Source organism: Saccopteryx leptura, chromosome 3, assembly GCF_036850995.1.
Source record: "Saccopteryx leptura isolate mSacLep1 chromosome 3, mSacLep1_pri_phased_curated, whole genome shotgun sequence".
Taxonomy (NCBI): Eukaryota; Metazoa; Chordata; class Mammalia; order Chiroptera; family Emballonuridae; genus Saccopteryx; species Saccopteryx leptura.
In genome coordinates, this window is record NC_089505.1 from 176,104,368 (window position 1) to 177,257,800 (window position 1,153,433).

At 40.0% G+C, this 1,153,433-nt stretch overlaps 2 protein-coding genes and 7 pseudogenes across 2 annotated transcripts; 4 read left to right on the top strand and 5 right to left on the bottom strand.

Moving 5' to 3' along the window:
• Window positions 1–165,512: 165,512 nt before the first annotated feature.
• FOXC1 (forkhead box C1) lies at window positions 165,513–167,981 on the top strand. Its single transcript, XM_066376913.1, has one exon. It carries the CDS (start codon window positions 165,637–165,639, stop codon window positions 167,272–167,274), a length of 1,638 nt encoding a protein of 545 aa, XP_066233010.1. The 5' UTR covers window positions 165,513–165,636; the 3' UTR covers window positions 167,275–167,981.
• A 10,988-nt stretch (window positions 167,982–178,969) lies between these two features.
• On the bottom strand, window positions 178,970–949,361 carry GMDS (GDP-mannose 4,6-dehydratase). Its single transcript, XM_066376915.1, has 11 exons — window positions 949,070–949,361; window positions 795,946–795,990; window positions 781,625–781,712; window positions 780,018–780,127; window positions 626,681–626,873; window positions 625,744–625,848; window positions 570,105–570,232; window positions 355,953–356,071; window positions 319,887–319,983; window positions 179,645–179,713; window positions 178,970–179,427 (listed from the first exon to the last, which is right to left on the bottom strand). The coding sequence occupies exons 1-11, from the start codon at window positions 949,169–949,171 to the stop codon at window positions 179,365–179,367; spliced, it is 1,119 nt and encodes a 372-aa protein (XP_066233012.1). The 5' UTR covers window positions 949,172–949,361; the 3' UTR covers window positions 178,970–179,364.
• LOC136400368 (ubiquitin carboxyl-terminal hydrolase 39 pseudogene) lies at window positions 468,453–470,583 on the bottom strand (annotated as a pseudogene).
• Window positions 542,935–560,705, top strand: LOC136397310 (large ribosomal subunit protein uL3-like; annotated as a pseudogene).
• LOC136397751 (signal peptidase complex subunit 2 pseudogene) lies at window positions 938,426–939,352 on the top strand (annotated as a pseudogene).
• On the bottom strand, window positions 947,845–947,953 carry LOC136401550 (5S ribosomal RNA; annotated as a pseudogene).
• Window positions 949,362–954,683: 5,322 nt separating the features above from the next.
• LOC136398370 (fascin-like) lies at window positions 954,684–1,008,798 on the bottom strand (annotated as a pseudogene).
• Window positions 1,008,799–1,060,633: 51,835 nt separating this feature from the next.
• On the bottom strand, window positions 1,060,634–1,080,399 carry LOC136398371 (NADH dehydrogenase [ubiquinone] 1 alpha subcomplex subunit 12 pseudogene; annotated as a pseudogene).
• A 39,147-nt stretch (window positions 1,080,400–1,119,546) lies between these two features.
• Window positions 1,119,547–1,121,628, top strand: LOC136398372 (tigger transposable element-derived protein 1-like; annotated as a pseudogene).
• The last annotated feature ends 31,805 nt before the right edge of the window (window positions 1,121,629–1,153,433 follow it).

The following is a 1,153,433-nucleotide window of genomic DNA, read 5'->3' on the forward strand; positions in this document are numbered from 1 at the left end:
TTGATCAAAATGATCAGCTCCATTTACAGAGTTCTCTTCCTTGACATTAACAAGCCTAGCTTTTGCTTCATTTTCAAGAGACTGGTTTCTATAATCTACAATTTTGACAGAAGAAAATGTCCCTTGTATATTTGACATAAAATCTGTTAAACTTTTGGGCCTGGCCAGTTGGCCCAGTGGTAGAGCATTGGCCCAGCATGAGGATGTCCTGAGTTCAATTCCCAGTGAGGGCACACAGGAGAAGCGTCTATCTCCTTCTCCAACCCTCTCCATCTCTCTTCTCTCCCCCCCCCCTTGCCCCTCCTGCAGCTATGACTGGATTGGAGCAAGTTGGCCCCAGGTGCTGAGGATGGCTTCATGAGCTCTGCCTCAGGCACTAGGAAGATCTTGGTCACTGAACAAGGGGGCAGAGCATGCCCCCCTAGTGGGTTGCCAAGTGGATCCTAGTCAGGATGCATGCAGGAGTCTGTCTCTGCCTCCCCTCCTCTCACTGAATAAAAAAAAAAGTTAAACTTTTAATAATATGGCTGTTCCCACCTTCTTTGAAGAAGCTTGGTCTCCTTTATTTTGTTTCCTGGAGCTTTTCCATCCTTCAGAATTCAAGTAAACATTTTGGTCACAATATAGGCTCAGTTTCCTTACAAGAGACTCCAAATTACAATGGCTTAAATTAGAAAGAAGCTTATTTCTCTCTTACTACAAGTATGGTCTGGCATGAACATTCAGCTCTGTGAAATTGTCAGGCATCCCGGCTCCTGCCTGCCTTACTGCTCTATCATGCTTCGGGTGTGCCTCTTACTTGCATGTCCTGGTGTTATTTCACAGCAACATTCAGTCATGAGGCAGATGGTGAGGAAGGGAGGCTGTGCCCTTTCCCTTTAAAGGCATGAATCAGAGATGAAACATGTCACTTCTGTGCATATTCCTACAGATAATGTATTAATGGCTGCCAAATTGCCCCCAAACTTAGCCATTGAAAAATACAAATACGTACTATTACACAATTCCTAGGGTCAGGAATCTGCATCTGGCTTAACTGGGTTCTTGTAGTTCAAGTCCTCTCATGAAGCTGCCTCTGAGCTGTCAGCTGGGGCTGCAGTCTCATCTGAAGCTTTGACTGGCAGAAGACCCTCTTCCCAGCTCACTCACAGAGCAGTGGGCACCACTGAATACCCTGTGGGATGTTGGACCAAGGGCCCCAGTTCCTTGTTGGCTGTTGGCCAGAGGTTGCCTTCAGTTCTTTGCCACACAGGTCTCTCCAGAAGGCAGCTAACATTATGGCAGCTGGCTTCTCTCAGAGCAAATGAGTGAGAGAGCAAGAAAAAAAATTCAAGATGGAAGACACAGTTTATTTTTTATAACTTAATTTTGGAATTGAAAATTCCTTTTTATTCTAGCACAAGGCAGGGCACAGATGGGGACAACCCATTTCCCCCTGATGAGTTGCTTTTTGCTTGGAGAAGAAAGACAGAAATCATGATTATCTAAGACACAGAAAAACAACACAGCCAGGACTCAGTTATTGAATCATATCTTAGCTAAGAGAGAGAGAGGTTGGGAAATGTCACCTTTATTTTATGTCTCTATAGGCCCAACTAAAAAGTCTCTATTAGTGTGAGAAAGGAGAATGGATCTTGAGGAACAAGTAAAGTAGCAGCCTCTCCCCAGTAAGCAGTAAGAGATGTTCTACATGGCTATTCTAGGCTTTGGTCAGGATGAACAAGGTTATGCAGTAACAAAAGAACCCCCAAATCTCTGTAACTAACTGAACAAAAGTTAAGCTCTTGCAAATTCATTTCAGGCCTAGGACCCTCCTCAGACAACGGCTTTCCTGAGGGCAGTTCAGATCCTAGGTTGCTTCACATGCACTATCATCATATTGCCAGGGGAAGGGACAGGGATACTCAGTCTGAGCCTGGTGGCTCAGATTTCAGTGACCAGCGTAAGTCACATGGCCACACCTAACTTCAAGAGAGCAGGAAAGCACAATACCCCTGTGAATCTGGAAGGAGAAGAGACAAAAGAAAGGCCAGGTAACACTGTGTCTTTGATTTCTTGAGGGGCTTCAAATTGGCCATGGTGCCACAGAACAGTCCTGGAGAGGCAGAGGGGCAGTTTTGTGCCTGCTGATGGCTCCCAACCTGGGCTCCCATCCCAACCTGCCACACTGTACCTGTGGGTTCCCAGATTTCCATCAGTTCATTAACTCATAGATAGCCAAGAATAATTTTTGGTTTTAGCTCTGAGTGAACTTTCTGACAACAGGAACTCAAAGAACCACAGATAAATTACATTGTTTACGTGTCAACATAGACCACCCACTTCTTAACTACTCGGGTGCTTTCGTGACTTATTAAAAAATTTAATCAGAAAAAGTTGCACACACTGCACTCAACATAAAAAGCCCTAACAGTGGAAGCCGATGTAAACATGAAATGCCTGTCTTTTCTACCACAGCTGCTGTTTGTCAGCCTGCAACCCATAGTTTTTTCTAACTGAGAATTGTTGACTCAAGGTCTCTGGTCCCAGATTGTGCTTTCTTTCTTGTGGCATCATGAGCTTCATTCAGCATTAGCTTCCGCTCGCTCCCAAGACCAGATAGTAACTAATGAGATATTTTGGTTACTTTAATCCATTTTTTCCAGGCTATCCCAGAAAGCTACACCTTCACATTCATATTTCTACTGCTCTTTTTCCAGGCTTGACCATCTGTTCCCCTTCATCTATTTTGATGGCTTCTCCATGTGGGGAGGGTAATTCTAATTGTTGTAATTGATAAGTCTTAAAATCTCCATAGCTTGGGCCCTGGCCGGTTGGCTCAGCGGTAGAGCGTCGGCCTAGCGTGCAGAGGACCTGGGTTCAATTCCCGGCCAGGGCACACAGGAGAAGCGCCCATTTGCTTCTCCACCCCTCCGCCGCGCTTTCCTCTCTGTCTCTCTCTTCCCCTCCAGCAGCCAAGGCTCCATTGGAGCAAAGATGGCCCGGGCGCTGGGGATGGCTCTGTGGCCTCTGCCTCAGGCACTAGAGTGGCTCTGGTTGCAACATGGCGATGCCCAGGATGGGCAGAGCATCGCCCCCTGGTGGGCAGAGCGTCGCCCCATGGTGGGCGTGCCGGTGGATCCCGGTCGGGCGCATGCGGGTGTCTGTCTGACTGTCTCTCCCTGTTTCCAGCTTCAGAAAAATGAAAAAAAAAAATCTCCATAGCTTTACATAATGCCAATTTATTTCTTTTTTTTTTTTTTTAAATCTCAAATAGATATTCCTGATTGATGCCAATAGCAGACTGCCATCCACAGAGGTGTTTGGAGACCAGGCTAATAAATGATTCACAACAATGTTTCCAAGCTTGCCTTAGGCTCCCACATCCCACCAAGCAAAGATAAGAAGAAAGAAAGCCGAGTAAGCACTCTGATTCATTTGCTAGGGCTGCCACAACTAAGTGGGGGGGGGGGGGGGGGGAGGCGGCTGCAGGAAAGGTTGGTTCTTTGTGAACCTTCTCTGCTTGGCTTGTAGATAGTTATCTTCTCCTTGCATCTTCACACAATCTTAGGAAAGATTGTGTGTGTCCTGATTTCCCTTTCTTATAAGGACACCAGTTAGTACATTGGTTAGGGGCTACTCTCATTACCTTATTAACCTTAATTACATATCTAAAGATTCTATCTCCAAATACAGTCACATTCTGAGATGCTGGGCATCAGAACTTCAACATTTGAATTTTGTGGGGTACACAGTCCAACCTATAATACATTCTCAATAGCATTAGACTAAGAAGTGGTCTTGGTTAAAGTCACTGCCCAAAGCCAATTACACAGCACCACCTAGATTCCAGGGCAGCTGGGAAGTGTGCCCTGTGCCTGGCGGCAGTTTCCCAGCAACCTCCACTATGGCATGGAAAGTGTGAGTCGTGGGTGGAGAGCTAGCCACATCTGCCACAGCAGGAATGCTTTCTTTAAGTCTCTTTATCTTAATAGCCCCTACTATCATATTCAGGTTGTCCAGTATAGGGAATTAAAACCCTCAGAACATACTCATCACATGTTAAAGTAAGACAGACCACTGCATACATTTCTTTTGTCATGTGATGAAGACCAGACACAGGTTTCCAGTTGTTTGCATTTCATGCTTAATGCAGAATAGACTTAAAAATTTCATTACACAGACCATTAGTCACTTAGTGGACATGTTGGTTATTGAGATTAACTGTCAGAAATCACAGTACTTGGGTTCAGTAACCCTTGTTTTACTTAATAATGTCCCCAAAGCACAAGAGTGATGCTGGCAATTAGGATATGCCAAAAAGAAGCCATAAAGTACTTCCTTTAAGTGAAAAGATGTGTATGTATAGGAAAAAACATAGTAGATATAAGGTTTGGTACTGTCCACAGTTTCAGGCATCCATAGAGATCTTGGAACGCATACCCAGCAAACAAGGGGTAAGTATTGTATAAAATTCATTTGTAATATGCTTTTCTGACTAAATATAATATATTTGACTTAATATATAACTACCCATTTGAAAGATCAAGTTTCTTTATTTAATGTCTTTTTGTATATCGGTAGATTAGATAGATAGATACATAGATACATAGATGCATAGATAGATACATAGATAGACGATAGATAATTTTGTATGAACGAAATCTTAACATGTATATCAAGTTTTGTTGTTGGTAAAGCCTTCTTTCTCCTTTCTGCTTGTCCCTTCACCTGTCTTTTCTTTGTGGCTCCCACTGCAGGTGACAACCTGGCATATGTTCTTTAGTAATTCATCCATGCTTATGTACCCACCTATATCTACAAACTGTCCTACATAAATATATATAAAGGCTTTTCATTGTTTCTCTTATAGGTAGGATTGTAGTATTCACACTTCTCCAAGTCTTACTTTTTTCACCTAAACACTTCCCGTGGAAATCCCTCCAGTTGAATTGGCAGAGTAATCATTGGTTCTTTTTAGTGGATGCATAATAATCTATAGTGTGGATGTGTCAAAATTTTTTGAAGCGTTCCTCTCCTGATGGGTATATTTTTGCCAAAGAGAACAATGTTACTATATTGTCTTTTGGAAGTTAATTATTGGGAGTTATACAACATATACTAGAGATTGCACCTTGCTATCTGAACATTTCCTTTACTCCAGGGTTTTCGCATTCTACCTAAGATTCCCTCAGATGCTGCAATGTTGTGCTCTCTTGGACTCTTAACACTCCAACCATCTGTGTTATATCCCAAACTGTCACTGCTTTCCTTACTCTATCCTTTATTTTAATTTTTTGAACATACTATTTTTTTAGCTTTACTGAGGTATAATTAACAAATAAAATTGTAGATGTTTAAAGTGTGCATTGTGATGATTAGAAATACATGCACAGTATAAAATGGAAAGCTTTCGGCTATGATTTCTTCAATCAGGTTCTCTATCCTTTGTTCTTTCTCTTCTCCTTCAGGAACCCCTATGATGCAGATGTTGTTTCTCTTCATGTTGTCACAGAGCTCTCTTAGAGTTTCCTCAGCCCTTTTACGACTTTTATTTTTATTGCTCTGCTTCTGTCCTTACATTTATTTATCTTATCCTTAAAATTGCTCATTTGATCCTCTGCTTCATCCATACTGCTGTTGATTCCTTCTACTGCAGTCTTCATTTCTGATATTGTATTTGCCATTTCTGACTGGTTCTTTCATTAAAAAAAAATGAACAACTACGGTGTCGCAACAAAAAACTGATGATTGATGCTTCTCATCTCTCCGTTCCTGTCTGTCTGCTATCTGTCTGTCCCCGTCTCTCTCTGACTCTCTCTCTGTCCCTGTAAAAACAAACAAACAAAAAAACAGGCAGCCAGTGAGGGGGAGAGATAAGAAGCATCAACTCGTAGTTGTATCACCTTAGTTGTTCATTGATTGCTTTCTCATATGTGCCTTGATGGGGGGGGGGGGGGGCTGAAGCTGAGTCAGTGACCCCTTGCTCAAGCCAGCTACCTTTGGACTCAAGCCAGCAACCATGTGGTCATGTCTATGATCCAATTCTGAAGCTGGTGACCCCGCACTCAAGCAGGTGAGCCTGCGCTCAAGCCAATGAGCCAGTGCTCAGGTCAGCAACCTCAGGGTTTTGAACCTGTGACCTCAGCATCCCAGGCCAATGGTCTATCCACTGTGTCACCACCTGGTCAGGCTTAATGTCCTTTTTAATGCTTACTAAGTTCTCATTCTTATCATCCATTCTTACTCTAAGGTCCTTGAGCATCCTAATAACCATTATTTTAAACTCTGAGTCTGGTAATTTGGTTACTTTCACTTCATTTTATACATTTTATGGGGATTCCTCTTGTTGATTCATTTGGGTCATAATTCTTTGTCTGCCCATTTGTTCTGTGTAGGTAGCTCTGCTCTGATTCCCAAATTTATTATGGCATCTTTATGAGGAAGATGGGCTCAGTGGTACTAACCTACAGGCCACCTGAGCTCTTTGATCTAGGAATGTTTCTTGAGTTATTTTTACCCTCCTGTTGTATGTGAGTCTTGACTATTGTTTGCCCTTTCATGGGTGGAGTTATCCTTTCAGGCTGGCTGGCTCTAAGGGTCAACCTTGATCATGTGTGTTAGACACTGTGCAGTGTCTGTCCTATGGGGCATAGTTATTCTCAGCAGGGTCTGGTGCCTGCAGACTTCTCATTTGGGTGTGCTGCTTGTGTGACTAGCTGAGTCTAGTATTGGTGTGGTCTGCCATCCACTACTGGTTGTGTTGGTTCTGGGTCTACTTGGGCAGGGTTCAGGTATGAGTTGATGGCATACATTGTTTATAACCCTGGTGAGCCCCTGGTCTCAGGGAGAAAGACTGAGAAAGTCTTCCTCTGGGGCTGATACTGCACCTCCCCCCAGAAGGTGGCAAATCTCAACTGGTCCCAAGAATAGGATCCAAGGAATTCACACTTTGAATGTACTCTAAGCTGTTCTCCCTTCCCCCTGTGGAACTCAACCCAGTGGGGCAGGATATCCAGAACTTGTGCTGGCTGACTTGAAGCTCTACTTCATCCAATATGTGTGAGCTGCTGTGCAGGTGCTGACTACAGAAAGTAAAATTCACTGCATCTGGGTTTGGTGCCTGATGAGCTCTCCCTTTGGATATGCTGCTCTGATGTAATCTGTAGCTGGCCACTGGATGTGTTGGGTCTGGGCCTGTTAGGAGGGAACCTGATGCAGATCAGTGTAAGACACTGCCCATGACTGGTCTTCAGCAGCCTTTTTGGAGCTATAAGTGATCCAGAATTTATGGTTGCCTCTCCTGGATAGAGTGCATGTGGAAGGATCATGATGCACAACTAGGCTGGCTTTTACCATCCCAGGGCCTGGGGTGAGTCAGAAAAAGCCCAAGGTTACCTGAGATTCACCTCCAGCTGCCTCTGTAAGCTAACTGCTTGTTGGGCTCAGCCACTGAAAAAAAGCTCTGGTAGAATCTAGAGCCTAAAGCAATTCAGGGTTTAGGAAGGGTGTCAGTTTCTCCTGAATTTTTTCATTGTCCTTTGTAGAGTGAGGCCAGTAGAAATCGATGACTGTGGCCTCTGAAACCCAGAGATTTGGTCTGCTCACAGTCCAGACAGTTTCTACTGAATCTCCTGTGAGGTGGAAGCACCAGTCATATTCTCAGGAGAGTGTAGGGAAAAGCTCCAGCTTCAATGCCAGAAAACTGAGTCACTGTCATGCTCCCTTATTCCTGTGGCCAAAGCTGCTTACTTCTCAGCAGGGCCTAATCTCCATAGGGTAGGGCAAGAGATATTCCCATGGGTGGGGCAGTTGCTTCTCCCCAGGCTGATGCTGCTTGAAGGGGACTGCTCTACCCAAGAAAGATGGCGACTGCAGTATTGGAGAGTGATTCAGCACAGGGTTTCTGGTGGCCATCCCCTACCACATCTGTTTCAGTGCTGGCAATTTCACACTCTCTTCACATGACTCTAGTCCTATCAGCCCTCCCACCACTGGAGCCCAGCATAAGTTACTGAGAATGAGATTTTCTGCATTGGCACTTTAAGAGGGTGACTGCACCTCTGAGAAATCTTGTCTCTGTTTCACAGACAGAAACTTCACCTCTTTTCACTACGAAATGCTATGTGGGCATCTCTTATAGGTTCAGATGCTCTACATTGGGGCTCCAATCCTAGGGCTTAGGACTCACTTCTCTCAGTAAAAACCTCTCAGGTCAAACCTCCTGTAAGGCCAGTAGCCACGGCCAGCATCATAGCCGCCTAGCCCATGCAGGTTCGTATTTGATTCGGACAGACGGTAATGAAACAATGGAGCCAAGAACTGGTGGGCCATCAGCTTTAATCCTAGCTCGCACCTGGTGAGTGAGAAATACACACAGTGGGAAAACACTTCCCTTTCCATTCAGGGCTCCCAAAGCCACTGATATACCCGAGTTTCCTAGAATCAAAGGTTTCTACCTCACCAGCCTTATTCACCTCTGTTCCCCATCTCCTCTCTGATCAAACTCTGCACAAACTGGCTTCTCCTTTAGCACTCCGCCATCTTGGCTGCCTCTCTGCTGCAATGCTGATTTCAGGAACCAAGAGAGAGTGAACCCCTGGTCTGTCCCATTTTATAGTGTAGAAATCAAAACCTTTAAGCCAGTATACAAATAAGGAAATCTCTGATAAAAAGTCACTTATCTGAGGCATAAATGGGATTCCTCATAAGAGTGCATCACCCCACATCATGCAACAGCCAAAGGTGTGGAGAAAAGCTTAGTGTTGAGAAGATATAAGTGTTAAAAGGGTGTAAAGCCAGTAGCCAGGGCCACCATCACAGTCGCCTGGCCCATGCAGGTTCGCATTAGATTTGGACAGACGGTAAAGAAACAATGGAGCCAAAAACTGGTGGGCCATCAGCTTTAATCCTAGCTTGCACGTGGCAGGCAAACAATACACACAGTGGGAAGACACTTCCCTTTCCATTCAGGGTTCCCAAAGCCACAGACTTATCCAAGTTTCCTAGCATCAAAGGTTTCTAGCTTACCAAGGGTTTGGCTCCTCTTCCAAGATCAGTGATTGTTGTTAGAATTTCATTGCTTTTTGTTGTAGATGTGAAACTTACAGCTCCTAGAGGGCACTCACTCCTAACTGCCATGTTGATGTCTCTACAACATTGCAATTAGCTTCTTCTAGACCAGCAAGAGAAATCACTGACTTTGGATCTCTGACTTCAGGAAGAGCCCATATTCTTTTATGAACTCCTCTGATTAGGCCAGACCCATTTGTAATAAGGTCAACCTTGGATTAACTCAAAGTCAATGGATTAAGGACCTAACCACAGGAATGAAATCTTACCACATACACAGTCCCACCTACTCTCAAAGAAGGGAGTTATCAGAGAGTGTGACCAGCAGGCAGAATTTTGCAGGGTCATATTAGAACTGCCTAGTCAAAGACGGATTGTCAGGCTTAAAAAAATCTGATTTAATACACGGATGATGCCTAACGACACGACTGCTATTTGTCATGCATATACTTTGTGCTGAGTACCTTACCAATCACCTAACACTGATCACTTCATGGGGCAGGCCCTGTTATTAGTTCATTTTACAAATGAAGAAATTGATATTCATAGAATTTGATGACCTCCCAAGATCATGTTACACTGGGGTGCCAGGGTTCAAATTCAGATCCACCCTCCCCCAAAGTGCCCGTGGGTGGTATGCCTTATTTAAGAGAGTTCTTACAAGGGTTAAATGAAGTAATTATATGACCAGAACTCTCTAGAGATTACAGTCATTCTCTACAGGTAACAGGTAAAATTCTCCAAGTTCATACCTCAGCCTTGACTTTGCTTCTCGCCGTTTGGCCCCCTCTTCAACCTTCATGGCCACATCTCTCAGTTCCCCATCTCCTGCCACATCTCTGAGATTCATCTTCTCATTGTTGCCTCTCCTCCAACATACACCCTCCTCTCTCAAACACTGATTACTGTGACAAACATAAAAGGGTCTTCCTGGCTTCCAGGTCCTTTCAAAACCCATCTGGGCAAAAGAATCTTCTCTAAATACCATTTGTATCCCCCTATCTCCTGCTAGACACACTTACTCTGCTGACCTCCTGCCCAGCTGCTCTGGACCATGTTTTATGCCTGAAGAGCAACCTCCACTCTGCCCCACAGCCTTTGAGCAACAACTCCTTCAAAATCTGAACAGAACAATTTTTAGTTGAGCAGACACACTGAGAAGATCTGAGTTACTGGGAGCACTGGAGGAGGAATTTGTGAATGCCTGCTTAAGTCTCCAGGGCCAGTGTGAATCCAGACCTTAACCCCCACACCATGATGCATTCATTCTGGGATCGCACTGAGGGTGCCCATTGTTCTTTGTGCCACCTCATCACAAAGGCCCTTTATTTGAACCAGATAAAAGTTTCCTCCTTGCAATCTAAACACCTTAAGACACCTATGCCAGACCTCCTAGCACCTAGAAAGAGAACTCATTGTCAATTGTTAGTTCAAAACTAAACCCCTCTTCACAAGGACTGAGGGGAGGAGGAAGTGGGGGAGCATGTGGGTGGGGAGGGCTATTGGTTAATGGGTGCAGAGTTTCAGTTTGTTAAGACAAAAAAGTTCAAGAGATGGATGGTGATAATGATTGCACAACAGTGTGAATGTACTTAATGCCACTGAACTGTACATGTAGATATATATGTGATCAATATGGTAAATTTTATGTTAGTATTTTACCACTATTTTAAATCAAACAAGCTCTCAATCTTGCCTTCTAGGACAGCCAGACCTTTCTTATCTTGTGCCATCTCTCACCACTTACCCACAATCCCCTCCTTTCCCACTCCATATTGGCCCATCTGGCCTGATCCTCCCTTCCCCAAACTCATGGGCTTCCAGGCCTTTCCTTCTGCTCTTCCATTCACCTTGAAGGTTGACACTTTTACCCTAACCAGTAAACTACCTGTTTCTTTTAAGGCTCAGTTTAAGACATTTATTCCATAAAGCCGTCTTATACTTTTCTACCTTGAAAAGTGCTTTCCCTTGCTTAGATTGACTTAGACTTAATGCAAAACCTCTTTCACATTATCACACTTGCTATGTCTAGCCTTGAATGGACTTGTTTCATATACAGCTTTGTATACTGGAGGAAACTACAGTGAAAGAGTAAGCTCACTAATGGCAAGGATTGTTCCTGAATAACCCACCACACATATGCATCGAGTGCCTGCGGTGGGCACTCTGGTGGCCTCAGAGAAGCATGGCCATGGTCTCAGCCCTCAAGGAGCTTTTCTTTTAAAATTATTATGCTGAAACATACATCATATAAAATTGACCAGTTCAACCATTTTTAAGTATTTAGTTCTAGTGCATTAAGTAATTTACATCGTTGTACCACCATCACCACCATTCATCTCCAGGATATTTTCATAATCCCAAACTGAAACTTTATACTCATCAAACAATGATTTCTCAGTCTTTCCCACCCACCCCTAACCCCTGGCAAGAACCACTTTCTGTCTCTGTGAGTTTTACTACTCTAGGTACCCCATTTAAGTAGAATCATATAATATTTGTCTTTTTGTTACTGGTCTATTTCATATAGCATAATGACCTCAAGATTCATCCATGTTGCAGCATGTATCAGAATTTCCTTTTTTTTTTAAAAATCATTCTTTATTTTTCAGTTACTAGTTGACATGCAATATTATATTAGTTTTAGGCATACAAGCCAGTGATTAGACATTATATAACTTACTAAGTGATCATCCTGATAAATCTTGTACCCATCTGACACCATACATAGTTATTACAGTATTATTGACTGTGTTCCCTATGCTGTACTTTACATCCCCATGACTATTCTGTGGCTACCAATTTGTACATCTTAATCCCTTCACTTTTCTCACCAATCCCCCCAAACCTCCTCCTATCTGGAAACTATCAAATTGTTCTCTGTATCTCTGAGTCTCTTTCTGTTCTGCCTGTTCCTTTATTTTGTTTATAGATTCAATTAGGTATGTATTTATTGCCATTGAATTGTTCATATTTTTGGTTTGGTGGTGATGAACTCTTTTAGCTTTTTCTTGTCTGGAAGGCTGTTTATATGTCCTCCAATTCTAAATAATAGCTTTGCTAGGAAAAGTAATCTTGGTTGTCAGAGGCGGCACACCAGGCGCAACCCCCAACTTCTGAAGGGCCCTGCAAAATCCCAACTTTACACTTTTTTCTAATGACACCAAGTTTGGTTTCATATGTGCAATTTTAATATTAATAGTATATAATATTTTTTATTCATTTAAAAATATGGTTAACATGTATTTTTATTTTCCCTGTATCTCTCTTTTTTTAAGGAACCCAATATTTTCTTCTGCGCCCAGGGCCTCAACTGATCCTAATCTGCCTCTGTTGGTTGTAGGTCTTTGCTTTTTATTACTTTGAACTTTTCTTGCCACTCTCTTTTGGCCTGCAAAGTTTCCAAGAAACTTTCTGAGAAATCATCTGACTTTTTTATGGGAGCTCTTTTGTAGGTAACTAATTTCTTTCTATTGCTGCTTTTAAGATTCTCTCTTTGTCTTTAATAGTTTACATTTTAATTATGCTGTGTCTTGGTGTGGGCCTCTTTAGCTTCCTCTTCTTGGGGATTCTCTGAACTTCCTGGACTTGTATGTCTGTTTCCTTTACCAGGGTAGGAAAGTTTTCTGTTATTACTTTTTCAAATAAGTTTACAATTTCTTGCTTTCTCTCTTCTCCTTCTAGCACCTCCATGATGCAAATGTTAATACACAGGAAGTTGTCCCAGAGGCTCCTTACACTATCTTCATTATTTTGAATTCTTTTTTCTCTTTGTTGTTCTGATTGGGTGCTTTTTGCTTCCTTATATTCTTTTTTTTTTCTTTTTTTTAATAATTTTATTTTTTTAATGGGGTGACATCAATAAATCAGGATACATATATTCAAAGATAACAAGTCCAGGTTATCTTGTCGTTCAATTATGTTGCATACCCACCACCCAAAGTCAGATTGTCCTCTGTCACCTTCTATCTTTTCTTTGTGACCCTCCCCACCCCCTTTCCCTCTCCCATTCCCCCCTCCCCCCCCGTAACCACCACACTCTTATCAATGTCTCTTAGTTTCACTATTATGTCCCACCTACATATGGAATAATACAGTTCCTGGTTTTTTCTGATTTACTTATTTCGCTTCGTATCATGTTATCAAGATCCCACCATTTTGCTGTAAATGTTCCGATGTCATCATTTCTTATGGCTGAGTAGTATTCCGTAGTGTATATGTGCCACATCTTCTTTATCCAGTCATCTATTGACGGGCTTTTTGGTTGTTTCCATGTCCTGGCCACTGTGAACAATGCTGCAATAAACATGGGGCTGCATGTGTCTTTATGTATCAATGTTTCTGAGTTTTGGGGGTATATACCCAGTAGAGGGATTGCTGGGTCATAAGGTAGTTCTATTTTCAGTTTTTTGAGGAACCACCATACTTTCTTCCATAATGGTTGTACTACTTTACATTCCCACCAACAGTGTATGAGGGTTCCTTTTTCTCCACAGCCTCTCCAACATTTGCTATTACCTGTCTTGCTAATAATAGCTAATCTAACAGGTATGAGGTGGTATCTCATTGCCGTTTTGATTTGCATTTCTCTAATAGCTAAAAAAGATGAGCATCTTTTCATATATCTGTTGGCCATTTGTATTTCTTCCTGGGAGAAGTGTCTATTCATATCCTCTTCCCATTTTTTTATTGGATTGTTTGTTTGTTTGTTGTTGAGTTTTATGAGTTCTTTGTATATTTTGGATATTAGGCCCTTACCTGAGCTGTTGTTTGAAAATATCATTTCCCATTTAGTTGGCTTTCTGTTTATTTTGTTATCAGTTTCTCTTGCTGAGCAAAAACTTCTTAGTCTGATGTAGTCCCATTCATTAATTTTTGCCTTCACTTCTCTTGCCTGTGGAGTCAAATTCATAAAATGCTCTTTAAAACCCAGGGCCATGAGTTGAGTACCTATGTCTTCTTCTATGGACTTAATTGTTTCAGGTTTTATGTTTAGATCTTTGATCCATTTTGAGTTAATTTTTGTACAGGGGGAGAGACTGTAGTCCAGTTTCATTCTTTTGCATGTGGCTTTCCAGTTTTCCCAGCACCATTTAATGAAGAGGCTTTCTTTTCTCCATTGTGTGTTGTTGGCCCCTTTATCAAAAATTATTTGACTATATATATGTGGTTTTATTTCTGGGTTTTCTATTCTGTTCCATTGGTCTGATTGTCTATTTTTCTGCCAATACCATGCTGTTTTGATTGTCGTGGCCCTATAATATAGTTTGAAGTCAGGTATTGTAATGCCCCCAGCTTCATTCTTTTTCTTTAGGATTGCTTTGGCTATTCGGGGTTTTTTACAGTTCCATATAAATCTGATGATTTTTTGCTCTATTTCTTTAAAAAACGTCATTGGAAGTTTGATGGGAATTGCATTAAATTTGTATATTGCTTTGGGTAATATAGCCATCTTGATTATATTTATTCTTCCTAGCCAAGAACAAGGTATATTCTTTCATCTCATTATATCTTTTTCGATTTCCCTTAACAATGGTTTATAGTTTTCATTATATAAGTCCTTTACATTCTTTGTTATGTTTATTCCTAAGTATTTTATTTTTTTTGTTGCAATCGTGAAGGGGATTATACTTTTGAGTTCCTTCTCAGTTGTTTCATTGTTGGCATATAGAAAGGCTATTGACTTCTGTATGTTAATTTTGTATCCTGCGACCTTACTGTATTGGCTTATTGTTTCTAGTAGTCTTTTTGTGGATTCTTTGGGGTTTTCAATGTATAGGATCATATCATCTGCAAAAAGTGATACCTTTACTTCTTCTTTTCCGATATGGATGCCTTTTATTTCTTTGTCTTGTCTGATTGCTCTGGCTAGAACCTCTAGTACCACATTAAATAAGAGTGGAGAAAGTGGACAACCCTGTCTTGTTCCTGATTTAAGGGGGAAGGCTTCAGTTTAGTGCCATTTAATATGATGTTAGCTGATGGTTTATCATATATGGCCTTTATCATGTTGAGATATTTTCCTTCTATACCCATTTTGTTGAGAGTCTTAAACATAAAATTGTGTTGTATTTTATCGAAAGCCTTTTCTGCATCTATTGATAAGATCATGTGGTTTTTGTTCTTTGTTTTGTTGATATGGTGTATTACGTTAACCGTTTTACGTATGTTGAACCATCCTTGAGATTCTGGGATGAATCCCACTTGATCATGATGTACTATTTTTTTAATATGTTGTTGTATTTGATTTGCTAGTATTTTGTTTAGTATTTTAGCATCTGTATTCATTAGAGATATTGGTCTGTAGTTTTCTTTTTTTGTGCCCTCCTTGCCTGGTTTTGGTATGAGGGTTATGTTGGCCTCATAAAATGTGTTTGGAAGTATTGCTTCTTCTTCAATTTTTTGGAAGACCTTGAGTAGAATAGGAACCAAGTCTTCTTTGAATGTTTGATAAAATTCGCTGGTATAGCCGTCAGGGCCTGGACTTTTATTTTTGGGGAGGTTTTTAATGTTTTTTTCTATTTCTTCTCTACTGATAGGTCTGTTTAGGCTTTCTGCTTCTTCTTGACTCAGTCTAGGAAGGTTGTATTGTTCTAGGAATTTATCCATTTCTTCTAGGTTGTTGAATTTAGTGGCATAAAGTTTTTCATAGTATTCTACAATTATTCTTTGTATATCTACGGTGTCCGTGGTGATTTCTCCTCTTTCATTTTGGATTTTGTTTATATGAGTTCTTTCTCTTTTTTACTTGGTAAGTCTTGCCAAGGGTTTGTCAATTTTGTTGATCTTTTCAAAGAACCAGCTCCTTGTTCTATTAATTTTTTCTATAGTTTTTCTGTTCTCTAATTCATTTATTTCTGCTCTGATTTTTATTATCTCCTTTCTTTGGCTGGTTTTGGGTTGTCTTTGTTCTTCTTTTTCTAGTTCCTTAAGGTGGGAAGTTAAGTGGTTCACTTGGGCTCTCTCTTGTTTGTTCATATATGCCTGAAGTGATATGAACTTCCCTCTTATCACTGCTTTTGCTGCATCCCATAGATTATGATATGTCGTATTGTCATTTTCATTAGTCTGTATATATCTTTTGATCTCTGCACTTATTTCTTCTTTGACCCATTCATTTTTTAAAAGTATGTTGTTTAGTTTCCACATTTTTGTGGGATATTTTTCCTCTTTTTTGCAGTTGAATTCTAGTTTCAAGGCTTTATGATCAGAAAATATGCTTGGTACAACTTCAATTTTTCTGGATTTGCTGATGTTGTGTTTGTGGCCCAACATATGGTCAATTCTTGAGAATGATCCATGTACACTGGAGAAAAATGTATACTCAGTCACTTTGGGATGAAATGTCCTGTAGATGTCTATCATATCCGGGTGCTCTAGTGTTTTGTTTAAGGCCACTATGTCTTTGTTGATTCTCTGTTTGGATGACCGATCTAGAGCCGTCAGCAGTGTATTGAGGTCTCCAAGTATGATTGTGTTTTTGTCAGTTTTTGTTTTAAGATCAATAAGTAGCTGTCTTATATATTTTGGTGCTCCTTGGTTTGGTGCATATATATTAAGAATTGTTATGTCTTCTTGATTCAGTGTCCCCTTAGCCATTATGAAATGGCCATTTTTGTCTCTGAGTACTTTTCCTGTCTTGTAGTCAGCATTATCCGATATGAGTATTGCTACACCTGCTTTTTTTTGGATGTTATTTGCTTGGAGTATTGTTTTCCAGCCTTTCACTTTGAATTTGTTTTTATCCTTGTTACTTAGATGAGTTTCCTGTAGGCAGCATATAGTTGGATTTTCTTTTTTAATCCATTCTGCTACTCTGTGCCTTTTTATTGGTGAGTTTAATCCGTTTACATTTAGTGTAATTATTGATACTTGTGAGTTCCCTATTGCCATTTTATATCTTGCTTTCTGTTAGTTTTGTGTCTTGTTTGATCCTTCTCTTTCGTTTTTCTCTCTTTTGTTTTTATATGGTTGTATTCCATACATCTTTCCTCTTTTGCTATCTTTTTTATCTCATGTGCTTCTGTGGTGGTTTTTTCAATGGTGGTTACCTTTGAGTAATGAAAAGGGTCCCTACCCTATTCATTGTAGCGAACTATTTTGTGAGTACTTTTGCACTCCATCGTCCTTTGCTACTGTTAATCTCCATCTTCTCCCCCTCTCTTTTTTTGTTGTTATCACAGTTTAAATTTGGTTTTATTGTGTCCTTCTTGGAGCTTTTACTTGTGGCTCTGTTTTTTTTGTTGTTCTTTGTATCTGATTGGAGAACCCCCTTTAGTATTTCCTGGAGTGGGGGTTTTCTGATGATAAATTCCCTCATCTTTTCTGTATCTGTGAATGTTTTTATTTCTCCTTCATATTTGAAGGATAGCTTTGATGGGTATAGTATTCATGGCTGAAAGTTCCTCTCTTTCAGGACTTTAAATATTGGGGTCCACTCTCTTCTAGCTTGTAGAGTTTCTGCTGAGAAATCTGATGATAATCTAATGGGCCTTCCTTTATATGTTGTTTTCTTCTTTTCCCTGGCTGCCTTGAGAATTTTTTCTTTGCTGTTGGTTTGTGTCCATTTCATTATGATATGCCTTGGAGTAGGTTTGTTGGGGTTAAGAAAACTCGGAGTTCTGTTTGCTTCTTGAACTTGAGGCTTTAGTTCTTTCCACAGGCTTGGGAAGTTCTCATCTATTATTTGTTTGAGTATGTTCTCCATTCCATTTTCTCTCTCTTCTCCCTCTGATATACCAATTATTCTTATGTTATTCTTTTTGATGGAGTCAGATAATTCTTGTAGGGCTATCTCATTTTTTTCTAATTTTTGAGTCTCTTTCTTTTTCTCTCTGTTGTGCCTCAAGTTGCTTGTCTTCTATTTCACTAATCCTCTCTTCTATCTGACCTGTTCTATTAGCTAAGCTTGTTACTTCGTTTTTCAGCTCGTGAATTGAGTTTTTCATCTCTGTTGGATTTGTTTTTATAGTTTCAATTTCCTTGGACATATATTCTTTGTGTTCATTGAGTTGTTTTCTGAGCTCCCTAAATTGCCTTTCTGTGTTTTCTTGTACATCTCGGAGGACTTTTAGGATTTCTATCTTGAATTCTCTGTCATTTAGCTCCAAGGATTCCAATATATTAATTTTTTTCTCCATAGATTTTTCCTCATCTATCTGTTACCTCTCTTTCTTTTGTATCCATGATATTCGATTTTCTCTTCCTTAATGGCATCTGAGGGTGGTTTTGTTGATAGTATTAATGAGATTTAATAAAGAATAAAAAGTTAGCACACAGGAGAAGCGCCCATTTGCTTCTCCACCCCTCCGCCACGCTTTCCTCTCTGTCTCTCTCTTCCTCTCCCGCAGCCAAGGCTCCATTGGAGCAAAGATGGCCCGGGCGCTGGGGATGGCTCTGTGGCCTATGCCTCAGGCGCTAGAGTGGCTCTGGTCCCAACATGGCGACGCCCAGGATGGGCAGAGCATCGCCCCCTGGTGGGCAGAGCGTCGCCCCTGGTGGGCGTGCCGGGTGGATCTATCTGACTGTCTATCCCTGTTTCCAAAACTTCAGAAAAAATGAAAAAAGAAAAGAAAAAAATAAAAAGAATAAAAAGTTAAAAAATAATAATAAAAAAATAAAAAATCGAAACGAGTTGTTTTTTTTAAAAAAAAAATTAATAATGAAATAAAGAAAAATAAAATAAAAGGAAATTATTCCCCCCCTCCTTTTTTGCTCTCCTCTCCTCTCCCCTCTTTCTTGAGAAAATCTTGTGGTGAACTGTGAATTATAACGAACAATGCCTGTGATAGAGGGCCTGAATTGGGGAAAAGTAATAAAGGGGAAAAAAAAAAAAAGAAAAAAGAAAAAAAAAGAGCGTAAGGACCCACAAAAAGCAAATAAGGAAAAAATTTGGGTCAAGTATAAATTGATTTGCTTTTAGGTGTTGGTTGTCTAAGAGTTATGATGAGAGGAATAAGAGGAAAACAGAAAAATGGGGGGACAAATTAAAAAATTACTATTGTATTTAGTGGAACAAGAACTAGATAAAATGGAGAGCCAGGGATGGGAGCACTGCTAGTGAGTTAAAAAGGTGAAGTAAAAAACCCCCAAAATGCCACAAACATAAGTTTGAGTTCCAGATAGGATAATTTATTTGTTATTGAGGTTTGAATGAGAGTAGATGTAAAGGAGAAAGGAAGAAACTAATATAGAGGGAGAAAAGAAAGAGAGAGAGAGAAAAAAAGAGGGAACCACTAAAAGAAGAAAAAAGAAAGGAGAGAGAGAGAGAGAGAGGAGTTAAGGGTTTTGGAGTGCAACCCTCATAGAGAGAAAGGTAGAGAAGACAAAAGATAATGGGAGATGTAACACTTATGGGTAGTGTAGTTCAAGGAGAGGAGAGAGTAAGACCGGCAGAGAGTTAATCGGCCAAATTGGAGGAGGAAAAAAAGTATCAAGAATGAAGATAAGAGAAACAAACGAACAAATATAATAAAATGGGATAGGTTATAAAGTCTGCAGATTATTCTTGATTTTGAGAGGTTATCTTCTTGCTTTTTCTTTTCTCTCCCTCTCCCTGGTCAGTGACTCTGTACCCCGGGTTCTGCCCCTTTGGCACGCTCAGGTAGAGGTTTGCAGTTGATAAGTCTCTATGGCAATGTCATGTATTGTGCTTTAGTCTCGTTGGCAGTTGAGGCTCATTAGCATTTATAGGCTCCGACAGTGAGAGAGTCCGTGTTCCTGGCGCCTTTCTCCTAGTCTTTCCTTCCTCAATTAGTAGCCTGATAATTCAGCTATGGGGTTGCTGCTGCCTCTGCCTGGATAGTAAGAGGCTCAAAGAGCTGGCAACTCCCCACTCTATTTCCACTCAGCACAGGGCTCTGGGTAAGGCTCAGTCAGTCAGAGCTGCTAGCATAATCAGGCGGGCTTTCCGCCCACTCAAAGACCTCTGGCTCTGTCTGCCACTCTGTCCGGTAACACAGGCGGGCGCCCACTTCCGGGGCGCTTGGAGGAAACTCTCACTCACTGGCTGCACGCGCAGACCAGGATATCCGGCCAGCAGTCTCACGCTCTGAGTGAAACCCCCGACCGCAGGGAAAAGTTGCAGCGTTGGAATTGAGTCTCGCTCCGTCCCCGTGCATGGCTTTTGCAAGGCGCTGGGGCGGCCCGAGATTCCGCTTTGGCCCACACAAAGGCCCCTGACTCTGCTCCTCTGTGCAATAACATGGGCGTGCACTGCCGAGGCACTCGGAGGAATCTCTCATTCACTATCTGCGCGCGCAAACCAGGATATGAGGCCGGCCGCGTTTTCCTCTGAGTGAAACCCCCTCCAGCACGGAAAATCTCCACCATTGGAATTAGTTCTCACTCCCTCCTGTGCGTGGCTTTCCCAGGGCACTGGGGCTGCTCAGAGACTCTGCCCTTGGCCCACAGAAAGGCCTCTGACCCTGCCTCTCCGTGGGGCAACACGGGCACCCACTCTCAGGGCCTAGGAAGAAATCTCTCACCCACTAACTGCGCACCGGCCAGGAGACGGGGTAAAATGGCCGCCCCGCTTGTCTTTCTTTGTTTGGGTTTGGCGCGAGTGTTAGCTTGTATTGCCCGGGTTGCCACAGGATCAGTTTTTCCTCGGCTTGGATCTCCGTGCCCCAGCCTGGTTCGGCCGTTTGTGCCGCAGCCTGGATCTATTCACCCCCTTTGCCCGCCTCAGTTTCTATATTCACAGTTACCAGAGAAAGCTGCCCTGTTTAGGTTAGTGAGGAAGGCGGAGCATTTCTTACTCCCTATTTCCTTCGGGGTTTGGTTATATATTTAGCCAATTTTTCACTCGACCATACCTTTGGGTGTATTGCGAAGCATCTGGAGGCTCCAAGTATAGGTTTTTCTGTTTCTGGTTGAAGATCTTGTTGAGTTTTGAGGGAGATTTATCAGAATCGCTTCCTACCCCGCCATTACTCTGACGTCATCGCTTCCTTATATTCTAAAATGCTGTTTTGATTCCCTGTAAATTATTCTTCATTTCAATTAGTGTATCCTTTATTTCTGACTTGTTCTTTTTTATGGTTTCTATGTCCTTTTTCAGGCTGTTGAAGTTTTCACTAAGCTCTTTGAAGTTCTCATTAAGTTCCTTGAGCATCCTTATAAACCATGTTTTGAATTCTGTATCTGGTAGTTTGCTTGCCTCCATTTCATTTAGTTCTTTTTCTGGAGATTTCTCCTAGTCTTTTATTTGAGACATGTTTCTTTGTGTCTGCATTTTGGCTGCTCCCCTATGTCTTTTTCTATGTATTAAGTAGAGCTTCTATGGCTTCCAGGCTTGGTAGAGTGGCCTTGTATAGTAGGTATCCTGTATGGCCCATTAACACAGTCTTCCCAGTCACCTGAGCCGGGCCCTTCAGGTGCACCCCTATGTGGGCTGTGGGCTCTGTCTTGTAATTGAGCCTTGACTGGACCCCAAGCTGATCAACTGTGAGGACCAGCTGTGTCTACAGTGGAAGAACAGGACTTGCTTTAGTTGGGTTTTCATGCTTCTTGACTGTGTCCCTCATGGAGGTTGTAGGGTGTAATCTAGCATGGTCTGAAGCTGTCCACCAGGTGCACTGGCTCTGGGGCCTCCCGGGAGGTGCAAGGTCAGCCACTGTCTAAGACTTGACACCAAGCACAAGCTACAGAATTATCAGTGGATAGCTTCTACTTATTCTGGAGTTGGAGGTGCCCAAGAGAGGCCAAGCTGTGAACTAATTCTGGCTGCTGCTAGTGCCAGGTTGGGGTCACTTAGAAAGAGGTACAGGGTTCGGCCTAGCGTGCGGAGGACCCGGGTTCGATTCCCGGCCAGGGCACACAGGAGAAGCGCCCATTTGCTTCTCCACCCCTCTGCCGCGCTTTCCTCTCTGTCTCTCTCGTCCCCTCCCGCAGCCAAGGCTCCATTGGAGCAAAGATGGCCCGGGCGCTGGGGATGGCTCTGTGGCCTCTGCCCCAGGCGCTAGAGTGGCTCTGGTCGCAACATGGCGACGCCCAGGATGGGCAGAGCATCGCCCCCTGGTGGGCAGAGCGTCGCCCCTGGTGGGCGTGCCGGGTGGATCCCGGTCGGGCGCATGCGGGAGTCTGTCTGACTGTCTCTCCCTGTTTCCAGCTTCAGAAAAATGAAAAAAAAAAAAAAAAAAAAAAAAAAAAAAAAAAAAAAGAAAGAGGTACAGGGTAATGCAGAGACCAGATCCGGCTTATTTGAGAGATTTTATGAAAGTCAAAGCATGAGGTAAAGGAGCCCATTTGTATAGAAAATCCACTAGAAACAGCTTGGAGGGGCTAACAAGTTGGGTGAAACAGGGTCTCAGGGAATCACTTGGGCAGAAAAAACATTGTGAAATGTTAAGGAATTCCTTAGAAGAAAAAAAGGATGAGGAGAATGAAAAAGAGAAGGAGAAGAAATGTGAATAATAAAATGACAAATTACATACCTACCAATAATTACTTTACATGTAAATAGATTAAATGCTCCAACCAAAAGACATAAAATGGGTGAATGAATAAGAAAACAAACCCATACATATGCGGCCTACAAGAGATCCACTTCAGATTGACAATGTAGACTAACATAAATATAATTAGCACTATTGAGGGATATAAAAGGTGAGATTGACAGTATTAGTCATTGTAAAGAACTTGAACACATCATTACTGACATCAATAGATAGATTATCCAGAAAAAAAAATCAACAAGGAAATAGCAGCCTAAATGACACATAGATATAATACACATTTTTAGAACATTTCCTCACAAAACAGCCAAATATACAATCTTTTCTAGTGCACATAGAACATGTTCCAAAATAGGCCATATGTTAGCAACAAAATAAATCTCAATAAGTTGAAGAATACTGAAATCATGCCATGTATCTTCTATGATCACAATGGCATGAAACCAGAAATTAATTACATGAAGAAAACTGAATAACATATAAACACATGAAGGCTAAATAACATGCTACTAAACAATAAATGAGTTAATAATGAGATCAAGGAAGAAATTAAAATATACCTTAAAACAAATAGTAATAAAAACACAATACAAAATCTATAAGACCCAACCAAATAAGTTCTAAGAAGGAAGTTCATAGCAATACAAGCCTACCTCAAGAAAGAAGAATAATGTCAAATAAACAACTTAACCTTCCAACTAGAAGAACTAGAAAAAGGAGAACAAAAGACAAGCTGATAAGAAAAAGAAAATAATAAAGAGCAGAGTGGAAATAAAAGAAACAGAGTTTTGTAAACAGTACAAAAATGAATAAAACCAAGAGCTGGTTCTTTGAAAACATAATCAAAATTGATAAAACCTTGGCCATGCTCATCAAGAAAGTAGAGAAGAGCCAAATAAATAAAATGAAAGAAAAAATAATAACTGAACCACAGAAACAGAGGATAATAAGGAAATACTAAAAATAATAATATACCAACAAATTGAACAACTTGGAAAAAATAAATTTTTACAAACATGCAATCTTCCAAAACTGAATAAAAACAAAACAGAAAAACTGAACAGTGCAATAACTACTGATAATATTAAATAAGGAATCAGAAAACTCACAACAAACTCTTGAATCAAATGGCTTTACCAGTAAATTTTATAAAACATTCGAAAAGAATTAACACCTATCCTTTTCAAACTATTCCAAAAAATTGAAGAGGAGGGAGACTCCCAAGTTTATTTTACAAAGTCAACATTATCCTGATTCCAAAACCAGATAAACATATTACTAAAAATTTATGTCAGTATTTCTGATGAACATAGATGCACAAACCTTCAACAAAATGTTATCAAACCAAATTCAGCAATACATTTATAGATCATATTTTATGATTAAGTGGGGTTTATTCCTGAATTGCAAGATTGGTTCAATGTTCATGAGTCAGTCAATGTAATAAACCATATGAACAAAAATTAAAGACAAAAATCAGATGATTATATCAATGAATGCAGAAAAAGCATTTGACAAAATCCAGAATCCATTTGTGACAAAAACTCAGCAAAATGAGAATAGAGGAAACATAGCTTAACATAATAAAGACCATACATGACAAATTTATAGATAACATTATGCTCAACAGTAAAAGCTAAATGTGTTTTTTTATGATCAGGAACAAGATAAGGATGTCTATTACTATTCAGCAAAGTAACAGAAGTCCAATCCATAGCAATGAGACAAGAAAAAAGAATAAAAGCCATCCAAATTGGAAAATAAGAAGTAAAACTGTCCCAAGAAGACATACAAATGGCCAATAGATATATGAAAGAATGCTCATCTTTGCTAGCTATTAAAGAAATGCAAATCAAAACTATAATGAGATACCACCTCACACCAGTTAGATTTGATATTATGAACAAGACAGGTAATAACAAGTGTTGGAGAGGCTGTGGGAAAAAACGAACTTGTATTCACTGCTGGTGGGAATGTAAACTGATACAGTATTATGGAAGATAGTATGATGGTTCCTCAAAAAATTAAAAATAGAACTACCTTATGACCTAGCAATTCTTCTACTAGGTATCTACCCAGAAAACTAAAAAACATTGGTATGTAAAGATACATGCACCCCCATGTTTATTACAGTATTATTCAGTGTCCAAGAAATGGAAACAACCAAAGTGTCCCTCAACAGAGGATTGGATAAAGAAGATGTGGTACATATATGCAATGAAATGCTACTCAGTCATAAGAAAGGATGACATATTGCCATTTATGATAATGTGGATAGACCTTGAGAACATTATATTGAGTGAAATAAATAAATCAGAAAAAGCTAAGAATTATATCATTTCACACAAAGGTGGGATATAAAACCAAGACTAATGGAGATAGATAAAATTAAAGTGGTTCACAGGAAGAGAGTGTTGTGGGGTAGGTGAGTGAGGAAAGGGGAGTAAAGAGGGATAATACATTGTGATGGAAAATGATTTCATTTGGGGTGATGGGTACACAATATAATCAACATTTCAAATGCTTTAGAAATGCTTCCCTAAAACCTATGTACTCTTATTGATCAATGTCACCCTATTAAATTTAATTTTCAAAATAAAAAACTTAGCTAACAAAAAAAGTCAGTAGTTGCAGATGACACAATAATAGATAGAAAGAACCCTAAAGACTTCAATAATACCTATTAGTACTGATAATAAATTCAGTGAAGTAGCAGGATACAAAATTCTTATACAGAAATTAGTTGTACCTTTATTCACCAATTACAAACTATCAGACAGAGGAATTAAAGAAGCAATCACATTTATAATTGCATAAAAATGATAAAATACCCAGGAATAAATTTAACCAAGGAAATAAAAGACCTGTATTTCAAAAAGTATAACTCATTGAAGAAGATACAAATAAATGGAAGCATATACCATGTTCATGGATAGGAAGAAAGAACACCATAGAAATGTCTGTACTATTCAAAGCAATCTATGGATTCAATGCAATTGCTATCAAAATACTAATGGCATTTTTCACAGAACTAGAACAAATAATCCTCAAATTTATATTAAACCACAAAAGATCCTGAATAGCCAAAGCAACCATGAGAAAGAAAAACAAAGTTGGAGGTATCATGCTACCTCATATCAAACTATGCTGCAAGTTCACAGTAATCAAAATGGCATGGTACTGGCCTAAAAAAATACAAATACATAGATCAATGGAACAGAATAGAGAGCCCAGAAATAAACCCATGCTTATTTGGTTAATTAATCTATGCAAAGAAGTTAAGAATATACAATGGTATAAAGACCATTATGGTGTAGGAAGAACTGGAGAGATAGGTGCAAAGAATGAAACTTGACTACTTTCATAAACCATATACAAAAGCAAACTCAAAATGAATTAAAGATTTAATATAAGACTCAAAACCATAAAACACTTAGAAGAAAACATGGGAGTAAATGTTTGACACTCCTTTTAGTAATATATTTTTTAGATAAATCTCTTTGGGCAAGGTAAACAAAAAAGAAATAAACAAGCATGACTATATCAAGCTAAACACTTTTTTGCACAGAAAAAGAAATTACTAACTAAAACAAAAAGTCTCTTGAATAAACATTTCTACAAAGAGAACATACAGATGGCCAATAGACATGAAAAGATGCTCAACCTCACTAATTATCAGACAAATGTAAATTAAAACTACAATGAGATATTACCTTCTACCTGTCAGAAAAGCTATCATCAATAAATCAATAAACAATAAATGTTGAGGAGACTGTGGAAAAATGGAGCCCTCCTGCACTGTTGGTAGTATTGCAAATTGGTCCAGCCACTATGGAAAAAACTATGAAGGTTACTCTAAATATTAGAAATAAAATTACCAAAGGACTCAACAATATCACTTCTGATATTCAAAGAAACTCAAAAGACTAATTCAAAAAGACACATAAAACCCTATGATTAATGCAGCATTCTTTATAATAGCCAAGATATAGAAGCAACCTAAATGTCCAAAAATAGACAATTGGATATAGAAGTAGTTGTAAATATATACAATGAAATATTACTTGGCCTTAAAAAAATGAATGCTTACTATTTGTGAGAATATGGATGGACCTAGAATGTATTATATTAAGTAAAGTCAGACAGAGAAAGACAAATACCATATAATTTTACTTATATATGAAATCTAAAAACCAAAATAAACAAAACAGGAACATCTCCTAAATACAGAGAACAATCTGATGGCTGTCAAGTAGGTGGAGTTTGGGAGCAAGATGAAAAGAAGAGGATATTAAGAAGTACAATTTTGCCCTGGCTGAATAGCACAGTTTTTTAGAGCATCATCCCACTCTCTAACAAAACCCCATCTCTGCTAGTACAATCCCTGGTCAAGAAAATACAGAAACAGATTGATGTTCTCTCTCTCCCTTTCTCTTTCAAAAAACAATAAAATAAACATTAAGAAAACTCCTTTAAAAAGAGTACAGTTTTTGCATTTACAAAATAGTCATAGGGGTGTAAAGTACAGCATGGGGAATAGAGTCAATAATATTGTAATAACTATGTATGATGGGAGCACATGCTTTGTTGCCTCTTTTGGGGTCACGCAGCTCCACCGGTTAAATAAATCCTACTTCCTTAAAACAAACAAAAATATTCTGTATGATGTCAGGTAAGTAATAGATTTATTGGGTAATCCCTTCATAAATTATATAATGTCTAGCCACTATGCTGTACACTTAAAACCAACATAATCCTGAATGTCAATTGTAATTGAAAAATAAATTTTAAGATAAACACATACACAATGAATAAAACCCCCAAAACACAACTATGTGTTGCCTTAGGAGACACATCTCAACTACAAGGACAATAAAGTGAAGGAGTTGAAAATAATACTCCAAGCAAATTAGATCCAGAGAAAAACAGATGTCACCATATTTTTATAGATAAAATAGATTTCAATATAAAAAAGATAACAAGAGACAAATATTAAAATTTTATAATGATAAAAGAGACAATCCATCAATAAGACATAACACATAATATACTACTCACAAAAATTAGGGGATATTTCAAAATGAATATGAAGCTATAAAATATCCCCTAATTTGGTGAGCAGTATGTATATGTACTCAACCTGAGGACAAAAGTATACAAAACAGCTACTAAAGAGATCATGAAATGTTTGATCAACAAGGAAAAGTTCCTTGAAAGAGAAAAGATTTCAATTGGACAATTAAGAATGGGTAAAATCAGGATAAACTAAAAAGAAAAAGAAAGAAATTTTATAGAGGAGTATCTAGTAGATCAAAGGCAAAGAGACAGGAATAATTAAATCCTAATTAAGAGTAGATACAAAGAAGCAGTATTTCTATGTGTTATGGTTTAATCAAATTTCTGAAGTAAAGTAAGTGAAATAAGTCGGACAAACAATGATAAATACCATATTAACAAAAGAAAATCAAGCTCATAGGTAAAGAGAAAACATCGGTGGTTGCCAGAGACGAGTGAGTGAAATGGGTGAAGGGGTCAAGTGGTAAAAACTTCTGGGTATAAAATTATTAAGTCCTGGGAGAGTTATATATAGCATGGTGATGAATATTGGATTGTGTTTCTGGTCAATCTTCACCCCATCAAAATTACAACTAAACTAAAGTCACCATTGAAAACTACCTGTGGTCTAGCTTAATATGAGTTCTATAACTCAGGATATAAAGAAAAAGTGACATCAAAACTGGTGGGTGGCCCTGGCCAGTTTGCTCAGTGGTAGAGCATTGGCCCCGTGTGTGGAAGTCCTGGGTTTGATTCCCAGTCAGGGCACACAAGAGAAGCGCCCATCTGCTTCTCCACCCTTCCCCCTCTCCTTTCTCTCTATCTCTCTCTTACCCTCCCTCAGCCAAGGCTCCATTGGAGCAAAGTTGGCCTGGGCACTGATGATGGCCCCATGGCCTCCACCTCAGGCACTAGAATGGCTCCAGTTGCAGCAGAGCAATGCCCCAGATCGGCAGAGCATCGCCCCCTGGTGGGCATGTCGGGTGGATCCCAGTCAAGCACATGCAGGAGTCTGTCTGACTGCCTGCCCGCTTCTAACTTCGGAAATACACACACATACACACACACACACACACACACACACACACACACACAACTTGTGGGCAAGGTATAGAGGTAATGAGCTAGTCCCACACCCATGTGTGGCAGTTAAAATGAGAAAGAGATAGCTGTGGGGGTAACCCTGAAGAACAAGTGGTCCCAAGCCAGGCATCCCAGCTCAGGGTTCCAGTGCTGAGAAGTACCCATAATTTCTGGCTGTGAAAAGCATCAGGGATTGTGCCTGAGTGTGATGAGGTCTGCTGGAGTCCCAGGAATTCATATTAAAAGGCCCACACACAGACATACTCACCAAAGGACTCACTGACTCTGAGCTCCAGCCCTAGGGAAGCAGCTTGAAAGGCACTGGGGACAAACAGGGAAGGATTAATTTGTCTGGCTTCAGAATAAGGGCTAGTGGGGCAGTTTTCTCCCAGACAGAAGTGCTGATAGAACCCTTCTCCTACCTAGCCTGCATACACAGGTGGGAGCCATATCTGAGTCTCCATCAATTTAGCTAACAGCATTCACCTTGTCTTGGTCATTCCTTTAGACTCTGTCCCACCCAATTTGCTGGCCAACCCTGGCTGCCTCCAATGGCTTTTCCATACAAACATCCTATCTTGGTTCATGCTGTTGACTTTCCTAAAATCTGTCAAAAGTCCCTGGCCAGTTGGCTTAGTGGTAGAGTCTCAGCCAAGCATGTGAATGTCCTGGGTTTGATTCCTGGTCAGGGCACATAGGAGAAGCAACCATCTGCTTCTCCACCCCCTCCCTCTCCTTCTTCTCTCTCTCTCTCTTTCTTCTCCTCCCACAGCCATAGCTCCATTGATTCAAGTGCATTGGCTCCAGGCACTGAGGATAGCTCTGTGGAGTCTCAGCCTCAGGTGCTAAAAATAGCTCAGTTGCGAGCATTTCCCCAAATAGGCAGAGCATCAGCCCCTGATAGGATTGCTGGGAGGATCCTAGTCGGGGTGTATGCAGGAGTCTGTCTCTCTATCTCCCCTCCTCTCATTTGGAAAAAGAACAAAAAATATCTCCCCAAGGTTTACAAACTCCCCCGAAAGCAGCATTTGGCCTTGGAATGCCTTGTAAATCTTGCTAAACAGTCCAAAGCCTGGCATAATTGACAGCCAGCCTCATTTGCACCTTAACCTCTCAAAGTCATCTCCAAGCCTGGCACAAGTGGCTGCCTTCTACAGATCACTTTGAACTCATATCAAGTGGCCACAGAAAGGGCACAGGCAGTGGCTAACATTAGCCTGTATCAGAGGCCCTCTTAAGAGGACCCAAAAACAATATACCTTGTGACCAGCTCCAGACCACACCAAAGTACCACCCAAACCCTCCAAAAATGACACACTCAAAGAGCAGACTCAGCAGGCACCAGAGTCCCTCTAAAGTAACCCTGCTCTGTAGGGTCAACCCCTGCACAACAGCTCCTCCACGTGGCTAGTCCTCACAACCAATCAGCCTGAGGATTAATTCCTCATGTCAACAGAAATTAAGGCTCAACTACAAGAGAAGGGCACACAATTCATACAAGGGACAAACCTGAGCACTTGACTTAAGTGTCCAGAGAGACTGTCTACTGTGCCCCCCAAGACACCTACTACATAGGGCTACTCCATCAAGGCTGGGAGACTAAAAGATCTACCTAATACATAGAAACAATACAAGAAGGCAGACAAAATGAGGAGACAAAGAAACATGTCCCAAATGTAAGAACAGAACAGAAAACTGAACAAAATGGAGACAGATATACCAGATAGAGAAGTAAAAACACTGATTATAAGGATGATCAATGAACTTAAGGAAAGAGTAAATTAGTGAGAACTTCAACAGAGATAAAAAAAAAAAACATAAAATAGATACAGAAACATAAAAAATAACCAGTCAGAAATGAGGAATATATTAAAGAGAATCAATGGTAGATTAAATGAAACAGAGGATCAAATCAGCAATTTGAAGATAAGATAGCAGGGGGAAAAATTATAATAGCAGAAAGGAAAGAACAATCCAAAATTATGAGGATAGTTTAAGGGGCTCCTGGGACAGCATAAAGCATACCAATACTCGCATCATAGGGGTACCAGAAGGAGAAGATAGAGCAAAAATTTAAAAACCCATTTGAAGAAATAATAAAACTTCTCTAATCTGGCAAATGAAATGGACATTCAAACCCAGTAAGCACTAAGAGTCCCAAATAAGATGAACCTGACTTAGAGCAGAGTCACTTAGAATGAGGAAGCTTTCAGGACTACAGTAGTGAGTCTTAGAGTCTGAGCTGTAGTGCCCCCACCTACACGGCTGAGGGCTCACCCAAGAATGGGCAGCAGTGGGACGTGGAAACACAGTTCTGTTGGCAAAGGCAGAAGACAGCTGGACACAACTGAGGCCCAGGTGTGAGCTCAGTCTTGCCCAGCGGGGGAGGAGGGCATATGCTAAAGTGGTCAAGCCCTGCTGTGGGCTGCCTGCAATCCAGCCTGCAGGGGAGGGGCAGGAGCCTTGAAAGGAGCAGAGACCCACCCTTGAGCAAGGGCGCAGGAGCACAGCCTTGCCCAGCCCAAGGAACAAAGGCTGTGGCCTGATGTGGGAGCTGGCCCCTCCCTGTGGGGTTGGAGCGAAAAGCCCAGAACAGACAGAATCCCGCTACTGAGCATGAGCATGCAGTCCCCCCAGGCCAGTAAAGCCAAGACTTGCAGCCATCCCACGATTGGGCTCCTCCTGCAGGGGCGGGGCAAAAGACTGGAATCAGGGGGAGACCCACAGCTGAGCAAAGGTGCACAGCCCTGCCTCCAGGGCTGAGGCTTGTGGTCTGGGCGAGGCGCATAACACCACACGGGGGTGGGGTGGGACAAAGGCTGAGGCTACCGAGGCTTGTACACCCAAGCACATGATCACAGCCACTCCCGTGAAGGAGGGGCAGAAACCACAGCAACAGCCCCAGTGGGCAGGCACCGGCAATGCCCATACCCGAATGCCTTAGGCAGCAGCAGCAGAAGGGGTGGCAGGCCTGCAGAAAGACCACACCTAGAAAACACAGAGGCCAAATCCAGTGGATTCCAGTGGCCAAAAATTTCTTTTACACAGACAAAATGAGAAGGCAGAGAAATGCAACACAAATGAATCAAGAGAAATCCTTCAGAAAAGGACCTGAATGAGTCAAAAATAACCAAATTACCAGATGCAGAGTTTAAAATAATGACTGTTAGGATGCTCAAAGATCTTAGAACAACAACAGACAGTCATTACAAACACCTAAAGAGATAGCAAATATAAAAAAGGATATTGAAATAAAAAAAAAAAATCAGTCAGAAATGACGAATACATATCAGAAGAATAAAGAATGCAATAGAAGGAATTAAAAGCAGGATGGATGAAGCTGAGAATAGAATTAGTGAGTTAGAGAACATGATAAATGAAGGCACAGAAACAAAACAGAAAAAAGAAAAGAGAATCAAAAAGTCTGAGCAAACTCTAAGAGAGCTCTGTGACAACATGAAGAGAAATTACATCCACAAAATAGGGGTTCCTGAAGAAGAAGAGAAAGAACAAGGGATAGAGACTTTCTTCAAACATATCATAGCGAAAAATTTCCCTAAATTAAGGCAGGAAAACAATTCACATGTTCAAGAAGCACAGAGAACTCCATTAAAGAGAAACCCAAAGAAATCTAGACCAAGACACATCATAATTAAAATAACAAACCTAAGTGATAAAGAGAAAATATTAAAAGCTGCTAGAATAAAAAAGGCTATCACCTACAAAGGAGCCCCCATAAAGGTGACTTCTGACTTCTCAATAAAAACATTTGAGGCCAGAAAGGAATGGCAAGAAATATTCAAAGTAATGCAGAACAAGACGCTACAACCAAGACTACTTTATCGAGCAAGGCTATCATTTAAAATTAAAGGAGAAATAAAAAGCTTTCCAAACAAACAAAAAATAATAACTCAAGGAATTCACTACAAACAAACCAATGCTGCAAGAAATGCTAAGGGGCCCGTTGTAAACAGATCAAAAGAGAAAAAGAATAAAGCAAAAGAGAAATAAAGTTTTAAAGAATAAAATGGCAATAAACAACTACATATCAATAAGCTTAAATGTAAAGGGATTAAATGATCCAATCAAAAGACATAGGGTAGCTGTGTGGATAAGAAAACAGGACCCATACATATGCTGTCTATAAGAGACACACCTTAAAACAAAATGTACATAGACTGAAGATAAACGGATGGAAAAAAATATTTCATGCAAAGGCAAATGTAAAAAAAGCTGGGGAAGCAATACTTATACACAAAATGGACTTTAAAACAAAGGCTATAGTAAAAGATAAAGAAGGTTACTACATAATGATAAAGGGAGCAATCCAACAGGAAGATATATCCATTATAAATATCTATGCACCTAATATAGGAGCACCTAAATATATAAAGAAGACTTTGATGGATTTAAAGGGCCAGATCAACAGCAATACTATAATAGTAGGGGATTTCAATACCCCATTAACATCACTAGATAGATCCTCAAGAAAGAAAATTAAAAAAGAAACAGCAGACTTAAAGGACATAATAGATCAACTCAATTTAATAGATATCTACAGAACTTTTCACCCTAAAGCAGCAGAATATACATTCTTTTCAAGTGCTCATGGTACATTCTCTAGGATAGACCACATGTTAGGGCACAAAAGCAGTGTCAACAAATTTAAAAAGATTGAAATCATATCGAGCACTTTCTATAATCACAATGGCATGAAACTAGAAATCAACTACAACAGAAAAACTAAAAAATACTCAAACACTTGGAAACTAAATAGCATGTTATTAAATAATGAATGGGTTAACAATGAGGTTAAAAAAGAAATAAAAAAATTTCTAGAAATGAATGATAATGAGCATACATCAACTCAAAATTTATGGAACACAGCAAAAGCAGTCCTGAGAGAGAAGTTTATAGCATACCTAAAGAAGCTAGAAAAAGCTCAAATAAACAACTTGACCCTGCATCTAAAAGAACTAGAAAAAAAACAGCAAGTAAAGCCCAGAGGTAGTAGAAAGAAGGAAATAATAATGATCAGAGTGGAAATAAATGACATAGAGGCTAAAGAAACAATACAGAAGATCAATGAAACCAGGAGATGGTTCTTTGAAAAGGTAAACAAGATCAGTGAACCTTTAACCAGACTCACCAAAAAAAGAGAGAGAAGACTCAAATAAATAAAATTAGAAATGAAAGTGGAGTAATAAGAACTGACACAACAGAAATACAAAATATTGTAAGAAAATACTATGAAGAATTGTATGCCAAAAAACTAAACAACCTAGATGAAATGGACAAATTCCTTGAAACATATAATCTTCCAAAAATTAATCTGGAAGAATCAGAAAACCTAAACAGACCGATTACATGAATGAGATTGAAACAGTTATCAAAAAACTCCCAACAAAGAAAAGTCCTGGGCCTGATGGCATCACAAGTCAATTCTACCAAATATTCAAAGAAGAACTAACTCCTATCCTTCTCAAGCTATTTCAAAAAATTCAAGAGGAAGGGAGTAGGCAGATGCACAGACTCCCAGCTCACCACACCAAACTGGATTATAAACTAATTTATGAAGAGTCAGCATGAAAAACCAAATGTGGACTACAAGAACAGCTTTCAAAAATCAAGGAGCAAAGAAGAATCCACAACAAACCTGGTAGGGAGCGCTTGAATCTCCCCTGCTTACAGGAACAGCAGGGGGGGGGAGGCTGGGCTCTCACTCCAAGGAAAAGAGCAGTAAATACTGCTCACAGCCACTTGCCTGGTGACCAGGGAACAAGGTGTGTTGAAAGGGCGCGCTTGTCTTCCAAAAAGAAAGGAGAAAGACAGAGACAGATGGCGAGGGGGAGAGGAATATAGGTGATGACATAAAAAGCTGACTCTTTCAGTGCTGGAAGCAGCCATAACTGGGGGATGGGCTGATACTTCCACAAAGCAAAATACAAAAGTACTTCCAGGTCACAGAGATACAGACATCTCTCCAGCTCCAATCAGTGCAACAAGACACAGCTGAAAACAAGAAGTGGGAAGGAGGGGCAGTAACTCAGGTCTCCATGGAAATCTGAGATACACCTCTCCCTACTGAAGCTGAGAAAGCAACCCACCCCCAGAGAGATTAACTGGCAGAAAAGGACTTCAGAGCCTCAGGTAACACCCACCGCATTCCTGGATACCGTTTCAAATAAGCCCCCTACTGAGGTCAGCAAACAAGACAATCACCTGTTAAGAAAACAAACAAATCAAGACTTCAAAGCAGCCTGAATCCTAAAGTGGATTAAAAATAATAGCTGATGCCAACCCAAGAAGACTTAGAAACAACACAAGTAAAAACTAGAGGCAGACAACACCAAGCCTAGACTCAACCAGCTCTACAAAGAAAATACCCAGACACCCAGGCAAAATGAGAAGACAAAGAAGTACAATCCAAATGAAACCACAAGAAAAACCTTCAAGAAATAAACTGAGTGATATTGGAAATAACCAAACTTCAGGATGTGAACTTTAAAATAATGATTGTAAGGATGCTTAGAGAACTTAGAACAACAATGGATGGTCATCACAAACACCTAAATAAAGAAATAGCAAGTATTGTATAAAAAAGGATATTGAAATATTAAAAAAGAATCACTCGGAGATGACAAATACAATATCAGAAAAGAACACAATGGAAGAAATTAAAAACAGGATGGATGGAGCTGAGGATTGAATCAGCAAGTTGGAAGACAACTGGAATGAAGGCATGAAAGCAGAGAAGAAAAAAGGAAAGAGACTCAAAAAGTCTGAGGAAACTCTTAGAGAGCTCTGAGACAACATAAAGAGAAATAACATCCGCATCATAGGGGTTCCTGAAGAAGAAGAGAACGAACAAAGGATAGAGGCTTTATTCAATCATATCATAGCTGAAAACTTCCCCTAAATTAATGCAAGAGAAACTCTCAAAAATTCAAGAAGCACAGAGAACTCCACTAAAAAGAAACCCAAAAAACCTACACCAAGACACATCATAATTAAAATACCACAGCTAAGTGATAAAGAGAAAATATTAAAAGCTGTAAGAGAAAAAAAGGCTATCACCTACAAAGGAGCCCCCATACAGATGACAACAGACTTCTCAACAGAAACACTTGAAGCCAGAAGGGAATGGCAAGAAATATTCAAAGTAATGTAGAACAAGACCCTACAACCAAGACTATTTTATCCAGCAAGGCTATCATTTAAAATTGAAGAAGAAATAAAAAGTTTCCCAGACAAAAAAAAACTCAAGGAATTCATTACAATCAAACCAATGCTGCAGGAAATGGTAAGGGGCATGATGTAAACAGATCAAACTGGGAAAAGAATATAGCAAAAGAGGAATACAGCTTTAAAGAATAAAATGGCAATAAACAACTACATGTCAATAATAACCTTAAATGTAAATGGATTAAATGATCCAATCAAAAGATATAGGGTAGCTGCATGGATAAGAAAACAGGACCCATACATATGCTGTCTATAAGAGACACACCTTAAAACAAAAGATGCACATAAGTTGAAGGTAAAAGGATGGAAAAAAACATTTCATGCAAATGCAAATGAAAAAAAAGCTGAGGTAGCAATACGGATATCAGACAAAATGGACTTTAAAACAAAGAATATAGTAAGAGATAAAGAAGGCCACTACATAATGATAAAGGGAGCAATCTAACAGGAAAATATAACTATTATAAATATCTATGCACCTAATATAGAAGCACCTAAATATATAAAACAGACTTTGATGGATATAAAGAGCGAGAGCAACAGCAACACTATAATAGTAGGGGATTTCAATACCCCACTAACATCACTAGATAGATCCTCAAGAAAGAAAATTAACAAAGAAACAGCAGACTTAAAGGACACACTAGATCAACTCGATTTAATAGATATCTACAGAACCTTTCAACCTAAACCAGCAGAATATACATTCTTTTCAAGTGCTCATGGTACATTCTCTAGGATAGACCACATGTTAGGGCGCAAAACTGGTCTCAACAAATTTAAGAAGATTGAAATCATATCAAATACTTTCTTTGATAACAATGGCATGAAACTAGAAATCAACCACAACAGAAAAGCTCAAAAATTCTCAAACACATGGAAACTAAATAGCAGGTTGTTAAATAACGAACGGATCAAGAATGAGATCAAAGAAGAAATACAAAAATTCCTAGAAACGAATGATAACGAGCATACATCAACTCAAATTTATGGGACACAGCAAAAGCAGTACTGAGAGGGAAGTTCATAGTACTACAGGCACACTTTAAGAAGCTAGAAAAAGCTCAAATAAACAACTTAACCCTGCATCTAAAAGAACTAGAAAAAGAACAGCAAGTAAAGCCTAAATGTAGTAGAAGGAAGAAAATAATAAAGATCAGTGCAGAAGTAAATGACATAGAGACTAAAGAAACAATACAGAGGATCAATGAAACTAGGAGCTGGTTTTTTGAAAAGGTAAACAAGATTGATGAACCTTTACCTAGACTCACCAAGAAAAAGAGAGAGAGGACTCAAATAAATAAAATTAGAAATGAGAGGGGAGAAATAACAACTGACACAACAGAAATACAAGGATTGTAAGAAAATACTATGAAGAACTGTATGCCAAAAAACTAGACAACCTAGATGAAATGGACAAATTCCTTGAAACATACCATCTTCCAAAAATCAGTCTGGAAGAGTCAGAAAATTTAAACAGACTGATTACACCAAATGAGATCAAAACAGTCATCAAAAAACTCCCAACAAAGAAAAGTCCTGGGCCAGATGGCTTCACAAGTGAATTCTACCAACTATTCAAAGAAGAATTAACTCCTATCCTTCTCCAGCTATTTCAAAAAATTCAAAAGGAAGAAAGACTTCCAAGCTCCTTTTATGAGGCAAGCATAATTCTGATTCCAAAACCAGGCAAAGACAACACAAAGAAAGAAAATTATAGGCCAATATCTCTGATGAATATAGATGCTAAAATCCTCAACAAAATATTAGCAAACCGGATCCAACAATATATGAAAAAAATCATACACCATGATCAAGTGGGATTTATTCTGGTAAGGCAAGGCTGGTACAATATTCGCAAATCTATCAATGTTATTCATCACATAAATGAAAGGAAGGAGAAAAACCACATGATAATTTCAATAGATGCAGAAAAAGCATTTGATAAAATCCAGCACCCATTCACGTTCAAAACTCTCAGCAAAGTGGGAATACAGGGAACATACCTCAACATGCTAAAAGCCATCTATGACAAACCCACAGCCAACATCATACACAATGGGCAAAAATTAAAAGTAATCCCCTTAAGATCAGGAACAAGGCAGGGGTGCCCCCTTTCACTACTCTTATTCAACATAGTCCTGGAAGTCCTAGCCACAGCAATCAGACAAAAAGAAGTTAGAAAAGAAGAAGTAAAGCTATCATTATTTGCAGATGATATGATATTGTATATAAAAAATCCTAAAGTCTCAGTCAAAAAACTGGACCTGATAAATGAATTCAGCAAGGTGGCAGGATATAAAATTAATACTCAGAAATCAGAGGCATTTTTATATACCAACAATGAACAGTCAGAAAGAGAAATTAAGAAAACAATCCCCTTCACTATTACAACCAAAAAAGTAAAGTACCTAGGAGTACATATAACCAAGGAGACTAAAGACTTCTACTCGGAAAATTATAAAACATTGATAAAAGTAATCGAGGAAGATACAAACAAGTGGAAACATATACCATGCTCATGGTTAGGAAGAATAAACATCATTAAAATGTCTGCATTACCCAAAGTAATTTATCAATTCAATGCAATACCAATTAAAATACCAATGATATACTTTAAAGATATAGATCACATATTCCAAAAATTTATATGGAATCAAAAGAGAACACGAATAGCCTCAGCAATCTTAAAAAAGAAGAATAAAGGGAGAGTTAGCACACTTCCTGATCTCAAGCTATACTACAAAGCCATTGTACTCAAAACATCCTGGTACGGGCATAAGAACAGGCACATAGATCAATGAAACAGAACGGAGGACCCAGAAATAAACCCACAGCTCTATGGACAACTGATATTTGACAAAGGAGTTAAGGAAATACAACGGAGTAAAGACAGCCTCTTCAACAAATGGTGTTGGGAAAATTGGACAGCAACCTGCAAAAAAATAAAACTAGACCACCAACTTATACCATTCACAAAAATAAACTCAAAATGGATAAAAGACTTAAATGTAAGGCATGAAACCATAAGCATCTTAGAAGAAAACATAGGCAGTAAGCTCTCCAACATCTCTCACAGCAATATATTTGCTGATTTATCTCCATGGGCAAGTGAAATAAAAGACAGGATAAACAAATGGGACTATATCAAACTAAAAAGCTTTTGCACAGCCAAAGACAATAAGAACAGAATAAAAAGACAAACTACACAACGGGAGAACATATTTGACAGTATGTCTGATAAGGGGTTAATAACCAAAATTTATACAGAACTTGTAAATCTCAACACCAGAAAGAAAAACAATCCAATCAAAAAATAGGCAAAAGGAATGAATAGACACTTCTCCAAAGAGGATATACAGATGGCCAATAGGCATATGAAAAAATGCTCAACATCATTAATCATTAGAGAAATGCAAATTAAAACCACAATGAGATATCACCTCACACCAGTTAGAATGGCGCTCATTAACAAAACAACACAGAATAAGTGCTGTCAAGGATGTGGAGAAAAGGGACCCCTCCTGCATTGCTGGTGGGAATGCAGACTGGTGCAGCCTCTGTGAAAAACAGTATGGAGATTCCTCAAAAATTGAAAATGGAACTGCCTTTTGATCTAGCCATCCCACTTTTAGGAATATACCTGAAGGACACCATAGAACAGTTCAGAAGGAGACATGCACCCTCATGTTTATAGCAGCATTGTTCACAATAGCAAAGATCTGGAAACAGCCCAAGTGTCCGTCAGTGGATGAGTGGATTAAAAAGCTTTGGTATATATATACTATGGAATACTACTCAGCCATAAGAAATGATGACATCGGATCATTTACAATAACATGGATGGACCTTGATAACATTATATAAAGTGAAATAAGTAAATCAGAAAAAAACTAAGAACTATATGAACCCATGCATAGATGGGACATAAAAATGAGACTCAGAGACATGGACAAGAATGTGATGGTAACAGGGAGTGGGGTGGAGGGGTGGGAGGGGGCGAGGAAGGAGAAGGAGGGAGTGGGGGGAGGGTAGGGGCACAAAGAAAACCAGATAGAAGGTGACAGGGGACAATTTGACTTTGAGTGAGGGGTATGCAGCATAATCAAAGGTCAAAATAATCTGGAGATGTTTTCTCGGAACATATGTACCCTGATTTATCAATGTCACTGCATTAAAATTAATAAAAATAAGATTAAAAAAATTCAAGAGGAAGTAGGACTTCTAAGCTCCTTTTATGAGGTGAGCATAATTCTGATTCCAAAACCAGGCAAAGACAACACAAAGAAAAAAAATTATAGGCCAATCTCCCTGATGAATTTAGATGCTAAAATCCTCAACAAAACATTAGCAAACCGGATCCAGAAATATATGAAAAAAATTATACACCATGATCAAGTGGAATTTATTCTTGGGAGACAAGGCTGATACAATATTCACAAATCAATCATTGTGATTCATCACATAAACAAAAGGAAGGAGAAAAACCACATGATAATTTCAATAGATGCAGAAAAGCATTTGATAAAATCCAGCACCAATTCATGATCAAAACTCTCAGCAAAGTGGGAATACAGGGAACATACCTCAACATGAGGCCATCTATGACAAACCCACAGCCAACAACATACTCAATGGACAAAAATTAAAAGCAATCCCCTTAAGATCAGAAACAAGGAAGGAGTGCCCCTTTTCACCACTCTTATTCAACATAGTTCTGGAAGTCCTAGTCACAGCAATCAGACAAGAAAAAAAAAAGACATCCAAATTGGAGGAGAAAAAGTAAAACTATCATTATTTGCAGATGATATGATATTGTATATAGAAAACCCTAAAGTCTCAGTCAAAAAACTACTGGACCTGATAAATGAATTCAGCAAGGTGGCAGGATATAAAATTAATACTCAGAAATCAGAGGCATTTTTATACACTAACAATGAAATGTCAGAAAAAGAAATTAAGGAAGCAATCCCCTTCACTATTGCAACCAAAAAAATAAAGTTCGTAGGAGTAAATTTAACCAAGGAGATTAAAAACTTGTACTCGGAAAATTATAAAACATTGATAAAAGAAATCAAGGAAGATACAATCGAGTGGAAGCATATACCGTGCTCATGGTTAGGAAGAATAAACATCATTAAAATGTCTATATTACCCAAAGCAATTTATAAATTCAATGCAATACAGATTAAATTACCAATGACTTACTTCAAATATATAGAACACATGTTCCAAAAATTTATATGGAACCAAAAGAGAACACGAATAGCCTCAGCAATCTTGAAAAGGAAGAATAAAGTTGGAGGTATCAATGGACTACAAGGCCATTGTACTCAAAACAGCCTGGTATGGGCATAAGAACAGACATATAGATCAATGGAACAGAACAGAGAACCCAGAAATAAACCTACACCTTTATGGACAACTGATATTTGACAAAGGAGGTAAAATCACACAATGGAGTAAAGACAGCCTCTTCAACAAATGGTGCTGGGAAAATTGGACAGCTACCTGCATAAAAATCAAAGTAGACCACCAACTTACACCATTCACAAAAGTAAACTCAAAATGGATAAAAGACTTAAATGTAATCCATGAAACCATATGCATCTTAGAACAAAACATAGGCAGTAAGCTCTCTGACATCTCTCACAGCAATATATTTGCCAATTTATCTCCACGGGCAAGTGAAATAAAAGACAGGATAAACAAATAGGACTATAGCAAACTAAAAAGCTTTTGCACAGCTAAAGAGAATAAGAACAGAATAAAAAGACAAACTACACAATGAGAGAACATATTTGACTGTACATCTGATAAGAGGTTAATAACCAAAATTTATAAAGAACTTGTAATACTTAGTACCAGGAAGACAAACAATCCAATCAAAAAATCGGTGAAAGAAATGAATAGACACTTCTCCAAAGAGGACATGCAGATGGCCAATAGGCATATGAAAAAATGCTCAACATCATTAATCATTAGAGAAATGCAAATTAAAACCACAATGAGATATCACCTCACACCAGTCAGAATGGCGCTCACCAACAAAACAACACAGAATAAGTGCTGGCGAGGATGTGGAAAAAAGGGAACCCTCCTGCACTGCTGGTGGGAATGCAGACTGGTGCAGCATCTGTGGAAAACAGTATGGAGATTACTTAAAAAATTGAAAATCAAACTGCCTTTTGACCCAGCTATCCCACTTTTAGGAATATACCCCAAGAACACCATAGCATTGTTTCAAAAGAAGAAATGCACCCTCATGTTTATGGCAGCATTTTTCACAGTAGCGAAGATCTGGAAAGAGCCCAAGTGTCCGTCAGAGGACGAATGGATTAAAAAGCTTTGGTACATATATACTATGGAATACTACTCAGCCATAAGAAATGATGACATTGGATCATTTATAATAACATGGATGGACCTTGATAACATTATACTGAGTGAATTAAGTAAATCAGAAAAAACTAAGAACTGTATGATTCTTAGGTGGGACATAGAAATGAGACTCAGAGACATGGACAAGAGTGCGGGGGTTACAGGGTGGGGGGTTGGAGAGGGAGGGAGTTGGGGGAGGGGAGGGGCACAAAGAAAATCAGTTAGAAGGTGACAGAAGACAATTGGACTTTGGGTAATGGGAATGCAGCATAATCAAATGTCAAAATAACCTAAAGATGTTTTCTCTGAACATATGTACCCTGATTTATCAATGTCACCCCATTTTATACTTGTCTTAAAAAAACAATATTGAAATAGGAATAAAAAGAGCCTTAAATTGTTAAAAAAAAAAAAATAAGGTGTGAAAATGTTGGTCTCTAGTCCACTGATTCTCAGAGAGCTGGTGAAGCATGTGCTTGTCACAAGAAATAAAAAATAAATAAATAAAAGATAACCCCCCAAAAGGCTGACACCAAGATACATCATGATTAAAATGACAAAAGTTAAAGCAGACAGCAGACATACTGTCTTGTTCCCAATCTTAAGGAAAACGTTTTTAGTTTTTGCCCACTTGAGTATGATGTTCGCTGTAGGTTTGTCATAGATGGCCTTTATTACACTGATGTATGTTTTCTCTATTCCCACTTTGCTGAGAGTTTTTATCATAATGGGTGCTTGATTTTATCAAATAATTTTTCCGCATCTATTGCTATGATCATGTGCTTTTTAGCCTTCATTTTGTTTATGTAGTGTATTACATTTATTGATTTGCAAATATTGTACCAAATTTGTATTCCCAGAATAAATCCCACTTGATCATGATGAATGATCTTTATAATTATTTCTTACATCTGGTTTGCAAATATTTTCCTGAAGATTTTAGCATCTATGTTCATCAGAAATATTGGCCTATAATTTTCATCAAAAATATTGGCCTATAATTTTTTTTCTATGTAGTGTCTTCATGTATATTTGGAATTAGGATAATACTGTCTCATAAAAAGAGTTTGAGAATTCTCCTTCCTGTTGAATTTTTTGGAATAGTTGAGAAAAATAGATGTTAGTTCTTTGAGTGTTTGGTAAATTTATCCATGAAATTATCTGCTCCAGGACATTTGTTTGTTGGGAGTTTTATTATTATTATTATTACTGCTTCAATTTTACTAGTTGTCATTTGTCTACTCAAATTTTCTGATTCTTCCTGATCCAGTTTTGTACGATAGTATGTTTCTAAGAATTTATCGATATCTTCCATATTGTCCAATTTGGTGGCATATATAGTTGTTAATAATATTTTATTACAGCTCTTTGTATTTCTTCAGTGTCAGTTGTTACACCTCTTCTTTCATTTCTGATTTTATTTGGTCCTCTCCCTTTTAGATGAGCCTGGTTAAAGGTTTGTCAATCTTGTTTATCTTTTTGAAAAACTAGCTCTAGGTTTTGTTGATCTTTTGCATCTATTTTGTTTCTGTTCTAGCTTTATTACTTTCTTTCTTCCACTCATATGGGGCTTTGTTTGCTGTTCTCTTTCCAGTTTCTTTAGGTGTAAAGTTAGATTTTTTTTTTTTGAGATTTTTCTTGCTCCTTGAGTTAGGCCTGTAATGCTAAGAATTTCCCTCTTAGGACTGCTTTTGCTGTGTCCCATAGATTTGGGGTTCTTAACAGCAAGATAAGGCCCCAAGGTCATATTTGATTTGATTTAAAAAGAATAAACAAAAGTGGCAATTTTTTTATATTCTTAGATTCATACTTGTTATAGAAATAAAGTTCAGTAGACATTCTTGAGCTTGTACCCCTTTCTACACAAGACCTTTACCTCCTCCTGTTTCAAAGCATTCTCATCCTTACTCCCCAGAGGTAGGGCAAGGAGTAAGAGAAGATATCTTTCTTATTCATTACACCACAGTTTCTTTTTTAAGCTGGAAGTTGAATGATTTGTTTTCTAGGTCACCTCAAGTGTCCCAAGTCCTCACTGGAACTGGTTAATAAAGGGTGACCTTTATTAACCAGTTTATTAGTCTGCTAGGACCTCCATAACAAATACCACAGACAGTGGCTTAAACAACAGAAATTCGTTTTCTCACAGTTCTGGAAGCTATAAGTTTGAGATCTATTTTTAAAATTAAAAAAATATTCCATTGATCTGAGAAAAAGAGAAGCAGAAAGTAAGGGAGAGAGAGAAAGAAAAGCATCATCTCACTATTCCACTTAGTTGTTCCATTTAGTTGTACACTCATTGATTGCTTCTCACATGTGCACTGCCTTGGGATCAAAACCACAACCTTGACACACTAGGATGATGCTCTATCCACTGAGCAACCCAGCCAGGGCTAAGATCAATTTTCAATAATTAAACTAATTGCATATAGTTTTGTTGGCAAAGTTGGTTTCTTCCAACATTTCTTCCTTTGGCTTATAGATGGGTGTCTTCTCCCTGTGTTCCCATAAGATCTCTCTGTGTCTGTGTCTTAATGTCCTCCTCTTACAAGGACACCAGTCATACTGGATTAGGGCCCACCCTAAAGACCTTGTTTAACTTGTTTAATTACCTTGTTTAATTACCTCTGTAAAGACCCTATCTCCAAATACAATCACATCTGAGATACTAGGGTTTAGGACTTCAACATATGGGGAGGAGGGTGAGGAACACAATTCAGCCCATTACACAAAAAGAGGGGTAGCTTTATCCAAGACCTTGAAAGTCTTTCTTTTCCCTTCATGCAAATATAGATCCAATTGTATCAAAGCCCGTACCAGCTAAGTTCTCCAAAGTTTTAGGCTTCTGAACTTGTTCCCCAGACTTCTATATAATGGATAGGCCTCTTCAAAATTTATGGCATTTTTATAACAAAACTCTTTCTAGTGTTCCCAGTAAAATGTTCATAGTTCTAAGGCTGATCTTATCAAAAAGCTTTTCAGCACAAAGCCTTCTTGATTTACATATTCTGGAGAAAGCCACATGGTATCAAAGAGAAGTTGGATTGTAGCCTCCTCTTTTGGTAACCAGATTGAAATATAATACCCTTTATAGTCTTGTTTTTCAACTTAAATTGTATATTCATCAAGTTCTTGGCTGAATAAATAAATTAAATTAGGGCGAGGGTGTTCAGCTCTGAATAGTGCTGGTTCACACCTGTGAGATTCCATGTGACTTTGTCTAGGACTTAGACCAGTTGTTCTTGCCCAGTAATGATGGTCTGATTCTCACATTAAATTTAATAACAAAGGGCCAAAAATGCAAACGCAAGATTCTGAAATGACCCATTTTCCTAAACAAATTTAGGAAATTGCCCATCTTAACCACTGCCCCATTGTTCAGCAACTGAGCTATTTTAGTGCCTGAGGCGAGGCTATGGAGCCATCCTCAGCACCCAGGGCCAACTTGCTCCAGTGGAGCCATAGCTGTGGGAGGAAAAAAGAGAGCTAGAGAGAGAAAAGGGAGAGGGAGAAGGGTGGAGAAGCAGATAGTTGCTTCTCCTGTGTGCCCTTACCAGGAATCAAACCTGGGATGTACATACACTTAGCTGACACTCTAACACTGAGCAAATCAGCCAGGGCCACCTATTTCTTTTTTAATACTCAATTATTGGTTTATTACAAAAGATATTAAATAATACAAATGAACAGACAGATGATAAAATACATAAGGCAAGATCAAAGGAACTTCTGTCCTCATGGATATGGGTCTCGGTATGGTGGCATGTAGAAGAAGTGTTCTGATCCCCAAGCTGGAAGTTCTCCGAATTCCACACACAACTCAAGGTCAGAAACACAGATGGAAATGATGCATAGGGTAAGGCATGGGAAAAGGGTGTGGAGCTTATATGCCCTCTCTGAGCAGGCCACTGACTTTCCTGGAATCTCCACATGTTCACCCACCTAGGAGCTCTCTGAGCCCTTCCTTTTGAGTTTTTATGGAAGCTTTGTTACTTGGGCATGTCTGAATAAATCATAAGCTTTTGGTGATTGATTTGATATTTAGTCCCTCTCTGCTCCCTAAAAATTAGGGTGTGGGACTGACAGTTCCAACCCTCTATTCAGGTTGCTCCCCCTATCAATGCCCCCATCCTTAGGTGTTTTCCAAAAGTCATCTAATTGCCTGACCAGGCAGTGGCACAGTGGATAAAGCATCAGCCTGGGACGCAGAGGACCCAGGTTTGAAACCCCAAGGTCGCCAGCTTGAGCTCGAGCTCACCAGCTTGAGCTCAGAGTCGCTGGCTTGAGCCTAAAGGTCATTAGCTTGAGTAAAAGGTCACTAGCTTGGCTGGAGCCTCCTAGTCAAGGCACGTATGAGAAAGTAATCAATGAACAACTATGGTGCTGAAACAAAGAACTGATGTTTCTCAACTCTCCCCCTTTCCCCCTTCTTCTCTCTCTCTTTTTTGGAAAAAAAAAAAAAAAAGTCATCTGCTTAACATAAACCTAGTTGTGATGGAAAGAAGCTTGTTATAAATAAAAAGACACCCATTTTACTTTGATGACTTTAATTTTAGGAACTGAGGACAAGAGACCAAATATTATAACAAAAGATGTCCCCATTGCTCTTATCCTCAGGAAATTCAAAAGGTTTTGGGAGCTATAAGCCAGAAACCCTAGACAAAGACCAATATATATTTCTTATTATAAATCACAATATCACAACTTCATTAAAAGAATGGTCTCTATATCATTCACACCCTCAAATATTCAGTTTTCACTGTTCTAATAGGAATAACTCACTACATACACTTGCCTAAATCACTCAACAATAACACATCTTACACTGAAGTTGAAATGAAATAAATACACGGACAATGAAAATCTGTTATGGTTATGTGAACTCTTTCCTTGTGCACAACGGGAAACTAGGGCTCACCTTTTGTGATAGTGAGAATAAGAAGAGCTTCAGGAAAGCGGTGGAATTCAAATAATTTAACAACCAATACTCTTCCCTAAAGACCTTTTTCAGTATAAAAAAAGATATACCAAAAGGCAGTTTATTATTTCATGCATTTAATACTTAAATAAGAACAATAAATGAAGTATACTAAACTAGATTATGTTATAAGAAAGAGTTTTAAAATATTAATGAAAATATATTAAATAATACCTGACAAAAAATAAAACTGCTATTTAAGATATTTCCATATTGCTTCTTGATTGGCGTCCTCACTTGCAATTTTTTTCACCTATGGACAGAATGAACATTACTATAGGCTCTTAGAATATGCTGTTGCATAGATAAACATTAAAAAAGAGTAAGGAATGTAAATTTGTGATTTCCACATTGGGTGGCTGCCCAGGAGCCCACCTTAGAGAGAACCCTGACTACAAGTGCCATTTTAAAAGCTGGCTTGCGAACTCAACAAAAAACTAGGTATTGGTTCTGCCCAACCGATGTGAACCGGCTGAATCCCACCACTCCTTCAGGGCCATGACAACTGGTCCAGCAGGCTGCAGTCCTTAGTCACTTCTGTACTATGTCATGCCAGGGCCACTGGGAACAAAAGCCCGACTGCTTGAGCAGGACGGTATGGGGAAGGCCAAGTCTGCCAGGGCTGTCCAGCACAGCTGGCTCCCCTGTGATCAGGCTGTTGGGTTAGGCTCAATCCCACCTGTTGCCAATGCGGACAAACAGGACAGTCAATGTTCCATTACGGGACTTGTATTTTATGTACATCTGAAAGCTCCTGTCACTAATGATGGGTGTGATGCCATGCTGTGGGTGGGGGGCGGGCAATGGATTGGTATGCTAACTTTTCACTTCTCCAGAGCCTGGATTCAAGCGCCAGCCCCAAACCCCACATGCAAACATGGTCTTGGCAAGCAGACCCTGGATCTGGTTTATGTAGAGCAAGAAAACCCCTGGCAAGCAGCTCTCTTGCCCGAGGCTGCAGAACATGAGCCAAGCCCAGACTGCAGGGGTGTCCGGGAGTAGAGGAGAGGGACCCTGCAGCAGCCTGCAGGGAGAGAGCTTGTCCTTGGAGGAGGAATGCAAAGCAGTGTTTATGTCTTTCCATCTTCTGGCCTCAGGCTCCTCCCGCCTGTGGCCAGTCCCGCGGGGTGCCTGCCGATAGCCCAGTCAGAACTGCGGTTGGGACTGTACTGCGCTCACTGTTGAGGTGCCCAAGACCTTCTTGAGGTGCCAAGGTCAGCAAGGTCCTATCTGTCAGTCTCTGCTCTGCTTGAGTCCCTACCAGGAGTTTGTCAGGGACATGTGTGCTCTATGAAAGGAAAGGGGCTGAAGCACTGGAAACTGGAAAAAGAGGTCTAATTCTCTCAAAATCACTTCATTTAATACATGAGGATTTTTCTTCACCATAGCCTCTTTCTTGGAAGCAGAAAGCCACCCATCAATACCAACCACACTTAAGGGTATTTAGCATTATAAATAATTTAACATGATAAATAATCGTGCTCACCTGCATGCTCTTGCTACCTCACCTGGCCCTTACATCTGGGACTCAGGCAGAACAGAAGCTCTCTTCATTTAGCAGAGGTCAAACATTTGGGTGCTCCAAGGTCATTAAGCGAAGTATGAGGTAGCAACGGTGAAGTAAGGTATGTAATCTAGTACTCTTTCCCTTACATATGGCAACCTGGGGAAGATGAGCCATGTGACCCTCACAGCCCAGCACACCCGGGCAGCTAGGCCAGAGGTCAGGCGTAGCCAACAGTTTTTGCCCCTGGGCCAGATTAGAAAGAACTTTTTTCACTGGCCAGACGAAATATTAAAATTAAAATATGTTAAATACAAAAACAATTAGTTTAAGTAAACAAAATTTTATTATGTAATTTGTTTATGAATAGATATGAGTGAAAAAAATTTTAATATACAATATTATTTTAATAAAAATATAATTACATACTGTATAAATATTCCAAACTGTATCGCAATCAATTGAAACAATATTTAATTAATAGAATGAGCTTGAAGGGGTTATATTGCAAATAAAACAATTATTTTGTTTTACAAACAGCCTGGACACGTTTTCAGTTCTCAACTGCAGCTACTGTCTATGCTACAGTGCCACTTGATTCAGCACACTTGACCACAAAAATAACAAATTGTTTGACCTTGGGTGCACACTGGCAAACTCCACCTAAAAGAATGTGGGTTTCATATCGCCGCTAAACATCAGAGTTCAATATCAAGTACAGACGAGTACAAAAGTTGTAAATCTTTATAATGGAATTTTTTAAAAAATAAAGAAGTATTGCAAATCCATTTGACCAATTATTGGAAGTTAACCCTAGATTAGTTACATGCAGATTTCTTTTCTGCATATCTCTATCTTCTTAACTATCTTGATTTCCAATAATCTAAGACGCTTTCGCTTCTGAATAGCTGAGATTTTAAAGTAGCAGAGAATATTAAAAATTTAATCGCGGGCCGCATAAACTCGTTTTGTGGGCCGGATCTGGCCTGCCCTAGGTCCTTTCACTGTGGGAGCCTATCTGCCCCATAGGTTTCCCCCCTTCCCAGGTGGTTCACAACAGCATCATGCCTCAGCCTCAGCAGAAAGAAGAGATACAAGGGAAACAGCAGGAACATCATCATGGCACACATCAAGCCACCTGTGAATCAATCACCTGTTCCCATTGTCAATTTATCAATAGCGCCCTTGCTCCACCCTTCCTGAACGGCCCTTTAAAAAGTGGAGCCGGGCCTATTAAATATGTATTCCTTGCCAGGGGACACAAAGTTAAGTTTGGTTGGTAGAAGGCATTGGGGAAATTTTACGGAAGGAAAGGGTTCTCCTGTCTGATTCCACGGTGTGCTCTTGTCAGGCTCCTGCCACATATGCAGTTTCTCCAATAGAGGGTTCATCAGTCCCCATGGATAGGAGCTGCCCCTGGGGTTTCCAAGCAGAGTGATCTTAATGAGATGGCATCTTGTGAACAGCTTTCTCTGGTTGCTAGACGACAGATTTTCAGCACATTCTGAAGGATGGGTTTCCAGAAAGTTCCGCTGGCACAGCACTACATGGGTGGTTCTGCCATTCAAAGATCCATGTCCATGGCCTATCTAGCAAGGTATGGGCCTCAGGTCAGAGACATTATCACTGCCCTCTTTGAATTTAGAGCAGTTTCCATTTAAATGAAAATCTAAGTCACGGGAGTGGATATGCTTGCTGAGGGGTGAGAGTTTTAAATAAGACAAAATGGATTTAGAATTTCAAAATCTAAGGTTGAAATAAAAGAAGCATAACTGACACAAAGGACCAAGACAGAGAAAAACTAGCACTGTGTTCTACTCAAAGACCCAAGAACATGAAGAGTTGCAAAGAGGAGGTTGGAGATGTCAGGATTGATTCAGATCAAATTAAAATGGCATGGGGATGTCCCCTGCTCAGGACCACTGCTGGACTCTTTCTCCTACTTCCCAGCTGTGCTCTTAGAATGAATAAGAGACAAAAGTGAAAATTCTGTAAGTTCCAGGGGACAAAATGGCTTATTAAATGTCGGTTTTTAGCATTACCGTAGTTATCATTGTAACACTAATGTTAAAGAAACCACAACTGCAAAAAGTTAAAATGTCACCACCCAGAATTACCTTTGTTTCAGAGATTAGAAACATAGGGCAAAGGCTATGCAAAAAATATAAAAGATAGCAAAATTTAAAAAGAAAAAGAAAAAACTGAAAAATGAAACAGATGCTTGTTTCCTGTCATTCCTAGTAAACTGTGGATATTTATGTGTTAATATGATGATTTATTAGCTAGTCTCTGTATGAAAGTATACAGAATGCATCTCGGGTATTAGAGCCTCACGAATTGAAGAGATCCCAGTCTCTCCTGATTGTTGGTAAGTCTTGGACAAGTCATCAAACAGCTTTGTGCCAGAGAGGTCGCCTCTCAGAGCTTTAACTTCTGAAATGACCCACTGTGAGGTAGAATCCTACACCCCAGAAATGACGGATTGTGAGGCATCACGGAAATGTAAAGTATTTTTTACTCTCATTGTTATTATTAAAGTTTGATGTGATGAAGGAAACTAAGGAGAAATGACAACTGACTGCAGTATGGGACCCTGGATCTCATCCTAGAACAAAAGAGGAAGAGGACATTAATTAGAAAACAAGTAAGGTCTGCACTTTTAGTTAATAGTATTGGACTAATGTTAATTTCCTGGTTTTGGTCATTATAATATATATACATCAAATGTTAACAGTAGAAATAGCTGGGTGGAGGATATCCAGGAATTCTCTCTGCTTTTTATTTTTATTTTTGCAACTTTTTCCTAAGTCTAAAATTATTTCAAAACAAACACTTTCTACTCAACTTCAAAGAAATAAAACTCAATAAAACTCTAATTAACTGAGACCCTCTAAATCCTCAAAGCAGGTCTCAGAGTATGAATTTCTTATAACTATTTTCTAATTTTTTATTGTTTTGGTTCTAGTGATCAGCTTAAGTGAGGAAAGCTTTACATTTATATACTCGTGTAAGTCTTTGAAATATTTTGTCACTTTCATTGGGCAACAAACCATCTCATTTACACTCACCACTCCAGAAAAAGGCTGGACTCCTGAAAAATGGCCCCAGCAGCTTTTGAAAAAACATGTGACTATCTTTATTTATTGTTTTAAATTTACTGCTTATCATTCCAATAAAATAGCTTTGTGTACTTAATTTCTATTATTTTTATCAAACTATTCTCTGCACTTAGCCACTTTCTTTCTATCAATTTTCATATGATCCAGTTTAGGGGAACACTTATAAACGCATAGTCTCACACACCGTGACACTCACCCCCATCTGTTACTAATTCACTGGGCAAAAACATGTGATTGAACCAATGAATGGTGTGAAAAACATTTGATTGTCTCCTGTGGTGATAATGTCTTAAACAATGAAATCTGACTATATCATCAGGAAACACTTGCTCTCCTGTCCCAATTCACTCTATTTGTGTTATAAGTGAAAGAATTTGCCAAAATCAGCAAAGTCAGTTTTAAAAAAAAAACCTAGATATTTAACTCTGAGAATCTTTTTTGGCTAGATCCTTATGTCTCTTTCCGAACTCAGGACTTGAGCGATAACCACAGAGGATTTGGGGACCCTCAGCTTCAGGGAGCCCTTTTATCTAATCTCTTCATGTATATATGGGACATCAATGCACGATTCACTGCAACACCTCTTGTGACACAGAACAATGAATTCCCCGTGTGTGTGTGGGGGGGGGACGTTATTGACAGTGGTTTTTATTTAACAAGAATGGTTTCATTGAATTAGTGCTGAGCCATTTATCTAAAGGGCAATTTACACCAATAAAGGATTACTCCACTCAAAATACTATTAATAGAGAGAGGGGACTGTCATTTGGAGCTATGAATGTGCTAAAGCAATGTTCCCTGGAGACCACACCTTCCATATGAATCTCTAAGTAGTGCTGATAGATGCAGTATTGACACGTCAGCGAGTCCAAGCCAAAAAGGAAGACAGCCTCCATGGAGGTATCAGTAACCTATAAACTGTAACGGTTGTAACATGCCGCTTTCTTTACAAAGCTTTTCACGGCTGAATTCCTAGTTTTCTACTTAGCAGAGAGTGTCCATGCTGTATATTTTGCATGATTCACAGGGTAAGATAATCTTGTCCACTCAAAAACATGTAGTTTATTATTTTTTTAATGAGACTTACAAGAGAGAATCATTTTCAGCAAGATTATCTTCAACAGCATGGCTCCCTCCATGGACAGACAAAGTGCTTGAGGACAGTGAGGAAAAGCACCAATGAAGAAAGCGTTACAAACTGAAAGATGAAAATGTGTTTAAGCATGCTTTGGAGAAACTATGAAAGCCAACAGTTCATATTTGAGTCCCTTAAAGGATTCATCTAATTCTGTTAGCTGTATGAAGACGGTCCTCTCAGAATATAAGTGCATAACATTTGTTGAAAATAGCATCAACTAAACTAGACTGTCAAAAATGGAAAAATAAGACCTTAACTTCATCCAATCTCCTCCCAGACATCCTGTCTTGCAGAATGAGAAAGAACTAAAGTTACCTGGCTTCTTTGAATTAGACGTGGGGCACAGAGAGCCCAAAAGCTCCCAGGCAGTCCTGGAACAGCAGGGGGCGATGTTAGCCAGCATTGGTGGACAACCTCCAGCCACCTGCCTGCTGCTAAGAGAGCTCTTTAATCCTCAGCTGCCTCCTGGCTGGGAAATGAACACACAGGACAAGAATAGAAAGTGGGCACAGGTAGTGTCCTAAAAGTGCAAGGGACATTTTTCTTCTGTTGAGACATGAGTCATGGAAGAGATGGAGACATACCCAATTTCCTCTGATCAGTTTGCTTTTGCTCAGATTAAACAAAGAAAACAGAAACCATGGTTATTAAGAACATGTTTAGGTCACACGTAGATGCCATCATAGTGGTGTTAACATGGGATTTAGGGACAAGAAGGGAATCAGGACAAGGGCTTCACCCAAATACATCTGATCCAACTGCCTTTCTTTTCTTATTCTTATTCTTATTCTTATTCTTATTCTTATTCTTATTCTTATTCTTATTCTTATTCTTCCTCCTCCTCCTCCTCCTCCTCCTCCTCTTCCTCTTCCTCTTCCTCTTCCTCCTCCTCCACCTCCTCCTCCTCCTCCTTCTTCTTTCTTCCTTCTTTCTTCTTCTTCTTCTTCTTCTTCTTCTTCTTCTTCTTCTTCTTCTTCTTCTTCTTCTTCTTCTTCTTCTTCTTCTTCTTTTTAATGGATCTGGAATCCTGCTCAGCCACAACCAGCTGAAATTATATTTAATGGGATGGGATACAAAATATGCTTTTTAGTGTTTGAGGAATGTCCTATGGACCGGAAAAAAGGTTCTATGGAATGTAACCTCACAGGTTGATCTGATCATAAGTTCCTAACTGGGCAGGTCACAGTGGGTAATCATGCCCATTGCATATAAATTCTTCATAAAAAGCTTATCTTTGCCTCAAGTAAGCCCTGTCTACGTTTCTGTGCATCTAGGTTAACACACACCCGAAATGTCCCCTTTACTACCCTTCCTTTTCATATATGACTACTCTTTCAGCCCCTCCTCCTAAAGTGAGAACATGCGATCTTCACTATCCTGCAATCCAATCCCTGCTTTGCTTTCTCCCACTGCCATGTCATCTTCCATAGATCTTCTCATTTATTTCAAATGCTTAAAAGAAGATGCAAAACTGTTATTCTGTGGAGCACTTGAGATTTTGCACCCTGGCAGACATCGTCACTTTGGCTCAAATAATCTCAGCTCAGTTGGTTAAAGATCTGTCCCAGTACACCAAGGTTGTGGGTTTGATCCCTGGTCAGGGCTCATACAAGAATCAGCCGTGAGTTCATGAATAAGTGGAACAACAAATCTCTCTCTCTTTCTCTCTTTATACTTGTCCTCTCTCCCTCAAAAAAATCAATTAATACTTTTTTTAAAATTTTCTACAGGTTTGGACATTTTTTACAGCAACATTCCCATCCATGACTTCTGTTTCTTCCACCATTCAAACAACCCATCAGCAAATCCTGTCAGTTCTACCTTCAGAACAGATCCAGGTACAGCCACTGCTCACCAGTTCCACTGCTCCTGCCCTAGTCTGGCTGCCACTATCTTCTCTCACCTGAACTGGGATAGGTTAGTAAGCCAAGACAAGTGGAACAGGAAAACGGAGACTGATAGTTAAACAGCCAAGCAGTTTATAGCCATCTAGTAAATCAGTGGTCCCCAACCTTTTTTGGGCCACGGACTGGTTTAACATCAGAAAATATTTTCATAGACCGACCTTTAGGGTGGGACGGATAAATGTATCACGTGACCAAGACAAGCATCAAGAGTGAGTCTTAAACGGATGTAACAGAGGGAATCTGGTCATTTTTTAAAAATAAAACATTGTTCAGTCTTAAATATAAATAAAACAAAAATAATGTAAGTTATTTATTCTTTCTCTGTGGACCAGTACCAAATGGCCCACGAACTAGTACCAGTCCGTGGCCCGGGGGTTGGGGACCACTGTAGTAAATCACTTAATCTTAGTTTCCTAACCAAGGACACTTAAGAGTAAATGGTTTACACTTGTCCTTCCCCAATCAGAGGGCAAATAGCTTAAATAACCCCACTCAGGGAGAGAGAAACAGAAAACCAATCAGTGCCATTTGTACCAACCACACTCAAGGACAGATGAAGTCAAGGGGATCACTCTTATTTTAGCCAATTATCATAAAACTGATGAATATTCTATTGAGATCCTCCCCTAAGTCCTCCCCTAAAACTGCCACCTTTAGAAAACAGATAGAATCCTCAAGACAAAGAACCAGCTCTCTCTGTCGTGCACTCATGCCTTTCTTTCCTCTCAGATGGGCATTTTTACTTTTCTCTCCGAAACTCTAAGGAGCAACTGCAACCAGGGGAACAATGGGCAACAGCAGCTTGTCCCAGACGTCCCCTCCGAACCTGTCTCCAAGGTCTCCTATTTTCTGACTTTTCAGTGAGCTGACAGCAGCCCTGCCTGGCTCACTTCTTCCTTTAACACTTCTAGGGCACCAAAGCAGAGCACCCTAGTCTCTCTCCTGTTGCTTCTTCTGCCCTAACCTCTTCTTTTGTCTCACTGTCCTCAGCTTTAATAAACATACTCTCAAATTCACTAGACTCGTGTTGTGAAATCTTTCCTGCAGGGAGTCAAGAATCCACATGCTACCGGCTGGCCTGAGGCAGACCCATTCCAGGGTTGATCCCTTTCCGGTGACAAAACTACTATAAAAGTTTCCTAATTGGTCTCCTTGGATCCTTCCTTGCCTCCTCAGTCTAATCTCCACTTAGCAGCCAGAATGATAATATTCAAGTGTGTGTCACATCATGTCATCTGCTCACAACTCTTCAATGGCTTCTCGTATGACTCAAAAAAAAAAAAAAAAAAAGCCAAAGTCTTACAGACACCTACATAATCTGATCTTGTGATCTCTCTGATCTCCTCTCTTGTTTTTGTTCCTCTTCCTCAATCCATCACAGCCACTCTATCCTTTTTCCTATTTCTTGAGCTTTCCAGGCCTCCACTTCAGGACCTTTGCACTTGCTGTTCCCTCTGCCTATAAGGCTCTTCCCCAATATATTTTCATGGCTCATTCCTCATCTCTTTCAGACCTTTACTCAAGTGCCCCCACAAACCCTCCTTACACTTATTTCCTGGCTTTATTTTACTTCATTGCATTTACTATCTAACATGCTACATATTTCAGCTATCTTATTCAACATCTGTTTTTCTCAGTCAGAATGTGAGGACTAAGAAGGCAGGAATGTGTTTATTTTACTCAGTGGTGGATTCCCAGAGCCTAGAGCATGTCTGGTACACCATTGGTGCTCAGTAAATCACTAACTTATTCATTCACTGGGGGAAGAATGAATATCAAATGAACCATACAGATCAGGCAGGACAGAAGCACACCAAAAGCGGAGGAGAGAGACTCTGAGAACCCAGGGGCTAAACCAGACACGCTCTTTCTTAATCTATTGGTTAAGAGTGGCCAGAGGAGTCCTCCAGCACAGTGCTTTTCATCCAGCAGGGTGCCTATTAGAGTGTCATGAGATGACTTCAGTGGGCCGTGATCATCAATATAAAAAGTTTTAAAAAAATAAAATACTTTTTAAAATTAGAGTAAACTATATAACTATAAGGTATTATTTCATGAAATTTCTGTTTCCAGTGGGCATACATACACACATACTGGTCAACTATTTGCAATGTAAAAAACACTGCTTATTATAATTCCCAGTCAACAAAGTTTGAAAAAGCTGGTATAGATAATCCCCAGAGTGGCTAAAATAACCCCGTTTGAATGGTTCTACAGAGAAAGACCTTCCACAGCTTTTTTAGAACTCCCATTTCATGCATGTTGGTGTACTTATGTGCTCAACATTTCTCTGAGGCTCTCCTCATTTTTCCTTCTTCTTTCATTCTGTTTTTCAGGTGCATAATTTTTATCTATCTTCAGAGTTCGCTGACTCCTTCTACCAACTCAGATCTACTGTTGAGCCCCTCTATTGAACTTTTCATTTTTGTTTTTGTGTTTTTCAACTCCACAATTCCCGTTTGGTTCTTGTTTATAATTTCTAACTCTTCAGTAATAGTGTTCATTTATCATAGTCTCCTTTGATTCTTTAAAAATGGTTTTGTTAGATCTCTGAACACATTTATAATACTTGCTTTGAAGTGTTCATCTACCTAGTGCAACATCTGTGCCCTTCCAAGGCGGTTTTTATTGCCTCTTTTTTTGCCTGTATTGGCCACACTTTCGTGTTTCTTTGTACGGCTCATAATTTTGTCAGAATTGTATATTTAGATAGCATATTGTGTACTTAGGATAATTATTTTCTTGATAATTTAGTTGTTTAATTGGTTAGTGATTTGACTGGCTTAAATCGGTGTGCAGACTCTGCTGTTTCTCCTCAGATATTTTTCCTTGCTTACATCTTTTAAGCTGGCTTCCTAGGGGTCACCCTGAGTTAACATTAACCTTAGCCACTTCAATTTTTACACTTTACTGTGGGATGGGTCTGTGTGAGACTCAAAGCACTCACAGTTTGCGGGATGTATGATGTTGCCCTCTCTTCAGCTTGAGACTAGTAGCTCAGAGTATCTTTTTCCGGAGTAGGTGCAGCCCTGGGCATGTGCAGTTTTCCAGACAACCAGGATAATGTGTGATTTTATTTTACACCTGGCTTCCTAGGAGTCACCCCTTTAGTGCAGCCAGTGTTTGGTCAGAAGTTGTGCTTAAGGCCTTTGTTGATGGGTCTGTGTGTTGCACAGGGAATACTTTCAAGTTGGCACAAAAGGGAATGCTTTCCAGGGCGCGGAGAGACACCCCTGCTCTAATGGCAGGCACCGAAAGTGATGGTGGTTCTTGGTTTTCTACGTGTGCCCCTTCCTGTGTGGAACCTCCACCTCATGAACAAGCTGGAGTGGGGCAATCAGGTCCCAATATCCTTGGCCTGTTACACCTGGGTACACCCCTACCCTACAAACAGGGGCTGTGTGGGGAAGAGAGCCTGAGTTCTCAACGCCACACTCAGCTGGAATGCTACTTCTACAAGATAAGGCTGTGAAGAACAGGAGAGGCAGACAGCCTGCCCCTACTAGGCACACTGCAGGTAGACTCTGAGCTGGATAGGTGAGCCTGTCCTCTGTGTTCCACTTGCCCAGCATAGAGCTATCAGCACCCAGAGCTTGAATTCGGGGGGGGTGGGGGGTGGAGGGAGCCAGCCATGGCTCAAATGCCAGGTTCTTGTTAAGTCAGTTTTCTCGAATGAATCTTCTTCTGCTGTGCACCTTAGAACAATAACCAGAGGCTTCAAATAATTGTTGGATCATGATTTATTTTTAAAAATAATTTTCACAGGTGAAATGGTTGTTTCATTGAGGACAGGGTTTCCCTAGTTCCTCACACTATCATTCTGAACATTCTGCCCCTGGGCCTTCTTTGTAATCCATACCAAGGCCTTACTCTGTGAAAGTATCTTTCTATGTGGAATTCAAAGGCTTGTGTACATAGGGATATCCTGTTACTTTTCAGTAGGTACCCAGGGGAAAGGGTCCCCCAACCTAAAATCTCAAAGACCCAACTCAAAGAGGAGCCAGAGGAGAATGAGGAATAATGCAAATACAGAGCTTTTGGTCAGGACCAGTGGTGCCCACTAGTGGAAAATTCTGTTTAAGACAACAAATATTTACTGATGGAGTCCCACCAGTTCCCACAGGCTGTAAATTTTCACCAAAAGTAAGGACCAAGAAGACAGAAAGTGTTGTTTATTTTATGCAATGTTGTATTCCCAGAGCCTGGAACAGTGCCTGGTACACAGAAGGATAACCCATCAACAGAATGTAGCTCATGGCCACCAACTTTAGCTGTGATTAGGGACAAGATGGTGATGAGGCCAGGACTCTACAGAGGACCTTGACCTACCCAAGACTGGCTAATCAGCCCACTCTCTGATCGTATCATTTAACATAGCTCCCCTCTTCCACCCAGGGTGATTCCCACCCAACCCCACAACAAGTTGGACAGGGCTCCAGAGCTGTAGCCAAAAGCTGATAAAGCAGCTCCTTGAGAAAGATGACTCCTCTTCACAGTGTCACTCTATGTCATGCCCCATCTGTAAGAGGGGAAGTGATAGGTAGAGAAGACTATTCCACCTCCATCCCAGGATACAGAGAGACATAACCACCATATATTTTTAAATAATTATTTTTTAGAAATAATCACCATCATCATTTTGTGTCACATGTATTGGGTGAATTGAAAAAAGGCTCTTTATATGTTGGGTCTTAAGCCTCACCACCACCCCATAAGTTAAGGGCTATCAGATCATTTTTGAGACGAGAAAATGAGGCTTAGAGCAGAAGTACAGTCAGCCCTCTTTACCTATGGGGTCTGAATCCTTGAGTTTAACCAATCGTGAATTGAACATTTTGAAGGGGAGAGTACATGTTGTTGCTGACTGTGCTGTGTAATTAGGCCTATGATAGTTGCGTCCATACAGAACATGTACAGAATATTTTTGTCATTCCCTAAAGAATATTGTATAACAACTATTTACATAGCATGTACATTATATTAGGCATTATAAGTAATCTAGAGAGGATTTAATGTACATGGGAGGGTGTGCGTAAGTTACATGCAAATACTACCCTTTTTTGTAAGAGACTTGAGCATCCTCAGATTTTGATATCTATGGGGGTCCCAGAATCAATGCCTTGAAGATACCAAGGGACTGTAATTTTAATGTCATATGATCAGTAAGTTTGAGTGCAATGCTCACATTCTTTGTACTATCTAAACTCTACGACCCAAAAAGAAAACCATTATTTTAAGTGTCCTAAAAGGTCTTTATGGTGGAAAGAGCCTCTGGGTAAGCCAGGAGAAGCCTCTCATGTTTTGCAGTAGACTATATGAAGTCTTTAAACTGAATTAAGGCTTTATTGTGTTGACTGGAAAAAAAAAAGGCGATCCATTGTATTATCCAATAAGATCATGGTGATCCTTGTCCTGCTTAACTCAATAGTAGCTCTTTGCCAGCCTCACTCTTAGCCCCAAACACACCTCTAGTTATCTCATGAGGTTTTTTTAATGAACTTTAACTATATAGTATCGCCTTTTGACTGATGTTCAAAAGTACTCAATTGGAAACAGATGACATTATTATTAATTAGTGCTGTCACTGGAAAAGTTGGAAGCTGCTCATTTTAACTCACATGACCAGAATCTAAATGTTAGATTCCCCTCTGCTTAAAGCTCTGCTAAAGCAAAGGATGTATTCAACAGTACTTCTAAATGACCATTGACTTGAAAGTTCTCTCAATTAAAGGTGGCTTTCTGTTATTTATTTTTACTTATTTCAAAATTACTTATTTGCCAAAAACAAGCCTCTCAGAGGCAACTGAATGCTAAATTCTGACTGAGCAGGAGGGGCTCTCACAGTTGAGCCCATCTTCCATGATTCTAGGGGCAGGCTTTCAGCTGGGCAAACAAGCCACTCCTCTTCTCTTCTCTTCTCTTCTCTTCTCTTCTCTTCTCTTCTCTTCTCTTCTCTTCTCTTCTCTTCTCTTCTCTTCTCTCCTCTCCTCTCCTCTCCTCTCCTCTCCTCTCCTCTCCTCTCCTCTCCTCTCCTCTCTTCTCTTCTCTTCTCTTCTCTCTCTCTCTCTCTCCTGCCATGTGAGGGGTCCACCAGACTCATGACACTGACATGGCAAGAGCATATTTACATAATCAGGTCTGGTGTTTTGACCAGAAGCAGAGGCTTCCAATTGTATGTACCATATTTAATTAAGTAGAGTTTTATGAGGTGAACAGTAATATGCCTGGGGCCAACTCAAGGGCATGGGACTTATTGAGTGCCAAGTGCAAACGGACAGCCCTCTGCATGCACAGAACAGAGCCTATATTATAAGAAAGTCAATGTTGCAAGAGACTTCTTTCTGGACAAAGCAAATAACCCATTCTCTAGTTGAGGTCTCTTTTCTTTTTACTGAATTTATTGCGGTGACATTGATTTGCATAACTATACAGTTTTGAGTGTACAACTCAACAAAACATCAGTTGTACACTGCATCGTATGCCCATTGCCCCAAGCAAAGTCTCTTTCCTTCTCCATTTCCCCCCTTTTGCTCACCTCCACCCCCACAGCCACCCCATGCTTCCTTTGGTGAGCACCACATTGTTGTCTGTATATATATATTTTTTTTTCTTAATCACTTCACCTTCTTTCATCCAGCCCCCAAGCTGCCACCCACCCCCTGACAGCTGTTAGTCTGTTCATGCAGCTATGACTCTATTTCTATTTTGTTCAGCGGATCTGATATACAAGTGAGATTATAGGGTATTTGTCTTCCTCTGACTAGATAAATTTCACTTATCATATTAATCTCCAGATCTATCTATGCCATTGTAAAAAAGTAAAATTTCCTTCTTTTTTATGGCTGCCTAGATTTCTATTATGTAAATGTACCACAACTTTTTTATCCACTCATCCACTGATGGGAACTTGGGCTGTTTCCAGAACATAGTGGTACATATATATTGTTTTGAATTAGCACTTCAGTGTTATTCAGATGTAGTCCCAGAAGAGGGATTGCTGGCTCATAAGACAATTCCATTTTAAATTTTTGAAGAAACACCATACCGTTTTCCACCAAAATGAAATTCCAATCTGCATTCCCACCAATAGTACATGAGGGTTTCCTTTTTCCACATCCTTACCAGCATTTGTTAGTTGATTTACTAATGAAAGCCATTCTGGCAGGAGAGAGGTGTATCTCATTGTATTTTTAACTTGCATTTTTCAGATTATTAGTGATGTTGAGGATTTTTTCATATGTCTATTGGCCATTTGTAAGTCCTCTTTGGAGATGTGTCTATTCAGGTCCTTTACCCATTTCTTAATTGGATTGTTTGTTATTTTGATGTTAAGTTTTTTAAGTTCCTTATAAATTTTTGAATATTAACTCCTTATCAAATGTATCATTGGCAAATATATTCTTCCATTCAATGGGTTTTCATTTCATTTAGTTGATGGTTTCTTTTGCCATGCAAATGCTTTTTAGTTTAAGGTAGTCCCATTTGTTTATTTTTTTCTTTTGTTTTCTTTGCCCAAGAAAATATTTTTTATTCTCATTTGTTTTTTTATTAATTTTAATGGGGTGACATTGATATATCAGGGTACATATGTTCAAAGAAAACATCTCCAGATTATTTTGACATTTGATTATGTTGCATACCCCTCACCCAAAGTCAGATTGTCTTTCATCACCTTTTATCTGGTTTTCTTTGTTCCCCTCCCCTCACCCAACACTCTCCACAACCCCCACCCAACCCCCCATTACCATCACACTCTTGTCCATGTCTCTGAGTCTCATTTTTATGTCCCATCTATATATGGAATCATATAGTTCTTAGTTTTTTCTGATTTACTTATTTCACTCAGTATAATGTTATCAAGGTCCATCCATGTTATTGGAAATGATCCAATGTCATCATTTCTTATGGCTGAGTAGTATTCCATAGTATATATGTACCAAAGCTTTTTAATCCACTCGTCCACTGGCGAACACTGGGGCTGTTTCCAGATCTTCGCTATTGTGAACAACGCTGAAATAAACATGGGGGTGCATTTCTCCTTTTGGAACAGTGCTATGGTGTTCTTAGGGTATATTCCTAAAAGTAGGATAGCTGGGTCACAAGGAAGTTCCATTATTAATTTTTTGAGGAATCTCTATACTGTTTTCCAAAATGGCTGCACCAGTCTGCATTCCCACCAGCAGTGCAGGAGGGTTCCCTTTTCTCCACATCCTCGCCAGCACTTATTCTGTGTTGTTTTGTTGATGAGCGCCATTCTGGCTGGTGTGAGGTGATATCTCATTGTGGTTTTAATTTGCATTTCTCTAATCATTAGTGATGTTGAGCATTTTTTCATATGCCTATTGGCCATCTGTATGTCCTCTTTGGAGAAGAGTCTATTCATTTCTTTCGCCCATTTTTTGATTGGATTGTTTGTCTTCCTGGTGTTGAGATTTACAAGTTCTTTATAAATTTTGGTTATTAACCCCTTATCAGATGTATTGTCAAATATGATCTCCCATTGTGTAGTTTGTCTTTTTATTCTGTTATTATTTTTAGCTGTGCAAAAGCTTTTTAGTTTGATATAGTCCCATTTGTTTATCTTGTGTTTTATTTCACTTGCTGTGAAGATAAATCGGCAAATATATTGCTGCGAGAGATGTTGGAGAGCTTACTGCCTATGTTTTCTTCTAAGATGCTTATGGTTTCACAGCTTACATTTAAATCATTTATCCATTTATTAAAGAGGCTCTATACTCCATTGTATACTCTTACCTCCTTTGTCAAATACTAGTTGTCCATAAAGGTGTGGGTTTATTTCTGGGTTCTCTGTTCTGTTCCATTGATCTATATGCCCGTTCTTATGCCAGTACCAGGCTGTTTTGAGTACAATGGCCTTGTAGTATAACTTGATATCCGGAAGTGTGATACCTCCCACTTTATTATTCCTTTTCAAGATTGCTGAGGCTATTCGTGTTCTCTTTTGGTTCCATATAAATTTTTCGAACATGTATTCTATATCTTTGAAGTAAGTCATTGGTATTTTAATCAGTATTGCATTGAATTTATAAATTGCTTTGGGTAATATAGACATTTTAATGATGTTTATTCTTCCTAACCATGAGCACGGTATAGGCTGCCACTCAATTGTATCTTCCTTGATTTCTTTTATCAATGTTTTATAATTTTCCGAGTACAAGTTTTTAATCTCCTTGGTTAAATTTACTTCTACGAATTTTATTTTTTTGGTTGCAATAGTGAAGGGGATTTTTTTCTTAATTTCTCTTTCTGACATTTCATTGTTGGTGTATAAAAATGCCTCTGATTTTTTTTTAATTTATTAAATTTAATGCAGTGACATTGATAAATCAGGGTACATATGTTGAAAGAAAACATCTCTAGGTTTTTTTGAGATTTGATTGTGCTGTGTACCCCTCCCCCAAAGTTAAATTGTCTTCTGTCACCTTCTATCTGGTTTTCTTGTGTCCCTCCCCTCCCCCAACCCCTCTCTCCTTCTTCGCCCCATCCTCCCTCCCCCCACCCCCCACCCCTGTTGCCATCACATTCTTGTTCATGTCTCTGAGTCTCATTTTTATGTCCCTTCTATGTATGGATTCATATAGTTCTTAGTTTTTTTCTGATTTACTATTTTCACTCCGTATAATGTTATCAAGGTCCATCCATGTTATTGTAAATGATCCGATGTCATCATTTCTTATGGCTGAGTAGTATTCCATAGTAATATATGTACCAAAGCTTTTTAATCCACTCGTCCTCTGATGGACACTTGGGCTGTTTCCAGATCTTTGCTATTGTGAACAATGCTGCCACAAACATGGGGGTGCATTTCTCTTTTGGAGCCGTTCTATGGTGTCCTTAGGGTATATTCCTAAAAGTGGGATAGCTGGGTCAAAAGGCAGTTTGATTTTCAGTTTTTTGAGGATTCTCCATACTGTTTTTCACAGTGGCTGCACCAGTCTGCTTTCCCACCAGCAGTGCAGGAGGGATCCCTTTTCTCCACATCCTCGCCAGCACTTATTCTGTGTTGTTTTGTTAATGAGCACCATTCTGGCTGGTGTGAGGTGATATCTCATTGTGGTTTTAATTTGCATTTCTCTAATCATTAGTGATGTTGAGCATTTTTTCATATGCCTATTAGCCATCTGTATGTCCTCTTTGGAGAAGTGTCTATTCATCTCTTTTGCCCATTTTTGGATTGGATTGTTTGTCTTCCTGGTTTTGAGATTTCAAGTCCTTTATAAATTTTGTTTATTAACCCCTTATCAGGTGTATTGTCAAATATGTTCTCCCATTGTGTAGTTTGTCCTTTTATTCTGTTCTTGTTGTCTTTAGCTGTACAAAAGCTTTTTAGTTTGATATAGTCCCATTTGTTTATCCTGTCTTTTATTTCACTTGCTGTGAAGATAAATCGGCAAATATATTGCTGCGAGAGATGTCGGAGAGCTTACTGCCTATGTTTTCTTCTAAGATGCTTATGGTTTCACGGCCTACATTTAAGTCTTTTATCCATTTTGAGTTTATTTTTGTGAGTGGTTTAAGCTGGTGATCTAGTTTCATTTTTTTGCAGGTAGCTGTCCAATTTTCCCAACACCATTTGTTAAAGAGGCTGTCTTTACTCTATTGTATTTCCTTACCTCCTTTGTCAAATATCAGTTGTCCATAGCACTGTGGGTTTATTTCTGGGTTCTCTGTTCTGTTCCATTGATCTATATGCCCGTTCTTATGCCAGTACCAGGCTGTTTTGAGTACAATGGCCTTGTAGTATAACTTGATATCAGGAAGTGTGATACCTCCCATTTTATTCTTCTTTTTTAAGATTGCTGAGGCTATTCATGTACTCTTTTGGTTCCATATAAATTTTTGGAATATGTGCTCTATATCTTTGAAGTATTTCATTGGTATTTTAATTGGAATTGCATTGAATTTATAGATTGCTTTCGGTAAAATGGACATTTTAATGATGTTTATTCTTCCTAACCATGAGCACGGTATATGCTTCCACTCGATTGTATCTTCCTTGATTTCTTTTATCAATGCTTTGTAATTTTCAGAGTACAAATCTTTAGTCTCCTTGGTTAAGTTTACTCCTAGGTACTTTATTTTTTTGGTTGTAATTGTGAAAGGGATTGTTTCCTTAATTTCTCTTTCTGACTGTTCATTGTTGGTGTATAAAAATGCCTCTGATTTCTGAGTATTAATTTTATATCCTGCCACTTTGCTGAATTTATTTATCAGTCCAGCAGTTTTTTGACTGAGACTTTAGGGTTTTCTATATACAATATTATATCATCTGCAAATAATGATAGTTTTACTTCTTCTTTTCCAACTTGAATGCCTTTTATTTCTTCTTCTTGTCCGATTGCTGTGGCTAGGACTTCCAGGACTATGTTAAATAAGAAAGGTGGTGTAAGGGGGCACCCCTGCCTTGTTCCTGATCTTAAGGGGATTCCTTTTAATTTTTGCCCATTGAGTATGATGTTGGCTGTGGGTTTCTCATAGATGGCTTTTATCATGTTGAGGTATGTTCCCTGTATTCCCACTTTGCTGAGTGTTTTGATCATGAATGGGTGCTGGATTTTATCAAATGCTTTTTCTGCATCTATTGAAATTATCATATGGTTTTTCTCCTTCTTTTTGTTTATGTGATGAATCACATTGATTGATTTACAAATATTGTACCAGCCTTGCCTCCCCAGAATAAATCCCATTTGATCATGGTATATGATTTTTTCCATATCTTGTTGGATCCAGTTTGCTAATATTTTGTTGAGGATTTTAGCATCTATATTCATCAGAGATATTGGCCTATAATTTTCTTTCTTTGTGTTGTCTTTGCCTGGTTTTAGAATCAGAATTATGCTCGCCTCAAAAAAGGAGCTTGGAAGTCTTCCTTCCTTTTGAATTTTTTGAAATAGCTTGAGAAGGATAGGAGTTACTTCTTCTTTGAATATTTGGTAGAATTCCGTTGTGAAGCCATTGGGGCCCTGGAATTTTCTTCATTGGGAGTTTTTTGATAACTGTTTTGATCTCATTTGTTGTAATCGGTCTGTTTAGGTTTTCTGATTCTTCCAGATTGATTTTTGGAAGATTGTATGTTTCAAGGAATTTGTCCATTTCATCTAGGTTGTCTAGTTTTTTGGCATACAGTTCTTCATAGTATTTTCGTACAATATTTTGCATTTCTGTTGTTTCCGTTGTTATTTCTCCTCTCTCATTTCTAATTTTATTTATTTGAGTCCTCTCTCTCTTTTTCTTGGTGAGTCTAGTTAAAGGTTCATCAATCTTGTTTACCTTTTCAAAGAACCAGCTCCTAGTTTCATTGATCCTCTGTATTGTTTCTTTAGCCTCTATGTCATTTATTTCTGCTCTAACCTTTATTATTTCCTTCCTTCTACTACATTTGGGCTTTACTTGCTGTTCTTTTTCTAATTCTTTTAGATGCAAGGTTAAGTTGTTTATTTGAGCTTTTTCTAGCTTCTGAAAGTGTGCCTGTAGTGTTATGAACTTCCCTCTCAGTACTGCTTTTGCTGTGTCCCATAAATTTTGAGTTGTTGTAGGGTCATTGTCCTTCGTTTCTAGGAATTATTTTTTATTTCTTCTTTGATCTCATTCTTAATTCGTTTATTATTTAACAACCTGCTATTTAGTTTCCATGTGTTTGAGAATTTTTGAGCTTTTCTGTTGTGGTTCATTTATAGTTTCATGCCATTGTGATAGAAGAAAGTGCTTGATATGATTTCAACCTTCTTAAATTTGTTGAGAGCACTTTTGTGCCCTAACATGTGGTCTATCCTAGAGAATGTACCATGAGCACTTGAAAAGAATGTATATTCTGTTGCTTTAGGGTGAAAGGTTCTGAAGATATCTATTAAATCAAGTTGATCTAGTATTTCCAATAAGTCTGCTGTTTCTTTGTTAATTTTCTTTCTTGAGGATCTATCTAGTGATGTTAGTGGAGTATTGAAATCCCCTACTATTATAGTATTGCTGTTGATCTCACCCTTTAAGTCCATCAAAGTCTGCTTTATATATTTGGGTGCTCCTATATTAGGTGCATAGATATTTATAATAGTTATATCTTCCTGTTGGATTACTCCCTTTATCATTATGTAGTGGCCTTCTTTATCTCTTACTATATTCTTTGTTTTAAAGTCCAATTTGTCTGATATAAGTATTGCTACCCCAGCTTTTTTTTCATTTGCATTTGCATGAAATGTTTTTTTCCATCCTTTTACCTTCAACTTATGTGTATCTTTTGTTCTAATGTGTGTCTCTTGTAGACAGCATATGTATGGGTCCTGTTTTCTTATCCACGCAGCTACCCTATGTCTTTTGATTGGATCATTTAATCCATTTACGTTTAAGGTTATTATTGATATGTAGTTGTTTATTGCCATTTTCTTCTTTAAAGGTGTATTCCCTTTTTGGTATATTTTTTTCCCACTTTGATCTGTTTACAACAGGCCCCTTAACATTTCCTGCAGCATTTGTTTTGTTGTAATGAATTCCTTGAGTTGTTTTTTCTCTGGGAAGCTTTTTATTTCTCCTTCAATTTTAAATGATAGCCTTGCTGGATAAAATAGTCTTGGTTGTAGGTTCTTGTTCTGCATTACTTTGAATATTTCTTGCCATTCCCTTCTGGCCTCAAGTGTTTCTGTTGAGAAGTCAGATGTTATCATTATGGGGGCTCCTTTGTAGGTGATAACTTTTTTTTCTCTTGCAGCTTTTAATATTTTCTCTTTATGGCTTAGCTTTGGTATTTTAATTATGATGTGTCTTGGTGTAGGTTTCTTTGGGTTTCTCTTTAATGGAGTCCTCTGTGCTTCTTGGACTTGTTAGAGTTTCTCTTGCATTAATTTAGGGAAGTTTTCAGCTATGATATGATTGAACAAAGTCTCTATCCCTTGTTCTTTCTCTTCTTCTTCAGGAACCCCTATGATGCGGATGTTATTTCTCTTCATGTTGTCACAGAGCTCTCTAAGGGTTTCCTCTGACTTTTTGAGTCTCTTTTCTCTTTTCTTCTCTGCTTCCATGCCTTCATTACAGTTGTCCTCCAACTCACTGATTCAATCCACAGCTCTATCTATCCTGTTTTTAATTCCTTCCATTGTGGTCTTTATTTCTGATATTGTATTTGTCATCTCCGACTGATTCTATTTTATACTTGCTATTTCTTTATTTAGGTGTTCATAATGACCATCCATTGTTGTTCTAAGATCCCTAAGCATCCTTACAATCATTATTTTGAACTCCACATCTGGAAGTTTGATTATTTCCATATCACTCATTTCATCTCCTGAAGGTGTCTCTTATGGTTTTATTTGGATTGCACTTCTTTGTCTTTTCATTGTGTGTTTTGGGTTTTTTACTTGTAGAGTTGGTTGAGTCTAGGCTTGGTGTTGTCTGCCTCCAGTTTTCAGTTATTTCTAGGTCCTCTTGGGTTGGTATCAGCTGTTATCTGTAATCCACTTTCGGATTTGGGCAGCTTTGAAGTCTTGATTTGTTTGTTTTCTTAACAGGTGATAGTCTTTTTACTTATCTCAGCAGGGGGCTTCCTTAAAACTGTATCCAGGAATGCAGTGGTTGTAACCTGAGACTCTGAAGGCCTCTTTAGCCAATTAATCTCTCTGGGGGCAGGGTGTTTTCTCAGCTTCAGTAGGGGGAGGTGTATCTCAGATCTCCATGGAGACCTGAGTTACTGCCCCTCCTCCCCACTTCTTGTTTTCAGCTGTGTCTTGTTCCGCTGATTGGAGCTGGATAGATGTCCGGAGATCTCTGATCCAAAAGCAAGTCAGCTCTGTTTTGTGAAAGATTCAGTCCCTCCCCCAGCTATAGCCACCTCCAGCACAGATGAGTCAGCTTTTTTAGGTCGTCTCCTTCATTCCTTAGCCCCTCACAGTCTGTCCCTCTCTCTTTCCTTTCTGCCTGGGAGATAAGCTGGTCTTTTCAATATACCTCGCTCTCTGGTCACCAGGCAAGTGGCTGTGAGCAGTAGTTTCTTCCCTTTTCCCTTGTGTGAGATCCCCTCTGGGCTCTCAGCCTCACCCCCGCCCCCTCTGTTCCTGTAAGCAGGGGAGATTCAGGCGCTCCCTACCAGGTTTGTTGTGGCTTCTTCTTTGCTCCTTGGTTTTTGAGAGTTGTTCTTGTAGTTCAGAGTTGGTTTTTCATGCTGATTTTTCCTAAATTGATTTGTATTCCCGTTTGGTGGTGAGAGCTGGGCGTCTGTGCATCTGCCTACTCTGCTGCCATCTTTTCCTCTCCAAAATGCCTCTGATTTCTGAGTATTAATTTTATATCCTGCCACCTAGCTGAATTCATTTATCAGGTCAGTAGGTTTTTGACTGAGACTCTAGGGTTTTCTATATACAATATCATATCATCTGCAAATAATGATAGTTTTACTTCTTCTTTTCCAATTTGGATGCCTTTTATTTTTTCTTCTTCTTGTCTGATTGCTGTGGCTAGGACTTCCAGGAGTATGTTGAATAAGAGTGGTGAAAGGGGGCACCCCTGCCTTATTCCTAATCTTAAGGAGATTGCTTTTAATTTTTGCCCATTGAGTATAATGTTGGCTGTGGGTTTGTCATAGATGGCCTTTATCATGTTGAAGTATATTCCCTGTATTCCCACTTTGCTGAGAGTTCTGATCATGAATGGGTGCTGGAATATATCAAATACTTTTTCTGCATCTACTGAAATTATCATGTGGTTTTTCTCCTTCCTTTTTTTTATGTGATGAATTATATTAATTGATTTGCCAATATTGTACCAGCCCTGCCTCTCCAGAATAAATCCCACTTGATCATGTTGTATGATTTTTATCATATATTGCTGGATCCGGTTTGCTAATATTTTCTTGAGGATTTCAGAATCTATATTCATCAGGAATATTGGCCTATAATTTTCTTTATTTGTGTTGTCTTTACCTGGTTTTGGAATCAGAATTATGTTCGCCTCATAAAAGGAGCTTGTAAGTCTTTCTTCCTCTTTAATTTTATGAAATAGCTTGAGAAGGATAGAAGTTAGTTCTTCTTTGACTATTTGCTAGAATTCACTTGAGAAGCCATCAGGCCCAGGACTTTTCTTTGTTGGGAGTTTTTTTATAACTGTTTCTATCTCATTTGTTGTAATCGGTCTGTTTAGGTTTCCTGATTCTTCCAGATTGATTTTTGGAAGATTGTATGTTTCAAGGAATTTGTCCATTTCATCTAGGTTGTCTAGTTTTTTGACATACTGTTCTTCATAGTATTTTCTTACAATCCTTTGTATTTCTGTTGTGTAAGTTGTTATTTCTCCATACTCATTTCTAATTTTATTTATTTGAGTCCTCTCTCTTTTCTTCTTGGTAAGTCTAGTTAAACATTCATCAATCTTGTTTAACTTTTCAAAGAATCTGTTTCTGGTTTCATTGATCCTCTGTATTGTTTCCTTAGCCTCTATGTCATTTATTTCTGCCCTGATCTTTATTATTTCCTTCCCCTCTACTACATTTAGGCTTTACTTGCTGTTCTTTTTCTAGTTCTTTTAAATGCAGGGTCAAGTTGTTTATTTGAGCTTTTTCTAGCTTCTTAAAGTATGCCTGTAGTGCTATGAACTTCCCTCTCAGTACTGATTTTGCTGTGTCCCACAAATTTTGAGTTGTTGTATGCTCGTTATTATTCATTTCTAGGAATTTTTTTATTATTCTTTTATCTTATTGTTAATCCATGCATTATTTAACAACATGCTAGTTAGTTTCCATGTGTTTGAGAAGTTTTGAGTTTTTCTAGTTGCATGCCATTGTGATCAAAGGAAGTGCTTGATATGATTTCTATCTTCTTAAATTTGTTGAGACCACTTTTGTGCCTTAACATGTGGTCTATCCTAGAGAATGTACCATGAGCACTTGAAAAAAATTTATATTCTACTGGTTTAGGGTGAAAGGTTCTGAAGATATCTATTAAATCGAGTTGATCTAGTGTGTTCTTTAAGTCTACTGTTTCTTTGTTAATTTTCTTTCTTGAGGCTGTATTTAGTGATGTTAGTGTGATATCAAAATTCCCTACTATGATATTATTGCTGTTGATCTCACCCTTTATATCCATCAAAGTCTGCTGTATATATTTAGATGCATAGATATTTATAATGGTTATATCTTCCTGTTGGATTGCTTCCTTTATTATTATGTAGCGACCTTCTTTATCTCTTACTATAGCCTTTGTTTTGAAGTCCATTTTGTTTGATATAAGTATTGCTACCCAGATTTGTTTTTATTTTCATTTGCATGAAATATTTTTAGCATCCTTTTATCTTCAGTGTATGTGCATCTTTTGTTTTAAGGTGTGTCTTGTAGACAGCATATGTACGGATCCTGATTTCTTATCCATGCAACTATCTTATGTCTTTTAATTGGATCATTTAATTCATTTACATTTAAGTTTATTATTGATATGTAGTTGTTTATTGCCATTTTATTCTTTAAAGCTGTATTCCTCTTTTGCTATATTCTTTTCCCACTTTAATCTGCTTACACCAGGCCCCTTAACATTTTCTGCAGCATTGATTTGGTAGTAATAAATGCCTTGAGTTTGGGCTTTTTTTTTTTTTTTTTTTTTTTTTTTGGTCTGGGAAGCTTTTTATTTCTCCTTCAATTTTAAATAATAGCCTTGCTGGATAAAGTAGTCTTGGTTGTAGGGTCTTGTTCTGCATTACTTTGAATATTTCTTGCCATTCCCTTCTGGTATCAAGTGTTTCTGTTGAGAAGTCGGATGTCATCCTTATAGTGGCTCCTTTGTAGGTGATAGTGATTTGTTCTCTAGCAGCTTTTAATATTTTCTCTTTATCACTTAGCTTTGGTATTTTAATTATAATGTGTCCTGATGTAGATTTCTTTGGGTTTCTTTTTAATGGAGTTCTCTGTGCTTCCTGAAATGGTGATTGTTTTTCCTGCCTTAATTTAGGAAAGTTTTCAGCTATGATATGATTGAACAAAGTCTCTATCCCTTGTTCTTTCTCTTCTTCTTCAGGAACCCCTATGATGTTGATGTTATTTCTCTTCATGTTGTCACAGAGCTCTCTCAGAGTTTCCTCAGACTTTTTGAGTCTCTTTTACTTTTTCTGCTCTGCTTCCATGCTTTCTTTCAAATTGTCCTCCAACTCACCAATTCAATCCTCAGCTTCATCCATCCTGTTTTTAAATCCTTTCATTGTGGTCTTCATTTCTGATACTGTATTTGTCATCTCCAATTGATTCTTTCTTAATATTTCAATGTCCTTTTTAATATTTGATATTTGTTTATTTAGGTGTTTGTAATGACTATCCATTGTTGTTCTAAGATCCCTAAGCATCCTAACAATCATTATTTTGAACTCTGCATCCTGAAGTTTGGTTATTTCCAATATCATTCAGTTTATTTCTTGAAGGTTTCTCTTGTGGTTTCATTTGGATTGCACTTCTCTGTCTTCTCATTATGTCTGTGTGTTTGGGTGTATTGTTTGTAAAGCTGGTTGAGTCTAAGCTTGGTGTTGTATGCCTCCAATTTTCAGTTGTGTTATTTCTAGGTCTTCTTGGGTTGGTATCAGCTGTTATTTGTAATCCACTGTTGGATTTGGCTTTTCTAGTAGAGCCGCTTTGAAGTCTTGATTTGCTTGTTTCCTTCTCAGTTTTCTTAACACGTGGTAGTGTTATTTACTATTCTCAGCAGGGGGCTTATTTGAAATTGTATTCAGGAATGTGGTGGTTGTAACCTGAGACTCTGAAGGCCTGATCTGCCAGTTACTCTATCCGGGGGTGGGGTGTTTTCTCAGCTTCAGTAGGGGAGGTGCATATCAGATTGCCCTGGAGACCTGAGTTATTGCCCCTCCTCCCCACTTCTTGTTTTCAGCTATGTCTTGTTGTGCTCATTGGACCTGGAGAGATGTCGCTCCTCAGCGCTCCCTACCAGGCTCGGTGTGGCTTCTTCTTTGCTCCTTGGTTTTTGAGAGCTGTCCTTGTAGTCCAAAGTTGGTATTTCATGCTGATTGTTCATAAATTAATTTTTAATCCAGTTTTGTGGTGTGAGCTGGGAGTCTGTGCATCTGCCACTGCCATCTTCAGGTCCTGTTCTAATCTTTCTTACACAGTGGGAGATGACATCTTTCAGGCAAGATCATGGATTCTGCTTCTTCTGTATTCTGCCTTAGAACTTCTTTGGGAGTTCTTCCTGATCACAGCCCTGTTCTTTGAAGTAGGGAGCAATTTAGGCTTTATTTATTGTTGCAATGGACTTGAACACAAGTGCTGCAATACTGCTGCTGTCAATCTCATAACCGAAATGGCTCCAAAAAAATATATTGGCAAAAATATTGCTATGAGCAATGTCTGAAATGTTACTGCTTATGTTTTCTTCTAGGATTTTTATAGTTTCATAAGTTACATTTAAGTCTTTAATCTATTGAATATTTTGAGTTTACTCTTCTATATGATATAAGTTGCTGGTCTAGTTTTATTTTTTTACATATAACTGTCCAATTTTTCCACCAATATTCATTGAAAAGAAAGTCTTTACTCCATTGTATTATTCTTGCCTCTCTTGTCAAATATTAATTGACCATAAAGAAATTGTGTTTAGCCCTGGCCAGTTGGCTCAGTGGTAGAGCATTGGCTTGGCGTGCAGAAGTCCTGGGTTCAATTCCCGGCCATGGCACAAAGGAGAAGCATCCATCTGCTTCTCCACCCCTCCCCCGCTCCTTCCTCTCTGTCTTTCTCTTCCCCTCCCACAGCCGAGGCTCCATTGGAGCAAAATGGCCCGGGCACTGGGGATGGCTCCTTGGCCTCTGCCCCAGGTGCTGAAGTGGCTCTGGTCACAGCAGAGCGACGCCCCAGAGGGGCAGAGCATCGACCCCTGGTGGGCAGAGCGTCGCCTCCTGGTGGACGTGCCGGGTGGATCCTGGTTGGGCACATGCGGGAGTCTGTCTGACTGTCTCTCCCTGTTTGTAGCTTCAGAAAAATACAAAAAAAAAAAAAGAAATTGTGTTTATTTCTATACTCTCTGTTCTGTTCCATTGATCTATATGCTCATTCTTGTGCCAAATACAAAGCTCTTTGGATTACTATGGTTTTGTAGTGTAATCTGATATCAGATAGGGTGATACTTGTTTTTCTTTATCAAGATACCTGAGGTGAGACCTGAAGATGGCAGCGGAGTAGGCAGATGCACAGACTCCCAGCTCTTACCACCAAACTGGAATACAAATCAACTTAGGAACAATCAGCATAAAAAACCAACTCTGGACTACAAGAACAGCTCTCAAAAAACAATGAGCAAAGAAGAAGCCACAACAAACCTGGTAGGGAGCGCCTGAATCTCCCCTGCTTACAGAAATGAAGGGGAGGGTGAGGCTGAGAGCCCAGAGGGGCTCTCACTCCAGAGAAAAGAGCAGAAAATACTACTCACAGCCACTTACCTGGCGACCAGAGAGCGAGGTGTGTTGAAAGGACTGGCTTATCTTCCAAGTGGAAAGAGGAGGGAGAGGGACAAATTGTAAGGAGCAGAGGAATGCAGGGGATGACCTAAAAAAGCTGACTCATTCAGAACTGGAGGTGACCATAGCTGGTGGAGGGACTGATCCTTTCACAAAAAAGAACTGAATTGCTTCCTGATCACAGATCTCCAGACATCTCTCCAGCTCCAATCAGTGCAACAAGACACAGCTGAAAACAAGAAGTGGGGAGGAGGGGCAGTAACTCAGGTCTCCATGGAGATCTGAGATACACCTCCACCTACTGAAGCTGAGAAAACACCGTGCCCCAGAGAGATTAGTTGATGGAAGAGCCCTTCAGAGTCTCAGGGTACACCCATCGCATTCCTGGATAAAGTTTCAAGAAAGCTCCCTGCTAAGATCAGTAAACAAGACTATCACCTGTTAAGAAAACAAACAAATCAAGACTTCAAAGCGGCCCAAAACCAAAAGTGGATTACAAATAATAGCTGATGCCAACCCAAGAAGACATAGATATAACACATTTGAAAATTAGAGACAGATAACACCAAGCTTAGACTCAACCAACTCTACAAACAAAAAACACAAACAGAGAAATGAGAAGACAAAGAACTGAAATCCAAATGAAACCACAAGAGAAACCTCAGCAGTTGAACTGAATGATATGGAAATAACCAAACTTCCGGATGCAGAGTTCAAAATAAAGATTGTAAAAATGCTTAGGTACCTTAGAACAACAATTAATGGTCATTACAAACACCTAAATAAAGAAATAGCAGGTATAAAATAGGATATTGAAATATTAAAAAAGAATCACTCAGAGATGACAAACACAATATCAGAAATAAAGACCACAAAGGAAGGAATTAAAAACAGGATGGATCAATGAGTTGGAAAATAACTTGAATGAAGGCAAGAAAGCAGAGAAGAAAAAAGAAAAGAGATTCAAAAAGTCTGAGGAAACTCTTAGAGAGCTCTGTGACAACATAAAGAGAAATAACATCTGCATCATAGGAGTTCCTGAAGAAGAAGAGAAAGAACAAGGGATAGAGACTTTGTTCAATCATATCATAGCTGAAAACTTTCCTAAATTAATGTAGGAGAAATTCTCACAAGTTCAAGAAGCACAGAGAAGTCCATTAAAGAGAAACCTACACCAAGACACATGACAATTAAAATACCAAAGCTAAGTGATAAAGAGAAAATATTAAAAGTTGCTAGAGAAAAAAAAGGCTATCACTTACAAAGAAGCCACCATAAGGATGACATGAGACTTCTCAACAGAAACACATGAGGCCAAAGGGAATAGCAAGAAATATTCAAAGTAATGTAGAACAAGACCCTACAACCAAGACTACTTTATCCAGCAAGGCTATCATTTAAAATTGAAGGAGAAATAAAAAGCTTCCCAGACAAAAAAAAAAACAAAACTCAAGGAATTTATTACAATAAAACCAATCTGCAAGAAATGTTAAGGGGCCTGGTGTAAGCAGATCAAAGTGGAAAAAGAACATAGCAAAAGAGGAATACAGCTTTAAAGAATAAAATGGAAATAAACAACCACATACACATATCAATAATAACGTTAAATGTAAATGGATTAAATGATCTGATCAAAAGACATAGGGTAGCTGCATGTATAAGAAAACAGGACGGATATATGCTGTCTACAAGAGACACACCTTAAAACAAAAGATGCACATACACTGAAGGTAAAGGATGGGAAAAAAAAACATTTCATGCAAATGGAAAAGGAAAAAAAGCTGGGGTAGCAATACTTATATCACACAAAATGGACTTTTAAACAAAAAATATAGTAAGAGATAAAGAAGGCCACTACATAATGATAAAGGGAGCAATCCAACAGGAAGATATAACTATTATAAATATCTACACACCTAATATAGGAGCACCTAAATATATAAAGCACACTTTATGGATATAAACAGCGAGATGAACAGCAATACTATAATAGTAGGGGAATTTAATACTCTACTAACATCACTAGATAGATCCTCAAGAAAGAAAATTAACAAAGAAACAGCAGAGTTAAAGCACACACTAGATCAACTCGATTTAATAGATATCTTCAGAACCTTTCACCTTAAAGCAGCAGAATATACATTCTTTTCAAGTGCTCATGGTACATTCTCTAGGATAGACCCCATATTAGGGCACAAAAGTGGTCTCAACAAATTTAAGAAGATTGAAATCATATCGAGCACTTTCTCTGATCATAATGGCATGAAACTAGAAATCAATCACAACAGAAAAACTGAAAAATACTCAAACACATGGAAACTAAATAGCAGGTTGTTAAATAATGAATGAATTAACAATGAGATAAAAGAAGAAATAAAGTAATTCCTAGAAATGAATGATAGTGAGCATACAACAACTCAAAATTTATGGGACACAGCAAAAGCAGTACTGAGAGGGAAGTTTGTAGCATTACAGGTATACTTTAAGAAGCTAGAAAAAGCTCAAATAAACAACTTAATCCTGCATCTAAAAGGACTAGAAAAGAACAGCAAGTAAAGCCTAAATGTAGTAGAAGGAAGGAAATAATAAAGATCAGAGCAGAAATAAGTGACATAGAGGCTAAAGAAACAATACAAAGGATTAGTGAAACTAGAAGCTGGTTCTTTAAAAAGGTAAACACGATTGATGAACCTTTAACTAGACTCACCAAAGAAAAGAGAGAGATGACTCAAATAAATAAAATTAGAGGGGGGGGGGGCGTGAGGCTGAGAGCCCAGAGAGGCTCTCACTCCAGGGAAAAGAGCAGAAAAGACTGCTCACAGACACTTGCCTGGCGACCAAGGAGTGAGGTGTTTTCAAAGGACTTCCTTATCTTCCAAGTAGAAATGGGAGAAAGAGGGACAGACGGTGAGGGACAAAGGAATGCAGGAGACTATCTAAAAAGCTGACTCATCCAGTGCTGGAGGTGGCCATAGCTGGGGCAGGGACTGATCCTTCCACAAAACAAGTCTAAACTGCTTCCGGATCACAGATCTCCAGACATCTCTCCAGTTCCAATCAGCACAACAAGACACAGCTGAAAAAAAGAAGTAGGGAGGAGGCGCAGTAACTCAGGTCTCCATGGAGATCTGAGATACACCTCCCCTACTGAAGATTAGAAAACACCCTGCCCCCAGAGAGATTAATTGGTAGAAGATACCTTCAGAGTCAGAGGTTACACCCACCGCATTCCTGGATACAGTTTCAAATAAACCCCCTGCTGAGATCAGTAAACAAGACTATCACCTGTTAAGAAAACAAACAAATCAAGACTTCAAAGCAGCCCAAATCCGAAAGTGGATTACAAAAAATAGCTGATGCCAACCCAAGAAGAAATAGAAATAACAAAATTGAAAACAGGAGGCAGACAACACCAAGCCTAGACTCAACCAACTCTACAAACGAAACACCCAAACACAGATAATGAGAAGACAAAAAAGTGCAATCCAAATGAAACCACAAGAGAAACCTTCAGAACATGAACTGAGTGATATGGAAATAATCAAACTTCCAGATAAAGCAGGGGTCTCAAACTCGCGGCCCGCAGGCCGCATGTGGCCCGCCCACCAATTTTGTGTGGCCTGCAGACTAATCAAACTTCATGGATTAGTCTGCGGGCCAGTCTGCGGGCTGCACAAAATTGGTGGGCAGGCCTCATGCGGCCCGCTGGCCTGAGTTTGAGATCCCTGAGATAGAGTTCAAAATAATGATTGTAAGGATACTTAGAGATCTTAGACAAAAATGGATGGTCATTATGAACACCTAAATAAAGAAATAGCAAGAATAAAAAATTAGAAATGAGATTGGAGGAATAAGAACTGACACAACAGAAATACAAAACATTGTAAGAAAATACTATGAAGAACAGTATGCCAGAAAACTAGACAACCTAGATGAAATGGACAAATTCCTTGAAACATACAATCTTCCAAAAATCAATCTAGAAGAATCAGAAAACCTAAACAGACCAATTACACCAAATGAGATTGAAACAGTTATCACAAAACTCCCAACAAAGAAAAGTCCGGGGCCTGATGGCTTCACAAGTGAATTCTACCAAATATTCAAAGAAGAACTAACTCCTATCCTTCTCAAGCTATTTCAAAAAATTCAAGAGAAAGGAAGACTTCCAAGGTCCTTTTATGAGTCGAGCATAATTCTGATTCTAAAACCAGGCAAAGACAACACAAAGAAAGAAAATTATAGGCCAATATCCCTGATGAATATAGATGCTAAAATCCTCAACAAAATATTAGCAAACCAGATCCAACAATATATGGAAAAAAATTATACACCATGATCAAGTGGGATTTATTCTGGGGAGGCAAGGCTGGTACAATATTCACAAATCAATCAATGTGATTCATCACATAAACAAAAGGAAGGAGAAAAACCACATGATAATTTCAATAGATGCAGAAAAAGCATTAGATAAAATCCAGCACCCATTCATGATCAGAACTCTCAGCAAAGTGAGTATACAGGGAACATACCTCAACATGATAAAAAACATCTATGACAAACCCACAGCCAACATCATACTTCAATAGGCAAAAATTAAAAGCAATCCCCTTAAGATCAGGAACAAGGCAGGGGTGCTCCCTTTTACCACTCTTATTCAACATAGTCCTGGAAGTCCTAGCCACAGCAATCAGACAAGAAGAAGAAATAAAAGGCATTCAAGTTGGAAAAGAAGAGTAAAACTACCATTATTTGCAGATGATATAATATTGTATATAGAAAACCCTAAAGTCTCAGTCAAAAAACTACTGGACCTGATAAATGAATTCAACAAGGTGGCAGGATATAAAATTAATACTCAGAAATCAGAGGCATTTTTATATACCAACAATGAACAGTCAGAAAGAGAAATTAAGGTAATAATTCCCTTCACTATTACAACCAAAAAAATAAAGTACCTAGGAGTACATTTAACCAAGGAGACTAAAGAGTTGTACTCAGATATTTATAAAACATTGATAAAAGAAATCAAGGAAGATACAAACAAGTGGAAGCATATACCGTGCTCATGGTTAGGAAGAATAAGCATCATTAAAATGTCTATATTACCCAAAGCAATCTATAAATTCAATGCAATACCAATTAAAATACCAATGACATACTTCAAAGATATAGATCACATATTCCAAAAATTTATATGGAACCAAAAAAGAACACGAATAGCCTCAGAAATCTTAAAAAAAAAAGAATAAAGTGGGAGGTATCACACTTCCTGATATCAAGCTATACTACAAGGCCATTGTACTCAAAACAGCCTGGTACTGGCATAAGAACAGGCATATAGATTAATGGAACAGAACAGAGAACCCAGAAATAAACCCTCACCTTTATGGACAACTGATATTTGACAAAAGAGGTAAGGGCATACAATAAAGTAAAAACAGCCTCTTTAATAAATGGTGTTGGGAAAATTGGATAGCTACCTGCAAACAAATGAAACTAGACCACCAACTTACACCATTCACAAAAATAAACTCAAAATAGATAAAAAGACTTAAATGTAGGTCGTGAAACCATAAGCATCTTAGAAGAAAACATAGGCAGTAAGCTCTCTGACATCTCTTGCAGTGATATATTTGCTGATTTATCTCCACGAGGAAGTGAAATAAAAGACAGGATAAATAAATGGACTATATCAAACTAAAAAGCTTTTGCACAGCCGAAGACAATAAGAACAGAATAAAAAGACAAACTACACAATGGGAGAACATATTTGACAGTACGTCTGATAAGGGGTTAATAACCAAAATTTATAAAGAACTTGTAAATCTCAACACCAGGAAGACAAACAATCCAATCAAAAAATGGGCGAAAGAAATGAATAGACACTTCTCCAAAGAGAACATGCAGATGGCCAATAGGCAGATGAAAAAATGCTCAACATCACTAATCATTAGAGAAATGAAAATTAAAACCACAATGAGATATCACCTCACACCAGCCAGAATGGCGCTCATCAACAAAACTACACAGAATAAGTGCTGGCGAGGATGTGGAGAAAAGAGAATCCTCCTGCACTGCTGGTGGGAATGCAAACTGGTGCAGTCTCTGTGGAAAACAGTATGGAGATTTCTCAAAAAATTGAAAATCGCCCTGGCTGGTTGGCTCAGTGGTAGAGCGTTGGCCTAGTGTGCGGAGGACCCGGGTTCGATTCCTGGCCAGGGCACACAGGAGAAGCGCCCATTTGCTTCTCCACCCCTCCGCCGCGCTTTCCTCTCTGTCTCTCTCTTCCCCTCCCGCAGCCAAGGCTCCATTGGAGCAAAGATGGCCCGGGCGCTGGGGATGGCTCTGTGGCCTCTGCCTCAGGCGCTAGAGTGGCTCTGGTCGCAACATGGCGACGCCCAGGATGGGCAGAGCATTGCCCCCTGGTAGGCAGAGCGTCGCCCCATGGTGGGCATGCCGGGTGGATCCCGGTCGGGCGCATGCGGGAGTCTGTCTGACTGTCTCTCCCTGTTTCTAGCTTCAGAAAAATGCAAAAAAAAAAAAAAATTGAAAATCAAACTGCCTTTTGACCCAGCTATCCTACTTTTTGGAATATACCCCAAGAACACTATAGAACTGTTCCAGAAGGAGAAATGCACCCCCATGTTTGTGGCAGCATTGTTCACAATAGCGAAGATCTGGAAACAGCCCAAGTGTCCGTCAGTGGATGAGTGGATTAAAAAGCTTTGGTACATAATACACTATGGAATACTACTCAGCTATAAGAAATGATGACATCGGATCATTTACAATAACATGGATGGACCTTGAAAACATTATACGGAGTGAAATAAGTAAATCAGAAAAACTAAGAACTATATGAATCCATACATAGATGGGACATAAAATTGAGACTCAGAGACATAGACAAGAATTTGATGGTAATGGGGTGGGGTGGGGGGGGTGGGGAGGGGCACAAAGAAAATTGGATAGAAGGTGACGGAAGACAATTTGACTTTGGGTATGCAGCATAATCAAATGTCAAAATAATCTGGAGATGTTTTCTCGGAACATATGTACCCTGATTTATCAATGTCACTGCAATAAAATTAATAAAAATAAGATTTTAAAAAAAGCACACCAAGTTTTCAGATGCCTTGCGTTCAGAGAAAGCATCTCTCTAGCCTCTACAAACCCAGTGCATGCTAACCACAGGAGGGGGCTGTAGACGTCCTGCAGCTGCTTTTGTGCATGTTCTGTACCCTACTCCCCAAAGATACTTCAAATTGATTGTGTCTGCAATTATGTCAGAAGCTGTAGTATTGAGATCAAGTTCCAGAACCAAGTTATGACCTAAAGAGAGCTCATATATTCCAGGTAGGAAATCTGCCTTGATAGCCACTTACACACCACTCAAAATTAAATAAACCAGGATATAACCAAATAACCCTCTTTTAAAGAAATATTTTTTGGTAGTCTGAAGGTAATGAAGATTTGCTTTAAAAAAAAGAAATAAAATAATTCACCTCTCCTCTCAATACCAACTGTGCCACCTGTGTGAAAAAGAGAGAGACCTTAAAATTGTTCAGAGTCCATGCGTCTGGGCCACAGAGGCAGCATTCAAGGCGTTTTGGTGGTCAGCTACCGCGCAGAGGAGGGAAGCAAACCAAAGGAAATCCTGAGAGGAAATGTGTTGTCCAGACCAGGGCAGTATTATTTGGGAACATTATTAGGAGTTATGTGATGATAATAGGTTGCATTTAAATCAGCCCATATTTCTGGGGGAGTTCAAGTATTCTCTAAACAATCTTGTGAGCTTTCAATATGAAGTGTGGAAGTATTTGGGATCTGATTTTCAGTAGAAGTAATAAATTTTCCCACTCTCTGCAAAAACACAGAACAGATTTGGTAATTAGCTATTTTATTTGGTAGTCTACATTCACAAGACTGTTCATTTGGACAAAATTTATCTGGTCTATGAGTCAAAATAACTGATCTCTGCCAAGTTTTCTCTCTCTCTCTCTCTCTCTCTCTCGCTCTCGTACTCGCTCTCTTTTTTACTTTATGCTCAGTGGTCATGGTTTTGGAAAACTAGTTTCTTTGTGTCTATTCAATAATAATAGCAAATGTAATTTTTAGACAACAAAAGACCCCAGACCTTAACAATGCCTTACTTTGCAAAAGCATCGAGTAGACAAAGACCAAAGGGAAAGCCAGGATAGTGATGGCGAATACACCTTGCATCCCACCTTACTTCTGTTGCTCTGCCTGTCCCGTCTGCTCACCTGCTGATCTAACCACACTTACAGTCTCAGTCCCCTGAAGGCAGAAACCGCTATCTTATTCATGTTGGTATATCTATTAGCAGATAAAGTTTGTAGTGGGAGCTGAGGAGGTATTGATGACTCATTGTCTGAGATGAGCTTATTTTTGTTTAGTGTAATGGTTTGAAGTCAATTCCTGGGATGGTCTCCTCGAAGTCTCCATGGGCCACGTTCACACTTGGCCATCAGCCATCCCCCTCGGATGGTGTCTCCTAAAGGAACATGGGCTTGAAGTGTCCTACACCAAACTTTCCGCATTCCTGGGATCTTTCATGTTTCTAATAAGAATGACCCATTTCTGTGGAATCAGTGCTGTCAGGACCTGTTGTGGGAAGTGCTGTGATCAGCTATGCTCCAGCCTTGAGGCCCTACAGGTGCAGGTTCTGAGCCTTACACAAATGGTCTTCTAAATGAGCGGACCAGGTGAGAGATACTGGGGAAAGCATGGACAAGGATCTGCACAAGGACAAGCATGTTCCTGGGCAACTAGGCTGATCCACTATCTCCATCCTCATTATGTTAGGACCTCTAGATAAGATCCTTGTTAGAGCCATGGGCTCAGAATCAGAGAGCTGGAAGGTTCCATTTCCAAAGCAGTAGGCTGGGCTCTAACAAGAACAGGCAATGGACCCAGAATGTTTTTCCTTGAGTGAGACTGAGGGTGTTCCAGGCAGCTGGCTGTGTCTCAGCTTCCTGGCTCATGTCCTCTGAACCAGAAAGATGGCCAAGCAAGATCTCTGATTGGTCGAGGAGAAAGCAAGATTTGTTTGATTTCTTTCATCCCCCCAGTGTTGAAACCATCTATACCCCAAGATTTAAAGAGCTTCCAGACACTTCAGGAAAAGACACACCCTCATCACCAAATGCCATCTGTCAAAAGCTGTGCATACACAGGAGGGATCCAAGGTGCAAATTAATCCACTCCACAACCACGGTCATTGCAGAAGAAAGTGTGGGTGTTTGCACACTTGTCAGACTGGAGGAGGAAGGCTGTACCAAGTCCTTGAGGCCACATGTTACTCGGCACTCCCTCTACTGGTCCAGGACCCCAAATCACTCACTTAACCTCTCTGAATTTCAGCCTTTACAATGTCACACTTGCCAGATACTCCCAAAATAAAGTTTTAAACTACATACCCTATAGTGTACTCTCACTAGCCAGATGTTTTGATGGACCTGGAGAGATTTCTGTTAAGTTACATAACCTGGTCAGAGAAAGCAAAGTACCATATGATCTCACTTCTCTGTGTAATCTAATGAACACAATAATTTAACAGACAAAACAGAAACAGACTCATAGGTACAGAGAACAGACTGACAGCTCTCAGAAGGGAAGAGGGAGGCTGGGTAAAAAAGCTGAAGGGATTAAGCAAAAAAAAAAGAATAACTCAACGACACAGACAACAGTATGATGATTATCAGAGGGAAAGAGGGGTGGGGAAGGGTACAATAAGATAAAGGAGGAATAAATGGTGATGGAAGGAGACTTGACTTGGGGTGGTGAATACAGAACACACTATACAAATGACATATTGTAGAACTGTACACTTGAAAACTAAATAATTTTATTAACCAATGTTATCCCAATGGATTCAATTTAAAAAAATAAGAATATAGTATTGAAAATACAACTAACAAGTTGCTTTAGTAGTTCCAGGTATTATTTGCTGAGGACCTACTGAGGTCTAAAAACTACACTAAGTGCTTTGCTTATTATTTCTAACTATTAGAACAACCTTGTGAGGCAGACCCGATTCCCTCCATTTGTCCTTTTTCCTTATATCAGTCCCATAGATAAGGAGGTCCCAATTCATTGTACAGAGACAAAAGTGAAGTCACCTTGGGTCACATTAACACGAGAGGGGACTGGAAGACAGATGTGCCCAACTCCAAAATCCACTCTGCCTTCACCTCTCTGACCCTGCGTCCTCATCAGTATCACAGAAATAATGCTGTCTTTGGAGAGTTAAGAAAATAAAATCATAGACATCAGTGAGGTGCCTCTTTGGCCAGTTTAGCAGGGACGGATTTGATCTGAGGAACACAGGAGCTTTAAAATGTTTACTCTGAATCCAACAGGCAGGGGATGTTCTCTTCAGTTAAGCACAAACCCCTCTGTGACCTGTTGTCCCCACCCAGCTAAGTCACTAACTGGCCTTTTCCAACTGGCCTCTAAAATGACCTGTGCATGTGTTCCCTTCCAGTGGAGGGGGCAGGGAAGATGGGGAGGGGTCACACTCTGTTCAACAGTGATCCCAGAGCAGCAAAAAACAGGTAAGTGATGGTGACAAGAAAGGAATTGTTTCCAGATCCTCAGCTCACCTGAGGTCATTCCTAAGAACGTGCCATCGTGGACAGTTCACATCACCCTTTCCCACTTTACAAAAGAGGATCATCCCTCATCCTTCCTAGGACTCAGGAGCCAACCCAGCAAGCCCTCATTAATAATGAAACAGGTGAAGGACTTCCCATCTCTCCGCGACCTTTCTCCAGGTCTTTCATCTCCTACTCTGTGAAGGGTGAGGCTGCTTGGAAAAACTGAGTACTTTACCCTGTGTTAGAATGTTCTATATTCAGATATGTGATGGAGAGGGGGAGTGATAATTTCTGTTTAATAACTTTACTTCTTACAGTCTTCAACTACTGTCAGAGAATATATCACTGGAGGGAGGAAGAATCCTGGGAGCCAAATCCCCAGGGCAGATTTGTTCTGTGAACTGAATGTTGCTGAGGAAATAGCCAGAAATGGGAAAGGAGGAGGGGACAGGTGGCAGGGATCTCTATTCCTTCACATGGTATATTAACTCTATTTTCTTTTCTTTTCTTTTTTTTTTCTTGTATTTTTCTGAAGTGAGAAGCAAGGAGGCAGAGAGACAGACTCCACATGCTCCCAACCAGGATCCACCTGGCATGCCCACTAGAGGGTGATGCTCTGCCCATCTGGGACATTGCAACCTAAGCTATTCTAGCACCTGAGGCGGAGGCCATGGAGCCATCCTCAGCGCCCGAGCCAACTTTGCTCCAATGGAGCCTTGGCTGCCAGAGGGGAAGAGAGAGATAGAAAGAAAGGAGAGGGGGAAGGGTGGAGAAGCAGATGGGCACTTCTTCTGTGGGTCCTGATCAGAAATCGAACCCAGGACTTCCACATGCAGGGCCAATGCTCTACCACTGAGCCAACCGGCCAGGGTTCTATTTTCTTTCTTTCTTTTCTTTTTCTTTGTATTCCCTATACTATACTCAGGTATTCGAGCCCTTACTGACGTGGGTGGAGATAACCCCTTCCAGGGCTAGCCAGTTCTGAAAGATGGCAAAGGACTCACCTGTGTGTGTACCTTTCCTATGCCGGCCAACCAATGCAGAGCCCGCACCCTCACCATCTCCTATATGAGTTCTCACACTCTGGGACACAATTTCGCTGCCCCCGTCAACTCAAGTCCAGGTACTAGGCAAGCAGGGACACACAAAAATTATTCAAAGTAGCCAATCCTAAACCCACTCACCCTCACTTGCCCTTTCCTTCCTGTTGAAGCCACATTGGCAGAAGCAGTTAATTGGCAATACCTAACTATAAGAGACGCAGATGGCCCTGGCCGGTTGGCTCAGCGGTAGAGCATCGGCCTGGCGTGCAGGGGACCCGGATTCAATTCCCGGCCAGGGCACATAGGAGAAGCGCCCATTTGCTTCTCCACCCCCCCCCCCCTCCTCTCTGTCTCTCTCTTCCCCTCCCGCAGCCAAGGCTCCATTGGAGCAAAGATGGCCTGGGCACTGGGGATGGCTCCTTGGCCTCTGTCCCAGGCGCTAGAGTGGCTCTGGTTGCAGCAGAGTGATGCTCTGGAGGGGCAGAGCATCGCCCCCTGGTGGGCAGAGCGTAGCCCCTGGTGGTCGTGCCGGGTGGATCCCGGTCTGGCGCATGCGGGAGTCTGTCTGACTGTCTCTCCCCGTTTCCAGCTTCAGAAAAATACCAAAAAAAAAAAAAGAGAGAGAGAGAGAGATGCAGAGAATCTTCTGAGAAGATTTCTTAAAGAGAGCTAAGTCAGATAGTAAGCCCATTTTCCCCATTCACGGCTCTTTATTTCTGCTGTATGGAATATAGATGTGACAGCAGGAGCTCCATCAATCCTTTTGGACCATAAGGTTACCTTGAAAATGAGAACCATGTACTGAGGATGTCTGAGCAGAAAGGCAGAAGAGGCCTGGGTTCCTGCGAACATTGCGAAGCTGCCACATCAGCCCAGGACTGCCTATTCCTCGATGAGCTTTACAGAACAAAATAAGCATGTATGTTTAAATCATATTTGTATAAGGTTTTCTTTTATAAACCATGGAGCCAAATTTTAACCAAAGAGAAGAGAGTTGCTCCTTGAGAGAGTTTATAGATACTTCTAGTACAGGAGTTTATTGACCACCTTTCCAATAAACTTCCACCTCCCCAGCTGCTGCTCCAAGCAAAACATGATGTATTACCCGATAACCAACAGCAAAATTCCCTTTCCATCTAGGGATTCCCCGTCACCTTAGAATCTTAGCTTGTGGCCCTTTGTCCTTTCCTGCTGGATAGCAATTACGTTTTTCTTGCCATATTCCTTACAGTTACACCACGTGAGTTTTCACTGAAAATTGTTTCTCACAATGTAAATTTAGCCTGTATATCTTATTCCCATTATCTTGTATGTGTATCCATCTTGGATGGCCCCTCTCGCCACAAGGTTGCCAAGTCACTCTGCTGTGACATTTTCTCCAGGTTCCTATCTCTTTTCTTCAATCTGTCAGGAATTGAGTTTCCAAGTAAGAGGAAGTTCCCTTCTGATTCAGTAAAATGATGTAAGGAAAGAAGCAAAAACTATTTTGATTAGAATGTGTTTGCTTTTCCAGCTGTCTAAATAGAAATCCAAAAACTCCTTATTTATCTCTCTGTGAACAAAACAAAAAGTGCATCAAGGCGCCCACCAAAAGAAACAAAGGGCTTTTTACAGAGTTAAAAGTACTGATTCTTCTTCATCTTGGAAATAATGTCATCTCAGGAAAAATCGTAACAAGGTTTGCTTTCTTTTTTTAAGCTAATTACATACAGTAAGTGGAACGTCAGAGTTGAATTTTGTGAAAATTGACTTAGTCCTTTGGAACCGCTATAGCAAAATACCATAGACTAGGCAACTTTTAAGCCATAGGAACTTATTTCTCATAGTTCTGGAGGCTGGAAATCTAAGATCGGGGTGCCAGCAGGGTTGGGTGAGGGCCCTCCTCCAGGTTGCAGATTGTTGACTTCTCTGTCTTCACATGGTGGACAGGACTAGGGAGCAGTCTGGGGTCTCTCTTATTATAAGGGCACTAATATCATTCAAGACCTAATCACCTTCCAAAGGCCCACCTTCTAGTACATCACATATGAATTTTGGAGGGATACAAACATTTGACTATAGTAAAAATACCATGGTTTACTAAGTCATTGACTTTAATCTCTAGAAGAAGGATATATAGATGTGTGTGTGTTTGTGTGTGTGTGTATGTGTGAGTGTGAAAGAGAGAGAGAGAGAGAGAGAAGCATTACAAGTATGAGATGACTGAGAGAAAACCTAATTTAACTTCTTTCATCTACGGATAAGGAAACTAAAGCCCAGAGAAACAGAGCCATTAGTTTCCTCAGTGACACTTAAACTCCAGGACTCCTGAATCCCAATCAATAAGTTTACTACTATCACTTTGCCTCATTTTCACTGAAATTAGTCAGGTTAAACTAAGTCATGCACAATAAGGAGCAACCCCCAAAGCTCAGTGGCTCAAAACAACCAAGGCTGATTTCTAACTCATACAATTTGTCCACAGCTGATCAGCAGGAGGGCTCTGCTCATCGTAACTAGTCAAGGTCTCAGGCTGACAGAGTTCCACCACTTAGGTTACAGCCATCTCAGCATAGTCTTCACGTTCACTGTCTTCAAGGAAAGACAGCATGGAGAGTCTCACACCAGGTCTCCCCACCTTCATCTGGAAGCAACTGGTGTCATTGCCTCTTTCATTCCATTAGCCAGAACATATCTAATAGAAGTAGGGGAATTGTCCACACCTCCCTCACAGTGTACTACAAAGCTGGGGCTGGTGGGAGAGAGACAAAAGAAAGAGTCACCTGCAAAATCTTTCTTAGCATAAAATAAAATTTACCTCTGATGAAGGCTTAAAAATGAAAAGCCAAAGACACAAGGCAGGTTTAGCATTTCAGTTTTGGCTCTCTATCTTCATATATTCCGAGAATAGTGAAACAAAGACTTTAAGACCTTCAGCACCCAATGCTATGGCCATGAAGAAAACTTATTTTTAGAGCATGCTGTATTGCTAAACTGGGTATTCTCCGAAGAATGTGAGGTCTGGAAGGAACCATTGTCTTTTTTAATTGTCCCTGCACGGCTGTCTAGTGGATATTATTATCACCATTGTACAGATGATAAAATGGAGACTCAGAGGATTAAAGAGAGATGACCAAGTACACACTTTTGAATGAGCTGGGTTATCTTATCCTATGGTAACAAACAATCTTAAATTCCTTGTGCCTGCTCACAGGGCATGTCCAAACTTGGTTGCCAAGGAGCTCTGCTCTGTACAACCTGTGGGATCAAGGGCATGGACGCTCTGCCACTTGGACCTGCAGTGCTGAAAGCACACCATTTTTTCAGACACAACAGCAGAAGGAGAGACTAATAGTCAAAATGTTTCCACTTGCACATAACACAAGTCATTTCCACTCAACTCCTATTAGCAGAGCTGTCCTTGTGGCCAGATCCCACCAGCAGTGTCTGGGAAGGACAGCACTCTGAGTGTGCAGGACAGGAGTGAGGCAGTGATGTCCACCACGCCCAGTTGCTCAGCAGCAGAAGTGGCTCTAGAACCAAGTCACATGAGTTTCCTTTTGGTGCTCCTATTCGGAAGACGGAGTCAGGGGCTTAAAGTAAAAACTGAAGTCTAATCCAAGGGCTCTGGTCAGTCACCTTACCTATCACATACTCAGTTTGCTCATTTGTAAATAGAAATAATAAAATCTCTGCCTCAAGGGTGTTTGTGGGAATTGCATGAGATAATGAATACTAACTACTTAGTAATAGCATCTTAGCACATAGTAAGCACTCATTAAATTGTTGCTGGGGAGGTTGTAGTTTTAAAGTTATACAATATCATATGCCTTTTACTTTGATGTCAGGAATAGACAGTGTTGGCCAGGTAATTAAAATGCCTTAGCCTTTACTCTAGATTTCACACTTGGTGAAAACGACCCTCCAATAACCACCTTCGTTGGAGCTGGTGATTCCTCACTCAGTCACCGAGAAAAACCTTATCAGAGACCCACTAATGAGTCTGGGTTGTTTGTTTGTTTGTTTTTACAAACTCATTATTTATCCATAACTTCAATGAATATTTATCAAGCACCTCCTCTTCACTGTTCTGTGTGCCTAGAATCCAGGGGTAGAGAAGGCAACCAGAGTGCTGCCCGCCTGGTGCTCAGGCTTCAAAGAAGCATGAAGTTACTTACAGGGTCTTTGGAAACAGTGTGAACAGAAGACACTCTTGCATATGAAGGCAATTGGAGGTTCTCAGACACATACTGTCACCATATTCTGTATGCACATGCAGAGCATAGCTTTAGGCATGTTGGATTTGAGTCTACTCTATAGTTAAAAATGGGGTACCGTGAGTCCACCTGCGGTGAGTGCATTGCCCAACCCCTCAGGGAGTCATTCTCCCTCCTTCCTCTGACTGTGTTTCTTCCAAAACCACAGCAAGCCTCAAGGCATCACCCTCTTCTCTTAGTCCTTGCTACTTACCAATTCACTTAATGTGATAAATCCAATAAATTTTATAAAAGTAATAAGATATGACACCTTTTCAGAGGCCTTAGTACATCGTGGCAGTCTGTCCACAGTTGGATTCACTTGGTCTGGCTCCAAGGCCCTTTCTGTTCCTTCACCATCATATAGCTCCCCCATTGTCCCCTTTGTTACCCTGCAAAGTACAGTCTGAGAAGCAGTTAATGCCTCAGCTTTCCAAAGCGTCCTATAGTGTTCAATATAGTGTTCAGTATAGTGGCCTATATTGAAATGTTTCAAGTTCTGAATTCAGATGTATGATGAAATGGGGTGGTGAGCGTAATGACAAGCTTTGTTTAATAACTTCACCTCTCATACCTTTCATCTACTGTCAAAGAACGCATCATTTTGAAGAGATCTTCCTGTGAGAGATAAGGAAAGAGAATTTGGTAATAACCTTAGGTGACTTAAAACTACCCAATATTTCTATCACAAAAGAATTGCCCAATATTTCTATCACAAAACCTTTCTCATTTCTATGAGCTTAATTTTGTGATCAGGATGTTCCAGCAGCTACAGCTACAAAGCACCAGAAGTAAGGAAAGAATTGATTCAGAGGGTAGATCTTAGGCATTCTTACCACACACACACAAATAACTATCTGAAGTGACAAGTGTGTTCATTATCTTGATCTTGTGCATAGTCACTGGTGATTATAATGTATATGCATATCAAATATCACATTGTACATACTAAATCTGTACAATTACATTTGCAATTATTCCTCAATAAAGTTAGAAAAAGAACTGGTGAAGAACTACATTGCATTCTCCCGTGTTTAGCAATGATTTATCAATATTATAACAGACTTATGTTGTTTTTAGTAGTGGAATAGGATAAAAGTAATTATACTGTTACTCAACCTAGAAACTGTGAACTACCAGTCTTTTAGAGAACATTTTAACATTTAATTTCACATATTTTTTTATGAAATTTATGGGGATGACATTGGCATAATCAGTGTGTTCTCATTTTCTGGGTTGTTGGGTTTTTTTTATCCAGTCTTGGAAGATTAGATGTTTTTAGAAATGTATCCATTTCTTTCGGATTATCCAATTTGTTAGGATATAATTGTTCATAGTATTTTCTTATAATTTTTTGTATTCCTGGTGGTGTTATTTGCCACTTCTCTTTTATTTATGTTTTTATTTATTTGGGTCATTTTTTGTCTTGATAAGTCTGGTTAAATCTTTATCAATTTTGTTAATCTTTTTAAAGACCTAGCACTTGTTTTGTTGATCTTTTTTTAGACTCTATTTTGTTTCTTCCCTTTCTTCTACTCACTTTGGGCTTTGCTTTTGTTTTTCTTTTGGTTTTGGGGGGGGAGTTAGTTCCTTTAGGTATAAAGTTAAATGTTTTATTTGATATTTTTCTTGTTTCATAGGTAGGTTTATATTCCAATAAATATCCCTCTTAAAACTACCTTGGGCTCTGCCTGACCACTGCGTGTCCAGTGGATAGAGCATCAAACTGGGATGCAGAAGACCCAAGTTTGAAACCCTGAGGTCTCCAGCTTGAGCATGGGCTCACCAGCTTGAGCAGGGGTAACTTTCTTGAGCATGGGATCATTGACATGACCCCAAGGTTGCTGGCTTGAACCCAAGGTTGCTAGCTTGACCAAGGGGTCACTTGCTCTGCTGTAGCCCCTGGGTCAAGGCACATATGAGAAAGCAATCAATGAACAATTGAGGAGATTAAGAAGCCACATGAAGGCCCTGGCCGGTTGGCTCAGTGGTAGAGCATCGGCCTAGCGTGGGGGAGTCCCGGATTCGATTCCCAGCCAGGGTACACAGGAGAAGCGCCCATCTGCTTCTCCACCCCTCCCCCTCTCCTTCCTCTCTATCTCTCTCTTCCCCTCCTGCAGCCAAGGCTCCATTGGAGCAAAGTTTGCCCGGGCGCTGAGGATGGCTCTCTGACCTCTGCCTCAGGCACTAGAATGGCTCTGATTACGGCAGAGTGATGCCCCGGATGGGCAGGGCATCGCCACCTGGTGGGCGTGCCGGGTGGATCCCGGTCGGGCGCATGCGGGAGTCTGTCTGACTGCATCCCTATTTCCAACTTCAGAAAAGTACAAAAAAAAAAAAAGAAGCCACATGAAGAATTGATGCTTCTCATCTTTCTCCTTTCCTGCTTGTCTGCCCCTATCTGTCCCTCTTCCTATCTCTCTCTCTCTCTCTCTGTTTCTGTTCAAAAAAAAAAAAAAAAACTACCTTGGGCTTTAGCCAGTTGGCTCAGTGATAGAACGTTGGCCAGAATGTGGAAGTCCCAGGTTCAATTCCCAGTCAGGGCACACAGGAGAAAACACCATCTGCTTCTCCATTCCTCCCCTCTTTCTTCTCTCTCTCTCTCTTCTCCTCCCACAGCCATGGCTCAATTGAAGCAAGTTGGCCTTGGGCACTGAGGATGGCTCCATAGCCTAGCCTCAGGTGCTAAAATAGCTCAGTTGCCAAGCAACAGAGCAATGACCCCAGATAGGCAGAGTATCTCCCTGTTGGGGGCTTGCCTGGCAGATGCTGATCAAGGTACATGTGGGAGTCTGTCACTCCACCTCCCCACTTCTCACTTAAGAAAAAATATTTTGTCTGTGTCCCATAGATTTTTAGGGCATTGTATTTCTATTTCCATTTGTTTCATGTTTTCATTTGTTCTTTTGATTTCTTTCTTTATCTCAGTGTTAACCCATTCATTGTTTAATAGCATGTTATTTAGCCTCAATGTGTTTGTGTACTTTTAAATTTTTTTCTTGTAATTGAGTTTTAGTTTCTTACCATTGTGATTGGAGAAGATGCTTGATACAATTTCAATATTTTAAAATTTATTGAAACTTGTTTTATGGCCTAAATTGTGGTCTATTCTGAAAAATGTTCTATGTGTACTTGAAAAGATTGCATATTTTGCTGCTTTGGGATGAAATACCCTAAAAATATCAATTAAAACCATCTGGTCTAATGTGTCATTTAAAGCTGCTCTTTCCTTGAAGATTTTCTGTCTGGATGATTTATTCATTGATGTCAATGAGGTGTTAAAATCCCTATTATGACTGCATTACTATTGTTCTTTCCCTTCATATCCGTCAATATTTGCTTTGTATACTTAGATGCTCTTATATTGAGTGCATAAGTGTTTACAAGTGTTCTGTCCTTTTGTTGAATTGACTCCTTTATCATTATGTGATGCTCTTCTTTGTCTCTTACTATAACTTCTATTGTAAACTCTATTTTGTCTGATATTAGTTTTGCTACATTAGCTTTTTTTTTACTTCTTTTAAATTCTGTTTTAAATTTTTAAACATTTCATATATAAAAGTACAGAGAAATGGCACCTACAAAAATTAAGCAAGCATAATTTTATCTAATTGGCTTTATCCTCTGTGGGTTTTTTAATGATTTTTTATAGATTTTTATTTATTCATTTTTAGAGAAACAAGAGAGAGAGTGAGAAAGAGAGAGAGAAAGGGGAAGGAGCAGAAAGCATCAACTCCCATATGTGTCTTGATTGGGCAAGCCCAGGGTTTTGAACTGGCCACCTCAGTGTTCCAGGTCAACACTTTATTCACTGCACCACCACAGGCCAAGCTATCCTCTGTGTTTTAAAAAATAATATTACTGATATAGATACAGCTTCACCTATATACTTCCTTCATTCTTTCCTTTCCAGAGGAAATGTCCATCTTAAAGTATATTTTGTACTTATTTCATACATATAGATTCATAATCAAGATATACAGTTGCATATATTGTGTTTTTAAGGTTTACATAAGTAGTATCAGGCTGTATATTTCTTTTTGATACTTGTTTTTTTGTTAGTGTTGTTTTTACTGAATGTTAGGTTTTTAAATTTTATTCATGCTTTAATATATATATACCATTTTAAATTACTTTTATTGTTGTACAGTATTCCATTATATAAACAAATTAAAAGTTATTTAGCCAACTTCCTATTGATAGACAGTTGGATTTTGTCCATTCTTGTATTACTAAAAACAGTGCTCCAATGGACAACTGGTAATATTTGTACTTATGTTCAGATGTTAGTGTTTCTGAGGGAAGGGGCTACCACAATGCCTGAAATATTAAATATTCAATCAGTGTTTATTGAGGAAAGAAATTAAATTGTAATATTTTTTGTTCATTCTAGAATAAAATACTGAGGACATAAAACTAAAACATCACTAGGGTCTATTTATTAAATATATGAAGGTCTCCTGGGGCATGTGTAAATAAATGTAAATGGGTTGCTATTTATTGGCTTAAACCAAAGAAATTCCTATTCAAGTGAATTTCAGAGAATAAAAAGACATAATGCCAGAGAAAAGCAATCATTCCCCAGGTTGATCCATGTCAGTTCTGAGGACAGACTTCCAACTATTACCATGAATGAAACTGAAGGGCCAAGTCCACCATAGGACTCAGATTTATGACACCAGAGTTACAAAAAGATCTAATATCCCACATCACAATGAAGCCTTATTCACTTTCATGAGAGTTATCAAAAATTGAGTCAGAGTATAAACAGATACACTTTGCCTCTAAGAGGCTACTTGGGACACATTGTGCCACATGTTAGAAGCCAACATTAACATCACTGAACTGCTTAAATAACTGGATAGTTGATGCTGTCGGAGAGAGAAAAAAAAACACTATTCGTCAGCTGTTACTGCTTTATAAATAAAATTGTAAAACTTCATAATTTTGCATTTTCCAAAGTTCCCAGCTATGAACCTCCCATGGGCAAAGACAATGTCAAGAATCCATCTGCTCCAAACCATGTAACTACCTAGTTCTTCCTTAACCAAATCATTAGCAATCAAGATGAGATTATCTGTAGACCAATTAGCTACAATCCCTGAAGCTAAGGGTAGAATTAGCCATTCTTGATGCCTAGGTCACACATGAGAAAGGGGATGCCTGGATGAATTTAAAGTTCTATAAAGAAGAAACAAGCAGAATATTGACCCTGAGTAGACAACCAACAGTGTCAGCAACAGTCTACTACTTTAACTTTTCAATATCCATACACATTCCTCTTGGCATACATTGAGATGCTCATGCCTACAAGAAAATACTCACTGCAATTCCAATTCTAGGATTTCTGAGTAATGTACAATCTTCATTTCAAGTAGGTTTCCTTGTTCATGCTATGCATAAGGAAGTAAAAGAAATTTTCAGTTAAAAATTCTCACAGTGTTTTGAAAATAAAGTCCAACTATTTAAAAAAGAGCTTAAAACAGACAATAGGTCTCCACCTCAACACATCTGTCAGATTTTGAAGCTTCATGTAGCAGCAGGAGGAAGAAGTTAAACTAAAATCTCTGAATGGAAAAATGTCCAAGACTGAAGAGACAAACAATTCAAAGTCAAGAAGGGCCACACCCAACAGACAGGGATAAACCAGAGCTAAACTGAGTTTCACAGAAATTGCAACCTAGCCCCAACCCAGCTCACTCTCTGCTTTCATTAAAGTAATCATGCCTCCATTCTATTTGTAACCTAGGAGAAAATATAAACCTTGGCTGATGAGAGATATTATACAGAACCATTATGTTTTTGTATATACAGTGATAAGTGTACTAATACAAAGAGGTAAGAAAAAGTGACCAATAAACAGAAGTAAAACAAAAAATAAAAGCAGATTGACAAAATCCAGATTTTGGAATTAACAGATAAGAATATTAAAGTAACTAACTTATTAAAGAAACAAGAGGCAAAGATGGACTAAAATCAAAGTAAAATGGTTAATTCAGTAGAAAATGAGAATATACACAAAACAATCCAATGGACATTCTAAAAAAGAAGACAATATTTAAAATTAAGAACCCAATGGGTAAGTAAAATGGCAGAATGAAAACAAGAAAAGTAAAATTGAAGACAAGTCAACAGATAATACATGCCTGACTGGTGGTGGTGCAGTGGATAGAGCATCAACCTGGGACACTGAGGATCTGGGTTTGAAACTCTGAGGTCACCAGCATGGGTTCATCCAGTTTGAGCATAGGCTCACCAGCTTGAGTGCGGGCTCATCTGGCTTGAAAACAATCTAGCCAGCTTGAGGGCAAGGTCACTGGCTTGAGCCCAATGTCACTGGTTTGAGCAAAGGGTCACTGGCTCAGCTGGAGTTTCCTCCCCCAGTCAAGGTACATCTGAGAAGCAATCAATCAACTAAAGTGATGCAATCATGAGTTGATGCTTCTCATGTCTCACCCTTCTTGTCTGTCTCTCTCTCAAAAAAAAAAAAATAGATAATATATAAAAGGAAGCACACAGGGAAAAATGAATAGTATAAGAGACATGAGGGCACATAGTTAAGAAACATTATATATCTGTGACCAATGTCCAAGGAGATGAGAAAGCCTGGAGGAAAAACAATGTATGAGAAAAAAGAAATAATTATCAAGTATGTTTCAAAACCGGTGAAAAGACATCAAACAACAGATTTGAAAATCTTAGGAATCCAAATCAGGATAAATGGAAGAAAACCATACCTGGGCATCTCATAGTCAAACTACTGAAAAACCTAAGAAAAGTGAAAATCAGAGAAATAGTCACAGGAAAAGACATTTGATCAACATATTGGTGAATATGTTCACCCATTGAGTGGTTTGTCTTTTTATTTGGCCAATGGTGTCTTTTGCTGTGCAAAAAATTTTTAGTTTGATACAGTCTCATTTGTTAATTTTGTTCTTTATTTCCCTTGGCCGAGGAGATATATTGGCAAAAAAATATTGCTTCAAGAGATGTTTGAGATTCTACTACCTATGTTTTCTTCTAGCATTTTTATGGCTTTGCAACTTACATTTAAGTCTTATATCCATTTTGAATTTATTTTTGTAAATGATGTAAGTTGGTGGTCTAGTTTTATTTTTTTGTATGTACCTGTCCAATTTTCAAACACTATTTATTAAAGGGACTGTCTTTACTCCATTGTATATTCTTGCCTCCTTGTCAAATATTAATTGACCATAAAGGCATGGGTTTATTTCTGGATTCTCTGTTCTGTTCCATTGATTTGTATGCCTGTTCTTATGCCAGTACCAAGCTGTTTTCATTAAATAGCCTTGTAATATAACTTGATATCAGAAAGTATGATGCCTCCCACTTTGTTCTTCATTTTCAAGATTGCTGAGGCTATTTGGTTCTTTTTTGGTTCCATATAAATTTTTGGAATATTTGTTCTAGAACCATGAAGTATGTATGCTATTGGTGTTTTCATAGGAATTGCATTGAATTTATAGATTGCTTTGGGTAGTATGGACATTTTAATAATGTTAATTCTTTCATCCATGAATATGGTATATGGTTCATCTTGTTTGTATCTTCCTCGATTTCTTTTTTACTGTCCTTTAATTTTCCAAATATAAGTCTTTAAACTCCTTGGTTAAATTTATTCCTCAGTACTTTATTTTGTCATTTTGTTGTTGCTGCCATAGTTAATGGGATTATTTTCTTAATTTCATTTTCTGACAGATCATTACTGATGTATAAAAATGCTACTGATTTCTGGATATTAATTTTTTATCTTCCCACATTGTCAAATTCATTTATCATGTCTAGTAATTTTTTGGCTGAGACTTAAGGGTATTCATTGTACAGTATCATGTTGTCAGTGAATGACAGTTTTACTTCTTTTTTAATGTGAATGCTTTTTATTTTTTCTTCTTGTCTAATTGCTATGGCTAGGATTTCTAGTACTATGTTGAATAAGAGTAATAAAGGGGTCACCCCACCTTGTTCTTGATTTTAAGTGGATTGCTTTTCATTTTTGTCCATTGGGTATGATGTTGGCTGTCGGTTTGTCATAGATGGCCTTTATTATGTTGAGGTATGTTCCCTGTATTCCCATTTTTCTGAGAGTTTGTGTTATAAATGAGTGCTGGATTATATCAAATGCTTTTCTTGCATCTATTGGTATGATCATGTGATTTTTATCCTTCATTTATTTTATGTGATGAATCACGTCTGTTCATTTGCAAATATTGTGCCAGCCTTGCCTCCCCAGAATAAATCCTACTTGATAATGATGTATGATTTTTTTTAATGTATTGCTGGATCTAGTTCGCTAATATTTTGTTGAGAATTTTAACATCGATGTTCTGACAATATCAATTAAATCCAGTTGATCTAGTGTGTCATTTAAGGTCACTGTTTCTTTGTTGATTTTCTGTCTGGAGGACCTCTCTGTTGAGTTTAGTGGGGTGTTAAAATCCCCTACTATTATTGTATTGCTGTTAATCTCATGCTTTATATACATCAAAATCTGCTTTATGTATTTAGATGCCTCTATATTGGGTGCATAAATATTTACAATGGTTATATCCTCTTATTGGATTGCTCCCTTTATAACTATTATTTCTTTAATTGTGGTAAAATATACATAACACAAAATTTACCATACTAACCATATTTAAGTACACAGTTTAGTAGTATATTGTTGTGCAATCAACCTTCAGAACTTGTCATTTGCAAAACTAAAATCTTGTAGACATTAAACAACTTCCACTTCCCCGCACCCCTAGCCCTTGGCAACTGCCATTTTACTATTTCAATGAATTTTACTATTCTAGATACCTCAAATAAGTGCAACTACACATTGTCTCTTTGTGACTGGCTCATTTCACTTGGCATAATGTCCTCAAGGTTCATCCATGTTGTGGTGTGTGTCAGAACATTGAATAGAAAGGGCAACAGTAAACAATTTTGTTTTGTTTCTGATCTTCGGAGAAAAGCACTCAGTCTCTCATCATTAAGTATTGATGTTAACTTTTGATTTCTCATAGAAATTCTTTACCAAATTGAGGAAATTACCTTTGATTTCTAATATTCAGTATTTTTATTATGAAGGAGTATTGGATTTTTTCAAACACTTTTTATGAATTTTTTGAGGTGATGATGCAGTTTTCATCCTTTATTCCATAAGGGGTTATATCACAGTAATTTCTTGTAAGGGCTCAGTAACAGAGTTTCCTATAAGGAGTTAAGGCAGTACAGATATCTAAAAGCTTAGGTCACAAATCTTAATTTTTACTGTGTGTCCTAAAGAATACAGGGAGTCCCTCTTGCATAAGCAGGGAGTCTCTCTTGCGGATGGTTCTAAGAGGCACTGCCAGACCCTGGACATTCCAGAGCAACATCAAGAATACTAGATAGACCTGACCGGTGTCAGAAGGACATTCCAGGGATGTATTTCTGCAAACCAGACCCACCTTTTGCACACTGCTACATGACTAACTGCATGTCTATAATGAGTTATTAACCTCCCAAAAGATATATAAACCTGCTAGTCAACTGAAGCTGTGAAGGCAGATCTTTTAAACATGAATCCCATGCCTTCTCAGGTTGCTAGAAATCTAAATAAAAGAGACTCTTATACCACTCAGATCTCATCTCTGTGACTGATTGGCAGCTATGGGCAACTCAAACCCTGGCTTATTCCTATAACAATTCCATTGATATGGTGTCCTACATTTAAAATATTTTTATGTTAAACCAACATTTCTGGGATAAACCCAGTTAGCTGTGGTGCTCAATCCTTTTTTTATATATGTTTATGAATTCAATTTACAAGTATTCTATTAAGAACTTTTACATCTATATCCATAAGAAATATTATATTGTAGTTTTCTTTTCTGTGAAATCTTTTTCTGGTTTTGTTGTCAGGGTAATACTGACCTCATATAATAAGTTGCTAACTGCTTACTTTTATTGTTTTTTAATGACTTGTATTAATTCTATTATAAATATTTAGGCAGTTCATAATTAAAGGTTTCTTGGCCTAGGCTTTTATGTGTGGGAAATTTTTAAATTACTGATTTAATCTCTTTACTTTGTATAGGTCTATTCAGATTGAGTCTGTTTTAATAGTTTGAACTGCCTAGAAATATGTTCATTTAATCAAAGTTATCAAATTTTTGTCAATCTATGTACTCTTGCTGATCAATGTCACCCTGTTAAGTTTAATTTTCTAAATAAATTTTATAAGTTGTCATACATAATATTCCCTTCTAGTTCATTTTATTTCTGTAAGGTTAATAGTATTTTCCTCTCTTTCATTCTTGATATTAGTAATTGAGTCTTCTTTATCTTGGAAACCCTAGTTAAAGGTTTGTCAGTTTTATTAATCTTTTAAAACAAACTTTTGGTGTTGTTCATTTATTGTTTTTCTATTCTTCACTTTTCATTATTTTCAACCCTAATTTTTCTCCTTTCTTTTGTTTGTTTTACATTTAATTTTCTCTTCTTTTTCTAGTTTCTTAATATGGAAGTTTGGACTACTTATTTGAGATCATTTTTTTTAAAAGCATTAACAGCCATTAAATTTCCTCTAAATACTATGTTAGCAGTGTTCCATATGTTTTGATATGCTGTTTTCATTTTCATTCACCTCAGAGTAGTTCTAATTTCCCTTATGATTTATTTTTTCATTGACTTGCTGGTTATATAGGGGTGTGTTGTTAAATTTCAACATATTTGAGAATTTTTCCAAAATTTTTGTCATTAATTTTTAATTTCGGTTCACTATAGTTGAGAACATACTTTGCATGATTTTAATCCCTTTAAATTTAATGAAGTTTGTTTTGTAGACTAGCATATGATATATTCTGAAGAATGTTCCGTGTATGTTTGAAAAGAATGTGTATCCTGGTATTGTTGGGTGTTCTTTTTTTTAAGATTCTTTTAAATTTCTTTTTTTTAGATATTTATTTACTCATTTTAGAGAAGAGAGGAGAGAGAGAAATGAGAGAGAGAGAGAGAGAGAGAGAGAAGGGGGAGAAGCAGGAAGCTTTAACTCCCATATGTGCCTTGACCAGGCCAGCCCAGGGTTTCAAACTGGAGACCTCAGCATTCCAGGTTGACACTTTATCCACTGCACCACCACAGGCCAGGCTGGGAAGAATGTTTTATAGATATCTGTTATAGGGTTGTTCAATTCTTCTATATTTTTGCTGATTTTCTGCCTAATTGTTCTAGCCATTATTAAAATAGGGCTATTAAAGTCTCAAACTGTTATTTTTGAATTGTCTATTTCTCCTTTCACTTCTCAGTTTTTGCTTCATGTATTTGTTTATAATGATTTTATCTTCTTGATGAATTTTCCTCTTTATATTTCTTTATATCTCTAGTGACATATTTATTTTAGTCTATTCTGTCTGATATTACTGCAGTCATTCTGCTTCCCTAGGATTACTGCTTGCATGATATATGTTTTTCCATTTACTTTGAACCTCTTTTTATAAATAAATTTTTATTAATTTTAATGGGGTGACATCAATAAATCAGGGTACATATATTCAAAGAAAACATGTCCAGGTTATCTAGTCATTCAATTATGTTGCATACCCATCACCCAAAGTCAGATTGTCCTCCGTCACCTTCTATCTAGTTTTCTTTGTGCCCCTCCCCCTTCCCCTCTCCCTCTTTCCCTCCCCCCGCCCCCTGTAACCATCACACTCTTATCCATGTCTCTTAGTCTCGTTTTTATGTCCCACCAATGTTCTTGGTTTTTTCTGATTTACTTATTTCACTCCTTATAATGTTATCAAGATCCCACCCTTTTGTTGTAAATGATCCGATGTCATCATTTCTTAATGGCTGAGTAGTATACCATAGTGTATATGTGTCACATCTTCTTTATCCAGTCTTCTATTTTTTTTACAGTGATTAAAGCCTTTAAGCAAACTCTTGGCCAATACAGCAAGAATCCATAAAAGAGTAGTGTCCTTAACTTGTTCACCAAGTCCAAGTTGGCACCAGCACCCTTTCAAATCCCTGCAAATGCAACCCAACCCCAGTTCAGTCCGTTAGGAGCTGTCACAAGGAGCAGGAGTCAGGAAAAGTCCACATCCAGGAAAAGTCTGCATGGCACTGGAATTGTTGTCACAATTCTATACTTTGAAGCTCATGTCCAAGTCCCAATGACCGCTGCTTCTAGCTGGTAATGATTCAGGTAGACTGGAAAAGCCATCTGCAGCATGTGTGGAGATGGAGCTTCTGTTCTCCTCTGCCTGGAGAGATGAGACCAGGTTGCTTTTCCCTGGAACTTTGCGACTGTGGCGTGGTAAAGAGAACCTTGGGATACACTAAGCTGGGTGGCAAAGGTAAATTCATAATAGAAGTTGGCAAAAGCAGGAAAGAGAGCTCTAAATTAGGAGTAGGTCCCAGCCTGAAATATGAGTGGGACATTGAGGTAGGAGGAATAAAGGAAACACTATATATTAAACAAAGCAGCAGAAAATAGGACTATCAACACCCACAACAGAGACCTTCGAGGGAAGAATAAAAAACCTGACTATTCAGGCAAGACATAGTTAAGTGGCCCTTGTCAGCAAATTATTGTCAGAGAATATGCTTGGTATAATTTCAATCTTCTTGAATTTGTTGAGGCTAGTTTTCTGTTCTATTCTTAGGAATGTTCCATGTGCATTGGAAAAGAATGTATAATCTGATATTCTGGGATGAAAGGTTCCGTCTATATCAATTATGTCCATTTGGTCTAGTGTGTCATTTTAGCTGATATTTCTTTATTGATTTTCTGATTGGATGATTTATCTAAAGCTGTCAATGGAGTATTGATATCTCCAACTATGATTGTGTTTTGTTTGTTTCTTCTGTTAGTTCTTTTAGTAGTTGATATATATTTTGTTGCTTTCTGATTCACTGCATATATATTAAGAAGTGTTATGTCTTCTTGATATAGTGTCTCATTTATCATATGAAATGTTCATCTTTGTCTCTTGCTAACTTTGTTGTTGAAATCAGTATTGTCAGATACATGTATGGCTACACCTGCTTTTCTTTGGGTATTAATTACTTGAAAGATCATTTTCTAACCTTTCACTTTGAGTCTACATTTGTCCTTGCAGCTTAGATGTGACACCTGAAGGCAGTATATGGTTGGGTTTTCTTTTTTGATACAATCTATTACTCTGTGCCTTATTATTGCTGAGTTTAGTCCATTTACATTTAGGGTAATTGTAGATGCCCGAAGTTTTTCTATAGCTATTTTATGTTTTGTTTTCTGGTACTTCTGTGTCTCCTTTGGTTCTTTCCCTTTGTATTTCTGTCAGTTGTTTTTCTTTGGTGGTATTCCATACTTCTTTCCTCTCTTTTAAGCTATGCATTTCAGTTCTGGGTTTTTTTATGAGTAGTTACCATTAGGTTATTGAGAATAAAAGTTTCACATATAAAAGAATTCTTTGTTTTATGAATACTTTTACTCTTCATCATCCTTTGCCACTTCAGACCTTTATCCTCTCCCCTTTTATGTTTTTGTTGTCACAGATTACTTGTTTTTATTTTAACCTTGTTGCAGCTTTTACTTTTAGTTTTATGTTGTTTTGTTCTTTGTATCCAGTAGAATACCCTTGAGTATTTCCAGCAGTGGGTGTTTTCGGGTGATAAATTCCCTCTACTTCTGTATGTCTGAACAAGTTTTTATTTCCCCTTCATTTTTGAAGGATAATTTTGATGAATGTATTATTTTTAGCTGATAATTCCTCGATTTCAGTACTTTAATGTTTGGATCCACTTTCTTCTGGCTTGAAGAATTTCTACTGATAAATTTAATGACAACCTCATAGGCTTTCCTTTATATGTTATTTTCTTCTTTTCCCTGGTGTTTTGAGGATTCTTTCTTTGTCATTGATTTTTGACAGCTTCATTACAATGTGCCTTGGAGAAGGTCTGTTTGGGCTGAGGTAACTAGGTGTTGTGTTTGCTTCTTGGATTCAAGTTGTAACTCTTTCCATGGGCTTAGGAAGTTCTCATCAATTATTTGTTTGAATAGGCTCTCCATTCTCTTCTCCCTCTCTTCCTCTTCTGGTATTCCTATTGTTTTTATATTGCTTTTTCTGATGGAATCAGACAATTCTCATAGAGCTCTATCTTTTTTTATAGATCTCTATCTTTTTATTTTAATTCTTGAATCTCTGTCTTCTTCCTTCTGTATTATCTCTAGTTGCCTGGGTTTTTTTGTTTGTTTGTCTGTTTGTTTGTTTTTCTGAAGTTAGAAGTGGGGAGGCAGTCAGACAGACTCCTGCATGTGCTTGATTGTGATCCACCCAGCATGCCCACCAAGGGGTGATGTTCTCCCTATCTGGGGCATTGCTCTGTTGCAGCCAGAGTCATTCTAGTGCCTACAGCAGAGGCCATGAAGCCGTCTTCAGCACCCAGGCTCACTTTGCTCCAGTGGAGCCTTGGCTGCTGGAGGGGAAGAGAGAGAGAGAAAGAAAGGAGAGGGGGAAGAGTGGAGAAGCAGATGGGTGCTTCTCCTGTGTGCCATGACTGGGAATCAAACCCGGGACTTCCACACACCAGACTGACACTCTACTGCTGAGCCAACTGGCCAGGGCTCTAGTTGACTGTTTTCAATGTCACTGGTTCTCTCTTCTATCTGGCCTAGCTAAATCTCTAGCTTATTTTTCAATTTATGTATTTAGATTTTCCTCTCTGTATGGTTCTTTTTAAAGTTTCAATCTCTGTGGTGAAGTACTCTTTTGTTCAATAATTTGTTTTCTGAGTGCATTAAATTGCCTATCTGTGTTTTCTCTCATTTCATTCACTATTCTCAGAACTGCAATTCTAAATTCTGTCATTTAACTCCAAAGAACCCATGTGATTGAGATTGCTTTCTAAAGGTTTTTCATTTTCTTTCTGAACTGTCTCTTGTTATTTATGGTATTAGCTTTTCTCTGCCTAGATGGCATTAAGAGTAGTATTGCACTTGCAAGATTTTTTTATTACTTTCCCGTAGGTGGCACTAAATTACAAGTTTTAGCTCTGTAAAATCATCAGGCTGACTCCTGCTGAGATGCTGCAGCAAGATGATGCTGGTGGAGCTGTAGCCATGATGATGGGGCAGGCTGCTGTGAGGGCTTTATGGCTTTCTTTGTTCTTTCTCCCAACTATGGTGATCTTGGGCCTCTGTGTGTTTTTCACTGTGTCCTAACAGACAACAGACCTGTTCTTCAGGGGAAACAGTAGTTCTGCGTAGTTCTGGAGTATGCTTCTGTTACTCTCTGAACCCCATGAGGGGATGGAGGCAGGATCTAGGAGGTTGGAGGTTGGGGGAGCACACTTTGTATTTCTCTGTCTCTGTCATGAGTAGGGGCTGCCAGAAGATTGCAGGAACACTGACAGTGTCCCAGAGTTTTGTCTCCTTCCCCATTTCTGCACTCAACTGCTAGGTTGCTTAGCACTTCTCTAAGTGCCCTCCCCAAACTCTCCACTTCTCTCATCAAAAGAAATCCGAAACACTCTGGGTTTCTCCCCTCTCTAGAGCCTCAGCAGACAAAAAGCCATACATATGTTTTCTTCCCTGTCTGGACCCCTACTGTAAGTGCTTCTTATCTTTCACCATGCCCACCCTGGTCTCTACCCTTCCCACCTTTAGTTGATTCTATGGGTGATATTTCAAGCAAAGCTGTGAGCCCAGCTGGAGTTCCTTCACTGAGTTATAGCTGTTAAATTTGTTGAAATTTCAAGGGGAGAGATCAGGGTATCTCTCACACTGCCATCACTCTGATGTCATCTGACTTTTATTCTTTTAGCCCTTTGAATGTCATCTCATTGCTTTCTGGCCCCTATTGTTACTAAAGAGAAGTGAATTGTTAATTCTTTTGTGGTTCAACATTTTTTTAAAAAATCTATTAACTCCAGAATAATAGAATCACATGAAGTTGGGTTAGAGCTTGTCATCCTTGCCTTTCTTGGGAATTTGGGCAAATTACTGACATCCTTGAATCCTTGTCAATATTTTAAATATGATATGCCTAAGGAGTGAATCTGTTGAAATTTATCCTACCTGACAAACAAACAATCCAATAAAAAAATGGGAAGAGGATATGAACAGACACTTCTCCCAGGAAGAAATACAAATGGCCAACAGATATATGAAAAGATGCTCATCTTCTTTAGCTATTAGAGAAATGCAAATCAAAACTGCAATGAGATACCACCTCACACCTGTTCGATTAGCTATTATTAGCAAGACAGGTAATAGCAAATGTTGGAGAGGCTGTGGAGAAAAAGGAACCCTCATACACTGTTGGTGGGAATGTAAAGTAGTACAACCATTATGGAAGAAAGTATGGTGGTTCCTCAAAAAACTGAAAATAGAACTACCTTATGACCCAGTAATCCCTCCACTGGGTATATACCCCAAAAACTCAGAAACATTGATACATAAAGACACATGCAGTCCCATGTTTATTGCAGCATTGTTCACAGTGGCCAGGACATGGAAACAACCAAAAAGCCCGTCAATAGATGACTGGATAAAGAAGATGTGGCACATATACACTATGTTATACTACTCAGCCATAAGAAATGATGACATCGGAACATTTACAGCAAAATGGTGGGATCTTGATAACATGATATGAAGTGAAATAAGTAAATCAGAAAAAACCAGGAACTGCATTATTCCATACGTAGGTGGGACATAAAAGTGAAACTAAGAGACATTGATAAGAGTGTGGTGGTTATGGGGGGAGGGGGGAATGGGAAAGGGAAAGGGGGAGGGGGAGGGGCACAAAGAAAACAAGATAGAAGGTGACAGAAGAAAATCTGACTTTGGGTGATGGGTATGCAACATAATTGAATGACAAGATAACCTGGACTTGTTATCTTTGAATATATGTATCCTGATTTATTGATGTCACCCCATTAAAAAAATAAAATTATTTTTTTTAAAAAAAAAGAAATTTATCCTACCTGAAATGTACTGAAGTTTTTGAAAATGTAGATTAATATTTTTCATCACAATTTGAGAGTTTCAGTTATTTTTTAAAAATATTTTTCTGCTCCTTTCTTTCTCTTCTTTCCTTGCACATTCATTTCATATATGTTGGTTTACTTCATCGTGTTTTGCATTTCTCTGAGGCTCCATTCATTTTTATCTTTCTACCTCTTTGTTATTCAGATCGCATATATTTTATCTTCAATGCTTTTTCTGGTCATTCAAATTTGAACTATTAAGCTCTTCTAGTGTATTTTTCATTTTAGTTATTATACTTTTCAATTCCAGAATTTTTATTTGGATCTCTTTTACAATTTGTATTTCTTTATTGATATTCTCTAGCTGGTAAGACATTATAATGACATCTCCATTCACTTTCCTTAGCATGGGTTCCTTTAGTTCTATGACTATATTTGTAATGATTGCTCTGAAGGCTTTATTAAACCTGATGTCTGAACTCTTTCACAGGCAGTTTTTGTTGCCTGTGTCTGTTACCTCATGCCCCATATGGGTCACACTTGTCCTATTTATTTGAATGTCTGATTTTTTGTTATGTTGAAAAACTGGACATTTTAGAAAATATGTATAGCAACTCAGGATGCCAATTTCTCCCCTCCCTCTAGAGATTGTCATTTTCATTGTTGTCCTTTGCTCATTACTTAATTAGGGTTTGGTTGGCCCAATTTAGTCAAGTCCATTTCCTCTGAAGTGTGAAGCTCTTCATTTTACTCCTCAGAAAGCCCAGCCTTGGACACATGCACAGCACCCTGGGATGACAGCAGTTTAACAGGGCTCTCATTCACTCCCCCCCCCCTAATCTATTGGTTAAGCTATCTGCCTTTGCTGATATCACATTCAGTTGTTAGGTTCTACTACTTCCCTGCTGATTTCTCTATCTTTTCTTTTTTATAATGTCCTGGTGCATAAATTCTCCATAGTCTCCATCAATTAAATTTGTATCTTTACAGGGATTGTTTTCTAGGCTAGTCTTCAAGGTTTGCTTTCACCCCACTCCCACCCTCTGCCAAGGGCTCTTCTTAGCTGTCTCTTTGCCTGGTTCTCTCTAATAAACTAGCTGGACTACAGGTTAAGTTGTTGCCCTCATTAAGCTACCAGCCCCTCTTAATCGCTTACTTGCAGAATCCTCATTGTTTTTTAAAACTCCCTGAGGCTTGAATTTTCTGTACTCTGTTTTAAACTAAGTAAGTTCATTAGGGGAGAACTTTGATCTCTGGTCTTAAGGTTTGATCTACCTACCCCTCCTGAAAGCCATGATCTCTATGTCACTGCTCAAAAGCTGGGTTAAGGGCAATGTGCCCTTCTCTTTGAGAAACAGCCTCTCTTTATGAGCAGCATGCTGGACAGAGTCTTCTCACTTTGATTCCACCAGCTGGAACTTTCACCTTCTGAGTAAACTAGGGTGAGGTCAATCTGGACCTCAGTGCTCTTGGCTTGCAATCTGAGATAGAGCTTTCTTTCTATAAATAGAGGAAAGGAGCTCTTGACTTCAGGTGCAGGCGCCTGTAATTCAGCCTATTCAGAACTGGAGATGAAAAGTACTGGAGGTTTGGCCCTCCCAGAGAGATATTATCGGCCTTGACTGAGATGATGGGGAAGGAAGCCCTATGTTCTTGGGCACATCCATCTGGAGTGTAGCTTCCATTAGGATGCTGAGCTGATGAGGGAATAGGTTGTGGCTCCAATCCAACAGGCTCTTCCTCTTCATACCATGTTTAGTAGAACTTCTTGAATAAAATTTTTTTGTTTACTCTATCTCTTAGAAAAATTTCCAGAGATTTATGTGGCTGAAGCTGTTTAAAAATAGTTTTTACCAGTTACAGTTGTTATATTGAGGATCAGATCCATACAGTTTCTCAAATCACCATTCCAGTAGTGAATCAATCATATGTGCTCCTAAGTATAACAATTTTTTAGGGAGACTCTTTAAGAAATTATGTATAAAAGGGTAATGGGAAAGATAAAATTACTGTAATTTAATTCTAATCTGTATTGGAATGTTATTTTTCTTTTAAAATAACAGTAAAAATAAGCCATTTCAAAGCTAGATCATAAAACTAGAGATTCTGCCTTTATTCACTAATGACTTGCTCTATGAGTCCTAGGCCATCTTGTAAGGAATTTGACTATCCCAAGGCTACCATGTTGTGAGGAAGCCCAAGCTATAAGGAAAGACACAGCTGAGATCAGCCATCAAGTCATCTCAACCCAAGTGCCAGCCCTAAACATTCAAGTCTTCCCAGCTGAGACACTAGACATTGTGCAACAAACACAAGCTGTCCCTGCTATTCCCTGTCCAAAACTGAACCCAGAGAATTTGTTAACATAATAAGACAACAGTTTTACACCACTAATTTTGGGATGGTTTATTACACAGCAATAGGCAACTGACAGAAGGGAAAGATATTCAAGGTGTGTTCCAGTAATAGTTCTGTACTCAGATTTGTTTCTCGTTCTTATACATTGTGGTCAGCAGGTTAAAGTCAGCAAGACTACTGTGAGATGTAAGGAAGATCCAGGACCATTTGCCATTATGCTGCAGAATCTCCCAGCCCAGTAGGCCCACACATGTTAGAAAAGTTATTTCAGGTGGCCTCAGGCTGGGCCCCTCAGAGCCCTGAACATTCCCCAGATCCTACAGTTTGTAGACCTACAAAAGAAGGGATACCCTGAGATAAGAGGGCCGAAAAGTCTCACCGAGTAACATTGACCTGAATGACTTCAGCATAGATCAGCTATCTGGTGCTCAGCTCTGTGAATTCACAAAGCTGACAGCCAGTACTCACCAAGCCCACAAAAGATAAGTGACCAGCCCTGGCCGGTTGGCTCAGCGGTAGAGCGTCGGCCTGGTGTGCGGGGGAACAGGGTTCGATCCCCGGCCAGAGCATATAGGAGAAGCGGCCATTTGCTTCTCCACCCCCCCCTCCTTCCTCTCTGTCTCTCTCTTCCCCTCCCGCAGCCGAGGCTCCATTGGAGCAAAGATGGCCTGGGCGCTGGGGATGGCTCCTTGGCCTCTGCCCCAGGGGCTGGAGTGGCTCTGGTCGCGGCAGAGCGACGCCCCGGAGGTGCAGAGCATCGCCCCCTGGTGGGAAGAGCGTAGCCACTGGTGGGCGTGCCGGGTGGATCCCGGTCGGGCGCATGCGGGAGTCTGTCTGACTGTCTCTCCCCGTTTCCAGCTTCAGAAAAATACAAAAAAATACAAAAATATATATATATATATATATATATAAGTGACCAAAGGGCAATTCACTGATTTACTCTAAGAAATATCAGCATATGTCTTCACTCAATCTAGGTGGTGTGGTATTAATATTGACTAGTAATCAGAAGTTTGTTTGGTGACCAAAGGATCAAAGCAAGCGGTATTATAAATAATAAAAATATTTAACAGGAATTACATTCAAATAAGCAGGGAGCTCCAGCTGCACACAGAGGTTAAGGTGAGCACAGCCAGGACAGGTATTTCCATGTGTGCCCGCTTTCTGATGGACATGCAATCTTTACGTGTGTGAGCACCTCTACTTAGGTGGCAGGGCCTCTCACCACCACCAGCCATGAGGGATGCAGGTGCAGTCTTACCACATCTTCTGCCTTTTTGTAAGAGATGCTAGAAGTCCAGGTTTTCATTTTGAAATTCCTGATTTTTCAAAATAATAACTCAGAGCTTGGTAACATGTGGATCCAACAAACCACGTCATCAGAATGAATCTGACCTGCTGGTTGCCAGGTTGCAACCTCTGGCTGAAAAAATTAGGTCTCCTTATGGTGTGTGGTCAAAGCCAGGCCTGCTCACAGAGCCCCTAGCAGACTGAAGGGCAAACTTCTGGGTTCAGAAAAAAGGAGGCAGCCAGTGCTGACACACTGGGACCACACTGTCCCTCATACCAGGCTTAGAGGATATGCTCACTGAGGAGCTCAAATTGGACCTTTTATAGTCATAGCTGCTGTTTCTGGTTCTAATGATGTAAATCTATGAGGAGTCAGCACACAGTTCAGCATTCCCCCAAATTGGCAGGTGTCCCATGCCAAGGACCCCACCCAGGCCAGAGAACTCTGGGCTCAGAGGCAGGGAGAGTCTTTATTTATATTCTTTTCATTGCTTATTTCCTCCTTCAAGACTAAACTAGAGCCTGACTAGGCCGTGGCGCAGTGGATAGAGCATCGGACTGGGATGTGGAGGACCCAGATTTGAGACCCCGAGGTCGCCATTTTGAGCGTAGACTCATCTGGTTTGAGCAAAGCTCACCAGCTTGGACCCAAGGTCACTGGCTCGAGCAAGGGGTTGCTCCATCTGCTGTAGCCCCACGGTCAAGGCACATATGAGAAAGCAATCAATGAACAACTAAGGTGTTGCAACAAAAAAACTGATGATTGATGCTTCTCATTTCTCTCCATTCCTGTCTGTCTATCCCTATCTATCCCTCTCTCTGACTCTCTGTCTCTGTAAAAAAAAAAAAAAAAAAGACTAAACCAGAGAGTAAAGCAATCTTACATTATAATGGGGAACAAAATTTTTGTTGCATCCACAAAAACACTTGTTCTTACCTAATTCGAGTGCTCTGATCTCAAATCTGACATTAGTTTTTCTCTGTAAGCTCCAGTTTTCTTGCAATTCAAGATTTTAGGTTTTCATCTTATTGTAAAATTTTCAACATTTAGTTTAGCATAATGAAGTAGAATGTCTTCTTGAGCATCATCTTTGTGAAAATATAATAATTTATATAATGCAGTAAATACACTAATATACTAAAAGACATGATTGTCTCAGGATTTGTCTACAATTTCAAAATAGAACATATTAAAACACTTATTTTAATCATAAAATTTGCGCAAAACTTATTTAAATTCTATTCAGGCAAAATTTTGCATTTGTAGCTCTTGCATTTGTGTACTTGTTGAGGACAATCTTGTTTGATGCTCCAGCTGTAGTCTGCTCATCTCTAACAGCTCTAAGATTTTTGGGAAACTTATCAAGGTGATTGTTCAGGTAGTGAATCTTAACGCTCATGTTCCATTCAATGTCATGGAAAGCCAACAGCATCCTTTGAACCAGAAGTTCATAGTTTTCTGCTTTATTGTTGCCAAGGAAGTTCTTTGTAACTGCCACAAAAGACTGCCATGATGCTTTCTCCTCTTTATTCATCTTCCTGGCAAATTTTTCGTCACATATGAGGGTTCAAATTTGAAGTCCATTGAATACACCTGCTTTTATCTTCTCGAAAGACAAGGCAGGAAAAGCAGAAATAATATGTTGAAAGCATTCACTTTCTCTATTCAAAGCCTGAACAAACTGCTTCATTAAGCCAAGTTTGATGTGAAGTGGGGGAAAAATGATTCTGTCTCAATTAACTACAGATTCATTCACAATATTTTGCATCCCTACTTCCAGAGCTTCATGTTTCAGCCACTCCTTCTGTGTCCAGTGTTTCTCCCGAACTCGGCTGTCCCACAAACACAGAAAGCAAGGATACTTCGTGAAACCTCTCTGTTGTCCTAGCAGGAAATTTACCATTTTAAGATCCTCACGAATGATCCAGTTATGCTCCTCATACTTCAGAAAGTCAAGGACAATTTTTATGTCATTCTTCCTAAGTCATTCAATTCAGGTTGGCTAAACTGCTGAGGGATTAATGACTGCTTGGCATCAGAAGAAGACCCTTCAGATTCTACAACCATTTCCTCATTCATCTTATCAAAATACACTTGATCACTTTCTTCGTCCTTAGAAGAAATAAAACCATTAAAATCTGGAACTGGGAGTGTCTCAGAGTGTGGGACAGGTCATATTGCTGAAGGAATATTAGGATATGCGATCATATGCCGTTTTTTCTTGCCGATGCCCTTTGTATGGATCAGACAGAAATAACAGTCACTGCTGTGGTCCTTAGGTTCATGCCAAACCATGGGAATATCAAAAGGCATTCCTTGGTGTTTTCCTTTTGTCCAGTCATGAAGCATTTCCTCACAATTATGACACACAATTTGAGGGGCCCAATTCTTGTCTTGATCGCCAAGGGGGACTTGAAAATAGCAATATATGCACACGTCACAAATGATAAAATATTGCACCTTTGACATTGAAGTGTGTAATAGCCACATATATAACAGAAGGTGTCAGGACTATTCTTACATTTACACCTACTCAAAGAAGCCATGATTCAATCTTAAAACAAAATAAGAGGGTGTTTTTATCAGATAATAATTTTTTATATTTATAAACAACTACAGGCCCTGGCCGGTTGGCTCAGTGGTAGGGCGTCGGCCTGGCGTGCAGGGGACCCGGGTTTGATTCCCGGCCAGGGCACATAGGAGAAGCGCCCATTTGCTTCTCCACCCCCCCCTTCCTCTCTGTCTCTCTCTTCCCCTCCCGCAGCCGAGGCTCCATTGGAGCAAAGATGGCCCCGGGCGCTGGGGATGGCTCCTTGGCCTCTGCCCCAGGCGCTAGAGTGGCTCTGGTCACGGCAGAGCGACGCCCCAGAGGGGCAGAGCATTGCCCCCTGGTGGGCAGAGCCTTGCCCCTGGTGGGCGTGCCGGGTGGATCCTGGTTGGGCACATGCGGGAGTCTGTCTGACTGTCTCTCCCCATTTCCAGCTTCGGAAAAATACAAAAAAAAAAAAAAAAAAGGAAAAAAAAACTACAATTATGTAAAAGTGATGTTTGTAAAACATTAATTGCCTTGTGGTTATGTTCAATCCAAGAGTTGTTGTCTTTTAACTCCAATTTAAAAACAAATGCATGCCATTAACTGTAACAAAAAGAAATAAAAATTGCATAAAAACTACAGCATGCACCAAAAAACAGGCTTCAGATTTGGGATCAGCAATGCAGAAATATATAGAAACAGTTCTAAAACTTCATGCAACAGAAAATGAAAAAAAAATTGTTCCCCAGTGATCTTTCTTGCCCATCCCCCAGCCTGAGCCAAATTCCACAAGCTGGGGCAAGAGAGGGGACTTTGAGTAAACCTCACTCAGACTGCTTCCCTTCCACTGAAGGTGTCTGGGCGCTGCCTATGGCCCCCAGGCACCTTCTCACAGCTGTATGCTGGCAGGTCTTGTAAATGAATGGCCCAGCAGCACAGCAAGCAGCCTAGACAATGACCAGGGCCTTGTCCTTTCCCCCATAAGTAGCTGATGGCTAGAGTCTCAACCTCCTGGAGCTGTCTTGATTATGAATGATGGGTTCCTTCCTTAGATTGTGATGAATGTTTTTGTTCACTACATTTCCTCAGTGGCTACAAAAATTTTATTTCCCATGACAGAAAACATAGAATCTTAAGATTTAACAAACCTGGAGCAAAGTCCCAGTCTCTACCAGCAACGTGTCCCCGAGCACTGCATTTCTCCTACTGGAGTCTCAGGTTTCTTATCTGTGGACAAAATATAGCAATCCCTTCCCAGGGTCTTTAAGTATGTGTACAATATAGGAAAGGTGACTTTGCATTTGAGCTTACTAGGTCCCTCCTTCCTACACCCTGAAGTATTACCCATGGTCCCTGGCTAGAAACTCAATAAATATGAGTTCCCTTCCTCCTAATCTCTGTCACTAGATTTTATATCAACACATATTCCCCACTGGTCACTCAAGGCAGTGCTCTTATGAAGGCCCTGAGTTTGCCTTGTAATGTTAGGATGATGACCACCCAGCAGCACAGAAGGAGCCTGGCGCCCTCCCCGAGCAGCTGGGTCTGCAAGCTCCCCCACTCCAAGCCTCCTTGTCCACTGAAGTTCTTAACAGACCTGGAGGGTTTTGCTGAGGAAGCAAAGCTAGGACTATAAAACTCACAACCTCTGAGTTCCCAGGCTCTTTGTCCACCCCCTACGCTGTGTCACCTCACAGTTAATGCAGACTGTGGCCCAGCATTCCCCTGGGAAATGTTAAAAGCCCAAGTCTGGGCTTTCAGAAAACCTGAGAGGCTGACAGTTCTCTCACAACTTGACTCTGAGCAGCCGAATGAAAAGGAAGGGAGAAAACTTCTTCAGTGACGTTCTCACAAGACACACCATTTCTACCTGGGAACCAGAAGATTTGGGGCAATAATTTTGTTCTGTCAGGAAGAAAGCTCTAATCCCCAACGCATCTCGAAGTTCAGAGCCAGCTCCCCACCAGCTCCAGCCCAGTCATAACACCGACGACCCCCCACCTGCAGAGGCCCGGTCTCAGGGTGTTGGTCTCCATTTCCTTGCTTTCACAACAAAAAAAGAAATTTCAGGAACACCAAAAGGATTCCTTCCAAAAATGGCAAACCCGGATGCTCTATTTTGAAAGCTTTCTTCACACCCACAGTCAGACACACTGTCCCCTTCCAGCTCACAGGGAAATGAAAGGCTGGCCTTGTTCTGATGGGAAAACAGGGTTGTGGCTCCCCACAATCAAAAAATGCAGTTTTGATGATTAAAGTGTGCATTTCAACAGGCCCTGTGAAAGACATTTCTGGGCGAGGTCTGAGAAGAGAGGGCTGCCAGTGAGCTGCCTGCCAGCCCTGTTTCCTCTGAACTTCTGGCCCCAGTGGTAAAGGAAATTAAAACTTCTTTTTTAATTTTTAGTCATGATCCACAATGCTAACAGGTCACGGCCTGGGGTTGAGAAAAACGTAGCCGTGGAAAAGATCTAAAATGTTCTATTCAAGGAGTCCTCCTGTAGCAGAAGCACACCAAAAGCACAGTCAAGGATGGCAACATTATTCTACATGACAGCGATGTTGTACAGTTAGGGAATTCCTGTTAAACTCCCCAAAAGTCATGACTTCATATCAATCCTTCAATCTGTAAATCACCTAACTGTGGGAGTTCTGTGGGACTTTCGCATGTGCATGTATACTGCAACTTGATATAGACCTTCATCTCTCAAATTTTACTATGCTATCATTTTACTAGTAAGCCTGGTGCTTTTACTGTGTGTCTCTTCGAGGTCAGTTGATAAAATGATATGCAAAATAATCAATCCTGGCAATAAACGGAAGAGGCGAGTTTGGGAAAAGAAACTGCCAAGCTCAAAGTCAATCATTGGTTAATGGATAACTTAATTGCCAGTAACCTGGGAAAACAAAGCTATTCAAGAATGAACAGCTACTGTCTTTCATTGGCACCAGGGACAGACTGTAGAGAACATTGGTGACTTATAGGAAAACTGATCCCAAATGGTCTTGTTTGGCCCTCGGAGCCTTCTTTCTTTCTTTCTTTCTTTCTTTCTTTCTTTCTTTCTTTCTTTCTTTCTTTCTTTCTCTCTCTCTCTCTCTCTCTCTCTCTCTCTCTCTCTCTTTCCCTCTTTCTTTCTTTCTTTCTTTCTTTCTTTCTTTCTTTCTTTCTTTCTCTCTTTCTCTCTCTCTCTCTCTCTCTCTCTCTCTCTCTCTCTCTTTCTCTCTTTCTCTCTTTCTCTCTTTCTCTCTTTCTTTCTCTCTCTCTCTCTCTCTCTCCTTCCCTCCCTCCCTCCCTCCCTCCCTCCCTTCCTTCCTTTCTTTCTTTTTTTCTCTCTCTCTTTTTAACTCAATTACTACTTATCTGAGGTACAGTTTCAAATTCATAGAGACAGCAACAGAATGGTGGTTGCCAGGGGCTGAGGATGGGCCTGCGGAGTTGTTTCATGGATATGGAGCTGCAGTTTCGCAAGATGAAGAGTTCCGGAGAGCTGTGGTACAACAGTGTGAATGTACTGAGCACTTAATTGGTTACGATGGTAAATTTTATGTTATGTGTATTTCACCATAATAAAGAAAAAAAGAGTTGAGTTAGCTGACAACATTCAAAAGTCAAGACATCACATATCACACGTATAGACTTTGCTTTCCCTCTCATCTATTGTAACTGGAAAATCAGTTTGCACTGGGCCCACCATCCCAAAGGACCGTAGCCTGCTGGGACTGTGAGCAGCTGTCCGGTAGGTGAGCTCCACCTATCCCAGCTGCCGCACCAGGTCACCGGAAGCTTCTGGGTCTCAGAGCCCAGGGCTGGAGCAAATGGAACCTATGCTACACACTTGACCCAGAGCAATTAAGTTACAAACATTTTAAATAGACTTCAGAGTCCTATGAGAAATTTACTTAAAACACATTCTTAGTCACACTTTAGAATAAATTAGGCAAACAGCAAACGGAAAAGCTCAAGAGTTCTGTGGGAAGGCTGCACCCAGCGGCCAGCGCCCACACTCAGCCCATCCTTGCTTTGGCAGAGCTTCCCTCTGAGGCTGCACTGGGCCAGCCGCCCTTGCAGCGTCTGCAAAAGACTCAGTGCTAGTCATCACCTCCTGCAGGGATGGAGGGCCGCTCATCCTCCTCCCAGGACACTCACCACCTGGGCCTCCCAGGCTTGTGGCCAAGGCTCTGAATGGAGACAGTGTACAGTGTCAGAATACCCATTTGTCTGCTCCCGGACTGCAGGAGCCTTGGGCCACCAGAGGCCAACTTTGGGAAAGATTTGTGATGTGGAAATCTCTGCCCTGGAAACAAAGCTGAGATCTTTGGCTCATGCTCCATCAGTCCTGGGCTTCAGAGCGGCCTCTTGAAGTCACCACAGTCTGAGGCAGCCCGTCCCCACCCACCTCACCTCCACCGGAGCAGCTGCACAAGCTCATCTCCCGCCACTGGATCCAGAGCAGTCTACCATGCAAGGTGTCTGAAAGGATACAGGGACAGATCAGAAGTTTCAAATAAGGAAAAAAATATCTGAAAATAAACAGTAGAGGGGAAGGAGTAAATGGTTATAAAGTTCAGTTTAGCCCTCCAAGTATTTGGAAATGCCTCAAAGCCTGGTGTTGGTTTTTAAATGGTGGTCTTTACAGTGTGAGAAACAACTACACTAGTAATGACAAAGAGAACCTTGAATACGCTTTGTGTCAAGATGTCCCTGGAAAGAAGGAACAGTGAGTCCTGACGGCAAGTGCAGGAATGAACACCACGAGACTTCAGCCCAAAGGAGTCTAGAAGCCCAGTACTCAGCAATGACCCCCTCGTCCAGAAGGGAGGCCAGCTCTGAGGCACAGAGCAACCTGACTTTTAAAAGCATCTGTGGGTTCTTTTTACAGTTGTTTCATTATTCAATGCTGAAAAAAAAAATCCTGGTTTTGAACAACTTAAGGAAGAAAATCACAGAGAGAAATGGGTAAGACATGAGGCGGGTGGGCGGCATTGAGGCACTACCTAATGTTTTTAAGAAAAAACCCTGCCATTCTGTTTTCTGCATTTCTTTACTGGAATTTATGACTCATCCAAGCACAACAGATATTGAGTGGGGTATTCCACTGTCTCTCCAAAAACAATAATGCCACATGTCCAAAATTCCAGCGTTTCAAAAACCTCATATCCAACGAATGGTAAAGCATCCCTCTATGGTAACCATTTCTTACCAAATAAATCCTGCTCCTGTCACAGGGTGGCCATAGTTCTTTTCATGTCTTATGTGGGCTTTAAACAGACCATAAATCCACTGATGCTTACGTCATATTTTGACCACAATTCTTTCCACAAAGGTTAAGGTATGATGAATTTAAACCCGGTAGCCATGCACAGGAAAAAGTTATACAAATTCTCTCTTTCTAAATTGAGAATGAGTTATTTGGGTTAAATCTACAGCAATTTATCACTTACATTCCAATTCATTGATCATTTATTAGCTGTTTGGGTGAACAGCCTGGAAGTTCATCCTTTTTGAGTTTTGGTCCAGTCCACCAGTAACTAACTAACTGGTTGAGTCACAATTCTCCTGAGATTCAGATGTCTAGTTGCTAAGATTAGTTCCTATAGTCTTCCTGCTATAAGACTCCATGTGATCTGCAAGAAGCAGGGAAAGAAGATCAGACAATATTTTGGAAGAAATGGGCAGAAAATATTGAAGAGAAATTGATGGAGATGATAGCAAATAGCTCAATCTCTCATAATCTGAGGAAAGAGTAACCCCTCTTTGTGTTGGAATCAGAATTCAGTTTTTGTCATTCCTAAAGAGATATTACTCCATGAGTGTAACATTCCCCTTAGACAAAGAGAGCTTGGCCTACAGTGCATCCTCCCCTAAGATGGAAAGAGACCCCGTGTTAGACACGTTTTCAACAACAGGGGAGAGCATACATTATCACCACATTAAAGGCCTTTGGGAAGAGGAGGTCATGTTTTTTTTAGCCAATTCCTGCTCTTATGATAGACATAGAGAAACAATTGGAGGATGATGTGGGGAAAGCAAAGATTCCAGGAAAGGTCTAAGTACATCAATGAATAGTGAAGTACTTATGAATATATGATGTAATATGGTTACAAAAAAATTTTTTAACCTTATGATACACTGGGTGTATACAAAGAGGACAAACAGTGTGTGCCTAAGAGGTAACAAGGCTTTCTTTATTCTGTAGATTCCAACCCTTAGTTCAGCCTCTAAGAAGACCGCAGACAGTTTGGAGCACCCCAAGTTCAGAGGAACATTGAGACATTGGAAGCCTTCCAAAAAAGAGCCACAAAGTTGAGTTATAGGCTGTGAAGGGTTGAGCAATGAAGGGAGGGTCAATAGCATGAAACACTGGTAAGTGCAGCAGCTATAAGTCAACCAGGGCAAGAACAGCCTAAAAATAATCACAAGGCCTCTCCCAGAAAGAAGGTTTCTATTCTCCTGAGGACCAGGACCTGGGCAGCTGCAGACCACACCCAGGCTCTTGGCCAAAGAACCAACAATATATTTATAACCTTAAGTTTTGAGGGACCATGGTTGCTGTCCTGCCTATACTGAGATTAGCAACAGAGGTGGATTTAATGGCATGCGCCCTGGGCTCCGACTTCTGAAGGGTCTGCAAAACCCCAACTTTACACTTTTTTCTAATGACACCAAGTTTAGTTTCAGATGTGCAATTTTAACATTAATAGTACATAATATTTTTATTTAAAAATATGGTTAACATGTATTTTTATTTTCTCTCTCTTTTTTTTAAGGGGCCCAATATTTTCTTCTGCACCTGGGGCCTCAACCAACCTTAATCTGATTAGCAAAGTCAGCTGTCAGAGACATGGTCCCATGGAAGGGTGACAAGCTCAAGCAGAAGTGGTCCCCAGGAAGAGTGTGAGGGGCCTCTGTCAGTGTCAGTGTGCTCTCACCTCTCTTCATCACTCCTCTCATCAAGCTCTTTTTCTCGCTGTCCTCCTTTCCTCTCTTCTTTGTACCTTCCTCCCCTCCTCCCTATGCAGTGATCCTTGGTGACCTTCTGTTACATCAGCTTCCCCAGCCCAAGAAGAAAGAGATGATAGAACAAAAAGATATAAGTGACTGCAGATTAACCTCCAAGACTAGAGGGAGCATCTATAAAGATGGGGAATCTGGCAGATACTGTGGAGGTCATTGCAGTCCTCCTCTACCTCAGTCCTACCCGCTGTGAGCTTTTCACTCAGCCTGGAGCACCAATAGCAGCACAGGTCAGTTTCTGGTGTTGTGAGTGTGTCCTTATCTTCCACTCAACCAGCCTGAACCTATCCTTCCCTAAAACTCACAATTTCTTCCTCTAAACAAAACAAAACAAAAAATCCAGAGGTAAGAAGATATGGGAGAGTTATTTACCATTTTCTGTCTTTGAAATCAATGATCTGAGAAAAAGGTTTTTAGGTACACTGATATGGCCATTGCTTGGAGTGATTAATTGATGTTACTAATGCTTCAGCTGGCAAAAGCTCTCCTGAGGAGACTTCTTCTTCTTCTTCTTCTTCTTCTTCTTCTTCTTCTTCTTCTTCTTCTTCTTCTTCCTCTTCCTCTTCCTCTTCTTCTTCTTCTTCTTCTTCTTCTTCTTCTTCTCCTCCTCCTCCTCCTCCTCCTCTTCTTCTTCTTCTTCTTCTTCTCTTCTTCTTCTTCTTCTTCTTCTTCTCTTCTTCTTCTTCTTCTTCTTCTTCTTCTTCTTCTCTTCTTTGTCTTCTCTTCTTCTTCTTCTTCTTCTCTTCTTCTTCTTCTTCTTCTTCTTCTTCTTCTTCTTCTTCTTCTTCTTCCTATTCCTCCTCCCCCCTCCTCCTCCTCCTCCTCCTTCTTCTTCTTCTTCTTCTTCTTCTTCTTATTCTTATTCTTCTTCCTATTCCTCCTCCCCCTCCTCCTCCTCCTCCTTCTTCTTCTTCTTCTTCTTCTTCTTCTTCCTCCTCCTCCTCCTCCTCCTCTTGTTCTTCTTTTCTTTAACAATACTATGTTGACTAAGAATAAGATACAATTTTGTATGAAGTGATAAAGCCAATGTAGAGAAAATTTTCTTAGCCAGCACATCTGGAGAAAGAAGTATGCAGTAATGTGGGGTCCAATTTGGCTTGGAGAGCAGCCCTGTTAAATGACATCATGCTGCTGTTCAAACTACGGACCACCCTAGGACACTCACACCTTAAGAAGCTAATATTCTACCAGAATCTTCCTAACCTGTATTCACTTTTCTGCCTTAGAAAGAAATCTTTATAAACATGGTTAGTCATTCAATAATTCAGATTTGGTCAAGGTCACAGGCCTATCTGTTGTGATTTGTGGTCATCTTTGATGTAAGAACACAAGGCAGAATATCTGCTGACCTATAAGGATGGAATGTGGACAAGTGGAAGAGCAAGAAATGCAGCCAAATTTCACATTTAGTTGGGGTGCATGTGAGTGCACCTTAGCAAATCTTTGAGCTGTCTCTACTTCTTTGTTTCCTTCCACCTGTCCTGAAGCCATCCACACCCCAAAGAAACCCAGGGTCCTTTCTCTCCTTCTGTCACCTGAGCTCCAGCCTTGTGGAGATTGGTGTTGTAATGTGAATGCACACCACGCCTCCCACTCTCCAAGCCGCCCTTGAGCAGACAAGTTGAAGAGGTTGTCAGAGAAATTCAGGCTCATGGTGGATAAGGACTAATGTCCTTTGAGACAATGGAGATGAGATAAATGACCTCAATTACTTAGAAAGGAGACACTCTGCCTCAAGGTGACCAGGAAATACAAGGAGGAAAGCATGAAGAGCTCATGAGGCTGAGTCTCAAAGCCCCCAGTTGGAACATCATGGGCTGAAAACTCCAGTGATCCTTCAACTCACCCTCTGTTACAGCCAAATGGAGGCAGGGCGAGGTATCCCAGCCTGGCATATAAAAATACATTAAATGCCCCCCAAAAAATGAAAGAAAGAAAAAAACTGCCTGGCCCCTGAGCAGTCTGTCAGCTCAGTACCCAATGCCACCACAGCTCTCCACAGGTGTACTTTCCATCTTGTTCTGCTCAGGAACATTCCAACTCACAACTCCTGCTCTCGAAATGCCACTGTATACCTGGGTCAATGGCCTTCCTGAAAACACAGCTTTTAGGCTGATGGAAAGCATGAGGGTGCTCAGCACATCAAACCAAAAGAGGGACCATCCAGAGAGGAGAAAAAGCTCAGCAGACAAGAGCTGGGACACCCTTTAGGTCGAGGTAAACAGAATCATCAGTTGAGCAGAATGTAGGCTGTCAGGAGCTCTCCTGCACTGCTAGGAGCCAGAAGTGACCTAAGACCCCTTAACTCCACACTGAGAAGAATACCTAAACACAAATACAATACACAAACATATGTGTCATGAGTCAGGTGTAAGAGCTTTATGGAAAACTGATCCTAACATCCCCAAACTGGAAACAACTCCCTTGGCAAGATTAAAATTAATAAGTAATAAGTGTAAAGGAATATTATTAGCAGGGAAAACAATGGACTGCAGCTACATACAGTAAGAATCATTAATCCCATAAGCATACTTCTGAAGAAAAGCAAGTTCAAAAGAAATACACAGTATAACTTCATTTACATAAAAAATTTAACTATAGGCCAAAACCCACACAAAATGTATATTCTTTAGGGATTATATTTAGGCAGTAAAACTATGAAAAGAAAAACAAGAATCTCCAGAGAAGGAAAATAAAAATTCACTGGGAGAGCCCATGGCCAGCTGCTGTCCTAGGGGTGGAATGAGGTCATGGGATATTGGAATGTTCCATTTCTTAATTTAGGGGTGGCTTCATTATGCTTTTCATACACAGGAAAGCACTTTGGGCTCATATGTTCTATTTAACTGTAAAATAGAAAGATCATTGAATTTGGAGACAAATTGATGGGTCTTATTCCCATCTCTGTCAGTTATTAAAGCCTTAAGCTGGCTATATAACTTTCCTAAACCTCAGTTTTCCTACCTATACATTATTTAAATGGTAAAATGGGGAATAACAACTGTTACTTACCTCAAAAGGTTGTTGAGTATGTAATATAAATATATATTTTTAAATGCTTAAAATCCCAACAAAGCAGCACATGGAAGATGTAACTTTATAAATTCCCATAATTTTGCCTGTAGCTGGATGTTGATTTCTTACCTGTGCACTTAGTAAACATCTATTCTGTGCTTGCTATGTGCCTGGCACCATGCTATGCTGTGCCAACAACAGTGAGCAAGAGCAGACATTTCATTAGGGATATTCACATCAATATGCAGAAGTAAAGCTGGGATCCCTCAACAGCTGAATCAATCAAAACATGATACATCATACAATGGAATATTATTCAACCTTTAAAGGGAGGGAAATTCTGACACATGCTACAGCATTGAGGAACCTAGAGGACATTATGCTAGATGAAATAAGCCAATCAGAAAAGGACCAATACTGTATGGTTACACTCATATGGGGAATCTGGAGCAGGCAAACTCACAGAGACAGAAAATGGAATGGTGGCTGCCAGGGGCTGGGGGAGGGGATGGAGAGTTAGTGTTTAATGGGGACAATGTAAGTTTTTTTTAAAAAGTTCTGAAATGGATAGTGTAATGATTGCACAACTGTATAAATGTACTTCTTACCAAACTGTGCACATAAAAATGGTTAAAATGGTAAATTTTATGTTTTGTTTAATTTATCACACTTTTAGAATGGTTAAGGTAGTTTTTAAAAAGTGGACATGGGCAAACACCGCAGGTATTCTTGCTGATGGCAGTAACAAAGCAAGGGCGTCCACCATTATCACCACCACCACACTGTACTAGGGCGCCTGCCACAGCAATTAGATGTGAGAAAAAATATGCAAAAATTGAGAAGGAGGTGAGACTCTCACTGATAATGGATGCAACCAGGAAACCTTAATAAAATCAACCAAAATTGCTACAAACAGTACTCCAGGAAGATAAAAGCAGAATCCATATTAGGCCCTAGCATACCTTTGCACTTTCGGTGGCCACAGCCCCATGGTCTCGCTGCCTGCCCAGGGCAAGGCATGCCTCCTCAGCTGAGTGCCTTGTGCCATGACACAGGTACACAAATGCATGCATTCAGTACTAAGACAGCAAATTAACACATAGATTTCAACAGCTTCATGTATACCAACAACTCTCCTTTAAAAGATGGTGAGAAGGCAATACCATTTACATGGCAATCACAAGGACAAAACATCTAGGGAAACTTAACAAGAAATGTGAAAACCTTTAGAATAAAACTTCAAAATGCTCCTGAAAAATACAAAGGTTGAATCTTTTCAATGAGAAAACATACCATGTTCTTTTTTATATAAATAAATTTTTATTAATGTTAATGGGGTGACATCAATAAATCAGGGTACATATATTCAAAGAAAACATGTCCAGGTTATCTTGTCATTCAATTCTGTTGCATACCCATCACCCAAAGTCAGATTGTCTTCCTTCACCCTCTATCTAGTTTTCTTTGTGCCCCTTCTTGATATAAAGATTCAATCTAAAAAATCTCCACTCTCTGTAAATGCATTTACTTAAATATGAATACCATCTCAATCTTAGAAGGGGAAGTTTCTGGAATCAGACAAGTAATATTAAAGTCTGTGTAGGGGTGCCTGACCGGTGGTGGACAGAGTGCCACCCTGGGACTGTGAGGTCCCAGATTCAAAACCCCGAGGTCATTGGCTTGAGCTCAGGCTCATCCATCCAGCTTGAGTGCAGGCTCACCAGCTTGAACACAGAGTTGCAGGTTTGAGCATAGGATCACAGACATGGTCCTGTGGTTGCTGGCTTGAGGCCAAAATCACTGGCTCTAGCAAGGGGTCACTGGCTCGGCTGGAGCTCCCCGCCCCTGCCGATATGAGAAGGCACATATGAGAAGCAATCAATGAACAACTAAAGTGACACAACTACGAGTTGATGCTCCTCATCTCTCTCCCTTCTGTTTCTCTTTCTCTCTCTCTCTCTCTCTCTCTCCTTTAAAAAAAAAAAAAAGGCCCTGGACAGTTGGCTCAGTGGATAGGGCATCAGCCAGTTGTGTGGATGTCTTGGTCTCAATCCCTGGTCAGGGCAAGTGTGAGAGGTGACCTTCAGCTTCACTCCCCTTCATCTCCCCTTTCTCTCCCTCTTCCCCTCTCATAGCCAGTGGCTTAGCCCAGCGTGCTGAGGAAAGCTCAGTTGATTCAAGCATGGACCCCAGACAGAGGTTGCCAGTGGATCTCAGTTGGGGTACCTGCAAGAGTTTGTTTCTCTATCTACCCTCTTTTCATTTAACTAATAATAGTAATAATAATAATAAGTCTGTATGGGAAATAAAAGGAAGGATAACCAAAAAAAAATATGAATATAAGGAAAAATGAGAGGGAGACAGCTCTAAAAGGTATCAAACATGCTCAAAAGATCCAATCATTAAAACTGAGAGAAAGACTAATAGAAAAGAGTTAGAAAACTCAGAAGAAGAATCAAGATTATATGTGAAATAAGTATATGTCAAAGGCTAATCTTAAATCAGTGGCAATAAAGATGAACTTTTTAGTAACATGCCACCAGGTAGCCAGTTATAAAAAGATTAACTAGATCCATCCCTCAGAATACACTAAAATAAACTACAAATGGATCATAGACATAAATGTAAGAAAATGATACCATAAAAAGCACTAGAAAATTCCAGGACAGAAAAAAAAATGCAAGACCTTTATAACCTTGAATGGGAAGGTTTAAACATAAAACCTAAGATAAAAAAATCAATAGTCATTAAATAAAGAAGATTAAGAGACTGGTTAATCTAAACATATAATAATAAAAATTTTCTGGCCCTGCCCCATTGGCTTAGCAGTAGGGCATTGGCCTGGCGTCTGGAAGTCCCAGGTTTGATTCCCAGTCAGGGCACACAGAAGAAGTGGACATCTTTTTCTCCACCCGTCCCCTTTCTCTCTCTCTCTCTCGCTCTTCTCCTCCTGCAGCCATGGCTTAAATGGTTTGAACAAGTTGGCCCCAAAAGCTGAGGATGGCTCTATGACCTCACCTCAAATGCTGAAATAGCTGGGTTGCTAAGCAACGAAGAAGTGGACCCAGATGGGTAGAGCATCGCGCCCTACTGGGCTTGCCAGGTAGATCCTGGTTGGGGTGCATGCGGGAGTCTGTCTCAGCCTCCCGGCCTCTCACTTTAAAAAAAAAAAAACACAACATTTCTATATGGCAAAGACTTCATGGTAGTATAAATAGTAGATAATATTAGGAACTTAGTTGTTTCGGGTGTGAGAATGATATAATTGTGTAAGACAATCCCCTACTTTTTAAGAGGTGCATGCTAAAGTGCTTGGTTTTCAAAAGATATGCTGCATCCTCTTATGTGTTTAATGCACAAACACGGGTTTGCACAAACACAGCTAAAGCAAGAATGGTAACAGTTATCAATTGTTAAATTTAGGGAGTGGATATACAGTGCACAGTTATTTTGGTGATTTATTGATTTATAATAGAAAGTTGAAAATATACCATGAATTTTCACTGTGGATATTCCTGCATACACTATAACAACAGACTTCCAAGTTGATTTATCGAATCATTGTTTATTATAGTAAAAGACTGATAACAACATAGCATCCATCTCTGTTGGCTGGTTAAATGAACCTTGGCATATCTACTCCACAGAACATAGGGTAGCCCTAAAAGGGAGAAGCTCCCCATCAACCAAGGAGACATCAACAGGACACAATTTTTAATAAAAAATTTAAGGCACTTTTGTTTACAAAAAGAAGAAAAAAAAGAATAATTCATACTTTTTATTTTTTCTACAATGAAACACTAGAAAGATACATACACATACACATCTTCTGTGCCCCTACCCCTGGCAATGCACCCACACACAAACTAATACAAGTAGTTACCTCCGAGGCTGGCTTTGGGGAACAGGAGGACCACTATTCGGATGGAGGAAGACTTGTCAGCATCTATCATTCCATATCTTTTTTTCTGTTTAAGCCATGTTCAGGTATTATTGCTTATTCAAACAATAAAATTTAATTTTAAAAAATGTCCTCAAGAGCTTCTGATTTTCAACTATAAAATTTCTTAAATGTTGGTGATAGATGCTTGGAAGGTCATTCTGTGACTTGTTTGGTCAACCCCTTGATTCCAAACCTCTCTATGACCTCAGTCATCTCTTTTAAATGGTGCAAATTAACAAACCAAGTACTAAGAACCTGGTGAATTTGGTCTCTGTGCTGAGCTAATAACCTCAATAATTCAGGACAATAACAACAACAAATTCTTTCTTCAGAAACTAGCAACAAGGGACTTGTTCTAAACGATCCCATTAGCTCTCCCACATGGCTCTGCTTGTATAGACACAGCCTGGCTTCTCCCAGGTGCCTCTGGGTGCTATCCATCTCCATAAGCTCATAAATTCCCCTCTCCAGATAATTTGTAAACAAACATAAAGGCGAGAAAATCCACAGTGCAAGTGCACTGGCTGCTGTTCAAGATGGATGGAAATCAGCATTGCTCCAAAGGCATCTCATCCAAAACCCAACACAAAACACATCCCACACCGTGCTGAGCCACTCAGATGCCAGGAAGCTACACGTACTGACTACTCATTCTAGTTTAAGTCATAAGAGAGAAAGAATAGTCAGAGTGTTTGAAATGGCTATCCTATGTGCAGGGAACTCTAGGGACCATTTGAAACCCACCACCCTCTTCCGGAAGCTAGTTTCACTCAGCATGAAAACAGCCTTTTGCAGAATGTAGCTGCTGGCTGAGAGGGCGTTCTTGGATTGCTATACTGCCTAGGGCGGGGCTGTTGTGGGGAAAGGGGCTCAGGCAATCTTGCTGCATTTCTTGGTGCTGGGTGTCTTCCAGTCTCCCCACATGTGCTTTGTTGTGGGTGAAGTCAGTGCTCTGGAAGAGAAAACTCTTTCACTAAAAGCACATGCAGCCTGAAGAATGTGTAGAAAGGAGAAGGTGCACTTCCTGGGTGCAGAGGGCCTGTGGGCTGTTTGTAGGACAACGGGCTCTCATAGCAACCATCGACCTGGGGCCTACTGCTCAGTGCCCGAACACAGAGCTCCAAACATGTGGTTCTAGTCCACTACTCCAATTTGCCAGCTCAGGATGAACTATTCCCTGCATTCAGTTTGCTCTCAGGGACCAGGACAGGCACAGGCTACTTGCAAGTGAGTCCTTGCTGGTGCAACACCTGCCCCTGCAAAAACTTGACCTCGACAATGCTGCTTCTTCACTGTATCTTCCTAAGTCCTTTGACCTTTTCCTCTATGACTTGGCTTTTTCTTTCTTCCTTTTACAAAATAAAATTACACAGGATAAGAAAATATTTAAATACAGAAAGTGAGACTTCAGTTTTTCCTATATCAGATCATTTTAGTGTAGTTACTATTTAGGGCCTTTCAGAAGGAAATGCTGGGTTGTAAAAAAGCCTATAAAAAAGCTGTTAGTTCTGGTTCTGGCTCCTGCAGAACCAGAGCTCTCACTGACTGGTGGTCACAAATCCATAGACTTGAAGGCATGGAAGGCGCTGAGAAGGGCGCCCAGGCAGAGCAGGTACCTCTGTGCCTGTCCTGGCCCCAAATGTCACCTCCGTCCTCCCATTTCCAAGAGCAGTCACCCTCTCCAGTGTGTTCAGTGCAGGTTCCCTGTGACTAGAGGTCAGGATGGGGAGAGACTAAATTATATCATCCACGAGAAAAAGATCAAACCCTGGAGACCGAGAGCATGCCCTTCTCCCCAGTAGTGACAACAATGTTGAATTAACATGAGTGAGCGCTCAGCCTCCCCTCTTGCCAGTCACCTTAGCGATGCCTACAGAGAGGTCCCTTTCTGATCTCTTTTCTACTCCTCATTTTGAAGTAGCAGGCAAATGAGTGCATCTGTTTATGCTTAAAAATTACCAAGGCCGGTCTCTCCTCAGTTTCCCTTCATTTCCTGTTAGGTACACATAACCAAGCACAGGGCTTGTTTCTGGGAAAAGTGATGTCTGGATTCCAGGTTTGTATGTGCCAGACTGAGAGTGTGGGTCCTGTGTGTGAGTGTATGTGTAAGTGTGTCAGGGTGGGGCTATGTGTTGGAAGTGCTTGTGGGTGTGCAAGTGTGTGTGGTGGGTGTTGTGTCGAGGGAGTGGGTATGAAAGCATGTGAGTGCACATGTTGGGTGGGTGCGTGCTTGTGTCTGCATCAGTGTGTGCAAGTGTGTGGTGTCTGAGTGGTATTGGGTGTGAGTGTCTATATGTGTTGGGTGTGTGTGAGTGTGTGCAAATGTGTGTGAGAGAGAGGACATCTCTTGTGTGACTGGGTTGAATTTTGAATTAGTGGTAAAGTCAATTCAAATGAAGAATTTCTTTTTTCGTTGACTAGAGAAAGGTTTAATAGCTCTGGCAGAAAGTCTCCAAAAACAAAAAAAATTACCTTTGGGCATACATGTTCCAGCACCAAACAAAAGGTTTCAGCCCCAAAGAATCTGGCAGAAAGCTGTGAGTGAGTGACTAAAGCATCTGTGAGGCGCAATTCCGCTGCTGCCTGTAACAAGCCTGCGTGCTCGGCTGAGGGCGCAGAAGGCCACTTCTGCAGTCCTTGTCCAGCACCAACAGCAGCACTTGGCTCACCTGGCTTGGTGGCTGCAGAATCAAGTCCCACAAAGGTGTTGGTGAGCTTATGTTAAGCAACATTTATGGAAATATAGTAGACTGTATACTTGATAGAAAAGTATATGTGTGTGTGTGTATCCTAAAGCTATCTCCTTTCTATAGAACCTTACATGCTTAAAATACCATGATAATCCTTCCAAAAAAGTACACATATATAATAGCATTTTGTCATTAAGTTCACGGGAAAAATCTGTAATATTCCACAATATCCACCAATACACAACATAAAATCAATGGAAAGTGAGGCCATTCTCTGAGATAAGATGTGACCCCCAAAATACCAGTAGTTGAATGATCAAGATAAAGCAAAGAAATACATGCCACTGGCTCAATTAATCTGACCAGTTCTTCCAATTTGCATGTGTCATTAGTTCCTCAAATAATCAAAAAGAAAAATTATTCTAAAAACTAAGAGTACAACTCCTAACAAAGGTCCTGAACTAAATGGCTTCAGCAGTGAATTTTTCCAAACATTCAAAGAAGGACTAGCACTATTCCTTCTCAAACTATTCCAAAATATTCAAGAGGAGGAAAGACACAAGTTTATTTTACAAGGCCAGCATTATCCTAATTCCACAACCAGAAAGTAGACACTATAAAGAAAGAAAATTATTGGCCAATATCCATGATGAACAAAAATGTTAAAATCCTCAGCAAAATATTATCAAATTAGATCCAGTCATACTTTAAAAAGGTCATACACCATGACCAAGTGGGATTTATTCCAGGGACACAAGGCTGATACAATATCTGCAAATCAATAATCATACCATAGAAACAAAATGAAGAATAAAAATCCTATGATATTATCAATAGATGCAGGAAAAGCACTTGCAAAAGTCTAGCACCCAATACATATATACAGTACAGAGGGTAGCAGTAGCCAGAGGGAGGGGGGAAGAAGTAGGGAGAGGGGAACAAAGAGGGGGAGATGGGAGTGGAAAGAGATTTTGCATGGGCACAGGGGCATGGCGTGGTATGTAGATGGTGTTATATTGAGTAGGACACTTGAAACCATGTCAACACAAAGAATATTTAAATCTTAAAAAAAAAAAAACATAAAAAAAAAAACAATCCAGTATCTATTTATGATACAAACTCTCAGCAAAGTGGGAATACAGGGAACATACCCGAGAATGATAAAGGCCATCTATGACAAACCCACAGCCAACATCATACTCAATGGGCAAAACCTACAAGTGTTTTTCCTTAAGACTGGGAACAAGACAGGGATGTCACTATCACCTCTCTTATTCAACATAGTACTGGAAGTGTTAGCCACAGCAATAGGATAGGGAGAAGAAATAAAAGGAATTGAATTAGAAAGGAAGAAGTAAAACTGTTATTATTTGCAGATGAAAAGATACTATATAAACAGAACCCTAAGTTTCCACCAAAAAAACACTACTAAATGGTAAGTAAACTTGGTAAAGTAGCAGGATACAAAATACATATACAAAAATCAGATGTATTTTTATACACCAATTCTAAACTATCAGAAAGAGAAATTAAGAAAACAATCCCATTTACAATTGCTTCAGAAGAATAAAAAACTTAGAAATAAATTTAACCAAGAATACAAATAACCTTTACTTAGAAAAGTTTAGACAGTGAATAAAGAAATTGAATAAAATACAAATAAGTGGAAACATATATTGTGTTCACAGATAGAAAGAATTAATATCACTGAAATGTTCATATTACCCAAAGCAATCTACAGATACAATGCAATTTCTATGAAGATACCAATGGTATATTTCACAGAACAAATACTCCAAAAATATATATGGAACCACAAAAGACCCCGAAGAGTTACAGCAATCTTGAGAAAAAAGACCAAAGTCGAAGTCATGCTACCTGATATCAAACTATATATAAAAAGCCACAGTAACCAAAACAGCAAGGCACTGTGTGCTGGAACAGGAACAGATACACAGATCAATAGAACAGAACAGATAGCTCAGAAATAAACCCATATCTTTATAGCTCATTAATAGTTGACAAAGGAGGCAAAGACATACAATAGGGTAAAGGCAGTCTCTTTAATAAGTGCTGTTGAGAAAAATAATCAGATACATGCAAAAAAATGAAACTAGACCATCTTCTTTCATCATACACAAGAATAAACACAAAATGGATTAAAAACTTAAATGTTAGACTCAAAACCATAAAATCTTAGAAAATTACATAAGGAATAAAATTTCAAACATTTCTTACCAAAAAAAATTTTTTTTGATATATCACCTCAGGCAAGGGAAACAAAGAATAAATAAACAAATGGGACTACATCAAACCAAAAAGTTTTTGCACAGCGAAGGAAACCATCAACAAAATGAAAAGACAACCCACTGAATGGGAGAACGTATTTTCAATGATACATCAGATAAAGGATTAATATCCAAAATTTATAAAGAACTTTTAAAACTCAACACCAAAAATACCCCAATCCAATTAAGAAATGGGCAAAGGACCTGAATAGACGCTTTTCCAAAGAGGGCATACAGACAACCAATAGACATATGATAAGATGTCCAACATCACTAATCATCAGAGATATTCAAATTAAAACCATCATGAGATACCACCAACTCACCCCTGTCAGAATGTCATCAATAAATCAACAAACAACAAGCATTAGTGAGAGTGCAGAGAAAAAGGAATCCTTATGTACTGTTGGTAGGAATGCAGATTGGTGCAGCCACTATGGAAAGCAGTATGGAGTTATCTCAAAACACTAAAAATGAACTGCATTATGACCCAGCAATTCCTCTTTGGGAATATATCCAAAGAAACCCAAAACACTAACTTGAAAGAATATATGCACCCCTGTGCTTATTACAGCGTTATTTACAATAGCCAAGATATGGAAACAGACCAAGTGTCCATCAGTAGATAAGTGGGTAAAAAAGTTGTGGTTCACTTACACTATAAAACTCTACTCAACCCTCAAAAATAAGGAAATCTTATCTTTCACAGTGGCATGAATGGACACAGAGATCATTATGCTAAGGGCAATAAGCAGTCAGAAAAAGATAAGTATCATATGATTTCACTTCCATGTGGCATCTAGTTAACAAAATAAACTAACAAACAACAGAAACCAACTCATAGACACAGAGAACAGACTGACAGCTGTCAGAAGGAAAGGAGATTCGGGGCTGGGTAGAAAAGGTGAAGGGACTAAGCAAGGAAAATAAAAAACTCATAGACACTACAACAGTGTGGTGATTACGGGAGGAAAAAGGGGACAGGGGGAGGTGGACAGGGTAAAGGGGATGAATTGTGATGGAAGGAGACTTGACTTGGGGAGGTGAGCACACAGTACAGTGTATGGTGGATGTGTTATGGAATTGTACACCTGGAACCTATGTGATGTTATTAACCAGTCACCCTAATAAATTCCATTTAAAAAGTAACAATAATAATAAAATATAAACTAGAGAGTATAAAAGTGACCTCATATTTATTCTGTTTGGCTGAATAGTCAACTTTCATTTTTTCTTTAAATTGTCATCACTATTTAACAAACATGTATCAAACATCTGTTCAGAAAAGGCAAAAGTGAGTAAGAAACAGATGCTGCCCTGTGCGACAATTATAATGAGCAATAAAGACTTATTTTCCCTACCCTCCTACCACAAGCCAGACACTGTCCTGGGTGCTTTACTATCACTTCCATTTAAACCCCAACAATTAGAGACAGTTCCATTCAAAACACTTCTATCCCGAACATTGCCAGCAGCATCAGAGTTATTGTTCAGAGCAAACCCGAGAAGTTCTAGTATCGAGCATAGAGTGTGTGTTTGAGAACTGGTGGCTGTAACTGTTGCCTTTTAATTCTAAGAGCAAAACTTTCTTTCAGTTGAGACAGAAACCAAATCTCTTTTCTGCTATTGCCTAGTACCTAGCACACTCCTGGCACATAACAGATGTTTAATAATAAAGTTTCCAGCTTTTCTCCAGAAAATACCAAGCTTCAGTGACCAATACCAAGCTTTAAGTTGCACAACATAAAAGAGGAGTGTTGAGAATATTTCAAAGTTATCATTATCCTGTTGTGCACATGATGCTGTCTACGTGAGAAGTGCAAAAAATAAAGGAAAAGCCACAGTATTTCAACAGCAATGGTTACAAAATGGGCATCAGTTCCACTTGTGGTTCGTCAGGTTCAGAGAGCCATGTGCATCTGCGAGGCTCTGCCTGAAACATTTGTACTTGGTAACTTAGGTTGAGATGATTTTTGAGGCAGCATGAAACAAGATCCAAGGGAAGTCACTATAGTTTCTCTTCTCCTTTGGCAACTCTACATCCCATTCATCTTGGCATTACTCACCCTTCATGCATCCCCTATTCACAGTCAGGGCTCAATGAACTTTTTTTGCTTCTCTGGAAACCACATACAGGGAGCAGCAGGTCTGTGTCAGTACCTAAAAGCCAGGAAACAAATCTCCAGTAGTACTGAAAGAAAAATGAAAGGAGAGCATCATTTCATTTACCCATGACGAGAGAAACTGCTTTAGCATCCACTGTGGTCTGTCCGCTAACTGCTGCCATTGCCCACTGTGAGAGCAGCCATGAGCCCACACACCAACACCCCCATATCTCGTGAACCTCCAGCCTCTACAGTAGTGTTTCCCAAGAGGACAGCCAGAGGACAATGGTCTGGGAGATAATGCCATGGTCCACAATGTGTGGAACATGCTACTTATCTCATAGAATTTTAAAATGTACATTAGCAGCCAATGGCTCTTAGAAAGCCTGCAGTAGAGGAACAAGTTTGACTTTGCTCAGAATTTCCAAAATGTATCCAATTGCATAACCCACATTACTAGTATTTTATAGCACTTATTTTAGGAACTTTTGTCCTGGAGTAACAGTTTTATAATCCCACTTTGGAGAAAACTGATAAGCCTTCTTTGTCATGAAAATGTAAAAGGGACACTTAAAAGTGATAATTTACTTGAAATATTTCTCCCCAATGTAGTTCCAAAGGTCAAAAACACCATCTCCAAATGAAATAATGTATACCTTCTAGTATATTCAATACACTCATATTCAATAGTTCAACAATGATGAAATTCTGGTCTTTAGAACATCCCAAACCCTACTACTGCTGACTAGCAAAGGAGCTCGTACCAGGCCCAGTCGTATACAGAAAGGCAGAGGGATGTTGAATGAGTGATTTTCTTTAGATGGGTATAGAAAGAAGAGACAGAAAGGGGTCATTAACTTCCAGGAGAGAGAAGGGTAAAGAGCTATTTTCAAAATCATGAGTCTTTATTAACAAAGCTCTGTATAAATGCAGTTAATTTTTTAAATTAATTTTTAAATAATTTTTATAATTTGTAACATATATTTTAAAATAATTTTTGAATTATTCCTTGCATTGATTTTAGATAAGACCAAAACTTAAATTCCCAACAACTTAATAATTATTACCCAGAATCAACAGATCTTAAAAATATACTTTGAATTTATCAATATATAGTTGATCTTCCTTATTCACAGATTCTATATTTGTGAATTCCCCTACTTGCTAAAAGTTATTTGTAACTCCCCAAATCAATATACTCTCATTGTTATATGGTCATTAGAGCAGTAAAAATATTTAAGTTGCCCCATGTGTTCCAAGCTGAGGAGCAACACTGTTCTGCCTCCTGGGTTCCGCTCTCACACTGTTAACAAGTGTCCTTTTCATGGTCTATGTAGTACATCCGTCTTTGGAATTTTGTGCTTTTTGGTGGTAATTTTGCTGTTTAAAATGGCCCAAGCAGGCCCTGGACTGTTGGCTCAGCAGTAGAGCGTTGGCCCGGCGTGTGGATGTCCAAGGTTTGATTCTCAGTCGAATACACAGGAGAAGCGCCCATCTGCTTCTCCACTCCTCCACTTCTCACTTCTCTCTCTCTCTCTCTCTCTCTCTCTCTCTCTTCCCCTCCCACAGCCATGGCTTGATTAGAGTGAGTTGGCCCTGGGATGCTGAGGATGGCTCCATGGCCTCCACCTCAGGTGCTAAGAAGAGCTCAGTTGCTAAGCAAAGGAGCAACACCCCAGATGGGCAGAGCATCAATCACCCCCTAGTGGGCTTTCCAGGTGGATCCCAGTCAGTAGGAGCACATGCGGAAGTCTGTCTCTCTGCCTTCCCTCCTCTCACTGAATAATAATAATAATAAAATGATCCCAAGCAGACTGTTGAAGTGCTATCCAGTGTTCCTAAGGACAAGAGGGTTGTGATGTGCTTAAAGGAGAAAATACTTGTGTTAAATGAATTTCATTCAGGCATGAGTTACAGTGCTGTCAGCCCCAAATTCAATAGTAATGAGTCAGCCACATAGTAAGTGAGGAGTCTTTCAACAGAAACACGCATGAAGCAAAGTTAAGTATTGATCAGTTAATGAAAATGTTACAACCAGACGCTCACAGGAACCCAACCCTGCATTGTCCCCAGGATCAATGGTCCTGTATTAGTTAATTCAGGGTTCATGGTAACATTATAGAGCTTAACATCCATGAATAATGAGAATCAACTGTATTAGATTTGGGAAGTGATGAGCAAAGTCCTTTCGGGTAATAGTCTTACTGACCTGAAGTTGAACAGGATCACTTCAGGCAAGTGAGCAGGCTGCCCGGGAATCTATGTACTACTGTAAGAGGGCAAACCTTTGGATGAGACCAGAGCCCCTCAGTCAGCAGCTAGGTGGTCCTTGCTGATGATGTACACAGAAAAACCTGCTGACATCATCAAACACTTTTTCAGACATTGTAGTTTCACACTGAATCTAGGAGGACATCCTTTCCTAAGGCCTGAGTTAGTTCTTGTCCCAGCTGTATTGCCTATAGCCTGTGGGCCTGGCCTGTCCTACAGCTTCTGCTGACTTCAGCGAGAGCTTGCAAACATGCACTGGCTGCTTGGACCCCAGGACAAAGCTCACGGACAACATCAGCTGTTGCAGTTCAACCATCATGGACTTTCACAGAAGCCAGAATGGCCCATGTTCAATTCTGAAGGAAGAAAAGTTCAGCACCTGTGCTCCTACTTCTCTCCAGCACACCCTCTGTGTCCCCTCCACACAAGCACACACAAGCCTTCAGCAAGATTAATTTGGTTCAGTCTTTAAAAGGTACATGCTCCTAGAGTCAGCCCATGAATAGAAGGTTACAGCCAAATAACTCTGATTTTACAGTATACTCAGTGGAAAATACTTACCTAAAAAAAGCCTTTATAATCAGGCACCCCCAGCCCCAGGTACAGCATGCTTGCACCATGATGTATCATTGTATAGTTATAAAGAGATACGTTCACAGACTGAAATAGCACATTTTCTTTTGAACCGATGACAAGATCCTTGGGCCATTTTGAATGTTGTGCCAAATGTATGCGAGGAGCAAAGTGATTCACTTGTTTTGCGCCAACACACTGGGCATGAGAGAAACAGGCACAAACACCGTCTCTACAGTTGTTCCGTCTCAGGGGGAGCTTGTTCTCCTCGGGTGAGGGTTCTGGAAGCAGGAGGAGGCTGCTCTCACCCCATGAATGTATCCAACGAAACGGGTGCCTGTGGTAACCTGCTGTGTTTGTGTACACCTCATGGCCAAACCAGAGCAAGCTCAGATGCTGCCTACTTCGTCCAGAGGAGCTGTCCTCTGCGGGCACGCAAGACCAGGGTCCTGCTGCACAGGGAAGAAGTCCCAGGTCGGTGCCTAGCCAGTCCTGTTAGCCTCCTTGGCTGCCAGCTGTCCTAGCCGGTTCTTCAGACAGCAAAAGGAAAACAGGACAAAGAAAATGAAATGGCTTTCTTTTGGGGGAGAAACAAATCACGGGGGTGGTGGCAGCTGGAGGGTTTTCTCTCTTCCTTTGGAGTTTTCACAAAAGCAGATTCCTGGGGTACTGGGGTGCCATTGTGGGAAAGGAGGCATTCCCTCACCGGATCGGTTTTCCTTCTGCTGTCACTTGAACCTGCTTGGTAGCCAAGGGCCACAAAGGTGGCAAGGTTTCCGAAGGGGAATGCAGACTTGTGGGTGTGCCCACACACGCCATGTATGTAGGTTGTGTGTGACTTTTTTTTAGTGTTTTGTTTTGCTGTCTTCAAAGAAAGAAAGAAAAGAAAAACAAAGGCACAAAAATGACAGTCTGACCCGAGAAGAAACTGCTAAGAAGTGTAGGTTAATGCAGATATCAGCTTTCTCGCAGCAGCTTAACCTGCCCACGCACTTAGGCCACCAGAAGAATCTGCTTTCTAACTGGGGACTCTCCCTGTGAAGATGACTGCTGAGTCAGTCTCCACCTTTCTCTACAGGTTACAGGTTATCAGCATGAAAACCCAGAGGAGGAGGTCAAAAAAGTGCCTGCCTTTAAAGTTTCCTTTGAATGTGAATGAAGGATTCTGATTAAAAAATACATGTGCAGAGTGACGTCACGGAAATGGCGCCGTGAGCAGCGCGTCCGACAGATCTCCCCAAAATCACAACAAATTTATCAACTAGAAACAGGAAAATTTATCTTCGGAGCATTACGGAGTTCCACACAAACTGAAAGCAAAAGGACTGTTATCACTTGAATCTGAGAGACGAGGGTGTGGAGGAAGCTACCGCAGGGACGTTCATTCAAGCCGCGAGGAAGTGCGCCTGTGGTAAGTCATCCCGCACTCGGGAGCCACGAGCAGCAGCCTCGAGCCGCCGCCGCCAGCCACCGCCGCGAGCCGCCGCCGCGAGCCGCCGCGAGCAGCGCCCGGGTCGGTTGCAGAGCGAGCACCGCCCACACTCCGGAGCGGCGAGCAGCCGCTGGCGCGCGCCCGGTCTGGTTGCAGACCGAGCATTGCAGACCGAGCACCGCTAACGTTCCCAGCGGCCCGCGCACGGGGGAGTGGGAGAGGCCCCAGGGTGGTATTCCCTACTTGGGAGATTCTCTCCGCGGGCGGGGCACCTCACCCAGCCATTCAAGCTAACAATCAAGCGTTGGGGGAGGGGCGCGCGCAGGCAGCCTGAAATACCTTCGGGAGCACAGCTGCGACCCAATTACTAAAATTAACTTAACCCGTGAAATCTGCGCACCCTCGGTTCTAATTGATAAGATCTCTCTCAGTTCACCGACCCAAGACAAGAGGCGTGATATTTTTTAGTGCCTCTCGCTAAAGGGGCGGGGGCAACTTCTGATTGATAGAGCCTCCATATTCAGGGATAAACGCTAACAAGAAGGACTTGGCAGATAATAAGATCTATACCACACTAGTCGCAAGCAGAGACTAGTGCCTCTTCTTACCAGCCAAAACAGGCTACAAAGTGGGGAAAGCCTGGGTTGAGAGGTCCAACTGAATGCTAGGCGCTGAACAGTCACCTTGACAACAATTGACTCCCACCCCCGCCTGATTACACTGGAGGCCCTGACTGCCAGAGCCCTTCCCAAAGTCTTGCACTGAGTGGGGATAGAGTGGGGATTTCCCAGCTCTTTGAGCCTCTTACTCCCCAGGCAGAAGCAGTGGCAGCCTTATAGCTGGATCACCAGGCTGCTAATTCAGGAAGGGGGGACTAGGAGAGAGAATCCACGAAAGCAAACTCTCTCATCGTTGGACCCTGCAAACGCCAACAAGCCTTGACTACCAGCAAGACTAAAGCCAATTATATGACATTGCCATAGAATCCCATCAACTGCAAATCCCTACCTAAATGTGACACAGGGGCAGAGCCTGGGGTACAGAGTCACCGACCAGGAAGAGGGAGAGAAAAGAAAAAGGAAGAAGTTAACATCTCAAAATCAAGAAAAATCCACAGACTTTACAACTTGTTCCACTAATTTTTTTTTTGTTGTTGTTGTTGTTGTTGTTTGTTTCTTCTATCTTATTGCCTTTATTATTATTATTTCTATTTCCTCCACCTCGGTCCTTCTATTCTCTGCCCATCTTATGCTTCCCTTTTCTTGAACTACACTACCCATAAGTGTTACATTTTATTTCTCTTCTTCATCCTCACCCTCCTTTGGGGTTATACTCCAGGACACTTAACTCTCACTCTCTCCTCTTTTGTTTTTTTTTTTTTGCTTTATTTTGTTTTTTTCTCTTCCTTTTTTATTTCTTCCTTCGTTTTTCTCTTTTTCTTATTCTTTCCTTTCTATTCGTTTTTTCTTTTCTCATTTTACTTTCCTCCCATTTAATCCTCAATCACGAACAAATTAGTTAATTTGGGACTCAAGGTTTTTTTTGGCTTTATTTTTCTTTTTCGCTTTTGTTTTTGTTTTTTTCTTGTTAGTTTATTTTTGTGGCATTTTGGGTCCTCCCAACCCAAGGTCTCCATTGTATTTGGTCTTCACTCCACTTAATACAACAGATTTTTACTTATTATTTTTATTTTTTTCTTCTTTATTATTCCTTTTTTTGTCCTTTTTTCTGGTTCCCTCTTATCCCTCTCATTATATCTCTTAGTTGACCATCACCCGCAGGCAGATCAACTTATGCTTGTCTAAGATTTTCTTCCTTTTTTTTTTTTTTTTTTTTTTTTTTTTTTTTGCATTTAGTAGGTCCCTACTCCCCTTTTTTTTTGCCCCTTGAACTCTTCACCACAAACCAGGCCCTCCATTATAGGCACGATATTTCCCTGAGGAGGGGAGAGGAGGGAAGGAGAAGAAAGAAAAAAAAAGGGGGAAATAATAAATTATTACTGCTTTTTTTTGTGGGGTGTTTTACCCTTTGGTTTTTTTTTTTGTTTGTTTGTTTTTTTTACTTTTTACTCTTTATTAATTCTAATTAGTGCTATCAACAAGACCACCCTCAGATGCCAATAAGAAAGAGGAAATCGAATATTATGGATACAAAAGAAAGAGAGGTAACACAAATAGATGTGGAAAAATCTATGGAGAAAAGACTTAACATATTGGAAGCCTTGGAGCTAAATGACAGAGAATTTAAAATAGAAATCTTAAAAATACTCAGAGATATACAAGAAAACACAGAAAGGCAATATAGGGAGATCAGAAAACAACTCAATGAACACAAAGAATATATTACCAAGGAAATTGAAACTATAAAAACAAATCAAACAGAAATGAAAAACTCAATTCACGAGCTGAAAAACGAGGTAACAAGCTTAGCTAGCAGAACAACCCAGATTGAAGATAGGATTAGTGAAATAGAAGACAAACAACTTGAGGCACAACAGAGAGAAGAAGAAAGAGACTCAAAAATAATAAAAAACGAGAAAGCCCTACAGGAATTATCTGACTCCATCAGAAAGAATAACATAAGAATAATAGGTATATCAGAGGGAGAAGAGAAAGAAAATGGAATGGAGAATATACTCAAACAAATAATAGACGAGAACTTCCCAAGCCTGTGGAAAGAACTAAAGCCTCAAATTCAAGAAGCAAACAGAACACCGAGTTTTCTTAACCCCAACAAACCCACTCCGAGGCACATCATAATAAAGATGACACAAACCAATGACAAAGAAAAAATTCTCAAGGCAGCCAGGGAAAAGAAGAGTACAACATATAAAGGAAGGCCTATTAGATTATCATCAGATTTCTCAGCAGAAACTCTACAAGCTAGAAGAGAGTGGACCCCAATATTTAAAGCCCTGAAAGAGAGGAACTTTCAGCCAAGAATACTATACCCATCAAAGCTATCCTTCAAGTATGAAGGAGATATAAAAACATTCACAAATACAGAAAAGATGAGAGAATTTATCACGAGAAAGCCCCCACTCCAGGAAATACTAAAGGGGGTTTTCCAACCAGATTCAAAGAACAAAAGAAAACAACACCACAAGTAACAGCTCCACCAAGAACACAATAAAACCAAACTTAAACTGTGACAACAAAGGAAAAAAAAGGGGGGAGAGAATGGAGATTAACAGTAGCAAAGGACGATGAAGTGCAGAAATACTTATAAGATAGGGTACTACAATGAATATGGTAGGTACCCTTTTCATTACTTAATGGTAACCACCCTAGAAAAAACCACCACAAAAACACATGACTTAAAAAAGGTAGCAACAGAGGAAAGAAGTATGGAACACAAACAAACAGAAACAAATGATAGAAAAACAAAAGAGAAGAATCAAACTAGATACAAAACTAACAGAAAGCAATTTATAAAATGGCAGTAGGGAACCCACAAGTGTCAATAATTACACTAAATGTAAATGGATTAAACTTACCAATAAAAAGACACAGAGTAGCAGAATGGATTAAAAAAGAAAATCCAACTATATGCTGCCTACAAGAAACACACCTAAGCAACAAGGATAAAAACAAATTCAAAGTGAAAGGCTGGAAAACAATACTCCAAGCAAACAACACCCAAAAAAAAGCAGGTGTAGCAATACTCATATCTGATAATGCTGACTACAAGACAGAAAAAGTACTCAGAGACAAAAATGGTCACTTCATAATGATTAAGGGGACACTGAATCAAGAAGACATAACAATCCTTAATATATATGCACCAAACCAAGGAGCACCAAAATATATAAGACAGCTACTTATTGACCTTAAAACAAAAACTAACAAAAATACAATCATACTTGGAGACCTCAATACTCCGCTGACGGCTCTAGATCGGTCATCCAAACAGAGAATCAATAAAGATATAGTGGCCTTGAACGAAATACTAGAACACCTGGATATGATAGACATCTACAGGACACTTCATCCCAAAGCAACAGAGTATACATTTTTCTCTAGTGTACATGGAACATTCTCAAGAATTGACCATATGTTGGGCCACAAAGACAATATCAGCAAATTTAGAAATATTGAAATTGTACCAAGCATATTTTCTGATCATAAAGCCTTGAAACTAGAATTCAACTGCAAAAAAGAGGGGGAAAAACCCACAAAAATGTGGAAACTAAACAACATACTTCTAAAAAATGAATGGGTCAAAGAAGAAATAAGCGCAGAGATCAAAAGATACATACAGACAAATGAAAATGAAAATACGACATATCAGAATCTCTGGGATGCAGCAAAAGCAGTAATAAGAGGAAAGTTCATATCACTTCAGGCTTTTATGAACAAACAAGAGAGAGCCGAAGTAAACCACTTAACTTCACACCTTAAGGAACTAGAAAAAGAAGAACAAAGACAACCCAAAACCAGCCGAAGAAAGGAGATAATAAAAATCAGAGCAGAAATAAATGAAATAGAGAACAGAAAAACTATAGAAAAAATCAATAAAACAAGGAGCTGGTTCTTTGAAAAGATCAACAAAATTGACAAACCCTTGGCAAGACTCACCAAGGAAAAAAGGCACAGGACTCAAATAAATAAAATCCAAAATGAAAGAGGAGAGATCACCACAGACATCATAGATATACAAAGAATTATGGTAGAATACTATGAAAAATTATATGCCACCAAATACAACAATCTAGAAGAAATGGATAAATTCCTAGAACAATACAACCTTCCTAGACTGAGTCATGAAGAAGCAGAAAGCCTAAACAGACCAATCAGCAGGGAGGAAATAGAAAAAACTATTAAAAACCTCCCCAAAAATAAAAGTCCAGGCCCAGACGGTTATACTAGTGAATTCTATCAAACATTCAAAGAAGACTTGGTTCCTATTCTACTCAAAGTCTTCCAAAAAATTGAAGAAGAAGCAATACTTCCAAACACATTTTATGAGGCCAACATAACCCTCATACCAAAACCTGGCAAGGATGGCACAAAGAAAGAAAACTACAGACCAATATCTCTAATGAATACAGATGCTAAAATTCTAAACAAAATACTGGCAAACCGAATACAACAACATATTAAAAAAATAATACATCATGATCAAGTGGGATTCATCCCAGAATCTCAAGGATGGTTCAACATACGCAAAACGGTTAACGTAATACACCATATCAACAAAACAAAGAACAAAAACCACATGATCTTATCAATAGATGCAGAAAAGGCTTTTGATAAAATACAACACAATTTTATGTTTAAGACTCTCAACAAAATGGGTATAGAAGGAAAATATCTCAACATGATAAAGGCCATATATGATAAACCATCAGCCAACATCATTTTAAACGGCATAAAACTGAGGACTTTCTACCTTAAATCAGGAACAAGACAGGGTTGTCCACTCTCTCCACTCTTAATTTAACGTGGTGCTAGAAGTTCTGGCCAGAGCAATCAGACAAGACAAAGAAATAAAAGGCATCCATATTGGAAAAGAAGAAGTAAAGGTATCACTTTTTGCTGATGATATGATCCTATACATCGAAAACCCGAAGGACTCCACAAAAAGATTATTAGAAACAATAAACCAATACAGTAAGGCCGCAGGATACAAAATTAACATACAGAAGTCCATAGCCTTTCTCTATGCCAACAATGAAATATTAGAAAACGAACTCAAAAAAATAATCCCCTTCACGATTGCAACAAAAAAAATAAAATACCTAGGAATAAACATAACAAAGAATGTAAAGGACCTATATAATGAAAATTACAAAGCATTGTTAAGGGAAATCGAAAAAGACACAATGAGATGGAAAAATATTCCTTGTTCTTGGATAGGAAGAATAAATATAATCAAAATGGCCATATTACCCAAAGCAATATACAAATTTAATGCAATTCCCATCAAAATCCCTATGAGATTTTTTAAAGAAATGGAACAAAAAATCATCAGATTTATATGGAACTATAAAAAACCCCGAATAGCCAAAACAATCCTAAGGAAAAAGAATGAAGCTGGGGGCATTACAATACCTGACTTTAAACTATATTATATGGCCACAATAATCAAAACAGCATGGTATTGGCAGAAAAATAGACACTCAGACCAATGGAACAGAATAGAAAGCCCAGAAATAAAACCACATATATATGGTCAAATAATCTTTGATAAAGGGGCCAACAACACACAATGGAGAAAAGAAAGCCTCTTCAACAAATGGTGTTGGGAAAACTGGAAAGCCACATGCAAAAGAATGAAACTCGACTACAGCCTGTCCCCGTGTACTAAAATTAATTCAAAATGGATCAAAGACCTAAATATAAGACCTGAAACAATAAAGTACATAGAAGAAGACATAGGTACTAAACTCATGGACCTGGGTTTTAAAGAACATTTTATGAACTTGACTCCAATGGCAAGAGAAGTGAAGGCAAAGATAAATGAATGGGACTACATCAGAATAAAAAGTTTTTGCTAAGCAAGAGAAACTGATATAAAAATAAACAGACAGCCAACTAAATGGGAAATGATATTTTCAAACAACAGCTCAGATAAGGGCCTAATTTCCAAAATTTACAAAGAACTCATAAAACTCAACAACAAACAAACAAACAATCCAATAAAAAAATGGGAAGAAGACATGAATAGACACTTCTCCCAGGAAGAGATACAAATGGCCAACAGATATATGAAAAGATGCTCAGCTTCATTAGTTATTAGGGAAATGCAAATCAAAACTACAATGAGATACCACCTCACCCCTGTTAGATTAGCTATTATCAACAAGACGGGTAATAGCAAATGTTGGAGAGGCTGTGGAGAAAAAGGAACCCTCATTCACTGTTGGTGGGACTGTAAAGTAGTACAACCATTATGGAGGAAAGTATGGTGGTTCCTCAAAAAACTGCAAATAGAACTACCTTATGACCCAGCAATCCCTCTACTGGGTATATACCCCAAAACCTCAGAAACATTGATACGTGAAGACACATGTAGCCCCATGTTCATTGCAGCACTGTTCACAGTGGCCAAGACATGGAAACAACCAAAAAGCCCTTCAATAGAAGACTGGATAAAGAAGATGTGGCACATATACACTATGGAATACTACTCAGCCATAAGAAACGATGACATCAGATCATTTACAGCAAAATGGTGGGATCTTGATAACATTATAAGGAGTGAAATAAGTAAATCAGAAAAAAACAAGAACTACATGATTCCATACATTGGTGGAACATAAAAATGAGACTAAGAGACATGGACAAGTGTGTGGTGGTTACCAGGGGTGGGGGGAGGGAGGACAGGGGGAGAGTTAGGGGGAGGGGGAGGGGCACAGAGAACTAGATAGAGGGTGGCGAAGGACAATCTGACTTTGGGCGAGGGGTATGCAACATAATTTAATGACAAGGTAACCTAGACATGTTTTCTTTGAATATATGTACCCTGATTTATTAATGTCATCCCATTACCATTAATAAAAATTTATTTAAAAAAAAAAATACATGTGCAGGTTGTGCTATGAATTCTATGTGATTCAACATGTGTAAGAAACAAGAAAACTTGTCAAAGGTTAGTACTTAATAAAACCCCTTTTTAAAAATTCGGGGGGGGGAGATAAAGCCCTATTTTCTCTATATATACTAAAGGCCTGGAGTTCTGTTGTCTAAAAACTGCCTCCCTGAGACCATGGAAAATTTGCCTGTGGAAATGAGACAAAGTAGTGAGCATTCTTAATAGACAAACAGAGCTGAGAGTAACCCACAGCCAAAGAAAAACAACAAACCTTGTGTTCTTCCAGAACACATTACACACTTTCCTCAGCTCATAAAGACTTTTTATATACCTTCACTCAGGCACTACTTGGGCAGGGAGGGGTCTGTGGGGAGATAACCACATCCCTGAGGCACAGATGCCCGGTTCACACCACCTCACAACATCCAGGAGTGTTTCCACCTGGCACCACGGTGCCTTTCACCAGGCTGCTCCTGTGTCCCAACAGATTCCAGTCTTTTACCCACCTGGGAATCAACCCATAATGCCACCCTGCGTCAGTCAGGGCCACGAGCAGGGGCAGAAAGAGATGGGCAGTCACACAGACGCCTTGGTCACTGTAGAAGCTGGTCTCTCACTACTGAAGTAAGCATCAGAACTACTTAGAAGTTAAAGTTCAAAAAGCACCCTGAAAACCCTCCAATGAAATTCCAGCCTTCACATAAGGGAGGTTAAATCAGTCACATTCCATCCTTGTCTCAGTCAAAGAAGCAATTTTTCTCACCAATACCACCACCACCTGCAAGCACTGGTGGTCCCACCAGGCTTCGTGTCTGTCCCTGCCCCCACCACCGGAATTCTGCGGTGGGCCAAGCAGAGGAGAAAAGGAAGGATGCGGGCGGGACCGCCCAGCCTGACAGGGAGCTGGAGCTGAAGAAGCAGTAGGGAGGAGGCTGTGTCAGACGAGCCAATGAGCAAGAAAGACTAGTCAGTGCGCTCACAGGGGAGGGTGAGCTTCATCTAATGCCAGGTGATTATTCAAGACAGTCATGAACGTTGTGTTTTATTTAAATTATTTTATTAATATACCAATATTACTCTCAAATGTTAATAATTCTATTAATTGATTTCAGGGGTAGTCAATCTTTTTATATCTACCGCCCACTTTTGTATCTCTGTTAGTAGCAAAATTTTCTAACCGCCCACCGGTTCCACAGTCATGGTGATTTATAAAGTAGGGAAGTAACTTTACTTTATAAAATTTATAAAGCAGAGTTACAGCAAGTTAAAGCATATAATAATAATTACTTACCAAGTATTTTATGTCGGATTTTTGCTAAACTTGGCAGAATAAATCTTTATAAAACAGCTTACTATAGTTAAATCTATCTTTTTATTTATACTTTGGTTGCTCCGCCCACCATGAAAGCTGGAATGCCCACTAGTGGGCGGTAGGGACCAGGTTGACGACCACTGATTTAGATGAACTCATCTGGCGGCCCATGGCCTCTCATTTAACCATAGCTGAGGTTTTTCCAAGGGCTGGATTTTTAGGTAAACACTCCAAATCCTCAGCTGCCAGGATAGCGAGAAAATGTCAGATGGCAAGGCTAGGGGCTCCTCAAGGATGTTCTGGGGCAGCGCCCGCTGGGAACAGCCTGGCTGGGGTGAGGACTCGGCCTGGGTTTCAGTGTGCCCTGCCTACACAGGCTGGTCTGCTCTGAGTTCAGGAAGGCACTCCTGCATTAGGGTGATGAGGGCGCCCGTGCCTCTCAAATAGCCTCCCTGACGGCTCAGTGGGTGAGGCAGCACCCACACAGACCTTCCAGCTGGGGCCTGGGGTGGGGGGTCTGGGGGAACACAACTTCGAGTTCCTTCACATCTCTAAAACATCTGCCTGGGCTGCTCCTCGGGGCTCCATGACTGCTTTCCCCACTCCACCTTCCCTTCCTGCCTTTCCTTCCCCACACATATACACAGGACATTTGGTGATGTCCAAATCAGTTTAAGAAATACGTGGGCAGAAGTGCAGGCGGTACAGCCCTCACACCGTCTGCCAGTTGGGGAACCCACCACAGTTTCTGAACGTTCCCTCTGTTGCCTCTCATGGGCACATTTAGATTTGGTGACGGATGGACCAAAGTAGAAAGCAAGGTAATTCAAGTTCATTTACAGTTTTTTGCCATCGGGAAACAAATCTACTAAAACAGATACTAATTTGACAATGAGATTCAGCTGCTCCTTTTCCATAACAAGCTAGATTCTAAGAACCCAGCAGTAAAGCCATATGGTACACTGCCATTCCAAATCCACTGGGGAGGCTCTTGTTTTGCGAATACAGGGGGTCCTCTGGTTATGACACAGTTCCGTTCCTACAACAGTGACACAACTGGAATTTTGTTGTAAGTCAAAACACACCCTAGCCTAACCCTTACCTATTATTCTAACACAGTTGTAAAATCATAATCTAGAACATAGAAACACAACTAAGCCACAGAAAAAAGGAAAAGGACATAAATATACTGTACTGTACACTCTACTATAGTAACAGAAAAAAATGAATGTAAAAAAATTCCTTCGATTCCCAGCCAGGGTACACAGGAGAAGCACCCATCTCTGCTTCTCCACCCCTCCCCCTCTCCTTCCTCTCTGTCTCTCTCTTCCCCTCCTGCAGCCAAGGCTCCATTGGAGCAAAGTTGGCCCGGGTGCTGAGGATGGCTCTATGGCCTCTGCCTCAGGCGCTAGAATGGCTCTGGTTGCAACAGAGCAACGCCCCAGATGGGCAGAGCATCGCCCCCTGGTGGGCAAGCTGGGTGGATCCTGGCCGGGCACATGTGGGAGTCTGACTGCCTCCCTGTTTCCAACTCAGAAAAATACAAAAAAAAAAAATCCTTACCTTTATTCCCATGGTCGGGGGATGCCAACTCCCTCATTCATATGCCACAGTACACAGAACCAAAACTAGTTCACCCACACTGGCCATAAGTATGATGCTAACAGTGTAAGCTGAAACACTCACGTCTCAATTATTTTAAGTATGTATGGGAATGAGCATCATAAACTCGACATGTCGTATGTCAAGATTGTCACAACTAGAGGACCTCCTGTACTTAGCCCTAAAGCTCAAGGACTTAACCTGGCAAAAGCAGCTTCTCACCTTGCTGGTGTGAGAAACTTCCTTGGCTTGAGGCTCCTTGGTGCAATTCTCAGTTTTGCCAGTAGATGGCAATAGAGACCCATCACAGTCACTGCAGACACTTGTATTAAAGGACCCACAGTCCGGATTTCTGGAAGAAAAAAGAAGAAAGCCAGATGGGGATAGAAAGTAGGGAGGGGAAGAGGAAAATAGGAAATAACTTCTGTTTATACGTTCTTATGGAGTCAAGAAATAACCTCCGTCTTCAAAGCTGAAATTCTGTTCTAGTTTATTCAGACTCATAAGAGAACACTTAGCCATCAATACCTGAAAACCCATGACAACTAAAGTTGCAACAAGTAAGTATATAATACAGAATCTACTTTTAATTTTTTAACTCCATATAAAATGTCGTTGAATGTATTAAGTCTGTCTAGAAAAAATGCTTTAAAAGGCAATAGAAATCGTCTTGGCTGTTGTTAAATAGCAAATTTCTCGATCCTTCTCACCCTTTCCTGTTCTCAAAATCTCTCTTCTATTTAAGGCTGACATCACATAAAAACTCTGAAGTTTGCAAAGAGACAAGAGTCCTCATGAAAATTCTTCTCTCGCTGAGGAGACAGAGCCATTTGCCCTGGAGCTTCAGAGGCGTACACACACACACACACACACACACACACACACACACACACCAGCCCAGAAAAACCGAAAGGACAGCCCATAAGCAATCAGCTCAGCACCTGCTCCCTCCTTCTGAGCACCCAGCCTTCTCCTCCTTCTTGTACTTCTTCACACACACACATGCACACACACACACACACACACACACAATGAGTCCGACATATAAGACTCGTGCAAAATGAGGGGGAAATCAATACTTGTTCACTCTGAGCTGCTCCATGCTGTCTTCATGTCAATTTGCAGCACTTTCATATTGTGAATCAGCAAATGTTAATATAAACAGTTTATGGGGTATTTTTATTTTAATGGGATGACATTGATATATATCATGGTACATATGTTCAGAGAAAACATCTCCAGATTATTTTGACATTTGATTATGTTGCATACCCCTCACCCAAAGTCAAATTGTCTTCCATCACCTTCTATCTGGTTTTCTTTGTGCTCCTCCCCTCCTCCCATCCCCCACCCCAGTTACCACCGTCCTCTTGTCTATGTCCCTGAGTCTCATTTTTATGTCCCACCTATGTATGGAATCATATAGTTCTTAGTTTTTTCTGATTTACTTTTTTCACTCAGTATAATGTTATCAAGGTCCATCCATGTTATTATAAATGATCCGATGTCATCATTTCTTATGGCTGAGTAGTAGTCCATAGTATATATGTACCAAAGCTTTTTAATCCACTCATCCACTGACGGACACTTGGGCTGTTTCCAGATCTTCGCTATTGTGAACAATGCTGCCACAAACATGGGGGTGCATTTCTCCTTTTGGAACAGTGCTATGGTGTTCTTGGGGTATATTCCTAAAAGTGGGATAGCTGGGTCAAAAGGCAGTTCGATTTTTAATTTTTTGAAGAATCTCCATACTGTTTTCCACAGATGTTGCACAAGTCTGCATTCCCACCAGCAGTGCAGGAGGGTTCCCTTTTCTCCACATCCTCGCCAGCACTTATTCTGTGTTGTTTTGTTGATGAGTGCCATTCTGACTGGTGTGAGGTGATATCTCATTGTGGTTTTAATTTTCATTTCTCTAATGATTAGTGATGTTGAGCATTTTTTCATCTGCCTATTGGCCATCTGTATGTCCTCTTTGGAGAAGTGTCTATTCATTTCTTTTGCCCATTTTTTGATTGGATTGTTTGTCTTCCTCTCTGACATCTCTCGCAGCAATATATTTGCCAATTTATCTCCATGGGCAAGTGAAATAAAAGACAGGATAAACAAATGGGACTATATCAAACTAAAAGGTTTTTGCACAGCTAAAGACAATAAGAACAGAACAAAAAAACAAACTACACAATGGGAGAACATATTCAACAATACATCTGATAAGGGGTTAATAACCAAAATTTATAAAGAACTTGTAAAACTCAACAGTTTATGGTTTTTAAAGGTAAGATAACATCAGAGCAGAGGAAGATGAAGAGCCTCCTGTGAAACTCCACGCCCACCACACTGGGAGGAGCAGAGAATTCCTTTCTTTGCCTTCCCTTGGTGGTTTATCTCTTCCTCTCACGGAATTACTTCAGGCCACTCACACCTCCTCCCCTCACCCCACCCCCTCACACATTTCTTTTCCTTCCCACCTCTGTCCTTCCCACAGCTCTGGGTGAGTCCCTTTGCCTGTCCCACACTGTTAACAGAGAATTCCTAGTCCCCACGGCCACTGGAGGACTTTCCAGAAGGCTTCCTGTCTTGTGATCAGTAATATCTCAAATAGAAAATTATGCTTTTTTAAATTCCATTTTCCCACTTTATAATTTAAAAAAACTGTATAATCATACATTAAAGAAATGGTTAAAAAAATCATCCCACTACCCTAATGATCATTTACATTTTCCTTTTGTTTAAATTAATAAGGGATACTTTTTAAGATTTTAGACAGAGAGAAAGGGAGAGAGAGAGACAAAGACAGAAACATCGATCTCTTCCTGTCTGTGCCCTGACCAGGGATGGAATGTGCAACCAAAAGGACCCATCAGTAGGTTCACCATATACTCTGCAAGGTCCTCATAATTATGATTGTTCATGATCCCATTAAGTTGATCTTCTTATGAATGGACATCAAATTTACTTCAAAAAGTCGCTTCAAAAATTTTTGCTTCAGAGTCTGCACTACTAAAACCTTCACTTATGTTTGACTCCTGGTTCACACTGGAGTTTATGTATATTTACAAGTCAGCGTCTCCATTGCAATGCAATAGGATGGAAAGGACTTTCCCCCTGGACAGCACAGCCCCCACCCCACCCCCGTTTGCCACAGGGAGTGGTTCAGGCACTAGCCAGTCAGGTCAGCACTCTGAATAGCTTTTCTTGGTGCCCGACCCCACCTGTTTCCCCATGATGCCATTAGTCTGTTTATTTGCAGCTTCCTTTCTCCACAGAGTCAGACTTGAATGCACAGCTCCTGTGGGGGTGTGCAGGTCAGGGTAGAGACCTGAAACTCCAGGGACACGATGTGAACTGGAACTGGGAGCATCAGTGTGCTCTTTCATTTACTACTTATAATCATCATCCCTTCACTTCCTGTATCTACACAGATACTTTTTCCAAAAGCGTTCCTAAGGTTTTCCATTGAAATCATCTCATGAAAATCCCCTTTTTAACTTCTAAGTTGAGTAAAAGATATTATTCTCTCTTTGAAACAAGGTAAACTGAGACCCAAGCTAAGCACCTCTTGCTGAACATCATGGGGTTGCTTGGAGCAACCGAGCCTCTCAGTGTGCGCCTAATGCTAAAGGCCTGAGGCAGCCGGTCCCCTGCAGCTCCACTCCGGGCCTAATGCCTTGGCCTGAAATTGAAGGAAGCTTTCCTTTCTGTTGGATTTTGCTTGCAGCGCACAAACATTTTGTTCCATTGAAATAATTGGAAGAAGTTCTCCTCCTCCCTGCCCTGACACACAGGAATCCTGCCTGCAAACGGTTGTTCTGTATGTGCACTATTTGGGATCCACTTCAAAAAGAAAAATGGCCTTTCATGGTGAGTGCCATGAGTAGGCAGAAATTGAACTAGGCAGACGTATAAGTTCACGTGGAGACGAAAAATGTTCATATAGAACACCCACACTCAGCTCAGAGAGAGGGTGAGGATAGCAAGAAAATGCAGTAGAGCTATCGACCCCTCCTCTAACAGACGGACCCTGCCCACCAGGACAGGGGCCTGGATGCAGCACCTGGGCTTCGGACACCTATCTGCCCAGGGGACAAGTGGTGGAACAGTTTCTCCTCTCCAGACCCACCTTTCACCTGCGCTTCACCCGATATGAGAAGGCCCCCAGGAGGTCCCTAAACATTAGTGCTAACACTGCCTCCTGTGAGGGCACACTGGTGACTCTGTGCCAGTGTTTGGCAGGGCAGCTAGATAGAGAGGACCCCTTCTCCTCTGATTTCTTCTGCTCATGAGGGGAGGCTTGGTTCCATGCTGCAGGCAACGTCTTGAGACATTCTATTTCCATGGCATCCAGTACCACAGCGGTGATCTCTCAGAGGCCTCCAGACTGCTCTGGGAAAGGGGCGCTTCAGCACTCTTCCTCCATTTGTGGCCTTCTCTTTGCTTCCTCCCCATTTTTCTTCTCCCCAGGGGCACAATGTCTCCAACAGAGGAAAATGAATGCTTTAGAATCCATTTGCACTGAAGTGTCAGAAAGCTTATGTGTTTTTTAAAAAAGAGGAGGCATGCTTGAACAAAACAACCCTACCTCTGGACACGAGCGCAAATACACACACACACACACACACACACACACACACACACACACATTCTCTCTTCCCCCACTTGGCTAATTTCAAATTTCAAATATAATAGTAAATGGCCAGAAATCGGGCACAGTGGGGGAGAATAAATTGAATCTATCAAGACTTACATTACAGTGAATTATTCAACATTCAGTCTTTTCCTAAGAGAAAGAACAAATTACACATTTGTCATTTTATTTTTCTACTGAATAAAGACACTTAACAGTATTTGGTGGCTTAGACTGAAAGCTATGTTAATATTGGAAAAGCAGATCTAGGCATATCAGAGAAATTTGTTTTTAAAGGGACAATGCCAAAAAAATGTTGAATCCCGTCCTTGACCTATATTTAATATTTCTCTGATCTGCTAGGGTATACTTTCTGGGTTCTAAATACCTACTTGGGCCCTGGCCGGTTGGCTCAGTGGTATAGCGTCCGCCTGGCGTGCAGGAGTACCGGGTTCAATTCCCGGCCAGGGTACACAGGAGAGGCGCCCATCTGCTTCTCCACCCCTCCCCCTCTCTTTCCTCTCTGTCTCTCTCTTCCCCTCCCGCAGCCCAGGCTCCATTGGAGCAAAGATGGCCCAGGTGCTGGAGATGGCTCTGTGGTCTCTGCCTCAGGCGCTAGAATGGCTCTGGATGCAACAGAGTGACACCCCAGACGGGCAGAACATCGTCCCCTGGTGGGCATGCCGGGTGGATCCCGGTTGGGCGCGTGCGGGAGTCTGTCTGACTGCCTCCCCGTTTCCAGCTTCGGAAAAATAAAAAAAATAAAAAATAAAAATAAACCCAACCTACTTGGAAAACGTTTTGGCACAGTCAGAAAACAAAGCACAACTCTCTTTTTATGAGATTTACAATAGCCTGTTAACACCATCTGATAACTGAATCTCCTTGAAATCGGCAAAGCTGTATAGATATCAGCAAAGCCGATGTACAAAACAGAAAGAGTAGCAGAAAAGGCAAGACAAACTTGTTTATTTTCCCCATTGAATGCCATAATCAAGGAAAAGTTGAACAGGCCAAACTAAAGAGAAATACAAAACACATATATTTTCCTAAATGCATTAAAAAGTAAAAGAAAATGTTATTACAATGCATTAGCCCTCTGTTTAAAAAATATCCAAACTAAAGTGGGCAACATGTTGGGATCTTAAGTCTGAGCCCATTCCAGAAAAAACAGTAGACAGTGATGCCAGCAATGTTTACTAGAAAACGAACCCACTCCCAGCAGACAGCAGACAATGTGGTCGGTATTAAAATATGTGACTGTGTTTGCCTTGATGTGAAGAGGGTGGGGCTCTGTCTGTTTTCCTATTATGTAAAACCTCTGCATGCCTCTTCCCAAACATCTTCCCAGTGACACATTTGCTGGCCTTGGATGGGCTCCTTACTAAAACAAATACACCTAACAAATAATATTTGATAGCAAGCACTCATAAAGGCAAACAATAGAAACTACGCTGGGATGTTTTTAAGATGGCAGCAGGCACTCGGAAGAATTACTACACACAGAAAAGCAAAACAGTCTTTCCTCCACCCCTGGGCCAGTTCCCAGAAATCAGCAACTTTTAGCAACTAACTTGCTCTTTGTTGGCAAGTAACTAATTCTCCCGCCCCCTCCTTGGGCAAAATGAGTGGTCCTCTTCCCTAATAAGTCACAGTGTGTATATATGTTGTCTACTTTAGATGAAAGAGAAGTATAAAAACAAACTGTTCTTGCAAGCACATGCACAAATAAAAAGAGAATGTCTCCTAAGCCGATAGCAACACTTTATAAAAGTGTCATTTAACCTTATCTAATCGGGAGCCTTTTTCATCATTGGCATATCCCATAATGTAAACTTTTGTGTTAGAAGAAGAAGGCAAGGCAGCGGTGGGCGTGGCCAGCCTCTCCAGCGAGCTGCCTGGGGACTTTCTGCTGCAGGGCAGTGGATGCAGACTTCATTGTCCCAGGGACAGTGGGTGCGAAAATGATGGATGGGTGGGGGCCCAGTGAAGGCAAAAATGGCTAAGAGAATCGTTTCCTTTTCCCATCTGTTCAGGAAGGACGTCAGTGAGATAGACTAAACACAGGCCCAGGATCAGGATTACGTGTGTGTGCCCGTGTGAATACAAAAAGGCCAGCCTTTAAAAGAACCTTCCTTTGCGCTGTGGGGACAAAGGCAGACCAGACGCCCACAATGGCTGGTCTTGAAGAGAAGCAGGACAGTCCCAGACTGTCGCTGCAGCTGTCAGAGCAGTCCTAGGGGAGTCTGGCTGGTGGAGGCCACCACCTGCTGTGGCCACCAGCTGAGGGGACCCATTGGCCAGGGCTGGCCACACCTGGCTCTTCCTGGGAAGATGCAGGAAATCTGGTGCAGCAGAGGGTCCTGTGGGCACCATGAAGGGGTCCAGGACATGATGTTGCCCAGTGCCCTGGGAGACCAGAGGCCACTGTCCAGGAGAGGCAGTCCCATCCCTTGACCTCCCCACCTCCTCTTAGGTCAGCCTCGGGCTCTGCACCCCAGGCAACCTTCTTCCTATCTCACTATTGGACTTTGGATTCATCTCCCAAGCTCAGACCAAGTCCAAGTTGAACAGGTGAGAGATTCCTAGAAAGGGGGTAAAAGCCCTGCCCCTCTTCATGGCCCCTACTCCTCCCATAGGACACATGGCTAAATGCCTCCACTGCATTAGACACCCCAGCCTTGGTGGGACTTCAGGCTGAGGCGCCAGGGTGACATGAAGAAGGAAGGCTGGACTAGCTTTGCAAACCCTGTGTGGGAGCCCTGACTCCTCCACTTAAGAAGTGGAAGACCTCAGACCAGTTCTATTTAGTAGCCTCAGTTCCCCTGTCTAAGGTGGCTGCTGAACAGTTACCTCATGGGGTCCTGAAGGTTAGCCAAGCCTGGGCCCCAACTTCTGCTGACCTTGCACTGCCAGCCTCCTTCCTCCTGAATCTTGTGAGGGGAAGACAGTGGAAATGTTTGTGTTTTCTTTCAGTGTCCTAAACTTTCCTAGCTTACCAGGTCCAGTCTGGCTAAGCCCTCTGAAAAAATGGGTGGGGGCTGAGTAGAGAGGCAGGTCCAGTTTGGGGGTATGGGGCAGGAAAAACCATCTCTTCTTCCATTGGCCATATTTCCTAAACAACCTTCCTTGGGACAACTCAAGGAAGAGAAGCCCAGGAGAGGAACCATCAGATGGCATTCCAGATGACAGCAAATGCATCAGCCAGCAGAACCTCTGTTAGTTTATACAGAAATGTTTATGCCCACATATATAGCATTTTTTTGTACATGTACTCATATCATTGCTCCTTCCTATCACTCCTGAGAGCATCCCTAGGACATAAGGTGCTAATATAACAACCCATTGCAAGTTAAGTATATTTATATGCCTACAATAGATCCAAGCATTGATGTAGGTGGCTATTAGTATTTACGTTTGCAAAGATGTCCAGCAAAGGGTATGCTGTTATATATCCAGCTATTAGAATAATGTTGAACATAAAGACAACCTCCATACATTTGTTGATTAAATGGATTAGTCAATGTACCATTGATCTGAAATGCAACATTTTAACATCTGAAATAGAGATGAGACCACTGACAGTGCTTTAATAGTTTAATTTTTCTTTCTCTTAATGGCACATAAATGGTCCAATTTAACACAGCAAAGTAAAATTGTGAGGGCTCTGTCATCTTCGGCAAGTGACATATTCTCTTTAAGCTACAGTTTCCCCTATACAAGATGCGGATAATAGTATCCACATCAGGCACCTTGTGAGAATAAAGTGATGGCTTAAAGCACTCAGGAGAATGACAACTTAAGTTGTCAAGACCAGAGAAATGTCATATCAAACAAATTCACTCTTGGTGAGTATTCACACTCTGGCCCAAACCAAGTGTCTGCAAGAGGAGTCAAGCTTTGGGGAGAACAAAGAGCTGTCCCATTTGGTGAGGGGAGAGATTTTCTAATTCCAACCCAGGGCTTTGTGAGCAAGCAAAAGGAGACCTCAATAAAAATCAATTCTGTGTTGGTTTGTCTGTTGCCCTTAATTTATACTTTAGTAAAATACTAAGGCAACCAGAACTACATACTACAGAGCAAATGCCTTTTTTTTCTTTTATACATTTATTTCTATTTAATATTCTGTGGAAATGTGCCTCTCTATTTGCCATAGTTTATCTTTTCTTATATCTTTGCTTCCAAACTAAATAGCACTAGTCCAAATGCATACCTCTCCACGGGCCAACATCTAGCCTGTGTCTATGCCTATCGTGTATGTAAATATTGGCAAGTCCCTCCGTGGGCTAAGCTACAGTGAGCACTATTGGTGTTGTCCTACAGTGTCTGGGGTGTGTAAATGTGTGTGGGGGTGTGAGACCGCACTAGCAGCCACCATTACAGCTACTCAATAGTTCTGTTCTCTAAACCGGTTCTTTGGGGGTTCAGTTTTTCATAATTAAAACTAAGGAGTTGTTAAAAAACAGAAGTACATTTTCCTGGAAACCAGCAGTCTTCATTTGCAACTTTTATTGGCAAACCTGGCTGCCAGTAAATACATTCCTTGGCATCTCCCAGAATGTAATTCACTTGATGGAGCAGCCTTGCTTTTTCTGTAATGTGCACATCAATTAAAAGGGGTCGCCTGGAAGAAACACAGTCAGTGGCTGGCTTTTGGTACCGGGTCACCTCTGGCTTACACACCAAAACGTCCCTGGTCTGTGCCTGTGATGGTCTCTCCATAGGATTTTACCACCAGACTGTACCCACCTGGACCCTGGGTAGGTTGCAGAGTGGAAAATCAGGAGCCAGTCTTACTCCAGCGGCGTGGCCTCCCCTAGGGACCTCTTCTGGAGCCCTATTCCCAGGGAAGGCTCTGGAAGGCGACGGCCTTAGGCTGGCAGAGGGCCATGGGTCGCCTCAGAGGCGCAGGGAGAGGAAGCTGCGGACGGCAGGGGGAGCTCAGAGCCCGAGCAGTACTCGCTCAGGGTCCAGTACTCGCACCCAGAGCGGCGGGCGGGCTCGGGACCCCGGAGGCCTGGACTAGCCGGGCACCTGTGCCCCGAGCCCCAGGTTTTGGAGCGGCCTCAGGACTTCCCACACCTTCCCCTCTCTGCCCGGAGCTCGTAGGTGAAGAGGAACGAAGCCTGTGGAGAGTGGAAGGGGCCTCGGCCAGGGCTGCCACTTCCAACCGCGGGCGCAACGAGGACCAGCCTCCCTCCGGGGAGACCTGTTGCACCGAGCCAGTTTGCAGGCCTTGTCCCTACCCTGAGCGATGCAAACGGCTGGCTCCCGGGAGGGACCCGCGTCTGCTCCACGCAAGGTCCGGGGTGCGCGGGCGCCCGCACCTTGGACACACCAGGCCCCGCTGTGCGTCCCTGTCGGGTCACGCCCCGGGGTAGGGTGAGGGACTTCAGGGGAGACATCCCGGAGCTCAGGTCCATTGGGAAGGCGAAGGGGCAGGGTCGTCGAGACTCAGGTTTGGCGAAGGTCGCTGTGGAGCAGAAGGGCCGGCGGCAGCTCTGGTGTGCAGGGCCGCGGCGATGAGGTACCGAAACCTCGGGATGCGCCCGCCGGCGGGCTGCAGGCCCGTCCATCAGCAAGGTGCAGGCTGCCTCCCTCCGCCCGCGGTCCCGAACTGCCTGTGGGTCTGTCTACTGCTCAGAGTCTTTCCTCTTATACCCGTCAGCCAAGGCGCGTCGGTGCGGGATCGCATGCGCTTTCAGCCTCAGCCTGGGGAAGGCGGTCGGCCCCCCTGTCCTCTGACAGCCCACGCGCGCCCGCACCTGCAGTCTCTGTGCTTCGCTAGCAGCCTCTGCGGCCTGAAGACCGTCAGGCCCCGCACGACGCGTGCCCCAAATCAATCCAATTCGCGGAGTTGGGAGGCCGCGAGGTCTCTATCTTTCCAGGCCGGGCTTGCGGCTGCGGCCCCGACTCGGCTGGGAACCTGGGTGGGAATAAACAGAGGCGCGCGTGAGCACGCACGCACGCATGCAACTAGTCCTTTCCGATCGCCCGCCCCTTTACAAATCGTACGCTTGCCCTAGATTGTTTATGAAAAGTGATAGGTCGGATCGCCATGTACTTCTGTGTGGACAAAAAAAGCCCTGAGTCTTGCTTTGGTAGCCAGGCACCAGAGTTAAAGATTAGCTTCCCGCAAGCCCCGCGCCCCTTCTGGCTACCCAGCTTGGCTCTGAGCCCCAGAAACGTTCTGGAAGGCTGAGGCTTCCCCGGGGAGGAGCGACAGGTGAGACAACCCCGAAGGGATAACCACAAGCAGATGTTGGCACATTCTTTCCTGTATAAGTTATTAGTGGGACGGCCCGTGTTGGGGACTTGGGGATGCCATTAATTTATCCCATCTTATAAACTTCCCGGGGAGGGTTGCCCCTACGAAGGCAGCTATCCAATTAGTTAAATCACGTGGACAGGCGATGTGGATCACTTTGTCTTTAAAACATAATCGAAAAATAAACGCTTTTTATTTATTGTAGGAACTATTTTTCTAGAAGGAGATCGCTGAATTAGAGGGATTTCCTCTACAGAACCTTGACTCAGAGACCCCCAGCTAAGAGAAAAGAAGGAAATTGAATCCCGAAGTCAGGGTTACCCAGACGTTTGGTCCCCGTCTTTTCCCTTCGCTGAAAAGTCACAGTGACGACAAACACTATCTGCCGGGCTGAAAGCTTGATAACGAATAACGGCTATTGGCACCAGGATAGTCTCCCCTAACCCCGGGCTACGCAAACGAGGCCTTTTGGAGAACTATGACAATTCTTTGAATAGCTCAAATACCACCCCCAAACGAACTTGCCCCAATTGTTTGTGATTTCAGTCTAGTGGGGAGTTTTCGAGTTGCATCTTCCGCTTCGTCTCCAGGCAGGGATGGGGTAGATGGTAGACGGCTGTGAACGTGCAGTCTCCCTCCTGGGTTTGCAGAGCTGCACGTCTAGAGTAGAAGCCCTTCCCTTGTCTTTTGTGCCTGAGGTTCCTGTTCCCGCAGCTCCTGGGTCAATGACCCCCACTCCCAAGTCAATACGCAGGCGTCTTAGCCCTCCAACAGGCTGGCTTCTAGAGCACAACTCAGAGCCAAGAGTGTGCATGAGCCGGAACCGCTGCCAGGGAGGGGATCTGGGCACGCCATGGGGGCGATTCCGTTGGCCAGCGCTGAGGGGAACGCTGGAAAGTTACGGAGGGGTCTCTGACAGGGAGAACAGTCCCTGCACCTAGGGCCAGGCTAGCTACCCAGGACAGTCATTTCCTGGACTCGGGGGCCCCCAGCCCCGACGCTGCTGCTCTCTACTTGACTTGGGAAGGAAAGTCAAGCAAAGGAGCTCCTGCCTCCTGGGGACCGGTGTTAGGGTACCATCCCCCCCCCCCACACACACACACACACACACACTCATTCCTGTGGTGTCACCACGTTCCCGAACGCGGCATTTCCTTGAGTGCTTGCCACCTCTCCCCTCCCAGTGTTTCTCTACTGTATGGGGCCTAGGAAGGCCTTGTCTTAAATATCACCGTGATGTCACGCCCCCTCCTCAGAGCTAAGGACCCTACAAAGGGCCCCGGGGATTGTAACTCTGCCTGGCGGGTCAGGGAGGGGATGGCGGTCGGCCGATGGGCCGAGCAGCAGTTCCACCAAACATCCATTACCGCTGTCGCCTGCGGGGCATTTCTGCCAATGGAGTCAAGGGTTGCAGGGGAGACGGGTGATTGAACTACCCTGTGGAGTAGGAGGAGAAAGGCATCAAAAATTCCAACCTGGAAATAGAAAAACTTTAGCTCATTCCCCCAAAGAGCTCATAGCTGCACCTTTATCTTCTCATAACAATGCTAGCAACAATAATAAGTACTTAAAATACAATCAAGCCGTTTACTGGAGGTTTGCGTCTGAGTAAGCTTATAAACACAAAAGCAAATATTTTTTTTCTGGCGAACGGAAAGTGGATCTTTATAAAACTGTACCCCTCCATTTTTCCCCCTGAATGCTAGATGCTAATTTCACAAGGGCAACTTTTATATTAGAAGCGGGGAGCCCAAAACCCCACTGCTACTCGATCTGCAATTTACATAACAGGCTGTTTATACTTCTCCGGGCTGACAAAGGGAGGGAATGAGGGGGCAGAGAGCGGAGCACGACTGTCTATTGCAAAACCTTTGGTATTCCCACATTAGGAAAATAAACGAGTCGCTGTCGCTGTGTATGTTCCCCGCACGGCGAGCACTAGAAACGTATTTTTAGACCGAATTCACGAAAAGTTGAGGTGTTTGGGGAGAACATTATCTAACTGGCCTCCATGTTGAAGCTAGAGCGCTCCATTAAGCCTCAGCCAAAGGAGCTGATTAGGTCAGAGTATGGGGCTGGGGGTTGGACACGAAATCATTTTATAAGTCTTAGGGTTTATCCCCCCTCCTTTCCGCTGCAAGTGTGTAGGAACCATCAAGTATTGAGCCTCCTGCTGATGTATCAAGTGTTCTTCCAACCCATCAACGACTCGGCCTTGCGAACACCTAGGAAAAGGAATTTTAAGTGGCCCAAAGCGCAAAGTAGGCCAAGAGGAAGAGACCCCAGGAATCGGAAATTCCGGGCACTCCTTTCCCCCCACAGGCTAGTTCTGGAAGTAGCAGATCCTCTTCTCTCCAAGAAACGTCCATTATGAAATGCAATATATCTATATCTTTAAATGTTCAAATGACACGGAGCTGAGCCTCCTACTCAAGTCAGCGCTCTTGACATCTAACAATTGAAGAGGCAATTAGAATTTTTGTATACAGGAAGCTGAGATTCCACCCGGGATGCCAAAAGGGGCTCTCGACACGTCCTTGCATTTAAAAATTTTCAGCAGTTGGGTGAGTGGAAATTTTAAATGAGTCATGATAACCTTCTTCACAGTCTCCTCAACTCACCCGTTTCCCCAGCTTCTAGTAAAGGAACTAGTGTTCAGTCTCTAGGAGGGTCTTTTCTGGAGTTGCCCAAATGCAGAATCGCGCTGCAGGCAGAGGGAGGCCCATGTTTTTCCTACTCCTTCGTTTCTTTCCCTCTCATTTCTCTTCTTCCCGTTCCATCCCAGTCATCCAGAAATAAGGATACGCCACTTGTGCTTATCCACCAGAATCCTTGAGCCACCCTGCAGGTGCGATTCTGAGCATTCCCCCTACAACCTCCCCCCCCCCCACCACCACCACCACCAAACACCCGTTATCTCTGCGAGCCCGCAGACCCGCGCGTGTGCAGATGGAGATTAGACTGGGACGCGTTAAGCTTTTGGAGTATTTATTTGCTTGCCGTTACACCTGCTAGTATCACTGAGCCCGCAGCCTAACCACCCCTCCTCTAAGCCGGGCCGTGCTGGACCGAGTTTGAGAGGATGGTACACTGCGAAACTGAGGGACTCCGCATTTTCCCCAAAGGGCAACGCAGGAAAGCGTCCTGGCTCCAGCATCCTGCGCTGCAAGCATCCTCGGGCCGCCAAGGGTCCTAAGAGGCCGAGGAGCAGGACGTCCCACAGTGGGGCGGACAGTCTACCTGAGCGAAGTACCGCCGGAAACCCCTTTTCCTCCCCTCTTATTTCTATTGGGGAGGGGTCACGGGGATATCGAGGTGGGGTCAACAGCCCTTCCCTACCAGGAACAGACCACGGCTATGACTGAGTGCTTAAAACTCTAACCCAGCTCAGGACAGGAGAGCCTCCAGGTGGGAAAAAACTGGAGACATCTGTGATCCCCATGAGTTCACTGGGCGACCGGGAGGGGAGGGAAGAAGTAGGGAGAGAGGAAAGGCAGGGGGGGGGGGGGGAAGGAGAGGCCGGGAAACCCCGGAGCTGGAGGCGGCCAGATCGGTCAGGGAATGGGAGAGCCACCACGAGTTGGGGCTCGAGAAGTCGGTGAAATCTGGGAACGCTGGGCGGAGGAAAGGTCTGCGCGGGTCCCAGGAGGACCCAGGAAACTGCGTTAACAATGGACGTCCTTGCGGACCGCGCGGGGTGGGAGGCAGTGCCCAGAGCCGGAAGGGATGTGTGCGCGCGGGGCTACAAACCGATTGCGATGTAGGCCGGGGGGCAGGCAGGGGCTTGAGCTTGGGCGCGGGACCCAGCGGGCCGGCGCGCGTGTGGTCAGCCCCGCGGTCTTCTCGCTGCCCCACGCGTCCCGGCCTCGGACTCATTCAGAGGCGGTTCTCGCCTCCCATTGGCTGCTGCTGCGGTAAGGCGGGGCCCATTCCCCGGAAAAAAATGTTAACTGGGTAAAAAAGTCCTCGCCTGGGTGACGGATGCTCAAAAGTTAAGAAGTTTTCCAATGCTATCTTAAGCGTCCGGCGCGCGAGAGCCTGGGAAAAAAAAAAAAAAAAAAAAAAGGTGACGCGGGGCCCGGGAAGGCGGCCGGCCGGCGCGCGGCCCCTGCTCTGGTGACTCGGCCGCCTCCGCCGGCGGCTCGGGGCAGTCTCCGGGAAGGCGCAGGCAGTGTGGCGAGAAGAGCGCCTTCTTGTTTTTTTTTTTTTTAGTTCTGGCTCTTTTTTTTTTTTCCCGTCCTCGCCTGAAAGTGGCTCCGCGAATTCCTTCCAGGCCGTCTGCTGCGTCCTTGTCTGGCCCTCTCTCCTAGCGGCGACTCCCCTCGGCGGCGGCGGCGGCGGCGGCGGGCGCGGGCCCTGAAGTGGCCGGAGGCGCCCCAGGAGCCCGAGCGAGCGCAGGGAGAGGCCGCACGCTGCCGGCGGCTCCGGGAGGCGGCGGCCCGACACCAGCTCCGCGAGGCCGGGACTCGGACTGGGTGGCCGGCCCCGGCGCGGCCGACCCGAGCGAGGGTGGGGGACGGCGGGCGGCGCGGGGCGGCGGCGGCGAGCGGGGGCCATGCAGGCGCGCTACTCCGTGTCCAGCCCCAACTCCCTGGGAGTGGTGCCCTACCTCGGCGGCGAGCAGAGCTACTACCGCGCGGCGGCGGCGGCGGCGGCCGGGGGCGGCTACACCGCCATGCCGGCTCCCATGAGCGTGTACTCGCACCCCGCGCACGCCGAGCAGTACCCGGGCGGCATGGCCCGCGCCTACGGGCCCTACACGCCGCAGCCGCAGCCCAAGGACATGGTGAAACCTCCCTACAGCTACATCGCGCTCATCACCATGGCCATCCAGAACGCCCCGGACAAAAAGATCACCCTCAATGGCATCTACCAGTTCATCATGGACCGCTTCCCCTTCTACCGGGACAATAAGCAGGGCTGGCAAAACAGCATCCGCCACAACCTCTCGCTGAACGAGTGCTTCGTCAAGGTGCCCCGCGACGACAAGAAGCCCGGCAAGGGCAGCTACTGGACGCTGGACCCGGACTCGTACAACATGTTCGAGAACGGCAGCTTTCTGCGGCGGCGGCGGCGCTTCAAGAAGAAGGACGCGGTGAAGGACAAGGAGGAGAAGGACCGGCTGCACCTCAAGGATCCGCCGCCGCCGGCCGGCCGCCAGCCCCCGCCGCCGCCGCCGCCCGAGCAGACCGAGGGCGCCGCTGCCGGCCCGCAGCCGCCGCCCGTGCGCATCCAGGACATCAAAACCGAGAACGGTACGTGCCCCTCGCCGCCCCAGCCCCTGTCGCCGGCCGCCGCCCTCGGCAGCGGCAGCGCCGCCGCGGTGCCCAAAATCGAAAGTCCGGACAGCAGCAGCAGCAGCCTGTCGAGCGGGAGCAGCCCTCCGGGCAGCCTGGCGTCCGCGCGGCCGCTGAGCCTGGACGGCGCGGAGCCGCCCCCGCCGCCGCCGCCGCCGCCGCACCACAGTCAGGGCTTCAGCGTGGACAACATCATGACGTCGCTGCGGGGGTCGCCTCAGGGAGCGGCCGCGGAGCTTGGGTCGAGCCTCCTGGCCTCGGCGGCCGGGTCCTCCCGCGCGGGCATCGCACCCCCGCTGTCGCTCGGCGCCTACTCGCCGGGCCAGAGCTCCCTCTACAGCTCCCCCTGCAGCCAGAGCTCCACCGCCGGCAGCTCGGGCGGCGGGGGCGGCGGCGGCGGCGGCGGCGGCGGCGGGGGGGGCGCCGGGACCTATCACTGCAACCTGCAGGCCATGAGCCTCTACGCGGCGGGGGAGCGCGGCGGCCACTTGCAGGGCGCGCCTGGGGGTGCGGGCGGCTCGGCCGTGGACGACCCCCTGCCCGACTACTCGCTGCCCCCGGTCACCAGCAGCAGCTCCTCCTCCCTGAGTCACGGCAGCGGCCAGGAGGCCGGCCACCACCCTGCAGCCCACCAAGGCCGCCTCACTTCGTGGTACCTGAACCAGGCGAGCGGAGACCTGGGCCACCTGGCTAGCGCGGCGGCGGCGGCGGCGGCAGCGGGCTACCCGAGCCAGCAGCAGAACTTCCACTCGGTGCGGGAGATGTTCGAGTCGCAGAGGATCGGCTTGAACAACTCTCCGGTGAACGGGAATAGTAGCTGTCAGATGGCCTTCCCTTCCAGCCAGTCGCTGTACCGCACGTCCGGAGCTTTCGTCTATGACTGTAGCAAGTTCTGACACTCCTGCTCCCCTCAAAGCCCAACTGAATCAAACCCCAGAGCCAAAAGAACCACCAATACAAAATCGAAACCAAAAAAAGAAATCCAATTATTAAAACCTTGAAGAACATTCACTAAACCAGCGAACAGAATCCCTCCAAAAGTTCAACTCACCAGCACACACACACACAAAAAAATCTTAAAAGATTAATTCAGAGCCGACTTCACTTTGCCTTATCTAAATAAACAAAAACGTAAACCATTTTACACAGAGACAGCAAAATCATGGTTTATTAAAGGACAGTGTTAACTGCAGATAACACGTAAGTTTCTTCTTGCTTTTCAGAGAGCACGCTATCCTTTTCCTCATCTCTCCCATTACCTTCCCCTCTTCCTCCCTTCCCCTGTCACCTATAAGATATTATTTTATCCTATGTTGAAAGGAGGGGGAAAGTCCCCGTATATGAAAATCGCTTTTCTTTTATTCATGGACTTGTTTTAAAATGTAAATTTCAACATAGTAATTTATTTTTGATTTGTAGTTGGATGTCGTGGACCAAACGCCAGAAAGTGTTTCCAAAACCTGACGTTAAAATTGCCTGAAACTTACATTGTGCCTTTTTCTTTTTCATTATAAAAAGGGAAACTGTATTAATCTTATTCTATCTTCTTTTTGTTGAACATATTCATTGTTTATTAATAAATTACCATTCAGTTTGAATGACACCTATATGCCTGGATACTTTAATACAGCCTTAATTATTATAAGAAAGAAAGATTTCAGAGACTTTAAAAACACTAGACATTATTATTATTCTCCTAAATCTCTGAAAAATGAAGAAACCATCTATTTCCTGTTAAAGTTCACATAAAAGTCTCTTTTGGGTTATTTTTCCCCTGCAGCATCTTCTGCAATATGTACTATATAGTCAGCTTGCTTTGTGGCCAGTAAAAACATTTTTTCCTAAACAGATCTGAGTTGGCATGTACACAAATACATTTTCTCAGTAATGACAGAACATTATTGGAAATCAAGCCTATGAATCAGCGTTCTTTACCAGCGATACCTGTGTATAGAGAGTGTGTATAGAATGTGCCTCCAGATGAATATTTGGCTTGTGTAGCACATTAAAAAAAAATGGGACGTATATTATACATCCCTATAAACCAAATGCTGGATATTTTTTCTTATTTTTACACTACTTTATATGAGGAAAAATAAACCATTTTAAGTGTATGTATATAACTCATCCATACTTATAGTCCTCTATGTGTTATGTAGAAGGGTTTATTATTATTATTTTTTAATGTACTGTGGGTTGGAAAGGGAATTCTAATCTTTGGGAAACTTTTTTAGAAGATACGTTTGTAGAACAATTTTTTTTTGAACAAGATTTAAAGGAATAAGAAGGGAGGAGAGAAGAGCAGAACGTTTTAGTCTAGGGTGGTTTCTTTTCAGTCCCAATTTTTCTTGGTAATTTACAGTTAAACCTAGAAGGCAATCGGATTGGCCCTCCCCCTTTGTAAATAACCCAGGAAATGTAATAAATTCATTATCTTAGGGTGATCAGCCCTGTCAATCAGACTTTGGAGAGATGGCGATTTGATTACAGACATTCGGGCCTTTCAGTTTGTTTTCAAGATAATACAGTTTCCTGCTATCTGCCGCTCTGATCTAGAGGCAACACTTAGCAGTAATTGCTGTTGCTTGTTGTCAAAATTTGATCATTGTTAAAGGATTGCTGCAAATAAATACACTCTAATTTCAGTGAAAAAAAAAAAACTGCTTTACGTGGCCTCTGATTTATTCGGGTCTTCTTTGCTCAGAGTGGTAACCTAATAGCCAGGGAAGATTGCTGTGGCGCAGGGCACGGTTGTCTCTCCTCGGGTCAGGTCGGCTGGAACTGGCCTCACTGCTGCTTGTGGAGCCTACGCGCGGCTGTCGCAGCGCTAGGTCCCGGGGCTGCCTGAAGCTTGCTTGGGTTCCCCCCTTTGGGTGGGCTGTGAAGGGAAAGACTCCATTGAGAAAGCTCGTTGAGTTCGTGCGTTGGTTCACTTTTGCGAGCCGAGCGGGGAGCCGGGCTTTGAGGACAAAGGGTCTGGTGGCCGGAGCTGGGTTGTCTAGGCCTGGAAGGAAAGCGGCAGCAGGTGACCAAATGGCCCCGTCCCTTCGGACTGGTGACCGATCTCCAGGCCGGGCAGCTCGGGCCACCCGGAGAAGGTTGCTTTTCCGACTTGCCTGGCTCAACATTTTGGGACGGAGTATAGGAAGGGGAGAGCGAGCGGAGACCCGCGGCCCAGCGCGGGCTTTCCGGGGGACGTTTCTTGCGGCCCCGCGCCGGCCTCCGGACGCCGCTCCCGGACTCAAGGCTCTTAAGCTAATTAGCTGTAATTACCCGCCGCGGCTGGGCCCAGCTTGTTTGTGTTTGCAGCTCCTTCCTCCCCCCACGTCGCCCCCGCCGCGCCCCTTCCCTGGCTCCTCGTTGCCTGCTCCCGAAATCGGTTGTTTGCGGAGAAAATCGAGTCCGAATAGACCTTGGCGGGGTATACGGGCCAGAGCGTGGGCGCCGGGAAGGCAGCGCCGGTGGGAAGGTGGCGAGGGCAGGGTGAGCGGGCAGGCGAAGGCCCCGCCGGGCAGCCACGGGAAGGCGGCGGGCTCTGCGCCGATCCTCGCGCGCTCGGCCCAGCGCTTCCCGGCACGCTCCTCTTCGCCGCCTTTGTTGTAAAGACGCACGTGTGGTTTAGGAGCTCGGCCGGGGTGGAAAGGCCGTAGGCACTCTATTGCTCCCGGGTGACAGCGCGCCCCGCGTCAGCCCGCAGCTGGGCAGCCGCAGGTTTGAAGGAGGATCCCCAGTCAGCGCCCCTTGGCCTGGCTGCGCCGACCAGCCCTGTTCGGCGCTGCGGCCCTAGGCGGCCTCTCTGGCAGGGCTGCGTCCTCGCGGCGTGGGAGGTCGGTTGATGGAGGCCACAAATCACTTGGCAGTGGCTGGCGCGGGAGTCGCTCGCCTAAAGGTCGGCGGGTTCGGAGTGTCTAGGGTCCATGTGCCCGTACGTAGCCCTCTGCACCTCTTCTGACCCGGGGTTTGTAGCCCCCGAGCGTCGCGGCTGCAGTAAACCCCCGGCTTCGGCCCAGTCTGGCCCTTAAGAGCTCGACCACGCAGCCCTAAGCTGTGGGCTGCCAAACCAAGAAGCGGGCGTGCGGGCAAGGTTCGGCCCCGGCGTCCGGGGGGAGCACAGGCGGTCTGGGCCGGAGTGGGCGCCCTGGGGAGTTCTTCCCCGGCATGCCAGGCCGCGGAGTGGGCTTCGGGCACCCCTCGCTCCTTCTCCCTGGGTCTAGAGTCCCTGTGGCTGGAGAAGAGACCGGTGTTCTGGCTCCCGCGGACTGAGGGGAGCTCCTGACTGCGTCTGTGCTTACCCGGGAAGCCTTCTTAGCGATCATTTTTGCCCTCTTGGATTCCAGAGCTTGAGAATTAGGTATGGAGGTCATATGTGTTTAGGAGGCTGTTTGTATCACATGTACACAGCAAAGGTAGTTATTTCTACATGAGTTGCTTAGGTTTGAGTGGAAGGTCAGAAGTTCTCATTTTTCTGATGTTGAAAACTACATATGTGTTAGTTTTTACTATCACTATATTTGCATATGGATTCTGGTATACAATTTAAGAAAAAAACTCCTGCCAACCTTATTTAATCTGGGAGAGCTATGTATTCCTTAGTGGTTTGCACATTTAATCTATACTTTTTCAGCAATAAGGATAATTATTTTCTGTAAAATATTCTAAGAAAACTCCCTGATATTTTAACTAACAGTGCATTTTGAAATTAGCCTGTTGATACCCAGCAGGACCCAGCGATAGGGACTTAGCTAATTTTAAATTAGGCTCTGTAGAAGGCTTTAGGATAGTATTTTGTGTAGCAGTGGGCACATATATTTTCTTAACAATTTATACCATGAGCAAATCAATGCCATCATGGTACCTGCCATCTGAAAGCTTGCATTTGATGTAATGCATATCTGGTAGGAATGCATGCGGTTTCCAAAGGTGTGTCATTAGCAACCTTTCTCCCACTAAACTGCATGCAAACAAGCATGCATTTTCCGATTTATCATTCCACACAGTTTTTGTCATTAATAATCGATGTTTTCAGAGGAATAAGGCTCGATTGTGCTGGTGGCTCATAAGCTCTTGGCTGTTTCCTGTGGGGTCAGAAACAGGGGTCAGGAAACAAGAGTGCCTTATACCCCTACTGGGCTCCCCTGAACTTTGATAGGTGAGGAAGGGACAAGACCTTTTCTCTCCCACCCAGTTCCCTAAAGACGAGTGTCAATTTTTAAGGTGGAAGGCCATTTGTTTTGTTCTTAATGATGCAAAACTCCACAGAAGTCCTGAACCCTCTGTTGGTGCAGGCTGCCTGGACAGACTGCTCAAGAGGGCCCTGACACCTCCATAACGGATCCAGGCTTTGGATACTAGTGGCACCTGAAGCAAGGCTGGTTGGAGTGACAGTTGCTTTTTACCTGCACAGCACATCTTGGCCTTCCTGGGGAGGGGTTCTGTTTTTTTCCTCAGCGACCATTCTCACGTTCCCACCGCTGGGTCCTGCCTGGTGTTGCAGGGCCTTTAGATTCCTCCTAGACTCATTTCAGAGCCAGTTCATGAAGCCATTAGCCCTTCCCACCCAGTCATAAACAAATGTCACGTTAGGGGGCAAGATTAATGGCAGACATGTAATAAAGCTGGCCAGGCAGAATACATTCTGCATGGGGCAGTCATTCTTCAGCAAGCAGAGAGCTTTGAAGGGGGGGGGGGGTGCAGGGAGAGATGGATCAAGAAACTTTGTTGGAGTACTTACCCTACCAAGTTGTGGGGAATATGGGGGGGGGGGGCAAAGATTAGGCAAGCCTTAAGCTCAGAACTCCCAACAAAACAAAGCCTAATTTATTCAGACAGTGGCCACAAGGATGAAAAAAATCCACTAAGATTTGCCATGGGACCCTAAACGCCAGCTTCAGAAACCCCACTTTTCTGAAAGCTCCTGTTGCAATTTATAACAAGACTAAGAGCTATTTAACGAATGGCCTTCCTTTAGTATTTGGGCTCTATAGTCATAGCCAGAACTTTTGTGGCCTGATATTTCTATCTTCTCTTTTTGGGTGTGAATCCAATATAATCATTAAGTTCTGTGTCTCTTTGTATTTCTGTCCCCCTTTTTGTCTCTGTTACTTTCACTCATCACACTCTTTCTCACAGAAGGCCTGGAGGCCCTGAAGCCCCCCCCCCCTATATGCCAGATATGCCAAATGTCCTCACTCCAATTGAGCCCCCCTCCCCCGCCCCCGCCTTGGAGCTGAGCACTTTGGGTGATGGCTGGGCACACAGGACCAGATCTTACTCCTAGTCCTCAGAAAGACCTGCTGCCCTAAGTGAATGGGACTGGCAGGTTCCAGGTCCTAGTCAGGTTGGGAAAGGAGCAATACTTAATTAAATGAATTCCAGCTCCAAAACCTATTCAGGAGAATGAAAGCTGCTTCTCCACAACATTCTAAATGTGATTAAGAGTGGAAAATTGGGCAAAACGTACCATGTCCACCTCACTGGAAACCAAAATATGGTGTAGAGTGCATAAGGCGTGACTTAGGACCTTTGTCGCACCCCTTTCCCATCAGAGCCTGGCTCCAAAGAAACCTGTTTTATATTAATTTTTTTGTTGTTTACTTGATTTTTTCCCTCACTGATTTTTAATTTGCAGCATATTGAGCGTATTATTGGAGATGAAGTAGGATCTGGAATTTCCTTCCATATAGGCCAGGGACTTCCAGACAAGAGAAGGGTGGAGCTTCCACCGGAAACACAGCCCAAGAGGAGAGGCAGGTTCTACATGGGCAAGAGAGGTCCTGACATTGTTTCCAGCTCATAATCTCTCCACCTGGGGTTGGGAGGGTGACCCCAAAAGCCACAGAGTTGCTTCCCCAGGCCTCTTGTTTTTCCAGATGACACACCTCTCTCTATTCTCCCAAAGAGCATCTTTCTCTGGTCCCTCTTTGGATTACTCCAAGTCCAAGAGTTAGCACTGTTGGTCATTTGGACGAAACTGTCCATCCTCTTCTAGCTTTCTCTGCGGGTTGCTCCTGGAGACTTGGTGGGCTGCTCATTTGCCCACTAAGTCGAACAGTTTGATGGTACTTGGGTGGCACGAGAGTGCAATCTGTAAGCCGAAGGAATGAGCAGTGGGTGGCCAGCCACGGCCAGGGTGCTGGGCCTCTCCATTGACCTTGGTAGTGGGACACCAGACAGGGTCTAGAGATGCCCCATCACACAGAACAGCAGGGCCTAGGGACATACATGGCAGGGCTCTTGGGGGACTCAGAACTTGAAGTTGGGGAATGAATGGTTCTGCTCTAGGGGTTTGAGGACAATTTAAATAGATGAGAAGAGAGAGAGAGATCTAACCCTTCACCATTACCTACCCCAGGGAAAAAGCAGGAAAACCAACACATTTTGTGCCATTAACTCTTAAGGCCTTCTCATTTCCTACAGTAAAAAAGCAGGTCACTGGTACAGGAGGCTGGGTGGGGGTCTTGTTAACGGCTATAGATGTAAACTGGACAGGGGAGGGGACCACATGTTTAGGCAGTGATTGGTTTCCTAAATATTTGCCAGTAGAGGAAAAAACGAAAACCCTGTCCTCTGAGTGGAACAAAAATCAGCATCACCCATGGTGCAGAAGGAAAGCCCCGGAGGCTGTGGACACCTGTCCCCAGAGCCTGTCGCGTGGGGCTCTATCGTGGGGCACATTGGTCCCCCCAGATGGCCTATAGCGCCTCGGGGACCTTTCAGAGACTGTGCTAGGTGTTGAGGCTTCCTTGCGGCTCGAAAGAGGATTATTATTGCACACGGAGGACACCTGCCAACAATGGTCATGCCTCGCAGTTGGCCTTTCGGGTTATTGAAAGAGAAGTGTAAGCTAACCTGGGTCGGATGGAGGGTGCCGCCAGAGCCTCTGTCCTGTGTCTCAGGAAAAGCGCAGGGAATTCGGGCCCACCGTTGTTCCCACAGCCAAGGGTTGGTTAGGTGTGAAATTTTTCCAGAGAGAACTCGACGGGGTGACGCCCTAGGTCGCCCGTCCCGGGTCGCTGCAGGGCTTATAGCACACCCACTCCCACTTCCACCCCGGTTCCGCAGGACAACGACTTACAGTAAGTGTTTTCGATCGGGAAACACTGTGACATTGCTCTGCATTTGCCAGCTGGCTCCCAGGGCGGGCCTCCCCACCGACTTAGTCCCCAGGAAAGAGTCCCTGGAGCCTGGGCCTTAGGGTGCCGCCGGGATTACACCTCCCTCTTCTTCTGGCACTGCCGGGGAGAAGTGGCACAACAGGAAAGCCTCGCCAGAAGGCCCTTCCCAGGAGGCTTCCTCACCATAAAAAGTCAGACTCCAGCCAAGGTCTTGACCCCTTCCAAATATACATATATTCCCTCGCCCTCCGCCCACCAGTCCAGCTCAGGCCTCGGGGCTGTGCGGTTTCCTCTTGGGCTGGACTGGCCCAGGGCCTCCGGTTGGAGGGGCGGGAGTCTGGGGCCCTAGTTTAAGTTGTCTCCCCCAGGTCACCCAAGCTCTCGTGCTTAGGCTTCTGAACGTCCATCGCCCCGTGCGCCCTTACGGCACCAGCGCATCAACGAGGCCGGGACTAGGGCTGCTGCGGGGGGTGGCTGCTTTTTCTGCACAACACTTCATCACAGCTTCAGAACCCTTGCGCACGTCGGGTGGAGAGCGCGAGGCTGTCAGCGCATCTTCATGCGCGCGGGTCTGTCCCACAGGCCTGGGCAGAGGGACAGGAGGGCAGCACATGCGCACATACAACCCGCCCCCGGTCCAAAGTAGCCAGCGACCCTATGGCCCAGCCTCCAAGGTCCTGTCGAGGCTTGCAAGCCCGAAGAACTAGAGGCTGGGCCGAGAGCTCAGAGCTAGTGAGCGGTATGTATGCCAGCCTAGGCCTCCGCAGCCACCGTCAGGCCTGCAGCACACCGGCAGAGCAGTCCCAGTGCCAGCGGCCCGAAGCGAGAGGCGGGCACCTCGGCCTCGAGTTTCAAGATCAAAAGGGGCAGCTAAGAACAGGGCGTCTGGGGCGTCAGCTGTGTGCGACCCCTGACCTTGGAGGAAGGGCTGGAGACGGGGACTAGGCGGCGGCGGAGCCCGGGGTCAGCCTGCGGTCGTTGGCCTCCCAGCGGAGGCTCCGGCTGAGGAAACGGGCAAGGGTGGGGTGGGGATCGGTCACCATATTCGTAAAGGGGCCCTGAAAGGACTTTGGGGATCGTGAGTGAGCTGAGTGGGGTGGGGGTAGAGGGTGAGGATGCGTCCACTGCAGCTCAGGCTTGGGGGAAGGAGGGAGTGGTGGCCTCACAGCTCCAGACAGCCAAGTGGCCGGAGTTCCAGCCTCTGGTAATAATCACGATGGCACATGCCCTCAAAATGTGCTCCACGGGCTCTGGGTGTGCACCGGGCAGGAGCGAGGCTGGGTCGCCTGGGCCTCAAGCTTGTTTGGGGTAGGGCAGCAGCACCCTGAGGATTCCAAGGACTTTGTGGACCGTGGAAAACCCCTACTACGGAGGATGGGCCATCCCCTAGAGGGGCTTTGTGTCCCAATTGTCACAGCTGTTTATAAAAACTCTTGGCATCTGCAATGATTAAAACCCACAATTTTTAGAGGTGCCTATGGATGTTTGAACATGTAGATCTGACTGTAAGAAACGTGCACACACGCACACACATATACGATCTTTTTGTAAAACCTGGTGCCCCCCCCCCCCCCCCAACTCCTTACATCATCTACTGAAGGCTGCAGTGCAGGTCTTGAAAAATAGATGACATGTGAACTTGGACTTACTGGGATACATCTTAAAACAGAATACCTGGTTGGAATTCCCATATACAAACAAGATGCTTGAGGTGCTTTGAGGTTTTTTTCTTGGGGCTTAAAAAGTTATTTGTGCCAGACCTGTGATGGCCCAGTAGGTAAAGCCTAGCCCTGGAATGCTGAGGCCATTAGTTTGAAACCCAAGCTGGGTGAAAACATGTAGGAGAAGCAACAACTATGAGTTGATGCTGCCTGCTCCTCTCCCACCATCTTCTTCTCTCTAAATAAATAAATAAATAAATAAAGTTATTTGTAAACATGTTTAATGTTCTTTCGAAATGAAATTTCAGTGCTGTCTCCTGCTAAACTCTTCATAATACAGGGAAGGTCACATTCACAAGGAGCCCACCAGTGGGTGGCCAAGGGTTCTATGGAGGCGATTAAAGTAGACAACCAGAGCCCGAAGCAATTTCTGTACTGGTTTACTAGAAAACGGTCACAGACCTGAAATGGATTTTTCAAAGGAGCCCTCTTGCATGGAACATTATCTTCCAAGCAGTTTAGCACTTCCCCTAAAGATCCTGCAGGCTGCTATGGGCCTTTGTTTCTGAATAGCTATAGAGGTGTGTCAGGTTTATTCTGCCTGACCTAGCTCCCTCTGAATTCTTTACAGGGCAGCACACAGCCCAGGACAGTCTGAAGGAAAGCAAGACCCTGGTATCCATGCACCTTGTTGCTCATCTGAGACACAAATGTGGGGCTGGGCTGCTCTGTTATATTATATTTGAGTATAGTGACATTTTAACTGTCTTAGTTTTTAACTTTAAAAAAATTGAGGTGGAACATATTTTATCACATCTAAAATGAATAGCCAAAGCTGACAGCAGGAAAAAAAAAAGGAAAGTAAGTTACTGAAACTGAGTTGAGATTTAAAGTAGAATTCTCTTGAAGGATGTCCAAATGGAAGTCACAGCACAGAAAGTAGAGAAATACTCAAATTCCTTTTCTTTTTCTTTGAAACACACACAGGGAGGCCTAGGAAACCAAAATGACTCTGCTCCCTCCATTGAGGGTGCAGGAATAGAGAAATGTTAGCAACCAAAAGTACTTTCCATGTCCTGCAAAAACTGATTCCCTGGGCCACTTTGAGAAGAATAATTTAATATTATGACTTCACTAAAGTCCCATTAGACTTCTACCTAGAATCTCTCCTGGTCTCATTAAACTCCTACCAAGAATCTCTCCTGAAAAGCTTCTTATATCTTTAGGTTAACAAGCCACAAAACATTGAATTGAATGGGGCTACTGTAAGCCCTGAGTTCCCGAGTGGTTTCTAGGCCTGGGTATGGTATGAGGTGGAGAGTTCAGGGGGTCAGAGGAGAGGAGGTACCTGTCTATCAGGTCAAGGCTAAGGGGAATGTGTATGAATATTTATTTGTGAGATTTGTGAGTGTGTGTGACACTGTGTGATAGCAGGTTTGTGAGTTGTGCTTGCAAGTGAGTGAATGTGTGAGTGTGTAAGATGGAGTGTTTGTAGGTGTGTGTTTGTGAGTGTTTGGATGTGTGTATTGAAATCTGTGAGTGACAGTGTGTGAGTATGTATGTGTAAGTGTGTGTGTATGTGTGCCTACCAGCCTGCCTAGTCCTGGAGGCCCAGTCTGCCAGGGACCATCTGTTTCCAATTAGCAGCATCCCGATTGGGAGAAGGCCCGTCCTGGGGCAGCTTCTGAGAAGGGGGGGCAGCTCAGGCCACCCTAGTTCTGCTCCATCAAAGCTGAAGCTGGCCCTGGCCAGCATGCTGTCGCAGCAACTCAGGCAGCTACACAAAGAGCCTTCTTTCCTGCCGCCAGCCGTTGGAGCTTGGGTCCTCCCCCAGACCATAAACCTGCTGGTGAAGACATTCAGAAACAGTTCACCCGCACTCACAGGAGCATGGTCAAAGACTGGAATTCCATTTGCTATAAAGTTTTATTTTATTTTCCTTGGAGGGGAAGAAGAAGAGTCTTGACCTAATTTGTTCTATGGCAAAATACTGTATTTCATGCAGAGGTATCCACCTGTACACAAATTCTTGCTTGCTGCTTGCGGATTCCATATGTTTGTGTGTCTACCTGCCTTCAGCTGTGCAGATGCACTGTCCATGGCGCAAGAGCACATACCTGTGGTCAAAGCCAGGCCACCTATATGATGCCCTCAGTGAAACTGTGTTCAGTGATCTGAGGCCCAAACTTAAAACTTCTTTATTATAATTTCTAATTAATTCTGATGTTGTTGAAGGGCACAGTATCTGGCATATATTAGGCACTTAATGTAAATTGGTTGACTGACTAAATCAAAACTGGATTTACAAAGTGATCTAGTACTAAGGAGAGGTTGGAAATAAGTATTGTGTAAGATTCTAGACCACAAGGAAAAGCCTGGGCTCACAGACCTCTGGGTAACCCAGAGACTTTGGCATGGAATGTTCCAACAATATTTACTTACCTTCAAGTTTCTTCTTCTAACCCCCCTCTATTTCTGAAGCCTTCTTTGAGATGATTAGAGCCCCATGGGTTCTAATTATAGTCAGTAGAGACCAGAGGGGGTGTGAATGCCTCTTTTCTGTAGGAACTGGGTTTCCAAATCTGCTGGATAGAGTGGCTGATTGTCACTGGGAGGGAAAAAGAAATGTCCCAGGTGGAGACTTAGGAGGATGCCCTGACCAAGTCAGACTCTGGCTTGGCAGGGGTCTGCCAGCAGGGGCTCTCTCAAAACGGAGCAGGCCTGAAGGAAGGTATCTCATTCCGAGGCAGGGACCAGGGCTTTTTGTTTTGTTTTATTTGGGAGCACTTACAGCTACTTTTATAACTTACAGAAAATATGGACATCAACTTCTATTGCTGGTTCATAGAAAGGCCATTTTTAATAAGAAAAAAGGAAAACCATTTGAGAGCCCCACAATCTCAATTATCTAATGACATAATTTCAAGTAAAGTGAATGGATGATTAAAATATCTTGTTGATTTCATAAAACCATTCAGAAGAGGCCTCGACAAAAGTAAAGTGGGCCGAACCCGGAGTGCCACAACCCGGATGCTGCAAAGTTGAGGTGCCTCGGTCCTCCTGGCCTGACCACCGCGTAGTGGCTGCGAGGGTCTTGGGCAGCCATCGGAAGGGCACGCCCCTCGCCCCTCCCAGGACCACGCCAGCGTCCTGCGCTGGTTGGTTTTGCCAGGACGAAGGCGGAGGCGCGGCTCTGGCTGGGCTGTGGCGCTCAGGCGTTGGGGTTGTTCCTCATGAGCTCCACGTCGGCGTCCACCATCTCCCGCACCAGCTCCTGGGACCCGGGACAAGGAGTGGGCGTTGCGGACAGGTTTTATGTCACTCTCTCCTGCCCCTAAGGTGGCCTCCCCTCTGCCCCCCTCGCCCTCCATCCTGGGCACCTGGAGCACCCAAATGCTCGCCAGGCGGCCCCCTCCCGTGGGGCCAGGCCCAAATTAGCGTGGCGGAGTGGCCAGCGGGCCCACAGGCCCTGCCGTGAAAAGGACACTTACATCAAAGGCGACCCGGGGCTTCCAGTTCAGCTTCTGTTTCGCTTTGGTGCAGTCTCCCTGCAGAAAGTCCTGCGGGGCGGAGGGGGAGAGAAACAGGCGTGGTCAGGGCTGGCGGGCTGGAGCGCGGAGACACGGTCCTATGCAGGCTGTTGTTGGTCAAGGTCCCCGCTTCCTTCTTTTGGGTCCCGCGGGGCACGTTGTCTCGGCTCCGGGACCCAACTCTTGTGAAGGTTACGTTTAAGGACGCGCTGCGCAGCCAGGTGGGGACCGTGACAGCCGTCCGTCTGTCCGCACCGAGGACGCGTACCACGGGGGGGCTCGGTGACTTTAAAATAGACACATGAAGTTGACAGGGACGCTACCGGGAGAACTGTTTTGAATTACTGCATTTCTTAGGCAAGTAGAGAGAAAACGGAGTCAATCACCCTGCGGCCCCCGCCGGCTCCTCTCGATGCAGGGGACACTCCGCGCCCGCTCCAATCACCCGCAGCGCGGCGTGGGGACCCGGCCTGGGTGCGTCGGCCCAGGCGGGACCCGGCCGGGTCGGCTCCAGCGCGGCGCCCAGCCCCTCTGACCCTCGGAAGACGGCGGTTCACACCGCCACCAGCACACCCATGTGCACATAAAACGAAACTGAAGCTCCATCCACGAGCAGCCCTCGCTCTGACACCTGGGGCACTCTATGCGGTGTGGTCTATTCTGTGCGGGTCTATGCCTTCCGTAGAAAGTGTTCATTTCTACCCACAAATGCGGTGCAACCCGCAGTCTTAAAACACAGCTCCGAGAGCACACTTGGCCTTGCAGTTTCCCTCTGTTCGTTGTCATCGAACCGCGCTGCCGGGCGACCGAGTTAATTTTCAAACGAACCTTTGATTGTTGTATGAGAGGCCGGGGCCGCCATTTGCTTGATACTTGAGTTTCTTATCCCATCTGAGAGGGGCTTATCAAAATACTAAAAAAAAACCCAAAAACATAAAACAGCCTGGCCCTGACGGCTGTGGTCGAGTCCGCTCACAGAGCTATGCCAGCGCGGAGCATGAACTGCAAAACCCACCCGGGGCTTCGCAGGGTTGCCATCCATGTAAAACACTTCCTTGGAAGGAAAACGAGCTTAAAGGAAAAACACGGGGAATAAATGAATACTGCATCTCAGCGCTCACTCACCAATTTCTTATTGCAGCTCTCTAAAAAAAAAAAATCTGAGATAAGGATTTCAAGATGATTTGCAAAAAAGGAAGGAAGAAGGGAAGGAGGGAGGAAAGGAGAGAGGAAGGAGAGAAAGAATGAGAAGGAAAGAAGAAAAAAGATAAAAGAAAGAAAAGTACGTGACCATTTTGGGGGTAAGATAAACATTTAGCTTTTACCTATAATATACAAATGTATCGATCACATAGTGCACAAGATATGAGTACTGGAAACAGAATAATGTGAAGGCAGTGAGAAAATAACTGAACTTGAAACACAAGTATCTCATTAAGACACCATTTTCTCTACTGACGATATTAAAGAACAACCCCAAACCAGTGATACCAGGTGAAAGTCACAGGTAACAGAGCTTCCGCATGGTTTTTCTTCAGACTCCCCTGAAAGGGCACACAGGCCCAGGGTGTGCCGCAGACTGGCAGTGGGGAGGCCACAAGGAGCTGGGCAGGACCTGTCCTGCAGGGCACTGTGGGCTCTTACCCTCACTGGGAAGCCTTTCCCATCCAAGGGTGTCTGGATGCTCCCTCTGCATAGCTGTGCTGTTTGCTGGAAACTGCGCTCTAAGAGAGTGCATTCAACAGCTCTCATTCTCCACCATTCATCACTACTTTTCAGGGCTGAATAAATCACACTCCCAAAGGCTTTCCATTTCACAATACACTGAAGTACTGAGTTCCTGTCTAGAGTATTAATAACAGTAAAACAAGTTGTATAGAGATTCTTCAGGAAAAGTCAGATACAAAAATTAATAATTAGCAATTTAACACAAGGCTACACGGAACTGGAAATATAAGTGGAAAAACAAATTATTTTTGTCTTTCCTTTCCCTAAATAAACTTCTATATACTGCATTCCCCATGTATAAGATGCACATTTTTCACTTTTTTCCGAAAAATTTGGGGTCTAAAAACTGGGTGCGTCTTATACAGTGGCTGGGCTGTGATTTTTCTACCTGAATTTCCCGCTTTTTCACACTTGTTTTTGTGCTCATGTTAAAGACAGTGATTCATCATCAGACACAGATGAGGACAAGCTAATGGATGGGAGTTTTGACAGTGATGAGGAGTTGTATGAATTTTATGATGAGTAAAACTTGAGTTCAATAACTTTATGTAATACATTTTTTTTTCAAATTTCGGGCCCCCAAATTAAGGTGCATCTTATACATGGGGAAATATGATACTTTTACAATACCTCTTTTTTACTATGAGAGTCACAAAGATATCCATTCTTTTTCTCCAGAGGGAGCTATGATATGTGGTGTCATGAAGCAACATGGCCCTCAAATTCTATAGCAGTTACCCAGCTTGAAGAAACATGGTAATTGTTTAATCATATAACACTTGTTGTAAATCAACTAGCATTGCATAAGATGCAATTCATGTCTCCGAACTTATAGTTAGCAAAACCCTAAAACCAAGTTTGGCTTCAAACGATCTCCGTAGGCTTGGGAAAGGGAGCTTTGTATTGTAATTATGTTTCCTGTATTTTTCTACAAGTAGCTCATAATGTAAAAACAACTGGGGAACTACAATTAAGAAAAGGGAAAAATGGTTTCCAAAGCTTAGAAACAGACACTGCTACCATACACTGTAAAAGTATTTCATTGAAACCAGAGACTCACCCAGTTAAACTTCCCAATTTAGTTTTGAGCCCAACTCCTACATTCCTGTCTAGTAGCTTACTTTAACCTCCTGCCAAGCCTCTGTCTCCCTGAAATTTAATTAGACCAAGAGACCTTGTGAAGGAAAGGATGAGGTTCCATCAAAACAAAACAGTTGCTCTCCATGCCAGATGCAACTGAGCTGACATCTACAGCAGCCCGTAGGCTTGTGCCTCAGTCAGCTTCTAGGGGAAGATTAAGGACATCCCAGCCTGTCCTACAAGTCCCTCCTCCCAAATGACTTTCTCACCCCTTCCTGCTATGATAGAGTAAATCATTCAGTCTGCAAAGTTTACTGCATAAGGTGTCCTTAAGCAGTGGCATGGGGGAGGACTGGCGTTGCAGCACACGGGCTCTAGAGGGACAGCAAGGATGTGGAAATGCTTCTTTAAAGAAGTCTTCAGCTAGCTTGAACAGAACTGACATTGTGGAAGCTGTATTCTTTTTGTTTGTTTGTTTTTAATTGATTTTAGAGTGAGAGGAAGGAAGGGAGAGAGAGAGAGAGAGAGAGAGAGAGACAGACATTGGTTTGTACCCGCAACCTTGGAGTATCAGGATGACACTCTAAGCAACTGACCTACAGAGCCAGGGCTCTGGAAGCTGTATTCTTACTGGGACACTGGGCACTGCTCTCCTAGAACTTGGTGGAGCAATGGGGAGGGAGAGAGGAAATAAGGCCAAAATATAGTTTCCTTTTAAATTTCACAAACCCTCTCCACTAGGGTGTGATCAGCTCCTAAGGATGAGAGAGAAGAATGTGTTCATCTGTTTTGCTCTTTTCTTCTTCTTTTTTTTTTTTTTGAACATTCAGTTCCTTTTTTTGTTTATAGGCTTAAAGCTATAGTATGACAACAGGGGTGAACGCTGAATTCAAGTGATGATTTTATGTACAGTTTCCGAAATGGACTTTGTGCACTGGGTGGTCTGGAATATTTCTTTATAAAAGACAATAAAGCCCTGAGAAAAATTTAAAGCATTTCTATATGAATATGACATTTCCTGAACTCTGGCTTCTGGTGTCTTCACCACTTCCATGGCTATTCCTTAGGTGAGCTATACAGTTTCAACATGTGATTTATTATTGTCAAATTCAATTAGGGTTAGCTGAGCATTTTATAGCAGCAAAGCAGCATGAACAAGAGAAAATGTCTGTATCCAGGTGCTTAGAGCCCCCTCTCTTTTCTCAGAGTCCCTGATCACTGTTGATTTGTCTGACCTTAAGGAGTTGTCCTCTAACTCTTTGTCTAAGCATAAACCCAAAAGGCCAAGGCCAGTGGTCAAAGCTGTGGACAGCAGCACCACAGGAGGGAATGTTTTGCTGCAGCACTTTTTCTGGCTTTCCTGGCTTATGTTCTTGTTAAAGTGAACTGATAAAGGGCCAGACCAAATCCTGGAAAAGTCATTAAGCCAGTTTCTGAGCCCATAGTAGTTAACATAAAGTCCAGCAAAGCAGAGACAATGCTGGGCCATTATCTTCTCTGCTAACTATAGTTCCCTCTCCTTGAGTCTCCCGGGCACCTTTTTGTCTCCATCAAGATAGCAACATCTTTCCATGACATTGGTTAGTTTTCTTTCCTTCCCTCAATCTTATTTTATTCTGATGATTATTTAACCCATTAAATCCCTTTGATACCCACCCACATTACCTAAAACCATTGTGGGGAATGCTATTAAACAGATTGTATCACATATCTCTTCAAAGTTCACAGTCTCATTTTCTCTTTCTCTTTCATTGAGGTTGCACTGGGGAAATTTTAATATCTATTTCAAATTATGCGTGGGGTGCCCCATTATCCTCCACAGGTCTGCTTGTAAGGTTTGCAAAGGACATCTGTTTAGGCAGAGAAACATATTTGAGGAGTGTGAGCTCTTTTGGCAGGAAGTTGTTAAGTTTCTAATGTGCATATTGAAAAAAATTGAGTGCTGTAAAAAAGAAGTTTTATAGACAGAGGATGTTAATAAGGAAAATTAAGAGTGATGAGAACCCTGGTTAAACGGTCAGGAATCCAAGCTATGGAGCTGGAGTGGCACTCGGCATTCATTTCTTTCCTTCCACTTTTCTTAAAAAAGCAAAATTGCAGATTAGCTTAGGCTCCAAGGGAATAAAAAAATGCCAATGAATTTGGTTCTTGATCTAACTTTATGCTAATGGAGAGTGAGCAGGAAAGATATATTCTTGGGGAAATGCTTTTTAGAAAGACAAAACTAAAAAAAAAAAAAAGGCACCTCATACCTCCAAAACTTAAGTAAAATGGAAAAAGCTTCAAAGAATGTCCCACTCAAGGTTTAAGATAGGCAGCTGAGAGTCAGTAAGAATAGGGGGAAAAATCAAAGCCTAAAAGTTCTCCCAGAAAGTTTGCAGTATAATGTCCCTTCTTATGCCACTTCAACTCAGATGCTCATAAATATATCCTGTGATTGAAATCTTCTCAAAGAGGGAGTGAACCTCAGAGCAGTAAGAGATGCAGAGGCCCTAATGAGAGTAATGAACATTTCCCTTCTCTCTCCCCTTTACTACTGTTTATCAGCACAAATTGAAGTTGAAGCCAGGCATCCCCTTTAATGACAAGGGGTGATAAGAGACAAGGAGAAAACAGCAGGCCGTCTCGTCTGCTCGGAAGCTGGACTCAGTGGGACTGTCCATCAGCAGGGCTGACAGAGTGTGGTCACAGCACAAACAATACTTGGGCTCAGCCACAGGAAAATTGAGTTAGTCAGCACTGGCTCCAATGAGCATTCTAACCGTGGAGATAAGTGGCAAGGGGAGCAAACAGAGTGAGCAGGCCCCACCTCAACACAGTGTCCCCTCTCCAATCGCCCGGGCAAAGGCCACTGGGAGGCGGTGGGCACAGGCAATGTACATGTACTCTGAAGTCCTGGCCAAGCCCTCATGCAGTGACACTGTCACCATCACTGGTGGCCTCACACATGAGCCCCATTAGTTAGACTCAGGATGTGCTGTCCTGATCTCCTGGGTAGTGCCTGACAGTGGTCTCTAGGATCTTGTGACCCCTCACTTGATCCCATTTTTCTTTGCTGGGAACCACTTATTTTCAATTGGTAGAATTTGTCATTTGGAATCAGTAGCTATTAGGAGTCACCAAACAAAGGGAAAAAAACTCTTCTACATGTATCCCCAGACAGGAATGAGAAAGCCAAAAGTCGACCTAGTGTGGGAGAGTTATTTATTTTTTCTTTTTTTGTACTTTTCCGAAGTTAGAAGTGGAGAGGCAGTCAGACAGACTCCTGCATGCGCCCAACCAGGATCCACCTGGCATGCCCAGCAGGGGGTGATGCTCTGCCTGAGTTGTTGCTTTGCTGTGGCTGGAGCCATTCTAGCGCCTGAGGTGGAGGCCATGGAGCCATCCTCAGCGCCCGGGCCAATTTTGCTCTGAGCCTTGGCTGTGGGAAGGGAAGAGAGAGAAAGGAGAGGGGGAAGAGTGGAGAAGCAGATGGGTGCTTCTCCTGTGTGCCCTGACCAGGAATTGAACCCGAACTTCCACACACCAGGCCGACATTCTACCACTAAGCCATCTGGCCATGGCCTGGAAGAACTTTCTTGGAAGGTGGATGACAACATTGTCTTCATTATGTGTCTATTTGTAAATAAAGCTTAATGTGGTGTAAAAAGAAATTATTCACTTTATAAAGGGAGAACCCAGCTAATGGCATTTATAGTGCAGCCTATATATAGATAATTATTTTTTCATTTGTATTTTTAAAATATAGTTAGCATAAAAAGAGAAATGGAGCTGGGCAAAAAAAGGCTCTAAAAGACACACAGACAATACAATTATACAGGAGAAGTACAGGACACAAACACATTAATTTGCTTGTAGATTGTCTTAAAAATATTCTGGAGGAAATCCTTTAAGGCACATGTGCTTGAGATATGAAGTGACAAGGATAGTGGTCTTTTCTGCTCTGTGGACACTCACACTACACATATTTTATGCCCAGCTTCTCCCTCGATAGGGTAGAGAAGCAGGACTCCCCTGGAGCAAGGTCCCAGGAACACTCCAGCCATTGGCACCACTTTGTCCCGTCGGCCGCTGGGGCCTGTCCTGTTCAGCCAGGCTCAGGTCTGAGTGGGTTGAGCAGATGAAAGCATTTCTAAGAAAATGTTTTCTTGAACTTCTGAATCTAGAAGCTGTTGGGGAGCTATCTATACATAGGTGGGTATTTAAGAGGTTGCTTTTCAATAGGAAAATAAGACTTTGGGGGATGTAGCCTGTGTCATACATGTTTATGAGGCACTAGATCAGTGGTTCTCAAGTGTGCTCTGTGTGCCTAGATTTCCAGGTGCACCCTGTGGTATTCCAGAGAAATATGTGCCTGTTGGGGACCAAAAAACCAACAGGGTTTTTGGAGTTTAGATTTTTGGGGGACAGAGGTGTAAGGAACTGGCTGTAAGCTGACAGTCTGCCCAACCCCCACCTCACTTGCCTGATTAGGTTGCAAAAGGCTGTTAAGCTGTGGTGCTGGATTGTTTACACTACTTCCATGTTCCCTGGAAAGACTAGAGGTAAGTTTCTTCTATCCTTTGTTTGGTGTAAAGTTAAGATGATATATATGGTGGGGGGTTTTTGCACTCAACACAGTTAAGAGTAAAAAGAGAGGAATTCTTCAATGTATTGATGAGGAAATGAGAGTTTGTCTTTCAAATATATGCCCAAACATTGAAGAAATCGCTAGGACTCATCAGGCTGATGTTTCTCATAAACACAAGAATGAAAAAACTTAATACATTTGTACCGGGACCTGCCAAATTTACTAAATCTTACTAAGAATGTATCTATATATATAAAAAGATAACTTTTTTGTCATTTTTTTATTTTTTAACTCCTTTTTTTATGAATTCTAAAAAGCATAACTCAAAAAATGTAACATAAAAATTTTTTAATGTCAGAATGTATTTAATTTTGTCATATTTATTTTGTTTAATTACCATAAAAGCACACTTGAACTTTATATTTTTTTAACAATTGACTTAATTATTATAACATATTTCTAAGAAATTTGTATATAGTGCACCTACAATTATTTGTAGGATTCTAAATGCGCCCCGACTTCAAAAAGTTTGAGAACCACTGGGCTAGATCTTTCTGTACCTGTTCTACATTTGTAATTATAATTGTACAGTTAATTTTTCTGCTTAGCTTTGTTTCCTGATCCCTGGTGCTGGCAGCGGGGCCAGCCTGGGGAAAGCTAAATTAAGTACTGTAACTGGGGCCCTCTCGCTTCTGATTTCTCCACTGATCTTCCCCCTCCCCAGCTGATAGGGGCTGACTCACAGTTGTAGTGCAGGCCAGTTAATGAGAGGGAGATAAGATTGTGAGTGATCTCAGCATTCCAGGCTTCAAAGCCAGCAGCACCTCTTTGTTAGCAATTAATGGTTAGGGCTAATAACTGCATCCAGAGCTTAAAATTCACCCGTGCTGGTAGGAGGTGAGGGAGATAAAACACCTTTAAATAGGCTGATTCAAGATCCTTCTGGCATAATTGGCAAGTGGCACTCTGGAGTGTGAGCCATGGCTGCTTTTCCTCCGACACTTAGTACTTTTTACCCTCAAAGCACTTCACATACATCAGCTAATTAACCTCAAGACAGTCACATTTATAATGCAACTCAGGAGACCTTGTATCTGTGTCAGGTGGCCTCGTCCCTAGGACTAAAGCCCTGCACAGTGTCTGTGGGGTCATAGCCCAGCTCTGTCCTTTGGCTTGTCTTCAGCCTGCAGTGGAGGGAGAACCTACTCCCCCTACCCCAGAAAGGCCAGCTAGGGCCACAGGGGACCCCTTCTTCCACAAGGTGAAGGTGATTTTCTTCAAGCTTGCTCCTTCCCAGTTTGTTAGAAAATCTATCCCACTTTTTAGAAAAGGTTCCCCTACTCCTTTTGAACATTAGTATTAAGAATACTGTAAATATTATGAATGCCTTTATAATATAATGGGATATTTTTTCCTTCGGTTTTTTTTTCCAACTTATATAATACATTAGGTCACTCAAATTCAAGAAAGCCCCTTCAATAATCCCTCCTCTGTCCCTTCCTCCCTCCCATCGGCCATCAGGTCAGCCATCCTCCTCCCAACCGAGATGGAAAAGACATAGTCAAATGTACATCCACATGCTTATTAAAACATTCATTCCCTCAGTAACTTCTAAAACTCCAGGATTGACCAGGTAATGTGCCACACATAATTTCATACTTTTTGGTTGTTTCTCTGGGGACTTTTATATTTGAGGAGAAATCAAGATAACTACTATGAGATTTGTTAAGCAAGGAGAAAAGATGAGTACTAAGTGCATCTTTTGGTTTCTGTGATTTTATTTACTCATTCATCTGGTTTCCTGTTATCGCGGTTAACAGAGAGTTTTACCAGGCTGTTATTATCTATACTACGTGGTTACCTGCCATTCTTTCTTCTTCATCTTTATAAGAGAAATATAATCCTATACTTGGATGCATCTATAGAGATATTTAAACTAAATAGCTTGATTAATATAACAAAGCCACGGTAGGGTTTTGGACTAAAACCCAGGATTTCTGGTTCTTAGTCCAGCACTCATAATGCTCAGTAGGACAAACCTTCCCTAGAAAGTCCTTAAGCAATATACTTTATGCTATATTAATCTGAGTGGCATACAGGTCTCTAAGTAATAAAGACTACATCAACATATAAAAATATCAATACACTCCAATACTGAATGAAAAAGATGGACAGAGAAGAGTATATGTTGTATGATTCAATGTGCAGGAAGTTCTAGGACAGGCACTTGAATTGATGGTGATATATTCAATAGATTAGGTCAGGAAAGAGTACAGGCAGGGGAGATGCAGACAGAAATTTTGGGTGTTGCTTTTATATTAAAGAGGAATGTAGGGTTCCTGAATGCATGTGTTTGTCCAAGCAGACCAAACTATATAAGCAGTTAAGATGTGTGTGTTTTACTTTACATATATTATATCTCAATAACAAAAGGTTCGTAGACACCAACAACTCAAGGCATCACTGGAGAGACCTGGCTTCATATCATGGCTCAACCACTTAGTTGTGTGGCCTTGGGGGGCAATGTTTCTGAGCTTCAGGGTTTAAAACTGTAAAATGGGGAAAACACAGCCTATCTTGCAGGGATGTTGTGAGAATTCAAGATTGCACATGGAAAGTAATCAGCATCAGTTTTAATACATTGTATGCAGGCTATCTGTTGCTTTTATTGCTAAGTTGTAGAAAAAGCCATTCTTTTAATTTTTTGTAGTAACATTATGGGTGAGAATGTAATACTTTAAAGTAGGTTGTCCTACAGTTTTTATTTTATACTTATATGTTACTTTTACCTGCACTCCAACACAACTTATATTTTCAGATTGTTTTTTGAACAATGGTAATCAGAGTATACAGGATTTTGTATTATGCTTTCTCCCAATTATTGTAATCATTCCACATGCTCTTACGTGTTGCCAAACACTCACTGTTTTAGATGCTGGGGAATCACCATGAACAAGACGAGGCCATTCTTACGAGCTTCCAGCCCAGCAGGGAGAGCCAGTCAAGAGTACAGGAGATATGAATGAGACCGTTTCAGGCAAGGGGAGTGCAGGGAGAAGATGGAAGAAGAGGTGAGCTTGACAGAGTCGAAGGGCTGGGTGGGAAGGCCTTCCTGAAAAGGAGACTTGAATGACATGAAAAAGCCAGTCACATGAAGACCTGAGGTAGGAGAGTCTTTGATACAAAAGCCTTAGGGAATAATTCACTCAGTCTGAGGGGCAGAGAGAAGGCCACTGAATCTGGACAGAGTGACCGAGGGGCACTGAAGGCCAAAACAAGTTTGGAGAAATAAAAGATGTTCATCAGATTACATCTGACTTCCTGGGTAATCTAATCCCTATCATGGGGCCCAGGCCTTTATCAGTAAAGCCATGCTGTCACAAGACTTTATGGTCTAGTCACTGATTGTCCCTTAGCACATCTGCAGCTGGTAGGCCACCATTATAAACATGGCAAATTCAGCTTGATGTAGTTCATAAGTCTGATTTTCTGATACCAATGTACTAATTTTCTGATTCAAATGCACAAATCCTATTCCTTCTAAAAAATCTGCCACACTTTGATGGATTTGGCCCACCCAACCTAGAAACATTTGGTTAATCATGAAGGGATTATCAGGTCCAGGACACCAGGCCTGCTGCTCCAGCACCTCCTGGGGTGGGAGGTGGAAGGGCTGTTCCTTTTCTGGCCACATGGGGCTACATTCAACCTCCTGAGGGCTGCTGAGATGGCGTCCCACCCTTCCCTTCCTGCTGTATGAGTAGAATCCTGGCTGGAGTGAAACTGTGTAGGGAATCACCCATCTAACCTTGAACCCTATATGGCTTGGATTGGGGAACTTTAGTTAAAACCCCTGAGTGAATGTCTCTTGGATGCAAATACCAAAAAGCTGTGAGTGAGTGACCTTTGTGCAGACACAAAGGAATGCATGTGAACAGGCTTTAGAAAATTAGCCTAGAGGTTCTAGATTGCCCCTTCCTTTGTGCTTGTTAATTAGCAAAAGAAAAGGAATGTACTGACCCAAATTAGCCTTTTCTCCATGTCAGCAAAACAGCCATTAATCATTCTTTCACCTTATCACCTGATCTCTCTCCCTGTAATTCTGTTACCTCTGTTCTGCTTCTGATCAATAAAAGCTAAGGGAGAAGGAGATTCAGGTCTTTGCCTCCCTTGCCAGGCCTCCCCCTCTTCCTTCTTATTTTATTTTTTATTTTTTATACAGGGACAGAGATAGAGTCAGAGAGAGGGACAGACAGGGACAGACAGACAGGAACAGAGAGAGATGAGAAGCATCAATCATTAGTTTTTCGTTTTGACACCTTAGTTGTTCATTGATTGGTTTCTCATATGTGCCTGACCGTGGGCCTTCAGCAGATGGAGTAACCCCTTGCTTGAGCCAGCGACCTTGGGTCCAAGCTGGTGAGCTTTTGCTCAAGCCAGATGAGCCCGCGCTCAAGCTGGCGACCTCGGGGTCTTGAATTTGGGTCCTCCACATCCCAGTCCGACGCTCCATCCATTGCGCCACCACCTGGCCAGGCCTCTCTTCCTCTTGATATCAGTTTGAGTCTTGAGTAGATTTCTTCCATGCGACATTGGTAGTTCTGAGCAGGGTGGAGTACTACAAAATTGTACCTACAAACTCACCTTGATGACTAAGGAGCCTCTTCTCTATGAGGTCACCAAAGAATGGGACACAGCACTGAGACTTGCTTGTGTTTTGAAAATGTTTTCACCAAATTCTCTGTGTGTTTGTGTTTGTGTATGTGTATGAAGATCCACTCATCTATAGAAAAAGAACCTGCTTTCCTTCAAATTTTACAATCCTTTATCAGCCAAAAACACACAGTGTGGAGTCTGGGTTCTGCTCTGGGCCACTGGAGGGCTTTAAGAAGTGTAGGTATACACTCCACTGGACATTGCCGGACCTCCATGGGGCACTGTGCCAGGTTACAGAGGAACTGTGTAGGAGAGGACAGCAAATGAGATGGTGGCAGCCCAGACCAGAGGGGGGGGCAGGATGGGAAGATGGGAGGAAATGGATAAACTTGGGACCTATTTTGGAGGCACAGAAGGAAGAGAACTTGTGGAGAGACTGGATGTGGGGGTGAGGGAAAGACAATTCATGGAGCACTCATCAGGTTTTGGCTTGAAGAGAACCCTTTTATTGCTTTTAAGTGCATTGTGTGAATATACAGTGCTACCAGCCAAGTATGAGTATAACACGTTAGCACAGCCCAGGGGCATTAGAGACTATCTCCTGTTCAAGGAAACCGCTCATTTTCATGACTCTTATAAAATTACCTGTGATTGGCCCTGGCCAGTTGGCTCAGTGGTAGAATGTTGGCCCGGCGTGTGGAAGTCCTGGGTTCAATTCCCGACCAGGGCACACAGGAGAAATGCCCATCTGCTTCTCCACCCTTTCCCCTCTCCTTTCTCTCTATCTCTCTCTTCCCTTCTTGCAGCCAAGGCTCCAATGGAGCAAAGTTGGCCCAGGTGCTGAGGATGGCTCCATGGCCTCCACCTCAGGTGCTAGAATGGCTCTGGTTGTAATGGAGCAACGCCCAGATGGGCAGAGCATTGCTCCCTAGTGGGCATGCCGGGTGGATCCCGGTCAGGTGCATGTGGGAGTCTGTTTCTCTGCCTCTCCACTTCTCACTTCAGAAAAAAAAAATTACCTATGATCTTTTATACCATTCCATGGAACACCCTGTCTTGTTCTGGATCTAGATTTGATGCTTAAGCTTCTTAGATGAGGAAGTCTGATTAGCACAGAGAAAGTAAGTCCATGTGCACAGGTGGAAAGGCACTTCGCCTTATTCCATGACCTAGCAAATGGACAGCTTCAGCTGTGCCTTAGGACAAGCAAAAAAAGGGTTAAGTTAAACTGTGTCCACTATACATGACCAACATGTCCTGCTTTTAATCTATGGCTTGTTGCAGGAGGAAGTCCGAGAGGTGGCCTTTCACATGACATCATAAAAGCCTGATTTATCACCAGCCACCAAACATTTAGAAAATCATAACATCCTTTCAGGAAAATGCAGTGGAAAATAATCAGGCTGACTTTGATGAAAGCTTTGGTGGGGACTCCCAAGTGTGACACTGCACAGTAACCCTTGGCAGGTGTTCTGTGTGCACTCAAAGCAGCCTTCACTGACAAGGCCGAGAGTCTGGGCCTCAAGGCTGCCCACAATGAAACGTGGCTTTCATGTCCGCAGATAAAACAAGAGCTTGGCTCACACCCTGCCGGTTTGCCTAAAATAACACTTCAGTGTATTTTTAAAAATACTTTGGAAAAGACTGCTCCATCCAGATGTGAGAAATTATTGATTGCGGAAATATAAAGATCACACTCTTGTCACATAACCTGCCACCATACCAGTAGCCCAAGCCATGACTTCTCCCACACTGCACCCGTCCATCTGCTCCTCTGCTCTTTGGGACTATCGTTAGGACACTCTCTACAGTTAGAGCTCTTCCCTAAGTAGTGTTTCCAGAACAGCATCTCATTGCAGAATCATCCTTAACAACTATGGGGCTAAGAGCTGACAGAGAGGAGACACTCCAAAATGTCAGAGGAGATAAGGGGGTGAACTCCTCCCGCCACAAGGAACCTGTCCTGGAAATGTTTGCGGCTCTACATTGTCTCCCTCACACAGTGACTGGATAAAACACCAGGCAGGAACCCTGTTTCTCTTTGATGTGCGTGTTGTGCTCTGCAAATAAACAGAGGAAAGAGGGACAAAGGCAGCCTGCAGCCTTGGATGGTTCTAGAATTCTGGCCATATCAATCTGACAAAAAACCTGTTAGCACAGAAAGTAGGCCTGTCTTTCTAAAGTGATGCCAACTGTGAGGTGTTAAGATTCTAGAGTTTTGGGAAGAGAAGTGGTCTAAAAATTGAGCCAGGAATGACAAAGGACTGGGCAGGTTGGAAGACTGGCAACAGAAAGACTTGGGACTCAGTCCAAGTCACTTTCACTATGCTTTACTGCTATTCCTCAAGCGTCCTGTACAAAGCCTGTTTGTAGGGTCAGACTTGTGTGAGTAGAAACAGCGCTGTGAAGGTTCCTGGAAGGTTGGGGCTCAGTGTGGAAACCAAGGATGGAAGAGCGTCTAGGTTTGTGGGTCTCAGAGCCTGGGCCCTGACACTGTCACCGTGGGAGAGAGGCCACCTACTGCCACCTAATTCCAGCAGCGATAAGAATTCTGAACTGAAGAAGCCTGCCTGGGCCTGACCCCCCGCAGTCTGTACAGGGAACAGGAATGACAGAAAAGACAGCAAGGAAAGGTGAGGCCCTGCTTCGGCCCTGCCTAGGAGTCTGTAACTCCAGCCTTCCTGATCTGGAAATGAGGGGATGATTGGGGCTTCCTTTCCAGGGCTACTGCTTGCTACTGTGCGGGCACTGCTGCTACCTAGACAGGGCTGCCTGCCTTGCATCGGTGCCTCAGGGATCCCACACCGCCTTTCCTTGCTTGATCACCACTCGTCATGTCAGAACCACGGGGGCAGCAGAAGCAGCATCATTCAAGTTTCGGTCCAGCTGGGCTTGGTCTGGCTTAGCTTCAGCACTGAACTTGGTTTTGCTCCTGAGTAAAGCTGGGTGGTAGGGTGAGCCGCTGACTTAGCACACAGCCAGGTGGCAGAGGGTGGTGAGAGGCCTCTCCTGACCCTGCTCCCATGGCACCTGTGTGCAGCCAGACTGATGGCTACATGCAGAGGCTGCTGTCAGGAAGCCAGTCAGCTGGGGGTGGAGCCTGGCTGAGATTATGACATGCTGCCCGAGGCGGTGTGGAAGCCAGGTGTCAGACTTCCCAGTGAAGTCATGGAGGAGCTATGACCCGCCACTAGTCAGCTACCTTGTGGTTATAAAGTGGATCATTGTGGTACCTTATTTTTCTGGGCCACGTGTGTCCCTGAGGCACGTGCATGATAAATAGATAATGGTGACAGTGGGGAAACAAATTTTCCGCCGATGTGAATCACAATTAAATGCCTGGCCTCTTGGAGAGTGCTTCTGCGTCAGGAAGCCTCTCTTTAGTGGCTGTTCAGCCTCTGCTGAACAAGGCCAGCAAGCCCGCTCCACTTTTCAGCCCTGGCCATTCATTCAGGGCTTGATTGTGACAGGGCTGCTGGCTGTCACTTGCTCCAGGAGGCAGTAAAGCCTGTGAGTCCAATAACTGGCTTGGGGCAGGGGCACTGGGGATACCTTTGAGCCAGCAATACCAACAACTTTGCTGGGTCCCTTCTTTGTGCCATGTGCCCAAAACTTTATAGACCTCATATGGTTTAACCTCCTAACACCCAGCATGGCACCTCTGAAGAATGAGGCTCCAGTAGGTTAGGGAGTTTGCCGAGGGTCACTCTATGGTGGAGCACAGACCCAGACCCAGGTGTGTCTGGCTTTAAAGACTCGATCAATAGCCCCTTTATCTAGACTCCATCCCTCAGAGTTTGATCTCTTTAGTAAGTGGGCTGATGGGAGGTGAGAACAATCCCATGCCAAGCCATGCGTGCCCATCAAGTAGACACTCTTGATAAGGTACCAAGTCGCACCCTGGAAAAGAAGGACATATTATGCCTAGTGACACACATAACAGGAGGAGAATATGTTTCCACTCTATAGAGGTCCAGAAACATGACAACTGTTGGATGAATTACTGTTGGTGTAGGTTATTTATTTATTTATTTATTTATTTATTTATTTATTTTTAGAGACAGAGAGAGAAAGAGTCAGAGAGAGGGATAGACAGGGACAGACAGACAGGAACGGAGAGATGAGAAGCATCAATCATTAGTTTTTCGTTGCGCGTTGCAACACCTTAGTTTTTCATTGATTGCTTTCTCATACGTGCCTTGACCACGGGCCTTCAACAGACCGAGTAACCCCTTGCTCGAGCCAGTGACTTTGGGCTCAAGCTGGTGAGCTTTTGCTCAAACCAGATGAGCCCGTGCTCAAGCTGACGATCTTGGGGTCTCGAACCTGGGTCTTCCGCATCCCAGTCCGACGCTCTACCCACTGCGCCACCGCCTGGTCAGGCTGTTGGTGTAGATTATGGATTCAAGCAGATACAGTAGTAGACACCTAACATCAGAAAGAAAAGGGGGCATGTTCAGAGATACCAGGCTGCCATGATACAACTCTCTATGTCGAAGTGACATGACTGTGACGAGGTTTGATGCCGCCTTGGATTTTAAAGCAAAAACGAATTTGTTGGCCCTGGCTGGTTGGCTCAGCAGTAGAGCATCGGTCTGGCGTATAGAAGTCCCAGCCAGGGCACACAGGAGAAGTGCCGATCTGCTTCTCCACCCCTCCCCCTCTCCTTCCTCTCTGTCTCTCTCTTCCCCTCCTGCTGCCAAGGCTCCATTGGAGCAAAGTTGGCCCAGGGGCTGAGGATGGCTCCATGGCCTCTGCCTCAGGTGTTAGAATGGGTCTGGCTGCAAAGGAGCAATGCCCCAGATGGGCAGAGCATCGCCCCCTGGTGGGCATGCCGGGTGGATCCCGGTCGGGCGCATGATGGAGTCTGTCTGACTGCCTCTCTGCTTCTAACTTCGGGAAAATCCAAAAGTAAAATAAAATAAAATACCCCCCCCCCAAAAAAAAAAAAGGAAAAAAGAATTTGTTGTTTTTCTCCAGCTAGAGGTAAAAGGTTTGTAGAGGGAACCTTGGCTAAATATAGAGTATCTTGTTTTGGTTAATGTGATTAATGTAGTTTTCTCAGAAATGACCATTATGTCATGTAACATTGGGAGCTGTCATGGTCACGGCCTCTGTACTTATAAATGGCTAAACTCAGAGCACGGGCCATGTGCCTGTGGAAGGCTTCTTTCAAGCTACACCCTCCTAGTGCTACTAGGCCATGAGATGCCCAGCGCATTTCCTTGGGCATATCCAGGCTTTAGTGTGGATTCTTCTAGGAACCAATCAGAGGCAGATTTAACAGTGGGCACACCGAACATGCACCCTGGGCCTCGACTTCTGAAGGGCCCCGCAAAACTCCAGCTTTACACTTTTTTCTAATGACAAGGGGCCCAATATTTTCTTCTGTGCCTGGGGCCTCAACTGACCTTAATCCGCCTCTGGAACCACTACTTTCTAGGATGGCAGGGGATACCAAGAGTCTCCTGGCATGGGAATTTTGTGAGTTTGGGAAATTTCCAAAGGACCTTTGCTCAGTATCTGACCCCATCAGAACACCCTTTTCTATGAAAAGACTTCAACTCACAGAATTCAAAAGAGCTGTCCAGTCTTATTTATGCAACTGCCATGACACCACTGTCAGAAAACAGACATTGCCCCTCAGAGCCGGCTTCCAGCCGCAGGGACACAGCAGCAGAGGTAACACCGCTGGGCCTGGTGGGGGGAGAGCAAGTCCGGAGGACACGGCGGATCAAAGGACTTTATCCACAACTACTTAATTCTTGGGTTTGATAGTGAGAGTTACGAAAGAAAGGATGCCTCTAGTGACCACCCTAATATTGATGGTCATGATATTAGTCATCACAGAACAACAGCTACATAGCACTTTTAAGCAAGGATCCTCCCATCTATTTTCTCATGTAATCCTGACAGCATTCAGTCAGTCATAATCCCCTGGTCCTCAACAAACTCAGGATCCAATGGTGGAAGACTAACAAGCAAATAGCAATGTCTGACACATGTCACAGTGCAGGGTGACACAGAGCAGTTGAACAGGGAAGGAGGTCAAATGAGTGTAGGGAGTAGGGAGAGGGTTGAGACTTGAGGGGGGGACAAGAGGAGGGGAGGAGAATGAGCTTTGTGGTGGGCCTTAACAGTGCCATGTGCTAAGCATGTCACTAAAGTGCTTACGTAAATAAATAACGGGATGGCTTGTCTAGCACTCTCCCACCCTGGAAAATGCTCATGAATAGAAATAGTGTAATGTTTTGACTTTATACATCCTGCTTTTCCTATCCTTGCCAGTGGAGGATAAAAGGAAAGAGGGGTACTTGCAATTCTGTGTGACAGACAGGGCTCTGCAGAGGGGAGTGTGCCTGGGCTGTCCTGAAGAATCCTGGAAGCCTCACGCCAGAGTGGGAAGCACAAGCCATTCCTTCTTGTAACACTGCTCTCTCCACTGGACCTATCAACATCATACCCATGCCTCAAGCACCAGCTCAGAAACCGTCTCCTCCCAGGGTGTGCTGACCCTGGGTGTGCAGGCAGCTCCATCCTCCTCTCACTGACTCAGCCCTGCTCCCTGCATCCTTGGCGCACAGGTGTTCTGCCCTTGCAGCATCTTCCTGACAGTAAGGGGACACATTCATTATCCACGCCATTCATGGTTAGTACATATTTTGCCTACAGTAAGTGCTGACGACTTTTGTATTGAGTGCCAAGCACTTTTCCTTGATTTGATGAGAATGCACTTGAGGTCCTGTAATTTGGGCAATGATTTGTTGTATCCTCTCTTTTCAAAATTCTCCCACTACTGTTCTTTAGAAGTGACAATATAAGCAGTGCTGTTATTCTGCGTGTAAGAGTGTCAGAGGAAGTTCTTTTGGATGTGGTCTCACATCGCTAATATACCTGCATATTTTAGGATCCCCTTGATCCAAAAACAGCGCTACTCTGTGATGTCACACTTCCTGACCATGTTTTTTGCTCCATAAGACGCACATAGGGTTTTAAGGAGGAAAATAAGAAAAAAATATTCTGAACAAAATGGTGTGTTAAAGTATTTAATAAAATATACCACAATAATATTTCAACAATGTAAACTCAACAGCAGTATTAACAACCACTAGCACTGTTATTAACAAATGAGAAGAGACTTTGATGTTCAAATACTCTTCTAGTTTTCTGGGAACCCCAGGAACTCATCATCGCTAGAGTTAGAATTTAAGAAGCTCAGTTGCTCACAATCACTGGTATCACTTTCTTCGCTATTTTCACACATGATACCATCTTCAGTGCCATCTAAGGCATTCCTAATGCCACATTTTTTGAATGACCGTACCACAGTTTCATTCTTCACTGACTGCCATGATGTTTTCACCCATTCACAAACTTGAGTGATAGCGGGTCTCTTCATTCGTCCAGTTTGTGTCAGAGCATGATTACCAGCAGCCATCCATTTGTTCCACTCTTCTCGCATAAAGACTTTAAACGGTTTGTTGATGGAAACATCGGGAGGTTGCAACTGGCTGGTAAGACTCTCAGGAATTACAGCTAGACGAGTCTTCACTTCTTTAAAGTTTTTTTTTGTGTGTGGTTTTGCTAATATGTGCTCTAAACTGGTCAAGCACTAATAGGGCAGCAGGTGACAGCAGCACTTCACACAGAGCTCCAGCAGCTGCAGCGCAGCCCTCCACTACTGCAGCGCACCTCTCACGTCTGCCCTCGATGATGCAGATGAATGCGCCCACACATCGTCGCTCGCCTTCCCCCTGCGCTGCATGCAGCTGTGGAAACCGGAACCAGGAGATCACTCAGCAGTTGCCAGGGTTCTGCACACTGCCTTCGTGAGTGTGATTATTTTTCCGCTGGTGCTCATTATGTGTGTGTGTGTGTGTGTGTGTGTGTGTGTGTGTGTGTGTGTGTGTGTTTACTGGAGCAGGGCTCTGCAGCAGCTAAAAAAAAATGAACATTCGCTTCATAAGATGCACGGGCATTTTCCCCTCCACTTTTGGGGGTAAAAAAGTGTATCTTATGGAATGAAAAATACGGCATTTAAAGCCACCTGTGGAGCTGCACTAAGTAACTCAAGAGGTTGTTTTGATGTCACCAGTGAGGGCTGCTCCACAGGCACAACATCATTTCACAACTGGCGACACAATGTTACTGAATTTAAAGGGAGGAAAACAGAACAAGCACCAGTTCTGAAACCTTCCTGGCTATTAGAGTAAGCAGTAGTTTTGAATGCATGTAAAGACTATGCTGTTGAATTTTCCCTTACACAAGAAGTATGGCTCCTGCCTCCTCAATGAAAATCAAGTTATTTGCACAGTGAATTTTCAGATCTGTTACTGTCGTGCTGCTTTGATTCATAGGTAGTCTACCTAATTACCACCTCTAATAACAAAACAGTGTGTTACTGATTTTAAATGAAGTCACTTTTGCAAAAAGCTGCATTTATTAGTCTAAGTGTAAAAATATTGTGGTGATCAAGGCTACCGCCTCCATGTGTGATTTTTCTACTGGCTGTAGCAGTGATCTTCCTGGTAAAGATCTGTAACCTTGACAGTCTTCTCCTCAGAGCTCTTCTTTGAGTTTATTGCTCTAAATTTCTAGATTCACATAATAGTTGTAAAAATGCCAAAACTATAGAGTATTAGAAATAAAAAGAACATGAGCTTAATTTTACGACAACCTTTTAAAATACACAAATGTAATCACGATTCTTATTTTCTAAATAGTGTTAACTTATAATACTGTTTACAAAATACTATTTACAGGTGAAGTTTCAGAGGAGCTAAAATGCACTGGCCATAAGGTTGGTCTCACTGGTGTGGGAGGCGCACATTAATCCCTAGCCACAGCGTCCTTTCCAGCCGTAGAATAATACTGTGATGCCCTCTCTGGAAACAAGCCTGAGTACCGGGAAGAAATGAGACTGCTGCTCCGTGGGGTTTTAGATAGTCTTGCTGTGGCTCACCTCAACCATGTTTCCAGTATGTGTCATTCACTTTTGTTAGCAAATGGGAAAAGAGGTCTCAGAGATCAATTTGGGAGGTCAGGATGTCTGATAATTTCCTAATCTTTAAATCAAACACATACTATATCAACAACACTAAAAATGTTTGTAACATTGTGCACCCAGCCTTTTTCCGAGCACATTTGATAATACATTTTAATTTTCCTAACAATATGTCCATTAAATTAAGATTCCTAGAGGAACTAAAATCCTCCTTTATTGCATCCTGTAAATAAAAGCACATTACACAAGGTACAGCTGTAATAGATCCAAATGTTCTTGCCCTAATTACTACATCTTCTTTGTGTGCAGGCCAAAGAGCACTTTTTCCATTTGCTGCAGTCCAACTAATTCCCAAAAGGCCAGTTACCCCAGGTTACTCTTTCAAAACCACTTCTTATTTTTGAACAAAAGTTTATTTCATCTTTCTCTAATAAAGATATTTTTTACTGTGAAATTCATAATTAGAGAGCTGTATAAACAACAGAATGGAACTTTCTGGCATGTCTGCAGCATGGTAAATCCACACTCCATCTTCTAAAAAGGTCAAAAGTAACTACCTATCCATCCGATTTTAAACAAGTAACAACCTCTGAGGGTCTCAGTCCTATCAGCTGTAAGGTGGCAGTGTTGGGATTGATGACTGTCCTCCCGGGGCTCGAGAGCTCTGAGACTGCAGCTTTCTCCTTTCTTTATCTCACTATGTGGAGACACGGGTCAATAATGTCTACAAACAGCACTTGGAACACAAGGAATTTTAATTGTCAAGGCAGCTATGAGCCTATCAAAGACTGAAAAGATTAACTTTTTTTTTTGTATTTTTCTGAAGTGAGAAGCGGGGAGGCAGTCTGACAGACTCTCACATGCGCTGACAGGATCCACCCTGCATGCCCACCAGGGGGCGATGCTCGGCCCCTCTGAGGAGTTGCTCTGCTACAATTGGAGCCAATGTAGCACCTGAACCAGAGGCCATGGAGCCATCCTCAGCGCCTGGGCCAACTTTGCTCCAATGGAGCCTTGGCTGCCAGAGGGGAAGAGAGAGAGAGGGAAAGGAGAGGGGGAGGGGTGGAGAAGCAGATGGGCGCTTCTCCTGTGTACCCTGGCCGGGAATCAAACCTGGGACTTGCACATGCTGGGCCTATGCTCTACTGCTGAGCCACCAGCCAGGACAAAAAGATTAACTTTTGCATATGGCTCTAACAACTCTCTTCTGACAATGTTCTTAGGATCAAACTCCATGCTAAGAAAAAGACGGTCAGTAATTATACATTAATATCTTTTCTTAAAAAGTGGGAAGAGGCTCTTTTAAGTGCTGTAACACTCTTCCACAGTGTCCCATCAGATGGCTTATGACAGTGGCAGCTACTTAAGAATCTGTGAACCCTGGCCAGATAGCTCGGCTGGTTAGAGTACCCTCCTGAAATGCGGAGGTTGCTGGATTGACCCCCAGTCAGGGCACATAAAGGAACAGGTCAGTGTTCCCCTCTCTCTCTCTCTCTCAAATCAATAAGTAAGTTAAAAAGAAAAGAATCTGTGAGATATGCCACAACCCATTAGTAACCAGGCAGAACCAGAAATTACTCAAAGGATTCTCCTACCAATTCTGATTTCATTTTAATTACCAAGTAGAATAAAATACAAGTAGACAGGGGAACCCCCCTTAACTCTTATTGTCTAATGATTAAATGTTTTTAAAAAAATTCAACAGTCTTCTTAGATTGAAGAAAAATGAACAAATTAATGAAACTAAAATTACCCAGCAAGCCTGTCATGCTCCTCTGGGGAGACAGGTCAAGCTCCAGTGCCTGTGCCAGAACCCAGACCAATGAGGAAGATAGATGGGTAGCTTTCCCAGACCCTTCATGGGATGAAAACTAGGCTTGGCATTCAACAGGTTCATGCTCTTCTTTGAGCACCTTATCTAAATACTTGTGGCCATGCCAGGTTTCACCACCACCAAAAGTGTGCACACTCCCCTTAGATCTAATTGGGCAGGAAGCCACCTTGGGGCTGGTGGCCTTGTGCCTGCTGTGACACGTAGGCAGCAACCCACACTCACCCCATGGCTTGTTCTCACCATGTCCTAGCTCACACCTGTCACACAGGTTAGAAAGACTCAGGCAAGTTAAAATGTCAGACTGATCCAACCGAGCACACTGGACCAACTCCCCTAGGCCCAGTACAGTTTTCTCATGTACTGCTCTATGCACCTGCTCTTTGATTTGCATTTCTAGGCAAGGGACAGAGATGGAAGAAAAGATTACCTTGGAACTCCCTTCTAAGATGCTCTGTATGCCTCAATTTCTGGGTCCTTTGTCACCAAGGCTCATCTATCCTGTGTGGACAACTTCCTTTAAGTAAGAGAGCAGTTGTGGATGTCTCTGATCAGTGCTTAACACAGACTTGGGTCTGAAACTCAATTTAGCTGAGGCCGGACTTGTTACCACTCTACTCTCTGACCTTGTAAAAGTGGATGCAGATGTGGGCTTTAGTTTTTTGGCCAGCTCAGACATTTCTTAAGGTCTCCTTCTGTCTCTATTCTGTTGTTGGTTGCCACACACACACAAGTACTACTTTGGCTTTATCTCCACCCTTTGCTAGGTTACCTATTTCTGTTTAAGCTTCCCCCTGATCTCTCAGGTTTGTTTGATTTTTCTTTGAGCATTCTAGTCCACTTTTGGTCACTCAGATCACCAAACCTTTGGATTCTTGACTTTCCTGCTTCATTTCTTGGTTTTTGCCACTCATGTCTGTCTTGCATGGGTCCTAATGCTGGCCAGGCATGCTTTCTTCTTCTAACCCTTACGGTGTCACTTCTGATACACACATCTGGTGTCAATTCTCATCGATGCTCCTGAATTATTTAATCTGTCCTATCATTGACTGTACATTGCTCTAGGAAAAAGATTAATTCCCCCTCCCATAATCAAATAGAGTGCTTTGCTTATAACGGGCCTTTAAAAACAAGTACAAAAGACAATTAAATGGAAAGACATTCCATGTTCATAAATTAGAAGACTTAATATTGTTAAGATGATAATACCATCAAAAGAAATCTATGCATTCAATGCAATCCCTATTAAAATCCCAATGTTGTCTTTGTAAAACAAAAATCCATCCTAAAATTCATATGGAATTTCAAGGGACTGGAAATAGATAGAAGAATCTTAAACAAAACAAAACAAAAACAAAGTTGGAAGTCTCATAGTTTTAAAAATATTTTTATTTATTTATTCATTTTAGAGAAAAGAGAGAGAGAGAGAGAGAGAGAGAGAGAGAGAGAGAAAAGAGGGGAGGAGCAGGAAGCATCAACTCCCACACATACTTTGACTGGGTAAGCCCAGGGTTTTAAACAGGCAACCTCAGTGTTTCAGGTCGACGCTTGATCCACTGCACCACCACAGGTCAGGCAGAAGTCTCTTATATGATACTTTCTGATCTCACAACTTATTATAAGCCTATGGTAATCAAAGCAGTGTGGGATTAGCATAAAGGCTGATGAACACATTGATGGACTAAAATAGAGATCCCAGAAATAAATCTTCACATATATAGTCAAATGATTTCAACAAGGGTACCAAGACCATTCAACAAGGAAAAGGCAGTTTTTTGAGTAAATGATGTTGGGAAAGTTGGATATCTGCATGCAAAAGAATAAAGTGAGACCCTTACTTTATAGCACACATATAAATCAACTCAAAATGGATCAGACATGGAGAACAAAGTCAAGAGGAGTAGATAAACTCGGAACTTACCTCCTCCCAAGATTGCATCAAAATTACAACTAAGTTATAGAAGAATCATCACTGAGAACTATCTGAAGACTAGCTGACAGAACTACAACTGAAGATATAAAGAAGCCACATTGAGACTGGTAGGAGGGGCAGAGACACAGATGAGACAGGTCTATACCCATAGTATGACAATTAAGAAACAGGTGAGATATCTCAGCTGTGGAAGTCCCCCCTGAAGAGTGAGGGGTCACAGCCCCAAATGGGCTGTCCATTCTGGAGTACTAGTGCTAGAAAGAAGAGTCGCATAACACCTGGCTGTGAAGAGCAGGGTTGATTGCATCCGAGGGAGTCAACTACAGGTGACTAAGGATGCTGCTCATAAAGGACCCACACACAAATTCACTTAGGCTAAGCTCCAGCATAGGAGCAACAGCTTAAAAAGTGCCAGGAATATACAGAAAGGAACTAAGTTGATTAACTTCAGGGTGAGGACTGGAAAAGCAGGGATCAGGGCAACTTTCTCAAGGGATGGAAGCACTTTCAGGTTTCACTGTTCTTTTGTGGGGCATTCCTCAACCCAGTTGGCCCAGTGCTGTTAGGAACCAAATCTGTGCTCTCCATCAACTGGTTAACACCACTCACCCTGATCTGGCGACTTCCTGAGACCCCACTCTACCCAATTCTTTCCCCAGCCGAGCCTCTTTTACTGGCTCCTCCATACAAGCAGCCTGTCTTGGCCCATGCTGTAGACTTTCCCGCAAATCCACAAGCCCCACAAAGTGGCAGCCACCTTCAGCTAGCTCTGCAGAATCTCTCAAAAGTCCACAAATGCCTCACAAAAAGCAGCTGGCCACAGCTCATACAATATTGCCAATGAAAAGGCCCCAAACCTAGCACAGATGACAGCCAGCCTGGGTTCACAGCATAGGATCTCCTAAGTGCCTCCAAGCCCAGTACATGTGGCAGCCAGCTGCATATCACTCTGTAGCTCCTACCAAGTTGCCCAAAACCTGGAACAAACAGCGGCTGACTGGCTCCATACTAAAAAAACGCACCCACGGTTAGCTTCTGACCACACCAGAGTCCCATTCAAAAAGCTCCACAACTGACATACCTGAAGAGCAACCCTAGCTGTTACCAGTCCCCTGCTAACATGACTTCTGTTCTGTGAGGTGAGCCCCAGCACAGCACAACTGCTTGTCTGCCATAGTCACAACCAACCTTCCCAGCCAGTCAGCTTGAGGGTCAACCACATCTATTAACATGCTAAAAGCAATTAAGACTCAACTACAACAGGACGAGATACACAAACCACAGAGGAGACAACTTGGAGACCTTGTCTCAGAAGACCAGAAACACTGCACCTCTGGGCCCCACAGGACACCTTTTACATAAGGCCACTCTTTCAAGACTGGGAGACATAGTTGATTTACATAGTTGATCAGCCAAGATCAGGGGACAAAGACACATGTACCAAATTAAAGAACAGAATAAAAAGTCCACCCTCCCCTTAAAGACCTAAATAAAATGAAGACAACCAATCTACTAGATAGAGTTCAGAACATTGTTTACAAGATGTTCAATGAACTTGAAAGAATAGATGAACTCGCCTGACCAGGCGGTGGCGCAGTGGATAGAGCGTCGGACTGGGATGCTGAGGACCCAGGTTCGAGACCCCGAGGTCACCAGCTTGAGCGCAGGCTCATCTGGTTTGAGCAAAAAGCTCACCAGCTTGGACCCAAGGTCTCTGGCTCAAGCAAGGGTTACTCAGTCTGCTGAAGGCCCATGGTCGAGGCACATATAAGAAAGCAATCAATGAACAACTAAGATGTCGCAATGCGCAACAAAAAACTAATGATTGATGCTTCTCATCTCTCCGTTCCTGTCTGTCTGTCCCTGTCTATCCCTCACTCTGACTCTCTCTCTGTCTCTGTAAAAAAACAAACAAAAAAATTAAGAATAGATGAACTCAGTGAGAACATCAACAAAGAGAGAAACATAAAAAATAACCAGTCAGCAATGAAGAATACAGTAATTATAATGCAGAACATAGTAGAGGCAATCAAAAGCAGATTAAAGGAAGCAGAGGATCAAATCAGCAACCTGGAAGACAAGGTAGTGGAAAACACCCAATCAGAACAGCAAAAAATAATAAAATAAAATAACAAAAAAAGAGGAAGTTTAGCCTCTGGAACAACATCAAGTGCTCCAATATTTGCATCATAGGGGTAGCTGAAGAAGGAGACAGAGTGACCAAATACCAATCTGAAGAAATAATGACTGAAAACTTCCTTAATCTGGTGAAGACAATCAACATCAAAGTCCAGGAAATGCAGAGTTTCAAACAAGAAGAACCAAGGAGACTTATAGCAAGACATCATAATTAAAATGCCAAAAGTTAAAGATAAGAAGAGACTCTTAAAAGCAGCAAGAGAAAAGCAGTCAGTATGTTCAAGGAGGTTCCCATTAAGACTGTCATCTGAGCCTGACCAGGTGGTGCTACAGTGGATAGAGGGTCGAACTGGGATGCAGAAGACCCAGGTTCAAAAATTCGAGGTTGCCGGCTTGAGCAGGGGTTTATCCAGCTTGAGCGTGGGCTTACCAGCTCAAGTGCAGGGTCACTGGCTTAAGCGTGGGTTCACAGACATGACCCCATAGTCGCTGGCTTGAGCCCAAAGGTCACTGGCTTGAAGCCCAAGGTCGCTGGCTTGAGCCCAAGGTCACTGGCTTGAGCAAGGGGCCACTCGCTCTGCTGTAGCCTCCCGCCCCAGTCAAGACACATATGAGAAAGCAGTCAGTGAACAACTAAGGTGCCACAATAATGAATTGATGCTTCTTATCTCTTTCCCTTCCTGTCTGTCCCTATCTGTACCCTCTCTCTGTCTCTGTCACAACAACAACAAAAAACTGTCAGCTGATTTTTCAACAGAAACTTTGCAGGCCAGAGGGAAATGGCATAAAATATTCAAAGTGATAAAAGACAAAACCATATAACAAAGATTACTCTACCCAGCAAGGCTGTTATTTAGAATCAAAGGAAAGATAAAGAGTTCCCAGACATGGAAAAGCTAAAGGAGTTCATCACTACTAAAGAAGCATTACAAGAAATGTAAAAAGGGCTTCTTTATGTAGAAATTCTAAGAAGGAAATTCAAAGCAATCTAGGCCTATCTCAAGAAACAAAAAACAACAACAACAAAAAAAAACCCAAAATAAACAAACTAACCTTATACCTAAAGAAAACAAAAACAAAGTCCAAAGTAAGCAGAATAAAGAAAATAATAAAGATCATAATGGAAATAAATTAAACAGAGACTAAAAAAAAGATAGAAAGGATCAATAAAACCAAGAGCTGGTTCTTTGGAAAGATAAATGAAATCGAGATACCTTTAGCCAGAGCTAAAGGCCCTGGCTGGTTGGCTCAATGGATAAAGCATTGGCCCAGAATGTGGACGTCCCAGGTTCAACTCCTGGTCAGAGCACATGGGAGAAGTGACCATCTGCTTTTCTCTCTCTCTTCCCCTCTTCAGTGTCTTAATCGGTTTGAGTGTTGGCCTCAGGTGCTGAGGATGGCTTGGCTGATTTGAGCATTGGCCCCAGATGAAGGTTGGTTAGGGTGCATGAGGGAGTCTGTCTCACTATCTCCCCTCCTCTCTCTCTCTCTCTCTCTCTCTCTCACCTCACACACACACACACACACACACACACACACACATACACACAGATCTAACACCTGAAATCATAACAGTCCTAGAAGAAAATGTAGACAAAAACTCTTTTACATTGGTTTTGGCAAGGTTTTTTTCAGTGTGTGTGTGTGTGTGTGTGTGTGTGTGTGTGTGTGTGTGTGTGTGTGTGTTGGGGAGGTATGTCTCCTAGGGCAAAGACAACAAAATTAACAAATGGGATTACATTAAACTAAAAAGCTGTTGCACCATAAAGGAAACCATTAATAAGCAAAAAGACAGTCTCTTGAATGGGAGAAGATATTTTACAAATAATGTATTGAATAAGAGGTCAATATCCAAAATATATAAAGAAATCATATAACTTAATATAAAAATACCCACAAAAACAAACTCATTAAAAAATGGGCAGAGGCCTGAAGTGGTGGTGGCACAGTGGACAGAGTGTTATCCCTGAATGCTGAGGTGCCTGGTTCTAAACCCCAAGATCGTCCATGGGCTTGAGTGTGGCTCAACTTGAGTCCCCTCCTAATGTCAAGGCACTGATGAGAAGCAATCAATGAACAACTAAAGTGAAGCAACTATGAGGTGATGCTTCTCCCTATCTTTTCCTTCCTGTCTCCCTTTTTCTATAAAATTAATAAATTTAAAGAAATAGGCAGAGGACATAAATAGACATTTCTCTCAAGAAGACAACAGCCATATGAAAACATGCTCAACATCACTAATTATCAGGGAAATGCAAATTAAAATTCCAATGAGATATCACCTCATATCTGTCAGAATGGCGCTCATCAACAAATCTGCAAACAAGTGCTGGTGAGGATGTGAAGAAGAGGGAACCCTGTGTACTGTTCATGGGATTGTAAATTGAGGCAGCCACTATGGAAAAAAGTATGGAGATTCCTCAAAAAATTAAAATTAGAACTACCATATGACCCAGTAATTCCACTTCTTGGTATTTATCCTAAGAAATCCAAAACACGAATTCAAAAAAGACTGCACTCCTATGATCAGTGTAGCAATATGGAAACAAACTAAGTGTCCATCAATACACAGATGGATAAAGAAGTGGTGCATAGCTAAAATGGAATATTAGTTTGCCATAAAAATGAAAATTTATCATTTGCAACAACATGGATGGATTAATACTAGAAGATGTTATGCTAAGTGAAATAAGTCAGACAGAGAAAGACAAATATCATATGATTTCACTTGTATGTGGAATTTAAATAACAAAATTAAAAACAAATAATAGAAAGAAGACAAGATGGCGCTGGGAGTAGGCGGACGTACCAACATCCACCTCCCAGAACCAAAGTGGATTACAAACTAATTTTAAGAACTATCATCTGGAAAAACCAACTTTGAACTAAACTAAGAGGACTCTTCAACCAAGGAACGCTGAAGAAGCCACACCGAGACTGGTAGGAAAAGCGGAAACACGGAGAGGGCTGCCCAGCTCCCTGGAGCGAATGGCAGCTGGGAGAGACTCGTGTGGCGGGAAGTGAGTTTAGCAGAGAGGGGAGGGTCCTGAGCCCCAGGAACAAAGCCCCAGCCTGCAGTCCCAGAACCCAGAAGAGGCGTAAGAACAGTATTTAGCTGGAAACAAGTCAGGATACTGTTTGTGAGGAAGAGTCTGATTTCTCAGACCCAGGATACTTCTTAAAGGGACCACGCAGAAAACCTCTCTCACAACCACTCACCCGGGGCTCCGGGGGACAGGGAGAGAGGAGAATACCAGAGTAGCAGGAAGAGAGTGTAATCTAGGAGGCACAGGAAGAAACATTTTGGGAGATAGCCACCGTAACCCCTGGGACGAGTCACTCCCCAAATCTGAAGTGAATATTTCCCCCAGAAACAGCAATACCAGCAAAGGGAAGCAGGAGAGCAGCCAAACAAGCTCCCCCCGCAGCACTCAGAGCAGAGTTGCTTAGAAGGAGGGAGCTTTTGGGTCTACAGTATTGAGTGGTAGGGTCTGAGCTGCAGTGCCCACACCCACGCGACTGAGGGCTCGCCGGAGGGCGGGCGGCAGTGGGAGAAGGAAGCGCAGTTCTTTTGGCAGGGGCAGAAGCCGGCTGGCCACCACTGGGCTCAGGTGTGAGCTCCATCTTGCCAGGCTGAGGAGGAGGGGGCGTGCAAAAGTGGTCAAGCCCAGCCGCCGGCAGCCTGTAATCCAGCCTGCGGGAGACGGGCGGGAACTCCAGTCCTGCCCGTCCGGTAGAGCCAAGGCTACCAGCCATTCCACGAGTGGGATCCTCCTGCAAGGGTGGGCGAAAGCCCGGAAACAGGCAGAGACCCACAGCTGAGCAAAGGTGCTTGCCAGTGTCCTCAGGACCGAGCATAACGTCATCCATGGGGGCAGGGCAAAGGCCAAGGCCACCAAGGCTTGTGCACCCGAGCACGTGATCACAGCCACTCCCGTGAAGAGAAAATGCGGAGGCAGAGAAATGCAACACAAATGAACCAAGAGAAATCCCCAGAATAGGACCTAAATGAATCAGATATAACCCAATTACCAGATGCAGAGTTTAAAATAACGATTGTTAGGATGCTCAAAAATATTAGAACAACAATAGATGGTCATTATGGAAACCTAAATAAATAGATAGCAAATATAAAGAAGGACATTGAAATAATAAAAAAGAATCAGTCAGAAATGACAAATACAATATCTGAAATAAAGAATACAATGGAAGGTATTAAAAGCAGGATGGATGAAGTGGAGAATCGAATCAGCGAGTTAGAGGACACGATAAATAAAGGCACGGAAGCAGAGCAGAAAAAAGAAAAGAGAGTCAAAAAGTCTGAGGAAACTCTAAGAGAGCTCTGTGACAACATGAAGAGAAATAACATCCGCATCAAAGGGGTTCCTGAAGAAGAAGAGAAAGAACAAGGGATAGAGACTTTGTTCAAACATATCGTAGCTGAAAACTTCACTCAATTAAGGCAGGAAAACATCTCATATGTTCAGGAAGCACAGAGAACTCCATTAAGGAGAAACCCAAAGAAATCAACACCAAGACACATCATAATTAAAATACCAAAGCTAAGTGATAAAGAGAAAATATTAAAAGCTGCTAGAGAAAAAAAGACTATCACCTACAAAGGAGCCCCTATAAGGATGACTTCTGACTTCTCAACAGAAACACTTGAGGCCAGAAGGGAATGGCAAGAAATATTCAAAGTAATGCAGAACAAGAGCCTACAACCAAGACTACTTTATCCAGCAAGGCTAGCATTTAAAATTGAAGGAGAAATAAAAAGCTTTACAGACAAAAAAACAAAACAACAAAAAAAACCTCAAGGAATTCACTGCAACCAAACCAAGGCTGCAAGAAATGCTAAGGGACCTGTTGTAAACAGATCAAAGGAGAAAAAGAATATAGCAAAAGAAGAATACAGTTTTAAAGAATAAAATGGTAATAAACAATTACATATCAATAATAACCTTAAATGTAAATGGATTAAATGATCCGATCAAAAGACATAGGGTAGCTGCATGGATAAGAACACAGGACCCAAACATTTGCTGTCTACAAGAGACACACCTTAGAACAAAAGATGCACACAGACTGAAGATAAAGGATGAAAAAAAATATTTCACGCAAATGGAAATGAAAAAAAAGCTGGGGTAGCAATACTTATATCAGACAAAATGGACTTTAAAACAAAGACCATAGTTAGAGATAAAGAAGGTCACTACATAATGATAAAGGGAGCAATCCAAACGGAAGATATAACTATTATAAATATCTATGCACCTAATATAGGAGCACCTAAATATATAAAGCAGACTTTGATGGACTTAAAGGGTGAGATCAACAGCAATACTATAATAGTAGGGGATTTCAATACCCCATTAACATCATTAGATAGATCCTCAAGAAAGAAAATTAACAAAGAAACAGCAGACTTAAAGGACATATTAGATCAACTCGATTTAATAGATATCTTCAGAACCTTTCACCCTAAAACAGCAGAATATACATTCTTTTCAAGCGCTCATGGTACATTCTCTAGGATAGACCACATGTTAGGGCACAAAAGCGGTCTCAACAAATTTAAGAAGATTGAAATCATATCGAGCACTTTCTCTGATCACAATGGCATGAAACTAGAAATCAGCCACAACAGAAAAACTGAAAAACATTCAAACACTTGGAAACTACATAGCATGTCATTAAATAATGAATGGGTTAACAATGAGATCAAAGAAGAAATTAAAAAATTCCTAGAAACAAACGATAATGAGCATACATCAACTCAAAATTTATGGGACACAGCAAAAGCAGTCCTGAAAGGGAAGTTTGTAGCATTACAGGCATACCTCAAGAAGCTAAAAAAAGCTCAAATAAACAACTTGACCCTACATCCAAAAGAACTAGAAAAAGAATAGCAAGTAAAGCCCAGAGCTAGTAGAAGAAAGGAAATAATAAAGATCAGAGCAGAAATAAATGACATAAAGGCTAAAGAAACAATACAGAGGATCGATGAAACCAGGAACTGGTTCTTTGAAAAGGTAAACAAGATCGATGAACCTTTAACCAGACTCACCAAGAAAAAAAGAGAGAGGACTCAAACAAATAAAATTAGAAACAAGAGTGGAGAAATAACAACTGACACAACAGAAATACAAAATATTGTAAGAAAATACTATGAAGAACTGTACACCAAAAACTAGACAATCTAGATGAAATGGACAAATTCCTTGAAACATATAATCTTCCAAAAAATCAATCTGGAAGAATCAGAAAACCTAAACAGAACAATTACAACAAATGAGATTAAAACAGCTATCAAAAAACTCCCAAAAAGGAAAAGTCCTGGGCCTGATGGCTTTACAAGTGAATTCTACCAAATATTCAAAGAAGAACTAACTCCTATTCTTCTCAGGCTATTTCAAAAAATTTAAGAGGAAGGAAGACTTCCAAACTCCTTTTATGAGCAAACATAATTCTGATTCTAAAACCAGGCAAAGACAACACAAAGAAAAAAAAGTTATAGGCCAATATCCCTGATGAATTTAGATGCTAAAATCCTCAATAAAATATTAGCAAACCGGATCCAGCAATATATGAAAAAAATCATACACCATGATCAAGTGGGATCTATTCTTGGGAGGCAAGGCTGGTACATTTTTGCAAATCAATCAATGTTATTCATGACATAAATGAAAGGAAGGAGAAAAACCACATGATAATTTCAATAGATGCAGAAAAAGCATTTGATAAAATCCAGCAACCATTCATGATCAAAACTCTCAGCAAAGTGGGAATACAGGGAACATACCTCAACATGATAAAGGCCATCTATGACAAACCCACAGCCAATATAATACTCAATGGGCAAAAATTAAAAGCAATCTCCTTAAGATCAGGAACAAGGTAGGGGTGCCCCCTTTCACCACTCTTATTCAACATAGTTCTGGAAGTCCTAACCACAGCAATCAGACAAGAAGAAGAAATAAAAGTCACCCAAATTGGAAAAGAAGAAGTAAAACTATCATTATTTGCAGATGATATGATATTGTATATAGAAAACCCTAAAGTCTCAGTCAAAAAACTACTAGACCTGATAAATGAATTCAGCAAGGTGGCAGGATATAAAACCAATACTCAAAAATCAGAGGCATTTTTATACATTAATAATGAACTGTCAGAAAGAGAAATCAAGGAATCAATCTCCTTTACCATTGCAACCAAAAAAATAAAGTACCTATGAATAAATTTAACCAGGGAGATTAAAGACTTGTACTTGGAAAATTATAAAACATTGATAAAAGAAATCAAGGAAGATACAAACAAGTGGAGGCATATACCGTGCTCATGGTTAGGAAGAATATACATCATTAAAATGTCTATATTACCCAAAGCAATTTATAAATTCAATGCAATACCGATTAAAATACCAATGACTTACTTCAAAGATATAGAACACATATTCCAAAAATTTATATGGAACCAAAAGAGAACACGAATAGCCTCAGCAATCTTGAAAAGGAAGAATAAAGCGGGAGGTATCACACTTCCGGATATCAAGTTATATTATAAGGACATTGTATTCAAAACAGCATGGTACTGGCATAAGAACAGGCATATAGATCAATGGAACAGAACTGAGAACCCAGAAAGAAACCCACACTTTTATCAACAACTGATATTTGACAATGGAGATAAGAGCATACATTGGAGTAAAGACAGCCTCTTCAACAAATGATGTTGGGAAAATTGGACAGCTACCTGCAAAAAAAAAAAATGAAACTAGACCACCAACTTACGCCACTCACAAAAATAAATTCAAAATGGATAAAAGACTTAAATGTAAGCCATGAAACCATAAGCATCTTAGAAGAAAACATAGGCAGTAAGCTCTCTGACATCTCTCACAGCAATATACTTGCTGATTTGTCTCCACAGGCAAGTGAAATAAATGACAGGATAAACAAATGGGACTTTATCAAACTAAAAAGCTTCTGCACAGCTAAAGACAATAAGAACAGAATAAAAAGACAAACTACACAATGGAAGAATATATTTGACAATGCATCTGATAAGGGGTTAATAACCAAAATTTATAAAGAACTTGTAAAACTTAGTACCAGGAAGACAAACAATCCAATCCAAAAATGGGCAAAAGAAATGAATAGACACTTCTTCAAAGAGGACACAGAGATGGCCAATAGGCATATGAAAAAATGCTCAACATCACTAATCATTAGAGAAATGCAAATTAAAACCACAATGAGATCACCTCACACCAGTCAGAATGGCGCTCATCAATAAAACAACACAGAATAAGTGCTGGCGAGGATGTGGAGAAAAGGGAACCCTCCTGTACTGCTGGTGGAAATGCAGACTGGTGCAGCCACTGTGGAAAACAGTATGGGGATTCCTCAAGAAATTAAAAATCGAACTGCCTTTTGATCCAGCTTTACTACTGTTAGGAATATACCCCGAGAACACCATAGCACTGTTTGAAAAGAAGAAATTCACCCCATGTTTATGGCAGCATTGTTCACAATAGCAAAAATCTGGAAACAGTCCAAGTGTCCATCAGAGGACGAGTGGATTAAAAAGCTTTGGTACATATATACTATGGAATACTACTCAGCCATAAGAAATGATGACATCGGATCTTTTACAACAACATGGATGGGCCTTGATAACATTATACTGAGCGAAATAAGTAAATCAGAAAGAACTAAGAACTATATGATTCCATACATAGGTGGGACATAAAAATGAGACTCAGAGAAATGGACAGCAGTGTTGAGGTTACAGGGTGGGGGGGAGGAGATAGAGGGGGTTGGGGGAGGGAAGGGGCACAAAGAAAACCAGTTAGAAGGTGACAGAAGACAATTTTATCAATGTCACCCCATCAAAATTAATCAAAAAAAAAAAAAAAAAAAAAAAGAATGTGTCTCATGGCTAATTCAGACAGTTAGAAGAATAGTATAAGGATGCTAATTCTCCTTCTCAGGCCACATCCTGCCAATGGGGCCCCAAGCAAATTCGTGATTTGGCTCCTCTGATTTTGCCAATTGGATTAAAAAAAATAGGTCAGGAACGCCCTGAAATGGAACTAACAATACATGAGCATAAATTTAAAGGACTTTTAGATACTGGAGCTGATGTATCTGTTATTGCTAAGCTACATTGGCCTCCTTCCTGGCCCACTCATGCAGCAGCCAAAGAATTACAAGGTATAGGGCAGAGTAAATCCCCTCAACAAGGTCTAGTTTTCTACATTGGGAAGATTAAGAAAGTCATTCTGGATTTTTTAAGCCTTATGTGCTCCCTGGATGGCCAATTAATTTGTGAGGTAGAGATGTTTTGAAAAATATGGGAGTGTTGCTTGTCAGTCCTAATGGTTTAGTCAGTACTCAGATGCTTGATCGGGGATTTTTGCCCACCAAGGGTCTAGGGAAAGAACAGCGAGGAATTCTCACCCCCATAGAAGTGGCACCCAATACCAGAAGGTGTGGATTAGGATATCAAAATTTAGCATAGGGGCCTTGGTAGCTCCTGCTACCTCAACAATGTATTGTGCAGACCCAATTACTTGGAAATCAGATAATCCTGTATGGGTAGACCAATGGCCCTTTTCTCAGGAGAAGCTTAGGACAGCTGCTCAATTGGTACAAGAGCAGCTACAGCTTGGGCACATTGAACCATGGAATACACTTCCATATTTTGATCTTGTTTCCTCCTGGATTATCAAGGGGCATAGGCGACCCTTACAGCTTATAGGTTTTGAGCCTCAAAATTATTGTTGTTCCTTTTTTCAAAGGATCAACAACAATGGCTCTGGGAAACTTCCACTAAATGTCAAATCACTCTTGCAAATCAATGGACAACTTTATACTGAAACTGTCAACTTAAAATCAGCTCAAAGTCTAGAATTATATGCCATTATCATGGCTTTTCAACATTTGCCATATTCCCCCTTTAATCTATATACAGACAGCAAATATTTACTTATGGTGTTTCCATTATAAAGACTGCTGTCTTAGGGACAAATGCTGATGAACTATTTCAGCAGTTCCTCCTTCTTCAAAGACTTGTATGTCAACATAGAGCTCCATGTTTCATAGGACATACTCGAGCTCACTCCATGCTCCCTGGAGCTTTAGCACAAGGGAATGACCTTTTTTTTTTTTTGTATTTTTCTGAAGTTGGAAATGGGGAGGCAGTCAGACAGACTCCCGCATGCGCCCGACCGGGATCCACCCGGCACGCCTACCAGGGGGGAATGCTCTGCCCATCTGGGGTGTTGCTCTGTTGCAACCAGAGCCATTCTAGCACCTGAGGCAGAGGCCATGGGGCTATCCTTAGCGCCTGGGGTGGCTTTGCTCTGGTGGAGCCTTGGCTGCGAGAGGGGAAGAGAGAGACAGAGAGGAAGGAGAGGGGGAGGGGTGGAGAGGCAGATGGGAGCTTCTTCTGTGTGCTCTGGCCGGGAATCGAACCCGGGAATCCTGCACACCAGGCCGATGCCCTACCACTGAGCCAACCGGCCAGGGCCTAGGAATGCCCTTGTTGATCAAGCTACCCAAAAGAAAATTATTTGGAGCAACCATGACAGATCGAGCAATTCAGTCTCCTACTATTATTATTCATCACCAGAATGCTGCAGCCCTGTGTAAACAGTTTCAACTTTCTCGGGAAGCAGCACGGCAGATTGCGAAATCCTGTCCAAGGGGTCCTATACTACAATCTGCCCCTTCATTTGGAATTAACCCTCAAGGATCCCTACCAGGACAACTTTGGCAAATGGATTTTACTCATATACCTTCATTTGGCAAACAGTCCTATGTCCATGTTATAGTGGATACATATTCTGGACTTACAGTAACCTCTGTCAGAACAGGAAAGGCTGCTAAGCATGTTATAGCTCACTGTCTGTATGCATTGTTCTATTATTGGATTTCCTAAACTGGCTAAACTGAAAATGCTCCTGCATATGGAGCAAAAGCATTTACTGTATTTTGTCATAATTACAATCTTTAAAGTTAAGGTATTATTAAAGTGTACCCAGCAAATATTTTAAGGTTAATTTTAAAAAAATTTAAAAGGGGGTAGTCATATCCTGGAATTCCTATGGGTCTACCATATCATGCTTTTTACTTAAAAAAAAATTTAAATTTCTTTTGAATGCTGATGAACAGGAGACGCCAAATCTTCTTCACCTGCAAACTACTACCTTCTTTATTTGATCCAGCTAATAACACTGTTTTGTCTTTTTCCAAATAGCTCCAGATATATGGAAAAGATTTATATAGGCAGATGGGGATCCTCAAACCCCTCAGCGAGATCTTCTGAGCATGGCTTTTAAGATACCTAGAGGCAGAAAAAGCCCAATAGAGATCAGGGGAACTACCAGCTTTTAGAATATGCCCTTAAAGGCTCCAACGCCCCAAAGGGGTCTCATACGATGCTATCTGGGTCCTGCTTCAATAGTGGAAAGGAAGGTCATTGAGCTAAAGCCTGCCAGACTTACATGCCTCTGCTGTGAGGAAACAAGGACACTGGAAGGTAGGCTTCCCCCTTGCTCCTCTAAGGGAGGGTTCAGTCTCTTCCAGCCCTGCTCCAGCCACCTATGACCTAACCTTGCCCAGGATGCTGGGGTTTGCCACTGAAGGCTGAAGGTGCCCAGGGCTGTCAGCCCCATCTACAACACTGTGGACAAGCCTAGGGTATTTCTTCCAAGAAGCAGGTAAACTGATCTCATTTGCACAAGGGCCACTTAACTATGTCTTGCCTGAATAGTCAGGTTTTTTATTCTTCCCTTGAAGATCTCTGTTGTGGGTGTTGATAGTTCTATTTTCTGCTGCTTTGTTTAATATATAATATTTCCTTTATTCCTCCTACCTCAATGCCCCACTCATATTTCAGGCTGGAACCTACTCCTAATTTAGAGCTCTCTTCCCCCTTTTGCCAACTTCTATTATGAATCTACCTTTGCCACCCAGCTTAGTGTATCCCAAGGTTCTCTTTACCAAGCCACAGTCGCAGAGCTCCAGGGAAAAGCAACCTGGTCTCATCTCTCCAGGCAGAGGAGAACAGAAGCTCCATATCCACGCATGCTGCAAATGGATTTTCCAGTTTCCCTGAATCATTACCAGCTAGAAGCAGCAGTCATTGGGACTTGGACATGAGCTGCAAAGTATAGAATTGTGACAACAATTCCAGTGCCATGCGGACTTTTCCTGACTCCTGCTCCTTTTGACAGCTCCTAACAGACTGAACTGGGGTTGGGTTGCATTTTTCAGGGATTTGGCATGGTGTTGGGGCCAACTTGGACTTGGTGAACATGTTAAGGACACTACTCTTTTATGGATTCTTGCTGTATTGGCCAAGAGTTTGCTTAAAAGCTTTAATCATTGTAAAAAACAACAACAAAGAAAACCCTGTTGTAAATATTATTAGTAAAGAAATGGATATGATCAGGAGAGGAGTAGAATTTTCAGCTTTGGCCATAGTGGTGAATTACTCACTATAGAGACACTCCTGTGTGTGATAACCCCTGAACTTTTCAGCTACTTTGTTAAATACAGAATAATCTGGAAAAAAACAAACAAGCAAAAAAACCCAATATATAATAGAAATGAACTTAGTGATAGAACAACCTGATTGTTCCCAGATGGGAAGGGAGTTGGGGGGAATGGTGGAAAAAGTGAAAGGGATTAGGAAGAACAAGTTACCAGTTATTAAAATAGTCACACAGATATAAAGTCTAGCATAAGGAATATAGTTAATAACATTATATTGACTCTGTATTGTGCCAGATGGGTACTATATTTATTGGGGTGATCAGTTCATAAAGTATATTATAGTGTAATCACTATGTTGTACACTTGAAACTAGTATGATGTTTATATGTCAATTTTAATTGAAAAATAAAGATGAAGTTGAAAAATAAGAAAGAGATCAAAGACTTAAATGTAAGAGCTAAAATTATAAAACAGAAGAAAACATAGGAGAAAAGTTTTATGACATTGGATCTGGCAATTATTTCTTGGTTATGACACTAGAAGCACAGGCAATAAAATTAAAAGTAAATTGGACTACATCAGAATGAAAACTTTTGTGCATCAAAGGACACAAGGAAGAGAGTGAAAAGGCAGCCTGCAAAATGAGAGAAAATATCTGCAAATCATATATCTGAGCTCCTACAACTCAATAACAAATCAAATTAACCAATCAAAAAATGGGCAAAGGTCTTGCATAAACATGTACAAACAGCCAGTAAGGAAGTGGAATGACTGTCAGCATCACTAATCATTACGACAACACAAATAAAGCCACAATGAAACACTATGTCACACCCTTTAGGAGGGATATTATTTAAAAAGAGGGGAAATAACAAGTATTGGGGAGAATGTGGAGAAATTGGAACCCTTGTGTACTGCTGGTGACAATGTAACATAGTGTTAATGCTATAAAAAACAGTACTGAGGTTCCACAAAAAATAAAAGAAATACAATTAATGTATGACTTGGCAATTCTACTTCTTGGTCTATACCCAAAAGAATTCTAAGCAGAGTATCAAAGAGATATTTGTACATCCATGTGCATAGCATTATTCACAATAGCCAAGAGATAGATACAACCTATGTGTCCATCTCCAGATGAATGGATAAACAAAACATAGTACATATAATGAAATATTTAGCTTTAAAACAGAAGACTGTTCTGACACCTACTACAGCCTGGGTGAATCCTGAGGATGTTATGCTCAGTGAGATAAGCCAGTCACCAAGACACCAGTATTACATGATTCTACTCATATGAGGTTGTAGAGTAGTCAGATTTATAGAGACAGGCAGTAGAATGTTTTTGTAGTATAGCACCTAGCCCAGTGCTGGTTATATCATGGGACTCAACACTGAATTAAGAAGAAAGTGTAGGGTTGCTTGACAGTAGTGGCACAGTGGATAGAGTGTAGATCTGGGAGGCTGAGGTCCCAGGTTTGCAACTCTGAGATCTCCGGCTTCAATGCAGGCTCATGGGCTTGAGTGTGGGGTCGCTGGCTTAAGCAAGGGGTCACTGGCTTGGTTGGAGACCCCACCAGTCAAGACATGTATGAGAAGCAATCAATCGACAACTAAATGACGCAACTATGGGTTGATGCTACTCATCTCCCTTCCTTCCTGTTTCTCTGTCTTAAAAAATAAGTGTAGGGTGAATATATGGATTCTGATTATTCTTTTCTTAAATTTCTAAAGCTACTCATTCAAATACTTCATGCTCAAACTGACATATATATGTGTATATGTATATGTGTGTATGTATATATATCTTTTAAATGGAGAATTTTCCTGTTTATGTAAAATGTATATTAGCTTTCTAAAAAACTAACCTAAAAAACCCCACAAATGTTTAAAGTCTGTAACATTTTTAACACAAAACTAGAAGAGTATCATGAGTGTCTATATATATCAGTGAGAATCAACAATTCAGAGCTTTTTATTGGGTCATGGTGTATATGCTGATACGGTAATTGATAATTTTTTGAGTCAGGGTCACATATTTATGTCAAGTACAAGCTGGCACTCAGACCCAGGACACCTTTTTCTATCACTGCAGCTATACAACAATATCTGCCACACCCATTGATTGAATCTCTTCTTTTTTTCTCACTTATTATGCAAGTTAATTATCTTAACTAATAAAATTAATTTTCCAACATGATGGGCCAATTTTTTCAAATGAGGTTAACTAAATTTTTCTTAAAAAGAAAACAAATGCCTATGAGTGTCTTCTAGCACTGATGAATCGAGCTTTGGAAATGTCCTCACAACTATTTCTACAGAATCATTATGCTTTTGGAGCCTGACTGTTTACAGCAGGGGTCCCCAAACTACAGGCTGCGGGCCAGGCTGCATGCGGCCCCCTGAGGCCATTTTTTCAGGCCTCTGCCGCACTTCCAGAAGGGGCACCTCTTTCATTGGTGGTCAGTGAGAGGAGCATAGTTCCCACTGAAATACTGGTCAGTTTGTCGATTTAAATTTACTTGTTCTTTATTTTAAATATTGTATTTGTTCCCGTTTTGTTTTTTTACTTTAAAATAAGATATGTGCAGTGTGCTTAGGGATTTGTTCATAGTTTTTTTTATAGTCCGGCCCTTCAATGGTCTGAGGGACAGTGAACTGGCCCCCTGTGTAAAAAGTTTGGGGACCCCTGGTTTACAGCATGTGTCATGGCACATGGGGTCTGATGGCAACAGGGCCTCACAGCAGTGCACTTCGGAAAAAAAAACTTATTATCTCCACAGTGAGTTACAATTTAAGTTGCTAAATTAGACCCAAGTTAACCTTTTTTTTTTTGGTCAATGAGAAAGTAATTTATTCATTTTTAGAGAAATGTTTTTTGCCCTACTCTTTTACCTTTTTCCTTTGCAACCACAAATCCTAAATCCAGGCTCAAATGAAGTAATGTCTGAAAGGGCTCTGTAAATGGTGAATCGGTACCTATGGTAAAGTAGACTGGTTTGCTTGTTAGAAAACACACTTTCTGCTCTGGGTGTAGCTTCTGGCTGCACATGGTGGCACTTTCCCTGAGTACAACTGAAATGCTACTGAGCAGAGGACTGAAGGTCTATAGTGTCCAGTACTGTTCTAGGGAAGGGCTTAGGGCTCCTTCAAGTGGATCCTCACCAGGAAACAATCTTTACAATTATGTTTACATGGCACAAGGGAAAGAGGTATGGGTGTGCAGTCTAAGAACCATGGAGTGACCCATCTCATCAGGGCCCTCTGCTCCATCCAGTCCCCCATCCCACTAAAGTCAAATTTACACTCCGTACCATACTGATCACAGAGAAGAAACTTGTTCCGGGGGTGAAAAATCCTGATGGATTACAGCATTATTCACCATGACACTGTCAGAGACTCAGATGATTAAAAATGCTGAATTCGGGCCATGGCCGGTTGGCTCAGTGGTAGAGCGTCGGCCTGGCGTGCGGGGGACCCGGGTTCGATTCCCGGCCAGGGCACATAGGAGAAGCGCCCATTTGCTTCTCCACCCCCCACTCCTTCCTCTCTGTCTCTCTCTTCCCCTCCCACAGCCAAGGCTCCATTGGAGCAAAGATGGCCCGGGCACTGGGGTGGCTCCTTGGCCTCTGCCCCAGGCGCTAGAGTTGCTCTGGTTGCGGCAGAGTGACACCACGGAGGGGCAGAGCATCGCCCCCTGGTGGGCAGAGCGTCGCCCTGGTGGGCATGCGGGAGTCTGTCTGACTGTCTCTCCCTGTTTCCAGCTTCAGAAAAATACAAAAAAAAAAAAAAAAAGATAAAAAAAAATGCTGAATTCGTTCTTTCATCCAGTGGCTATGTGTCACAGTATGGTGGTGGGCACGGTAGACATGACCTCCTCCCTCACGGAGTGTGTGAGAACTGGTCCAGCTGTAACAGAGTAGTAGCCCAGAGCCCAAGCCCTGCATCTACCCAAATCAGTTGAGGGAAAGTGGCTCATCAGTGTCACATGAACCATCCAGCCACAACATGCTTCTTCGGTGAAGGGGACACTTGAGTGTTTGGGTTGCCACCAGAGGGGCATCAGCTCCCTGGGCGCCTGGTTCACTTGGCTGACTCATGGATATCTGCCCAGGATGCCATCAGGTTCCTGATGAGTATGAAGGCCAGATGATATGCTCACGGGCACAGTGGATTCTTTGCCTCATGGATGTCTTCCCTGATAAAGCCAGGAGTGAGGTGTGAGGGGAGACAGGGCTGGGACTGAGCTTATCTGGTGCCAGCCTACAGACAGGGTCCATTAGGCGGAGCACATATGCATGGAGGCAGGTGCTGAAATGAGAGAGGCTGAGCATCAGGATGCTGGTCGAGTCTCCACATGACAGCTACACTGGGGATCATATAAATCAGATGAGCCAGTAGATGACCGCTCTATGGTAACTCACATCACAATAAAAATGTCAGTTTTCTGTATTATTTTACAACATTGACAGCTTAGGAATGCTTTCAAGCAAGGCACTGATATTCTACATTGTTAAAAACAGACTCCAGCATTTATTCCCTGGTATTCACACGGCTCTTTCACTACCTGAGTTTGTGAAATGAGAGTGAACTTTCAGTCCTCAGTATTCTTTTAGGAGCAGCAGCCATTCGGGTGCTGTAAAATACTTCCATCAGAAGTGAGGGTTGAAGGCAAGCACCCCGCATTCCTGTCCAACCACTTTCTTTCTCCCTTGAGAGTTAAGCAACATTCTCTTCCATTAATTTTATTCTTTACTCCTTAGGAATGTTCTTGTAACAAAGACCCACATACAAGCTAGCAACTCATAACAATTATAAGAACCCCTTCCCCCCAATGCCTTTTAAGGTATGAGGTGAGTGAACTCTGAGGACAGTGGCAAGCCAGTCCAGGGCCAGGAAGCCGGGCTCTTTCTACAGCTGTGCCGTGCACACAGCAGGAGTCCAACATTTCTGTAGAACAACTCAGAGGCTGGGATTTCAAAAGGTTATATGTTTGCAAATAGACATCCAAATAATGATCTAGAATATGTGCCCCTAAATTCTGAATTGAAAGACATGATTTGGAAGCTTGTCTTCTCTTTAATTTAGGTGATTCATCATGAACTGATTTTATTGCTCTCCTTCATGTTAAAGGTGTACATGACCCTATCTCTTTATGGGGACTAAGGGAAAATAAATATCAGTTATCACCCAGCAGTTGCTTCTCTAATGAGCACACATCAACTTGTTCACTGTTTCAAAGTTAAAACTGCAATTTATAAAATCTTGCTTTATTTGTAACTTTTTCACTTAAGAAGTGCAGTGTACTTCTGCTGACTGCTGGTCATGCACGCCTGCACTTCCAGGGGAGCCCAGAGCTGCAGTCACCTGTCTGAGGTGGCATCAAAAGGCAGGTGTCAGATTTGCTCTCCATTTCATCCAGTGCTTCATCCACTTTATGGTATGCCCAGTCATGTTAACTCTACTATTAATCATAAAGGAAAGGCAATGTCTTTCAATAAATTAAATTATTTTTTAAAGAATAATAAAGCAAGACTAAAATAATCAATACATATGTTCATAATTCTTCATCTCAGAACCATATGCTCTGGAATATTTAAAGTATCTGAGAGATTACTTACAACAATGTAACTCTTATTGATCAGAAATGGAGGCACCAGCCCTGGGGAGGTCACTATCTTGACTAAAGTCACCTTGACAGTATGTGCAGTCAACTCAACTGAGCCCGATGTTAAAAACGTCCAGGGAATGAGGAAGGTGAGATTCAATTAGGGAAAACATCAGCTTCCTGCTTTCTGACAATGGAACAAACTTCCTTGTGAGTTACTGACCAAGTCTTCATCACTGGGGTAAATTAGACCCTGCATTCCTTCCCCCCTTTCCCTTTCCCTTTCCTCCTCTCCCCTCCCCTCCCTTCCTCTCCCCTCCCCTCCCTTCCTCTCCCCTCCCCTCCCCTCCCTTCCTCTCCCCTCCCCTCCCCTCCCTTCCTCTCCCCTCCCCTCCCTTCCTCTCCCCTCCCCTCTCCTCCCTTCCCTTCCCTTCCCTCCTCTCTCCCTTTCTTTTTACAACTTCACTGTTGCATATAATTCACCCATTTCAACTGTATGATTCAATGATCTTTTTTTTTTTTTTTTCATTTTTCTGAAGCTGGAAACAGGGAGAGACAGTCAGACAGACTCCCGCATGCACCCGACCGGGATCCACCCGGCACGCCCACCAGGGGCGGTGCTCTGCCCCCCAGGGGGCGATGCTCTGCCCATCCTGGGCGTCGCCATACTGCGACCAGAGCCACTCTAGCGCCTGAGGCAGAGGCCACAGAGCCATGCCCAGCGCCCGGGCCATCTTTGCTCCAATGGAGCCTTGGCTGCGGGAGGGGAAGAGAGAGACAGAGAGGAAAGCGCGGCGGAGGGGTGGAGAAGCAAATGGGCGCTTCTCCTGTGTGCCCTGGCCGGGAATCGAACCCGGGTCCTCCGCACGCTAGGCCGACGCTCTACCGCTGAGCCAACCGGCCAGGGCCTGATTCAGTGATCTTTAGTTGCTCTATCATGTTGCGCGACCATCACCACACATCAGTTTTATGACATTTTCACCCCAGTAAAATCCTGCAGGGGAAGTTGTTTTAACTGAAGCTTGTCTCTAAGATCAAGGTTGTTTAGTGAGGTGCCAGTATCATGTGCACCAAATCATGATGGTGTGCATCACAGCCCGAGCACTTCACAGTGGCTGTATTGGGTACTGTGTTGAAAGAAAAGGGCGAGAAAGAAGGGGCTGGACGGAGAAGGAGAGATTGGCGGGTGGGTAACAGAAAGTCCATGAGTGAACCAAAGGGCTAGTGTCACTGAGGTGGCAACAAGAAAAAAGTGTAGTCCCCTTTCACTGGTCCTCCTCAACTCTATATAAGGTGCTAGTTATAATAAAGCTGTTTAAAGTAGTGGACACTTGGCACATGGACAGTCTGCCTCAGTACCTTTTAGAGCAGGGGTCTCAAACTTGTGGCCCGCGGGCCACATGCGGCCCGCCGAACAATTTTGTGCAGCCCGCAGACTAATCCACGAAGTTCAAAATATTTTGGATAAAATTAAGTAAGCCTAGGGGCCTACTTGTATTTTTCATTTCTCTAGCATCCTAGCTAGATATTAGCTTAGTTAACAGCAGTTGTGATGCGAACTACAGTTTCTGGTCGTTTTGTGACACTGAGTAAACTGCATGTACGATTGTGCTTGTTGTACTGATTTTTTTTTTGTTTTCAACTGCAGTGAGAAAAGTGTTGCATAACAGTTGCCTTTTGTAGACCTAGTGCGGCCTGCCTAACGGCTGTGATCTTGCTCTGAGGCCCACATGCTGAGTTGAGTTTGAGACCCCTGTTTTAGAGGGTCTTTAAGAATACACAATTACTTGAAAAAGACTTTGTTATTTAGGAAACTGAAGCTAGTGCTAGCAACAAAATGATCATAACGGTAATGTCCATTTTAAAAGAATGGTGCTTCCATTTTAAACTCATTTCATATCCCTAACAAGTAAAACTCACCAGAAAAAGGGAATCCTTATTACACTTAGGCTCCCTGTGGTGCACCCCAAAAGGAACTGTCAGTGGCCCCCACAGGGACATTCTGTGAGAGCAGTGTGCTTGGCTCCATGCCTAACTGTGCATCAGGCTGCTCTACCGTCCCAATGACCCTGCTTGTGCTCTTTACTATTTTATTAGTTTCTGAATTACAGTTATCGCTCAATATTTTTTGTATTATTTCCAGGTGTACAGCACAGTGGTAAGACAGCCATATACTTTACAAAGTAATCCCCCCGATATTTCCAGTCCCTACCTGCTTGGGCTGTAAGGTGGGCACGGAAGTATCACCTTGAAGATGATGTCGTGCACACCTGTACTTCCTTGCTCAGCGTATCTGGAAAGCCCCACGAACCATATCTGGGGCAATCATGGCACAGGCAAGGTAAAGCCAATAGTCCACATGCCAATTAAAACCCAAGGTCCGGCCCTGGCCGGTTGGCTCAGCGGTAGAGCGTCGGCCTAGCGTGCGGAGGACCCGGGTTCGATTCCCGACCAGGGCACACAGGAGAAGCGCCCATTTGCTTCTCCACCCCTCCGCCGCGCTTTCCTCTCTGTCTCTCTCTTCCCTTCCCACAGCCAAGGCTCCATTGGAGCAAAGATGGCCCGGGCGCTGGGGATGGCTCTGTGGCCTCTGCCCCAGGCGCTAGAGTGACTCTGGTCGCAATATGGCGACGCCCAGGATGGGCAGAGCATCGCCCCCTGGTGGGCAGAGCGTCGCCCCTGGTGGGCGTGCCGGGTGGATCCCGGTCGGGCGCATGCGGGAGTCTGTCTGACTGTCTCTCCCCGTTTCCAGCTTCAGAAAAATGAAAAAAAAAAACAAAAACAAAAAAAACCAAGGTCCTTACTGGGGCTGGAATAATTTTTTTAAGGTAAAGTATAGGACTTCAGTACAGAAATGTGAACATCTTAATTGCGAGTTAATTCTTTCAAAACTTTAAAGAGAGGGGCTCAGAGTCCTTAGGCTTATAGCACCTAACATCCAAAATAAACAAAAACAACACAAACCACTCAGAAAATCTGAGGAAGCCATTTTGTGTTTCTGAGACTTTGAGAATACTGCAGACATAGCATGCATTTCCCAAAAATGTGAGGGAAACAAAGGTAAGAGGTCCTGAGTGGCACTTCTAGTAGGAGAAAACGAAGATGTGTGTTCAATTGAAGCTGTAAATTGCAAGGACATATTCTTCTCTGTTCTTTCTGTTCTGAGTATTAGCTGACTGGTATCTACATTTCGTGAGACATAGGCAATAAGACATTATAGAGGAGGGTAGTAAATCTAAAATCCAAATCCCGGGAGCCTTCTCAAAGCAGACACAACCACAAAGGTGGTACCACAAAGGTAAAGAATATTTATGCACAGCCCTAGGAATCTTGCAGAGAGCTTCCTGGAAGATGAGTACATTAGGTCCTCTCTTCCTTTCCAGCTCAGTTCCTTGGATTTGTGAGTAAGTCAGTGCTGGTCACACCGCATGGCCTCCATTTTCTTTCATCTTGACTTTAAGATATGGCCTGAGAAGGCCACAAGTCCCAGCAAGCAGTTTTCCATCGGTATTTGAGCAGCACCACATAAAAGATGAAAGCAATTACAACAGGCACGTTTGCAGCAAACAGTATGATGCGAGTCCTCTCGCTTCCGGAAAATTGGTAGGGAGCCCTGTCGTGGGTCCAATGTTTTGGCACAGGCCTCACTGACATCTTTTTCAAATTATGAGTCTATTTGGGATAAATCCTCAAGGGTCATGCCTTAGGTCCCTGAGTGGGGAGGGCACAGCAGGTGCTGTTAGAACCTAGTTGTAATCAGTGAGTGATGATCCAGGAACCTGGGAAGGTTCTAATAATAAGCAAGAACTATCATCAGAATACTTAAACACTTAACCAGCTTTGCATCTTCAAAGCAATTTACAAACATTAATTAATTAATATACACTACACCCATGTGATGTAGTTAAGTATTATTATCCCCACTGACATAGAAGGAAACAGACAGGTTCAGTGGCTTGCTGGAGGCGACACAACAAGCCAGAGTGGGTCTGGGAACTTAAATTAGAAGCACCTGATCCCAACTTGTACCGAGGTATGCTAGTGGTCTAGTGACCTGGCTCACTGAACCACCTAGGCCCTCAGTCCTGTGCTGTGGAGCGGCCCTGTCTGAGGGCTTGTGGTTGCAAGAGACCAGCTGATGATTGTCGAAGGGGGCAAGCCCCCAGGCTGGCTGTCAGACCCTTCCCATTCTATAAGGTGATGCCACTCCTTGGTCATTTTGCAAGCCAGGATGGTATATGCATCAGGCTGCTCTCCATCTCATTTGAGAAAGTGCGAGAGCGAGAGCTATGCTCTGGCTAATTCACAGCTGGCTCTAGTTGCTGTGGAGGAGGGAGGACAGGCCCTCTGCTTCTGCCTTCCCTTGTCACATGGGAAGTGCACTGACAGGTCTGGCTGGAGGAGAGTGATCAGGCAGGCCAGGTGGCTGGAAGAGTCAGATGTCATATCTAAGAAGTGGGTGACAGAAGTTGGAGAAAAGGCAGGAAAGGAGAAAACACAGGTAGGAGGGCCTCCCATCCAAGAGTCATCAGAAACAACAAGGGCAACAGCCACAGAAACCCACCCTGGGGAAATTAAGTAGGTAACAGTACTAACGGACACACTACAGAGGGAGAGCTGAGGGTCCTGAAAGATGACTCGCCCTGGCAACTAATAGTGGTGGGCAGGGCAGAGATACAGGGTGATGAGGGACTGGGCAAGGGCGAGAGGAGTGGCAGCGTTTCCTGAGTGCCTTCTGTATAGCGGGAGCTGCAAATATTCACTTATTTAGTTCTCAAATCAACTCTAGCAGGAGAACATCACTTTATTTTTATCCTCATCTTAGGAATGAAAAATTGAAGTACCAAGGGTCAATTTTAAGGCGGAGTTAGAATTCAAAGCAGGTCTGGCTAACAGAGATCACCCTGCACTGCCTGAGATGGGGAGGGACTCTGGGCTTTTTAGTGGGAAGGCAGGTGGGCTCCAGGGGGGGGGCTGGGAGAAGCTGTAGATATGGGAGTAACCATCAAGATGACGGTGGCACAGGCCCTGGCCGGTTGGTTCAGCGGTAGAGCGTTGGCCTGGTGTGCGGGGGACCCGGGTTCGATTCCCGGCCAGGGCACATAGGAGAAGCGCCCATTTGCTTCTCCCCCCCCCCTCCTTCTTCTCTGTCTCTCTCTTCCCCTCCTGCAGCCAAGGCTCCATTGGAGCAAAGATGGCCCAGGCGCTGGGGATGGCTCCTTGGCCTCTGCCCCAGGCGCTAGAGTGGCTCTGGTAGCGGCAGAGCGATGCCCAGGAGGGGCAGAGCATCGCCCCCTGGTGGGCAGAGCGTCGCCCCTGGTGGGCGTGCCGGGTGGATCCCGGTCGGGCGCATGCGGGAGTCTGTCTGACTGTCTCTCCCCGTTTCCAGCTTCAGAAAAATACAGAAAAAAAAAAAAAAAAAAAAAAAAGATGACAGTGGCACAGTGCTGGGGTGTGTGACTGGGAATTCTGCAATGGTAGTGACAGCTCCCATAGGAGGAACTGCATTCACTCGAGAATGGTCTTGGGGAAGTAGGGGAGACAGGGGAAGGTCAAGGAAGTCCCAGGCCCATGTGGATCTCTAGAAGGTCTAGGCCCACACTACAGTCATAGGAATCTAGTAAACCCTAGGTAACACACTGGAATATCCAAGGAGAAACATTCAAGTGGTGCATGTATGCCATTCCAATTGGTTTAGAGTCACTTAGATATATTGTCATCAGAGCCAAGGAAAATGTCTTGACTTAAAAAAAAAAAAACGCTTGAAAGAAATCATCCCAATATTTTCCCCATCATCTAATGACAGTGCAAATCTGGGATTCCTGCTGAGTAACATTTTATGCTGCCTCTGTCAAGATGCTGAGGGCTGTCCTCTGGGAGGAATGCTGCTTCGGGGTGAATGGGTATTTGTTGAATGAATGACTGAACAAGGATTCAGAACAAAACTTTCAGTTTACAAATCCTTGCAATGGGACTGTCTGATTAAGGACATAGGTTCACATTGAATTATTTTACCAAAAGCTACCTATTCCTCTATCCCCTTCTGAATATTGGGAGAGAGGTCTGGCCCTTTCCTTTCAAACATGATCTTTCCTTCTATGGGGAGTGGTAAAACCTATGGTAAAATTTCTTATTTTCATAGAATTCAGTGTATACATATGGTGTTTAAGACCAGGTTGTCCTTTTCTTGGCACCTGGCTGCTTTTCTGGAGTGCACAATGGGAAAGAAAAGGGAGAGAGGGGAAGCCGTTGCCAGGCACCAGGAAGGGATGGGCCCCGGGGACACCGGGACTGTGCAGGTGGAGCACGTGGAGGTAGGCCTGAGGGTGCCAGCTTGGAGAAGGCAGCCCCTGCTTCCCTTTCGGAACCCAGCCCAGTCTAAACTGGGGAGCCCTCTCCACCCGAGCACCCTATAATGCCTCTTCTTCTGATGTATTTAATTGACCCCCTAAACATTCCTGTGGCAGTAGAAAACTGCATTCCTGTCTCCCGCTTCCACCCATGCCTCCTACAGAGTTCTCCCTACAGTGCCCAGATGCTGCTTATAAAAATGAAGGTCGCACTGTGATGCTCTTCCTGTGGAGAACATCCCCACAGCTCCCCTTTGCACACACACCAGACCCCCAGACTCTGTCAACGGACCACAGCACCTTATGTGAGTAGCCAGTAGCTATTTCCCTAACCACCTGTCCACCTCCAGCCCTTGCTCACGCTGCACCGGGCACACTGGCTCCTCTGCACAGCACACATCTGCCACGGGGCCTGTGCACTCAGGCAACGCCTTCCTCCAAAGGTCCAAAGGGGTCTGCTGCCTGGCTTCCCTACACCGGTCTCATGATCAGCGAGGCCTTCCTTGATCATTGCTGACCCTGCTTTATTTTTCTTCATAGCACATATTGCCCCTGCTATATTCACTTATTTATTGTCTATGTCCTCCCACTAGAAGGTAAGCATCCTACAATTAAGGAGTGTGTGCACCCCCCCAAGGCCTGGAGCGACTCTTGGCACCCACTAAGAATCTGTTGGACACAAGTGCAATACTTGCAGGTACCACCTATTCTAGTTTCTTTACAAAAATTAGGCTAACTGTTGCTTACCAAAAAAATAAAGCAATCCACTACATTTTTTTTCCTTTGGCAACTGTTTTTATTAAATTAATCCTGAAATGTTACACATTATCATTCCAAAAGACCAACTTTGGATCTTAATAATTTTTTTTTTAAGATCAAGAACCTGCTTCTTCCTACTTAAATCCTCCATCAGCCTTTGGTATAAACCAATGAGAGCCTGGGACGACCTGTTTCCTGTAGAGATTTCTGAACCATGCATGCATTTCCTTTGTCCCCATGGCCTGCCTTACCTGTCAGTTCCCCCTCAACCCCACTGACTTGTGTCACCAAGAGTAAGGTCAAGATGTGTTCTTCCAACTTCACTGTTCATGCATTTGGAAGACTGGGCATTTTCTCCCTCAGTGGAAAGGAATAATTTTTCCTTAGAGGGACCTTGGCTAGATGAGTGTCCCATTCTCCCAAGAATTCTCATTCAACTGTGTCTGGTCTGACTTCATTTAGAAGCCAGTATTAAAGGGTTCTGAGCCTCACATAAACTATTCCCTGATCAGCTGCAGGTCTGGCCTAACATTTAGGAGAAAAATGTTAATATTTACACATAATATTTAATTTAGAAAATCCTGGTTTAGTAATAAAGAGGCTGCATATATGGGTTGAGATTTCTTTACCTCATTGATATCAAAGGTTTAGGGAAGTAAAAACATTTTAAAATTGAAGTTAAAACAGTCATAACTGAAGAATTAACACGCTTACTTCAACAGTGTTCGTCATAGTTGCTTATATGTGACATAAGCGTTGTGTATATACATATATCCTCCTACATACCAGTTGGCTTTCCTCATCTATAACTCCTGTGGAGAGAGTAGGACTCATGGAATTGGCGGTTGGTTGTTTTTTTTCCACTGTATTCAAAGGTGGCTTATTCTTTTAAGGGCACAAAGTGTATAATCACAATTACTTTGGAGGGTTTCAATTCCATGTACTACAGAGGTAATGGGCCAGCCTAGAAATGGCAAGTCAAAATAAAATATTAATATAAAAGGGAAAGGGGGCAGATCTTTGACTTTTAGTGCAAAGAATAAGTCGTATCTTAAGCTCACTTTATACATTACTTTCACCGAATTTTCTTCAAGGGTGAGAATGAGTATCTGATTGAGAGATGAAGGGTAGAAAGTTTTGCTGTTGTTTTTGGCATCTCAGTTTTTCCCCTTTTACTGGGACCAAAGCAGAGGACCTCCTTCCTCTTTTTAGTGACCATATATTTCTGATGTGCATTTTGTCTAGAGGTGTGCTTTGTTTAGTAGCTCCCTAGTTAGCAATGGAGTAGAGTCAAATGAATAAGACAATGGCAGGATGTTGGAGAAGGGAGAGGATACACAGCTGCCTTGCTTCACACATGGCTGTAGCTCTAGGCAAATAGAACATTTATACACAAAGTCATGTCGGAAAGGTCATGAGGAAGGCTTGCTGTCAGAAGTAAATCCCACTGAACTAAAAGAAGGACTACTTTCTAAATATCCTCTTTAATTGATCTGTTTGGTATATTTGGGTTTGTTATATCAAGGTGAGTTATATAATTGGTAGGCCTTTTCTTTCTGAGGACCTTATTTCTAATTTCAGTGACCTAGAGGATTAAACTTGACCTCTGGTCACATTAACAGGAGTTAGCCAAATAGACCATCAATGGAGGAGTGCTAATGATATTTCAGTTCAGGTAGGGTGGGAGTCTACAGAGGGACTTTTAGGTATACCACTTTTGATTCACATAAGGCACAGTGGGTAGGTATACAGTAGGTAAGTAGATTAGACAGCTGTCCCATGGTATGGATAAAGAAACAAAGCTCTGTGAACATCCTAAGGTCACTAGCTATGAAATCCTGGAACTGGGAGTCAAATTCTTGTCCCAAGATACTGTCACCTGGACCACAATGAACATGTGTCCTTCTATACCCTTTTTATTTTGCACTGTGGAGATGGTGGGCTAGGGCTCCTCTACTATTGGTCCTGAAGATGCACCAAGACCAAGAACATTGTGAAGCAAATACATATAGTAAATATTAAGCATTGGAGAACTGACCTTTCTTCCCATTATCTCAACCTTAATGTACTAGGAAGGCAAATCTCTGCCATGATTTACTTAAGTTTTTGCCTACCTATTTATTTATATTAAAAAGTTTTTGCAAGTTTAAAAAGTTACCCATATACTCATTATACAAATACTCATTGATGCAAGGTAAAGTCAAGAAAATTTAAAAAGACCTTAAGCAACATGACTTTATAATTATACAATCAGATTTTTATGTTTTGGTGTTGTGATCATTAATAGAATTTATTGAGTATCCATAGAATGCACAGGACCCTTGGGATCCTGGTGTATAATTTGAATTGGTCCCTTGCTGGAGTTATGAAGTAGACATCTCCTGTAATGTCTATAGCTGATTTCTGACACATTTACATTTTAGTGTCCTTGTAACCTTGGAATGAAGTAAGCTAACTGGAATGATAGTGGAGATCAGAAACTAACTTCATCTCCTTTCTTTGACAACATGAACTTGGTTATGCACCTTCTGTCTAACAGTCCATGTAATCAACCCCCCCCCCCCCAGCTGATCAATAGCCATTTATGGAGTGAAGGACACTATTTTTTTTTTTTTTTGAGAGGCAGGGAGAGAAAGAGACAGGAACATCGAGCTGTTCCTGTATTGTGCTCTGAAAACATTTGCTCTTCGGGTCAATGCTCCAACCAACTGACCTATCCGGCCAGGAATTGACATTGTGATTTCTGCTGAGCACAGGTACCCTTGAAATCCTCATAGAACAAGTTAGGACTAGCTAGATGAGCAGTACTGCAGAGCAGGCCTTGAGCACATATTAACATGATCCTAGTTGCAGCTATGCCCCCCCTGGTTCCCTGCCATTGACTCAGCAAGGATGGTTGAGTATATGGGGTGGGGGAGGGCTGGTAGAGATGAAAGAAACACACTGTGAGATGGCCAGACCCAGACTGATCAAAGTCTGCCAATTTGCCTTATCTATTTGGAACCATAATTCAAGAATGAAATTGCCCTAGGTTTTCTCCTCCCCACCATTAAACTCCATTCAATCATAGTAGGCAAAATGCAGTCACGCTCAAGCAGCCAGATGTTATCATTATAGGCCTTTCTTTATAAACCAATGCTGAAACTTGAGTGGTTGATGAGACCAGCTAAGCAGTTGTACCTTTGACCCAACTGCATTAAACTTGCCCTATCAATTTAAGCTTAGTATAAACACCATTTCCCAGAGCCCCTCATGAAGTCAGCGGTGAGAAGAAGCTGACTAAGCCTAAACATTTTTTAACAGCAATCTTGTCTTACAACACCAAGGGGATTTACTGGGTATCTGGGGCTTTATAAAACCATATGAACATGCTGAAAGAATTAAAATCCTTTAAAAATGAAAAATTGATGGTGACAGTCCTTTCTGACGACGAGTTGGTGTAATGGCAGCATAGGAATGGGCAGGAGAGTTGGTCTGAAACACTTTTGTATTTTTTTTAAGTGACATATTTTTATTAGCTTTTTTCTTTTTTCTCAAATGTTTATACTCTGAGGTGGCCATTCCAACAAAAAATTGAAAAAATGTGTCCTGCTTATCAGTACCTTAGACATTTTAAGAGAAATTGAATGTATTTATTGTCTTGGTTAAATTTCTTTCTAATGAAAATTGGGACCATCTCTTCATTCAAACACCTTGGATATTGTTATCATATAATATAAGAATACATTTTTGATTTTTTAATAAATATACTTCAGTGTAGAGCTATTTCAAAAGAGGAAGCCAACTTTGGAAATGTTTTTTTTTTATTTAGCATTAAAAGGTTTTTTAGTCTCTGTGGCTCAGCTTCCAAATAAGTACAATATTGTCAATTTCTGTTAAAATCTTATAATAGTACACTGGTAAGCAAATAAGTATGAATAAAAGATTGATAAACTAATTAAAAATCACTTTGAAAAATATCTCAATAAATAAAAATTTTTGAATTATAAATTATAAATTTAAAAATAGGCAGAAAATGTAAATATTTTAAGAGAATAGGGAGAAAAGAAGAAAGCAAATGTCAAAACAGAATATTCTCCATTCAGGAAAAAAAAAAATGCTTCCAAAAAGAAATGGCTTTTTTTTAGAATATGTGTTGCTTCCAGAGATTTATCATCTCATTTCTGCCAAAGCAAGCAAGTACCAGGGTATCAGCTAAGGACAACAAAGCCAATGACCTATTGAATGGAATTTTCATATATACCTCACATACACTGCGATTAGTGAAGAGTCACAGATTAAGGGAACGTGTGTTAACTCAAGTCAACACTGTGAAGAAACCAGCTAGTGAAGGAAGAACCTTCTATGTCCTTAAAATCTACTACTGAGGCCTAAGAACTGTGTTGAATATCTTGCTACCCTGATGAAAAAGAATAATTTTTTTTTCTTTTCTTCTAGGAGGTGACAGAAAAGACATTTATTTCATGAGATAGAGATAAAAAGCAGTGAAATATTTTCTTAGGATGGCTGGAATTTAGGCTTGGTGCTGTCACAGTTAGGTTTATTTATTTAACTATTTTTTAATAATTGCCCATTTTCATACAGACTTTTTCTCCCAGAATCAGGAAGGGCTAGATTTATTTATTTATTTATTTATTTATTTATTTATTTATTTATTCATTCATTCATTCTTGATTTTAGAGAGAAAAGTGGGTAGGGAGGAGTGGGAGGCATCAGCTCATACTAGTTGTTTCTCATATGTGCCTTGACCAGGCAAGCCTGCGGCCTTGAACCAGTGATTCTGGCATTCCAGGTCAATGCTTTATCCACTGCACTGCCACAGGTCACAGTTAGATTTTAACAATTTCCAAGTTTCTTCAGGGCTTGGCCTGCTTCTCTGAAGGTGTACACTTCAGAGGGGATGGCATCTGGCTTCCTTCAGTCTCTGCAATTCTTGCTCTGAGCCCGAGGTACACACTCTCTTGGGGATGCAGTTCAGGTTGGACAATGTACGGGAGGATGTAAGGTCCTCCCATCTTCAGGGTTCAATAAATGTGGCGGTGTTTGTTGAGAGAGAAAAATGTACTGCATGAGTAACACCACCCTCTGCTAGTTATAAAGTGAAACAACACACATGGTGTGTTTCACTGTTTTAATGGGGGTACTGAAAAATGATGTCATCACATTACACTGCACTTCACAATGAGTTTACAGAGCCCACACTTAGAAGTGGAGGTTGGCCACCAAGAGATGTCACGACCTGTCTGCTGACGGCTAGTGACTGCAGACTGTAGAAGCCTCCCCATCTCCAGGGCTTAGTGGGCTTCTCAGGGATATCCACTCAGCATGACAAGGAGGGGAAAGGTTGAACAGTGTATTTTTTTTTTGACCCATCTAGTCTCCAGGAAAGATTAAATGCATAGCGCTAGACACAGGGTGAGAATGAGGAAACCTCACCAGGTGCTAGGTGACCTTCTGGGATTACGGGGCAAGAGGGTGATGGTTTAGAAAGGAAAGGGTGTTAAATGCTTGTAATGAGGACCAAAGACGAGAAGGGACTGCCTTGTGCACAGCCCTATAACTCTCAGGAGCAATACTTTTCTCACTTTAAGAAAGCCATTTCAGTATGAACAGTTTCTGTGTGTTGGCTGTCATCCCCTAAGCTAAAAAGTGAGAAGAGAATGTTCTGGTAATTAAACAATCCTCTTCCACTTGATGCAACACATGCTGGAATGTGGGATTTGCAGGTTTCTAAGGCATTCTTAGTTTTTCTTCATTAATCGGCAGCACAGATATTTAAATAGAATTTATTCATACTGGGATAGAACAGAGGAAAAAGCATTCATATGAAAAAAACTGCAATATTTTCTAAGGTGGTTTTATAATTAAAAAGAACATTTAAGATGAGGAAAATGAAATACTTATATTTTCTAAACTTAATTTCCCTAAGGTAACAGTTCAGTTGTACTAAAGAGATATAATCATGTCCTAGTGTCTTTTGTCTTCAGCTATATTTTTAGTTTTCATTCTGCATTCCAATGTTCCAAAAGCTGAAGTCATTGACAGGTCAAACCATGGCCTGGGGTGAGTACCTCGTACTGCTTTTTAAAAAAACAACTCATCTTCATTCTGAAAACATGAGAACTCTTGCTCTGAGGACGGATTCAATGAACCACACCTCTTTACAAGTTGCTCATCTTTCCTTGTTCACAAGGTGGACTTTTGCTCAGAGTTTGCTGTCATCATACAGCTGTAGGGCTTTTTGAAATTCTAGACAACGAAGCTCATCCCCATGTTACTCACCTCCCAGCCACTGTGGGGGCCTGCAGAAGGCCTGACTCTCAGAGTTGGAGAGTAAAGATCTGATGGCAGCGTCCTGCAAACCACAGCAACTTATAAAAGCCCTTGCACATGTAACTGCTCCGAGGTGTCAATCAGCTGCACGGCATTGACCCTTTCCAGACAATATGTGACCTACAGAGATGCCAGCCTGTCAGAGCGGGGCAGCAGGCGCATCACTCTCGTCATGAGTTTTCAGACACATTCATGCCTGTGCATGTGTTTAAAGGCTGCCTCTCACTCCATTCTCTGTTCAGAGTGAGCGAGCAGCCGGAGGCAGCGTTCCTCTGGGGCTGCTCTTCTGTGAAACGCCATGGGATGAGCAGAATGAATGGCATCCTGCTGGGAGCAGGCAGAAAGCAACACCACCACCACTGCCACCCCACACCACCACCAAAGATCACTCCTAATAAAGGGCATCTTTATCTCCCAGGCTTCAAGTCACAAACATATATGAATGTAGACCACTACAAAATCAAACAGAAACACTGAGTGCATGACATCATTCTGATGATTGGAGGCAAGGATTTTGTCCATTCCTAAATATGTATAAGATAAATTAAAAATGGGCAAAGTCACAGATTCAATACTACCACATCCTTTTTTATTGTGTTTTGTCCTGAATTAGACAATGTCTGCCCGGTGCATGGCGCCGTCGCTCTCAGTGTGGCTTCCATGAGAGTGCTGGGTAACTGGAGAGGTACGGCAAGTCTGAGGCCATTGCTATGCTATGTTTTCTGAAGTAATAAAGGTGGTCTGGTGCCCCAGTCCCAGCGAATAAATGAAAGAGAAAACGGGATGAAAAGAGAATGGGAAAGGATTGAGAGCAGGGGGTGGTGGGGGAGGATAAAATGGACTGGAAGAAAGGGACAGTCAAAAGGGAAAAGAAAGCAGGCTGTCTATGACAGAAAGTGGTCAATCAGGTGGCCTCCACCTTCATGCCAGCACATGTAAGCACACATAAATGTCTGGAGTCTGGAGTAATTCTTGCAGCACAGTGATAGTTCTTAGAAACAAAAGTATCTCTGAAATTTCCAGTTTTATGCCTAGCATTCTCTGCAATTATTTAAGTCTTTAAGTGTAAAAGGAGGCACTTTACAATTCTTGGCTTCCTTAGTTAAGTAAAATCAGATGCTAAAAGAAAATTCTGAGACTGGTTAAAAGGTCCCAGGAAATGACAAACTGCAGAGGTTTTACATGGGACTGTAGGGAGAAGACCTATTTTGCCACCAGAATGAGTATGTTCTGGAAGGTAAAAAGGGCCTCGAGCATATTCAAACACTTCCCCAGGCAATGAAACAGTGCTCATGCAAATTTTGGGGGGGTTAATTTCTTTACAGTTTGTGAGTCCTGTCTCATGTTCTATTCCTTTTTTTCTCAGGAGGCTTTCTGGGCCATTGGTTAGAAGCTGGAGACGTCTGGGGGCTGGAGAGAGTGCAGCCTTTCTGGGCACATCAAGAAACACAATATAGTGCTGGCTTTGCACTCCCTACCACGCCCAGCCATGCATTTCTGCAGGGATTCAGAACATATCACCTAATTCCTAATTCCGTATTTTTAAACACAGCATGAAGCAAACCACAGATCACTCAACAGCAGCTGGCGGAGGATCAAGTGGGCCTACCATGGCTTGAACTTTGGTGAAAACAAATGGGGGTTAGGATTTCAGAGAACTCTCCAGTTTCAGGTCATCACTAATACTGACTCTATTTTCTCTCTAACATCTCAGGCTGTCCAGTCCATTCACCCCAGCAGACAAATGCCTGCACAAATCCAAAGGCTGCCAGGTTCCCAGAAATGATAGGGCCAAGGGATCCGGGCATTATCATATCCCTTCTTCTCTGCCCATCACTTTTTTTTTTTTGGCATGATAAGACTCCAAGTTTCTCACTATGACTTCTCTCCAGTTAGGGTGTCAATTTTTTAAAATCAACTTTAATTTTTAGAGTAGTTTTAACTTTACAGAGAAATTACACAGAAAGTACAGAGTTCCTGTATACTACTGCCTCCCCCATTCCTCGCACAACTTCCCCTATTATTATCTTGATTTAGAGTGGTATATTTGTTAAAACTGATAAATCAATATTGATGTATTTTTAACTGAAGTCCATAGTTCACATTAGGGTTCACATTTTGTATTGTACAATTCTGTGGGTGCTGACAAATGTGTAATGTCATGTCTCCACCATCACAGTAGTCTACAGAAGACTTTTTTCTGCCTTAAAATGCTCTACACTCTATCTATTTATTCCTCCCTGTCTCTTGCAGAACCCTTGCCAACTACTAATCTTTTTACCGTCTCTATATTTTTGCCTTTCCCAGAATGTCGTGCAGTTGGACTCACAGAATACGTAGTCTTTCCAGACTGGTAGTATGCATTTAAAATTCCTCCATGTCTTTTTGTGGCTTGATAGCTCTTTTTTTTTAATCACTGAATAATAGTGCATTGTATAGATGTTCTATAATTTATCCATTGTCCTACTGAAGGGTACCTTGCTCACTTCTAGTTTGTGGAGATTATGAATAAAGTTGCTATAAACGTTCTTATGCAGCTTTTATGTAGACATAAGTCTTCATCTCCATTGGGTAAATACCTAGTAGTGTGATTTCTGGATCATATAATAAGACTATGTTTACCTTTTTATGAAACTGCAAACATTCTTTCCAAAGTGGATGTACCATTTTGCATTCCTACCAGCAGTGAATGAGAGTTCCTGCTGCTCCAGACATCCTTGCTGGGACTGAGTGTTTTGGTTTTTCATTATTCTACTAGGTGAGTAGTGGTATTTCATTACTATTTTAATTTGCATCCTAATGACATGATGTGAAGCATTTTTCATATGCTTATTTGCTATCTGTATCTTCTTTGGTGAGGTGTCTGTTTAGACTCTTTGCCCATTTTTAATTGGGTTGTTCATTTTTTTATTGTTGAATTTTAAGTTCTTTGTATATTTTGGATATTGTCCTTTACCAGACATGCATTTTGCAAAGATTTTTCTCCAAGTCTGTGGGTTTTTTCTTCCTCTCTCTTAACTGTGTCTTTCACAGAACAGAAGATTTTAATTTTGATTAGGTTTCATTAAAGTTTTCCTTCATGGGCTGTGCTTTTGTCATTGTAACTAAAAATTCCAAGTTCACAAGATGATCATGATTTTCTATCATGCTATCTTCTAGAAATTTTTTTTTTGGTTTTGCATTTTAAATTTAGGTCTATGATATAGTTTGAAGTAATTTCTGTGAAGGGTGCAAGGTCTGTGTGTAGATTTGTTTTTCTTTTTTATTTTCCTTTGTGCATGTGGATATCCAGTTCTTTCAGTACCATATGTTGGAAAAAATATCTTTTATCCATTGAAATGCCTTTGCTCTTTCATCAAAGACCAGTTGATTATATCTGGGTGGCTCTATTTATTGGCTCTCCTACTGATCTATTATTTCTCCAATACCATGCTATCTTGATTATTATAGCTTTATGGTAAGTCTTGAAGTCAAGTGGTGTCAGTTCTCAAACTTTGTTCTTCAGCACTGTGTTGGCTATTCTGGGTGTTTTGCCTTTCCATATAAACTTTAGAATTAGTATGTCAGTATTCACAAAACATCCTATACTATTTCCTTCTTTATGAAGAAGGACTTGTAGCTTCAATTCTTTCAAGGTAAGTCTACTGGTGACATATTTCCTTAATTTCTATTTGTTTGAGAAAGTCTTGACACTCGACTTGGAGTGGTGAACACACAGTACAGGTGCACGTGAAACCTGTATATAATTTTGTTAACCAGTGTCACCCCAATACATTCAATAAAAAAGGAAAAAAAAAGTCTTTATTTCTCCTTCACTTTTGATGGATAATTTCACTAGATACAGAATTCCAGGTTGATGGTTATTTTCTTTTAACACTTTACATATTTCATTTCTTTGTCTTTTCTTTTACTATCTGCAGTTTGAAAATGACATACCTAATTGTAAATCTTTGGTATTTATTGTACTTGGAGTTCTCTAAGCTTCCTGAATTTGTGGTTTGGTGTCTGTTATTAATTTTGGAGAAATTGCTGCTAGTATTAACTCAAATATTTCTTTTATTCCTTTCTTTTTTTCTTCTCATTATGCTACTTCCATTATGTGAATGTTACACCTTTTGTAACTGTCCTATAGTTCTTGGATACTCTGTTCCAGCTTTTTCCATTATTTTTTCTCCTCATTTTTCATTTTGAAAGTTTCTATTGACATATCTTCCAGTTCACTGATTCTTTCCTTGGCCATTTCTAGTCTACTGATGAGCCTATCAAAGGTACTCTTCATTCCTGTTACATTGCTTTTGATTTCTAACATTTCCTTTTGATTCTTTCTTAGAATTTCCACCTGCCAGTTTACATTACCTATCTGTTTTTGCATGTTGACCACTTTTGGCCATTAGATTACTTAGTATATTAATCATAGCTATCTTAAGGTAAAGATGAATAACTCCTAAATATTTTCTTTATCTGATTCTGATGCTTGCTTTGTCTTTAGACTGTTTTATGCCTTTTCACTGTCTGGTAGTTGCAAGTTGGACTTGATGTATCAGAGAAGAGGAACTGAGAAAAACAGAACTTAAGGGTGAAGTTTTATGCTTATCTGGCTAGGAGTTAGCCATGTTTATCATTTGCTGCAGCTGTATCAGAGGCTAAAATTTCTTCCAGTGTCCTTGTTTTTTTCTCATTTTGTCCTTGGGTTTCCCAATACAATCCTTCTCAGAATCTTAACCTTGCACGCAATAATACCTGAGTCTGTGATATAGTGTTAAAGTGTGAAGGGAGGGAACACATTCTATAATCCTATAATTACTTCTTATTCTTTTCCTGGGTCTGTGTCTCTGGGCTGTGACTTTTACAAGTGCTTTCCAGCTTTTCTCTTCACCATCTTAAGTGAGACAAGACAAGCTAAGGGGGCTGGAGTTGAGTATTTGCCTTCTCCCACATCAGTTAGACTCTGGTGAATAGTGTCTTTTGATGGAAGGACTTTGTTAAGAAGAACCGACAACTTTGAACATATTTCAAAATGGTTACTTTTCTTCTTTCCCTGACAAAAGCATGAAGTTATTTTTATTTGACAATCTAGTAGAACTCCTGGAGGTAAAACTCATATTGAGTGTAGAGTCCCCTTGATGGTGAACCACAAGAATTTTGATCTCTCAAGCTAGTTCACACTTAGCATTCAACAATAAGTCAACCACCCTTTATGTGTTGCTACCCATTGCTGGCATAGTGGAAGTTTCTGCTCCTGACAACCTCTGATTCTCTCTACTCATATCTCTGAGTTTTGGGGGTGACATTTTGTCCGGTGACCTCAATTTTCTGATGTATCTATAAAGAGTTGTTGATTTTTAGTTTTTTTCTACTTTCTTCTTATTGTGAAGACAGGAAAAAAGACCTCCCCACTCCTTACATACTGGAGTGGAAATTGGAAGTGAATTCAATGGACTTTTAATTACTGTTCTCTTTAACTGAGACTCAGAACAAACATGGAAAGGTAATGCATAAGGTAAGGCAGTGGAAAAATCAGACTGGCAGAACATTTTAGCTTAAGACTAGTTAGAGGTAAGAGATTAAATATATTTTTTTACTTAATTTTTTTTTATTGAATTTGTTGGAGTGATACTGGTTAAGAAAATTATATAGGTTTCAGGCGCAGAATTCTACACACCATATACTATATTGTGCACTCACCAACCCAAGTCAAGTCTCTGTTCGTAACCATTTATTTCCTCTGCACCCAAATTTTTAAAATTATTTTTCTAAATGACATATTTAAAAATTCCTATAAGGAGAGATTTCCCTGTGCCAAAATATATTTTCAGGCATTTGTTTTAGTTACTTAAACTTATCATAAAATTACTTAAATATTTCCATTTACATAAGCAATGAAACACAGCCCAGTCAGTAAATACTATAAGGATTTCATTATTGTTTAAAACAAGCATCCACCACCACACATTCGAATACCTGATTCTAATTCTGATAGTAAAGCAACACATTTTCTTAAAGAATACTGTTTACCAAAACAACCCCAGATAAAACACTGCTTTTTCAAATGATTTATATAACCCCCATTGCATGCATACACACACAGTCACAAACATACAACACTCTCTTTGTCAGCTACACATGCACGCACTCACTGTGAAAACAAAGGATGACACCATTCTTGCATGTGGATGCTGTGTCAAGAGCAGACAGACAGTGGTTATCAAATACTTGTGTACTGATGTTCTAGATAGCTACAGCTCAGAGGAGCAGTCACCTTTATAAAGCCTGCCTTTGTCACTGGAGCCAACCCTGTGCAAGGAGCCCGGTGATTCCCTCTTCCACTGAAGCATATGGATTATTCCAGCCCGTGGGGGTGGGTGGGAAAGAACTTTAGAGTATAGAGACCAGAACAATGCACATATTTATTTAGAGGTGACAACAGCATTAAATAATGTAGGTCAACTCATGCAAGAGCTGAGATGCTGAACTTTTACACCAACTGGGATAGTTCTCTATCTTATCAGACCAGGCTAATGTGCCCTGGTTAGAGCCGTCTGTTTGTTCAGGTTTGCTCTTTGCTCCCCATACTTGTGGATATTGAACTTGCAGGAAGTTCAAAGTCTGTGGAGTACTGACTGAATACTAATGGATGTAGAGAAAGGCTCATTTTGGTGTGCTAGGTGCTTCACTCACACAGAACACCTCCAACAGGGAGTCTGGCCATGGTAAGTCGTTACAATTCAGTGTGCACCATAGTTCAATAATGTACAGACAGTGTTATATTGTAGTCAAATAATATCTTGAGCTCTCACAACACCGACCTGAAGGAACTTCAAAGGAATCCCAGTCTAACTAGAACCATCATTACAAAACAAATTTTAGCTTTATTGTCAGACCTCAAAGGGGCAGAGGCTGTGCCAAAATAAATGCTTTTGAAATCTCCTCTATATATTACCTCTGAGCAATTAATTGGTCTCCTTCAGACAAGGGGGAAAAAAAGGAAAGAAAACAAAATAAAAGATTGACAATGGGATATATTGTTCTTGGATGTGGTGGCATGGATAAACTATAGTAGTATTACACAAATCTCTATGCCAAATTGATCATTAATTTCAACTACTCTGTAATTTTACACATTAGGCTATGTGTCATAAACTAATTATACTCATTTGGTAGATAAATTTTCAGTTGGTTATAGACGGAACATTCTACTGCCTAAGAGAATCTATTTAACATCCAGCTGCTCAGTGAACCATCGTCACCAAGCCTCAGAGGCGATCATCACTCATGAAGCATTTCTCTGTGGCTAACACAAATCCCTATCATGTGGGCCCTTCACCACCCTGGCTTCTTCCAGCATCCTCCAAAGTTGCAAGACCTAATTCTGGGTAGTCAGGTTAGTGAACACAGGTAGGTGAGGAGGGTTTGACCCAAATCAAGATTGACATGTTTTGGGGTCCCAATCCCAAATATCAGAACCCCTTTGCCTGTGATAGGTATTTCTCCTCTTACACCTTCTGTCTTGCAAAGAATGGTACAACCTAAGGCTCAGATCAGATTCTGGCTCTGAGTCTCCATTGTGGCTCAATTTCTTATATCAGGAATGGTGCCTGTCTTCAGGCCTACCTCCCTTGGAAGCCGTCTGGAATCTGTACTACATTACATTATAATGCGACATTTCTTTTTCTTTTTTAATAAATTTTTATTAATGATAATGGGGTGATATCAATAAATCAGGGTACATATATTCAAAGAAAACATGTCCAGGTTATCTTGTCATTCAATTATGTTGCATACCCATCACCCAGAGTCAGATTGTCCTCTGTCACCCTCTATCTAGTTTTCTTTGTGCCCCTCCCCCTACCCATCCCCTCTCCCTCCTCCTTCCCTCCCACGCCCCCCCCCCCCCCGTAACCATCCCACTCTTGTCCATGTCTCTTAGTCTCATTTTTATGTCCCACCTATGTATGGAATCATGCAGTTCTTGTTTTTTTCTGATTTACTTATTTCACTCCGTATAATGTTATCAAGATCCCACCATTTTGTTGTAAATGATCCGATGTCATCATTTCTTATGGCTGAGTAGTATTCCATAGTGTATATGTGCCACATCTTCTTTATCTAGTCTTCTATTGAAGGGCTTTTTGGTTGTTTCCATGTCTTGGCCACTGTGAACAATGCTGCAATGAACATGGGGCTACATGTGTCTTTACGTATCAATGTTTCTGAGTTTTTGGGGTATATACCCAGTAGAGGGATTGCTGGGTCATAAGGTAGTTCTATTTTCAGTTTTTTGAGGAACCACCATATTTTCTTCCATAATGGTTGTACTACTTTACAGTCCTACCAACAGTGAATGAGGGTTCCTTTTTCTCCACAGCCTTCCAGCATTTGCTATTACCTGTCTTGTTGATAATAGCCAATCTAACAGGTGTGAGGTGGTATCTCATTGTAGTTTTGATTTGCATTTCTCTAATAACTAATGAAGATGAGCATCTTTTCATATATCTGTTGGCCATTTGTATTTCTTCCTGGGAGAAGTGTCTGTTCATGTCCTCTTCCCATTTTTTTTATTGGATTGTTTGTTTGTTGTTGAGTTTTATGAGTTCTTTGTAAATTTTGGATATTAGGCCCTTATCTGAGCTGTTGTTTGAAAATATCATTTCCCATTTAGTTGGCTGTCTGTTTATTTTGTTGTCAGTTTCTCTTGCTGAGCAAAAACTTTTTAGTCTGAGGTAGTCCCATTCATTTATCTTTGCCTTCACTCCTCTTGCCTTTGGAGTCAAATTCATAAAGTGCTCTTTAAAACCCAGTCCATGAGTTTAGTACCTATGTCTTCTTCTATGTACTTTATTGTTTCAGGTCTTATATTTAGGTCTTTGATCCATTTTGAATTAATTTTAGTACAAGGGGACAAGCTGTAGTCGAGTTTCATTCTTTTGCATGTGGCTTTCCAGTTTTCCCAGCACCATTTGTTGAAGAGGCTTTCTTTTCTCCATTGTGTGTTGGTGGCCTCTTTATCAAAAATTATTTGACCATATATATGTGGTTTTATTTCTGGGCTTTCTATTCTGTTCCATTGGTCTGAGTGTCTATTTTTCTGCCAATACCATGCTGTTTTGATTGTCATGGCTCTATAATATAGTTTGAAGTCAGGTATTGTAATGCCCTCAGCTTCATTCTTTTTCCTTAGGATTGCTTTGGCTATTCGGGGTTTTTTATAGTTCCATATAAATCTGATGATTTTTTGTTCCATTTCTTTAAAGAATGTCATAGGAATTTTGATGGGAATTGCATTAAATTTATAAATTGCTTTGGGTAATATGGCCATTTTGATTATATTTATTCTTCCTATACACGAACAAGGAATATTTTTCCATCTCATTGTATCTTTTTCTATTTCCCTTAACAATGCTTTGTAGTTTTTGTTATATAGGTCCTTTACATTCTTTGTTCTGTTTATTCCTAGGTATTTTATTTTTTGTGTTGCAATCGTGAAGGGGATTATTTTTTTGAGTTCGTTTTCTAATATTTCATTGTTCGCATATAGAAAGGCTATGGACTTTTGTATGTTAATTTTGTATCCTGCGACCTTACTGTACTGGTTTATTGTTTGTAGTAGTCTTTTTGTGGATTCTTTGGGGTTTTCGATGTATAGGATCATATCATCTGCAAAAAGTGATACTTTACTTCTTTTCCGATATGGATGCCTTCTATTTCTTTCTCTTGTCTGATTGCTCTGGCCAGAATTTCTAGCACCACGTTAAATAAGAGTGAAGAGAGTGGACAACCCTATCTTGTTCCTGATTTAAGGTGGAAAGTCCTCAGTTTTATGCCATTTAATATGATGTTGGCTGATGGTTTATCATATATGGCCTTTATCATGTTGAGACATTTTCCTTCTATACCCATTTTGTTGAGTGTCTTAAACATAAAGTTGTGTTGTATTTTATCGAATGCCTTTTCTGCATCTATTGATAAGATCATGTGGTTTTTGTTCTTTGTTTTTTTGATATGGTGTATTACATATGTTGAACCATCCTTGAGATTCTGGGATGAATCCCACTTATTCATGATGTATTATTTTTTAATATGTTGTTGTATTCGATTTTCCAGTATTTTGTTTAGTATTTTAGCACCTGTATTCATTAGAGATATTGGTCTGTAGTTTTCTTTTTCCGTGCCGTCCTTGCCAAGTATAATGCGACATTTCACATTGACAAGGTCCTTTGAGATCTTCATATTAAATGGACTTAGAAAGGCAAAGTGTCACTGGTGCCATATATTCTAGATGCAACATTTGAACTGTCAGAACCACGGTATAGGTTTCTCTGTAATTACCTATTGTTTCCTATCAGGCAGACTACAGCAGTAAGTCTGCAAAGATGTCTACCTAGGGTGTGCACAGAGTGCTTGTCATTTCTGAAACTGATGTAAATAGTCCAAAGGCTGTTTTTCATGACGAATCACCTGGGTGACACTTACTACAGAAAAGTCAAATAAGTGGGCCAGAGATAATTCAGTTACCTTTGTTCTCTCTGGCAGTTCACATTTCCTGCTGTCTCTTTAGGGGGAAGGCAAAAAAGGAAAAAGCCACATATATGCATATACACACATCCCTCCCCCTAAAGGAGGGGCTAGGGTGTGTCCATGCAGAGAAGGGAATGTGTCTGCACATCTGCCTTGGTATTGTCCTGCCACCTGGACATGTTTGTACTCCAAATGTGACAAAAGCTTCTGCTTGACTGACATGTATGACATCATGCTACAAATTGTGTCACATTGTTGGATAAGTCGTTTGTTTTCTAGTAGGCTGTGTTCTAGCATGCAGGGTCCCAAAATGGCAGAACAAAAATGTATCCCTATGGTGTTCTGCATCTGAAGCTACCAGACGTTACAGGGGCTCCTCACTGAGGACAGAGTGTGGCTCTGGGTGAGCAGGAGGTGGCAGACCCAGACGCAGAGCAGGGGCTGCTGCGCTGACAGCGAGGGCTTCCAACAAAAGTACCTTCAGAGGGCTTCAAGGGACCAATCCAATCCCACCAGCCCTTCTGATCTGAAACACCACACAAAGTGCTGGAAGTTGATTAAAGAAAATGCTGTGAATGTGACTGTCAAATACCATTTAGTGTGTTCACATAGAAATTTTTCCTTTTCTGACTGAAAGATTACGGAATTTAGACTTGGAAGACCTGGCTCCAACTTACAAACCCTTCACTCAAAAACCTTCCAGCCATCAGTATTTGTTATGTTCAAGGTTTACAAAATGCTCTTTTCTTCCAAAACTTGGACACTTTCTGGACACCTACATTTTGCCTTCTAAACAGATGCAACTCTAAAATATTTGAAGGGATTCATTTATTTTGTTGTATAATTTATTCTAAGACAAATACAAAGAAAAGAGTCTACGTTCAAAAAATTTTTGCACACTTTTGCAACAAGTCACAATTTTGGATAGAAAAAAGCCAGCATTGTGTTCAGAGCCCCAAAATGTTCTCTTTGGGCTTGACTCCCCAAACCTCCACCTCCAGCAAACTGACAGCCAGTGCTGGCATTTCTGGTCAGGTTCACAGACAAAGGCTCTCCAATGAAAGGACTTGGGTTCTTAGCCTTTGTCCACTCTGCCACCTTCATTGGCTGTGGGGACCAGGGTCACAGCTAGTACCCTGGCCCAGGCAAGCAGGCAGACATGAGAGCACGGGAGTGGTGCACCAGTGTGGAAGGTCTTCTGGTTTCTCAGAGATGAATCTGGATTTTTCTACAAAATCTTCCAATACTTAAATTCAATAAAAAAAAAACCTTGATTGGCCCAGCTGCTCCTAGAGGCTTCTGCCCTGAGACCTCCGATGGGCCATGTGGAGGAGGGAAAGAAAGATACACAGGGCAAATGCACTGGTTTCATTCATTTCCTTTCTCTTTGAGATTGGTTCCCATAACATACGTTTTACCCCACTGATGGCTGTGCTTTTAAGGGTAACCCAAGAAACTAGGGCTGAAATGCTGATGTCAGAGGCTAAGGAATCCTGGCTCCTTTGCTCACTTTTTTCCTACCTTTAGCTAATCGGATGCAACCATTTACCCTGATGGGTTTCAAGGACAGCAGTGGATATAATATACAAATTACACGAAATGCTGCCTTAGGGGAGTAAAAGCTTTAGGCATAAGAGGTATTTTGATCTCATTCATGTTTTCCTTACATTTGTCTTTCAGTTAATTAACAAATTCCTTCGCAGCATATAAAATGAAGTAGGCTTTTGGATTCTGACATGTAACTAATCATATTTCATCTAGAATATCAACAGAAATTTTCCTAATTTTAAGTAAAGTACATTTTATGATAGAAAGAGAGTGGGCTTTGGCATCACTAACTCTGGTTCGGTATAAGCGGAATCTGCCATCTGTTAGTGATGTACACAAGTCACTTGATCTCTTTAGGCCTCAGTTTCCCCATTGTAAAATGGGAATAATAACAATAATGCCCAACTTCACTGTCCTGTTGTGAGGATTCACTGAAATGGTATATAAACAACCGGGATGCGAAGCGACTGGAACGCTCAGCTCAGACATTGCCAGTGGGAAGGTCAAAGGCATGTTTGGAAAAGAGCGTGTTTGGAAAAGAGCATGTTTGGAAAACAATCTGACAGTGTCTCACAAAGTTAAAAGTATACTTCCCATATGAGCTAGCAATCCCACTTACAAGTATTTACCCAAGAGAAATAAAAACATAAGTCCACACAACACTTGTAATATGAATGTCCACAAAAGCTGGAGATGACGTCAGAGTAATGGCAGGGTAGGAAGCGATACCGATAAATCTCCCCAAAACTCAACAAGATCTTCAACCAGAAACAGAAAAACCTATCCTTGGAGCCTCCAGATGTTTTGCAATACACCCAAAGGGCGGCTTTCACTGGAAACTGAGAATATAGAAACTAAGGCAGGCAAAGGGGGTGAATAGATCCAGGCCGCGGCACAAACAGCCGAACCAGGCTGTGGCATGGAGATCCAAGCCGAGGAAAAACTGTTCCTGTGACAACCCGGGCAATACAGGTAACACTCGCGCCAAACCCAGACAAAGAAAGACAAGCAGGGCAGCTATTTTACCCTATCTCCTGGTCGGCGCGCGCAGATAGTGGGCGAGAGATTCCTTCCAAAGCCCCGGGAGTGTGCACCCATGTTGTACCACAGAGGGGCAGAGTCAGGGGCCTTTGTGTGGGCCTAAAGCAGAATCTCAGGCCGCCCCAGCGCCTTGAAAAAGCCGCACACGGGGACGGAGCGAGAGCCAATTCCAACACTGGAACTTTTCAGTGCGGGCGGGGGGTTTCATTCAGAGGGCGAGACTTCAGTCTGACGTCCTTGTCTGCGCGCGCAGATAGTGAGCGAGAGATTCCTCCGAGTGCCTCGGCAGTGCCTGCCCGTGTTATCCCACAGAGGGGCAGAGTCAGGGGCCTTTGTGTGGGCCTAAAGCGGAATCTCAGGCTACCCCAGCGCCTTGAAAAAGCCGCACACGGGGACGGAGCGAGAGCCAATTCCAATGCTGGAACTTTTCAGTGCGGGCAGGGGGGGTTTCACTCAGAGGGCGAGACTTCTGGTCTGACATCCTGGTCTGCGCGCGCAGATAGTGAACGAGAGTTTCCTCCAAGTGCCCCGGGAGTGGGTGTCCGCCCGTGTTACCGGACAGAGTGGCAGAGCCAGACGTCTTTGAGTGGGCGGAAGCCCCGGCTGATTATGCTAGCAGCTCTGATTGACTGAGCCTTACCCAGAGCCCTGTGCTGAGTGGGAATAGAGTGGGGAGTGGCCAGCTCTTTGAGCCTCTTACTATCCAGGCAGAGGCAGCAGCAACCCCATAGCTGGATTATCAGGCTACTAATTGAGGAAGGAAAGACTAGGAGAGAGGCTCCAGGAACACGGACTCTCTCACTGTCGGAGCCTATAAATGCTAATGAGCCTCAACTGCCAACGTGATTAAAGCACAATACATGACATCGCCATAGAGACTTATCAACTGCAAACCTCTACCTGAGCGTGCCAAAGGGGCAGAACCTGGGGTACAGAGTCACCAACCAGGAAGAGGGAGAGAAAAGAAAAAGCAAGAAGATAACCTCTCAAAATCAAGAATAATCCGCAGACTTTATAACCTATCCCATTTTATTATATTTGTTCATTTGTTTCTCTTATCTTCATCCTTGATTTTTTTTTTTCCTCCTCCAATTTGGTCGTTTAACTCTCTACCGGTCTTACTCTCTCCTCTCCTTAAACTACACTACCCATAAGTGTTACATCTCCCATTATCTTTTCTTTCCTCTTCCTTTCTCTCTATGAGGGTTGCACTCCAAAACCCTTAACTCTCTCTCTCTCTCCTCTTTTTTCTTTTTTTTTTCTTTTAGTGGTTTTCTCTTTTTCTCTCTCTCTCTCTCTCTCTCTCTTTTTTTTCTCCCTCTATATTAGTTTCTTCCTTTCTTCTTTATGTCTCCTCTCATTCAAACCTCAATAACGAACAAAATATCTTATCTGGGACTCAAACTTATGTTTGTGGCATTTTGGGGGGTTTTTACTTCACCTTTTTAACTCACTAGCAGTGCTCCCATCCCTGGCTCTCCATTTTATCAAGCTCTTATTCCACTAAATACAATAGTAATTTTTTAATTTGTCTCCCCATTTTCCTGTTTCCCTCTTATTCCTCTCATCATAACTCTTAGTCAACCAACACCTAAACACAAATCTTTTTATTCTTGATCCAAATTTTTTCATTATTTGCTTTTTGTGGGTCCATACCCCCCCTTTTTTAATTTTTAAAAATTTTTTTTTGCCCCTTTATTACTTTTCCCCAATTCAGGCCCTCCATTACAGGCATTGTTTGTTCTATTAAATACAATATAATTCACAGTTCACCACAAGATTTCCTCAAGAAAGAGGGGAGAGGAGAGGAGAGGAAAAAAGGAGGGGGGGAATAATTTCCTTTTTTTTAATTAAATTTTTTTATTATTTCATTTTTCTTTATTTCATTATTAATTAAAAAAACTTTTTTCGATTTTTTATTTTTTTAACTTTATATTCTTTATTAAATCTCATTAATACTATCAACAAAACCACCCTCAGATGCCATTAAGGAAGAGAAAATCAAATATCATGGATACAAAAGAAAGAGAGGTAACAGATAGATGAGGAAAAATCTATGGAGAAAAAATTTAATATATTGGAAACCTTGGAGCTAAATGACAGAGAATTCAAGATAGAAATCCTAAAAATACTCAGAGATATACAAGAAAACACAGAAAGGCAATTTAGGGAGCTCAGAAAACAACTCAATGAACACAAAGAATATATGTCCAAGGAAATTGAAACTATAAAAACAAATCAAACAGAGATAAAAAACTCAATTCACGAGCTGAAAAACGAGGTAACAAGCTTAGCTAATAGAACAGGCCAGATAGAATAGAGGATTAGTGAAATAGAAGACAAGCAACTTGAGGCACAACAGAGAGAAGAAGAAAGAGACTCAAAAATTAAAAGAAATGAGATAGCCCTACAAGAATTATCTGACTCCATCAGAAAGAATAACATAAGAATAATAGGTATATCAGAGGGAGAACAGAGAGAAAATGGAATGGAGAACATACTCAAACAAATAATAGATGAGAACTTCCAAAGCCTGTGGAAAGAACTAAAGCCTGAAATTCATGAAGCAAACAGAACTCCGAGTTTTCTTAACCCCAACAAACCTATGAATGTCCACAGCAGCAACGTTCCTATCACTCCACAAGAAAACAACTCAATGACCTTCAGCTGCCGAGTGGACTAACTGTATGTATTCATACAGAGTGGGTAAGTGTATATATTCATACAACGGGATCCTACTCGGCAATACAAAGAAACGGCTTATGACACGTGGAAGAACATGGGTGAATCTCACATCCATCATGTTAAGTGAAAGAAGCCAAACACAGAATACTAAAAATGAATGCTTTACTTTATATGACATTGTATAAAAGAAGAAACCATAGTAACAACAACGACAAAAGTGGAGGTGGGAAGGGCTGACTGCGAAGGGGCAGGAGAAGACTTCCTGAGGTCACGGAAACGTTCTCCATCTTGGTTATGGTGATGGCTACTCCACTGTATACATGACCCAAAGCCATGAAACTGTACATTGAAAGTGAGTGATTTTTGTTTTAAATAAATTATATCTCATTTAAGCTGTGCTGTGGGGAGGGAAAAGCCAGACACAGTACCTGGCACCAAGTAACTATATTGGGTGATTGTTAGTCCTCTTCCTGTGCAGTTGTCATTTAAAATTTCAGAACTAAACCCTGTGCCGCTATGTGCTAAGGTTGCTGTCACCAGAGCCATCCGTGCTGATCTTAGGCTTATGTGTTGCTTTTCCTCTCATCAGAGGAAAACTGCCTCCTGCCTTTTTTTTTCCCCTTAACTATTCAATATTTACCTTCCTGGGGGGTGGGGCGAGGAGGTGGTGAGACTTAAACTCCAGTTTGTAAAGTACCTTGGGACACTTGGATAAAAAGTGATGCAGGAGAGCCAGGTGTTGTTATTACTCTTCAAGTACACAAACAGTACAGTTCTTTGTTTGCTAATTGACTTTAGTAATAAAGTAAAAAAAAAAAAGAAAAAAGCCCTGTTTATTCTTAAAAGGCAAGTAAAAGGCATTTGACAATAAATGCCTCATCTCCAATTACACTGGCAGAATACTGATGCCCCCACTTACAGACTTAGGCCATGGGCGCCTCTGATGTGAGAGCCCTGAGGTCTCACTGGTGCTCCAACGTGCCCTCACCCAGAGTTCAAGTCTCACTACAGTCTTAGGGCTGGACACAAGTGGGGGCTGGAGCAGGTGCATGGATGTGACACTCCACAGGAGGAATGGGGTAGAGGGAAAAGGAACTGCAGGGGCACAGAAGTGGAAAGTTTAGGCTCAGGTTGAAGGAAAAACTACAACTGTTTCACTCAACACTTCTTGGACTTTACTAAATAATGATGTTTTTAAGTTTTAAAAAGATAAGAATTTATCTTTTAAAAATCAACCTTCTTAATCTTATCAATGAGCTCTTAAATATCACACACTGAAGACTTCTTTGGCACATACTTGAATCTTAATTTCTCTTTTCTATTTTGGGTGATCATGCCACAAAGCAGAGAACAATGTCATTTTCTGAGACAAAAACATCGCTCCACATTGAGTACTCCTGGGCCAGTTCTTGGTGACTGTGGGTCTTGTCCAAAGGTGTCAACAGCACAGGAGCCTCTAACTCTAATTAGAGCTCTGTCCTAGCTGGAGGCACATGCTGAGGGAGAGTAGAAGCATAGGGAGTTTCTCAGCCTCTGCACTCTGAAACCCAAGATGACGCGCTTCTTTCCTGCACAACAGTTTAGAGCTGTTCAGTTGGTGTTATGACTTGTCTGGTTCCCACAGAAAGAGGAATCATGCCAAATATTTATAATCTGCGTTCAAGTATGCAATCAGGGAAACCACACCTAGAAGCAAGTGTATGGCTGAGTAATTAAAATGACTTTGCTTGAAGATCAGCTAGAAACATTTGTCAGGGGTGGAAGGAGCTGAGGAAGGGACACAGACATCATCTTACACTGGCTATGGTTCTCGGCACACTTTCCCCTTAGCCTCTAGGAGACTTGTCTCTCTCTGTGCTCTCTGATTAGTCAGTGTTCTTTGTATGTGCAGTCATGCAGTCAGTTAAGACAGTATTTGTATCTATTTAAGGCATCTAGATAAACAGATCCCACTGATTGATATGCATTTATGCCATAAGCCAAAATGGATGGAACTTAAGTGCAAATGATCTCTTTTCTCAAGTAAAGCATTTCGTCCTTTTTTTTTTCCTTTATGACAGCACTGGGTAAAACGGCGTAATATATTAATGCAGGCAACTTTCGAAACTGAGCTGCTCCATATTTCAGGGCTAGCTTCACTATACAAAAGGGTTAAATCCATTCACTTTTGGAGGTATTGGTAAGATAAAGGACTAAGTAAACCAATGTACCATTCCAGGATGCGATAAAATTTTTTTTTTCTTTATGATTAATTTTAATGAGGTGACATTGATCAATCAGGGTACATAGGTTCAGAGAAAACATCTTCAGATTATTTTGACATTTGATTTTGTTGCATACCCATCATTCAAAGTTAAATTGTCTTCCGTCAGCTTCCATCTGGTTTTCTTTGTGCTCCTCTGCTCCCCACCTTCCCTCCCCCATAACCAGCACCCTCTTGTACATGTCTCAGAGTCTCATTTTTATGTCCCACCTATGTATGGAATCATATAGTTCTTAGTTTTTTCTTATTTACTTATTTCACTCAGTATAATGTTATCAAGGTCCATCCATGTTGTTGTAAATGATCCTATATCATCATTTCTTATGGCTGAGTAGTATTCCATAGTGTATATGTGCCATATCATCTTTATCCAATCATCAATTGAAAGGCTTTTTGGTTGTTTCCATGCTTGGCCACTGTGAACAATGCTGCAATGAACATGGAGCTGCATGTGTCTTACGTATCAGTGGTTTTGAGTTTTGGGGGTATATACCCAGTAGAGCAGGGGTCAGGAACCTAGGGCTTGTGAGCCAGATGTGGCTCTTGTGAGAGCCACATTATTATTTTGATAATAAAAATAATAATAACATTAAAAATATAAAACATTCTCATGTATTACAATCCATTCATTTCCTACCACTCATGTTCATGGTTGCAGGTGGCTGGAGCCAATCACAGCTGTCCTCCTGGACAACACCAAATTTTTATTGGATAATGCAAAACGTACATGGGTTCGTTGTATGGCTCTCACGGAATTACATTTTAAAATATGTGGCGATCATGACTCTCTCAGCCAAAAAGTTTCCCGACCCTTGCAGTAGAGGGATTGCTGGGTCATATGGTAGTTCTATTTTTAATTTTTTGAGGAATGACCATACTTTCTTCCATAATGGTTATACTATTTTACATTCCCAACAACAGTGGACGAGGGTTGCTTTTTCTCCACAGCCTCTCCAACACTTGCTATTACCTGTCTTGTTGATAACAGCTAATCTAACAGGTGTGAGGTGGTATCTCATTGCAGTTTTTTTTAAATTTATTTATTAAATTTAATGCAGTGACATTAATAAATCATGGTACATATGTTGAGAGAAAACATCTCTAGATTTTTTTGACATTTGATTGTGCTGTATACCCCTCCCCCAAAGTTAAATTGTCTTCTGTCACCTTCTATCTGGTTTTCTTTGTGCCCCTCCCCTCCCCCAACCCCTCTCTCCTTCTTCATCCCATCCCCCCTTTCCGCACCCCCCACCCCTGTTGCCATCACATCCTTGTTCATGTCTCTGAGTCTCAGTTTTATGTCTCTTCTATGTATGGATTCATATAGTTCTTAGTTTTTTTTCTGATTTACTTATTTCACTCCGTATAATGTTATCAAGGTCCATCCATGTTATTGTAAATGATCCGATGTCATCATTTCTTATGGCTGAGTAGTATTCCATAGTATATATGTACCAAAGCTTTTTAATCCACTCGTCCTCTGACAGACACTTGGGCTGTTTCCAGATCTTTGCTATTGTGAACAATGCTGCCACAAACATGGGGGTGCATTTCTCCTTTTGGAGGCGTTCTATGGTGTCCTTGGGGTATATTCCTAAAAGTGGGATAGCTGGGTCAAAAGGCAGTTTGATTTTCAGTTTTTTGAGGAATCTCCATACTGTTTTCCACAGTGGCTGCACCAGTCTGCATTCCCACCAGCAGTGCAGGAGGGTTCCCTTTTATCCACATCCTCGCCAGCACTTATTCTGTGTTGTTTTATTGATGAGCGCCATTCTGACTGGTGTGAGGTGATATCTCATTGTGGTTTTAATTTGCATTTCTCTAATGATTAGTGATGTTGAGCATTTTTTCATCTGCCTATTGGCCATCTGTATGTCCTCTTTGGAGAAGTGTCTATTCATCTCTTTTGCCCATTTTTGGATTGGATTGTTTGTCTTCCTGGTGTTGAGATTTACAAGTTCTTTATAAATTTTGTTTATTAACCCCTTATCAGACGTATTGTCAAATATGTTCTCCCATTGTGTAGTTTGTCTTTTTATTCTGTTCTTGTTGTCTTTAGCTGTGCAAAAGCTTTTTAGTTTGATATAGTCCCATTTGTTTATCCTGTCTTTTATTTCACTTCCCCGTGGAGATAAATCAGAAAATATATAGTTCCGAGAGATGTCGGAGAGCTTACTGCCTATGTTTTCTTCTAAGATGCTTATGGTTTCACGGCCTACATTTAAGTCTTTTATCTATTTTGAGTTTATTTTTGTGAGCGGTGTAAGCTGGTGATCTAGTTTCATTTTTTTGCAGGTAGCTGTCCAATTTTCCCAACACCATTTGTTAAAGAGGCTGTCTTTATTCCATTGTATTTCTTTACCTCCTTTGTCAAATATCAGTTGTCCATAGCACTGTGGGTTTATTTCTGGGTTCTCTGTTCTGTTCCATTGATCTATATGCCTGTTCTTATGCCAGTACCAGGCTGTTTTGAGTACAATGGCCTTGTAGTATAACTTGATATCAGGAAGTGTGATATCTCCCACTTTATTCCTCTTTTTTAAGATTGCTGAGGCTATTCGTGTTCTCTTTTGGTTCCATATAAATTTTTGGAATATGTGCTCTATATCTTTGAAGTATGTCATTGGTATTTTAATTGGTATTGCATTGAATTTATAGATTGCTTAGGGTAATATAGACATTTTAATGATGTTTATTCTTCCTAACCATGAGCACGGTATATGCTTCCACTTGTTTGTATCTTCCTTGATTTCTTTTATCAATGCTTTGTAATTTTCCGAGTACAAGTCTTTAGTCTCCTTGGTTAAGTTTATTCATAGGTACTTTATTTTTTTGGTTGTAATTGTGAAGGGGATTGTTTCCTTAATTTCTCTTTCTGACTGTTCATTGTTGGTGTATAAAAATGCCTCTGATTTCTGAGTATTGATTTTATATCCTGCCACTTTGCTGAATTCATTTATCAGGTCCAGTAGTTTTTTGACTGAGACTTTAGGGTTTTCTATATACAATATCATATCATCTGCAAATAATGATAGTTTTACTTCTACTTTTCCAACTTGAATGCCTTTTATTTCTTCTTCTTGTCTGATTGCTGTGGCTAGGACTTCCAGGACCATGTTAAATAAGAGTGGTGAAAGGGGGGCACCCCTGCCTTGTTCCTGATCTTAAGGGGATTCCTTTTAATTTTTGCCCATTGAGTATGATGTTGGCTGTGGGTTTCTCATAGATGGCTTTTATCATGTTGAGGTATGTTCCCTGTATACTCACTTTGCTGAGAGTTTTGATCATGAATGGTTGCTGGATTTAATCAAATGCTTTTTCTGCATCTATTGAAATTATCATATAGTTTTTCTCCTTCTTTTTGTTTATGTGATGAATCACATTGACTGATTTACGAATATTGTACCAGCCTTGCCTCCCCAGAATAAATCCCATTTGATCATGGTGTATGATTTTTTCCATATATTGTTGGATCCGGTTTGCTAATATTTTGTTGAGGATTTTAGCATCTATATTCATCAGAGATATTGGCCTATAATTTTCTTTCTTTGTGTTGTCTTTACCTGGTTTTGGAATCAGAATTATGCTCGCCTCATAAAAGGAGTTTGGAAGTCTTCCTTCCTCTTGAAGTTTTTGAAATAGTTTGAGAAAGATAGGAGTTAGTTCTTCTTTGAATATTTGGTAGAATTCCGTTGTGAAGCCATCGGGCACCGGACTTTTCTTTGTTGGGAGTTTTTTGATAACTGTTTTGATCTCATTTGTTGTAATCGGTCTGTTTAGGTTTTCTGATCCTTCCAGATTGATTTTTGGAAGATTGTATGTTTCAAGGAATTTGTCCATTTCATCTAGGTTGTCTAGTTTTTTGGCATACAGTTCTTCATAGTATTTTCTTAAAATATTTTGTATTTCTGTTGTTTCAGTTGTTATTTCTCCTCTCTCATTTCTAATTTTATTTATTTGAGTCCTCTCTCTCTTTTTCTTGGTGAGTCTAGTTAAAGGTTCATCAATCTTGTTTACCTTTTCAAAGAATCTGTTTCTGGTTTCATTGATCCTCTGTATTTTTTCTTTAGCCTCTATGTCATTTATTTCTGCTCTGATCTTTATTATTTCCTTCCTTCTACTACATTTGGGCTTTACTTGCTGTTATTTTTCTAATTCTTTTAGATGCAGGGTTAAGTTGTTTATTTGAGCTTTTTCTAGCTTCTGAAAGTGTGCATTTAGTGCTATGAACTTCCCTCTCAGCACTGCTTTTGCTGTGTCCCATAAATTTTGAGTTGTTGTATGCTCATTGTCATTCATTTCTAGGAATTTTTTAATTTCTTCTTTGATCTCATTCTTAATCCATTCATTATTTAACAACCTAGTATTTAGTTTCCATGTGTTTGAGAATTTTTGAGCTTTTCTGTTGTGATTCATTTCTAGTTTCATGCCGTTGTGATTGGAGAAAGTGCTTGATATGATTTCAGTCTTCTTAAATTTGTTGAGAGCACTTTTGTGCACTAACATGTGGTCTATCCTAGAGAGTGTACCATGAGCACTTGAAAAGAATGTATGTTCTGCTGCTTTAGGATGAAAGGTTCTGAAGATATCTATTAAATCGAGTTGATCTAGTGTTTCCAATAAGTCTGCTGTTTCTTTGTTAATTTTCTTTCTTGAGGATCTATCTAGTGATGTTAGTGGGGTATTGAAATCCCCTACTATTATAGTATTGCTGTTGATCTCGCCCTTTAAATCCACCAAAGTCTGCTTTATATATTTGGGTGCTCCTATATTAGGTGCATAGATATTTATAATAGTTATATCTTCCTGTTGGATTACTCCCTTTATCATTATGTAGTGGCCTTCTTTATCTCTTACTATATCCTTTGTTTTAAAGTCCAATTTGTCTGATATAAGTATTGCTACCCCAGTTTTTTTTTCATTATCATTTGCATGAAATGTTTTTTTCCAACCTTTTACCTTCAATCTATGTGTGTCTTTTGTTCTAAGGCGTGTCCCTTGTAGACAACATATGTATGGGTCCTGTTTTCTTATCCACGCAGCTACCCTATGTCTTTTGATTGGATCATTTAATTCATTTACATTTAAGGTTATTATTGATATGCCGTTGTTTATTGCCATTTTCTTCTTTAAAGGTGTATTCCTTTTTGCTATATTCTTTTCCCACTTTGATCTGTTTACAACAGGCCCTTTAACATTTCATGCAGCATTGGTTTGCTTGTAATGAATTCCTTGAGTTGTTTTTTGTCTGGGAAGCTTTTTATTTCTCCTTCCATTTTAAACGATAGCCTTGCTGGATAAAGTAGTCTTGGTTGTAGGTTCATGTTCTGCATTACTTTGAATATTTCTTACCATTCCCTTCTGGCCTCAAGTGTTTCTGTTGAGAAGTCAGATGTCATCCTTATGGGGGCTGCTTTGTAGGTGATAACTTTTTTTTCTCTTGCAGCTTTTAATATTTTCTCTTTATGGCTTAGCTTTGGTATTTTAATTATGATGTGTCTTGGTGTAGGTTTCTTTGGGTTTCTCTTTAATGGAGTCCTCTGTGCTTCTTGAACTTGTGAGAGTTTCTCCTGCATTAATTTAGGGAAGTTTTCAGCTATGATATGATTGAACAAAGTCTCTATCCCTTGTTCTTTCTCTTCTTCTTCAGGAACCCCTATGATGCGGATGTTATTTCTCTTCATGTTGTCACAGAGCTCTCTAAGGGTTTCCTCTGACTTTTTGAGTCTCTTTTCTCTTTTCTTCTCTGCTTCCATGCCTTCATTACAGTTGTCCTCCAACTCACTGATTCGATCCACAGCTCTATCTATCCTGTTTTTAATTCCTTCCATTGTGGTCTTTATTTCTGATATTGTATTTGTCATCTCCGACTGATTCTATTTTATACTTGCTATTTCTTTATTTAGGTGTTCATAATGACCATCCATTGTTGTTCTAAGATCCCTAAGCATCCTTACAATCATTATTTTGAACTCCACATCTGGAAGTTTGATTATTTCCATATCACTCATTTCATCTCCTGAAGGTGTCTCTTGTGGTTTTATTTGGATTGCACTTCTTTGTCTTCTCATTATCTGTTTTTGGGTGTTTTATTTGTAGAGTAGGTTGAGTCTAGGCTTGGTGTTTTCTGCCTCCAGTTTTCAGTTGTGTTATTTCTAGGTCTTCTTGGGTTGGTATCAGCTGTTATCTGTAATCCACTTTCAGATTTGGGCAGCTTTGAAGTCTTGATTTGTTTGTTTTCTTAACAGGTGATAGCCTTGTTTACTGATCTCAGCAGGGGGCTTCCTTGAAACTGTATCCAGGAATGGGATGGGTGTAACCTGAGACTCTGAAGGCCTCTTTAGCCAGCTAATCTCACTGGGGGCAGGGTGTTTTCTCAGCTTCAGTAGTGGGAGGTGTATCTCAGATCTCCATGGAGACCTGAGTTACTGCCCCTCCTCCCCACTTCTTGTTTTCAGCTGTGTCTTGTTGTGCTGATTGGAGCTGGATAGATGTCCGGAGATCTTTGATCCAAAATCACTTCAGCTCTGTTTTGTGAAAGGTTCAGTCCCTCCCCCAGCACGGATGAATCAGCTTTTTTAGTTCGTTTCCTGCATTCCTTAGCCCCTCACAGTCTGTCCCTCTCCCTGTCCTTTCCACTTGGGAGATAAGCTGGTCTTTTCAACACACCTCGCTCCTTGGTCGCCAGACAAGTGGCTGTGAGCAGTAGTTTCTGCTCTTTTCCCCGTGTGAGATCCCCTGTGGGCTTTCAGCCTCACCCCCCCACTCTGTTCCTGTAAGCAGAGGAGATTCAGGCGCTCTCTATCAGGTTTGTTGTGGCTTCTTCTTTGCTCCTTGGTTTTTGATAGCTGTTCTTGCAGTTCAGAGTTGGCTTTTCATGCTGATTTTTCCTAAATTGATTTTTATTTCCGTTTGGTGATGAGAGCTGGGCGTCTGTGCATCCGCCTACTCCGCTGCCATCTTTTTCTCCCCTCATTGCAGTTTTGATTTGCATTTCTCTAATAACTAATGACGATCAGCACCTTTTCATATATCTGTTGGCCATTTGTATTTCTTCCTGGGAGAAGTGTCTGTTCATGTCTTCTTCCCATTTTTTTATTGTATTGTTTGTCTGTTGTTAAGTATTATGAGTTCTTTGTATTTTTTGGATATTAGGCCCTTCTCTGTGCCGTTGTTTGAAAATATCATCTCCTATTTAGTAGGCTGTCTGTTTGTTTTGTTTTCAGTTTCTCTTGCTGTACAAAAGCTTCTTAGTCTGATGTGGTCCCATTCATTTATCTTTGCCTTCACTTCCCTTGCCTTTGGAGTCAAGTTCATAAAATGCTCTCTATACCAAGGTCCATGAATTTAGTACCTATGTTTTCTTCTATGTAATTTATTGTTTCAGGTCTTATATTTAGGTCTTTGATCCATTTTGAATTAATTTTAGTACAAGAGGACACACTGTAGTCAAGTTTCATTCTTTTGCATGTGGTTTTCCAGTTTTCCCAGCACCATTTGTTGAAGAAGGCTTTCTTTTCTCCATTGTGTGTTGTTGGGACCTTTATCAAAGATTATTTGACCATATGCATGTGGTTTTATTTCTGGGCTTTCTATTCTGTTCCATTGGTCTGAGTGTCTATTTTTCTGCCAATACCATGCTGTTTTACTTTATTATTTTTATATTTTTTGTATTTTTCTAAAGTTGGGATCGGGGAGGCAGTCAGATAGACTCCCGCATGCACCCGACCGGGATCCACCCAGCATGCCCACCAGGGGGCGATGCTCTGCTCATCTGGGGCGTTGCTCTGTTGCAACCAGGGCCATTCTAGCGCCTGAGGCAGAGGCCATAGAGCCATCCTCAGTGCCCGGGCCAACTTTGCTCCAATGGAGCCTTGGCTGCGGGAGGGGAAGTGAAAGACAGAGAGGAAGGTGAGGGGGAGGGGTGGAGAAGCGGATGGGCACTTTTCCTGTGTGCCCTGGCTGGGAATTGAACCCAGGACTCCTGCACGCCAGGCCGACACTCTACCACTGAGCCAACTGGCCAGGGCCCATGCTGTTTCAATAATGTTATTTGAAGTCAGGTATTGTAATGCCCCCAGCTTTGTTCTTTTTCCTTAGGAATACTTTGGCTATTTGGGTTTTTTTATAGTTCCATATAAACCTGATGAGTTTTTGTTCCATTTCTTTAAAAAATGACATTGGAATTTTGATGGAATTGCATTAAAATTTGTATATTGTTTTGGGTAATATAGTCATTTTGACTATATTTATTCTTCCTATCCAAGAACAAGGAATATTTTTCCATTTCATTGTATCTTTCCTATTTCCCTTAACAAAGCTTTGTAGTTTTCATTATATAGGTCCTTTACATTCTTTGTTATGTTTATTCCTATGTAGTTTTTTTTTTTGTTGCAACCATGAAGGGGATTATTTTTTTGAGTTTGTTTTCTGATGTTTCATTGTTGGCATATAGGAAAGCAATGGACATTTGTATATTAATTTTGTATCCTGCAATCTTACTGTATTGGTTTATTGTTTCTAGTCGTCTTTTTGTGGAGTCTGGGGTTTTCAATGTATAGAATCATATCATCTGCAAAATGTGAAACCTTTACTTCTTCTTTCACAATATAAATGACTTTTATTTTTTTTTCTTGTCTGATTGCTCTGGCTAGAACTTCCAGCACTACATTGAATAAAAGTGGGGAGAGTGAACAACCTTGTCTTGTTCCTGATTTTAGGGAAAAGTACTCAGTTTTATGCCCTTTAATATGATGTTAGCTGATGGTTTATCATAAATGGCCTTTATCATGTTGAGATATTTTCCTTGTATACCCATTATGTTGAGTGTTTTAAACATAAAATGATGTTGTATTTTATCAAATGCCTTTTCTGCATCTATTGATAGGATCATGTGGTTTTTGTTCTTTGTTTTGCTGATATGTTGTATTATGTTAACCGTTTTACATATGTTGAACCATCGTTGTGATTCTGGCATGAATCCCACTTGATCATGATAAATTATTTTATTTAATGTGCTGTTGTATTTGATTTGCTAGTATTTTGTTTAGTATTTTAGCATCTGTATTCATTAGGGATATTGGTTTGTAGTTTTCTTTTTTTGTGTTTTCTTTGCCAGGTTTCATTATGAGGGTTATGTTGGCCTCATAAGATGTGTTTGGAAGTATTGCTTCTTCTTCAATTTTTTTGAAAACTTTGAGTAGAATAGGAACCAAGTCTTCTTTGAATGTTTGATAGAATTCACTAGTATAGCCGTCTGGGCCTGGACTTTTATTTTTGGGGAGGTTTTTAATAGTTTTTTCTATTTCCTCCCTGCTAATTGGTCTGTTTAGGCTTTCTGCTTCTTCATGACTCAGTCTAGGAAGATTGTATTGTTCTAGGAATTTATCCATTTTTTCTAGATTGTTAAATTTGGTGGCATATAGTTTTTCATAGTATTCTATAATAATTCTTTGTATATCTATGATATCTGTGGTGATTTTTCCTCTCTCATTTTGGATTTTGTTTATATGAGTCCTTTCTCTTTTTTCCTTAGTGAGTCTTGACAAGGGTTTGTCAATTTTATTGATCTTTTCAAAGAAAAAGCTCCTTGTTTTATTAATTTTTTTCTATTGTTTTTCTGTTCTCTATTTCATTTATGTCTGCTCTGATTTTTATTATTTCCTTTCTTCTGCTTGTTTGGGTTGCCTTTGTTCTTCTTTTTCTAGTTCCTTAAGGTGTGAAGTTAAGTGGTTCACTTGGGCTCTCTCTTGTTTGTTCATATAGGCCTGAAGTGATATGAACTTCCCTCTTATTACTGCTTTTGTTGCATCCCAGAGATTCTGATATGTCATATTGTTATTTTTGTTTGTACATAACTTTTGATCTCTGCTTTTATTTCTTCTTTGACCCACTCATTCTTTAAAAGTATGTTGTTTATTTCTACATTTTTTGTGGGTTTGTTTACCTCTTTTTTGAAGTTGAATTCTAGTTTCAAGGCTTTACACCACAGAAGCCTATGGCTTGAAAAAAAAGTAACAGAAGAAAAAAGTATGGATTACAACCAAACAAAAACAAATGATAGAAAAATAAAAGAGAAGAACCAAACAATATACAAAACTATCAGAAAGCAATATATAAAATGGAAATAGGAAACCCTCAAGTGTCAATAATTACACTAAATATAAATGGATTGAACTCACCAATAAAAAGACACAGAGTAGCAGAATGGATTAAGAAAGAAAATCTAAGTGTGTGCTGCCTACAAGAAATACATCTAAGCTACAAGGATTAAAAAAAATTCAAAGTGAAAGATTGGAAAACGATTCTCCAAGCAAATAACATCCAAAGAAAAGCAGATGTGGCCATAGTCATATCTAACAATGCTGACTACAAGACAGCAAAGGTAATCAGAGACAAATATGGTCATTTCATAATGATAAAGGGGACACTGAATCAAGAAGACATAACACTTCTTAATATATATGCACCAAACTAAGGAGCACCAAAATATATGACAGCTACTGACTCACCTAAAAACAAAAACTGACAAAAATACAATCATACTTGGAGACCTCAATACACTGCTGACGGCTCTAGATCATTCATCCAAACAGAAAATCAATAAAGAAATATTGGCCTTAAATGAAACACTAGAACAATTGGATATAATAGACATCTATAGGACATTTCATCCCAAAGTGCCAGAGTATATATTTTTCTCTAGTGTACATGGAATATTCTCAAGAATTGACCATATGTTGGGCCACAAAAATAACAGCAAATTCAGAAAAATTAAAATTATACCAAGCATATTCTCTGAGAATAAAAAAGTTTTTAAATGAAAGTAAAGCTGAAATTTATTTTTTATAGCTAGATAATAGCTACCAGCAGTGCCACCTGTTGAAATCTTACAAAATTCATTTCCTCCATCCCAAATATTTAAGTAAAGCAACATAAAAATGTTTGAGATCATAGGTAAAACTAGAACTTTGTAGGGTTTTAGTCCATCCCCTGTTTCAGGAAAAAAATCACAACTATATTTTCCAATTCAAGAGGAAGGGCTATTTGTGAAGCCCTTATACCTACCACCTACATCAGTAATCTCCCATGTTTACAAAGTGTTTCATGGGCAGGATTTTCCATGAACAGAAAACTAAAGCTCATGCTTCGACCTCAGTGAGTTTCCTGCGGCTTTACCATCAGGACAGATGGGAGAACAAGGACAGCTGACAGCACACACAATGCACAAGTCCTTGTAGATGGCACAACATCACTGTGTCTCAGAACTGGAAGTGGCCCAGGCTTCCATTTCACAGGAAAGTAGAACAAGGCTCATGTTCTAGGTCTAGACCTTGCACAACGTCACACAGGTGGTGAGTATCAAGGTCAGGACCTGAATTCAGGTCCCAGGTGCTCTGAATTTCAGCCCAGAACTCTTGCCATTGCATTCCTAGTCTCTCTCAGTGGCAAGTAGGATCAATTCAATACTATCTCACCCATCCAACAGCTAGTTATCAAGCAGCTCTGTTCCAGGTTCTATTCTAGACATTGGGGAGACAGCAGTGAACACAATGAGCAGAGACTCGATCTTATAAAACTTACATTTGAATCGAGGGAGAGATACAAGAAAGCGGAGGGGAGGCTGTGATGGGGGGCTTCTCCTATGATAGAGTGACATTTACACAGAGCCAGGAGGAGTAAGGTTCCTTGTGGTGCAGACTGAAGGGTCAGTGTGGTTGAGAAGAGGTGAGTAGGAGGAGAGGGCAGGGGCTAAGCTCTGTAACTAACGTAAGGGAGAGGGCACATCATGGAGAGCCCTGATGGCTGTGAAAGGACCTAGGATTTCATTTGGAGTGAGATGGGAAATCCACAGGGAGGGTTTTGAGGGAGAATTAACAAGATCTCATTCGATTTTAAGCGTCACTCTGGCTGTTACCTTGAGAATGAGCTGAAGGGGGATAGAACAGGAACTATGAGGATGCTACTGGAAGCATCTCGGCAGAGAGGATGGTGGTTTAGTCTAAGAAGGTGATGGGGAAGCAGTGAGATGTGACTGGATGTACCCAAAGGAGGTGGACAAAGTTTGCTGATGGGATGTGAAGGAGAGAAGTCAAAGGTGACTCCGAGGTTTTGGCGTTTGGCACAATCACTATATTTGTTGAGTATCTACTACATGTCAGGATATTATTTCTGCTAGTCTCAGGAACTCTGAAAAGGAGGAATCATTCCCTCTATACAGATGGGAAAAAGGCTTAGAGACATTTGCAGCTTGCTGAGGTTGCACAGGTGGGAAGGGCTGAATAGCACACAGTTCTGACTCCAAAGCTCTTTCTCTTTTTCACACTTGAATCTGCCCCCAGCAATCAAGCAATTCTAGTTCCTCCTACCTTCCAGAGTCCTGTGAGTGTTTCTACTTTAAGTTCTCTCTGCAGGGATTTTCTGAAACCCCACTATAAGCTTCACACACATCTTTAATTGCTGAGTCACAGACTTACCACAGTGCTCATAAGGTCTCTATCTTAGATACCAGTCCAAATGGGAGCGTTAGTTAGTCCAGGGATTTTATACTCCTATGTAAAGCTTAGTATTTTTAAGATACTGCTGTAATAGTCTCCATTAGGGAATCAATATCAAATAAAGTAGAAATTCTATGGAGATATCCAATTAACACATTTGAAATGTACGCAGATTTTTGGGTAGTGCTTTCTCCAGCCTTTGGTATCTATTTAAGGAACATGAGCTCATTAAAAAAAAAATCAGCTTACCATATATACACATAAGCTTTGGAAGGTAAATAAATAATAGACTTTAACAGACTGTCATTGGCACTGGACATCACCCTAAACCAGCATTAGAAAATGTGAATTTGTCTAGTCATTGTTGTAAAGACTACTTTCTTACAGATGGTGTGTTGAAAAATGGTCTGAAACTATCCTTTTATACTAACATCAACACTAGTAAATAGCCTATTAGACAGACAAGTATTTGGTCTTTTTATTAAGGAGAGCTGTTAACTGTGTCAGATACATATATTTGTTACCAGTGAAGAGATACAGGAGGAACGGCTTGTGTGGGATCTCATATTTCACACTGAGCTGGATGCGATCACAGAAGGATGTGTCTACCACATCCCTTTCCTCTTCATTTAACTTTACTCCATGCCAGGTGACTGCAAACATGAACCAAGAGAGCCTATAAAATTGCTTAATTGCAGGCCTTTAAACTACTTTGCAATGAGTACTTAAAAGCTTTCACTAGCTATTATAAAGTAACTTTTTATTCTCTGAATGAACTGTCTAATGACTAATGTCATACAGCAATGTAGCAATAAAGGGTCACTCCTGCTGAGTCAAAAATAGTGTAGAACTGAATTAGGTGTAATTTAAAAAACTACACCCATATCTTTGATTCAGATACATTTGTATCTTCTGATATAGACACTGGGTATTAGCTGGCAACCCTGCACAGGTAAACCTGTAACTCCAGTGTTGATCCTGTCACTTACTGACATACAAATCTCCTCCTTCTTTTGTGTACCTTAACTATTTCACATTCCCAGGGTTTTTGTCCAAGTTGCCTTTTCATTGTCTCTAAGTCTGATTTGCAGGCTGTCTGAGATTGCAGGCTGCTAGAGCAGGAGATGTATATACTATAGTGTCATGCAAGTGGGGACTGCCTAATGCTTTCCCCAGAGAAATTGCAATAAAGCTAGAGAAGAGCCATGACTTCCTTAAATCAAGTGGATCTTACCTGACCTAATCTTAAAAGAATATTTTGACTTTCAAAATATTGACTTTTAATAGTCCCCAAGCAGAATGAAACATATGGAGTAATATACAAAACATGACCAAGTAATAAAATTACTTTTTTATTTTTTTAGAGAGACAGAGATAGAGACAGGAATGGAGAGAGATGAGAAGCATCAATTAGTAGTTGCATTACTTTAATTGTTTATTGACTGCTTTCTCATATGTGCCTTGATGGGGGGGCAGGGGGGGCTCCAGTGGAGCCAGTTACCCCTTGCTCAAGTCAGTGATCTTCAGATCATGTTGATAATCCCGTGCTCAAGCCGGCAACCTTGGGGTTTCAAACCTGGGACCTCAGCATCCCAGGTCGACACTCTATCCACTGTGCCACCATTGGTTGGGCATAAGATTACTTTTTAAAAATAAAATGAAATGTTGCACATTTACATATACAAATGAACTGAGCATCGTTTCTTTGCAAGAAATCATCTTGGAGTCTCTAGTATTTCTTATACTAGTCTTGGTTCAAAATATTTCTGGAGTGTCCCTTTGGGAACTGCCTTAAATAAGAGAACAATTCACATTAGAAAACCAGTTCTATCGTATGGTTCCAGTATTTTTTACATGTTTCGCTTTAACAGATTTTTTTTTTGTATTTTTCTGAAGTGAGAAGGGGAGGGGGGAGGCAGACCGACAGACTCACGCATATACCCAACGGGGATCCACCCAGCATGCCCACCAGGGAGTGATGCTCAGCCCCTCTGGGGCCTTGCTTGACTGTGGGAGGGGAAGAGAGATAGAGAGAAAGGAGAGGGGGAAGGGTGGAGAAGCAGATAGGCGCTTCTCCTGTGTGCCCTGACCGGGAATTGAACCCAGGACTTCCACATGCCTGGCCGATGCTCTACCGCTGAGCCAACCGGCCAGGGAGGGCTGCTTTAACAGACTTTTAAGGTTTATAATTAACATACAATAAAGAGGTGTCATCTCTATCTTTGTTCCTATGTGTGTCACGTGTTCTTTAATAATTTTTTTCTTTGATTCCAGTTTTGTGCAATTTGATTATGAGGCATCTCAGGGCAGTTTTCTTCTGTTACTTGTGCTTGGGGTTTGTTGAACTTCTTGGATTATGTATTTACTATATTTATAAAATTTGAAAAATTTTTAGTCATCATTTCTTCAGATAGCTCTTCTTTCTCTCCTCTTTGCGGGGACTCCAATTACATGCACCTTAGGGCATTTGAAGTTGTCCTATAAAACTGATACTATTCTTTTTTTTTTGCAAGTACCTGTCCAATTTTCCCAACACCATTTGTTAAAGAGACTGTCTTTACTCCATTGTATGCTCTTACCTCCTTTGTCAAATATCAATTGGCCATAAAGGTGTGGGTTTATTTCTGGGTTCTCTGTTCTGATCCATTGATCTATATGCCTGTTCTTATGCCAGTACCAGGCTGTTCTGAGTACAATGGCCTTGTAATATAACTTGATATCAGGAAGTGTGATACCACCCACTTCATTCTTCTTTTTCAAGATTGCTGAGGCTATTCATGTTCTTTTTTGGTTCCATATAAATTTTTAGAATATTTGTTTTATATCTTTGAAGTATGTCATTGGTATTTTAATAGAAATTGCATTGAATTTATAAATTGCTTTGGGTAATATAGACATTTTAATGATGTTTATTCTCCCTATCCATGAACATGGTATATGCAAAAAATGAAACTAGACCACCAACTTACACCATTCACAAAAATTAACTTGAAATGGATAAAAGACTTAAATGTAAGTCGTGAAACCATAATCATCTTGGAAGAAAACATAGGCAGTAAGCTCTCTGACATCTCTTGCAGCAATATATTTGCTGATTTATCTCCACGGGCAAGTGAAATAAAGGACAGGATGAACAAATAGAACTGTGTCAAACTAAAAAGCTTTTGCACAGCTAAGAAAAAAAGACAAACCAAAAAATGAGAGAACATATTTGATATTATGTCTGATAAGGGGTTAATAACCAAATTTATAAAGAACTTCTAAAACTCAACACCAGAAAGGTGAACAATCCAATCAAAAAATGGGCAAAAGAAATGAATAGACTCTTCTCCAAAGAGGACATACAGATGGCCAATAGGCAGATGAAAAAATGTCCAACATCACTAATCATTAGAGAAATGCAAATTAAAACCACAATGAGATATCACCTCACACATGTCAGAATGGTGCTCATTAACAAAACACACAATAAGTGTGGGTAAGGATGTGGAGAAAAGGGAACCCTCCTGCACTGCTAGTGGGAATGCAGACTGGTGCAGCCACTGTGGAAAACAGTATGGAGATTCCTCAAAAAATTAAAAATAAAACTGCCTTTTGACCCAGCTATCCTACTTTTAGGAATATATGCTAAGAATACCAAATCACTGATTCAAAAGAAGAAATGCACCCCCATGTTTATTGCAGCATTGTTTATAATAGCCAATATCTGCAAACAGCCCAAGTGTCAGTCAGTGGATGAGTGGATTAAAAAGCTGTGGTACACACACACACACACACACACACACACACACACACACACACACACAATGAAATACTATGCAGCCATAAAAAAGGAGGAAATCTTACTTTTTGTGACAACATGGATGGACCTGAAAACTCTTATGGTAAGTGAAATAAGCCAGGTAGAGAAAGAAAAATATCATATGACCTCACTCATTTGAGGAATCTAATGAACAATGTGAACTGAGGAACGGAATAGAGGCAGAAGAGAGATCAAAGGGACCAGAGGGAAAGTGGACAGAGGGAAAGGGGATGAGAGGATGGGATCAAAGAAGGAAAAGAGATTAGTAAAATTATATGCACATAACATAGCATTATAGGGAGTGGGACAGCAAATCCTGGAGGGGAGGTGGGAAGGTGTTGGGGGGATGGGGCATGGGGGGAGTTAAGGGGAACAGGGGGGTGGGAGGGAGATATATTCGGTGGGATGCTTGAATCTATGTAAACACAATAAATTAAAATCAATAAAAAAAGCCTGGTACTCTTGCCCTCTTTTCTTTTTTTTTTTTTTTTTTTTTTTTGTATTTTTCTGAAGCTGGAAACAGGGAGAGACAGTCGGACAGACTCCCGCATGCGCCCGACCGGGATCCACCCGGCACGCCCACCAGGGGCGACGCTCTGCCCACCAGGGGGCGATGCTCTGCCCCTCCAGGGCGTCACTCTGCCGCAACCAGAGCCACTCCAGCGCCCGGGGCAGAGGCCAAGGAGCCATCCCCAGAGCCCGGGCCACCTTTGCTCCAATGGAGCCTTGGCTGCGGGAGGCGAAGAGAGAGACAGAGAGGAAGGAGGGGGGGGTGGAGAAGCAAATGGGCGCTTCTCCTATGTGCCCTGGCCGGGAATTGAACCCGGGTCCCCCGCACGCCAGGCCAACGCTCTACCACTGAGCCAACTGGCCAGGGCCTCTTGCCCTCTTTTCTAAAAATTCTTTTTCTGTGTTTCATTTTGGATAGTTCATTATTGCTATGCCATCAAGGTCTGTAATCTTTTCTTTTGCAAAGTCATTAATTCTGTCCAATATAATTTTCATATAGGACACAGTCAATTTCATCTCTACAAGTTCCATTCATGTGTTTTCTTTATATCTTTCTTCTACTTAACCTTTTAGACATATAGAATAGAGTACTAAAACCTGGTTAAATGTCCCTGCCATTAATTTTAACATCTACGTCAGTTCTATGTTGATTTTGATTGATTCTTTATCTCTTCATTATGGAACATATTTTTCTGCTTCTTGGCAAACAAGGTAATTTTTGATCAAATGCCTTACATTGAGTAATTTACTTTGTGTGGTGGTAGATATTTTTATATTCTTATGAGTAGTCTTGAACATTGTTCTGGGACATGGTTAACTTACTTGAAAACAATGTGATCTTTTTAGGTCTTCCTTTTAAGATTTTATAGTCAGGTCTGGAGCATAACTGAGACAAGACCCTTCTGAACACTCCAGCCATGCCTGTGGGCTTTGGACTTTTCCACTCTAGCCGGTGGGAACAGGCCATATTTCCAGCTCTGTGTACACGCTTCATACCATTTCTTCCAATCCTTCTGGGTGGTTCCTCCCAGCTTTAGATGATTTCCTCATCTGCACTCAATGATCAGTACTCTCTACAGTGCTCCAGGGGAGGTCTCTGTAGCCCTCTGGAGCAATCTGTGCTGCTCTCTCCTCATCGGTACTCTGTCCTGCCAGTCTGTCCTAAACTTTCATCTCTGTTTTCTCCATTTGGGGAGTCTGCTGGCTCTGCCTGACTCTAATTCCCAGCTAGCTCTTGGAAACTCTCTTATCGATCTGTTCCTGTATGTGCCGTGACTGGGGACTGAATCTGCAACCTTTGTGTATTGGGATGATGCACTAACATACTGAGCCATCCAGCCAGGGCTATGACACAATGTTTTAAATGCATTTTTTTTTTCAGAAACAGAGAGAGAGTCAGAGAGAGGGATAGACAGGGACAGACAGAAAGGAACAGAGAGATGAGAAGCATCAATCATTAGTTTTTCATTGTGCGTTACAACACCTTAGTTGTTCATTGACTACTTTCTCATATGTGCCTTAACCGTGGGCCTTCAGCAGACCAAGTAACCCCATGCTCGAGCCAGTGACCTTGGTTCCAAGCTGGTGAGCTTTGCTCAAACCAGATGAGCCTGTGTTCAAGCTGGTGACCTCGGGTCTCGAACCTGGGTCCTCCGCATCCCAGTCCGACGCTCTATCCACTGCACCACCGCCTGGTCAGGCTTTAAATGCCTTTTAATTTTAGAATTGTTAAAACTGAAATTTAGCCCCTGGGCAGTTGACTCCATGGTAGAGTATTGGCCCTGTGTGTGGATGTCCCAGGTTCGATTCCCGGTCAGGGCACGCAGGAGAAGCAACCATCTGTTTCTCTACCCCTTCTCGTCCTCTCTCTCTCTCTTTCTCTCTCTCTCTCCTCCCTCCCTCAGCCATGGCTTGATTAGCTCGAGTGAGCTGACCCCGGGTGGCTGAGGATGGTTCTGTGGCCTCTGCCTCAGGCACTAAAAATAGCTCAGTTGTAGAGCAACAGAGCAATGCTCCAGATGGGCAGAGCATTGCCCCATAGGGGACTTGTCAGGTAGATCCTGGTTGGAGTGCAGGCGGCAGTCTGTCTCTCTGCATCCCCTGCTGTTACTAACTTTAAAAAATTAAAATTTAACATAAAAATTAACCTTAAATAAAATCTAAAGAGACAGATTTAATGCTCTCTGGTGATGTGTGTGTATGTGTGTGTGTGTAGAGAGAGAGAGAGAGAGAGAGAAAGAGAGAGAGTCATATGAATCTCAATTCTAGAGATGTCAAAAATGTAAAAACGCATGCATGTTAAAATCAATAAGATAGTACAGTGTCACTTGCTGGTACCTACTATGTGTCATTATTGCATTTGATTCAACAAGACTACAAGGTAGGCGTTATAGTTTGCATTTTATAAAAGTAGAAAGTAAGACTCAGAGAAGTCAGCAACATGTTCAAAGTCACACAGTTACTAAATGGTGGTGCCGGGCTTTTGCTGTATCTTATATACATGTTACAAAACCAATTTAACTATATTATACTTTTTACCAATGGCATGTTAATCCTGTGTGTGCGTGAATGCATGTGTGTTCTTGAGAGCACCCTGATGTTAGATCTGCTGTAGCAGATGGTGACAGGTGGGAACAGGATCAGTGGATGTTGGCAGAATGAAATTCCTCATCTGCCCACAGTCTACTGAATGAACAATTATGCCATGAATGCTATATAAACTCAGAAAAAGCTTAGATTATTTACTATGGCAATAAACCAATTTTTAAAGCAGAACATACATCTGTTCAAATGAAAAAAAAAATCTATTGCTTTTAGAGAACCCTATTTAGTTTGAGTATGTTAAAGACTCAGAGCAAACGGTGCCTCCTGAGTGTTAACTGTCAAACCTCGGATTAAGAATACCTCTACTACACGAGGGGGCTCTGCTCCCAGCAGAACCTCCTTCCATCTTCTTGTTAATTCTGTCCCTCTCTTGTGTTAAAAACAATCAGAGGACAGATTCATACTTCTTTCTATGATCAAATTAAAAAAACAACAACAAAAAACAAACCTTCTCCGAAGGTTAAAGTAAGAGGTTGGTCACTTACTGTGACTGATAACCACACCCATAATGAAACACCCAGAGCCAGCTCACCTGCATGTATTGCTGGCAGAATATGCAATGCAGAAAATACTGAACAGTTAGGCCGCCGTTCAGGACCCTCATTCCTGGTAAGAGTTATAAATCTCAAAAGTGAGTGAATTCAGAAATAGAAAGATTTCTGAGTCTTCTGTAAAAATGGTGAACCAATGAATGGCTTTGGAATATTAGAATGAAATATTAACTCCCTTTGAAGACTCACATCAGTAATATTCTCTAAAAAATTATAGGTATGTTACAATGCAAAGACTGCTATAATCCTTGCCTAGCAATGTAATATTCCTCATATGAATGGTTTAATTATGTTTCCTGTTTCAGAAGAGCATGGGGTGACAGTGATATTTGCAGAACAGATTTTCTAAATGCTAGATACTAGTAGTTACAGAGGGTTCTCTTATAGTAGCAGACAATGTCTAACATGTCAACCTTCTGTAAAGTCAACACTGACATCTTTGGCCGTGACAAATGAAACCTGGAAGTAGCTCCTGACAGCACTCCCAAGGTTGAGAGCAGATGTGGGCTTCTCCCTGTGAGGTCCCTGTCCCTCCCAGGGAGCCTGCCCTGTCCTTTTGGGATTCTGGCCCCTCCTCTTCCAGGACCCAGCTACTTCTGTCCTGGCTCAGATTCAGTGCCTGGAACATCGTGACTCAGCCCTGAGAAAAAGCAGCACCAAGGAGAGCCTGTGGCTGCATGAGCAAGCTGAACCTGAAAGCCATCACACACTTTTTTTTAATTGAAGCTTTGATAAGAAAAGTAATGCTGGAGAAAATGAGAGGACATGATTTAACTCAGGATGAAGCTACAGGCAGCTGAATCTATGTACACAGAGAAAAGGAAGAACAGAAAAGACAGGCCAGAAGCAAATATACTCACAAAAGGATGATTATAACCCTCTTTGCTCAGCACTCTACAATTCCTAATGTTTTAAGCACCCCCCCCCCCAAATAACTGTAATAAAATGTAATGAGACCCTCAGACGTTGAGGAAGTGAGAGCTCAGGACTGGCCCATAAATGCACACCTGTAATCTGTGTCTTGCAAAGGATGTCCTACAAGGAGGCCACTTTCTCGCCCACCCCGCCTGCCCCTCTGTGCTGGCCAGGGCCATTGCTCCCACTGGCTGCTGGGGGATGGTCACACGAGTATCCTTATAAAACCAACTGCATTTTCCCCCCTGAGAATTTTCTTGTGTTCTTTGCCAATAATGGTAACTTTAAATTTACATTGTTTCTTCTCTACTTATGTAACTACTCCTCAAATTGATGTGCTTAATATTTCTTTTGGAATCACAGAAGGTGTGATAAGTATCAGCACATTTGTTTAGCAATCTGACAGGTTACCGACAGCTCCACAAGTGGTATTTCTATCACTCTCCAAGACAAGCTAGGTAGAAGGCATTGTGTGTATGTGTGTGGGGGCATAGTATTATTACCATTTCACAGATGAGGAAGGTGAGGCTCAGAGGGGTCACAGAGGTGACCTGATCCAAGTGATACAGCTAGTATCTGAAAGAAGCAGGACACAGTCCAAGCATCTGATGCCCAGTCCATGGCCCTCCACTCCAGAAAGAGTTTCCCTCTAATAAAGTAAAGAAATGGGAATGTTTAGAAGAACGGTGATTACTGGAAAAAGACCCAGATTTAATGTTCATTAGGGTCGTGAGGTCAGAGGACAAGTGTGTGACCTGCAGTTCGGCCCAATGTACAAGATCTGTGACCCTGGAGTAAATAATCCTTCTTTTAAGCAAACACTTTTAAAAGACAGAAATGGTGATGATTAGTGGGTAGGGCTGTGGTAAGGATGAACCAACTACTGCAGAGAAGATGCACAACAGAATGTCTGTCACCTAGTAGGCACCCAACATCATCTGTTATTCAAGTCTATAATAGCCTGAATGCCAAGAGTCAGCATATTTAAAGTGGCTGCAATTCCTACACACTCCTCATTATGTTTAATTAACATCTCTAGCGATCATCCCTACCTTTGATGGCAGGTCTCACTTAAGTTCTAAGTGTCACTACTATTTTGCCTATAAAACCCAGGGGTAGCATATTTACTGCCTTTTCAATGGAAGGAAGGGGGCATCATTTGGAAGGGGCCTTTCTGTGTGAGCGTCTTAACTGAGCCGTTTTGAAAAAGTTTTCTTTCAGGAGAGGTTCTTTTACTTGGCATCTAGTTTAACTTATGGTCAACCAAAGGTTCTCAAATTTGAAAAACGTCAGAATTACCCAGAGGCTTTTTAAAACTCAGGTTCCTGGACCTCACCCCCAAAGCTTCTGACATACCAAGCCTGGCCTGGGGCCCCCAAGGGTGTTCCCTAACCTGTTCTTAGGTAACACTGTTGCTGTTGTTGGTCTGTGGACCACGCTTTGAGAACCACTGGTTTAGAATATGGGCTGCAGAGGTCCCTGGTTTTTGCATTATTTTCTGTTTAGGGGTATTTTATAAGAAGCTTTTTTAGGTTTTTTGCTTTCTTACTAGTTCATTCTCTATGATCGAAAGGTGACCAGCCATCCCAGTTTGCCCAGGACTGTTTGTCCTCTGAACATTATCATTTACTTCCATTTTAATTACTCAGATTGAACTGTGGAAATACTATGAAAGCACTTCCTGCTCCCTTGTTCCACAGTAACCCAGTATTACACTGATCAGCAAGTGTCAAGTGCCCCCAGAAAGTAATGCACTGACCAGAGAGGTATCGGGGTAAGTCAGACACACTGCATTTTGGGGGGCCACATGTAAGTGTTATTTATGCATCTGTTCTGAAGAGAATAGGGTAGACAGAGAAATACTCCTCCCAGACTTGCATACCAGAATCTAGCTTCCTCTCCTCAGCTGGTGCGCTGGGGCCTGAGTCCAGTAATAACAGCCTCCTGAGGAGATTAAAGCCCTGGCAAACACAGTTTATCCTGGTGAATGTATACTTTACTTTGTGTATATATGCAATATATACACACTGCCATATTTATAGATGATATATGTGTGAAATATCACTGGAGATGAGGCCTGGAATGGATGGGCAATGCCTACGGAGTTAGAACCAAGCTCTTCTCAATATGCCCTCAATTTCCCCAAATTGCCCTCCACCCTGGTACAGTATAAACACCATGCATGTGTAGCAGGAAGAACACCCCCTCCCTATAAATAAGCGCAGTGGAGTCTTTCTGTTTCCAGAAAGAGCAGGGTATTTTGTGGTAGCTTCTTTTATCTCTGAGGACTTTGCTTATTAGAAAAATGCATGAAATGACCTATTTCCTGCATAAGGAAACGTGATAGTAAGGAGGTGAGAAGGTTCAGGCTCGCAGGTTTAAGACAAGTGGACACAGTAGAAAGAGATGTGGGAAAAGGACTTAGCATGGCAGTGCCCAACACTGACAGAGGAAAGTGCCGGTCCCGCCAGGCCCCGTCATGCAGTGTCTGTGCCGGGTACATGCGGGGTGTCACAGTAGAGGCGCTGCCTCTGTGGTACCAGGGCCTTGTTTCCTCTTCTTTTTGGTGGGGGTGCATATTTCCTCAGAAAGGAGGGGTTAAGTTACTCCTTAGGGTTGTGAATGCTTTCTTGTCACTTGGCCAAATGGAAATTCCAAAAGTACTCTGCACAGACAGTGCCACTAGGACTCACAGGTACACAAGCCTACAATCGTGGAGTTATAAAAACTCCCAATCTTGCTTTTCATGTGAAAAGCTCAGACTTGGGACCTTTAAAAAAAATGTTAATTCCTTGTGCTATTCTATAGGCTCTATCGAGTCTACCTTTATTTCTGTGTGGTATTAAAAAGCACCCAGACTGTTAAATAAGAGAAGCTGCTGCAGTGTCACAGAGGTCACATTCTGTGCTGTACTCCTAGTAAGGAACCAGTCAGGGAAGAAACAGAAGAGAGAAAATAAAAACTGCCCATCAGACTGGAAAAATGAGCTTACGGTTCTGGTTTGAGAATGGAAAGAACAAGAAAATGGGAATGCGGAAAAGAAAAAGAAGCCAATGGTGGAATGTTGAGAAGTGACTAACAAGAGAAAGGGCCTGGGGCAGCCAGTAGGGGTTTTCAGAAAAGGCTGTGAGAAGCATGCTGGGGCCAGAAGGGGAATGCTGCAGTCAGGGAATCCCTCTGTACTTTCTACGGTTGCCTAACACATCCCCACTGATTTAGAGGATTGTCCTATCACAGTTCTGGATGTGGGCAGGGCTGGTTCCTTGTGGAGGTTTTAGGGGAGAGAATTCATTCCCTCACCTTTTCAGGCTTCTAGATATCTCTGGCATTCTTTGGCTTGTGGCCCCTCCCTCCTATCAGTATAACCCTTGCTTTTGTTATCACATATCCTTCTCTGTGAGCTTCCAGCCTCCCTCTGTATTGGCCAGTGTCCCCTCTGCCCAGGTGCAGCTGAGGAGCACGCACAGCTTCCCTGCACATGGTGGGAGGCTGGTCCAATGTAACAAGGCTTCAGCACCCTCACTTGTGCTTAAGAGGCCCAGGTAGGGCCCAGCAACAGTTCACACAGTCACACAGTTTACAATGCTTCAGTGAAACACTTCCAAAAGTTAGATATTTTTGTATCCTTTTCTGTAAGAGGGGCCCCAAATGTAAAAACTCCCACAAAAACTATTTGTACATCTATTCCAAAAATTCTCAGTTGGATGCTACTGCTTAATATTAAGTACTTTGTATTTAATGATTTTGCAGAAATATTACAACGGGTAGAAATGTGAACAAAGGAATATTTCTTTAAAGAAAAATCTTATGCTCCTATTAATTTACCCGAGTATGAAATTTTTGAATTATTATCTTAGAAAACTCACTTTTATTCTCAACTACTCCTTGAAAGGTTTTATTTTTTATTCTAGAAAATATCAGAAATAATTTCATTTCATTTTCATGTAATCATGAAAGAAGAAAACTGAAAATTCTGATGTTTAGATCAAATGTAGCTCCCAGTACTACTGGAAGCAGGAAGGGGTGGGAGGAAGAGCATGAAGTAAATTTCATAAACTCCAAATTATTAGTTTTCCCTTGGGGGAGAAAAGAAAAGCAGACCTATAGTCTCTTGGCTCTTAGTCACCCTGAAGGAAATCAGAAGTTGCATAGGAAGGGGCTGTACATCCACTTTAAATTCTTATGGGAGGCCAAAAAAATTAAGTAAAGACAGCCTGGGTATCAGGACTGTGGTTTGAGGAGTAAGATGGAGACATAGGGCAACTGTATCTGTGTTCAGTGTTTTGTAGTTTCCAGCCCTTTTGTATCAAAAATGTTCTCAGTGAGAGACAGAGGTGCTGGCATAATCTCCCGAGGCTCCTCCTCTTCTCCTGTGGGCAGCATCCTCCAGGGGTTACTGTCTGTCACTGGACTCCAGGCACAGATGTGCCCTAGACACAAAAATCCATCCCATCTTCATTCTTGAAATCTGAGGCTGGTACTGTACTTTAAGATAATTGACAAACAGAGGCAGGAGTCAAGGAGAGGGGTCAGCTGTAACTTACCATATTCATAAATCAGAATAGCAAAGTACAAAATCCTGGGCATATCTCTGTTGACACCACCAGCATGCCTGACCATGACCCTTTGAGAGCAGGGGGCTTGGTGACAGGGTACAGTGGAGTGCACCATTCTGTTGAAGGAATGAACTGTGCTCGCTAAGCTTTGGGTTATAATTAACCAACTGACCTGAACTCTTCACATAAATTGTGTTTATTATTCAAAACCACAGGTAAACCTTCTTTCATTTATAAAGTTTCAGGTGTTTTCTTTTCATGGAAAATAAAATAAAAGTCTTGTCCTTTTTTTTTTTAAATGCTAATCTATGAAGCTTTTTTTTAAACTTTTTTTAAGTACTTTATTAATTTTTCGGAGAGAGAGAGAGAGGGAAAGAGGAAGAGAGAGCGAGAGAGAGAAGAGGGAGGAGCAGGAAGCATCAACTCCCATATGTGCCTTGACTAGGCAAGCCCAGGGTTTCGAACCGGCGACCTCAGCGTTCCAGGTCGACGCTTTATCCACTGTGCCACCACAGGTCAGGTCAAGTCTTGTCATTTTAACCCTCCTTCTCTGTAAAGTGCTCTTTCCCACCTGATTAAATATGGCTTGCTGGTGGGCTTGCCAGTCTATGACTCACATCTACTTTGACCAGTCTCTCTCAGTCACCACAGAGCAACTCCATTCCCCAGTGAAGGCAATTTTTGAACTTAAAGACAAGTCTTTATACTTTAAAAAACAGATAATATAATTTTTGAGAAATTAGTAATTTCTCATGTTCTTTGTGATGACAAAAATTAAAAAGAAAACAATTCATTCCATTCCATTTCCATATATTAGGCCATCAAATCTAAGATCACTTGAGCAGAAGTCTTACTTGAAATTTTATATAAAAGTTAATTATAAGTAACAAATAAATTTACTCATAAATTTCTTGCTTTTCATACTTTTATAAATGTTTCTTCCATTTCTGTAAGCTTAAAGTAAATTCCTATTAAACAAATTATTTTTGTCTACTGGTGACAGCTATGACAAATAATTTTAGTTGGAGCAAAACATGTTCTTATTCAAAGAGAACGGTTGTCTCAAACTGTCTAAAAGCTGCTCCACAATACAGAAGTTATCTTTCCACAGAGACAGGATGTCATAAAACACCAGATGCCCCAGGGTTTGGAGACTGCGGTATGAGGGCCTCGTCTTACACGACACAGTTTTCTGGGTGTCATCAACCTTGCTCTGGAATCCCCCTTAGGACCTGATGGACTCTGAGGGCAGGCGCTGTGGGCAGCACAGCCCGTGCTGTTTTCTCAGTGATGCCCGACAGGGCCCCGTGCTCTAACACAGCACCCAATAGGGCCCCACGTTCCTATGGAGTTCTCTACACGGCCCCATGTTCCCACGGAGCACCCCACATGGCCCTGTGTTCTAATACAGCACCCAACACGGCCAGTGTTCCCACAGGGCTCCTGACACAGGCCCCACGTTCTAACACAGCTCCTGACACGGCCTGCATTCTAACACAGCTCCTGACACAGGCCTCACGTTTCTAACACAGCTCCCAACATGGCCTGCATTCTAACACTGCTCCTGACACAGGCCTCACGTTCTAACACAGCTCCCGACACGGCCTGCGCTCCCACGTTCTCACGAAGCAGCCTGGGCCCGACTCCGCTGGAGAACCTTTACAGAATTAAAGACTTTCAGAGCAGAAGGAACTCCTGGGCCAGCTCCTTGGTTTCATAGATGTGGAGACTGAGGCCGAGCAAAGCTATAAAAAAACATGGGTAGGTGGTGGTGGAGCCAGCACTGAAATATTACAATGCCTTCCACTCCCTCACCCAAACCCTTAATTATAATAGCCTTTGTCCACTCCAGAGGTCAGTGTGCCCAACCACTTCCTGACAACATGACCCTGGCTACGTTTTATCACTTCTCTGTGGGGGAGAGCACTTGGGGGAGTAGGGAAAGAGCACCACAAAGGTTCTACTTGATATCACTGTGTCCTACTCCTCAGGGAGGACACATATCTTCTCTGTGAGAAGCCACAACGAACAGTTGGTCTTTCTCTGTCTGGCTTTGGATTCCCTAGTCATGGTGTATTAACATCATTGTCAGTTAGGATGGCGTCTGTCTGTGGTGAACTTGGGAGAGTGAGGGCTTTAAGAGCTTCCAGGAGGAGGTTTCTGGAGGTTTCCAGGCTGATGCTTTTAGGCAGTAAGCACTTAGAGTCTTATAGTGAGCTAGGGAATACTGAACTGCAGATAGACACACAGCCTCCCTGCCCCTGTTGACCCTGGGGCAAATCACTTCCCATGAAAGATTATTTTGTCTTGGTGACAACTCTGTTTTTGTCCACAATAAGAAGAGAGACAATCAATTGTGTTGACTTACGAGTGCTGGTTTTCGTGTTCCAGATTGCTACCCATGGAAGATTTCCTAATGCAGTTGGACCAGAGCACACATTTAAACAAAGCATATGCCCCGAGTTTGAGCTGCGGCAGTATATTTTGGTTGAGAAAGCTGAAATCTTTCCTAAGCACAATAAGGATGAGGCATGTGTAGCATGTCCTTCTGTGGTAACTGCTCCTGAGCCACAGAGCTGGCAGTCATGCAGGACAAGGTAGGGAAAGTGTGAGCAGGCCCAGAGTGCTGCTCACTGAGTTCTCTCTCCTTCTTCATCTCCTCCTCCTCCCTCCCTTCCTCTTCCTCAGGGAGAGCAGATGTTTTACCTGATAGTTTGTAAATATTCTGAAGGCAGGCAATTGCTACCTGAGTTCACCTTTCTTATCTGCAATTCCACCTCAAAGTCGTAATGTAACATATCCAAACATGTCTTGTCATACCAAAGACGAGCCTATAGCTCAAATATTTAGGAATTTTCATTCAAAAGTAAGTTTTTGAAAGTTGCATTTGCATATGATTTTTTCTCCACTGGGTAGAAGTCTACTAAAAAGTATTTTGTATAAATAAATGCAAGCCTCTTCCTCACACCCTGCGTGTAGGTCGGTGCCTCTGTGGCCCTGTCCTGCCCCAGAGCAAGAAGACGGTGTGTGTGTGTGGTCATGACACTCCCCCTGAGCATCACACACCTTGAAAGTGCCCCGGGACAGACTGTATCTGAGTGTCTCACAGCATTCTCTTGGTTCACACCGAGCTTATCAACAGCTAGCTATACAACCAAGGCTTTTTCCACATAAGGTGCTGTTAAGTTGGCGCTTTTTAATTTGATCTTCAGATTCAGGTTTAGGACTTGAAGTCATCACATTTCTCTTCTCCTTTTCTTTCACCTTTGACACAGTCTTCTTGTAAAAATGAGTATAAGGTCTTCGCATGGGAAAAAGATGTTTCTGAACATCAGTGCACCCTGACTTTCTAAGGCCCCACTAATCACAGTATTAATCATCTATTATTCGTCCATTATAGTGACAGTCACCACGGAAGACACAACAGCGAGACAAGGCATGGTTCTCGACTCTAACGTTAATATTTTTGCTTTGGGGACCGATGACATAATCAGCCAAAACCAAAAGGTTGAGTACAATGGTTACATTCGCACTGCTGGCTTTAAGTGCTGTAGGGCCATGCGATGAAGTATGAGCCTTCCAGGGGTGGGTCCATCTGAGCCAGAGTAGAGCAGATTTAGGAGGGGTGACTGTCAGCAGGTGGTGAAGGCCCGCCCTACCCAGTGCAGAGGATATAAGTACTGAGAGGGCAGAGGATGCTGGTGAGCTGAAGGCTGGGAAGAGCAGTGCGGGCACACGGAGTGGACGGTCAGGAGTCGGGAGTCACTGAAGGGAAGTGGGCAGGAATGTGCTTGCGAAGAGGAAGGAGATGTAGTTGTCTTACTCAAGAAGGCTTGCTGAAAGAAAAGGACTGAGGTAGTGAGGCCAACTGGAAGGAAGAGCCTAGAAAGGAAGAGTGCCTGGACAGATGCACAGGGAGGATAAGATTATCTGCCTCGTGACGCTACTGAAAGGAGTCGATGAGGAAATGCACAAGAGTGCTTAGCACAGTGCCTCACATGTACTACATGCCCAGGAAGCTCTGCTTAATAGAACTGTGACTACTGTTATTATTTCCATGTGCGAGAAGGAAAATAAACCAATAGGAAGTAAGAAAAACAGCCCCTGCCTGTGTGAAGCTTGCTTTGTGAATTAATACCACAGCCATCTGGATATGAAAGCAGTTCTGTCATTGGAGGGGATTGAGTATAGATGGCTTTGGTATTAAAGCATTTAATGATAACACATACGGTTAAAATGCTGAACAAAGCCGATGCGGAAGAGTTGTGTTTTCTTTTTACATCAGGAGGTCAATGACTTTTGATGACGAGATACTATAATAGTTCTACAGGCAATTCTTAAATACTATTAAAAGAAGTGATGGATACTGAAATTCCATTCAACCAAGGCAGTAGGGATACAAGTGAAAAAGAACACCTCCTCTATCCTTAAAGAGGTTAAAGTACTGTGACAGAAAGAGACACAGAGACGGCAATCACAACACAGGTGTACAACCCCTTATGTGAAAACTTTAGGGAGAATTTTGGAATTTATATATTTTGGTTTTTAGGAGGACAATGTGACATGTGCAGCACACACAGTGAACATCTACTTTGGCCTGTGTGGGACAGTCCCCATGCTGGTGTTCCATCTGGCCAGTGCTCCCTTATACTCTCAAAAGTCAGATGGTGAATATATCGTTATCCTAAACCCATCTTTTCTTAACCCAGCAATGTCTGGGCAGCACCCCATAATCAAACACATTCATGTTTCTTCAGAAAAAAATGAAAATTTATTCAGCAGATTCCTGTGAAACCTTGAATATTCACGATAAATAATATAAAAGACACTGTAAATAATCTTGTGTCTGTTCAGGCCAGATTTTGCTACCAGACCAGTTATAGGAAGTTCTGATCTTCCAGAGCTTCCTGGATTTTGAAATCCTGGGTTAGAGACTGTGGAATGTGTAGGGGAAACTGCCACCTGATGAGATGCAGATGTTACAGGAGAATGAAAGAGGGAACACCTCGCTCAGTCTTGGGAAGTTGAGGAAGCTTCCCAGAGGAAGTACCAGCAACCCTAGGCTCTAAGACTCGAGGAGGAAGACTTAGCTCCAGGAGAGTTTGGGAACTGGGCTGGTGGAAGGAAAGGCTGTCATATCAAAGTCTTGGGAGATGGCAGGACACTGCCAGTCATCCTGACAGAGCCAGACAGAAACAGAAAGGCCCTCACAAGCAGCAGAGGGCATTAAGCCAGAGGAACATGGTAAGATCTGCACTTTAAAGAGAAGTGATCTTGGCAGCTTTGTGGCGAATGACTCTGAGGAGGGGGCCAGGGACAGGACTACAAGGAGGAGGAGAGGGTGGCACACTGGAGGGGTGATGCACTCAGGGGTGTTCATGAGGCAGTGTCAAAGGCCTGGGGGTGAGAGGAGGTGGGAGGCTGTCAGGGCATGAAGACCAGGGAAACATCCAGGTTTCTTTCTGCCTATTTGTTCTAACTTAAGGCCCTGTGAAAAATACTTGTCTCTTTTCTCATGCTTTTATTTTAACTGAGAACAAACTAACAACGTTTATTTCTTTTTTAAAAATTTTCACTTTCAGGTAATATATGTTCATTAGTGAACATCTGGAAAACATAGAACATTAGGAAAGCCCCCTAGTATGGCCGGCAGCAAAATACAACGTTAACATTTGTGTTGGAATGAGACCTGGAATTCAGGAGGTGTTTCCTTCCAACTATTTCTTACCCGTGTATAGGTTTTCTTATATGGCTGTGATCACACTGTACATTGAAAAAATTTTTTAATTATTCTATTGAGTGATTGATTGAGACAGAGAGAGAGAGAGAGAAGCATCAACTCGCCACTCCACTTCCATTTAGTTGTATATTCATTGATTGCCTCTCCTCTGTGCCCTGGCTGGGGGTATACTCGGTGACCTCAGTGCACAGGGACGATGCTTTATCCACTGAGCTGACTGGCTAGGGCTGTTTGTACATTTTTAAAAAAGATTTTATTTATTGATTTCACAGAGAGAAGGAGGGGGACAAGAAGTATCTGCTTGTAGTTGTTTCATTTTAGTTGTTCATTGATTGCTTGTTGTATGTGCCTTGACCAAGAAAGCCCAGGGTTTTGAACCAGCAACCTCAGTGTTCCAGGTCGACACTCTACCCACTGTACTATCACAGGCCAGGTTGTTTGTACATTTTTTTTTTTGTATTTTTCTGAAGCTGGAAACGGGGAGAGACAGTCAGACAGACTCCCGCATGCGCCCGACCAGATCCACCCGGCACACCCACCAGGGGGCAATGCTCTGCCCATCCGGGGCGTCGCTATGCCGCGACCAGAGCCACTCTAGCGCCTGAGGCAGAGGCCACAGAGCCATCCCCAGTGCCCGGGCCATCTTTGCACCAATGGAGCCTTAGCTGCAGGAGGGGAAGAGAGAGACAGAGAGGAAGGAGAGAGGGAGGAGTGGAGAAGCAGATGGGCGCTTCTCCTGTGTGCCCTGGCCGGGAATCGAACCCGGGACTTCTGCACGCCAGGCCGACGCTCTACGACTGAGCCAACCGGCCAGGGCTGTTTGTACATTTTTATTACTGCTTTTTTTTCACTCAACATTTTACCTCAAACATTTTCCTGAGTTATTCCAAGATCTGAATGAATGCAATTTTTAATGGCTTCTTTGCACGGTGTCAATTTGAAGTATCATGCACAATTATCCTTTATGATTGGACCTTATGCTATCCAACAGATCTCTAACCCCAAGAAAACTATTTTAAAGACAAACTCACATGCCAATATTTTAGGGAAGGCAAAGAAGCATTTGGCATCTCTTACTAGTTCCTGCTTAAAACCTTCCAAATCCTCTTGCTGTCAACTGAACCAGGCATGGAAACATTTAGAACTGGTGGTTTGTGGATAACAGAGTGGTGTTTTAGCAGTTAAGTGAATCTCAAATTTCAGTACCTCTCAAATGTTGTTTACCCAAAATTTCAATATTATTATTGGTTGGGAATAGAAGGAATTAAAATTACATCTCCATTGTGCCCACCAGAATCACATCCATGCTAACCATACTTTTTATGTGACTTTTAAAAAGTAAAAGCAAGTCATAAGGTTTCAAGGTCAAAGCATGAGCTGTATACCTATCTATTACTTACAAAATAGGTCTAGGTCTTTGAGGACAGATTGAACAGCCATGTAGTTGAGAGAAGTAACGAGAGTACAAGTTTCTCAAAGGCTCTTTTTCAGAGCCCTCTTCCCTTGTGCAGAGGTGAGGCACTGAACGGAAGTGGCCTCTGCCTCCCCCAGTGGGGCCCTCCTGCAGACTGACCCTTCAGAGTTCCATGTAGGAACCTCCCCTGGGACTCCTGTCCTCCCAACCACCCCACTCTTCCTGAAAGAGACCTGCTGCTAGTACCCAGATATGGAACTCAGCACTTTCACAGAAAAACAATTTTATAATGCGGTGTAACTTTGTAACTAGGTGTACTTAAAACTATTTTTATTAGTGCTTTAGACATTATTGAGAAAACAGGCTTTTGTTCGGCAGGGTTGGAGCCCTAATATCATTTAAGACGTTTTAAGGGAGAAAAATGTTTTCAGGTGCCAACTCTGTTATTGTATTAAAGACTTTACAGACTAGGCTGAACCCTTCCTATTCACATGGGAAACTACATTATCTTAAACATTTCCTGAAACAGCTATAAAAATGAAATAAGCATAAACAAATACACTGCCCTCCGATTTTAATGAGGAACATCCAGAAGTACCGAGTGGAAAGGAGCCCAGGGAGCCCACCCACACCCTCCTACGGCTCGGAGGGCCACAAAGAGCAAGCCACTTGTTCACTGTCAGCAGAAAGTGTGAAAAAAAAACATGGTCTCTTGCTACATCTCACAGGTAGGGAAGGAGACAGCCAGACACTGGAAATGTCACTGCTGGAGGCAGCACCCTCAGCCAGCTGCATGCTGGATGGAAAGGAAAGGGAAGCTGAGAAATGGGCCTGCAGCCAGAGTCCCTCTGGGGGGCCCTGTCAGTACAGTGACGGTGACAAGGACAAACACGCCACCTGGGATGCTCCAAATCTGAACTGAAATGGAGTCTGGGATTAACAATATTACAATTTAGGTACGAAGAAGGTTTGTGAAGAAATCCCATTACATCAGATAAGTGGTTTATAAAATGGTTTAGATCGTGGGAAAAGCAGGTCTGGCTTTTCTGCAGATGATACCTATTATAACCGCTTTGGTAGCATATTTCGTTGAAATGAAACTCCAGTTATCTACTCCAAGAATTCCAAGGGCACGCTGAAGAACAGACAGGGATTGCCAGGTTGGCAGTCCCTTTGGGCCTTGTCAACATTCCCTGGAGCCCCAGGGCAAGAGCTCTATTGCTTGAAAGAGTCACAAGCAGTCATATCTTACTACTCTGCATCTCACAGCTTTAATTTTTCTTTTAAACATAAACCTGCTCAAGAAGACTGTTTTACATGGTAAGTAAAATGTGTGCCAGTCACACAATAAGAGGATAAAGGGTCACTATCAGGTGATACGGTGATGAGCTTCAGCTGGGCCATGACCCCTTGCACTTGTAGATAAATCTTCAGAACCATGGAAGGAGAGCTTGGCCACCTATACACGTCCCCTGGTGGCCTGGGAGTAGTTCACAGTGCCCTGATGCTGTGGGTAGACAGGACAAGTTTATGTCCTGTGAATGCAGCATTGACTTGTCCCCTGAGTTTATAGTTTTAGGCCATGAGCAAGTACAAACACACCCACTACAACAACAAAAAAGTTACTCCAAGAAAGGGCCAGGGAATACCTTCCAAGAACCAACATCTGCCAGCCCTCAGTGCCACCGAGGGAACTTGCTGAGACATGGACAGCAGGTGTCCCTGCAGGCCATGGGCAGGTGACCTGAAACACATGAGCCTGGAGGAAAGGGAGGGAGGCTTAACGGGGAACCACAGCCTGGACCCAGCTGGGCACGACTGCACATGCAGTCCACGTGATCTCAGGTCAAATACTGGACCTTTTCCTGCCCCAGTTCCCCATCTGAAATGTGATGTGTAGGAAATGACAACCAGACTCTATGCTGGAGGAATCAGGAAGAGGCAAGGCAGCGGAGGCCAACCTCACACCTCTGAAAGGGTGACAAGGCCAATACCTTATCAAGGGGATTCGGGCCTGTGCCCCAGGACTAGGGGAAGCACGCAATGTGTTCAGCTGACCTCCATACAAGCAAGCACACAGAGATTAACAGGTGATGTGGGCCAAAGCCTTGACTCCTGTTTCCCAAGGCAACAACTTGAATCCCTGAGCTGCCTCTGCACAGCTCTGAGACACTGCTTATACCAGAAAATAAGGGGAAAAGGAAATTATCAGAAATTTACACTGTAACTAGCGTTTACAGTTGGTACCAAGAGTTATGTTTTAAAACCAGCATGTGAGGTTTGGGGGAAGGAAAACGTCTCTTCTCTAAATGAAAATGGTCTTTCAGTTGTAAACCCGCCTGGCTCAGCTGGGGCAGCACCCAAGGATGGAGGGTTTGCACCTTGAGCTCTTGGCTTAACTGCAGAATTATTTCTGAAAACTGTCAAGAAAAATTGTGCATGTATGTAAAACAATAACAAAGCCCCAACTCACATTTGCTCATTTAATGTAATGCTTTCAAATATTAAAAACTTATTTTTATATTGCCTAAGTCCCTGAAGTGTGATCCCCTGCTGTAGCTGGGCTTCCCAGAATCAGTCCTGTCACCAGTGTTCCCACTGAGGCAGTTCACCTGCACGCTGTCAAGCTGACTTTGTCTCTAAACACTGTTCACGTTCCCACCCTCCACTGGACAGGGGGACACATTTGTATATGTGCATATTCTTGAGAAGCTTAACCATATCAGGGCTGAGAACACAGCAGAGATATTCATCAATTTGTTAAACAAAAGCAATCAAACTGGTTGATCAGATGCCTAAAATAGCTGATTCCTAATTTTTTAAAAAATGTGTATCTGTGGCGTTCATTTAGTCATCAAGTGCTCGGTGGCCATATGCTCTGCACCCAGTGTGAAATAAACAGGTCACTGTGTTAGAACTGACAGAGCTCCAGCCTCCCAGAGAACTATGTAGGGGCAGTACGGGATGCGGCTTTGCCACAAAGCATGAAAAACACGTATCTGCGCAGATATGCTGAAGTAAACCTGGGAAGCTCTCCTGCGATGTGGCTCACTGAGCTGGAGATCCTTGAAGATGGGGTTGTGTGCTATCTGCACACAAAATGTTGATGGCTAAACTTCTACTATCAATTTAGCTGTAACCAGTAATATCTTTTGAAGCTGCCAAGTTCAATGTGCAGGTCTTAAGAACATACTCCCTTGAGTGGTGAAAGATTTTCACGTTCTGTTGTGTAGGGGAAGATGGCATGCTTTTTCAAAGCACCCAGGTGAGTTTGTGAACGCTCAGCTACAGATCTGTGAAGGGGTTAACTACACACCATCAGCTTATACAAATAAAAATTTTAATCGCTCAAAATGAGCATTTAGAAAATAAAATAGCCTATAAAAATACTAGAACTAAACTAAAACGAGATTAGAGAAGAAAAGGGCTAGATTAGTGGCCAGTTTTGATTTTCTCAGCATGGATGTCTGGAAAGTACTGATGATTCCCTATAATTATATAAGAAATGCTATATTTTGAGCATCCTCCTCCCTCCCCAGAAAGAATTAGCTTTATTCGATCTCAGAAAGGTTAATGAAACCAAAACTGTTGGGGACAACTAACCTACGTGTATCACTTTGCAGACTAAAGGTGCATATTCTCCAGCTGTGGACACCCAGCCTGGCTCAAGGCTGCTGGCCTCCCAGAAATCATGGCTCAACGGGTTTGAGGATAAGCCCTGGAAAATTGTATTTTAACAGTTTTCTGTATGACTATAATATACCAGGCTTGAGAACCAGGGACCAGGGTGGCCACCCTTAGTAATTCTGCTCACAGCCTGAGTAGATGAGTGGCTCAGGTCACTTCTCTAAGAACAGGAAAACCGGCCCATCCATACCAGCTGTGACCTTTATAGCAAGTGAGAGATAAACAGAGAAACCCATTTTGCCAGTTTGCGCTGAGCCTATTACACAACCTGTTATTTAGGGGGACCCGTCTACAATTTTGACACATTAAATGCAGGTGTAATCTTCGATCCACTTTGCTTATCTCTGTGCTGTCAGTCTGCCTGCACTTCTGAGACTCCCGGCTATCTATGTACTCCATCCAGACCCCTCGTAAGTGACTTGGGAATCTTCTGGAAAGCCACCTTTTCAGTCTGAATCTGTGCAATATGGACCAAAGTCCCTGTTGGCCGTATGGAATGAGTTGGGTAAAGAAACTGTTAACATGGCTTAATAAAGGCCACCATGAACATCAGAACTGACATGAGGCGCTGGTCAGCAGGTGTGTGCTGGGTGGCATCCCTGGACAATCATCCACAGTATATGCTCTCCAAACCTGGTCCAATCGCTTGCCTGAGTGTTTACTAATACCTGAATCATTCCTCTGTTTATCATTCCATGACTATGACCTACTCTTTAATTCCCTCTGGCGCTTAGAAAGACTCTAGGATTGAGAGAGAAAACATTAAGAGATCAGAGGTTTGGGGCTTCACAGCATATATAAGAGAATGTTGATAAATTCAGATTAATCTTGACTCCTTGTTTGAGGTGTTTCCCTTTGATAATAATCACATCAATTTATAATAAGATGGCATTTTTGATCCTAGATCTCAACACGTTTCACAGACATTAATTTAACCTCATAGTACTTCTGTAAAGTTTAGCAAACTCATCCTTCATTAGAAGACAGGGAAACTGAGATGATACACAAAGATGAAGATGTAGGTAGTTAAGTGCACAGCTGTCAAATGCTGCAGTCTGTCTTAACTCCCAATTACCTGGCTGATGTGTTCTTCCTGTGGTTCACTTCAGATGGGGACACTAATACCACCACTAAAGGTTTACATAACAATAACTGCAAAGACACACTCCTAACCTATCATCTACAGTGAGAGCTGGGGTATAGAATGTCACACAGATGATGCAGAAGAAATAAGGATTTATCATTCACTCAGTGTTTAAGAACAAACACACATAGTCCTTTTACGTCTGTCAGGCAGACCACAAAGAACAAGGGTATCTATCAAAAGGGAAGTTTCACTGCTTAGAAAAATTATAAAGATGGAGAAAAGAAAACAGAAAAGAGGTTGCGTTATTTAGAAAAAAAAGAGTGCCCTGGCCGGTTGGCTCAGTGGTAGAGCGTCGGCCTGGCATGCAGAAGTCCCGGGTTCGATTCCTGGCCAGGGCACACAGGAGAAGCGCCCATCTGCTTCTCCACCCCTCCCCCTCTCCTTCCTCTCTGTCTCTCTCTTCCCCTCCCGCAGCGAGGCTCCATTGGAGCAAGGATGGCCTGGGCGCTGGGGATGGCTCCTTGGCCTCTGCCCCAGGTGCTGGAGTGGCTCTGGTCGCGACAGAGCGACGCCCCGGAGGGGCAGAGCATCGCCCCCTGGTGGGCAGAGCGTCGCCCCCTGGTGGGCGTGCCGGGTGGATCCCGGTCGGGCGCATGCGGGAGTCTGTCTGACTGTCTATCCCCGTCTCCAGCTTCAGAAAAATTTAAAAAAAAAAAAAAAAAAAAGAGTAACATCAGGAAAAATGCAGAAAAGAAAAGAAGAGCATTTCTGGTAAGCATTGAGTTGTTTGGTTTGGGTTGCAGTAGAGATTGTTCTGATGGCAGACAATCTATGCAAGGGGTATTTAGCTGGGGGAGGGCTGAGGCAAGACTGGGCTGAGTCAGAAAGACTGACAGATACACATTGCCAATGGGGGCCACGGAGCAGGTGTATTAGGTTGTTTCTGCTGGAGAATGCTAGAAAGCAGTAAAACTGTAAACCCAAGACTTCATAGACCAAGTCATTGATGTGAGACTGATGAGTCAGAAGAAATGTGACCACTGTGGGTGCTCTACATAGACAGCAACTGATTTTGTTTTATATTTGCCAGACAAACCCATCTGACAGGGGCGTACGTGCCAGCCTTCCCATACAGATGGTAAGTAAAGCCTGATCAAAACCATTCCCTGGGCCATGGCTAGCTGTATAGGAAGGATGAAACTTCCTGGCTTTGGTGGTAGACTCATGTGTGTTATCTTTCCACTTCCTTGCTTGGGATTACTTAGAGGTTGCTCAGCAGGACATGCGATGACTGGGCTCTTCCCACCTGCCCACAGCAGGATCAGGGGCTCTGCCATTGTTGGTTCAGTGTCTCCTCCCTTTGGCCATGCTGCCTCCCACTGCCCTCCCTTACCAGCTGAAAGAGGAGACAATACATCTACTTTTGAGATAAGTAGGAGGTGCTGACTCATAACGAGAGCATGTGTATCTGCGGACTTCCTGCCCCCACCCTAATACACACACTGCATTTGACATGGGCCAGTTGCACGTAAACATTTCTCGTCATTTCAGTTTGGCAGTATACAGCACAAGGACTCAAACGAAAATTAGGAGTCCTGTGATCTTGTTTTCTTTCTCCTATTCATTTGGCTGATGGGCCCATTAGGATGCTTTTTCCACATCCTTACTATAAATTAATGTCTTCAGCAGGAGAACCATACCAAAGCAGGCCAGTACTCTTCATTTGAGAAATGTAATATTGAAGAAAACTATATTTTAGATAACCTGTTTTAGAAAGTATATCCAAAGCCTATTCCAGTGCACTGGACTGAATTTTTCACCAAAACAGATTCACAAAGAGGAAGACATTGCAAACCTTACTAGGAAAACCTTCTCTGTGACCCCAACACATTTTAGAAACTTAAAAAAATACTGTTCTAAATGACTATCACTTATCTTCTACAATTATATATTAAAGTTTTAGTCTGCACTTAACAGAAGAAGAATACTGAAGATTCTAAGTGGAGAAAGGAACTGATAACATGCTGTTAATTTTCTGGTAGACTTTGGCTTCAAATATCAGTCCTTACAGTGATTTACTGATGTATACATCTCATGTGCATTGAGCAACGCTACAGGAACAGTGGAGGTTCCCCTTCTGTATGATACGTGGCTCCACAAACCCAGTCTTAGAGTAGGTAAAAGACAGATGGTGGCTGCCGATGGGGGCGTTTCTCATTAGCAGCTCAGAGTTGAAAATTCCTTCATTTGGCAGGTGTACTTTCCTCATACAGAAGCAACCTAGGATGCACTCTGCATGTCTGATGTTTTGTGCAGTGTTCCTTCCGAGACTTCAGACAATGTGAGTTTTCTCCTCACATTGTGGAGTGCACAACAGGTACCCACAACAAACCAGGTAGATGGCCAAAGGCACCTTGCTTTTAGAGTCAGGTTGTAATAGCTCCATCACCAGTGCTTCCTATGAAATAACTCTGGTGTATTGAGCTTGTTTAAGATGCTTGCATAGATTAAAAAAGAAGTTGTAGAGATAGGCATGGTGGGGGGAAAATCAGAACTTATGAAAAGGAGAATTTCAGAAAAGATGAAAATAAATAAGGGAACATCAGCAAAAACAGGAGAAGAAGGGGGAAGAAAATAAAAGAACCACTGAAAAGGGAATATACAGAAAAAGGGATATAGAATATGAATTTTTTTTAAAGGTTGGATGTATAGGTATGAACTGTAAGCTCAACACTCATTTTGCCATAGAATCTTGGATGGAAAGAGGAAAAATATTTCTATACTGTTTTTGCTATTTAGAATTTAATTAAGCTTATTACATTGGTTTAAGTAATTCTCTTCACACCAAAGATGGTTAGAAAGCATGAGAATGATTGTTGAATGTGGCACACACATGTTCATTAATTTAGCTCTTACTATGTGCCAGCTACTGTCCAAGGCCATCAGATGTCATTCCCATTTGCAGGGTCCTAGGTGGAAATAACACATCACAATAGAAAAGGACAAATTCTTCAAGAGGGCTGCTTCCTCTACAGAGGAAACAAAAGGCTCACCAATGGGCCGACATTTGTGCAGGGCTGTGAGCCTAAACAATTCATTAGTTGTTTTTAATATGCCCATTGAGACTGGTGGGAAAATGTTCATTGTTAGGTTATAGTAGAAACACAGAAGGAGAGCCCTGGAGTGTTCAGAAGATTTATTAACAGTAAGGGCTGGGAGCAGAAAGTGTTGAGACTTCATACTTTTTAAATTTCCACTGCAAGCCAGTAGGACACATCCAAATTGTCATTGTACTTCCTTTAAATTTTAGAATTTCAGTAAGGAGATTTGGCACTCTCTAATCTTCCAAAAATAAAACTAATTCACAAACAAATAATTCTTTTCAACAGCTTCTTAACTTGCCTTAGAGAAAAATTTGACGTATTCCCAAAAGTTCAGCAAGTGGTTTCTGCTAATCTATTTTCCAAAAATAATAAACAGTCTGGGTTCAAAGGGTACAGTGTCTTTCTCATGCCACTTCTGCATAGCATTAATTCCATTCTTAATAAAATCCCTATAAAATAGGGAAGCATTTCATATAGTTGAAGAATATGTTGCATATCTATCCTAATATCTGGAGTTTTTGGAGCCAACACTGAGGAATGGCTCCAAGGACCTTTTTTGAAAAACAGTGTATTTTTAAAATTAAATTTGGAGTGACATTAAGTTTATATAGGTTTCTAGTGTACATTTCTATGATCCATGATCTATGTGCCCACCACCCAAAGCCAAATCATCTTCTGTCTCCCTACATTTGATCCCCTTTTAAACTCTACCCTTCCCTCTGGTAACCACCATACTGCTATCTGTGTCCATGAGTTTCAGTTTTATATCCCACATATGAGAGAAGTCATATGGTTCTTAGCTTTTTCTGATTGAATTATTTCTCTTAGCACAATGTTCTCAAGGTCCATCCATGTTGTCATAAACAGCAGTATTTTATCTTTACTTATGACTCAGTAGTATTCCATTGTATATATGTGCCATACCTTCTTTATCCAATCACTATCAAAGGACACTTTTGTTGCTTCCATGTCTTGGTCACTGTGAATCATGCTGTAATAAACAAGGGGGTGCATATGACTTTGTGTTCAAATGTTTTTTAGTTTTTCGGTTAGATACTCAGAAGAGAGATTGCTGGGTCATATGGTAACTCTATTCTTAATTATTTGAGGAACCACCATACTGTATTCCATAATGGCTGTACCAGTTTACATTTCTACCTGTAGTGAATGAGGGTTCCTTTTTCTCCACAGCCTCTTCAACACTTATTGTCCTGTTGATAATAGCCAATCTAAACAGTGTGAGGTAGTATCTCATTGTAGTTTTAAATTACATTTCCCTAATAACTAGGGAAGTTGAATATTTTTTCATATATCTGTTGGCCATTTGTATGTCGTCTTGGGAAAAGTGTCTGTTCAGATCCTCTGCCCATATTCTAATTGGATTATTCATTTGTTTTGTGTTGACTTGTATAAGTTTTTTATATACTTTGGATATTATCCCCTTTTTGGAGCTATTGTTTGCAAATATCTTCTCTCATTTGTTTGACTGCCTTTTTTTGTTGTTAGTTTCTTTTGCTGTGCAGAAGGTTTTTAGTTTGAGACAGTCCTATTCATTTACTTTTACCTTTACTTCCTTGCCTAAGGGGTCAAATTCATAAAATGTCCTCTAAGACTAAGGTCTGTAAGTTTAGTGTCTATGTTTTTTTCTATGTAATTTATTGTTTTAGATCTTATAGTCAGGTCTTTGATCCATTTTGAATTAATTTTTGTATATGGGGACAAACTGTAGTCAAGTATCATTCTTTTGCATATGATTTTCCAATTTTCCCAGCACCACTTATTGTAGAGGTTTTCTTTTCACCATTGTGTGTTTTTGGCTCCTTTGTCGAAGATGATTTGTCCATATATATGTGATTTTATTCTGGGCTCTCAATTCTGTTCCATTGGTTTGTATGTCTGTTTTTCTGTCAACACCATGCTGTTTTGATTATCATGGCTCTGTAGTATAATATAAAGTCAGGTTGTATGATACCTTTAGCTTCATTCCTTTTTCTCAGAATTGCTTTGGCTATTTGGGGCCTTTTGTGGTTTCATAAATATCTGATAATTTTTTTGTTCTACTTCTTTTAAAACCATCATTGGGATTTTTATGGAGATAGCATTAGATATATATATTGCTTTAGGTGATGAACTACGTTTATTCTTCCAATCTGTGAACATGAACTATCTTTCCATTTCATTGTATCTTTTTCAATCTCTTTTAATAATACTTTTTAGCTTTCAGTATATAGTTTTTTCACTTCTTTTGTTAAGTTTATTCCTAGGTATTTTATTTTTTGCAATTATAAAAGGGTTTTTTTCATTTCTTTTTCTGAAATTTCATTGTTAGTATATAGCAATGCAGTTGATTTTTGTACATTGATTTTGTATCCTACAACTTTACTGTATTTGTTTATTGTTTCTAATAGGTTGTTGGTGGAGTCTTTGGGGTTTTCTACATGCAGCATCATGTCATCTGCAGAAAGTGACACTTTACTTCTTCCTTTCCAATTTGGATGCCTTTTATTTCTTTCTCTTGCCTGATTGCTTTAGCTAGGACTTCCAGAATTATATATATTGAATAAGAGTGGTGAGACCAGGCATCCTTACCCTGTTCCTGATTTTAGAAGAAAAGCTTTCAGTTTTTCACCATTAAGTATGACATTGGCTGATGGTTTGTCATAATGCCCTTTATTATGTTGAGGTATTTTCCTTCTATACCCATTTTATTGAGTGTTTTGACCATAAATGGATGTAGTGTCATCAATTGCTTTTTCTGAGTCTATTGATAGGATTATATAGTTTTGTTATTGAGCTGTAGTACTGATTGATTTTCATATGTTGAACCATCCGTGTTCATCCGTGTTGAACCATCCGTGTTCATCCCTGAAATGAACCTTCTTGATTATGAAAGATTATATTTTTAATGTATTGTTGTATTCGATTTGATAGTATTTTGTTTAGGAGTTTTGCATCGATATTCATCAGAGATACTGGTTTGTAGTTTTCTTTTTTGTATTGTCTTTGCCAGGTTTTGGTATTAGGGTTATGTTGGCCTCAAAAACTGTGTTAGGAAGTATTGCCTCTCTTCGGTTTTATTTGTTTGTTTGTTTGTGGGGAAAGTTTGAGAAGGATAGGTATTACTGAGAAGTGAAGAATATGTTTTAAAAAACATATTTAGAGTGATCTTCTTGGAATGAATATTAAGGTCCCATGTTTGTAAGATAAACAAATCTCTCATGAAAGTAAGCTCTTCCCTATTCCTGACTTTCCCTTTTAATTACTGAAACAATTGTGAACTGTTTAAGCATTTGTCTCAAACACAAAATTTGTTTAATTCAATAAAACAGGTAGGGGACACTTTCAGAATTTGAACCAATCAGGAGTTAGATGATGTGTACAAAAGACATGCTAGCAGTCTCAGAAAGAATAGGGTTACATGGGGGAAAAGGATAACATGTGGCTGGTTTTAAGACTTATGATTGCAAGAAAGGAGGAGGAAAAACTACAGGAAGAAAAAAGAGAAAAATAAAGGAAGAGGAGCATCTGAACTGTACAGACAGGCTGGAGGTGCCTCTGGGAGGCAGGATAGAGGATGGCTGTCATACAAATGCAAGGGCTGGGAAGGAACTCCTGCGGTGATGAGCCTTGTTTCTCACTGCTCCCCGACTGGGCCCACTCTCTCCACAGGACAGGGTTCCTGCCCTAAGGTCCATTTCCAGGGTCCCTCCTGCCCAACCTGGAATGCTCTTGCTCCGATTTAAAGCATAATCTTTCTAAAACCATACTCTAAAACGGTGTTTCCCAACGTGGGGCCCACGCCCCACAGGGGGGCAATTCGATAGTTAAGGGGGGCAATTTGAAAATGGACTCCACACGACTTTAACTCTTTCGCCCCGGGCCATTTAAATGCAATGCTAGATATCGGTGCCAAATTTAACAAAAAATGCAATTCTTAAATAATTGCGGTAAATAATTATTAAGTATAATTTCGTTTGACGAGACCAAAATATCAACTGGGTGATTGGCGTTGTCAAGTAAACTTCGTCCTGGGTTCACCGCGGAGCGTGCCGTCTGCCACGGGGAACCCTGGACATTTTAAAAACTCGCTAAACAACGCAGTTATTCTCACCTAATTGGCCCTTCGCAACTTCTGTAGTGTTTCACATCATTCAGTTGGTGTTAATTTGAAATAAGTGTCAGTCAAAACTGTTGTAAAAGCCCGTTGATTTAATAAATATACATATATATATTGTATAGATATAATTGGTAAGTATTTGATTTTATTTTTATCAATATTAAACTCTTTATTAAGTACTTCTTGCATCGGGGCTCGAAAGCACTAATATTTTATAAATATTATTGGGGCTATAATAGTGCATGCACGACAATTTTAATTTTAGAAGCATAACTTTCCAGAAAATTTTGTCAAGTGGAAAAAATATAGATACCTTTTGATTTGCAGTGGAAGTGTAATAAATGTGTTATATACATTTAAATAAATATGAATTTTTAGTATATGTTTACCCTATGTCACATTGAATATATTTTAACACATATTTTAATATTAGTTTTTAATTGATCTTATTTTTATTTCTTATAGCCCATAGTAAAATGTGTGGTGCAAGCAAGAAAAAAAACTCGTCATTATTCGGAGGAATATTTAAAATTTGGGTTCATACCCGCTGTTCATGATGAGCAGATTCTTTTTTGTCTTTTATGCCAGCAATGCTTGACCAACGAATCAATGAAACGAGGTCGTCTTGAGGCGCATTTGAAGGCGAAACATAGTGCTCATATTAATTCAGATTTGAGTTACTTTAAAACTTTAAAGAAAAATTTTGAAAAAAGAACAACATTAAAGTCTCTATTTACTGCTCATACTTCCACTAATAATCGTGTTCTTGAGGCTAGTTATCAAATTTCTTTATTCATTGCTAAAACTGGAGAAAATCACACTATAGGAGAGAATTTAATAAAACTGTCAATATCAGCATTTCTTAAAACGGTTCTCGAAAAAGATGACAAAGATGTAAAAGCTATGCCGCTCAGTGACAATACTGTTAGCAGAAGAATAGACGAAATGAGTGAGGATATTGAAAAACAACTTATTGAAAAGCTGAAAACAAGAAAATTCTCCTTGCAAATGGATGAATCAACTTTGAGAGACAGTGAGGCAGTATTGATAACTTACGTAAGATATATTGATAAAGGACATTTTGCTGAAGAAATGTTCTGTAAAAGATTAGAAAGCACCACTACCTCCAAAGATATATATAATAAGCTAAAAAACTACTTAGATGTCAATGATATACCAATGAAAAATATAACATCTTGTGCTGCAGATGGTGCTCCCAATATGATGGGCAAGAAAAATGGCTGCTTAAAATTGATGAAAGATGCGAATCCAGAAATGATTCTTGTGCATTGTGTTATTCATAGGGAAAACTTGGTAGCTAAAAACATCTCGCCTGTTCTGAATGAAGTATTACATACAGTAAGTAATAAAGTGTGTTAATGCTATTAAAGCTAGTGCCAAATGTGAGCGTCTTTTCAAGCTATTTTGTGAAGAACAAAATGAAGACCATGTGAGACTTTTACTTCATACTGAAGTAAGATGACTATCTAAAGAAAACTGTTTGAAAAGATTTATGGAACTGTTTGATACTCTTAGTGATTTTTTAAGCGACAAACCTGAAATGAAGTATCTGTTAACAATAGATGGTAAAGCATTTGTGAGTTATTCAGCCGATATCTTTGAAAAACTAAATATATTAAATAAGCAACTTCAAGGAACAAATAAAACTCTTGTCGATGCAAAAGCAAAGATATTTGGTTTCATTACCAATATTGAGTTATGTCAGAAACATATTAACAACAAAAACTTTAAACAGTTTCATTGGCTCCAAAAATGTGAAGTAACTGATACCGCTTTACTTGTTATTGTCAATCATTTGAATATTCGATCGGCTGATTTAAAAGAAAGATTTTCTGATTTAAAACAAATTGATTTCCCAACATGGATGATGCAGCCAATGTTAGTGGATTTGTCTGATATATCAAATATGCAGTATCAAGAAGAACTCGCAGAATTGCAAAATGATGAGTCAGTTAAAGCTTTATTTAATATCAAAGGAGCGATGGCATGGCTTTGTGAGGAAACAGAAATCAAATACCTAAATTCAACCAAATGTGCAAGAAAACTATTGCTACCGTTTCCATCTTCATTTTTAGCTGAATGTGGATTTAGTGCTGTAAATGAGAAATCGGCTGGATATAACACAATGTGGAGACTTGAGACTAAAGCTAACCAAATTGGAACCTAATATAAAATCTCTGTGTAGCAAGCATCAAGCGCAAGGATCACACTAAATTAAAATAATAAATTAATATAGAAAAATCTGTATTAAAATTATTTGTAATTTAAATTTCTGTTTTTCATTATATGTTTTGAAATTTTACTTACTGTGTTTTGTTAACAATTTCATAGTGATTTCTTCCTAGAACCTATCATTTATGTTTATTAAGTGAACAAATCAATTTTTTAATGTTAAAAATTATGTATGTTACATGGGGGGGACATAAACATTTTAGAAAGGTTAAGGTGGGGCATGGCACAAAAAAGGTTGGGAAACACTGCTCTAAAAGCTCCCTTTCTTTAGGACACCTCTCTTGTCCCTTTGCCCAGTATTCCTTCAGACTTAAGTATGGTTTGTTCTCACTTATAGCTGTGCAAGTGCAGGTATTTTTTGAGTGTGTATATCATGAAATTTTAAACTGACAATTAAGTAGAGTCTTCCGTTTCTTATTTCTCCTTATAGTGATTAATAGTGTGATTTCCAAATAATAGAAAACACTGGCCTAGCAATGGTTCGAAGTGATTCAGTATTTTCTGCCAATAGAATACTGTGAAGTCCAACAACTCTCCAGCCTGCAGAAGGCACACAACCTTGCCAACCCCTCACTTTTTCCCAGTGAAACTCAACGCAGACTTCTGACCTCTAAAACTGTAAGATAATAAACCTGTTATGCAGTTTTATGCTGCTAGTTTGTGGTAATTTGTTATAGCAGCAGATTTTACATATTAAAAATGACATCCAGGCTCTCAGAAGCAAGAAAAAAAATTGGTTTTTACATCAAGATTTCTGAGGGCCGAGTGTAAGGTATGGTTGGCAATAAATATAAACCTGAATGATAGACTAATATCTCCTCTTTGGTGGCTGCGCTCTAGCCTGTTAGAGATACTTAAGTTCTAGGGGAAGCCATAGAACTTGCTGGATGTCAGGGCCTGCACTGCCTCTAGGAACATACAGTTTGGGCAGAATCAGAAGAGAAGGTCACCAGTTAAACTCCCCATCTTTCACCATGATCGTCATTTCTACTATTGGGTCAACAAGTAGAGCCTTTTCTGTATGAACTTGTACAGCTACAAAACAAAATAAATACATATTTTTAATTTATTTATTGATTTTAGAGAGAGAGGAAGGGAGAGAGAAAGAGAGACAGAAACATTAATCTGTTTCTTTTTTTTTTTTTCCAAGTGAGATGAGGGGAGATAGAGAGACTCCTGCATGTGCTCCAACCGAGATCGAACCGGCAATCCCACTCTGGGGCCAATGCTCAAATTAACTGAGCTACCTTCATTCAGGACCCGGGACTGATGCTTTAACCCAACTGAGCCACTGGCTGGTAGAGGGGAAGAGGAAAAGAAGGGGGAGAGGGATGGGAAGAGAAGCAGATGGTTGTTTCTTATGTGTGCCCTGACAGAGGATCAAACCTGAACATCTGCATGCTGAGGTGATGCTCTATCTACTGAACCAACTGGCCAGGGCCTGATTTGTTTTTGTGTGTTCCTGGCTAGGGATCAAACCAGAAACCTCTGGAAATATGTTGACGCTCCAACCAACAAAGCTATCTGGCCAAGGCAAAATAAGTATTTAAATAAAAGAAAATCTCAGGATTTGCTGAGCTCAAGTATCCTTTTAAATGTCTCTTGATAACTAATGATTTCACAGAAGTATATAATGATAATAAAAATGATGACAGTATATAATATATAATAAATATATAATAAAAATGATATATAGTACAAAGTAACATACTTATATAAGCCCTTTGATTTTAAAAAATATTTTTTTATTTATTTGAGAGATCGAGGGGCAGGGGGGGAGAGAAAGAGAGAAAGAGAAGCATCAACTTGTTTTTTCACTTAGTTGTTCCATTTAGTTGTGCATTCCACTGGTTGCTTCTCGTATGTGACATGACTGGGGATCAAACCTGTGACTTTAGCATGCTTAGGACAACGGTCTATCCATGTGGCCACCCAGACAGTACTTATAAGCCCTTTGATCTTTAAGAATTCTAAAATGCTTTGCAACATGACTTCTAAGATACATCAATTTGAAATTAGGTCTTTGCTTACCTCTGAAGTTTAGTTTTCTCTGGACTGAGATGTAGTAATCATGAAAGTTAATGTAAACTCTTTGGTATTCCCCTTGAAGGCGGGGAATAATGACCTAGGGTGGGAGACACTCTAGTCTGTCCCTAGGGTCTGGGACACAAATGCTTAATTGGTGAACTCTGAATGCTTTATCCACTTTCAAAATGTGTTTCTGAGATTTTCCTGTAGACTTCCCAGCTTGCATAGCTCTGTGAACAGCCTCCGTGTTCTTCTCTGCCCCTTGCCTCCTACCCCAAATGCTCTTTTGCAGTGCTCATCTCAGGGCTCCCACCGTCACTGCTCGCACAGTCAGCCCCCCAGCTGCCCTCTTTCTTCCACACCAGACCTCCAGCTCCCACTCCGGCTTCACCCTTAGGAAATGGGAATGTGACAGACCTCAGCATCTTCCCCTGCAAACTGAGTTCTTTCCCTTGATCTCTCACGTGGGTTATGACATCATTATCTGGGGAGTCATCTTTAGTTCCTGCCTGTCTTCCACATATGACCATCCAATTTGATCCCTAATCTTGTGGTCTCCATCTCTGCAATGTCCCGGCATCTGTCACGGATGTCTTTGCTCCACTCTCCTGGTTCAGTTAGTTCACTGTTGTACCTGCCTGCAACTGTCCCAGTAGCTCCCTAGCTGCTCCCCCATCATTTGTCTCAGAGTTACTATGGAACAAGAACCTTATCTCACATATCTTTGTATTTTTTACAGTGCTACTAGGACTTACCTCCATGGTAGAAATCCAAAAAAACATTATTTTTGAATTGAATCCCTAAAATCTCAATCATATAAGGATATTTTATTTTATATAAACTGATATATTTCTGAGAAGCTAAGAAAAATAAAAAATATATCTTAAATGTACATGATAAATGTACTATATAAAGGAATCCTTCAGTAAATCCTAAAAATTAGAGAACCTTTTCATTCCTAGACACCTGCTCTTCTCTTAGCTTAGATAATTTTATACTGGGTTTTCATTAAGAAGTACACATCTAACTGACCCAGGGAACTCAAAAATTTATCACAGCCTTACAAAAAGCTTGAATTTTCTATTAAGCACAGTGCATATTTCCAACAGCAGCTGAATGAAGCTAGGTATTTACTGGCAGGCCATGTGTGTGGAGTGAGATCATCAAGGAGGCAGATCAGAGGTACTGAGGCAGGAAGTTAAGACCAGCCCTGTGGAGATTCACTTGAAGGTTCAGATCAGAGGTACTGAGGTGGGAAGTAAGACCGGCCCTGTGGAGATTCACTTGAAGGTTCAGATCAGAGGTACTGAGGTGGGAAGTAAGACCGGCACTGTGGAGATTCACTTGAAGGTTTCTGACAAACCATTTAGACGAGCTCTCCACTTTGCTAGTAGATGTAACAATGAATGAAGAAACCAGTTTGCCGCCTGACCTGTGGTGGCGCAGTGGATAAAGCGTCAACCTAGAAATGCTGAGGTTGCCGGTTCAAAACTCTGGGCTTACCTGGTCAAGGCACATATGGGAGTTGATGCTTCCTGCTCCTCCCCCCTTCTCTCTCTCTCTCTCTCACTCTCTCTCCCCTCTCTATAATAAATTTAAAAAAATCTTTAAAAAAAAAAAAAAAAAAAAGAAACCAGTTTGCCATGAACTAAGGGTGTGTGGAGTGAGGCAAGAGGAAGCCTTTAGGGTAAGATAAAGGTAGATAAAAGCCCAAAGTCAGTGTACATGGATCAAATTTTAGTAGACCCAGTATATTTGGTGTCCACAAGTGAATAATGTTCTAGGAGAAAAACATCAAACTTGGACATGAATAACTAACCTCATCAGAATAGGGTGGAGGAAGAAAACCATGGCTAGTATTATTGATGAAATCTCCATACATGACAATTTTTGAAATATAGTTGTTTTGGAAGGTAAATATTGCTAGATAGAACAGAAAAACATTGTTAAGTTGTTTAGAAAACAAATAGCAAATAGGGATTTCTAAAATTCCAGAAGATAGATCTCACTGGCTAGATGAAAATGAAAAGGACAGGTAATCACATCTGTGATGGATGGGTCTCCCACCAATAATTCCATATTTTGAGTGACCTGTATAAGAGCAAGTTTAGGTAGAAGCTGAGCTCAAGTACTAATTGTGATTCCTGACTAAAGTAGTTACAGAGGCTAAAACAAATTCCCAAGATTTTGGAATATAGTTTGTAGATGTCAAAAGGTCAACACTATAATTATAAATGTGGGTAGTCATTACCTGAACAGGTTTTCTTTTTGTTCTTTTTTTTTTTTTTTTAAGAAAAAAGGTATAGATTTTATAGGGTTACTTACTGGTGCAAGGAATGACACCATCTACTTTAAGGATATCAGAAAGTTTTTTAGGATAAATACAAAAGATATTTTAAAACAAGAGAGTGCATATAGTTATGTACTCATAAAAATTTTTGAATTTTTAATGACATTATTCTAATCTGGATCTAATCATAAGAATAGTCAAAGAAAATTAGAAGAAAGTTGGGGCATTACAGTCGGTACACATTTACTATTTCATTAGATATGAGAGGTTCTTGAGGGGGACAGCAACTGAGGAAAGGACACCAACTAGAGGAGAAATGTTACACACACCTGGGGGTTCTGTGTGGAAAACATACAGTGGAGTATTTGAGGATCAACCAAAGAGACTGAGACTTAAAGCTCTCTTGGTTAAGTCCAGGGAAGAAAAGGGCATGGAAAGCCAATGTGATTAAGGAAGGATATAAAGATTACGATGAGGAGCACAAGAGGGAGGCTCAAAATATATAAACAGTGATTTAGAGCCATAAACTATTTATAAAATACAAATTCTGAGAAGTTCAGAGAATAATTACAAAAGGGGAAACGTTCTAATGAGGCATTAGTGACAGCATTCCATGTTGCAGTGGTCTGATAGTTATAAAAGCAGAAATGGTAGGATATGAAAATTAGAAAAGACCTTACAGAATAGGCCAGCCTCTCCTTTTCCATGTCAAAGTATGCAGAAAGAAAGGGACTTGCCCTTAATGTGTTCTCTCTGCTTGTGCAGGCTCCTGCTGACCACAACAAAGAACAAAGACAAACAGCAGTAGAGGGGCAAGATTAGAGCCTGAGCAGTGAGAAGAATCAGGACAAGGAGAGATCAGCTAGCTTTTAACAGAGTTGGAGAGGAGATGGAGTGGAGAGGATCTAATTTCTTGCTACAAGTGAGGAAGTGTGAGAAGATGGTGAGAACAGGGAGTAAAAGGAGACAATTTCAAGACCCTCAGTACATCGAGATGGAAGTTGAGGGAAGCTCTAACTGGTATTTATACAAGTCCTCTGATGACAGATCAGATTCCTGAGGTCTGGAAACTGTTACAAAGCATTTTTCCAAATAGGCTATGAAATGGAGCGAGCACTTATGGGCCATTGGACTTAATATCACTTACAGAAAAATTTTAGGAAAAGTTTGCAGAGGGGACAACTGGACAAGCACATGGTCATTTGATTAGGAACAGAACACATGTTTTACTGAAGGAAGGTGTTAGTTAAACTAGTTTGTTGCACTTCTTTAAAGTTATTGTTTCTAGATTTTTTTTTTTTTTTTTTTGTATTTTTGTATTTTTCCGAAGCTGGAAATGGGGAGAGACAATCAGACAGACTCCCGCATGCGCCCGACCGGGATCCACCCGGCACGCCCACCAGGGGGCGATGCTCTGCCCACCAGGGGACGATGCTCTGCCCCTCCGGGGCGTCGCTCTGTTGTGACCAGAGCCACTCTAGCGCCTGGGGCAGAGGCCAAGGAGCCATCCCCAGCGCCTGGGCCATCTTTGCTCCAATGGAGCCTCCGCTGCGGGAGGGGAAGAGAGAGACAGAGAGGAAGGAGAGGGGGAGGGGTGGAGAAGCAGATGGGCGCTTCTCCTGTGTGCCCTGGCCGGGAATCGAACCTGGGACTTCTGCACGCCAGGCCGATGCTCTACCACTGAGCCAACCGGCCAGGGCCCTGTTTCTAGATTTAATTCATGATTTGTTCTAATATCTATGAAGACTGGGAATAAAGATAAAGTATCTAAGTAAATAAAATAAAATACCAATTGCAATTGAGGACAAATAATATAGCAAGAAAATATTTAATTCACATTATCTACTAAAATTTAAGTCAAGTTTTTTTTATGAAAATATGTGATTTCACTTTTAGTCTATGACTGTGTCTCTCATGCCATTTCCTAAAGTGCTCTGCAGAAAAAAAAAAGATTTTTGTTTCTTTCACTGAAAATTTTTCTTTTACTTTTTCCTTTTTTAAAACTAGATTGACCATTTGGTGTGGTTAAAAATTTGGCACATTAGGATGAATACTGTATTAACCCAATCTTTGTAAATTTTCCAAGTTAAACAATTCTCAAACAAAAGGAAGATCCCTTTGTGGTTATTTTAAACAATTTTCTCCTTGTATTCACATAATACATACATACTATTGAATATCTATTTAATCTTCAGAAAGGATGGGAATCAAGATAAAACAAGAATTAAGAAATCAAAGCACATGTTAATATTTGCTAGTACCTTGGTTTGATTATATAATCTTGCTATCTATCTTAGATTGGTTAATCTATACAATTCACCAACGACATTATTCTACTTTTCAAAAGGTACTAGAGTTAAGTAACCAATCTAGACCTCGATCCCTACTATCTCCATAAGAGCAGAGAATGTATCTGTCTTCTTCATACTCTATCCCCAGGGTCTAGCACACTGTTTGGTCAATATTTAATGAATGAATACATAACAATAGCAGTAATATTGGGTATTTAATGTGTGCCAGATATTGTTCAAATAAGCATTTTGTATACTTGATTATTAATTTTCCAACAAGTCTTTGAAAGAAGTTCTATTGTCAAACCCATTTGAAATATGAGGAAACAAAAGTACAGAGAAGTGAAATAACTTGCCTATGGTCACCCACTTAGTAATTGACAGTTTTTAAAATCAGGCAGTCTGGTCCAGGGGCCCACACTTAGGCACTATTTTACTTCTCTATGAACAAATGCACACTGTAATGAATTTATGTGTAAAACTATGTACAAGACAGGGGTTTTAAGAGGCGCAGAACTTAAGTATTGATAATGCCATCACTAAGGGCAATGGGAAATTTAAAGTCTAATTTTCAGGATTAAGCTCTCTACAATAGCAAAACTCCTAAATGTTCAAGGAAACCCAGAGTTTTATAGGTAAAGAAGCAAAAAATAAACAAAAATATAAAAAAATAAAAATGTGACTCCAGTTCTTTTTATTTTATTTTATTAATAAATTTTTATTAATCTTAATGTGGTGACATCAATAAATCAGGGTACATATATTCAAAGAAAACATGTCCAGGTTATCTTGTCATTCAATTATGTTGCATACCCATCGCCCAGAGTCAGATTGTCTGCTGTCACCTTCTATCTGGTTTTCTTTGTGCCCCTCCCCTTCCCCCATCCCCTCTCCCTCCTTCCCTACCACATCCTCCCTCCCCCCACCCCTGGTAACCACCACACTCTTGTCCATGTCTCTTAGTCTCGTTTTTATGTCCCACCAATGTATGGAATCATGTAGTTCTTGGTTTTTTCTGATTTACTTATTTCACTCCGTATAATGTTATCAAGATTCCACCATTTTGTTGTAAATGATCCCATGTCATCATTTCTTATGGCTGAGTAGTATTCCATAGTGTATATGTGCCACATCTTCTTTATCCAGTCTTCTATTGAAGGGCTTTTTGGTTGTTTCCATGTCTTGGCCACTGTGAACAATGCTGCAATGAACATGGGGCTACATGTGTCTTTACGTATCAATGTTTCTGAGTTTTTGGGGTATATACCCAGTAGAGGGATTGCTGGGTCATAAGGTAGTTCTATTTTCAGTTTTTTGAGGAACCACCATATTTTCTTCCATAATGGTTGTACTACTTTACAGTCTCACCAACAATGAATGAGAGTTCCTTTTTCTCCACAGACTCTCCAACACTTGCTATTACCTGTCTTGTTGATAATAGCTAATCTAACAGGTGTGAGGTGGTATCTCATTGTAGTTTTGATTTCAATTTCTCTAATAACTAATGAAGATGAGCATCTTTTCATATATCTGTTGGCCATTTGTATTTCTTCCTGGGAGAAGTGTCTGTTCATGTCCTCTTCACATTTTTTTACTGTATTGTTTGTTTGTCTGTTGTTGAGTTTTATGAGTTCTTTGTAAATTTTGGATATTAGGCCCTTATCTGAGCTGTTGTTTGAAAATAACATTTCCCATTTAGGAGGCTGTCTGTTTATTTTGTTGTCAGTTTCTCTTGCTGAGCAAAAACTTTTTAGTCTGATGTAGTCCCATTCATTTATCTTTGCCTTCACTTCCCTTGCCTTTGGAGTCAAATTCATAAAGTGCTCTTTAAAACCCAGGTCCATGAGTTTAGTACCTATGTCTTCTTCTATGTACTTTATTGTTTCAGGTCTTATATTTAGGTCTTTGATCCATTTTGAATTAATTTTAGTACATGGGGACAAGCTGTAGTCGAGTTTCATTCTTTTACATGTGGCTTTCCAGTTTTCCCAGCACCATTTGTTGAAGAGGCTTTCTTTTCTCCATTGTGTGTTGGTGGCCCCTTTATCAAAAATTATTTGACCATATATATGTGGTTTTATTTCTGGGCTTTCTATTTTGTTCCATTGGTCTGAGTGTCTATTTTTCTGCCAATACTATGCTGTTTTGATTGTCGTGGCTCTATAATATAGTTTGAAGTCAGGTATTGTAAATGCCCCCAGCTTCATTCTTTTTCCTTAGGATTGCTTTGGCTATTCGGGGTTTTTTCTAGTTCCATATAAATCTGATGATTTTTTGTTCAATTTCTTTAAAAAATGTCATTGGAATTTTGATGGGAATTGCATTAAATTTATAAATTGCTTTGGGTAATATGGCCATCTTGATTATATTTATTCTTCCTATCCAAGAACAAAGAATATTTTTCCATCTCATTGTGTCTTTTTCGATTTTTCTTAACAATGCTTTGTAGTTTTCATTATAGAGGTCCTTTACATTTTTGTTATGTTTATTCCTAGGTATTTTATTTTTTTTGTTGCAATCGTGAAGGGGATTATTTTTTTGAGTTCGTTTTCTAATATTTCATTGTTGGCATATAAAAAGGCTATGGACTACTGTACGTTAATTTTGTATCCTGCGACCTTACTGTATTGGTTTATTGTTTCTAGTAATCTTTTTGTGGAGTCTTTGGGGTTTTCGATGTATAGGATCATATCATCTGCAAAAAGTGATACTTTATTTCTTTTCCGATATGGATGCCTTTTATTTCTTTCTCTTGTCTGATTGCTCTGGCCAGAATTTCTAGCACCACGTTAAATAAGAGTGGAGAGAGTGGACAACCCTGTCGTTTTCCTGATTTAAGGTGGAAAGTCCTCAGTTTTATGCCATTTAATATGATGTTGGCTGATGGTTTATCATATATGGCCTTTATCATGTTGAGATATTTTCCTTCTATACCCATTTTGTTGAGTGTCTTAAACATAAAGTTGTGTTGTATTTTATCGAATGCCTTTTCTGTATCTATTGATAAGATCATGTGGTTTTTGTTTTTTGTTTTGTTGATATGGTGTATTACGTTAACCGTTATACATATGTTGAACCATCCTTGAGATTCTGGGATGAATCCCACTTGATCATGATGTATTATTTTTTTAATATGTTGTTGTATTCGATTTTCCAGTATTTTGTTTAGAATTTTAGCACCTGTATTCATTAGAGATATTGGTCTGTAGTTTTCTTTTTTGTGCCGTCCTTGCCAGGTTTCATTATGAGGGTTATGTTGGCCTCATAAAATGTGTTTGGAAGTATTGCTTCTTCTTCAATTTTTTTAAAGACTTTGAGTAGAATAGGAACCAAGTCTTCTTTGAATGTTTGATAGAATTCACTAGTATAGCCGTCTGGGCCTGGACTTTTATTTTTGGGGAGGTTTTTAATAGTTTTTTCTATTTCCTCCCTGCTAATTGGTCTGTTTAGTTTTTCTGCTTCTTCATGACTCAGTCTAGGAAGGTTGTATTGTTCTAGGAATTTATCCATTTTTTCTAGATTGTTGAATTTGGTGGCATACAGTTTTTCATAGTATTCTACAATAATTCTTTGTATATCTATGATGTCTGTGGTGATTTCTCCTCTTTCATTTTGGATTTTATTTATATGAGTCCTTTCTCTTTTTTCCTTGGTAAGTCTTGCCAAGGGTTTGTCAATTTTGTTGATCTTTTCAAAGAACCAGCTCCTTGTTTTATTAATTTTTTCTATACTTTTTCTGTTCTCTGTTTCATTTATTTCTGCTCTGATTTTTATTATTTTCTTTCTTCGGCTGGTTTTGGGTTATCTTTGTTCTTTTTTTAGTTCCTTAAGGTGTGAAGTTAAGTGGTTCACTTGGGCTCTCTCTTGTTTGTTTATATAGGCCTGAAGTGATATGAACTTCCCTCTTATCACTGCTTTTGCTGCATCCCATAGATTCTGATATATTGTATTGTCATTTTCATTTGTCTGTATATATCTTTTGATCTCTGTGCTTATTTCTTCTTTGACCCATTCATTTTTTAAAAGTATGTTGTTTAGTTTCCACACTTTTGTGGGGGTTTTTCCCTCTTTTTTGCAGTTGTATTCTAGTTTCAAGGCTTTATGATCAGAGAATATGCTTGGTACAATTTCAATTTTTCTGAATTTGCTGATGTTATATTTGTGGCCCAACATATGGTCAATTCTTAAGAATGTTCCATGTACACTAGAGAAGAATTTATACTCTGTTGCTTTGGGATGAAGTGTCCTGTAGATGTCTATCATATCCAGGTGCTCTAGTGTTTCGTTTGAGGCCAATATCTTTATTGATTCTCTGTTTGGATGACCGATCTAGAGCCATCAGCAGTGCATTGAGGTCTCCAAGTATGATTGTATTTTTGTCAGTTTTTGTTTTTAGGTCAATAAGTAGTTGTCTTATATATTTTGGTGCTCCTTGGTTTGGTGCATATATATTAAGGATTGTATGTCTTCTTCTTTTTTTTTTTTTTTTTTAAAGATGCTCATGTTTTGTTTTTTGTTTTTTTTTAAATTTTATTTATTCATTTTAGAAAGGAGAGAGAGAGGGAGAGAGAGAGAGAGAGAGAGAGAGAGAGAGAGATGGGGGGAGGAGCAGAAAGTATCAACTCCCATATGTGCCTTGACCAGGCAAACCCAGGGTTTCAAACTGGTGACCTCAGCATTTCCAGGTCGACGCTTCATCCACTGCACCACCACTGGTCAGGCCTGTTATGTCTTCTTGATTCAGTGTCTCCTTAATCATTATGAAATGACCATTTTTGTCTCTGATTACTTTTTCTGTCTTGTAGTCAGCATTATTAGATATAAGTATTGCTACACCTGCTTTTTTTTGGATGTTATTTGCTTGGAGTATTGTTTTCCAGCCTTTCACTTTGAAATTGTTTTTATCCTTGTTGCTTAGATGTGTTTCTTGTAGGCAGCATATAGTTGGATTTTCTTTTTTAATCCATTCTGCTACTCTGTGTCTTTTTATTGGTAAGTTTAATCCATTTACATTTAGTGTAATTATTGACACTTGTGGGTTCCCTACTGCCATTTTATAAATTGCTTTCTGTTAGTTTTGTATCTTGTTTGATTCTTTTCTTTTGTTTTTCTATCATTTGTTTTTGTTTGTATTCCATACTTCTTTCTTCTGTTGCTACCTTTTTAATTTTTTTTATTTTTATTTATTTATTTATTTATTTATTTTTATTTTTCTGAAGCCGGAAATGGGGAGAGATAGTCAGACAGACTCCCGCATGCGCCCGACCGGGATCCACCCAGCACGCCCACCAGGGGCGACGCTCTGCCCCTCCGGGGTGTCGCTCTGCCGTGACCAGAGCCACTCCAGCGCCCGGGGCAGAGGCCAAGGAGCCACCCCCAGCGCCCGGGCCATCTTTGCTCCAATGGAGCCTTGGCTGCGGGAGGGGAAGAGAGAGACAGAGAGGAAGGAGGGGGGGGGGTGGAGAAGCAAATGGGCGCCTCTCCTATGTGCCCTGGCTGGGAATCAAACCCGGGTCCCCCGCACGCCAGGCCGACGCTCTACCGCTGAACCAACCGGCCAGGGCCTTGTTGCTACCTTTTTAAAGTCATGTGCTTCTGTGGTGGTTTTTTCAAGTGTGGTTACCATTAAGTATTGAAAAGGGTACCTACCATATTCATTGTAGTACCCTATCTTATGAGTGTTTCTGCGCTTCATTGTCCTTTGCTACTTACTGTTAATCTCCGTCCTCTCCCCCACTTTTTTTTTTTGCTTTTGTTGTGACAGTTTAAATTTGGTTTTATTGTATCCTTGGTGGAGCTGTTACTTGTGGTTTTGTTTTGTTTTGTTCTTTGAATCTGGTTGGAAAACCCCCTTTAGTATTTCCTGGAGTGGGGGCTTTCTGATGATAAATTCCCTCATCTTTTCTGTATTTGTGAATGTTTTTATTTCTCCTTCATACTTGAAGGATAGCTTTGATGGGTATAGTATTCTTGGCTGAAAGTTCCTCTCTTTCAGGGCTTTAAATATTGGGGTCCACTCTCTTCTAGTTTATAGAGTTTCTGCTGAGAAATCTGATGATAATCTAATAGGCCTTCCTTTATATGTGTATTCTTCTTTTCCCTGGCTGCCTTGAGAATTTTTTCTTTGTTGTTGGTTTGTGCCATCTTCATTATGATGTGCCTTGGAGTAGGTTTGTTGTGGTTAAGAAAACTCGGTGTTCTGTTTGCTTCTTGAATTTGAGGCTTTAGTTCTTTCCACATGCTTGGGAAGTTCTCATCTATTATTTGAGTATATTCTCCATTCCATTTTCTCTCTCTTCTCCCTCTGATATACCTATTATTCTTATGTTATTCTTTTTGATGGGTGACTCTAGTTCTAATTGCATACAAGAACACTTAGCTCAGAACAAACACTTACAGGACTTTTTTTTTTTTTTGACAGAGACAGAAAGAGGGACAGACAGACAGGAAAGGAGAGATGAAAAACATCAATTCTTCATTGCTGCACCTTAGTTGTTCATTTATTGCTTTCTCATATGTGCCCTGACCCAGGGAGTGGGGGCTACAGCAGAGTGAGTGACTGCTTGCTCAAGCCAGCGACCTAGGGGTCATGCCAGCAACCTTGGGCTTAAAGCCGGCAACTTTTGGGCTCAAGCTAGTGAACATGGGGTCATGTCTACGATCGCACACTCAAGCCAGCAACCCTGCGCTCAAGCTGGTGAGCCCGTGCTCAAGCCGGTGAGCCCGTGCTCAAGCCAGATGTGCTTGTGCTCAAGGCAGCGACCTAGGGGTTTCGAACCTGGGTCCTCTGTGTCCAGTCCGATGCTCTATCCACTGCGCCACCGCCTGGTCAGGCTTTCAGGACTTTTTATGCTAGTACATGAGCAAGACTGAAGGTTTTGTGGTGGCTACCTCAACGAGGACAGGAGTTATCGGCACATGTGAGTGCTGGACTCTGCTGAGTGAAAGAGCCTCTCTTAGACTAGTCTGAATCTTATTCAAAGAACAACCTCAAGTTCTGTGTCCCTTTAGTCTTGGTTCAGGATACTGGTGTTCTGAGACCTGATATGTTTTATTTTCAAACTTCCTTCCTTTCCTTTCTCTTCACTTCCTTTTCTAAAGAGAGAGAGACAGGAAGGAGGAGATGCATCAACTTGTAGTTGCCTCGCTTTAGTTGTTCATTGATTGCTTCTCAAACGTGACTTGATGTGGGGCGGGGGCTGAAGCCAAGCCAGGGACCCCTTGTTCTAGCCAGCGACTTTGGGCTCAAGCCAGTGAGTGACCTTGAGTTCAAGCCAGTGATCTTGGGTTTCAGGCCAGTGACCTTCAGATACAAGCCAGCAACCTTGGAATCATGTCTATGATATCACCCTCAAGCTGGCAACCCTGTGCTCCATCCTATGAGATAGCGCTCAAGCTGGTAACCTTGGGGTTTTGAACCAGGGACCTCAGTGTTCCGGTCCATGTTCTATCCACTTCTCCCCTACCAGTCAGGCATTTTTTTTTTTTTTCTATCAGTTATTTTAGAACTATCTGACACTAAAGAGATCTAGTTTATGCTTTTGCCTTTGGAATGCTCTATATACTGAAGGTCTTGGGGTGGATACACATGATTAAAACCAACCAGGAGAACACGCTTTTATAGAATCTGAGAAAGAATGGAAAGAAGCCCTGGAACTTGCAAGATGAACTGAGACACGGGGATGCTGTGAAGGATACACTTTAGCCATGGAAGAATTCTGTGTCTATACTACATTAAGTGTTCATAAACCTCAGAGAAGATAGGTGCTTTTCAGGACCCATGCCAAATGACTCTCTAGATGTGTTGGCTGTTAAGGCCCACACCTAACTGGAAGCTCATTTACAAGTAAATGTTCTGTTCTGGTCACCTCGCAACTGGAAGAGTACTGTCACCCCTGAGGCGATTCAACATAAGGCTGATCCAAGTTTTGGGGAAACTCCTTGTTCTGAGGAATGAGGTTAAAAGTTTAGTCTCACTATACAAGAAAAGCTTGCCCAGTAGAATACTCAGTTGAAGTGGAGTGAACAAAATCAATGCAGCCTAGAGGCTTAGAAAGATGAAATGTATTTAAACATCCAAACTCAAGCAGTCCAGGGAACCAGGGTGGGAGCTAGACCAGTGAACAAACACAGCAAACATAGGAAATAAGACACTACTCCTATGTTCAAATAGCTCCAGTTGAGTAGAGTTGCAGAACAGGTATGATAATGACATTTGAATGAACAAAAGAAAGAGGGAGGGATGTAGCGTCAGTACAGGAAGGAGGGGTCGACAGGGACAGACTTCAAGAGCTGCCTTATTAGTCCAAGGGTCCTTTCCTGTTCAGCAAATTCTTTTGTTCTGTGTTCTTATCAATCCCACACCTTGCCTAATGAGACAGACAGATAGGCTGTTCTTAATGACTTCCTAGCTTTCGAAACTATTCTGGTGTTAGAGAGAAAGAACCATGTTGTCAGGATTGAGCTTTATGTTGGCTCAGTAACACTTTCCATTCTGAGATGACAACTTTTGTTAGCACGAAAACAACTTTGCCTGCTTAGGTGATCTGCGTGATGTTCCAGAAAATTGACACCTGTCACACCTCTTCAGAACAGGGAAACAAGTGCCAGTGTGGCTGGGGCTCCACAGATAGACACTCCTTGCTGTGTCAGCAGGAGTGTGCTGGAATCTTCCTCCCACAGAGACAAGGCACATCCTCTCCTTGGCACACCCACTCACCACCAGCACAGGGAGCCATTGTTCCCTTGTGTCAAACACCCGGCCACACCCTGTGCCAGGACAATGCTTTTACTCTATGGCCCTGGTCTCTGAGCACTGGCTGTTTTCTTTCCTTTTCATTTCCTGCTCTGTGTAAGACTGCACAACATGAAGTTTTTTCTTTTGTTTGAAACAAGACATTTTAAAGGGTGGCTACTGATGACACCTGCACGCTCAATCTCTTTTCACTGGGGTTTTTCTAATCTCTGAGAGGTTGTAGAGCACATGGTAAAACGGGTCCACAGGATGTTATTTTCACAGTTAATGTACACGTCGTTAGGTAACCACTGTATCTGAACATTTCTCCCTAAAGATGCCACTTTCTATTTTCTTTAGGTATACTTCACATGCTGAATTTTGTGGACCACATTAGAGTGACAACACCAAGCTAGAAGCTTTTATAAATAGAGGAAAGGAGAGAGTTATGTTCTAACAATCTATAGGTCAGTTATTTATTTATTTATTTATTTAAGAAAGGAGAGTGAGAGTGAGTGAGAGAGAGAGAGAGAGAGAGAGAGAGAGAAAGGGGAGAAGCAGGAAGCATCAACTCCCATATGTGTCTTGACCAGGCAAGTGCAGGGTTTTGAACCAGTGACCTCAGCGTTCCAGGTTGACGCTTTATCCACTGCACCACCACAGGTTAGGCCTATAAATCATTTCTTAATATAGAAACCTCTGTTTTTAGAAATGCATCCATTCATCCATCCATCTATTCATCAATCAATCTATTAAGCACCTACTTTGTTATAGTCGAAGGTACTAAAGAAAGGTCCATATCCTGAAAGAGTTCAGTTTGGTAAAGGGAGAAAAACATGAAAACAATGAAGTATTAAAAATTAGAATAGGTGTTAGAGTTGTGTATAGCATATAATGTAATTAAAAAGGAAGGGGTAGAAATTTCAGTGATAGTGGTATGTGGTCTAGAACAGGAATCAAAGGCAAGGCAGTACTTGAATTGAGTGTTAAAAACTATGGGGAGACCACTTATGACTTATGTTTGTGTGTGCAGTGAGTGAGTGAATTTGTGTGTGTTCATGTGAGTATATGAGTGAGTGAGTGTGTGTGAGAGAGAGAGTGCATGTCTGCATTGGGGAGGCAGACAGCCCTCCAGAGATTGTAAGATCCTGCAGGTCATGGAGGTAAGTCAGATATCTTGTAGGTATCTGGGATCAGGCATCAAAGCAAGCACTAACTGGGTTAGATCTGCCATTGATCTGAATCTCCATTTCTGAGATCAACCAGTTCCTTGGGTGTGTTCCACCCTTGCTTTCCTTTCGAAAGCAGTAGATGCTGTGGTGAGAAAAGAAATCTCAAATTCAATTCACTGCACTCTGGTTTGGGAAATGCGCACTGAGAGATGCCTCAGAGGCTGGCTTCATGCATTCATGATAGTATTTTCCCAGACAGCCGGCCGAATGTAACCACACGCCAGGCAGCCAGGAATCCTTACCACTTCAGTTGGTCGGTAGTATTTGAGATCCACAGTCACATGGACTTTGCCAGTCTCTTTACATCTGCCCACTTCATTTTCATTCTTTCCTTCCCACCTGTCAAGAAGATAAACATTTAATCAACCTTTAATTGCTTGGGAGCATTTGGCTAGGCTGCAGTCCCTCAGGAAAGCTCAGCTTTTACTCTGCAGGAGTATGTAAGCTCATTAACTACAGGGTGCCCAGGCTGAAGTTCAACTGAGTTATTAGGGAAACAGTGACTTTCAAAGCCTTTTCAGATCAGTTTAGAAAGGGTATGGCTTTCCTCATACTTTTCTTTTTAAGAAAATCATAATGGGTTCAGAGGCAAGACTTTAGAAATAAATAGATTATTAAAAATATGGAATTGGGCAACTTTCAAAGAATTTAAATATTTTACACTTCAGATTATTTTTGATAAATCCAATTATTATGAATGAATTAATTTCTTGTCTCCCTTCTTTATTTTTTTTTAATTTTTGTAGTTTTATGGATACTTATTGTAAATTCCAGTGTGGAATAAGTTTAATACCCTAATTAACCACTTCTTCCCTGTATTAGACATAAATTCCCTTGCTCCACCCAGTCAGCAGGCCTCGTTCATAAATCTCAGATGATTAAATCTTCAAAAAGTACATAACTAATTGGTTACTTCCTGCTAAGATAAGGTGTGTCAGCATCTCTCTACCTCCTTTGACTCAGCTATGATGCTACTTCTTCCTTAAACATCTACAGTTAACAACAGTTAAGGATCCCACAATGGCCCCCCCATGTCCACACTGCACACAGCACAGGATGTGCTCATGAGCTTCAAGATCAGCTTTTCGCTGGAGTTCCAGTAAAATGTTCTCTCGCTCTCTCTTTCTTTTTTTTTTTAAAGAAATAAACCACTGGCTTAATACTGACCTCTGGATTTCAAAAATCTAATATCCAAACAGAAAAATACTATATAATTTGAATTATTTTTTATAAATGAACCATTTTGGCAAAGAAAGAAAAGAAATGACAAAGCAATGTTTGACTTCAATGCTTATCCTCAGAACTAGTTTGCTTTATCAGGTGGAGACGAATTCTGTAACAACAGGATTCTGTGTGCCCCCTGGATCAGAGTCACAGAGGGGATTGAAGAAAAGAATAGAGTATTAAACTACTCAAACATGTAACTCACAGCTGCTGCTGAAGGTGAACATTAAATGTTGCTCATGGTTAGGCCGTGGCCAGGTGGTTCAGTAGATAAAGTATTGACCAGGCACCAAGGGAGCGAGTTTGACCCCCAGTTAGGGTAAGTATGAGAAGCAATCAATCAGTGCACAACTAAATGGAACAACTAAGTGGAACACGTTGATGCTTCTCTCTCTCTCTCTCCTTTTCCCCTCTGTTACTCTTTCTCTCTCTCAATCAATGGTAAAAAAAATGTTGGTCATGGTTATATTTTGGACATAGGCTGGGTATGAGAGATATAAACTGGTCTCACTGCTTCATTTCTGAGTCATCACCTAAATGTTCTATTCTCAATTCACCCTTTGATCAGATAGGGTTAATATTTCATCACTGGAGGAGAAATGAGCTTATAAGTATGCTAATTTTGTCAATGGATTCAAGGCCAATATGAAAACGTCCCCCAACACAGACAAAATTATAGCACAATATGTTGAACACTATAAAACCGTACCACTGGCATTCTTCCAGGGCTTTCATATCAATTGACTAAAAGAAAAGGTTTGGTAATTTACTTATTTAATTTCTTACTGTTGACTAGATTGATTTGGCAGGATCAGAGCTTAAGTTTTTGGAAAATTCACCTGGAAATAGTATGTGGGAGCTTTAGAATCTATAGACTAAACATGCTGTAAAGTGAGAAACCTACAGTGATGATAAACCCTGTACACCTCGTTGATAGCTACCAAATTTTAGCTAATACCCACACTGAGGGAGAATAATTGGCAAAGTTATAATATCTTAAAATTACCTCTCTAATTTTAAAGTGAATTATTTAAGCGAAACCTCTTCTTTGGTTAGGCTTCAGGTAAATAAGATATCTGTATCATAAAAGCATATTTTAATTTTACTTTTGTTTACATTTTATACTCACATAAACAAGTTCAATATGTATATTTCCGACAGTATCTCCACCTAAGCCAAAGTGTTTACAAAAATGATGTTCATAATTTTGCTGTTTTTCTTCAATCGTAGCTAGGCATGCAATCTACAATGGGTCATGCCAACTTATGTACATATAGACATAACGCGCTGTCCTTCATGTTGGTAAATTTGCTTAGATGTCACAAACCTAAGAAGTAATGGTTCAAATCTACCCACAATTAAAGTATTATTTGAAGCCACACATAAACACACACACACATATGTAAGTGGCTAAGGCCTTGGGGAAAGCTGGAGAACTTTCCATGTCTGGGGAGGGCAGGAAGCCAAGCCAGTGGTGTCTACACCAGGGGCCAGCAAACTGTTTCTGTAAAGCACCGAAGAGTAAACACTGTAGGCGTTATACATCACATACATACAGTCTCTGTTACATTTTCTTCCTTTTCCCCTCCTCCTCACTATTCTTCCTCCTCTTTTTCATCTTCATTATCATCATCTTTTTCTTTTTTAAATTACCCCTTGGAACCATAAAAATCTTAGAGGACAGTAAGAATCAGGCCTTGGATTTGGTCTTGAGGCCATACGTTGCTCTCCCTGAGCGAGGAGATGAATTAATGAGATAGCCTCACTCTTCACAAAAAGACAGCATTTCATTTCCTTTCATATTTACAGCTTGCATTACTGGACCAGTCTGAATTTTCCCATCTCCTACTGATTCTCTCTGATGGTTCTGCAGTAACATGTAACATTTAAAATTTGTGACAGTAGCTGAAATGGGAAAGGACTGAAAGAAGGAATCTGCAAGTTAGACTGGAGTTTGATGCTACTTAAGCACCTATGGGTGTGAGCTCCCAGCACACAGGCTTGTCTCTGACTACTGTCTGCAGGGCTGCCATTTTTCAGAGGCTGTCTACAGTCCAAACCATTTCTAAGGGCATGACATTGCCCCTGTGATGAATGCAGCTGCACTGAATAATCAACTGTAACCAGGAAATGGCTCAAAGCAGACTGAGTTAGCAAAAATCACTTTCTAATTTGCACTAGATCTATGGGAGGGCAGTAAGCAAAAGTTTCGGCCAAGAGCCAAAAAACATTCAGTTACAACAATATGTGAAACATTTGTATTAACAAGTAGATGGTAACAGCTAACTTGTCCTAACAAGTAATGTTAAGACTCAAAGCAGAGCTGTGATGTTCATGAAACAAGATAACTTGACAGGGGTAGAGAATTTAGCTAACTAACAGGAATTGCTAACCACTGATTTAGATCAACAGCTCACTGAGCAGGAATCCTGTATAATTCTATCTTTAAAATAAGTTGTTGGGTCCTAATAAGCATTAAAAAGCAAGGAAAACATTGAAGAATAGCAGACTTAAGCACAATAAGGAAAGATGAGGTGCTATTAGAATCTCAATTAGAAATCCCTTTAAGGAACAAAAGGAAAGTCAACTGGGTAAGTCAAGTTTAAGAGACATAGCTGAAGTTGGGGAAGGGCGATGTCCTCCTTGTAGCAACCTGAATATCACAAAAGCTTTCAGGAATTATTTTAAGAAACACTATTTCGCTAGGACACAAACACAGAAACAGTTTGCCAGAAGCTAAAATTAAGCAAATGACATAACTAACCAGTCTTGGAAGAATTATTAGGTTCTGAATAAAGATGGTCATTTGCACACTCTTTTGCTCCTTCCCCTGACTCCTTTCAAATAAAAGAATAAACTCACAAGGGCTAAAAGAACAGGAAGGTAAAGAAAGACACTAAATTTTGAAAGTGGGGAAGTAGATGAATGGGTGTTGAAAAATTTTTCAGGAACCCTAGAAAACAGACTCCTAGACCAGTGGCGGCAAAATGGGAGCCCCAAGGGCTTATGAAGTTTGGGCTGCACATAGTCTGCCTGAGAAGCGGTCTGATGCCCAGGGCCCTCTGACATAACATATCACCAGGCAAATGCCTCACCCCTGCTGGAGAAGCAGGTCCCAGGACTGGAGGCGCTGGGCCCAGTGAAGGGTGGGGCCATCATGCTGGAAATAAGGAAAAATGAAGTGAAATATGTATGCTACATGTTGGGATTTCCCAGTTATGTCAGGGTGCTGCCGCCAGGCTTATTTCCTTCCAGGGAGACACTGGGGACTCTTCTCTGGGCATCAGAGACCCTCTAACTAAACTGACCCGCCAAGTCTCCCTGTAATGACAGTCAACAAGCACCATGTTCTCAGTAACTCCCAATTAGTTTTTCAAGCCCCACTTTTGAACACAAGCAGAAAACCAAGGACTATAAGATAGATACATGAGGAACACCACATATATAAAAAAATATAAATCACAACAAACAAATCTAAAAATAGCAGCTTGAAGCAAACAGAACAAACAGGAAGATAATTTAAAAACAAAACAAACTAACTCACACATACCACCATTAATATCTTCAGACATAAGGAAAGACATTAAAGAAACAAAAACAAAGGACACTTAAAATAAGATTTTAGAAATTGAAAAAAAACTCAGAAATTAAAAATTCAAGAGGTTTTGAAGATCAAGTTGAGGAAATCTCCCAGAAAGTAGAGCATAGAGCTGTAGATATGAAAAAACAGAAGGAAGATTAAAAAAAAAAAAATCAGAAGATGGCCTCAAGAGGTCAGTATAATAGGATTTCCAGGGACTATAGAAAAAATGGAGCAGAGCAAATAATTAGCTAAAAATAAATCAAGAAAATTGATCAGAGCAAAAGAACAGACATTTCCAGACAGAAAAGGGATCCCCCAAAAGAATGCTTAACATAAATGGGGCTAGGCCCACATGACAGACAATGTCAGCATACTGGGACAGACGTGGTCTGATGGACCTGCAGAGAACACGCCCCTCAGAGCGGCTCTCAGTGACCTACAGCAGCTCTGCCGAGTAAAAGCCATGCGCAGTGCCTTCAAGATTCCAAAGGAGTGTTATTTCCAAACTAGAAATATGCATTGGTTACTTTATTAATTTTTCAGAAAGAATAAATAATTTTTAGATATACACTGTCTGTTTGGGGTTTGCACAGTCTCCCCACGTCCATGAGGGGTTTCACCGGGGACTCTGGTTTCCTTCTGCAAATTAGAGCTGTGCACGTGTCTACATTGTCCCAGTGTCAGTATGTGTGGGGTGTGTGATGTGTCCTGTGATGGACATGTGTCTTGTCTAGTGTGGGGCCTGCTTGTGCCCTCAGCTGCCAGGTTGGGCTTCTGCCACCTGCAACCCTGAAATTTATGATTTTGCTTGTTATTAATCTTTCTTAAACATATGCATACTTCACAGCTATTTCAGTGTTTAAAACTAGCAGTATTTAGGGTCTTTATTTATAAGTTTGCTGATGCTTACCTGATCAGAAATATACTATAGGAACTTAAGTTTAGTTATCAATTATCCTATGGTGAAATTGGTTTTATGTCATTTCACTTAAAGTTGTAGTTGCCAAGAACCTATGAGGACATTAAATGAGGACTCTCTGGACAACCAGAAGAGCTGATATTTTTGGAGCCATTGACACTCCAGCTGCCACATCCTCCACAGAGGAAACCACCTACAGGGTGGGCACATCCAGTCTGCAAAGACTGAGGAGGGGCTGACTTTTGGAAAGAGGCTGGACTGCTGGAAAATAAGGGATGAGGTGTGTACCAAGGGAGGGCAGTGTCCACACGGCCAGATGCTGGGGAGCCATCAAGGAGGATTAGAGAACGAAAACAGGTCCATCAGGGTTAGGTCCCTGGGGACATAGAAAGAATGTTTTGATGGGGTCTGTGGGGCAGAGGAGACTGGTCTGAAGTGAAGGGGATGGGCCACAGTGAGGAGAGCAGCTCCTTGGTACTTCTAGGCAGAGAGGGGAGCTGAAAGGAAGGGTGGGGTCAGGAGGAAGAGAGTGTTTGTGGGGGGTACATTTTAAACAAAGGTTGGATTTGAAAATGTCACAATGTGAACAGGCAGGAGCTATGAAGAAGGGCTGAAGGCACAGGCAGGAGGGACAACAATAGCTTCTTCCTGAGAAAGCAGGAGGAGATGCTGTTTCCAGAACGGAGTGAGGGGTAGGACAGGAGAAGGGAGCACAGGGCATGATTTCCAGGTTCAGGGCTCGCTGTATTAATCACAAAACCTACTCTAATTTCTAAAAGACAGCACTAGTGTAAAGGTTGTACTGTGTATATATAAGAACTTAAGTTGTCCACAGGGTTTCCAGATTGCTATGAAAATGGAAATTCCTTTGTCTTCTTTATCCGTGCTCACTCCTTCACAATTTTATTTAAATTAATAATGACAACTGTTATTAAGTGATACATTTCCAGCTCTTACATTGTTGTTAATAATCAACTACAACAAAAAGTGTAAAATTTAATCCTTGTACACTGTTTATGATGAGTAATGGGGACTTTTCAACTGTGCTCTCCATATAACGGCCCCTTGTGAGTGTCAACTAATGAGTCCCCACACCAACAGTCAGGCAACAACCAGCAGTTTCCATGGGGGGGGGGAGAGCTTAGGGGGCTGAACAATTTACAAAAGTCCTCATGGGGAGGGGCTCAGAAATACCTCCATCTCACAAGGTGGAAATGAGCACAATGGGTGGAATGCCCTCTTAAAAGGACACAGTCATTTTCATGGGGAGGCCACCCCCCCACATTTTCTGCAAGTGTTGTTAACTGGTCAATATTTCTCTTGATTTCTTTTTTCTATCAGTATCACTGAGAAACTATTAAATAGAGACACTCTACTTTCAAGTGGTCTTTCCTTATGTTTTATTGTTAGGAAATAGGATAGGTATAATTAACTCAATGGTAAAGCCTTGTATAGTCATGACTAATGAGGGTAGCTCAAGTGATCAAATTAAAGAAAAAAAAAGGCAGAGGCTGTCCTCCCCAGCTGTGACATGGCAGTGAAAGGAGACTCCCTCACAGGCACAGCTGGCTTGCAAATGAGCCTCTGTGATACCTTTCCATGGATTGCTAACAGTGCTCTATCCACCGGCATTATTTTTTAACATTTTAACTCAGCTAAGTGTACCATTCCCAAAGGTGTCGGTGGAGTTTCTCCTGCTTTATAGGAGTAAGCAAAATATGTGAAGGTCTTTCTAAGGGGTCATGGTGGGAAGCACTAGTGTTCAAGTTCTGTATGAGAGTCTAGCCATAGTTCAGGGCCTTCTGTCACGTGTACCTCCTCAGTTTGGCCAACCTTATCTATGCATCTGCCCTTCCCTCATCCTCAAATCTGCATTTACCACCTACTAAGTGCTCAGCACTAAGCTAAGCCAGGTGTCAAGAACACACGTATGAGTGAGCAAGATGTGTGCTTTGTCTTTAAAAGGTTTAAAGTCCAGTGGCTACCACCATCTAGTGTAGTAAGTAATGATGGTAGAAGATGGATAGGGTCTGTGAGAGGGCCAGAGAGAGCAACTAGCAAGACCTGGTTGAAGCAAGGTATTTGTTATGGGTATTTGTTAAGTCGAGACCTAGAGAATAACAGAGGAGAAGCAGAGGGTATAGTAGGTGTGGGTATCTCTTGATGTGCTCTAAAGTGGTCAGGCTGGTCCAACCCAGTTTATCTGCTTGCCCATCGCCCACATACAGTTTAATGACTCCTGCCTCCATGCCTTTTCTCATGCCATTCCACCCACTTGGAGTGCTTTCCTTCTCCTTAACTACCATCCATACTCCCACATTGGCCCGGGGTCTGTTTTAATCTGCCTTTCTACAGATACCACTCCAATCTTGATCACTTTGCTATAACAAATCTGTACAACACCATCATCTACTTCTATATATTTTTATATAATGTGCTCTTATTGTCACCCAATGAGAGCCTATACTTCACCAAGGAAAAAAAATGTCTTTTGATTCTCTTAGATGAGTCTTTTGATTCTCATTTGAGAGAAAAATCAAGAGGCCAGAGAAGAGAGCACATTTATTGAGCATCTACTACGTCCTAGGTATTATGCTGGCTGTTTAATTAGGTAACATATAGGGGCACTGGTTATTTTGAGGCTCTAAAGAAACCTTAAAGAATTTAAACTGACCTGCAACCCGGTGAATTGTGTCAACAGTACACAAAATGGAATGAGGGTTGCCTCCGCGTCCAAGACACAGCATGAAATCAGTTCTCAAATTAGAGCCCACATGTGCTAATAATTCAAAATTCTGTTATTTCAATAAAGGTTCACATCACTTTGAGCTGTTATATTTTGTTTCTTATGGGTTAAAACTCCAAGTATCTTAGAAGTTATAAATATAAAATGATAGCAGAGCTTAAATTTCTAGAGAGAGAAGAGAGGGGATAAAGAAAAAAAAGATTAAAGAAAAAAGGGAGGGAAGAGAGAAATTGTCTTTCAATGGCAAGTTGGAGCTTATATGGAAAGTCCAAATCTCTTTATTATTAGTAACTGTTATTTATATACTTCTGAAGGCTTTAGAGTACCTCCAGAAAGTTCTCACAGTACTTACATTCAGGAACAGGCTTTCTATTCAGGCTTTCCCACAGTGAGTGGTTTTCTAACTCTAAAGGCAGATCCTAAGAGGTAGATGGCTGAGTATGAGTTCTATTTCTATCACTCAGTAGTTTAGCTTTCACTCAGCTTGGTATGGACATCAAATAAGCACGTAGCAAGAGATAGGAGGGAGTTAAAGCTATTGGGGGTGCAGAGGTAGCCAGTCTGGAAACAGATGGTGCGATGCTCTGTCAGGGAGAGGGACGCTGAGGGACCTCTGCATGTGTAAAGGTATGAAATCTTCCCAGAGGAAAAATGCAGAGCCACAGCCATTCTCCTTCTTCTGATATTCCCCTAAGAACCCTTAGAAGTATGACATGAGAAGATCTGTTCATCAAAAACGCCTGCCTGGCATAATGTGTTTCCCCTAATAATGCTATGGAGCACAGTCACAGGCTCAGCCACAGAAACACAGGATTCACACCCACAGCCGCCACGCACTCACTTCCTCTTTCACAGCTCTCTCCAGGTGCATCCTCAAGGACCAGGGGCCAGAAATCCCAGCCACCACAAAACAATTTCCTATCGGGGAAAGAATGTGCATGAACACAAAATGTCTTGTTATGTCAGTCATTTAGAAATGAGTTTCTTTTTAAATATAGAGTGGTACCTTGAGATATGAATTTAATTCTTTCTGTAACCGAGCTCATAAGTCAGTCAATTCGTATATCAAACTGCCGATACTGGACCCGTGCGCCAACGTGCCAACTAGCGGCAGCTTCCTGAATCACGACTCGTATCTCGGAATTTCACTTGGATCTCGAACAAAAATACGGACCTAGTCACAGCTTGTATCCTAAAAAATTCATATGTTGGTCTGTTCGTATCTCAAGGTACCATTGTATTGTAATTGTTACCCCTGTTATTTTTTACTGAGAATGTATATACAAACCACAAACTAGGATGAATATTTCCATTGGCTGAAACCTCTGTCTCCCTCTCCAAGTAGTAAAGAGTGGCCCTCACAAGGCTGCAGGTTACTCTTACAATTCAAAATTTAACAAGGTTAATGACGGAAAATCAGTCAAAACAAGTACACTGCTCACAAAAATTAGGGGATCAGGGAATGTGCAGACTCCAGTACTGTCAGCCTTTTGTATAGTGCATTTTCACCAATGAAATCAAAGTTGGTTTTGCATGTCATTTGCATAACTGAACAACTTTCTTTGACTTCTTGTTTGCTTTTCTGATGTTCCTGCTTAATAAAAAAATCAAATGCTTCTTTTTTTAATTGCTTCATATTCATTTTGAAATATCCCCTAATTTTTGTGAGCCCTATATTTGCCTGCTTGGTTCATGCTACCATCACCTTAATTGTAGGAAAACAGTGCTTCCTTTTCACATTACTTAGTAATCAGCAGATGGGAAAGTCAAAGGCAAAACATAACACTAAAAAACTAGAAAATAAAACTAACAGTAACAAATAAACAAACACATACCCTGTATTGTTCTTAGAAGAAAATATTTGTGGTCATAAGGGTGCCTTCTGAATATTGATGGCCAATTGGGAACTTAATTTAAAACATTACCTTACATTTTACCAGAATTGCTGGTCTGCTCCCCTGAATATCTTTTGTTCACCCAAACTCAAACAAATGTGTTATTTTCAGATAAATTTCAAGCAAAAATCTCTTAAATGATGTCGAAAGCTTCAAGAGCAAATGTGTGTGCCAATTCTAAATATATTGATGACAACACATTTTACAAGTTTTTCCAGTGAAAATTACAACAGATATTTCCAAAAACAGTAGCAGAAATGGGAAGTGACAACACTAAAGTGAGAATGTTTCTGATACTGATTGGTGTGCCTTATCTGAAAGGCATGTAATAATGAAGAAAGAGAAAGTCCAGAGGTTTAAAGAATAACTATCACTTTCCTTCAAGCACATAAACACAGCAGGGAAAAATGATGGGAGGGAAGACAGTTTTCTAGTCAAGCTCTGCTTCACCCTCTAAGTCCAATTGTTCACTGAATCCTGGTGACTGTCTTCTGTGGGTCAGCCCATTCTCTCCATCTTCACGCCTCTGTACCAGCTCAGCTCCTCCTCCTCATCTCTCCTTAGGATGATAAGGGATGGAAAGCATGGTGGCTTCCCTATAGCTGTCACCAACACCATGTGAGAGGAACATACTGAGGAGTTCCTAAATTGGGGGAGTTAGGATGACAATGGACATTCCTGGAAGGACTTTCTGGACAAGCTGGAGTTTGGATGTCCATCTGGGCTCAGCTGAGTAGGTATTACTGAGCACCTCCTTCAGGCCAGCTGCTGTGGACAACTGAGGACACACTGGAGTGAGACAGCACTGATCCCGTCTCCTTCCCTTCCAGCTCAGGTCTTAAAGGACAGGGTGTGCTCCAGGAACTAGGAGTGGTGCTAGAGGTTCAGAGGGAACACGCTTCTGGCGAAAGACCAAAAGTACATATAGCAAAAATTATCCTGCACAGATCCTTCATATTTTTTCTCACTAGTACTGGGGCTTTGGAACATGAAAAATCTGAGCTTCAGCATCTTTTGTTCTCTCTGCCTTGAGGTTGGTCAGGGCTGCTCTTTCCCAGAGGCACACAAGCCCTGGGCTAATTTAGCAGATTGTTTGCTTATAATGTGACTTCACTGTTTGCATGCAACCATCAGATCACAAAGTTGTTGTTTTTTAAAGGTTATAAACAGAAAGGATGAAAAGTGCCATATAAATGGCCTTTGTTTTGAAAATACTCAGTTTAGGTCCTGGCTCTACCACTAACGAGCTGAGTAAGCTTTGGAGGGCACTTAACTTCACTGTGCCCCGTTCCTTCCCAGTGAAACAGTACCCTAGCCCCGAAATTAGACTGATTGACTTTGTATGTAGCTCAAGGCATACTTTTGGGCTACAGAGAACATGTTGTTTTTGTCTACCTAGGACCCCTTTTTGCCTTTATTCTAGAAATGGCATTGCCCTGTTGGTAGAGGTCCCTTCTCCTGTCCCACTCAAACCATGGATTTCTGTGAGGCTTACAGGCACAGAATTCTCTCCCTTGACAACAGGACAAGGGTAACAGCCTGCCCTACACTCTGGCTTTGTTGACTGGTCTAGAGATGATCACAGGACCTAAAGGGGATAGCCATGATCCTTTCTCAGGATTTCTCTTAAGTGGATAGCTATCAAAAAAGGTTTTCTGGCTGTGGCTGGTTTGCTCAGTGGTAGAGCATCAGCTCAGCATATGGATGTCCTGGGTTTGATTCCTGGTCAGGGCACAGAGGAGAAGCACCCATCTGCTTCTCTACCCCTCCCCCTCTTGCTTCTCTCTCTTTCTCTCTCTCTCTTCTCCTTCCCTCCTGCAGCCATGGCTTGATTGGAGGGAGTTGGACCTGGTCTCTGAGGATGGCTCCATGACCTCTGCCTCAGGCACTAAAAATGGCTCCGGTTGCAATGGAGTAAGGGCCCCAGCTGAGCAGAGTATCACTCCTTGTGGACTTGCCAGGTGGATCCTGGTCAGGGAGCATGTGGGAGTCTGTCTCTGCCTCCCCTCCTTTCAATACAGTAAAAAAAAAAAACATTTGTTTTAAAGGTTTTCTTCCTCTTTGACTGTGTTAGGGTATGTCCACAGAAACACTGGCAATGATATCCTCTGTCATGGGGACATGCTGAGGGAATGAAGGAGGCATTTCAATGGCAGTAGAGACAGAGCAGAGAAGTGTGATGGGGCTCCAGGTCCTGGATCCAAGTGTCCCCGGGGCTACTCTGAGTTCACCTTCAGTTCCTTTAAAAATAAATGAGCCTGATCAGGTGGCACAGTGGATGGAGCATTGGCCTGGGATGTTTAGGACCCAGGTTCGAAACTCTGAGGTCACGGGCTCACCAGCTTGAGTGCGGGGCCACTGGCTTGAGTGTGGGATCATAGACATAATCCCATGGTCACTGGCTTGAAGCCCACAGTCGCTGGCTTGAGCAAGGGCTCACTGTCTCGGCTGTAGCCTCCTGGTCAAGGCACATATGATAAAGCAATCAATGAACAACTGAGGTGCCACAACTATGAGTTGATGTTTTTCATCTCTCTCTCTTTCTGTCTGTCCCTGTCTGTCCCTCTATCTCTCTCTCTCTTTAAAAAGAGACAAACAAAACGTATAAATTCTGACTCATAAAAGTGCTCATTCACTTTTCTATCCTTTCTCATGTAAATACTTTCATTATGTTCAAGGCTTTGTTTTATTAGCATGGACACTCCACACATTAAAAAAAAAAGAATCGATATATATTATCCATCACAAGTTTTGGAGCTTAACAAAACACACCTAATAATAAAATGTCATGCTTGGTTTCTTAAAAGAACACAAACAAAAAGGGTACCTATGTTTAGAAAATTAGGTGTTAAGTTGTCTTCATTATGGAGTAAAGGATATTTCTTCTAAATACATTTCAGTAAGAACTATGGAGGGTTATTAAAAAGCAATATGAATTCTGTATTAAAAACGTGAAAAACTCACTACCAAAACAAGCAACCCATAATACATTTTTAAGTCTACAAAAGAATATGGGTAATTTCCTTGAAACATATAATATCTTATTTAAATAATGAAATAGAAGCCAAAATAATAATATAGATGATTAAACTGCATTGCAAAGATTATTTAGTATCCTCCTATTATTTATTTATTTATTTATTTAAAAATTTTATTTATTGATTTTTGAGAGATGAGAGACAGAGAGAGAGAGAGAAAGGTGTGAGGGAGGAGTGGGAAGCATCAACTCATAGTTGCTTCTCATATGAGCCTTGAACCAGGCAAGCCTGGGGTTTTGAACTGGCGACCTCAGCGTTTCAGGTTGAAGATTCATCCATTGCACCACCACAGGTTAAGGTCTTGTTTTTAATTTTTATTCAATATTTCAATTCCCAGCATCAAGACCATAATTTTGCCTTCCTGTTCTTAATCTTCTCTAATTAATATAATTAATTTCTTGCATAATGTGTTTATGCAAAAAAAATGATAAGTCAGGAAGCTAGGTGAGAATAAAATGTAGGTGAATAAAAAGTGACATGTAAAGTGATACCAATTAAAAATTTTTGCTCTACATATTACAACTCAGAAACAAAATTACCTTAAAACTACTGCAAAATTGCTTGTGGGTTTATAAACTTTCACTCATTGTTGGGATGTAAGCAATGTCAAATGTTTTAAAATGCAAAATGTTATAGAAAATCAGGTTAAATGTTTTTTAAAAAAGTTAAGCTCTTTGACATTCTCCAATATCCAAGGTTATTTTGACAGACTGCTATTATAATTTTTGAAGCAAACTACTTTATAAATGAAAGAATTAGTTCATTTGAAAGAACCTGACTCGTCAAGACCTGGGGGGACTGGGCACGTGATGATCACTGGTATGAACCGCAGCGCTCCTCGGCCCCTGACATGACTTGTATCGTCAGAGGTGGTCCACTGGGCTAGAGATCAGTTCAGTCATGGTTGAACCAGAAGCAGCTCCCAGAAGTTCTGGCTTTATGCTTTGGAGACCCCAGTCTTCTCTGTGTCTGTCTCCTTCAAACTATATGAGAGAAAACGTGAGCACTACACAATCCTGCTTTCTAGAGCCCTTCCTCTCCTCTGAGTGCCCAAGCTGTTAACGGCAGAATTGGGAAGTCCAGAGAGCTCTTTTTACCTCAGTTTATCAGATAATAAATTCAGTCCAACTGCAATTAAATTCAGCTAGCATTTAGATAACCTTATGAGTACTGGAGACATGAGGAACAGAGAAAAGAGGAGGAAAATGGACTGGACCAGTTGCCGGTGTTCACTGAACTGTTCTCACGAGAACTCTAGAGTCTCTAAGTCTTCACATTTTTAAACAATTTCCCCCCTGCAACCACCCACAATCAAATTCCCCAGCTTCCAAAAATTATTTTTTCCATTATTGATTCATTAAAATGTCCATTTATTTACCACATGTCTGACTGTGCTGGGAAAAATAAAGGTACAAAAGGAACCAGGACCAGATTCTGCCTATAAGGAGCTGACTGGCCAGTCTACCAGGGAAAGGAAGGTCACAGATGATTAAAAACAAGGTCAAAAGTGATTAGGACTTGTCCTTGGCAATTGTCAAGGTCATTTGAAACTTGAGGTTCTATAATTCTCTCAGGTTTTGCTGCTCAAATTGTAATCCACAGACCAACAGCATTGGCATCACTTGGTATGTTGTTAGAAATTCAGAATCTCAGGTCCTACCCAGACTTACTGATTCCAAATCTGCATTTTAACAAGATCCTCAAGTGATTCACAGAAATTAAAACTTGAGAAACCATAGCTCTACAGGAGAGATATTCAGGAAAAGGGTGTTATAATTCTGATAAATGGTCGGTTACTTCACAGGAGGGGTCATGTATTATAAACAAAGAGATGTCTCATTAGATTCACAACTTTTATCTAACTGCAACTGAGCAAGCTGGTTCTTCCTCTGACAATTGCCTTTCTCTGCTAAGTGTCTCTGTTAAATTCCTTCTGGTTACACATTAGTGCAACTTTGGTTTTCCTTGTCCCCCAAAATATCAGTTGCCCAATCTCAGTGCTTACATTTCAGTTATCCCTTGTGTTCACTGTTGACAGATATCATTTTCAATCAATTACCTATTTCATTAACAGCAAATACTTACATAAAGCCTAGATATATCAGGCACTGTTTTAGGTAGGTCCTCCCTCCCTCCCTCCCTCCCTCCCTCCCTTCCTCCCTCCCTCCCTTCCTCCCTCCCTCCCTCCTTCCTTTCTTTCCCTCCCTGCCTCCCTTTCTCTCTCCCTCTCTCCTTTCCTTTCTTTTTTTTTAGTGAGAGGAGGGGAGATAGAGAGACAGTCTCCTGCATGTGTCCTGCCTAGGATCCACCTGGCAACCCATCTGAGCCGATGCTCAAATCAACTGAGTTATCCTTAGTGTCTGAGGTTGACGCACTAGGACCCACTCAGCCACTGGCTACAAGAGGGGAAGAGAGAGAGAAGGGGGAGAGAGAGGGGAAGAGAAGCAGATGGTCACTTCTCAAGTGTGCCTTGACCAGGAATCAAATGTGGGACGGCTGCACGCTGGACCAACCCTCTGTCCACTGAGCCAACCAGCCGGGGCCAGTAGTTACTCTTAATATCCCCATTTCACAGCTGGGAAAGTGAAGACACAGAGAGGATAAATAAGGCCAGCAGGAAGTTGCAGAGCTGGAATTCAAAGCCAGGGACTGTGGCACTGGGTTTGTGCTTTCATACCATCTTATGCCATTCTGTGTACACAGAAAGATGAGTGTCTTAGGATTGAAATCGACCAAGTCATGAGATAAAGAAAGTAAAATAGCACAATTGGGAGAAAGAGGCCTCAGTCCCGATGGTCTAGAAAAGCATGTTTCCCTAGTTGTAATAAAACGATGAGTTACTGAGGTACAATACTATCCTCGGCCCTTTATGCTTTCCACCAACTTTTTGACTATGCAGACACTGTTTCCAGGAAAGACTCGATGACCCTGTCCAAAGCTCAAAGATGTAGTAGGGACTCTGAGGCCTAAGAAGCAGCCTTGGCCCTTGCACACAGAGCTGCCTGAGGCTTCCCTCCCCTTCCTCCGGCTAAGGTTGGTGTGTTGATGCATGCAGCCTGGAGAGGATCCAGAGGAAGGGAACTGAACTCAAGCAAACAAGCAATGTACCATAACTTGCAGATACCACTCACAAAGCCATCGTGATTTTATGATCTGGCCCTGTGAAGGGGTTTTATATGTTCAGACTAACTAATATGCACTGCAAACATTCTGTCCCCACAACTCCAATGAAATGGCACAGAAAGACCTGAAACAGGTACTGGACACCCAGGCTGATATGCTGCCACCGAGAAGATTCGTACTAAAGGGACACAGCAAGGTCTTGAGTTCATTTAGAAGGGTCACACCCATCTCTCTATTAGGAAAGACTTTGTAAAAGGTTTTTGACTTCACCAAAATTTTATACACTACGCAGCGGCACTTTTTAACATACCACTAAAAGGTTGATTTGTAGTTTAGTCTGTCATCTGAAACAAAACAGAGGTCATTGCCTGAAATTTGAAGCGAATTTTAGTGAAACTGACTCAACTGCTTTACTGGGCCTTCTCGACTGAGGTAGAAACTTCTAATGACAAGTATCACCTTCGGGAGAGAGGCAGACATACTAGGCATCAATTACTTTGTTTTGAAAAATAAGAACATTTCCTAGTGGGTGGTCCCTAGAACTCTGCTGTCTACGTGGGGTTTTAATATAAAAACTTAAATTAAGCTTGGAAAATGTGGGGTTAAACAAAAAAAAAAGTTTTTTTTTTCTTTAAACCATTGATTTAAATCAGTTTCTTTAAATCTGGTGATTCTCCAAGAGGGGTTGTAATATTCAATATTTTATAAATGAGCTAGACATAGAATGTTTTTGTAGACATCCCCTAGAACAGTATCCTATTTTGTGAAAGACTGTACTGGGTCAAAAAATAGGCCCTTAGCCCATGGAAATACAGGACAGAAGATGACTTGGTGGCTGTAAGGAAAACATAATCTCCAAGATGGGAGAATGGCCAAGTTGCATACACTTTTCAAAAGAAAGTCTTATTTGGGAATTCATTTGCAAGACTACCTCTAATTGAAAAAAAATGCGTAAGGTGACTTACTATAAAAACATGTAAGTTTATTGTAGAAATTTTGGTTATAAAGAAATACATATAGTAGAAGATTAAGTCACCCACAATACCTCCATGGAGAATTTGCCATTATTGAATTTTTGGTGTGCTTTCTTCTAATCTTTTGTGGGCATATTTTCAGGGAATTTAGAAATTATATCCTGGTGCTGTTTTTTTGTCACTTAGTATTGTCATAATCATATTTCATGTTATTCAAATTCCTCTTTAGCATTATTTTTAATAGTTGTGGAAGAGTTGATCAAATTCACTCGAAGATTCCTTGATGACTGCTTAAGTTCCTTGTTTTCTGTTACTTTTATTTAAGAGTTAACTAAATTGAGGTATAATTTACAAACAGAATGTGTACCAAATGTATAGGTTGATGAGTACTGAAAAATGCATTCACTCATATAACAACCACCACAATGAGGATATATGAAGCACTCCTAGCACCCTAAAAGATTCCCTGTCCTTTTCCTGGTCACTCACTCCACATTCAGCCGCAATCATGCCCATTCAATGACTTACTTGCCTTTCTGTGAGTACAAATTATTCTTTCCTGGAATATCATCATAAATTATGCTGTGAACTGTGTACTTTTCTCAAAGGGAATTTATCAGCTTGAGAAAATTTCCATCAGATGCTACCTGTTTAGAGTTATTTTTATTTTTTAAATTACAAATAGCTGTTGAATTTTATCAGATGCTTTTCTGCACCTATTGAAAAAAGTCATAAAGTTTATTTCTTTTGTTTTCTTAATATGGTGAATTATATTTGTTTTTAAATATTAAACCAACCTTGCATTCCTAGGATAAATCCTTGTTGGTCATGGTATATCAAGTGTTTATATGTTGCTAGATTCAATTTTCTAAGATTTTGTTAGTGATTTTTTTGTTTCTATGTTCATTTCTTTTCTTGTAATGTCTTTGTTCTTAGTATCAGGGTTATGCTGGCCTCATTAAATGAGTTAGTATGTATTCTCTCTTCTAAGTCTGTAGAGGAAGAATATTATTTTTTCCCTTAAATGCTGAAATACAGTTTATTTAACAGATATAGAAGTACTAAAATTTCTATATTTTTAGTCAGTTTTAGGAATGTGTCTTTCATACAATTTGTTAATTCCCTCTAAATTGACAAAGTCATTGACAAAAAGTTGTTCATAATATTTCCTAATTATTCTATTAATGCCTGGAGGATATGTAGTAATGTTCCCTCTTTTATTTAGATACAATTTGTGTCATCCTTTTTTTTTTTTTTCTTTTTAATGATCAGTTTGGATAAAGGTATATCCAGGTTTTGGTCACAGTGACTTTCTTCACCGTTTTTGTGTTTTCTATTTCATCAATGTCTATTTTTATTATTTCCTTCTTTCAGTTTGCTTTGTGTTTAATTTGCTGTTCTTTTTACAGTCTCTTAAGATGGAAGCTTGGATAACTGGTTTGGTATCTGTCTTTTCTTTTTAAAGTAGTATTCAAAGCCACAAATTTCTCTTTAAGTACTGCTTTAGCTGTATTCCACGAATTCTGGTATTCTGTTTTTATTTTCATTTAGTTCAAAATATATTTTAACTTCCCTTGTAATTTTTTCTTTGACCTATGGGTTATTTGGAAGTGTCTGTCTGGTTATAAAACATTTAGAGACTTTTAATATTTTTATTGATTTCTACTTAAATTTCATTTCATTCAGAAGACATATTCTTGTAATTTTAATTCTTCAAAATTTATACAGATTTCTTTATAGCACAGAATAGTCTATCTCGGGGAATATTTTAAGTGTACCTGAATGTGCATTCTGTTGTTTTTGGTTAGATGGATGGGATGCTCTATAAATATCAATTAGATCAAATAGTTTTATTAAGTTCTTCAGGACTTCTATTTCCTCATAGTTTTGTTTCTCACTGTTCTGTCTGTGATGTAGAGAAAAGTACTAAGTATCCAAATATAAAGTGTAGTTGTCTATTTTCCCCCAGCTGTGTCATATTTTAAAATAACTATAACTGGATTATATGCATTTAAAATATGTCTTCATGATGAATTGATCCCTTTAAAATTATGAAATAACTATTCCTTCTAATTCAATGAAGTCTAATTTGTCTCATATAAATATAGCCACTCTAGCTTTCTTCAGTTAGTGTTTATGTGTTTTCTTTTTCTACTTTTTACTTTTAACCTTCCTATGTGTTTAAATTTAAAGTGTGGCTTTTGTAGGTAGCATATTGCCTTTTTTTTTAAATCAAGTCCTACAATATCTCCCTTTTAATTAGAGTGAACATTTATAGTGGATAGAATTATTAATAGTTACTATTTGTTTTCAATTTGTCCCATCTTCTAATTGCTCTCATTCCCTCTTTTCCTATTTTCTTTTAGACTGAGTATATTTTTAGAATTTAATTTTAACTCCACTATTGGCTTACTGCTTACTATATGTATTTTGTTTTAGCAGTTTCTCCAGAGATTAAAGTATACACTTACTATGTAGTCTATCTTCAAATAATTTCATACAAATTCATATCTAGTGTAAGAAGCTAACAAACAATACATGGTGGGACAAAAGCAGGTTTACAGTTCTGCGTATGCAAAAAAGAGCTTATTTTTGTATTATTTATTAATTATTGTATTATTTCCCTATGAACAACTGTAAACCCACTTTTGCCCCACCCTGTGAATGATGAAATGCTTCCACCTGTCTTCATACCTTGTGCTACTGTTCACATCAATTTATTTATATATGCACTAGAAACTTAACAGTATATTGCTCTTATTTTTACTTCAGTCAGGTACCAAAGAAGTTTAAAAATTGAGAGAGAAAACTTTTATATTTTCCCACATATTTAGTATTTCTCTTGCTCTTCGTTACTCCGTATAGTAACAAGCTTCTAACTAGTATCATTTTCCTTTGTCTAAATGTTTGCCGGCAATGAACCATCTTAGCCTTTGTCTGAAAAAAGTCTTTAATTCACTCCTATTTTTGAAATAGATGCCCTACGTCTAGAATTACAGGTTTCTTTCAGCAGTTCAAATATGTTGCTTCACTGTCTTCTGCCATGTAGTTTTTGATAACAAAACATTCTTATAATTGTTCCTCTGTAGATAATTCTCTTTTTTTCTGGGGGCTTTCATAATTTTCTCTTTAGCTTTTATTTTTAGTACTTTGATTATGATGTAGTCTGGTGAGATTTTTGTGTGTGTGTGTTTATCATATTGGGGCCTAATAAACTTCTTGAGGATCTGTGGTTTTATTGTTTTCAACAAATTTGGGACAAATCTGGCCATTATTTAATTCTGTTGTCTTTGCCCCTCTTCCCTTTCTAGCCTGGAACTCCAATTATAGAAATGTTAGATGTTTGATATTGTCCAGCTGGTCACTGAGACTCTGTTTTCTTTTTCCAGGTTCTTTCTTCATGTGCTTCACCTTGGATTATTTCTATTATTGTATCTATTAAGTTTGTTCACTAGTTTTTTCTTCTGCAGTATCTAATCTGCTCTCAGTGCCGATAGTGAATTCTTTATTTTAGATACAATATTTCATCTCTAGGTCCTTTCAGCACTTTTAAAATACATATTTTCCCTCTCTCCTCACTATATCCACATATTTCTTAAAATACTTAAATACAGTTATAATAGCTATTTTAACATTCTTGTGTGCTCATACTGTCATCTTTATTATTCCTCACTAGGTTTTTAGTGATTGCTTTTTTCTCCCAATTATAGATCACAATTTTTTGCTTCTATACATCTACTAACTTTTGATTGAATGCTAAATATTAAAAATTTTATCTTGTTGAGTCTAGATTTTACTCTCACCTTTTGAAGAACATTAGCCTTTGATAGGATAGGAGGCTAAGTTATTTGTGTCCAGTTTCATTCTTTTGAAGTTTGTATTTAGACTTTATTAACCTGAGTCTAGGGTAATCTTTACTCTAGGTGGTTGACCTAGCCCTTTTAGAATCTGTATTGCACCTGAGAGATAAACAAGGTCTCTCCATTGTGGCTGGTTAAAACTCAAATGCATCTTAGAAGTGAGAAAGCTCTAAGAAACATTCCCCTGCTCCCATATAGTTTTTGTCCAAGCTTACAGAATTCCTTCTTACACACTTACATCTTATTATTCAATAAAGACTCAATGGGGTACTTGTGCAGATTTCTGGAGCTTTTTTTCTTTGTAGATACCACCTTTCTAGAACTCTGCCTCACAACATCCAAGTGCCTCAGACTCTTTGAATTCTGATCTCTTCCTACTCAACTTAGCAACACAGTTGTTCTCTGCTTGGACTTTTTCTTCCATACTTCATGGTTAAGCCTGTGCTCCCAGTAAGAAGAAAAGATTTACTGCAAGGCTCATTTCATTTGTTTCTTTTCTACCAAGAATCACATAGTCCTACACTACTTGTTTCCTGATGTCTAAAACAATTGTTTGATATATTTTCTCTAGTTTCCTAGTTTTTGAAGATAGAAAGTTTTTAATCACAGCTAGAAGTGGAAGTTCTTTCTTATAATTTATAAAGGAATGTTGAAAAAGAGTTTGGCAGCTCCTCAACAAGTTAAACATAGAATTACCACATGACTCAGGAATTCCACTCTTAAGTATATACCCCAAAGAACTGAAAACAGAGATTCAAATATTTTTATATGCATATACATAGCAGGAATACTCACAATAGCCAAGAGTGGAAGCAAACTGAGTGTTCAACAACAGATGAATGGATAAACAAAATGTAGTATACACATTCAATGAAATGTTTAGCCTTGAAAAGGAGTAAAATGTTGAAAATGCTACAACATAGATGAACCTTGAGGAAATTAGTCTCTGTGAAATAAACCAAACACAAAAGACAAATACTGTGTAATTCTACTTATATGAGGTACTTAGAATAGGCAAATTCACTGAGACAGAAAGTAGAATGGTGGTCGCCAGGGGTGGGAAGGAGGATGAAATGAAGAATTATTGCTTAATAGGTATGGAATTTCAGTTGGGGAATATTAAAAGGTTCTAGAGATGGATGGTGGTGATGGTTGCACAACATTATTAATGTTCTCATAATTAAAAATTGAGTAAAATAAGGACTTCTGGTCAATGGCAGAGCTGGGCTTGTCTCCTCACCCAACTACATCAAAATTATGACTAAATTACAGAACAACCACCCTTGAGAACTACCTGAAGACCAGCAGAATAAAACTCCCATGACTAGGAAATAAAAATTCCATGTTGAGACTGGTAAGAGGAGTAGGAACATTAAAAGGAATGATCCCACACTCACATGTGGTAGCTAAGAAGTGGAAAAAAATGTCGCAGTTGTGGAGCTTTCCCCTGGGAAGTAAGGGGTACCAGAGCCACAGCAGGCTCCCTAACCCAGAGCACCAGTGTGGGGAACAGGAGTCTCTATAACGTCTGGTTATGAAAATCAGTAGAGATTCGTTTGGGTAAGACCCAGAACTGCTGTATTTCCAGGCTTCCTCATTAACAACGTGAGCACAACTCACTTGTTCAAAAACACTCACCCTAAGCTCCAGCAAAAGGACAGTAGCTCAAAAAGCACCAAGGACACTGGGCAAAAAATTGAATTGTTTGGCTTCAAGGCAAGGGTTGAAGGGGCAGCTCTCTCTCGAGGCAGATAACATTGTTCCTTTGTGGAGACATCCCACTGGGGGAGCCTGAAGGCACAGACAAGTGCCAAATCTGAGTCTCCATTAACCTGGTTCCCACTACTCTCCCCACCCTGGTGATCTCCTAAGACCCCACAACACCCAACTCTTTTGGGTCTGGGGCTGGCCTCAGCTTGTCCTGAAGACTTTCTAAAAACTCTCAAAGGTCCACAGCCCTTAAAAAAAATGACAGCCGTGCAGAAGTCCCGGGTTCGATTCCTGGCCAGGGCACACAGGAGAAGCGCCCATCTGCTTCTCCACCCCACCCCCTCTCCTTCCTCTCTGTCTCTCTCTTCCCCTCCCGCAGCCGAGGCTCCACTGGAGCAAAAGATGGCCCAGGTGCTGGGGATGGCTCCTTGGCCTCTGCCCCAGGCGCTAGAGTGGCTCTGGTCGCAATAGAGCGACGCCCCGGAGGGGCAGAGAATCACCCCCTGGTGAGCAGAGCGTCGCCCCCTGGTGGGCGTGCCAGATGGATCCCGATCGGGTGCATGCAGGAGTCTGTCTGTCTCTCCACACTTCCAGCTTCAGAAAAATACAAAAAAAAAAAAAAATAAAAAAAAAAAAAAAAAAAAATTACAGCTGGCCATGATGTGCCACGTAAATTTGTTAGGCAGACTTATGCCTAGCACTAATGATAGCTAGGTTTGGTTTGAAGCATAGACTCTAGCTAGTAGCTCCAAACCCAGCACAAGTAGGTACAAATGGTAGATGAATTTGTAGCTTTCACCAGGTGGTCCTAAGTCAGGCAAAGACAAGAACTAACCATCACTTGCACTGGAGCAGATCCCAAGAGGCCCCAGAACCAACAAACCCAGTTGCTGTTGGTTCACAGATCACACCAGAGCACCATCGAATTAGTGCCACAAACAACACAACCAAAGGATAAACTTGGCAGGCATGAGAGCCTTGCAAAAGTGAATGCTGCATCTTGGTGTTAGCCTCTGCACAATAGCTTGTCTGCTGTAGTCAGAGCATATCCTCATAGCTGGTTAGTCAGTCCCACTCACTGACATGCCAACAGCAATCAAGACTCAAAGAAAACAAGAAGGCACAACAACCTACACAAGGGACACCCTTGGAGCACCTGGCTCAGGTGACCAGGGAGATTCTGCCATTGGGCCCTAAAGAACATCTACTAAGTAAGGCCTCTCTGAAAAAACTAGAAGACACAGCAGATCTACCTAATACATTCAAACAATCAAACAAAAAAGACCCTCCCCCCCACATAAGGATGCAGCCAAAATGAAGAGAAAAAGATACCCCAAAAGAAAGAACAGGACAAAACTCCAGAAAAAGAACTAAACAAAATGGAGGCAAGCAATCTACAAGATATAGATTTCAAAACACTCATTATAGGCCCTGGCCAGGTTTCTCAGTGGTTAGAGCATCACCCTGACACACTGAGGTCACAGGTTCGATCGCCAGTCAGGGCACATATGACAAACAACCAGTGAGTACACAACTAAGTAGAACAATGAGTTGATGCTTCTCTCTCTCACTCTCTCAAATCAATGCGGGGGAACAATGGCTCTAAGAATGCTCAATGAATATAACAAAAAAATAGATGATTTTTGTAAGAACTTCAACAAAAAGAAACCATAACACAGAACCAGTGAGAAATAAAGAATACAATAACTGCAATGAATAATACATTAGATAATATCAACAGCAGATTAGTTAAAGCAGAAGACTGAATCATCAATTTGGAAGACAAAGTAACAGAAAACAATCAGTATAGCAAAAAAACAAACAAACAAAAGAATAAAAAATGAAGATGATTTAAGGGATCTCTGGGACAGTATCAAGTAATCAAGCATAACAACATTCACATCAGAGGGGTACCAAAAAAATAAAGAGCAAGTCTTCAGGATTTCTATTTCCTCATAGTTTTTCTTCCTGACTGTTCTGTCTGTGATGTAGAGAAAAATATTGTAGTATCCAAATATAAAGTGTAGTTGTCTATTTTCCCGCAGCTGTGTCATATTTTAAAATAACTATAACTGGATTATATGCATTTAAAATATGTCTTCATGATGAATTGATCCCTTTAAAATTATGAAATAACTATTCCTTCTAATTCAATGAAGTCTAATTTGTCTCATATAAATATAGCCACTCTAGCTTTCTTCAGCTAGTGTTTATGTGTTTTCTTTTTCTACTTTTTACTTTTAACCTACCTATGTGTTTAAATTTAAAGTGTGGCTTTTGTAGGTAGCATATTGCCTTTTTTTTAAATCAAGTCCTACAATATCTCCCTTTTAATTAGAGTGAACATTTATAGTGGATAGAATTATTAATAGTTACTATTTGTTTTCAATTTGTCCCATCTTCTATTTGCTCCCATTCCCTCTTTTCCTATTTTCTTTTAGACTGAGTATATTTTTAGAATTTAATTTTAACTCCACTATTGGCTTACTGCTTACTATATGTATTTTGTTTTAGCAGTTTCTCCAGAGATTAAAGTATACACTTACTATGTAGTCTATCTTCAAATAATTTCATACAAATTCATATCTAGTGTAAGAAGCTAACAAACAATACATGGTGGGACAAAAGCAGGTTTACAGTTCTGCGTATGCAAAAAAGAGCTTATTTTTTATTTTTGTATTATTTATTAATTATTGTATTATTTTCCCTATGAACAACTGTAAACCCACTTTTGCCCCACCCTGTGAATGATGAGATGCTTCCACCTGTCTTCATACATTGTGCTATTGTTGTCATACAATTTATTTATATATGCACTAGAAACTTAACTCTTTTGAAGTATAACAACCAGTATTACAAGAAATGTTAAAGAAACTTCTTTAAGATAAATAATATAAATAATAAAATGGCAACAAAGGCATAACCTATTAATTAATTTAAATATGTAAATTAAATGCTCCAATCAAGACTTAAGGTGGTTGGATAAATAAGAAAACAAGAGTCATACATATGCTGCATAGATATGAAGAGTCTTACTTCAGATTGAAAGACACAACAGACTGAAAAAAGACATTATTACATGTTTACAGAAACATGTAATAAAATAAAACTGGACCACTTTCTTACACCATATACAAGAATAAACTCACAATGGATTAAAGACTTAAACAGAAAACCTGAAACCATAAATCTTCTAGAAGAAAATATAATAATAAACTCTTTTTTTTTCTTTTAGCGAGAGAGACAGGGACAGAGAGAGAAACAAGAGAGAGTGAGAGAGACAGATAGGCAGGAAGGAAGAGAGATGAGAAGCATCAATTTTTTTTTTTTTTTTTAATTTTTCTGAAGCTGGAAACGGGGAGAGACAGTCAGACAGACTCCCGCATGAGCCCGACAGGGATCCACCCGGCACGCCCACCAGGGGGTGACGCTCTGCCCACCAGGGGGCGATGCTCTGCCCCTCCGGGGCATCGCTCTGTTGCGACCAGAGCCACTCTAGTGCCTGGGGCAGAGGCCAAGGAGCCATCCCCAGCGCCCGGGCCATCCTTGCTCCAATGGAGCCTCGCTGCGGGAGGGGAAGAGAGAGACAGAGAGGAAGGAGAGGGGGAGGGGTGGAGAAGCAGATGGGCGCTTCTCCTGTGTGCTCTGGCCGGGAATCAAACCCGGGACCCCTGCACGCCAGGCCGACGCTCTACCACTGAGCCAACCGGCCAGGGCCAAAGCATCAATTCTTCATTGCAGCACCTTAGTTATTCACTGATTGTTTTCTTCTTTGTGCCTTGACTGTGGGGCTCCAGCAGAGTGAGTGATCCCTTGCTCAAGCCACCAACCTTTGGCTCAAGCCAGTGACCTTGGGCTTCCAGCCAGCAATTTTTGGGCTCAAGTCAGCCACCATGGGATCATGTCTATGATCCCACGCTCAAGCTGCTGAGCCTGTGCTCAAACCAGATGAGCCTGCACTCAAGTTGGATGAGCCCACACTCAAGTTGAATGAGCCTGCACTCAAGTTGGTGACTTCGGGGATTCAAACCTGTCTGAGTCCCAGTCTGATGCTCTATCCACTGCTCCACCATCTGGTCAGGTGAGAAATAAACTCTTTGATATTATTCTTAGAAATATATATATATTTTATATCTCTCTCTGGGCAAGGGAAGCAGAAAAAACCAAACCAAACCAACCAACCAAACAAACAAAAACCAAAAAGAAAAAAAATGTCACTACATTAAATTAAGAAGATTTTGCACATGGAAGGAAATCATTTACAAAACAAAAAAAAAATAATCCCCTGAAAGGAAAATATTTTCCAACAATACATCTGATAAACGGTTAATATCCAAAATATATTAAAAATTCATACAACATAATACCAAACACTCCCCCCCCCAAACAATTTGATTAAAAATGGGCAGAGAATCTAAATAGACACTTTTCCAAAGAGGACATACATGATGGCCAATACAGATGGCCATACAGACATATTAAAAAATGCTCAATGTCACTAATCATCAACGAAATGCATATTAAAACAACAATGAGCCTGACCAGGCAGTGGCGCATTAGATAAAGCATTGGACTGGGATGTGGAAGGACGCACGTTTGAGACCCCGAGCTTGCCAGATTGAGCACAAGTTCACCTGGTTTGAGAAAAAAGCTCACCAGCTTGGACCCAAGGTCGCTGGTTACTTGGTCTGCTGAAGGCCCGTGGTCAAGGCACATATGAGAAAGCAATCAATGAACAACTAAGGTGTCGAAATGAAAAACTGATGATTGATGCTTCCCATCTCTGTCCGTTCCTGTCTGTCTGTCCCTATCTGTCCCTCTCACTGACTCTCTCTCTGTCCCTGTAAAAAAACAAAAAACAAAAACAAAACAAAACAAAAAACCCACAATGAGATACCACCTCACAGCTGTCAGAATGGCTGTCATCAGTAAATCAACAAGCAGCAAGTGTTGTTAAAGATGTGGGGAAAAGAATGTTAATGCACTGTTGGTGGGACTGTAAATTGGTGCAGCCTTTATGGAAAACAGCATAGAGGTTCCTCAAAAAATGAAAAATAGAGACCTGAAGATGGCAGCGGAGTAGGCAGATGCACAGACTCCCAGCTCACACCACTGAACTGGATTATAAACTAATTTATGAACAATCAGCATGAAAAACCAAATCTGGACTACAAGAACAGCTTTCAAAAATCAAGGAGCAAAGAAGAAGCCACAACAAACCTGGTAGGGAGCGCCTGAATCTCCCTGGCTTACAACAACGGGGGGGCGGGGGGAGGTGAGGCTAGGCTCTCACTCCAAGGAAAAGAGCCATAAATACTGCTCACAGCCACTTACCTGGCGACCAGGGAGTAAGGTGTGTTGAAAGGGCCCTCTTGTCTTCCAAAAAGAAAGGAGAGAGAGACAGATGGTGAGGGGGAGAGGAATATAGATGATGACATAAAAAGCTGACTCATTCAGTGCTGGAGGCGGCCATAACTGGGGGAGGGGCTGATCCTTCCACAAAGCAAAATACAAAAGTACTTCCAGGTCACAGAGATACAGACATCTCTCCAGCTCCAATCAGCACAACAAGACACAGCTGAAAACAAGAAGTGGGGAGGAGGGGCAGTAACTCAGGTCTCCACGGATATCTGAGATACACTTCCTCCTACTGAAGCTGAGAAAGCAACCCGACCCCAGAAAGATTAACTGGCAGAAGAGGACTTCAGAACCTCAGGTCACACCCACCGCATTCCTGAATACTGGTTCAAATAAGCACCCTGCTGAGATCAGCAAACACGACAATCACCTGTTAAGAAAACAAACAAATCAAGACTTCAAAGCGGCCCGAATCCTAAAGTGGATTACAAATAATAGCTGATGCCAACCCAAGAAGACTTAGAAACAAACAAAGGAAAAACTAGAGGCAGACAACACCAAGCCTAGACTCAACCAGCTCTACAAAGAAAATACCCAGATACCCAGGCACAATGAGAAGACAAAAAAGTGCATTCCAAATGAAACCACAAGAGAGACCTTCAGGAGATGAACTGAGTGATATGGAAATAATCAGACTTCAGATGCGGAGTTTAAAATAATGATTGTAAGGATGCTTAGGGATCTTAGAACAACAATGGATGGTCATCACGAAAACCTAAATAAAGAAATAGCAAGTATAAAAAAGGATATTGAAATATTAAAAAAGAATCAGTCGGAGATGAGAAATACAATATCAGAAATGAAGACCACAATAGAAGGAATTAAAAACAGGATGGCCCTGGCCAGTTGGCTCAGCGGTAGAGCGTCGGCCTAGCGTGCGGAGGACCCGGGTTCGATTCCCAGCCAGGGCACACAGGAGAAGCGCCCATTTGCTTCTCCACCCCTCCGCCGCACTTTCCTCTCTGTCTCTCTCTTCCCCTCCCGCAGCCAAGGCTCCATTGGAGCAAAGATGGCCCGGGCGCTGGGGATGGCTCTGTGGCCTCTGCCTCAGGCGCTAGAGTGGCTCTGGTCGCAACATGGCGACGCCCAGGATGGGCAGAGCATCACCCCCTGGTGGGCAGAGCGTCGCCCCCTGGTGGGCGTGCCGGGTGGATCCCGGTCGGGCGCATGCGGGAGTCTGTCTGACTGTCTCTCCCCATTTCCAGCTTCAGAAAAATGAAAAAAAACAAACAAACAAACAAAAAAAAAAACAGGATGGATGGAGCTGAGGATAGAATCAGCAACTTGGAGGACAACTGGAATGAAGGCATGAAAGCAGAGAAGAAAAAAGAAAAGAGACGAAAAAAGTCTGAGGAAACTCTTAGAGAGCTCTGTGACAACATAAAGAGAAATAACATCCGCATAATAGGGGTTCCTAAAGAAGAGAAAGAACAAGGGATAGAGGCTTTATTCAATCATATCATAGCTGAAAACTTCCCTAAATTAATGCAGGAGAAACTCTCACAAATTCAAGAAGCACAGAGAACTCCACTAAAAAGAAACCCAAAGAAACCTACACCAAGACACATCATAATTAAAATACCAAAGCTAAGTGATAAAGAGAAAATATTAAAAGCTGTAAGAGAAAAAAAGGCTATCACCTACAAAGGAGCCCCCATAAGGATGACATCAGACTTCTCAACAGAAACACTGAGGCCAGAAGGGAATGGCAAGAAATATTCAAAGTAATGCAGAACAAGAACCTACAACCAAGACTACTTTATCCAGCAAGGCTATCATTTAAAATTGAAGGAGAAATAAAGAGGTTCCCAGACAAAAAAAAACTCAAGGAATTCATTACAACCAAACCAATGCTGCAGGAAATGTTAAGGGGCATGATGTAAACAGATCAAACTGGGAAAAGAATATAGTAAAAGAGGAATACAGCTTTAAAGAATAAAATGGCAATAAACAACTACATGTCAATAATAACCTTAAATGTAAATGAATTAAATGATCTAATCAAAAGACATAGGGTAGCTGCATGGATAAGAAAACAGGACGCATACATATGCTGTCTACAAGAGACACACCTTAAAACAAAAGATGCACATAGGTTGAAGGTAAAAGGATGGAAAAAAACATTTCATGCAAATGGAAATGAAAAGAAAGCTGGGGTAGCAATACTTATATCAGACAAAATGGACTTTAAAACAAAGAATATAATAAGAGATAAAGAAGGCCACTACATAATGATAAAGGGAGCAATCCAATAGGAAGATATAACTATTATAAATATCTACGCACCTAATATAGGAGCACATAAATATATAAAGCAGACTTTGATGGATATAAAGAGCGAGATCAACAGCAACACTATAATAGTAGGGGATTTCAATACCCCACTAACATCACTAGATAGATCCTCAAGAAAAAAAATTAACAAAGAAACAGCAGACTTAAAGGACACACTAGATCAACTCAATTTAATAGATATCTACAGAACCTTTCACCTTAAAGCAGCAGAATATACATTCTTTTCAAGTGCTCATGGTACATTCTCTAGGATAGACCACATGTTAGGGCACAAAAGTGGTTTCAACAAATTTAAGAAGATTGAAATCATATCAAACACTTTCTCTGATCACAATGGCATGAAACTAGAAATCAACCACAACAGAAAAGCTCAAAAATTCTCAAACACATGGAAATTAAATAGCAGGTTGTTAAATAACGAATGGATCAAGAATGAGATCAAAGAAGAAATTAAAAAATTCCTAGAAACGAATGATAATGAGCATACAACAACTGAAAATTTATGGGACACAGCAAAAGCAGTACTGAGAGGGAAGTTCATAGCACTACAGGCACACTTTAAGAAGCTAGAAAAAGCTCAAATAAACAACTTAACCCTGCATCTAAAAGAACTAGAAAAAGAACAGCAAGTAAAGCCTAAATGTAGTAGAAGGAAGGAAATAATAATGATCAGAGCAGAAGTAAATGACATAGAGACTAAAGAAACAATACAGAGGATCAATGAAACTAGGAGCTGGTTTATTGAAAAGGTAAACAAGATCGATGAACCTTTAACTAGACTCACCTAGAAAAAGAGAGGACTCAAAAAATAAAATTAGAAATGAGAGGGGAGAAATAACAACTGACACAACATAAATACAAAGGATTGTAAGAAAATTCTATGAAGAACTGTATGCCAAAAAACTAGACAACCTAGATGAAATGGACAAAGTCCTTGAAACATACAATCTTCCAAAAATCAGTCTGGAAGAATCAGAAAACCTAAACAGACCGCTTACACCAAATGAAGTCAAAACAGTTATCAAAAAACTCCCAACAAAGAAAAGCCCTGGGCCAGATGGCTTCACAAGTGAATTCTACCAACTATTCAAAGAACTAACTCGTATCCTTCTCAAGCTATTTCAAAAAATTCCAGAGGAAGGAAGACTTCCAAACTCCTTTTGTGAGGCGAACATAATTCTGATTCCCAAACCAGGCAAAGACAACACAAAGAAAGAAAATTATAGGCCAATATCCCTGATGAATTTAGATGCTAAAATCCTCAACAAAATATTAGCAAACCGGATCCAACAATATATGGAAAAAATCATACACCATGATCAAGTGGGATTTATTCTGGGGAGGCAATGCTGGTACAATATTCGCAAATCTATCAATGTTATTCATGACATAAATGAAAGGAAGGAGAAAAACCACATGATAATTTCAATAGATACATGGGATAAAATCCAGCACCCATTCATGATCAAAACTCTCAGCAAAGTGGGAATACAGGGAACATACCTCAACAGGATAAAAGCCATCTATGACAAACCCACAGCCAACATCATACTCGATGGGCAAAAATGAAAAGCAACCCCCTTAAGATCAGGAACAAGGCAGGGGTGCCCCCTTTCACCACTCTTATTCAACATAGTCCTGGAAGTCCTAGCCACAGCAATCAGACAAGAAGAAGAAATAAAAGGCATTCAAGTTGGAAAAGAATAAGTAAAGCTATCATTATTTGCAGATGATATGATATTGTATATAGAAAATCCTAAAGTCTCAGTCAAAAAACTACTGGACCTGATAAATGAATTCAGCAAGGTGGCAGGATATGAAATTAATACTCAGAAATCAGAGGCATTTTTATACACCAACAATGAACAGTCAGAAAGAGAAATTAAGGAAACAATCCCCTTCACTATTACAACCAAAAAAATAAAGTACCTAGGAGTACATTTAACCAAGGAGACTAAAGACTTTTACTCAGAAAATTATAAAATATTGATAAAAGAAATCAAGGAAGATACAAACAAGTGGAAGCATATACCATGCTCATAGTTAGGAAGAATAAACATCATTAAAATGTCTGCATTACCCAAAGTAATTTATAAATTCAATGCAATACCAATTAAAATACCAATGACATAATTTAAAGATATAGATCACGTATTCCAAAAATTTATATGGAACCAAAAGAGAACACGAATAACCTCAGCAATCTTAAAAAAGAAGAATAAAGTGGGAGGTATCACACTTCCAGATATCAAGCTATACTACAAGGCCATTGTACTCAAATCAGCCTGGTACTGGCATAAGAACAGGCACATAAATCAATGGAACAGAACGGAGAACCCAGAAAGAAACCCACAGCTCTATGGACAACTGATATTTGACAAAGGAGGTAAGGAAATACAGTGGAGTAAAGACAGCCTCTTCAACAAATGGTGTTGGGAACATTAGACAGCAACCTGCAAAAAAATGAAACTAGACCACCAACTTATACCATTCACAAAAATAAACTCAAAATGGATAAAAGACTTAAATGTAAGGCGTGAAACCATAAGCATCTTAGAAGAAAACATAGGCAGTAAGCTCTCCGACATCTCTCGCAGCGATATATTTGCTGATTTATCTCCATGGGCAAGGGAAATAAAAGACAGGATAAACAAATGGGACTATATCAAACTAAAAAGCTTTTGCACAGCTAAAGACAACAAGAACAGAATAAAAAGACAAACTACACAATGGGAGAACATATTTGACAGTATGTCTGATAAGGGGTTAATAAACAAAATGTATAAAGAAGTTGTAAATCTCAACACCAGGAGGACAAACAATCCAATCAAAAAATGGGCAAAAGAAATGAATAGACACTTCTCCAAAGAGGACATACAGATGGCCAATAGGCAGATGAAAAAATGCTCAACATCATTAATCATTAGAGAAATGCAAATTAAAACCACAATGAGATATCACCTCACACCGGTTAGAATGGCGCTCATCAACAAAACAACACAGAATAAGCGCTGGCGAGGATGTGGATAAAAGGGAACTGTCCTGCATTGCTGGTGGGAATGCCGACTGGTGCAGCCTCTGTGGAAAACAGTATGGAGATTCCTTAAAAAATTGAAAATAGAACTGCCTTTTGACCCAGCCATCCCACTTTGAGGAATATACCCCAAGGACACCATAGAATGGTTCCAGAAAGAGAAATGCACCCCCATGTTTATAGCAGCATTGTTCACAATAGCAAAGATCTGGAAACAGCCCCAGTGTCCGTCAGAGGACGAGTGGATTAAAAAGCTTTGATACATATATACTATGGAATACTACTCAGCCATAAGAAATGATGACATCGGATCATTTACAATAACATGGATGGACCTTGATAACATTATACGGAGTGATATAAGTAAAACAGAAAAAAACTAAGAACTATATGAACCCATGCATAGATGGGACATAAAAATGAGACTCAGAGATATGGACAAGAATGTGATGGTAACAGGGAGTGGGGTAGAGGGGTGGGGAGAGGGCGAGGAAGGAGAGGAAGGGAGTCAGGGGAGGGTAGGGGCACAAAGAAAACCAGATAGAAGGTGACGGAGGACGATTTGACTTTGAGTGAGGGGTATACAGCATAATCAAAGGTCAAAATAATCTGGAGATGTTTTCTTGGAACATATGTACCCTGATTTATCAATGTCACTGCATTAAAATTAATAAAAATAAGATTAAAAAAATGAAAAATAGAACATATGACCCAACAATTCCATTTCTGGGTATTTATACAATGATATCTAAAACACTAATTCGAAAAGAGATATGCATTCCTATGTTCTCTACAGTGTTATTTACAATAGCCAAGATATGGAAACAACTTAAGTGCCCATTGACAACAACTCGATAAAGAAGTGGTACATACATATAATGGAGTATTAGTCAGCCATAAAAAATGAAATCTTACCATTTGTGATAACATGGATGAACCTAGAGGGTATTATGCCAAGTGAAATAAGTCAGAGAAAGACAAATACCATATAATTTAACTTATATGTCAAATCTAAAAGACAAAATAAATGAATAAAACAAACCCATAATACAGAGAACAAAGTGATGCTTGCCAGATAGGAGAAGGTTGGAGGGATGGGTGAAAAACATGAAGGGATAAGAAGTAAAAATTGTCACATAAACACATTTATGGGGATGCAAAGTACAGCACAGGAATTTAGTTACCCTGGCCGGTTTGCTCAGTGGATAGAGCTTTAGCCTGGCATGAGGATGTCCTGGGTTCAATCCTGGATCAGGGTGCATATGAGAAGCAACCATCTGCTTCTCTCTGCCTCCCTCTCCCCCTCCTCTCCCTCTTATCCTCCTGTAGTGAGTTGCTTGGGTGATTCAAGCATCGGCCCGGACAGGGATTGCTGGGTGAATCTCAGTCAGGGCACATGCAGGAGTCTGTTTCCCTACCTCCCTTCCTTTCACTTAAAAAAAAAAAATTAATAAATAAATAAAAAAGAATTTAGTCAGCAATACTATAATAACTATATATTGTGACAGACATGTCCTACACTTATTGGGGTAATAACTGCATAAAGTATATAAATTTCTAATCATTATACTGTATAACAGAAACTAATATAATACTGAATTTCAAGTGTAATTAAAAAATAAAATAAAAATATTTAAAATGAAAAATTTTGCTATCACAGTAAAAATAATTGCCAAATAATAATCTTCCAATCTTCCATGTATAATGATGGATTTCCCACAAATCTTTCAAATATTCAGGTAAAAATCTGCCTTCAAAAATTTCTAATGCAACAAGTGAATGTAGTATGTGAGTATAAACTAGATCATTTTTGTATACAGTGTAGCACTCATTCAATTGGCAAAACTCAAGTTGGATCTGATTAGACAGTAGTACTTTATTGCAGTAAATTTCCCAATTTTAATGTTTGTATTGTGTTTCTGTGAGAAAAATATCAGTTTATAGGAAACACACACAAAAGTCCTGGGTGATGGGGCATCAGGCTTGCAAACTACTCTCAAAGGTTCTTAAAAAGGAAGACTGTTTGTAATGTATTTGAAACTTTTCAGAAAAAATTTTAATGGTTTCAAACTTTTAAAGTATAGAATGAGAGTATTAAAAGATAGATTGTATATTGTTATAATATTGACTGGTAAGAGTACAATTATCTACAGTAATATCATAGTACACCATATGTAAACCATAATACAAAACTTAAAAAAATCAAAGAATTGAAAACCTTTCAAAAAGTAAAAATATAAAAAAATATAAAAGATAAAAATAAATTTTAAAAAGACTGTTTTGATGGTGGCAAGCATGCCCCATAAAATATAACTGGGGATGGAAGCAGTGAAGAACAAAGTCTGGGGTCTATATTGAAACTCCCTACATTGCTTCACAAGAGAGTAAAGAGAAAAAAGACAAAACCAAGGCAGAAGAACAAACACGTATACAAACCTGCCAGCAAACATCTGATGAATGACCAGAAAGCAGTTCTCAGTAATACTTACATGATGGTTTTCCCAACGTGCAAAAATGACTTCTCTACAAATTCCCGAACACTATGGACTTCTCCAGTAGCTATGACAAAATCCTCTGGCTTGTCATTCTGCAACATCAGCCACATAGCCTAGTGAGAGATAGGTAAATCTGAGTTAAAAGTTGCAGTGTGCTGCTACTTGGGAACTATAAGGTTATCAAGTGCACATAATTGGGTATGGACATTGTTAAAAGGTAAACTGAGGCACACTAATTTTTTTTAAAGAGTTTATGTAATCCTATCTTAATTTGAATAGTGCAGTAGTAAACCAAAGATGGTTAGGAGTGCTCCACCAACAAGAGCTAGGTTTTCATAGAACAGACACTGAAGTGAAGCAAAGCCAAGCCATTATTTCATTATTTGATTGGCTCTAGCTTATGCAGTTGCCTTATTTGGGGAAGCCAGGTTAGCTATTTGTGATTGGTTGTTTTTAAGTTTCATTTTCTTGAATTCAGGGGCAGTGAGTCTGGCTTAGGTTTTGGTTCGCTCATGTGAGGCTACTAAGGCTTTAGAGCCTTCTCAGTCTAATAGCCTCCATGTTTAAATACTGTAACATGTACAGTTAGAGAATAACCATGAATTTAATACAATATTCTTACTACTAACATAGTGGTTCTCAAATTTTAATGTGCATCAGAGTCACATAGGACATCTCAGTATAGATGCCTGGGCCACACTCACAGAAGTGGACTTAGTAGAGAATATGTTCAGGCATCTTTAGCTTTAATATCCCAGGTGATTCACATACAGCAGGTCCTTTGACTGCAATTTAGAGGAACAAAATATTGAAGAGTTTAAAAAGCATTGCCTAATTCACCTTCATATCATGGATGGAAGGGAGGGGAATGTCTTTTAAAGACAGATGTTTGTCTAAAAAATAGAACAAGATTTCTTACCAATAAAATAAAAAATTTACCAATGTGGTGACATCCAAAAGCAAAATAATCAAGAATCATGACCAGAAAAACAATCATGTGTGAACAGTACTAGTTCTTTGAGAGACAACAGAAAGGTCTGCTCTAGCTCAGGATTTCACCAGGAAGTGCTTCAAGGTCAGCTGTTCAGTGGGAGCCCCCCACAGGTGCACTTTTCAACAGGAACAAGAAGTCTGGAGGGCAGCAGCACAGCTGCATGTCTAAGACACAAACTGTGGCAAATCTGACAGCCTGGTTTCACTCAGTTACATCAGCACACAGGTCTATAGTTTCTATAGCTTGGAACTGCACATTAATTTTAAGGGTTCTGTTTGCACAGATAGAAGACACAGGTTTTTTAAAAAGTAACTATCGTTGGTATCTGACAGCAAGATGTCTCTTTAAAAAAACCCAAGCAAGAAACAAGTTAATGTTTTTCCTTTTATCAGTCCTACTCACTTTAAAAAATATAATAGGTAAAAATAATAGGCAGGTCATTGTTACACAGTTCCCAATATTATGTAAATTGAACTCTGGTTCTAAATTTAACAAAAACTAGTTCATTTGTTATCTCCCAGCTGCCAATGGAAAGGCTGGAAAGGCTGAAAAGTAGTTTGCTGAATTCAGCAAGGTAGCTTATTTTCTCTTAAAAAGATAAAAGCAAAAATATTTAATTCATCTATATTCTTTTGAATTTGTGGCAGCCTTCTAAAAATAAAAAATAGGTAAATATTTTTCTTTTACTTGAAGTTACCTGTGAATATTTAAATTTTGGCCTATTACCTCATAGTTTTTTGTTTTTTTTTAACAATTATTGTATTGATTTTAGAGAGAGAGAAAGAGAGAGAGAGAGAGGAAAGCAAAGAGGGAAAGACAGGAAAATCAATCTGCTCTTATATGTGCCATAATCAGGGATCAAACTGGCAACCTCCACACTTCCAGATGATGCTCTAACCCAGTGATTCTCAAAGTGTGTGCAAGGGCGCACTGGTGCACCCTAGAAGATTTCCAGGTGCGCCCTATGGTATTCCAGAGAAATATGTCCCTGTTGGGGACTAAAAAACCAACAGAGTTTTTGGAGTTTAGATTTTTGGGGGACAGAGGTGTGGGGAACTGACTGTAAACTGACAGTCTTCCCAACCCCCACCTCACTTGCCTGATTAGGTTGCAAAAGGCTGTTAAGCTGTGGTGCTGGATTGTTTACACTACCCCCCATGTTCCCCGGAAAGACTGGAGGCAAGTTTCTTCTATCCTTTGTTTGGTGAAAGTTAAGATGTTATGTATGGTAGGGGTTTTCTGCACTCAACACAATTAAGAGTAAAAAGAGAGGAATTCTTCAATGTATTGACAAGAAAATGAGAATTTGCATTTCAAATATATGCCCAAACATTGAAGAAATCACTAGGACACATCAGGCTCATGTTTCTCATAAACACAAGAATGAAAAACCTTAACACATTCACGCCGGGACCTGCCGAATTTACTAAATCTTTATTAAGAATGTATCTATATATATAAAAATATAACTTTTTTGTTGTTTTTTTTACTTTTCAACGCCTCTTTTTTACGAATTCTAAAAAGCATAACAAAAAACGTAACATAAAAATGTTTCTTAATGTCAGAATAAATTTAATTTTGTCGTATTTATTATATTTCATTTAATTACCATAAAAGCAAGCTTGGATTTTATTTTTATTTTTTTTCTTTAATATTTGACTTAATTATTATAACATATTTCTTCAGAAATTTGTATATAGTGTGCTTACAATTATTTGTAGGATTTTAAATGTGCCCTGACTTCAAAAAGTTTGAGAACCACTGCTCTAACCAAACGAGCTATTGGCCAGGATGATTACATGATAGTTTTAAATCATATTTTTGTCCTCTAAAAGATGAGACTTTGGGCAATTTTACATGCCTCAGAGATGTAGCAACTGGGTGAAACAAAGGCAATAGATTCAGGTTAGTGATCTACTGAAAAGTACTGAGTGAGGGAGAGGCCACAGAGCCATCCTCAGTGCCCGGGCAAACTTTGCTCTCCGGGAGGGGAAGAGAGACAGAGAGGAAGGAGAGGGGGAGGGGTGGAGAAGCAGATGAGCGCTTATCCTGTGTGCCCTGGCCGGGAATCGAACCCAGGACTCCTGCACGCCAGGCTGATGCTCTACCACTGAGCCAACCGGCCAGGGCAAGCCCTATCAGTTTTTAAAAGGCCGTTCACAATAGGAGATATTCCCTTCATCAGGGAGCTCATGCAACACAGAGTCTTCAAAAGCTTTGCTGCTCCCTGAGCCCCATGGCCACTGCATACTGCTATCTGCTCTAGTCAGGAGGAAGACTGGGGTCTGAGCCACAGCCCAGCACCTTTTATGGTTGAGCTCCTCAGAGAGGTGCCTCTTTGCAATGGGTGCTGGCTCTAGCAGGGGCCAGGTAGGGACCTGCTCTTTGTGTCCATGACTTGTGTGTACAGCTCCCATGGCCCAGAATGCCCTCTTCCCTCATCTGTGTGGGAACTCGGACCTCTCCTTCCAGACCATGTCCAAGAGCCCCAAGTCTGGCCCTTGAAGCGCAGTGCTATTATCTCCCCGAGTTCCTCTATGACCAAAGGCACAGAGCACAGCTGGGTTCACTGGGACTAGGCCTGCCCTTTGGCTACCCTTCCCCAACTAGGCTGACCCTCCCACCTCCCTTGAGCACACCTGTGTACACGCACACACACAAACTTGTTTTCGGCTTTCTTCAAAATAGTTCTAAAGTTTTTAGGAAAAATTAAATTATGCTTCTGGCTACAAATTCTATTTGAACATTTTTCTGAAGAATTAATGTATACACTTAAATGTGTTTTACTCAAATTTCCATTCTAAAAACATTTCAAGTAGGTCTTCCAGGACAGTTCAGTTTGATTCTATTTCTTTTAAAATGCTGTGTTGTGCTAAAACGGTTTTGAAAAAAAATGTATTTTTAGTCATATGAAAATAAAACAAAGGGCTTGCTAAAAATAAAAGGAGAAAATATGTACTGGTGGATAGTAGATTACTTCAAACACTGGGCACAAGTGCACTGCTGCCTGTTTCGTTCCTCAACGGGAATCTGTGGATCAGTTAGAGCAACCGCTCTCAATAGGGTGAGTGCCAAGAATCTGCTCTTTTCTTTTCCATAAGACTATCTGCAGCCTTTGACCTATCAATTTCTAGGCATTTCCTCTAAAGTTCATATTGTACCAGACTCCAGTCTGGGAATGGGAAGGGAAAGGATATACAACCTCACATTTATTTGTTATTACTGAATAGTTTACTGGTTTTACAGAGAGAAAGGGCTTTGTTTAAATTTCCATTGAGCATAATTAATGGTTATTGACTGGTAAATGAAGAACAGGTGACACTCTGGATTAGAAGATAAGCGACCCTGTGTTCTGATGTGATAGTGGGTTAGTAATTTGCCAAGCCCGGGCCCAGTGCACCCCATCATAATGCTAGGTCATGTCCAGGACACAAAGGCCCCTGTGTGAGGAGCACTCAGCCGCTCCCTCCACATACAGCTGCACATGTTGATCTCTGGTCTATTTATTCTCTGACGGATGGCACAACTGAGGCAAAAGTTCACCACTTCTCCCCTTCCTGTTCATGTGCTGAACATATGACCCATGACACCACCAGGGCACAATCTGTGATCAGGCTACCACCAGCTTTGGCTCCTAAGTATAGGAAGGATTTTGAAGTTACATGTTTCAGATGTCGATTCTCTCTGTCTTGCAAGAAATGAAGAAAAAAAGACAGTCTTCCCACATTCTTTCAGTGCCCTATAAGGATACAACTGACTTATCTGCTTCTTCAGATAGTTATTTACTTTCAGCTATGACCTGATCACCAGGGAAAATGAAAAAAATTCTGCTGTTTAATCCATCTCACAGAGAAGAAAGACAGTTAGTTAATTCCTCCTAATGGAATTACCAATGCTTCAGATTCTTTAATGTAGAATATCACTTAATGTCAAACGCACAGTAACAGTTTTCAAATCATACCTCACTTTCATTTTTCTTTTAAGGCACATGAAGTTTAGGGAGATTTAATTCCACACTATTGTTTGAAGGCCAACTTAGATACGTGTAAATATTAGTTCATTTTGAACATGTACTCTCTTGTAACTATGTAATTCAACTATCCATTGTACAAATCTAATTTAGAGAAGTCAAAAATAAAATTTTAATTTAAAAAGTTAAAAGAAAATACTTCTCTTCTACAGGCTCCTCTTTGGCCATTTCCATCGTGAATGCGGAAGAGGACAGTGAAGGGTCACTCCTCTTTCCTGGGTTTGGTAGCTCTGACGCTGTTCACAGCTGGACCAGTGAAGGAGAACACCCAAAGCACATCACCACAGCCGAGTAACCACACCTGATTCCACACATGCCTTCTGGGGTGTGATGGATGTTTGTCTTAAAATTCTGGATTCTACAATTGCTTCCACCTCACCATTAACCTCCAGTTTAGTATCCAAGCCACAAACACTTATTAACTGAGCTGCCATCCATGAATAACAAGATTTGTTAACCAAGGTTATGTTTAACTCTGTTATTTGACTGCTGTTTTTTCAGCCTGCGCTTTTGTGCTTTAGGTGCTACTGTCATAAAAATCATCTTAACGGAGAACTATGTATATAGTTCAGGAGAAAAAGTCTATGAAATAACTCATTTACTCTATTTTTACTTTTATGTATTGATTTTAGACAGAAAGGAAGGGGGTGGAGAGAGAGCACGGCAGGAACATAGATCTGTTCCTGTATGTGCCCTGACTGGGGATCGAACTGGCAACCTCTGTGTTTCAGGATGAGCTCTAACCAACTGAGCTATCTGGCCAGGGCATGAAATAATTCTAATAAAAATCATAGTAATTTGAACAAATGGAAATTAAAGTTCCCAATAAATAATGCCAAGTGTGGACCCATTCACATACACTTTGTCTTTAAGCTTTGTTCAGTAGCTGTTTTGTTTAATTTTATTTATTGATTTCAGCTGAGAGAAGAAGGGAGCGAGAGTGAGACAGGAACACCAACCTGTTCCTGTGTGTGCCCTGACCAGGAGTCGAACTGGCAACCTCTGTGCTTCAGGACAACGCTCCAACCAACTGGGCCATCCGGCCAGGGCATAGCAGCTGTTTTCTAGATGATAGCCTAGTATTTATAGTTTGAGCCAGGACTGCAAGTAGTCCGTACTAGGCCAGAGCTTATGTTTTGTGAGACCCACATAGGCACGTCTGAAGGTTAGCCTGGGAGTACCCTCGACTATAACATACTTGGGAAACGGGTACTAAACAAGTAAAACTATATCAAGAAAATCATCTAGCATAAAACCAAAGGTTGGCCTTATGGTCTTCTCAATCTATTAATTTTCATCCTGGGTAAAAATACTGTGGTTTGTGGCTTCCTCTGAATAAAGTTTCTTCAGATATTTTAAAAATACAAAGTTACTGAACAAGAAAAATCATTAGATAACAAATTAATAAAGACACCAAAAATAATAAAACAACTTAGAAAGCTGGATATCACTTGCGTCTTACTTTTGATGTTAACATATCATTTACCTTGATATCATATGCACTGAAAGAAAGAGCCCATGTCAAAATCTGCCTTGCCCTGTATCCTTTTATTCTAGCCAGATTCAGCAGTTTGCAAATTCCAGGTTGGGGGTTCGTTTTCCTCATCCCTGGAAACCATGTAAGACCTAAAATCTCTTAATCTTGTGTTAATAATTCTGAGTTGATTTTTCTGGGGTAACATCTGCACTTTCGACATGCAGGTTCAAGTTATCTATTTCTTCTATTCATCTTTGACTGGATATTATCTCTTCTATTTGTTCTGGGTTTTTTTTTGTTTGTTTGTTTGTTTTTTGTATTTTTCTGAAGCTAGAAACGGGGAGAGACAGTCAGACAGACTCCCCCATGCGCCCGACCGGGATCCATCCGACACGCCCACCAGGGGGCGATGCTCTGCCCACCAGGGGATGATGCTCTGCCCCTCCGAGGTGTCGCTCTGTTGCGACCAGAGCCACTCCAGCGCCTGGGGCAGAGGCCAAGGAGCCATCCCCAGCGCCCGGCCATCTTTGCTCCAATGGAGCCTCAGCTGCGGGAGGGGAAAAGAGAGACAGAGAGGAAGGAGAGGGGGAGGGGTGGAGAAGCAGATAGGCGTCTCTCCTGTGTGCTCTGGCCGGGAATCAACCCGGGACTTCTGTACGCCAGGCTGACACTCCACCACTGAGCCAACCGGCCAGGGCCACCTGTTTTGGTTTTTTTTTCAGGAACACCAATTATGCATGGGTTGTATCTCTTTTCTTCTGCTTTCTATGTCTGTTGTACTGCATCTACTCTTTTTAATGTTTGTTCTTATCCATGTTATTTTACATGATTTCCTCCTGTTGTTCATCTGATTGTTTTAGTACCATTTATTTTAAATATTGTTAATGTGGCTTCAATCTCTGAAATGATTTTCTTTTTCTCTACCATACCTTTCCTAATTACCCCCACCCTAACTTTTTCATTTATTTTCTTTAAAGCCAGGGGTTGGCAAACTTTTTCTTAAAGTGACAGGCAGTAAATATCATATTTTAGGTTTGTGAGTCATACGATATTTAACACAATGACTCAACTCTGCTGTTTTAGCCCAAATATGGCCAGAAACAAGTAGTCATGGCTGTGTTCTAATAAAACATTATTTATAAAAATAGGCAACTGGTCTGTAATCTGCCCACCTTTGCTCTTAGCAAACTGAACAAAAACATGTTGCCTGGAGTTTCTTTGACTCTGTGGAGAACAATGATCTGAGCTCCAGCTATGTATCTTTTCTTTGAATAAACACTCCTTATAGTATGTGCTATCCCGTTATTAATGCTCCTTTTCTTCTCCTTGGAGCCCTCTTTCCCACTCCCACCTCAGGTGCAGGGCATGGGGAAGCACCTTTCCAATTGCTGTTACTACTAGAACAAGGCAGATACCTGCTGAAGAAATCATATGAGGAAGAGCAGGGAAGTTCGCAGAGGGCAGCCTGCAGCTTCAGTTCAAATGACTCCCAAAACCCTGCCACCAGATTAATTACATTCTCTGCCCAGGACATGACTGTCCTCAGTTTTCAGCACTTAGTTGGTTAGTGTGGCTCACAGAACAGTCCATAAGTCACTTGGCCACTACAGTGATGTCTGGCAATTATTGCTTCCTCCTCTGTTCCCCACCCCCCCATCACCATCTACACTGCCCCTCAGTCAGAAGGCTATGAAACAGACAGTAAAATTGGTTTCTCCTTCAGTAACATTTTCCTGCCATTAGGCAGTATAAAAGTGGTTATCCCTAAAGGACTTCCCATTCCTATGGAGTCTCATTGCATGGATCTCTTAGTACTCCAAATTAATGAGCAAAATCTACAGACTATATGTATGTATGTACATTTTGCATAATACAGTGTGTCCGTAAAGTCATGGTGCATTTTTGGCCAGTAACAGGAAAGCAACAAAAGACGACAGAAATGTGAAATCTGCACCAAATAAAAGGAAAACTCTCCCAGTTTCATATCTATTCAGTGCAGTTCGATGTGGACTCATGCACAGATTTTTTAGGGCTCCTTAGGTTGCTATCCCATATAGCCTCTAAAGACTCGTCACTGACTGATGGCCTACCAGAATGGGGTTTCTCCACCAAATTGCCAGTTTCCTTTAACTGCTTATCCCACCGAGTAATGTTATTCCTATGTGGTGGCGCTTCATTATAAATGCGCTGATATTCACGTTGCACTTTGGTCACGGATTCGAATTTAGCGAGCCACAGAACACACTGAACTTTCCTCTGTACCATCCACATCTCGAATGGCATGGCCATGGGCTGCTCCACTGTATACACGGTGTTATGTCATCATCTGTGCATGCGCACATGTTGCCACATCATCCTACAGAAACTGGGAGGGTTTTCCTTTTATTTGGTGCAGATTTCACATTTCTATTGTCTTTTGTTGCTTTCCTGTGACCGGTCAAAAGTGCACCATGACTTTACGAACACACTGTATATTCTCAGTGAGTGTATAAAGAATTATTTTGATTATATGAACCCCAAAGTTATGTGACCATGTAAATAATGTGGGAAAGAGCCTCAATGAAAAATGCACATATAAATAAGGATGTTTCATCTGTTCAATGCTACTTAATAAGCCATCCAGACTTAAGGGCTTACCCTTTCTATTGCTCAGGATTATGTGAGTTAGTAATTCAGGAAGGCTCGCAGGGGTGGCTCATCTGTGCTACTTGCAAGTGTTGGCTGAGGTGATTTGAATGAGGCTGTCGCACCAGATGGCCTCCCTCACAGGTCTGGGTCCTGGATGTGGGATGCACATGCCTCCACCCCCGCCGTCTCTCATTACTCACTTGTCTAGTCCAAGCTCTTTTACAAAACAGAAGCTGCAAGGGCTCGTAAGGCATCAGCCTGAAAAATGACTTGGTGTTACTTCCTCTGGATACCACTGGTTATAGGGGCAGCCCAAATTCTAAAAAGGAAAAACAGACTCTCCTCCTTTATGAGAAGAGTGGTAAAGTCACATTGCTAGAGGGTGTGCAGGATGGGAGGGATTACTGAAGCCATCTCTGGGAAAAAATCTACCACCTTGTGATGACTATAATATCTACTGATTGATTCAATACAGTAACTAATACATTTAAGAAAATGTATTTACTGGCTTTTAGAGAGAGGAAAGAAGAGAGGGAGATATAGATAGATAGCTAGAGAGACAGAAACATCAGTCTGGTTCTGTATGTGCCCCAACCGGGAACGGAACCAGCAACCTGTGCATATCAGACAATGCTCTAACCAACTAAGCTGTCCTGCCAGGCAATACAGTAATAACAATATTTGCCTTTAATAGAAACATTGCTTCAGCTTGCGGTTTCTATGGAAGGCTCTCTGTCTGCCTTTAACAATGTACAGTGATAGGGCAACAATCTTTCACAGACCAACACCTGGAATATGGAGACTCACTTTTAGGTCACTATAATTTAACAAATGCTCTAACTTGGCCCTAACATCATTATTGTCACAAGATATTTTCCAGAAGTGGTTCTGGAGCATGCCCAGTCACCTACCTCCACCAGGTGTTTCCAATTACCTGCACCCACTCACATATCCAGGTAAGCCATTCTAGAATTAGTCCCTGGCTCAGCAGGAACCATAGAAAAGCTGTGGGTATGCAGCAGGAAGCTCCTTTACACTCCTGACCAACTGCTCACCCATCCCTCTACTCATGGGTCCTGACATGGTGCCTAAACATGCCTTGAGAAGTCTGCTCTGACTGCTCTGTGACCTTGCCCCTCAAGCCGTCCTGGCCCCTGGCTCTGCCTCTAGGTCTGACTCTAGTCTCTGGAATCCAACTACTGGGCTGGTTCAGGGCTCCCTTGAATAAGAGATCCTACCCTTGCCATAGATCTCTCAGTTTCAGTGTTGATAATCATCATTACCAATACATCAAACCTATACACATACCATATTGTATGCATTAAAGCAGAGGAAAACAGGACATTACAAGATTTGTCTAAAACAATGTTGCCAATAGAAATATAATGTAAGCCACATATGTCATTTTTACTTTTCTATTAGTCACATTAAAAGAGTAAAAGAGAATGTAAAATTAAATTTAATGTTTTAGTTAACTCCATATATTTGTTACATTATCATATCAAAATAAAATACTATCACAGCATTTTACATTATTTTCCCATGTATTAAGTATTTGATGTCCAGTATATATTTTGCATAGACAATTCAGACTGGGCACTCTTCATGTGCTCCGGGACCATCTGTGGCTTATGGACACTGTTTGGGACAGTTTAGGCTACAGGAGGCCTTGTGTAAGGAAGGAGAGTCTGGACCTTTTATATGAGGCACTGCCTTAAACCTGTCAACAGATTGTGTGGGGGCTTCATGGAGAAGGCCTCCCTGTCTCTTCAGTACAGAGAGAGGAGTAACTCTTCTCTCCTCCCTCCTTTGTGTTTATCTTTATCTCCTGACTTCCTGTAGCGATTTCATCAGTGCTGCCAACTAGGAGAAAGAGAGCTGAAAAGTAGTATAACTAGCTCCTAATTTATGATCATCTGCCTTTTGAATGCTTGTCTTGTTCATGTATAAATGGGCCATCAGTCCTCATCTCCAAACCCCCAGTTGTAATACCCAGGGAGTCAAAATCTAGAGAACCTCATATTGGTATGTTGAAATGCAGTGCTGAAGAGAGGGGGAAGGAATGATAGACTCTTTCCATGTGCCTTGCAGTCAGCTGAAAGGTTAACACAGATCACTGATAAAGTAGGCTTGGGCTGGGTCCTGAAAACTTGCATTTCTAACGAGTTCCCTAAGGATGCTGCTGCTGCTGCTCTGGGAACCACACTGACAACTATTACCTTTGGTTGGAGCTCAGACCATCTACCTGTGTTTAAATCCCAGCTCCAGGATTTACTGGGAAACTTCTGGCAAGTCTCTTAGTTTTCCAGTGCCTCAGAAAAATGAGAACAATAATAGTACCCACCTCACAGAACTGTATTTAGGATTAAATTAGTTAATATATATAAAGTGCTTGGAACAGTGCCTGACACATAGTGAAGTGCTCAAGGACTACTATTTATCATGATGATGACCATAGTGGTGATTATATAGCTTGAGAGGGTTATTGGTGCCTGAGGATCTAGTTAATCTCCATCACCAAACCCTTGTAACCATATATGGTGTGGGGAGGGAAAACTGAAAGGGTGGAGTCAATTTTATCCTCGCTCTGTTATAGCCAGAGCGTTTTATAGCTGGAAGCAGCCTCAGAGATGTGCTCATTCAATTAAATTTATTTTAAAGACAAAGCAACTGAAACCAGAGAGATTACATGTCTCATCTCAAGTCACTCATCTCATCTCAAGTGCCAGAGCTGGGACTAAGAACCTTCTAATATTCTTTTTATTTTTTTGTATTTTTCTGAAGTGAGAAGCAGGGAGGCAGAGAGAAAGACTCCCACATGTGCCTGACTGGGATCCACTCGGCATGCCCACTAGGGGGCGATGCTCTGCCCAACCAGGGTGTTGCTCTGTTGCAACTGGAGCCATTCCAGCACCTGAAGTGGAGGTCATGGAGCTATCTTCAGCGCCCAAGACAACTTTGCTCCAATGCAGCCTTGGCTGTGGGAGGAGAAGAGACAGATAGAGAGAAAGCAGAGGAAGAAGGGTGGAGAAGCAAATGGGCGCTTCTCCTGTGTGCCCTGGCCAAGAATCAAACCCAGGACCTTCACATGCCAGGCTGACGCTCTATCATTGAGCTAGCTGGCCAGGACCCCTTCTAACATTCTTTTTATTGCATTACACTAATATGCACTTTCCTAATATACTGCTCACAAAAATTGGGGTATATTTCAAAATGAATATGAAATGATAAAATATCCCCTAATTTTTGTGAGCAGTATAGGTATGACTAGGAATGCATTTTCTTGCAGAAACTCTTGTTATAAATGGTGGTTGCCAGACCTGTGGTGGTGCAGTGGATAATGCGTCAACCTAGAATGCTGAGGTTACTAATTTGAAACCTTGGGCTTGCCTGGTCAAGGCATATATAGGAGTTGATGCTTCCTGCTCCTCCCCCCTTCTCTCTCCCTCTCTCTCTCTTCTCTCTAAAATGAATAAATAAAATCTTTTTGTGTGTGTGTGACAGAGACAGAGAGAGTCAGAGAGAGGGACAGATAGGGACAGACAGACAGAAAGGGAGAAAGATGAGAAATGTTAATTCTCTGTTGCAGCTCCTTAGCTGTTCATTGATTGCTCTCTCACATGTGCTTTGACCATGGGGCCACAGCAGAGCGAGTGACCCCTTGCTCGAGCCAGCAACCTTGTGCTCAAGCTGGTGAGCCTTGCTCAAACCAGACGAGCCTGAGCTCAAGCTGGAGACCTTGGGGTCTTGAACCTGGGTCCTCCACGTCCCAGTCCGATGCTCTAACCACTGTGCCACCCCCTGGTCAGGCTGAATAATGAAATCTTAAAAAAAAAAACATTAAGAAAATAGAAAATAAATGGTTGGCAGGAATAGCAGCATGAACTTCTGTGTGTTCTGAGGGCCTGAGCAGTCAGTCAATAAAAATACAGGGAATGCTTGCTGGGCGCCAGGCTCTGCACTAGAATCTCTGAGTAAACTGGGCAGAACTAAACAAGGTAAGTGCTGTGCCTTATTTGGTTATGAACTTCCAACGTTTATGAAAAAGGATTTTAAAAGTCTGACATTTAAGTTAGAACTTCTGAGACATACACTCGAGGTAATATCCAGAAGACATCAGGCCCGGAAGATTTCCCAAACCTTCCTCCTGAGCAACACTGTCACTACCCACAGCTCTTGCTGAGGAGTGACTCTAAGCAGGTATACTTAAGCCAGGTGATCTATTTCTGTGCCTCTCCTCCCTCTCAACTCCCTTAGCATGGATGGACACCTGACATAGTCTGAGCCAGCCAGAGTCTCAGAAAAGTCTTCAGGAAGAGCCCTAGAGACTGGCCTGACCAGGCGGTGGCACAGTGGATAGGGCATTGGACTGGGATGCAGAGGACTCAGGTTCAAAACCCCGAGACTGCCAGCTTGCGCATGTGCTCACCAGTTTGAGCGTGGGGTTGCTGGCTTGAATGTGGGATTGTGAACATGACCCCATAGTTGTAGGCTTGAGCCCCAAAGGTCACTGGCTTGAAACCCAAGGTTGCTGGCTTGAGCCCAAGGTCGCTAGCTTGAGCAAAAGGTCACTCGCTCTATGCTGGAGCCCCCCAGTCAAGGCATATATGAGAAAGCAATCAATGAACAACTAAGGTGTTGCAACGAAGAATTGATGCTTCTCATCTTTTCCCCTTCCTGTCTGTCCTTATTCATTCCTCTCTTTGACACGCACACACACGCACACATACACACACACGAGCCCTAGAGACTGATTGAGTAGGACAGCACTGAGCACTGGACTACATGGCTGTCACATGAGGTCAGTTGGCTCTGCTGAAGCCAGGGAGGCCTGCAGAAGTAGCACTGCAGAGCCGGACAGGAGAAAACCTACTGGGCAATGGAGTAAGAAAAGGGAGACTACAAGGTTTGAGGGGTGTGAGAGGAGAGATGCACAAACACACAGGAAAGCAGGTTTCACATTCCAGTTTCTGTGAAGTATTCCTACACTCCTTATGAGAAATCCCTTCTTACTTGAATTTGAAGTGATTTCTGCTCCTTGGGCCAACAAGCTCAGATGAAGACAGCTGGATACCAAAAAAATACTTCCAGAACTTGCAGAGTCTGAGTGTGTGATGCCAGCCATGCATCAGGCTCTGTACACAGAGCTGAGAAGGCAGTTTCAAAGGGGATAAGGCTCCACCTGGCCCCACACAGTGCACAGGGAAGGCTACCATGAGCCTATCCTGCCACCAAAATAGCATAATGCCAATGGGATGAATGCTAGCAGGAAAGGAGATGTGGAGCACAGGGGAGGAGGCAGGTTCTGATCAGTCTGTTTTGTTTTTTTTTTTTAATTTTATTTATTTATTTATTTATTTATTTATTTTTTGCAGAGACAGAGTGAGTCAGAGAGAGGGATAGACAGGGACAGACAGACAGAACGGAGAGAGATGAGAAGCATCAATCATTAGTTTTTCATTGCGCGTTGCGACACCTTAGTTGTTCATTGATTGCTTTTTCATATGTGCCTTGACCGCGGGCCTTCAGCAGACTGAGTAACCCCTTGTTGGACCCAGCGACCTTCGGTTCAAGCTGGTAGGCTTTTTGCTCAAACCAGATAAGCCTGCGCTCAAGCTGGCGACCTTGGGGTTTCGAACCTGGGTCCTCTGCATCCTAGTCCGATGCTCTATCCACTGCGCCACCGCCTGGTCAGGCAGATCAGTCTGTTTTTAATCCCAAAGAGTGCTGACCTGACCATTCTGAAGCTCCTCCGCAAACTGCAGAACAGGACACACGCACCATCTTTGTAACTGGGAAAGAGTCATTCACTCTCTCATTTAAACTCATTTCAAATGTATTTCCCTACAATGTCCTCATTCTCAAAAATTAGGATTTCAATTTGAAAGTCACTTTCCACTCAATATTCTTAAAACTATACTTGAATAGTTTTAGATTTAATCATTCTGCCTTTAAATTTTGGTTGCTAAATATAAAAATACCCCAATATAAACAGTACATAAGCTTTGTTCTTCTGGGAGGTCAATTTGCTCTTATTGACTTGGTCTTACCCATGAATATAATGTTTCTGTTATCATAATTATTTCCTAGATGCTGACTCTGTAATGTCCTTGATTGAAAGATATGAAAAGGGAAGCCAGTTATATTTAAGGAAACATTTATTATAACAGCAGTATTTGAGCCTAGTGATCTAGGAGAAAAAAAATTCCACTGTATTTAAAAAATAATTTAGAGACTTCACCTCCAATAAGGACCTTCCATACTACTGAATATTAAAGAGCTCCTTTATGTTCAACAAATTTAAAAAAAAAATCAAGAGAGCTCCTAAAAGTTATTTAAAAAACATATAGATAGTTATGAGAGATTATTTTTCTGAGTCTTTATAACTCTAGATGAAATCTAGAAAAGCAAGCCTTTATAAACTTAATCAACATTTTCTAAACATTCAGCTTACTAAGTATTTGAAAATTCTAAAATGTCCAAAAAACATAAAACAATTTTTTTAGAGAAGCTTAACTGAAATGACCAGACTGTTTATTGTTCAGTTACTAAAATTTTCAGTAATCTGACAAGTATCAATGAGTGCTCAATGTCTATTATTAACAAAACAATTGTCTATTACTACACAATACCATAATAATGTCATCTAGCAAATGCTAAAAGGTCAAGAACTGAGGAGCAATCTCTTCTGTTACTATAACACAACGTTTTCCACATTCATTTCATATAAATGAACAATGTCTTCTTTGTTGTCCTGAACACTAATTTAGTGTTGTATTTTTTTGCTTGTGTCAATGAGTGTCAAAATATTGTTCTTTTAATACATGAAAGTATTTGCATAGAGCTTTATTACTGATCTTTAGATGTTAGCCAGAGGCAAAAGAAAACAGAGAAGCTCCAGTTGGGAAATCTCACTAGCAATGAAAAGCAAGTCTTTAACATATTCTACTTTTCTGCTACTCTCTCCCCCCCAAGTAACACAAGGGTTTATTTATCCCACAATTGGTGAAATTAGAAGCAATGTCAGACACCACAAAATACTACTTTAACTATAAGACACAAGGATTCTATTTCCCTAAAAATGAAACAGAAAGTTTGCAAGGAAGAATACAAAGCTGTAGAAGGAAGTTCTAAGATCCTGACATGAATTAAAATACAATACCATGTAAACCAATTACAGAAAAGCCAAGAAACATGGTATGTTCAACAATGAACTGAGAAACAGATGGGCAGTTTTTATTGTTATATCTTTCTACATCACCTCATCATTAAATGCCCAATTGCCTGTTAACAATTTAGCATTTATCCCAGTTTTTTAAAAAATAATAAAATAAGGCCACCACACTTTCTGTCTCTTCAAAGTTGAACAGTCTACAATCAGGTATCTGATGTGGTTTTCAATGATGATTTTTTTCCTCTTCCCTAACAATAATTATCTTGCCATTGTGGTATTGCCCCAAAAGACAAAATGCCCTTTCACACACACACAAAAAACAGGCTCTAGCTGATAGGTTCCTCACTATGAAACTGAAGGCTGCACCTTGGTTGTGGTCGGGAAGGAACAGTCCTAAAGCTTGGTGCCAGGACAGGCTAGTAAAGGCCAGGCTTGCACCACGAGACACCAGACCAGCCTTTCAAGTCAAGTGTTGGCTTGTAGTTAGTCAGCTATGAAATAACCACCACAATGTTCTTATTGATCACAAAGGGCTTATGATGCAACTCTTGGCCTGGAGATGATCTGCGTTTCATTCTTCCAGCCTCCAACTTTCAGAGAAAGAGAACACTAGGGGTGTTTTCAAAGGCAAATGTTAACTTCATGATGTGAACCTTCCTAGGAAGATATGCAATGCGCTAGGTGGTCTCCAAAATGAAGCATACAAAATCTATTCCGTTCACATACCTGCTCATATTTTCAAAAAAAACACGATAGTGTCCTTACTGCACTTATTAAGAGCAAAAGAGTATTAGAAAACTTCAAACTGAAAACACTTTAAAACTAAATTTTAAATGTTCCCCTAAGTTTTTTCTTCACTGTGAGACACTAGATACTTGTTTTTAAATCAATATTATTGACTTAAAGAATAGCTATTGAATATTTGTTCCAAAAGGCATAAATTAATTTAAGAAGCTGTTCATTTTAAAGTGTGCAGGTAGAATATTTAATATACTTTACTGTTCTTGAAAATAAGCCAGTGTGATAATTATACTTTCTGCTCTGTCTACACTAAATCTATAGTTTCCAGTCCTGCTACATCTTTCTAAAATCACAGAGAAAAGAACCGAAGGAGGACTGAGGGTGACTTGTGCTGGTGGAGTTTTATGATATATTCCAAGATGCTGCTAATTGTGAGCCATCAGGTCATCTGCAAATGTGACAATAACTAATGAGTACTCTCCCACTCTAAGCCTTACTCAGAGGTAGGTATGCCCTAGAATGAATCCTCTTAAGCAAAATAAAAAAGAACAAATTCAGTACAGAGTCCAGTGAGAAGACCATGCAAGTGAGCTGAAGAATCAATAAATTAAAGCTCTAAGAAAAACAGTCAATCAATTCTCTAAGGGCATGCAAATAAAGTCCTAGTGTCTCCCCACCAGTAAAGTGGTTGCCAAGTGATAAATCCTCTATTCCCTGTGCACTGACCTTACTATCTGGTTAGGCCTCCAGAAGCATGTGTCCACAGACATGAAACAGCTTGGTCAACGAGGGAACAAACATGCTGGTTGTAACAACAGTTACACAATTGCTCCTGCCTTTCTTTTTTCTTTCCCACAGATTGCCAATGTGTGACTGACTCCAGTTCAAATAGAGATTAAAAAAGAAAAAATAAAGCAAGTTCTGTATTTCTAACAGTAATATGAATTCCAGATTTGCTCTAGGGGAAACAATAGGATATCCCAGTCATCATGGTGGCATGATGATCTACAAAGCAGAGAGCCAGTTTTTCAGTTTGCACAACTCACTTTTGTCTCCAACTCAGTGTTAGTTTAAAACTTTGCTAGAACCACTGAGAGAAAGGACGAGCATTAGACATTTGTTCCTAAGAGTGAACAGTGCCCCCCAGCTGAGGGGCATAGATGTCTTGATCACTTGGAGGAAATAGCACCACCTGCTGAAACTCCAATCTCTCTAGCTCAAAGTCCTCCACACTCCCAACCCCCCAGTTGGGAGACTCTATGGGAGAGGAGAGCAGAGCCAGGTATCACAGAACTTGCCTGTCTCTCATCTGATTCAACTTCTCCTAGCACTACTGGAGGTGGAAGAGTGAAGGAGTGAAGAAAAAATGTTTTGTTATATATTTTTTAAAAGATCTTGTTCCCAGCAGTAAACACAGTACTACCAGGGTTCTGTGATCACTTGTGTACTTTCTGTAACGGGAGCCTGTTGTGTGAGACTGAATAGAAAAACACACACTCAAAACGAATACCCAAACCCATGTGCAGAACGTGAGAGTGGAGAGGACCGCAGAGCCAAGACACAAAGACCTCACAGGTTTACTCGTCTTTCCAAACAAAGTGTTTTCACAGGAAAGTCAGGAAGGGCAGTCTCAGTGCTCCATAGGGAAAAGAACTCTAAGACAAGTCACATATTTCACCCTTGACTCTCTTACACAGGTGACACGGTTTCAGGTGTTGCATTAGATTATGTTTGAAAGTATTCTGTGATCTGCTAAACGTTATTACAATTATAATGATAATATTATCAAAGAAAATTCCAGCATTAATGCCTAAAAGACCAGTGCTCCATAATGATCATGGAGATATGATGTGATAATTCCACAGACCATGATCATACTTAATACAAAAACACAGCATTTTTCAGAGCATGAACTCTTTTTTAAGTGTGTTTTAGAATGGAATCTGGGGTTTCAGTATTTTCATCCTTAAGAATTCTGACTCCTTGCCCAAAACAGGTCAGTTATATTCAAGTTTTAAAAGAAAATAAAAATCCTGATAGTTTATGTATTTGTCATACATGTGGGTTTCTGCTATTTCCGGAAAATGAGTTTACATTATACAAGTAGATATTTTGGAGGAGCTTTAAGTCTTTTTCCTGAATAGTTACAGTAGTTAGCTTCATTAATTACTGTTAGACAGAGTTCCTTTGTTTAATAGTGTTCCTAAATAGTAAACAGATGTTGATAGATGTTTTTTCAACATGATTTCTCAATGAATAAGGAAAATTCACAAGAATAGCCTAAGCCGAGGAGTAATCAGCAAATTTAAATAAATGAAATCTTTAAAAAAACCAAAACAAAAACTAAACAAAAAATCAAACCTTTATAGATATGTCAGTTAACTGGAGATTGTGCTTTTTGGAACTGTATTCTATCTTAAGCATAATAAGTCTAATGCTATCTTTTATTCAATATCACTTTCCTAATTATCTTGGTCTAAGTGTTTCCAATCTTTATTGTTTATTTTGGCATAAAGAGCTCCCACCTCTACTGTCTTTCTTCCTGGAGTGGGGATGGTGTTACCATGAAGGTTAGGTGGTAACACAACCATTAATAGGCAACGAGAAGGCTGTGGTCTGACAAGCCCCTGCAACCAGAGAAGAAGGCACTAGACAAGAGTAAATCAAAGAATGGATCAAGGCAGAGCCCCCCACGAAAATATTCCTTTACCATAGTTTGATTAAAATAACCAGAAACATTTCTCTAACATTTCTTTTAAAGAACATTAATTCCATTGTCTTATTGTACAGATAGAGAAACTGAGACATGCTGGGGGAGTAACCTGCAGGAGGGTCAGGCAGCAGCAGAATGAGGAACAGAAGGCAGATTTCCTGATTTCGCTGCCAGCTTTCCACCCAACCCACCCGTCTACATGAACCGGCAGAGGCTGAGTTTTGATAAGCAGTTCCATGAAAACACACTTTGTGCCAGATTCTCTCCAGTGCCCAAGACACTCCCCAATGGTGAGCCAGGGCCTGCAGCCCTTTAACTCTTTCAGAGCACATGGATATAGGGAGCAGCTACAAAACGAGAGGGCCTGGGCTGGGCACTTCCGAGACCCAACACAGGACCCTCCTCCCTGTCCCCTTTCAGCCTGAGGATTTTGAAGTCTTGGTCCTCTGAAATCTTCCTTGATCCTGCCATTAGTAACTCTACTTCAAATATCAAGTGCAGATGTCTACTAAAGTGCAGGTTCAGAATGCCTGCACTTTATGAAAACTGTGGAGATGACCTGATGATTCTCAGCATTACAGAGAGGCTCCTGGATGGTTTCTGATATAATACTCTCTCAGTGCATCAACGTATTTGATTCTATGATTTTTTTTTTGACAGAGAAATTAGTGAAGTTAGGAAACCTAAGCAATTGTGTATTGGATCACTGGAAATTGAACAGTAATAAAGATCAGAGAACTTTTGAGAGTTGGGAGATTCATTTGGTTTTAAAGGATAAAACTGGGGTCCAACAAGATGTTCCAGATGGCCTGAGAGAGGCCCAGCATGAGAGCCCACACGTTCCAATTTCTAGGCCAGCCCTCTTTCTAGGTCACCATGGAGGAGATGAAAAGATCTTGAGAATAGTAATGTAAGCTAATGAAGAATGAGTGTAATATTTGTATATCTGATTTTACACAAAACTTAGGAATAACTTTCTAGTGAATAAAAGGATTTCAAAAAGTGATTTCTCTTTTTTTTTTAACAAGTCCCTGGAGAAAGGGTCTAAGTCAGGGTACAGAACTCCAGTGCCTTCAGGGCATCCAGCTGGGCTCACCCTGTTAGCCTATATAGAGAACGCCTCTTCCGAAGGGGCAATGTACACTCCACTCCAGCAGACAGTTCCCATCTGAATGCCAAAAATGAAGAGTTATGCTAAAGGCCCTGACCAGTTAGCTCAATCAGAGAGCTTATATGGGAGGCAATCAATGAATACACAACTAAGTAGAACAATTTCCCTTTCTCTCTCTCTCGCTCCCCCTTCCTCTGTCTCACAAAAAGCAATTAAAACCCCCCAAATTTTGAATGTTAGCTTAAAAAAACTAAAATTCTGCCTGGACTACACAAAATTTTGGCATGGGGCCAGCCAGGTCTGTTACTGTGAGGTCTGCCTGCTCAGCAACCAAGGCTGAATGAGCCCCCCGATGAGCGTTGTTTTTCCTTTAGGAATCTGGCTTAAGTGTAAAACTGAGCAAGGATCTCCAATCCTTCTCACAGCATCACTGCAGGGCACAGTAAGTACACTAGAAAACAAAATGTACCAACTAAAAATGTAGCTTCTTAGTTTGTTTACAGTATAGATGAAATATTTAAGAATGATCACATTTTCCTAACTTTCTGAAATGCTCCATATAGGAAATGTAAACCACAAAGAAAATATAATTTTAAAACTGGAAACATATTTTGTAACCTCATTCCTGCCCCCCCCACCCCAAATTCCATTAAAGGCAAGAGAAAAAAAATTCTTTGTAAAGTAGCCAATATAATTACAAAATAATTAGTGGCAGAGGTCCTATGTGATAAAAATAAAAATAACCCTTAAATTTCAGTCATCAAAAATCAGGAACTCATTATTTGGCAAATAAAAATACCAATTCACCTAAAATGAATTCTGGATTAAAAAATAAAAATAAAGACAGCCAAGCAAAATCCAGTACTGCTTTCACCCTGTGCTCTGTCCACCCTTTGAATGTACTTCAAATAACAACGAATGACAAAGACAGAAAGCGCTATTGCTAGACCTCCCTTGAATTCCTCTCAGAGCTACCAGCTTTCCCAGTCCCCAGGCTGACCCCTGAGTCAAGCCAGATGGGACTGAGAGAGACATCAAGCAAGTGCTGAAAAGGTGACTTGAGTCTCTGGCAGCTGAGTCTGGAGCGAGTTTCTCTGCAAATTCTCTGGGGGCTGCTGCTTTCCAATTTCTCAGGAATGTTTAATTCTCCTCATCCCCTCCCAGAATCTCTCTCTGGAGAGGTCAGGGAAGCCTGTGACATCCCCGGAGGGCACTGCCTGACTGAATTAGCATGAGATAACTTTGGACTCTCTTCCAAACATGAAAATACAAGGGAGGGAATTTCATTAAAAGCAGAGGACTAGGTGATCCAAGTTAATCCCAGGTCTAAGCTGCTAGAGAAACGTTTCGTGTTTATATTTGACCCTCCTCTCTGTGACAGAGTTCACCAACGATGTCAGTGATGCTGTGAGTGTCCAACTTGACCTCAGCTGACCAAACATTACTTTCACAATGGAGGTAAAAAGTAGGTTTGGTGGTGTTAAAATAAGTATTTAGCCTGTTTATGTGTTACTATATATAATGCAGTAACACGCCGAGGTAAAAAATAAACATTTCAGTATTTCAGCCTCTAAATATATTTTAAATCAGGAAAGAGGAAACTTTAATAGGTAACAGGAATCATTAACCTTATGTAGATGTGTAAACACAGGTATCTAATTTAGTAAGGCATATAATGCCAGAGACACGTTCTCTGTTACCTCTGTAAATGTGTGAAAGAACACATTGTAAATATTTAGAGGGATAGTATCATTAATGAGATAGTGTCCAAAAAGTACAAGCTTGAGCCCTGGCCAGGTAGCTCAATCAGTTAGAGTGTTGTCCCGAAACACCACGGTTGTACAATCAACAACAAAAAAGTACAAGAGGGACCATTTCATCACTTGCTTTTAAAATTTTTAATTGTAAATACAGCCCTAGAAAAGGTGTCAGTGGATCCTGTCTATAAAATATGACCAATAAAATATTACAGGATTCAAATGCAGATACGTATCTTGGATCTTTTTTATTTTAACCAAGGAAGGACTATGTTTACTAACTCTTTGATAAATACATGTTTCTTGTTGGCTACTACAGCATAATGTATACTATGCTTTGTTTCAATTAAAAAAAATATTTTGTTTCTTTTGAACGTTCATAATTTGTTAAGAATTGGCATTTCATAACTATTGCAAACCAGTATTTCCCTATTGACATTTTGCAGACCAAAAGTTATGCTGTGCAGTTTTAGACATTTTTTTATATTTATTTATTTAAAATTAATTTTAGATTGGGTGAGACAAAGAGAGAGAGACAGAGAGACAGAAAGAAGGGGTGGGGAAGGAGCAGGAAGCATCAACTCTCATATGTGCCCTGACCAGGCAAGCCAGAGGTTCTGAACCAGTGACCTCAGCCTTCCAGGTTGATGCTTTATGTACTGCGCCACCACAGGTCAGGCACTTCGACATATTTTTTACTTTGGATTCTGTTTAATATTCCTTGACTAGTGTAAGAGATAAAAGATATAAAATAATATGCCCTGGATGAGAAAAGTGGCTTACTTTGGTGATAATACACTGTGTGACAGAGAGCAGAGTAGTCAGTGATTTGCTAGTCAGATTTGCTAGTGTATTATCTGATGTAATTATGTAGTTCCTAGAAAAGTCCTCTGTTTTGACATGGTGATTCTGTGTAATATGTGCCCCCCCCAACTACTTCATTAAAGCCTCACAACAATGACGAATACTAAATGGATACATCCTATACAATGGCACCATGTATTATCATATATTTACATAGAGAAAGGACAATGTACCTTAAAAGCATCCAATGTAGCAGAAAGTATCTAATGTAACTTATGAGGAAATAAACTCCTTAAATGTCAAAAGTTTATTTAATAAACTTTCAAACCTGAGGGAAATTAAATATACACAAATTTTAGCCTGTGGCGAGTTACTTCTCTGCTGAAATATAAGTTATATTTAGAGTGAAGCCATGAACATACAGACAATCCAGGAAACACAGTGAGGAAATTGACTGGCATGTTACAATTCCTGGCCTTTTTTTTTTAAACCCATCACTGGCACTTTCAGGACGGATGGTTGGGCTCAGTGAAATTGATGGTCATGTTGGTCATTGGCCAACAAGAAGGCTGAAGCCTTAGCTTCAACTTCATGAGTTTTAAGCTGTAACATACTGAAATTGATTAGCCTTGACATAAAATGGTGATATTGTTTAGGAGACATAGAGGTTAAATCTAACATTCTGATGATTTCTATCTTTTGTTCTGAATGCTGAATAAAATCTTAAAATATTTTATCGCTGTTTAATTTTTTGAAGCAGTGATTATTAACTTTATTTGGGTAATAGGCCCCTTCTAGAATCTGATGAAAAATAAGGATGCCTCCTCTACTGTAAAAATGTACATGTGTGTGTGCACGCAGGCACAGTCTGGTCTATGGTCCTAGGAAATTCACAGATATCACCTAAAGGCTATCTTTGGACATGAGATTCAAAAGTTCTGATTTACAAAGATAATCCTACAATTACCACTAATTTTTCACTCATTCATACTTCCATCTGGTACATATTTACTGAAGATCAAGCTTAAGACAGTTCATTACAAGCCAGGTGGAGCACAAGAACTACAGTGGAGACTGACCATTAAGCAGAGATGGGCCAAAGCCATAGGCACTGTCAATGCAACTGCTCCCGAGTTCTCCAAAAATGGCAGCTTCCTCATCTGTGACTTGGAGTCCTTTGACAGAGACCCTCTGTACTGGGAGGGAGACAATGGCAGTGAACAGTGCTCTCTTTGTAAATGGTAAACCACTGTGCAAATGTTATAATTAATTTTATGAAGTCAAACTTGCCTTCCTGTTCTGAGAGCCAACCATTGTTACAGTAGTAAAGCAAAGGTTTATACCAGAAAAATGAGAATGAGAAGAGAATTAATCAGAAGCATCCACAATGTTATCCTTAATGCAGACAGAAGATCATTTTATCAAAAACATCCAATTAACTGTTTTGAGAAGATTTTTAAAAAAAGATAATCCTTTACTAAATAAAGCTTGCCAAGGTAACACATGTAGAAGCATTTGCTAGAATGTGCAGCACAGAGCTCTAACTTACTTAAGGCACTTGTTATTCAGTTCACAGGATATATAAATAAAATAATTAAACTTAAATGCAACAATATTATAACTAAAAGGCTTATAAGACACAGTCACTTTTGATGCTCACTCACTTCTTATGCCTAACACGCTAAAACACCTGCCCCACCCCAGCACTCAAGCACTGTGTGCTTTCAGAGCTAAGATACCTAAGCTCGGAAACATGATGAATCTGGAGCTTGTCAGCTACAAGCCAGTTAAGCCAGTTTCAACTGTGTCCCACTGAGGAAGGTTTGAAGGGTGTCCTCTCTCACTGTCTTCTCTTTCTCCTAAGTTAGGGTGCCAAGAGAAACTTGTGAGGAAAGCCTGAGCATTGGACAGACCCTGGTTAAAATCCCAGTTGTGCTACTTAATTCCTAGAATGCTAGGCAAGCCACTCCAACTGTAAAATAAGGATAATATTATCTCTTTTTGCTGGTAAAAAAAATATATGTGAGAAAAGTGAATATAAAGTATCTGTAACAATGGTTGGTGCATAGTACTGGTAGCAGATTGATAAAATGGTAGTTAACATTAATTTGCATTATAATGCCATTCAACCTGAGTAATTCAGGCACAAATATCCTACAGTTAAATAACACTATATGTTTTATAAAACACTTTTGCAATATGTCATTTGATCTTCACAACAATATTGAATTACAAAAAGAAAAAAAAGTATTATTGTTTCTCTTTTACCCATGAAAAAAACAATGAATGAGAGATGTTTATGATTTGCCAAAGTCATAGAGTGGTATAAATAAAAACTGGTACAATAGAAAATGACCAGTTTTATAACATCTGGCACATTCAGCAAGAAGAGCAGCCTATGGTACCAGTATCTGTTGGTACAGTGGATATCTGAGCTGGCTCTATGCATATTATAAATATTCAGGAAAAGAAAAAAGAGCTATCTGGGAAGTGTGAACATGTACTAGGGATGATCAGTCTCAAGAGAAACTCTTTAAGAGAGTATAAGACAGGGAAGAGCCCTGGCCGGTTGGCTCAGCGGTAGAGCGTTGGCCTAGCGTGCGGAGGACCCGGGTTCGATTCCCGGCCAGGGCACACAGGAGAAGTGCCCATTTGCTTCTCCACTCCTCCGCCGCGCTTTCCTCTCTGTCTCTCTCTTCCCCTCCCGCAGCCAAGGCTCCATTGGAGCAAAGATGGCCCGGGCGCTGGGGATGGCTCTGTGGCCTCTGCCCCAGGCGCTAGAGTGGCTCTGGTCGCAACATGGCGACGCCCAGGATGGGCAGAGCATCGCCCCCTGGTGGGCAGAGCGTCGCCCCATGGTGGGCGTGCCGGGTGGATCCCGGTCGGGCGCATGCGGGAGTCTGTCTGTTTCTCCCTGTTTCCAGCTTCAGAAAAAATGAAAAAAAAAAAAAAAAAAAAAGAAAGGGAAGAAAGGACAAGCAGAGAGGCTTCTGTTGACTCCCCACAGCACCAAAGCCTTGCAAGCAGATACCTTCAGTCTCATTGAAGGTTGGCTTTATTTGGCCTGGGAAAATGGGATTCATGAGACAGCACAACAATGTGTTGAAGTACACTCTGCCTTCTGTAATCTCCAGAATCTCATGCTATTTTCAGTTGCAGAAAAAGAAAATGAATTGAAGACCACAATCAAAACCCAAAGCTTAAAAAAAGATCCTTGATTGTAGAACAAAAAAGCAGTATGCTAAGGGAAGTGAAATAAGTTCTTTGTAATTGGGAAGTGCTTGTGTCTATGTAGAAAAATTCTTACATGCATGATTTCCCCTGAGCTCTTTCATTTTTCCTTCAGTGAAAATAGTACATCATCTGAGTGGATACTTTGAATTTGAGTGTGTAAATGGGAAAAAAGCAGCTTTCAAATACTGAAGTGGCCTGTAAAGAATTTCAGTGGGTGCGTATTGGGAATGCACCCTTAGAGGCAGTTAAACATTTTATAAATTATATTTAGTTCTTAAAATGTAAAAAGCTTGAGCAGAGATTCAGAGGATTCAGCCCTAATTTGGGGTGCAGAGCCATCTACTATCATGCACTAGATTATATAGACTGAACAGAACATGAAGTGTTATACATCACTGGGATTAGTTTATAAGAACTTTGAAAGTAGGCTGGTGACTGTTGGGAACACCTAACTCATGGAGGAAGAATTGGCAGGGGTCTATTATATTACCTAAGATAAAATAAAATGTGAAAATAGATGCAAATATTATTTATTTCCTCTCTACTTCTTTGCAGGTGGTGGCTTGTCGGTAACAACTGGTTTAGAGAAGGCAGGTTTTACCGAAAACACTGCCTCTATGTTCCTGTCTGATATTTCTCATGTTCAAGCTGGGAGATATGTTTCAGAGCAAACCACAGGTAAGAAGATCTCACAAGAAAGCTTCAGAGGATCACTAGCTGGGACTAATACCAAGAAACACACATTCTTCTTTCTCTGTGAATAGCGGTGCCTGCCAACCCCTACCTGCAAACACTGGGCTCAAGCAGAAGGGTTAAAGCAAATGCTAAGGGGGATATAGGTTATCTCAATGGATAATGCAATATGTAGGGGAAGTTCAAGGGACAAAGTGGAGCATGAGCTTTAGACTTTGACAGGGCTGTTAAAAAAACTCAATTAGGGTTCAATGTTTTAACTTCAAGTAAAGTGTACTGTTTGAGAAAAAAGCTATTATTTGTGTTAGCTAAGGTCTTTCTCAATAGTTATGATATTCCTTGGGAAGTATTAGTATCTATTGAAGTAATAATTCCTCAAATACAATTCTATTTTTTTATTGAGATGGTAAAGAAATTCCTGTTCATTGCTCAGAATGGTTTCGTGCTACAGTGTCAAGCGCTGCCTGTGAAATACTTATTTGCACTAAGCTGTTTCACAAAAGGCTTCTGGGTGCCTCAGCACTACATCTCTAAACAAAATCACATGAAAGAAGAAAGACTGACACTTGGGCAGGTATGGCCTACCTCAGAGGAAAATCTGAGCATACACGCATGATGGCTTCAGAACATGGGGAAGAAAAGTGTGCTGTTCACTCTGGATTCTGTCAGCTACTGCTACTGACGAAGAGCTACTGGGAGTGCCGTCCTAGCTCACAGTTAGTAACGCCTAACACATGGCATGCTAAGTGAGTGGCCAGTTCCTCTTGAGAGAATGTGGAAAAGAAACTATGGAAGGAGTCACAGCCTATTCCAAGAATGAGTTAATTAAGACTTTGGTCTCCTTGGAAAGGATATAAAGATTATAACATGAAAGTAGACAGTCTGTTTTTAAGAAATATCATACCCAGTATCCAGTTTATGAATATCCTAGAGTTCAAGTACTTATTTAGATGAAAAGTCGAAATACTACACATAATACACTTTCCAAAAGTAGGACCTAGAGTGAATTGTTGAACAGTAGCTTCAATTTAAAGCAGAGAAATGACTACATCTATTTGAAAATCAGTAGTAGAATGACATAGAAAAATTAATTAAAAGAAATCTTGAAATAAGAAGGCCATGGCTGTTGTTATTACAAATTCCCAAGGAACTCTGAAAATGTTGGAGGCAAGGCCTCATAAATAAATGAATAAAAAATGTAAGAATTCTACCTCTCTCATCTCTTCTTTTAGCTGCACTGTTAATGGAAATATAGCCGCAGAAGAAAAGACAGTACATTATCTGGTGTGGAGAGATATACTGTCTTCGTAACGCACTGGTGCCTCATCACTCCTGTGTCACAGGGTTTGACCTCCCCTCCTGTGGAAATAACATCCTTGTTTTACAGCATCTATCATGTGGTCTTTCTGCGCACATGGGGATAGACAGAGTAATGAACTGATATGAGATATGGAGTAGATCCCACATGTGAGAGAGGCAGGCTCTCAGATGAATTATGAGGGCTATTCCTTCACAGCTGGACATAGTTTTCATATTTTGTGAAACAAAACATGATGCAAGCTCTCACTAGGCTATTAAAAGTGGATTAGGGCCCATCAGCATCCCCATTGATGGCTGTGTGTAAATGTGCAGACACAGACAAACACAGAAATAAACACATATGCTCTGTCCTTCTGTCTCCCCCCCAAATCTAGGAAAGATGTTTTCAGCCATGGCTCACATTGAAAACATATGTGCAGCAAGTCATAGTTCTAAACAGCACTGTAACTCACATCAGTATAGAAATTACTTACCCCAGACTAAAAAAGAAATAGCATCCAAAGTATTTCTTTGTGCTCATAAAGAAGCAGATTTTCATATTTAATTCCTGCAGTTACCCTATCCATGTATATAACTTAAGAGGATCAGAAGAATTTAGAGGATCTTAGATTAAGAAAAGAGAACTGAATCTCAGGAGTTGAAGGTACAGCAGCTATTCTAAGGCAAAGGCAGGAGTGACTAAAGAGAAATTTCTTTAGGACCAGGCAAATCATTTGCCTTTTGTGGGGTTAGGGTCAGGGTTCTGGGGATTTCCAAGTTGAGGCCACTAGATGGCCTGTTGTCTTTGACTTCCTCCAAAGAACAAGACTATTGAAGACAACTACTTAATTAAAATCCATAACACCTAATATGATCATTAAAAATAATTAAATAGAACAACTCAGGGACCCGGGAGTGATGTTTTTCATAAATACCAATCCTTCAAGAGAGGTAGAGAATTCTGTTAGCAAGCTAATCCCCAGATGAAGGTTGGTGGGGGTTTATGACCCCCATATATCTTAATTAATTAAGATGACCACTGCAACCACTTAGTGTGGCTGCTAGCTCAAAAGTCATCTTGTGTCTGTGGGAAAGGTGTATTAATACATTAATTGTTACAATAGGATGTGTGCTCTACTGCTACCTGTTAGAAAATTATAAGTACGCAAATAAAAGCTCTCAAAAAGAATGGCATTTGCCCTGGTTGGTTGACTCAGTGATAGAATGTTGGGCAGTCGTGTGGATGTCCTGGGTTTGATTCCTGGTCAGGGCATACATGAAAAGTGACCATCTACTTTGCCACCGCTCCCCTTCTTTTTTCTCTCTCTCTCCCTCTCCCACAGCCATGGCTCGATTGATTCAAGTGAGTTCATCCCAGTAGCTGAGGATGGCTTCATGGCTTTGCCTCAGTGCTCAAATAGCTCAGTTGCTGAACAACAGAACAATGGACTCAAATGTGTAGGGCATCACTGGGAAGGGGGCTTGTCAGGTGGATGCTGGTTAGGGTGCATGCTGGAGTCTGTCTCTGCCTCCCTGCCTCTCACTAACTAACTAACTAACTAACTAACTAACTAACTATCTAAATAAATAAATAAATAAATAAATAAGAAGGAAGAACAGCACCCATACTGGACATGATGGACTTAAACCCACTATTCTTTGAAGCTTTCTTAATCTCGTGTTTAGTATGGCCACATAACACCTATCTGAAGTCTGTTAACATAGACAATTCACCAGCAGGCCTGATGCCCTGCTCCAAAGAGCCAGGGATAGAGGAGGCATGCAAAGAAGAGGACAGTGGTTGGCACGTTTTCTTTCTATATAAAATTGTGTTGCTTCACACTCCAAATATTGGTCTCCAGAATAGAGAGAAATTATCCTACAATTTTAAAAAATGCGAGCAATAGATGGTTGGTTGATTCTAATGATAGGTATTTTTTTCTTCAAATTTTCTAAAATGAATGCTGACTCTTTTCTAAATTTATAGTGAAAAGTTTTTTAAGAAATAAGAAAAGGGAGCTGGGAAGTGTGTGGGGTTTTACGGCCAGTACTCTACCAGGAATATAGCGCATGTTTTGTCACATCCTTGCTATGCATGGGTGGGCCTCTACACTGCCACCATCCTTAATCATATGGGCAGCCAGGAACGCAAGTCAGCCTGACTCAGAGCAACCCCCCCCCCCTTCTGCACTGAACCTGCATGATCTGCACTGACTACACACTGTGATCAAGAGATCAAGAGGATACTAGTGACTTTTCTAAACCATCCATGGAAAGGCAGTGAAAATATACCATGTCTTTATTTCCTTTAAGTTTGAAAAGTCACAGGGCAGGTGTTGCCTTTTTTTTTTAAACAAATTATGTTAAATATATAGATTTCCATTTAAAACTCAGGTATTCCTATCATTCCAAAGCCTTACATCCCACACAGAATTTAGGAGTCTTAGGTCCTCCACACTCAAAGACTGGTCTGTGGACGAGCTGCACCAGGGTCGCCTGGGTCCAACATGTGGAATCTCTCAGATTTCCAGGATCAAAATTGGCACTTAACCAAATCCCCAAAGCACTGGCTTAGCTCTTTTCTCTCTAGTCACTGGGCTTGCCTACTCTGAGAGCCTGTGAACACAGGAAATAAATATCAGGGTGAAGACTGACACTCTTCCCCATGAGTGCTGCAAACTCCTTGGGGGATGTAGCCTGACCCTCATCAATGGAGGAAGCAACAACATGGAGGAACATTCCTAGGTGGTCATCTGGCAAAAGGTCACAAATGTAGGTGTCAGGCAATCACTAGTGTGAAAACAAATGGTTCAGACACAAATTTTAGTCACCTCTTTCCTTGGGAAGTCTGGCATAGTGATAATACATTATGTCCATCACTGATGAGCACCTACCATGTGCCTGGCACCCACAGGCTCTTCCCATCTGCCTCAATTCTCACAGCACCATTTCTACAGGTTGCACCACTCTTATGGGAGGTGAGATGCATCTCTGTGCCAATGTCCCGCCACACCCAACAAGCCTGGGAATTGGTCTGCAGTGGGGCCACCTCAAAGGCGATGTTCTTTACATGGCTCTACATTGCTTCCTTAAATCCATGCTGGTATGGGGACTGTGTGAAACTTAAAAAAGAAGGTTTTGATGTGCCAATTCTTTTTTTTTTCTTTTTTGTATTTTTCTGAAGCTGGAAACGGGGAGAGAGACAGTCAGACAGACTCCCGCATGCGCCCGACCGGGATCCACCTGGCACGCCCACCAGGGGGCGACGCTCTGCCCACCAGGGGGCGATGCTCTGCCCCTCCGGGGCGTCGCTCTGTTGCAACCAGAGCCACTCTAGCGCCTGGGGCAGAGGCCAAGGAGCCATCCCCAGAGCCCGGGCCATCTTTGCTCCAATGGAGCCTCGGCTGCGGGAGGGGAAGGGGTGGAGAAGCAGATGGGCGCTTCTCCTGTGTACCCTAGCCGGGAATCGAACCCGGGACCTCTGCACACCAGGCCGACGCTCTACCACTGAGCCAACCAGCCAGGGCCTGATGTGCCAATTCTACAAAGAAAAATAATCTTTGCATTTTTCATTTATATTATTTTGGTTTCTTTTTGATGTAGTTCCAAGTTCATTGCTGAAGACTGACGTCACCATGCTTTGAGAAATTCAAATATATAATAGATATTTATTTAAAAATACCTACACAAATACGTGCATATACATATACACATGTACACACATCTCTATATATGCATATATATACACATGCATATCAGTTCCATTTGGCAGACCTTGCTTCAACAGTGGGTGTTACACCACAAGTCTTAAAAGAATTCTCTAAGATTGTAATGACATGAATATTTCTAGGAAAAAGGGGAATGTCAAGCAAGTCTGTGCTCTGAAATGTAATAATGAGCAGTCAACAGCCATCACAGGGGACAGAACTGGAGTTTAATTAGATGTTCTTTGGATGAAATCCACATTTACAGAATACTTTTCTCTTTAGGGGATGGTGAAGGGACAGTGAGGAGGTATAAAATGCCTTCCTCATTTTAAAACACAGTTCTCTTCAGACTGCTCCCCGTGAATAATGAACCAGGGAATTAAGAGCTTTAAACCTGTTAAAGAAGCAATATTAAGTTTGGTATAAATATAGCTGAAATAATCCAGACAGTTTTATGACCTTACACCCCAAATAAAGGTGAAATATTGAATTCTTTCCCTACAAACAGTGGTAAACACAGCTAACAGATGGAAGAGCTGAATGGAAATTTCAATAAAGAAGGCCACAAAGAAGCATTTGTAAGCTCAGGGGTGCACACTTTAAATAAAGAAGCTGAAAAATGGAACTTTGTTTTATTTTGATAGAGTGCCAAAACAGTACTGCATTCCTTAAAGAGCTGAATAAAGGATCGAGTTAGACTGGCCTTCTCAACACCTCTTGAAAAGCCCCCTTGGGTCTCATTTTGCTGGGATGACTATTTATATGACAGGTAAGGGAATAATTTTGCTGGATTCAGTTACACTCAGGACTCTGTGACCCCTAGGTCAAAAGAGCAAAGGCAAAGTGACAATGTAGATAATTGCCTGTTTAGGATAATGGAATACTGATTGAAGTCAATGATTATAACACCTGAGAGATAAATGAGGTGGTATTAAAGGTTCAGTGGAGATAGCAGACAAGTGGAACACAGGATGGCCCAGGAGCTGTGGAATTTGGGAGGAGGGGCCAGTTTCCTGACCTGGAACTTACTTCAGCACAGAGCGTTTCAACATCCAAAATAGGTTAGTTTGTAAAACATGCCATAAAACAGAAATTTAGCCCAATGCCCCAAACTGCAGGATTAGAGTAACATTAGTTAACGTGGACCTCCATTAATTTTCACTGTAACCTCTGAAGGCCAAGACTGCCCCGAATCCATTATTTTTGTCTGTCACTGGAGGGAACTTTCCCTTCCTGCCAGCCAGGAAAGAGCCTGCTGACGTCTGCAGTTCAGACCTCAATGTGCGCCCGCAGCAGCCTGACCGGTGTGGGCCAGGGTTGTCCCAGCTCCAAGCGCAGAACTTGGCCCCTTGCACTTTCTTTTTTACACCCCCCCCCCAACTCCCTTTAAGGCAGAAAAATGCCTGAAACTGTTTTTCCAACCCCAACACCTCCACTGCCCTCCAGGTTTGGTTTCTTATTGCTGTGCCTGGCCCTTCAAAGGGCCTGCCCTGTCACCTTGAAGGGGCTGGCGTGGCCTCCCAGGCTGCTGCCCAGGCCAGACCTGCCAGAGCCTCCAGGAAGAAAAGCTCCAGTCTGTTCACAAGTTAAGCCAGAGGTGGGAGGCTGCATCCCCATGCTGCCCCAGGTCCGAAGGCTGCCCTTCCCTGGCAGGTCTCTCCTGCAGTCAATACTAGGGGCCAATCTGTCCCAGATCCAAGATCCCATCTGAGAGAAACTTCAGAAATGAGTCACTCATTCCCCCCAGTGCTCCCCTGAAACCCCTGGGCCCAGTTCTGCCTCTTCTGACACAGACCTGATGACAGTCTCCCAACCAACGCTTTTGCAGCTGGGAATACTCCCTTTGCTTCTGGTGAAATCACTGAGGCCCAAGGTCACATATCTGGTGAGCTAACAGTCTGGGATTCTACCCAGGCTCTCTTCCTCCAAATTCTCTCCAAAGGCAACCAAAGGACCCCAAGTGCCTGGAGAAGCTTCTAGAAATTAGAACTGTGGAAGGAAAATCTTTGACCCAGCCCACAATTTTCTACTGAGAGACAGTGCATTTGACCCCTGTGGAGACATCCGTCTTCTTCTTGATGAGTACATGTCTATGTAAATAGGAACGTCCTCTGACAGGAAACATCCTCAACGTGTTCTTTTGTTGCCCCCCCCCCCCCCACGGAAGAATAGTTGTATAAGCAGCTGGACAAGCATAATTCAATATTGTGTGCTAATCTGTTCCTCTAATTGACAGTGGTAAAATAAAAACACCACTGGTTAAATTCAATTTCTTCTTTAATTTATTGAGGGTCACAGATGAATTAAACTAAGTATCTGTTTTTAATTGCTCAGAACCCTGAAAGGGAGCCAACCCTATAATTGTAGTATCAGGTACATTTTAGTGAACAGGTACAAGCAAGCAATTACAGAACCAGATGGAAAGAATCGCTTCATGAGTCCTGCCTCGGTTGCCGATTCCAGTTCTGAGTTCGGTCTTTTGAAAACACTTCCCACCAAATAGGTCCCTCAGGCCACAGACAAATAACCACAGCTTCAGAGGAGCTGGTGATGGACTCTGAATATATAAAGAGAGATGCGTATTTAACATACTCCGTCAACTTGCAGCCTGTTGTTGACATGTATAAAAAGATAGTTTAGCAACTGCATTTGAAGATATAAGTAAAAGATTTGTTTTCTGAATATTTCTAATTTTTTGGAAATGTGTCACTTGGGACAACCTTACTTCTCTCAGTCAGTCTCTTCATCTGTAAAATGAGGATGATATGTGGTGGCACTGAGGTATTAGCACAGGGAGAGACACAATTTACTCCATAAGAGGCGACAGCTGCTATCACCTGAAAAGCTTAAATAGAAGTGGCAGAGGTGGCCCTGTGGCTTCCTGGGGACTGTCTCCATAGGCCTGCGAGAGGGGAGGGACAGAAAGGTCCACACCCCTGTCTCAAAGCTCCCAGTAATATTCAGTCCTTCATGGCACTAGGAGCCCATAATCGTCAGCTAGAACCATCAGCTTTCTCTCCCTTCTCCTCAGCTATGGGGCTGGAGGTCCTGGCAGGGGGCCTACTTGGCAAGAGCAGGCAATGCTAGATGCCAGGCCCAGGGCGCGGGTGCCGGTAGCCTCTCACTGCTCTGCCCATTTTCTCTCTGTGAGGCTCAACAGCTGGCTCAATATCATCTCCCCACGCCACACCTCTCACTCATGTTACTGCAGTAGCTCACGTGCCTGACAGATGTCATGTTCAAAGGCCCTTGTCATTGTGTTTTGCATTATCATACGTCCAGGTGACTTCTTTTTAATCAGAAAGACTGAGCTGCAACCTTAGACTTATGAGCATAATGTGCATGAAGAGAGCTGACCGGGAGTAGACATGAGGCAGCACCATTTCTCCACATTTTTATTTTAATGTACACATTCTAAACTGTTATATATCAAGGTACAAAACTACATTTTTAAAACCTAGAATCAGACTTTTCTCTTCCTTTTCCTTTCATATCTCTTTACCCATACAATTTGAGTCTTTTTTGAGAGTTTCCTGTAGAGTTCCCTGTAGAAAGTGAGATTTTCTCTGCAATTGTTGCAGCTGGACAAAACTGATGTGTGCCATAAGACCATCAAGGTCATAAGCAGCATCTCACTCAGGAAGTCCCTGATCTGTGAAGACGCAGACATCAGAAAAGGCAGAAGGACTTGCTAGTAAAAGAAAGCTCTTTGCTAACCAACAGTGAGAAAATAGCCTTGTGTGTTTTGGGGACCTGGGGAAGAACCTCATAAAGAGTCCCCGGCCTTCCTGGTCCTTCTTCCAGGTGTCACTGCTGCTGACTCAGCTCCCCTGTGCAGGACATAAGGCTCCCAGCGAGCTCTACTCCTGCTGTTCCTGGTCTGTTCCTCAGCCAGCTGCCTGGCCTCTGGCATCTCGCTGTTCATTCTGTCTGGCATGGATCTCTGCCATCGTGTTACTCGAGCCTTGGCATGGGTTCCCAGCCCTTTGCTCCTTAAGCTGACTGCGCAGCCTTCTGATTGCTCCCTTCATGGTTTCACTCTGAATCGACCTCAGGTGGGTTTGAGTTCTCAAGGGTGAAAGCTGGGCACTGGAGTTTGCTTCCCTCTGCCGTTTCCTGCCTCCCTTATTTGCAAGCTGGGTCACTTCACATGGGACATGTGGGTGGCTCTTCCACATGGACTAGAACCCTATTGTCAGTTCAGAGGACAACGTCCTGCTGTGGATATCCTCTGGAATGAACCCTGCTGGTTACAACATCCTTTACTTTCAACTTAGTACTGAGGGGTGAGTCAACAGGTTCCAATATTCTTAATGGTTCAAGAGTCTTCTACAAATTATACAGTATTATAGAAATAACTTAGAAGTAGCACAATTTTCTCAGACCAATCTTTTTTTTTCTGACAAAAGATGATTTTCAGAGAATCCCAGTTGTACTGAAATATTGATGAGCAGGGGTGGCATGGGCTAACTTCAAACACGAACCCCTGTCACTACCCCTCACTGCCAAGCTCAACAGACTGAATATCAACAGGCTGTTGTGCTTGGATCAAAAGGATCTGAGAGTCTGGAGGCAGGCTTGAAGTACAACTGATTTTATTATGAGTAAAATTAATTCAATGGAACGGTATTGAAACTGCATGGGGGAAAGAGAACTTAGCCTGGCTTAGTCCAGAGTCAGAATTTGGTCCAATTCTTTCATTTATTTCCTTTACTTCAACTTAGCCTGAAAAAAATTTCTAGTAAAAGACTTAGTTACATGTATGTAAAAAGTAAGAAAGAAAAACAAAACACGCAAACCCACCCACACAAACCTAGGTATGTTCTGAGACTTGCTGTGTCTAGATACACACAACCAGACAAACAATAATCTTCTGGTTTTGTGGACATTCATTTTCTTAGTTATCTTGAGTAAGAACAATTGGATAAAAAAGAGGCCATAAAAAGCTCTAAAACCTTAATCTTCTAATAATATCTTTCAAGTCCAATCCTTAAGACCAACTTTGTTAGGACCAATAAAAATGAATTTAGAGAAAATAGGGCCATTATCAAACACAAATTTCGTATCACCCATTGAAGGATGAACACTGTATCAAGAGACTTTGGACAAAAGTGCTTCATATGGTTAAATGTTGGATTCTTAAAGTTCAGTGATTTTAATTCAATCTTGGCAAAGAGAAATTATTAGAAAGTAATAAAGAGGGGGAAAATGGCAATGTAGATCAAAATGAAATAAAATATAAATAAAGTAATTTTACTAAATGTCTATGATGTTCTAGGCACTATGCACACCCATATTTTAACTTATTTAATTCTCTGAACTACAATGAAAAGGAGGTACTGTTATTTCCCTGTCAAAAACCCAGGGATCAGAGAGGCTGGACAGGAAGAATAACCAAGGACCTGATTTCTCAACTCAAAGCACATAAGCTCATACACCCCTAGTAACACTTCTTTCTGGAAGTCTTGTCCCTGAGGGTTACGGGTGCTGGTGTATGGGGTGCAGAGTCTGACTGAAAGCTGAGGTTTTAACTGTTTACTGTATATGTTCTGAGGGTAGCAAGGTGCTTCTCTCCCCATTGTATCCGTGGGGCCTGACTTAATAAATAACAGACAAACATTAAATACTGAGGTCAGAGCCCACATGTCCAAAAGAATCCAAAAGCAGGGGTTCAGTTCTCTTAGTCTTTGGAATACAAATCTGAATAAAAATAATAAAATGCATTTTTTTTCCTTAAGAGCTGTAATGTCTTACACAGTAATAATAATTTGCTGAAATAAATAAAACTTTGTCATGTTAAGAAGTGGCAATTGTATAACCACTGAAAAGACACAAAAGAGAGAAAAGTGAAAACAGTATAAGCTATCTGACAGTGAAGCTCATACATTCGCATCAATGAGCTTCAAATATATACACTTAAGGGACCTGAGGCTCTTTGTATTTAGTGACAGAAAAGACGTTAACATGTTAAGGTTAGCTTGGGTGATCTACAAAGTCTTGCCCCTGCCCCCTGGGTCTACGACCAACCCTGGATTTGTGAAAATTGGGTAAGTGGTCAGACTCAATGGGCCAGCCTTAATAAAAAGAACAAAAACCTAAAAACTTCTCAAACTGTAGTTAGGGTCCTGACACCAACTATTAGGATGTTAACTATCCTGTCATAAAAGTTGTATTTTGCATATTACACGGGGCCATTTATGATTGTCATTAAAAACAAGTTTCTAAGCATAATGATATGTGAGAGAGACTAGAAAAGTTCACCTGTACATTTTCACAAAAGTCCTTCCTCTTCGCTTGCCTGAGGATGTGCGGTTGTCTAATCCTAGGACCCTGTGGACACTGTGGAAGGAATGCTGGCTGAAGAGCAGAGCAGAGGCCAGAGACAGAGAAAGGAGAGGATGTCAGATCTTGGTGGGATTTCTGAGCAGAGTTGGGGCCAAGGGCGGGAGACGAGGGAAGCTCCTGGGTACACGAATGAGAGGAACCTCAGGGCTCACTGCTCAGTGCCACGTAATCGGCACCCTCGTGCTGCCTCTTCCGAAGACTGCAGGGAGAATAAGACCATTTTTCAGTACTCCTTTGGGGCTTCAGTTTTGCTTCTTTTGAGTGCATGACTGATGCCTCAGGAACCTAGCTGCCCTTGTAGCCTATGGAAAGCAGACTGACTTCACTCTCCAGTCTGTCACAGACACGCCTTCGCAGATTGAATGAGTCACTGCCACCAAGTATGACCTGCACAACTCTGTTTTAAGCATGACTATTAAGAAAGAAAGAGCTTTCAAGAGTAATTTTAATATACAAATAGTCTGTTACAGCATACACTTTTCTCTAAAAAAAAAGCATAAAGAATGGCTTTTTAGTCTAATAAGGTAAAATAAAAAAAAAACGTGTTGAATAAAGCTGCAGTAATACTCAAAGTCCTAAGAATCTGAACAATTATTTTCCAGGAGGGTCTTATTAGCCAAATAGGGTTAGGAATATAATTCATGAAGTTCTTTGTGTGGCCATAACAAATCCAGATGGTTTATAATTGAAAAAGAGGATTAAAAATATGTTTTTATTTATACTCTTAATAAATCTCTAGCATGAAGTATAAAAAACAAAACAAAGCTATATAGATGGTATGTTAAGAAAAATTCTAGCAAGTAGCAAGAAAAGATAGTTTTATCAAAAAGATAGTTTATCAGATGAAAGTCACAATGCTAAATACAATTTTAATAGGCTGTATCATTAGGCCTCATTTCTTTAAAGATTAGGGTAATTTAACCATGACCATGGCAACTGAATGCCATAAAAGTATTTTGTAGAACGTTCTTATTCATTGATGACAACACAGAAAACACTATACTTACTTAAAAAATGCGTAGTTTTAACAATGTGGATAACATCTCATCCTGGAGAAATGAATTTCTAAGAGAACGGCATGGCATTATTGTAGGGGTGAGGCCTGCCATTGGTCCAGGAGACTGCATAATAGCACACTGCTGAATGGCACCACTGCACTTGCTTAAGTAACACGCGCCACTGTAAGGGGTTAAGTGCTGAAATACCAGTGTCTTCACACAGCCCGGCCTATGATAAATACATGGTCACCCATAAGGGTAATTAAAATTTTCTAGTAGCCACAATTAAAAGAAATAAGTGAAATGAATTTTAATGTTAACTTAAGCTAATATCCAAAATATTATTGTTCCAACTTGTAATTCAGATGAAAGCTATTGAGATATTTTGCATGAGCATTTTTTGCACTCTTTGAAATCTAGTGCCTAATTTACATTAAAAACAATCTTAGCTTAGACTAACTTTAACTTATTTCAGGCGCTCAACAGCCATACTGAAGCTGGCGGCTAAACTGCGAAACAGAACTCCCTCTTCATTCTGGCTTTCCCTGACTCCAAGATCTGCCATTTAAAGACAGCCTTCCAAGTGCTGATTCAGGGAGCAAGGCCCTTCCATCTTTTGGAAATTTCCATCTCTTAGAGACCCAGAGACCTTTTTCCTTTAGTTGGTGAAGAGAGGAGACGGAGAAAAAAGTCCAGGAGTGCCCCATTGTCTGCTCTGCAAAAGGCACAGGATGCAAGTGGGCACTGGATGTGGTGCACCAGTGCTGCTCCCCAGTCACAACATGGAGGAGGACTGGGATCTGTAGAACGCTGGCAGAGTCTCAACCTGCCTTTTTTTCTCTCAAGTAGGCAACCCGGCATGCTCACATTGAAGTTTATGTTCCCAGCATTCCAAGACAAACTGGCTTTATCAGAAAGGAAGAAAGAAATCACAGCCTAGTCTGTGTCCGCATGCCTGACAGTTGGCCATGTGAGCAGGTGAAGAGGCCAGTGTTTGCACTGCAGGTGGGCAGGCGCAGGCCTGTGCTACCATGTCGGGGTGCTGAGATAGAAATCCACACTACACTCTAGGAGGCCGGTTTGTCTGAACTAGTCGTTTAGTGACTTTTTTTTTTTTTTTACAGAGACAGAGAAAGTCAGAGAGAGGGATAGACAGGGACAGACAGACAGGAACGGAGAGATGAGAAGCATCGATCATTAGTTTTTTGTTGTGCATTGCGACACCTTAGTTGTTCATTGATTGCTTTCTCATATGTGCCTTGACCGCAGGCCTTCAGCAGAACAAGTAACCCCTTGCTCGAGCCAGTGACCTTGGGTCCAAGCTGGTGAGCTTTTGCTCAAACCAGATGAGTCCGCGCTCAACCTGGTGACCTCAAGGTCTCGAACCTGGGTCCTTGACATCCCAGTCTGATGCTCTATCCACTGCGCCACCGCCTGGTCAGGCTCCTTTAGTGACTTTTACGGTCACTCCAGCTGAGTAACAATTTCCCCAAACTTAATGTCCTAAAACATCCATTTATTATGCTCATGAGTTCCTTGGGTCAGCAACTTGGAAAGAGTTGCTATACAGAGCCTGAGCTGGAAGACACCCAGGCCAGGGGCTGGACTCATTGTAAAGAGTTCACTCTGTGTCTGGAGGGCAGTGTTGGCTGTGGCTGTGAGCCCCAGTGCCCGGCATGTGGGCCTCTCCATGTGGGCTGACTTGGGCTTTCTCAGAGGGTGAAAAAGCTGGACTGCAAGGGCAAGCGTACTGTGACAGGAAGTCAGGTGGGACCTGTGTCCCACCTCTGCCACGTTCTTTTCACTGGGGCAGTCACAAAGGCCTAGCTGACTTCCAGGGGAGGAAATGAGGATCCACCCCTTGACAGGGAAGTGACAAGTTTCTGCAAGAGCATGTGGGACTGCAAATACTGCTGTGGCCACGTCCATCAGTACCGTCTGACACACTGAGTGGCCGGGCAGATCACGTCTGAGAGTCTCAGGAAGGTCTGGGTTCTGCTCACCACTTTATGCCCAGTTACTCTGTGAAAAGTGGAATGCTTGCTTTGTGAAAAACATTCCTAGAAATAAAACCAAATGCAAGTGCTGATGAAGGATGTGAAAGGCCTGGTAGAGCTGGTTCTTGCCAGAAAGTTGAAGTATTAGATAAAGGATGAGCTGTTAGATATGACAGCAGTTAAGGGTGCGAAAAGCCACCTAAAACAGGTGTGCTACTATTTCAGCATGATGTTATGGTGCTGTCTTAAAAAGTCTGTTTATTGATGTTCAAGGTCGTACTACATATTTCACACAGAATGACGTCATTTTAGTAACTCCACAGAAATGGTAAAATAATGAAGTGTTTGTATAGTTCAGTTCACCAAAACTCATTAAATGAAGCCATCAGTGAGGTTGATAATTATGACACAGAAAGATGAAACTGGCGATGCCTCGACAAATGGTATCCATTTGACACAGACCCTGGGCTGAGGGTAAGGAGTACATACAGGAAGAGGAGTGTGCTGGGGGCCCAAGTCCAGCAGGACAGAGCAGGGCTTTGGGCAGTGAGGGGCAGACACTCAAGACAGAGGTACTGTCATATCTCTCAGGCAACCACAACAGAGCCTAGAAGAAGATTGTGGCTTCATGGGACAGGAACATGACCTTAGAATCCCATGTTCATGGCCACACACTGGTCTGTGGCCAGAAAACCAAGTCCCAGTCTTGGCTTATTGGTGGCTGTGTGATGGCTCAGGTGCTGATGGAGTGAGAACTGGACGGCCTGCATACTGAGCACACAGAAGCTGAGAGCCACGGGCCCAGATGCCAAGGGCAATGCTACTCACCCTCACAGGAGATTGCTCTTTTGTGAGTGAAGTCTGGCATCTCCCACATGAGACAGTTACATACTAAAATTATTACAATTAAGAAAGTTTATCAATAATCTGTGGCATTTTTATTTCTTGAAAATTATAAATACATTGGAAAGTAAGAAAGAATAAAAATTGACTATTGATGACTCAAAAAAAGAAAACACTTGAGTAAACTGAGTGTCATGCCATGATGTGCCAGCTTCAGATCCACTGCAACGTCTCCCATATTTCATCTGCTCATGGACCTGTAGCAATATGCCCTCAGCAAACACAATCCTGCAGCTATTCATGCCTCTCCAAACTCATCTGTGTCAAAACAAAAGTTTCCCACTTAATAAAAATGAAAGGCTAATAGACTTGAACATTAACTGCATGTTTTTTGGGTGTGCCATAATCTCCCACTTGGCTAAGGTGGTATCGTATAAATCAGGCCCTTAAGTTATCATTGTTATAGTAGCAATAAAAATAATAATAAAAGTACTGTGAGGTCAGAAAATGTCAAGAACAGTCAGAAAATGAGAGAGACATAAAACAGTATAAAAGACCAGCTCAGACTGGGAAAATTCAGACCCTGTACCTCCAAGCTTACTCCAGCAGGAGGTAGCTGCCACTGCTGTTTTATTTAATGAGTCTCCACATAAATCCCAGCTGCTAACCATGTGATAAGTCCATCTCTCTGAACAAGAGGCCTCATTCTCTATCGATGTTCAAGTCTCAGCATCCACCAATGGGGATTTCATTTACAATCAGAGAAAAAAACAGATCTTGCAATGTTTCTTTGGATTTACATGTTGTTGTTTTTTTTAAACAATTTGCACATGAATTGGTTTGACTCTATTTTCTTTATTTTTGCAATAAAGTTATTGTGTAAAGTCTTGAGACCCAAACATATGCAAAAGGAAAAAGAAAAAAAGCAAGCCTTGTAAACTTGAACTATTTTTAATGTGGGAAAGGTATAAAGAAAACTTTCCTGAATTACCAAAGAGAGAATTTAGACTCTAAAGTAGAAATAGAGCCTAAATAAATTTCACAAACTGTCTGTAATGAGTGGAGGGAGAAAAGAACAAAATGTTCTTTGGAATATTTTATAGGATGCACATACTTTTATAAACTTAACTCCAAAATTTTAGTGGCTGATACACCATTTTAAAAGTGGAATATGTGCAGGACTGGAATACAGACTTCTTTTTGGTAGCAAAGGCTCGACTTTCGGGGGAGGGCAGTGTGGGAAGGAGGAGAGGACACAGCCTCGGGCTGAAGACTGGGAGCCCAGCTCTGCCACGTGCTCACCTGGCAACCCTGGCAGGTTACCTACCCTCGCTAAGTCTCAGCTGCCCAGGTGTCAAATTGTAACATTAACAGCCAGAGGTTAGAATAGGCAACAAGGAATGGTATGGCACACAGCCAAAAGCAGGCACAGAGAGGACACCATGCATCAGAAGGCAGGAACAGGCGACTGCTACCAAGGCCACAGTCAGAAGGGTGGTCCAGAGTTCAGGACAGGAGGTGAAGAAATGGGGGAAAGGCACAAAGGATCCAGAGCCTTACTCATAACTGTTTACTCCATTAGTCTTCAGTGTCTTCAACATTAGAAAGCAGGGAGGGGGCAGTAGCACACAAATGGATTCATTTAGGCCTTTTTTTTTGTTGCTTCCCAAGAAGCTTGGCCAGTTCATTAATAGGCATGGGGTGACCATTCTGGGGTCTCTTGGCAGAAATGCCTCAGAAGATTTGATGGAAATATTAGAAGGAAGAAAGAGGCAGTTTCTGATACTTACCCAGCAATGGAGGGGTGCAATAATGGCTGCAGATGATGATATTACTTTAAGGAAGAGAATTAAGAGCTTCTATCAGAATTCTATAAACCTCTCACGTAGGACCAAACCTCAATCTAGCTATTTAAGAAGTAGTAAAGCACCATTTGGCTCAAAGCTGTAGATATAACTTAGTACTCTATATTTTAGGTCAAGTAATTTTTAACTCAAAAACCATTATGTTTGGATTTTATTTAATTGTCTTAGATTTCTGGATTTTCTTTCATCTCTCTCAATTTGTTAGTCAATGTTTCAATGCAATTCTGATGTTAACCATCCAGAGTTAGACTCCACAGATTAAAGGGCATAGCCCTCCCAAAAGACTGTCCTCACTTCCAATGCCAGCAGCAAGTTTGGGGATCCCCTGGCCGCTGTACTTCTGACTAATCACCCACAAATTCAGGTCCGACAATTTGTTAGAATTAATCACAGAACTCAAGACAGCACTATACATATGTAACGATACAAAACAGAGCCAGCCAAGTGAAGGGACATGGGTATCGTTGGAGAGAGCTCCAGCTGCTGCATCTTCAGGACATGGAACTCTCCCAGCACATCCTCTGACCACCAACTAGGAAGCTCCACTGAGCCTTGGTGTCCAAAGTTTTTACTAGGAGTTCATTATGTAAAATTGATGGGATTATTGGCCCTGGCAGGTTGGTTCAGCGGTAGAATGTCGGCCTGGCGTGCGGGGAACCCGGGTTCGATTCCCGGCCAGGGCACATAGGAGAAGTGCCCATTTGCTTCTCCACGCCCCCCCCACCCTTCCTCTCTGTCTCTCTCTTCCCCTCCCGCAGCCAAGGCTCCATTGGAGCAAAGATGGCCCGGGCGCTGGGGATGGCTCCTTGGCCTCTGCCCCAGGCGCTAGAGTGGCTCTGGTCGCGGCAGAGCGACGCCCCGAAGGGGCAGAGCGTAGGCTGTGGTGGGCGTGCCGGGTGGATCCCGGTCGGGCGCACGCAGGAGTCTGTCTGACTGTCTCTCCCCGTTTCCAGCTTCAGAAAAAAAAAAATTGATGGGATTATTAGATATATGGTTATATTTTATTGGATATTTGGTTAAATTTAATCTCCTACCACCTTCTCTCTGGAGGCCAAGAGGTTGGGCTGACCTCACATGCCTCCAAAGCTCTGACCCTCTAATCAAGTGGCTTGTCTTTCCAGCATAGCCGACTTCCATCCTAAGGCTATTTAGGGACCTACCATGAGTCAGCTCACTAGCATAAAATCAGGCATGGTTCAAGTGGGCTACCAGAAATAACAAAACTGCTCCTATCACTCAAGGATCCAGAGTTTCCCTTCAAGGAATGAGGGACCAAGGCTCATCAAATTCTTTATTATACAAGTTTGAACCAGACAACAAAATTTTCTTAGTGCTTCTTGCTATTGGTAACATAGCTAAACATTATGCTAACATTTAATCTTACTCCTGTTTAAATAATATACTTACATTTATTAGCTTCTGTACCTAAAATTATTTGGATCTACTCCAATATGTTTTATTATTTTTCCCTATTTTGTACCTGTAAACATACATCATTTGTAAATACATGACATTGCATTCATTGTTATCAAGGATCTTATTATTTTTCTGAAATGCTTCTCCCATTTTAAGGTCACCCTAAAAAGTCTCACTCTGTCAACAATCTTATCAATCCTACACACATGTTGAGAAAGACATAAAACAGTGTCACTCCATTATGACAGCCCAGAAATAAAGTTTCAGGGTCTATGCGTTACTAGACAAGCCCTCTTTATCAACTAGAAGATAAATCAATAATTAATAATAATAATAATAATAATAAAAGCTCATATTGATGGAATGTCTTCAGTGTGTTAGTAGGTACAATCTTACAACAACCCAATGAGGTAGCTACTATTACTGTCTTTGTTTTACAAATGAGGAACTGAGTAAATTGTCCAAACTTACACAGAAAGTGGGATAGTTGAGTTTTAAACTCAGTTGTTTGACTCAAGTATCTAAACTCTTAATGGTCATTGATTTAGCTATTATATTAATTAAGATGATCTGACCTGACAAATTATCTATGAAATTTTCAAAATTTCCAAAATATCAAAGTTTTCCATAGTTGTAGTTACAACTAAAATGAAAATGGAATTGTCTTGACCTGTGGTGGTGAAGTGGATAAAACTGTCGACCTAGAATGCTGAGTTGATTTTTCCCACTCAGTCCCCCAAACCCCTTCTTTCTCTCTCCTCTGTCTAAAAAAAAATCAATAAAGTTTTTTTGAATTTTCATCTATATCATAATATAATAAGGAACATATAGTTTTACACAAATTTCAATTCACTAACAATAATCCTGATACTTGGAGATTAAGTATAAAGTTCTGATCATTCACACCTGTTGGCTCCCTTTATCTCTTGCGGCATGTTCAGTTCTTGGTGAGAGCTCTCTTCTTGGCTAGTAGATGGCAGCTTTGTCACTGTGATTGCATATAGTGCAGAAAGCAAACTCACTCTGGCATCTCTTCTTATTCTTAAAGGCATTAATCCCAACATGAGGGCCCAACCTTCATGCCCTCATCTAAATCTAATTATCTCCCAAAGGCCCCATCTCCAAATGTCATCACACTTGGGGAGGGTAGAGTTCAACATTTTCAATATGAATTTTTTTAGGGGGACACAATTTAGTTCATAGCAGTGTTGTCCAAAGCCACTAAGTCTGTGGTAATTTGTGATAACAGCAATAAGAAATTAATACATTTCTTTCCTATCTTTTTTCTCTAGATAAATGAAATTAACATTTTAGTTACTTAACTATATTTAATAATGCTGCATAGTATATTTGAAGATAGACTGCTAAGAGAGTAGATCTTAAAAGTTCTTATCACAAGAAAAAATGTGTAACTATGTATGGTGAGAAATGTTAAGTAGACTTTTTGTGACTTCACAATACTATATATACAAATGTCAAATCATTATATTGTACACTTGAAACTAATGTTATTAGCAATCATATCTCAATAAAAAACAAAATGAAAAATCTTACTTCCTATTCCTAGAATGGAGTGTGTATTCAGATAAAAACTGAATATATTTTTAATTTTAATACTGTGCATAACATATAGTCAAATTATATTTGTTTCTAAACAACTGGTCAGACCCTCCAGAGTCCCTTCCTTCACTATTGTTATATGATGTATCTATTTTGTTATTTCCTGATTAATCCATTTTGGCATTAACTATAGACTTTCTTACACCTGCAGGGTAGTTTTTAATATATTTACACACTTTTTCACCCTACTTGCCAAAATAAAAACTTCTCAATTTTTGGTTAAGTCTATGCTCACAGTGCCCATTATTAATTTCTTTTCTTTTTCGTGACAAAGACAGAGAGAGAGAGACAGAGAGAGGGACAGAAAGGCACAGACAGGAAGGAAGAGAGATGGGAAACATCAATTCTTTGTTGCGGCTCCTTAGTTGTTCATTGATTGCTTTCTCATATGTGCCTTGACTGGGGTGCTCCAGCAAAGCGAGTGATCCCTTGCTCAAGCCAGTGATTTTGGGCTATGATCCCACGTTCAAGCCCGTGACCCTGTGCTCAAGCTGTTGAGCCCGCACTCAAGCAGGTGACCTCGGGGTTTTGAACCTGGGTCCTCTATGTCCCAGTGTAATGCTCTATACACTGCACCACCACCTGGTCAGGCCCATTATTAATTTCTAAATAAATATTAACTCCTATATCAACTAGTGGATCCTGATTTCAGTTCCTTTCCTAAAAATCCCTTCCTTCTCCCAACTGTACTTAATAAATATTGGGTTTTTGTCATTTAATTAGTTTTCCTTGTATATCTGAGTCTTCTTACACACTTCAACTGTATAAAATATCTCAATGTAATTGTCCATGCCCTCAAAACTATTAGAGTACTTACTAGTTCCTTTTCATTTTTCTCCTGGAGATGACACCTTCAATTACTGACTGTTCTAAACTATTGCTGTTGTCTTCCTGGGACTTCCTTTGCTGTCATCCTGAGAATTCCTTTCTCCTTTGCTTGTGTTGGATCCCTACTTCCTGAATCCTATGACTTCATTTTTCCTGGTTTACTCCCTTGTTTTAATGGAGTATATCCTCCAGAGCTTTCTCAGAAAAGTGTGTGGAGAAAAATTTCTTTACAAAATGATGCATGCTTGAAAATTTCCATAACATTTGACTGGGTTTAGAATTTCATATTAAAAATCATTTCTAAAATTAAGAAGGCTTTGCTTCATTGGCTTCTCATTTTAATGTTGGAGTATATATATACAATATAATTTTTCACACCTGACTTCACTTTTGGTCACTTGTATGGTTATTATTATTTTTTTTTTTGTATTTTTCTGAAGTGAGAAGTGGGGAGGCAGCCATCCGGGATCCACCCAGCATGCCCACCAGGGGGCGATGCTCTGCCCATCTGGGGTGTTGCTCCATTGCAACCGGAGCCATTCTAGCGCCTGAGGCGGAGGCCAAGGAACCATCCTCAGTGCCCGGGCCAACTTTGCTCCAGTGGAGCCTCGGCTGCGGGAGGGGAAGAGAGAGACAGAGAGGAAGGAGAGGGGGAGGGGTGGAGAAGCAGATGGGCGCTTCTCCTGTGTGCCCTGACCAGGAATTGAACCTGGGACTTCCACATGCCGGGCCAACGCTCTACTGCTGATCCAACAGGCCAGGGCTGGTCATTTGTATGTTTATACTCCTGGAAGTTTTAGAATTGCCTCTTTAATCCCAATGTTAAAATTTCACAGTATTGGTCTTTGGTATGTGTCTTTGTTCATTCATTGAGCTGAACATTCACACAGTTTTTGCAATCGCAAGATTCATATTCTTCAGTACTGGGTATTTTTTTCAAATAGTCATTTGGTAATTTCCTTCTATTTCCCATTTTCTCTCATGAAATTCTTATTTGATGCTTTCACTTTTCAACATATCCTCTAGCTCTTGTATATTTATCTTCATGTGGCTATGCTCGAGGGCTTAGTTATTGATCTCCTTGCCCTAAGTTTACTCACTCTAATAGTGATCTTCTTCCATGCTCCACACATGACTTCTTGAGATTTTCTCTGGGGGCATGGGGTATTTTCCAGGCTCATAAATTCTCTAATGTCCCATGTTCTATGGTAGTCTCAGAAACCATGATAAATGACTATGTATTTGTGATAAACTTAGCTATCCTAGAATGGTTTAGGAATCTATGAAGGTATTCCAGGATACAGGTATGGGTTAAGGTGAGCCTAAGAGTTCCAGCTGTCTTTAGAATTATTACAAGAAATTCAGGTAAACTGAAATTCTCATGTTCCTTTAAAGTAGGCCTAAATCAACATAGTATATTATAAATGGCCTCTTTTTCAGCAGTTCATGGAATGAACACCTATTGTATGCCCTTAAGATATCCATAGGCTTGCTGAGTCTGCCCTTGTGTTAAGTGTGAGTGTAGTCAACTCCAGGGAAACTGGATGCTTCTGAACCACCACAGCTGAAGGCTGGGGGTGCCTCACATGCACTGGTGATAGATATAGTATATTCTGAAGGCAGCTAATCTCCTTACTTTAAAATGCCAAAGGAAGTTAAAACCCCCTCTGCAGGATAATTACTATCCTTTCCCTTCCTGCTCTGCAATTTTATGGTCATCTGGAATTTTGGGTCTCTTGTTTTGCTTAGTATTTCTGAACACACACAAATTCTCTGCCTTGGGTCTCAGAGTTTTTCCCCAATGCCCAAGACTTAATGTATAACATGCCTGGGTATGGCAGGACAGGTGATCCCCAAGTATGACAGAAAGTAAAGTAATGGAAAGGGCTTTATACATTGTGGGAATGGCTCAGTGTTAAATGGACAGCCACCTTTCTTTCTTTTTTTTTTTGTGACAGACATTCACAGAGAGGGACAGATAGAGACAGACAGACATGAAGGGAGAGAGATGAGAAACATCACTTCTTCATTGTGGCACTTTAGTTGTTCATTGATTGCTTCTCAGACGTGCCTGACTGGGGGGCTCTAGCCAAGCCAGTGACCTTGGGCCCAAGCTGGTGAGCCTTGCTCAAAGGCAACCTCGGGGTCTCAAACCTGGGTCCTCCATGTCCCAGACTGACGCTCTATCCACTGCGCCATTGCCTGGTCAGGCGACAGCCACCTTTCAGTGTTATAACCAACACCTAGTGAGTTCCTTTATTTTTAATAATAAACCCATGGAGGTTCCAAAAACTAAATAATTATATTCCAAATCCCATCTCTCTATATCTGTCTCTACTCTTACTGTAAGGATTTCTCAATCTACGGTATTCCCTAAGATACCAGTTCATCAAGGAAAAACCTGGGAAAAGTATAGCAGCATCATATAAACTGCTGAGGTGCTGACAGTATTTGGATAAACACAGACACAGGTATATCAGCAAAAACACAGGGAAAGGAACCTGGCATTTTAGGGACAGTTCCGTGTTTGGTGTTTGAAACCATGAAATGGTCAATTATGATGGTTCCATGTCTAAGAATTAGAGGTCAGCTACTAAAATATACTAACTAGCCTTGGGAGAATTTGGCCTTAATATCAAAAAAGAGTGGAGTTAGCTGTGGCTGCTTGGATTAGTAGATAGAGCATTGGCCTGGCTTATGGACATCCCAGGTTTGACTTCCGGTCAGGGCACACAGGAGAAGTGACCATCTGCTTCTCCACCTCTCCCTCTCCTCCTTCTCTCCCTCTTCCCCTCCTGCAGCCAGGGGCTCAATTGATTCGAACATCAGCCCTGGGCACTAAGGATGTCTCAGTTGGTCTGAATGCATCGGCCAAAAATAGCTCAATTGATTAAGGCATGGTCCCAGAAGGGGGTTGCTGGGTGGATCCTAGTGGCAGTACTCCAGTCTGTCTCACTATCTCCCCTCCTCTTACTTAAAAGAAAAAAAAAGAGTGGGGTTAATACTGTTGTCTTAGGATGAATGAATGGTTTGTCAAGAAAATAATTCTGAGATGATTATAATTCATTATGTTATAGCAGGCTGGACAGTGAGAGAGATAGATATGAGTAGTTAACCAGTTAATAGCTGTGGGCCAACCAACAATAGATCGCTCACATTTCTGAAAGTAAGCTGGAGCTTTGAATCACTTCTATAGCGACCACCAGACATACCACATCATACACATATGTGAACTTTCAAGGCTGTTGTCTGTAACCAATCAAAAGTAGTAAATATTTCTCAGACTCTACACCTGTCAAAATATGGCCCCCCACATCACCTTTTCTGGCTCCCCATATCTGTAATTAATGTAAATTATTTAAAAACAGTTTTCACTCTCTTCCCCAAAACATAATGTATAAAAGAGCCCAACTACTCCACAAGGGTAGACATGCATGCTATCTCCTCCACCTAGCCGTGCTGTTGGTTAGACCCCACGCTCTGGAACTTGGTCCTTTTCTGGCTAGCATGTGGTTCAATAAACCCTTTCTTTCAGAAAAGCTTTCAACTGTGAAAGTTTTTGTTGTTGTTTATTTAACATATCAAATACCATTTTCAAACCTATAAACTCTGAAAATTGACAATAGTTCCTCAAGTATTTTGTATATTAAAATTATTATGGGATATATTTGCCCTGGCTGAATAGCTTAGTTGGTTAGAGCATGGTCCCAAAGTGCAGAGGTTGCCAGTTTGATTCCCAGTCAGGACACATATAGGAGCAGATCAATGTTCCTATCTCTTCCTCTTTCCCTTCCTCTCTCTCTCTCTAAAACCAAAAATAAACATTAAAAAAATTTAAAACTATATAAAAGCTATATGTATTTAGTGAAAAGAATTTCATATGTGTACTACTAGGATATATTTGTCACCCTTACCCCAAATACTATATATAAAATTCATTTGGAGCCTTTGACAGAAATGTCCCATTCCAGAAAAAAATGTATTTAGATGTTAATAATATCTTAAAGGTTCTGAATGATCCCATTAAATGTATTTTTATATAAAAATTTATATTAAAAAAAGATTTATATTTGCTACCAAATACTCTAATATTGTGATTTCTTTGATTTATTAAAGGAATTCCGAGTTGTATCTGAAACCCATGAGTCTTCAAAATTATAGGCCCTGGCCGGTTGGCTCAGTGGTAGAGCGTCGGCCTGGCGTGCAGAGGTCCCGGGTTCGATTCCCGGCCAGGGCACACAGGAGAAGTGCCCATCTGCTTCTCCACCCCTCCCCCTCTCCTTCCTCTCTGTCTCTCTCTTCCCCTCCCGCAGCCGAAGCTCCACTGGAGCAGAGATGGCCCGGGCGCTGGGGATGGCTCCTTGGCCACTGCCCCAGGCGCTAGAGTGGCTCTGGTTGCGACAGAGCGACGCCCCCTGGTGGGCAGAGCATCGCCCCCTGGTGGGCGTGCCAGGTGGATCCCGGTTGGGCGCATGCGGGAGTCTGTCTGACTGTCCAGCTTCAGAAAAATAAAAAAAAATTATAATAATGCACACAATGTTAGTCTAAATGTTACATGGCTATGTGGAATCCAACGACTGAGTTTCCCTCTGAATATTCCAACCTCTTTTTCCATTTATTTACATATATATATTTAAATCAATATTAGAAAAAAGATCTAAATACTCTATTTCCTCAATGGAAAAATATTAAAATCTGAAAAGAAACTTTTAGATTAAAAAAAAAACGAAGTGATAAATGGGCAAATTAATAGAAACTATGCTTTGAATTAAAAAAAAAGAAAGAAAATCTAATAACTAAGTACATCCAAACATGAAGTCGACATGAAATGTTTCAATACTGGAATGAGCTCTGCCACATAAAGATCCTGTAAATAGATGTTCTTCCTCTGAAAGCAGTTCATTCATATTCTATTACATTCAATTTAAGCAGCTTTGATTGAAAGATTATATAAGAAACATTTGCAACGTGACCTCAAAGAAGCACTCAGATGCATGGTGAGAATTTATCATAAGTACACAATCCACATTTATAGTGGCCCGATTTCCAATAGCCAGTGGAGCCAGGGGTGGGAGAAAGGCAGGGCCTGGCCTGTTCCTTTCTTTTTACGCCAAGTTTGCAGGATGTCTGTAGCCAAATAGAAAGGGTGACTACAGCTGTGACCTCAGGCAGTACATGCTCCTCTCTGAGTGTAAGCACAATGGTGTATGCCCACTTCTCTATTAATCATCATAGGCCCCGAGAGGGATCCGCAGCCATGAACCACAAACAGGACTGTGGGGAAAGAACTCCCTGCAACACTGGCTTTGAAAGTCCACCCAGCCTCACCTTTTCTCCCTGAGGTTTACAGAGAACCAGGGTCCCTGGTCATTGTATCTCATGGAAGAAGATATGTAGGCAAAAAAGGTGTATAGTTATTTTTCCTTAAGACAGTGCTCCAAACCATAGGATAGAAAAAGAAAGCTGGTTCAGGTTATAAAGTAGCCTCTTACCATGTGTATTTTGAATCACCTGGGGTGCTTTAAAAAGATACAAATTCACAGACCCCACTCCTGCAGATTGCAATTAGGTAAGTTGGTGAGGGACTTGGGAACTTCTAATTTTATAAAGCTCCCCAAGTGCTCATAACAATCAAACCATGTTTAGGATTTCAAATTTGATGCTATTTTGGAAAATTTCCAGGAGATACTAAGTTCTAAAATCATAACCCTCAAATTTTATGTCAATTTGAAATATTGAACTCCTGGATGTACAGCGGTGGGCAAAATTAGGTCTACAGTTGTTCACATGGAAAAAGAAATGCATGCTATGATTATTATTACAATAGCTTTGTTAACTGAAAAAAATGTCACTTATAACCGTAAACCTAATTTTTCCTATCCACCCATTTATCTGCTCCTTTAGTAACATAAAATTCAGTGATTCACCTCCTCACTTCAGTTTAAAATAACAAACACAAAATATTAACTTGCTGTGTTTTCCATCCAAATGTTTCTTGCTTTTGTAGCAAAAAAGTTGGGGAAGCAGAGAATAAGGTTTTCGCTTCCTCAGCATTTAGTAAAGATCTCGTTCCTCAAACTGGAGTGATTTTTACTCATTTGATATGTCCACAGGGGTTCTTGTCCTATTCAGTAATAAGTCAGAGAAAAACTATCTTGTTTCTGATGAGAACTGTTTATTCAATGGTTCTAGATAGTAAAAAGAATGATATTACTATACCCACATCAAATGACCATTGGCTCATAATTCTGTAGTGCTGAAGGATAATTTAAATTGTATAGCTGACAAGGTAAAAGTGTATCTAGTGAAAATTATTCTCTCACTTTCCTCTTTAACTTAGGTAATGGATATTACAGCAGATTTGTTTCTATCTACGCTATCTAAGAGATTGAAAGTGCTTCCACAAGATGTATTTTGTGGTGTTCTGATTTGTGTGATGCAAAATATGATGGCAAGTGTGTGTTGATACCACCGCCACCACCATTCGTATCTCAATACCATAGCCACAATCATCATCTTTATGTCAATACCACTGCCATCACCACCATCTCATATCAACATCATTCTCCCACCACCATCTTCAGGTAAATACCATCGCCACCCTCATCCTCCTCCTAGTTGCTAACATTTTAAAATATTCAGTGTCATGCATCTAACATACATTGTGTTTAATCACTCACTGAAACCCTTTGAGGTAAGAACTATTTCTATGTTCATTCTACAAATGGAAAAGCTGAGCACACAGAACTGCAGAGGCCCTGCACGTCATAGCTATACAGCGACATAGCCAGTATCTGATCTCCGGAAGTCTGGCTCCTGAGCTGACACTCCAAAACTATGCCTCCCAGGACATCCTTCCCACAGAATAGGAGAAAAGCTGGGCACTCGAGGGCTCTCCTGAGCACTGCCTTCAGACCCTGTGTGGTTACTGAACCCCAGGTCTCTGCGTGTATCAGGACAGGTTTGATGACATGAAATACTTGTTCTTTGATGGCAGGCAGAACACTCTAATTTTCTGTTTCAGGTTTGTCTCTGACTCATTTTGGGGTATTAAAGCTAAGAATGACACATAGGCCCTGGCCGGTTGGCTCAGTGGTAGAGCGTTGGCCTGGCGTGCCGGAGTCCCAGGTTCAATTCCCGGCCAGGGCACACAGGAGAAGCGCCCATCTGCTTCTCCACCCCTCCCCCTCTCCTTCCTCTCTGTCTCTCTCTTCCCCTCCCGCAGCCCAGGCTCCACTGGAGTGGAGATGGCCCGGGCACTGAGGATGGCTTTGTGGCCTCTGCCTCAGGCGCTAGAATGGCTCTGGATGCAACAGAGTAACACCCCAGAGGGGCAGAGCATCGCCCTCTGGTGGGCATGCTGGGTGGATCCTGGTTGGGCGCATGCGGGAGTCTGTCTGACTGCCTCCCTGTTTCCAGCTTCGGAAAAATGCAAAAAAAAAAAAAAAAAAAAAAAAAAATGACACACAGGAACTTCCTGGTTTTATTCCAGTTTGGGTTTCAATCTCACTTTATACCAGCTTCAGAAAACTACTTATTCCATGGTTCTAAAAATTTCATTAGCTGTGACTGCATACTGAAGGAAGCCAACCTTGTGTAAGTTCTGATTCAAGAGTTCACTTCTAATTACTCACCAGTCTCACTAAGACAGACACACACACACACACACACACACACACACACACACACACACACCCCTTCTTTAACCTGCAGGAGAAAGTTTTAAAGATTTAAAAGCTATTATTGAAAAGTGCAAATACACACCACTGTGTTCCAATTCTCCAATAAGTGACTGTAAAAGATCATTTTGAAAGGAACCAGATCTTTAAGGATGCAGTAAGTAAATCCTCCTGTACTCAGTTGTTCTCAGGTGAGAACAGAGCCTGTGGAACCACTGAGTCTTGTGCAAGCCCTGCGTGTAGGAGGCTCTGGAGCAGCACCAGGCTTTCTGGAAGCCAGAGTATGAATGAGGAACATGTGGACAGGGAGTAGCAGGAGTCTCTTTTTGATCAGAAGGGCTTTATAATACTCCCCCCCAGCAAGACATCCACTGAATCTTCAAGAGAAAGTATGTCTCCTCTTGGCATATTACATGCTTGGGAGTTCTCCAAGTGAACGTCCCCTAAATGCCAGACAGGACCAGGCACTATGAAGCTCTGCTTGCCAGGGCCTTCCCTGCAATCATATCCCACTCTCTGGTTTTGACACTGTAAACCTCCAGGAGTAAGAGCTTTGTTGACACCTACACTGGGCTATGAACTGCAGGCTCGGCACATCAGTGGCAACACAGACCTGCATTTTGCCTGCTTAGAAACGTGCTTCTAACCTGTGGGAAATAGCTGTATGAACTCAGTAAGACGGAAAGCTAGATGCCAATAACCTAGAAACCCCAATTTCCCTTCTGTCTTGTGCATGGTTCTGGGCCCAGACAATATTCCGGAGCTGGTCAACAGGCATTTCAATCAGCATTACTTATTTTTATATATGAACTTACAAAACCTTTATACCTAATAACCCCCAGGATATCAGTTAGTTCAAATATGAGTGAAGGAAGAGGTGTGAAACCAAAAGGCTGGGGCAGGAGGAGGAAAGAGACAGTGGAGTGAGGGAGGTGGGTAGTGGGCAGTGGGCTCCACACACTCGGTCTAAGTCTAGAGCTGCCCACTGGCCAAAGGGGCAGCCTCCCCTCCTTGCCCTCAATGTTCAGATAATGAAAAACAGGTTCTCTTTAAAATGTCAGATTTTTCAAGATTTAATCCTTCATGACAAAATGAGCGACTTGATGTGCGGGCTCGTCCAGCATGCACTGAAAAGGCCCCAAGCTTTAGCAAGGGAGCGCCTTTCAACAAAGGACAAGGTATTTCATGTGACCACCAGCTCAGATGCTCTTAAACAAAGTACCTTTAGTCAGGTTTTCCTTTTTAAATTGTGATACTTCTGATGGGTATATTTTTTAATAGGAAAACTAGACAGACAGAAAGAGGGACAGACAGGCACAGACAGACAAGAAGGGAGAGAGATGAGAAGCATCAATTCTTCGTTGTAGCACCTTAGTTGTTCATAGATTATTTTCTCATATGTGCCTTGATCAGGGGGCTGCAGCTGAGCCAGTGACCTTGGACTTCAAGCCAGTGACCTTTGGGCTCAAGTCAGCAACCATGGGGTCATGTCTATGATCCCACACTCAAGCCAGTGACCCCACACTCAAGCTGGTGAGCCTGTGCTCAAGCTGATGAGTCCTTGCTCAAGCTGGCAACCTCCAGGTTTCGAACCTGGGTCCTCTGAGTCCCAGTTTGATGTTCTACCCACTGCACCACCATCTGGTCAGGCTAAGTCTGAAGGTCTTCATTATTGTCAAAGTAAGCTAAGGAAGGCAAAAATACAAAACTTTGATTTTTTCCCCCTTGGTCACATTCTAGAATAAAGAGATGTCATGTGGCCCTAACAAGGAAAGCAAAGGGCTAAAGTAAAAAAAAAAAAAAAAAAAAAAAAAAAAAAATGACCAGAGGGCTCGGGAGGGAAGGAGAATTTAGAACTGGAGACAGATTCTGAAGAAAAGAATTTTTGCACTCAGGTTTATGTTATTTATCATCACACAACTGTTGATTTCAGAGTTATATCCTACTAAGGAGACCCATGGGCTTTATGCCTAGATAATGCACTAGTTTGGGGATTCCCTCTTTGAACAGACTAGAAAACCACCTGCTATTTCAAACACCTCCCACACATTTATCACAGACATTTATTTGAATTAACAAACTTTCCAAGGTTTGGGCTAGTAGGTCATGCAGACTTTACTACCAATTTTTCTTTAAAATCACAACTGGCTGAGGCCCTGGCCAGTTGGCTCAGCAGTAGAGCGTCAGCCTAGCGTGCGGAGGACCCGGGTTCGATTCCCGGCCAGGGCACACAGGAGAAGTGCCTATTTGCTTCTCCACCCCTCCGCCGCGCTTTCCTCTCTGTCTCTCTCTTCCCCTCCCGCAGCCAAGGCTCCATTGGAGCAAAGATGGCCCGGGCGCTGGGGATGGCTCTGTGGCCTCTGCCTCAGGCGCTAGAGTGGCTCTGGTCGCAACATGGCGACGCCCAGGATGGGCAGAGCATCGCCCCCTGGTGGGCAGAGCGTCGCCCCATGGTGGGCGTGCCGGGTGGATCCCGGTCGGGCGCATGCGGGAGTCTGTCTGACTGTCTCTCCCTGTTTCCAGCTTCAGAAAAATGAAAAAAAAAAAAAAATCACAACTGGCTGAAAGAGTCTCAGCGACTCAGAGCTTTTCTGTGGGGAAGAGGCCAAGAGCTAGAAGAATGGAGCAAAACAGTCTCGTACTCACCTGTGCAGGGCCCACCTTTACCTCCTTCCAAGCCCTCCCTCCCTTCCATCTTAACTAAGGCTGCTTGATGACATCATATGGACCAGTGACCGACTTCTGGAAACCAATCCTTCTGAACAACAAGGTCTCCTGCCTAGGTTTTCAACATAAGTAAGGTCCGGGTTAAGTAATGTGATATATGCTAATAAGGAGGCTTCTGATGTTGAAAACTATGAGCATGAATTCCTAGTAATCCCATATACCAGCTCTACTAATTTGGGAAATTCCTTAAACTTTCTAAGTTTCATTTTTCTCATTTCTAAAAAGTTAATAATATCATCCTGTCTCACAAGGGCCACTATGAACCCAAAAGGAAATGACATCAGTAAAAGGTAAGCACGATGTGCTTATGGTTGTGACTAATGTTCATTTCTTTACAGGACCGCATAGTAATCAACTCCTTATATCTGCTGAAGCAGACATAGCCACCTCACAGGGCTGCAATGAACAGATGGAATTGTTACATGAATGCACAGACATGAAATTGGGGCTGACCTGTTGGTGTGACCAAGAACAGTCACACCAAAGATTTTGAGGTATGGGAACAAACTTCTGGAGGAGAACTTCTGCAGGAGGGGCTCCGGCCATCGTGACTCCTGAAAGGGTATGTCCTGGTTTAGGGCTATGGATGCCACAGGTCTTGGCAGCAGGCAGCTACCACTCCATCCCTGCTCCTGGAGAGGTACATTCTGCAGACACAGTTGACTTCCAGGAAGTCTCTGGAACACTCAACCCTGACTTGGAGACCGAGTGGTCAGCACAGCCTGCCCTAAAGCTTAGAAAGTAAAGTTCTCTGTAAAGTGGCCCCATTCTTTCAGACTCATATTGAAATTACCTTTCAGAAGAGGAGAAATATGCTTGTGGTGAGAAAGCTAAGAAGCTCAGTGATCTTTATGGGGACACAAGTATACATTTCTAGTTTGTTCCTTTGAGTTTTCAAAATGAAAACCATGCTATTTATATGAATGAGAATAGTCCCTTGTTGAAGAATACTAAGTACATAGATTATTATTGAAGTTGCCAAACCTGGTAGCTAGTCAGTAGATAAGTAATTAGTAACAGTTTTGTTGGACCATGAATATCAGAGATTCATACCCTTTGAATAGAACCTTAATACAGCAGTAAAGGTTTATAGCTGCATAAAGCTGTCCAACTGGATGGGAAGCAACCCACAACATTTTCCATGCAAAACCCACTCACACGGTGCATTCCTTACCCTACCTCACTCCTGCTGGAGAAACAGGGCAGACAAAGCACATGTTTGCATGGGAATTTTCCCAGGGCTTAATGGTGAGCACACCTGACCAACAGTGGCCTGGCTCAGGTGGGCAAACCCACAGTTCTCTGAGACTTCGGTTTACAAGCACAGAGAGCCACAGAGTGGGAAAAACAAAGGCAACTTTAATATTGGGATTCTATCCACCAGTACTGTTCAACTTGATAAGTTGTCAAGCGGGGACAATGGAGAGCTATGGTATTTTTAGCTTGAGTTTTTCTGTGTGTGTGTTGTGTGTGTGTGTTATGTGTCTCAGAGAAAACACCTTATCTAATGCTCCCCCTCCCCCATATATAAATGACATTGGATACTATACTGCTGAAATAGCGCTTACCTTAAAGAGCAACATTTCAGGCATTGCTAACAACAAGTTTTGGATTTGGCTGTGTAAACAAACTATGTTAAACAAAGGCTTATATGTGCTCAGATAGAAAAACTGAGATGTAGAATCACATAAGGGAAAAAAATGCTGTGGCAATTTCAGTTGATTCCAACACAAAATAAAATCTACTTCCTAAAATGTTTTAACAAAGACACAGGTTTTCATTTGAGAATCTGAATTGTACGTATGTTAATAAATGTATACACATCAGAAATACCAGTCTGCCCAGGACCTTGGATACAGTTGGTACTCAATAAATGAATGTTGGTTGACTTAAACTGAGGACAAGACAGAATCCTGGGAGATTTAAAAAAGAAAATTTCTACAAAGCAAGTATATCTATCATAGGTAGGTTATCTCAAACTAATAGACAGGAAGTATATTTAAAAAAATGTTTTTGCTTTAGGTCTAAAGATTTTCCTTTCCAACTATAAAGCAGCTGAAATCATGTATCCTCAGCCCAACGCAATTTCATGCCTAATTTATGGAAATAGAATACCAAAGGACTCTGAAAGGAAGAGGGCAGGCAGGAGAGAAAGGATAGTGTGACATTAACACAGAGACCTGCTACTCTGTTGTTTGGCCAGGAGAGAGGCCTGGGCGATTCTACCCTACAGGCAGCATGGTGAGATTCCAGCAAAAACATGTGTTATGAGGGGAGAAGGGGGGTGCTCAGCTGAATGAACTTACTGTTACCTTTCCCCCCTCCCCAACATAAGTCTTCTTTTTCCTGATACTGTCTGAATTCGAAACATCTAATTTAATCCGTTGGAGGGCCAGTCTTCTTTTTATTTCCTGTCTGTACTGAAGCAGTCGCCTGTTTCAATTACGTCTTTCTCCAGCTCCTACATTTCTCGTGCTCCAGCTGGCTCAGAGTGCACTTCCTTGGAAGGTAAAATGCACTAACTGTGCTGATCGGAGACTGATAGCTGCTGAGCCACAATATTTAATAGCTGCACTGATAAGGAGGTTTAAAAAAATCCATTTTTGAGCCTAAACAAAAGGATATTATGTAGCTGTATGTTCAATTAAGATCTAGTTAAATTCTTTTCTCCCATTATGTGGAATTTCATACAGGCAGGGGCCGACATAATTCATAGTGTTATGGCAAATTTCATCAGCACTATATGTTTGAGAAATGTTTCCCTCCTGCTTTTCAGTTTAGTTACTGCTGATTTGGGACCAGCCTGGTGCAATTATTTCAAAGAACAGAACTGTGGGATTGATACGGCGTACTTGCAAAACCTTGGCTGGCTAAAAATAAGACTGTTTTGTGGTTGAGAAGGCAAAAAAAAAAAAAGTCTCTGGGCTGTAAACACCAGTCAATGTATTTCTTTTCTGCTTTATAAAAACCACAATTTTTCCCCTTTTTTCTGTCCCTCCTCACTCATAGCGCAGTTTAATTACAGTTTAATCTCGTTCAGCAAGCTGCTTTGGAGACCTGACTGTTCATCCACAGCATTATCAAGGCTACGACTACAGTTATGGCAAAAGGCAGAGACTCCCCTAAGAAAACCCCAAATTCCCTGTCCCCCTAAATATATATGTATGTAGGTAGGTTGAGAGAGAGAGAGAGAGAGAGAGAGAGATAAAATAGTCACTTATTTCTTACATTGCAAACTTTTATGAGGCCCCAGAGAGTCCAGCACAGTAATTAAAGAAATACATGAGAGGTGTTGATCAACACTTACCCTGTTTAACTCCTCTGGGTCAATAAATCTGAAGGAAAACTTTTAAGTTAACAAGATTGTTTAGGCCTCCAGTTGCAGAAAAGTATTTGGTTACACTGAGGGGAAATGAGGTAGAGAGAGCGGAGAGGTTCAGAAGTAAAACACCCAACTCTCCACACTCAAGGTACAGACAGAGAAAGAGTCTGTTGCAATTGAAGGGGTGAATAAGGTCAGTATATTATTTTTGCTGCTTTTAGCTCACAGGTGTAATTCAGTGTCTGATTTTTAGCACATATTTTGAAGAATGGTTACATTCCTAGGGGTTTCAATAAAAGGAAAGGTGTAACTCCACCGTTCATTAGAACAAAACAGATGACAAGAAAGGCTGAGACAGAACTTTGTCAGTCATTTCCTTTGTTGTTTTCATTCTTTAAATGTTTTATGGTAGTTTGATTAGTAAAATCATTTCCTCTATAGAAGCAGGAACAATAAGAACCTTTTATTCAGCTTGCCAGTACAAGCTGGCTTCCTTGGAGGCTTTGCTTTCCCATACTAACTTGGTTCCATCTAATACAAACCTTTCTCTAACCCCACAACCTTCATTCTGAAATCACGACACAGCAAGGCCACGGGGCTTCCGCCAACGGCGCCTGCTGAGGGCCTCTGGCCTGCTGCACCAGAACCACCTTAGCCATTTCTGAGGCTGGTCATCCCACCACCAGAAATTGTGCCCTCTGTCACTACTGCCACTCTGCTGATCTCTCTATTACTTCTGGGACTTTATGTGAGAAGTGCTGCTTCATGAATTTTGCCAATGAATCACACCTTCATGTCAATTGGTCCTCTTGGATGACTGTCCTCACTGACCAGTTTCCCTGCTACCACTGAACACACATTTATCTCTTATTTATCATGAATTGTATACACTTCTATTTGAAATTATAGAAAATAAAATCTATAGAAAAAAAGCCAGTAAACAGAACATCCTGAAAACCTACTAGAAATTCACTTCGAATCCTTGTCAATAGACTATTTTTTAACATAGAAGAAATGTATTTATTTTATTTTGTGGTTTTCTAAACTCTTAACATCATATGCTCATATCCACTGAAAGCTAAAATATGTTGCTCTTAATATTTTCTGGGCTAAAGTAATCTCTGCCAAACTATAAGGCATAGAATTATCTCAATGCAGTATTTTTCCAAGTGCTTCAATAAAATTAAAGTTTTGTTTGAGAAAACAGTGGTCTACAAGCTTCCTGTACCCAACTTTCTAAAGAAGTTGAGTGCTTTCTATTTCAAAAAGAAATTAAAATGGGCATCTTACTGTCTACAATATGGTGTCAACCTTCCTCCCTGTTTCATCCCAGTTTTGGAAATGATGAACTCTCCTTCTGTCACACAGAAGTTACAGCTCTCCCTTTATATGTTTAGATTTTCATAATGTAAATCAGCAGTTTAGCTCCTTGAGATGGTTCAAAGTTAAGCTGTTTGATTTTATTAAGAGCTGATATAAGAAGTGGTCTGAAGTGTACACTTTATTTTTCCTGTTGTATTCTACATGCACCTGAATATTGTAAGATACACTGTTGTCTAAGTGGGGAGCATGTATTATTAAAAGTAAAACCCTGTGTATGAAAGGGGCTTCATACTACTTGCACGCTGTCATACGAGCATTGCACAGAACTGGGACACAGTTCTCAAAGGGTGAACTGGTGACTTTGGGAGGTCCCTGAGACCTTTGAAGTTGGTCTTGAGGGAAAAACTATTTTTCTAATAATACGAAACCTTATGCTTTTGCCATCATTCTTTCACCAGTATATAATTCTTAGAGACTACTTGACTTATATAGTGCAAAAGGCTGTTGAAGCAGATTAGAGAACCCAAATGTCTTCTATGAATTCAGATATTAATAAGATGTTTTAAAATGTGAAAAAATGTCATTCTTCTAATTTTTTTTTGTTTTGGATAACAATTTTTTTCCACAAAAATGAGTTATGTTACAATGTTATTTTTTAAAGAATTAGTATCTATCAAATATCAGTTTTGTTTTCTAATATGGTAAATGTTGATAGATCTAACCCACATAAGCAAGAAGTAGTTTGAAATCCTCAATAATTTTTAAGAGTGCAAAGGGGGTGGGATGAGGTTCTGAGACAAAAATAGTTTGAGCAACTCTCGTGTGCAATATTTAGATTTTCACTTGGGAGCTCATCTATTGGGCAGCTTCACTTGATGTGAATGTAGATATATGTAATTGGAGTCTGTGTACAAAAATGTGTCTTCATAACTAACTTTGCTTCAAGTCCAAATTCATCCTCTATTTTTGAAAAAGTATTTAACTATTCAGAGATCACCTTTAGAAGCTTGGAAGAGTTAGAGCCACTAATAAAATAGGTCCTAGTACAGTTTTTGCTTAAAATATCAAAGACCACCAAAAGTTCTTATAAATTTATAACTCAGTTCTTATAAATTGAGGCCTTACTTCCAGATCCAAGAGGCAGATTCCTTTGGATTAGAGATTATATTGTCAATGTAATTAATCTAGAAAAAGTCTCTGAATATGGGCATAGGCACTCCATCCACTGTCAAAAGAAACTGGGAATGCACACACCATCTTAACCAAGACATAAGTATGGTAGTTCCACTTGAAATTTAACAAATTAGGGCTCTGGAAACAATATTCCCTACTCTATCCATTTTATTTTTTGATACTAAAGCCTTCAGGTTATTACAGCCATTAGTGTTTGTCAGTGACATATACAAAATTTGAATTTGCCTGGGTAAGAAGTTTAGGGTCCTTACATTTCAGAACAGGAAAGAGGCTGTTGATATTTTCACACATTGATACCTACATTGAAGCGCAGGCTTTTCTTTAAGCTAATAGTTCTCCCTTAGAGTGCTACTGTTTATTCTCCATGTAGCTTCAGGCTTAGAACAAAGCAATCTGGTTGTTCAGCCCCTCAAGCCTTGTCAATTACTGACATATTCAGTCATGATGGTATAAAATGATGATATAAAAATAATTTGCAGGTCCTGGCCAGTTGGCTTGGCAGTAGAGGGGCGTGTGGAAGTCCCAGGTTTGATTCCCAGTCAGGACACACAGGAGAAGCAAACCACCTGTTTCTTTACCCCTCTTCTCACTCACCCCTGTCCCTCTCTTGCTAAAAAATCAATCGATCAAAAAAAAATAATCTTGATATGTGATCTTCATTTGGCCCAGTGAGTCTCAATACTGGTTGAGGGTAGAGTAGAGGCAGTTTGTATGCTTTGGAAAAGAATTTTCAGTACTGTAATTGTTTTCTATCAGTAGCAATATATTTATTTTTAGAACTCAAAGAACAGATTATAGGAAGTGAGATTTATAGACAGAGACCTTGTGCTGATAATGACTGATTTTTATTCCCCTGTACAATGCCTTTCCTTCCTCAGTCTAAACCAAAGGTAGACCCCTGGCCTGTATACCCTACGAGAACAGAAACAGTGTTTGTTTTTCAACCGTGTTTTGTGATAAAAACAGTGATAAAATTCAACAGAAGAATTTATGAATGAAAGAATGAATTTTAAAACTCATAAGTTATTTTAACTTTTAACAAAGATATAAGAGCAAATTTTTAGCAAAGTCACCAAAGCAATTCAATGAGGAGAAGAAAGCTTTTTTATTCTTTCACCTAGTAAGGGTTTTGTTTTGTTGTTTTTTCAGTTCTAGAGTAACTGGATATCCATACAGAAAAGAAGAAATCTCCACCCCAATCTCACACCATACACAAAATTAATTTTAGGTGGATCATAAACCTAAATATGAAAACTAAAATTTTAAAGCTTATTGAAGAAACAGAATATCTTCATGACCATGGAGATAAGCAAAGATTCCTAAGGAAGACAGAAAAAAGCAGTAACTATAAAAGAAAAAGAAACAATAAACTGGACTTGATGATTAAAAACTGCTCACCAAAAGAAATCACTAAGAAAGTGAAAACACAATTCAGAGTGCCAGAAAATACATTATTATGTCACAGACAGAGGACTTTATTTCTAGACTATAGAAAGAACTCCTAAAGTTAGTAAAGAAAAGCCAAGGGCCCAATAATTTTCTGACCATCATTTGTCCCGAGAAGTAAGATAAAAGACAATTAGCAGGGAGGTGACTTGTGCATTCATTTAAGCATGTTCTTCAGATTTGACCCCGCATTAGGAATTGTGCAGACACAGTTGATAAATGATAAGAAGATTTCAGTTTAATCAGAGGCAGAAAAGTAAACGGAATATTATAAGATAGTGAGAAATGGCAGTGAGAACCTAGAGGAAGCAGGACTAAATTTGAGAGCAGCCCAAAGGTTACGAAGCTGATTTTATTTCCTTTTAATTTTATTTTCATTAGAGCCACTTCTTCTATACACACTGAAGTCTTTCTTGCCCATCACTATTTTATGCAGAGATGTGAGGCAATGACCATCGTGAGGTTTAATTATTTGTAGAATGAGTGGATAAATATAACATTCAGCACTTACTTTCAAATGGAAGAAACATTCTTAAGAATTTTCTCATTGATTGGTATTTAGAGTTTAGCTTTAGACTCAACTTCTTCACAGTGTTTCATAGTGTTAAGGATATAACTGAATATCTCTAACCCTAGATGTTGTCAGATATAACTTTATATTAATCACACCAGAGAATGTACATTTCCAGCTTAAACAACAACAACAGCAGTAAATAAGTACTAACTAATGTTGCTACAGTTATGTGCCACATAACGATGTTCTGGTCAATGTTGGGCCGCATATATGACAGTGGTCCTGTAAGATTATAATAGAGCTGAAAATTCCTACCATCCAGTGATATCATTAGCACTACTGATGTGCGTGTGGTACTGCTGGTATAAACAAACCTACTGAGCTGCCGGTCATTTAAAAGTATAGCGCATACAATTCTGAACAGTACATAGTATTTGATAATGATAATAATGACTCTGTTGTTGGTTTATGTATTTACTGTAGTCTTTTTTTAAATCATTATTTTAGAGGGAACTCTTTTCACTTATTAAAAAAAATTTTGCTAAAAAAACAGTATGCCACATTATGCCTGCAGCAGTCCTGTACATCTTTTTAACCATGTCTCTTGATTGCAGTATTTCTCCTATGCTCAAATTAATCTCATGTTGTTTTATAAATTTAATGTGGTGTAAATACACAGTGTGTATAAAGTCTAATAGTCATGTACAGTATTGTCCCAGGCTTTCACATTCACTCACCGCTCACTCCTAAAAAACAAATGCCAGTCCTGCAAGCTCCCTTTATGGTAAGTGCCCAACACAAAGTGACAGTTTATCTTTTATAATCATATTGTTACTGTACCTTTTGTATGTTTAAATATGTTTAGACACACAAATACATACCACTGTGCTACAACTGCCTATAGTATTCAGTCCAGTAACATGGTCTACAGACTTGTAGCCCAGGAGTACGAGGCTGTAGCACAGAGCGCGGTGTGTGCTATGCACCCTCAGATGTTGTTCACACAGTGAGGAAATTGCCCAGTGGTGCCTTTCTCATGTTGCATCCCCATCGTTAAGCAGCACATGACTGCATGTAGAAAAACGTCAACTTACTTTGTTGAAGATTTCAAGACTATTGTTTCTCCAAACATTAAAAGGTAAGAATAGCTAGATGTACACTGAATTGAACATTACAAAAATACATACATATTTCCCTATTTCTGTACCTGTATTACCTCTCCTTTAGGTGCATCAAGTTGTAGGTCCTTGTCTTTTCCTTTTTCAAAGATGATTCTACATTAGTATTTCTCATGAACACATCTGGTGTTTCTTTACAGCCTGAATTTACTAAATGTCATAGCTAATGAAGGAAGGATTTATGCTTTTTCAACATAAATTTGTTTTATTTTCTCTAGGCTCCTCCCTCTATACTCAAAGTTGATGACTTCTTAAACCTAAATGGTTGGTCAGAATCCAATCAAGAATATAAAGGCAACTGAATAAATAAAACCATGAAGTAAGTGTAAAATATTAGTGTCCAGACATCCGAGATGTATGTGGCTACTACGAAACTTCCACAGCTGTACTGGCCTGTAGCTCACGTGGTTCCTCAGATTTTACAGGACCCATTACCAGTTAAGAGTTTTATTTGCTTAATAAATTACATTCTAAAGCACAATAGCCTAGGTTCATAGCTGTAAAATCTCCAAATATTGTCAATGACCACTCTCTGGTCATAAATAACAGTATAATCTATGACTCATTGGATTTTTGATTCCCAGGGCAATTCTTTCTCACCATTACTCAAAAATGTTAAAAAAGTGCCTCTACATGGCATTTTATGGAGGTTATAAATTACTCAAAGGAGATGACATAGGACAGATTTGTAGGCTGAGTAACAGGAACTAGCCAACCAAATGTGTAAATTAAAAAACTAGTACAAAGAAGAGGGCTAGTGAAAGAATACTGAACCCTAAGAAAAGATCACGATTAACTATAAAAGGAGAAGTGGGGAATGAAAAAAAGTGATGCAAAAACCATTCACAGGATACTTATGCTGTTAGGAGCCATGTATTAAAATAACTGAACCATCATCTGGTCACTACAAAGGGTAAAAAATACAGGTTCACCTTGAAATATATTTTATATTCGCAGTCTTATTTGAATGCATCAAATGGTAACCACTAATATCTAATACGTGACACAGTGATAAACCTTAAAAAGTTATTTTATACTTTTTAAAGTGTTTTTTTATTTTATTTTATTTTTTAGAGGAGAGAAAGAGGGACAGAGACAGAGAGAAACACTGATTTGTTGTTCCACTTATTTATGCGTTCATTGGTTGATTCTTGTATGTGCCCTGACTGGGGATTGAACCTACAACCTTGGCATGTTGGGTCAATACTCTAACCAACTGAGCCACCTGGCCAGGGTCCTGGGAGGTCATTTTTTTAGTAACTAATACAAATTTTCAAATGTGGTTAATAGTTATTCCATTTATGCAAGTAATAAATAATACTGAGCAGTTGCTATCTGCTCACCCCTAGGCAAGGGGCTGCGGTGTTGGAATTAGTAAGGTAGAGTCTGGCTGTTCACTGGAGAAACTCACAGTCCAACAGACTCACAGCTGGGAGAAGAGGGAGGTGGTTAAATCGGCAATTTCATTTGCACACCTTGAGCTGACACAAGTCCCAGGTATGGGAAGGTGCAGCCTAAGCGCATCTAACTCGGCTGGAGATGGAAAAGGCAGGCTCAGGAGAAGCTGTGCTGGCAGGACAAGTGCGAGGTAACTGGGAGAGTAAGGATGGAGAACAGCGTCTCTGGCAGATGGAAAGAGGTAAAAACAAGGGCATGAAGAGCCTGGTCTGTCCAGGGAACAGACAAGGAGAGGTACAGGAGCAAAGGCAAAAAGTGGTTGTCATGAGGAATTTTCACTGCTGAAGAGAAGGATGGACATTACTTGTAGGCAAGCAGGGCAATGGCAAGATCAGATTGGCAGTTTGCAATAGGATTCACTGTGACTAATTTTATTATGATACCATTTAATGATCAAAGTCAAGCATTTTTAGCTTTTAAACAGAATACTCTTGGAAACTAAAAATTTATCTTTGCATTAACAAATTTTGAAAACTAGAACAGAATAGCCTTGTTTATACTCTTCTTACATGTACAATTCTCTTCTGTGGAAATGGAAGGTGTCCACTTCACAAAAGTATAATACATACTGAGATGTATTGCTTTTCACATCTTGATGTCCCTTATCCCTTCATTATGGTTCCCACAACTCCAGTATTCTGTAAAATTATATGTTATGGTGTTAGGAAGAGTCTGATAACATGAAAAGAATCTTGCTGATAGTTTGTGCCATGTTAAGAGGATAGATTTTTAAATCCTTTGACTTCTTGATTACTTGGACTGACTGCAAAGCCAGTTTATTCTGCTGGGTAAACTCTCATGTCCCATTGAGTTTGAAATGAGAAATAATTATTTTAAAACTTTCACTTTTGTCAAAGAAAAATATGCCTTGTTTCAAAAAAGCCATCTAAGAATAAAGTCTTGTGATCTTTCCTAAGTTTGAACTGCCCCAAATAGACAATTTGACAAACCAGTCATGTGAGTATTATTAGCTAAGTTTTACTCCTGTCTCAGTTCCTCACAACCCCCAGTGGTATTCCGAAATAATAGGTGATCAAATACACCTTGAATAAATAAAAGAAATGAGTACTATTTTTAATTATATTTTAATGCATCTTTTGTTATTTTGACAGAGACAGAGAGAGAGACAGAGAGAAACAGAGGGAGAAACATAAAGGAACAGACAGGAAGGGAGAGAGATGAGAAGCATCAATTCTTCATTGTGACACCTTAGTTGTTCATTGATTGCTTTCTCATATGTGCCTTGACCGGGGTACAGCAGAGCGAGTGACCCCTTGCTCAAGCCAGCAACTTGGGCTCAAGCCAGCGACCTTGGGCTTCAAGCCAGTTACCTTTGGGCCCAAGCCAGCAACCATGGGGTCATGTCTATGATCCCACAGTCAAGGCAGTGACCCCTTGCTCAATGTGGTGAGCCCACACTCAAGCTGGCTGAGCCAGCTTGTATTGTATTAGTTGCTGACTCAAGTCAGCAACCCCAGAGTTTTGAACCTGGGTTCTCTGCTTCCCAGTCCAATGCTCTATCTACTGAGCCACCGCCTGGTCAGGCAATGCATCTTTAACATATAAAATTTTGTATGTACAGTAACTCCCAATATTTTGACTGACTGGATTTTTTTTAAGCTAAAGATATCCATAATGCTTTTGGGGACTGAATGGAAAAAGATACCCGCATCCAGTAACAAAAGCACAGGAACAGTCACCGGCACAGCCTCCGTGCCTCACTGGAAGATGCTCTAGTGCTGATCTTCTACTGAGGTCTGGGACAGTAGGAAGTCAACGTTTGAGGATATTGGCACAGAGGTTTATGTTCCTATTCTGCTATCTGTTAATTCTTTGAATAAATCTGCTGGCCCATTAACATAAGGATTCTGTCCAGAGAATTCTCTTTGGTCATATAACACAAACCTACTCAAAATCAAGTACCTAATTTTAAAATGCTTTGCTTCTATAATTTCCTAACTAGAAGCTCTGACATTATCTTATTCATCTAACTCATGTTTACCGAGTAACTAAATGTTCCAGGTACATGCTGGATATATGAAAATAATGGTATCTTCTTAATGTCATGGAAATTAGTCAAGTAAGAGAAGAGAATTACAACTAAGAAATGAAAAATGCTAAAGCACAGATCTGTCTACAATGCTATGGAAGATAGTGGCGAAGGAATTAACTTGAATGGGATAAAAGGTGGGTTGGAGTAAAAGTCACAGACATAAAAAGTTTAGTTGAGGACCCAGTAGAATAGAGAGGCGTTGCCCAAGCATGGTGAATGTGATGAGCAGAGGCACACAAGACTGAAAGCAGAGTAAATTAAGGGAATTTCAGGACTCCTAGGGCATCCTATAACAAGAACATGAAAAGGGAGATTTGAGTTAATAAATTACGGCCATAGAAGGACTTATAGAAGGATTTTAGACTTTTTGTAGCTAGTGGTGAATTGAGAAACAGAGAAAACCAGTGTTCTCAGCTGTAGAATCTTCCAGGAAATTCAATAGGGAGGTATGGGGGAGAAAACGAAGGAAGGGCAAAGGAAAAGAAAGAGAAGAGGTAGAGGGGAAAGATGAGGAGAGGAGGAACAGAGTGGGTGAAGGGAAGGACAAGAAGGAGAACAAAGGAGAAGGGAAGATAAAGAAGGAAAGATAGGTAAGGAGCATTAAACGACAACTAACTAAAGATTCCCTGTCCCCAAACCCAGGTGGGCTGATACAGAAGCTACAGGTGAGGGGACAGGGACCCTGCAGCACTAATGTGGGTGAGCAGCCAGGTCTAGGATCTCGATGTAAATTCTCAGACTTACTAAGAGGGAGGGAAGATTCTGTTCTTCATCTGTTTTCAAAACAAACAAGCAAACAAACAATTCTATTTTGATGTAAAGTTCTTAGACTCCAGTACAAAAAGAATGCACATGGGGAACAGAACTGTGCTGCTGGAGCTTTCCTTGCTTTATCCCTATGATAATTCTCAGTATCTACGTACATGCTTCTGCAATGAGATATTAAGTACTGATAATGTTTTCAAGAGTCTGGGGAAAAAATAGAAACTAATAAATTATTAATAAATGAACTAATCATTTTAAAGATGTCCTTAGATGAAAGTTCAGAAGGGGATACCCAGAGCTTAACAACCAATGTGAAGTCATTTTATAGGAGGAACTACTCATCCTAAATAATTTCTAACTTCATTTGGCTTGAGAAAAAGAAAGAACTCTTATGGGCCTTCTTTTTCATCTAAAAATTTTATGTGAGGTCCGAGGTTACAGAAAGAATCACACAATCCCTAAAGAGGTGGCTGGCCAGTAATTAGTTGTAGATAGCTAATAATGTATGGTTGGGAAAACAGAGGTCCAGAGGTTTTAATTAGAGCATCTTTCCAATGATTATAGCATCCCCCTTGAGACTAAGAGAGAAGCAATTTACCGACTTCTTTAATAAGAGTATCTCTACTAACTTATGCTCTCCAGTATGATTTAAAACAAAACCTTTTAAATTTTCTTTGTACAAGTCAACTAAATACAGAATTGTTCATTCTATTATTTTATAATTGAAAACTAAAAGATTAGAAAAAACTCCAGTAAATTCCATGCATTGTTTAATATCAGTGCTAATATTTGGTTTATATAAAAATGTATAAAAATATGTAAATGATAAAACGTAAGTGTTTCATATTAGCACATTTGGAAAATCAGGCATTATGAAACTGTCCCATACTTCAAAATGAAGTTTAGTCCTCAAAGGAAACCTGAAGCCTATTTGTCCTTTTTGTGTTTCCATTATCATTTCAGCAGATTCCTCAAATATTGATAAGAAAAACTAATATCGACTGCATAATTTTAAACCAAATCAGAACATCAGTGCTAGCATGAGAGTCTGATTAAATCTGCCTTGGCTGCCAGAAAGGTTTTAGGCAGCATCAAGGCTGGGTAGGTTTTCATTCTCCTTATTCACAGGACTGCCTGTAGCAGAGACAGGAACTGGTTTCACAAAAGAAAAAAAGCATCCCACTTTCAAAGCACTATGACTAGAATGGCTCCTTTTTGCTTTCTAAAAAAAAAAAAAAAAGGGTACATTTTGGGACCAGAAAGACTATCGGAACATTACGAAAGGTCTTACAATGTTTTTAACATTAATACCCGAGATAAGGATACCCAGAGGGGAAAAAGTGCAGCTGCCTTTGGAACATTCGAGGACCACCCAAGCTGTGTTCTGTAAGTTTGTGGACATGTCACTGAGGTGGAAGAGGAATTTAAACACACTGGATATTATAAAGACTTAAATAATGCAAAATTCAATAATATAAAAGAACAACTTAATGTCTATAGTTTTAAAGAACAAGTGGAAGATGAGCAGATTTAATTTGAAGGCATTTTATATTTTTATGAAAAAAATCACAAGTGTGTATACATTCAAGGTTAACAATATGGAACAATTTGACTTTATAATTCAGTTTTGAAACTTCTTTATACAAAACCAATTAAACTACTGGTATTTATTTTACAATTTTGTAAAATTTTGATACTTTAGTGTCTGAATACTTCAGTTTCTGGACATGTCAGTTTCTGATTAAATGATAGGATTAACAGTTCTGTACTTAGTTGACTTAAATTCAGCAATTCACTTAGGTATGAGGCAAATTTAGACTATCAGTCACCCTATAAATAGCATTTAACCCAACAAGTTATATATGCAAACATGTATAAAAATAAGTGATACTTTCATAAAATAAACATTAAATAACTTCTTTATATTTGGAAAAGAATAGTTGTGGTAGAAAAATTCAGTGCCTTTGTTTTCCTATTATATTCTAAATGAAGGTTATTTGTGGTCCCAACTTTCCTTAACACATGTGAAAAGGTATCTGACACAGGCAACAGATCTTAACACAGACTTGAAAGGGAACACTCACTCCCCTTTATGAATAAGGTCACTTCTTGTAAAACTAAGAGAAAACGTCAGAATTTTTGTTTGTTTTCCTCCTTTGTGATAACACACTTATTAAAAAAAATTGGTAAGGTTGTTCAAGAGAGGTTTCAAGTTTGAGTTTTCTCTTTTCATACTCTTTTCCTTGATCATGCTAACTACAAAAAATAGATCCACATAAACGTGTTTAAGTCATTAAAGTTTTTCTCTTTCGACAACAGGACGCTGCTTCAATGGGAGTTTCAATGGAGGGGTGGTGATCGAGTTTTGGAAGTCCCTGGAAACCACCAGGGGAAAGCAGGTCTGTGTGGGGTTACTAGAGTTAGCATTTCATTATTTTTCCCCTTTCTTCTAATGCAGTATCTAGAAAATCAGTCATTAGTAAATTAGCAGTGACTATACATAAGAATAGGAGCGTGACTATATATATATATAATCTGGTGTCTACACACATATACTTAATACATCGCTCTCCTTCACAAATGTATACACACATACACATGATGCTACTGATAGATTGCAATCTAGAACATGCCTTCCTGTTTCAATACAAATAGGTCTGCATTTTCTTTTAACTTGGCAAGGTTAAAAAACAGACTCGTCATAAGTGTGTAATGTCTTGAACCAAAATAGACTTCCTTAATGATTTGTTTTCTCCAATTTCACCACAAAATGTAATGCAGCCAACAAAAGAACTATTCTTCCCTCATGTATAATAACATGTTATTCAACAATCATGCAAAAAAGCCTATACATAAGACTGCCAAGGATCTGAAATTGAGTTTCTAACTGAAATGTTTGGGAAGAAATCTTTTTTTTTTAAGTTTCATTCCAAGGCTTTGAGTGAAGTGATATAAATATCTAGGGATATACAGTTTTGCTTTACTACTGTAACATGCTTACAGAAGTAGTTATGGTTTACTTTATAACATAGGTCACTGAAAACATTAACAGTAAAAACATATAAAAATACAAACAAGTTCTGAGTAGGTCATTTACTTTGTAGCAGAACAAACAATTTAATTGCTTCTGTCCTTGTGAGGGCCAACAGCTCCTGATGGACCTAGGTCAGGAGACCGTGTTGTTTTCTGGGGAGCTTACAACCTGATGCCATTCACCCTGACTCTCCACATCAAAGGAACTACACCTTGGAAGGGAGGTAAATGCCTGGTTAACAGGAGGAAAGGCAACCTATGCCCTAAATCCTGAAGGAGGTTATAATAAAATGATGGGGTTTCTCTTCCTTTCTCTTTCTTTCAAGAAGTGCAAAGAAAAGATATATTATAATACTTTAAAAATCTAATAAAAGGGAAAAAAGGTAAATCCACTACTTACTTTTCTAAAATAAGAATTGGTCTTAAAATATCCATCATAATCATTAGCCCATCAGAATACCACAGAAACCATAGAAGATTAGAGAACATAAATCCATTATCTGAGTGCACAGTGATACATCAATACATGCTTTTGGTATAACTATAATAATAGATACCGATAGTTTCAAAAATAAATGTATTTCCTGGTTCTATTACATTTCTGGGAAACATAACTGGGTAAATTAATATGTATTAGCCAAGAAAGGCATAGCTAATGAATTTTAAAAATTAGAAGATCAAGGACAGATTGTTGTAATGACTGAAAGGTTTCTCTGGGCTGGTGGTGGTGGGAAACTAGTACAGCGCACACACACACACACACACACACATGCACATACACACATTTATATCATGTATGTAATACATATTGTAGATCAGGTCATTAAAATAAGTGCATTTTGGACTTAGGTGGGAAGCCTGGGTTTAAATCCCAGATCCATTATTTACCACACATGGGTAAGTTATGTCACCCTCTCTGCCTCAAACTAGGGAGAACACCACTCATCTTACTGGGTCACCAAAAGAGATAAAAAGTTAATGCAGGTAAGGCTCTACTGTGGTACCTTGCATTCAGTAGGTACTTATTCTAATAATTCAAGGTAGATATTCAATGAATTTCATTATTTCTTGTGAAAAGTACTGACTGTAACTTAACACATCAGTAAGGTTTTTTTTTTAATGTTTTTAAGACTTCATTCATTTTAGAGATGAGAGAGAGAGGAGGGAAGAGCAGGAAGCATCAACTCCCATATGTGCCTTTACCAGGCAAGCCCAGGGTTTCAAACCGGCAACCTCAGTGTTCCAGGTTGACGCTTTATCCACCACCACAGGTCAGGCCAGTAAGGTTTTATGAAAGAGGTCTGCCCCTTGATAGTTCTGCCCCTTGATAGTTCTTTGTATCCATTTTAAAATTTGTACTTTGGGTTAGGTTTCTCATAGGGATAAGATTATGACAGGTGGAAGCTTTGGGGGCAATGTTAAACTCATTATCCCACTGTGATAATGAAAATATTAAAGAAAATAAAATAGTATGCTACAAATTAGGAATCTTCATTCTAAGTAGGAACCTCTGCGGCAATTTTGAGTATTTGTTTTAGTAATGTGCACAAAAATAAAACATAGATCACTCAAAACTTCTGTCTGGTGCTAATATAGAAGCCCTCAGATAATATAACCATTATTTAATGAAACTGTGTATTTCCTAATCTGTTGTTATAGTTTATAAGCTATATATCATAGACTCAGCATTAGTGAAATAAAACTTACAAGCATGAAAACAAATTTAGTATAAATTATAAGTGGGGAAAAGAACTTAGGGTAGTTATCTGTTATTTATGTGATACTGAAAGAAGAGGCATAAACTTTATTATTAAAAAAAATAAAGAACCTCTAGATAATAAAATCATACACATAAAATGTATCGGGTTTCACAATCAAAGTGTAATCAGCATTTTCTTCCTTTGGCAGTCAAACAAAAATTTCAGTAAACTTGTTTAAATTCCCATTAAAAAGTTCAAATGAAGCTATTGGTTATTACCTTGCAAATATAAGAAATAATATTTTGGTATAGATATCTAACCAATAATTGCTATGTATTTTTATACTATTTAGAATGTTTTTTCCACTTAATGTATTTGATATGTAATTATTGTTATAGCAATCTAACATCTATTTACTGAATGTAATTCCATACAGATATATTACAACCTCCCAGAATTATATTTAAGTTTTAATGTAAACAATTCAACTATAGGGATAAGTGGTAGTCATGATTATTTTTAAGAGGGAGAAATGTTTTTTTTTGTTTTTTTTAGAGAGGAGAGAGAGACAGAGGGAGAGACAGAAAGGAGAGACAGAGAGAGAGAAGGGGGGGAGGAGCTGGAAGCATCAACTCCCATATGTGCCTTGACCAGGCAAGCCCAGGGTTTCGAATCGGCGACCTCAGCATTTCCAGGTCGACGCTTTATCCACTGCGCCACCACAGGTCAGGCTAAGAGGGAGAAATGTTTTAAAGATAGGGATAAGTTATGCATTGAAGAATAAGGTCATTTAATTTATAAATTTCTGTAATTTATACAGTGCTCTATGACATAAAATCTGCAGCTTAAAAAATCATGCATTCCTCTAAATTTACATTTTGCAGATACAAATTATCCATTAGGATTTCTCTGCCTGTAAGCCTTAAGAACACTCTGTGGTTGGTTATGAGGCCGTTCTGCACACGTGGGTAAGGACCTCAGTTGCAAGCCTGGCCCTGAGGTTCTAGCTCAGGCCCTTGTCATTTACTTACTTTGTGACTTCAGTGAAGTTGCAGAGCCAATATGTCTTAACCAGGAATTTACAAGAAACAGTTATGGAAAGTACTGAAAGCATGTAAACTCACTGTGTTTCACATGCATGGACTCTACAGATAGACACTTACATGACACTCTATTATAGCTATCCCAAAGTGAAAAGATGTCTTGAGAGAGGCAATTTTACTAAAACAAACAAGACAGGAAATGTTCCTTCTCATTTCTCAAGGAAACAGAGATATTTCTTGTCTCCTGGCAAAAAAATGGGAAAGTCTCTAGCATTTCAGAGTTAGTGTGTCTTCCCAGAAGTTCCAAGAACTGCCTATGCTAAATACGCCTAAGCTGAGCAACACTCCTGATCCCTCCCTCGCTGGCAGACTCCATTCAGCCTGGGCTGTGTTGCTGCTAGAAGCCACCGATGGTGGACAATGGACAGCTGACTGCAGGTGGCTGGGCACTACAAGGAGCATGCCTGGCAAAGCCAGGACCTGCAGAGATGAGGAGAGGGAGATGACATTTCTTTGGTAATAAAAATGCAGTTTATATAAAGTATAGGAGACTTGGTGAGAAAGTAAAAGAGGTAACTGTTCACATTCCAAATGTTTTAATATATAAACTGTGTAACCATCACTCATGAATAGCACAGCTGCTAACAATTTTTCTTTCTTTTTTTCCTCAGGATAAAAATCATACTGAAGCCAAGAGATGTTTCTCTAGTGAATGATATTTTGAAACTCTGGTCAAAACATAACTGTGACATAATAAATTTTTAAGAAGTAAGGAAAGCTCGTAGTCTGAAATGTGAAAGAAGACCCAGTTTTAACCCCAATTAGAAAGGACCACATTTTAGCTTTCACTACAATGGCAGGCTCAGTCCTCAGAAGGGAAAAAAGGCCAATTCGGTGTGCACATCTGTTTCCAGTGTGCTGCTGGTATGCAAACTATTGTCTATTGGAAGTGTGCTATGGTAATGCTTGCCAGGGTTAAAGGTTGGGTCAATTTGATCAAGAAGCTAAAATTAGCTTTTGTGTGTTTTCCTGAAAAGAAAAAAATATTACTGTAAAGTTCTTTGTTTTCTTTTAAGTACTGTTCTCAGATTTCAGTTTCTGGTGTGTAAACCACTAAGAAACACATCCATGACAAGTGATTTCTTGTTCATTGCACTCTGCATACTGAAATGATGTTATACATTACCTGAGCTGAAGAAGTATGGAAAAGCATATGACCCAATTCACATTTTCCCGTTTATTAACATTACAAACTTATTTAAAGTGAATGCATTTGGAAATTCAAAACCATAGCTATATTTTTAAGTATGTGATGGTTTGGCAAAGCCCAAACATATTAAGAAACTCATCATTCTGAGCAGTATTGGGGTAAGTTTTAGGTCATATATTTTTGGTTTCATGACAGTGCTCTGATTATTTTCATAGGAAGAGAGTTCCTCTAGACTAAAAAGAGGGGGGAAATCATATAAAAACTCCAAATCAGTAATAATTTGACAAACTCAAAGAGTAAAAAGGAATCACAAAAAAACAAAATATGTAATGATGTGCTAATTCAAGAAATACATAAGTTAGGTCCTAGGTAAGCAACATTACTTAATAGTTAAGGTGGATGGCAGAGAAGAAAAAAGGAGGAACAGAATTATCTGTTACATGTAGGACTCTGCGATGAATGCACAAATAAACCAAAAGCAGAAGTATGTTTGAGATTTACTTACATTCTCAGAAATTTGCTTTTTTTCTTATTTACTTCAGTAAAATATCTCTTGAATATTTTAACTACTTAATTATTGTTATCTTTAAAAATTACCTATAACAAAATATAATTTTAAAATGATCTTTAATGTAACAAGTATTTGTGTTATATACTATTAAATATTTCCTTGATAAAGAGAATTCTGAGAGAAAAGCAAGTATTCTCCCAAGTACAAAATATGATAGGAAAATATTTCAATGTAGTTATTCTGATGTGAAATATTATATATTTGGGTATTTATACTGCATGGTTTCCATTTTTCTGGGCATTCTCTCAATTTCAGTGACTTTTTGTATTTTAGATTTAAAACTAATTAAGGTTTGGTATGCATACTAGAAGTATGTAAAACATTTGGCAAAACTTTCTACAGAAAATTTACTTATTTGTAAAATATATATAAAATTTCCTTATTTTTATACTTAAATACCCTCTAGAACTTTACATAGAATCTTAAGTACCTAATAAATGTTTGATTCTTTTTCTGTTGGGTCAGGTAATACTGGAAAAAAATAGCCAGTATTTTGACATCAAATTAATAAAATTCTTCATTATCTCTATTTTCTCAGTACCACTCTTTAATTTAAAATTGGCTCTATTTTCACATAGTTCTTTTTTAAAATGGGAATAATAGCAAACTGTGTATTCATAAAGTCTGAAGTTTTTCAGATACTATCTTCTTAATCATGTCATCTTAAAACAGCTCACTGCCATGTTCTCTGAAATTCTCTAGGGTTTCTAAGAACTGTACTTGCCAGGTACTCCTCCCTCCTTCTTCTCTTCCTGACACTTGAATTTAGTTAGTTAGGCCTTTCCTAAACTTGTGACCTTATCTTCTTTCATTTTCCTTTTCCATACTGCTTTTCAGTGAACTCACCTACTAATACAGCTTCACATGTCTATGTTTTTGGTGTGAGGATGTTTAACCTAAGTACAGAGGGCCTATGGCTGGAATTCAGGGGTCCGTTAAACTCTTAAAATTATGTTAGAATGTATGTATACACGGTCATTTTTGTTAAGAATCCAAAATTTTCATTGAAAGTTGCCCATGACTCAAAAGCAAGACCAAACAAAAACTAAAAACCACTTTTCCACACTATTTCTAATAGTGCAGTATCACCAAGTAATCAAACACAAGCCCATCTTGTCAGGTGCCGTATCCCGAGAAAGCCGCTTTTCCTGTGTCCCTTACTTGGTTACGGCGGTACCGACTTCCACCCATCTGACACTTTCTGCCTTTCTCTGCCATCCATAGCTCTGATTAGCTAGGAGTCCAGAGGCTCTATGCAGTGCTCTCCTCTGTTTCCATTGGCTCCGATTAGGCCATGACCTTTGATCTACATAATGATTTTGCCTCCTAATGCTCTCCCAATCCAGGAGAGCCACTGTTGCACAACTCAATGGACTATTATGTCATATATCATGTAAATGCAACACATCCATGCAACATGATGGAAGCCTCCTGGGGCTGTGCACACAGCCAAGAACCCAGGATACACGTTTCCGCCCTTCCATAGCATCTTCCTCATTTGCATCTGCAGTCCCGTTGTCTACTACATCAGTTCTTCCTTTCACAATTAACTATTCACAGTCTCCGAATGTATACACATTTATTTTACAAAACCTTTGTGCCACAACTTCTGCTGGCTCCTCTATTCTGAAAACTCACTATTAAAATCCTGCCTCTCAAAATACCTGGTAATTTTGCTTCTGCGTGTCTTTGCCCAAGAGGCTTGCTATAGGGCACAGTGTTTGCAGAAGCAAGCATGCACATGTCATGTTAGTTCAAAACCCCAAGCTCCAGCAAAGACTGACCAAGTAGCCTTCAGTGAACTACTTAAACTCTCTATACTCAGAGCCTTGTTCTAAAATGTGGATAATATTTAACCACCAAGATAGGAAGATTTTTAGTGTTCAGTATTTTGTAGATATTATTTTAACATCCTCACTCCCAAATTGTGATTTTGCCCTCCTCTATCCTCTGCCACAGATTCTAGCACTGTAGATTTATTGTTTTATCACCTCCAAAATATGATTTTAGATGTTGGGAGCATGCATTATTACACTTAAAATCAACCTGAGCACCTAGCACAGTGGCTTCCACATTGCAGGTATTTAGTAAATATTCGATTCTTTTTCTGAAGTCACTATTTTTTTGGACCAGAAATTATAGAGATGGAGGAGAAGGGGGAAGAGGAATCACAGAGGGTTTTTAAAAACTTTTTTTTGACCCTGGCCAATTAGCTCAGTTGGTTAGAGCAGTGTTTTTCAACCAGTGTGCTGTGGCACACTCGTGTGCCGTGAGACATGGTCAGGTGTACCGTGGGGAAATTAAACATGGGTCCCCAAACTACGGCCCGCGTGCCAGATACGGCCTGGAGGCTATTTATCCGGCCCGCCGCCAGCTGCCTCCATCCGAACATAAACATTCCCCTCACAATCCCTCCAGCTATCAGCAACAGGAAGAGTGGAGGCACAGGGAACGCTCACTGACCAATCACCTTCTAGGATTCATCCCGACCACTAGCTATGAACCAATAGTAGGCTGCCTCTCATCCACACCCAGGAAGGTCCCCGCTCGGGCTGCCGCGCACTTGTCATTGTGTGGCCAGGGTGAGTAGTTGAAGCTGCTACTCCTCCCCATGGTCCCGATTTCTAACCCTGGTCAGGACTGGAGGTAAATGTTGCCACCACTAGATGAAACCTCAGCCTCAGCTGGTTATGTCTGTCCTGATGGTGTATATAGATATTTGACCTTTTTCTTTTTAAAAGAGGCCCCCGCAGAGGGTGATATACAATGCATCACAATGTTATCTAACTTTAAAGCTAAAGTTTGCTGATCTTCCTTTGGACAGTTTTTGGTTATCTGTTGCCAAGGAGTTCCCCATTCTGGCCAACAAAGCTATTTTGACATTGCTCCCGTTTTCAACCACATATCTATGTGAGCTGAGCTTCTCAAGCTTGACTGCGATAAAAACTAAAAATAGAGAGAGACTGAGAACTGTTGAGGAAGAGCTTCGTGTGTGTCTTTCTACCATTCCTGCCAGGATATCCCTTTTGTGTTCATCGAAACAGGCCCAGGTTTCACACTAAGTGAGTGAAACTATATTATTAACTATATGTATAATATGTACTGTGTTAGAGTGTCATTTTGTGTCATTTTGGTAGGTGGTGTGCCCCAGGATTTTGTAAATGTAAAAAATGTGCCACGGCTCAAAAAAGGTTGAAAATCACTGGGTTAGAGCATCGTCCTGAATAGACAAGGTTGTGGGTTCTAGCCCCAGTCAGGGCATATATGGGAAGCAACAAATGAATGCTTCTCTCTTGCTTTCTCTTTCTCTCTTTTTTGCTCTTCCTTCTTCTCTCTGTCTCTCTTAAATCAATCAATAAAAGTTATAAAAAAATCTAAATTTTTTATTTGAAAATAAATAAATCCCCTTGTGGAAGTCACTTACAATTTCAAAGTTACACATAGAACACAATACGTAAGGTTTTTACATGTACCAAAAAGCAAAGTATCAGTTGAGAATATTCCTGATAAAGTTTAACTTGTACAGTTTCCTTCAAAATATCTTACTCTTGTAAGAGCATGTTTATAGGAGATACAGAAACCGTAACACTTTCACAAAAAATACACTTTATTAATTTTTAAGAAAAGTACTAGAGCAAATGTATTACAAAACTTCAGATTTGCAAAATAGGTGACAAATAAATTAAATGTTGTCTGGAGCTATATTAAATAAATAAAGCCTATCTAATTTGAACAACTAGTTTGAATATCTGTAGTAAGAGAATCATGGAATATTTCTAAGTAGAGAACCTATGCGATCTACATTTATACACAGCAATAAAATTTACATTAACAAATCATTGTGCAAATGGAGGCTACTCAAATTAATGTTAACTGCTTAAAAGTTTGTTGTAGGTAGGGATCATATTTATTTTGCTTAAGTTGTTAATATGGTAAGCAAATCCTTTCTATAGATATTGTAAAAGTATAGTTATGGAACTCTTATCAAGAATAAGTTAACCCTGTATAAACTTCAAATTGCTATATGAATTCATTCCACATTAGAAACCTAATGTGTAAAATGAAGAACTTGTCAAGCTATTATTTATTATAATTTAACAAATATCTACTGGATACACACTCACTTCAAGACACTATAGAATATGTTTGGAAAAGAGTCCTAAGGCAGAACCTCTGACTTCAACAATCTTATAAGCTGGTTTTATTAAAAGATAGTAATTTGTTGCCTTTGTTTGAACCTCCACCAGCTAAAACAACTTCCAGGGTATTTAAAGGACTGGACCTATTTTTTTTTTAATTAAAAAATAACTACGTGTACAGGGAATTTAGAAAGCCACCAACCATGCTTACCCAAGGAAAGACCCAAGCTCAAAAACCAGCTGGGAACACTTTAATCTTCCTTGTTAAGATGACCCTTGGTACAGCCACATTCTACAAGAACAACAGAATCCAACCAACCAAACAAAACACCACTAGCAAACCCTGGGAAGGAGGAGAATCTAATTTCTAGACTTAATATATTATTATATATGATCCAAATGTCCAGTTTTTAACAACAACCAAAAATCACAAGGGATACCAAAACAAAAAAAGCAAACAAAAAACAAAAACAAAAACCCATAAAAATATGTTCCAAAAGAACAAAATATACTGACAGAAAATATACCAGAGGAAGCCCAGATTTCTGACTGACCAGACTAAACATGTAAAAAAAATGCTCAAAGGGTTAAAGAAAGTCAATGACAAACCAGGAAAATGACATAGGATCAAATGAGAATATAAATAAAAAGAAATAATAAAAAGGAACAAAAAAGAATTCTTTTAAATTTTTTATTAATTTTTAATTTATTGTGTTTACATGGATTCAAGAGTCCCTCTGAATATATAATAATTACTTCACCTCTCACCCATGTCCCTTTTTATACCTCCTTTGTTCCACTCCCCCTAACTCCGTCCCCCACCCTAGGATTTGCTGTCCTATTATCTAATATCTCTGTGTTATGTATATATAGTTTCACTAATCCCTTTATCTTCTCTGATCCCATCCCCTCATCCCCCTTCCTCTGACTGCTGTCCCTCAGCACAAGTCTGCTCCCTGTGACCCTGCCTCTGCCTCTATTCCTCAGTTTGTCCATTAGACTCCACATATATGTGAGATCATATGGTATTTTTCTTTCTCTGCCTGGCTTATATATATATATATCTCCAGGTCCATCCATGCTGTCACAAAAGGTAAGATCTCCTTCTTTTCACCACCACATAATATTCCATTGTGTATATGTAACACAGCTTTTTAATCCACTTGTCCACTGATGGACACTTGGGCTGTTTCCAGATCTTCGCTATTGTAAACAATGCTGCAATAAACATGGAAGTGCTTATCTTTTTTTGAATCAGTAATTTGGTATTCTTTTTTTTTTACAGAGACAGAGAGAGAGTCAGAGAGAGGGATAGATAGGGACAGACAGGAACGCAGAGAGATGAGAAGCATAAATCATTAGTTTTTCGTTGTGACACCTTAGTTGTTCATTGATTGCTTTCTCATATGTGCCCTGACCGTGGGGCTACAGCAGACTGAGTAACCCCCTGCTCAAGCCAGCAACCTTGGGTCCAAGCTGGTGAGCTTTGCTCAAACCAGATGAGCCCACGCTCAAGCTGGCAACCTCGGGGTCTCGAAACTGGGTCCTCTGCCTCCCAGTCCGACGCTCTATCCACTGCGCCACCACCTGGTCAGGCAGTGATTTGGTATTCTTAGGATATATTCCTAAAAGTGGAATAGCTGGGTCAAAGGGCAGTTCCATTTTTAATTTATTTAGGAAATCCTATACACTTCTCCACAGTGGCTGCACAAGTCTGCATTCCCACCAGGAGTACAGGAGGGTTCCCTTTTCTCCACACCCTTACCAGCACTTATTGTGTGTTGTTTTGTTAATGAGTGCCATTCTGACAGGTGTGAGGTGGTATCACATTGTGGTTTTAATTTGCATTTCTCTGATGATTAGTGACCTTGAATATCTTTTCATATGCCTATTGACCATTTGTATGTCCTCTTTGGAGAAGTGCCTATTCAGTTCTTTTGCCCATTTTTAAATTGGATTGTTTACCTTCCTGGTGTTGTTTTATAAGGTCTTTATAAATTTTGGTTATTAACCCCTTATCAGACATATTGTCGAATGTTTTCCCATTGTGTGGGTTGTCTTTTTATTCTGTTCATATTGTCTTTAGCTGTGCAAAAGCATTTCAGTTTGATATAGTCAAATTTGTTCATCCTGTCCTTTATTTCACTTGCCCATGGAGATAAATCAGCAAATATATTGCTACAAGAGATATTGGAGAGTTTACTGCCTATGTTTTCTTCCAAAATGTTTATGGTTTCACAACTTACTTTTAAATCTTTTATCCATTTTGAGTTTATTTTTGTGAATGGTTTAAGTTGGTGGTCTAGTTTCATTTTTTGCAAGTACCTGTTCAATTTTCCCATCACCATTTATTAAAGAGACTGTGTTTACTTCTTTGTATGCTCTTACCTCCTTTGTCAAATATCAATTGACCATAAAGGCGTGGGTTTATTTCTGGGTTGTCTATTTCATTCCATTGATCTGTATGTATGTTCTTTTGCAAGTACCAAGCTATTTTGAGTACAATGGCCTTGTAGTATAACTTAATATCAGAAAGTGTGATGCCTCCCACTTTATTCTTCCTTTTCAAGATTGCTGAGGCTATTCGTGTTCTTTTTTGGTTCCATATAAATTTTTGTAATATGTGATCTATATCTTTGAAGTATGCCATTGGTATTTTAATAGGAATTGAACTGAATTTATAGATTGCTTTGGGTAATATAGACATTTTAATGATATTTATTCTTCCTATCCATGAACACGGTATATGCTTCCACTTGTTTGTATCTTCCTTGATATATTTCTTTTATCAATGTTTTATAATTTTCTGAGTACAAATCTTTAACCTCCTCAGTTAAATTTAATCCTAGGTATTTTGTTGTTGTTGTTGCTACAATAGTGAAGGGGACTGTTTCCTTAACTTCTTTTTCAGACAGTTTATTGTTGGTGTATAAAAATGCCTCTGATTTCTGAATATTAATTTTATATCCTAACACCTTGCTGAATTCATTTATCAGGTCTAGAAGTTTTTTGATTGAGACTTTACGGTTTTCTATGTACAGTATCATATCATCAGCAAATGATAGTTTTACTTCTTCTTTTCCAATTTGGATGCCTTTTATTTCTTCTTCTTGTCTGATTGCTGTGGCGAAGACTTCCAGCACTATGTGAATAAGAGTGATGAAAGGGGGCACTCCTGCCTTGTTCCCCCAAAAAGAAATTCTGTAGTTGAAAAGTAAATACCCTATTTTTTGCTCCATAAGATGCACCCTCCCACACTAGTTGAGGGAGAAATGCCCGTGTCTTATAGAGCGAAAAATATGGTATTTTATTAAATATTTTAACACACCAGTTGGTTCAGAATATTTTTTTTCTTATCTTCCTCCTTAAAACCTTCGGTGTTTCTTATGGTCAGGTGTGACTTTTGGAGTGAAAAATACAGTAATTAAAATGAAAAATGCAGTAAAGGGGATCGGAAGTTTTGAGCAAGCAGAAGAATCAGCAAACATGAAGATAAAACATGAAATTATCATGACTGAGGAACAGGAGTAACAAATAATCATAAAGACAAGTGAACAGAGCTTACAGGACCTGTGGGACACCATTAAGCGGACCAACATGTATAGGTAGGAGCCCCAGAAAAAGCAGAGTGTAAGGGGCCTGATAAATATTTAAAGAAACAGTGGCTGAAAACTCCCCAAACTTGGTAAAAGACATGATTCAACAAATGCAAGAAGCTCAATGAACAATAAGTAGGACAAATCAAAGAGATGTACAAGGCATGTAATCAAACTTACAAAATCTTGAAAGCAGCAGAAGAAAAGAACCTCAACAGAATCAAGGGATCCTCAAAAAGATTATCAGCTAACTTGACATCTGAGATCTTGAAGGATATTGAGAATTCCCCAAATGACTAGAATAATGAAGACTTGGTTTTGGGAATCCAAACAACTTCAACCCTCTTGGTTCTATCCAGGGAGCTGGTTCAGATACAATAGAGAAAAGGGTTTTAATTTTACAGGGTAAAATTAGGCATGTAAAGGCATATCATACATAAACCCTTAGTTAATCCCCACCCTATAAGTGACTTTGCCCTATGTGATAAGTGTCAACTCCTAATGTAAAGTTATTCTAGGTTTGCTGGGCACACAGGGTCTCTCCTCATGGCTTTTAGGCCCTTGATTCTCAATGTATGGTTCTCAGAGCAGCAGCATCTGTGTCACCTGGGAACCTTGTCAGAAATGAAGAATCTCAGCTCCATCTGAGACCCACTGAAGGGTTCAGAGCATATCACATGGAAGTTAAAATTTGAAAAGTGTTATTTTTAAATCACAGTTTCTTCTGTTCTGTTTAGTTCATTAACATTCTTTGATCTGCTCTGTGTTCAGAAATTAGGTAAAAATCCTTCATCTGCTCTACTCTTTGACGTTATGAGAATAAAAATCTTTTATCCTTTTATTATCTTTTAAATGGGTCCTAAGGCCAAAGTAGAAACAAATGCATGTGTTCATTCCACATTCTTGAACTGGAACCCTACCTCTCACATTATGGGACCTTCTCTCAATTACTGCATTTAGAACGCCAAAGTATTCTTTAAAGAAAATTCAATAGCTTGAGAAGGCCTCACTCAATGTTACTTCTGAATGTCATTATATAGGTCAATTGATAGGACTTGTAACAAAGGAGAAAAATTTAATAAGAATGTAGCTTGTATTCCTGGAAGTATGGTCTCATAATTGCAAATGTTAGATGATAAAAAGCAAGTCATTTAAAGACTGGCTTAAAAATAAATAGAGAAGGTAGTTATTTTATGATCTTCAAGAATATACATAGGATAAAAGGGGGAGAAAAGCAAACCCAATGTCATGCAAGCAGGTATTGTAATATACAATGTATTTTCCAAAGGCAGATTTTTAAAGTGATATGCACAAAGTTTTTAAGAGCTGTATCTCAAACAGTCTGGATGGCAGTGGACAGTGTGTTGTGGAAGAATTTGTAGACAGCTTGGGGTTGTAGTGATGACACACTATACCTGTGATGAAACCAAAGAGCTGAAAAGTGTGAGACCAGAAAAAGCATAGTACATATAAATATTATTATATGTACTATAGTCAAATATATATACACCTGATTTTAAATGTTTGTATAAATAAAATGAAAAAAAATTAAGTGTTACAAGTACATATTTCCCTCTAAAAAGTTCTTTATCCCCCTAACCATTTTTTTCAGTGCACCTTTTTATTACATAGATGGGGGAATCATCTTATATTCAAGATATTTTATATGTGGAATTTTAAAATTCTTTAACATTCAGCTCAAGTTACCTCTTGTGTGCTGTGTTCCTGAAAGGTGACTCTTGCTTTAGCCTAACTCAGATTGTGTGTGTGTGTATGTGTGTGTGTGTGTGTATGTGTTTCCATAACACCTCTCAGGGGCCTTGCTTTTAAGAGTTATCTTACATGTAGCTATAATCATTGGTTAATTCCTTAGTGTTTTCTTTTAGACTTGTCCTGTCCACTATGGAAGCCATTAGCCACAAGTAGCTTTTTAATTTAAATAAAGAAAATTAAAAAGTCAGTTCTCAATCATACCAGCCACATTGTAAGTACTCAAAATCCACCTGTGCCTAGAGGCTGCCACATGGGACAGTACAGATATAAACACCATCCCCAGAGAAAGTCTTATTCACTAGAGCTGCTCTCAGGATTTCTCAACCTGGGCACTAATGACATTTAGTGTCAGATAACCCTTTGTCATAGAGGGGTGTGGGGTGGTGGGGTTTCTGTCCTATGCAATACAGTATGATTAGCAACTTCTACTTACTAGATGCCAATAGTATTTCCCCATTGTGACAACTAAAGGTGTCTCCAGAAACTGCCCGATTGAGAAGACTATTCCCTAGACATCTTGACAAAAAGGAACATGTTTATTCAGCTTTGTATTCCATATAACCAGTGCGTGGTGAACCACAGGGCTCAGTGTATGTTTAGAAGTAGAGAAAAGGCCCTAGCCGGTTGGCTCAGTGGTAGAGCGTCGGCCTGGCGTGCAGAAGTCCCAGGTTCGATTCCCGGCCAGGGCACACAGGAGAAGCGCCCATCTGCTTCTCCACCCCTCCCCCTCTTCTTCCTCTCTGTCTCTCTCTTCCCCTCCCTCAGCCAAGGCTCCATTGGAGCAAAGATGGCCAGGGCGCTGGGGATGGCTCCTTGGCCTCTGCCCCAGGCGCTAGAGTGGCTCTGGTCGCAACAGAGCGACACCCCAGAGGGGCAGAGCATCGCCCCCTGGTGGGCGTGCCGGGTGGATCCCGGTCAGGCGCATGCGGGAGTCTGTCTGACTGTCTCTCCCCGTTTCCAGCTTCAGAAAAATACAAAAAAAAAAAAAAAAGTGGAGAAAAAAGGGAGACAGAGGAAAAGTCTAAGAAATGAGTATTTTCCACTCTAAAACAAACAAAACAACAATAAATATACTTTGATATAGCTATTTTTGCCTAAAAGATAAGTGAATGATAACCTATAATTGACATCTCATTAATGTCGGCTGATAACTGATATAAAATTGAATCCCCTGCACTATGCCAAGGCATCTAAAAGATAACAATGGAGATAACTATTAGATACTCCAACTTTTACACTGGTATATGAAAATTTATGCAATCACTTGAGAAAATGTAGTGCCTTTCATTCACAGCTAGAAAATTATTTGCTAAAAAGTATAATTTTTAGCCTGACCAGGTGGTAGTGCAATAAATAGAGCGTCGGACTGGAATGTGGAGGACCCAAGTTCAAGACCCCGAGGTTGCCCGCTTGAGTGTGGGCTCAACTGGTTTGAGCAAAGCTCACCAGCTTGGACCCAAGGTCGCTGGCTTGAGCATGGGGTCACTCAGTCTGCTGAAGGCCTGCGGTCAGGCACATATGAGAAAGCAATCAATGAACAACTAAAGTGCCACAGCAAAAAACTGATGAATGATGCTTCTCATCTCTCTGTGTTCCTGTCTGTCCCTATCTATCCCTCTCTTAGACTCTTGCTCTGTCTCGGTAAAAAAAAAAAAAAGATAAATAAAATAAAAAAATAAAAAGCATAATTTTTAAAATTATTCTTCAAATGCAATTGCACAAACATAAATGTGGTGATAATGTTGGCCTTATTTTCCTAATGTAGATACAAGTTTACAATTTCCAAATCAAAATGAACCAGCCAAATTATGCTGTTAAGGCTTTTTAAAAATTATTTCCTGATTGGCTACAAATGCATGACCAACATTATAGGACTAGAGGAAGGCAGTGGGCATTTCCCCTTTGAACCATTCCACCAGCCACACTGGCCTCCCTGAGATGAGGTCAAAGCCTTCTCTCAGGAGAAACCAAAGGGACACAGAGGCTGTGTCCCTTCTGCCACCTTTGACAGGCAATATAAACAACAAGGCCTTGACTCTGGATGCTACTTAACAATGCTGCTTAGTAGTTTCTGTAGTAAAATGACAAATCACAATAATAATTCCTGATTTATGAGGGTGAGTAAAGGGAAAACCTTCATGAACTTAAAAATACACAACAGATGCCAGTTCAACTTCAATACACTTACATAGTTTTTAGCAAAAAGATTAGGGAAGAGCACACATTGATGATAATCCTAGAGGCAGTTTTTAGGGAAGCATAATTTAATAAAATAAAAACAAACACTGTAGAATGCCATGTCACCAGGGGATAGTCAGTCTTTTATTCCAGCTTTCTGAAGATTCATCTAAACAAAGATGCTCCTACTCTTTTCAATGTTTTAATGAAATTGTGAAAGTTTTTTTTTTTTAAGACAATTAAATTTAACAGGGTGATACTGGTAAACCAGAGTACATAGATTTAGAGAAAACATCTCCATATTGTTTGGACAGTCAATTACGCTATATACCCATCACCCAAAATCAAATCATCCTCCGTCATCTTATATTTTGTTTCTCTTTAAGCCCTTTCCCTTCCCCCTCATCCCCATCTATCTCCACCTTCCCCTCCCCCTGGTAACTACTGCACTTTTGTCTATGTCCATGAGTCTCAATTTTGTATCCCACCTATGTATGGAAAAAGCAGTTCTTAGCTTTTTCTGATTTACTTATCTCACTCAGTATAATGTTATCAAGGTCCGTCCATGTTGTCGTAAATGATCCGATGTTGTCATTTCTTAGGGCTGAGTAGTGTTCCATAGTATAATGTACCACATCTTCTTTATCCAATCCTCTGTTGAAGGGCATTGGGGCTGTTTCCATGTCTTGGCCACTGTGAACAATGCTGTGATGAACATGGGGGTATATGTGTCTTTATATTCTCTTGTTTTTGAGTTTTGGGGATATATTCCCAGTAGAGGGATTGCTGGGTCATATGGTAGTTCTGTTCTTAATTTTTTGAAGAGCCACTGTATTTTCTTCCACAATGGTTGTACTACTTTACATTCTCACCAACAGTGGATGAGGGTTCCATTTTTTCCATAGCCTCTCCAGCACTCGTTATTACCTGTCTTGTTGATAATAGCTAATCTAACCTGTTGATAACAGGTGTGAGGTGGTATCTCATTGTAATTTTGATTTGCATTTCTCAAATAGCTAGGGATGATGACCATTTTTTCATTTATCTGTTGGCCATTTGTATTTCTTCTTGGGAGAAGTATCTGTTCATATCCTCTTCCCATTTTTTTATTGGATTGTTTGTTGCTGAGTTTTCTGAGTTCTTTATATATTTTGGATATTAGCCCCTTATCTGAGCTGTTGTTTGAAAATATCACCTCCCACTTAGTTGGCTGTCTGTTTTGTTGTCAGTTTCTCTTGCTGTGCAGAAGCTTCTTAGTTTGATGTAGTCCCATCCATTTATCTTTGCCTTCACTTCCCTTGCCTTTGGAGTCAAATTCATAAAATGTTCTCTCTGGCCAAGGTCCATGAGTTTTACCTATGATTTCTTCTATGTAATTTATTGCTTCAGATCTTATATTTAAGTATTTGATCCATTTTGAATTAAGTTTTGTATAAGAAGATAAACTGTAGTCAAATTTCATTCTTTTGATGTGGCTTTCCAATTTTCCCAGCACCATTTATTGAAGAGGCTTTCTACTCTCCATTGTGTATTTTTGGATCCTTTATCAAAGATGATTTGACCATATATATGTGGTTTTATTTCTGGGCTCTCTATTATGTTCTATTGTTTTGTGTGTCTATTTTTCTGCCAGTACCATGCTGTTTTGATTATCATGGCTCGAGATGACGTCAGAGTAATGGCGGGGTAGGAAGCGATACCGATAAATCTCCCCCAAAACTCAACAAGATCTTCAACCAGAAACAGAAAAACCTATACTTGGAGCTTCCAGATGCTTCGCAATACACCCAAAGGTATGATTGAGTGAAAAATTGGCTAAATATATAACCAAACCCCGAAGGAAATAGGGAGTAAGAAATGAAACTCTACAAGCTAGAAGAGAGTGGACCCCAATATTTAAAGTCCTGAAAGAGAGGAACTTTCAGCCACGAATACTATACCCATCAAAGCTATCCTTCAAATATGAAGGAGAAATAAAAACATTCACAGATACAGAAAAGATGAGGGAATTTATCATCAGAAAACCCCCACTCCAGGAATTACTAAAGGGGGTTCTCCAATCAGATACAAAGAACAAAAAAAAACAGAGCCACAAGTAAAAGCTCCAAGAAGAACACAATAAAACCAAATTTAAACTGTGACAACAACAAAAAGAAAGAGGGGGAGAAGATGGAGATTAACAGTAGCAAAGGACGATGGAGTGCAAAAGTACTCACAAAATAGTTCGCTACAATGAACAGGGTAGGGACCCTTTTCATTATTCAAAGGTAACCACCATTGAAAAAACCACCACAGAAGCACATGAGATAAAAAAGATAGCAACAGTGGAAAGATGTATGGAATACAACCAAATAAAAACAAAAGATAGAAAAACAAAAGAGAAGGATCAAACAAGACACAAAACTAACAGAAAGCAAGATATAAAATGGCAATAGGGAACCCACAAGTATCAATAATTACACTAAATGTAAACGGATTAAACTCACCAATAAAAAGGCACAGAGTAGCAGAATGGATTAAAAAAGAAAATCCAACTGTATGCTGCCTACAGGAAACTCATCTAAGTAACAAGGATAAAAACAAATTCAAAGTGAAAGGCTGGAAAACAATACTCCAAGCAAATAACATCCAAAAAAAAGCAGGTGTAGCAATACTCATATCGGATTATCATGGCTCTGTAATATAATTTGAAGTCAGATATTGTAACGCCTCCAGCTTCGTTTCTTTTTCCTTAGGATTACTTTGATCATTCAAGGTTTTTTAAGGTTGCATATAACCTTAATGATTTTTGTTCCATTTCTTTAAAAAATGACAATGGAACTTTGATGGGAATTGCATTAAGTTTTTATATTGCTTTGGGTAATATGGCTATTTTAACTATATTCCTTCTTCCTATCCATGAACAAGGAATATTTTTCCATTTCATTGTGTCTTTTTCAATTTCCTTTAATTATGCTTTGTAGTTTTCAATATATATATCCTTTACATTCTTTATTATGTTTATTCCTAGGAATTTAATTTTTTTGTTGCTACTGTAAAAGGGAATATTTTTTTGAGTTCTTTTTCTGAGGTTTCATTGTTGGCATATAAGAAAGCAATAGACTTCTGTATATTAATTTTGTATCCTGTGCCCTTACTGTATCGGTTTATTATTTCTAACAGATTTTCTGTGACGTCTTTGGGGTTTTCTATATACACAGTCCAGTCCCTCCTCTGATACCACTCTAAGCACTCCAAGCACAGCCCTGGGCAGGGCAGGGGCTGTGCACAACAAGCCAGTGTCTGAGCTTTTAGTGCTGTTGTGGGGCAGCAGATCAGGGGCTTCCCACCCACACATGCTAAACTCCCTCCAGCAAGCCAGTGCCCAAGCTTCAGAGCCGGTGGTGAGCAGATCCCAGATCAAGCGCGTCTGGTGCCACAAGGCTAAATTTTGCCTGTCCTGCGGGCTGATCTCCACAAGCTATTCACCCACAGTTCTTGGGAGGATGCCACTGGCTTTGTGTGCACCCCGCTCCTGTAATTGCCCAGCCCTGCAATCACGGGTGCGGTAGATGCCAGGAAACGGCCCTGCTCCCCATTCTTGGTTGTCGCCCCATCTAAGCTCCTTCCCTCCAGACTCTCCTCTTTTCCCGGCTCCTCCGGGTCTGAGACAAAACCTGCACCAACAGTGCCTCCCTCCCTCAGGTCCGCGAGGAAAGAGAAATATTCAGTCCTCTGGTATTTGTTTTTCTTCTGTGTTTTGGCCCACTTTCCTTTGCAATCATACCTTTATCTATCTGTGTGTGTATATTTCAGGTTCATCTGGGTGTTTTTCTCTGCATATAGTTGTAGAGTTTGTTGAAATTTCAAGGGGAGAGATGAGGAGTATGTCTCACACCGCCATTTCTCTCGTGAACTCCCAGAAAAGCTCTTTGAGCACCTGTGGGGATTACTTATTTGAAGAGTTCAGAACTCACTTCTAGAGGTATTTGTGAGGGCAAACTAGCATACTGAAAATGAGATGTGTGATGTGTGGAAGCCTAGTTCAGGCCCATGGTAACCACACAGCTAGGGTGCAAAGGCCACAAGTCAGTTCCAGTGACCTTTAGTCTCACCATTTCTATCTCTGCTGAGTTTTTGTAAATAAATAATTGTAACAAAAAACTTTTTTATGGTCTGGGTCCTAGAACAAATAACTGGACGTAGGTTTTGAAAATAACTTCAGGTATGTAATTAATCTGTGAATACTACCATGTAAATGGTTTGGCTAGAGGTGTGTGAAGACTGGGGTGCACAACAGAAAAACTCCTTAGAGCTTTATTTTTATTTGTAGCATTTTGACCCTAGAATTGAAGTGATGGCTTTCTTTGTGCTAATGTGGCCACTAACTAGCATGCAGATGACAACAGCAGCAACCTGGCTGCCAGGATCCCCAGGATTCAGGATGGACAAGTGGAAAGTGAGAAGGGAAGGTATGGTAAGAGAGCGCCAAAGAGTCTCTGGTCTTAAAAATAGTCTGTCACATGATTTGTTCGCTTGACTGTGAACATTCAGTAAGAAAAAGAACTAACAAAGTAAGCCTTCACACTGTAGGAAGCGCAGTTGCAAAAATCCTTGTAACACCAAGTTAACTTTCCATTCCTCTTTTAAGTTGAGCTTCATCTAGTGCAGACCCAACAAGTCCTACGAAAACATGGGCCATGGACATGAGAGCCTGCAGTGAACTTTGTCAGGCCTTGCCTCTCTGTGGCCTCCCCCAGCAGAACGTGCAGGCCACAGGAGAAAGGAAGTCTTCAGCTACAGAAGATCACTAGTGGCACTAAGTGAAATCACTGTCAGTTTCTTGAGGTTGGCCTCTGAACACTCATACAAAGTACGGAAAATTATTGGTGCTACTGGACCTCTGCCCAGCACAGGCAGCTGTGGAGTGTGTGAAAGCCTCCTTCTTTAAAACCAACACACCGGAAGTGGGAAGAGGGTGGCAGGGACTTTGAGGCACATTAGTCAGCAGGGCAATCAGTCCAGTGTCACCTAGCTCTGGGCTTCACTGACCAGACTGTGTGTGTCAGAGACTCCCAGAAAAAGAAAAGACCCCAGAATAACACTGCAAGCATCAGATGTCCTCCCTCCCCTTTGTATGGAAAGCTCATCTCAGAGGCGTCAGGATAAAACACGAGAACAGCACTTGTCCTCAGAGACACACATGAGTGATTCACTGTTTCACAGCACAATGAGAGGAGGAGGACACTGCAATAAAAACTTTATAAGGTGAAATCTAAATCCTGTACGTGGTACACATTTTTAACCTTTTTTTTTTTTTTTTTTTTAGTTTTCTTTCTTTCTCTCCCCCCCCCCCCCTTCCTCAGGGGACATAACACACTGTAATTAAACAAACAGTAAATTACTTGAGAGAGAAATGTTTAGACTCATGACAAATCTCTGGGCAGAAATAAAACTTCACACCCCCCTATATTTTGGATGACCAAGTTCTCCCAGTGAAGGAGGAAACTACAGCCAATGTTGTTTAAAACTCAGTTTTCCGATTAAAGGGTAGTTGGTTGAAAAATCTTCCTTATTCAATAGTAAGGTAATTTATAAAGGCAGAAGTTAACAACAACCCAAGTTGCTCATTAAAGAAAATAAATGAAGAGGTAGCTGGTTAGCTTTACTCAATTTCTAGTAAATGTCTAAATGGGAAATGTGCTCCTCTTGAAATCACAATGTATACCTTCCTTCAAATCTTAGAACAATTCTAGTAGTCCTCCTGCTCATTAAAAAAATGAAGACATATATCTATAAATATAATCAAATCATCAAGATAGAGCTTAGATTTTAACTAAAATTTATTTTTAAAAAATATTAAAGGTTAATATTTTAAAACCTAGTCATTAAAATTGAAAAGGGAAAGGTCACAGATTTGCAGGTTAAAATATATGGTGTGCTTTGAAATTAAACCAGCTGATATTAATTTCATCAAGTAGCAAAAAAGATTGAGATATATAAAATTTGATTAAGAGTCCACTGAAGGTTTAAAAACATTTAAATGTAAAAGAGATTCCATTGAAAATGTCCTCAGTGGTAGAAAAAAAAAAGTTGTACTATGTTAAGGTGCTAATTTCCATCTGGCAGGACAGACCCAGACCTACAATGCAGCATTTCCCTGAGCAATTGCTCTGGGGCCCCTGGGCTCCTGGGGTTACGGGAGGTCACCGGCACCATGATACATCTTCTGCCTGGTGGCCCCAGTTGGGATCCATCTTTTCTGAGTACATGACATCTGTGTGGAGAGCCAGCAACTCCTTCTTTCATTTAATAATAAAACACAACAAAACCCTTCATTTATAGTGCTTTTGTGTTAGGTTAAGCACTAGCATTAATGTTTAATATATTTCTAATCTGAACTCCATTCTTACAGAAAATGGATTGAAAAGCAATTTCTTATTAAGCTATATCAAATGTAGTAATTCCAGAATTAAGAAATATGATAGTGCATTCAGATGGTCAAAATTTCAAAAAATAACAAGGCATATACTGAATTGTCTTCACCAAGTCCCTGAATACTTCCCCTGGCCAGGCCCACTGCTCTTTCCACTCAGGCAGCCACAGTAACTTTCTTATTCCCCTCACCCCACTTTTTAACACCACATTATACATGTCACTGTTCTGATCTTTCCTTTTTACTTTAACATAACTTAGAGGTGTTTTCAGACTTTAAAATCTTGTTCCATGGCTCCAAGTACAGGGATAAGCAAAGGTAGGTTTACAGTTGTTCGTATAGAAAAAGACACGCAAGTTATAATTAGTATAAGATCTTCATTAGGCCCTGGCCATGTTGCTCAGTTACAGCATCATACCAACATGCCAAGGTTGTGGGTTTGATTACCAGTCAGGGCACATAGAAGAATCAACCAATGACTACATGAACTGGTAGAACAACAAACTGATGATTTTCACTCTCTCTCTCTCTCTAAAAATCAATACTAGGAAAAAGACCAACCAACCAAACAAAAAACCCAATAGCTTTATTTTTTTATTTTAATTTAATATTTATTCAGTGAGAGGAGGGAAGGCAGAGACAGACTCCTGCATGCACTCCGACCAGGATCCACCTGGCAAGCCAACAAGGGGGCGATGCTCTGCCCATGTGGGGTGTTGCTCTGTTGCTCAGCAACCAAGCTCTTCTTAGCACCTGAGGTGGAGGCCATGGAGCCATCCTCAGTGCCCAGGGCCAACTTGCTCCAATAGAGCCATGGCTGCAGGAGGGGAAGAGAGAGACAGAGAAAAATGAGAGGAGGAGGGAGATGGAGAAGTAGATGGGTACTTCTCCTGTGTGCCCTGACTGGGAATCAAACCTAGGACTTCCATAAGCTGGGCCAATGCTCTACCACTGAGCCAACCAGCCACGGCAAACAATAGCTTTATTAACTGAGTACTCACAACTGTAAACCTACTTTTGCACACCCCTGTACATCTATTCACTTGGGTTTAATTTTTTGGTCCTTGAGTTTGAGCCAAAATAGAAGTATGTAATCTATCTATTATAAACAGTACTATATCCTATTTTTAAGTTTTACATTTTCAATAAGTATTTACTAAGCAGCTACTATTATACATCTAGCTCTTGGTCCATATCCCTGAAGTATGGGGTGGAGGCAATTAAAAAAAATAACCAGTGTTCATTAGGGGCTTTTAAGATCATTAAAAAGAGAAGCTATACAGACAATGCAGAATGAATCCACAGTAGTACACAGCCAGGTGTGAAAATAATAGTTACTTTAAAAAACAAAACAAAACAGTAGTTTAAGATAGCAGATGAGTTAGTCAGAAATGTAGTTCAAGTGTAGACTCCACCATTTGCTATCTGTATGATCTTGGGCGAGTTCTTTTTAACTTTTCTCAAGTTTCTTTGTGTATATTAAGGGAGTCTTCTATTTCACACAATTACTAAGAGGATTGAATGATTTCACACTATCAACTTCCCAAGAGATGATGGGGTCCCAATATGTGACAGAGGTCTTCCTGAACTCTGGTAGACAGATGACCCGTTACATACAGGATGAAAGTTCTTTTGGCACACACCTTTTATAGAGATATATAGACAGATAGATTGACAGACAGATAAAGAGGATAACAGCAAGTATTAAAGGGTAAGATGAAATGGTATATGATAACAGCACAGGAAGAAGGAGGGGCACAGAATCTAGCATTGGGTAGCGGTGTTTCTAGTGAGGGGTGTTTCTAGTGAGGGGTGTTTCTAGTGAGGAGATGATGTCTAAACCAGCTGAAGGAATTCAGGAGTCAGAGAGGTGAAGAGCACACAGGGAACAATAGCTGGGAAAGCTGCAGGTGGTAAAGCTGGTTGAGTCTAGGGCATCATTCTATACTCTCTGTTCACGCAACAGTGAGTGGGAGGGAGATTCCTAATTGGAACTTTAGTTGCATTCTTCATGGGGAATTGTTAAAATCTGAAAATTTTTATCCTCCTTCTACAGAAAATAATGTGAAACAAAGATGAAATAAAAGGAGCTATGTCACTATCACATAATAATAATCTCAGTAATATTTACATTTAAATCACTAAATTAGATGTATACCTTTTTAGGTTTGATGAATCTATTAATTCTTAGGTTTTTTTGTTTTTCTAATTCAAATAGTAAGTGCAGGTAGGTGGGCATAAATATCAACTGAATAGTTAATTGTGAGGAATTGTGAATAAAACTGCACATAGTAGGTGCTTTTTATTACAACAATTCTTAAAAATATCAGTCTGGTAATACCATGAAAAATAAGTATTATAGTAAAAGAAGAGGCTATCCATTTAATGTTCCAGAGGCTCATTAGGTATCTTCTTCATTTGCTTTATTTTTTAAATCTATTTTTTTTTTTTTTGCACTCCTCTGAAGCTGGAAACGGGGAGAGACAGACAGACTCCCGCATGCGCCCGACCGGGATCCACCCGGCACGCCCACCAGGGGGTGACGCTCTGCCCACCAGGGGGCGATGCTCTGCCCCTCCTGGGCGTCACTCTGTTGCGACCAGAGCCACTCTAGCGCCTGGGGCAGAGGCCAAGGAGCCATCCCCAGCGCCCGGGCCATCTTTGCTCCAATGGAGCCTCACTGCGGGAGGGGAAGAGAGAGACAGAGAGGAAGGAGAGGGGGAGGGGTGGAGAAGCAGATGGGCGCTTCTCCTGTGTGTCCTGGCCGGGAATCAAACCCGGGACTTCTGCACACCAGGCCGATGCTCTACCACTGAGCCAACCGGCCAGGGCTTTCAATCTATTTTTTGATTCCCTAGAGCAAGTTTCAGCCTTTTCCACATGGCACACATAAACTAATTACTAAAGTTCTGTGACACACCAAAAAATATATTTTTTTACTGATCTGACAAAAAATGTGTATAATTTTGATTTATTCACAATGGATAGCTATAATCGTGTTGGCTGTTTAATTTGACAATCTAAGACAGCGGTTCTCAACCTGTGGGTCGCGACCCTGGTGGGGTCGCCTAAAGCCATCGGAAAATACATAATGCATATCAGGTATTTACATTCCGAATCATAACTGTAGCAAAATTACAGTTATGAAGTAGCCACCAAAATTATTTTTTGGTTTGGGGTCACCGCAACATGAGGAACTATATTGCAGGGTCACGGCATTAGAAAGGTTGAGAACTACTGATCTAAGAGATAAGAGGTCAGTGCCTCTCACTAAGTAGTCAGGTATTGCATGTTTTAAACATTTTTATGTGACCAACAGACATATGAAATGATGTCCAACATCACTAATCATCAGAAATGCAAATTAAAACCACAATGAGATACCACCTCATACCTGTCAGAATATCATCAATAAATCAACAAACAACAAATGTTGGTGAGGATGTGCACTGTTGGTGGGAACACAGATTAGTAAAGCCACTATGGAATACAACATAGAGTTACCTCAAAAATTTAAAATGGAACTTGCCTTATGACCCAGCAATTTCACTTTGGGGCTATAGCCAAAGAAACCTGAAACTCTAATTCTAAAGAATATATGCATCTTCGTGTTCATATTGCTGCTTTATTTACAATAGCCAAGATTTGGAGTTAGCCCCAGTGCCCATCAGTCAATGAGTAGATAAAAAAAATTTACACGCTGGGATACTATTCAGCTGTAAAAAGAAGAAAACCTTACCTTTTGTGACAACATGGATGGACCTGGTGATCAGTATGCTAAGTGAAATAATCTAGTCAGAGAAAGACCACTGCCATATAATTTCACTCATATGCAGAATCTAATGAACAAAATAAATTAACAAATAAAACAGAAACAGATTCATAGATACAGAGAACAGACTAAAAGCTGTCAGAAGGGAAGGGGGTTGGGGACTGGGTGAAAAAGGTAAAGGGATTAAGAAAAGAAAAAAACCCTTATAGACACAGAGAACAGTGTGGCGATTACAAGAGGAAAGGGGTTGGGAGAGGCAAAAGAGGGTATGGGGGGACAAATGGTGATGGAAGAGACCTGACTTGAGGCAATGAACACATAATACAATATATAGATGATGTGTTGTAAAAGTGCATACCTGAAATCTACTTAATTTTATTAATCAATGTCACCCTAATAAATTCCATTAAAAATTAAAACTCTTGCAGCAGCTGCTGTGGCACACCAGATGAAAATTGCTGCCCTAGTGTCTTATCATCTTTAATAGATAAAAAGTCTCTTTTCTCAAGGGTTCTCCTATATCAGTGAAAGAAAAATGTCTAAAACTGAACTTATATTTTGACATATAAAAAGTAGAGACCAAATAAAATGCTCAGGTTGGTGTGTGTATGTTACAACATCACTACCAACTTAATGTTTATGCTATTTCACTAAACTCAGGAAGGAATCTGAGCTGCTTGTTCTAATTTATGTTTATGGTTATAGGTCTGCCAGTATTTTCTATTATGTTGCTAAGTAAAGACATTTCACTGAATCTGAAAGCATTTGGAGAGCGCCGCTGCATATTTTATGATAAAGTGACTAATTTTCTTGCATTAGTAGGATAAAATCTACTAGTTATTTCAGTTTGCAGAAAAATATTTTTATTTTGAAAATAACCTATGAAAGGAAGATTGGGTACAATGGTTGATAAACTAGTTGTATAAAAATCAATGTTTCTTCACTGAATTTTGTTGAGTTCTCTCTTTTCTTCTTATAAAATTCTATGGACTATTGCAAATCCCTTTCTTCTGACGCCAGGCTCTCATTCAAAACAGAGGACACCTGAATTACATAAATCTCGATCACAAAGTTACATTTTCTGTGCAGAGCAAGAGCTTGACAGGAAAAAGGTAATGAAGAAGAATAGTTTAGACAGAGGGATTTAATGATATCCAGCTGCTACTCTATGTTACTTGCTGATAAGACTTTCTTTAATTTTATAATAGAAAAAGTTTGGGAAAAGGTTAAAAATTCATATATAGGAAGTGGAAGTCTTTATATTTCATTTGTTCAATTTCCCCTAACTTTTTCAATTATGCTTATACAAGGTTTAATTTTCAGAATGTTCAAATGTGTCATTATAAGACTTTTAAAATAAATTTTAAATTGAATTTAAAAGTGTAGAAATATTGTACCTTAGGGAAAAGATGCTTAACCTCTTTGGGCTTACTACATGTTTAGATGATAAGATAAACCTGGGAAAGCACAGATTGTTAAATTTTACTCTCATTCTATGTCATTATTGTGGTGATTCTTCTATACTTACAAAAGGGCAGGGGTGGTGGTGGTGGTGAAGACAGAGAGCTCTTTATAATATACAGTAAATTCATAATACACAGTAACTTACCATAAAATTAGACAAAAACAACCTTTGAAGAATGGAAAAACCTAAACAAATTACCTTTCATTGAGGATTCAAATACTAATACTATGTGACCTTTAACTTCCTAACTTGTTATTTTCATAGATGGTACTCAGTGACATTGCTCAAAGTGCCATAGTGGGGCCCCACTGCTAGAGTCTGAACTTGGAAGGAATTCATTGTAATTAACCCTTGTCTGGTAAAAGAAGTTACTGAAAAAATTATCTATGGAAGTAGAGCAATCACAATTCTTTAATGAAAGAACTACAAGACTTGCAACTTGAACACTGCTCTCAATGGGGTTCATTGCTACAGGAGCCAAAGAGATAAAACAAAGGAATAGAGTTCTTTCAGGCTAATGAAACTTTCCTGTTGGGAGTTCCTTTCCCAATGAGTAGGAAAGGAAAGGTATGAATAGCTGGTGCTCTGTGCACTTTCCCACAGGTCTGAGCAGGAGGAAGGCAGGCATTGGCGACCCAGGCCTCCCAGGGAAGGAACAGACAGGAGGCCTAGGGAGACACAACTCGGCAGTCCCACAGGGTTCCGCTGGCTGCTCATAGAAGGCTATAATAGGCTTGACCAAAAATAGCATTGCCTTTTTTTTAAGGGCAAAAGGTACATGAAGGTCAGGGCAGGTACCTGTCTGGAGGCATTTTTATGCTCTTGGTGCAAACCTCCCACCAGCTGAACTTAATGGAATGCTCCATCCTTGCAGGAAGTCTCCAGATACAGGAAAAGCTAATAAAATGAAAAGGGAGGAGGCTTTGCTTCCCTCCCCTAACTCTGCTCCAACAACATCTCACATTACAAATTTCCAAACTAATTACTTATAGCCAGACATATTAAAAAATTTACCCTTACAACTAAGTAAATATAGAGAGATTCAAAATAGAGTACTTGGCTCCAGACTTAGATAGGGCTCTCAATTTAAAAGTCTAATTAAGGCAAATCATGTTTGCTATGTAGTTCTCTCAAACACTGGCATTATTGAAATTACTCCTAACGACTTAATTGATTTAACCAAAACCTCAAGTAAAGATTAGGCAGTAATTAGTTCAGCCTGCAGAAGTTGGAGTATTAGGTAGGATGAGGGTTTTTCTATTAATGGCTTTGGCTATTTTTTTTATACAAAACTTATCTCTGTGAAGTTTAAGGTTTAAACAATTTTACTTTAAACAGACACATCAACAGAAATCAATGCTGAAGACAGTCGAAATGCTAATTTATATAGGATGATTTCTTGATTAGCACTGGGATTAGTGTGGGGAGGGGAGGGATTCCTTTGAGCTGTTTTGAAATATAGGGGAAATGGCAGTGTTTTTTGACTCATCCTTTGCAGTGGCATTGCAAGTGTGATGTATTTAATATAGCCCTATAAATCCCCCGAGGAAGAAATAATCTCAAAATCTGCATGTAAACACAACTATTAAAATATTACAATGACTTTGTTTGCTTAGTGCTTATACGGTATATCTCATCTTGAGGTAAACAGCTTTTCTGAAGTGAGGCAATCTGAAGTAGCACCCAAATTACATGGCCATCTAAGAATGCTGAACTTAAGCAAAATGTATCACCTAAGTACAAGAACAAAAGGACTATTCTACCTTTAGCCTACATTTTTCTGCTTTCAATTTGCTGTAACTGGTTTGGAAATCAAATTCATTTAATTTTATAGTTGGTTATTACACTGGTTGGTAATTAGTAAACAGACAAAAAGAAATTCAGCTCAGGAAAAAAAAGTGAGCATGTCTTTTGAGTACATTTATTTTAGGGATTTGCTTTGCAACAGCCACTGGACATTTATTTTTTAAAAAAAAGAGAACTGGGGACCCGGGTATGTATGCCTTTGATAATACTTATTTTTGACTCACAAGACTTAACTTTGTTTAGTGTGGTAATCTGTAACTGTAAGCAATCATCCTCCAGATTACTATTGGGTTAAAAACTGTAAACCATCTACAATTACTAGCATGATCCCTAACCTCTGTAAGGTGGTAATCCAGTATTGCTTGTTAGCTGTCAAATTTATTTCCCTTTGGTGAAATATACCCTGGATTTAATTAGCAGTCATTCGTGATACTTTATGGAGCTGAGCCCAAGCACTGTGGCTTTGACATTTAACCCCTGACCCTCAAATATTTACCAGCTTTTAAACTGGTTGTGTATAATTATCCCTTCAAGTACATCTCAGATCGATCATTTCAGCCACTCTAGTCAATTCCAAGTCAGACATACTATTCCAACTGATGTAATTTTCACCCTGAAACTGGAAATAGAACTATGTTGTTTCACAATGAGCTCTACCTATAGAAGGAGCAGGGTGGGCTATTAGTCATAAGTCACAATGATGAGTGTGACAGGCAGACAAGATTTTTTTTCCCTTTCCTCTAGTGAGCTCTAAACCTTTGGGGGGATGTATGTTTTAGAACCAATTTCATATTTAGCTCACAGTGAAAGGAATATTTTGGGAACTGTTTTCAGTTATTTGTTTGAAATCAATTTAGCTGAGGTATGATTTTGGATGTGTGTTTAAATTTCCTTCTGCATTTCTTAGGCAGCAGACACCTAGAAGAAGGCAGCACCCGACTCTCACTTAAAATTCCCACAGCATATACTATACAAAGCCAAGTGCTCTTCAGATGTCAGAATTTCAGAAATGTATTCTAATCCGAATGATTGGGAAGAAAAAGCCCTTATTAGGCAAATAACAACTGTTGAAAGACAAAAAAGATAAAAGAGACACTGTCCTAGTGAGATACTTCAGGACCTCAGGCCTGAAGGAACAGCCACACCTTCACTTCAGGGACAGCAACCCTTCCTGCTGCCCTGCCTGCCCAGCTACACTTCCAGAGGGTGCACCATGCGCCTGGCACTTCTAGCTTCTCAAACACTCTCTTGGAATGGGTATTTAATAAAGGTGGCAGTCACAACCACAGCTTTACCAAGGCAGAGATGCCAACCAGAAACATCAGGCACGTTTGTGCGGGTAGGAAGTACAGGAAGTCAGAGTCAGAGACAAAAAAAACCCCCAAAACCAAAAACAAACAAACAAACAGAAACACCTATCACAGAGCTTCCCCCACCCCTTCCTCAGCTTAGTCCCAGCCAGAGAGGAAAGAGAGAGAGAGAACCATTTGCTGGTTGTGAAGAGCCCATAAGCTGGGTCTAAATTAGGGCCATATGCTAGTTTTTGGCTACTTTAAGAAACCAAAGTCTGGGTCAGCTACACTTCTAAGTAGAACAGTGACTGGAGACTCGTGTTCTGAGGTTCAGCTGATCTAGAAGCTTGCTTTCTGTAAGAAAGCAAACAGGCATGTGAAGCAGCTGGACCCAAACAAACAAAAACACCTGTGAATGGCCACTGTGTGGTCTCCAGGGTGATCTCAGTGTGGTTCATTCTGGGTAAATTGCCTCGGTAGCAGTCTGGTGCTTGCGGGATGGGACCTGGCAGAGCCATGCACGGTGCACGCTGCAGAGGGCTGCAAAATGAAGCTACACTGTGTGCACAACACAAACTAAAAATAAACATGCAGATGGGAATTTATGACTCAAATTCTTTCGTATTTCTCCAAGGCTGACACATGGGTAGATATACAGAATTTTGGTATCAAAGACTGAACGATCTATCTATACATTAAAAAACCTCTAGCCCTGGCCAGTTGGCTCAGCAGTAGAGCGTCGGCCTGGCGTGCGGGGAACCCGGGTTCGATTCCCGGCCAGGGCACATAGGAGAAGCGCCCATTTGCTTTTCCACCCCCGCCCCCCCCCCCTCCTTCCTCTCCTTCTCTCTCTTCCCCTCCCGCAGCCAAGGCTCCATTGGAGCAAAGATGGCCCCGGGCGCTGGGGATGGCTCCTTGACCTCTGCCCCAGGCACTAGCGTGGCTCTGGTCGCGGCAGAGCGACGCCCCGGAGGGGCAGAGCATCGCCCCCTGGAGGGCAGAGCGTAGCCCCTGGTGGGCGTGCTGGGTGGATCCCGGCCCGGCGCATGCGGGAGTCTGTCTGACTGTCTCTCCCCATTTCCAGCTTCAGAAAAATAAAGGGAAAAAAAAAAAATTAAAAAACCTCTGGAATTTTTTTCAACTTCTGTTAACTAGCATTTTGTTGGAGTAAAAAAAAAAAAAAATTCCTAAGTAGTAAAAGAATAAGGTCGATAAGTCTTGGGAATTTACCTTCAGGGAGTGCTAAAGTGCTAAAATAAAACGGACTCCCTCTCATATAATCCTTTGCTCTCGGAAACATCCCAAAATATTTCAAGGCGTTCCTTGTTTTTATTTTGTCTAGTTCAAAGGTGAATTGTATTCAGGGAGAAGGTTGATGAAGCATATTTCAACGATTTGAAAGACACGTGAGATACTGAAAATAGTATGTTTTCATCCCCTGAGTTCTAACTACAAAATGAAACCAATAGGGAACTCAGCAAATTCACAAGTAGCTGATAACCAAATACTGAAGTTTCTGAAATGGTTGACTCTTTCTAAAGATCAGTGTGTCACACCTAATTAGAAATCAACAAATCTCTTCTTGAAAAGTCACCGTTTTGCATCTTCAAATAAATAAAATTGGAATACAAAAGAGAATAAAAAATGTCTTTAGTTTTGCTGCAATGTTTATGCCATAGAAACATCTGCCTGTGTGTGTATGTATGTGTGTGGAGAGAGAGAGAAGTGCACTATGAGAGGATGCTGACACAGGTGGTTAAAGGGGCTGGAGTGGAGCAAGAACACAGGATCTGTTCAGGTCCATCAGTCCCTTACTTTCTACCATCAAAAAGTCCTGCAGCCCTTAACTCTGAAATATTTCTCTAAAGATCACTTCTTCATTTCCCCTACCATGGTGTTAATTCAAAACCTTCCACATATATCATCTAGATGTTCCTATAATTCAGAATGGCATTCAAGTTTGCGTGACATAAAGAGACCTTCTCTCACTCATATCTCATTAGTCTCATTCTCTATAGTCATGACTTATGGTTCCCTTCAAAAGAACATGTTATTTCAGACTTCTGAAATTTCTGTGCATGCTATTCACGCTACTTAAAATGTCTTCCTTACTTTCTAACTGTATTCATTAAAACTCAGGAAAAAGGTCCCCGCCTCCAGGCAGACTCCTCAGGTGACTTTGTTGTAGTGGCCTAAGTGATTTCCTGCCTTCTCTCTTCCTAGAAGAACCCCACTAGGGTTTGGGTGTTTACCCTCACCTTTGTGCCTCAGGGGGCTGACTACAGCTCTAGTCTGATACAATCAGAGCAAGCCCACCTATCTGACTTAGTACTACTAGCCAGTGAGATGGGATAGGTGTGCTAGGGATTCTGGGAAAATCATGGTGCATCACTTGTTTCTCCAGAGGAAGAAGTATGTAGTCCTAGCTGCTGCTGGCAGCTGGCCTATAGCATTTCGAGACCAGCCTGGAGATAAAGTTGCATGCATAGTCTGGGTCTTGGGCAACTGTGGATAAGTCAGCAGTAAAGCCCAGTCTACCTCTGAATGTCAGCTTATGTGTGACAAGATGTTTCCTTACAATTAAGGCCAATTTGATTCAAAATTTTTGTTACTTGAAACTAAAAATATCCTAATTTAGGGGGTTGGATGGGGGGAGGAGATAAGCTATCTAATGTTCCTTGCTTTCAAAGGTTGCACTGATGTACAAAATATCTAGCTTTCCTGCAGAGTTGCATTCTGCCTAGACAGTAGATAATGGATCATACAGATTATGAACCACATTCCAATGCCCACAGCTAAGTGGCCCTCAGAGAGGAGGAGGTGTTGCCTCAAGCAGGCAGGGCGATTCCTGCACAAAGCAGGCCATGACCATATGGGTCAAAAGGAGACATCTGTCAACCCTTCTGTGTCTACTGAATTCTATGTTAGGGGGAAAGATACAAAACAATGAAAACACTACATCAATGTATATAATTAAGGCAGGAAAGCAATTAAATCACAATGACCAGGTCTTTATAGCAGGTCACTGTGATGGAATCACTGACACTGCTGTGCCCACCACATAGAGCCCTTCTAAACAATGGATGCGGAGCAAGGACAGAGGCCACTGTGTCCACCCAGCCTGTGTGAAATGCTGGTAAGCTGGCCAGCTTTCTATTTAGAATCACTCTCAGCACCTTTTCCTCTCCTTGTTCATTGGTTTTACTTTCAATTTGAGTATATACATGATCCCAACAGCAACAACTGATTTTGAATATCCACCATGGGCTGGCCACCACATTAGTTGCCATATATATATAAATCACAGAATTAATTCTCACAATAATCCTACTTGCATGGGCTAATGCCCCCAAAATTCACAGCTGGTTAAGTGGCAGAGCTGGTTTGAATGCAAGTTTATCTCTGAACCTTCTATTTTTTCAAGTCTAGCATACTGCCGAAATAAAAGGCAGCTAACAACAATAATGACAGCAAACCCAACCTCTGAGTAGAATGAATGTTTCTCAAATCAAAGATTGGGGATTCTCTTTGCTGAAGGCTAAATGGACTGTATGTATTTGAGCCATATGTTCAACATACCAAGTTGGTTTTTAAAAACAGTTAATGTTACAGCAAACATACCTCAAACACTTTTTATCTATTGAAAATATAAAACTTAGAATTCTTGCTATATCATACTTCTTACATTTAACTCAGAATTTGAAACTTAAAAATGCTTGGTATTGCTTTTTACATTTAGCTTGCATTTTACAAAAGGTTCTGAAAGATAGTCTTCATTATTAGAAACGTTATCAACTTTGTACCAAAAAAATATAGCAAACTTCATTTTTTTTTCTAGAGCAATTTCTTTTAATCTGATTTTTGTTGTTGTTTAAAATATTTTGGTTGGCAAATATGGCAATAATGATGGATGTACAAGCTGCCTGTGCTACATCTACCTATTAAGTTACTTCTTTGGTTCCATACAGATGTCAGGATTATTTGTTCTAGTTCTATGAAAAGAACTATTTTGAAAGACACTGCATCAAATCTATAGATTATTTGGGTAATATGGACATTTTAACAATGTTAGATTTTACTATGCATGAGAATGGTATATCCTTCCATTTACCTGTATGCTCTTCATTTTCCTTCTTCAATATCTTGTAATTTTCCAATTACAGATCATTTAACTGCTTGATTAAATGTATTCCTAGGTATTATATTTCTTTTTTATGCAATTGTAAATGGGATTATTTTCTTAATTTCTCTGATAGTTATTGGTGTATTGAAATTCAACTGCTTTTTGAATATTAATTTTGTATCCTGCTATTTCACTAAATTCATTTATCAGTTCTAATAGGTTTTTGGTGGAGTCTTTAGGGTTCCCTCTATATTGTATCATGTGCAAATAATGACAATTTTACTTCTTCCTTTCCAATTTGGATGCCTTTCCTTACTTTTTCTTATCTGATTGCTGTGGCTAGAACTTCCAATACTATGTTGAAAAAAAGTGGTTAGAGTGGACAACACAGTATTGTCCCTAAATCTTAGGAAAACACTTTTAGCCTTTCACAATTGATTATGATTAGCTGTGAGTTTCTCCTATATTGTCTTTATGATGTTTAGGTATGTTACTTCTGTTCCAACTTCACTGTTTTTTTAAACTATAAATTGATGCTAGAATTTTGTCAAATGCTTTTTCTGCATTGATTGATTTTTATGTTCATTTTGTTTATATGGTGTGTCATGTTAATTGATTTATGGATATTGAACCAACCTTGCATTCCAGAAATAAATCCCACTTGGTTATGGTGTTATATCCTTGAGAACCTTCCTTCCTCTTCAATTTTTTGGAATAGTTTGAGAACAGATATTAATTCTTGGACTGTTTGGTAAATTCACCTGTAAAGTCATTTGGTCAATGACTTCTGTTTGTTGGGAATTTTTTTATTTCGGATTTGATTTTGTTAATAGTTATCAGTCTGTTCAGATTTTCTGTTTTTCTTAATTCAGTCTTGAAACAGTGTATGCTGGTTTTAGGAATTTAGCCATTTCTTCCGAGTTCTCAAGTTTGTTGGTATATAATTTTGTAGTATTTTTTTTCATAATCCTTTGTATTTCTTTGTGGGGTCAGTTGAAACTTCTCTTTCTTTTGTGATTTTATCCGTTCAGGCCCTCTGTCTTCTTATCTTCATGTAGCTGGTCAAAGATTTATCAATTTTTTTTTTATGTTTTCAGAAAAGCTGCTCTTGGCTTCACTGATCATTTATATATATATATATATTTTGAGACACTATTTTATTTACTTCTGCTCTAATGTTTATTATTACCTTGCATCTACTTGTTTTGGGTTTTGTTTGTTCTTCTTTTTCTAGTTCCTTTAGGTATGTTAGGTTGTTTACTTAAGATTTTTATTGTTTCTTGAAGAGGCTTGTATTGCTGTGGATTTCCCTCTTAAAATGGCTTTGGCTGTGTGCCACAAATTTGGGTCACTATGTTTTCATTTTCATTTCTTTCAAGGTATTTTTTTATTCCTTCCTTGATCTTTTTTTTTTTTTTACAGAGACAGAGAGAGTCAGAGAGAGGGATACATAGGGACAGACAGACAGGAATGGAGAGAGATGAGAAGCATCAATCATCAGTTTTTTGTTGCGACACCTTAGTTGTTCATTGATTGCTTTCTCATATGTGCCTTGACCACGGGCCTTCAGCAGACTGAGAAACCCCTTGCTCAAGCCAGCGACCTTGGGTCCAAGCTGGTGAGCTTTGCTCAAACCAGATGAGCCTGCACTCAAGCTGGGGATCTCAGGGTCTCGAACCTGGGTCCTCCGCATCCCAGTCCGATGCTCTATCCATTGCACCACTGCCTGGTCAGCCTGTAGTTTTTCTTGTAACTTATTCCTTGTTTCAAGTACTGTGATCTGAGGAGATGCTAGATACAGTTTTGCTTTCTGTCTTAACATGGTCTATCCTGGAAAATGTTCCATGTGCACTTAAAAAGAATATATATTCTGCTGTGTGTTGCAAAATATTTTTAAAAATATCAATTAAACATATCTGATCTAGTGTGTCATGTTTTCCTTGTTAATTTTCTGTCTAGATGATCTATCCATTGATGCCAATGAGGTGCTAATATCCCCTACTATGACTGTATTACCATCCTTCTCTCCCTTTACATCTGTCAATATTTGCTTTATATATTTAGGTCCTCCAGTGTTGGGTACATAAGTGTTTACAGGGTCATATACTTTGGTTGGGTTGATCCCTTTATCATTATGAAGTATACTCATTTGTCAGTTGTTACAGCTTTTGTTTTAAATTCTAGTTTGTCTGATATAAGAACTGCTAGCCCAGTCTTTTTGTTTCTATTTGTATAAAATATTTTTTTTCTATACATAAACTTTCAGTTTGTGTGTGTGTCTTTCAATCTGAAATGGATCTCTTGTAGTCAACATATATGGGTCTTGTTTTCTTATCCATTCAGGCACCCTGTGTCTTTTCGTTGTAGTATTTAATCTGTATACATCTTTTTTTTTTTTTTTTGGTTTTAAAACAGGAAAATATTTAATTCATTCTAAAAAAAAATCAGGAAATGATGAGACCCACAGGAAAACAACATACTATGATGAAAATGGGCTGCTAGTGGCTTTAGGGTCTCATTCCTAGAATCCTGAGGTTTTGATGCTTTGAAGAAATTATTTTGTCCTTCAGATACTCGTGGCTACTCAAAAATAAATTACATACATCTTTAAGAGTTCTGGCCTGCTGAAGCTAGAGGAGAGCTAGGTAGGAAGGAGAAAGATCAATCTACAATAAACTGATCAAAGGGCTGCTGGGTGATAGCACAGAGCCATCCCAGGCGGGCAGGCCCGAGCTTTGGTATGAACCAAACCCCATAAAAGCTGGGCGGCCCAGGGAATGTGCCAGTCAGCCATTGTTCAGTTACTTGTCCGAAGCCCCATGGAAGCACAGCCCTGACTTCTCGACTTCAAGCCCCCTGCTGGTTGGTTTCGTCATTATCTCGTCTCCTCCAAATCTGAATGTAAGCCTCCGACAGCGTGATCATCTGGGGAAGGATGTCAGTTACCTGGAGATCTTGTAATTCATACCATTTGCCAGTCCCATGATGAAGCACATGGATCCGGTAGGAGCCCTCGGAGGGCTTGCCGTCGTGCACGATGTTGGCAATCAGGTCATAGGTGGTGTTCTTATGTACTGCTTGCACTTCCTCAGACAAGTACTCCCTCAGATCCACGTTTGTAATAGGAAAGTTGACAATAGTTGGATTCTTCTCCACAAAGAAATTGTTTTTAGTGAATCTCTTAATACAAAATATTAGATATGGAGGCAGCTTGGTGAGCTGGAAGCGCTTCAGAAAATTCTCCTTGTAAGTCTTATATTCCTTCTCAGTGATGCCATTGAACTTGGCCAGAATGTTGAAGAGTGGCACCTGGGGGATGATGAGCTGCTCTTTTTCATCCTTGTAGAGGGGAGCGGTAGGAAGGTCCAGGGTGAGGTACATAAAGGTGGATTCCACCATTGTCTCCTGGTACTCATCATTATGAAGCAGCTGTTCTTTTTCTTCAGCTGGCAGATCAGGATGAGGAAGCTTCTTAGTGAAGATCCTCATGGACCCCTGGAAAACATCAGTCACATTGGTCTCCTTTTTCTTCTTCGTGCCCCCCAGGGCTGAGTGTAGCGCATTCAGAAACCAGGACAAAAAGTCGACTCCATCTCCTTGCTTGGTGATCTGAAATGTCTTCTTGCTGCAAAGGACAACAGCCTGAAGCATCTCATGGGGAGAAACATGTGCCTTGAAATTTCGAGGGTTCCAGAGTTTTCTCATCAGCTCTCCAAAACGCTGGACCAACAAGAACATGATATCCCCTGGAGGACGCTTGATGTTCCTGTAATTGTCTTCTTCCAGGAAGTAGTTCCGGAGGGGAGGGACATTAGACAGAGCCTGAAGAACAGCGTTGGCATAGTCGTTGGCCTTTATGTTATTCAGGCCCACAATACCTGGCAGGTAAGTGGTGCCATCATATGCCCGGGAAAGTTTGGCTTGCTTGTCCAGGTTTGCAATCTGCTGCTTTGTGAAAGTGGGCTTCAACACATATGTGATATCCTCCAGCGAGGAATCAATGATCTCATAGTTGTCTGGAAGGCAGTAAAACTTGAGGGTGTGGAGGTTGAGGAAGACATGGTGGCTGAACTGTACACTGTGAATGTAGGCATGAGACTTCAAACCCCGGCCCTGAAAGTACTTGCCACACACCAGACAGGCATAGGCATTGATGTGAGAGAGGGAGATGGAGCACAGTTTCTCAAAGTCAAAGTCCAGCACACTCCTATTAATGGTATCCAGGTACTGGCAGTGGCGGCTCCTCCGGTCCTCAGAATCCACGCGGCCATTCTTTGCTCGCACCTCCCGCTCAGGTTCGGAGTCTTCTTCCGCCTCGCGCTCCCGCTTCACCCGCACAGCCGGCAGAACCGGCGCCTGGGCCTCGCGCGCGCTCGCCGGCTCGACCTCCCGCTTCACGCGCACAGGGCTGCCCCGGGAGCTCGGCGCATCGGTCTCCCGCTCCCGATCTCGCTCCCGCTTGACGCTACCCGAGCTGACCCGTGATTCGGATTCGCGCTTCCCGCGGGTAGAAGAACCACGAGACTCCCGCTTGGCCCGGCCGGACATCGCCACTACGGGTAGAGTTGCCCCGAGTAGGGGCCTGGCACGCTCTATATACATCTTAAGTGATTATTGATAGGCATGTAGTTATTGCCATTTTATTATTCATAATTTTTATTCTTCTGCTTCTATTTCTTCTCTTTCTTCTTCAAGCAGTCCCATTAACATTTCTTATCATATTGGTTTGGTGGTGATGAACTACTTTAGCTTTTTGTTGTAGAAGCCTTTTATCTCTCCTTCAATTCTAAATGATAGCTTTTGTGGATAGAGTAATCTTGGTTGTAGTCCTTGCTTTTCACCCCTTTGACTATTTAGTGCCTCTGGCCTACAAAGTATCTTTTTAGAAATCCAGGTCTATAAAGTATTTTTTGAGAAATCAGAGGACAGTGTTATGGGAACCGCCAAGTATGTAACCAACTCCTTTTCACTTGTTATTTTGTGTTTAAACTTTGGCATGTCAATTAAGATGTGCCCTGTGTGGGTCTCTTGGGTTTCATATTGTTTGGGGCTCCAGTTGAGCCAGTGACTCCTTCTCTAAGTCAGCAACCCTTGGTTTAAGGCTGCGACATTGGGGTTCAAGCCAGTGACCATGGGATCATGTCAATGATCCCATGCTTAAATTGGATGAACCCATGCTTAAGCTGGCGACCTCCGGGTTTCAAATCTGGGACCTCAGCATCTCAGGTCGATCCTCTATCTACTGTGCCACCACCAGCCTGGTTCTGACTGGCTCTTTTTTATGTTCCCTATATCTTTGTTGAGGTTCTCACTGTGCTCATCTAATCTTCCCCTATGTTCTTGAGCATCATTATAACCAGTGTTTTGAACTCTGCACCTGGTAGATTGCTTGTTTCCATTTTGTTTAGCTATTTTTCTGGAGTTTTGTCTTGTTCTTTATTTGGGACATGTTTCCTTGTCTACTCATTTTGGCAGCCTCCCTGTATTTGTTTCTATGTATTATGTAGGTCTTCTATGTCTCCCAGTGTTGACAGAGTGGTCTTATGTACGTACAGGTGTCCTGTGGGGTCCTGTGGCAGTTTCCCTGGTCATCTCAGCCTGATGATCCAGGGATATCTGTTGTGTGGGTTATGTGTGCTCTCCTGTTGTAGTTGAGCCTTCATTGCTGTTGCAATGCCAGTGGGAGGGATTGACCCTCAGGCTGACTGGCTGTGAGGAATGAATGTGACTACAGAGGATGAGCTATTATGTAGGGGCATATTCCACAAAGAGGGATTCTTTAGAGCTATGCTCTGGTTCCTGCTAAGACTCCCTACCATTTATGGAGCTAATAGGGTGGTGCTCTCATGTGGTCTGAAGCTGGCCACTAGGTGTGTTGTTTCTGGAGTCTCTTGGGAGGGGCTCTGGTGCAGGCACTGGTCAGTCACTCCCTTTGTCCAGCCAGCTCCTTGGTAGGAGCTACAAAGTGATTTATAGATGGTTGTCATCTGTGTTGGACTTGGAGTACCTGGGAGAAGAAAAGCTACAAACCAAGGTTGGCTGCTACTAGTGCTGGGGCTGAGGCTCCTTAACAAAAGGCAGAGGGCACACCTAGGCTGCTTGTTTGGCGTTTGTCAACTCTTGAGAAATTTTAAGAAAGTCTGTAGTGCAGGCCAATATCAGCCACTTCCGAGGAACAGCTGCCAAAAGATATTGGATCCTGTGTGTGATTTAGGAAGGGTGGGTCTCACAGCACCATGATGGACACTCAGATTTGACTCTCATCTGCACCTGCAGGCTAGGTAAGGGGAAGGCTCAACAGGTGAACAATAGCACCTGCTAGCAGTTCTGTCCTGGATGGAGTGCCTTTCCAGCTTCATCCTAAAGTCAGACAATTCCCTTCCTCCTGTATGTCCTGGATACTTTTTTGAACTTCTGTCCCTTCACTGGAACTTAGTGCAAGTGCCTGTGAGTGAGTCTGTGCTCAGGCCCTAGAGAGGACACCTGGCTCTCTGACAATACTCTCTCTCACCACTAAGGAATCACTGTTGATTTTTATAGCCAGAAGTTCTTAGGACTTTTCTTCTCTGCACTGTTGGTTCAGACTGGGGAGGCTGATGTGGGGCTGGGATCCCTTGCTCCTTAAGAGTCTCCTCTTATCAGAAGGGATCAGAGACTGATCCCTTCCTATCAGTCTCAACATGGCTTCCTCTTTATATCCTTAGCTATAGGAGTTCTGTTCAATTAGTCTTCAGGTGATTCTCAAGGTGGTTGTTCTATAATTCCCTTGTAATATTGATGCGGTCATGAGAGGAGGCAAGCACAGCATTTACCTACTGTTCTCTTGATCAGAGTCTCCTATTTAGGCTTTTAGTGGGAGAAAACTATATCTAGATTCTCTTTACAAAATCTACCCATGTTGAACATATACATATACACAGATGTACACACAACTCATATGTACATATAAACATAATTTTCATAGACAATGCACACAGATTATAGCAGAATAATATGCAGGCCTGTAATTTTATTAACAGATTTGTTTTAAAATTTAGAACATTTGCAATCTATATCTTTTAGGATGTAGCAAATTTAGCAATTTAGACTGTGCTGATCCAAGAAGGCAAAGATTCTGGCAAAAAAAGATCATTATAGGCCCTGGCTGGTTGGCTCAGTGGTAGAGCGTCGGCCTGGCGTGCGGAAGTCCCGGGTTCGATTCCCGGCCAGGGCACACAGGAGAGGCGCCCATCTGCTTCTCCACCCCTCCCCCTCTCCTTCCTCTTTTTTTTTTCCCCTCCCGCAGCCAAGGCTCCATTGGAGCAAAAGATAGCCAGGCGCTGGGGATGGCTCCTTGGCCTCTGCCCCAGGCACTAGAGTGGCTCTGGTCGCGACAGAGCGACGCCCGGATGGGCAGAGCATCGCCCCCTGGTGGGCGTGCCGGGTGGATCCCGGTCCGGCGCATGCGGGAGTCTGTCTGACTGCCTCCCCATTTCCAGCTTCAGAAAAATACCAAAAAAAAAAAAAAAAAAAAAAAAGATCATTATAATGGGAAAAAACTCAAAGGGAAGAAAAGAAGTTGACATTATTTCTGCCTCTTTATATATATTTAATAAACATCATTGGGTACCTTTTATTGGAAAGACAATAAATGTTTCTGAAGAAATCTAGAAGATGGTTCAATAAGATAATGGGAGCAGTGATGAAATTTTCATTCTTGGAAATGTTGAAAAGATCAAAATAAAAGAAACTTATCCAACTGGTCTCATGCTTCAAAATACTACTACTATCATTGACTTCTGCATCTAAGTCTGCATCCCTGGCTCTTGTACACACTCCCCAAGCCTGCTAAATCTCTCCACACTAACATGCACTAGCACTTCCTCTCAGTGTGTGCAGTATGGAACTCAGCATCTTTGTGGCTGGACATGTGTCAACCCCTTTGTTTCCTATTCCTGCTTATGAACCACAAGCTCCCTCTTTGGAGGGCTAAGAACCCTGGGGTCATCCTTCATTAGTTGTCTACTTTGTCTCGATATCAACCAAGTGTAAATTCTACAGTGTTTGTCTAGGCAATATCTCTGTCAACCAGACCCGAAATTCTAATTTTTGCTGCTCTGAGTGTTCCAGTAGACCAAGATAAACATGGTCTCTGACTTGAGTTTACAGGGTAAGGGGAAGATAAGCACTCTTGAAGGAGAAAAGAGTGTGACAAGATTCACAGAAGATACTATGGGAGTTTATAGCATGGGCATTAAGCCAAGCCTTGGGAACTGGGGAATACTCTCTGAGGAAATGACAATGAAACTGAGACTTCAAAGATGGAAGGTGAAAAGCAGTGGTAGTCTAGGCACTGCTAGTTTAATTTTCCTGAAATCTTCCTCAAATCTTGTCAATTTCCAATCTTCATGGCTCCCCACTGACTACAGAGTGATGTGTGGCTTTTTTAGCTTTGAATTTAAATTATCCATGATTGGGCACCAAACTATATTTCCATTTACATAATCTATTGCTTCCTTTAAATGTGCAATGCTACAAACTGAGCATTCCACCATGTATTCCCTGGTCACACAGGTTCCACGTCTTTGCTTATTTGATTCATCCACCCATAATCCCAGGTGTTTGACTGCTACTATGTCTCTTTCAATTTCCAGCTCAAAATGAACCTTCCCTAAAAATATCCATGGATGTCTACCCCTACCACCCTGCTCCAAGTCCTCAGTGTCCTTAAAGTGGGAAGCACTCTATCTGAGCTCCCACTGGTACTAGTATCCTCTCTTGACATTTACTACCCCCTGCCTTGGGTTATTTATGCAATTTGTTTTACCAAAACATTTTCTTTTTTTGACTTCCAACAATATATCTAGAAGAGTGCTATAAGCAAATGTTTAGAGGAAAAATGAACTCCATCTTGACTAGCCTTTGAGTTTCTGGGGCGGGACTGTCTAGAGGGCAGGCTTTACAGGGCTGGATGCATAAAGAGTTCTGGACAGGAGACAGAAATCTGGCACTATAGTATACATGGGTGTAGAAACCCTGGGAGTGAAGGAATCACCCAGGGAGGGTGTGTTTTGTACAGCCAAGAGAGCTGGCAGTTGGGGACGAGTATGTATGTTTTCTCTTATACTAGTGCAGAGTTTTTCAGCAGTGGCATTGCTGAAATGTTGGGCTGGATAGTTTTTCTTATGGCACTATCCTGAGCACTGTAGGGTATGTATCCTCTACTCATTAGATGCCAGTAGTACTGCCCCCCCCCCCAACAAAAACTATCTCCAGACATTCCTGAATATCCTCTGGGGGGCACAGTCACCAATGATTAAGAACTACTGGCTTAGACCTGTATGTATATGTTCTAAGTATGTTTCCTTCTTCCTGTGATTTAGTCACTCATTAATTAAATTAATTGTTAAGCAAATACTTAGTAAGCACTTACTGTGTATAATGCACTTGTGTTAGTACTAAAGGCTGAACTAGATGCTTACTATATACTTAGTAAATAAAACAAAAAAATGTTACATTTCAGAAAAAAAATTGGCAATGGCTGTTCATAAAAGAACATGATCACTGGCAGCAAGTACATCAAATAGTTTCACATTCATGCAGCACAGGCCATATGTAGAGATGAGTAAACAATACTAGGGAGGAGGACTGTAGCGACTTGATATACAAGATGATCCTCCTTAAAGCAGATAACACAAGGTAAAGAAGCAAATAACGCAGCCCTTTCCTTAGCTCTCTCTTGATGCATAAAAGTTGGTTGACTCATTAGTAAGTCAAGAGAATGCAGGCTTCTTATTTGTGAGTAATTGAGTATCTAGTAAATGTTCTCAGGTTAAATGGAGTAAGATAAATTTGTTATTCCCAAAACAAATCCCAGAATTAATTGCTGTTGCTGTAGCTTTTCCCTGAACTCGACTTTCTTAAATTTTCATTATAATCTCCTCATTCTAAAAAGAGCACACAGTAAGAAATACCAGAGAACCAGCAGTTCAGATCGAGGCTCTTTGTCATATTATATAAAACAGCAACATCATCAGGATCATTATGACATAATTTTGCAATCCCTTTTCTTCTTTCCACAAAGAACTGTTCAAAACCCTTTCCAGAAGCCGGAATTGCTCAGAAAAAGTGGGTGTTCTTTGCAGAATATAAAGTTTATTTTTCACAATAAGGAAGTTATGCTTCAAAGAGCTTTTTGTACCTGAAGACATTCCTTGAATGTTAAATACTGTTTGTTCTCCTGTAAATGATCCTAATGTATTCCAAAGTAGAATATCAGAGATACCCTATTTCTCCTGGTATATTTTCTTCCCACATCTCCTCATTCATACACATGCCGGCTCATGGGCCTTCTGCCCCAAATAAAGGCATAAGCTGGCAGCAAATCTATGGCAAGGTTCTAAACAGTTGTGCCAAGGTGCTATCAGATGTAAATACATTCTCAGACCCTTTAAAAATGGGGCCCTTTTTGGTTTGACTTCAGTTTCTATTACCCAAGTTCTGTGCATTAGAAACTCATTATGTGGACATAAGTATCAAAATATGCACTGTCATCAGTCTCTTCTGCATGTGCACAGTAAAACTTTTATCCAGGCCTTTAAGAATGTTTTTTTTTAATTTTTGTCAGTTTTCAATTAATTTACAATGCTGACTTGTTTATCAGAACTGGAATTGGGCCAGGCCCTCAGTGTATTTGATGAGCCTTACAATACACCCTGAATGCACCTGTTAATTTTGCCTCTGGGTAAACAGTTGAAAACTCCTCAGCTATTTTCTCAAATTGGGTGAAAACAAAGAAACATGAGATTTAAAAAAAAAGTCTATATTAGGGAATTGGAGATGCATTAATTTTAAAAGGGAGCGGGGTCAAATGAGGGGCTGGAAAGCTAATAAGCACAGAGCACACAGCAAGAGAGCTCCCAGCAGGGTAAGAGTTCACTCAATTTATCCAGGCGATCTATTCCAGACACAGCCAATGATCTATTATTGGATCCAGACTTGCAACTGCTCCCTAGGACCCACCTCACTTAAGTGTCACAGCCTGCCTGCCCTTGTAGAAATGGAGCTGTTGCCCAAAGCCGTTCACAGGTAGGGTTCTACTCGGCTGCAGCCCACTGACTCATTCTTTACGATGCTCCTCCAGGCCATGCTCTCCAGTGGGATGGGGGCTAACAGCACCGTGCAGCCACAGAACACCCAAGTGGGTCCTGCTCTGAAATCTTTAGTACTTTATTATTACATGGAAAGCCAGTCTGGGGATCACAGACTATAAACAACAGCAAAGGCTCTATCGAGCAGGCTGTCCAAGGTAAGGGATTATGATTTATCGCAGGGGTTGTGGAAGGGCATGTGCCCTCAATCCTATGCTCTTTCTTACACATTAGATTTAAAACAAAACACAGAATAATGGGAAATAAAAGAGCCTAGTTAAGATATTTTGAAAACATGTTTGTCCCAAACAAGGAGGAAAAGGCTGAATGGTTCGCTGTAATTAACTCTGTCTTCTAACCTTTTAATTATTATTAATGTGGAGTGTTGTAAGACTCAGAAAATACATATATTTTATTGCAACAGGAAATAAGTTTTAGGTGTTTGCTGATGTCATTTAAACATGTAAATATTGAAACACATTTGGTGAACAATAAATACTGTACTCATTCATGTAAGGGATTTACTGGAAATAACATACTTTATTAAAGTTAGGAGCTTCAGGGCAGGAATTTGCTTCTTGATTGTGCTGCTTATCTGATTGTTTGAAAACATGGATTGTACAGCAGACCCCACACTGGATGGCAGAATATAGGCATTTAATAAGGGGAACGTGTTTGCAGGCTATAAACATAGGCCAGCTAACAAAAAAGTGATCACCAATATTAAAGTGCTACAGAGCTTTTTCTTTCCTCAGTGTTTACCACCCAATCCCATATTTTAAAAAAAAACTTTTTTCTTTTATTTATTGATTTTATCAAGGGACGGAGGGAGGGGAGGGAGATAAAGAGAGAGACAGAGACAGAGAAAGAGAAGGGGGAGGGGTGGAGAAGCAGATGGTGGCTTCTCCTGTGTGTCTTGACTGGAAATAGAACCTGGGACATCCACATGCTGGCTGACACTCTACCATTGAGACAACCAGCCAGGGTTCCCAATACCATATTTTTGAAAATAATAATAATAAAAAAGAAAACCTGCAATTGAGAACTATCTATACATTGTATCCTTTTAATGAAATCCTTATAAGGACAGTCTGAGGTACCTGTGCTTTGTTGTTCCTGTAATATGTGGATCTCCCTCTAGCAAGTACCTCTTCTGCCTCTTATTCAAAGCAAGCACCTTTGATTTGAGGGGATTAACACTTTCAACTGCATAATGGAGGGCCACTCCACAGACAGCTCAGAGCACACACCCACACGTGTGTTTAATCATAACCTGCGCTGTTTCTGTGACAGCCCATTCCACAGCCTCCACCCTTATTGCCAACAGACAAGAAAGAGGCCATGACGCCCCACGGACAATCACGCAGACCCTGCAAAAGGAGAAGGGGATGTGCAAGGCCTGATTTTAGGTGGCACAGCGTCTGCTCTGAAATATTTCTCTTCCATACTGTCACAGGAGGCAGCGAGAGCTGATAAGACTCAGTGAGGCATGCCGCAGCCCCCAAGTGGGCATAATGCCCGTGAGTGAAGGCATGAATACAGATGTGTAGTATGTGTGCCAAGAACTTAAAATAAAACAATAAATTAAATTTCCTACTGCTCCTTTTGATTAGAAAAAAATTCAAGTACATTTTCTGTAACAGAAGCTTTTGCTTAATGAATAAACTGAAAAATGGAAAAACTTTTAGTACCCTTTCCATTCTAGACTCAGCTATGCATCTTGTTTTGCACTCTACAGCAAAAACAGTTTAAAAGCAATTATTTCACCGCTCGTTTTCTACCAGCTTTTGCCTTCATTAAAAGATGTTTTTCCTCATAACTCATGCTTTGGTAATTTTGCATTTTATCTACCTCATTCTCAATTTTTCTCTTGACTTTCATTATTAACTACTCTCAACTATATTTTTGTTGTTGTTTCTGGGGATGGTGAAAAACAGTGAAGAGTGGAGTTGAGCCTTAAAATCTGTTTATCACACAAAGAACGTCCTCATTTCTGTCCCTGTTGACAGGAAGAGGACATGCAGGTAGGCGTTGCTAGCATTCTCTACATGTCTTTTCTCTGCTCACCTAGTACACATAAGAAACTTCTGGGCCTGACCTGTGGTGGCGCAGTGGATAAAGCGTTGACCTGGAAATGCTGAGGTCGCCGGTTCAAAACCCTGGGCTTGCCTGGTCAAGGCACATATGGGAGTTGATGCTTCCAGCTCCTCCCTCGTCTCTCTCTCTGTCTCTCTCTCTCCTCTCTAAAATGAATAAATAAAATTAAAAAATTAAAAAAAAAAAAGAAACTTCTGTAAGTATGCAAGATATGCAGTATCACCAATACCAAGCACAAAGCATAGTGTCTTTTTTGTATAAAGTTCTCAAAATTACACAAGGAGATAATAGCATGTGTGTATGTGTGTGTGTGTGCAAGTGTGCACACATTGGGGCAACCATATACATATATAGAACAAGACAAAAACATTATTTCAAGCTGTCGATATCTGCTATGCCCACAGCTATAGAGTGCACTAGGAAATTAAAACATTAAGTTAGATGACATGAGGTGATTAATTTGCTAAAGAGAATACATGGGCAATCAGTTTAGCAGTTCAAGACTAGCTGAATAGTTTGGAAGATGTAACGAGAGGCATTATCAAGTTGGATGTGCTACAGGTGGTGAAGCATACAAATCCTATGTGCATCAAACCTAGTTATTCATTTTACAAAAACCCAAGGTGAATGAATGAGTCATGCACATATGGTGTATTTTTTATTTTAAATTATTTCCCCCACTATGATATCAGTGCCAAATCCTTCCCCTCCTTAGTCCTTTAGCACCATTCAGAGGCAGACAATACCACCACTGTTTTCAGAACACAGACACGGTCAAGAGTGGAATAATATAATGATGCCATTTGAAGCAGGGCAGCTAAGGTTGTGTCAGCATTTCCATTATAAAAAATCTCTTTTCAAGGATTAATATCTCAGTTGTAAAAGTTCACACCGAGGTAAACTTTGGTAGCAGACATAATTTCATTCTGTAAAAGTGGAAAATGTGCCTGTTCAAAAAGTCTTATTTTTAATCTGAAAACTATATAATTGTTAACCAGTGTCACCCCAATAAAATTAATTTTAAAATGTATTATTTTTAATGTATACCAACTTAAAAAAAAATTTAGAGAAAGATGAGTATGTGTCTGTGTGTGGATGAGGCCACTGACCTTGAGTTGTACATTGGTGGCTTTATTTTACTAAAATCAAAGGCAGAAAAACCATGTACCAAATTGGGATTTCAGTTTTAAAAACTCTAATTTTTTTGTAAGAACTAAATACAGTAAGTCACATGACAAACTTCCAGTATCTTATGTTAATACTATTCTCCAGCAAACTAACCACCATCCATCCTTATAGAACAATGTTCTCAACTGGGAAAGATTCTGTCCCCTAAGGGACACTTGGTAATATCCAGAAACATTTGCAGTTGTCAAACTCAGGTTGTATGTGTACTACTAGAGGGTAGAAGCAAGAGATACTACTAAACTGAAAAATAAATGATATGGCCCAAACGTCAATAGTGGTGAGGTTGAGAAACTATTCTGGGAGGTACTTCCCAGAACCCCATTGCAGAGCCATTCTCATTCAGTGTGAGAACACAAGGAATTTAAAAGCTGTCCACAAGCTGGTTTCCCTGCTCCCAGGAAACTTGCAATCCAGTAGGGAGGCAGGCCTCATTCACAGACCACCTTATCCCTACTGTCCCTGAAATGTTCATTTGTGTGTTTTCTTTTTAAAGTTGCAGAAGAGTACTTTAAAATGACTAGTTCCTTTATAACTAGACTATCTTGCTCAGGGCAGCGTTTTACAAAACCTAGAGATAATTAGAAAAGGGTGGTGAGAAATAAGTGTGTGCTAGAAACTAGTGCTTATATTTTACATTCTCATTAGAGAGGAGAAAGTACTATTGGTCCAGAGTGTAGAGGTCTAAATGATCCAAAAGTGTCTAGTTTATAGTGGTACTCATTTGGCATTTAAAAACCATTTACTTTGTTTACCTATGACAGATACTAATTCCCGCATTTTACCTGTAAATTATTCAATTTCCCGACCTGTGTCAAGACAGCTATTAGGGGTTCTATGTGCTTTGGTGATCTACTATGGGAACTGTGCAAGGAAAGTACAAAACCACATATATTCAAAGGAAATCCACAGTTCCGTTTGTAGCCATTAGTGTCAATATCTTTTCTAGTTGATATCCATTTTCTAAAACTATTGATATCAAGTAACATATTTTGGTAATTCAAACTTCAATTACTGTACTTCCTTATTTCTACTATTAAGGGGGAGGTCTAGTTTTTAAACTAAAGAGTAAAAACCCAAGAAGCTGAAGGCTGAGAGGATTTAATTAGTTAACATTAAATAGAATAGAGTTCTATTTTAGAATACAGACAGACTACTGCAGAATTCACAAGTTCAGAGATGGTTAATACCATTCCCCCAAAATACCACAATCAGGATAGTGTTATAATTTTATCTATTATCATTTTGTTTTTGTTTTTTCTTTTTTCATCCTCCCTCCCCTGTATTCCCCTCAACAACAATTCCCCTTGCAATCCTCCCCATAGCGCCCTTCCCCCTTCCCTTCAGGTTTATCCCATCCTATCATCCCCTTTCCCTCTGTCCTCTTTTCCTCTGGTCCCTTTGATCTCTCCTCTGTCTCAATTCTGTTCCTCAGTTCACATTGTTCATTGGATTCCTCAAATGAGTGAGGTCATATAAAATTTTTCTTTTTCTGCCTCCTTATTTCATTTAACATAACAGTTTCCAGGTCCATCCATGTTGTCGCAAAAGGTAAGATGTCCTTCTTTTTCATGGTCCCATAGTATTCCATTGGATATATGTACCACCGCTTTTCAATCCACTTGTCCACTGACGGACACTTGGGCTATTACCAGATCTTCATTATTGTAAACAATGCTGCCAGAAACATTGGGGTGCATTTCTCCTTTGAAAACAGTGCTATGGTGTGTTCTTGGAGTATATTCCTAAAAGTGGGATAGCTGGGTCAAAAGGCAGTTCGATTTTTAATTTTTTGAGGAATCTCCATACTGTTTTCCACAGAGGCTGCACCAGTCTGCATTCCCACCAGCAGTGCAGGAGGGTTCCCTTTTCTCCACATCCTCGCCATCACTTGTTATGTGTTGTTTTGTTAATGAGCACAATTCTGACTGGTGTGAGGTGGTATCTCATTGTGGTTTTAATTTGCATTTCTCTAATGATTAGTGATGTTGAGCATTTTTTCATCTGCCTATTGGTCATCTGTATGTCCTCTTTGGAAAAGTGTTTATTCATTTCTTTTGCCCATTTTTTTTGATTGGATTATCTTCCTGGTGTTGAATTTTACAAGTTCTTTATAAATTTTGGTTATTAACCCCGTATCGGACGTATTGTCAAATATGTTCTCCCATTGTGTAGTTTGTCTATTTATTCTGTCCTTATTGTCTTTAGCTGTTCAAAAGATTTTCAGTTTGATATAGTCCTGTCTTTTATTTCACTTGCCCGTGGAGATAAATCAGCAAATATATTGCTGCGAGAGATGTCGGAGAGCGTACTGCCGGTTTTCTTCTAAGATGCTTATGGTTTCATGGCTTACATTTAAGACTTTTATCCATTTTCAGTTTATTTTGTGAATGGTGTAAGTTGGTGGTCTAGTTTCATTTTTTTTGCAGGTAGCTGTCCAATTTTCCCAACACCATTTGATGAAGAGGCTGTCTTTCTTCCATTGTATGCTCTCATCTGCTTTGTCAAATATCAGTTGTCCATAAAGGTGTGGGTGTATTTCTGGGTTCTCTATTCTGTTCCATTGATCTATATGTCTGTTTTTATACCAGTACCAACCTGTTTTGAGTACAATGGCCTTGTAGTATAACTCGATATCAGGAAGTGTGATGCCTCCCACTTTATTCTTCCATTTTGTGTTCTTTTTTGGTTCCATATAAATTTTTGGAACATGTGTTCTATATCTTAGAAGTATGTTATTAGTATTTTAATTAGTATTGCATTGAATTTATAAATCGCTTTGGGTAATATAGACATTTTAATGACGTTTTTTCTTCCTAACCATGAGCATGGTATACGCTTCCAATTGTTTGTATCTTCCTTGATTTCTTTTATCAATGTTTAATAATTTTCTGAGTACAAGTCTTTAATCTCCTTGGTTAAATTTACTCCTAGGTACTTTATTTTTTTGATTGCAATAGTGAAGGGGATTGTTTCCTTAATTTCTCTTTCAGACAGTTCATTGTTGGTGTATAAAAATGCCTCTGATTTCTGAGTATTAATTTTATATCCTGCCACTTTGCTGAATTCATTTATCAAGTCCAGTAGTTTTAGACTGAGATGTTAGGGTTTTCTATATACAATATCATATCATCTGCAAATAATGATAGTTTTACTTGTTTTCCAATTTGGATGCCTTTTATTTCTTCTTCTTGTCTGATTGCTGTGGCTAGGACTTCCAAAACTATGTTGAATGACAGTGTTGAAAGAGGGCACCCCTGCCTTGTTCCTGATCTTAACGGGATTTCTTTTAATTTTTGCCCATTGAGTCTGATGTTTGCTGTGGGTTTGTCATAGATGGCCTTTATCATATTGAGGTTTGTTCCCAGTATTCCCACTTTGCTGAGAGTTTTGATCATGAATGGGTGCTGGATTTTATCAAATGCTTTCTTTATCTATTGAAATTATCGTGTGGTTTTTCTCCTTCCTTTTGTTTATATGATGAATCACATTGATTGATTTGCTAATATTGTGCCAGCCTTGCCTCCCCAGAATAAATCCCACTTGATCATGGTGAATGATTTTTTTCATATATTGCTGGATCCAGTTTGCTAATATTTTGTTGAGGATATTAGAATCTAAATTCATCAGGGATATTGGCCTATAATTTTCTTTCTTGGTGTTGTCTTTGCCTGGTTTTGGAATCAGAATAATGCTCGCTTCACAAAAGGAGCTTGGAAGTCTTTCTTCCTCTTGAATTTTTTGAAACTGCTTGAGAAGGATAGCAGTTAATTCTTCTTTATTTGGTAGAATTCACCTGTGAAGCCATCTGGCCCAGGGCTTTTGTTTTTTGATAACTGTTTCTATCTCATTTGTTGTAATTGGTCTGTTTAGGTTTTCTGATGCTTCCAGATTGATTTTTAAAAGATTATATGTTTCAAGAAATTTGTCCATTTCATCTAGATTGTCTAATTTATTGGCATACAGTTCTTCATAGTATTTTCTTACAATTCTCTGTACTTCTTTGTGTCCGTTGTTATTTCTCCACTCTCATTTCTAATTTTATTTATTAGAGTCCTCTCTCTTTTTTTCTTGGTGAGTCTAGTTAAAGGTTCATCAATCTTGTTTACCTTTCAAAGAACTAGCTCCGGGTTTCATTGATCCTCTGTATTTCCTTAGCTTCTATGTCATTTATTTCCAATCTGATCTTTATTATTTCCTTCCTTCTACTACCTCTGGGCTTTACTTGCTGTTCTTTTTCTAGTTCTTTTAAATGCAGGGTTAGGTTGTTTATTTGAGCTTTTTCTAGCTTCTTAAGGTTTGCCTGTACTGCTATGAACTTCCCTCTCTGGACTGCTTTTACTGTATCCCATAAATTTTCAGTTGTTGTATGCTCATTATCATTCATTTCTAGGAATTTTTATTTCTTCTTTGATCTCATTGTTAACACATTCATTATTTCAGAACATGCTATTTAGTTTCCAAGTGTTTGAATATTTTTCAGTTTTTCTGTTGTGGCTGATTTCTAGTTTCATGCCATTGTGATAAGAGAAAATGCTTGATACAATTTCAATCTTCTTAAATTTGATGAGATTGCTTTTGTGCCCTAACATATGCCCTAACATGGTACATCCTAGAGAATGTACCATGAGCACTTGAAATGAATGTATATTCTGATGCTTTAGGGTGAAAGATTCTGAAGATATTTATTAAATCCAATTGATCTAGTGTGTCCTTTAAGTCTGCTGTTTCTTTGTTAATTTTCTTTCTTGAGGATCTATCTAGTGATGTTAGTCAGGTATTGAAATCCCCTACTATTATAGTATTGCTGTTGATCTTGCCCTTTATATCCATCAAAGTCTGCTTTATATATTTAGGTGCTCCTATATTAGGTGCATAGATATTTATAATGGTTATGTCTTCCTGTTGGATTGCTCCCTTTATTATTATGTAGTGACCTTCTCTCTTACTATAGCCTTTGTTTTAAAATCCATTTTGTCTGATATAGTATTGCTACCCCAGCTTTTATTTCATTTCCATTTGCATGAAATATTTTTTTCCATCCTTTTACCTTTAGTCTATGTGCATCTTTTGTTTTTAGCTGTGTCTCTTGTAGACAGCATATGTATGGGTCCTGTTTTCTTATCCACACAGCTACTCTATGTCTTTGGTTGGATCATTTAATCCATGTACATTTAAGGTTATTATTGATATGTAGTTGTTTCTTGCCATTTTATTCTTTCAAGTTGTATTCCTCTTTTGCTATATTCTTTCCCCCCTTTGATCTGTTTAGAACGGGCCCCCTAATATTTCTTGCAGCACTGGTTTGGTTGTAATAAATTCCTTGGGGTTTTTTTTTTGTTTTGTTTTTTTGTCTTGGAAACTTTTTTATTTCTCCTTCAATTTTAAATGATAACCTTGCTGGATAAAGTAGTCTTGGTTGTAGGTTCTTGTTCTGCATTACTTTGAATATTTCTTGCCATTCCCTTCTGGCCTCAAGTGTTTCTGTTGAGAAGTCGGATGTCATCCTTATGGGGGCTCCTTTGTAGGTGATAGCCTTTTTTTCTCTAGCAGCTTTTAATATTTTCTCTTTATCTCTCAGCTTTGCTATTTTAATTATGATATGTCTTGGTGTGGATTTCTTTGGGTTTCTCTTTAATGAAGTTCTCTGTGCTTCTTCAACTTGTGTGACTTTTTCCTGCATCAATTTAGGGAAGTTTCAGCTATGATTTGATTGAACAAAGTCTCTATCATTTGTTCTTTCTCTTCTTCTTCAGGAACCCCTATGATGAGGATGTTATTTCTCTTCATGTTGTCACAGAGCTCTCTTAGAGTTTCCTCAGATTTTTTGAGTCTCTTCTCTTTTTGCTGCTCTGCTTCCATGCCTTCATTTATCTTGTCCTCTAACTCGCTGATTCCATCCTCAGCTACATCCATCCTGCTTTTAATTCCTTCCATTGTGGTCTTCATTTCTGATATTGTATTTGTCATTTCTGACTGATTGTTTATTATTTCAGAGTCCTTTTTTATACTTGCTATCTCTTTATTTAGGTGTTCGTTATGTCTATCTATTGTTAGTTTTAGATCTTTGAGCATACTAACAATCATTATTTTAAACTCTGCATCCAGTAATTTGGTTATATCTGACTCATTCAAGTCCTTTTCTGGGGATTTCTCTTGTTTCGTTTGGATTGCATTTCTCTGGTTTCCCATTTTGTCTATGTATAAGAAGGGCGTGGGCACTGGAGTCCAATTGATGTGGCCTCTGTGTTCCATAGGTGTGGTCTGTCTGTAGGCCTGCAACTCATTCTGCCGCTGCCTTGGGTGTTCGGGTATAGGCATTGCTTGCACTGGTCTGCTGTCATTTTTTTATAGTCTTTTTTTCTTTAAGTGAGAGGAGGGGAAATAGTGAGAAAGACTCCCACATGAGCTCCAACCGGGATCCCTCTGGAAACTCATCTAGGGCCGATACTTAAATCAATCAAGCTATTGCCAGCACCTGAGGCTGACACTCGAACCAAGTGAACTGTTTTCAGGAGGGGGATAGGGAGAGAAGGGAGAGTGGGATGGGGAGAGAAACAGCTGCTTCTTTTGTATGTTCTGACTGGGAATCGAACCCGGTAATCCATATGCTGGGCTACCACTCTATCCACTGAGCAAACCTGCCAAGGCATGTATTATCTTGATAGCTGTCATGAAAGAGTGAAAAATAATGTTAAATATTAGAGAAAAAAGAACTGAAGAATAACATGTTAAGCAAAATATTCAATTGGAGCAAATTAGAAAAATAATACTTCTGTTAACCAAAATACAATGCAATAGCAGAAAACCGACTAGCTGATTGACAGGGAAAGAGTTTATTCAGGAAAGAAATATATACCAGTTCACCATTCCAGAATTTTAAACACTTAAAATGGAATTTAAATTTACCTTTCCAACAAATTTTAGCCATTGTATCATATATTCTTCTTTCACTCCACTACTACTATTGCTACTGCTATTATAGCACACACACACACTCCTGCATGTGTGTGTATGGAGGCATGCACATATAGTATAAGGAGATTTTGGAGTTTCAAGATTTGATTTGTAAACATGCATTTATACAGACTATGTGTGTCTGTGTACCTCTCTCTTAACTCCCAAATCTTGTCACCATACTTTCAACATTCTCTTCAATTCTGAGATGCTGAACAAAACACATTTGAATGTTTCTGGGAAACCAAAACCTCCCTGTCAGTGCACAGACTGATTGCCTTAGGGGATGTCTTGTATTTCAGAGTATGGCCTGTGAGGATCAGATACATTCATTGTTGGTGGCGATAGCGAGAATGGTGGCTGACGTGTGTTAAAAACGCCTTAACTATTGTCATGTCCTGATTCTGATGTATAATTTTCTGAAAATAAAAACCTTTATAATTCACCCAGGTCTGATGCCGTGTCACAGAAAACAAGCACTCTAACCTACCTGCTGGAGGCTGCCTCTGTCTACTTCTACTTACTACTTTTTCCCTCTACTTCTATACATCAGAACATTCCACCTGGCCATAAAACATTATTAGCTATTATATGGAGTGTCAAACTTTGCCACTGACGTAGACACTGTTCTTCAATTGGTTAAGAGCTAACCTATTTGCACAATTTCCATTTCAAAATTCTGCAGTGGTAACTGATTCCACTCAACTCCACGATGGGGGTGCCCGGCTCTGCTCAAGATAGGCCACAGTGGCATGCTGCCCAAAGAATGGCACTGAAGCTCATCTGAACAAAGTGCAACAGAGTATAGCCTCTTCTCCATAACAGGTTCAATATGTAAGGGCTCCTCCCTGGATCCAACAGATAGCTTAAAAGACCTTTACTCAGAAGAGTTTCATATTAGGTCAAGTAGTTTTGATATTCCCTCCTATATATCTCACCCTAGTGACCTACCATTTTACTACTGACACAGCCATATGAAAGTGGACAGGTTAATTAGTTATGTTAATCTTGGAGGTGAGGGACATAATTGTCTAAGAAGTTAAACAGATTAAGTCAGTCCCACAGTCCATACAGTGGGAGCACAAGCGAATGGACTCCTGACTCTTGAGCTCACAGTGCTTTCCATAGGGATGAACACACTGCACAAATGGCAGCATGGTGCTCAAAAGGCAAATCTGTCCTTGAGATGTGCCGAGGCTTTTGTCTGAAAAAATACTGACTTCATTACCAAGTTCTTAAGTATGAAAATTACCAAGTCTTAGAAAGGTCTGGAGGAAAACATACACGACACTCACTGTAGTGAATGTAACTGGGTATTGCTGTTTTCACATTTCAAAGAAAAAATCACTTGACGATCCTATAGACCGAGTTTAGTTTCAGCATCATAATGGAAAGCACAGGCTTACTCACAAAGCTTCCAACACCCGTGAACAATGAATAAGGCCTGGGGACACAAAGCAACAGCAAAGTGAGGTGTGCACTGTATGTGTGCTGGGTTTGGGCAGAGGGATGCCTGTTCCAGTGTTTTCAACTTACAAAAATGGTGGTATGGCTCTGGATAACAGTAGCTTGATTTAGGGTCACAGTAGGGGCTAATCTGGAAAGCGTTCCTAAACTTCTTTTTATCAGGAATGGCCTCTTAAGGTTGATTATATTGGCTTCCTATCTATGAGTTTGAGAACTACCTAGAAGAATGAAAATGTCCTTAAGCCATGAGAAGACACAGGATTCTACTTTTGTTTTGCATTACCAGGGATATAAAAAAAAATATATTTCAATTACTTACCAAATTAAAGCAGAAATGAGCTGTGGTCCATGTTCAGACTTCCGGTTTTGCTTATTAATTTAAGCTGTAAATATAGCTGCAACCATTTTGACAATCTACAGGTTGTCACTGTTAGGAATTGCATTTTCGTGAGCAGCAAAATACACTGGGGCATCCATCTATAATCATCATCTTGGAAAATTCACCAGACCAATTTTAAGAAATACTACTGCCACAAGTTTGTGTTGTATTTATGAACATGTGATGCCATATAAAAGCAAAGTGTGTGTATTTATGAAGATCTACGTCGCTCTACATAAGAGTAAAGTTACACAGCTGAGAGTTGGGAGTCTTGTATTTATTAGCCTTTGACTCCAAATATCTCAGCACATTGAACAAAACATATAAAAACAGACAAAAAGAAGCCATAATGTAAAAATCTTCAAACAATAATGAAACCTAGAGAAAAGTGTTTAGACGTTACCCCTCATTTCTTGCAAAGTAGGCTCATATTTAAGTTCAGATGGGCCCAGTTAACAATCACTATTTTTACTGTTAAAATGCCCCAGGGAAGTTATAAACGTACCAAAAATGCTGTTAACCTTACTTTATATTGTGTGCAGCTGTATGGCTTTGTACCAGGGACCAAACTTCCTAACTGGGCGAGCAACGTGAAAGAGACTTTTTTCCAAAATCTCTCAATAACAATGCTTTGCTTGTCACTAGATTTCCATTTCGTTTTTTCTACTACTTCACACTAGTATTTGGTTTACATTTTACTTATTCCAATTACTTTCTTTGGTTGTTATTTTTGCTGAGGAATGCATTATATATTACTGAATAGAAATGAAAACAAAAAGAAACATAATGGAGAGAAAGAAGAGTAAATTCAAATGTTTATTTCCAACACCCACAGTCAACGCTTTCTTAACTTCCACTGTCACACTCACAAGTTTAAAGAGACATTTTCAACATTCGTGTAAGACTTCCTGACATCATTAATATTAAAGATTATCAACTGATCTTATGAGAATTCAACAAAGAGGATTATTTTTATTATTTTTTTTTTTTTTACTTTTTACATGGGAGGTTAAAGTCTATTCGACTTCTTAAAAGAGAATTTTAATGGCTTTAGACCATTTACAAGCATTGGCAGAATACATTACGACAAAATGTCAGCCACACTGTGGTATTTTTTGTTTTGTTTTGTTTTGTTTTGTATTTCTCCGAAGCTGGAAACGGGGAGGCAGTCAGACAGACTCCCACATGCGCCCGACCGCGATCCACCCGGCACACCTACCAGGGGGCGATGCTCTGCCCATCCAGGGCGTTGCTCTGTCGCGACCAGAGCCACTCTAGCGCCTGGGGCAGAGGCCAAGGAGCCATCCCCAGCGCCCGGGCTATCTTTTGCTCCAATGGAACATCGGCTGCGGGAGGGGAAGAGAGAGACAGAGAGGAAGGAGAGGGGGAGGGGTGGAGAAGCAGATGGGCGCCTCTCCTGTGTGCCCTGGCCGGGATTCGAACCCGGGACTTGCGCATGCCAGGCCAACACTCTACCACTGAGCCAACCGGCCAGGGCCGTGGTGTTTTTTTTTAAAACATAAAACTAAGATGAAATCAATACCGTGGTCAGATTCTCAGGTTTGAAGAGGCACATTCTGTCCGACTGCTTTATATGTATATGAATTTTTAACTCAGCCCTGTGCAAAAAGGGCAACTCAGTCTAGGTCCTGGCAGTGATTAACCGACTAACATTATAGGTGCCCCCCCTCTCTATATATAGATATATAGATATATCTCCAGACATAGTACTTACCTAGGGGATCAACACTAGATTTTGATACACCTAAGCAGAAGACAGAAATCCACTAGGAACCCTTATGTGATTTGTGTTGATGAAAATGCCCCTGCTAATAGAAAGGCAACCTACAAACTAAAGTGCATCTCAAGGCAGAGAAAAATAGAACAAAAATTTCCTTAGGCAGAAGGTCAACTTAGGCTACACTGTGGTATATTATATAAAAAAAATTAACACAACAATGTAATTCAATTTGGTATAAAATTGCAAAATTTTAGCAGTAATGGCTACCTAAAGTGCAATGAAATGAATCTAACTACCTTAACTAGTTTATGCCTCATCATGATATTGAACTTTAAATGACTTTTTTTGTTTTTGCTTTTTAAGTAAGAAAAAATTATTCTAAAGCTTTTTTTCTGAATGGTCTGTCAAAAGACCACAACCCTCAGAGGGAGGGCTAAATAGTGGTCAGAGTACACAACCTCTGCTCTCTCACCCAGTGGTTGGCTCAGTGTCCCAAGACTCTCTTCTGCAAAATCAGGGGGACTCTGTAGATGATTTCTACAGCCCTTATAATAGTTGCTTTGGAATTATAAATCATAACACTTAGTTATATCCAAAGATCATAATTTACTTATTAAATGCCTTCAAATATACTCAGTCCTTTCTTTAAAAAAATAGCACTTAAATACAAATTTGGGGGGTTAGAAAATCTTACTTAATATGATTGGACTACAAGCTTATAACACAGATTGACCTATACTGACCCAAAGACTGTATTGTTCCCCAGAGTCATCTAGACCTCATCTTTTAGTGAGGAAGAAAGACTAGTTAAGCAAATAATAACAATAAAAAACCCCACCCACTTAGTAATATGTAACAAAAAGAAATACATGAATTAAAAATAAATCACCGATCTTAGATTTTAATTATATGTAATTGAAAATGCTAGGAATACACATAACAAAAATTTGATATACAATTAAAATGTATAAGGACATTCTGTAAATTTTTTTAGTTAAAAAATAGCCAAAGCAATTTTGAAAAAGAAAAACAAAGCTGAAGGTGTCATGCTCCCTGATTTCAAACTATATTACAAAGCTATAGTAATCAAAAGTGGCACAAAAATAGATAGAAAGATCAATGTAACACTTTAAATAAAGAACCCAAATTAAACCCTAGGTTATATGGCCTATAACAAAGGAGACAAGGATATACAATGGGTAAAGATGGCCTCTTCCATAAATGGTGTTGAAAAAATTGGACAGATACATGCAAAATAATAAAGCTATACCACTTTCTTATATCATCTACAAAAATAGACTTTAATAAATAGATCAAAGACTTAAATGTAAGATCTGAAATCATAAAACTATATACTGGCAGTAACTCTGACATCAATCTCAGCAATATCTTTTTGGATGTGTCTCATCAGGCAAGGTCAACAGAAGCAAAGATAAACTCATGGGACAAAAATCAAACTAAAAACTTTTGCACAGCAAGGGAAACCATCAACAAAATGAAGAGACAATGCACTGAATTGAAGATATTTGTAAATGATATATCCATTAAGGGGTTAACATCCATAATACATAAAGAACTCATATAACTCAATATAAGACAAAACAAAACAACTATCTGATTAAAAAATGGGCTGAGGCCCTGAATAGACATTCCCCTAAAGAGGACATAAAGATGGCCAACACATGAAAAGATGCTCAACATCACTAATCTTCAGAGAAATGCAAATCAAAACCACAATGGAATATCAACACCTGTCAAAAAATAACAAGTTTTGGTGAGGATGTGGAAAAGAAGGAACCCTATACTGTTGATGGGATTACATATTGATGTAGCTTCTATGTAAACAATATAGAGGTTCCTCAAAAAATTAAAAATAGAACTACCATATAATCCAGCAATCCTATTTCTGGGAATATATCTGAAGAAAATAAAAACATTAATTTGAAAATATATATGCACCCCTATATTAATTGCAGTGTTATTTACAATTACCAAGATATAAAAGCAATACCTAGGTGTCCATAAGTAAATGAATGGATAAAGATATGTTGTATGTATAAAAAATTAAATTTTGCCATTTGTGACAACCTAGATATACCTAGAAGTATTTTCTAAGTGAAATAAATCAGATGGAGAGAGACAAATACTGTATGATTTCACTTATACTTGGAATCTAAAAAAGCAAAACAAAGAAACAAAAATCAGAAACAGACTCACAGATATAGAAGGGCAGGGGGTAGGAATATGGTAGACAAAGATGAAGGATAATAGGGGCGCAAACTTCTAGTTACAAAATAAGCCCCAGAGATGTAGTGTACTGTACAGGGAATACAGTCAACAATATCGTAATAACATAGTACAGTGACAGCTGGTTCCTAGACTAATCATGGTAATCACATTATAAGATATATAAACATGAAACCACTGTGTTGAAACTAATATGATATTGTATGCCAACTATACTTTAATAATTCTAATTGTATGGATGTACCAACATTTATTTAACTATCTTGGGCTTACCCGCCCTTTCGCCACCAATAATATTTTCTCAATACAAACAAGATTAAAACAATCTTGTAGGCAAATTTTTGTGCTCATCCTTACTTATACAGTTCCTCTGGATGTCTTCTGAAGGGAATGTTTAACTCCACTGATGACTCAACTCCTTTTTCTCTTGTCTTTTGTGACACTGCACTGCCAATATTCTCTCTGGCCATGTCTCTGCTTCCCTTACAGGATTTTTTTATGGCCCCTATTACATACTGGCTATACTTGTGCTTTTTCCCCCCTTTTTATTGAATTTATTGGGGTGACACAGGTTAACAAAATTATGCAGGTTTCAGATGCACAATTCTATGACACATCATCTGTATACACTGTATTGCGTGTTTAACACCCTAAGTCAAGTCTCTTTCCATTACCATTTATCCCCTTTTTGCCTCCACTTCTCTCCCCCTCACCCCACAACCACCATTTTATGTGTCCATAAAATTTTTTTCTTTTTCTTCTTTTTTGCTCAATGCCTCCACCTCCCTGGCCCCAGCAAGTCTCATCACAGCAAAAAAAAAAAAAAAAAACCAACCAAACAAAACAAACAAACAAACAAACAAAAAAAGCTTATCCGTGCAACAAACTATACTCATCAGTAATAAAAAAGGGATAAACTACTATTATACATAACAGGTATGGATCTCAAATGCATATGCTAATTAAAAGAAACTAGACTCTGAAATCTACATTTATATGGCATTCTGTAAAAGAAACTATGGGGCAGAAAACATAGTGATTACAAGGTATTAGGATGGGGGGGGAATTGACTACAAAACGAAAAGGGAATTTTGGGGGCGATGGGTGATGGACTGTTCTTTATCTTGATTATGGTGATGATCACGTGATTAATGCAGTTTTTAAAAACAAAGTACTATCACAAAAAGGGTAAACTTAACTGTATATAAGTTACACCTTGGTAAACTTGACTCAAAAACAAATCAGCTGGTATTTTTCACTAGCATATGTATATTGTCCAAAAAAGGGATAAGAAGAATCTAAGATCTTCTGTTGTCATCTATGAAACAGAAGACGTGGTCCATAGGTTTGGGTTTTTAGGAATTGGTTTAGGAAAGTAAAACCCAATGGTATTTTCAGAAGGGTACATAAGTTAGATATTTTCAGAAGGTTAAATATGTTAACTTCTCCAACTTTGTGAGCTATGCAACAACTACACACTGATGAAAAGGAGATAATATGACCCTTTCAGCCTTTATAATAATCATATCACCTGGGCAAGATGCCCTTCCTCATCCTGCTGCATTAGCATGGGTCAGTTAGCAGCATACTCACACATCTTAGCCCAGAACCCACCACTGGGGCAATGAAATATCAAGAACCTAACTTATAAGAACAAGATCTCTCTTTCCTCTGCCTTTCAGTTAGTGTACTGTTAAACTAAATACAATGTCTGCTTTTTAGTAGCTCAGTGGAGAAGAGTTTCACCGGTTACCTACCCAGCAAAATGCACACAAGGTGAAGGGCTCATCATTCATATGTTGAGTTAATGCTCATTCTAGGAGAAAACACAGTATGTATAAAAATGGGAAATGATGATAAAACTTATTTAAATGAAGTAATTTGCATAATGAACAAAGAGGACTGAGAATCCAAGGGTTCTAGAACTAGACGATTAATGTTTCCCCTGGATCCAAATTAGCCTATGCCATTATTTACAACTCTGGTTGTTAAAAGTGTGTCTTATTCAAAGAAAGAATCTTTCTTATAAATTGTTATTTTAACCTTGAACAATACAGATTATTTCTATTTCCTTTATTAAATAACAGCCTCTCACATGTGAAAATGGACCTTCTATGTCTCTGCTTTAGTTAAAACATATAGTAGTTTCTAAGCAATATTTAAAATAACCAGCTACACGTGTGATGTTGATTCCTTTAACCTCAGTCACCAAAACGGTAATTTTCTGTTCACTTCTCTCTGGTGGCCAGCAAGTCAACCTTGAGTCATTCAGAAACCCTATGAGCTGAAAGGTTGAATAATCTCAAAAACTGATGTCAAGAAGGCTCAGAATGTTATCCTAAGCAATGATATTGTCTCAGTCAGAGCGAGCAAGGAGCAGGGACCAGAAAAGGCCAGTAAACCTAGAACACCTCAAGGACAGGCAGTGGGGCAAGCATCTTGGGTCCTGTCTTGTATTTTAGAATGAAATCAAGAGAGCCTATTTCTTGTGAAAATAGCAACCTACAGGGCTGGATTCCTCTGATTTCAGGGCGTAAAGCAGAAATGTTAGTGGCTAAAGGCAGAATTTCTCCCCTAGAATAGTGATAAAAATGAAGAGGTGCCTACAGGTGAATGGGAATCTGTGTAATTGTCTGAGTAATCTGGCATGCCTGTAGCCCTCTGCGTGGTCATGAGCCTCCTCTAAAGGAAGCTGTTGTGAGAGAACCCAAACAGGTGCACTGTATCCCTGGTCACAGTGAGTCTAGGGTCTGATAAACACGCTGGGTCCCGTTTGACTTGCCTTTTGAAAAGTCAGTCTACATAACAAAGACAAAATACATTTTATATATTATGCTGAATTATTTTTTGTTAAAATTCAAATTGAAAATTAGATATTATTCAATAGTTTAATAAGAAGACATAGACATTACACAAGTCTTAAAATAATCAAAGTTTCAGAGAGAACATTTGCTTCAAAACCTTCCCCAATAATCTAAGCTTTAGTATTACTTTAAACATCTGAGTATTTAACTGGGATTTATATAAAGAAAATAACTTGAACAGGAAAGAACAGATACTTCTACACTAGGAAATCTCATTCTTCTTAAATGAGACCAACAAAAATAATGTTTTTTTTTGTTTTTTGTTTTTTACAGAGACAGAGAAAGAATCAGAGTGAGGGATAGACAGGGACAGACAGACAGGAACAGAGAGATGAGAAGCATCAATCATTAGTTTTTTGTTGTGCATTGCGACACTTTAGTTGTTCATTGATTGCTTTCTCATATGTGCCCTGATTGTGGGCCTTCAGCAGACCAGGTAACCCCTTGATGGAGCCAGCGACCTTGGGCTCAAGCTGGCTAGCTTTTGCTCAAACCAGATGAGCTGCACTCAAGCTGGCGACCTCGGGGTCTTGAACCTGGGTCCTTGGCATCCCAGTCCAACACTCCATCCACTGCGCCACCACCTGGTCAGGCAAAAATAATGTTTTGTTTGATGAGTTAAGTTCATTTGTTTATTTTAGAGGCTGTGTATATTTTAATCCACCAATATTGAAATAGAAATTTAACAAAATTATTGTTTGATATTTCTTTTTTTAAAATTTTTATTTATTCATTTAAGAGAGGAGAGAGAGAGAGAGAAAAGGGAGGAGGAGCAGGAAGCATCAAAGGCCCAGGGTTTCGAACTGGCAACCTCAACATTTCCAGGTTGATGCTTTACCCACTGCACCACCACAGGTCAGGCTGTTTGATATTTCAAACTACAGCAGTGGCTCCCCCTTTCCACAGACACACCTTGAACAGGAAACAACAGGAAGACAGAGAGTCCTGCCATGACAGCTCAGGCTTCCAGTAGAACATCACCGAAAGACATTAGCAACACACACTGTCATTGTAGGAAGCACATCAAACTATTCAAAAGAATTTGCTTGTGTATACCAAATGTGCATCTCCATAAAGTTCTCTGCATTAGCTCGAGCACGGTTAATAAATATTAAAACCTTCCATACAACGAGTGTATGGTTGATAATATTGCCACAGCCTGCTCTAGCTCTTGCTGATCAGTCTCTCCCAGCTGTACCCATCATGACTCTGGATTAACGACATCAGATTAACTTGAAAATGTCAAATATTTTATCCATTTATTTTACTAGGTACAAAAGTGTGGATTTATTATTTTGCACCACTGAGGAATACTGTTTTTAAGGCTAAAATAATGAGCATAATATAACATCTATTAGGGAAGAGATGTGTTTTATGGATGTATACATAAAAATTATCTCTTCCGCAGTAGATGTTAGCCACATTCTCTCTTCCAAATATAAACTTGCATAAACAACTTACACAAAGGACTAAGAAGAAAAAAATCCCTTAAATTAGAGAGGTTAAATATTGAAGCTCTGATAATTTATTATGAGTAGTAACTGCTTAGGAGCTAATTACATTATTCTATTTTTTAACATGTAAGAAATGATGCTTGTATTTTCACTCTGCAGAACAGAAAGAAATATTTTTTAAGGAATATTATTTTAGACATGAAATACAAAAGGTTCTGCCTGTTGTCCGTTGCTTAAATGACCTTTATCACCTGTACAATGTAAAAGAGGTGGCAGAGACCTCAATGATGAATTCAGTATATAAATGGGTTCTTATAAGGCATCTCAGTTTCTTTTAACACATTGAAGAAAACTTACCATAGGAAAAAAAATCTAACAAGTAAAAAAGAAAATGCTTTGGGATTTTTACCTTAGAGGGTGTATTTTTCCTATCTGCACATTTTTGGGGTAGGGGAGTGAACTGGAAACAGCATTCACAAATGCTTGGCTATAAAACTTTAAATATTATGTAATGTGTCCCCATATTACTTCCGTATATAGTATCTCTACCACTAAGCACAGGAAAACATGTGTGTGTCTGTGTTTTACAATATAAATAGGCGTGAGAGAAAAAATATCCTATCTGATGCCTCTAAATTTACATAAATTATCCGAATAGCTTTTTCCATAAAAAAATCTTTTAAACAGCATGAGAATTGGCTGTTCTATTATTAGCAATTTAATGATTCTGATACCTCTTAGAAGATTCTTTTAAATCTAATTAAATTCATCCTTAAAGATTTAGGTATGTTTACATGTTCACTTTAGCTCATAAAAATAAGAACATCTTAATATAAATGTCTAAAAAGTACAGTAGTTCAATGATCTATAAATCACTTTTTCTTTGCCAATACTGTATAGTATATATAGGGTAGGCAAAAGTAGGTTTACAATATTCATATGTATAGAATACATTAATAAATAATACAAAAATAAACTCTGCTTTGCATATTCAAAACTTTTAAGCTCCTTTTGCCGACACTGTTTTATCAACACACTGCAAACACCTAACATACATGTGCATTCCTTTATACTGGTGCATTTTAGCAACATCAATCACTAATCTTTTTAAAGTTATCACAAAATGAACAGACTTGATAACATTTTCTAGTTAGTGTACATCCTTTAAAAAGACATTAACCAATTTCAAACCAATCAGCCAATAAACCAGCTGGACATAAGTGGTTATATTCAAGTTAAAATATTAAATTATCTAAAAGGGGTAGGTCTTAATATTTTATTTATAAAGTTTAATTCACTTTTTCTGAAAACAAGAAATGTGCTATTTCCTAGTTAAATAACAGTTTAAAAATAATTCCTAGGCCCTGGCCGGTTGGCTCAGTGGTGGAGCGTCAGCCTGGCGTGCAGAAGTACCGGGTTCGATTCCCGGCCAGGGCACACAGGAGAAGCGCCCATCTGCTTCTCCACCCCTCCCCCTCTCTTTCCTCTCTGTCTCTCTCTTCCCCTCCCGCAGCTGAGGCTCCATTGGAGCAAAGATGGCCCAGGCGCTGGGGATGGCTCCTTGGCCTCTGCCCCAGGTGCTAGAGTGGCTCTGGTCGCAGCAGAGCGACGCCCCAGAGGGGCAGAGAATCGCCCCCTGGTGGGCAGAGCGTCGCCCCCTGGTGGGCGTGCCGGGCGGATCCCGGTCCGGCGCATGCGGGAGTCTGTCTGACTGTCCCTCCCGGTTTCCAGCTTCAGGGGGAAAAAAAAAAAATCCCTAGAAGATAAAACATATATGTGACAGAATTATTTATATAAACTTTTCTTATTATTTACTGGTGTTACTACATAGGAACACTACTTTGATTAATCTTTCAAAGTAGGGATTTGGGAAGATATTGTTAGCTTCTGTATTAGAGAAAAAGATAGGCAATTTTACTACCATATGTTTACATAATGTAGTCCTAACAGCACTTTTAAAAATGGAAATATAAATTTAAAGAACTGTAACAAAGAAAAAATGAATTGATAAAATCATATTCAATTCCTTTTCAAAGATTAGATATAGTGAATTATTTATTTTTACTATAAATAAATAAACATTTTAATTATCAGACTACTAGTCAAAATTATGAAGCAGTGGATCAATCTATGATGCCATGAATTTTTCTTTTTATATAGCAAATATCCACGGTTGAAACAAATTTATGATCCCCATCCCTGGTCTTCATTCTTTTAGTAGTGTGTACTAAATGTGGCAAAGGTAGCTTGGCCGGTGATGAACTCAGGATAAAATGGAAGAAATGTGAACCTTGACCTTTTTAACACCACTCAAAAATCAGAACCAGACCTATCAGCACACCACCCCATTGCCTTCAGCCTAACAAATTAGAAACCTGATCTCTCAGTCATCTGAGCAGAAAGTACACTTGGTAAGAGGCAAATTCACGATGCCTCTCTCTATAGCCGACTTCCTCCAGACCAAATGCACAGAAGGATAGTAACAAAAGTCACATTTTATGTGGTATTTAGAGTTTACACAATAGTGGATGCAAGAAATATTTTTGAATGACTTCCTTTGCCTTGTTTTCAAATTCCATTAGCAAAACTTAATAGAGAGAATATAAATTTAGAACAAGAAGAATGATAGAAACTCCATCATATGTGCTCATCAGCTCCACTCCTCCACATCTCTTTCTTCCTAGCATTATCATGTTAAATTGACCCAAATATCCTAAATCAACCAGTCTGCACTCACCACAGACATTAATTGCATTCTATAAGAAATATTTCTTTATTGAGGGTTTCATTACAACCTTTTCTTTCCTGTTTCGTCTTCTCTATTGTAGAGCATTTTCTTTTATATCTCCTTATTTACTCTCTAACCTGGTAGATTTGTCACAGTATAAAAAGCAGTAGGAAGATCACAGCTATTTGGTTTAATGTCTAGTTCACAATAGAGTTGTGTTTATTTCAAAGAAAAGCAAAGATGACAGAAAATATGTTTTCCTCTAATTTTTCAAACTGGAAAGCCTGGAACTAGGCAAAAATGAGGTGAAATTTTACAACAAATTAAGCTTGGGTGATAAAATCCATGGGGGAAGAGGAGGAGATTAAATGACATTTTAAAATATCCAAACCTTCATTTGATTAACTTTAATCTAATTATAAAAAGTCACTGCTCAGTTTCCTACCAAACAAGGAGACCTCAGAAGAGTTAAGTAAAAAAAAAAAAAAACGTTTATAGAAGCAAAAATAATGCTGAATTAAAGCATGTGGAAACCAGTGGCTTTGAACCTGGTCTCCACCAGTCATTCCAACCAGCGAGGCTGTCTGCAGAGGTTTGGTCTCTTGTTAACAGAGCCCTCTTTGTTTTCAAAGGCAGTTAGAAAAATGCTGCTTTATATCTCCTCACACCACAGGCTCCGTGCACAGCCCTGAGAAAAGGCAGCTGAGAGTGTACAGTCCACAGGAAGAAAAAAATGCATGGATGTATATACAACCCCTCACCCCCTCACTACCACCCCTACCATACAGAAAAACACATTTTTCTGCTATAAACTACCTCCAACTCAATTCCTGGCTCACAAACTGTGGCAAAGGATGTTATGATGGTGCATAATTTATAACTGGAAATTTCTGATTCATGTGGGATTTGGGGCATTTCTTTTCCCTTTACCCACTGCCTCTTCATTTCCACCTCCAGCCCAGGGAGGTGAAAGCCATCAGGCACTGGGGCCAATGTCATTAGGCAGTGAGGAGATAAACACTGCATTTTTGAGAGTGCAGTTATTCCGCACCTGTTTAAAATGTTTATACAGTAATTAAAGATTAATGCTTATTCCAGACCAGATAAATATTAGACAGTGCATGTGTGTGTGTGTGTATATATGAATCTGTAATACTGCAGAGAACAAAGATTTTATTGTATCAAGCTTCCTCAGGAGGGTATATGCTTTAAAAGAGCCTGAGCTTCACAGAGTTTATATTACAGAGGAGAAAAAAGGCTTAAAAATGTTAAGTGGTTGGAGCTACTGAGTGCCATACAGCAGGCAGGTGGTTAGCAGGGAGCATGAGCTAGTTCTGCTGCTAACAGTTTGGTTTGCTGTTTACTAAAGGGCAGGCCTCAATCTGTTCCTGACCAGAAGTCAGCTCAATGGACCACTCTGACCTGAAGTTCAATAACTAAAATCTGCTGAGACCACAACAAAGAAAACATTTACCTTTTTAAAAAAATCATGAAGTATAATAGACACAAGTTTTGTTCCTAACTTTTGAAAAGACAAAGCAATGAATGGTGTTTGGTTAAGAGTTCTGAGCTGTACAACAGTACCACCATGCTCAGCAGAGTGGGAAGCCTGCTATGTGGAGAGAGGCTGCCAGACCTGGGCTTGTACACTCTGCCCAGGAGCCACAAGGGCACCCCAATTCCCTCTGGGAAGCATTTGCTGCATGGCTGGTACAGTCTGCCAATGTCCTTTTCAGGAAGGAAGAACATCCAGCACATCACACTCATTGAAAGACAACATAAATATAGTTTTTAGTTTATAATATATTTGTAGTTTTATTAACTTTTTAATTAACATAAAAAAAGTTAACAAAGATTGAGTGTTTTATTCCCGTTTATTTAAAGTTATGCTTCTGACAGATTGCATGGATATAGTTAGCTATAATACTCAACTTACTTCTAATAATTTTATAGAGATTCTATGTAGCCTTTTCTGATAATATTAATTTTGGGGGATTATTAAATCATAGAAAAACTGCTGGTACTTTGAACTCAAAAGTTATAAATTGTGACAATTTTTAAAGTTGAAATATTCACATATTACATTTTCATAAATGACACGCTAATAGAGTAAAAGTAAGGATTAGTTTTAAAAGTGGTTAAATAAGTCTCATAAAATAATATTTACATGTTTTCTATAAAGAAAAGGTTTTTTTCTTAGCAAGTGTGTGTGAGAGACAGAGACAGATGAGAAGCATGAACTCATAGTTGCGGCACCTTAATTGTTCATTGATTGCTTTCTCATATGTGTCTTGACCAAGGGGCTCCTAAGCCAATGACCCTTTGCTCAAGCCAGTGATGTTGGACTCAAGCCAGTGACATTGGGGTCATGTCTGTGATCCCACGCTCAAGCCAGCAAACCTGCGCTCAAGCTGGCAACCTCAGGGTTTCAATTCTGGGTGCTCTGTGTCCCAGGTTGACACTTTATCCACTCCACCACTACCTGGTCAGGCAAGAAAAGGTTATTTTCTTCTCTTAAATGTTAATAAAGACATATTTTATTTATACTATCATTGGGTAATACATGCAATTGTAGAGAAATGAACATGAGTTTTAAAAGATAAGGTATATCTGAGAGATTTAATACAGTTTGTGGGCAAATATACCCAGAAACAATTTTGAAAAATCTCTGGACTTTACAAACCACACACTCAGACCACCAGAACACTCTACCTCCCAACACCTATCACCTAATTTGCTGACAGCCACCAGCCTGAAGATGAAAACCTGAGAGTGCCTCCCCTGACATCGCACATGGTTGCTACCCCAAAGATCTCTAGAAATAAGTGCATATATATTCTGAAGGACAGATAAAACAGGACATTTCCCTCCATTTCTGGAGTAATTTTGAATTATTCAGTATGACTTTAGATGGTTAGTAAAAATAAGTAAGTAGCCCAAAAGAAAATTCTAAATAAAACAAATCAGAATAAAACTCACCAAAATAAAAAACAACAACTATGAAAAGAATACACCTTGAGAAACACTGATAAAAGAAGGTGGAATGTTTGAATTGAAGGTGGGAGGACCTCTCAGACAAATCAGCCTGTTACTGCACGTGTCCCTGCATGCCCAAAGGTAGGCACTTAATATCCAGGTAACGCTGCTCGATAACCAAGGATCTTATAAAGCAGTTTTTATATGTAACTTAAAATCAGAAGTACAAAGGTACAAACTTGCAGTTACAGGTAAGTAACATGAACACGATGACAAATGCTATATGGCGCATTTAACAGTTGCTAAGAGAGTAGATCCTAAAAGTACCAAAAGGAAATATATTTTTTCTTTCTTTTTGTTATTTATATGAGAAAATAGATGTTAAGCTTATGATGTTAATCATTTTCCAATATACATGAGTCAAATCATTAGGCTGCATATCTTAACCTTATACAGTACTGTGTGTGAATTGTATCTCAATAAAACTAAAAAAAATTAGGAGTAGCTTATTTATATTTTAAAATGTTCATTAATTTATTATTCATAATTTATATTTACTTCTAAAGTGACTTTAGACAGCTTGTAATGGGAATACCTACATTGAAATAACATGAAAAAAAATGTTAAAACAGGGACCTGGAACCATGGTATGACAGTGGGAAGAGAGCATATAACACTGAGCTCCTCTTGACCTCTGAACAGATGAGGCGACTGGAGCAAGAAGAGAGACCTGTTAGGTTCTATGGTTCATGCTGCTGGAGTAAAAGGAAAATACTAATTCTTCAGGAATGCTTTTCTCTGGCACGGAGTGCCAAGATTCTCATACATGTACATTGAGTAATACAAGTGGGAATGTTTTTGAAGGTGCCTTTGTACATGCTAAAGTCGTTCTTTGTTTTTTGTCTTTTTTAATAGCACCCCTAAATAAAAGACAAAAAGGCATGTATAAATCACCACATAGGACAGGCGATCCAAGTTGGGAGATAATGTGTTCATAGTTCCTCTGTGGTAATCTAGTGTGAGGCAGATTCAGAGTTTATAAAGCAAAGATGAGGTTGGCATAGTGTCATTTTTTTAACAGCAATGATTTCAGACGCGCTCTTGGCAGAAGTTGGAGGGCTGTCAAGACCTCACTCCCTGGTGAATGTCTGGTATGTGAGTATTCTGAATTGTTGATCTTTGTGAGAGCCACAGGGTTTAGGTGTTCACGCAGTTCCATTTCTGACATGGCTAGGAATACTTAAAAATCTGAAACCCTCTTACCCCTGCTTCTCATAGGGGGATGAGGGGGGAGCTCGTAGCAGAAATCACTTATAGGCAGAAAGTAAATATTAATTTTATAACAATTAAAAGCTGAGGAGTTGAAGAAAAAGAAATCACAGAATCCAATGTTTGGAACCACACTGCAGGAAAGAGACAAACATTTTGTCCTAAAACAGTTAGTGGGCTATTTCCCCTTCTATACTCTGGAGCACACCTGCCAAGGGCTGGAGGCATCTTCCATCACCTTCTGCCCACTCTTCCCCATGGTGTCATAAGCACAGGCAGACAGCTTTCTCTGTGGCGTAAGGGAGGCCGCCATTTGGACTTGTGTGCCTTAGAAAACATTCTTCTGCCACATGGTAGGTGGTCTGGGTTGAGATGGTCCCTGATTATGCTCATCTGCTACCAGCTGCCCCTGGAATCAGTGATGCCTATTCTCTCCCTGGTGGAGAGGAGCAGGTCACACCTGGTACCTGCTTTGCTAGGCAGAGAAGAGAAATAAAGCCATGACAAGCAGCCACTTACTGCTGTGCTTCTGCCAAATTGCAATATTTGGTACTCAAAAGTTTAATTCAGTGGCCACTTTGTAGCAGTTTTTCTTCAGAAATAAGCAGTGAAATGAATGCTGGTTCCTTTCAGTCCCTCTTTGTTCCTCAGTGCCAAATGATAACGTCTCACTAGTATGACGGGTCTGTATACAGAGGCACCTTTTGTAGTCACTGTTTTGTCACTGGACAATGACTAAAAAGCCAGGACACACCTTCCATTGCACAAAATGGAGACAAACTTGGGATGGACATATCATCCACTGTGTACTTTCAGCAACAATTTTACACTCAACTCTTATAAGCAGAATATATACTTGTACCAATCAACCCATAATTTTCATTGTTTTCCTTGCCCCCAACACATACACACACATACACAGCATAGTTGCAAAACCGTCCAAGCCGAATCATCACTATGGCCCTTTGCTCGCAACACAGGAAGCTTCAGCTTGCTGTGAGTGTACAAGCTCAGTACATTCTGTCTTTTAAGAGGAGAAAATATACTCCAGTGCCAGTTACTTTGAGATACTTACCTTTAAACACACTCATCCTCACACATACTCCTTTTAATGGAATCTTTACACCCAAGACATACCTATGAAGTTTAATAAGTAATTTATGAATAGTATTCAAAACAAATGTAAAGCACATATTATTGGTTAAATTAACCCATATTAGTAGTTAATTGTTCTTTATATCACTTCCCATAAAAGGCAGACACATTTAGGGATTGCACCAACCAATATATTTTTTTGTAAGCAAAAGTAAATGTGAATAGGCCACAGGGAACTAAAAATGTCTCCTGTTGCATATGCTGGATCAATAAATGTCAGGTTTGACCACAGACATTTACTGCATATCTTGAATGCAAAACAAATCCAGGTTTGGGTGGTTTTTACTTATAAGAGAGTAAATACCTCTCCTTTCCAAACTGAACACAGCCATTCATGTCTCTGTCCTCTGACCCCCTCACCCCCAAACACACACACTTAAACCATTATCTAATTACACTGTAAACACTCAAAAGGAGAGTTAGGAAGTACCATGCTTAAGAAAGGGTGGCCAGGAGAGGGGTGGAGGGAAAATGAAGAAGGAAGAGGAAAGCCTCCAGCTGGGGTTTGTTTGTAACTTCTTGGCCCCACTGTTTTAGACTTTCTGGCATTTTTACTGCCTGTTGTCTCTGTGATAATGTGCGAGCATATAGATATTAAAACCCTGCGTAAATATATTCAAACAAAGAAAACGAATAAGTCATTAGAGAAAATAGCAGAAGAACATTAATTTTGAAGTAACATGTAAAAAGAATGCAGTATTTAATTTTTTAAATTGCCATAAAAGTGTTAGTTCAGGCTATTATTATTCCAATTGAGTGCTTTGGGGAGTACAGACAAATAAATGTATAATAAATGACATTTTATGAAATAAGAAACTAAACAAAAGCTCCAGTAAGGTGGACTTTTCCTATCCTTCTCTGTTACAGAATTAATTACTTCTTCATGAAATTTTGAGAACTAATACACCAATTTTATAAAAGAAGTGCATAACTGTCTTCAGCTCAGATTTACCTGTTCTGTGCTAAATAGAACAAAATTGCCATTCTAAATTGCTGTTGTGAATACTAAGGAAAGTTGATTATAATTCATCCTTCTAAGGATTCAAGAAAGAGTTACAAACAGCTCAATTCTTTTCTTATTACTCATGTAATACTTTCTACAAAACATAGTCCAGACTAAGATTAACAACAGGCAAGCCATCTGCCCTTTCTTCTGTTTTGAATGGCAACAAATACATAATAGTGATTATCAAAGCCAGCTAGCCCAGACATGCTGGCAACACGGTCCTCCTGTGTGAGGCCATGAGCACCTTCACGCACCAGAGTATGTATTAAGCAAATGAAGCACTTAATTATAACTAGCTAGCAAATCATACTTCCCTCCCCTGTGATAGGACAATTACTTTGCTAGGTCCCCTTTCACAGATCAACCTCTCCCTTGCCCATAGTCCTGTTTCTTCCCTGTATCACCCCCTGCCTTCTGACAGTGGACAACAATTACCTTGGCAAGGCCCAAGGCACGCACACAGGCCTGAAAGCAGCGCTGAGCTGATTGAGGACATCTACCAGGCTGCAAGCAGGAATATCTTATTTTTCACAAAGGGAACAGAAACTGAAACTGTAATAACTCAATCCATATTAATAATAATAACTCAATACTTATTTATATTCTTTTGTCTAGAACTTGCATGTCTGTGATATATATGAGAAACCACCAGGACAAATGATGACAAATGCGTTATGGAAAGGTTGAAGAAGAAGCACATTTGTTTGCAAGGAGACTCTTTAAAACATCCCCCCCACCCAATTGGTCTGTTAGGACTCTTTTGCAGGGACATGATAGTCCTATAGAATAAATAGCCCACATTTGCTAGCTATACATGACAACATCCAAAAGGGGTACGATATATCACCCAAACAGCTCAGAAACTGGCTAGTCACATTATTTATTATGAGCCACACATGTGACAAATTATTTAACTCAGTTGATTCTAATAAGTCAAAGAGCAAGCAATTAGCTAACTCAGTCAGAGGGCTGTTTGTGGCAATTTATAGATGCGCTCAAGCTGTCCCAGCACTTCAAAGCCCCATTAAGGGGAAACCTTTTAATGACTCACTTGGGATGACAAGTATTACACAGCACATATGGCAGCCAAGAATTTGGCAGCCTATTCTGTTACACGTGGCCTCTCGGCTGGCTGGCCCCTGTCCCCCAGCAGCTGTTTGTGTGTTTTCAGTCTGGGCTTTGCTGCTGTAAGCAGCCACAGTGCTGCAGGATCAGCACGGCGTATTCAAGGGCGACAAGTGCCATTACATTCCTGCATCACACATTTCTGGAAACTGCTGAAATCCCTAGTTTTATGGGTCTTGGTGAATTATTTTGCAGGAGAAGAAAAAGAGACACTCAGACAGTGAGGGGCAGCTCGATAAATGTAGGCAGGTCAATTTTTTTTCCAATGGGGTCTCAGTTTCTTTACAGAAGAAATGAAGATAACTTATCTTACAGGGGCATTGGGAAAATTAACTAAATGTTAGTAAGATGCTTTGGAGATGAAAAGAGTTATCTATATAAGTCCTAAGGATGCTTATTATTTATTGCGACAACAGCTGTGCGTGTCAGGAGGTGTTTTGCATTTTGACTTCCTCCCACCACTTTTCCTTAAGACAATTTTCACTTGGGCTGAATCAACATCCCAATCTTTAATCCCGCTGCCAGCCATCCTGCCCACCTTTGGAAAAAGAATGTAGTGCCTCAACCCAACTGTGCAAGGAAACGATTTTGATCAACAGCTTCTCAGAGGGGCACCAATATAGGGACCGCTTTTCCCTGGAAACACAGCACACAGGTTCAGACACAGACATGAAGCAGGAGCTGCCCTACCCAGTATTCAGGGAGCTCCAAAGAAACAAGCATGAGGGAGAGGACCGAAAGGCACAGACGGCTGAAAATATTTACTGTGTACAAAGCTGAGACATCTGAGCACCAATGAGGTACACTTACTTTTGAGTGGAAAAGGTTTTAGCCCTTTATTTGTGATTTCAAGTATCTCAGTAAGGCCAGCCTGGTAAAAGATATACTGAATTGTAAGAGAAGCTGGTGAGAGCAGGAAAGCACAACACCCTCCACCTTGCTCAGAAGGGCCAGGTTTACTAAGAAAAGGCAAGCATCTACCTCTTCCAAAGCACCAGCAAGCACGAGGACTCATTAAATCCTCTCACAACACACACTCACTTTATTCACATGAAACAATCAATTGATTGTACTTTCTTGTTTCCCAATGGCCACAGCCATATTAGAGCCATGCTTTAATTACAGCTCGAAGGAGGTGAACAAATGAGGGGAGAGGTAACCACTGTCGCCCACAGGGCACGGAAGTGTGCCACCCACACAGGACACCACCCCAGCTACCAGAGCTAGGAGTCACTCTGCTAGGCTTCTAGCTTTCCACACTGGCCTGATGGAATTTCAAGTTTGTTATTCTAGTTACACAGAAAAGTTTAACAGAAGAAATTCAAGAGGTCATATAAAAAGAACAGTGGAGAGGGGGACATTTTTAACGGTTGTGCTTTAAATTTTCAAATCTCTTTTCCCAATACCCCTCAACAAAACTGGAAGTCTTAACAATATCCTTGTATTTGGGGGAAGTCTCTCAATTATATTGTTTTTAAAAACTAAGGCTCTGTTGGATGGCAGAATGAGAAGAAAAACATTAATTTTAAATAACACCAGTCAATCCTAGTTTTTATGCTTCAAGGAGTCATGTGAGAAAAATTTCTTTTAAAAGAGAGGTAAAAAAGCTATTATTCACTGAAAACTTGTGGCCCAGAATAGATTTCTCTGTGGCAGCATCAGGAATGGATTCAAACACCCTTGGAGGAAAGTGATGTGCTCTGAGAAACAAATCACTCAGAAAGGTGTCCAAGATGTGTTTGAGAATATTAAATACAATTGTTTTATAAAATGAGGAGAAAAAAACCCAATATTTCTAAATATCTTACTGCTACTTAAAATATGTATTTAATTCAGTAAATTAAACATTTATAATAATTTGATCATTTTGTCCACATTCCTAAATGTTTAAATATTCAGTTGGCTTAGAAAATTTTTTTTATTTCTTCTCTTTGGAAAATAAGAAATTGTCTCATATTTCAGATAACCTATTCTTGGGCATATAAATTGAAATAAAAAATATAAAACTGTAAAACTGTAAGAATAACCAAAGTTCTGCTCAAAAAATTAATTCAAACTAATGAATTTGAACTAATTTACAAGAACATTGATTTTGATGTTTGTTTCATATTTTAGTTATAGAAAATATTTGAATATCCTCAACTTACCTAAGTATGTTTCATTTCCAGTCTTTTTTCTATTTACATACATATGCATATACATATGCATAAACACACAAGACTAAAAGGATGTATACCAACACAATCTCTGAGTGTCAGAATTAAATAGGTTTTTAAATGTATATAAATGTTACAAGATATATTATAAAGATTTTAGAGATTTAATTATCACACACACATACACAAAATAAAATCCATGAAACTATTACTGTTTCAAAACCTCTAAACACCAGAATTACATAGATGGATTAGAAAGCTTAAGAACTTTTCGGAGTATAGAATCTTTACTTCTATTTTTAAAAATCACTGTATTGTATCTTAAGATGTTCTAAATGGGTTTTTTTCTTATAGTATTTGCCAAAGATTTTCACAATTTCTATTTGACAAATATGCCACAGTAAACTTTGCTCAAATGTGAGAATCTGTTAAAGAACCAAACCTCTGCCCAGGGTATTGGGAGGCTGTGTGTAATGTCAGGCTGGTAGAGAGTGGAGACTGTTAGGAATAGAAGACCCAGGTTTCTCCCTGGCCTTTGGACAGCTCCTGAGCTTCTGTGATCTTTATTGCCCTCACTGAACACAGGAATAATAATACTAACTGATGCTATTGTGAAAAGTGATTAAATGAGGTGACTCATAGGACAGCTTTCTGAAAACTCTGACATACAATATAAATGTTAGGTGTTATTATTGACATTTCTATTAGTTCAACAAACTTTTACTTAGACTATACCAAGGGCAAACTCTTCCCTTCCTTGCTGATTTATAGAGAAAAATAAGATAATTAATTCTCATAGGTACCGAAGCTTTCTGAGCATCCTCATATTTTTCCACAGTGAACAAAATAGGAGAATATGGCCTTTTTTTGGAAGGGAAAAACCCAAAACCCACCCCGGGCAACAGTTATGGCTAACATGCCAGTGTAATCCAACTTTCTGCTACTCCTTTGTATCAGAACCATGGCCCTTCTCAGAGTAATGGAAAAGCATAACCTCAAGCTCTGGCTTCTCATATGTTGATCTTTTCTTTCTCCTTCAGGGTCGCCTCAGAAAAGTCACTGGAACAGATGGTCATTTCCACCACTGTGGTGGCAGAAACTGGATTCATATAACTTGTCTCACAATCAGGCTCGCTGAAGAGCAGTCTCAGTTTGCACGGTTATCCAGATGTTCAGCAGAACTTTTTGATGGAGAGAATTAAGGGGCCCCCAAAATGGTAAGGTTCGAAAGGCACATCTTCTGTTGTCAAGTCCCCTATTACCCTCTTCAGATTTGGATACTCTGTAAAAAAGCACGTTTTGGAGGGGAAAATGAAAATAAGACACATCCAGAGTGGGCCATCTGTAATATAATCTGAAAGATTTAAAGGCTAAAATGACTAGAGGGGACACTGTTTCACTAGTAACCTGGTGTGACACAATTTGACTATGTATGCCCCAGCTTACAGGGTTTAGAGGATATTTTTTGAGGGATGCTTCATTTGGGGAGTAAAATTACATAATCTTTAAGATCTATAAGCAAAATTCTTTTGCTCTTTGATGGAAACTTCTGTAATTTAGAGGCCAGCCACAACCATGCGCACATTTCAGCTTATTTGACATGTGACTGGCTATCTCTGGGTCCCAGCAGGTATAACACAGAACTGTATGCAGAAATAGTAGCTCATTTAAAAGTCCTGAGGTTAGCTATGCACAACAATCAGCATTAGCTTATTCCTCAGGAGCACCCTTCCATTTTTACAACCATAGTTATTCTAAGGGGTGATGTGATTTGTTGACCTTCAAAAAATGTAGTCCAAAACCACTGCAGAATTCTTTTTTTTTTTTTATGGCAGAGACAGAGACAGACAGACAGAAAGAGAGACAGATAGGGACAGACAGACAGACAAGGGAGAGAGATGCGAAGCATCAATTCTTTGTTGAGGCACCTTAGTTGTTCATTGACTGCTTTCTCATATGTGCCTTGACCGTGGGGCTGCAGCAGACCGAGTGACCCCTTGCTCAAGCCAGTGAGCTTGGACTCAAGCTGGTGAGCTTTGCTCAAACCAGATGAGTCTGTGCTCAAGCAGAGTCCTTGGGATTTTAAAACTGGGTCCTCCACATTCTAGTCCAACGCTCTATCCACTGTGCCACCGCTTGGTCAGGCTGTAGAATTCTTGACTCTACAGATGTGCACTGGATGGACAGATGTAGGCGTGTGACATCTAGTTTTGTGGGGCTAGGTTCTTACATTTCTACTGGCCACATAGAACTTCTGTGTGAAAAAAGAAAATTACATTTACAGAATTATGAGAAATTTAAGATGAAAATGCCAATGTACACAATACTGTTCTTAAGGGATATAATTTAATCCCTAGAAATATGAACTGAAGTGTAAATGAACCCAATGTACTCTCTGCAGAATCTAATGGGGAACCAGGTAAGTGATTAGATATATGAAAAATAACACTTCTGAATAAAATTTAAAAGACACTAAAAGAGTATTTATTTCCCCAATAGATATGAAGAGAGCAAATGATAAAAAGGGGGGCTTGAAACAGCTGTGACATTTTCTAACTAGATCTGGGCCCAGAGCTATCATCATACTCACTATCACTTATGGTAATTGATTTCAGTGAGCGTGTTCCTTTGTTACACAGGGGGTGCCGGGAGGTCAGAGGCTGTGTTGTATTCATCTTGTCATCTATCCCTAGTGCAAGTGAATAAATTCTCAGTAAGTGGCTGGTATTCAAGAAATATTTGCTAAATAATTATAAAAAGTTGTGAATGAAGAAAAAGGGAGAAGAGAAATTCAACAGCTGTTTCTAACCTTTAGTTATAAACACAGAAAATAATTAACTAGTTATTTTCTATTTAAATAGGTGTTGGGTACCCGCCCTGGCCGGTTAACTCCGTTAAGAGTGCATAAAAGTTGCCGTTTCGATTCCTGATCAGGGAACACACAGGAACAGCTTATTGGTCCTGACACTTTCTTTCTCTCTCTCTCTCTCTGTCCCCCTCCTCTCTCACTAAAATCAATAGATCTGGTGTGAATGAATAAAAACAAAAAACATAGGTGTGTTGGGTACAAAACATAAAACATATTTAGATATGTGAGAATGCCTACTTGATTACCAGAGGGACAAACCACTAAAAGGCTATCAAGGAAGGTGAGAGAATTATTCAAAATTCTCAGAAGTCTTTGAAATGCATACCTTAAACAGTTTGGATACTGACCTAAGGAAGCAAGCTGGCTGAGTGAGTAAACCTCAAGTGATCTCAGAATTATGAGCCAGAAAAGGCATTTTTATATTAAATAAAAAACTATTTCTTGAAGGGAGAAACTTATTCTTATTTCTTAGCATATTACCCATTTTTTTTCTATTGAGATAAAATAGAAAATTTCTTTTCACTATAGATTTTTCTCTCATTTTTACTTTTCTGTTTAAGCAGCAGAAGACCTATGACTTTGTGGCAGACATTCTGACTAATCAATTCACTAACTCACCAGGTCTGGCACAGGACAGACACTTGACTTGGTCAGTTTAGACATGTGCTGTATTTCTAAGACAACTCTTAAAAATTGTGCTCATGTGGTAGATATTGTGCACAGGGCCCAGGAGAGTGTTCCGAGAGAGGCAAGTTGCTATGGCATCAGCAGTATAATCTTTTCTTTTTTTTTTTTTTGTATTTTTCTGAAGTTGGAAACGGGAAGGCAGTCAGACAGACTCCCGCATGCACCCAACCGGGATCCACCAGGCATGCCCACCAGGGGGCAATGCTCTGCCCATCCTGGGGTGTCACTCTGCCACAATCAGAGCCATTCTAGCGCCTGAAGCAGAGGCCACAGAGCCATCCTCAGCGCCCGGGCAAACTTTGCTTCAATGGAGCCTTGGCTGCGGGAGGGGAAAAGAGACAGAGAGGAAGGACAGGGGGAGGGGTGGAGAAGCAAATGGGCGCCTCTCCTGTGTGCCCTGGCCGGGAATCAAACCCGGGACTTCCACACGCCAGGCCGACGCTCTACCACTGATCCAACCAGCCAGGGAGCAGTATAGTCTTTTTTAGGTGAGAACACTGTTGGCCCCGGTTCTGTATTTTAAGGTCTAATGAGGCACAACTTATTTTGCTACAAGGACGTAGGACACCTTGTTCCACATTTCAGATGTGGAGAGCACTTTGATAAATATGAAGAGAGAGTGAGTTGATTTTATTATTCAACAATACTTGAGCTGACATGTAGAAGAGTGAATAACAATAAGTGATGATATATTTTTATAAATAGAGTTTGCATTGCAGGGATAGGAAGGTAACACAGGAGTGAAAAGGAAGGAAAGGAAAATCTGCAAAAACATTTTACTGTTGTAAGAAAAATTTAAAAACTTAACTGGGTTGAGTTGGGGCTTCCTATTGTTGCATTACTCAATGCTGCTGAGTACTTCTGCTCTACCTAGCACTGCAAGGACACTGCTTTGGATACTAGCTCTTCTGGTTAATGTCCAACCAGCAGCCAGAGTTACTAGGATGTGTGCACTTACATGGTATCTTTTTGTGCAGAACTAGGCAGCCATGCAGCAGTTTGAATATTTCCCCAATTCCAGCCAAATGCCATTCTTACACGTAGACAATCATCAGAAATAAAGGTAACTTCTAGCAACAAAAACTGTGTACCACATCCACTTGGAAATCTCAAACATTGCCGGCCAATGACAAGGTCTCTATCTATATTCTCTGAACACTGAAGTAAACAAGTAAAAATACACCCCTGTTCGATAGTGACAGGCATTTAGCAAAATAGAACAAGCGGCCTGACCTGTGGTGGTGCAGTGGATAAAGCGTTGACCTAGAAATGCTGAGGTCGCCGGTTCGAAACCCTGGGCTTTGCCTGGTCAAGGCACATATGGGAGTTGATGCTTCCAGCTCCTCCCCCCTTCTCTCTCTCTGCCTCTCTCCTCTCTCCTCTCTTTTCCTCTCTGTCTCTCTCTTTCTCCCTTTCTCTCTCCTCTCTAAAAATGAATAAAAAAAAATAGAACAAGCAAGAAGGGTAGAAACTGCTGATGAGATATAATAGTAGAAATCAAGGGTTAAGAAACAGTAAAAGACCATTTTATTATCTTGAAAATATTAGACTAAACGAAAGGTAAAATAATTCTTGAAGTATATTTCATAGATGGAAAAAGAGAAAATTTTAGATATAGATATTTTTCTGTTCTCAGTAAAGAAAATAACCATCTATTAAATAAATACACAAACAGGCAAGAGGAAAGGGCAGCACAAGGAAATCAAATGGACCAAACACATTAGAAAATCAGCCTTTTCCTACAGAAAGGGAACCAGTGATACAGACAAACTTGGGGTATATATCCAGAACACGGAAGAAAGGAATAAGCTGAAACAAAGAAGTGATAATACATTCTAGCCTATCTGCAGCCAAGCCCTTGTCTTGAAAATCAAACTTACAAGACCAAAAAATTTTAAAACTCATTAAGTGATTTCAATAAACCAAACGTCTGAGACTGAAAATAAGATGGCTTACATTCTAGGGAAAGAACTCAGAATACAGGTTGGAGTAAGGTGATTCTGAATAAAAGCTAACGTACATCACTATAAATCTCTGCCATGTAGCCTTGCAAAGGCCAAACCAATACAGCCAAAAGAAGGGAATCTGAAGAAATAGTTCACCTTAAAAGAATGAAGATATAATTAAAGTAAGAGCCACAAAGATGAGACATATTTATCTACAAAAAAAAAAAAAAGTGCCTGTTCTATTTTCAGTGAACCTCTCATCTCTCATTTGCCATGTTTCAGCTGGACTGCTCCAACTTCCATCCCAGAAATCCTACTGAGTTTCTGGAAATAACAGGACTCAGATTACTCCCATGACCAAGAGCATCTGCTTTCCTGCAAGACACACAGCAGGATGAAGCAAAAGACATCACTGAAGTCAGAAGGAGATCTGGCAAGAATTATAAGTAGAAGGAGGCCGACAGAACTTTTGCAAAGAGTTGGGGGAGAGGTGTGTGATTCCAACTCTGTAGCTACACAAAGAGTTCAAGTCTTTTCCCAGATAGGGTCCTATGTCAAGGAAACTTCATCCACAAAAAATAATCAGAATGATTATCTTTTCCAAACATGCATATAACCAGTTCTACTTATGGTATTTTATACTTAAAACTTCTTTTCTAAATCAACCAAGGGAGGCACTGGCTTAAAAACATGGTGTGGCATTTTCAAACTGGAACATATAATTTATGCTGTCTAAATTAAGCCTATTGATCAGACAACAAGGGTCTGAGAATTCTTAATAGCCCTTAATTCCTCAGAATTGGAGGCAGAGTAAATTTAAACATTGTACCCTCCATGAAGTTGACCCAAGAACTATTTAAATAAATCTTTTAAAAGGAGATGCACTATTACTTAGAAATACAAATATTGGTCATAATTAAAATTATCCCATTTAATTGAGCATACATACATATATGTATGCATATGAGCATATATACATACACCAAAATATAAATAAAAAGCTGGGATGAAATAAACCAAAGTATAATCAGAAGTGCTCTTTGAATAGAATGACAAGTTGACTAAAAAATTCCATATTTTGCAATTATAATGATAATAACCTAGGATCACTTAAAAAGGAGAGAGGGAAATAATGAAATGAAGAAACTCTACAAAAAAAAAAAAGGTTTAGGAGGAAAAAACCCCAAAATTCAATCTTAAATTCAATACCGTCAGTAAGCTCTGGCAAGTAACCTAGAGTCATAGAGTCAATGACCGAGAGAATCCTAACACAATTTTTGTTGATGATTTTTTTTTTTTTAAAAAGAAGCAACAATTAACCTATGTGCAGGAACCTAAATTATTCAGTCATTGTCTTTCTATCCCTTGTATCTTACTTTTCTCACCAACTGGTACCAAGTACCCAAATATCTGTGATAATCAGATCAATACAACAATTCATTAAACTTATACAGCTGAGAACTTCCTTTATGAGAATTATCCAAAAAGCAAAACACTGCCAAGAAAGAAAAATATAATCTAGGAGGACAATGTATTACAACCTGAATCATCACATTCAATAAAAGACACAAAACCCCGAGTCCTGGGAAGAAAGTGAAGCAGCACAAACAAGGAAAAGCCTGCAAACAGGACTGGGGGTAAGCTACGTCTTAGCCAATGTGGCATTTTTGCCGACAAGACTCTTGGCAGCCCTTAGGGGGCTAAACTAGCACAATTTACCAAATACAGTGGAGAATGTGAAAAAATCAGACATTAGCCTTTATAGTTGAGGCTAACATAACACAGTCCCCAGGCTTGCCATCAGAGCCTGCAGTCACTAAGTGATAACTGAAGCAGTGGAATGCAAATAATCCATTGGTTCACATCAGTGTCATGCTCATTTGTAAATGTTCCCAGTCTCCTTCTGGCCCTTAGGGTACCTAATTTGCTTTTTAGAGGCATAACTCATGGGCAGCATGTTTTAAAAAAGGAGTTAAATTGTGAGAGCACCAGTTAGCAATGATTTACTCATTAAAAAGTAGGTTAGGCTAGTGTCCCGAGCTGCTCGACCTTGTAGCTGATCTCTTCTCAACTACGTGAGTAGAGGTTATTTACCTACTGGTATTGGCCCAAGATTTATCTACTTAAGCCACAGAGTCCTATCATTTATCTGTAAGCTCCCTACTCAGTGTTAAATTTTGAAATGCTGATTTAACATAGAAGGAAACTATGTTGGAAACAAGTGAAAAATTAATATAGAACCCTGATAAAACAGGAAATATTTAAGCAAGCTGGCACCTCTCCTCTGAGAAGTTAAAAGGATGTTTCAAATAATTCATGGGTTTAAGAAGATAAAGCCTTTTTTATATAAAAATAGGGTCAAAAGGCACAGAGCACTTGATCCAGAAATGCCATATTGGACTTCTGAATCTGGAGAAGAGTGAAACTGTAATTTATTAGAAAAGCCTGCATGTAAATTAATTTACAGCCTAGTTATCTCCATGCGACAGAGATAAATATAATTATTTTTCATTTTGAAGTTGAAAAAGAAAGCTATCTTAGAATAAGTGGATTCCCCCACTCATTCTCTTTCTGCTTGTTTATCTTCGCCATATATCAAATTAATGTGTCTGCAAATCCAAGTAAAGAAGTCAAGCATTTAATCTGAACTTTATGTCACTTTCTCATACCAGGGAAGAGTAGGAGAAGTTGTGGAATACATCTAAACTGATATTGGCTGGACACTACAAAGGCAAAGGAACAAAGCAGTGTTTTCATATGCTAAACACACCCTGGTGCTTTTAGTTTAAAAAGATCACAGTCAAAAGTGATGAGGCAATATCATGATCTCTCCTGGGCCTCTGAGGCTCCCTAGGTGTCAGAAGGGCAAATACAGTCCATCTCACCAGTCTGTTGGCTGCCTCTTTCCCCTCCAATGTTTCCATCCTCTCCATCCTCCAATGTTACCTCCCTTCCTGAAATTTCCTAGGACATGTGTCCTTTGGTCTGGAGAGCAAAGCCCTCATATTTCATTTAAAGCACTCCCCCTGGCAGGACCGCCCGGGATACTGCACAGTCATCCAGCCTCAGGAAGAGGAGCCAGCTTTGCCTTTTCCTTTTGTTGCACACTCCAGAACAGAGGAGAGTGCTGATCTCACCAGGCTCCACTGACAAATCAGACCATGGGTGACTCCTATACTGCTCTGATTACTGATGTCTGCAGAAATGAGGAGGACAGGACGAACCAAAGTGATTACTCGGGCATCACTGCTGCTATTCAAAGTGGATGTTTTTGTAACATATAAAAAAATTCCTGCTTGGTCATTTGTCTGAGAAAAGAAGAAAAGTTATAATAGTCCTTCTTCTCTCCTCAAAAAGATAAAACTAATGCCAAGAATATCCCCTGAAATATAGCATTTATTTTCAACTCTAAGAACTTAATACACTGCCATCAAGTTCAGTCTCCACCACGAATCCATCATGTATATGCTTTTAAGACCTCAAATCACTTTTTCTCAGCTGTGTAATTCTGTTCAAATTTGACTGGAACAAGCACTAAAATATTGATGGAAAAAGGACAACCAGAAATGGCACAGATTTTATTCTGCAATAAATCAAATAACTTCATCACATATCAGAAATGGAAAGGTGAAGATAAGTTAGAGACCCTGCTATTAACACAAGTAAGCTTTTTATAATTAAGACAATTCACTTGCAGTGGCCTACAAACTTGATAGCTACTCTGTTAATAGCATCCTAAGTGAGAACTGTACTGTTAGGGGTACATGCTAGTGCATTCATCTGACTCTAACCTTGGAGTTTTGTGGTGAAAAGTGACCACTTTGTGCTTCATCTACTTCCTTTCAATTAATTCAATTAATAGCACTTAAAAAAACCCAAAAGCAATATTTATTATATTTGTCACCCCCAATGACTGAAGGGAAAAAATGACTACATTTTGCAAGTTGGAGGTAATACCATTCAGGTGTTGTAAACAGAGGTTAGATTTGGCTCTTTCTAGAAGATGGTAAATTTTATCACATCAGCTTAATGCTTTCATTTGAATAAATGATGAGATCAGTAGAGCCCATTCTTATTGACTGGCTCTCATTAACCACTGGAGAAAATTCTTCCTTTTTCTATGTCATCAGATATTTACTCTGAGCAGTGGTAGCAGCAACCGCAGCTGCTGCGCCACTTTACGTTACTGAACACTTACGTGCCAGGCTCTGCACTTACACACACTTTCTCACTTCCTTGCAGTAGTGATCACATGGAATCAGTACTTCTATCATATCCACTTTACCAATGAGAAAGCAGCTTTCTCTGGACTGGAACCCATAGCAGTCTATCCGAGGGCTTTATTTTATCAATTACTTGGCAGCTACATTTTTTCAATAATACTTTCTCAATCATCCTAACAGAAACCTTGCAAATAGATATTATTATTACCATTTTAGAGCCGAGATCACATACTTGGAGAGGTTTACAAAATTGTGCCAATTGGAGAGAGGGCTGGGTCCTAGGGAAACATTTGCAGCAGTGCTGGAGCTTGAGGTCATCATACAAGAGGAACCCCCAGCATTAGAAAGGGCACTGATTTTGGAAACATAAATATTATAGAATGACTAGTTACCAACAGCTAAATGTACATTTTTCATTATGTAAAAAAATTAAAAATAACACTGTAATGTATGCCGACCTCCAAAATGGGAAGAAGGGGCTGTGACGGTAGAGATGGGTATTAAGTATTTATAGTGTCTAGATCCAGAGTTTTATCTTATTAAGAGTTTTCTTCTGCTTTTCCCTAATTATTAGCTATTCCTCTCTCCTGGCTCCTTTCCCTCTGCTTCTAAGTTTTCTTAATATTTTTCTTTCTAAATAATGTCATCAACAGTAAAACCTTCCTTCAACCTTCAGTAATTTCTTCTTTCCTTTTTCACTCAAACTCCTTGAAAAACTAGTCTATACTACCTTTTGTAACCCTTACTCATTGAAACTTTGTAAGTAGCTTTCATATATCCACTACACTTCACTGAAAAATTAAGTCCTCTGAACATCAAAGTCAATCACATACTGGTCATTCCAGAGCATTAGCTCTGCTAAGCAAACTCCTCTGTGAATCTGCTTCTCTCCGTCCGTTCCATTCCTCTGTACCACTACCTATACCCCAGTATCTATTAGAGTCAGACCATTCTTCATCTGATTTCTTCCCGGTCTTTAAAAAAAGAGTTAATAGCTGTGTTTCCAGGTTCTGCATTCCTACAACATCAATATTTCCACCTGTATTCTCCCTGCATACTTGGTTCACTTCCACTTCTGCCACACCTCTCTGCTGAGCTTCAAATGTTTCCCTGGGGCCCAGCCCTCTCTCCCAACTTTCAAACAATCACTGAACTTCGCCGTTTTATGTACTCTTGGTGTCTTGAAAGTAGTATTTTATTTTTGCTTCCAAAACAATCTTCATTGATATGTAATTTACATACCATAGAAATTTACCCAGTTGAAGTGCACAATTCAGTAGCTCTTAGTATATCCAGAGTTGTAGAACTATCCCCACAATCTAAGTTTAGAACATTGATCATCCTCAAAAGAAACTCCACATACCTGTTAGAAATTATTCTCTATCCTTGGTCATTGCAACCTACTCACCTACTTTCTGTCGCTGCCTATTGTGTATTCTGGACATTTCATATAAATGGAATCATGTCTATAATATGCTGCCTTTTCAGCATAATGTTCATAAGGGTCATCCATGTTGTTATCAGTACTTCACTCATTCTATGGTTGGGTAATATGCCATTGTATGAATATACATTTTATCTGTATCGACTTTTTGGTTATTCCTACTTTTTTTTGTTCTTAATGAATAGTGCTGCCATAAATATCAGTGTACAAGTGTGTGTATGGATATATGTTTTTATTTCTCTAAGATATATACCTATATTCAACATTCTGAGAACTTGCCAAACTTTTTTTATAAAGCGACTGAGAGTTCTGACATCACCACTAGTGATGAATGAGGGTTCCAATTCCTCCACACCCTCACCAACACTTGTTAGGGATGTCTTTCTGCTTATAGCCACCCTAGTGGTTATGAACTGGTATCTAATGGTTTTGATTCACATATACTCAATGACTAACGATTCATCACCTTGACATGTGCTTATTGGTCATGTGAATACCTTCTTTGCAGAAATTTCCATTTAAATCCTTTGCCTATTTTTAACTGGATTATTTACTTTTATTATTGAGTTGTAAGTTATTTATGTATTCTAATACCTTATCAAATATGATTTGCAAAATTTTCTCCCACCTGGTGGGTTGCCTTTTCATGACACTGTTCTATAAAACATAAGTTTTAGCCTGACCAGGCAGTGGCACAGTGGATAGAGCATCAGACTGGGATGTGGAGGACCCAGGATCGGAACCCCGAGGTTGCTGGCTTGAGTATGGGTTCATCTGGTTTGAGGAAGGCTCATCAGCTTGTACCCAGGTCACTGGCTTGAGCAAGGGGTCACTCGGTCTGCTGTAGCCCCCTAGTCAAGGCACATATGAGAAAGCAATCGATGAACAACTAAGGTGCCGCAACAAAGAACTGATGCTTCTCATCTCTCTCCCTTCCTGTCTGTCTGTCCCTATCTGTCCCTCTCTCTGTCTCTGTCTCTGTCACAAAACAAAACAAAACCCTATAAACTTTACAATTTTGATGAAGTCCAAGTTATATACTTTTCTGTTGTTGTTGTTGCTTATGTTTTAGGTATCATATCTAAGAAGACTGATGCCTATCTTAAGGTCAGGAAGATTTTCTCCCAAGTTTTCTCCTAAGAATGTTATAGTTTTGTTACATTTATGTCTACAATGCATTTTGAGTTAATTATTATGTACAGTTTAAGGTTCTTTACCTACTGAGCCATCTTGATACCCTGTTGAAAACCAATGGACTATATACATGTACTATAGGACAATATTTTAGAAATCAAGCCTTACTTTCTTTCCAAACCCAAATTCTGATATTAAAAAAAAAAAGCACTGCCATCAATTCTCCTGGTCTTATATGTGACATCTTTGAATCTGTCCTTTGCCCCCTACACACAAACATTTGTCCAGCCATGTGGTTTCCACTTCTACATGCTGATTCCATTGACTCTTTCCTTAACAGTCTTGATGACAGTACCCTAAATCAAATCTCACTACTGCTAGCTTCAGGACAGAGGAGATACAAACTCATGTCTAACCTGGGAAACTGAACTGCTCTAAGTGAAAGCTCTCACTCCTCTTGGGGTCAAAGCAGAGGCTGACCAGTCTGCCAGGGCAAGGGCCTGCTCCTATTCACATCTGAACTCCTGAACTTCTAGAATGGACTGTGCTAATTAAGAATGTTAGGAGTTCTGGATGATTAGAATACTTCCAAGTAATTTTAAAGAAATTATCAACTTAGTATAAATAGTTAAGCTCCTAATTTAGTGAGGTAGGCTAATTGTTTTTAGCTTTATTGAGGTATAAATAACAAAAACTGCATACATTTAAGGTACAGACCTTGATATTTTGATATACATGGTGAAATGATCCCCACAAATAGGCTAATTAACATACCCATCACCTCATATAGTTACCATTTTCTTGGGGGGTTTTTCTTAATTTTTTTTCATGGTGAGAACACTTAAGTTCTCTCCTCTTAGCAAATTTCAAGTATAAAATACAGTATTAATTATAGACACCTTGCTGCACATTAGATCTCCAGAAGCCCAAAATTTTAAAAACAATTTCTTATTGTTGGGTCAGGATGTGGGCAAATGGCTAGGACTATAACTCTCCAATTGTGGTACCAATAACAGCAGCATCAGGATTACCTGGGAAGTTGTTAAAAATGCACATTTTGGGGACACATTCAGACCTACTATATAAGAAACTCTGGGGGTAGGGCCTAAAAATCTGTGTTTTGACACAACTTCCAGGTTATTCTTATCCATGCTAGTAGGCTGAGGACCTCTGTGCTAGGATGACAGAAATGAGGATCCTGAAACCTGGGAAATGGTATCAGTGTTAAGGTTCCATGACTACATCAATACCTCTTCTAGATGCTGAAATGGCAAGTGAATCTGAAGAACTCCACTGTTGGGAAAACAGCTGTTAGTCTTGCTCGCTGGTGTACCAGCTGCAAGCACTTTGCTTGCTTGGTGCACGAGTGCGTGTCAGAGGCATGTGTGCATAGCCTATGTAAGGCTATCGGTGCTTGCACTCAGTGTGGACTGCAGATGGTGGACGGCAAATGGTGGATTGCCTGCCCGTCATTTTGAGGGGCCGTTTTGCTGTTTGTTTGCTTGCTTGCCAGAGAAGCAGTTTTCCACTGCCTGTTTGCTCGCCCACAGTTGTGAGACTCTATTAAATGGGAATGGCCTAACACTTTCTGGCTCCACAGTTTCTCTACCGTCTGCCCAAATCCAAGGTGGATCTGCCTGGCTTCGGCCACCGGTGTTACACCCACACATTTCACTGATTATCAACATTTAGAAGTTATCTTAAGTGATATGGCTAAATACGGGTATATAAATTGTTATGGTCAATAGTTAAATCCTGAAGGTATTAGGCTTTTGAAATTACTCAAAATTTAGTGTTTTCTGCAGAAAACCCACTACAAAGAATAATATTGCTTATTTTGATATCCAAAATTCCACATAGCAGAAGCAAAATAGTAGAGATATAAGTAACATCTATAATTAAACTATGCTTATGTTTAAATACAAGATTTCTTTCTTCTTGGGAGAGACTGAAGTATATACCCAAAGAGACAAGCAAGGATACACTTATAAATTTTACCTAGAAGTATGTCTACCCTAGACTTCAAAATCAACCAGCCTTTAGTATCTAGAATCTGTCTGTGTGCCTTTTAATAAGGTTACCTTTTACCAAAGCCCATAATAACTCCACTTTTAATTAACTTTTTATCAAATAACTTTTGGATATGACAGACAGATTCGAACTGAGCAGGGTGGTTTTAAGTTCAATGGTGTTAGTAAAAGGAAAGCATTCTTATTTTTTATTCCCCCGCCATGTAAATGTGAACATTTGACGCCTTAGCCTACTCTGATTAGACATGCATTCTCATTCACAGCTGCACACCGCTTGCCCTGCCTACAAGCCACGCTCAGGTAGGACAGGAGATTCTGCCTCGACTCTAAACTTCCTCCTGGCCACTGCTGCCCGTTTTCCTCCAGCTGCCAGAGAGTTCCACACTAGCCCCTTGTTCACACCAGTGCTGCAATGAAAGCAAAGCCAAGAAGAGAAGCCCCAAGGAGAGTGACAAAAGTGCAAGGCTAAACATTGATTTTCAGTTCCAGCCCCACTAACCCCACCCCTCCCCACTCATCCCCATCCTACCTCAATGGAAGAAAATGGAAGCAGGCACAGGCAGGGGAGAAGGGAGGAGCACCAGGAAGAGAGGTACAGAGGCTTCTCTTCTCCTTTCTCTACTTGTTTCCCCTATTCCAACCCTTTCCATCCTCTTTTTCATTCTCAGTTGCCATTTTGGGCTTTCTTCACAAATTGAATCCTGTTTTCCCAATTGGCCAGTGAGGAGTTCTTGCCATGCTGAAATCATTCCCAGAGCTAAATCGGGAACCCTGAGACAGCCGGGCACCCTTACAGCTGGCTGGAGTGCGACCTGCAATAAAAGCAGTGTGAATAAGGTGCATTGAAGCTAAATTGGATTCATGTGAAGGGCCGTTTATTCAGAGGGCAGTGGAGATGGAAGGGGAATTAATGAATATAAGAAATTATATTAGCTCAAGCAATCCTTTAAAAAATATACTAAAAAATATTTGACCTGCCATGAATTTTTATAAGAGCCTGAGATCTCAGGGCTCAGACCACGGAAGCTCATTGACACTCCTCTCCAAAGGGAGCCCTCCAGAGTGAAGGCGCCCTACAATTAGATAAGGACAGCCTGGAAAGGGCTGAGGAGAGTCTGCTTTTTCTTGGCTGCAGTCTGAAGAACGAAGGCCCAGTTGTGAAAACCAGCATGGAGCTGCAAGACAAGAGGTCACCCTTGATGAAAGTATTTAATTAATTAACTCATCACAGAATACCTGACACAAAAATAAACATGTCTTTTCATCTGAGCGATCACATTTTTCTTCAATGAAATGAAATCATGACCTACTATGTTATTGAAAAATTATTGATCGATTTATAAGCCTAATGCTTTAATTGACTGCAATAATATTTCACTCACACTTCTAATCTAATCTTATTGCCATGCTGAGAAAATCCACGGGGAATTCCAACTGGAAGAATGACAGTGTAGTTACTAGCAAAAGGGTTTTACATACATATATCAATATCATCCTATTAAAATAATTTGTGAAAAATATTTTCCTCCTTAAATGACCATCTAATTTAAATATTAAGACATTTAATAGTATAAAACATTAAAAAATAGGAGGGAATAATGATATTAAAATATCTTAAATATTTCCTTCTGTTTCAAAGTGAAAGCATACTCATCTCATTTTCACCTAAATCTTCCTCTTATTATGTAGAAAGTAAGATTTTTACACCTATTGTTTTATTTCCACAATGGGATACCTAATGTAAATCCCAAAAAGAATATAACCTGCCAAAAAGCGCCCCTCATGGGTAACTGGGCTCACATTCCTAACTGGAGTCTAGCAGCGATTGCTTTCATAAGTTCCTCCTATTCGCTGCACTTTGGGGAGAGGCCACACACTGGGCTGCCAAGATCCTGCAAGTGTATTTCTGCCAGCTGAACTGACCCTAGAAGAGGGCTCCTAGGATAAAAATCAAACCAAAGGACCTGACACTTTGCCCTCCAATCGGAGATGTACAGCTATATAGCCTCAGTTACATATCTGCCCACCAACCAGAGCAGCTCCATTCCAACCAATCAGTATAGTGCTTTTTTGGAACCAATCAAACTGTGAGGATCTGATGGGGGTGGTGAGGTAGAGAGCTAGGGGAATAAAGAGGGACAAATACACGGTGATGGAAAATGATCTGACTTTGGGTGATGGACACACAACACAATCAAACTGTTCAAATGCTATACAGATGTTTACCTGAAACCTATGTACTTTTATTGATCGATGTTACCCTGTTTAATTTAATTTTCTAAATTAAAAAAACAACAATTAGAGATGGGATAGGAGGTGAGCAGGGAGAGGCTCCTCTCTATGTAAGCCAGCTTTAATTCTGTCTCAGTGGCCCTGGCCGGCTGGCTCAGTGGTAGAGCATCGGCCTGGTGTGTGGAAGTCCCGGTTTCGATTCCTGGCCAGGGCACACAGGAGAAGCGCCCATCTGCTTCTCCACCCCTCCCTCTCTCCTTCCTCTCTGTCTCTCTCTTCCCCTCCCACAGCCAAGGCTCCATTGGAGCAAAGATGGCCCAGGCACTGAGGATGGCTCTATGGCCTCTGCCTCAGGTGCTAGAATGGCTCTTGTCGCAACAGAGCGACACCCCGATGGGCAGAGCATCACCCCCTGGTGGGCACGCCAGGTGGATCCTGGTCGGGCGCAAGCGGGAGTCTGACTGCCTCCCCATTTCCAGCTTCAGAAAAAAAAAAAAAAAATCTGTCTCAGTGAGGCCCTCATTCAGTTTCCCTCAAAGACTGTGTTTCCCTTTCTGGAGCTGTAACACTGGAGTTGAGCTAGAAGTCTGCAGCAATTAATACCCAGGCCCACGTGTCCAGGCTGACTTGCCTGGAACCACCTCATATGAGGCCTTTAGGACACATTCCTTTATTTACTCAACAAAATTCATGGGGCAACTACTGAACGCTAACTGACATTGATAACAGGGCAAGGTCCTCACATTAAGTAGCATACCATTCTAGCAGAAATGAGAGTGAACAGGTGGGGTGAAGGGGGAGGGAATTTCAGATGCGGATAGCGTGTGTAAAAGTACAGAAGGGTGGCAGAGCACGAGGACTCTACACTGGTAGATGGTTAGTGCTGTGAGGAGAGGTGTGTGAATGGCACAGAGGAACTGGGAGACAGGAGGCAGAGTGAGGTTGTGAAGGTGCTGGTGTGTTGCATGGAGTGGTACTAACGTTGGATTTCACTGTGAGAACACTCAAACAAGGGAGTAACATTCATATAGTTTGGATGGTGATATAGATATTATGCCATTGAAGTGTAACATGCAACCACAAGTGCCGTCAAATTCCTAAACTGCAGACAACAGGTTTGGCTTCCTTTCCCAGGTAAAGATAACAAAGTTCCAAATTACAGGTGACAGTAATAGGGATGAATATGGAGACAGGAATGGAGGTGGAACAAAAAGGGCTCTGAGACACACTGCAGGGTTGGGGGAGGAGGTGGAAAGAACTCTGGAATGATTTCCAGGTTTTGGTAAAGGCAACTATTTGTACAGTATCACAGGAACAAAGGTAGTCAGTTCAAGAAAAGGAGGAGGGTGGTGGGCAGAGGAGGTATGGACTGGGGAGCAAGGTATGAGGTCTCAGAGTACGATACTGGTTGAAACTATGGGCTGGGCTTTGTAAAAGGAGAGTGGCCAGGACAAGAAGGTTACATTCCTTTTCTAGGGTGGCCATAAGACTGGATGGCTTAAACATCAAACATTTATTTTCCTATAATTTTGGAGGCCAGAAGTCCAAGATTAAGAGGTCAGCAGGACTGACTACTGATGAGACCTCTTTTCTTGACTTCAGACAGCCATCTTCTCTCTTGGTCCCTACATGGCCTATATCACTCTTTCATTTACTTTGTCCCAGAAACTATAGCTTTCTGTTCCTCAAAAGAGTCAAGTCCATGCCTCAGTCAGGGCTTCCAAAGTTGCTGCTGTCTCTCTAGAGAGTGCCTGCACTGGCACTTTGCTGGCTCTGTCAGACCATCCAGCTCTCAGGTTTAGCAACTAACCTGTTAGACACCCTGTCACAGCACTGTGCTTTGAATTTCTCCAACGCTGGGACAATACTTGGTCTTTGACTGCAAGTCTCCTCTCATTAAAGTGTAAGGTCACTGAAAGCAGCAACCTTGGCGGCTGCTTTCCTTCAATGCTGGGAACAAAGTTTACATATAATAGGAGATTGAGATGTACTTCTGGAAAGAAGGGAGGGAGGGAGAGAGGGAGGGAGGGAGGGAGGAGAGGGGAGGGAGGGAGGAGAGGGGAGGGAGGGAGGAGAGGGGAGGGGAGGGGAAGGAGAAGGAGGGAGGGAGGGAGGGAGGGAGGGAGGGAAGGAAGGAAGGAAGGAAGGAAGGAAGGAAGGAAGGAAGGAAGGAAGGAAGGAAGGAAGGAAGGAAGGAAAGAAAAGGGCGGAAGGAGGAAAGGAGGGAGGGAAGGAAGGAAGGAAGGAAGGAAGGAAGGAAGGAAGGAAGGAAGGGAGGGAGGGAGGGAGGAAAGGATAGGGTGGAAAGAGGAAAGGAGGGAAGGAAGGAAGGAAGGAAGGAAGGAAGGAAGGAAGGAAGGAAGGAAGGAAGGAAGGAAAGAAGGGAGGAAGGGAAGGGAAGGGCGGAAGGAGGAAAGGAGGGAAGGAAGGAAGGAAGGAAGGAAGGAAGGAAGGAAGAAAGGAAGGAAGGAAGGAAGGAAAGAAGGAAGCAGAAGGGAAGGAGGGAGGGAAGGAAGGAAGGGAGGAAGGAAGGAAGGAAGGAAGGAAGAAGGAAGGAAGGAAGGAAAGAAGGAAGCAGAAGGGAAGGAGGGAAGGAAGGAAGGAAGGAAGGAAGGAAGGAAGGAAGGAAGGAAGGAAGGAAGGAAGGAAGGAAAGAAGGAAATAAGGAAGGAAGGAAGGAAAGAAGGAAATAAGGAAGGGGAAGGGAAGGAGGGAAGGAGGGAAGGAGGGAAGGGAGGGAAAGAAAAGAATGCATGGAAGAAAGGGGTCACACACAAGTAAGAAAGTTCCAGGAAGTGTTCATGGATGTGGCACTTCCAATTCTAGCGGTGGCATTAATTTGAGTTGTGGTAGAGAAGTGCTGGGTGACAGTGAAGGGGAATGAGAAGGTAGGGACTGCTGTCAAAGCAGTATGGTGGTGAAGAGAATGAGTAACCCAGAGTAAAAGAAGATTTTTTTTTTATTTTTAACAGAGACAGAGAGAGAGTCAGAGAGAGGAATAGATAGGAACAGACAGACAGGAACGGTGAGAGATAGAAGCATCTATCAGTAGTTTTTCGTTGTGACACCTTAGTTGTTCATTGATTGCTTTCTCATATGTGTCTTGACCGTGGGGCTACAGCAAACCGAGTAACCCCTTGCTCAAGCCAGCAATCTTGGGCCCAAGCTGTTGAGCCTTGCTCAAACCAGATGAGCCAGCGCTCAAGCTGGCGACCTTGGGGTCTCGAATCTGGGTCCTCTGCAACCCAGTCCGACGCTCTATCCACTGCACCACCGCCTGGTCAGGCTAAAAGAAGATTTAAATTCAAGGATACTTAATTTGAATCATTTCAATAATTCTGAATTATAATTTCATTTGCCCTAAAGTGATTCACAAATTGTTGCCTCTTGCCTTACATTTATCAGCTTTTTATGTAAGCTACAATGGATTTCTTCTACCTTCCCAAATGAGTGATATAGGCCTCAAAACACAAGGCTCTGCCTGAAAGCTCTCTACTCAGACACCACTCCAGTATCCAAAAGCTGGATCAGGCAGCCCAGGGACAGGCCACACCTTCCCCTACGGTGCTCACTGCCCTTCATCGTTGTGCCTCTGCTGTCTGATTGACTGACTGACTTTTCTGCTAGAAAGTACCCTCTCACCAAGAGGCCAGGAGCCATGTCGACTGTGCCCTACATGCAACTGGCACAGTACTCAATAGGGGGTAGTTGATGGATAGGGACACCCAGTCATTAATTTTTGTTAAGCTGTTATCTATGAATGAAAGGTTTGACTTTTGCCATGATTAGGTGTGCCTTAAGGAAATGTCATACATCTGAAGTAGAGGTCCAGATGCAGGGGTGACAGTTTAGGAGAGCAGAGTTAGCCCTGGTGTTCCTTTAGCCAAAATCACCAAGTGGGGGTGCCAGATAAATGCAAGTCACCCAGTTAAATCTGAATTCATATAAACAGTGAATAATTTCATAGTATAACTATTCTCATGCAATATTTGGGACATACTTATAATAAAAATTGTTTGCTATTTACCTAAAATAATTCTATTTGCTAAATATTGCAACCCTACCATGAAGGGACTGCTTATCATTTCATAAACACTTGAGGGCAATTCTGGTCATCTATCATCAACAGATGATTGATCAAGGCTACAGGAGAATGCAAGCATTCACTTATCACACTTTACCAAGGATCGACTGAGTAGGCACTACAGAGGCACATAGTCCTGGCTTTTAGAGCAAAGCCTAGTAAGGTAGGTGAAGCATGCAAGCAGAAATAATTATTACAAAGTTGGAAGTGGTGTTTGTAAGTTACCACAGAGCCTGAAAAAGGAGAAAGCCCCTTCTACCCTGGGGGGTCAGCATGTTTTCTGGACAAGCCCCATGAGCACCTACGGGAAAGGCTGGAAGGTGAAGCTGGGGCTGGCCATGCAAGGCCTTGACTGTTAGGCCAGGAGTGTGAGCTTCATTATACGGACCAGAGAAGTGTATATTGAGCAGTTCTGAACTATCACGGGAACGACCCAAATCTCAATTTTATAAAGCTAGACTACTTAAGCCCACCTTATAAATCTGATATACTCCAGAGGTCTGCGTTCAATTCCCCATTGAAAATCTTAGATTACCTGGTCACAAATCGTAGATGTGCCTTGGACTCAAGGTCCATTTGAACATGCACCCTGTGAAAGTAAGCAGGACCCTAAAATCTTAGTATGAGAGCTTCATGGGCTGTGGAGGAGGAATAAGACAGGCCAGGACTCAGCTGCAGACTATATAAATAACCCATACTCTGAAACCTTTTTCAGTTTATCAGAGAATTCAGAAGACATAATATATGAAAGGGGGACAAAGCTTTCTGAGGTGAGCCATGATGAAAGGGATGGAAACTCCAGATAATACTTTTTAAATCAATGCAGACTAGGTCCTGACAGAGTAGCTCAGCTGGTCAGAATGTAGTACTGATAAGCCAGGGTTGTGGGTTCGATTCCTGGTCAGGGCACATACAGGAGGCAGCCAATGAATGCACAGCTAGGTGAAACAACAGGTCAATATTTCTCTCTACCCCTTACTCTGTCTCTAAAATCAATCAATAAAAAAATTTTTTTGGGGGGGGTTTTGTATTTTTCTGAAGTTGGAAACAGGGAGGCAGTCAGACAGACTCCTGCATGCGACCGACCGGGATCCACCCAGCATGCCCACCAGGGGGCGATGCTCTGCCCATCTGGGGCGTTGCTCTGTTGCAACCAGAGCCATTCTAGCACCTGAGGCAGAGGCCATGGAGCCATCCTCAGCGCCCGGGCCAACTTTGCTCCAATGGAGCCTTGGCTGCAGGAGGGGAAGAAAGAGACAGAGAGGAAGGAGAGTGGGAAGGGTGGAGAAGCAGACGGGTGCTTCTCCTGTGTGCCCTGGCCGGGAATTGAACCCAGGACTCCTGCATGCCAGGCCGACGCTCTACCACTGAGCCAACCGGCCAGGGCAAAAATTTTTTTTGATCTATACTGACTAGGACTACTCAAAGTCTTGAAACAATTTTGTCCGCACAACAGATATTGTATATTAAAAAAAAAAAAATTAAAGTCATTTTTATAATGTTTTTAAAAAATATAATTGCATTTAAAATGCTAATAAAAGTAACCTGGCAGGAAAAATGCAAACCCGCTTTCTCTATCCTTCCTTCTATAACTTGCCTGCATTAAGATTTGAAATCTTTTTCATCTGAATTCAGGTACCAAAGTTAAAAAAGAAACTAAGAAATTGTTTTCATAGCTTAATTTTTAAATTAAGCTAGTATTTTTTTTTGGCTCTAAAGAAAACGTTTATGCCATATCTAGTATATGTTTAAAAGGGTACTAGAAGGAATTAACATAAAAAATGTAAAGAGTTGACAAGTAGTTTAAGTTTTAAAAACACCAAAAAAAGGTGATTTAGGAAAGAAATCTTTCTCTTTGGCTTGATTACTCCATGTTTGGAATTCTCACAAAAAAATTATATGTATTTTATATAATATATTTTGTTTAAAATTACATATGACTTTAACCCTTTGAGTAGTATGAACGTTCATGTATGTTCTCATGCCTCCTAACCATCCAGAGTATAATCATACAAAAATTTTTATTTTAAAAATGTGTAAGGCAACATTAAAAAAAGGCAAATATATGTTCTGCTTGTTTCCATAAATTGGTTATCAAACATGATTTTAAGTTAATAAAACTGTAACTGTAACTAATTTCATTTTTTGAAAAAAAAAACTCACTCCTGGGAGTCAGCGAGCATGAAAATAACTCACTACTCAAAGGGTTAATGTGGCTTGACTTCAGATATATTTATCCATATTATAAGTTTTACATATTTATTACAGGTGTGACTAACATGCCTAGACACAAAGTTCAAGGGTAACTAGTCAGAAAACTATGAAGAAAATGTGCTCTAGTTTGTTTATTTTTAAAGGAAAACAAATGCTAGTATTAAAAATGGAAGTCTTAGAAAAAACTAACTTGTAAACTTTCAAACATGAATGGAAAATTGTCGGAATCATTTACAATGTACCTGTGTTACTAATTTACTTTTCATAAAAGAAGTGTGTAGCCTGACCTGTGGTGGTGCAGTAGATAAAGCGTCGACCTGGAAATGCTGAGGTCGCCGGTTCAAAACCCCGGGCTTGCCTGGTCAAGGCACATATGGGAGTTGATGCTTCCAGCTCCTCCCCCCTTCTCTCTCTCCTCTCTCTCTCTCTCCCTCTCTCTCTCCTTTCTAAAATGAATAAAATAAAAAAAAAGAAGTGTGTATATGTGGATTTCTAATTTTTAACCATTGTGATTTATCAAAATCACTCATCTAAAAAAATGGTATATGAATAAGCCTAGGCTGATTACTATAAATAAATCTGTACATATAAACACAGCATAAAATTTATCATAAAAAACAACTAAAATCTCATTTACAGTCCCATTTTGTATTCTTTTTTTTTTTTTGTATTTTTCTGAAGCTGGAAACGGAGAGAGACAGACAGACTCCCCCTGCGCCCGACAGGGATCCACCCGGCATGCCCACCAGGGGGCGATGCTCTGCCCCTCCGGGGCATCGCTCTGTTGCGACCAGAGCCACTCTAGCGCCTGGGGCAGTGGCCAAGGAGCAATCCCCAGCGCCCGGGCCATCTTTGCTCCAATGGAGCCTCGGCTGCGGGAGGGGAAGAGAGAGACAGAGAAAAAGGAGAGGGGGAGGGTTGGAGAAGCAGATGGGCGCTTCTCCTGTGTGCCCTGGCCAGGAATCGAACCCGGGACCTCTGCACGCCAGGCCGACGCTCTACCACTGAGCCAACCGGCCAGGGCCCCATTTTGCATTCTTAATGCAAATCTTCTGATGAGTATTAAAGAAATATACATTAAGGTTGCTAGACTGGAGTTCCCTTCCCGGTTATCATTGTGAGAATTTAGCTGAATTTTGCTGCAGGACAAAAATGACACATGTTACAAGGAAGTAAACAAGAAATGGCACAACTCCAAGAAGCAGACATTCAGGAGGACGGCTGAGTTTCAGCTACAGCTTCAAACCACCAGCACAGGCAAAGATGAGCATCTGCACTGCTGCAGAGGCCAGGCCAGGCCATACATGGTGGTTAAAGGCGGCGCAGCTAATGGTGTCAGCGTGGCCAAAGGTACAGATGAGCTACAGGTTCACAGAAGGTTTGATCATAGGGACACTGGGGTTTTTTCAGGGCAGTGTGCCCCTGATTACTGAAGTGGGATGACTTTTGCCAATGACTACATTGCAAAACACATATGGAGAGCAATTCCTATGGCATAATACTATCTTAGACACCCACACGCTTTTACATCAGAATGTGGCCATTTAAATTCCACAAAAGTATGATACATTATATGAAGCACAGAGACAAGGATGCTTTCAAAATGTGAACAAATCAAAAAAGGCATTGCTTTGTATTTTTACTGTACTGGGAAATCTCACAATTTCAAGGTAACCTGTGGGAAGTACTTTTATAAAATGAACATCTACTCCCTAAGTTTAGAAGTCCACCTTTACATAAATCAAGTGTTTCAGTTTTTTCTACTTCCTCCTCAGGGACACAGTTCCAAATCTATACAAATAATTCTCATTGTCTAAAGAGAAAGATTTTTTTTAAGGTTTTAATTCATATGTGGAGAGGGTAGTGCTGTCATATGATAATCTCAAGCCTCCTTATGAGAAAGCAACAGTGAACTAACGAGCCAGCCAGGGACTGGCTCAGCACCTGTGTTGTTGACCCAATACTGAATGATTCCTTTCACTAAGAAGCTCCTGAGCAGGCTGGATTCATAGTAAGATCATCCCCTGCCCACTCAGGACACTGTGCTTCTGTTGCCCATTTTCTGCTTAGGACTCACATTGGACAGCAGACCTTTCCCCACAAGGAGACCTTCAAGGCCTTCCCCCTTTCTTCTGTCCACAACAAAATTTACTAAAGAAGAGAAGCCTCTGAATATTTTTAAAATTAGAATTACAAGATACTTTAGAAGCTTACCTAGTTCAGTCTCTGTACTGATGTCAACTACGTCCACCTGGCTAGAAGCTAAGCTCCTGAGGGTGGAAGCCACGTTCTCCAGAACAGATCACCAGTATGTGCTTGAGAAAGAAGTAAATGAACAGACAACAACTACCCGAAAGCTCCAGTAGCAGAGATAGTGTGTGTACACACAGTAGGTTAACAAAGTCTCCTTATTCCCAAGGAGTTCCCACTCAACCTTGTCATTGTTTCAGCAGATGACATTCATTGGTTGTGAGGGTTTATACAGCCAGGGAACAGAATCCCTTCGTGAAGTTTGAAGAAGAAATCTTTTTTCCTAAGATGGATGAATTTTGTGTGTGGCCAAGTGTGCCTGAATATTATTACATTTATGCCCAATAGTTTCACCCTAGCAGAAAAGAAGTGACATCCCTGAATCTCCTTGAGGAGTGCTTCATTTGGGAATTCCTGAGGGGATCCGGGGACCTGGGAAGTCCTAAGGTGAGGTTCACCTCAATCTTCCAGGAGACAACTCAGAGCAGCAGGTCAGCATGATCAGGCACACCTAGACGTGCCTATCCCTGAAGCACATAAGGAAGACAACAGCCATTGCTGCTAAACTTTACTTTCAGATCCCTTCCTCTAGGCTGCTGCTGAGGAAGCCCCTCAGGATGTGGAGACTGTCTTCCTCAGAGAGCAGTCATGAGGGGGTTGTCACACTAGCGAAACAATGTGCCACAGTGGAAAAGCACGAGACGTAAAGTCAGAATAGCTATTGACCCCAGTCAACCCATTCATTCTCTTAGGTTCCAAGTCCCTTTTCTGTAAACTGGGCCAAGCAATAGCGTCTGGAGGGTGTTAACTTGTTTGCTCATTCAGCAACATCACAATGTGCTCAATGCTGCACTGGTCTCAGGGACTGCATGATGAAGGCCTCCTGAGCCCGAGTCTTATAAGTAAGAAAGTGTTCCGGAGTTTCAAAATAAAGAACAAGATGCAATGGGACCTTGCAGATGGATGCTTAGGCTGGGGGATCAAGTTAACGTACTAAGAGATTCACACTTAAGGTGCAGGTACTGTAAGAATCAAATCTCATCATCCATCCATTTAATAAATTCCATGGCTAGCCTACCACAGGCCCTAAAATGGCCAGCAGCTGGGGATTTAGGACTGAACAGGATAGAGAGGACCCTGCCAAAAGGAAGCTTACAGTGCAGTGGAGGAGAAAGATCTCCAGATTGAACAATTAATGAATTAATTACAACTGTGATAAATGGCACGAAAGAAAAGAGCTGAGATTATGTATATAAAAGTGCTTTATGTATATAAAGTGCACATTCTTTACAAACACTCCTCCTTGTTAAGAAGGCCAGAATGGCAATGAGAGAACATGATGAGAAGGAAAGCTGCCTTTCTCCTCTTTTTCTCTCTCTTCCCTCTTTCTCCATCTATCTACCCTGCCTAGGAACTGATGAGACATCTATTTTGAACAATACTTATAGTATCAGATTTAAATGTTACCAGTTTGTTTGTTTTTTCCCTGAATGCTTTGATCCAATACTGATGAACTGGAATAATGAACAATATCTGACTTTATGACCAGGTAGATATTGGATACCACTGTCTCTGTGTGTCATGGCTACATGGAGAGTGGGTGAGTAGTGGTTACAGTTCTCAACGTGGAAAAGTGGTATAAAGGTGATTCAAGATATTTTTAAAGAGCAGTCTCCTTTAAAGAGAGAAGACCTTTGCTAAGAAAATTCACTATTAAGGCTGTATAGAACCAAGAGAGAGAATATGCTTGGGCCATTCTAGGAAATGATGGAAAAAAGCAGAAGTTTTAATAAGTTTACTATAAAATATATTAAGTTTCAAAGCCCAAAAACAACCTCCAAAGGCTTCAGAAGAACTTTCGTTCTGGCTGCTTTGTAAACATGACCTAACTTTCACTGAAGACATCGTCAACAGAGCAAAGAGAATACAACGACACATATTTAGCTGACATGTAAGGTTTAGGTCACTTTATTTATTCATAAATAGTCCCTTCCCTGGGAAAGAGTGCTTTGCGGAGCATGGAGCACTATTTGTGTCACAACAGTGTCTCAAGCCCTCTTCAACAGTTAGGGCTTCCCACTGGGCAAAGGCAGGATAGTGGGGGATGAGGGAGGTGGGGAGGGCAGTTGTGGCGGTGCCCTCCCCCTTGGGGCATCTAACATGGGGTGGATGACCACCCAAGTGGAGGCGGTTCCTGAGCAGATGCAGGAGATAACTGCTAAAATTTAACAATTTAATACCTTTGTCATGTGGAGTCTACAATGAACATTGCCAACAATGCACAAAGGAAAAAACTGTCTGATACTTTAACACGTAACACAGAGCAGCAATCAAATCCATCTTTTTATAGCAACCCCTCAACTTTAAACGCCATGCATTTATCATTAAAAGCACATTCATAAAGAATCCATGCTAGTATAATGTCACATTTCATAACTCATGATGTTTTTAAAATAACACATTGCAGTATGATATACAAATTAAAAAGTACATATATTATAAACATATGGCTAGTGTATTTTTAGAAACTAATCATGAAGTTTTATGGTCAACTTCTACCAATCATGATAATAATGTGACAATATGAGACAGTAGTGGAAAGGGAAACAAAACAAAACAAAAACAGTAGCCAAACAGGCTGAGTGGGTCTTTAAAAAAATTTTTTTTTTGCCCCCTTAAGTTCTAGCTGTATAACACTAGATAAATCATAGATTTCTTTTGGTGTTCACTTCCACATCTAATTGGAGTAGACAATTTCTAAGTGTGCCTTCTATTCTAAAATGTTATACTCTGAAATATAAGCTGCCTAACCTCAAGAAGTGTTTCTGGATGATATCACTTAAAGAGTATTTCAGACAACTCATTTAGGCCAATATGCTATAATAACACACTACTATATGAGAAAGAAGTCAGTTATGCTGTAACTTTTTTTTCTCCTTCTAGGCCATTTCTCTCATCCTATGTGCTTATTACTGAATTAGACACTGAAGAAACCATATGAAACACACCATTCCTGCCCTTGAGGAATTTGTAATATGTCTAGATAGACAGATACATAAACAACTGAGCAATAAATCACTGCTATGGGGCTGCATGCACTGAGAAGCTCAATAGCAGAGAAGGCTTACAGTGGGTGCTGAGAAGAGCACAGTCCAAAAATAAAACAGTACAATCTTATTTAATGATAAAAATATCCCAAACTGAAATATAAAAAAATAGCCTAAGAGATTAGAAAATCTGGGGGTTGGGGGGGGGGGGTCCTTTACAATTTCATATGCTATGTCATAAACCAATTGTCAATTGGGTCAAAAGTCTACAAGTGTGCGATTCAAGTCTGTATGCTGAGAGTTGAATATATTATATAAAAGTTTTGAAATAGTCAATAGGGAATGTTTGTTTCTCTAAATTTCCTGACTCTAAAAATCTAATCTTCCTCTAGGGACTCACTGACCTACCTGGGTCTTTCAACTTCACATAGTATTAGTAAAATTTAAGTGTAGAATAAAAAGCAGTGATAAATATAAAGGTTACTTGTGGACTAAGCAGTAAAGCACGAAATACCAATCTTTCTGAGAAATCAATTATCTGAACTAATAAAAATATAAGTTTGCAGTAAATTATTTTTTTTTCCAACTAAAATAAGTAAAGGGTCCTTGAGGAAGGCCTTAAAAAACCTAAATGTTTTAACAATCCCAAATGACCTACTAGTCCTCAACAATCTCAATAGAAATATATAACTTCATCATCTGAAAAATAGCTAAAATTATAATTTCTAAGAAATTGCACAAGTAGGCTAACAGTCTACGTAAATTACTACTTCAGTCACAAGATAATCAGACTGCAGGATAAAGAATGCTAAGAAGCTATATATGATTATTTATAATGTGGCTATTAAAAGAGTTCAACAGAATTAAAAAATCCTTATAACTGGATGTGGTTATATATTTCAATATCTGGGTCAAATAACAGATAAAAAAATATTCAGATTACTGAATTCAGTTGAAACTACAACCCTAAAATCTGTTTTACAGATATACTGTTTCATTATTTAAGTTCAGAAAAAGCAAAACTTTCAGGTTCAAAATGTAAACATCAATATAGTATTGTTAGGAAATCTACCATTCTGGGAAAAGCTAAACTTTCCACTGATAAAAGCTTAATGTTAATATAAAGATTAGCACCAATTATCTATTATAGATTGTATAGCAAGCCTGACCTGTGGTGGCGCAGTGGATAAAGCGTCGACCTGGAAATGCTGAGGTCGCAGGTTCGAAACCCTGGGCTTGCCTGGTCAAGGCACATATGGGAGTTGATGCTTCCAGCTCCTCCCCCTGTCTCTCTCTCTCCTCTCTCTCTCTGTCTCTCTCTCCTCTCTAAAAGTAAAAAAATTAAAAAATAAATAAATAAATAAATAAATAGATTGTATAGCAATCTAAAGATTAGCCTTGTTTTGTTTATAAAGTTTCTAAATAACCAATTTTCATTTCTGAATTTTTAAAAGTTTAGTTATTGATTTTTTGGGGGGGAGGAAGAGAGAGAGATGGGAGGAAGAGGGTAGAAGTGAGAAGCATCAACTCATAGTAGTTGCTTCCCGTACGTGCCCTGACCAGGAAAGCCCAGGGTTTTGAACCTGTGACTTTAGCATTCCAGGTCGATCAATACTTTATCCACTGTGCTACCACAGTTTAGGCAATAGCTGGTTTTCAGATGTTACCACAGAAAAAGACTGTGGATGCATCATTAGTCTTTGATGATGCCTTTTTTTTCAAATTTAAATTTAGAATATTTCCATAGTGGTAAATATTAAGTTTAAAGTCCTACAAAAAAATGGCAACTATATATGGTTTTAAATTATAAGTTATATCTTGTTTTTTATTTCAGAGTTAGTTTTTGTTTGTACACATACAAAATTAGTTCATGTTGCATATTCACTTCCATATGCTCTGTTCAATGGTAATTTAATCAAGTGACCTTCTTTTAGCAGTTATGTGGAATCATACAGAACTGAAGGAAGAACATGGGGCAAATCCTAATCCAAAAGCTATCCCTGTGTGATTCAGTTTTTGGTGAATAAAAACACCTCAAAAGCATTTTATTTGCATAGCTTCTTTGTTCTAAAAAATTTACAAGCTCAGTATGAACCAGGCATTAATTTTACTACAATATTTTTTAACAACAAATGCACCTTTACTTGGTTCATTTTATTTTTCTCCTCAATGAAACCAAAATTTTTGAACTATTGTATTTTCCTTCCATTTACAGACCATATACATAGCATGTGACATAGAATTTTTTCATGTTGCAAAACTTGCTCTATTGCCTTCTAACTAGATAAAGTCCACTCAATTGAGCTGATGGGCGCCTCCCTCCCCCTCCGTGTCTTCCCAACCCTGGATGCCTTTCCCATCCTCCTTCAGCATATTCTTGGGTGGGCAGAAGAAACCTGGAGAGACACAGCCACTAGGCAGCTTGCTACTCTCCTGAAGCACATCTGGGCTTTATATCAGCCCTTTAATTAATCCTCAGTGAAAGCCAAGCTATGACATTTTGACTGGGCAGGCTCCAGTCCTGGACAGGTCTTGATTTATTGCGACTGAGTCTCAACCAACTTTGATTTATTTCAGCTCTGGGGAGGAGGGCAAGCACAGAACAGAAAAGCGCTGTTGAATGTGGAGCACGTGATGTCAGGAAAGGACCTCCAGGCTTCAGAGGGCTGTAGGACAAACGGTCCGAACAGCCTCTGAGAAAGCCATTTTTTAAAAATCTTAAGATTTAAATAACATGAAATAGTACAAAACAAAATAAATGCTATGGTGGGAAGAAAATGGTTCCTGAAACAGCTGGCTGATTGGAGCAGGGTAGGAAGCCCAAGCCTATCTCAGGGAAAGACAATTTCCAGGGGCGTTGGTATTAATCAGAGCTTTCATTTGCATGCATGGAGTGGTGGTCCACTCAAGCCCTCTTCCTCCCTGAGAGGAAAGCCTTCCAGGATGTCTACCCTCCTCAGCAACACCAGACATCTTTTGGCTGATTAAATAATGGGAGGTTTCCCATTTCCCATGCTTATTTTTTTTTCAGGCAGACAGAATAAGTTAAAAAAAGGGACAGTTATTTGATTAAACAAAGACAGAAGAATTAGCAAATGTAATTAATGACTTGTTTCTGACATTGGAAGGCTATCAGTAATACCTTTTCCTGGCTGAGACTTTGACAATGTGCTGTGCTCAGTGCCACCTCCTTGAGCATAGCCATGTCAAGATGGTGACCCCCAATGCCAAACAAAGGTGCACAGATGAAAACCCCGCTTGTTTTTCTCTACAGCTTCAGTTGTCCTGGCACAATGCCTGGAACAGAGGGAGCAGGCACTTCTGCCCCAGGATCTCCGGCTGCTGCAAAAGCCTCTCTCCCTGGAGGGCCACAGCCTGAGTGGATGGTCCTGCCTAGTGTCAGGAGGAACATATGGCGACAAGAGAATTGTCAAAAATCACTAGAGGAAAAATTAAGTTCTCTGAAGAGAGATAATGGCAGAAAAAATGGGTTGCAAAAGAAAGAAGAGGGAAAGGGATAAGGTTCTAAGAGGTAGGTAGAGGTGACACTCCCTAAAAGCCACAAGCTTTGGCCTGGGTGATGTGTGCTCAAACTGCATTATAGTCACTTCCTACACGTGCTCTGGGCACGTTACCTAACCACGCTGAGCCTCCTTTTCTTCACTGGCAAAAGGGGAAAAAAACACTCTGCAAGGCTGTTTGAGGAGCAGAGGAAACACATGTAAAGCTCTTCCCATACCAGACACAGAACACTCCTGGTACTGAGGAGACAAGTGTGAAGACTGGGACAGGGGAAGGAGAAGTGTCCATGTCCATTTGTGTACCAGCGTACTCTGTGGGTGTTGGTAGGTGAGAATGAGCCTGGGGTGGGGGTGATCTGTGAACATGTGCAAGAGTATCTGAGAAGAAATGCCCAGGTATCTGTGAGAGCCACCTGTCACGCATGTAAATAGAGAGCATTCATTGGTTCTTTCTTCACAGAGCCGCACGGAAAGGTGTTCCTAAAGATACAGTAATCTCTACCTAAAACTACTGATGAATTGATGCTTGTAACAAGGATTAATATAACTATTGGGCTAGAGGTTAAGTTGATAAACAGCACTGTTAGGTAAACAGCACCTTACAGAAGTGCTATCATGTATCAGAGCTGGCTTCATAACAACATGCATATGTAGGGAAACCATTTAGTGGGTTTCTGCTAACAGTCAATGGCCAGCTTCAGGGGCCTGGTGTGTGAGAATTCAGTAGGTAAGTTCCAAGCTCAGGGCAAGCCTTGCACTTTGAAATACACAGAATACTGGAGATTTCCAGGTAAGATTTAGGCCATATCAAACCCCTAATTGCTGCAAATTAAATAACCCACAATTGAAATCAACAACTACACAATTAAATTTATTTATTTATTTATTTATTTATTTGGTCCTTTAAGCCAGCATATTCTAATTTTTATGACGTTTTACTAAACCTAAAGTCAAAGATATTTGAATACAAATTCTTTTCCTATCTCTGTGATATTCTACATTCCCAAAGAGATGTTAAGACTGTTGGGAGGCAGTGGAGGCCCAGGTAAGAAATACTATACATTCACAGAACCTGTTAAATGTAGGTGTTGTGGGTCTGCACACCAAGGGCCTCCTGCAGCATCTGGGCTGGAAGACAGAGGGAGAGTTCTGTCCATGGGGGACCCCAGGAACCCAGCAGGGCTGAGGAATGTCTGCTGTTCCCTGTGGGTCAAGATGAAAGCACAGGCTGCAATGTCCTTAATGACCATTTGTCCACCCAGTGACACCTAACACAGCAGGGCAAGGCACAGGACATGTTGCTAGAGATCCATGCACAGCAAACCAGGATTCTTCAAGAAAGCAGAAGACAACTGGCAGGTGTCCCTGTGCTTGACCACTGAGTGTGCTAGACACACAGAAAAACTGTTTAGTCGCCACTGCCAGAGTCCATCATTTTCTCTGACAATTAGTCAACAGGAAGGTAAGGCTCACGGTAACATGTTGATACATTTGTACCTGAAGCTTGCCTCTATCATTACTTTCTGTTTTCTCCTATGTGGTGTCTCTCCCACTTGATTGCCGGCTTCTAAGGGAAGATGACCATGTGTTGGTTGGTGCAGGTTGTGTCTATGTCTGCATATGCATCTACACTAACTTCAACTGCTCCCACAAAAACTCTAGACATCAGTTCTTACAAGTCAAGGACCATACAGTCCTGTGGAATAATTTTCAAAGTATAAGTATAAAATGTAAACAAATAAACAAAAATAAACCTGGCTCAAAACAATATATTGTGACCTACAAATTGAGGTAATTTTCTAAAAATATTTTAAAGAAAAGTTTTATTAAATTTAATTTTCTAAATACTAAATAAAAAAAGAAATTTTGTTTAAGAAATTAAAGACTGGATACTAACTTTAGGCCAGTAGGGTGAGGAAATAAGGAAAGTAATATGAACTCTCTTAGGAGCATTCTACCTAAAAGGGGTCTTTTAACTAAAATGGGTGAAACTTTTCTTATATAAAATACTGCATTTTTTCCCCAATGAATAGGCCAATACTTTCATAAAGCAAATGTCAGTGACTTGTCCACTATCACAAAGCAAGGTCGTCATAGCACTAACAGGAGAGCCTTCTTCCCTGTGAGTCAGATTGGCCTCTGTGGGGGTATACATCTTACAAAACCACAAATAAAACAAAATTTTAAATTAATATGGGGTTATAAATAATATCTTGCATGCCTACATTAGAGATAATACCTGATCAATAAGTTAGCAATATCACTTTTTATACATTCCTTTTCTTACATTTTTTCACTTAAAATTTTCACCTATTGTTTCTCTTTGCCATATAGTAAACAAGTATTGCCCAGATTGCTCTGAATTACTTTTGATAATATTAAAACAAAAAATTTTATTTGTGATGCATGTGATTTGAGTTATGAGACAGACTCAGTGACGATTATATCATGTTAATGTAATCATTCCAGCTAACAGACTATCCATAAAGGGCGAAGAGGTCATAGAAAGTAAACTACTCTCTTTAGCCACATTTCTTTTCTCCTCTTCTGACCAGCACTCTGATCCTCAGACGGATATGTGGCAATATAAAGCATGATGCTCCTATGCTCCAAAACTACAAAACAGATTATGAAGAACTTTGCATCATGCCATTGTGCATTTCCTCACACAGTTGCACACTTGCAGTATTCTGCTTCTGCATATTTTTAAAGAACTAAGGATGAGAACAGAAGTCCAAGAATCATGGGCCCTGGGTTAAAAATTCCCGATTTGTCCCAGACTCATGGCTGATCTTAAAGACCATACTGATTTGCAACATAAACCGAACCATTACAGATTTAAATGTTCCCCATGAACTCTGATTAGCATCAAGTTTTCATTTTCCTCTTCCTCATAAAATTAAACATTGTGCATTGCCATCAGCTTCTTGTAGCCCTTCAGCAGCATTCAGGCGAGGCAAGGTCTTACAGGGGCCACAGACCAGCCTGTGAGGGAAGCAGTCCAAGTAACAGAGTTTTTTTCAGTGTCTCTAAACACTTCATAAAATAAATCTGAGGTTACATTTTTAAACTTCCAGGAAGAATCAGAGATTTCAAAGTCCTATTATATAGGTGCTGATCATTCTTAACCACTGAAAAGAAGTAACCTAATTAAGACTTTTGGAGAGGGGTCTAGCTCTTGAGTCCTTCCTATGTGCTCAGGCGTTAGCTTAAGCACGTTAAATGTATTGTTGTAAAATTTGTCAAATGTAATGCCTAAGGGCTAATCAATGTGGTATCTACAAAAAATAAAGAAACAAATGCCATGCATTTGTGTCTGCATAGCCTTTGTGTCTGACCTGCCTTGTAATTGATGATATGTATGTAAGGAAGGAAAGGGGTGGGGCACATAGACAAATAAAAACATTTTATTTGTTTCTAAAACATTGTTTCTGGACGTCACGGAAATGGCGCCGTGAGCAGCGCGTCCGACAGATCTCCCCAAAATCTCAACAAATTTATCAACTAGAAACAGGAAAATTTATCTTCGGAGCATTACGGAGTTCCACACAAACTGAAAGCAAAAGGACTGTTATCACTTGAATCTGAGAGACGAGGGTGTGGAGGAAGCTACCGCAGGGACGTTCATTCAAGCCGCGAGGAAGTGCGCCTGTGGTAAGTCATCCCGCACTCGGGAGCCGCGAGCAGCAGCCGCGAGCGGCCGCCGCCAGCCGCCGAGCTGCCGCCGCGAGCAGCGCCCGGGTCGGTTGCAGAGCGAGCACCGCCCACACTCCGGAGCCGCGAGCAGCCGCTGGCGCGCGCCCGGTCTGGTTGCAGACCGAGCACCGCTAACGTTCCCAGTGGCCCGCGCACGGGGAGTGGGAGAGGCCCCAGGGTGGTATTCCCTACTTGGGAGATTCTCTCCGCGGGCGGGGCACCTCACCCAGCCATTCAAGCTAACAATCAAGCGTTGGGGGAGGGGCGCGCGCAGGCAGCCTGAAATACCTTCGGGAGCACAGCTGCGACCCAATTACTAAAATTAACTTAACCCGTGAAATCTGCGCACCCTCGGTTCTAATTGATAAGATCTCTCTCAGTTCACCGACCCAAGACAAAAGGCGTGATATTTTTTAGTGCCTCTCCCGAAAGGGGCGGGGGCAACTTCTGATTGATAGAGCCTCCATATTCAGGGATAAACGCTAACAAGAAGGACTTGGCAGATAATGAGATCTATACTACACTAGTCGCAAGCAGAGACTAGTGCCTCTTCTTACCAGCCAAAACAGGCTACAAAGTGTGGAAAGCCTGGGTTGAGAGGTCCAACTGAATGCTAGGCGCTGAACAGTCACCTTGACAACAATTGACTCCCACCCCCGCCTGATTACACTGGAGGCCCTGACTGCCAGAGCCCTTCCCAAAGCCTTGCACTGAGTGGGGATAGAGTGGGGATTTCCCAGCTCTTTGAGCCTCTTACTCCCCAGGCAGAAGCAGTGGCAGCCTTATAGCTGGATCACCAGGCTGCTAATTCAGGAAGGGGGGACTAGGAGAGAGAATCCACGAAAGCAAACTCTCTCATCGTTGGACCCTGCAAACGCCAACAAGCCTTGACTACCAGCAAGACTAAAGCCAATTATATGACATTGCCATAGAATCCCATCAACTGCAAATCTCTACCTAAATGTGACACAGGGGCAGAGCCTGGGGTACAGAGTCACCGACCAGGAAGAGGGAGAGAAAAGAAAAAGGAAGAAGTTAACATCTCAAAATCAAGAAAAATCCACAGACTTTACAACTTGTTCCACTAATTTTTTTTTTTGTTGTTGTTGTTGTTGTTTGTTTCTTCTATCCTATTGCCTTTATTTCCTCCACCTCGGTCCTTCTATTCTCTGCCCATCTTATGCTTCCCTTTTCTTGAACTACACTACCCATAAGTGTTACATTTTATTTCTCTTCTTCATCCTCACCCTCCTTTGGGGTTATACTCCAGGACACTTAACTCTCACTCTCTCCTCTTTTGTTTTTTTTTTTGTTTTGTTTTTTTTTTTTGCTTTATTTTGTTTTTTTCTCTTCCTTTTTTATTTCTTCCTTCGTTTTTCTCTTTTTCTTATTTTTTCCTTTCTATTCGTTTTTTCTTTCCTCGTTGTACTTTCCTCCCATTTAATCCTCAATCACGAACAAATTAGTTAATTTGGGACTCAAGGCTTTTTTTGGCTTTATTTTTCTTTTTCGCTTTTGTTTTTGTTTTTTTCTTGTTAGTTTATTTTTGTGGCATTTTGGGTCCTCCCAACCCAAGGTCTCCATTGTATTTGGTCTTCGCTCCACTTAATACAACAGATTTTTACTTATTATTTTTATTTTTTTCTTCTTTATTATTCCTTTTTTTGTCCTTTTTTCTGGTTCCCTCTTATCCCTCTCATTATATCTCTTAGTTGACCATCACCCGCAGGCAGATCAACTTATGCTTGTCTAAGATTTTCTTCCTTTTTTTTTTTTTTTTTTTTTTTTTTTTTTCATTTAGTAGGTCCCTACTCCCCTTTTTTTTTGCCCCTTGAACTCTTCACCGCAAACCAGGCCTTCCATTATAGGCACGATATTTCCCTGAGGAGGGGAGAGGAGGGAAGGAGAAGAAAGAAAAAAAAGGGGGAAATAATAAATTATTACTGCTTTTTTTTGTGGGGTGTTTTACCCTTTGGTTTTTGGTTTTTTTTTTACTTTTTACTCTTTATTAATTCTAATTAGTGCTATCAACAAGACCACCCTCAGATGCCAATAAGAAAGAGGAAATCGAATATTATGGATACAAAAGAAAGAGAGGTAACACAAATAGATGTGGAAAAATCTATGGAGAAAAGACTTAACATATTGGAAGCCTTGGAGCTAAATGACAGAGAATTTAAAATAGAAATCTTAAAAATACTCAGAGATATACAAGAAAACACAGAAAGGCAATATAGGGAGATCAAAAAACAACTCAATGAACACAAAGAATATATTACCAAGGAAATTGAAACTATAAAAACAAGTCAAACAGAAATGAAAAACTCAATTCACGAGCTGAAAAACGAGGTAACAAGCTTAGCTAGCAGAACAACCCAGATTGAAGATAGGATTAGTGAAATAGAAGACAAACAACTTGAGGCACAACAGAGAGAAGAAGAAAGAGACTCAAAAATAATAAAAAACGAGAAAGCCCTACAGGAATTATCTGACTCCATCAGAAAGAATAACATAAGAATAATAGGTATATCAGAGGGAGAAGAGAAAGAAAATGGAATGGAGAATATACTCAAACAAATAATAGACGAGAAATTCCCAAGCCTGTGGAAAGAACTAAAGCCTCAAATTCAAGAAGCAAACAGAACACCGAGTTTTCTTAACCCCAACAAACCCACTCCAAGGCACATCATAATAAAGTTGACACAAACCAATGACAAAGAAAAAATTCTCAAGGCAGCCAGGGAAAAGAAGAGTACAACATATAAAGGAAGGCCTATTAGATTATCATCAGATTTCTCAGCAGAAACTCTACAAGCTAGAAGAGAGTGGACCCCAATATTTAAAGCCCTGAAAGAGAGGAACTTTCAGCCAAGAATACTATACCCATCAAAGCTATCCTTCAAGTATGAAGGAGATATAAAAACATTCACAAATACAGAAAAGATGAGAGAATTTATCACGAGAAAGCCCCCACTCCAGGAAATACTAAAGGGGGTTTTCCAACCAGATTCAAAGAACAAAAGAAAACAACACCACAAGTAACAGCTCCACCAAGAACACAATAAAACCAAACTTAAACTGTGACAACAAAGGAAAAAAAAGGGGGGAGAGAATGGAGATTAACAGTAGCAAAGGACGATGAAGTGCAGAAATACTTATAAGATAGGGTACTACAATGAATATGGTAGGTACCCTTTTCATTACTTAATGGTAACCACCCTAGAAAAAACCACCACAAAAACACATGACTTAAAAAAGGTAGCAACAGAGGAAAGAAGTATGGAACACAAACAAACAGAAACAAATGATAGAAAAACAAAAGAGAAGAATCAAACTAGATACAAAACTAACAGAAAGCAATTTATAAAATGGCAGTAGGGAACCCACAAGTGTCAATAATTACACTAAATGTAAATGGATTAAACTTACCAATAAAAAGACACAGAGTAGCAGAATGGATTAAAAAAGAAAATCCAACTATATGCTGCCTACAAGAAACACATCTAAGCAACAAGGATAAAAACAAATTCAAAGTGAAAGGCTGGAAAACAATACTCCAAGCAAACAACACCCAAAAAAAAGCAGGTGTAGCAATACTCATATCTGATAATGCTGACTACAAGACAGAAAAAGTACTCAGAGACAAAAATGGTCACTTCATAATGATTAAGGGGACACTGAATCAAGAAGACATAACAATCCTTAATATATATGCACCAAACCAAGGAGCACCAAAATATATAAGACAGCTACTTATTGACCTTAAAACAAAAACTAACAAAAATACAATCTTACTTGGAGACCTCAATACTCCGCTGACGGCTCTAGATCGGTCATCCAAACAGAGAATCAATAAAGATATAGTGGCCTTAAACAAAATACTAGAACACCTGGATATGATAGACATCTACAGGACACTTCATCCCAAAGCGACAGAGTATACATTTTTCTCTAGTGTACATGGAACATTCTCAAGAATTGACCATATGTTGGGCCACAAAGACAATATCAGCAAATTTAGAAAAATTGAAATTGTACCAAGCATATTTTCTGATCATAAAGCCTTGAAACTAGAATTCAACTGCAAAAAAGAGGGGGAAAAACCCACAAAAATGTGGAAACTAAACAACATACTTCTAAAAAATGAATGGGTCAAAGAAGAAATAAGCGCAGAGATCAAAAGATACATACAGACAAATGAAAATGAAAATACGACATATCAGAATCTCTGGGATGCAGCAAAAGCAGTAATAAGAGGAAAGTTCATATCACTTCAGGCCTATATGAACAAATGAGAGCCGAAGTAAACCACTTAACTTCACACCTTAAGGAACTAGAAAAAGAAGAACAAAGACAACCCAAAACCAGCCGAAGAAAGGAGATAATAAAAATCAGAGCAGAAATAAATGAAATAGAGAACAGAAAAACTATAGAAAAAATCAATAAAACAAGGAGCTGGTTCTTTGAAAAGATCAACAAAATTGACAAACCCTTGGCAAGACTCACCAAGGAAAAAAGGCACAGGACTCAAATAAATAAAATCCAAAATGAAAGAGGAGAGATCACCACAGATATCATAGATATACAAAGAATTATTGTAGAATACTATGAAAAATTATATGCCACCAAATACAACAATCTAGAAGAAATGGATAAATTCCTAGAACAATACAACCTTCCTAGACTGAGTCATGAAGAAGCAGAAAGCCTAAACAGAACAATCAGCAGGGAGGAAATAGAAAAAACTATTAAAAACCTCCCCAAAAATAAAAGTCCAGGCCCAGACGGTTATACTAGTGAATTCTATCAAACATTCAAAGAAGACTTGGTTCCTATTCTACTCAAAGTCTTCCAAAAAATTGAAGAAGAAGCAATACTTCCAAACACATTTTATGAGGCCAACATAACCCTCATACCAAAACCTGGCAAGGATGGCACAAAGAAAGAAAACTACAGACCAATATCTCTAATGAATACATATGCTAAAATTCTAAACAAAATACTGGCAAACCGAATACAACAACATATTAAAAAAATAATACATCATGATCAAGTGGGATTCATCCCAGAATCTCAAGGATGGTTCAACATACGCAAAACGGTTAACGTAATACACCATATCAACAAAACAAAGAACAAAAACCACATGATCTTATCAATAGATGCAGAAAAGGCTTTTGATAAAATACAACACAATTTTATGTTTAAGACTCTCAACAAAATGGGTATAGAAGGAAAATATCTCAACATGATAAAGGCCATATATGATAAACCATCAGCCAACATCATTTTAAACGGCATAAAACTGAGGACTTTCTACCTTAAATCAGGAACAAGACAGGGTTGTCCACTCTCTCCACTCTTATTTAACGTGGTGCTAGAAGTTCTGGCCAGAGCAATCAGACAAAACAAAGAAATAAAAGGCATCCATATCGGAAAAGAAGAAGTAAAGGTATCACTTTTTGCTGATGATATGATCCTATACATCGAAAACCCGAAGGACTCCACAAAAAGATTATTAGAAACAATAAACCAATACAGTAAGGTCGCAGGATACAAAATTAACATACAGAAGTCCATAGCCTTTCTCTATGCCAACAATGAAATATTAGAAAACGAACTCAAAAAAATAATCCCCTTCACGATTTCAACAAAAAAAATAAAATACCTAGGAATAAACATAACAAAGAATGTAAAGGACCTATATAATGAAAATTACAAAGCATTGTTAAGGGAAATCGAAAAAGATACAATGAGATGGAAAAATATTCCTTGTTCTTGGATAGGAAGAATAAATATAATCAAAATGGCCATATTACCCAAAGCAATATACAAATTTAATGCAATTCCCATCAAAATCCCTATGAGATTTTTTAAAGAAATGGAACAAAAAATCATCAGATTTATATGGAACTATAAAAAACCCCGAATAGCCAAAACAATCCTAAGGAAAAAGAATGAAGCTGGGGGCATTACAATACCTGACTTTAAACTATATTATATGGCCACAATAATCAAAACAGCATGGTATTGGCAGAAAAATAGACACTCAGACCAATGAAACAGAATAGAAAGCCCAGAAATAAAACCACATATATATGGTCAAATAATCTTTGATAAAGGGGCCAACAACACACAATGGAGAAAAGAAAGCCTCTTCAACAAATGGTGTTGGGAAAACTGGAAAGCCACATGCAAAAGAATGAAACTTGACTACAGCCTGTCCCCGTGTACTAAAATTAATTCAAAATGGATCAAAGACCTAAATATAAGACCTGAAACAATAAAGTACATAGAAGAAGACATAGGTACTAAACTCATGGACCTGGGTTTTAAAGAACATTTTATGAACTTGACTCCAATGGCAAGAGAAGTGAAGGCAAAGATAAATGAATGGGACTACATCAGAATAAAAAGTTTTTGCTCAGCAAGAGAAACTGATATAAAAATAAACAGACAGCCAACTAAATGGGAAATGATATTTTCAAACAACAGCTCAGATAAGGGCCTAATATCCAATATTTACAAAGAACTCATAAAACTCAACAACAAACAAACAAACAATCCAATAAAAAAATGGGAAGAAGACATGAATAGACACTTCTCCCAGGAAGAGATACAAATGGCCAACAGATATATGAAAAGATGCTCAGCTTCATTAGTTACTAGGGAAATGCAAATCAAAACTACAATGAGATACCACCTCACCCCTGTTAGATTAGATATGATCAACAAGACGGGTAATAGCAAATGTTGGAGAGGCTGTGGAGAAAAAGGAACCCTCATTCACTGTTGGTGGGGCTGTAAAGTAGTACAACCATTATGGAGGAAAGTATGGTGGTTCCTCAAAAAACTGCAAATAGAACTACCTTATGACCCAGCAATCCCTCTACTGGGTATATACCCCAAAACCTCAGAAACATTGATACGTGAAGACACATGTAGCCCCATGTTCATTGCAGCACTGTTCACAGTGGCCAAGACATGGAAACAACCAAAAAGCCCTTCAATAGAAGACTGGATAAAGAAGATGTGGCACATATACACTATGGAATACTACTCAGCCATAAGAAACGATGACATCAGATCATTTACAGCAAAATGGTGGGATCTTGATAACATTATAAGGAGTGAAATAAGTAAATCAGAAAAAAACAAGAACTACACGATTCCATACATTGGTGGAACATAAAAATGAGACTAAGAGACATGGACAAGTGTGTGGTGGTTACCAGGGGCGGGGGGAGGGAGGACAGGGGGAGAGTTAGGGGGAGGGGGAGGGGCACAGAGAATTAGATAGAGGGTGGCGAAGGACAATCTGACTTTGGGCGAGGGGTATGCAACATAATTTAATGACAAGGTAACCTAGACATGTTTTCTTTGAATATATGTACCCTGATTTATTAATGTCATCCCATTACCATTAATAAAAATTTATTTAAAAAAAAAAAACATTGTTTCTAAAAACAATGTTACATTAAACAGTAGCATTTTAGAAAATAGAAAATAAGTGCACACTTGTTTAAAAACTTTTCAAAATGTGAATAATGTTACAACATAAAAATACAGAATACATACTTCGTGGAACGGTATCCAATGCCCAGTTAATCTATGAGTGCACTGAATGGCCAAGGCAGCATTACAGACTACCTGTCAAAAGTAGGTTTACCTTAACTTTGTCAAATACAAAATAGGAACTGAGTATAGGGAGTCCTTCAGTTATAAAATTTGCTTACTGTTATTATTTATTGCTAATTTCATCCTTTATTGTTGTTATTTGATTTTATAAGAAAACTAATTATTATATATACTCAATGGAATATTATTCAGCCATAAAAAGGAAATCAAGTCCTGGCTGGATAGCTCAGTTGATTAGAGCATTGTCTCAATATGCCAAGGTTGCGGACTCTATTGGGGCACATATAAGAATCAACCAGTAAATGCATAAATAAGTGGAACAAATGGATGTTTTTCACTCTCCCTCCTTCCCTTTAAAATCAATGAATCCAATCAATAAAAGGAAATCTTGCCATTTGTGACATCCGATGGACCTTGAGGATGTAATCTTAAGCAAAATAAGTCAGACAGAAAAAGAAATACTGTATGTTCTCTCTTATATGTAGAATCTAAAACAACAACAACTAACTCCTCCCCGTCCCCAGCTCATAGACACAGAGAACAGATGGGTAGTTGCCAGAGACAGGAAGTGAAGAGTGGATGAAATGGGTGAAGGTGGTCAAAAAGTACAAACTTCCAGTTATAAAACAAAAAGGTCTGTAGGGCAAACAACTGTGTTAGGCTTGCTCGCTTGTACTTTGAATGATTAGCGTGTGAGCATGTGGCAGAGCCACATCTGTGTAGCCTATGTAAGGCTAAGGGTGCTTTCATTCAGGGAAGTTTTTGCAGATTGCTTGCCTGCTACTGCAAGGGGCCATTTGGCAGATCAATTGCCCGCTGCTGCGAGAAGAGGGTTTTTGCTGCTTGTTTGCTCATCGCCATTGTGAGAATCTAATAAATGAAATGGCCCAAGGCTTTCTGGCTCCCCAGTTCATCTACCATCTGCCCAAATCCAATGTGAACCTGCCTGGCCTCGGCCACCAGCATTATTACAAGGTCCTGGGATATATTGTACAGCAGGGGTAGTCAACCTTTTTATACCTACCGTCCACTTTTGTATCTCTGTTAGTAGTAAAATTTTCTAACTGCTCACCGGTTCCACAGTAATGGTGATGTATAAAGTAGGGAAGTAACTTTACTTACCAAGTACTTAATGTTGGATTTCTGCTAAGTTTGGCAGAATAAATCTTTATAAAACAACTTACTATAGTTAAATCTCTCTTTTTATTTATACTTTGGTTGCTCTGCTACCACCCACTATAAAAACTGGAATGCCCACTAGTGGGCGGTAGGCATCAGGTTGACTACCACTGTTGTACAGCATGGTGAATAAAGATAATGATACTATAGTGTACATTTGAAAGTTGTTAAGAGAGTAACCTTTAAAGTCCTCATCATACATACACACAAAAATTATGACTACATATGGTGATGAATGTTAGGTAGACTTACTATGGTGATCATTTCACAATCTATACAAATATCAAATCATTATGCTCTGCACCTGAAATTAATATATTATATATCAACTATATCTCAATTGAAAAAGAAAACTAGTCATTGTTAATCGATCCTGCTATCTAAAAGATACTTTAAAAGCAACTTTTCTTTCTCAAATAATAAAATGGTAAAATTCTTTTTAAAAGACTAAATTCCAATTACAGAAAAAAAGAAAAAATACAATGTCAAAATGACAACAATATGCATTTTTTTTACCTTGGAAACTTTAGCTGTGAAAGAAGCCTACAGCCTAACTTTTCCATTACTCCCACTGAACCCTGAGACTACCAGTGTACCAGCAGCATGCAGAAAACCACAGGCCTGGCCCTGCTGGAATACACACACAGTTGCTGAGGAATAGGAAATGAGGCCAGATGGTTCTGCTGAGGGAAGCACTTCTTTTTCCATTATAAATCCAAAAAAAAACCCTAATAGGTCAAACACAAAAATGTAGATATGGTAAAACGGAAAGCGAGCAGGGAGAATTATGCAAATGAGACAAGTGTAATTTTGCACTATTTGCATCTACACCAGTAAATGGGTGTGGGGGTAAAAAAAAGAAGGCAAAATAGAACAGCAAATCTACACCATGGATCTGAATGACTTTCCTGACAGGGAGAGAAGCTACTAGTAATCCTTAAGTAGGCACTGAGGCAACATTTTGGAAAACCAATAGCATATGATTTGTGCTAAACTAAGTAATATATTTTTGGATTATCATTTAAAATTTTTTTAAAAAACTGAACCTATAAACACAAGACTAAAGTAACTACAATCTATACTCTGATTTCCTGCATATATATACAATTAATGTGGTTGTTCAATCACATGAACTCCCACTGTGGGTGGGACAGCACTTGACACAAACTTGGGGGGGGGGAAGCATCCTCATGCTTGGGTCCGCTTCAGTCCCTCCTCCACTCACCGGGGCAAGTGCACAACCACTGTTTTGCAAACACGTACGTGGATGGAGGCATGTGTCTCCTGTGGCCGCCATTCTCTAGTCTTCTTTGACTAGAGCAAGTCTGAGAAGACAAAACACCTGGCTTCATGATCTCCCCTAGACAGCAGAGTGGCCAAACGCCACAGCTCTGGTGAACAAAATGCTAGTGCTGGTCTTTCCTGACACAGGCCTGAGTAGAATAGCACAGGATGGCTGGGGCTGTGGTTGGTGGCTGCCTGCACCCTAGGGTCATTGAAGAAGGAAGACCAGAGATTTGGTACTGGCATCTGTCAATCACAAAGTGGCCTGCACCTTCCCTGGGACTGCTGGTGGTGAGTACAAAGCAGCCCCTAGTAGGCTCTCTGTCACTTGCAGCTGAGTGTCATTTTTAACCGATGCATGAACAGCAGAGATGACAAGTCTCCATAGCTGTGGCAAAATACATTGCATAGCACTTTTGTGGATCATGTGACTGGACAGACGGTATAGTGCCGTGATGGTGAACCTTTTTATAAAAACCATCCACTTCTGCAGTGCTGGTCAACCTGATCCCTCCCGCCCACTAGTGGGTGTTCCAGCTTTCAGGGTGGGCCAATCGCGGTGCTGTTTGGTTGCTCTGCTACCACCCACCATGAAAGCTGGACTGCCCACTAGTGGGCAGGAGGGACCAGGTTGACCAGCACTGCAAAAGTGGGTGGTTTTTATAAAAAGTTTCGCCATCACGGGTATAGTGGAAAGAGCACGAAAGATTCCAGTCAAGTTTAGACTCTGAACTGTCTGTTTTACTTTAAGTCAGTAAATACCTCTAAATAATGAACCTGCTTTGTCACCTGCTGGACAAAGAGACTGGACAGGATGCTGTAAAAAGTGGCTTCAGTCTTTAAGTTAAGTAAACCAGTGAAACTAATTTGGTTTGAAGTCCATTCACTTGCAGGTATTTCATTCAAGAAACACACGCCAAACACCCCCAAATTTGAGGTATTCTAAAGGATGCTGGGGGTTACAAAAGGGAGTTGATCATGGTGGTCTATACAGAGAGAGGCTTCCCAGCCAAACTGAGATAAAGGCTCTGGCAGGGATACAAAGGGATGTGGATAAAGGGCTATGGAACCACAGGGGAAATGGTGTCAATTTTCTGGGGAAGTGGCTGAGGAGGAGGGTCAAGTGAGGCAGCAGTTCAGGTGGATGCCTGTGGCAGAGCAGAATTCTGGGAAGCAATGAGGATGGAGAAGGCTGAGCTTACCCCAAAGCCCCATGGGAGCCAGCCACAGAACAAGAGCACTCCAGAGAAGCAGGAAAGAACTCTGGTGTGGCTGGAGCAGAGAACTTGACTTGATAAAGCTAAAAAGGGACATGATGGGCACAGCAAGGATCCTAAATGGAACACCCCCATCAGTAGTTTTTATTTAGCGGGGGAGACAATGATAGTTTCTAGGGAGAAATAAGATGATGACTTCAGAAAGGTGACTGCAGCAATGCTGAGGGTAGAGAGAGATCATCATAGTGCAGGATACACAGAAGGCTGTCCATGAGGGCCTGAGAGAGGCCCCCTCTGAGGCAGACTAAGTTATCTCATTTATCCAAGTCTTACTGCTTTGTCTCTAGGGAAGGAAAGGGAAAATAGTATCTATCTCACTGGACTATTGTGAAAGTAACCTTGTAAAGAGAGTCAAGTAGCTTACATATATCAGTACTCAGTAAGGTCTTAAACTTGTAAATAAAAGCTAAAAGTATATTTTAATTAATAGTATTTCAGTTTCAGAAAAGACCTTTCCTTTAAAATAACAACAAATGACAATTAGAGTAGTTCAAAAACTATTTTGGGAGACTATTTCTCACTTATTCAAACAGACTGGCTAGCTACCTTTCAACCACAGACAAGATGGAAAAAGTTTGGCTATACCTGAAGATCTTACAATCCTTGCTGGTGCAGAACTCTCATTAAATATTTATCATAAACTCATGTGATACTTGTGGCTTACGTAGCCCTCCACTCTCACATGTTTTCACTATTACAGTCCACAAGGACAACAGCTGTCAGGCAGTGAGGAAGCCCGTGGCCGCCCCTTCACAGCCAGTGCTGCTCACACAGTGCCCAGTGCACATCCGGGGCGTGCACCAGAGGGTCTTCAATGTGCAGAGCCAGGTGGTTCCTATCTTAAGTAAGACTTTTTGATACTGTCCTCTACCACCCACCACCTGAGAGAGAGACAGGGAGAGAGAGAGAAAGAGAGGGGAAAGGGAATAGGAGGGGCAGGGACATAAGGAAGGAATGAGAGGAGACAGAGAGGAAGAAAGAGGAAGGGAGGGGATGTCATTGTGTGGTGAGTTAGGAAAGATCCTACTGAAATGCTTAACTAAGCCAATCCAATTTCTTTGAGCTCCACTAGATTTCTAATATCCAGAGCCCTATATCATGCGTAATTAAACAAGCAAACCGGTAATTCATTAGGCCTAATTTAATAGATGACTCACTGGCCCAGCCAGTCAATGATGCTTTGGTTTCCCAAAGGTTCTTGCAGATAGTTAACTACAATGAGGCCGTCAGCTGCTGCTGACAAAAGGTGATAGAATTTAAATCACTGAGTTCATGTCTTCAAACTTCTTACTTCAGCTTTTTTAAAGATAAAGATCAAATAAAATGATTTCTGTTAAACCTGTATTTCCTGTATAGAGTTGATACCTTCTTCTAATTATATGACTGTACAATTATTAAATTAATACTTCAGAGGACTTAGGAATATGAGACCTGGCCTTTTAACGCTTGGCTCTTTGAATGTTTTACAGTTTCTTTCTAATTCAATTTCTCATATTGGTACGCCTTGTTTCACAGAATGAGCAGAGATTCCAGAAGACCATTAGTAAAAGTGCTAGTGTATTTGTAATTCCTAATAAGGGGTAAAGGGTCATCGATAAATGGTTGACATTTGAGGTCAGTGAAAAAAAAAAAGGCTTAAAATCTCACAAGAATGACTAAATATACCAACAATCAATCCAGAAACAGTGTGCTATATCACAGTAAGGGGTTGAATTTGAAGAGTAAGTATAGTTTTGAGAACCAATGCCAGCTCCATAAATCTAAAAAAAATAAAATATAACATACTTACAAATTTTAAGAAAATGAGTAAGTGGGGGCCCTGGCTGGTTGTCTCAGTGGTAGAGTATTGGCCCAGTGTGTGGATTTCCCAGGTTAGATTCCTGGTCAGGGCACACAGGAGAAGCGAGCAACCATCTGCTTCTCCATCCGTCCCCCTCTCATTTCTCTCTCTCTCTTCTCCTCCTGCAGCCATGGCTCAATTGGCACGAGTTGGCCCTGGGCGCTGAGGATGGCTCCATGGCCTCTGCCTTAGTCACTAAGAGCTCAGTTGCTGAGCAACGGGGCAAATCCCCAGATGTGAAGAACATCGCCTAGTGGTGGGCTTGCTAGAGGATCCCAGTTGGGGTACATGTGGGAATCTGTCTCTCTGCCTCTCCTCCTCTCACTGAATAAAAAAATAAAATAAGTGGGCTCAGGCCGGAACTCACTGTTCTCTATGAGGCCGATACCTCAAGCCAGGACCTGTCTCTTCAAAGCCAGCTTTTTCATATGAAAATGCAAATAATCAATCCTGTTTTTCTAACCACAGTCTGAGATTTGTTGGGAGAATCACATTCAAAGATGTAAATGATAACACAAACACAAGAGAATGACTTTCAGGGGTTTAAAAAGGCATCTGGTGAAAGCTTTGCATTTTGTTTTCACACTTGAAATTTAAGATCCAACGAAAATCAGCAAGGAATTCTTAACCAGAGAGACAGTATAAGGAAAAACTTATGATACCATGAAGCCCAGGTCCTGACCTACGTCTTGCACAGATGAAAAGGAAGGAGGTACCACAGCCACACCCAGATGAGTATTTGTACTGTGCAGATGTGGTTACAAAATGACCGAGAGGCAAAGGCCATAGGCCACAGTCACCTTCCTGGATTGCAGCTTGCCTCCCCTAGGCTCCACCCAGGTCACCCAAACATAGGCACCCCAGGGCTGAAGCACACAACTCTATGAGTTAGCTGGAGGCCGGACCTGGGACCAGGGCTCTGGGCTCTGAACATGTGGGTCATGCGTGGCAAGGGGAGGAAATGAAACTATACATGCAGAGAATCCAAAAAGGAACTTCAGAACGTCTCTCTTTTCCTGCAGCTGAGCAGTCTGCATTGGTTCCCATGGCTCCTATCAAACCGCTGTGAGCATCTCTACTGGCAGCATCTGGTGCGGGGCATCTCACAGCAGGTTCTCAGCTCCCAGGCTGGGTCCCTGGTCTTCTTGCCTTGAAAGCGCAGCTGCCAGCACCATGTAAAGGTGAAGGGCTTCCCCAGGCATGACTCCTCCAAGCCTGTCCACCTCAAAGCCTTTCCAGGTATAAGGCTGGCATGACCCACATTGTGCGGGAGGGTGACAGGCCAGGATCCAGCGTGAACAAGGAGAAAGTTGTGGAGGCTGTGACCATTGTGGAGACACTACTCATTGTGACTATGGGCACTGTGGGCTATGTGGCATCCCCTCGAGGCCTCTGTACCTTCAAAACCCTATCTACTGAGCACATCAGTGATGAGTACAAAAGCTACTTATATAAGAACTGGCATAAAGCTGAGAGGAAGGCTGTCACTAGATACTATAAGGAGTGGCAGGATGAGGACAGCAAGAACAGCGTGAAGTACAGCCAGGCCTTCTGCATTGCCCACACCCAGTTCACCTGCTTCTTCTGCGCCAGAAGAAGGCCCACCTCATAGAGATCCAAGAGAATGGAGGCACAGTGGCCAAAAAACTGACTGGGCCCGTGAGAAGCAGAAACTGCACTACCTACTGGCACACCAAGAAGCTGCCCTGTAAGACCCACCAAGGGCTGTGCAATGTTGCCGGTACTGGGGCATGGCATCCTGCCTGGTGGCCTTCTCTGTGGCCTGGGCTGGGCAGAAAAGCTACAGTGACCACACTGAGATCAACAAGAAGATCTACTAGATTAGCCAGGGCTACTTCATCAAATACAGCAAACTGATCAAAATCAACGCCTCTACCAATGATGTCCTGTCTGACAAAAGCATCAACCCTCTGGTTGCTCTGCCTACTACAGAGAAGTGACCAATGACTTTTCATGCTAAAAGCTGTGTGGTGGAAACCAAGAAGTGACTGCTCACCTTCCACAAGTCCTTGCTGGTGCAGACCAAATGGCAGGCCCTGGAGAAGGCCAACCTTAAGTTTATTAACACCATCTCCAAGTTTGGCCATGGCCACTTCCAGACAGTGGAGAAGAAGAAAGCATTCATGGAACTACTTAAGAAAGACTAAATTACAAAGAAAGAAGTAGCCTAATGTCAGGAATAGACTGTGTAGCGGTGAAGTCTCAATAAAAAATATTTTCTAGTGGAAAAAAAGGATAACTCTAAAGAAACTTTAAGTTCATTTTTACATGTAATTAAGAAAAAAACACATTATTATTAGAAAATAACTTGCTTGTAATTTTTGTGTGTTTGTGTTTGGTAATAGAAGATAGAGATGGGAAAAAATGGATGAAACTTTTCCAGACCAATAAATATGTGATGGAAATCTTGCTCTAACTAGAAGAATCCTCTATCAAATAAGATTTGAAAACTGAGAGGAGATGATGATCACACAAATGAGAGGTATCTGAATAAGCAGATGTCAATGTTATCAGTCACACTGAGGGACAGTTGATCTTGTAAAATAATGCTATTTTTTCTATTCTTAAATTTTTGTTTTATATACCAAGGCGAGCATATCATTCTTTCTATTTTTCCCCCATGTGCTCAGATAGCTTCCTTTTAAAAATAGTAGAATCTAGAGATACTTGGGTAACTAACCACAGTATAAAAATATTTGGCCCTTTTCAGTGTTCCTCTACAGTCTGTATGTAACAAGGAGAACACTGCTTGAAAGCATTTTGCTGCAATCAAGTAAAACCCATCACAACTAAAACCAAAACTTGTTAAGATTATGTTAAGTGGGGAAATAGCTTATGCTAGGCAGGAAAAACATCTTTTAATAGTAAGAGAAATAAAATACATTTCATATGTACATATTCATTTTATAAATTTAATAAACAAACAGTCATATAAGGAGATTCCATTAGATTTAAGTATTGATTATCTGTGCTCTTCTAGGGGCATTGGGAGATAAGAGTACGATACAGAGGGATAATATCTGGTTCTTGCCTTCAAGGACCTTTCTTGAGAGACTGGTACATGACAACTAACCACATCATATTCTGTGTTTGTGGAGGACTGATTTTATTCTCAGAGATCCCAATCTACTTAGATATGCAGGAAGTAATGAGTAACAATGATTTAAGCCCAACCACTCTCTTGCAATATGACAAAACTTAGCAAAAGTGATCTCAAAAATTTTACATGACCCTGAGACATGACTGGGGAAGCCACTTAACAAGAAACTTCATCTCTTTCTTTACACACTGTACTAATAACTTCCGTGTGAGGCTTAGATCAACAATGCAAAGATACTTTGGCAAGTGGTTTATCAATTTCATCTTTATATAATTCTGCTACTATAAAACTGCACTTGTGAATTAACTGGGCTTAGAGGAAGTGCAAGTCAATCTTTATCTCTTTTAAAATGAAAAGGAGATCTGAATTTATGGTACCCCAATTTCATCTATTTGGGGAATATTTAGCTTGCGTGCATGTTGTAACCACAGTTTTTGGAGCAACTCTAAAACTTACATTGGAAACACTGGAAATTTGGTGCTAAAAGAACAGTGACTTTTGAATATTCTTTAACTACAATAAGGCATAGAAAGAACAAGAAACAAAGTCAATGACCTATTTTAAAGCTATTTAACTAGCAAGACAAAACGTCAAACATTTTATTCCTGCACAATATTTATTCCAAACAACACTGCCTTGCCCTGCAGGTGTCTTTTAGTCTGACAGCCACTGCCATGGGAGAGCAGAGTCAGTGTGACAAGTCCCAGTGTCCATCACGGAGATCTCCCCAAGTGCAGACCTAATTACTCTACAAAGCCTCAGTTATCTTTACAAAAGTCAATAGGTAGAAAATGAAATAACAGATTTTACAGGGCACATGACCCCACACTCACAGAGACATCAAAGTTTTTTGTGGGTTGTTTTTTTTTTTTTGCCTAAAAGAAAGAATGAGGGGAATCTTTGAGACTTCACTGCTATGATTTCAGGGCAGAGAATAGTCAGATGTTTTCTAGTATGGAGCTAACAGGAGCAGAAGATAAAATGTGTGCCTTTGGCTTTGGGAACATTCTATTTGGAAATTTTTTTTGCTTTGTGGCTTTGGATGCAAAGGCAAAATTAACACATGTTTGTATTTAAGGACCCTGAGGCCAAACCTGGGAACCTGGAGGGAGCACTCTGTCTGAGAACATCACAGAGCAGGGCCACAGGGCCAGGGTTCTGTGTGGACAAAATATGTAATTCTAGTAAATGAATTCTTGCAATAAAGCACCGAGAAGTAGGAGAAAGACAAAATGTACATTAGAATAAATTTCAAAATGAGGATTTTGATGATAGTTAGATATTATTTTTTGGGCATGGGTTAAATGAAAACAAAAGGTAGACTATCTTGACTGCAAATACTTTTTTCTTTTCATCCTTTCCAGAACGCATTAGTATAAAAATGAAGAATCTAATATTAAAGACCTGTACCATCTATAGGCAAGATCACCACTAAATTTAGACGATGTCATATTTTGTAAGACAATTACATCTGTACATGTATAGTCGTTACTGAAATTAAACAGCCAGTGCTGCTGGGAGTGGACAGAGAAAGCTTAAGGAATCTCATGACATACTTCAAATGGAAGTGAATGAGAATCATAATCTAAGAGAAAAAATAAGCTTTTTACACTGTTTTCCAAGGCCTTTTGCTTTTAGGAGCAGAACCACACTTCTTGGATATATAGTCACTCATGATCCACAATGGCATGATGACTCTTGGCATCGATGGGAGTAAGGAGAGGGTGGAGTACAGGCTTCTACCTTAATGTGGTTAATTGCCACTCATTAAAAAATAAATGGCATTTACACGAAGTTTCACAATCTGTCTCCGCAGGCACTACAGCTATTGAACATGCAACTCCATTCTACATTCATTTCCCTCCTCTCTTCTCAGACGCACACATATAGACATTTGCCTAGAACAACTTTTCTAATTTATTGGCAGATGCTTGTTTTTATATTTTTAAAATTCAGCTGAAAGTATGACCTAAAAAATGCACCCATCTCCATGTTTCTAAATTACCTGTGGATGGAAATTTGATGAATAATTCATCCTAGAGCCATGGATGGTGCAGGATTCCTTTATTAAAAAAATTTAAACAGGGCCTACAGCCTCTGGGGAATGACCACTCCTGTGATCAAGACCTGGACAGAGAGAAAAAGGCAACTGTTCTTTCCTCATTTCATTTAAGTGAGGCCACAAGGATGACTGGATTCTGGTTCCATTAATACTTTAGAGCAGGGGTCCCCAAACTTTTTACACAGGGGGCCAGTTCACTGTCCCTCAGACCATTGGAGGGCCAGACTATAAAAAAATTATGAACAAATCCCTATGCACACTGCACATATCTTATTTTAAAGTAAAAAAATAAAACGGGAACAAATACAATATTTAAAATAAAGAACAAGTAAATTTAAATCAACAAACTGACCAGTATTTCAATGGGAACTATGGGCCTGCTTTTGGCTAATGAGATGGTCAATGTCCGGTTCCATATTTGTCACTGCTAGCTGTAACAAGTGATATGACGTGCTTCTGGAGCCGTGACGCGTGCATCCTGTGTCACCAGAAGTAGTACTGTACGTGAGCGACTCAGCGCTTTGCGGCGCCGCCACATACAGTACTCCAGGAGCACAGGATGCGGATGCTCCTCTCACTGACCACCAATGAAAGAGGTGCCCCTTCTGGAAGTGCGGAGGGGGCCAGATAAATGGCCTCAGGGGGCCGCATGTGGCCCGCGGGCCATAGTTTGGGGACCCCTGCTTTAGAGCAGTGTTGTTCAACTGCTGGTCCATGGACCAGTGATGGTCAACCAGAAGTGTTTGTGCCGGTCCGCAAGAGTTAACCACCCTGATGTTGTATGAAGATTATAGACCCGATGATTATAAAATTTGTAATCTTTAGATTATATTTAGAGAACTCAAACACAATCAGAAATCAAGCTAGTCTCCTCAATATTAAAAAAAAAAAAATTCATTGATGATGTTGCAATAAGCAAGCTTTCCCTAAAATCTCAAAATGTTTATATAGCATCCTTTCCTTCTAGATTTGTGTGAATTAACACAGGATGTAAAACATTGCAGCAGACAGACAAGCAGAGATGAAATGGGAGAAAGGATTAGGAAACACTGGTCAGTTCTTCCCAGTTCTGTCAACAGTTAATTTCCCCACTGCCCGAGGCTCCTAGCCGTTTGGTCTGTTATCAGCTGGCACTGAATGTGGCAAAGGTTAACTCCTTTAGAAGCCAATGGACAGAGAGATAGACACTAACTACCCATTTTCCTCAACATACCCTTTGCACTATTGTCCTACACAGCTAATATACTGGGTTCAGAGAGATCTGATCCCTGTCTCTGCTAGCCTCTTATCTTCCAGATATTTGTCTTGCTCTTGGACAATATTTGTACAAAGGGAAACGTGAGAGAAGCTTAATTTTCTGTCCCTCTGCAAAATGGAAAGCTGCCCAGATCCACTGCTAATGTCCCTATTCCCCTCACTTCACTATAAATTACGGCTCTGAATGTGCCTTAGGTTTCAGGCCAGGGCTAGAGTTCTGGCTTTATTCACCTCTATTGGTCATGGTTTTGGGTGAACGTGTTATGTGAACTCTCTAACCCTTGGTTCCTTCTTCCATAAAACGAAGCTATATTCTTTACCTTTCAGGATTATTGTATATGATTATGTGCCAAATATTCCACATTTGGCAATTATTATTTTTATTTCTAAAAGTAGCTCTTGTCATTAATCTGTGCTCCCTGCCTCTTCAAAAGAAAGAAAGAAAAAAGGAAGAAAAGGGTATGTATGGGGGAATGTGATATTAAAAGCCAGGTGAGTCTCCATTCTTGCCCCAAAATTTGAATGCCCCCTGGACTGCCTTTGGACCATCAGAAGTCTTCAGGAGCAGCTGTAAAGTCAGCTATTGGCAGCAATGGCTTTTTCCTGAATGATGGAAAGGGCTCAGATTTGTTGAGCTATATACCAAACATACCAAGAGCAAGAGACCATCTTGTGGTAAATGCTTAAAGATACTTCCAGCCTAGTCTTTACCAGTATTTTCTGGCTACAGTTGTGTTTCAGCTAGTTATATATCAAGGTGCATCACAGTGGAACCTTGTTAACCAAACTGTTAGCATTAATTTTATTTAAACATATGAAGCCATTTCCCATTTCCCAACTCTGTATTGCTAGATGTCAATACTTATTTTTTATTAAGATGGTGGAAAGGTTCAATAAGTTTGAAAACCCTAATCTTAGCAGGCCATAATGCACATTCTCACTAGTTTTGAGAAGTCAGTCTTACAATAAAGAATTTTGCTTATGTGCAGTATGGCATTTTGCAGGATTATCTGACCTTGGACAGAGTTTAGAAGACTGCCATTTGTAGCAACAGGAATAATGGCCATGATAAGTACTCAATAGAAGATATGTTCAAGGAGCAAAGCCACTAGAGAAGTCAGAGGTTCCCCCTATGGCTGTTTTCAGGTGCTATTGGTATAATGGAGACCACATGCAGTGGCTGGGATGTGGTCTACAACCCTCACTGTGTCTCATGAGTATGTGGAACTGCTTCAATGTATATAAGAGAGGCTGGCATAAAAACAGGCTCAGTGGTAACACAATTATTTTAAAAGATAAAAGTATTTTAAAAATCTGAATGTCCAACTGCCTATATCCCATAAGAAATGCTATTTTTTTATAACCTATGTTTGTGTAAATTGAATATTTACAGCTCTGAGCCACAAGCAATTTTTAAATACTACTGTATTTTTTTTTCAAAATGCAATAAAAAATGTTAATTATAGAATCTGGGTGATGAGTATATGGCTTCTTATGGTAAAAGTCATTCAACTATTCAATATGTTTAAAATGTTTATAATATTGGAAAACATACAATTGCATATAACTTGTTTATTCTGAAATACAATATAATTTAATAGTTTTTATATTCTTTATTTCAAAATCAAATATGTCTTACCTACTCAGATAATTTAAAAACCATTTTCATCTAGGAAACAAGACTATAAATGGATATTAATGATCCTGACTCAGCAACAGGAAGTGGCTTTGTATAAATTGCTGCAAAAATGTTTACAAGGCCAAGGTAGATTCTAATCATGTTATGTATAGCACATTAATGCAAATTTTTTACAGGGTTGTTATTATGTCCTCTTCACAGATAGGTAAATTAGATATTAAACCTGTCTAAGACTGAGGAACAAGTCCCTGACACAACTGGGATAACCTATTCCCATATGTCAAACACTCTACTCTTCATCATGGAAACTCACCCCTATATTAAGAAGTATAAGTCACTTAATCTAAAGATTTACCAATACAATCGGTTTGTGTATAAAGAGAGGGAGTGTACAATTACAAAGTGCACAGATACTAGTATAAGTGACTGACCTGTGCTGGCCACGGCTGCCTCATTCTGAAGCTGATTACAGTGCCATGATGCAGATGTATTTCAAACAAACAATACTTCTTTTTTTATTCTTATGCTTTTTTATTTTAATTTTGAAAACATCTACTTTTAGTCATAAGTCTGTGAAATAATCTCATATTAATACATTTAAAAGCACAAAGGATGGTAATATTTCTTAAAATGCAGACAGCAAACTATGAATTCTGACTTAATGGTACTTTTTTAGAAATCAAGAACACATAAATAAGAACTATAAATGCTTTTACATCATCAACATGTGTTACTGTCAGAACCCCAAGGGTAACTTTAATATGACAAACTCATTTATATTGTGGAACAAATCAGGTCTTGAATGTCAATGAGAATGACTGACTTTCGTATGTGTGTCTCTCTATAAAATTTGAAAATTCTGTATTTTACCGAAAAGCCAGAACATCTTGCTCTTACATGAATGTTTTGGCTTCTGGATGCTGTACTGACACCATCTTCTCAAGGAATCTTCAAAATGACATCACTTGGGAAGACCTTTTTAAAGTCTTTGAGCCAAAATATATAATACTTTTATTTTCAATGAATGTGAACCCTTTACCAAGGTGTGAGCTATACCCTGGAACTGTGATCACCTTGGCATTTAGGGAAGGAAATGATAGCAGAGTCCTTCTTCCAGAACCACTAAGTTCACAGAAGATTTTCTCATTACTTATGTATTTATGTAACAGTGTTGGGCAAATAAGTTTGTAAAATTTGTGTTATTTGATTTTGTTCACTTTTATTGTTAAAAATGGCCGCTGCCCAGATATGTGATCTGTGAAACTTCTAATTACCTTTCTGCTTGAGAAGGGGCTTTGTTATGCTAATGTGTGCTGGAGGAGGGGTTTTCACACCAAAAAGTTTTAAGAGAAGAGAAGAAAAAGGAGGAAGAAGGAAGCCATGTTTTTATAGAGTGAGATCAGGGAAAAGAGTGCTGGAGAGAAAGAAGCCATGTTGGCAGATGAAGAACAGAGGTGAGGGCTCTTGTGAGCTCTGCTGAGACTGGTGAGGGGCCTTTAATTCTAGGAAAAACGGAAAAAGATACTCCTGGTTTTGGAACCGGTGAACATGTGAATGGGTTTTGGTGCCCCATGTGTTTGTTTTTACTCGCTACCGGTTGCAAGGCTAGAATAAAGGCATGGCCCACCAGTTTTTGGCTCCGCTGTTTCTTTACTGTCTGACTGAATCTAATGAGAACCTGCACCTGAATGGCCTTGATGGCTGCAACTACTGGCCCTAAAAACAGTCTCACACATTTTTGGTAGATATTTTGGCCTATTTTTATGTTACTATTTTGTTTACTAATTTAAAAAGTTTATACATATTCATTTAAAATATATGGAAATTACAGAAGTATGAAGAAAATAAACAATCAGCAAACATTATTATTATTTTGTTTCTTTCACTATCAAAATCTATTTGAGTCTAATACAAATTTTTTCTTTACCCCAGTGCAAAAATATGAAATGAAATAGACTAAAACTTGATCTGTTTGGTTCCATAATGTAGAAAACAAGAGTTTAGATTAAGAGGGATACCAAAATAGCCTTCTATATGACTCTAAGTGTATTCAGATAGCTACAAGGTATACATCAAAATGATATTATTGAAGAAATAATGTACTTATTTTTACAAAACTTGCTTCATATTTTAGGTAGGTAAGGTCATAAAGGTTAAACAAAAGAAAGTTTCAGCTTCTCCTGCTAACATCTCCTTTTTCCCACTTTCTTATAATTTCTGAAAATATGGCCTTATATGTATTTTTAATGTAATGTTCTTAAAATATACCTAACTTCATAAAATGATTCTTTGTAATTACAGTACAGAAGAACATATTTAAATATTTTTAATTTAAATATTAAACATGTTGAATGGTGTGCTGTTCAAAACTTAAAATCAGAACTATTTTTTTTGTTCATAATATAAATCAGTAATAGGTGTTCAAGTACAAAACACTTTTAGTTGTTATAAATAAAAATAGCAACAAACGCTGAAGCTAACCTCTCTGTTAACAAGTAAACTACTCGTTTGCTTTCTTTTGTAAATGTTCAGGTTTCTTTTTCAATCGCATCAATAAATGAGGAAGCCAGATCCGGTTTCTCAGAGAGAAACCATGAAAGACAAAAATAGTCTCCTGGGCACAGGAAATCTAGAAGCACCTACACAAGGAAAAGCAGGGTCCAGGAAAGATGACAATGTCACTAATAGGTTTATTCATGTCTGCCCACAGAGCACCACTGATATCTAATAGCATACCAACTAGGGCAAGGTAAATGTCACTATTTGTTTAAAGAAAAATCACACCATTTATATATGTAACATGTAATTCAAACCAAAATTCAATGTGTAGTATATAATCTCAAAAGTGAAATTTTAAATTTCCCTTTAACTGTATCCACTATTCTGCACTAGCATCACTAACATCTCTGTATCTCCCTATTTAATGGACAGAATGCATGGTGTGCAAAGTCACACTTTAAAAGGTATATAGGGCAGTAAACAAACTCTTAAGCAGCAAAAACTCTACTAGAATATTACTCTTAGAGTAATTTAGTAAACTAATGTAAATCTGAAGGTCTTAGTTTATACAAATTGAAATTGGGTAGTATTTCTTGAAGATCTGAGAACCAGTCCCTTTATTCCAAAAATTATTTCACAGCTACTTACCTGTATACTGGGCAGGCAGCAGGGAGAAGGTGCAAAAAGTGAAGAGCTCAAAAAAATCTTTAGAAAGTAAAGAATATCATTCAAACATTTTTTTACATCCATCATTGAAAACACTGACTGATACTATGTTTTTAAAAAAGCTTCCTCCTTCAAGTAACATTCAATGTAATGTGCATGTACTGTTGAACCAAACAGCCTTAAATTGAAAGTATAGTAGTAGTATGAGCATAAACATAATCTGCATTAGCAAAATTTCACATGCCACCACCTCTACCACTGGAGGCTTGGCATTTAAATGCCTCCTGATAGAGGTATTTTTAAGAACACAAGTGAGTTCCTACCTCTACATAGTCCTTGGCATGGCCCCAGTCTCGTTTGGCATCCAGATTTCCCAAACTGAAACATTCCAGTTGTCCAAGGTAAATCTTAGCTACTGACCGGCTAATTTTTCGAGTAACAAAATTAGCTCCTAAAAAAGAGACAAAAGATGTATTATCAGTAGAGTGTATTTGACATCTAACAGATTAGTGAACCAAACCCAATGTCAGCCTCTGGGCATTCCTTTCATTCTCTATCCCCCTCCCCCTTTACAATAATAAAAAAGAAAAAGAAAAAGAAAATGATCATTAACTATCATTTAAACAAGAATGAAGCTCTAATTCTAAGCGTCACATCAGCTCTGCTTTCATAACAAACATTTTTATTTGGGGGACTTATGTCTTAACATTCCTAATTTGTTGATGCAATATGTGACACAGGCATCAGGCCAAAGAAAAGCTATCATAATGCCAGTTTTTAAACAGAAAATTCAAAAGGGTTATATAAAGGGAAATGTCAGAATGGAATACAGACATCTAAGACCACCCTGATTTTTTAAGAACACAAACATAGTATATTCCTATTAATAAAGTTATTTTGAGGTTCATGGGGAAAGGGAGAAGAAAATAACTTAGTTCACAGGTTATAGAATACATTAAAAGAAACAAGAAATGTACTTGAGTTGTCAATAAGTGGTGATCGGTTTAATTTAGAAACTTGCATAGCCATTCCATTATAAATTATGTTACAATTCTAAATCAAAAGTTTCTCTGTACTATATTACTGCAATGCTACCTTCCAATTCCATGTAAGTGTTATCTACAGGAATGGACTCCTGACTTCTTTATAAATATTTTGAAATGAATGAATAAAAGGTGTCATAAATTTACTAAAGTAATGAAATTGCTTTAGTGTTGTCTGGTCTTTATTAAAAGCCTCTATCCACTTTTAAAAGAACATAAAAAAGGAAAAATTAAAAGACACTGCTGAGACAACTTTACCATTTTATCCATATGCCCCTGTATACCGGTCAAGTTATCACAAAACACCAAGTAATGCCAAATTCTCAAGGTAACAATACATATTTGAGCTAGTAGTCAATAATGGCTTCACACAGTTCAGATAGATTACTATAATAATTTATCACATTTTAATAACTTTAGCTTTGATCTTTTGCAGATGAAACAGAAAGGTGAATGTTATAATTAAAACTTTTGGCTTCTAGAGAAATTGGCACAAGAATAAGGGGAATATTTTCTAAGTAGATTTTCTAAATTTTGGCAAGAATATGGCCCAATGCAAGTTTAAACATATACTACATTCACTTATTACACACACTCAGTATATACATTTAAAGCAATACCATGTCATTAAAATGACAATGGCACTTCCATGGAAATCCACATTTTCAGTTTCTCTCAGCAGTTCTCTGAGAACCTTAAACCTGTCATTCCAACTTCTCTTGGCAATTTATAAAACACACAAAGCTCCTTCTAAAAAGAGTCTTTCAAAATGAAGAAATATTTATTAGGAGCACTCCTCAATCTGTTACTGATTAGCAATATTTATTTTCTGTTGACTTGTAACAAATTTATAATTAAATTTAGGTTTCTTCATGCCTATTTTTTTATTTTAATGGCAGGACTATACTACCATCCCAAAGTATACAAGATAAACTCGTGATGCCAAATCATTAGAGGGAGTTCCCAACACAAAATTGTTCCGATGATTCTATTTACCAGTAAACTAATGGTTTAGGAGTCAAATGGAAGCATAAGAAGTTCAAACAATCTACTTAGGCCAAACTGCCCTGTTCATTCTTTCACCAGCATTAACTGAGTGCCTACCGAGCACTGAGCACTAAGTTGGGCATCCAGGAGGGAAGCAGCAGCCGCTACACTCAAGGAGCACAGAGCGGGTAAGCCACACAGATAAACCAGTGCGGCCAGAAATGAAGTAACAACTTTGCAGGGACAGAAACAGCAGGGCCTTCAACTTTGCTGCTACATGTGGCCAGGAGACTCCTACTGGAAAAGGACCCTGACATGAGTCTCCAAGTGAGGTCATGATGAGGTGAATGAAGTTATGAGACAGGAACAGTGACCCAGGCAGAGAAAAAAGTACATGCAAACACGAGAAAGAACCTTTCAGCTGGCCTTTCTCCTTACCACAACCTCACAATGACCACAATCATGACACCTCCAATGATGAGCACTGCTTTTCACACTGCACTAACCTCTTTAGACGCAGAAACTCATTTAATTTTCAGAGCAACCCACAACTAGGAATCATTGTCACCCCCGTTCTAAAACAGGATTCATTAGTGTCTATGTGACTGTAAAGACCAGGCCCTCACCTTACCAGGACTTAGAATGGCATGCTAGGAGTTATGGAGCCTTTCTTATCTGGATCAGAAAGTTATCTTGAATAACTAGTCAAATTAATTTGGAATGTCTAGTTCTTTAAAATTAATTTGTAATGTTACTATTTTTTTTAAAATATTTTATTTATTTATTTATTTATTTTTAGAGAGAGGGGAGAGAGAGAGAAGGGGGAGGAGCAGGAAGCATCAACTCCCATACGTGCCTTGACCAGGCAAGCCCAAGGTTTCGAACCGGCGACCTCATTGTTCCAGGTTGACGCTTTATCCCACTGCACCACCACAGGTCAGGCCTATAATGGTACTATTTTTAACAACTGTATTAACATATAAGTAACATAACATACAATTCATTCCTTTAAATGGTTTTCATATACCCAGAAATAGTGCAGCCATTGCTACAATCAATTGTAGAACATTTTCATCACCCCAAACAGAAACTGCATATCTTTGAACAGGCACTCCTCCTTTCCCCCAAACTGCCTGGCCTTAGGCGACCACTGAGCTACATTTGTTACTGCACATTTCCTATTCTGAACACTTCATACAAATGGAATAATTTAACATGTGGTCTTTTGTAACTGGCCTTTCTCACTTAGCATAATATTCTCAAGGTTAATTTATATTATAACATATACCAGCACTTCATTCCTTCTTTATGGATGAATAGTATCCTATTATGGGAATATAACACATTTTATTCATTCATTCATCAGGAGATGGACATGTGAGCAGGTTCCATCTTTTAGCTATTATGACTAATGCTGTTCTAAGCATTCATGCACATGTTTCTGCTTGGAATATTGTGTTTTAATTTCTCTTGGCTGTACACCTACCGGAGGAATTACTGGGTCACAGGGCAATTCTGTGATAAATCGACTAAAGAACTGTCACATTGTTCTCCAAAGTGGCTGCGCCATTTTGCTTTCCCACCAGCAATGAACCAGGGTTCTCATTTCTCCACATCCTCCCAAACACTTGTTATAATTTTATCTATTTGACGATAGTTATCCGTGGGTACTGGATGTTATCTCATTGTGATTTTAATATGATTTCCCTGATACTAATGATATTGAACATCTACATTTTTGTGTGCTATTGGCCATAGGTTTCTCTTCTTTGCAGAAGTGTCTATTAAGATCCTCTGCTCATTTTTAAATTTTGCTACTTGTTGTTTTATTATTTAAGTTGTAAGAGTTCTTTATATATTCTGGGTCCAAGTCCTTTATCAGATATATAATTTACAAATATTTTCTGTCATTGTATTGATTATATTTTCACTTTCTTGATGGTGTCTCTGATGCAAAAGTTTTACTTTTTAAATTTTATTTTAATAAAGTCAAATTTATGTCTTTGTAGTATGAGCTTTTGCTGTCATATCCAAGATGGTTTTGCCTTCCCAAGATTATCAAGATTTTCTCCTATATTTTAAAATAAATTTTATTGATTTTGTTCTTACATTTAGGTCTTCCATCAGTTCTTAGTTAATTATTTGTGTATAGTATGATGAAAGGTCCTTCATTTTAATATGTATATACATCTGTCCTCACACTGTTGAAAGCATATTCTTTTATATTTGAACTGTCCTGACATCATTTGTAAAAATTAATTAACTGTAAATGTGTGGAATTCCTTCTCATTTAAATTCTATTCTGTTGATCTATGTATCTATCCTTATGACAGAACCACAAATTCTTGATTATTATAGCTTAACATAAGTTTTTAAATCAAGAAATATGAGTCTTCCAGCTCTGTTCTTCTTTTTTTTGTATTTTTCTGAAGTTGGAAACAGGAAGGCAGTCAGACAGACTCCTGCATGTGCCTGACCGGGATCCACCCAGCATGCCCACCAGGGGGTGATGCTCTGCCCATCTGGGGTGTCGCTCTGTTGCAACCAGAGCCATTCCAGCACCTGAGGCAGAGGCCATAGAGCCATCCCCAGCACCCAGGCCAACTTTGCTCCAATGGAGTCTTGGCTGCAGAAGGGGAAGAGAGAAACAGAGAGGAAGGAGGGGGGAGGGGTGGAGAAGCAGATGGGCACTTCTCCTGTGTGCCCTGGCTGGGAATCAAACCCGGGATCCCTGCACACCAAAGGCTCTATCACTGAACCAACCGGCCAGGGCCACTGTTCTTTTTTTAAGACTGTTTTACCTTTTACTTTTTTTGTGTGTGTGAAAAAGAGATAGTAAAGGAGAGAGATGAGAAGCATCAATTTGTACTTGCATCACTTTTGTTCATTGATTACTTTTCACGTGTGCCTTGGGAGGAGGGCAGTTCAAGCCAAGACCGTAAACCTTTGCTCAAGCCAGCAAACTTGGACTCAAGACAGTGACCTTCGGGCTCAAGCCAGACAGAGACCCTGGTGTTTTAAATCTGGGTCGTCAGAGTCCCAGGTTGGAAGCCTATCCACTACACCACCACCAGTCAGGCAGCGATGATTTTCTTTTTTTTTTATAAGGATTGTGAGGAAACTATAGATCAATATGAAAAACACCGCTGTTTTAACCATATTATATCTTCCCAATCATGAACACAGGATGTCTTTCCATTTATTTAGGTCTTTTTAAATTTCTTTCAGCACCTTGACATCTGGTGGCGCTGTGGATAAAGCATCAACCTGGAATTCAGAAGGGTAGCTGGTTTGAAACTCTGGGCTTCCCCATCAAGGTACATACATGCTCCACCCCACTGCCTTTTTCTCTCTTTCCTCTCTCTAAAATCAATAAATAAAACATTTATTTATGTTTACATAGATTCTAGTGTCTCCCCAAACGCATCCCCCCTCCACGGTATTCCCCTCAACATCTCTATTATCCTCTTCCCAACAGCTCCCTCCCCCCTTCCCTTCAGGTTTAATTCCATTCCTCAGTTCACATTGTTCCTTGGATTCCTCAAATGAGTGAGGTCATATGGTATTTTTCTTTCTCAGCCTTGCTTATTTCACTCAACATAATAATTTCCAGGTCCATCTCCATCCATGTTGTTGCAAAAGGTAACATTTCCTTCTTTTTCATGGCCCCATAGTATTTAGTGTGTGTGTGTGTGTGTGTGTGTGTGTGTGTGTGTGTGTGTGTGTGTGTGTCTTTTACTGCTCTTTAATCCACTCCTCCACTGACAGACACTTGGGCTGTTTCCAGACCTTTACAATTGTGAACAATGTTGCCATAAACATGGGGATGCATTTCTTTCTTTGAGTCAGTGATATGGGGTCCTCGGGATATATTACTATAAGTGGGATGGCTGGGTCAAAAGGTAGTTCCATTTTTAATTTTTAGAGGCATCTCCAAAATGTTTTCCAAAGTGGTTGCACCAGTCTGCATTCCAACCAGCAGCGCAGGAGGGTTCCTCTATCTCCATATCCTCACCAGCACCTATCCTGTGGTTTTGTTAATAAGCGCCACTCTGACTGCTGTGAGGTGGTATCTCATTGTGGTTTTAATTTGAATTTCTCTAATGATTAGTGATGTTGAACATGTTTCCATCTGTCTATTGGCCATCTGTATGTCCTCTTTGAAGCAGTGTCTATTCATTTCTGGAGCCCATTTGTTTGATTGGATTGTTTGTCTTTCTGATGTTAAGTTTTAAAAGTTCTTTATAAATTTTGGTTAACCACTTATCAGATGTATTGTCGAATATGTTCTCCCATTGTGTGGTTTATCTTTTTATTCTGTTCATACTGTCTTTAGTTGTGCAAAAGCTTTTTAGTTTGATATAGTCCCATTAGTTTATCCTGTCTTTTATTTCACTTGCCAATGGAGATAAATCAGCAAATATGTATACTGCTGCAAGAGATATGGAAGAGCTTACTGCCTATGTTTTCTTCTAGGATACTTATGGTTTCATTGCTTACATTTAAGTCTTTTATCCATTTTGAGTTTATTTTGTGAATGGTGGAAGTTGGTGGTCTAGTTTCATTTCTTTGCAGGTAGCTGTCCAATTTTCCCAACACCATTTATTAAAGAGGATGTCTTTACTCCATTGTATGCCTTTACCTTCTTTGTCAAATATCAGTTGTCCATAAAGGTGAGGGTTTATTTCTGAGTTCTCCGTTCTGTTCCATTGATCTATGTGCCTGTCCTTATGCCAGTACCAGGCTGTTTTGAGTACAATGGCCTTGTAGTATAGCTTGATATCAGGAAGTGTGATACCTCCCACTTTATTCTTCTTTTGCAAGATTTCCGAGACTATTCGTGTTCTTTATTCGTTCCATATAAATTTCTGGAATATGTGTTATATACCTTTGAAGTATGTCATTGGTATTTTAATTGGTATTGAATTGAATTTATAAATTGCTTTGGGTAATATAGACATTTTAATTATGTTTGCTCTTCCTAACCATGAACATGGAATATGCTTCCACTTGTTTGTGACTTCCTTGATTTCTTTCATCAGTGTTTTATAATTTTCTGAGTACAACTCTTTAACCTCCTTGGTTAAATTTACTCCTAGGTACTTTATTAAATTTTTTGTTGCAATAGTGAAGGGGATTGTTTCCTTAACTTCTCTTTCTGACATTTCATTCTTGGTGCATAAAAATGTCTCTGATTTCTGTGTATTAATTTTATATCCTGCCACCTTGCTGAATCCATTTCTCAAGTCCAATAGTTTTCTGACTGAGACTTTAGGGTTTTCTATATACAGTATCATATCATCTGCAAATAATTACTTCTTTTCCAATTTGGATGCCTTTTATTTCTTCTTCTTCTCTGATTGCTGTAGCTAGGACTTCCAGTACTATGTTGAATAAGAGTGGTGATAGGGGGCATCCCTGCCTTGTTCCTAATCTTAATTTGCTTTTAATTTTTGCCCTTTAATTAAGATGTTGGCTGTGGATTTGTCATAGATGGCCTTTATCATGATGAGATATGTTGCCTGTATTCCACTTTTTAAGAGTTTTGATCATAAACAAGTGCTGGATTTTATTAAATGTTTTTTCTGCATCTATTGAAATTATCAAGTGATTTTTCTTCTTCCTTTTGTTTATGTGGTGAATCACATTGATTGATTTACAAATATTGTACCATCCTTGCCTCCCCAGAATAAATCCCACTTGATCATGATGTATGATTTTTTTCATGTATTGTTGGATCTGGTTTGCTAATATTTTAGCATCTAAATTCATCAGAAATATTGGCCTATAATTTTCTTTTTTCACATTGTCTTTGCCTGGTTTGGGAATCAGAATTATGCTTGCCTCATAAAAGGAACTTGAAAGTGTTCCTTCCTCTTGAATTTTTTGAAATAGCTTGAGAAGGACAGGAGTTAATTCTTCTGTGAATGTTTCGTAGAATTCACCAGTAAAGCGATTGGGACTCGGGGCTTTGTTTTTTGGGACTTTTTTGATTACTGTTTTGATCTCATTTCTTGTAATCAGTCTGTTTAGGTTTTCTGATTCTTCCAGATTTATTTTTGGAAGATTATATGTTTCAATAAATTTGTCCATTGTACCTAGGTTGTTTAATTTCTTGGCATAGAGTTCTTCATAGTATTTTCTTACAACATTTCGTATTTCTGTTGTGTCAGTTCTTATTTCTCCACTCTCATTTCTAATTTTATTTGAGTCCTCTCTCTTCTTTTCTTGGTGAGTCTTGCTAAAGGTTCATCGATCTTGTTTACCCTTTCAAAGAACCAGCTTGTGGTTTCATTCATCCTTGTATTGTTTCTTTAGCCTCTATGTCATTTATTTCCAATCTGATCTTTATTATTTCCTTCCTTCTACTACCTCTGGGCTCTACTTGCTGTTCTTTTTCTAGTTCTTTTGGATGGAGGGTTAGGTTGTTTATTTGAGCTTTTTCTAGCTTCTTAAGGAATGCCTGTAATGCTATGAACTTCCCTCTCAGGACTGCATTTGCTGTGTTCCATGAATTTTGAGTTGTTGTATACTCATTATCATTTGTTTCTAGAAAATTTTTTTATTCTTCTTTAATTTCATTGTTAACCCATTTGTTAATTAATAACATGCTATTTAGTTTCCAAGTGTTGAAGTATTTTTCAGTTTTTCTGTGGTGGTTGATTTCCACGTTCATGCCATTGTGATCAGAGAAAATACTTGATATGATTTCAAACTTCTTAAATTTGTTGAGACCACTTTTGTGTACTAACATGTGGTCTATCCTAGAGAATGTACCATGAGCACTTGAATAGAATTTCTATTCTGCTGCTTTAGGGTGAAAGGTTCTGAAGATATCTATTAAATCGAGTTGATCTAATGTGTGCTTTAACTCTGCTGTTTCTTTGTTAATTTTCTTTCTTGAGGATCTATCTAGTAATGTTAGTGGTATATTGAAATCTCCTACTATTATAGTATTGCTGTTGATCTCACCCTTTATATCCATCAAAGTCTGCTTTATATATTTAGGTGCTGCTATGTTAGGTGTGTAGATATTTATAATGCTTAAATCTTCCTGTTGGATTGCTCCTTTTATCATTATGTCATGACTTTCTTTATCTCTTACTACAGCCTTTGTTTTAAAGTCCATTTTATCTAATACAAATATTGCTACCTCAGCTTTTTTTCATTTCCATTTGCATGAAATATTTTTTTCCATCCTTTTACCTTTAGTCTATCTGTATCTTTTTTTTTGAGGTGTGTCTCTTGTAGACAGCATATGTATGGATCCTGTTTTCTTATCCATGCAGCTACCCTATGTCTTTTGATTAAATCATTTAATCCATTTACATTTAAGGTTATTATTGATATGTAGTTGTTTATTGCCATTTTGTTCTTTAAAGCTATATTCCTCTTTTGCTACATTCTTTTCCCTCTTTGTTCTGTTTATATCAGGTCTCTTAACATTTCTTGCAGCATTGGTTAGGTTGTAATGAATTCCTTGAGTTTGTTTTTTTTGTCCAGGGAGCTTTTTATTTCTCCTTCAATTTTAAGTGATAGCCTTGCTGGATAAAGTAGTCTTGGTTGTAGGCTCTTGTTCTGCATCACTTTGAATATTTCTTGACATTCCTTTCTGGCCTCAAGTGGTTCTGTTGAGAAGTTGGATGTAATCCTTATGGGGGCTCCTTCTTATGTGATAACCTTTTTTCTCTAGTAGCTTTTTATATTTTGTCTTTATCTCTTAGCTTTGCTATTTTAATTATGATGTGTCTTTGTGTTCATTTCTTTGCGTTTCTCTTTAATGAAGTTCTCTGTGCTTCTTCAACTTGTGTGACTATTTACTACATCAATTTAGGGAAGTTTTCAGCTATGAATTTGATTGAACAAGATCTCTATTCCTTTCTCTTTCTGTTCTTCTTCAGGAACTCCTATGATGCGGATGTTGTTTCTCTTTAGATTGTCACAGAGCTCTCTTAGAGTTTCCTCAGATTTTTTCATTCTCTTTTCTTTTTGCTGCTCCGCTTCCGTGTTTTCGTTTATCTTGTCTTCTAAATCGCTGATTCATCCCTCCTGCTTTTAATTGCTTCTTGTGTAGTCTTCATTTTAGATATTGTATTTGTCATTTCTGATTAGTTCTTCTTTATTATTTCAATGTCTTTTTTATTACCTGTTATTTCTTTATTTATGTGCTCACTGTGACCATCCATTGTTGTTCTAAGATCTTTCAGCATTCTAATAATCATTATTTTAAACTGTGCAACCAGCAGTTTGCTTATATCTGTCTCACTCAGCTCATTTTCTGGGTGTTTCTCTTATTGGTTTGTTTGGATTGCACTTCTCTGTCTTCTCAATTTGTCTGTGTTGCCCTGGACTTCCCTGGCTGGGGACTGGGGCCGATCAGTGGGGGTCACTGCTTCTTATCCACCTTTTGGGGGTTTCAGGTGATCCAGATCTTGTGGCTGCCTCTGCTGGGTCCAGGTGCCGTTGTAAGTATCAGCTGCACTTCTAGGCTTGCTTTTATCTACTCTTGGCCAGGGAGAGGTTACTTTAAAAGTTCAAGTTCCCCTAAAATCTGCTTTCTGTTGTCTTTTATTGCTGGCTACTTACTGGGCTCAGTACTGTAATTCAGTGATTAGGTACGGTATTAGATGTGGCCTACTTCTTAGCCTCAGGTGTCATTCTATCCAGACATTTTAGCTGCTGTTGTGTGGTCTGTGTACCAGTCCACTGCTGCTTTCTGCCCCGGGCTTTTGGGTTCAGGTGCTGTTGGCTCTAGCCCACCTCTGTGACCGCCAATGCCCTGGTCAGGTTCACACGTGCCTACACGCCTCTTCGGACTGCTTTCGGGGCTGCCTTGGTTGGCTGAAATCTCAGCAACTGCCTAGGTGGGTCACGTGTGTCCTCTTGGATCACTGCCGAGGCTGCCCGTGCTCTAATTACCACTGAGGGCATGTCCGCACCCTGAGCCAGTTTGGGTGCTGCCCAGATTCCTGCAGTAGCTGTTGCTACTTCTGCTGTTCCTGGTGGGCTCATGCGCGCCCGCGCTTTCCCCCTTCCCCCTCAGCTCCTGCTCAGGCTTTTGCCTCCGCTTGGATCACCGCTGAGGGCAAGGCTTTATGAATAATAAGTGATTTTATAAATAATTGTAGTTATCAAAAACCATATATGATCACAGCCCAAAGTTTCTTCTACAAGTGCTGCCCCTTCAGGTTCTGACAGGCAGGCATGTAGCCTGTGGTCCTTTCAAACAGGACAGCAAGGAGAAGCACAGGTGCTAAGTCCTCACTCTTTCTACAGTAGTGGAGAAGGACATGAGTAGAGGCAGGAGGAGTGAACCGTCCGTGCATTAATCTAGCCTCTTTGGAATGAGATAAGAAATAAAGTAGATTCAAGATATTATTGAGAGAAGGAGCCTTTACGCTATTTCATGTTGGAGAGTACAGACAGATCTCCGTAGAAGGCAACCCAGACCGAACTGGGGCAGCTGGTCAGCATATACTAAGCAGTGATGTAAGGCTCTCCTAAAGGCATGAGCAGTGACATAACAGCCAGCAGGCCCACCACAGGACACTGAGTGGGCCTGAAATGGAAAAGAGAAAATGCGCTGTACTGAAGGCTTAGAGGTGAGACCACCTCGGCTAGGGACCATAAGTAAGATGAGGCAGTGGATATACAGGCCATATGCCAGCGAGGGATGGAGAGAGGCTGACTTGGGTTCTATACATAAAGAATCCCTTGAACTTTAACAGTAGCAGACACCAGAAAGGGCCAGACCTGGGGCTAGTGCCACCTCACTGGCCAATGGCAAGAGAATAGCTTGTATCTGCAATTCTGCAGCCAAGCAGGCCCACAAAGAGAACCACATGGGCCTGAGGATGCCAACTGCCCCCCTGTCAAACCAAGGTCAGATAGCCACATCTGTGTCCTAAATACCCAGATGCCTCTTGAGGAGAAATAAAAAAAGATCTCAAAACTAGAAAAACTGACTTCAGACAGAGAAAGACAGATACCATGATTTCACACCTAGGTGGAATCTGAAGAACAAGATAAATGAACAAACAAAATAGAAACAGACACAGAGAATAGACCAGTAGTTGACAGACGGGGGCAGGGTTGGGGACCTGGGTGAAAAAAAGAGAACGAATTAAGAAGAACAAATTGGTAGTTATACAACAGTCACGACGGTGTGAAGTATAGCATAGGAATGCAGTCAGTACTATTGTAATAACTATGTATGGTGCCAGGTAGGGCTCTCTTTGTAAAGAGTATGATTGTCTAACCACTATGTTGTGCACCTGACACTAAAACAAAATAATATTGAATGTAAACTGTAATTAAATAATTTTAAAAATTGACTTCTACATTATATTATAGCAGACAATGAATTAAATTTTTAAATTAAATTTGTTGCTTTTGATGAAAGTATAAATTTAATCTTTTAGGACCATATTAATTTCCTGTGGCTGCTATAACAAATTACTACAAAACAGGTGACTTAAAACAATTGAAATTTATTCCCTTACAGTTCTGGAGACCATAAGTCTAAAATTTAACAGCACCACACTCCGGAGAAGAGCCTGCTCTCTGCCTCTTTGTGTCTGACGGCTCCAAGCATTCTTGGCTTATGGCTGCATCGCTTCAGCCTCTGCCTCCCTCCGTCTTCACAGCACCTTCGACTTCATGTTTCTGTGTCTAGTCTTCTTCTGTCTAGTATTTTTGGATTCAGAGTCCACACTGGTAATCCAGGATGAACTCTTTATCCCAAGATCCTTAACTTAATTATATCCACGAAGACCCATGTTTCCAAATAAGGTCACATTCACAAATTCTGGGAAGTGGGATGTGGACATATCTTTTTGGGACCACCACACAACCAACTATAAGGGTCAAGGATTAGAAGAGTTGAGAAAATATGGTAAACATAAATGGTTTTAAAAATATAAAACATTAACATTGTTATATTATTTTAGTATCATCTTAAGGGTAATTACATATCTTTTATGAATACAATAGTCAAATAGAGTTGCCAATTATAAAAGATTAATTTAAAGGTGGTAACTGCAAGTTGGACTCACTACAAACAGCTCCCTGGGTATCAATCTTCACTTCTGTTTATAACTTTAGACTAAAAATGCTGTGTATACTCCTGTATTTACCAATATCCTTTCTCATCATTCCCTCTTGAATTTTACCTGTAACATAATTTCCTGTCTTCTTAAAATGATTTTTTAATAGTTTCTTTCACGTAGAGAAATTTTATGAATCCTACTTGAAAGATAGTTTTGCTAATTATATAATTCCAGTTTGAAAACTATTTCCTCTTAGCATGCTGAAAGTAGCATTCTACCGTCTTATTATTCCACTGGTTTCCTTTTGTTGCCGCTGATCAGTGGGAGGTCTAACTGCCATGGTGCTGCTGGTTATCTTTTTCTCCTTTGTTAATTTAGAGTGTCCTTTTGTCTTTGGTATCCTGAAGTTTCTATTCCAGGTGTCTAGACATGATTTTCTGCTTTGTGCACGTGATGATTCTGTATCTGTGTCTTCTGTGCCAGGTCTGAAAATTTCTTTTTTTTAAAAAAAAGATTTTAAATTATTTATTTATTTTTATTTTTATTTTTAGAGAAAAGAGAGAGAGAGAGAGAAGGGGGGGGGGGAGCAGGCAGTATCAACTCCCATATGTGCCTTGACCAGGTAAGCTCAGGGTTTTAAACTGGTGACCTCAGCTTCCAGGTTGACGCTTGATCCCCTGCACCACCACAGGTCAGGCTGGAAATTTCTTAACAACCATCTCCTCAAACATTGTCTCTTCTTTTTTTCTCTATTTTTTTCTCTATTTCCTTCTGGTAAAGAATATTATACCTTCTCATTTTACCTTCTAATCTCTCTCTTTTTTGTTTTTCAACTTTAATCTTTTTATCCTTCTTTGTAATACTCTGGGTAATTTAGTTATATCCACCTAACTTTCCCTCAGTAGTCTAATATTTAAGGCAGTCATTTAATTCTTTATTTTAATAACTTTTTTTCATTTAAAATTCTTTCTCTTCTTCAAATCTGCCTGGACATTTTTACATTTGTTTGTTGCTTAATTTATGATGTATATTTTAATCAAAATATGTCTTACTAATATTATAGTCTGAATTTGATAATTCCAATATTTAAAATTCTCGAGGGACTAATTTCTTGTTGTTTCTGTTGGCTGTGACTGATGCTTGCTCTCTGGTACAGTTGGTGACACTAGCAGTTCCTGTTTACTAACCATAATCTTAACAGAGGACAACTCTGAGAACAATGGCTTCCCCCTGAAAGGGTCTGCACTGGTTTCTGATGGAAGCCGGGAGATGCTAGCCCTGTGATTTCTTTCCCTTCCCGTCCCTGAGTTAATACAATTAGGCTCTTCCATATTGTTGTGTCTATGGTCACAACCTGAACCTATTAATTAAAAAGGTGGGAGAATCCCTAATGGGATTTTTAAAAGATTTTATTTATTGATTTTACAGAGAGAGGAGTAGGGGGAACGAGAAGTACCAAGTCATAGGTGCTTCACTTTATTTATTGACTGGTTGCTTATCATCTGTGCCTTAATCGGGCAAACCTAGGGTTTCGATCTGGCGACCTCAGCGTCCCAGATCAACACTCTATTCACTGCGCCAACCAGCCAGGGTCACAAAATTATTTCTTTTTCAAACGTGTGTGTGTGTATGTGTGTGTGTGTGTATGTTTGTGTGTGTGTGTGTGTGTGTATTCCATTATGGCCCTGCAATTAAGCTATGTAACTCCTAAGTAGCTCTGACATGTGGCAAATTTTATTGCTTGCATGTAAACATATCTATATAATTTCCTGTGTGAGCACATTATATACATGTAAAATTTATCTGTCAGCACCCAAATAGTTATTTGAAATATCCACAATTTCTCTAATCAAAATGCTATTTCATTGCCCAGTACTTCATCCAGAAGCTTTTGATTTAAAGGTTTTTTGGAGTTAAAGTGCAAAGACAGCTTGGACAATATTTAATGGAAACAGAAAGCATTTCAATTTACCCTGAACCTCACATGACTCTGCCTTAGGGCCCTGTATTCCCCCCTGTAATCTCTGGCCACCCCACTGAGAACTGCCTGGGCCATGGCTTAGTGTGGACAGGGTGCAGAAAGAAGAGACACTGGGAAGGTCATGGCTGACTGAGCAGACAACTGAGATCAGAGAGCTCATACCTCATTTGCTCACCAAGTCTTGCCAAGAACAACACTACTTAACTGCAGGTACTCAAAACCCAACAGGCATGCTTAAAGGGATCTCAGGCTTATCAGAGGACTATTCACAATGTGCATCTGTGAGAAGAGCTACCACCTTTTGGCAACTATTCATAAATGTGTGTTTTTATTAAAGAGAAAGGTTCAAACCACATTGTATTTGCATCAAATGCTCAATTCCTTTTCTACTGAGAGTTAGCTCATTTAAATTCATAAATCTCATTTTCAGGTTTCTGAACTTTGGCATTATTGACATTTTGGGATGGATAATTCCTTTTTTATTGGGGACTATCCTATGCATTGCAGAGTGTTTAACAGGAGCCTTAGCTTTCATGTACTAGATGCTAATAACATCCCCCTCCCCATTCATGACAACCAAAAATGACTCCAGACATTGCCAAGTTTTACCTGGAGAGATAAACTCCCCTCCTTGAGGATCACTGCCTCAGTCAAACAAATCAACCCTGACAAAGAAAATCCCATAATATTAAAACTAATTTATATATAAGTGCTAACCTTACCCACAGATACACTATATTATTTTAGATCTCTTCATTCATTTAATAAACTGACCAAATGAACATGAAATACTTAAGTTATGATAAGATAGTGAGTGATCCTCTAAGGTTAGAGTGGATATATCAGGCAGGACTACCAACGAGGGTCTAGGTGAAAAGCACCCATTTGGGAAACACTGATGTGTAGGTGGTATTTCAAGTCCTGGGGTCGGCTGAGACCACCAAGAGAGGGAAGTGAGTGAGAAAATAGAAATGGTCCAAGAACTGAATCCAATAACACTACTATGTTTATAAGTCAAACAAATGAGGAGACAGCAGCAATGACAACCAAAAAGAATGCAATGAGGCTGAAGGAAAACAAGAGGGTGGAGCAATCCTGAAGGTCTGGAAATTGCAGGACCGGAGGTTAATCACTGCACTTGCAGGACAGGGAGGAAGGCAGAGGAAAGATGGAAAAATGATCACTGGTTATGGCAGCGTCAGGTTGACAGGTGACCTTTCTCAGAGCACTTCACAGAAATGTGGACATAAGTTCCAATGGGTGAGAGGGTTCAAGAGAATGGAGAAGACATTTTAGACAGGAATATAGACAACTATTTTTAGGACTTCTGCTGTATGGTAGAAGAGGAGGAAAGATTGAATGGATTTTATCTTAAGATGGGAGGAAAAGTGTCTTTGCATGCTAAAGGAAAAGACAGTGATAAGGGAAAGACTGATGCAGAAGAGGTGGGGATTGCTGGTGTTAGGTATTTGAGAAGGTAATTAAGACAAGAGCTAGTTGGCGAATGGTAAGCTCTATAGGCAACTCGCCCATGGGCTCAGGACTGATGGCGCAGAAACACCAATGTAACATGGAATGCACATATGACTATCTAAGGGCTCCCTTTCTGCCCTGACTAGGGATTGAACCCATGACCTCGGCACACTGGGATGATGCTTTATCCCATAGAGCCACCCAGCCAGAGCCTTACCCCTCAAATCTTAAACAAACACTCCGTTCCACAACTCATCTTCCATCCAGATCCACCCTGCCATCCTCATACGCACAACTGCACCAGTAACTCCCAGTTTATCACGCAGGTCCCACAGTCTTCATGTCTTCCTTTCCATATCATGACACATCAAGTCAGACATTTTGTTGCTTATGCCCATGATTCCTTTGCTATTCTCGCGGTTCTACTTCATATACTCTGCAAAATCTCAAATCAGTATCTACCTATTGTCCTGTGTCTGTGAGGGGGACTCCAAGTGCTGTGAGAGAGAGACAGTGCATAGCTGTGTGCTCTGCAACACAAGCCAAGCTCCGGCTGCCTGGTCATCATTTTATGTGACCTGCAGTCTCCATTCAGGCCTCCCTCCTGCTCATCACAGGGGATAGAGCCTTTGCTTCATTCATGTTTCCTTCAACTCAGGTGACAAAATTTTTCAAATGTCATTGCTTGGTGAGTAGGCTCATCATCTACACCCTTGCCTGCACCCTCTGACTCCTTTCTTATGTGCATCGTCCAGTCAACAGCTCAAGTCCTATGACTTGACTTAGACATGCCTACAGAGCTATGAAATCTGCCTCTCGTAGACTGTGATCGGGATGACTGCCAAATTTGCAGATTCCCCAAGGAATTTTAGTGTGCTTTCCTTCTTTGAATGGCCCTAATGGCAAAGCCCAACTCTTTCTCTCTGACTGCATTGATTTATTCAGGACTATGGGACAAACCTGAACTGACCCCAAGAACCAGTCTCTTTGCTACAGTGACTGGTTGAGAGATGAGCACCTGACCAAGGCATGCCTGGAGTTCTTCCCCAAATCATTTCCAAACAGAGTTCAGGGATAAAATGTTTTTCCTTCAGAGTAGTGAGACTGAGGCTGACAGTAACCCTCACTCTAGCTGTAAGAAAGAGGGGATGAAACCAAGAAAACAAGAAAAATATAGACATGAGACAGAGAAAGCGCCCTGAAGATATCTAAATTTCTTTTTATTTACTTTTTAATTAATTATTATTTACATAATTTCTATTGTAGTATCTCCCCAAAAGCATGCCCCTCCCCCATATTCCCCTCAACATCTCCCTCTCCCAACAGCTCCCTCCCCGCTTCCCTTCAGGTTTAATTCCATTCCTCAGTTCACATTGTTCCTTGGATTCCTCAAATGAGTGAGGTCATATGGTATTTATCTTTCTCTGCCTGGCTTATTTCACTCAATATAATAGTTTCCAGGCCCATCCATATTGTTGCAAAAGGTAACATTTCCTTCTTTTTCAAGGACAATTAGTATTCCATTGTATATATGTACCACTGCTTTTTAATTCACTCATCCACTAAAGAACATTTGGGCTGTTTCCAGATCTTGGCTATTATACACAATGCTGCCATAAACATGGAGGTGCATTTCTTTTTTGAGTCAGTGATATAGTGTCCTTGGGATATATTCCTATAAGTGGGATGGCTAGGTGAAAGGGCAGTTCTATTTCTAATTTTTAGAGGAATTTCCATACTATTCTCCACAGTGGCTGCACCAGTCTGCATTCCCACCAGCAGGGCAGGAGGGTTCCCTTACTCCACATCCTCACCAGCACCTATCATGTGTTATTTTGTTAATGAGCGCCATTCTGACTGGTGTGAGGTAGTATTTCATTGTGGTTTTAATTTGCATTTCTCTAATGATTAGTGATGTTGAACATGTTTCCACCTGTCTATTGGCCATCTGTATGTTCTCTTTGGAGAAGTGTCTATCCATTTCTTGTGCCCACTTTTTTTTTTTTTATTTATTTATTTATTTATTTATTTATTTTTATTAAATTTAATGCAGTGACATTGATAAATCAGGGTACATATGCTGAGAGAAAATATCTCTAGATTATTTTGACATTTGATTGTGCTGCATACCCCTCCCGCAAAGTTAAATTGTCTTCTGTCACCTTCTATCTGGTTTTCTTTGTGCCCCTCCCCTCCCCTAACCCCTCTCTCCTTCTTCACCCCATCCCCCCTCCCCCAACCCCCCGCCGCTGTTGCCATCACATTCTTTTTTTTTTTTTTTTTTTTTTTTTTAATTTTTTGTTTATTCATTTTAGAGAGGAGAGGGAGAGACAGAGAGAGAGAGAGAGAGAGAGAGAGAGAGAGGAGAGACAGCGAGAGAGAAGGGGGGAGGAGCTGGAAGCATCAACTCCCATATGTGCCTTGACCAGGCAAGCCCAGGGTTTCGAACCGGCGACCTCAGCATTTCCAGGTCGATGCTTTATCCACTGCGCCACCACAGGTCAGGCGCCATCACATTCTTGTTCATGTCTCTGAGTCTCATTTTTATGTCCCTTCTATGTATGGATTCATCTTAGTGTTTTTTTTTTTTCTCTGATTTACTTATTTCACTCCGTATAATGTTGTCAAGGTCCATCCATGTTATTGTAAATGATCCGATGTCATCATTTCTTATGGCTGAGTAGTATTCCATAGTATATATATACCAAAGTTTTTTAATCCACTCGTCCTCTGACGGACACTTGGGCCGTTTCCAGATCTTCGCTATTGTGAACAATGCTGCCACAAACATGCGGGTGCATTTCTCCTTTTCGAGCCGTTCTATGGTGTCCTTGGGGTATATTCCTAAAAGTGGGATAGCTGGGTCAAAAGGCAGTTCGATTTTCAGTTTTTGAGGAATCTCCAAACTGTTTTCCACAGTGGCTGCACCAGTCTGCATTCCCACCAGCAGTGCAGGAGGGTTCCCTTTTCTCCACATCCTCGCCAGCACTTATTCTGTGTTGTTTTGTTGATAAGCGCCATTCTGACTGGTGTAAGGTGATATCTCATTGTGGTTTTAATTTGCATTTCTCTAATGATTAGTGATGTTGAGCATTTTTTCATATGCCTATTGGCCATCTGTATGTCCTCTTTGGAGAAGTGTCTATTCATCTCTTTTGCCCATTTTTGGACTGGGTTGTTTGTCTTCCTGGTGTTGAGTTTTACAAGTTCTTTATAAATTTTGGTTATTAAGCCCTTATCAGGTGTATTGTCGAATATGTTCTCCCATTGTGTGGTTTGTCTTTTATTTTGTTCTTATTGTCTTTAGCTGTGCAAAAGCTTTTTAGTTTGATACAATCCTATTTGTTTATCCTGTCATTATTTCACTTGCCTGTGAAGATAAATAAGCAAATATATTGCTGCAAGACATGTTGGTGAGCTTATTCCTGTTTTCTTCTAAGATGCTTATGGTTTCAACACTCACATTTAAGTCCTTTATTTTGAGTTTATTTTTGTGCATGGTGTAAGTTAGTGGTCTAGTTTCATTTTTTTGCAGGTAGCTGTCCAGTTTTCCCAACACCATTTATGAAAGAGACTGTATTTACTCCATTGTATGCTCTTACCCCTTTGTCAAATCAATTATCCATAAAGATGTGGGTTTATTTCTGTGTTCTCTGTTCTGTTCCATTGATCTATATGCCTGTTCTTATGCCAGTACCAGGCTGTTTTGAGTACAATGGCCTTGTAGTATTACTTGATATCGGGAAGTGTGATACCTCCCACTTTATTCTTCTTCTTAAAGATTGCTGAAGCTATTCTTGTTCTTTTTGGTTCCATATAAATTTTTGGAATATGTGTTCTATACCTTTAAAATATGTCATTGGTATTGCATTGAATTTATAAATTGCTTTGGGTAATATAGACATTTTAAGGATGTTTCTTCTTCCTAACCATGAACACGGTATATGCTTCCACTTGTTTCTGTCTTCCTTGATTTCTTTTATCAATGTTTTATAATTTTCTGAGTACAACTCTGTAACCTCCTTGGTTAAATTTACTCTTAGGTACTTTATTTTTTTTGTTTCAATAGTGAAGGGGATTGTTTCCTTAATTTCTCTTTCTAACATTTCATTGTTGGTGCATAAAAATGCCTCTGATTTCTCTGTACTAATTTTATATCCTTCCACCTTGCTGTTTCTTTAGCCTCTGTCATTTATTTCCAATCTGATCTTTATTACTTCCTTCCTTCTATTACCTCTGGCCTTTATTTGCTGTTCTTTTTCTAGTTCTTTTAGATGGAGGGTTAGGTTGTTTATTTGAGCTTTTTCTACCTTATTAAGGAATGCCTGTAGTGCTATAGAACTTCCCTCTCAGGACTACTTTTGCTGTGTCCCATAAATTTTGGGTTGTTGTATTCTCATTATCATTTGTTTCTAGGAATTTTTTTATTTCTTCTTTGATTTCATTGTTAACCCATTCATTATTTAATAATACGCTATTTAGTTTTCATGTGTTTGAGTATTTTCAGTTTTTCTGTTGTGGTTGATTTCCACTTTCATGCCGTTGAGATCAGAGAAAATGCTTGATATGATTTCAATCTTCTTAAATTTGGTGAGACCGCTTTTGTGTCCTAACATGTGATCTATCCTAGAGGATGTACCATGAGCACTTGAAAAGAATGCATATTCTGCTGCTTTAGGGTGAAAGGTTCTGAAGATATCTATTAAATCGAGTTTACCTAGTGTGTGCTTTAATTCTGCTGTTTCTTTGTTAATTTTCTTTCTTGAGGATCTATGTAGTGATGTTAGTGGTATATTGAAATCTCCTAGTATTATAGTATTGCTGTTGATCTCACCCTTTATATCCATCAAAGTCTGCTTTATATATTTAGTGATCCTATGTTAGGTGTATAGATATTTATAATGGTTATATCTTCCTGTTGTTGGATTGCCCCTTTTATCATTATGTAGTGACTTTCTTTATTGCTTACTAAATAGAGATAAAGATAAAGGCCTTTGTTTTAAAGTCCATTTTGTCCTGATATAAGTATTGCTACTCCAGCTTTCTTTTCATTTCCATTTCTATGAAATATTTTTTCCATCCTTTTACCTTTAGTCTATGTGTATCTTTTGTTTTGAGGTGTGTCTCTTGTAAACAGCATAGGTACGGGTCCTGTTTTCTTATCCAGGCAGCTTCTCTTGGCCTTCTGATTGGATCATTTAATCCATTTACATTTAAGGTTATTATTGATATTATAGTTGTTTATTGCTATTTTCTATAAAGCTATTCCTCTTTTGCTATATTCTTTTCCCCCTTTTTTCTGTTTATATCAGGCCTCTTAACATTTCTTGCAGCATTGGTTAGGTTGTAATGAATTCCTTGAGTTTTTTTTTTTTTATTGTTGTTGTTTTTGTCAGGGAAGCTTTTTATTTCTCCTTCAATTTTAAGTGATAGCCTTGCTGGATAAAGTAGTTTTGGTTGTAGACTCTTGTTCTGCATTACTTTGAACATTTCTTGCCATTCCCTTCTGGCCTCAAGTGATTCTGTTGAGTAGTTGGATGTCATCTTTATGGGGGCTCCTTTGTAGGTGATAGCCTTTTATTCTCTAGCAGCTTTTAATATTTTCTCTTTATCTCTTAGCTTTGCTATTTTAATTATGATGTGTCTTGGTGTGGATTTCTTTGGGTTTCTCTTTAATGAAGTTCTCTGTGCTTCTTCAACTTGTGTGACTTTTTCCTGCATCAATTTAGGGAAGTTTTCAGCTATGATTTGATTGAACAAGGTATCTATTCCTTGCTTTTTTGCTTCTTCTTCAGGAACTCCTATGATGAGGATGTTGTTTCTCTTTAGATTGTCACAGAGCTCTCTTAGAGTTTCCTCAGATTTTTTCATTCTCTTTTCTTTTTGCTGCTCCGCTTCTGTGTTTTTGTTTATCTTGTCTTCTAAATTGCTGATTCGATCTTCTGCTTCATCCCTCCTACTTTTAATTCCTTCTAGTGTAGTCTTCATTTCAGATATTGTGTTTGTCATTTCTGACTGGTTCTTCTTTAATATTTCATGTCCTTTTTATTACTTGTTATTTCTTTATTTATGTGCTTACTGTGACCATCCATTGTTGTTCTAAGATCTTTCAGCATTCTAATAATCTTTATTATAAACTCTGCCTCTGGTAGTTTGTTTATATCCATCTCACTCAGCTCTTTTTCTGATGGTTTCTCTTGTTGATTCGTTTGGATTGCACTTCTCTGTCTTCCCATTTTGTCTGTGTTGCCCTGGACTTCCCTGGTTGGTGTCTGGGGCAGATCATTGGGGGGTCACTGGTTCTTATCCACCTTTTGGGAGCTACAGATTATCCAGATCTTGTGGTTGCCTGTTCTGGTCCAGGTGCAATTGTAAATATCAGCTGCACTCCTAAGCTTGCTTTTATCTACACTTGGCCTTGGAGAAGTTACTTTACAAGTTCAAGTTTCCCTAAAATCTGCTTTCTATTGTCTTTGATTGCTGGCTACTTGTTGGGCTCAGTACTTTAATTCAGTGATTACTTACAGTATTAGATATGGCATACTTCTTAGTCTCAGGTATCTTTCTATCCAGACATATTAGCTCCCGTTGTGTGGTCTGTTTACCAGGCCACCACTGCTGTTGCTGCCCGGGGCTTATGGGCTCAGGTGCTTTTGGCTCCCGCCCATCTCTGCGACCGCTGCTTCCATGGTCGGGTCGCGCATTCCTGCTTGCCTGTTTGGACCACTTCTGGGGCTGACTCAGTCAGCTCAGATCTCAGCGACCACCTCAGGGAGTTGTGCGAGCCCTTTTGCATCTCTGCCATGGTTGCCTGTGCTGACGTTACTGCAGGGGGTTTGTCCACACCCGAAGCAGGTTTGTCTGCCATCTGGATTCCTGCAGTAGCTGGCATGACTTCTGCCATTGCTGGCGGACTCGCACGCACCCACACTTCACCCCTCAGCTGCCACTGGGGCTCCGCCTCTGCCCCAGGCATGTTTGCGTGCCTGCTCAGCTCCCTGCGCTGACTGGCAACTTATCCCTTCACTGGCAGGCTCGCCAGTGCCCACGTGTTACTCCTCTGTTGAATCTCGAGCCTCCGCATCCGCCGAGGGCAGGTCACTCAAGGAGCAGGGGTGTGTGTGATCGCAGGCTTCCTCAGTGGCAACAGCTATTTCCAGCTCACTCAAATCTGTGCAGTTGTGCCCTGCTGCCTCCAGCCTGTCTGCCCTGGGTGAACACTTAGCAGTGTTCTGGGTGGTGTAGCTTAGACCTCTGCATTCCCTATTTGTGTCCCTAACATGGTTTCTGGCTCTAAGTGCCTTTTTTTTTTTAGCTAGTGTAGGGGAGCCTCCAGTGGACGGGGCACTTTCTGTCACCTTTGCTGATGATATTGGTTCACTTTAAATCTGGGGAGTGACTCAGACCAGGGGTTATGGTGTCCTCCTGGAGCTCTGGGAAAGTGGCCTTGAGCGAGGCTCTCTGTGCAGTTCCTTTAATACAAAGTCTGGGTCAGAGAGTCCTGCCTCCTTCTCTCAAACCGTGTCCAGGCTATTTTCTCAGCCAAATATAGTCCGTCAGCCCCTTCGTGGCTCCAGGACTCTAGGCTGGGATTCAGGTTTTGGGGATAAGGGCCTGCAACTTGCTGGACAGCCTTCCCTTCGCGAAAGTTCCTCCTGGGCGCCAGGCGCTGCTTCCCGCTCCCCCATAATGGGAGCAGGGAAGCCTTCTCCGCACCTCCTCCCCTCCTACCAGACTCGGTGTGAGTTCTTTGGTGGTCTTTGGTTGTAGAATCCTTCTTGTTTAGTCCAAAATTTATTTTTCCCGATGAGTGTTCTCATATTTAAGTTGTAATCCACCTTGTTTCTGGGAAGTGAGAGTTGGTGCATCTACCTACTCCATGGCCATCTTGATATCTGAGTTTCTGATTCCAGCTCTCCTTGATGTCAGGCTGGATATATCCCTGCTACTCCCACTCATCGTTAATACCCATCCAACCCTCTCTCTTTGATTATTCTGCTCTAGTCTAATGGAAGTGTTGCCATCTGTAAACCCTTATTGCTCAGACACATGAGCTCCTGTTCGGTGAACAATTCCTTTTTGTCCAGGCTCCTACCATCTTGCTAAGATACTGCCATTGCTGTCAGATGCTCTTCCAGTCTTGAGTCTCTTTTGCCTTCAATCTGTTCTAAAACCTTATGGTTTATAAATGAAAATCTCATCACAACCCTCTCCTTCTTCAGGACTGACAATATTCCTGTGTAACGTCATCTGCCACCCTCTGGCTTTTCCTCCGTCTTCTCTCAGAGTCCCCTCTAGCCACGTCCAAGTGTTTGAAAGCCCCTCGGCAAGCCTAGGTGCCTCTTGTTCTCACACATCCCCTCCTATCTGTGAGAAACCTCTTTTTTTTTTTTCTTTTTTTTTTTGCAGGGACAGAGAGAGACTCAAAGACAGGGATAGACAGGGACAGACAGACAGTAATGGAGAGAGATAAGAAGCATCAGTCATCAGTTTTTCGTTGCAACATCTTAGTTGTTCATTGATTCTTTCTCATATGTGCCTTGACCGTGGGCCTTCATCAGACTGAATAACCCCTTACTCAAACCAGCAACCTTGGGTCCAAGCTGGTGAGCTTTTTGCTCAAGCCAGATGAGCCTGCGCTCAAGCTGGTGATCTCAGGGTCTTGAACCTGGGTCCTCAGCATCCCAGTCCGATGCTCTATCCACTGCGCCACTGCCTGGTCAGGCTGTTTGAAACCTATTTAATTCACATTTTGCTATTCAGCTGGTAGGAGTATTTGCTGTGTCCTCCCCTTACCAAGGGGTGCATTGTCTCTCCTCTATGCTGCTTAGCACTATCACCTCTTGCATATATCTACATGTTTTTATTATACTTCACTGTAATTTTTAGTTTACTTATCTCAACTGTGAAGTTCTTATAGCTATGCACTCTATTCTTAACCTCTTTCACCAGTGTCTGCATAGGACCTGTCATATGACAGAGTTTTCTTTCTTTCTTTTTTTCTCTCTGATTTTTAATGAGAGAGAAGGAGACAGAGACAAACTCCTGCATGCGCCCTGACCAGGATCCATCTGGCAAGCCCACTAGGGGGCGACGCTCTGCCCATCTGGGGCCCTTGCTCCTTTGCAACCTGAGCCATTTTTTAGCACTTGAGGTGGAGGCCATGGAGCCGTCCTCAGCGCCCAGGCCAACTCGTTCGAATTGAGCCATGGCTACAGGAGGGGAAGAGAAGAGGGAGATAAAGAGAGAGAAGCAAGAAGGGGAGGGGTGGAGAAGCTGATGGGTGCTTCTCCTATGTGCCCTGACTGGCTTTGAACCCAGGACATCCACAACCCAGGCTGACACAATACCATTGAGTCACTGGCCAGGGCCCAGAGTTTTCAATTAACATTCTCTGACAGAGGGAAAAGAAAGGAGTAATGCTCAACAATTTAGAGAATAAGATAGCTTTTCATTGGTAATTTAGTATATAATCAACTTAGTTCTTTTACTTCTTTTGCCAGAATTCCAGTTTCTCAGTAATGATTACACTCTTAAACTGGTATGTCTATTTTACAAGGACATACACACCAGTAAGCATAATAATAACATCACAGATATCAGTAAATGACAATGATACTATCTGGTCATACTTGGCAGTCTGTCTCTCTTCTGACACATTTGTCAGGACTTCCGTAAACTAGCTTTACCTCTACAGTAAGAGGTGAGGGGTGGAGAGAGGAAAGGGAGAGAAAGGAATATAATATAATGCAGAAGGATCAAACATTCTGACAGGAGAGAATATGTTCAATTTATATAAAATGAAAAATGCGCCCTGGCCGGTTGTCTCAGCGGTAGAACGTCGGCCTAGCGTGCGGAGGACCCGGGTTCGATTCCCAGCCAGGGCACACAGGAGAAGCGCCCATTTGCTTCTCCACCCCTCCGCCGCGCTTTCCTCTCTGTCTCTCTCTTCCCCTCCCGCAGCCAAGGCTCCATTGGAGCAAAGATGGCCCGGGCGCTGGGGATGGCTCTGTGGCCTCTGCCTCAGGCGCTAGAGTGGCTCTGGTCGCAACATGGCAACGCCCAGGATGGGCAGAGCATCGCCCCCTGGTGGGCAGAGCATCGCCCCTGGTGGGCGTGCCGGGTGGATCCCGGTCGGGCGCATGCGGGAGTCTGACTGTCTCTCCCTGTTTCCAGCTTCTAAAAACGAATAAAAATAAATAAATAAAAAATAAAATGAAAAATGCAAGGGAATAATAAAGAGGTGAGTATATAATCTTCCAAAATCAACTTTTTTAATAGAAATTATTTAGGAACATTAAAAATGACATCCCACCTTGTTCTCTATTATACTTGGCTCTATTTCAGAACTTATATACAGTGATTTAACAGAACGACAATGTTCATACGTAAACCTCTTACGTTTCTTTTTTAGTTTTTATCCTGACTCAGAACAGTAGTGACATTTGAGAAGTAAGAAGGGCCATTTTATATAAATTTCACTGTCAAAGTGACTGAAAAAAAAGAAACCAACAATATTGGCTTATTGTAATTCCACTGTAAAGACCAAATTAAGAAAAATCTTTAAAAAGACTTGGATTCAAATTCTTCACCTGATAGAAAATGGGGACAAGACAATTGTCTATAAAATGAGGCAACTATATCTCCTTCCACAAAAATCTTCCTTGGATCGCATGATAATTTCTCTTATTTTCTGTCAAAGAAAAGTAAATACACACAACATCCTAAAAACAAACGAGTACAGGCCCTGGCCGGTTGGCTCAGCGGTAGAGCGTCGGCCTGGCGTGCGGGGGACCCGGGTTCGATTCCCAGCCAGAGCACATAGGAGAAGCGCCCATTTGCTTCTTCACCCCCCCTCCTTCCTCTCTGTCTCTCTCTTCCCCTCCCGCAGCTGAGGCTCCATTGGAGCAAAGATGGCCCGGGCGCTGGGGATGGCTCCTTGGCTTCGCCCCAGGCGCTAGAGTGGCTCTGGTCGCAGCAGAGTGACGCCCCAGAGGGGCAGAGCGTCACCCCCTGGTGGGCAGAGCGTCGCCCCTGGTGGGCGTGCCGGGTGGATCCCGGTCGGGTGCATGCGGGAGTCTGTCTGACTGTCTCTCCCTGTTTCCAGCTTCAGAAAAATACAAAAAACAAAAAAAAAAAAAACAAAAAAAAAACGAGTACAAATAATATTTTTTCACACAAGGAAAGCAAGTAACGTCACCTCCTCTGTAATGTCTATTGCTAATATAATACTTGGCTTGGACTTCAGCTTATGAAATACGTTTCAAGAAGGGTCAGAATCTAAGGGCAAGAATAACTAGAAATAAAGGATGACTTCTAAGTATTGGTTGCCAGTAAGTAAATACAACTTTAATTATTGATGTGAAATATAAGCATATCAAGGAACGGTAAAACACAAAGAAGATAAAATATGACTTTATTTGTTACAGTGTCTCTCCTCTACCACTATCTATACTTTTTGAGAGTCCTTATCTTTTTATGGTTCTCAAGTAGAGCAGCCCAGGGCACCTGATAAGCATAGAGGACCTAAGAGCACGTTGCTGAGGCATGCCAGAGCAGTGATAGAAATTGCGTGTGTACTACAGTAGTGGATGTAGTGTAACTTCATTTTCTGGAAATTTAGGTAATGATTTTATTTTTCTGAAAACTATTTGTGGCCCTGGCACATTGGCTCAGTGGTAGAGTGTCATCCCAGCATATGGATGTCCCGTGTTTGATTCCCAATCACAGTTCACAGGAGAAGCTCCATCTGCTTCTACACCCCTCCCCCTCTCACTTCTCTTTCTCTCTCTCTTATCCTCCTGCAAAGCCCCAGATGGGCAGAGAGCATCACCCACTAGTGGCTTGTCGGGTGGATCCCTGTCAGGGTGCATGTGGGAGTCTGTCTCTTTACCTCTCCTCCTCTCATTGAATAAAAGAAAAAAAATTCTCAGTCTGATGGTTAATTATATGTGTCAAATTGATGAGGCCATGGGGTGCCCAGATATTTGTTGGACATTATTTGTTGGGTGTTCTGCAAGGGTGTTTCTGGTGGATTATAATTCGGCTGAATCAGTAGGACTGAGGAAAGTACACTGCCCTCTCTAGAGTGAGAAGTCCTCATTTAATCCCTTGGAGACTGGAGTAGAAAAGGCCAGTGAAAGAATTCCTTCTCTCTGCCTGAGTGTTAAGCTAGGACTCTGGTCTTCTCCTGCCCTGGCCTGGAGACTCACACCATGAGCTCCCTTAGTTCCCAGGCCTTTAGACTCAAACTGCAACCATACCTGGATCTCCAGCTTTCTGACATCAGATCATGGGACTTCTCAGCCTCTATAACCATGAACCACTGCTTATAATAAATCTCATATACAGTGTGTCCGTAAAGTCATGGTGCACTTTTGACCGGTCACAGGAAAGCAACAAAAGACGATAGAAATGTGAAATCTGCACCAAATAAAAGGAAAACCCTCCCAGTTTCTGTAGGATGATGTGACAGCATGTACGCATGCGCAGATGACAAGGTAACACCATGTATACAGCGGAGCAGCCCACGGCCATGCCAGTCGAGATGTGGATGGTACAGAGGAAAGTTCAGTGTGTTCTGTGGCTCGCTAAATTCGAATCCGTGACCAAAGTGCAACCTGAATGTCGGCGCGTTTATAACGAAGCGCCACCACATAGGAATAACATTACTCGGTGGGAGAAGCAGTTGAAGGAAACTGGCAGTTTGGTGGAGAAACCTCGTACTCGTAGGCCATCAGTCAGTGATGAGTCTGTAGAGGCTACACAGGATAGCTACCTAAAGAACCCTAAAAAATCTGTGCGTGAGCCCACATCGAACTGCACTGAACAGGTATGAAACTGGGAGAGCTTTTCTTTTATTTGGTGCAGATTTCACATTTCTATCGTCTTTTGTTGCTTTCCTGTGACCGGTCAAAAGTGCACCATGACTTTATGGACACACTGTATGTGTAGATATCTCCTGCTGGTTCTGTTTCTCTAAAAACCCTGAAAGTCAGTGTTAGATAAGATGTTTTAAGACACACTAACATTAGACCACAATATGCAAGGAGATAAATCTCTTTCACACACACACACACACACACACACACACACATTTTTTTTGGGGGGGGGGGTTAAAAAGTTTTGTCTTGAATTTTAGAGTCTGTACATACTGCACTTTAGGCCCTTATGTGATTTGCATGAAAGCAATGTCTATGAGTTCCAAAGCACAATATTCTTGAAATAAATTTGAAAGAACACATATTGTTGCTATCAACAAAAATACAGATTTAACCACCATACAAACATATAAACAATGCACAGGATTCTAAAAAATAAGGGTAGCTATCATTCAGCACTAATATTGACGTAGTATTCTCTGGATCGTCTCAATAAACTAAATACCACAAAACAAAGTTTTTGAAAGTTAAAAGGCTGAGTTACAAGATAGCTTAGCCATAGATTGCCCCAATTTCTATGTCAACCATGTCATGAAACTCAGGTGAAAGATTTGCTCCCATCCTTGGCTTCATCATTTCATTTTTCACTAATTAAATTCAGAGTTTAGCAAAATAAGAAAGAACCAGAAAAGTAAAAAACAACAACAAAAAAACAATACAATGTCAAATAGGAATAAAGGTCTTCAGGAAAAGAGTCAAAAAAGGGGACTGATGTGAATACAAAAAAGCTCATTTGGGGAAATCCAGTGTGACTGGAAAGATAAGCCACTTAGGAGCCAGCATAATGTCATGGATAAACCCAGGGGTCCTACAGTCAAGCTGCATGCATTCAAATCCTATGCCTTTCACTTTCTAGGGAAGGTCATTTAATCTGTCTAAATTTCAGTCTTCTCACCTATAAAATGGATGTATCCCATACCTTCTTAATAGTTTTGTTGTGAGAATTAAAAGAAAGGGTGAAAATCAGAGTACCCTGCACATGATAAGGGCTAAGCAAGTGTTGAGGCTATGTGACTTAGTATCACTAACATGTTAATATCAATACTTTTTAAAATGGAAGCTGTTAGCTCAGGAGGCTTCATTCTTCTCAAGAATGAATTTTGCTTAAAGATTCCAGTCTTAGAAGACTTATAATTCAGCCTAGGAGAAAGGGAATCTGCTAAAAACATTAAGCTAGTGTCAGAGGCCTAGCGTCAAGTGTGTTGCACCATCAGCCAGAGGAAAGGACCCTGTCATAGGAAAGCCACTTTCAATACCAAGTAGGTTCGACACCAACTAGGTAAGGCTTCAAAGTGAACAGAAACCACCCTCAGGTGTCCTTCCTCCTCGTGGCAGTGCCATCTAGATCCTGAAGCCTATCTCATGGGGAGCATTACACTCCTGAGTCCCCAACCCAAATACATTCTAGAAAACGATTTCCTCTCCATAACTGTAGATCTTAATTAACATAGCAATTCAGCTGTACCTATCAAGTTCTCCTATTTAGCTATTAGAGAGGTGTATATGTTATTTTTTTTACATGTGGTATATTAGGTCATATTGCAGGGTGTAGAAAAGCACATTATATTCATTTTTTAAAAGATATTTTCCATTCTCTGCCTTATATTTGCCTCCCATAATAATTCCCTTTGAACGCTTAGGAAACATTCCAAATGTCTAGCACTTCAGATTAAATGTCTGTCATATATTTCTGAGAGGATACATTCCTATGGCTATCTATAAGAATATATGTCAGTACGAAGGTTATTAACAAAATGTACTTTATCTTTCTATAATAAAATTAATCAGTGCTTCTCTGAAAAACTCCTTCTTCTTCCTTTAAAAGGGTTTTGCTCCTTTGTACAAATTTATTGTTAGGATTTTAAAAGGCACCTGGGTCCGAACTGAGATGTTTCCTGTATGCTTAAACACAGCCTTCTTTAACATCTTGCAAGCACCTGGGGTTTCCCCAGTTCACTGATAAAATTACGTTGCATACCTACCTTTCTCATGGCCAGGAAGTGTTTCTTTGTGATCAGATTGTATTTTCACTTCCTCAATTGTTATCTCATTATGGCCTACTTATCCTCATGCACATCCTGCTTTAGCACCTTTTAAGAAATCTAAAACTTATTAGACATTTAAGAACTTTTACTGTAATAATCTGCTGCTCTGGCAGTAACAAGTCTTTCCTAACATAATTTTTTGCTTTCTATGCGAACTGCTACTCCACTCATCATTGGGGTCCGTCCAGCATGAGTGTCTGTCTGCATAACAATACCTGGAAGTGTTCATTAAACCAAGACAGTACAAAGATGGCAAAAGACTATGTTGAGATTGGTGGAGCCCAAATGCTGACATGATCCAAGTACAACTTATGAAGTGTATTTCAGTAACCTGATGCCCCAGGGTTCCATCAGCCTGTAACTATAAAGGTCAGAGCAGCACTAGGGTCCAACTTTGCTGACTCAATACCCCTACCTGCTGAGTCCCAAACAATTCTAGGAGTTTCAGGGACATGTGAAGTATTCTTAAGAACAGTTGTCTAAAATTCTCACCTTCCTAGCATTAAACTACTTTAAGGAGGAACTATAGTCACCAGTGTTCTCCACAAACTCTAATTGCCTGCCACATGTGATGGGCTCTTGCTCCTCTGAGAGTTCACAGCTGAACAGATCCTGATGTCCTAAGGGGCAATGCACCCCCTTCAATAAACTGTGCTTTGCAAGTGAAAGTGGAGATGTCCCCTTCCTAACTCATGGTCTCAGTTTGTAATGTGATCCCCAAAGAAATATTTCTTGTATCCCTAGGTTCCTTGTTTCACAAATTTCTTAAATAAAAGATGATGGTGAAGTCTATATGCCCACACTGTCCTCACTTTGCACCATCTCTTCATTCTCATACTTAGGTTATATGTCTCAATATCAAAAGGTTGCCAATCCTACTCTTCACCTAAATTCATGCTAAGCTTAGACTGTACTCGCTATAAGTGTCCCTGTAATTGTCTAACAAACTATGAAGGCTATTCACTGATTCTGGTAAAAATTTCCAATGCTGTTTTACCCCAAACACACACACACACACACACACACACACACACACACACACACACACACACACACACACACACACGTGCAAGCATAATCAATGATCTTAACCTAAGGAACTGTTCGTTCCTGGCAGTTTCTCTTCATTGTGACCCTTGCAGGTTGGTCTGCCCTCACCTCATGATCTCTCTCCCAGAAATGTATACTTATATTTTAGCGTAGGCCTATGCCCCAGCCAAATGCACTTTTCAAGCACTAAGTCAGTGGTTCTCAACCTTTCTAATGCTGTGACCCCTCAATACAGTTCCTCATGTTGCGGTGACCCCAAACCAAAAAATAATTTTGGTGGCTACTTCATAACTGTAATTTTGCTACAGTTATGATTCGGAATGTAAATACCTGATATGCATTATGTATTTTCCGATGGCTTTAGGCGACCCCACTGGGGTTGCGACCCACAGGTTGAGAACCGCTGCACTAAGTCATTATCACCTGACTTTTATGCAAGGCTTTAGTTTCGACACTGAGCTTTTCTAGAATGTTGTTGCCTGTGGGTCTGGGGTGCTGTGCTCATTTGTGATCTTTTTCTTTCTTTGTAACCAGTATTCTCTCCAGGCGTCCCAAACTACAGCCCGCAGGCCGCATGCGGCCCCCTGAGGCCATTTATCCGGCTCACTGCACTTCCGGAAGGGGCATCTCTTTCATTGGTGGTCAGTGAAAGGAGCACTGTATGTGGCAGCCCTCCAACGGTCTGAGGGACAGTGAACTGGCCCCCTGTGTAAAAAGTTTGGGGACCCCTGTGACTTATACAATAAGTTGTACTGTATTGTGCAAAGGGTGAGCATAGCAAATTCATATGAGTTTTAAATCTTCCATCTAGAATATAGTCTTTTCTGCTCAGAGTGTAGTCAACTTTTTTGTTTGTTTGTTTGTTGTTTGGAGAAAGAGGCCAGGAAAGAGAGGAAAAAAGACAGGACCATCAAGCTTTCTGAATGTGCCCTGACTGGGGACCAAACCAGCAACCTTGTTGTTTGGGGACAACACTCTCAACTGACTGAGTTAACCAAACAGGGCTCAGAGTTTAGTCTTCAAATGAACTCTGCTAATTAATTATCTCATAAACATAAGTACAGAATATTATTCTTACCAATACTTTTATTTTTAAGAGAGAGAAAGACAGGAAGGGAGATGAGAAGCATCAACTCATAGTTGTGTTACCTTAGTTGTTCATTGTTTCTCATATGTGACTTGACCGAGGAGCTCAAGCTGAGCCAGTGACGTCTTGCTCAAGCCAGCAACCTTGTGCTCAAGCCAGTGACCTTGGGATCATGTTGATGACCCCACTAACAAGCTGGCAACCTTGGGGTTTTGAACCGGTACCTCAGCATCCCAGGTCAACACTCTATCCACTGCAACACCACAAGTCAGGTTCTTACAAATACTTTGTGTTAAATATCTAAGAATTACTTTAGCACATCTTATCTACCTTAATTACCAATTTCCAAGCTCAAAAGTTCAACTTTTTAAAAATTAAATTTATTAGGGTGATGCTAGCTAACATAATTATACAGGTTTCGGGTGCTCAATTCTAAAACACATCTCTATACACCATATTGTGTGCCCCACCTCACCAAGTCAAGTTTTTGTCCATCACCATTTATGCCCCTAGACCAGGGGTAGTCAGCCTTTTTATACCTACCTCCCACTTTTGTATCTCTGTTAGTAGTAAAATTTTCTAACCACCACTGGTTCCACAGTAATGGTGATTTATAAAGTAGGGAAGTAACTTTACTTTATAAAATTTATAAAGCAGAGTTACAGCAAGTCAAAGCATATAATAATTACTTACCAAGTACTTTATGTCGGATTTTCACTAAGTTTGGCAGAATAAATCTTTATAAAACAACTTACTATAGTTAAATCTATCTTTTTATTTGTACTTTGGTTGCCCAGTTACCACCCACCATGAAGCTGGAACGCCCACTAGTGGACAGTAGGGACCAGGTTGACTACCACTGTCCTAGACCCTGCTCTACCTTGCTTGCCCTCTCCCGACAATCACCATAATGTCCGAATCCATGAGGTTTTTTTTGGTCCTTTTTTGCTCTATCCTTTTATCTCCCTCACCCAGCCCTCCTTCTACATAGCTGTCAGCCTGCTCTCTCTGTATCAGTCTGTCCCTATTCCATTTGTTAGTTCATTTTGTTCATTAGATTCCATATATGAGTGAAATCATATGGTACTTGTCTTTCTCTAACTGGCTTATCTCACTTCTAGGATAATGCTTTGCAGGTCCATCCATGCCGTGACAAAAGGTAAGCTTTCCTTTTTTTATACATTAGAGTAGTATTCCATTGTGTAAATGTACCATAGCTTTTTTATCTACTCATCTACTGATGGGCACTTAAGCTATTTCCAGATCTTGGCTATTGTAAATAATGCTACAATGAACATAGGGGTGCATATATTCTTTCGAGTTAGGGTTTCAGGCTTCCTAGGATATATTCCCTGGAAGTGGGATCCTATTTGCTCAGGAGAGATAAATTATTTATCCCTTTATCAATTTTCCCTTTTATTAGTCCTGTTTATAACTATTAAATTTTAAATTTTGAAGTGGCACAAATTAATGCTCCTTCTCCAGATACATTAGTAGTAGCAGTGATTGAAATAATAATAATGTGCTAATTACTTCACTTACATTATTTCCTTTAATTTGCACAACAACCCTAAGTGAATACTATTATCCCATTTTAGAGATGAGGAACTGAGGCTCAAAGAGAAACTTGACAAAGGCACTCATTTAGTAAGAGATAAAACTTGTATTGAATCCAACTGGTTGAATCCTTCTCTGTACTTACCTGAATCAGAATCAATTTAAAGGGGGAGCAAAATTCTATAACAAATATTAAGAAAGCTTTGATTCAAACTAAATTTTGGGTCATTTTGAAAAAAATTTGCAATTTATTGTATAATTAATAAGATTTAAATTATAATTGTACTTCTGTAGTTTTTCTTAGTACGTATGTATATCCCAAAAAGTCGGGTTTGGTTTTTTGGGGTTTTTTTTTTTGCTTTGTACTTATTTTGACAAAACAGTATTTTGTACTTTACCAACACTCTTACCAGACCATTACTAAAAATACCTGAATCATTTAAAAAAATACTTGAAGGTTTCATTAATTTTCCCAAGGATCTTTCAAATACCTCTGGTGTTTACCCATACCCTTCCATATTCATCATCATCCTTTCCTGACTTCCCTAACTTTAAAATGTTCACTGGTTTCACTGCCAGAACCTCATTTGTAAATGGCTTTTCCTGTGAGTACAGCAATTCTCCAATACTACTTACATTTTTTTTTCTTTTTTGCAATTCATGGATATCTCAGTGACTACTCTTAATTTATCTGTAAACATCATTAATGCATTCTTAGTTTCTGGTTTAGAATCATTTCTAATTGGCAGGCCCTCCTGGATTTACATTTCTCACTGTCCAGTAGCCCCACCACAATCCCACTAATAGGATTCCAACAGTCTTTCACCGTGGAAGGGAAAGGTAAAGAAACATGCTCTAGGACCCCGCAGTGAAAATACAGGAAGAGAGAAGAAAAGAGGAGGGAAAAGGAAACAACCAAATAAATGTTCAAAATCTATCAGATACTGTACTAATCTTTTTTGCATCTGCTCTCTTATATTACCTTTACAGTCAATCCAGGGGTTAGTGTGTTGTCTCGGACCCTAACCATGCGCCTGGCAGGTAGACATTATTATTGCCAGTGCAGAAGAGGAAACTGAAGCCTGAGTAAGTAACCTGGCCAAGCTGAATCCATCTAGGCCTGGCTCTGAGTAGCTCAGCACAGTTTTATACACTGGGTGCATGCCAGCTATACTGTGGATGCTGTGTTAGCTGCGACCAGACAAACGTCAGTTTTGTTTCAAATGTAAATTTCACAGAAATTATAAAACATTAAAAAAATAAATTTAACAATCTCAGGAGCCTCACCTTAGTAGCTGGGAAAAAAACTTAACTGTGTTTAGTGGTAATAACCACCTCAGTGAGACCAACTATTGCTTCAAAACTCTTTAATGTTTAAGCAGTTACACTCCATCTCTCCCTCAAGGAGTATAACAGGAAGGCAGCTGTATGATCTCCAAGGGTACATGTCATTTGCGAAGTATCATAGTCTACAAGCCAGATGATGAAATTTTGTACCCAACCAGAAAGGCTACCTAGAACCTGGTGGGCCCAAGATGAGTGGCCAATAATCTAACCGTTTCCACACAGACAAATAGTATTGTGTAAAATCTATGATGCTCAGCTGAACTGTAACATGAGCTTACTTCATACTCTTATTTTACAATGGGCACTAAAATTCTTTTCAATAAATTAAGGCTATGATGCCTACCTAAAAAAACAACAGAAAGTACCTTTAATACACAAAAATACAAATAAAATATTGAGCTATTTGATATTGGTTTGCTAGTTTCCTCATATTGGTATAGCAACATAGTTTGAATTTGCTGCTCAGACTAGCAACTACCAATTTAGTAATTTGTAAAAAGATTATTTACATACATATATATACACACACAGAGAAAGAGAGGGAGAGTGTGGTGGAAGGGAAAAAGAGTACTTTCTGACTACTGGTATTAAATAAAAACAAGTTCCAGTTATTTAATTTATACCATAAATTCTAGTATTTCCTAAAGCACTGAAATATCTATGAATTTGAATAATTAAAAAAAAATCCTTGAATAAAGTGAACCTCTGACATTACTATTACTGTAATCCTATGCATTGAAAGGTGATAGCACATTCATTTAATGGTTATCTTACAGCAAAGCCAGAACATGGACTATATAGTGTATTCCCATAGGAAAGCTTCTTTCTTGTTAATAATTTATAATAAAAGATAATTATACTCATTTATGTTGGAGGCGAAGGGAGAGTCCTGGGCTCACCTGGATATGTTCTCTAAACCAGTGAGTCCCTAAAGTGAGAATTCTCCAAATGATTAGGAGAGCCCTGAACTAACAATCCTGCTCTCTGGGCTTCCCTGACTTGGTTCTGACCTGCAATTGACCAAAATACTTAATAGTTTTACATAGAGGTATTCAAATCAGAATGTTTTCTGCCTGTGTTTAGGTAAAGGTGTGCTAAAGCTCTATGAAGAATTTACTGCAAAGTAAAAGTGGTATGTAAAGAAAGAGAAGATCTTAGCCAGTCTAGATTTGGTGAGGACATTTCAGAGTAAAATCTTTTGCTGGGCTTGTCACCCTCAGAACTACTGACATTTTGAGCTGGGTTAGCCTTTGCTGTTGGAGTTGTCCAATGCATTATAGCACATTTAGGAGCCACCCTGGCTGCTGCTATACCTCATCTCCAATTGTTATAATAACTAAAAATATCTCCTGACAGTCTCACATGTCCTCTGGGGCACAATCACACTCTCCCAATCTTCATTCCTCAACCCGCTGTTGAGAACCACTATCCTCCAGTATTAATCTTATCTTTAAAGTAATGAATAAAGAATGATCTGTAGAGAAAATCATTCAAAATTTTATTATGACTTAAGTAATTACTTTTTTCATAAATTCTAGCTTTAAAATTTGAAGATTAACTTATGATAGTAAATAAATATAGTTAAACATTTTAAGAAGCAAAACACTTGGCAGCTAAAAAAAAAGCTCAAGTCTAAAACTCAAAAACCACAAGTTCATGAACCTTAAAATGTCAGAGTCTCTCAGTCAGGTGAATACTGTGTTTAGACTAATATATATGATTTCTTATGAAGCCCATATTTAGAGGAATGTGCTGTGTCATCTAAAAATGGCTCAATATCTAAACAACAGTAGTACACTATCCATTTGCGGTAGTCTTAAACGGTTAATTATGGGTACATTTAAAGTACTTTATAACTTCTTATTGCCACATGATTTTCAATGTATTTTGTATTAGTTCTGTTCCTCTTCATTGTCAACTTCTTAGTCATATTCAAGGTAAGCTATTTGTTTTATATCACATTTATATTTTAGTATTATAAAACTGTTTTATTATGATTATTTCTGCTAAATACCTGAAAAATATTGCCTTTAATCAAACTAAATAGTGTCTTTTACAAAAGGTAAGAGCAATTGAGATAAATTTCCAACTTCTCCACTGCTTCATGCCATAATATAAGTAACCAGCTCTGCCTCAAGGGGGAAGAATTCTTCCAGTTCCACTTTTAAAATTCCTGTATGTGCTACTTCTACAAATATGAACATTTATGTCATTCTTTCTTGCCCAGGACCGTTTCTAGTCTCAGTGTTGACATTTGTTAGTTTGGTGACCTTGACAACTGAACTAAATCAGTTTCTTCACTGACAAAATAAGTGGAATGTAATGATCTTTAAATTCTTTTCTATCTTATAAATTCTGAGAGTATTTGGGAAGAAATACATGCAGGTGGATTCTAACTGTCTAATCCCTAAAAGGTCTTTAAAAGAAAGAATATTAACTATATATTTTAATTAAAATATACATTTGTATATTTAAAAAGACTAGAAAAATAAAAGTATATATCATTTCTATATACACATAGAGAAGTGTGTATGTAAAACAAGTTAATTAAAATGCCTCAGAAGTACATTTAGAGTATTAAATCACTATGTGAAATGCAATAAAAAAAATAGATCATGGGTACAATTTTTTATTATTGTGATGATGATGATAATGATAATGATAATGTTGATGATACTGACCAAACTATTCTTATTCCCTCAGCTGAGAAATAATAAAAAGTTTTTCTTGACTAAAAAAAAAGTATAAAATAAAATAAGCACATACATGCACCAGCCTCTTAGAGGTATTCATTAGACTCTCGGAATTAAAGAGCAAACAGAAAGTCTAGCAACTAAAGAACTCCTGAAGGAAGAAGGTAGTGATGAAGTCTTTTTATAAGGCTCCATGACAGAGAAATTGGCATAGCTGTATATTACACATGGAAGAGAGCATTATTTAGGCATCAAAGATAGATGGAGAATGAAGAGGAAAAAACCTACTGCAAAGAGGTAATACTTCATCCAGAGTTGAGTTAATGTTCCAGAAAAAGGAGGAGGAGGAAGAGAAAAAGAGGGGTGAAGGAGAAGAGGAAGAAAAAGAAGGAAGAGGAGGAGGGGGAAGGAGGATGAGGAGGGAGGAGAAGGTTGAAGTCTGTGGGGCAGGGGAAGAGCAGGAGGAAACAGAAGAAATAACAGTGCTAACATGAACTGTGATTTCTTACTCAGACTAACAGTATCCAAGGGATGAAGCCAATCATTGCACATGACTCATTGCTAATAAACTAACAACAATGAGGTAGGTTCACTTAAACAAACTTTATTTCTCCAGTTGATTATGGAAGTTGTATATTACGCAGACTTACCTGACCTACACATTTATAATAAGTCAACATAAGAAAAATATCCTCAGAAAAGGACTGGAACTCTTAAATTGATCTCCTTCTCCAAAACCAGTGACATCCATGGTAGAATCAAAAGTAAACAGGTCCCACAATTGTGAACCAGCAGACACTTGAGCCCCACTGCCTACACCAGAGCAGTCCTGGTGTCAGTTTTCTCCTCAAGGACATGTACTCTGGGAAGTCTCTCAGAAAGCCACACCATTCCCTAACTGTAGAAACCTAAGACACTCATTCTAGATTCATATTAAAAATGATAAAAGTCACATTCCAAAAGGAAGGAAAGAAGCAAAGAAGGGGGGGAGGAAGGGGGGAAGGAAGGGAGGGAGGGAGGGAGGGAAGGAAGGAAGGAAGAAAGGAAGGATATTATATGCTACAGTCATCAAAATGAGGAAATTAAGTTTATTCTAATTGTTTGATTTTTCTATCTCTGGAACTAGAAGGTGGGCTCTCTCTCTCTCTGTTTACTTTTTTTTTTTTATGAAAGAGGGAGACAGACAGACAAACAGGAAGAAAGATGAGAAGCATCAATTCTTCATAGTGGCACCTTTGTTTTTCATTAGTTGCTTTCTCATATGTGCCTTGACCGCGGGGCTATAGACTAAGCCAGTGATCTTGGGCTTCAAGCCAGCAACCACGGGGTCATGTCTATGATCCCACACTCAATCCAGCAACCCAGTGAGCCCACACTCAAGCCAGCAACCTTGAGGTTTCGAACCTGGGTCCTTTGTATCCCAGGCCTGCGCTCTATCCACTGCACCACTACCTGGTCAGGCTCTCTCTGTTTACTCTTAATGAGCATGCAAAATGTTTTTTTCAATTTGTAACTTATTTTATTTATAACATATTAATGTTATATAAAATTATAAAGGTCAGCAAATTTGTGTTTCTGACATGTCAAAATAGAAGGCTGACATAAGAATAAAACATATTAGCAAAATGGTTTAATTATCCAGGTCATTAATAGTAGGTATTTGTTATATTAACTTCTAAAGTAATGAAAAATTAGAATTAGAAATAGTACTATTAGTTTTTATTAATAGGCTTGCTTATAATGTTCTGATTTGTAGAATAATCTTAAATTTAAGAGACTTTATTACCGATAAACAATATATTTGAAAAGAAACTCTAATATTCTGATTCACAAGCCACTTTAAATAATCAAAAAATTTCTCAGTATATTTTTTTTTAGCGAGTAAGAGACAGGAAGGGAGAGAGATGAGCAGCATCAACTCGTACTTGTGGCACCTTAGCTACTCATTGATTGCCTTCTCATACATGCCTTGACTGGTGGGCTCCAGCTGAGCTAGTGACCCCCTGCGTAAGTCAACAACTTGAGATTCAAACCAGCAACCTTTGGTCTCAATCCAGTGACCATGGGGTCATGTCTATGATCCTATCACTCAAGCCGGCAACCCCCTGCTCAAACTGGTGAGCCCATGCTCAAGCCAGCAACCTTGGGGTTTCAAACCTAGGTCTTCAGTGTCCCAGGCCAACACTCTATCCACTGCTACACCAACTGGTCAGGCCAAAGCAAAGTATTATATATATGATATTTTCCTCACAGAAATGTAATATTTCTATACAATAAACACAGACTTTATTACCTAAATAGAAACTATATAAATGTGTATTTCCAACAGAAACATGTCACAATAGCCACATTTGTGGCAAATAGAAAAATATTTATGTACATACAGATATATGTAAATCAACGAGCCAAATAAAATATTTCAAATTTGGACAAACCACATGAAAGAAAAAGTCTTTCAGATACATGTACAGTTTATAGAATTTATTCATAAAATGACTATTCTTTTTTTAAAATTTTTTTCCAAGTGAGAAGAGGGGAGGCAGAGAGACAGACTCCACTATGTACATCAACTGAGATCCACCCAGCAGGCAACACCATCTGGGGATCATGCTCTGCCCATCTGGGACCATGCTCGCAACTAAGCTATTTTTAGCACCTGAGGTTGAGTCCCCACAGAGCCATCCTCAGCACCTGAGGCCTATGCACTCAAACCAATAGAGCCATGGCTGTGGGAGGAGAAGAAAGAGAGAAAGAAAGAGAGAGAGAGAGAGAGAGAGAGAGAGGGAGGGAGAGAGAGAGAGAGAAGAGGAGGAAACCGGCCAGGGTACAACTACATTTTTAATAAAAAGTACATTTTTTAAAAAGTTGAGTGTTTATAAATAAAAGTACCTTGTTAATATCTGTAAATATTATATAGCACATAGTAGCATTTATTCACAGAGCAGGATACATATAAGTTCATGCCTTTTATGGACATGTAATTCCAGAATTTTATGTATTATTCATTATTAATTTATAGTAAATATGACTAAAATGCCTCCATTTTATAAAAAGCAACCCTGAAGCAAAAGCATAGCAGTCACCATTCCTTATTTGAAAGAATGACAGGCTAGATGGCTGACTGAGGGACACAGAGCAAGTTTCTTGATCAATGGGTTTGTTACTCTGATCAATGATTTCCAAATATTAATTTTATACTAAGCACAGGTGATCTGAACTGTCTTTAGTGGTATCATAAACTTCTCAACAAAACAAAATAAGTATCTTAAAAATAAAACCAAAAAGGATCGGAGTGGAGAAGATGTATAATAGCAAACTGAGGAGCAAGACTGCTGTGATGAAATATGAACTATGCCACAGACCTTAGGTCAGTCAGTTACTGGTTTTTCTGGTTCCACACCTCAGTACAACAGTAAGCACAACAGAACCAACCCCAAGTGACCAAAATGCTTCAGGAATTCTGATTATAGGTGGGATAACTATTGACTCTCTTTGATTTCAATATTTATTGAAAATCGGTAAGACTCTTGAGAGCTTTGGGAGAAATTCATGTTGAGCACAATTGAAAGTTTTTTGATTTTAAGGATCTAGTTCAATGGTTCTCAAAGTTTTTGAAGTTGGGGCACATTTAAAATCCTGCAAATAATTTTAGGCACACTATCTACAAATTTCTGAGAAATAATGTTATAATAATTAAGTCAAATATTAAAGAAAAAATGTAAAGTCCAAGCATGCTTTTATGGTAATTAAACAAAATAAATACAACAAAATTAAATTTATTATAACATAAGAAAACATTTTTTTTACATTTTTTGAGTTATGTTTTTTAGAATTCATAAAAAAGAGGGGTTAAAAAATAAAAAAAACAACAACAAAAAAGTTATCTTTTTATATATATAGATACATTCTTAGTAAGATTTTGTAAATTCGGCAGGTCCCTGCACGAATGTGTTAAATTTTTTCATTCTTATGTTTATGAGAAATATGAGCCTGATGTGTTCTAGTGATTTCTACAATGGGCATATATTTGAAAGGCAAACTCTCATTTCCTCGTCAATACATTGAAGAATTCCTTTCTTTTTACTCTTAATTGTGTTGAGGGTAGAAAATCCTATTTTCACATAAATAGGATGTTGAAAATTGTAGTAAAATGTTCAAAGCTTTTTTAGATATTGCCACATATTCTTTTATAGAAATCCAAAAGGCTTCAAGAGACAATTCCTTATGTTTAATCATCAACCCATGATCAGTGGATATAGCTGCCAGTTCTTCTTCTGTTAATGTTAAACTAAAATCACTTGAAGCTTCCATGAATGGGTTTCTAATCTGATCGTATTGTTCAGTGTTAAGTGATGGAAAATAAGAAACCAATTTTTCTTCTAAACTTATTAAATGTTCAACTATTATTGGAAGTGTTTCATTTATGCAAGTGTTATTTACTAATGGAAACATTTCCAAATTACCTTCAACAGCTTTTCTTTTCCAAATCTGTAGTTTTCTCTGAAACGCTTTCATTTTGTCAGTGGATGTGCGGATATTTTCTCCTTTCCCTTGCATTCTAGTATTCAAAATATTGAGCTGCTGAAATATATCAACTAAATACTGTAACCTGACAATCCAAAATTTGTAACCGAAGGAGGTTACAAAAATGTAACTGTTTCATCTTTTCAAAAAACGCAAGAAGTTCTTGTCCTAGCTCATGTACATGGGTACTTTTCCCCTTGACAACCACCTCATCTCAGTGTGTAAAAGCAGCCATCTGTGTTGTGAATCCATATTGATGCAAAACTTTTCGAATAAATGTAATTTGACAGGTCCTGTTTTAATCAAGTTTACCATCTGAACTTGATCTAAAACTTAATTTTTCTCCCAATGTTTTTGCCATCAAGGCCTCCCTATGAAGAAAGCAGTGAGTTATGATAACATTCTCATTTTGTTTTTTTTACAAAAGATGTAACACCCTTAACACAGCCTACCATGGAAGGGGTGCCATCTGTACAAATGCCTACACACGACTTCCATGTTAACTGCCATTTATCAAGAGAGTTATTCAAAATGTTCAAAATGTCTTCACCTTTTGTAGACACACCTAATTCTTTGCAAAAAATAAACTGATTTACTATTTGATCTTCATTAATAAAACAGACGAATGCTAAGAGTTGCGCTGTGTTGGTAATATCTGTGACTCATCAACTTGCAATGTAAAATTTGAATACTGAGGCTTATTACTGCATACATTTTTCTCAATATCAGAAGACATTTCTATAATACACCTGTGAACTGTATCATTGGACGAAAGAATCTTGCTTATTTTTATTACTGCTTCATTTTCTAACATTGACATGACCATTTTTATGCATGCAGGCAAAATAAGTGACTCAGCTAAAGTATGAGCTTTCCTATTTTTTGCTATCAGCTCTGAGACTTGATAAGAAGCAATTTGAGCTTTATCAGAAACAGTCATTATTCCTTTAACAGAATTTGCTGCTTTTGTTTACTGTTCAATCTCTTGAAATAACTTACAGATTAATCTTGTAAATTAGAGTATACAGTTTTAAAATATTTACTCAATTTACTAGGAAGCAATGATTCATTTGCCATTTTTTACATTCACATACTAAACATAGCGGTAAAGGATGATCTGCACTTCCGGTCCAAGTGAAACCAAAGCTTAAATAACTTTCATTATATTTGCGAGTAGGCTACAATTTTGCTTTCTTACTTGCACTTAACTTCTACTCACTTCTAGAATTGGATTCTTCAAAATCATGCTTCTTTGTGAGAAATCTATCCATTTTATTTGGGTGTATTTATCTAAAAATAATATAATGATGTGTTAATAATAAATATAATAATGATGTGTTAACAAAAAGAGCGGTATTTCCGTAATGAAATGGTATGATAGAGTAAAATAGAGTAACTATATTTATTTTTATATCTGGGCACATGCTGCAAACCAGTGCAGCTAGTAATTCCAGGTCTCGAGTGAGAATGGTGTGGAATTAAGAAAATACGGGATCTGAGGGCCCTGTAATTGCTGCTGACAAGAACAAAGCGCACCCAAAAACCGCATCTTGCTTTATTTATAGGGCAAAGTGAGGCCATTAGCAAATCTTAACTTTATACCAAACAAAGGATAAAAGAAAGTTGCCTCCAGTCTTTCCAGGGAACATAGGGGGTAGTGTAAACAATCCAGCACCACAGCTTAACAGCCTTTTGCAACCTAATCAGGCAAGTGAGGTGGGGGGTTGGGCAGACTGTCAGCTTACAGCCAATTTCCCACACCTCTGTCCCCCAAAAATCTAAACTCCAAAAATCCTGTTGGTGTTTTAGTCCCCACATATTTCTCTGGAATACCATAGGGCACACCTTCTAGGGCGCTGTGCCCTGGTGCACACTTTGAGAACCACTGATCTAGTTGGTACCAGCAAATGTTTTCTTAAAAGGCTAGATAGTAAATATGTTAGGCTTTGCAGGCCACAAGACTCTACTTTAACAGCAGCCAGAGATACTCTGTAAACAAATGGGTATGGCTATGCTCTGAAAAACCTTTATTTACAAAAATAGGCTAGTAGGCTGCGTTTGGCATAAGAGCCATAGTTTGTCAACTTCTGGTATAGAATATCTTTATATTAAAAAATAATTCTTCCATTGTTTTTTTTTTTTTTTTTTTTTTTTTTTTTTTTTTTTTTTGAGGATTTTAGCATCTATATTCATCAGAGATATTGGCCTATAATTTTCCTTTGTGTTGTCTTTGCCTGGTTTTGGAATCAGAATAATGCTCGCCTCAAAAAGGGAGCTTGAAAGTCTTCCTTCCTCGAATTTTTGGAACCAGCTTGCGAAAGATAGGAGTTAGTTCTTCTTTGAATATTTGGTAGAATTCACTTGTGAAGCAGTCAGGCCCTGGGCTTTTGTTTGTTGGGACTTCTTTGATAACTGTTTTAATCTCATTTGTTGTAATTGGTCTGTTTATGTTTTCTGATTCTTTCTGATTAATTTTTAAAAATTAGGCCCTGGCCGGTTGGCTCAGCGGTAGAGCGTCGGCCTAGCGTGCGGAGGACCCGGGTTCGATTCCCGGCCAGGGCACATAGGAGAAGCGCCCATTTGCTTCTCCACCCCTCCGCCGCGCTTTCCTCTCTGTCTCTCTCTTCCCCTCCCGCAGCCAAGGCTCCATTGGAGCAAAGATGGCCCGGGCGCTGGGCATGGCTCTGTGGCCTCTGCCTCAGGCGCTAGAGTGGCTCTGGTCGCAACATGGCGACGCCCAGGATGGGCAGAGCATCGCCCCCTGGGGGGCAGAGCACCGCCCCTGGTGGGCGTGCCGGGTGGATCCCGGTCGGGCGCATGCGGGAGTCTGTCTGACTGTCTCTCCCTGTTTCCAGCTTCAGAAAAATGAAAAAAAAGAAAAAAAAAATAAAATAAATAAAAAAAATAATAATAATTTTTAAAAATTATATATTTTAAGAAATTTGTCCATTTCATCTAGGTTGTGTAATTTTTTGGCATAGAGTTCTTTATAGTATTTTCTTATAATCCTTTTTATTTCTGTTGTGTCAGTTGTAATTTCTCCATTCTCATTTCTAATTTTATTTATTTGAGTCCTCTCTCTTTTTTTCTTGTTGAGTCTCGTTAAAGTTTCATCAATTTTGTTTACCTTTTCAAAGAACTAGCTCCTGGTTTCATTGATCCTCTGCATTATTTTTTTAGCTTCTGTGTCACTTACTTCCACTCTGATCTTTATTATTTCCTTCCTTCTACTACTTCTGGGCTTTACTTGCTCTTCTTTTTCTAGCTCTTTTAGATGCAGTGTTAAGTTGTTTATCTGAGCTTCTTCTAGCTTCTTAAGGTATTCCTGTAAATGCTATGAACTTCCCTCTCAGGACTGCTTTTGCTCTGTCCCACAAATTTTGAGTTTTTGTATAGTCATTGTCATTTATTTCTAGGAATTTTTAAATTTCTTCTTTGATCTCATTGTTAACCCATTCATTCTTTAATAACATGCTATTTAGTGTCCAAATGTTTGAGTATTTTTCAGTTTTTCTGTTGTGGTTGATTTCTAGTTTTACGCCATTGTGATCAGAGAAAATGCTTGATATGATTTTAGTCTTCTTAAATTTGTTAAGACCACTTTTGTGCCCTAACATGTGGTCTATCCTAGAGAATGTACCATGAGCACTCCAAAAGAATGTATATTCTGCTGCTTTAGGATGAAAGATTTTGAAGATATCTATTAAATCCAGTTGATCTAGTGTGTCCTTTAAGTCTGGTGTTTCTTTGTCAATTTTTTTTCTTGAGGATCTATCTAGTGATGTTAGTGAGGTATTAAAATCCCCTACTATTATAGTATTGTCTTCCATTGTTTTTTTTTTTTTTTTTTTCTGCATTTTTCTGAAGCTGGAAACAGGGAGAGACAGTCAGACAGACTCCCACATGCGCCCGACCGGGATCCACCCGGCACACCCACCAGGGGTGACGCTCTGCCCACCAGGGGGCGATGCTCTGCCCATCCTGGGCGTCGCCATGTTGCGACCAGAGTCACTCTAGCGCCTGGGGCAGAGGCCACAGAGCCATCCCCAGCGCCCGGGCCATCTTTGCTCCAATGGAGCCTTGGCTGCGGGAGGGGAAGAGAGAGACAGAGAGGAAGGCGCGGCAGAGGGGTGGAGAAGCAAATGGGCGCTTCTCCTGTGTGCCCTGGCCGGGAATCGAACCCAGGTCCTCCGCATGCTAGGCCGACGCTCTACCGCTGAGCCAACCGGCCAGGGCTCTTCCATTGTTTTTAAAGTCAGAAATTCTCATGGAATGTTCTTCATGCAGTCAAAAGGGACATTGTCAATTATTTTTTGATAGAGAAAAAGTACATGTTCCAAAAAAGCTGCATCAGTTTGGGCTCTACTAATTAGGCATTTGTGATGATATAATTTAGACTAGATTGAGGTGTACTGTAGCACCAGCTATAAAAAGAGTGTTTGCTTCCTCTGATAGGAGGGTAAGAGGGGACTGATGCTTAGCCTACTTATGAAAATAAACTCTAAATACTATAGCAATTATAGGCATACAGACTAAGGTTATTAACTAAAAATAAAATTTACCTATTTATTAAAGTATATCAGACAGAATCTTTACAATGGGAGAAAATATTTGCCAATATATTTGATAAAGGGTTAATAACCAAAATTTATAAAGAACTCCTAAAACTCAACAACAGGAAGGTAAACAATCCAATTAAAAAACGGGCAAAGGACCTGAATAGACACTTCTTCAAAAAGGATATACAGATGGCCAATAGGGATACGGAAAAATGTCCAACATCACTAATCATCACAGAAATGCAAATTAAAACCACAATGAGATACCACCTCACACCTGTCAGAATGGTGCTCATCAACAAAACCACAGACAATAAGTACTGGCCAGGGTGTGGAGAAAAGGGAACCCTCCTGCACTGCTGGTGGGAATGCAGACTGGTATAGCCACTGTGGAAAACAGTATGGAGATTCCTCAAAAAATTAAAAATGGAACTGCCTTTTGACCCAGCCATCCCACTTTTAGGAATATATCCTAAGAATACCACATCAATGATTCAAAAGAATATGTACCCCTGTTAAGCCAGTAGCTGTGGCCACCATCACAGCTGCCTGGCCCATGCAGGTTCACATTGGATTCGGACAGTCAGTAAAGAAACAATGGAGTCAAAAAATAGTGGGCCATCATCTTTAATCCTAGCTTGCACCCGGTGGGCAAGTATTGTACAACACACATTGGGCTCCAAAACCCACTCATTCAGTGCTCACAAAGCTACTGACTTATCCAAGTTTCCTAGAATTAAAGGTTTCTAGCTCACCAGACTTATTCACCTCTGTTCCCTAGCTTCTCACTCAACACTCCACCAGCTTGGCTGCTTCTCCTGGCCTCTTCCACATGGCCTTTCTCTGCTCTCCTATCTGCCCTCTCCTCTAATATTAATTTCAGGAATCAAGAGAGCAAGCTCCCCTTCTGCCCCCATTTTAAAGTGTAGAAATAAAAACCTTTAATCCAATATACAAAATAGGGAAGTCTCTAATACAAAGTCACTTATCTGGAGCATGATGGGATTGTACCACCCCACATCAAAAAGGGTGGGAAAGGCTTAATCCCAAAACCAAGCCCCAGGCTACAAGGATCTTGCCTGCCGGCAGCCCGCCCCCAACACTCATTAATATCACCTAGGAAACAGCTTCCATGTGGGCAGCGCCATCTTTAACAAAGTGAGCATAATATATTTTATCTGCCCAACAACCCCTATGCTTATTGCAGCATTGTTGTTGTTGTTGTTTTTGTGACAGAGACAGAAAGACAGAGAGAGGACAGATAGGGACAGACAGACAGGAAGGGAGAAAGATGAGAAGCATCAATTCTTTGTTGTGGCACCTTAGTTGCTCATTGATTGTTTTCTCATATGACCCTTGACTGGGGTGCTACAGTAGAGTCAGTGACCCCTTGCTCAAGCCAGCAACCTTAGGTTCAAGCTCGTGAGCTGTGCCCAAACCAGATGGACCCATGCTTAGGCTGGTGACCTTGGGGTTTTGAACCTGGGTCCTCTGCATCCCAGTCTGATACTCTATTCACTGCATCACTGCCTGGTCCAGCATTGCAGCATTGTTCACAATAGCCAAGATCTGAAAACAGACCAAGTGTCCATCAGTGGACAAGTAGATTAAAAAGCTGTGGTATATAAACACAATGGAATGGAAAAAAGAAGGGAATCTTACCTTTTGCGATGGCATGGATGAATGTGGAGATTATTATGTTAAGTGAAATAAGCCAGGCAGAGAAAGACAAATATCATATGATCTCACTTATATGTGGAATTGAATGAACAAGGTATACTGAGGAATGGCATAGAGTCAGAGGCAGGGTCACAGAGACCAGATGGACAGCTGTCAGAGGGAAGGGGGATGAGAGGATGGGATCAGAGAAGGTGAAGGGATTAGTGAAATTATATATACTAACACACAGATACAGATAATAGGACAGCAAATCCCAGAAAGAAAAAAGGGAGGGTGTTAGGGGAAGGGGGCAAAGGGGGTATCATGGGGGACATGTGGTTGGCGGTGAGAGTGTTTGTTATATTGAGTGGGACAACTGAATCCATGTTAACACAATAAATTAAAATTAATAAAAAATTAAAAAAAAAGTTTACCTGCAATTATTATATGCATGAAATCAATAAAACAACATTTATTTAAAACAAACCTAAAAAAAGTCCTACTATTTTCTAATTTGGACTAACTTGCTGTCCAGTCAGTAAAGTTTTACTGAATCTTGAGATAGTCATTCATTCATTTATAAATATTTATTGAATGCTTATTAGCAAGTAGACACTGTGTTAGATGCAGAAGATTTAAGAATTCAATACAGTCCTACTTTTAAGGAATTCTCAGTCTGGTAAAGAATCTCAGAAAATAACAATTAATTGTGATAAAACAATATGATTATAATATTAAAATTAATTTCAAGTTTCAGGAAATGCTATTAGTATCAGATAGCTTATCAAATACATATTACATCATTTCCATCTATGATTTTTCATTTAGTTATATAAATGAAATAATAATGAGATATCATTGATTTCTTGATAGATAATAAAACAAAGTGGTATATGCTACAAGGTTACATATTTAATAAACAATTTTTAAAAGCCCTTAAAGCAGATTATGCATAGAATAATCCTATTAGTATGTTTAAAATAAAAATACCGTATTTTTCGCTTCATAAAATGCACTTTTTTTCCCCCACAAGTGGAGGGGAAAATGCCTGTGTGTCTTATGGAGCAAAAAATATAGTATTTTATTAAATATTTTAACACACCATTTGGTTCAGAATATTTTTTTCTTATTTTCCTCTTTAAAACCCTAGGTGTGTCTTATGGTCAGGTGCAACTTATGGAGCAAAAAATATGGTAACCAGAACATTGCTGAAGGAACAGTGGGCCTGAGGACAGAACTGGGCATCACAGAGAGGGAAAGAACTTTTTATTTTTGTCCTTATATCTTCCTCCACTGTTTACTTTTTTTTTTAAATGAAAAAGAAGCAATTTAAAGTTAAATTTAAAAAAACAAAGTGATTAGCATCACAAAGACAAAAGTAGTTCTTATCAGATATGCAAATAGGGGATTTGGAGAAGTATATTTAAATTTATCTTTTCATTGTGCAACTACTAATGCTTTTCCCTATCCTAATCTTTTCCAAAACAATTGACTTTAATTTATTTATTTGCAGGTGGAAAGGTTAAGGGGAAAAACCACAGAAACCAAAACCCTGTGTATAAAACCAGTTTGCAACCCAAGAGGCAAGGACTTTCATTTGAACAGACTGCTTAAGCAAGATCACTCAGCCCTTCATTTTCCTTTCTCCTCTACTAAGGATACCCAACACAAAGTTAATTTAAAACCAATTATTGCCTACTAGTTAACTTTTTATTTTGAGTAACAGAAATGAAACACTGGGCTCTTATGCTTTAATAGCACATCATGGAAATTTTTTACCTTGCCAATTATACAATAAAATAATTACTGACACTAAAGATTCTTTTATAAACCTGTCCCTTTAATCCTTTTTTCATGACTTGGCTTCATTACATGGCTCTATACACACATACAATCTCACTGAAAAAGTTATAACCATTACTACAGTAGTCGTTTGTTGGGCAGATAAAATATATTATGCTCACTTTGTTAAAGATGGCACTGCCCACATGGAAGCCTGTCGCCCAGGTGATATTAATATTTGTTGGGGGTGGGCTGTGGGCAAGCAGGATCCTTGTAGCCTAGGGCTTGGTTTTAGGACGAAACCTTTCCCACCCTTTTTGATGTGAGGTGGTACAATCCAATTATGCTTCAGATAAGTGACTTTGTATCAGAGACTTCCTTATTTTGTATATTGGATTAAAGGTTTTGATTTCTACACTATAAAATGGGGGCAGAACAGGAGCTTGCGCTCTTAGTTCCTGAGATTAGCATTAGAGGAGACAGCAGAGAGCAGAGAAAGGCCACGTGGAGGAGGCCAGGAGAAACAGCCAAGATGGCGGAGTGATGAGTGAGAAGCCAGTTTGGGCAGAGTTTGTGCAGGGAGAAGGAAGGAGATGGGGAACAGAGGTGAATAAGTCTGGTGAGCTAGAAACCTTTGATTCTAGGAAACTTGGATAAAGTCAGTAGCTTTGTGAGCACTGAATGAGTGGGTTTTGGAGTCCAATGTGTGTTGTACTTGCCCGCCGGGTGCAAGCTAGGATTAAAGATGATGGCCCACCAGTTTTTGGCTCCACTGTTTCTTTACCGACTGTCCAAATCCAATGCGAACCTGCATGGGCCAGGCTGCTGTGATGGTGGCTGTGGCTACTGGCTTTACATTGTTGGTTATGAAACAATTTGTAACACTGGACTTCTTTCATTATTCTCAAGCTAACAGGCTAAAATTCTTACATTGTACAGATGATTTTTAAATTGTACAGAGTACACTTGTTTTGTAAAGATTTCTCACGCTTCAGTAAATCAGAATAAAATGACAGAAATAAACCATTTCTTATTTAAAACCCAATATTTGGAACAGGAGACCTAGCATGTTGCTAACAGTCTCAAGGACAACTATGAAAAGATAGTAAGACAATACAAACAAATACTTCTTTTTTTTTTTAACTGATAATGATTATAAACATAAGATGTTGGAAGCCAGAGGAGTGGCACCTATGACCAAGATGATGAAAATTAATTCAGTTTTCTGTATTCCCAGAACAGAGAACAAAATGCTTCATGATCGATGATATGTGTTAAAAACAGATGTCTTTTTTGGTTAAAAAAGGATGTAATCTTCTTTAGAAAAGCAATATGAAGAATACTTAGAATTATGTTACATCTTTTTAGAAAATTCCTTATATCTAGTAGCAGAGAGAGAAAGGGGGACATCCTAGCACCGAGCAACTTCTCTGATTAGTCACCCTTACTTGCTAAGAAACTGGATCTACTGTGAAGTAATTGAGAATGTTGATATAGGATAAAAGCTATTTAGAATCTAGCTGAATTTAGTTTAACTATGTGATAGATACGTGAATTCCAAACTGCCCTCTTAATGTTACGCTTATCTGTCAGACGTCAGTCACCCTTACTGGACTATTGCCCCTGAGACAGAGGAATTCCAAAAAGCTGACAAGCCGCCCCAAGGAGGCACTCTGGACATACCTGGACTTTTGATTCAACACCCACATGCTCGAAATTCTTCTTAACCCCATATAATTTGTCCCCCTAGCTTGTACTGGTGCTCTTCTCCTTCTTCCCGGGAGAAGTGCCTGGCAGGGTTGCTCTCTTCCTTTCAATAAAGCCTGTTACTCTGGTCTTTCGGACTCCCATGGATTCCAACACTATGTAATACCAATCTTCATTTAGGGTACTGAGAATCAATGTGAGGTGGGGCAAAAGTGGGTTTACAGTAATTAATAAATAATAAGAGCCCTGGCCGGTTGGCTCAGCGGTAGAGCGTCGGCCTGGCGTGCGGGGGACCCGGGTTCGATTCCCGGCCAGGGCACATAGGAGAAGCGCCCATTTGCTTCTCCACCCCCCACCCCCCCTCCTTCCTCTCTGTCTCTCTCTTCCCCTCCCGCAGCCGAGGCTCCATTGGAGCAAAGATGGCCCGGACGCTGGGGATGATGGCTCCTTGGCCTCTGCCCCAGGTGCTAGAGTGGCTCTAGTCGCAGCAGAGCGACGCCCCGGAGGGGCAGAGCATCGCCCCCTGGTGGGCAGAGCGTCCAGCCCCTGGTGGGCGTGCCAGGTGGATCCCGGTCGGGCGCATGTGGGAGTCTGTCTGACTGTCTCTCCCCGTTTCCAGCTTCAGAAAAATACAATAAATAAATAAATAATAAGATAAGAATGAACTCTTTTACGTACTCACAGCTGTGGGTCTCCTTCGGACCCACTCTAGTTTGCTCTGCTTCCACATGGAGTCACTGGACCCTAAAGTTTTGTTCCCTGTTTCATTGCCCATACTGACCTCTCATAACTAGAGTGCATGTGTATGAACTCTCACTCAGTGATCCAAAGCAGGGACCTCTCTTCCCATTTGTGTGAGACGGTTATTTTTACAATTCTGTTAATTCCACTCCCTTATATTTGAAGAGCCCCTTATTTCACAGAAGAGTATGTTTTCCTAGAATGTTTAAGGTTTTCCTATGTAAAACTGAAAGATTTCTGAGGTTAAATTTTGTATGATAGTGATTCCTTTTTCAGTATTTTCAATGTAGTGGTGCTTCTAGAAACTTTTCATCCCCTCAGGAGGCAGTTGTTTTGCTGTTTGAAACTCAGAGGTGAGCAGATATCTGCCTCCCACCTGTGTTCCTGCGTTTTTCTGGAGCAGCTGCTGAACAGTCTGCTCTGGGAATGCTCATTTAGTCTTTCCTTCTCCAAGCTAAACTCTTCCTGGTCTGGTTAGCATTCTTCCTATGACAGGTTACTTGCTGACTGACATCCTCTCAATATATTTCAGTTTTTCAAAATGTCCTGTGAACTGTGACATCCATTACTAAGCCTGGATCTAGATCTAGATTAGAGGAGACTGTGGCCCTTTCCTGTTTTCCTGGGATATAAATCTTTAGGGTGGCATTAGTAGAAACTTACTAATAGTTTCTTGTGATGGCTGTTAATGAGTTAACCACAATACTTCAAAGCTTGTCACTGGCACTATGGTAACAGATGAGGAGCACATTGTGGTATAGCATCATAGTCAGGGAGGTGGTGGGCTCTGTCTAGAGCACATAGCTCATCTCCGTGTCCAGTTTAGCACTCAGGATTTCCTTCTCCAGTGCTCTTCCTCTCTCAATGAATAGGGCTGATGATGCAATGTTCTTGGAACCAATCAGAGATGTCTTCACTAACAATGTAATAAATCTCAAAGTGACTTTTTCACAGGACATTATAGACATTTCAGTCAATGACAGGCCACATAATACAATGGTGGTTCCACAGGACTGTAATGGAGCTGAAAAATTCTTGTCACCTAGTGACCTCATAGCCATTGCAATGTCACAGCATAAATCGTTGCTCATTTGTTTACAGTGAAGCAGATGTAAACAAACCTACTGTGCTACCAGTCATGTACAAGTATAGTAATACAATTAGATAATACGTAATATTTGATAATAATAAATGAGTGTGTTACTCATTTATAGTATGTACTTTTCATCATTATTTTAGAATATATTCTTTCTAAAATAAATTATTTCAAATATATTTTAAAACGTACTCTAGAAGCATAGTAATTTCCGGATACCTAGTAAATGGAATATAAAGGAAAACTATTAAATAAACACTATTGAAAGTAAAAACATATAAAGATTCCACAGACTGAGTCTACATAAATAAAAGTGACTTCCAGAAACAAGTATTAATTTACTAATTATTCCTTTGCATTCATAAGAAATCTTCCGAATACTTAGGTTGAAATATGCTTGATAAGACTTACCAATGAAAATGGTAAAATTGGAACATCTTGTTTTTCATATGGGAATAAAAAAATCTAAAAAACTTAATTAGTAATTAAGAGTGGATTTTCTTCATTCACCACTTCTGACATCCAAAATAGTTAAATGTGAAAATTCCCAGTCTGTCCAGTACAAATGCAAAAAACACCTGCAACTTTTTACTGTTTTTCTTAAACTCTGAAATTCTCTTTCCCATTAATGCATTTACTAACCTCTTCTAGGACTCTCATGATTGAAGAGAATACCATTCACTGCGAAGAGATTATATGCCTCACGGAAGTTTACCACAATCCAGTAGGCATATAGTTTTGCTGCCCCTGTGGAAGAATTTTTAAAAAGCAGAAAAAAAACAGTGATTATTACAAAAGACAATGCCTTACTATTAAAGAGCAATGACTTTCACTCATATTAAACAATTAACAACTTGCAAAGACTACAATCTGTAATGTATCAAGATAGAAAAAAATACGTCAAAAGCCAAAGACAAAATAAAGGTTACTTTGCCAGTGAATTGGGTGTACAAGGAAATATTTAAGATCTAACTTTTGCAAACCTATGGCTCTTTCTTTCACAATCTAATTTCAACTGTAGTATATGCCATATATCAAGGAGACCTTCTTGGGTTTTATTCTCTTTTTCTTAGTATTAAGGAATTAGAAAGTAAAAAATATAGAACTTAATATTCTAGCTGCTTAGAAATTTCATCACTGAAGTTTTTCATAAATACTCTTTTTACAAATATAAAAGTGTAATAGAAATTCTTTTTTTTAAGGGTTTGAAATCAAGGAGACTTTCATCAGGGATATAAAAATATGAAACCATATCATTTCAGCACAACAGGTCAGAAAAAAAGAATTGTGTTCAGTCTAATTTTCCTTTCAAAGTTATCTGTAAGAAAGGGTTGAATGAACATGATTTGTGATATGAGGTGGTAATTTCACCCCGGAGGCAATGGCATCAAATACTTATAGTTAGAAGCATATAAAGGTATGCTATCAACAAGTCTAGTCACTGTAGTCTATCTTAATGTTAATCTCACACCCACATGACTTCAGTCATGAGACATGAGCAGAATTAGAGCAGAAATGTACACACGCCATCACTCAGAGAATGCAACACGTGCACAAGGCTGGGTGCAGGCAAACTCACCGTATGGCGACCTCGGGTAAAAGGGTGTGGTCTCCTTCTGGGGTATTTCTTGCACTTTCCCATAAAGTTCACTTGTTGAGGCTTGATAGAACTTCACAGAGTTGATGAGGCCACAGGTCTTAATTGCATCCAGAAGCCGTAAAGTGCCAACTCCATCAACATCTGCAGTGTACTCAGCCAGGTCAAAAGAAATCTGGGACAGAAGGCAGTACTGCATTAAGAGTAACAGCAACAAGGACTGGGGTAACAAAAACAAGTTATGTTTATGAGAAAATATTTTCTAATAGAATAAAAGAGTAGATATTATTTTTTTCTACCACCAAGTGGTTGGAAAATAGCTTAATAAGTATATGGTAATGGGAAGAATCCTACAACCACACATATCACGTACTAATTCTAGGCTGAAGTCCCTGGGGCAGTGTTTCTCAAAGAACAAACCCATGTTCCTCAACACCATCTGGGGTGTTCCTGAGATATAAAGACTGAACTGGTCTCTTGGGGGTGAGGGCTTGAAAATGCACCTTTATAATGAGTCCCAGCTGATTTTATTCACAGAGGAGTGTGAAGACATGTGCTTTTTAGAACAGTTGATTTTTAAAAAGATTGATTTATTTTCAATTTTAAGTAAAGATACAACAAAGACTTTCAGTATATTACATATAGAAACAATCTTTCATACTAAATGTTGCAACTTATTAATATATATTGAATTGAATGATTTCTAAGAAAAGGGTGTTGGCCCTGGCTAGTTGGCTCAGTGGTAGAGTGTCGGCCTGGCGTGTGGAAGTCCTGGGTTCGATTCCTGGTCAGGGCATGCAGGAGAAATGCCCATCTGCTTCTCCACCCTTCCCCCACTCCTTTCTCTCTGGCTCTCTCTTCCCCTCCCACAGCCAAGACTCCATTGGAGCAAAGTTTGCTCAGCACTGAGGACCGCTCCATGGCCTCCACCTCAGGCACCAGAATGGCTCCGGCCAAAACAAAGCATCGCCCCCTGGTGGGCGTGCTGGGTGGATCCCGGTTGGGGACATGCGAGTCTGCCTGACTGCCTCCCTGCTAACTTCAGAAAAATACAAAAAAAAAAAAAAAAAAAAAAAAAAAGGTGTTGAAATAATTCAATATTCGCAGTTTTAACATAGTCTTTGAGAATAAATATGAATATGTTTTTCTTAAATTATTTATAGGCACAAAAAACAAATTTATATAGTATTCAAATAGCCTAAAATAATAAGGCTGAAATCATACTCACTGGTTCATTTATTGGCCAAATACAATCAGGCACAGTGCAGATTTGCTTCCCTAATGCCTGGTGAACGACTTCAGTGTTCACCTGAAAAAACACCTCTCTGGGGTAAGTCAAGTTACTGGCCTTCATTACTGCCCAGTCCTGAGGTCCCCCAAGCAGAAGCTGCAGCCCTGTCTATGCACAGAGAATTTAGAAAACTTAAGTAATTGTTAACCAGACTCCTAATTCAGACCGCTAGACTCACCTCACCTAGGCCTCTCAGTAAAGCTCACATGGCAGCCCTGAGATTAAACAGAAAAAAGTGTTTCACCCACCAACTTTCAAAGCCAAGAAAGCACAACTGGGAGTTACTTAACTCTTTTTAAAAAACTTTTTGTGATAAAATTTACATACCATAAAATTCAGCCTTTTAAAGTGTACTGATCTGGGTTTTTTTGTTTTTTTGGTATATTCGTCGCTTTAATCAATCGTCACTCCTGTCTAATCCAGAACATTTTATCTTCCCCAAAATGAAATTCTGTACCTATTAGCAATCACATTCCATCTTCCCATTTCTACTGACAGCACTAATCTATCTCTGTGCATTTACTAATTCTGGACATTTAGTATAAATGGAATCATATACTATGTGTCCTTTTGTGATGGCTTGTTTCACATGTCACCTTTTCATTTCTTCTGGACACTACCTAGGAGTAGGATCATTTGGTAACACTGTATTTGACATCTTGAGGAGCTGCCATGATGTTTTTCAGTGCAGCTACAGCATTTCATATTCTCACCATTTGCGGCTACAGGATTTCATATTCTCACCAGTAGTGAACGAGGCTCCAATTCCTCCACACCCTCTCCAACATTTGTGTTACTCTATAACTGGAAGTCTGTGTCTTTAGACCACTTTTGCCCATTTTCCCCATTGACCACCACCACCAACCCTGCTTCTATGAATCTGTTTATTTTATTTTTTAGATTCCAAATATATGTGAGACATTAAGTATGTCTTTCTCTGTCTGACTTATTTCACTTAGCATAATGTCCTCAAGGTCCATCCATGTTGTCACACATGGTGGAATTTTTTCTTTTACCATTGATGGACACAGGTTGTTTCTTACCTTAGCTATTATAAATAAGACTACAATGAACATAGGAGTACAGAGAGCTGAGTGTTTTCATTTTCTTCCAATAAACCACAAAAAGTAGAATTGCTCAATCATTTGGTAGGTCTATTTTGGATTTTCCAAGAAACCTCCATGATGTTTCCCCTAGCAGCTGCACTAGTTTACATTTTCACCAACAGTGCAAGTAGTTCACCAGGGCTACTCCACAAATTCTCCCTCATACCTTCTTTTTACATACTGTACTCAACCTCAAAGTACAGATTTTTAAAGAATGTACATTTTAAAAATTCCGAAATCTACTATAAACCGATATACAGTGTGTCCATAAAGTCATGGTGCACTTTTGACCGGTCACAGGAAAGCAACAAAAGACGACAGAAATGTGAAATCTGCACCAAATAAAATAAAAACTCTCCCAGTTTCATACCTATTCAGTGCAGTTCGATGTGAGCTCAAGCACAGATTTTTTAGGGCTCCTTAGGTAGCTATCCCGTATAGCCTCTACAGACTCATCACTGACTGATGACCTACCAGTACAAAGTTTCTCCACCAAACTGCCGGTTTCCTTCAACTTCTTATCCCACCGAGTAATGTTATTCCTATGTGGTGGCGCTTCGTTATAAACGCGCCAATATTCACGTTGCACTTTGGTCACGGATTCGAATTTAGCGAGCCACAGAACAACACACTGAACTTTCCTCTGTACCATCCACATCTCGACTGGTATGGCTGTGGGCTGCTCTGCTGTATACACAGTGTTATGTCATAATCTGCACATGTGCACATGCTTCCACATCATCCTACAGAAACTGGGAGGGTTTTCCTTTTATTTGGTGCAGATTTCACATTTCTATAGTCTTTTGTTGCTTTCCTGTGACCTGTCAAAAGTGCACCATGACTTTACGGACACACTGTATATCAGCTTCACAGGGGCAGGGGCCTTGACTATTTCTGCTCACCACTAAATTCTGTAGAAGGACATACTAGCCAAAATGCACCAGGAATTTAAAAACAGAAAGTCATCTGACATTTGAAGAAAAGTTCTATTTATTTATATTTATGTACAATAAATTAAATAAAAAATATATTTAGCTACCTTACAACTGTTAATAGAACTATTATGCTCTAAAGCCCTGGTAGTAAACCACGGCTCGTGAGCCACATGCGGTTCTTTGGCCCCTTGAGTGTGACTCTTCCACAAAATACCACATTTGGGCGCTACCTTGATAAGGAATGTACCTACCTATATAGTTTAAGTTTAAAAATTTGGCTCTCAAAGGAAATTACAATTGTTGTACTGTTAATATTTGGCTCTGTTGACTAATGAGTTTGCTGACCACTGCAGTCTAAAGCATAAATAAATTGAAAAAGCATTTGAATAAAATATGTTAGTTAACAAAAATTCAAACAGCAGAAAAGAATTTCATAACAAATTGATGAATAAGGCCCAACTCCTTTCAGGTATTTCAGTTGAAACAAAAAGAAAAATCGTGAATGAGTTTAAAGAAAAGGTAGAATTTTCTCAGGGGAAATGAAATGGCGTTAATACTGAGGCAAGGCACACCACAGGCAGTTAGGAACTGCAATGCAAGGTCTGACAGAATAATACATCAGACTTGCAGGGAAACCTATTACCATAACCTCCATTCAAGTCCATGCTCCCACTACAGGGGCTGATGATAAACTGAAAGCTTTGATGCAAGGGTCCAAGAAGAAATCAACAATACAGCAAAACAAGACATGCTGATTATTATAAGCGATTAAAACACAAAAGTAAAAATAATGTTGAAATCAGGCAAGAGATCAGCTTGTGGATTTCCTCAAAACCAACTACCTGTCAGTCACATAATATATACTTCACACAACTGAGCAGATGACGTACACAAAGACATCACCAGAAGGCCAATATAGAAATGATAAATTATGTACTGGAAGCAGGAGATGAAGATACTGTATTCTCTCTGCCAAAACAAGACCAGGAGGTGATTGTGGTGCTGACCACAAACTTAAAATCAGACATTAAAGAAAAGCTGAAGAAGCATACTGAAGGAATCATAGTGTTAAATATAATGTAGAGGTGATCCTAATGGATCTGAAGACCAGGTAAACTTAATTAATTGAGAGTAAGAAGAATTGTGAAATATTCTGAAACTAGAAATATTATCAGGGAAGAATGTAAAAAAACAATGCCAGAAGTAAAAAGAAAACAAAGATGTAGGCTGACCTGTGGGTTGCAGTGGCTAGGGCACAGACCCGGGATACTGAAGTTGCCAGCCTGAGTGTGAGCTCATCGACATGAGCCCAAGGTCACTCACTGGCTTGAACAAGGGATCACTGGTTCACCCTGAATCTCCCCAGTCAAGGCACATATGAGAAGCAATCAATGAACAACTAAAGTGACACAACTATGAGTTGATGTTGATCATCTCTTTCTTCCCTCTCTCCCTTCCTGTCTCTCTCTCTCTCTCTTCCTCTCTAAAATCAATTAATTAAAAATTACAATAAATAAAGATGGATGACAGTAGAACATTAAAATGTGTTAAAGACAGTTGAGAGACAAAAGTTAAATGTAACAGAACACTGAACAAAGCTTTTTTTTCTTTGCAATTCCCTAATGACATGATTTTAAGCATCATTTTTACCATTTATAAATCTTGTTTGTTGGTTCTATTTAGATCTTTTTTAAATCGGGTTGCTCATTTTATTTTAAACATTTTTACTTTTCAATTACAGTTGATGTACAATATTATTAGTTTCAAGTGTACAACCTAGTGATTAGACATTTATATAACTTACAAAGTGATCACCCCAATAAGTTCAGCATATATCTGACACCATAAATAATTGTACTATTATTGACTATATTCCCTATACTGTATTTTATATTTCCATGACTATTATGTAACTGCTTGTTCATTTATTTTGTTTTTTAGATTCCACATATAAATGAAATCATATGGCATTTGTCTTTCTCTGTCTGACTTATTTCACTCAGCACAATACCCTCTAGGTCCATCCATGTTGTTGCAGTTGGTAAGACTTCATTTATTTTTTTTAAGGCTGAGTCATATTTCATTGTATATAAGCAACACTTCTTTATTCATTTATCTATTGATAGACATTTAGGTTGCTTCCATATCTTGGCTATTGTATATAATGATGCAACAAACAGATGCATGCATATGTCTTTTTGATTTAGTGCTTTTGGGCTCTCTTCCCTTCCCTTCCATTTCTTTCCCTTCCTTCCTTCTTCCTTTCTCTTAAGCGAGAGAAAAAGCAAGAGACAGGAAGGGAGAGAGACGGGAAGCATCAGCTTGTAGTTGTGGCATTTTAGTTGTTCATAGATTGCTTCTCATACATGCCATGACCAGGAGGATCCAACCGAGTCTGTGATCCCTTAACTCAAGCCAGTGACTTTGGGCTTCAAGTCAGTGACCTTTGGGCTCAAGCCAGCGACCATGGAATCATGTCGATGAACCCACGCTGAAGCTGATGACCCTGCACTCAACCTGGTGAGCCTGTGCTCAAGCTGGGTGAGCCCAAACTCAAGCCGGTGACATCGGGGTTTTGAAACTGGGACCTCAGCATCTGAGGTTGAGGTTGACACTATATCCACTGCACCACCACTGGCCAGGTTATGTGATTTTGGGTTTCTTTGGGGAAATACCCAGAAGTGGAATTGCTGGTCCCTTCTTTGTCTGTTGTTATAGTCATTGTTTTTTCCAAAGACATACAGATGGCCAACAGGTACATGAAAAGATGCTCAACTTATTAATCATCAGAGAAATGCAAACCAAAACCCCAACAAGATATCATCTTACACTTTTTAGAATGGCTATTATCAAAAGACAAAGAATAACAATTGGTGACAAGAATGTGAACTAAAGGGAACGCTTCTGCATTTGGGTTCCTTGTGGGAAAGTAAACTGGTGTAATCACTATGGAAAACAGTGTGGAGCTCCTCAAAAAATTAAAAATAGAACTACTAAATGATCCAGCAATTCTACTTCTGGGTACTTATCAGAAGAATATTAAAGGATCAATTTCAAAGGATATATGTACCTCCATGTTCACTGAAGTGTTATTTACAATAGCCAAGATCTGAAAACAACCTAAGTGTCCACTGATGAATTAATGGATAAAGAAACTGTGGTATACACACACACACACATACACACACATTGAAATATTATTTAGCCATAAAAAAAGAAACCTTGCCATTTGCAACAACATGGATGGACCTTAAGGGTATTATCCTAAGTGCAATAAATGAGATAAATAATGAAAAATATCGTATGGTCTCTGGGATATGTGGACTCTACCCCCCTAAAGAAAACTAAACAAACTCATAGATATAAAGAACAGATTGGTGGTTGCAAGAGGCAGGGTGTAGAGGGTGGGAGAAATGGGTAAATTATTTGTTTGTCTTAGTTTAAATAAACTGAAAAATTAAGAAAAAAAAGCCACTAAATCTTAGAATTCAAATATCTTCAATAAGCTCTCATCAGCCCTTTTAAAATTCTGGATATGCATATCCTAAAGTCATTATGGTTACAGCCTTGATCATTCTATAGTCTAAATCACTCAATAGATTCCTGACCTCTATACTAAGTATCTTAAGTAGTTTTTTCTGCCATCTTGGAGCTTGGGGAGGCCTGCTGGAGACAGTACTGGCGTGATATGGGTCTCCGAGTCCAGGCCACGTCAGTCGTCCATTCTATAATGACAAATATGCCTGGAAGGCTGTGGTCCAAGGCCTTTTTTGCTAGCTATAAACAGGGTCACAAGAACCAGAAGGGTACACAGTGTAAGGTATTTTCCCTGCCAAGGAAGAAGAAAGGGTGTAGCCACGAAGTGTGGAATAGCAAAAGCTTTATTTAGTATATCACTTCCCGGACAATGTTCTCTGGTCCCGGGGGTCAGGGGCCAGAGAAGTCAGGTGGATGAAACTACATGGGGAATATTTAAAGGGTCTCTAGGGTGGAGGCGAGTTGATATGACATGGCGAAATCTCACTGGCTGACGGACAGTCGCTCTTTTCCAAGGATTCCTGGGAAGTTTCCTTTGGCGCGCATGGGTGTGGGCAGTTCTAGCCAAGTTCCGAGGTCTGGTTCCTCACGTGACCTTCCCCCATTGCCCACTACCTTACATTCTGACCTTTTGTGTTAAATAGGTACACAGCTATTTGTCTGGCTACTTCCTGCTGGTCAGAGGCATCGTGGGGACAGGAGATTGGGAGGTGGAGCTTTTGAGAGGAGTCAGGAGGAATATTTGTTTGACCATGACTCGAGAAACTTCGTGGATGTGGTCCTGTAAGGATTTAAAAAAAAAAAGGAGCAATAGGAGGATTTGCTGGGTCCAGCCTTTTGGTGAGCATGACATGGGTAGGGCCCAGTAGTTCCAACTGCCAGCGGTCCTGCATGGGGACAAGTTTGAGGTGAGAGACATGGTTAGAAATGAGGATAGTATTGATTATGGGAGAGCCCTTGGTAGTGAGGAATGGTAGGAGTAAGTGGGAAGATGCTGTCAGCTGGATAGTGGCTTCAAGACTGTGTAGAATGTCTCAACCCAGGAGGGGTACAGGGCATGATGGCATAACTAAGAAGGAGTATGAAAAGGGGATTTTGTCCAAACTCCATGTCAGGGGTGGTGTGCAAAGGGGAATAAAAGGGATCCCATCCACTCCCATAACTGAGACCTGTGAGGGAACTAGAGGTCCAGAGTATGATGGCAAAACAGAGAAGGTAGCTCCCGTGTCCACAAGAAATGAGATGGACTTACCCGCTACCTGCAGCATTACCCTGGGCTCAATGAGGGTGATGTGGATCTCTGAGTCCAGGCCACGTCAGTCGTCCATGAGGTCTAGGAGTTTGAGTGATGCACCCACCTGCCTGGCATGGCCTCCAATTTAGGTGGCTTGTCCTCCATGTAGAAGCACTGAGGAAAAGCCTGTTGCCCAAAAGGGGCAATCACTCTTCCAGTGATTGGGCTGATTGCAGTCAGAGCAGGGCTCAGTGGGCAGCCGCGGACAGGGGCCTTGCCAGGACCAGTGATCCTGCTTGTCACATTTAAAGCAAACTCCTGGTGGGATTCCTCCTTGCGGCCCAGACTTGGCTCTGCCAGCCTCAGGGCTGCCACAAGATTCTGGGTTTGGAGCGTTCCTTCTGCTGCAAGTTGGCCTGGCGAGTAGTCTCGGCCTTTTCCTACTAGCTGCGACCATTAAAAACTTTAAATGCCATGTTCACAGGTCTCAGATAGGGGCTTGGGGGTGAGAATAAGAGGAGGGGATCCTGGGGAGCCTGGCACCCAGATCCAGCTGGAAACGTTGGAGCCAGAGGCAGGATAAGGCCAGGTGTTCCTGCAAGAAGACCAGGTTGTGCCGTGGGGTCAAGAAGTCCTGCAAACCAGTGTAAGGGCCAATGGCTGGTGAAGGGTGACCTGACGGAGGAGGGGTTTAAGAATACAGAGGAGAAGAGAGGGGCCCCTTGCCAGCAGGGGAGGAGAAAGAGAGACTGGTATTTGCAGGTGAATGAGAAACAGGATCCTGTGAAGGGAGTGCAAGGGACTCCTGGAGGGAAGAGACCTGAGTGAAAGAGGTGCGCAGAGGGACCAGAGAGGGGTCCTGAGAGAGGGGCGCCCCTGGGAGTCAGGCAGGAGGAGGAGAGAGTTGGATGTTGGCAAAGGAGGAGAGATTAGGAGCAGAGGGCTTAGTTGAGGTTTCTCTGGCCAAAAAGAGCTCACGCCGTGTAGCAGGTGGCACAGAGATTAGGACGGGAGCGCAAATACTAGAAGACCTGAATGTAAGGGATCTCCAACCAGTTCCCAGTTCTTTGGCGATAGTTAAATTGGTGAGGGTGTAAAAACCTAAAGTCCCTTCAGGAGGTTACCTGGTTTGATTATTCAGTGAGTTCTGTGGCCTGGTCACAGCAGAGAAGAACAGTTTCTTCTTCTTTAGGGAGGGAAGGTACTCCAGGAGCCTGTGCCTCTATGGCCACCCTCAGTCCTCGAGTGGTCAGAGATGAGAATTGGCATCCCATAACTCAATCTCTGACCACCGGACAGTTAGGTAAAGAGGATGTGACCGGGACATCTCCACGGGCACACACACACTCGGAATGGAAAAGACTTCCCTGACGCAGCTGTAGTTTCGGACAGGGAGCCTCTGTGGAAAGAACTGAGGGGAGGCTGGAGGCAGGGGACTTACTGCACCGTGTACTGATGTGGGTAGAAGGTCGGAGATCCTGGTTCTTTCTCGGAAGAGAAGGGGAGAGGAGCGGCCCCAGCGGGCTTCAACTCCTCCCGGATTTCGGCACCAAATGTATTTTTCCCCGCCGAGGAAGAAGGAAGGGTGTAGCCACGAAGTGTGGAATAATAAAAGCTTTATTAAGTACAGCGCTTCCCGGACGATATTCTCTGGTCCCGGGGACATTTACCAGAGAAGTCGTGCGGACGAGGTTCTCTGGTCCTGGGAGACAGGGGCCAGAGAAGTTATGTGGATGAAACTGCGTGGGGAATATTTAAAGGGTCTCTAGGGTGGAAGTGGGTTGATATGACATGGTGAAATCTCACTGGCTGACAGTTGCTCTTTTCCAAGGATTCCTGGGAAGTTTCCTTTAGTGTGCATGGGTGTGGGTGGCACCAACCAAGTTCCCGTGTCTGGTGTCTCACATGACCTTCCCCCATTGCCCACCACCTTACACACAGCTCTTCTTAAAATTGACAGTGTTTATATGTTCGAGACAAGACTGAATTCTATCTAGGCAAAAGATGTGCTTACGTGTACAAAGCAAAGAATAACACAATGACACCTGGTGGCAAACTGAACAAAACCAGACTCATTTGGGGACAGGCAACTTGTGCTCACAAAAACAGTGAATGGTTTATGCCGAATTCCAAAGCAACTTTCCTGCTAAGGCCATTGGATACAGCATCTGCGCAGTGCTGTACCTCTCAAGGATTTAAACTTATTGAAAAGTACATAGGTAAAATGGAGGAAAAAATCCTTACTACAGTAAGGCATTAATGTGATATTGGATTTGTGCATATAAATTAAAAAAGTAAATAATCAAATTAGCTTTGAGGTCTATTTTACAATTTTTATAACTTTAATCTTCTAAATTATTTGATGACACATAAACAAAATGCTCTAACATTCCCCAAGCTCCCTTCTGGCAGAGGGTGACAGCATAAGAGTTAATAGAAGGGTTATTTAAATCAGAGGTATTAAACCAAGAGCTTTAAAATACTAAACTGAGGGATTAAAAATATTTGTTACAGATAATCCAGAGATGACTACAGGATTTAATATTTGCTGCCAGATACTTCTACTCAGATTATGGGTAATTTGGGGTGTTTCTGTACAAAAGAATGAAAAAGTTATTATAAAAGTTTAGTTGTGTCTTAGGAGACTAAAATAGAACAGAAACCTTATAGTCTTCATTATTATAAAGCAAGACTTTCATTTTATGACTATTATAATTACATTTGAAATTGGGCACTATCTATATAACATTAAAGTAGGCACTCAGTTTTGCATCTGAATAGCTAATCATGTTATAACAGACTAATCATGCATTAACAGACCGTCTCAACGAAGAAACGAGACCTCACTGAAAAGGCTAGATGAGTTCGAGAAGCTACAGCATGGCCTTAGTTGTCAATACTGAAGGTCTCAGTTATCCACATGGGAAAGTTAATTAAGAAACAGAGCTAAAGATTCTAGGCAAGAAAAATAACTAGTTTAGGGAGATTTAATTGCACTAGCAACTGGCACAGGCAAGCGTTTGTGCATCACAATATACAAGAGACCATAACAACATCTTATGTGGGCAGTACAAGCCTGTCCAACTGTTTGAAAGGAGACTGTTCCTATGAAACCTTTTGTAAGCCTACATGGTGTCAAGTGAAGAAGCAATGGCCTGTGACACATATGCCTAACGGGTACACAACCTAAGTCGAGATGAAGTACAGATGCCTACAGACACAGTTCAAAGCCATGCTGGTGAGATGCTGAGAGAAGTGTAGGTCCCAGGAGAGAGCTCAACAGTGCCGCTCTTCCCACTCAGCTCAGGGTGCACGCTGCCTCTGTAACAGCTGCTGCAAAACAAACGCTGAACGCTACTCTCTTCACATTTTTTTTGGTAAAAGTAAAAATCCTCTTCATATTCCTTTCAGTTAGCAAAAACAGGTACGTACTAATGTAGGTCTTCAGTAAAAATGAAGCAAGCAGTGTAATGTAAACTTTCTAAATGTGACGATACTTGTAAACTGTTTTCTGTCCCTCCTTGCCTCCATTTCTCATGACCTACTCTCTCTCACACAAATAGCAAATGTGTATCCATTTTACAAGAAATATACAGAAAAAAAACACCTAGGGCATGGGAGAAATATGCAAAAGTCTTATTTAAATAACTAACCCCTCACAAGAAATCTAGATGATTTTGTTGAATATATTTTACTGACAGCCCTGGAAAGAAGAACCAGAAGCTTAACACAAACAAGAACTGATGGCAAATGGGGAAGGTGCATTCATTAAACATGACTAAGATTTAAATTGTGCTCAAGAAAGAACAAGCTGTGGCCCTGGCTGGTTGGCTCAGTGGTAGATCGTTGGCCCGGCGTGTGGAGGTCCTGGGTAAAATTTCTGGTCAGGGCACACAGAAGAAGTGCCCATCTACTTCTCCACCCTTCCCCCTCTCCTTTCTCTGTCTCTCTCTTCCTCTCCTGCAGCCAAGCCTCCACTGGAGCAAAGTTGGCCCAGGCGCTGAGGATGGCTCCGTGGTCTCCACCTCAAGCGCTAGAATGGCTCCAGTTGCAATGGAGCATTGCCCCAGAAGGGCAGAGCATCGCCCCCTGGTGGGCATGCTGGGTGGATCCTGGTCGAGTACATGTGGGAGTCTGTCTTTCTGCCTTCTCCTTGCTTCTCACTTCAGGCAAAAAAAAAAAAAAAGGAACAAGGTGTGGTTCAAGATCAAATCCAAAGTCACTAAGAAGTGCAACTGGATACAGAGCAGGCTGCAGGGAAACCCCAGCACAGAGGAAATGCAGAGCTGTGAGAGAACTGACAGTTCACCCTCACATTGCTGTGGACGACACAGGAGAGGGTCTGCTTCTCAAACTTCTGTTTAAAGCAGTGAGTTAAGGAACAGTGGGAAATAAGAGGCAGACTAAAATGAAGACAAGTAACTAAGACTCATGAGCATTCCAAGTCATGAGTGATACTGCAAAACATACTATGATGCAAATGTCAGCAGATTACTAATATGTCTTTAAGCCATAGAAAGGTAACTGACAAATTCAAATCACCAAAGCTGTTGGATGTTTCTTCCATAATGAGAAATCTAACAAAAGATACAATAATGGGCAGAATCAATGCAAGATATGTCAAGGTAGAAAATAAAGGTGGCTTTGTGAAAGTTTCTCCTGCCTTGTGACTTCTAACGAATAAATAAGCACATGAGCAAAGAGAAGTAAAGGGGAAATCTGTGGATATAATTTTATCCAACTGAACCATCAAAGCTCCTTTCCAGCTGTCACTACCCCTGATTTCCATCTCACTTGAAGAGCATCCTTGATACTGTTCTCCCCTTCTAAAGCCCCAAGTGGTATCTCTTTCTGTTTCCATTGCCATTTTGCCAGGCCAGGTCAACAACCATTCACCCACACTGTTCCTTCAACTTGCAAAAAAAGGTTTCTGACCCAGGAACTCTGCATTGGTTGAAAGACGTTCCCTAGAAATCTACATGGCTAAACCCTTATATTTTATTCAATTTTTTTCTCAAATGTTACCTTTTTTTTTTTTTTTCATTTTTCTGAAGCTGGAAACAGGGAGAGACAGTCAGACAGACTCCCGCATGCGCCCGACCGGAATCCACCCGGCACGCCCACTATGGGGCGATGCTCTGCCCACCAGGGGGCGATGCTCTGCCCATCCTGGGCGTCGCCATGTTGCGACCAGAGCCACTCTAGCGCCTGAGGCAGAGGCCACAGAGCCATCCCCAGCGCCCGGGCCATCTTTGCTCCAATGGAGCCTTGGCTGCGGGAGGGGAAGAGAGAGACAGAGAAGAAAGTGCTGCGGAGGGGTGGAGAAGCAAATGGGCGCTTCCCCTATGTGCCCTGGCCGGGAATCAAACCCGGGTCCTCCACATGCTAGGCCGACGCTCTACCGCTGAGCCAACCGGCCAGGGCCCTTCAAATGTTATCTTCTAAATGAGGCCCCAATCACTCATGTCCATGGCACTACTGATCCCCTTGGCCTATGGCATTGGTTCTCAAACTTTTTGAAGTCAGGGCGCATTTAAAATCCTACAAATAATTGTAGGCACACTATATACAAATTTCTGAGAAATATGTTATAATAAATAAGTCAAATATTAAAGAAAAAATATAAAGTCCAAGCACTATTTTATGGTAATTAAACAAAATAAATATGACAAAATTAAATTTATTCTGATATTAAAAAACATTTTTATGTTACATTTTTTGAGTTATGCTCTTTAGAATTTGTAAAAAAGGGGTTATAAAATAAAAAAGCGACAAAAAAGTTATCTTTTATATATATAAATACAGTCTTAGTAAGATTTAGTAAATTCGGCAGATCCTGGCATGAATGTGTTAAGTTTTTTCGTTCTTGTGTTTATGAGAAACATGAGCCTGATGTGTCCTAGTGATTTCTTCAATGTTTGGGCATACATTTGAAAGGCAAACTCTCATTTCCTCATTAATACATTGAAGAATTCCTCTCTTTTTTTCTTGTGTTGAGTGCAGATAACCCCCACCACACATATCATCTTAACTATACAACAAACAAAGGATAGAAGAAACTTGCCTCCAGTCTTTCCGGGGAACATGGCGGGTAGTGTAAACAATCCAGCACCACAGCTTAACAGCCTTTTGCAACCTAATCAGGCAAGTGAGGTGGGGGGTTGGGCAGACTGTCAGCTTACAGTCAATTCCCCACACCTCTGTCCCCCAAAAACCTAAATTCCAAAAACTCTGTTGTTTTTTTGGTTCCCAACAAGTACTTATTTCTCTGGAATATCATAGGACACATCTGGAAATCTTCTAGGGCACACCACTATGCCCTGGCACACACTTTGAGAACCACTGGCCTATGGTGCTGATCACTTTCTAAAAGAACATATAATCCACTTGCCTGCCTATTCATTTATGTGGTATTACTCTCTTTGTCTTCCCTCTCAAATGTCCACCTCTGGGTCCCAAACACCTAGAACAGTGCCTGGCACAGATAAGGTGCTCAATAATTGTCTGCTAAGTGAATTAATCTAAAGGAGACTAACAGACTTCTTAAAAGCATCTAGTCACCAGCTTTTGTCCCTTCCAACAGATTCCACACAATACCCACAGCAAGTGTAGACTTTTCAATAAATCTTCATTTGAAATACTCCATGAATAAAAAGAACTATTTAAAAAAATGTATGTATGACCTGGCCTGTGGTGGTGCAGTGGATAAAACTTTGACCTGGAATGCTGAGGTCAACAGTTCAAATCCCTGGGCTTGCCAGGTCAAGGCATATACGACAAGTAAGCAATGAACAACTGAAGTGAAGCAACTATGAGATGATATGTCTTATTCAATACCCTCTCTTTCTGTAAAATCAATAAATCAAATCTTAAAAAAACAACAACAAAATAATCTGGAACCACAGACCCAAGTAGATATCTAGTTGGTTTTCTTGCACAATAAAGTCCAGATTCCTTCAAGTGGCCACACATCCCTTCCTGGCCTGGATGTCTCCATCACTACCACTGTCGCCTGTCATCTCACCCTTTCCCCGCCCCATGCTCTACTCACTGTACACTCAGTAAAACAAACTGCTCCCTGTTTTCCAAATGGGCCATGTGTACTCTCATTTCTTTGACTTTTCTGCTTTCTTTTTCTCTTTTTTATCTTTTGTTATAGAGAATGCTGCCTTATTCACATAGTAAATTACTGACCATTCCATCCTTCTTTTGGTAATACCTAAATCCCAGGAACTGAATTAGATGCTTCTTCCTGTATCATTTTTAATATTACATAATCAATTTTAATATAAGACTCTACCACACTGATTGGATGACTCCCTGAGTGCAGAGTTTGAGGCTCTTCCACCTGTGCATACCAGCACCTCTGCAGAGGACCAGTACACAGTAGATGCTCAATAAACATCTGCTGTAGGCCAACACTGAAATAAAAAAGAAAATCTTACCACAAAGTTAGAATATTGTCATCTAGCAAGAAACAAAAATATATTGATGGAGACTTTCTATATCTTCAGAACCATATTTCATTATTTTTGTTAAGTTGGTTTAGAAGAATCACCCTGCCCTTGATGCTTCCTCTTAATAATTTTCCATCCACTGACTCTCTCACTCTGCTCCATAACTATAAACTCAACTTGTCCCTTTGTATTTGAAGTTCAGCCTGATCTCTCTCCTCAATGGCAACATCTTTGCTGTAAGAGTCTGGACTAAAGTCTTTCTTAACATTTTAACAAGTGTCAAAATAATTGTTTCTTTAACAATTGTTTCATACTAAGAATGTCAATTTAATTAAAAAAAAAGAGTTAAAAGATAAGATGATCAAACAAAATCCATTTGTTCAACAAGTTTTTATTGTGAGTCTACTATGTTCCAGTCATTACTATAGGCCTGGGTAATAATACTCCTGTGAACCAAACATATGAAGTTCCTGCCCTCATGGAGCTTATATTGAGGTGGATAGTATAGACAATAGATTTATATTATGTTAGGTAGTAAGAGTAACAGTTAACACTTACAGGACAATGACCACAAACCAGGAATTGTTCTAAAAACTTTGCCTATATTTCTCATGTAAGCCGCATGACAATTCTATTAAGTACATGTAGCATCACCCTATTTCTGCATAACAGGCAACTGTGGCACAAAGAGGTTCAGTGGCTTGCCCAAAGGCACAACACAGCTAGTGAGTGGCATAGCCAGGGAGTCTTGCTCTTGAGTTTGCGCTGTCTCCTACATAATACTGATGCTCTAAGTACAGCGAGGGAAGAAAAGGTGACGCGTAGATATGGTGCACAGTGAAGCCCTCTCTGCTGAGGTATTACTTGAACATGAATGTCCATTCTAAATTTAGTGAGAAAACAGGACATATAAATATCTGGGGGAGGAATTTCCCACAGGGAGGTTACTGAAGTGCAGAGGCTTTAGTGACTTCCAGGGACAACAAAGAAGTTAATGTAGAGGGAAATGAACATGGAAGACTCTGACAGGAAATGAGGTTAATATAGCCAACAGCCAGACCACTTAAGGACTTAAAGGCCAAGGCTAATCTACTATAGAGGATAAGGAGAACTCCCCCCAATCATAGGTGATACTGCTTTCTTTTAACATAGTTAACATTGACATTCCCTTCTGTCACCTTATTTCACACAGTTGTTCAGCCTTACTTTCTTTCATGCATCAATTTGTTGGCCAAACTATATTCTCAAATGGTTTTCCAAAAGGAGTGCCTAGGTTCTGTTTAAAATTTGTTTTTAATTTTTGTTTTAAAATGACCTTGAAGGGAATATGGGATTTATATAAAGTTCCTGAATCACATTTTCTTTGCTGTACCATAATTGAGAACCAAGAGTTTGCTCAGTCATTCATATAACATATTATATATTGTTGAGTGCCTACCATATGTTAAACAGTAGTGGGAAAAAGAGACCATGTCCTTCTGCTCACAGTTCTATCCTAATAAAGAGATAAGCTATCACCAAAATATATACATTAGTTGGTGACAAACATAATGGAAATACCACAAGACTGATAGGGGATATACTTAAAGATTAAATTTAAAATAAAAATATACTGTCAAAACCATTTCTACTTCAATGTTTTTTCTTTTTTTATCTTTTAGGGTTCTTTTAGGAACTAATATTAAGTATAATGAAAAAGCATTAATCTGAAAGCATGAACAGTTTTTCTTAGTCACTATTATTTATAAATTGAAAATATTTTGGCCCTGGCCAGTTGGCTCAATGGATAGAGTGTCAGCCCATCATGTGGATGTCCCAGGTTCAATCCCTGGTCTAGGCACACATGAGAAGCAACCATTTGCTTCTTTTCCCCTCACACACCCCTTTCTCTCTCTCTCCTCCTCTTGTAGCCAGTGGCTCAACTGATTTGAATGTTGGCCTCAGGTGCTAAGGATAGCTCAGTCAGGTTGAGAATCAGTTTCAGATGAGAGTTGCCAAGTGGATCCCAGTTGGAGCACGTGTGGGAGTCTGTGTATCTCCCCTCCTCTCACTTAAAAAAAAGATAGAAAATATTTTGTCATGAAATCCTACCTTATACTAATATGGAGGATTTATTTTTATTTTTTTATTTTTTAAATTTTATTTATTCATTTTTAGAGAGGAGAGAGAGGGGGAGAGAAATAAACAGAGAGAGAGAAGGGGGGAGGAGCTGGAAGCATCAACTCCCATATGTGCCTTGACCAGGCAAGCCCAGGGTTTCGAACCGGCGACCTCAGCATTTCCAGGTCGACGCTTTATCCACTGCGCCACCACAGGTCAGGCCCTAATATGGAGGATTTAATGTTGAAAAAAACTCTAGGCAGTATATGTCTATTTCATAATAATTTCAAAGTACATCTGAAACAAACATCATAGACTTTTGACCCCAAAGATCATACAAGAAATTTTTTTTTTTAAAGATTTTTTAGAATGAAGAGAGAGAAAGAGAGAAAGGAGGGGAGGAGCAGGAAGCATCAACTCATAGTAGTTGCTTGTTGTATGTGCCTTGACAGGGCAAGGGCAGAGTTTCAAACCGGTGACCTCAGCATTCCAGGTTGACACTTTATCTACTGCACCACAGCAGTTCAGGCAAGAATTTTTTTAAAAACATTTAGAGAATATAATCAAATTCAGCAGCTACTTGTTGAGTGTCCAGCACCTTCAAAGCATTCTACCTAAAAAGAAAAAATCCAAACTCAATATGGTATTCTTGTCTTCACAAATGAGTTGGTTCTTTAATGCCAAAAACATTTGTTAATCTTGTTTGTGAGAAAGCTCTTGGTGTACAGGTTATTTTGAAAAGTTGGAATTTTTGAAACTACTTTCCAACTAAAAATTCATGAAAGAATAAGAATACATTTAATAAGAAGGATCCCTGCCTAAATATGTAGAGCCGTGGCTAACACTGTTTGGTAATAAAGCTGTTTTCTAAGCTAGCATACTTGTAAGGAGTACCAGTATGAAAATCAAGAGTCCATAAACAGGAGGATTTACTGCTTAGTCATAACTAATCTAGGTACAGAGAAGGCCATGATGATAATGTTGTTGATGTAGATGATGATGATGATGATGCCATACATTTATGGGACATCAGGACCCCACTGAGGTTTTTAGATGTTACCTTATTAATATCCCTTACATCCTTGTGAGATGGGAGAGAATATATATTCTTTCTGTTCTCCATATTGGGAAACCATAAATAAAATAACTTAGTTAAAATTCCAGAGTCAAACCACTGCCAAATTATAGGACCAAGAAGCACTCTACCCATTAAGTTATAAATCCACAAAATACTTGCCATTTTAACCTCCCAACTCCCCAAAAGAGTCTGTGACAAAAAACAAAAGCAAAATTTTTCAAATGGCAGCGGCAAATTCCATGAAGCTACACAGGACCCAAAATTTTCCTTGGTCATAAAATATTTGCCTTATGATTTTAGAACAGTCCAATTAGACTACAACAAAATTTGGCAAGTTCTTGAATTTTGACTGACTTAGCTTCATTCCTCTCTTTTTATTGAATTTATTGGGGTGACGCTGGTTAAAATTATACAGGTTTCAGGTGCACAACTCTACAACACATCATCTGCACATGATGTTGCTTGTTCACCACCCCAAGTCAAGTCTGCGTCTATCACTATTTATCCCCCCATACCCTCCTCCACTTCCCCCCATATCCCCACACCCCCGCAATCCCCACATTGTTGTCTGTAGCCATAAGTTTTTGAATTTTGAAACCTACCTTGCAATAGGGAGAGGTAAAGTCATCTCAGGACAAACCTGGCACCTTTCAAAGGTAAGATCTGGAGTAGTGCCAGATCCCATTAGTTAAGTTATTGTACCCAAATCCTGTTTATTATGACCTCTTTTCCAATGCTATGTTTGTCCAAGAAGATTATTTTGCCCTAAATTTCTAGTAAAGAGCCAATATAGGTATTTATATTTTGATATTTGGATATCTACCACATGTTAAAGTAAGACCCAATGACATGTTCACACAATACCTTGCATTACATATGAGATGATTAAGTCTTCTTTGGCTATAGTTCAGTTTGTGACAAAAAAAAAAAAAGCTCTTCTCTTTGAAAGAGCACAAAACATTCTGAGATCATGGAAATAAAAATTAATCTGATGTATGTCTCTACATTTTTAAATTTATTAAACTTTTAAGAGAATATCCATTGCCAAAAGGCTACAGGATAAGCTTCTTCCATGAAAACAACTTTGGAAGCATTTATTAGTCACATCACACCTACTCCCGAAAAGGACAGAAATAGATTTAAAGCAGCAAAATTTCCACAGCACTTTTTCTGGGTGTGGCCCTCGGTAGAAAACAGGAACCCTGAAGACCATCAGGAAGACACTGTTCACTATCTTTCACCTAGATATCCACTGGCTACAACTTCAAAACAACTCCAAGTTTAAAAACAGAATTCAGCTACTTTTAAATTTTAAAATCACTTAGTAATTTACTACAATATTAACTAATTTAAAAGTTTTTCTTAAGTTCTTGAAAATGATAACAGACAGTATACCAGGGAACCCTGAACCGCCTATGAGCTGCTAGACACAGGGGATTTGATATAAAGACTCACGTCTGCGGTTGTTCTAAAATTGTTATTGGCTGAAACTTTCTAAAATATCACCTGGCCTCAGGGCTAACATCAAAGTTCTAGACTTCTGTTACTGTCACTCGGGGAACAGGAAAAGAAATCCTGAACACTGCACTCATTGACATTTCTTAAAATTGTGTGGGGAGAGTACAGAAGTGACATATTAAGGACTGTGGGATAAAACAGCAAGGAATACAAAAACAGACCCCAATTTCAAGCAAGTCATTTTTAAATGGGTTTCTGGTGCTTGGATTTAATACTGCTCTTTAGAAAATTATTTGAGCTAATGTTTGGCATTAGCCACTGAAAACTGTCTATAAAATATAGCAATTGGAATTAAACTAATAAAATCTTACACAGCTTCAATCCATAGTTTTAATAACTAGATAAGGGTGACCTGCAATGAGAGTATAGATAGTTTATAAATAAGTTAGAGCTTCTAAAATACTTAAGAAGTACTTACAGATGCTTATAAACAAAGTCCTGCTTTAAGTAGTTTGAACATTCTTGCTAAAATTTTGTTTGCACTATTAGTTTGCTTAGTGGAACAATTTTCAGAGACTGTTATAGTGAGTTTTAATAAGCCCTGTTCTGGAATTGCTCAAATCTGAACTCAATGGGGGCTGGATTAATAAGGTTTTAAATTACCTCAAAACACAAGGCCTTGGGCAAAATGTTAAGTATCAGGGAGTTTAACTATATGGTTCAAGCTAGAAGCAAGAAAATTATACTCAGAGTCAGTCTACCAGAGGCATTTACCCTGCAGAAAACAATTGCCCCTCTATGACTTTAAGTCTTTAAAACACAGAGGAGAGATAAATTTATGAGGCTTGGAGTGGATAGAGATGGGTGTGAACATCCTAAGTCAACTGTAATTTTGACATGTGAAACTGAGTTTTGTAGGCTTATTTAACAGTTTTGTAGGCTTATTACCTATCAGAATTTTGGTAAGAATTATGAAAGCCTAATCAAACAACCTATCGCTTTATTCACTTTATCCGGACCAATACCTCACTTTCTTGATCTTCCATTAATCCAATTAAAATATAACCACTCGTCTTCTCCATTCCTAAACTAAGTGTGTTTAGGCTATGGAAAAAAACAGAGATAATGCCAATTGCACATACTTCCAATAAATCTATGGATACCAAACTCAGCTGGTTGCAAACTCAGCTGAAGCTTCACCACTTGGCAATTGTTTGAATGCATTTCAGTCAATGAGATTGGACCATGCTAACTAATGGAAATACTCCTTCCCTTGGTTTCTGAACACCATCAACTCCTAATTCTCCTCCTGCTTGTCTCATCACTCCTAACATAGGCTCTTATACGTTAACTCCTGGTATCCTCAAACATCATCTTTATTTTTCTCACAGACTTCACTGAATCAGATTGATTTCTTCACATTCAGTTACCACTTAATACATGAATAACCTCCAAATCTCCACCTCTAATTCAATCATCTTCTGAACTCCAGACAAGCATGTGCAAGTGCCATGAAAATAGCTCTACCTGAATTTCTCTCACCACAGTTCACCCACTTGAACTGACAGAAATGTAAAAACCATCAAATCACTGACTTCAGGGGTGAAGGAGAAGAACTGGGTTCTAAATCTCTGATCACAGTAATACATTTCATACCAACTGCCACAAAATAGATTTTTATTAATAAGTAAACCTAAAAATGAATATTTTAATACAGTATGTCCATAAAGTCATGGTGCACTTTTGACTGGTCACAGGAAAGCAACAAAAGACAACAGAAATGTGAAATCTGCACCAAATAAAAGGAAAACTCTCCCAGTTTCATACCTATTCAGTGCAGTTCGATGTGGGCTCACACACAGATTTCTTAGGGCTCCTTAGGTAGCTATCCCGTATAGCCTCTACAGACTCATCACTGACTGATGGCCTACCAGAACGGGGTTTCTCCACCAAACTGCCGGTTTCCTTCAACTGCTTATCCCACTGAGTAATGTTATTCCTATGTGGTGGCGCTTCGTTATAAAGGTGCCGATATTCACGTTGCACTCTGGTCATGGATTTGAATTTAACGAGCCACAGAACACATTGAACTTTCCTCTGTACCATCCACATTTCGACTGGCATGGCCGTGGGCTGCTCCTCTGTATACACGGTGTTATGTCATCATCTGTGCATGCACACATGCTGCCACATCATCCTACAGAAACTGAGAGGGTTTTCCTTTTATTTGGTGCAGATTTCACATTTCTATCGTCCTTTGGTGCTTTCCTGTGACCGGTCAAAAGTGCACCATGACTTTACGGACACACTGTACTATATTTTTATTCTGTTTTGTTTATATATATTCTCTGTATTAACTGAAAACACACTTTTAAACATGATTCTGCTGTGTCTGCCCACCAATAATTTTCTACCACCTTTTCCATTCTGTAACCAAAAAGTTAGCAAAGGTATTTAACTTTCCCCCAAATAAATCAATCATCACAACTTACATCACTTTGACCTTTAAATTAATTTACATGAATTCAAAGTGCACAAAGTTTTCAATCACAGTGTTCAAAGCAGTTAGAAGAGGCATTTTCAGGGCATACTGCAAATATTTTGCCCACAAATGCAGAAGTCTTTTGATCAATATACTTAGTGTAAGTTTTATGCAAGAGGAAAATACCAACCTGCTGTTATATAATTTCCTGTCTTATAATGTAGAGGTAGGGAAAAAGTGACAGAAAATAAAAGAAAGTTTTGTATAGAGTAGTATTTGTATTCTTAACTATAAAATAGAATATAAAAAATTACTTTAAAAACACCTAGACTGATCTGAGCAAGTTGTGATGGGGTGGAATAATTGTGCAAAAATCTCATCCTTCAATAGCTTCAAGGTATGCAATGCAGTTTGAAATGAAGTGTCTCAGATTCCCTCAGGGGTGCAATTATCCCATGAACCCACACCCTCAAGATGTATACAGCTATAGATATATACAGATATATATATATCTATATATGCAGCAAATACAAAATATACTGCTCACTGAAGAAACACCAGACGAAAAGTAAATAATGCCATTACAGTGAACCATGACCTTTCTCCTAATTTAAAAACTGACATTTTTTCACAATTCTAAGTATATGCACCTCTGGAGAACATTATCCTCCAGGTTATTTATAATAAAAAAATTCTATGAGAAATTTACCCTTTAAGTTAATTAACTTCCTTTTTGCCAATTCTACCGTTTTCATTCACATTCTCTTGAGTGTGAGATTATATAGCTTGGTACTCAGTTTCCTCACTATGTTCTCAAATATACTTGGTTTTCTCAAAGAATAACAAAACAAACAAAAAAAAACACATCTAAATCTTTCATTTATTGGCATTTGAAGTTTATCGATCCAATTTTAGTATATGTGCTGACAACTCAAGCAAGCCTTTGAAGTTTAAAGCTATCTGTACTGTTTAAACATCTAGTTCATCGAAGGGGTGATATTATATAGCACTACGTTTTGGGGAAAAATATTCAAATGGTAGGATTCTCAGAAAAGAAGTTAATTGAACTGTGACAATGGAGGTATTCTCACTTCTTGGGCATTTGGTTACACAAATCTTTTCAGATTTATCTGTAAGTTAAATATCAAAACTTATATGCTTATTATAATATAAAGAAAATATACTATGACCTCATTTTATTGTTTGATTTCAGAATATTTAAAAAATAATTTCTACTCTATTTATTTCAAAATGATTTTTCAAAAATATACATTTATAATTCATACTTTATTTTATATCCAAAATGCTTTAGGCTGACCTGTGATGGTGCAATAGATAAGACATCGACCTGGAATGCTGAGGTCACCTGTTCAAAATCCTGGGCTTGCCCAGTCAAGGCACATATGAGAAACTACTACAAGTTGATGCTTCCTGTTCCTCCTCACCCTTTCTCTCTCTCTATCCTCTCCTAAAAATAAATAAAATAATCAATATTTATTCTTTTTATTTTAATTCATGTTTTATTTTCAATTACACTAGACATACATTATGACATTAGTTTCAGGTGAACACCCCAGTGATTAGACATTACATAACTTACTAAATGATCATCCTGATAAATCTCACACCCATTGGACATAGTACAATATTATTGACTATGCTCCCTTTGCTGTACTTTACATCCCCATGACTATTCTGTAACAACCAACTTGTACATCTTAACCCCTTCACTTTATTCACACATCCCACTGAACCTCCCCCTCTGGCAACTATCAAAACATTATCTGTATCTACGAGTCTGTTTTTGTTCTGCCTATAAGTTTATTTTTATTTTTTATATTTGTTGATAGATATGTACTGATTGCCAATCTTTTGTTCATATTTTTGCTCTTTTACTTCCTTCTAAAAAGGACCCTTTAACATTTCATATAATACTGGTTTGGTGATGATAAGGTCTCATAGCTTTTCTTGTCTGGAAAGCACTTTTCTGTCTTTCAGGTCTAAATAAGAGTTTTGCTGGGTAGAGTAATCTTGGTTGTAGGTCCTTGTTTTTCATCATTTTAAATATTGCCACTCCCTTCTGGCCTGAACATTTTCTGTTGAGAGACGAGCTCACAGATTTATGAGAGTGTCCTTGTAGGTAACTCGCTGCTTTTCTTTTGTTGCTTTTAAGATCCTCTCTTTGTCTTTAAACTTTGGCATTTTAATTGTGATGTGTCTTAGAGTGGGTCTCTTTGGGTTCATCTTATTTGAGACTCTGTGCTTCCTGGATTTGTGTGTAAATTCCCTTCAACAGGTTAGAAAAATTTGCTGTCATTGTTTTTTTCAAATAGGTTTTCAAATTCTTGCCCTCTTCTCCTTCTGACACTCCTGTGATACAAATATTAGTAGGCTTGAAGTTGTCCCAGAGACTCCTTACACTAGCCTCATGTTTTGGGATTCTCTTTTCTTTTTCCTGTTCTGATTTGATGTCTTTTGCTTCTTTATATTCCAAATCACTGATTTGATTCTCAGATTCATCTACTGTATTGTTGATTTCCTGTATATTAGTCTTCATTTCAGTTACTGTATCCTTCATTTCTGACTGGTCCTGTTTTATGCTATTGAAGTTCTAAGTTCATTGAGCATCCTTATAACCAGTGTTTTGAACTCTGCATCTAATGGACTGCTTGTCCATTTGGTTTAGTTCTTTTTCTGAATATCTGTTCTGTTCTTTCATTTGGGACATATATTGTTGTCTCCCCATTTTGGCACCCTTGTGTTTGTTTCTATGTATTAAGTATAGCTGCTACATCTCCCAGGCTTGGTAGATTGGCCTCTACTAGGCACAGCCTCCCTGATCACCTAAGCTGGGCACTTAAGGTGTTGTCCTGCATGTGGGCTATATACACACTCCTCTTATAAGTGAGCCTTGATTGCTATTGGCATGTCAATGGCAGGGATTTGCCCCCAGGCCCATCAGCTGCAAGGACTGGCCTCTGATCACCATGGAGTATCAGCTGTGCAGGGGCCCACTTCACAGAGAAGAACTTACTTCAGCAGGGTTCTGGTCCCTGCTGAGTCCACCTTTAGTATGTTTCCTGTGGAGGTGGTTGGGTGATGGTTCTTTGATATGATCTGAAGCTGTCCACTGGGTGCACTGGCTCTGGGGCATCCTGGGAGATGCAGGCCAAAGCCAGTCACAGCCTGTCTTTTGCCCAGGGCCACCTGGCTTGAGCTACATAGCAATCTGCAGATGGCTGCTACTTGCTTGTGCTGGGTGTGGAGGTGCCCAGGTGAGGCCAAGCTGTGAACCAAGGCCAGCTACTAGTAGTGTTGGGCCTACAGCCACTTAGCAAGAGATAAGGGGCACACTGCGGCCAAATGCTGCTTGTTTGAGATTTTAGGGAAGTCTGAAGCATAAGCCAAGATAGGCCATTCATATAGAAAAGCCACTATAAACTGCTTAGGTGTACCTGTAAGTTGTATGGAGCAGGACCTCAGGAAATTACCAGGGCAGGGCAAACAGTGTGAACCAGGTTGATGGAGACTTAAGATATGGCACCCACCTGCAGGCTCTGTGGTGGGTGGGCTCATCAAATGATCAGCGCCTCTGCAAGTACTTCTATCTGGCAAAAAGCTGCCTTGAGCTCTTGTGCTGATACTGGACAATTTAGTTCCTCCCTCTATGTTCCTTGTTCCTCTGAAGCTGCTGCCCCAGCCCTGGAACTCGGGATGAGTCCAAGTAAATCCATGCTCAGATCCTTTAAGAGGAACTGCTTGGGATTCCAGCATCCCTCTGCCTCCTCAGCCTTAATCCCCACTTATTTTTATAGCTCGAAGTTATGGGCACTTCTCTTGCTGGCACTGAACTCTGAGCTAGGGGCCCTGGTGTGGAGCTGGGAGCCCTCACTCCCCAGAGGGTACCTCTGCAGCTGAGATATACCTCCTAATTTTTATCCACCACATGTGGGTGTGGAACCAGGGAGTTCTACGTTTCTACACCTCCTACCAGCCTGCATGGGGCTTCTTCTTTAATTCTCAAACAGTAGGAATTCCATTCAGCTAGATTTCGGGTGATACTGAATGATGGCTGTTTTGTAGATTAGTTGTAATTTTAATGTGGTTGTGGGAGGAGGTGAGCACCATGTTTACCTATGCAGCTGCCATTTTTCTTTTACAATTTATTTATTTTTTTACATTTTCTTTATTCATCTTTTTTAGAGAGAGGAGACACAGAGAGAGAAAGAGACAGAGAGAGGAAAGAGATAGAAAGAACAGAGGGAGGAGCAGGAAGCATCAACTCCCATATGTGCCTTGACCAGGCAAGCCTGGGGTTTCGAACCAGCGACCTCAGCGTTCCAGGTCGACGCTTTTACCCACTGCGCCACCACAGGTCAGGCAGCAGCTGCCATTTTTCTTTTCTTTTCTTTTTTTTAGCTAGAGAAAGAGAGAGGGTGGGGGACAGACAGGAAGGGAGAGATGAGAAGCATCAATTCTTCATTGTAGCATCTTATAGTTGTTCATTGATTGTTTTCTCATATGTGCCTTGACTAGGGGCTCCAGGAGAGCCAGTGACCCCTTGTTCAAGCCAGCAACCTTGCGCTCAAGCCAGCAACCTTGGGTTTCAAGCCAGAGTCCTTTGGGCTCAAGCTAGCAACCATGGGATCATGTCTATGATCCCACACTCAAACCAGCAACCCTATGCTCAAGCTGATGAGCCCACACTCAAGACAAATGAGACTGTGCTCAAGCCAGTGACCTCGCAGTTTGAACCTGGGTCCTCAGCATCTGAGGCCAATGCTCCATCCACTGCACCTGGTCAGGCTATGCTGCCACAGAACTCCCCAATATCTAATATAAGTAAAATAAATGATTCTTATAAAAGTTGCAATACATGCTTAAAGAGAAATTTTGAAAATTCAGATGATAACAGAATTATCTGAAAATAACACCTATTTACGCAGAAAGATAGTATGCTTAAACCATACATAGAGGTATTTGTTTACCTTAAATTATAGATGAAATGTTACATTAAAAAAATGTAAAGCCTGATATTGAACATGTTTATCTACGAAGCATATCTGTTAAAACAAATGTGGAAGGTTTTTAAAAAATAATTTAGCTCTTCTACCTCCAGCTGAGAGGGTCCTGTGCCTTCTTCTTTGCCCAGCTGTTCCTTGTGTATTTGGCTTTAATTAGGTGCAGAGCAGGAACTCAACATCCTGTTGCCTTACTCTGATTAAGAGGAGTCAAATTCTACATATTGGCAGGTTTCTGCTTTTATTGACTCACTGATAATCATTTGCGTTTATTTGAAAGGGATCATTAGCAAGGCAGAATATCAGCTTTTGCTATTTTCTCATCTTATTTATAATCAGCCACTCCAAGGAGCCAAATACCCTCTTCATCAACTAAACTCAAAATTCAGAAATACAACAAAAATGGAATGGATAACTACCTAATATCCAAAATTATAAAAGTAGTAATTAACAGCTAAGATGCTAATTGAGAGGCCTTAAAACTAAATTAGCAGACTAAAAGACCAAGGTGCCTTTTTCCTAAAAACCAAAAGACATACAATGAGCTTTAAAGGCTGAGTTAAAAACTCTAGGGTTCAGTCTCTAGAAACAGTAAATATGAAATTAAAGATATAATGAGAAAAAGAGTCCAGTATTAATATAGTAAGTAAAATATTTATGACACTCTTAGACTTCAGGTTTTGTCTTAATTTCAGTTCCTACAACTCTAGTTCCAGACATAAGCTACTGAAGGTATCAACATCTTGGAGGAATAGAACATAGTTATAACCGCTAATGATGATGTTCCAAGTAAGTTTCCACCACCACCCTCATTCAGGAAACAGCCCCCCACCACACCATACTACACAGCCTCACTCTGCAGTTCCAGGGAGGCTGTAAGTGACGCTAATAATGTGTATACCACCAGGCTGGTAGGGTGGCAAGAAGCCAGACTTCCTCAGCTGTATCATTTTAATTTAGAGGCTGTTTTGAAATGACAGTGTCATTAAGACTTGGCCACTGTCTCTTTCTCAGCATCATTAAATTGCTAACAGCTGGCCCAACATCAAATGCCTTTGTGTAATCCTATTAAGCCAAAGGATGAGAAAAGCTGGACTTCAGGATGAGGGAATGCTCCTCATTGAAACCAGAGATTTCATACCTATTTTATAGCCCAACAGGCTCCCTAAGCCTAGCAAGGCAACAGAGTATGGAAAGATGGCATACGTGGAACTTGTACCCAAACCAGGAAGATGCCATGCCAAAAGGACAGGTAACAGGCCCTGGCCGGCTAGCTCAGCAGTACAGCGTTGGCCCGGCCTGTGGAAGTCCCGGGTTCGATTCCCGGCCAGGGCACACAGGAGAAGCGCCCATCTGCTTCTCCATCCCTTCTCTACTTTCTCTCTGTCTCTCCCTTCCCCTCCTGCAGCCAAGGCTCCATTGGACAAAGTTGGCCCGGGCACTGAGGATGACTCCATGGCCTCCACCTCAGGCACTAGAATGGCTCCGGCCACAACTGAGCAACAGCCCAGATGGGCAGAGCATCGCCCCCTGGTGGGCATGCCGGGTGGATCCCAGTCAGGCACATGCGGGAGTCTGTCTGCCTCCCTGCTTCTTGCTTCAGAAAAATAGCAAAAAAACAAAACAAAACAGGGACGGGGGATGGTTTAAGAAAAGCGGAAAGTGAATAGATCAGCCAGAGTATGATGTGCAAGCCTTCAAGGTGCCAATGTAAATAGGTGGATAAAAAGAGGAGCTCCTGATACCTCACTAGCAGAAGCTCAAGTTCTGAAAGACAAGTGATAATATTTGTAGCATTTTTCTGGTATTCTTTTATATGTTTTGAGATTCATAATATAAAAAAAATTATAGTGATGGCATACGTTATTTAAAAAAATACTGAGCTTCAATCATTTTTAAATTTTAAAAGGAGGGGGAAATCACAAACGAGATCACTTGTTAAATCTGCTACCAATTATGCAGATTACAAGATAAAAATCACAACCACATTTCTCCAGTATAAAACCAAGCTTCTTAGCTACACAGTATTTATTATAATGTATCTACCATAGGTGCTGGTACACAGAAACACTTTAGACTCATATATGTATTTTTGAATTTCACCAGGTATTTGATTATCCATGAGAAAAGCATTCCAAAAAAAGATAACATTTTACTTCACACATAAGTAATTTGGGAATCAGTCAGCAAGAAAGCATAGCAGACAAATAATTTTGACGTGTCAGAAGATACTAAGAGAATTCCCCACACTCCAACCAGCTTTCCTTTTGAGGAAAAACAACACAATGCAGGTCCTTGTCTCTTAAGAACTATGTGTTCTTAACATATAATTAATAGGATTAAAAATCATTTATAACTGACTGCTAAAATTTATTTCCTTAAATACATAGATTTTGAGCCTACTTAGCAAACCATGTTAGGCAATATTAATGTAGATCCCAGAATCTAAGTGGTTAAGTGAATGAATGACTGTCCAACTGTGTTCCCAGAGGTGTTTCAGGCATTTTTCAAATAGCTGGCTTGAACTTCATCTTAAATTAGATTGAAAACTATACTCAAACACACATGTAAATTACACTAACATTTAAAACAGTGGCAGCTACCTAAATATGTACTCATGCTATCAAGTTAAATTCATTTTTATTTACACTTCAGAATAAAAGGTCTCCTGTCACTTTTACTTGTACTTGAACCTCTTTTAAATGTCATTCGTGCCTGACCTGTGGTGGCGCAGTGGATAAAGCGTCGACCTGGAAATGCTGAGGTCGCCAGTTCAAAACTCTGGGCTTGCCTGGTCAAGGCACATATGGGAGTTGATGCTTCCAGCTCCTCCCCCCTTCTCTCTCTCTGTCTCTCCTCTGTCTCTCTTCTCTCTCTCTCTCTCTCTGTCTCTCTCTCTCTGTCTTTCCCTCTCCTCTCTAAATGAATAAAAAAAAAATTAAATAAAAAATTTTTTTTAAAAATGTAATTCATTAGGATTGTTACAAGCTACAAAGGGACAGGACTTTTTTTTTTTTTTAGGACAGAAATATTTTTTTATTGTTGTAAGAGAAAGCTTACAAGAAGTTGTATCAATAGCCAAAAAAATTAAGCCCTTATAGTTTCTGATATTTCCACATATTTGTGTATGATTTTTTAAAATATGTTTTTAAGGCAACATTTTATTTATTGTAATATAACAATACTAAATGTTTAAAATTCCACTTCCTTAGTTTTTATTTTATTTCATTTTTGCTTCTACAGTTTTTTCAGCTGCATTTTTTTTCTTCTTTTTTTTTATAAATAAATTTTTATTTTAATGGGGTGACATCAATAAATCAGGGTACATATATTCAAAGGAAACATGTCCAGGTTATCTTGTCATTCAGTTTTGTTGCATACTCATCACCCAAAGAGAGATTGTCCTCCGTCACCTTCTATCTAGTTTTCTTTGTACCCCTCCCCCTCTCCCTCTCCCTCTCCCTCCTTCCCTCCCCCGCCCCTCGTAACCACCACACTCTTGTCCATGTCTCTTAGTCTCGTTTTTATGAGGGACAGGACTTTTATCTTATCCTGATGATAACTATATGTTGGATAAAGAGACTTCTGTGCTACAATTTTCAGAATTCAAAACAGAAACTTTGTTGAAGAATAGTGACATGGAACACTGGCAGTAGCAAACGTAGAGGCGCTCCTCAGAGACCCCTCTGCAGCACAGGTTACACAGGCAGCCAGAGGCAGAGCTACAGCACACAGAACACCTTTTACTCCAGAGTGAAGGATAAAAAAACATCAAAAACTTGCTAAAATAAGCATATTTGAAATATTAAAAGAGATAAAAATAAGTAAAGCCACAAAGAAAAGGTGAATTTGAAGAAAGCACTCTAACAGAAATTTTTAAAAAAATTCCATATAGTTAGTAAACAAAAATCATGAATAAACTGGTTGAATAGTAAACACAACTATTCAAAATCCAGCCAAACTAACATTCATGAGTATGTGCAAAGGCTATATGCACATACTCAGGTAGCTCAGCTCCTTAGAGCATCCTCCCAATACACCAGGTTGCAGATTCAATCCCCAGTCAGGGTATCTATAAAAATCAACTAATGAATGAATAAATAAGTGCAACAACAAATCAATGTCTCTGTCTCTCTCCACCTGTTGTAAAGCACCTGTACCTCACTTCTGCAGGTTTACGTAGAGACACCAAGTCCAGATGAATTTTGAAGGATTTTATTAAAGAAGGAGATTTATTTAATATGCCGGCTGCATATGACTAATACGGGGCATTGCAGACCCAAATCGTGCACACCAAATACATCAAAGTGGCTGGTTATATACCTTTGATCACATACAGGTTGAGGGGAGCATGACATCATGGAACAAGCTTATAATGTTTGTTTAGGGAATCCATAGAAATATTAAAACTTTTAAGGTAACACAATCAAAGACATTTACAAATCTTTCCGTGTCTATCTCCCCTCCTTTGCCCAGAGGTATGTTACTCTCAGGATTCCAGGAATGGAGAAAGAGCCAAATCAATGTAGGGTGGTATATAAATTCTGTCTCTTATTGAAAGAGAAAAGAAGTTCCTCAGATAACCTTTATTCTATAGTTAAAACTAAATGACATTAAAGCGTCGACCTGGAAATGCTGAGGTCGCCGGTTTGAAACCCTGGGCTTGCCTGGTCAAGGCACATATGGGAGTTGATGCTTCCTGCTCCTCCCCCCTTCTCTCTCTCTCTCTCTCCTCTCTCTCTCTCCTTTCTAAAATGAATAAAAAAATAAATAAATAAAAATTATAAAAAAAAACAACTAAATGACATTGTTCTTGCAAGCCAAAAACTCTACATTCTTCTCCCTCCCCTTCCCAAAGGAAGGACAGGACAAAAAAGCCTGACTTTTCCTCCTAAAATATCAATATTAATTTTTTAAAATTTATTTTATTTATTTATTTATTATTTTTGTATTTTTCTGAAGTTGGAAACGGGGAGGCAGTCAGACTCCCGCACGCGTCCGACCTGGACCCACCCAGCATGTCCACCAGGGGGCGACGCTCTGCCCATCCCAGGAGCCACTCCGCTGCAACTGGAGCCACTCCAGCGCCCAAGGCAGAAGTCACAGAGCCATCCCCAGCACCTGGGCCAACCCTGCTCCAATGGAGCCCTGGCTATGGGATGGGGAGAGAGAGACAGAGAGGAAGGAGAGGAGGAGGGGTGGAGAAGCAGATGGGCGCCTCTCCTGTGTGCCCTGGCCGGGAATCGAACCTGGGACTCCCACACGCCAGGCCAACGCTCCACCACTGAGGCAACCAGCCAGGGCCTCAATATTAATTTTGCAGCTTTTAGGTACCTTACTACACACCCACTCACCCACATACACACACCTTCCTCTCTTTTTAAAAGTTAAAAAAAATGTTAGAAATAAATAAAGAATACAGACAAAATTAAGATATTTTCAGACAAAGGTAGGCAGTTTATAACTCACATACTTTCACTGAAACTAACACTAAAGGATCTATTTTAACAAGAAGGAAATTAAACTCAAAAATCAGGAACAGGATGAAAAAAGTAAGGGTGAGTAAATAAACTGGTAAACATGGGTAAATCTAAACAATTATAAGCTATTTTGAAAACACCACTAATACCAATGATTAATTTGAAGGCTATGCATGGAGAGAAGAATTAAATTACAGGCAATAAACTGGAGCATAGGGGCAGCAGACCAGAGTTAAAGTGTTCCCAGTAGACAGTAAGAACTATTAACTAGATTTAGACTTCGAAAAGTATGACTCTTAAAAATAAGCATAATAGCAAAAAAATGCAAATGTAAGTATATTTCTTAATTAGCAGCTAATAAAAATGAAATAATAAACTCAAAATAACCAAAGGCAAGACAGAAGAAAACAGACAAGTGAAAAAGAATAGAAAACACATATTAACAAAAGAGTTATATAAACACCTATATATCAGTAATAACAATAAATGTAAAGATATTAAATTCTATATAAAAATAATAAAATTGAAGTTACAAAAAAGTAATGCCTAATTATTTTTTACAAATATACACTGAAAGCAAAATGATATTGTATGGTTGAAAATACAGTGTGTCCGTAAAGTCATGGTGCACTTTTGACCGGTCACAGGAAAGCAACAAAAGACAACAGAAATGTGAAATCTGCACCAAATAAAAGGAAAACTCTCCCAGTTTCATACCTATTCAGTGCAGTTCGATGTGGGCTCACACACAGATTTCTTAGGGCTCCTTAGGTAGCTATCCCGTATAGCCTCTACAGACTCATCACTGACTGATGGCCTACCAGAACGGGGTTTCTCCACCAAACTGCCGGTTTCCTTCAACTTCTTATCCCACCGAGTAATGTTATTCCTATGTGGTGGTGCTTCTTTATATATGCGCTGATATTCACGTTGCACTCTGGTCATGGATTCGAATTTAACGAGCCACAGAACACACTGAACTTTCCTCTGTACCGTCCACATTTCGACTGGCATGGCCATGGGCTGCTCTGCTGTATACACGGTGTTACATCATCATCTGCACATGTGCACATGCTGCCACATCATCCTACAGAAAGTGGGAGGGTTTTGCTTTTATTTGGTGCAGATTTCACATTTCTATTGTCTTTTGTTGCTTTCCTATGACCGGTCAAAAGTGCACCATGACTTTACGGACACACTGTATAAGGAATAGAAAAAAAAAATCACTAGTAGCTACTTAAAAAAAGAGAGTTGATTTAATAATATTAGCACGTTTTTGCTTTTACTTGAGAATAAAGAGGTGCAGCACATACTGGTAACACCATCCAATAAAAGGTATGATAATCATGAACAGAGAAAAACAGATAAATCGACAATAATGAGAGATTTTAATATTTTGTGAGAATAGTATAATCATTAATATAATCATTTAGAAAAAAAAGACAAGTAAATAAGCTTAACAAGTCAATGGATGAAGAAACAAAAAAAGTACCCAAATAAAGGAGAAAATACTAAAATTGATTTTTTGTTTTGATTTTGAAAAAAAAAAACTAATTTGTTTCAATTTACTGGAAGAATTAAAAAACAAACTATTAGCTCTATAAATCTGATGATGATCAGTGGATATGTGTGTGTGCTGGTGTATGAGATAAATATTTAATGAGTATCTATTAAATGGCTGGGATAAAATGGAGCTTAGAGCCTACTGAAAATAAATATTTAGAACTCTTAAAGTGTGTGTATGCACAGACACACACGTACAAACACACAGACAAATGAGAATTTTATTTTGTACTTGAAAACTTTTTCAAACCGAGTGTATACTTGACACATGCTGTTATTCAACTAACATATTGTATGGATGACTCTGCTAGCTCAAAAAGTACTTTCTACCTTATACTTTAACCTGTGGATGTATAAATGAATAAATGAATGATCATTCAGAATGAATAGGCCCTGCCTGGGTAGCTCAGTTGGTGACAGTGTCGTCTGGATATGCCAAGATTGTGGGCTTGATCCCCAGTCAGGGCACATAAAAGAATCAACCAATGAATGCATAAATAAGTAGAACAACAAATTGATGTCTCTCTCTCTCTCACTCTCTCTCCCTTCCTTTCTCTCTAAAATCAATCAAAGAATGAATAAAGGTGCACTCCATATAGCCAGTAGCCAGGTCTAGATGTTCTCTAGCAATCTAAAAACATGTTTCAGGCTGAAGTATATGGAAAATGGAAAGTGAAAAATGAAAAAAATGGGCAAGTTCATTCTTAATCCTAACAGAGCTACACAGAAACTAAGGTTTGCTTGAATGAATAACTGGGTCTGTAAAGATGATTTCACTAGTCACATAATGACATATGAAATTATCAAGTTTTCCTTACTCAAACACGTTATCTTTAAAAAAAGAAATGAAGCTGTTAACATGGTCCTCAGAATGGGTTTCTTTTAATATAACTTCTAAAATTAATTTAAAAACCGGTTTACACCTTTTACTCAAATGCTGATGTTTTATTGTGTGGGTTTTTTTTTGTTTTTGTTTTTTGGTTGTTGTTTTTTTATGTAAAAAGTGTAACCCTCAGAAGAAGCACTTTAAGTTCAATTAGCATGATTTAGCTGCCAAACACAGTGCTTAAGAGGCAGAGGCTCAAGTCTAAGGACCACTGCCTGGGCCAGGGCCAGGGCCAGTACACCCCCAGGGTTTCTGCTCTGTGGCTCTCTATCTCAGGGTATAGGAAACCTCCCAATTCCTCATTTCAAACACAGAAGGCCTTGGTTCCCAAGCACACACGTTCACTAGGCTCCATTTGTTCCTTTGATAATTGCTGGAAACACTTGCCTAGCCATAACACAAACATCTTCAGCATTATGAGTCTATGAAGTGGAAAATAAGGATGATAAGAAATTTTTTCAAACAAAAAGCCATGCAAAAAAACCTCTGTAATTTATACGTGAAACATAAAAACAAGGTTTAATAGTAACACCTAAACCATTTTGCTTGGTAAAGAGAATATGCTATTCAAAACCACTAGCATCTGGAATAGTCATTTTTATTTTCTGCATGGCTAGCTAAACGTGTAAACGTATTGTGAAAGTCAGTTTTGACCTTTGTATATCCGTGACGCCTATGAATATATTGCAAAGTGAACTTCATAGCACCCAGTGCTAGATGAGGCAGTCAATGGACTGGCCACCAGTTTGAGATGTTATTACCTATTAAACAAGTCCAAATTAACTACTTTATAAACAAAATGGATGCTACACCTTCATTAATTTATGGAATGTGCTCTATGGAAGAGCTCTGTACTAATTCTGATATGTAATTAAGAAATACAAAATGAGAGATTGGTAGGAAAAGTGGAAACCCGAAGAGTGCTGCCCAGCTCCCGGAGCGAATGGAAGCCTGGAGGGATTCGCCCGGGGGAAAGTGAGTTTAGCGGAGAGGGGCGGATCCTGGGCCCCAGGAATAAAGCCCCAAGTTGCAGCCCCAGAGTCTAAAAAAAGCATATAGACAGTATTTAGCTGCGAAACAAGCCAGGATACTGTTAGTGAAAAAAAGACAGATTTCTCAGACCCAGAATTCTTCTTAAAAGGACCACGCACAAAACCTCTCTCACAACCACTTACCCAGAGCTCCGGGGGATGGGTAGAGATGAGAAGACTGGAATAGAAGGAAGAGAGTATAATCTAGGAGGCACAGGGAGAAACACTTTGAGGGACAGCCACCCTAACCCCTGGGCTGACACTCCCCAAATCTAAAGTGAATATTTTTCCTGGAACCAGCAATACCAGCAAAGGGAAGCAGGCCACCAGCCAAGCAGAAGCTCTTCTGCTGCAGTCAGAGCAGAGTCGCTTAGAAGCAGGGAGCTATCAGGGATACAGTATTGAGTGCTAAGGTCCTAAGATCTGAGCTGCATCACCCTCCCATGCTGCTGAGTGCTCTCCAGAGGGCAGGCAGCAGCGGGACCTGGAAGTGCAGTCTTGTCGGTGGGGGTGGAACCTGGGAGCTGGCCGCGATTGCGGCTGGGCGCCAGCACAGTCCTGCCCACAGAAGCAGAAGCCAGGACAGGCCACGACTGAGGTGGTGCGAGCAGCAGTACTGCACACGTGGGAGGAGGGCGACTGCGGTGGAGGAAGGAGTGCAAAAAAGTGGTCTAACCCGCGGCTGCAGGCTGGTGAGCAAGAGCAGTCCCACCTAAAGTCGCGCCCGCTGGGGCAAAGCAAAAGCCATGGAACCAGATGAGATGTGCAGGTAGGCACAGGAGCCCAGCTCCACCCGGGAACGAGGCTTGCGGCCCAGCCAGTGAGTGCAATCCCGCCCACAGGGGCGGGGCGAAGGTCAAGGCGAAGGTCAAGGCCAGTCAAGGCTTGTAACCCAGATGCAGGAGCGCAATCCAGCCCACCAGGGCGGGGTGGAAACAGGGGGCCGGCCATGGCTTGCAGCCCAGGCACAAGAGTGCAGTCCCGCCCTTGGGGGAGGTGTGGAGGCCTAGCCGACCAAGTCTCGCAGCCAGTGCCATGAACAGAGTCACAGTCATGGAGGCGAGGCGGAAACCACAGCAAATGTAGCAGCCGGCAATACTCCTGCCCAAACACCAGAGGCAGCAGCAGAGGGCGTGGCAGGCCAGCAGACAGACCACACCTAGGGAACACAGAGGCCATAACCATCGAACTCCTGTGGCCACACCCTTCTTATACACAGACAAAATGAGAAGACAGAGAAATGCAACACAAATTAATCAAAAGAAATCCCCAGAAAAAGATTTGAATGAGTTGGAAATCACCAAATTACTGGATGCAGAGTTTAAAGTAATGATTGTTAAGATGCTCAAAGATGTTAGAGCAACAATGGATGGACATAAACGAGCACCTAAATAAAGAGACAGCAAGTATAAAACAGGACATTGAAATAATAAAAAAAATATCATTCAAAAATGACAAATACAATATCAGAAATGAAGACCACACTGGAAAAAATTAAAAGCAGGATGGATGAAGATGAGGATCAAATCAGCGAGTCAGAGGACAAGATAAACATTAGCACGGAAGTAGAGCAGCAAAAAGAAAAGAGACTCAAAAAGTCTGAGGAAACTCTAAGAGAGCTTTGTGACAACATGAAGAGAAATAACATCCGCATCATAGGGTTCCTGAAGAAAAAGAGAAAGAACAAGGAATACAGAATCTCACAGAAGAAATCACATGAAAACTTCAAACTTTCCTAAATTGATAAAGGAAAAAGTCATACAAGTTAAAGAAGCACAGAGAGTTCCAATAAGGATGAACCCCATAAAGGCCAACACCAAGACACATCATAATTAAAATACAAAAATTAAGAGATTAAGAAAGAATACTAAAAGCTGTAAGAGAAAAGCAGTCTATTACCTACAGAGAAGCCCCCATAAGGATGACATCTGACTTCTAAACAGAAACATTAGAGGTCAGAAGGGAATGGCAAGAAATATTCAAAGTTATGCAAAACAAGAGCCTACAACCAAGACTTCATTATCCAGCAAGGCTATCACTTAAAATTAAAGTAGAAATAAAAAGCTTCCAGGACAAAAAAAACCTCAAGGAATTCATTACAAACAAACCAATGCTAAAAGAAATGTTAAGGGGTCTGCTATAAACAGAAAAAAGGAGGAGAGAAATCTAGTAAAAAGAGGAATGTAGATTTAAAGAAAAAAATGGCAATAAACAACCACATATCAATAATAACCTTCAATGTAAATTGATTAAATGCTCCAATCAAAAGACATAATGTAGCTGCATAGATAAGAAAATAGGACCCATACATATGCTGACTACAAAAGACATACCACAAAACAAAAAATACACATAGACGAAAAGTAAAGGGATGAAAAAAAATATTTTGAGCAAATGGTAATAAAAAAAAAGCTGGGGTAGCAATACTTGTATCAGACAAAATGGACTTTAAAACAAATACGATAGTAAGGGATAAAGAAGGTTACTACATAATGATAAAGGGAGCAATCCAACAGGAAGATATAACCATTATAAATATCTATGTGCCTAATGTAGGAGTACCTAAATACATAAAGCAGACTTTGACGGACATAAAGGGCGAGATCAACAGCAATACTATAATAGTACAGGATTTTAATACCACACTAACATCACTGGATAGATCCTCAAGAAAGAAAATCAACAAAGAAACAGCAGACTTAAAGGACATACTATATTAATTGGAATTAATAGACATCTTCAGAACCTTTGACCCTAAAGCGGCAGAATATACATTCTTTTCAAGTGCTCATGGTACATTCTCTAGGATGGACCACATGCTAGGACACAAATCAAGTCTCAACAAATTTAAAAAAGATAAAAATCATATCAAGCATCTTCCTCGGATCACAACAGCATGAAACTAGAACTCAACTACAATATAAAAATTTAAAAACACTAAAACACTTGGAAACTAAATAGCATGTTATTAAATAACAAATGGGTTAACAATGAGATCAAGGAAAAACCCAAAAAATTCCTAGAAACAAATGATAATGAGCATACATCAACTCAAAATTTATGGGATGCAGCAAAAGCAGTCCTGAGAGAGAAGTTCACAGCACTACAGGCATACCTTAAGAAGCTAGAAAAAGCTCAAATAAGCAATTTAACCTTACATCTAAAAGAACTAGAAAAAGAACAGCAAGTAAAAATCAGAGGAAGTAGAAGAAAAGAATAAAGTTCAGAGCAGAAATATATGATATAAAGGCTAAAAAAAATACAGATAATCAATGAAACCAAGAGCTGGTTTTTTGAAAAGGTAAACAAAATTGATGAACCTTTAACCAGACGCACACAAAAAAAAAAGAAAAAAAGAGAGGACTCAAATAAAATTAGAAATGAGATAGAAGTAACAACACACAGAAATATAAAGGATTGTAAAAAAAACTTGAAGAACTGCATGCCATAAAATTAGACAACCTAGGCAAAATGGACAAATTCCTTGAAATACAATTTTCAAAAATCAATACAGAAGAATCAGAAAACCATAACAGACTGGTTTCATCAAATGAGATTCAAACAGTTATCAAAAAACTCCAAACAAACAAAAGTCCTGGATCAGATGGCTTCAGCGGCAAATTTTACCAAATATTCAAAGAAGAACTATCTCCTATCCTTCTCAAGCTATTTCAAAAAATTCAAGAGGAGGGAAGACTTCCAAACTCCTTTTATGAGGCAAGCATAATACTGATTCCAAAACCAGGCAAAGACACTACAAAGAAAGAAAACTATAAACCAATATTCCTGATGAACTTAGATGCTAAAATTCTCAACAAAATATTAGCAAACTGAATCCAGCAATACATGAAAAAAATCCTACATCATTTTATTCTAGGGAGACAAGGCTGGTACAACATCTGCAAATCAATCAATGTGATTCAACACATAAACAAAAGAAAGGATAAAAATCACATGATAATATCAATAAATGCAGAAAAACATTCAATAAAATCCTGCACTGATCTATGATCAAAACTCTCAGCAAAGTGGGGATACAGGGAACATACCTCAACATGATAAAGGCATCTATGATAAACCCAAAGTCTACATCATAATCAATGGGCAAAAATTAAAAGATATCCCCTTAAGATCAGAAACAGGCAGGGGTGCCCCCTTTCACCACTCTTATTCAACATAGTTCTGGGAGTTCTAGCCACAGCAATCAGACTAGAAGAAGAAATAAAAGGTGTCCAAATTGGAAAAGAAGAAGTAAAACTATCATTATTTGCTGATGATATAATACTACATAGAAAACCCTAAAGTCTCAGTCAATAAAATATTGGACTTGATAAATGAACTCAGCAAGGTGGCAGAAAATAAAATCAATATTCAGAAATCAGTGGTATTTTTATACATCAACAAGGAACTGTCAGAAAGAGAAATTAAGGACACAATCCCCTTCACTATTGCGACAAAAAAAAAAAAAGTACTTAGGAGTAAATTTAACTAAAGAGGTTAATGACTTGTACTCGGAAAATTATAAAACATTGTTAAAGGAAATCAAGGAAGATACATGCAAATGGAGGCATATACCGTGTTCATGGATAGGAAGAATAAACATCATTAAAATGTCTATATTACCCAAAGCAATCTATAAATTCAATGCAGTTCCTATTAAAATATTAATGACATACTTCAAAGATATAGAACATATATTCTCAAAAATTTATATGGAAGCAAAAAAGAACACAAATAACTTCAGCAATCTTGAAAAGGAAGAATAAAGTGGGTGGTATACTTCCTGATATCAAGTAATACTACAAGCCCATTGTACTCAAAACAGCCTGGTACTGGCATAAGAACAGGCATATAGATCAATGTAACAAAACAGAGAACCCAGAAATAAACCCACACCTATATGGACAATTGATATTTGACAAAGAAGGTAAGAGGATACAATGGAGTAAAGACAGTCTCTTTAACAAATGGTGTTAGGAAAATTGGATAAATACTTGCAAAAAAAAATGAAGCTGGATCACCAACTTACACCATTCACAAAAGTAAACTCAAAATGGATAAAAGACTTAAATGCAAGTCGTGAAACCATAAACATCTTAGAAGAAAACATAGGCCGTATAAACTCTCCGATATCTCTCAGCAATATTTTTGCTGATTTATCTCCACAGGCAAGTGAAATAAAGGACAGGATGAACAAATGGGACTATATGAAACTAAAAAGCTTTTGTACAGCAAAAGACACCATTAAAAAAATAAAAAGATAAACCAGACAATGGGAAAATATATTTGCCAATATATCTGATAAGGGGTTAATAACCAAAATTTATAAAGAACTTGTAAAACTCAACACCAGGAAGATAAACAATCCAATCAAAAATGGGCCAAAGAAATGAATAGACACTTCTCCAAAGAGGACATACAGATGGCCAATAGGCCAATGAAAAATGCTCAATATCATTAATCATTAGAAAAATGCAAATTAAAACCACAATGAGATACCACCTCTCACCAGTCAGAATGTTGCTCATTAACAAAACAACACATAATAAGTGCTGGTGAGGATGTGGAGAAAAGGGAACCCTCCTGCACTGCTGGTGGGAATGCAGACTGGTGCAGCCACTGTGGCAAACAGTATGAAAATTCCTCAAAAAATTAAAAATGGAACTGCCCTTTGACCCAGCTATCCCACTTTTAGGAATATATCCTATGAATACCAAATCACTGATTCAAAAGAAGAAATGCATCCCCATGTTTATGGCAGCATTGTTTACAATAGCCAAGATCTGGAAACAGCCCAAGTCTCCATCAGTGGACAAGTGGATTAAAAAGCTGTGATACATATTACACAATGGAATACTACGCACCCATGAGGAAGAGGAAATCTCACCTTTTGCGACAACATGGATGGACCTGGAAACTATTATGCTAAGTGAAATAAGCCAGGCAGAGAAAGAAAAATACCATATGACTTCACTTATTTAAGAAATCCAATGAACAATGTGAACTGAGCAATGGAACAGTGGCAGAGGCGGGATCAAAGGGACCAGAGGGAAAGTGGTCAGAGCGAAAGTAGAAGATGGGATCAGAGAAGGGAAAGAAATTAATGAGATTATATATACATAACACAGCATTATAGAGAACAGGACAGCAAATCCTGGAGGAAAGGGAGGAAGGCTTTGGGGGGAGGAGGGGAGGGGAAGATATATTTGGTGGGACATTTAAATCTATGTAAACAGAAATTAAAATCATAAATATATAAATAAAAGATATAAAATGAAACAGTAAATTTTTACAATGAAGAATATGGACCACATAAAAAATAAGACAATAAGATTAAAAAAAGAAACAGACCAAAATTGAATAATCCCAGGAACTGTGGAATACATAGTAACATAAATATAAACAAAAATACCGTGGTAAATGAACTAAAGCCAGAGAATAGAGTATAAATAAAGACAATTTAGTCTAAAATGGTTTTGTGAGGTGATCCTTGCCAGTCCTTTCAAAGCTGAGGCATACTGACTTAGTGAAGAGCAGTGCACATGAAGAGGACAGAGGGCACTGGGAGGTCTGGCAGGGGTGGGCAGGTGCTGAGCAAAACTGCCTTGATCTTTGCGGCTGTTCAGCAAAAACAAGTGAAGGAGGGAGGAGAGTAAAAAACATTAGTAGGCAGAAAACTCTGAAGCACAGAATTCTCTCTTTTTCCTTCTCCTTGGATGTCCAGTATATTCAGAAGGAAGCTTAAGTGATGTTTTTGGAAAGCTGAAGTTTAAGAAAAGTGATTGTATTTGGATAAGATATGCAGACATAGAGTGGATTATTATTTTTTTTCTTTTTTTTTTTTTCTTTTTAGTGAGAGGAGGGGAGGCAGAGACAGACTCCTGCATGTGCCCTGACTGGGATCCACCTGGCAAGCCCACTAGGGGGCGATCCGCTGCCCATCTGGGGCCCTTGCTCCTTTGCAACTGGAGCCATTTTTTAGCCCCTGAGGTGGAGGCCATGAAGCCATCCTCAGTGCCCGGGGTCAACTCGTTCTAATCAAGCCATGGCTGTAGGAGGAGAGGAGGAGAGGAAGGGAGAGAAAAGCTAAAGGGGGATGGGTGGAGAAGCACATGTGGTTCTTCTTCTGTGTGCCCCGACTGGGAATCGAACCTGGAATACCACATGACGGCCAACGCTCTACCACTCTGCTAACCGGACAGGGCCAAGAAGGTTATTCTTGTAAGAAAAATAAAGTCCAGGATAAAATGTTAGGGTCTAGTTTAAGAATAGGAATGACCAACATAATAAGTATATTTGGCCTATTAGCATGAACCAAAAACAGAATTTAGTGATGCCTGAACAGCAAATAAGAGATAATTCTTTCAGAAATAAATGTAAGGAAATCAGAGGACAGCAGAGTATATGATAGTTATTAGAAAATAAGGTAAATAACAGGGCATAATGCAGAGTTAACAAGTCATAAATTTACATTTCATAAAGTTCACCAAAGTTCTTTTTATTAAAAATGGATTCATACATAAAAAGCAGAAACTTCAGGAAATTATCTGCATAATCAAATTGGCTTTCTATATTGATACAGCTAATGAATTTATGACCACTGTAGTCATACAGTGGTCTACACTTTTAGGCTCAAAAAATTCTAATAGCTTTACTTCTTTGAAAAAGGTTTTAAAAAAGACTTTGAATATTTAAAGAAAAACAAATAATTAAAAAACAAAAACACTCCTAAAAACAGCTTCTTAAAAGAGCCTAGAAAGAGGTCTAACTGGTAAAACATTATCTTACATAGTTTAATAAGTTCTGCTGTAGGTCTCTACTTTAGATTCCTTTAACAAATATCTTTAAGTATAAAAATAATATGTTTACTCAAGCAGGGTCTTATTCTGTTTAGTATAATTTAGTGAGGATAAATTTGTTTAGCGTGTGACATGGATATAAAATACTCTTGTAGGTGGAAAGAAGCACAGATAAGAGCGTAACTTAATTGAAGTTAAGAATGTTTCAAGTTCTTAATGGAGAAAAGGTACATATATTTTTAAACCCTAAATAATTTATCCTTTGCAATTATCTCATCTACCAGAACTCCCAAATCAATTTGACTGGACTTTCATTTATGCTTTAAATAAAAATTTTTAAAAATGACACATTTCCAAATTTAATTAAACAAAACAAAAATTCCTAGGATACCCTATGTAACTCAGAGTGGACTAAACAATACAGCTCTGTATCTCAGGACAAAAGGTCATTTGGAAGGGATGTGTCTTTAAGGGTTTACAAAGGCTTGGTCTTCAGTCCTGTACTAAAAGAGGAAGCACATCTCAGTAAAGGAAGGATGCCCACTTTAAATAAGGAAATGGATTTGCAGTATGCACACATGCTGCTTTCTATTAATGAGAAGCACAGTCTACAAAATGAGTCTCAGACTGATCTAACTTTTCAGAGAATGCCTAACATAAACAAAAATGACAAGCAATGTGTCCACTCACCATTTTGTTAAATGATTTATATATTCATAATAAAGGACAGTAAATACTGATGACTATACTCTAGTTAACAGCTGTAATTACTGGTGTGAAGACTATGCCAGGATCAGAGCCAATAATGTTCTGGGAGAAGCACACTTCAGAGGTTTATGGGGATAATTATACAAAATAGATGGCTTTGCTATGTGATTTTATTTAATCTCTTCTTAAGACCTTTACCATAACTTTTAAAAAAATATTTTATTGTAAATGTTTAAGACATGTAAAACATTTTGTTAAAATTTGATCTCCCTCAAGACACAAAATAAATCCAATCAAGATCCTAACAAATATTAATTTAATTTGGCCATCACTTTTGGATTCTTCCATCTCTCTGTCTCCGACTAACCCCCACCCCCACTAAACCTGGCCCTAATCACATATTTTCCAACTATAATAAAATAAATTACAACCCTTATGTAATTACTCAGCCAAAGACTATCTAATTCGTAAATTCGCCTTGCCTCTGATACCCTCATATTCCTTCTCACCATCTACTGATAATCCTTGGGGCTTTGCTGCTCTTGGCACCTCAACTAAGAGGTATACAAAAGCAAATAAACTATTTACCTAACAAAAACCCAGTACAAGTTGTCCAAAATATTGGTAATTTCCAAGAACTGCCTCAATGATGAAGGGAGATCAGATTACAAATTGTACCTTCAATCCTGCCCAATCTCTCCATGTGGCTAAGTTTATAAAACTGGAAAACACTTGCTCATTCCAGAAGACTTCTGTGAAGCATCACTTCTCTTATGAGGTATTACTGAACTGTATTCTGGCATGATCTGGTGCTGGCCCCTTACTGAATCACATAACAATCTGAGTAAGTATATGCCTGCAGTTCTACGTGTTAACCCAAAAGAAAAAAAAAATGTATTTGCAAAAGTTATCTAGAATTTTGAAAGCAAAACATTTAAAAAATATTTTGAAGAAGTTACTTTAAGCAGGCTTTTAAATTTTCATCCTTTTTAACTACATATTTGGATGCAGAGGAGGCAGCGACAAATACACTGCTCACAGAAATTAGGAGATCAGGGAATGTGCAGAGACTCCAGGACTTTCAGCCGTTTGTATAGTGCATTTTCACCAATGAAATAAAAGTTGCTTTTGCATCTCATTTGCATAATTGAACAACTTTGATTTGTCGCTTGCTTTTCTGATGGTCTTGTTTAATAAAAAATATCAAATGCTTCCTTTTTTATCGCTTCATATTCATTTTGAAATATCCTCTAGTTTTTGGGGTTTTTTTTTGTTTGTTTGTTTGTTTTTCATTTTTCTGAAGCTGGAAACAGGGAGAGACAGTCAGACAGACTCCCGCATGCGCCCGACCGGGATCCACCTGGCACGCCCACCAGGGGGCAACGCTCTGCCCACCAGGGGGCGATGCTCTGCCCATCCTGGGTGTCGCCATGTTGTGACCAGAGCCACTCTAGCGCCTGAGGCAGAGGCCACAGAGCCATCCCCAACGCCCGGGCCATCTTTGCTCCAATGGAGCCTTGGCTGTGGGAGGGGAAGAGAGAGACAGAGAGGAAAGCGCGGCGGAGGGGTGGAGAAGCAAATGGGCGCTTCTCCTGTGTGCCCTGGCCAGGAATTGAACCCGGGTCCTCTGCACGCTAGGCCGACGCTCTACCGCTGAGCCAACCGGCCAGGGCTCCTCTAGTTTTTGAAAGCAGTATACTATTTCCCATGCTTCATGTCCCTTCAGGGTTTTATTCTGGTCATGACCAAACCTCTATTATTAATCAAATTACATGCACTTTATCTAACAATTGAGCTGTGTTCCTCTTCATGAGATAAAAAGTACCATAAAGACAGTACAGACAGGTGGACAAGTTGAAGCAGAAGGGAAATGGGATGCTCACACAAGGACTGTGACAAACTCCACATCATTGCTACAGCACGTTCTGCATGCCAGGCAAAAGCTCCCTGTTACTGCTGGCTACAGCCCCTCTCCTCCACAACAGTCTGTTCCTTTTGTCTGAGCTTTTCTAAAAAATGATTTCACAGCAGAGAGTGAACAAGACAAATATATACCCATATTTTCTTAAAGTATTTGTAAAGGTGTACATGGGAATGCCCGTGTCAAATTTCTGAAGTTAGAAAGCTAGAAAAAGACAACTGAGGACTTGAATTTGGTGCTTGCAAAGTACCTCAAGACATTGTGCTGTCATTTATCGTTGTTTATTTGTTTCTTTGTTTTGGTACAAAAATGTTTATGGAAGATTGATTTGTAATAGCCAAAAACTGAAAACAGTTCAGATGTCCATCAACAGAAAAAAGACCTAAAAACTCTGGTATTTCATAAAATGGACTATAACTCAGAAAGTAAAAAGGGACCACTATAATACATGCAATAACATAAACAAATCCCCAAAGCATTATGTTAAAAGTAAAGGAAATCAGATACAAAAGAATACATACTATCTGACTCATTTATATGTAAAGGTAATTTTTTTTAATCTATGATTAAAAAATCAGAATAGAAGTTGCTTCTGAGGAGATGGGGAGGCTGGCTGGAAAGGAGCACAGCATGACACTCTGATCTCCACAGAAGTCTGGGTTCCATGGGTACACAGGCTTGTCAAACTCATTAAAGGGTATATTTAATATTTGTGCGTTGCAATGCATAAAAGTCTGATGTAAAAAATTTAAATTTATAAATAAACCATGATGTATATGGTGAAGTACACTGATGTTAGTAACTTACTTTGAAATGCATCAATAGTAAAATGAATTAATGGAGGAATAGACAGGTGGAAAAATGGACAGACCAGTCTGAATGGGGCTTCTTTATATTCACAGTTACCAGGATTCTGTTAAGCTAGTCTTCAGGGTTTCTCAACAATGTTTGTTATATAACTTGGTTGTAATTTTTATGTGGTCACAGGATGAGGCGAACACAACATTTACCTACTTTGCCACCTTGATCTTTATTGTTCTTACTTCAGTATCTGAGAATTTATAGAAAGAGGTTAAGAGAGGACACACAACTTCAAATGCTGCCCCAATTTCTTTTTTACATGGACCTTGCTCCACATATAAAATGCATATAAAATACTTTGTTATCTAAAATTTCCCCAAGGATTTGAAGCGAGCAGTGTTTGTACAACAAATTTGACCACAATTAGGTCTCAGAGACTCTCATACTCTCCAGTGATCAATGACAAGTGTGCAAAGAAGAATTTATACGACTCACTCTAACAGTTCCTTTGGAACTATTACTTTCTGATGGGGAAAGTAATAGATATTTTTTAAAAGGACACACTTGCCAAAATATGTATTGGTGCCAAACAAGGCAGTGTGCATTAGACAAACATAGTAAAACTGCTGTAAAGTACTTCACTAAAATGTGGCTTTACTTCTGGTCAAAATAAACTGCTTAAAAACAGCCCACATTTCCTTCAATGTAAAAAGCCTAGAACATGAGCATTATCCTCATGACTCAATACCAATATAATAACAAGGCTTTATTCCAATTCCTTTATTATAAACAAAATCAATTATTTCTGTGTCAACTCTCTCACATGTGAAAATGATCATATTACTCTTTATACTGGGGTCACACATTCAAATGTTCACAGAGGCAAGCATGTGATATAAATAAGCAGGGCAGGCTAGGCATGGGTTGTGGTCAAGTCGTGCAGTACTTCTAAAACTTTAATGCATGAAAAGGAAGTACTTTGTTCAAGTGCATATCTTGATGCAGTAGTACTGGGGTGGCACCCAAGATTCTGCATTTCTAAAAGCTCTTGGAGGCCTTGGCTGTTTGGCTCATTGGTAGAGTACTGGTAGAGTGTTGGTCCAGCGTGTGGGTGTCCCAGGTTCAATTCCTGGTCAGTGCACACAGAAGAAGCGACCATCTGCTTCTCCACCTCTCTCCCTTCTCTCTCTCTCTCTCCCCCCCCCCCCCCCCTCCTGCAGCAATGGCTCGATTGGTTTGAGCAAATGGCTGGCCTCCAGCACTGAGAACGGCTCCATGGAGGCTCTGCCTCAGGTGCAAAAAAAAAGGGGGCTTGGTTGCTGAGCAATGGAGCAACAGTCCCAGATGGCCAGAGCATCACCTCCTAGTGGGCTTGTTGGGTGGATCCCAGTCAGGGCACATGAGGGAGTCTGTCTCTCTGCCTCCCCTACTCTCACTAAAAAATAAATAAATAAATTGTAAAAGCTCTTGGAAAAGTGATGAACTAGAGAGTTCTCCATTTCTGTTACTTAATCTCAGATGACAGTCCCCACATGGAATGCAACCAGGCTCAGTGCTGCCGAGTTTCTCAAAAGAAGCTGGAAATCTGTTCATTCAACAAATATGCCACCCATGTCTATACTCTAGGCCAGGGGTCCCCAAACTTTTTACACAGAGGGCCAGTTCACCGTCCCTCAGACCGTTGGAGGGCCGAACTACAAAAAAAAAATATGAACAAATCCCTATGCACACTGCACATATCTTATTTTAAAGTAAAAAAACAAAACGGGAAGAAATACAATATTTAAAATAACAAACAAGTAAATTTAAATCAACAAACTGACCAGTATTTCAATGGGAACTATGCTCCTCTCACTGACCACCTATGAAAGAGGTGCCCCTTCCAGAAGTGCGGCGGGGGCCGGATAAATGGCCTCAGGGGGCCGCATGTGGCCCGTGGGCCGTAGTTTGGGGACCCCTGCTCTAGGCACTGAAGACATAGTAGTGAACCAGACAGATACAGATGCACACAGTCATAGTTAACAACAGAAGGAGAGAAACCTGATGAGATAACTAAAACATATAAATGGCAAGTGCTTATAAAAAAGATAAAGTGAAAGAGGGATAATGTGTGTGTTGGGGGCAAGGGTGCATGTGTAGACAGGGTGACCAGTGACAGCCTCACTGAGAACATGACAGTTGAGTCCCTTGAAAAAGATGCAGAAGACATTTTCGAAGATGTCTGGGCTAAGAACAAAGCTGAGCTGTAGAAACTGAGGTTGGAGCATTCCTGCTGTATTCAACGGAACTGGTTTGAAGATTAGGTGGCTGAGAAGGAAAGCGAGCATAGAAAACACTGGTGGGTCATCGCAAAACCCAAATATGCTTTACGTTTTATCTTCAGATTCTTAAATACTATAAAGCTAGTCATATACTTAGAAAATATTAGGCCCATGGTCATCACTTTCTATCCTCTACAGTTATAAGACTTTGAAAATACAATGCACATTATGCCTGACCAGGTGGTGGCACAGTGGACAGAGCATCAGCCTAGGATCCAAAGGACCCAGGTTTGAAACCTCAAGGTCGCCAGCTTGAGCGTGGGCTCATCGGGCTTAAGCACGGGCTCACCAACTTGAGCATGGGATCACAGACATGACCCCATGGTCACTGGCTTGAGCCCAAAGGTCAATGGCTTGAAGCCCAAGGTTACTGGCTTGAGCAAGGGATCACTCACTCTGCTGTAGCAGCCCGGTTAATGCACATATGAGAAAGTAATCAATGAACAACTAAGGAGCCACAATGAAGAACTGATACTTCTCATCTCTCTTCCTTCCTGTGTGTCTGTCCCTATCTGTGTCTCTGTCTCTGTCACACACACACAAAAAGAAAATACAATGAACATTTTAATAAAATGCTTTATGAAAAATATATGAACAATTTTTATCATTACCTAATTTCTTCTAAACTCAACTACTATTTAGCAAATATTTAATTTTCTAATCAGAACTCATTATTGAAAATGTATGAACACAAAGATCCACCAAGAACAAGTGCAGAAGTTTGGATCTCTTAATGATCAAAGGATGGAGTAAAATCCCAGCAAAAGATAATATTCAGTGTCCTTCATCTATGAATTTGCTGCCTCTAGTTCATCATCTGGAAGATCTGCACTATGAGCTTCTTTTCTTGTGGTGATGATAGGTCTGTACTGGAGACATATACCCAGGCCTCAGTCTCTTTGTAATCAATGCTATGCATTTGAAAAAAGAATGGCTAGGTCAAGGATGCCTTAAGACACAGCAAGTCTAATTTGCCTCTTATCTTTCTTATACAGAATCCTGTGCAACTGGAAATCACAGAGCCAAATCTACTATCCCTCTCTGGAAAATCTGTCGAATTTCATGTCTATAATCTATATTCTAATCTCATTCTTGGTACTATTTTACTTTGCTACCCATATTTTCCAAACGTCTGTTTCTCCTTACCAATATTTATTTTCTCTTGGCATACTGTATATATAATCATATTCCTTAAGCTTCCTTAAATCTTTTTCTAAAGTTCTAGAATCCATTCATCCATTAACTATTTTTTCTTAAATGAGAAGCACGGAGGTAGAAAGACAGACTCCCACATGTGCCTCTACCAGGATCCACCCAGCAAGCCCTCAATGGGGTGATGCTCTGCCCATCTGGGGCCATTGCTCCATTGCTCGGCAACTGAGATATTTTATCACCTGAGGCGAGGCCATGGAGCCATCCTCAGCACCTCTGGTCATCACTTTCTGGACAACCTGTTCCAACCAAGCCATGGCTGCAGGAGAGGAAGAGAGAGATAGAGAGAAGGGAGAGGGGGAAGGGTGGAGAAGCAGATAGTTGCTTCTCCTGAGTGCCCTGACCGGGAAACTAATCCAGGACATCTACACATTGGGCCAACGCTCTACTGCTCATCCATTAACTTTTTATTGAGTACAAGAGATCCTTGGGTTATGATTTTTGAGTTTACAATGCTCACTTCCACAAAGACTTAAAAAATTTGAGACGTGTTTTGGCTGATGCCATTAGCATTGTACTTACAGACTATATGGTCGAACTAGTTTGCTTGTGCGAACTAGTTTGGTTGTGTGGAAGAATACGCAGTAATGTGGCGAGTGAGGGAGGGAGTCAACGTCTTCCAGTATGCTTACCTACACCATTTTAGACTGTTAAAAGAGCAAGTGTTCCATTTGTGTTAGGCTAAGGTGTGTTTCAATTTACACCAAAATTCAGGTTACGTCACTGTTGCAGGAACAGAACTGTGTTATAACCCGAGGACCACCTATATTTGATACTACCTTAGGTGCTCCGCATTCATCAGAAAACAAAACAGAAAAAAGACCCCTGTTCTTAGGGAGCTTACTTACAAAAGTAAAAATGTATATACAGGCAAACAATATAAAACTAACCAGTTTACAAAAAGTCAGATTTAAGCAATAACATAATTAAGAGTGATAATTTCACTAGCCGTTGTAAAACTGGTAATTCAGTGCTAGTAGAAAGATCTTACATAGGTCACAGTAAAAACAGTGCAAACATTTGGAATATAACCCATCTTGAAACACACAAAATATCTCCTCTTATTGATTTGCTATATAACTCATTGACACCTAGAAGAGAATGCAGAAAAAAAAATTCTTTTTTTTACGTGAGAAGAGGGGAAATAGAGAGATGACTCCCACATGCGCCCTACCTGGGATCCATTTGGCAATCCCATGCTGGAATCAACCATGCTATGCTCAGTGCACAGGGCTGATGCTAGAACCAACTGAGCCACTGGCTGCAGGAGAGAAGAGAGAGAGAAGGGGGAGAGAGGAGGGGGAGAGGTGAGGGGAAGAAGAGAGGGAGAGAGGGGAGAGGGAGAGGGAAGGGGGAGAGAAAGGGAAAGGGAAGGGAGAAAGGAAAGGGGCAAGGGAAGGGGCAAAGGAAGGGGAAAAGGAAAGGGGGAGGGGAAAGAAAAAGGAGAGAGGGGAGGGAGGAGGGAAGGGGGAGAGAAGCAGATGGACGCTTCTCTTGTTCGCCCTAACTGAGAGTCAACCTGGATACACCGGCAGACACTCGATCCATGAGCAACTGCTAGGATTGAAAAATTTTAAGAACAATTTGAGAATTTTCAAATTTCACTTTCAAAATTCTAAACGAAAAGTCACAAAAATGAATGTAAAATAAATAAAATCCACATGACATGTGATTAAATTTACTAGTATTTATTCAAAGGAAAGAATATATTAAATCTTGCTGTCAATTTAATGAATCACACAGAAAAAGTAATATTGAGGGCTTTGCAATTTAAGTTATTTCCATATTCCAGGAATAGTTTAAATTGTTATTTTCCTCATTTATAATTTGAACCATACCATATGCCCAGTGGAATAATTGCATAATTGTTAAATCAATGATTCATTAATTAATGCACAATCACTACTGAAAGAAAACATAAACTCAATTATGCAGTTAATAGTCAAGAACTCAACGAGAATTTCCCAAAGTATCACATGATACTGCTTTTAAATTGATAAACTAGAACAATATTTATTTCCCTCAAAAATCACCATATTTATCATTCATTTATTCAAAGTGTCCAGAGCAAGCAAATCTAAAGAGACACAAAGTACTTACATTAATAGTTGCCAGGGGTTAGAAGGAGTTTGAAGGGTTAGAAGAGAAATGAAAAGTAACTGCTAACAGGGATGAGTTTACTTTAGGGGGTGATGAAAATGTTCTAAAATTGATTGAGATGATGGTTGCAAAACTCTATAATATACTAAAAAGCTATAGAATTATACATTTTAAATGAGTAAATTGCATGGTATGCAAATTTTATCTCCATAAAGCTGTTATTAAAAATGCAACAACCACTCTTAAAGACCAAGCAAACTAACAAATCACCTCCTCAAAAACATGTCTCCCTTTATTTCCCAAGGAATCACCCACTTGCATCTTACCTCCCACATCTGTGCTGATGGTACTTAACATTTACTATTTAACTTTCTATTCATTTTCTATTTTCTATTCTATTCGCTTTCTATTTCATTTTCTATTTTCTTCATTTTCATATTTACCAAAGGACTTTGAACTAAATAAAAGCTAAATTTTGTCAAGTCTATCAACATTACTACTCATAATCAAGTTCTTTAGGAAATAGAAAACCTCATATGATTAAAAAAAAAAAGTTTTCAAAAATCTCCTCTCCATGAGTAATCTCATCTTAGCTCAGTTTGGCATAACAAAGCATCCCAACCTTCAATTTGCTGTGCTATTACGAGTTAGAGGACAGTGTTCTCCTCTCACCCAGTTTTAATTTAGTGTAAGTATTGGTGTGCCTAATGAAAATCAAGAAATCCCTTAATTCCTTTTTTTTTTTTTTTTGTATTTTTCTGAAGTTGGAAATGGGGAGGCAGTCAGACAGACTCCTGCATGTGCCCAACCAGGATCCACCGGCATGCCCACCAGGGGGCGATGCTCTGCCCATCTGGGGTGTCGCTCTGTTGCGACCAGAGCCATTCTAGCGCCTGAGGCAGAGGCCATGGAGCCATCCTCAGCACCCGGGCCAACTTTGCTCCAATGGAGCCTCAGCTGCGGGAGGGGAAGAGAGAGACAGAGAGGAAGGAGAGGGGGAGGGGTGGAGAAGCAGATGGGCGCTTCTCCTGTGTGCCCTGGCTGGGAATCGAACCCAGGACTCCTGCACGTCAGGCGGATGCTCTACCACTGAGCAACCGGCCAGGGCTCCCTTAATTTCCTTTTAAAGTCAATGAAGGAAATCATGGAGACTTAATTAAATGGTGAAATAAAGCTTTTTAAGGAGGATTTATGACCCTGCTGTGAAAAGCATGTAAGATAATAAGGTGTTGATAAATTAGGCTTTGGATAGATAAAAATCTAAATATATTCGTGTAACTGATTATGAAGTTGTATTTTGTAAGTGCACATCCCAGGAATAACTAGCTTAATGATTCTGTAATATTATGTTTGCTAACTAGGAACCAAATCATTGCTTTTCAGTGCCTTATTGCAGAACATCAATCAGGTTGATAAACTATTGGTACCCAAAAATCCAAGCCATGTCCAGGGAAAGTCTTGTCTCAGGGATCCCTTAATACTTCTTCTCTTCTAGGCTTTAGCGGTCTACACTAGGCATGTAGATATTCCTGGCATTATCCATCTGCCTATTCCAAATAAGCAGGGCTCTAGGCAAAATGCCAAGAAAGCTTAAAACAATAAAATCATATATGCTGATTAATGATAATTCTTTTTCTATAAATGTCATGAAGTAAATATAGAATATACTGAGGGTAAGTAGTTAACCTCATAAAGAGTATTTTATACAAAAAATAAACTGTAAAAAAAGGATGGAAAAAGGTGCTTTAGAAAAAGACTTCAGAGCCTTTGGTATGTAGCTATATCCTGCGAAATTGGCAAGGTAAGCAGTGTTCCCCCAAATTAATATCACCACAGATTATGGCATCTTGAGACAGAGAATACACTTTCTGAAGTAAGGTACAAAATAAAGACTCACTAGATGCCTTGATTTTCACTTCTGGTCTACCTGGAATCATTTTCTGAAGGCAGAAAGATACCGAGGTAAAAATGTGCACTCTTGAGATAATAAAAAGGACCCTCAGCAGCATCGACAGCATTTCTCTAGTGATGGAGCTCTCACTTCAGTTGGTGTGCCAATGCAACTGCTTTCAGGGCATACCTTCTGTTGGGCAAATGAGTTTGTAAAATTTGTATTTTTTGAGTTTGCTCACTTTTATTGTTAAAAAATGGCACTGGGTAGCCACATGTGTGCTTGCCCTCAAAGCAGGGCAGTTGATTGCAAATTGTGGACTGCATTCCTGCTTGGGAGGGGCCATTGTTTTGCTACTGTTTGCTGGAAGAGGGGTCTTGGTGGGCCAAATTAGTTTTTGCAGAGAGAGCAGAGAGACTGCAGGGTGCTGAAGAAGCCAGTTTGTGCAGAGAGAGAGGTGTGCAGATGGGGAACCAGAGCTGAGGGGCTTTGGGAGCCCTACTGAGGCTGTTGGGGGCCTCTGGTTTCAGAAGGAACCTGAGAATGTGTCAGGGCTTTGGGAGCTCTGAATGAGAGGGAAGTGGTCTTCCCTGCCTTGTCTACTCATCGGCCAATGGAATGGCCCACCATTTCTTTACTATCTGCCCAAATCCAATGAAAACCTGCAGGTGAATGGCCACGACGGTGGCGGTCACTGGCCCTACACCTTCTAAGGGCTGTTTTTTGTAAAAAGTAGGTAGGAAAGAGATGACAATCCAATCAGAGATTTACAAATTGTACCCAAAGTAGGCAAACCGGGTTAACTTCTACTCTGTGACATCAAAGAGCTATATTATGCCGCAGTGACAAGAGCCTTCAATGACACATCCCCACAGAAACATGCACCTTCATTCGTTCGGCATGCCCCTCGCAGGTCAGGCTGTGCTCCCTCTACCCACAAGGACCACAGCTGCATTCTGACAGCACTCATAACAATGTGGGGGAGGACAGCATAGGAAACGAACTTTAGGATAAAGTCAGAAAAAAAGCATCTGAGAGGTTGGATCCTACCTTGTGCTTGGAATATTGAAAGTGAACATCCGAAACAGTATCACTGCTCAACCACATTTTAAAGAAGTTTCTACAAATTAGGTTGTGATGTAACCCAGTGGCTGCATTTCCTGTAAAGGAGAGTCTGTCTTGGGATCTGGTTCTGCTGCTCTCTAGTGTTTATCAACACAAATACTGCTGTCCCCCACTGCTAAGGTCTACAAGTTGCTCACTGGCACATAATTTCTAAAGTAGCCTAAAATTAAGACCAAAAGATAACGAGTAAGTAAAGATAGGAAAACAGGGCAAAGATAGAAGAGGAAAATGTGGTAGAACAAAAGTTACATAAGCAGTAAGTACAAACGTGATTTACAAAACTAAATGCTTTAACCTCTCCTTGGCACAACATATTGATAGTTTACCTGCCTGGGTAAGCCACACTTTTAAAGTTCACCTTGAATCTTGAAAAAAGAGGGCGAGGGGTGGGGGTGGAGGCAAAGCCTGGCTCACCAAAGAACCCCATATAAATTAAAGCCTGAAGTTGGGCTCAGACACTTTTTATTAAAGACCGGCCCGCTTCCTCTTGACACAATGCTGTTTTTGTCCCCATTCCTGCATCAGTTGCACAGCACAGGGCGTACATGTTGAAAAGCAGCTGTTTGCTGACAGACTGTGAGCTGGGAAGCTAAAGTAAAGTGAAGTGGTTAACCCACATCCCTTCCCCACTGATAAAGTGCTTTGATAAGCAAGCTACACCGGCAAAACCTAGGAAAGCTGCCAGAACAGCCTCTCTCAGGATAAATGCAGGTTTGTCTGGGAGATGCTTGATGCTTCCATGTCCCTAGCATTCACTCATGGTCCTCAGCTTCTACTGGGCTGGTGTGCTTGAGTGTTCTTTGAGCTTGTGCAAGACCAAGTCTTTGATATGTCAGAGCAATATCCTGTTCATACGGGGCAAACACACAGAAAGAAAAAGAATTCAAGGAAACTTCTCTTCATATGGCTTTTTCTCAAAAGTATTCTTTCTATTGATTCCTTTTTTTTTTAGAGACAGAGTCAGAGAGAGGGATAGATAGGGACAGACGGACAGGAATGCAGAGATATGAGAAGCATCAATCATCAGTTTTTCGTTGTGACACCTTAGTTGTTCATTGCTTTCTCATATGTGCCTTGACCGTGGGCCTTCAGCAGACCGAGTAACCCCTTGCTCAAGCCAGCGACCTTGGGTCCAAGCTGAGCCTGTGCTCAAGCTGGTGACCTCAGGGTCTCGAACCTGGGTCCTCTGCATCCCAGTCCAACAATGCTCTATCCACTGAGCCACAACCCGGTCAGGCAAAAGTATTCTTTCTAATTCAAACACCCACTTATAAGCACAGAGAACATTAAAGAAAACACTCCCACATTGGATTGATCCACATTGCATCAATGACTGCTCAGTAAGACAGGGACATAGATTTTTTTCTCCAACTTTTAATAAAATTAATTTATAGTTTTAATTAGTAGGTACATCCGGATGTAATGTTGCTCACTAAATGCAGAAGGCACGGGAGACAGACTCCACATTAACCTTAATGAGTACCTCCCTTCAAAAAGATGTCCCTCATTCAAATTTCTAGACGGGTGGGCTTGAACTCTGCTCACATACTTTCTCTGAGTCAAACAGTTCCTTACTACCTGAGTAAGAGAACACACTAGATCACACTTACCTCTCGCAAAGAGAAAAGGGAGAAAATGAGGATGACAGTAGGGCCTGGCTATTAGAGGCTCAATAGTGATGCTAATCCAATGTAAGCATTTATCAACATTAGTATCAAGTCACTTGCATTTGTCCATTTGGGTGAAAACCTACGTAGGTGAATATAATTTCATAAGCATGCTACTTAAGAATAGAATCAGTTGAGTATGAAAACAGAGACCAGTTACTATTAGAAAGGTTATATGATCTACCTGACTTATCTATCAGACATATTAATAACATTATCTTTGCATTCATTATTTGTATGTTCTTTACTTTCAGAGATGTAGATTAATTTTCAAAGTAATATATACCAGCTTGCAGGAGCTGTAGAGAACTCCATGAGGTGGAATCAGAAGTGACAGAAGGCAACTTTACTTGCAAGATTCTGGCTCCCTGCACCTAAGGTGGAGGGCCAACCAATGCTCAGAAGAATATTGTCTGAGGTACTAATGCGTACACACTAACATACAAGAATGTGCATACACATGAGTGCCTGCAGAACAGAATTTCTAATAATTACAAAGCCTGCTATAAAAGATGGAAAAAAAATAGAGAACTACGATGCCTAAAAGACTGCTATAAAATGTAGACTAAAAAAGTAATGAATGAAAAAAAATGAAACACAAGACAGCATGACAACTTGTATGACAGGATATTGTTCTTGATGTGCCTCAAGAGTATGGTACAGTAAGTAAAGGACCACAAGTAACAATAACAGCACCCATGGCATTTATCTGGGACCATTTAACTGAGCTACTTTTTCTGGGACATTTTTACAGAGTCATTTTGACACCAAGGCCATTCTGACTGGGCTTAAAGAAAACAAACCACTGAACTTTTAACTTCTAAAATATCCACTAACATGTTTTGCAGATGGCAGATCCCATCCCTGATCTTCACCTTCCCTTCCCTGGGTCTTCTATTAGTAGTCTAGTTAGGTTTTCTTAAATCAATTTTAATACTTTATATATAATTAATATTTTCTTGAAATTCACTTCACTAACTTTTCTATATCTTCTATCATATTAAATGTAATAAAACACTTGAATAAAGTAGCCCTAGTCTCCTTATTTTCTGATGTATTTTTCATACTTATTGAGAAAGAGTGATGAAGAAATACAGGCAGTAATTGCAATACTAAAAGTATCCCCAAAAATTCATCCTATCCTTAAATGGTGGCTTGAGGAATGAGTTTTACATTGAAGCAGAAATATGTTCTACCTGTACATAGGAATGAATGTGTGCTGGACATATGCATGCTTGCAAACATATAAGAATTACTAGACACTCTATCCTAAGTAAAAATTTCACTTTTTAGTTGTTTGGATAAATTCCAACACTTAAACATCAGAAGCACCCTGAATATATACTAAAACCAACACTCAATTCACACCCTCCATTACAGTCCTATTATAATGGACATCTGGTATTAGTGCCAGAACACAAATGTGCTGGCAAGTCTCTTTAGATGAATTTGAATAGTTTGAATTGTATTAATATTTGAGCACAAAGCTCCTGGACTAGCCTTGAAAACTCAAACAATATAATTATATAAAACAATGAACTGGTGAACTGGAAAGAGGGGATGGTTACCAGGGCCCCAGAAGGGTCACTGCCTTTGTAATGCAGATTTAGCAAGTAATTTCTCTGAAATAGCACGTTGCCGGGCATAACTTTATTTAAATCCAATTATATCCAAGTCATTCACATAATGTCTAAGAATAAAATCATATGGAGAATACATATAATGAATATTTTTTTTTTATTTATGTAGACATTTAAATTTAACAGGGTAATACTGGTAAACCAGAGTACATAGATTTAGAGAAAAGATCTTGAGTGACGTCACGGAAATGGCGCCGTGAGAAGCGCGTCCGACAGATCTCCCCAAAATCACAACAAATTTATCAACTAGAAACAGGAAAATTTATCTTCGGAGCAAACTGAAAGCAAAAGGACTGTTATCGCTCGAATCTGAGAGACGAGGGTGTGGAGGAAGCTACCGCAGGGACGTTCATTCAAGCCGCGAGAAAGTTCGCTTGTGGTAAGTCATCCCGCACTCGGAAGCCGCCGCCAGCCGCCGCCGCCGCCACCGCCAGCCGCCGCCGCCGCCGCCGGCGGCCGCGGACAGTGCCCGGGTCGGTTGCAGAACGAGCGGCGAGCAGCTGCTGGCGCGCTCCCGGTCTGGTTGCAGACCGAGCATTGCAGACCGAGCACCGCTAACGTTCCCAGCGGCCCGCGCACGGGGAGCGGGAGAGGCCCCAGGGCGGTATTCCCTACTTGGGAGATTCTCTCCGCGGGCGGGGCACCTCACCCAGCCATTCAAGCTAACAATCAAGCGTTGGGGGAGGGGCGCGCGCAGGCAGCCTGAAATACCTTCGGGAGCACAGCTGCGACCCAATTACTAAAATTAACTTAACCCGTGAAATCTGCGCACCCTTGGTTCTAATTGATAAGATCTCTCTCAGTTCACCGACCCAAGACAAGAGGCGTGATATTTTTTGGTGCCTCTCGCTAAAGGGGCGGGGGCAACTTCTGATTGATAGAGCCTCCATACTCAGGGATAAACGCTAACAAGAAGGACTTGGCAGATAATAAGATCTATACCAAACTAGTCGCAAGCAGAGACTAGTGCCTCTTCTTACCGGCCAAAACAGGCTACAAAGTGTGGAAAGCCTGGGTTGAGAGGTCCAACGGAATGCTAGGCGCTGAACAATCACCTTGACAACAATTGACTCCCACCCCCGCCTGATTACACTGGAGGCCCTGACTGTCAGAGCCCTTCCCAGAGCCTTGCACTGAGTGGGGATAGAGTGGGGATTTCCCAGCTCTTTGAGCCTCTTACTCCCCAGGCAGAAGCAGTGGCAGCCTTGTGGCTGGATCGCCAGGCTGCTGGTTCGGGAGGGGGGGACTGGGAGAGAGAATCCACGAAGGCGAACTCTCTCGTCGTTAGACCCTGCAGATGCCGGCAGGCCTTGATTACCAGCAAGACTAAAGCCAATTGTGTGACATTGCCGTAGAACCCCATCAACTGCAAGTCCCTGCCTGGGTGTGGCGCAGGGGCAGGGCCTGGGGTGCAGAGTCGCCGACCGGGAAGAGGGAGAGAGGAGAAGGAGGAAGAGGTTGACATCTCAAAATCAGGAAAAATCCACAGACTTTGCAGCTTGTTCCACTGTTTCTTTTTTGTTTTTTTTTTTTGTTGTTTGTTCCTTCTATCTTATTGTCTTTATTTCCTCCACCTCAGTCCTTCTATTCTCTGCCCATCTTATGCTTCCCTTTTCTTGAACTACACTACCCATAAGTGTTACATTTTATTTCTCTTCTTCATCCTCACCCTCCTTTGGGGTTATACTCCAGGACACTTAATTCTCACTCTCTCCTCTTTTGTTTTTTTTTGCCTTATTTTGTTTTTTTCTCTTGCTTTCTTATTTCTTCCTTCGTTTTTCTCTTTTTCTTATTTTTCCCTTTATATTCGTTTTTTCTTTTCTCGTTTTACTTTCTTCCCCTTTAATCCTCAATCACGAACAAATTAGTTAATTTGGGACTCAAGGTTTTTTTTTTTGGCTTTGTTTTTCTTTTTCGGTTTTGTTTTTGTTTTTTTCTGGTTGGTTTGTTTTTGTGGCATTTTGGGTCCTCCCAACCCAAGGTCTCCATTGTATTTGGTCTTTGCTCCACTTAATACAACGTATTTTTACTTATTATTTTTATTTTTTCTTCTTTATTATTCCTTTTTTTGTCCTTTTTTCTGGTTCCCTCTTCTCCCTCTCATTATATCTCTTGGTTGACCATCACCCGCAGGCAGATCAACTTATGCTTGTCTAAGATTTTCTTCCTTTTTTTATTTTGAATTTTTTTTTTAATTTTTTTATTTTTATTTTTTTTTATTTTTTATTTTTTTGCCCCCTTGAACTCTTCACCGCAAACCAGGCCCTCCATTATAGGCACGATATTTCCCTGAGGAGGGGAGAGGAGGGAAGGGGAACAAAGAAAAAAAAAAGGGGGAAACAATAAATTATTACTGCTTTTTTTGTGGGGTGTTTTACCCTCTGGTTTTTTTTTTTGTTTTGTTTTGTTTTGTTTTTGTTTTTGTTTTTTGTTTTTTACTTTTTACTCCTTATTAATTCTAATTAGTGCTATCAACAAGACCACCACCAGATGCCAATAAGAAAGAGGAAATCGAATATTATGGATACAAAAGAAAGAGAGGTAACACAAATAGATGTGGAAAAATCTATGGAGAAAAGACTTAACATATTGGAAGCCTTGGAGCTAAATGACAGAGAATTTAAAATAGAAATCTTAAAAATACTCAGAGATATACAAGAAAACACGGAAAGGCAATATAGGGAGATCAGAAAACAACTCAATGAACACAAAGAATATATTACCAAGGAAATTGAAACTATAAAAACAAATCAAACAGAGATGAAAAACTCAATTCACGAGCTGAAAAACGAGGTAACAAGCTTAGCTAATAGAACAGGCCAGATAGAAGGTAGGATTTGTGAAATAGAAGACAAACAACTTGAGGCACAACAGAGAGAAGAAGAAAGAGACTCAAAAATAATAAAAAACGAGAAAGCCCTACAGGAATTATCTGACTCCATCAGAAAGAATAACATAAGAATAATAGGTATATCAGAGGGAGAAGAGAAAGAAAATGGAATGGAGAATATACTCAAACAAATAATAGACGAGAACTTCCCAAGCCTGTGGAAAGAACTAAAGCCTCAAATTCAAGAAGCAAACAGAACACCGAGTTTTCTTAACCCCAACAAACCCACTCCAAGGCACATCATAATAAAGATGACACAAACCAATGACAAAGAAAAAATTCTCAAGGCAGCCAGGGAAAAGAAGAGTACAACATATAAAGGAAGGCCTATTAGATTATCATCAGATTTCTCAGCAGAAACTCTACAAGCTAGAAGAGAGTGGACCCCAATATTTAAAGCCCTGAAAGAGAGGAACTTTCAGCCAAGAATACTATACCCATCAAAGCTATCCTTCAAGTATGAAGGAGATATAAAAACATTCACAAATACAGAAAAGATGAGAGAATTTATCACGAGAAAGCCCCCACTCCAGGAAATACTAAAGGGGGTTTTCCAACCAGATTCAAAGAACAAAAGAAAACAACACCACAAGTAACAGCTCCACCAAGAACACAATAAAACCAAACTTAAACTGTGACAACAAAGGAAAAAAAAAAGGGGGGGAGAGAATGGAGATTAACAGTAGCAAAGGACGATGAAGTGCAGAAATACTTATAAGATAGGGTACTACAATGAATATGGTAGGTACCCTTTTCATTACTTAAAGGTAACCACCCTAGAAAAAGCCACCACAAAAACACATGACTTAAAAAAGGTAGCAACAGAGGAAAGAAGTATGGAACACAAACAAACAGAAACAAATGATAGAAAAACAAAAGAGAAAAATCAAACTAGATACAAAACTAACAGAAAGCAATTTATAAAATGGCAGTAGGGAACCCACAAGTGTCAATAATTACACTAAATGTAAATGGATTAAACTTACCAATAAAAAGACACAGAGTAGCAGAATGGATTAAAAAAGAAAATCCAACTATATGCTGCCTACAAGAAACACATCTAAGCAACAAGGATAAAAACAAATTCAAAGTGAAAGGCTGGAAAACAATACTCCAAGCAAACAACACCCAAAAAAAAGCAGGTGTAGCAATACTCATATCTGATAATGCTGACTACAAGACAGAAAAAGTACTCAGAGACAAAAATGGTCACTTCATAATGATTAAGGGGACACTGAATCAAGAAGACATAACAATCCTTAATATATATGCACCAAACCAAGGAGCACCAAAATATATAAGACAGCTACTTATTGACCTTAAAACAAAAACTAACAAAAATACAATCATACTTGGAGACCTCAATACTCCGCTGACGGCTCTAGATCGGTCATCCAAACAGAGAATCAATAAAGATATAGTGGCCTTGAACGAAATACTAGAACACCTGGATATGATAGACATCTACAGGACACTTCATCCCAAAGCGACAGAGTATACATTTTTCTCTAGTGTACATGGAACATTCTCAAGAATTGACCATATGTTGGGCCACAAAGACAATATCAGCAAATTTAGAAAAATTGAAATTGTACCAAGCATATTTTCTGATCATAAAGCCTTGAAACTAGAATTCAACTGCAAAAAAGAGGGGGAAAAAACCACAAAAATGTGGAAACTAAACAACATACTTCTAAAAAATGAATGGGTCAAAGAAGAAATAAGCGCAGAGATCAAAAGATACATACAGACAAATGAAAATGAAAATACGACATATCAGAATCTCTGGGATGCTGCAAAAGCAGTAATAAGAGGAAAGTTCATATCACTTCAGGCCTATATGAACAAACAAGAGAGAGCCGAAGTAAACCACTTAACTTCACACCTTAAGGAACTAGAAAAAGAAGAACAAAGACAACCCAAAACCAGCCGAAGAAAGGAGATAATAAAAATCAGAGCAGAAATAAATGAAATAGAGAACAGAAAAACTATAGAAAAAATCAATAAAACAAGGAGCTGGTTCTTTGAAAAGATCAACAAAATTGACAAACCCTTGGCAAGACTCACCAAGGAAAAAAGGCACAGGACTCAAATAAATAAAATCCAAAATGAAAGAGGAGAGATCACCACAGACATCATAGATATACAAAGAATTATTGTAGAATACTATGAAAAATTATATGCCACCAAATACAACAATCTAGAAGAAATGGATAAATTCCTAGAACAATACAACCTTCCTAGACTGAGTCATGAAGAAGCAGAAAGCCTAAACAGACCAATCAGCAGGGAGGAAATAGAAAAAACTATTAAAAACCTCCCCAAAAATAAAAGTCCAGGCCCAGACGGTTATACTAGTGAATTCTATCAAACATTCAAAGAAGACTTGGTTCCTATTCTACTCAAAGTCTTCCAAAAAATTGAAGAAGAAGCAATACTTCCAAACACATTTTATGAGGCCAACATAACCCTCATACCAAAACCTGGCAAGGATGGCACAAAGAAAGAAAACTACAGACCAATATCTCTAATGAATACAGATGCTAAAATTCTAAACAAAATACTGGCAAACCGAATACAACAACATATTAAAAAAATAATACATCATGATCAAGTGGGATTCATCCCAGAATCTCAAGGATGGTTCAACATACGCAAAACGGTTAACGTAATACACCATATCAACAAAACAAAGAACAAAAACCATATGATCTTATCAATAGATGCAGAAAAGGCTTTTGATAAAATACAACACAATTTTATGTTTAAGACTCTCAACAAAATGGGTATAGAAGGAAAATATCTCAACATGATAAAGGCCATATATGATAAACCATCAGCCAACATCATTTTAAATGGCATAAAACTGAGGACTTTCTACCTTAAATCAGGAACAAGACAGGGTTGTCCACTCTCTCCACTCTTATTTAATGTGGTGCTAGAAGTTCTGGCCAGAGCAATCAGACAAGACAAAGAAATAAAAGGCATCCATATTGGAAAAGAAGAAGTAAAGGTATCACTTTTTGCTGATGATATGATCCTATACATCGAAAACCCGAAGGACTCCACAAAAAGATTATTAGAAACAATAAACCAATACAGTAAGGTCGCAGGATACAAAATTAACATACAGAAGTCCATAGCCTTTCTCTATGCCTACAATGAAATATTAGAAAACGAACTCAAAAAAATAATCCCCTTCACGATTGCAACAAAAAAAATAAAATACCTAGGAATAAACATAACAAAGAATGTAAAGGACCTATATAATGAAAATTACAAAGCATTGTTAAGAGAAATCGAAAAAGATACAATGAGATGGAAAAATATTCCTTGTTCTTGGATAGGAAGAATAAATATAATCAAAATGGCCATATTACCCAAAGCAATATACAAATTTAATGCAATTCCCATCAAAATCCCTATGGGATTTTTTAAAGAAATGGAACAAAAAATCATCAGATTTATATGGAACTATAAAAAACCCCGAATAGCCAAAACAATCCTAAGGAAAAAGAATGAAGCTGGGGGCATTACAATACCTGACTTTAAACTATATTATAGGGCCACAATAATCAAAACAGCATGGTATTGGCAGAAAAGTAGACACTCAGACCAATGGAACAGAAGAGAAAGCCCAGAAATAAAACCACATATATATGGTCAAATAATCTTTGATAAAGGGGCCAACAACACACAATGGAGAAAAGAAAGCCTATTCAACAAATGGTGTTGGGAAAACTGGAAAGCCACAATGAAAAGAATGAAACTCGACTACAGCCTGTCCCCGTGTACTAAAATTAATTCAAAATGGATCAAAGACCTAAATATAAGACCTGAAACAATAAAGTACATAGAAGAAGACATAGGTACTAAACTCATGGACCTGGGTTTTAAAGAACATTTTATGAACTTGACTCCAATGGCAAGAGAAGTGAAGGCAAAGATAAATGAATGGGACTACATCAGAATAAAAAGTTTTTGCTCAGCAAGAGAAACTGATATAAAAATAAACAGACAGCCAACTAAATGGGAAATGATATTTTCAAACAACAGCTCAGATAAGGGCCTAATTTCCAAAATTTACAAAGAACTCATAAAACTCAACAACAAACAAACAAACAATCCAATAAAAAAATGGGAAGAAGACATGAATAGACACTTCTCCCAGGAAGAGATACAAATGGCCAACAGATATATGAAAAAATGCTCAGCTTCATTAGTTATTAGGGAAATGCAAATCAAAACTACAATGAGATACCACCTCACCCCTGTTAGATTAGATATGATCAACAAGACGGGTAATAGCAAATGTTGGAGAGGCTGTGGAGAAAAAGGAACCCTCATTCACTGTTGGTGGGACTGTAAAGTAGTACAACCATTATGGAGGAAAGTATGGTGGTTCCTCAAAAAACTGCAAATAGAACTACCTTATGACCCAGCAATCCCTCTACTGGGTATATACCCCAAAACCTCAGAAACATTGATACGTGAAGACACATGTAGCCCCATGTTCATTGCAGCACTGTTCACAGTGGCCAAGACATGGAAACAACCAAAAAAGCCCTTCAATAGAAGACTGGATAAAGAAGATGTGGCACATATACACTATGGAATACTACTCAGCCATAAGAAACGATGACATCAGATCATTTACAGCAAAATGGTGGGATCTTGATAACATTATAAGGAGTGAAATAAGTAAATCAGAAAAAAACAAGAACTACATGATTCCATACATTGGTGGAACATAAAAATGAGACTAAGAGACATGGACAAGAGTGTGGTGGTTACCAGGGGTGGGGGGAGGGAGAACAGGGGGAGAGTTAGGGGGAGGGGGAGGGGCACAGAGAACTAGATAGAGGGTGGCAAAGGACAATCTGACTTTGGGCGAGGGGTATGCAACATAATTTAATGACAAAATAACCTAGACATGTTTTCTTTGAATATATGTACCCTGATTTATTAATGTCATCCCATTACCATTAATAAAAATTTATTTAAAAAAAAAAAAAAAAAAAAAAAAAAGAAAAGATCTTCACATCATTTGGATAGTCGATTATGCTGTATGCCCATCACCCAAAGTGAAATCATTCTGTCACCCTATATTTTGTTTCTCTTTAAGCCCCTCCCCTTCCTCCATCCCCCTCCCTCTCCTCCGCCTGGTAACCACTGCACTTTTGTCTATGTCCATGAGTCTCAATTTCTGTCCCGCCTATGTACAGAATCATACAGTTCTTAACTTTTTCTGATTTACTAATTTCACTCAGTATAATGTTATCAAGGTCCATCCATGTTGTTGTAAATGATACTATGTCATCATTTCTTATGGCTGAGTAGTATTTCATTGTATATATGTACCACATCTTCTTTTTCCAATCCTCTATAGAAGGGCATTACAGCTGTTTCCATGTTTTGGCCACCATGAACAATGCTGCGATGAACATGGGGGTGCATGTGTCTTTATGTTCCCATGTTTTCGAGTTTTGGGAATATATACCCAGTAGAGGGATTGCTGGGTCATATAGTAGTTCTATTCTTAATTTTTTGAGGAACCACCATACTTTCTTCCATAATGGCTGTACTAATTTACATTCCCACCAACAGTGAAAGAGGGTTCCTTTTTCTCCACAGACTGTACAGCACTTGTTATTACCTGTCTTGTTGATGATAGCTAATCTAACAGGTGTGAGGTGGTATCTCATTGTAGTTTTGATTTGCACTTCTCTGATAGCTAATGAAGATGAGCATCTTTTCATATATCTGTTGGCCATTTGTATTTCTTCCTGGGAGAAGTGTCTATTTATGTCCTCTTCCCATTTTTTTATTGGATTGTTTGTTTGTTTGTTGCTGAGTTTTGTGAGTTCTTTATATATTTTGGATATTAATCCCTTATCTGAAATGTTGTTTGAAAATATCATCTCCCATTTACTTGGCTGTCTGCTTATTTTGTTGACAGTTTCTTTTGCTGTGCAGAAGCTTTTTAGTTTGATGTAGTCACAAAGATGGTTCAACATACGTAAAACGATTAACATAATATACCATATCAACAAAACAAAGAACAAAAACCATATGATCTTATCAATAGATGCAGAAAAGGCATTTGATAAAATGCAACATCCTTTCATGGTTAAAACACTCAACAAAATGGGTATAGAAGGAAAATACCTCAACACAATAAAGGCCATTTATGACAAACCATCAGCTAACATCATACTAAATGGTAAAAAACTGAAAACTTTTCCTCTAAAGCAGTGGTATCCAACCCCCGGGCCATGGACTGGTACCAGTCCGTGGGCCATTTGGTACTGGTCTGCAGAGAAAAAATAAATAACTTACATTATTTCCGTTTTATTTATATTTAAGTCTGAACAATGTTTTATTTTTTAAAAATGACCAGATTCCCTCTGTTACATCCGTCTAAGACTCACTCTTGATGCTTGTCTCGGTCATGTGATACATTTATCCATCCCACCCTAAAGGCCAGTCCGTGAAAATATTTTCTGGTATTAAACCAGTCCGTGGCCCAAAAAAGGTTGGGGACCACTGGTCTAAAGAACAAGACAAGGCTGCCTACTCTCTCCACTCCTATTCAACATAGTACCAGAAAATCTAGCCAGAGAAAACAGACAAGAGAAAGAAAAAAAAAGCATTCATATTGGGAAAGAAGTAGTAAAGGTTTCACTTTTTGCAGATGACATGATCCTGTACATAGAAAACCTCAAAGACTCCACAGAAAAGCTATTAGAAACAATAAACCAATACAGTAAGGTCGCAGGATACAAAATTAACATACAGAAGTCTATTGCTTTCTTATATGCCAACAATAAAACCTCAGAAAAAGAACTAAAAAAATAATCCCTTTTATAGTAGCAACAAAAAAGATTAAATACCTAGAAATAAATATAACGAAGAATGTAAAGGACCTATATACTGAAAACTACAAAGCATTATTAAAGAAAATTGAAAAAGACACAATGAAATGGAAAAATATTCCTTGTTCATGGATAGGAAAAATAAATATTGTTAAAATAGCCATATTACCCAAAGCAATATACAAATTTAATGCAATTCCCATCAAAATTCCAATTTCGTTTTTTAAAGAAATGGAGCAAAATATCATCAGGTTTATATGGAACCATAAAAAACCTCAAATAACCAAAGTAATCCTAAGGAAAAAAAATAAAGCTGGGGGCATTACAATACCTGACTTCAAACTATACTACAGAGCTACGACAATCAAAACAGCATGGTACTTGCAGAAAAATAGACACACAGACCAATAGGACAGAATAGAGAGCCCAGAAATAAAACCACATGTATATGGGCAAATCACCTTTGATAAAGGAGCCAAAAACACACAATGGAGAAAAGAAAGCCTCTTCAATAAACGGTGCTGGGAAAATTGGAAAGCAACACGCAAAAGAATGAAACTTAACTACAGTTGATCTCCTCGCACAAAAATTAATTCAAAATGGATCAAAGATCTAAATATAAAATCTGAAACAATAAATTACATAGAAGAAAACATAGGTACTAAACTCATGGACCTTGGCCAGAGAGAACATTTTATGAATTTGACCCCAAAGGCAAGGGAAGTGAAGGCAAAAATAAATGAATATTTTTTTAAGTGAGAGGAGGGGAGATGCAGAGACAGACTCCTGCATGAGCCCCAATGGGGATCCAAGTGGCGACCCTCATCTGGGGCCAATGCACATATTGAATATTTTAAAAATGCATTTCACCTTATAAAGAATATTCTATCTGGCAAACTACATCTAGTTTTAGAAAACTGGGTATCAAAGTTTGATAACTGAACTTCCATTCTAGACACTTTTGGATAATGCTATATCAATGTTTACTAAATGCTTAAACCATTGTGTTTACACTGAATAACAACACTAAAACTGTATGGTACAAAAACCCTTGAAACTAATATCCAATAAGTCAATGATCAGTGTTCAGGTTTCCACATTCTCATTTACTAATACTCTCTGATAGCCAACAGTTAAGAGTGAATTCAAACTGTAAAGACCAAACCACTCACCTACTAAACATTTTACATCCTGTATAACCTTGAGGTTATGAAAATATACCACAATGGAATGTTCTAGAAGATTACTTATTTTGCCTTTTGCCTACTATTGTCATGTATAGTGTAAGGTTTTTGTTCCCATATGGCCAGGCAACTGGCATAATACCATTTACTGAAAAGATGAGTCTTTCCTCATTTTCCTTAATACTCAGTTCTATAAGTCTATTTGTTACTCTCAGGGTAAAGCCTCAGTGTTTTAATTAATATGACCTAAAATAAATCTTAATAGCCATTTCTCCCACCATGCTATGCTTTCTTTCAAGAGTGTGTTGGCTATTTTTGTCCCTTTGCATTTCCACATAAATTTTAGAATCAGCTTATCAGTGTACAGACCCCCTCCACACACACACACCCATACATACACACCATAAACACACCTGCTGGGATTGCATATAAATCTATAGATTAGGGGAGAATTTACATTTTAATGACACTGCATCTTCCCACCTCTGGTAGAAAGTATGGTGCTACTTCCTTTTGTCTTGGCCTTCTATAATTTCCTATCAGTAATATTTCTTTTCTGTTGCGATACTACATATTTTTACTACACTTGATGGTTTTTTGCTATTGTAAACAATATATTTTTAATATTCTGTTTTCTGTTTGTTGCTGTCATATAGAAATACAACTAATTTTATTCACGGTATTGACTTTGTATCCATTAACTTCCTGTTATGAACTGAACTGACTGTGTGCTCCAGACCAAAATTTTAAATATTGAAGCCCTAACTCCATTATGATGATATCTTGTAGGTGGAGCCTTTAGGAGTTGTACAGGTTCAGAACAAGCCACTCAAGATGTACCTTTGTGGTAGGCAGATTATTTTGAGCTAAAGGCCACTGCGACACTACAGACTCAACAGACATTTCTGCCCCCTTCCCTTTAACTATCAAGAAGAATTTATATTTGTGGCCTTGAAAACAGTAAGTTATCACCAAAAATAACTTTTATGGCTCACCTATAGGACCGGGCAAACTATAATTACTAAATATCTGCTTTTCTTATCATCCTGCAATGACGGCCCTCCCCTGTGAAACCTGGAAGCACCTTACCTCATCCTTAGCTCACAAAATGCCTTATACACCTCACTTTAACTTTCTACTCCTGGACCTGCTGTATATGTGGGATTTCTGACTCTCCCATATATTGGGGGTTCCATATTATATATATAATTAAATTTGGTTATTTTTTTCTTGTTAATCTATCTCATGTAGATTTAATAATTAGAATAGTGAAAGGTGAAGTTTTTTCTCCCGCAGAGGCAATCAGGGTTAGATGAGGCCATGAGAGTCTACAAGTAGGGTCCACATGGTGAAACAAGTGCCCTTTAAGGGATGCCTGCTCTCTCCCTGCCATGTGAGGGCAGAGTGAGACAGCAACCATCTGCAAGACAGACACTGAATCTGCCCTCATCTTAGACTTTCAGCCTCTAGAGCTATGACAAAATAAATTTCTGTTGTTTAAGACAGCAGTTTTCAACCTTTTTACACTTAGGGACAGGTGAAAATAGGAGACTTATTTCAGGGATCACTAAGACAGAAATCACCCTGAACATAAGCAAATAAGACTAAGATCACTAGGTCTGTAATCTTCATACAACATCAGGGTGGTTAACTCTTTCGTGGTCCAACATGAAATTTCTGGCTAACTGGCCTGCAGAACAACAGTTCAGAAACACTGGTAAGCCACCAGTCAGCACTATTTTGTTAGGGCAGCATGAGCTGAAGAGGAAAGATTTTGGTGCAGAGTAGAGTACTGCTCTAACAAATATCTAAAAATGTGTAAGTGGCTTTTTAAATGGATTATTTTAGAAAGTAGTAGGAGCAGGAAGAGTGTTAAAGTGCATGCTAGAAATACAGATATTAAGGGTGAATATAGTAAGGTTTCTGATGGGAATGAGGGTCATGTCATTGGAAAATGAAGAAAAGATAATCCTTGGTATAAAATGACAAAGAATTTAGATGAAAAGCCTTTGAGTGTTTTGTAGAAGGTAGAATTTGTGAATTAAGAAATTATATTTTTGGCCCTGGCCGGTTGGCTCAGCGGTAGAGCGTCGGCCTGGCGTGTGGGGGACCCGGGTTCGATTCCTGGCCAGGGCACATAGGAGAAGCGCCCATTTGCTTCTCCACCCCCCCCCTTCCTCTCTGTCTCTCTCTTCCCCTCCCGCAGCCAAGGCTCCAAGGAGCAGAGATGGCCCGGGTGCTGGGGATGGCTCCTTGGCCTCTGCCCCAGGCACTAGAGTGGCTCTGGTCGTGGCAGAGCTACGCCCCGGAGGGGCAGAGCACCGCCCCCTGGTGGGCATGCCGGGTGGATCCCGGTTGGGCGCATGCGGGAGTCTGTCTGACTGTCTCTCCCCGTTTCCAGCTTCAGAAAAATACAAAAAAAAAAAAAAAAAGAAATTATATTTTTAGCTGAGTGGAATTCTAAGCAAAATTGGAAGGAGCAGCATAGTTCCTCCTGACTGTTTATGAAAATATCCAAGAAGAAAGAGATGAACTGAACAAGAGATTGTTAAGCAAAAAGAAATGAGAACTTGAATATTTGGAAAGTCCTCAGCCTATCCATGTTATAAATACTCAGAAAGTATGCTCTGAAGAGCAGGACTAACACATGATAAGGAGCTGATTGGATTATATGAGCAGAGATGTTGCCAGTTTGAACTGAAGGGGATGGAGAGAGAACAAAAGAAAGGAAGGTTATAAACATGAAGATAGTGCTACCCAGCTATGAACATCCACTAGTCTTCAAAAAGCAGGAAAAATACCAAAGGAGTTTCAGAGATCATCAGGACTATCAACTTGTTTTCAACAGGCCAGATGGAGTGGGCAAAGCCTAGGGGGTGGGCAGGGCCCCTTAGCAGAGCTAAGGGGCTGGAGCCCCCTGGAGCCTTGGGGGCAGAAACTGGCCCAGCAGAGAGTAAAAAGCCCCTCCAAGGACCAGGGGAGGTGGGTAATGCTGCTTCACCAGTAGACCTGGAGGTAGAGAGCAGAGTTCAAGCCAAAAAGATTATTCTCAAGGCTTAAGATCTAATGGAATTTGCCTTGCTAGGTTTTTAACTTACTTGAAACCCATCATCTTTTTCTTCCTTCCGATTTCTCTTTTTTTACAACTGAAATGTCTATACCATGCCTCTCCTACCATAGTATTTTAGAAGCATATACCTTGTCTTGTTTCACAGGGTCACAGATGGAAAGAAGTTTTGGCACAGAATAAATCATACTTTTAGTCTCATGCAGACCTGATCTAGATAATATTTAGATAAGATTTTACACTTTAGAGTTGATGTTGGAATAAGTAAAGACTATTTAGGGCTGTTGTGACAGAATGAATGTATTTTGTATGTGAGAAGTGTATGAATTTAGGGAGATCGGGGATCAAATGTTATGAACTAAATGTTTGTGTTCTCCCAAAGTTCCTATGTTGAAGCTCTAACACCCAATATGGTGGTATTTGGAGATGAAGCCATTGAGTTAATTCAGGTTAGGCAAGGCCATGAAAATGGAGCCTTATGATGGGATTAGTACCCTTATAAGAAGAGATGTCACAAAGCTTGTTCTCTCTCATGCCCAGGTGAGGATACAGTGAGAAGTTAGCCATTTACAAACCAGAAAGAAAGCTCTAAGCAGAAGCTAACCATGTGGCACCTTGATCTTGAATTTATAGTTTTTAAAACTTTGAGAAAATAAATTTTTGCTGTTTAAGCCACCCATACTATGGTATTTTGTTATACAAGGTCAAGCTAAGTCAATTCCTAAAGTTATTTATTAATTCCAATAATTTATCTAAGATTATTTTTTATTTTCCTTTGCCTACAATCATATTCATCTGTAAATTATAGGAAAGATTTCTTCCTTTTTAAACCTATATTTTAACTGTTTGCCTAAAATGCACTGGTATGCCCTGTATACCAAACAGACATGATGTTAATGGGCAGGCTTGTCTCTCATTTCCTATGTCAGAAAAATTTTCATAATTAAGTATAATTTCTTTGTAACACATTTTAAGCTCTTTTTTAGCAATCCTCTGCTGGGTAGACTAAATCGCTCCCACCCCCCAAAAGATGCCCATGTTCTAGGATTAGAAGCCTGCGAATATGTTACACATCATAGCAAAGAGTATTTGCATGTGTGATTAAGTTAAGCATCTTGAAATGGTGACAGTGTCCTAGATTGTTCAGGTGGAAGTCAGAGTCAGAGATAGAAATGTAACCACGAAAGTCAAGGCTGGTGTGGTGCAGGGCCGCAAGCCAAGGCAGTCTTTAGGAGCTGGAAAGCAAGAAAATCAATTCTCCCCTGGAGCCTCCAGAATAAACATAGTTTTAACCCATTTTGGACTTCTGACCTCCAAAATGCTAAGATAGTAAATGTGTGCTGTTTTAAGCCATTAAGTTTATAACAATTTGTTGGAGCAGCAGTAGGCAACTGACATATACACTATAGCAGATTCTAAAAGTTCTATTATTATCAAATAATTAGCTGCTTTTGGTAAGAAAATATGCAATTTATCTCCTTTATTTAAATAACATGATGAAATATACTAATTGATTTTTTTTTATTGACTGATTTTAGAGAGACAGAGAGAGGAAGGGGAAATGAGAAAGAGAGAAGCATTCATTTGTTGTTCCACTTAGTTGTACAGTCATTAAGTCATTTCCTGTATGTGCCCTGACCAGGGATCAAACCTACAACCCTAGTGTTTCAGGACAACACCCTGACAACTGAGCTAACCAGTCAAGGTCCATAGTACTTCATTTAAAAATGTTAAATATATACATCCCTGAAATAAACTCAACTGGCTAATGATGTATTATCCTTATTATATATTGCTGGTTTGGGTTTGCAGTTATTTTGTTTATAAGTTTTTTGTATGAAAATTCACAAGTGAGATTGGTCTGTAATGTTCCTTTTTCCTAATATTCTTGTTAACTTATACTATAGATGCTATACTGCTTCATAAACTGAGTTGTGGAGTATTCCCTCTTTTCATATTCACTGAAAGAGTATGCATATGGCATACTATATAACTTCATCTAACTATATATCAAACCACATAATATAGTACTTAGCTTAAGTGAGTTAATCATGCTGTTCAATTCTTCTGTATTTACACATGCATATTTTTGTCAACTTCTAGCACTTATTAAGGGAAGTGGTTGTAAAATTCCTACTATGGTTAAAATCTGTCTTCTTCCCCTTTTAGTTCAATCAAGTTCTGCTTTACAGTTTGATGCTAGGTTGCAAGGTGCAGACACATTTAGAATGATCTCTTCCTAGGAACTGAACTTTTATTACTATAAAGGTAATATACTATAAAGGTATACCCAAAGCAGTGGTTTTTGCCTAGAAGACTCCTTTATTTTTATGATATTCAAACAGACTTCTCCAAAGCAGTTGCATCTAAGCTGGTAGTTAAGAATACAATGAAAACAGGCAAAGGAGTAAAAATTCCAGACAGAAAGGAGAAGGTCCCAAAAGCAAGAGAATATGGTGCTTTCGAGGAACTAAATTATCTTTGATATCTAAAAATTGTATGAACAACAGTCTCCACCCCACATCCCATCCTTGCTGGCCACAAGAGTCCTAATTTTGTTCTGGTATTCACTCTGTTGTATGGTCAGGAAACACATGGTCTAGCCTGAGAAGGTAAATCACAATTGCTGCAAGCCAGTTATGACAATTAAATTTCCCTGACCAAGGAGACATGAGGAAACACCAGGAAAAGGTCTTCCCCTCTAATAATACATTCATGGAAGAAAACTTGGATGTCTGGAGCTATAGCAACCATTTTGTGATAATGAGGGAACTAGCACTAAAAGCAAGCTAACATGATACGGCTGCCAGGTCAAAAAGATGGAAGGAGCCCCTGTCTACACTGACACTACTGACCTGGCCCTGTGCCCAGATTTCCTGTTATGCAAGTTTATAAACTTTTCATTGTTTAAAGGGCTTTTATAGGTTGGGTATTCTGCTCCTTGCAGCTGATGCATCCTGTTATACCACTTCTTGATTTTGTTTTATCCCCAGTTTTAAATGACAACAGATTGCTAAAGACCAGTTGATTTTAAAAATTAAACAATCTTTGCAAGAAAATATTTTTACTTTGTCCCCAAACACTGATATATGTATATATATTACAATATAGCCCAAAACATTAACAAATTTAACTTTTAAAACATCCTAAAAATATATTACTATTCTATAATCCTTAAAAACAATGGTCTTATAGGAATTATTTTTGAAAATAAATTTCCATGTCTGGTCATATGAAGTGGAAATACAAAGAATTAAAAATAATTAAATCCCAGGAACTAACTAACACACATACAAACACAGACATACACACAATGTAGGTCAGCATGAGGTATTTTACAAGCATTAGGACTTTTTTGATTTTCAATAAATTAGCAAGTAGAAAGATAAGTTAAAATTTTTTATTTTTCATGATTTTCCACATCCTCATTATATCTGTTACTTTTCATAGTTGCACTATCAAATATTTGTATCACAATAGTTCAAATTTGAAATTTGAAAAAATAGTTTTGAGAAATAAGACATTAAACACACTGAGAAAATTTATATTTTCAGGTTCCATAAAATCAAGTGGGAAAAAAACTTGATTTTGGAACTACAATCAGAATAATTCAAAAGAAAATATTTTATTGGTAATATGCACTGCTATGTTGATATTATTATGTAAATCAAGTAAATAACTGGGCAATTATCAAGGCATATCATAGTTCACTTTTCTTTATATTTATATATATTTATATTCATCTCTTCTCCATGGAATTACTTGAATAATCAAAGTTTTTTTTATACTTGATTTGTAAAAGCTAGTATTTTTTATTAGCAAATGAAATATTTCTATATATTAAAAAAAAACATTTTAATTTCTATAAGGAAGATAAAACATGCTCATTCAGAATTCAGAACAAGTTACACTCATGAAAGACACCAAATATCAAAGGAGTACAATCCATTTTTAAGGAAAATGAAACAAAAGCTATAATCTTAGTTTATTAAAAAGCAGAAATTTTATTTTTATTTCAACATAAACTGTAACCTTTATACATATCTCCATCACTAAAAAGAGTTGCAGGGATTAAAAAGTTATCATCCCAGAAGAATCCTCTTCCAAGGGAAGAAAAAGACACCTGTTCACAAGTGCTTAAAGGTATTTGAGATCTAAATACCTTTATTTAGGTATTTGATCTAAAAACAAGGAGATTCTGATCAGGAGTTGACACTGAAATAAAGGAATGACTCTAAGGGAATTTCCCATTTTTCATGAATTTTAGCCTAGGGGCAGAATCCCATTTTTACCATGAAGAGACAGCAAAACCTCCAACAGAAAAACCACTGCCTTACTGGCTTGAAGAACCAAAGGACAGAGTTTAGGGCAACCACAGCTACTGGAAATGAGGTTAGCAGAGACAAGAAAAACCAGTAAACAGAGAAACAGAGAAGGCAATATACCCTTGTGTGTCTAGACTCTGCTCAGATATCTGGCTTACATCTAAATCAGGATAAGACTACAAGAAATGAACTATGATTTGAACTACTGCCCTAAATCAAGAGTTTGCAATCTGAGTCATCCAAGTTAATTTTTGGTAAAAACAACAACAACAAAATAACACCATTAGAAGGAATGTATCAATCAAAAAAGAAAAACCAGATCTCTAAGATGATCCCAGATGTTGAAATGAGCAAAGATTTTTAAGCAGCTACTGTAATTTTGATAAAGGATGTATAGGAATCTAGACCCATGATGAATGAAAAGGAAGCTCAGCATAATGAATGAAAATAAGTTATCATCAAAGAACTAAAACTTATTTTTTTAAAATCAAATAAAAATTCTAGAATTATAAAATGTATTAAAATGAAATGAAAAATTTTAAAACAAATTAAGTTGTTTTGTTTATGTTTTATTGATTTTAGAGAGGAAGGGGGAGCGAGAAGGGAAGAGAGGGGGAGAGGAGAAAGAGAGAGAGAGGGAAACAGAGAGGGAGAGAGAGAGAGAGGGAGGGAGAGAAGGAGAGAGAGGGAGGGAGAGAAAGGGAGGGAGAGAGAGAAAGGGAGGGAGGGAGAGAGGGAGAGAGAGAAAGAGAGAGGGAAAGAGAGAGGGAGAGGAGAGAAAGGGAAGGAGAGAGAGAAACATTTATTTGTTGTTCCATATATTAATGCACTCATTGGTTGGCTCTCTTATGTGCCCTGGCCAGAGACAGAACCCACAACCTTGGTGTATCCAGCTGATGCTCTAACCAACTGGGCTACCCAAGCCAGGACCTTGAAATGGGCTTTTTTAGAGCAGCAGATATGCTTAGCAACAGATGAGTGATGACAGAGAAAAGAATGAGTAAAGCTGAAGACAGAGCAAAAGAAACTATGGAATTTGAGGAATAGAGCAAAGAAATATTGAACAAAAGCAAGACCTTAGAAACCTGTACAACAATATTAAAATGTCCCTGGAAGTGGACTCCAAATGAGAAAGAAATAGGATAAAAGAAGTAAAATCTCCCAATAGGGCAAAAGTCACTAATGTAAAATCCATAAAGTTCAGCAAACATCAAACAGGAAAAATACAAAGAAAACCACACCTATATGTGTCAGTCTACTGAAAACCAATCACAAAAAGATACTTATCTAATTGTCAGTTGGTCACTCTTTATTACATGACCTTCACAGTCTTCTGATACACTGTCATGTCTGGGTGTGATATATCTGGTATCTGCACAGCCCAGAATCTTGCCTCAAGGATATTCAGTTATTTTCTCTTTCTAAGCATTTCATTCCTCAACCTCACAGGTAGTCATGATAGCAGCCAGGCTAAGCTGGTGAATGGGTGGAAACAGTAAATAGTATTTCCCTCAGCTCACTTTTTTTTTTTTGCCATATTCCCTATAAAGAACTAATCAACACTGAGTACTACACACAGCTGTAGATTAAATATGAGGATTATCAATATCATGCAGTGTTTAACAGGCTAGAGAAAAATGTGTTTGATTCTTAGTTTTGTGACTTTCTAGCTCTCTCAAAATAATCTCCTAAAAATACCTATGATTATTACTTTGTTACAAAGATTAAGTGCTTAGCACCTTCCCTTGCACATAAAAAATGCCTGATAATTAAAATCATAGTCATCACAATTAAGTTTAAAGAAGACATCAAGCTAACTTGGAAAAAAAGATGGCGACAGAGTAGGCGGACTTTCCAACTGCCACCTCCCAGGACCAAATTTGATTACAACTTAATATAAGAATAAACATCTTGAAAAACCAACTTTGGACTAAACTAAGAGGAATCTATAACCAAGGAACACCAAAAAAGACACTGAGACTGGTAGCAAGGGTGGAGACAAAGAAAGGGCTGCCCCACTCCCAGGAGTGAGTGTCAGGGTGGGTTGCCCTGAGAAGTGTGGGTCCTCAGCTCCAGGTCCAGAGCCGCAGAGCCTAGAAGAGGCGCCTGCACAGCATTTGGCAGTGAAAAGAACAAGATTTCTGTCCAAGAGAAAGAGACTGAGCTTTCTGAGATGCAGACTCCATCTTAAAGGGCCCGCACAGAAAATGTCAATCACAGCCATTTACCCGGGGCTCTGGTGGAGGGAGTGCTGAGAGAAATGAAGTTGCAGAAGGAGAGTATAAAATTGATGGCCCAGGGAGAGACACTATGGCGGATGGCCACCAGAACCCCGGTGCTGACTCATTCTCCAGTACTGCAGTCACCATCTTTCTTGGGCAGAACATCCCCTTTGTGCGGCATCAGCCTGGGGAAAAGCAGCTGCTCTGCCTTTGGAGTTTCTTCTTCCTCCGGGATGGCAATGGGTCATTATGAGAGGCCAGGAAGCAGGGGGCGTGTCAGTGATTCAGATTTCTGGTGTTGAGACTAGAGCTCCCTCCACACTCTCCCGAATTTATGACTGGTGCTTCCACTTCACAAGAGACTCAACTGAAACTGTCCAGAGAGGGGGGAAGACCACATCTCTGGGTCTCAAAGGCCAAACACACCGGACTCCTGAGGCCACACCCTACTGAGGTCTGTGAAAAAAGTCTAGACAGACTGACACCTGGGGCCAAGAGGCGAAGCCACACCCACCACCCTTCTTAATCACTGATATGCAACAGACTCTAGATTCTAGCAGAGGTTTTTTCAGCGGCTGAGCCCAACAAGCAGCCTGCACACAGGCTGCTGGAGGCAAGACTCAGGGAAATTTGGCTGTTTGAGTGAACTTTCCACTAGGACCAGAGTGGGTAAAAGCCAGCCTACGAGTTCAGCTTGGTATTTCCATGTACACCTCGGACCAGCAGAGGTAGCCACAAACTCTGAATTGCTTGTAGCTCCAAGAGAGTTGCTGAGGGCCAGTCATGGGCAGTGTCTCACACTGGTCTGCACTAGCTTCCTGTTTGCGAGGCCCAGGGCTGACAAATCCAGGTGCCAGCTGTGGAAAGCATTGGTTCAGGACCTAACAACCCTTGCTAGAGTAGTATCCTAAGGAAAAGCTGCTCACAGCAGACCCAGCTGAAGCGAGTTGCACTCTCTGTGATCAGCAGCGGCACAGTGGCTCATGTGCATTGGATAGGGTGGACCATCAGAGTCAGCTGGCCTGGGCACTGGATATTCTGTCCTGCTAGGCTAGATTCCACAGGGGGAAGGGAGAAAACCTTGGAGCACGAACATTTAAAATGTGGGTACCTGTGAGGCTATTGTTGGATCTGGTCAAGGAGCTTAGCCACCTTTGGAAGGGGAATAGTAAGCCCCAAGAGAGAACTCTCTCAGTCTTCCTCCCTGAGACCAGGGTCTCACCAGCTGAAAGAACTTCTGCATAGGGGATTGTTGGCCACATTTGGTCTAAACCTGCTGCTCACCTTGTTAGAGAGAAACAAAATTTGAGTATACAAGCAGTGGCTGAGGGATCAAGCTCTGGAGTAAGGGCCACATTCCCTGTACTGAGGTCCTAACCAAGAGAACCCTGAAGTAGGGGGTCCCACAAACATTGTATTCACAACCTCAGATGCCCTAACTCACCAAGCATGCAACCTGTAGAGGGGTTGGTTGGATGAGACCAGTCTGAGTCCACACTACAGTCTTACTACAGAAGATGCTTTGGGAAGACCAGGCAGCTATAAGAGAAGGAGGAGAAGCTGAAAAGTGGAGACAAATCTTACAGAGCTTGGGGCTTTTACAGAGCTGCTGTCATCTCTAAGCAGGAGGAAGCTGATCCTTATTCAAAGGTTGGCCCCTCCCACACTACCCAGACACAGAAACTGCATACACAAACAGAGAAAAGTGCAGTAGCTGCAGACTAGTAGCCCACACCGGGTTACAAACAACAGGTGATACCACCACAAGAAGATCAAGAGCCAATACAACTTGTAGAGAGTGGCAGACAGCATCAACCCTAGATTCAACAAACTACACAAGCAGCATGACAAAAGGTGGAGTCTAGCAGGCACCAGACACTGTGGAGAATAAATACAGCCAACAGGACAGACACTGCAGAGTGTGTAATATACATTATCAAGGTTGACACCTAGAGCCAGCCAGCCTGAAGGGATAAATGTACCTACAAAAATACCAACTGCATTTAATACTCACATACAACAGGAGGGAAAACAGTACCCTCAAGAAGCATTCCTAGAATAAGAAAAACAAGCGGCCTGTAGGACAGTACCAATGAGCCCATCTTCTTCATAAAGACCACACAAAAATTTCCAAATCAGATGGCACTACCTAATACACAGACAAAATGTGAAGACAAAGAAATGCGACCCAAAGGAATCAACAAGAGAAATCCCCAGGAAAAAAACTGATTGAGATGGAATTAACCAAAATACCAGATGCCGAATTTAAAACAATGGTTTTTAGGATCCTCAAAGATCTTAGAGCAACAATGGATGTATATAGTGAGCACCTAAATCAAGAAATAGCAAGTATAAAAAAGGACATTGAAATAATAAAAAAAAATCATTCAGAAATGACAAATATAATATCAGAAATGAAGACTGCACTAGAAGGAATCAGCAGCAGGCTGGATGAAGCAGAGGATAGAATCACCATTTTAGAGGACAAGATAAACAAAAGCACAGAAGCAGAACAATAACAACAACAAAAAAGAAACTCAAAAAGTCTGAGGAAACTTTAAGAGAGCTCTGTGACAACATGAAGAGAAACAACACCCACATCATAGGTGTTCCTGAAGGAGAAGAGCATTAACAAGGAATAGAGAACGTGTTTAAAGAAATCATAGCTGAAAATTTCCCTAAATTGATGAAGGAAAAAGTCACATAAGTTCAAGAAGCACAGAGAGTTCTATTAAAGAGTAACCCAAGGAGGCCTAGAGCAAAACACATCATAATTAAAGTGTCAAAATTAAAAGACAAAAAAAAAAAAATACTAAAAGATGCAAAAGAAAACCAGTTAATTACCTACAGAGGAGCCCCAATAAGGATAACATCCGACTTCTCAAAAGAAACACTTGAGGCCAGAAGGTATTAGCAAGAAATATTCAAAGTGATGCGAAGCAAGAACCTACAATCAAGACTTCTTCATTCAGCAAGGTTATTATTTAAAATTGAAGGAGAAATAAAAATCTTCCCAGACACACACACACACAAAAAAAACTCAAGGAATTCATTACAACCAAACCAGTACTGAAAGAAATGTTAAGGGGCCTGCAGTAAAAAGAGCAAAGTGAAAAAAAATCGAGAAAAAGAGGATTTTAGATTTAAAGAATAAAATAGCAATAAAAAACTACATATCAATAACAACCTTAAATGTAAATGGATTAAATGATCCAATCAAAAGACATAGGGTAGCTGCATGGATAAGAAAACAGGACCCGTACATATGCTGTCTACAGAGATTCACCTCAGAACAAAAGATACACATTGACTAAAAGTGAAGAGATAAAAAAAAGTAGTTCACGCAAATGGAAATAAAAAAAAAAGCTGGGGTAGCAATACTTATATCTGACAAAATCGACTTTAAAACAAAGGCTCTTGTAAGGGATAAAGAAGGTCACTACATAATGATAAATAGAGCAATCCAACAGGAGGATATAACCATTGTAAATATCTATGCGACTAATACAGGAGCATGTAAATATAAAAAGCAGATTTAGATGGACATAAAGGGTGAGATCAACAGCAATAAAATAATAGTAGGGGATTTTAATACCCCACTAACATCAATGGATAGATACTCAAGACAGAAAATTAACAAAGAAACAGTGGCCTTAAATGACACACTAGATCAACTAGATTTAATAGATATCTTCAGAACCTTTCACCCCAAAGCAGCAGAATATACATTCCTTTCAAGTTCTTGTAGTACATTCTCTAGGACAGACCACATGTTAGGACACAAGTCTCAAGACATTTAAGAAGACTGAAATGATATCAAGCGTCTTCTCTAATCACAATGGCATGAAACTAGAAATCAACTGCAATAGGAAAACTGAAAAACAAACACTTGGAGACTAAACAGCATGTTATTAAATAACAAATGGCTTAACAAAGAGATCAAGAGAAAAAAAATTTCCTTGAAACAAATGATAATGAACATACAACAACTCAAAATTTATGGGATACAGCAAAAGCAGTCCTGAGAGGGAGGTTCATAGCATTACAGGCATACCTTACGAAGCTAGAAAAAGCTGAAATAAACAACTTAACCTTACATCTAAAAGAACAGCAAGAAAAACCCAAGTAAGTAGAAGGAAGAAAATAATAAAGATCTGAGTAGAATTAAATAACATAGAGGCAAAAAAGAAATACAGAATTACAATGAAACCAAGAGCTGGTTCTTTGAAAAGATAAACAAGATTGATCAACCTTTAACCAGACTCATCAAGAAAAAAAGAGAACTCAAATAAAATTAGAAATAAAAGTGGAGAAGTAACAACTCACACCATAGAAATACAAAGGATTGTAAAAAAATACTATGAAGATCTCTATGCCAAAAATATTGGACAACCTGGGCAAAATGAATAAATTCCTAGAAACATATAATCTTCCAAAACTCAATCTAGAAGAATCAGGACCTAAACAGACTGATTAGAACAAATAAAATTGAAACAGTTATCAAAAAACTCCCAGAAAACAAAAGTCGTGGACCAGATGGCTTGACAGGCGAATTCTACCAAATATTCAAAGAACTAACACCTATCCTTCCAATCTATTTCAAAAAATTCAAGAGGAAGGAAGACTTCCAAGTTCCTTTTATGAGGCAAGCATAATCCTCATTCCAGAACAAGGTAAAGACACTACAAAAAAAGAAAAGTATAGGTCAATACCCTGATGACCTTAGATGCTAAAATTCTCAATAAAATATTAGCAAACCAGATCCAGCAATACATGAAAAAATGATACATCATAATCAAGTAGGATTTATTCTGGGGAGGCAAGCTGGTACAATATTCGCAAAACAATAAATGGGATTCATTACATAAACAAAAGAAAGGATAAAAATCACATGATAATATCAACAGATGAGAAAAAGCATTGGATAAAATCCAGCACCCATTTATGATCGTAACTCTCAGCAAAGTGGGAATACAGGGAACATACCTCAACATGACAAAGGCCATCTATGACAAACCCATGGCCAACATCATACTCAATGGGCAAAAATTAAAAGCAATCCCCTTAAGATCAATAATAAGGCAGAGGTGCTCCCTTTTACCACTCTTATTCAACATAGTTCTGGAAGTCCTAGCCACAGCAATCAGACAAGAAGAAGAAATAAAAGGCATCCAAATTGGAAAAGAAGTAAAACTATTATTATTTGCTGATGACAAGATACTATACATAGAAAACCCTAAAGTCTCAGTCAAAAGAGCCCTGGCGGGTTGGCTCAGTGGTAGAGCGTTGGCCTGGCGTGCAGGACTGTCGGGTTCGATTCCCGGCCAGGGCACACAGGAAAAGCGCCCATCTGCTTCTCCACCCCTCCCCCTCTCTTCCTTTCTGTCTCTCTCTTCCCCTCCGGCAGCCAAGGCTCCATTGGAGCAAAGTCGGCCCAGGCGCTGAGAATGGCTCTGTGGCCTCTGCCTCAGGCGCTAGAATGGTTCTGGTTGCAACAGAGCTATGCCCCAGAGGGGCAGAGCATCGCCCCCTGATGGGCACGCCGGGTGGATCCTGGTCGGGTGCATGCGGGAGTCTGTCTGACTGCCTCCCCATTTCCAACTTCAGAAAAATACAAAAACAAACAAACAAACAAAAAAACTACTAGACCTGATAAATGAATTCGGCAAGGTGGCGGGATATAAAATTAATATTCAGAAATCACTGGCTTTTTTTTTTTTTTTTGTATTTTTCCAAAAATGGAAACGGGAGAGACAGTCAGACAGACTCCCGCATGTGCCCGACCGGGATCCACCCGGCACTCCCACCAGGGGCGACGCTCTGTCCACCAGGGGGCGATGCTCTGCCCCTCCGGGGCATTGCTCTGTCGCGACCAGAGCCACTCTAGTGCCTGGGGCAGAGGCCAAGGAGCCATCCCCAGCGCCCGGGCCATCTTTGCTCCAATGGAGCCTCGCTGCGGGAGGGGAAGAGAGAGACAGAGAGGAAGGAGAGGGGGAGGGGTGGAGAAGCAGATGGGCGCTTCTCCTGTGTGCCCTGGCCGGGAATCAAACCCGGGACCCCTGCACGCCAGGCCGCCACTCTACCACTGAGCCAACTGGCCAGGGCCGAAATCAGTGGCATTTTTTTTAAAATTTATTTTATTTATTCATTTTTAGAGAGGAGAGAGAGACAGAGAGGAAAGAGAGAAGGGGGAGGAGCTGGAAGCATCAACTCCCATATGTGCCTTGACCAGGCAAGCCCAGGGTTTCGAACCGGCGACCTCAGCATTTCCAGGTCGACGCTTTATCCACTGCGCCACCACAGGTCAGGCTCAGTGGCATTTTTATACATCAACAATACACTGTCTGAAAGACAAATTAAGAAAACAATCCCTTTCACTATTGCAACAAAAAAATTAAGTACCTAGGAGTAAATTTAACCAAGGAGGTAATGGACTTGTACTTGGAAAATTATAAAACTTTGATAAAAGAAATCAAGGAAGATACAAACAAGTAGAAGCATATACCTTGTTCATAGATAGGAAGAATAAACATCATTAAAAAGTCTATATTACCCAAAGCAACCTATAAATTTGTGCAATTCCTATTAAAATACCAATGGCATACTTCAAAAATATACAACAAATATTCCAAAAATTTATATGGAACCACAAAAGAACGTGAATATCCTCAGCAATCTTGAAAAGGAAGAATACAGTGGGAGGTATCACACTTCCTGATATCAAGTTATACTACAAGGCCACTGTACTCAAAACACTTCGGTACTGGTATAAGAACAGGCATACAGATCAATGGAACAGAACAGAGAACCCAGAAATAAACCCATGCCTTTATGGTCAATTGATATTGACAAAGGAGGTAAGAGTATGGAATGTAGTAAAGACAGCCTCTTCAATAAATGGTGTTGTGAAAATGAAACTAGACCATTGACTTACACCATTCACAAAAATAAACTCAAAATGGATAAAAGACTTAAATGTAAGTCCTGAAACCATAAACACTTTTGAAGAAAATATAGGCAGTAGACTCTCCAATATCCCTTGTAGCAATATTTTTGCTGATTTTTCTCCACGGGCAAGTGAAATAAAGAACAGGATGAACAAATGGGACTAAATCAAACTAAAAAGCTTTCACACAGCAAAGGACAACATGAACAAAATAAAAAGACAACCCACACAATGGGAGAACATATTCGCCAATACGTGTGATAAGGGGTTAATAATCAAAATTTATAAAGACCTTCAAAAACTCAACACCAGGAAGGCAAACAATCCAGTTAATTTTGCAAAAGAACTGAATAGACACTTCTCCAAAGAGGACATACAGATGGCCAATAGGCAGATGAAAAAATGTTTAATGGGACTAATCATCAGAGAAATGCAAATTAAAACCACAATGAGATGCCATCTCACACCAGTCAGAATGGCCAACTCATTAAGAAAACAACATACGGCCCTGGCCGGTTGGCTCAGTGGTAGAGCGTCGGCCTGGTGTGCGGGGGACCCGGGTTCGATTCCTGGCCAGGGCACATAGGAGAAGCGCCCATTTGCTTCTCCACCCCCCCCCCCTCCTTCCTCTCTGTCTCTCTCTTCCCCTCCCGCAGCCAAGGCTCCATTGGAGCAGATGGCCCGGGCTCTGGGGATGGCTCCTTGGCCTCTGCCCCAGGCGCTAGAGTGGCTCTGGTCACAGCAGAGTGACACCCTGGAGGGGCAGAGCATCGCCCCCTGGTGGGCAGAGCGTCGCCCCTGGTGGGCGTGCCGGGTGGATCCCGGTCGGGCGCATGCGGGAGTCTGTCTGACTGTCTCTCCCCATTTCCAGCTTCAGAAAAATACAAAAAAAAAAAAAAAAAAAGGAAACCCACAGTAAGTGCTGGCGAGGGTGTGGAGAAAAGGAAGCCCTCCTGCACTGCTGATGGGAATGCAGACTTGTGCAGCCACTGTGGAGAACAGTATGGCGTTTCCTCAAAAAATTAAAAATGGAACTGCCTTTTGACCCAGCTATCCCACTTTCAGGAATATATCCTAAGAATACCAAATCACTGATTCAAAAGACAATATGCACCCCCATGTTTATTGCAGCATTGTTTACAATAGCCAAGATCTGGAAACAGCCCAAGTGTCCGTCCTTGGACAGGTGGATTAAAAAGCTGTGGTACATATACACAACGAAATACTATGTGGTGGTGAAAAAGGAAATCTTACCTTTTATGAATGGACCTGGAGATTATTATGCTAAGTGAAATAAGCCAGGCAGAGAAAGAAAAATATCATATGATCTTACATATATGTGGAATCTAATGAACAAAGTGAACTGAGGAACGGAACAGAGACAGAGATGGGGTCACAGGGACCAGAGGGACAGCAGTCAGAGGGAAGAGGGATGGGATCAGAGAAAGTAAAGGGATTAGTGAAACTATATATACATAACTCAGAGATATAGATAACAGGACAGCAAATTCTAGAGGGGTGGAGGATGTTAGGGGGAGGAGGCAAAGGGGGCATAAAAAGGGACACAGGGGTGGGAGGTGAGAGAGTTATATTCAGTGAGACACTTGAATCCATGTAAACCCAATAAATTAAAAATGAATAAAAAATGAATAAAAATAAAAATAATAATATTTAAAGTGTATAGGTATACCAAAAAAGACACCAAGCTATTCCACTTTATTAAAACAAAACAAAAGTTAGTGTATCTAGTTATCTGCATGTCATAAAATAAATGAATCTAACACAACAATTCTAAGATACACACTTATGTTATGTACTACACAGCAATATGTTCCCAAGTGAACAAGGCATTCTCGTTTGTATGTCACCTCCTGATTTCAGAGATAGTAACAGGTATATTTCTGAATTGATGAAATAAGGCATGTAAATTAACTTATTTAAACCTTACAAGATAAATGCTAGCACCCCCATTTTCTCAGAAAGAAAATAAGGCTCACAAAGTTAAGTCACTTAACCAGTTTCAAAGCAGGTAAACGGTAAGGCAAGATTCAAAGACAGGGATTCAGAGTTATTGCCATCAGTCACTGTATATTTCTTAGGTTTTATCATTTTATTAACTTTAAATGCTCAACAATAAAACAGGGTTCAATTCTGCAAGAATATCGGGTTCTGATAGTTGAAAAAATGTTCATTCTATGTCACAAAAACACACAAAATTCCACACAAGAGACCAGAGGTTTTTGAACCCAGGCTACCCATCAGAATCACTTCAGGTGCTTAAAAAGCCATATATGTCAAGAAATAATCCCAGACTGACTCAGATTCTCTAGGAGGAAAATATAGGGATCTGCCTCAAAAATCACTCTACTTTATGTCCAGCTTTGAGGACCAATCCACCTTATTTTAGATTACTTCATTTTTCCACCAATGAACTCTTTCTGTTACTACCAGTGAACTGCAGTAGTGTTTATTATTACCAGGTAATAAAATATTTACAGTACAACAAATAGGCTCCATTCCAGGATATTCCATCTTAAAAGGTGTCACTGAGACAAAAATCTCTGCTTTTGTGGATATTACCCTTTAGTGAGGAGAGATATACAATAAACAAAATAAATGTCAAATAGCTGGGGTAGCAATGCTTATATCAGACAGAATACACATAAAGTCTATGACAGACAAAGAAGAATCCAGGAAGTCCACTTCTGGGCATTTATTCAAAGAAACCTAAAACATGCCCTGGCCGGTTGGCTCAGCGGTAGAGCGTCGGCCTGGCGTGCGGGGGACCCGGGTTTGATTCCCGGCCAGGGCACATAGGAGAAGCGCCCATCTGCTTCTCCACCCCCCCCCCTCCTTCCTCTCTGTCTCTCTCTTCCCCTCCCGCAGCGAGGCTCCATTGGAGCAAAGATGGCCCGGGCGCTGGGGATGGCTCCTTGGCCTCTGCCCCAGGCGCTAGAGTGGCTCTGGTCGCAGCAGAGCGACGCCCCGGAGGGGCAGAGCATCGCCCCCTGGTGGGCAGAGCGTCGCCCCTGGTGGGCGTGCCGGGTGGATCCCAGTCGGGCGCATGCGGGAGTCTGTCTGACTGTCTCTCCCCGTTTCCAGCTTCAGAAAAACAAAACAAAACAAAACAAAAAAAACCCTAAAACATTAATTTAAAAAGACATATACATCCTTATGTCCATTGCAGCATTATTCTCCTCCCCCCCTTTCTTATCATTGCAGTATTATTTACAATAGCCAAGATACAGAAGACAAGCAGATAAAGAAATGGTATATACAATGGAATATTACTCAGACATATTGTAGAAAAGTGAAATCTTATTTGACAGAGAAAGACAAGTATCATATAATTTTACTTACATGTGGAATTCTTAACACACACAAAAATGAACAAAGAATACAGATAGATACAGAGAACATTTTGATGGTTGCCATGGAAGTAGGAAGGGATAGGTAAAAAGGATGGGATTAAGATGTGCAAACTGCCAGTTATAAAAATAGCCATGGGGATGTAAAGTACAGCAGTGAGAATATAGTTTATAATATTGTAATAACTATGTATGGTGTCAAATGGGTACTAGATTTATCTGGCAATCATTTCATAAGTTATATTAAATGTCTAATAACTATGCTGTATATCTGAAACTAATATAATATTGTATGTCAACTGTAATTGAGAAATAAAAAATTATTTAAAAAATAAAATTCTAAGGTCAATCATTCATCCTTCATTCATCTAAATACCAAAAAATAAAATTACAAATATAACATTTTCTTTAATGATCCAAATCCCCAAGTTTGAAATTGCAATGCATCAATTTCTTCTTAAAAACAAGTTAGTAGCATTATTAGTCTAAAACCTACATTTAGAGATAATGATTCATAATGGAAAGGATTAACTGGCAATAAAAGACTAGAGTTTTAAAATTCTCAACACTGGCTCTGTGATGTAGAGCAAATTAAAAGTTCTGAGTCTTAGTTCACTTACCTGTAAAATAAAGAGAGTAACAGTTCCTCCTCACTGTTAAAGGTGTCATACAAAAAGCCTACAGCTCTAAATAAACTGTAGTTATTATTACTACAAGTTTGTTTTAGAATTTGTTTTTGGTCTAATCTATAAACATGGTGTTTCCCCCAACTGACTGGAAGGAAGAAAACAAGAGTGTTTTAATAAACCTCAAAGTTGGGATCAGCCTAATCTTTTGCATCATTTCCTGCTCTACTAAGTCTCTGATACTTCTGATATTAACGATATCCAATAGGCTCTGACTGGCTGGCTCAGTGGTAGAGCGTCGGCCCTGAGTGTGGAAGTCCCAGGTTTGATTCCTGGCCAGGGCACACAGTAGAAGCGCCCATCTTCTCCACCCCTCCCCCTCTCCCTCCTCTTTTCCTCCTGTAGCCAAGGCTCCAGAGCAAAGCTGGCCTAGGCACTGAAGATGTCTCCATGACCTCCACCTCAGGCACTAGAATGGCTCTGCTTGCAATAGAGCAATGCCCCAGACAGACAGAACATCGCCCCCTACTGGGCATGCCGGGTGGATCCCGGTAGGGCTCATGGAGGAGTCTATCTCTACCTCTCCGCTTCTCACTTCAGAAAAATACACACACACACACACACACACACACACACACACACACAGATATCCAACAAGCAGAAGGAATATTTTTAATGTCTTAAGAAAATCATTTCTCTAAAATGATAGAAATTGTATATATTTTTTTAATTTTCAAATGTCAAGACATTCTATACTTTAAGATTTAAAAGGCCAATATATCAAAAAGCACAAATATTCACAACCATAAACACAATGGTTTTGTTTTTCATATCGGGAAACTATGTAAAAACAAACCAAACCATAACAAATGCCATATATAGTTCTAGTACTGCTAAAAACAAACAAAAAAACACCCCAAAATTATAATAAATACTTAAATATAAAATGATTAAAAAAACACTAACTCTGCAGCTAAAATCTTTATAAGGCTGGCTCTCGCAGGTATGTTCCCATTTCAATCAAGGAGGCTGATGCCACAATGGCTGTCAGAAATATGCAAGTCAAAATACAACCCAGAGTGAACAAAGACCCTGTGGAACCCAATGTTTCAGCAGCTCTAAATAATATCCCACCTGTAGCTATGTTAAACACTTTGGCCCACTTCCATAACAACACAAAAGTCACTTTTGTTGCCTGTCCAGTGTGCTAAGAAAATAAGTTGGAAAAGGATGTTTGAAGGTTAGAAATACTCTGAACAGTTTAAAAAGAATAGCAATAAAAAAAAAACTTGTTAATGCCCCTAACATTACTGGTCAAAAATAGTCATGAATTAACAGATGTTACTAGTACAGCTTCATGCCCAGGTGATAAATTGAGTTATATAAATAGGTGACCTACAAATAAAGATATGAAGCATGAATAATTAATTACAGCCATGTGGAAAATATATCTCACAAATTTAAAGCATCAACAAATGGCACCTAATGAATTTTTTTTATTTTTTCCACTGATTTGGGATGGGGGGAGACAGGGGGTAGGGAGAAAGAGAGAATGACAAACATCAACTCATTGTTCCACTTAGTTGTTCCATTTAGTTGTGCACTCACTGGTTGTTTCTCATATGTGCCCTGACCCGGATTGGACCCTCGACCTCGGCACTCCCAGATGGCACTCTGTCCACTGAGCCACTGGGCCAGGGCCATAACATGGTCTTTAAATACAAAGAGTAGCTCTAATATTTTCTGTCACCTGTAAAGTAGGTCTTTATCATAAATTATGTTTTCATACATCAAACTGACACTTACAAGGTAATTCAAGTTTAGGAAACTACTTTAGTATTCTGCATTTAAAAAAATCAAATTATCAGTTAATCACAATTGTATATATGTAATTACTGCAGTTTTTCAGTTTGTCAAAGTTTAGCCAAATTACTTTGGAAATGACAGTAAGATATACCAAAGACAAGAGAATATTTAAAAACAAAACTAAACAAAACAAAAAAGAACCCTAAGAGATAGGGGAGTATGAGAAAAGGAAGGAAGAAAGGGAAGGAGAAAGGACCAGGGATAGGGATGGGCAGGGAGGAGAAAGGGAAACAGAAAAAAAAAATACATTTTGACCAATTAACACTTAACTCCGGCAAATTAGATCTTTGCTGAATACTTTCCCATTATTCTCCCTGGGGCTGGCTGACAGAGTCCATGAGTTAGGGAAAGTCTGTTGTTCCCCTTTCCTATGGACCTATATCCCCTACTCCCAGCCTCTCTTCCTCACAAACAATTTCTTTTGGCTTCATATCCCCTCCTGCTCCCCATTCAGGCCAAATCTCGCAAGCATCCCAGCACTACTTCCTACAATACTTCTCAATGCATATGCTGAAAGTGAGTTAAGGGCTATTAGGCTGGTCAGTGCACCTTGTGTGGGAAGAAAAGAGGTGGTCTTGCCTCACCGCTTTCAGAAAAGCTAGGCTGATGTCACATGAGGCAATTCTCAAGGAAGTCCACAATATGCCGCTACAGAGTGTGTTTTGTTTTTGTTTTTGAAAGGGGACTCATTCTAAGCACTTCACTTATATTCCAATAAACTTCACAATGATCCCATGAAGTAAATGCCATTATTATCTCTGTGCTATAGATAAGGACACAGGGACACAGAAAGGTTAAGTGACTTATCCAAGCTCACAGAAGCCAGAAAGTGGCAGTGGCAGAGCTTGGGACCAGATCAACCAGCTCTAGTCTGCATGTTCTGCACCACTACACCCTACTACCCTGAAACTCTCTCTGAAATTCCATTTACAGTACATTAGAAACAAACCAAATAGAAAAATATAACAAATAAAATCTGGGTTTAAATTGTTTTCTATTAAAATGCTTACGACATTTACTTATTACAGACTGATAATGAAAGGTGGCTGAATTATTTTACCTCAAATATACTAAGAATTATTTTGAGCTAAACACACTTGAAAAACATCAGATGTCAGAAGGGCACTCTGCCCCCTTTTTTTCTAAAAAGCAGGAGAAAAACTCCCATGTAAAAGGTGCCCTCCTGATACCAGGAGAAGAGAAACTTTCTCATCACCAGAGATGGAGAGTGAAGGCCAAGGAATCATTTGTATCAACAGACATTGTTAAAGTAACCTTTAGCTTCCTTATTTTAGTTAGTTAACCCACACCGCCTCTCTTTGTTTGACCTCACATAGAAACAAAACACTTCGGCCTAGCCACTTTTTGGGTTTCATTTTTCCAAGGGGGCTCCCCCTGTACATGTAAAACTCTGTATACTTTTCTCCTGTTAATCTGTTTTAAGGCAGTGTAATTCTTAAGCCCAGCCAGAGACCATAAAAGGGTGAAGTTTTGCCTCCACTACAATTCAAATCTCATAATCAATAGATGAAAGGAAAGCAAAACAAATCAAAATAAAATAATAAATTCATGAAAAAATCCAGTCTTTTGAAGAGAAGATGGTTGTAAAGTTTTACCTCTCTGTGTTTCAGAGTAGGAAGCGAAACCAATCAATCAAACAATTTTAAATGGCTTTGGATCAAAAATAGGAAGAAAAAAATAATATCTGACATCCATAATTATATAAATTTCCACATCCAGGAAAAGATAGACATGATTTGATAGCAGTTAAGCAGTTAACATGTTAAAGACCAGAAACTTCAGTCTGTAAAGCTAAAACGATGTCAGGCCACACAAGTAGAGGAATACCTGCTGGGTTAGGGGAGGCATTGGCATGGAACCCATCCTGCCTAGGCAGAGAGCATGGGCATGGCAGGAAGCACAGGGAGTGTGCTGGGTGAGGAGTGTCTGGGTGACTGTCTGAAACAGATGATAGGAAAGGGGCATGTCTACATATGGAAGGGAGAAAGATATATGTTAAAAGGAGAACATTTATTCTGTGTTACTCCCAAATTATGAATAAGCGTCCCAGGTACACCTAAATTTAACACATGCAAAATTTTCTACAAAGAAGAAATACCTAACAATATCAGGACATGCCAAGTAGAAAGTCTATAACTAAAAATATTCTATCATTATTGTAAAATAGAAAAAATTCACTCAAAAGTTACCAAATGCCCACTATACACTACGCACTAAAGGAATCACTAGAAACAAAAATTCATTCAAAGTACCTATAACAAGAATCTCACTTTCTATTTTTTAAAAATATACATAATTTATAAACAATCACAATATACCACGGTAATTGCTATAACCACAAATGAAGTTCTTTGGGTACTCAAAGCAAGGCTTCTATAGAGTCACTGATACATTAGGATATAGCTTAAACTAGGTAAATGAGGTTATATGAAAGGACCTTTTCAATTACATAATCACTGAAGAAGAAAGATTATTATCAAAGTGAAAGTACACTCATATTTCAACAGGTGCCAGAAAACTGTTCCCAGGTTACCACCTCACACTTCTTCAAAATAAGCTCATATCTTACCAAGTTAATCCCTGAGAGTTATGGTTTTAACTCTACTGCCAACAACTTAACAACAGACAGTCTTTTATATCGGATCTCTCTATATATAGTTATATATATAGTTATATATTTTATACCATAAAACTAAGAAATTTTATAACGAAAATGAAATGTTAAAAGTGAATACAGAGAGATCTGAAGATGGCAGCGGAGTAGGCAGATGCACAGACACCCAGCTCTCACCACCAAACTGGAATACAAATCAATTGAGGAAAAATCAGCATGAAAAACCAACTCTGGACTACAAGAACAGCTCTCAAAAACCAAGGAGCAAAGAAGAAGCCAAAACAAAACTGGTAGGGAGCGCCTGAATCTGCCCTGCTTACAGGAACAGAGAGAGGGGAGGTGAGGCTGAGGACCCGGAGGGGATCTCACCCCAGGGAAAAGAGCAGAAAATACTGCTCACAGCCACTTGCCTGGCGACCAGAGAGCGAGGTGTATTGAAAAGACCAGCTTATCTCCCAAGTGGAAAGGAAAGAGAGAGGGAGAGACCAGCTTATCTCCCAAGTGGAAAGGAAAGAGTGAGGGGCTAAAAAATGCAGGAGACGATCTAAAAAAAACGGCTGACTAATCCTTGCTGGAGGCGACCATAGCTGGAGGAGGGACTGATTCTTCCCGACAAAACAGTACTGAATTGCTTCCGGATCAGAGACCTCCAGACATCTCTCCAGCTCCAATCAGCACAACAAGACACAGCTGAAAACAAGAAATGGGGAGGAGGGGCAGTAACTCAGGTCTCCATGGAGATCTGAGGTACACTTACCCCTACTGAAGCTGAGAAAACACCCTGCCCCCAGAGAAATTAGTTGGTGGAAGAGGCCTTCAAAGTCTCAGGTTACACCCACCTCATTCCTGCATACAGTTTCAAGGAAGCCCCCTACTGAGATCAGTAAACAAGACTATCACCTGTAAAGAAAACAAACAAATCAAGACGTCAAAGGTGCCCAAATCTGAAAGTGGATTACAAATAATAGCTGATACCAACCCAAGAAGGCCTAGAAATAACACAACTGAAAATTGGAGGCAGACAACACCAAGCCTAGACTCAACCAACTCTACAAATAAAACACCATGAGAAGACAAAAAAGTGCAATCCAAATGAAACCACAAGTGACACCTTGAGGAGATGAACTGAGTGATATGGAAATAATCAAACTTCCAGATGCGGAGTTCAAAATAATGATTGTAAGGATGCTTAGGGATCTTACAACAACAATGAATGGTCATTATGAACACCTAAATAAAGAAATAGCAAGTATAAAAAAGAATCAGTCAGAGATGACAAATACAATATCAAAAATAAAGACCACAATAAAAGGAATTAAAAACAGGATAGATAGAGCTGAGGATTGAATCAGCGAGTTGGAGGACAACTGGAATGAAGGCACGAAAGCAGAGAAGAAAAAAAAGAGAGACTGAAAAAGTCTGAGGAAACTCGTAGAGAGCTCTGTGACAACATGAAGAGAAATAACATCTGCATCATAGGGATTCCTGAAGAAGAAGAAAAAGAACAAGGGATAGAGACTTTGTTCAATCATGTCATAGCTGAAAACTTCCCTAAATTAATGCAGGAGAAACTCTCACAAGTTCAAGAAGCACAGAGGACTCCATTAAAGAGCAACCCAAAGAAACCTACAACAAGACACATTATAATTATTGTAAAATACCAAAGCTAAGCAATAAAGAGAAAATATTAAAAGCTGCAACAGAAAAAAAGCTATCACCTACAAAGGAGCCCCCATAAGAATGACATCCGACATCTCAACAGAAACACTTCAGGCCAGAAGAGAATGGCAAGAAATATTCAAAGTAATGCAGAACAAGACCCTACAACCAAGACTACTTTATCCAGCAAGGCTATCATTTAACATCGAAATAAAAAGCTTCCCAGACAAAAAAAAAACTAAAAGAATTCATAACAACAAAACCAAAGCTGCAGGGAATGTTAAGGGGCCTGTTGTAAACAGATCAAAGTAGGAAAAAATATAGCAAAAAAAAAAAAAAAAATACAGCTTTAAAGAAAAAAATGGCAATAAAAAACTACATATCAATAATAACCTTAACTGTAAATAGATGAAATGACCCAATCAAAAGACATAGGGTAGCTGCATGGATAAGAAAACAGGACCCGTACATATGCTGTCTGCAAGAGACACACCTTAAAACAAAAGACACACATAGATTGAAGGTAAAAGGATAGAAAAAAACATTTCATGCAAATAGAAATGAAAAAAAATCTGGGGTAGCAATACTTGTATCAGACAAATAGGACTTTTTAAACAAAGAATATAGTAAGAGATAAAGAAGGCCACTACATAATGATAAAGGGAGTAATCCAACAGGAAGATATAACTATTATAAATATCTATGCACCTAATATAGGAGCACCTAAATATGTAAAGCAGACTGTGGTGGATTTAAAGGGCAAGATCAACAGCAATACTATAATAGTAGGGGATTTCAATACTCCACTGACATCACTAGATAGATCCTCAAGAAAGAAAATTAACAAAGAAACAGCAGACTTATTTGACACACTAGATTAACTCGATTTAATAGATATCTTCAGAAACTTTCACCCTAAAGAAGCAGAATATATATTCTTTTCAAGTGCTCATGGTACATTCTTTAGGATAGACCACATGTTAGGGCACAAAAGTGGTCTCAACAAATTTAAGAAGATTGAAATCATATCAAGCACTTTCTCCAATCACAACGGCATGAAACTAGAAATGAACCACAAAAACAGAAAAGCTCAAAAATTCTCAAAAACATGGAAACTAAACAGCAGGTTGTTAAATAACCAATTGATTAAGAATGAGATCAAAGAAGAAATTAAAAAATTCCTACAAACGAATGACATTGAGCATACAACAATTCAAAATTTATGGGACACAGCAAAAGCAGTCCTGAGAGGGAAGGTCATAGCACTACAGGCACATTTTAAGAAGCTAGAAAAAGCTCAAATAAACAACCTAAACCTGCATCTAAAAGAAGTAGATAAAGAACAGCAAGTAAAAACCAAATGTAGTAGAAAGAAGGAAATAATAAAGATCAGAGCAGAAATAAATGACATAGAGGCTAAAGAAACAATACAGAGGACCAATGAAACTAGTAGTTAGTTCTTTGAAAAGGTAAACAAGATTGATGAACCTTTAACTAGAATCACCAAGAGGCCTGACCTGTGGTGGCGCAGTGGATAAAGTGTCGACCTGGAAATGCTGAGGTTGCCGGTTCAAAACTCTGGGCATGCCAGGTCAAGGCACATATGGGAGTTGATGCTTCCTGCTCCTCTCCCCTCCTTTCTCTCTGTATCTCTCTCTCCCTCTCTCTCTCTCCTCTCTAAAAATGAATAAATAGTAAAGTTAAAAAAAAAAAGATTTAAAAAAAATAAAAAAAAAGAATCACCAAGAAAAAGAGAGAGAGGACTCAAATAAATAAAATTAGAAATGAGAGTGGAGAAATAACTGACACAACAGAAATACAAAATATTATAAGAAAATACTATGAAGAATTGTATGCCAAAAAACTAGACAACCTATATGAAATGGACAAATTCCTTGAAACATACAATCTTCCAAAAATCAATCTGGAAGAATCAGAAAACCTAAACAGACTGATTACACCAAATGAGATCAAAACAGTTATCAAAAAACTCCCAACAAAGAAAAGTACAGGGTTTGATGGCTTCACAACTGAACACTACCAAATGTTCAAAGAAGAACTAACTCCTAACCTTCTCAAACTATTTCAAAAAATTCAAGAGGAAGGAAGCCTTCCAAGGTCCTTTTATGAGGTGAGCATAATTCTAATTCCAAAACCAGGCAAAGACAACACAAGGAAAGAAAATTATAGGCCAATATCTCTGATGAATTTAGATGCTAAAATCCTCAACAAAATATTAGCAAACCGGATCCAACAATATATGGAAAAAATCATACAGCATGATCAAGTGGGATTTCTTCTGGGGAGGCAAGGCTGGTATAAGATTCGTAAATCAATCAATGTGATTCATCACATAAACAAAAAGAAGGAGAAAAATCATATGATAATTTCAATAGATGCAGAAAAAGCATTTGATTAAATCCAGCAACCATTCATGATCAAAACTCTCAGCAAAGTGAGTATACAGGGAACATACCTCAACATGATAAAAACCATCTATGAGAAACACACAGCCAACATCATACTCAATGGGCAAAAATTTAAAAGCAATCCCCTTAAGATCAGGAACAAGGCAGGGGTGCCCCCTTTCACCACTCTTATTTAACATAGTCCTGGAAGTCCTAGCCACAGCAATCAAACAACAAGAAGAAATAAAAGGCATTCCAGTTGGAAAAGAAGAAGTAAAACTATGATTATTTGCAGATGATATGATATTGTATATAGAAAACCCTAAAGTCTCAGTCAAAAATCTACTGTCCTGATAAATGAATTCAGCAAAGTGGCAGGATATAAAATAAATACTCAGAAATCAGAGGCATTTTTATATGCCAACAATGAACAGTCAGAAAGAGAAACAATCCCCTTCACTATTATAACCGAGAAAATAAAATACATAGGAGTAAACTTAACCAAGGAGACTAAAGACTTGTACTCGGAAAATTACAAAGCATTGATAAAAGAAATCAAGGAAGATACAAACAAGTGGAAGCATATACCGTGCTCGTGGTTAGGAAGAAAAACATCATTAAAATGTCTATATTACGCAAAGCAATCAACAAATTCTACGCAATACCAATTAAAAATACCAATGACATACTTCAAGGATATAGATCACATATTACAAAAATTAATATGGAACCAAAAAAGAACATGAATAGCCTCAGCAATCTTAAAAAAGAAGAATAAAATGGGAGGTATCATACTTCCTGATATCAAGTTATACTACAAGGCCATTGTATTCAAAACAGCCTGGTACAGGCATAAGAACAGGCATATAGATCAATGGAACAGAACAGAGAACCCAGAAATATACCCACAGCTCCATGAACAACTGATATTTGACAAAGGAGGTATGGAAATACAATGGAGTAAAGACAGCCTTTTTAATAAATGGTGTTGGGAAAATTGGACAGCTACCTGCAAAAAAATGAAACTAGATCACCAGCTTACACCACTCACAATAATAAACTCGAAATGGATAAAAGACTTAAATGTACGCCATGAAACCATAAGCATCTTAGAAGAAAACATAGGCAGTACGCTCTCCGACATCTCTCGCAGAGATATATTTGCTGATTTATCTCCACGGGGAAGTGAAATAAAAGACAGGATAAACAAATGGGACTATATCAAACTAAAAAGCTTTTGCGCAGCTAAAGATGATAAGAACAGAATAAAAAGACAAACTACACAATGGGAGAACATATTTGACAATACGTCTGATAAGGGGTTAATAACCAAAATTTATAAAGAAGTTGTAAATCTCAACACTAGGAAGACAAACAATCCAATCAAAAAATGTGAAAAAGAAATGCATAGACACTTTTCCAAAGAGGACATACAGATGGCCAATAGGCATATGAAAAAATGCTCAACATCACTAATCATTAGAGAAATGCAAATTACAGCCAAAATGAGATATCACCTCACACCAGTCAGAATGGCGCTTATCAACAAAACAACACAGAATAAGTGCTGGCGAGGATGTGGAGAAAAGGGAACCCTTCTGCACTGCTGGTGGGAATGCAGACTGGTGCAGCCACTGTGGAAAACAGTATGGAGATAGCTCAAAAAACTGAAAATCGAACTGCCTTTTGACCCAGCTATCCCACTTTTAGGAATATACCCCAAGGACACCATAGAACGGCTCCAAAAGGAGAAATGCACCCCCATGTTTGTGGCAGCATTGTTCACAATAGCGAAGATCTGGAAACAGCCCAAGTGTTCATTAGAGGAGGAGGGATTAAAAAGCTTTGGTACATATATACTATGGAATACTACTCAGTCATAAGAAATGATGACATCGGATCATTTAAAATAACATGGATGGACCTTGATAACATTATACAGAGTGAAATATGTAAATCAGAAAAAACTAAGAACTATATGAATCCATATATAGATGGGATATAGAAATGAGACTCAGAGACATGAACAAGAATGTGATGGCGAGGAGATGACATCAGAGTAATGGCGCGGTAGGAAGTGATACCGATAAATCTCCCCCCAAACTCAACAAGATCTTCAACCAGAAACAGAAAAACCTGTTCTTGGAGCCTCCAGATATTTCACATACACCCGAAGGTATGGTCGAGCGAAAAATTGGCTAAATATATAATGAAACCCTGAAGGAAATAGGGAGTAAGAAATACTCCGCCTTCCTCACTAACCTAAATAGGGCTACTTTCACTGGGAACTGAGAATACAGAAACTAAGGTGGGCAAAGGGGGTGAATAAACCCAGGCGACAGCACAAACAGCCGAACCAGGCTGTGGCACGGAGATCCAAGCCGAGAAAAAACTGTGCTTGTGGCAACCCAGTCATTACAAGCTAACGCTTGTGCCAAACCTAGACAAAGAAAGACAAGTGGGGCAGCCATATTCCCCGATCTCCTGGTCGGTGGACGCAGATAGTGGGCAAAAGATTCCTTCGAAAGCCGTAGGAGTGGGAGTCCGTGGTATCCCACAGAGGGGCAGAGTCAGGGGCCTTTATGTGGGCCAAAAGCGGAATCTTGGGCCACCCCAGTGTCCTGAAGAAGCCACGCATGGGGAGGGAGCGAGAGCCAATTCCAACGCTGGAACTTTTCCGTGCAGGTTGGGGTTTCACTCACACGGTGAGGTGGTCGGCCTGATATCCTGGTCGGCGCGCACGGAGAGTGGGCAAGAGATTCCTCCGAGCACCTCAGGAGAGGGCGCCCGTGTTATCCCACAGAGGGGCAGAGTCAGAGGACTTTGTGTGGGCCAAAAGCGGAATCTCCAGGCCAGCCCAGTGCCCTGCAAAAGCCACGCACAGGGAGGGAGAGAGAGCCAATTCAAACGGTGGAACTTTTCCGTGCAGGCAGGGGATTCACTCAGAGGGTGAGGCAGCCGGCCTGATATCCTGGTCTGCGCGCGAAGATAGTGAGCGAGAGATTCCTCTGAGTGCCTCCGCAGTGGGCGCCCGCCCGTGTTACTGGACAGAGTGGCAGAGCAATAGGTCTTTGAGTGGGTGGAATCCCCGCCTGATTATGCTAGCAGCTCTGACTGACTGAGCCTTACCCAGAGCCCTGTGCTGAGTGCGAATAGAGTGGGGAGTTGCCAGCTCTTTGAGCCTCTTAGTATCCAGGCAGAGGCAGCAGCAACCCCATAGCTGGATTATCAGGCTACTAATTGAGGAAGGAAAGACTAGGAGAAAGGCTCCGGGAACACAAACTCTCTCACTGTCGGAGCCTATAAATGCTAATGAGCCTCGACTGCCAATGAGACTGAAGCACAATACATGACATCGCCATAGAGACTTATCAACTGCAAACCTCTACCTGAGCGTACCAAAGGCGCAGAACCCGGGGTACAGAGTCACCGACCAGGAAGAGGGAGAGAAAAGAAAAAGCAAGATAACCTCTCAAAATCAAGAATAATCCACAGACTTTATAACCTATCCCATTTTGTTATATTTGTTCGTTTGTTTCTCTTATCTTCATTCTTGATTTTTTTTTTTTTTCATCTTCAATTTGGTCGATGAACTCTCTGCCGGTCTTACTCTCTCCTCTCCTTGAACTATACTACCCATAAGTGTTACATCTCCCATTATCTTTTCTTTCCTCTTCCTTTCTCTCTATGAGGGTTGCACTCCAAAACCCTTAACTCTCTCTCTCTCTCTCTACTCTTTTTTCTCTTTTCTTCTTTTAGTAGTTCTCTTTTTTCTCTCTCTCTCTTTCTTTTCTCCCTCTATATTAGTTTCTTCCTTTATCCTTTACGTCTCCTCTCATTCAAACCTAAATAACAAACAAATTATCTTATCTGGGACTCAAACTTATGTTTGTGGCATTTTTGGGGGGGGAGGGTTTACTTCACCTTTTTAACTCACTAGCAGTGCTCCCATCCCTGGCTCTCCATTTTATCTTGTCCTTGTTCCACTAAGTACAATAGTAATTTTTAAATTTGTCCCCCGATTTTCCTATTTCCCTCTTATTCCTCTCATCATAACTCTTAGTCAACCAACACCTAAAAGCAAATCATTTTATTCTTGACCCAAATTTTTTCCTTATTTGCTCTTTGTGGGTACACAACCCCCTTTTTTTTTCTTTGCCCCTTTATTACTTCTCCCCAATTCAGTCTCTACATTACATGCATTGTTTGTTCTATTGAGTACAATATAATACACAGTTCACAACAAGATTTTCTCAAGAAAGAGGGGAGAGGAGAGGAAAGAAAAAAAGGAGGAATAATTTCCTTTTTTCAAATTTTTATTTTATTTTATTGTTCTTTAATTAATTAATTTTTTGAAAAAACTGGTTTTTTTATTTTTATTTTTTTAACTTTTTATTCTTTATTAAATCTCATTAATACTATCAAACAAAACAACCCTCAGATGCCATTAAGTAAGAGAAAATCAAATATCATGGATACAAAAGAAACAGAGGTAACACAGATAGATGAGGAAAAATCTATGGAGAAAAAATTTAATATATTGGAAACCTTGGAGTTAAATGACAGAGAATTTAAAATAGAAATCCTAAAATTACTGAGAGTTATACAAGAAAACACAGAAAGGCAATTCAGGGAACTCAGAAAACAACTCAACAAACACAAAGAATATATTTCTAAGGAATTTGAAACTATAAAAACAAATCAAACAGAGATGAAAAACTCAATACACGAGCTGAAAAACGAAGTAAAAAGTTTAGCTAATAGAACAATCCAGATAGAAGGTGGGATTAGTAAAATAGAAGATAAGCAACTTGAGGCACAACAGAGAGAAGAAGAAAGAGACTCAAAAATTAAAAAAAAAATGAGATAGCCCTACAGGAATTATCTGACTCCATCAAAAAGAATAACATAAGAATAATAGGTATATCAGAGGGAGAAGAGAGAGAAAATGGAATGGAGAACATACTCAAACAAATAATAGATGAGAACTTCCCAAGCCTGTGGAAAGAACTAAAGCCTCAAGTTCAAGAAGCAAACAGAACTCCAAGTTTTCTTAACCCCAACAAACCTACTCCAAGGCATATCATAATGAAATTGACACAAACCAACAGCAAAGAAAAAATTCTCAAGGCAGCCAGGGAAAAGAAGAATACAACATATAAAGGAAGGCCCATTAGATTATCATCAGATTTCTCAGCAGAAACTCTACAAGCTAGAAGAGAGTGGACCCCAATATTTAAAGTCCTGAAAGAGAGGAACTTTCAGCCACGAATACTATACCCATCAAAGCTATCCTTCAAATATGAAGGAGAAATAAAAACATTCACAGATACAGAAAAGATGAGGGAATTTATCATCAGAAAACCCCCACTCCAGGAATTACTAAAGGGGGTTCTCCAATCAGATACAAAGAACAAAAAAAAACAGAGCCACAAGTAAAAGCTCCAAGAAGAACACAATAAAACCAAATTTAAACTGTGACAACAACAAAAAGAAAGGGGGGGGGGAGAGGATGGAGATTAACAGTAGCAAAGGATGATGGAGTGCAAAAGTACTCACAAAATAGTGCCTTACAATGAACAGGGTAGGAATCCTTTTCATTACTTAAAGGTAACCACCATTGAAAAAACCACCACAAAAGCCCATGATTTAAAAAAGATAGCAACAGAGGAAAGATGTATGGAATACAACCAAATAAAAACAAAAGATAGAAAGATGAAAGAGAAGGATCAAACAAGACACAAAACTAACAGAAAGCAATCTATAAAATGGCAATAAGGAACTCACAAGTGTCAATAATTACACTAAATGTAAACGGATTAAACTCACCAATAAAAAGGCACAGAGTAGCAGAATGGATTAAAAAAGAAAATCCAACTGTATGCTGCGTACAGGAAACTCATCTAAGTAACAAGGATAAAAACAAATTCAAAGTGAAAGGCTGGAAAACAATACTCCAAGCAAATATCCAAAAAAAAGCAGGCGTAGCAATACTCATATCTGATAATGCTGACTACAAGACAGCAAAAGTACTCAGAGACAAAAATGGCCATTTCATAATGGCTAAGGGGACACTGAATCAAGAAGACATAACAATTCTTAATACATATGCGCCGAACCAAGGAGCACCAAAATATATAAGACAGCTACTTATTGACCTTTAAACAAAAACAGACAAAAATACAATGATACTTGGAGACCTCAATATACTGCTGACAGCTCTAGATCGGTCATCCAAACAGAGAATCAACAAAGACATAGTGGCCTTAAACAAAACACTAGAGCACCTGGATATGACAGACATCTATAGGACATTTCATCCCAAAGTGATAGAGTATACATTTTTCTCCAGTGTACATGGATCATTCTCAAGAATTGACCATATGTTGGGCCACAAAAACAACATCAGCAAATTCAGAAAAATCAAAGTTGTACCAAGCATATTTTCTGATCATAAAGCCTTGAAACTAGAATTCAACTGCAAAAAGGAGGGGAAAAATCCCACAAAAATGTGGAAACTAAACAACATACTTTTAAAAAATGAATGGATCAAAGAAGAAATAAGTGCAGAGATCAAAAGATATGTACAGACAAATGAAAATGACAATACAACATATCACAATCTATGGGATGCAGCAAAAGCAGTGATAAGAGGGGAAGTTCATATCACTTCAGGCATATATGAACAAACAAGAGAGAGCCCAAGGGAACCACTTAACTTCACACCTCAAGGAACTAGAAAAAGAAGAACAAAGACAACCCAAAACCAGCCAAAGAAAGAAGATAATAAAAATCAGAGCAGAAATAAATGAAATAAGAGAACAGAAAAACTATAGAAAAAATTAATAGAACAAAGAGCTGGTTCTTTGAAAAGATCAACAAAATTGACAAACCCTTGGCAAGACTTACCAAGGAAAAAAGAGAAAGAATTCATATAATCAAAATCCAAAATGATAGAGGAGAAATCACCACAGACACCATAGATATACAAAGATTATTGTAGAATAATATGAAAAACTTTACTCCACTAAATTCAACAACCTAGAAGAAATGGATAAATTCCTAGAACAATACAACCTTCCTAGACTGAGTCAAGAAGAAGCAGAAATCCTAAACAGACCTACTAGTAGAGAAGAAATAGAAAAAAACCATTAAAAACCTCCCCAAAAATAAAAGTCCAGGCCCAGACGGCTATACTAGTGAATTTTTTCAAACATTCAAAGAAGACTTGGTTCTATTCTACTGAAAGTCTTCCATAAAATTGAAGAAGAAGCAATACTTCAAAACACATTTTTATGAGGCCAACATAACCCTCATACCAAAACCAGACAAGGATGGCACAAAAAAAGAAAACTATAGACCAATATCTCTAATGAATACAGATGCTAAAATATTAAACAAAATACTAGCAAATCGAATACAACAACATATTAAAAAAATAATACATCATGATCAAGTGGGATTCATCCCAGAATCTCAAGGATGGTTCAACATACGTAAAACGGTTAACGTAATACACCATCTCAACAAAACAAAGAACAAAAACCACATGATCTTATCAATACATGCAGAAAAGGCTTTCGATAAAATACAACACAATTTTATGTTTAAGACTCTCACCAAAATGGGTATAGAAGGAAAATATCTCAACATGATAAAGGCCATATATGATAAACCATCAGCTAACATCATATTAAATGGCACAAAACTGAAGACTTTCTCCCTTAAATCAGAAACAAGTCAGGGTTGTCCACTCTCTCCACTCTTATTTAATGTCGCGCTAGAGGTTCTAGCCAGAGCAATCAGACAAGACAAAGAAATAAAAGGCATCCATATCGGAAAAGAAGTAAAGGTATCACTTTTTGCAGATGATATGATCCTATACATCGAAAACCCCAAAGAATCCACAAAAAGACTACTAGAAACAATAAGCCAATACAGTAAGGTCGCAGGATACAAAATTAACATACAGAAGTCAATAGCCTTTCTATATGCCAACAATTAAACAACTGAGAACGAACTCAAAAGAATAATCCCCTTCACGATTGCAACATAAAAAATAAAATACTTAGGAATAAACATAACAAAGACTGTAAAGGACTTATATAATGAAAACTATAAACCATTGTTAAGGGAAATCAAAAAAGATATAATGAGATGGAAGAATATTCCTTGTTCTTGGTTAGGAAGAATAAATATAATCAAGATGGCCATATTACCCAAAGCAATATACAAATTTAATGCAATTCCCATCAAACTTCCAATGACATTTTTTAAAGAAATGGAGCAAAAAATCATGAGATTTATATGGAACTATAAAAAAACCCGAATAGCCAAAGCAATCCTAAGGAAAAAGAATGAAGCTGGGGGCATTACAATACCTGACTTCAAACTATATTATAGGGCCACGACAATCAAAACAGCATGGTATTGGCAGAAAAATAGACACTCAGACCAATGGAACAGAATAGAAAACCCAGAAATAAAACCACATATATATGGTCAAATAATTTTTGATAAAGGGGCCAACAACACACAATGGAGAAAAGAAAGCCTCTTCAATAAATGGTGCTGGGAAAACTGGAAAGCCACATGCAAAAGAATGAAACTGAACTACAGTTTGTCCCCTTGTACTAAAATTAACTCAAAATGGATCAAAGATCTAAACATAAGACCTGAAACAATAAAGTACATAGAAGAAGACAGAGGTACTAAACTCATGGACCTGAGTTTTAAAGAGCTTTTTATCAATTTGACTCCAAAGGCAAGAGAAGTGAAGGCAAAAATCAATGAATGGGACTACATCAGACTAAGAAGTTTTTGCTCAGCAAGAGTAACTGATAACAAAATAAACATACAGCCAACTAAATGGGAAATTATATTTTTAAACAACAGCTCAGATAAGGGCCTAATATCCAAAATATACAAAGAACTCATAAAACTCAACAACAAACAAACAAACAATCCAATAAAAAAATGGGAAGAGGACATGAACAGACACTTCTCCCAGGAAGAAATACAAATGGCCAACAGATATATAAAAAGATGCTCATCTTCTTTAGTTATTAGAGAAATGCAAATCAAAACTGCAATGAGATACCACCTCACACCTGTTAGATTAGCTATTATTAACAAGACAGGTAATAGCAAATGTTGGAGAGGCTGTGGAGAAAAAGGAACCCTCATACACTGTTGGTGGGAATGTAAAGTAGTACAACCCTCATGGAAGAAAGTATGGTGGTTCCTCAGAAAACTGAAAATAGAACTACCTTATGACCCAGCAATCCCTCTACTTGGTATATACCCCAAAAACTCAGAAACACTGATACATAAAGACACATGCAGCCCCATGTTTATTGCAGCATTGTTCACAGTGGCCAGGCCATGGAAACAACCAAAAAGCCCGTCAATAGATGACTGGATAAAGAAGATGTGGCACAACTAAATGGGAAATGATTTTTTCAAACGACAGCTCAGATAATGGCCTAATATCCAAAATATACAAAGAACTCATAAAACTCAACAACAAACAAACAAACAATCCAATAAAAAAATGGGAAGAGGATATGAATAGACACTTCTCCCAGGAAGAAATACAAATGGCCAACAGATATATGAAAAGATGCTCATCTTCTTTAGCTATTAGAGAAATGCAAATCAAAACGGCAATGAGATACCACCTCACACCTGTTCGATTAGCTGTTATTAGCAAGTCAGGTAACAGCAAATGTTGGAGAGGCTGTGGAGAAAAAGGAACCCTCATACACTGTTGGTGGGAATGTAAAGTAGTACAACCATTATGGAAGAAAGTATGGTGGTTCCTCAAAAAACTGAAAATAGAACTACCTTATGACCCAGCAATCCCTCTACTGGGTATATATCCCAAAAACTCAGAAACATTGATACATAAAGACACATGCAGCCCCATGTTTATTGCAGCATTGTTCACAGTGGCCAGGACATGGAAACAACCAAAAAGCCCATCAATAGATGACTGGATAAAGAAGATGTGGCACATATACACTATGGAATACTACTCAGCCATAAGAAATGATGACATCGGAACATTTACAGCAAAATGGTGGGATCTTGATAACATGATACGAAGCGAAATAAGTAAATCAGAAAAAAGCAGAAACTGTATTATTCCATACGTAGGTGGGACATAATAGTGAAACTAAGAGACATTTACAAGAGTGTGGTGGTTACGGGGGGGGGGGGGGGGAGGGGGGAATGGGAGAGGGATAGGGGGTGGGGAGGGGCACAAAGAAAACAAGATAGAAGGTGACAGAGGACAATCTGACTTTGGGTGGTGGGTATGCAACATAATTGAACGACAAGATAACCTGGACTTGTTATCTTTGAATATATGTATCCTGATTTATTGATGTCACCCCATTAAAAAAATAAAATTAAAAAAAAAAAAAAAAAAAAAAAAAAAAAAAAAGAAGATGTGGCACATATACACTTTGGAATACTACTCAGCCATAAGAAATGATGACAGCGGATCATTTACAGCAAAATGGTGGGATCTTGATAACATTATACGAAGTGAAATAAGTAAATCAGAAAAAAACAGGAACTGCATTATTCCATACGTAGGTGGGACATAAAAGTGAGACTAAGAGACATTGATAAGATTGTGGTGGTTACGGGGGGAGGAGGTAGAGGGAGAGGGAAAGGGGAGGGGGAGGGGCACAAAGAAAACTAGATAGAAGGTGACAGAGGACAATCTGACTTTGGGTGATGGGTATGCAACATAACTGAACGACAAGATAACCTGGGTATGTTACCTTTGAATATATGTATCCTGATTTATTGATGTCGCCCCATTAAAAAAATAAAATTATTAAAAAAAAAAAAAAAAGAATGTGATGGCAACAGGGTTGTGGGGGTTGGCGGAGGGGGATGGGGTGAGGAAGGGGAGGGGGGGTGGGGGAGGGGAGGGCCACAAAGAAAACCAGATAGAAGGTGACAGAAGACAATTTGACTTTGGGTGAGGGGTATATAGCACAATCAAATGTCAAAATAATCTGGAGATGTTTTCTCTCAACATATGTACCCTGATTTATCAATGTCACTGCATTAAATTTAATAATAATAAAAAGACATTACTAAAAAAAATGAATACATATCCAAGAATCTTAATTACTTTTCATTATTTTTCACAAGTATATATCATAAATAATGTATCTTCACAATTTCTATATCCTTTTCTATTACCATCTCATTAAAAAAAAACACCTTAAATCTACAATGTAAAATACGTTGTCCAGGTATACTCATCTAGAAGAAAACCAGAGTTAGACTTTGAATTCAAGTAGTCTGGCTAGAGTCCATGTGCTAACCACAACCACCTACTGCTTCTCAATGACAAAAAGAGCCTTGCTAGGGAGATTCTCATGGACCACAGCTCAGGCTATCTAATCATTATTAAAATATGATTGTAATTAAGGAAGCAGAAACTTAACTGTCTTACATCTTCCCTGTTGGAGAGGGAGGCTCTCTGTGTTTATTCATACTTCACTCCTTAGTCATTCGTCAGATACCTATTTAGTACCTATATGAAGCCACTGTGCTGGGGACACTGAGAGATAGGATTACACACAGTGTCCTGCACCATTTTTGTGCCACCGACCTCTTTTGACTGGGATGCAGAGGAACCAGGTTTGAAACCCTGAGGTTGCTGGCTTGAGCGCAGGGTCATCCAGCTTGAGTGAGGACTCACCAGCTTGAGCATGGGATCACAGACATGACTCCATGGTCACTCGCCCAAAAGTTGCTGGCTTGAAGCCCAGTCACTGGCTTGAGTTCAAGGTCACTGGCTTGAGCAAGGGGTCACTCGCTCTGTTGTAGCTTCCTAGTCAAGGCACAAAGCAGAAAGCAATGAATGAACAACTAAGGAGCCACAATGAAGAGTTGATGCTTCTCATCTCTCTCCATTCCTGTCGCTCTGTGCCTCTCTCTGTCACACACACAAAAAGGATCCAAAAGAAAATATGAATAAAACTGAGAGTAAAGCCTTCTGTCAATTTGTAGAAAAACTCTTTACTGATAAAGAAATCAACATATGATTCAGAAGATTCATGCCTGGCAAGTGTGTATGTGTGTGTGGGGGGTGCATGTGCAAGTTAGGTGTGTATGGTATGAAGATGGAGAACGATTGTATGGATATTTGGCCATGGCTACATTCTTTTGCTTAACTTTTCCTTTAAACAACAGAAAATGCATGCCATAGGATAAAGCTGATATTAATTTCTTTAAAAAGCAACTTATTTAGTTTCTAACACTTAGATCCCATAGGGTGTTTAAAATGTAAAAGTATAGGGGGAAAGCCTCCTTTAACCCCAATCTCAATACCATAATCTTCAAAATTCCAACAGTTGCTCTTCAAGACACATTTATTAGAAGAAAAACAAGATATCCGGAAAGCTTTAGAATATCTAAAGACCAAACCAACGTTTGTTTGTTTGTTTTTGTTTTTAATAGAACTGATCAAACATGGAAGCATTATTGCTTCAAAATAGGCTGGACTTTCCAAACCTCTTAAAGCTATTAGGTGCATAAACTATAAATTCTGGTTTCATAGCAGTAGGGAGTGAATTGTGGGAGTTATGGTTTATTTTTGAGTGACCAATTTCTGCAAAGTGAAGTTTAAGAAAAAATACTGGAAGTCATCCAAAATCAATCTTCTCTCAATTTCATTATTTTGGGACAAGCAGCAGATCCTTCACACTGCATGGAACAAAATCAATAAAAGCCAAGAACAACAGGCACCACTCTTTCAAGATCATTTCATCAGGATTGAGCAGAGGCAAACACAATGAAGTATCTGTAAACTGCTAGAATAACATTTTCACTTTGTTATTCACTGTGCTCTAATCTTAACCCTATCTTCCTGTTCCAAATGCCATTTCAATATCTGAAATCTCTGTTGCTGGTAAAATCACAAACACATCTGTGAATTTCTGTCCCTGTAAAATAGATAAGTGTGTAACCTTTCTCTGTCTTGGGTTCAGATATTCTGCATTAACATTGTTTTTCTTTTTGCATATATTCTTTTTATCTATCTGAGGATCCATGACCCTACCTTAAGAAATATCAAATATCGGTTTTGTTTTCAACATTGGAATGTTTAGATTAGACAATCAGTGCACAGGGAAAATTAATATAGCTACCACCTGCCATAACTCATGTTAACTTCAGCACATGTCACTTCTGTGCTGAGTACACAAGAGCATCTTGGGAATCGCTCCCGGCTTGGGGAGGCATCTTTTCTAAACATATCTAGTTACTCTTCATCATCATGGCATCCTGGGAGGGCAGAGCATCAATCTTCAGGATGTGAAAAAGTCACATGGGAAAGGAATATATTTAGTATTGAAGAAATGGTGTTCTGCTTCAGATTCCAATTCTATACTCACCTCAGTAAATAAACTTAGAAATGATAGTGGGAAGTAGTATTACAAACAATTGTTTCAACATTTTTACTAAAATTTTGTTTATAAGGTATATTAGCAAATGTTGGATGTCAGGTTCTCAAAGAGAAACCCATATTCTACTTTTTAAACTTCTGAAAGAAGGAAAAAACTCAAGATAAAATCAGGACTTTGTGTGGAAAAAAACCACACTCAAGACAGAGAAATGTGCCCTAGGAACTACATAAAAGCTATCACTGGCTATGTACTGTCAACCGATATCACTGGTACCAATTCAATACCATCAGGCACCCCCAATTTGGGGTAGGGTGGAGAAGGGAACTTTATTCAGTGCAAAATAGCTCAATTGTGATAAAGCAGAGCTATGAGGCATTCCTGTGGAGGGGCAGCCTTAGGACAGGCCCATCTCCAGCTACAGCTCCACTCTGTTTGATGGTCTGGTCCTTGCCAGTATGCTTTTCGCTGCACTGGTGTGTTTTGGTTTGCTCTGTCCTATATCAGTCTGCTTTGGCCTATACACGTCTGCTCTGTTCTGCTCTGCTCTGGCAAGACATCCTCAGTGTTTCAGCTCAGCCAGGGAGATGCAGTCTTCTGTGGAAAGGGAAAGTGTGCTCTCAGAACCAAAGGGAAGTTGGCATATATGGATAGAAGTCTCTGTCCCTGGTTGCTCTGTCATCATGCAAATGAGGATTACAAATCCTGGTTGGTTGAAGCTGCACAGCTGCAACTGGATGGGGAAAGCTTCAGTCTTATTGGTTGAAATAGGACTCCAGGAACTTCTAGAAAGCTGGCTCACATGAGAGGAACACAGGGCAGGCTGGCAGTTCAGTGCAGGCTTATCCCTGAAGTGCAGTTTGCATGAGAGGCCCCTGTGCAGAAATGGCTGCTAAGCTCTGTTTCTTTGTTTGTTTTTAAATTGGAGCCCAGTTAGTTACCAAGAACCCTTCTCAGTAGGTGTTTCTTTCTCAGAGTTCCCAATACAAAGAGTTTGCATACTAGTGAGGGCTTAGGTGCCGTGGGCTACTAGGTGCCCTCTCTGTGCAGCTCAGTAGAATGCCTAGACAACCTAAAGACTATGCAAAGAGCCATCTCAAGCATCAGCACCTCCCTTTCAAATTCCTCCAGACCACAGTTCTTGCTGGTTGGTCCATGTTCAACCTTCTGATCTGGACTGTCCTCATCCTTCGGCCCTCTCCTCACCTAATCAGTTGGATGCATCAACCAGTTCTGCAGCTCACTTCTCTGACACTGGCAGTCCTCAAGGACCAAAAATACTACCATTTGCTTTTCATCAATATGACTAACCACAATCGCAAAGAGCATGGGCTACAGGCCACACTCTATATGATGGAGTAGGTGCTATGATGTACCCACTTGCTCTCAAAGGTCTCTTAAGACCTAAATTGGGGCCCTCTTCTCTTTGTTAGAAGATATTCACCATATAAAGTTCAGGTTAGGTTTATGCCCCCTCCATTTCCATCTGTTTTCCAGAAGTCTTTGAAGTTCAGAATTGATGTGCTTATTCCTGAGATCTTCCCTCTCCCTCCCCCAAGCAAAATTATACCCACATATCCACAAAGAAAGTCTCTTAAATATTCTACCCACTTCAAAAGTATCTGATACCTAGAGGTAGGACAAGTAAGCAGAATATAGTATAACTGCTAACTGAACACTGAGCTCAGTCTCACCACTGCCACAAATTTCAAGAAATTTAGCTGCAATGTGGAACTGCCTTATTTTTCCAATATGATTCAAAGCTACTTATATCATTCATCCCATCTATGAAAAAAGTTAGATGCATAACAGTAACATTTAAAATGAGGAAAAGAAATAAGATGAAAAGACAGTGCATTCCCTGCTTTACACACACAGACTCAAACACAGAAAATACACATACTTTATGCAAAGACTCATTGCTTGAATAGCATTTATCATAGGTTTCATTCACTTGCCACGTCCCGTGATGCACTTCAAATATTTTATTTCACAATCAGGGAAAGAAATGTAGTACAAATGTAATGCTACATACATGTACTCTTGTTTGATCGATCTGCTAATCTACTCTCCATTCCTGAATTCTGATGACTTCTGCTCCAAGAAAGGAAGCACAGCCAGCAGAGGAGGACAGATATAAGAGGTTGCAACTTGACCAATCAATGCCCACCTGTTGGATTGATGGGTACCATGGCAGTCCAGAGAGCTGCTGCTATGTGCCCCACTTCCCATAATCACAGGTATGACTTTCCTGATGGTGCCCCTCTACAATTAAGATAAGGGTTACAGACTGTAACTGCCAAAACTCAGCTTGTGTGTTTTTGGTCAAAAAATGTTAAAATTGATTCCTAAAATTTAATTTAAAATCCCAGGGACTAAGAGCATCTTATCCAATGTTTTCTAAACTGAAAGTGATGGTTCTGGGTCATGAAATCAATTTAGGAAATGGTATTCAAACTATATATTGTACACTGTGAGGACACACACACACACACAAAAAGCACTTGTTCACTGAATGATTTATAAAGTACATTTCTTACTGCAGTGAAAAAAGTTTGAAAACATCAATCTTCCCTGGCTGGATAGCTCATTTAGTTGAGTATTGTCCTGACACGCCAAGGTTGATGGTTCAATCCCAGGTCAGGAAACATACAAGAATCAACCAATAAATGCATAAACAAGTGGAACAACAAATTGATGCCCCCTCAAAATCAACCAATCAATAAAACATCAGTCTAAACCGATATACTTATTTGGCAGAAAATGAAACTGAGGCCCAAAATGGTTAAAACACCAACAACTATACAATTTGTTACTGGCAAGTACTCAACATAATTATTCTTCATAAAATGTCTTTTAAAAAATAATTCCATTTTCTGTAATACTTTTTTTAAAAGTAATATTAAATATCAGCATTTGTCTAAAATACAAAATGCAGATTTTTCACAAATGTTTCAGAGAATTTAACATAAAATAATTAAAATAATTTCTCCAAATCACTTGGCAAATCTGACTCTAAGGGTAAAAAATAAGATTGGAAACCAGATACTGTGTTTCCTAAGATTAGATACATTTAAACACATAAGACTTCAATACCATGTCAGACACACCCTTTTTTGAAAAATTTGGGGTCTAAAAACTGAGTGCATCTTATACAGTGGTTGTAGATATTTTTACTACATTTAAGAAGTGTGGCATTTCAAATACCACAGATGGAACTGAGGATGAGATAATATTTGAAGACAGTGATTTGTCATCAGACACAGATGAGGACAAGCTAGGGGGTGGGAGTTTTAACAGTGAAGAGGAGTTGTATGAATTTTATGATGAATAAAACTTGAGTTCAGTAACTTCATGTAATACTTTTTTTTTTTTCAAATTTCAGACCCCCAAATTAAGGTGTATCTTAGACATGGAAGTGTCTTACACATGGGGAATACAGTAATGCTAATATCTTCTTTAACTATAACTTCTTTATTTTCTCATCATGTAGCTTGAGCCTAGATTGACCCCTGACCACCCAAAACAATATAAAATCTCCCACAACTAAGCTAACTACCTGAAAGCTGTATCTAGCATTCTTTGATAATCTGCAAACCTTCAATATAACCCTTTGGGCTGTTATATATAACAGCCCAAAGAAAACACAAAAAACACAGAAACACCTTGAGTTATTCTAATGGGTAAGAAAATTAAATGAAATGGGCAGGAAAAAAAACATGATCTAAAATAACTATAGTATTTAGGAAGTAAGAATCAAATTAGATAATATTCAAACTGAAATGTCACTTCAGAGTATTAACCATATACCTCTTCTGAAACTTTAGTTAATTCTGTTTTGAAAAAAATGGTCTCAACACTTTCTAGAGTTGGGAGTTGAGGTCATGTCTATGCCCTCAAAAACTATTTTTGCTTTGATTTTACAATAAGGTCTCAGATTTCTCATAGGTCCTCATGCCATTTTGAGTATTCTTAAATATAACTAGAGTTTATTGGTCAAGTCTATCATCAAGTAATTTTAAAATTATAGTATATCTATCATTTACTAGTGATTTCTGACAGATATACTTAAGTGGAGGTCTATTTTACCCAAAATATTCCATTTAATTGGGGGTGGGGGTAAGAAATTCCAATGTCCCACATTAATAGAAATTATTTAAACTTGAACATAAACAGCTAATGCTAAAATAAACAGTACTCAAGATATAATAAATCATAAACAAGTCAGTCAAAATTGTATGTCTCAAGCACAGTTCTGCATAGAGGAAACCAAGTTAACAAATATCTTATCAAATGCCCCCTCTATGTAAAATACTGTACTAGACTGTATTTCAGGTAAATTCTGGTCAGTAACTTTTCCTGACTGAAGTCTCAGGCCAGATGATAAAAGTTATACTTTATCATGGAACTTGGACCTTTTCCTTCATCTTCATGGATGTTTTTCATATGCGCCTATATACCCAAGTATCTCTACCTGTAACATGGAGTTACCTACATTTCTGGGTTTGGAATGTTCAAGAGAAAAGATGTATTTCTAAATCATACAGACCATAATAAACCAGTGAACAAGAGACAGCTCTGTAAATACACCGTTTTGAATGAACTTGTTGGATGAACTTTGAGAAGCTGCTTATTTGTTTAAGTGGCAGATGGAGATCCAATTTTCTAGTCTCTAAAATTGCTACCAGATCCTAGATTAGTCAATTGCCCTTCACTTCACAGCAAGTAGCTACAATAAAAGAATCCAAATAAAATCCTGAATTCAACTTTTCATAAGTAAGAGGCTGGTCTGCACACAGTTTGAGTAAACCAGAGAGGGCCATCCCTTTCATCCAAGACTGTCTCACACTATTAAAGTGAAAGAACCAGCCTTGCAATTAGTCATTAAAAAAATAATAATAATAATCAAATTTAGCAGTCAGTACAAAACTAGCAACCCTATCATTTTTCAAGGTTATAATAGTTTTTACTAGGCAAAACATATAAAACCTAGGATAGTATCCTCAAGTAACACATTCACATTTAGAATAGTTTGCCTCATTCCCACCAATGTTTAACCAGTGTCATGGGATCCTTAAATTTATGAAAGTATTCATTCTTCCTTTAAAGAAGCAAAAACAAAAATATTTTTTATCTTAGAAATCTTTTTTTTTCTTTCGTATTTTTCCGAATCAGGGAGAGACAGTCAGACCGACTCCCGCATGCGCCCAACCGGATCCACCCGGCACGCCCACCAGGAGGCGACGCTCTGTCCACCAGGGGGCGATGCTCTGCCCCTCAGGGGGGTCGCTCTGTCGCGACCAGAGCCACTCTAGCGCCTGGGGCAGAGGCCAAGGAGCCATCCCCAGCGCCCGGGCCATCTTTGCTCCAATGGAGCCTCGCTGCGGGAGGGGAAGAGAGAGACAGAGAGGAAGGAGAGGGGGAGGGGTAGAGAAGCAGATGGGCACTTCTCCTGTGTGCCCTGGCCGGGAATTGAACCCGGGACCCCTTGCACGCCAGGCCGACGCTCTACCACTGAGCCAACCGGCCAGGGCCTGTCTTAGAAATCTTTAAGACAACCTTAACTCCACTCTCATATCTGTCCCGATCCTTTTCTCTTTCCCTTCTATCCATCTCCCCAGTTACTATAACATGGGTCATACCGTTTCATTTTTCTCTCTTTTTTTTTCTCCTTTCATCTATAGTTTTTCAGTGTAGCAAATCAATCAAGCTTGTTTTCTCACAGAAATAATAGATTATGTTCTTAATTCAAGAGGAAATCATAACATCATTCTTAAATTAACTGCCTACACACTGACAGTTTTAGCAGTCATGTGTTCTCACTTCTAACTTCTCTTTCTCACATGTCAATCTCATCAGAAAAGGAATAAAATCTACCATGAAATTTAGACATTTTTATAGTCAAACAGTAATCAAACAGACCTCTACTCAAATCCAGGATCTCTCCTACATAACAGGCTTTGGCTGACCCACACAAGTGAAAACAGACATTGCCCCAAATACATTGCTTCCTTTTCTTCTCGAGTTGATACCTAGAGAACGTTGCACAAAGAGAAGAGCCTAGAACTCTCTGTTTGAGACCACTTATCCAGAAATGTGCATCTTGAGACAATAATAACCCTGCATGAGCACAGACTTTCCTGCCTGCTAGCAGCATCTATAAAAACCCCGAGTTCCGTTTCCTCTTTACATCCCTCTACTGGAAACAACACTTCTTTTGTTCTAAGATACAATTCAAAGAAGCATATGGTCTTCCACAGTAGAAAAGTATGCCCCACATTATCTCGGGTACCCGTCACTCTAATACAAGAGACACTTGACTATGCCATAGTAAATGGTCCACTGCCATGGACAGTGTAGTATCTCCAATGAAGTCACGAGATAATAACCAATCAAGAGTAATCAGAGTAATATGGTTCCTCCCCAAAGCTGCTGTTCTACAGCTACCTCAGGGACCCTGAAATGTCTTCCTGTAGTGAGGGAGGCTGTTTCCCAGTATTTACATACTTTTCAATTCATATAATAGACATTTTTAAAGACAGTGTTGATAGACTTTATTCTACTGATGCACATTAGTTAAATGTGTCTTACTTCCCTTCTGGGCTATGTGCTGGCATAGACTGAGATAATGAAGAGGTAATGGTGTACATTACCTCTTCATGGTTGAGATTATGAAAGAAGGGGCTTTGACAAAGAATGTTTAGGCTGACGATAATAGTTTTCATTTTAGTACATTATTGTTGCCATGTGTTTGCTTTGGTTTGGAGTAATAAAAAAATATTCCTCTGAAATATCTGCTTGCGTCCTTCATGAACTCAAGATCTTGTTTCCATAAGAGAAACCACTTGGAAAATCACAATATAGCTCCAAATAAAATATTAACATAAAAAAACTTGTTGAAATGCTGAGCTAAAATACTAAAGAATTATTACCACAGCTATAATTTAAGAGGATCTGAGTGCCTTAGCCTCAGAAAGGCTTTCCCATTCCCACTACAAGCACATGTTTGGCATTGTTCTTCATACAACACTGATGCCACCAACCAGAATGAACTGGTCTAGGGGAATCCTTGAAGCTCTGACAAAACAGATTAGAATGACAAGGGAAGAGCACTATATGAGTCAATCCTGAATAAAAGTACGTTTACTAAACCCATAGCCAGCTCTTAGTTTTATGTACAGAAATTAAAATTATTTCTTTTTTGTGTATGAAAAATGTAGGCATGTTTTTCTTCTTTCCATCATACTAATTATAGATTTATTTCCTTGAGTGGAAGGATTTGGCCTTACAACTGTAATAAGTTACCAATAGTAGTAACTTGTAGAGGCAGCTCAACATTGGTAAAACAATCTTTTGGTACCTATGAATTCACTACAAGCTTAGTGCAAATCTTCTCACTAAGAAAATCTCCAACAGAAGACAATGAATTTGAATCCAGGCCCTTGATTTCACCTTCACTTTCCAAATTTAAAGACAGATATTGTTGTGCTGATCCTCAATATGTGGCAACTATAGGTATGCAGTAAATGCTTGCTAACTGAACTACGTTCATTAGCACTTAACCACATGTGACTTTACAGTGTACCCTGGTGCCACTGCCTCTCTGATGAAACTGAAAATGAGTCCTGTGTCTTGAACTTTCAATGATCCTAAGACCTAAAATACCTTGACTGTTTGTTCTTAAGTATTATTAACATCAAAGAAATTTTTATTTTTGTCAAAATTTTAGATTGAGTGAAGTCTCTGTAATCAAATAAATTATTTACATCATCCAAGTTTTGTTCCCTGAGACTCCTGACATTAATGTATATACTCTGTTGACATATCTTGTTATACAAGGTCCTTGTCTTTTCGAACTCCACAAAAGCTGAAAAAAGGAGTTTTAACAATTAATTCAGGGTTTGTCTAATTTACTTGCCTACAAAGTAATATAATATATTCATATACTGGAGTGGAGGAAAGAAAGTGGAGGAAAGAAGGTCAAAATGAAATAGTTATGAAAAAAACACTGCTATGAAACATTAATTTTACAAATGAGAATGCTATGGAAGAAAGGGGTCAAGTGTCTTGCCAAGGTTACAAGGCTAAACTAGTCATAACAGCAGGAATAAAAAAAATGTAGTCATGATCAGAAAAAGAAATATAGTCAAGAGAAGTGTGTGGGGAATATGGTATTTAGTTAATGTTTCTTAAAGTGAAATAAGTGACTCATTTTCAAAAATAAAAAATGGCTAGAAGATAATTTGCCTGTAAAATGGAAATAACAGTAATCTGCTTTTGCCTGTATAACAACATTGGTGTAATAAAAAAAGGAGATAAGTAACACCTAGGAAAATGTTCTATAAACCAGTGATGCCCAAACTTTTTTGGGCCACGGGCAGGTTTAATGTCAGAAAATATTTTCACGGACCGGCCTTTAGGGTAGGACAGATAAATGTATCAAATGATCGAGACAAGTGTCAAGAGTGAGTCTTAGACGGATGTAACGGAGGGAATCTGGTCATTTTTTAAAAATAAAACATCGTTCAGACTTAAATATAAATGAAACGGAAATAATGTAAGTTATTTATTCTTTCTCTGCGGACCGGTACCAAATAGCCCACGGACCGATACCGGTCTGCGGCCCGGGGGTTGGGGACCACTGCTATAAACCATAAAACACCAGTGAATTTAGCATTCCTCCTATTAACCTTAGCCTGCTTAATAACTCATACTTTCTTTCAGCAAAATTATATGCTTTCTCTTAACCATTAATTCACTGAGAGAACATTTGTTAATTAGACAACTATTATATGTAAATCGCCATATGAAGAGCTAGCACCAACACTAAAACAAAAGAACTCTCCTTCTTCAAAGAGCTTGTAGGTGAGTTTCTAATAGAGTAATCTAGTATGGAAATGATTCATATGAATAAATGGCTCTCAATCATCTCTCAGTTCCCAATACCTCAGCCCTACTTTCATATAATGAAGGAAGATTAACTTTGGCCAGATTACAGGGAAATCAATAAGTTTTCATAGAGAAACTGCTGATAGACTGTGTGAAGGGACTTAATTAGCTTGAACCTGTATTGCTATCGAATTTGGGAAGACAAAAATGAAATTAAAGTAAACCAGAAGGCTCTACTAACAGCATGTTTGTGAGACAGGGAGGAAGACCTTAACCAAAGCAACAGCACAAGGAATAAAACTAATGTATTGAAAGTCTACAAAGCAGAAAATGAATTCCGTTGAAAATACTCTAAGCTGCTATAAAACTGAAGAAAGGAGAGTAGATAGCGAGAAAGAGAAAAAAGAGACAGGGAAAGAAAAGGAGAAGCAGTACATGAAGCAAAAGAAAGAAGATGTGAGAAGAAAGGTTTCAATGGAAATTACTTTTTTCCTTGAGTGCCTACTTATCTTTTACTATGTGCTGCTCATTGCCTTTGTAAAATTATTTCCAAGGCTTATTTGTGATAACCTCCTCTAGAGAGGAACTTTCTTAGGTTCTATCAGAAATCTAAAGATTCTGCAAGTATGTCAACTCCTAAAACAAAACCCTGGGCTTAAAGTTTTCTGGACTACCCAGATGATGTGATTTTTATCAGAAATCTAAAGATTCTGCAAGTATGTCAACTCCTAAAACAAAACCCTGGGCTTAAAGTTTTCTGGACTACCCAGGTGATGTGATTTTGGATTACTATACCCTTGAGGGCATACTTGTGGTTATACCTTCTCAGGAATTTCCCTCCAGTCTGTTCTGCTTAGCATCAAAGCAATATTCTTGTAGAATCCCCTGGAAGTGGAGATAGGGTTTTTATCTAATTCATCCTAAAGTTAATAAGGTAGCAATTTAATTTCTGTCTCTCTCATAACACGAGACGGTCAAAACAAAGTTTACTTTGCCAAATGGGTGAATGCTCTCGGGACTAAAACAACCTGAATGTGTGGCTTACATCCCCTACTTTACAATAAACATTAGCCTGATAACTGCTCACAATTGCTTGTTCTTCAATTATTTTAAGGAGATTTAAGATTTTTAAAATTCTTATCCTATATTTTTAGCTGTTTTCAATAGTAGATTTGATCCAAATAATCAAGCTTACAATATCCTGGGGCGTAAAACAAAGTAATGAATTCAAAACTCTATAACACAAAAGGTATTGTGGTAAGTTAAGGAAATAAATTGTCCAAAATCTCCTGGCAATGAGAAGAAAAAGTATAAAAAATTCCTACTTTTAGAAAAACAATAGCAAATGTTAGAGAGGCTATGGAGAAAAAGGAACCCTCATACACTGTTGGTGGGAATGTAAAGTAGTACAACCATTACGGAAGAAAGTATGGTGGTTCCTCAAAAAACTGAAAATAGAACTACCTTATGACCCAGCAATCCCTCTACTGGGTATATACCCCAAAATCTCAGAAACATTGATACGTAAAGACACATGCAGTCCCATGTTCATTGCAGCATTGTTCACAGTGGCCAGGACATGGAAACAACCAAAAAGCCCGTCAATAGATGACTGGATAAAGAAGATGTGGCACATATACACTATGGAATACTACTCAGCCATAAGAAATGATGACAGCGGATCATTTACAGCAAAATGGTGGGATCTTGATAACATTATACAAAGTGAAATAAGTAAATCAGAAAAAAACAGGAACTGCATTATTCCATACATAGGTGGGACATAAAAGTGAAACTAAGAGACATTGATAAGATTGTGGTGGTTACGGGGGGAGGGGGGAGAGGAATAGGGAATGGGGAGGGGGAGGGGCACAAAGAAAACTAGATAGAAGGTGACAGAGGACAATCTGACTTTGGGTGATGGGTATGCAACATAAGTGAATGACAAGATAACCTGGAGTTGTTATCTTTGAATATATGTATCCTGATTTATTGATGTCGCCCCATTAAAAAAATAAAATTATTAGAAAAACAAGTATTTGAAATTTAGTATTTCAAATACTTTTAGAAAAACAAGTATTTGAAAAACTAAAATTAACATATTCCTTGATAGTTATAAAGTTATTTTCCACTAAAAACTACATTATTTATTAGGCCATCAACCAATGACTACATAGAAAATAAATATTCCTAATGATGTACATCACAAATATCAACAATTCAATTAAATTTCCAATGCAACACTCAATCTAAATAAACAAGAATAGATTTTTAAAAACCCTTAAAGTGCCAAAATGACCAGTTTTACACTCTTTTCTAGAATTTCAATCACAAGTTAGAACAACAAAGCAAAAAAATCCTGTTTCTCAATCTTAATTATAATGGTATAAAAACCAAAAGTTTTTGAAATGGTATTTTGATTTATACTGATACTAGTTCAAATTAAAACAAATATTTTAAAATATCTGAACTCTTACTTTGTTTATAATGGCATAAAATAATTTGAACAATCCTCTCAAACTGAATTAGAATATATGCTTTAGAATATCAAAGAAAGATTTAGCTGAAGTTTCAAGGTCTCATCATTTATTAGTTCAAACAATCAGCCTAACAGAACTAAAAGGAAAAATGACACTATATTCATTATGTAATTTAAGTATAAAACACTGCCATGATAAATATTTGGAAATTCCAGGCTTTTATAAAAGCACATTTTATGTACAATATCAGCATTCATCCCTTTAGGGTGTACATTGTGGACTGCCTCTGGGGGAAATTTATCTCATTTCATTTTCATTCTACATTCCACTCTTGAGTTGCCAGCTAAATTGCTTCTTGGTTTATAGTATAGAAGACTTCATAATGTTTAGCTGGAATTGCTTACTTTTAAAGTATGCTGATAGAAAACCCAATGTGGTCTGAAATATCCTCACCAGATGTTTGGATGGATGTGAAACCGACACATATCAAAAGGAGATCCAAAATACCATTAGCTATATAATACACAGCCTCATACATTTAACAAGTTCAATCTATGAGAACATAGTAAAACATCTTCAAGGGAACTGAACTTAGTTCTTACATTTCTACTGCCAGGTACTCAAATTATATCCAGTTTTTGTTTTTCCTTTTCTTCCTCCCTTCCTCCCTTCTACTCTTCCTTCTTCTCTCCCTCCCTCCCTTCTTTTTACTGATATCAGGGTCTCCATAAATGTCAGGTGATAATGAGTTACAAATACAGTTTAAGTACATTTAATATGACTGGACAGTGGGACAGTTGGATATGGTTATCAAAGCAAGCTCTCTCTCCATATTGATCTGAAAAACCGACTTTTCATCATTGAAACAAAGAATATAATAGTCATCTTTCTATCCACATCAGTCAGGCCACAACCTAGAATGAATACTTTATTCATCCTACTATAAGAAGGATGCAGACCGATGGGTTATGTTTGGCAGACAAGAATCAGGATGTTATGAGACCTGACATCCATACAATGGGAAAGATGACTATAGAAAACAGAGGGTATGTCTGTGAGACGAGGGTCATGGCCGAGGTGGGAAGGGGGAGTCTGCATGGGAATAATAACTCTTTCCAAATTAAGAGAGTAGAAATGTAAGAAAATAATTCAATTTATTTTGCATGAATTCCTAAGGAAAATACTAAAAACAATGGATGTAAAACAAACTGCAGGACAACAGATTTTCAAATAGAAATGTCTGAGACCTGGACTGTGGTGGTGCCATGAACAGATTGTCAATCTGGAACACTAAGGTCACTAGTTCGAAACCCTGAGCATGCCTGGTCAAGGCACATACAACAACAAAAAACCTATTGAACAACTAAACTGAAACAACTGTGAGTCAACACTTCTTACCCACTTCTGTAAAATCAATAAATAAAATCTTGAAAAAATAAAATAAATGTGTGAGGATGAAATGAATTGCCATGACCAGCAGTAGCAGTGATTGCAGTAGAGTCAACTCCTTTTCCAGGGGGTACTTGTTCATTCTTACTGAGTTTCCATCCACCTCTACAAAATCAGGCTGAGGCTTGTGTTCTCTTTGAAACAGATCTCTTTTTGACCAGCTGGCAAAATATAATTTCAATCATTCCAGCTCAAATGTAGTCCCTTTTCCTCAGTTTCCCTTAATACCACCTTTTCCTCCAAACCACTCCCATCCTTAGAATTAATCATTACCTTATCCAAGATCACAAAGCACTTTTTGTGTTCTTTTACCTATATTAACATATAGAAATTAATAGAAGATAATTATTTTTTTCCCTGGCACCTATATAATGCCTGGTCTAGTGCTTATCATGTTATAGGCAACAGATGTGTTTTGAAATGCATATAATAGTCAAATACCAGGTGCAGAGTTAGGGTAGATGACTTTAAGACACTAAAATTCTATAGGAAATGTAGAGACATTGTTAAGTCCTTTGACCAAGGACTTAACAATGAAGCTAAAAGATGTTCTATCACTGATATCTCTATCAGTGAGAATTGAAGAAAAAAATACTACAAACATACCCTAAAATGAAACAGACTCAGAACCAATCCAGTGCAACAGAGAGAACACAGAACTCCAGTCTGTCTCTGGAGCAGATGTGGAAGTTGAGCATTCTAACATCCCAGAAATAAGGCCACTTTTAATTAAACGGTAATTTAAATAACATTCTAAATAAAGCAGAATATTTGGTGGATAATAAAAGATACTGAAAGGTTGTCAGAAAACACAGAGAGGTAGGTGTACTAATCCAATAGTTAACATATTATATAAACTTATAGAATAAAAATTCTTCATTATCCTATTTTCTGGGCTATATTTTGAGCATATTTATTAAATATGCCAAAACTACACTGCTCACAAAAATTAGGGGATATTTTATCATTTCATATTCATTTTGAAATATTCCCTAAATTTTGTGAGCGGTATACAATACAAAAGCAAGGCAAAGCAGGAAACCCACAGTCTCACCACCGAATCTTTTCCAATGTGACCAGTCCTTCCAGATGTAACTAAATGGGCTAAAAATTAGTTCAAACCTATTTAGCCTATGCTACTACTGTTAGACTTTGAGAGATTTCTACGGTAAAAGAAAAATAGGTCTATAAGACCACAAAACATTCTTTAATATTTAAAAAAGACCAAAAATATACATGTGGAAATTATATAAACAAACAGAACAACTTATTTTTTGCATTATGAACTCAATTTTTTATAAAATAATAAAGGAAAAAATATAAGAAACAAAAATGGATTTGCCTTAAAAGTAACATCCAAAGCATCTGATATGGTCAGCAAGACCTACTGATCCCCTGAGTAAAGGCAATAGTTAATACCTGTAATACTACAATAGTACTACAATAGTATCAATTATAGAAAGTCAGAGAGAGGATCCAAATAAATACTAAGGCCCTGGCTGGTGGCTTAGTGGATAGAGCATCGGCCCGGGTTGGATTCCCAGTCAGGGCACACAGAAGAAGTGACCACCGACTTCTGTCCCCCTTTCACCTCCCACAGCCAGTTGCTTGACTGGTTTGAGCATCAGCCTCAGGTACTGAGGATAGCTCAGTTGGTTGGAGCATTGACCCAAGATGGGGGCTGCGGGATAGATTCCAGTCGGGGTGTATGCAGGAGTATGTCTTACTATCTCCCCTCCTCTCAATAATAATAATAATAATAATAATAATAATAATAATGCACAAGAAAGCATTTTAATTATAATGGTCAATATAAACGTCAAGTTAAAAACCATTTCACATAATTGTTCAAACTGACTCATGTAAGATTATACAACCATTAAAATGATGCTTATCATAAAAAGAATTGTTTTATAAAATGTAATTCTAAAATAAGATACAAAACTGAACACCTACTATGATTCCACAACAGTCTAGAAAGAAAAACAAAGCAGAAAAATACAGGTTCCATTATTAAAATTTTAGGTAACTTTTTTCAGTTTTCCAAATGTTATCATGCTGTTACTTTTGTAGTTAAAAACAAAATTTCAAAGAAAAAAATTTTAAGACTCGGTATAATGGGAAAACAGTAATTAAGGTATAATAAATTTCTCATGAAATAACCCTGTGGAAATTCCCAACAATTGTCAAGCTTTCATGAAGTTTTTCATGATATTCATGTAGACAGGATAATAAAATGCAGGTCCTTGTGAGAAACCAGGGAGATGCTAAACTGGCTAAATGAGCCAAGGGAGCTAAAGACCAATGTCAACACACATCTACAGGGAAGATGCTGTTCTGTTCAACACATCAGTCAAGTGGACACATGCTTAGAAAACATGCTGGGTAATGGCAGACAAGATTACAACTATATTGGACACTAGAAAGAATAAAGCTTTCAAATTTGTATAGTCACTATAACTGAAAAAACTGCACTTAGAGCTACAAGATGGCAACTTAAAAAGGTGAAACTGAAATCCTCCACTATGTACAGTCAACTATAAAACTGTGATGGTAGAAAACACAGCAAATGGCCAAATAACTGAGAAAAACTTGAGTATTTTAATTGTCACTCAAAAGCATAGAATGAACGCCAATAAAACAAATATGATCCCAGATTGCACAAAAAGAAAAGATGGTAGCCCTTGAGAGACATATGGTTTACTCAATCCACATTCTACAAGGGACATTAATAAACTGAGCACTCAGAGAAAAAAGGAAAGATTTAAGGCTATATTCAAATTTTTAAGTGGAAAGTATAAAAAAAGAGGAATAGACACTTTGGTGCTGTTTGGGGTCTGGGAGAGCCAGAATCAATGGAACAGTGATTGAAAACAAGCAGATTTGGGTTTACTACGGAGACTTTTCTGACAAGAAAGCAGTCCAAACACAGAGCAGGCTGCTAGTAAAAGCAAGCAGCTCTATGACTGTGAGTGTGCTAGCAGAAGCATAAATGAACTTAAAGTCAGGGGATTTTAAAGTCACACCACATACTTGACAAAATTAGACTCCCTGTTAAAATGTCTTCCAAGAGCTAGATTTCATGATTTGTTCAAGTAAGGTACAATACAGGTACCACAACTCTACTAACACTGAAAATAAAGCTGAATTCTATGTGGAATTTTCTCATAAAAAATAAAACTAACATAAAGTGACAGAAAATGATTTAACTTTGGGTGATGGGTATACAACAAAATGAACAGTTCAAATGCTATAGAGTTATTCACCTGACACCTATGCACTCTTACTGATCAATGTCACCCTGTTAATTTTCTAAATAAAATTGAAAAGAAAAAAGACAAAAGGTCATTTCCTGCAGTAATCTGGAAACTGTAGTACAGATAGCACATTCCCTCAAAGCACTAAACACATGCACCCAGCTTTACAACATTGCAAAGAACATCAGACATTCTATAGAAGATATCTGTTCACACGTAAATATCTCTAAACTGAGTCTGCACTGTACAATCCATGATTCATAAAACTACAGTCAGCCAGATGATGGTTGTGCTGGAGTTGTCAATGTCTGAACATGTGCACAGCTGGTTATCACTGTTCATGCTGTCACTGAAGGTAGTACACACCTTAGCTTTAATTATAATATCATTCAGTAGTAAAACAAGAAGTCATTGTACACCAAAAGGAACTAAACTACAAACGTGGGCACAACTTCAGTATTAACATAGCATGTATTTGTCATTGGAAGAATGTCTACAATTCCATACTTTCTTACAAAGTAACCATTTCACTTATAATTTGTTTGTGATATATGAACAAGAGTAAAATATGATAAAAATCTAGGTCTCAATATATCTAAATAAAATTTTTTTTGAAGTATGAGGAGGGAAGATAGTGAGATAGACTCTGGCATGCACCCCGACTGGGACCTGGCAACCCCCGTCTAAAGCCAATGCTTAGACCAACTGAGCTATCTTTAGCACCTGGGGCCACACTTGAAACTAATCGAGCCACTAGATACAGGAGGATAAGAGGAAGAGAAGGGGAGGGGGATGAAAAGTCAAGCCGATGGTTGCTTCTTCTGTGTGCCCTGACTAGGAATTGAACCCAGGACATCCATACAACAGGCTGATGCTCTATTCACTGATCCACCAGGCAGGGCCAAGCTTTTCAATAAATATAATTTAAAGTGATAAGAAAGCCCTTGCCAGGTAGAGTGCCATCAAAATACGCCAAGGTTGAGGGTTTAATCCCCGGTCAGGGCACATACAAGAATAAACCAATGAATGCATAAACAAGTAGAACAATAAATCACTATTTCTTTCTCTTTCATTCCCCCTTACTCTCTAAAAATCCATTTAAAAAGTGGTAAAAAGAAATTGTATTATATATTAATTAGAAAAGCTTATCCTGAAAATTAATGGCATCTTAGATTCAATGAACTATTGTACAATGCTTTTCTTGTAAATGTGGCACACAGTTTATTCCATACAGCTTTTTTCATCTAGTGTCATATGATGGAATCTCAGAACCACAAAGTTGGAAGGAACTTGGGAGTTCATTTGCTCTAACTCAATCAAATTATGAATCATTTTAACAATATACCTAATGTACTGGATGGCAACTTTTAAAGAACATAAAAAGATTCCCAGCAACTGTGGAACCTAGTAGAGAAAGTCGGCTCTCTAAAAGAGAATTTCTCAAACAAATGATATAAAGCACACCGCTAAAGGGTTCAATCTCAAAAAAATTTTAAGATTTATGTACAGAAAAGGACACCGCAGACAAAAGTTAGCATAGCAGAGACAAACTAAAAGAATATATTTGGAATATATATAACTGATAAAAGACTTATAGAAATTCCTACAAATCAGCAATAAAAATGGCAGAACTGAATAGACAAATGATAGAAAAAGGCATTTCACAGAAAGGAACACTAGAATATCTAATAACCATGTAAAGAAAGATTGACCCTATTATTAATCAGAGATATACCTAAAACATTATATAATTGTTTTCTCACCCACTGACTATAAGGATAGATTTTTAATAATTAGTAAAATAGGCCCTGGCCGGTTGGCTCAGCGGTAGAGCGTCGGCCTAGCGTGCGGAGGACCCAGGTTCGATTCCCGGCCAGGGCACACAGGAGAAGCGCCCATTTGCTTCTCCACCCCTCCGCCGCACTTTCCTCTCTGTCTCTCTCTTCCCCTCCTGCAGCCAAGGCTCCATTGGAGCAAAGATGGCCCGGGCGCTGGAGATGGCTCTGTGGCCTCTGCCCCAGGCGCTAGAGTGGCTCTGGTCGCAATATGGCGACGCCCAGGATGGGCAGAGCATCGCCCCCTGGTGGGCAGAGCGTCGCCCCATGGTGGGCGTGCCGGGTGGATCCCGGTCGGGCGCATGCGGGAGTCTGTCTGACTGTCTCTCCCCGTTTCCAGCTTCAGAAAAATGAAAAAAAAAAAAAAAAAAAAATTAGTAAAATAATGCAGAAAGTTTATCAAAAAGAACCCTCAGAAGATACTTTTATAAGGTAAATATTCATTTTATAGTTAAAAATGATGATACTGGCCCTGGCCAGTTGGCTCAGTGGTAGAGTGTCAGCCTGGTGTGTGGATGTCCTGGGTTCAATTCCCAGCCAGGGTACATAGGAGAAGTGCCATCTGTTTCTCCCCCCTCCCCTTTCTTGCTTCTCTCTCTCTCTCTCTTTCCCTGCCTCATCTCCTCCTTCAGCCATGGCTCGACTGGAGCAAGTTGGCCCTAGGCCAGTGGTTCTCAACCTTTCTAATGCTGTGACCCCGCAATACAGTTCCTCATGTTGTGGTGACTCCAAACCAAAAAATAATTTTGGTGGCTACTTCAGAACTATAATTTTGCTATAGTTATGATTCGGAATGTAAATACCTGATATGCATTATGTATTTTCCGATGGCTTTAGGTGACCCCACCGGGGTCGCGACCCACAGGTTGAGAACCGCTGCCCTAGGCACTAAGGATGGTTCCATGGCCTCCAGCTCAGGTGCTAAGAAGAGCTCGGTTGCTGAGCAACGGGGCATCACCCTCTAGTAGGCTTGCTGGGTGGATCCTGGTCTGGGCACATGTGAGAGTCTGTCTCTCTGCCTCCCTTCCTTTCACTAAATAAAAAGAAAAAAAATCCTATTGTTTTCTAAATTAAGGTTTTTACACATCAGGTTGTCTTGAAGTAGCATAATATCTGTACAGAAAAATAAAGTATATTTTATGATTTCCAGATAAAAACACATATATTTAACTTATTTTTATTTCCTTACCAGAATTTGTCTCACTTTAAGGAAACACACACGGTTGTAAACTTGAGCAAAGTTTAAGCACAACCCAGCAAGGGAAATACTCACTGTGTGTCTATTTCAGAAATAAAATTTTAATGTTAATGATGTAGTGGAAACCATTACATCAACAGTGTGCCATTTTAAGAAAAATGACAAGTTGGATAACAGATGTTACTAGGTCAAGTCCAATTCAAAACATTAACAGTGATGTATGGTTTGTTCTAATAAATATTTCAATTAAGTTCTCTAGCTATGACGTTCACATATTGGTCAATAATTCTAGGACTAATCAAAAGCAAGGGGGGAAAAATAATTCTCACTAGCCTGGGAACAGTAAGAACCTGTTTGAACTGTGTCAGAAGGAGGTTCCCAACTCAAACACATAGACACCAGTTCTAAGAGTTCTAAGTGCAATTATCTCGTTAAAATACCAGTCGTCACAATGAACACAAGCCAGAAAAGCCAACATAAACTTTATATTTCAGTTGTGTGCATGAAAAGACCATTAGGTTAGTGATTACAAGTTTAATATTTTAAAATGTCCATATACTTGAGTCAAAGAATAAGTTTTCTTTATCTTTTAAAAATAAAGATAGTTACTAAGAACAGATACATAGTGTGTACATATTGACAATGTAAATCTATTTAACAGGTTTCATCTTAGTGTTATCATGCTACGTAAATACAAAGAATATAGTATTGATATTTTAAAGGAAAAGAAAAAAACAAACTGTATAAGCTTGTAAGTCCTAGATAATATATGAAAAAAGAAATTGCAAGAATACCCAGAAGTCCAAAAGAGGCTTCTACAGATCATTAAATTTTTGAATTTTGTGTTTTTATATTTCATTGTTATTGATAGGTCTATACATACTCCCCTCCCATTGGAATCATGTCTGCTTTATTGTCTGTAAGAAAGAGTGAAACAGATGGTTCCAGTCAGCCCTTTCACAACTCTCTGCGCTTGCCACCTACCTACTGAGAGGGCAGCGGTGTGAGGGATGACCAGAAGGAGGACATGCATCACAGGAGAGAAACTGGGAGGGGATTTAAATCAAAATGGACAGGTAGAGCAGTGAGGGATGAAACTGGATGTAAATTATGTTTGGCTTTAGTTTAAGAGTTGTAATGCTTTATTGGTAATAAATCTACCCTTACCCCCTTAAATTGCCCTCACAACATGTATTAGTGGCCCCTGACAAATTCTTGAAATCTCTGCCATCATTATTACACAGGAAAGGTTTTGAAAGAATTTCAGGCAATCTATCCGTGTCATACTTTGACAAAGTAAGTGAGAGGCAAAGGGTGAAGAAGATTCAACTCTTAAAACAGAATAGGACAGCCTTAACTTTAGTCCCAGTTCTGCCTCACGTAACCTAGTTCTGACCTGGTGCAATCCAAGGCAAGGAGCTTATTTATTTGGTTGTTTGTTTTTTTTAATTTATTTTTGAGATTGTTATCTTCTATGTAAAATGAATTAGATGATCTTCCAGTTATAAGAAGGTAGTTACCAGTCCAAATGGTTAAAACAGTGACAACATAAAAACTTCAAATAAATTGTTGTAATTAGTTATAATCTATAATTAATTTTCAGACATTTTCTAAATTTACTACACAAAAAGAAAAACCTTTAGCAAGCCACCAAAAGCATGAGAAAACAATATAAAGCTGATTAGATACCTCTTTTTATTAGCTAGGATTATATTAAGAAACCTACATAAGTTCTTATAATTGCTCTTCAAATAATGAAAATTTAGTCACAAAAGTAATCTATTTGAAAAAGTTTTAGCTGTCACTAGATGGCAAAAGTTAAAAACCAATCTAAGAATCTGTATGTAATTTATAACTTCATTTAGAAACAAATTCTTAAATTCTTGAGATAACTGTATATGAGAAAAGTGAAGGAAATTACAATTTTTACATGATTACTTGAGTTACACTTTTAGTGATCCCTGAACAAAACTTTTAAGATTTCCACAAGTCATATAAGAAAACTTATAAAAAACTCAGAGTAAATATTTTACAAATGCCCTAATTGGGGTTTAAAAAGAAACTATTAATAAGCTTCAAAAACCTAAAAACAAGCTTGCCACCTTCAATGCATCAAGTGCCACTAAATGGAAAAAGAATCTGGATGAGTCAGAAATAATTGAATCTACGCTAGTTATTATAACATGATATTAGAATCTTTCACTAGTGAGTATAATATTTAAATACAATGATAGCTACCAGACATAATTGTATTAGTATGTAGTATTTTTCTCTGACATTTTTAAACTCTAGGAATAAGTGGCAATTCTTTATTCAAACAAAAAATAAAGAAATAAACATTTTGAAAATCTAAACTTGTAATTATTTTTTTTCTGCCAGATGATATATTTGGACTTTGCTAGTGCAATTATCTTTTAAAGATACATTTTTTAAAGTTTCACTTTTTGTTTTCTGAAATCACTGGCTACATTTAACCACTACCTTCCATATTATAAAGTCCCATTTAGCATTGAAAGCAGCCAATACTGATAAGTGACAAACTATTATTATACTACAAATCAAATGTACACTTTCAACTTAAGTACTCCTCTTACAAAAAATAAAAATAAAAATTCTTCCCGACACTTTTACCCTGCAAAAGCAATAACAATTCACTAAATGGAAAATTATGGAAAGTTGTACTTGAACGAAAGTTACTTACAATACTTAGAAGCTTAGTTTACATAATTTAAACTGTGTATTCAATATAGTCAAGGCATAAAAATAGGTTTGTTTATTTTTCCCTGATGAACAAATTTGGGACACATAAGATTCTAATGGAATTGTCGAAAAGTTTTAAGAAATAAACACATAACTAATAAAGTGAAATGTAGAAACAAACTAAAACTGACACCTATATTTATTTATATGCCTCAGAATTATTTAATAAAAACACATAGATATGAAAAAATAGCATGCATTATTCACAAAAACTTATTTTATGCATCCAAATTTCTATTTTACAGAAAATATCCACATACTGATTTTTTCTAGATATGACATTCCCATGACAAGAGTGTGATCAACAGCTTAGAGTACTCAACTTAGTCTGCATTTTGACAAAACAGGGTACAATAATTTTCCATCCCAGAACTCCCACAATTCTGTATTAAAAATTTTTTAAGGTATAAGCCTAATTTAAATGAGTTCAAATATTTCTTGAGAAAATCATTATATACTAAAATCCGTCAATTAATTCTTCCCAAAAAAGTATGGTTTTCAAGAAAAATTGAACCTTCCAGGCGGTTTTTATTATTAACACTTATAATTTATATTGATAATCATACTACCACTGCAAAATCATATCATAGAATCACAGAATTTTAGGGTTAAAAGAGATTTCAAAGAATATATAACCTACCTCTTCCCTGTTTCCCAAAGTCTCGCATACCCTTTTACTGATAAGAAAATTGAGGTCTAGAGAAGTTATATGTTTTTTCATAGGTTTTATTTTCCATGACTAAAAAGACTAAAACCCTGACAAATCCAATTCCTTTTATCTCTTCTCCTAAAGAAAAATACTCTGTACTAGTATTCATAATGTTTTACATTTCAATTTAGCAGTCACAGATATAAGGTCAATGAGGTTAAAACTGTAGATCTGTAATTAAAACTGAGTTAAATACTACTGTATATATAAATAGTCAATATAGTGACTCCTTAGCTCATATGTCAATCATGTAGTTATCTTTTAGATTTAATACAAATTTCAATGAAACAAACAATTTGTAAATTTTCAGACATTAGCCATGTTTAGCACATTTTCTTAATGTTTTAAATGTTCAAACAATCAGTGTTTTTGTCATTATAGTGATGTTTCATTAAAATATATGTTTATGCAACAAAGTGTTTTATTTAATTTTATGAACTTCTATTCATAAAGGTCTAAAGTCACAATGCAATTTAAATGAACTACAGATTATTCAGTGAGGGATCTGATGTGTGGCAAAAAAACCATACATCTTTAATATGAATGGAAGACTGCAAATAAAAAGATTTTGACAGCAACAAAATCTATATAAGTGAGAAGTCAAGATACCATTTATAGCATCAGGTCACAGAGATTATATATATATATATATATACACACACATATTATTAATTTTAATGGTGTGACATTGATAAATCAGGGTACATAGGTTCAGAGAAAACATCTCCAGGTTATTTTGACATTTGATTATGTTGTATACCCATCACCCAAAGTCAAATTGTCTTCTGTCACCTTCTAACTGGTTTTCTTTGTGCCCCTCCCCTCCCCCCCTTGCCTCCCTCCTCCCCCATAACCACCACCCTCTTGTCCATGTCTCTGAGTCTGAGATTATATTAAAAAAAAAAAAAAAACACCCTCAAAAAACATGTGACTAAAACACTACACAATTGTCATGTGCTAACATCTGGAATTAAGATTACAAGAGTAGAGAAAATAATATGCCCCTGAAAAGAAAAGGCAAGCATTAAATGTCTGAACTTCACTGTTGTTGCACACATAGAAATGTAATTCTTTCTTATACAGAGAATTTATTTCACAACAAGTTTTTATTTATATTAGCATTTTCTTTAAGAATGCAAGAAAATTAATGAGAGGAGTCAAAACTCTTCGTAAATGACTTTTATTATGAAAATATCAATAACCTTCTATGTTTCTATTAAATATTTCATGAGCTTATCAGTTGAGATTACGATTTCTTATCAAAACAAGTGACAGTGTTCAAGTGTCAAATTTTACTAAGAAATTTTGTGGAAAATACTAATATAAAATTTATGCTACCTTATAATGAATGAGTTTTTCTGGGTTTGCAATTTAAAATCTCTGGCCAGATAATTGTGTAACTGGCATTTATATCTTATCAGTGAAAATACTTCTTTTCCCAAATGATAAATTTATAAATTTATTCAGAATTAGTGTAGCAGAAACATGCTGTCTCTGGAGCCCATGACAATAAAGTTGCACCACTAAGACTCATTATCATAAAAGTTGTTCAACTTGATAAGTGGAATCCTTAAAAAGACACTGAGAGAAAAAGGGGTGGGGACTAGAGATATAAAAGAGTCTCCCACAAAATGAGAACACATCAAATCTATGTAAATCATCCCTCAAAGACTACAACAATGTGCACCACAAATGAACTTAAGTGTCCAATAAAAAAATAAAGATGCAATCTGTAAAAAAGGTCAAGGAACTTTTTAAAGGATAAATTTGGGGCCCAAAATGGACATTAGGGCATTTATATTCAATTAATTTCCACTGATTATTAAACTTCATGAAAAACAATGATCTCAAGAGAAAAAGTGTTTTGGGATTATAATTTCTTCAATCTATCAATTTAAATAATCTTTAAAATATTTCTATATTTTAAAATATTTTAACAGATTTTTTTAAAAAGCACAATTTGAGCATAATAAGAAAAAAAGCTAAGAACTACAAGCACATATATTTTAATAGTATAATTCCAAATAATAAAGTGTGCTTTATTTTACTGATAAACTGGAATGCTACTTAATTAATTATGTGAAAGTTAACACAATTAGGAAAAATACTCCTGATACAAACTATCATCGTATTATAGTGGAAATTTTCAAATATTGAAAATTGTCTAAGATTCAGTTTTTTCACAAATTACAACTGGTTTTAAGATACCAATAAAATGATCTAAATTGTGTTTTTCCAGTTTAAAATGTGCATCAAAAATTATTTATAGAGTACATTCTTTCTAAAATCCAGTTGAAGGTTATAAGCAAATTGGGAAAAAAAATTTAATACCAGTGCTAACAAATATTGAGAAAATAAATTGGTTTTAAAAAGTTTTGAAACAATGTCCTGTTGAATCTGCCTATTTTAGACAGATTCTTTGAAACCAAACACTTGGAGGAAGTGGTGCTGCAATACTGTTTTGTTTTTTTTATGAAAAGTGTGGTAGTGAAAAGGTCACATAAATAATCTGCATGATACTATCCTATTAAGAAAAAGCACACATTCTAAATCTAATAACTGCCAAAGAAGAATAAAAAGTCTAACACAAAGAGTATGCTGTCACCTGCAAAACATACTCCGGTTAAAAGTTGTTTTCAAAGAGTATGTTCATCTAAAACAGATTACATATATAAATATCTATTTCTAAAACAAATATATTTGATATTTTTTAATGATTTGTAAAGAAATATATACATAACTATGACTAATTCAAACACATTCGACTTTGATTTTTAAGAATTACATGATGGTGAAAGTCCATCTTATAAAATTTCATTTAATTAATGAAATTAAAAGCCCACAAAATTATAAAATAATTACATATTTAAAACCCAATTCAAATTTAGATTAGTTCAAATTTGTCTTAGTTCTTCTCTTTACACAGTCCACACTACTAAAAATATTAGAGTAACAAACCTATGTGTGCACACAAAATGAACACAATAGATTGTTTAAAACAGAAAAATAGAACATATATGTATGTATCTTCTTTTTCTAGTGATATGTGACAGAGTATAGCCATTCAATCATTAAAAAGTAACAAGCAACAGCCGGAATATGTTTTATGCTTCATTAAAACAACATTGAGGCCCATTACAGTGCACAGCAAATGGAGCTGGAAACCACCGCACCCCCGGCAAACCACATTCCCTCCTAACCTCATTTGCTTGAAGCAGCTAGACAGTGAACAGCAATATACTCTCAAGTAAGCCTTTATTAAGTATGAGAAATAAATTATATTAAGTGTTATTTTTTGAACGCAGAAATGAAGGAAAAGGTTGTTAAGATATCAAATTTACTAAAAAAAATAATTATGTGAGAAATAAGTTGCTGTCACAAGAGAGACTTGCCAGACATTGCTTTTGAGCAAGTTGTTATACACACCTTTGGAATCAATTTTGTGACACAGTGATTAGTCTGTGGAACTAAATCACCGGAGAGTAGATCAGAAAAAAAAAAAACTAAAGAGTAAGGGAAATGTTTTCCTGAACTCTATTACCATTACTCTAGAGGTATTAAGGAGCCCTTATTATGTTTATAAGTAGTAAGATTCTGACATGATTCCACAGTTCAGAACATGTTATAAATTGGTTTTTTAAAACATGCTTCCATATCTCAGATTTCTGATACATGAGATTTCACTTCATTAGATCCTCATGTCAGCGATTTCACCAAATTTAACTCTAAAACTTAAAAATTACCTTGAAATTGTGGGAAGCCAAAGAAAGTTCCTCAGAAACAAACACATATTAAAGATTCATTACAATGACTGTCATATTTTATAGTGATTATGTCATTTAGGAATACTAATTAAGATATAAAATGACTTAATTGCAAACGCAGCTTAAAGAAAGATATTTGTACTTGTGTGTTTTAATAGCAAATTCAGCGTGGGGACCGGATCATAATAGAATGCAGTTCTATTTTCTAAAAATGCTGACATCTGAGTAAATGTTCCCAGGGAATGTTTGTCTGATTCAGGGACTGACATTTCCTCCTCATAACTTGCTTCACTAGGAGACATGCAGGCCCACTCAACAGTGTCCACAGGCAACAGGCTGCTACTTGCTGCTGCAACTTGTGCATGGTTTCTCTTTGACTTCCCTCCTGGCCCCAGCTCTTCCCTATCTCTCTATCTTAACATGTATATTATCTTGGCTGATTTCAATCATCTTATAGGAGTGGATGACATACCTTAAAAGATTAAGCTTTCCCACCTGGGATTTATCTAGAAATTCAGTGTATTACAGCTTCTATTAGCCTTCTTCTTTCTCCTATACTCTTGTGTTATCAATAATGGCTTCCTTTCTTATTTTTATGTTTTATTACAGGACACAGGCAACTATGTTGACACAAATTAGTTTATATTGTCACTCATCTTTCATTAAAGCTACAAGGTTGACTTCCGCTGTCTTGTAACACTTTGCTGCCATCTATGTGTATCAAGGAGCACAACACTCTTCTAAGCACCAGAAACTTCCCCATTCCAAATGACAAGGGGAGCTTCAGGAATAATTCACTTCCCCACAAAAATGTAGAAGCTTACCAGAAATTTCTATTTATTTCTCTGTGAAGCAACATTCTAAAACTGAAAACGTACTTAAGATTCATTATTTAACATAAACCAAAACCAATACCTTTTCGATTATTTCCATTATATAAATTTCTTATAAATATTAGCTAATATGACAACTTCTGTAGTTATGATTGAAAAAGAATGGTGACAAGAAAAGTGGAAGTCTTAAGTCACTTAAATAATTAAAATACATTAATTTTTTAATTACAATCTAAATATCTTGCTACATGATTTGATGAAATTATCACTAAGACATAACACTTTCATAATATTTAATATAAAGTTAATGTAAATCAACCAGATAAAAAAAAGTATGTACATTATTTAAGCTACCAATAACTCAAATATTATGAACTAACAATCAACTAATCTTTATCAAACGCTTCTTTTCTAGGGAAAAAGAGAACTAATCAAACACTACAGAACCTCTTGGCCTCCCCTTTAAGTACTGATGATGCTGGCTCTGAACTGTCCTGACAAATAAATGTCAGTGCCAAAAAAATAAGAAAAACACCACAGTGTGAACCATATGGGAATCTTAAGCAAAACAAAACAAAACAAAAAACTTTCCTCTGTCAAACCATTTACAATTAATCCACCCCATAAAGGCAGCGATTGATATTTCCAATAAGGACTAATGACGTGTTAATAGTCCTAAAGAATGCTCCTTAAGTGCTCACTTTGTCAATACTACTGATTTCTAAGACACTTTTTACTGTTAAATAAACTGGCACTAATAAAATACATAAGGGTGGGAGTGAAAAGGAGACTCAGGCAAAGGTTTTACCCTTACATAACAAACAAAATGAAAAGCTCACACTGGCTGCTTCCCTCTATCAATTTGCCATTTATAATAACTGCATTATTGTTATCAACACAATGTACTTAACATAGCTGAATGAGCAAAACCAGGCCTGCATGCATTTACTTGTAAATTAATTTAAATTCATTATGGATGACTTTTTATTAATATCCCTAAACAACATATATATTAGGTGAATATTACTAAAAAGAGCGACATCATAAAATCTACTGATCTTTGATGCTAGAAATTTTTCAAAAAATAAAAATCTAAATTAATTTTCTTGTAATTTATTTTTTGCTGGCATTAGTAAGGTTTCCAATCAATGATGAGTAGTATAAGTTAAAATAAAATTTATGCATTAAATTCTTTGAAATAGAAAAGGCTTCATTTATCTTACTATACCAATTTTAAGGCTCCAACTTTAACAAAGAGAATTTTAAAAATTCCACTTGTACTAAAAGGATAAAGCAAGAATCATATTTGAGACCAAACATTATAAAGTGTTTTAAAACAGCTGTTAAATTTAAATTCTTAAATTTGCATACAAGTTTTGTGTTGTTGTTGGGAGGGGGGCAGATGCATCTAACCATGGTATTAAACAAATTTGTGAGTTACATATTCTAATCTAACTGGGAATCCAAAAACACTTTTCCATTCATCATTAAAAGTCTAAGACAAATAGCTTCACTCACAGTACTTTCACTAACTTACTATTTGTTTACTATTTGTGTAAATATATCTAGACATCGATATTAAGATAAATATGTACATTTAATTATTTGCATTAATTTTGGCTTAATTTTTGCAAAGCTAAAATAATACTTTGGATTTTATTTAGTAAACAAGTCACTACTGTAAGTAGATTAAGAGTACAAAACCGAATATACCTTTGTGTGGTCCACTAATTATAAGCAAAATTCCAAACATTATTAGCTGTTATCAAAATTACAATACCACCTAGCTCTAATAAAATAGAACAATCTGTTTGAACAGGGAGAGGAGAACTTTCATAAAGTGTTCTCTCTCATATAAATTCTTAATGGACTATAAAGAACTTTTAAAGTGGTTTTAGATTTGAATTCAATAGCTCAAATCCGTAACAGACTTCCAAGAAAAATTTGAGCCAGATGACAGACACATGGAACCCACTAGCAGTGCACAGTCTGTCCCACTTTACTCTCATGTATATAAGATAAAAAATGCTCAACTTCTTACTAAGAACCATAGGAACAAATAAGCCATATTTATATTTAGTGCAGTTTATATACTGTAAGCACAAACATCAAATTATGAAAAGATTTTGTATTGCAATTTCACTTTGTAATAAAATAAAGTAGTTGCCAAATTTTTAAAATATTGTGGGCACTGTGCCCACACAGGCGACAAACGACAAGATCGATTAGAAAGAAATGGAGGCTTGAAGAACAAAAACACAGTTGACTTAAGTGTAGAGGATTATATCACACAAGCTGCTTATCCATGGACAGTAAAATATCTAAAGTTTGCTCCGTTCACCTTACCAACTTCACCAGTTGGAGAGCTAATTTTTCCAGAAACTGACACATTACTGTATGCATGGATATTAGGTCAAATGCAAACACACCTTATTAAAACTCAGGTTCTCAAAGTTATATTCATTGTTCTGTATCAAGTAAAGCCATCTGCCCATAGGTACCTGCATAATTTCAATAGTAATAACTTGCTAACAAATTAGAGCGATACTATGTTGCTCTAAGCGCATATAAGAATTACCTATGAAAATACAAAAATTTTAAACCTCATAAAACACATAAGCCTGTATCAATTCATAGATCTACTAAGCAAAGTAAATTAACTTCAGAGACCTAGCATGAAGTAATAATATGTGTGCACTCATACATGAACACAAATGTATTTGTAATAATAAAATAAAATATTTTTAAATCTTACACAGCGTAACTGACAGTATAGTTATATAACTGTCCTGTCAATTTCTTTTTAAAAAGCAAGTATATAAACAGGAACAAATTACCCACTTTGGTTATTAAGCTATTGAGTCTTCTGATTACATAAGTAACAATTATTCACCTCCCACAGCTTTTTGGGAAACTTACACACCAGGATAGTATTATAGGTACTGAGTATAAAAATTTTATATTGAAGTGTACTGAACTATCAAAAAGATTGTGATTATTCCTGATGAGTCAGTACTATGGATTTCTACTTTCCCTATACTATATAATTTTACTTTATTATCACTGATATATTAACATTACACCTTGCATTGTTGTATTTGGGGATCTTCCTAGCTACACAAACACTACTTGTATGGTATTAATTATAATCAGTTCCCTCTAGCAAGGAAAATATAATGTTTTAAACTCAAGCCTATTGCATTGAAACTTTACGTCACTGTAATAAGTAGCAGATAGACAAGAGAGGTAAAACATAAAGTATCTGAGTCTTGGGTTACCTTCCCCTTATTCAGTGAAACCCCATTTGGTCTGCTCAGATTAGTAGTATGACAATAAACCAAGCGGTGTCAGATCTGGGTTCCACACTAGATAGTGGGCTCTGCTGCTCATCAAGTCCCAGGCAGCACTCTGAAATGAGGGCCTGAGTTGGCTCATCACCAAGATTTCTTCCACCTCAGAATTCTATGGCCTGTTTAATAAAAAACCAAAGCTCCAAAACATCATTTCCCCTTTATAATATGTCATAACAAGTTAGAGTTTCAGTGGCAGGAACTGAGCATATTTGAATGCGGAAAACATTCTTGCATAAAATTTTAAACAGCATCTGAAACAAAGGACAGGCCTCCATCTCAGCTAGAAGCTGCAATAAATGGCACGTTGACTCACTGTATTACCTTAGCACAGTCATCTCTGGACGATTTCCTCCTGTTAGTCTGAATAATGAGCAGAGAGCACAGGGATGGGGTGGGGGGCAGAGCAGCCAATTTGCATCTCCTGTCCCCCTCTGCCCTAGCTCCTACAATACTGACCTACTAACCTACTTAACTCCCTTAGGATGGATGTGCAGCCACACCCAGGACAATTACCCGTGTAAGTGGGATGGTCAGGACAGCCTTGCTGAGAAGCAGACATTTAAGTGAAATTGGGAAAAATTCAGGAAATGAAGCCAGTAGATACGTAGGAAAGAATGTTACCATCCATAGCAAGTGCAAAGGCCCATAGGATCCCCAACTTAAGGCAGGTGCTCATGTTATAGATGAGAAAATGAAAGCTTAGAAAGCCTAAGCACTCTGTAAAAATCATATAGCGGCATGTGACATGACCAGGATCCACCAAGCCTGGGTTATGGCATGGGCCTGGGTCTGAAATTTCAGAATGTGTCCTCAGAATACTGACGTGTACCCTCGATTTGAGAACTCCTGCCTGTACTACAGTGCTTCCTGAAAACCGTCCTCCCTTCTGCCCCATGACAGTCATCTACTCCAACACTCATCATAGTGCTTTGTATACCTGTGAGCCTCTTTGTGCATCAGACCCTGGTAACAGGTAGCAACCAGAGTGCATAGGAAGATAATTGTGCTCAAACAACTTGAGTGAATGGACTCCAACAAGCAATTGTGTGGAACATGGGCTGAGAGTCTTATTCAGATTTAAGGGTGTTTTCTGACAGTTCCCTTCCTAACAACATTAATTATGCCCCTGCCTACTCCTCATTTTCCTACTCTAATCACAGCTCCCTGTCAGCTCCCCAAGATCCAAAATAAATAAGAGAATGAGCAAGGACATGGAAGAACAGTCCTCTCTGTTGTTTACTCTGGGGTTTTAACAGGCCACCCTTACCCTTGCTATAATTATACAGTAAAGGGCCACACTGTCGTAGTTTTGTTTTGTTCTAGAACTGGGTTATTCAGGCACTAACTAGATGTTCAGCCTAGACACCTGCCCTTCCCCAGCACAAGCCATTCTCCCCATACATTTAGTCACCTACTCCCTGCTCTCAATTAGAGCAGCCATGAGAGGTTTAGGCTTCCTAGAGATAAATATGGGAATTAGTGCTCCAGCTATAAATTTCAACCCTCAAGACCAGCCAGGAAGAAGCCACTGGATAGGACAATTTTTTAACTAAGATTAATATTTCTCAGTCCCCTTTCCAAGGGCCACATTTAATTCCTATACATGTTTTTATTCCCAGCTTCATTCCCTCGAATGGCTTTTCTGACTCATTTCTCCCTGATTCTCATTTTGCCTGACCACCACATTAGGTACCTGGCTCACAATCAACTCTGCTTCTTGCCTAGCTTTCTGGGCTGGAGATGCCACTCTAAGGACAATGCAGTTTCAGCTCCTTTGTGCTTCCATGTTTACAATCTGCCAACTAGTCACACGTAAGTAGAATAGAAAATCCCAGTCCTACTCACTTGGCCATGCCCCATCTTATCTTGTGGGCACTTATGCCTCCTAGCTGTCACGAATCAAAATTAAACAGGTAAACTATATACAATAGAATTGAAAAGGAAAGTAAAAACAACAGAGTTAGAGAATAAAAAAATAGTACAGAATTACTGAACTAGGATAAGAGAAAAACTAAAGAAAGGCTCAATAATGGTCTGCATCCCTGAGATGGGATTTGAAAACTAAAATCAGAAGAGTAAATGACTTTTTCTCTCTACTAAAAGACACAAGGGGGAAAACATAAGCTTCAGAAGGGACACAGATATGTAGTAAAAGAAAGTACTTAAGGAATCTTACATTAGCATGACTACTAGACAAAATCACTGTCTTGGATGATTTTTAAAACAAATTGTAGAATACAAAGATCTGAGTTCCAGTCCTGAACTGTCCAGTAAGCAGATGTGAAACTCTGAGCAGGCAACTTCATTTATAAAATGAAAATGATACTATATTTTTTCTAAAGTTCCTTTTAACTAACATTTCATGACTACATAATTTTCATTTTTGAAAAAATAAAGACAATGACAACATGACATTGTGAGATGAAAGGGAGTAACACTGAACTAGATTTACCATAGAAAGAGCTTGTACAACACCATGACTTCAAAATGACATAGAATTATCAAAGATGTTGTAAGGAATGGTAGAAAAATAAAAAACATGACAGAAATGTTAAATAGATAAGAAATTTAAGACAGAAATTACTAAAAATTTATTATTTACACAGTAAAAAAGAACAACAAAGCAGGCTTCAAAAAGTATGGTGGTTCCTCAAAAAACTGAAAATAGAATTACCTTATGACCCAGCAATCCCTCTACTTGGTATATACCCCAAAAACTCAGAAACATTGATACGTAAAGACACATGCAGCCCCATGTTCATTGCAGCATTGTTCACAGTGGCCAGGACATGGAAACAACCAAAAAGCCCGTCAATAGATGACTGGATAAAGAAGATGTGGCACATATACACTATGGAATACTACTCAGCCATAAGAAATGATGACAGCGGATCATTTACAGCAAAATGGTGGGATCTTGATAACATTATACAAAGTGAAATAAGTAAATCAGAAAAAAACAGGAACTGCATTATTCCATACGTAGGTGGGACATAAAAGTGAAACTAAGAGACATTGATAAGAGTGTGGTGGTTACAGGGGGAGGGGGGAGAGGGAGAGGGAGAGGGAGAGGGAAAGGGGAGGGGGAGGGGCACAAAGAAAACTAGATAGAAGGTGACAGAGGACAATCTGACTTTGGGTGATGGGTATGCAACATAAGTGAACGACAAGATAACCTGGAGTTGTTATCTTTGAATATATGTATCCTGATTTATTGATGTTGCCCCATTAAAAATAAAATTATTAAAAAAAAAAAAAAAAAGCAGGCTTCAAAATATTTCCTCTCACAATGGGCAACAGTATATATACATTAGACACTTTGTTCCAATTTAGATGATGTCATCATTCTAGGTTGAACTACTTTTAATAACCAGTACATTTCAGTTATATAAGATCAAACCAGCCTCTCAATGACCTATACTTCTCTTCATGAGTCATAACTTTTCTGTTGATGATTCAGAAAAATGTCTTCAGTCAGTGTTTCCCAGACTGCTGTGGTTTATTCCAAGAACAAATTTCATCTTCATTGGTTTCCTACAGGAAACCAGACCAACTTCCTATTATTTTATTTTTCTTACTTTTAGCATACCATAGCCCACATCAAATTAACTAGAAGTGAGGGTGATAGAAGACTTTATTCTGTGCAGAGAGAGGCCAACACAAATACTGCCCAGTCTAGAAGTCATGGGATCAAAATTAAATACAAAATGTGCTAATATTAGAACATTCTTCCAAAAGAGTTCCAAACCAAATAATAAGAATTATATTTCAATTAACTTTACTGCAAGCATTCCACTGTCGGAAAGAACACTGGTTTAAAAGCTACTAGAATCTATGTAAACACAATTAATTAAATAAAAAAATAACAAAAAATTAAATAAATAAAGACTACTGTCTATGAATGCAATATATCTTACAAAGCTGACTAATATACAGATATTAATCATTAGGAACAAAATATGTACTTTCCATCCTAATCCCTAACAAGCTGCTAGGAGAGCAGGCAGACAACTGAAGCCCGATGCAGAGCCTGGGACTTACAGAGGGACAGAACAATGTCCACAGAGCACTCTGGCCGGCTGTCATCACCACCTGCCATAGTGCCAGTCCCTGCCCCACACCCACTCTCTCCATGACTAAGAATCAGTCTGACACCAGATCACAGCATAAATAGTGGCATGGAGCATGGACATGAAAAGACATTTGACAATGGCTTGTACTCTTACTGTTCTAAAATACTAAGAGTACCCGAGAAGTATTTGTTCTCATGAACTAAACATATTGCACCAGAAAAAGATTTCTGAATGTGAAGAATTCTGGTATAAACATATACTGGATTCTCCTTAAATTCGTTCCATTCGTGTCATTCCTGATGGTGAAGGTATGGTTTTAGGCTTTAAAAGCTCACACAGTCATGAACTGGCAAGGTATAGGGCTTTACCATATCAAATCCCGAAGTGGATACATTGAAGGAAGAAGGCCTAGGAAGACTGCACTTAAGTCATATATTATATATGGATACACCAAGACACCTGAAACATTACAGCAACAGTTCTCAAAGTGAAGTGAGTCCCCAGACCAGGGGCAGCATCACCTGGACAGATCCTAGAAACAGATGCTCTCAGACCCCACTTTAGACCTAATGAATCAGAAATGCCGGGGAAGCTAACGGAGTCATAATCTCTCTTTTTTATACCAGGAAATTTTTTTAAAAGGCTCTACTTGAGTTACATTTCCCTCATAACTCCTTAACTTCTAAACCCTCTGCACTCTGACTAACTCTTCTATCATATCGTTAAAATGCTCTTTTTAAAACTCATAAATCATCTCCAAGGCCTATGACCTCTCCCCTGGTTCTTATTCTCCTAGATTTATCTGAATTACCTAGCACTCCCAGCATTGCCTCCTGCTTGAAATGGCTGATTTTTTTTTTTTTTTTGTACTTCTGTAGCACAGTTTCACCTTCCTGCTCTCCATCTTCTACTTGCTGTCATCAGTGACTACTCTTGCTCCTGTCACAGCGTGAAACATGCACATCCCCAGGCTTGGTCTGCAGCCTTCGACTGACTCCTCTTTTCCAGCTGCTGCCTTGGCGTCTCAAAAACTCCCAGAAAGGAATTTACATTTCTGTAAATTGAAACCTCACAACATATTTTAAACTACCTCATAGCCTGCTTCACCTGAATGTCCTCACAGTACTGCCTCTGGGACATATCCAAGAGGGAACTTCTCATTTCCTCTTCCCGACTCCAACAGCTCCTTCATAAACACCCGTTTCCCTGAGCACTGAAGTATATCCCTTTCGCTCTTCCCTGGCTCCCCATACCTTGCCAGCAGAAGAGCCAGTTCCACCAGGCATCTTGGGTCACCCTCATCAATCCACTTTTTCTGTCACTGTCTTCATCCAACAGCTTCCTATGTCTTCTGAAGCTCTACCTCAGACTCTTACCTATAAAACTGACCTCTAAATCTGTAGTTCCCTTATTCAAAAATAGGTGGAGGCTGCCTAAACACAGCCCAACTTCTGACCTAGCCTTACCTCACATTTCTCCTCAATAACATTTTTTGTCAGCTAATCTAGAATGCTTATCATGTTGCAAACATGTTCCAAGTTGTCTCACTTCTGACTTTTGGCCTTAAATTATCACCTACACTTGAACTACCAGTTCCCACTAAGTAAGTCTATAAACCTCCTTCCTAAACCTCTCCCTTGACAACATGCATAACTTCCTCAAACTAAAGTTCTCTTTCACCCTTCTCTAACGACCCAAATATTTAGTACCAGCCTCTGTCACCTGCCACAAATCCCCGCGAAAAAGCTGAGACCCTCCACAATACAAATGGGATTTAGACATCTTTGTATCCTCCACTTTACCATGCATGCAAATACCTGCTGAAGTTACCACATTTTTCACTCCATAAGATGCACTTTCCCCCCCAAAAGTGGAGGGGAAAATGCCTGTGCGTCTTATGGAGTGAAAAATACAGTATTTTATTAAATGTTTTAACACATCATTTGGTTCAGAATTTTTTATTTTTATTTTCCTCCTTAAAACTCTAGTGGTATCTTATGGTCAGGTGCGTCTTATGGAGTGAAAAATATGGTAAATGATCTTACAAACAAAATTCATATTCAATTAAGTACCATTTCTGCCAATTAACCAGCATTTGGAAGCAAGCAAAACACAATAAAAACAAACTTCATATAAAAGCAATTTGAAAGGAATCAATTCAATCTCCTATGCCTGTATGTGTATGTGCGTGTGCATGTGTGCGTATGTGCGTGAGAGAGAGACAGACAGACAAGGACAGGCACGGACAGAAAGACAGGAAGGGAGAGATATGAGAAGCATGAACTCATGATTGCAGCACCTTAGTTGTTCATTGATTGCTTTCTCATATGTGCCTTCACCAGGGGCTCCATTTGAGCAAGTGACCCCTTGATCAAGCCAACAACCTTGGACTTCAAACCAGCGATCTTTGGGCTCAAGACAGGAACAATGGGATCACATCTATGATCCCATGCTGGGTCCTCAGTGTCCCAGGCCAACGTTCTAGCCACTGCATCATCGCCTGATCAAGCAATCTCCTATGCTTTTTATACTTACAATACAACCACTCTAGGATAACCAGACACTCACTATTAGGCTCACTTCAAAATAAGGAAAGTATATTAGACTTTCTGAACTACAAAACCATCTCAGAAAAAGACCGGCTCACTTAATACCAAAATGGCAGAGGGGAAAGCCTTCTGTAAATAAATATAAAATTTTATTTTATATTTTTTTATAAATATTTATTTTGTATTTTTATAAAAATTTTATTTTATATTTCTTTATAAAATTTTCCTGTATCTCACACCATGCCAGTGTTATAGCTTTTAGAGGTAATAAACTATTTGCATTCACAGAGGAAGCATTTTAATCTGAAGAAAATTAAATAACTGGCCCTGGCCAACAGTGGTAGAGCGTCGGCCTAGGGTGCGGAGGACCCGGGTTCGATTCCCGGCCAGGGCACACAGGAGAAGCGCCCATTTGCTTCTCCACCCCTCCACCGCGCTTTCCTCTCTGTCTCTCTCTTCCCCTCCCGTAGCCAAGGCTCCATTGGAGCAAAGATGGCCCGGGCGCTGGGGATGGCTCTGTGGCCTCTGCCCCAGGCGCTAGAGTGGCTCTGGTCGCAACATGGCGACGCCCAGGAGGGGCAGAGCATCGCCCCCTGGTGGGCAGAGCATCGCCCCATGGTGGGCGTGCCGGGTGGATCCCGGTCGGGCGCATGCGGGAGTCTGTCTGACTGTCTCTCCCTGTTTCCAGCTTCAGAAAAATGCAAAAAAAAAAAAAAATAATTAAATAACAGAGTATTCATTCCAAAACATTCTGTTTTGTCTGGAAGATAGTCTCTGGTTAGTCAGGAAGGCTAAGCAGCTAGACAAATGATAATATGGAAGATGGACTGCCTGCTTCAGTTAGGGATAAATAAAATCTCCATTCCTGCAGTGCTAAAGAGTCACTGCTTCTCTATAGGAAAGGGGTGATAATTTCTCAAGGCATGGTATACATAATATCCTTTCAAAATTAGAAAATACATTTAAAATCATTTAGAAAAACAGCTCTGCTCTAATCTTGATACATTTCAAGCTCAAAGCTTAAGCTTGAATACAAAATAGAATCATCAGAGATTAAGAATAGCATTAATTTTTTTTTTCTCAGACAGCACAAACAAGAAGTGTTTTTATTGCTTGATATGTAGCCATCCTTCAAGGTTAATATTTTAGAGAAAAATTTTAAGAATATACACTCAATTTTTAAGTTTGATAGCAATTTAAAAAACTGAGCTTACCACTATGTTTCTCTAATGTTCTACACCTGGTTTCATTTGCTCTGGTTTATAATAGAGATATAAAACAGGCACATAGCTTCCATTCTGCCCAAGGTTGGGACTACCGAGACATAGCAAATAAATAACAAATCACCTTAAATACTTTCTGAAATAAGACTGCTGAATTCATTTATCAAACAACAGGAAATACTGATAAGTTTTCTAGACTGTTTTAACTTAGTTAATTTGCTTGTATTTTGAAGCTCCACCAACTTGCCTGATTGAAAAATTATCTCAATAGACGTCACAGCATTCCTGGCTTTAGATTTCCCTCACTCAAGTGAGCACTAGGATTTAGCAATAAAAACTTAAGTTAAACTACCAGAACCCTGGGGATGGGCTTCTCAGGTTTTTTATTTATTAAAAAATGCAATTTGTTCCAGAATCAAAAACTAAAGAGAGGTAGACAGATGACCAGAGAATCTGAATCAAGAGAAAGAAATCAATATTAGCTGTTATCATATTGAGGAGACAAGAGGCTATAAAGTTTTTCTTTCAATGACTTTTACTATTTATAATAAAAAAGTTAATTCTGTTAACATATCACTGAAACATAAAAAAATACTATTTTTTAGCCAGTAATATAACCACTACCAAAACTTAATTTATTTTTATTTTTTTATTCATTTTAGAGAGGAGAGGGAGAGACAGAGAGAGAGAGAGAGGAGAGACAGAGAGAGAGAAGGGGGGGAGGAGCTGGAAGCATCAACTCCCATATGTGCCTTGACCAGGCAAGCCCAGGGTTTCGAACGCGTGACCTCAGCATTTCCAGGTCGACGCTTTATCCACTGCGCCACCACAGGTCAGGCAAAAATTAATATTAAAATAGAAGTTTTATTGAGTTACATTTCCCCAACATTTTAACAAAACACTTCATTTACAATGTGATTTAAAATGGCAGAAAATATATCTGAGTGGGGCCCATAACTACAAGATCAATCCAAAATAAATGAACATTGCTATTTTAATGTTAGCAGGAAGATTTTATTATATTATTCAATAACAAAGAATGGACTTTAAAAAATGTATTAGTATTTCTATTAGGACTCATTAATACCCAAACTAATATTGTAATTAAACTTGAGAACTATAGTTATATTACTATACTAAGAAACAATAGAAAGCCTGACCAGGCAGTGGCACAATGGATAGAGCATCGGACTGAGACACAAAGGACCCAGGTTTGAAACCCAAGGAGCACAAAGTCGCTGGCTTGAGCATGGGATCATAGATAGAACCCCATGGTCACTGGCTTTAGCCCAAAGGTCACTGGCTTGAAGCCCAAGGTCGCTGGCTTGAGTCCAAGGTCATGGCTTAAGCAAGGGGTCACTTGCTCTGCTGTAGCCCCCCCAGTGAAGGCACATATGAGAAATCAATCAATGAACAACTAAGGTGCTGCAACAAAGAACTGATGCTTCTCATCTACCTCCCTGCCTGTCTGTCTCTGTCTGTCCCTCTCTCTGGAAAAAAAAAAAAAAAGGAAAAAGAAAGAAACAACAGGCCAAAAATAAAAAAAAAGAATAGCTTAGGAACTCAACCTGAGAAACCATGACAATGAAAATGGCTTACTTTGACATGGCTCTGGGCTCCGAGGTTATAGATCTCGGTAGGCTTGACTTCATTAATGATCTTCACAAGGCAGGTACTGTCAGTGAGATCACCATAGTGCAACTTCATGTCTTTAGGATTCAAAAACATAGCATTAGATAGAGGAAAACAACATAAGCCCAATATTTTAAAATATCCAAATTGAAACGCATATTCTGAAAGTCTGAAAACCAGACTGGTACTGCCATAACAGGCTCTAAAAATTGAAATAGTAGAAAGATATTCATACTTGTTGCTTGTGACTCTACAGGATTTGTAAAAACTCAGATGAACTTATTAAAAAATCACAATATTATGAAAGATGTTATACAATTAACATATCTTATGGCTCCCAGGTGGTTGTAAGATATATTACATAAAAGTGAGATTTAGACAAAAAATATACTCACTAAAAAAAGTAAAAAAAAAATCTAACACACTAATAAAAGTGAAGAAAGCTAGCTATGTTCAGGTAATTTTATCTAATAATTTTTAAGTACTTCATAAACATTAATCCTTAAGCCATCCACAAAATGCCTAAAGTAGTGACATGACTGATTAAAGGACAAATAGCCTACTCTAACCCTTAAGCAAAGCACATCCTTACACTGACTTCATTGAGCTTCAGAAAGCTCAAGCAAGGAAGCACATAGATGGGCAATTTGCTAACTTGATCTGTTCATTATTTTTACACAATTATTGACACTAGATCCAATAGTAGCACCATTCTGTACTCTGCACAAAAATGATAGTTTTTAAGGAGGATGTAATGAATAACTCAAATATTAAGATAAAAAGCCTTTCCTGGGAACAATGAGGTCATCTTCCTGATGATGTCGCCACCTGCACAAGAAACCCAAACCTTCAAATAAATAGTCCAGGCTCTGAGGTGGATACAGAATCAGTGATGGATTACAAACTGGCTGGGTTATCCCTGCCAGCTGAAAAGACTGGATGAGTAAAACAAGATGACCTTGGAAATTAGAAATGCTGTGTCCTCGTTCCAGTACTGTCTTTTACATGGTGTGTGGCCTTGTTAAAGTCACAGCCTCTCTCTGGTGTACTACTCATCTGTCAACTGTCTCATTCACAACCTCAGGAGCTGCTGAAAGCTCAAGCAAGGAAGCACAGTGACTGTGCTCTGTAAACCACAGCACATACAGGCAATTTCATTAACAAAAATAACAAACTTCTGCATATATTGACAATGATCTAAACAGCAATTAAACATAATTTTTATTGCATTTGGTTTGAGACCTATCTTCACAAATTGTTTTTAAAATTAAATAAATGTACAAAGATTGCTTAGTTAAATTAGACCAAACATAAAAAGCAAGAGTGCTCTGTGACTATGCAGCTGAAGAGGAGTCAAAGGTGTATCTACTCTTGGTCTCTAAAGTAGCATGACCTGACCAGTGTCCTCATAATAGCCTAACCAAGATGACATTATGACCCGGGTTTCACAACATACAGAAGGCATCCTGGGTAGATAGACCAATCTGATGCGCTTTGAGAAAAAGGACATTTGAAAATTCCTTATAATATAGGAACTTATAGAAAGAGATTTTAAAAAAAAGAACATTGCTTACTTCCTTCAATGTGAGCCTGGGGGTTCTTATACAGATGTTCAATTCGGCCAGTATTGAATGAACTAGATCTCCGTACAATTCCATGAACCTGCATTTTTACAGCATGGAAAGATAAGAACAACTTATAAATGTGCAATGGAGATTAATAAGCAACTCAGAAGTTATTCTGTAATGTTCAGTTTTGTAAAGAAAAAACAAAAAACAAAAAAAAAACCATATATATATATATATATATATATGGTCTACTGGAAAGTTCTGCCCATTTCTATCACAACAAGTTTCAACACGTAAGCACATGTTTATTTGGCGCATGTGTGCCTCTCTATTTTTATCACTTAATGTGTACATACTGACATAGCAAATTAACTAAAACAAAGTTGATTCATGTTAGTCTCATGTGTGAAGCGATAGTGTACCCATGGCTACTGATAAAGTTCATTTACGCCACTGTAATTTTTACAAATTTCAACAAGGAAGAAATGATACAGAAGCATGTCTGTCGCATCCACCATATTCCCCGGACTTAGCACCCTCCAACTATCACTTGTTTTTGTCCTTACAAAATTTTTTGAAGGGCAAAAAATTCAAAAATGAAGAAGATATCAAACAAGCACTGGTTTAATTTTTCGCATCAAAAAATAAAACATTTTTCAAAAATGGGATATACAAATTGCCCTCACACTGGCAAGAAATCATTACTAATAACGGCAATTATATTATTTAATAAAGTTTATTGACAGTAAGAAAAATTTGTATTTTGTTTTATTCCAAAAATGGACAGAACTTTCGGGTAGACCTTATATATATGTAACTGTTTATAACAATTATTTTTACATTATTAAAAAAGTTCTGCTGCTTACATTCTCCCGACCACTGTTCTCCAGCCCCCAGCACCCCCTCCATTTCCTGCCAGTGTTTTCACTGCCAATCTCAACAAAAGTAATTAGATAATTAAGTGACTTCACAGCAAATGCTCTGTTGTAGATACTCAAATGTCTCCTTTCCAAACACACAAGCTTACAGCCCTACTGCTGACAAAAATATCTCTTAAATTTGAAACTGAAGACAGACCACATGAGGCCGTATCAGTAAAACAGCCCTGTTACCTCTTTAACACAGAACATGAGATCAAAAGGCTCTAATGACACCACATCTTTCCAGTGTCCTCAGACGTTTGTATCTTATACCTACTATATATATAATTTGTATATTACACACACACATATGTATCTCGGTTTACGAATATAATCAGAGAACAGCTGCTGTTACGCAGCTGTGTGGAAAGCTAAATAGCATAGGCTGGGGACAAGACCTCTGTACTACTAAAGACATGAAAAAACTCAAATGAAGAGAGGATTTTTTTTAAAATTGTTTTATCTTTTACTTAACCATGATAAGTGTGAAACAAAAAAAAAAAGTCTTTGGAACAAAGAACACTCACCTGTCTAATATTAAAGAAAAGACTACTTGTGTCTGGTAAATAAGATAAACTGTTAAAGACCTGGTACCACTTCCTCCTTGTGTCAAGATTTCTTCCTTTGTGTTGCCAATGCTAACACCAGCTTATGTCACCAGCTGCTGAAATTACAGTTCTACTGGTGGCAGTTTAAATCCTTCACTTATTTCAGAAGTGTCCCTTCTAATGTTGGGTAGGTTATTTTGCAGCTTAATACTTCTATATTTTAACTCATTAATTTTCTGTCTATTCCAAACAAAAATTAATTCTTGGCAGAACTCAGATACTTCAAAATGTAGTGGGAAATTATGAGCACATAGATTTTATTTCAAATATGAATGTAATCATCATTTTATATGACATACATAAGAAACAGATGTCTGCAAAAGAGTACAACACAGTCACAATTAATAATTCTGTAGGTTTGTTGCTTTGTAGTCAAAGAGAAAATCATCCATTCTTTTTTCCAAAAGAACTAAACCAAAAAAAAATTTTTTTTTGGTAAACATGAAAATATTTTAAGAAGGGAACATCATAACCCTGGTTGACATTTTAGGAGGTAAAATCTAGGAAACATTAAATTGAGATTTGGGTATAGATAACCAGTTCTTTATTTAGAAGTGAAGGAAATAACACATTAAACTTAGGATTTATTATACTTGATAGTCTCCAATTTTTCAATTGTTAATTATAAAGTTAAATTTCTCTACAAATTTCACAAATGTTATTTAATAAAAAACACATTCACAAATATACATAGCAAAACTGGTGTTTACCACCAGTTATTTCTGAAATACAGATCTGTCAGCTTTACTTCATTGGTAGAGAATATATGTTCTAAAAACAGATAATTTAACTTTAACAATAAAAATAATAATAAAAATATGGTCTGGCCTATTTTTTCTCTAGATTATTTAATTCTGGGTAAATAGTAAATTCTAACAAGTGAAAACAAAGAGAAATGTCATGTACATATACACATTGTATACAAATATATAAGGCTCTGATTATAAAATGAAACAATATTGATGGATTGAGTATGAAAATCAGACAACTACACAAAGTTACAGCATATAAATAACACAAGTATGACAATAAAGCATTGAGAACTTTTTTTTTTTTTAATTATCAAATAATGTGTTTTAATTTCCCCTCACTCCCAATTTTTGGCACACGTATACAGGGAAGAAAGACCTGCCAAGTGCTTAGTCCATGATGAAAAGTACTGTTCTAGAATTTATGAAAGCTAAGCCTGCTCCTGAGACAGATGAAACAAACTTTCAGACAAGCCATAATGTGTGCACACTGGATGATACAGTCAACAATTTGAGATCAGTGGCTTTCTCTTCACCAAAGGAATGTTAGGTAAGGGGTTTTTTTTTGGGGGGGGGGGGGGTATAAGGATTTTGGAGGAAAAAGAGATGAGTTAGAAAACTAAAGTGAAAGATAAATGAGCTAAACGTGACTCCCTGTAAACTTATTCAAAATCATTATTAAATTATAGCAGTTCAAAAACAAAACATGATTCTAAAAACTGAGGTCTTAAAGTATTTTGACAAATTTCACATTCCATTTAACTAACTGATGAAAGGGAAAATTTCAAGTTCTCTCAGTGTCAAAATAAAGTTGGTTTGATTTCAAATCCTAGCATCACATTAGGCAATGCTTAACAGAAATCCATCCTTCCTTCCTTCTTCCTCCCCTCCCCTCCCCTCCCCTCTTCTCCTTTCTTCCATCCTCTCTCCCTTTCTTTCTTCTCTCTCCCTCCCTTCCTCTTTCCCCTTTTTTCCTTCCTCCCTTCCTCCCTACTTCTTTCCTTCTTCCCTCTCTCCCTCCCTCCTTCCCCTTGTCCCTTCCTTCCTCCCTCCCTTCCTTTGTACTCCCTTCTATTTGCTTATAAATTTCTTTATTTAATTAATATAGTCAAGAAAATAGACAATTTTTATCACTGGATTTCAAATTCTTCAGTATTTTACTTGGAGGCAAGAATGTCTTCCAAGATGTTTAATGCCACTTGTTCTTTTTTTTTTAAGTATAGGTTATGTAGGTAACATCAATAGCTAACATGTACATGGCAGCAACCATGTGCCAGGCACTGTTCTTTATAGATATTAAATCAGTTCATCTTCACAACCATCCCACTACCACTCCCATTCTACAGATGAGGGTGCTGCCTGAGACCACAGAGCTACTAAGTGGTCATGGTAAAGGGTGAGCATGGTCTGTCATACTAACACTCAGTATGGTTTCAAAATGTAATCCAAAAAACCTTTTATTCACCTCAGATTCTAGAACATTCAACAATTCAGAACATGTATTTCAAGGATTCTCACAGATCAAGACTGGAGGCACAGAAACTTCATATTCTAACAGTATCCCAGAGAGAAAAACTATAGTCTTAGACCCCTTTTTGTTCTCCTGATTCCTAGTTACACTACCTTTCCTGGAAAGGGAACCCACAATTAACCTATTCTTAATTTTAAATTCTACTATGCTTTGATGTAGTTATTACCAAGTTATTTAATATGGACTTTTCACATATTTCCAGATAGATTTTAACTTTTGAAGGATTTAGTTTTGCCCTCCAGTTGTCTTGTTTCTCTCTGCATTTTGTGCATTTTACCTTCAATATTACTTTGTATTAGTTTCACGTGTACGAAAGCATGCTGTTGGCTTACTGCTGACAATGATGCCAGAAAAGAACTCGGAACCTGAATGCAGTTTCATAAGAAGCTTCACATCTGTCAGTTTTCCCTCTTTCCTTACGATGAGAAGACATGTGCACAGAGCTAGGATCCTAGGTAATGGAACATGCTTGCCTTTCACTGGTGCTAAGTCATGAACTGGACTGAGGAGCCCTCTACAAAATCTGCGACCCTCAGCCTGTCAGCATCAAGCACTGTGTCCCTAACTCAAGCCCCACAGATCCCACAAAGCTCCTCTGGACTCTGGACTGTCTCACAGAATCCTCATGACAACCTTGAAAAAAAGGAGTGCCTATCATTCCCATCTATGCGTAGGGACTAAGACTTAGAAAGGTGCAATGACATGCTCAAAGCCACAGAGGCAGGTTAAATGTATTCCTAGGTAATTTTTTTTTTTAATGAGAGAGAGAGAGAGAAACAGAGACAGACAGGAAGGGGGGAAACTGAGAAGCATCAACTTGTAGTTGCAGCACTTTGGTTGTTCATTGACTGCTTTCTCATATGTGCCCTGACCAGGGGGTTCGGGGGCTTCAGCCAAACCAGTGACCCCCTTGCTCAAGCCAGGGACTTTTGGGCTCAAGCCAGCGACCCCGTGCTCAAGCTGGTGACCTCGAGGTTTCAAACCTGGGTCCTCAGAGTCCCAGATCAATGCTCTCTCCACTGCGCCACCGCCAGGTCAGTCGATTCTTACATACTTTTTAAATTCAATTGTAAACAGGACTGTTTGCTTAGTTTTCCTTTCTGATAGCTCATTATTGTTGTATAAAAATGCAACTGATTTCTAAATATTTCTTTTGTATCCTGCTACTTCACTGAATTCTTTTATCAGTACTATTAGTTTTCCTTGTGGAATCTTCAAGGTTCTCTATATAAGCTATCATGTCATCTGAAAACAATGACAGTTTTATTTCTTCCTTTCCAATTCGGATGTCTTTCATTTCTTCTTGTCTGATTGCTGCGGCTAAGACTTCCAGTACTATGTTGAATAAGAGTGGTGAAAGTGGACATCCCTGTCTTTTTCTTGATTTTAAAGGAAATGCTTTTAATTTTTCCCTGTTGAGTATAATGCTAGCTGTGGGTTTGTTATATATGGTCTTTATTATATTGAAGTATGTTCCCTCTATTCCTGTTTGCTGATTTTAACATAAATGGGTGCTGGATTTTATCAAGTTTCTTCTGCATCTATTGATAGGATGATACGACTTTTATCATTCACTTTGTTTATGTGATGAATCACAATAATTGACTGGTGGTTAATGTACAAACTTTCTATCCCAGGAATGAATCTCACTTGATCATGTTGTATGATCTTTTTAATGTATTGCTGAACTAAGTTTTCTAATATTTTGTTGAGGATTTTTGCATCTACATTTATCAGGGATATTGGACTACAGTTTTCTTTTTTTATAGTGTCCTTATCTGATTTTGAAATTAGGATAATACTGGCCTTATACAATGAGTTTTAGAGCCTCCCTTCTCTTGAAATTTCTGGAATAGTTTGAGAAGGACAGATGTTAGTTCTTTGAATGTTTGGTAAAATTCACCCATGAAGCCATTTAGTGGTTGGAAGTTTTTTGATTACTGCTTCAATTTTATTAATGATAATCTGTTCAGATTTTTTTCTTGATTCAGTTTCTTCTTGATTTAGTTTTAAAAGATTGTATATTTCTAGAAATTTAATTTGTCCAGATTGTCCAATTTGTTGGCATACAGTTGTTCATAGTATTTTCTTACAATCCTTTGTATTCTGTGGTGTTGATTGTTACTTCTTTTATTTCTTATTTTATTTTTTTGGATCCTTTCTCTTTTTTTCTTGATGAGTCTAAATAAAAGTTCATCAATCTTGTTAACCTTTTCAAAGAACCAGCTCTTAGTTTTCTTGGTCCTCTATAGCTTTTTAGACTCTATTTTGTTTATTTCTACTGTAATCTTTATCATTCCCTTTCGTCTACTCTCTTTGGCCTTTGTTTGTTCTTTTTCCTAGTTCAAGTGTGAAGTTTGATTGTTCATTTGAGATTCTTCTTATTTCTTGAAGTAGTCCTATAATGCTATGAATTTCCTTCTTAGGACTGTTTTCACTGTGTTCCATAGATTTTGAGTCATTGTTTTCATTTTTATTTGTATCAAGGTATCTTTTGATTTCTTCCTTGATCTCACTGTTATCCTATTCATTGTTTAAGTAACATATATATTTAGCTTCCATGTCTTTGTGCATTTTTCAGCTTTTCTCTTGTGATTAATTTCTAGTTTCATACCGTTATGGTCAGAGAAGATAATTGATATGATTTCAATCTTCTTAAATTTATGGAGACTTGTTTTGTGTTCTAATGTGCTCCATCCTGAAAAGTGTTTCCCATGTTCTTGAAAGTAATACATATGGTGCTGCTTTAGAGTGAAATGCTCTGAAAATATCAGTTAAACTCATCCGACCTAGTATGTCATTTAAGGCCACAATTTCTTTATGGATTTTCTGGAAGATCAATCCATTGATGTCAATGGAGTGTTAAAATCCCTTACTATGACTATATTACTGTCAATCTCTCCCTTTACTTCCATCATGAGTTGTTTCATATATTGAGGTATTCCAATGTTGGCTGCATAAATGTTTACAAGGGTTATATCCTCTTGTTGGATTGATCCCACAATCATTACATAATGTCCTTTTTTGTCTTTTATTATAAACTTATTTTTAAAGCCTATTATGTATTGTAAAATTGTGCATCTGAAACCCACATAATTTTATTAACCAATGTCACTCCAATGAATTCAATAAAGTCTTTTTTAAATAAATTCTATTTTGTCTGATACAAGTACATCTACCCCAGCTATTTTTGTTGTTGTTACTGTTTGCATGAAATATAATACGTTTTTCCATCCTTCTACTTTCACTCTGTATCTGTTTTTTCATGCAGAGGTGGGTCTCTTGTAGACAGAATATATAGGGATCTTGTTTGCTTACCCATTCACCTCCCCCATGTTTGTTTGTTTGTTTGCTTTTGAGAAAAAGAGAAAGGGGTGGGGGAGAGAGAGAGAGAAAGAAAAAGACAGGGGGGAGGGAAAAACGGTAGGTGAAAAGCATTAATTTGTAGTTACTTCCGCTTTAGTTGTGCACTGACTACTTCTCATATGTGCCTTGCCCTGAACCGAGCCAGTGTCCCCTTGTTCAAGCCAGCGAACTTTGAGCTCAAGCTGGCAAGCTTTAGGATTGTGCAGATGATTCCCCCACTCAATCCAGCTACCCTGCACTAACAAGCCTGCACTCAGAGCCATTGACCTTGGGATTTTGAACTGGCAACCTCAGTGTTCCAGGTTGATGCTTTATCCACCGGCCATCACCAGCCAGGTTACCTACAGTCTTTTGATTACAGTCTTCAATTCATTTTACATTTAAAGTAATTATATACTGCTCACAAAGATTAGGGGATATTTTATAGCTTCATATTCATTTTGGAATATCCTCTCATTTTTGTGAGCAGTATAGATAGGTGCATAGTTATTGCCATTTTATTCTTTATAAATGTTCTCTCTCTTTAAAGAAGTAAATATATAATATTTTAACAGGCAATTTCCTATAAAACCTGACAATTCTTAGTTTTCCTCATCATGTAAGACACCTACAGTTAGTCTATAAATAATGGACTAGCCTGCCTGTGGTGGCACAGTGGATAAAGCATCAACCTGGAATGCTAAGGTCGCTGGTTCAAAACCCTGGGCTTGCCATGTCAAGGCACATATGGGAGTTGATGCTTCCTGTTCTTCCCCCTTCTCTCAGTCTCTCTCTCCTCACTAAAATAAATAAATAAAAATTATAAAATATATAATAATAATGGACTAGGATTAGAGCCCTTATCTTTATTCTCACTTTAATGTTTACTCTTGAGTGGAATTCAAGAAACAAGCAACATTAAAAACTGTTAACTTGGCCCTGGCCGGTTGGCTCAGCAGTAGAGCGTCGGCCTGGCGTGTGGGGGACCTGGGTTCAATTCCCGGCCAGGGCACATAGGAGAAGCGCCCGTTTGCTTCTCCACCCCCACCCCCTCCTTACTCTCTGTCTCTCTCTTCCCCTCCCGCAGCCAAGGCTCCATTGGAGCAAAGATGGCCCAGGCGCTGGGGATGGCTCCTTGGCCTCTGCCTCAGGCACTAGAGTGGCTCTGGTCACGGCAGAGCATCGCCCCCTGGTGGGCAGAGCATCGCCCCCTGGTGGGCAGAGCTTCGCCCCCTGGTGGGCAGAGCTTAGCCCCTGGTGGGCGTGCCGGGTGGATCCCAGTCGGGCGCATGCAGGAGTCTGTCTGACTGTCTCTCCCTGTTTCCAGCTTCAGAAAAATACAAAAAAAAAACCAAAACTGTTAACTTTAAACTTTTAGAGTATTCTCAATGAGATCTGGATCAGGGATGAAGCATTCCTTCACTTTTTCACATTAAAATAGTTCATTCAGAACATGATCAGATGCAAGGGTTTCAGGGGCCACATTAGATGACCATGTCCCACAGCTTCAGGACTCAAATGTGTGAGGTCATGTAAGGCAGTGGTCCCCAACCCCTGGGCCGCAGACTGGTACCGGTCCATGGGCCATTTGGTACCAGTCCACAGAGAAAGAATAAGTAACTTACATTATTTCTGTTTTATTTATATTTAAGTCTGAACGATGTTTTATTTTTTAAAAATGACAAGATTCCCTCTGTTACATCCATCTAAGACTCACACTTGATGCTTGTCTCGGTCACGTGATACATTTATCCGCCCCACCCTATGGGCCAGTCCATGAAAACACATTATTTTCTGACACTAAACCTGTCCGCGGCCCAAAAAAGGTTGGGGACCACTGATGTAAGGTACAGAACATTGACTGACCAGTCTACTACTATATGATATTCCTTTTCAAGTCATTCGCCAGTGTCTGTTTTTGCTTTAAGATTAACCAAGCTTTTTATAGTTTTACTTTGTGTGTGTATATGTGTGTGTGGTGTGTGTGTGTGTGTTTTGTTTTGTTTTTTTACTGCGGGGGAGTAAAGGAGCATATGCTATGCTAACTCTCTATATAGAGTTTTTTCTTGCCCGTGCAGCCGCATCACCACTACCCAACCACCTGTCTACTTTTCAACTTGCCTCCCTCCACCTCCCTGTTGCTTCCCATCTTCATAATCAAAGGCTGACCTTGCCATGCTAGCCAATCAAAGTGTGCCCTTCCTTTTCTAGGAGAACTCAGCCTCAGCATTAAGTGTATCCACAGACATTCTTCTTTCCAGGGTTCATTTGCTCCTGGCTTGTACTCTGCTATCCCAAAATATGTTGTTTCTGATTGCTTCTGAGCCTAGTGATACTCCTCATACAAAGACTAGATTTAAAATATGAGAACTCAAAAAAAACAAGCCCTCACAAATTATCTTATGATTAGATGATCTTATCTGAATCTTTAGTTGCAGTGGTTCTCAAACTGCAGTGCACAGGGAGGGCAGCATCAGCACCAACTAGGGGCTTGTAGAAAGGCAGATTCCAGATCTCTGAGTCAGCCACCTTTGTCATAACGAGCTCTCGGAGATTCTGATGAACATTAAAGTTTGACAACCTGCTGAATTAGAAGTCTGTGCTCAAGCTAATAATGTTGACCCTATCAATTCAGGTATGGACAGAAATATCCCCCTCTTATACTACTACATGCTATTTACTAACCCTGTTATTTTGCTCATGGTCTTGAACAACCAGGGACTGCTGGCTGTTAATTCTGGAAATTTGCCAATGTGCCTCTTTGACAAATTACTCTCACCATTTATTTTGTCCTAAGCACAAAAAGATAAAGCCTGTGCTACCACCAGATTCTTCTTAATAGTTCATATTCCAATTTCATCAATCTCTTAAAACTTAAGACAGCAACCTAATAAAATTGAATACTGTATGGACAAATACCCTTTCACTCTCCCCATTCCTACAAAACTCACATTTCCCCTGTGCTATGAGGAGGAACCATTACTTTCTAACTGAATTGTTTATAGTCTTCCTTTCTATCAGTTTTTGGATCTCACTCCTAAACCTATCTTCTCTTGCCAATCATTGTTTCAGTGATTCATTCTTCCCCTTAACTGTGATTTGTCAAATGGGACTTTCAGTGTCTGTCTTTATCAGAATATCTGCTTTTATATTTTCAAATGCCAATGTAATAAAAGTATGTCTATTATAGTTCATGTGGCAGTCCTAGGTTCTTTTTACATTTATTTCTAAGTCTTTCATCCATTTAGCAACATTACTACCTATCTTCTCAAGTCTGCTAGTTCCTTAATAAATCACCTAAATTAGCTTTGCTTCTCCATGCATGTCTCTTCCTAGCTTTGTCCTAAAACTCAAACAGCACCATCCTGATGACTAAGAATGTTTGCTGTTCTCCACATCCACACTAATCCTAGGCCTGATCACTAGTCCACAATGTTATCACAGAGACCACTGCACCTCACACTGACATTCCCTTTTTCTCTGGACTAGTTACAGATACTACTTGTTACCACCACCTTCACCCCCCATGTCCAACTTGGAAGTACATTCCAACACTCAAGCAGTTCCAGCATTTCTTCTGATATACCACCTCTCTCTTTTAAAACTGTGATGACTATGAGGGGGTTCAGGATCCATTACCCCAAGATAGGGCACGTTGGCATATGAACTGTTTTAAGGTAAAGGAGTTTTAGAAGGTGGCAGAAGGACAGCCACTCTAATCTTTCCCCTGCCCTTCTCGCCTGAAGTAGTCATAAAACCCTGATGTAAGAGGTGCCCTGCCTGTACACAGAGAAAAGGAGAATCCTTATCTCTGAAAACAAGAGGACACCAAGAAGAACCCTAACAACCAGACTCTGCTAGGACCTCCAGTTTACTACACTTACCTCACACTCGTTGACCTACCTACCATATTTCTTCATGACTGTCCACTCTCCATCAAATCTAACATAGAAGGCATAGGCTTAACTATTTCTTCATATCTTTGTTTCCTCATGAAAGCTTCCTGCCATGTAAAACTTATATTACATAAATTTGTATGTGTTTCAGTTTCATTTTCAGACCCAGCCAGGGAACCTAAGCAGTTTGAGGAAAGGTTTTTTCTCCTCTACATTAATTGACAATGATAGATTTACTGGGGAAACTTTTGATATTTTCTCAGACCCCTTAGGCTTAAAGTATTCATTATGCCAGTGGTTCTCAAACTTTTTTGAAGTTGGGGTACATTTAAAATCCTACAAATAATTGTAGGAACACTATATACACATTTCTGAGAAATGTTATTATTATAACATTAATTTATATTAATTAAGTCAAACATTAAAGAAAAAATATAATGTCCAAGCGTGCTTTTATGGTAATTAAACAAAATAAATACAACAAAATTAAATTTATTCTGACATTAAAAAACATTTTTATGTTACATTTTTTGAGTTATGCTTTTTATTTTATTTTTATTTTTTATTTATTTATTTTTTGTATTTTTTCTGAAGTTGGAAACAGGGAGGCAGTCAGACAGACTCCCGCATGCGCCCGACCAGGATCCACCCGGCACGCCCACCAGGAGGCGATGCTCTGCCCATCTAGGGCGTCGCTCTGTTGCAACCAGAGTCCTTCTAGTGCCTGAGGCAGATGCCATAGAGCCATCCTCAGCGCCTGGGCCAACTTTGCTCCAGTGGAGCCTTGGCTGCAGGAGGGGAAGAGAGACACAGAAAGGAAGGAGAAGGGGAGGGGTGGAGAAGCAGATGGGCGCTTCTCCTGTGTGCTCTGGCCAGGAATCAAATCTGGGACTCCTGCACGCCAGGCCGACGCTCTACCACTGAGCCAGCCAGCCAGGGCCTGAGTTATGCTTTTTAGAATTCGTAAAAAAGAGGAGTTAAAAAATAAATGAAAAAAAAGTTATCTTTTTATATATAGAGATACATTCTTAGTAAGATTTAGTAAATTCAGCAGGTCCCGGCATGAATGTGTTAAGTTTTTTCATTCTTGTGTTTATGAGAAACATGAGCCTGATGTGTCCTAGTGATTTCTTCAATGTTGGACATATATTTGAAAGGCAAACTCTCATTTCCTCATCAATACATTGAAGAATTCCTATCTTTTTACTCTTAATTGTGTTGAGTGCAGAAATCTCCCACCACACATATCATCTTAACTTTACACCAAACAAAGGATAGAAGAAACTTGCCTCCAGTCTTTCTGGGGAACATGGGGGGGTAGTGTAAACAATCCAGCACCACAGCTTAACAGCCTTTTGCAACCTAATCAAGCAAGTGAGGTGGGGGGTTGGGAAGACTGTCAGCTTACAGCCAATTCCCCACACCTCTGTCTCCCAAAAATCTAAACTCCCAAAACCCTGTTGGTTTTTTAGTCCCCAACAGGCACATATTTCTCTGGAATACCATAGGGTGCACCAGGGCACCCTGGTGCACACTTTGAGAACCACTGCATTATGCCAAGGTGCTACATTTTGGAGTAGCAACTCCTGAACCCATCAACTATTACTTAGTTAGCTCTTTCTCTTATTTTACTCAATACACAGCCAAATCACTAACTCCTCTCTAGCCACCAAAGACCTCTTGGTCTGTCTCAACATCTCTCTGCCAAACCTTTCCTTTTAGATTTATTGCAACATTATGTTAATCCAGCCTGAATAAAAATTAGTCTGCACCTAAAACCAACTCTTCTGCACTACATATAATCCATTCTAAAACCTGCTGCTCTGTAGAATATGTATTCACTGCTCAATTATAGCAGCAATCTACATATATAAACATATATATACATGTATATTATATTCATAATTATATTGCCTTATTTTGATAGTATTGTAACATCTAGAACTAGCTATTAGATAAGGTTACAAACGGTACTAAATGAACCTGCTAATACTTCTAAAGTATACAAGTCAAAGCTCTCAGAAAAGATTATGAGTTAAAGTAAGAAAATTAGTTTCCTTTTCTGTAAATCCTGTTGGTGTTTACATGCCAAATTCCTTGTTGGTATTTGTATATTTGCCCATAACACCCATTTTTTAAACAATACACTTTCAATTGGGATAAACACAGAATACAAATCACTAATGTAAATCCTCCCAAATATGGCCAAGGTATATGGGGTCACTGTGTAGGTTTTTGTTTTTGTAAAACATGATTCATTTTATACAGAGGTACATATCTGAAACTGTTCTTTAAAAAGGTGAAATGTACAAACAAAGTTATATCAAATTTAGACTACAATACCTGTTTTGTTTTGTTTTGTGACAGAGATAGAGAGACAGAGAGAGGGGAAGACAGGGATAGACAGTCAGGAAGGGACAAAGATGAGAAGCATCAATTCTTCGTTGTGGCACCTTAGTTGTTCATTGATTGCTTTCTCATATGTGCTTTGACCGGAGGCTACAGCAGAGCGAATAATCCCTTGCTCAAGCCAGCAACCTTGGGCTCAAGTCAATGACCTTGGGCTTCTAGCGGGCGACCCCGCACTCAAGCTGGTGAGCCCATGCTCAAGCCGGATGAGCCTGCGCTCAAGCTGGTGACCTCAGGGTTTCAAACCAGGGTCCTCTGTTTCCCAGTCCTATGCTCTATTCACTGCACTACTGCCTGGTCAAGCTAATACCTGTTTCTTTAAAAGAAAGCAGAAAATGTTGAAGGAGAAGAAGGAAGAGAAAAATAAGACAACAATAACAATGACAACAGCAGCGAACCCACAAGTTCAGCTTCTATAAAATACATGGCTGTCTTTTAGAATGCAAAATCGATAAATGCTCATTTTTCACTTAAACTTGCCAAAGATCAACTTAGTTTTTATTGCTCTGTGCAATTTCTGAACTAAGTGACTTCACTGTGAGACTTTTTAATGTAACAAATCACATCATAAATTAACCCTAAAATGTCACAGCTTTTAGCTTACACAAGTTGCTGCCTTATCTGAGAATGTGGGAAGCATGCACAGTTAAAACACTAAGGAACAGGGGGAGCCACCAGCGCTCACCAGCAGATAAACAGTACAATGAGCTGGCATGCTTACAAGCCAAAAGGCACATTCTTCTCCTGATTTTGATTCGTTATCAGGGTTTCAGTGGAAAACACACACAGGAGGATGGCAGCAGAGGAAGCAGGAGGCCACTGTGTCCAAGTGATTCCACCAGCCAGCGCCTGCTCACTGACTCACTCACCTCATAGCCTTTCTCCAGCAGGAACTCAGCCAAGTACGAGCCATCCTGAAAACAGAAAGAAAATTGACAAATGTCAGACCCATCATAGCCAAAAAGGCAGCCAAAGCTAAGAGTTTGGAGAAAAGCATTTAAGAGGCTATATGAACTTAAATTAAGAGTCATGACAAACAAAATAAAAGTAATACTGACAATGATGCTTAACACCATATGGTGTTCCACTGTTCTCTATACATTTTCATTAACATTAGTTCATCTGAATACCACAGAAGCACAGGAAAGTAGTATCACTGTCATAATCACAGAGAAACTGAAATCCAGGCAGTTAAAAATGGCACAAAAGAAAGAACATGACTCTTCAGAATTAGATGGAGTTAGGTTTTGCCACTTACTAGCTGTGCAAAAGTGATTTTTAATAGTTGTGCCAGAAGTATTTTTTAAAACAGTCAATAATACCTGACTATTTAGTCAGAGGTATGACCTCTTTTCCCTTAGATTATAAAAAAAAAAGACAACAGCCAACACAACAATAGCCGTCCGGAGTTTATGAATCAAAAGTAAACCTACTTTTTTGTCAGACTGCCAAAACATACATTTTTTGTTGTGCCGCAGAATTTTAGTAATTAATTTATATGTGCCATGAGATGAAAAGAGTTGAAAATCGCTTGTGTAGAGTATGTAAAACGTGTGGGGCAAAGCAGAAGGCCTTGGTACTGTAGGAACATAAAATAAAACTCTAATTCTGAGGGTGGCAAAAGAAAGCTTTGGGGAAGGGTTGACAAAGCAGCAATCGGGGTTTGGCAAGAGACTAGGGTGTGTGCGAGGAGGAGACAGAGAACACCAGAGTTCTGGCATCACTGAGAAAAGACAAGATGTAGAGAGGAGGAAGGTGAGCACATTTGTAGGGAGGCCTTCCAAGCACTGGTGAGAGTCTGCTTCTAACCCAAGGATGCTGTAAAGTCACTAAAACATCCTTTCTTTAGTGACTGGACAGAATCCTTGTGCAGAAGATTATAGACATAATCAGATTTATATTATTATCACTGCATATATGTGTACATGCACAGAGAAGGGTATGTATCTTTTTTATAAAATAAGCACTTCATTTGCATGCATATTAAACCATGCAATTAATCTCTACATTAAATGAATGTATATAACTAAAAAGGAATTTTCAATTGGTTTTTAATAATTCTTTCAAAAATGTCTGGGTAAGCATGATTCATTTAAACTAAAATATTTCATGTGCCATTTCTTGATACAGAAAGTATGAGAAATCAGTGTTCTATGAGGTACCACAAGAAATCAGCAGCCTTGCTCAGAAAATGAATTGCTTTGACATCTTGCAAGCAATTCTACAATTGTTCCTCTGCTTTCGGCCCAGGTCTGCCCCTCCATCCCATCCAGACAAACAGAAAAATGGGAGGCTCCAACTACTAGAAATTTGCATACTGAGAAGTATTTGGGAGCATAACCAGGCAGTGGATCAGTGAATAGAGCAGGGGTCGGGGACCTTTTTGGCTGAGAGAGCCATGAACGCCACCTATTTTAAAATGTAATTCTGTGAGAGCCATACAACAACCCATGTATGTTAGGCATTATCCAATAAAAATTTGGTGTTGTCCTGGAGGACAGCTGTAATTGGCTCCAGCCACCCACAACCATGAACATGAGTGGTAGGAAATGATGAATTGTAATACATGAGAATGTTTTATATTTTTAACGTTATTACTTTTTTTAATTAAAGATTTGTCTGCGAGCCATATGCAGCCATCAAAAGAGCCACATCTGGATCGCGAGCCATAGGTTCCCAATCCTTGGAATAGAGCATCAGTCTGGGACCCTGAGGACCCATGTTCAAAACCCTGAGGTCACCGGCTCAAGCACGGGCTCATCAGGTTTGAGCATGGGCTCACCTGCTTGAGCACAGGATTGCTGGCTTGAGCTTCAGATTATAGACATGACCCCATGGTTCCTGGTTTGAATCCAAAGGTCGCTGACTTGAAGCCCAAAATCACTGGCTTGAGCAAGGGGTCACTGACTCAGATGAAGCCTCCCTGGTCAAGGCACATATGAGAAAGCAATCAATGAACAACTAAGGTGCTGTATGACTTGATGCTTCTCATCTCCCTTCCTGTCTGTATGTCTCTCTCTCTCTCTCTCCCCCCCTCTCTTCTCTCTCGATAGATATATAAAATAGTTGGAAATATTTTAGTTTTCTTGGGTTTCCTCTTAAAAAAAAAAAAAACTTAAAATATCCCTTTGAGCTTTGGAAGTTTCTATCAGATAGATCAGGAAAAAGAAAAATGAAGGCCTTATTCTTATCATTATTTGACTTATGGCTAGAATTGGAGACACCGATGAGTCCTGAAAATGACAGAACTATCGAGAGTTTTTACTACATTAATGCCAAAGTCATGCATAAATTCAAGCAGGATGACAAGGCAAGATATACAAGGGACACATTTTGTGGTTTGTTAAAACCTCCTTCTTGACATAAATATTCTGGTTTATAGACTCATATAAAGAAGAGAAATGATTTGGCATATTCCTTTTCCTTTCAATCTTATGACATACAATTGCAATAATTTTTATATACCTAATATACAAATTAAATCACATAAGAAGGCTAAATAATTCAGACCAGTACAACCCAGGTCATTCTACACAATCATCGGAAATATGAGAAGTCAGTGGTCTTATATAAATCAATCAGTGCGAAAACAGCTAACTAGAAAAAGCATTTACAATAAGATAATTTTACAGTAGGCTAGAAAGCCCTAGAAAGTTTGTTTTCTATCTTGTTGGTGTTGTAACTTTAAAGCAGGCAATACTATACTTTTCACGTTTATAATTTCTCTTGGAATAAAAAGTTAAAATGCTTTATGTTCTACCATAGTTGCACAGAAAGTCTTTTTTTTTTTTAAAGAGGTGAAAGTGCTAGCGATCTCTGGGGGCAGGAAGAACTATGCTTCTTTGGAAAGCTGATGTGAAACAGACCTGACCAGGACTGAACCCTGTCAATAAGGTCTTGTTCTTCTCACCAGGCCACTTCTCAAACTTTCCAACCACCCTGGAACATTCTGAACCAGCAGTGCCATTCACTTCCTCCTCACTTCCTTGCCAGGCCTCCAAGTGATAGGGCCTGGGCAGCACAATGAGTGGGAAGTAGAGCAGAGTGAGGTCTTCTGGTCTCTGTCCCACGAAGTCCAGCTGGCCTCCCTAAGTCCCCTCCCCAGGTCCCTGAAGGGACTGCACTTAGAGACCACAGTATCTAAACAGGCAGGCATCTGCCAAGTTTCTGCCTCCTCTGGAAGAACAAGGCTATTAGAGAATGCTTCAATCAGACTAATGACTAAAATGTCATGTTAACTGAGAACCTGCAACCAACATTAAATTCTGAAAACTTAACTCCTCAAAATGAAGAACTAATGGACTAAAAATGTCCAGCTCATTCGCTATGAACATAATCTGATACAAATTCTAGCCTGGGTTCAATCCTTGTTACAGAAAACTTTTTAATTGAAGAAATAATGTCCCAATTGTGACTCTTAAATTTAATTTGCACATGGTTATTAAGAGTATACATTTCATATTAAATGCTATATAGTTTTAAGTAATCACCATGGCTTTAACATTTTCAAGACACAAATATTTTCTTATTTTACAAGAACTTGGCCTGGAAGGCAAGCAGCCATATGACATCTGATATAACTGAAGCACATAGAGGTTAGCCAGCCTGGCCAATATTACACTAAAGGTGAAGCCAGGACTAGAACCCACGTCACCCACTACTGTGAGCTAGCAAACAAGCATCCTCACCCTCCTGTCTACCTGGGACCTATCAAAACATGTCTAAACCGAACAAAATAATAAAATAACATTAATGGATCCGTTTTAAACCAAATTGATGTAGTAATTTTCCATTACTGAGTATTTTTATGGATTAAACAGTGCTTCTAGTTTTAATCAGGTGACCCATCCCAGAGACATCTCGTAATTTTAGAACACTCTAGAGTTCAAAGGAGGGAGGCAGGACATAGTGTCTAAAATTTATCAGTCTTATTTGGGCAAATACACTATTTGGGAAGCAATATAACATTGTTTGGTGGAGAACTTGGATTTGTGGTGGATGTGTTTTGGGCTCAAGGGCCAGATTTAGGTGTGCCTGATACCTACAGTCCCTACACTTGGGTATCTTTACCTTTCACAAGTACTCAGAAACATTCCAGATACATAACCATAAAAAATTAAGAGTAATTCCAGAAATTAGCTAAGATATACCTTGGCTATAAGTATGAAAAATACCTTATATTTCACATCTATAAAAACCTGATGAAGGACAGAAAGTTTTCCCCTTCTCCCCAAGGCCATAGAAGCCTGAGAAAGCACTGACCAATCCTCACCTCATATCCACCCTATATCCAAATGTGCACGTGCCAGACAGCCTATCTTTCTGCAGAGTAGAAAGACTAGCATTTCTCTTCTCTCATCAGACATGGATGAAATTAGAGCCCATAAGGACATATGAACAGGGCACTTTCTTATATGCAATTTGAAATTCTGGTCCCTCTGAACTTCATGCTAAAATTTACTGTATGATTCTCCCTTGTGGCAGTTCTTTTGAATAGAGTAAGGTACCTAGTATTGGGCTAAAAAATCATGCCACAATAAAATGAATTTGTTTAGATCATCTCAAGTACAGAATACTCTTCTGTAAGAAGAGAAAGCACTAGTTTATGCTCTTTAATTCTGTGTACTCTACTGCAAAATAAGCATCTTTTCAACTAATCACAATTACATTCTAAAAGTAGTCTATATCTTCAATAAGAAAAATACAAACACTTTAATAATTTACAGAGAGTGCTATTTTGATTTAAAATGAAAACTTCTAATGGGAAGATTAGCCACTCTTGTGAAGAACCCTGAAGCAGAATATCTTTGAGAAGTATTTTCACCTGGCTCATGTTTGTAACACAAATCATTGGATAAAATTTCTGTCAAGCTCAGAATTCAAAAGACCATAGGGATTAATTAACCCAACTCTCTTTTTTTAGACCATAGGGGTTAATTAATCCAACTCCTTCTTTTTACAAACCAGGAAAGTATGATTCAAACAGTTCAATGTTTAATGTACAGTTACAGTCAGAAGTAGCACAAGCTGCCCTCCCCCCAAAACAAGACAACAACAAAACAGGTCTCCATACTCCCAGACCTCAGAATTTTTCACTAAAACATACAGTGAAAAGATCTAAGATGAAGAGACTAGTTTATAATATCTACAGTTAAGATCAAGTAAAACACACGAATGTATTACCAAAGTGAAGAACAAGAATACAGCCAACAGTTATTAGGAGAGTGATGACTGACGGGTAGACAAGAAACAAGGACACCATCAATATTTAAAACATACAAACTTCTACCTGACCTGTGGTGGCGCATTGGATAAAGCGTCAACCTGGAAACACTGAGGTTGCTGGTTCAAAACCCTGGCTTGCCTGGTCAAGGCACATATGGGAGTTGATGCTTCCTGCTCCTCTCCCTCCTCTCTCTCTCTCTCTCTCCCCCTTCTCTAAAATGAAGAAATAAATTAAAAAAAATTTAAAAATAAAACATACAAACTCCCATCTCCTGTAGTCTTTAAAGGTGAAAATTATTTCCTCATAAAAGCTGCAGTCACCAAAGAACTGAATTCAATTCTCCTTTGATTCACCTTCTGGTAGAGAAGAGCACAGTAACACAGAAATGTGACCAGCAAGCCCTAATAATAACGAACTGACTGTGCTAAGCAGTTAAGATACTCTTTCAACCACCTCTACCCTCTGAATATTTGCTAGGGAAAGATACTTTCATGCAGGTGGTGAGTGGTTACACATACCCCTTATACAAGTGACAGTGGCTCTGCTGCCAAACACAAGACCTTCCTGACAAGCTGAAAGGTTAAAGCAGTATTTTAGAAAGAGGCTGGGTACCTCGTCATCCTATATATATATAGGTCTACCTATATATATATATATATATTGGTCTACCAGTACCCTGAATTCTCTCCCCACAAACATGCTCAGTTTCAAAAGATTGTAATGTTAAGTTTATGCCCATGTTAAGTTTTTTTAAAAACAAGATTTCCATGTGAAAAAAATATCACAAAGAAATAACCTAAAAGTTTAATTTTAAAAAATAAATTTTTCCCAATTTGATAGGTTAAAAAATGATATTTTTCTTTCAAGTTTTGAATTAGTACTAAGAATGAAGAGGGTTTTTGTGTTTATGACCATATATTCTATTTCTTCTGAGAATTATTCATTCTTATCTCATATTTTTACACATTTTTCTAGTAGGCTGCATTTTGCTAACTGATTTGTTCTTTTAAGTTCCTAGAACACATATAAAAGTGACTAATTTTTATCTCCAATAAAAGCCACTCAAAAATATTCTGAAACTGGTTAGTAGATTTTCAGTGGAAGAATTTAACTCTTAGTTTAAATGGCAAGAAAGAATGCAAACACCAGGTATAGTTGTATAATGCAGCATCTTTAATACCATTTATTTCCACACAGTAAAACAAATTTCTCTAGTGTAGGCAAATGCTAGAAGAAAAATGGGATTAAAGATTAAAATAAGCCCTGGCCGGTTGGCTCAGCGGTAGAGCATTGGCCTAGCGTGCGGAGGACCCGGGTTCGATTCCTGGCCAGGGCACATAGGAGAAGCGCCCATTTGCTTCTCCACCCCTCCGCCGCGCTTTCCTCTCTGTCTCTCTCTTCCCCTCCCGCAGCCAGGGCTCCATTGGAGCAAAGATGGCCCGGGCGCTGGGGATGGCTCCTTGGCCTCTGCCCCAGACGCTAGAGTGGCTCTGGTCACAACATGGCGATGCCCAGGATGGGCAGAGCATCGCCCCCTGGTGGGCAGAGCGTCGCCCCTGGTGGGTGTGCCGGGTGGATCCCAGTCGGGCGCATGCGGGAGTCTGTCTGACTGTCTCTCCCTGTTTCCAGCTTCAGAAAAATGAAAAAAAAAAAAAAGATTAAAATAACAAGGTAGAAAGTAAAGTTTTTAATAAGGTCTAGAAAGGTAATTTTTAATTGCATGATTGGGAAGATAACACATATATGGATATTCCAAACACATGTTGTCCCAAAAGTGTTTTAAAAGCCTCAAAAGTAAATCCAAAGGTGTTTGCTAACAGCCTACATGTGTGCTGGGTGTGCACAATACAAAGACACATTGAGGGTGAGCTGACCTGTTCACTCCACATAAACAGAAGTATGCCCAAAGACCATGGTATCCCACTGATTTTCTTTCCTTTTTTAAAATGTAAGTTCCTTTAGTCTGAATCTCACGTGTTTTTCTCTCACCAGCTTTGCCATTCTTGACAATCAGGCTGAAGGTTTTAACGTTCAGAGGAAAAAAAAGTCCTAATGTGACCTATTATTACTACAAATATGGGAATAACAAAAATGATAATAATAAGTACTTGTATAGCATTGAGGATATGCCAAGCATGTTCTAAATACTTTATTACCTCCATTTTACAAATGAACAAACTGAGGTAAATTTAGACCAAGAAACTCCCCAAGATCTCAGCTAATAGCCACAGCAAAGATTTGAACTATACTAATTTTCTTCACTAATGGAATCTATCACTCCATAATGATGGGCTTACAGGTGTTTTAAGATAAAATGTGGTCTCTACAGAATTTATTAACAATGCATAGTATCCCAGATTAATGAATATCAAACATTCACTTGGGTCACAGGTGTTATGGAATAGAAGACAGGAAGGTAATAAGAGGTTAAGTTTCTGCCCTATCGCTCTGAGAAGTATCTGGGAAGCCAGGCATTTCCTGGCCTAGATAGAATTATGCTTTACCACGAGCTTGAATCTCCAGGGTTCACAAGCCAACCCGCAGAAGGACAGAACGAGAATATGAACCAGGTAACCTGTACAGCTAATCAAGCCGTTTTGCCCCCAGGGGGCACCAGCAGATGCATTAATCATGGACAGAGGATGGCAGGGCTAATGAAAGAAAAGCTATGAAATACTACCATACTGATCTATTATAGAGGGTACAATGCCTTGGAGAAATAAATTGCCACATTTGAACATGAAATCAAGGTGGGAAAAGAACAGCAGAAATATAAGGATATTCCTGTTGAAATCCTTCGAAAAATCCTCCTATTGAGCAGTTCAGAGATGGTATGAAGAACCCCTTTCAGGTTTAGAACAATATACTAACAAAGTTTTCAAACTCAGGGCTACAAATACATTGATACAGATTTATCTAGACCTAGAGAAGTTAATAATAAATTACCAGAAAACTCATGCTTAAAAATAATTTCTGGACTTCACCAAAAAATGATTAGAACTGATAAATGAATTCAATAAAGAAGCAGGATAAAAAGATACTATTTAGAAGTCGGCTACATTTTTATACACTAATAATGAACTATCAAAGAAATTAAGAAAATCCCATCTACAATTGCATTAAAAAATACCTAGGAATAAATTTAACCAAGAAGGTAAAAGACCTGCATTTGGAAATCTATAAAACAGTAAAGAAAAACATTGAAAGTACAAAAAAATGGAAGAATATACCGTGCTCATGGATAAGAAAAATCATTGTTAATTTACCCAGCCGGGTAGCTCAATTAGTTAGACCATCATCCCCATAGGCCAAGGTTGTGGGTTTGCTTCCCAGTCAGGACACATACAAGAATCAACCAATTGATTCTTGTATAAATAAGTAAGTAAAACATAAATCAATGCTTCTCTCTCTGTCTTTCTCTCCTTTCCTTTCTGTCTAAAATAAATAAATACAATTTTTAAAATGTCCATAATACTATCTAATGCAATCTATGGATTCAATGCAATCCTATCAAAATACCAATGGCATTTTTCACAGAACTAGAACAAATAATCCTAAAATGTATATGGAACCAAAAAAGATCTTGAATAGCCAGCCACAACATTCTTGAATAAAAAGAACAAGGTGGGAGGGATCACACTACCTGATAGCAAGCTATCCTATAAGACTAGAGTAAGCAAAACGGCCTGGTACTGGCATAAAAACAGACATACATAGATCAACAGAACATAATAGAGAGCCCAGAAATAAACCCACACGTATATGGTCAATTAATCTATGACAAAGGAAGCAAAAATATACAATATGATAAAGACAATCTATTCAGTAAATGGTTTTGGGAAAATTGAGCAGATACATAAAACAAAATGAAACTAGACCACTTTCTTATACCATATACAGAATAAACTAAAAATGGAGTAGAGATGTAAATTTAACACCAGAAAGCATAAAACTCCTAGAAGAAAACGTAGGCACTAAACTCTCTGATATTTCTCTTAATAATAACTTTTTTGGATATGTCTCCTTGGACAAGGGAAACAAACAAACAGAAAAATAAACAAATGGGACTACATAAAACTTACAGGCTTCTGCATAGCAAAGGAAACCATGAACAAAACAAAAAACAACCTATCAAATGGGAGAACACATTCATCAAGAAACATCTGATAAGGGATTATTATGCAAAATATGTTAAAAAAAAAAAAAACCTCATACAACTCAACACCAAAAGACATAAAATCCAATTTAAAAATGGGCAGAGGATCTGAATAGACATTTCTCCAAAGAGTACATATGGATGGCCAAATGATACATAAAACAATGCTCCCCATCACTAATCACTAGAAAAATGTAAATTTAAACCATTTGTCACATATCAGAAATACCACTCCACACATGTCAGATTGGCTATCATCAATAAACCAAAAAGCAACATTAAGAGTGATGTCAGAGTAAGGCAGCATGAGAGATACCCTTGATATCTCCCCTTCAAATTTCAACAAATGGAACAGCTATAACTCAGTGAAGGAACCCCAGCTGGGCTCGCAGGCATGCCTACAAAGATCCACGCATTGAATCGACTATAGAAATAAGAATGCGAAGGACTGAAAGAAGCCAGCCATCATGGAAAACTGAATAAAAAGCAGAAGGAAAGTGTTTCCTTAAATGTCATTTTAAATTGTTCCAATAAATCAAAAGAATAATTTTGCAAAATAAATAAATAAAATACAAACAAATTTTGGCGAGGATGTGGAGAAAAGGATACGCTTGTACACTGTTGGTAGGAATTCAGATTGGTGCAGCCACTGTGGAAAGCAGTATGGAAGTTCCTCAAAAACTTAAAAATGGAACTGCCTTATGACCTAGCAATTCCACTTCTGGGTATTTATCCAAAAAAATCCAAAACACTAATTTCAAAAGATATATGTACCCCTATTTTCACTGCCGTTTTATTTACAACAGCCAAGAAATAGAAACTATGGAAGTTCCCATCAACAGATGATTTAGATAAAGAAAGGTGGTACGTATTTACAATGAAATACTACTCAGTCATAAAAAAGGACAAAATCTTGCCATTTGCAACAACATGGATGGATCTAGAAGGTATTGTGCTGAGTGAAATGTCAGAGAAAGACAAATACTGTATGATTTCACTTATGTGTGGAATCTTAAAAACAAAATAAATGAGCAAATAAAACAGTAACGAACTCATAGATACAGAGAACATTTGATGGTTGCCAGATGGGAGTTGGGGTTGAGGAGGTAGGTAAATCAGAGGAAGGGATTAAGAAGTACTAATTGTTAGTTACAAAATAAACATGGAACTGTAGAATACAGAATAGGGAATATAGTCAATAATATTGTAATAACTAGGTATGGTGTCAGGTAAGTACTAGACTTAAATGGGTGATCACTTCATAAGTTATACAAGTGTCTAATCACTATGTTGTATACCTGAAATTAATATAATGTTGTATGTCACCTGTAACTAAAAAAGTTTTTAATATTTTCTTTGTAGTACATATATGTGTGTGCATAAATATGTGCATATAAAATTAAATTTATAGAAATTCTGTACACAGAGATCTTCTCTTTCCCTTTCCCTTCCTTATTACTTCTAAAAGTGATAAATCATGAAATTAAAGCCTGTTTCTTTGCAAAGTACATGCTTATATAGTTCTAATCATCCAAGTGATTTACAGAGGAAATTATTTTTTGCAGGTCCTCAAACTAAAACAGAGTAGTACTCTGTCCAGTGTTCAAGATCAAGATTAATAAAAAACTTTTAATTTGGAAGAAAAAACTATGTACTGAAAAGAGAAGAATTATGAAATTTCATCCTTTACTTAATTTATTAACCTTTCTTTGTGTGTTTCTTTTTATAATTTATGTCCTGATTCAAGGAAAAAAACAAAACAAATGTCCTTTAATTTTAAAAAGGTCACAATAACAAAAATATGACTATATCTTTTCCCATTTTACTGTAAACTCATTTAACAGGTTGCTACTAAAATATCACTGTTAGTGACACACAGAGTTGAACTATTTACAAATGTCTTGCTCTTTTCACTTGTTTCTTTCAAAGATGTAATTAATGGCAAAATCCAGTTAAGATTGTTCTTAAAATATGTGCATGCTATGAAGAAAAATGCCACTTATGGGCTCCCTGTAGATTTCAGATCTGCTCTGCAAATAAAAGTTCCCTGGAGACACTGAAAACCACTGAAGAAAGATACAAAATAAGAACTGATTTGCACAACCTAAAATCACTGAAAGAAAGATGAAGCTACATACATGAGCAAATGGAGATATGTGCAAGCATTTACTCAGAAAGCTGTGTATCATAAAACTAAAAAAGCTAACAAACATTCAGAGCCAGAGGACAGATAAAGAATGGAGTGTTGTAGGAATGAATATGAATTCAAGTTCAGAACCGTTACTATGTTGATTTCACTGAGGTGTGGTTTCTGGAAGTAAATTCAGCTGGAAAAAGTTTGGTAGGCTAGGATATCTATTTTTTATGTTCTATATATTGGATATTAGAGTTCTGCAATTCAGAGATGGTATCAAAAACCATTTTAGGGGAGAAAAGCACATATTTAAAAGCAGTGGTCCCCAACCTTTTTGGGCCACGGACCGGTTTAATGTCAGAAAATATTTTCACGGACCGGCCTTTAGGGTGGGATGGATAAATGCAAAAAATAAAATTATGCGGCCGGCTTAAAAACTGTGGTATTTTTAAATATAATTGTCAAACTTACGAGACAAGCATCGAGTGAGTCTTAGACGGATGTAACAGAGGGAATCTGGTCATTTTTTAAAAATAAAACATCATTCAGACTTAAATATAAATAAAACAAAAATAATGTAAGTTATTTATTCTTTTTCTGCGGACTGGTACCAAATGGCCCATGGACCGGTACCGGTCTACAGCCCGGGGATTAAGGACCCTGTTTAAAAGGATGTGTTTCCATTAGGCCTGCGACTCTCTCTCAGTGTCACTGCCTTTCATGCCTTACAATCCAGCTGCACTTGGATAGTTCAGCCCTAAAAAAAAATGGAGGGAAGGCAGGAGGGAAAAGAAACTGTCAGATGACAGCTCACATCTCTGCAGGGTTTATGATTTCCATTGTTTTTATTTTGTCACTTTGCTTGCTTTCACAAACAGCAATGGGCTTAGCTGTTATTCACTTTTGTTTGTTTTTTTTTTTGTATTTTTCTGAAGCTGGAAACGGGGAGAGACAGTCAGACAGACTCCCGCATGCGCCTGACCGGGATCCACCCGGCACGCCCACCAGGGGCGATGCTCTGCCCCTCCGGGGCATCACTCTGCTGAGATCAGAGCCACTCTAGCGCCTGAGGCAGAGGCCAAGGAGCCATCCCCAGCGCCCAGGCCATCTTTGCTCCAATGGAGCCCTGGCTGCGGGAGGGGAAGAGAGAGACAGAGAGGAAAGCACGGCGGAGGGGTGGAGAAGCAAATGGGCGCTTCTCCTATATGCCCTGGCCGGGAATCAAACCCAGGTTCCCCGCACGCCAGGCTGACGCTCTACCGCTGAGCCAACCAGCCAGGGCCTGTTATTCACTTTTAAGATAGTGACTTTAACAGTGGTAGTCAATCTGGTCCCTACCGCCCACTAGTGGGCATTCCAGCTTTCATGGTGGGCGGTAGCGGAGCAACCAAAGTATAAATAAAAAAGATAGATTTAACTATAGTAAGTTGTTTTGTTTTATAAATATTTATTCTGCCAAACTTAGCACAAATCCAACATTAAGCACTTGGTAAGTAATTATTATATGCTTTAACTTGCTATAACTCTGCTTTATAAATTTTAAAAAGTAAAGTTACTTCCCTACTTTATAAATCACCATTACTGTGGAACCGGTGGGCGGTTAGAAAATTTTACTACTAACAGAGATACAAAAGTGGGCGGTAGATATAAAAAGGTTGACTACCCCTGACTTAATATTACTGAAAAAACATTATCAAGATTACACTCTACTGAAAACCAGAGTTTGTTGTTACAATTTGACTGGTCACAGGAAAGCAACAAAAGATGATGGAAATGTGAAATCTGCATCAAATAAAAGGAAAACTCTCCCAGTTTCATACCTATTCAGTGCAGTTCGATGTGGGCTCACGCACAGATTTTTTAGGGCTCCTTAAGTAGCTATCCCATATATCCTCTATAGACTCATCACTGGCTGATGGCCTACCAGAACAGGGTTTCTCCACCAAACTGCCGGTTTCCTTCAACTGCTTATCCCACCGAGTAATGTTATTCCTAATGTGGTGGCGCTTCGTTATAAACGTGCCAATATTCACGGTGCACTTTGGTCATGGATTCAAATTTAGCGAACCACAGAACACACTGAACTTTCCTCTGTACTGTCCACATCTTGACTGGCATGGCCATGGGCTGCTCCGCCATATACATGGTGTTGCGTCATCATCTGCGCATGCGCACATGCTGCCACATCATCCTACAGAAACTGGGAGGGTTTTCCTTTTACTTGGTGCAGATTTCACATTTCTATCGTCCTTTGGTGCTTTCCTGTGACCAGTCAAAAGTGCACCATAACTTTACGGACACACTGTATATAAAAACATTCAATTTAGTGCAAAATAATTTTTAAATAAGTATCATCAATTACTTTCGCAATAAATCACTATTATGAATCACTGCTTAAAAAAACCCTTCCTTCAAGTATACTGAACAAAAGGACCTTTTGAATGTAGTTCCCCCTTATCTGCAGTTTAGCAAGCATTCCCTTTTGTTTCAAGATAGAAAAGAAAATCTTATATTGAAGAACATTACAGAAATCTTTTAAAAATCATCCATGACTCTCCCAATAAGTGCTGGCAAAGAACACAAGATCACTGCCTTCATTGTCTTCTCTCTTTCCACGGGTCTGCAAAACAGCAGTGATTCACAGATTTTCACATGGTATTGAACAATTGTAACTATGGTGCCTACGATACTATTCAGCGTTTACTTCAGAATATAGTGGAATGAAGCATTAAGAGAAACACCAGTCTCTTATTTTCAAATTCTAATGAATGTGGAGAGTTGACCTAACAGGTGCAGTTTTATCTGTTGTGACAGAAATTCATTTTTTATATCCATCTAAAATTCTTCAATATAGGTAAAGACATTCAAAAATATCTATGTTACAAATCTGATATTTTTGGCCAAAAAGTTACATTTCTTCACATACTTTTTAAATCTTTTTAAATAAGGGTATCTCATGTCTTTAACTGGCAGTGACTCATATATCACACAACTTATATCACACAACTTGTGTAAAGCTAAAGAAAAGCACTTGAAATTTTTTGAATTTAAAATCAATTAATCTTTGACACCATTAGAAAGACAGGTGATTGGTAACTTAATCATATATCTTTAAGATTTTATAAAATATACCTTTGTATTTACTCAGAATTGTCCAATAAAACTTCAGTAACTAAAATGACTTCTTTTGGCATCTCACCATCTAAAAATAGTTACCTCTTTTGTGCATTAATTTAAGCCATTTTAGAGGTAGCCAAGTTAAAAGGTCACATCCTGTTAAAAAGTTTAGATTTGTCAGATATGTAATTCAGGTTTCAGTCATCTATGGATTAATTACTTTTGATATTTGAGAAGAAACTTCTAATTAAATACACTGGATTCGCTAAAAATATATTTTAGTGTTACTTTATTTTCTTTAAACTTTATTTCCACAACAGCAGCTTTTCTGGTTTGCTCTGGTCAACAGACTGCCACTGCCAGTCTCCCGGACTTCACAGCCTGTATTCTCTGCTGTCATGGGACGCCAGCCTCCGCCTTGTGCTCAGTCCAGCAGCAGTAACATGCCTTCACTTTACATTTCACAACTGTCTATACCTACTCTTAACTATAGAAAGATAATTATATTTTAATTGAAATTACAAACATTTTGATTTAAATACCAACAATGATATGCCTTCTGCATAAACTATGCAAATAAACACATTACAATTTAGATAGCTCACAAGTAAAAACATTCAAAGTGAACAAATTAGTTGACACCAGCAAGAATTGTGTGAAATACATCAGTTAAAGTGAAATTTAATCCTATTAAAACAAAAAAGTTGTATTTAACAGAAATATATTTTATATTGCTTCTGTTTTTAAAACTTCCATTCCTCAGATGTGAGAGACACATCTTAATTGCTACACAAGGCTTATGGCTACAATTTTGGACAGTGAAGTGACATGCTGTATTATCAGCAGTTTACATTTATCAATTTACATATTTCTCACAACAGCTCTTGAAAGAATTTACTCTTATTATCCTCCCATTGCAGACAATGAAACTTAGGAAGAAGCAATTAAGTGACTTACCCAAAATCACACAGCTATTAACCAAACAGTCTAACTCCAGATACTTGTCTGTACCCACCCTACCCAAAGATCAACCAGGGCACACAGTTTAATGAAAGACAACACAAGGGGTGCAAGGTGTATTAAACATAGAAACCAAACTACTTTCCAAATTAAGAGTAAGGAGCCAAGACTGATAGAAAGGCATAGTGAAAGAGGAAAAAAATCTGAGCTTAAAGATAAATGGAGATGAAAAGGAAAAGCTATTTGTGTTGAGGAGTGGGTATAACAAGGGTGAGTAAAGTGCTACTTGGTCATAAATGGACAAAAGATAATCAGGTGTTTGGTTACTGTGGTAGGCTAAATAATGTCCTCTCCCAAAGAGAGCCTCATCCTAACCACTAGAATCTATAAATGCTATCTTATACCAAAAACCAGTCTTAAGAATCTTGAGATGGAGAGATTATATTGGATTATCTGGGTTGGCCCTGAATCCAATCACAAGGGTCCTTGTAAGAGGATGGCACAGAGAGATTTTACACAGATAGATAACACACAGAAGAGCAGTAGTCCACGAAACCACAGAAACAGACTGCAGTGATGTGATCACAAGTCAAGGGATGCTAGAAGCCACCAGAAACTTCAAAGAAAGCAAAGAAGACATTCTCCCCAGGAACCTGTAGGAGGGGCACCATCCTGACAACACTTGGCCCCCATAACTATTACAGGATAACTCTTGTTCTAAGCCACCTAGTGTGTGGCAATTTATTACAGCAGCCCTAGGAAACTAAAGCAGTTACTAAGGATCTCTAAAAACCTTGAGCATGCAAATGTATTCCATGAATTAGCAAGAGGGGAATCTAGAAAGCTGCATTTCCCAATTTATTTAGTGACAGAATCCCCACTCCCCTAAGGGGCAGAACTGGTGGTAAAAGAGAACATCTTTTAGCATCTGGCAGACCTAGTATTTCTCTAACATTGTCTGGAAAATCCTGATGTAAGACACATTCTGAAAGGCATTTAATCCAGGCAAAAAAGTTTAAACTGTATTCAACCAATACAGAACCACTGAAAGTCATTGAGAAGTGTTGCAAGAAGGTAGTCATTTGGGGTGAGGTGATCTAAGACACCATTAACCTGGATTCCACGTGATTTGAATGTAGCAAACACACTGCTTTGGGAAACACAACAAGTAACTAGTTAAGCTAACCATCCCAGTTAATATAGTAGATTTTACTACACTTTACCCTGATGAAACCACCACCTCTAAAAAGTACTTGAAGTCTTATCAGGGACATTGACAAACTAAAGTGGCTTTGGAGAGTGACAAATGAGAAATGACATAAAAAATCTCAAGAAGAACAAGTCAAAGAGGGAGCAAAATAGCAGTACCTCCAAGTAACTGAGGGGCTAAAATAAAACACAAAAAATGAACTTTGAAGGATTCAATAAAAATAAGATAGTAACAGGAGGTGGGTTTGGCTCAACATGAAGCCCTCCCTGGTATTTTGCAGTAAGAAGTTCCTAGTTGATTTGGATACTCTTGGGAAGACAGGATAACCAGTTGTTAAAGTGTTGTAGGACGAGAAAATCCACACTGGCTAAGAAGTTGGCCCACAAAACAAATAAACTTCCTCCATCCAACTCTTAAGATTCTATGCCCCAAATGGGCCACAGACCTATTTGTCACACCCACATGCATAGTTGGAATAATAATTGAATAAAAAATGTTATGTTAAACTAGGAGTGAAATTTAAAACATTTAATAACCTGTGTAGCACAGGCACTAACCCACAAGAATAGCTAGCTGCCAGCTTATGTGCCTACAGGTGGGAACTTACCAGATAGCTTTTAGCCTTCATAAAACTGCTAACAGTGATCGGTAGTTGAATACAGATTCTGAGTAGCCAGGAATACAGAGGACGAAGGAAAAAATTAACAGCATTTAAAAAGTGTTTATATGAATTGATAAGAGGTCCCGTGTCTTAGGAAACCACAAGGTGGAAAGGAAGGATGACCAGGTAGCCTGAAAGCCACCTTTCATATACTGGATATCTGATAACAACCTACCAGCAGCTACATTCACTGTCCAGCAGCCAAACCCTGTGGCATCACCATCTCCAAGTGTCCACTTAGCACCTTCTGCAAATACGAATTCCATGCCAGGAAGTCTGGGTTTGGTTTTGGTTGCAGTCTCTGTCTCTGCCTTTGTTTGTGTCCCTCTCCTTTTTCCTTTTCTCCCTCTACCCTCCTATCCCAGCATAAATTTGGGTCCCACTGGTTTCAGGCAAATACTATCCATTTGGCAGCAACTATCTAATAGGTTAATGAACAACAATGAGCATCTGTATTTTCTTATAAGGTGTAGGTAAATTATGGCACTTGAACAAAGACCTTATTATCTAAGTTTTACTGCACGTTTACTACAAGCCAGTTTCAATTTTACGTTTTCACTTTTAGGCCTTAAGACAAAAAGGGGGGAGGATCATGTTCATATTTGAAGGGCTTTTTCCTAAAAGCATAGCAATGTCAAGCTAAAAACAAACTGTTATAGGTTAAAATGTGTCCCTATGAAAATTCACATACTGAAGTCCTAACCCCCAGTACCTCAAAATGTGACCTTATTTGGAAATAGGATCACTGCTATGAAACTAGTTAAAATCAAGTCACACTGAAGTAGGATAGGCCATAAATCCAATCAGACTTATAAAAAGGAGAAATTTGAGCACAGATGCACACAGGGAGAACATCATATGAAGATGAAGGCAGACACTGATGTGATGCTTATACAAGCCAAGGGTCACCAAATGTTGCAAAAAAAAAAAAAAACAAACAAAAACAAAAAACAAAAAACAACAAAATGAGGGGAAAGGACTGGAGCAGGTTCTCCCTCATGGCCCTCATAAGGAACCAACCCTGCTGACATCTTGATCTCAGACTTGTAGCTTCCAGAACTGTGAGAAAATAAAGTTCTGTTGTTTAATCTACCCACTCTGTGGCAGTCTGTTATGGCAGCCCTAGCAAACCAATATAAGACCCAGTAAAACCAGAGCAAGAATACTCTATTTTCATTAGAAGTATAATGATAAGAAACATGAATAGATCTGCATTTTAGTTCAGTTTCTCAAGTTTATTAAGTACTATTTATAGTCCAAGCACATATATATCATAACAGAAAAGTTGAATACCCAGAATATACCCAGAAGTCCTAAATATCAACTTAGAAAAGAAAACCCCATGAAAATACTGGCAAAAAAACCAACAGGTATACTATAGAAGATGACACACAAATGCCAAGAACCATAGGAAAGATGCTCACTCAATCTTTGTTAGTAATCAGAAAATGCAATTCAAACCACAGTGAAAAAACATTTAACAGTGACATTACTCAAAGTTTAAAAATATAGCAAAATCAATTATTAGCAAAGATGTGATAATAAGACATATTTGTGTACACTGCTGGTGGGATTATAAATTAACAAAACCATTTTGCAAGATAAGTCAATTATATATCAATTTTGAAGTTCCTTATACTTTAAGGCAGTGGTCCCCAACCTTTTTTGGGCCACGGACCGGTTTAATGTCAGAAAATATTTTCATGGACCAGCCTTTAGGGTGGGACGAATAAATGCACAAAATAAAATTATGCAACCAGCGTAAAAAGTGTGGTATTTTTAAATATAATTGTTGAACTTACAAGATAAGCATCAAGAGTGAGTCTTAGACGGATGTAAGAGAGGGAATCTGGTCATTTTTTAAAAGTAAAACATCGTTCAGACTAAAATATTAAAAAAAACGGAAATAATGTAAGTTATTTATTCTTTCTCTGCGGACTGGTACCAAATGGCCCATGGACCGGTACCGGTCCGCAGCCCAGGGGTTGGGTTGGGGACCACTGCCTTAAGGTATAGGATATACCCTGTAGAGACTCTTGTTCATGATGTCGATAGAAGTAAAGCAAGAAATAATACGAAACATGAACATGATGTACAAGTGATTGAACTGGCAAGGCTGTAAGACCGCAATACATCTACAATTGTACCATCCTTAAACAAAAGGATGCCATCAAAAGTGCAAATCTAGCAAAAGGAACTACAATTCTGTCCCAATTAAGGACAAAAATCCATGAAGAAATGGAGAAGCTTCGGCTGGTGTGGGTGAAAGAGAAAGAGCTGGCAGGAGATACAGTGACGGAGACTGTAATATGTGAAAAGGCACGTATTATTTACAGCGAATTGAGAAAGAAAGAACCATCAACCTCAAAAGAGGCAGAAGATACGTTTAAGGCAAGTCACGGCTGGTTTGAAAATTTCAAGGAGAGATCTGGCATCCACTCGGTGGTGAGGCATGGTGAAGCTGCGAGTGCTGACGTTAAGGCAGCTGAGGAGTACATCGCATGTTTTGCTGCGCTTATCGTAAAGGAAGGCTACATCCCCCAACCAGTGTTCAACTGTGATGAAACAGGATTGTTTTGGGAAAAAAAAAATGCCCCGGAAGACTTTTATCACCGCAGAGGAGAAGAAACTGCCAGGCCAGAAACCCATGAAGGACCGTCTGACCCTTGCATTGTGTGCAAATACTAGCGGTGACTGTAAAGTAAAGCCACTGCTAGTGTATTATTCTGAAAATTCTCGAGCCTTTAAGACTCAGAAGATTCTTACACAAAAACTGCAGGTTATGTGGCACGCCAATGCTAGGGCATGGGTTACACGGCAGTTTTTTATTAAATGGGTAAATCTCGTCTTTGGTCCTGCAGTGAAGAAATATCTTCAAGAAAATAAGCTCCCGATGAAAGAATTACTAATCCTTGATAATGCTCCAGCCCACCAACCTGGTCTTGAAGATGACATTATCAATGAGTTCAAATTCTTGAAAGTCCTCTACCTCCCACCCAATATTTCAATCTTGCAACCTATGGATCAGCAGGTCATTTCCAACTTTAAAAAGCTTTACACAAAGCACTTGTTCCGCTGCTGTTTTGAGGTGACTGAGAATACCGTTCTAACCCTTTGAGAGTTTTGGAAAGATCAGTACAACATCATGATATGTTTATGCATTATTGACTTGGCATGGCAAGAGGTTACAAGAAGAATCTTGAACTCAGCATGGAAAACGTTATGGTCTGATGTTGTTGCAGACAGGGACTTTGAAGGATTCGAACAAGAGACCGAGACTGAGACAGAAGTGTCAGAGGAGATTGTGTTCCTCAGAAAGTTGATGGGTATGAAGCAGGGGTTGGGAACCTATGGCTTGCGAGCCAGATGTGGCTCTTTTGATGGCTGCATCTGGCTTGCAGACAAATCTTTAATAAAAAAAATAACGTTAAAAATATAAAACATTCTCACGTATTACAATCCATTCATTTCCTACCGCTCATGTTCATGGTTGCGGATGGCTGAAGCCAATCACAGCTGTCCTCCGGGACAACACCAAATTTTTATTGGATAATGTGTAACATACACGGGTCGTTGTATGGCTCTCACGGAATCACATTTTAAAATATGTGGCCTTGGCCTGACCTGTGGTAGCGCAGTGGGATAAAGCATCGACCTGGAACACTGAGGTTGCCGGTTCAAAACCTTGGGCTTGCCTGGTCAAGGCACATACGGGAGTTGATGCTTCCTGCTCCTCCCCCTTCTCTCTCTCTCTCTCTCTCTCTATCCCCTCTCTAAAAATCAATAAATAAAATATTTAAAAAAAAAATATGTGGCGGAGATGACGTCAGAGTAATGGCGAGGTAGGAAGCGATACCGATAAATCTCCCCCAAAACTCAACAAGATCTTCAACCAGAAACAGAAAAACCTATACTTGGAGCCTCCAGATGCTTCGCAATACACCCAAAGGTATGGTCGAGTGAAAAATTGGCTAAATATATAACCAAACCCCGAAGGAAATAGGGAGTAAGAAATGCTCCGCCTTCCTCACTAGAAAGGCTCCAGGAACACGGACTCTCTCACTGTCGGAGCCTATAAATGCTAATGAGCCTCGACTGCCAACCGGACTAAAGCACAATACATGACATTGCCATAGAGACTTATCAACTGCAAACCTCTACCTGAGTGTGCCAAAGGGGCAGAACCCGGGGTACAGAGTCACCGACCAGGAAGAGGGTGAGAAAAGAAAAAGCAAGAAGATAACCTCTCAAAATCAAGAATAATCTGCAGACTTTATAACCTATCCCATTTTATTATATTTGTTCGTTTGTTTCTCTTATCTTCATTCTTGATACTTTTTTTCCTCCTCCAATTTGGCCGATTAACTCTCTGCCGTTCTTACTCTCTCCTCTCCTTGAACTACACTACCCATAAGTGTTACATCTCCCATTATCTTTTCTCTTCTCTTCCTTTCTCTCTATGAGGGTTGCACTCCAAAACCGTTAACTCTCTCTCTCTCTCTCTCTCTCTCTCTCCTTTCTTTTTTCTTCTATTAGTGGTTCCCTCTTTTTTTCTCTCTCTCTCTTTCTTTTCTCCCTCTATATTAGTTTCTTCCTTTCTCCTTTACATCTCCTCTCATTCAAACCTCAATAACAAACAAATTATCTTATCTGGGACTCAAACTTATGTTTGTGGCATTTTGGGGGTTTTTTACTTCACCTTTTTAACTCACTAGCAGTGCTCCCATCCCTGGCTCTCCATTTCATCTAGTTCTTGTTCCACTAAATACAATAGAAATTTTTTAATTTGTCCCCCCATATTTCCATTTTCCTCTTATTCCTCTCATCATAACTCTTAGACAACCAACAGCTAAAAGCAAATCATTTTATTCTTGACCCAAATTTTTTCCTTATTTGCTTTTTGTGGGTCCATACGCTTTTTTTTTTTTTTTTTTTGCCCCTTTGTTACTTTTCCCCAATTCAGGCCCTCCATCACAGGCATTGTTTGTTATAATTCACAGTTAACCACAAGATTTTCTCAAGAAAGAGGGGAGAGGAGAGGAGAGGAAAAAAGGAGGGGGGGAATAATTTCCTTTTTAAAAAATTTTTATTTTATTTTATTTTTCTTTATTTCATTATTAATTTTTTTAAAAAAAAAACAACTCTTCGATTTTTTATTTTTATTATAAATCAGAGCAGAAATAAATGAATTAGAGAACAGAAAAACTATAGAAAAAATTAATAGAACAAGGAGCTGGTTCTTTGAAAAGATCAACAAAATTGACAAACCCTTGGCAAGACTTACCAAGGAAAAAAGAGAAAGAACTCATATAAACAAAATCCAAAATGAAAGAGGAGAAATCACCACGTACACCGTAGATATACAAAGAATTATTGTAGAATACTATGAAAAACTTTATGCCACTAAATTCAACAACCTAGAAGAAATGGATAAATTCCTAGAACAATACAACCTTCCTAGACTGAGTCAAGAAGAAGCAGAAAGCCTAAACAGACCTATCAGTAGAGAAGAAATAGAAAAAACCATTAAAAACCTCCCCAGAAATAAAAGTCCAGGCCCTGACGGCTATACCAGCGAATTTTATCAAACATTCAAAGAAGACTTGGTTCCTATTCTACTCAAAGTCTTCCAAAAAATTGAAGAAGAAGCAATACTTCCAAACACATTTTATGAGGCCAACATAACCCTCATACCAAAACCAGACAAGGATGGCACAAAAAAAGAAAACTACAGACCAATATCTCTAATGAATACAGATGCTAAAATACTAAACAAAATACTAGCAAATCGAATACAACAACATATTAAAAAAATAATACATCATGATCAAGTGGGATTCATCCCAGAATCTCAAGGATGGTTCAACATACGTAAAACAGTTAACGTAATACACCATCTCAACAAAACAAAGAACAAAAACCACATGATCTTATCAATAGACGCAGAAAAGGCTTTCGATAAAATACAACACAATTTTATGTTTAAGACTCTCAACATAATGGGTATAGAAGGAAAATATCTCAACATGATAAAGGCCATAGCCTGACCTGTGGTGGCACAGTGGATAAAACGTCGACCTGGAAATGCTGAGGTTGCCGGTTCGAAACCCTGGGCTTGCCTGGTCAAGGCACATATGGGAGTTGATGCTTCCAGCTCCTCCCCCCTTCTCTCTCTCCTCTCTCTCTCTCTCCTCTCTAAAATGAATAAATAAAATAAAAATAAAAATGATAAAGGCCATATATGATAAACCATCAGCTAACATCATATTAAATGGCACTAAACTGAAGGCTTTCCCCCTTAAATCAGGAACAAGACAGGGTTGTCCACTCTCTCCACTCTTATTTAATGTGGTACTAGAGGTTCTAGCCAGAGCAATCAGACAAGACAAAGAAATAAAAGGCATCCATATCGGAAAAGAAGAAATAAAGGTATCACTTTTTGCAGATGATATGATCCTATACATCGAAAACCCCAAAGAATCCACAAAAAGACTACTAGAAACAATAAGCCAATACAGTAAGGTCGCAGGATACAAAATTAACATACAGAAGTCAATAGCCTTTCTATATGCCAACAATGAAACAACTGAGAACGAACTCAAAAGAATAATCCCCTTCACGATTGCAACAAAAAAAATAAAATACTTAGGAATAAACATAACAAAGAATGTAAAGGACTTATATAATGAAAACTATAAACCATTGTTAAGGGAAATCGAAAAAGATATAATGAGATGGAAGAATATACCTTGTTCTTGGTTAGGAAGAATAAATATAATCAAGATGGCTATATTACCCAAAGCAATATACAAATTTAATGCAATACCCATCATATTTTTTAAAGAAATAGAGCAAAAAATCATCAGATTTTATGGAACTATAAAAAACCCCGAATAGCCAAAGCAATCCTAAAGAAAAAGAATGAAGCTGGGGGCATTACAATATCTGACTTCAAACTATATTATAGGGCCACGACAATCAAAACAGCATGGTATTGGCAGAAAAATAGACAATCAGACCAATGGAACAGAATAGAAAGTCCAGAAATAAAACCACATATATATAGTCAAATAATTTTTGATAAAGGGGCCAACAACACACAATGGAGAAAAGAAAGCCTCTTCAATAAATGGTGCTGGGAAAACTGGAAAGCCACATGCAAAAGAATGAAACTGGACTACAGTCTCTCCCCGTGTACAAAAATTAACTCAAAATGGATCAAAGATCTAAACATAAGACCTGAAACAATTAAGTACATAGAAGAAGACATAGGTACTCAACTCATGGACCTGGGTTTTAAAGAGCATTTTATGAATTTGACTCCACAGGCAAGAGAAGTGAAGGCAAAAATTAATGAATGGGACTACATCAGACTAAGAAGTTTTTGCTCAGCAAGAGAAACTGATAACAAAATAAACAGAAAGCCAACTAAATGGGAAATGATATTTTCAAACAACAGCTCAGATAAGGGCCTAATATCCAAAATATACAAAGAACTCATAAAACTCAACAACAAACAAACAAACAATCCAATAAAAAAATGGGAAGAGGATATGAATAGACACTTCTCCCAGGAAGAAATACAAATGGCCAACAGATATATGAAAAGATGCTCATCTTCTTTAGCTATTAGAGAAATGCAAATCAAAACGGCAATGAGATACCACCTCACACCTGTTCGATTAGCTGTTATTAGCAAGACAGGTAATAGCAAATTTTGGAGAGGCTGTGGAGAAAAAGGAACCCTCATACACTGTTGGTGGGAATGTAAAGTAGTACAACCATTATGGAAGAAAGTATGGTGGTTCCTCAAAAAACTGCAAATAGAACTACCTTATGACCCAGCAATCCCTCTACTGGGTATATATCCCAAATCTCAGAAACATTGATATGTAAAGACACATGCAGCCCCATGTTTATTGCAGCATTGTTCACAGTGGCCAGGACATGGAAACAACCAAAAAGCCCATCAATAGATGACTGGATAAAGAAGATGTGGCACATATACACTATGGAATACTACTCAGCCATAAGAAATGATGACATCGGAACATTTACAGCAAAATGGTGGGATCTTGATAACATGATACGAAGCGAAATAAGTAAATCAGAAAAAACCAGGAACTGTATTATTCCATACGTAGGTGGGACATAATAGTGAAACTAAGTGACATTGATAAGAGTGTGGTGGTTACGGGGGGAGGGGGGAATGGGAGAGGGAAAGGGGGTGGGGAGGGGCACAAAGAAAACAAGATAGAAGGTGACAGAGGACAATCTGACTTTGGGTGGTGGGTATGCAACATAATTGAACGACAAGATAACCTGGACTTGTTATCTTTGAATATATGTATCCTGATTTATTGATGTCACCCCATTAAAAAAATAAAATTATTAAAAAAAAAAAAAAAATATGTGGCGTTCATGGCTCTCTCAGCCAAAAAGGTTCCCAACCCCTGGTCTGGAGGTAGATGAGGATGACGTAAACCAGCTCCTCGAGGAACATAAGGAGGAACTTTCTACTGAGGAGTTGAAGGAGCTACAGATGATGCAACATACGGAGCTTCTGCAAGAGATTAGTAGTGAGGAGGAGGTAGAGTCGGAGAAAGTGATTTCTGCAAATGAAAGTAAAGACATGCTGGCAATGTGGGAGAAGCTTTCAAGTTTCATTGAAAAGAAACACCCAGAAAAAGTTTCAATTGGTCATGCTTCAGCACTTTTTAATGACACTTTTTTGTCACATTTCCGTAACATTTTAAAAGGTAGGCAAAGCAAACCTCTTTCGATAGATTTTTATTCAAAAGTCCTGCAAGTGAAAGTGGCAAAAGTGCAGCCAAAAGGCAAAAACAAGTGATGATTAAATCAAAAATACGTGATGTTAAGCTTAGGTTAAGTTTAAAGTTAAGAAAGTACATTTTTTTACAATTAAGTTCTTGTGGTTTAATTTTAAGTAAAGAAAGTGCAGTTTTAGTTTTGTTTAAAGTAAAGAAAATGCAGTTTTAGTTTACATTTAGTGTTAAGAAAGTGCAGTTTTAGTTTACATGTCTACAGTGCCTGCATCCCTTCTTCCCTCCCTCCTCCACCGCCATTCACCTCCGTTAGCTGCACTTGTCTGTCTCCAAGGTAAGAGTATAGTACTAAATAACACTTTTTTCTTTTATTTCATATATTTTGCTGTGCACTGGTAAAGGATACATTTGTGTTTCTTAATTAAAAACGTCTTTTTTCATAATTTAGGATGGTTTGGGGATGTTTCACAGGGCTAGAACGGATTAAATATATTTCAGTTATTTTAAATGGGAGAAATTTGATATACGAGTTGACTGACTTATGAGCTCAGTTACAGAATAAATTAAACTCGTATCTCATGGTACCACTGTACAATATAAAGTATAATTTTTAAAAACTAAAAAAAACACAAAATTAAACAATGTAGTATTTAATAATCATCCATTTCTGGTAAAACTACAGAGAAAAGCAAGAGAATAGGGAAATATCATGATGCCCATTACCTCTGGGGCATGGCAGGAACTGACACACTTTCACCAGTATTCTCCTATTTTTTTTAATTGGGTGGTAGATTAACCTGAGTTTTCATTTTATTATTATATGTAGATATTACATTCTATTTTTTTCATTTAAATATTTCCTAATTAAAAGTAAATAAAAATAAAACACATGAGATAAAATGGGCCCTTAATATATAGTAAAAGTTATTCCTTAAAATAGAAAGAATTAGAACATGTCAATAGGCTGGGTAGGGTGCTAACAGAGAGAGAAGGATAAACAAACAGAAGGGAGAAGTACATGGCATGACCAGGAAGGGATCAGGCTCAAGAGCATATGCAGAAGGCTTTCTCTAAAGAGGAAGAACAAGGGCTTTGCAAAACTGGGGAAACAGTGGGTGTGGTGGAGATAACTAAGTAGTGGGAAAGGAAAAAGGAAGGTGGGCTCAAGAACCAAAAAGCAGCCCTGGCTGGTGGCTCAGTGGATAGAATGTTGGCCAACATATGGACACCCAGGTTCAATTCCCAGTCAGGAAACACATGAGAAATGACTCTCTGCTTCTCACCCTCCCCCACCTCTCCCTCTTCCCCTCCCAAAGCAAGTGGCTCAGTTGTTTCGAGTGTGGCCTTGGATGCTGAGGACAGCTCAGTTGGCCTGAGTGCACCAGCCTCAGGCACTAAAAATAGCTCAGTAGTTGAGCATCGGCACAAGATGGGGTTGCTGGGTGAATCCCGTCGGGACGCATACAGGAGTCCGCCTCACTCTCCTCCTCTCACGCCCCCCCAAATTAATAGAACCAGAAAGCAAGGGCCAACAGCTCAATTTGGCTATGGTCTTCAGGGAAAGAGGCAAACTTAGAATACTTGTTAGAAAAGTATAAGAAAAATGGTCAACATAAGATGGCCACTGAGAACCCAAAAGAGATTGGAAATTGAGTAAATAGTGATACTATTTACATATTTAGATGTTTTTTTCTCCTCAAGAACACTCAGTGTAAGTACAGAAAGAAAAAAAAAAAAGGAACAGTAAGACATGTAGGACTGGGTGTTTGCAGAAATAAAAAAAGAAGGCCAATGACCAAAGAGTTGAGAATACTGTTCTAAAAATAAATCAAGTAGCTGGTCATTGGATTCAGATCTGGAAAGGGTAGAATGGAAGCATGATAGGAATCAGTATAGGTGAGACCTTCCACAAACAAGAAGGACACATAATTATTACATCACAGATGCAAGTATTTGCATGCAGGACATCATGCCATTTTCCACCCACCCAGGACACACATAGCATTGTAACCCTCTGGGCAAAGAATCTCTCTCCCAAGTTCTAGGTGGTCACTACCAATCTACAGGCATTACCACTTGACCTGAAACCTGCCCTTTTATCCTTGCTAAGATACTCCCTTGATTTTTTTTTTTTTTTTTTTTTTGTATTTTTCTGAAGCTGGAAACGGGGAGAGACAGTCAGACCGACTCCCGCATGCGCCCGATCGGGATCCACCCGGCACGCCCACCAGGGGGCGACGCTCTGCCCACCAGGGGGCGATGCTCTGCTTCTCCGGGGCGTCGCTCTGCTGCGACCAGAGCCACTCTAGCGCCTGGGGCAGAGGCCAAGGAGCCTTCCCCAGCGCCCGGGCCATTTTTGCTCCAATGGAGCCTCGGCTGCGAGAGGGGAAGAGAGAGACAGGGAGGAAGGAGAGGGGGAGGGGTGGAGAAGCAGATGGGCGCTTCTCCTGAGTGCCCTGGCCAGGAATCGAACCCGGGACTTCTGCACGCCAGGCCGACGCTCTACCACTGAGCCAACCGGCCAGGGCTGATATGATACTCCCTTGATTTTTAATCTTGAAATATTTCAGATCCACATAAAAGTGATGAAACAGTTAAGTGAACAACCTTTTTTTTTTTGCCTAGATTCACCAATTAATGGCTTTCCACACTTACTATATCTCTCTCCATATTTTACACATATAACAACTTTTTGTTGTTTCTGGGAGCAGAACCATTTAAAGTAAGTTACAGACATAATGATATTTTACCCTTAATGATACTTTCTTGGCGTGCAACTTCTAAGGACACTGCAGTTACCTTACGTGACCTCAGTGCCATCAATATAGTCAATATTTAAGTTTCCCAATTGCCCTCAAAATGTTTTTTTTTATAAACTTTTCTTTCTCAATCTAAGATCCAGCCAAGGTCTATGCATTGCATAGTAGTTAAAATCAGTAAATTTTATACCTGCGAAAATCAGAGCTTTAGGATCTGGTGGTAGTAGAGAACAGGACTGACTCAAAGCCAAAAGAACAGCAAAGAAGGGAGTAAAATCAGGAAATTACTTCAAAACTTCAGAAAAAAAGTGGTTAAGTTTCTAAACAAGAACAGTGACAATAAATATGTGAAAGATGGGCAAAGTCAACAGTTATGGACATAAGAAAGGAAAGAGTCAAGATGACTAGAAGAATGGTATTTAATGGGTAGGCTGGTTTGGTGGGAAAAGATACTTAATTTGAGGCTATTTCAGTTTCAGGCAATAATAAAACACTCAAATGGACATCCTAGCCGGCAATATGTGATTATGTAAGACTGAAATTGAATTACATTTTATAATCTCTAATAGCACTTATAGCTCTGAAGAATTAAGATTCTGTGACCATATCAGAAAAATACAGGCTTCATGGCTCCTTCAAATAGTCTACTGTAATTAACTTCTTCCTTTACTTTTACATCCTTGTACACTCAATGGTACTTTTTAACCAACCTACCCAAGAGGTGAAACTATCTTTATAATATAAATGTTTGATTTTTTTTTTCTTGCTGCTTCAACTAGACAGTAGGTTCTTACAAGGGTATGAACAAGTGTTTACCTCACTTCTTCAGAGTACCTTCTACTACAGTGCTAGTCATACAATATGTAATTAATTTTTTTCCTAAATGTAGTCCATATCAGGAAGAGAGTTAAATGTCACATAGAATCTGCCAAGAAAGCCTTCCAAGAGATGAATCTTAGGCTAGCCTTCTGAATATGTAAAGCAACTTAATTAGCAGAGAAGAGGAAGGAGACATTCTTGGTAGAGTGTATGAAAGGGAAGGTAAAGTCATGAAAGGGAAGGTCACTGATAGAGCAGATACACCATCAACTTAAACTGATGGACTAAAAGGCAAAAGAAATTAGACTCCCATTTTGCTTTATACTCATTGAGCTAATATTTAAATTCAGAATGTCTATATTCTTTTGATATGTTAGAATCAAACACAATATTTTGGAATGAAGAGAAAATTCTTTTGATATGTTAGAATCAAAGACAGTATTTTGAAATGAAGAGAAAAGCCATTCAGAAAACTTTTCAGTATTGATGAAATCTGAAAGAAACTTACCAGTTGGCCAAACTACAAAAGTGCTGCTCTGAAACAAATCTTGAAGATAATCAAAATGATCATCTTTAAACCTCTGATACAGCAGACTCTGCCATCATTAGAAAACCAATCTCACACACACATTAAAGGGCCTTATTTCAGTGATATGTAATATTGGTTGCTAGCCCAGAAAAGATGCATAATATTCTGAACCTAAAGTTTCCAGTGACTCTAACTTTGAAATCCTAAAATTAATGATCTCTCATCTGACATTGAAACATTGGAAGCCGTGGCCAGTTGGCTCACTGGTATAGTGTTGGCCCAGCATGTGCATGTCCCAGGTTCAATTTCTGGTCAAGGCACACAGCAGAAGCAACCATCTGCTTCTCCCCCTTCTCTTTCTCTCTCTCTTCTCCTCCTGCAGCCATAGCTTGATTGGAACAAGTTGGCCCTGGGCCCTAAGGATGGCTCCATAGCCTCCACCTCACACGCTAAGAGGAGCTCAGTTGCTGAGCAACACCCCAGATGGGCAGAGCATTGCTCCTTAGTGGGCTTGCCAGATGGATCCTGGGCAGGGCGCATGCGGGAGTCTGTCTCTGCCTCCTCTCCTGTCACTAAATGGAAAGGAAAAAGAGAAGGACAGGAATGGGGAGGCGGAAGGGGGAGAGGGGAGGGGAGGGGGAGGGGAGAGGGAGAGGAGATGCCATCACCATCTATCGCTTGAGAATAACAAGAATCTTGTACTTTTCACAGAGATCCAATCCTTAATAAGATGCTTAACAAAGCACATCAGGTTACAAAATACAAAACTTTTCTCTAGGAGCCTCAAAAACATTTAGACTACTCAAGTCTAGTAAATAAATGCTTTAGAGAAATTCCCCTAAGCATACTAGAGAATTCAGCAACTTAGAAATCAAAAGTAGTTACATTTTTATGAATAAAATAGATGTGTTACAAAGAAGATGTTTTAATAAAATATTTATATACTGACTTATTTACCTTTGAAATATGTTAGGAATATTCCCTATTTAAAAGAGTCCTGCGTAAAAGCCTTTATGAAGGCTGCTGTATATTAAAACATTCTCAAAATGGGGCACCCTTACCATAGAACTAAGCTTCCTGTTTCAGTCCAGTGTTTTGAAACACATTTGTACTATTTCTGGGAGCACTTTCACATTTTTGTCAGATGTTGAGTGAGCAACAGGGTAAATAATGTTTCAAAAGCATTTTTAGAGCAGTAAAACCTTAAGTTACTTGCTAAATAAATAAATAAAAATTAAATCTAAAATAAATTAAATCCTGTGTGACTGAGCCAAGTGTGGTAAATTCTTATTTGTAGTGTGAAAACCTCCAGTTAAAAGATCTATTCAGTGACTCAACATGCACTTCGAAGTCATGAGCAGAGCAGCAGAATATAAACAAAAGACTTAAAGGCAATCTCTGGTCTCTGCGTTGGTGATCACATCTAAGAAGTTGGTAGTTGAGAGCAGGGTTTCCCAAAGACCTGTTGTCAAACTTTGGTGTACTGCATTAGTTTTGTTAGAGTCAGAATTTAGGGTGCTGTGCTTCAAAAAAAGCCTAACACTCAGAAAGCCCATGAGAGCAACATTCATGGATGTGTAGAAATGTGGTAGAAAAGGTAAGAAACTGTTCATGTCTTTTATACTAGAACCCCTCAGATTCAACACCTAAGGTACTGTTGGCATACTGGGCTGCCAAAGCACCTTTGCAACAGTTATTAATCATAAAGTGAAACTTGGAGAGGACCTTAGAGATCAATTATACCTAATTACTTCACCAGTGAGGAAACCAAAACCTTGACAAATTGAGATTTAAAAAGACAAAGAAAAATCAAACCAAAGCTGTTCTTTTGCTTGCTTCAGACAGTTTAAAGATGTGACAGGCTTATATTAGAGTAATAAACTAACAAGGTAAAAGTAGATAATTATTTTCTTGTTTATTGTGAAAAATCATTCAAGAGCTAGTGGTTTAGTTTGAAGGATAATCAACCCTGGCTGGTTGGCTCAGTGGATAGAACACTGGCCTGGCAATATGAACATCACGAGTTTGATTCCTGATCGAGGCACACAAATTAGCAACCATCTGCTTCTCTCCCCCTTTCTCTCCCCCTTCTCTCCCTCTTCCCCTCCCGCAGCCAGTGGCTCAACTAGTTCCAGCATCAGCCTGGGCACTGAGGATAGCCCGCTTGGTGCAAGCACATCAGCCTCAGGCACTAAAAATAGCTTGGTTGATTCAAGCATCAGCCCCAGATGAGGTTGCTGGGTGCATCCCGATAGGGGCACATGCAGGAGTCTTTCTTACTCTCTCCCCTCTCTCTCTTGAAAAACAAAAGTAGAAGGGTAATCATTTTGGTTAATTTTGTTAAAATGGATGTAAGGACAACAAAATGTATTATCTTTTTATTTATTAACCAAACTATTACCAAATATGGGGTTATTTATGTGTTTCTTTGTTTGGAAATCTACAGGTGAACAGTATAACCACCACAAAACTTAGAGGAACAAGAACACACAATGAACAAACACATAAGGATTATGTCAGTCACCTGAATTTAGGTCCATTAAAAATAAAAGTGCAGTGCAGAGTGGAACAGCTTTCCCAACATCGGCAATAACAGAGCTGAAAATATTCCCATGCCAGCCCTTCTGAATCCAGTCTATTTTATGTTCTTACGTGAATTCAAGGAAACAGAATTACTATGTAAAAGTGCATTTACAAAAAAGTCTTTAAAAAGTGTCAAAATAAATTACTTTGAAGAGTTTTTCAGCAACATGCTTTCCCTTTCTTTCCCATTTGCTGTTGCACAGAACCCAACTGTGACTATATTTGACTGACTTTATAAGCTGTGGAGATATAGAGTACACAGGACAGATCCCAACCAGAGCTATGTGCATTAACTACATCCCAAGGTTTCTTGGTGTAAGAGATTTCCTTTCTTCTTTTTTAAGTGTCTTAAAAGTATCTTATATCTTGGGAACAAGAAGAAGTATTTAGAAGACGCTCTATCTCGGTTTGCTATATATGTTGAGCCCTGAAACTTATTATTTTTTTTATTAATAAAAACAGGTGCTCAAGGCAAACACTGGCAGGACACAATATTGTTAAAATTTGTATTATTTCTGCCAGAAAATGCTGTTTCCAACTAGTATATATTACTAAAGAGGAATAAATAACTTGTCCAATGACTTGAGTTTAAAAACAAGTATAAAAAGATTAAGTATTAGGTAGACTAATACTCAATACTGACTAGGGTGACTATGAAATCAAAACTTCCTACAGAGGTGAAATAAATTAATCATTTCATTAAGTGGGATCCTTCTCTCTGAAATTGACTTACCCACTAATACAAAAGTGTTTCTGTGGGATTCTAAAGAATGGATTCGAGCATCTAACTGGTTTTACCAATTATTAATTACATTGTCCTGTGGGAAAACCACTTACTGCTTGGCTTTAGTTTTCCCTTCTATAAAATGAGAACTTTAAAATAATTTCTAAAATTATTTATATCCATAAGAAGCAATTATTTCAGATTAATAATTAACAACTGAAACTAAGTAATATTGAATAGATTGAATCATTCTGCAAACTTTGTAAGATATTGGCCATGTATATTGAGTCTAATCATTCAGTAAATTTAAAAGTGCTATGGTTGGCTAATATTTATAAGCATATCAATACCTCTTTCAGCCTGAACAGGCGGTGGCGCGGTGGATAGAGCGCGGACTGGAATGCCAAGGACCCAGGTTCGAGACCCCGAGGTCGCCAGCTTGAACACGGGCTCATCTGGTTTGAGCAAAGCTCACCGCTTGGACCCAAGGTCACTGGCTTGAGCAAGGGGTTACTCGGTCTGCTGAAGGCCCGTGGTCAAGGCACATATGAGAAAGCAATCAATGAACAACTAAGGTGTCGCAATGCGCAACGAAAAACTAATGATTGATGCTTCTCATCTCTCTGTTCCTGTCTGTTCCTGTCTATCCCTCTCTCTGACTCTCTTTGTCTCTGTAAAAAAATAAAAATTAAAAAAATACCTCTTTCATTAATTATGTGATAGCTAATGTAAGTTATCTCTTTTCATTACACAAATAAATAGATCACAGTTCAAGTCCACAGCTCTTTTCTGTGGTAGGCAGTTAGACAGACATGAGCACAGGAAGGATGATAGGCTGGGCAGAGAAAGGCATTGGTGCAGAAAGTTCTGAGTACCTATCAGTGGGCAAAACTGGGAAAACAAGGACCTTGCCCCCCATAACCTTTCCTCTCCTAGCATATCATTGGTCATGTGGTTTAGACTCCTTGACCTTTCATATAGTTGATTATGTGGTTCGGACCCTCCCCAGACCCTTCCTTCCCTGGCATGTCCCTAGTCTTGTGTAGACTCCCCTTGGAGGAGGAACAAGGGGCTGAAAAGTAGATTAATGAAACTCCCATGTGGACCTTTCACAACTATTCCCTTAAGCATAAAACTCTAAGGATAACATCTAGGCCTCACTTGTGTTTCAGCTCCAGACCCAGAAAAGCAGCAAAACCAGACAAGTGATGCCAGGGCTGAACTCAGGACCAGCTGCATTAAATAATGACTCCCTGCCCTGGCACTGACCAATCAGTGAAGACCATGACCCTGAAAGGATACACCTGGAAAGTTGATGAATAATCTATTGAGATCCTCCCCTGAGACCTCTCTGAAAATCCATGCCCTTTCCATGCCCTTAACAAGGGACCCAGCGTTCTGATCCAGCGACTCTCTCAGGAGCACACCTGCACCTTTCTTGTGTCCCTCCTCTTCCCCCCTCCACCATACCTTTACCCTTCTGTCTCCTAAGCTCCAAGGGCCCCTTCTTCCTGAGCCCATTTCTTCTACCACTCACTTCCTCTACTTCTGCAACTTCCTATCAATAAATAAACTTTCTCTTACAGTTTGAATCTTGAGTATAAATTCTTCCTTAGCCAGAACTCAAGTACCAAGGTTGCTGAGACGAAGTCTGGGCTGACTCCATCAGTGTAACACCTAGTGCTGTTCTTACCACCAACATAACTAGTTTGAATACTGCGCAATATTGAATATAAATATGATCAAAGTGTTTTTCCACTGTTAAATTTCCCTTAGAGATATTTGAATGATTATGATATACTAGAATGTTCTGAGACAATGTATTTGTAATGTTTTGTCTATAAGGTAAAATTAGCTTTAAAATATTTAATTTTATTTTTATTGAAGATTGCCAAAGGGAAATATAACTTTCAAAAGTAATTTTTTCATGTAAATATGAATGAATCAGAGTAAATTCTGAGAATAGAATTCACAATAAATATGTAAGATAGCCATGCACTAGCTATATAATCTTGTGCAAGTAAGCTGCATTGTTTGAGACTATAAAACTAGGAAAATAAATTTTGTCAGTACATGAGAAAATGCATAAAAAGTTCTTAGCATAATCTTTGGTTTACAATAATCATCAATATTATGACCTATGCTATTATTTATTAAGCATTGTTATTTAAATACATAGAAAACTGTTCTTGATTTCTGAAAAATTTTATGTACAATATTATTAATTTAGAAGTGCATTCTCCAAATTTCAGTCACTCTCTTACTCTTTAAAATCTCGTTTATGCACTGCTTTTTACTTTTCTTCCTATATAATTTTGCTTTGTCTTTAACCTCATTCTAAGCAAATGTCAAACCTGAAAACACACACTAGAAATGGGATAATTTTCTCCTTTGATAAATTAAATATGTAACTATTAATTTAAAATGAATGTCTTAAAATATTCATGTTATTTTACCAACAGTTTTGAGAAACACTAAACTCAACTGGCATTTCCAAATTAAAGTTCACATCTACTGGTAGTCCATCATACTTAAAAGCTATATACACAAGCTGATAGCTCAATGTCATAAATACAGTTTTCTAATAAGAAAATATTGTTGTAAAAAAAAAACTAAATTGAATATTTTTTATTTTATAAGTTGGCTTTAATTCTTTGGTATTTAAACTCCCTTTATTACACAGAAAACTAAATTCAAGAGTATCTTCCTAAAAAAGCTATTTATAACCAAATTAAATGCATTCAAAAACTTTCTTGATCAAGTTGGAAAGTATTTAAAAGACTAAGAATTGCTATTAGTGAATGCAATTAAATAAGTAGAAGATTAAAATTATTATTTTGCAGATGATGTAACCACATATCTAAAAAACAAGACTCTATTAAGTTACCTGGTAACAAAATTAAAATTCAAAATCAAGATTTTTTTCAATTTAAATTTAAAAAAATAAGATTTTTCCAATTTAAAAATAATATGTAAAAAATTACACTGGGAGAAATATACCAGCAACAAAATTTGTATACCTAAAGACAAAGTTAACAAGATATTAATAGAAACTACATTGCTCACAAAAATTAGGGGATCAGGGAACGTGCAGATACTCCGGTACTTTCAGTCTTCTGTATAGGGCATTTTCACCAATGAAATCAAAGTTAGTTTTGCATCTCATTTGCGTAATTGAACAACTTTCTTTGACTTGTTTGCTTTTCTGATGTTCTTTGTTTAATAAAAAAAAAATCAAATGCTTCTCTTTTTTTATCGCCTCATATTCATTTTGAAATATCCCTAATTTTTGTGAGAAGTATATATAAAGAATGCTTTAGCTCTTCAAAGATAAAACAGAATGTCTTTTAAAATACTAAAAGACAATCCTTGCTCTTAGATTATATAATTCAACATTATGAAGAAATCCACTGTACCCTAACTAACCTTATAGTTAATACAATGCCAGGTTACAGGCTCCGGACAGAATGTGACAAAATTATATGCAAGAATAACCTGCAACTCCTGAAAAGATTAGTAGAAGGGATGGAATTCTGTCATGAAAATTATGTATCATGAAAAGACATAGTATAAAAGTAAAGAGATATTACTGATGCAATCAAAACTTAGATATAGTCCTAAATACACAGAAATGTGGCACAGGATAAAGCATATTCCAACCAATGGAGAAAAGATGGATTATCTTTAAAATATTGCTTGGAAACACCACATTAGAAAAAAAATTAAAGCTACAGCCCTATGTCATTCTTTACATGAAAATATGTTTCAAGCACAACAAGGAAAAGATAAAAATGAACTCTTAAAAGTACTAGAGAGAGCATGCATCACTGATTGTATTTATAATCTTAGAGCAAGGAATATATGAAGCAGGACACAAAATCCAGAGCATAAAAAAAAGGACTAATAACTTCACTAAGAAAAATTAAGAATTTCTGTTGGGCCAAAAATACCAAATAATTAAAAAGCAAATGAGAAAATGAAGGGAAAATATATCTTCGATTTAACAGCTAATGTCCACATCTACAAAGAATATGTCTTAAAAAAGAAAAGAAATTGTTTAGTAAAAAAAAAAGGCATAGTTCTGAACAGGCAATTAACAGAAAACATATGTATAAATGACCAATAAATACATATCTAAAGATATTAAGCCCTATCCAAAATGAAATAAACATAAATCAAAATGAGATCAATATCGTACTTTTTGTCCAGTTACATATATGTAGTGAACCAGAGTGTTTATTCCAAGTAGAACTGTATGAAGAATATAACATTTATGCAAATTCTAAAATATGTATCTGTATGTACATAAAACATCTGAAAATAAATCAAAAAGTGTACTCTCAGAGGAGAATAGAGCACTATGGGTAAATGTGATGAGAGTGACGTGCTATACAGTTTGGTTTTTGCCTTGTCCATATAAAACTTTTTATAAAAGTAAGAAAGTATTTATTAAGGCTGCTTTTGTTTTTTTATGTAAGTATTCTCTATTCTTCCCAAAGATGCACACAACTCAAAGTCATAATCACAGTTATTAGAAACTTAAATAAAATGATTTGATATGTCTGGTACATTTTAGACACAAAAGAAAAGAAAAAAAAGTGCATTTCGTCTTTTTTCTTGAGATGTGGGCCCTATTCACATTTTTCTGGACTTGGAAAGAAAATGGCTTGTGAATACACACACACACACACACACACACACACACACACACACACACACACACAGAGTGATCCTATTTGGGAAATCTTTTACCTCTATTTCAGAAATTCTTTTCAATATGAAAATGGCATATTAGTTAAATTTTCTGTTCAGATGGCTGTTAATAATTTTCATTTACTAACACAAAAGTAATGTTTGGAAAGCACTCCTATACTCAAAATTAAATTAAAATACCAGGAAGTGGTTAGGACCTATAATTATGACTTTGGCACATAAAATTGAAAGGGTAGTCAGAGACCACAAGTATGTACCAACTCGTTTTCCAACTTAAATTCAGTAAAAAAATTTTTCCACCTAAACTTAGACTACTCAATTTCCAAGCTTTTGGTGTTTGAGGCCACCCAAGACTTCTTCTCTTGACTAATTCTAGGTTTATAGTATTAGACAAATAACATATCAATAAATATATGCACTGAAATACAAGTACACTGCTCACAAAAATTAGGGGATATTTCAAAATGAATATGAAGTGATTAAAAAGCATTAATTTTATTTTTATCAAACAAGAACATCAGAAAAGCAAACAAGTCAAAGAAAGTTGTTCAATTATGCAAATGAGATGCAAAACCAACTTTTATTTCATTGGTGAAAATGCCCTATACAAAAGGCTGAAAGTACTGGAGGATCTGCATGTTCCCTGATCTTAAAAGTACGCATCCTGCAATTTCCAGCCCTTGTAATGCCTCTAGAACACAGTTTGCCCGAATGTGAAGCCTCGAGAGCCATAGGACATCTTGAAGCTGGTCAAACACAGACAACAGTGGCAACAGCACTTGGATCATCCCAAAGCGTGATCAGCAGACTGTGGAATCACTTTCAAGAGACCACAGTACAAAAATGAGGGCAGGATCATCCATCTGACACAACAGCAAGAAATGACCACTACTTGACCTAACTGGCAAGAAGAACAGGCATTGCAATGCAACAGAGCTGTGGGGACAGTTTCTTGCTGCCACTAGATGACAAAACCAGGTGGGTGGGCTGGAGCATTATCAAGGATTAGTAATGCTTTCATCGGGAGTTTATTTTCTTGAAGATATTTCTTCACTGCAGGACCAAAGATGAGATTTACCCATTCAATAAAAAACTGCTGTGTAACCCATGCCCTAGCATTGGCATGCCACATAACCTGCAGTTTTTGTTTAAAAATCTTCTGAGTCTTAAAGGCTCGAGAATTTTCAGAATAATACACTAGCAGTGCCTTTACTTTACAGTCACCGCTAGCATTTGCACACAATGTAAGGGTCAGATGGTCCTTCATGGGTTTCAGGCCTGGCAGCTTCTTCTCCTCTGCGGTAATGAAAGTCTTCCGGGGCATTTTTTTTCCCCAAAACAATCCTGTTTCGTCACAGTTGAACACTGGTTGGGGGATGTAGCCTCCTTCCTTTGCGATAAGCGCAGCAAAACATGTGATGTACTCCTCAGCTGCCTTAACGTCAGCACTCGCAGCTTCACCATGCCTCACCACCGAGTGGATGCCAGATCTCTCCTTGAAATTTTCAAACCAGCTGTGAGTTTCCATAAACGTTATCTTCTGCTGCCATTTTTGAGGTTGATGGTTCCTTTTTCCTCAAGTTGCTGTAAATAATACGTGCCTTTTTGCATATTACAGTCTCCGTCACTGTATCTCCTGCCAGCTCTTTCTCTTTCACCCACACCAGCCGAAGCTTCTCCATTTCTTCATGGATTTTTGTCCTTAATTGGGACAGATTGTAGTTCCTTTCGCTGGATTTGCACTTTTGATGGCATCCTTTGTTTAAGGATGGTACAAATTGTAGATGTATTGCGGTCATACAGCCTTGCCAGTTCAATCACTCGTACACCACGCTCATGTTTTTCTATTATTTCTTGCTTTACTTCTATCGACATCATTCTCTTCTTCTTCTCACTGTCCTTTACACTCACTTTCTTCAGCCCCATGATAGCACACAAAGTTAGTAAAAAATGCAAAAATGATGGAAGAATGAGTACAGCGCACGAGATTCGACTTGATTCTGCGGGTAACACGTGAGAAAGAACGAGATACTGGACCTGTCCACCAACATGCCAACTAGCGTCAGCTTCCCGAATCACAACTTGAATCTCAGAATTTCGCTCGGATCTTGAACAAAAATATGGATCGAGTCACAGCTAGTATCTTAAAAAAATAAAAAAATTTGTATGTTGGTCTGCTCGTATCTCAAGGTACCACTGTATATGAATAATCATAGTAAAACCTAAATTTTTCAAAATACTTATCACTTAAGGACCTGAACTTCTGGCCAGATCCAACCTTATGTTGAATTTTATCTAGTTAAAGGTGAGTTCAGTAAAAGCCTACTGAAGAGGAGCAGAAAGAAAAGAGGAAAAAAAGTTTACTAAACCAGTCAATTGCAAGAGTACAACAATAGGCTGAAAGGTTGAACTGCATAAAATGCCATCAACAGTTTACCTACAGTTCTATTTTTTAGTTTGTTTCCTTTTTTATCTATTTCATATAGCTCAACCTAATATTAAACCTTAAAGAAGCTCACTTCTTTAATCAATTATCTCATAACATTTTTTTCAACTCATTAAACATGTAATTATACTTTGTTTTTGAAATACATTTCCCAAACCATGGTGAGGCTCTTCCTTGTGGTATGCTTAGTCTCAGGTCCTTCCATATTACTGGCACAAGCACTCAGTAAATGCTGTCAACATAAAACACACACACACACACATACATACATACATACACTAATTTCTTTAAATAAGACTTTCTATACTTAATATGATACATGTAATGCAGAGGATTCTAATCATAAGGTTTTCTTTGTTATCAGCAATTCAAAGTTTATATATTATAAAGTTTATCTTTATTATTTCCCAGTAATTATATCTAACAGATGAAACACAAAAAGAGATAGAAAGTACAAAAAAGGACAACGATTTTCCTCTTAATGTGACAATTAATAAAAAGATCAGAAAATTGGTCTGTTTTCAAAAATTAAGTAGATTCAGAGATAACGTCAGAGTAATGGCGGGGTAGGAAGCGATACCGATAAATCTCCCCCAAAACTCAACAAGATCTTCAACCAGAAACAGAAAAACCTATCCTTGGAGCCTCCAGATGTTTCACAATACACCCGAAGGCATGGTCGAGCGAAAAATTGGCTAAATATATAACCAAACCCCAAAGGAAATAGGGAGTAAGAAATGCTCCGCCTTCCTCACTAACCTAAACAGGGCGGCTTTCACTGGGAACTGAGAATATAGAAACTGAGGCGGGCAAAGGGGGTGAATAGATCCAGGCCGCGGCACAAACGGCCGAACCAGGCTGTGGCACGGAGATCCAAGCCGAGGAAAAACTGTTCCTGTGGCAACCCGGGCAACACAAGCTAACACTCGCGCCAAACCCAGACAAAGAAAGACAAGTAGGGCAGCCATTTTCCCCGATCCCCTGGTCGGCGCGCGCAGATAGTGGGCGAGAGATTCCTTCCAAAGCCCCGGGAGTGGGCGCCCGTGTTATCCCACAGAGAGGAAGAGTCAGAGGCCTTTGTGTGGGCCAAAGGCGGAATCTCCGGACCGCCCCAGCGCTCTGGGAAAGCCGCGCACGGGGAGGGAGCGAGAACTAATTCCAACACTGGAACTTTTCCGTGCGGGTGGGGGTTTCACTCAGAGGGTGAGGCAGCCGGCCTGATATCCTGGTCTGCGTGCGCAGATAGTGAGCGAGAGTTTCCTTCAAGCGCCCCGGGAGTGGGCGCCCACCCGTGTTACCAGACAGAGTGGAAGAGCCAGAGGTCTTTGAATGGGCGGAAGCCCCACTTGATTATGCTAGCAGCTCTGACTGACTGAGCCTTACCCAGAGCCGTATGCTGAATGGAAATAGAGGGGGGAGTTGCCAGCTCTTTGAGCCTCTTACTATCCAGGCAGAGGCAGCAGCAACCCCATAGCTGGATTATCAGGCTACTAATTCAGGAAGGAAAGACTAGGAGAAAGGCTCCAGGAACACGGACTCTCTCACTGTCAGAGCCTATAAATGCTAATGAGCCTCAACTGCCAACGAGACTAAAGCACAATACATGACATCGCCATAGAGACTTATCAACTGCAAACCTCTACCTGAGCGTGCCAAAGGGGCAGAACCCAGGGTACAGAGTCACCGACCAGGAAGAGGGAGAAAAAAGAAAAAGCAAGAAGATAACCTCTCAAAATCAAGAATAATACGCAGACTTTATAACCTATCCCATTTTATTATATTTGTTCATTTGTTTCTCTTATCTTCATTCTTGATGATCTTTTTTCCTCCTCCAATTTGGTCGATTAACTCTTTGCCGGTGTTACTCTCTCCTCTCCTTGAACTACACTACCCATAAGTGTTACATCTCCCATTATCTTTTCTTTCCTCTTCCTTTCTCTCTATGAGGGTTGCACTCCAAAACCCTTAACTCTCTCTCTCTCTCTCTCTCTCTCTCTCCTCTCTTTTCTTTTTTCTTCTTTTAGTGGTTCCCTCTTTTTCTCTCTCTCTTTCTTTTCTCCCTCTATATTAGTTTCTTCCTTTCTCCTTTACATCTCTTCTCATTCAAACCTCAATAACGAACAAATTATCTTATCTGGGACTCAAACTTATGTTTGTGGCATTTTGGGAGGTTTTTACTTCACCTTTTTAACTCACTAGCAGTGCTCCCATCCCTGGCTCTCCATTTCATCTAGTTCTTGTTCCACTAAATACAATAGTAATTTTTTAATTTGTCCCCCCCCATTTTCCTGTTTCCCTCTTATTCCTCTCATCATAACTCTTAGTCAACCAACACCTAAAAGCAAATCATTTTATTCTTAACCCAAATTTTTTCCTTATTTGCTTTTTGTGGGTCCATACCCCCTTCTTTTTTCTTTTTTTTTTTTTTTCCCCCTTTACTACTTTTCCCCAATTCAGGCCCTCCATTACAGGCATTGTTTGTTATAATTCAAAGTTCACCACAAGATTTTCTCAATAAAGAGGGGAGAGGAGAGGAGAGGAAAAAAGGAGGGGGGGAATAATTTCCTTTTTTAAAAATTTTTATTTTATTTTATTTTTCTTTATTTCATTATTAATTTTTTTTTAAAAAAACAACTCTTCATTTTTTTATTTTTTTAACTTTTTATTCTTTATTAAATCTCATTAATACTATCAACAAAACCACCCTCAGATGCCATTAAGGAAGAGAAAATCGAATATCATGGATACAAAAGAGAGGTAACACAGCTAGATGAGGAAAAATCTATGGAGAAAAAAATTTAATATATTGGAAACCTTGGAGCTAAATGACAGAGAATTCAAGATAGAAATCCTAAAAATCCTCCAAGATATACAAAAAAACACAGAAAGGCAATTTAGGGAGCTCAGAAAACAACTCAATGAACACAAAGAATATATTTCCAAGGAAATTGAAACTATAAAAACAAATCAAACAGAGATGAAAAACTCAATTCACGAGCTGAAAAACGAGGTAACAAGCTTAGCTAATAGAACAGGCCAGATAGAAGAGAGGATTAGTGAAATAGAAGAAAAATTAAGTAGATTCACAAGCTGCCTTGAAAGTTAATTATCATTTGGGTGAATGTCCTTTGTCGCTAAACTTTGAGACCAAATGCCCACAATATATTTTGGACATCTCTCATAGTTTCCCTATTTAAAAGCACTTGACTTCCTTACCACTAATATATATGAGCACAACCTTTCAACCTAATTAATTGCATCTAACTTATAAGAGAAAATTAGCGTGTCCCAAACAGCAGATAAGAACATAATTGTTTTAAATTTTTCAAATTTAGGCATCATGTTCATAGGATTCCTTCTTAGTGGAGCATGTGGAGATACCAAATCCTTAAGAAAAATGCCATGCAAGAAAACTAGTCAGAATGCCAAGTTCCTCTTAAACAATAGTTTCATCCAGTTGGTTTCTCTTCTTTGTGGTGGAGGGTAAGAATCTGTGTTTCTGCTGAGAGGTGTTTTTAATCAGGCTGTGAAGACTGTACAAATGTGAGTAGAAATTTATATATTTGAAACCAAATACAATGGCCATAATTTGAAAATATCTGAAAAGATATTTCAAACCCACCTATCAACAAAATCAAGCTGAGCTAAAAAGATTCAGGAAGGTAAGCTACTTACAAGTTTTGCCAAGTGTTAAGTAAAATCTAAACAGATAGTATAGTGTTTTCCTTCTTTAAATCTTTTCAGTTGATACCACTTTCTGCCCCAGAGCTTAGAAAGTTAAGTATTCAATACCTTAAAAACTGGTTCCCTCGTATCTGTAAGTTGTGTGTCATAAATTCAAGGTAAAAGTGTGCAGAGAAATTTTCACTCACTCAAAAAACATCTTTCTGAGATAACTCAATTATATGCATGTTCTTATTACTGCAAACTTGAAAAAAGTAGTTACTAAAGAAAATGATCCTCAGTTTTTATTAAGGAAATCTAAAGAAGCTTTCTAAGCCCTAGAAGGGAAAGGCCCAGGCCTTGCAGTGCCATTGCATAGCATATACTCAATGTAAACAAATGAACTAATGAGAATTAGGAAAAGCAAATACCAACTTCCATGATAAACCAAAAAGTCTTTGATTTTTCAAAATACGGTCCTAGACTATAGCTTTGATAACTATTCAAATAAAACTGTATTGACACTTGTTTCTTTTAAAAATCAAAAAACTTGAAATTCCATAATATGACCAATGAAGTACATTACTTTTTCGTATCCTGCTCAGGTAAGGAATACAGAATATGTTTCAAAACCCCACTGCTAAAATAAAATAAAATAAAAATAAATAAAAAAAAAAAGCATATCTAGAGGTAAATATTATTTTTTGTATTCGTGCAGGAGAGTTTTCTAATTTCTACTCTGAAGGGGCTTCTATTTTCTTTACACACACCAAATATCAACCCATACTTTGTTCAATGTCTTATCAAAATGAAAAGAAAGGTTTAAAGAGCACTCAGGTTTTAAATAAAACAGCCAAATATCACAGCTTTGCATACATTGCTGAACTTATAAAAGAGAACACCAAATTCTTATTATTATAAGAAAAACAGAATTCAGATTTCTCATCTACTGATGCATACAAATAAACCTTTATTCTTTTTTAATTTCAGAGGAATTTAGTTTCTGTGCAAAGTGTGGAAATAAGTGATAGACCCTCTAACAACTCTATTTGTAACAGTAGCATAGCAGATTGTCTTTATAGACTCAAACATTCCAGAGCAGAGCTTCTCACTTTAGTGTACATCCAAATAATGTGACATCTTATTAAAATGCAAGTTCTGATCCCATGGGACTGTGGCAGAGTCACAGACTGCATGTCTAACAGTTCTCAGGGTCACTGCTCATCTCTGAACCACATTTAAGACAGGAAGGTAGGTTCTAGAGAGACCTCCCTTAAGACAAGTGATCAAGTGTTCAAGTGGATTCAAATTCTTTGTCTTCTTTCTGACTGTAGACATTAGGATAACGGTAATTTTTGTGGTACAATGGGCACTATCAGTTTCAGATTCATTTTAAGTGATCCAAGAAACAAGCATGTGGTAAAATCTGGAGTAACCTCAGCCCACTGACCACAGATGGTGCTCTGACTACTAAAGATCACCCATCCTACAGCAAATCTCAGCACACAGATGTGGTCTTCACCAGAGATGCAAGCGCTCATCTTGTCATGTGAGTGCTTTTGCTGCCAGAAGGAAATCTGCAGACAGAGGACAAATGTGCCAAAGAAGTGAGAGCTTCAGTAATTCAGAACTGCAAGCCACTACACATCTTGCATCACTCGGAGATGATTGGGAACACTTGCAAAAGTATTTCACCATGAACTGTTTTGTGAGAGAGAGCCATGGGGGGGGGGGGGGCTTAATTCCTTTATTACCCAATCCAATTATGTGTTTCAGCCTAAACTAATGTTGACACTGTTCAACAGGATTCCTTCATTCCGCAATGGTAAAATGAGAAGCAAAACAAATAGACTGTCTATGTTACCCTTTCCAAGTGTATCTATCTAAGAGAGACATCTCTGTTTGGAAATAAGCACTAAAACCTGCCTGGCTGATACAGTTCTGATTTACTATTGTCTCTAAGATAGTAGCTAAAACAAAAACAAACCTCAGCCACCAAACCACATCAATACCTCCTTCCTCTTTGAAAGCTCCCTTCTTTCATGTTCAACTCCCACAGTGGCCTTTTTATCACCTTGCTGGTTTCAATTTTTATTTTACCTTCATGGTACTAAGAATACTAAAAAACAAACGTGATACAATGACCTATATATGTATATATTCATAGTGGAAACACAGAAACCAAAAGTCTGTCTCAGTTCACATTCAAATAACTCTCTGGGAGGGAGTCCTTAATATATGGTAAGAAAACATCTAGGGTATGATGAGAATAGAACACAAAACTAAAACACAAATATGTCCTGTGACAATTGTTTTTCTTCCCCTGGAAAATGAATTCAAAGTGAGGAGGAAAATTTCCAATTGACCTCAAATACACACCATCTAGATGCCAAAATAAAATGGAACTTCTCACATGATAATGCTTCAGAAGACTTTACTACAGGCACTTTCAACCTTGGAAAGAATCATAGATCACAAATGTTCTTCCTCAGTAAAAATTCCCATTGGATGTCTGCTCACCATTTGATTCCTATCAAGATAACTACCTTGAATTTCCCCCATTCCTACGAGAAAAAATAGCAGGGATAAGCCCTTAACAAAATCCCTTCCAATCATTTCCCTTCACCTTCACACAACCTGGTACACCCAGATATAGTAACTATGGTTTTTCCCTCTCCTATTGGCATACTTGGGTGCTCCTTTCCCTCAATATGCCCATCCTAATTAATTCCCTATCCTGCTGGAGGTAATGAAGTGGTCCTCCTCAAGTCCTTAGTTAAGTTTGTGACAAATACAACTAGTTATATCAAGAATCTTCAAGGTAACCCTACAAAAAAAAATCATCAAAAATAAGAGTAGGGCCTGACCAGGCACTGGCGCAATGGATAGATTGTCAGACTGTGATATGGAGGAACCAGGTTCAAAACCCTGAGGTCACCAGCTTGAGCGCAGGTTCATCTGGCTTGAGCAAGGCTCACCAGCTTGGACCCAAGGTCGCTGGCTTGAGCAAGGGGTTACTCGGTCTGCTGAAGGCCCGCGGTCAAGGCACATATGAGAAAGCAATAAATGAACAATTAAGGTGCCACAACGAAGAACCGATGTTTCTCATCTCTCTCCATTCCTGTCTGTCCCTATCTGTCCCTCTCTCTGTCTCTGTCACAAAAAAAATAAATAAGAGTAGGGGCAGAGGGAGCGTCAATGATGATGTGCTCTGGGTAAGCAACAACAAACAGGTACTCAGCCATGTTTTCAAAAGAATTCATTTTTCCTAAACACTGTAGAATGTTGACATTTTACAAAATACAACCAAAATCTCCCTGCCACCTGTTGTTAAACCAACCCTAACTTTGGGGATATATATTAGATATAGGCCAAAAAGTTATTTTAAAAAGTTCTTAGTAAGCATATGTACAAATATGCAGTTTTATAGCACTGTGTTGTTTTTGTTGTTGTTTTTTTACAGAGACAGAGAGTCAGAGAGAGGGATAGACAGGGACAGACAGACAGGAACAGAGAGATGAGAAGCATCAATCATAAGTGTTTCATTGCGCATTGCGACACTTTAGTTGTTCATTGATTGCTTTCTCATATGTGCCTTGACCGCGGGCCTTCAGCAGACTGAGAAACCCCTTGCTCGAGCCAATGACCTTGGGACCAAGCTGGTGAGCTTTTGCTCAAACCAGATGAGCCCACGCTCAAGCTGGCGACCTTGGGGTCTGGAACCTGGGTCCCCGGCATCCCAGTCTGACGTTCTATCCACTGCACCACCGCCTGGTCAGGCTAGCACTGTGTTTTTATCATCATGCTCAGGATTGTGAATGAGCAAAAAAGCCAAAAAATATTTTTTTACTACAAATATAATTTAATCCTTTTGCAGTTAATAGTAGGTAATAGGATTTACTTAACCCTAAATATCAATATATCTTTAAATAAATTTTCAGACACATGTAAGTATCTCCACCTATAAAAACAAGCAGTACTGTTTTCCAAAAAAAATTTATAGTAGCTTTATCTCTAGAAATTGTAGCTTTTGTAAAGACATTTGGAACTCTGAGAAAATTATAGGTAGTAATTCTTCCCAAGAAGGATGATGACAGCAGCTGACCTTTATGGAGAGTGTCCAGGTGCTGTGCAAGCATGTGAGAAACATGACTTCTTCCATTTAATCTTCACTGAGACCTGATTGTGATCCCATTAATAGGTAGAAGCCAGCTTATATAAAAAGTCAACCATGTCTGATGCCAAACCCAAAATTTATTAATTATTTTATATTTTTAATAAATTCTTCAAAGACAAATCAATTTGTTAAACCAACACAGATTACAAATATTCTAATACGTATCACTTCCCTAAACATGCAGTTAGTTATTCTTGCATACTGAATATACACAGACCATACCTTACAGCTCTTTAAAACATTTTCTAGCCCTGGCTGGTTTGTTCAGTGGTACAGTGTCAGTCTGGTGTGTAGAAGTCCCAGGTTTGGTTCCCGGTCAAGGAAACACAGCAGAAGCGATCATCTGCTTTTCTATCCCTTCCTCTTCTTCACCTCTCCCCCCCACTCTTCTCCTCCCGCAGCCATGGCTCAATTGGTTTGAGCAGGTTGGACCCAGGCTGCTAAAATAGCTCGGTTGCCAAGCAATGAAACAATGGCCCCAGATGGGTAGGGCATTGCCCAGTAACAGTCTTGCTGGGTGGATCCAGTTCCAGGTGCATGTAGGAGTCTGTTTCTCTTCCCTACTTCTCACTTAAAAACAAAACAAAACATTTTTTAAGCTTAAATTGCTTATTATCAACTCAATCAGACACACAGAGCTGCAAGAAAAGACTTCAAAGTGAGCTGACAGTCATGGTGCACAATTCATGTGCTCTAAACACATGACAACTGGAAAAAACCCTATTCCTATGGTGTCTCTCTTTTTTTATATATAAATAATTTTATTTTTTTAATGTGGTGACATCAATAAATCAGGATACATATATTCAAAGATAACAAGTCCAGGTTGTCTTGTCGTTCAATTATGTTGCATACCCATCACCCAAAGTCAGATTGTCCTCTGTCACCTTCTATCTAGTTTTCTTTGTGCCCCTCCCCCTCCCCCTTTCCCTCTCCCTTTCCCCCCTCCCCCCGTAACCACCACACTCTTATCCATGCCTCTTAGTTTCACTTTTATGTCCCTATGGTGTCTCTTTACTGCCACATGGGAATGCAGCCATCATTGGAGCAGAAACAGCACCACCAGGAGTGTTTTCACTGACTTAGCTACCTAACATCTAAGCACATGCTGAAAATAAAACTCAGAAGAAAAGAGATATGAAACAATCTCAATGACAGTCTTTATAACTAAAGACTACTGTTTCTTGAAACATTTTTAATAAACTTTGTCAAAAGTATTATACTAAGACAGTTTTAGAGTATGACTAATCTTTAATTCTATGTATATGTTGGTTTCACTCACTGACTGAAACAAGCTCTTTAGTAATAAATAACACGAGTGGCAATAGGCATATTCACAGAGCACCACTGTATCCACTACCCTGAACATTATGAGTCCTGGGACACAATTTATAAACAGGGAAGATAGAACAGTAACCCCGGGGAACTTCTAAGTGTTTTTTTGAGGATTTTATTTCCATTTGGATATAGCTTAAGGATCTGGAAATTCATTTTCAACATCATAACAAAGCTGTGCTATGAAGCCCTGATCCAGAGGCGACTGGATGACCCTTGGACCAACTTCTCTAGGATAGAAAAATAACCCACCTCATACTGGCTGGTAAAAAGATAAAGGACCTCAATGGAGAAACCAAAGAACCCTTTACACAAAGTTACCATTTCCCAAACTCTCCCAGAAACACAAATAAGGGATAAGAGTTTGGTTTCAAAGTACTTCTTGGCTGCAACTTGTTGCTAGAATAAAAAGAAAGCCAAGACCTCCACCAAGCAAGTGACTAATGACAAGAGTTGATGTCAATACAGTTAAAAGTAAGATTTGCCACAGATAAGCTACAATACAGCTAATTCACTCAGGAAAATCAGACAGCTGGTTCTGTGTACATGTTTTATACCATAATATATTCACATAGAAAAATAATATTCTGCCAAGGAACATCTTAATGACACAGGAAATTGTCTATGCATGATAAGGTCACTGCTGTCAGAGGCAAAATCTCTTGAGACTAAATTGGCCCCAGAGCTACAACATAAATTCTAGTGCTGATTTTTTTTTTAAATAAAAGAAGCTCATTTTCCAAGGATGGAAAGCACACCTAATCATGGGTTCTGCTTACAAGCTGTATGACCTTGAAATCTTGAGTAAATCAGTGTAGAGAGACCAGTTTTTACACTGCTATAAAGGAACTGAGTAGGCAAGGTCAGTGGTTCTTCAATTCTCCTCTCATGGAATACCAGTGTTCCACAAACTGAGACTGATTTTCTGTAGTTAAAATCAAATAATAGACATTTATTCTCTAAGTCCTTTTCTATATTTTTTCTTATGCCTCTGGAACTTGAAACTGTTGCTATGAGCAAGCAGAAATTGCTGACAGCAGTATATTATAAGCTCATGTATTTAGGGTCAGAATTTTAAACTTTACACTTAAAATGTTTATATTGATTGCTAGTAAAATTATTCCTGGTTCAAATGACAAAACCAGGTTTTCATGTTCTGCGCCGCGTGCACGTGTACACACACACACCTTCCTGGTGCTCTGCTATATGACCAGATTTGATAAACTCTAGATTAGCAGCATCTACAGAGTAGGCTGGATTGAGAAGAGACAACAATAGTGGGGGTGATACATGCGTCCTCCTAACTCACACTGCATCCCAGAGGCTGCCGTTCCCTCCTGGTCTCCAGTTCCTGGACCACTGCAATTTCACTTTATTCCTGCCATTCAGTGCCTGTGCCCACCCACCTCTATCACCCGGTAGGGTGACTACATCTATGACTACATCTAAAAATAAAAAGTTAGAGGGCCAACAGCCCATCAATATACACAACTCTTTAATTTTTTCAACAATCCCAGCACAACTATGTCGAGATTTTAAAATGTCCAATCAAGACCGATATGTGCCTTGGAAGCAACATTTATAATACTGAATCACAGTGCATGTGTGGCTTAGATGGCAATAAAAAGCTATCCTCTAATGACCAGGGGAAAGGTATGTACTCATGTCATCTGCCCTGACTCTCAGGTAGACAAACAATCCCGGTGAAAAGTGAGATCACCAAACTTAGCCATAGCCATGTCATGTGGAATTTTCAAGCCCAGGAGAGGCAAACACTAAATAGCCTGTTATCAGTCAGAGTTCTCCTGAGAAACAAAAGTATATGTTATGTGTATGTATAAAGGGACTTATTATAAGGAATTGGCTCAGATAATTATGGAGGCTGAGAAGTTCCAAGATCTGCAGTCAGAAAGCTGGAACCTAGGAGAGCCAATGATGTAGTTGCTGTCCAAAAGCCTATTGGCTCAAGACTCTAGAAGGGCCAACGTTTCTTTTCAGTGAGAGTCCAAAGCTGAAAAAGACTGCAACCTCAACTCAAGGCAGTCAAGAAGGAGAAGTCCCCTCTGACTTGCAGGGCAGTCAGCCTTTTTGTTCTATCCAGGCCTTCCAATGACAATAGGAGACAGACCCAAATTGGGGAGGGTAAATTGCTTTGGTCTACAGATTCAAGTGTTAATCTTATCTAGAAACATCCTTACAGGCCCTGGCCAGTTTGCTCAGTGGTAGAGAGTTGGCCCAGCATGTGGATGTCCGGGTTTGATCCCTGGTCATGGCACACAAGAGAAGCGCCTTTCTGCTTCTCCACCCTCTACCTCCTGCTTCTTTCTCTTTCTCTCTCTCTCTCCCTCTTCTCCTCCCACAACGGTTCAGTTGGCCCCGGGTGCTGAGAATGGATCCATGGCCTCTGTCTCATGGTTGCAATGGAGCAGTGGCCCCAGATGGGCAGAGCATTGCCCCCTATTGGCCTTGCCAGATAAGATTCCGGTCTGGATGCATGCGGGAGTCTGTCTCTACCTCCCTTCCTCTCACTAAAAAATGAAAGGGAGGGGAAGGGAGGGGATGGGAGGGGATGGGAGGGGATGGGAGGGGACTGGAGGGGAGGGGAGGGAAGAAAGAAACATCTTCACAGATGCACCTAAGATAATGTTGAACCAAACGTCTAAGTATCCTGTGGCCCAGTCAAATTGACACACAGAATTAACCATCACAAAAATAGATTATAATTAAATTAACCAACATAAGTGTACTCCTTGTCAAATTGGTATCAATACATACCACATCTCCTTAAACCTAAATAATATCCACAAAAAAAGGATAATAAAGTCATAATTTTGCCCAATATAATGCAACTATCTTACGTTGAACTGAAAATGTACTAACCCTTTCTCCAGAAGAGAAGGTGAAGAGGAGATTATTCTTCAATTGATATCCCATAAGTTAAATACTTTGTATAAAATTAGTAATTAAATACTATGACATAAAGTCAACACATCTTAAGTTACATGATATGGGAATAAGAGAGAAAAAAGATATTTATATATAATATATATATTACATAGTGTGTATATATACATATTGTATGTGTATACACACAAGGACACAAACACACATATATTCATAACAAAATAAGGAGGAAATACTCCTAACAATTCTAGTCCTTGTTTCAGTAATGGTCACTTTATTGTAGCTGGTATGTATAACTACCTTCTTTCACTCCCCATTCTGTATTCCTTTGCCCTCACCAAACACGTCATATCATCACGCTTCTTCCCCTGCTGGGGTGACCCAAACCTTCATTCCCAAGTCACTGTAGTCCTCCCTGGATTGGGTTGTTGTAGTTTTTCATAGATCTTAAAACAGGATATGGTAATACTAAGCAATCTATAAGGGGTCTTCTGTATTCCAGTATACTCTTCCTTACCTCCACTGTGGAATAGCAGTACAATTTCCCCCTGGTAGTCAGGATCAATTACTTTAGCTAACTGTGTGACTCCCCTCTTTGCCTGTTGAATCAGAGGCAGCCCAAAGTGGTCAGGTAGCTATCTTCACTTCCAGTTCAGTGGCATCATTGTTGTAACTCCTGGTGGAAGAAGTCCTTTCTCTGGAACTAAGACCTCTAGGCCCAGAAAAGAGAAAGAAAGACCTCTAGGCTGCACAGCATAAAGTCATAGAGAATTAAAGTATTTGCTATTAGGTCACTAGGGAATTGTAATAGCGAGTACTGCCACTTTCATTTCCACCACTTGATTCCTGGACCTGGGAATCTTGGTTATGGAAGAAACAGTACCATACAGTGGACATTCATACAGAATGTATCCAGCATTCTGGAAAAAGTGGCCCAAACCCTGCAAGACTTTGACACCTAGCTGGCACTCCATTCCCCTGCTCTGTCAAGCCAGCTGCTTCAGGGTGGTGGGGAACACAATAAGATCAGTGAATTCCATGAGAACTGGCAAACTGCTGCATTTCTTTTGCTGTGAAGTGACTTCCTTGATCAGAAGCAATGCTGTGTGTAATACTCAGCCAGTGGATAAGTAACTCTGAACTCCATGAATGGAAGGTGTGGCAGTTCTGTGTGCAGGGAAGACAAATCTGTATCCAGAGTAAATGTACATTCTAGTATATGTTACCCCTTCCATAAGGGAAGCAGTCCAATGCAATCAACCTGCCACCAGCTAACTGGCTGAACACACGGGGGAATGGTGCCACATCAGGGGCTCAGTGTTAGTCTCTGATGCTGGCAAACTGGGCCCTCAGTAGTGGCCATTGCTAGGTCAGCCTCGGTGAGTACAAATTGATATTGCTGAATCCTTGTGTAACTCTCATCCCTGTCCCTACAGTCACTTTGTTCATGAGCCCATTTGGGTGATATTGGGGTGGCAGAGAAAGAGGCTTACTGGTATTCACAGAATGAGTCATTCTATCCACCTGATTATTTTTTTTTTAACTTTTTTTTTATTTTTATTTTATTTATTCATTTTAGAAAGGAGAGAGAGAGGGAGAGAGAGAGAGGAGAGAGAGATAGAGAGAAGGGGGGGAGGAGCAGGAAGCATCAACTCCCATATGTGCCTTGACCAGGTAAGCCCAGGGTTTCGAACCAGCAACCTCAGCATTTCCAGGTCGATGCTTTATCCACTGCGCCACCACAGGTCAGGCAATCCACCTGATTATTAAAGGCTTCCTCTGCAAGTTGGGAGAGAGAAGGCAGTGTAAACAGAAGTGTAACCATGAGCATTTGGGCTACTTCTGCATATAAATACTGTGTCTCTGGGCCAGCTCAGGCCAATCTTATATAGACCACTTCTATCTGATGACGGATGGCTGTGATGCACATCCAACTATATTGCTTGGTGGGTGAGATAACACCCAGCTCAAATTGCAGAGTAACTTAGTAGGCCTATGGTTAAGTGCTCAGTCTCTACTAAGGTCCAACAGCAGACTAAGAGCTGTTTCTCATATTTCTCAAGAGGACAGAAGATGTATATAGAGAATGGCAGAGCTCTGCTCCAAAATCCTGAAGGCCTGTGATGTAACTCACCCATTTGGGTCTGCCAAAGGCTATAGACAGCACCGCTATCTTTCACTGATATTTCAGGTTCCATTAGATCTATGGATTATATAGCCCAGTGGTTCTCAACCTGTGGGTCACGACCCTGGCGGGGTCGCCTAAAGTCATCGGAAAATACATAATGCATATCAGGTATTTACATTCCGAATCATAACTGTAGCAAAATTACAGTTATGAAGTAGCCAACAAAATTATTTTTTGGTTTGGGGTCACCGCAACATGAGGAACTGTATTGCAGGGTCACGGCATTAGAAAGGTTGAGAACCGCCTGACCTGTGGTGGCGCAGTGGATAAAGCATCGACCTGGAAATGCTGAGGTCACCGGTTCGAAACCCTGGGCTTGCCTGGTCAAGGCACATATGGGAGTTGATGCTTCCAGCTCCTCCCCACCTTCTCTGTCTCTCTCTCCTCTCTCGCTCCCTCTCTCTCTCTCTCTCTCCCTTTCTCTCTCCTCTCTAAAATGAATAAATAAAATTAAAAAAAAAAAAAAAAGAAAGGTTGAGAACCACTGATATAGCCCAAGTGGCAGAGCAGCTTGCATAGGAAACTAAACCTACTGCAGAGCTTTCTCTTGTTTTGGGCCCCACTCAACAATAGCAGCTTTTTGGGTCACTCAGTATATGAGTTAGAGTAACACACCCAAGTGAAGAATATGTTACCTCCAAAATCCAAAGAGGCCCAATAGGTATTGTACCTCTTTCAGCAGTAAGTGGGGTTGGATGCAACAACTTATCCTTCACCTTGGGGGTATCTTGACATGCCTCATACCACTGGGCCCCTAGAAATTTCACTGAGGGAGAAGACCCCTGAATTTTGACACCCAAATGCCTTATGAGTAAGTCCAGTGTAGTTGCTATTCTTGAATAGGTCCAATCAGCATAAGGACATCAATGTAATGGACCAGTGTGATATCTTGTGGGAAGGAAATGTGATCAAGATCCCTGTCGCCTGACCAGGTGGTGGCGCAGTGGATAGAGCGTCGGACTGGGATGCGGAAGGACCCAGGTTTGAGACCCTGAGGTCGCCAGCTTGAGCGTGGGCGGATCTGGCTTGAGCAAAGAGCTCCCCAGCTTGGACCCAAGGTCGCTGGCTCCAGCAGGGGGTTACTCGGTCTGCTGAAGGCCCTCAGTCAAAGCACATGTGAGAAAGCAATCAATGAACAACTAAGAAGTCGCAATGCGCAACGAGAAACTGATGATTGATGCTTCTCATCTCTCTCCGTTCCTGTCTGTCTGTCCCTGTCTATCTCTGCCTCTGCAAAAAAAAAAAAAAAAAAAAAAAAAAAAAAAGATCCCTGCCAACTAAATTATGAGCAGGGCTAAAGAGTTGGTTATCTCTGAGGTAGAACATTAAAGGCGTATTATTGGCCTGGCCAGCTGAAAACAAACTACTTTTGGTGGACCTTATTGACAGTTCTGGAGGAAAAAAAAGCATTTGCCAGATTAAGAGCTAAATACCAAGATATGTATTAATTTGCTCACACAATGAAACCACACCTGTACAGCAGCTGCAACTGGAGTCACCACCTGCTCAAGCTTTTCCACAGGCCAGATAGGCAAGCTGAATGGGGTAATATGCCTGAAGTTACTACCTCTGCATCTCTGAGGTTCTTGATAGTGGTGCTAATTTCTACAGTGCCTCTAGGAATATAGTATTGGTTTTGGCTTATTATTTTTTAGGCAAAAGCTGTCTAGTGGCTTCCACTTACCTTTTTCACCATAATAGTCTTCACTCTTACATGCCAAGGAACCAATGTGGGGATTTTGCCAGCTGCTGAGTTTGCCTATTCTAACTATGCATTCTGAAACTGGGGAAATATCCACAGGATGGGCTCAGGGATCCACTGGGCTCACTGTGTGATGGAACTAATTAAGATAAAATTCCATTGATCATCTGACTTCCAAAAGCCCCTCCTTTGAGTACTAGACTACAGTGCCATTTTGGGTCTCCTGAAATTAGTGACAGTTCAGAATCTTAAAAATATGATTATTTCTTTCCCTAACACACATTTCCCTAATAAAAGGTCACAGGTCCCTTTCGAGAAGGCTGAGAAAAAGACCAACAGTATACATTATTAGCATTGTACTGGAATCCTTCTCCTCAGGAAGACTTGGCCTCCCTTTCATTTGAGGGATTCTGATTCTGAAAACAGATTCAAGTGTGGAAACTGAATGAGGGAGTGGGGCTATTTTTATGATTCAAGTTAGACTTCTGTTCTCTTACTTAGAACATTTCTGCTTATATACATTAAGTAAAAACTTAGCAGGATTCCTATCTAGTTTACTTTTAGGAACACCATAATCTACTGGCCAAGGTTTGTCCAAGTCAGATTATTTGACTGCTGCTTTGACACTGCTATCCACTACAGTAGCCATGCCCACCTCGCCTGTGGTGGCTAAGTGCTGCCACTTGGCCCCAACCACCCCAGGGTCCAATTACTCCCACTTCATTTCAGTTCCCTTATTCAGTGACCATGGTTCCCTCTGCAAGGTCAGACCTACAAAGAAGAATGGTCACAAAGCTCTTCAAGACTCATGAAACTCCTCTCACAAATGTATTTCTCCAGTAGTGGTAAAGGGTATGTCTTCTGGACCCTCCCAAGGTAGGTGAGTGGTTTTAAACTCCAGATCCATTCTAATAATCCAATGTTCCTATGCTTTTAAATTATTTTCTCCACATAAACTAAGGCAAGTCAGCATTTCTAAACTCAGTCACTGCAGGCCACTTTTCAGTCCATGTTTCAGCCAGGCAATCAGCCAAGCTGTCAGAGCCCTTTCTAACTTCTTGAGCTGCAACAATAAATGCATACTTGAAATAAATATGTTTAAGAGATAAAATATGTATCAAATTCATAATGTAAGAACAAGATATTATAAAATAAAACAAAGTTCTGGAAAAGAAACAGAAATCCTAGAAATAAAAATATATCCAAGTTAAAACTCAAAGATGGGTTAAACAGCAGACTTGATAAAGATACATAATAATAAAAATAGTAATTAGCAAATTGGAAGAAGTCATCCACAATGATTTATAAAAAGAAAGGCATAAAATACATAAAACAAGTGAATAAACGTGAAAGCTATACTGAGCAACTCCAAAAAAAACATTCAATAAGCACACTGAGAAACAGAAGTGAGCAAACAGGGGAGATGAGCAGTCAAATGAACGCCAGTGTAACATTATCCAGAACTGAAGACAGACGGTCCTCAAAATGAAGAAGGATTTTGAGTTATCAAGCGAATAAATATGAGCAAATCCATTTCTATACATATTTACTGAAACTCCATAAAGTGACAAATTCTGAGAGGGGAAAAAGTCCCAACTGTTTCTAGTAAAAAAATAACAGTAAAAACAACATTATTATTGTTGTTAGCTGCTGGTTTTTGCACTGTTGCTCTGTGTCAAGCCCTCTGCTAAGGACACATTACATCTCTAGTTATCTTTTAATTTTAACCTTCAAAACAGCCTGTGAGTTAACTCATATTCTCACTTTACAGATGAAGAAACAGGCTCAGAGAACTTAAGTAAATTATGAAAGTTCCCTCATCTGAAATTCAAATACAGATCCGAATCTAAATCCTATAACCTTATCCACATTATTATTAACTACCTCCCACAAACAGCTACAATTAGTTTCTTCATCTGGTACAAGAAAATAAAATTTATGTGAAGATTTTAGAATAATTTTCACAGGTCACAAAGTCAATAAGTAGAAATTTCAAATCTAAAGCAGTTTTTTCTGCTATTTATCAGTGGACCTCAGTTTCATTTATAAAAGCATGACTAATACCGACCTTTCTCTCAGTTTCTCTAGGACCCCACAACCGTGCCACCTTGCTACACCTACCATTCCACTCTTTCCTCTTCAATCTCTACATTCTCTGTTGCTAACCCAAGGGAGCTGACATGGGCCAAGAGAAAATCCAATGCCTCTTCAAATAAAGATGATCAGATCTCAACCGCATTATCAAAACTGTTCAGCAATTGTATGATATCTTCCAGACCACTATTTCTCCCAATTTTAAATTGTGACTGACTCATTAAGCTTTTCCATTATAATACATTAATCAATGACTTCCTAGATATCTTAATGCTGTGGACATTTTTTAAGACTTTATCTTTCTTTCAATTTTTGCAGTGTTTTATTGGGTTGATCAGGCAGGTATTGGCACCAACATACTCAACCAGTCACTCAAGGCAAAATGGGAAAATCATCCCAGATGTCCCCTTTTATGCCTTTCAATCAATCAACAAACTATTCTTGATACTTATATCACACCCATTTCCTTTATCTTCTCTATCAGGCCTCTCTGGCTCTTCATAATCCTTAACCTGAACTATTAATGGCCTTTTCTTCTATAGTCAACCAGAATATAATCTACCAAAATGATCTTTTAAAAGATACCAGAATCAGCCCTAGCTGACTAGCTATCACCTAGAGTGTCATATCAAAATGACAAAGTTGCAGGTTCAATCCCCGGTCAGGGCACATATGGGAAGCGACCAATCAGTGCACAACAGGGTGAAGCAACAAATGGATATTTCCCCCACCTCTATCTCTCTTTCTCTCCCTTCTTCCATCTCTCACGAATCAATCAATTAAAATAAAATAAATAAAATTAAAGCTACCTGAATCAGAATCAACCCCTCATCAACTTTACAGTTTCCCATACTAAAAAAAAACACCTCAAAACAAAAATAAAGGTAATTCTATGGGAGCTATACAAGGCCCTGAGCACTCCATCCAACCTTACCCTTGCCTTCCCTTATCCCTCACATGTAATATGCTCTTTCATGTCTTTACGTGCATCCTCTACTACAAGGTCTGCTCCTAGCTAGCTATTGTAGAATGACTCATCCAAACATTCCTTCTTGAAGAATTCCCCTAGCTGCTTGTTAGTCCTTGCTCCCATCACAATCACTTATATTTGCTTACATATTGCATTTTAGCATTATCCCACTCTATTAAGTTGCATATATACATGATTCTCTTCATCATTCTATTCATTGGGAACAAAATTCTTATTGTTTTTTCTTTATCTCCAATGCCTAGAAAAAAAGCTGGATTGACACTGCAAGTAGTCAGTAAGTAGTTCTTAAATTAACGAACATATAACTAGACAACAAACCTTGACTCCAGGTGTATTTATAAGGTCCCAACAATTGGGAAATTCCTGTGAAGTAAATATTAGCCAACGCTGGGGCAGGGAGTAAGAAGAATGCATGGCTCTACTCTGGGGTTCATTTCTTGCCTCTGCACTGAGCAGATACAAACTTTTCTAGGGTACCTCTTACATCTTGTTTTTTTCTACATTCTCCTCCTCTCATTTTTTCCTCAGAAAGACATGTATCAGCAATATCAATGTTTCAATGTTTTCCATTTCCTGGCTTCAGCTCTCTGAGGCTCTGAAAACTGTAGGGAGGGAAGAGGAGGAAGATTGCTATTTACCAAACTACCTTCATAACTTACAGCTTTACTTGTACCATTCCAAGGTTCATTAGAAGAAATTGGGATGGAAGCAAAGGGTCACTTCACAACGAACAAAATGTAAGCCTTAGAATATGGAACTAGAAAATTTTACATAATCTGAAAGTCTCACCTGCTTTAGGCCTATGTAATTACAAGTGAATGTGACATAACTAGCACACTGCATCTGTATGATGTTCAGCGAGATAATACTCTGTAGGAAAAAAACCCTAACTATTCTCATTTCATATACTACAAATTTAGATCTCTATCATGCTCTCAATTACTGTTGTATTTTCTAAAATTGAATGAATCAGTTGGACTCTTCAAGTCCAGTCAGAACATACCAACTGTTTATTTTAAAATAAATCCTCCCTAAAAATGGAGCAATATATATGCCAAATAAGGAGTCTTTCTAAATATAAATTTAATACAACCTCTATAGGCAAGATCAAAATTATTAAAGAAACTCTACTTCTGAATATTTAGAAAACAGTTCACTCTTGAATTTCATGGATTTAAAAATATTTAAAAATAATAATTGATATTTTAAATACTAGATATACTGGCAAGACATAATGTAGAAAAAAGGGATGATAGCATATGAATAGTGAAAGTTTTAAGTCACAGATTAGAGTATTTGAAAAAGATAATGAGATTCAGAAATAATCTGTGGATTTCATTGTAGACTGCAATCAACTTTCAGGGCAAAAAAAAACAACAAAACTAAACTAAAATTCATTCCCTTTCTTAATATCTGGGATAGCTTTAATCATAGGCAGTATTACATTTACCAGACATAAATCGGGGACAAGAACTGTAAAACACCTTGAGAAAATGAAGAATAAAAATGAAGTTGACATTACTACAAAAATAACCAAAAGCCCGTTGATGTATCTAAATATACGCACATAGCTTAAAATCCTCACAAAAAATAGCTCACTTGACAATGGTACACGCAATCGTTTAAAACAACCAAGCAACCAAAATAATAATAATAATAACCAGTTTAAAATCTTCTGGGGAAAAGAGGCACTAAGAAACTAACGACCACAACTGCAACTCAATGAGGCCAATGAGTAACTTATATTTCCCTTTATTTTCATAAAATAGCTGTCAGGACCTGTTATTTTTAACTTACACCCCTGTTAGCCAAACATGATCCTCAAACAGAAACTCGAGGAACAGACTCCAAGAGAGCTCAGTCATGTCTTCAGCTGTCAATGCTCGACTCCCAATTACTGCCTGGAGAATCCCAGGCTAGTCTAGAATGTGCTATTTATTGGTATAATAGAAAAGAGGATCCCATTTTCTCAATGTAATTTTAAGAAAAATCTTGTTACTTCCAGGCTGCTTTTAGTCCTTTATCCTTGTTACCATATATTCTAAATTAAGTAAAAAAACATAATTACATTCAAACCTCACCTATTTATTTATTTATTTATTTTTATTTTATTTTTTTTCATTTTTCCGAAGCTGGAAACGGGGAGGCAGTCAGACAGACTCCCGCATGTACCCAACCGGGATCCACCCGGCATGCCCACCAGGGGGCGATGCTCTGCCCCTCTGGAGCGTCGTTCTGTTGCATCCAGAGCCATTCTAGCGCCTGAGGCAGAGGCCACAGAGCCATCCTCAGAACCCAGGCCATCTTTGCTCCAATGGAGCCTCAGCTGCAGGAGGGGAAGAGAGAGACAGAGAGGAAGGAGAGGGGGAGGGGTGGAGAAACAGATGGGCGCTTCTCCTGTGTGCCCTGACCAGGAATTGAACCTGGGACTCCTGCATGCCAGGCCGACGCTCTACCACTGAGCCAACTGTCCAGGGCCTCAAGCCTCATCTATTTATATATAGTTAGTTACCTTTTTTGGAAGACTTAAAACTCTAAAAGCCAATACATATCACACTAACAAAAATTACTATTAAGTATCTATCAGTTTAAAAACAAAAGAGAAAGAGAGAGAGTATTGGCCCTGGCCAGTTGGCTCAGTGGATAGAGCGTCAGCCCAGCATATGGACATCTAGGTTTGATCCCTGGTCAGGGCACACAGAAGAAGCAACCACCTGCATCTCTCCTCCTCCCTCCCCCCCTTCTCTCTCTCTTCTCCTTCCTCAGTCAGTGGCTCAATCAGTTCAAACGTCAGTTCTGGGTGCTAAAAATAGCTCGGCTGGTTCAAGCATTGGCCTTAGGTGGTGAGGATAGCTCAGCTGATTCGAGCATTAGGCCTAGATGGGGGTTGCTGGGTGGATCTCAGTCGGGGTATATGCAGGAGTCTGTGTAACTGTATTCTCTTCTCACATAGGGGGGGGGGGGAATAAAGGAAAATATCTAGGTTTGTGAACTACTACAGCAAAATTTTATATAATATGGGAAATAAAGCCTGTATTCTGATATAATAAAATAGATGGTTTCCACATCCAGTGAGTGACTATCTGGCTAACATTTCAAGGACCTGAGGGTGTCAGGAACTGGTAACACTTTCTCTTATCCTAAAGACCATTACCTAGGAGCAATTTAGTTCCAAAATGGCCCAAAGACCATATAATTAGGAGACGTTCAAGTCAGGAATCCAATCACGAATCTTAATACATTATCACTGAGACAGACAAATTATAGACTATTGGCTAACAGTTAACCCTATGACTTTAGACACATACTCATTCAATAAATAATAAGCATTTCCTCTATGCAAAGTTCTATGCTTAGATGCTGGAGTTTCAGAGGTCTCAAATCTCAAAATTGTAAACAAATGTACTATCTACCTCAAAAAGTTTGGGGGATTAAAATAGTAAATACTTGCAAACGTCCTTTCAAAAAAGGATAAGCTGCGAGGTGTAGGGAAAAGAAGAGGGTATAGGGGGAAGAAATGGTGATAAAAAAAAGACTTGACTTGAGGTGGTGAACACACAATACAATGTACAGATTATGTGTTGCAGAACTGTGCATCTGACACCTGTATAATCTTGTTAACCAATGTCACCCCAATAAATTAAAAAACAAAAATAAATTTAAAAGGGTAAAGCATTTTCTTGATTGCCCTGGTTATCTCCTGGTAAAACATGGAATCACTTGATATTAATTTTATACTTATTAACTCACAAGTCCACATAAACAACCCTGCTAGGCTTGTACCATTATCTCCATCTGATAAAGCACTATTCTTACCCCATTTTACAGATGAGGAAACAGAAACAACAGCAATATTCCCATGAAGCTGCTTGGGACATAACTCAATTGCACAAAAGTGCCTTGGCGCAAAGAAGCTTTCATTTGACCTCAAGCAGCTAGCTGAAGGCAACAGATATGACTCCACACAAAATGTAATTTTAGCAACTTTTGATTCTGATGTCACAGGCCTCCCCAGGAAAATGTGAATGTGCTAAAAGGAATGAATCAGTAGTGAAAACCTGGAGAGATCAGGAAAGTGAAATAGGTTTGGACTGATGGCTATGAAGTTAAAACAACTGGACAATGATATGGATAAAAGCATAGCTGCCACTTTAAGTCAGAACTGAACAGAATTTTCCTGAAATTCCCCTTTCCTACGTCTGAACATCCACATACTGTGACTTCATTAACCAAAACATACCCTTGAAAACATAATCTATACCATAACTAGGTATGGAAAAACAGATGCCATTATCAGAACAGAATAATTTAAAATCTTTCAACATTTTTTCACTGACTTAATTACTTTGTACAAGAGACAAGTTTACGCTCTATGTGGACTGTAAGAATGAATAAAAATGCTACCAGCCTTCAGGAATACTACCATGTAGTCCAAAAGATGAGCAGCAATAAATGCAAACTACCATAGTATACAAAGAAAAGCATCATTAAGGTGGTAAAATATGACACAATATTATAGAATACTTCCAACTTAAATCCACAATAACTACTTTGTAGAAAGAGGCAGTTGGTCTTCGTAACAAGAAATTTAAAAGTATCTTTAAAACCTGATTTCAAGAAGGCACAAATATACAGTGACTGAAAATGATTTGACTTTGGGTGATGGGCACACAACACAATCAATAGTTCAAATGCTATAGAGATATTTACCTGAAACCTATTGTAATGCTGGTGGTTGAGGCCAGGAAGGTTTGCACTGAATTCAGACAGGGGTAGAGGAACTGCGGAGCCGGAAAGTGTTGGGACTTTTGGGTTTACTGGAGGTTCAAAGAAATAGGTGAGCGAATAAATAAAGGAAAATCTGCTTTTAGCAGTGGAGAGCAAGGGATCAGGAACACCGCCCCTCATAGTGGCAGCTGAGGGAATCAGGGAACTGCACCTTGCAGTGGTGGGAGGGTAATCTAGGAGAATCGCCACTGAGAGAAAGCACCTATAGCTTTTCATAGAGACACACACATGGCTTTCTGCCACATGCTCGCGCACTAAACTTGCAAAGTGCTTGCAGCCAGGAAACCAGCAAGCAAGCCTAACGCTGTTTTCCCCACACCTATGCAGCTTATTGACCAATGTCATTCCATTAAATTTAATTTCTAAATAAATAATAAGAAATAAAAATGAAAAAGTTGAGGTAACAAGGTCCACAGAGAGTACAAAAGGTATATTCAAATAATATATTATATGTATGTATATTATTTATATATTATTGATATATATATACATATATATCATCTTAAGGTCCTCTATTTTTTAATTTTGATTAACTGCACAATTAAATAAAATCAATTAAGTTCTCACTTAAAAACAAAAATAAAATTAAAGGTGATGCACCCATCTGATCAGACTTAAAAATGAGAAAGATGCAACGTAATAGTGGCACAGTTTATCAACAAAGGCCAAACATGAAACACAGGTGAGCTGCAGGTAGATTTACTAAGCTAACTAAGATGAACTCAGCCTGCAGTCTGAATGACAGCAGCTGGGGCACTTCAGAACTCTTCAGAGGTGCAGAACTGCAACAACGAAAGGCAAAGAAATGTCAAAACTGGCTACCAATGTAGGCAGAGATGCCAGTGACGGGGCAAATTCAGGCATTTCAAAACATCAAAAGACTCTCTCCAGGCAATAAAAAAATAGGTCAGGATTTCATCTTACAGAGCACAAACCAAATAAAACACAACTGGACCTTTCTGGGGAGATTCTAATGCTGCAGAGAAAAGTATATACCAGAGCTAATCTGTTTTCTCAGTTGTCCTCCTGACCAGGGGCTAGTCCAGCTGATAATCCCAAATTTGATAATTAATCTTGACCTTTGAATTTAGTAAGAATAAAAGATATTAGAAACCAGAATCATTTAGAAAATAAAGCTCAGGACTTAAGCTAATATGAAAGTTGAATTTTTTCCTTTTGCTCTCACTGCCTTAAGAAAAATGACAACTGTGATGATAAAGCTATATGACTGTCCACAATATCTGTATTTCACTACTTGAGTAATTTTCAGAATGAGTTGAGACACAAACACATGCCAATGAAATAAATACAGAGCAGGATGCAACTTTAGAATAAATAATAGCCAATGTGGACAAATCCTTCTATGAATTCCAAAGACTTTTCTTGGGAGATTCCAAAATATTTGATAACCAAAATTATTTCTTTCACCAATGTCTTTAAACCATTAAAACTAGCTAGTGACTTCAAGAAGCCCACTACATTAGGTATTTCCTCTCCAGGCCATGTATCAACAATATTATATAGAGCAGATCTATGAAATTCCACTTTCAAAGGAGTTAATTTTAAAAGGCACCTAAAAACAAGGAGATAACACTTCTCAATTCTTAATTTCCACTCAGCCTTTTGAAAAAAAGTCTCTTTTGATTCAATCAATATGTGGCATCTCTATTTATCCAATGATCAAGACAAATACTTAGGATTCATCCTTCCTTGACTGTCCTTGTCCTTTCACTCCCCAAATTCAATTCATCAGCAAATCCTATCAGTTCAACTTCAAAATACAGACTGGTCCATACTCCTCTCCAATCCACAATCATCTTTTGCCTGAGCTATTTCACCAGTCTCCTAATTAGTACATTCTCTTCTATTCTTGATCCCACTAACCCATGTTACAAAAGTGATCTTAAACTTTCCTGCAAACAGCATTCAATAATTAGCACTTAAATAAAATCCAACCGTGTTATCAAGGTCAAGATGCCCTGAGAGGATCTGGCCCTTGCCCACTACCCAACCACATCTCTCATCACTCCTTTAGACATTCTGCTCCTTTCCTTTTCCTGGTCCTACCTAGGTTTGTTGCTACCTTGAGGCCTTTGCACTTCTATTTGTTCTGTCTAGAAAGATCTCCAATAGCTTTAGGTTTCAACATAAATGTCATCTTCACTGAGTACTTCCCTGACCTAAACTTACATACTGGCATCACCTTGTTACTCTCTAGTAAAGTGGTTCTCAAACTATCTTTAATGAATGGAGCCTTTAAAAAAGTTTTTTTTTCCAATTTATCAGTGAACCATCCTTTTGTAAAATACAATTAAAACAATTTTCTTTAAAAAAAAGGTTTAAAAAAGACAAAACACAAGCCTGAAATTTTAATTATGAGCATCAATGGTCAAAATGTTCTCTATCACATTACGAGAGTCTCTCGTTTTCTGTGCTTATCCCATTGCAAACTGGCACAATGGTCAGCAGAGCAGTCTCTGACTCTGCTCCAGCATGCCGCCATCAAGTGCTTCCCCTTTCAGTCACCTGTCTGCACCTGACACTGCTCTGGGCATCTGAGCTGCAACAATGTCTGCAAGAACCAAGATCCCTCCTTTCACAGATCTCCCTTTCCATGAGGCGGCCCAGGGAGGGTGGGTAATTGATTAGTCAAGGCCACAAGTTAAAATGCGAATTTAAACTCAGGTCTCCAAAGCCTTTCCCCAGGTTCTGAAAAATGCTTGGCACTTAGCTAAGCAGTGAAGTTCATATGCATTCTCATCTGTTCCTGAAAATACTATACTTTGTCATTGTGTATTTTCATATTATGCAATTGTAGGGCAGCTGTGTTAGGCTTGCTTGCTGGTTTACCAGCTGCAGGCCCTTTGCCTGAGTGGCATGTGAGTGTGTATGGCTATGGGTGCTTGCACTCAGGGGAATGTGGATGAGGGATCACGGATGGCCTGCCTGCCACTGTGAGGGGCCACTCTTGCTGTTTCTTTGCCAGAGAAGTGGTTTTCCCTTGCCTGTGTGCTTGTCCACCTTGTGCAACTTTAGCAAACATGGCCCAACGATTTCTGGCTCCAGTTTCTTAACCGTCTGCCCGACCTGCCTGGTCTCGACCACCAGCATTACAGCAATGATCAAATATTTTTATCAAACTAATTACTTCTAAATATATGGCCATTCAGATATCAACTTTGAGGATTCAACATGGTGGCAGAATTAAACTATATCTTCAACCAGTGTCTGGAGCCAAAAACAGTATTTTAATAGCCATTTTACTCGTTTCCACAAATAAACTACCAAGATTTCTATTAAGTCTCTCCTGCTAGCATTATTCTACCCTATATGCCTACCATCTACTTCCCAGATCAATAGTAAAGACACTCAAATTTCTCCCAAGATGTAATCAATACCTCCACAGAAAATTCCAGCTGAAACTCTAGGGCCATTTTGAGAGAACTGGGGCCACGATGAAATTATACCTATTAAATACACACCACAATTTCCTTAGGCCTCATCATCTCCTAATTAAAAGTGAAGTCCCATTCAAAACACATTAGCCCACATCTATATAACCAGAGGTATGCACCAGAAATGTCTAAGAGTATCTCACATATGCTCACATTCTTGCCACTCCTGTTCAGCCAGCTCACCATCTCCCCCAAAACTCTCCATATTGTTCTTATTCCTATTGTAGAGTTGAGAAAACTGAGAATTAGATATATTTTGTATATATTTGTCAAAAATGAATGAATTGGCATATATTTCTTAAAACTTTATTATATTAAATACAGTGTTATATCCTTACCAATGATTCTTGAACTTAGGCTTCAAATCACCCAACATGCTGTTATCGAAGCTGCCTGGGGGGTCCCAATGCAGGCACACTGGCATTGGGGACCAGTGAACTTCGCCGTGTAAACCCAAGTGTGCATATGGACAAAACAGGGAGGAAATGGAGGAAAATGAAATCTGCTCATTTACAAATTTTATGGGGACCACTATAATGTTTTAAGTATGATATTATTAAAGTATCATTTAGCAATTCAAAAATTACTTATGTTACTGCAGCATAGGACAGGGCCTATCCCTTAAAAATAGCAAACGTGCCAATTAATGGAACCTGGCATAAGTCTACCTATTCAATTTACCTGATGCCTAAAATGAGGCCAAAGGCACTGTTTAAAGATTTCCATTAAAACATCTGAATATCTGAAATAGCCTGGATGGAGGGGATCTGTAACAAGCCCTTACAGTTACTTCCATGGAAACAATGTGTTAGCTTGCCTTCCTATAATAAATTAAACATGTTAAAAGAACTTTAGCTCTATATTTGGTGTCCCCTCCAGCTGCCTTCAAAGCATTTTCTCTAATGCACACTGAAGACCATTGTTTAGTTTTGTTTATTAATTTAAAGGGGAAAAAAATCCATTCTGTCAAGCAAGGACTAAAAACCACACAACCACCTACATAGATTCTGTATCAAGATCTGACTAATCAAGGTGTAGAACTGAAATTACTAGTGGATATGTACTAGTACTCTGCAGTTTTAGTGTTCTAAACCAACTGGGCAACTTAAAAAATTCTTTACTTGGGTATTTCACAGTTCATTTATATATAATGTTACATGTATGAATAAATTTGATACTTTAAAAGTAAAGTCTGCTATTTTGTTTTATTTTTTTAGTGAGAGAGAGAAACAGAAAGGGAGAGAGTGAGGGAGGAGTGAGATGAGAAGCATCAACTTGTATGTAGTTGCATCTCTTTAGTTCATTGATTGCTTCTCATACATTCCTTGGGGGCTGGTATTCTAGTCGAGTCAGTTACCTGTTGCTCAAGCTGGTGACCTTGGGCTCAAGCCAGGGACCTTAGGGATCATGTTGATGATCCTGTGCTCAAGCCAACAACCCCATGCTCAAGCTGGTGCACCCATACTCAAGCCGGCAACCTTGGGATTTTGAACCCGGGACCTCAGCATCCCAGGTCAACACTCTATCCACTGAGCCACCACTAGTCAGGTGAAGTTTGCTATTAAACATTAGTGAAACTCTATGTTTAAAAATAATAAATATTTTAAAAACTTTGCCAGCTCAAAATATCCTAAACAATTCCTGCTCTAGGTAATCATACTTCATATCTTACTATATATCATGTCTATATATCATATCTGCTTTATTGATGTAGCAATAATATCATTTAAGACTGAGATATTTGGCCCTGGCCGGTTGGCTCAGCGGTAGAGCGTCGGCCTAGCGTGCGGAGGACCCGGGTTCGATTCCCGGCCAGGGCACACAGGAGAAGCGCCCATTTGCTTCTCCACCCCTCCGCCACACTTTCCTCTCTGTCTCTCTCTTCCCCTCCCGCAGCCAAGGCTCCATTGGAGCAAAGATGGCCCGGGCGCTGGGGATGGCTCTGTGGCCTCTGCCCCAGGCGCTAGAGTGGCTCTGGTCGCAATATGGTGATGCCCAGGATGGGCAGAGCATCGCCCCCTGGTGGGCAGAGCGTTGCCCCATGGTGGGCGTGCCGGGTGGATCCCGGTCGGGCGCATGCGGGAGTCTGTCTGACTGTCTCTCCCCGTTTCCAGCTTCAGAAAAATGAAAAAAAAGAAAGAAAAAAAAAAAAAAGACTGAGATATTCTTTATTCACAAGTCGAGTTCACAAAAGAAGCATATGAATAAGTTGGTTTCAGCTGGTTCTTTCCGTACTGGGGCAGGAGAGGTCAGGTGGTCAGCTGGTAAAGCCTTCCTGACTCAGGTGAATGACAAACCTCTCATGTCTTCACATTCTACTTCAGCTCCACCCTGTTGGTCTGGGATAAAGTCACAGTGACTAGCAAGACCTTTAACATACTTATGAAACAAGTTCCATTCTTTTTATTCATCACTCGACAAGCATTCATAGGTCTCTGGATTTGATTTACCTGTGGCCCCATTAGTCACAGTAACAAGCCTGACTCTCATCCAAGTACTCCTAAGCTACTCCTTGGAGAAGTATCAAGCACTTAGACAAAATACAAAGTGGAAAAAGCACAAAATATCTCACAGTGTTCCATGTAAAAAATACTTGTACCATGAGAGCTATAGTGCTATGTGCTTTATCCATCCTTCATGTAATCCATCCACAAGTCTATGAGGGCAGCACCATCATTATTCCCACTTTTCAGAAGAGAACACTAAGACTAAAATGAAGTTAAGAAGCCTTTGGCTATGATGACATGTGAAGCAAGTAAAACAGTAAACCCTGGGCTGTGACTTTTACCTGCATTTGTTTTACTGTAATAAGTAATATAAAATGACATCTACATTATAGGAAACGAGCAATGGTTTTCACACTGAAATTGCTTTATTCAAAGGAATTATTATTTTTAAATGTTTATAATATAATCAACTACTAAAGAGCAGAATATTATGGACTGCAACCTCATTTTAGATTCACTGAATTTAATTCTTGCCTCTAAAACACTGGAAAACAATGCCCAGGAGTAATCTGCTCAGGAAAGCAGAAAATAAAGTTTCCACAGTCCTTAAAGAGCTTTCAACTTAGCACGGACACAATCAGCACCCTAATCCTGGTCCATTCCTACCTGACAAATTAACTACTCATACACTCAGTCTGGTCTCTTAGGTTGACAGCTCGCCACATTCTTAGGAGCCAACATGCCCATCCCTCACAAGAGAGAGGATTTAAAGTGATGGGGGTAAAGGGGGTGGGGAGCACAAGGGCTCCTGCACTGCAAACATCTGAAGTGTGGATATGATTATTTTACCTAAATGCTAAGAATTCTCTCCTCAAACACAAAGTCCAATTTAGCTAAAACTCATCCGTAGTCAAACAGAAGTAATCTTAGCTTTTTCATATTTAATATTTACTTCAACCAAAGGTAATTTAAGCTGCCTATAAAAACAATATCAAGAACCTTCTTTTAGTCTCTATAGCTGCCTCATTGAAATGTCTCAAACTATTCTGTAACAGTCAATCAACCACCCCTTAGGTTCCAAAATAAGTACTTTACCTTGATATGAACTAGGTTCATTACTAAGGTAGGAAAAGGTAGTAAGAGGTTTCAATTCTTATTCTTTGCAACAGTGAAATATTTTCCAGATAATTTCAATTATAAAGAATTCAAGGCCCTGGCTGGTTGGCTCAGTAGTAGAACATTGGCCCGGCATGTGGAAGTCCCAGGTTCGATTCCCAGTCAGGGCACACAGAAGAGGCACCCACCTGCTTCTCCACCTCTCTCCCTCTCGCTTCTCCCTCTCTCTCTTCTCCTCCCCTCTTGCAGCCATGACTCGATTGGAGCAAGTTGGCCTGGGTACTGAGATGGCTCCATGGACTCTGCCTCAGGCAGTAGAAGATGGCTCTGGTTGCAACAGAGCAAGGGCCCTCTGGTGGGCTTGCCAGGTGGATCCCAGTTGGGGTTCATGCGGAACTCTGTTTCTGCCTCCCCTCCTCTCAGTAAATAAAAAAAAAATTTTTAATTAAAAAAAAAATTCAACACATAGGTGTTATAACTTATCTACAATGTTAAGATTCTTCAGCAAGTGCTGCAGAAGTATCAAGATGAGCAAGAGTCTAGGTTCTCCAGTTTAATGTCCCATAATAAGGATAAGCTGTAATACCGTAGAGGATTTGAAGGTGGGTGATAGTACATTTGGTGAAGGGGGGACCAGGAAGTCTTCCTCAAGAACTTGACACTGAGCTGCGTCATGATAAACAGGCGACAGGATGAGGCGCCAAGCTGAAGTACGCCATTCCCAGGAAGGACAATGTGGGGACGTGAGAAAGGTGAGGCATGGCATGGAAGACGATTCAGTCATCCATTATGGCCCAAGTTGTGATCTACAGAAAGTGATAAAATTGTGCTGATATTAAGGAAGGGATGGAATGCTAGTCTAAAGCATTTAACTTAATATTAGCATGATGCTTTAAGAAAACATACCTAATATTTGTATAAACTAGTAGAAAAGACGAAGTCCAGTAAAAATCAATGAGACTCCAAATTCCAGGTGAAGGTTAATGAGAACATGGAAGAAATAGTGGTGCTGAGAAGGGATGAGAACGGTTCAGAAAAAAATGAAAGAGACAGTATATATGATAATAAACTGGTCTGAGGAAAAAGAGGGGGCAGAAAAACATTCAAAGGGATCTAATGTTTTGAGCCTGGGCAGCAGGAGATAAATCAAGCTATTCACAGGAGTTGGGGTGAAATGATGGGTAATTGGGAGTGTAGATGTTTCTTTTTATCTGTGTTGACTTCCAGATTTAGGAAGAACATCCAGAGAGAAATATCAAATAAACAACTAGAAACACAGCTAATCTTATCTTTGGGGGCTTAGTTTTTCCAATCCATAATGGTGATATTCCCAAATCTATAACTGTCATAATCAACTGGGGAGCCAATTCAAAACAAAGACCCCAGCCCTAAGAAATCCTGACTAAGTAGACCTGAATAGGACCCAGAAATTCTTATTATTTAGAAATAAGAATGGGAACCACTGCTCTGTGGCACACTGCTCACTTTGCAGTTTATAATCTCCTGCCTTTACAGTTCTGAATATACTTCCAGAACGCATTCACTGTGATGGCAATTGCAGAATATGAAATAAGTACACTCCTCTGGAGGACTAGAAACATACTTTAAATCTGAAAATAATTACTTCTCAGTCTGTATCCCACTGGTTATGGGGAATGGCTTTGATAGTCTACTACATAAGTAATGGTTTAGGTCTACAAGTATCAACCACAACAACACAAAGGTCAATTCTGCTCAAGCATTTTGTGAACAAGCTAACTCATGACTCCATGGGTACTAAGCTGATGATGACATGTAGCAAGCAGTTCTCTTTTTAATTTTTTATTTATTTATTCATTTTTGGAGAGGAGAGTGAATGGTAGGGGAGAAGCAGGAAGCATCAACTCCTGTATGTGCTTTGACCAGGAAAGCTCAGGGTTTTTAACCACCAACCTCAGCAAACCGGGTCGACGCTTCATCCTCTGCGCCACCATAGGTCAGGTGTAAGCAGTTCTCTTTTTAAATGATGGAGCTCAGTGAGATTATAGAGTAACTTACATACTCAAATGTTAATATTTTACAGACTTCAATAACTTTAATATGTATTTCAGTAGACTTCCTTCTCTCTCCAAATCTTCCTGCTACTCCTATCTCCATTTCTCCTCAGGTTCAAGACAGAGGTGAGGCCATGAAGCTCAGGAAGGCAATTTAAACAACCGAAAACATTCAACTTGCAGCTTTTACTAAAAGCACAAATGCTTTTTATTTTATATTTTATTTCCAGTGATAATAACCATGAAGAGGGAAAAAGAAGTGGAATGAAAACCTGATATGATAAGCCACAGAAATTTTATTTCTTAAATACTGTAATAAAACAAACATAGTTTAGTATTAGAATAACCCTAACCCCATTTATTGCCGGTTTTCTCTCTTTTGTTTAAAAACAAAACATAAAAGACAATCTATTACACACACTTTCTGTAAGACACCATGTTATCTTTACACAGCATGTCTCATTTAACTTTCAGTTACTTATTATGTAGGTAATCTCATCATTCTCATTTCTACAGATGAGAAAGACAATGCCTGGACAAGGTTTTGTTCGAGGTCTCACTTCTTGTACAGGGCAAAGCTGGAATTCCCATCCAAGGATTCCTGATGGCAGTGTGCTCTTGACCATCAGTCTAAGGACATGCCATAACATGGAAGAGAAAGGGAAAAGTAGGAGAAAAAAGCTTATCTTTGCAATAATCCACACATGATTCTTTTCTGGATCCTACCTGTGACCAAGTTACCTCAACTCCCCTTACATGGCGCATTATCTGTGTTTTCTCACACACAAGACTGAAGTCGCTCAGGAAGGAAATAAGTGCCACTCATCATCCACTCTCTGGCAACTATCACTGCCTGAGAGATAGGTTCGTAACAGTGTTGTTGAATAAACATGGCCAAGTAATCAGCTAGGGATTTACCGCTGGCTCTCACAGCCCACATTCCCATCTCCCTAAAGTGGGGTTATAGAAACTTCAGGAGGCATTCTGGTTAACACAACCATTGGAGGATGCTGCTGCACACTGAAAGGCTGGAGGTACTTCAATGCCTGGGCCACAAAGCCAAAGATGGTCTTGTGTCCCTCATAACTTTCAAAAGTCCTGCTGGATATTCCTGTGCAAGTAAAAACAAACAAACAAGAAAAAGAAAACCTCTTTCTAACTTTCTGAGCCTAGAACCTAACAGGTTTTTATATAGGCACAAAGTATGGGTTATGAAGTATGTGTTAAGGAAAACTAATCTTATTTCCAATTTAACTAAATTGGACCACTGAATCAGAAAATGATGACACCAACACAATGGCCACTAGCATTTACTGAGCTGCCACTGCCATACCTGGGTGCCACAGTCTGTATCTGTAACCATCACAGCTGGGATTCTGCTAGGTACATGCATCTGAGGGCTTCACCAAATGTCCAATGCAGCAGCATTACAGTTATATGCAGAAACACAAATTCTACTTACTAATAACTTACCTCTTGTAAGGTATTTTTCCCCGCCTAGAAGAAAGGAAGAGGGCTTGGAGCCGCAAAGTGTGAAATAATAAACGGCTTTATTCAGTACAGAGCGCGCATCCCGCCCGGCAAGGTTCCCTGGCCCCGAAGAAAGAAAGATGGAGGAGATGGAGGCTAGGGAAGTTGCAAAGATTAAACCGTGTGGGAGATATTTAAAGGGTCCCTCTAGGGAAGTGGAGCTACTATGACGTGGTGAAATCTCACTGGCTGACAGACGATCGCGTCTTTCCAAATGGTTCCTGGGAAGCTTCCTTTTGTGCGCTTGATTGTGGGCGGTTCTAGCCAAAGTTCACGGGTCTGAGTTCCCCACGTGACCATCCCCCATTATCCACCGACCTTACACCTCTTATTTCTTTTTTTTTGGTTGTAGTTAAAACATTATATGGATTTTTAAAAAATAACATGTGCAGTTAAGATATTATTCATGAATTTCATTTTAAGACTGTAAAGGCATCAAACACTCATGAAATGGCCACAAAGACCCCTGAAATAGCAAAAACTTAGTGAAAATACTATTTTAAAAAGGTACACAGCCCTGGCTGGTTGGCTCAGCGGTAGAGCGTCGGCCTAGCGTGCAGAGGCCCCGGGTTCGATTCCCGGCCAGGGCACATAGGAGAAGCGCTCATTTGCTTCTCCACCCCTCCGCCGCGCCTTCCTCTCTGTCTCTCTCTTCCCCTCCCGCAGCCAAGGCTCCATTGGAGCAAAGATGGCCCGGGCGCTGGGGATGGCTCCTTGGCCTCTGCCCCAGGCGCTAGAGTGGCTCTGGTCGCAACATGGCGACGCCCAGGATGGGCAGAGCCTCGCCCCCTGGTGGGCAGAGCGTCGCCCCATGGTGGGCGTGCCGGGTGGATCCCGGTCGGGCGCATGCGGGAGTCTGTCTGACTGTCTCTCCCTGTTTCCAGCTTCAGAAAAAAAAAGAAAAAAAATGCAAAAAAAAAAAAGGTACACAAACACTCTCTCAATTCAGCATGGTTCAAGTCAAGCGAGGTGGGTAGTCCCCACATCCAGGAACTCCAAATTTCATCTCAGCTTTCTGAGCAGTTTGAAATATGTGAGTATAAAGAGAGGCAGTATTGATCAACACACTTTTGTATTCTATACTTTAGTTCTTTTCATATCAGACCTTGATTTTAATATTCACTATAGTTTCTGAAGCAACCGAGCAAAATTAATTTTAAAAAAACTAAAGCACAGAGATGGCATTTAAATATTCAGAATGTATAAAAACATGAACACCTTTTAAAGAAAATGGAAAATAATCTGGGGAATATATGCTTCATGATTCTTAAAGGTCAATTCTTATGAGAAGTTTTTAAACACACACATACATACAGTTGCTTAAATCCAATAAATAAATATTACCTCTGAAAGTACTATAATAGTAAACTATATCTTTGAGTATTTTCTATCAATTGTACTTCTTGACTTTATCAATCAACTTGCTCTAAATCTCTAATTTTTATCATGATAAAAAAGATACCGTTTTTATCAAGCTACCAGAATAAATAAAAAATAATAACTTAGGATTTTATAAACCTACACACACATACACTTTGTGTTGTTTTTATTTCGTAACCATGACAGTGGGGTAACATATAATACAACTTCCTCTACACTATTCACACACAGTAACATTTTTTTAAATCACATCAATTTCCTTGACAAAAAATTACTGTGTAAGACTCTTGGTTACCACACAGATAACCATGTATACAAGAGGAAATTTAGTGTAGTCGACTGAATATATATCATGACTTTCAGACACAGTAAACACTGCTTCTGCCCAACTACAGTAAAACGATATTCAATAAATGCTACCTTTTAGTCACAATCATTCCTTAACTGTCTTTGGAATTATTAGCCTTCACTTCACTAAAAAGGACAAGAATACATTATGTTTAATAATATTATTAAAGACTTTGGCTTCCTTTTTGAGGTAATTATATACTTACATAGAGTTAACAAGAGTAAAAGAAAAATGTGGTAATTTTAAAACACGTTTTTAACAACATATATCATCTTTTCTTCAGGAAAATTCAAACTAGAATTAGTACAAAAAAAAAACTGCCTTAAATTTCACATTCCTTTCCATTTTCCTGTTGTGTAATATCGCGGTCCAGCCACGATGAGTCTATTATGGGGTCTTCAAATGGGAAAAGGTATGGAATTGAAATAAATGATAGGGACTTAAAGATATATATACATACAGATGGGTTCAGGAGGACGCCACAGCAAACAGTCTCTACTGTCCCTTAGCCAAAACATGCCTGCTCCCAGAAACACATCCACTTTTATTCATAGAAAAAATGTGGTCCACCAGCAATTCAATTAAGTTTCCAAGGCAACTCAAAGACAACCCCCACCATACCATCCAAATCTACTTTACACTAATAAGAAACTAGCTTCCAGCCTCCTCCGGAGAACATGGGTGAGACAAATGAGAATCAGGTGTATCTCTTTGTTAACTAGGCAAATGAGGTGGGGTTTGGGCCCAGCACCTCTGTCCAGATTGCAAAGATACCCCGTTTATTTATTTGGTCCCCAACAGTGTAACAGAAATGATAATACTTAATGACTTTGTCTAAAAATGCTAAAGTATAAAGAAAAATAACTAGATAAATAGGAAACCAGGCATTATATTTTTGAAGAAATATTTTATTTTCCACCATGCCTCAAGCTTATCAGAAAAAAGTCCTAATTTTAGAAAAATCTATGCTTGAAAAATAAAAAAAAGTATAAGATACTGTGTACTGATCTGCTAAACAGTATGTACCCCAAGAGTTCATTTTACTTCAACTTTATTGCACATATATTCTAAAATAAAGCAGATATTTTGGCATTTTAATCCTTTTTGTCTAATATTAGTGGAAAGCTATTGAGAAACTTCTTTCTCATAGAATAGAGGTTTTTAAATTCTTCTTGGGGAATAATGCACAAAAAAGTATGTGTTGATTTCTCAGCTATTATGAGTCTCTTCATTTTATACAGAATGGAAGCATAAAATAAGACAATATAAACCATGCTGACAGTTTAAATTTCAGAAGTGAAATTAAATACTCATTCATTTTGATTCTTACTGTGAACAGTATGTGACAAAATACGCAAATTCAAAAATTATCATAAAATTCTAAGATGACCATTTGGGATACTTACTTCAGCCAAAAATAGAAATAATGGTCAAGCTTTCATGTAAATCTAAGCAAAACAGTGTTTGGATTCAAAACTTTATAAATGCTAGTCAGTGACACAATTTAAATAGACAGCCTTTCCTTTAACATCCTACGATTGTGTGTGAGGGGAAAAACATTTTCACAATGATTGTTACTAAATGGTCTCTCTGAAGTGCAAAGCAATTCCAAAACTTCAGTATAATTATCAAGGACTAACAAGTGCAGATGCTATATACTTGAGCCACCTGGTGGTTTATTTCCCTCACTGCACTGATAAACACCTGTGCTATGCACACAAGCTTGAATTCTACATTTACTTTTGGTGCCAACACCAAAGAGAATTTACACCAGTGTTTTTCAACTACCAGTCAGCCAGAAATTTCATGCTGGTCTGCAAAAGAGTTAACCACCCTTATGTTGTATGAAGGTTATAAACCCAATGATCTTAGTTGAATTTGCTTATGCTCAGGGTGATTTCAACCTTAGTGGTCCCTAAAATAATTCTATTTTCGCTGGTCCCCAAACGTAAAAAGGTTGAAAACCACTGTTTTACACTTACCAAAAGTTAATAACTGTGCATCACAAGCCACAACTCCACTCAGAAGCACTTAAAAATATTCACTGTTGCTAATCATGGACCTCACTCCTGAAAATGTACCGTGGCAGGTGTCTATAACTGTTTTGTCTTTTCAGTAACATTTGCCACCTACATGAAGAGATAAATCCAAAACAAATATGAAGTAACCATAGATCACAGCAGGCTTGCCTGTGGTTTATTTACCTCTTGCCTAGGCCTGGGCAGTTAGAACACAGCAAATTTAACTTCTAACAGGACACTGTCTTAACTGTCAGCAAGGTGGCAACAGTTGCTCAGAGATGTTAGTTTAGAAATGGAAGTTTATTGTTTTGTTTTGTTTTTTTTTAATGGGGTGACATCAGTAAATCAGGATACATATATTCAAAGATAACATGACCGGGTTATCTTGTCGTTCAATTATGTTGCATACCCATCACCCAAAGTCAGATTGTCCTCTGTCACTTTCTATCTAGTTTTCTTTGTGCCCCTCCCCCTCCCCCCTCCCCCCTCCCCCCAAAACCACCACACTCTTATCAATGCTTCTTAGTCTCACTTTTATGTCCCACCTACGTATGGAATAATGCAGTTCTTGGTTTTTTCTGATTTACTTATTTCACTCCGTATAATGTTATCAAGATCCCAACATTTTGCTGTAAATGATCCCATGTCATCATTTCTTATGGCTGAGTAGTATTCCATAGTGTATATGTACCATATCTTCTTTATCCAGTCATCTATCGACGGGCTTTTTGGTTGTTTCCATGTCCTGGCCACTGTGAACAATGCTGCAATGAACATGGGGCTGCATGTGTCTTTACGTATCAATGTTTCTGAGTTTTGGGGGTATATACCCAGTAGAGGGATTGCTGGGTCTTAAGGTAGTTCTATTTTCAGTTTTTTGAGGAACCACCATACTTTCTTCCATAATGGTTGTACTACTTTACATTCCCACCAACAGTGTATGAGGGATCCTTAGAAATGGAAGTTTAAAAAAGGTATATTCTGTTAATAAACATAACCTTACAGAATACCAATCTTTAGGACTCTCTGTTTGACATTAAATGATGTCAACTAAAAATTCCCAAAGAGATTTTTTTTTTAACTTATTGATTTCAAAGAGAGAAAAGAGAGCAAGAAACACTGATCTGTTGGTTTACTCATGCACATGCCCTGACTGAGAATCAAATACGCAATAGTGGCCTATTGGGACAATGCTCCAACCAACTGAGCAACCTGGCCAGGGGCCAAAGTGATTCTTAAACGTGCTCAAATTTTGAGAGTAAAATATGCCCAAAGTAAAGCTTCATCTTAAAATATAAAAGCTTAGCAGCTAGAGAGCATTAGACAATAGGCATGATAAACCTAACAATGATGGTGAGGATTATATAAAACTTGACTCTAGGATACCAAGATGGCAGTGGTAAGTAGGCAGATGCACAGAAACCCAGCTCTCACCAAAACTTGTATTACAAATTAATTTAGGAACAATCAGCGTGAAAATACAATTCTGGACTAAAATAACAGGTCTCAAAAACCAAGAAGCAAAGAAGAAGCCACACTGAACCTGGTAGGGAGTGCAGAGGCACGGTGGGGGCTCCCCAGCTTCCAAGAGCGAAGGGGGGGAAGAGGCTGAGAGCACAGAAGGGCTCTCATTACAAGGAGAAGAGCAGAAAATATTGCTCACAGCCACTTGCCTGAGGACCTGGGAACAATGTGTGCTGAGAGGGCTGGCTTGTCTTCCAAAATGAAAGGGGGAAGAGAGAGAGACAGTGACGGGCAGAGGAATGCATGGAATGACCTGAAAAGCTGACTCATCTAGTGCGGAGGCGGCCATAGCTGGGGGACGGATTGATCTCTCCACACAGCACAAGACTAAAGTGGTTCTGAGTGATCCACTTCCAGAGAGCTCTCCAGCTCCAATCAGCACAAAAAGATACAGCTGAAAAGAGGAGGTGGGGAGGAGGGGCAGTAATTCAGGTCTCCATAAAGATCTGAGATACACCTCCCCCTACTACAGCAAGAAAGCACTCCACCGCCAGAAAGTAGCTGGCAGAGTCTCAGAGGTTACACCCACCTCAATCCTGGATACACTATCAAATAAGCCCCCTGCTGAGATCAGTAAACAAGATTACCACTGAGTTAAGAAAACTGAGAAGAAAACAAACAAATCAAGCAGCTCTACTAAGTTAGGAGACCACAACTGGAAGATAATGTGAAGGCAACAAGCATAAGTCATATTCTTCAACAAGATAAATCCTAAGAAAAAGTTCTGGATGAATTGGAAGTAATCAAATTATCAAATGCAGAGTATAAAATAATGATTGTTAGGATGCTTAAGGATCTCAAATCTACAATGGATGGATTTAATGAACACCTCAATAAAGAAATTCTAAGCATTAAAAAGGACACAGAGCCTGACCAGGCAGTGGAGCAGTGGATAGAGCATCGGACTGGGATGTGGAGGACTCAGATTCGAGACTCTGAGGTCACCAGCTTGAGTGAGAGCTCATCGGGCTTGAGCAAAAAGCTCACCAGCTTGGACCCAAGGTCGCTGGCTCCAGCAAGGGGTTACTCAGTCTGTTTGAAGGCCCGCGGTCAAGGCACATATGAGAAAGCAATCAATGAACAACTAAAGTGTCACAATGAAAACTGATGATTGATGCTTCTCATCTCTCTCCTTTCCTGTCTGCCTGTCCCTAACTATCCCTCTCTCTGACTCTCTCTCTGTCCCTGTAAAAAATAAATAAATAAATAAAATTTAAAAAGGACACAGAAATCATTAAGAAAAACCAGACAGAAATGACAAACACAAAATCAAAAATAAAAACTACACTAGAAGGAATTAAAAGCAGGATGGATGAAGCAGAGTATCAAATCACCGAATTAGAGGACAAGATAAGTGAAAGCATGGAAGGAGAAAAACAAAAAGAAAGAGGATTAAACAGTCTGAAGAAACTCTAAGAGAGCTCTGTGACATGTGACAACATGAAGAGAAATAACATCCTCATCATAGGGGTTCCTGAAGGAGAAGAGAAAGAACAAGGACAAGAGAAGCTCATTGAGGAAATTATAACTGAAAATTTCCCTAAATTGATGCAGGAAAGAGTCACACAAGTTCAAGAAGCATTAACAAAGAACCCAAAGAGACCCACTCCAAGACATATCATAATCAAAATACCAAAGCTAAGAAATAAGGAAAGAATATTAAAAGCTGTAAGAGACAAACAGTCAATCACCTACAAAAGAAAACCCATAAGGAAGACATCTTACTTCTCAACAGAAACACTTGAGGCCAGATAGGATTGGCAAGCAATATTCAAAGAAATGCACAAGAACCTAAAACCAAAACTTCCTTATCCAGCAAGACTAGCCTTTAAAATTGAAAGAGAAATAAAAAGCTTCTCAGACAAAAAAACCCAAAAACTAAAGATATTCATCACAACCAAACCAATGCTGCAAAAAATGTGAAGGGGCCAGCTATAGACAGAACAAAGTATGAAAAAGAGGAATACAAATTTAAAGAAAAAAATGGCAATAAACAAATACGTATCAATAATAACCTTAAATGTAAATGGATTAAATGTTCCAATCAAAAGACATAGGGTAGCTGAATAGATAAGAAAACAGGATATGTACATATTCTGTCTATAGGAGACCCACCTCAAAACAAACATACACAGACTGAAAATAAAAGATGGAAAAAAAACATTTCATGCAAAAGGAAATGAAAACAAAGCTGGGGTAGCAATACTTATATCTGACAAAATAGACTTTGTAAAACAAAGACTATACTAAGGGATAAAGAAGTTCACAATGTAATGACTAAAGGGAGTAATCCAACAGGAAGATATAACCATTATAAATATCTATGTACCTAATATAGAAGCACCTAAATATATAAAGCAGATTTTGATGGATATAAAGGCAGAGATTAACAGCAATACTATAATAGAAGGGGATTTCAATATCCCACTAATATCAATGGATAGATCCTCAAGGAAGAAAAATAACAAAGAAACAGCAAAATTAAGGGACACACTAGATCAGGGGTCAGGAACCTTTCAGGCTGAGAGAGCCATGAATACCACATATTTTAAAATGTAATTCCATGAGAGCTGTACAATATGTTTAACACTAAATACAAGTAAATGTGTGCATTTTATGTAAGACCAACACTTTTAAAGTACAATAAGTCTCTGAATTCTTTTTAATAATGCTGTTATGTTGTTGCTAACCAACGATGAATAAAGTACTTCTTACCATTAATGCGACTTCTGGTGCAGCCACTGTGGAAAACAGTATGGAGATTCCTCAAAAAATTAAAAATCAAACTGCCTTTTGACCTAGACATCCCACTTTTAGGAATATATCCCAAGAACACCACATCAACAATTCAAAAAAAGAAATGCACCCCCATGTTTATGGCAGCATTGTTCACAATAGCCAAGATCTGGAAATAGCCCCAGTGTCCTTCAGTGGGCAAGTGGATTAAAAAGCTGTGGTACATATACACAATGGAATACTATGGGGTCATGAAAAAGAAGAAAATATTACTTTTTGCAACAATATGGATGAACCTGGAAAGTATTATGTTAAGTGAAATAAGCCAGGCAGAGAAAGAAAAATATTGTATGACCTCACTCATTTGAGGAATCCGACAAACAATATAAACTGAGGAGCAGAACAGAGACAGAGGCAGGATCAAAAAATCCAGAAGGAAAGCGTCAGAGGGAAAGGGGATGATAGGGTGATAGGATGGGATAAGAGAAGAAAAGCAAATCCTGGAGGCAGGGGGGAGGGTGGTACAGGGAGGGAGACGGGGGGTTGTACTGAAGAACACGAGGGAGAAGAGAATGTATTCGGGGGGACACTAGAATCTATGTAAACATGATAAATTATTAATAATAAAAAAAGCAAACAAAAAAAGCCCTTTACTCTACATGGATACTTGCTAAAAAAATCAGAGACAATTTAAGCCTTTTAACTAGTAAGAGAGTCAGGGAGGTGAACATCTGTGTCCAGCAGCTGTCCAACACCCTTCCTATGAGAAGCAACTTCCTCCCTCTTAAGTTTCAGTGATGCCTTCAACGAAGAACCAATAAAACTCAATATTAAAGAAAAGCTATTAGCAAAGTCACACATACATGATAACCACTACTCCCCATTACTAATTTTATTGGAAGGTGTACTAGGCTTCAGAGGCTCTTTGCCCTCATGTCAAAGCGCTCTGTGTTCTTGACTCATCCCAGTGATTCAAGGCCGCACAACTTGCCCAGTGGAAACACTGAATTAATGGGAAGTCTCAAAAAATGGCTGTCTTCATCTACCATCCCAAGATCTTGAGGGAGGAGGTTAGGCTGCTATTAAAAGACTAGTTTCCTGAGGAAGGTAGATAGTTTTAGGAAAAGACCATTTGGCTGGAAAGCAGAGGCTCTTTTGCCAGCTGTTTCTCCAGCACCCTGCATGTTTTTGAGTTCAGTTGCTAAACCTGACCATGTCAAAAGCCAGGTCTATAAAAATGACTACATTTTCCCGTAAAAAAGCCTGCCTGGTTCTGCACCATTTGCCTTCACAGGGGACAACTGCAGCCTGAGAAGCTCTGGCTTTTCTGTGAATACATCAAAAGGTGAGACATGGGCTGAGGATACTGTCATGGAACATTTCCTCAGTGCAAATAAAAGTGTCCCATTTCCTTGAAATGCTCTAACAAAGGAAAATGTGGCTTTAATTTTCAAAACTTCATAATTCTAGGTGCTACCATGCAATAACCAGCATTGTAAGGGAAACAGTGGCACTGCTTTTTTTCTCTTTAATGCCAATTTTAATAAGATCTAATGAATAAATAAATTACATTAGTTTTAGGTCTACAATGGGAGAGAATAAGTACAAACTTCTGGTTACAAAATAAGTAAGTCATGGGGATGTACAGGAAGGTGGCTGTAGTTGACAATACTGTGTTGCATATTTGAATGTTGCTAACACAGTAGATCTTAAAAGTTCTCATTACAAGCCCTGACTGGGTTGCTCAACGGATAGAGCATCATCAGGGTGCCAAGGTCATGGTTTCAATCCCTGGTCAGGGCACATATGACAGGCAACTAATGAGGGCACAACTAAATGGAACTAAGGAGAACGAGCTGATGCTCCTCTCTCTCACTCTCTCTCTCTCCCTTCCTCCCTCCCACTCTCTTTCTCACAAATGGAGGGATTAAAAAAAAATCTCACCAAAAATAAATTTGTATACTTATGTATTGTGATAGATTTAACCAGACTTACTGTAGTGATTGTTTCACAATATATACAAATATTAGCATTGCTTTTCTATGACAAAGTAGGAATAACAGAAGAAAATGCTCCTTAAATGAGCCATCTTTCTCAGAATCTTTCCTCATTCTGCAATGCCAGAAAGCAGATGGAACTTTTGGTCATTCATTCATTTCTTCAAGAAATTATTAAGAAATAACAAGGATATAAGCAGGAGGATATGAGCTTTAGAGTCAAAAGGCCTGGGTTCAAATCACAGCTCTGACATTTATGATCAAGTAGCCACGCCACCATCATTCTTCTCACGATCTGTAACAAGAAATAATGCACATCACCCCACAAGCTCATCACCTCTAGCAGCTAATAAGAAGGTACATGAAATATAATAACTTCAGCAGCCACTGGAAGCTGAGACCAGGGCTGGCTGAGGAAAGAAGGAAGAATACAGAACTTGCACCTGGAGCCAGAAGGTTAGTATTCTTGACCACAGTGAAAAATTAGGATATGTATACCCTTAGGTACATATATATATACACACATATATATAATCCCTAAGAGATGCTAAGTTTCCTGCAAAGGAGGCTATCTTTGCCTCATCATTGCCTTCCACACAATAGGAAAAAATACTCACTAAGAAAGGATATACATCCAAAATACTGAGTGGCTTTCAGGACGCTGCTATAAACCAGGGCTCGGGAACCTATGGCTCGTGAGCCAGATGTGGCTCTTTTTTGATGGCTGCATCTGGCTTGCAGACAAATCTTTAATAAAAATAATAATAATAATGTTAAAAATATAAAACATTCTCATGTATTTCAATCCATTCATTTCCTACCGCTCATGTTCATAGTTGCGGGTGGCTGGAGCCAATCACAACTGTCCTCCAAGATAAAACCAAATTTTTATTGGATAATGCGTAACCTACACAGGTCGTTCTGAGGTCAGAAAGTAAACTTCCCTCCTTTTAATCAAGTAGTCAGCTAGCTAACTGCAGAAACACTTTTAACAAAGAAGATGACTAAAAGAAAAAATGATGAGGAGTATTGTACTTTTCAGCAGGAATGGACAGAGGAATTTGCCTTTGTGGAGAGAGCAGGTTCTGCAGTGTGTCTAATATGCAGTAATAAAATTGCATCGATGAAAAGGTCAAATATAAAGCGGCATTTCAACATACGTCATACTACATTTGCATCAAAATATCCAGCAGGGGACAGCAGGAAGAAAGCATGTCAAGAGCTACTGTGCAGAGTGCAAGCTAGTCAGTAGCAACTCCGCGTTTGGACCCAACAAGGTGACTGGAATTCAGCTAGCTTTGCTGGTGCTTTAGCAATTGTGAGAAAGGGAAAGCCATTCACAGATGGGGAGTATGCCAAAACATTCATGCTTGATGTTGCCAATGGACTTTTTGACGACTTTTCAGATAAAGACAAGATAATCAAACAAATAAAAGACATGCCTCTGTCGGCAAGAACCGCTCACAATTATACCATCATGGCGGCAAATCAAATTGAGGCAACACAGTGAAGGACATAAATGCAGCACCATTCTTTTCTCTTGCTTTAAGTGAGTCAACAGACATAAGCCATTTATCCCAGTTTAGCGCGATTGCAAGGTATGCTGTCGGTGACACACTACTTGAGGAAAGTCTTGCTGTTTTGCCTCTTAAAGAGACAACAAGAGAGAAGAATTTATTCCAGTCTTTCACTGAGTTCACTAAAGAAAAAAAATCTACTGATGGAAAAACTTATTTCGGGGTGTACTAATGGTGCTCCGTGCATGGTGGGGAAAAACAGAGGATTTGTAGCACTTCTTCGTGAACATGAAGAGACCCATCATGAGTTTTCACTGCATCCTACATCAGGAGGTGCTTTGTGCTCAGATGTGTGGCAAGCAGCTCGGTGAGGTGATGTCGCTGGTCATTCGGGTGGTCAACTTGATGGTTGACCGAGCTTTAAATGATCGCCAGTTTAAAACACTTCAGGATGAAGTTGAGAATAGTTATCCTGCTATGCTTCTTCTGCACAGCAATGTGCATTGGTTGTCAAGAGGGAAGGTGCTCAGCTGTTTCGCAGCTTTTCTGAGCCAAATCCGGACTTTTCTTGAAATGAAAAACATCGAACATCCTGAGTTAGCTAACACTGAGTGGCTCCTGAAGTTCTACTATCTTGTGGACATAATTGAAAATCTGAACCAGCTCAATGTGAAAATGCAAGACATTGGAAATACAGTCTTATCCCTTCAACAAGCAGTGTTTGCATTTGAAAACAAGCTGGAACTCTTCATTGTGGACACTGAAGCAGGTCGTTTACTACACTTTGAAAAACTGGAAGAGTTTAAAGATGCATGCACAGCAAGTGACTCTGCTCAACATCTCAATCTTCCAGCAGCTAGCGGGTTTCACATCTAATCTCCTGCGGTCATTCAAAGCGTACTTTGGAGAATTTCTTGAGTACATTTGTCTTTTTAAGTTCACACGAGTGTGCAGTGGACAGTGTCGACCTGAGTTACATCCCTGGTGTCTCCGTCAGATTTTGAGATACAAGGTGCTGAACTGACGGCCTCAGACATGTGGGTAAATAAGTTCAAATCACTGAATGAACATTTGGAAAGACTTGCACGACAGCAAGCATAGTTGGTGAGCAAACACAAGTGGGAAGAAATGAAAAAACTTCAACCCGTGGACCAGCTGATTGTCAAAACTTGGAATGTGCGTCCCATCATATAACACACTCTGCAGCGTGTAAGTATCGCTGTACCGACAATATTTGGCTCTACGTATGCATGTGAGCAGTCTTTCTCACATCTAAAGAACGTTAAACCAACCTGCAATCACGTTTAACAGATGGAAGTCTCAACGCTTGCACGAAGCTTAACCTCACCACGTATCAACCAACTACAATGCCATCAGCAAAGCCATGCAGCATCAGAAGTCACATTAATGGTAAGAAGTACTTTATTCATCATTGGTTAGCAACAGCATAACGTTATTAAAAGGAATTCAGAGACTTATTGTACTTTAAAAGTGTTGGTCTTAAATGAAATGCACACATTTACTTGTATTTAGTTTTAAACATATTGTATGGCTCTCACGGAATTACATTTTAAAATATATGGCATTCATGGCTCTCTCAGCCGAAAAGGTTCCCGACCCCTGCTATAAACTAATATACCATATATCCCCATGTATAAGACGCTCCCATGTATAAGGCACACCTTAATTTGGGGGTCCAAAATTTAAAAAAAAAATGTATTACATAAAGTTATTGAACTCAAGTTTTATTCATCATAAAATTCATACAAAATTCATCACTGTCAAAACTCCCATCCGTTAGCTTGTCCTCATCTGTGTCTGATGACAAATCACTGTCTTCATATATTGCCTCGTCCTCAGTTCCATATGGCTTTTGAAATGCCACAACCACTGTATAAGACGCACCTAGTTTTTAGACTCCAAAGTTTTCAATAAAAGATGTATCTTATACATTTAGAAATATGGTACTTTATTTCCCCTTCAATGACACAAGTTTCTATCTGTTTATTTTTTCTTTCTATAATATGAAAGCATGATAGGACTCTTCAGTGCCTGGAAGGTCCAAAGTGATATCAATTTTTAATCCTGCCCTAAATATCACTGAACTAGAAACAAAGAGTGGAGATGACGTCAGAGTAATGGCGCTGTAGGGAGCGATACCAATAAATCTCCCCAAAAACTCAACAACATCTTCAACTAAAAACAGAAAAATCTATCCTTAGAGCCTCCAGATGTTCCCCAATACACCCGAAGGTATGTTCAAGCGAAAAACTGGCTAAATATATAATCAAACCCCGAAGGAAATAGGGAGTAAGAAATACTCTGCCTTCCTCACTAACCTAAATAGGGCTGCTTTCACTGGGAACTGAGAGAATAGAAACTAAGGCAGGCAAAGGGGGTGAATAGATCCAGGCCACGGCAAATACGGCTGAACCAGGCGATGGCACGGAGATCCAAGCAGAGGAAAAACTGTGCCTGGGGCAACCCAGCCAATACAAGCTACCACTTGCGCCAAACCCAGACAAAGAAAGACAAGTAGGGCAGCCATTCACCCCGATCTACTGGTCAGCACACGCAGATAGTGGGTGACAGATTCCTCCTAGAGCCCAAGGAGTGGGCACCCGTATTACCACACAGAGAGGCAGAGTCAGAGGCCTTTGTGTGGGCCGAAAGCAGAATCTCAGGACCACCCCAGTGCCCTGAAAAAGCCGCACACAGGGAGGGAGCGAGAGCTAATTCCAACGCTGGAACTTCTCCGTGCGGGCGTCGGTCTCACTCAAAGTGAGAGATAGCCGGCCTGATATCCTGGTCGGCGAGCGCGGAGAGTGGGCAAGAGATTCCTCCTAGAGCCCCGGGAGTGGGCACCCGTGTTACCTCACAGAGAGGCAGAGTCAGGGGAATTTGTTTGGGCCAAAAGCAGAATATCCGGGCCGCCCCAGCACCCTGAAAAAGCTGCGCATGGGGAGGGAGCAAGAGCTAATTCCAAAGCTGGAACTTTTCTGTGCGGACGGGGGTCTGACTCAGAGCGTGAGACAGCCGGCCTGATATCCTGGTTGGCACGCATGGAGAGTGGGCAAGAGGTTCCTCCAAGCGTCTCGGGAGTGGGTGCCCGTGTTCCCAGACAGAGGAGAAGAGTCAGGGGCCTCTGTGTGGGCCGAAAGCGGAATCTCAAGCCGCCCCAGCGCCCTGAAACAGCCGCGCATGGGGAGGGAGCGAGAACTAATTCCAACACTGGAACTTTTCCATGTGTACGGGGGTCTCATTCGGAGTAAGAGACGGCCTGCTCCATATCCCGGTCTGCGTGCGCAGATAGTGAGCGAGAGATTCCTCCGAGAACCCCGGGAATGGGCGCCTGCCCGTGTTACCAGACAGAGTGGCAGAGTCAGAGGTCTTTGTGTGGGCCCCCACTGATTATGCTAGCAGCTCTGACTGATTGAGCCTTACCCAGAGCCCTGTGCTGAGTGGGAACAGAGTGGGGATTTGCCAGCTCTTTGAGCCTCTTACTATCCAGGCAAAGGCAGCAGCAACCCCATAGCTGGATTATCAAGCTACTAATTCAGGAAGGAAAGACTAGGACAGAGGCTCCGGGAACACAGACTCTCTCACTGTCGGAGCCTACAAATGCTAATGACCCTCGACTGCCAACGAGACTGAAGCCCAATATATGACATCGCCATAGAGACTTATCAACTTCAAACCTCTAACTGAGCATGCCACAGGGGCAGAACCCGGGATACAGAGTCACCAACCATGAAGAGGGACAGAAAAGAAAAAGCAAGAAGATAACCTCTCAAAATCAAGAATAATCCACAGACTTTATAACCTATCCCATTTTATTATATTTGTTCATTTGTTTCTCTTATCTTCATGTCTAGATTATTTTTTCCTCTTCCAATTTGGTCGTTAATTCTCTGCCAGTCTTACTCTCTCCTCTCCTTGAACTACACTACCCATAAGTGTTACATCTTCCATTATCTTTTGTTTCTTCTTCCTTTCTCTCTATGAGGGTTGCACTCCAAAACCCTTAACTCTCTCTCTCTCTCCTTTTGTTCTTTTCTCTTCTTTTAGTGGTTCCTTCTTTTTTTTTCCTTTTCTCTCTTTCCTTTCTCCCTCTATATTAGTTTTTTCCTCTCTCTTTTACGTCTCCTCTCATTCAACACTCAATAACGAACTAATTATCTTATCTGGAACTCAAACTTATGTTTGTGGCATTTTACAGGTTTTTACTTCACTTTTTTTACTCACTAGCAGTGCTCACAACCCTGGCTCTCCATTTTATCTAGTTCTTGTTCCACTAAATACAATAGTATTTTTTAAATCCTCCTCCCCCCATTTTCCTGTTTCCCTCTTATTCCTCTCATCATATCTCTTAGTCAACCAACAGCTAAAAGCAAATGATTTTATTCTTAACCCAAATTTTTTCGATCATTGCATTTTGTGGGTCCATACCCCATTCTTTTGCTCCTTTATTACTTCCCACCAACTCAGGCCCTCCATTATAGACACTGTTTGTTCTATTTAGCACAATATAATTCACAGTTCACCAAAAGATTTTCTCAAGAAAGACAGCAGAGGAGAGGAGAGGAAAAATGGAGGAGGGGGAAATATTTTTTTTTTAATTTTATTTTAAATTCTTTTTTATTTTTTATTTTTATTTTTTTAACTTTTTATTCTTTATTAAATCTTATTAATACTATCAACAAAACCACCCTCAGATGTCATTAAGGAAGAGAAAATCGAATATCATGGATACAAAAGAAAGAGAGGTAACACAGATAGATGAGGAAAAATCTATGGAGAAAAAATTTAATATATTGGAAACCTTGGAGCTAAATTAGAGAATTTAAAATAGAAATCCTAAAAATACTCAGAGATATACAAGAAAACACAGAAAGGCAATTTAGGGAGCTCAGAAAACAACTCAATGAACACAAAGAATATATGTCCAAGGAAATTGAAACTATAAAAACAAATCAAAAACACAGGAAAAACTCAATTCATGAGCTGAAAAACGAGGTAACAAGCTTAGCTAATAAAACATGCCAGATAGAAGGTAGGATTAGTGAAATAGAAGACAAGCAACTTGAGGTACAACAGAGAGAAGAAGAAAGAGACTCAAAAATTTTTAAAAATGAGATAGCCCTACAGGAATTATCTGACTCCATCAAAAAGAATAACATAAGAATAATAGGTATTTCAGAGGGAAAAGAGAAAGAAAATGGAATGGAGAACATATTCAAACAAATAATAGGTGAGAACTTCCCAAGCCAGTAGAAAGAATTAAAGCCTCAAATTCAGGAAACAAATATAACTCCGAGTTTTCTTAACCCCAACAAACCTACTCCAAGGCACATCATAATGAAATTGACACAAACCAACGACAAAGAAAAAGTTCTCAAGGCAGCCAGGGAAAAGACGAATACAACATATAAAGGAAAGCCCTTTAGATTATCATCAGATTTCTCAACAGAAACTCTACAAGCAAAAAGAGAGTGGACCCCAATATTTAAAGTCCTGAAAGAGAGAAACTTTCAGCCATGAATACTACACCCATCAAAGCTATCCTTCAAATATGAAGAAGAAATAAAAACATTCACAGATACAGAAAAGATGAGGGAATTTATCATCAGAAAACCCCCACTCCAGGAATTACTAAAGGGGGTTCTCCAATCAGATACAAAGAACAAAAAAAACAGAGCCGCAAGTAAAAGCTCCAAGAAGAACACAATAAAACCAAAATTAAACTGTGACAACAACAAAAAGAAAGGGGGGGGGGGGGAAGAGGATGGAGATTAACAGTAGCAAAGGACAATGGAGGGCAAAAGTACTCACAAGATAGTGCACTACAACGAACAGGGTAGAAACACCTTTCATTACTTAAAGGGACCACCATTGAAAAAACCACCAAAGAAGCACATGATTTAAAAAAGATAGCCACAGAGGAAATATATATGGAATACAACCAAATAAAAACAAAAGATAGAAAAACGAAAGAGAAGGATCAAACAAGACACAAAAAAAACAGAAAGCAATTTATAAAATGGCAATAGGGAACTCACAAGTGTCAATAATTACACTAAATGTAAACGGATTAAACTCACCAATAAAAAGGCAAAGAGTAGCAGACTGGATTAAAAACGAAAATCCAACTGTATGCTGCTTACAATAAACTCATCTAAGCAACAAGGATAAAAACAAATTCAAAGTGAAAGGCTGGAAAACAATACTCCAAGCAAATAACATCCAAAAAAAAGCAGGCGTAGCAATACTCATGTCTGATAATGCCGACTACAAGACAGCAAAAGTACTCAGAGACAAAAATGGTCATTTCATAATGGCTAAGAGGACACTGAATCAAGAAGACATAACAATTCTTAATATATATGCTCCAAACCAAGGAGCACCAAAATATATAAGACAGTTACTTATTGACCTGAAAACAAAAACTAACAAAAATACAATCATACTTGGAGACCTCAATATACCACTGACGGCTCTAGATCGGTCATCCAAACAGAAATCAACAAAGATATAGTGGCCTTAAACAAAACACTAGAGCACGTGGATATGATAGACATCTACAGGACATTTCATCCCAAAGTGACAGAGTATACATTTTTCTCCAGTGTACATGGATCATTCTCAAGAACTGACCATATGTTGGGCCACAAAAACAACATCAGCAAATTCAGAAAAATCAAAGTTGTACTGAGCATATTTTCTAATCATAAAGCCTTGAAACTAGAATTCAACTGCAAAAAGGAGGGAAAAAATCCCAAAAAAATATGGAAACTAAACAACATACTTTTAAAAAATGAATGGGTCAAAAAAGAAATAAGCGCAGAGATCAAAAGATATATACAGACAAATGAAAATGACAACACGACATATCAGAATCTATGGGATGCAGCAAAAGCAGTGATAAGAGGGAAGTTCATATCACTTCAGGCATATATGAACAAACAAGAGAGAGCCCAAGAGAACCACTTAACTTCACACCTTAAGGAACTAGAAAAAGAAGAACAAAGACAACCCAAAACCAGCCAAAGAAAGGAAATAATGAATATCAGAGCAGAAATAAATGAATCACCACGGACATCATAGATATACAAAGGATTATTGTACAACACTAAGAAAAACTTTATGCCACTAAATTCAACAACCTAGAAGAAATAGATAAATTCCTAAAACAATACAACCTTCCTAGACTGAGGCAAGAAGAAGCAGAAAGCCTAAACAGACCTATTAGTAGAGAAGAAATAGAAAAAAGTATTAAAAACCTCCCCAAAAATAAAAGTCCAGGCCCAGACGGCTATACCAGTGAATTTTATCAAACATTCAAACAAGACTTGGTGCCTATTCTACTGAAAGTCTTCCAAAAAATTGAAGAAGAAGCAATACTTCCAAATACATTTTATGAAGCCAACATAACCCTCATACCAAAACCAGGCAAGGATGGCACGAAAAAAGAAAACTACAGACCAATATCTCTAATGACTACAGATGCTAAAATACTAAACAAAATACTAGCAAATCATATACAACAACATATTAAAAAAATAATACATCATGATCAAGTGGGATTCATCCCAGAATCTCAAGGATGGTTCAACATATGTAAAACGGTTAACGTAATACACCATAACAACAAAACAAAGAACAAAAACCACATGATCTTATCAATACACGCAGAAAAGGCATTCGATAAAATACAACACAATTTTATGTTTAAGACTCTCACCAAAATGGGTATAGAAGGAAAATATCTCAACATGATAAAGGCCATATATGATAATCCATCAGCTAACATCATATTAAATGGCACAAAACTGAAGGCTTTCCCCCTTAAATCAGGAACAAGACAGGGTTGTCCACTCTCTCCACTCTTATTTAATGTGGTACTAGAGGTTCTAGCCAGAGCAATCAGACAAGACAAAGAAATAAAAGGCATCCATATCGGAAAAGAAGAAGTAAAGGTATCACTTTTTGCAGATGATATGATCCTATACATCGAAAACCCCAAAGAATCCACAAAAAGACTACTACAAACAATAAGCCAATACACTAAGGTCGCAGGATACAAAATTAACATACAGAAGTCAATAGCCTTTCTATATGCCAACAATGAAACATTTGAGAACGAACTCAAAAGAATAATCCCCTTCACGATTGCAACAAAAAAAATAAAATACCTAGGAATAAACATAACAAAAATGTAAAGGACTTATATAATGAAAACTATAAACCATTGTTAAGGGAAATCGAAAAAGATATGAGATGGAAGAATATTCCTTGTTCTTGGTTAGGAAGAATAAATATAATCAAGATGGCCATATTACCCAAAGCAATATACAAATTTAATACAATTCCCATCAAAATTCCAATGCCATTTTTTAAAGAAATGGAACCAAAAATCATCAGATTTACTTGGAACTATAAAAAACCCCGAATAGCCAAAGCAATCCTAAAGAAAAAGAATGAAGCTGGGGGCATTACAATATCTGACTTCAAACTATATTATAGGGCCATGACAATCAAAACAGCATGGTATTGACAGAAAATAGACACTCAGACCAATGGAACAGAATAGAAAACCCAGAAATAAAACCTGGGTCAAATAATTTTTGACCCAGGTCAAATAATTTTTGATAAAGGGGCGAATAACACACAATGGAGAAAAGAAACCCTCTTCAACAAATGGTGCTGGGAAAACTGGAAAGTCACATGCAAAAGAATGAAACTCGACTACAGTTTGTCCCCTTGTACTAAAATTAATTCAAAATGGATCAAAGATCCAAATATAAGACCTGAAACAATAAAGTACATAGAAGAAGACATGGACCTGGGTTTTAAAGAGCATTTTATGAATTTGACTCCAAAGGCAAGAGAAGTGAAGGCAAAAATTAATGAATGGGACTACATCAGACTAAGAAGTTTTTGCTCAGCAAGAGAAACTCATAACAAAATAAACAGAGAGCCAACTAAATGGGAAATGATATTTTCAAACAACTGCTCAGATAAGGGCCTAATATCCAAAATATACAAAGAACTCATAAAACTCAACACCAAACAAACAATCCAATAAAAAAATGGGAAGAGGACATGAACAGACACTTCTCCCAGGAAGAAATACAAATGGCCAACAGATATATGAAAAGATGCTCATCTTCTTTAGTTATTAGAGAAATGCCCATCAAAACTGCAATGAGATACCACCTCACACCTGTTAGATTAGCTATTATTAAGAAGACAGGTAATAGCTGTAAGGTATTTTTCCCCCGCCTAGAAGGAATGAACGGTGCTCGGAGCCACCAAGTGTGGTATAACAAAAGGCTTTATTGAGTACAGAGCGCATCCCGCCTGGCAAGGTTCCCTGGCCCCGAGGAAAGATGGAGGCCAGGGTAGTTGCAAGGATTAAACCGCATGGAAGATATTTAAAGGGGTCCCTCTAGGGAAGTCGAGCTAACATGATGTGGTGAAATCCCACTGGCTGGTAGACGGTCGTTTTCCAAACGGTTCCTGTGAAGCCTCTTTTGGCACGCTTGGTTGTGGGCGGTCCTAGCCAAAATTCACGGGTCTGAGTTCCCCACGTGACCATCCCCCATTATCCACAGACCTTACATTCTGACCTTTTGTGTTAAATAGAAAAAGGGGCATCGTTTATTCGTCTGGCTACTTCCTACTGATTAGGGGCGTCGTGGGGAGGGGGAGATCAGAAGGTGGTGGTTTTGAGGGGTGTCAGGAGGAAAATCTGTGTGGCCCTGAGTTGAGGAACTTCACGGATGTGGTCCTGTAATGATTTTTAAAAAAGAGGAGTAATAGGGGGATTTGTAGGGTCCAGCCTTTTGGTGAGCTGGAAATGGAGTCCAGTGGTTCTGACTGCCAGTGGTCCTGTAAGGAGGCAAGCTTGAGGCAAAACTGCATGTCATGAGTGGCGTAAGAAGGGGAAAGAAAGGGGTCCCATCCATTCCCATAATCGAGACCTGTGAGGGAACTAGAGGTCCAGAGTGTGATGGCAAAACAGAGAAGGTAGCCCCCGTGTCCACAAGAATGAGATGGACTTACCCACTTGTTGCAGCATACCCTGGGTTCTCTGAGTCCAGGCCGTGTCCTAGGAGTTTGAGCGATGCGCCCACCTGGCTGGATTTGCCTTCCCATTCGGGCAGCTTGTCCTCCACGTAGAGGCGCTGAGGAAAAACCTGTTTCCCAAAGGGGCAATTGCTCCGCCAGTGACTGGGCTGCTTGCAGTCAGGGCAGGGTTCAGTGGGCAGCCGCTGGCAGGGGCCCTGCCGGGACCAGTGGTCCTGCTTGCCACACTTAAAGGAAGCTGCTGGTGGCTCTGCTAGTCTCAGGGTTGCCACAAGAGCCGGGGTTTGCAGCGTTACCTCTGCTGCATGCGGGCCTGGTGAACAACCTTGGCCTGTTTTTACTAATTGGGACTGTTAAAAACTTTAAATGCCGTGTTCACAGGTTCCGGATAGGGGTTTGGGGGATTGGGAGTAAGAGGAGGGGGAGGGCTAGTGCGGAGCCCGGCACCCAGATCCTGCAGGGAACACTGGAGCCAAAGGCAGGACAGGGCCAGAACTTCCTGCAAGGAAATTGGGGTTGGACGTCCTGAAAACCAGTATAAGAGCCAATGCCAGGCTGAGAATGGCCTGACGGAGGAGGGACTTAAGAACACAGTGAAGGGAGGGGCCCCTGGCCAGCAGGGGAGGAGAAAGAGATAGTAGTGGTGAATAAGAAACAGGTTTTGAGAAGGGAGGGGGCTCTCAGAGGGAAGAGACCCGAGCTCAAAAGAGGTCCGCAGAGGGACCAGAGAAGTCCCGAGAGAGGTGGGGAGAGAGAGAGAGAGAGAGAGAGAGAAAGAGAGAGAAAGAGAGAGATGCCCCTGGGGGTCAGACAGGAGTGATAGAATTGGGAGTCCGTGGAGAAGGAAAGATTAGGAGTGGAGGTTTTAGGTGAGGTTTCTCTGCCCAGAAAAAGGCCTGCGTGGTGGAACAGGTGGCACAGAGATTAAGGACGGGTGCGCAAATAATTAGAAGCCATGTATGTAAGAGATCTGCAATCAGTTCCCAGCTTTTTTGGTGATAGTTAAATTGGTGAGGGTGTTAACACCGAAAGTCCCTTCAGGAGGCTAATTGAGTGAGTTCTGTGGCCTGGCCACAGCAGAGTAGAACAGTTTCTTCTTATTTAAGGAGGGAGATTCCTGTACCCCCACAGCCACCCTCAGTCCTCAGAGTGGTCATATTTGAGTATTAGCATCCTAAATCTCAAGGTCTGGCCATGGACGTAAAAGGTAAAGTGGATATGCTTGGGACGTCTCCACGGGAACACACGCACTCGGACGGAAAAGAGTTCTCTGACGTAGCTACGGTTTTGGACAGGGAGTCTTGGAGGAAAGAACTGAGAGGAAGGCTGGAGGCAGGGGACTTACCGCACCGTGCGCCAAAATGGGTGGAAGGTCGAAGATCCTGGTTCTTTCTCCTGGTTCTTTCTCGGAGGGGATGAGGAAGAGAAGTGGTACTTGCAGACATCTACTCCTCCTGGGTTTTCGGCACCAAAATGTAAGGTATTTTTCCTCGCCGAGAAGGAAGGAACAGGGCTCGGAGCCACCAAGTGTGGAATAACAAAAGGCTTTATTGAGTACAGAGCGCATCCCGCCTGGCAAGGTTCCCTGGCCCCAAGGAAAGATGGAGGCCAGGGAAGTTGCAAGGATTAAACTGCATGGGAGATATTTAAAGGGGTCCCTCTAGGGAAGTCGAGCTAACATGACGTGGTGAAATCCCACTGGCTGGTAGACAGTTGCTTTTTTCCAAACAGTTCCTGTGAAGCCTCTTTTGGCGTGCTTGGTTGTGGGTGGTCCTAGTCAAAGTTCCCGGGTCTGAGTTCCCCACGTGACCATCCCCCATTATCCACTGACCTTACATTAGCAAATGTTGGGAGGGGCTGTGGAGAAAAAGGAACCCTCATTCACTGTTGGTGGGAATATAAAGTAGTACAACCATTATGGAAGAAAGTATGGTGGCTCCTCAAAAAACTGAAAATAGAACTACCTTATGGCCCAGCAATCCCTCTACTGGGTATATACCCCAAAAACTCAGAAACATTGATATGTAAAGACACATGCAGCCCCATGTTCATTGCAGCATTGTTCACAGTGGCCAGGATATGGAAACAACCAAAAAGCCCGAAGATGTGGCACATATACACTATGGAATACTACTCATAAGAAATGATGACATCAGATCATTTACAGCAAAATGGTGGGATCTTGATAATATTATACGAAGTGAAATAAGTAAATCAGAAAAAACCAGGAACTGCATTATTCCATACGTAGGCGGGATATAAAAGCGAGACTAAGAGACATTGAAAAGAGTGTGGTGGTTATGGAGGGAGGGAGGACAGGGAGAGGACAGGGGGGAGGGGGAGGGGCACAAAGAAAACTAGATAGAAGGTGACAGAGGACAATCTTACTTTGGGTGATGGGTAAGCAACATGATTGATTGACAAGATAACCTGGACATGTTTTCTTTGAACATATGTACCCTGATTTATTGATGTCACCCTAGTAAAATTAATTAAAAAAAAAAAAAAAAAACAAGCCTGACCAGGCGGTGGCGCAGTGGATAGAGCGTTGGACTGGGATGCAGAGGACCCAGGTTCGAGACCCCGAGGTCGCGAGCTTGAGCGCAGACTCATCTGGTTTGAGCAAAAGCCCACCAGCTTGAACCCAACCAAGGTCACTGGCTCCAGCAAGGGGTTACTTGGTCTGCTGAAGGGCCGTGGTCAAGGCACATATGAGAAAGCAATCAATGAACAGCTAAGGTGTTGCAACGTGCAATGGAAAACTAATGATTGATGCTTCTCATCTCTCTCCATTCCTGTCTGTCTGTCCCTGTCTATCCCTCTCTCTGACTCACTCCCTGTCTCTGTAAAAAAAACAAAAAATAACAAAGAGTGAGGGAATTGAGCAATAAAAAAAAGTGGAGCTGTAGATAAGAACTAAAAATAAAATTTATTTTACTGATATAATGTATTCTGCAAAGTCAGAAAATTATGATTGACTGAATGTGTGAACCTGGAAAACATTAGGTTATAACTTGCATACCACATCAGACTTCTCAAGTTCATGAAATACTGAACACTGCACGCTTCTTGATGTTTGGGACACACACAAAAAGGTCATGGACCCCAAACCAAAAGAACTGCTACTAGTCTACAGGTGCCTCTAGCCTCTCTCTAAGGCCATTCTCAGTTAGAATGAGAGAAACAGAAAAGAGCCATTTATAGCATAATTCAGGCAAACATTTGCCATTGCTACCCTAAAGAGAGTACATAATATCCTAATTCATGAAATTGAATCCCTAATTTATAACAATATATTGATTTCAAAACCAATTTCAACTTTATATATATTTTAAAATACAATTGAAAATTAAATTTCCTACATCATATAAAACACTTTCTAAAATATAATATTGTTCATTTCTTATTGGTCATAACAGATAAATATTTAGTCTAATTTATTTTGTTTTTTTAACTTTCATGTCCACAATACATGGTGTTGTTTATTTAATGATTGAGATGTTCCTAAAACCCATTTAATAATTTTTAAAAAATTTAGTTTTATTCATGGCAATAAAATTTAAGTATTAAACTAAAATATCTCTATTAGACCTTAACAGAAACCCAAAATAAATTAATTCCCTGATATAACAACTGAAAGGCAGCTAGAGAGATTAAACCCAATTTAGTCTCTATTCCTAAAATTTTATTCATGGTATTTATCATTTGTTAAAATTATCTTCATTTGTAGTCTCCTTCATTCAAGTATGAACTCCTTAACAGCAGGACTCCTGCCTGCCTGTTAACGACCTTTCAGTACCAAGTGCTCATGATATATAACACTTAATGACTTAGAAAACTGTTTTCTTTTTTCCAAAAAAACAAAAACTATTTTCCAAATAACTAATATTTCCAGGAGTCTAACCTCTAAATAAATAGATTAGGCTATTAGTGTGCTATTACACTCAACAACAACAACAAAAAAACAACTAGATACTCAATGCAAACCCTAACCACAGGAAATACAAAGTGCCTAATTAATACCACACAAAGTGGACTTCAAAACAAAGAATATTTACCAGGGATAAGAGAAACATTTTTAAATGATAAGCAAGTGACTTTATCAAAATAACATAACAATCTTTCTTAATAAAGTACAAACCGAATGACATGGCTTCCGATAAACTAAGTGAAAAAAAAGATGCATGGATTCATGCAAGAGCTAAGTGTACCTTAGAGGGAGTAGGAGCAGCCTCTCAGAGGCACCTGTGGAGTTTCGAAGTTCATGTGCTCTACTTGGGCTGTTATTGCTTCATTCTAAGCTTGGAGGTAGCACTTCAGTACTCAGGGTCTGCCACCCTGTAAGATTCCATGAGGCTCCACAGTTATATACTTTGGTGTGCCATATTTTTGGTTTGTCCTCAGGTCAGGGGCAGGCCTGGCCATGCCTCACCATATAGCATATTAAAGTAAAGCTGGCAGATGAATGAACGTAATAGCAACCACCTGAAATCTCCAAACTAAAATTTATCTTTAGCCATATGACGCTATTAATTTTATGGGTCAATATGGTTGACTGGATATCGGTAATGTCATATGGTTTAAATATTTAATAGAATAACACAAATCATCTCAGGTGGCAGGAATTTCACTTTTTATCTATAAACAAGCACTGCTAATCCTCAGTCTGACTCTTGGTGTGACAATTCAGCAGTACTGATCTCATATAACTATCCCTCCAGAGTCCTTAGCTTCATGGACTATATGCTGGGTCCAACTTAACTCATGTATTCTTTAAACTCAGCTCAACCCATTATGCAGATGATCAATGTGGTAATGAGAAAAGTGTCAAATTAGCACAAAAAAGATTTAAGTATTCTGAGAATGAAAAAGATGTAATCTTAGTAAACTATTAAGCCTTAAAGAGTAGTTTTAGAAAGAAAACTTCTAAAAAATAGTAATATTTGTTTGCACCTAACTCAGTATCTATTATGGGGTGCTTTCTAATACTATCACAGTCAGTCATTATTATTGATGTTAATATAACCTTGTAATTACATTATGGCAAAATGCTCTCAGTAACTTAGATATGGACTTCATATAGTCATGTAAGACTATTGCCATATTCTGTTTCTCTCTCTCAAACCCCTCTCTCTGTCTCTCTCTGACAGATATAATATCCTCTAACAACACTGGTGTGCTCAAATGTCTGGTTTCAACACAAATGTTTGGTGACTGCCTCGTCATTTTCTCTGTGCCTTTTGACTGGGAGAGGGGCTTGGTTGTATGTAAGGAAATGGAGTTAACTGATGAAAACCAGGTATGGTAAGACTAGTCGTGGTAGCCCACAGGCTCAGAGACTAGACTTGTAACGTATATCCTCACAAAGGAAGGGAGGTGCAGAAGGAGCTATTGAATTTAACATGGTACTAATCACAATAGAATATATTGCTTCTGGCCTGAAATTCCTCTTGCTTGAATAAAGATGAGCTGTGCTCTCGGTTCTGGACCACAGCAAACAGAGTGGTTAGAGCAGAGGAGGAAATGAAGAAGGCCCCCCAACTCATGCACACAGTTCTGGATAAGCAATTCCGGACTTTTAACACTTGACAAATCCTGCAGAAAGTCAGCGTTGAGTCGAGCAAGAAAGGCACCAGGATGAGGGCTGTGCAACACCCCCCCCCCCCAACCATAAGTATTCTGCTGTATTTTTATTTGAAAGGTTTCTAAGAACTTTTTTTTGGTGTGTCTTGAATGGTTCATACTTGTTAACTTTATAGGAATGTGTGTTCATAGGAAGCCTGTTAATCAAATTGCCAACATAAATTACTTTTCCTCATTTCTGAAGGCTTGTCCAATTAATAAAAGGCTGATGCTTATGTACTAAAGTTATTTGAGGCCACTAGGGGGTTGGAGGGAGTTACATTTATTGGTTCAATGTAGATTTTCCTGTCACTTTGAGGACATTTATTCAATTTTAAAATGAAAAATGATGGTAAAATTGGAAAAGAATATGTAAGAAAAGAAATTTATGAAAAACAATTCCCCAATTTAAAAAATAATAATGCCTTCCCTGTCGGGCTTTGCTGCCAGCTGTTATTTAAACTGTGTGCTCCTGCCCAGTGTAAGTCAGCAGTGGACTGTCCTGTATTAGCAGGAAACCAGGGCATTTATTATTGAGTTCCTGTTATTGACTTATTCTTAGACAAAATGCCAAGTTTCTTTAGACATAGTACAGTAGGTTCACTGTGGAAGTTCTATGTGAATACTGTTGTGACATTTAGGCTGCAATTTTTGTTTTATGTGTCAAGATTTTTTAAATGACTTTTAAAACGTCTCTACAGTGTTTTCTGTAATGATATGGAGAAAGTCGTAGACTCTAAAATGAACTTCTTTGTGTTTTTAAAATACAATAGCATTTAACTGGCCTATCAAAGAAAAAGACACAGTTTAGGTTCATCCCAATGATTCTGTCATGTTTCTCCCTTGGTGACACATTTTGTTAGAAAACCTTATAATGGCCCTTTTAGGTCGAGAGTGGAAGGATGGAAGGCTGGTGGGCCAGGTGGGGGAAATGTCTTCACAGTAGAAAAAGAAATAAAAAAGTTAAAATGGACACATACTGTAATTTCTTAAGAAAACAAAGGTATTTTGTAAAAATAAAAACATCAGTTAAATAAAAATAATGTGAAACAACATGTATCAACATTTTACATTTTTATTTTGAGGAGGGTCATTGGGGTAAAGGTGTAATTTCCCTGAAGTGAAGCTGAGATATCCCTGAACAACCTGACATTCAAAATTCCTTAATTTAGGTGACATGCATTCTTAATGAAAGTTGTATCCCGGCCCTGGCCAGTTGGCTCAGTGGATGGAGCACTGGCAGCATGCTGACATCCCGGGCTCAATCCCTGGTCAGGGCACACATGAGAGGTGACCACCTGATTCTGTTCCCCTCCCTCTCCCCCTTCTCTCTTCCCCTCTCGCAGCCAGTGGCTCAATCGTCTCAAATGTCGCTGAGGATAGCTTGGTTAGTCCAAGCATCAGCCTCAGGCACTGAGAATGGCTCAACTGATTCGAGCATTGGCCCAAGATGGGAGTTGCTGGGCTAATCTCAGTCCAAGTGCATAAGGGAGTCTGTCTCTCTATCTCCTCTCTTCTCACTTAAAAAAAAAAAAAGAAACAAAGAAAAAGAAAGTTGTTTCTTCCAGTGACAAAACTAGTGCCGTAGGTTGTCTTTGTTCTGACAGGCTCATCATTTGTTGGAGCTCCAGACATCACATCCACATACCAGGTAGCAGGAAAGAGGAAAGTAAAGGCTATAAGGGCATTTCTCCCAATTCCCTTTAACCAGTCTTTCCTGAAGTCACACAAAGCACTTCCACTTATATTCACTGCTCAGAATTAAGGGATAGAGTCGGAGTGACTGCTAATGAAACTAGAAAGTGTCATCTGGTAAGTAAGCACAAAGGTAACTCCAAATAAAACAAAGATTCTGTTTATAAGCAAGAAGAGAAGAACGATAAACAACTAATTAGTTGTCTATGCTACAAGAACAAAATACTGAGCTTAAGATGGCAGATCAAAATTAATTTATATCACACTCAGATTGTCTATTCACTTGTCTGCATTGTTCCTAGAACTGTTTTATTCCCAGAAGACATTCAATAATATTTTGTTGAAGGAATAAAGACTATCCATGAGAACAACTTATAAACCATTATAAAATAAAAATAAAAGTGGTTCTCCTATCAGATCCCTCCTTCTCATCTGTGACAGAAGGCCTTCCCATTTGAAGGTTCTCCTGGGAAGACTACAACATTAACATTGCCAAAAGCAATTTTCTTAAGGACTAAGGGGAGTTACACAGGTAAATTCCTCTGGGTAGAAAAAAAAAATTGAGAACATTTCTCTAAAATAAAATCTTGGGAATCAAGAAGTTTGCCAATATAGTAGCTTTTTCCCAGGAATGTGAAAGATCTGGGTGGGAAGAGGTAAGCTGGTCAAGGTAGACAAGTGTTTACCTTTCCCAAGTCAGAAAGAATCCATCCATCCATCATCTTACAAATATGATCTGTTCAGTGTCCAGCTGCCTGTATCACAGCTGGACAGTGCAACTGGCTTAACAGCATTCACTTTTCCCAGTTTTATGGGTGACAAAAATCATCACAAAGAAAGGCTGACCAATTCACCTAGAGATAAAATATTAAATCTACAGCAAAATAAAAAAGGAAGTTACTGTTCCTGATCTCCAGTTCACATATCTTACAGCCACAGGAGTTGCCTAGAGTGTTGTACAGATCATGTATATACAATTTTCTCACTTCTTTACAGAGAGGTGGTACTGATCACAGTCCACATATCTTAGATGCTTATAGGGAACTATCTACATAATTATTCTAACATTTTCCTATAGATTGATAGCAGCCCAGACTGTAGAAGAGCTCAGTGTAACTGAAAGACCCAAGGGGAAGTAAAGACACTTTGGAGCCTGACCAGGCAGTAGTGCAGTGGATAGAGCATCGGACTGGGACACGAGGACCCAGGTTCAAAACCCCGAGGTCACCAGCTTGAGCACAGGCTCATCCAGATTGAGCAAGGAGTTGCTGGCTTGAGTGTGGGATCATAGACATGACCCCATGGTCGCTGGCTTGAGCCCAAAGATCGCTGGCTTGAGCAAGGGGTCACTCACTCTGCTGTAGCCCCCCAGTCAACACACATGAGAAAGCAGTCAATAAACTAAGGAGCTACAACGAAGAATTGATGCTTCTCATCTCTCTCCCTTCCTGTCTGTCTGTCCCTATCTGTCCCTCTCTCTGTATCTACTAAAAAAAAAAACACAGCACTTTAGAAAATAGCATGTCCAGCCTGATCAGGTGGTGGTGCAGTGGACAGAGCATTGGACTGGGACACAAAGGATCCAGGTTCGAAATCCCGAAGTCCCCAGCTTGAGAGCGGGCTCATCTGGTTTGAGCAAGGCTCACCAGTTTGAGCCCATGGTCGCCGGCTTGAGCAAGGGGTCACTCGGTCTGCTGTAGCCCCCCAGTCAAGGCACATATGAGAAAGCAATCAATGAACTAAGGTGCCGCAACAAAGAACCAATGCTTCTTATCTCTCTCCCTTCCTGTCTGTCTCTCCCTATCTGTGTCTCTCTCTGTCTCTCACCAAAAAAAAAAAAAAAAGAGAGAGAAAAATATCATGTCCAAGATGTGGTCATTTGAGAAAGCATAACCATTTTTTACTATTTTCTTTAGTAAAACCTGCACATTTTTGTTAAATTACTATCACTAACTAAATTCTAAGGTCTATAAGTGGACTACATTAATAAAGCTATGAAACAACCATCTAACACTTACTGCCACCATCCTTATTTAAAGAAACAAAAGGTGTCTTAGGTTAAGGTGATCTGACATTCTCAAAAGCATAGATAATAACTATGTGGCAGCTGCTGGGACATGGTTATTAGTTATTAGTGGCACAGACACTAACCTGACCCTGCAGTCCTGTCCAGACCAAGTATCTTACTAAACTAAATCTCATGCTCAGTTTTAGAAACTCCTTGTGTCACTTCAAAATTAGCATTGCTTTTGAACTTCCATATAATCAGATAAGCCCATGGTTTAATACTCAAAGCTTCTTATAAAATCTTCTACCATTCAGAGGTTACTTCCTAACTATTCTGATATTAAAATATCCTTTTTTAAAAGTAATAGCAATATTTAGTATTAGTCTATGGTAAAGCTTTTGTTTCTTTGGTTTGGGTTTTATTTTAAACATACCAAGGTGACAAAATAAGAACCCAGTACTAAACAAAGAATTAGCGTCTAATGGGGAGAGGGGGAAGGTGCTGTTTAACAATCCCTTCCAAATGTGATGTTTTGCATTTCCTCAGTTCTGTGACTGACTACTGAACTTCTTCCTCCTCTAGGGCAGCAATTCCTGCACAACAAGCCAGTGTTTTCAGCCAAGACCGCCTCAATAACAAGCAGATTCCAATGTATGCACATTCTGAGATTCTATATGAGCCAAGTAAAAAGAGAACAGCCATGTTCAAATTCTGAAATCTAATGTAACTTTAACACATACATATACATACACAAACACATAAAATTAAAAGTATGAATTTAAGACTATTTCCACTGCTTCTGTCACATATATTAATCAACATGTACATTATTAAAACCTCTGCATACTGATTAAGTGGTTCTAAAAAAATAAAATAAACAAACTTTAATATTAAGGAAAAAATCTGTCTTGTGGATTCTATCACGATTTATCACAATACATAACACGATGTGTAAGACAGACTCTTAAACTGTTTCAATAAAACAAGGGCTCAGGCCCTGGCCGGTTGGCTCAGTGGTAGAGCGTCAGCCTGGTGTGCGGGAGTCCCGGGTTCAATTCCCGGCCAGGGCACACAGGAGTGTGCCCATCTGCTTCTCCACCCCTCCCCCTCTCCTTCCTCTCTCTCTCTCTCTTACCCTCCCGCAGCCAAGGCTCCATTGGAGCAAAGTTTGCCCGGGCGCTGAGGATGGCTCTGTGGCCTCTGCCTCAGGTGCTAGAATGGCTCTGATTGCGGCAGAGCGATGCCCTGGATAGGCAGAGCATCGCCCCCTGGTGGGCATGCCGGGTGGATCCCAGTCGGGCGCATGCAGGAGTCTGACTGCATCCCCATTTTCAACTTCAGAAAAGTACCAAAAAAAAAACAATAAAAAAAAACAAGGGCTCATAAGCCAAGTGCCCATCCCAATACTACTGCTGTCAGCCACATACAGACAGACAGAAAAATGCTCCTTACTCTTCAGGACCCGCAACCTAGCTGATATACTGAAAGGACTCTTAACAAAATAGCCTGGACATATATAAAGGTAACATATTCTGTTATATACATAATTAGTAAAAAAAAAAAACCAAACTTTTGTTCCACACTATAGAGAAATAAGAAGCTTCATATAAATGTGTTTTCCAGCTACTGAAGGTAGATCAATTTACATCCTCAATTCCTTTTTTATTATCATTAACATATGTGCATAGAATGTTTCAAAAACATATTTCCTATTTTCCACAGACAGCATTGTGAAAATGCAAGGTCTGGGATGGGAGTGCTGGGTTAGTATTCCTAGTACAAGGTGCAAAGTTGCCCAAGCTTCTTTCCATATGCCTGTTTCCCCACCTACCTCAGCAGACTGGTAAAGGGGTTAATTGAAATGATGCATATAATGTGAGCACTTAGCCTAGCACACTGTAAATGCTTAATACAGTTTAGCTGTTATTAAACAAAAGTGCAGCAGATGGTGTTTGTTAACTACCAAGTTTTTAAACAAAATCCCAAATGTGTTTATCAATCCCTCCCCCATGCAACTCAACCCCAAGAGTAAACCACTGGATGGGTGGGTCAGGACAGACCGGTGAGACATGAAAGGAAATGAAATGGGGGCTTTCTGAAAAGATGTTCTTACTCCTAAGAGAGAAAGAGACAGAGACAGGGACAGAGGAGTTTCTTTCTACACCTTCACCTCTAGTCACAGCTCACCTTGCTCCCTCTCCTACCTACCACATGTGCCTCATCTCTTTCAAAGTACTCGATGACAACCTGTGGGGCAGCTGTGTTGGGCTTGCTCGCGGGTTTACCGGCTGCAAGCCCTTTGCCTGATTGGTGCGTGGATGCATGGCAGCGCCACCTGGTGTGGTCTATGTAAGGCTGTGGGTGCTTTCCCTGGGTGGTGATTCTCCCAGATCGCTCTTTCGCCACCTTGAGGTACAGTTTTCCCTGCTTCCTTGTCCTGACTGCGAATAGCAAATTTTACTTTATTAGCTCTTTTCCTTTTGTTGTTCATTTGCTCGCCTGTCTTTGTGAGCCTCCAATAAACGGGTATGGCCCGACACTTTCCAGCTCTGCAGTTTCTCTACTCTCTGCCCAAATCCAATGGGAACCTGCCTGGCCTCAACCACCAGCATTACACAACCTAAACTAGTATTGTTAGTTTAGTTGTTTAGTATATGTCTGCCTCCCCCCCACCCCCACTCCAAGTGACGGGCAAGTTGTCTTTTTGGGTGCACACGTAACTTTCCTTGACAGAGTACTTAACTGAGATCAAGGGATTCACTGGCTCCTGCTGGCTTTTAGGACTGGGCCTGAACTTAGTGGACGCTCAACAAATGTTTGTTGAAGTAATTACAATAACCTTATAAAACTTATAACTTACAAAACCCTTTTATATATATGCATGTTTCTTTGTCAATAAATACCCCTTGTGAATTATAGCTCATGCAATTAAATAAATTAGTGGGACTGTGTAGGGAATTTTGTTATAGTACCTACCTGTTTTTCATTTAGAAAACAGAGGTTGCACATTTTTGTAATTCAACTAATTAAAAACCAACCTGAAACTTATGTATACTATTGATCAATGTTGCCTCATTTAATTTTTTTTAAAAGTCAACTAGATGTGATATTTTGTGATGTGGCAGCTATGTTAGGCTTGCTCACTGGTGTACCAGCTGCAAGCACTTTACTTATTAGTGTGTGAGCATGTGGCAGAGGCCCGTGTGCACAGCCTGTATAAGGCTGTGGATGTTTGCACTTGAGAGAGATGAGAGATGGGGGGATTGTGGATTGCGGATTGCCTGCTCACCACTGTGAGGGACCACTTTGCTGTTTGTTTGCCTGACAGGCATTTTCCCCAGCATGTGTGCTTGTCCGCTGTTGTGAGACTTTATTAAACGGAATAGCCCTAATGCTTTCCTGCTCCACAGTTTCTCTACCATCTGCCCAAATCCAGTGTGAACCCACCTGGCCTCAGCCACTGGCATTATATCTGACATAGTGGGCAGAGTTCTGAGCAAATGGGTATGGAGCCGCCAACACCCTTGAAGGGTGGGAAAGAAGAGTGGTCGCTGTTCTCCAATGTATGGTTCCCCGTGGCTGTCCTTTTGGGGGCTGTATGGTGGCTGATTTTTACAGCCGTGAGAGGAAACCAAGAGCTCTCTGCACAAGAGGCAGCCCGAGGTCTAAAGCTCCAGGGTGAGCTGCACAGTGAGCAGCAACAATGGCACAAGCTGGAAATGGTCACTAGAAAAAGAGCTGCAGATCAAGAACTGCAAGTCAGGTTGCAGGCTGAGAATCAGCAACGCTGTGAACTGGAGCCAGCACTGGAGAGGGAGGCCTACTGAGTTCGAAAGTTGCATTGTGAGGTGCAGGCAGAACACCAACGGCACCTGGAACTGGAACAGTCTCTGGAGAAGGAATTGCGGGTTCACAAGTTGCAGTTTTCCCTGGAAGCTGAACACTGGCAGTGACAGCTGTAGGAGAAACAACTGCGGGTTCAGGAACTTGAAAATCGGGTTCAGGAGCTCAAAAGTCAGCTTCAGGCCAAGAGCTGAAGCAGGCATGGAAGACAAACTGCATTCCTGCTAGTGGAGTGGCTCTGAGTCGGCGGGAGCAGGTGTTTCCGACTCCTCTTCTGAGGGGAAGGCTCGGGCCGTTCACAGACTCAGAGCCTGGCCAGTGGTCGCCAAGAAGGTAAAATCCTAGCAGCAAAGAGTCCCTCAGTGGCAACCACAGCCTCCTCCACAGTTAGTGGAGCACTCTGTGGTCTGGCCTTACACCCAGACAGAGCTGATGGAGTTGGGGACACAATTCAGGCAGAAACCCATGGAGCCGCTGGCAGCCTAGCTACTGAGGTTGTGGGACATGGGGGGTGGATGGTGTTGTGCTCTCTAACAGTGATGGAGAAACTGACCACCATTACCACACACTCCTTGAGGCAGTGTCTTTAGAACTGCCATGACAACCCAGGAAACCATACCCTATTAGAATGGGTGATGGCTGCCATCCGTACAGTCTGGCAGAATGCTGGGGACTTGCCGGGGGCAGTGAGTCAGTGGCAGTGCTATAGTGAGTTAGTAAAGGTCCTTCAGGAACTAGATATGAAGAATGCTGTATTCCACCTGGGGTCCCGTGGACCAGACTAGGAAGTGTTTACAGCCAGGATGCAGGATCTTATCCTCTGCAGTGTCCCATCAGCCCTTTTGGGGTCACTAGTGGCTATCCTGGGCCCCTACGTGGCATAGCCTATCAACGCGGTTACACAGATGGTAGCAGATTTGGGGGAGCTAGAAGCAGCATGGAATCACAAAGCTGTGAGGGCTGCTGCCCATGCTGCCCTCCAAGTAGCAAGAAAAACGGGCCTGTGAAAGTTACCCAAACATAGATGTGGGCAGATTTGATTGTGGCTGGGACAGATAGGGAGAAATTGGATGGCAAGCCTAATAAGGTTCTTTTGGAGCTTCAGCAGCAGCTTAAACCAGGACAGAGATTCCAGTCACTGAGACGAATGGCACCAGCAGCTACCAATAAAATGGTTGGCACACGTGCGGCATGGTTACAAAATTATATGATGGAGACTGCTGAAGGAGAGGACCCCCAAGACCCTCTGTTCCAGTTGGAATAGGGAGAAGGCCGAGGGATCCATCTAACAGGGATGGGCAGGGACCAGAGGCCACATGTGGAACTGGCTATCCATTGGTCCCCTTCTAATGTACAATGGATACTGGCCTTGGTGGATACAGGTGCAGAATGTTCCCTTCTTTATGGGAACCCAGAATCATTTGCTGGGACCCTAGTGACCATTGATGGGTATGGGGGCCAAACTGTTCAAGTTAAGCCAATTAGTACTCCATTGGGTATAGAAAGGCTGCCTCCTAAGCCATATAAGGTATATGTATCCCCTATTGCTGAATATATTTTGGGGGTAGATGTCTTACAAGGACTGGTTAGAAACCACAGCCAGGAGTTCCGCCTGTGAGTCTGGGTCATGAAGGCAGTGTTGCGGGGAAATGCAGCACATTCCCCCTTGCAATTACCCATTCCCTAGCATGTGACTAGCAAAACGCAGTACTGCCTGCCAGGCAGCTATGAAGAAATCACTGGGACAGTCCTCAAAATAGAAAAGGTGGGGATCATCCAGTCAGCACACAGTCCTTACAACTTCCCAATGTGGCCTGTGCACAAGCCGGATGAAACCTAGTGAATGACAGTAGATTACAGGGGCCTTAATAAAGTTGTTCCCCCTTTGCACGCTGCTGTTTCCTTGATAGCTAACCTGATGGATAGGTTAAACCATGAGATGGGGACATACCACTTTGTGGCAGATTTGGCTAACACCTTTTTCTCTATTCATATAGCTTCAGAGAGTCAAGACCAATTTGCCTTCACTTGGGAAGGGTGGCAATGGACCTTTATAGTATCACCACAGGGCTATTTGCAGAGCCCCACCTTGTGTCATGGGCTGCTGGCTGCTGACCTGGGTAAATGGAAGCAACCAGAGGCAGTTTGTATGTATCATTATATCAATGACATTATGCTAACTAGTGACTCTCTTCCAGAATTGGAGCAAGCAGTCCCTACCCTGCTATCCTACATGAAAGCATGTGGCTGGGCGGTCAATGATGGTAAATTACAAGGACTTGGGTTATCTGTTAAGTTCTTGGAAGTTGTCTGGTTGGGTAAGACAAAGGTTATCCCTAACACAGTTATAAATAAGATCCAAGCATACCCCATGCCCATTACAGTAAAGCAGTTACAGGAATTCTCAGGTCTGTTGGGGTAGTGGCAAGCATTCATACCCCATTTAGCTCAGTTACTGTGCCCCAATATAACCTTATTTGGAAGGGGGGTTCGCTGGGATTGGACTGAGCAGGCACAAGGTGCATTTGCAGCAGCTGAGAGAGCTGTCAAGGTGGCACAGGCCTTGAATGTGTTTGATCCTGCCAGGCCCTGTGAACTTGATGTCCATGTAACCCCTGAGGGGTTTGGATGGGGCTTGGGGCAACCATTACTCATTAGTAGAGAAACAGTTGGCAGCTGTGTATGCTGCTCTCCTAGCCACTGAGTATTACAAGCACAACTCCAGTTACAGTCAAGACCACATACCCTATTGCAGGACGGGTGAGAGATTAGACAACCAAACCTCATAGTGGAATGGCCCAAACCTCCACCCTGGCCAATTGGGATGCATACTTGCAACAAAGCTATTCTCTTAGCACCAGCCCATTGAGAGCAGAACTGCAGGAAGTCTTGGGTCCACTCACCTATGTGACCTTAGTGTCAGGTGCAGCTGGGGATCAGGAAACAGAACCTGAAGTCAGTTCCTACCAGGAGTGGTGAATGCCCATCCCCGAGGATGCCTGGTATACTGATGGTTCCAGCAGGGGCCAACCGGCCAGTGGACAGCCATAGCCTTCTATCTGGCCACTGAGACAATTTGGATGGACACAGATACAGACCAAAGCAGCCAATGGGCAGAATTGAGAGCTGTTTGGCTAGTTGCCCATAATGAACCTTCACCTCTGGTGATCTGTACTGACAGCTGAGCTGTCTATCGTGGACTGACCCTTTAGATTGCTACTTGGCACATTAACCAGTGGACGGTAATGCACCATCTGCTATGGGGTCAGGCCACGTGACAGGACTCATGGGAAATAGGACAGCAGAAACAGGTGACAATATACCATATCACAAAGCATGACCCTCTAGCCCACCCTGGGAATGATGAGGCAGACACTGTAGTGAGGGTACAATGGTTGGAGACTGCGCCTGCAGGTGACGTGGCACGGTGGCTCCACCAGCGTCTACTTCATGCCGGACAAAAAACTATGTGGGCTACAGTTAAGTCATGGAACTTGCCTGTGTCCTATGCAGAAGTACTTGCAACCTGTGAGCAATGTGCAGTATGTACCAAGGAGCACCCTTGGAGACCACTGGTGTCACCTGGACAGATCCAGAGGGGCATGTTCCACTGACATGGTGGCAGATAGACATCATTGGACCCTTACCAAAGTCAGAAGGGTATCATTATGCAGTCACTTGTGTAGATACTGCCACTGGTCTGCTTGCTGCTTACCCCGCCCGTAACCCAGACCAAAGGGCAGTCATACAGGCTAAGGACCACCTGAGTGCTGCGTACAGGTGGCCACTGGTCCTTGAAAGTGACAATGGTACCCACTTCACGGGTTCAATGGTGAGGCAATGGGCTCAAGAGCTGGAGGTGGACTGGAAGTACCATGTTCCCTACCACTCCCAGGCTGCTGATGTCATTCAGTGGTATAATGGACTCTTAAAGCAGGGACTGCAACAAGAAGGGAGGCACTAGCTCCCTTACTGGATTAATACGCTACTTGTGGACAGTACTCCGGATTTTGAATGAGACACCTCGACGGAGGGGCCCAGCTCTGGTGGAGGCCCTCTTGCACTGGGCAGCTGCTCCCATCCAGTTGCAGATACACACCAAAGGTGTTTTGCTCAAGACAAGCTTTGGACAGCAGGGCATCATGCTTCTGCCTGCCCCAATAGCCCTCCTTAAAGGCCAACAGCTTCAACGGACATGGTCCTGGACTGTACAGGCCCCCCACCTGTGATGGTTGGCCTTGTTGGCACTGTGGGGTAGGGGGCTAGAGGTAGACCTCCAGTTAACTCCCTGGGCAACCAGCACCTGGCCGCTAAGATAGAAGTGTATTATCCCTTGAGTGCTCAGGGAGACAGCATTATGAAGGGCTCTTTGTAATTTCTTTATGGCCCATAATGAGTTCTCCCATTCTGCTGCACACAGAACCAGCAGATCCTGGTGAGCAGGACAATAAGGTTTGGTATGAACACCTGGGGCAGCCTCTGGTACCTGCTACTGTGCTGTCTGCAGAAAGAACTCTGGCCTCGATTCTTCCAGAAGGGAAAGACTTGCCTCCCTTGGTACCGCTGACCACTCTATGATTTCGCCCATAGCTCTGTTTTGTAATTCTGTTGCTGTAGACCAGGGGTCAGGAACCTATGGCTCACGAGCCAGATGTGGCTCTTTTGATGGCTGCATCTGGCTCACAGACAAATCTTTAATAAAAAAAAAAAATAACGTTAAAAATATAAAACATTCTCATGTATTACAATCCATTCATTTCCTACCACTCATGTTCATGGTTGCGGGTGGCTGGAGCCAATCACAGCTGTCCTCCGGGACAACACCAAATTTTTATTGGATAATGCGTAACGTACACGGGTCGTTGTATGGTTCTCACGAAATTACATTTTAAAATATGTGGCGTTCATGGCTCTCTCAGCCAAAAAGTTTCCCGACCCCTGCTGTAGACTGTACTGTTTTGGTATTTGTAATGGACCACCTCACTCCTTGCACAGAGACCACTGCAGAAGAAACCTACTGAATAGATTATGAGACAAGCAACTCTAAAGGGGTGGAATGTAGCGCAGCTATATTTAGTTTGCTCGCAGGTTTACCAGCTACAAGCACTTTGCTTGATTAGTGTGTGAGCACATGGCAGAGGCATGCGTGCATATAGCCTATATAAGGCTGTGGGTGCTTCCCCTGGGTAGTGATTCTCCCAATCGCTCCCCTGCCACCATGAGGTGCGGTTTTCCTTGCTCCCTTGCCCTTACTGCAAATAGCAGATTTTCCTTTGTTTATCAGCTTCCACTTTTGTTGTTTATTTGCTCACCTGTCTTTGTGAGCCTCCAATAAATGGATATGGTGTGACACTTTCCAGCTTTGCAGTGTCTCTACCATCTACCCAAATCCAGGGTGAATCTGCATGGCCTCAGCTACCTGCATTACACGTGGCTTAAATGTTACTCTGTACTTGGAAAAGTTAGAGTTCAAGAAGGTCATTCACAATAACTTACACAAGCAAGCATATAAACATGTTAACAATTAAGAATTTTTCTGCCCTGGCTAGTTGGCTCAGTGGTAGAGCGTCGGCCTGGCGTGCAGGAGTCCTGGGTTCGATTCCCAGCCAGGGCACACAGGGGAAGCGTCCATCTGCTTCTCCACGCCCCCCCTCCTTCCTCACTGTCTCTCTCTTCCCCTCCTGCAGCCAAGGCTCCACTGGAGCAAAGTTGGCCCAGGCACTGAGGATGGCTCCATGGCTTCTGCCTCAGGTGCTAGAATGGCTCTGGTCGCAGCAGAGCAACGCCCCGGATGGGCAGAGCATTGCCCTCTGGTGGGCATGCTGGGTGGATCCCAGTCAGGCACATGCAGGAGTCTGACTGCCTCCCCGTTTCCAACTTCAGAAAAATACAAAAAAAAAAAAAAAAAATTTTCCTACTTAGAAAAAATACTGCTTTAGCAACAACCATTTTTAGGACTACTATTTCAAATAATTTTGCCTGACAGAAAAAGAAACAAAAATCAAACAGGATTTTAAAACATTACAACAATTTTTACATAATAATACAAAATACAGAATATTCTTTATACACTTAAACACACATATGTGCTGAAAGCTGCACTGTCCCGAACTCATGCTTAGCAGTGAAAAAATGATAAAACTGCTATAAAGACTGTACCTGCTAGAGAAAGCATCCTCAGTAGCCTTCGCATTAAGGCCTGCTTACTTTTTCCTTCAGTTACCACCTTTATCAGCTGTAATGCCAGTGGCCGAGGCCAAGCAGGTTCACACTGGATTCGGGCAAACCACAAAGAAACTGTGGAGCCAGAAAGCATTGGGCCATTCTGTTGAATAGAGTCTCACAACGGCGGACAAGCACACAGGCAAGGGAAACCGCTTCTTCAGGCAAAAGAAACAGCAAAATGGTGAAGTCAAACAGTGGCAGGCAGGCAATCCACCATCCACAACCCCCCATCTCTCTCAAGCACAAGCACCGTAGCCTTACATAGGCCATACACACGTGGTGCTGCCACAAGCTCATACACCAATCAGGCAAAGGGCTTGCAGCGGCAAACCAACGAACAAACCTAACACAGCTGCCCCCATCAGTATACCAAAGTAACTTTTTGAAAAACTAAATTAGAAACACTGAGTTTGCTACTTGAGGATAATCTATAATGTTGGACTTATGCAGTCCAGCTTGTACGCACTTACTGCACTCATGCTTTTCTTTAAAAACAAAACAAAAAACATTTAAACACTGCTTGGATTTATTTTATTTTTTACTTTATTATCATTTTTTTTCTGAGAGAAAGGAGTCAAAGAGAAAAAGGAGAGGAGGGCGACAGGAAGCATCAACTAGTAATAGTTGCTTCTCATATGTACCTTGACTGGGCAAGCCTGGAGTTTTGAACTGGTGACCTCAGCATTCCAGGTCGATTCTTTACCCACTGCGCCACGATAGGTTAGGCATTCTAGGGGAAAGGTCCAGGCTTGAGTCAGAAGAGTATGTAACCCAAGAAGAGTTTTAAAAAAAGAAAGGCTCATTTAGATCTACTTACTGTCAATTCTCATACATAAAATTTTTACATCCAAGGATAAAACAAAATCACTAAAGTTACACATATCCCTCTACAAGAAGCCCTCTCACACTGCATTTAACACATGCTCCCAATGAGTTGCTTGAACAAACAAACTATGCCTTCTATCTCCTTGCCTTTCTTTCCCTTGTGCAGATGCCTCTAATGGGCATGACCTCTCCCCACTGTCCCCTTTCTACCAGTTAATTCCTACTCCTCTGTGGGGCAGCTATATTAGGCCTGCTCGCTGGTGTACCAGCTGCAAGCACTTTGCCTGATTAGTGTGTGAGCACGTGGCAGAGACACGTGTGCATATAAGGCTGTGGGTGTTTGCACTTGAGAGAGATGAGAGATGGGGGATTGCGGATGCAGGGACTGCCTGCTCACCACTGTGAGGAGCCATTTTGCTGTTTGTTTGCCTAGGAGGCATTTTCCCCTGTGTGCTTGTCTGCTGTTGTAAGACTTTATTAAATGAAATGGCCCAATGCTTTTCCGGCTCTGCAGTTTCTCTATCATCTGCCCAAATCCAACATGGACCTGCCTGGCCTTGTCCACCAGCATTACATCCTCTTTAAAGAGACTACACGGAGCTATCACCTGCTCCCAGATGCCTCCCACTCCTATCACAGTGCCCCTAGGGTCCAAGTTCGGTATTTACCACCACTCTTACTGTGTGTAAGGACCTATGCAGATAGTGTCTCCTCCCACAGGATACTGGGAACCCAAAAGACACACCTGTCTTCAGCTCTTCACTGGGTGAAGAGAGATGTGAATTAGAGGTGCCACTCCTGTTCCATGGAAGGCACCTGTGAGATGTAACTAGAAAACAGAAACTCAGGTCAGCAGTAGAAAAGGATAGTAATCCTTATAAACCAGTTTATCTGAAGCCCAAGCTGTAATACCTCCTAATCTGATTAAGAGCCTTCTAAACCTATTGCTTCACCGTTCTCCCACCTGACTCTCTACCCTCTCTTTTCATCTGACTTCTCTTCTGTTCTCATCAATACAAAATACAATCCCACTCCCACCAATACAAAAAAGCCCCTCCTCCTTTGTTTTCTCTTTGTATTTTTTTATTTCCACTCACCTTAATCTCAATTACACCAAGAGCTATAGAACATTGTTATGTGTTATCCCATAATACAGACTTGCAGTATATTTTTAATATACTGCAATGTTTTTATAACACAACATAATATCTTTAACATCTATAGAATAAAACATAATAGCATACTGTGTATAATTTAATGTTAGGTAAAGGTTAGGTAATATGTGGTTTGTTGTTTAAAAAGGGGATATAAATTTTCACCAACTTCCTTTTGAACTGGTTTAAATAAAAAACATCTAACTACTCATAAGAATTTTACAAATGGCTCATAAAGTGATGGTACCCTTGTGAGGATTAAATATTCAAAGATCTTAGATGGAAAAAAAAAAAAAAAAAAAAAAAAAGAACTGTGAGAATAAAATTTCAGTTGTTTAAAAAAAAAAAAAAGATCTTAGCACATACAAGGGATAACATATATAAGCACTCAATACCTTTTAGCTGCTGTAATTAACCTTTTCATTGATCAATATTTTTAGAGAGAGAGAAAGAGAGAAAGGGGGAGGGAAAGGGGAGAGGAGGAGAGGGAGAGCTTTTACTTGCATTAACCATTAAGCCAGTGGTTCTCAAAGTGTGCTCCAAGGAGCACTGGTGCGCCCTAGAAGATTTCCAGGTGCGCCCTACGGTATTCCAGAGAAATATGTGCCTGTTGGGGACCAAAAGACCAACAGAGTTTTTGGAGTTTAGATTTTTGGGGACAGAGGTATGGGGAATTGACTATAAGCTGACAGTCTGCCTAACCCCCCACCTCACTTGCCTGATTAGGTTGCAAAAGGCTGTTAAGCTGTGGTGCTGGATTGTTTACACTATCCCCCCATGTCCCCCAGAAAAACTGGAGGCAAGTTTCTTCTATCCTTTGTTTGGTGTAAAGTTAAGATGATATATGTATGGTGAGGGTTTTGTGCATTCAACACAGTTAAGAGTAAAAAGAGAGGAATTCTTCAATGTACGTATTGATGAGGAAATGAGAGGCTGCCTTTCAAATATATGCCCAAACATTGAAGAAATCGTTAGGATACATCAGGCTCATGTTTCTCATAAACACAAGAATGAAAAACCTTAACATATTCGCGCCGGGACCTGCCAAATTTACTAAATCTTAGATAAGTAAATTTTTATATATTAATATTTATATATTAATATTATATATATATAAGAATGTATCTATATATATAAAAAGATCACTTTTGTCTTTTTTAATTTTATAACCCCAATTTTTTATGAATTCTAAAATGCATAACTAAAAAAATGAAACATAAAAATGTTTTTTAATGTCAGAATAAATTTAATTTTGTTGTATTTATTTCATTTAATTACCATAAAAGCACTCTTGGTCTTTATTTTTTTCTTTAATATTTGACTTAATAATTATAACATATTTCTCAGAAATTTGTATATAGTGCACCTACAATTATTTGTAGGATTTTAAATGCGCCCCGACTTCAAAAAGTTTGAGAACCCTGCGTGAAGCCCACTGATTATAACTGAAGCTACTACATATTACTGAAGCTAAAATTTTAACTCTTGAGTTCCCTCTATTATCCTCACAACCTTTCACTGTTACCAAAAGCTACAGAATTAATATTAATATTTTAGGAAGCTTAAAGAACATTTTATTAATTTGGGATAGGCGTGAAGAGATTTTGTAAATGATATTTGTACTTGTGTGATTAGCATCAAACCAGGGCGGGCAATAGCATTGTATTGTAAATGCAGAGGGGAAGGAGATTTGGATTCTCTGACCTTCCCCCACACCTGTAAGTACTAAATAAATGAATATCTAGCCAGGTGCAGGAAGAGAAAGATTAAAATAAACCCTTTCTTATATTGATGGACCATTTATAGGCATCTGTCCGCATGGAAACTACTCCTCCCCTCCTAAAAGCATGTGGTTGGTGTATGTATCTCTAAACAAAGGAATAACTAATGAACACTAGAAAATACAGGAATATCTTTTAATATGTAAAGTGACATCTTTACCATTGTTACTTTGTAAGTTTTAATGTGTAGAAACGTTTCTTATGAATCCTATAGACAGATGTTATAAACTTGCTAATGAATTGTGTTCCATCCCCCTTTCATCCTTTTCCCAAACCTGTATAGGTGAAGACAAAGCTAATGCCGTGATGTCAGGCTCTTTCCCCGCCCATGTATAATTAAGGGTATATAACCAGCCCCTAGACCAGGGGTCTCAAACTCACGGCCCGCAGGCCGCATGCAGCCCGCAGACTAATCCACGAAGTTCAAAATATTTTGGATAAAATTAAGTAAGCCTAGGGGCCTACTTGTATTTGCCCAACGGCTGTGATCTTGCTCTGCGGCCCACATGCTGAGTTGAGTTTGAGACCCCTGCGCCTAGACTATTATAGAGACACACAATTTGGGACTGCTGCCCCATGTAAGCTTGGATGGATAGATTCATCCCAAAGTGCACAGGTTGCCAGTTCAATACCTGATCAGAGCACTTACAGGAACAGGTCGATGTTCCTGTCATTCTCTCTCTTTTCCCCTTCCTCTCTCTCTAAAATCAATAAAAAATAAAAATACAACTTTGTCATCCTCCATCACAGTCTCCTCTAAATCAATGCTTCTCAACCAGCTGTAGTGAAAACTGTACTCTTTGTTAATCCCTTTAAATTTCTAGTCCATCATGAACTGGTTGTTTTGTAAATAGAATTCAAAGTGAATTACTAGGGAAATGATCAGATATGTGAATGCCAAAGGAATGTCAATGTTCTATAAAACCTTCTAAACTTACTATCATTGTCTGTACTTATCTTGTCACAGACCAGTAACAATTAGCTTGAGGGTCACACTGGTGAGCAGACCACACCTCTGGGCATTGACTTAAACAGGGAACTATAAAAATTTCACTCTGATTTCCATACAATGAATACTACTCCTGAGCAGCCCAGTTACCTTCTTTTTTCTTCAAATATCATAAATTACTTAAATATTTCCCTTTTTGTTTTGTTTGTAATAAAGCCTAAAGAAAAAAACTGGCTTTCCTCTAAGAAAGGATGTATAGAACTGTGGCATGTAGCTAAGTTCCAGCTTTATGCCTGGTTCTCACTCCTAATGTCACCATCTACCCATCCATTTGACTTCAAATGCATTTTATCTTCTTATGTTCATCAATACAATTATACAGTATTAAATAGTTACACATTATTAAAAATAGTGTCATCAAAAGTGTTAATTTTAATAAAGTGAACTTAGTGAATTTTACAATATAAGTAAAAAAATTAATTAGAAACTCTTATGAACCATTATAGTAATCCCAAAACAAAAACAAACAAAAAATTACTTTCAGAGTGTGCCATGCAGTATAAGGAAAGGGGGAGGGAGACGACACTTGGTAGCCACTGAGAACAAGGCAAGCAGGAATCTCAATGCTGCCTCTTTAAGAGGCAGCCAGGTCAATATGAAGAAAAACCAAATGCAAAGATCTCACACTCCCTGACTTCAAACTACCACAATGATACAATAATCAAAACAGCATGGTACTGCCTGACCAGGCAGTGGCGCAGTGGATAGAGCATCGGACTGGGAGGCAGAAGGACCCAGGTTCGAGACCCCCGAGGTCACCAGCTTGAGTGCGGGCTCATCTGGTTTGAGCAAGGCTCACCAGCTTGGACCTAAGGTCACTGGCTCCAGCAAGGGGTTACTCGGTCTGCTGAAGGCCCGCGGTCAAGGCACATGTGAGAAAGCAATCAATGAACAACTAAGGTGTTGCAACGCGCAATGAAAAAAAACTAATGATGATGCTTCTCATCTCTCTCCGTTCCTGTCTGTCTGTTCCTGTCTATCCCTCTCTCTGACTCACTCTCTATCTCTGTAAAATAAATAAATTAATTAATTAATTAAAAAAAAAAAAAAAACCAAGATAGTACTGCCAGGAAAACACACATAGATCAATGGAACAGAACTGAGAACCCAGAAATGAACCCACACAAATAAGCAATTAATTTTGACCCAAAAAAAGGCCAAAAACACAAAACAGAGAAAGAAAAATCTGTACAATAAATGTTGTTAAGAAAACTGAAAAGCCACCTGCAAAAGAATAAAACTAGACTGCTATCTGACACCATATACAAAAGTTAACTCAGAATGGATTAAAGACTTGAATATATGACCTGAAACAAGAAAATACAAAGTAGAAAACACAGGCATTAAACTTACAGTCCTTGGTCTCAGAGTAGTCTTTGTCAACTAGACCCCTAAGGCAAGAAAAGTAAATGTAAAAATAAATGACTTAGAACTACATCAAGCTAAAAAGCTTCTGCACAGCGAAAGAAACTGACAATAAAACAAAAAGGCAACCAACCAAATCAAAGAAGATATTTTAAAACAATACCTGCAATAAGGGTCTAATATCTAAAATATATTAAGAACTCATACAATTCAATAACAACAAAAACCTATATGAATAAAAAATAGACAAAGGACCTGAACAGACACAATTCCCACAAAGACATACAGATGACCAACAGATATACAAAAAATGCTCAACATCACTAGCTATAAAAGAAATGCAAATCAAAACCAAAATGAGATACCACCTCACACCCGTTATAATGGTTATAATCAATAAGAAAGAACAAACAAGAGTTGGAAAGGTTGTGGAGAAAAGGGACCATGCATATACTGCTGCTGGGAATATAAACTGGTACAGCTACTGAAAATAGTATGGAGGTTCCTAAAAATAAAAAAAAATAATAATAATAATAGTAATAATAAAAAGAATGCTGAAAGGCCATTAAGGGATGGGCTTTCTTAAATAAGAAATAAAAAAATTATACAGTAATTCCACCTAAATTTTTCTCCAAGGTAAGGAAAGGGCTAACTGACAGGGCTAACTTGCCCAGAGTTAATGAGCAAAAATCAATAATATGCTGAAAAGTGTGGGAAGTAACTGCTTTTGCATTTGTCAGGGTCACTCCCTAGCAGTATGCTTTGGTATTGAGTTCTGGATTTCTTAGAATTTCACATCCTCTATTGAATCTGATGGCAGACCTAACTCCCCTTGGCATCTATAAACCTTCCCCCTGAGAATTTGGGATCTTACCTCAGAGCTGTGACTGATGATTCCTCAATTTCAAAATGATCCCCAAACCTCTGCTTTCTTCAACAACTGCTTTCAATGTCACTGCTTGCCTCAGACCTTGTGGCCTAAACTTCTCCATTCATTCATGACTACTAGGCAGGCATCATGAATTTGAGACATGGAGACTGTGCACACAACAGAGGCATAGTCCTTGAGGCATTTTCATTCTCTTAGGTAATGAAGCAAATGAAGAAAACACATCAACAGGGAATAATACTGTAATAGAGGTAATTACCAGCCAATCAGGAACAAAAAGAAGAAATGTTATAATGCTTGGGAAGGTCAGGGCAGACTGAGAGTTAGTACTCAAGAAGTAGCAGTTTTCCAAGTGGTCAGTGGGCACCAGGTGGGTATAAGTGACAACTTAAAACAGAGATAAGAATATAATAAAGTTGGAAAAGATACTGTGATGGATAATTGTGTGTCAAGTTAGCTAGGCCATGGTACCCACATATTTGGTCAAACACCAGTGTACACATTGCCATAGAGATATTTTTAATGTGATCAACATTCAAGTCAGAAGACTTTAGTAAAGCAAATTATCCTCCATTTGTGGATGGACTCCATCTGTTACCAAACTGCTTCCACACAGCCAGGGCCTTTCACATGCCAGGCGACCTCCAGGTCCTTGAATCTCCCAAGAAAGATTTCAAGAATGAATGTGTAGGTAGAGCACAGCATTCCTAGCAGTGTGGCTGATGCAATGCTGTGAGGACACTCCAGCACCTGAAACCCTCCTAGGCACACCCACGAGGGAGCTCACCCGCTGTAAGGAAATAACTCAGCGCTAACCAGGTAGCTTGCTGATCTTTTTAGCCATTGGCTGTGAAAGACATGCTCTAACACCTATAGACTGAACCTGTGTATATAAGCTAGCTTACTTCCTGAATAAATCAGATCTGCGTCACTGAACCTGGTCCCCGGAGTCAGGTCTCTGCGTTTCCATAGTCCTCACCCCCAGTTGGCCTTGTTCACATACTGGCTCCTTGAACAGAAACCTAACCAGCATCCAAGGGACGGGTGAGTGACCCTCTGCAATAGGAAACCTTCTCCCTCACTCTTGAGACCCGCATGCTCGAGCCCTGGACGCCCCTATTGCAGAGTAGGTGAGTTAAAGTTTGTGAAAAGGATCTCTGTACTTACTGGGAGATTCTCTTTGGTTTTAATCCCTGGATTGAGGACGCGCCCCTCTGGGACCCCATACTTGGGCTCGAGCTCTCCGACACATTCGTTCAGCCGAGGTACATGAAGGACAAACCTTCCCTCTCCGCCTCACTCCTGCCTTATTAGCAATACACGCCTGCTTGACCAGTGCTCCTGCTGAGGACCCTCCGTCGGTCCCTAAGGTCCTACAGCAGTGGTTCTCAACCTTTCTAATGCCGTGACCCCACAATACAGTTCCTCATGTTGCAGTGAGCCCAAACCAAAAAATAATTTTGGTGGCTACTTCATAACTGTAATTTTGCTACAGTTATGATTCGGAATGTAAATACCTGATATGCATTATGTATTTTCCGATGGCTTTAGGCGACCCCGCCGGGGTCGTGACCCACAGGTTGAGAACCGCTGTCCTACAGGCTACCCCTCTCTCTGGAGAGCCCCTACCTTCCTATTCGATCCCCTCCACTGAGGAGGAAAGTAGTTTAGCCACCAAGTTTGATGGACTTGCAGCTGAGCGTGCAGAAACAAAACTAGATACATTAGAAACCGGGCCATCAGCTCCACCACCCCAAGAAGCGGAAGTCGCTACTTCTGTATTCCCTGTCGGGGCTCAATGCCTCATTGCAGCCTCTCAGACACCATTTTCTGCCCCAGCTTTAACTCCAAAAAGTGTTCCTGCTGCAGACCCATGAGCCAGCCTATATGCCCCCATGTGTCTTTTTTCCTTTCCCCCCTCATCTGTCTTGTCTAATTTTCTGTATCTCTCGTTCTCTCTCTCCCCTTCCCCTCTCTTGAAATGACACTGGAAGGACCCAGTCACGGCACAGTGGCAGGGATCACACCCTCTTCTAACACATGGGAGAGGTTATGCTTGTGTTTTTCAGCCAATTTGGATCCCAGGAGCCCCCCCAACCTGCTTGACAGGGTTTTTTGGGCACCAAGTGGTTCAGTCTTCACCCGTCCAAAGCCACAGCCCTGGCCTTCTCTACACCAACTACGCCTGAGGGGAAGAGGTCCTTAGCGCTCCAGAAGAAGACCTCGCTCCAGAAGAAGACCTCGCTGCCAGCATGCGCGCCCCATCCCCTGGGGGGATGTGGAAGCTTTGGCGGGGCGGGCCAGAGGGTGGCCCCAGGCAGGCCCCCAGGCCCTGGTGCTCTGATCCTCCTCATGTGTGCCATAAGGAGATCCTCATGTCTGGGTGACTGTTCCCCACCCTGGCATAATTATGCCTGTTGAAGTTAATAGCCCACAGTTTCCAGAAGTATATTCCAGTAACTGCTCCCTTAGTCTCCCTAGTGACAATAGTGGCCAGGAATCCCAACAGTGAGATGACACTGTATGGGGTAACCTCAGTGACCCAATGCTACCTAAGTTTACTCTGAATAATAACATCGTCCCCTCAGAGTGATGGGTCATACTACGGGAGACTTTGCTGCCTACAAGCCCTCCTCCCCCTAGCTGGGCCCGCCCCACTAACCTTGCCTTCCCAGGGTTGCCTCTTTGCCCGTTCCTGTATGACAAACATCTAAGAACACTCCCGAGAGAAGGAATTCCCTGGAGAGACTGCCGCATTGCCTCTGGCCCGGATGCACAGACCATCAACCTCGGAGTTTGGCATTGGAAACTGAGAGACAGAATGCAACCATATGCAGTACACAGCCCGCAGCAAGCCATCCGTTCTGTGTTTGGACACTGAGACCTTTGTGGGAAGGGGGCGTGCATGGACCTACATCCATTTTTTACAATCAAAATGGAATTGTGTTTAACAGCACCTGGAAGGTCTCTGTAACACAATGGGAGGGAAATGACATCCCAGCCCCTAGGAGAAATCCCCTGTTTAAGACCCCCATTCTATTTCCTAACTAGTCAAACATTACAGAAGCTTGCCTCATTGTTTAATCCAGCTAATCTATTAGCATATAGTATAATAGGTATATAGTTGTTTTAGTTCTACTAAGGTTCCATTGCATAATGCGTAGCATTCAGAAGCTACAACAGCAACAAGCAGTCATCAAGCAAGTTCAACTGGCCTTAATTAAAAGAGAAGGGGGAGATGTGGGTAGAGCACACTCCTAGCAGCTGTGGATGATGCAATGCTGTGAGAACACTCCAGCACCTGAAACCTTCCTAGGCACACCAACTAGGGAGCTCACCCGTTGTAGGGAAGTAACTCAGCGCTAACCAGACAGTTCCCTTATCTTTTTAGACATTGGCTGTGAAGGACACGCTCTAACACCCTATAGGCTGAACCTGTGTATATAAGCTAGCTTGCTTCCTGAATAAATCGAATCTGCATCACTGAACCTGGTCCCCAGAGTCATCCTCACCCCCCATGGGCCTTGTCCACATGAATGGGAGTCAGAATAAAGAATGTTTTATTCAGGTGGAGAAAAAGAAAGCAACCAGGGCAGAAGCACTGCTGTGAAAGAAGTGCAAAGTCCACATCTGAGTGGACACGGGCCAGCTCCACAGTAGGCGCGTGCTCAGTTAGTTCTCAAAATCTTCTGTGTTTCCTGGGGTGGGGAGTGTCTCCAAACTTTGTAGCCTCAACTGCTGACTCCAACTTCTGGTTGAGAGGTCTTTGTTCCTTATGTGTTTCGTTCTGGAAGAGTCATGGTGTTTGTCCCTTTTGGCCACCCTTCTAATTGTGGTGCCCACTTTCATTAAAATAATGATATAAAGACTTTAGGGTTGGTCACTGGTCAATTTTTTCTCTATCTTGGAATGATCTGGGTCTAATCAGTCCTTACTGTTGCTGACCTGTACAACCACAGCAGGGGTTTTCCTGTCATAAACTCCTTTCTCTTTGATCATACCCAGAGGTGGAGACTCCAATTTCCTCATTCCACTTGTCAGGATTTTCCCCTAATTTCTTTTTATCCTGCCTCACATCCACTCAGTCAAATGCATTAGCCCTGAAGAACAGGGGATTCTGCCTCCATACGCCCTTTGGACTCGAACTGCAACATCAACCCTTCCCTGAGTCTGTAGCCAGCCCTACAGATTTCAAATTTATAAGACTCCACAGTCACATGAGCCAACCCATCCTTGAAACGAATCTCTCCCTTCTTGTAAATACAGAGCCATTTGGTTACATTTCTCTGGAGAACCTGACAAATACAGACATGGTGACTTCCCATATATCAAAACACAGTATAGCTAGGTTACGAGGTGCCCACATGGAGTAAAAAGTGCAGGGTTGCAAAGGCAGGAAAGCACAGTCACGGAGGGCCTGGGTTCTGTGAGTTCACACTTTCCCTTGGAGCAAGATAGAGCCACTGAGCATTTTAAGCAGAGGAGGGACATTATCAGATGGTCATTTTCAGCTAGAACTGGCAGCAAATGAATGAAGAGTGAAGAGACTAGAGGTAGAACAGGTAGGAGGTGACTACAATAGCCCAGGCAGGATAAGGTGACATATTTGGGCAACAGGACCAGAAAAATAGCTATGCAAACAATGTTAGGAGATAAAACCAACAGGACCTGCTAGGAAAAAGAAAAGGGTGAAGAAAGAAGAAGAGAATAGAATGACTACACAATTTTCTTACTTTGGCTCCAGAATGTACTGTGATGCTGCTCTGAATTAGGATAAGAATAAACAGACATGAGTAGGAGGAAGTAAGAGAATGAATTCATCCTTGAATATGGAGTAGGAAATGATACCAATGAAATACCGACATTGAAATGTTGAGGCCTTTGGAATTAGGGTCTGGTCCTCAGGAAAAAATTTGAGCTGGAGACAGTGCTTTTGGACTCACAAGACTGGAGCAGTTACAGCTATGGGCACAGAAAGTGGGTAGTGGAGAAGGGAGAGCTGGCAAAGGGACCTTAAGATGCACCAAAGGTGGGAGGAAGAAGAAGGAGAAGGGGGAAGCAGCACTGACAGTGTAGTACAAGGGAAACCAGCAGAGGGTAGAAAGTCAAGAAAAAGTGCCTTGCAATGATAGCAGGTGCCAAGAAAGTAAATAAGACAAGGACTGAAGTTACACTGGGTTAGCAATAAAATATCTTCTTTTTTATTTATTTTTTTACAGAGACAGAAAGAGAGTCAGAGAGAGGGATAGATAGGGACAGACAGACAGACAGAAACAGAGAGAGATGAGAAAAATCAATCACTAGTTTTTCATTGCTTGTTCATTAATTGCTTTCTCATATATGCCTTGACCGTGGGACTACACCAGACCGAGTAACCCCTTGCTTGAGCCAGTGACCTTGGGTCCAAGCTGGTGAGCTTTGCTCAAACCAGATGAGCCCGCACTCAAGCTGGTGACCTTGGGGTCTCGAACCTGGGTCCTCCGCATCCCAGCCCGATGCTCTATCCACTGCGCCACCACCTGGTCAGGCAATAAAATATCTTTGATGATCTTAGATAATAAGGTTTTAAGATGTGATGGGAAAGTAACTAAATACAGTGAGTAAACAGTACTTAAGAGAAGAAAGTGGACATAGTGACTGAAGATGCTAACCTGTGAAACAAAGGCTACAGGAATAATTAAAAGAATAACTGTTCTGACAGCCCTTTGTGGAACCCTAAAAACTGTTCATCCCTACTGACACAAATGCTAGATTACTGTGATTCATCTTAACTCAGTTTTCACTGCAGGGATCTCTAAAGCAGACTGTTGACTAGAGGGCAACAATGACCTCTGGCTATCAGACTTGGAAAGCCAGGCAATTTCAGTTGGGAATATGATGCTGGACACCTGACAATATGCTAAAAAGTTGGAAAGTACTTTCAATTTGCAACCAATTACTTCCCAATTAAAAAATCTTAACAATACTTCTTATAGAAGAAACACATTTATTCTAAAAAGAGTTTATCAACTCGTTTTAACTATTTTACAAATAAGTTTATAGTTACAGGAGCAAAAGAGATCAGTGGGCAGAAATACTTTGTATACAAGGTTTGCTACTGTGGCTCAGAACAAGTGCTTATAAAGAAAAAATCATGACTATAGTATTTGTTGACTAATATCAAGTGCCTTCATAAAAACATGCTTATTTGGACATGAAGAATTAGTGAAGTATTCCTGTCAAAATTATAGCATATCTTCAAGAAAAGAATTCTTGAAGGCAAGGCAGACTCATGTTCAGAATAGTTAATAGTATAAAACTAATGTATACTTACTACCTGCCAGGCACTGTGTCCTTAACATGCATTATCTCATTTAATCTGCACCCCACGAGGTAAGTGTAGTGTCATTATCCCCATTTTAGAAAAGAGAAAACTGAGGCACAAAGAGACTGGCCTCAAAGCCACAGAATTAAGAATTGGGAGAGAAGCCATCTGAACACAGGTGTGCCTATACAATTTCAGCCTTTCTCATGTTGACTTTATGAAGACACAGGGCCAGAACAAACAGCCCTTTATCTTATACTGTGAATGTTAGTGAAGGCCCTACCCCTACACCACAGCTCTCTTCTGCAGTTCATTCTGATCTGTCCCCCACCATTCTGTGTGCATGATAAATCACTTGCTAAGCCTTAGATTTCCAGCTTGAATCTGGATCAGTGTGTTTGCTGTAGACCAACACTGATGGCCAATATCACAGCAAAAAGGAAATAGAGCAACACCTTAATTACACATTAAGCTAGGAATCTAAAAGGAATAATTGTGAAACCCTAACAGAGTAGAATAAGGAAATGCTTCAAGGGTGAAATGAGAAGAGGTCAATTTAGGAAAGTGTCAGATTCCATCTGGACCATGACCTGCAAACATCATTAATACTCCTTCCAGAACTATGTTAATAAAATTCCACTGTTCGCTCTCTGAACTCTCCTAAGGTACAATCACCACCCAGAAGGCCATCAGACAGGACCATAGGAAGGCAAGGACTAGCGCATTCCAGCTCTCCTGCCACTCGCACTTCCTGGCATGTGAACTCTGCCCAGATGATAAGCTGTTCCTATTCCAAACTCTGAAGGCCGAACCTGAATAGGGGGAAAAGTAGGAGCTGGGGGATAGGAAAAGAAAGGAAAAAGAAATTGTAAGAAGCCTGACCATGCGATGGCGCAGTGGACAGAGCATCAGACTGAGAAGCGGAGGACCCAGGTATGAAACCCTGAATTCACCAGCTTGAGTGCAGGCTCACAGCTTAAGCACAGGGTGGCTGACTTGAGCGTGGGATCATAGACATGACCCCATCCATGGTCACTGGCTTGAACCCAAAGGCCGCTGGCTGGAGCACAAGGTCACTGGCTTAAGTAAGGGGTCACTTGCTATGCTGCAGCCCCCTGGTCAAGGCACATATGAGAAAGCAATCAATGAACAACTAAGGAGACTAAAGAGCCACAACGAAGAATTGACGCTTCTCATCTCTCTCATTTCCATCTGTCCCTATCTATCCCTCTCTCTGTCTCTCTGTCACAAAAAAACTAACTGTAAGAAGAAAAAAATGGGAGGAGAAAGCAAAAAGGAGGGGGAGAGAAAACAATTATACAAGGAACAACTGTTATCTCAAAGATAACATTCAGCCAAGTTATCAGTTAAGATTTACACCGTGTGTGTTGTGTGTGTGTGTGTGTGTGTGTGTGTGTTTTATACTAGTACTTTCCAACATTTCAACATTTCACCATGTCTACATAACACAAGACCAACTATCCAGAGAAAATCATCCAAGAAACCCAGATAAAACCTCACCCTTGTGCCAGGTGAGGAGTCTGTATCTCCACCCACCTAGGATAAAGAGCTACCCCAGGGCTCACCCTATTCTAGGTAGTACTTGCCAACAACATACAGTACTCCATTTCTCTCAGACCTGACCTTCAACACAAAATCCTGGTTCTTGGGTAGAAATGATATAAAACCTGTGAAGTTAAAGTCTCCTCTACCCAAATGCAGTCCACGAACTTTTGAAAGAACATGTCAGGCTGTAAGGAGAACTGTGAGATGATTATCACTAAATGGATCAAGGAGTCAGATGTGCATATAACTATGCATGAGAATAAAACAGAGGAAGAAAAGGGAAACTTTCCCTTCCCCATCAGTGCTCTTTTGGCAAGTATCTAATAATTAATTCAACAGGCGAGTAATGAGAGAAATTAATCAAATTACATATGTACATTTGGAAACCCCACATACATGGGAGGTGCCAAGACAGAAAGAGAAAGTGAGGTACACATAGCATTTGGAGCTGAGGATGAGGTAAGGTACCTTGGGGCTTCAGAAGGTAAGAAAGTCAATCACAGGGTGATAAGAAGAGCAGATATTCAGTAATTAGAAGATGGCCCTGCCCTATGATAGGTCATTAAAAGTTATCTCTGGTAATAACTCTTATTATGGGCAAGGCCCCCAATTTAAATTCTTTCAGGGAGAAGGCAGAAGTTTCTTGTGAACCTACTACAGGGTCTCAACTGCCTTCAGTTCAAAATAATTCAACTTGCCAAAGTGGCACATCCTGGGGAGGCCTGTTCTAAACCTTTCAAGTGCAACTAAATTTTGCCATTACTAAATGTTATAGTTAAATTTAAATATTCATAAATCAAGTTAATAAAATGCTTCCACAGAGACATTATTAACAAAAGTTAACTGAAAAATATATTAAGCAATACTGCCAACAACAAAGATAAACAACAATCTCCCAATCAGGATGAATAGTAATCAAATATGATGATTTGAAATGACAATCTTCAATCAACATCACAGGAATTTTTTGAAGTTTTTACATATAACATGTCAAAAACTACTGAATTTTGATCCCATTTGCATTTATTGCCCTAAACTATATTATCTCATCGAAAATACAAAACCAATAAAAACTAATAACATCTGAACTTAAATGTACATGCAGATATTCGTGATAATTGTAACAGAGGCCAAAAAGGGGCTATGTAAGGTTATTTGATTAGAAAGCCTCAAGATTTCTAATTGTGTGCTCCACAATTCCCTACAGTCCCTTATACTCAATTAGTACTTGATGACTCCTAAAAAAGCATTCAGGAACCCTGGCTGGTTGTTCAGTTGGTTAGAGTGTCATCCTGAAACACCAAGGTTGCAGGTTCAATATCTGGTCAGGGCACATATGGGAAGCAGCCAATGAATGCACAACTAAGTGGAGCAACAAATATATACTTCTCTCTCTCTCTCTCTCTCTCCCTCCTTCTTTCCCTCCCTTCCTCTCTGTCTCTCTAAAACCAATAAATATATATTTAAAAGAAGCATTCAGGAAAGATTCCAGATCCATTATATAAATACCAAGATGGATGCAGTAGCCCTTGCTGGTAGCCCTGTTGGTTAGAGCATCATCCCAATACACCAAGGTTATAAATCCTCTTCTAGGGCACTAACATTTGCTAAAATGTAGTGAGGAAAATCAGAAACAGTTTAGTCAAAATAGTGAGGGAAAAAAAAGATAATGCTATCAGTGATTATTTCTGAATAGGGTGATTAGAGATGTTGGTTGGATGTTTTTTCCTGGTATTTTATACCCTCCTAAATTTTCCTATTCTTCTACAGTAAAAATGTACTATTATCTTTAATAACTGGGAAAATGTTAAGGAAAAGCAATCATTCTAACTTTAAGTCACTATCATAGTTCCATTAAATGAGTGGTTCTCCACCTGATCTCACTTTTGAACCACTGGGAACATTTTTAAAAACAGCCAATCAAAGATCCAACCTAAACCTACTAAATTGTAGGGGAAGAACCAGCACCCTTTCAAGCTACTCAAGTGATTCTACTATACAACCAACACTGACAGCTATCTATGCTTTACAGATAATTCCACTTCAGCTACAAAGGTGAATTTCTTTGGAGAGGGTTGAAATCAAAGGTCATAACACCAAAAAGAAAAACAAAGTATGTATTATTTTGATTTAACTCCAAATCTAGAGTTATAGCAGATTATGGTGAGAATTTCAATAATTCCTAGAGCGTGAACAGAGAAAAAAGAAACCTTAGCAGGAAATACTAAGATGGATGCAGTAACACTGGCGGGGTAGCTCAGTTGGTTAGAGCATGACCCCATATGCCAAGGTTACAGATTCGATCCCTAGTCAGGACACATACAATAACTAATGAATGCATAAATAAGTGGAACAACAAATGAATGGTTTTCTCTCTCTCACTCTAAAATCAATTAAAAAAAAAAAAAAACAGCTTCAACAGGATTGGAGTTGAAGGGCTGGGTAAACAAGGCAGGTTTGTTTCCTTGGGATTCTGGAACAAAGATGTTAGGTAGAACAAAAAGAAGCTCCATTTTGCCCATCCTAACTCCCATTTTTGCTAGGACTTTGCAAGTCACAGTGACCACAGTCTAGCCCAAGAGGAATGGACATGATTGAGAAACTCAATGACTGTACACACCTTCCCAGTATTCCTGGAACCGACTAACCACAGACTGACCCACCTAGATTCCAAGGAGTAGACAAAGTTCTATCAGCCCTCTAGCAAAGCGCATGTTTCAGACCCTGTAAATCCCCCAGACTCCCTCTAATTGGGGTTGACACCTTTGCTGGCCTCAGCCCATATGCAACCAGATATGCTAATAAAGTCCACTGTTTTACTTCCCTTGGCCTCATGTGATTTCTCTTAGTGAACCTAACAAATGGGCTGTTTTGCACAGATGCAGGTTGAGTCACAATGCCAGCTTCATCTCAATAGGCATACAAGCAAGGGAGAGAAAGGCAGGGCCAGATCACTCTGGGCATGGCCACCTGTGTATAGCTGCCCAGAACTCACCCGAAGCTCCCCAAATTCAGGCCCTCACACCTGTTTCCACCTTCTCAGTCTAGATAGCATTTCCAGGCAAACTGGAAAATCTGCACACTCCTGTACTTTGGTAAAAACCATGCGAGACCTTCTTCTCTCCAGTGCATGGTCCTGGCCTGTGAAGCATCTATACTGGGAAGCACAATATAAAAGGAAAGCAAGCAGTAACTTAAACCTGCTGGTGCTGAACCTGGATAAAATATACTCTCAGTAGCAGAGGAACAATTCACCTTCAGCACTTTTCCTAAAGGGACAGGATGGGCAAATACCTACTTATGCTTAGCTTCTCTTAGAATTAGATATAAACAGCAAGGGTTTGTTAATCCCTCAGCATTAAATGTTTATGATATCTCATCACTGGTTTAACAGGATCTATTTACAGTGGGAAATGACACTAATAAAACACCACCACCTTCTATGCTTCTCAACAATTCTGTGGCCTTCTGCCTCCCTTCCTTTCCTCCTCTACCTTATAAGCTCTCTCTCTTTCTTCACTGTCCACTCGAACCCATCTCTACACAACTGAGCCCATTTTTGAAAAGGAAAGCCTGTGTTTAAGAGAAAGAAGCCACTCATTGCAGAATGCAATCAAAGAAGCAGGCCTTCCCCAACCCCACAGTAGTCATACTTCAATCTGTTTGGTGGGCTTTTGAACTTGTAGTACTAACTGATCAGTTATCCTTTATAAATCCTGCCAAAAATACCCCTGCAAATCAATTATTTGAAACTTGCAACCCATTTCTCCATAGGAAGGGTACTCAGTTGAACACAAATTTAGTTCCTGAAGCCCATACATAATACATAGTATCAAGAGTAACTCTTAATAATATTTTCTACATAGAATTGTTTACTTGATCTGACTGGGCAGTGTTATAGAGCTCCCTCTCTTTGCCATTCAGAATTGGCCCTAGACTCTCACTGACAGCCTCATCCTGTAAGGCAGGTGTCAGGAAACTTTTTGGCTGAGAGAGCCATGAATGCCACATATTTTAAAATGTCTAATTCCGTGAGAGCCATACAACAACCCGTGTACATTACGCATTATCCAATAAAAATTTGGTGTTGTCCCGGAGGACAGCTGTGATTGGCTCCAGCCACTTGCAACCATGAACATAAACAGTAGGAAATGAATGGATTGTAATACATGAGAATGTTTTCTATTTTTAATGTTATTTTTTTTATTAAAGATTTGTCTGCGAGCCAGATGCAGCCATCAGAAGAGCCACATCTGGCTCGCGAGCCATAGGTTCCCGACTCCTGCTGTAAGGGTTCAGGTATGATGTCTGAGGAACTGGGTGAAAGGGGCTCCAGTCAACAATGGGGGGGTGTAAGGAAGCAGCCAGGCTACTGGCCACAACAGCAGGAAGAGGCTCCTGGGGAAAACTCCATGGCTGTGAAATGGGGGAAGAAGGGATTAGGGGAAGAGGGGACAGCAGGAGTCCCAGAAGCAGGATGCCGGTGGCTGGTGCCTGTGTCTCCATCCTGACCTAGAGGTTCACAGCAGACACATAGGTGGAAGAGGAAAGTATGTGGTATACTGGGAAAACCAAAATGATCTAGGATTATGATATTCCAGTCTCTTGAATGTCACTGCACAAGGCACTTTCTTACAATTTAATCCTCACTGCACTCTGAGGTAGGGTTAATACTTCTAGTACAGACAAAAGTAGTGTAGAAAGATGCAGAAATTTGCCTGTGGCTCCCAGTAAGTGAGGTCAGGATTCAAACCCACGTTTAACCAGCTCTCCTCTTCCTTTAGGAACAGATGTCTCTCAATTCCAAGCCTAGGATTAGAATACTTTGCCAAAATCATTCCTGACAAAAGCATTTGCATATTAACACAACCTTACTGCAACTAAATAGGAAAATAAAAAAAACCTGTCAAGTTATAGCAATAAAAAACTTTCAAAGCATATTCAGTTGTCCTACCTGAGGCAAAACTATAACCCAGTAGGTCCTACAGGTGTCCCAACCTCGTAAACTTCAAAAGCTCATTCCTTCCCAGAGGCCTTGAGGAGCACACTGCCACCACATTGACTACACCATCATTCCAAGATGCTATGGAAACAGCATCGCTGCCTCTTCTATGTATGTCAGCTCACAAGGACACTCGCCGAGTCAAGAGCTGATTTCCTATTCAGAGTCCTGTAGCAGGCTAATTCCTGAAATCCCTCCCTAATCCAAATATTAGTCAGTGTCCTACTAAATCTAGTTCCCATTATATGTGCTGTAAATTTTAACCCAGGAAAGCAAAAGAAAATTTAGACATCTTTACTGAATATGAATATTTACATGTTTCCTGAAATGTATAATATATAAAAAAGAAAAGCCAAAGCCCATAAAGGTTAAGTGAGCTAAGTGTTAAGTGTTTAAAGAGCTAAGTAGTAATTTCAGGTTTCTTGGATGCAATCCTAAACCTTCCACTAACCACTGTACCATACTTAGAGAATCTTCTAGGATTTCCAGTTGGACTCCCAATCATTCACCTGGTCTACATAAAAGATTTCCTTTTAAAACACTGCCTTGCTTCAGCAATTAAAATCAAAACGCCCATAATAACAGTCTGTAATAGTAAAAATTTTGAATTATGTTCATTTTAAAATCTGTATGTTAAAACAAATAAATATGGAAAGAATATACTATATAAGCGAACATTATTTAAACTTTTCTAAATTAGTTAAAATAGAAAAATGGATGAGGGAATTTTAAAATAATACATTATAGTCCAAAGGTTTTCAACCTTTTTACACTTGGAGACCAGTGAAAATAGGACAGGACAGTTATATTGGGAACCGCAAAGGTAGAAACCACCCTGAGAACAAGTGAATTTGACTAAGATCACTGGGTCTATAATCTTCATACAACATCAGGGTGGTTAACACTTTTGTGGACTGGCACAAAATCTCGGGCAGATCAGCAGTTTAAAATCACTGCTATAGTCCATGAAAAAGCTGAAAGGAAAAAAAAATAAAGGCAGTTCAATTTTTTCCCACTCCTATGTCTCCTTTCAAGGTAAATATCTAAATACAGGAAAGCAAAACTCTCTGAAAAATCCACTATGTATTACTACAGGGGTGCCCAAACTACGGCCCGCGGGCCACATGCGGCCCCCTGAGGCCATTTATCCGGCCCCCACCGCACTTCTGGAAGGGGCACCTGTTTCACTGGTGGTCAGTGAGAGGAGCATAGTTCCCATTGAAATACTGGTCAGTTTGTTTATTTAAATTTACTTGTTCTTTATTTTAAATATTGTATTTGTTCCCGTTTTGTTTTTTTAAAGATAAGATATGTGCAGTGTGCATAGGGATTTGTTCATAGTTTTTTTTTATACTCCGGCCCTCCAATGGTCTGAGGGACAGAGAACTGGCCCCCTATGTAAAAAGTTTGGGAACCCCTGTATTACTACATCCCCTCAAAAAAAAAAATCTCCCCAAATCCTTCCATTAACTCTTGAAAAATTCACTCAATAATTTTTTCTTCCATATGTCCAGGGTTGATCAACCTCACAAAACCAAGCTGAAACCACTCAGAAGCTCCCCAAAACTTGATTTCAGTTTCAGGTTCCCAAGTTAAAGCTGAAACAACACAACAGAAGAGTAATTTGAATATTCTTTTCAAGCCCACTAGAGACTAGTGACAGCCATCCATGCAATGCTGTATTCAAGGATTTAAACTCATTGAAAAATAAATAAAGTAGATTTGTGGCCTGACCTGTGGTGGCGCAGTGGATAAAGCATCGACCTGGAACGCTGAGGTCGCCAGTTCAAAACCCTGGGCTTGCCTGGTCAAGGCACATATGGGAGTTGATGTTTCTTGCTCCTCCCCCCTCCACTCTCTTTCTTTCTCTCTCTCTCTCTCCTCTCTATAAAAATGAATAAATAAAATCTAAAAAAAAAATTTAAATAGATTTGTAAAAATAAAAATGTTTATTGTAAAACAGTATGCCATGTTACACTGGCAATAGCCTTATACCTCATTGGATTGCATTTTTCTTGTGCTTGATTTAATCCCATGTTGTTTTGTACCATACTATGGTCTACAGGTTTGTGGCCCAAGAGCAAAAGGCGATATACCATAGGCCCAGTTGTGCCATAGGCTGTAGCACACAGGATTGTGTAAGGATACTGTATGATGTTCACACAATAACAAAATCACCTAATGACACATTTCTTAGAACATATCCCTATCATTAATGAATTCATGACTGTATTGGCTCAAAATTTAGCTTTAAAATAATAAAACAAATATGAATTCCAGGCTGACACTAAGTCACTATCAGGGACTATACTAGGAATGTCATTACAAGATGAGAATTCATCAGTGCTTCTTCATTTGGGCTATGATTCCCTTTTGCATTCATAAAATATACCTGATCAAACAAGTAAGGTCTCCAATTGAAATAAATGTTAAAGGTTGGAAACACAGCTTCTAAGACAGAAAAATGAGAAGGGAAATAGTTACATCTTTAACCATCCTTCACAGAATACAAGACTATATAAGAGATTTCTATGTCAAAAAGGACAAAGTAGCATGTAGGTAGTCCGTAGGCAGCTCTGATTCCTATAAAAAGACCTCACAATTAACCCTTTTCGTACAAATACATACATAACCAGAAACTTCTAAGGTAAACAATGCTAAGTAAATCTATTGAATTAATGTTACTTTTGAGCATTTTTTAAAAGAGATGATCTTCTTGTGATTCAGTGACTCATATTATCATAGCACTTAACAGGTTATAAAATTACTTGTCAAACTGCCTGTCCCCCAAGAGAGACTATCAGCTCCTTTAAGACAAAATCATGTCCCTCTTGCTGGTGGCTATATTCCTAGCACCTAACTCAACACAAAATAAATATCAGTAAATATTTATTAAAAAATAAAACTTCAACTATTAAACACTAAGCTCAAAATATAGATGCTTATATTTTCTAAAACTTCAATCAAAAAATAAGAAAATAGCCTGACCTGTGGTGGCGCAGTGGCTAAAGCGTCGACCTGGAAATGCTGAGGTTGCCTGTTCGAAATGCTGAGGTTGCCTGTTGGAAACCCTGGGCTTGCCTGGTCAAGGCACATATGGGAGTTGATGCTTCCAGCTCCTCCCCCCTTCTCTCTCTCTGTCTCTCTCTCCTCTCCCTCTCTGTCTCTCTCCTCTCTAAAAATGAATAAATAAATAAATAAATTTAAAAAAATAAGTAAATAACAGGAATTTAAAAATCATTCATCTGCAAATCAAAACTACAATGAGATACCACCTCACCCCTGTTAGATTAGCTATTATCAACAAGACGGGTAATAGCAAATGTTGGAGAGGCTGTGGAGAAAAAGGAACCCTCATTCACTGTTGGTGGGAATGTAAAGTAGTACAACCATTATGGAAGAAAGTATAGTGGTTCCTCAAAAAACTGAAAATAGAACTACCTTATGACCGGCAATCCCTCTACTGGGTATATACCCAAAAACCTCAGAATCATTGATACGTAAAGACACATGTAGCCCCATGTTCATTGCAGCACTGTTCACAGTGGCCAAGACATGGAAACAACCAAAAAACCCTTCAATAGAAGACTGGATAAAGAAGATGTGGCACATATACACTATGGAATACTACTCAGCCATAAGAAATGATGACATCAGAGCATTTACAGCAAAATGGTGGGAACTTGATAACATTATACGGAGTGAAATAAGTAAATCAGAAAAAAACAAGAACTACATGATTCCATACATTGGTGGAACATAAAAACGAGACTAAGAGACATGGACAAGAGAGTGGTGGTTACCAGGGGTGGGGGGAGGGAGGACGCAGGAGGGAGGGAGGGAGAGAGTTAGGGGGAGGGGGAGGGGCACAGAGAAAACTAGATAGAGGGTGACGGAGGACAATCTGACGCTGGGTGAGGGGTATGCAACATAATTTAATGACAAGATAACCTAGACATGTTTTCTTTGAATATATGTACCCTGAATTATTAATGTCATCCCATTAACATTAATAAAAATTTATAAAAAAAAAAATCATTCATCAACAAAAGAAAAAACCATTTAATTCGGTATAATTTACAAAGGCAGACTGCTCAGCTCTTTCGCTTTAACCTTGCAAATTCTGGCAAACTACAATTCATATCTGCATTTCTTCTTAGTTTATACACTTCACTATAAATTTACTAAAGTTCATTGGTTCCAGTTTTTTTAAATTCTTCTATTGGCCTTATCTTTAAAACTGATATTAAATGACTATACTGCTAAATACAAATATAAGATTTATTTGCACATAATCAATTACAATTTAGTGTTAAATCCTAACATCATAGCCCTTTACACTCTAAACAGACTTTAGAGATCATCTTCTCATTATGGATTAAGAAACAGATTCAGAAAAAAATTAAAGCTACCTAATTAATTGGTGTAAACTCTAGCCTCTGATTCTCAGTTCCAAGCCCTTTCCTTAGGTAATCAATTAATAACAAGATATTTAAAAAAAAAACTTTCCACCACATAACAGTCCTTAATCAAAGTAGGAAAGTACTTTAAACATCTTTCTCATTTCCAATTATGCCAAACCTTTGCAAATCCCATTAAGGAAGATTTAGAGTGAAGTCCACTGCTGACAATCCTCTTAGATGGCCCCTAGATCTGCCTTATAGATTCACAGGATGTCAAATCTCTTGGCCTCCTAGTACTTTTATAGGCTTGTGGTTGATTTCAAATACTATGAAATTTTCTGCCCCTAGATAATAGATTCCCTGGCCAAAACAAGGCTAAATATTAATACTTTCCACATTCAACTTCCTTTGCTAGAATTCAAGAAATATTTTATTATCTTGTTCACACAGTGAAGAGAAGGTCTATGCTAGTAATGCAGCAAAGGCCCCTATTATGAGCCAGGTTTATTTCTATTTGGTAGGGATTACTCTTCCAACCATGCAGCAAAGGTAAATAACTTGCCCAAAGCCATGCCACTCATAAGTAACTAAGCAGTAATACAAACCCAACTTGGCCTAGAAATCTAACTAATTCTCCTCTACTTGCTCTAAGACAAAATCTTAGCCTTCAGACAGTTTGCAAGATTACTCACCAACATAGGCCCTCCAAAGAACTAACAAAGGATATGACCCAAATGACACAACAAATAAAATAAGATAATGTAATGATTAATACATGCTTACTTTACTACTATAATCCACCTTCCCACACTGCAAAAAACAAACAAAAAACTTAAATAAGCTTTGTTTTTCAAATTTGATATGCAATATATTTACCTCTCCCTAGAACTTATTTGTTAATATTGTACTAATTACAAACCTAATAGAAAATAAAATTACTAGGATTTACATTTCAAATCTTACTTTGCAATACCTTAACCTCTGTGTTCCTTGGGGATAATAAGAAAATCACCTCAGAGGAGTGCTCTGTTGCGTCAACAAGTTAATAAATGTAAAACCCTTTGAACAGTGCCTGGCATAAAGTACATGCTTAATATATGTTAATTATTGTAATCTATCATAACCATCGCCATCACCAACATCTAGAACATCAATGTCATAAGGATGGTCATTTTTGTCTCTTTTGTAAACTGTTGTACCCCCAGTGCCTGACACAAAGTTAATACCCAAACGTTGGATAAATTATGATCACTAGGTACTGCTATTACTAAATAGAGGGTGACTTGCACCAAAATGTAACTGGCCCTGGATAAAAGTTAATTAAGCATGGAAAAAAGAAGACCGCTACCTGGAAATTTAAGTGAGGTATGAAATGAACAACTGCTAGTAGCCCAAATGCAATGCTTATTACAAGAGAGAAGAGGGGAAACTACTCTCAAGTCAAGGGAGCATCTCAGATAAAACTAACCCACCAAAAGAAAAGTCAAGCCAAAATTATTTACTAAGGCCAATTTGCAGACCTAAAGACTTCAAGGTTTAGACAGGCTTCTTTGTTCATGATAGAGGTACAAGAATCTAGAATATGGAACTTTGGAATCTAAGAAAAATCTAATCTGGGCCATTAACAGCGAGGACAAACCCCACTCTACAGAGGAAAGTAGCATTAGAGAAAGGAAGTAATGTATCTAAGGGCACAGCAAGCACACTGGGAGCTACAATTCTCAGATCACTGTGCAGGTAGAAGGGGCCTTGAGAACAATTTGGAGCAGTCATAAAATCAAGCATCTCGAGTTGGAGGGAGACGCTGAGGCAGACAAGATGGCCGCGGCGGCTGCACAAGGCGGGAGGAGTGGTGGTGGCGGAGGTGGTAGTGGGTCTGGCGGTGGCCCTAACTGCGGGACAGGCAGTGGGCGCGGTGGCTTGTTGGATAAGTGGAAGATTGATGATAAGCCTTTAAAAATTGACAAATGGGATGGATCTGCTGTGAAAAATTCTTTGGATGATTCTGCCAAAAAGGTACTTCTGGAAAAGTACAAGTATGTGGAGAATTTTGGACTAATTGACGGTCGCCTCACCATCTGTACCATCTCCTGTTTCTTTGCCATAGTGGTTTTGATTTGGGACTATATGCACCCCTTTTCCGAGTCCAAGCCTGTTTTGGCTTTGTGCGTCATATCATATTTTGTGATGATGGGGATCCTGACCATCTATACCTCGTATAAGGAGAAGAGCATCTTTCTCGTGGCCCACAGGAAAGATCCTACAGGGATGGATCCTGATGATATCTGGCAACTGTCCTCCAGTCTCAAAAGGTTTGATGACAAGTACACTCTGAAGCTGACCTTCATCAGTGGGAGAACAAAGCAGCAGCGGGAAGCTGAGTTCACCAAGTCCATTGCTAAGGTTTTTGACCACAGTGGGACACTGGTCATGGATGCATATGAGCCTGAAATATCCAGGCTCCATGACAGTCTTGCCACAGAAAGAAAAATGAAATAGCCAATTCTAAAAGCAGCCATCCTTCTGCAGGATTATGTGGAATTGTGGGGTGACAGGCAAAGAAAAAAAAAAAAGTTAAATGTTCCTGTTTTGTCCTGAAATTTAGTCCATTCCCCATAAAGGGTTTTCTATCTGGGATATGAGAAATTGTAGCTCTGATATCTAGCTGTAGCCTCCTTGTTCTGCTAATTACACTGTTTTGATTTGCTTTTCTGGAAAAGAATTTTGGCTAAAAACTGAACAGACTTTCTCCTTCATGTGTAGCTTTGTGCCATGCAACATTTGCAGTATCAGTTTTTAAAATTGCTAATCTGTTGCTGGCTTTATTGTGTTAATTCCTGTTTCAGTAGCTGTTTCTCTTAATTCAGGATACAATTTCTTGTGTACATTTTTACACATCATTTTTTTGTGGTGTGTGTATATATCTGACTTGGGAAAATTGGGAAAAAACACAGCTTTTTAATTTGTATAAAACAGACCTTCTGCCTGTTACATTTTTGTGTTCTCTTACCAATTAAAGAAGCCAATGACATTTTTAGTTTTATATTGTCTGTGCTTTTCCCTAATATATTCCTGTTGATTTGCTGATTGGTTTGTATCCTTTATTAATTTTCTAAAATTTTTTTTCAATAAAAGGAAAGAAGATGCGAAAAAAATAAAAATAAAAAATAAAGCGGCCCTGGCCGGTTGGCTCAGCGGTAGAGCGTCGGCCTAGCGTGCAGAGGACCCGGGTTCGATTCCCGGCCAGGGCACATAGGAGAAGCGCCCATTTGCTTCTCCACCCCTCCGCCGCGCCTTCCTCTCTGTCTCTCTCTTCCCCTCCTGCAGCCAAGGCTCCATTGGAGCAAAGATGGCCAGGGCGCTGGGGATGGCTCTGTGGCCTCTGCCCCAGGCGCTCTGGTCGCAACATGGCGACGCCCAGGATGGGCAGAGCATCGCCCCCTGGTGGGCAGAGCGTCGCCCCATGGTGGGCGTGCCGGGTGGATCCTGGTCGGGCGCATGCGGGAGTCTGTCTGACTGTCTCTCCCTGTTTCCAGCTTCAGAAAAATAAAAAAAATTAAAAATTTCAAAAAAATAAAATAAAATAAAAAAATAAAAAATAAAGCATCTCAGCCTCTTACATGCCTCTTTCCACCATCTGAAAATTGGGACTATTCATATCTCATCAGGGCTCCAGGCGAGCTCCCAAGTAACAATTTTCATTCAGACAACTCCTCACCCAAGCTGCATCCCCTGCAACTTACTGTTTCTGAGGATCCCACGAATTGTCTACTGGTGCTCAACCCTCCACTGGAAGATTCAGAAGTTTATGGGCAGAGAAAGGCACTTTGCTCTAACCACTTTTAATCTCTTACTGTAAGAATCCTCAAAGCACTAAAAAAACGCTGGGAAAAGGAGCCACTAGGAGGCTTCAACAGGTCTCAGGAAACAGTCTTCTACCTCCATTCACCAACCTTTTCCAGGCTACTACTGACATGCAAGCTAATAATGTTAACATCTCCTAATGGGCACACTAAAATACTAATCAAAGTATACAGCAGCCTTTAAAAGCAACTTACTTCTTGAGAGCAGTGAACTTCTACAGTTTGTCAACAAACTAGCCAAAAGAGCTAGTCTGACTTGACATGGGAGAGAAGGCCCTGAGAAAAAACTAGCATAGTAAGGGTTGTTAGGCAAGTTTGGAGTTCTCCAAGTCTGTTTTGCCTAATTCTTTACATAGAATCACTACCAAATAATTCTGGGTTAGTGAGATTTTGATCTAACACAAGATCAGGAAAGACTGCTTCAAAAGATAGGCAAGTTCAGAATTCTACACCTCAAAGAAAGCCATCCAAGATCAAAAGACTATTAGCTTACCTGACAAGTCAGTAACTAATAAAACTCACCCTTAATTTCAGCACTGGAGTGCTGAAACTAAACATGGAGACGAGCAGGACTAGGTTTTCCCACCCCATGAGTGGACAAGGTAGCATTCAATAAGTTTGGAGGCGCTGGAGGCAGCTACCAGCTTTGGGACAGTATATGGCCTCGAATGAACAGTACGTGTCTCAATTCCCTAAAGAACATGTTATCTAAAGGTAGCCACTTTCTTTAGTCCCCATAATCTTATTACTTTTCCCTTCTAGATCAAATACTATAGATTCCTATTAATCCCTAAACCTATCAATCATTTCAAACTACATTTTGTTACAATAAGATGTTGAATTTTATATAGTTACCTTTTCCTTAAATATTGTAAGAGATTTGATTACTTATTCAGATGTACATTTATTATCATTCAATTTTAGAACCCTATAATATACATTTTACTCTGATATACAATGTTTTACTCCAATTCTTCTGGCACAAAGCAGTCTCTCTCTCTCTCTCTCTCTCTCTCTCTCTTGTTAGTGAAGGACAGTGCTGATCAGACCAAAGACAACAGAAAGACAAGAATCTGAGATCTAATCCTAACGCTGGCACTAACTTGCTGTGTAATCTGGGAAAATACAATTTCTCAGTCTCCTTTTCTCCTCTACATAATGGTGCACTCTAAAATCATGTGAGTCCAGCCTGACCAGGTGGTGGCACAGTGGATAGAGCATTGCCTGGGACATGGAGGAACCAGGGTTGAGACCCCAAGGTCAACAGCTTCAGCACGGGCTCATCTGGTTTGAGCAAAAGCTCACCAGCTTGGACCCAAGGTCACTGGCCCAAGCAAGGGGTCACTTGGTCTGCTGTAGCCCCACAGTTAAGGCACATACAAGAAATCAATCAATGAACAACTAAGGAACCGCAACAAAGAATTGATGTTTCTCATCTCTCCCCCTTCCTGTCTCTCTGTCCCTATCTGTCCTTCTCTCTGACTCTCCCTGTCTCTGCCACACAGAAAAAAAAAAAAAAAAAAAGAAAACTCATGTTACTCCAGTTCTAAAATCACAACATGTAGGCCAAGGGAATATTTTTTCAATTTAGTGGTTAATATGAAAACAAAAACAGTAGGAAATATATCACACAGAACCGGACATGTTATTTTTTTCCCTTGTTAAGGGATATATTCCAAGTCCTTTAAGTCTGAAATTATAATAAATCATTTCTCTCCTAAACAGCAACTTATCTGTCAGGTATATGCTATTCAATTCTCCCCAGTACTCTAACGATGTCTTGCTACTACTCAGTAAACAAGAAATGCGTCATAACATTTGCTCCCATCTCTACAGACTTCTAGAATTTCCAGGCAAGTTTTCTTCAAGAAATGACACATCAGTAACTAAAGGTTAATTTGATTATCAAATATTTTGAGTACCCAACCTGTACCAGTTGTGCTAAATATAGGAGAGAAGTGAGTAAGACTATTTTTCATATGCTCAAGGCATCACAATCTAGTAAGGACAGAGCACAGGTGCCACTACTCCCATCCCTCCCCAGGCAGAAATCACTAATCAATCACGGTCTTCTCCCCTAAACTGGGTACAGTCATGCCTCCAGGATTCCATGTAGCCATTACCAATAAAATGAGCTTGTTTTACTAGGCCACATCACATTTCACTAAATCTCCATCTACACAAATGACAATTCTGATACCTATATTGGAATGTAGAAATTTATGGAAAACTAAATACGGTTTAGAAAATAAAATCAAAAGAGGTAATGTCCCTATCATCTTTTAAAATTCAATGAAGCATAAAAGGGGGGGGGGAGGAGAATAGTACTTCCTATCAATTTTCAATTACCATTTTCTAACATCCTAAGTTAATTCTTAAATAAAGAGGATGAAGCCTATGAGAGCCAACTGAGTCAGTCTACAGACTCAGGTTATCTATTTTACATACGTATGTTCTCTTTAAAGGCCAAGATTGTTTTATGGCAGCTAGAACACACTAAAAAAATTAAAAATAAAAGAACCCAACAGAATTAGTGAAAATAAACAAACAAGGCCATAAAATTAAAATTCTAAAGCAAAATAATATGGCTTAAATAATGTGACCTTAATAACTCAGAGTTCATCTTTTTCATCTATGCAAGGTTTACCAAAAATCTGTCTTCCAACCACAGATGAACTCCTCTTGATCACGACGAATATTCAACGATTTAAAGATAAATGCTTTGTCCTCCATGCATCATGGGACAGAACTCTAGAACAGGGGTCCCCATACTACGGCCCCCGGGCCGCATGCGGTCCCCTAAGGCCAGTTATCCGGCCCCACCGCACTTCTGGAAGGGGCACCTCTTTCATTGGTGGTCAGTGAGAGGAGCATAGTTCCCATTGAAATACTGGTCAGTTTGTTGGTTTAAATTTACTTGTTCTTTATTTTAAATACTGTATTTGTTCCTGTTTTGTTTTTTTACTTTAAAATAAGATACGTGCAGTGTGCATAGGGATTTGTTCATAGTTTTTTTTATAGTCCGGCCCTCCAACGGTCTGAGGGACAGTGAACTGGCCCCCTGTGTAAAAAGTTTGGGGACCCCTGCTCTAGAACCTTGAATTGGTACTTGCTTAAATGACTAGATCTAAACCACTTTTTAAGGAAAATCTAGGCCTACCTGCATTGGGAAGGACCTCACCATGTCACATTCTTCCATACTTAAAACACCTAGATCAAGGGTCGGGAACCATTTTGGCTGAGAGCCATGAACGCCACATATTTCAAAGTGTAATTCTGTGAGAGCCATACAACGACCCATGCACATTACGCATTATCCAATAAAAATTTGGTGGTGTCCCAATGACAGCTGTGATTGGCTCCAGCCACCTGCAACCATGAACATGAGCGGTAGGAAATGAATGGATTGTAATACAAGAGAATATTTTATATTTTTAATATTTTTTTTATTAAAGATTTGTCTGTGAGCCTGATGCAGCCACATCTGGTTCACAAGCCATAAGTTCCCGACCCCTGACCTATATACAGTGTGTCTGTAAAGTCATGATGCACTTTTGACTGGTCACAGGAAAGCAACAAAAGATGATAGAAATGTAAAATCTGCACCAAATAAAAGGAAAACCCTCCCAGTTTCTGTAGGATGATGTGCAGCATTTGCATATGCACAGATGATGACTTAACACTGTGTATACAGCGGAGCAGCCTACGGCCATGCCAGTCGAGATGTGGACGATACAGAGGAAAGTTCAGTGTGTTCTGTGGCTCGCTGAATTTGAATCCGTAACCAAAGTGCAACATGAATATCGGTGCGTTTATAACGAAGCACCACCACATAGGAATAACATTACTTCGTGGGATAAGCAGTTGAAGGAAACCGGCAGTTTGGTGGAGAAACCCCTTTCTGGTAGGCCATCAGTCAGTGAAGAGTCTGTACAGGCTCCCTAAGGGGCCCTAAACAATCTGAGTGAGCCCACATCGAACTGAATAGATATGAAACTGGGAGGGTTTTCCTTTTATGTGGTGTAGATTTCACATTTCTATCATCTTTTGTTGCTTTCCTGGGACCGGTCAAAAGTGCACCATGACTTTACGGACACACTGTATTAACCTTACTATCAAACACACCTGACAAAATAATTTACAATTCCAACCTGCCTGCCCTCCTGGCAGAGACCAGCTTGAAACAGACATCAGAATAAGAAAAAATATACAAACAATAATCATTCAATTCTTTAAAGTATCCACATACAAAAAAGTTTACTTTTGCTGTCCATTTACAGAATAATAAAAGAGTGTCCTAGGAAAACAACACTGTCTTCTTTAAAAAACTGCTATGGGATATATTATGTATCATATTATTCTGAGTATGTTAACAATTATTCCACTGAGAGTTTAATCCTAATAAAGTGTTGCACTCAACTATCCACTTAGTCTTAACTGTCAGGAAGGTCAAAGCTGAATTTTATGCCCACCTCACAGCAGCTATCCTCATCTTTGGGTTCTGGAATACTACTCCCATCTTTCTATTGCCTTCATTGCAGACTCCTGCTTTTCTTCTTTTTGTGATTATCTAGTGATGTGTTTATTCACTGAAGCCACCACAGAATTACTTTGGAAATACACAAAGGACATAAATAATCTAATAATTTAACTTCCTTCATTATTACTATTTATTTCTTTCCTCAGTGTCCCCACCAAAACTCTCCCTTTTCTATACACCTGTGCATGCTATTCACCACATAACAGTTGCTGCTATTTTTAGCGTTCAATGACTTCTCCCAGACTCCTGAGGTTGACTTAACCATTCATTTGGCCCTAACATACTTTTACAATACTGATTTTTTTTATGTGTACTGTCTTTCCATGTGCATTATCTTAAGTTCCTCAAAGACTGAGATCCTAATGGGCAGAGAGTACATTTTACATACCGGTATATTCCCAGCAGTATTAATATGATACAAGGCTGCAGCTGGGCCTGTCGTGGCACAGTGGATAGAGCATCAACCTGGAATGCTGAGGTCACTGGTCCGAATCCCTGGATTTGCCTGGTCAAGGCATATACAACAAGCAACCAATGAACAACTAAAATGAAACAACTATGAGTTCATATTTCTCGCTCCCCTCTCCTCAATCTGCAAAATCAATAAACAAAATCTAAAAAAAACAAGTCTTGTACACTGTAGACACATAGTAAAGCCATGTTCTGTTCATGGGAAGAGTTAAGTCAGCATTTTTGAAAGCCCACTGGGTGAAACCACATGGGAGATAGGCTGAAAGGAGCTTACAAATCAAAGAACCAAGATCAGTAAACTACATAGGTAGCCAACAGGAATTGCATAAATGTAAATCCATTCAAAGTTCCTGGAATGGCTGTTTTTGGCAGGATTGTCAGCATTCACTTTTAATAAAGTTAAAAGGCAAAAGATCTGAGGACATTCAGGTCACAAAATAATGACTCCAATGATGTACAAGGCAACAGTATTTAAACATCAAGAATATTTCCATGGCCTGACCAGGCGGTGGCACAGTGGATAGAGCATCGGACTGGAATGCCAAGGACCCAGGTTCGAGACCCCAAGGTCGCCAGCTTGAGCGCGGGCTCATCTGATTTGAGCAAAGCTCACCAGCTTGGACCCAAGGTTGCTGGCTCAAGCAAGGAGTTACTCAGTCTGCTGAAGGCCCACGGTCAAGGCACATATGAGAAAGCAATCAATGAATAACTAAAGTGTCGCAACACGCAACAAAAAACTAATGATTGATGCTTCTTATCTCTCCATTCCTGTCTGTCTGTCCCTGTCTATCCCTCTCTCTGACTCTCTCTGTCTCTATAAAAAAAAAAAAAAAGAATATTTCCAGGTTGTAGTAAAGAAGGACAAGCATCATTAGACAGAGGAGATGAACTTTGGGAACAGCTGCCAGGGGGCCTAGAGACAGCAATACAAAGCCAGAGCCTGGTTTTCTTTAAGGCAATGTAATAAGGTAAAAGCTTTGGAAAACGATGCATAACTACTGTGTCAAGAATAGAAAGGAGGAAGAAAGCCAGAGTATGAGGCCTGACAGTAAATACTAGAGCTGCACTGCAGACAAGGAACACTGGATATGTGCATTCACTCTCAAATGGGAATTTAGGACAACCCATTTAAGAGCCCATCATGGCACAATTGCCATAATAGCCCTAAGGGCCAGAGAAGTGGTTCTACCTCATCTTCTTGACTCTGAGACCTCTTCTTGGAGTAAAGCAATCTCTCAACCTCTATCTCTATTGCTGTCTCTCTCTATCTCTGTCTCTCTCTCTCTTTCACATAGACAGCTGTAATTTAATGTGTGTGTCTTACCACAAAGGCACTTAACAAAATGGTCCTGGGTTCAAATCTCAGCTGACATTCATTAGATGTGCACTCTCAGGGAACATATTTAACCTTACTTAGCCCAGATGTAAATGAGGATAAAAACTGTACCTGCCTCTTCGGTAGATATATAAAATGTTTAGCAGAATGAGTAGCTCAGTAAGCTCTCACACAATACTATTTTTTAAATGGACAATACAGTATGGGTTTTCAGACCCCATATTAACTTCACTGTCTTCCAGAAATCCTTGATACCCTGGTTGAGAGTCACTGTCCTAAAAGTTAATGCAGAGCAGTAAATTCCATCAAGAAGGATTTATGCAACAGCTATCAAGTTCAGCACTGTGCCAGGGGCTACAGAAGCCAATACAACATCCTACAGAGGGGTGGATGCTGGAAGGATGGAATTGGTGCAGAGGGTAAAAGAGACCAAAACTCAAGCAGGAGTTTTAAGTTGGAAATGATATGGGGAGCCGAAGACATCTGGTCAAGGAGTAGCATGCTGAACATGTGTTTAGTTAAGGAAGACTACCCCTGGCAGCCTATAGGACAAACTAGCATAGGACAGCACATCTCTCATCACTCAGAACCAAGACTGCACTCGAAGCACTAAATAAAGTTCGATTTCTAACCTGCTGGTCACTGCTATACGCCATACCAATGGTACATTAACAGCTGAACTAATTTCTTTATGATACCGGGGGGGGGGGGGGGGGGGGGGACAACAAAAAAAACCTTTACCTTCAAGAGCTGGTGTAAGTTAGTAAACATTTGAGTTTCAGATCCAGTCTAAGAACTATGAAAAGGGGAACCACCCTGCTGAAAAGTTCTGAGCATTAGAAAGGGACAGACAATATGCAGACCCTTACCTGAATATAAAGGTTCTGTTCCTCAACCTCACAGCCTTGACTCACTCACCTCTCGTACCAATTTTCAAACGTGTGAGATGCATAAACAACCAGAAAATAATCAGATATCCAATAGTTAGAAATTGTCCCATGTTTTTTTATTCTACATCTGGCCAATTTCTCCCATCCAAGTACTAACCAGGCCCGACCCTGCTTAGCTTCCGAGATCAGACGAGATCGGGCGCGTTCAGGGTGGTATGGCCGTAGACGCCAATTTCAATTTCTCTCCAAGGTTAGAGAGCTTTGAGACCAGAGTCTGAATCCCAACTGGACATGTCCTAGTTGTTTGTGATTTCAGACAAATGTTTGACTCTCATGTGTCAGTTTGCTCATCCATGAAGTGAGGATGCCCCCTCAAAGAGTAGTTGTGAGAACGAAATGAGTTACTATTACTCAACTAACGCATAATAAAGCACAATATGCATTAGCAATTACTATCATCTTTTATTACGGAATAATACTGGTTACTACCAGATCTCCAGAGGCACAGCTATCACATTTTCAACAAAAATACATGGGAAAAAATTATTTCATTGTCCACTGAATCTAAACAACACAGCTTGATGAGACACCGCGGTCAGCCCCTAACTGTTGCAACACCTGTAAGAGATACCTGTCACAAACTGGCCTCGCTCAGCCTGCATGTGTGGTCCCAACATTCAGGACCACTTTCCGTAATTACCTAAGACACTCATTTCTTTCAGAAATGGAACTCTGTCATGGGTGAGCATGAATCTCAGAAGTGCGTGAAATTGTAAAAGTTTTTGCAAAATGTGCTTTAAAAAATAATAGCCTTTCCTGACCTGTGACTCTACAGCACTACTTTTGTCTTTTTTTTTTTTTTTTTTTAACTTTTCTATCTGGAAATCTGGTCAGGCAGAACCAAAACGGCAAGAAACTTCCTTCCCAGCTTCCCAAGCTCTGGCAGGTTGCAGGTAAGTGGCCCCCGTGACTTCACACCCATCCACAGGTAACGATGGTTCCCTGCCTGGCACCAGGATCCGCAAGAACTGAATCCCGAGTTCGCGCCAGAGGGCTCGTAAGAACAAGCACTCCGGCCACCGGTCAGGTGGGGGAGATGGTCCCGCTCAGATGTGAGGACCATGCCCCACGCAGAACACGTGCTCCCACGCCGCAGGGGGACAGAAACTTTAAGCGCCGCAAGCACCCTCCCCACAGCCGCATCTTGTCCCCGCGCTCCCGAGCGACACGCGCCTTCCGGGCGCCCGGGAGACCGTTCCTGGGACGGGCGCCGCGAGCCGGGGCGAGGCGCACACGTGCCCGGGGAGTAGCAGGCCCGGCGCGCGCCCCGCCTCTGCACTCACCTGGCCCGTGATGCCGGTGATGAGAGCCACCTTCCTGGGCTTGCCCGTCTCGTCGTCCCCAGAGCCCCGGGCGCCGGGGCAGTGCGGCGGCGCGTGTGCCATGTCCTCGCGGGCGTGCGGCGGCGGGAAGGGCGGAGCGGAGGCGAGCGGCGCTGAAGCAGCGGTGCCAGGGGGACGTGGGGGTGTGCCCGCGCGCAGACCGCCTCGCGGGGCTGCAGAGGACGAGCGCACCGAGTGGCAGGCCACCACAGTCTGACAGGGAACTTGGGAGGCCGGGTGGGAAGGGCTGGGGGCGGGCGAAGCGGCCAGGACGCTGCTTGGCTGGGTCGCGTCATCGCGTAGGCCCCGACGTTCCCGCGGCGCCTGCGGCAGGCCCCGCCCTCCGTCGACGACCGCGGGGGCGGGGCAGGGCCTGGGGGCGGGGCCTGCCGCCGGACTCGGCCTCCGCGGGCTTGGGCTACTCAGCAGCCTCCGGAAAGGAAGTGGTACTTGGTCCTCGATGTAGTCCCGGCTCTTGTTCAGGCTGAGAGTGGAGGGGGTGGTGGCCCGTCAACGGCCTGTACGTCACCATCTTTCCTTCCACAGAGTCCCCATGCCCTCTCCTTCGCTGTCTGAATCTCCCAGGAATACTAATAAGTACCAGAGGATGTTGGGCAAAACTGAGGGCCAACTTTCTGTTAGGAAAAAGCTCTGAATTCGATGTCTGGACATCACGGGGCCTGGGTCCAACGCTTTGATAAATAATTTATGGAAACCTGTTGAAAAACTTTTTTGAGGAGTCTGGTTTTACGTTTCTCGAAATGCACTAGCAGCGTTACAAGGCCACTGAATGGGAACCTCATCTCTAGCCTGACTTTCTGGCTCTTTTCGCATTTCCCAGAGGCTTGGAACTAGGCTCGAGTTCCAAGGAACTGAATTCAAAGTCTTATAATTCAGAGGGCTGACAGGACACAACAAGAAGGTCGCTGGCCCCACCCGTGTACACAATAAGGAAATGTTGATAAGACTGCACGGATCAATAAACTTGAACATGGCCAATTTAGGGGGAAAAAAAGTAATTTAAGTACAAGGTGGGGTCCTAGCTTAATGTCTTGAATTTGGTGTCCATATGGCAGCTGCATATTGAGCTGGGAAAAGTGCAGCGGTGACTCAGACACAGCAGGGACAGCAGGTGTATGTACCTAAGCAGTTGACTAGAATCCAGGAAGGAGACAGAAACTTTCTTATCTCCATGGCTCTGCTTATGACATGCGAGATCATCACTTTAAATCACAAAGTAATGAGGAGAGTGCTCAATCTAAGACAGAAATCAGATCTCAAATACCAAAATCAGAAAAATCTCAGGATTAAATTAAAAATCTCTATCTCTAAACTCCTCAGGAATGTTTCCTAGCTTTATAAATAGGCTTGTCTTTGGTTTCACACCTTGCCTTTTCTCTGTCCAGTCTATACAGAGAATGACTAAATAAGAGTTATGTGCAGTAGCAGAAGGCTGCCTCCCAGGGGTCCCCAAACTTTTTACACAGGGGGCCAGTTCACTGTCCCTCAGACCGTTGGAGGGCCACCACATACAGGGCTCCTCTCACCACCAATGAAAGAGGTGCCCCTTCCGGAAGTGCGGGAGGGGGGAGGGGCAGATAAATGGCCTCAGGGGCCCGCATGCGGCCTGCTGGGCAGGCTACAGTTTGGAGATGCCTGCAAGCAGTAAATGAAAAAGACCTGTTGTAGAGGAGAGTAAACACTTTCATTTAGAGCAACTCACTATATAAGCAAGTAATTTCTTTGAAAATCTACTAGATTATCTTATTTTTTAATTTAATATAAAAATGATTTGAGTTAATTTGCAGATAAAAGTATTTAACATTTCCCCAAAGTCACTGGAAAAAAAAAACAACAACATGGATATTCAGAGAGGATCTGCCAAGTTTATCCTGCAGCTGTGAGATTTCCTATCACTCTACTGAACACTGGACATTTGCCTGCCCTAGTAAAAAGGATTACAGTAGAAGATGCATAAAAAGAAAATTGATATCATAGGGCCTGTAAATAATAACAAAATATTGAGGAAGATGGTACTTCAAAGATACATTTGAAGTTAAAATATAAAGGATAGTTCTCTAAAAATCTCTAAAGAAAGGTGGTAGGACAGTATATTGGTTTGTTAGGGCCATCATAACTAAATACCCAGACTGGGAGGCTTAAACAACAGAAATTTATTTCCTCACAGTTCTGGAGGCTGAAAGTCCAAGATCAGGATTGGCTTCTTCTGCAACCTGTTGTTTCATAGATGGCCATCCTCATGTTCACATAGTATTCTCTATATGTGTCTATGTCTAAATTTCCTTTTCTTTTTAGGACATCACTAGTATTGGATTAGTTCCCACCCAATATCCTCATGTTAACTTAATTACCTGTTTAGGAACTCTATAGTTACATTCTGAATTATTGAGGGTTAGGACTTTAACATATGAATGGGGGTGAAGTTGACAATTTAATACTGTACAGCCAGTAGGCAAAGCCAGGGCCACCATCACAGCCGCCTGGCCCATGCAGGTTCTCACTGGATTCAGACAGTTGGTAAAGAAACAACGGAGCCAAAAACTGGTGGGCCATCATCTTTAATCCTAGCTTGCACCCGGCGGGCAAGTAAAAACACACACTGGGCTCCAAAACCCACTCACATTCAGTGCTCACAAAGCTACTGACTTATCCGAGTTTCCTAGAATCAAAGGTTTCTAGCTCACCAGACTTATTCACCTCTGTTCCCCATCTTCTTCTTTCTCCCTGCACAAACTCTGCACAAACTCTGCACAAACTGGCCTCTCACTCAGCACTCCGCCATCTTGGCTGATTCTCCTGGCCTCCTCCACGTGGCCTTTCTCTGCTCTCCTATCTGCTGTCTCCTCTAATGCTAATCTCAGGAACTAAGAGCGCAAGCTCCTGTTCTGCCCCCATTTTACAGTGTAGAAATCAAAACCTTTAATCCAATATACAAAATAGGAAAGTCTCTAATACAAAGTCACTTCTCTGAGGCATGATGGGATTGTACCGCCCCACATCAAAAAGGGTGGGAAAGGCGTAGTCCTAAAACTAAGCCCCAGGCTACAAGGATCCTGCCTGCCCACAGCCCACAGAGACACACATTAATATCACCTGGGCAACAGCCTCCACATGGGCAGCGCCATCTTTAACAAAGTGAGCATAATATATTTTATCTGCCCAACAAATACCTAACACGCAGTTCTAAGGAAAAGAAAGGTTTTTCTTGTTGTTGTTGTTGATTTTTTTTTTTTTTTTGGAGGATAGGGCAGAAAGGGGACTGGTTTAAACATGATACAAAATAAGAAGACAAGGGCAAGCCCTCAAACTCCAAGTTCTCAAAATGGATAAAAGTCAATTGTATTAGCTTAGGCTGCGAAACCAAAATACTAGGTGGTTTAAACCAATGGTCCCCAACCTTTTTTGGGCCACAGACTGGTTTAATGTCAGAAAATATTTTCATGAAACGGCCTTTAGGGTGGGACAGATAAATGTATCACGTGACCAAGACAAGCATCAAGAGTGAGTCTTAGACAGATCTAACAGAGGGAATCTGGTCATTTTTAAAAACATCGTTCAGACTTAAATATAAATAAAACGGAAATAATGTTATTTATTCTTTCTCTGCGGACTGGTACCAAATGGCCCACAAACCGGTACAGGTCTGTGGCCCAGGGGTTGGGGACCACTGGTTTAAACAACAGGGAGGCAGTCAGACAGACTCCTGCATGCGCCTGACTGGGATCCACCCAGCATGCCCACCAGGGGGCGATGCTCTGCCCATCTGGGCATTGCTCTGTTGCAACCAGAGCCATTCTAGCGCCTGAGGCAGAGGCCATAGAGCCACCCCCAGCGCCCAGGCCAACTTTGCTCCAATGGAGCCCTGGCTGTGGGAGGGGAAGAGAGAGAGAGAGGAAGGAGATGAGGAGGGGTGGAGAAGCAGATGGGTGCTTCTCCTGTGTGCCCTGGCCGGGAATCGAACCCGGGACTCCTGCACGCCAGGCCGACGCTCTACCACTGAGCCAACCGGCCAGGGCTAGAAATATGTATATTTCTCACAGTTCTGGGGCTGAGAAGTCCAAGATCAAGGTGCTAGCCAATTTGGTTCCTGGTGAGAGCCCTGTTCCTGACTTGCAAAAGGTCGTCCTCTTGCTGCTCCTCACATCATGAAGAGAGAGACATCTCTCTCATATTTCTTCTTATAAGGGTAATAATCCCATCATAAGATCTACAGCCTTATGATCTAATTATCTCTAGGCCATGAGCTCCAAATACTGTCACAATGCAGGTTAGAACTTTAACATATGAATTTTGGGAGGACACGATTCAGTCCACAGGATCACCATTTTGTACGATAATATGTTTTTTGTTGTGTTTTTTCCTTTGGATTTGTGTTATTTTATTTTGCTCTTTCCAGTCTGAAGCTACTCTCACAGACATTTGGAGTTATACAAATAACACAGACAAAAAAAATAAAAGACCAGGACACCCAGAATGAGATGCATGGGGAGAGGAACCAGTAGGGGGTGGGCTGGTGGGGGCAAGGCTGGGAGCCAGGGATCAAGGGCTCAGTTGGTGGCTCCTCACAGGTTCCCAGCGGAAAGTGACACCCACCTTCATCCCACCCAATCTCCACTCGGACAAGGAGCACCAATCATGTCAACTGGAGGCTCTGGCTAAGGCAGAGAGGCGCCCAGCACCACCAGGTAGGGACGCAGGCCAGGTGGACATGTAGCTGGGAGGGGCCAGTATGAGCCCCTGGGGAAGTGGAGGCAAGTTGTGGATTGGGAGAGGCAACCTACCTGCCCCACCACTAGTGAGCAGAGGGCAACAAGATGCTATCCCAAGACCCCCTTGTAGAACCCCTTGAGGATCATTCACGGCTATAGCCAGGTTTGCCTGAGTCACCTCCAACAATATCATTTCATTAAAAATCTGTTATATGTATAATATAGATAGATAGATAGATAGATAGATAGATAGATAGATAGATAGATAGATAGATATAAAGATATAGATTTAGTCTTTCTCTGCTTCCAGTCATATCAGGGTACAAGAATGAGAAAGGAGCAGGGCCTCCAGCCCACAGGAGACATGCAGTGGGTAAGCCTGCTCCATGCAAATTGGAAAAGTGACAGGCACTGGTTTCAGCCTCCTGCCGGTAAGGCATTCTTCCTTGATTCAGGCTGGTACACTGAGGGGGCCACCAAAATGGGGGGTGGGATCTCAGCTGAGAGGCAGGAGATTCCAGTTATACCCCACCATACCAAAAGGCTTGCTGCTTTCACTACTCCTCCACAACTTTGGGAAAATAAGGCTGAGTTGTCTGAGGTCAGATGAGGTGCCAGCCTCGCCCTCAGCAGAGAAGAGAGAGCAGAGGTTCCACAATCCCTCAAAAGACCAGGCACAGTTGCTGACCTGACCAGGGAAAGGCCACACAGGGTATCAAGTGGGCACAGCATTTTCTCTGGGTTTTCAGTTTCAGAGCAAGGGGCTCACCACCATCAGCAGCACCTACCTGGAGAAGTAGTGGGAGGGTCAAAGCAGGTTCGGGATGGGGACACGGGTGATGAGTCTAGTACTCCCACAGCATGGCAGGGTTAAAGGTCTGAGCACAGGCCTTTAGAACCCCTACGTGGTCCCCCTTCAGGTAGCGCCCACTCAGCTTGATGGACGCCTGTTGTACTTGCAGAACTTGAAGAAATCAACAGGGGTGCCACTGCTGCTGATGACCAAGGAGTTAATACCCAACATCCAGTACTTATTTGTAGAGTCTTTGATGTTATAGGCGCCGTCATTGAATTCGAATTGGAAGACATCATAGTTGGAGCGCGTGGCGACCAGAGTGCCCAAGACCTTGCAGTAGCTGATGAAGCCATGCTCCCCACAGAACAGGACGATGGGATAGTTGATTAGTTTCATGAGGAAGAGCTCTGTGTCCCCTGCTGTCTCTACCAAGACAGCCAGCTGCCAGTTCTTCCTGGCAGTCACAGACTTGCCATTGGACACATGCAGTATAACAGCCCATCACGCCACTCAATGTCAAAGTAGCAGCTGGCATTCTTCATGGAGACAGCGGACTGCAAGCCCCAGGTGGCAGTCAGCATCCAGTACTTATCCACGTGGTTGTGGAAGGCGCACATTTTGTGTGGCGGTGGATATCTATCCAGCTGATAAGGTCTGCTGGTCAGTCTCTTCATACTGACTGGCCAACAGGCCCCCTACCCTGGCACGTGGACACGTTCCTCTCATGGATGGTGTGCAGCGTCATCTGGACACAGCTCGGCTCCAGGTCAAAGAGCTTGTCCTTGCCGCCTTGAGCATGCCTCTAGGCTCCATGGAGCCAGGTAGCGGCCTTCCCACTGGTAGAAAGTCACCTTGCTGGAACGGAATTGGAGCGGGTAGCCAGTGGCGGGTTCGGGGCGAGCCACCAGGCGCTCGTGGTGGTGCGGGAAGTGGCGGTCAGCTGTCTGCACGCAGCTGCTCTGGTGGTGCAAGGCCAGTGCGATGAGTAAGTGGAGGCCTCGAGGCTTGTGCGGTCCCTGGCCGTGTCTGCAGCTGCGCTCAGGTGCGTGTTGAGTACGCTTCCCTTCTTGGCTGGCGACCCTGTCTGCGCAGAGCACGACAGGCTGCCCTCGGGGCTGCTGGAGTAGCGCTGGTGCATCTCGGACTGCAGCGGCCACTGTTCTGCTCCATTGTCAGAAAGTGGCAGTGGGCACAGGCACTTCACGCTGGCAGGTTACGTTGCCATCCTTGTCTGCCTCCAGGTAGCTACCCAGGTGGCTACGCAAGCATGCACCGCGCTGCCCGCTTCTTTGGTTGGCTGCATCGGTGTCTAGGTCTGCCTCTTTTTTATTTATTTTTTTTTTTTTTTTACAGAGATAGAGAGAGAGTCAGAGAGAGGGATAGACAGGGACAGACAGACAGGAACGGAGAGAGATGAGAAGCATCAATCATTAGTTTTTCATTGTGCGTTGCAACACCTTAGTTGTTCATTGATTGCTTTCTCATATGTGCCTTGACCGCGGGTCTTCAGCAGACGGAGTAACTCCTTGCTGGAGTCAGCGACCTTGGGTTCAAGCTGGTAGGCTTTTTGCTCAAACCAGATGAGCCCGTGCTCAAGCTGGAGACCTTGGGGTCTCGAACCTGGGTCCTTTGCATCCCAGTCCAACGCTTTATCCACTGTGCCACCGCCAGGTCAGGCTAGGTCTCCCTCTTCTTCTGGCTGCTGGCAGGTGCTCTCACCTGGAACCTAAATGCCTGGGCTGTCAGGTACTTGTTGCCACAGTTGATAAGGCCTCGGTCGTGCTGTTTGTCAGTCAAAATGACGCGGGGTGTCCCGGTAGGTCATTGGTTGGTCCCCGCAGCAGCGCCGGCCGCCTTTGTCCCGGGACTGAAGTCCAGCGTGCAGCTGCTGCGGTGCTTCACCAATACTTAATATTTTGAATAAGTTTTTTAATGTCTTTGTTTCCTGTGGGGTGGTTAGCAATGGGGGATGGTCACGTGAGGAACTCAGAGCCAGGAACTTTAGCTAAAGCCGCCCACAATCAAGCATGCCAAAAGAAACTTCCTAGGAGCCCTTTGGAAAAAAGCAACTGTCCGTCAGCCAGTGAGATTTCACGACGTCATATTAGCTCGACCACCCTAGATGGGACCCTTTAAATATCTCCCACACGGGTCACCCCATGTGACTTTCCTGGCTCTGTACTCAATAAAGCCTTTTATTATTCCACACTTCGTGGCTCCAGCCCCTTCCTTCTTCCTCTGCGGGGAAAAATACCTTATATTTCCCATTTCTTGACCCTGAGTATATGCCAGTTATTCAAGAATAATGCCTCCGCTTTCCCCCCCAAATTCTCTAACCTCCTTTTTTTAAAAAAAATATTTCTTTCCTTTGCTTTTCACTTGTGGAACATTTGCTAATCTTCTTTCACCATTTCGCAGTTTGCAAAACCAATGATGATGATTAGCATGAATTGAGTGACCATGTACCATGTCTATTAGGTAAGTATAATAACAATTCCTATTTTATAGAAACTGAGAATCAGGAAGGTTAATAAGTTTGCCCAAAGTCACATTGCTAGTAGCTAGTTATGGTAGATATCATGTTTGTCTCCTTCAATTTCCTTTCCGTATGCTATCTGGAAAAATTCAAGTGCTAAAACCCACATGATCCAGGTCATTTTACATTTATTGTTTTGGAAGCAAATTGACTTCTTCCAGTCAGTCATGTTCCTCCTTAATCTGGCCTGTGGAAGTGAAAAGGAGCCATCTTTATCACTTCTTGTCAGTCTCACCTAAGAGTTTTTGGCAACTAGACTTCAAGTTTGGGTCTAGTCACAAGTTTCATGAATACAGAGCCAGTTGGGGTGGTGGCAGAAGCAATGTCCTAACTTTTGGCTTAGAGCTACCTGGCTGACTTGGAGGTATGCCAGTGATACCAACAGCCCAGGCTTCTGTTCCTTCACTTTTTACAAAGATATTTTTTAACTGAAGTTTTTATTGAGATAATTGTAAATTCAAATATATTTGTAAGAAACAACACGGTGATACCCTATATACTCTGTAGTTCAGTTTCCCCATGGTCACATCCTTAAAACCTAGAGCAATATCACAAGCAGGATATTGATATTAATATAATTCACCAATCTTACTCAGATTTCCCCAGGTTTGCTTGTATTCATTTGTAGCATGAATGTATGTATTTAGTTCTATACAGTTTTATCACATGCACATATGTAAGTTTGTTCAACTAATACCAAAGTCAAAATACTAAATAGTCTGACAGTACAAAGAATTCCTCATGTTACCCTTTTACAACCGCATCCCCTGAAAATCATGAATCTGTCCTCCCCTTTAATGTTTTGTCACTTCAAAATGGATCATAAATAGGCCTGGTCAATGGTGGTGCAGTGGAGAGAGCATCAACTCAAGATGCTGAGGGCCCAGGTGTGAAACCCCAAGGTCACTGGCTTGAGCAAGGGGTGACTGGTTTGACTTGAGTGTCTTCCACCCCCACAATCAATAAACAACTAAAGTGAAGCAACTAGGAGTTGATGCAGCTCATCTCTAAAAAAAGAAAAGAAAGAAAGAAAAGAAATTATAAATAGAATCACACAGCTTGCAATCTTTGTTTCCTAGAGACTCACACATGTTGAGTTTTATTGAGTAGTATTCTGTGGTATGGATATACTATAGTTTCTTTAGCCATTCACCCATGAAGGACATCTGGATTGTTTCCAGTTTGAGGCTGCTGCAAATAACCTGCTATGAACATTTAAGTACAGGACTTTTGTGTTATTATACTTTTCATTTTGCCAAAGAGTACAGTCACTGGGATATATGGTAATTGCATATTTAGTTTTCTTTACAAAAAGAAACGGCCAAACTGTTTTCTTGTAAAGAGTTGTAAACAGAATTCTTGCACTAAATCCCTTTTCACTTTAAATGCCAACAGTGGTTTCTGTGTTCCACTCAAAACTCTGACAGAGCAGTAGAGATAAGACTCCAAACTCAGGGCTCTTAACCAAGATTGAAGGACCAATGAAATGTCTACTCGTGTGTCTAAGTATGATTGATTAAGAAGCACTACAATGAGACTCAGAGACATGGACAAGAATGTGATGGAGAGATGACGTCAGTATAATGATGCGGTAGGAAGCGATACCGATAAATCTCCCCCAAAACTCAACAAGATCTTCAACCAGAAACAGAAAAACCTATCCTTGGAGCCTCCAGATGTTTCACAATACACCCGAAGGTATGGTCGAGCGAAAAATTGGCTAAATACATAATCAAACCCCGAAGGAAATAGGGAGTAAGAAATGCCCCGCTTTCCTCACTAACCTAAACAGGGCTACTTTCACTGGGAAATGAGAATATAGAAACTGAGGCGGGCAAAGGGGGTGAATAGATCCAGGCCGCGGCACAAACGGCCGAACCAGGCTGTGGCACGGAGATCCAAGCCGAGCAAAAACTGCTCCTGTGGCAACCTAGTCAATACAAGCTGACACTCGCGCCAAACCCAGACAAAGAAAGACAAGCGGGGCAGCCATATTCCCCGATCTCCGGGGTCCTTGCGCGCAGATAGTGGGCAAGAGATTCCTCCGAGTGCCTCAGCAGTGGGCGCTCGTGTTACGCCCCAGAGAGGCAGAGTCAGGGGCCTTTGTGTGGGCCGAAAGTGGAATCTCCGGGCCACCCCAGCGCCCTGAAAAAGCCGTGCATGGGGAGGGAGCGAGAGCCAATTCCAATGCTGGAACTTTTCCGTGCGGGAGGGGGTTTCACTCAGAGGGTGAGGCGGCCGGCCTGATACCCTGGTCTGCGTGCATGGAGAGTGGGCAAGAGATTCCTCCCAGCACCTCAGGAGTGGGAGCCTGTGTTATCACACAGAGGGGCAGAGTCAGGGGCCTTTGTGTGGGCCAAAAGCAGAATCTTGGGCAGCCCCAGCTCCCTGAAAAAGCTGTGCAAGGGGAGGGAGTGAGAACCAATTCAAACGCTGCAACTTTTCCGTGCGGGAGGGTGTTTCACTCAGAGGGTGAGACTTCCGGCCTGATATCCTGGTCTGCACGCACAGATAGTGAGTGAGAGTTTCCTCCAAGTGCCTCAGCATTGCACGCCCGTGTTATCCCACAGAGGGGCAGAGTCAGGGGCCTTTGTGTGGGCCAAAAGAAGAATCTCCAGGCCGCCCCAGTGCCCTAAAAAAGCCACGCACGGGGAGGGAGTGAGAGCCAATTCCAACGCTGAAACTTGTCGGTGCGGGCGGGCGTTTCACTCAGAGTGTGAGACTGCCGTCCTGATATCCTGGTCTGCGCACAGAAAGTGAGCTAGAGTTTGCTCCAAGCGCCCCAGGATTGGGCGCCAGCCCATGTTACTGGACAAAGTGGCAGGACCAGAGGTCTTTGAGTGGGCAGAAGCCCTGCCTGATTATACTAGCAGCTGTGACTGACTGAGCCTTACCCAGAGCCCTGTGCTGAGTGGGAATAAAGTGGGGAGTTGCCAGCTCTTTGAGCCTCTTACTATCCAGGCAGAGGCAGCAGTAACCCCATAGCTGGATTATCAGGCTACTAATTGAGGAAGGAAAGACTAGGAGAGAGGCTCCAGGAACACGGACTCTCTCACTATCGGACCTTTAAATGCTAATGAGCCTCGACTGCCAACGAGACTAAAGCACAATACATGACATTGCCATAGAGACTTATCAACTGCAAACCTCTAACTGAGTGTGCCAAAGGGGCAGAACCCGGGGTACAGAGTCACCGACCAGGAAGAGGGAGAGAAAAAAAAAAGCAAGAAGATAACCTCTCAAAATCAAGAATAATCCACAGACTTTATAACCTATCCCATTTTACTATATTTGTTCGTTTGTTTCTCTTATCTTTATTCTTGATTTTTTTTTTCCACCTCCATTTTGGTTGTTTAACGCTCTGCCAGTCTTACTCTCTCCTCTCCTTGAACTACACTACCCATACTTGTTACATCTCCCATTATCTTTTCTTTCCTCTTCCTTTCTCTCTATGGGGGTTGCACTCCAAAACCCTTAACTCTCTCTCTCTCTCCTCTTTTTTCTTCTTTTAGTGGTTCCCTCTTTTTTTTCTCTCTCTCTTTCTTTTCTCCCTCTATATTAGTTTCTTCCTTTCTCCTTTATGCCTACTCTCATTCAAACCTCAATAATGAACAAATAATCTTATCTGGGACTCAAATTTATGTTTGTGGCATTTTGGGGGGTTTTTACTTCACCTTTTTAACTCACTAGCAGTGCTCCCATCCCTGGCTCTCCATTTTATCTAGTTCTTGTTCCACTAAATACAATAGTAATTTTTTAATTTGCCCCCCCCATTTTCCTGTTTCCCTCTTATTCCTCTCATTAAAACTCTTAGTCAACCAACACCTAAAAGCAAATCATTTTATTCTTGACCCAAATTTTTTCCTTATTTGCTTTTTGTGGGTCCATTCACCCTTTTTTTCTGTTTTTTTTTTCTGCCCCTTTATTACTTCTCCCCAATTCAGGCCCTCCAGTACAGGCATTGTTTGTTCTATTTAGTACAATATAATTCACATTTCACCACAAGATTTTCTCAAGAAAGAGGGGAGAGGAGAGGAGAAGAAAAAAGGAAGGGGGGGAATAATTTACTTTTTTTTATTTTATTTTATTTTTCTTTCTTTAATTTTTTTTAAAACAACTCTTTGATTTTTTAACTTTTTATTCTTTATTAAATCTCATTAATACTATCAACAAAACAACCCTCAGATGCCTTTAAGGAAGAGAAAATCGAATATCATGGATACAAAAGAAAGAGAGGTAACACAGATACATGAGGAAAAATCTATGGAGAAAAAATTTAATATATTGGAAAACTTGGAGTTAAACGACAGAGAATTTAAAATAGAAATCCTAAAAATACTCAGAGATATACAAGAAAACACAGAAAGGCAATTTAGGGAGCTCAGAAAACAACTCAATGAACACAAAGAATATATTTCCAAGGAAGTTGAAAGTATAAAAACAAATCAAACAGAGATGAAAAACTCAATACATGAGCTGAAAAACGAGTTAACAAGTTTAGCTAATAGAACAGGCCAGATAGAAGGTAGAAATAGTGAAATAGAAGACAAGCAACTTGAGGCACAACAGAGAAAAGAAGAAAGAGACTCAAAAATTTAAAAAAATGAGATAGCCCTACAGGAATTATCTGACTCCGTCAAAAAGAATAACATAAGAGCCCTGGCTGGTTGGCTCAGTGGAAGAGTGTCGGCCTGGCGTGCAGAAGTCCCGGGTTCGATTCCCAGCCAGGGCACACAGGAGAACGCCCATCTGCTTCTCCACCCCTCCCCCTCTCCTTCCTCTCTGTCTCTCTCTTCCCCTCCTGCAGCCGAGGCTCCATTGGAGCAATAATGGCACTGGCGCTGGGGATGGCTCCATGGCCTCTGACCCAGGCGCTAGAGTGGCTCTGGTAGCAACAGAGAGAAGCCCCGGAGGGGCAGAGCATCGCCCCCTGGTGGGCGTGCCGGGTGGATACCGGTCGGGCGCATGCGGGAATTTGTCTTACTGTCTCTCTCCATTTGCAGCTTCAGAAAAATACAAAAAAAAAAGAATAACATAACATTAATAGGTATATCAGAGGGAGAAGAGAGAGAAAATGGAATGGAGAACATACTCAAACAAATAATAGATGAGAACTTCCCAAGCCTGTGGAAAGAACTAAAGCCTCAAATTCAAGAAGCAAACAGAACTCCGAGTTGTCTTAACCCCAACAAACCTACTCCAAGGCACATCATAATGAAATTGGCACAAACCAACGGCAAAGAAAAAATTCTCAAGGCAACCAGGGAAAAGAATAATACAACATATAAAGGAAGGCCCATTAGATTATCATCAGATTTCTCAACAGAAACTCTACAAGCGAAAAGAGACTGGACCCCAATATTTAATGTCCTGAAAGAGAGGAACTTTCAGCCACGAATACTATACCCATCAAAACTATCCTTCAAATATGAAGAAGAAATAAAAACATTCACAGATACAGAAAAGATGAGGGAATTTATCATCAGAAAACCCCCATTCCAGGAATTAATAAAGGGGGTTCTCCAATCAGAAAAAAAACACAAAAAAAAACAAAGCCACAAGTAAAAGCTCCAAGAAGAACACAATAAAACCAAATTTAAACTGTGTCAACAACAAAAAGAAAGGGGGAGGAGAGGATGGAGATTAACAGTAGCAAAGGGCGATGGAGTGCAAAAGTACTCACAAAATAGAGCATTACAATGAACAGGGTAGGAACCCTTTTCATTACTTAATGGTAACCACCATTGAAAAAACCACCACAGAAGCACATGATTTAAAAAAGATAGCAACAGGCCCTGGCCTGTTGGCTCAGCGGTAGAGCATTGGACTGGCGTGCGGGGGACCCGGGTTCGATTCCCAGCCAGGGCACATAGGAGAAGCACCCATTTGCCTCTCCAGACCCCCCTCCTCCTTCCTCTCTGTCTCTCTCTTCCCCTCCCACAGCCAAGGCTCCATTGGAGCAAAGATGGCCCGGGTGCTGGGGATGGTTCCTTGGCCTCTGCCCCAGGAGCTAGAGTGGCTCTGGTTGCAGCAAGAGCGACTCCCCAGAGGGGCAGAGCATTGCCCCCTGGTGGGCAGAGCGTCGCCCCTGGTGGGCGTGCCGGGTGGATCCCGGTCGGGCGCATGCGGGAGTCTGTCTGACGGTCTCTCCCCGTTTCCACCTTCAGGAAAAAAAAAAAAAGATAGCAAGAGAGGAAAGATGTATGGAATAAAACCAAATAAAAACAAAAGATAGAAAGATGAAAGAGAAGGATCAAACAAGACACAAAACTAACAGAAAGCAATCTATAAATAGGCAATAGGGAACTCACAAGTGTCAATAATTACACTAAATGTAAACGAATTAAACTCACCAATAAAAAGGCACAGAGTAGCAGAATGGATTAAAAAAGAAAATCCAACTGTATGCTGCCTACAAGAAACTCATCTAAGTAACAAGGATAAAAACAAATTCAAAGTGAAAGGCTGGAAAACAATACTCCAAGCAAATAACATCCAAAAAAAAAAAAAAGCAGGCGTAGCAATACTCATATCTGATATTGCTGATTACAAGACAGCAAAAGTACTCAGAGACAAAAATTGCCATTTCATAATGGCTAAGGCGACACTGAATCAAGAAGACATAACAATTCTTAATATATATGTTCCAAACCAAGGAGCACCAAAATATATAAAACAGCTACTAATTGACCTTAAAACAAAAACTGACAAAAATACAATCATACTTGGAGACCTCAATACACCGCTGATGGCTCTAGATTGGTCATCCAAACAGAGAATCAACAAAAATATAGTGGCCTTAAACAAAACACTAGAGCATCTGGATATAATAGACATCTATAGGACATTTCATCCCGAAGTGACTGAGTATACATTTTTCTCCAGTGTACATGGATCATTCTCAAGAATTGACCATATGTTGGGCCACAAAAACAACATCAGCAAATTCAGAAAAATGGAAGTTGTACCAAGTATATTTTCTGATCATAAAGCCTTGAAACTAGAATTCAACTGCAAAAAACAGGGAAATAATCCCACAAAAATGTGGAGACTAAACAACATATTTTTAAAAAGTGAATGGGTCAAAGAAGAAATAAGTGCAGAGATCAAAAGATATATACAGACAAAGGAAAATAACAATACGACATATCAGAATCTATGGATGCAGCAAAAGCAGTGATAAGAGGGAAGTTCATATCACTTCAGGCCTATATGAACAAACAGGAGAGAGCCCAAGTGAACCACTTAACTTCACACCTTAAGGAACTAGAAAAAGAAGAACAAAGACATCCCAAAACCAGCCAAAGAAAGGAGATAATAAAAATCGGAGCAGAGCCCTGGCCGGTTGGTTCAGTGGTAGAGCGTCGGCCTGGCGTGCAGAAGTCCCGGGTTCGATTCCTGGCCAGGGCACACAGGAGAGGCACCCATCTGCTTCTCGACCCCTCCCCCTCTCCTTCCTCTCTGTCTCTCTCTTCCCCTCTTACAGCGGGGCTCCATTGGAGCAAAGATGGCCGGCGCACTGGGGATGGCTCCTTGGCCTCTGCCCCAGGCACTGGAGTGGCTCTGGTTGCGACAGAGCAACGCCCCAGAGGGGCAGAGCATCACCCCCTGGTGGGCAGAGCGTCGCCCCCTGGTGGGCGTGCCGGGTGAATCCCGGTCAGGCCCATGCGGGAGTCTGTCTGACTGTCTCTCCCCGTTTCCAGCTTCAGAAAAATACAAAAAAAAAAAAAATCGGAGCAGAAATAAATGAAATAGAGAACAGGAAAACTATAGAAAAAATTAATAGAACAAGGAGCTGGTTCTTTGAAAAGATCATCAAAATTTACAAACCCTTGGCAAGACTTACCAAGGAAAAAAGAGAAAGAACTCATATAAATGAAATCCAAAATGAAAGAGGAGAAATCACCACAGACACCATAGATATACAAAAAGTTATAGTAGAATACTATGAAAAACTTTATGCCACTAAATTCAAAAACCTAGAAGAAATGGATAAATTCCTAGAACAATACAACTTTCCTAGACTGAGGCAAGAAGAAGCAGAAAGCCCAAACAGACCTATTAGTAGAGAAGAAATAGAAAAAACCATTAAAAACCTCCCCAAAAATAATAGTCAAGGCCCAGACGGCTATACCAGTGAATTTTATCAAACATTCAAAGAAGACTTGGTGCCTATTCTACTGAAAGTCTTCCAGAAAATTGAAGAAGAAGCAATACTTCCAAACACATTTTATGAGGCCAACATAACCCTCATACCAAAACCAGGCAAGGATGGCACAAAAAAAGAAAACTACAGACCAATATCTCTAATGAATACAGATGCTAAAATACTAAACAAAATACTAGCAAATCGAATACAACAACATATTCAAAAAATAATACATCATGATCAAGTGGGATTCATCCCAGAATCTTAAGGATGGTTCAACATATGTAAAACGGTTAACGTAATACGCCATATCAACAAAACAAAGATCAAAAACCACATGATCTTATCAATAGACGCAGAAAAGGCTTTTGATAAAATACAACACAACTTTATGTTTAAGACTCTCAACAAAATGGGTATAGAAGGAAAATATCTCAACATGATAAAGGCCATATATGATAAACCATCAGCTAACATCATTTTAAATGGCACAAAACTGAAGGCTTTCCCCCTTAAATCAGGAACAAGACAGGGTTGTCCACTGTCTCCACTCTTATTTAATGTGGTACTAGAGGTTCTAGCCAGAGAAATCAGACAAGACAAAGAAATAAAAGGCATCCATATCGGAAAAGAAGAAATAAAGGTATCACTTTTTGCAGATGATATGATCCTATACATCGAAAACCCCAAAGAATCCACAAAAAGACTACTAGAAACAATACACCAATACAGTTAGGTTGCAGGATACAAAATCAACATACAGAAGTCAATAGCCTTTCTATATGCCAACAATGAAATATTGGAGAATGAACTCAAAAGAATAATCCCCTTCACGATTGCAACAAAAAAAATAAAATACCTAGGAATAAACATAACAAAGAATGTAAAGGACTTATATAATGAAAACTATAAACCATTGTTAAGGGAAATCGAAAAAGATATAATGAGATGGAAGAATATACCTTGTTCTTGGCTAGGAAGAATAAATATAATCAAGATGGCCATATTACCCAAAGCAATATACAAATTTAATGCAATCTCCATCAAAATTCCAATGACATTTTTTAAAGAAATGGAGCAAAAAATCATCAGATTTATGTGGAACTATAAAAAACCTTGAATAGCCAAAGCAATTGTAAAGAAAAAGAATGAAGCTGGGGGTATTACAATACCTGACTTCAAACTATATTATAGGGCCATGACAATCAAAACAGCATGGTATTGGCAGAAAAATAGACACTCAGACCAATGGAACAGAATAGAAAACCCAGAAATATAACCACATATATAGTCAAAGAATTTTTTATAAAGGGGCCATCAACACACAAGGGAGAAAAGAAAGCCTCTTCAATAAATGGTGCTGGGAAAACTGGAAAGCCACATGCAAAAGAATGAAAGTGGACTATAGTTTGTCCCCCTGTACTAAAATTAACTCAAAATGGATCAAAGATCTAAACATAAGACCTCAAACAATAAAGTACATAGAAGAAGACATAGGTACTCAACTCATGGACCTGGGTTTTAAAGAGCATTTTATGAATTTGACTCCACAGGCAAGAGAAGTGAAGGCAAAAATTAATGAATGGGACTACATCAGACTAAGAAGTTTTTGCTCAGCAAGAGAAACTCATAACAAAATAAACAGACAGCCAACTAAATGGGAAATGATATTTTCAAACAACAGCTCAGATAAGGGCCTAATATCCAAAATATACAAAGAACTCATAAAACTCAACAACAAACAAACAAACAATCCAATAAAAAAATGGGAAGAGGACATGAACAGACACTTCTCCCAGGAAGAAATACAAATGGCCAACAGATATATGAAAAGATGCTCATCTTCTTTAGGTATTAGAGAAATGGAAATCAAAACGGCAATGAGATACCACCTCACACCTGTTAGATTAGCTATTATTAACAAGACAGGTAATAGCAAATGTTGGAGAGGCTGTGGAGAAAAATGAACCCTTTTACACTGTTGGTGGGAATGTAAAGTAGTACAACCATTATGGAAGAAAGTATGGTGGTTCCTCAAAAAACTGAAAATAGAACTACCTTTTGACCCAGCAATCCCTCTACTGGGTATATACCTCAAAAACTCAGGAACATTGATACGTAAAGACACATGCAGCCCCATGTTCATTGCAGCATTGTTCACAGTGGCCAGGACATGGAAACAACCAAAAAGCCCATCAATAGATGACTGGATAAAGAAGATGTGGCACATATACACTATGGAATACTACTCAGCCATAAGAAATGATGACATCAGATCATTTACAGGAAAATGGTGGGATCTTGATAACATTATACGAAGTGAACTAAGTAAATCAGAAAAAACCAAGAACTGCATTATTCCATACGTAGGTGGGACATAAAAGTGAGACTAAGAGATATTGATAAGAGTGTGGTGGTTACGCGGGCAGGGGGGAGAGGGAGAGGGAAAGGGGGAGAAGGAGGGGCACAAAGAAAACTAGATAGAAGGTGACAGAGGACAATCTTACTTTGGGTGATGTGTATGCAACATAATTGAATGACATGATAACCTGGACATGTTATCTTTGAATATATGTATCCTGATTTATTCATGTCACCCCATTAAAAAAATAAAATTATTTTTAAAAAAAAGAATGTGATGATAAGGGGGGGGGATAGGGGGGTGAGGAAGGATGGGGGTGGGGGAGGGGAGGGGCATAGAGAAAACCAGATAGAAGTTGACGGAAGACAATTTGACTTCGGGTGAGGGGTATGCAACATCACCAAGTGTCAAAATAATCTGAAGATGTTGTCTGTGAACATATGTACCCTGATTTATCAATGTCATCCCATAAAACTTTATTTAAAAAAGAAGCATTATAGTAGGGAAAACATATAACAGAGAAGTAGAGACCATATCCTTTTCACCCAACTCCACTTCAGAATTTCAGGTTTCCAATTTAGTATATAATCAAGATAGAAATAGTAAAATTTTTAAGTAAAATCTTATAAAATTTAACTCTATTGTAGATGAGACAACTTATATCCCCACTTTCCACTATTTTTCTCATTGGAATAAAATTAAATTATATGAATTTCCTTTCCCAGAATCTATGGCAGAAGCAGCAGAGTTTTTTTTGTTTGTTTGTTTTTAAATTTATTTTATTTTATTTTTTACAGACACAGAGAGAGGGATAGACAAGGATAGACAGACAGGAATGGAGAGATGAGAAGCATCCATCATTAGTTTTTTGTTGCACATTGTGACACCTTAGTTGTTCATTGATTGCTTTCTCACATGTGCCTTGACCGTGGCCCTTCAGCAGATGGAGTAACCCCTTGCTCGAGCCAGCAACCTTGGGTCCAAGTTGGTGATCTTTTGCTCAAACCAGATGAGCCCGTGCTCAAGCTGGCGACCTCGGGGCCTCGAACCTGGGTCCTTGGCATCCCAGTCCGATGCTCTATCAACTGCGCCACCACCTGGTCAGGCAGAAGCAGCAGAGTTTTAGCAACAAAATTGGAAGATGATGAGATATTTCTAACAATTTGTAAGGACTTCTTGAAATTTATCACCCAACCTTGGGATATACCATTCTACTAATGAAATCACACTATGGCAAGAGTTTTTAGACTATGTTTTTAGAAAGGGGAAAACTATTCAGAATAATTGAAGATGTATTTTTTATATCCTCACTCCCCCACTTAAGAACTCTTTTTCTCCAAGCAAATGAGTATAAGAAGTATGAGTTCTGGGCCCTGTGTAGACAGACTCTTATCTCTAGTAGAGCATGTGTGCCTAAAGTCATGTTGCCTCTACTTCTTCTGTTTTTTATTTTATTTTACTTTTTTAGTTGTACTAATAGTTGTTGAGATAGAAGAGCTAATTCACTGGGAAAGTTTTCCCTCTGATAGTCTTAGTTTCTTAATTCACAAGACCTTAGGGAGCAGAGCCTTGGGATCAGTGCTGCACTATCTAATTATAGTCTCCTGATAAGGCATACAACATTGTTTTCCTATTAGTGGCATCATACTGAGGTGTGGGGGGTTGGGGGGTGTCTAAAGCTTTAAGTCAGGGGTCCCCAAACTTTTTACACAGGGGGCCAGTTCACCGTCCCTCAGACCGTTGGAGGGCCGGACTACAAAAAAACTATGAACAAATCCCTATGCACACTGCACATATCTTATTTTAAAGTAAAAAAACAAAACGGGAAGAAATACAATATTTAAAATAACAAACAAGTAAATTTAAATCAAGAAACTGACCAGTATTTCAATGGGAACTATGCTCCTCCACTGACCACCTATGAAAGAGGTGCCCCTTCCAGAAGTGCAGTGGGGGCCAGATAAATGGCCTCAGGGGGCCGCATGTGGCCCGCAGGCCATAGTTTGGGGACCCCTGCTTTAAGTCTTCCTGGGTCTTATGTTCAGTATTCTCCTGTCTGGATTTGAGAATACATACATGCTCATTCTTTATTCCTCATATATTTTGAAATATTTCCTAAGGCCTTGCTCAATAATAAATGAATCTCCAATAGCACAAACACTAGAGATGAAGCACTATATTATATGTTAAACTAGATTAGAAAATAAAACACCCTTGACTGCCTATGAAAACTTGCCAGTTCTTGTCTACTATTCTGATCTTAAAATATGTCAAACTGCCTCAAGGTTAAGATCTAGGCCACATATTTTAATTCTAAGCACTCTGACTTCAGAGAAACTTTACCTTTTTACACTAACTTTTTTTTCAAGATGCTGTCATAAATATTGAGCTCCTCCAGGCTGAGTCCCCTTCAACTAGTAATGGCTTCCAGTATTCCTGGAAGCACCAATATGCCTAATAAAGATCTTGGCTAGGAACCTAATTTATATAGGTAACAGAGACACAAGAATTATAAAGGCAAGAACCACAAATTCTATGCTGTAGAGAATTTGCTTGACCTCTTTGGAGAAACAATGAAAAGAACTTAGATACTAATGAATTTCTTAAATGCCCCTTTCTTCCCACCAAGAAAGTTTCCTTCAACCTCTGGGAGGTATGCCTTAAGGAATTTACTAAGGACGAAGATTATATTTTAGGGAGTTTTCCCTAATTATTAAAAATCCTGGTGTTGCCTCCATCTGTTCTACAGATTATTACTAAACCCAAAATTAGAGTCATATGACCTTTTTGTAAGACAATTTATTAGTCTCCTAGGGTTGCCTTACTAAAGTACCACAAAATTGTTGGCTTAAAATAAATATATGCTTTCACAGGAAGCTAGAAGTCTGATGTCAAGGTGTCAGCAGGGCCATGCTCTCTCTGAAAGCTTAGGAAAAAAGTCTCTTCTTGCTTCTTCCTAGCTTCCAGTAGTTGCTAGTAATTCTTGGGTTTCTTTGGCTTATAGGATGCATCAATCAAATCTCTGCCTGACGTCATAAAGCCTTCTTACTATATGTGTTTATGTCCACATTTCCTTCTTTGTATAAGGATTTAGGGTCCACACTATTCCAGTTTGACCTCATCTTAACTTGATTTCATCTACAAAGACCCTATTTTCAAATAAGTTCAAATTTATAGAAGCTCAAATTTAGGACTTGAACATATCATTTTGAGAACCAATTCAATGTATGACAAAGTGATTGAGAGAAAAATAAATAAAAAATGGTATAACATCATTTGAAGAGATACTCAATACAAATGAAAACAAGATTCCACTTATACCATAAAATGTTGAAGAGGAAAAACCAAGATTGTGATGGAGTAGGCACACGTACCAACTTCCACCTCCCAGAACCACAACTTAATTTAAAGAACTATCATCTGGACTGACCAGGCGGTGGCCCAGTGGATAGAGCATCAACTACGTTGCGGAGGACCCATGTTTGAGACTCTGAGATTACCAGCTTGAGCATGGGCTCATCTGGTTTGAGCAAAGCTCACCAGCTTGGACCCAAGGTCACTGGCTGAACAAAGGGTTACTCAGTCTGCTGAAGCCCCACAGTCAAGGCACATATGAGAAGCAATCAATGAACAACTAAGGTGTCACAACAAAAAACTAATGATTGATGCTTCTCATCTCTCTCTGTTCCTGTCTGTCTGTTCCTATCTATTCTTCTCTCTGACTCTCTATCTGTATCTGAAAAAAAACACCACACACACAAAAAAGAACCATCATGTGGAAAAACCAACTTTGGCCTAAATGAAGAGGACTCTTTAACTAAGGAACACTGAAGAAGCCACACTAAGACTAGTAGGAAAAGCAGAAAGGCAGAGAGGGCTTCCCAGCTCCCAGGAGCAAACGATAGCCCAGAGGGACTCACAAGGCAGGAAGTGAGTTTAGCGAAGAGAGTAGGGTCCTGGGCCCAGAAACAAAGCCCCAGCCAGCAGCCCCAGATCCTAGAAGAGGCATATGGACAGTATTTAGCTGCAAAACAATCCAGAATACTTTTTGTAAGAAAGAGACAGAATTCTCAGACCCAGGATTTTTCTTAAAGGGACAGTGAAGAACACCTCTTTCACAACCACTCACCCAAGACTCTGGGGGACAGGAAGAGATGAGAGGACTGGAATAGCAGGAAGACAGTGTAATCTAGGATGCACAGGGAGAAACACTTTGAGGAGCAGCCACCCTAACCCTTGGGCTGAGTCACTCCCCAAGTCTAAAGTGAATATTTCTGCTGGATCAAGCAATACCAACAACAGGAAGCAGGACACCAACCAAACAAGCTCCCCCACGGCACTCAGATCAGAGTTGCTTAGAAGGAGGAAGCCATCAGGAATACAGTATTGAGTGCTAAGATCTGACCTGTATCACCCCCACCCACACTGCTGAGGGCTCACCACAGGGTGGGTGGTGGCAGGATGCCAATGTTTGGTCATATGGGTGAGGGCAGAAGCAGAGACTGCCATGACTGAAGCCCTGCATGAGCTCAGTCCTGCCGAGCAGGGGCGAAAGTGGTCTGACCTGGCTGCGGGCCAGGTGAGCAAGAGTGGTCCTGCCTGCAGTCCAGCCTGCAGGGGCAAGGCAAAAGCAAGAAAAATGCGTAGACCCAAGGCGGAGCATGGGTGCGCAGCCACACCCATGTTGCTGAGGCTTGAGGCCCCAGTGTGGAGCACAGTCCCACCCATGGGGGCGGGGCTAAGGCCGAGGCTGGAAAGGGCTTGTAGCCCCGGCACATGAATACAACCCCGCCTGTGGAGGAGAGGCAGAAACCACAGCAACTGCAGTACCAGGCCGGCACCAGTAACACCCATACCCAAAAGCCAGAGGCAGAAGCAGACGGGGTGGTTGGTCTGTAGACAGACCACACCAAGAGAACACAGAGGTCACACCCATTGGACTCCTGTGGCCACACTGTTCTTATACACAGACAAAATGGGAAGGCCGAGAAATTCAACCCAAATAAATCAAGAGAAATCCCCAGAAAAGGACTTGAATGAGTCAGATATAACCAAATTACCGAATGCAGAGTTTAAAATAATGATTGTTAGGATTCTCAAAGATCTTAGAGAAAAAATAAATGAACATAATGAGCACCTAAATAAAGCAAGAATAAAAAAGTAAATTGAAATAATAAAAAAGAATCAGTCAGAAATCACAAATACAATATCAGAAATGAAGACCGCAATGGGAGTAATTAAAAGCAGGATGCTTTTAATCACTGTAAAAAAAATAGAGGACTGGATGAAGAAGATGGGGCACATATACACCATGGTATATTATTCAGCTAGGAGAAATGGTGACATCGGATCACTTATAGCGGAATGGTGGAGTCTTGGTAGCATTGTGCGGGGGTGAAATAAGCGAATCAGAAAAAAACAGGAACTGCAGGACTCCATACCTTGGTGGGACATAAAAGCGAGACTAAGAGGCATGAACAGGAGTGTGGTGGCTATGGGGGGTGGGGGGAGGGAAGGAGGGAGAGGGGGAGGGGGAGGGGTACAGAGAGAACTGGATGGAGGGTGGCGGAGGACGATCTCTCTTCGGGTGATGGGTATGCAACAGAACTAAATGACAAGATAACCTGGAAATGTTTTCTTTGAATGTATGTACCCTGATTTATTGATGTCACCCCATTAAAATAAAAATTTATTTATAAAAAAAAAAAAAAAAAGCAGGATGAATGCAGCTGAGGATGAATCAGCGAGTTAGAGGACAAGATAAAGGAAGGCATGGCAGCAGAGCAACAACAACAAAAAAGAGACTCAAAAAGTCTGAGGAAACTCTCAGAGAGCTCTGTGACAACATGAAGAGAAATAACATCCGCATCATAGCTCTTGAAGAGAAAGAGAAAGAAAAAGGGATATAGATCTTGCTCGAAGAAATAATAGCCAAAAAATTCCCTAAATAGATGCAGGAAAAAGTCACACAGGTTCAAGAAGCACAGAGAATTCCATTAAAGAGAAACCCAAAGAAATCTACACCAAGACACATCATAATTAAAATACCAAAGCTAAGAGATTAAGAATACTAAAAGCTGTAAGAGAAAAGCAGTCTATTGCCTACAAAGGAGCCACAATAAAGATGACATCTGACTTCTCAACAGAAACACTTGAAGCCAAAAGGGAATGGCAAGAAATATTCAAAGTAATGCAGAACAAGAGCCTACAATCAAGACTTCTTCATCCAGCAAGGCTTTTGTTTAAAATTGAAGTAGAAATAAAAAGCTTCCTCCAAAACCCCCCAAAAAACTCAAGAAATTCATTACAACCAAACAAATGCTGCAAGATATGTTAAGGGGCCTGTTGTAAATAGAACAAAGGGGGAAAAGAATATAGTAAAATAGGAATGTAGCTTTAAAGAAGAAAATGGCAATAAACAACTGCATATCAATAATAACCTTAAATGTAAATGAATTAAATGATCTGAACAACAGACATAGAATAGCTGCGTGGATAAGAAAACAGGACCCATACATATACTGTCTACAAGAGACAACCTTAAAACAAAATATGCACATAGCCTGAAAGTAAAAGTTTGAAAAAAAATATTTTATGCAAATGAAAATGAAAAAAAAAAAAGCGGGGGTAGTAGCAATACTTATATCTGACAAAATAGAGTTTAAAACAAAGTAAGGGATAAAGAAGGTTACTACATAATAATAAAGAGAGCTATCTAACAGAAAAATATAATCATTATAAATATCTACGCACCTAATATAGGAGAACCTAAATACACAAAGCAGACTTTGACAGATATAAAGGGCTAGATCAACAGCAATACTATAATAGTAGGGGATTTCAGTATCCTACTAACATCACTAGATAGATCCTCAAGAAAGAAAATTAACAAAGAAAAAGCAGACTTAAAGGACACACTTGATCAACTGGATTTAATAGACATCTTTAGAACCTTTCACCCTAAAGCAGCAGAATATACATTCTTTTCAAGTGTGCATAGTACATTCTCTAGGACAGACCACATATTAGGGCATAAAACAAGTCTCAAGAAATTTAAAAGGATTGAAATCATATCAAGCATCTTCTCTGACCACAATGGCATGAAACTAGAAATCAACTACAATAGAAAAACTGAAAAACACTCAAACACTTGGAAAGTAAATAGCATGTTATTAAATAACAAATTAGTTAACAATGAGATCAAAGAAGAAATAAAAAACCTAGAAACAAATGATAATGAGCATACAACAATTCAAAATTTATGGGACACAGTAAAAGCAGTGCTGAGAGGGAAATTTATAGAATTACAGGCATACCTTAAAAAGCTAGAAAAACCTCAACAACTTAACCCTGCATCTAAAAGAATTAGGAAAAGAACAGTAAGTAAAGCCCATAGGTAGTAGAAGAAAGGAAATAATAAAGATCAGAGCAGAAATAAATGACATAGAGGCTAAAAAAAACAATACAGAGGATCAATGAAACCTGGTTCTTTGAAAAGGTAAACAAGTTCGATGAACCTTTAACCACACTCATTAAGAAAAAAAAGAGATGACTCAAATAAATAAAATTAAAAATGAGAGTGGAGAAATAACAACTGACACAACAGAAATACAAAGTATTGTAAGAAAATACTATGAAGAACTGTGTGCTAAAAAATTAGACAACCTAGATGAAATGGACAAATTCCTTAAAACATATAATCTTCCAAAAATTAATCTGGAAGAATCAAAAAACCTAAACAGACCAATTACAACAAATGAGATCAAAACAGTTATCAAGAAACTACCAACAAATAAAAGCTCTGGGTCAGATAGCTTCACAAGTGAATTCTACCAAATATTTCAAGAACTAACTCCTATACATCTCAAGCTATTTCAAAAAATTCAAGAGGAAGAAGACTTCCAATGTCCTTTTATGAGGCAAGCATGATTCTGATTTAAAAACCAGGCAAAGACAACACAAAGGAAGAAAACTATAGGCCAATATCCCTGATGAATATAGATGCTAAAATCCTCAACAAAATATTAGCAAACAGGATCCAGCAATATATGAAAAAAATCATACATCATGATCAAGTGAAATTTATTCTGGGGAGGCAAGGCTGGAACAATATTTGCAAATCCATCAATTTGATTCATCACATAAACAAAAGGAAGGAAAAAATCAACATGATAATTTCAAAGGATGCAGAAAAAACATTTGATAAAACCCAGCAGCCAGCCTGACCAGGCAGTGGCGCAGTGGATAGAGTGTTGGACTGGGGTGCGGAGGACCCGGGTTCGAGACTCTGAGATCGCCAGCTTGAGTGCGGGCTCATCTGGTTTGAGCAAAAAGCTCACCAGCTTGTACCCAAGGTTGGTGGCTTGAGCAAGGGGTTACTTGGTCTGCTGAAGGCCCACGGTCAAGGCACATATGAGAAAGCAATCAATGAACAACTAAGGTGTCTCAAGGAAAAACTGATGATTGATGCTTCTCATCTCTCTCCATTCCTGTCTGTCTGTCCCTATCTATCCCTCTCTCTCTCTGTCCCTGTAAAAAAAAAAAAAAACAAAAAAAAACCCCCAGCAGCCATTCATGAACAAAACATTCAGCAAAGTGGGAATATAATGAACATACCTCAACATGATAAAGGCCATCTATGACAAGCCCACAGCCAACACCATACTTAATGGGCAAAAATTAAAAACAATCTCCTTAAAATCAAGAAGAAAGCAGGGGTGCCCCCTTTCACTACTCTTATTCAACATAGTTCTGGGATTCCTAGCCACAGCAATTAGTCAAGAAGAAATAAAAGGCATTCAAATTGGAAAGAAGAAGTGAAACTATCATTATTGGCAGATGATATAATATTGTATATAAAAAAAACCCTAAAATATCAGTCAAAGAACTACTGGACCTGATAAATGGATTCAGCAAGGTGGTAGGATATAAAATTAATACTCAGAAATCAGAGGCATTTTTATACACCAACAGTGAACTGTCTGAAAGAGAAATTAAGGAAACAATCCCCTTCACTGTTGAAACAAAAAAAAATAAAGTACCTAGGAGTAAATTTAACCAAAGAGATTAAAGACTTGTACTCAGAAAATTATAAAACATTGACAAAATAAATCAAGAAAGATAAAAACAAGTGGACACATATACCGTGTTCATGGATAGGAAGAATATACATCATTAAAATGTCTATATTACCCAAAGCATTTTATAAATTTAATGCAATACTAATTAAAATACCAATGACATACTTCAAAGATATAGAACACATATTCCAAAAATTTATATGAAACCAAAAAAGAACATGAATAATAACCTCAGCAATCTTGAAAAGAAAGAATATAGTGGGAGGTATCATATTTCCTGATATCAAGTTATATTACTAGGCTGTTGTACTTAAAACTGCTTGGTACTGGAATAAGAACAGGCATATAGATCAATGGAACAAAACAAAGAACCCAGAAATAAACCCACACCTTTATGGACAACTGATATTTGACAAAGGAGGTAAGAGCATACATTGGAATAAAGACAGCCTCTTTAACAAATGGCATTTGGAAAATTGGATAGCTACCTGCACAAAAAATGAAACTAGACCACCAACTTACATCATTCACAAAAATAAATTCAAAATGAATAAAAGACTTAAACATAAGCCGTTAAACCATAAGCATCCTAGAAGAAAACAGGCAGTAAGCTCTCCAACATCTCTCGCAGCAATTTATTTGCTGATTTCTCTCCACGGGCAAGTGAAATAAAAGACAGGATAAACAAATGAGACTATATCAAACTAAAAAGCTTTTGCACAGCTAAAGACAATATAAACAGAATAAAAACAAATTGAGAACATATTCGACAATACGTCTGATAAGGGTTTAATAACCAAAATTTATAAAGAACTTGTAAGACTCAACACCAGGAAGATAAACAATCCAATCTAAAAATGGCAAAAGAAATGAATAGACATTTCTCCAAAGAGGACATACAGATGGCCAATAAGCATATGAAAAAATGCTCAACATCACTAATCATTAGAGAAATGCAAATTAAAAACACAATGAAATATCTCCTCATACCGGTCAGAATGGCGTTCATCAATAAAACAACACAGAATAAGTGCTGGCAAGGATTTGGAGAAAAGGGAACCCTCCTGCACTGCTGGTGGGAATGCAGACTGGTGCCACTGTGGAAAACAGTATGGAGATTTCTCAAAAAATTAAAAATTGAACTGCCTTTTGACCCACCCATCCCACTTTTAGGAATATGTCCTATGAACACCATAGCACTGTTTCAAAAGGAGAGATGCACCCCCATGTTTATGGCAGCATTGTTCACAATAGTGAAGATCTGGAATCAGCCCAAGTTTCTGTCAGTGGATGCGTGGATTAAAAAGTGGTGGTACATAGGCCCTGGCCGGTTGGCTCAGTGGTAGAGCGTCGGCCTGGCGTGCGGGGGACCCGGGTTTGATTCCCGGCCAGGGCACATAGGAGAAGCGCCCATTTGCTTCTCCACCCCCCCTTCCTCTCTGTCTCTCTCTTCCCCTCCCGCAGCCAAGGCTCCATTGGAGCAAAGATGGCCCGGGCGCTGGGGATGGCTCCTTGGCCTCTGCCCCAGGCGCTACAGTGGCTCTGGTCGCGGCAGAGCGACGCCCCGGAGGGGCAGAGCATTGCCCCCTGGTGGGCAGAGCATAGCCCCTGGTGGGCGTGCCGGGTGGATCCCGGTCTGGCGCATGCGGGAGTCTGTCTGACTATCTCTCCCCGTTTCCAGCTTCAGAAAAATACAAAAAAAAAAAAGTGGTGGTACATATACACAATGGAATACTATGGGGCCATAAAAAAGAAGGAAATTTTATTTTTGCAACAATTTGGATGGACCTGGAAACTATTACGTTAAGTGAAATAAGCCAGGCAGAAAAAGAAAAATATCATATAACATCACTTATTTGAGAAATCCAATGAACAATGTGAACTGAGGAACGGAATTGAGACAGAGGAGGGATCAAAGGTAGGAGAGGAAAAAAGGACAGAGGGAAAGTGGATAATAGGATGGGATAAACCATGAAGGGAAGGGGGAAAGGCGCTATGGGAAGGGGGTAAGGGAGATGTTGAGGGAGTACGAGGGAGGGTGGATGCATTTGGGGCTACACTAGAATCTTTGTAAACACAATAAAGTATAATCAATTAAAAAATTTTTGAAGCATTTCTGATTGGCCATTTTGTTTTAGCATTGGCTGGATAATCAAGAACATTTATGCACTATAAATGGAAATGTAAACCATTATTACCTTTCTTGAAGGCAGTTTAGCAGCATCTATAAAACATACTCCCTGATCCAGTATCTAGCATATTGTAGGCATGCATTGATTGTTTGTTGACTTAATGCAGGATTACATGAGGGAATGAAAAAAACATAAATATTATTGTCAGACAGAGGTGAATATTGTCCCTGGCCATGCCATTATTTACTAAGGATCATTTAGGCCAGGAGTTGGGAACGTATGCCTCGTGAGCTAGATGTGGCTCTTTTGATGGCTGCATCTGGCTCACAGACAAATCTTTAATTAAAAAAATAATAACGTTAAAAATATAAAACATTCTCATGTATTACAATCCATTCATTTCCTACCGCTCATTTTCATGGTTGCGGGTGGCTGGAGCCAATTACAGCTGTCCTCTGGGACAACACCAAATTTTTATTGGATTATGCATAATGTACATGGGTCATTGTGAGGTCAGGAAGTAAACTTCCCTCCTTTTAATCAAGTAGTCAGCTAGCTAACTGCAGAAACACTTTTGACAAGAAAGATTACTAAAAGAAAAAAAGATGAGGAGTATTGTACTTTTCAGCAGGAATGGACAGAGGAACTCACCTTTGTGGAGAGACCAGGTTCTTCAGTGTGTCTAATATGCAATGATAAAATTGCATCGATGAAACGGTCAAATATAAAACGGCACTTCGACACATGCCATGCTACATTTGCATTGAAATATCCAGCAGGGGACAGCAGGAAGAAAGCATGTCAAGAGCTATCATGCAGAGTGCAAGCTGGTCAGCACCAACTCCGTGTTTAGACCCAACAAGGTGACAGGAATTCGGCTAGCTTTGGGGGTACTTTAGCAATTGTGAGAAACAGAAAGCCATTCACAGATGGGGAGTATGCCAAAACATTCATGCTTGATGTTGCAAATGGACTTTTTGACAACTTTTTGGATAAAGACAAGATAATCAAACAAATAAAAGACATGCCTCTGTCAGCAAGAACTGTCCACGATTGTACCATCAAGATGGCAAATTAAATTGAGGCAACAAAAGCGAAGGACACAAATGCAGCACCATTCTTTTCTCTCGCTTTAAGTGAGTCAACAGATGTAAGCCATTTATTGCAGTTCAGCGTGATTGCAAGGTATGCTGTCGGTGACACACTATGTGAGGAAAGTCTTGCTGTTTTGCCTATTAAAGAGACAACAAGAGAGAAGAATTTATTCCAGTCTTTCACTGAGTTCGCTAAAGAAAAAAAACTACTGATGGATAAACTTATTTCGGTGTATACTGATGGTGCTCTGTACATGGTGGGGAAAAACAGAGGATTCATAGTGCTTCTTCGTGAACATGCAGAGACCCATCCTAAGTTTTCACTGCATCCTATATCAAGAGGCGCTTTGTGCTCAGATGTGTGGCGAGCAGCTCGGTGAGGTGATGTTGCTGGTCATTCGGGAGGTCAACTTTATTGTTGCTTGAGCTATAAATGATCGCCAGTTTAAAACACTGCTGGATGAAGTTGGGAATAGTTATCCTGGTCTGCTTCTGCATAGCAATGTGCGTTGGTTGTCAAGAGAGAAGGTGCTCAGCTGTTTCACGGCTTGTCTGAGTGAAATCCGGACTTTCTTTGAAATGAAAAACGTTGAGCATCCTGAGTTAGCTAACACTGAGTGGCTCCTGAAGTTCTATCTCATGGACATGACTGAACATCTGAACCAGCTCAATGTGAAAATGCAAGGCGTTGGAAATACAGTCTTATCCCTTCAACAAGCAGTGTTTGCATCTGAAAACAAGCTGGAACTCTTCATCGCCACATTGAAACAGGTCATTTACTACACTTTGAAAAACTGAGAGAGTTTAAAGATGCATGCACAGCAAGTGACCCTGCTCAACATCTTGATCTCCAGCAGCTAGCAGGGTTCACATCTAGTCTCCTGCAGTCATTCAAAATGCTCTTTGGAGAATTTCGTGAGTGCACTCATCTTTTTAAGTTCATCACCGATATGCACCAGTGTGCAGTGGACAACACCGACCTGAGTTACATCCTCGGTGTCTCCATCAGACATTTTGAGCTACAAGCTGCTGACCTGAAGGCCTCAGACATGTGGATAAATAAGTTCAAGTAACTGAATGAACATTTTGAAAGACTTGCATGACAGCAAGCAGAGTTGGTGAGCAAACACAAGTGGGGAGAAATGAAAAAACTTCAACCCGCAGACCAGCTGATTGTCAAAACTTGGAACGTGCTTCCCGTCATATAACACACTTTGCAGCATATGAGTATTGCTGTACTGACAATGTTTGGCTCTATGTATGCATATGAGCAGTCTTTCTCACATATAAAGAACGTTAAGACCAACCTATGATCACGTTTAACAGATGGAAGTCTCAACGCTTGCATGAACCTTAACCTCACCACGTATCAACCAGACTACAAAGCCATCAGCAAAACCATGCAGCACCAGAAGTCACATTAATGGTAAGAAGTACTTTATTCATCATTTGTTAGCAACAGCATAACAACATTATTCAAAAGAATTCATAGACTTTTTGTACTTTAAAAGTGTTGCTCTTACATAAAATGCACACATTTACTTGTATTTAGTATTAAACATATTGTATGGCTCTCACGGAATTACATTTTAAAATATGTGGCATTTATGGCTCTCTCAGCCAAAATGCTTCCCGACCCCTGATTTAGGCAATTTACTTAACTTCCTTTTGGCCAACTTTCTTTTCTAGAAAAATATGTAATGCAAAGAAACTCAATTTCTTTAACGTAACCCTTTTTTCTGTTTACCCACTCCCTTCCTTAATCAAACTGTCTTTAGAACAAAGCCTCAGGTCTGCAGAAACATAGTTTTAGTCAAGCTGAAGATAACATTTTGACTTTACTTGTGTTTCAGCCTGTAACACAGATCTTCAAGACCATGTATATCTATCTACTTGTCTCACAGATATTCTAAAACATACCACCACAAGGAGGACCAGGTGAAACACACATAGTCTTTCTTACTTACATACAGGAAGGCCTGATGGTGGCCGGTTGGGCTGCGGGTCCACAACTGGCCACAGTTGATCTAACTTATAAAGCAGTTATATAATAGCAGCAGAAAGCTAAGGGCAGGAAGTGCATGTGCTGGGAATCAGGGAACGGAAGCCTTTCTTTAAAGTCTGCTTGTTCCTTTTGAAGAACATGACGCACGTTCAAGAGCAGACAGACCTGGGCCCTGGGCCATCTGCTAGGAGTTGAGAAAGGGCCATGTCCAGCATTAACTCTACACTTTACCCTGACATTTCTCTTCCATCTCATAATCTACGTGAAATTCTTGTGACAGAATAATCTATGTGAAATTCTTGTGACAGAGAGCCCCTGTTGGCCAAGCAGTGGTAACATCACATTCAGATACCACAGATACAGAATAAGCTATTGTACAAGTGAGCACCAGCAAGAGCAGACAGATACCTATAATGCTGAATAGCATGTACTTTAAACCTGTGGTAGCCACCCCTTGGGGTGGATTACATTTCCAGCCCATTAGCTCTTTCAGTACAGTGAGGGGCTGGGATGCGTAAATCGATGCACATGGAGGCCAGCCACCTTAGTCCAGTCCAAACTGCATGGCTGAGAGGTGGTCAAGGTCATGCTTGAGTCTGATTTCTAACCCACTGTATGTCCTTTCAGATGAGGTGAAACACATGTTTTCTGGTGGTATGGAAAGTAGAGTCAGTGTGGTTCTACCTATGCAGCCAGGTCCATTCTATCTGGTTGGCTAGACGAGTTTGCCAGGGTAAGCTGTCTGCCACTGAGGTGGGAAACTCTGAGCCCACCCAACATGCATTGCAATTCTGGATGTCAGAAAAGTGCCCTGCTCATTGCAGAAAGGAGTTACCTATATTTAACTTCAGTAAGGTAAGAATAACTTAAGACAGGTAAGATAAGGTTACCAATATAGGCAAATCCCTACCATCAGGTAAAATGCAGGCAGTTGGCCCTGGCTGGCTGGCTCAGTAGTAGAGCATCGGCCTGGAATGCAGGAGTCCCGGGTTCAATTCCCGGCCAGGGCACACAGGAGAAGCGCCCATCTGCTTCTCCACCCCTCCCCCTCTCCTTCCTCTCTGTCTCTCTCTTCCTCTCCCGCAGCTGAGGCTCCATTGGAGCAAAGATGGCCCGGGTGCTGAGGATGGCTCTGTGGCCTCTGTCTCAGGCGCTAGAATGGCTCTGGATGCAACAGAGCGACGCCCCAGGGGGGCAGAGCATCTCCCCCTGGTGGGCATGCCGGGTGGATCCCGGTCGGGCGCATGCGAGAGTCTGTCTGATTGCCTCCCCGTTTCCAACTTCAGAAAAATACAAAAAAAAAAAAAAAAATTATTAAGATTTTCTAATAAAAACTTAAAAAAAAAAAATGCAGGCAGTTGTAAGATCCTGTGTCACCAGGGTCATACTGTAAGGGGATGTCCTGGCTTCTTATACTATTCCCAGGTTTGTGCTACCCCTTCCTTACCTGTGAGGATGGGTGTATATGTGAGGTCCTAATCTGTCAGACTGGGGCAATGTATGTCCATTTGGGAATGGTCTGATTAACAGAATTTTGGCAGCAGACCTGTGTTGGCCAATTACTTGAGATTGCTGGTAGCAAGAGCTGATTCTGGGCTAGACACCCCCACCTTCTGCCGAGGGAAAAGCATGGAACACCACTTGGGGCTAATCTGTACTCCCCAATCCCAACTCAGAGTTGACCACCCCAGGGGCACATCCTGAGAGGCTGGCAGGAGCCTGTTATTCTGTTGGCCTTGCCCAGGCTTCAGGTCTTGTGTGGACTGCAGCTGCTTGTGCATGGGTGCCGACCAGGGCTGGGTCAACAATGTCACTGGGGCAGCTTGTCCACCCTGTGGCCAGTCACTCAAGTGTCTGAAGCATCTTGATATGAGTCAGTATCAGTCTGCAGAGCCTGTTTCAGTAGACTGTTATATCATTCTATGAGTCTGGCTCTAACAGGGTTATAGGGTACATGAAATCATCGATTGATGTGCTGGGTCTCTGTCCAGTCCTGGACCAGGTGTCTGGTGAAATAGGTCTCCTGGTCACTTTCTATTACTTCAGGCATGCCATAGGAGGCACAACCCCCAGACGGTCACCTTTTGTTTGGCCTTTTCACTTGGGTATACTTGCAGAAGTCCTGTCATTGTATTGACACAGGTGAGTACATACCTGGACCTTTTACTGTGGGACAAGGGTCCAATATAGTCCACCTGACAAGAGGTCAAGGGTGACTCCCCCCATTGGATCTTTCCATCCTACTGTAGGAGAGGGCGGGGGTGTGTTTTAGCATATACTGGGCACTGTTGACATGCATCTACGATGTCCTCATACCTGAGGGGCAGGTCTCAGGCCATTACTGTCTCCCACATGGTGCACTGACCATCACAACGTAACTTCCACTGCAACCAGTCTGCAGTGTCAGCTGCCGGGCAACTTCCAATCACCGGATCCACACCAAAGAGTTAGCCTCGGCCCTGGCCGGTTGGCTCAGTGGTAGAGCGTCGGCCTGGCCAGGGCACACAGGAGAGGCTCCCATCTGCCTCTCCACCCCTCCCCCTCTCCTTCCTCTCTGTCTCTCTCTTCCCCTCCCGCAGTGAGGCTCCATTGGAGCAAAGATGGCCCGGGCACTGGGGATGGCTCCTTGGCCTCTGCCCCAGGCGCTAGAGTGGCTCTGGTTGCGGCAGAGTGACGCCCCGGAGGGGCAGAGCATCACCCTCTGGTGGGCAGAGCATCGCCCCCTGGTGGGCGTGCTGAGTGGATCCCGGTCAGGCTCATGCGGGAGTCTGTCTGACTGTCTCTCCCCATTTCCAGCTTCAGAAAAATACAAAAAAAAAAAAAAGAGTTAGCCTCCTCATTGCAGGGGCTGTTCAGAGGCTAGTGTCTCCTGACATGGGACACTGTGACAGTCTTGCTCTGGTATAAGCACCCAAAATCAGCCCACATGTCTTGATCCTAAAGGGGCTTCTGATATATAATCCAATTGGCTTGTTCCCACACAGGGAACCAGAGAGTCAATCCTCTACACACTGCCCAACTGTCAGTGCAAACTGTTAGGGGACCAGGTTCCCAGGTTATGACAATCCATACTGACTACAGTTCAGCTCACTGACTGCTTTGCCCTTCACTGTCCTCCATCCAAATGTTCTTAGTCACTGGCAGGTATGTGACTTCACACCATCAAGGTGGCACTGCTCAACAAGAGCCATTGCTTTACCAGGCCTCCTTTGAGATGGGGAGCTTTCCTTCCTCAGCCAGGGAGGGTTTCACAGCCTGGTGCTCAGGCTTTGTCGGTCCTGTATGTACAATAGCGGCGCAAAGCCATGGGCAGGAAGCACATTTGCTATAAGTCAGGAAATGGAAACCTTCTTCAAGGTTTGTCTGTTTTCTGGCAGAACATGATGCACATACTAGAGTGAACAGCCCCAGGCCCTGAGCCATGTCTGCCAGGAGGTATGCATTAACTGTGCAGAGCCTTAGAACCGAGAAAGTGGACCAACCCTACAGACCACACCCACGTGAAACCAGACAGAACAATGTCATGGCTGACATCAGGACCTGATACAATGATCAACTAACTACTCTCTATCTTGGCCCATACCAGTGGTCAGCTAATTCAGTCAACAGAGCAAAATATCAACAGTACAACAATTGAAATTTCTTTTGAAAGTCAAAAATTTTAAACTTAAACTATATAGGTAGGTACATTGTTATTAACTTAATTAGGGTACTCCTAAACTGGCCTTTACTAAAAATGTCCTCAATGTGATTGAGGTACGTTCGCTGAGGTCGACTCCTTCCAACTCTCCCATCCACACTCATCTCGTGTACTTGTTTCGTCTGTCTCCTTTTGTTCATCCTCTCTATATGTCCAAACCATCTCAACATGCCTCTCTCTGTCCTCGACACTACATCTTCTTTTACTCCACAACACTCCCTAAAATTAACTTAATAAACTTCACTTAAAGTGTTAAGTCTTAGTTAAACTATAGGTACGTTGAATAAAACTTGATGTCATACTTAATAACGATATTATTTATTGATAAAATTAAATTGTAAGGTATCCATAAACTTAAATCATGACAATGACTGACAAACACTAATGCAAACAATGACCTTGCATCTCCTTGGAAAGTTTGGGTAAGTCAGGTTGGTATGTTGTTTTTAATTTTAGGCACAATTTCAGGTTATCATCAATAAGACTTTGGTTCTTCTCAATTTACTCTTGATAAGGTTTATGCTTGAAAATGATTGTTCGGCCTGACCTGTGGTGGCGCAGTGGATCAAGCTTCAACCTGGAACACTGAGGTCGCCGGTTCAAAACCCTGGGCTTGCCTGGTCAAGGCACATATGGGAGTTGATGCTTCCTGCTCCTCCCCCCCTTCTCTCTCTCTTTCTTTCTCTCTCTCTCTCTCCTTTAAAATGAATAAATAAAAAAAATAATTTAAAAATCTAAATTAAAAAAAAGAAAGAAAGAAAATAATTGTTCACATGAATATGTAGACCTGAATAAGGAAAGAACAGCAAACGCTAGTTTTTTCAGCTGATTATATGAGTCAGGAATACTATTCCAAGTGTAAAAAATCAACATATCTTCCTTCTCCAGGTCTTTCAAAGCAGACCACTTGTGCTGTGCACTAAGTTCACATTTGTTTTTCTCCTATATCTCTATATCAGCACAGAGACGTTCAAATTTCGAGCTCTACAATTCTTTGTTTTTTAAATCCAGCAATTGCATTTCAAAGTTGCCAATGTCAATATTAAAGGGAGAAAAATTAAATTCTGTTACAGTAGCATTAGAGGGTTTTTTTTTTGGTTTTTTTTTCTGAAGCTGGAAACAGGGAGAGACAGTCAGGCAGACTCCCGCATGCGCCCGACCGGGATCCACCCAGCACGCCCACCAGGGGGTGACGCTCTGCCCACCAGGGGGTGACGCTCTGCCCCTCCAGGGCGTTGCTCTGTTGCGACCAGAGCCACTCTAGCGCCTGGGGCAGAGGCCAAGGAGCCATCCCCAGCATCTGGGCCATCTTTGCTCCAGTGGAGCCTCGCTGCGGGAGGGGAAGAGAGAGACAGATAGGAAGGAGAGGGGGAGGGGTGGAGAGGCAGATGGGTGCTTCTCCTGTGTGCCCTGGCCGGGAATCGAACCCGGGACTTCTGCACGCCAGGCCGACGCTCTACCACCAAGCCAACCAGCCAGGGCCCATTAGAGGTATTTTAACAAAGGCTAACGTCACTTTGCTGTTTCTGAATTCCTGAAACCTGCTGAGAAAAGCTTACCTTATATTTAAGAGTGTTTTTTTCAAATAGCAAATGTCAATATCAGAATTCTTTTCTTGGGGATGTTCCAAAGGGCTTGGAAGGTGAATCAAAGTTTCTCTTTCAAAATCTTGAGCAAGGCCCTGGCTGGTTGGCTCGGTGGTAGAGCGTCGGCCTGGCGTGCAGGAGTCCCGGGTTTGATTCCTGGCCAGGGCACACAGGAGAAGCGCCCATCTGCTTCTCCACCCCTCCCCCTCTCCTTCCTCTCTGTTTCTTTCTTCCCCTCCTGCAGCCAAGGCTCCGCTGGAGCAAAGTTTGCCTGGGCACTGAGGATGGCTCTGTGGCCTCTGCCTCAGGCACTAGGATGGCTCTGGATTCTGGATGCAACAGAGCGAGGCCCCAAGATGGGCAGAGCATCGCCCCCTGGTGGGCATGCCGGGTGGATCCCGGTGGGGCACATGCGGGAGTCTGTCTGACTGCCTCCCAGTTCGTTTCTAGCTTCAGAAAAATACAAAAAAAAAAGGTTAAAAAAAAAAAAACCTACCCTTTGACCCAGCAACTCTATTCATAGTTTTCTCTCCAAGAGAAATGAGCATATATACCTATATATACATATTTTTTAAAAAAGACTGTATAAAAATGTTCATTGCAGTCTGACCTATGGTAGTACAGGGCGTAAAGCATAAGACCAGGAACTCTGAGGTCACCAGTTTGAGGGCACAAGCTTGTCTAGTCCCAGGCACCTATGGGAGTTGATGCTTCCTGCTCCAACCCCCTTCTCTCTCTCTCCTCTCTAAAATAAAATTTTAAAATCTTACAATGGAACAGTACACAGTAATAATAAAGTAAAAAAAAAAATCTTGAGCAAAAAGAGATAATTTGTTTTTGAATGAAATAACTTTTTCTAACATCAAAAAAATTGTGTTTTTTCCCTATAGTTTACGATTAAACTGATTTAGATGAGACATACATCTATCATGAAATAAAATTTTTGGATCCACTGATCATTCATTAGTTCTGGATAGTGAACACCCTTCTCAAGGAGAAATGCTTTAATTTCTGTTTAATAAGGAAGTGAAACGTTTCAAAACGTTTCCTCTTGATAACCAACGTACCTTGTTATGCAGCAGAAGATCTGCATACCCACTCTCCATTTCAACTAAAAAATTTTTAAATTGGTGATGATTAAGCACTTTAGCTATAATGGAGTTGATAATCTTAATCACCAATTTCATAACTTTGCAAATTTCTTCTGGAAATGTCTGCGCACAAAGTGCTTCTTGATGAATGATGCAATGGTATGTAAGTATCTCATGATTAATTTTTTCTTTCAAAATAGCAACAAACCTGTTTCTTACGCTGGTCATACTTTTTGCCCCATCTGTTGAAATTGAGACAATTTTATCGAGTGGAATATGATGTTTTTCCATGGGCTCAATTACAGCATTTACTATATCCTCTCCACGTGTTTGACCTTTGAGTGGCAATAATCCTAAAAGTTCTTCTTTAGGAGCTGTAGATGAAATAAATCATACAAAAAGTTAAACTTGCACTGTATTATTTATTTCACAAGACTTGTCAACTGTTATTGATAAAGCTAAAACCAATTTAAGATCTTTGACTTGCTGGTTCATTATATTCGAAGACACTTTGTTTTATCTTTCACTGTCTTAGCAGACAATGGTAACTCTTAAATTATTTTAGAATATCTGCTTTGTTCTTAAAATCCTGAAATAGCTCTTTGGATGCATTTATAAAACAACTTTTTATGTATTCGCCATCTGTATATGGTTTTCCTCTCTTAGCAATCTCTTGACTAACCACAAAACTTGCAATATTAACATTGTTGGAAGATTGCATTCAGTAATTAAATACTGTACAGAACTTGATTTTTCTTGACTCTTCTTAAGTTCCTCAACTGCTTTCTTCCCTTTATCACTGACAGGATATTTAGTACGAAATGAAATGTGTTTAGTTGTAAAGTGTCTCTCCAAATTTAATTTCTTGTTATGCGTCAATTATTCCTGACAAGATAGGTAGAAAGGCCATTTAAGTTTTGAATAAACATGAAAGTCTCAGTCCATTCAACTTTAAATTCATGGTTTTTGTCTTCCATTTTTCTTTGCTTCTTCTTTGTAGCCATGTCAGACAGGGCACCTAAAAAATGTTTCATTTTATAATAATAAAGCCACCAACACAAAATAATTACAATTCTTAAATTGATGACAAAAATACCTGTAGGATTTGCAGCTGGTTGGAAAAATACAGGTAACTTTATGCTTCGATTAAGTATACTTTTGTCACCTGCGCGCAATTTGCTGACGCAACTAGCACTAACCACTGCACAGTGAGACTGCTGACTGACTGGCTCACTCAACTCCCACATGAATCGTGTGCACCGCCCCTGCGCTGCGTATTCCATCGCCTGCCTGTGCAGCGTCTCTAGTCCCTACTGACCGAAACCCCACGCATACCTGCGCACCCACACGTGGTATTTAGTGGAAGAGCCACACTCAAGGGGCCAAAGAGCTGCACGTGGCTTGCGAGCCGTGGTTTGCCGACCACTGGCCCACACTGTGGTAAGGTACCAAAAAATTGCAAAAGTTAATATTAATATTTTAAGAGAAAAAGTCAGGCTTCTTGCCCCATCCTTTCTTTAGAGAATGGAGGGAGAAGAATGCAGAAGCTCTCTGGCTTGCAAGGATGACTGGGTCATTTAGTTTAACTATAGTTCTCTGAAAGGATAATGGTTATCTGAAGAAATTTTTTTCCCTTTCAATAGGAGACAATGTTGGCATGCCCTACACTGATTTTAACTCTCCCTTCCTTCCTGGTGTCCTGAGAGTAACATATACCTCTAGGCAAAGGAGGGGAGATATACACTAAGAGATTTGTGAATGTCTTTGATATGTAAAATGACATCACTATTGTGTTACCTTGAAAGTTTTAATGTCTTTTATAAATCCTCTAGACCAGACATGGCCAACAGTTTTTGCCCCCGGGCCAGATTAGAAAGAAAACGTTTTTTAACGGGCCAGACAAAATATTAAAATTAAAATGTTAAATATAAAAATGATTCATTTAAGTAAACAAAATTTTATTATGTAATTTGTTTATGAATAAATGTGAGTGAAAAAAATTTTAATATACAATATTATTTTAATAAAAATATTTTTAATAAAAATATAATTACATACCGTATAAATATCCAAATTGTATTGCAATCAATTGAAACAATATTTAATTAATAGAATGAGCTTGAAGGGGTTATATCACAAATAAAACAATTATTTTGTTTTACAAACAGCCTGGACACGTTTTCAGTTATTAACTGCAGCTACTGTCTATGCTACAATGCCACTTGATTCAGCACACTTGACCACAAAAATAATGAATTGTTTGAACTTAGGTGCACACTGGCAAACTCCACCTCAAAGAATGTGGGTTTCACATCGCCGCTAAACATCAAAGAGTTCATATCGAGTACAGACGAGTATAAATGTTGTAAATCTTTATAATGGAATTAAAAAAAAAAAGTATTGCAGATCTATTCGATCAATTATTGGAAGTTAACCCTCGCTTAGTCACACGCAGAATTCTTTTCCGCGTATAACTATCTTCTTAAATATCTCGATTTCCAATAATCAAAAATGCTTCCACTTCTGAGTAGCTAAGATTTTAAAGTAGTGGAGAATATTAAAAATTTAATTGCGGGCCACATAAACTCATTACGTGGGCTGCATTCGGCCCGTGGGTCGTATGTTGTCCATGCCTGTTCTAGACAAATGTTATAAGCTTGTTAATGATTTTGTCATGCTCCCCCCAACCTGTATGTGGTGAAAGGTATATAACCAGCCTCAGAGTTATATTCAACACTGCACAATTTTGGTCAGCTATACTCCGTGTTAGTCATATGTGTTGGAATCCAGGGGAATCTGAAAGACCAGAGTCACAGGCTTTATTGAAAGGAAAGGAGGAAAGGAACCCTGCCGGGCACTTCTCCCAGGGGAGAAGAGCGCTGGTTATAGACTACGGGTGAGTTATATAGTGTTTGGGAGAGCCTGAGAGGATACTGAAGCAAAAGTTCTGGTATGTCCGGAGCCTCTCCTTGGGGCGGCTTCTCAGTTTTTTGGAATTCCTTTGTCTCAGGGGTGATAGTCCAGTAAGGGTGAGGTCTGACAGATAAGCGGAACATCAGAGGGCAGTTTGGAATACACATATCTATCAATATGCAGCCAGTTTAATCAATAAAACTCAAAAATTTATTTGGACTTGGTGTCTCTATGTAAACCCACAGAAGTAAGGTACAGTACTTTATAACAACACCAATCAGTAGAGCTCACAACCCAATGCTTTAGCCAAAATGATTATGATTTTTCCCTATGTAACCCATCTCCTGGAAGCCATCGATAATAGGAAAAAAACGCTTTACTTCTGACTCAGGATTGCCATGATTTTCTTAACTAATACACCATTACTTTCTTGGTTGCAAACTTCTGTTTGCATTTGATTGAGTTTTGGGGTTTTGTTTGTTTGTTTGTTTGTTTTGTGGCAGAGACAGAGAAAGTCAAAGAGAGGGACAGATAGGAATGAACAGACAGGAAGGGAGAGAGATGAAAAACATTCATTCTTCATTGTGGTTCCTTAGTTGTTCATTGATTGATTTCTCATATGTGCCTTGACTGGGGGGCTACAGCAGACTGAATGACCCCTTGCTCAAGCCAGTGACCTTGGGTTCAAGCTGATGAGCCTTGCTCAAACCAGATGAGCTTGCACCCAAGCTGGCGACCTCAGGGTCTCAAACTTGGGTCCTCCACATCCCAGTCTGACGCTCTATCCACTGCGCCACTGCCTAGTCAGGCTGATTGGGTTTTGATGAGTGTCAGCAAACAGATCTTTCAGTCTAGTAACAATTTGAGATTCTTCTTTTTATACTTGTGAGAAATAATAAACAATACAAGTGTCAGTGGCTGCCAAGTTATAAGTTCTGGATAAGGAAGACTTTATTCTTCCACAGTGATTTCTCTGGCCACCCAAGAAATTTTATTTCCTCAGAAAACTTTACCTAGCTTCTTTTTACATTCTTCATCACCACCTAATCTCCTCTAGCCAGCCTTTCCAAATCTAACCCTAGGCTCATTTTCTTTGTGCTGCCAACAGTTTACTAGCAATTTACTTAGAAAGATAATCCCTATGAAAAGGTTATAGAGCTGTTCCTTATTCTTTGGAGCAATATGAGAAAAATTTAAAACTGTATGGAAGTTTATAAATGTTTGTTTTAGCCCAAACTGATAACAATTGCCAGGAAGCGAGATCTCAAATGCTCTGGAAAATAACAATTTTGCAATTTCTTCTATGCATTTGAGAGTAGGAAGAAAACATAAGAAAAATTATATGAAAGTGGGAGAAAGCTGGCCCTCGTGGGTGGCTCAGTGGACAGAGTGTCAGCTGGATATATAGACATCTTGGCTTCAATTCCCGGTCAGGGCACACAGGAAAAATGACCATCTGCTTCTCCCCCAAATTCCTCTTTCCCTTCTTTCCCTCTTCTCCTCCCATAGCCAGTGGCTCCATTGGTCCGAGGATAGCTTGGTTGATCTGAGCATGTCAGCCTCAGGTGCTAAAAATAGCTCACTACTTGAGCCTCAGCTTCAGAAGGGGTTGCTGGGTGTATCCCAGTCCAAGCACATGCGGGAGTCTGCCTTACTATCTAACCCTACTCCTACCTTTAAAAGAGAGAGAGAGAGAGAGAGAGAGAGAGAGAGAGTGAAAGGCAAGCCACAGACTTTAAGTAAATTATTTGCAGAGCATATACCTGGGAAAGGATGTATAACCTATAATTGATATAAAGATGCTCAAAAATAATAAGGAAATATAGATGTTGGTCAAATAAGTTTGTAAATTGATATATATGTTTGCTCGCTTATAGTTTGCATTGTGTGTGGGGGACAGGCTGTAAGCAGGCCAGGTTGTTATAGCCTAAGGCAGGGGTCTCAAACTCGCGGCCCACCAGCCGCATGCGGCCCGTGAACAATTTTGTGCAGCCCGCAGACTAATCCACGAAGTTCAAAATATTTTGGATAAAATTAAGTAAGCCTAGGGGCCTACTTGAATTTTTCATTTCTCTAGCATCCTAGCTAGATATTAGCTTAGTTAACAGCAGTTGTGATGCGAACTACAGTTTCTGGTCGTTTTGTGACACTGAAAAGTGTTGCGTAACAGTTGCCTTTTGTAGACCTAGTGCGGCCCGCCAAACGGCTGTGATCTTGCTCTGCAGCCCACATGCTGAGTTGAGTTTGAGACCCCTGACCTAAGGCTTAGTTTTAAGACTAAGCTTTTCTCCACACCTTTGACTATTGCATGATGTGGGTGGTGCACTCTCATGAGGAATCCCATTATGCCTCAGATAAGTGATTTTGTATCAGAGACTTCCTTGTTTGTATATTGGATTAAATTTTTGATTTCTATACTATAAAGTGGGGGCAGACTGGGAGCTTGCTCTCTCTCCGTTCCTGCTATCACCATTGCAAGGGCCTCCTTGATCCCTTACCCTTCATGAGGAAAGCAGGTTGTAAGGCCAGGAGCCGCCATTATGGCCATTCACATGCAGGTTCCCACTGGATTCGGGCAGACGGTAAAGAAATGGTGGAGTCGGAGGATGGTGGGCCATCCTATTTATTGGTGTCTCACCAAGACAGGCAAACCACAAAAGAAGACAAGGGAAAAGCAGAAAACCAGCTTTTCCCATGAAGGGCAAGGGATCAGGGAAGCCCCTGCAATTGTGATAGCAGGAACTGTGTGAGCAAGCTCCTGGTCTGTCCCACTTTATAGTGTAGAAAACCAAAAACCCTTAATCCAATATACAAACAAGGAAGTCTCTGATACAAAGTCACTTATCCAAGGCATAATTGGATTCCTCATGAGAGTGCACCACCCAGATCATACAATCAGTCAAGGGTGTGGGGAAAAGCCCAGTCTAAAACTAAACCCTAGGCTACAACAACCCTGCCTGCCCACAGCCCGTCCCCCACACCCAACACAAATCACAAGCGAGCAAACACATATATCATATTTACAAACTAATTTGACCAACACAGGTTATCTGCTTTTCCCTTGTCTTCTCTTGTGGCTTGTCTGCCTTGGTGAGACACCAATAAACAGAATGGCCCACCATCCTCCGACTCTGCCATTTTTTTTACCATCTGCTATAATCCAGTGGGAACCTGCATGTGAATGGCCACAATGATGGCTCCTGACCTTACAACAGAAAATGTACTGAAAAGTCTAAATGAAAGCTTAAGCCAAAACTGGTTTCAGAAGCTATTGAAATAAATTTCTAGGCCCAAGATAGAACCACTTCTGCTTGGAGTGCTATGTCAACAAACTAAAACTTAGATAATTTTTGTGTCTCTCTAAATGCTTTGCCTGACCAGAAGTGTAGTCTATTCAGTCAGCTGATCCCAAAATACCAGGGCAACTCTGGGTCTTTTCACCCCAAACAAGGTTAACTTGTGACCCAACCAATCAGATATTTTCTATTTGTCTCTTCTTTGTTCTTTATTCTATGAAAGCTTCTTGTCTTCTGCCCATTTACAGTTCTCTGAAAGAAGACTGTCCACTTCATAAAGTGTTAGTTTCTTTGTATCATTTGAATTGTCTTTATTATTTTTTAAAACAAAATGGAGGTCCTCAAAATGAGGACAGAGTAGATGATGGTTGTTGGGCAGATAAAATATATTATGCTCACTTTGTTAAAGATGGCACTGCCCACATGGAAGCCGTCGCCCAGGTGATATTAAAGTGTGTTGGGGGCGGGCTGTGGGCAGGCAGGATCCTTGTAGCCTGGGGCTTGGTTTTAGGACTAAGCCTTTCCCACCCTTTTTGATGTGGGGTGGTACAATCTCATCATGCCTTAGATAAGTAACTTTGTATTAGAGACTTCCCTATTTGTATATTGGATTAAAGGTTTTGATTTCTACACTATAAAATGGGGGCAGAACAGGAGCTTGCACTTGGTTCCTGAGATTAGCATTAGAGAGCAGAGAGAGGCCACATGGAGGAGGCCAGGAGAAGCAGCCAAGATGGTGGAGTGTTGAGTGAGAGGCCAGTTTGTGCAGAGTTTGTGCAGGGAGAAGGAAGGAGATGAGGAACACAGGTGAATAAGTCTGGTGAGCTAGAAACCTTTGATTCTAGGAAACTCGGATAAGTCAGTAGCTTTGTGAGTACTGAATGGGAGTGGGTTTTGGAGCCCAGTGTGTGTTTTTACTTGCCCGCTGGGTGCAAGCTAGGATTAAAGATGATGGCCTATCAGTTTTTGGCTCCATTGTTCCTTTACCGACTGTCTGAATACAATGCGAACCTGCATGTGCCAGGGTGCTGTGTTAGTGGCCATGGCTTCTGGCTTTACAATGGTGAACCTGGAAAGGGTCCCTGGTGTGACAGGGTGAGTAAAAGGAGCCTCTTATGGAAGGGAATTCACTTCAAGGATTTAAGCTGGCTTGAAATATGCAACTCATTTCATGTAATCAAGTTCAGACTCGGCAATGACTCCATCGCACCTAGTCCTATGTGGTTACACTGCACTTAAATATGGAAGTTAAGTTGAATGGAGATTTATCTCCATGCTTCTGTTTGTTATCCTGGTTGTTGCCCTTTGTTTCCTGTGCTTCTGCTGAACTCTTCGTTGAACTTCGTCCTTCTTCTTCCCAACTAGTGTGGAACAATGATTCTGGTGTTGTTTTAACTTGCCACAAACATTTACTGTACACATGCAGATGTGTACAGCAGCCTTTGACCACAGGTGTTTGTTTGTTTTTCTGGGAGGAGGAGGATGAGATCATCAGGACAATTATAAATGAGTGCTAATTATTAGACTTCTTTGTTCTTATGTCCTGTCAAAAAGAAACAACAGGCCTGACCATGCAGCGGCGCAGTGGATAGAGCGTCGGACTGGGATGCAGAGAACCCAGGTTCAAGACTCCAGCAAGGGGTTACTCAGTCTGCTGAAGGCCCTTGGTCAAGGCACGTATGAGAAAGCAATCAATGAACAACTAAGGTGTTGCAACGCGCAATGAAAAACTAATGATTGATGCTTCTCATCTCTCTCTGTTCCTGTCTGTCTGTCCCTGTCTATCCCTCTCTATGACTCACTCTCTGTCTCTGTAAAAAAATAAATAAATAAATAAAATAAAATAAAATAAAATGAAATAAAAAAAAGAAACAACAGGCCCAAAATGGCATCATTTGTGCCAAGCCTGACCAGGACTTAGTACCTAGTCTGATTGCAGTTTTGGCTGCTCCCAGGAGTAGAATTTTAAAGCAATCAGCCTGGAATTTCCGGGTCAGCACTAGTGAGGTAATTTGCCTGAAAAGACCCCCTGCCTTTTCCTAAGGGAAGGTGACCCTGCCTGAAATAATACATTCTTTTAACTTTCTTGTCCTTCTCAGTTGCTGCCTCTAAAAGTCTTGCCTTTTGTATAGTGCCTTGGAGTATCTTTCTAGTAATTAGATGGCTGATATATAAATTATTTACTAAAGCCAATTAGATCTTTAAAGTCACTCAGTTGAATATTCGTTCATTAAGAGTCCTCAACTTTCATCTCTCCAACTCTTTCCCACTGAGGGGTCCAGACCTCTGGGCTGCAAAATCCTATCCTTCTTTATGACTCTCTTCTAGAAAAATCAAGATTCTTTATAGTGTAGACTAAACCATTTAGCTTTCCCTATGTCTCACTTTCCAATCACACCTACGGCTTACCTGTCACCAAACTACATGTAAGTGTTTCCCCAAGCAAAGGAGAGGTCTGTAGAGAGGAATTTAGGGGCTAGCCTAAAAACAATTCTAAAATAAAAATCAAATTCCTCTCCTCCCAAAAGAGGTCTTGAACTGTTATTCCTTTTCTCCTTTCTTAAAATTTTGCCAGGAAGTTCATACTGCATTGCCAGATTCAATTTTTCTTTGTTGGTGTCCCTAATTAAGAGTTTCTGTCCCCATAGTAATGTATTTCCTCTTGTGTGCATTGACGTGAGAAACATCCAAACCTGTGGAGGATTTTTATAGTTTGAGTTCAAACTGACAACATATGCCAGGAAGCAAAACCTCAAATACTCCAGGAATAAGTTTTATAGCTTCTTTTTTAAATTTTCAATTTATTTTTATTTTTTAGAGTGGGAGAAGAGAAACATCAACTTGAAGTGTGGCTCTTTAGTTATTTTTTTTAAATTTATTTATTAAATTTAATGCAGTGACATTGATAAATCAGGGTACATATGTTGAGAGAAAACATCTCTAGATTATTTTGACATTTGATTGTGCTGTATACCCCTCCCCCAAAGTTAAATTGTCTTCTGTCACCTTCTATCTGGTTTTTTTTGTGCCCCTCCCCTCCCCCAACCCCTCTCTCCTCCTTCACCCCATCCCCCCTCCCCCACCCCCCACCCCTGTTGCCATCACATTCTTGTTCATGTCTCTGAGTCTCATTTTTATGTTCCTTCTATATATGGATTCATATAGTTCTTAATTTTTTTTCTGATTTACTTATTTCACTCCGTATAATGTTATCAAGGTCCATCCATGTTATTGTAAATGATCTGATGTCATCATTTCTTATGGCTGAGTAGTATTCCATAGTATATATGTACCAAAGCTTTTTAATCCACTTGTCCTCTGATGGACACTTGGGCTGTTTCCAGATCTTCGCTATTGTGAACAATGCTGCCACAAACATGGGGGTGCATTTCTCCTTTTCGAACCGTTCTATGGTGTCCTTGGGGTATATTCCTAAAAGTGGGATAGCTGGGTCAAAAGGCAGTTCGATTTTCAGTTTTTTGAGGAATCTCCATACTGTTTTCCACAGTGGCTGCACCAGTCTGCATTCCCACCAGCAGTGCAGGAGGGTTCCCTTTTCTCCACATCCTCGCCAGCACTTATTCTGTGTTGTTTTGTTGATGAGCGCCATTCTGACTGGTGTAAGGTGATATCTTATTGTGGTTTTAATTTGCATTTCTCTAAAGATTAGTGATGTTGAGCATTTTTTCATATGCCTATTGGCCATCTGTATGTCCTCTTTGGAAAAGTGTCTATTCATCTCTTTTGCCCATTTTTGGATTGGATTGTTTGTCTTCCTGGTGTTGAGATTTACAACTTCTTTATAAATTTCGGTTATTAACCCCTTATCAGATGTATTGTCAAATATGTTCTCCCATTGTGTAGTTTGTCTTTTTATTCTGTTCTTGTTGTCTTTAATTGTGCAAAAGCTTTTTAGTTTGATATAGTCCCATTTGTTTATCCTGTCTTTTATTTCACTTCCCCGTGGAGATAAATCAGCAAATATATAGCTCTGAGAGATGTCGGAGAGCTTACTGCCTATGTTTTCTTCTAAGATGCTTATGGTTTCACGGCCTACATTTAAGTCTTTTATCCATTTTGAGTTTATTTTTGTGAGTGGTGTAAGCTGGTGATCTAGTTTCATTTTTTTGCAAGTAGCTATCCAATTTTCCCAACACCATTTGTTAAAGAGGCTGTCTTTACTCCATTGTATTTCCTTACCTCCTTTGTCAAATATTAGTTGTCTATAGAACTGTGGGTTTATTTCTGGGTTCTCTGTTCTGTTCCATTGATCTATAGGCCTGTTCTTATGCCAGTACCAGGCTGTTTTGAGTACAATGGCCTTGTAGTATAGCTTGATATCAGGAAGTGTGATACCTCCCACTTTATTCTTCTTTTTTAAGATTGCTGAGGCTATTCGTGTTCTCTTTTGGTTCCATATAAATTTTTGGAATATGTGCTCTATATCTTTGAAGTATGTCATTGGTATTTTAATTGGTATTGCATTGAATTTATAGATTGCTTTGGGTAATATAGACATTTTAATGATGTTTATTCTTCCTAACCATGAGCACGGTATATGCTTCAACTTGTTTGTATCTTCCTTGATTTCTTTTATCAATGTTTTGTAATTTTCTGAGTACAAGTCTTTAGTCTCCTTGGTTAAGTTTATTCCTAGGTACTTTATTTTTTTGGTTGTAATTGTGAAGGGGATTGTTTCCTTAATTTCTCTTTCTGACTGTTCATTGTTGGTGTGTAAAAATGCCTCTGATTTCTGAGTATTAATTTTATATCCTGCCACTTTGCTGAATTCATTTATCAGGTCCAGTAGCTTTTTGACTGAGACTTTAGGGTTTTCTATATACAATATCATATCACCTGCAAATAATGATAGTTTTACTTCTTCTTTTCCAACTTGAATGCCTTTTATTTCTTCTTCTTGTCTGATTGCTGTGGCCAGGACTTCCAGGACCATGTTAAATAAGAGTAGTGAAAGGGGGCACCCCTGCCTTGTTCCTGATCTTAAGAGTATTGCTTTTAATTTTTGCCCATTGAGTATGATGTTGGCTGTGGGTTTCTCATAGATGGCTTTTATCATGTTGAAGTATGTTCCCTGTATTCCCACTTTGCTGAGAGTTTTGATCATGAATGGGTGCTGGATATTATCACATGCTTTTTCTGCATCAATTGAAATTATCATATGGTTTTTCTCCTTCTTTTTGTTTATGTGATGAATCTCATTGATTGATTTACAAATATTGTACCAGCCTTGCCTCCCCAGAATAAATCCCACTTGATCATGGTGTATGATTTCTTCCATATATTGTTGGATCTGGTTTGCTAATATTTTGTTGAGGATTTTAGCATCTATATTCATCAGAGATATTGGCCTATAATTTTCTTTCTTTGTGTTGTCTTTGCCTGGTTTTGGAATCAGAATTATGCTTGCCTCATAAAAGAAGCTTGGAAGTCTTCCTTCCTCTTGAATTTTTTGAAATAACTTGAGAAGGATAGGAGTTAGTTCTTCTTTGAATATTTGGTAGAATTCCGTTGTGAAGCCATCGGGCCCCGAACTTTTCTTTGTTGGGAGTTTTTTGATAACTGTTTCAATCTCATTTGTTGTAATTGGTCTGTTTAGGTTTTCTGATTCTTCCAGATTGATTTTTGGAAGATTGTATGTTTCAAGGAATTTGTTCATTTCATCTAGGTTGTCTAGTTTTTTGGCATACAGTTCTTCATAGTATTTTCTTACAATATTTTGTATTTCTGTTATGTCAGTTGTTATTTCTCCTCTCTCATTTCTAATTTTATTTATTTGAGTCCTCTCTCTCTTTTTTTTGGTGAGTCTACTTAAAGGTTCATCAATCTTATTTACTTTTTCAAAGAACCAGCTCCTAGTTTCATTGATCCTCTGTATTGTTTCTTTAGCCTCTATGTCATTTATTTCTGCTCTGATCTTTATTATTTCCTTCCTTCTACTACATTTGGGCTTTACTTGCTGTTCTTTTTCTAATTCTTTTAGATGCAGGGTTAAGTTGTTTATCTGAGCTTTTTCTAGCTTCCGAAAGTGTGCCTGTAGTGCTATGAACTTCCCTCTCAGCACTGCTTTCGCTGTGTCCCATAAATTTTGAGTTGTATGCTCATTGTCATTCGTTTCTAGGAATTTTTTTATTTCTTCTTTGATCTCTTTCTTAATCCATTCATTATTTAACAACCTGCTATTTAGTTTCCATGTGTTTGAGAATTTTTGAGCTTTTCTGTTGTGATTCATTTCTAATTTCATGCTGTTGTGATCGGAGAAAGTGCTTGATATGATTTCAATCCTCTTAAATTTGTTGAGAGCACTTTTGTGCCCTAACATGTGGTCTATCCTATAGAATGTACCATGAGCACTTGAAAAGAATGTATATTCTGCTACTTTAGGGTGAAAGGTTCTGAAGATATCTATTAAATCGAGTTGATCTAGTGTGTCCAATAAGTCTGCTTTTTCTTTGTTAATTTTCTTTCTTGAGGATCTATCTAGCGATGTTAATGGGGTATTGAAATCCCCTACTATTATAGTATTGCTGTTGATCTCGCCCTTTAAATCCATCAAAGTCTGCTTTATATATTTGGGTGCTCCTATATTAGGTGCATAGATATTTATAATAGTTATATCTTCCTGTTGGATTACTCCCTTTATCATTATGTAGTGGCCTTCTTTATCTCTTAATATATCCTTTGTTTTAAAGTCCAATTTTTCTGATATAAGTATTGCTACCCCCGCTTTTTTTTCATTTTCGTTTGCATGAAATGTTTTTTTCCATCCTTTACCTTCAATCTATGTGTGCCTTTTGTTCTAAGGTATGTCTCTTGTAGACAACATATGTATGGGTCCTGTTTTCTTATCCACACAGCTACCCTATGTCTTTTGATCGGATTATTTAATCCATTTACATTTAAGGTTATTATTGATATGTAGTTGTTTATTGCCATTTTCTTCTTTAAAGGTGTATTCCTTTTTTGCTATATTCTTTTCCCACTTTGATCTGTTTACAACAGGCCCCTTAACATTTCCTGCAGCATTGGTTTGGTTTTAATGAATTCCTTGAGTTGTTTTTTGTCTGGAAGGCTTTTTATTTCTCCTTCGATTTTAAACAATAGCCTTGCTGGATAAAGTAGTCTTGGTTGTAGGTTCTTGTTCTGCATTACTTTGAATATTTCTTGTCATTCCCTTCTGGCCTCAAGTGTTTCTGTTGAGAAATCAGATGTCATCCTTATGGGGGCTCTTTTGTAGGTGATAACTTTTTTTTCTCTTGCAGCTTTTAATATTTTCTCTTTATTGCTTAGCTTTGGTATTTTAATTATGATGTGTCTTGGTGTAGGTTCCTTTGGGTTTCTCTTTAATGAAGTCCTCTGTGCTTCTTGGACTTGTGAGAGTTTCTCTTGCATTAATTTAGAGAAGTTTTCAGCTATGATATGATTGAACAAAGTCTCTATCCCTTGTTCTTTTTCTTCTTCTTCAGGAACCCCTATGATGTGGATGTTATTTCTCTTCATGGTGTCACAGAGCTCTCTAAGAGTTTTCTCTGACTTTTTGAGTCTCTTTTCTCTTTTCTTCTCTGCTTTCATGCCTTCATTCCAGTTGTCCTCTAACTCGCTGATTCGATCCTCTGCTCTATCTATCCTGTTTTTAATTCCTTCCATTGTGGTCTTTATTTCTGATATTGTATTTGTCATTTCTGACTGATTCTTTTTTATACTTGCTATTTCTTTATTTAGGTGTTCATAATGATCATCCATTGTTTTTCTAACATCCTTAAGCATCCTTACAATCATTATTTTGAACTCCGCATCTGGAAGTTTGATTATTTCCATATCACTCAGTTCATCTCCTGAAGGTTTCATATGGATTGCACTTTTTTGTCTTCTCATTTTTGGTGTTTTGTTTGTAGAGTTGGTTGAGTCTAGGCTTGGTGTTATCTGCCTCCAGTTTTCAGTTGTGTTATTTCTAGATCTTCTTGGGTTGGTATCAGCTATTATTTGTAATCCACTTTTGGATTTGGGCAGCTTTGAAGTCTTGATTTGTTTGTTTTCTTAACAGGTGATAGTCTTGTTTACTGATCTCAGCAGGGGGCTTCCTTGAAACTGTATCCAGGAATCCTGTGGGTGTTACCTGAGACTCTGAAGGTCTCTTCCACCAACTAATCTCACTGGGGGCAGGGTTTTTTCTCAGCTTCAGTAGGGGGAGGTGTATCTCAGATCTCCATGGAGACCTGAGTTACTGCCCCTCCTCCCCACTTCTTGTTTTCAGCTGTGTCTTGTTGCACTGATTGGAGCTGGATAGATGTCCGGAGATCTCTGATCTGGAAGCACTTCAGCTCTGTTTTGTGAAAGGTTCAGTCCCTCCCCCAGTTATGGCCACCTTCAGCACGGATGAATCAGCTTTTTTAGTTCATTTTCTGCATTCCTTAGCCCATCACAGTCTGTCCCTCTCCCTGTCCTTTCCACTTGGGAGATAAGCTGGTCTTTTCAACACACCTTGCTCCCTGGTCACCAGGCAAGTGACTGTGAATAGTAGTTTCTGCTCTTTTCCCTGTGTGAGATCCCCTCTGGGCTCTCAGCCTCACCTACCCCTCTGTTCCTGTAAGCAGAGGAGATTCAGGCGCTCCCTACCAGGATTGTTGTGGCTTCTTCTTTGCTCCTTGGTTTTTTTTTTTTTTTTTTTTTAATTTTATTTATTTATTCACTTTTAGAGAGAGAAGAGTGAGAAGGGGTAAGGAGCAGGAAGCATCAACTCCCATATGTGCCTTGACCAGGCAAGCCCGGGGTTCTGAACCAGCAACCTCAGCATTCCAGGTCGACACTTTATCCACTGCGCCACACAGGTCAGTCGCTCCTTGGTTTTTGAGAGCTGTTCTTGCAGTTCAGAATTGGTTTTTCATGCTGAATTTTCCTAAATTGATTTGTATTCCAGTTTGATGGTGAGAGCTGGGCGTCTGTGCATTCGCCTACTCCACTGCCATCTTTAGTTATTCATTGATTGCTTCTCATATGTGCCTTGATGAGGGGTCTCCAGCCAAGCCAGTGACCTCTTGCTCAAGCCAGTGACCGATTGCAATGCAGTAATACTGTAACCATAGAAATAAAATGGCAGGGCAGTGGTGACACAATGGATAGAGTGTTGGACTGGGATAACAAAGAAATAAAGATGGATTAAGGATTGCGGAAAGGAAAGAAAAAAGAGAGGCATGCCACACTACCGAGAGACTGGTATGGGTATAATTCTATTTTATTTTTTGGGGGGCAGGGGCTCTCAGAGGGAAGAGATCCAAGCACAAAAGAGGTCTGCAGAGGAACTAGAGAGAATTCCTGAGAGAAGGGCGGTGACCCCGGGGGTCAGGCAGGAAGGAGAGAGAGTTGGCAGTCCCTGGAGAAGGAACGATCAGGAGTGGAGGTTTTAGGTGAGGTTTCTCTGGCCAGAAAAAGGCCTGCATGGTGGAACAGGCAGCACAGAGATTAAGGACGGGTGCGAGAATAATTAGAAGCCATGTTTGTAAGAGGTCTCCAATCAGTTCCTAGCTTTTTTGGCGATAGTTAAATTGGTGAGGGTGTTAAAATCAAAAGTCCCTTCAGTAGGCTCAGTGTTTTCTATGGCCTGGCCATAGTGGAGGAGAAGAACAGTTTCTTCTTCTTTAGGGAGGGAGATTCCTGTGCCCCCACAGCCACCCTCAGTCCTCGGAGTGGTCAGATTTGAGTATTAGCATCCTAAAACTCAAGGTCTGGCCACGGACAGAAAAGGTAAAGTGGATATGCTTGGGATGTCTCCACAAGCACACACTCGAAAGGGAAAAGACTTCTCCGACGTAGCTACGGTTTCGGACAGGGAGTCTCAGAGGAAAGAACTGAGAGGAAGGCTGGAGACAGGGGACTTACCACACGTGCGCAGAAGTGGGTGGAAAGTCGGAGATCCTGGTTCTTTCTCAGAGGGGATGAGGAAGAGGAGCAGTCCTTGCGGACTTAAACTCCTCCCAGGTTTTCGGCACCAAAATGTAAGGTATTTTTCCCCGCCGAGAAGGAAGGAATGGGGCTTGGAGCCACCAAGTGTGGAATAACAAAAGGCTTTACTGAGTATAGTGCATCCTGCCTGGCAAGGTTCCCTGGCCCCGAGGATAGATGGAGGCCAGGGAAGTTGCCTAATTCTATTTTAAATTGTATGTATTGGCCCTAGCCAGTTGGCTTAGTGGTAGAGCATCAGCCTGACATGTGGATGTCCCGGGTTTGATTCCCGGTCAGGGCACACAGAAGTGCCTATCTGCTTCTCCAACCCTCCCCCTCTTGCTTCTCTCTCTCTCTCTTTCTTTCTCCCTCTCCTGAAATCATGGCTTGATTGGAGCAAGTTGGCCCCAGAGCGCTGAGTCTGCCTCCTCAGGTGCTAAGAAGAGCTTAGTTGCTGAGCAATGAAGCAACGCCCCTGATAAGCAGAGGATCGCCCCCTAGTGAGCTTACTGGTTGGATCCTAGTTGGGGCACATGTGAGACTCTCTCTCTGCTTCCCCTCCTCTCACTGAATAAAAATTAATTAATTAATTAATTAATTGTATGTATTACTGTGCATAAATTTTCTTCTATATCAAAAAATTTTGACTAACAATCTGAGAAGTTATAAAATTATTTTTAACTAATAATAAAATGTGTTTAAAATAGACCACAACAACAATTCAACTATAATGAAACTCAATATTTTTAATTATGTATAAATAAGGTTTAATGTAAGATATAGGAGTGTTGTATCAGAACAGCGAGAAACAGACATCTTGCCACACACACAATTAAGTAACTAAATTAAGGAGTCTTTAATGTTGGCAACTGCATGGAAATCTAAGTTGTTCAAATCAATGTGGCCCTAAACAAAGTTTGGGGCTAGCTTTTAAAGACAAAATTACATACTGATTGAGAAATGGGGAGGAAAGAAAGCATAGCAGTAAAACAAAGCAGTAAAACAAACTCTCTTACAATATCTATCTATAAGGTTAATTCAGGGAGAAACATTCTGGGAACATTTGCAACCTTGCAGAACTATCCAAGGCCACAGCCTGGGAACCCAGCCTCAAGGCTAGGGGTAGGGAGTCTTTTTAGAAAAAGAAAATTCTGCTAAAAGTATTTTATTTATTTATTTTTTTTACAAAGACAGAGAAAGAGAGTCAGAGAGAGGGACAGACAGGAACAGACAGACAGGAATAGAGAGAGATGAGAAGCATCAATTATTAGTTTTTTGTTGAGAAACCTTAGTTGTTCATTGCTTGCTTTCTCACATATGCCTTGACCGTGGGGCTACAGCAGACCAAGTAAACCCTTGCTCGAGCTAGCGACCTTGGGTCCAAGCTGGTGAGCTTTGCTCAAACCAGATGAGCCTGCACTCAAGGTGGCGACCTCGGGGTCTCAAACCTGGGTCCTCTGCATCCCAGTCTGACGCTTCATCCACTGCTCCACTTTGCATCAGGCAAAGTCTTTTTGTTTTAGAGAAAGTAAGTTCTGCCAAAAAAAACAATTCATGCTAAAAGCCTTTCTTTTCTATATTTCAGGAACATTTTAACGTTTTAAAAATAACATAAAGTTATTCCATTGAAGGTTCCTAAACTCTATAAAAGTTTTCAAAAAATGGTCATATTAAAACCTAAGTATTCAAATGGCATTGGTAAACATTGTGAATATACAAAAACAAAACAGAACAAACAAAAACCCAGACACAGACAATAGTATGGTAATTGCCAGAGGATGGTGGATGAGTGGAGATAGAAGAAAGTAGAGGAGGATAATGGTGATTGAGGAAGACTTGACTTGGGGTGGTGAACACACAATACAATATACCAGGGGTTGGGAACCTATGGCTCGTGAGCCAGATGTGGCTCTTTTGATGGCTGCATCTGGCTCACAGACACATCTTTAATAAAAAAATAATAACGTTAAAAATATAAAACATTCTCATGTATTGCAATCCATTCATTTCCTACCGCTCATGTTCATGGTTGTGGGAGGCTGGAGCCAATCACAGCTGTCCTCCGGACAACACCAAGTTTTTATTGGATAATGTTTAACGTACACGGTTCGTTGTATGGCTCTCACAGAATTATATTTTAAAATATGTGACATTCATGGCTCTTTCAGCCAAAAAGTTTCCCGACCCCTGCAATATACAGATGATATATTATAGAGTTGTACACTTGAATCCTGTCTAATTTATTAACCCATGTCACCCCAATAAATTCAATTAAAAATTAATCCTTAGTTTTGACTAGTACTTATACAATTAAATAGCAGGACTAAACCTATATGAGTAATTTTATGGGCATCAAAGGAATAGAATGTCTTTACCAAAATAAAATAAGTATAAAAACAGAAACAAAACAAAAGACAAACAAAAAAAGAATACCAGAGGTTTATTACCTAGAAGTTGTCCCTTCTCTACAGATAAGTAAAAAAAGGTTATCTCTGACATGTTTTATTAAGGAAATGGACCTTTATTCAAGTTCTTGTAGTTGGTTAAGTGGGGTCAGAACTTTCCCTTGAGCCCATGGGGCCTTGGTTGCCTTAAATCAAAACAAGGTATAACCCACAGAGGCACTTCTTAAGGTGACTAATTCTGGACCCTCATAGTTCCCTTCTGTAAGGCCAGTAGCCACAGCCACCATGACAGCCACTTGGACCATGCAGGTTCGCATTGGATTCGGACAGATGGTAATGAAACAACAGAGCCAAGAACCGGTGGGCCATTAGCTTTAATCCTAGCTTGCACCCAGCGAGCAAGAAATACACACAATGGGAAAACACTTCCCTTTCCATTCAGGGCTCCCAAAGCCACTGACTTATCCGAGTTTCCTAGAATCAAAGGTTTCTGCCTCACCAGATCTATTCACCTCTGTTCCCCATCTCCTTCTCTCTGCTCAAACTCTGCACAAACTGGCTTCTCCTTCAGCACTCTGCCATCTTGGCTGCTTCTCCTCTTCTCCACATGGCCTTTCTCTGCTCTCCCCTTTAATGCTAATCTCAGGAACAGAGAGAGAGCAAGCTCCTGGCCTACCCCATTTTATAGTGTAGAAATCAAAACCTTTAAACCAATATACAAACAAGAAAGTCTCTGATACAGTGTCACTTATCTGAGTCATAATGGGATTCCTCATAAGAGCGCACCACCCCCTATCATGCAACAGTCAGGGGTGTGGAGAAAAGCTTAGTCTTAAAACACTGCCTGTTTACAGCCTGTCCCCCACACCTAATGCAAACTACAAGCAAGCAAACATATATATCATATTTACAAACTTATTTGACTATCATTCCACCCCTTTTGCTTGCTTCACAATCTGAAGCATAGATATTCCTGCACAAGGAAATTAGGCACATTACACAAATTACAACAACAGCACAAATCATACAGTCTCAACAATTACAAAGGTACATTTCACCAGTCTCTGAGTACATTGCCGAAAGCACAAAATGTCCTCGGCCTTCTTTCTAGCCGTTTGAAAAGCTTCTCAGGGCAGGGGGAGGGCCTCCAGCAAAGCTGCCCCCCACCCCCATCAGGGTATTTCACATTGTCCAAAATCCGTAAGTCCATCCAACAAAGGAGCCAGTGCCCACTCTAGTCATAGTCCAGGAATCAGTGCACTCAAATAGGGCCTCAGCCTCCCCCCTCATCCCTGCCATCCTGGCAGGTCTTACACTGTCCCAAGGAGGAGCATGTGGTAATGTCAGTCAGCATTTCCATCTCTGCTTTGGAGAGCATGATGGGACTCACCCCTATGTCCCCAAATCGCAGACCTACCAGGGGCGTAGTAGGTACTCCTTGCTGCTGGGCTCTCACCTTCTGGAGACTGTGGATTGCAACTCCAGCCTGATTCTCCTCATCCTCCAAAGAGGAACTGAAAATACCAGCTCCTGATGCCTGGCTCGAGCCTGGGGCTGCTACCACCTTCTGCTCTGCAGGCCTTGCAGCCCCACCCCTGGCCTCAGCCCTGGCCTCCCACTGCTGCTGGCTCTCCACAATGTCTAGGGCAAACTGCAACTCACGAACCTGTGATTTCTTCTCCAGTGGCTGCTCCATTTCCAAGTAAATCTCACAAATCTGGTCGGCCTCCTTCTCCAGTGCTTGCTCCAGCTCCAGGGTCGGCATCTCTTTCACCCAAGTTTGCTCCAGCTCCTTCCACTGCTCAGTTTGCAGGTCCTGGGTAGCTTCTCCTACAGAGCTGTCGGTTTCCTCACACATGGCTGTAAAAGTCAGCCAGCTTATGGCCCCCCAAAAGACAGCCATGAGGAACCATAACAGCAGCCAGTCCTCTACTCCACTGCTCAAATGGAGTTGGTGGTGGCTCCATACTGATCTGTATCAAATCCTGCCACAGACTACACCAATTGTAAAGCCAGTAGCCACAGCCAACATGACAGCTGCCTGGACCATGCAGGTTCGCATTTAATTCGGACAGACAGATGGTAATGAAACAACAGAGCCAAGAACTGGTGGGCCATCATCTTTATCCTAGCTTGCACCCGGCGGGCAAGTAATACACACAGTGGGAAGATACTTCCCTTTCCATTCAGGGCTCCCAAAGCCACTGACTTATCCGAGTTTCCTAGAATCAAAGGTTTCTGCCTCGCCAGACTTATTCACCTCTGTTCCCCATCTCCTTCTCTCTGCACAAATCCTGCAGCAAACTGGCTTCTCCTTCAGCACTCTGCCATCTTGGCTGCTTCTCCTCTTCTCCACATGGCCTTTCTCTGCTCTCCCCTCTAATGCTAAATCTCAGGAACAGAGAGAGTGCAAGCTTCTGGTCTGCCCCATTTTATAGTGTGAAATCAAAACCTTTAGTCCAATATACAAACAAGGAAGTCTCTGATACAAAGTCACTTATCTGAGGCATAATGGGATTCCTCATGAGAGTGCACCACCCCCTATCATGCAACAGTCAAAGGTGTGGGGAAAAGCTTAGTCTTAAAACTAAGCCTTAGGCTATAAGGACCCTGCCTGCTTACAGCCTGTCCCTCACACCCAATGCAAACTATAAGTGAGAAAATATATATATATACATACATATACATATAAACTTATTTGACCAACACCTTCTTTGAAATTTTTCTGGAAGTTTCATATTCTAGAAGTTGAGCTGACCTTTTTGTTATTAAACCAGTCTCAGTCTTGAAAGGAGTTTAGTTCAGTAAAACAGTTGTGTCTTACTTCATGAGTCAGTGACACAGGTGAGCTCCCAAACTAAAGCAGGTATTTATTAAGAGACATCTTTATGGCAGCTAAAGAAAAGTGAAAGTTAATCATTGGAGAAGATTTTAATCATAGTTTCTGAATTCTAAAATCAGGCATTTTTATTATTTTATTTATATATTTAAAAAGATTATTTATTGATTTTAGAGAGAGGATGAGAGAAAAGGGCATGGCGTGGGGGGAGAAGCATGAAGCATCAACTCGCAGTTGTTGCTTCTTGTATGTGCCTTGACTGGGCCAGCCTGTGGTTTCCAACCAGCAACCTCAGCATTTCAGGTCAATGCTCTATCTACTGCATCAAAACAGTTTTTTTTGTTGTTGTTTTGTTTTTAACTATTTATTTATTTATTCATTTTAGAGGGGAGAGAGAGGGGGGGGGGAGAGGGAGCGAGAAGTGGGGGAGGAGCAGCAAGCATCAACTCCCATATGTACCTTGACCGGGCAAGCCCAGGGTTTCGAACCGGCGACCTCAGCATTTCCAGGTCAACGCTTTATCCACTGCACCACCACAGGTCAGGCCCAAAACAGGTTTTAAATGTCTGTCCTGAATCATCTTCAGATAGACTAAAAGCAGGCAGTGGCCATCTAGATTGTCATTGATTAACACAACATAAAAAAGAAAATTATTTTGATAAAATAATGTAACTCAATCTTGCAGCACCTTAGTTGTTCATTGATTACTTTCTCTTATGCATCTTGACCAGGGGCTCCAGTCCAGCCAGTAAACCCTAGCTTAAGCCAGTGATCTTGAGCTGAAGCCAGCAAACGCATACTCAAGCTGATAAGCCTGTGCTCTAGTCAGCAATGTTGGGGTTTTGAGCCTGGGTCCTCAGTGTTTCAGGTCAATGTTCTATCCACTGTGCCACCACCTGCTCAGGCTACTGTTTTGTTTTTTTTTTTGTTTTTTTTTTTAGCAGAGAATCAAACTATTTTGCATCAGCTTATTTGTGGCCTTTAAAGCCTGTAGATTCGGTCTGCCCACAGTCAGGACAGTTTCTACTGAATCTCCCATGGGGCGGAAGCACCAGTCATATTCTCAGGAGAGTGGGAGGAAAAGCTCTGGGCTCACTGCCAGACAACTGAGTCACTGTGACCCCCTGAGTCTTTTCAGCCCCCTACTTCCTGGCCAAGGCTGCTTACTTCTCAGCAGCTCCCAATCTTCATAGGATGGGGCCAGAGAAATTCCCAAGGATGGGGAAGTTGCTTTCCCCTAGGCTGTGTAAAAGCTTTTTAGTTTGATTCAGTTTTTTGTTTATATTTTTCATTTCTCAAGGAGATATTTCAGAAACAATATTGCTATGAAAAATGTCTGAAATTTTTATTACATATGTTTTCTTCTAGGATTTTTATGGGTTTGAGTGTAATATTTAAAAGTCTTTAATCCATTTTGGGTTAATTCTTTGGTATGGTGTAAGTGGTTTTAGTTTCATTTTTTTGCACATATCTGTTCAATTTTCTTAACACTATTTTTTGAATACACTATCTTTAATCCATTGTATGTTTTTGGCTCCTTTGTCAAATGTTAATTGATCATAAAGGTGTGGGTTTATTTCTGGGCTCTCTGTTATGTTCCATTAATGTATATCTCTGTTTTTATGCCAGTACCATGCTGTTTTGATCACTATGGACTTGTGGTATACTTTGATATCAGGTAGCGTGATTCCTTCAACTTTGTTTTTCTCTCTTAAGATCACTGATAAAATTTGGGGTCTTTTGTGGTACCACATAAATTTTTGCACTCTTGTTCTAGTTCTGTGAAATATGACAGAACTAGAACAACAATTTGTTACCTTGATAGGGATTGCATTGAATCTATAGATTGCTTTGGGTTATATGGAGATTTTAATGATGTTAAATCTTCCTCTCCATGAACACAATATATGCTTCCACTTATTTGTATCTTCTTCAATTTCTTTTTCTGAGTTATAATTTTTTGATTACAGGTCTTTTGTATCTCTTGGTAAATTTATTCCTAAGTATTTTATTTGATTTTTTTAATACAATTGTGAATGGGATAGTGTTTTTAGTTCTCTTTCTGATAGATCAATATTGGTGTATAAAAATGCAACTGATTCCTGGATGTTTATTGTGTATCCTGATACTTTACTGAATTTATTTATCAATTTTAGTAGTTTTTTTTGTGAACTCTTTAGGGCTCCTTATATACAGTATCATGTTATCTGCAAATAATGACATTTTTACCTCTCCCTTTTCGTTTTGGATGCCATTTATTTCGTCCTTTGTTTTTTATTGTTATAGCTTGGATTTTCAGTACCACATTGCATAAGAATGGTAATAGTAGACTTTCCAGTCTTGTTCCCAATCTTAAGGAAAATGCTTGTAGCTTTTGCCCACTGAGTATGATTTTAGCTATGGGCTTGTCATATATGGCCTTTATTATGTTGAGGTATGTTTTCTCTATTTTCACTTTGCTGAGAATTTTTATCATAGAAGGGTTCTAGATTTTATCAATGCTTTTTCTGCATCTATTAATATGACCATGTGATTCTTATCTTTTTTTATGTGGTGTAATGTGTTTTCTGATGTGTTGATATTGTACCAACCTTGCATCCCCAGATGCAAGGTCCCACTTGATCATAGTGTATAATCTTTTAATGTGCTGCTGAATCAGATTTGCTAAATTTTGTTGAAGATTTTAGCACTGGGCCTGGGCTGGTCAGCCAAAGTCCCAAGACACCTCCAGATTGACCCCTAACTGCCTCTTTCTGCTGGTTGCCTGTTCTGCTGAGTCACTGAAAGAGCCTCTGGTGGAGTCAGGAAGATGGGGCTAGTGGATCTCCTGAGAGGAGATGAGTGTAAGGCTTCAGAAATGGTGGTGACTTCCACCCCAGAGCCACAGGATTCAGTCAGTCCTGAATTTTGCCCCTACCTCAGCAAGGTGGAGCCACTAGGAATCCGATGGTGCAGATTTTGGAATCTGGGAGTGGTTCTGCTAGTAGCCAGGAGATTGATTCTACTGAATCTCTCATAAGAGGGGAGCTCTAATCAGAATCATGGGGCAGTGAAAAGAATGGCCCCTTCAAAGCCGGATGTGAAGCCAGTATCCACTGTCACCATCACAGCTGCCTGGCTCATGTAGGTTAACATTAGATTCAGACAGACGGTAATGAAACAATGGAGCCAAGAACTGGTGGGCCATTAGCTTTAATCCTAGCTTGCACCCGGCAGGCAAGTAAAAACACACACTGGGCTCCAAAACCCACTCATTCAGTGCTCACAAAGCTACTGACTTATCCAAGTTTCCTAGAATCAAAGGTTACTAGCTCACCAGCCTTATTCACCTTTGTTCCCCATCTCCTTCTCTCTGCACAAACTCTGAACTAACTGGCTTCTCCTTTAGCACTCCATCATCTTGGCTGCCTCTCTCCTCTCCTCCACATGGCCTTTCTCTACTCTCTGCTCTAATGCTAATCTCAGGAACCAAGAGAGCAAGCTCCCGGTCTGCCCCACTTTATAGTGCAGAAATCAAAACCTTTAATCCAATACACAAAATAGAACAGTCTCTAATACAAAGTCACTTATCTGAGGCATGATGGGATTGTACCACCCCACATCAAAAAGGGTGGGAAAGGCCCTGGCCGGTTGGCTCAGTGGTAGAGCGTCGGCCTGGTGTGCAGAAGTCCTGGGTTCGATTCCCGGCCAGGGCATACAGGGGGAGCACCCATCTGCTTCTCCACCCCTCCCCCTCTCCTTACTCTCTGTATCTCTCTTCCTCTCCCGCAGCAAAGCTCCATTGGAGCAAAGATGGCCCGGGCGCTGGGGATGGCTCCTTGGCCTCTGCCCCAGGTGCCAGAGTGGCTCTGGTCACAACAGAGCGATGCCCTGGAGGGGCAGAGCATCGCCCCTGGTGGGCAGAGCGTCACCCCCTGGTGGGCATGCTGGGTGGATTCCGGTCGGGCGCATGCGGGAGTCTGTCTGACTGTCTCTTCCCGTTTCCAGCTTCAGAAAAATACAAAAAAAAAAGGGTGGGAAAGGCTTAGTCCTAAAACCAAGCCCTAGGCTATAAGGATCCTGTCTGCCCACAGCCCGCTCCAACACACAGTAATATAATTATGCCCATTTTAAGCATAAAGGCAACTAATATTATCACCTGGGAGATGGACTTCCATGTGGGCAGCACCAAAGTTTAACAAAGTGAGCATAATATATTTTATCTACCCAACACTGGACAACTGAGTTACTGTCACCCCCGAATCTGTTCAGAATTCTAATCCCTGGCTAATGCTGCTGACTCTTTAACAGGGCCTAATCTCCACAGAATGGGGTGAGAGGGAATCCAAAGGGTGGGGCAATTGTCTTCCCCAAAGCAGATGCAGTATAGAGGCGAGTGTTTCACCTAAGAAAGATAGTGACAGTTACATTAGAGAATGACTCAGCACAGGGTTTCTGGTAGCTATACACCCACTCACGTCTCTCCCAAGAACCTCAAGCCCCTAAGTCTTCTCATGTAACTCTAGTCATCTCAGCTTCACCAGAATCCAGGGTAAGTGGCTGTGAACAAGATTTTGAATGTTGGCTTTTTAAGATGGTGCCTATGTCTCTGCAGACTCCTGTCTCTTTCTGGTGGACAGAAAGACCGCTGATTTTCACAGCCAAATGCTGTGTGAACACTTCTTCCGAACACCTGAGCCAGGAAGTCTGGTGTAAAGCCAGTTGCCGCGGCCACCGTCACAGCCGCCTGGCCCATGCAGGTTTGCATTGGATTCGGACAGTCGGTAATGAAACAATGAAGGCAAAAACTGGTGGGCCATCAGCTTTAATCCTAGCTTGCACCAGTGGGCAAGCAATACACACAATGGGAAGGTACTTCCCTTTCCATTCAGGGCTCCCAAAGCCACTGACTTATCCGAGTTTCCTAGATTTAAAGGTTTCTAGCTCACCAGACTTATTCACCTCTGTTTCCCATCTCCTTCTTTCTGCACAAACTCTGCACTAACTGGCTTCACACTCAGCACTCCACCATTTTGGCTGCTTCTCCTGGCCTCCACGTGGCCTTTATCTGCTCTCCTCTCTGCTCTCCTCTCTAATGCTAATCTCAGGAACTGAGAGAGCAAGCTCCCAGTCTACCCCACTTTATAGTGTAGATCAGTGGTAGTCAACCTGGTCCCTACCGCCCACTAGTGGGTGTTGGGCAGATAAAATGTATTATGCTCACTTTGTTAAAGATGGCGCCACTGCCCACGTGGAGGCCGTTGCCCAGGTGATATTAATGTGTGTCTCTGTGGGCAGGCGGGATCGTTGTAGCCTGGGGCTTGGTTTTGGGATTAAGCCTTTCCCACCCTTTTTGATGTGGGGCGGTACAATCCAATCATGCCTCAGAGAAGTGACTTTGTATTAGAGACTTCCCTATTTTGTATATTGGATTAAAGGTTTTGAATCTACACTATAAAATGGGGGCAGAACGAGAGCTTGCACTCTTGGTTCCTGAGATTATCATTAGAGGAGAGAGCAGAGCAGAGAGCAGAAAGAGGCCATGTGGCCAGGAGAAGCAGCCAAGATGGCGGAGTGCTGAGTGAGATGCCATTTGTGCAGAGTTTGTATCTGGGATAAGGAAGGAGATGGGGAACTGAGGAGAATAAGGCTGGTGCTAGAAACCTTTGATTCTAGGAAACTCGGATAAATCAGTGGCTTTGTGAGCAGTGAATGTGAATGGGTTTTGGAGCCCAATGTGTGTTTTTACTTGCCCGCCGGGTGCAAGCTAGGATTAAAGACTATGGCCCACCAGTTTTTGGCTCCATTGTTTCTTTGCCGACTGTCCGAATCCAATGCGAACCTGCATGGACCAGGCTGCTGTGATAGTAGCCCTGGCTGCTGGCTTTACAGTGGGCATTCCAGCTTTCATTGTGGGTGGTAGCGGAGTGACCAAAGTATAAATAAAAAGATAGATTTAACTATAGTAAGTTGTTTTATAAAGATTTATTCTGCCAAACTTAGCGAAAATCCAACATAAAGTACTTGGTAAGTAATTATTATTATATGCTTTAACTTGGTGTAACTCTGCTTTATAAATTTTATAAAGTAAAGTTACTTCCGTACTTTATAAATCACCATTACTGTGGAACCGGTGGGTGGTTAGAAAATTTTAATACTAACAGAGATACTAAAGTGGGCGGTAGGTATAAAAAGGTTGACTATCCCTGGTGTAGATTCAAAACCTTTAATCCAATACACAAACAAGGAAGTCTCTGATACAAAGTCACTTATCTGAGGCATAAAAGGAATCCTCATGAGAGTGCACCACCCACATCAAAAAGCATGGGAAAGGCTTAGTCCTAAAACCAAGCCCCAGGATACAAGTATCCTGCCTGCCCACAGCCCGCCCCAACACACATTAATATAATTATGCCCATCTCAAGCAATCACCTGGGCGATGGGCTTCCACGTGGGCAGCGCCATCTTTAACAAAGTGAGCATAATGTATTTTATCTGCCCAACATCTGGCTTGGGGTTTAGGCCCCATAGTTCCCAGGGGAAATCCCTAACAGTTGAGATATCCTTATGGAACCTTAGCCACCATTAATGGATGTAGGTTGTTAGTTAAATAAGTTTGTAAATATATATGTTTGCTTGCTCATAGTTTGCATTGTGTGTGAGAGACAGGCTGTAAACTAGCCAAGTCATTATAGTTTAAGGCTTAGTTTTAAAACTAAGCTTTCCCCCACACCATTGACTGTTGCATGATAGGAGGTGGTGCCCTCTTATGAGGAATCCCATTATGCCTCAGATAAGTGATTTGTATCAGAGACTTCCTTGTTTGTATATTGGATTAAAGATTTTAATTTCTACACTATAAAATGGGGCAGAGGAGCCCGTGCTGGAGGAGAGCAGAGAAAGGCCACGTGGAGGAGAGTAGAAGCAGCTAAGATGGTGGAATGCTGAAGGAGAAGCCAGTTTGTGCAGAGAGAAGGAGATGGGGAAAAGTGGTGAGTAAGGCTGGTGAGGTAGAAATCTTTGATTCTAGGAAACTGGGACAAGTCAGTGGCTTTAGGAGCCCTGAATGGAAAGGGAAGTGTTTTCCCACTGTGTGTATTTCTTGCCTGCTGGGTGCAAGCTAATATGAAAGCTAATGGCCCACCAGTGCTTGGCTCTGTTTTTTTATTACCGTTTGTCCGAATTCAATGTGAACCTGCATGGGCCAGGTGGCTGTGATGGTGGCTGTTGGGCAGATAAAATACAGTGTGTCTGTAAAGTCATGGTGCACTTTTGACCGGTCACAGGAAAGCAACAAAAGATGATAGAAATGTGAAATCTGCACCAAATAAAAGGAAAACCCTCCCAGTTTCTGTAGGATGATGTGGCAGCATGTGCACATGCGCAGATGATGATGTAACACCGTGTATACAGCAGAGCAGTCCACGGCCATGCCAGTCAAGATGTGGATGGTACAGAGGAAAGTTCAGTGAGTTCTGTGGCTCACTAAATTTGAATCCATGACCAAAGTCCATCATGAATATCGGCGCGTTTATAACGAAGCGCCACAACATTAATCACTTAAAACAGAATCACAGACATTATTCACTCTGTTACACCTGACTTCCTTACCTGTGTGTGGCAAGAACTTCACCATCGTTTGGATGTGTGTAGGGCAACAAATGGAGCCCACATAGAACTGCACTGAATAGATATGAAACTGGAGAGTTTTCCTTTTATTTGGTGCAGATTTCACATTCCTATCGTCTTTTGTTGCTTTCCTGTGACTGGTCAAAAGTGCACCATGACTTTACAAACACACTGTATATTATTCTCACTTTGTTAAAGATGGCACTGCCCACGTGGAAGCCCGTCACCCAGGTGATATTAGTTGTCCTTCTTGCTTGGGATGGGCGTGATTATATTAATGTGTGTTGGGGGTGGGCTGTGGGCAAGCAGGATCCTTGTAGCTTGAGGGTTAGTTTTAAGACTAATCTTTTCCCCACATCCTTGACTGATTGCATGATGTGGGGTGGTGCACTCTCATGAGGAATCCCATTATGCCTCAGATAACTGACTTTATATCAGAGACTTTTTTGTTTGTAATTTGGATTAAAGGTTTTGGTTTCTACACAATAAAGTGGGGCAGACCAGGAGCTTGGTCTCTTGGTTCCTGAGATGAGCATTAGAGGAGAGAGCAGAGAGAGGCCATGTGGAGGAGGAGAGGAGAAGCAGCGAAGATGGCAGAGTGCTGAAGGAGAAGCTAGTTAGTGCAGAGTTCGTGCAGAGTGAAGGAGATGGGGACAGAAGTGAATAAGACTGGTGAGCTAGGAACTTTGATTCTAGGAAACTCAGATAAGTCAGTAGCTTTGTGAGCACTGAATGAGTGGGTTTTGGAGCCCAGTGTGTGTTTTTACTTGCCCACTGGGTGCAAGCTATGATTAAAGCTAATGGCCCACCAGTTCTTGGGTCTGTTGTTTCATTACCGTCTGTCCGAATCAAATGCGAACCTGCATGGGCCAGGTGGCTCTGATGGTGGCCGTGACTACTGGCCTTTCAGTGGCCATGGCTACTGGCCATTCACAGTTCCAGCCCTTTTCATGTCTCCACCTTTTCTATAAGTATCAATTTGGCTACTTCTGTGAATCCTTTGTTATAAGAATCCTTTTCTTTAGTCTTGAGGTGGCTATACAGGATGTTTATTCTTAAGTTTAGTAGTAATTCCAGTTTGGCCCTGAAACGAGGTACCTGTAACATCCTTCTACTCACCCATCATCTTGGATCTCTCCTGTTTGTTGATTTGTTGATGGGAGCCTTTTTTTTTTTTGTATTCTTCTGAAGCTGGAAATGGGGAGAGACAGTCAGACAGACTCCCGTATGTGCCCGACCGGGATCCACCCGGCACGCCCACCAGGGGCGACGCTCTGCCCACCAGGGGCGATGCTCTGCCCCTCTGGGGCATCGCTCTGCCGTGACCAGAGCCACTCTAGCGCCTGGGGCAGAGGCCAAGGAGCCATCCCCAGCGCCCAGGCCATCTTTGCTCCAATGGAGCATTGGCTGCAGGAGGGGAAGAGAGAGACAGAGAGGAAGGAGAGGGGGAGGGGTGGAGAAGCAGATGGTTGGCGCTTCTCCTGTGTGCCCTGGCCGGGAATCGAACCCAGGTCCCCCGCATGCCAGGCCGAAGCTCTACCGCTGAGCCAACCGGCCAGGGCTGGGAGCCTTTTTTTTCCTTTGGTTCGCAGCCACTTTAACAGGTGTTAGGCAATATCTCATTTTGCTTTTAATTTGTATTTCCCTGGTGATAAGTGATGTCAAGCATCTTTTTGTATTTCTGTTGGCCATATGTATGTGCCTGTTGAGGGAGGGGAGTAGGAAAGCATTTGTTTGCTGTTCCACTTTGTTGTGCATTCATTGGTTGCTTCCTGTATGTGCCCCTACTGGGAATCAAACTCTCAACCTTTGTATTTTGTGATGTTGCTCTAATTGTCAGAGCTAACTGGCCAAGGCCTGAAATAATTTTTTTAGAAAATATATAGAATAAAAAAAGATACTCATGATAGAGATATTGAAAATGTGGTCACATGAGAAATAAATCAAATTCGTTTGAGAACCTGAAGAAAAAGTTTTTTTTAAATAAAAATATGAACAAAATAGTCTTAAGAAATAAAAATACAAAATTTACCTGTGTTTTTTAAGATTGTATTCAGTTGCCTGTAATAAAACCCAGTTAAGAGCTTGATCAACGAGAGATAAATGTGTGGCTTTCTTTCTCAGGGAATTCTGATGGCTGCTTATCCTTCAGCCATTATCCATGTTCTAGGCAGAAAGAATAGGGGCAAGTGATGATCAAAAAGCAGTAGGTGCATGCTAGTTGAATCTGTCTTTTTATCAGAGAAGCAGCCTATCCAAGAGACTGCAGCTTATATTACTTGATAAGCTGAAGGCTGCTTTATCCTTGACAGTCAAGTGTGCTATGTTTCATTTAATTGATTTGAAACTGGTTTGAGTAAGCCATATGATGCTCTATGATGCCTGTGATCTGAGAGCAGTAAGGGAGGTAAAAGTTCTGATGAATGCCTTGTTTAAGAGCCTATGTTGTATATTTTGAGAAGTGGAGTGAATGCCTTGTTTACTATTAGTGATATCTGGAACTTCCAGGGGGTAATGATTGTCTTTGTGAAGACTTATAGGATGGCTTTAGTATAGCGCTGACGTGTGTGATTCTGATTTACATTTTGGGGATCCACACATGATATTTCCAGAAATCTTTATGCTATGAGGGCCAACATTGGATAACAAATTTTTGTTCCTGCCATTGGCCAAACTAGAGATAACATCTAGGCCTCAGTTGTGTTTCAGCTCCAGGACCAGAAAAGTGAGAAAACCAGATAAAGTGACCCTGTGTCTGACATTAGAACCAGATACAATGATCAACTACCTCTTACCCTAGAACTGAAAAATTAATGGAGACCACAAACCTGACCAGGACTCTAACTTCCTTTGTCACCATGATTAATAATCCCCCCCCCCATATAACCCATCCCCTGGAAGCCATGGAGAAGCCAAGTCGTTGAGCATTAGCTCCCCTATGTCTCTAGGCATGAGCCACTTCCTAAAAATAAACCCTTACTTTCTTTGCTGCAGTCTCTTATTTCTGTTTTATTGGGCTTTGATGTGTACAGGCAAACCAACCCCTTTAATTTGGTAAAACCCCCCCCAAAATAAAATTACTTATTTGATTAATAAAGGTAGATCAGTTAGTGCTACAGAACTACTATGATAACAGGAGAAAAGAATCTATTAAAAGACCCAGCCTTGGACAGTTAATTAGTACATTATCCCAAAACCCCAAGGTTGTGGGGGTTCAATCCCAGGTCAAGGCACATATTGGAAGCAACCAATGAATGCACAACTGGGTGAAGCAACAAATGATGAATGCATCTCTCTCTTTCCCTTCTGTCTGTCTCTCTAAAATCAATTAAAAAAAAAGACATATAGTTGCCTAGTTATTCTCAGCAGCTTTACCAATACTTTACAAGGAAAGTTGACAGTTATTAAAAACTATGATAGTTATGTAAAGACATTAATTTGTATATTATTCAAATATATAGTTTGCTTGAGTTAACAGTTTACTAACATATATAATTTATGCTATCATTTAGTTTCAATTTTTCTCAATCAATTCTTTAAATTGTGATACCTAGTCTAGATGGATGCAACCTATGAGTTAGATTACTGTCCAGGGACTTTAAGAGGGAACCTGGACTAGAGCTGTACCCTTACAGTGCTGGTGCTAAAATAGCCTATTTATGATGGAATGTGCCACCCCGGACTATACTGATTGTTGTATTTAGATTCCTGAGGAAGCAATATAAGCCTCAGTTTTTTGATAGTAGGAATTATGTCTATGTGTACTTTTGCAGTTCCTCATAGCATTCTTGGATGTATACTTTTTTTCAACTAAAAACAAAATATTATTTAAAAGAAGAGTTAGAAACAAAATCATTTAAAATGAGCTCATATTAAAAAATAAAAATAAAATGAGCTCATATTTTGAAACAAAATTTTATGGGTACGGCCTAGTGCTTTCCATCAGGTTGGGTGTAGATATTAGAAAACCATGGAGACATTCATGTATTCAAGAGTTAGAAATTATCTCTGGCCTAGGCTGTGGTGGCATAGTGGATAGAGTGTTGACCTGAAACACAGAGGTCACCAGTTCAAAACCCTGGGCTTGCCTGGTCGAGGCACCTATTACAAAGCAACAAGCAAGCAATGAATAACTAAAATGAAGCAACTGAGTTGATACTTCTTGCTCCCCCACCTTTTCTCTTTTTATAAAATCAATAAAATAAAACCTTAATATATATATTTTACCTCTGGCTGATAACTGGCCTTTTCTGTGGTGTTACATGCTATCAGTTTCCTAATCCTCTTTTCTCCTCCCTATGAGTAATAATGGCTTCCCTGATTTTTAGAATTTTCGCTTTGAACTTATATAGTGCTGTTGCTAACTCCCTCTACATTTCTCTTTCTGAAAATAACTGAAGTTGTCACTCAACTGACTATTTAATATACTTTTAAAAAAATTTTTTTAAAAATTAATTGCTTTCAACCTCTCCCCCCCTCCCCCCCATCCACTCCAACTCTTCTCTCTCCTCTGGGCTGTTTAAACTGGAATTACTACCCACACCGGTAAGGAAGTAAGAACACAAACACAGTACTCTACTAGCTTCCTGCAACTGTGTTACTAGGCACACCCTAAAGGAATACCCTTTTCTTAAAAAAGTTACCTCCCTATCTTTATTCATAGGAACACATTTGTTCCACCAGAACATCTTAGATGAGCGTTGTTTTTTTCTTTTTAAATCAATTTTTATTTTTCAACTACTGTTAACATACATTATTATATTAGTTTCAAGTGTATACCCCAGTGATTAGACATGATATTACTTGACACTATACATAGTTTTTAAAATATTATTGACTATGTACCCTATGCTGTTCTTTACATCCCCATGACTATTCTGGTTTTTTGTTTTTTTGTTTTTTTTTTTTAGTTTCTATTTATTCATATTAGAGAGGAGAGGGAGAGAGAGAGAGAGAGAGAGAGAGAGAGAGAGGAGACAGAAGGGGGGGAAGAGCTGGAAGCATCAACTCCCATATGTGCCTTGTCCAGGCAAGCCCAGGGTTTTGAACTGGTGACCTCAGCATTTCTAGTTCCATGCTTTATCCACTGCGCCACCACAGGTCAGGCCCCATGACTATTCTGTAACAACCAATTTATACTTCTTCATCCCTTCACCTTTTTCACCCAACTCCCAAACCCCCTCTCATCTGGCAGCCATCAATATGTTCTCTGCACCTACAATTCTTTCTGTTCTGCTTGTTCATTTATTTTGCTTTTTAGATTCAATTGTTGATTTATATGTATTTATTGCCATTTTATTGTTCATATTTTCTTTTCTTCTTCTTCTTCTTCTTCTTCTTCTTCTTCTTATTCTTCTTCTTCTTCTTCTTCTTCTTCTTCTTCTTCTTCTTCTTCTTCTTCTTCTTCTTCTTCTTCTTCTTCTTCTTCTTCTTCTTCTTCCTCTCCTTCCTCCTCCTCCTCCTCTTTCTCTTCTTCTTCTCCTTCTTCAAGAAAACCCTTTAACATTTCATATTATACTGGTTTGGTGGGGATGAACTCCTTTGGCTTTTTCTTGTCTGGGAAGCTCTTTATCTATCCTTCGATTCTCCTGATAGCTTTGCTGGGTAGAGTAATCTTGGTTGTGGGTCCTGCTTTCCACGACTTTGAATATTTCTTGCCACTTCCTTCTGGTCTGCAAAGTTTCTGTTGAGAAATCAGCTTACAGACTTATGGGAGCTTTCGTGTAGATAAGCAATAGCTTTTCTCTTGCTGTTTTTAAGATTCTCTGTCTTTCAACTTTGGCATTTTAATTGTGATGTGTCTTGGTGTGGGTCTCTTTGGGTTCATCTTATTTGGGGCTTTTTGTGCTTCCTGGACTTTTATGTCTATTTCCTCCACCAGGTTAGTAAAGTTTTCTGTCATGTTTTTTTCAAATAGGTTTTCAATTTCTTGCTTTCTCTCTTCTCCTCCCAGCACCCCCATGATGCAAATGTTGGTATGCTTAAAGTTGTCCCAGAGGCTTCTGACAGTAACTTAATTTTTTTGGATTCTTATTTCATTTTGCTGTTCTGATTGGATGTTTTTTGCTTCCTTATATTCCAAATCACCACTTTGATTTTGGGCTTCATCTACTCTACCGTAGATTTCCTATACATTATTCTTCATTTCAATTAGTGTATTTTTCATTTCTGACTAGTCCTTTTATATGCTGTTGAGGTTCTCACTAAGTTCCACGAGCATCCTTATAACTAGTGTTTTGAACTATGCATCTAGTAGATTACTTGTCTTCATTTTATTTAGTTCTTTTTCTGGAGTTTTGTTTTGTTCTTTTATTTGGGAGATGTTTCTTTGTCTCTCATTTTGTTAGCCTCCCTGTGTTTGCTTCTATGTATTAGGTAGAGCTGCTATTTCTCCAAGTCTTGATAAAGTGGTGAAATGTGGTGTTCTGTAGGGTTTAGTGGCACAGTCTCCTCAAACCCCCAAGTGCCAAGTTGGGCACTTTAGGTGTGCCCTCTGTATGGGTTGTGTCCTCCTTTCTTATAGTTGATCCTTGATTAATGTTGGCATGTCAGTGTGAGGGATTTACCCCCAGGCTGATCAGCTAAAAAGACTGGCTGAGACCACTGACTACAATGAAAGATCAGCTGTGCAGGAGCCTACCCCACAAAGTGAAAATTATTTCAGCAGAGCTCTGTCCTTGACTGTGTCCCTTGTGGAGGTGGTTGAGTTGTGGTGCTTCAATGTGGTCTGAAGCTGTTCTCTGAGTGCATTGCCTCTATGGCCTCCTGGGAGGTACAGTCCAGGGTCAGCTGTCACCTGTGTTCTTCCTGGGGCCACCTGGCAAGACTTACAAAGCCAACTTCAGATGGCTGCTACTTTTGCTGGGCTTGGAGGTGCCCAGGTAAGGCCAAACTGTGAAACAAGGCTGAATGCTGTTGGTGCCAGGGATGTGGCCACTTAGTAGGAAGTAAGGGGCTCACTAAGCAGATGCTGCTTGTTTGAGAGATTTTGAGAAAATCTGAAGCCTAAGCTAAGCTAAGACAGGACATTGGTACAGGAAAGCCACTGGAAACAGCTTGGGTGGGTCAGAAAGTTGGGTGAGCTGGCATCTCAGAAAATCACCAGGGCAGAGATAACAGTGTGAGCCAGGCTGATGAAGACTCATATATGGCTATGCCTGCTGGCTCTGTGTGGAGAGGGCTCAGAAAAGGAAAAATGGCCTCTGCCAGCACTTCTGTCTGGCAGAAAGCTGTCCCTCTCCCCACCTCCAGCCCTCACCCTAAAGCCAGCAATCCAGTTGCTCTCCTTATGTCCCTGGTGCCTTTTAAGCTAATGCCCTACTGCTGGAGCTCAGAGGGAGTGAGTCAAAGTTAAGTCCATGTGGGGCCCTTTAAGAGGCTGCCTGGGTCTGCAGCAGCCTCCATCTCCCTCAGTCTCTATCCTCAATGGGGTTTTTTTTTTGTAGTTAATTGTTTTTTTTGTTTGTTTTTTGTTTTTAATTTTTAAATAATTTTATTTTTTTAATGGGGCGGCATCAATAAATCAGGATACATATATTCAAAGATAACAAGTCCAGGTTATCTTGTTGTTCAATTATGTTGCATACCCATCACCCAAAGTCAGATTGTACTCTGTCACCTTCTATCTAGTTTTCTTTGTGCCCCTCCCCCTCCCCCTTTCCCTCTCCCATTCCCCCCTCCCCCCCATAACCACCACACTCTTATCAATGTCTCTTAGTTTCACTTTTATGTCCCACCTACGTATGGAATAATGCAGTTCTTGTTTTTTTCTGATTTACTTATTTCGCTTCGTATCATGTTATCAAGATCCCACCATTTTGCTGTAAATGATCCGATGTCATCATTTCTTATGGCTGAGTAGTATTCCATAGTGTATATGTGCCACATCTTCTTTATCCAGTCATCTATTGACGGGCTTTTTGGTTGTTTCTATGTCCTGGCCAATGTGAACAATGCTGCAATAAACATGGGGCTGCATGTGTCTTTACGTATCAATGTTTCTGAGTTTTTGGGGTATATAACCAGTAGAGGGATTGCTGGGCCATAAGGTAGTTCTATTTTCAGTTTTTTGAGGAACCACCATACTTTCTTCCATAATGGTTGTACTACTTTACATTCCCACCAACAGTGGATGAGGGTTCCTTTTTCTCCACAGCCTCTCCAACATTTGCTATTACCTGTCTTGCTAATAATAGCTAATCGAACAGGTGTGAGGTGGTATCTCATTGCAGTTTTGATTTGCATTTCTCTAATAGCTAAAGAAGATGAGCATCTTTTCATATATCTGTTGGCCATTTGTATTTCTTCCTGGGAGAAGTGTCTGTTCATATCCTCTTCCCATTTTTTTTTTCTTTTTTTGTATTTTTCTGAAGCTGGAAACGGGAGAGACAGTCAGACAGACTCCCGCATGTGCCCGACCGGGATCCACCCGGCACGCCCACCAGGGGCGAAGCTCTGCCCACCAGGGGGCGATGCTCTGCCCCTCCGGGGTGTCGCTCTGCCACGACCAGAGCCACTCTAGCGCCTGGGGCAGAGGCCAAGGAGCCATCCCCAGTGCCCGGGCCATCTTTGCTCCAATGGAGCCTTGGCTGCGGGAGGGGAATAGAGAAACAGAGAAGAAGGAGGGGAAGGAGGTGGAGAAGCAAATGGGCGCTTCTCCTATGTGCCCTGGCCGGGAATCGAACCCGGGTCCCCCGCACGCCAGGCCGACACTCTACCGCTAAGCCAACCGGCCAGGGCCCTATTCCCATTTTTTTATTGGATTGTTTGTTTGTTTGTTGTTGAGTTTTATGAGTTCTTTGTATATTTTGGACATTAGGTCTTTATCTGGGCTGTTGTTTGAAAATATCATTTCCCATTTAGTTGGCTTTCTATTTATTTTGTTATCAGTTTCTCTTGCTGAGCAAAAACTTCTTAGTCTGATGTAGTCCCATTCATTAATTTTTGCCTTCACTTCTCTTGCCTGTGGAGTCAAATTCATAAAATGCTCTTTAAAACCCAGGTCCATGAGTTGAGTACCTATGTCTTCTTCTATGTACTTAATTGTTTCAGGTCTTATGTTTAGATCTTTGATCCATTTTGAGTTAATTTTAGTACAAGGGGACAAACTGTAGTCCAGTTTCATTCTTTTGCATGTGGCTTTCCAGTTTTCCCAGCACCATTTATTGAAGAGGCTTTCTTTTCTCCATTGTGTGTTGTTGGCCCCTTTATCAAAAATTATTTGACTATATATATGTGGTTTTATTTCTGGACTTTCTACTCTGTTCTATTGGTCTGAGTGTCTATTTTTCTGCCAATACCATGCTGTTTTTATTGTCGTGGCCCTATAATAGAGTTTGAAGTCAGGTATTGTAATGCCCCCAGCTTCATTCTTTTTCTTTAGGATTGCTTTGGCTATTCGGGGTTTTTTATAGTTCCATAAAATCTGATGATTTTTTGCTCTATTTCTTTAAAAAATATGATGGGTATTGCATTAAATTTGTATATTGCTTTGGGTAATATAGCCATCTTGATTATATTTATTCTTCCTAACCAAGAACAAGGTATATTCTTCCATCTCATTATATCTTTTTCGATTTCCCTTAACAATGGTTTATAGTTTTCATTATATAAGTCCTTTACATTCTTTGTTATGTTTATTCCTAAGTATTTTATTATTTTTGATGCAATCGTGAAGGGGATTATTCTTTTGAGTTCGTTCTCAATTGTTTCATTGTTGGCATATAGAAAGGCTATTGACTTCTGTATGTTAATTTTGTATCCTGCGACCTTACTGTATTGGCTTATTGTTTCTAGTAGTCTTTTTGTGGATTCTTTGGGGTTTTCGATGTATAGGATCATATCATCTGCAAAAAGAGATACCTTTACTTCTTTTCCGATATGGATGCCTTTTATTTCTTTGTCTTGTCTGATTGCTCTGGCTAGAATCTCTAGTACCACATTAAATAAGAGTGGAGACAGTGGACAACCCTGTCTTGTTCCTGATTTAAGGGGGAAAGCCTTCAGTTTAGTGCCATTTAATATGATGTTAGCTGATGGTTTATCATATATGACCTTTATCATGTTGAGATATTTTCCTTCTATACCCATTTTGGTGAGAGTCTTAAACATAAAATTGTGTTGTATTTTATCAAAAGCCTTTTCTGCGTCTATTGATAAGATTATGTGGTTTTTGTTCTTTCTTTTGTTGATATGGTGTATTACATTAACCGTGTTATGTATATTGAACCATCCTTGAGATTCTGGGATGAATCCCACTTGATCATGATGTTGTATTCGATTTGCTAGTATTTTGTTTAGTATTTTAGCATCTGTATTCATTAGAGATATTGGTTTGTAGTTTTTTTTTGTGTGCCATCCTTTCTTTGTTTTGGTATGAGGGTTATGTTGGCCTCATAAAATGTGTTTGGAAATATTGCTTCTTCCTCAATTTTTTGGAAGACTTTGAGTAGAATAGGAACCAAGTCTTCTTTGAATGTTTGATAAAATTCGCTGGTATAGCCGTCAGGGCCTGGACTTTTATTATTGGGGAGGTTTTTAATGTTTTTTTCTATTTCTTCTCTACTAATAGTTCTGTTTAGGCTTTCTGCTTCTTCTTGACTCAGTCTAGGAAGGTTGTATTTTTCTAGGAATTTATCCATTTCTTCTAGGTTGTTGAATTTAGTGGCATAAAGTTTTTCATAGTATTCTACAATAATTCTTTGTATATCTACGGTGTCCATGGTGATTTCTCCTCTTTCATTTTGGATTTTGTTTATATGAGTTCTTTCTCTTTTTTCCTTGGTGAGTCTTGCCAAGGGTTTGTCAATTTTGTTGATCTTTTCAAAGAACCAGCTCCTCGTTCTATTAATTTTTTCTATAGATTTTCTGTTCTCTAATTCATTTATTTCTGCTCTGATTTTTATTATCTCCTTTCTTCGGCTGGTTTTGGGTTGTCTTTGTTCTTCTTTTTCTAGTTCCTTAAGGTGTGAAGTTAAGTGGTTCCCTTGGGCTCTCTCTTGTTTTTTCATATAGGCCTGAAGTGATATGAACTTCCCTCTTATCACTGCTTTTGCTGCATCCCATAGATTCTGATATGTCGTATTGTCATTTCATTAGTCTGTATATATCTTTTGATCTCTGCACTTATTTCTTCTTTGACCCATTCATTTTTTAAAAGTATGTTGTTTAGTTTACACATTTTTGTGGGATATTTTTCCTCTTTTTTGCAGTTGAATTCTAGTTTCAGGCTTTATGATCAGAAAATATGCTCGGTACATTTTTCGATTTTTCTGAATTTGCTAATGTTGTTTTTTTGTTTGTTTGTTTGTTTAATTTTTTTAATTTATTCATTTTAGAGAGGAGAGGGAGAGACAGAGAGAGAGAGAGAGAGAGAGAGAGAGAGGAGAGACAGAGAGAAAGAAGGGGGGGAGGAGCTGGAAGCATCAACTCCTATATGTGCCTTGACCAGGCAAACCCAGGGTTTCGAACTGGCGACCTCAGCATTTCCAGGTCGACGCTTTATCCACTGCGCCATCACAGGTCAGGCCTAATGTTGTTTTTGTGGCCCAACATATGGTCAATTCTTGAGAATGATCCATGTACACTGGAGAAAAATGTATACTGAGTCACTTTGGGATGAAATGTCCTGTAAATGTCTATCATATCCAGGTGCTCTAGTGTTTTGTTTAAGGCCACTATGTCTTTGTTGATTCTCTGTTTGGATGACCGATCTAGAGCCTTCAGTGTTGTATTGAGGTCTCCAAGTATGATTGTATTTTTGTCAGTTTTTGTTTTAAGGTCAATAAGTAACTGTCTTATATATTTTGGTGCTCCTTGGTTTGGTGCATATATATTAAGAAGTGTTATGTCTTCTTGATTCAGTGTCCCCTTAGCCATTATGAAATGCCCATTTTTGTCTCTGAGTACTTTTGCTGTCTTGTAGTCAGCATTATCAGATATGAGTATTGCTACGCCTGCTTTTTTTTGGATGTTATTTGCTTGGAGTATAGTTTTCCAGCCTTTCACTTTGAATGTGTTTTTTCCTTGTTACTTAGATGAGTTTCCTGTAGGCAGCATACAGTTGGATTTTCTTTTTTAATCCATTCTGCTACTCTGTGCCTTTGTATTGGTGAGTTTAATCCATTTACATTTAGTGTAATTATTGACACTTGTGAGTTCCCTATTGCCATTTTATATCTTGCTTTCTGTTATTTTTGTGTCTTGTTTCATCCTTCTCTTTCGTTTTTCTATCTTTTGTTTTTATTTGGTTGTATTCCATACATCTTTCCTCTGTTGCTATCTTTTTTATCTCATGTGCTTCTGTGGTGGTTTTTTCAATGGTGGTTACCTTTAAGTAATAAAAAGGGTTCCTACCCTGTTCATTGTAGCGAACTATTTTGTGAGTACTTTTGTACTTCATCGTCCTTTGCTACTGTTAATCTCCATCCTCTCCCCCCCCTTTCTTTTTGTTGTTGTCAAAGTTTAAATTTGGTTTTATTGTGTTCTTCTTGGAGCTTTTACTTGTGGCTCTGTTTTTTTTTTTTGTTCAAGAATAAACAAAAATTTGGGTCAAGAATAAAATGATTTGCTTTTAGGTGTTGGTTGACTAAGAGTTATGATGAGAGGAATAAGAGGGAAACAGAAAAATGGGGGGAAAAATTAAAAAATTACTATTGTATTTAGTGGAACAAGAACTAGATAAAATGGAGAGCCAGTGATGGGAGCACTGCTAGTGAGTTAAAAAGGTGAAGTAAAAACCTCCCAAAATGCCACAAACATAAGTTTGAGTCCCAGATAAGATAATTTGTTTGTTATTGAGGTTTGAATGAAAGGAGACGTAAAGGAGAAAGGAAGAAACTAATATAGAGGTAGAAAAGAAAGAGAGAGAGAGAGAAAAAGAGGGAACCACTAAAAGAAGAAAAAATAAAAAAGAGGAGAGAGAGAGAGAGAGAGAGTTAAGGGTTTTGGAGTGCAACCCTCATAGAGAGAAAGGAAGAGGAAAGAAAAGATAATGGGAGATGTAACACTTATGGGTAGTGTAGTTCAAGGAGAGGAGAGAGTAAGACTGGTAGAGAGTTAAACGACCAAATTGGAGGAGGAAAAAAATATCAAGAATGAAGATAAGAGAAACAAATGAACAAGTATAATAAAATGGGATATGTTATAAAGTCTGCGGATTATTCTTGATTTTGAGAGGTTATCTTCTTGCTTTTTCTTTTTTCTCCCTCTTCCTGGTCGGTGACTCTGTACCCCAGGTTCTGCCCCTTTGGCACGCTCAAGTAGAGGTTTGCAGTTGATAAGTCTCTATGGTGATGTCATGTATTGTGCTTTAGTCTCGTTGGCAGTTGAGGCTCATTAGCATTTATAGGCTCCGACAGTGAGAGAGTCCGTGGTCCTGGAGCCTTTCTCCTAGTCTTTCCTTCCTCAATTAGTAGCCTGATAATCCAGCTATGGGGTTGCTGCTGCCTCTGCCTGGATAGTAAGAGTCTCAAAGAGCTGGCAACTCCCCATTCTATTCCCCCTCAGCACAGGGCTCTGGGTAAGGCTCAGTCAGTCAGAGCTGCTAGCATAATCAGGCGGGGCTTCTGCCCACTCAAAGACCTCTGGCTCTGCCACTCTCCGGTAACACAGGCGGGCGCCCATTCCCAGGGCGCTTGGAGGAAACTCTCACTCACTTTCTGCGTGTGCAGACCAGGATATCTGGCCGGCAGTCTCACGCTCTGAGTGAAACCCCCACCCGCATGGAAAAGTTCCACCGTTGGAATTGGCTCTCGCTCCGTCTCCGTGCGCGGCTTTTGCATGGTGCTGGGGCAGCCCGAGATTCCGCTTTGGCCCACACAAAGGCTCCTGTCTCTGCCCCTCTGTGCGATAACACGGGCGTGCACTGCCGAGGCACTCAGAGGAATCTCTCGCTATTTGCGCGCGCAGACCAGGATATCAGCCCGGCCGCCGCGTTTCTCTCCGAGTGAAACCCCCACCAGCACGGAAAAGTTCCACCGTTGGAATTAGTTCTCGCTCCCTCCCGTGCGCGGCTTTCCCAGGGTGCTGGGGCTGCCTAGAGATTCTGCTTTTGGCCCACACAAAGGCCTCTTACTCTGCCTCTCTGTGGGGTAACACGGGCACCCACTCCCGGGGCTTTGGAAGAAATCTCTCGCCCACTATCTGCGCGTGCCGACGAGGAGATAGGGTAAAATGGCTGCCCCGCTTGTCTTTCTTTGTCTGGGTTTCGCGCGAGTGTTAGCTTGTATTGCCCGGGTTGCCACAGGAACAGCTTTTCCTCGGCTTGGATCTCCCTGCCACAGCCTGGTTCGGCCGTTTGTGCCGCGGCCTGGATCTATTCACCCCCTTTGCCCGCCTCAGTTTCTATATTCACAGATCCCAGAGAAAGTCGCCCTGTTTAGGTTAGTGAGGAAGGCGGAGCATTTCTTACTCCCTATTTCCTTCGGGGTTTGGTTATATATTTAGCCAATTTTTCGCTCGACCATACCTTCGGGTGTATTGCGAAACATCTGGAGGCTCCAAGGATAGGTTTTTCTGTTTCTGGTTGAAGATCTTGTTGAGTTTTGGGGGAGATTTATCGGTATCGCTTCATACCCTGCCATTACTCTGACGTCATTTTCTCAATGGGTTTTTATAGCCGGAAGTTATGGAGAATTCTCTTCCTGGTTCTGGGACCCTGGGATGGAGGAACTGGTGTGTGCCTGGGACCCTTGCTCCTTACAGGTAACTTCCACAGCCAATCTATCCCTCTCAGTTTTTTATTGGCCACACAAGGGTGTGGGACCAGCCCATTCTGCATCTCCACCCCTCCTACCAGTCTCCATGTGGCTTCTTCTTTAATTCTCTAGTTATGGGACTTCCATTCAGCCAGATATCAGGTGGTTATAAATGATGGTTGTTCTGTGGATTTGTTGTAATTTCAATGTAATTGTGGGGGAAGATGAGAACCACATTAACCTACACAGCCATCTTGACCTGAAGCATGTGTGTGAGTGTTTAGTACTGACATAAACTTTACCTGGAGGCTCTTCCTAAGTCAGCCCAGGTGGGGTCTGGATTGTCCTGTGTTATTTGTGTTTTCAAGGACAATGAGTAAACTATAAGAACCTTGGAAGAGGGGGGCTTATAACTATGAGTTATACTGTTTGTTTCTTTATTCATTTAAAAACTATTTATTTAGCTCCTACTAAGCCCACTTCTGTGATAAGTGCTGTGAATAATAATAGCAAGGGGTCAGACTTCTGACCTGCACAGTACAAGTTATGTACCAGGTATTGTTCTAAGTGTTTAATGTATATTTACTGAACAAATGAACTGCTCTTTGACCCCAGGGGAAATACATACATCCAATGTGGTTAAGGACAGTGATAAAAATTCCCACAGGTTAACAAGCCTTAGGAAGGCTAATAAACCCAACTTACACCAACATCTAAATCCATCAAAAAGGAATCGAAACTAATTTGTTCAGAAAAAGAAAGGGGCAATTAAAAGTGGAATTCAAAACAAAGAAAATGTGCACCAGAATATTGTACCTAGGTATGGGGGAGAGGATGGAGAGCTTTGTCGTATTTCCTTTGATTTGTACTAGGGCTTTGAAAACACACTACCTTGGGCCCGCCTGGACTCTCTGAGCACAAATACCAATCACCTTGATTTCCTAGCCAGGCTGGGGCTCCTGGTGCCCAGGAATGCCTTTGAATGCTGTCTAGACACAGAGAAGAGGGGACAGATTAAGGTCATTCTTTCCTGGATGAATCCCAACCTAAGCCTGTGGCTCATCAAAGCCAATACTAAGGAGTTGGGCATGCAGGTGAGTATGGGTGAATATGTTGGTACATCATCACTCACTGGATCCTGGCACCCCTGGGGCAGCTTGAGCTACAAGGAGTCCCTGCAGCCTGTGGAGTCTATTCATCTGTGATTGGCCACAGGGTTCTGTAAAGGAGCAGTCAGCCGTAGCCACCACCAAGGCCAAGGTCGGGAGGAACTAGGGCAGCATGTTGTGTTAGAAGAGGAACATGCCGCGAGTCCTCAAGAAAGGAAGAGTGGACCAGACAGGGAGAGGCTATCCATCTGCTCAGGAAGCCCAACTTCCAGAGTTTGGGTTTGAAATATGGCTGTTTTCAAGACTGTAAGACTAGAGAGAAGAGTGCCTAGGCAGGATACATCTCTGGCACACTAATAAGGTTTATTTTTAACAATTCTGTTGAAAATACTGGAAAAGTTTTCACTCTCGCCAATAAAAGCAATCCATATCAGACCTTTTCAAAATCTCCTCATTTCTCAAAAGAAAAGATGCATTGACTTAAGGAGGCTTACTCCATAGGAACTGTGTGGTCACTGTGAAGACAAGAGATTCTCCTGTGGTGATATACACAGCTTTAAATACATCACATGACAAGCAGTGTGATTTGTATAGGTTATCCAGACTCTTCTTGTAACTCACTGTACTATTTCCTTTGTGCAACTTAGCTCTGACCTGGAGCTGGAAAATGGATTAGGCTTTTGTTCTTTTTGTAGGTTGTATGACAGTTGTGCAATGCGACTAGAATAAAATAAGTGCATGTAAAATAGAAAGAAAAGAAAGGATCAAAACTCAAACTATCTTGGAGCCTAGGGCTCTTGAAGGTTTGCTAAACTAGTCACACAGTACACACAGGCTGTCACTATATTTCATTCTGATTCATTGCAGCCTTCCACATCAGGCCTGGGGGTGGAGTGAAGGGAACAATACAAAAGATTCTCAGTTGACAAAGGTATCTCATTTTCAGACTCTTGCTGTATTCTTGTTCCAGGAGTGCTCCTTAGGAGATGCTGCTGGTTTGTCCACATTCTCTTCCTTTGTCCTCAGAGTTGGGTAAGACTGTGAAGGTCCAGTGGGGCATCTATGAAGTTCCCAATACACTGGTAGCTCCGAGGGGAGATGCAGTAAATTAAAGGTGTCAGGAAATAAGCATCTGAGAGGTTTTCATTTGGTTAATTCCATCTGTTCAGTTGTAGGTCTCAAGATGTGGCCCTGGACAAGGAAACATTAGCATCACTTGGGAACTTGGCCCCCACAGCAATCTGGGTTTTAATGAGTGCTCCAGGTGATTTTCATTCTAAAGTTTCAGTTGTGTGAATGATAAAGGGGCTATGTAATAAACTTGACATGCACAGGAGGGCCTCACAGCAGGCTTGACAAGCCAGTGACCAAAGTAATCACACAAGATGGTCTGATTACAGATTCCTAACTAGGCAGGTCATGGTGGGTAGTCACACTCTAGGTTGACAGTTTCCTTAGCAAACGTCAGTTGTACCTTAAGTGAGACCTGCCCATTGCTCTAATGCCTTTAAACATACCTTAAAGTGTCTGAGTAATTTTCTAAGATTCCTTGAACCAGACCACAAGACCACAGGACCTCTCATTCTTGTTCCCTGAATACCATCTCTATATGCTATACATGTTAATTATTAACTATCTTGTACCCATCAATGTAAAAGAAGTATGTGTCTACATTTTTTTACCCAATCTCAGAGATTTTCCCACTTTACTTTCTCATACCCCCTTAATCTACCACCAAGGGATTTCATGTGACCCTCCTCGTGTCTCCTTTTTTTATTCTAATGTATGAAATAAGCTGCAAAACTGCCATTCAATAGAGCACATTCTCAATCTATTGAGATCTTGCTTCCAAGCATGTCCTCAAAATTTGGCTCAAAGGAACTTATAAAACTTAAGTTTGCATGTTCTTGCATCAATGGTAGTCACTTTATCCTCATTTCTTGTATAGTTTCTTTGCCTGGAAAAGCCCATTTTATACCCTTCTAGAGATATTTAGATAGTCATACTTGGATATTTCTCCAAAACTCTCTTCTAAGAATAGAAAGAAGTCAGTGAGCTTTGGCTTTTAGATGAGGTTCTGTGAGTGCCAAATATAGCTTGTGACTTGTATTTATATAGTTGTAGCAGTAAGAAAGGTATTACATTTTTGAAATGTTGTTAAAAATAAACAATAGCCACACACACACAAAAGAAAAAGAAGAAAAGATGTAGTTATAGCTTGGCCCTCAAAACTGAAAATATTTACTATCTGGCTCACTAGAGAAAAATTCTGCCAACTCTTTCTTTTAAGTAGTGTCTCAAGAACCTTATTAATTTGAATTAAGCAGCCATATTGCTTCTGTAAATATATTCTAACATCCCAATTCATGACATAATAAACATGTTTTTTGGAAACAATTCTATGGTTTACTTTTTTTTCTGTTGGAGCAATTTTTTTTTTTTTTTGTATTTTTCTGAAGCTGGAAATGGGGAGAGACAGTCAGACAGACTCCTGCATGCGCCCGACCGGGATCCACCCAGCACGCCCACCAGGGGCGACGCTCTGCCCACCAGGGGGCGATGCTCTGCCCCTTCGAGGCGTCGCTCTGCCGCGACCAGAGCCACTCTAGCGCCTGGGGCAGAGGCCAAGGAGCCATCCCCAGCGCCCAGGCCATCTTTGCTCCAATGGAGCCTTGGCTGCAGGAGGGGAAGAGAGAGACAGAGAGGAAGGAGGGGGGGGTGGAGAAGCAAATGGGTGCTTCTCCTATGTGCCCTGGCCAGGAATCGAACCCGGGTCCCCCGCATGCCAGGCCGACGCTCTACCGCTGAGCCAACCGGCCAGGGCCTCTGTTGGAGCAATTTAAACTCTGTGCTGCTTTTTACAATTGCCTTTCCCCTGGTTGAAGAATAGTCACCTTGTATTTCACTTTCAACTGAAAAATATTTATTGAGAAAGACACAAAGCTGAATAAAGTTAAATTTGCTTTGAGTCCTTAAAAATGCATTAGAAAAGTCTGACATGAATAGTTGGCATGAGTGTCGTATCATGGGCTCTGGAGACACCAGTAAGGGGACAATTATTTAGTATTCCATTACAGGGGTATGCCCTCATTTATTTATCCTGTGCCCTGATGATGGATATTTTAGTTAGTTTGTTGTTTTTTTCTATCACAACAATGTCGCCATGGGTAACCTTGTACACAGTTCACCCATGTAGGGCAAATTTCCAGGAGCAGAATTGCTGGATTAAGGACTCTGTGCTGAGAGACTGAACATACCAGTGGACAACAACCTAACAATTGTCTATATAAAAATAGAGCTCTGACTCACAACCTGCAGCAACCAGCCCAGGAAGCTGAGGAATAACCTCTGTAGCAATTGGCCCAACATGGCCAGGGCTTGATTAATAATTGATAACTCCCCTAATTTTTTTGCTTTTGGTTCCAATTTAGAACCAATCAGAGAGATCCAAACCTGCACCTTAATTCCATGGGATGCCCCACTTCCAGTTAGCCTTACTCCAGCTTCTCCAGGCCAGTGGCTTTCAAACAAGGCACATCTGAAAATTTTCTTTTATTCCACTGTAGAGTTTTCCTGCTCCCCTGGCTGCCTTTGAGTCTCTGCCAACCACAAACACTGGTAGGTGACTCCCTTCCCTACAGAAAGCTCTGATTAATGAGCCTTGTTTTTCTTATTTGGTTCATCTTTGTTTATGCCCCCAGTCACAGTGAAGGTCCTACTGAGATGTGGTTTGCATTGGCTGTTGCCATGGGTCCTGCATTTAGCCAGGCATGGAAGCCCAGAGGCCCTTGCATCTGGCAGTGATAGCACAGTACATTAGCACTGGGTCTAAACTTGATTCTCCCTGAAGTACATTCTTTGGCTGTTTAGTCTCAGTTTGGCACTAGGTTTTCTTACTGGTTCCCATTTTGGGGGCATCCTTGGTGTAGTCAGGCCATTCTGTTTCATCCCTTTCTGCTACTTTTTGTGTTACCATTTTAGGTTATGTCGTCATAAGGAGAATCACAAAGTAGAACAAAGCATAAACCCTATAATCCTGTTGCATGAGCTGACCTCACAGACCTGTGTGTTTGCAGTTCTTACCAGACCAGCATTCCTCCAGACAAACTTTGCTGTGGGTCACCAATACAACTGAATAAGGTTCTCCTTCTGTCTTGAATTTTGTGTCCTGAGAGCTTTGCTTTGATACAGAGAGAGTGTTTTCACTGTTTTCTGCCTTCTGGGGCACATATTGTGGGGTCTGTGTTTGGAGGAGCCAATGGCATGCGTGGGGCCTGAGGAATGGGGTGTGCAAACATTATGTTCCCACTGACCATTGCCAGCTCTCATGGGGTCATCTAAATCTAAATTCTCTCGTCTAACTGGAAAAACTCCTGCTTCTTATATGCATGTACTCTCTTTGCAATGTTAATTCTTGTGCCTGCCTTTCTAAATGTTATAACTTCACCTCACATGATTTGGAACTTTAGTGGCTAGTCTGGGGAATATTTTCTCTGAATATAATGACTCTTTTGTGTAGAAAAAAAAAAAGAAATATTTCTCAGCATTTTTTAGTTGGTGTGCAGAAGAGGTCTCCAAACAAAATTCTGAGTCAAACATGGTTTCACTAAAGATTCTTTGACCAAAAAGCTAACGAACAACTCTGCAAAGTGAAGCGAGAATAAACTACTCATGTGATATCCCCTCTCCCTTTCCTGGTTTTGCATCTGACTCCCTCCTTTTGTGTCTCAAACAACTCCTCCCTCATCTTCCTCCCATTCATACCCCCATCCAACTAACTCTTCCAACACACAAAATGACAGTTGCCTCTAAAATTTCATCCCTCCCATAAATCAGGTAAGCAAACAACTATAGAATTTAAATGTTGAAGCTGAGCTGAATTAAGAGCTATAATAAAAGATGTTCCTAAACCCAAACAAGAACAGCAAATATTCATGGAATAATTTATAGTGCTTTCTGGGGTGTATGATCTAGAATTACATGACCTATATTAATTTGCACATATGTTAATCAAAACCTCAGATGCTGAATCCTGCATGATCAAAGCTAATTGGACTGACCCAGAAATGGACTTACAGGATCCTTCTTTCCTCAATAAACTTGGGAATCCAGAAAAGGCCAAAAACATACATTATAGTTTCCTAAAAGTCAATTTAATTATGCAAACAAACAGAAAAGATGAAACTATGGAAGATTTTTAGGATAGACTAAAAAATATCTCTGGACAACAATTGGGGTTTGTGAGATGTAAATAAGATGTTGGTGAGACAGAATGCTCATCTCATTTTGTCAACAGCATTGAGCCTGAAATTGAAGATCTAATTTGAAAACAGAAATTGGAAGGGGAACTAGCCCTTTAGCTGGACTACAACGTCTGTCAGAACATTTTGAAAGGGGCTTTAGAGAAAAAATGAGACAAGATCCAAAATAAACTTGCTTGGCTATCTAAAACAAGATCATACAGCTAGTTGGTCCACTACCCCTACCAACCACATATTGACAAGGACACTTGTAGATCTTATAAAGTGGGAAAAAGTCTCATCTCTCTCTCTCTCTCTCTCTCTCTCTCACACACACACACACACACACACACACACACACACACACACACACACACACACACACACACATGAAAACAAAGAAAAATCCCTCAATTCAGATAAATGAGGGTGCTCCAAAGAATGGAAAAGGGCCCTATAGCCTGTTGTATTCAAACACTCAAGGTGAATTATCCATGAATACAGATGGTCACCCTTCATCCTTATTAATTGCCAGTAGTTACTTTTTCTACTTTTGGTCAACCTTTTCCTCAGAGTAAACAGACCATATAGGTGTTAACTATTTCTAATAACCCTATTTTCCCTCTCTACCAGCCCTTAACTGTAACCCTCTTGCCCTAGTCTCCCCTGTGACAGCACCCTGCAATTTTAATGGACACTTTTTTTTTTTTTCCATTTTTCTGAAGCTGGAAACAGGGAGAGACAGTCAGACAGACTCCCGCATGCGCCCGACCGGGATCCACCCGGCACGCCCACCAGGGGCGACGCTCTGCCCACCAGGGGGCGATGCTCTGCCCATCCTGGGCGTCGCCATATTGCGACCAGAGCCACTCTAGCGCCTGAGGCAGAGGCCACAGAGCCAGCCCCAGCGCCCGGGCCATCTTTGCTCCAATGGAGCCTCGGCTGCGGGAGGGGAAGAGAGAGACAGAGAGGAAAGCGCGGCGGAGGGGTGGAGAAGCAAATGGGCGCTTCTCCTATGTGCCCTGGCCGGGAATCGAACCCGGGTCCTCCGCAAGCTAGGCCGACGCTCTACCGCTGAGCCAACCGGCCAGGGCTTAATGGACACTTAATGTGCAGATGGAAGCAGTATTTCCTGAGATCCCAGAGGACTCCTCTGTTATTATCAACTGGTGTCCTCTCATCAAACTTTGCCCCCTGTATTATATTTGGTGTGGACTCCAGATAAGGATCAGAAGGCATGTAAGCTTGGAGGAAATTTGTTTTATGACTTAGTAGAACAATTTAAACTGTTGTTATTGTAATAGCTAGTATAATATGTACACAGCATCCCAATAAAAATATTTGTAAATATATGGCTTCATTACATTTATTTTAAGAGAAAAAAAATCTTTGGGAGCTTAGTAATCAGTTGAGAAAATATGTTAACTTTGCATTTTGAGAGATATTTATATTTTTATTAGATGATGTTTGTGGGAACATATCACCAGGGTTGATCAAAACAAGGTTGGTTTTCTTCTGTCCTTGTGATGCTGTGGGCAACACAGCCAGCTCTCAACACTCACTAGAGACGCTCAGATCAGTGGGCCTGCCTTGTCCAGAGGCCCAGTGCTGACTGCCCAGCCTGGTTGATTGTTGCCAGAGAAGAAGGCAGGCCCAGTGATGGGCCTTCCATACATTGTCACTGAGATACCATCATCCAGGTTTTGCATAGAAAAAGTTGGTATGTTAATGTTGGCAATTGACTCACTGAAACAACAAAGCAACATTGTGTAGGCAAACAGAATCCAGGCTGGCAATATTCAGCCCACAGTTTCCAATTTGTCACCCTGCACAGAGGGCCAGGATACCTTCTAGGTTTCCTTTAAAGCTTTTGGAGACATGGAAATCTTCTAGGGTGTTCTTTATTCCTTCCTTCCTGCTGGAGTTAGGTCACCTTTAGCGCTTATCATTCACTCCATTAAGTCAGCCCTCTCTGGATGAGCCTTGTTTCCTGTGTGCTCGTCTTTGCCTGCACTAGCTCTGTACCCTTTGGATCTGCCCACCATCCTCCCACCCCCCCAGCTCCCAGCCCGCAGCACCACCCTCAACCTAGTCACCTGGGGACACTCTGCAGTCCTCATAGTCTCCTCCATGTTCCTCCCTACACCATCAGTCTCTAAGTCTTACCCACTTTGTAGCCTTAATATTTTTCAAGTCTATCCCTTCATCTTTAGAGTAACCATTGCAGTTCCAAAGAGAACCCTTATTGTTTGTCTGAAACACATCTGCTCTTGTCGCTTATGAGTCTATCCCTCACTCAGCCACCATAATGATGTAACCGACACATTAACCTGACTAATAACTCCCCTATGTAAAGCCTCCAGAATGCGAACAGGAACAAGTTCATTGTAAATTATAGATCCTTACCTTTGTTACCCAGCCTCATCTCCTGACTCCTTCTTTTCCTAACTTACATCTTCATGGGGTGAGCACCTTGTGCACCATGCACAGCATCGCATCTCACTACCTAAAATGCCATGTCCACTCCTTTGCTGGTCTCACCTATGAGGATTACTGTGTGTTCTGAAGGGAACCTGCCACAGACCAGCCCAGGTTCTGAGGGAGAATGGTGCAGAATGGAGAAATAAACTCCAAAAGAAAAAGGATGGGATTGGGAGGTCTCTGCAAAGCCTTTAGCTTGCAAGAGCTAAAGCAAAGCCCCCCACCCCACCCCCGCTTTATTGTATAGTGCAGAGCCATATGCAACACACATCTCAGGCATAAACAGGAATCCATTTAAGGCATAAACAGGAACCCCCCCACTCCATAACTGAAGTCAACCAACAGAACAAACAAAGGGTGAGAGGAAGGGCATGTAAATTGCCTCTAGCAATTTAATCAAGCAGGGAAGTAGGTTATGGCAGTGGTCCCCAAACTTTTTGGGGCCACGAACCGGTTTAATGTCAGAAAATATTTTCATGGAACGGCCTTTAGGGTGGGATGGATAAATGTATCACATGACTGAGACAAGCGTCAATAGTGAGTCTTAGATGAATGTAACAGAGGGAATCTGGTCACTTTTTAAAAATAAAACATCATTCAGACTTAAATATAAATAAAACGAAAATAATGTAAGTTATTTATTCTTTCTTTGCAGACTGGTACCAAATGGCCCATGAACCAGTACTGGTCCGCAGCCCGGGGGTTGGGGACCACTGGGTTATGGGACGAGTACAAATACTCAGCTTCATAGCCAATAGTGAGGTGTGGGGGAAGAACTTAGCTTTTGGCTAAGCCTTAAACTGCAAGGGCTTTGCCAGCTTGCAGTCTCCCACAGGAACCCCTCTACCCCCCACCCTCAGACTCCCACTACACCAGGGGTTGGGAAACTTTTTGGCTGAGAGAGCCATGAATGCCACATATTTTAAAATGTAATTTCGTGAGAACCATACAACAACCTGTGTATGTTACGCATTATCCAATAAAAACTTGGTGTTGTCCCAGAGGACAGCTGTGATTGGCTCTAGCCACCTGCATCCATGAACATAAGCAGTAGGAAATGAATGGATTGTAATACATGAGAATGTTTTATATTTTTAACGTTATTATTTTTTTTATTAAAGATTTGTCTGTGAGCCAGATGCAGCCATCAAAAGAGCCACATCTGGCTCACGAGCCATAGGTTCCCGACCCCTGCACTACACCTTGAACACTCATCACTTGATGATTTGTTGCATTATATTGAATTTATCTGTTTGCTGCCTGATTTTTCCTTTGTCAGAAATCTCCTTGAGGGTAAGACATGCAGTTTACCTATGTTTAAATTCCTGGTACTAACACAGGTCCTGGTGCACAGAAAATAACTGACAAATGTTTGTTGAGTGAAACTGTTCAACAATGGTTACTTTGACCTCTGTGTTACCTACCCTCCCAATCGCTGCCATGCTGGCCTTCATGTTCATGAAGGAGTCCTCTCACATGGGGAATGTTGTGAAATGAATGTTTATATTCCTCCAAAATCAATATTGAAGGCTCAACCTCCAATGTGATGGTATTTGTAGAGAGGACTTTTATGGAGGTAATTAAGGTTAAAGGAAGCATAAGGGTAGAACCCTGATCCAATAGAATTAATGTCCTTCTAAGAAGAGACACCAGGGGGCTCAAAGTGTGGACCCTCTCCCCCTCTTTCTCTATCTCTATCTTGTTGCTCTCTCCCCTTCCACTGTCCTGTGAAGACATAGAAGGAAGGTGGCCTTTGGAGAGCCACAAAGAGCTGTCACTAGGAGCTGAACCCTGCTGGGATATTCATCTTGAACTTTACAGCCTCCTAACTGTGAGAAACACAAAGTTTAAACCACTCGACCTGTGGTCTTTGGATATGGCAGCCCTAATGGATGAATACAGGGACCTACAAGGAAAAACCAGCATGTGGCAAAGACTACGTCTCCTTCCAAATGTTAGTAGCTGAGATGACTTATTGAGATAGAAAGTGTAAAGAAATAAAGAACTCTCTTCCTTCATTTGGCCAGGGAGTGACACTACTGTCCTTTTAAATGACATTAACTCTTGCATGATCACAAACAATAAGTTACTGGCCTCTGCATTGATTTCTGTTTCAGTCTGGATTCTTTGGTTGCAAGTGGCTGGAATTCTAATTCACACTCACTTAAGCAAAATTGGAGATTCATCAGTTTACTAGCTGACTAGAGCAAGGGCAAAACCAGAGGTTATCAGAATCAGAGACTGTGAGCTGTCAGGCCTCTCTCTCTCTCGCTCTCTTTCTCTCATGTTTGATTCTGCATTTCTCTCCTTTGGACAGGCTTCATCACAAAGTCAGGGTTAGGGCCCCAGGAGATTCAGGCTCACTTCTTTGAGGCCTTGCAACCAAAGGGAAAAAAAATGCTACAGCTAAACAAATATCTGGATAGGCTCTGGTTGGTCCAACCAATGCTTGGGACACTGTGACAGCAGCCCCATCTAGTCCACGTGCTTTCAAGGAATATTTTTCAGAAGAGAGAAGTGCTATTCTGGGCATACAAAATAATGGTTTCCCACTTTAGGAGGCACTAGTGAGGCTTCATATGGATCCTCTTCCCTGTGGAAGAGAAGAGGGCCGTCCGCCGAGGCCCAGGCCAGGGCCAACAGATGGTTCTATATTTGCTGCCTACAAACCAGTTTGCACATCACTTTTGGTATAATGTTAGCATTTGTCTGTTTTCATATCAGAAAAAATATTTTTAAAGTTATTTTAAAAATTTTAAATTCATCCTCTTATTTTTCTGTTTTTTTCTGGAATAGATGGGTCAATGAATGGAATAGACTGAAGGCCAATGAGGTTTCGGATTAAAAGGTGGCATGGCTTAATAGAATGAAAATTGTCCTACTTATTTGAAATCCAAAACCTGAGCCTATCTCAATAGGGGGCCCAAGGCTAATCCACCTTAGTTACCTGGAACCCCCTTGACCAAATACCACTCACTGTGATAAAAATTCATTTTATAGGTCACAGGGTGTCTTAAAACAACACTCGCTGATATAACTTGACTAATAATAAAAGAGTTTGAAATGTTTATATGTAAAAGTATGGGAAGCTTTTGTTCATTTTCTCTGTTTAAGGGGTTGATTTGTTGTGTTTGGAGAACTCATTGAAAGGCCTGTTCTCTTTGCTGCTTCCCTTTGATTCTACAAAAGGTGAGACCCAGTGACTGTCTGCCGAGGGTTGAGGCATGCTGCTGGTCTGTGCCATGATGGGAGCCCTCAGACATGGTGTGGCCCATTTCCATCTGGAGGAATAGGGAGGCAGGGTTCAATTTCTGGACACCTATAGGCTGGCTGAATATATCCAGGACCCCACGACCTCCACAGTCTGCACCAGAACCAGCCTGGGTTTGGGAGCATTGTACCCCTTAATTCCCATTTTTACTGGGTCTCTGGACAATATGAGAAGGCATTCAAGTTAACTTGTATGGTACCCTGATCTGGTGAGTCTATATAAAGGTCCATTCATTGAAAGAAAAAGAACTTGCTTTTAGCTCTGCCCCTGTCTTAGGTAGACTACACATATGGCCTGCAGTCCCTTGCTGCATGACTCTCAGTTCTCGGGGCCATAGTTATTCATCTGTAAAAAAAAAAAAAAAAAAAAAAAAGCATTGAATTGAATGTACTGAAGGTCCTTCTGACCTCTATCTACATCAAGGCCCAGCACACAGTCATAAATAAATCAAGTTTTTTTTTATTTCTAAAATCAAGCTTCTGAGAATATTTCTGATTATATTGCTTAAGTCAAAGATAAAATAACTAGTGAGTGAGTTTGTTATTTTATGTCATTCCTTTCCTACTAGCTAATCTACTTTGTGGAGTATCCTATGATTTTGGTGAAAGGGAAGAAAAAGAAATTGTGAAGCTAAATTTGCATTTCATTCTAAGTAAGTTCTACAGGTTAGCTCATTGGTTCCTCAAATTTCCACGCAGGCTAGACACTAACAGCGGCCTACTTTCTCAAGTGCCTTTGTCCTGCCTTTGGGAGGCCTCACTGTGCAGGTCCAAGTCTGAAAGAAGGGAATCTTTTCCTTGAAGTCTTACAGTGCTAATGGTTTTTATAAATTATAAATTTTAATTTAAATGGCAAGGATTTAAAAAGTCGAACAAAAATTCATTAACATTGAGTTTTTTAAACTCTTTGTTTTTTTTTTTTTTTTACAGAGACAGAGAGAGATTCAGAGAGAGGGATAGATAGGGACAGACAGACAAAAATGGAGAGAGATGAGAATCATCAATCATCAGTTTTTTGTTGTGACACCTTAGTTGTTCATTGATTGCTTTCTCGTATGTGCCTTGACCGCGGACCTTCAGCAGACCGAGTTTCCCTTTGCTTAAGCCAGCAACCTTGGGTCCCAGCTGGTGAGCTTTGCTCAAACCAGATGAGCCCACGCTCAAGCTGGTGACTTTGGGGTCTTGAATCTGAGTCCTCCACATCCCAGTCCGATGCTCTATCCACTGCGTCACCACCTGGTCAGGCTAACATTGAGTTTTTAAAGACATTCTAACTAAAGCCTTCACGGAAAAGCATATGACATAGTTTCTAAGTTGTGTACGGCATTCTGGTTTTTTGTTTGTGGATGTTTCTATCTGTTTTCTCTTCAGTACTCCATTCCTCCTTGCCCTCACCACACTAGCCCACTAGTCAGCATCATGAGTGTCTTTGGGACCAAATTTTCTCCTCTTACATCCAGGATTTTTATTTCCTATCAATAACAGCATATAATTAAACAATATTAAAGATTAATATTAAGTTCTACTCTATAGCTTGTTGAAGTAAAACCATCCAAACATGCAGAAAATTTTTTCTGAGTTCTTGACATTTATTTGAGCCACATGGAGGACACACCTAGAAGCAGGCCTCAAAAAACTGAGAAAACTGCTTCCCAGAACAACAGGTTTTCCATTTCTTTACATATTTGGAATTAAGGAGGGAACAGAAGAAAGATTACATGAAGGTAGGAGAGAGCAAGGTAGAACTTGGATTATTGCCTAGCTAACAAGATTACGCCTTCTCAATGGTGATTACCCTTCCAAGGAGTCTGAAAAAGTGCATTTCAAAGGTGTGTTAACCTAGATGCAAAAGAAAAACAAAAAGAAAACCAACGGATAAGCTTTAAACAGAAAAAATTTTAAATAGACAAATTTTAACATAATATACAGGTTAGAGTCTATTTTTTTCTTTTCTTTCTTTTTTTTTTAGTCTTCATGGATTTTGCCTGAAGAATGTGTATATATCCCATAATGGGAGTTTTTCTCTAGCAACAGGTTAGCAAACTACAACCTACAGGCTGAATCTAGCCTGCCACTGGGTATTGTACTGTACTTGAGTCAATAATGATTTTTATATTTTAAAATGGTTCTTTAAGTACCTACATAATATCCTCAGTTTGGTCTTTGGGCTTTCAAACCCTAAAATATTTACTGTCTGGCACTTTAAGAAAAAATTTTCAACCCTGGTCTACTTTACAGGGATAAATAACTCATCTAGCATTTCAACGATGCCTACTAGAAGGAATTATATAGAGAAAACCTGAAGACTTTGGTAATAAAAGAGAATGAGAAAATTCAGATAGCCTGGAGTACTTCAATGTTTCTAACTCCTAATGTGAACTTGTTTTTCTCTCCTACATATGTTGCTCTGTATGTTTGTAGGAAAATTTCCCTGTAGTTTCCAAGTTCTTTCTTGGGCAAGGTAAACAGTGGTGCTTTTCTAACTATGTGATAGATAAAGTGCCTATCTATCAGATAAATAAGAGTTGGAAATAAAAGATTACACTGGGGAACAATTTTTTTTTCATTTTCTGTTGCATGAGGTTTTAGAACTGTTTCTATATATTCCTGCATTGCTGATTTCAAATCTAAAATTTGTTTTTTGGTGCATGCTCTAGTTTTTATGCAATTTTAATTTATTTTTGTTACAGTTAATGGCATGCATTGGTTTTTAAATTGGCGTTAAAGGGCAACGACTCTTGGATTGAACATAACCACAAGGCAATTAATGTTTTATAAACATCACTTTTACAAAATTGTAGTTGTTTTTAAATGTAAAAAAATTATTATCTGATAAAAACACCCTCTTATTTTGTTTTAAGGTTGAATTATGGCTTCTTCGAGTAGGCGTAAATGTAAGAATAGTCCTGAACCTTCTGTTATATATGTGGCTGTTACACACTTCAACGTCAAAGGCACAATATTTCATCTTTTGTGACATGTGCATATATTGCCTATTTTCAAGTTCCCCTTGGCGATCAAGACAAGAATTGGGCACCTCAAGTTGTGTGTCATAATTGTGAGGAAATGCTTCGTGATTGGACAAAAGGAAAATGCAAAGGAATGCCTTTTGGTATTCCTATGGTTTGGCGTGAACCCAAGGACCACAGCAGTGACTGTTATTTCTGTCTGATCCATACAAAGGGCATCAACAAGAAAAAATGGCATATGATCACATATCCTAATATTCTTTCAGCAATACGACCTATCCCATACTCTGAGACACTTCTGGTTCCAGTTTTCAATGGTTTTATTTCTTGTAAGGACAAAGAAAGTGAACATGGTGATCAAGTGTATTTTGATAAGATGCATGAGGAAATGGTTGTAGAATCTGAAGGGTCTTCTTCTGATGCCAAGCAGTCATTAACCCCTCAGCAGTTTAGCCAACCCGAATTGAATGACTTAGTCAGAATGACATAAAAATTGTCCTCAACTTTCTGAAGTATAACTGGATCATTTGTGTGGATCTTAAAATGGTACATTTCCTGCTAGGACAACAGAGAGGTTTCACGAAGTATCTTTGCTTTCTGTGTTTGTTGGACAGCCGAGCTCGGGTGAAACATGGGACACAGAAGAAGTGGCTGAAACGTGAAGCTCTGGAAGTAGGGATGCAAAATATTGTGAATGAACTTGTAGTTAATCGAGACAGGATCATTTCCCCCCCACTTCACATCAAATTTGGCTTAATGAAGCAGTTTGTTCAGGCTTTGAGTAGAGAAAGTGAATGCTTTCAACATATAAGGTCTACCGGAAAGTTCAGTTTGTTTCTATCACAACAAGTTTTGACACGTAAGCACATATTTATTTGGCGCATGTGTGCCTCTCTATTTTTATCACTTAATGTATACATACTGACGTAGCAAATTAACTAAAACAAAGTTGATTCACGTTAGTCTTATGTGTGAAATGATAGTGTACCCATGGCTACTGATAAAGTTCATTTACGCCACTGTATTGTATACGAATTTCAACAAGGAAGAAATGCTACAGAAGCATGTAGAAATTTATTGAAAGTGTTTGGTGAAGGTACAGTTTCTGATAGGACATGCAGAAGATGGTTCCAAAAATTCAAAACAGGTGATTTTGACCTTTCTGATAAGCCACGTTCTGGGCGACCATCGACCATCTTTGATTGATGATGATGTTAAGACCATGTTGGAGCAAGATCCTTTTCTGACAACATCAGAGATTGCAGAAAGGCTTAATTCAGCTCAGCAAACCATTTTGGACCATATTCAGAAGATAGGATTGGTGTGGAAATATATTATTTAATAAAGTTTATTGACAATAAAAAAAATTGTATTTTGTTTTATTCCAAAAACGGACAGAACTTTCCAGTAGACCTTATATTATTTATGCTTTTCCTGCCTTGTCTTTTGAGAAGATAAAAACAGGTGTATTTGATGAACCTCAAATTCGAACTCTCATACGTGATGAAGAATTTGCCAGGAAGATGAATAAGGAGGAAAAAGCAGCATGGCAGTCTTTTGTGGCAGTTACAGAGAACTTCTTTGGCAACAAAAAAGCAGAAAACTATGAACTTCTGGTTCAAAGGATGCTGTTGGCTTTCCATAACATTGGATGTAACACCAGCGTTAAGATTCACTACCTAAACAGTCACCTTGATAAGTTTCCCGAAAATCTTGGAGCTGTTAGTGATGAGCAGACTACAGCTGGAGCATCAAACGAGATTGTCCTCAACAAGTACACAAACGCAAGAGCTACAAATGCAAATTTTTGCCTGAATAGAATTTAAATAAGTTTTGTGCAAATTTTATGATTAAAATAAGTGTTTTAATATGTTCTATTTCAAAATTGTAGACACATTCTGATGCAACCATATCTTTTAATGTATTAGTATATTTACTACATTATATAAATTATTATATTTTCACAAAGATGATTCCCAAGAAGACATTCTACTTCATTATGTTAAACTAAATGTTGAAAATTTTGCAATAAGATAAAAACCTAAAATCTTGAATTGCAAAAGAACTGTAGCTTACAGAGAAAAACTAATGTCAGATTGAAGATCAGCACAGTCAAATTAGGTAAGAACAAGTGTTTTTGTGGATGCAACAAAAATTTTGTTTCCCAGTGTTAAATATGGAGCCAAGAGAAATAGGTTGATCATCAAGGTTTTTAAAGGGAGTTCACAGCTATCTCCATTTGAATGGAGTAATATCTTTGAAAGTTTGAAAACACAGGTAAGATGAACTCATTTTGTATTCTTTGGGAATTACTACTGAAAGATCGGAAGTGCCAGCCAGGTTTAGGCTGTTCTATATAGTCAATACCTCCACCTGCTGGCCAAACTGTGGAAGACTGTGTCAACATTCTCCTCCCCCCACCCCCCAATTATAAGAGAAAGTTTATTTAGAAAGTTACAGAGGTAGTAAAAGCGAGCCATATAAAAAATGGGCTAAGAAAACAAGGTACAGAGGCAAAAGAAGGGTCCTTGGAGCTTAGGAATGTATACTGGGAAATAAGATTTGAGTTGTTATGCTCTGGGTGGAGAATTTGGGGGGGGGGGGGGTGGCACAGAGCCCAACATTGTGTCTTTTATAGTAACTATACCATAAAAATAAATCACCTGTCAGGATGATACAAAAATCTAATATTTAAAAATTCAGTGTCTTCTCTTTGCCAATGGCCACACAGAAATGTCCCTTTATGTGTGACACTGTTTTGAATTTGAGTGGCTCGGTACTGGGATCACATGTAGTGACAGATCATTCCCAGTACACTTACAAAAGTATGGGAGTTATTAATCTCTGTGGTACTAATAAGTTATTTGTGTGTGTGGTGTGTATAAATACCCCTGGCCCCAACTTTTTGTCTTTTAATTTTTTAAATATACCCATAGTGGAGACAAATTAAGGGAAAGAGGCTGAAGCTTACATTAGCCACTTGTTACAACATTCTTTAAATGTTTGGTGGAAAGTGAGTTTAATGTTACTGGTTGAACTGAGGGCCTCATTCATTGCACTTTAAGTTTATTCTTCATTGTTATAGGACATTATTATTTTAATGAATTTATATTGATTTAATCATAAAGGCCCTGATGTTTATGTTTGTATATACAAATATTGATTGACTTACAACCTATGCAACTTATGACCATCTGACTTTATGACCACAATTGCTAGCCACGACTGCTCTGTGTCTGGCAGCGCAAGCGCTGCCCAGCTGGGTGTACAACAGTGCAGACCAGCTTTCGGCAGCACTACTATCTCCGTGTGCACCATTTCAACTGTTATCCCAGACTTGGTACAGAAATTTGTGTTTTGTGTCTTGGATATTTTTCATCAAACCCCTCTCAAGATGTCTACCAAGAGGAAATTGTCTGCAAATATTACACCAGTTGTACTGGTAATGCAGTGTTTTACTTAAACCTGATGAATGTAAAAATAAGAAACAAAATGGTGTAGAGATGATACAAATGGCATAAAATGAACAAAGAAAATTATGATATATAATAATAATGAAAGAAAATTATGATAAAATATGACTTAAATATTTTTATAACATCATTTCACAGTACTGTAGATTTAGCCTACTCAACTTATGACTAAATCGTGTTACGACCGGTCTGTTGGAACCAATCGTGATCATAAGTCGAGCACTAGCTGTATGCTTTTACTGCAAACATTTACTTCCCAAGAAATGTGCTAGATTAGGAACCACACATCTGATTCTAAAAATCTATTTAGCCCGATGTTTTTGCTACTGTCTCTGGAACACGGCTACATTTGACATTACTTTTACATTTGGGGTTTTTTTTTTTGTATTTTTCTGAAGTGAGAAGGGGGGAGGCAGAAGACAGACTCCCACATGTGCCCAACCAGGATCCACCTGGCATGCCCACCAGGGCCGATGCTCTGCCCATCTGGGCATTGCTCTGTTGTAACTGGAGCCATTCTAGCACCTGAGGTGGAGGCCATGGAGCCATTCTCAGTGCCTAGGCCAACTTTGCTCCAATGGAGCCTGGCTGCAGGAGGGGGAGAGAGAGATAGAGAGGAAGGAGAGGGGGAAGGGTGGAGAAGCAGATGGTCACTTCTCCTGTGTGCCCTGACCAGGAATCAAACCTGGGACTTCCACATGCCTGTCTGACGCTCTACCACTGAGACAACCAGCCAGGGCTCTACATTAGTTTTTGAATAGAGTGCGTGCAAACAATAAGAGCTGTATGAAAGAAATATAGATAAGCATCATCTGTTATAGTCAGCCAAATGCTTTCAAAAGTGGGGAGAAGGCCGACTTAGGAAAATCTCCATGAAAGCATAAATTTTGTGTATTTTATGATTTTTAGATCAGCTGAAATATCTAAATCAGCACAGCATAATGATATCATACTTAAAGTTTTCAACGCATGTAACCCGAAGGGTAGCATAAGTGCCCAAACACAGGGAAATCTTTCCTAGACAGGATCTTTTCATTTCAAGCTGAAAAACAAAACAAAACAAACAAACAAAAAAACAAAGCCCAAAACACTATTAATTATAGACTTAAACTTTAACTTTTGTAATATTAGAAGTTGGGGTAGATAACTAAAAGTATGTCTGTATGAGCACACAAATCAAATATTTTGGTTAAAAACATATTTTTGGTTTGTATCCATTAGGCAACACAACTTATTTTCAGCAATTCTGTTTCCTTGGACTCTAAGTAAGTTTGAAGAATCTTGGAGAAGAGCCCAGGGTTTCTTACTTAGTGGTTTTTTGCAGTTGGAGTACTTGGCATTTGCACTTCTTTGTACATTAGTTCAAACTACTACTAATTAAAATGGTGGTGTCCAGTGTTTGAACTGAGAGTTATTGTAGCAACCACCTGATTCAACCCTGTTTGGCCCCAGAAATGGTGATCCTGAATGGTTAAGGAGTCTACAGTACCCAAACATGGGTAATTAAGTCAGGACTAGGATAGAGGAGGTTAAATAAGTAGTGGGTGTTTGGATTCTATTTCCTAATTGAATGAACCCTAAAACTTCTTTTAAAATTTATTTACACTGTTGTTCACAGATCAATTGGTCTACTTCGTTTCCACTATACTTAAAAAATAGTCTTTGGGGTCTATAAATATATTTTTATATTTTAAGTTGATGCACAACATATACAAAGTAAAATCCCAATAAAGTCCATGTGATTTCAAAATTAGAGCCTTATATTCAAAGACAACCTCACCAATAGGCTTTGGTGCTCCTTCCAGCAGCTGGATCTACTTCAGGATAAGAAGGATGTGTGGCTGCTGCCGAGAGAGGAAGAGGAGCTAAATTATTGAAAATTACTTATGCTCCTGACTAATGCCCTACTCTCTTTACCGTCCATACAGTTGCTCCTAAGCGATGGGCCCTCTTAGTCAACTGTTCGTTCGTTCATTCATTCATTCATTCATTCATTCATTCATTCATTCATCTGTATCTGTTGTGTTTATTGAGAGCCTCTTATGGCAACACTTGTGTTAATATGTGGTAAGAGAAAAGAAAAGATTAAAGGAAAAAGGTGCATATATATATATATATATATATTTTTTTTTTTTTTTTTTTTTTTCTCTAATTCTCATTTCTTCGTGTATTTTAAACCTCCTTTTCAAGCAGACCAGACTCGGGAGTTTCCTTGCAGTTTTCTTCAGCACCACTCCAGGAGTTCCTTTCTGCTCTGAAGCAACATCACATTTTATTAGGGACTCCTGAGACATCTAGTTTAGCTGTATATTTATAAAAAGCAAACTTAAAAAAAGCTGGCATAGTATATTTTCACATTAAATTAACATGGATTAGCCCATATATGCCGGACTGCATTTTTTTTACGACAACCCTTTAAATATATATAACAAGTCTTTCTTCCTTCTCAAAAATGTTTTTTAATAATATAGATTAATTTTTTTAGATTTTTTTTTTGCTTATTCATTTTGAGAGAGAGAGAGAGAGAGAGAGAAAGAGAGAGAGAGAGAGAAGGGGGGAGGAGCAGGAAGCATCAACTCCCATATGTGCCTTCACCAGGCAAGCCCAGGGTTTCTAACCATCAACCTCAGCATCCCAGGTTGATGCTTTACCCACTGCACCTCCACAAGTCAGGCTATAGATTAATTTAACAATGCTCCAAGTGCTTATCATAATTTGGTGTATTATAAATGGACTAGTGGTTTTTCTCTATTTATCTGGAATCATTGCTATAACTCACCTCAATTTTTTGTCCGTACTTTAGTGTTCACAAACATAAATTTAGTCGAGAAGTATCAATCTAATAAAACCAGAGGCCATGAAGATGTTGCTAATATCACAAAGTAAACCACAAAGTAAATTAACATAAGTACTTTCAAAAGAACATTTTGTTTGCCCTGGCCAGGTGGCTCAGTTGGTTAAAGCATTGTCCTGAAGCACAGACGGTTGCCAGTTTGGTCGCTGGTCAAGGCACATACAGGAACAGATCAATGTACTGTCTCCTTCTCCCTCCCTTCTTCTCTCTCTAAAATTAATGAATGATAATAATTTAGAAATTTTGATTTATGATTTCATATAGTAAGAAATCCAGAGGTGAGAGACTCAGGTTCAGGGGCTCAGTGTCATTGTGAAAACTCATGTTCTTTCCTTTTTTCCTTACCACCATCTACAGCACCGCAGAAACAGAATAATATCCCCACCCCAAAGATGTCTAGGCCCTGATTTCCAGAGCCAGTGATTATTGTGAGAAACAATTAATTACAGGAAGTGCCTTTATTTTTTATTGTAAATTTTATCTGTATGGGTTTTGTTTTTCTAATTTAGAAATTAAATTTAATGGGGTGACATTGGCCCATAAGAACACATAGGTTTCAGGTAAACATTCCTATTGCTATAGAGGTGTCTGCATGTTTTAAGCCAATGAATTCCTTGCAGTGTGGTATTTTACCGTGGCCCACTGTAAACACAATGTTTGCGTTGCAGCATACAAGCTGTTCCTGTTTCTGCCTACAAAACAAGTTAATAATGACCTGAAACAATCACATTGATTATTTGGAGATCAGAAAAGGATATTTTAAGCATTTTGACATCTTAAAATGGCATATTAATTCTATACGAACATTATTTATAGAGACACATTTCACTGTGCTGTAGTTATGTTTTAGGAAAACTGTCAGAGTTATAAAAGTTGCTGTGTCGGCCCTGGCTGGTTGGCTCAGCGGTAGAGCGTCGGCCTGGCGTGCGGGGGACCTGGGTTCGATTCCCAGCCAGGGCACATGGGAGAAGCGCCCATTTGCTTCTCCACCCCCCCCCCTCCTTCCTCTCTGTCTCTCTCTTCCACTCCCGCAGCCAACGCTCCATTGGAGCAAAGATGGCCCGGGCGCTGGGGATGGCTCCATGGCCTCTGCCCCAGGCGCTAGAGTGGCTCTGGTCGCGGCAGAGTGACGCCCCAGAGCGGCAGAGCATCGCCCCCTGGTGGGCAGAGCATCGCCCCCTGGTGGGCAGAGCATCGCCCCTGGTGGGCGTGCCGGGTGGATCCCGGTAGGGCTCATGCGGGAGTCTGTCTGACTGTCTCTCCCCATTTCCAGCTTCAGAAGAATACAAAAAAAAAAAAAAGTTGCTGTGCAGTGTAGTATGACTTTTTAAATCGATTGACAAATAGTAGTAAATAGGCTTTTAGCGTTTGGTTTTGGGGAGCACAGTGATGATGTTGAGTGGATGGTGCTGGGACACGTGGGCCACCACTGCTACCATTTTCTCGTGCATCTTGCCTGGGCTCCTGCAGTCACCTTTCTACTGGGCTTTCTGTTTCCACTACTATTTCTTTATAAAGCAACCACAGTGACTTTTTAAAGTTTGGTAAAATATGCACAACATAAGATTCATGATTTTAATCATTTTTAAGTGTCGAGTTCAGTGGCAGAGTTAAGTGCATTCATGTTATTTTGCAACCATCATCACTATCAACTTCTAGAACTCCAGTGTGAAGCTTCTGCTTGGGGACCACGATCCCGTCCTCCATGGTGCCTGTGTCGGCAGTGCTCCTGGTTACCCCACAGGAGGGCATGCACTGTGAGGAGGCATGGGAGACAGTGTGGCTGTCAGGACCCAAGGAGATGATGCATTTATGGTGCCACAACAGAAATAATATTTGCGTGGGGAGAAGGCAGGGTTGGTGATTGATTGTCATCTTTATAATATACCATATTGAGCAAGCTTATTTCCAAATTACTAGTTATCTAAGGCATAGATTCATGACTAAGATGGATTGACTATAAACAACGAGAGCCCAGTGTCATTGATAATGCTGCTCTAGAAATATTAGTAATGGAAACCATTTCAGACCTGTCAAAATGGCAACAATTAGGAAGATGGATGGCCCAAGTATTGACAAGGATGTGGGGAGACAGGGCATGGCTAATGGGAGTGCAAACAGGTATAGTTATTCTGAAATTGTGATTTCACCTTCCTTGTGAAATTAAGCATGATTCTGTCCTCTGACCCAGCCATCCCACTCTTGAAGTTGTGCAATGTGCTGCTTTCACAATGGTAAGCCATGGCCCTGATTCAAGCCCACAAAATGAGCTGCTGGACTCTCTGGGACGAGGTCCTCCTGCTTGCCAGACATTCCAAAGATCTGGGTCTGATCCAGCAACAGTGCCTGAAAAAGAGAAGAAATAAAACAAATTATTTTTCCAGGATTGGAGAGGAAAGATGTCATGCCATTGAGGGGGTCCTCGAGTCATGGCAGCTTCCATGAAGAGGCTGAGCTGTGTGCCTTTAGGAAGCTGGCTCTTGGAAGAGAATGTAGGAAAGAGTGTCTGTAAGGGCTGTGTACTTAAAGCCATGGCCCTGGGAACTGGATGATGGGGTCCCATGTGGATTTAGCACAGAGGGAGTGTAGAAAGCTGCAGAACATCTCTCTCTCTCGAAGGACCCTGCCCTGGCTGCAGCATGGGTCACCGTGCTGACAAGCAAGGGACCAGCCCTGGAGGGGTATGGGATAGGGAACCGGGTCAACAATAGAAGTAGCCAGCTAGGCGATGACAGGGCTTTCCCTTATTTGGAAGAAGACTATGGTGGAACCTTCCAGGATCCCCAGATGATCCAGGAGTGAACAAGTGAGCACATGTTTGTGATCCTAGAATTCCTGGCAATCCATAAGTGGAGGCTTGAGCTAGTTCTATTGAATCTGGAAAAGTAAATGAGGCAGTACCTGCAGTACTCCAACTATTGTGGGGCAGCTCCTATGTGCTGCCTTCATTTAAATTTCCATTTTCTCACTAAATTCCGACTTTCTCAAAAGTAGGGTCCAACTTTTATTTTTATATCTCCTTGACTTGGCACAAAATCTGGGACAGCAGTTCTCAGTAAATATTAGCTGCAAGTAATAGGAAAATGCAGACTGCAGACACAGGTGAACCTTGTAGAGGCCAGTAAATGACAGAGGAGAGCAAATGGAATTCCAGAAATTAAGGTGGAATTCCCCAAGCCCCCCCCTTCTCTTAAACAGAAGGTTTGACAGCCTACTGAAGATCATCTGCTCAAACATCTAGTGAGAGTCACTATTTCCATAAATATCTCCTGAAGAAACAAAGCATGGGGGAAAGTTATTGATAGAAAATGATAATACTTGTATAATACAAGTATTACACTGTGTGTTTTTGACAAACCTTGGAAGATCACCCATCCCAAATAGATGGATAAATAGGAAGGGATAGAGATGAGAAGCATCAATTCTTCGTTGCAGCTCCTTAGTTGTTCAGTAATTGCTTTTTCATATGTGCCTTAAGCGGCAGGTGGGGGTGGGGGTGGGGCTAGAGCAGAGTGAGTGACCCCTTGCTCAAGCCAGTGACCTTAGGCTCAAGCCAGCAATTCCTCACTCAAGCTGGTGTGCCTTCACTCAAGCCAGATGAGCCTATGCTCAAGCTGGTGACCTCGGGGTTTTGAACCTGGGTCCTCCGCATTTCAGTCCGACACTCTGTCCACTGTGCCACCACCTGGTCAGGCCCAAATAGCATTTTTAACTCAGGTTTCATGCTTATCTATTCTGATTCATCCAGCAACCAATAAATTCTGGTTTAGTCTTGAGTAATGATTGGAAATGGATAAACAAACTATATTCACATTCTAAGAGGCATTTCACATGGTAAAAATTCTATTCACCTTTCTTGATTGGTTTATTTCCTTGGAATATAATGCTTTCTTGTAAAACTTTGTACCTGACAGTAAAAGAAAAGAAGGGTAATTTGTTTCTAAAATTTGAAGAAGGCTATTGAAAATGTAACAATTTAAAAGAGGATTTTGTTGTTGTTGTTTGTTTTTTTGTATTTAATTTCCACAAATCTTGACCTTTGCTAACAAAGTTTAGTTTTGGCCTCTCTATTGTACTTGACAGATTCCAACTGAACTAAACTCTTCAGTCACAGTAAATGTTAGTGCCTGGAACAAATATTTGTGGAATGGCTTAGTTGAATCCATTTAGGTTCACAATAAACAAATACAGGCACACTTTTCCTAGACAGGCTCTGTTAAATTTAGCAATTATTGCTATTGGTGTTGGCCAAGTAGACCAAGGTTTAACATTTTATTAAATACTTTATCCTATCCTTGGAGTGAGGTGCATTTCAGTGCAACTATATTTATATATGTTAATGGGCATGAAAACAATTATAGATTAGATGTGAGATAGGCTTCAGAACCCAGATTTATAGTTTTAGGCACACTAAGTGGAGCAAAGACTTCCATAGTTTACTTACATCTGACTCGTCTCTACATCCAAGCTCATGGGAGAATTGCATGTTCTTGTCCTGGCAGTTAGTCATCACCATGTGACTTGCTTTGGTCAACAGAATGTGGTGCCTGACTTTCTAGCCTTTTCTTCACCAGCCAAGCATGTGTTAGTTGGTCCTTGCATCAATCTGAGTCCCTGAGTAACTGGGATGAGCAGAGCTGGTCCTCTGACCTGCACTGGTTTATGGATCCTTAGTAAGAAATAAGCTGAGACATTTAGGTTGTCTGTGAGGGCAGCATAACCTAGGAAGTCTTGACTGATACAGTAAAATATATAATATATTTATACATATAAAAGAGATGAATATGCATGTAGGTGGATAGTAATAGAACACATAGGTCACCGAATTTTGTTTCCTTTTTTCTTGGGCACAAAGACAGGCAACATTGTAGCTGCTATTGCAGGTAGAAGTCCTTTTCAATGAAATGTGAAAATAAATTATATCAGCCATTGATAGGTCTGGCCCATAGAACATCTTCCATGTTCTTCTTCTTTTCTGTCATCCAGATGCAGAGGCTCCAAAGAGGCTTCTGAGACTCTGGGAGAGGGTAGCATCAGTAGATGAATGAAGCATGGGTCCCTGAGTGACAGCCAAGAGCAGAGTCCTCATACTGCCGCAGGAAACAGGATGGGCTGTCATTGAGTCATTAAAACAAAACAAACCACTTTTTTTTTTTTCTGAAGTTGGAAACGGGGAGGCAGTTAGACTCCTGCATGTGCCCAACCGGGATCCACCCGGCATGCCCACCAGGGGGCGATGCACTGCCCATCTGGGGCATTGCTCCACTGCAACCAGAGCCATTCCAGTGCCTGAGGCAGAGGCCACAGAGCCATCCTCAGCGCCCGGGCCTACTTTGCTCCAATGGAGTCTTGGCTGCGGGAGGGGAAGAGAGAGACAGAGAGGAAGGAGAGGGGGAGGGGTGGAGAAGCAGATGGGTGCTTCCCCTGTGTGCCCTGGCTGGGAATTGAACTCGGGACTCCTGCACGCCAGGCCGACGCTCTATCACTGAGCCAACCGGCCAGGGCAAAACAAACCACTTTTATTTGATTAAACTGCTGAGTATCTGGAGTGGAAATTAGCAATCGTTTTGACACTTTAGTTTGAAATAAGTCATACTTGTATACTTTTTTAAAAGATACCTACTTCTACCTCAAACTTAGAATCTTACTTTGTAGAGAAATATAACTATTCTTATTAAAGTTAAGAATAAGACAAGGACAAGAGAATTGCCATTATTATTTAGCATCCTGTTGGTTCTAGCCAATGCAATTAGACAAGAGAACAAAATCATGATTTTTAATTAAACCAGATAATTGTGGGTAGCACTGGCCCACAATTACCACTAATACCTCCAGATAGCTAGTATTTGATAAAGAGAATGTGAAATCCATGAAGCATAAATGGATTATATAATGAATGATGTTAGAACAGCAAGAGAAACATCTGAATAAAACAGGATCCCTTTAACTATTAACTCCATTTAAATTCTAGCTCTACAATAGCTTTAAGTGTAAAACAAATAAAATAATGGGAATACTAAACAGAGCATGACAAATTAAAAAATATTGAAATGGGGCCCTGGCCGGTTGGCTCAGCGGTAGAGCGTCGGCCTGGTGTGCGGGGGACCCGGGTTCGATTCCCGGCCAGGGCACATAGGAGAAGCGCCCATTTGCTTCTCCACCCCCCCCCCCCCCGTCCTTCCTCTCTGTCTCTCTCTTCCCCTCCCGCAGCCAAGGCTCCATTGGAGCAAAGATGGCCTGGGCGCTGGGGATGGCTCCTTGGCCTCTGCCCCAGGCGCTAGAGTGGCTCTGGTCGCAGCAGAGCGACGCCCCGGAGGGGCAGAGCATCGCCCCCTGGTGGGCAGAGCGTCGCCCCTGGTGGGCGTGCCGGGTGGATCCCGGTCGGGCGCATGCGGGAGTCTGTCTGACTGTCTCTCCCCGTTTCCAGCTTCAGAAAAATACAAAAAAAAAAAAAAAAATATTGAAATGGGAAAGGTCTTTCTAATTATAATACAACTCTTAAAAATCACAAAACAAAGATTGTTAAATTCAAATATATAATTTTTTTGAAAGTTCAAAAGTTAAAGAACAAATTAGGAAAAACACATAGGAACTGTTTCATTAGCAAAGGGCTAGTTTTCCTAATATTTAAAATATTCTTTATAAATCAATGAGAAAAACTTTAATAATTTAATAGAAAAATAGGGAAAGAATTTAAACAGGCAGGTCCTGGAAAAGTCAATAAAAATAAATGACCCCTTTACCTAGTTTTTTACTATGGAAAACTTCAAATCCATACTAAACTCGAGAGAATAGTACAATGAACTTCCCTGGTCTGTAACCATTATCCAGCTTCAACATTTGTAAACTAAAAGCCAATCTTACTTTCTCATACCCCTACTATCTATTTTCTTCAAAAATTTTATTCTCCACCAACCAGATAAACAAAGATTTTTAAAAATCAACACATTTGGCTGGAAGAAAACCACACACCAAAAGGTATGTATACAGTGCTAGAAGAAATGTAAATCAATGACCATTTCTATAGAGCTATTTGTTCTTTTTTTAAAAAAAAATCAAATAGCTTTAATCAAGTTAATAGTAAGCAGTGAAAGTGCAATTACATGAAAAGCCTCATATTTTACACATTTAAATTGTTCTTTTTTTCACTGTTTTTACTTGTAAGGTGTGGAAGGTGGGCCCTGCTCTTGAATCTTCTTTCTAGTGGTGAAATAAAGTACATATTGTCTGGAGTACCACTCCGTTGAGTTCATGGTCTGTGAAATGAATTTATGAGCAGTAGGTGGTTTTATTCTCGGAGGATCATCCATTCTACAGGAAATAAAGCCAGTGATGTCATTCAGGGGGTGCCATGCTTCCATCCACATCCCACGATGTGTTTTTGTCATTCATTTCAGTAGTACACATGTATAACCCATCGGTGATGGCCAAAAAACTGTTATCTTCATAGTATTTATTTCCATATCTGTCTTTCCCCACTCATGTACATTCGCATCATTTGCCTTGAAGAGAATTCATAGATAGCCTTGGAAGCTCCATGGCCACTGACCAGCTGCAGCCTGTGCTTTAAGACTTGCAAGTACTCTGTCTTGCCCTTCCCAGAAAGCCATGCAAAATACCTCAGAAGGCTAGAGCAATTTGTTCTTGTCTATCAAAACCATAAACACTTTGATCCAACAATTTCCTTTCTAGGATTTTTTATGCAGCATTACTTGTACACATGCAAAACTACATATCTACAAAGTGATTAATTATAATAGGCAATGATTGGGAAAAACTGAAATGCTAATACTTTATAGCTATGAAAAAAGGGGACGAAACTGTACTGAAACGGAATGGTCTCCATAGTATATAGGGAAGTGAATATGCAAAGTGCAGAACAGTGTAGTCAGGGAAGTTCCCATGTTATCTGTATGGAAAGAGTCCTATAGCTAGCAGCCAGTGCCCTCTCTGGAGGGAAACTGGGCAGTGAGAGGATCAGGACAGAATGGGGGAAATTCAGTTTTCCTCTACATATGATTTTGAATTATGTTTCATTTCCAAGTACTAAATATTCATACATAAAATTTAGTTATTAAAAAACAGCCTAATCAGTGGTGGCACAGTGGGTAAAGCATTGATCCAGCTTGAGTGTGGGCTCACCAGCTTTACGCAAGGTTGCTGACTGAGTGTGGAATCACTGACATAATCCCAAGGTTGCTAGCTTGAGCCCAAGGCCTCTCTGGCTTGAGTAAGGGGCCACTGGCTCCACTTGCACCTCCCCATGCCCTCAAGGCACGTATGAGAAGCAATCAATGCACAATTAAAGTGAAGCAACTACAAGTTGATGCTTCTCTCTCTGTACCTCTCTCTCCTTTCCTGTTTCTCTTTCCCTTTCTCTCTCTCTCTCTAAAAATTAAAATAAAATATAAAACAGAGTCTGACCTGACCAGGCAATGGCACAGTGGATAGAGCATTGGATTGGGATGTGGAGGACTTAGGTTCGAGACCCTGAGGTCGCCAGCTTGAGTGTGGGCTCATCTGATTTGAGCAAGGCTCACCAGCTTGAGCCCAAGGTTGCTGGCTTGAGCAAGGGGTCACTCGGTCTGCTGTAGTCCCCCGGTCAAGGCACACATGAGAAATCAATCAATGAACAACTAAGGAGCCACATGAAGAATTGATGTTTCTCATCTCTTTCCCTTCCTGTCTGTATGTCCCTATCTGTCCCTCTGTCTGACTCTTTCTGTCTCTGCCACAAAAAAACCAAAACAAAACAAAACAAAAAACAGAGTGTGGCAACCACCACACTGTATGTTTAAGCAAAGCACACTATTTGTCTCCTGTTAGCCAATGATACACTGATGATGACTTCTCTTTGGAAATTAAAAAAATGAGTCATTTAAAAATTATAGTAATTTTTCAAATTAAAAAAAAAATAGTGACAATCTCTGATCTTGGTTGATAATTATAAAGGATGATAATTCTGTGGAGAAAATACACTTGAACTAAGAAAATAAATAAAATTGAGAAAGTATTTACTTGTGTTCTAAGAAATAAATATTCCACCTTGGCCAGTTGGCTAAGTGGATAAAACATTGGCCCAGGGTGTGGAAGTTCCAGGTTTGATTCTCATCAGGGCACACAGGAGAAGTGATCATCTGCTTCTCCACTTCCCTCTCCCTTCTTTCTCTCTTCCCCTCCTGCAGCCATGGCTCGAATGGTTGAGCAAGTTGGCCCCAGGTGCTGAGGATAGCTAACATAGCTCAGTTGCCAAGCAGTGGAGCAGCAGCCTCAGATGGGCAGAGCATCCCCTGTAGGGAGCTTGCCAGGTGGATCCTGGTCAGGGTGCATGTGGGAGTCTGTCTCTGCCTCCCCACTTTCACTTAGTAAAATAAATAAATAAATATCCTGTGAAATGGTGCCAGCAATTCACACACACACATGCACACACACAAATACACATGTGCACACACACACACATGCCCCCACACTGCTATCTCTCTAAATTGGTTCTCCCCACAAGCAGGGTGGAATAACACATTGGTGGATGTGAAAGCAGATGCTTGCCTATGACGTGCACTTTCAAGTCCCTTGGCAGCTTTGGCAGTTGAGAGAAAGCCCTGTTTGATCAAACATCATGTGTTTTAAACTGCACTTTATTTTACAGCTTTCCAAAGAGTTGTCCAAAATGCTCCCACACCCTTCCCATAGCGAGCCCAGCAATTTCATGTGTGTTTCTCCCACCCACTGGCTGGCTGCAAGGTGTGCACTAGGTGCCAAGAGGCCTCTCATCCCTCAAAAAGGACATTGGAGGCTTTCTTGTCTTATCCCATCACCGAGTATTGCTGCCCACACCCACTCCCAGCTACCTCTTGAGAGTAGTTTGGCACCAGTGTTGAGATGCCTCTGCAAGTGAGTAGATGGCCGTGTGCCATGTAAAATGGACTTTATACCTACATTTGTAAAATTTTATAACACTTATAAGAAATAATGAACCTACATGATTTAGTAGTGCAGAATTTCATACAGATAACTCATCTGAGAACCCTGGAATGGCACTAAAACTAATTTACCCTAATCAATGATTCGGAACTTGTGAAGTGATACCTGCCTGTCTCAGTGCTAATTGACCAATACATTTTTATGGAGCCCTTGCCATGGGCAAAGGTCCATTCTGGGGTTAAGGAGGGCTAGGGATGCAGTGATAAATAAAAAATACAAGGCCTATGCCCTTCTGAAGCCAATAGGCTAGCAAAGTAAGATTTATATTTAGTGTTAAATGTTCAGTTTAACCTTAAAGTGGATGCTGTCCCATTCAGATCAGCCCCTTGGATCAGTGGCTCTGTGCCCCTCAGGTTCCCCTTTCAGGGACATGGCATTACAGCTGACAGCCCTCAGCTGAACTCCGCCTTGGATACTGCCCTCTGCAGCAGAGAATGGCTTAAGTTCAAGGTCTCAAATGTCTCTCCCCAGGAGACATCTACATCTGATCACTGATTGCCCATGATAGGTACAAAGCAATGACATAGTCCTCCCTCTGGTAGCTGGAACTGTCTTTTTTTTTTACATTGTTTTCAAAATGACCTAATTCTTTTATTAAGAAAGTAGAGAACATAGTGATTTTGTTTATTTCTTAATCTTACTCTTCTTTCTATGTAGATGGACTATTTCCCTGATATTTGTGAACCAAATATAAATGTGTTTTTATTTTTTTATTAAAAAATAATTCATTTATTGATTTCAGCGAGAGAGGAAGGGGGAAAGAGAAGGTGAGGGAGAGACAAGAACATTGAGCTGCTCCTGCATGTGCCCTGACCTGGGATCAACCAGCAACCTTTGTGCTTTGGGACGATATTGTCACCAACTGAGCTGTCCAGCCAGTAAATACAAATATGTTTTTAGAGTAATCTTTCAAATCTGTGTCTCCTTTTCCTACTATATTTGATACTATATTTGGTTGTCATATTGAAGGTGTGCTGTGGCATCTAGTGGGTAGAGGACAGAGATGCTGCTCAACATCCTTCAATGTACATCACAGCCCCCACCACAAAGAATGACCCAGTCCAAATGTCAAATAGAGCTGAGATTGAGAGTTGTCCCTAAGTAAATGGCATTGGCAGCAGCTCACCTCACATACTTACAGCATATCCTTTAATGGGGGAAAGAGACTCTAGCTGCCTCTGAAGAAAGAGATGTTCTGACTTCCCACAAGTCCAAGCATACAGGTGTCCCAGCCTAATGGTCTAAGGCAGTGGTCCCCAACACCTGGACCACAGACCGGTTCTGGTCCGTGGGCCATTTGGTATCAGTACCGGTCCGTGGGCCATTTGGTACCGGTCTGCAGAAAAAGAATAAATAACTTAACATTATTTCCATTTTATTTATATTTAAGTCTGAATGATGTTTTATTTTTTAAAAATGACCAGATTCCCTCTGTTACATCCGTCTAAGACTCATTCTTGATACTTGTCTCGGTCACGTGATATATTTATCCATCCCACCCTAAAGGCCGGTCCGTGAAAATATTCTTTTTTTTTTTTGTATTTCTCTGAAGCTGGAAACGGGGAGAGACAGTCAGACAGACTCCCGCATGCGCCCGACCGGGATCCACCTGGCATGCCCACCAGGGGCGACGCTCTGCCCACCAGGGGGTGATGCTCTGCCCCTCCGGGGCGTCGCTCTGCCGCGACCAGAGCCACTCTAGCGCCTGGGGCAGAGGCCAAAGAGCCATCCCCAGTGCCCGGGCCATCTTTGCTCCAATGGAGCGTTGGCTGTGGGAGGGGAAGAGAGAGACAGAGAGGAAGGAGGGGGGGAGGTGGAGAAGCAAATGGGTGCTTCTCCTATGTGCCCTGGCCGGGAATCGAACCCGGGTCCCCTGCACGCCAGGCTGACGCTCTACCTCTGAGCCAACCGGCCAGGGCCCGTGAAAATATTTTCTGACATTAAACCGGTCCATGGCCCAAAAAAGGTTGGGGACCACTGGCCTAAAGTAGTTGTGCTCTTTGTAGTCATAGCTTGGAATAGGACAGATTTATGGATTTAAAACAGGGCCTGCCACTGCAGCTTGAAAGGGTGGGGAGCTTGTTCTCAGAAGACTGAGATACTGTTCCACCCAAAGGAAAAGTGTATGTATGAATAACAGCTGAAGACAGAAAAAGAAACAGAGAGACAAAGAGATCCAATCTACTGAAGACCTAAGAGCAAGGTTTAGGTGGTCATTCAATAAAGTGTTTTTGGATGTTTTCTTTCAATGATAGAAATCAATGAAATACTGTCAAGGGAAGTGAAAGACATGCTTCTGCGTTGGTGTAAGATTTCCCTGTAAGTTCTTTATAAATTTTGACTATTAATCCCTTATCAGACGAATCAGTAAATATGTTCTTCCACTGAGTGTGTTGTCTTTTCATTTTGATAATGGTGTGTTTTGCTGTGCAAAAGCTATTTAGTTTGATGTAGTCCCATTTGTTTATTTTGTCCTTTATTCTACTTGCCTGTGGAGATATAGTGGCAAAAATATTGTTATGAGAGATATTGTAAAGTCTATTGCCTATGTTTTATTCCAATATTTTTGTGGTTTCACAACTTGCATTCAAGTCTTTTATCCATTTTGAGTTTATTCTTGTGTATAGTGTGAGCTGGAAGCTACACTACACACATTTTGTTGTTATTGTTGTTTTGCATATAGCTGTCCAATTTTCCCAACACCATTAATTAAACAGACTGTCTTTACTCCATTGTATACTCATGCCTCCTTTGTCAAATATTAATTGACCATAAAAGCATGGGTTTATTTCTGGGTTCCCTGTTATGTTCCATTGATCTATATGCCTGTTCTTATGCCAGTACCAAGCTTTTTTTTTATTTACAATGGGTTTGTAGTATAACATGATATCAGGAAGTGTGATACCTACCACTTTGTTCTTTATTTTTAAAACTGCTGAGGGTATTCAGGTTCTCTTTTGGTTCTATATAAATTTTTGTAATATTATTTCCATATCTGTGAAGTTTGCCATTACTATTTTAAAAGGAATAGCATTAAATTTATAGATTGCTTTGGGTAGTATGGACATTTTAATGATGTTGATGCTTCTTATCCTTGAACATGGTATATGCTTCCACTTATATGTATCGGTCTTGATTTCATTTTCCAATGTCTTATAATTTTCTGAGTACAAGTCTTTTACCTCCTTGGCTAAATTTATTCCTAGGTACTTTATTTATTTTTTTATTGTTGTTGCAATAGTGAAGGGGATTGTTTCCTTAATTTCTTTTTATGACAGTTTATTGTTGGCGTATAAAAATGTCACTGATTTATGAATATTTATTTTTTATCTGCCACCTTGCCAAATTCATTTTTCAGGTCTAGAAGTTTCTTGGCTGAGACTTTAGGGTTTTCTATGTACAGTACCATGTCATCAGCAAATAGTGATAGTTTTACCTCTTCTTTTCCAATTTGGATGCCTTTTATTTCTTCTTCTTGTCTGATTGCTGTGGCTAGGACTTCCAGAACTCTGTTGAATAAGACTGGTAAAAGGGGGCACCCCTGTCTTGTTCCTGGTCTAAAGGGGATTAATTTTAATCTTTGCGCATTGAATATGATGTTGGTTGTCCATTTGTTTTATATGGCCTTTATTATGTTGAGGTATGTTCCCTGTATTCCCACTTTGTTGAGAGTTTTGATCATAAATGAGTGCTGAATTTCATGGAATGCTTTTTCTGCATTTATTGATATAATCATGTAATTTTTGTCCTTCATTTTGTTCATGTGGTGAATCACATTTATTAATTTGCAAATACAGTGCCAGCCTTGCCTCCCAGGAATAAATTCCATTTGATTATGATGTATGATCTTTTTAATGTATTGTTGGATCTGATTTGCTAATATTTTGTTGAGAATTTTAGCATCTAGGTCTATCAGGGATATTGGCTTATAGTTTTCTTTCTTTGTAGTGTTTTTACGTGGTTTTAGAATTAAAATAATGCTCATCTCATAAAATGAGCTTGGAAGTTTTCTCTCCTTTTGAATTTTTGAATAGCTTCAGAAGAATAGGTGTTAGTTCTTCTTTGAATGTTTGGTAAAATTTGCCTGTGAAGCCATCTGGTCCAGGACCTTTGCTTGTTAACTGTTTCAATTTCAATTGTTGTACTCGGTCTGCTTAGGTTTTCTGATTCTTTGATTCAGTTTTGGAAGATTGCATGTTTCTAGGAATTTATCCATTTCACCTACATTGTCCAATTTTTTGTTTTATAGATCTTCATAATATTTCCTTACAATCCTTTGTATTTCTGTGATGCCAGTTGTTACTTCTCCTTTTTCATTTCTAATATTTATTTGGGTCCTCTCTCTTTTTTTCTTGATGGATTTGGTTAAAGTTTCATCCATCTTGTTTACGTTTTCAAGAACCAGCTCTTGGTTTTATTGATCTTTTGTACATTTTTTTTTTGTCATTATGTCATTTATTTTCACTCTGATCTTTATTATTTCCTTCCTTCTTACTTCCTCTGGAATTTATTTCTTGTTTTTTTTTTTTTTTTCTAGTTCTTTTAAGTGCAGGGTTAGATGGTTTATTTGAACTTTTCCTTACTTGTTAAAGTATGCCTGTAGTTTTATGAATTTTCCTCTCAGGACTGCTTTCGCTGTGTTCCATAGATTTGGGGTGGCTGTATATTCATTTTCACTTGTCAAGGAAATTTTTGATTTCTTCCTTGATCTTTTTGTTAAACCATTCATTACTTAATAACATTCTATTTAGCCTCCAAGTGTTTGAATGTTTTTAGTTATTTTATTGTAATTGATTTCTAATTAGATTCATTTGTTATAATCAGTCTGCTTAGGTGTGGGGTGACCAGCCTGGATGTTAGGACCCTCACTTTAGACTGATTGTTGCCCCTGAAGTAGGGGTCTTTTGGTCAGGAGCTCAGATGGGGCAAGTGCCTTATACTCCAGAACTTAATCCCTTAGCCACTCTGGATACTCCAATTCTATTTCTCCCCAGCAAGGTGAGCAGCAGTTTCAGATTGGTTGGGGTTGACAGACTTCTCTGCAGAAGTTCTCCCAGCTGGGGAGCCCCTAGTCTCAGGCAGAAAGATCAAGAGAGTCCTCCACTGGGGTTGACTGTGCTCCCCTAGAAAGTGGTTAAGACCCTTGACCCGGCCCAGCAATAGGCTCCAGTAAACCTGTACCTTGAATGTCCATGTTCCAAGACTCTCTCCCTTGTCCCTGTGGAAGCTATCCAGCGGGGCAGGATATCCAGGACCTGGCCAGCCAACTGTGAAGGTCCTCCGTGTCCAATGTACACATGAGCTGCTGTATAGGTGCTGACCACAGAAAGCAGAACTTGCCTCAGCTGTGCCTGGTGTCAATGAGCCCTCCCTTCAGATACGCTGGCAGAAAGGGCCATTGGGTCCTGCTCTAATTCTCTCTGCAACTGGCCCCTGGATGTGCCATCCCTGGGCTTCCCTGGAGGGAACCTGGTACAGACCAGTGCAGCATTAGATATTGCCCATGACTATCCCTCAGCAACCTTCTTGGAGCTACAAGCAAACCAGAGGTTGTGACTACCTCTGCTGGGCCCAGGAGCACATGGAAATACCAAGCCACACAACTAGGCTGGCTTTTACCCACACTGGGCCTAGGAGAAAATAAGCAAAAGGCCCAAGGTTTCTTAAAATTTACCTCTTGCTGCCCCTGTCTGCTTGTTGGGCTTGGCCACTGAAAGAAACCTCTAGTAGAGTCTAGAGCAGGGGTTGGGAACCTATGGCTTGCGAGCCAGATGTGGCTTTTTTGATGGCTGCATCTGGCCCGCAGACAAATCTTTAATAAAAAAAATAATAACGTTAAAAATATAAAACATTCTCATGTATTACAGTCCATTCATTTCCTACCACTCATGTTCATGGTTACGGGTGGCTGGAGCCAATCACAGCTGTCCTCCGGGACAACACAAAATTTTTATTGGATAATGTGTAAAGTACACGGGTGATTGTATGGCTCTCAAGGAATTAAATTTTAAAATATGTGGCATTCATGGCTCTCTCAGCCAAAAAGTTTCCCGATCCCTGGTCTAGAGGCTGGGGTAATTCAGGGATTAGGAAGGGTGGTGGGTGTGGCTCCCATTCTATAGCCCTAGGAGTCAGTCTGTCCTGACTTTTTTCATAGACCTTAGTAGGTTGTGGCCACTAGGAGTTTGTGGGTGTGGCCTCTGAAATCCAGAGATGTGGTCTGCCCACAGTCCAGACAGTTTCTACTGAATGGGAGCATGAGGCAGAAGTACCAGTCATATTATCAGGAGAATTTGGGGAAAAGCTCTGGCTTCAACATCAGTAAACTGAGTCACTGATAACCCCCCTCACATCCCGCCTCGCTTCTGGCTTACTTCTCAAAATGGCCCAATCTCCATAGGGTGGTGCAAGAGAGATTCCCAAGGGTGGAACAGTTGCTTCCCCCAAGCTGATGTGGCTTGGAGGGGACTGTTCCACCCAAAAAAGATGACAACTGTGGTATTAGAGAATGACTCAGTACAGGGGTTTTGATAGTCGTCTCCCACAGTGTCTCTCCCTGGGCCACCAACTTCACACTCTCTTCATGCAGCTCTGGTCCTTTCAGCCCTCCCTTGGCTGGAGCCCTGGTAAGTGGCTGTGAATGAGATTTTTTGCATGGACCCCTTAAGATGGAGCCTGTGTCTCTGAGAGCTCCATCTCTTTGTCACAGACAGAAACTTCATCCGTTTTGATTGCCAAATGCTATGTTGGCACCTCTTCTAGGCTCTGGTGCTCTAGGGGTGGGGTGCCTTGCCTGGGTCTTAGGACCCTCACACCAGGGCAGACCTCTCTGCAGCTGAGTGCCCCTCTGGACGCTAGTTGCCCTTTGTTCCTGGGAGCAGGACAGCCCTTTTCACATCTCTGCCCTTCCTACCCATCTTGATATGGTTTCTTCTGTGACTTCTTGGTTATGGACTCCTCTTTATTTAGTCTGAAGTTGGTTTTTCAAGATGATTGTTCTTAAATTTAATTGTAATCCAATTTGGTCCTGGGAGGTGGCAGTTGGAATGTCTGCCTACCCCACCGCCCTCTTGGAATCCCCCCTTGGTTTCTTTTTTCTCTTTGCTACTCTGATTGGGTATTTTTTGCTTCCTTATTTTCCATATTTTCATTTTGAGTCTTGGCTTCATCTACTCTGTAGATTTTCTGTAAATTATTCTTCATTTTTTTAGTGTATTCTTTGTTTCTGACTGGTTCTTTTTTTATGATTTGCAAGTCTTTTATATAATATTGAAGTTCTCATTAAGTTCATTAAGCATCCTTATAACCAGTGTTTTGAACTCTGCAACTAGTAGATTGTTCGCCTCCATTTTTAGCTTTTTTTTTTCTGGAGTTTTATTATGTTCTTTCATTTCAAACATGTTTCTTTGTGTCCACATTTTGACAGCCTCACTGTGTTTGTTTCTCTGTGTTAGGTAGAACTGCTATATCTTCCAGGGTTGGTAGAGTGGCCTAAGTTAGTATGTTTCCTATAGAGTCCAGTGGCATAGTCTCTTCAATATCTCAAGCTAGGCACTTGAGATGTGCCCCTCCCATGTAGGCTATGTACCCCCTCCTCTCGTAGTTGAGCCTTGATTGGTGTTGGCACATCAATGTGAGGGATTTACCCTCAGGCAAATTAGCTGCAAGGACTGGCTGTGACCACTGACCACTGACCTTTGACCACCATAGAGGATCAGCTGTGCAGAGTTCTATCCCACAGAACAAGACTTACTGCAGCAGTGCTATGATGCTCTTGAGTTGGCCCTGTGAGTATGTTGCCTGTGGAGATGGTTGGGTGATGGTGCTTTGATGTGGTCTGAAGCTGTCCACTGAGTGTGCTGGCTCTGGGGCCTCCTGGGAGATGCAGACCAAGGTCAGCTGCCACCTATGTTCTGCCCGGGCCACCCAGTATAAACTACAAAGCAATCTTAAAGCAATCTTTAGATAGCTGCCACTTGTGCTGGGCTTGGAAGTACCCAAGTGAGTATTTCTGGGCCTGGTGCCACATAACAAGAGATACAAGGCTTGCTAAGGCCAGGTGGTTCTTGTTTGAGAGATTTTAAGTAAAATCTGAAGAATAAGTCTAGACAGGCCATTGGTATAGAAAAACCATTGGAAACAGCTTGGGTGGGCTTAAAAGTTGGGTGGGGCAGGGCCTCAGGGGATCACAAGGATAGGGCAAACAGTGTGAGCTAGGTTGATAGAATCTAAGATATGCCACCCATCTGCTGGCTCTGTGGAAGGGGAGATCTCATCAAAGGAATAGTGCCTTTGCCAGCACTTGTGTCTGGGAGAAAGCTGGTCCCCCATCCCCAGCTTTTGCCCTGATACTGGACAATTCAGTTCCTCCCTGTATGTCTATGGTACCTTTCAAGCTGCTGCCCCTATGCTGGAGCTCAGAAAGAGTGAGTGTGAGTTAGTCTGTGTATGGACCCTTTAAAAGGACCTGCTTGGGACTCCAGCTGCCACTGTCCCCCTCAGCCTCAATCCCTGATGGTTTTTACAGCCAGAAGTTATGGGGACTTCGCTTAATGACACTTGAACTTTGGGGTGGAAGGCCTGGTGTGGGGCTGGGACTCCTTGCTACTTAGGGGGTATCTTTGCAGCTGAGATAGCCCTCCTGACTTTTATTTGCCACACATGGGTGTGGAACCAGACTGTTCTGCGTCTGTGCCCCTCCTACCAGCCCAGATGTGACTTCTTTTTTAATTTCTTAGTTGTAGGAATTCCATTCAGCTAAATATCAGCTGGTTCTAAATTATGGTTGTTTCTGTAGTTTAGCTATATTTTTGATGTGGTTGTGGGAAGAGGTGAGTACCGTGTTTACCTACGTTGCCATCTTGACTGGAAGTCCAAATAAAATTTTTTTAAAGAAAAAAATTTCTAACAGAATCCCAGGTTGAATGAATTGCCTTTGTTGTAATACTTAAGTATGAACAATCACACAACTATGCATAAACTCCCTTTACTTATCCATTTAATAAGTATAGTATAGAATTTTACATTATAAGTGTAAACATATATATATATATTTTAAATGATTTATAGATTAAGAAATCTAAATTATCTATAGATTAAGAAATCTATAGATCATTTGGTCTGGCAGGGAGGTTGAGACTCTGTATTTTAAGTGAGGCCCCAGTGGTGCTAATGCTGCTGGTTCACACTGCACACTAAGAATAGCGAGGGGGTGACTGCCTAAGGTCTCTTCAAAGAGCAACAGTCTTTAAAAGTGAGGGGAAGAAACAGTGTCGAATTCTGACCTTCCTTGTGTCTCCTGTGGACTTTGTATGAATCGAACAAACGTTGTGCAGCTGGGTTAACCTTTCTGTGTTTAGTTTTGATAAAGTTTGTTTGTGAAAAGGAAAAAAAAAGAAATCCATTCAATGTGACTATGGTATTAAGGTTTGTTTATTTTTAAATTTGTATGACCATTTTATCATCTTTTGAAAAATGATTCTATTCTTTCATCATTTCTCTATTTAAACTACTGTACTAGAAAAATTTCCTGAAACACTCTGCTCTGTTGTCTGGGCTTCATCTGGTTGAATGCATTGTTTAGTTCAGGGATGAACAAATTATAGCCTATGAGCCAACCTAGTTTGCAATCTTTTTTTGTAAAAAATAATTATTGGAATCGACCACACCCATTTATTTATGTATCATCTATGGTTGCTTTCCTACTACACTAACCAAGTTGAGCATATATATAAAAAACAACAACAAAAACCCTTAAAAAACCTGAAAGCCCTGAAAAGCCTAAAATAGTTACTGTCTGGTCCTATACAGAAATAGTTTTCCTACCCCTTATTTCTATGATCACTCTGTTCTTTTACCAGCTCATGGAAATTAAGGTAATACGTTTTTGGCACTAATGCCCGCATAAAGCCCAATGCAGAAATGAGTATTGTTTTCAAAGGAGGTGCTCAGTTATGGGAAGCACTTGATGATTTGAAATATGTTACAGATTTTGGACTATTATTTCTGGAGGAATTTAAACCACTTCATACGACCAGATGCTATGTGTTTATCACTGACATAAAATTGGAGGGAAGGATTTATTGGCTAAGGCAAGCTAAATTTCAACTTATCTAATTTGCACATTAGTGTTATAAAAAGGAGTTTTTTTTTGTCTATGAGAAAAATGAAAATTATTCAATAAAATTTTATTGCAAATCTATTAGGGATCCAAAAATGAATCAGACAGTTCTTGACTCAATGTTCTGAAGAGCTAGAATTTGGGGGTTTACTTTATTTCAAGATTTGGAATTCAAGGTGTCTTTAATTCCCCATGTATCAACTCTTTGGTGGACATCTTGTTAAACTCTTGGCCAATGCAAATGGCAGCCAGATTGCTTTATGTTCCATATGCCTGTTGTTTTATTAAAAACTTCTGCAGTTTAGGAAAATGGTCATAAAAAGAGGGCTTGAGAAAAAAAAAGGTGCTTCTTTCTACAGTTTGAAAAGAGATATTTTAAATACAGGCTCTGAAACTAGAGAGGGTATGCATCCATCTTTCCATTAACAACTGGGTGCTAAGTTTTCAGTGTGTCAAGAATTCTGCTAAGTGTTGGGGAGACTGTTGTGAATGAAACACACATACTTTCTACTCTCAGGTAACGTCCAGTCAGTCTATCAGGGCAGACGGCTTTATATATACAAGTGTGGGGAGATGTCCCGAACCTCATGAGATCCTACAATAGGGGGAACCTTGGTTAAATCAGGGGAAGAAAAAGCATCTTGGAAAAAAAATCAAATTTAGGCTGAGTTCTTGAATACGTAAGGGTTAGATAAACTAAACATAGGAGAAAAATTTTCAGGTAAACTATAGGCCCTGTACCCAGTTATCAGAAACTTTTGAGGAGTGAAAAAATAAAGATATCTATGGATATGTTGATCATGTATAACTGAGATACTTGCAAACTCTGCCTTTCAGCTTTTTCTTTTCTGGCCTTGGGATCCATGTTAAAACATCTTAGTGTTGTCTCTGTGATAGTTCATTGCTCATTGAGATATACTGACATTCAACCCTTACACTATTTTTTAACAGCCAGCACAGCAGGAGTTTACCTTTTGCCACCCATCTCGTTTTCATATAATCTCAAAAGTAGTAAAGCAGACAGACCAGTCTGTATTTGCCAAACTGTCTTGTGCTCTGAGCTTGTAATATATTGGCTATTCCTCCATCCTCCATAGAAGGAAACTTTGCTCTCATATTTCTTTCTATGAGCAAGACAAATGCATAACACATATTTCATAGGAGTTTAAAAATGCTTAATTTTAAGAATGCTTCTTAAGGATACTTTCTCCCTTTTCCTCATTCAGGTCAATTAGATACAGATGACCTCAAATGAGAGTGAAAGGGGTATCTTATTCTACAAAAAATTTATTTTAGAGGAAATGCATTATAAGTGAGATTGGTTTGAATAGACCCTATTTAACATCTGTGCACATTTTTACTCATGACAAATCACATACAAACTCTTTCCTGGAGCTGACACAAGATAGGTGGCTAAGGGTGGGTATTTGCAGATGGGTTCATCTAAAAGCACCTCTTTAAATGAAGTCTATATTAGAAGTCCCCTTACCCCCTTTGACGAAATGGATCCTGAGCCAGTTTGTTCCCTTTGCTTGTGCACTCCTCCTTGACAGGTGCCCTTGGAAGCTGGGGGCAGAAGGAATGCTTTCAGTTCTCAACCTGGTTTTCTGAAAACCTGCTGAAACTCTTTGGGCAAGTCATTTTATATATCTGAACCTTAGACTCTCATCCAAAGATGAGTTGTTTGCACCAGGTAATCATCAAAGTCCCTTTTTGCTGTAACATCCTGTGAATGAATCTACTGAACATGTTTCAAATTCCTACTCAGATAGAAATGGAGGTTGGATGTTTATTTAGCACAACATTTTAAGAGGAAGGTAGCATAATGACAAAAGTCCTTGAATGCTGGCTACTGCCATTTATGTCAACCTGCTATTTGGTAGTAAAAATAATTTGATTTGGTTTCTTTTCAAGGAAATTGGGATGAATTGGAATTTGAGTGCAGTGTCTAATAGATTACATCCCATAATATCCCCCTCCAACAAAATAGCTCTTACCTGAAAGACCACTGCTCATACCCCCTGGGACTTCTTTACATGAGTATCATGTTATTTCTATTAAACACAAGAACATGCAACAATTATGCAAAATTTTGCATGGGGTGGGGCATCACATTTCACCAGGGAATGAATATATAAAACCAGCTTTGAACCTGCAAACCCAGCTGGTCAGCATGCCCGAGGTAAGACCGTGTTAGTGAGGGGGTGACGACAGTGCTGAAGCCAGGAATTCATTTGTCTTCAGATACACTCACTCAGGCCATTGTTTCGAGTTCCCAGGTGGTTAGAGTGCTGTCCTCCTCCTTGGAACCTGTAGGCAGTGTTGAGCCAACAAGCATCTCTTTAATTTTATGTCTTAATATTTTTCTTTTCATCTTCCCATCCTATCTCCTTAATTTCCTACTTTTCCTTTCTTCTCAACTTTTTTCTCCTTTGTTTCAAGGCAATAAACATGGAAAAATTAGTAAGAAGTAGTAAAAAAAAAAGGGGGAGGAGTGTGCTATTTTAATATTTGATAGTCACTAACATTGCCAGCATAATATAAAATGAAGAAAAACCAGTTGGCAACTTTTAGTTACTCTGTATACTTTATACTCTGCTGAGATGTGTGCCCTTCCCTAGTGGGAGTATCTTCTTGTGTTGTGTGGTAAGAGGAAGCTTTGACCTTGTGGTGACTACAGAGGATGGCATAAAAACAAGTTACCAGGTTTTTGTTTGGGGTAGAAATTTTTTTGGTTTGTGCCAGGAACATCTGTCCCTTGTTATACACACATACCACACATACACATGTACAGTAAACACATACTCACATGGACACACACACTTAACACATACCACATACCTCCAACATATCACAACACATACCCCAACACCCAACATATACGCTATACAAATATATTTAGTGTATAGATACTATATACATGCACACACACATCCTCTCTACACCCACTACAGATGTAACAGATATGTGCATACATCCCAATCCAACACTTCTCCCACAAATACACACTATATACTCACAGATCACATACATGTACACAAATTTGTGTGAACATACCCACAGCTGGATGGGGAAAATCAGTCGTCTCTAAGGAGACACAGCCAGGAGGTGACAGGCACCATGAATGCACATGGGTTTAGCAAGTGGGAGGCTCTTTGCAAATAAGAGTTTTCCCAAACTTCCCTTTCCATATTCTAAAGCTTGATAGATTTTGAATGATAAAAAGGAGACAGATTTACCAGAAATCTTTTGTTTAACTACTTTCTTGGTTTCAATTTTTCATGATTTTAAAACCAAGCAAAATAGAAAACCCCCAACCCATACACACTATCATTGATGGCTGCTGTCATGCAGTTGGACTCAGGCTTATGCTTCAGGGTTTGTTGAAATTAAGGAAGGAGATTTCCTTTCCTACCTAGCTGATAAGGCCTTTCTGTTCAGCACCAACTTGTCTTCTAGCCAATAGAGAGTAAAGAAGCCCGAATGAGAAAACCAACACTCTCAATAACAGGCCGATACACAGTCCATTGACATGCCTTCCAGAGGCTCTTCCTCACTAACTGCCCTCCTGGAACCAAGCCGACCAGGCCAGGTGTTTAAAGAATTGCCACGGTGATGGTAGTTCCTGAGCATGAGTCACTTCTGTGGCTCGGAGACTCACTCTGCCTGTCCATTTTAGCACATTTCCTTTGAGTGTAGTTCGGCTGCCAAATGCAATGTGGCAGCAAGTTACTTGAAAACATTCAGAAAAAAGCCAGATTCCTCAGCCTTGGCTTACCTGCAGACCACATAAAAGGAGGTAATTGCAAACAGCTGCCCACCCACCATGCAACGGTGAGGAAGGTCATTTTAAAAAAATGTTAAAAATAGCAAAGTACTAAGAGCAGCCTATTCATTTGTTGACTCAAAAATATTTGCCACCAAGAAGAGTGTTCTGAACATACCCCAGGTAACATTACAAAAATACTTCACCCAGGGGTAGCCCATTGTAACCTCAGTAATTAATGATAATAATCATAGTTCCTATTTATTGAGCATTTACCATGTGTGGTGCCATTCATTGCTCTAAGCATCATCCGTGTACTAACTCATACCCCTGTGAAGAAAGAACTCTTCAGTATCACAGAGGGGAAAGCAGATACCTGCATCGTGATCTTTTTGAGAGATGTTAGGTCTTTTGCCCATTGGAGGGAGGGCCCTATTCTTTCTGTGTAGTAAGTCATTTGGCAAGACTAGAATTCTTCTATAATACCCTTCTTAGCATAATACCCTTTAGGTCCATCTGTGTTGTCATGTGAAAGGCAAGATTTCCTTCTTTTTTTTTTGGCCTAGTAGTCCATTATGTGATATAATGCAGGAAGTTGAGGCCAGGGAGGTTCATATTGGATTTGAGCATCCACTAGATTAACTAGAAGAATTGTAGAGCTGAAAGGCATTGGGCAATTCCCATTTATTAGAGTCTTATGGTGGTAGGTGAGTGAACAGGGGAAAATTGCCCCTGGGGAAAGTACCTATAGCCTTACACAGGCTCTGCACACAAAAGTGGCTATCTGTCATATGCTTACATCACTAATTAGGTAAAGTGACTGCAGCTGGAAACAAGAGGGAAAGCCTAACTGCTGCCTTTTCCCCTACACTCTGCCCCTTTAAGGTTGCTTGCCTCACAATCTACATGACAAGTACACCTATATCTTCTGTGATGGTCCCTGTGAAAGTAGTGAGGTACATTGCATCCATATCCCAGAGAAACAGTAGAGACTACAGCAACAGACTACTAAGGCACAAGTTATACTTAAAATGACAATCAAGGTGATACACCAACCTGCTGCTAAAGATGCCCACCATTCTTGGAGAGGACCCCAGTTCAGTGCTCCACTTTCTGGGTCTCCCCCATCAGGGCATGCAAGGCCTGGCCTACATTGTCCACCAAGGCATTTGCCACCACTAAGCTATGGATGAAAAGAGAGAGAGTGGTCAGCAGTACCAAAGGAGGCAAATCTTTCTCTTCTGGCAGCCAGGCCAGAGTTCTGTCTGCAGACAGCACAGTAGCAGGTACCAGAGGCTGCCCTGGAGGGGGCATACCAAACCTATTGTCCTGCTCACCAGGATCTGCTGGTTCTGTGTGCAGCAGAATGGGAGAACTCCTTATGGGCCATAAAGAAATTACAAAGGAGCCCTTCATAATGCTGTCTCCTTGAGCACTCAAGGGATAATACACTTCTATCTTAGCGGCCAGGTGCTGGTTGCCCAGGGAGTTAACTGGAGGTCTACCTCTAGCCCTCTACCCCACAGTGCCAACAAGGCCACCCATCGCAGGTAAGGGACCTGTACAGTCCAGGGCCATGTCCGTTGAAGCCGTTGGCCTTTAGGGAGGGCTTTTGGGGCAGGCAGCAGCATGTTGCCCTGCTGTCCAAAGCCCAGCTTGAGTAAAGTGTCCTTGGTGTGTATCTGCAACTGGACGGGAGCAGCTTCCCTGTGCAGGAGGGCTTGCACAGGTACTGGCCCCCCTGCCCCTCCCATGGGGGTCTCTCATTCAAAATCCAGAATACTGTCCACAAGCAGCATGTCCATCCAGCAAGGGAGCAGTGTCCCTTCTTGTTGCAGTTCCTGCTTCAAGAGTCTATTATACTGCTCAGTGATATCAGTAGCCTGTGGGTGGTAGGGGGATGTGGTACTTCCAGTTCACCCCTAGGTTTTGAGCCCATTGCTTCACCACAGAACTAGTAAAATGGGTACCATTGTTACTTTCAAGGACCAGCAGCTGCCTAGAGGCAGAACACAGGTGGTTCAGACCCTGTATATTCCAGGGCCACGTCCACTGGAGCCACTGGCCTTTACGGAGGGCTGTTGGGCAGCCCTCTGGTCTGGGTTATGAGCAGGGTTATGAGCAGGGTAGGCAGCCAAGCACACTGGTGGCAGTATTTACACAGGTGACTGTATACTGGTACCGGACCAATTTTGGTAACGGTGTGATGATGTCTACCTGCCACTATGTCTATGAAACATGGCCTCTCTGGATCTGTCCAGGTGATGCAGTTGTCTCAAAGGTACTTCTTGGAACACACTGCATACTAGTCATAAGCTGCAAGTACCTCTCTCTGCATAGGACACAAGCAAGTTCCATACCTTAACCATAGCTCACATAGTGATCTGCCCCACATGGAGCAGACACCAATGGAGCCATTGTGCCATATCACATTTGGGCACAGTCTCCAAACATCACATCTTTGCCAAGGTATCTGCCTCATCATTCCCAGGATGGGCTAGAGGGGCATGTCTTATGACATGATACGCTGTCACCTATTTCTGGTGTCCTACTTCCCATAAGTCCTGCCACATGACCTGATCCCATAGCAGATGGTGCATTACCATCCACTGGTTAATGTACCAAGTAGCTATCCAAGGAGTCAGTCCATGATAAGCAGCCCAACTGTTTGAGCAAATCACCAGAGGTGAAGTTTTATTACAGGCAATTAGCCATACAGCTCTTAATTCTGCCCACTAGCTGATATGGCCTATACCTATGTCCATCCAAATAGTCTCAATGGCTGGATGGAAAACTATAGCTATCTACCTGGCTTGTTGGCCCCTGTTAGAGTCAACAGTATACCAGGAACCCTTGGAGACAGGCATTCGACCTTCCTGGTAGGGACTGACTTCAGGTTCTGCCTCTTGAGCTCCAGCTGCACCTGACTCTAAGGTTGTATAAGTGATGGGACCCAAAACTTCCTGTAGTTCTGCTCTCAATGGGCTGGTACTGGAAGCACAGTGTTGTTGCAAGTATGCAGCCCACTTGGCCAGGGTGGAGGTTTGAACCATAGTGCTATGTGGTTTTTTTGCCCAATCTCTCACCCATCCCGCAAAGGGGTACATTGTCCTGACCATAACCTGAGTTATGTTTGTGACACTCTCAGTGGCTAGGAGGGTGACATACACAGCCACCGACTGTTTCTCCACTAGTGAGTAACAGACCTCAGTGCCTTTCCACATTTGGGACCAAAACTTAATAGGTTGCCATAAGCGCTTTCTCCGTTGCCACAAGCCCCATCCAAACCCCTCAGAGGCCACATGGACATCAAGCTCACAGGGCCTGGCAGAATCAAACACATTCAAAGCCGGTGCTACACTTTGTGCCTAATCAGTCCAGTCCCAGCAAACATCCTTCTGAATATGGTTATATAAGGGGTGCAGTAACTGAGCCAAATGGGGTATAAATGCTCACCAATACCCCAACAGACCTAGAAATTCGTATAACTGTTTTAGTGTAGTGAGCATGGGGAATGCCTGGATCTTAACTGTAACTGCATCAGGAATAAGTTTCATCTTACTTGACCAAACAACTCCCAAGACTTGACAGGTAATCCAGATCCTTATAATTTACCCTTGTTGACCACCCAGCCACACTCTTTCAAATGGGACAGCAGGGTAGGGACACTGCTTGCTCCAATTCTGGAAGAGAATCCCTGGTTAGCATGATATCATCAATGTAATTGTACATGTGAACCACCTCTAGCTGTTTCCATTTACCCAGGTCAGCAGTCACCAGCCCATGGCACAAGGTGGGGCTATGCAAATAGCCCTGGGGTAACACTGTAGAGGTCCATTGCCACCCTTCCCAAGTGAAGGCAAATTGATCTTGACTGTCTGCAGCTATATCAACAGAGAAAAATCTGCCACAAAGTGAAATGTCCTCAACTCATGGCTTAGCTGATCCATCATGTTAGCTATAGAGGGAATAATAGCAGCATGCAAAGGGGAACAACTTTATTAAGTTCTTTAAAATCCAGTCATTCGCCAGGTTTCATCTGGTTTGCACATAGGCCATACTGGGGAGTTGTAAGGACTGTGTGCTGGCTAGATGATCCCCACCTTTTCTAGTTCAAGGATCATCCTTGTGATTTCTTTATGATCACCTGGCAGGTGGTACTGCTTTGTGTTAGTCACACACTGAGGAATGGGTAGTTGCAAAGGGGTGGGGGATGTACCAACTTAACAACCCAGATCCGCAGATGGAACTCCTTGAATGTGGTTTTCAACCACAGTCCTTGTAAGACAACTACCCCCAAAATATGATATATTCAGGAATAAGGGATATGTATAATTTGTATGGCTCAGGAGGCAGTCTTCCTATCCTCAATGGAATAGTTATTGGCTTCACTGAATAGTTTGGCCCTGGAACTGTCAATGGCCATAGGGGTCCTAGGGAACCATTCTGGGTTCCCAAAGAGGAGGGAACATTCTGCACCTGAATCTGCTAAGGCCAGTACCTGCCACACATTAGAAGGAGACCAGTGGATTGCCAATTCCATGTGGGGCCTCCAGTTCCTGCCTAACCTTGTTAGATGGGTCCTTCGGCCTTCTCCTTATTCAAAATGGAACAATGGGGCTTGGGGATATCCTACTCTTCCTCAGCTTCCTCCAACATGTAATCTTGAAGCCGTGTGGCATGAGTGCTGACCATTTTCTTGGCAGCTGCTGGAGCTGCTCCTTTATCCTGCTTTTTCAGCAGCTGGAACTTCTGTTCTGACTTAAGCTACTGACAAAGCTCTAAAAGGATTTTATTAGATTTGCCATCTAATTTCTCCCTATCTGTCTCAGCCATAATCAAATCTACCCACATCTGTGTTTGGGTAACCTTTACAGGTCCATTTCCTTTTTTATTTGGGTCGGGGGAGGGAGGGACATCACAGGCAGTAGCCAGCATGCCCTTATGGTGACGCACTGCTTCTACTTCCCCCAAATTTGCCACTGTTCATATAACAGTGTTGATGGGCTGCCCCACAGAGGGCCCCAAGATAGCTACCTGTGACCCAAAAAGGATAAAGGTGGTGCTTGTAGAATAAAGTCCCTCATCCCTGCCATAAATACTTCCTCATCTGGCCCATGGGATCACGGGTTGGAAGCAGCATTCTTCAGACCTAGTTCCTGGAGGACCTGCTGCAACTCAGTATACAACTTCCACCAACTCACTGCTCCTGGTAGGTCACCAAGCGACCATCATCCATTCTAATAGGACATGATTTTCTAGGTTATCATGGCTGTTTTGAGGACACTGCCTCAAGAAGAAGTGCATGGTGTTGGCAGCTAATTTCTCACTTCTGTTCAGGATAGCATGATACCATCTACACCTATATTCCACAACTACAGCAACCAAGCTGCCAGAGACTCAGTGGGTTTCTGCCTGAATGTCCCCCCTAACTCCATCAACTCTGGGTGTAAGGCCGGGCCACAGAGTGCTCAACTACTTGCAGAGGAGGCTCTGCCTGCTCCTGAGGCAATTTTAGCTGCTGGGTTTTTACCTTCTTGATGGCCACCGGCTGGCTCTGAGTCTGCCAAAGGCAGTTTCAACCCAAACCTCTTCCTTCTTCACAGGGGAGTTTGAAACAACTACTACCACAGACGTGGAGACTTTCCAATAGCTCAAATGCAGTTCCTTCTCCTGCATCAGTTTGGCATCTTCCAGCACCTGCCACTGTCAGCACTCAGATTCCAGCTTGCACTGGAGCCCTTAAACTTGGGCAGTCTCTTACAGAGAGTTTTCAGTTTCTGCTCTCAGGGCTGTAAAAAAGCACCCACACCACAGAGTGTGCCCCCCCCCCCCCCAACAAAGTAGCCACAGGGAACCACATGCTCAAGAACGGCCACCCCTCTACTTTACCCTCCAAGGGCTCTGGCAGCTCCATACCACTCTGAACTGATTCCTGCCCACTATGCCAGGTATAATGCTGGTGGTTGAGGCCAGGGAGGTTTACACTAGATTCAGGCAGACCACAGAAGAGCCACGGACCCAAAAGGCATTGGACCATTCCCATTTATTAGATTCTTGTGGCAGTGGGTGAGTGAACAGGCAGGGGAAACCCACTTCTCATGGCGGCTGGTGAGTGAACCGGGGAAAATTGTCCCCCATGAAAAGTACTCACAGCCTTGTATAGGCTATACACACAAAATTGGCTTTCTGACACATGCATACATCACTTATTAGGTAAAGTGATTGCAGCCAGAAAACAAGGGAGCAAGACTAAACTGCAGCCTTTTTCCCTACTGTACCACAACCTTTTTATCCACTCATTTACTGATGGGCACTTGGGCTGCCTCTGAATCTTGGTTGCCTAATGTAAATAGTGCTGCAATAAACATAAAGGTGCATATATTCATTATTTTAAAAAATTATTTAGAAAAAAACCAAAGGAAAACTTTTTAATTGAATTTTTTGGGTGACATTGGTTAATAAAATTATATAAGTTTTAGGGGTACAATTCTATAATACATCATCTGTATAATGCATGTGTTCACCACCCCAAGTCAAGTCTCTTTCCATCACCATTTATCTCTCCTTTATTCTCTTCTACCTCCTCCCAAACGCTTCCCCTCTGTTGATTACCATATTGTTGTCTGTGTCTATGAGTTTGTTTCTTTCTTTGTGCTTAATTTCTTCAACCTTTTCATCCTATATTCTTTCTGATCATTGTTTTGGGTTTCTTTGGACATATTCCCAGAAGTGGGATCACTGGGTCATAAGGCAAATCTATATTTATTTTTTGAGGATTCTCCATACTGTTTTCCAGAGTGGCTGCACCAGTTTGCATTCCTGCCAACAGTGCATGGAAGTTCCCCTTTCTCCATCTCCTCACCAGCACTTGTTGTTTATTGATTTATTTATGATATCCATTCTAACAGGTATAAGATGTTATCTCATTGTGGTTTTAATTTGAATTTCCCTAATGGTTAGTGACATTGAGCATCTTTTTATATGTTTATTGATCAGTCAGAGAAAGACAAATACCATATGATTTCACTTATATGTAGAATTTATTGAACAAAATAAACAAAATAGAAATAGACCCATAGATACAGAGAACACACTGACAGCTGTCAGAGGGGACGGGGTTAGAGGCTGGGTAAAATAGGTGAAGAGATTAAGCAAAAAAAAAAAAAACCCTCATAGACAAAGGCAACAATGTGGTGATTAAGGGAGTAGGGTCAGGTAGGAAACTAAAGGGGGAGTAAATAGTAAAGGGAGGAGAATGAACTTTGGACTGTGAACACACAATACAGTGGTCTCTTTTCTAGTGTGGGGATTAAGTTCCAGAACCCCCTGCAATAGGCAAAAATTCGCAAAGTAGTGACCTTGTATTTATTTAATTATTCATACATACTTTAAGGCTTTATAAACCCTCCCCACATTCTTTTTTTTAAAAGATTTTATTTATTCATTTGAGAGGAATAAGAGAGACAGAGAGAGAGAGAGAGAGAGAGAGAGAGAGAGAGAGAGAGAAGGGAGGAGGAGCAGGAAGCATCAACTCCCATATGTGCCTAGACCAGGCGAGCCCAGGGCTTCGAACCAGCAACCTCAGCATTTCCAGGTTGACACTTTATCCACTGAGCCACCACTGGTCAGGCCGCTCCACTCCCCACATTCTTATAAACCTTTCCCACACTGTTATTAACCTTTCCCATACTCTTATAAACACTTCCTATGCTCTTAAACACTTTCTCTACTCTTAAACCTATGTAACTTTAACAACATCTAAAATTCTAAATGGGTACTCACCAATGAATACTAATATGTTTTAATTGATGTTTCTTATATATTTTTTATATTGTTTTCAGTTTTTTAGGCTAGATAATGCTTATTTTACTACAAAAATAATTAAAATAATAAATATATAAAAATACCTACATACTGCAAAATCCTGCAATATTGTGAAAAATCCACAATACAAAATAAGATATACAGTGTAAACAATGAAAAAATTTGTGATACAGCCTGACCAGAGAGTGGTGCAGTGGCTAGAGAGTCAGACTGGGATGAAGATGACCCAAGTTAGAAACCTGGAGGTGCCAGCTTGGGCGTGGGCTCATCTGGCTTGAGCAAGGCTCACCAGCTTGAGCCCAGAGTTGCTGGCTTGAGCAAGAGGTTACTCTGTCTGCTGTAGAGCCCCGGTCAAGGCACATATGAGAAAGCAATCAATGAACAACTAAGGAGCCACAGCGAAGAATTGATGCTTCTCATCTCTCTCCCTTCCTGTCTGTCTGTCCCTATCTGTCCCTCTCTCTGTCTATCTCTGTCTCTATTACAAAATAAAAAAAAAAATTAAAAATCTGCAATACAGTGAGGCCACGAAAAGTGAACCATGATATGGTGAGGGACAACTGTACAAAATACAGGTGATGTATTATAGAATTGTATCCATGAAACCTATATAATTTTATTAACCAGTGCAACCCCAATAAATTCAATAAAAAATAAAAGCTTCTTAAAGAAAAGAGAAAGTGTTCCTCAACTAGTCTTGTAAGGTGCCCTTAAAATAGAAAGAAAATAAGGAAAGAAGAAGAATGAGCAATGAAAAAAGGAGAGAAGGAAGGAAAGAAATAAGATTAGAGGGAGGAGGAGGGATAAAATCAGGAAGGAGGAAGGGAAGGGAGGAAGAAAGGAAAGGTCTCAAAGTCAATTCCAGGTTGAAAGACTATTAAAGAGAAGACTTCTCAGAGTCTTTACTATTTCTCAGAGGTCAGCATATGCATTGTTTCCAAAACTTGACCTTGGGAATCCAGGATTTCCAGAGCTGGTCTTTTTAAGCCTATATTAAAATTGCTCCCATGAGGAAGACCTCTTATAAATGCATATAACCCTAGGGATTCTTAATACCTTTGCGGCAACTAGTTTCTTAAATATTTTCCTTCATGGCAGTAGGTACACAAGGCAGTTATGGGAGATTGTCTATTCCTTCTTCAGTAATTATTGAGCACCTGCAACAGTCTAGAAGGTTTGGGGAAGATGTATGTTAATCAAGTTATTGGGTGTGTGAAAGTGTGAAAAGTAGACAAAAGTTATGATAAAGAAGCATAAAGGCATGCCTGAACCTTGGTGGATTTTTGTAAACATGTGCAAATTAACCAGCAATTTTAATAAGCTATAAATCTTTGTTAACCTAAAAAGTGTTGACATCACCAAGACACAAAAATTCATATAAACCATTTTAAATGTTTGTTGCTAAGTGTCATTGCCTGTTATAATAAAGCAATGATGATGATGATATTTTAAAAAAGTGATAAATGTATAATGTCATTCCCCAGCCAGTCTCTAAGGTAAGACAGGTGGTGAACTCATTTGACAAGTGATCTCTCACAAAGTTATTTAAAATGAGAACCACTTTGTGTGTGTGTGTGTGTGTGTGTGTATGTGTGGGGGGGACTATTTGGTAAGGTGACCAAATTTTTTACAATGAAAAGTAGGACAAAAATAAATTGGAGAAAACAATATCATAAATAAAAGAAACATTTTATTCATTGCAATAATAATACACTATAATATGATAAATGCATAATAAAAACATTTTTAATATTTTATATTGTAATTATGCTTATATGCCTATTAATATACATGTCATGTAATTATGCTTACATGCCTAATAATATCTAAATGAGGACTTTTCCATTGAATGAATATTTTTTGTCAATGTATCATCTTGTAACAATATATTGGAAATATCTGAACAAGAAATATCCTTCATACTGAATTTTACAGCAAGTGCTGCAGCTAGAGTATTAACATTCAATCTCGATTTCTCACTTGTCCAAAATCATTAGCAATTAAAAAAACTCTTTCAATGGCTGCATTAGTTCCAGGGCAGCACAGTGTAAATGAACAAGAATAAATAAATTTTCATATGAAATATGTTCATTTTTGAAATGGCTGAATATTTCTACCCATCTTTTATCAATTTTGACATGCTCATTTTGCAACTGTATTAACCTTTCAGAATTTAAATATACATTCAGTCTTCTAATTTCTTCAAAGAGACAATTGTCTATTTTGATGTCTGGCATTGCTTTAGATAAAAACTCAAGACAAAATTCAATATCTGTCCAATATACTTGCGATGAAGTAAGAAAACACCATTGAAAATGGTTTCTTCCTGTGATGTTTGTTTCAGACCATTCTTCAATATATTGAGAACATGTCTGGTAAAAATTCTGCACTTCTTCTTCTTTTTTTTTTTTTTTTTTTTTTTGTATTTTTCTGAAGCTGGAAACGGGGAGAGACAGTCAGACAGATTCCCGCATGCGCCTGACCGGGATCCACCCGGCACACCCACCAGGGGTGATGCTCTGCCCACCAGGGGGCGATGCTCTGCCCCTCCGGGGCATCGCTCTGCCGTGACCAGAGCCACTCTAGCACCTGGGGCAGAGGCCAAGGAGCCATCCCCAGCGCCTGGGCCATCCTTGCTCCAATGGAGCCTTGGCTGCGGGAGTGGAAGAGAGAGACAGAGAGGAAGGAGGGGGGGTGGAGAAGCAAATGGGTGCTTCTCCTATGTGCCCTGGCCGGGAATCAAACCGGGGTCCCCCGCATGCCAGGCCGACGCTCTACCGCTGAGCCAACTGGCCAGGGCCTCTGCACTTCTTTGATAAACTTTTTTGTTATGCCCAGATTTGATTCCTCTAAGTCTGACAATTTTATTTTTATAATTAAAGGAAGAAATTTTTCTTCAAAATGAGATTTATATTAAAGGATAAAGTCATTTAAAATGACTTCACCTTCAATGTTTTGAATATTTTGTGAAAAATAGATGCTTGATTATGTACAAAATACATTAATATCTCAGATATTTTATTATTGGAAAACAATTCCAGGATTTTAGGACATTTGTCTAAACTTAAAAAATATGATTGTAGAACATGCTTTATAGCAGGTGCTAGAGCAAACCATCTAACTTTTGAATATCCTAAAAGTTTTTTGTATTCAACATTTGCTTCTTCACAAAATTGTTTTAAAGTAGCAACATGAATGGTAAAATGACTAAAATGCAAATAATTTGTAATTATTATTACTTCTACATCAATTGGCATGGCACATGATGCTGTGTTGACTGCATTTGACAAAATATGTGCCTATTCCTAGTATTTTCTTTTGGAGTAACTCTTGTAATTTTACATACACGTTATTCACCCCTTTGAGTCTTTGCCTACCAATATTTGTATTATCAGCCATTAGTGCAACAACTTTGGATTTCAGATTGTTTTCATTTATTATCTAGATTATTTGACAAAATTTCAGAAGTTTTGACCTCAATGGATTCTAAATTTAAAATTTTTACTTGAAAGCTCTTGATAACATTAAAATATCCTACTATTATTGGATACAATTTAATTTCATTATAATTTGATGCATCAGATAAAATCGTTACAAATGCTGCAGTTTCCAAGTTCTCTGTAAGTATTTTGTCACAGTAATTTTTAAATACTGATTTCAAAATAGCCTCACATTTTGTCTTGGCATGTAAAAATTTTGCATTGTGAAACTTTTTCAATAATTTAGTTGTATAATCCATACTACAAAAACTTTGATTGAGAATTATGGTATGAAGTGCAGGTGTTCCCTTCATTGCAGCCAACTGTTTTCATCTTCAGAATAATTTGAAGTTTTAAAAAAATTTGTTACTTTACAACTGGAAACTGATGCATCTAATGATTGCTTGTGTTTGTTGGTGGTCAAGTGTTTTGTTACCGCTGCTCAGCCCCCAACTGCAATACAAAATTCTCCACTGCAAATATTGCAGAAAACAATGGTATTTTTCTTTGATATGAAGAATGGAAATTTCTTTTTCAATTTATCATTGAAATGGCATTTTCTCTTTTTTATTTTTCCACCCCTTAAATGAAATTAAAAATTAAAAATAAAATATAGAGCTACACAAATGAGGCAAACACATTAGGAACTGGAAACGTTACATCATGGTAGAAGAATTTTCTAGAAGATAAATTAACAAAACTAAATATCAAACAAAACCACTAATTTGGAGTGATATTCGGGTGTATTTATCATTTTCTAATTAAAAATATTTGTTTTATGGAACTATTTAATCAAAATGCATTATTAATACATATGGTTTGAGGTTAGATTTCCACTTTAAAATCGAATTTCAGAAAAATACTTGTAAATAAAATTATATGTATTTGGAAATTATTAAATAGTGAATTAATAAAACGTGAATTGTGCTTACGTCTATGATTAAATATTCATCTGTGTATGATTGAATATTCACTGAGAAAGAAATAATCGTGAGTCTACAATGTTGTATGTGCCGCGTCATGTTTCAGTAAGAAGTACTCAAAGCCATTTGCACGCTCAGTATATCGCGTGCTCTCTCAAGGTCTCCCATGCGGAGACATGAGTTTCATAATCGCATCTCACTGCACTGTACTGATCCTTGATGAGCCATCATGTCAAATACAGATATGTCACATCACATACAATGGATCAACTTGGCACTGATCGAATATGGACTTTTAAAGATTAGCCTTTCAATATCAAAAGGGAGGACATGTAGGAGGACACTTTTCAAGAGAGGACAGAACTTACAAAAGAAGGACTGTTCTCCCTAAAGTAGGACGATTGGTCACCTTAACTATAGCAGACCAAGTGACCCCTTGCTCAAGCCAGCGACCTTGGGCTCAAGCTGGTGAGCCTTGCTTAAACCCGATGAACCCACACTCAAGCTGGCACCTTGGGGTTTTGAACCTTTGATGCTCTATCCACTGCACCACTGCCTGGTCAGGCTAAAATGATAACACTTAATATAGAACCTATAATATGTTAAAGAAGCACTGGAAAATTATCTCACAATCTGTGTGTGTAAGAGACCTAGAGATTTTTTACTTTATTTTCTCAATGCCAAATATTGTCTTTTGACATTGAGGTACACATAAATAAAGCCTAATGTGTACAATGTACTCAGACCCATTTTAGTTCTCTTTGTCGACGAACATCATAGTAACCCCATTAATTTGACTGAGTTATTTGAGATAACAACATTTTGTCTCAATATAACTTTCTGCTTTAGCACATTTGTTGGGGATGGAACTTAAGAATCAAGGCAGGAAGATGTCATGGAGACTTAATTACATATCCCACAGTACTCCTTGTAATAAAGCAGAAAGCTGCTTCATGCAACTATGTAAGTTCTAAGTAAATTATTATGAGTTGTGAAGGGAAATGGATTAATGTGAACTTGCTTATAACTTTGTAGGTTTAAAGAAGGTATATCCATGGAGGAAACAAAGTATCCATCTACCTCCCACCTTCTGACTGCCCCAGTGAAGTGATGTAAAAAAAAATTTGTATTTCAATTTTTAAAACTTGCTTATTTTGCATTCTTTCTTGCTTGACCTTATTAAAAATGATCAAAAAGAAGAAATGACTGTTAGCTGGTGGTCAAGTTATGCAAATATGTAATCATTCTACTAAACTCCAACATGTAAGTCAAATAGAGAAGTGACAACCATAGTCAGAATACCCCTTACCCAGCCTCCTAGCTGTGCAGATTTGAGCTACTCACTTAACTTTGAAATTTCAATTTTTTATCTACAACAATCTATAAATAATTAAATAGTAAAACAAATATGAATAAAATAATTCATGGAAATTGGCCCCATTTCTATCATAGGATGATTGTAAAGATCACATGAATAATTAAGCAGTTAATATCCTGCTCTGTTACAAAAACAAGAAGAATGTAAAATAACTGACTCAGTGTATAGAAGTACTTTAAAACTGTAACTCACTGTGGGCATGTAAAACATTATTACCAATTAACCCAGTGAAAGGACAGAATTCTAAACAAGACTTGAATTTCACATTTTGACCTTAGATATCAGAAAAAAGAATACAGTTCTAAGCAGTTCTCAGTCCTGATGAGTTTCTTAGTGCTCTTTCCTGTACTGTAGCAATATCCATTAGAATATTCTGCATCTCATGTACTAGGAGGGCTTTAGAATTTAGCATGGGAAGGAGCCACAAGATGCATAGTATGTTATTCTTTTCCTAGTGCTCTGTGCTTATTGCAATGACAGTTTATAAATTAATTGTTGTAATATTTGTTTAATGCCTGTTTCTCTGATTGAGTTGTGGGAGTTGGGAAGGCAAGGTCTATGTCTATTTTGCTCACTGTGATGTCTGACATATAGTAGGCCCTCAAGAATGTTATCTGAATAAAAGAATAAATACACAAGTGACTGAGTAAATTTGCCCTCTTATGCTTCTTAATCAGCTGTGCTAGAATACAGCAGATAGGTTCTATCAGGGAACTAGAGGGTGGGTAAGGCCCAGAAGAGTACCTAAAGAAGTAGAAAGGGCTCCCTGTCTTTGCATATGCTTCTTTTGGCCAAGTTTCCTTCCTGCACTCTGGATAATGTACATGTGTTCTGGCCATGCTCTGTTGAATTCAAATTATAGTATCTTGTTTCCCTTTCCAAACACAAATCCAATATGAATGGCTTTCTCAATAATTTTAGTCAGTGGAAAGATTGAGCAGTATAATCCAGCTTGTGGCCATTAAACTTTCAGGACAAGCAAATCAAATTGATAAAGCCTAGGTTTTGTCTACATGAAAAAAATACATGGGATATACTGGTACACATCCTATATATATATTTATGTCTACATATGTGAATGCTGACTTGTGTTAAGAAACCAATAGGGACATAGCTTGTGGAGTAAATTGGGTTCTAATACATAGCCAAACACACACTCATCACATATAGTCAAAAAGGTGAAGACTGGATCTTCCAGATGTACAATTAATATATAATGTATGCATTGTCTTTGATTTAGGAAATAGTGAATATGGAATACCAAGGAGATAAGTTAGGGGAGGGAACATCATGATACTATTTCTCTTTGGGCAAAAAAACCAACAACACCTTCCTACTTCAGTAAATTTTTTCAGCATCAACAAAAATTGAGAAGTCATTCCAAGATGGCGACAGAGTAGGCAGACATTCCAACCGCCACCTCCCAAGACAAGTTGGATTACAACTTAATTTAAGAACAATCACCTTGGAAAACCAACTTTGGACTAAACGAAGAGGCATCTATAACCAAGAATCACTGAAGAAGCCACACTGAGACTGGTAGGAAGGGCAGAAATGCAGAAAGTGCTGCCCCACTCCCAGGAGCGAGCTGCAGTGGAGGGTCCAGAGGGACTGTCACTGCAGGGAGGGTCACCCTGAGAGGTGTGGGTGCTCAGCCCAAGGCCAGGAACCCCAAGCTAGAGCCCCAGAGCCTAGAAGAAGCGCTCAATCAGCATTTGGAGATAAAAAGAGCCAGGTTTCTATCTGTGAGAAAGAGAGATGGAGCTCTCAGATATGCAAGCTCCATCTTAAAGGGCCTGAGCAAAAAATCTTGTTCACAGCCACTTAGTTGGGGCTCCATCAGAAGAAGGGCTGAGAGGACTAGAGTTTTATGAAGAGAGTGTGAAGTTGATGGCCCAGGGAGACACACTGTGGGAGACGACTATCAAAACCCCTGTACTGAGTCACTCTCCAATACTGCAGTCACCATCTTTCTTGGGTGTAGCAGTCCCCTCTGAATGGCATCAGCCTGGGGAAAAGAAACTGCTCCACCATCAGTAGTCTCTCTTGCGCCAGTCATGAAGATTGAGTTGTGCTGAGAAACCAGAAAGCAGGGGGTGCAGCAGTGATTCAGTTTTCTGGCATTGAAGCTAGAAATTTCTCCTACATGCTCCTGAGACAAGGACTGGTGATTCCACCTCACTGCAGACTCAGTAGATACTGTCTGGACTATGGGCAGAACATACCTCTGGGTCTCAGAGGCCACACCCACTGGACTACTGGGGCCACACCCTACTGAGGTCTGTGAAAAAAGTCTGGACAGACTGACACCTGGGACCAACGGGAAGAGCCACACTCACTATCCTTCCTAATCCCTGAATTGCCACAGGCTCTAGACCAGGGGTCCCCAAACTACGGCCCACGGGCTGCATGCGGCCCCCTGAGGCCATTTATCTGGCCCTCGCCGCACTTCTGGAAGGGGCACCTCTTTCATTGGTGGTCAGTGAGAGGGTGCATCCTGTGCTCCTGGAGTACTGTATGTGGTGGTGCCGCAAAACATGATGTCACTCACGTAAGTACTACTTCCGGTGATGCGGGATGTACGCATCATGGCTCTGGAAGCATGTCATATCACTTGTTACGGCTATCAGTGACAAATATGGAACTGGACATTGACCATCTCATTAGCCAAAAGCAGGCCCATAGTTCCCATTGAAATACTGGTCAGTTTGTTGATTTAAATTTACTTGTTATTTTAAATATTGTATTTGTTCCTGTTTTGTTTTTTTACTTTAAAATAAGATATGTGCAGTGTGCATAGGGATTTGTTCATAGTTTTTTTTATAGTCTGGCCCTCCAATGGTCTGAGGGACAGTGAACTGGCCCCCTGTGTAAAAAGTTTGGGGACCCCTGCTCTAGACTCTACCAGAGATTTTTTTCAGTAGCTGAACCCAACAAGCAGCCAGCAGACAAAGGCTGCAGGAGGTGGGACTCAGGGAACCTTGGTATTTTAAGCGGAATTTCCCCCAGGCCCAGTATGGGTAAAAACCAGCCTAGGTGTGCAGCTTGGTATTTTCATGAGCACTGGGGCCCAATAGAAGCAGTTACAAACTCTGGATTGCTTGTAGCTCCAAGAAGGTTGCTGAGGGCCAGTCATGGGCAATGTCTCCTACTGTTCTGTGCCAGATTCCTGCCAGGGAGGCCCAGGGCTGGCACATCCAATGACCAGCTGTGGAGAGCATCAGTTCAAGACCTCACAACCCTTGTAGTGAGGCAAGAAAGAGCTGCTCACAATAGGCCTAGCTGAGGTGAGTTCTGTTCTCTGTGATCAGCACCAGCACAGCAGCTTATGTGCATTGGATAGAGTGAAGCTTCACAGGTCAGCTGGCCTGGGTGCTGTATATCCTGCCGTGCTGGGCTAGATTCCACAGGGGGAAGGGAGAGAGGTTTGGAACATGGACTTTTAAAGTGTGGGTTCCTGTGAGTCTATTGTTAGATCTAGTTGAGGGGCTTAGCCACTTTCTAGGGGGCCCAGGCCCAGGAGAAGACTCTCTCAGTCTTCTTCCCTGAGACCAGGGTCTCACTAGTTGTAAGAACATCTGCAGAGGGGACTATTGGCCCCAATCAATCTGAACCTACTGCTCACCTTGTTGGGGAGAAATAAAATTTGAGTACATAGCAGTGGCTGAGAGATTACACTCTGGATTAGGGGTCACAACCCAGTACTGAGCTCCTGACCAAGAGACTCCTGAACTAGGGGGTCCCACTAACATTGTAGTCCCAACCTTAGCTGCCCTAATCCAACAAGCTTGCAACCAGTAGAGGGGTTGGTTGAGTAAAGTCAGTCTGAGCCCACAAAACAGTCTTTCTTCAGAAGACCCTGTGGGAAGACCAGGCAACAGCAAGAGGAGGTGGAGCAGCTGAAAAAGTAAAGACAAATCTTGCAGACTTTGGGGCTTTTACAGAGCTGCTGTGATCTATAAACAAAAGGAAGCTAATCCTTATATACAAGTTGGCCCCTCCTATATTACTCAGGCACAGAAAATGCAGGCACAAATAGTAAAAAGAGCAGTAGCTGCACATAGGTACCCCACAGTGGGTTACAAACAATAGCTGATGCCAAACCAAGAAGATCTAGAACCAACACAACTGGTAGTGGGTGGCAGACAGCACCAACCCTAGACTCAGCTAGCTTCACAAGCAGTATGTCCAAAAGAGGAGTCTAGTAAGCACCAGACACAGTGGAGTATAAATACACAATAGCACAGACACTGTACAATGTGTAATACACATGATCAAGGTTGACCCTTAAAGCCAGCCAGCCTGAAGAAATAACCATACTCACAAAAGGACCAACTGCATTCAATACTGACATACAACAGGAGGAAAAATACTACCCTCAGGAAGCATTTCAAGAACAAGAAAAACAGGTGACCTGGAGGGCAGTATCACCAAGGCTACCTTCTTCATAGAGATAACACAAAAATTTCAAAGTCACACAGCACTACCTAATATACAGACAAAATGGGCAGACAAAGAAATGCAACCCAAATGGATCAAAAAGAGAAATCCCCAGAAAAAGAACTAAATGAAGTGGAAGTAACCAAACTACCAGATGCAGAGTTTAAAATAATGGTTTTTAGGATGCTCAAGAATCTTACAGCAACAATGGATAGACATAATAAGCACTTAAATAAAGAGATAGCAAGCATTAAAAAGGATGTTAAAATCATAATAAAGAACCACTCAGAAATGACAAATACAATATCAGACATGAAGACTGCACTAGAAGGAATCAACAGCAGGTTGTTGAAGAAGAGGACTGAATCAGTGATTTAGAAGACAAGATAAACATAAGCACAGAAATAGAGTAGCAAAATGAAAAGTGACTCAAAAAGACTAAGGAAAATATAAGAGACCTCTATGACAACATGAAGAGAAACAACATCCACATCATAAGGGTTCCTGAAGGAGAAGAGAATGATCAAGGGATAGAGAACCTGTTTAAGAAATCATAGCTGAAAATTTCCCTAAATTAATGAAGGAAAAAGTCATACAAGGTCAAGAAACACAGAGAGTCCCATTAAAGAGGAACCCAAGGAAGCCTACACCAAGACATATCAAAATTAAAATGCCAAAGTTAAGAGACAAAGAATACTAAAAGCTGCAAGAGAAAATCAGTTAATTACCTATAGAGGAGCCCCCATAAGAATAATATATAAGACTTCTCAACAGAAACATATGAGGCCAGAGGAAATTGGCAAGAAATATTCAAAGTGATGCAAAACAATAACCTACAACTAAGTCTACTTTATCAAGCAAGGCTATCATTTAAAATTAAAAGAGAAATAAATAGCTTCCCAGACAAAAAAAAAGACTCAACTAATTTATTACAACCAAACCAGTACTGCAAGAAATATTAAGGGGCCTGCTGTAAAAAGAGAGAGAGAGAGAGAGAGAGAGAGAGAGAAAAAGAAATAGAGAAAAAGAGGATTGTAAATTTAAATAATAAAATGGCAATAAATAAGTACATATCAATAATAACCTTAAATGTAAATGGATTATAAATGCTCCAATTAAAAAACATAGGGTAGCTGAATGAATAAGAAAACAGGACCTGTACATATGCTTTACAGGAGATCTACCTCAGAACAAAAGATACACATAAATTGAAAGTGAAGGGATGAAAAAAAGTATTTTGTGCAAATGGAAATGAAAAGAAAGCTGGGATAGAAATACTTATACTTGACAAAATAGCCTTTAAAACAAAGGCTATTGTAAGGGATAAAGACGGTCACTGCATAATGATAAAGGGAGCAACCCAACAGTAGGATATAACCATTGTAAATACTTATGTACCTAATATAGGAGCACCTAATATATAAAGCAGATTTTGATGGACTTAAAGGCCAAGATCAATAGCTATACTATAATAGTAGGGGATTTTAATACCCCACTAACATCAATGGATAGATCCTCTAAACAGAAAATTAACAAAGAAACAGTGGCCTTTAATGACACACTAGATCAACTGGATTTAATTGATATTTTTTTAGAATCTTTCACCCAAAGCAGCAGAATATACATTCTTTTTAAGTGCTCATGGTACATTGTCTAGGATAGACCACATCTTAGGACACAAAAGAAGTCTCAATAAATTTAAGAAGAGAGTAATGGCGGGGTAGGAAGCGATTCCGATAAATCTCCCCCAAAACTCAACAAGATCTTCAACCAGAAACAGAAAAACCTATACTTGGAGCCTCCAGATGCTTCGCAATACACCCAAAGGTATGGTCGAGTGAAAAATTGGCTAAATATATAACCAAACTCCGAAGGAAATAGGGAGTAAGAAATGCTCCGCCTTCCTCACTAACCTAAACAGGGCGGCTTTCTCTGGTAACTGTGAATATAGAAACTAAGGCGGGCAAAGGGGGTGAATAGATTCAGGCCATGGCACAAACGGCTGAACCAGGCTGTGGCACAGAGATCCAAGCCGAGGAAAAACTGATCCTGTGGCAACCCGGGCAATACAAGCTAACACTCGCGCCAAACTCAAACAAGGAAAGACAAGCGAGGCGGCCATTTTACCCGGTCTCCTGGTTGGTGCGCAGTTAGTGGGTGAGAGATTTCTTCCTAGGCCCCGAGAGTGGGTGCCCGTGTTGCCCCATGGAGAAGCAGGGTCAGAGGCCTTTCTGTGGGCCGAGGGCAGAGTCTCTGGGCAGCCCCAGCGCCCTGGGAAAGCCACGCATGGGAAGGAGTGAGAACTAATTCCAACGGTGGAAATTTTCCGTGCTGCTGGGGGTTTCACTCAGAGGGAAACGCAGCCAGCCTCATATCCGGGTTTGCGCGCGCAGATAGTGAATGAGAGATTCCTCCGAGTGCCTCGGCAGTGCGCGCCCGTGTTATCGCACAGAGGGGCAGAGTCAGGGGCCTTTGTGTGGGCCAAAGCGGAATCTCGAGCCGCCCCAGCGCCTTGCAAAAGCCGCACACGGGGACGGAGCGAGACTCAATTCCAACGCTGCAACTTTTCCCTGCGGTTGGGGGTTTCACTCAGAGCATGAGACTGCTGGCCAGATATCCTGGTCTGCGTGCGCAGCCAGTGAGTGAGAGTTTCCTCCAAGCGCCCAGGAAATGTGCGCCCGCCTGTGTTACTGGACAGAGTGGCAGACAGAACCAGAAGTCTTTGAGTGGGCGGAAAGCCTGCCTGATTATGCTAGCAGCTGTGACTGACTGAGCCTTACCCAGAGCCCTGTGCTGAGTGGAAATAGAGTGGGGAGTTGCCAGCTCTTTGAGCCTCTTACTATCCAGGCAGAGGCAGCAGCAACCCCATAGCTGGATTATCAGGCTACTAATTGAGGAAGGAAAGACTAGGAGAAAGGCTCCAGGACCACGGACTCTCTCACTGTCGGAGCCTATAAATGCCTCGACTGCCAACGAGACTAAAGCACAATACATGGCATTGCCATAGAGACTTATCAACTGCAAACCTCTACCTGAGCGTGCCAAAGGGGCAGAACCCGGGGTACAGAGTCACCGACCAGGAAGAGGGAGAGAAAAGAAAAAGCAAGAAGATAACCTCTCAAAATCAAGAATAATCTGCAGACTTTATAACCTATCCCATTTTATTATATTTGTTCGTTTGTTTCTCTTATCTTCATTCTTGATACTTTTTTTCCTCCTCCAATTTGGTCGTTTAACTCTCTGCCGGTCTTACTCTCTCCTCTCCTTGAACTACACTACCCATAAGTGTTACATCTCCCATTATCTTTTCTCTTCTCTTCCTTTCTCTCTATGAGGGTTGCACTCCAAAACCCTTAACTCTCTCTCTCTCTCTCTCTCTCCTTTCTTTTTTCTTCTATTAGTGGTTCCCTCTTTTTTTCTCTCTCTCTCTTTCTTTTCTCCCTCTATATTAGTTTCATCCTTTCTCCTTTACATCTCCTCTCATTCAAACCTCAATAACAAACAAATTATCTTATCTGGGACTCAAACTTATGTTTGTGGCATTTTGGGGGGTTTTTACTTCACCTTTTTAACTCACTAGCAGTGCTCCCATCCCTGGCTCTCCATTTTATCTAGTTCTTGTTCCACTAAATACAATAGTAATTTTTTAATTTGTCTCCCCATTTTTCCATTTTCCTCTTATTCCTCTCATCATAACTCTTAGACAACCAACACCTAAAAGCAAATCATTTTATTCTTGACCCAATTTTTTTCCTTATTTGCTCTTTGTGGGTCCATACGCTCATTTTTTTTCTTTTTCTTTTTTTCTTTTTCTCCTTTTTCTTTTTTTTTCTTTCCTTTTTTTGCCCCTTTATTACATTTCCCCAATTCAGGCCCTCCATCACAGGCATTGTTTGTTATAATTCACAGTTCACCACAAGATTTTCTCAAGAAAGAGGGGAGAGGAGAGGAGAGGAAAAAAGGAGGGGGGGAATAATTTCCTTTTTTAAAAAATTTTTATTTTATTTTATTTTTCTTTATTTCATTATTAATTTTTTTTAAAAAAACAACTCTTTTCGATTTTTTATTTTTTTTATTATTTTTTTAACTTTTTATTCTTTATTAAATCTCATTAATACTATCAACAAAACCACCCTCAGATGCCATTAAGGAAGAGAAAATCGAATATCATGGATACAAAAGAAAGAGAGGTAACACAGCTAGATGAGGAAAAATCTATGGAGAAAAAATTTAATATATTGGAAACCTTGGAGCTAAATGACAGAGAATTCAAGATAGAAATCCTAAAAATCCTCCGAGATATACAAGAAAACACAGAAAGACAATTTAGGCAGCTCAGAAAACAACTCAATGAACACAAAGAATATATGTCCAAGGAAATTGAAACTATAAAAACAAATCAAACAGAGATGAAAAACTCAATTCACGAGCTGAAAAACGAAGTAACAAGCTTAGCTAATAGAACAGGTCAGATAGAAGAGAGGATCAGTGAAATAGAAGACAAGCAACTTGAGGCACAGCAGAGAGAAGAAGAAAGAGACTCAAAAATTAAAAAAAATGAGATAGCCCTACAAGAATTATCTGACTCCATCAAAAAGAATAACATAAGAATAATAGGTATAACAGAGGGAGAAGAGAGAGAAAATGGAATGGAGAACATACTCAAACAAATAATAGATGAGAATTTCCCAAGCCTGTGGAAAGAACTAAAGCCTCAAGTTCAAGAAGCAAACAGAACTCCGAGTTTTCTTAACCCCAACAAACCTACTCCAAGGCATATCATAATGCAATTGACACAAACCAACAGCAAAGAAAAAATTCTCAAGGCAGCCAGGGAAAAGAAGAATACAACATATAAAGGAAAGCCCATTAGATTATCATCAGAATTCTCAGCAGAAACTCTACAAGCTAGAAGAGAGTGGACCCCAATATTTAAAGTCCTGAAAGAGAGGAACTTTCAGCCATGAATACTATACCCATCAAAGCTATCCTTCAAATATGAAGAAGAAATAAAAACATTCACAGATACAGAAAAGATGAGGGAATTTATCATTAGAAAACCCCCACTCCAGGAATTACTAAAGGGGGTTCTCCAATCAGATACAAAGAACAAAAAAAAAAAACAGAGCCACAAGTAAAAGCTCCAAGAAGAACACAATAAAACCAAATTTAAACTGTGACAACAACAAAAAGAAAGAGGGGGAGAAGATGGAGATTAACAGTAGCAAATGACGATGGAGTGCAAAAGTACTCACAAAATAGTTCGCTACAATGAACAGGGTAGGGACCGTTTTCATTACTCAAAGGTAACCACCATTGAAAAAACCACCACAGAAGCACATGAGATAAAAAAGATAGCAACAGAGGAAAGATGTATGGAATACAACCAAATAAAAACAAAAGATAGAAAAATGAAAAAGAATGATCAAACAAGACACAAAACTAACAGAAAGCAAGATATAAAATGGCAATAGGGAACTCACAAGTATCAATAATTACACTAAATGTAAACGGATTAAACTCACCAATAAAAAGGCACAGAGTAGCAGAATGGATTAAAAAAGAAAATCCAACTGTATGCTGCCTACAGGAAACTCATCTAAGTAACAAGGATAAAAACAAATTCAAAGTGAAAGGCTGGAAAACAATACTCCAAGCAAATAACATCCAAAAAAAGCAGGTGTAGCAATACTCATATCGGATAATGCTGACTACAAGACAGGAAAAGTACTCAGAGACAAAAATGGGCATTTCATAATGGCTAAGGGGACACTGAATCAAGAAGACATAACACTTCTTAATATATATGCACCAAACCAAGGAGCACCAAAATATATAAGACAGCTACTTATTGATCTTAAAACAAAAACTGACAAAAATACAATCATACTTGGAGACCTCAATACACCGCTGACGGCTCTAGATCGGTCATCCAAACAGAGAATCAACAAAGACATAGTGGCCTTAAACAAAACACTAGAGCACCTGGATATGATAGACATCTATAGGACATTTCATCCCAAAGTGACTGAGTATACATTTTTCTCCAGTGTACATGGATCATTCTCAAGAATTGACCATATGTTGGGCCACAAAAACAACATCAGCAAATTCAGAAAAATTGAAGTTGTACCAAGCATATTTTCTGATCATAAAGCCTTGAAACTAGAATTCAACTGCAAAAAAGAGGAAAAAAATCCCCAAAAAATGTGGAAACTAAACAACATACTTTTAAAAAATGAATGGGTCAAAGAAGAAATAAGTGCAGAGATCAAAAGATATATACAGACTAATGAAAATGACAATACGACATATCAGAATCTATGGGATGCAGCAAAAGCAGTGATAAGAGGGAAGTTCATATAACTTCAGGCCTATATGAACAAACAAGAGAGAGCCCAAGTGAACCACTTAACTTCACACCTTAAGGAACTAGAAAAAGAAGAACAAAGACAACCCAAAACCAGCCGAAGAAAGGAGATAATAAAAATCAGAGCAGAAATAAATGAATTAGAGAACTGAAAAACTATAGAAAAAATTAATAGAACAAGGAGCTGGTTCTTTGAAAAGATCAACAAAATTGACAAACCCTTGGCAAGACTTACCAAGGAAAAAAGAGAAAGAACTCATATAAACAAAATCCAAAATGAAAGAGGAGAAATCACCACGGACACCGTAGATATACAAAGAATTATTGTAGAATACTATGAAAAACTTTATGCCACTAAATTCAACAACCTAGAAGATATGGATAAATTCCTAGAAAAATACAACCTTCCTAGACTGAGTCAAGAAGAAGCAGAAAGCCTAAACAGACCTATCAGTAAAGAAGAAATAGAAAAAAACATTAAAAACCTCCCCAAAAATAAAAGTCCAGGCCCTGACAGCTATACAAGCGAATTTTATCAAACATTCAAAGAAGACTTGGTTCCTATTCTACTCAAAGTCTTCCAAAAAATTGAAGAAGAAGCAATACTTCCAAACACATTTTATGAGGCCAACATAACCCTCATACCAAAACCAGGCAAGGATGGCACAAAAAAAGAAAACTACAGACCAATATCTCTAATGAATACAGATGCTAAAATACTAAACAAAATACTAGCAAATCGAATACAACAACATATTAAAAAAATAATACATCATGATCAAGTGGGATTCATCCCAGAATCTCAAGGATGGTTCAACATACGTAAAACGGTTAATGTAATACACCATCTCAACAAAACAAAGAACAAAAACCACATGATCTTATCAATAGACGCAGAAAAGGCTTTCGATAAAATACAACACAATTTTATGTTTAAGACTCTCAACAAAATGGGTATAGAAGGAAAATATTTCAACATGATAAAGGCCATATATGATAAACCATCTGCTAACATCATATTAAATGGCACTAAACTGAAGGCTTTCCCCTTTAAATCAGGAACAAGACAGGGTTGTCCACTCTCTCCACTCTTATTTAATGTGGTACTAGAAGTTCTAGCCAGAGCAATGAGACAAGACAAATAAATAAAAGGCATCCATATCGGAAAAGAAGAAGTAAAGGTATCACTTTTTGCAGATGATATGATCCTATACATCGAAAACCCCAAAGAATCCACAAAAAGACTATTAGAAAGAATAAGCCAATACAGTAAGTTCGCAGGATACAAAATTAACATACAGAAGTCAATAGCCTTTCTATATGCCAACAATGAAACAATTGAGAATGAACTCAAAAGAATAATCCCCTTCACGATTGCAACAAAAAAAAATAAAATACTTAGGAATAAACATAACAAAGAATGTAAAGGACTTATATAATGAAAACTATAAACCATTGTTAAGGGAAATCGAAAAAGATATAATGAGATGGAAGAATATACCTTGTTCTTGGCTAGGAAGAATAAATATAATCAAGATGGCTATATTACCCAAAGCAATATACAAATTTAATGCAATTCCCATCCTACTTCCAATGACGTTTTTTAAAGAAATAGAGCAAAAAATCATCAGATTTATATGGAACTATAAAAAACCCCGAATAGCCAAAGCAATCCTAAAGAAAAAGAATGAAGCTGGGGGCATTACAATGCCTAACTTCAAACTATATTATAGGGCCACGACAATCAAAACAGCATGGTATTGGCAGAAAAATAGACAATCAGACCAACGGAACAGAATAGAAAGTCCAGAAATAAAACCACATATATATAGTCAAATAATTTTTGATAAAGGGGCCAACAACACACAATGGAGAAAAGAAAGCCTCTTCAATAAATGGTGCTGGGAAAACTGGAAAGCCACATGCAAAAGAATGAAACTGGACTACAGTCTCTCCCCGTGTACAAAAATTAACTCAAAATGGATCAAAGATCTAAACATAAGACCTGAAACAATTAAGTACATAGAAGAAGACATAGGTACTCAACTCATGGACCTGGGTTTTAAAGAGCATCTTATGAATTTGACTCCACAGGCAATAGAAGTGAAGGCAAAAATTAATGAATGGGACTACATCAGACTAAGAAGTTTTTGCTCAGCAAGAGAAACTCATAACAAAATAAACAGAAAGCCAACTAAATGGGAAATGATATTTTCAAACATCAGCTCAGATAAGGGCCTAATATCCAAAATATACAAAGAACTCATAAAACTCAACAACAAACAAACAAACAATCCAATAAAAAAATGGGAAGAGGATATGAATAGATACTTCTCCCAGGAAGAAATACAAATGGCCAACAGATATATGAAAAGATGCTCATCTTCTTTAGCTATTAGAGAAATGCAAATCAAAACGGCAATGAGATACCACCTCACACCTGTTAGATTAGCTATTATTAACAAGACAGGTAATAGCAAATGTTGGAGAGGCTGTGGAGAAAAATGAACCCTCTTACACTGTTGGTGGGAATGTAAAGTAGTACAACCATTATGGAAGAAAGTATGGTGGTTCCTCAAAAAACTGAAAATAGAACTACCTTATGACCCAGCAATCCCTCTACTGGGTATATATCCCAAAAACTCAGAAACATTGATACGTAAAGACACATGCAGCCCCATGTTTATTGCAGCATTGTTCACAGTGGCCAGGACATGGAAACAACCAAAAAGCCCATCAATAGATGACTGGATAAAGAAGATGTGGCACATATACACTATGGAATACTACTCAGCCATAAGAAATGATGACATCGGAACATGTACAACAAAATGGTGGGATCTTGATAACATGATACGAAGTGAAATAAGTACATCAGAAAAAACCAGGAACTGTATTATTCCATACGTAGGTGGGACATAATAGTGAAACTAAGAGACATTGATAAGAGTGTGGTGGTTACGGGGGGAGGGGGGAATGGGAGAGGGAAAGGGGGTGGGGAGGGGCACAAAGAAAACAAGATAGAAGGTGACAGAGGACAATCTGACTTTGGGTGGTGGGTATGCAACATAATTGAACGACAAGATAACCTGGACTTGTTATCTTTGAATATATGTATCCTGATTTATTGATGTCACCCCATTAAAAAAATAAAATTATTATAAAAAAAATAAAATAAAATAAAATAAAAAGTAGAACAGAAAAAAAAATAAATTTAAGAAGATTGAAATCATATCAAGCATATTTTCTGATCACAATGGAATGAAACTAGAAATCAACTACAATAAAAATTAAAACATTCAAATGCTTGAAGGCTAAATGACATATTATTAAATAACAAATGGGTTAACAAGATCAAGGAAGAAATTAAAATTTCCTTGAAATAAATGAAAATGAACATACAACTCAAAATTTATGGGACACAGCAAAAGCATTTCAGAAAGGGAAGTTCATAGCATTATAGGCATACCTCAAGAAGCAAGAAATAGTTCAAATAAACAACCTTGCATCGGAAAGAACTAGAAAAATAACAACAAAAAAGCCCAGAGGAAGTAGAAGGAAGGAAATAATAAGCTCAGAGTGGAAATAAATGACACAGAGGCTTAAATAAATAATTTAGAAGATCAATGAAACCAAGAGCTGTTTCTTTGAAAAGGTAAAAAAGGTTGATGAACCTTTAACCAGACTCATCAAGAAAAAAAGAGAGAAGACTCAAAAAGTAAAATTAGAAGTGAAAGCGGAGAAGTAACAATGACACCACAGAAATACAAAGGATTGTAAGAAAATACTATGAAGATCTTTACGCCAAAAATTTGGACAACCTGGGTGGAATGGATAAATTCTTAGAAACATATAATCTTTCAAAACTCAATCTGGAAGAATCAGAAAATTTAAACAGATGGATTACAACAAATGAAATTGAAACAGTTATCAAAAAACTCCCAGCAAACAAAAGTCCTGGACCTGATGGCTTCACAGGCGAATTTTACCATACATTCAACGAAGAATTAATACCTATTTTTTTTCAAGCTATTTCAAAAAATTCATGAGGAGGGAAGACTTTCAAGCTCCTTTAATGAGGCAAGCATTATCCTCATTCTAAAACCAAGTAAAGACACTACAAAGAAAGACAACTATAAGCCAATATCCTTGATGAACAAAGATGCTAAAAATCTGAAGAAAATATTAGCAAACCAAATCCAACAATATATTAATAAAATCATACACCATGATCAAGTGGAATTTATTCTGAAGGGCAAGGCTGGTACAATATTCACAAATCAATCAATGTGATCCATCACATAAACAAAAGAAGGATAAAAATCATACAATTATATCAATAAATGCAGAAAATGCATTGATATAATTCAGCACCCATTTATGATCAATACTCTCAGCAAAGTGGGAATACAGGGAACATACCTTAACATAATAAAGACCATCTATGACAAACTGATAGTCAACATTATACAGGGGTTGAAAACCTATGGCTTGCGAGCCAGATGTGGCTGTTTTGATGGCTGCATCTGGCTTGCAGACAAATCTTTAGTAAAAAAATAATGATAAAAATATAAAACATTCTTGTATTACAATCTATTCATTTCCTACTGCTCATGTTCATGGTTGTGGGTGGCTGGAGCCAATCACAGCTGTCCTCTGTGACAACACCAAATTTGTATTGGAATGCATAACATACATGTACATGGGTTGTTGTATGGCTCTCACGGAATTACATTTTAAAATATGTGGCGTTCATGGCTCTCTCAGCCCAAAAGTCTCCCGACACCTGCTCTGTGGGCAAAAATTAAAAACAATCCCCTTAAAATCAGGAACAAGGCAGGGGTGCCCCTTTCACCACTCTTGTTCAACATAGTTCTGGAAGTCCTAGCCACAGCAATCAGACAAGAAGAAGAAATAAAAGGCATCCAAATTGGAAAAGAAGAAGTAAAACTATCAGTATTTGCTGATGACATGATATTGTACACAGAAAACCCTACAGTCTCAGTCAAAAAACTACTAGACCTGATAAATGAATTCAGCAAGGTGGTGGGATATAAAATTAATATTCAGAAATCAGAGGCATTTTTATACACCAACAATGAACTGTCTGAAAGAGAAATTAAGGAAACAATCTCTTTCACTATTGCAACAAAAAAAATACAGTGTCTGGGAGTAAATTTAACCAAGGCGGTAAAGGACTTGTACTCAGAAAATTAAAAAACATTGATAAAAGAAATCAAGAAAGAGGGCTTTTGAAGATGGCAGCGGAGTAGGCGGACGCACAGACGCCCAGCTCTCAACACCAAACTGGAATACAAATCAATTCAGGAAAAATCAGCATGAAAAACCAACACTGAACTGCAAGAACAGCTCTCAAAAACCAAGGAGCAAAGAGGAAGCCACAATAATCCTGGTAAGGAGTGCCTGAATCTCCTCTGCTTACAGGAACGGAAGGGGGGGGGGTGAGGCTGAGAGCCCAGAGAGGATTTCACAGAGGAAAAAGAGCAGAAACTACTGCTCACAGCCACTTACCTGGCGACCAGGGAGCAAGGTGGGTTGAAAAGACCAGCTTATCTCCCAAGTGGAAAGGACAAGGAGAGGGACAGACTGTGAGGGGCTAAGGTATGCAAGAAATGAAATAAAAAAGCTGACTCATTCGTGCTGGAGGCGGCCATAGCTGGGGGAGGGACTGAACCTTTCACAAAACAGAGCTGAAGTGCTTCCGGATCAGAGATCTCTGGACATCTATCCAGCTCCAATCAGTGCAACAAGACACAGCTGAAAACAAGAAGTGGGGAGGAGGGACAGTAACTCAGGTCTCCATGGAGATCTGAGATACACCTCCCCCTACTGAAGCTGAGAAAAAACCCTGCCCCCAGTGAGATTAGTTGGTGGAAGAGACCTTCAGCATCTCAGGTTACACCCACAGCATTACTGGTTACAGTTTCAAGGAAGCCCCCTGCTGAGATCAGTTAACAAGACTATCACCTGTTAAGAAAACAAACAAATCAAGACTTCAAAGCTGCCCAAATCCGAAAGTGGATTACAAATTATAGCTGATACCAACCCAAGAAGACCTAGAAATAACACAACTGAAAATTGGAGGCAGACAACACCAAGCCTAGACTCAACCAACTCTACAAATAAAACACCATTATGAGAAAACAAAGGAGTGCAACCCAAATGAAACCACAAGAGACACCTTTGAGAGATGAGCTGAGTGATATGGAAATAATCAAACTTCCAGATGCGGAGTTCAAAATAATGATTGTAAGGATGCTTAGGGATCTTAGAACAACAATGGAGGGGCAGTTTGAAAACCTAAATAAAGAAATAGCAAGTATAAAAAAGGATATTGAAATATTAAAAAAGAATCAGTCAGAGATGACAAATACAATATCAGAAATGAAGACCACAATGGAAGTAATAAAAAACAGGATGGATACAGCTGAGGATCGAATCAGCGAGTTGGAGGACAACTGGAATGAAGGAATGAAAGCAGAGAAGAAAAGAGAAAAGAGACTCAAAAAGTCAGAGGAAACACTTAGAGAGCTCTGTGACAACATGAAGAGAAATAACATCCGCATCATAGGGGTTCCTGAAGAAGAAGAAAAATAACAAGGGATAGAGACTTTGTTCAATCATATCATAACTGAAAACTTCCCTAAATCAATGCAAGAGAAACTCTCACAAGTCCAAGAAGCACAGAGAACTCCATTAAAGAGAAACCCAAAGAAACCTACACCAAGACACATCATAATTAAAATACCAAAGCTAAGCGATAAAGAGAAAATATTAAAAGCTGCAAGAGAAAAAAAAGTTATCACCTACAAAGGAGCCCCCATAAGGATGACATTTGACTTCTCAACAGAAACACTTGAGGCCAGAAGGGAATGGCAAGAAATATTCAAAGTAATGCAGAACAAGAACCTACAACCAAGACTACTTTATCCAGCAAGGCTATCATTTAAAATCGAAGGAGAAATAAAAAGCTTTCCAGACAAAAAACAACTCAAGGAATTCATTACAACCAAACCAACGCTGCAAGAAATGTTAAGGGGCCTGTTGTAAACAGATCAAAGTGGGAAAAGAATATAGCAAAAAAAGGAATACACCTTTAAAGAAGAAAATGGCAATAAACAACTACATATCAATAATAACCTTAAATGTAAATGGATTAAATGATCCAATCAAAAGACATAGGGTAGCTGCGTGGATAAGAAAACAGGACCCATACATATGTTGTCTACAAGAGATACACCTTAGAACAAAAGACACACATAGATTGAAGGTAAAAGGATGGAAAAAAACATTTCATGCAAACGGAAATGAAAAAAAAGCTGGGGTAGCAATACTGATATCAGACAAATTGGACTTTAAAACAAAGGATATAGTAAGAGATAAAGAAGGCCACTACATAATGATAAAGGGAGTAATCCAACAGGAAGATATAACTATTATAAATATCTATGCACCTAATATAGGAGCACCCAAATATATAAAACAGACTTTGATGGATTTAAAGGGCAAGATCAACAGCAATACTATAATAGTAGGGGATTTCAATACCCCACTAACATCACTAGATAGATCCTCAAGAAAGAAAATTAACAAAGAAACAGCAGACTTATTGGAAACACTAGATCAACTCGATTTAATAGATATCTTCAGATCCTTTCACCCTAAAGCAGCAGAATATACATTCTTTTCAAGTGCTCATGGTACATTCTCTAGGATAGACCACATGTTAGGGCACAAAAGTGCTCTCAACAAATTTAAGAAAACTGAAATCATATCAAGCACTTTCTCCGATCACAACGGCATGAAACTAGAAATGAATCACAGCAGAAAAGCTCAAAAATTCTCAAACACATGGAAACTAAATAGCAGGGTGTTAAATAATGAATGGATTAAGAATGAGATCAAAGAAGAAATAAAAAAATTCCTAGAAACGAATGACAATGAGCATACAACAAATCAAAATTTATGGGACACAGCGAAAGCAGTGCTGAGAGGGAAGTTCATAGCACTACAGGCACACTTTCAGAAGCTAGAAAAAGCTCAAATAAACAACTTAACCCTGCATCTAAAAGAATTAGAAAAAGAACAGCAAGTAAAGCCCAAATGTAGTAGAAGGAAGGAAATAATAAAGATCTGAGCAGAAATAAATGACATAGAGGCTAAAGAAACAATACAGAGGATCAATGAAACTAGGAGTTAGTTCTTTGAAAAGGTGAACAAGATTGATGAACCTTTAAGTAGACTCACCAAGAAAAAGAGAGAGAGGACTCAAATAAATAAAATTAGAAATGAGAGAGGAGAAATAACAACTGACACAACAGAAATACAAAATATTGGAAGAAAATACTATGAAGAACTGTATGCCAAAAAACTAGACAACCTAGATGAAATGGAAAAATTCCTTGAAACATACAATTTTCCAAAAATCAATCTGGAAGAATCAGAAAACCTAAACAGACCGATTACAACAAATGAGATCAAAACAGTTATCAAAAAACTCCCAACAAAGAAAAGTCCAGGGCCCGATGGCTTCACAATGAAATTCTACCAAATATTCAAAGAAGAACTAACTCCTATCCTTCTCAAACTATTTCAAAAAATTCAAGAGGAAGGAAGACTTCCAAGCTCCTTTTATGAGGCGAGCATAATTCTGATTCCAAAACCAGGCAAAGACAACACAAAGAAAGAAAATTATAGGCCAATATCTCTGATGAATATAGATGCTAAAATCCTCAACAAAATATTAGCAAAGTGGATCCAACAATATATGGAAAAAATCATACACCATGATCAAGTGGGATTTATTCTGGGGAGGCAAGGCTGGTACAATATTCGTAAATCAATCAATGTAATTCATCACATAAACAAAAAGAAGGAGAAAAACCATATGATAATTTCAATAGATGCAGAAAAAGATTTGATAAAATCCAGCACCCATTCATGATCAAAACTCTCAGCAAAGTGGGAATACAGGGAACATACCTCAACATGATAAAAGCCATCTATGAGAAACCCACAGCCAACATCATACTCAATGGGAAAAAATTAAAAGCAATACCCTTAAGATCAGGAACAAGGCAGGGGTGCCCCCTTTCACCACTCTTATTTAACATAGTCCTGGAAGTCCTAGCCACAACAATCAGACAACAAGAAGAAATAAAAGGCATTCAAATTGGAAAAGAAGAAGTAAAGCTAACATTATTTGCAGATGATATGATATTGTATATAGAAAATCCTAAAGTCTCAGTCAAAAAACTACTGGACCTGATAAATAAATTCAGCAAAGTGGCAGGATATAAAATCAATACTCAGAAATCTGAAGCATTTTTATACACCAACAATGAACAGTCAGAAAGAGAAATTAAGGAAACAATCCCCTTCACAATTACAACCAAAAAAATAAAGTACCTAGGAGTAAACTTAACCAAGGAGACTAAAGACTTGTACTCGGAAAATTACAAAACATTGATAAAAGAAATCAAGGAAGATACAAACAAGTGGAAGCATATACCGTGCTCATGGTTAGGAAGAATAAACATCATTAAAATGTCTATATTACCCAAAGCAATCTATAAATTCAATGCAATACCAATTAAAATACCAATGACATACTTCAAAGATATAGAACACGTATTCCAAAAATTTATATGGAACCAAAAGAGGACACGAATAGCCTCAGCAATCTTAAAAAAGAAGAATAAAGTGGGAGGTATCACACTTCCTGATATCAAGCTATACTACAAGGCCGTTGTACTCAAAACAGCCTGGTACTGGCATAAGAACCGGCATATAGATCAATGGAACAGAACAGAGAACCCAGAAATAAACCCACAGTTCTATGGACAACTGATGTTTGACAAAGGAGGTAAGGAAATACAATGGAGTAAAGACAGCCTCTTTAACAAATGGTGTTGGCAAAATTGGACAGCTACCTGCAAAAAAATGAAACTAGATCATCAGCTTACACCACTCACAAAAATAAACTCAAAATGGATAAAAGACTTAAATGTAGGCCGTGAAACCATAAGCATCTTAGAAGAAAACATAGGCAGTAAGCTCTCGGACATCTCTCGGAGCAATATATTTGCTGATTTATCTCCACGGGGAAGTGAAATAAAAGACAGGATAAACAAATGGGACTATATCAAACTAAAAAGCTTTTGCACAGCTAAAGACAACAAGAACAGAATAAAAAGACAAACTACACAATGGGAGAACATATTTGACAATACGTCTGACAAGGGGTTAATAACCAAAATTTATAAAGAACTTTTAAAACTCAACACCAGGAAGACGAACAACCCAATCCAAAAATGGGCAAAAGAGATGAATAGACACTTCTCCAAAGAGGACATACAGATGGCCAATAGGCATATGAAAAAATGCTCAACATCACTAATCATTAGAGAAATGCAAATTAAAACCACAATGAGATATCACCTCACACCAGTCAGAATGGCACTTATCAACAAAACAACACAGAATAAGTGCTGGCGAGGATGTGGAGAAAAGGGAACCCTCCTGCACTGCTGGTGGGAATGCAGACTGGTGCAGCCACTGTGGAAAACAGTATAGAGATTCCTCAAAAATCTGAAAATCGAACTGCCTTTTGACCCAGCTATCCCACTTTTAGGAATATACCCCAAGGACACCATAGAACGGCTCGAAAAGGAGAAATGCACCCGCATGTTTGTGGCAGCATTGTTTACAATAGCAAAGATCTGGAAACAGCCCAAGTGTCCGTCAGAGGACAAGTGGATTAAAAAGCTTTGGTACATATATACTATGGAATACTACTCAGTCATAAGAAATGATGACATCGGATCATTTATAATAACATGGATGGACCTTGACAACATTATACGGAGTGAAATAAGTAAATCAGAGAAAAAAAAACCACTAAGATGAATCCATACATAGAAGGGACATAGAAATGAGACTCAGAGACATGAACAAGAATGTCATGGCAACTGGGGCGGGAGGTTGGGGGAGGAGGCAGGGGGTGAAGAAGGAGAGAGGGGTTAGGGGAGGGGAGGGGCACAAAGAAAACCAGATAGAAGGTGACAGAAGACAATTTAACTTTGGGGGAGGGGTATACAGCACAATCAAATGTCAAAATAATCTAGAGATATTTTCTCTCAACATATGTACCCTGATTTATCAATGTCACTGCATTAAATTTAATAAAATAAAAAAAAGAAATCAAGAAAGATACAAACAAATAGAAGCATGTACTGTGTTTATGAATAGAAACAATAAACATCATTAAAATGTCTATATTACCCAAAGCAATATAAATTTAGTGCAATTCCTATTAAAATACCAATGGCATACTTCAAAAATATAGAACAAATATTCCAAAAATTTATATGGAACCAAAAAAGAACACAAATAGCCTCAGCAATCTTGAAAAGGAAGAATAAAGTGGGAGGTATCACACTTCCTGATATCAAGTTATACCACAAGGCCATTGTACTCAAAACAGCTTGGTACTGGCATAAGAACAGGCATACAGATCAATGGAACAAAACAGAGAACCCAGTAATAAGCCCATGCTTTTATGGTCAATTTGTATTTGACAAAGGAAGTAAGAACATACAGTGGAGTAAAGACAGTCTCTTTAATAAATGATGATGGGAAAATTGGACAGGTACATGCAAAAGAATGAAACTAGACCATCAACTTATACCATTCACAAAAATAAACTCAAAATGGATAAAAGACTTAAATGTAAGTCACGATACCATAAAGATATTAGAAGAAAATGGGTGGTAAACTCTCCAATATCTCTCATTGCAATATTTTTGCAATTTATTTCCATAAGCAAGTGAAATAAAGAACAAAATAAACAAATGGGACTATATGAAGCTAAAAAGCTGTTGCATAGCAAAGATACCATTAACAAAATAAAAGGACAACCCATACAATGGAAGAACATATTCACCAATATGTCTGATAAGGGGTTAATTATCAAAATTTATAAATAACTTCTGAAACGAAACACTAGGAAGGTAAACAATCCAATTAAAAAATGAGCTAAAGAACTGAGTAGACACTTCTCCAAAGAGGACATACAGATGGCCAGTAGGCATATGAAAAAATGTTCAACATCACTAATCATTAGAGAAATGCAAATTAAAACCACAATGAGATACCACCTCACACCTGTCAGAATGGCGCTCATCAACAAAGCGACACACAGTAAGTGCTGGCAAAGGTGCAGAGAAAAGGGAACCCTCCTGTATTGCTGGTGGGAATGCAGACTTGTGCAGCCACTATGGAGAAGTGTATGGGGATTCCTCAAAAGATTAAAAATGGAACTGCCCTTTGATCCAGCTATTCTACTTTTAGGAATATATCCTAAGAATACCAAATCACTGATTCAAAAGAAGATATGCACCCCCATGTTTATTGCAGCATTGTTCACAATAGCCAAGATCTGGAAACAGCCCAAGTGTCAGTCAGTGGACGAGTGGATTAAAATGCTGTTACATATACATAATGGAATACTATGTGGCCATGAAAAAGAAGAAAATCTTACCTTTTACAATGGCATGGATGGACCTGGAGATTATTATTTTAAGTGAAATAAGCCAGGCAGAGAAAGACAAATATCATATGATCTCACTTATATGTGGAATTAATGAACACAGTGAACTGAGGAATGGAATAGAGGCAGAGGCGGTGTCACAAGGAACAGAGGGACAGCTGTCAGAGGGAAGGGGGATAAGGGGATGGGATCAGAGAAGGTGAAGGGATTAGTGAAATTATATATATATAACAGCAAATCCCAGAAGGAAGGGGAGAAGAAGGGGGAGGGAGACAAAGGTGGTGTAAGGGGGGACACAGGGTTGGGGAGAGATGGTGTTATATTGAGTGGGACACTTGAATCCATGTTCATAGAATACAATAAAATTAATAAAAATTAAAAAAAACAAAATCAAGTAATTATACATAAATAGATATATCTAACTTTCATAGAAAAAAATTTCCTCAAATTGAAGAAGTTGGTATTAAATTTTTAAATAAGGGATTAATTCTTTTGCTATCATAGTTTCCTAGTCCAAGATAAAGATATCACTAGGAAAAGTAACCCAACTGAATGAGTAAACTAGTTACAACCTAATTACCGTATTACTGTTCCTTTGAGAAGAGGCATCTAATCTTTAGATGATTATTTGACAGCCAGTTCCTTGTTGATGTCAAAGGTTCCCTGCCTGCTCTTCTCTATTACTCTTTCCTTTAGAAACAAAACTACTAATTCTCTGAGGGAGAACCTTATATTAAAATTAACCAGGCAGAAAGAACCCAAGTGTTACTGTCTTTAATCAGAACACAGAATATAGCTTCATGCTAAAATGAGAAGTTTAAGATGTCTTTACATATGTGAATTAAGAAACAAGGTCTGTCTTGAATACCACAAATGTAAACAAAAGACATTCTTGGATCATAGCATTTTAGAAATGCCTTGTTGTAAGCAAATGTCAACTGCCAGAAAGGTGGAGATAGATTGAATGGCCCCGGAAGTGAGCCAGTCCTGGGTTTAGGAAGGACGAAGCTAGCTCCCTGGTCCTGACCTACTTCTCCCTGACACCCTTCCCACCTGTCCCCCATCTCATGCATTAGAGAGACATATTTTAACACATAGCCAGTCTCTTATTTAGTTCCTGGCTTCCTAATTTTCATTTCCTTTTCCTTCATAAAACCATTACACCAATTACTTCTGTTTTTCCTGACTAGGCAGGGGTAGGTAATTGAGGCTGTGTATAAACCTTTCTCTTTTGCATCCTACTCAAACATCTATCCACGTGACAGGGCAGCAACATCTCATTACACAGTTTGAAATGTTGGGAAAAGTAGGTATTTGTTGTCAAGACAGCCTTTTCTAGGAAGTGACTAGCAGTCTAAGTTTGAATTACTGTTGGCAAACTTTGCATGACTGTTCTGTTCCAGGAATAGAGATGATAATCATGAAACTTGGAAAAATTGGTCTGGGGCAAATGATACGACATGTGATACATTTTCTTGCTACATAGAATGCTGTGCACAGAAGAGGAAAAGGTAATACAAATGGTCTTCAGTTAAGAATGTGTCAGTCTTTCAAAGTCTGCTAAGGTATGTGTTCGGGGGCCTCAAATTGCATGCATGTGGCAGATATTTCAACTTCTCTATTCATTTCAGGAATGTGAGACTGAAAACAAAGCAGTTTAAGAATTACTTCTGGGACTTTATGATAGGAGAACTTACTAAGCTGTGACATTTTATATCACATCTAAAAACAGATAAATGTGAAACAGAAAAAGAATCCTTATTTGCCCAAAACCAAGGATTTTTTTTTTCTTACCACTTTGGTTTTTATTATCATTATCATAATTTTCTTTATTTTTGGCAGTTGGCATTGTGACATCCAGAGTAAAGAGGTGTCTGCTTAAAATTATAATAGTCTCAAAACAATAATTTCACATTATCTGGCCCATACTTGGATTTCCGATATTTCCAACCAGGACACCAACATAAGCCAGCTTTCTTGGATCAGTTTTCCACAGTATGTTAGCTTGTCTAGTGTCCACCACAATGGCTTTCAAACATGGATAACTTCTACTTCCTCATCAGTGGAATGCTGGTAACCTTAGTCTCATTTAGGACTCTAGCTAACGTGATGTATCCACGTATCCTTGATGAATAAATTTTCTTTTTACCCGTTAATCTCTGTATTTTTCCAAATAAAAGGCTTATTTTTAATCTGTGTATTTATGCCACAACCAGTTCTCCTTCATTGATACTCCTGTTTGCTCATTATAACATTTGCAGTATGGTTTCTGTTCATTACTGATTCTCAAAGAACTCAACTGTGCAAATAGAAGGTCATAGGCTTATCAGCCAGAGAGGCTATGTGCTAATATTTATTTTTCTTTTTAATATTTGTTTTATTAACTTTAGAGAGAGAATAAGGAAGAAAGGGAGAGAGACAGGAACATCAATGTGTTTTTGTATGTGTCCTGACTGGGCATTGAACCAGTAACCTCTGCTGTGACCAACTGAGCTACCCAGGCAGGGATGTGCTAATATGTCTATTATCTGAAAATGACAAGCACAAATTTCATCTTCTCAACTACGTAGGCCATGGAGACAATTAAAAAAAGAGAGAGATTCAGATAGAAAAAAAGTTAATGTTCTTTCTACTTTAGGTGTATGTTTGAACATTTTCATGGTAAAAAGTTTAAAAATGTCTTGACAATCTTATTCATATACAATTGAATTTTTTTGTTAATCTGTATTTGTGAATTCACCTACTCACTAAAATTTATTTGTAACCCCCAAATAAACACTTACAGGGTTTTATGGTCATGGACTTGAACACAGCAGCAAGAACTTTGAGTCACCTGATGCACAGGGTCCCTGGTAAGGTTGAGCAAGATGGTGCTCTGCCTCCTTGGTTCAGCTCACACACTGTAAACAAGTGTTCTTTTCATGGTCTATTTAGTGCCCTGTTTTTGCATTTTTGTGATTTTACTGTTTAAATGGCCCCCAAGAAGAGTGCTGAAGCGCTGTTCAGTGTTCCTAAGGGCAAGAAGGCTTTGCTGTACCTCAACGAGCAAATACCTGTGTTAAATGAACTTTATTCAGGCATGAGTTATAATGTTGTCAGCCATGAGTTCAATGCTAGTAAATCAACAATCAATACCATATATATTAAAGAAGATGTCTTTAAACAGAGATACACATAAAACAAGGTTGATCTATTGACAAAAATATTGTGACCAGAGGCTTGGAGCAATCCACCTTGCATTTCCTGTGGGGACATGGATTCAGCAGTGGCTAATTCCATGTGCTGCAAATAGGAAGAATCAACTAGATTTACGTGTAAATATATTCATCTGCTTCTAACTAGCACTAAGGAAGTGTGGACTAAGTTCTTCAGCTCAGAAAGCCACCCTGAGAGCTGGCCTAAGATGTTTGGCTGTGTGTGTATACCAGGAAATTTAGGCTGCTGATGGTCCCACCTCCTTTTTACTTGGTTCACTATAGAAATCATTTTATTCTGTTCTCTAGATTGTACTGTTTGTTATTCATAATGTTCTTCAACTTTTGTTATTGAAATAATTAAAATTTTTTTTTTAGTTTTGGCAACTAGCTTGTGAAATTCCTGGTAATGAAATTCTGTTTAAAATTACCATTAAAGTAAAAGCTGGCAAGTATATCCTCATATGCCTTTCTCAAGGTTTCAGTGACCAATTAGCTGTACTTTTTACAAGATCAGGAAACACAATTCTTTTTCACTGGTCAGATCTTATTTGTCCCCAGATCTGACTTAGCACCTGTCACCTAGTAGGTACCCTACTGAATGAGTGGAGTATCAATTAAAGGTAGAATCATAACAAATATTAATTTTAAAATTCTACAAAATAAGTAGTGACTAATGTTTAATGTAACAGCTGGAAAATGGTGCCATCAGGGCAGAAGCTGTCTTAGATGTTTAGAGATTTACTGTTGTTTATACCACCTATATAATACACAGAAAATTTACCATAAATGTCTATAAAACACTCATATTTCTTGTGTTAATTATATAGTTTATGGATTTTATTGGTTTGGCAACTGACAACAATAACTGTAAATAAATGACTGAGGTAAACTTTATTACTTAGATACAAAATAGGAAAATATTGCACAGGGGACAGAAAAGCAGATTTAAATGATGATACCTTGGCTTGGAAATTATTTCACATTAAGGTAACTTTTATCAGGAGGGCAATATTGTACAGCCGTTCTTTGCAAACTTTACCATTTACATTATACAGTTTATTTTTGTTGAGTAATAGAAGCAATTAATTTTAAGTGTCACTGTTTATTTTGCATTTGAGCTTCACGCTTCTCAAGAGCTGATTTCTTTTTTAAATCCAGGCAGTTGAACAAAACATGAATGTCATTTTAATAATAGGAACTGAAAATTTAATAATTTACTATTAAACTGTAAGTATAAGTGAATAATACTAGTCCTCACTCATTTTATTTCCTGCATAATTCTGGCCTATTAATGACATTTTTATTCAAGGGAATGTTGTATTATATATATATATTTTAAAGTAAAGAAACTTTCAACAGAAACACAAAGGAAAAAAATAAAGATAAATGTTGAGACAAATTTATGGCTTGTTGGAGATTCTTACATGAATATTTAAGTGGATTAAATATTCTCTTTGCCTGAAATACACAGGAAAAATCTCAGAAAAGTAAAGGTTGTTCTTACTTGGAGTATTTTCTTAATTCTTCATGTAATTTGATTATGTTAGTAAGAATATGAATAAATATAGAACTACCTAAGTCCATATTTACAGGTACACTTCATTTTGTTGGGATTTGCTTTATTGCAGTCACTGATAATGCATTTCTTACAAACTGAAAGTTGGTGGCAACCCCACATCAAACAAGTCTGTCAGGACCATTTTTCCAAAAGCATTTGCTCACTTTGTGTCTCTGTCACATTTTGGTAATTCTTGCAGTATTTCAGATTTTTAAAATTATTATTATATAAGTTATGGTAATCTGTGATCAGTTATCTTCACTGTTACTTTTGTAATTGTTTTGGGGCACCAAAAACCGCACTCATATAAGACCACAGACTTAATCAATAAACATTGTGTGTGTCCTGACTACTCCATGGGCTGGCTGTTTGTTCCCCCATCTCTCTTCATTTCCTTGGGCCATCCTAGTCCTTGAGATACAACAATATTGAAATTAGGCCAATTAACAACCCTACTATGGCCTCCAAGTGTTCTCATGAAAAGAAGAGTCGTATATTTCTGACATTAAGTCAAAAGCTAGAAACGATTAAGATTAGTGAGGAAGGCATGTTGAAAGCCAAGAAAAAGCTAGGCCTCTTATGTCAATTAGTTGAATTGTAAATGCAAAGAAACAGTTCCTGAAGGAAATTATAAATACCACTCCAGTGAGTACACAAATGATCAGACAGTGAAACAAGCTTATTGCTGATGTAGAGAATGTTTTAGAGGTCGGGATAGAAGATCAAACCAGCCCCAACATTCCCTTAAGCTAAATACTATCCCAGAGTGAGGTCTTAAGTCTCTTCAATTCTATGAAGGCTAAAAGAGATGAGAAATCTTCAGAAGAAAAGCAGACACAAGTTTGTTCATGGAGTTTAAGGAGGGAAGCCCTCTTCATAACATACAAGTACAAGCAGCAAATGCTGGTGTAGAAGCTTCAGCCAGTTACCCAGAAGATCTAGCTGAGATAATTAGTGAACATGGCTGCACTGAACAACAGATTTTCAATGTGGATGAAACAGCCTTCTATTGGGAGAAGATGCTATTTAAGACTTCCATAGCTAGAGAGAGGTCAATGGCTGGCTTTGAAGCTTCAAAGGACAGGCTGTCTCTTATTAGGGACTCATGCAACTTTGGTGACTTTAAGTTGAAGCGAATGCTCATTTACCATTCTGAAAATCCTTGCTGCCCTCAAGAATTATACCAAATCTCCTCTGCCTGTGCTCTATAAATGGAAAAACAAAGCCTAGATAACAGCCCACCTGTTTACAACATGATTTATTAAATATTTTAAGCCCACTGTTGAGACATACTGCTCAAAGATTTCTTTCAAAATGTTACTGCTTATTGACTATGTACCTGGTCACCCAAAAGCTCTGATGGAGATGTACAAAGAGATTGATGTGGTTTTTATGCCTGTTAACACAACATCCATTCTACTGCCCATGAATCAAGGAGTGATTTTTTTTTTTTTTTTTTGCATTTTTCTGAAGCTGGAAACAGGGAGAGACAGTCAGACAGACTCCCGCATGCGCCCGACCGGGATCCACCCGGCACGCCCACCATGGGATGACGCTCTGCCCACCAGGGGGCGATGCTCTGCCCATCCTGGGCGTTGCCATGTTGCGACCAGAGCCACTCTAGCGCCTGGGGCAGAGGCCACAGAGCCATCCCCAGCGCCCGGGCCATCTTTGCTCCAATGGAGCCTTGGCTGCGGGAGGGGAAGAGAGAGACAGAGAGGAAGGCGCGGCGGAGGGGTGGAGAAGCAAATGGGCGCTTCTCCTATGTGCCCTGGACGGGAATCAAACCCGGGTCCTCCGCACGCTAGGCCGACGCTCTACCGCTGAGCCAACCGGCCAGGGCCTCAAGGAGTGATTTTGCCTTTCAAGCTTTATTATTTAAGAAATACATTTTATAAAGCAGTAGCTGCCATGGGTAGTGATTACTCTGATGGATCTGGGCAAAGTAAAGTGAAAACCTTCTGGAAAGGATTCATCATTGTAGTTGTAATTAAGAACATTCATCGTTCATGAGAAGAGGTAAAAATATCAACATGAGCAGGAGCTTGGAAGAAATTAATTCCAAACTTCATGGATGACTTTGAGGGATTCAAGACTTCTGTGGAGAAAGGAACTGTAGATGTGGTTGGAATAGCAAGAGACCTAGAATTAAAATTGGAGCCTGAAGTGTGACTGAGCTGCTGCAATCTCATATTAAACCTTTAACAAATGAGGAGTTGTTTCTCATGGATAAGCAAAAAATTACATGAACTTAGTTGAAAAAGCAGTGGCAAGGTCTGAGAGGATCCACTCTAATTTGAAAAGAAGTTTTGTGGGTAAAATGCTATCAAACGGTATTGCATGCTGCAAAAAAATCATTTGTGAAAGGAAATGTTGATTGATGCAGCAAACTTCATTTTTGTCTTATTTTAAGAAATTGCTACAACCACCCCTGCTTTCAGCAATCACCACCATAATCCATCAGCAGCCATTAACACTGAGGCAAGACCTTCACCCAGCAAAAAGGCTATGACTTGCCAAGGGCTCAGATGATAGTTAGTGTTTTTTAGCAATAGAGTATATATATACTATTAATTTTAATGGGGTGACATTAATAAATCAGAGTACATATATTCAGAGAAAACATCTCCAGGATATTTTGACATTTGATTATGTTGCATACCCATCACCCAAAGTCAAATTGTCTTCCATCACTTTCTATCTGGTTTTCTTTGTGCCCCTCCCCCTAACCCCCCCCCCCCCCCAGTAACCACCACCCTCTTGTCCATGTCTCTGAGTCTCATTTTTATGTCCCACCTATGTATGGAATCATATAGTTCTTAGTTTTTTCTGATTTACTTATTTCACTCCGTATAATGTTATCAAGGTCCATCCATGTTGTTATAAATGATCCGATGTCATCATTTCTTATGGCTGAGTAGTATTCCATAGTATATATGTACCAATGCTTTTTAATCCACTCATCCTCTGATGGACACTTGGGCTGTTTCCAGATCTTCACTATTATGAACAATGCTGCCATAAACATGGGGGTGCATTTCTCCTTTTGAAACAGTGCTATGGTATTCTTGGGATATATTCATAAAAGTGGTATAGCTGGGTCAAAAGGCAGTTCCATTTTTAATTTTTTGAGGAATCTCCATACTGTTTTCCACAGTGGCTGCACCAGTCTGCATTCCCACCAGCAGTGCAGGAGGGTTCCCTTTTCTCCACATCCTCGCCAGTACTTACTCTGTGTTGTTTTGTTGATGAGCGCCATTCTGACTGGTTTGAGGTGGTATCTCACTGTGGTTTTAATTTGCATTTCTCTAATGATTAGTGATGTTGAGCATTTTTTCGTCTGCCTATTGGCCATCTGTATGTCCTCTTTGGAGAAGTGTCTATTCATTTCTTTTGACCCCCCTTTTTTTATTGGATTGTTTGTCTTCCTAGTATTCAGTTTTAGAAGTTCTTTATAAATTTGGGTTATTAATCCCTTATCAGACATATTGTCAAATATGTTCTCCCATTGTGTAGTTTGTCTTTTTATTCTGTTCTTATCGTCTTTAGCTGTGCAAAAGCCTTTTAGTTTGATATAGTCCCATTTGTTTATCCTGTCTTTTATTTCACTTGCTCGTGGAGATAAATCAGCAAATATATTGCTGCAAGAAAAGTTGGAGACCTTACTGCCTATGTTTTCTTCTAGGATGCTTATGGTTTCAAGGCTTACATTTAAGTATTTTATCCATTTTGAGTTTATTTTTGTAAATGGTGTAGGTTGGTGGTCTAGTTTCATTTTTTTACAATTAGATGTCCAATTTTCCCAACACCATTTGTTCATTTTTTTACAATTAGATGTCCAATTTTCCCAACACCATTTATAACAACATTGTTGGCCTTTACTCCATTGTATGCTCTTAACTCTTTTGTCAAATATCAGTTGTCCATAAAGGTGTGGGTTTATTTTTGGGTTCTCTGTTCTGTTCCATTGATCTATATGCCTGTTCTTATGCCAGTACCAGGCTGTTTTGAGTATAATGGCCTTGTAGTATAACTTGATATCAGGAAGTGTGATACCTCCCACTTTATTCTTCCTTTTCAAGATTGCTGAGGTTATTTGTGTTCTTTTTTGGTTCCATATAAATTTTTGAAATATGTGTTCTATATCATTGAAGTATGTCATTGGTATTTTAATTGGTATTGCATTGAATTTATAAATTGCTTTGGGTAATATAGACATTTTAATGATGTTTATTCTTCCTAACCATGAGCACGGTATATGCTTCCACTTGTTTGTATCTTCCTTGATTTCTTTTATCAATGTTTTATAATTTTTCGAGCACAAGTCTTTAATCTCCTTGGTTAAATGTACTCCTAGGTACTTTATTCTTTTGTTGCAATACTGAAGGGGATTGTTTCCTTAATTTCTCTTTCATTGTTGGTGTATAAAAATGCCTCTAATTTCTGAATATTAATTTTATATCCTGCCACCATGCTGAATTCATTTATCAGGTCTAGTAGTTTTTTGACTGAGACTTTAGGGTTTTCTACATACAATATCATATCATCTGCAAATAATGATAGCTTTACTTCTTCTTTTCCAATTTGAATGCCTTTTATTTCTTCTTGTTGTCTGATTACTGTGGCTAGGACTTCCAGAACTCTTTTAAATAAGGGTGGTGAGTGGGGGCACCCCTGCCTTGTTCCTGATCTTAAGGGTATTGCTTTTAATTTTTTCCCATTGAGTATGATGTTGGCTGTGGGTTTGTCATGTTGAGGTATATTCCCTATATTCCCACTTTGCTGAGAGTTTTGATCATGAATGGGTGCTGGATTTTATCAAATGCTTTTTCTGTGTCTATTGAAATTATCATGTGGTTTTTCTCCTTTCTTTTGTTTATGTGATGAATCATATTGATTGATTTGCGAATATTGTACCAGCCTTGCCTCCCCAAAATAAATCTCACTTGATCATGATGTGTGATGTTTTTCATATATTGCTGGATCCAGTTTGCTAATATTTTGTTGAGGATTTTAGCATCTAAATTCATCAGGGATATTGGCCTATAATTTTCTTTCTTTGTGTTGTCTTTGCCTGGTTTTGGAATCAGAATTATGCTTGCCTCATAAAAGGAGCTTGGAAGTCTTCCTTCCTCTTGAATTTTTTGAAATAGTTTGAGAAGGATAGGAGTTAGTTCTTCTTTAAATATTTGGTAGAATTCAGATGTGAAGCCATCAGGCCCCGGACTTTTCTTTTTTGGGAGTTTTTTGATAACTGTTTCGATCTCATTTGGTGTAATCAGTCAGTTTAGGTTTTCTGATTCATCCAGATTGATTTTTGGAAGATTGTATGTTTTTAGGAATTTGTCCATTTCATCTAGGTTGTCTAGTTTTTTGGCATACAGTTCTTCATAGTATTTTCTTCCAATATTTTGTATTTCTGTTGTGTCAGTTATTATTTCTCCACTCTCATTTCTAATTTTATTTATTTGAGTCCTCTTTCATTTTTTCTTGGTGAGTCTGGTGAAAGGTTCATCAATCTTGTTTACCTTTTCAAAGAACCAGCTCCTGGTTTCATTGATCCTCTGTATTGTTTCTTTAGCCTCTATGTCATTATTTCCACTTTGATCTTTATTATTTCTTTCCTTCTACTACCTTTGGGCTTTACTTGCTGTTCTTTTTCTAGTTCTTTTAGATGTAGGGTCAAGTTGTTTATTTGAGCTTTTTCTAGCTTCTTAAGGTATGCTTGTAATGCTATGAACTTCCCTGTCAGGACTGCTTTTGCTGCATCCCATAAATTTTGAGTTGATGTATGATCATTATCATTTGTTTCTAGGAATTTTTTTATTTCTTATTTGATCTCATTGTTAATCCATTTGTTCTTTAATAATATGCTATTTAGTTTCCAAGTGTTTGAGTATTTTTCAGGTTTTCTGTTTTGGTTGATTTCTAGTTTCATGCCATTATGATCAGAGAAAATGCTTGATATGATTTCAATCTTCTTAAATTTGTTGAGACCACTTTTGTGCCCTAATATGTGGTCTATCCTAGAGAATGTACCATAAGCACTTTAAAAAAATGTATATTCTGCTGCTTTAGGGTGAAAGGTTCTGAAAATATCTATTAAATCCAGTTAATTTAGTGCAGGGGTCAGAAACTTATGGCTCGCGAGCCAGATGTGGCTCTTTTATTTTTTAATTTTTTAATTTTTTTTCCTGAAGTTGGAAACGGGGAAAGACAGTCAGACAGACTCCCGCATGCGCCTGACCGGGATCCACCTGGCATGCCCACCAGGGGTGATGCTCTGCCCACCAGGGTGCGATGCTCTGCCCCTCCGGGGCGTCGCTCTACCATGACCAGAGCCACTCTAGCGCCTGTGGCAGAGGCCAAGGAGCCATCCCCAGCACCCAGGCCATCTTTGCTCCAATGGAGCCTTGGCTGCGGGAGGGGAAGAGAGAGACAGAGAGGAAGGGGGGGTGGTGGAGAAGCAAATGGGCGCTTCTCCTATGTGCCCTGGCCGGGAATCGAACCTGGGTCCCCTGCACGCCAGGCCGATGCTCTACCGCTGAGCCAACTGGCCAGGGCCAGATGTGGCTCTCAGACAAATCTTTAATAAAAAATATAATAACGTTAAAAATATAAAACATTCTCATGTATTACAATCCATTCATTTCCTACCCCTCATGTTCATGGTTGTGGGTAGCTGGATCCAATCACAGCTGTCTTCCTGGAAAACACCAAAGTTTTATTGGATAATGTGTAACATACACGGGTCATTGCATGGCTCTCATGGAATTATATTTTAATATATGTGGCATTCATGGCTCTCTCAGTCAAAAAGGTTCCTGATCCCTGATCTAGTGTGTCCTTTAAGTCTGCTGTTTCTTTGTTAATTTTCTTTCTTGAGGATCTATCTAGTGATTTTAGTGGGGTATTGAAACCCCTTATTATAGTATTGCTGCTGATCTTGCCCTTTATATCCATCATAGTCTGCTTTATATATTTAGGTACTCTTATATTATGTGCGTAGATATTTATAATGGTTATATCTTCCTGTTGGATTACTCCCTTTATCATTATGTATTGACCTTCTTTATCTCTTACTATATAGCCTTTGTTTTAAAGTCCATTTTGTCTGATATAAGTAATGCTACCCCAGCTTTTTTTTCATTTCCATTTGCATGAAATATTTTTTTCCATCCTTTTACCTTCAGTCTATGGGCATCTTTTGTTTTAAGATATGTCTCTTGTAGACCGCATATGTATGGGTTCTGTTTTCTTATCCACACATCTACCCTATGTCTTTTGATCGGATCATTTAATCCATTTACATTTAAGGTTATTATTGATATGTAGTTGTTTATTGCTATTTTATTCTTTAAAGCTGTATTCCTCTTTTGCTATATTCTTTTCCCCCTTTGATCTGTTTACAACAGACCCCTTAACATATCTTGCAGCATTGGTTTGGTTGTAGTGAATTCCTTGAGTTCTTTTTGTCTGGGAAGCTTTTTATTTCTCCTTCAATTTTAAACAATAGCCTTGCTGGATAAAGTATTCTTGGTTGTAGGTTCTTGTTGTACATTACTTTGAATATTTCTTGCCATTCCCTTCTGGCCTCAAGTGTTTCTGTTGATAAGTCAGATGTCATCCTTATATGGGCTCCTTCACTTAGCTTTGGTATTTTAATTATGATATGTCTTGGTGTAGATATCTTTGGGTTTCTCTTTAATGGAGTTTTCTGTGCTTCTTGAACTTGTGAAAGTTTTTCCTGCATTAATTTAGGGAAGTTTTCAGATATATGATTGAAAAAGTCTCTATCCTTTGTTCTTTCTCTTCTTCTTCAGGATCTTCTATGATGCTGATGTTATTTCTCTTTATGTTATCACAGAGCTCTCTTAGAGTTTCCTCAGACTTTTTGAGTCTCTTTTCTTTTTTCTGCTCTGCTTCTGTGCCTTCATTTATCTTGTCCTCTAGCTTGCTGATTTGATCCGCAGCTTCATCCATCCTGCTTTTAATTCCTTCCATTGTAGTCTTTATTTCTGATATTGTATTTTTCATTTCTGACTGATTTTTTTTATTATTTCAATGTCCTTTTTTATATTTGCTATGTCTTTATTTACGTGTTCATAATGACCATCTATTATTGTTCTAAGATCTTTGCACATCCTAACAATTGTTATTTTAATCTCTGCATCAAGTAATTTGGTTATTTATGACTCATTCAGGTCCTTTTCTGCGTATTTCTCTTGATTTATTTGTGTTGCATTTCTCCGCCTTCCCATTTTATCTGTGTATAAGAAGGTTTTGGCCTCTGGAGTCCAATGGGTGTGGCCTCTCTGTTCCCAGTCCACTGGGGCTGTCACTGCAGTTTCCACCTCTCCTCCATGGGAGGGGCTTTGATCACATGCCTGGATCTACAAGCCTCAGGAGCCTCAGTTTTCACCCCACCTCCACAGGTGGGGTTATGCGCCATGCCTGGGCAGCAAGCCTCAGCTCCGCAGGCAGTGGTCAATACCTTTGCTCAGCTGCCGGCCTCCATCTGTTTTCAGGCTTTTGCTTCACCCCCATGGGAGGAGCCTGCTTGGGTCAGCTGCAAACCTCAGCTTCATGGGCTGGGCAGTGCTGCGCACTGGCGCTCAGTCTTGGGACTCCACCTGTTCTAGGCTTTTGCCCCTTTCCAGTGGGATGAACCAGCTGGCATGTTGGGCCACAAGCTTCAGTTTCATTGGCTGGGTGAGGCTGTGCACCCGTGCACTCTTGCTCTGCAGCAGGTGTGCGCCCTTTCCAGGGCTCCTGCCCTTCTCCCGCAAGCAGGATTTCAGGCGAGCCCACAGCTGAGCCTGACTACTTTTGCGCATTCTCTTCGCCGCCGCCCAGTAAGACTGAGCTCACACCTCGGCCTCAGTGGTGGCCAGCCGGCTTCTGTCCTTGCCTATGGAACCGTGCTTCAGCATCCTGCCATCGCCTGCCCTCCAGTAAGCCCTCAACCGTGTGGGTGGGGGTGCTGGAGTTCAGACCCTAACTCTCAATACTGTAGTCCTGAAAGCTTCTTCCTTCTAAGCAACTCTGCTCTGAGTGCCATGGGAGAGTTTGTTTGGCTGGTGTCCTGCTTCCCTTTGCTGATATTGCTGTTTCCAGGGGAAATATTCGCTTCTGATTTGGGGAATGACTCAGCCCAGGGGTTAGGGTGGCTGTCCCTCAAAGTGTTTCTTCCTGTGCCTCCCAGATTACACTCTTATCCTGCTGCTCCAGTCTTCTCCTCTCTCCTCATCCCCTGGAGTCCTGGGTAGGTGTTTGTAAGAGGTTTTCTGTGTGGTCCCTTTAAGAAGAATCCTGGGTCTGAGAAATCTCTTTCTCTTTCTCACAAACAGTATCCTGACTTGTTTCACAGCTAAATACTGTCCATGTACCTCTTCTAGATTCTGGGGATGCAGGGTAGAGCTTTGTTCTTGGGGCTTAGGACCCTCTCCTCTCCACTAAACTCACTTCCCACCACGTGAGACTCTCTGGGCTGCTGTTTGCTCTGGGGAGCTGGGCTGCCCTCTCCACGTTTCTGTTTTTCCTACCAGTATCAGTGTGGCTTCTTCAGTGTTTGTTGGTTGAAGACTCCTCTTACTTTAGTCAAAAGTTGGTTTTTCCAGATGATGGTTCTTAAAATTAAGTTGTAATCCACTTTGGTTCTGGGAGGTGGGAGTTGGTATGTCTGCCTATTCCATCACCATCTTGCCGCTCTCACAATAAAGTATATTTTAATTAAGATATGTACATTGGACCCTGACTGGTTTGCTTAGTGGATAGAGTGTTGGCCCAGCATATGGATGTCTTGGGTTTGATTCTCAGTCAGGGCATAAAAGAAAGGTGACCATCTGCTTCTATCCCCTTCCCTCTCTCCCTTCTCTCCCTCTACCCTACTGCAGCCAGTGGTTCAATTGTTTCAAGCTAAGACCCTGGGTGCTGAGGGTAGCTTGGTTGTTCCAGAGATGTCAGTCTCAGGTGCTAAAAATAGTTCCATTGATTTGAGCATCAGCCTCAGACAGAGGTTGCCAGGTGGACCCTGATCAGGGCATGTGTGGGAATCTCTCACTATCTCCCCTCCTCTCACTTAAAAAAAAGATATGTACATTGTTATTTTAGACAAAATGTTATTGTACACTCAATAGACTATACGAAAGTGTAAACATAACTTTTATATTCACTTGGAAACCAAAGAAAGTCATGATTCACTTTATTGCAATATTCACTTTATTGCAATGATCTGAAACCCAACCTGCAGTATCTCTGGGGTATGTATGTATATATATTTATATCTCTATTTGTATAGAAATAGGTAGTATGGTAAATGAATATAGATATTTACATTTATCTATATCTATCCATCTAATTTATATCTATTTATAGTTGTAGATAGATACAGTTTGAATGTACACCTCTAAGAATACAATTGAAAAGCCAAAAAGTATTTGTATAAAGTAAAAAATAAAACAGTTCTACTTACCAAACAGAAGTAAGCCAGATGTTAGAAATTCTCCTGAATAAGAGTAGCTACTGAGGGTTTGTCTTAGTAACTATGCTAAATGTTATTCTATATTGCCAAAGAGAAGTTATACAATAGCTTAAAATAATTGTCTTAAGGTAATAATTTCTTTATGTTTCATTTTGGCACATTGATGGGAATATGGCTAGCTTATGGCAATAAAAAACATTATCAGCTATTTTATAATCCGACTTAGAATTTTCACTGAAACAAAAAAATCCAAAATGTTATAAATGAAGAGAGATATTTGACCATTTAAAATGGAAAACATATATTTATTGTAACTACAACATATTTAAATATTTTTCTGCTAAAAGTTACTTTGACCTCTCCCCTCTTGATCTCCTGCCCTTCCTTCTGGGAAGGCATGTTGCCTTATTACATTTGGGTTACTATTTAATACATTTTCTTTAGGAACTACACCACAAACTTCCACTCTGACCAATCTGGGATGTAATGAAATTAAAAGCTTTTTTTTGGTTGTTTGCATTTTGGAAATTAAACAGAAATAAACCCATATTCCTCATCTACTAGCCCAGACAAGTTACTTTTGTTTTTATGTCTTTCAGCAATGGGAATAGAAGATTAAAGAAATGAAATACTTTTTTAAGAATCCTTTTCTATAGACAACCCTTATGTAATTGGTGGTGGGCATGGTGACTGTTTATTGGCTGAAAGACAGATTTCAAGCAAGTACTTGCTTATGTCTATCCATCAGGTTTCAAAACCTTGCCTGCTCACAGGTGATAGACTTTTGTGTGACTGAGCCTATGGAAGGCCAAGGGGAGTGCAAAGAGCATTTTTATTATAGGACTCTCCTTCTTAAAACATAGCTTGAGGAGCCTGTGGGTTGAATTATAGAGTGTCTCATGAGAACTTCTGGCATCTGGTTTGACAATCATCTTTTTAAAAATGTAGTCTTTTGTGATCTTGTGACCCCAAATAATGTGGTAAAAACTAAAGCTGGTGACTCACAGTTGCTTAAGTTGCAGTAATTATGCAATTAAGAAAAGACAATAAATGAGATTGGACAGTGGATGGAATTTAATAAAATGTAATGTATAAATGGAAACCCTATCTATTATGTATCTACTTATAATGGGATGAAATGGGGACCCCTCAGAAAGATATACACATGTCCTACTTTTCAGAACCAGAGAATGAGACCTTATTTTATTCTATTTTGATTATTACTATTATTATTAAGTGAGAGGCAGGGATGCAGAGAGACAGACTACCACATGCACCCCAACTAGGATCCAACTGGCAAGCCAGCTATAGGGTGATGCTCTGCCCATCTGGGGCCATTGCTTCATTGCTCAGCAACCAAGCTATTTTAGCACTTGAAGTGAGGCCATGGTGCCATCCTCAGCACCCAGAGCCAACTTGCTCAAATGAGCTATGACTGTGGGAGGGGAGAGAGAGAAAGAAAGGGGAGTGGTGGAGAAGCAGATGGTCGCTTCTCCTGTGTGCCCTAACCAGAAAACTATCCCGGGACTTCCACATACCAGGCTGACACTCTCACTGAGCCCACTGGCCAGGGCCAAGACCTTATTTTAAAAAGGGTCATTGAAGATGTAATTGAGTTAAGGATCTTGAGATGTGGAGATCATTTTGGATTATCTGGATAGGATCTGAATCCAATGAAGTATACTTGTAAGACACATGCAGAGGAGAAACAGAAAAGGATATGACTATGGAGGCAGAGACTGGAGTGATGCACTCACAAATCAAGGAATACTTGGGAGCCACCAGAAGCTGGAAGAAGCAAGGAATAGATTCTCCCCTAAAGCCTCTAGAGGGAGCATGGGCTATGAAACCTTGATTTAAGACTTCTGGCCTTTGGAACTCTAAGAGTATATATTTTCATTGTTTTAAGATACTAGCTTATAATAATTTGTTATGGCAGCCACAGAAAACTAATTATCTATATCTATCAACTATGTATCACCCATCTTAATATCCTAAATAATTATCCTCTCCCTGTATTCTTATTTTTACCAACCCATTCTTATTTCTTTAATTATACGTATTTAACTATCATATGAACTCTAAAAATAGTATGCCTATTAACTGAAAAAATCCTAAATTCTAACCATTCTCAATTTGAGACTATATTTAATCTGTTACTCCATTTTATTACATATGTATAAACATATATTAAACTACATACATATATGTTAAAAATAAACTTCATTTTGTGTCAATGACATCGCAGGGGTGCTCTTTGATGTTGCCTGTGTTAGAACTCAGGCCTCAAAGAAAAGGAAACTATTCATCTTAGATTCCTTTATAGTAGCTCTGATGCCACTATTTCTAACTGATCACCATTTTCAGCCATATCCTTTTGACTGAAATTAAAAATAACTGTGAATATGTGTTAAGAGAGTAACAAAACCAGGAAACTCAAACTATTCCGTTAAACATGTTTCTATTTTTATATCCCTTGTTTCAATTGATGACATGGGGACAGTGAAGTAAGTCCCTCAAGCCAGCAAACCAGAATTTCTTATATGAACTGTCACTTGGTGCTTTTCACCCCCTCAAATATTCCTCCGTTTATCTCTTCTCCATCTCATTGCACTAAGATGGATCAGGTCCAGTAGACACTTTGTCCATCAGTTACTCCAACCCCTCTCCTCTTACCTCTCTGCCCTTTCCATTCTTTCTTCCCCCAGTACACACATACACACAGGCTCATGCACACACACATGCACAAAAATACACACCAAATGTGAGCACACACACCCAAATGTGTGATTTGGTGGTCTCCTCAATTACTTGAATCAGCACTGCAGACTGGATAATGTCCCTGTGGCACACCTGAAAGAGGCTTCAAACATAATTGAAGTTCATTGGATACCTTCTGGGAAATGTCTATGGATTTGGGGAAGCCACAGTAAACTCTTTTCTCTGGGCATACTGTCTGAAAGAATAAAAGCCTGGAACTCCACTGACATTTTAACACTGTAAGAAGAGGGCCTGATCAAGAATAAAGCTAATTCAGGGAAGGGAGCCAAAGACAAAGTCAGAGGGAGGAAGATGATAAAAGGAAGAAGAATCATCTTACTCTCTGGACCCTGCAATGAAGCTGGATTCTTACCTTGGACTTCAAATATGAAAACTATGACAATCCTTTTCTTGCTTAGATGATTTGAGCTGGAATTCTATAATTTACAATTGAAATTGTCCACATGAATCTTGTCATTATTCCCCTGTTCAACATCTTCCCCTTTGCTCCCAAAGTAAGGCCCATGCTTCTTGGGAAGTCCCACTAGGACTTCATGTCAGTGTCTTTCTTCTCTAAACTCAACATTGATCTTCAACCTCTTTTATCCTAAAATCTAGCCATACTAAAGTACTTTTCAGTTTTCTTACTACAAAAACATATTTCACCCTCAGACCTCTGCAGTTATTTATTCCAGAAATATTTATGGAAAAGTTACTTTCTAAGCATTAAAGATATTTAAATAGACAAAAGTTGCAGTTTTATGGGGCTATATTCTAGTAGAGGTGACAAAGAATATAGAGTATAATTAAAATTAAGACATAGAATACATGTAGAAGTTTTAACCATAACAATAGGACAAGAAAAAGAAATAAAAGCCACTCAAATTGGAAAGGAAGAAGTAAAACCCATTTTTGCAGATGACATAATACTATTATTACAGAATAGTAAAGATTCCACCCCAAAACTCTTACAACTGATAAATGGGTCAGTAAAGTAACAGGATACAAGATTAATATTCATAAATTGGTTGCATTTTTATACACCTATAATAAACTATAAAAAACATAAAATAAGAAAACAATTCCATTTACAATTACATCCAAAAGAACACCCTATTGATAAATATAACTAAGGAGACAAAAGACTTGGAAATTATGAAATTAAATAAAGAAATTAACAAAAACTTGTGGTATCACACCATCTACTGGAAAACAGAAGAAAATATGCTATTTGTAAACATCTTAAATTGTTGAAAGCCAAACAGTATCTAAACAACAAAAGAGCTTACTACCTTAAGTGTGCAGGCAGAGAAATATTCCAACAATTATCGTGAACAACCAGGATAACATGGGTAAACAGAAGGAAATGAAGTAAAAAGTCTCCCAAAACAAAACTCAAAGTCATGGAAGACTATGACTTAAATGACAGAGTATTTAAGATTGAAATTACAAAGAAACTTAATTAGATACAAGAAAACTTAGAAAAGCAGTTTAGTGAGTTCAGGAAGAAAATTAATAAAAAACAGAATCACTTTACCAAAAAGATTGAAATTATTAAAAACCCCCCACAAATTCTAGAGCTGAGGAACTCAATAAATGAGATGAACATCTTAAGAGAGCTTTAGAAAAAGGGAAGACTAGATAGAAGAGAGAATTAGTGAATTTGAAAATAAAAACCTAGAAATGGCCCAGGAGGAGGAAGAGAGAGAGAACTGTTAAAAAAGATTAAAAATTCTATAAGAATTTTCTGACTCCATCAAAAAGAGCAACATAAGCATAATATATATACCTGCAGAAGAAGAGGGGGAGAAGTGAACAGAGAGCCTATTCAAATAAAAAATTGATTATAAATTCTCAAGTTTATGGCAGGAACTAGACTTTAGAATTGAGGAAGCTAACAGAACACCAAATTATATCAATACAAAAGTACCTTATCCAACGTATATTTTATCCAACTGTCAAAAGTTAATGACAAAGAAAGAATTCTCAGAAAGATAGGGAAAAATACTGTAACCCACAAAGGAAATAAGATTTTTTAAGAGAAATGTTACAAAACAAGAGAAAGTGAAATGAAAGATTCAAAATATTAGAAAAGAAGAATCACCAATCAAAAACAATATATCCAGAAAAGTTATCCTATAGATCAGTGGTAGTCAACCTGGTCCCTACCACCCACTAGTGGGCGTTCCAGCTTTCATGCTAGGCGGTAGTGGAGCAACCAAAGTATAAATAAAAAGATAGATTTAACTATAATAAGTTGTTTTATAAAGATTTATTCTGCCAAACTTAGCGAAAATCCAACATAAAGTACTTGGTAAGTAATTATTATATGCTTTAACTTGCTGTAACTCTGCTTTATTAATTTTATAAAGTGAAGTTACTTCCTTACTTTATAAATCACCATTACTGTGGAATTGGTGGGCAGTTAGAAAATTTTACTATTAACAGAGATACAAAAGTGAGCGGTAGATATAAAAAGGTTGACTACCCCTGCTATAGATGTAAAACAGAAATAAAAGATTTCTCAGACAAACAAAAGCTGACAAATTTACACCATAAAACCTGTATTACAAAAAATGCTGAAAGCTCTTTTAAATGAAACAAAAATATAAAAATATACAACACTTTGTGTAAAATGAGAGACAGAAACAGGAAATTACAACTCTTTCAGAATATGGTATTAAATAATTGTAACATAAAGTTTAAAGAAGAAGAGCATTTTTCAGAAAGTCTAAAATTTATGCAAATTAAATGAAAATATTTGGCCCTGGTCAGTTGGTTCAGATGATAGAGCATTGGCCTGGCATGCAGACATCTCAGGTTTGATCCCTGGTCAAGGCACACATGAGAAGCAATCATCTGTTTCTCTTCCCCTCCATCTCCCCTTTCTCTCTTTCTTCCCCTCTTGCAGCCAGTGGTTTGATTGGTTCAAGTGTTGGCCCTGGGCTCTGAGGATAGCTCTGTTGGTCTAAGTGTCAGCCTCAAGTGGAGAGGATAGCTTGGTTGAGCATTAGCTCCAGGTGGGTTTCTGGGTGGATCCTGGTTAGAGGTCATGCTGGAGTCTGTTTTACTATCTTCCCCCCTCTTACTTAAAAAAAATAAAAGATAAAAAAATAGATGTAAAAAATTTTCCATTGATTTGAGAGAGAGAGAGAGAGAGAGAGAGAGAGAGACAGAAAGTCATTGTACCACTTAGTTTTTCTATTTAGTTGTGTACTCATTGATTGCTTCTTGCAAGTTCTCTGACCAAGGGTCAAACCTGTGACCTCTGAAACTCTGGGTCAACACTTTGTTCAATAAGCCACCCAGCCAGGGCAATTTCTGCATTTTAAACCTAATGAAAACAAAAACCCAAAAATCTAGAGCTGAAACATATAACATAATAAAAGGAGAAATGGAGAAAATTATAGAAAATTACCACACTACATTAGCAGACAGAAACACAAAGAAAAGAATGAAGATACAGAGCAATCAGAAAACAACAGAAAAAAATGCTGTAGTAAGTTCTCAAATAATAATCATGCTGAATGTAAGTGGAATAAGCTCACCAATCAAAAGGTAGAGAGATAGATTAAAAAACAAGACCCAAATATATGTTGCCTTCTGGAGACCCATCTCAGCTACAATGACAAAAATAGGCTCAAAGTGAAGGAATAGAAGATTATAATTCAAGTAAATGGCATCCAGAGAAAAGCTGGTATAGCTGAACTTATGTCAGAAAAAAAGATAATAAGAGACAAAGATGGACATTTTATAATGTTAAAGGGGACAAGTCATCAAGAAGACATAATACCAATGTATATACACTTAACCTGGAATCACCAAAATTCGTAAAGCAATTACTAACAGACCCAAAAGGAGAAACTGAAAAAAATACAATTATACTAGAGAACTTGAGTATCCCATTGACTGCAATATAGATTATCTAAACAGAAAGTCATTAAGAAAATAATCACCTTAAATGACACATTAGAGCAAATGGATATAATCAATATTTGTAAGACTTTCCATCTCCAAATGACAGAATATACAGTTTTCTCAAAGGCACATGAAAAATTCTCAAAGACAGACCACAAGTTTGGTACAAAACTAGTCTCAATAAATTTTAGAAGATGGAAATCATACCAAGCAAAATTTTTGACCACAACATTTTGAAACTGGAAATTAACTAAAAGGAGAAAGCTGGAAAACCACAAATATGTGGAAGTTAAACAATATGGTACTAAAAAACTATTGGGGGGTCAAAGAAAAAATGAAAGAAGAGATCAAAAGATGCATAGACACAAATGAAAATAAAATATGACACACAAAAATTTTGGGGATGCAGCAAAACTGTACTAAGAAGGAAGTTTCTAGCATTATAGGCCTGCCTTCAGAAATAAGAAAAATATAAAAAAATCTAACATGATATCATAAAGAACTAGAAAAAAAAAGAACAAACAAAGTCCAAAGTCATTAGAAGGAAGGAAATAATAAAATTTAGAGTAGAAATAAATGAAATAGAGAACAAAAAGATAATAGAAAGAATAAATGAAACAGAGCTGATTCTCTTAAAAGATAAACAAAATGGGCAAACCTCTGGCTGACTTATTAAGGAAAAAAAATCAAATAAATAAAATCAGAAATGAAAGAGGACAAATTACAATGGATACTACAGGAATACAAAAGATTATACAAGAATACTATAAAAGGCTAATGCCACCATATTTGATAACCTACATGAAATGAACAAATTCTTAAAAATGTATAACCTTCCTAGACTGAGTTATGAAGAATTGAAAAATCTAAATAGACCAATAAATAGTAAGGAAATTAAAATGGTAGTCAAAAATCTCCCTTCAAAGTAAAAGTCCAGGACGAGATGTTTTCACTGGCAAATTCTACCCAACATTCAAAGAATATTACCTCTTCTCCACAAACTCTTCCAAAAAATTTTTAATAGAACTGAATACGTCTTAACTCGTTAGTTAACATTAGTCAGATACCTAAATCAAGCAAGGAAAACACAGAAAAAAAGAAAATTACAAGCCAATATCTCTGAAGAACATGTATGTAAGAATCCTAAACACAACACAGCAATACATGAACAAGATAATACACCATAATCAAGTAAAGTTCAGTTCAGGGATGCAAGAATGGTTCAACATATGCAAGTTAATCAATGGGCTACACCAAATTAACAAAAATAAAGGCTAACAATCATATGATATATCAATAGATTCAGAAAAAGCATGTGAAAATATACAACATCAATTTATAATTAAAACAATAAAATGAATATAGAAGAAAATCACCTCAACATAATTAAGGGCCATATAAGACAAACCCTCAGCAATTATCACATTCAATGGAAAAAAACTAAAAATTTTTTCTCTAAGATCAGAAACAAGACAGAAATGCCCTCTCACCACTCTTATTCAACATAGAACTGGAAGTTCTGGTCACAGCAAGCAGGCAAGAAAAATAGAAATAAAAGCCATCCAATTGGTAATGAAGAGGTAAAACTATTACTATTTGCAGGTGACATGATTCTATATAAATAACTCTAAAGACTTCACCAAAAGACTATTATAAACAATAAACAAATACAGTAAAGTTGCAGGATACCATATTGATATGCAAAAATTTGTTGCATTCCTATATACTAACAACGAAATATTGGAAAGAGAAATGAAGAAAAAAGTCTCATTTACAATTGCAAAAATAAAAAATAAATAAAAAATAAAATACCTGAGAATAAACTAAGCAAAGGAAGTGAAAAAACCTGTCCACTTAAAACTACAATATTGTTGAAAAAAATTGAAGAAGACACAAAGAAATGAAAAGATATTTTGTGTTTATGGATTGGAAGAATTAATATTGTTAAAATGGCCATATTACCTAAAGCAATAAAAAGAATTAGTGCAATCCCTATCAAAATCCCAATAGCATTTTTCATAGAAATAGAACAAAAAACCATCAAATATATATGGAACAACAAAAACTCCAAAGGGCCAAAATGATCTTGAGAGAAAAGAAGAAAGCCAGACATATCATATTCCCTGACTTCAAACTATATTTTAAAACTACAGTAATCAAAATAGTATGGTATTGGCAGAAAAGTGGTCACATAAAGTAATGGAACAGAATTTAGAACCCAGAAATAAAATTACACATATATAGACAATTAATTTCTGACAAAGGAACCTAAAATATAAAATGGAGAAAGGAAAGTCTGTTTCTTAAATAAGTGGTATTGGAAAAATTGGAAAGCCACATTCAAAAGCATAAAATTTGACTTCTATCTGACAGCATATACACAAATTAACTCAAAATGGATTAAAGACTTGTACATAAGACCTGGAACAATAAAATACATATAAGAAAATACAGACATTAAACGTATAGGTCTTGGGGAATCTCCAAAGGATCTTTATGAACTTGACCCCCAAAACAAGAAAAGCAAAAGCAAAAATAAATGACCAAGATCACATCAAACTAAAAAGCTTTTGCACAGCAAGAGAAACCATCACCAAAAAGATAACTAACCAAATGGGAGAAGGTATTTGCAAGTGGTATCTTTGATAAGGGGCTAATATCTGAAACATATAAAATGCTTATACATTTCAACAACAATAACAACAAACCTAGTCTGATTAAAAAATGAACAGAGGATCAAAATTGACACTTTTCAAATAAAGACATAACAATGACCCACAGATATATGAAAAAATGTTCAATTTCACTAGCTATAAGGGAAATGCAAATCAAAACCAGAATGAGGCCCTGGCCTGTTGGCTCAGCGGTAGAGCATCAGCCCAGTGTGTGGAAGTCCCAGGTTCAATTCCCAGTCAGGGCACACAGGAAAAGTGCCCATCTGCTTCTCCACCCTTTACCCTCTCCTTTCTCTATATCTCTCTCTTCTCCTCCCACAGCCAAAGCTCCATTGGAGCAAAGTTGGCCCAGATGCTAAGGATGGCTCCATGGCTTCTGCCTCAGGTGCTAGATTGGCTCCGATTGCAGCGGAACAATGCCAAAGAGGGACCGAGCATCGCCCCCTGGTGGGCATTGTGGGTGGATCCTGGTCAGGCGCATGCAGGAGTCTTTCTGCCTGCCTCCCCCCTGCTTCTCACTTCAGAAAAATACACACACAAAGAAACCAGAATGAGATACCACCTCATAGTGTTGGTTAGCTATTATCAATAAGACAAGAACTAACAAATTTTGTAGGGATATGAAGAAAAAAGAACCACTCATGTAACTGGTATAGCCACTATGGAAACCAGTATAAAGTTTCCTCAAAAAAAAAAAAATTAAGAATAGAGCTACTATATGACCAGAAATTCCTTTCCTGGGTATGCACCCCCAAAATTTGAAAACACTTACTTGTAAAGATGTGTGTGTGTGTGTGTGTGTGTGTGTGTGTGTATATGTGTGTATATATGTGTGTGTATATATATGCCCCTATATTCATGGAAGCATTTTTCACAATAACCAAGATGTGGAAACAATCCAAGTGTCCATTGATAAGCTTATTGGATAAAGAGAAGTGGTACCTATATGCAATGGAATACAATTTGACCATAAAAAGATGAATTATTGCCTTTTGTGACAATATGGATGGATCTTGAGACTATTATACAAAGTAAAATAAGTCAGATAGATAAAAAGGACAAAAAAAAAACCAGTTTTACTTAAATGTGGGATATAAAACAAAAGGAACAAATAAACAAGCAAACAACAAAAACCAAACTCATAGATACAGACAACATGGTGGTTACCAGAAGGGAAAGGGGTATGAGGAGGACAAAGGAGATAAAGGGAATCAAATACATGGTGATGAAAGAGGACTAGATTTCAGGTGGTGAGCCCACAATGAAGTATACAGATGTCATATTAAGGCTGTAAACCTGAAACTTACATAATGTTATTAACAAATGTTACCTTAGTAAACTTAATTTAAAAAAAAAATCTGTTTGCTTTTAAAACATCAATTCTAGAGAGAGAAAGGAAAAGGGGAGAGAAAGAGAAAGAGAGAAACATCAATCTGTTGTTATTGTTGCATTCATTGGTTGACTCTTGTATGTGCCCTGACCAGATTGAACCTACAACACGGGTATTAAGATGATGTTCTTCTAACCAACTGAGTACCCAGCCAGGGCAAGGAAAAAAAAAGTATATGTTTAAAAAAGAAGTCAAGAATGGGTCCATGTGCTGGCCCTTGCATCTGAAATGCCTTGCCCTGTCACAAAGTCATCTACTGCGTCTGGGGTTTGCCTGTCTGCTTCAATTGACTGAGCCCAGGGATGGCAAGGCTATGTATTTTCATGGCTCTGCACAGCTTATGGACACAATAGGTTTGCTAGAGCATATTTGTAGATCAAATATACAACACAATGGACCAAGTTACCTTGAGGTCAATCTCAACATGTTGACATAGCTCAGAGTAACACACATGGACTCCTAAAAACATGGAAGCTGTGTTAGCCCTTCCCGAAGGTCTCTGCAGAGATGCCTTTTCCCATCTCTCTCTCTTTTTTTTCTTTTTCAAGTGAGAAAAGGAAGAGGGGAGATAGAGTGACAGACTCCTATATGCGCCCTGACTGGGATCCACCCAGCAACCCCCATTTAGGACTGATGCTTTGCCCACCTGGGGCCATTCTTGCAACCAAACTATTTTTAGTGCCTGAGGTGGAGGCTCCACAGAGCCATCCGCAGCAACCAGGACCAATGTGCTCAAACCAATGAAGCCATGGCTGTGGGAGGGGAAGAGAGAGAGAGAGAAAGAAGGGGGAGGTAAGAGGGGTGGAGAGGCAGATTGTTGCTTATCCAACCTGGGCTTCTCCATGCTGGGATGATGCTCTATAAGTGCCTTTCCATCTCTTTTCTAAAGTCTCTCTGGCTGCTCCTCCTTCTCTTTCTTAGCCCACCACATCCAGTTCAATCTTCCCCACTCTCATTCTTCCTCTGCTCTCCCTGTCCCCTTCCCAGTGCTAGTTCACCTCTCCTCCCTACTCTCAGCCCATCCCATTTTTCCTCAGTGACTGAAGCAGGCCTGCTTTCTGCATCTGACATTTCCTCTCCGTCTCCTAACCCAATTAGGGGGGAAAGATCTGGAAATCTAACTCGCCTGAGAAAAGTGTCCTTTCTATTTAAAAGATGAGGAGGGAAACTGCAATAGTAATGAATTTTCTTTCATTCTTGTCACATATGAATGAATACTATTATATAGTTCTTAGTTTGAGATATGGAAAAACCTACTTCACATCCATGTATGTTTGCACCTGTTGCTTCCTATGCTTGGAAATATTTCTTCTTCCCTTTCTCCCAAACTGCTACTCACTTGTTAAGGGTTCTTTCCTGGGTCTCACTCCTCAATAAGGTGTTTTTCCAAGGCAGAAAGTGGCCTAGGTTTGAATCTCAATCTCACTTTTTATGTGCTATGTGACACCTTGAACAGGTTACTTCAACTCACAAAACTTTACTTTCCCATTTGTGGAGTTGTGAGGTCTCCGCCACATGTTTCAATGCAGTCTTCCTTGGCTCTACAGCACAGGGAAGTGCTCAGAACAGCTCAGGTGGTGCTAAGATGTCCCTGTAGCCTACAGAGGACCGGAGCCCAGGCAAGGGGCCTCACGCCAAGAGTGGCCTCCTGAGTTTACCTGAGTATGCCACAGGGCTGTTCTCATTTTCTAGATGAGCAGTGATGTGGGAAAAAAAAAGGGAAACATGGAAGAAATGTTCTAAAGTATGTGGCACATAGTAGGTGCTCAATAAAGGTAGGTTTTCTCCCCTCCTGTTCCCTCCCACTTCTGAGCAAACATCTAATACACCATTTGATACCCCAGCCCTGCACAGAGGACTGGAGGTAATTCAGGGGTATGATATCTGTTATCATTTATTTGCCGGCCTGTCTCTGTCTCTAGACTCTTAAATTCTTCAAGCTCAGGGACTGCATTATATTAATCTCTGCAGTCCCAGTGCCAACCCTAGCATACTGCCTAGCACATGGTAGATACTCAGTAAACATTTTTTGAATGAATAGATCAGTAGATGACAATTTCATGGAAGAATCACTCACTATAATTTCCAGTCACAGACTTAGGAAAATCAGGATGAAAACAAATCATGTTTCTTACTTAACTCTCACCACCCACTCTTGGGATTATCTCAGCACTGCATGTTTTCTCTGGGAAGAATGAGCTCATGCCATGAATGAAGGCATCGGTCAGCACCGGGCACTTCCAGGCTCTTCTCCCTAGGTGTAGGGAACAGAGAGAGTGTCCACAAGTGAGGGAGGGAGCCACAACATGACAAAGGAGGCCAGGAGGGACAGTGTTCGTCCTGGGTCAGGCTTCTCAGTTACTTCCAATTCTCTGTATGGGGCTGATGTTACAGATGCCAGCAGATGTCTTTGAAGTGTTCTTCATGCCCTAATCTCACTCTGAAGAATTACCCATGATGGTCTCAGTCAAAGTAAAACTCATCTTTCACAATGTATCCCCAAAAAGCTCTAAAGGGAAAATGTACCATTACGTGGGCAGCACTCACAGATGAGAGGCCAGTCTTATGTGACTTTGGATGATTTTTGGGTATCCCTAAAGGAAGCCGTTTCCACATTTTTACAGGCAGGATGCTACATGTGGCAGATGCTTGCAAGCTTTTAGGCTTGCTCAATTGTGACTGTTACTGTGTCCTTAGGATTTATCCTGGGAGAAGAAATTTGGCCAGTTCTTATTCCCAGAGATTGATTTCTTAACATGCAAAACTGGGCCAATGTGTTGAGGCCCAAGTGTTTGAGAAAAGATGAGTGAGATAGGTACACAGAGCCTGAATTTAGTTCCTAGTTGAGATTACATGGGAAGAAGATATTGCTTTTGTGGGTTTCTTAATTGTCATATATACATTAGGGAATGAGACATTTTGCAGCAGAAAAGCTTCCTTCCTTCCTATTTTCCCCTTCTCTGCACCCCTCCCTTTCTCAGTTGTGGAAACCTTCTTTAGAGATAGAAAAGGGGTTATTATTCATTACTTCGTGCCTCAGAGTGGTATTCAAGACCAGCAGCATTCACATTGCCTGGGAGCTGGTTAGAATCTCAGGCCGTACCCAGACCTAAGCATCATAATCTTTATTTTGACAAGATTCTCCAGGGGACTCAAATGCATGTTCAAGTTTGAAATGCATTAATATAGTGTTTAAGGTGGGGGCTTTGTAACATACTAAATGCTATATGCCAAACAGTCCTGGCTTGGAGATTCTGATCCCAATCTTGCAACATTCTAACTGTTGAATTGTGGCAGTTACTCTTGAGTATCTTTGGGTCTCAGAATCTTCATCTCTAAAATGTGCACAGAAGAAGTACCTAATCTGTAGGGTTGTTGTTGGGGTAAAATAAGCAAATGTACAAAAAGCTTTTAGCACCTAGTGTTTTGTAATGGTGGCTATGGGGTGACCATTATTCCCCTTTGCCCTCCTTTGCCAACTTGGTACCTAGGACCCAGGCCAGTGCCCTTAGCAAGAGAGATTTAAGAGGTCTAGCATGACATTTTTGGTGCTCAAGACAGGTAGCACTAAGTGGGCCTTCTGATTAATTTTGTGTTTTGAGTACCTCACTCATGAATGTTGATAGTAATGGGGGCAACTGGACAGCATCCCACTTTTATTATTTCCTATGGTATTTTTATTCATGCTATTATTTCTATGCTATTAAAGGAACTCATGAGTTTCAACTTGTAAATGCAACAGATTTTTAAAATGCAGTTTTTAAAAAGTTGTGCTTGTAAATTTTGGGCCCTTTGAATTAGTGTCTTCTGAAGTAAGAGTTTGTATACTGCTCTGGGTAACTGGGTATTAGACCAAGATGCCACAAAAACTGTATCTAGTAGAGGGGCAGAGTAGACACAGCAGGACAGCAGGGTTCAACTAACAGTATCTGTTGAGGCAAAGCAGGTGTTGGAAAGATACGGACATGGCAGAAGAACTGGATGTCCATGGTGTGAGGCTGCACAGGGCAGGGAGAAGTGGGAACACACTTAGCCCAGGGACATGCTTTCCTGATTCCCTGTGGTTCATTTTATAGTTTTCTATCTGTTTCAATGAGTGCTTTGGCCTTAAGGAGGATTTCCCATTTTTATGTTAAGATCTTTAAAGTCCTTGGTATAAGACTTCAACCTATTGGTAAACAAATCGGGTTGTCAATAAACCCTTGACACTTATCAGTGAAGGAGCATTTTCCTAATGAGCTGTCCTAACCCAGCTCCCTCATGTCTGCTTGTCTTGCTTATATTGAGCAAACTTAACAGAAATACATGTTGGACAGATGCTTGTATCATCAGGAAGATGCAGGGATAGAAACAATATCAAGGAATATGAATGTGACAAGAATATTTAATGAAGAAGGCAACAAGTCAAGGAGCATGGGTGAATAGACAGGCATGATTTCCCCCCCCCCACCCCCAAATTCTTCATGTTTGGCTTAGAAAGAAAGAATTCTAAAGCTATTTCATGAATTGTCATGTGGTAACCACTAAATTTTTCTTGGACAAAGCCAACTGTCCCAAATCTTGGATACTTACCAGTAAGAAATGAAATCTTTCTGTATTTTTGAATATTATAATTGGCTTTGTTCCAGCCAGTCAGACCACACTAACACTGACCTAAAAAAAACACCACTCAGCCAGATGACAACTTCTGACTGGAGAGCCCAGTGAGCTGATAACTGCCAGTCAGGGAAGGTTTTCCCTACCTTCTCAGCAATTCAGTCTATCACAAACCGAGTATTACTGCACCAGTGGGCTGCCTGGTGGCTTGTGTGCTGTAGGAAAGTCACTTCATGTCTACAGATGCTTGGGGAGCTGAAGCAGTGTTCCAGATAATTCAATCCATAAGAAGGCTTCACTTTGTCCTTAATGATGGGTCTATTTCAAGTGAACATGCTTTTTTTTTTTTTGGCAAAAATTGCAATGTAGTTGCCTCAGTTCTCCATTTTTATGGTACTATATATAAAAGAGAATTACTGCTTCTTATACATGGGGTGAAGCATCCACTGTATACAATTTACTGGAAAATCTCCTAGGGCTTAACCTGGTCTACGTGAATCCTGCTAAGGATGCCACTGGTCTAAATTAGAAAATAATTGCTCAGACTTGGGTCTCAAATTAATGTCCAATTTTATACTTGTTTTTGTGTGGAGAGGAATTTCCCACTGAGTTAGGGAAGATTTGAATAGTCAGCAGAGGAAAGTAACAATCATTACTAACATTTTATTGAGTACATATGCTGTGTTAAGTGTGAAATACTTAGCCTTTTGGCAACCTAAGTTTGACAGTACGGGAGTTTGAGAATTCATGTTCTCTGCCAAAGATTTCCTACCTAGAAAGCGACAGAGTCTGGGTTGCAGTCTAAATCCAGTAGATGCTAGAGCTTCTGGTTTATGTGTCTTACCAATAGGTGATGAGCAACATTCTCATTACTAGCAAAATATAATGCTTTAAATAATAATAGAAAAAACACAGGTCCTGACAATGCATTCATTTTCATGTTGGAAAGACAAGTGATGGTGAGAAACTAGATATCCTCTGGGCTATTTTGACCCATCTGCTGGCCTACAGAATGCCTGCTTTTCTGGGTTTCCCCTTCTCTTTGTCTCTTTCCAGAAGAACACAAACCCCTTTACTGAAACTTCACTAACTCTCTTTAAGTTTAATAACTACCTGTGGCTTCTTTTTAAAAAATGTTTGCGGGTAGCTGTGTCCTGTAATGCTTTGAAAGATCCCTCATTATGCCAGAAGACTGAAGAAGGAAATTCAGCCACTGGAGACGAAGGGGCAAAGCCACAGGCTTGGCGGTATAGGGAGAGAAATAACGTGTGACCAGGCCTCAAGCCAGCTGTGTTGGCTCCAGATGTCAGTACACTCTTGCTCCAAGGACCGTAATTGGCTGATAGAGTGATTGCTTTGGCCAAGGGTCCAATTAATACCCAACATTTGAGGATTGGTTTCCCAACCCCAGTTGGACGACTTTCTTGGCAAAGAGGGTAACCTGTAAATTCAATCCGCTTCCATAGCTCTGCACCTACTCTATAATGCAAGGATATCACTCTGTCTGGTTAATTCCAGATGAGTCTCATAAGCAGATGGAGAATGTGGATTTTCAAATTGAAAAAAAAATGTTATAAGTGAGTGTGAGTTTTGCACAGTTACCGTGATGCTCCATCTTGTGGAAAAATATACTAAGTTCCAGTATCATAGAAGACAGGATTGCCAAGGAGAAACAGAGTGGTTAACCCTTTTTCTGAGAATGCTCTGACAATAACCTGCTGTGACTGGCTATGAGCCCACTAGAGTCTCCACTTGAACTAGAAGAGAGTGGTCTCAGATGGCCAGGCCATGGGCATAGCCTAGAGGTGGTACTGCCCAATCTAGAGTAATGGGAACACATGTGCATGGACACTCAGGTCAGAGCACAGCTCTGAGGTTGCATACACTTGATTAAATTGCTTAATCTAATTCATAAAGCGGAGTGTTAACACCAACCTTTCAGCTTTGGTGCAACGGGTACAGTAAAGAATATATGCAAGAGCAAAAGGACATTCAGTTAATGTTCACTTCCTTTCTTTAATACCAGGGATAGCTGCAGATGCTCAGCCTGACACTTTACATGCCTTATTACTCTACACTTTCTTTGAGAACCATGTAAAATGAGCTTGCCTTTCAAACAGCAGACACATAATACCAACTTCCTAGTAAAACAAACTTATGAGATACAGTTGCTCTCCCTCCTGGGTTAGTGTCCTAGCAGACAAGTTGTCTTAGATCCTGAATTTCAATGTTTTTACTCTTCCAAATTATACTGCAGGCTACCCACTTATTACTGCTTCCTCTTACAAGGGCTTGTCTTGACTTTATTTTTTCTTTTTCTCTTGTTTACCAGACGGAGTGAAGTTTATTTGTCAAAACATCCTTCCTTTTTAATACTTTGGCCTGATTTTGAAAGCAGCACATCATTTTATTCAGGGCTGCTGCAAAGAGCAGTAAACCAGATGTTGAGATGACTGAGACTTCTGGAAGACATTCTTCTTTTCTCCAACGAGACATGTGATGCATGAAGTAGCGCTCCTGGCAGAGAGCCACAGCCTCTGCTGCAGCACACATGCTCACTCACAGTGTTGACCTCATGCTTCCCATCTTTGTCCAGAGGGCCAGCTACTTCAGGATCTGTCTGCTAATCATTCTTTTGTGTGTTACCCAGACTACCTGACTTCCCTTGGTTCTGTCTGCAGGTGGGTAATTCAGTAGCTGAGGGCAGAAGCTCTTGATTACAGGGAGTTCACAAAACACTGGCGTTTGTCAAGTGGGCTATGTCATTTGTTTTCAAAAAGAAAGAAAACTTACTCAAGACTTTACTTTTATTCTTGACTTCTTAAGTAATCAATGTAGGCAGAAAGCAGTATGTTCTTCAGGAGTGACTGCCAGACCTGGCCTTGCCTTAGGAAGGCTACCACTCACTGATTGTAAAGTATTGTCAATCAGTGTCTGCTTCTGGACACCACATACAAATGGTGAGCTTTGCTTCCTCCTTCCTGTGTCTGCCCATTAGCTAGAGGATTTTACTCTGCTTTCCAGATATCAGTCTTGGAAAACTTGAGCCAAGTAGAAAGGAAGGCATTTGTTCACGCATTTATGCATTTAATCAATGATCATTTATTGAACTTGTATTATGAGTCAGGCATTGTGCTGGGAACTGAGGAAAGAAAAGCTAACTAGACACAGTCCTTGTGCTGAAGCAGACTTGAGATTGGAGGGTGGGATGTGGCAAGACAAGCTAAGAGGCAACTGTGATATAACTTTTTTTTTTTTTTTTTAATAATTTTATTTTTTTAATGGGGTGACATCAATAAATCAGGATACATATATTCAAAGATAACAAGTCCAGGTTATCTTGTCGTTCAATTATGTTGCATACCCACCACCCAAAGTCAGATTGTCCTCTGTCACCTTCTATCTGGTTTTCTTTGTGCCCCTCCCCACCCCCTATCCCTCTCCCATTCCCCCCTCCCCCCCCGTAACCACCACACTCTTATAAATGTCTCTTAGTTTCACTATTATGTCCCACCTACGTATGGAATAATAAAGTTCCTGTTTTTTTCTGATTTACTTATTTCGCTTCGTATCATGTTATCAAGATCCCACCATTTTGCTGTAAATGTTCAGATGTCATCATTTCTTATGGCTGAGTAGTATTCCATAGTGTATATGTGCCACATCTTCTTTATCCAGTCATCTATTGATGGGCTTTTTGGTTGTTTCCATGTCCTGGCCACTGTGAACAATGCTGCAATAAACATGGGGCTGCATGTGTCTTTACGTATCAATGTTTCTGAGTTTTTGGGATATATACCCAGTAGAGGGATTGCTGGGTCATAAGGTAGTTCTATTTTCAGTTTTTTGAGGAACCACCATACTTTCTTCCATAATGGTTGTACTACTTTACATTCCCACCAACAGTGTATGAGGGTTCCTTTTTCTCCACAGCCTCTCCAACATTTGCTGTTACCTGACTTGCTAATAACAGCTAATCGAACAGGTGTGAGGTGGTATCTCATTGCCGTTTTGATTTCCATTTCTCTAATAGCTAAAGAAGATGAGCATCTTTTCATATATCTGTTGGCCATTTGTATTTCTTCCTGGGAGAAGTGTCTATTCATATCCTCTTCCCATTTTTTTATTGGATTGTTTGTTTGTTTGTTGTTGAGTTTTATGAGTTCTTTGTATATTTTGGATATTAGGCCCTTATCTGAGCTGTCGTTTGAAAAAATCATTTCCCATTTAGTTGGCTTTCTGTTTATTTTGTTATCAGTTTCTCTTGCTGAGCAAAAACTTCTTAGTCTGATGTAGTCCCATTCATTAATTTTTGCCTTCACTTCTCTTGCCATTGGAGTCAAATTCATAAAATGCTCTTTAAAACCCAGGTCCCTGAGTTGAGTACCTATGTCTTCTTCTATATACTTAATTGTTTCAGGTCTTATGTTTAGATCTTTGATCCATTTTGAGTTAATTTTTGTACAGGGGGAGAGACTGTAGTCCAGTTTCATTCTTTTGCATGTGGCTTTCCAGTTTTCCCAGCACCATTTATTGAAGAGGCTTTCTTTTCTCCATTGTGTGTTGTTGGCCCCTTTATCAAAAATTATTTGACTATATATATGTGGTTTTATTTCTGGACTTTCTATTCTGTTCCATTGGTCTGATTGTCTCTTTTTCTGCCAATACCATGCTGTTTTGATTGTCGTGGCCCTATAATAGAGTTTGAAGTCAGGTATTGAAATGCCCCCAGCTTCATTCTTTTTCTTTAGGATTGCTTTGGCTATTCGGGGTTTTTTATAGTTCCATATAAATCTGATGATTTTTTGCTCTATTTCTTTAAAAAATGTCATTGGAAGTTTGATGGGAATTGCATTAAATTTGTATATTGCTTTGGGTAATATAGCCATCTTGATTATATTTATTCTTCCTAGCCAAGAACAAGGTATATTCTTCCATCTCATTATATCTTTTTCGATTTCCCTTAACAATGGTTTATAGTTTTCATTATATAAGTCCTTTACATTCTTTGTTATGTTTATTCCTAAGTATTTTATTTTTTTTGTTGCAATCGTGAAGGGGCTTATTCTTTTGAGTTCCTTCTCAGTTGTTTCATTGTTGGCATATAGAAAGGCTATTGACTTCTGTATGTTAATTTTGTATCCTGCGAACTTACTGTATTGGCTTATTGTTTCTAGTAGTCTTTTTGTGGATTCTTTGGGTTTTCGATGTATAGTATCATATCATCTGCAAAAAGTGATACCTTTACTTCTTCTTTTCCGATATGGATGCCTTTTATTTCTTTGTCTTGTCTGATTGCTCTGGCTAGAACCTCTAGTACCACATTAAATAAGAGTGGAGAGAGTGGACAACCCTGTCTTGTTCCTGATTTAAGGGGGAAAGCCTTCAGTTTAGTGCCATTTAATATGATGTTAGCTGATGGTTTATCATATATGGCCTTTATCATGTTGAGATATTTTCCTTCTATACCCATTTTGTTGAGAGTCTTAAACATAAAATTGTGTTGTATTTTATCGAAAGCCTTTTCTGCGTGTATTGATAAGATCATGTGGTTTTTGTTCTTTGTTTTGTTGATATGGTGTATTACATTAACCGTTTTACGTATGTTGAACCATCCTTGAGATTCTGGGATGAATCCCACTTGATCATGATGTATTATTTTTTTAATATGTTGTTGTATTCTATTTGCTAGTATTTTGTTTAGTATTTTAGCATCTGTATTCATTAGAGATATTGGTCTGTAGTTTTCTTTTTTGTGCCATCCTTGCCTGGTTTTGGTATGAGGGTTATGTTGGCTTCATAAAATGTGTTTGGAAGTATTGCTTCTTCTTCAATTTTTTGGAAGACTTTGAGTAGAATAGGAACCAAGTCTTCTTTGAATGTTTGATAAAATTCGCTTGTATAGCCGTCAGGGCCTGGACTTTTATTTTTGGGGAGGTTTTTAATGTTTTTTTCTATTTCTTCTCTACTGATAGGTCTGTTTAGGCTTTCTGCTTCTTCTTGACTCAGTCTAGGAAGGTTGTATTTTTCTAGGAATTTATCCATTTCTTCTAGGTTGTTGAATTTAGTAGCATAAAGTTTTTCATAGTATTCTACAATAATTCTTTGTATATCTACGGTGTCCGTGGTGATTTCTCCTCTTTCATTTTGGATTTTGTTTATATGAGTTCTTTCTCTTTTTTCCTTGGTAAGTCTTGCCAAGGGTTTGTCAATTTTGTTGATCTTTTCAAAGAACCAGCTCCTTGTTCTATTAATTTTTTCTATAGTTTTTCTGTTCTCTAATTCATTTATTTCTGCTCTGATTTTTATTATCTCCTTTCTTCGGCTGGTTTTGGGTTGTCTTTGTTCTTCTTTTTCTAGTTCCTTAAGGTTGAAGTTAAGTGGTTCACTTGGGCTCTCTCTTGTTTGTTCATATATGCCTGAAGTGATATGAACTTCCCTCTTATCACTGCTTTTGCTGCATCCCATAGATTCTGATATGTCGTATTGTCATTTTCATTAGTCTGTATATATCTTTTGATCTCTGCACTTATTTCTTCTTTGACCCATTCATTTTTTAAAAGTATGTTGTTTAGTTTCCACATTTTTTGGGGATTTTTTTCCACTTTTTTGCAGTTGAATTCTAGTTTCAAGGCTTTATGATCAGAAAATATGCTTGGTACAACTTCAATTTTTCTGAATTTGCTGATGTTGTTTTTGTGGCCCAACATATGGTCAATTCTTGAGAATGATCCATGTACACTGGAGAAAAATGTATACTCAGTCACTTTGGGATGAAGTGTCCTGTAGATGTCTATCATATCCAGGTGCTCTAGTGTTTTGTTTAAGGCCACTATGTCTTTGTTGATTCTCTGTTTGGATGACCGATCTAGAGCCGTCAGCGGTGTATTGAGGTCTCCAAGTATGATTGTATTTTTGTCAGTTTTTGTTTTAAGATCAATAAGTAGCTGTCTTATATATTTTGGTGCTCCTTGGTTTGGTGCATATATATTAAGAATTGTTATGTCTTCTTGATTCAGTGTCCCCTTAGCCATTATGAAATGGCCATTTTTGTCTCTGAGTACTTTTCCTGTCTTGTAGTCAGCATTATCCGATATGAGTATTGCTACACCTGCTTTTTTTTGGATGTTATTTGCTTGGAGTATTGTTTTCCAGCCTTTCACTTTGAATTTGTTTTTATCCTTGTTACTTAGATGAGTTTCCTGTAGGCAGCATACAGTTGGATTTTCTTTTTTAATCCATTCTGCTACTCTGTGCCTTTTTATTGGTGAGTTTAATCCGTTTACATTTAGTGTAATTATTGATACTTGTGAGTTCCCTATTGCCATTTTATATCTTGCTTTCTGTTAGTTTTGTGTCTTGTTTGATCCTTCTCTTTTGTTTTTCTATCTTTTGTTTTTATTTGGTTGTATTCCATACATCTTTCCACTGTTGCTATCTTTTTTATCTCATGTGCTTCTGTGGTGGTTTTTTCAATGGTGGTTACCTTTGAATAATGAAAAGGGTCCCTACCCTGTTCATTGTAGCGAACTATTTTGTGAGTACTTTTGCACTCCATCGTCCTTTGCTACTGTTAATCTCCATCTTCTCCCCCTCTTTCTTTTTGTTGTTGTCACAGTTTAAATTTGGTTTTATTGTGTTCTTCTTGGAGCTTTTACTTGTGGCTCTGTTTTTTTTTGTTCTTTGTATCTGATTGGAGAACCCCCTTTAGTAATTCCTGGAGTGGGGGTTTTCTGATGATAAATTCCCTCATCTTTTCTGTATCTGTGAATGTTTTTATTTCTCCTTCATATTTGAAGGATAGCTTTGATGGGTATAGTATTCGTGGCTGAAAGTTCCTCTCTTTCAGGACTTTAAATATTGGGGTCCACTCTCTTCTAGCTTGTAGAGTTTCTGCTGAGAAATCTGATGATAATCTAATGGGCCTTCCTTTATATGTTGTATTCTTCTTTTCCCTGGCTGCCTTGAGAATTTTTTCTTTGCTGTTGGTTTGTGTCAATTGCATTATGATATGCCTTGGAGTAGGTTTGTTGGGGTTAAGAAAACTTGGAGTTCTGTTTGCTTCTTGAACTTGAGGCTTTAGTTCTTTCCACAGGCTTGGGAAGTTCTCATCTATTATTTGTTTGAGTATGTTCTCCATTCCATTTTCTCTCTCTTCTCCCTCTGATATACCTATTATTCTTATGTTATTCTTTTTGATGGAGTCAGATAATTCTTGTAGGGCTATCTCATTTTTTTTAATTTTTGAGTCTCTTTCTTCTTCTCTCTGTTGTGCCTCAAGTTGCTTGTCTTCTATTTCACTAATCCTCTCTTCTATCTGACCTGTTCTATTAGCTAAGCTTGTTACTTCGTTTTTCAGCTCGTGAATTGAGTTTTTCATCTCTGTTTGATTTGTTTTTATAGTTTCAATTTCCTTGGACATATATTCTTTGTGTTCATTGAGTTGTTTTCTGAGCTCCCTAAATTGCCTTTCTGTGTTTTCTTGTATATCTCGGAGGATTTTTAGGATTTCTATCTTGAAT

What these genes read in the sequence shown, in the direction of transcription:
- GMDS (XM_066376915.1), bottom strand. Translation starts at nt 949,171, where the DNA reads ATGGCACACGCGCCGCCGCACTGCCCCGGCGCCCGGGGCTCTGGGGAC. An exon ending in GAGCCCAGAGCCATGTCAAA is followed by an intron (nt 626,874 to 780,017) that starts GTAAGCCATTTT and finishes CTTCTGTCCCAG; the next exon opens with ATTTCTTTTGACCTGGCTGA. An exon ending in ATGCCAAGGACTATGTAGAG is followed by an intron (nt 356,072 to 570,104) that starts GTAGGAACTCAC and finishes ATCTCTCACTAG; the next exon opens with GCTATGTGGCTGATGTTGCA.
- FOXC1 (XM_066376913.1), top strand. Translation starts at nt 165,637, where the DNA reads ATGCAGGCGCGCTACTCCGTGTCCAGCCCCAACTCCCTGGGAGTGGTG.